Below are 1,153,433 nucleotides of genomic sequence, written 5' to 3'. Positions count from 1 at the left end.
AAAAATCCAACCAAATGGCCTTTTGATTCCTTTTCACTAAATTCTCAACATGTCCTAGACTTTTAGAACTTATCTAAAATAGAGAACAAAATAAAAATAAATATAAAAATAATCTAAAAATGTATCAGCAGATGGAAAAATATTTATTATGAAGCCCTAAAGCACCCGTTTGTAAGTCAACTAGGAAAAACGTAGAAATGAAAAAGCAAATAAAACAAAGGCAAAAAATGAAAGCAGAAAAATCTTCACAATTTTGTTTACCTTCCTAGGAGATTGAAACATTTTAATCAACAAACATAGTCCCAAAGAGAAAGTGAGAACCACAAACACCTTTTTCCTCCTGATAATAACTCCATCCCTGAGTGAAATGCTGCTGCTGCTAAGTCGCTTCAGTCGTGTCCCTCTATGCGACCCCATAGATGGCAGCCCACTAGGCTCCCCCTTGTCCCTGGGATTCTCCAGGCAAGAACACTGGAGTGGGTTGCCATTTCCTTCTCCAGTGCATGAAAGTGAAAAGTGAAAGTGAAGTCGCTCAGTTGTGTCTGACTGTTCGCGACCTAATGAACTACAGCCCATCAGGCTCCTCCGTCCATGGGATTTTCCAGGCAAGAGCACTGGAGTGGGGTGCCATTGCCTTCTTCACTGAGTGAAATAGCATATTCTAATCACATCACAGACCCTGATCATTAATCGTCTTCTGACCAATAAGGCTTTACTGTTTCCTTCAGTTTGACTAAACTGAAGGGAACAGCTTAGACGGCTTTGCTCCTGATTGTAGGCCCCTGACTTCCATTTACTTAGAGGTTTTATTCTGAAAAAAATTTTGAAATTGTAGTTTTTAATGCCTCTGTAAGATGCAAATCTTCCAGTTTCCTGCCAGTTGGGTTGGCCGTACAAACCGGAAATGTCTTTCTCAAGATATTGGCAGCCATATCTCTGAATGTAATGATCAAGAAAATAGGACTCATCTCTCCCTATCTCTGTAGCGGGCTAGAACCCTAACTTTAGTAACTGCCAATTAATTAGCAAACACAAATGGCTAATCACATTGACCAGACTCCCTGCTGATGTCTTTTTGTATTTTTTCACTTCCTCCCTCTGGTGCTTAAAATCTCTCCTCTCTTTGGTTTCAGAAGCACTGAGTTCAGTCTCTCTCCCCTGTTTCAATAGTCTTCAGCAGTCTTCCTTGCCTGTTTAACTCAACAATTTTTCTTTGACACTTTCTCCTTGGGAATTGAGAGGAGTGTGGTGCAATATGACATTTTTCTAATGTCAGGAATCACTAATAAGTATCTGTAAAACCAAACTTTCCTTTGATAATTTAAAAAGAATCAGTAAAAGAAATGCTGTAAAACCAATGAAGCAACCAAAAAGAAAAAAGCACCTGCCTTTGGCGTAGGAGATTTTACAGCCCTTCTCTTCTCTTATTCATCCAGTAGCACTCTCCACACTTACTTAGAATCAAGCCAACGATATAGGTAAAGAGATAGGTTTTACTTTTGATGCTTGCTATCTTAATTAGCTCATAAGAATATTTTAGCAAAAGCAATTTGATGTACATTAATTGAAATGTGTCTTATTGAAAAACAAGGAGGCATTTGCAAATATGTATATTTACCTTTATCCAATGAACAGTGACTTAAACAACTAGACTTTAATTATTTCTTTACCTCTATACCAGCTGCTGTAGTCCATCTGGGCAACTATAAGAAAAATGCCACAGACTGGGTGGCTTATAAAAAATAGAAATTTATTTCTCACACTCTGAAGGCTGGGAAGATCACGATCTTGGCACTGTTCAATTCCTGAATTCTATATCTGGTGATAGCCCTCCTCCTGCCTTACAGATGGCCATATCTTGCTCTGTCTTCACATGATAGAAAGTGCAAGAGAGATTTTGGGGATCTCTTTCATAAGGATTCCACTCTTATGATCTAATAACCTCCCCAAAGTCCTGTCTCCAAATACCATCACACTGGGGATTAGATTTCAACATACAAATTTATGGGTAAGGAAACAAATTTAGGGTTAGGAAACACTAACATTCAAGGCAAAAGCACCAAGTGGTCAAGTTTCATATTTCTTTGACTATATTCATGTACAAAAATGTTAAATATAATCTAAATTATTGAATCAACACTGCTGTATCTGACATAATATCAGTGTTCAGTGTTTTGTATCCTTTGATTCATTGTCACTATGCTACAGAGCTTTTATAGACATGTTTCCCCTTAATCACCTAGCTTCAACTGTGAAATTGTAATACCATGGATCTACATTATATCTGCTTGCAAATTCTGATCCTTCAGAAAACTAAAGTCATTGTGATATCCAAGATAGGCTCACTCGCTCTCTCTCTTTAGTTGCGAAGTCATGTCCTACTCTTGCAACCCCATGGACTAGCCTGCCAGGCTCCTCTTTCCATGAGATTCCCCAGGAAGAATACTGGAGTGGTTTGCCATTTCCTTCTCCAGGGGATCTTCCCAACCCAGGAATTGAATCCAGGTCTCCTGCAATGCAAGCAGATTCTTTACCAACTGAACTATGAGGGAAACCCCCCCAGAAATCCATTTTCATTTCCTTGAAGGTGAAAAGACTCTTTGAGAATGTATGGTCTCAATAATTCTTTTGGATAAGGTGCAAATCACACAGTTCTCCATAACACTGCTAATATGAAAACAAAATCTCTCTCTGTCAATTAATTTATATGTGTACTTATATACCTCATTACTTTCAATAATTAAAAATGCCATCTTAGTGTACTAGGGTTAGGCAAGAGGGCTGGTTGCGGGGGAGATGACTGAGCTTCAGATCACCCTTGAATAGGACATAGCTTTGTATGTTTATGCCTAGAAATTATTCTCAAAAGGAGCATGTGTATAATTGGCAATGGCCATAATAGAGCAGTAAAAGGGCCTCAAGAAATATTATAAGAAATAATGAATGCCCTCATTCACATCTGTTTTATTATATACACCTTTTTATATGACGTTGAAGAAGAACAGATAGATTTCTATTCACCCTGCAAAGTTCCACAGCATGTCAATAATATTCTTCTGAGTTCTTAATGAGAGTCTTTAAATTTCAATAAAGAATGTGCTTTCATTTGGGAACTCATGAAGAGTTTTCACCAATTCATTCCCAGACAATATTTTGTGGGATCATTATGCCCAAAATTTCACTAAGTAATATTACTCAAATAATTCAATAAGAAAATATCTCTGTAAACAGTTTTCTTGATCCTTATAGTGTCAATTTGTTAAGCAGTCTTTTTTTTTAAATCAAGCTACTATAATGTTGTCAAATCCATGATGTTGTTTTTAATAATTTCATTACTTCAATGCTTGTCAGAACAACTTAAACTAATGATAAATTAAATTTATTATTTTAACATATAATTTAACACTATTTTATTTGCAGCACTATGCCAGTAATAAAGTTTGCTCTTCAAGTCAAATGAAATATTTGGAAACTGATTTTAAATAGTTTGGTTTGAAAAAAAATCCATGAACCAGTAAGATAGCAGTCACAGCAAATTTTTTTTTATTATTTGAAATTTTAGATGGTCATCTTGGTTCTGTATTTGTATGTACAAAATATGGTAAGATAATGGAAGAGAGAAAACATGTTTTAGTATTAGTTATGTACTTTTGACTCTGTAGGAGAGGCTGAGGGTGGGATGATTTGGGAGAATGGCATTGAAACATGTAAATTATCACATATGAAATGAATTACCATCCAGGTTCAATGCATGATACAGGGTGCTTGGGGCTGGTGCACTTTGATGACCCAGAGGGATGGGATGGGGAGGGAGATTGGAGGGGGCTTCAGGATGGGGAACACATGTACACCCATGACAGATTCATGTCAATGTATGGCAAAACCAATAAAATATTGTAAAGTAAATAAATAAATAAATAAATATTTTAAAGATATTATTTTAAAAATAATATTTAATAATAAAAACAAATTTAAAAATTCCCCTTAAAGAAATTTACAGCAAAATTCAAATCCTAACCTTCTGCTAGTACATTTAGCCATTAAAAGTAAATACATGGAAATTCAAGCAAGTGATCACTGGCATACTGCTAATGACATGAACTCTGGGATCAAGTTGCTTAGTTTGAACCTGAGCTCTGACATCTACTCTCTGGATGACCATTGGCTTAGTAATTAGTTACTAATTATTTATTTTCTTTATTTCACATTCCTATTTTGTGAGAGATACTAGTGGTGTCTAGAAAGAAACCAGACACCAAAGACTTGAGATTTTATTATTCAAATTATATAAAATTTTAGAGCAGTCAAACTACCCTGTGATAGAATTCAGTGCAAATAACTCTAGTAATTGGGATTGACTAGGAAAGACAGTGTATTTCTGGAGTAAGGGGATGTTCTCTAAGTATCATGATGGGGCCGCTGTTACATGGAAGAATGCATTTGTCAAAAGTCATCAAAGTTTGTCTTATATCTCATAATTTCAATATATGTAAATGACACCTCATTTATGTTTAAAACATAAAATGATAAAAAAAAAAAAAAGTTCAACATAAATCAAGTATAGCATAGAGTGATAGTATCATAATAACCAAACAGTTAGTGACTGTTGTGGAGGTCAGGGCTTGAGGTGGCCCAGCTTTGCTGTTATGATGTTGACAATTACTGGCCTTGAGACCAACCTTCCTTCTTCACTCTACAAGTATTTATGTGTCTTTATGGCAAACGCATTGAAGTTGAACAGTATATAAACTCTGAGGAGGTAAAAATGGGAGCTAATGTTGGCATTTCTTAGCTTGTCTCCTTATCTACAGAAAGGTCTGAACTTCAGTAAGCTAGACCATTCAGGTATGACCTAAATCAAATCCCTTATGATTATACAGTGGAAGTGAGAAATAGATTTAAGGGCCTAGATTTGATAGATAGAGTGCCTGATAAACTATAGACTGAGGTTGATGACATTGTACAGGAGACAGGGATCAAGACCATCCCCATGGAAAAGAAAGGCAAAAAGCAAAATGGCTGTCTGGGGAGGCCTTACAAATAGCTGTGAAAAGAAGAGAGGCAAAAAGCAAAGGAGAAAAGGAAATATATAAGCATCTGAATGCAGAGTTCCAGAGAATAGCAAGAAGAGATAACAAAGCCTTCTTCAGCAATCAATGCAAAGAAATAGAGCAAAAGAACAGAATGGGAAAGACTAGAGATCTCCTCAAGAAAATTAGAGATACCAAGGGAACATTTCATGCAAAGATGGGCTCAATAAAGGACAGAAAATGTATGGACATAACAGAAGCAGAAGATATTAAGAAGAGGTGGCAAGAATACACAGAAAAACTGTAGAAAAAAGATCTTCACAACCCAGATAATCATGATGGTGTGATCACTCATCTAGAGCCAGATATTCTGGAATGTGAAGTCAAATGGGCTTTAGAAAGCATCACTACGAACAAAGCTAGTAGAGGTGATGGAATTCCAGTTGAGCTCTCTCAAATCCTGAAATATGATGCTGTGAAAGTGCTGCACTCAACATGCCAGCAAATTTGGAAAACTCAGCAGTGGCCACAGGACTGGAAAAGGTCAGTTTTCATTCCAATCCCGAAGAAAGGCAATGCCAAAGAATGCTCAAACTACCGCACAATTGCACTCATCTCACATGCTAGTAAAGTAATGTTCAAAATTCTCCAAGCCAGGCTTCAGCAATACGTAAACCATGAACTTCCTGGTGTTCAAGCTGGTTTTAGAAAAGGCAGAGGAACCAGAGATCAAATTGCCAACATCCACTGGATCATGGAAAAAGCAAGAGAGTTCCAGAAAAACATCTATTTCTGCTTTCTTGACTATGCCAAAGCCTTTGACTGTGTGGATCACAATAAACTGTGGAAAATTCTGAAAGAGATGGGAATACCAGACCACCTGACCTGCCTCTTGAGAAATCTGTATGCAGGTCAGGAAGTAACAGTTAGAACTGGACATGGAACAACAGACTGGTTCCAAATAGGAAAAGGAGTACATCAAGGCAGTATATAGTCACCTTGCTTATTCAACTTATATGCAGAGTACATCATGAGAAACACTGGACTGGAAGAAACACAACCTGGAATCAAGATTGCCGGGAGAAATATCAACAACCTCAGATATGCAGATGACACCACCCTTATGGCAGAAAATGAAGAGGAACTAAAAATCCTCTTGATGAAAGTGAAAGAGGAGAGCGAAAAAGTTGGCTTAAAGCTCAACATTCAGAAAACGAAGATCATGGCATCCGGTCCCATCACTTCATGGGAAATAGATGGGGAAACAGTGGAAACAGTGTCAGTTTTTTGTGTTTTTTTTTTTTGACTCCAAAATCACTGCAGATGGTGATTGCAGCCATGAAATTAAAAGACGCTTACTCCTTGGAAGAAAAGTTATGAGCAACCTAGATAGTATATTCAAAAGCAGAGACATTACTGTGCCAACTAAGGTCCGTCTAGTAAAGGCTATGGTTTTTCCTGTGGTCATGTATGGATGTGAGAGTTGGACTGTGAAGAAGGCTGAGCGCCAAAGAATTGATACTTTTGAACTGTGGTGTTGGAGAAGACTCTTGAGAGTCCCTTGGACTGCAAGGAGATCCAACCAGTCTGTTCTGAAAGAGATCAGCCCTGGGATTTCTTTGGAAGTAATGATGTGAAAGCTGGAACTCCAGTACTTTGGCCACCTCATGTGAAGTGTTGACTCATTGGAAAAGACTTTGATGCTGGAGGGACTGGGGTCAGGAGGAGAAGGGGATGACTGAGGATGAGATGGCTGGATGGCATCACGGACTCGATGGACATGAGTCTGATTGAACTCCGGGAGCCGGTGATGGACAGGGAGGCCTGGCATGATGCGATTCATGGGGTCGCAAAGAGTCGGACACGACTGAGTGACTGAACTGAACTGAACTGAACTGAAGCACTGTTTACTTACTTCCCTGGTGGCTCAGGTGGTAAAGCATCTGTCCACAATGCGGGAGACCTGGGTTCAATCCCTGGGTTGGGAAGATTCCCTGGGAAAGAAAATGGCAACCCTCTCCAGTACTCTTGCCTAGAAAATCCCATGGATGGAGGAGCCTGTTGTCCATGGGGTCACAAAGAGTTCGACACCACTGAGCGACTTGACTTTCAAGCACTCTTTAAGCTTAAGTTAAGTGGGAGAATTATTCATTCATTAAATAAGAACATAGAACTATTCTCAATTTAGGTACATCTGTTCCTAGAAACTAAAAATGTGGTATTCTGGCTCATATTTTCTTTCATCCATCTATCAGCTCTGCTTTTCTTTACACATTATTTCCAATTCCTTCATAAGACCAGGGAAATGTGTGACAATCCATTTATACACAAGCATTCATTTTAAGGGAAGAAAGACTATTTCCCACAAGACAGGTGTCAAAACGTGCATCAAAAAATAGACATCCTGGCCCATGGTATGGTTGGTAGCTATGATTATCTTCAATAAATAATGTGGCATAGATTTACAACAACCAGGAAAATAGATGATAGGTCACCAATTATACCAGAACAATGGCTACATACATCATCCTCAGGGAGGCAATGAAGTGGAGAAAACAGATACTGTGCTGCCTGAATGCTGGGTACAACAGTATGTTAGGCAATTTATTTATTTAAAATATCAGTCCTTTTTTTTTGTTTTGAAAATGTGGGTTATAATGCTATTTGTCTTAATAGAGAATAAGATAAAATGAAGGAAAGTTATGACCAACCTAGACAGCATATTCAAAAGCAGAGACATTACTTTGCCAAAAAAGGTCTGTCTAGTCAAGGCTATGGTTTTTCCAGTGGTCATGTATGGATGTGAGTGTTGGACTGTGAAGAAAGCTGAGTGCCAACAAATTGATGCTTTTGAACTGTGGTGTTGGAGAAGACTCTTGAGAGTCCCTTGTACTGCAAGGAGATCCAACCAGTCCATCCTAAAGATCTGTCCTGGGTGTTCATTGGAAGGACTGATGCTGAAGCTTAAACTCCAATGCTTTGGCCACCTCATGTGAAGAGTTGACTCACTGGAAAAGACCCTGATGCTAGGAGAGATTAGGGGCAGGAGGAGAAGGGGACAACAAAGGATGAGATGGCTGAATGGCATCACTAACTCGATGGAGATGAATTTGAGTAAACTCCGGGAGTTGGTGATGGACAGGGTGGCCTGGCATCCTGCGATTCATGGGGTGGCAAAAAGTCAGATACAACTGAGCAACTGAACTGAACTGAAAGAGTATTTTAAATGGTGTCTGTCAATATGATAATGTTTTATTAATGTAAAATTCAGAACTCCAATATTTTATGGTTATTTAGAATTATTATTTTGTTTACTTTATATTGCAGTGTAGTTGATTAACAATGTTGTGATAGTTTCAGGTGTACAGCAAAGTAATTCAGTTATATGTGTGCATTAGTTTTCTTATTCAAATTATTTTCCCATTTAGATTATTACAGAATGCTTAGCAGCATTCTCTGTGTTATGCAGTAGATATCTGCTGCTTATCTGTTTTATATATAGAAATGTGTACATGCCCACCGTGATCCAAGCTATTCCTCTCCCACCCACTTTCTCCCTGGTAACCATAAGCTTGTTTTCTAAGTCTGTGAGTCAGTTTTTGTTTTGCAAATATGTAAATATGTTCATTTGTATCACTTTTTTTTTTAGTTCTGCATACAAATGATATCATATGACATTTATCTTTCCTTGACTGGCTTACTTCATTTAACATGATAGTCTCTGGTTTCATCCATGTTGCTCCACATGACACCATTTCATTCTTTTGGATATCTGAGTAATATATTTCTATATATGTACCACATCTTCTTTATCCATTTACCATTATTTACCACATCCGTTGACAGACATTTAGGTTGCTCTCAGGTCTCGGCTATTGTAAATAGTGCTGGAGTGAACATTGCTGTGCATGTACCAACCATGTTTTTCTCCAGATACATGTCCAGGAGTGGGATTGATGGATCATATGGGAGCTCTATCTCTAGCTTTTTAAGGAACTTTCATACTGTTCGTTTTACTGACTGTACCAATTTACATCCCCAGCAACAGTTTGGGAGCATTCTTTTTTTCTCCGCAACCACTGCAGAATTTATTGTTTGTAGATTTTTGATGATGCTTTCTGACTGGTGTGAGGTAATATCTCATTGTAGTTTTCATTTGATTTTTTTGTAATGTTTAGCTAGGTTGAACATTTTTTTTCTTGTGACTGTTGGCCATCTGCATGTCTTATTTGGAGAAATATCTATTTACATCATCTGCTCATTTTTTTTTTCCTTTTCTCCTTTGCTTTTTGCTTCCCTTCTTTTCACAGCTATTTGTAAGGCTTCCTCAGACAGCCATTTTGCTTTTTGGCATTTCTTTTTCTTGGAGGTGATCTTGATTCCTGTCTCCTGTACAATATCATGAACCTCCACTCATTTTTTGATTGGGCTGTTTTTTATAATATTGAGCCATGTGATCTATTTATAAATTTTGTAGACTAATCCATTGTCAGTTGCATCATTTGAAAATATTTTCTGTCAATCTCAAGATTGTCTTCTTGTTTTGTTTATGGTTTCTTTTGCTATGCAAAAGCTTTTGAGTTTAATTAGGTACCATTTGTTTATTTTTGTTTTTAGTTCCATTACTCTAGGAGACATGTCAAACAAGATATTCCTCCAATTTATGTCAGAGAGTAGCTTGCCTTATTTTCCTCTCTGTTTTATAGTATCCATTTTACATTTACTTCCTTAATCCATTTTGAGTTCATTTTTATGTATGTTGTAGCAGTGTTGCAATTTTATTGTTTTAATACAACTGTCCTATTTCTCTAGCATCATTTATTGAAGAGACTGTCTTTCTTCCACTGGATATTTTGCCTCCTCTGTCAGAGATCAGGTGATGCTGGATCATTGAAAAAGCAAGAGAGTCCCAGAAAAACCTCTACTTCTGCTTTATTGAGTGTGCCAAAGCCTTTGATTGTGTGGATCACAACAAACTGGGAAATTCCTAAAGAGATGGAAATACTAGACCACCTGACCTGCCTCCTGAGAAATCGTATGCAGATCAAGAAGCAGCAGTTAAAACTGGACTTGGAACAGCAGGCTGGTTCCAAATTGGGAAAGGAGTACGTCAAGGCTGTATTTTGTCACTCTGCTTATTTAACTTCTGTGAAGAGTACATTACAAGAAATGCTGGACTGGATGAAGCAAAAGCTGGAATCAAGATTGCTGGGAGAAATATCAGCAATATGCAGATGACACCACCCTTATGGCAGAAAGCAAAGAACTAAAGAGCTTCTTGATGAAAGAGGAGAGTGAAAAACTTGGCATAAAACTCAACATTCAGAAAACTAAGATCACAGCATCTGGTCCCATCACTTCATGGCAAATAGATGGGGAAACAATGGAAATAGTGATAAACTTTATTTTTGTGGGCTCCAAAAACTACAGATGGTGACTGCAGACATGAAATTAAAAGATGCTTACTCCTTGGAAGAAAAGTTGTGACTAACCTAAACAGCGTATTAAAAAGCAGAGACATTACTTTGCAACAAAGGTCCATCTGGTCAAAGCTTTGGTTTTTAGTCAAGTATGGATGTGAGAGCTGGGCTATAAAGAAAGCTGAGCACCAAAGAATTGGTACTTTTGAACTGTGGAGTTGAAGAAGACTCTTGAGTCCCTTGGACCTCAAGGAGATCCAACCAGTCCATCCTAAAGGATATCAGTCCTGAATGTTCATTGGAAGGACTGATGCTGAAACTGAAACTCCAGTACTTTGGCCACCTGATGTGAAAAACTGACTCATTTCAAAACACCCTGATGATGGGAAAGATTGAAGGCAGGAGTAGAAGGGGATGACAGAGGATGAGATGGTTGGATGGCATCACCGACTCAATGGACAGGAGTTTGAGTAAGCTCCAGGAGTTGGTGATGGACAGGTAAGCATGGCATGTTGCAGTCCATGGGGTCACAAAGAGTTGGAAACAACTGAGAGGCTGAACTCAACTGAACTGAGATGACCAGTTATTTCTGGGCTTTCTAGCCAGTTTTGTTGACTTACAGTTCTGTTTTTGTGCCAGTACCATAATGACATTTTGGATAATTTTTGTCATAAATGGATGATTTGTTGTTGTTGTTCAGTTGCTAAATCATGTCCCGCTCTTTGTTACCCCATGGACTGTAACATGCCAGGCTCCTCTGTCCACTATCACATGGAATTTGCTCAAATTCATATATATTGAGTTGGTGAAACTATGTAATCATCTCATCCTCTGCCACTCCCCTTTTCCTTTTGCCTTCAATCTTTCCAAGAATCAGGGTCTTTTTCTTTCTTTTTTTTAATTTTTATTTTTACTTTATTTTACTTTACAATACTGTATTTGTTTTGCCATACATTGACATGAATCCACCACGGGTGTACATGCATTTCCAAACATGAACCCCCCTCCCACCTCCGTCCCCACAACATCCCTCTGGGTCATCCCCATGCACCAGCCCCAAGCATGCTGTATCCTGCATCGGACATAGACTGGCGATTCAATTCTTACATGATAGTATTCATGTTTCAATGCCATTCTTCCAAATTATCCCACCTTCTCAGGGTCTTTTTCAATGTGTCAGCTCTTTACATCAGTGGCCAAAGTATTGAAGCTTCAACAACAGTCCTTCCAGTGAATATTCAGAGTTGATTTCCTTTAGGATTGACTGCTTTGATCTCCTTGCAGTTCAAAGGACTCTCAAGAGTCTTCTCGAGCACCACAATTAGAAAGCATCAAAACTTTGGCATTCAGCCTACTTTGGCAAAAGCCTTTCTTCAGCCTTTCTCATATCCCTACATGACTACTGGAAAAACTAGCTTTGACTATGAAGACCTTTGTTGGCAAAGTGATGTCTCTACTTTTCATAAATTTCTCATAACTTTCATTTCAAGGAGCAAGTATCTTTGAATTTCATTGCTGCAGCCATCCTGCAATGGTTTTCAGTTCAGTAGCTCAGTCGTGTCCGACTCTAAGCTCAGGAAAATAAAATGTGTCACTGCTGCCACTTTTTCACCTTATATTTGCCATGAAGTGCTAGGACAAGATGCCATGATCTTCGTTGTTTTTTTTTTTTTTCTTTTCCCAATATTGAGCTTCAAGCTAGCTTTTTCAGTCTCCTCTTTCACCTTCATCAAGAGGTTTTTAGTTCCTCTTTGCTTTTTGCCATTAGTGTGGTATCACCTGCATAACTGAGGTTGTTATTTCTCCCTGCAAATTTGATTCCAGGTTGTGATTCATCCACCCCAGTATTTCACATGATGTACTCTACAAAGAAATTAAATATGCAGCATGATAATATACAGACATCATAATTCTTTCCCAATTTTGAACTAGTCAGTTTTTACAGTTTTTGTCAAAATTTTTTCTGCATCTATTGGTATGATCATATGATTTTTATTCTTCAATTTGTCAATGTCATGTATCATAGTGATTTATTTTTGGATATTGAAAAATCCTTGCATCCCTGGCAAAAATCCCACTTGATCATTGTGTATGACCTTTTTAATGTATCATTGTATTTTAATTGCTAGTGTATTGTTGAAGGCTTTTGTGTCTATGTTGATCAGTGATATTGGCCAGTAATTTTCATTTTTTGTAGTATCATTGATTTTCTTACCAAACTGATGTAGCCTTAAAGAATGAGTTTTAGAGTATTCTTGTCTCTGAGAACTTTTGAATCATTTCAGAAGAATACAAGTTAACTCTTCTCTAAATATTTGATAGAATTTGCCTTTGAAGCCATTCATAGTATCTTATTGTTCTTTGTATGTCTGCTCGTTTGTTGTAACTTCTTTTTCATTTCTAATTCTACTGATTTGAGTCCTCTGCCTTCTTTTCTTGATGAGTCTGTCTAAAGGGTTATCAATTTCTTTTATCTTCTCAAGGAACCAGCTTTTAGTTTTATTTCTCTTTTCTATATCTTCATTTTTTTTTCATTTATTTCTGCTCTAATCTTTATTTTTTTTCTTCTACTATATTCAAGGTTGTTTTTTTTTTTTTTTTCTTTATCTAGTTGCTTTAAGTGTAAAGTTAGGTTGTTTATTTGATATTTTTCTTGTTTCTTGAGGTAAGATTGTATTGCTATAAATTTCCCTCTTAGAAATGCTTTTGCTGCATCTTATAAGGACTGTGTCTTATTCCTCTGGTTGGTAGGGCTGTCCTCGGGAAGGCTTTAAGCTACTTTTCTGCTGAAGGTTGGGGCTGTATTCCTACCCTGTTGGTTAGCCTGAAACAGCCCAGCATTGGAATGTAGATGCTGTAAGATGGGGCTAATGGTGACTTCCAGAAGGGCTCGTACCAATGAGTACTCCTCCAGATCTGCTGCTACCAATGTTTTTGTTCTCACAGTGAATGACATACAACTCTACCTCCACAGGAGACCATCCAGTACTAGCAGGAGGTATGGCCTAGTCTCTAGTCGGATCACTGCTTTTTTCCCTGGGTCCTGATGAGCACAGGTCCTTGAATGCACCCTCCAAAACTGGACTCTCTGTTTCCCCTAGTCATGTGTAATTTCTGTATTCAAACCTTACTGGCTTTCAAAGCCAGATTGTCTGGGGGTTTCCCCTCCTGTTGCTAGACCCCTAAGCTAGGAATAGGGCTTAGAAATTTCACTTCTCTTTGAAAACTTCTGTGCTATAATAATTTTCCAGTTTGTACATCATCCACATGTTGAATTTTAGATTTTATTTTATTGCAATTGCTCCCCTCCTACTATCTTATTGTCAGCTTTCCAGGTGGCTCAATGGTAAAGAACCTGCCTGCAGTGTAGGAGATACAGGAGATGCTGGTTCAATCCCTGGTCAGGAAGATCCCTTGGAAGAGGAAACGACAACCCAATCCAGTATTCTTTCCTGGAAAATTCCATGGAAAGAGGAGTTTAGCAGGCCATGGGCTTGCAAAGAGTCTGACACAACTGAGTGTGCATGCACAGACATCATCTTATTGTGACTTCTTCTTTGTCTTTGGATGTTTGGATGTAGGCCATATATGTATGTGTGTGTGTGTATATATATATATATATATATATATTTTTTTTTTTTTTTTCTGATTCCAGCTCTTTTTGTTGATGGTTGTTCAGCAGTTAGTTGTTATTTTGGGATTCTTATGAGAAGAGTTGAGCTCAGATATTTCTACTCCCAGAATTATTGTTATTTTCTCCTTCATCTTTGCTCTAGTAGTCAGAAACTAGAAAAATAAAAGCCTCAGAAAGCTATGAAATTGAAATCACACTTCTGAAGAGCAATCATACTGAACAGACCTTTATTCAAACTTGTTATTTCTTTGGAGTTTATTTTTGAATAACATAAAGATTATGATGCAGTATCCCCTAAATTTTCCAGATTTGGAAAAGTTACCCAGCTATACATAGACAAAAGTTCTCTGTGTTGTAAAAGCTATGAGACTACAGATATAAAACATAGTCTTGGTTTGTGACTGGGCACAGTTGATTTCAATAAAAATTACAATGTTCAAAAGTAGAATATCATAAATTTCAAGCTATACTTCAACTAAGATTTGCTAAATATGCATTATTATCAGGGTTTTAAAATACTGAAATATCATAGGAGTTTATATATATGTATATATGTAACACTACATAACATGGTTGTATTTCTAAAGCAATTTGGAAACAGAAAGATCTCAGGAAAGTTCATTCTCTCTGGTCTTTTCTTTAGAGTTGCATAGAAATAGTTGGCACTGTGATATTTTGTTTTATGTTTTAATAGCAATTCTGAAAGCATACATATCCCAGCTGACTTTTTGGATTACATCTTGATAAAAAGCAAGAGTGCTCTACACCCCATTTCCTGCCACAGGTAATTTCCTTTGAATCCTTAGAGAGACCAACAATTTTACACTTTTCACTTGAGGGAGCCACTTCTGGTGTTAAAATAAAACAAAAATAAAGAGCCAAGGAAAAGAGAAAAAGCCCTTGCCTTATTTTTCAAAGTTACATCCATCCAAAGACTTTCTCTGGTCAAACACAGAGCAGCTGTAAAATCTAAATGAAGGACTGGAGTCAAATATTTCCTAATTGCCTGTTTTTCAGTACCGTCTGTTCTTTTGCTGCATTTGGTTATGTGCCACTAAATATATAAAACTAAGTTACACTATATTACCCCCAAAAGATGCCATGTGTTAATAAAGATTGTGGAAACTTGTTTATGTTAACTTCCAGAAATATATTAAAAAAATAGAAACACATTTATCTGTGAATAAATTTTAAGTCCCTCTCATTCATTCATTTTCTGTTTATTTTGTTGTATTATTTGAAAATAAGGAGGTTTAATTGGAAACATTGGGCAATATTTGATGTTATTTATGATAGTAAAATAGTCATTTCTATCACTGTTGCATAATGATGCTTTCGTGACCCTCAGAGGCTTTTGTAGGGTTCTCTCCATGACTACTGCTGGTAGAAGAGTCCTTTCAGTTTAAGTGTGACCATCCTCTGATCAGTTAAAAGTGGAAAATAAGCTTAAACCAAGTGTTTGTCTCCATGCAAAATAAATAGTTGATGCTTGAACCATTCAATTAATTCATACATCTTTGTGTGTGTATACAAAATGAGTAATTAAAAGAATGTTTATTCAGCCACAGAGATAGTCTTTTATGTTGTTCATTTCTCAAAGTAGTGAGAGATCAATTTTGTTGCAACAATCCCAGGAGACTTATTTCCGTTTTCCAGGCCCTGAAGTTATTTAGGGAGAGGGGAAAGCTAATGAAAATAATTGAGTGCTTACCAAATGCCAGCTGCTTACCAAATATCAGGTATAGTGCCAGAAATGTAGTGGAGGGCTTAAATCCACAGGCTTTGGAGTCAGATATAATTTAAATTAGAACTAACTTGTTTAGTGACCTTTGGAAATTTCTTACTTCTCTATCGGCTTTATCCTCTCAAGTGTAAAAAAGAAATAATACTGTCACCTGTTTAAGTGATTTCTGTAAGAATAAACATGCACAAATACCATTCATATCATCTATTTATCGTCTTTAACTCATCTTACAAAACGATTTGAGACAGGTGAAGCTTTATTATATACATTTCTTAACTCCTTCCCCGTGTTTTCTCATCAACATTTACTGAAACCGAGGTGTTTGTCATCTGCTATGCCGTCACATTCATCCATGTCACTATTTAATACTATAGTATTACAACTACAGTTTGTCTAAGACCTTTGCCTTTGAGCATATTATCTAAATGCAATGTTGCCGTAAACATTATATCCGGTCACTAAAGAATTTTGTGGTGTTTTTGTCCCCCCTCCCCCTCTCAAAAAAAAAAAAAAAAGGAAAATTTTAACATTCCAAAATTTTAACAATTTTGAGCAGAAGACTATTAAAGATTATTGGTAAAAAAAATATTCTAAGATTGCAAACAATAGAAAATCTCCTGCATTTATGAAGTGAAGTCAAGAGAGTTTAACATTGACATTCTATGGACCCCAAACTTTTTGGTAAATGTCAGATTTACTTGTAAAAAAATAATAATTTTCTTTTAAAGGAGAGTGCTTTAGCATAGAGGCACAGTGGTGGAATTTCTGAACATGCAATTATAGTTTGTCCTTTGACTAGCTATTTAAGTACAAAAAAAGTTTCTGCTTAAATAAGAAAGACCTAAATGTTATTATTCTTAGAATTCTCATTATTTTAATTACAGAAACCAGGATATAATTTTGCAAAGGTTAATTTGGTTTAGAATTTATAGCTCAATCTTCTGTTATAGATTACTCCAATTTCCCCAGACTAGAAGTAATACTAATAAAAGAAACAATGAAGAAGTTGTGCAATTAAACATTTAAAATTACAATTAATTAAATATGTAAGTTTACATATTGGCGATTATAGAACAATTACAACTTTTAGTTATTCAAACTAGCTTAAATGAAAAACTGATTGAATCTGTATGCATCTATTTTTAATAATAATCTCTCCTGAACTCAAATAGTTATTCAAACCCTTTGCCTATCTTTAATACATTCCTTAGTGTGTGATCCACAGATATCTCATAAAGATTTTTTTAAGTTCCCAATCCTCCCCACACTTAATAATACAACTTGTTTCACACAATAGAAAAGCCTGAGTTTTTTAAAGATATCTTGATCTTCTTAGTATTGCAATAAACATGCATGTACCATTTATAATATTAACTTGAAATCACATCTGGTCTCTGATCTGGAGTTTTGGTTGAATTAGTGTGACCTTTGCTTCTAACAAGTTCAAGCCCTTGTAAAGCATTCTTTATTTTTAATTCAAGTGCAGTTGATTTACCACGCTATATTACTTTCTGATATCTGATATATATATATCAGATATATATATATGCATGCATATATATATATGCATACATATATGTATATGCATGTACCACTATCCCTGGTGTCTCAGAAGGTAAAGAATCTACCTACAATGCAAGAGACCCAGGTTCAATCCCTGGGTTGGGAAGATTTCCTGGAGGGGGAAATGGCAACCTACTCCAGTATTCTTGTCTGGAGAATCCCATGGACAGAGGAACCTGGCAGGCTACAGTCCATGGGGTTGCAAAGAGTCAGACATGATTGAACAACTAACAATTTTAATTTCATATATTTATATGTGTGTGTGTGTGTATGTGTGTATATCTATATTCTTTGCTATATTCTTTTCAATTATGATTTATCATCAGATACTGAATAGATTCCTTATACTATACAGTAGATCCTTATGGTTATCTTTTTTATATATAATTGTGTGTACCTATTAATCCCAAATTCCTAATTTCTCTCTCTCTCTCCCTTTGCTAACCTTAAGCCTGTTTCCTATGTCTCTGAGTCTGTTTCCATTTTCTAAATAAGTTTGCATCATTTTTTTTTAGATTCTACATATAAACAATATCATAAGCTATTTATCTTTCTTTGTCTGACTTACTTTGATATTGCATGCATGCTAAATTGCTTTGGTCATACCTGACTCTATGTGACTCTATGGACTGTAGCCTGCCAAGTTCCTCTGTCCATGGGGAAGACCTAAAATGATAATATCTAGATTCAAAAGTGTTCCTTTTCTATGTCTTTAAATATTCTCAAGCTGCTCTTATTTTTAAGTTGATTAACAAATGCTTTTTATTAAATAGTTGATCTCACATTAAAACTTCTTGGAATGAAATTTGCTCAGAACATTCATGTGCTCTTGTTTTCATAATCTTCCATTTGGCTTCCATCCTTGCACTTCTTTATACACAAGTAGCATGAAGCTTAAAAAATACTCTCCAATTTTTTTATATTATACTTATCCTTGATTCCTCAGAAGCTTTCGTTGCCACAGATAAACCATTACTTATAAATTTCTCTTTCTTCCTATAAGATGCTGTGCACTCTTGCTGTTTTTAATATGAACTTCTTTTGTCTCATTGTCTTTCTTTTCTTTGCTACTCACTAGGTCTTTAGAGTCTCTAAAATTTGAGTTCCTTTGTGTTAAAATTAATCTTCAAAACCCTAATTAATCTTTTACAACTCTTTAATTACAAATTTATGTTGATTAAATCTGTTATGACAAATTTAAGTTGATTTTTCCTTTACCTTCTTGTGCCCAGAACTGAGAAATGTCCAAGTATTCAGATTAAAATTCTTAATCAAGTACTTGTGGATGATTCAAATGGATAAAATTAGATCAGAAAAAAACAGCATGGAAAAGAAATATTCTGGGAAAATGTACAGGCTAGATTGGCAATGGATTTCTTAAACTGTAACATGGAGGCTAGACCTAACAATAGTGCTTTGAACTCGACAGGTAAAACTATTTCCTACTAGGAAAACTCAACCAAACTACCAGTACAAGGAAAACTCAACCAAACTACCAGTTATGTAGGATAAGTTCAAATAAGAATGCCTTCACAGGTGAATTCTACCAAAAATTTAGAGAAGAGCTAACACCTACGCTACTTAAACTCCTCTAGAAAATTGGAGAGGAAGAAAAACTCCCAAACTCGTTCTACAATGAAAAACTCCCAAACTCATTCTACAAGGCCAACCCTGATAACAAAATGATACAAAGATGACACAAAAAAAGAAAACTATGGGCCAATATCATTGATAAACATAGATGCAAAAAACCTCAACAAAACTTTAGCAAACAGAATTCAGCAACATAGTAAAAAAAGATACATCATGATCAAGTGAGCTTTATTCCAAAGATGCAATATTAGCAAATCAATATGATACACTATATTAACAAACTGCAAGATAGAAACCATATAATTATTTAAACAGATTCAGAGAAAGCCTTTGACAAAATTCAATACCCATATGGGATAAAAACTCTCTCCAAAAAGTAGGCTTAGAAGGAACATACCTCACCATAATAAAAGCCACATACTACAAACCCATAGCAAACATTATCCTCAATGGGAAGAAAAACTGAAAGCATTTCCTCTAAAATTAAGAACAAAAAAAGGGTGTCCATTTCTTACTACTACTATTCAAGATAGGTTTGGAAGTCTTAGCCACAGCAATCAGAAAAGAAAAATGAAATAAAAGGAATCCAGATTGGAAAAGAAGTAAAACTCTCACTGTTTGCAGATGGCATGATCCTCTACATAGAAAACCCTAAAGATGTCACCAGAAAATTACTAAAACTAAATCAATGAATACAGCAAAGTTGCAGGATATAAAATTAATATCCATAAATCCCTTACATTCCTATATAATAATAATGAAAATTCAGAAATAGATTAAAGAAACAATCCCATTCACCATTGCAATGAAAAGAATAAAATACTTAGGAATAAATGTACCTAAAGAAACAAAAGACCTTTATACAGAAAAGTATAAAATACTGATGAAATAAATCAAAGATGACACAAATGGATGGAGATATGTATCATGTTTGTGGACCAGAAGAATCAATGCAGTGAAAAAGAATATACTATACAAAGCAATGGCACCCCACTCCAGTACTCTTGTCTGGAAAAATCCCATGGACAGAGGAGCCTGGTAGGCTGAAGTCCATGGGGTCGCGGAGAGTCGGACACGACTGAGCTACTTCACTTTTAATTTTTACTTTCATGCATTGGAGAAGGAAATGGCAACCCACTCCAGTGTTCTTGCCTGGAGAATCCCAGGGACAGGGAGCCTGGTGGGCTGTCATCTCTGGGGTCACACAGACTTGGACATGACTGAAGCAACTTAGCAGCAGTACACAAAGCAATCTATAGATTCAATGCAATCCCTATCAAACTGCCAACAGTAATTTTTCACATAACAAGAACATAAAATTTCACAATTTATATGGAAAGACAAAAGACTCCAAATAGCCAAAGCAATCTTGAGAAAGAAATATGGAACTGAAAGAATCAACCTTCCTGACTTCAGACTATACTACAAAGCTAGTCATCATGACAGAATGATACTGGCACAAAGGCAGAAATATAAATCAATGGAACAAAATAGTAAGTCCAGAGATAAATCCACATGCCTTATGGATATCTTATCTTTGACAAAGGAGGCAAAAATACACAATGGAGAAAAGAGCAGTGCTGGGAAAACTGGCCAACTACATGTAAAAGAATGAAAGTAGAGCACTTTCTAACACCATATGCAAAAATAAAGTCAAAATGGATTAAAGAAAGACCAGAAACTATGAAACTCTTAGAGAAAAACAGAATATTCTCCAACATAAATCAAAGCAAGTTCCTCTATGAGCCACCTCCAAGATTAATGGAAATGAAAACCAAAATAAACAAATGAGAACTAACTAAACTTCAAAGTTTTGCACAATGAAGGAAACTATAAGCAAGGTGAAAATATAACCCCTAGAATGGGAGAAAATAATAGCAAACAAAGCAACTGATGAAGAATTAATCTCCAAAATATACGAATTGCTCATGCAGCTCAATATCAGATAAATGAACAACCCAATCCAAAAATGGGCAAAAGACCTAAATAAATATTTTCCAAAGAAGACATACAGAAGGCTAATAAACACAAGAAAAGATACTCGACATCACTCATTATTAGAGAAATGCAAATCAAAACCACAATGAGGTATCATCTCACACCTGTCAGAATGATTGTCATCAAAATGTCTATAAACAATAAATGCTGGAGAGGGTGTGGAGGAAAGGGAACTCTTTTACACCATTGGTGGGAATGCAAACTGGTACAGCCACTATGGAGAACAGTGTGGAGATTCCATAAAATACTGGAAATAGAACTGCCACATGATGCAGCAATCCCACGGCTGGGCATACACACCGAGGATAGCAGAATTGAAAGAGACACATATGAACTCCAATGTTCATTGCAGCACTATCTGCAGATGGCATGATCTGCAACCTGGGATATGGAAGCAACCTATATGCCCATTGGCAGACAAATGGATAAGGAAGTTGTGGTACATATACACAATGGAATATTACTCAGCTATAAAACAGAACACATTTGAGTCAGTTGTAATGAAGTTGATGAAACTGGAACCTATTACATACACTGAAGTAAGTCAGAAAGAGAAAGACACATACTGTATATTACCATGGTGGTGGTTTAGTCGCTAAGTCATGTCTGACTCTTGTGACCCCATGGACTGTAGCCTGACAGACTACTCTGTCCATAGGTTTCTCCAGGCAAGAATACTGGAGTGGGTTGCCATTTCCTTCTTTGGAGGATCTTCCCAACCCAGAAATTGAACCTGAGTCTCCTGTGTCGTAGGCAGATTTTTTACTGACTGAGCTACCAAGGACACCCCCTATATTACCATATATATATGGAATTTAGAAAGATGGTACCAACAATCCTACATGCAGGGCAGCAAAGGAGATACAGATATAAAGAACAGACTTTTGGACTCAGTGGGAGAAGATGAATGTGGGGTGATTTGAGAAAATAGCACTGAAACATGTACTTTACCATATGTAAAATTGATGCCCAGTGCAAGTTTGATGCATGAAGCAGGGTACCCAGAGCAGGTTCTCTGGGACAACACAAAGGTGTGGGGTGGGGAGAAACATAGGAGGAGGGCTCAGGAGTGGGAGGGACACCTGTATATCCATGTCCAATTCATGTTGATGTGTGGCAAAAACCATCACAGTATTGTAATTATCCTCCAATTAAAATGAGTATATTAATTTTAAAAGACAAAAAAAATGTATAATCATTTAGAAAATTTACCTGCAGCTAGCTGTCTTTGTTAAGAAATTAGTTGACATTGCATTCTGCAACACTGAGACTATAAACAGGAAAGATAAATCTCAGAAACAAGCTAACAGTGGATCTTGCCATAAGTCCCAAGGTGACAGCGTGAGTGCAGGTTAGAGAAAAAATTTTTGTCAAAGAATGGAAATTGAGGAACGAGTGTCTCAGGGGGACAACAAAGAAGCTCAGTAAATGAGAAAAGTTTCACTTAGGGATCGGAACATAAAATGAAGATATGATAAAAATAGTCCCCAAAGAAGATTTTATAAGATTGGCAAAATTCAATAACACTATTACCCCATGACTAATACTATTGTCATCAAGACAATCGATGGACGGACTATGAAACAAATTAAATATGACCATAATAGTATAAATTTCTCTGTTATTTAAAGATGTGTGCTCAATCATTTAGCTGTGTCTGACTCTTTGCGGACCTATGGACTGCAGCTCGTCAGGCTCCTCCGTCCATGGGATTTTCCAGGCAAGAATACTGGAGGGATTTTTCATTTCTTTCTCCATGGGATCTTTCCAATCTCAGAATCAAAGTCATGTCTTCTGCACTGACTGGCAGCTCCTTTACCACTGATCCACCTGGGAAGATCTATTTATTTTAAAATATAGACAATTTACAGAGAAAGAAGAGAGAATTCTAACATGGGGTTGCAAGTAAAAATGCAGGTGAGGAAAGGTGAGATATACAATCAGAGTTCTGGAATATAGGGACTTGTGTATCAATGAAAGACTCGTCTAATCAAGTGGAAAGACACGTGATGCCAGTAAATATTTACCTTAATATAATTGAGACAACATATATTTCAATACAAATGTAATGTAGAAAATCAGAAATGTAAGTAACTAAACAAATAATTGAAATAATATAGCATATATATTAAAGACATGTCAAAATTACAGTAAGAAATACATAATGGAATATTTAAATTTTATGGACTTTGTTATTATGTATTGATTTGTTACATAATGAAAGCTTTTTTTTAAAGGAGAAAAATATAATAAGACTTTTAAAATATATATCATCATGGATGAACCTAGAGAATATTATACTAAATCTGACAGCAAAAGGCAAGTACTGTATGATATCACTTATAGTATATGCAAACTAAAAATAATACAAGTGAATCTGTATATGAAACAGAAAAAAGACTCACAGATACAGGAAACAAACTTATGGTTCCCAAAGGGGAAGACAGGGGAAGAAATAAACTAGGAGTTTGGGATTAAAAGATACAAACCACTATACATACAACAGATAAGCAACACGAATTTACTCTATAACACAGGTGATAATATTCAGTATCTTATAATAGCCTATAATGGAAAATAATATGAATATATGTATATATTAATTTATATATATAAATTAATCTCTTTGCTGTACACCTAAAACTAACATAATATTAACTATACTTCAATACAAAATATTAATGACACATGTATTTGCCCATTATAGAGTAGATTAAGTTCACTCTGTTTCTTCTAATCCTTCTCTGAACTACCTGCTGCCACAAGGAGAACTTAGTTTTGCTTTGTCTGGTTTTGTTTTGCTTTCTTTTTGTTTCATGTTCATAGCACAATGTAAAATCCACCCTTCCTTGGTGTTCTGCTCTTCTCAAGCCGATTTTTCATTGTTTCCTGTTCAGTGTGATGACAATACACTAAATACCCTCTCAACAAAAACATTCACGCATAAGATTATTAGGACTTTAGTTACCAGCAACAATAAGTTTTCAAATTTGTAGAAATTAGATCCCAGCTCTTCAAAAATGTCCACTCATTTCTTTCTTTCTTTTTTTTTTTTTTTTTCTTAAAGCAAAGGAGACTTACCACAGCTTCTGGGTCTTGAGCGAAGAGAGGAAGCACTGTGGTTGATGAGGTTATATTTGACCTCTGGGGCATAATGTTTCCTGCTTTATTTTACCAAAACACATTTTAGCTCAGAGAAACTAATTCCTTTATAATGAAGTACATTTTTGTGATGATCTGAATACTTTGGTGGTGATCAAAATCTCACTAGGTGTCATTCAAGAGAATTTCAAATAGTATCAGTGAGGTACAGTAATGTGCCCAGTTTGATAGCTCTATGACCATGTGTAAGGATTTATATTTTATAATGTGTAGGCCATAGTTATGTCTGGAGGTCTGCATTTTATGAGAAGGATATTATATATGAATATATCGGAGCATTTCAATATTGCATAGTAAATTAGTGATAGCTGAGAATTTGAACTTTAGTCAGCTAAGTGGTCATTGGTCTGTTCATCTAAATGGACCCAGAAAAATGAGGAAATTATAATATTAAATAGATTTTTCAACTTGCTCATATGATGAATTTAGTAGATTCTTTCAACCTTCTTTTATTTTGAACTCCGGTTTCTAAAAATACCAATATAAGTAAATCTGTCCTAACTGCATACCATTTGAGAAAAGTCTTGTTTTTTCTTGTTGTTGTTGTTGTTGTTTCCACTTATTAAAAGAAATAATTTTTATTATTTTTGGCCATAGCATATGGTGTGTGGGATCTTTGTTCACCAGCCGAGGATTGAACCGTGGTCCGCTGCAGTGACTGTGTGGAGTCTTTTTTTTATATATATATAAATTTATTTCCTTTAATTTTAGGCGAATTACTTTACAATATTGTATTGGTTTTGCCATACATCAACATAAATCCGCCACAGGTATACGCGTATTCCCCATTCTGAACCTCCCTCCCACCTCCCTCCCTGTACCATCCCTCTGCGTCGTCCCAGTGCACCGGCCCAAAGCATCCTGTATCATGCATCAAACCTGGACTGGCGATTCGTTTCATATATGATATTATACATGTTTCAATGCCATTCTCCCAAATCATCCCACCCTCACCCTCTCCCACAGAGTCCAAAAGACTGTTCTATACATCTGTGTTTTTTTTGCTGTCTCACATACACGGTCATCATTACCATCTTTCTAAATTCCATATATATGCATTAGTATACTGTATTGGTATTTCTCTTTCTGGCTTACTTCACTCTGTATAATAGGCTCCAGTTTCATCTACCTCATTAGAACTGATTCAAATGTATTCTTTTTAATGGCTGAGAAATACTCCATTGTGTATATGTCCACTCATTTCTAAAGCCAACTATTTGGTTGTTTACCGATGAGGTTCTTCATACCTACAATTGTATTATATAGGCCTCCCATTCCTAAATTCCCATCATTTTCAATCACTCTGAGCTTCAAGGACATCAAGAATAAGACAAATGTCCCATTCTCAGAGAAAATGGTTTTAATGCACAGAGATCATTTGGATTTGGAAACTGAAGTTAAATTTCAAATAGTTAATTTTAGTACATACATGAAAATGTCTTGTTTAACTTAACTACCTTTTCTGATAATTTTTCCCAGTCCTGAAACTGCCTCATATCCAAACACTTAGCTATTTTTTCACCTTGGGAAATTGTGTCACAACCTACATGTAACAGTGAATAAATTCATCTCTTTCATTTTTTTCTAGTCACCTAAAGTCCTCTTCAGAGATCATCAAACCATTTTGGCAAAACTATACACAGATATCTGTTTTATTGTTACATGTTTCAGTTTCCATATTTCCAATCTCAATGCATTTCCAAATTAAAGCAGGACATCCTGTTCCCCACATTTTGAAGATTTGATTTGATGAATGGCCAACATTTTGTAAATCTTCTCTACAACCAGCAAAAATGATAACCATCTTGTAAACACATGTTATTAAACATGTAAAGGTTGTCCTTTTACTTTTATATTAAGGTGAAACTTCATTAAGTGCTTCTACATTGTTTTAAGAAAACTGAAAAGCAAGATAATGAAGAAAATCTTTATTGAGAAACCCTCAATAAACCAAACCTTACTACTTTTGACAGAACTATGTACAAGGTATGCAGAATATTTAACAGATAAGGCTTTTTCAGTTTATTTGGTAAGAAGTTTGTAGACAAAATGACATTTGCATTGTCTGTCTGCCAAACATGCAGATGGACAGGAAAAGCCTAGTTTGTATTTGGATAAGATATGAACAATCTTGTATCTTGTGTTTTCTGCAGTTTTGTTACAATCCTCATAGAAATTAGGAATATTACTTGAAACATATTTCAAATCAAAGAAGCTGAAAGCAAGAGGATATATATATTTAAAATTTCTTCCTATACTGTTTTGGCCATGATTCAGCAAAAAACCTAACAAACAATAGACTAATAGACTCTAGGGGATATAGTTATGGGTAAGATCCTCAAAATTAGCACTAAATGGTAAAGGGCCAAAACATCAGCATTAAAATGTCTCCTGTGTTTTGTTGCAACACAGACCATTTGGTTGCAACTTCTGAATAAGAAAATGGTTCTTTATGAAATTTCTCAGATCAGCCCAGAGAACATTATGATAAATATTGGTTCCTGTGGCACTCCCAAACTAATTCAGCAGCACTATTTTTGACAAGCAATTTGTATCTTTAGGAAAGAAATTATCTCTTGATTGATTTAGAAGTGCTTTTGTGTCTCATCCTGGATTTGTGAGTTTCCACCTCCATATGTGTGCTCATATGCTAAGCTCCACCAGGCATCATGACAAGTTCTGCTCTGCAGATTGTCCAATATTCTCTGCTGTGGTTGCTATCCTCCCTAATTTAGTGGTATATGTCCTTCCATCTGCCATTAGTATCACTCAATTGTTTACTTCTCTTTTTGGTGATGTCTGAATCATTCCACCGTTAACGTTGCAATCATTCATTTTCATCATCTTAATTGTTATAAAAAATAGTCAAAATATGTACATTGTTAACATTTAATCTAACACTGTGTTGTGTTACTCACTAACTCAATAGTGTCTGATTCTTTGTGACCCCATGGACAGTAGCCTTCCAGGCTCCTCCGTCCATGGAATTCTTTAGCATTACCATGATACAAAGCATTACAATTAATCCATGAAAAAAGTAAAAGTGTTAGTTGTTTAGTCCTGTCCAGTTCTTTGCAACTCCATGGACTGTAGCCCTCCAGGCTCCTCTGCCCATGGAATTCTCCAGGCAAGAAAACTAGAGTGGGTAGCATCCCCTTCTTCAAGGGATCTTCCCAACCCAGGGATCAAATCAAAGTCTCCTGCATTCTTTATCATCTGAGGCAGACTCTTTACCATCTGAGGCAGATTCTTTTTCATCTGACCCACCAAGGAAGACCCACAGTTAATTCATAAGCAAAGTCAAAGATGAAATATTAATACTCAAAATTCAACACACTTTAATTATACACATAGTTTTCTATTTTGGAGTGAGCAAAGATTCTCATGATCCATTGTTGGGAAAGCAGATCGTGATTTCCAAGATCAGAGTTGAGGGAAAAAAAAGTAACAGAGACTACAGAAAGCAGATAATCTCTACCATACCCATTTTACACCAAAAGGAGTATTTCTTTTAGCTTCTATTTTGGGGACCATTATAAGTTTTCTATACATTTCCCCCAAACTACCAAGCTCATTATAAAAAGAAAAAAAGAAAAAGAACAGAATTTTTAAAATTCTGGAAGAAATTTGTTCCAAAATGTGACACTTTTAGTGCTAAAACACAGGCAGACAAAGCAGATGGCTTTTCACCCTATGGTACTGCTGCTGCTGCTGCTGCGTCGCTTTAGTCGTGTCCGACTCTGTGCGACCCCATAGACAGCAGCCTACCAGGCTCCCCCGTCCCTGGGATTCTCCAGGCAAGAACGGTGGAGTGGTTGCCATTCCCTTCTCCAATGCATGAAAGTGAAAAGTGAAAGTGAAGTTGCTCAGTCGTGTCTGACTCTTCGCGACCCCATGGACTGCAGCCTACCAGGCTCCTCTGTCCATGGGATTTTCCAGGCAAGAGTACTGGAGTGGGGTGCCATTGCCTTCTCCTATGATACATTGCCTTCTCCTATGATACTAACTTGTAGCAAATCCAAAGACATTGAATAGAAATCTAAGTGAAGTACTAAAAAGGAGAAGACACAGAAGCATTGTGAGGGCTGGGGCATGAGCATCAGACACATTTTGTTGAAAGTGAAAGAGCAGTTTGTTAAAAAGAAAACAGACACATAATAGTAAAAAATGTTAGCCCGTATACAAATGAGGCTCTTGATGAGAAAAGACAAAAGAATGGAGCTTCTGTCTCTCTCTCTCTATATATATATATTTATACATATACACACATACATACGTATGGGCTTCCTAGGTGGTAAAGAAAACACTGTTAGCAAAGTGATGTCTCTACTTTTTAATATGCTGTCTAGATTTGTCCTATCTTTCCTTCCAAAGGGCAAGCATCTTTTAATTTTATATATATTAAATATAATTTTGCTTATATTTAATAAAATATAAGCAGTGGCTTATACTTTTATTAAATATTTATATATAAACATTTATTAAATGTTTATTTAATAAAATATAAGCAGTAGCTTATATTTTTTTTAATGTGACTTCTTTATGGTAGTTCCTTTAGATATTCTTAGGAAAGGCTAATGTTTTACAAATTGAAAAATATTCATACACTTATATTAATTTAAATTCATATACTTTACACATATGTATTAGGTATCAAAATATGTTTCAAAATCTTAGAAGTGTAATTGTTATCACCTTTTCCTTTACTGATAACATTACTTTTATTTAAAGAAATAAAGGCTAACAATTTCTCTATAGTACCTCAGAAGATGTTATTTTTATATTATTTTGTTTTTTTATTTATAGAAATTGCAAATATCATTGACACAAATTTTCAAAAGATGTAATAGTGACCTTTTGAAAATTTCTAGTAGAGTAATAAATACTTTATTGCTTGATCTCCATGAAATCTATTCAAAATGTTACTACAATGAAGTATTCATGAATAAAGATTAGATAATTGCATTGCTTTAAAATAGTTCTATTCTGTACCTAAGTTAGTAGTTAAAAATTAAATGATGTTTATATACTTTTCTAATAAATTGGCTTATATTGCAAGTGCATTAAGTATGTTATGTAAAAGAAAGAAACCGGGTTGAGATTTGTAAACAGTGGTGCTAAATGTATTTTTAACAGAATTTATGGATCATTGTTTAATATAATTTGCAAGTATATCACCTGACATTTTTCATAAGTGCTATCCTTATGGTATGGAGAGCACAAATTTGTGGTATAAGAAGACTATGGTGTGGAGCCCTATACCAAATTCACAGGTGCAAGGCCTTGTACCAAAGCCACAAATGTGGAGCCCAGCATCAAGGTCATCTCCAGAACTGACTGAGCCTCCCAGCAACCATTGTCATAAACTCTCCTGATCTAAACTGGCCAGCTCGCTAACCCCATCTTAGGAAAAGATACCCATGCTAACCAGTCACCAAATACCACCCTGCCAGTAGGAATATTCTTTGTCTTGAGGCTATAAAAATTGACTACTAACCCACAGCAAGGATTGGCTCTCCCTTGAGCCAGCCTGCTGATCTCCACTCTAATAAGCTCCATTCTATCATTCTGCCTCATATCTGGAAATTCTTTCCCAATCTGCACACAGATCACAACATACAAGTGTTGTTTCTATAAATAATACAAACAAAACTCGATATTTTGATAGATTTATAGATAAATATCATTGTTTTGAAAGAGCAAGAGAAATCCATGTGCACTAAACTAAGAGTAAAGTATGAACTGTAAGGGCTTCCTAGGTGGCTCAATGGGTAAAGAGTCCTCCTGCAATGCAGGAGACGCAGGAGACATGGATTCGACACCTAGGTGGGGTAGATACCCCAGAGGAGGGCATGGCAACCACTTCAGTGTTCTTGCCTGGAGAATCCCATGGACAGAGTACACTGGTGGGCTATAGCCTATGGAGTCACAAAGAGTTGGACACAGCTGAATTAACTGAGCATGCACACATGCACTCTCACTGGCATATGAAATACATGATCACAGACAGGAGAGAAGTCTGAATAGATGATGTATTGAATCTTGCATGCTAATTGCACTGATCTGAATATGCAACACACATCCAATGTCATTTACTCTAAATTAATGCCTGAACAATTTCTCCTTAAGTAGATGATAAATATTTTCTGCTGAGAGTTTAAAATAAAGATGAGATCACTTCTTTCTTTCTTTCTGAGCATTCTCCTTTTGTTTCCTTATTTTTTTTTTAATATTTAAGGTTGTCTAATAGAATTATATTCATCGGTGATGCTTGATTCAAAGACGTTATTGCTTTATTTTAAATAACATTTGGATATACTTAAGGTTTATGATGGAGAAGGCAATGGCAACCCACTCCAGTACTTTTGCCTGGAAAATCCCATGGACGGAGGAGCCTGGTAGGCTGCAGTCCATGGGGTTGCGAAGAGTCGGACACAGCTGAGCGACTTCACTTTCACTTTTCACTTTCATGCATTGGAGAAGGAAATGGCAACCCACCCCAGTGTTCTTGCCTGGAGAATCCCAGGGACGGGAGAGCCTGGTGGGCTGCCATCTATGGGGTCACACTGAGTCGGACGTGACTGAAGTGACTTAGCAGCAGCAGCAGCAGCAAAGTGTATGAAAATGTCATACACCATTACCATGAATATAATATATTCAACCATTACCAAACAATAAAATTTGACATAATGCATAACTAATTTACATATATGTAGTCAAACAGTCGCTACACTCAATCCATTAACATATCGTCTCACAGTTAACTTTATTTTTTTCTGGTGAGAGCACCTGAAGCCTATTCACAAATTTCCAGTATTGAACACAGTATTATTTTTTAAATTAATTTATTTTTAATTGAAGGATAATTGCTTTATAGAATGTTGGTGGTTTCCCATATGTGAAATAGATAGCCTATGGGAATTTGCTATATGACTCAGGGAACTCAAACGGATGCCCTGTAACAACCTTGAGAGATGGGATGGGGAGGGAAATTGGAGAGAGGCTCAAGAGGGAGAGGACATATGTTTACCTATGGCTGATTCATGTTGATGTTTGGCAGAAATCAATATAATATTATTAACTGTAAGTGTCATGCTATATATTAAATCTTTAGGCTACTCCATCCTATGCAACAGCAACTTGGACTCTTAGAGCAACATCTCCCCTCCCCTCATAACCTTCATTCCACTCTCTGCTTCTATATAATTTTTAGACTCTGTATATAAGTGAGAACATTCAATATTTTTTTTTCTGTGTCTGGCTTATTAGTTATCCAGATTTATCCATGTTGCTGAAAAATACGTTTCTACTTTGAAACTGAATTAGATAGGTAGATAGATACAGAGAGAGAGAAGGGGATAGGGATTGTTTCCACATCTTGACTATCGTGAATAATGCTGAAATGAACAATGTATCCCCTCAAGGTACTGATCTCATTTCCTTTGGATATATACCCAGAAGGAAAATTTCTGGTCATATGGAGGTTTGTTGTTGTTGTTTTTGTTTTTTCCAAGGAAACTTCATACTGTTTTCCATAGAGGCTATTCCAGCTTACATTCTGGCCAAAAGCGTGCAGGGTTCTCTTTTATCCACATCCTCACCAATGCATGATATTTACTGTCTTTTTGATACTAGCTACTGTAGCAGGTGTGAGGCGATATCTCATTGTGGTTTCGATTTGCATTTCCCCAATTATAAGTGATATTGGGCAACTTTTTTGTATACTAGTTGACCATTTGTATGTCTTTCTTGAAAAATTGCCTCTTCAGGTCTTTCTCTGTTTTTGTTTTTGTTTTTTTAAATTATGTGTGTGTGTGTGTGTGTGTGTGTGTGTGTGTGTTCTTGAGTCATGTTGTGTCGCTTATAGTTTAAAACCTTAAATTTATTCAAATATACTCAGTAAATTTTATATATATTTTCATATTTAATCTGATATCTAAATTATAGGGAAAGCATTCACATGATCATTCATTATAGATAAATCACACAGTAAATGACTTTCTACTGTTTTAAGGGTTTCATCTCACTTGCAGTCATTTCTGTTTTGATAAATTGATGGAACTCACAGGTATGATTCAAAGGATGAGCTTGATAACTTTTCCCAGGGATCATTACCTAATTTCTCTCTTATTACCAATATGTATAATATTTGTGTTTGCTTTATCATAGTTTTATTTATAAGTCTTCAGTGAAGTTAAACTGAAAAATGGGAAAAATAAGCTTTAGTTTGATTCCCTCCAGGCTAGGATGTGAAAAGGCGAGATCCTGATGCCTGGGACACACTGGGGTCTGTACAACAGCTTCAGCTCTGCACTCTCTCACAGAGGGGATGTGGTTCCTTAATTTGTTTATTTTTAATTGGAGGATAATTGCTTTACAATTTGTGTTGGTTTCTGCCATACAGTATGAATCAGCCATAGTTATATACACATCCATATATATATATTCCTTTTCTCTGGAGCCTCTCTCTCTCCTCTCCCATCCCATCCCTATCGGTGGTCACAGAGAGCCAGTGTAGTGTATATATGTCAATGGTGCTTTCTCAATTTGTCCTACCCTCTCCTTCCCATGCTGTTCACAAGTCCATTTTATACATCTGTGTGTCCACATCTTACCTGTAAATAGGTTCATCAGTACTACTTTTCTAGATTACATATATATATATATATACATGTATTGATATATGTTATTTGCTTTCTCTTTCTGATTTACTTCACTCTGTATAACAGACTCTAGGTTCATTTGCTTCAGTTCAACTGACTCAAATTTATTCCTTTTATACCTAAGCTATATTCCATTGTATATATGTATCATTACTTCTATATCTATTTATCTATCAGTGGACATCTGGGTTGCTTCCTTTAGAGTCTCAAAGTTTAGATTTCAAACCTTTGACTTTGCACATTTTTAAAAAGGTCTGTATACAGTTAATGTCACATATATTACCACACCACCAATATTACACACAGAAAACTATACAGACACCCCTGAGATTTTATTACTCAGATCACTCAAAAACCGCAAGAGAAATTTAGTAGTAGCTGACAGAAAAGGAAAAATGGAGGAATCATCCGCAAGATGCTGATCAGTCCTCTTCATATGTCCAAAATCTACAACCTGGAAACTGAAGTCAATTTGAAAGAAACCAGGAAAATACAGATATTAGTATGAACTCTCATTATCTAGTCACCATTTGGGGCAGAAAATTTGTTTCTGTTCTTGTTTTATAAAGTCATATTTGTTTGTTTAGTGTTATTTTCTCTCTGAAATGTAAGCATAAGTGATGAGGACAATGTCTCAGCTTGGCACATGACATTCCCCAAATTCCTCCACACTCTTTCCACCTTTCAGCTTTATGACATGGTTAACCTCAGACTGATCTTGCAGTAATACGTGTTACAGAAGTCAGAGCATATGAGAACCTGAGAGTTCAGACACTCTACCATGCTATCCATGAAGACAAAACATTAATAAGCCCTTATATATTTGGGGACACTTTATGAAATATCTGTACAACTCTTACAACATTATTTTTTATTCCAAATGGAGATTTTAAATAAGCATATTATATTTTTACTCTACCTTGTATATTGGGCAGATATGTTTATATTTTAAAGTTATCATTGAAAATTAGACAAACATGGCCTGATGGTATCTACTTAACATCACAAAGAAATCCTAGAAAGTGAGCTGAGTACAGTGCAGAGGGTATATGAAACAGGTGGTAAAATAGCTCTACTTGTGGGGAAAAAATGGAGTGCATGAATACTGGGCTAATCAAATGACTGAGTTTTACCTATATCATAGTGTCTGAACATATTTCGGTCATTTATTTATCAATTATTTTATTTATGTATAGAACCTCTTTTATTAAATTATAGTCAACTGATAATGTGTTAGTTTCTGGTGTACAGCAAAGTGATTCAGTTATGCTTAATATATATTTTTCATATTCCTTTCCATTATGACTCATTAAATAATATCATATGTAGTTTCCTGTGCTATCCAGTAGGACCTTGTTTTTTATTCATTCCCTATAGAACAGTTTGCATCGGTTAACCCCAAACTCCTAACCAACCCTTTCCCATCACCCTGCTTTGCAAGCACAAGTCAAGAATGTTTTCTATGTCTATGTATCTGTATCTGTTTCATAGATAAGTTTGACTGTGTCATATTTTAGATTTCATGTATAAGTGACATCATATGATATCTGTCTTTCTCTGTCTGACTTACTTTGCTTAGTATGATCATCTCTAGTTCATCCCATGTAACTGGAAATAATTTTGTTTTATTGATTTTACAGCTGAGTAGTATTCCATTATATATATGTATATAATTACATTATATACATATATATAATATATTTATTATTCATCTATCACCTAGTATCTAATCTTATATTTTTAATTCATTTTTCTATTTATAAAGCCCCTGAGTTGTAGTTGGTAATATGAATGCCAAAGCAGAAATTGCAGTTCCTGGCTATAGATGTGGCATTGTGCCCAATGTGAGATCAGGGAAATAAGGGGGATGGATGTGTGCTTACTATGTGCTTCCTCTCCCCACTTCCACAGACTAAGACCCAGAGCAAAAAGCCAAATAATATAATTAAGATGGCAGAACACAAACATACACTTGGGCTTTGAACTAAAACTCAGCTTAGGCATTTCTATCAATATTTGAAATGTATGAGTGAAGGTTTGACCACAAACAAGCTTTCCGTTTATAAGATGAGCAAGTCCTGGTGATTTAATGTACAGCATGGTGACTTCCCTGGTGGCTCAGAGGTTAAAGCATCTGCCCGCAATGTGGGAGACCTGGGTTCGATCCCTGGGTCGGGAAGATCCCCTGGAGAAGGAAATGGCAACCCACTTCAGTATTCTTGCCTGGAGAATCCCATGGACGGAGGAGGCTGGTGGGCTTCAGTCCATGGGGTTGCAAAGAGTCGGACATGACTGAGCGACTTCACTCACTCACTCACTCATGGTGACTATAGCTAACAATATTTCATTGTATATATGAAAGTTGCTAAAAGAGTAAATTTTAAAAGTTCTCACCATACCAACACAAAAAGTAACTATGTGAAGTGATGGATGAGTTAGCATTATTGTGGAGATCATTTTGCAATATATCAGTTCAGTTCAGTCTCTTAGTCATGTCCAATTCTCTGCAACCCCATCGACTGCAGCACAACAGGACTTTCTATCACCAACTCCTACAGCTTGCTCAAATTCATGTCCATTGAGTCGGTGATGCCATCCAACCATCTCATCCTCTGTTGTCCCCTTCTGCTCTTGCCTTCAATCTTTCCCAGCATCAGGGTCTTTTCCAAGGAGTCAGTTCTTTTCATCAGGTGGCCAAAGTATTGGAGTTTCAGCTTCAGCATCAGACCTTCCAGCAAATATTCAGGATTGATTTCCTTTAGGGTTGACTGCTTGGATCTCCTTGCAGCCCAAGGGACTCTCAAGAGGTTTCTCCAACACCACAGTTCAAAGGCATCAATTCTTTGATGCTCAGCTTTCTTTATAGTCCAACTCTCACATCCATACCTGACTACTGGAAAAACCATAGCTTTGACTAGACGTACTTTTGTTGGGAAAGTAATGTCTCTGCTTTTTAATATGCTGTCTAGGTTAGTCATAGCTTTTTTTTTCCAAGGAGCAAGCATCTTTTAATTTCATGGCTGCAGTCACCATCTGCAGTGATTTTGGAGCCCAATAAAATAAAGTCTCTCACTGTTCCCATTGTTTCCCCATCTATTTGCCATGAAGTGATGAGACCAGATGCCATGACATATGTCAAATTGTTATGTGTACATCTTAAACTTACACAGTGTTATATGTCCATTATATCTTAACCAAGCTGGGGAGGAAAAAAGAACTTTGTGATACGTCATCAAGGGGTTCCTGGTTCTTTTTGCATACTTTAGAGGTAGAAAGTGAAGTCGCTCAGTCATGTCCGACTCTTTGCGACCCCATGGACTGAAGCCCACCAGCCTCCTCCGTCCATGGGATTCTCCAGGCAAGAATACTGGAGTGGGTTGCCATTTCCTTCTGCAGGGGTAACCTCTATCCTAAAACTACAAAGCACTCACTCTAAGGTTAAGTTCCCTCTTTTTTTTAACATATTCACTTCCTCTTTCCTCTAATTTCTCTACCAATATTGTTTTGTATTCTCACCATGCATTAAATTTTTAATCAGTCCAAGCTAACAGAACAAAATGCAATCCACATATTTCTTGAATCTGTTTGAGCAGATTTAGACTTAGCTTTGAAGTTGGCATATGAAAATATTTTCTTTGCTGTATTCTTTTAAACAATATTTTTCAGTTACTATGTTATACATAATTAATATTTTTATTTAAAAGTATTTTCTGCTTGTAGATGTAGTCAAATGATAAAAATACACCTATTGTATTCCATAAAATCTTCTAAATTGCCTCAGAAAGTGATTTATCTGGTTTTATAACTGTTAAAGCAATGGTGATGTTGTTTTTTCTTTTTAATTAATGAAATTAGAAAAGTTGTACTCACAAACACATCAGTTCTAAATCTTTACTGAAAGAGAAATGGTAAACAAATGAATATACTTAAGCCAGTAGTATGACAAAATAAATCAGCCAGAGTGTAGATTTAGAACATTTCTAAATAGGTAAAGATAGAACTCTCAAATGCCTAAATAAGGAATAGAAGCAGTGTTTAGAAAATAGCCTATGCAGTCTCAGAAGACTCTAGAAAGAGCTTGTAAAAAGATGGTTTGTAAGGCCAAGTTTTTAGTTTCAGAAAAATTGACCAAGAAGTTTACCTGACAGCAGAATTTGGTGTACACATTTTAATTGCAGAGCTTAATAAATAAAAAAATATTTTTTTCCCTCAAGACACTTTTGTTTAGAGCTGAAATAAACTATTAGAAGAAAGAAATCAATAGTCACTGATACAGTGACTGCAAGAAAGCTTCCCCCTCAGTAATCATAATATTTGGGGAGCTTCCCAGGTGGCTCAGTAGGTTAAAAATCCACCTGCAATGCAGTCACAGGAGCAGCAGGTTTGATCCATGGGTTGGGAAGATCCTATGAAGGAGGGCATAGCAACCCACTCCAATATTCTTGGCTGGACAATCTCATGGACAGTGGAGCCTGGCAGGTTACAATCCACGGGGTTGCAAAGAGTTGGACATGACTGAAGTGACAGCACACACACATGCTAACGTGCACACAATCATAATATTTTACAAAAATAATTTAATTCCCTATAATTATAATTTTATGTAATTAGCACAATAGTTCTAAATAAGTAGCATATGCCTGGAACATCAGTGTCAATTAAATCATTATGTGTCATAATGAACCACACATAAATATTTCTTATTTTGTTTTCAGTATTAAAGATGGTAAGAGAAACAAATAAAAAGCCAAAAGATGGCTTGTATGATATCTGAATGTTGTTGACTTCATATTATGTGAGTTTGGTAATGAAAGAGCCAGCTGGTATGACCCAGGCAACTTTATTAAAGATGAGAGCAAATTCTCTCAATACAAAATCAATACTAGCTAAATAGTATGACGTTTTAAATAGTTACTTTCTAGTAAGTGTAGAAAGAATGTTTGTTATAAGCAAATATATTACTTTAATATTTTGTTTATAACCTTACACAGGTAAGGATTTTGAGTCACAGAGAAAATTAAATTTAAACTAGTCTCTTGGGTTCATTTGCATAACATCAGCCACATTACTAGCTTTTGTGAAACAGTTTTTGTAATTGCTGTTGTTGTTACTGTAAAATGTTGGAAGAACAATCTCCAAACTACAGCATTTATTCTGAAACCCTTTTTCTCTGCTAGATACTATGTTAGATGCTAAAGAGATACAAGATTAAAGACCAAGTCTAACTTAAACGGATATTATATCCAGAAAGAAACAATGACTGAAAGATAGTGTGATGTGTGTTGGTGGATAACAGAACACACCACATAGTATGTTTAGGAAGTGAAGATCTGCCAACAGACGATCAAGGTGAATCATGGTGGAAGGTGCTTTGAAAGACAGACTGAAGCAGTGGGATGAAGGGGAGAAGTGTATTTCAGTTAGGTAATGTCCGGGAGGTATACAATTACATGAGTCTTATTTCTGGAATAAGCAGAGAGAAAAGGAGGAGAGGTAAGGACTGATGGTGGGAAATGAGGTGTGGGTTGAAGGCACCAACCAAATTATAAAAGGCTTTACCTTCTAATTAAACACTTAGCGATTATGACAATACACTGCTGTTAAAACGTGAAAACATGTTTGCATTTTACAGAAATTATTTTAGTCAAGTTGGAGGTTGTTTGAAAGAGTGTGGAAATAAAAGTGGGAAATGCAATTGAGAATCACATCTAGATATTCAGGCTGAAATCATGAGGAGAATAAAGGATGTAGGAACAATGGGAAAGGAGAGCAGATGAGGAAAGCTGAATTGAATAAAGCAGAGAATTCTCAGGCTCTGGTGGATGCTCAGGCTGGTGACAGGAGGAAGGTCGGAGCTTCCCGAATGTTTCGCTTAGCTGACTGTGGAAACAAGGCAACTCACAAACATGGCAAATGCAGGGAGAGTGGACATTTGGGGAGAAAGATTTAAACATACTGTCTTCAGATTTAAACATATTTATTTTAGCTTTTAATGAGACATCTCTGTGAAGTTGCCAGATGGTCTTTGGCGGAAAAGACAGAATCTGACATCAATTTTGAGTTGTTGAGAACTTTGGTTTATATGAATTTATCAAAAAATTGCCCAACAGAGGTCATGCAGGGTGAACATACAGAGAAAGCAGAGCTCTGGGTACCAATGGTGAATGTGAGGCAAGCAGAAAAAATACAAACTTACTTTGTAATGAACAATTTTTAAAAATGGTTTATATCATAGCTAAGCTAAAATATCCATAACTGGGCCTATGTTTAATTGGCATATAAAATATACATAAATCATATTAATATATAATACACTTATTTATAACATATGAATTATGTGATGTGTGAACATATACACATGTATGTGCTTATTACATACATGTTATATTATATATTTATAATCTTTACATTGATACAGGTCTGGAGTATAGCGTAACTCAAAAAAAGTGCCTGTAATGCTCATAAAAAATTTTAAAACAGCATCAATATTTTAAACGCTTAACTTTATAATGAAGCATAGGAAATATTAATTTAACAGCAAATAAAAATTGTATTGAATAAATTATTCAGCCTTATCATTTAATTTATTTAGTTAGTAACAGTTTGTTCTATCATTACAATCCAAGCCTTGACACTTATTTGACATGATGAACAGTATGCAAAGGCAAAATGATAGGATACTGAAAGAGGAACTCCCCAGGTCAGTAGGTGCCCAATATGCTACCGGAGATCAGTGGAGAAATAACTCCAGAAAGAATGAAGGGATGGAGCCAAAGCAAAACCAATACCCAGTTGTGGATGTGACTGGTGATAGAAGCAAGGTCCAATACTGTAAAGAGCAATATTGCATAGGAATCTGGAATGTCAGGTCCATGAATCAAGGCAAATTGGAAGTGGTCAAACAGGAGATGGCAAGAGTGAATATCAACATTGTAGGAATCAGCAAACTAAAATGGACTGGAATGGGTGAATTTAACTCAGATAACCATTATATCTACTACTGCGGGCAGGAATCCCTCAGAAGAAATGGAGTAGCCATCATGGTCAACAAAATAGTCTGAAATGCAGTACTTCAATACAATCTGAAAAATGACAGAATGATCTCTGTTGGTTTCCAAGGCAAATCATTCTATATCACAGTAATCCAGCTCTATACACCAACCAGTAATGCTGAAGAAGCTGAAGTTGAATGGTTCTATGTAGACCTACAAGACCTTTTAGAACTAACACCCCAAAAATATGTCCTTTTCATTATAGGGGACTGGAATGCAAAAGTAGGAAGTCAAGAAACACCTGGAGTAACAGGCAAATTTGGCCTTGGAATACGGAATGAAGCCAGGCAAAGACTAATAGAATTTTGCCAAAAAAACATACTGGTCATAGCAAACACCCTCTTCCAACAACACAAGAGAAGACTCTACACATGGACATCACCAGATGGTCAACACCAAAGTCAGATTGATTATATTCTTTGCAGCCAAAGATGGAGAAGCTCTATACAGTCAGAAAAAGCAAGACCAGGAGCTGACTGTGCCTCAGATCATGAGCTCCTTACTGCCAAACTTAAACTTAATTTGAAGAAAGTAGGGAAAACCACTAGACCATTCAGGTGTGACCTAAATCAAATCCTTTATGATTATACAGTGGATGTGAGAAATAGATTTAAGGGCCTAGATCTGATAGATAGAGTACCTGATGAACAATGGATGGAGGTTCGTGACATTGTACAGGAGACAGGGATCAAGACCATCCTCATGGAAAAGAAATGCAAAAAAGCAAAATGGCTATCTGAGGAGGCCTTACTAATAGCTGAGAGAACAAGAGAAGTGAAAAGCAAAGCAGAAAAGGAAAGATATAAGCATCTGAATGCAGAGTTCCAAAGAATAGCAAGAAGAGATAAGAAAGCCTTCTTCAGCGATCAGTGCAAAGAAATAGAGGAAAGCAACAGAAAGGGAAGGACTAGAGATCACTTCAAGAAAATTAGAGATACCAAGGGAACATTTCATGCAAAGATGGACTTGATAGAGGACAGAAATGGTATGGACCTAACAGAAGCAGAAGATACTAAGAAGAGGTGGCAAGAATACACAGAACTGTACAAAAAAAGATCTTTACGACGAAGATGATCATGATGGTATGATCACTCACCTATAGCCAGACATCCTGGAATGTGAAGTCAAGCAGGCCTTAGAAAGCACCACTACGAACAAAGCTAGTGGAGGTGATGGAATTCCAGGTGAACTATTTCCTGAAAGATGATCCTGAAAGATGGTGCTGTGAAAGTGCTGCACTCAATATGTCAGCAAATTTGGAAAACTCAGCAGTGGCCACAGGACTGGAAAAGGTCAGTTTTCACTCTAATCCCAATGAAAGGCAATGCCAAAAAATGCTTAAACTACTGCACAATTGTACTTATCTCACACACAAGTAAAGTAGTGCTCAAAATTCTCCAAGCCAGGCTTTAGCAATATGTGAACCATGAAATTCCAGATGTTTAAGCTGGTTTTAGGAAAGACAAAGGAACCAGAGATCAAATTGCCAACATCTGCTGGATCATGGAAAAAGTAAGAGAGTTCCAGAAAAACATCTATTTCTGCTTTATTGACTATGCCAAAGCCTTGGACTGTGTGGATCACAATAAATGCGGAAAATTCTGAAAGAGATAGCAATACCAGACCACCTGACCTGCCGCTTGAGAAATCTGTATGCAGGTCAGGAAGCAACAGTTAGAACTGGACATGAAACAACTGACTGGTTCCAAATAGGAAAAGGAGGACGTCAAGGCTGTATATTGTCTCCTTGCTTATATAACTTATATGCAGAGTACAAAATGAGAAACTCTGGACTGGAAGAAACACAAGCTGGAATCAAGATTGCTGGGAGAAATATCAATAACCTCAGATATGCAGATGACATGACCCTTATGGCAGAAAGTGAAGAGGAACTCAAAAGCCTCTTGATAAAAGTGAAAGGGGAAAGTGGAAAAAGTTGGCTTCAAGCTGAACATTCAGAAAATGAAGATCATGGCATCTGGTCCCATCACTTCATAGGAAATAGATGGAGAATGAGTGGAAACAGTGTGAGACTTTATTTTGGGGGGCTCCAAAATCATTGCAGATGGTGATTGCAGCCATGAAATTAAAAGATACCTACTCCTTGGAAGAAAATTTATTACCAACTTAGACAGCATATTGAAAAGCAGAGACATTTTTTGCTGACTAAGGTTCGTCTAGTCAAGGCTATGGTTTTTCCAGTAGTCATGTATGGATGTGAGAGTTGGACTGTGAAGAAGGCTGAGCACCGAAGAATTGATGCTTTTGAACTGTGGTGTTGGAGAAGACTCTTGAGAGTCCCTTGGACTACAAGGAGATCCAACCAGTCCATTCTAAAGGAGATCAACCCTGGGTGTTCTTTGGAAGGAATGATGCTGAAGCTGAAACTCCAGTACTTTGGCCACCTCATACAAAGAGTTGTCTCATTGGAAAAGACTCTGATGCTGGGAGGGATTGGGGGCAGGAGGAGAAGGAGGCGACAGAGGGTGAGATGGTTGGATGGCATCACGGACTCGATGGAGATGAGTTTGAGTGAACTCTGGGAGATTGTGATGGACAGGGTGGCCTAGTGTGCTGAGATTCATGGGGTTGCAAAGAGTCGAACACGACTGAGCAACTGAACTGAACTGAACTGAACCCTTAAATGAAATTCTCCCTTTTTCATTCCATTTCACCTACTTCATATATCTTTACAATACATATAGTTAAAAACATTCAATTGATCATAGCAATCAGAGCAAATATCAGACCAGATCTGATCTTATTTTGCAGATGATAACAGATATGCCATAAATAGATCTTAATAGTCTACGCTTAGTTTCAAGTTGACTTTTCATAAATCAAAATAATAAAAATATTTCCAGATATTGTAACATTCAGTGATGAATTTTCACTCTTTTTGCTAAAAGAAAACATTATTATTCCATAAGTGCCTTTTGTGTGTACTGAATGAAGATTCCTGCAGAATAAACAGCAAATGATTGCTTTATGTGTGTGTGTGTGTGTGTGTGTGTGTGTGTGTGTGTGTGTTATGATTTAATAGCCATAGACATCTGAGTGCACAGCTTCAATAACTGCATGATAAAGGCAGGTTGCCTGAAGTCTTCAATTAAGGGAAAAAGCATCCTTTAGGTCATTTCTGGGAGAACAGAAAACTGCATTGCAATTAGACTTTCCACTGGGACAAATAGCTCAATCTAATTCCATTTATAAATAACAAAAGGAGTGCTGATAACAATTTATCATCTGTCTGTGCCAAGGAAAATACACTGAAGAAGGTGACCAGAAAGATTAAAGATAGCATTGGTGTGTACTATAGGATGCCTAAATCAAAACCAAGTACTGTACGCACACACTGAATACTCTTAAACTTCGTTTCTTTCTCATTAAAAAAAGTAAAACATTTTGAGGATACTTTAATGAGTTAATATGGCTATGGTATATTTATCTTTTCAAAAATATATTCCTTAATCCCTTTGATTTAGCAGAGATTTAAAGAGATATCATTATTCAAATCATGTGACTCACAATTGCTGCCTCATCCTTTTTGGTGTAATTGATATACATTTCACTTTTGTATGTATGCAGTAAACAGGAATATATTACTACTGTTTTGAGTTTAACAGTCAATGAACTTTTAGAAAGATTAAAAATTTTAAAAATAATTTTATTCCTACATTGATTTTGCCATTCCCCACACTTTCCATTGCTTTTGTAGTTACTGTCTATCATATTATATTAATATGAAATAAGCTTATAAAATTCCTTCAGCCTAAGAACTTCATTTAATTTTCTTGTAGTACAGTGCATATCTGCTGGTAATGAATTCTCTCTGTTCTACTTCATCAGAAAAAGGATATTTTTCTCCTTTAATTTTGAAAGGTAGGAAGAATGAGAAAAACAAAAGTTTGAATGAGAAGTATAGGTTGATAGATTTTATTTTTCTTTCAAGGCAAAATGGTTCAGTCCATTCTCTTCTCATATAGTTTTTATCTATAAGACTTTTTCAATTCTTATCCCTGTACTTCCATATATACTGTGTCCTATTTTAAAAAAGATAAAGTTGTTTCTAATATATTTCTCTCTTGTGTAGAATCTGATGTCTCTAGAATATTTTTTTTTTTCCTTTTTTAAAAAATAGTCTGATGTTCTCTGAGCTTCTTGGAAATAGACTTAGCTATTTTTTACCATTTTTGTAAGAATATCAATAATTTTCTTTTAGATATTCTTCTGAAATTTCAGTAGCATGCATATTAGACCATTTGAAAGTGACTGGCAGCAATATGAACTATTATTTTCTTTTCTACTTTATATTATCTTTTGTTTCTTAAATATCACTTATTTTTCAAACTTCATCAAACTTCTTCAAGATCCCTGATTAATGTCATTATAAGTTAAAAGAGTTTCAGGAAAAGTACATCCAAGTATACTCAAACATATTGCAAAATACGTAGAGTTCTAAAAATTAGCAGATCTTAAAAACATCAATATAGAAAAGAGAGATAGCATTTCAATTAAAAAAATAGGAGAAGTACTACAGAAATTATTAACAGAACCATCTCAGCAGCAACAATGAGCATCTTGTCTTTTATCTCACTTCTATTATATAGATTCTAAATCTTGAAAGGGATATTTTGGGGGTGGTACTATTAACAAAAAAGAAAAATACAGAGATGAGAAAGCTAAATATATTCAAAGAAACTTTTCTTTTCCTCTCAAATTAAATTTGCTCTGACAAGCTGTGTGGTATAGTTTTAAAAAATACCATTGTAAATCAGGGTCTGTCGTGATGTGACAAGGCCAGAGAAATTGGATATAAATATACATTGTAAAAAATACTTGTTGCTTCACATAATACATTTAGTTCATACAACTCCTTTTGCAGTTTTTACATTCACTATATGTTTGAAAATTATGTCAAAGTTTTATATTCATATAATCAATGTATTCCCTTCAGTGATATATTAATACATTGCATTACATATTTATATTTTAATACACACAAATACATATGTACACATAAATTTTATTAATATATTATTTATAGCATCAGTTCAGTTCAGTCACTCAGTCGTGGCCGACTCTTTGTGACCCCATGAATAACAGCACGCCAGGCCTCCCTGTCCATCACCAACTCACGGATTTCACTCAAACTCGTGTCCATTGAGTCAGTGATGCTATCCAGCCATCTCATCCTCTGTCTTCCCCTTTTCCTCCTGCCCCCAATCCCTCCCAGCATCAAAATATTTTCCAATGAGTCAACTCTTCGCATGAGGTGGCCAAAGTACTGGACTTTCAGCTTTAGCATCATTCCTTCCAAAGAAATCCCAGGGCTGATCTCCTTCAGAATGGACTGGGTGGATCTCCTTGCAGTCCAAGGGACTCTCAAGAGTCTTCTCCAACACCACAGTTCAAAAGCATCAATTGTTCAGCACTCAGCCTTCTTCACAGTCCAACTCTCACATCCATACATGACTACTGGAAAAACCATAGCCTTGACTAGACGGACCTTAGTCGGCAAAGTAATGTCTCTGCTTTCGAATATACTATCTAGGTTGCTCATAACTTTTCTTCCAAGGAGTAGGTGTCTTTTAATTTTATGGCTGCAATCACCACCTGCAGTGATTTTGGAGCCCCAAAAAATAAAGTCTGACACTGTTTCCATTGTTTCCCCATCTATTTCCCATGAAGTGATGGGACTGGTTGCCATGATCTTCGTTTTCTTAATGTTGAGCTTTAAGCCAACTTTTTAACTCTCCTCTTTCACTTTCATAAAGAGGCTTTTGAGTTCCTCTTCACTTTCTGCCATAACGGGCATGTCATCTGCATATCTGAGGTTATTGATATTTCTCCCAGCAATCTTGATTCCAGCTTGTGTTTCTTCCAGTCCAACGTTTCTCATGATGTACTCTGCATAAAAGGTAGATAAGCAGGGTGACCATATACAGCCTTGACATCCTCTTTTTCCTATGTGGAACCAGTCTGATGTTCCATGTCCAGTTCTAACTATTGCTTCCTGACCTGCATACAGATTTCTCAAGAGGCAGGTCAGGTGGTCTGGTATTCCCATCTCTTTCAGAATTTTCCACAGTTTATTGTGATCCACACAGTCAAAGGCTTTGGCATAGTCAATAAAGCAGAAATAGATGTGTTTCTGGAACTCTCTTGCTTTTTCCATGATCCAGCGGATGTTGGCAATTTGATCTCTGGTTCCTCTGCCTTTTCTAAAACCAGCTTAAACATCAGGAAGTTCACGGTTTACATATTGCTGAAGCCTGGCTTGGAGAATTTTGAGTACTACTTTACTTGTGTGTGAGTTAAGTGCAATTGTGCAGTAGTTTAAGCATTTTTTGGCATTGCCTTTCATTGGGATTGGAATGAAAACTGACCTTTTCCAGTCCTGTGGCCACTGCTGAGTTTTCCAAATTTGCTGGCATATTGAGTGCAGCACTTTCACAGCACCATCTTTCAGGATCATCTTTCAGGAAATAGTTCACCTGGAATTCCATCACCTCCACTAGCTTTGTTCATAGTGATGCTTTCTATGGCCCACTTGTCTTCACATTCCAGGATGTCTGGCTCTAGATTAGTGATCACACCATCGTGATTATCTGGGTCATGAAGATCTTTTTTGTACAGTTCTTCTGTGTATTCCTGCCACCTCTTCTTAGTATCTTCTGCTTCTGTTAGGTCCATACCATTTCTGTCCTCTATCAAGCCCATCTTTGCATGAAATGTTCCCTTGGTATCTCTAATTTTCTTGAAGTGATCTCTAGTCCTTCCCTTTCTGTTGCTTTCCTCTATTTCTTTGCATTGATCGCTGAAGAAGGCTTTCTTAACTCTTCTTGCTATTCTTTGGAACTCTGCATTCAGATGCTTATATCTTTTCTTTTCTCCTTGCTTTTCGTTTCTCTTTTTTTCACAGCTATTTGTAAGGCCTCCCCAGACAGCCATTTTTCTTTTTTGCATTTCTTTTCCATGAGGATGGTCTTGATCCCTGTCTCTTGTACAATGTCACGAACCTCCGTCCATAGTTCATCAGGCACTCTATCTATCAGATCTAGGCCCTTAAATCTATTTCTCACGTCCACTGTATAATCATAAGGGATTTGATTTAGATCATACCTGAATGGTCTAGCAGTTTTCCTTACTTTCTTCAATTTGAGTCTGAATTTGGTAATAAGGAGTTCATGATCTGAGTCACAGTCAGCTCCAGGTCTTGATTTTGTTGACTGTATAGAGCTTCTCCATCTTTGGCTGCAGAGAATATAATCAATCTGACTTTGGTGTTGACCATCTGGTGATGTACATGTGTAGAGTCTTCTCTTGTGTTGTTGGAAGGGGTGTTTACTATGACCAGTGCATTTTCTTGGCAAAACTCTATTAGTCTTTGCCCTGCTTCATTCCGCATTCCAAGGCCAAATTTGCCTGTTATTCTCGATGTTTCTTGACTTCCTACTTTTGCATTCCAGTCCCCTATAATGAAAAGGACATCTTTTTTGGATATTAGTTCTAAAAGGTCTTGTAGGTCTTCATAGAACTGTTCAAGTTCAGCTTCTTCAGCGTTACTGGTTGGGACATAGACTTGGATTACTGTGACATTGAATGGTTTGCCTTGGAAATGAACAGAGATCATTCTGTCGTTTTTGAGATTGCATCCAAGTACTGCATTTCAGACTCTTTTGTTGACCATGATGGCTACTCCATTTCTTCCAAGGGATTCCTGCCTACAGTAGTAGATATGATGGTCATCTGAGTTAAAGTCACCCATTCCAGTCCATTTTAGTTTGCTCATTCCTAGACTGTTGACATTCACTCTTGCCATCTCTTGTTTGACCACTTCCAATTTGCCTAGATTCATGGACCTGACATTCCAGGTTCGTATGCAATATTGCTCTTTACAGTATTGGACCTTGCTTCTATCACCAGTCACATCCACAGCTGGGTATTGTTTTTGCTTTGGCTCCATCCCTTCATTCTTTCTGGAGTTATTTCTCCACTGACCTCCAGTAGCATATTGGGCACCTACTGACCTGGGGAGTTCCTCTTTCAGTATCCTATCATTTTGCCTTTTCCTACTGTTCATGGAGTTCTCAAGGCAAGAATACTGAAGTGGTTTGCCATTCATTTCTCCAGTGGACCACATTCTGTCAGACCTCTCCACCATGACCCGCCTGTCTTGTGTTGCCCTGTGGGCATGGCTTAGTTTCATTGAGTTAGACAGGGCTGTGGTCCTAGTATGATTAGAATGACTAGTTTTCTGTGAGTATGGTTTCAGCGTGTCTGCCCTCTGATGTCCTCTTGCAACACCTACCATCTTACTCGCGTTTCTCTTACCTTGGACGTGGGGTATCTTTTCACGGCTGTTCCAGCAAAGCACAGCCGCTGCTCCTTACCTTGGATGAGGAGTATGTCCTCCCACCGCCCTTCCTGACCTTCAACATGGGGTGGCTCCTCTAGGCCCTCCTACGCCCACACAGCCATGACTCCTTGGGCATGGGGTTGCTCCTCCCGACCGCCACCCCTGGCCTCAGGTGCCGCCCCTGGCCTCGGACGAGGGATAGCTCCTCCTGGCCATTGCCCTTGATCTCGGATGCAGGGTCGCTCCTCCTGGCCACCGTCCCTGCCTCGGACGCAGGGTAGCTCCTCTTAGCTGTCGCCCCTGGCCTCGAACGTGGGGTAGCTCCCAGCCATGCTTAGTGTGCTGGCCCGCCGCTGCCTGCGCTTAGTGCACCAATATAAACACATAAATATTAGGGGTAAAAACCATAGCCTTTATATTCTCTATAACTTCTATGGAGAAATTTGATCTTAAAGACAAACTCTTAGTGTTATTATGTACAGAAATGGAGAATAGTATTAAAACAAATTTAAGGAATTATTTAAAACTAGCTTCCTATGTTTGACTACTGTGTTGCTAGAACATAAGTTGGGTATATCTTGCCCAAACAAACCGTCTGAATCTCTGTCTATTAAAGAAGCAAGTGGAGTGATGTAGACTGTAGGGGGAGGAGATAGAACAGTTCATCTAGGGCAGACAGATAACCCAGGTCAAAACCAAACATGCTTCATTTTCTCTCAAACTTGCTTTTATTTCCATATTTTACAAATCAAGACAGCCATCATTTAGTCAATCAAGATAGAAGTTTACATCATTCACAAACCAGTTCTGACCTTTCACTTACTCTTGGTAAATCTTATCAATTACTGCCCTACTAGTATAATAGGTCTCTAACTGTTTTTCTGTGAGTATGGTTTCAGTGTGTCTGTCCTCTGATACCCTCTTGTAACACCTACCATCTTACTTGGGTTTCTCTTACCTTGGGCGTGGGGTATCTCTTCACGGCTGCTCCAGCAAAGCACAGCTGCTGCTCCTTACCTTGGATGAGGGGAATCTCCTTACCAATGCCCTTCCTGACCTTTCATGTGGGATGGCTCCTCTAGGCCCTCCTGCGCCAGCACAGCCACGCTCCTAGGGTTGCTCCTCCTGGCCGCCACCCCTGGCCTCAGGTTTGGGGTGGCTCCTCCCAGCTGTCTCCCATGGCCTCGGGCACTGAGTGGCTCCTCAAGGTCACTGCCCCTGGCCTCGGGCCTGAGGTGAATTCTCCTGGCCTCCCTGTCCTCAGACGTGGGGTATCTCCTCTCGAATGCTGCCCCTGACCTCAGATGCGGGGTGTCTCCTCCCGGCCACCACTGACCTCGGACACAGAGTAGCTCCTCCTGGCCACCTCCTTTGACTTCGGACTAGGACCACAGCCTTGTCTAACTCAATGAAACCAAGCCATGCCTGCGGGACAACCCAAGACAGGTGGGTCATGGTGGAGAGGTCTGACAGAATGTGGTCCACTGGAGAAATGAATGGCAAACCACTTCAGTATTCTTGCCTTGAGAATCCCATGAACAGTAGGAAAAGGCAAAATGATAGGATACTGAAAGAGGAACTCCCCAGGTCAGTAGGTGCCCAATATGCTACTGGAGGTCAGTGGAGAAATAACTCCAGAAAGAATGAAGGGATGGAGCCAAAGCAAAAACAATACCCAGCTGTGGATGTGACTGGTGATCGAAGCAAGGTCCGCTGCTGTAAACAGCAGTATTGCATAGGAACCTGGAATGTCAGGTCCATGAATCTAGGCAAATTGGAACTGGTCAAACAAGAGATGGCAAGAGTGAATGTCAACATTCTAGGAATCAGCGAACTAAAATGGACTGGAATGGGTGACTTTAACTCAGATGACCATTATATCTACTACTATAGGCAGGAATCCCTCAGAAGAAATGGAGTAGCCATCATGGTCAACAAAAGAGTCCGAAATGCAGTACTTGGATGGAATCTTAAAAACAACAAATGATTTCTGTTCATCTCCAAGGCAACCCATTCAATATCAGTAATCCAAGTCTATGCCCCAACCAGTAAGGCTGAAGAAGCTGAACTTGAACGGTTCTATGAAGACCTACGAGACCTCTTAGAACTAAAACCCAAAAAAAGATGTCCTTTTCATTATAGGGGACTGGAATGCAAAAGTAGGAAGTCAAGAAACGTCGAGAATAACAGGCAAATTTGGCCTTGGAATGCGGAATGAAGCAGGGCAAAGACTAATAGAGTTTTGCCAAGAAAATGCACTGGTCATAGCAAACACCCTCTTCCAACAACACAAGAGAAGACTCTACACATGGACATCACCAGATGGTCAACACCAAAGTCAGATTGATTATATTCTCTGCAGCAAAAGATGGAGAAGCTCTATACAGTCAACAAAAACAAGACCAGGAGCTGACTGTGGCTCAGATCATGAACTCCTTATTACCAAATTCAGACTCAAATTGAAGAAAGTAAGGAAAACTGCTAGACCATTCAGGTATGATCTAAATCAAATCCCTTATGATTATACAGTGGACGTGAGAAATAGATTTAAGGGCCTAGATCTGATAGATAGAGTGCCTGATGAACTGTGGACGGAGGTTCATGACATTGTTCAGGAGACAGGGATCAAGACCATCCCCATTGAAAAGAAAGGCAAAAAAGCAAAATGGCTGTCTGGGGAGGCCTTACAAATAGCTGTGAAAAGAAGAGAGGTGAAAGCAAAGGAGAAAAGAAAAGATATAAGCATCTGAATGCAGAATTCCAAAGAATAGCAAGAAGGGATAAGAAAGCCTTCTTCAGTGATCAATGCAAAGAAATAGAGGAAAAGAACAGAATGGGAAAGACTAGAGATCTCTTCAAGAAAATTAGAGATACCAAGGGAACATATCATGCAAAGATGGACTTGATAGATGACAGAAATGGCATGGACCTAACAGAAGCAGAAGATACTAAGAAGAGGTGGCAGGAATACACAGAAGAACTGCACAAAAAAGATCTTCATGACCCAGATAATCACGATGGTGTGATCACTAATCTAGCACCAGACATCCAGGTAAATGGCTGATAAAATAAATACCATATTGAAGCAGAAAAATGGAGGGTAATGGGTGTGTGGTTTCAACCAATAAAAAAAACTCAGTAGAAGTTCTTTCACTGAAAAATTTGGGAAAATAATTGGCTAATATGTAGATATGTATTTCATGAGAAATGGAATGTAAATTATTAACTTTAAAAAGAATATAGAGAGGACATTTCTCAAATATATTACTTGGACCCATAATGAAAAATTCTTACCTTTACACTAAAAGTGAAGATAATGATATTATTCTGCTGTGTTTAAAGGGCATGCTATAAGTAACCAAATTAGAAAACATGACATTCCCATGTAGATTGCAGATATTAAGAGTTGGGAGCTGCAGAACAAAGCTTAAAAAAGGATTGTGCTCATAGCACCCTCATCTTTCAAAACAGGGAGTCCAATGATAGGTGATCAAAGTTAAATTATAAATGTAACAAATTATTTTAAAAATTGAAGCATCCAATAAGTAAATTAAAATAGAGATATAAATAGGAAGAGATAGGAGACAGTTGACAGGAAGAAAGGTAAAAGAGAAAATACATGAGAAGAGAATTGAACAGGTGAGAACTTACCAGTAAAGTAATAGCTACTATCTCAAAGTGATAAATCAAGCATTTATGACAAAGCATATTACTTTGATATACAGTGGTAACTAACAGAAGGGTGACCTAAAAAAGTCAAAAGAAGTTGAGGGGGGAAATAGATGGAGCTGGAAAGCAATAATAGCAGAACATAGCTGTGTCTCATTAAAGCTGTTCTGCTTACTTCAATGTGACTCTATATATATCAAAGTGTAATAAAACTGACAATATACTAACAATTAAAAGATATATTAATACCACATGAAAATATATGTATCCATACCAGCAATCAAATAATTATTAAATGTTTAAAATTACGCTGGAACTCATTTTCATATATTTTCTAAATTAACAAAAAATATGAATAAGAGGTTGGAAGTGATAAAATGACCATCTTCTCAAAATCTAGTGGAAATATCTCAAATAAGCACTTTCATAAAAAGTTAGTATCAAATATAGAATATTTTAAAGTTATTTCTATTTAAAAATCTATTCAAAATAAATAATTAAAAATTTAAAGCCAAAGTAAATTAAAAAACAAGTATTAATTGAATTTTTATTTTAATACACATTCAATTTTAAACTCTATGCCTTGGTTTCAAAATTTGGAAATATAAATGTCCGCCTTGGAGTCAAGAAATTCAGACTATACACTTGGAGATTGAAATATTATGTTAATTTTAATTGAGAAAATCCAAGTCAATTAATAATTTGTCAAATATCAGTTTTATCAACTCTTCTTTCTTTATATGTATAACAAAATAAGTAAAACCTCATATGATTCTTAATTCACTGTCTTTCTCTTTTTCTTTTTTTTTCCACTATGTTTCTTGATTTCAACAACATTATTTGGGTAGATGGTATGTTTCCAGGATGTACCTAAGCCATAGCAAGTAGTTATTAACCTACTCTTCTTAAGTATGTGGCAGAATATAATCTCATGAGGAAAGATAATTAGTTATTCTGCTCTTTCTGCTGAATTCTCAGGATCCAGTTAAATGTTTTCCTTGGCAAATTTTCATTAAAGACTTGTTAAATCAATGAATTAATTAATTAGTCACTTTAAAATACTTCTTATGTTCTTTTTCATATTGAGGAGAGTGGTTACCCACCAGGGAAACAAGGACATTGTCATTCAACGTACAATTTACCACAGCTGCCAAATCACTATGGATACCCACAGCACCTACAATGTTCTTTGAGTGGCTGGATTTCTTTGGTCATTAATGTGTTAGATGCTAAGGAAGCCATGAAAATGTGAGATTCCAAGAATTTAATGAAATATGAGGTTTTTAGTTGACACGTCCACCATCCATGGACTAGGTGGGATATGAGAAAATTACACTTATGTCTACAAGTTGTGAATAATCGACATGGGTCTTAGGTTGGTTTTGGTTAAAAGGGGACAGAAACTTTCCTAATCTTTAGAATAATGTCTAATAAATTCAGGTATTCATTTTATTTTCTTTGTCATTTAAATTCTAAACGCTCTGGATGCATTTATTGCTTTGTGCACATTCATTTACGGTATTAGCAGCTTTATGAAACTCTGTATTATGCTGAAATCAGAAAATGAAAGTAGACTCAGTGGAAAATGTCATAAAGAAAATATAGAGCCTGTTTAACCTTGGAAGGCTTTGATTGTGAAATGTGATGGAAAGTAAGATATTAAACGTACCTTATGTTAATCAGTTATATTTATCTGTAGTCACATATTGCATTTTTACCAGACATCACCATCTCCATTTCACTGAAAGTAAGTTAGAATATTAAAACAAGTGTGGCTGATGCATTTTAGATACATGGGATACTTTCATTTATCAAAAGACTCTTTTCATATCCTGTGGATTTTTTAAATTCCTTTTCTTTTTTCAAGAGAGTTAATAAAAAGCAAGAGAAAATTCAGAGCCAGGTATATCACAGCAGCTAAGGAAAAGCAAACAGCTGGTACATAAACATGATTGTAGATTCATTAGATCCTGAATATATATTCACACTTACCTGCCATTTCAAGGTGAGAAAATTTTTAGTTATTGTCAATGACTATAGTGTTTCAATAGCTCATTGAACCTGAAACTGCTTGAAATATTATAAACAAGACATTGAAGGCATCTTTAAGTAGAAAAAGGAAACAATTGTAGCTGAAGCCAGGGAAAAAGAAAGCTAACCATATGACTCTATGAAGCCATTGCCAAAAACTAAATTACCAGAAAATTTAATTCTCTTTATTATAGAAGTTGATTTTTATTCTAAGTACTCTGAAAATAATTCTTTATCTGGAAATAGTTTAACAAAATACTTCTCTTAGACTTGCAGGCTTAGAGAGCAAACTTATGACTGCTAGGGTGGAAGGGATAGTTAGGGCATTTGGGAAGGACATGTACATACTGCTATATTTAATATGAATGAGCAACAAGGACCTACTGTATACCACATGGAATTCTGCTCAATAGTATATGACAGTTTAGATGGGAAGGGAGTTTGGGAGAGAATGGATCCATGTGCATGTATGGCTGAGTCCCTTTGCTGTTCACCTGAAAGCATCACAACATTATTAATCAACTATCAGTTCAGTTCAGTTTCTCAGTCATATCTGACTCTTCGTGACCCCATGGACTGCAGCATGCCAGACTTCCCTGTCCATCACCAACTCCCAGAGGTTGCTCAAACTCATGTCCATTGAGTCGGTGATACCATCCAACCATCGCATCCTCTGTTGTCCCTTTCTACTCCTGCTTTCAATCTTTCCCACATCAGAGTATTTTCCAGTGAGTTAGTTCTTCACATCAGGTGGCCAAAGTATTGGACTTTTAGCCTCAGCATCAGTCCTTCCAATGAATATTCAGGGAGGATTTCCTTTAGAATTGACCAGTTGGATCTCCTTGCAGTCCAAGGGACTCTGCAAAGTATATTAATCAATTATACCTCAATACAAAATGTTTAAACATTAAAAATAAAATAAAAGAAAAAGAAAAAAATACTTATTTTTATCTTACTGAATATCAAGCCCATACTCTTAGGCCTTAAATATTACATATGCTAGCATTTGAAGATGAGGAATAAGCATATCAAACTGAACTCAAGACCACAAGAATTAGTAAATACCTATAAGCTCACATATTTTTGAAAAAGTAGAAAAAACATGGTCTTTTAACATATTATGTACACATGTTTTCAAATGTTAAAAATAAAATGTTCTTGTGAAATCCCTAACTAATAGAGGAGGTATGATATGAACAGAAATTAATAAAGTATATAGTTAAATAAAATCATGAGTCAGTGTTATTTGCAAATGATGGCTTGAATATCCCTTAGAAAAATTTATGTTATGGTATAAATTTCTTGGGAAATTACTTTTTCTGTTTAAAAGGAAACAAATCATTAAAATATATGTAAATATTATTTTATTTCTCAACACATACAGGGTTCCATCTTTGTTTCTAAACATCTGTATAGTAAAATATATAATAATATCATGATTTCTAGAAAAAGAATATAAAATGCCATATCATATTGCTGGATGAAGCTAGGCTCTATTTCAAGTTTAACTGATAAAGCTGATTTCAATTCCCAATATCTGAAACCGTTCAATTTTTATGTAAGTATTTGTTTCAATTCCCTCCAGTTTCATTTTATTCCCTAGATCATGCAAAACAGATAAATGCACACTAATCCTCATTTACCTAAATTAAAAAATTGACTCCTAGATTCTTCCTTTAGATTTCTTAAGGGGACTTTAACTTAATTTTCTTTCTACTTTGAAACTTTTATTTTACTTTGGATGCTGATATTCTAGAAACAAAAAGTTCAGATGATCTAAACTCTAGTGGACCTTTTTTTTGTTGACCTATAGGCAACAACCTCTGAATACAGAATGTTTCAAAATGTACTGGTTTTGTGTTTAGTGTTTTGTGTTTACTGCTTCCCCCCAAAATTGTTTAATTGAAACATATGAAACTAATATTTTATCAAAATAATACAAGTGTTTTGAATATTGGAGGAAAATTTATTTTTCACCTAAACCTATTAAATCAAGTATATTTTTCTTAAAATTAAGCATATTCTTCTAAGTTTACTAAAAATTATTTGGGATACCCTATCTGCTATGATAACATTCAAATAAATATTCAACAAACAATTTTGCTTCACACTAATTTTGAATTACAGTGTGGAGAGTGAAAAAGTTGGCCTAAAGCTCAACATTCAGAAAACGAACATCATGGCATCTGGTTCCATCACTTCATGGGAAATAGATGGGGAAACAGTGTCAGACTTTATTTTCTTGGGCTCCAAAATCACTGCAGATGGTGACTGCAGCCATGAAATTAAAAGACGCTTACTCCTTGGAAGAACAGTTATGACCAATCTAGATAGTATATTCAAAAGCAGAGACATTACTTTGCCAACTAAGGTCCGTCTAGTCACGGCTATGGTTTTTCCTGTGGTCATGTATGGATGTGAGAGTTGGATTGTGAAGAAGGCAGAGCGCCGAAGAATTGATGCTTTTGAACTGTGGTGTTGGAGAAGACTCTTGAGAGTCCCTTGGATTGCAAGGAGATCCACCCAGTCCATTCTGAAGGAGATCAGCCCTGGGATTTCTTTGGAAGGAATGATGCTAAAGCTGAAACTCCAGTACTTTGGCCACCTCATGTGAAGAGTTGACTCATTGGAAAAGACTGTGATGCTGGGAGGGACTGGGGGCAGGAGGAGAAGGGGACAACAGAGAATGAGATTGGCTGGATGGCATCACTGACTCGATGAATGCGAGTCTGAGTGAACTCCGGGAGTTGATGATGGACAGGGATGCCTGGCGTGCTGCGATTCGTACACGACTGAGTGACTGAACTGAACTTGTATTATTTCTGTGTCACATTTGGCCGGTATAAATTCATCAAAAGCATTCATTTTTATGCTAAGCTAGTACCATTTTTAAAGTGTGTAATTTTAAACATCTTCAATTTTATTTTCATTTTATTTTTCCTCAAATTTTAGTTTTTAACTTTTTATTAGTCAATTCTTGTGGTTTTCAGATTTAGAAGTCTTTATACACCAGTCATTTTCTCATTTATAACAAATTTAATTGAAAATAGTTGTAAAAAAAAAAAACATCTCATTTCTCTCTAACATTATCTTTCAGAATGGCAAATAACCCTTATGTAGTAAATGATTCAAGAGGTCAGCTAGTACTGGTTTATGTATCATTGATCCTGTTCATGATACCAGTCCTCTTGCTGTTCACACTGTTTGCACCCTTCACTGAACCCAGGGTAGGCAAGGCTTGAGCTAAGAGGCTGGAAGGAAACTTGAGGAGCCATAGGAACTGCAGACACGTTTATTCTCTCCTGGTTGGCACAGCAGTTGTAACAGTAGACATGCTCTATTTTCTCCTCTCACAGCTGACCCAATGGACATAGCTATGCTACAGCAGTAATGCTGTTGCTTTTTAGGTGGAGCTCATAAATCTCAGGGTCAGACATGAGTGAAGTGACTTAGCAGCAGCAGCATAAATCCCTACATACAACACAAAGTAGCTCATGACCAACTGAGTACTTTGTGAAGTGCATGCACAGTGCTGTAAATGAGCTCAGCTCTTATATAGTCATTATTTACCAAATGTAAGGCAAGAGTGAGAGGCCGTGGGGTGAGAGAGCCTGGCCACACCATCTTGGCTAATTTGCTTTCTCCTCACAGTTTACTTCCTAGATAAATGGAAACATAAGCATTCTTGTTTCAAAGCAGATGTGGTAGATAAAAAATCAGCAGTGAAATAACCAGGATTAGGGTATTACGGTAGACTCTTCAAGTTGCATGCATTTATATTAGTAAGGAATCTTGAGACAGAATTATTGGTTAAATGGGTCATCTTAGAGATATCGTATATGCAGAAAACAATTCTCTAATTTGAGGTGAATGTTATTTAATGTCACTGTACTAAGATGTCCCTCAGTCTTTTGCTTCTAGCATAAACCAAAACTAATTATCCAAAAAACTAATGAAATCAAACTACTCCCCAGCTGCCCATTCACTAGACAAAGAATTTCTTTTACAAAGTATGTGTCTACTATCTAATCCATACCTCCTCAGTTTGCTTTATTGTTAAGCTTAAATCTTGGTTCTTCCCTCTATATTACATCATTTTGACAGTAACATGACTCAGCATGTTTTTAATTACTCATATTAAAAAAAAAAATAACTAGAGATAACCTAAAAGTGACATCTAGTAGTAAAAGCATATCTAACAACCCCTAGGTCTTGGTTCATAATATCATTCTCCAATATATGTTACAATAGCTTCTTAGAGAAATGACTGCATCTTGGTTCAGGGATGGAAATATAAAATATGAGTATGGAGTATGTTCTAGTTCCAGAAAAGGAGGAAGTATTGAGAACCAAAAACAAAACATATTCACGAGAGTATGTCAAAGGGGGCAAAAAGCCAAGTGAAAGAGCTCACAGTCATCAAAGTTGTACAAATTTGATCAAAAATTAAATAAAGTATCATTGGATGATAACACAAATTATAAAATAAATATCCATGACTTCAAGCTGATGGAATTAAATGATTAAAAAATAAATGAGTGAGAAAATACAAATCTCTTATGCAGAGAATTAAAAAGAATTCAAGCAAATACTTCAACCTCAAGGAGGTGAAGTATCAGTTCAGTTCAGTTCAGTCGCTCGGTCATGTCCGACTCTTTGCGACCCCATGAACTGCAGGACACTAGGCCTCTCTGTCCATCACCAACTCCCGGAGTTCACTCAGACTCACGTCCATCGGGTCGGTGATGCCATTCAGCCATCTCATCCTCTTTGGTCCCCTTCTCCTCCTGCCCCCAATCCCTCCCAGCATCAGAGTCTTTTCCAATGAGTCAACTCTTCACATGAGGTGGCCAAAGTACTGGAGTTTCAGCTTTAGCATCATTCCTTCCTAAGAACACCCAGAACTATCTCCTTTAGAATGGACTGGTTGGATCTCCTTGCAGTCCAAGGGATTCTCAAGAGTCTTCTCCAACACCACAGTTCGAAAGCATCGATTCTTCAGCACTCAGCTTTCTTCACAATCCAACTCTCACATCCATACATGACCACTGGATAAACCATAGCCTTGACTAAACAGACCTTTGTTGGCAAAGTAATGTCTCTGCTTTTAAATATACTATCTAGGTTGATCATAACTTTCCTTCCAAAAAATAAGTGTCTTTTAATTTCATGGCTGCAATAACCATCTGCAGTGATCTTGGAGCCCCCCAAAATAAAGTCTGACACTGTTTCCACTGTTTCCCCATCTATTTCCCATGAAGTGATGGGACCAGATGCCATGATGTTAGTTAAATCCTACTCTATTGCAGGTTGTGCATAGCCACTTCTTTCCAAAGAGACAGTATGGAAAATATTGGGGGGGGGGGGGCAACTTTACAGTGAAACAACCTAACACACATTATGTCAGGTAGAAGATTGAAGTCAATATCAACATTATAAGGCATGATAATAATGCTTGCTTGATATGGTATGGTGAAAATGGGATTTTTATGTCTGTGATCCAAACTCCATAGTCTCTATATTGTTATGAAACAAAAAAAGATCATACAAACTGGAATAGAGTTGACTCCTAATAAATATCTGATCATCACTTTTCAAAACTGGCAAGGACACCAGAAAAAAGGAAAATATGAGAACACCATCACAAACAAGATGAGCTTGAAAAGACTTGAGAACTAAATAGAAGGAATCCTGGATGATATCCTGGGATGGTAAAAGAAAACTAGGTAAGAACAAAGGATATGTGAATGAACTATGGATTTTAGTTGATGATCATATGTCACTATTGGTTAAAGAATATTAACAAATGTAATATACTATGTAAAATACTAATATCAGTGAAGATTTTGTACAGGATATAAGAGAACTCCACACATTCTTCTCATTTTTTTCTGTAAATATAAAACTGTTGCAAAAACTAACATATATTAAAAATACAAGGCATTACTGTTGCTAAATATGGTCCCTATGCTTCAAATCATAACTTGTGTAACCACAACTTTAGATTCATATGTTCAGGACACAACTCATGGCCCAATGTTCCATTCACAGAGTGGGATTAGCAGAAGTCATTTTATAGATTCTGTTGTGCAGTAAGAATTTTAAGTGACACAAGTTTAATAGACACAAATGTCTATTCTCATTTTCTGAAGAATATTTACACAGTGCTTGTCTACGAGCCATTTAACTTGCAGATAGTAAGTTCTGAAAGCCTCCTTTAGGAGACTTATTGAAGCATTCCTTTTAAATTCCCTTATTTTAGACTTCTATTCGAGAGAATGATGTAGTTGGCTGAGACAAACACTCCTGATGAAACTGGGTTTTGGGGGGGGGGGGGACTTGATAAATTACATACATCCATTTTTTTTTCTTTATTTTATAGATTTTATTTCTAAGAGTAGTTTTAGATTTAGGTTTGCAGAGAAACTGGACAAAAACAGAAAGTCTTATATGCTCTCCAATCTGCCCATAAACTCATTGCTGACCCAAGATTATTTGGATTTTCCCCTCTGTTACCTTCCAGAAGTTTTAAAGTTTGCATTTTAAATTTAGTCTACAACTCATTTTGAATTAATTTCTATAAAAGACAAAAGACCAGTATCTAGAATTTTTCTTTTTCTTTTTTGTCATGAGATCTCCAGATGTTCTAGTACAATTATTGAAAAAAATTATACTTTTTCCATTTGGTTGTATTTGCTCTTTTCTCAAAAATTAGCCAGCTATAATGATGTGGTTCTATTTCTGGACTCTCTTTCCTGTTCCATTGATCTGTCTGTTCTTTGCCTAAGAATAGACAATCTTGATTACTAAGCCTTGAAGTTGGATGGTATCAGTTCTTTGATTTTGTTCTTCTTTTTTAAATATCGTCATGACTATTCTAGGTCTTTGGGTTTCCATATGAACTTTAGAATCTGTCTGTCAATATACATAAATTTGATGGGATGTTGGAATTGTGTTGATTTTATAGATAAATTTGACATCCTAACAACAATATGTATTTCTATTCATGAACATGAAATATATCTACATTTATTTGCATTTTCCTTCATTTCATTAGAGCTTTGTAGTTTTCCTTATATGTATCTTATACATATTCTACTAGAGTTATACACATATTTTTTCAGTTTTATGGTACTAATGTAAATAGATTGCATTTTTAAGTTTTGATTGCTCATATCTATATATAGGAAAGTGACTGAGTTTGTTTAATTTCTTGTGTTTTGCCACCTTGCTATAAGTGATTTTTAATTTCAGGAATTTTTGTTTATTTATTAAGACTTTCTATATTGACCGTCATGCTATCTGTGAACAAGGAGAGTTTTATCTTCCTTTCTCAGATCTATACCCTTATTTGTCTTGTCTTACTGCGTTAGTGAAGGCTTTCAGTATTGTCTTGAATAAGAATAGGAGTTGGGAGCATTCTTACCTTATTTCTAATCTTGGGGACAGAATCTATTTCTCACCTTTAAAAGTCATGTTACTTTTCTTAGCTTTAGGATTTTTTTATAGATGTTGTTTATCAAGTTTATACACTTCCTCTTCATTCTTAGTTTGCTGAGAGTTTTTTCATAAATGAGTGTTGGCAGAATTAATTTTAAAGAACATCAAAAGATTGTGGAATAATGAGTACTAGAATAAATAAAATTAAATTAACTAAAATGTAATTAAAATACCAGAAACAGAGAGGGAGGAAGTCTTCATAACAAACTTAATCATCAGGAGACATTTTCTCCCAAGTGGGGATTTGGTAAATCTATGAGTGGCAGGGAAGCAGATTGGTCTAGGAGAAAACTCTCTATTAAGCCGAAAAAAATCAAAAACTTCAAAGTTATTTGGGACTAGCTTGACAGCTTGGAAATTTGTCAATCCATAAAACAGCCTGAATTTACACTGGCACATTTTATGATTTCCAGGATGGCAGATGGGTTGTTTGAACCAGGAAGAAAGAGTGAAATCACCCATAGTGTCATAATGTTTACCATACACATCTGTGATCCAGGAGGTAGTGGACTCAAGCAGTGCTGGCCACAGAAGCACAGTGGGTCTCTCCTTTAAGACATAAATCAGGTTGTGAAAGTGTGCAGAATGAAGCTAAAGAGTTAAACTCAAAATCTGTAAGGGATGGAGTAGAGTCTTCCATAACCTGTTAGCTCTGAGGAATCAGATACCCACTGTGCAGTTAATCAAAAGACTAAGAGGAACCTACCCTTGAATGTGAGCCCAGTAATCTCTCACAGAAACAACACTTGCAGATAATAAATCCACTTTAGATTAAGTGCTAAAATCAAGAACCAGAAGATCCTATGAGTGAACAAAAACAAGTGGGCTATGGTTGGCATGAATTTCCAATTTTTATGACTTTTAGCCTCAGGCAGGCTGCTGACAGTGCTGTTTAGATGGCTAAATCTTCAAAAGAAAATGTGAAATCTTTCTAGCATGAAGAAGAAAGCACTGTTTGAGACAACTACAGGGCTGAACAATGAGAGATAAATCCCAGAAAGGTTAGCAACAAAGGAAAACCTCCAATCTGTGTCTCAACAGTGTGTAAATATCTGAATCACCCCTGAGCCGCGTAGACATGGGACAAAAATGGAGCAGCTAAGGATTGGAGAACTGGACTTAGATTTGAGCCTCCCTATAAAATGGCTTCTAGTTTGACTTGAATCAAGTAATGGATTGTTAAAATTAAAAAAAAAAAAATCCAACAACAAATGTTTGATATTTTGATGCTACTGACAACCTGTCTTTAATATTTTTGGCTTCAGTTAGGATGCTATCTTTTGGTTATATTTTAAGTTTTGAAGGATAAATTATTGTGAAAAATTACATAACATTATTTTGAAATTAAGATATACACAAGAATATTTAAAGCATTATATAGTTTGCCACCATGTATTAAGCTACAAAAGATGTAAATTCAAATGAATATCACTTACACTGATGGATTTATATGTTTAGAAGTTTTGTCACTATAGTATTAATATTTGTTTCTTTGGGCTATTTTGCTGCACCGGAGGCAATTTTGCCTGCCATTTCTGTAGGGACTGCCAACTTTCATTAGGAAAACACAGGAACCACATTAAAATACAATCTGAGACATTGAGATGCATATAGCATTCAACTTCACATACAAACAAGTTCACTATTTGAAGTATTGTATGCAGTCTGTGAAACAAACCCGTGAATTTTTATGATCTCTGTTTCACACAATTCTTGACCACTCTCAATATTATCTATCTGTCTATCCACCTACCTATACATATTATACCGTTACAAGGAGAGAATACCCACCATGAGGATCAATGAAGTGAATAGCACACTTATAATTTACACAGCTTGTGATTAGAGCAATTTTCTACAAAATCGTTTCTAGATTCATGTATTTAATTTTCTTTCCTCCTACTCTACCTATATAGTTCCAGTTCCTGGTCCTATAGATTGCATTTGCTTATGAAAGGTTGTTGTTGAATCACAACATCTGGATTCTTGGCCCCGGGAGGAGAAGAATTCAATCCATTGCCAGAGATGAGGCTTGATCGCTCAGAGCTTTTGTGTAATAAAGTTTTATTAAAGTATAAAGGAGATAGAGAAAGCTTCTGACATAGGCATCAGAAGGGGGCAGAAAGAGTGTCCCCCTGCTAGTCTTCAGCTGGATGTTATATAGTCACTAACAGTCTGTTAATGAAAGAAAGGAATGTCTTAAAATTCAGAATGGCACCAGGCCCCTCACCCATAAGATGCATTTTGGGATAATCTTGGCACCAAATGGTTCATCTTGAGCCATAAATTGATTAACTTGAATCTTGAAGAAGGGCAGATCACCATACAAATTGTTTTATTTACGTAGATTAGAGGAACAATATCTGAGTATAACATACTGGTTTATCAAGTAGGTTCTGAGCCAAAAGGCTGAACTGACTTGAAGACAGAGTTTGGGGTAAATGCATGGTACGTTAGCATAGCTTAAGATAAACATTTCCATAAGAAAAAGGCATTAGTTATCCCTAGGTTTGAGAATAGTTAACTTCAGGTGAAACCAGGTGTCATGGCAACACAGAATTTTAAGAGAAACCTCCTTTTAAATTTGTATAGAGATGGAAAAAATACCTCTAGTTTGTTTCCTCCTGCTGCTTATGACAGATAAAAATGTCTGACACTTGCAAGCTATTTCCTCCTTTTGGACACCCCTGGCCTTCCTGCCTGTTACCCTCTCACTTAGTTGCTCAGTAGTGTCCAAATCCTTATGACCCTTTGGTCTGTAGCCTACCAGATTACTCTATCCATGAGAATTTTTCAGGCAAGAATACTGGAGTAGGTTGCTATTTCCTCCTCCAGGAGATCTTTCTGAACCAGGTTGGAATTCACATCTCCTGTCTCCTGCATTTCAAGCAGATTCTTTACCAGCTGAGCTATCTAGGAAGTCTCAAAGATTACATTTGCATAATGTAAATTTTGTTTGCGTAATCTGTATTTCTTTGCCCTCTTATCACAATGCTGGGTAAGTCAGCACCTTGGAGGACAGTTCCCAAAATGGAGATGGCTAGCCATATATTGCAAATTCCAGAAAAAGGTCACTTTTCACTTTCATGCATTAGAAAAGGAAATGGCAACCCACTCCAGTACTCTTGCCTGGAGAATCCCAGGGACGGGGTAGCCTGGTGGGCTGCCGTCTATGCGATTGCACAGTAGGACACGACTGAAGAGACTTAGCAACAGCAGCAGCAGAACCAAAAGTGAAGGATTTCCTGCCTCAGTGCTTCCTCAGTGAGACCCAAAAAGTTTCCATACTTAACCCAATATTACATAATATGAGAGAAAAAAAGACAGATGATAAGGTAAAACATTAAAGTGTAGCAGTCTTTAACATCTGCATTTAAAACACTGGTTTGGCAAATTATACAAAAATATAGTTTATTTGCAAATACCCAGTGATCTTTCTGAGGTTTGAAAGAAATCCATGCAAGTGAAAGACCGAAAATTTGAGTCTTATTAGCTTCATTGAAAATTCACTGTTACATATTGTTTATGTAGCATGGTCAGAAATTTGTGAATTACTAGTTGAAATCCCTAATGAAGATATAAGCAGAATAAAGAATCCAGCACTTTTATACATATCTTGAAGCAGAGGCCAGGGACTTAGCAGAGTCAAACATACACTTTTCCTCATTTATCTATGGAAAACAAAAAAATTAGAATTCTTAAAATTGCTCCTGTTTGGAAATTATTAATCTGTGAATAGTAAAACTAAATTTACAGTATTTTCAAGTCTATTTTTATTTCAATCATTTTGAAGAGAAACCAAATGATTACCAAAATTGTTCCCCAAAAAACTCATTAATTAAGACTATCTTTAAATTTTATCCCCCCCCTCCTTTTTTTTTTTTTTTTTTTTTTGGCATTGGCTAAGGAAAAAGAATAAGGTTACTTTGCCTAGTAACCAAGATTTCTCCTAAGCACTCTAACATCTATTCAACTAATGTCTTATATTTTTTTATACGTCAGCCAGATTTATGTGTACCATGTAAACTTATGTATACCAGTAAATATGTGTAGCATGTATTTGCCATCATCCATGTTCTTTTTTCCTTTCTAAAGTATTTTACTCTCCCCTGTGAATAACTCCCACCCTCAAGAACCAATGCTTCAGTAAATCGTTCTATCCATCCTCAAGATTGACGTGATATAATGAATCTTTTTTTTTTTTTTTAATGGCAAGGAGGTTATGCCTTTCACAAGAATTTCATCTTTCCTATTAGTTGCAAACTCATAAAGATAAAAGACTACATATTTTTATTTTTATATCTAGATAATTATTTGTCCCACAACAGACAAAATTATACTATGTGTATTAACAAAAATGACATTATATTAAAAGAAATAACTTGGACCCACAAAAATGACACTGTTATTAAGAAAAAGAACTAACTTTGACCCTCTGTGTATCATCTATGGGCCACCTTTGCTCTAGATCCCACGGAGTCTTCTCACTTTTCTCCTATTTCTCTAATTAGACGTCTTAGTTACATATTTAAAGATTATCTTGTTATGAGAAAAATACACATAATGAACAATATTGTCTGCACTGTGCACATTTATTTCCCTTTATTTTTATGTTTAGCTTCAGTAGAGTGACCTAATTTTTTTTTGAGTCAGTACAAAATAAAAAGATAAAGAACCCTTATTTATAGTAGTTACCTTGCACAGTATAAATGGAATGTTCCCTTATCTCATAAATCATTAAGTACCAAAGGAATGTGAGAGAATGGTATACAAAGTCCATCATTAATAGAATAAGGGGAGTTGCAAGCAGGCTAAAGAGAACTCCTACAGAGTTAGATCTCAAAGATACCTGACAAAAAGTTATCGAAAGAGGCAGTGCAGTTTAGTTCAGTTCAGTCACTCAGTCGTGTCCGACTCTTTGCGACCCCATGAATCGCAGCACACCAGGCCTCCCTGTCCATCATCAACTCCCGGAGTTCACTCAGACTCACGTCCATCGAGTCAATGATACCATCCAGCCATCTCATCCTCTGTCATCCCCTTCTCCTCCTACCCCCTATCCCTCCCAGAATCAAAGTCTTTTCCAATAAGTCAACTTTTCGCATGAGGTGGCCAAAGTACTGGAGTTTCAGCTTTAGCATCATTCCTTCCTAAGAAATCCCAGGGTTGATCTCCTTCAGAATGAACTGGTTGGATCTCCTTACAGTCCAAGGGACTCTCGAGAGTCTTCTCCAACACCACAGTTCAAAAGCATCAATTCTTCAGCGCTCAGCCTTCTTCACAGTCCAACTCTCACATCCATACATGACTACTGGAAAAACCATAGCCTTGACTAGTTGGACCTTAGTCGGCAAAGTAATGTCTCTGCTTTTGAATATGCTATCTAGGTTGGTCATAACTTTTCTTCCAAGGAGTAAGCGTCTTTTAATTTCATGGCTGCAATCACCATCTGCAGAGGCAGCACACTTGGAAAGAAAAATAACCATCTCTTTTGGCGAAATGGGACTATGGTCTGAGAGTTGATGGGGGCTTCCCTGGACAAATTCACCATGACAAAGGAGCTGAAAAAGGTAGGATGAAAGAGAAATCCCTTGGATATGCCATATTTGTAAGAAGCTGTCTGTTGCTGAGTATGATGAAAGAATGAATTGAGTAGTCCTATGTCAGAGGATATCTGAAGGCAGTGAGTGATAAAGCTAACACAAACTCACACATATAGCTTGGATCACAAATAATTTCACTGAGAACTAAAGGAAATTTCTTTTATTCTTAGAAAATCATTTAAAAAACTTTACTAGCATGAAATTATTGAATTAAAAAAATGAATGGCTTGTTACAATTCTGTATCAAGTACTTTCATCTTGTTTGCCTCTGTGTTTGTTTTTCAGCAGTTAGTGGCATGATCACTAGTATTTTGTTTTACCTTTTAAGTGGTCCTTCTGACATTTAAACACCATCACTCCACTACTATTAAATATTTTTGTGAAAATTAAATAATTATTGAAAATGCTTAGTACTCAATCTAAGAAAATTTTTAATATTTCTGTTATCATTATTGCTAGTAGAAATAGTAGTATTATATCAATATAAGTCCACTTAATAATATAAGTACTAAAGAAGTTTAATCAATAAATATATTTACTTAAATTATAAAATCACAAGCATTTAAAGTAAACCTCAGATTTGTATGTGGCAGGAATTAGGAAAACTATCTGTCTTAGCCTATGATTGAGTTATGAGAAAGTAATCATTAGGTAAATTGAAAAATTAAGTAAGCCATTTATTTCATTCAAATGACTCAAACTAAAATATTTAACATTATGCTTGATTTTAAATTGTTTTAGATTGCTAGCTGACTTTTGTTCACCACTTGCCCCATTTTGAAACAAAATGTAACAATTTATAGATTATTCTTTTGTATTTTTGTACTTTCATTAGCAGAGGTGTTAGAACCAACTAGATTTAATTTTTTGTTTTTTTTTTTTTAATTCTCAATAAGGAATTGATATTTTCAGACTGTGGTGCTGGAGAAGACTTTTGACTGGGTTGACTTAAGGAAATCAACCCTGAATAGTCATTGGAAGGACTGATGCTGAAGCTGAAGTTCCAATACTCTGGCCACCTGATGTGAAAAACCAACACATTGTAAAAGATCCTGATATTGGGAAACATCGAGGGCAGGAGGAGAAGGGGGTGACAAAGGATGAGATAGTTGGATAGCATCATCAACTCAATGGGCATGAGTTTGACGAAACTCTGGGAGAGAGTGAAGGACAGAGAAGCCCGGCACACTGCAGTCCATGGGGTTGCAAAGACTGAGTGACTGAACAACAACAAAGAAATATTTAGGTTTTATAGATCAATCACTTGATTCTAACCATGTTCAAACATTTTAGAGATATATCCTCACTTGGAAAAATACAACTGAATAAGAAAGAACATCTGATGTAGGTAATTCCTACTATGTCAATACTGACAGCATTTGCTGAGCTTAGTACGTAACCCTTTCAGGAAACAAGGCACAAGGCAATTCTTTCATATCCTACTAAATGCAAACTTGGTTTTAATCTTTTGAAATAGTGGAAGTGAAAATTGTCTTTACATTCACAACAGGCTCTTGTTTGCTGGAGAAAAAATACTACAGCAGAGCCAATTGCAAATGCACAATGAAAAGCATTTTGAAGATAAGCAAAATTCTACTATGCTTGAAATATTTGAAATGTGGTCAGTATGAGAACATGTGTTAACAAGTGTGCAGATGACTGACATTAAATTAATCGTTCTCACACATAATGGAATGCAAATAAGGTACAGTAAATGAGCTTGTGTCCAGTTAAAATGTTAGGGGAAATGCATGTAGACTCAATAGGTCAGGACAGGGTGTGTATGTGTGTGTATGGGTAGTGATGTTGCCTAACATAAAGCTCTGGAAAATTTAATCAGTACACAGGGGAGGGCATGAAGGAATTCATAATCTAAAATAAAGGTTGCCTTCTAATAATGAAATTTGCACAAATAGGCACTGAATCAATGAGATTAGTAAATCTCTCTAAAATACTAAAACTAAATGATTGTCTATAAATTACTGACTAAAGTGGATTTTGATAGCCTTATTCTAATCAAGGTTCCTAGAGTATAGTTCTTATCATAGGATCATTTTAGTAACTTAGTCAAGTATATTTTCTCTGTATGTGCTATGTATTTGTTGTCTGCTTCATCAAACTCACTCTCCATGCCTCTCTCCCATACTTTGTGCTGAGAGAGACTGATTTTAGGAAGTGCATCAAAAAAATGCAGAACTCTCTGCTCTTGACATCTGATACATCTAACAAGAGGTATAAACAAGAAGTCAGCAAAGAGAGTGGAGTTATTCTTGGGATATTTCCTCTAAATCCATCATCCTTGCAAATTTGCTGCAGAGTGGCTGTTTTGAGTTTTTGTTGTTGTTGTTTTAATGAAAGCTATAACTGATCTTCCCAAATTCTGATAACTTTAGGCATAGGAGTGGATTCCCTTATTGCAAGCTTAGCTCCTTTACTATTCATTATTGGCTTTGTCTTACCCACATCTGTACCATTTAAAAAATTTCCTTTATTAAATTATGCTCAAAGTGCAATGTGTCATTTACTTCTTGATGAATATTACTTCTTGATGAATATACTAAAAAAAAGAAAGAAAAGGAAAAAAAAAAAAACTTTTCCTTGTCAGGGAACTAGAATTTCACATGCCATGAGGCATGGTCAGGAAAAAAAAAAAAAAAATTGTTTGTATGAATGAAATAAGTATTTACAAGATCGAAGCTTAAAATTGCTGAGGAAAAAAATAACTGGGTCAATAGATGTCTCCTCCTCTTTAGGTGATGTAGTTTCTTGTCAATTGCTTAAGACAGTCCAGTCATATTTCCCTGGAGGATAGCTTTATCGAGTGATCACTGTTGGCATTGGTAATGTCACTGAATAGTTTGCTAGTGTTTATTCTTATTGAGTACAACTCATATTAATATAAATGCCAATGTCGGTTTTTAATTACAGAGTATAACACATAAAACAGCATTAAACGTTTTCAGGTTCTGCATGATTATATCCTGTGCATTATTCCCTGAGAGTTAGCTTAGTGTGATTTGATACTCTTGGCTCTAAAGAATTCTTAGTCCACAGTCCAGAGGGGAGTACTGGACTTAAATAGTTAATGATCAAACCTTATTGGTTATGTTTTAACTCAACTTATGTCACCCTACAAAAAACCAACTAGACAGACATGTCCCCTCGGTGTCATGTCTTTGAACTCTAATTGCCTTCTAACTAAAAAAATGTTTAAACATTGATTATTTTCCAAAATTTCTTTTTCTGTAAAGATAGCCACCTAACTTTCCATAGCAAAGGTAACTTATTGGTTTATGCAAGCAAGTCAGCTTCTGCAGTTGTGCTGACTTAAATAAATAGCTAAACTGAAAAACAAGCAACAAAAGCAGAGTTACCATATGATCCTGCAATTCTGCTCCTGTGCATATATCTTGAAAAAGCCACAGTTTAAAAAGACACATGTACCCCAAGTTTCACTGCAGCTCTGTTTACAAAAGCCAAGACATGGAAGCAACCTAAGTGTCCATGAACAGATGAATGGATGAAGAGGATATAATATTACTCAGCCATAAAAAAGGATGAAATAATGCCATTTGCATAAACATGGACAGACCTAGAGATTATACTAATAAATGAAATAAGTTAGAAAGAGAAGATCATTATATGATATCATTTATTAGTAGAATCTAAAATAAGGCACAAATGAACTTAGATGTGGAGAACAGACTGGTGGATACAAAAGAGAAAGGGAAAGAGAAATAAATTAGGAGTTTGGAATTAATATAAAGCTATTTTATATAAAATAAATAAGAAGGTCCTACTGTACACCATAGGTAACTGTATTCAATGTCCTATAATAAACAATATGAAAAAGAATATATTCGTATATATATATATGTGTGTGTGTGTATCTGAATCATTTGTTGTAAACCAAAAACTAAAACAATATTGCAAATTAAATATAGTTCAATAAAAATAGTAAAATAAAAGAATAATACATTTCCAATAAGGAGTATAATTTTTGTTCAGTAACAAATATAAATTTTAAGAAGTATAATTTTTGTTCAGTAACAAATATAAATTTTAAGAAGTACCATTAGCAAGTATTCATTATAATGTTAAAAGAATACCAATGTAAAGAGGGGTCAGGGCTCATTCTATTAGTTTTGTACTTTTTCCTCAAAATCAATACATCGGTATGGTATCTATGAGTAATGTGTGGTTGATCCTGCCCTAAACCGTGGGCATTTCTGTGGACTAGATAAGGAAGATGGCTAAAACAAGTCTCTTTTTTTCACTGATTTTAATAAAATGATTAAGTACTTCCTATGTTACATGCATACATAGGCCAGAAACATGTTGAAAGCACAAAGATAGCCAAGATACTTTAATCCAAGAGGTAAAAATCTAATAATCAACTATTACTGTAAAAGTAGATGGAGTCTTAAGGGTATTATTACTTTCTATCTACTGACTGCTGCTGCGTCTGTTTTATGAGTATAATCCAAGTATGATACAACGAAGTATCCTTGACAAGAGATTTATTGGGAATTCCTTACACAGAAAGAAAGAAAAATGAAGCTGTTTCTTTGAGGAAAGTAGCAGAAAGGTCCATAACATCACAAAACCTGTGTTCCTGAGATACTAACAGATTTTAAGCATATACTCAGACATTAAATAATGATTTAATTTAATGTTAATGTCTTACAAATAAATAAATAAGGGGTGCTTAAAAGTATTGAGAAGAGTTCTCTGTGCTATACAGTAGGTCATATATATGTAATATATATGTTCTATGTAGCATGTATGAGAGAGGGAAATGGCAACCCATTCTGGTGTTCTTGTCTGGAGAATCCCATGAACAGAGGTGCCTGGTGGGATGCTGCCCATGGGGTCGCACAGAATCGGACACGACAGAAGGCAGCAGAAGCAGCATGTAGCGTGTGTGCTCAGTTGTGTCCTACTCTCTGCAATCCCAGACCTCTGTCCAAGGGATTTTCCAGGCAAGAATACTGAAGTTGCTATTTCCTTCTTCAGGGGATATTCCCAAGCCAGTATTTGAACCTATGTCTCCTGCATCGCAGCTGGATTCTTTACCACAGTCCCACCTGGAAAGCCCTATGATCTTTCTCAGTTCAGTTCAGTCACTCAGTCATGTCCGACTCTTTGCAACCCCACGAACTGCAGCACGCCAGGCCTCCCTGTCCATCACCAACTCCAGGAGTTCACCCTAACTCATGTCCATCGAGTCGGTGATGCCATTCAGCCATCTCATTCTCTGTCATCCCCTTCTCCTCCTGCCCCCAATCCCTCCCAGCATCAGAGTCTCTTCCAATGAGTCAACTCTTTGTATGAGGTGGCCAAAGTACTGGAGTTTCAGCTTCAGCATCAGTCCTTCCAAAGAACACCCAGGGCTGATCTTTAGAATGGACTGGTTGGATCTCCATGCAGTCCAAGGGACTCTCAAGAGTCTTCTCCAACACCACCATTCAAACGCATCAATTCTTCAGCACTCAGCTTTCTTCACAGTCCAACTCTCACATCCATACATGGCCACTGAAAAAACCATAGCCTTGACTAGACAGACCTCAGTCAGCAAAGTAATGTCTCTGCTTTTGAATATGCTATCTAGGTTGGTCATAACTTTCCTTCCAAGGAGTAAGCGTCTTTTAATTTCATGGCTGCAGTCACCATCTGCAGTGATTTTGGAGCCCAAAAATTAAAGTCTGACACAGTTTACACTGTTTCCCCATCTATTTCCCATGAAGTGATGGGACCAGATGCCGTAATCTTCATTTTCTGAAAAACGATCTTTATAGTAGTGTGCATTAGGCAATTTCAACCTAATTCATCCCACACCCTCCCTTACCTCCCAGTAACCATAAGTTTGTTTTCTAAATCAGTGAATCTATTTCTATTTTGTAAATAAGTTCATTTGTACCATTTTTAAGATTTCACATATAAAGCAATATCCTGTGATATTTGTCTTTCTCTGTTTGACTTCACTCAGTATGGCAGTCTCTAGGTCCATCCACGTCACTGCAAATGGCATTATTTAATTCTTTTTTGTGGCTGAATAATATCCCACAGTATATATGTACCACATCTTCTTTATCCTTTCTTCTGTTGATGCATATTTAGGTTGCTTCCATATCCTGGCAATTGTAAATAAAGCTGGAATGAACATTGGAGTGCATATATCTTTTCATATTATGATTTTCTCTGGTTATGTGCCTGGGAGTGGAATTTTTGGGTCATATAGTAGCTTTATTTCTAATTTTTTTAAGGAATCTCCATACTGTTCTCCATAGTGGCTGCACCAATTTACATTCCTACCAACAATGATAGAAGGTTCCTAATCTCCACATCCTCTTCAGCATTTGTTGTTTACAGATTTTTTTTTAATGATTATCATTCTGACCCATGTAAGGTGATACCTCATTACAGTAATGATTTGCATTTATCTAAAAATTAGTGATCTTACACATATTTTCATGTGCTTTATAGCCATCTATATATCTTCTTTGGAAAAATGTCAAAATGATCTTCAGCCCATTTTTTGATTGGGTTATTTGTGTGTGTGTGTGTGTGTGTTATTGATCTTCACAAGCTGTTTGTATACTTTGGAGATTAACCTCTTGTCAGTTGCTTCATTTGCAAGTATTTTCTCCCATTCTGATGGTTTTCTTTTCATTTGGTTTGTGGTTTCTTTTGCTGTGCATAATGGCCTATATGAGAAAAGAATCTTAAATAGGTGGATATATGTATATGTATAACAGATTCATTTTGCTGTACACCCAAAACTAACACAACACTTTAAAATCAAATTGAAAAATAATAATAATACCTATCATTCCCCAACTATCATGGGCCAAGTTCTCTAGATATATGATCCCTAAGCCATTCAACAAAAAGTATGCTGTTATTAACTCAGTTTACTCAAGAACCTGAGATTCAGAAGTTTTGAGCAGCTAAATTTCAAGTTACAAAGAAAGTAAAGGCTATGAAACTCAAGTTTTTCCAACATACCACACCCAACTCATGTGACTATTACTCATAAAACTAAGCTACTAAGCATCAAACCATAGCCACTGGTAGACATGGCAGGAAATACTTCAAGAGATCATTCAATTCTTTCTGAAATGACAGCTTGTAATTTCTAAAACATCCTTTCTAGTGAAACTTGGGTGAAGCCAAAAACAGAGCAAGTGATTGAACCCTGCCTAGAATTCAATGAAGTACTTTGCACCTAGTAAAAGGAACTGGAGCTACCTCACTGGGATTCTCACTGGGCTTCCCAGGTGACAATAGTAGTAAAGAACCTGCCTGTCAATGCAGGAGACTTAAGAGATGCCCGTTCAATTCCTAGGTCAGGAAGATCCCCTGGAGAAGGAAATAGCAACCCACTCCAGTGTCCTTGCCTGCAGAAACCCATGGACAGAGGAGGCTGTCAGGCTACAGTCCATAGGGTCGCAAAGAGTCAGACACCACTGAAATGAGTTAGCACACAGCACACTGGAATCCAGCACTAAAAAGAGGGTATGTGGCTCCTGAATCCAGGCATTGCCAATATCATTTTAATCTAGGCTCAAGTCCTCATTAAGACAAGATAAACCCTGTGCTTCCTCCCACGACTTTCAAATTCGTGAGACACTTCTTCTAGTCAGAATGATAGCACGTTAAGAAAAATGGAATTTTTCTACAGTATTATTTCTTTGAAACAATAACATAGAATCTAAAAATGAAACTGGAAAATGGGACAAAAATATGGTAAAACATTTCACAGTTTCTGCTTGATCTTTATAGTATCAAATACTGTAGATGGGTAAAAAGTTAAATAAAAATTTCACTTACCTAAATTTTTAAGAAAATGGGAAAATTAGAGTCAGTATGAGAATTGAAGAAACTAGTCTAGAAAAGAGAGTAAAGGTAAGATTGAAATGATGAAAAAATAACAAACATGAAATGATGAAGGTATTGTTGGAAAGTTCTGAACTCTATTAAAAACTCAAAATAATGACTTCACACCATAAGCTTCTGTCTTGCAAAGGTGCATGTGTGCTAAGTCCCTTCAGTTGTGTCCAGCTCTGTGCAACACTATGGACTGTACACTATGAGGCTCTTCTGTCCATGGGATTCCTCAGGCAAGAATACTGAAGTGAATTGCCATGACCTCCTCCCGGGGGTCTTCCCAACCCAGGGGTTGAACCAAGATCTCTCTTATGTCTCCTGCATTGGCAGGCAGGTTCTTTAACACTAGCGACACCTTGGAAGCCCTAATTCATTTTTTAATCTTCATTTTTAATTGATTCATAGCTTTTTATGAGATACAATTTTTAAAATATGTTGATTATCTCACAGAATTGTGATATCCCAAAGAAATACCTAAAGAAAAAAAAAATTGTTATCACATCTGCTATGGTAATAAAAAAATTCTAATATAAAATAATTTTCCTGTACTTTAAAAGTTCTCTCCAAGGCACTCAAGCTTATTTGCAAATGAATCTTTTATAGTGGTCTCCAAGGACTCTTCCTTTCTGCAGCATTTTGTCTTTCACAGGTGAGAAACTTCAAGTGCCCACAGTAATTTTATTTGATCCTGTACTATCCTTTCAAAGCAGGTGCAAAAACCTAAAGAGGCATGACATTCATCACTCAGCAGGATTTTTATGTCTGTAACACTGAAAGAAAGCTGCAAATTTGATTTGAGATCACTTTACAAAGTCCTAGGAGAATTGAGTTATTAGTCAGCATCATGACTAACATAAGCTCTTTTAATCTCTATTACATTGATTATCTCTCTTCTGACGTCAATGAATTTCATTTAAAGTCATGCACATATTCTCAAACCTTTCCTTCCTCTAGTTGACAAATCAGAAAAATAATGGTTAATGAAAGCAGCATCTGTATATAGGGCAGAAGGGACTATATCTAAAATGTGATATCAGAACTCTACATTACTGTTTGATATTATAGTAAAATTCTGTTTGAATAGAAGTTATAATAACAAACTATAGTAATTTTTCATGAAAGTGATAATGCTCAAACATTACTGTTGTTTATATAATTTTGCATCAGATTTCACTAAAAATATAAGAATCCGAGAATCACTGAGCCCAATTCTTTTATATTTCACCTGCAATACCTAGAAAAGTATTTTCTTTCCCTTTCTGATATTTCAAGGCTGTCAATAGCATTGTCCTTCTAGAAAATGACATTTACTAACGTAAACTCGTGGCTTCATTAATTAAAGAGTAGATAATAGGCCAGTTTCCTGAAAAGATTTGTAGGTATTATTTTAAAAAGAATAGAAAAATGTGGCATTTATTATACCTAATTAATGATATTTCTGACATAATTTAGTTATACATTTCATATATCCAATTAAGTCCTTTTATGAAAGGGATGTATTCTGAATCCTAAGCAAATAATTACATGGTAATTGAAAGTAAAGAAACAAACAAAAAAGATAATTTGGAAAATATTTAAATACCGTTTTTATCATTTTGCCTAGTAGACTACAGTCCATGGGATTGCAAAGAGTCGGACACAACTGAGCGACTTCACTTCACTTTTTATCATTTTGAACTCTTTTGTAAAGTTAATTAATATGTATCATTCTTACATAAATTTTATTAAATATTTTCCTGAAAATTTATTAGCTTATAAACATGAATGATTATTTTAGTTAGATTATTTTATTTAATTCTAAGGGATTTTGGAAATATGCAAATAACTCATCTATTTCTGTTTCTTTCATAATAATACAACAGTGAGCTATAGATAAAAAATATAAATTTTTTATATACACTATTAATAAAAGTTTTACAAGTTATTTAGTCAGTTTGCTGCTGCTGCTGCTAAGTCGCTTCAGTCATGGCCGACTCTGTGCAACCCCATAGACGGCAGCCCACCAGGCTCCCCTGTCCCCAGGATTCTCCAGGCAAGAACACTGGAGTGGTTGCCATTCAGTCTGTTTAGCCATAGGTAATTGAGAGTTCCCTGGACTGCAAGGAGATCAAACCAGCCCATTTTAAAGGAGATCAGTCCTGGGTGTTCTTTGGAAGGGCTGATGCTAAAGCTGAAACTCCAATACTTTGGCCACCTCATGCGAAGAGTTGACTCATTGGAAAAGATTCTGATGCTGGGAGGGATTGGGGGCAGGAGGAGAAGGGGATGACAGAGGATGAGATGGCTGGATGGCATCACCAACTCGATGGATGTGAGCTTGTGTGAACTCCGGGAGTTGGTGATGGACAGGGAGGCCTGGCATCCTGCAATTCATGGCGTCGCAAAGAGTTGGACATGACTGAGCAACTGAACTGAACTGAATTGATTTCTTGTTCTTCCAGTCCTGAATTATGCAGTCTGTTTTCATGAAGCTTGTTTCTGGACTAAAATATTCTGAGAACACTGTCTTTTAATATTGTCTGAAATAAGCCAGTTCATGGTGATACCTTCTTAGACTGGGAAGCTGGTAGAGTCCTGGGGAGGATATATAAGTAATCTTAAAAAGTACAGGTTGAAGAATTGGTGATGAAATATTGTGATGTTTCAACTTACTTTCAAGTGGTGCAGTAACAGCAAAATACCTCTGCTGTATTTATACAATGGAAAGAAAACAATATATCAAAATATGCATTATAATTAAATATAAGTAAACTAGGAAATTAGTATAGTAGTATTTTTGCTATTATTCCTCAATTTTTTTCTATTTAAGAAAATTTTCGTAATAAAACACTGGGTAAATAATTAGAAGATAATATAAAACTAAAGTTGAACATTTCATCTAAATTACCATTGGAGATACTTTAAATCATGTGAATACTTTATTTGTTTGCAATAAGCTTGTACACTATATACTGTGCATAGAGAAGCTGGAGAATGTTGACTTAAACTAAGAGAAGAGAAAAAAAAGTAAATATAAGCTCTGTGTATTCAAATTGTTGCCCTTTTAAAGAACTGGATATAAAAGTTCTGCAGGGACAGAAAATACTTCCAGAGTTATATGTCTTTCTCTTTGATGTTGAGAAATTATACTATTAAAATAATTTAAGATTTTCTTGTGTGGTTAAAGGACTAAAGAAAATAGAGGAGTCTTTTTTAATGGTTATAAATGTGAGGATCAGTTCAGTTCAGTTCAGTCACTCAATCGTGTTCAGCTCTTTACAACCCCCATGGACTTCAGCATGCCAGGCTTCCCTGTCCATTACCTACTCCCAAAGCTTACTCAAACTCATGTCCATCGAGTTAGTGATGCCATCCAACCATCTCATCCTCTGTCATCCCCTTCTCCTCCCATCTTTAATCTTTCCCAGCATCAGGGTCTCTTCCAATGAGTCAGTTCTTCACATCAGGTGGCCAAAGTATTGAAGCTTCAGCTTCAGCATCAGTCCTTCCAATGAATATTCAGGACTGATTTCCTTTAGGATCGACTGGTTGGATCTCTTTGCAGTCGAAAGGACTCTCAAGAGTCTTCTCCAACTCCACAGTTCAAAAGCATTGATTCTTTGATGCTCAGCTGTCTTTATAGTCCAACTCTCACATCCGTACTTGACTACTGGAAAAACCACAACTTTGACCAGACAGACCTTTGTTGGCAAAGTAATGTCTCTGCTTTTTAAAATACTGTCTAGGTTGGTTAAAGTTTTTCTTCCAAGGAGCAAGCATCCTTTAATTTCATGGCTGAAATCACCATCTGAAGTGATTTTGGAGCCCAAGAAAATAAAGTCTCTCACTGTTTCTATTGTTTCCTCATCTACTTGCCATGAAGTGGCATGTGAGGATGAGAAGGTTTAAATATAAACTTTTAGGTGTAAATAGTATATAAGTAATTTAGCTTAGTGTATGCATATATATATAATTAATATTATAAATATTATATTTTTGAGATAAAGACAGAGTAAAGTACAAAGAAAAAACATTCAGGAGTAAATTTTGCTGGAAGAAAATGCTAAGAAGACAGGTATCCATACTTGTACTAAGATATGCTATGCTTGTATGTACGTCATGTAAAAAAGAGTTGTTGAGTTAGCTAATGACTTCTCACTGTGCCAAGAGAATGTGTCTGGTAGCAAAATGAATCAGTAGTTTAAGAAGAAAATACTAGAGAGATGAGTTCACCTGCTAGCTGTAAACCAGTTGGTTCTTTTTATCATCTGAGATATAAAAGATGTATTTTAATGCTAGGAGTTCATAATACATCTATTTGTATGGAATGCTTTTATCTTGCATGAAATTCAATAAATACTTAGATTTCTGAACCACACAAAGTTAGAATTTCTGTAGTACTGGATTCAAGTTCTAAAGTGAATTTCAATTGTTTTTACTTAAAGTTCAATTTTTAACGAATAGAAATTATTGCTTTCCATTATATTAAGATTTAGATATTTGGTACATTTCCTCTTCAGTTTCATTTGACACAAAACTTAATTACTAATATCTCCTTCTTAATCACCCATCTTGGTGTTAATTTTATTTATAAATTTATATTTAGAAAAATTCTATCTAAAAACTGTTCTAAATTTCCAAATACCATGGAACTAAAATATATATATTTTCTTTGTGTCCCACAGATAATTTATTATGTAGAGATAATAACGTTATTATATAAAAGCATATAGCCAAACAAGATAAAGAAATTTTTTGGCTCCTACACTCACACCCATTCACTAACAATAAATTAGTAAAAACAGCTAACATTTGGGTCTTATACTTCCAGGTATTTTATGTGTATGTGGGTATGGATGTATTTATTTATATATAATATGTATATGTAATGTTTACTACAACACACTTTATTATGTTATCTAATATATTAAATAAAGCAATATTATTCGATAAGAATTTTCCTTTTAGTAATATTTCCTGTGTCTCTTTTCATATCCATGGATTAAAATCTATCTTACTCTTTTTAAAAGCTTTATGGATAGGACTTTATTTCCTTTTGAGATTTGCTATAATACTCGGAATCACTGGTTATTCACCTTGTGACTGAGCACCACCACATAAGATTTGAGTCTATGTTTGGTGTGCTGTTAACTGTTTTGGTAGCCTTATTTTACCTAAAACTGTGAATGAAGAATGATCAGTGGAGATGTGCCATAAAAATAATATTTTCATGTCAAGTGAAGCCTCAGTGATGATCATGGTGTACAAATGCTGCTTCCATAAAAATTCAAAAAATAATTTAAAAGGCAGGAAAATTTACACATCTCATGCCACTTGTAAATCCAAATAGGACAAACTTGAAAAAAACACTGGCGCAGTATCAATATCATAGATAAACGTTTATTGGAAATTTGGTTTCAGCACATCATTTACAATATTGAATCGATGAAACAGTAAGTTTAATTGATTAAATTATAGTTATATAGGTAATTAATATAACTTGCCAGATGGCACAGTGGTAAAGAATCTACCAGCCAAGGTAGGAGATGTTGGGAATGTGGGTTCAAATCTTGGGTTGGGAAGATCCCCTGGAGAAGGAAATGTATTTTTGCATGGAAAATTCTATGAGCAGAGGATCCTGGCAGGCTACAGCCCATGGAATCACAAAGAGTAGGACCCAACTGGGCACACATACTATACCACACATACATATAGTAATTAACTTGTAAATATGTTTTGGTTTTATATCTGCATAAATGCTATTACAGCTTATATATAAAATACTATTATATTTAATATTTTAATAAAAATCTTTTAAGATGAGTAGTTCATAATAATTTGACTATTTCTTTAAGAGACCATACCTTATTCAACTTTATTTATTTTTTTAAATTTATTTTTATTTTTTTTTAATTTTAAAATCTTTAATTCTTACATGTGTTCCCAAACATGAACCCCCCTCCCACCTCCCTCCCCATAACATCTCTGTGGGTCATCCCCATGCACCAGCCCCAAGCATGCTGTATCCTGTGTCAGACATAGACTGGCAATTCAATTCTTACATGATAGTATACATGATAGAATGCCATTTTCCCAAATCATCCCACCCTCTCCCTCTCCCTCTGAGTCCAAAAGTCCTTATTCAACTTTAAAAGACACTGACATAGAAAACAGCCTCAACATATATTATGTGATATCTACTTCCTGTTTTCTGAACATTTTATTTTGAAATGCTTGGGGCTGGTGCACGGTGATGACCCAGAGAGATGTTATGGGGAGGGAGGTGGGAGGGGGGTTCATGTTTGGGAACGCATATACACCTGTGGTGGATTCAAGTCAATCTATGGCAAAACCAATACTGTATTGTAAAGTAAAATAAAGTAAAAATAAAAAATAAAAAAAAACTTAAAAAATATAAATAAAAATAAAAAAAAAGAATATGCTATATTTTAAATATATTTAATGTCAAAAGTAAAATTGAAGGCATAATTGGACTTTTCAATGAAGCAAAAAATAAAAGAGTTAAACAGAGGAAGAATTTTCCAATGTCATTGATGATCCACTTGAAAATATAGAATATAAAATTCATTAGGAATTTTATAACTATGACAACATAGTTTATTCATTATGATTATGCCAATCCAGAATATTATGGTTTCTCAATATATATATATGCCTAAAATATAGAGATTAATGCATACATAAGTAACTAATGTATTGTTTTTATTGAATATAAATGGATAGTTTTGCTTGCATAAAATTTACATTTTGATGATGAGCAATTTGAGAAGATATATGAGCAATTTGTCTTAAAATTAAGACATTAATTTCTTGAAAAAAATCTGCCTAAATTTTATAGAGAAAAATCTTTAAAGCATTTAATTACATACTTTTGAACAGATAGAAATTAATCATTTGCATACACATAAAAAATTTAGGAGAAAGACAAGTGTTCCAGAATGCAGAGGACAGCCTTCCAAAAATTTACATCTCTATAAAAGATATGAAAGATTTTGGGTCAGCCAATCAAAAAATGGGCCAAAGAACTAAACAGACATTTCTCCAAAGAAGACATACAGATGGCTAACAAACACATGAAAAGATGCTCATCATCACTCATTATCAGAAAAATGCAAATCAAGACAACAACGAAGTACCATCTCACGCCGGTCAGAATGGCTGCTATCAAAAAGGCTACAAACAATAAATGCTGGAGAGGGTGTGGAGGAAAGGGAACCCTTTTACACCGTTGGTAGGAATGCAAATTAGTACAGCCACTATGGAGAGCAGTGTGGAGATTCCTTAAAAAACTAGAAATAGAACTGCCATACGACCCAGCAATCCCACTGCTGGGCATACACACCTAGGAAACCAGAATGGAAAGAGACACATGTACCTCAATTTTCAGTGCAGCACTGTTTATAATAGCTAGGACATGGAAGCAACCTAGATGTCCATTAGCAGATGAATGGACAAGAAAGCTATGATACATATACAGAATGGAATATTATTCAGCTATTATAAAGAATGCATTTGAATCAGTTCTAGTGAGGTGATGAAATTGTAGCGTATTATACAAAGTGAAGTAAGTCAGAAAGAAAAACACCAATACACTATATTACTGCATATATATGGATTGAAAATGATGGTAAAGATGACCCTATATGTGAGACAACAAAAGAGACACAGATATGAATAACAAACTTTTGGACTCTGTGGGAGAAGGTGAGGGTGGGATGATTTTGAGAGAATAACATTGAAACATGTGTATTACCATACGTGAAATAGATCACCAGTCCAAGTTCGATGCTTGAAACAAGGCACTCAAAGCCAGTGCACTGGGACAACCCTGAGGGGGTTGAACACCTGAACACCCATAGCAGATTCATGTCAGTGTATGGCAAAAACCACTACATATTGTAAAGTAATTAGCCTCCAATTAAAATAAATTAATTAATTAAAAATAAAATAAAACAAAGAAACAAAAGATTTTGCTTCAAAATAAGCTTCTCAGGGTCTGGATTTTACCAAAGTCTTGCAACAGCCTAAGTAGTGGTTATTCAGTAATGACAGCTAAATCTTTATAGGTATAGCTGATTTGGGGATATTTCAACTTGTCATCTTCCCATCTCCTCTCCCCAAATCCATAGTAGTGTTTCTAATGACAGCTTCACAATTATGAAAGCTGTGAAAACTAGCAGTCTAGTAGTCATTGGAAGGGGCAGGCCTTGTGCATAGTTGAACCAGAAGCCCTATCCCTGGAGAATTGCCACTTTTGACATTGATGGAAAGTTCCCATGCAAAAATCCCATTCCCAGGCCTGATTGAATCTGAGGTAGGTCAATGAAAAAAGTTCTCTCCCTCAAGTAGTTGTTGAAAAACTTAGTGATAATTACTTAACATCACAGCAGGCTAAAGCAATGATACTAACTGGGACAAACAAGAGGAAAGTAAAACAGTGTGAGGAAGATATGAGAAATAAGATATCCATAGTAGTTTTAAAAGGCTTCTCATTATCCTAGAGATCTAAAAGGCCATGTGCTTGTGCAGGGCTGTGTGTATATGACAAGAAAATCTCAAAGTAACATTGTTGCTTCAGTTGTGGCTGACTGAAACTCTATGCTAGCAGAAGGTAAAGACAAAGCAGAGTTGCAAATTGCCACCATGATCTCAGATCAGAAATGTTGCATCGTGACCAAATCTGAAAGACATTGATTTCAGTATAAGTGAATCTTTGTCTAATCACTACCTAACCTCTAAGCTAAATGAGCAGAAACTTTAGTAGTCAAACATGTCAGGGAAAAGAGACTTTATGAAATCAGTTCAGGAAAGTTACTAACTAGCAAAAAATCCCCCATAATTAGTACCATCAGCAAAATATAAAGAAGCAGGAAGTCTGATATCCACACTTGCCAATTACTTTATCTAAGACATTCAGTTTTCAAACAAAAAAATTTTTTCAGTAAATTATTAAATCATGGCATTATGCTCTGTATCAAGTAAACAAAACAGTCAATAGAAACTCCCTAAGGAAGAATGGAAATTTCGTGGAGCCATGAAATTAAAAGACACTTACCCCTTGGAAGAAAAGTTATGACCAACCTAGATAGCATATTCAAAAGCAGAGACATTATTTTGCCGACTAAGGTCCGTCTACTCAAGGCTATGGTTTTTCCTGTGGTCATGTATGGATGTGAGAGTTGGACTGTGAAGACAGCTGAGCGCCGAAGAATTGATGCTTTTGAACTGTGGTGTTGGAGAAGACTCTTGAGAGTCCCTTGGACTGCAAGGAGATCCAACGAGTCCATTCTGAAGGAGATCAGCCCTGGGATTTCTTTGGAAGGAAGGATGCTAAAGCTGAAACTCCAGTACTTTGGCCACCTCATGTGAAGAGTTGACTCATTGGAAAAGACTCTGATGCTGGGAGGGATTGGGGGCAGGAGGGGAAGGGGACAACCGAGGATGAGATGGCTGGATGACATCAAGGACTTAATGGACGTGAGTCTGAGTGAACTCCGGGAGATGGTGATGAACAGGGAGGCCTGGCGCGCTGCGATTCATAGGGTCGCAAAGAGTCGGACACGACTGAGCGACTGAACTGAACTGAAGGAAGAATGAACTCCCTGATGTTCAAGCTGGTTTTAGAAAAGGCAGAGGAGCCAGAGATCAAACTGCCAACATCCGCTGGATCATGGAAAAAGCAAGAGAGTTCCAGAAAAACATCTATTTCTGCTTTATTGACTATACCAAAGCCTTTGACTGTGTGGATCACAATAAACTGTGGAAAATTCTGAAAGAGATGGGAATACCAGACCACCTAACCTGCCTCTTGAGAAATCTGTATGCAGATCAGGAAGCAACAGTTAGAACTGGACATGGAACAACAGACTGGTTCCAAATAGGAAAAGGAGTATGTCAAGGCTGTATATTGTCACCCTGCTTATTTAACTTATATGCAGAGTACATCATGAGAAATGCTGGGGTGGAGGAAGCACAAGCTGGAATCAAGATTGCCGGGAGAAGTATCAATAACCTCAGATATGCAGATGACACCACCCTTATGGCAGAGTGAAGAGGAGCTAAAAAGCCTCTTGATGAAAGTGAAAGAGGAGAGTGAAAAAGTTGGCTTAAAGCTCAACATTCAGAAAACAAAGATCATGGCATCCGGTCTCATCACTTCAAGGGAAATAGATGGGGAAACAGTGGAAACAGTGTCAGACTTTATTTTTTTGGGCTCCAAAATCACCTCAGATGGTGACTGCAGCCATGAAATTAAAAGACACTTACTCCTTGGAAGAAAAGTTATGATCAACTTAGATAGCATATTGAAAAGCAGAGACATTACTTTGCCAACTAAGGTCCGTCTAGTCTAGGCTATGGTTTTTCCTGTGGTCATGTATGGATGTGAGAGTTGGATTGTGGAGAAGGCTGAGTGCCGAAGAATGGATGCTTTTGAACTGTGGTGTTGGAGAAGACTCTTGAGAGTCCCTTGGACTGCAAGGAGATCCAACCAGTCCATTCTGAAGGAGATCAACCCTGGGATTTCTTTGGAAGGAGTGATGCTAAAGCTGAAACTCCAGTACTTTGGCCACCTCATGTGAAGAGTTGACTCATTGGAAAAGACTCTGATGCTGGGAGGGATTGAGGGCAGGAGGAGAAGGGGACAACCGTGGATGAGATGGCTCAATGGCATTACAGACTCTATGGACGCGAGTCTGAGTGAACTCCGGGAGATGGTGATGAATAGGGAGGCCTGGTGTGCTGCGATTCGTGGGGTTGCAAAGAGTAGGACACGACTGAGCGACTGAACTGAACTGAAGGAAGAATGGGGATGGGGCGGGGGGGACTTCCCAGGTGATGCTAGTGGTAAAGAACCCACTTGCCAATGCTGGAGATGTCAGAAATGCAGGCTCAATCTTTGGGTCAGGAAGATCCCCTGGAGCAGGTTATGCCAAGCCACTCCAGTATTCCTGCTTGGAGAATTCCAAAGAAAGAGGAGCCTGGGGAGCTATGCTCCATAGGGTTGCAAAGAGTTGGACACAACTGAAGTGACTTGCCATGCATGCAAGGAAGAACAGATGTTGGCCATACTAGATAAATATTTTAAATTAATTTTTAAATTGTATTCAAAGAAAAAAACAGGAATATTGTTTAGAGGATTAAAGAAAAGTATGGATTGATATATCATGAAATGCAGACTATCAAAAAATAGAAAAAAATAACCCAGAAAGGAAACAAAAAGAAATTCTGGGATTGAGAGGTATATTGTTAGAACTCCTTACAAAATTCTTTGAAATTTTTATTCTCACATTGTGAAGGTATCCAGAAGTGGGGCTTTTGAAAAGTGTCTATGGCATGAGAATGGAGCCCTCAAGAACAGGATTGTTCGCATTTTATAAAAGATGCTCCAGAGAACTCTTTTATTCCTTCCACCAGGTGAAAACATGAGATGATGACTTCTGTCTATGAACCAGGTAACATGTCCTCACCAGAAATAAAGTTACCAGCATTTTGATCTTGGACTTCCAAGCCTCTAGAATTGTGAGAAAAGAGTGTTTGTTGGTTATGAGCTATGCAGTTCATGATAAATTTGGCATCGTAGCCCAGACTAAGACATATAGTAACTGATATTTTAAATAAGCACAAGAGGAGTTCAAATCTCTAACACAAGAGAAGATTTGAGTTGACAAGAAAAATAAGCATACTTGAAAATAGGTCAATAGAGATTATCCAGTCTTAGAAGCAAGAGAGAAAAAAATAATGAAGAAAAAGTGGAGATAGTCCCAGATGTCTGGGGGACACCATGTTGTTTACCAATGTGCAGACAATGATAGTGACAGAAGGACAGCAGAGAGGAAAAGGCAGAAAGTATATTTGATGAAACAATACAGTATAATTCCTCTATATACACACCTTCAACCTGTGAGCTTTCAAAGATGTGAATGTGTGTTCTCATGTCCAGTCATGTAGGTTGCTTCATGTGCCTGGCGTACATTGTCACATGTGTGTATCTTCTATAAGTGGTTGTGCTTTTGTGTACTTTATCACAAACAATTCTATACCCAGGAACCAATCCTTCAAAAAATGAAGATAAAATTAACATGAATTTTTAAAAATTATGAAGAACTTATTTCAGCAGACTTGGACTGTAAGAAATTCTTAAAGGAGTCTTTCAGGCTTAAATGAAAGAATACTTAGAAATGAGTTCAGTCAATCCAAGAAAATAAAGATCATTGATAAAATGATAGGCTTATATAGGAGATATTGTGGGTGTACTTAGGAACATGATAATAAAAAACAAGAACATGTCAATAAAGCAAATATTGCAATAAGGTCAGTCAGATAAAATTGATTTCTCAGTGCATATAAAAGTTACTGACGATACTACATGCAGGGAAGCAAAGGAGACACAGATGCAAAGAACAGACTCCTGGACTCAGTGGGAGAAGACGAGGGTGGGATGATTTGAGAGAATAGCATTAATACGTGTACATTACCACATGTAAAATAGTTGACAAGTGCAAGTTTGATGCATGAAGCAAGGCACCCAAAGCCAAAGCTGGTGCTCTGGGACAACCCTGAGGGATAGGACAGAAAGGGAGATAAGAATGGGGTTCAAGATGGAGGGGACATATGTATACCTGTGACTGATTCATGTATGACAAAAACGATCACAATATTGTAAAGTAATTTTTCTCCAATTAAAATTAATTAATTAATTATTTTAAAAATGAAACAAAACAAAGCTATGTTTACACTTTAATATGCTCTATTATTTGTGTAGTACCCTATGTATAAAAAGCAATGTGCATACCTTAGTGACTGAACAACAACGACATACCTTAACTAGAAAACACTTTATTGCTAAAAATTGCCAAACATCATCAGAGCATTCAGTGAGTCATAATCATTTTGCAATAGTAATGTTCAAATGTGATCATAGATCACCATAACATATATAATAATAAAAAATTTGGAAACATTGTGAAAGTTACTAAAGTGTTACACAGCGACATGAAGTGAGCAAAGGGTGTGGAAAACATGCCATAGATAGACTTGCTTAATGCAAAGTTAACACAAATTTTCAATTTGCAAAAAACACAAAATCTGTAAAATTTGGTAAAGTGGAGTGCAATAAAACAATGTCTACTACACATAAATAAGCAGGAGAAACAGTATAATTTTAAAGATTTCGATTTTAAAACTGTCATCATCTAGCTTAAAAGACAACTGATGAAAGAGATAACCATAAAGTTATATAGATGGTTTATAGTGTATAAAGTCATGATTTGTGTGACAAAAGTAACATAAAGAAGGCAGACAGAGAATGAATCTGCTTTGGAGAAAACTTTGTTTATGACTTTGAAATTAAGCTAGCATTACTCTAAACTATAAAAGTTTATGTAAAAAGATGTAATTATAATGCCAAGGCAACCACTAAGAGCACATCTCTAAATATATAGTTTAAAAAAAAGGAATTAAAATGGAGGACAAGAAAATGTTTACTTTGCATGAAAGAAAACTGAAATGTAGGGATAGAGGAGTGTATGAAATTCAAGATATGTGTGAAGCAAATGGCACAATATCAAACACCATTTTTATTTATCAGTATTTTCATTAACTTTAAACATACTAATTATTCCAATGAAAAGTCATATATTGGTAGAGGGAGAAAGGATGCTATTCAACTGTATATTATGTCCAGGTAAATGCTTTAGATTTAAAGTCACAAATCGAAATATAAAGGGAAGGAAAAATTATCCCCTGCAAATAATAAACAAAGGAACAAGGTTGGATTTATTAATACGAGGCAAAATAGAATTGAAGAAAAATAGTTACTAGAATCAAATAAACATTCAAATGGTAAAAGGATGAAATAGGAAGATACAGAAAGTAAAACAGGTATGCAGTCAATAACAATGTTCTAAAATGTATAAAGCAAAAACTGAGAGTATTGAAAGAAAAGATAGAAAATTTAACAGTAGCAGTTGGAGAATATGGAAAAATTATTTTTAAAAACCTAAACAACTAATGGATCTGTGAATAAACCACAAGGAAAATTCAGAAATACTTTTATAAGAAAATAAAGACACGTGAAAATTATGGAATGCAGCCAAAGTGTTCCTTAAAATGAAATTTATGGCATCAAAAAGGAATGAAGATAAAAGAAAATAATTCTACCTTTTTCACTAAAATAAAATATTAATTAGAAAGTTAACTAAACTCAAATCTAGCAGAAGGAAAAAAAAACAGGTTAAAATAGAAATAAATGAAATAGGAGAACAAAAACAACAGGGAACATCAATAAAATCAGAAGTTAGATCCTTGAAAAGATTTTTAAAGTTAATAAAATTTTAGCTCGACTGACCAAGGAAAAAGAAAGATCTAAAAAACAGTGGGAATGAAAGAAGGTACACCTCCAATGACTTTACAAATATATATTATAAATAAAGAAATAACCTTGAACAGCTACTTATCATATATATTAATATATGTATATTATCAAAATGAAAAAGAATTCTAGAAAGACACAACTAAGTCAAGAAGAAATAGAAAATCTGAATAGACCTACCAAAAGTAAAGAGTGTTAATAAATAATTTTGAAAATTTCCATTAAAAAACAGTCCAGGATTAATTGCTTCAGTGGTAATCTCTCCCAAGCATACAAATTATATTCAATACAAATCCTTTACATATTTTTCCAAAAATATAAAATAAATATAACTTTTTTCCACTAATTTCATGAGTTATATGGTAACCCTAATTTTGGTGTTATCCTGATATCAAAATAAGACAATGCATCAAATGAAAAGGAAACTACAGAACAATGTCATTTAAAAACATAGATGGAAATGTTCATCAAAATGCTAGCAACCAAATCCAGCACATATCAGAAGCATCATATAACTTGATCAAATGGGACAAACTATAAAAATAAAAGATCCATTTATCCTAAAGTCAAGAATCATATTATGGAATAAAGGACAAAATTCATGCTTATCCATAGAGATGCAAAAAAAAAAAAAAAAATCCTGATAAAGTGCACATTTTACTGTCAAACATTCAAGAATCTAGGAATAGAAACAGACTTCCTTTACCTAATAAAGATGATCAAGAGAAAAGCTACAGCTACATTGTATTTTATTGTTAAAGACTGAATGTTTTCTTTTAGTTTTTTTTTTTTTGTAGATAGAGAGCAAGATAAATATCTGCACTCTCTATTCTTTCATTTAATATTGTATTGGAAATTCTATGTAGGGAAATGAGGCAGGAAAATATTTGAAAAGACATCCAGATTAGGTAGAAAGAAGAAAAACTTTGTAATGTGATGCATACAATCTTGCATACAGAAAATCCCAAGGAAACCACAAAAACATAATTAAAACTAACATCAGTAAGTTTATGTAAGTTCAGAATAAAAAAAATTACTAGTATAGTAGCAAAGTCCAAAAAAGTCCAATTCACAATAGCACCAAATTAATATAATATTTGGGAATAAGTTCAGCAAAAGAAATAAAAATAATTTTATTGAAAACTACTAAACACACAATTGAAATATTAAAATTTCTGATTAAAATGATTTTTAAAATAAATACATTTTAAAAGTATCAACATAATGGAAAGCTATCACATGTTTATGAATAAGAAGACTAGATATTGTTATTATGGCAAAATTTCCTAAATAGATCTACAAATTCAATGTGATCCGTCTTAAATAATGATGACAATAATTAATGATAATAAAAAAAATTAGGATGAAAGCATCTTCTGGAAGTTTGATGCCTCTTCCTTACACTGTTTGCTAGGTGAATTTTGAGATCTTGTATTTGTCATTACCAAAGTATTACTGTATTTTTACCGATGATCTTGTGACAGCATTCCAGTCCTCAAATATGAACTCTAGGAATAGAAGTTCAGTTTCCTTTATCTTCACACTGATTTTGCTAGTATAGTCTTAAATTTATAATAGATACTCAGGATCATCATAAAGCTATTCATCCACATGCAGCAAATTTAGTTTGCCTCTGTGATGAAAACAATCTAAAATCACTGCTTGAAAAGTCTCTTTATTATCTATTTTAAAGTGTCACTCAAAAAGAAATGATCCATGATAAAAGCAACAAATCCTTTAAAATCAGTTGATGCTAAAGACAGATTTTCATAACTTGTGGAAAATTTATAAGCCACATCTATCATTTTAAAAATCTTAACAAAGAAATAAAGATGATTAGGATGTTTCATTTCTCTTTAACAAAGAGGTTCACATAACATTATTCCAATTGGTAAAATTTAATCTCAAATGTTTCATATATTGAAATCTAGAGATGTTGCTTATAAAACTATTTTTTCTCTTTATTGTTAAATAAGAAGAGATATTCCATATAAGAACACCTGGAGCTTCTACTGATCGAAGGTTGAAAGGAAAACTAGGTATAATTAGCTCTAATGATTCTATTAGAGGTAAATGTGTAAACAGTTGGTAGTAGGGGAGCCTAAAGGGAATTTGCATCAGTGTCAAACACAGACTGTGCCTCAAGTCTTTGCTTTCTAATAATTCAAACTAAGGAAAAGCTAGTAAAATTAAATATATATATAAAATCAGATTCAAAATTTTAAAAAAACAACAACACGTTTTAACATCAAAGAACAGGCAAGTCTTCCACCTGACAATGGTTTATTTCAAAGATGTGTTTAAATAAATTTTATTTTAATAACTCCAATATTAAATACTTTATTTAATTAACACAGAAAACAAAAAGGCACGATAAATGCAGCAGTATATGTACAAGGTTAAAGATGTAAGAACATCCATTCAGCCTGGAGACAACTTGATATACACTTAGTGGTTTGTTCTAGACTCTTTGATGCTTTATTTTTTAAATTTTATTTTTGGCTGTACCAGGTCTGGGCTTCCCAGGTGGTGCTAGTGGTAAAGAACTCCCCTGCTAATGCAGGAGATAAAGGTTCCATCCCTGGGCCAGGAAGATCGTCTGGAGTAGGGAATGGCAACCCACTTGAGAATTCTTGCCTGGGGAATCCTATGGAGAGAGGAGCCTGGCAGGCTATGGCCCACAGGGTCACAAAGAGCCAGATATTAATGAAATGACTTAGCAGGCCTGCACCAAGTCTTAGTTGTGTTATGTGAGATACTTATCTGATATCTTCTTTTAAATGGAATTTATATTTTCTTCTCTTGAAGGTCAAAAGTCACTTCTAAACCAGGACCACATAACCCTCTTAATCGCCCTGGCTTAACCTGAGAGTTTTAGAAGCTGTCCCTGTTTAGCCACTGGATGAATACTCAGTCTCACTATGGAAATACTGATAAAATTGTGTTTTTACAAGGATGTGTTCCTTTGCAGTCCCTGCTTAGCCACTGGATGAATACTCAGACTCACTATGGAAATACTGATAAAATCATGTTATCAACAGGGTATATTCATTTGAAGTTCAAATAACCATTGAGGGCATCTGTTGTAAAACACTATTTTGACACTATTTCTAAGTTTATTACCAGTTCAGTTCAGTGGCTCAGTCGTGTCTGACTCTTTGCAACCCCATGGATTGCTGAAAAACAGGCTTCCCTGTCCTTCACCAACTCCCAGAGCTTGCTCAAACTCAAGCCCACAAGTCGGTGATGCCAGCCAATCATCTCATTCTCTGTTGTCCCCTTCTCCTCCTGCCTTCAATCTTTCCCAGCATTAGGGTCCTTTCCAATGAGTCAGTTATTCGCATCAAGGGGCCAAATTATTTGAGCTTCAAGGTCAGCATCAATCCTGTCAATGAATATTCGGGACTGATTTCCTTTAGAACTGACTGGTTGGCTCTCCTTGCAGTTCAAGGGACCCTCAAGAGTCTTCTTCAACACCATAGTTCAAAATCATCATTACTTCTGTGCTCAGCTTTCTTCATGGCCCAAATCTCACATCCTCATATGACTACTGGAAAAATCATAGCTCTGACTAGATGGAACTTGTTGGCAAAGTAATATCTCTGCTTTTTAATATGCTGTCTAGGTTGGTCATCAGAGAAGGCAATGGCACTCCACTCCAGTACTCTTGCCAGGAAAATCTCATGGGCCGAGGAGCTTGGTAAGCTGCAGTCCATGGGGTCGCGAAGAGTCAGACATGACTGAGCATCTTCACTTTCACTTTTCACTTTCATGCATTGGAAAAAGAAATGGCAACCCACTCCAGTGTTCTTGCCTGGAGAATCCCAGGGACGGGGGAGCCTGGTAGGCTGCTGTCTCTGGGGTCGCACAAAGTCGGACACAACTGATGCGACTTAGCAGCAGCAGGTTGGTCATAGCTTTTCTTCCAAGGAGTAAGCGTCTTTTAATTTCATGGCTGCAGTCACCATCTGTAGTGGTTTTGGAACCCCAAAAAACAAAGTCTGTCACCATTTCCATTACTTCTCCATTTATGTGCCACGAAGTGATAGGACCAGATGCTGCAGAGCTCCCCCCAAATAAAGTCTGTCACCATTTCCATTACTTCCCCATCTACTAGCCATGAAGTGATGGGACCAGATGCTGTGATCTTAGTTTTCTGAATGTTGAGCTTTAAGCCTTCTTCACTCTCTTCTTTCACAGTCATCAAGAGGCTCTTTAGTCCTTCTTTATTTTCTGCCATAATGGTGGTGTCATCTGCATATCTGAAGTTATTGATATTTCTCCCAGCAATCTTGATTCCAGCTTGTACATCATCCAGCCCAGCATTTCTCATGATGTACTCTGTACATAAGTTAAATAAGCAGGGTGACAATATACAGCCTTGATGTATTCCTTTCCCGATTTGGAACCAGTCTTTTGTTCCATGTCCAGTTCTAACTCTTGCTTCAGTATTGGGAGCTATTATTTATCTCTGTTATGATTACTTGTGACATGATGCAAAGATAAGGAATGGAAGATGACAGAGAAAATAGTGGAAAGTAACCAAAATAATCAGAGTAAAAAATGCAATTGTATATTGAATGAGATAAGAAGAGAACAGGAAAATAAAATAGATAAAAAGAACGGTAAAAAGTCATAGAGACTCTTGTAGTAAGATAAAGAAATAATTTTTTAGGTTTAGGTAAATTAGGGAAGATAAAAACAAGAAAAATAGAATTCTGGAGTAACAAACTCAGAGAAAAACAACAAGGCAGTGAGAAAATGTTGATATGGATTTTAATTACATTCATAAAATTTTATATTTAAATTACTGGGCTTTAAAAAATCGAATGCCACTGATTATACAAATTTTCTAGTGCAGATTATTTCCAAATTATTTCCATATATTGTAAATGATATTACAGCTTTCCTACTTTTTCTTTATTTTTTAAAAATAGAAGTAGAGTTCATTTACAATTTTATGATAGTTTCAGTTATAGTCCATAGTGATTTGGCATTTGCATAGATTGTGGAATGATAACAACAATAAGTCTAGTAGTCATCTGTCCCCAGGCAAAGTTTTAAAATATTATTAAACATATTCTGTATGATGTGTTTATTTACTCTATATCTGGAGATTTGTGTTTCTTAATTCCTTTCACATAGTCCATCCTCACCCTAACTCCCTCCTTGCTGAAAACCACCATTTTAGTCACTGTGTGCATAAATCCATTTCATTTTGTTTTGTTTATCTTATTTTTTAGGTTCCACGTATGTGAGATCACACAGAATTTGTCCTTCTCTGACTTATTTCACTTAGCCTAATACAAGCTCAGTCCATCCATGTTGTCACAAATGGCAAGATTTCATTTTTTATGTCTGAGTAAATATTTCTTTATTTACGGTACATATTTATGTATATACAATATATATGTCTTCTTTATCCATTCATCTATCTATTATAGTCCTGGCTACTGTAAAAAATGCTGCAATGATGGTTGGTTAGCATGTAACTTTTTGAATCAATATTTTTATTTTTCTCTGGTAAATACACAAAATTGCTGGTTCATATGGCATTTCTATTTTTAATTTTCTAAGAAATCTCTGTACTCTTTTCCATAGTGGCTGCGCCAGTTAAACACTTCACAAACAAAGGAAGGTCCCTGAATATCTTCTCCCACTCAGCAGCTTGCCTATGTTTTTCATTGATGACTTCCTTCCTGTCCTAAAGCTTTTTAGTCCCATTTGTTTACTTACTGCCTATATTTTTTCTAGAAATTTTATGGTTTCAGATCACACATTTAATTCTTTAATCCATATTTAATTCATTTATGTAAATTGTGTGAAAAAGTCAAGTTTGATTGTTAGGCATGTTGCTATCCAGTTTTCCCAACACCATTTTATTGAAGAGGTTGTTATTTCTGCCTTATAAACTTTTGCCCCCATTGTCATTTTATTTATGGGCACTTTATTAATGTATATATCCATTTTTACATAAGTTAATTATTGTAGCTTTGGAATATACAGTTTGAAATTAGAGTGTGGTACCTCCATCTTCTTAATTCTCAAGATTGTTTTGGATATTCCAGGTCATTTGTAGTTTTATACAAATTTTAGAATGATATATTCTATTTCTGTGAAAAATGCCATGAGTATTTTAATAGGGATTGCATTAAACCTGTAGATTGCCTGGAATAGTATGTTTATTTTAACAGTTTCACCCATGAGCATTCTATATCTTTCTAGATATTTGTGTTATCTTCAATCTTTTTCTCATCAGTGTCTTGTAATTAATGTAGTTTCTCACCTCCTTGGTTAGATTTATTCCTAGGTATGTTTTTCAATATATTTGTAAACTGAATTATTTTCTTAGTTTCTCTTTCTGATAGTTTGTTTTTAGTGTATAGAAGTGTAATAGATTTCTGTGTATTAACTTTGTATCTTGAAAGTACTTATAAGGTCTAACAAGTTTTTTCTCGTGTATGTGTGTGATGTCTTTAGAATTTTCTGTGAATAGTATCATGTTATCTGAAAACAGTGACAGTTTTATTTCTCCCTTTTCAATTTAAACTTCCTTTTTTTCTTTTCTGATTGTTGAGTTTAGGACTTCTAATACTGTACTGAATAAAAGTGAGAATGAGCATCCTTGTATTATTTCTGATCATAGAAGAAATGCTTTCAGCTTTTCACTATTAAGTATGATGTATCTGTTGGCTTGTCTTAAATGGCTTTTATTATTTGGAGGTATGTTTCCTCTATACTCTGTTAATAATTTTTATCATAAATGTATTTTGGATTTTGTCAAAAGGTTTTTCTGTATGTATTGAGATGATCAAATTCTTCATTTAATTACAGTAGTGTACAATGTTGATTGATGTGGATATTGAATCACCCTGGGATTCCTGGGGTAAATCTCATTTGATCGTGGTATCTGATACTTTTGAAGTGCTATTCAATTCAAATTATTAATATTTTGTTGAAGATTTTTGTATCTATGATTTATATCAATATTTTCAGTGATATTGGCCTGTAATTTTCCATTTTTGGAATATCTGTTTGATTTTGATATCAGAATAATGCTGGCCTTATTTAATAAGTTTGGAAGTGTTCTTTCCTCTTCAAAATTTTGGAATAGTTTAAGAAGCATAAATGTTGAATTTTCTCTACATGTTTGGTGGAATTCACCTGTGAAGACTCGTGGTTCTGGACTTCTGTATTGGAAGTTTTCTGATTACTGATTCAATTTCACTACTGGTAATCATTCTTTCCAGAGTTTCTGTTACTTCCTAATAAAATATGGGGACATTGTAAATTTTCAGAAGTTTATGCATTTCCTCTAGGTTGTTCAATTTGTCAGGGTATAGTTTTTGTAGTAATCTCTTATGAATTTATATATCTGTGGTATTTGTTATGTCTTCTTTTTATTTATGACATTATTTATTTGGATCCCCCTTCTATCTTTATGAGACTGCTTCAAGGTTTATCAACTCAGTTTATCTTCCCAAAGAACCATATCTTAGTTTAATTTATCTTTTATATTTTTTAGTTTCCATTAACCCCAAAGAACTGATGCTTTTGAACTGTGGTGTTGGAGAAGACTCTTGAGAGCCCTTTGGACTGAAAGGAGATCTAACCAGTCCATCCTGAAGCAGATCAGTCCTGTATGTTCATTGGAGAGACTGATGTTGAAGCTGAAACTCCAATACTTTTGCCACCTGATACGAAGAGCTGACTCATTTGAAAAGACCCTGATGCTGAGAAAGATTGAGGCCAGGAGGAAAAGGGGACGACAGAGGATGAGATGGTTGGATAGCGTCACTGACTCAATGGACATGGGTTTGGGTAGACTCCAGCAGTTGGTGATGGACAGGGAGACCTGGAGTGCTGTGGTTCATGGGGTCACAAAGAGTCAGACACAACTGAGCAACTGAGCTCCCTTCCTGTTCTTCACTATTTTCCTTTCCTGTATTAACTGGATCTTTTTTGTTCTTCTTTGACATAAATATTTATTTTATTTTATTTTTTTTTACTTTACAATACTGTATTGGTTTTGCCATACATCAACATGAATCCGCCACGGGTGTACATACGTTCCCATTCCTGAAACCCCCTCCCACCTCCCTCCCCATACTATCCCTCTGGGTTATCCCAGTGCACCAGCCCCAAGCATCCTGTATCCTGCATCGAACCTATGCAAACTAGTACAGCCACTATGGAGAACAGTATGGAGATTCCTTAAAAAACTGGAAATAGAACTGCCTTATGACCCAACAATTCCACTGCTGGGCATACACAATGATGACATAAATATTTTTAAGGCAAATTATATGTATGAGTATATTTGAAGATGGCATTTTGTTTTAAAACTTATGCTATTTTATCAAGTTGGTTCAAAGGTAATTTGGGATATTTGAATTAATAACACATATTATAATTTAACTTTTCAGCTTAGCTTTGCAATTAAAAATTAAGCCACTTTGATTTGTAGTATCTAACAGAAATCATAATCACTTTTCAACACATGCTTGTTGTATCATGTGAAAAACAGTAGTTTCCCCAATAACACTGCTTCACTATCATGCATCTATGATAAATCTGTCCTTTTCTTGTTTCAGAAAGAAAGGTATATACTACAGTGACCTCAGAGGGAGATAAGCACTACTGCAGTTCATATACATGACTCCTCTATGTGCCTACAGATAAATCTCTGACAAGGTGAAGTATGAAGGAAATAGAAAAAGAAGAAAACCCAGGAGAGACCCATTTTTCTTATCAATTCCATTAATGAAAAACAAAGATTCAGAATCTGAAGTCTGCAGACAGTGAATCACTTCCTAGCTAACTTCAGGCTCATAGAAGCTCTATGAAAGATTAACATACAAATATATTTCTTACTGCACGTACACAGACTAGAGATAAAGGAAAGATTTCTTTAAACACCTTACTTAAAAATTAGGGGAGCATCCATAAAATAAGAATATTTTTCCAAAAAAAAAATCAGGAAGTTATGTTTACTCACATTAGGAATGTAAGGTCAAAGTGGAACCAAATGTTTATATTGCTACATGATTCCAATTCTATATGTTCCAATATCCTTTTTTTTATGAGTAAATACAAAAAAAAAAATCTCCTTGGATTGTTTCTTTCATCTAATGTGCTGGAAAAAAACTGTTGAATGATTGATTCTAATTCTAACTAAGAATTAATATTTTTGGTCTTTGCATTGAAATATTATAGTTGTTATAGTAAGATCACTAATGCTTTGTAGTTGTTGTTGCTCAGTCATTCAGTCATGGACTCTGAAACCCCATGGACTCCAGCACACCAGGCTTCCCTGTCCTTCATCTCTCCTAGAGTTTCTCAAACTCATGACCATTTAATAAAATGAATATTCAGGGTTGATTTCCTTTAGCATTGACTGATTTGATCTTGCTGTCATAGGGAATTTCAAGAGTCTTCTCTAGTAATATAGTTCGAAAGCATCAATTCTTCGCCACTCAGTCTTCTTTATGATCCAAATCTCACATCCATACATTGCTACTGGAAAAACCATAGCTTTGACTAGATAGATCTTTGTCAGCAAATTATGTCTCTGCTTTTTAATATGCTGTCTAGTTTGGTCATAGCTTTTCTTCCAAGGAGCAAGTGTTTTTTAATTTCATGACTGCAGTCACCATCTACAGTGATTTTGGAGCCCGAGAAAATAAAGTCGGTCACTGTTTCCATTGTTTCCACATCTATTTGCTATGAAATGATGGAACCAAATGCCATGATCTTCAATTTTTTAATGCTGAGTTTTAAGCCAGCTTTTATACTCTCCTCTTTCACCTTCATCAGGAGGCTCTTTAATTCCTCTTCACTTTCTGCCATAAGGATGGTGTCATTTGTGTATCTGAGGTTACTAATATTTCTCCTTGGAAACTTGATTCTTACTTGAGCTTCATCCAGCCTGGCAGTGTTTCACATGATGTACTCTACATATAAGTTAAATAAACAGGGTGGCAATATAAAGCCTTGACATGTTCCTTACCCAATTTGCAACCAGTCTGTTGTTCCATACCCTGTTCTAATTATTGCTTCTTGACCTGCATACAGGAGGCAGGTAAAGTGGGCTGGTATTCCCATCTTCTTAAGAATTTTCCACGTTTCTTTCTTTCCTTTTTTTTTTTAATGATCCACACAATCAAAGCAAAGCATTAAAAGTATACTCAATGAAACAGAGGTAGATGTTTTTTTGGAATTCCCTTGCGCTTTCTGTGATCCAATGAAGGTTGGCAGTTTGATCTCTGTTTCCTCTGCCTTTTCTAAACCGAGCTTATACAACTGGAAGTTCTTGAATCATGTAGTGCTGAATCCTAGCTTGAAGGATTTTGAGCATTACACTGCTAGCATGTGAATTGAGTGTAATTGTACAATAAATTGAACATTATTTGGCATTGCCCTTCTTTGAGATTGGAATGAAAATTTACTGTTTCCAGTCCTGTGGCCATTGCTGAGGTTTCCAAATTTACTGGCATATTGAGTGCAGCACTTTTACAGCATTATCTTTTAGGAATTGAAATAGCTCAGTTGGAATTCCATCACCTTCACTAGCTCTGTTCATAGTGATGCTTCCTAAGGCCCACTTGACTTCAAACTCTGTGATGTCTGGCTCTAGGTGAGTGATCATGCCATCATGGTTATCTGGGTCATTAAGATTTATATATATATATATATATTTTTTTTTTTTTTTCCTTGTATTCATGCCACCTTTTCTTAATGTCATCTGCTTCTGTTAGGTCCATGCCATTTCTGTCCTTTATTGTGCCCATCCTTGTATGAAATATTCCCTTGATATTTCAAATTTTCTTGAAGAGATCTCTAGTCTTTATTTCAGTTCAGTTGCTCAGTCGTATCTGACTCTTTGAGACCCCATGTGTCACAGCACGCCAGCATCCCGGTCCATCACCAACTCCCGGAGTTCACTCAGACTCACGTCCATCTAGTCAGTGATGACATCCAGCCATCTCATCCTCGGTCGTCCCCTTCTCCTCCTGCCTTCAATCCCTCCCATCATCAAAGTCTTTTCCTAAGAGTCAACTCTACTCATGAGGTGGCCTAAGTACTGGAGTTTCAGCTTCAGCATCATTCATTCCAAAGAAATCCCAGGGTTGATCTCCTTCAGAATGAACTGGTTGGATCTCCTTGCAGTCCAAGTGACTCTCAAGAGTCTTCTCCAACACCACAGTTCAAAAGCATCAATTCTTCGGTGCTCAGCCTACTTCACAGTCCAACTCTCACACCCATACATGACTACTGGAAAAACCATAGCCTTGACTAGATGGACCTTAGTCGGCAAAGTAATGTCTCTGCTTTTGAATATGCTATCTAGGTTGGTCATAACTTTCCTTCCAAGGAGTAAGCATCTTTTAATTTCATGGCTCCAGTCACCATTTGCATTGATTTTGGAGCCAAAAGAAATAAAGTTTGACACTGTTTCCACAATTTGCCCATCTATTTCCCATGAAGTGATGAGACCGGATGCCATAATCTTTGTTTTCTAAATGTTGAGCTTGAAGCCAACTTTTTCACTCTCCTTTTTCACTTTTATCAACAGGCTTTTGAATTCCTCTTCACTTTCTGCCATAAGGGTGGTGTCATCTGTATATCAGAGGTTATAGATATTTCTCCCGGCAATCTTGATTCCAGCTTGTGTTTCTTCCATCGCAGCGTTTTTCATGATGTACTCTGCATATGAGTTAAATAAGCAGGGTGACAATATACAGCCTTGATATACTCCTTTTCCTATATGGAACCAGTCTGTTGTTCCATATCCAGTTCTTACTGTTGCTTCCTGACCTGCATACAGATTTCTCAAGAGGCAGGTCAGGTGGTCTGGTATTCCCATCTCTCAGAATTTTCCACAGTTTATTGTGATCCACACAGTCAAAGGCTTTGGCATAGTCAATAAAGCAGAAGTAGATATTTTTCTGGAACTGTCTTGCTTTTTCCATGATCCAGTGGATGTTGGCAATTTGATCTCTGGTTCCTCTGCCTTTTCTAAAACCAGCTTGAACATCAGGAAGTTCATGGTTCGTGTATTGCTGAAGCTTGACTTGGAGAATTTTCGGCATTACTTTACTAGGATGTGAGATGAGTCCAATTGTGCGGTAGTTTGAGCATTCTTTAGCATTGCCTTTCTTTGGAATTGGAATGAAAACTGACCTTTTCCAGTCCTGTGGCTACTGCTACGTTTTTCAAATTTGCTGGCATATTGAGTGCAGCACTTTCACAGCATCATCTTTCAGGATTTGAAATAGCTCAACTGGAATTCCATTACCTCCACTAGCTTTGTTCGTAGTGATGCTTTCTAAGGCCCACTTGACTTCACATTCCAGGATGTCTGGCTCTAGATGAGCGATCGCACCATCGTGATTATCTGGGTCATGAAGATCTTTTTTGTACAGTTCTTCTGTGTATTCTTGCCTCCTCTTCTTAATATCTTCTGCTTCTCTTAGGTCCATACCATTTCTGTCCTTTATCGAGCCCATCTTTGCATGAAATGTTCCCTTGGTATCTCTAATTTTCTTGAAGAGATCTCTAGTCTTTCTCATTCTGTTGTTTTTCTCTATTTCTTTGCATTGATAGCTAAAGAAGGCTTTCTTATCTCTTCTTGCTATTCTTTGGAACTCTGCATTCAGATGCTTATATCTTTCCTTTTCTCCTTTTCTTTCACCTCTCGTCTTTTGATAGCTATTTGTAAGGCCTCTCCAGACAGTCAGTTTGCTTTTTTGCCTTTCTTTTCTATGGGGATGGTCTTGATCCTTGTCTCCTGTTCAATGTCACGAACCTCATTCCATAGTTCATCAGTCACTCTATCTATCAGATCTAGGCCCTTAAATCTATTTCTCACCTCCACTGTATAATCATAAAGGATTTGATTTAGGTCATATGTGCATGGTCTAGCGTTTTTCCCTACTTTCTTCAATTTAAGTCTGAATTTGGTAATAAGGAGTTCATGACCTGAGCCACAGTCAGCTTTTGGTCTTGTTTTTGTTGACTGTATAGAGCTTCTCCATCTTTGGCTGCAAAGAATATAGTCAATCTGATTTCAGTGTTGACCATCCAGGGCGGTGCCCGGGAGGAGCAACTCATGTCTAAGGAGCGGTGACTGTGTGGGTGCAGGAGGCCCTAGAGGAGCCATCCCACATTAAAGGTCAGAAAGGGTGGCAGTGAGGAGATACCCCTCATCCAAGGTAAGGAGCAGCAGCTGCGCTTTGCTGGAGCAGCCGTGAAGAGATACCCCATGCCCAAGGTAAGAGAAACCCAAGTAAGATGGTAGGTGTTGCAAGAGGACATCAGAGGGCAGACACGCTGAAACCATGCTCACAGAAAACTAGTCGATCTAATCACACTGGGACCACAGCCTTGTCTAACTCAATGAAACTAAGCCATGCCTGCGGGGCAACCCAATATGGGCGGGTCATGGTGGAGAGGTCTGACAGAATGTGGTCCACTGGAGAAGAGAATGGCAAACCACTTCAGTATTCTTGCCTTGAGAACCCCATGAACAGTATGCAAAGGCAAAATGATAGGATACTGAAAGAGGAACTCCCCAGGTCAGTAGGTGCCCAATATGCTACTATCAGTGGAGAAATAACTCCAGAAAGAATGAAGGGATGAAGCCAAGGCAAAAACTACCAAGCTGTGGATGTGACTGATGATAGAAGCAAGGTCCGATGCTGTAAACAGCAGTATTGCATAAGAATCTGGAATGTCAGGTCCATGAATCAAGGCAAATTGGAAGTGGTCAAACAGGAGATGGCAAGAGTGAACATCGACATTCTAGGAATCAGCTAACTAAAATGGACTTGAAAGGGTGAATTTAACTCAGATGACCAATATATCTTCTACAGTGGCCAGGAATCCCTTGGAAGAAATGGAGTAGCCATCATGGTCAACAAAAGAGTCCGAAATGCTGTACTTGGATGCAATCTCAAAAACGACAGAATGATCTCTGTTCGTCTCCAAGGCAAACCATTCAATATCACAGTAATCCAAGTCTATTCCCCAACCAGTAATGCTGAAGAAGCTGAAGTTGAACGGTTCTATGAAGACCTACAAGACTTTTTAGAACTAACACCCCCAAAATATGTCCTTTTCATTATAGGGGACTGGAATGCACAAGTAGGAAGTCATGAAACACCTGGAGTAACAGGCAAATTTGGCCTTGGAATGCGGAATGAAGCAGGGTAAAGACTACTAGAGAATGCACTGGTCATAGCAAACACCCTCTTCCAACAACACAAGAGAAGACTCTACACATGGACATCACCAGATGGTCAACACCGAAATCAGATTGATTATATTCTTTGCAGCCAAAGATGGAGAAGCTTTATATTCTTTGCAGTCTTTACTTAGCAGTGGAGAATTAGGACTTCTAGATTTGTTAGGAAATTTTTAAAAATATATAAGTGAGGTCAAGTGACATTTAAATAATTTTGAGGAAATTGAAAATAATGTTGAAAAATTGTCTCCATAGTAATTGCTAAGGAAGTAGAGAAATTAGTTGTTTAGGAAAGATTAAAAGGATAAAAATGTAGTCTTTCAAAATCTAAAACTTTGATCTCTGTATTTCTTGGAAACAATTTAATATCTAATTATACATTAAATTGTTATTATATTATAATCTTTTTACTCTTTTTATAATATATATTTTTAAATTTTTATTTCTTGCTTGACATACTTGTACTTTACATATTTTAACACTGCTTTTCTCATGGTAATAGCAAAATATTTTATAAGAAATTGTGTTCTAATTTGTCCAACAATATAAAGTTTAAGTCTAGACTCTTGATGTTATTTCAGTGACATAATTATTTCCCTTATACCAGATGTAGACACGTGTTCAAAAATATACCCTTGGTTACAGTAGTTTTCCAGGGATTAGAATGAATTGGGTCAGAACCCAAAATACTTATTTGTTCCTTGACTGCTTTTTGGAAGAAATTATCTCTTTTTATTCAAAGATATAAACAAAAAGAGAAATCTAGAACTGATGCCAATATTTTGACTGAAATTCTGCTGTACTTAAAACCAGAAAACTGGATTTTCAGTTTACTTAAGTCACTATATAAAAGAGAAGCTAAGTGTGAAATTCCAAGACCAACAGCTGAGAAGTTGGAAAGGTAACTTTCTTGGTTGGTGTTGATTTTTTAAAAAATGGGTGTGTGTCCATTCTAAACCATCTAAGTGAAGTAATCTCTACGTCAGATAAAAATTTTTGAAACTTGCATTTTTTATTTAAAAAGTTGTTATCAAATTATCACTTCTATTAAGCATTGTCTATATTTTCAAATAAAGAATACCATTGAACCCTGCATATTTTGAATAGAACAACTTCCTTCTTAGAGAGAAAAGCATGAAATTTGGCTCAAAGAAATCATACCTGTCTTTGCACATCTTGCCTTTTGTACAAAAGCAACTTTTTAAGAAATAACACACAAAAGACTATATATATCTGATTCCTCTAATCAAGAATCTTCCAAACCACTCTTCTCAGATGGTGATAAAGGTAGATGGTGAGTACATATCTTCTTTAACCTCCTGTCAGTGACTATGCCAAGGCACAATGAAATATGGCAAATTTACAGTGCATCAATAAATGAGTGTGCATGACCATCAGACATTTCATCTTTATGGGAGTGGAATAGTTTGTTATAAAAACATAGCACAGGCCCCTGATTGATTGTTTAATATTCACTCAGTAACATTATGAGCTTGGCTATATACTTTGCTACTGAACTTAGAAATATTTGTGTTACATTTGAGCAGAGCATATCCTATTCATACTGTTCCTACCCTCCTGCAAGAGTGAATAATATCTGAATCAAATATATTCTTAGTTGTGGATGTGAAGTCACTTCAGATATGTTCAACTGTTTGCAACATAATGGACTGCAGCCCACCAGGCTCCAGAGTCCATGGTTCTCTAGTCAAGAATACTGGAATGGGATGCTATTTCCTTCTCCAGGGAATTCTTAGAATACTTGTTGCTAATTTAAACTGGCAAATGTAAGCCCTTGTATAGTGCTAGAAACAAAGGTAAAATAACCATATGCATAATAATTTATCATTGCACCTGAAGCCTATCTGTGTAGAAAAACTCTAGGCTAAAAAGTTGGCAAGAGTTGGTGTTTTTTTATGCCTAAAACATTCATTTCCATTCAGTTGCTCAGTTGTGTCCAACTCTTTACAACCTCATAGACTGCAGCACTCCATGCTTCCCTGTCCAACATCAACTCCTGTAGCTTGCTTAAACTCATGTCTGTCGAGTCAGTGATGCCATCCAACCATTTCATCCTCTGTCATCCCCTTCTCCTCCTGCCTTCAATCCCTCCCAGCATCAGGGTCTTTTCAAATGAGTCAGTTCTTCACATCAGGTGGCCAAAATATTGGAGCTTCAGCTTCAACATCTGTCCTTCCAATGAATATTCAGGACTGATTTCCTTTAGGATTGACTGGCTGGATCTCCTTGCAATCCAAGGGACTCTCAGAGCCTTTTCCAACGCCATTTTTCAAAAGCATCAATTCTTCGGTGCTCAGCTTTCTTTATGGTCCACATTTTACATCCATGCATGACTACTGGAAAAACCATAGCTTGATTAGACAGGACTGTGTTAACAGGAATGAGAAATCAAGCTATGTATATTTTGGAATTATTAAAAAATAAATGAATATAGTAGGTGCTTTTGTATATAATGATTATTTTTATTACACAATTCTTAGAAAGGAGAATTGATTAAAAAGAGATTTTTTAAAACTTTAAAAAGCAAATAAAGAGAGAAAAAAGAAATCATAGATATTTCTAGAGCAGTCAGTCTTACTCGAAGTTTCCTTACCATGCTTTATTGAGGAATCAAAGTGAAGTGACTTTCTGAAAATGTTGAGAGTAAAAATGAAATCACTGGGACTTAAGCATCTGTGTATATAAGAAACCTTATATCAGTGAAGATGTGAAGTCATTAGAATGAGGCTTATAATATTCATGAATATAAACTGGTAAGGACAGTTCATATATATGGTTTAGAGAGAAAATGAGATCTATTAAGGCATTAATACTGTGTTATCATGGCCCAGTTTTTTCAATCATAATTCAGTCAAGGAAGCAAAATCACTATGAGTGCTATAGGATAAAGGGTTTACTATGCTAATTTGACCTCTTATATTTGTGGATGGAGCTTGGATAGCAAAAACCTAGAGGGGGAGGTAGGGGAACAAAGAAGATTCTAACCAGTCTGTGTGAATAGAGTTCTGCACCCATATGTGGGCCTGAGATGCAGAAATTGTGCTAAGATCTATGGGAAGCTGCTGCCTTTGGGTAGCTTTATCTCTGTGAGTCTGCAGCTAAGCATACGATGGTGGACTAGGGGCATCAGTTTGTCAGCAAATCCAGCAGTCAGAAGGAAGAGCTGATGAGATTATGAAGAGGCTTAAACCCATGGGTATGTGGCAGTCTTCAGGAATGGCTCTTGCTTCACACATGTACTCCAAATATCATGCACATGTCTCCTTTGGCCACCTCTCACTTAGAACCATACAAGGAAGCGGGTCCTGAAAAACATACTTCTATCTTAACCAGATCAACAGATGGCAAAATAAGTTCTGGCTCCTTAGAATATGAAGTTGACTAAAACCCAGCCTTTAGAGGAAATCGAAGAAAGCATACACACTTGAGAAATGTTTACAGAATGACACATATTAAGTAGAAGAATAATACAATATTTTAATGTGATTGAAATCAACAAATTTTTACCAGAAGCTTAGTGTTTACATAAGCACAGCTTTTGATTGTGACTATTAAAAGATGGCTCATAAAAACTGACCCCAATATATTAATACCAGTGTGAAACATGACAAGCAGATTACAAATGATTAAAGAGTAGCAGTTTTCCTAACAAGACAGAGAGACGCTCTTGCACTTAACAATGAAATATAAAGAACGAATGGACAAAAACAAGGAGAAAAAGACAGATGGAAGTTAAGACCAGTAGCAATAGTAGCAGAAACTAAAGAAAATACAGCCATTACAATTTAAGGAAATTAGTGCATAGGGAATCCAAGAGGCCCTGGGATCAATAAACTTTTAAATATCACTATATCATTGCCTCAGGAGAAAATTATTGACTTTAAAGGACAATACAGATCCCAGGTTACAACAACAAAACAGAAACCAGGACAGAGCAAGACATTCCTTTTAGCTACTTTTTGCTAAAATATTTTAACAGTTCTTGATAAAGACAAATGAGCAACTCAGTAAGAAGAAGGTTATTAATAGATCATAAAATAAATATACAGGTTATTATTCATTTATTGCTAAGCATAATTTGAAATAATTCATTTGTTGTTAAAATAGAAATCCTTTCATCCAAGGGGAATCAACTATTTGTAAATAATCTTGGCATACTTATTGGTGATTACTAAACAACTGGCACATCTACAGTTAATTGAACACTTTTTGTTTGTTTGTTTTTGGTCATGTTCCACGGCATGTGGGATCTTGGTTTCTGAACCAGGGATTGAATTCCTGCAGTGGAAGTACAGAGTCTTAAGCACTGGACAGCCAAGAAAGTCTCTTGAGCAGATTCTTAAACATAAATTGGAAGTAACTGGTGTTTCTCCTAGAAAAATCCTATTTGTGGTACTGAATAGCCAGCTGGAAATTTTTATACATTTTCAAATCTTCAACTCCCTTCCCTCTTTTATCATAGTGGTTAGAAAGCTAAAAGCTACATTTTTCAACTTCCCTTAAAGCTAGATTCAAGGTTTATTTACATTTTAGAAATAGCATTCTTGTGGGATGTGAAAGTTTAGCTTAGACCATTTTCTTCTACAATTGATGTGTGGCAAGAAAGCCCTGAGATATATGAATATTTGTAACTTTTTTAATATTTTTGTATTTAGCTGTAAGTTTCATAGATGTGAAACAAACAAAGGATTTATATCTGATAATTCCTTATGTTCTATATATCTGACCTTTTAACCAGTACTATAACCACAAAATTCCTTGTGTTAAATTCTTCCTGGTCAAAATACCTAAAGTGAATTCTTACACTATTTCTTGTATTGTGCTCTGACAGTATACAGGTGCCTCTTTAGAATCATTGATTGATCAGATCTATACTAGAATCTCATAAAACACTGCAGGAGACAATGAATTATAATTTTTTAATATAATCACTTGATTGGGAAAATAAAACATGCCTTGTTGGATTGTGAGATTTTACTATACAGTAATATATCTCCAAAGCCAAAGGAACCTGAGATCATCAACACTGGGGTTTGCTTCAAACCTTTGTGTGATTGTTGCCTTATTTGCTCCCAATAGTATTCACTTAAGAAATAAGATAAAGCATGTGTGAAGATATTGGAACAGTCCTAAACAGTAATTGAGTTATTTGTAATTATGTTTAAAATTATATAAAGGTAATGTTATAGGTACTTCTCACTCCCTAAAATTACAGGAATTTTGACTGATTTTTTTTTATTGTCTAAAATATTTATTGTCATTTTCAATATAAAACAATTAAGCAAAGTTTCATATTAGTTTTGAAGAAATGGTTCAACTTTACTAGATTTATGCTTTATATTGTGCTTAAAGTATTAATGGTAGGGAACTCATTCATTAAAAAACATTGTTTGTCCATACGTGTGTGGATTTATCTCTGGGCTTTCTATTTCGTTCCATTGATCTATATGTCTGTCTTTGTGCCAGTACCATACTGTTTTGATGACTGTGGCTTTGTAGTAGAGCCTGAAGTCAGGCAAGTTGATTCCCCCAGTTCCATCTTATCTTTGACAAAGGAGGCAAGACTATACAATGGAGTAAAGACAATCTCTTTAATAAGTGGTGCTGGGAAAACTGGTCAACCACTTGTAAAAGAATGAAACTAGATCACTTTCTAACACCACACACAAAAATAAACTCAAAATGGATTAAAGATCTAAATGTAAGACCAGAAACTATAAAATTCCTAGAGGAGAACATAGGCAAAACACTCAATGACATAAATCAAAGCAGGATCCTCTATGATCCACCTCCCAGAATTCTGGAAATAAAAGCAAAAATAAGCAAGTGGGATCTAATTAAAATTAAAAGCTTCTGCACAACAAAGGGAAATATAAGCAAGGTGAAAAGACAGCCTTCTGAATGGGAGAAAATAATAGCAAATGAAGCAACTGACAAACAACTAATCTCAAAAATATACAAGCAACTTATGCAGCTCAATTCTAGAAAAATAAATGACCCAATCAAAAAATGGGCCAAAGAACTAAATAGACATTTCTCCAAAGAAGACATATGGATGGCTAACAAACACATGAAAAGATGCTCAACATCACTCATTATTAGAGAAATGCGAATCAAAACCACAATGAGGTACCACTTCACACCAGTTAGAATGGCTGCAATCCAAAAATCTGAAAGCAATAAATTCTGGAGAGGGTGTGGAGAAAAGGGAACCCTCCTACACTGTTGGTGGGAATGCAAACTAGTACAGCCACTTTGGAGAACAGTGTGGAGATTCCTTAAAAAAATGCAAATAGAACTACCTTATGACCCAGCAATCCCACTGCTGGGCATACACACCGAGGAAACCAGAATTGAAAGAGACACATGTACCCCAATGTTCATCGCAGCACTGTTTATAATAGCCAGGACATGGAAACAACCTAGATGTCCATCAGCAGATGAATGGATAAGAAAGCTGTGGTACATATACACAATGGAGTATTACTCAGCCATTAAAAAGAATTCATTTGAATCAGTTCTGATGAGATGGATGAAACTGGAGCCGATTATACAGAGTGAAGTAAGCCAGAAAGAAAAACACCAATACAGTATACTAACACATATATATGGAATTTAGAAAGATGGCAATGACGACCCTGTATGCAAGACAGGAAAAAAGACACAGCTGTGTATAACGGACCTTTGGACTCAGAGGGAGAGGGAGAGGGTGGGATGATTTGGGAGAATGGCATTCTAACATGTATACTATCATGTAAGAATTGAATTGCCAGTCTATGTCTGACGCAGCATGCTTGGGGCTGGTGCATGGGGATGACCCACAGAGATGTTATGGGGAGGGAGGTGGGAGGGGGGTTCATGTTTGGGAACGCATGTAAGAATTAAAGATTTTAAAATTAAAAAAATAAAAAAACTAAAAAAAAAAACAACAACATTGTGTGTACGTGTGTTCTAAGTCGCTTTAGTCATGTCAAACTCTGTGCAACCCTATGGACTGTAGTTCATCAGGCTTCTTTGTCCATGGGGTTCTCCAGACAAGAATACTGAAGTGGGTAGCCATTTCCTCCTCCAGGGGATCTTCCTGACTCAGGAGTCAAATATGTATCACCTGTGTCTCCAGGATTCTTTACCATTGAGCCAACAGGGAAGTATGTCTATCCCAGTCTCCCAGTTTGATCATGAATCTTTTTACAAAAAGAAATGCATAAGGAAAAGTATTTAACATAAATCAGTTATTTGTGGAAAAAAACTGCTCTATTATCTGTGATTTTTTTTCTTATTCTTATAATGTTTTGTTTATATTTAATATTAATGGCTCACTCATTTTATATTGTTATAGGTTTATTTAATGAAGAATATGATATCCAAACTTGCCTTATTCTCTGGCTTTGTTCAGTTTAAATAAATAATATTTATCAGCTAAAGGCTCAGTCTGCCCATATCCTGAGCAGGGTAGTCAATACATTGGCAGTCATGCACAGCAGCTGACAAGCTCTGAAACTCATCTGGTGGGTCATCTGGTTACACATAAGTGCACTGTCTTCTCCTCCCCTTTGTCACTGCCCCTTCTACTACCATGCTGCCATGTTAGTATGACTGGACTTCATTCAGCCTTAATATCCTTGGTCAGCACTTATATGCTTAAATTCTGCCACTGCACCAAGCAAAGGCAAGCTGAGTGGAGTCCTGACACACAGTCTTGTTTTTCCCAGTCTCCCCAAAAATGTTTTTCTTTGGAAGAAACACTGTCCTAAGCAGTCAGATCCATAATCTCCTCTCTGATTCCAATATTTGCTTGCTACCTACATTCTCTCTGTACCATTTCTCACCCATCTTAATGGGTCTCGTTAGGTCTCCAGGACTTCTTGAACCAAGCCAGAGTTAAGCATGATCACTTAGAAATAGCAGAGCTCTGAAATGCCATATTGTTCTGGCAGGAAGGGCCTCGTTAGTCAAGTTACCTTCATCTGTCTTTTTGCTATTAAATCCCATCTGCTTCGATATCTCTTTGTCCCCTTCTGCTAATATTGCAGTCTGAAAGCCAAGCTTTTCTCTGCTGGACATGATGAAAGCATTTTAGTTTTCCCTTTCTGTCACACTCCACAGATCTCATAAAACTTATACACTTTGAGAATAAGATGACTGGCTTTCAAGCATATAAAAATTTATTTAGGCATATTTTTGGATGTATAGCTTTTATTCTAAAGTTTATACAAAGCAAAATAATTATCAGCAGATAGTGTCAAACTATTTCAAATGCTAGAATTAAAGGAAATATTGATTAAAAGGACTTCCAAGCTGTTCTATAACACACAAACTCTTTATAGTTGTAAACTTCTCAACAAATCTTTCTGTACTGCTATTTCAATGAAAACAACCTATCCAGAAGTTTTACATGGATCAAAAACATGAGATAAAAAAGTATTAGGTGTACTTTTACCTGTAACACACACTTGCTTCAAAAATTTTTCTTCTGGAGAGGAAAAATCCCCTTAGGTACATTGAATACTAATTGTGTTTAAGGTATATTTTAAATACTAGGAATTAATATTGCTGACATAATTATGAGTAAAAAATAAATAAATAAAACAAGAAAATATTTATTTAAGAAAAAATTCAAAATGGATGAATGATTTCTAAATTGTATATGAATATCCATTACAACATAAATATTTATGTATTTAAAAAAATCTTGTGTAAATTTTACTTTCTCAGAATCCATTCTGTAATTTTAGAAAAGTCAATAAATTTAGAGAATAATTTATATAGTTGTACATGCTTGTGTACATGCTAAGTTGCATCAGTCATGTCCATCTCACTGAGACCCCATGAACTATAGCCAACCAGGCTCCCATATTCTCAGGATTCTCTAGGCAAGAATACTGGAGTGAGTTGTGATGCCTTCCTCCAGGAGAGTTTCACGACCCAGGGAGAGAACCCTAGTCTCCTATGTCACCTGAATTGCAGGCAGACTCCACCACTGAGCCACCAGGGAAGCCCCATTTTCCTACCCTGAAATTGTGTAATTCAATGAGCCCATGATAGCCTAGATCTCATACACTTAATTCAGCTAAGTATACCTTGAAAGATAATGCTGTATAAAGTAATCATTTGTTCTCATTATTCCATTCAATTGTACTACTGTTTTGTCTTGAAAATAAACATAATATGAAACTCTCATAAAACTAAAAAAAAATCAAAGTCTCTTTAAAGATAATAAGATTAAAAACTAAACAACCTTCCAAAAGTCTGGGAACACTTTGAACGTGTTTTTTAAAAAATGGAAAATTTCCCAAAAAAAAATTGATCTGTAAAATGATGTGTAATGAAAATTAGATACTCTGAAATGGGAATCTTTAAAACTAAATTTTACTACCATTAACCTGAATTCAAAATTCAGAAAGCACATTTATTATTTCTACTATTATGACTAGGCCACCCATATACTTTATTCCTCTTCAATCCATTCCTAAATGTCAAATAAGAAAATGCACAGATAATACAAGTATCTATAACTTGGATTCAGCAGCAATCTGAAAATAAGTTAGTTTTAAGCAACAAAAGCAGGTAAGACAAGATATTTGCAAATCATATACCTGTTAAAGGGCTAATATCCAAAATATGTAAAACATTCATATGACTCAAAAGCAAAAATCCACATTTTGATTTTAAAATGTTCATAGTATCAGAATAGACATTTTTCCAAAGAAAATTTACATACAGATAGCCAAGTACATTAATAGATATTCATTATCAAGAGTCATCAGGGAAAAGCAAACCAAAGCCACAATAAGATATCATTTTATATCTATTAAAAGACTAATATTAATATATAAAACACAATAAATAGCAAGTGTTGGTAAAGAAGCAGAGCAAAGAGTACCCTCATCAACTGCTTTAAATTGGTGCAACCACTAAGAAAACTAGCATGAAGGTTTTCCCCCAAATTAAATATATCTACCATATATGCCAGCAATTCCACTTCTGGTTTTCTATCTGAAGAAAGTGAAATGCTAACTTAAAAAGATAAATGCTCATTTCAGCATTATTTTAAATAGAGAAGATATTGAAACATTTTAATGTCCATCTTCGTCCTTGAATGTATTTAAAAAATATGGGGTTGGGGGACCTGGAGGCATTGTGCTAAGTGAAATGTCAGAAGGAAAGGATAAATATCAAAACACCTCTCTTTACCTGTGGAATCTAAAAACAAACTATGAACAAACAAACAAATAGCAGCAACAACAACAAAAATCTCATTGATATAGAGATTGCAGTGATAGTAGCCTGAAGCAAGGGATGAGTAACATGGGTAAAGAGAGTCAAAAGGTAAAAATTTTCAGTTAAATAATGAATAAGTCAATGTGCAGTATGGTTATTATAATTAATAATATTCAGGACTTCCCTGATGGTCCAGTGACCAGGATTCTTTGTTTCCAATGCAGGGGACTGGAGTTCAATCCCTGGTTGGGGAACTAGATCCCACATGCTGCAACTAAGAGTTTGTCTTCCACAACTAAAGATCCCAGGAGATTGGCTCTACATGGCAGAGTAGAAGAACATGCATTCATCTACTCCTGTGAGAGCACTAAAATTGTAACTAGCTATTGAACAATCAGGCACTCAGTCTATCAGATCTAGTCCCTTAAATCTATTTATCACTTCCACTGTAAAATCATAAGGGATTTGATTTAGGTCATACCTGAATGGTCTAGTGGTTTTCCATACTTTCTTCAATTTAAGTCTGAATTTGGCAATAAGGAGTTCATGATCTGAGCCACAGTCAGCTCCCGGTCTTGTTTTTGCTGACTATATAGAGCTTCTCCATCTTTGGCTGCAAAAAATATAATCAATCTGATTTCAGTGTTGACCATCTGGTGATGTCCATGTGTAGAGTCTTCTCTTGTGTTGTTGGAAGAGAGTGTTATGACCAGTGCATTTTCTTGGCAAAACTGTTTTAGCTTTAGCCCTCCTTCATTCCATATTCCAAGGACAAATTTGCCTGTCATTCCAGGTGTTTCTTGAATTCCTGTTTTTGCATTCCAGTCCCCTATAATGAAAAGGACGTATTTTGGGGGTGTTAGTTCTAAAAGGTCTTGTAGGTCTTCATAGAACCGTTCAACTTCAGCTTCTTCAGTGTTACTGGTTGGGGGATAGACTTGGATTACTGTGATATTGAATGGTTTGCCTTGGAGACGAACAGAGATCATTCTGTCGTTTTTGAGATTGCATGCAAGTACTGCATTTCGGAGTCTTTTGCTGAACATGATGGCTACCCCATTTCTTCTGAGGGATTCCTGCCCACAGTAGTAGATATAATGGTCATCTGAGTTAAAGTCACCCATTCCAGTCCATTTTAGTTCGCTGATTCCTAGAATGTCGAAGTTCACTCTTGCCATCTCCTGTATGACCACTTCCAATTTGCTTTGATTCATGGACCTGACATTCCAGGTTCCTATGCAATATTGCTCTTTATAGCATCAGGCCTTGTTTCTATCACCAGTCACATCCACAGCTGGGTATTGTTTTTCTTTGGCTCCATCCCTTCATTCTTTCTGGAGTTATTTCTCCACTGATTTCCAGTAGCATATTGGGCAACTACAGACCCGAGGAGTTCCCCTTTCAGTAGCCTATCATTTTGTCTTTTCATACAGTTCATGGGATTCTCCAGGTAAGAATACTGAAGTGGTTTGCAATTCCCTCCTCTAGTGGACCACATTCTGTCAGACTTCTCCACCATGATCCTCCCATCAAATAGCTGTGAAAAGAAGAGAAGCAAAAAGCAAAGGAGAAAAGGAAAGATATAAGCATCTGAATGCAGAGCTCCAAAGAAAAGCAAGGAGAGATGAGAAAGCCTTCCTCAGTGGTCAAGGCAAAGAAATAGAGGAAAACAACAGAATGGGAGAGACTAGAGATCTCTTCAAGAAAGTTAGAGATACCAAGGGAACATTTCATACAAAGATAGGCTCAATAAAGGACAGAAATGGTCTGGACCTAACAAAAGCAGAAGATATTAAGAAGAGGTGGCAAGAATACACAGAAGAACTATACAAACACTATCTTCATGACCAAGATAATCACGATGGTATGATCACTCACCTAGAGCCAGACATCCTGGAATGTGAAGTCAAGTGGGCCTCAGAAAGCATCACTACAAACAAAGCTAGTGGCTTGTTGAGCTATTTCAGATCCTGAAAGATGAAGCTGTGAAAGTGCTGCACTCAATATGCCAGCAAATTTGGAAAAATCAGCAGTGGCAACAGGACTGGAAAAGGTCAGTTTTCATTCCAATCCCAAAGAAAGGCAATGCAAAAGAATGCTCAAACTACCGCACAGTTGCACTCATCTCACATGCTAGTAAAGTAATGCTCAAAATTCTTCAAGCCAGGCTTCAGCAATACGTGAACCGTGAACTCCCTGATGTTCAAGCTGGTTTTAGAAAAGGCAGAGGAACCAGAGATCAAATTGCCAACATCCGCTGGATCATGGAAAAAGCAAGAGAGTTCCAGAAAAACATCTCTTTCTGCTTTATTGACTATGCAAAAGCCTTTGACTGTGTGGATCACAAGAAACTGTGGAAAATTCTGAAAGAGATGGGAATACCAGACCACCTGACCTGCCTCTTGAGAAACCTATATGCAGGTCAGGAAGCAGTAGTTAGAACAGGACATGGAATAACAAACAGCTTTCAAATAGGAACAGAACTATGTCAAGGCTGTATATTGTCACCCTGCTTATGTAATTATATGCAGAGTACATCATGAGAAACGCTGGGCTGGAAGAAGCACAAGCTGGAATCAAGATTGCCAGGAGAAATATCAATAACCTCAGATATGCAGATGACACCACATTTATGGCAGAAAGTGAAGAGGAACTAAAAAGCCTCTTGATGAAAGTGAAAGAGAAGAGTGAAAAAGTTGGCTTAAATCCCAATATTCAGAAAACTAAGATCATGGTATCTGGCCCCATCACTTCATGGCAACTAGATGAAGAAACAGTGGAAACAATGTCGCACTTTATTTTTCTGGGCTCCAAAATCACTGCAGATGGTGGTTGCAGCCATGAAAATAAAAGACACTTACTCCTTGGAAGGAAAGTTATGACCAACCTAGATAGCATATTGAAAAGCAGACATTACTTTGCTAACAAAGGTCCGTCTACTCAAGGCTATGGTTTTTCCGGTGGTCATGTATGGATGTGGGAGTTGGACTGTGAAGAAAGCTGAGCACCAAAGAATTGATGCTTTTGGAGTGTGGTGTTGGAGAAGACTCTTGAAAGTCCCTTGGACTGCAAGGAGATCCAACCCATCCATTCTAAAGGATATTAGTCCTGGGTTTTCATTGGAAGGACTGATGCTAAAGATGAAACTCTAATACTTTGGCCACCTCATGTAAAGAGTTGACTCATTGGAAAAGACTCTGATGCTGGGAGGGATTGGGAGCAGGAGGAGAAGGGGACGACCAAGGATGGGATGGCTGGATGACATCACTGACTCAATGGACATCTGTTTCAGTGAACTCCGGGAGTTGATGATGGACAGGGAGGCCTGGCGTGCTGTGATTCATGGGTTTTCAAAGAGTCGGACACAATTAAGTGACTGAACTGAAGTGAACTGATTGAACAATCATCAACATGATGCTACAACCCATCAAAAAAACATACTTCACGTCCAAAGACAAAGAAGAGGCTGCACCAAGTCAGTAAGAAGGGCACAATCACTGTAAAATCAAGTCTCATAGTAACCTGGTTGGCAACTCATGAACTGAAGAACAATAATCCCAAAAATATTATTTTACTGTTGTGATGGTTCTGAGCCCATGTCAGGTTTTCCCAAGAAATCTGGTATTCCCAGGGAATCTTTCCTTGAATACCAGCAGGATTTGATTGTAGGACTTCCTCAGGACTGGGGAAACAGAGATTTCACTCTTGGAGGGCAAAAATAAAATACTGTGTGCTCCAGGACCAAGGGAAAAGGAGCAATGACCTCATAATAAATGAAACCAAGTCTACCTGCTTGTGTTGGAGGGTCTCCTGAGAAGATGTGGGTCTGCAGTGGATTGCCTTGGGGATGGAGACACTGATAGCAGCAGTCCTTTGGTTTCCCCCTGCCCCCATCAGGAGTCCTGCAGAAGCCTCTCAGCCTCATCCTCCAGAGGACAGACAGAGGAATCAAGAGGAACTATAATCCTGTAGCATCCAAAAGGAAAACCATAATCACAGAAAGTTAATCAAAATGAAAGGGCAGAGGATTATCTCCAAAATGAAGGAACAAGACAAAATCCCAGAAAACCAACTAAATGAAATAAAGATAAGCAACTTTCCAGAAAAAGAATGCAGAATAATGACAATGAAGATGATCCAGGATCTCAGAAAAAGAATGAAGAAGATACAAAAAAATGCCTACAAAAACTAGGAAGACCTAGAAAAACTAAAGAACAAACAACAGAGATGAACAATTCACTAGAAAGAATCAATAGCAGTAAAAAAAAAAAAAAAAACTGAAGCAGAAGAACAGATAAATAGCCTGGAAGACAATGGTGGAAATCACTGTCACAAAATAGAATATAGAAAAAAGAATGAAGAAAAAAAAATTAAGACAGCTTTAGAGACCTCAGGGACAAGATTAAACACACCAACAGTCACATTATGGGGGTCCAAGAAGGAGGAGAGAGAAAGGACCGGAGAAAATATCTGAAGAGATAATAGCTGGACAATTCCCTAATATGTTTTGGTTGTTCAGTTGTTAAGTTGTCTCTTACTGTTTGTGACCCCATCGACTGCAACTCATCAGGCTTCCCTGTCCTTAACCATCTCCCACAGCTTGCTCAAACTTATGTCCATTGAGTCAGTGTCGCCAACTAACCATCTCACCCTCTGCTGTCCCCTTCTCCTCCTGACTTCTATATTTCAAAGCATCAGGCTCTTCTCCAATGAGTTGGCTCTTCACCATCAGGTAGCCAAAGCACTGGAGCTTCAGCTTCAGCATCAGTTCTTCCAATAAATATTCAGGGTTGACTTCCTGAATATTTAGGATTGACTAGTTTGAACTCCTTGGGAAAGGAAATAGTCAATCAAGACCAGGAACTACAGAGAGTCCAGTCAGGATAAACCCAAGGAGGAACACACCAAAACAAATAATAACCAAAATGATAAAAATTAAAGACAAAGATAAAATATTAAAAACAAAGAGGGAAAAAAGACAACATACAAGGGGACTCCCATAAGGTTATCAGCTACTTTTACAACTGAAACTCTATAAGCCAGAAAACAAGGGTACAAAATATTTAAAATTATGAAATAAAAAACCTTACAACCAATAATACTCTATGCAGTGAGACTCTCATTCATATTTGATGGAGAAATCAAAAGCTTTATAGATAAGCAAAGGTTAAGAGAATTCAGCAGCACTAAGCCAGCTTTACAAGAATGCTAAAGAAACTTCTCTAGGTAGGAAACACAAGAAAAGGAAAAGACCTACAAAAAATAAACCCACAACTAAGAAAATGTTCATAGTATTACATATATTGGAAATTGGATTAAATGCAACAACCAAAAGACATAGACTGATTGGATCTATATGACTCATATATGCTGTCTACAAGACCCATATTTACTGTCTACAAGAGACCCTGGGACTTCCCCAGTAAGAATCTGCCTGCCATGCAGAAGACCCCAGTTCAATTCCTAGGTCAGGAAGATCTGATGGAGAAGGGATAGGCTATCCATTCTGGTATTCTGGCCTGGAGAATTCCATGCACTGTATAGTCATGGGTTAGGAAAGAGTTGGACATGACTGAGTGACTTTAACTTTGACAAGAGACCTGCCACAGACCGAGGGACACTTACAGACAGAAGGTAAGGAGATGAGAGAAAATATTCCTTACAAATTGAAATCAAAAAAGAAACCTGGAGTAGCAACACTTATATCAGACAAAATAGACTTTAAGACTGTTACAAGAGACAAAGAACAAAGCTACATAATGATCAAAATTCAATCCAGAAAAAAATATGACAATTAAAATATATACACATCCAACATAGCAGCAACACAATATGTAAGACAAATATGAACAATTATAAAAGGAAAAAAATCAATAGTGACACAGTAATAGTGGGGAACCTTAAATCTAATTCTCATCAGTTAACAATCATCAAGGCAGAAAGTTAATATGGAAACACAGGCATTAAATAACACTTTAGAACAATTACATTTAATTGATATTTACAGAACATTCCATCTAAAAATAGCAGATTACATTTTTTTCTCAACTGCACATGGAACATTCTCCAGAATTGATCACATGCTGGGCCACAATGTGAGTCTTAGTGAATTTAAGAAAATTGAAATTCTATCAAGCATCTTCTGTGGTCAAAAAGCTATGAGATTAGAAATAAACTACCTAAAACAGAAACTATAAAGAACAGAAAACTATAGTGGTGAAACAATATGCTACTAAACAACCTATAAATCATTGAAGAAATCAAAGTGAAACTCAAAAAATACATGGAGACAGATGGAAACACAAGCATGACAGTATAAAATCTGTGGGATGCAACAAAAGCAATTCTAAGAGGGAAGTTTTCAGCAACATAATCTTACCTCAAGAAAAGAGAAAAATCTCAAATCAACAACCTAAGCTTACATTTAAACAACTAGAGGAAGAAGAACAAACAAATCACAAATATACTAGAAGGAAAGAAATCACAGACAAGATCAATGAGGCTAAAAGCTGGTTCAATGGAAGATAAACAATATAGGTTAAATGTTAACTAGTCTCATAAAAAAAAAAAAGGTAGGAGAGTAAAATCAATGAATCAGAAATGAAAAAGAAGTTATAATTGACTCTACAGAAATACAAAGGATCATGAGTACTATGAGCAACTGTATACGAATACAATGAAAAACCTGGAAGAAATGGATAAGCTTTTAGAAAGGTACAACCTCCTAAGACTGAATCAGTGAAAAATAGAAAATAAGAGCACAACAATCACAAGTACTGAAATTAAAACTGTGATTTAAAAACTCCAACAAACAAAAGTCCAGGAACTGATGGTTTCACAGAGAATTCTATCAACATTGAGATAGCACTTAACCGGTGGCTCAGAGGGTAAAGAATCTGTCTACAATGAGGGAGACCTGGGTTCAATCCCTGGGTGGGGAAGATCTCCTGGAGAAGGAAATGGCAACCCATTTCTGTATTCTTACCTGGAAAATCCCATGGATGGAGGAGCCCAGTAGGTTACAGTCCATGGGTAGCAAAGAGTCAGACACAACTGAGCTTTCACTTTCACTTTAATACCCATATTCCTGAAACTGTTCCAAAAAATCACAGAAAGGAAGAAAAAAATTTCCAAACTCATTATATGAAGCTACCATTACCCTGACACGAAGACCAGACAAAGATATCACAATAATAATAATAATAATGAATATAGATGCAAAAATTCTCAACAAAATACTAGCAATTCACTATGGCTCAAATCATGAACTCCTTATTGCCAAATTCAGACTTAAATTGAACAAAGCAGGGAAAACCACTATACCATGCAGGTATGACCTAAATCAAATCCTTTACGATTATACAGTGTAAGTGGGAAATAGATTTAAGGGACTAGATATGATGGACCGGGTGCCTGATGAACCATGGACAAAGATTCCTGACGTGTACAGGAGAGAGGGAGCAAGACCATCCCCAAGAAAAAGAAATGAAAAAAGCAAAATAGCTTTCTGAGGATGCCTTACAGATAGCTGTGAAAAGAAGAGAAGTGGAAAAGAGAGGAGAAAAAGAAAGATATACCCATTTGAATGCAGAGTTTCAGCGAATAGCAAGGAGAGATAAGAAAGCTTTCCTCAATGATCAGTGCAAAGAAATAGAGGAAAATAATAGAACAGGAAAGACTGGAGATCTCTTCAAGAAAATTAGAAATACCAAGGGAACATTTCATACAAAGATGGGCTCAATAAAAGACAGAAATAGTATGGACCTAATAGAAGCAGAAGATATTAAGAAGAAGTGGCAAGAATACACAGAACTGTACAAAAAGATCTTCACAATTCAGATGATCACAATGGTGTGATCACTCACCTAGAGCCAGACATCCTGGAATGTGAACTCAAGTGGGCTTTAGGAAGCATCATATGAACAAAGCTAGTGGAGGTGATGGAATTCCAGTTGAGCTGTTTCAAATCCTGAAAGATGATGCTGTGAAAGCACTGCACTCAATATGTCAGCAAATTTGGAAAATTAAGCAATGGCCACAGGACTGGAAAAGGTCAGTTTTCATTCCAATCCCAAAGAAAGGCAATGCCAAAAAATGCTCAAACTACTGCACAATTGCACTCATCTCATATGTTAGTAAAGTAATGCTCAAAATTCTCCAAGTCCGGCTTCAGAAATACATGAACCATGAATTTCCAAATGTTCAAGCTGGATTTAGAAAAGGCAGAGGAACCAGATATCAAATTGCCAACATCCAGTGGATCATGGAAAAAGCAAGAGAATTCCAGAAAAACATCTATTTCTGCTTTATTGAGTATGCCAAAGCCTTTGACTGGGGGGATCACAATAAACTGTGGAAAGTTCTGAAAGAAATGGGAATACCAGACCACCTGACCTCCCTCTTGAGAGACCTATATGTAGGTCAGGAAGAACAGTTAGAACTGGACATGGAACAACAGATTGGTTCCAAATAGGAACAGAAGTATGTCAAGGCTGTATATTGTCCTCCTGTTTATTTAACTTCTATGCAGAGTACATCATGAGAAACGCTGGGCTGGAAGAAGCACAAGCTGAAATCAAGAGTGCCAGGAGAAATATCAATAACCTCAGATATGCAGATGACACCACCCTTATGGAAGAAATTGAAGAAGAACAAAAGAGCCTTTTGATGAAAGTGAAAGTAGAGAGTGAAAAAGTTGGCTTAAATCCCAGCATTCAGAAAACTAAGATCATGGTATCTGGCCCCATCACTTCATGGCAACTAGATGGAGAAACAGTGGAAACACTGTCAGACTTTATTTTTCTGGACTCCAAAATCACTGCAGATGGTGGTTGCAGCCATGAAACTAAAAGACACTTGCTCCTTGGAAAGAAAGTTATGACCAACCTAGATAGCATATTGAAAAGCAGAGACATTACTTTGCCAACAAAGTCCGTCTAGTCAAGGCTATGGTTTTTCTGGTGGTCTTGTATGGATGTGAGAGTTGGACTGTGAAGAAAGCTGAGCACCGAAGAATTGATGCTTTTGAACTGCGGTGTTGGAGAAGACTCTTGAAAGTCCCTTGGACTGCAAGGAGATCCAACCAGTCCATCCTAAAGAAGATCAGTTCTGGGTGTTTACTGGAAGAACTGATGTTGAAGCTGAAACTCCACTACTTTGGCCACCTGATGTGAAGAGTTGACTCATTGGAAAAGACTCTGATGCTGGGAGGGATTGGGAGCAGGAGGACAGAGGATGAGATGGCTGGATGGCATACTGACATGATGGACGTGAGTTTGAGTGAACTCCGGGAGTTGGTGATGGACAGGGAGGCCTGGTGTGCTGTGAATCATGGGGTCGCAAAGAGTCGGACACAACTGAGCGACTGAACTGAACTGAACCCTTTAGAATTTCTTTGCCTACTTGATCCTTTGTATGAACTGAGTTTTCCAGGATCAGTTAAATACATTATTCTGTAAAATTTTATAGATGTGTAAAACACAAATTGTGTATCACTGGACATTAGTAATATTAAAATAATGCATTACAACAGAGATTAAAGTCAAGTCGTATTAATAGAACAAGTATTGATGCTCCAGTTTGAATTGAATTTGACTGAATTGAAGGTTATTATAATATAAATGGAATATTCATTGCAATTTAAATGTAAATGAAGTTAAAAGGGATGAACAGAGAAGAAAATTTGACATGCAAATACCACAGTGAGGTTACATACTACATTTTTGTTGATCATGTACTCTGTAATATTTTAAGTATTCCAGTTTCACAATATCAAGGGATAAAATATTTATATACATATCCACAGAGAGAATATGAAATAATTCCATTCAAACTAAATTCCATGACAACTAAAGCTAGGTTCTAATACTATAAAGAATGCTTGTGATTTGTGTATTTGTGAAAGCTTCCATTCTGAGGATTTTAAGTAGTATCACTTTAACTGACAATTCAAAAGATGTTTAAAACCATTCTTGAACTAAAAATTTAGGGATACCCTCTTCATGTTTGTAAATCATCATTTCTTCCTAAATTCTGTAGAAACCGTTTGTATTTCCTTAAGTTAATTCATATCTCATATCTGCCTATATATATATATCTGTGTTTGCAATAATTTTATTATAATTATATTAATTTATTTAAAGTATGACTGATAGGTCTCTGAATCTATGAAATTTTCTCAGTCAATTCAAGATGAAAAAATCTAAAGAATTAGTAGTGAAGTCAATAAAATATCTACAAGGACACTATCAGAAATTCTATAAATGAGAATCTTAAATTCTGGACTCTTCTTCTAGGAAACAAAGGCTTTTTGACTGTCTCATTTCAAGGACGTCCCTGCAAAGATCTCATTTATTTTTTTTCCCACATTAGATGTCTCAAATTGGGTAAATATTATCTCTATATACAAATGATTGATACCTTTTGTTATCACCTACCAGCTAAGTGCTTATAACTTCCCTAAACTTAAACATTAAGCTTTGGCTTGCCCCCTAGTTTGAGCAAGTACTACAGCACTAGGTGTAGAAAGTATCTTCTTACCAACTCAATGTGAGAATCAGCCAACTACACAGAGAAACATTTCTAGAATGTGGCTTCTGATTCACCACTTGCACATCTGGTCTACTTGCCCTGTTCTCACAAAATCCCTGTATGCCTTAATTATACATACATCAATTCAGTTAAGTTCAGTTGCTCAGTCTTGTCTGAATCTTTGTGACCCCATGGGCTGTAGCACGCCAGGCTTCCCTGTCCATCACCAACTCCTGGAGCTTAGTCAAACTCATGTCCATCAAGTTGGTGGTCCCATCCCAACCATCTCATTCTCTGCCATCCCCTTCTCCTCCTGCCTTCAATCTTTCCCAGCATCAGGGTCTTCTCCAGTGAGTCAGTTCTTCCTATCAGGTGGCCAAAATATTGGAGCTTCAGCATCAGTCCTTCCAATGAATATTCAGGACTGATTTCCTTTAGCGATTGACTGTTTTGATCTCCTTGCAGTCCAAGGGACTCTCGAGAGTCTTCTCCAACAACCACTATTCAAAAGCATCAATTATTCAGTACTCAGCCATCTTTATGGTCCAACTCTTAAACATCCATGCATGACTACTGGAAAAACCATAGTTTTGACTAGACAGACCTTTGTCAGCAAGCTAATGTCTCTGCTTTTTTGATATGCTGTCTGGCTGTTCACAGCTTTTCTTCTAAGGAGCAAGTGTCTTTTAATTTCATGGCTGCAGTCACCGTCTGCAGTGATTTTTGAGCCCAAGAAAATAAATTTTGTCATTGTTTCCATTTTTTCCCCATCTATCTGCCATGAAGTGATGGGACAGGATGCCATGATTTTCATTTTGTGAATGTTGAGTTTTAAGTCAGCTTTTTCACTCTCCTCTTTCACTTTCATCAATAGGTTCTTCAGTTCCAAGTCTCTTTCTGCCATAAGGGTGGTGTCATCTGCATATGTGAGGTTATTGATATTTCCCCCAACAATCTTGATTCCAGCTTGTGCCTCATCTAGGCCATCATTTCACATGATGTATTTTGCATGTAAGTTAATAAACAAGGTGACAATATACAGCCTCAATGTATTCTTTTCCTAATTTTGAACCAGACCATTGTCCATGTCCAGTTCTTACTGTTGCTTCTTGACCTGCATACAGGTTTCTCAGGAGGCAAGTAAGATGGTCTGGTATTCTCATCTCTTGAAGAATTTTCCAAGTTTGTTGTGATCCACAAAGGATATAGCAGTCAATGAAGCAGAAGTAGATGTTTTTCTTAAATTCCATAGCTTTTGATATGATGTAATGAATATTGGCAATTTGATCGCTTATTCCTCTGCCTTTTCTAAATTCATCTTGAACATCTGGAAGTTCTCGATTCAGATACTGTTGAAGTCTAGCTTGAAGGATTTTGACCATTACCTTGCTAGCATAGGAAATTAGTACAATTTTACAGTAATGTGAACATTTTTTGGCTTTGCCTTTTTTGGGGATTGAAATGAAAACTAAAATTTTCTAGTCCTGTGCCATTGCTGAGTTTTCTAAATTTGCTGACATATTGAGTGCCCAATAAAAGTGCATAAAAGTGCATCATCTTTTAGAATTGGAGTAACTCAGCTGGAATTCCATCACTTCCACTAGCTTTGTTCATCATTATGCTTCCTAAGACCCACTTGATTTCACACTCCATAATGTTGGCTCTAGGTGAGTGACCACACCATCATGGTTATCCAGGTAATTAAGATATTTTTTGTATAGATCTTCAGTGTATTCTTGCAACCTCTTCTTGATCTCTTCTGCTTCTGTTAGTTCCTTGTCATTTCTGTCCTTTATTTTGCCCATTTTTGCATGAAATATTCCCTTAGTATTTCCAATTTTCTCAAAGAGATCCCTAATCTTTCCCACGTTATTTTTTCCTCCCCTTCTTTGCATTATTCACTTAAGAAGGCTTTCTTATCTCTCCTTGCTATTCTCTGGAACTCTGCATTCAGTTGAGTTTATCTTTTCCTTTGCCTTTCACTTTTCTTTTTTTCTCAACTATCTGTAAAGCCTCCTCAGGAAACCACTTTGCTTTTTTGCTGCTCTTTTTCTTGTGGATGGTTTTGGTCACCACCTCCTGTACAATGTTACAAACCTCTTTCCATAGCTCTTCTGACACTCTATCAGGTCTAATCTCTTGAATCTATTCTTCACTATATAATCATGAGGGATTTGATTTTGGTCATACCTGAATGGTCTCATGGATTGCCCCTACCTTTTTCAATTTAAGTCTGAATTTTGCAATAAGCATCTAGTGATCTGAGAAACAGCTAGCTCCAGGTCTTGTTTTTGTTGAGTGTATAAAGCTTCTCCATCTTTGACTGCAAGGAACATAATCAACCTGATTTTGGTATTGACCATCTGGTGATGTCCATGTGCAGAGTTGTATCTTGTGTCGTTGGAAGAGGGTATTTGCTATGAGCAGTGTGTTCTCTTGGAAAAACTCTGTTAGCCTTTGCCCTGCTTCATTTTGTACTCTAAGGATGAACTTGCCTGTTATTTCAGGTATCTCTTGACTTCCTACTTTTGCATTCCAGTTTCCTATGATGAGAAGGACATCATTGTGTGTGTGTGTGTGTGTGTGTGTGTGTTAGTCTAGAAAGTCTTGTAGTTCTTCATAGACCCGTTCAATTTCAGCTCCTCAGCATTATTGTTTGGAGCATAGACTTGGATTATTGTGATGTTGAATGGTTTGCTTTGGAATCAAAACATGATCATTCTGTTGTTTTTGAGATTGCAACCAATTACTACATGTAAGACTCTTGTTGACTATGAGGGCTAATCCATTTATTCTAAGTGATTCTTGCCCCCTCTAGTAGTTATAATGATCATCTGAATTAAATTCACCCATTCCCATCTATTTCAGTTCACTTATTTCTAAGATATTGATGTTCACTCTTGCCATTTCTGTTTGATGATATCCAATTAACCTTGATTCATAAACCTAACATTCCAGATTCCTATGCATTATTGTTATTTACAGCATCAGTCTTTACTTTCATCACCAGACACATCCATAGCTGAGGGTAATTTCTGCTTTGTCCCAGCTTCTTCATTCTTTGTGGAGTTACTTCTCTGTTTTTCCTGAGTAGCATATTGGATGCCTAGGGGACTCATATTCTGGTGTTTGTTTGTTTTTTATCTTGTCACACTGTTCATTGGGTTCTTGAGGCAAGAATATGGAGGTAGTTTGCCATTTCTTTCTTGACTGAACCACATTTTGACATAACTCTCCTCCATGACCTGTCCATCTTGAGTGGCCCTGCTAAGGGTATTGCTCAGTGCTTCATTGAATTACTCAGGCTGTGATCCATGTGACCATCTTGGTTAGCTTTCTGAAATTGCGGTTTTTCTTCTGGAGGCTGTGGGATTTATATCTTTCTTCTTTTCTAACATATCCATTCAATTCCATGAATGTATTCATCAGCACAGTTTCACTAAAACCACAAATTTGTAAGCTATGTTTTTATTTTCATTTAGCTAAAAATAGCTCCTAATTGCTCTTGAAATTTATTCTTTGACCTATTTGTTATTTAGAAATGTATTGTTTAATCCGTATATTTAAGATTCTCCAGTTTTGCTTCTGATTTCTGTCTTAAGTTCATTGTGAATCAAGGGCAGACGTATAATTTTTTAATTTAAACTTGTCATGTTTTATTGTCCAGAATGTCACGTATTCTGGTGAGCAGTCCAAGTGAGTTCAAGAAAAAGGTTTATTTTCCTGTGGTTGAATGAAGGAGTCTATAGATGTTGATTGTATCCAGTTGATGGGTGGTATTGAATTCAACTATATCCTTGTAGATTTTCTGCTTCCTGGATTTTTTCATTTCTGATAGTGTATTGATATCTCCAAATATAATAGTGGGTTGATAGAGTGCTGATATCTCCAAATATAATAGTGTTGATAATACAGTGTTGATATCTCCAAACTGTTGATATAATAGTGTTGATAATAGAGTGTTGATATCGCCAAAAAATAGTGAGTTCATCTACTTCTATTTGCAATTTTGCACCACATACTTTGACATTCTTTTGTTAGGAATTGTTATGTTTTCTTGGAGGACTGACTCCTTTGTCATTATATTGTGCCTTCTTTATTCCTCATAACTTTTCTTGCTTTGAAGTCTTCTCAATATGAAATTAACATAGCTACTCCTGATTTATTTTGATTAATGCTAGCATGGTATCTGTTCTGTCTTTCATTTACTTTTAATCTGTATTTGTCTTCAAATTTTTTTAACATTTATTTATTTATTTTTTAATTGAAGGATAATTGCTTTACAGAATTTTGCTGTTTTCTGTCAAACAGCAACATGAATCAGCCATAGGTATACATATGTCCCCTCCCTCCCATCTCCCTCCCCATCCTACCCCTCCAGGTTGATATAGAATTGATATGTATATTTAAGTTCCCTGAAACATAGAGTAAATTCCCGTTGGCTATCTACTTTACAAATGATAATATAAGCTTCTATGTTACTCTCTATATACATCTCACCTCTCCTCCCCTCTCCCTGTGTCCAAAAGTCTGTTCTCTGTCTCTCCATTGCTACCCTGCACATATATTCATCAGTACCATCTTTCTAGATTCTGCATATATACATTAGTAAATGATATTTATCTTTCTCTTTCTCAGTTACTTCACTCTGTATAATAGGCTCTAAGTTCACCCACCTCATTAGAACTGATTCAAATTCATTCGTTTCATGGCTGAGTAATATTCTATTGTGTATATGTACAACAAATTCTTTATCTATTCATCTGTCCATAAACATCTAGGTTGCTTTCATGTTCTAACTATTACAAACAGTGCTCCAGTGAATATTGATGTTCATGTGTATTTTTTAATTTTGGTTTCCTCAGGGTATATGCCTAGGAGTGGGATTGCTGGGTCATATGGTGGTTTTATTCCTAGTTTTTTAAGGCATCTCCATACCATCTTCCATACTGGCTGTATCAATTTACATTCCCATCAACAGTGCAAGAAGGTTCCCTTTCTCCCCACACTCTCCATCATTTACTGTTTGAAGACTTTTCAATGATGGCCATTCTGACTGGTGTAAGTTGATGTCTCATTGTAGTTTTGATTTGTCTTTCTCTAATAATGAGCAATGTCGAGCATCTTCTCATGTGTTTGTTAGCCATTTGTATGTCTTCTTTGAAGAAATGTCTGTTTGGGCCTTTTTCTCACTTTTTGATTGGGTTGTTTGTTTTTCTGGTATTGAGTTGCATGAGCAATCATCAAGATATTATGGTACAATGGAACAAGATAGAAAGCCCAGAAATAAACCCACACACCTATAGGTACCTTATTTTTGACAACCAAGGCAAGAATATACAATGGGACAAAGACAGCATCTTCAAAACTTGGTGCTGGTAAAACTGGACAGCTACATATAAAAGAATGAAAATATGACACTTCCTAACACCATACACAAAGATAAACTCAAAATGGATTAAAGACCTAAATGTAAGATCAGACACCATAAAACTCTTAGAGGAAAACACGGCAGAACATTCAATGACATAAGTCAAAGCAATATCCTCTATGACCTACCTCCTAGAGTAATGGAAATAAAGACAAAAGTAAACAAGTGAGATCTATTTAAACTTAAAAACTTTTGCACAGCAAAGCAAAGCATAAGTAAAGTGAAAAGACAACCCACTGAATGGGAGAAAATGATAGCAAATGAAACAACTGACAGGATTAATTTCCAAACTATATAAGCAGCTCATGCAACTCAATGTCTTCATTTTTAAAGTGTGTGTGTGTTTTTTGTTTTTTGGTTTTTTTTCATAACAATATGTAGCTTGGTCTTTTCTTGTTGTTGTTGTTGTTATTGCTGCTGTTTTTTGTCATTATTATAAACTCTTTCTTTCAATGAGTACATTTAGGCCATTCATATTCAAAGCAGTGATTGATGTAGTTGGATTGCTATCAACCATATTTGTTACTATTTTGTATCTTTGTTCTTTATTCATATTTTTGTCTTTCATTCTCTCTTTTTGTCGCTTTAATTTTAATTAGGCATTTTGTATAATTTCATTTTCTCTTCTTTCTTAGCATATTAGCTATACTTTAAAAACATTTTTGGTTATAGCTCTGGAATTTGTAATATACATTTCCAGCTAATCCAAATTCACTTTTAAATAACACTATTCTACTTTATGGATAATATGAGTACCTTATAATAACAAAATTATTATACTTTCTCCTCCCCATTCCTTGTATCTTTGTTGTTACTTATTTCACTTATGAGTAAACATATATTTCATATATGGATACAGATATGCATATACATAAGTGTATATATATGTGTGTATACATATCTACTTATAAGATATGTACATAAGCAGAAACAAGTAATACATAGTTACTATTATAATTTTGAACAAAGTAATCTCTCAGATCGATTTAGGATAAGAAAAAGTTCATTAGCTTCAGTTATTCCATCTTTGGTTCTCTTCTCCTCTTTATATAGATTCAAGTTTCTGATTTATTTTCCTTCTCTCTAAAGAACATTAAAAAAAAAATCTTGCAAGTAAGATCTACTGGCAACAAATCTCAATTTTGATCATCGGAGAATGTCTATTTCTTCTTTACTTTTGAAGGACAGTTTTTCTGTGTAGAGAATTCTGAGTTGGTGGCACTTTTTTTCTGTAAATATTTGCCACTCTGCAATTCTCTTGCTGCATAGCTCCTGAGGAGAAGTCACATATGTCTTGCCTTTTCTCTTCAATACATAAGTGTCCCCCTCCCAACCCTCAGCTTCTTTCAGGAGTTTTCCCAGGAGTATGTACTGTTTAGTACTTGACGTTAATTTAGGGAAATTCCTGGTCACTATTATTTCAATTTATTTTCCTGTTTTATCCTCTTCCTTTTCCTAGTACTCCCTTTCTATGTATGCTACATGGTTTACAATTGTCCATTGGTTCCTGGGTATTCTGCTCTGCTTTTTCTGTCTTTGTTCTTTTCAGCAGTTTCTACTGATATCTCCCCAAGCTTAGAAATTCCTTTTGCAGCCACTCCTAATCTACTAGCTATTCCATCAAAATCAATCTTCATTTTTGTTACAGTGCTTTGTTTTGTTTTCCCTAGCATTTCTTTTTTGTGCTTTAGTAGGATCTCAATCTTTCTGCTTACATGGTTTATTTTTTCTTGTATGTTTTATACTTTATTAATTAAAATCCTTGCATATTAAGCATAATTATTTAAAATTTTGGTCTAATAATTCCAACATTTCTGCCATATCTGGTTCTTGGGCATGCTCTGCCTCTTCAAATTGTTTTATATTTTACCAGTTATATTCCTTAGACTTTTTTCTTTATAGTTGGTAATTATATACTGAGGAAAACCAGCTACTACAATTAGGCCTTTAATAATGTGATGGTAGGTCATGGAAGGCGGTGAAATGGTTCTATGTCAGGTGTCCCCAACTTCCGAGCCACAGACCAGTAGTTGTCCATGGTTGCACATCAGAAGATGAGTGTCTGGCAATGAAACAAAGCTTCATCTGTACAAACAACCCCTCCCCTTGCTCACATTACCACTTGAATTCCACCTCCTGTTAGATCAGTGGTGCATTAGATTCACATAGGAGCATAAACCCTACTGTGAACTGCATATGTGAGGATCTAGGTTGGGTGCTCCTTATGAGAATTGAATGCCTGATGGTCTGATTCTACATTATGGTGAGTTGTATAAGTTCTCATTATATATCAGAATGTAATAGTGCACAATAAATGTAATGTGCTTGAATCATCCTGAAACCACCCCTCTCTTCCCACCCCAACTCTGAGGAAAATTTGTCTTCCATGGAGCAGGTCTCCGGTGCCAAAATAGTTGGAGACCACTGTTCTATCGTCCTGTAATTATCCTGTAATCTGCCTCTAGACTGAATTTCTTGAGTGCCTCTCAGTCTCCCTGACTCCCACTCTCTTCGATGGAACTGAGTGGGCCAGTGTTGTGTACTGTCCTTCTTCCAGGAAGTTATGCTCTGATAATATTCCCAGTATATTAGACTCTGGTTAATGATTTTGTCCTGAGAGCAGGACTTTTTAAGAAAAACTGAATGCTCTGACATATTTCACACTGTTTCCTTTTCCCTACCCCCTGCGGAAAGTACGTCCAAAATTTACTGTGAGAATTGGTCTGACATTTTGAGGTAAACTCACAAAAATATGGGTCCCTCTATCACTTGGTCTCCCTGGAGGTTTTAACTCTTATTGTCCTCTCTGAATCTCCACCAATTTGTAAATTCCAGTTCAATTTATCCTATCCCAGCAGGGATTTCTCAGAGGTTTTCACTTGTGAGCTCTGCTTTGATGATACAAAATTCCCCATCTGTCCTTCCAATTTTGGGAATAGTAGTTTGCCCTGTTCCTCACCTCCATTACAGCCCCAAGAAGTATTATTGATTTTTCAGTCTATTCAACTTTATACTTCTTGCTAAACTAGAGTGGCAACTTTCAAGCATCTTACATGTGGAACTGAAAGGCAGAAGTTCCTATTTAGTTTTTGAAAATTATTTTTCCTATATATTAATACAATAAAACCATGTTCCCAGAAATTAATATTTATAATTTATTATTAATTGTTCTATAAGTGGTTCACAAAAATTTGAGAAATGATGCATTCTATAACCTTATCTAAGTTGTGTATAAGAGATGTTATCTACAGTAGAAACACCTGCTTGAATTTCACTACCTTAAACACAGAAGGATGTTGACCTTAACTATAATTGCATCTTTTCAACTGTTTTTAAATAGTTGAGAATTTCTGCTTCTGAATTTTTCTAAGAAAATACGCATAATCATCACATGGATATTTGAAAGTTTTGTCAAGACTATGGCTGCTGGGCTCTAGGTGTTATCAACACTTAGGTTATTTATCTCCAGTTAACTCCCTGCCATGCTTTCTCCACTCTCCTTTTCTCTCTTAATATTAGTCACAAACTACTCCAGGAAAATAACCTTGGATTTTACTTTAATTTTACTTTAATTGAGCATCTAATCTCCTATTCACAATGTTAGTATAGCAAGCTTTTTTTTACTTCTTTTTATCACAAGTATAAGTGAAACGGTCATGTCTGTTTCTCCAGACCAGAATACTGGAGTGGGTAGCTGGTCCCTTCTCCAGGGGATATTTCCAACCCAGGGGTTGAACCCAGGTCCTCCACATTGCAGTGAATTATTTACCAGCTTAGCCACAGGGCTCTCTCTGAATCTCTAGCAATTTGTCAATTCCTTTGGATCTAATTCCTTAAAATTAATCTTTTGCTCATTTTTAAGATTCCTCAGGCAAGAATACTAGAGTGGGTTGCCATGCCCTTCTCCCCAGGATCTTTCCAACCCAGGGATAGGATGCAGGTCTCCTACATTGCTGGTGGATCCTTACCAACTGAGCCGCTAGGGAAGCCCTTTCAATTTCACTGCCGATTACTTTTCCTGAATTTTAGAGCAGTCCCTAGAAGCATCTCCAGTGAAATTCACTCAGTCATGTCCAACTCTTTGAGATCCCCATGAACCATATAGTTCATGGAATTCTCCAGGCCAGAATACTGGAGTGGGTAGCTGTTCCTTTCTCCAGGGGATCTTCCCAACCGAGGGATCGAATCCAGGTCTCCTGCATTGCAGATGGATTATTTATCTCTATTTTAATTTAATTTTATTCAAGTTGAAGTACATGATTCAATTATTATTCTTAGAGGGCTATTTTCATTGTAATACAGGATATTCAAATCTTTCAAAACTACCATATTGTTTACTGTAAAATATTATATCTTCTAATTTCATATTAAGCACCAATTTTTTATGTTTGTATTTATCTCACTGGTGCATTTTTTATGTCTCCAGAAAAAAGTAAATAAATAAAATTTTAAAAAAACCAAAACCAACAACAAGAAAAACCCCTTAAATTTGTCCATAAAATCCTTCCGCTGTTTCTGGATATAATTCTTTCTTTTTATATCATTTTATTGTGTTTAAATTATTCTTAATTTACTGTGATTTCACATATGATATTAAATCAATAAATTTCAACTACACCAAGAATTTAAATACAAAATGAAAATTTTAAAATCTCTTCCAAATGAGAATATCTTTAAATGATTTGGAACCTAGGGAAGAATTTCTTAGACTTACTGCACAAATTAGAAAAATAAATACTGATACAACTGACTGCATTGAAGTCAAGCATCTTTTTGTTAATAAAAAATAAGAAAGTAAACACATGCTGAAGAAAATATTTGGCTCACATACAATTAAAAATTTTAATATTCAGATTATATTGTATTCCTATCTATTATTAAAATACATACACATCTGCACACAAGCATCACAAGAAAATATTAAAGTAATACTCCAATATTTCACAGTAGAAAAAATAGCTAGATAATAAAGATGATTTTTTCAACTTAATTTTTAATGTTGGTAATACTAATTAAATACCATTGAATATAATAGAATTTCATTGCTACAAAATTGAAAAACAAAACAATATGCATAAAATAATTGAAAAAAATTGAAAAAGTAAAGTTGTTAATAATGAATAAAGCAATGGATAGTGTAGGAAAAGTATAAATTAATAAAATAATTTTGAAAACAATTGGAATTTCAGGGTAAAGTTTCACATCTGTGCTAGTAGATATGTACAGAAATGTACATTTCAGCATTATTTCCAAGACAAACACTACAAAGAACCAAAAATTCTATTAGCATTGAATGAATAAATGAGATTTTGTAGCTTTGTAAGACAAAATACTTTTAAGAGTGAAAATTAATAAATATCCTTTATATTGGCCAACATATATATGAACCCTAAAAAGATAGTTAATGAAAAAAAATCTAGTCACAGAAGTCACAAAAGCATTATTACATGGAAATAAAGTTCAATGATGAAACATTTCTTAGAAAGTAAAGATACATGCATATGCCATAAGAGTATGAGATGATATAAGACAACTCATAATAAAATTCTGGATAGTGACTTTCTTGGGCAGGAGGAAAATAGAGAATCTTTTAAAAGAGAATCTTTTAAAACAGAATGAATATATGAAATTTGATTTCAATGGTAATATTATATGTATTATATTTGGTGATGAATAAAATTATCATTTCATTATTAAAACTTAAAATATTACAGGAATTGTTTTTTGCTTGCATTTTAACATATATACACAAAAAAGGATGAGGAAGAAAGAGGAGGAAATGAAGCCAGTTGAGTTGGGTTCAAGTTCTGCCTTTGACACATGTGCTGTTAGCTCTGGGCAAGTTATTGAACTCTCCTGTGTATCACTTCTTATGTGTAAAAAGGGTTATAACAACTGCTTTTCTCACAGTTTTCGTAAAGATTAAATAAATTAAAATACATAAATAAAACAATTTGGAATAGAATCTAGCAGGCAGTATATACCAAACAAAAGTCAGTTTTCACATTTAATTCTGGAGGAACAAAACCTCAACTGTAAATTTTTTATCACTTATGTGGAGAAACAGTAACTTGAACATAACAGGAAAATAAAATAAATAGTTACTGATTAAAAAAAAATACTGAAGTATAATTGTTTTATAATGTTTTCTTAGTTTCAGCTGTACAGCAAGGTGAGCTTACTCAAACTCATGTCCATTGAGTCAGTGGTGCCATCCAACCATCTCATCCTCTGTCGTCCCCTTTTCCTACAGCCTCCGATCTTTCCCAGCTTCACGGTCTTTTCAAAACAGTCAGCTCTTTGCATCAGTTGGCCAAAGTATTGGAATGTCAGCTTCAACATCAGTCCTTCCAATGAATATTCAGAACTGATTTCCTTTAGGATGGACTGGTTGGATCTCCTTGCAGTCCAAGGGACTCTCAGGAGTCTTCTCCAACACCACAGTTCAAAAACATCAGTTCTTCAGCGCTCAACTCTCTTTATAGTCCAACTCTCATAGAAATGGAAATAGCAACCCACTCTAGTGTTCTTGCCTGAAGCATCCCAGGAATGGTGGAGTCTGGTGGGCTGCTGTCTATGGGGTCTCACAGAATCAGACATGACTGAAGTGACTTAGCAGCAGCAGCAGCAGCACACCCATATATGACTACTGGAAAAACCATAGCCTTGACTAGACGGACCTTTGTTGGCAAAGTAATGTCTCTGCTTTTGAGAATGCTGTCTAGTTTGCTCATGGCTTTTCCTCCAAGGAGTAAGTGTCTTTTAATTTCATGGCTGCAGTCACCATCTGCAGTGATTTTGGAACCCCTCCCCCCAAAATAAAGTCTGTCACTGTTTCCAGTTTCCTCATCTATTTGCCATGAAATCCTACTCTAGGAGATCTTCCCAACCCAGGAATTGAAGCCCCATCTTTTGTGTCTCCTTGATTGGCAGGTGAACTTTTCACTATGCCACCTGGAGTAGCTCCCCACCAACCCATGGGGTAGCCATAATATCATGCCATGATCTCATTTTTCTGAACGTTGAGCTTTAAGCCAACTTTTTCACTCTCCTCTTTCACTTTCATCAACAGACTCTAGTTTTTCTTCACTTTCTGCCATAAGGGTGGTGTCATCTGCATATCTGAGGTTATTGATATTTCTCCTGGCAATCTTGATTCCAGCTTGTGCTTCATCCAGCCCAGCATTTCTCATGAGGTACTCTGCATATAAGTTAAATAAGCAGAGTGACAATATACAGCCTTGAAATACTCCTTTTCTTATTTGGAACCAGCCTGTTCTTCCATGTCCAGTTCTAACTGCTGCTTCCTCATTAGTTATCTATATTATACATATTATCAATAGTGTATGTGTTAATCGATCAGTCATGTCTGACTCTTTGCAACCCCATGCACTGTAGCCCTCCAGGCTCCTCTGTCTAAGGAATTCTCTAGGCAAGAATACTGGAGTGGGTTACCATTTCCTTTTCCAGGGGATCTTCCTGAGCCAAGGATTGAACCCATGTCTCCTGCATTGTGGGTGGATGCTTTACTATCTGAACTAGTATGGAAGCCCCATCAAAAAAATATATATGTCAATATAGGGCTTCCCAGGTGGCATAGTGAAAAGTTCACCTGCCAATCCGGGAGATACAAAAGATGGGGCTTCAGTTCCTGGGTTGGGAAGATCTAGAGTAGGATTTCATGGAGAGAGGAGCCTGGAGGGGTTGGTGGGGGATGACAGTCCATAGGGTCACAAATACTTGGACATGACTGAGTGACTGAGCACACACAAGTGTCAATGCCAGTCTCCAAATTCTTCTTAACCCCCAGTTATCAATTTTTTTTTCAATTTTTAAAACACTATTTAGTACAAAAAAATAATCTTTACACACACCCACATGCCAGTGCTCTGGCTCCTGTCAAACTCTCCAAACTCTTCAAAATAAGGACATGGCCTCCTGTTAGTTTTTGACACACAGCTCCTCTGCCTTTCCATGTGCTGTTTCATCTGCATAGAATTCTCTTCATTTAGCTGTTTACATCTTTGGTTCACCCTCACAGATTACTTCTAGACAGCGTCCCTTCCTGAGGTAGATGGCACAACATCCCTAACCAAAAGTCAATCTGTGTGACTTTGAGTTATCATAGGATTATTCAGTTATTTGATGATTGACAGAAATTCACAGGATTACTTGCTTGGTGTCTCTTTCCTCCCAACACACAGTTATCTAAGTTTTACAGAGGCAGGAGCTCTTCCAGCTTATTAACTACTATGCCCTCAACACCAAGAAATTCATCTAGTACAGAGTTGTCACTCCATATATATTCATGAAATAAATGGATGAATGTATGACAGAACAAGGTAATAATTTAATATAGCCTGCTCCTGAGTATTGTTAGGTATTTAGCTAATGCTTTATAGTTCAGTTCCATATATTGCTTGATTGTTTTTCTTTGTTACATAACATGCAAGTATGGTATTTTGTTTTCAATTTTCAAAGACTTTTTATTTGACAAAATATGCTGCCAAATACAGCAGTGATCATGTTAGCAGAATGCTTCTGTAGAATAGAAGCCTCATCAGTCTGCTTTCATAAAGCATCAAAGTATTGATTTCAGGTAAAATGTGTGATAATTGTTCTCTATCATTCATGAAGAGTCATTCAGACAGATAAGAATAATTGGCCCAATACAGTTTGAGGAGTGGCACACTACCTCAATTATAATACTGTTTACAGAGGGACATTGCTTAATATAACAATACTAAAACGTTTTGCAAAACCTAGAGAAGCCAGGAGATAGTGAAGAACAAAGGAGCCTGGCATGCTGCAGTCCATGGAGTCACAAAGAGTCAGACACAACTTACAGACTGAACAGCAACAGATATTAAGCCAGGAAAAGGAAATTCATAAAATAAATCTTCTGAGATACAGTTATTAAACACAAAATGTACATTTCTAAAATAATTTTAGTGAAAGTGAAGTCGCTCAGTTGTGTCCGATTCTTTGTGACCCCATGGACTATAACCTACCAGGCTCCTCCATCCATGGAATTTTCCAGGCAAGAGTACTGGAGTGGGTTGCCATTTCCTTCTCCAGGGGATCTACCTGACCCAGGGATCAAACCCGGGTCTCCCACACTGCAGGCAGACCATTTACCATCTGAGCCACCATGGAAGACAAAAATAATTTTATCTGATGATCTATTTTTAACACTGCTAGTGATTTTGAAATAAGGTTCATGTGTTCTTTTATAAAACTGGAAGTTGAAACCTCCTTAAAGTAGTCAGGTCTGGCTTGATGATACAAAATTAGGATGAGAAATGGGAAGTAATTATAAGCTAATGCATTTTACATTATTTACAGTTCCTACTTTGCATATTTTCTCATCTTCCTTCACTTTATTCTCAGGGAAGCTAAAATTGAGTTCCCAAATCAGTGTTGTGCTTATAAAATTTGGATTGCAAGAGTAATGAAGTACCTTCAATTATTGGTAACATCTTGCATCAAAAAGAAACATCATTTAACAAAGTTAAATATAAATAGGTGAGGTATAGAAGTGAAAACTAACTTTAATATATCACACCAAAAAGTAAGCAAATAAAATACATAACCAATTTCAAAGTAAAGAATTCAATAAAAATAAGGGCTTCTCTGATATTGCAATTGGTAAAGAACCCACCTGCAGTGCAGAAGACCTCGGTTGGATTTCTAGGTAAGGAAGATCCGCTGGAGAAGGGAAAGGCTACCCACTCCACTATTCTGACCTAGAGAATTCCATGGACTCTATAGGCCTTGGGGTCACAAAGAGTTGGACACAACTGAGCAACTTTCACTTTCAATAAAAATAAAGCTACTCATCAATCTGTTCAGTCTGTTGCTTGTTTTATTAGCTTTTTTGAGACACACTTCATAGATTCTTAGTAAAACTCTTTTATAGCAAATCAGTGTTTAAAGAACAAAAAAGATGTGATGAATCAAATTTCTCAGAGTTCCAACAATCAATATAAGACATCTTCCACATGCAGTGATTGTCTAATTTAGTTCACAATTTCAAATGGTGTTCTTCAAGAAACTTTGACAGCAGGACACTTAGCGGGGACCCACACCAATCACTGGCAAATCATTCTCACCATCTAGTGATGAGAGCTATAAGATGAATAATGGCATTTGAAATGATTTAAGGACTTCCCTGGATGCTTAAGGGTGAAGGATCCAACCACCTATGCAGGAGATACTGGTGTGACCCCTGTCCTGGAAGACCTCATATAGGCGTAGCAACCAAGCCTGGGCTCTAGAGCCTGGGAGCCACAACGACTGAACCCACTTGCCCCTAAAGCCTGTACACACAAGAAGAGAAGCCACTGCAATAAGACCACTTGCCACAACTAGAGGAAGCCTGCATGCAGCAACAAAGACCCATTACAGCCAAAAACATTAATTTAATTAAATTATAAGGTAAATTATTTAAACTGAATATAGCACATTTTAATAGCTATATAGCAATTACAAGTATCTTGAACTATCTAAAAATAAAATAAAAACGAATGTCACTGGATTTTTCATTTTCACTGATTATATACAAACCATTACTTCTACCATAAAGAGACAGCAATGGAGCATACTTATCTTTTGATCATATCACATTATTTATAAGAAATTGCATATATTTCCACTTTTATGTGTGGGTTAGGTATGTATAGATACATTTAAGGGTTATACTATTATGCTAAATGTTACAAATGCAAAACCAATACAATACTGTAAAGTAATTAACCTCCAATTAAAATAAATACATTTATATTAAAAAAAACTCAGATTAAAAAAGTAAAATTAGGTAGCCTAAAAAACCAATTTTATTATTTATAAAACAATAAAGCTTGTGAAATTAGCCACTGTACAACTATAATACAATCTAATAATAAAATATTTGATGGATTCATCAATCTTACTTATAGAGCCCGCCATACTGGGAATAAAAATAGAAATGTTTCCATTTCTTGCCTTCTAAATAGAGAACTGTTATAAAATCTTTAGTCTGAAAAATTATTAAAACTGCACACATATCTTGGTGTCTGCTTTTCTTTAAAATGGTAGTATTGAAAAATATTGGACATGAATAAATATTATTGACCCTGGAGGAGGGCATGGCAACCCACTCCAGTATTCTCGTTGCAATAATCCCATGGGCAGAAGGGCTTAGCAGTCTTCAGTTCGTGGTTCGCAAAGAGTCGAACACAACTGAAGTGACTGAGCATGCAAAGATTATTGAAATGCTAGTTTGGGGCTCTCTTTTAGTGGGAGGCAACATTCTGTAGCGGATAATGTTTAAATAGCATATATAACCTTAGTTTAAGAGCATATGCAACACTGATAAACTTTTTGACCTTTTGACAGGGTAACCTTTCTTAACCTCTTCTCACCATGCTTCATTTTCCTTGCTTAAAAAAAATTAATAATAAGATCAGCTTCAAAATGTTATTTATGTGATACTATACAATGCTCTTAGTAATGAAACTGGCATCACTATATTCTATAGTAATAGTATATATATAATGTACATGTTTATAAGCATGTATGTCAGTATACATATATTTCCAGATTATGTTGACCTTTTGTACTTTTAATCTTATTTAGGAGAACTTTATTTTATTAATAAACAAAACAATAAATATCATTGATCACATCTGTCAGATTTTCGAAGATAACCTCTCTCTATAATATTATTTTTCACTGTTCCCACACCTGTCACCATTATGTTCACATCTGTGAGATTTGTAAGTTTTGATTATTATAACCACCAGTGCTTTGATGAAATAAACATTAAAATTCAGGTGGAAAGATAATGTGTAGATAAAATTAGTATAACTATAGTCTAACCCTACTTATTTTTTCTATTACAATTTGTAAATGGCAACATTCTGTTTTCACAAAACACTGAATCAGCCAACACAAGTATTTCTAAGAGTCTTCATATGTAACAAAAAGAGCTCTGCCTATCACAGTTCTAGGGTCTAGAAAAGGATTACTGGGATGAAGTAAAGTTAAACAGCTTGCTCCAATGAGTATTTAAGGATGTCTATCACAGCACTGATAAGAGTTAAGTATGACTAGAAAGACAATCTCCCAGGTAGTTTTCAGAATAAACAAGAAGCCAAGCTCTTGAACTATAGTACTTAGTGCTTTCCTAAGGGGCCTTTAGTTTTGCTCAGGGTCTAGCTGTCAGAAAGACTTCATTTCTGCACCTATGGTAAGTCATATTTGATATCACTCTCTGTATAAGAGTGCGAATTAAGTAAAATATAGAGGGTCTTTGTGCTGAATGTGCAGTTTAAGAAAGCACAATGAACATCCACATGCTTTCCTGGGTCTTCTACACCTGCATACTTGGCAGGACATCATATATAAATATAAATGAATATTTAAATCACAGATGTGAACACATTTAATTTAGTTGCTGTCACATCTGCCTCAGAGAAAAATATGTGGGAATGATAGTATTTATTGTCTTATAATTAAATAAAAGTAATTACTATAATATGTTCTCATGGAAACGTTGTTCTATTTATTAGTGACTGCTTTAAAAAATATGTGTTAGAAAACATTTCAGCTTCCAGTTGAATTTTTATTTTTCATCGAGAAGTATAACTTTCTAATTCTGCTTCTCAGTTATCTACCATTAAAACGATGTTTTACTTTTCTAGTTTGGGTCATACTTGGACATGGTATGATGCAATAGATATTCAAACAGAGTTGGAAATATATTTTCTACAGAGGTATATCAACTCAAGAAAAAGGGGCAAATCATAATGAATAAATAAATTGGTATTTTAGAAGCCCAGAAAATTAAATAACAAATTTAAATAGAACTGCTCCCAATCTGAGCTGACTACATTTAAGTTTTTTAAAATGTTTTATAAAAAAATTTATATATGAATTAATGTAAATGTTTCAAATATTGAAATAAAATTAGAAATAAGAAAAAATTAATTTTTGACACAAAACTTAAAAAAATTCTCTAAACATATATATGGACATTCTTTTAATCTTTCACCTTTTACGGTTAGAGATGGCATACAGGGAAAGTATAAGTTTCAAATTGTCCGGTTAAAATTTGTTTTTAGTATCAATAATGCTAGAAACAGTGTCAGACTTTATTTTTGGAGGCTCCAAAGTCACTGCACATGGTGACTGCAGCCATGAAATTAAAAAACGCTTACTCCTTGGAAGGAAAGTTATGACAAACCTAGATAGCATATTCAAAAGCAGAGACATTACTTTGCCAACAAAGGTCTGTTTAGTTAAGGCTATGGTTTTTCCAGTGGTCGTGTGTGGATGTGAGAGTTGGACTGTGAAGAAGGCAGAGCGCCAAAGAATTGATGCTTTTGAACTGTGGTGTTGGAGAAGACTCTTGAGAGTCCCTTGGACTGCAAGGAGATCCGATCAGTCCATTCTAAAGGAGATCAGTCCTGGGTGTTCTTTGGAAGGACTGATGCTGAGGCTGAAACTCCAATACTTTGGCCACCTCATGTGAAGAGTTGACTCATTGGAAAAGACCCTGATGCTGGGTGGGATTGGGGGCAGGAGGAGAAGGGGACGACAGAGGATGAGATGGCTGGATGACATCACCGACCTGATGGACATGAGTCTGAGTGAACTCCGGAAGTTGGTGATGGACAGTGATGCCTCGCGTGCTGCGGTTCATGGGGTCACAAACAGTCGGACTCGACTGAGGGACTGAACAGAACGGAACTGAATGTTACCTTCAAAAATTTTTGCTATGCTGTGTTGTATTCCAAGATAGCACTTATAAATGTAAATTATTTAAAATAACTAATTATAAAATAATAAAATTTATAAATTTCAGTAAATAAAGAAATTCAATGAAAATACACATTTTTACCTCTTCTTAACTTTCATTTAGGAGACTGAAAAGAAACATAAACAAGACGGATGATATTGTTTATATGTGTAATCTAAAAACAAAAAGATGCAAATAAACTTATATGCAAAATAACAGTAGGTCCACAGGCGTAGAAAGCAAAGTTAGGGTTACCAAAGGGAAGAGATAGAAGGGATAAATTATGAGTTTGAAATTAGCTTACACAGTATACTATATATAAAGTAGATAACAAACAAGGGCCTACTGTATAGCACAGGGAACTTTACCCAGTATTTTCTAATAATATATAAGAAAATATATATATATATATAATAATAACAGAATCACTTTGCTATACATCTGAAACTACCACAACATTATAAATGAATTATACTAAAAAACGATACTTCTTCTGGCCCACTGGAACTGTATAATGAAAAAGATTAATTGTCCCTACCTAATTTTTGTGGAGCCTAGCTTGATAAAATACATTTGAGCTTTTATATTCCTTTGAGATTTGACTGAGGATACTCTCAAAATAGGAATTTTCTAGGCTTCAACTCTTTTATGAGTAAAATGAAACATTGTAAAGGATCCTGAACTGTAGAGTAAAACAGCAGGGTGATATGCCGAAAGTGGAAATGGACAGTTGATATGAGAGAGCTATGTAAGATGTCATGATCATCCTGAAAGATTGTGGTTCTGAAGATCTGTGTGCTATGCTGGGATTCATGAACTCAGGAGGAGAGGATTTTGTTCAGGGGCCAGAGACAAGGATGGGCTACCCAGAGTTTTTTGTGTCGCAAAAATTTATTAAAGTATAAGAGAGATAGGGAAAGCTTCTGACACAGACATCAGAAGGTGACAGAAAAAGGGCCTGCTTGCTAATCAGATAAGGGAGACACCTCAAGGCTGAAGCACTTCCACCAAGCCTCTCTCCCACAATATGCATTTTTGAGACAGAATGGCACAAGGTGTGTCATTTCCCCAGTCATAAAACAATTGACATGAATACTGGTTTGTTGAGCCATTATGAGCCTAAGATTTGAGGAAAAAAAGAAAAAGTTGGTCTTAGGTGGAATGTATTTGAAGAAAGGCAGATTCCAAAGCAAATATGTAGTCTTATTAACATAGCTTAAGAAAAATATTTTCATAAGAAATGAATTGGTTAGCTCAATGTTTGAGAAAAGTTAAGTTCAGGTGGAATTAGGTGTCATCACCAGAGAAGGGAAAAAAGTCTGCCACTTGAAGATTATTTCCTCCTACCATTTGGGGACCTCTGGACTCCCTACTGAAGCTGTTAACACTCTGAATCCCATCCTTCACTGAATCTCTGTTATGAGTTACACATTGACCTAGCTTTGCCATCTGCCTTTGTGGTAGCTACCAGTACAGTACCCAGAGTATCTATTACCACCCTCTTGATCATGTGAGTTGCTTGGGCAAGAAAACTTTAACAGTTGTGACATAAACAGAGGTTTTTAATGCACATATGTTGTTTGACTTAGTCATTTAGTCTTCTACTACTTGCCATGAAAAGAACATGCCCTGAGGAACTGCTTGTCCCCAGAATGAAGAAGATAAATCAAAAAGTACATAGAGTCTAGTGTCATCCAGAAAAGACCAAATGAGCCTAATTGAGATCAAACTGCAGCCAACCTAAAGATCTATTAAGCCAGGAGAGTGAATAAATATCATTGCTAGCCACTGGCTTTGGGATTGCTTGTTACACAATACTGCCACAGCAGGAGCTGAGTAATACAGTTTGTAAGGCTTGTCTGTGCTTGAATTTATAACTACACTGATTTTGAATTGAGTGATATTAGTTAAGTTACTGACATTGTACATTAAGGTTCTCTTTTAAAAGAGGAAAGTGTAAAGAAACTTAAGAGGATTGCTTTGAGAATGACATGAGTTGAAGCATATATGTTTCAAATAATACCTGACTATAAATGCTCATTACAGGTAAATAAATTGCAATTCTTAATAAAGTATAAAATTTCATATAATTTCATCTAGAATGGTGACCCTTATGTAAAAGGAACATATACATTAACCTTTAGTGTCTAAAGATGAATACAAATGCTGGGACTTCCCTGGCAGTCCAGTGATTAAGACTTTGCCTTCCATCGTAGGGGATGTGGGTATGATTCCCAGCTGGGGAGCTGAGAGCCCACAAGCCTTATGACCAAAAACAGCAGCAAAACAAAAAAAACAGAAAGACATATTGTAACAAATTCAATAAAGATTTAAAAATCTGTCCACATAAAATAATACCAACATCTTTCAGATTATAAATATGTGTATGTCAGTGTGTGTGTGTCTGTGTGTGTATCTCTAAACCTCAGATGTAACTGCTAAGTAATTGAATTACCTGTAATGGCTCAAGATTTTAATATTTTATGACATGATAATATTACAGACCACATAAAGTTGAATGGCTACAATTATTTGGCTAAATTTCTGAATGGAAAATATACAAATCTATATTATTTTCCTATTACAACTGTAATAAATTACTACAAACTTGGTGTCTTAAATTATACAAATTTATTATTTTTTTTTATTACTATTATTTTGTAGTCAGGAGATCAGAAGTCCAAAATGGGTCTGACTGGACTAAAGTCGAGGTGCCCTCAGGGTTGCATTCCTTCCAGGAGCTCTATACCAGTTTCTTGTTATATCATTGTTTGTGTGTGATATTGGCTTTTTAAATTTTATTTTTAAAAAATATTTATTGCAGTATAGTTCATTTACAGTGCTGTGTTAGTTTCAAGTGTACAGAGAAGTGAATTGGTTACACATACATTTATCAACTCTTTTTAAATTCTTTTTCCATATAGATCGTTCTGTCTTTGAGAGGTGGCCTGTGTGCCCAAGCCACCACACACAACTGCATCTCTGTTGTTCTAATTCCCTCTCCCACTTTAAGGTCTCCTGTGATTACACTGAGCTCACCTCAATAATGCAGAATGCCTTCTATTTTAAGGTCAGTTCATTAGCAAACTTAATTCCATCTGTACCTATTGCCATGTAATCTAATATTCAAAGGTTCTGGAAGTTTTATATAGATATCTTTGAGGTGGGAAGACATTATTCTGCCTAAAAAATATACTAATTTTAACTTCTAAGTATGAATGTTTTCACTTCTACCTATTATAGTGATAAGCAAACTCATGGCCAAAATAAATGTTCATCTTGGAACAAGGTAATATTTCTCTACGCTGCTCTGTATTTAAATCGTCACATATGCTAGTTTCCATTTGGGTGTCTGAGCATATTTGTCTGAAAGAGAATGTTCCAGGATTCAAATCTGCACATTTTACTTCTACTAATAGCATCTTTCAGAAAATAACATTTTATATATTTACATATTCTATATATAAATATTTTTTTTTCCTAATTAGCAAACAAAATCTGTGTTTTTAAATTGGCTGCCTTGGGATTAAAAATCAGTGCACATCTATTCTTTAACATAATTCTGCTATACAAGCTTCTTTGCAATGTATTTTTTTTTTTACCTTCTTATTCTACCATTAGCCATGTTATAGGGCTATAATAATTTTAAAAAACCCTTTTGATAAACTAAGTGAAACTCCATCAGGTAAGTTCTGTTCAATTATGGCATTTAGAATAACCCATATTAGCTTCAGTTGAAATGTGAAATCTATCAGGAACTTATATTTTTATTCTTTTATTTTCTTATTAGATATTTGTGTTTTCGTATTGCTTTTGTTTTTCTCCTTGAACTCTAGGTAAAACATATTTACAGAGCAAGAAGTGAAATACTTTATCATTTGCTTTTAAAACATAGTTAAATATAAAGTAAGATACAATTATTTTTACAAAGTAGCAATTTACAGTTCATCAATATACAAAGAGGGGCTTTCCTGATGACTTAGTGATAAAAAATCTGCCTGCCAATGCAGGAGACACAAATTATATCCCTGGGTCAGGAAGATCCCCTGGAAAAAGAAATAGCAACTCACTCCAATATTCTTGCGTGGGAAATCCCAAGGACAGAGACTGGTGGGCTATAATCCATGGGGTCGAAAAAGAGTCAGATACAACTCAAGAAAAAAGCAACAAGAATATACAAAGAACCAAGGGGAAAAAAATAATCTTATTTTAAGACGTAATTTTCTTTTGATCTTTTACTCTTCTTTTTAGGACTATTTTAAGGAGAAAATGAAGTTGTTGAAACTTGGAGGGATCAATTACTATTACAATCAGTATTAGGCTTTGGAGTGCTGGGCATCACTTAACAGAGAAATTTTGTTGTTCAAAATCTTCCTTTCTTATCCTGATTTAGATATTTTGCAATATGTCACAAAACTATTAGTTTTAATATGACAGTTACAATGTCATTTACTGCTGATATGCTGAGTACATAGTTGACTAAAAATTGTTTATTGGAGTGACCATTCCAAACAACGCTGGGATAAATCTTGCTGACAGACGTTGTTGTTAGAGAGACTTTGCTAAAGAAAATTTACAGTATCAGCCATGTCACCTCTGAGATAAGAGACAAAGATAGGTATCTGTGGACTCTGAAAGCCACAAAACACATTATCCTGAGTTCTAACAGCCTGGACCACTGCAAGCTGCAAAAAAACACATGATATAAAAGAATACTAGAATGACTAAGGGTAGAAAAGAGTACTTTTGAGGTCAACAGGTTTTAGTGCCTAGGCTGGCGAAATTGGGACTATTACTGCAGATTTCTCTTTTTAAGGTCACTCCATTTACTTCTTTTAAAAGGGAAAGAATAAATTTTAAAGAAGATGGCTACCAGACACAATTCAACTATAAAATCATCAGTCTTCAGGTTTCAAAATGACAGACACATTTTTTTTAAATGTGATAGTTCCTCAAATTGTTCTTGAAAATAAAATGCTAGAAGCCTTTAAGCAACTTTGAACTTATCATTATCTTGTGTATGCATTTGTTTCTCTATGATTTTAAGATCCTCTAAGAGAGAGCTTTTTTCCTCTGTTCTCTGCTAGTTCTGATCTAGCCTGCTATTTTCACTGTTCTAAACTCTATAGGGCTTACATTTATGGCTTTAATTTTCAGTGTCATGTTCTTTTCAAATGCCAATAAAAACTAGCTTTAAAAACACAAAAGCAAGAAATGGTTGGCTATGTTACTTTAATTGGTCTATCTGAAATAGAAATTAAGGAGTTAGCAATAATTGCTCATTTTTGGACCATGAAAATAATAAGAAAAGAAATAGTTCTAATGGCAAGTTGTTCATGCTACCTCCTAATAAAATTGAAAAGATATTTTAATTCTAAACGTATCTGAGGGAAATTTAAACTTTGAAAACAATGGCTGCCAACAAATCATATTTAAATGAGAAGAGTTATAAAGAACAGAATGCAAATATAGTATATATGAAAATGAATAGTCCCAACACAAACTATGTTGCTTTTACTTCCTTGGGAAACCTAAAGTTCATTATGGCAAAAATAACTCTCCAAACATATTATTTTGAGAATATTGTGAAATAATTAACCTCCAATTAAAGTAAATAAATTTATATTTTAAAAAATTGCTTGCCATTGAATTTTTTTTTAGTTGAAAATGTTTTGTTAATAGATATCATTTGAAAACAGTAATGATAATAACAGTAAGTGAAAGGCCCCAGAGCACACACATACATATTTCTGAAAACTTTAAATGTGCACATCATGACAGTATCTCATGTACAGTTGGAGGAAGGATGTATTTTAACAAAAGGTAATGAAGTGTCTTGCCAAGAAACTATCCTTCAGATAATACTTTCTATACCTGCCACCTTGTATTTTTTTAAATATGTAAAGGATAAAGTTTAAGGTTTTACATTATTTGCATAATAACATCCACATACTCTTTCCACCATTTACTTATTTCAAGACCAGAACCACTCACTTTATCCTGGGTTCACAATGCATGGGCATGTGTAAAGCAAAGGTAAATCTAAAATCTAAATAGAATTGATTTCACTTGGTTCAAAAATATGCCTCTCATTACTGAGTTAATTCTTTAATACTTTTCTAAAAAAAATAAAAAGAAATAAAGCAAACCAATTGACACATCTTAGATAAAGCCATATCTGAAGGATTTTGCTTATTGTTTCCCTAAATATCCAGTTTCATTAGTGAAATAATTTTGTTGATTCTCCTGACACACTTTCTTGATTAAGGATATAATGTATACATCAAAATTTCCTACTTGCATTGGGAGGCAGATTCTTTACCACAGCACCACCTGGGAGGGGATATATGTATACCTATGGCTCATTCATGTTGATACTTGGCAGGAAAATAACAAAATTCTGTAAAGCAATTATCCTTCAATTAAAAAATAAATTAATTTAAAAATTTCCCACTTGCTAGTTTCCTCAAGATGCAGTTGTTTACAATGACCTCAATTCTTCTATGACCCAAAATACCTTTCCAAAATCACAAAAGCAGAAATCTCTCTCTGCAGGAAATTCGAAACTACATGACCAAATCACATACTGATGTGAAAATGAATTCAAAACTGTTTATTCTTCCTCCTGCACATGAAGCTAGATTACATTGATGCTAGCATTGGTCATGCATTGTGATTGAGCAACAGAATATGAGTGGGAGTATTGTGTACTGTTTCTAAGATTGACCCATGAAACTTCCTGTACACCATCTTCCATTTTCCCGTTTCTTTGGATGTGATCCAATGTGCATGAAAGCCTAAAGGTTGAAAAACACAGAACTTCAAGATAAAAAAAAAAAAAACAAACAAACACCTGATTTGTAAATTATTACCAGGGAGAAAGACACAAGCTAGTCAGGAACACAGTTTTGGAATTTACTTCACTAATAAACCTCACTAGTGTTTTTGAGCCTTTGTACATTTATCAGTGCAGTTAATATTATACAGGGCTTCCCAGGTGGCTCAGTGGTAAAGAATCCACCTACCAATGCAGGAGATGTGAGTTCAATCCCTTGGTTGGGAACATCCCCTAGAGAAAGGAATGGCAACCCACTACAGTATTCTTGCCTGGGAAATCCCATGGACAGAGGATCCTGACAGGGTACAGTCCAAGGGGTCACAAAAGTGTCCGACATGACTTACTGACTAAACGTCAAAACAGTAACATCTCATGAAGTTAAAGCAAAAGCTTATACCAAAATTTAACTGGAAATGGCTTGCTGACTTTACAGGCACCTAAAGTGTGTGTCATTGGCTTCATGCTTGGATGACAGATGGTAAGAAAAGAGATATTGCAAATTGTAAAGCTGAAGATCTTTGTTCTATAATGGCAGAATGTTCAGTAAAAGTATTGCCCATAAAAATGTTGACAGTTCAAAACAGACTATGTGTCTACTGAGCCTGAGTTGAGGGAAATGGAGTTAAAATAAACTGTGCACTGGCTATGATCGAAAGCTTTAGCAAAGTATTGTGTGATGTTAGATAAGCAAGAATTGGCTGGTTTTCAAATATGGATGTGAGTAGAAGAATTAAAGAAAGGTATGAAGTTGGAAAAGCCACCAACCCCTTCTGTATCCAAGTCAAAAATAGGAGATTGGAAAAAGCTTGGAACTAAAAACCCAAAAAGACTTTATTTGAACAAACATATTAGCCCTGAGAAAAAGACTACTCAAGTTAATACTGACTTACCTGAATCTTTTCCTTCAGTTTATCTCAAATTAGGCAAAATTAAGGGGAAGAAGAAAGTAAGATTGACAAATCAAAGAAAGAAAGCAGACCTGAGAATTATGCGCCCAGAGAACTTTGTGTAATTTTACATGCACATTTGAAACATCTGCAAACGAGCAGATCAGAAATCTACATTTTAAAAAAGAATTGTTTTAGCAAAGGAAAAACTAAACCAGCAAATAATGCTTTGAAATTTTTACTTCAAATTAATCTCTGTTGTTAAGAGTTTCACAAGTAGGAAGAAACCTGTAAAAACCATACTCTATCAAATAAGTAATTACTCCAAATTACACCCACTTCATATAGAGCTCTGGAGAGTAACAAAGAAGGAAAAATCTGTCAGAAAGAAGAAAAAAATGGCAAAAATAATGAAGAACAATATATTAGGAGAATTAGTTTCTGTTGTTGTTTAGTTGCTAAGTCGTGTCTGATGCTTTTGCAACCCCATGGCCTGTAGCCCACCAGTCTCCTCTGTCCATGGGATTCTCCAGGCAAGAATACTAGAGTGGGTTGCCATTTCTTCCTCCAGGAGATCTTCCTGACCCAGGGATCAAATCTGCATTTTAGCATCGGCAGGCAGGTTCTTCACCACTGATCCACCTGATTTCATTAAGGCGATTCTCCAACAGTCAAAGCAGAAGTTTCTACAACACTTGCACTGCAGGATTTTACTATTGCTCTAGAAAAGTGATTTCAGTGTGTCTCTCATTCTTCATTGTTCCAGATGAGAATTTTTACTGTGGTCATACGGCTCCCACTTCTCAAGCATGTAAAAACAGACATGCAAAAATCATGTAAGATGTGTTTTGGTTTATAGGTTGTCAGACAATCAAAAATTCATTGAGACCAAGGAGATGGCATAGAGATCTTGAGTTTGGGAATGGGTGCAATAATTAGGTGTCTTTGTTTATCTTCACTGAAAAGGGATTAATTTCTGTCCCATATTTGGAAATAAGAGAACTTGTATTTTGTGACCAGATGGGTTGACTTTCAGAGACAGGCTGTGTATTTATTAGACCCATTTCCTCTTCATTTAGACAGCCACTTACAAAATATATGCTGACCTCCTTTATATTCAGATCTGATTATATTACAATAAATATCATAGAAACAAAATCAATGTGAATTGGCCTTTAAAAATCTCCCATGTGCATTTTCCATAATTGTTATCTTGTTAGTTTTTGCTTTTTTTTTTTTTTTTTTTTCAGAAAATATGGTAACTTTGACTATTGCACATTGAAAATGATGGGCCTAAAGTTTGGAACTGCCTTGTTGCTTAGAATGTCATCTTAAAAAAACACCCATTTTAGATTTTATATGATTAAACTATTGATAAATAATAATATAAATACAACACATAACTAAAATAAAATAACAATAATAAAATATACTTCTCTTTATTTCTTACCTGTTTTGTGTTCTTAGATATGTTTATTTAATTATATTTCAGCTTTACCTTAACTGGTTTACATATGTCACTGCCAGAAACATGAAATTCAAAGTTCTATAATTTTTAGTTATGTCCAAACTACCTCTTATGATATATTTATAGGTTTAATCCAGTTTGTTATTCCACAGATATTTTCACATTAATCCACTCAATTACACAAGTGGTTCTGAGCTGCTCTTTATGTGTGATTCTGTGCTACCATTGGAGAATCAGTAAATAAGGCCAAAATCATGTCTTCAAAAAGCTTAGAGCCTAATGTGAAAGTGAAAGTGAAAAGTGAAAGTGAAGTCGCTCAGTCGTGTCCGACTCTTTGCGCCCCCATGGACTGTAGCCCACCACGCTCCTCCGTCCATGGGATTTTCCAGGCAAAAGTACTGAAGTGGGTTGCCATTTCCTTCTCCAGAGGATCTTCCTGACCCAGGGATTGAACCCAGGTCTCCCGCATTGTAAGCAAGACATTTTACCATCTGAGCCACCAGGGAAGTCCAAGAAACCTTATAGGTATGCCATAATGAGTCACTGAGTTCTTATAATCAGCCCAAAACATTACTTAATGAGGCAATGTGACACCTAAGACACCCAAAGAAAGCTCAGAAACAGGAGCAATGAGAGAGGGAACCCACCGGAAGTCTTTGCTACCACTGACAGCATGTATGCCAGAGCTCAGGACACTGACACAGTATCATCGTCCTCATACTTGCAGAACTTGCTGACAATGAACGTCTCATTCTCATCCAGCTCCCACATGTACTTCAGGTAAATAAAAAAATAGTAATAATGAAAGAATGTGAAAGATGCTACTGAGAAAAAAGTATAGCTGTCCCTCAGTATTCACGAAAGATTTGTTCGAGGAACATTACCTTCCCCCATGGACACCAAGATCTAGGATCCTCAAGTTCCTTATATGAAATGGCATAGTACAGCTGGCCTGCTGAATCGCCATGTTCTGCAACCATGGATTCAACTATGGTGGGTGGACCGAACTCAACTCATATAAACTCTAGAGAGGCACATAAGAAAGACACTTGTACAAATGGTAAATCGTAGGAGGGCTTCAGGTATACATGACTGAATGTAGGCTTTGAGGATGAGTAGGAGCTATCCAGGCAAGGTTAGCTGGGAAGAGGAAGGAGTCAGTGATATAAAAAAGCTGTAGACATAACAGCAAATTATATCACAGCATCATTTTATGCCATATTAAACTTTTGTGATATTTTCTAAGAACAAATAGATACCATTTATAGGTTTAAATCAGAAATTACATTCTTGGAATATGAATAGTACTTTAGAAAGAACAATTTACCATCTTGGATTTAAATATGTTAAATCTAAATTCAGGATATAAGAGAACATTAAAAATTCCATGCAGAAGAATGTACATCTTAACCGGTGTAATAAAAATGGGTAAAAAATGAAGTGGCAATATTCAAGAGTCAGAAGTATTAAGTATTAATAGGACAAGGAAGGTGCATGATTGATGGATAAATATGCTTAATCTGGAAAGTGATTAATCAAGGTCTTCAGGTTTCTGTCATGGTATTATCAGGGAAAACAGAAAGCTGAATTGACTTGAGATACAGACAATAAGATTTGAATGTACTGTGTGGAATTATGTATTAATATTAGAAATTTTAAGTAAAATTATTTTATAGCTGCTCTGGATCTCAGAAATTGATCTTGACTGAAAATAACCAATCACAATAAATGAGTACACCAAGCACATAGAAAACATTGCCTAAAACTTGTATAGGAAGGAGTGACCAATAGGGCAGAGTAGGAAGACCCTGAGCTCACCTCCTCCAATGGACACACAAAATTGCAGCTATTTAGAGAGGAACTGTTATCAAGAAAGACCTGAAGACTAGCATAAAAGACCTTCTATTCTTAAGTATATAAAGAAGGAACCACAACAAGAGAAGCAGGATGGGAAGAGATGTGGTAAAGACCCATACCTGCATGTGGATGATGCACAAACATGAGGATAATCATAAATGCAAAGTTTCTTCCCAAAGAGGAGCAGGAAGGATTCTAGCTCCACACTGAGCTTTGAAACCTAGAATTCCAGAGCCATGAAGACAAGCTCCCAGAATAGTTTATTCTGAAGGCTAGTGAGTCTTACTATCAGGAGAAACTAATGGCTATAGGAGACAGAGATTCCACACATAAAATGAGCTAACAAAGTCTCACATGATCTGGGACACAGGATAGAAGGAGTAATTTAAAGGAGCCAGGGTCAGACATACCTGTTAATCCTGGAGGAATGCCAAAAGAGGCAGGGGGCATATTGAGCTAATCCTGGGGACACAGATGCTGGCCTCTGCACAAAGCAGGGCCTTGAAACTAACTGAAATGGGAACCAGCTGTGCCTACCAGACCACACAGAGTAGTCAGCCCACTACAACAGAAAGGCCCATGAAGCTCACATGGGGACATCTCTAGAACACACAGCTCTGGTCCCAGAGAGGAATGCACTACTGAGTCACACAGGGCACCTCATAAAAAAGGCCACTTCTTCAAGATCAGTAGAGTAACAACTTACCAAATACATAGGGGACGGGGGGAATATAACTGTGAATTAGGCAAATTGAAATGAGAGAGGAAAAGAATTACAAATGAAAGAATAAGAATAAATATCAAAATTCTCACACTGTTCAGGAAGTTTTAGGATACACAACAGATTTCCCAACCTGGGGATCTGGCAAAGGGACTGAGAATCCCCAGAAAATTTGACTTTGGAGGCCAGTGGTACTTGATTACAGAATTTCCACAGAACTGGGAACACAGAATCTTGGAGGGCACAAACAAAAACTTGTGTGCACCAGGACCCAGGAGAAAGAAGCAGTTTCACCACAAGAGACTGAGCCAGACTTGCCTGTGACTGTCCAGGAGTCTCCAACAGAGGCATGGGTCAACAGTGGCCTGCTGCAGGGTGAGGGACACTGAATACAACAGCATGGTATAAGTTCTTTTGAAGGAGGTCGCCATTAACATCATTATGCCTTCCATAGTTTGGCCTCATGCCAACAAAAGGGAGGGAACACAGCTCCATTCATCAAGAGAAAATTGGATTAAAGATTTGCTGAGCATGGCCCTGCTCATCAGAACAAGACACAGATTCCTCCAGGGTCAGTCTCTCTCCTCAGGGAGCTTCCACAAGTCTCTTATATTTATCCATCAGAGGGCAGACAGAATGAAAATCACAATCACAGAAAACTAGCCAAATTGATCACATGGATCACAGCCTTGTCTAACTCAATGAAAATATGAGCTACGCCACAGAGGGCCACTCAAGATGGATGGGTCATGGTAGAGATTTCTGACAACACATGGTCCACTGGTAAAGGGAATTGTACCACTTCACTATTCTTGCCTTGAGAACCCCATGAACAGTTTGAAAAAGCAAAAAGATATAACACTGAAAGATGAACTCCCCAGGTCAGTAGGTGCCCAATATGCTACTCGAAAAGAGTGGAGAAATAACTCCAGAAAGAATGAAGAGACCGAGCCAAAGAAAAAACAACGCTCAGTTGTGGATATGACTGGTGATGGATTTAAAGTTTGAACCTGTAAAGAACAACAAAGCATAGGAACCTGAAATGTTAGGTCTTGAATCAAGGCAAATTGGAAGTGGTCAAATAGGAGATGGCAAGAGTGAACATTGACATTTTAGAAATCAGTGAACTAAAATGGACTGGAATGGGTGAATTTAATTCAGATGACCATTATATCTACTACTCTTGGCAAAAATCTTCCAGAGGAAATGGACTAGCCCTCATAGTCAATAAAACAGTCTGAAATGCAGTGCTTTGGTGAAATCCAAAAATGAGAGAATGATCTCTGTTCATTTCCAAGGCAAACCATTCAATATCACAGTAATCCAAGTCTATGCCCCAACCACTATGGTTGAGGAAGCTGAAATTGAAAGGTTCTATGATGATCTACAAAACCTTCTAAAGCTAACATACAAACAAGATGTCCTTTTCATCATAGGGGAAGTACAATGCAAATGTAGGAAATCAAAATATACCTGCAGTAACAGGCTAATTTGGCCTTTGAGAACAAAATGAAGCAGGGCAAAGCCTAACAGTTTTGCCAAGAGGACACACTGGTCATAGCAAACACCCTCTTCCAACAACCCAACAGCCGACTCTACACATGGACATCAACAAATAGTCAGTACTGAAATCAGATTGATTATATTTTTTGCGAAGCTCTATAGAGTCAGGAAAAAAAAAAAAAAACAAGATTGGGAGCTGACTGTGGCTCAGATCATGAACTTGTTTTGGCAAAATTCAGACTTAATTTGAAGAAAGTAGGAAAAAGCACTAGACTGTTCAGGTATAACTTAAATCACTTATGATTATACAATGGAAGTAACAAATAGATTAAAGGGATTAGATCTGAGTGGCTGAAGAACTATGGATGGAAGTTTGCGACATGGTACAGGAGGCGGTGATCAAGACCATCCCCAAGAAAAGGAAATGTAAAAAAGCAAAATGATTGTCTGAGGAGGCCTTACAGATAGTTGAGAAAAGAAGAGAAGCTAAAGGCAAAGGAGGGAAAGGAAAGATACACCCATCTGAATGCAGAGTTCCAAAGAATAGCAAGGAGAGATAAGAAAGACTTCCTCCATGATCAGAGCAAAAAAATAAAGGAAAACAATATAATGGGAAAGACTAGATTTCTTTTCAAGAAAATTAGGGATATCTAGGGAAAAGTTCATGCAAAAATGGGCACAATAAAGGACAGAAATGGTTTGGTTCTAATAGAAGCAGGAGATACTAAGAAAAGGTGGCAAGAATACACAGACAAACTATACAAAAAAGATCTTCATGACCCAGATAACCATGGTGGTATTATCGCTAACATAGAGCCAGATATCCTGGAATGTGTAGTCAAGTGGGCCTTAGGAAGCATCACTATGAACAAAGCTAGTAGAGGTGATGGAATTACAGTTGAGCTATTTCAAATCCTAAAAGATGATGCAGTGAAAATGCTGCACTCAATATGTCAGAAAATTCAGAAAACTCAGCAGTGGCCACAGGACTGGAAAAGTTCAGTTTTTATCCTAATCTCAAAGAAAGGCAATGCCAAAGAATGTTCAAACTACCACACAACTGCACTAATCTCACACACAAGTAAAATAACACTTGAAATTCTCCAAGTGAGGTTTCAAAAGTATGTGAACCAGGAACTTCCAAATATTCAGGCTGGATCTAGAAAACGCAGAGGAATCCAACATAGTTTTGGAAGTTTAACCACAGCAATCACAGAAGAAAAAGGAATGAAATTCAGATTGGAAAAGAAGAAGTAAAACTCATCTTTGTAGATAACATGATCCTCTACATAGAAAACCCTAAAGACACCACCAGAAAATTACTAGAGCTAATCAATGAATATAAACAATTTTATTCACCATTGCAGCAAAAAGAATAAAACTTAGGAATAAACCTAGCTAAAGAAACAAAAGATCTATATACAGAAAACTATAAAACACTGATAAAAGAAATCAAACATGGCACAAATAGATGGAGAAATATACCATGTTCATGGATCGAAAGGACCAGTACAGTGAAAGTGAATATATTACCCAAAGCAATCTATAGATTCAATGCAACCCCTATCAAGCTATCAAGAGTATTTTTCACAGAACTAGAACAAATAATTTCACAATTTGTACGGAAATACAAAAAATCTCAAATAGCCAAAGCAATCATGAGAAAGAAGAATGGAACTGGAGGAATCAACCTACCTGACTTCAGGCTCTACTATGAAGCTACAGTCATCAAGAGAGTATGGTACTGGCACAAAGACAGAAATAAAGATCAATGGAACAAAATAGAAAGCCCAGAGATAAATTCACACACCTATGGACACCTTATCTTTAACAAAGGAGGCAAGAATATACAATAGAGAAAAGAAAAGTGGTGCTGGGAAAATTTGTCAAGCACTTGTAAAAGAATGAAACTAGAACACTTTCTAACAACATGCACAAAAATAAACTCAAAATGGCGTTAAAGATCTAAATGTAAGACCAGAAATTATAAAAGTCCTAGAGGAAAACATAGGCAAAAAGCTCTCTGACATAAATCACAGAAGGATCCTCTAAGACCCACCTCCCAGAGTAATGGAAATAAAAGCAAAAATAAACGAATGGGACCTAAGTAAACTTAAAAACATTGCACAACGAAGGAAACTATAAGCAAAGTGAAAAGACAGCCTTCAGAATGGGAGAAAATAGCAAACGAAGCAACTGACAAGTAATTAATCTCAAAAATATACAAGGAGCCCATGCAGCTCAATACCAGAAAAATACACGACCCAATCAAAAAATGGGCCACAGAAGTAAACAGACATTTTTGCACAGCAGACATATAGATGGCTAACAAACACATGAAAAGATGCTCAACATCATTCATTATCAGAGAAATGCAAATCAAAACCACAATAAAGTACCATCTCACACTGGTCACAATGGCTGCTATCAAAAAGTCTACAAACAATAAATGCTGGAAAAGGTGTGGAGAAAAGGGAACCCTCTTACACTGTTGGTGGGAATGCAAACTAGTACAGCCACTATGGAGAACAATGTGGAGATTCCTTAAAAAACTGGAAATAGAACTGCCATATGATCCAGCAATCCCACTGCTGGGAATACACACCAAAGAAACCAGAATTGAAAGAGACACGTGTACCCCAATGTTCATTGTAGCACTGTTTTCAATAGCTAGGACATGGAAGCAACCTAGATGTCCATTGGAAGACAAATGGATAAGAAAGTTGTGGTACATATACACAATGGAATATCACTCAGCTATTTAAGAGAAAGCATTTGAATCAGTTCTAATGAGGTGATGAAACTGGAGCCTATTATACAGAGTGAATTAAGTCAGTACACTATATTAACACTTATATATGGGACTTAGAAAGATGGTAACAATTACCTTATATATGAGACAGCAAAAGAGACACAGAGATAAAGAGCAGACTTTTGGATTCTGTGGGAGAAGGTGAGGGTGGGATGATTTGAAACGATAGCATTGAAACATGTTTATTACCATATGTGAAATAGACTGCCAGTCCAGGTTTGATGCATGAGACAAGGCGCTCAGGGCTGATGCACTGGGATGACCCTGAGGGATGGGATGGGGAAGGAGGTGGGAGGGGAGTTCAGGATGTAGGACACGTGTACATCCATGGCTGATTCATGTTGATGTATGGCAAAAACCACTACAATATTATAAAGTAATTAGCCTCCAATTAAAATAAATAAATTAATTTAAAAAAAAGAAAAGGCAGAGGAACCAGAGATCAAATTTTCAACATCTGTTGAATCATAGAAAAAGCAAGAGAGTTCCAGAAAAATATCTACTTCTGTTTTATTTACTATGTCAAAGCCTTTGACTGTGTGGGTCACAACAAACTGGAAAATTCATCAAGAGATGGGAATACCAGACCAACTTACCTGTCTCTGAGAAATCTGTAGGCAGGTTAAGAAGCAACAGTTAGAATCAGACACAGAACAATGGACTGGTTCCAAATTGGGAAAGCAATGCATCAAGGCTGTATATTGTCATCTTGCTTATTTAACTTATATGCAGAAGCTCATCATGTTAAATGCCAGGCTGGGTGAAGCACAAGCTGGAATAAAGATTGCTGGGAGAAATATCAATAACCTCAGATATCCAGATGACACCACCCTTATGGCAGAAAGCAAAGAACTAAAGAGCCTCTTGATGAAAGTGAAAGAGGAGAGTGAAAAAGTTGGCTTAAAATTCAACATTCAAAAAGTTAAGATCATGGCACTGGGTCTCATCACTTCATGGCGAATTGGTGGAGAAACAATGGAAACAGTGAGAGACTTTATTTCTTGGACTTCAAAATCTCTGCAGATTATGACTACAGCTATGAAAATAAAAGACACTTGCTCCTTGGAAGAAAAGCTATGACCAACCTAGACAGCATATTAAAAAGCAGAGACATTACTTTTCCGTCAAAAGTCCATCTAGTCAAAGCTATGGTTTCTCCAGTAGTCAAACATGGATGTAAGAGTTGGACCATAAAGAAAGCTGAGTGCCAAAGAATTTATCCTTTTGAACTGTGGTGTTGAACTTCAAAAAGATCAAATCAGTCAATCGTAAAAGAAATAAGTCCTGAATATTCATTGGAATGACTGATGATGAAGCTGAAACTCCAATAGTTTGGCCATCTTATGCAAAGAACTGACTCATTGGAAAAGACCCTGATGCTGGGAAAGATTGAATGCAGGAGAAGGGGATGACAGAGGATGAGATGGTTGAATGGCATCACCAACTCGATGGACGCAAGTTTGAGCAAGCTCTAGGAATTGGTGATGGACAGGAAAGCCTATAGCAAAGAGTCGGATACCACTGGGTGACTGCATTGAATTGAACTGAAAATACCGAAAGACTAAATAAAATAAGTGGAGACAAGTAATCTACCATATAAAGAGCTTAAGGTAATGATCATAATTATATTCAAACAACTCAGAAGAATGGATGAGCAATGAGCAGTTAGAAGGTTTTGTTTGTTTGTTTGTTTTTGTGAACTTCCAGATGTTCAAGCTGGTTTTATTTTTATTTTTTTAATTTTTTTTTTTTTACTTTATTTTACTTTACAATACTGTGGTTTTTTTTTTTTTTTTTAAGGCTTGTTAGAAAGCCTTATTATTATAGAAAACAGAGTAGTGGAAATCACTGAAACTGAACAGAAAAACAGGAAAATAATTTTTAAGACTGAGAACAGTTTAAGTGGCCTCTGGTACAACATCAAGTGTGCTAACATTCACATTATAGAGGTTCCATAAAGAGAAGAGAAACAGAAAGGGAAAGAGACCATATCTGAAGACATAATAGCTGAATTTTTCTAAAACCTGGGAGTGGAAATAGACTTCCACGCCCAGGAACCACCGGGAGTGCCAAACAGGACAAAACCAAAGAGGGCCACACCAAGATACACTGTATTTAAAATGGAAGAATTAAAGATAGCCATGAAATTAAAAGATACTTGCTTCTTGGAAGAAAAGCCATGACAAACATGGACAACATATTAAAAAGCTGAGACATCACTTTGCCAACACAGGTTCGTATAGTCAGAGCTATGATTGTTCCACTAGTCATGTTCAGATGTGAGTGTTGGACCATAAAGAAGATTGAGACTGAAGAACTGATGCTTGTGAAGACTCTTAAGAGTCCCTTAGACTTCAAGGAGATCAACCCAGTCAATCTTAAAGGAAATCAACTCTGAATATTCATTACAGGAACTGATGCTGAAGCTGAAGCTCCAATAATTTGGCCACCTGATGGAAAGGAGTAACTCTTCGGAAGACTTTGATGCTGAGGGCAGGAGAAGAAGAGGATGACAGAGGATGAGATGGTTGGATGGCATCATCGACTCAATGGACTTGAGCTTGAGCAAACTCCAGAAGATAGTGAAGGACAGGAAAGACTGGTGTGCTGTAGTCCATGGGGTCACAAAGAGTTTGACATGACTGAGCAACTGAACAGCAACAACAAAAGATAAGAGTATTAAAAGCATCAAAAGAAAAGCAACAAATTTCAACTCCCCAATTGCCATGAGCTTACTTTCAGCAGAAACTCTGCAGCCCAGAAGGGAGTGGAATAATATATTTAAAGTAATGAGAGGGGGAGGAAATAAATAAATAAATAAATAAACTACCAGAAAGAATATTCTGCCCAGCAAGGTCTTATTTATATTTGGAAAGATCAAAAAGTCTTAGACAAGTGAAAGTTAAGAGTTCAGCACCATGAATCCAGCTTTATTAGAAACATTACAGAGAACTCTTTAAGCAGAAAAGGCCACAACTATATATATGGAAATTACAAAATAAAAAACATACTAGTAAAAGCAATATACTGTAAAGGTAGTAAATCAACCATGTATAAAGCTACTGGGAAGGTTAAAAATCAAAAATTAATAAAATTAAGTACATCCACAATAGATAGTGAAGAGACATTCATAAATATGTAAAATGTGATGTCAGAACAGTAAATATATGGGAGGGCAAAAATGCAGGGTTGCTAAAATGCATTCAGATGTAAGGGATCAGCAACTTAAAATAATTAGATAGATAGATAGGAGATTGCTATAAATAAATGTCATGTTAATAAAAAGTCAAAATTCTATAACAGATACACACATAGAAAGGAACCAAAATAAAACACTAAAGACAGATAGACATCAATCTCTCTCCTTTATCTTTTATTTTTCTTATTCCCTCTTCTCTCCTTCTCTCCACATATCTAACATTTCCCTGTAATTTAAAACATTTTTGCTTCACAAAATTTAATAATATTCTCATTGAGAAAACAGCAGGCTCTCAAGACAGAAAGTTATTGCACTTATTACTTAAGAACAGCAACCAACACCCTCAAAAGGAAAGCAAATAAACAGCCCAGTGGGAAGAGGAAGTTCCAGGGATGCTACATTTCCTAAATGATACTTATGTTCTTGTTGTTTACTAATTCCTAAATTTGCCTCAGTCCATGGCTGCTGAATCTTCACTTCTAGCAACTTTACCATGAAAAACTTCTGCTCCTGTAAATATTAAAACTAAGGAAACTTCAAAAGTTAGATTTATTTAAAAAACAGAAGAAATGGTCCTGTTTTATTCAGTTGCATTTTTGTGTGTGTGTGTTTTTTTTTTTAAACAAAACTCAATTTATCAATTCGAGAGAGGGTAGAACATAAAAGTAAAGAATGTTGCCATAAAAGTTGGAAATATATCCTCTATAACAGCTTCTGGGGCCGATCTGCATAGCAAGTTCTTGGTTGTTTATTCAGCGTGAAAGCTAATAAATCTATCTGCGAGAACTCCTAAAAGGCAATCATTTTCAGAAAGAGCGAATTCTGGCAAAACCTATTGTTTCAGCAAATCCAAATGACAAGAGCTTTAATATGACAACATTTGCAGTTCCGGGGGCACAGTACGTTTTGGAATCATAAAAGTAGCAACACATTCTGTGTGGCAAAACATACTGTGTTTAAATCTGTCCTATTGAATCGTGCTGCTAATGGTTATACACACTATATTAAGGAAAGGAAGGATGACAAATTACAAACCTACATAGATCTAGGCATTTTGCAAGACTATCTTTATTTTCTTTTCATCCATCTGTTTTGGTTTCACACATTCTCCACATGCAGTTAGAACATCTCTCTCTCAAGAGTTTTCTCACACTGTGTTTTTACTTTTCTTGAGAAAGTGTGTTTTAGATTTTCCAATAAAAAAAATTCTACTTAATTGAAAATGTCAAAAAAATATAATTATTTTTAAATTCATGAATTAAAAAAAAAAACATTTTTTAACTTTGCTACATGTAAAGTTATGATGCCTAGAAAGGTGAAATTCATTTATTATTTCATTTACTTCTCCAATTTCTTCTTTCTTACTGAGGTACAGAGCACAGAACATTGTAGAAAATGAAAAGTGTGGTAGTCTTTACTGTAACTCTTACAATCCGAGAATAGAAACATGACACAGTTCAGTTCAATTCAGTCGCTCCATCGTGTCCGACTCTTTGCGACCCCATGAATCGCAGCACGCCAGGCCTCCCTGTCCATCACCAACTCCCGGAGTTCACTCAGACTCACGTCCATCGAGTCCGTGATGCCATCCAGCCATCTCATCCTCTGTCGTCCCCTTCTCCTCACAGGTAGAGTCAAAATAGGGAGACTGTAGCAAAGTGAAGGTAACCGATGTTAGAAGTAAGGCAGTAAGAGGGAAAACAATACACTGTGAACTTGAAAGTATAGACAAATAACTGTCTTTATTTAAGAACTGCCAATCTCTCAGGCTGCATGGCTGCAAGTTTGCCCCTCTTATAGTCAGTTTAGGTTTTTGTTTTTTAATGGATTTATAAAGATACTTCTTGTTTGGAGTCTGGTTACTGCCTCAATCCATACTTCAGAGAATTGCAGGAAAACACAAAAGTTTCTGAAGGCATCTCTTCACACACATCTGACTTACTTTTCCTTTATTTCTTTCACATGTCACATCTAATCTAAACCTATCAATCAGTCTTTTAAAGTTCTCTATAAGTGAACTCAATATTTCTTTCTTTCTTTTTTTTTTTTTAAGGTCGCACAAAGTGAAGTTTCTATCTGTAGCAAATAAGGAGGCCACCAGGAATCATTTCCCAAAGCCTGGCTCCTCAGCAAGAAAAGATAAGTTCTTCTATTAGGGTAAGGGTTGAATGCTCAAGCAGGAAGATTCTGTCAGTACCTATAAAGACAGACATGATCCTGCACATGGAACTTGAGAACATGCTTCTTCATACAGCTCATGTTATGTGAATGGTGCTTAAGCTTCACCTAGGGAAGAAATTTTAGCATTGAAATGAAGCAAAGGTGACTTTGGAACACTTTGGTCTGTCTGAGCAAACTCCAGTCTTATGGTCCAGCTCAAGGCTCAAACCAGTTGTTAGATAGGAAGTTAAGCATGAGCAGTGAGGAGTGGCCTAGACAAAAAAGATTATAACTGATCTCTAAACCAACTGAAACACAGAACTCTGTTAAATAATCTGCCCAAGGGCACATAGATGACAGAGTTGGGATTTGAAGCGACTTCACTTTCACTTTTCCTTTCATGCATTGGAGAAGGAGATGGCAACCCACTCCAGTGTTCTTGCCTGGAGAATCCCAGGGACGGGGGAGCCTGGTGGGCTGCCGTCTATGGGGTCGCACAGAGTCGGACATGACTGAAGCAACTTAGCAGCAGCAGCAGCAAACCCCACCACAGACATGCCTGAATATGCTACAAAATAACCACAGAGATCTTTCCAGCTCTGGTGCATGGACTCTAAGCACACAGTGGATACAAACTAAACAGATTTATCCAACTCTGGTACATGTGCCCTTGATGCACAGCAGTGTCCTCAAGTTACTTGGGGTAACTGGGAGCCCATTAAGGATTCAGATATATTCTATACCTACATACATTTGATTTTAACAGACTGAATTATTGGAAAGACATGTGCAATCGAGCATGTTGTTATAAAAGTTGCTACTATCAATCAAAACTGTCAGTCCATGCCCACCTAGATGAATATATAAAAGCTCAGTCTTGAAAACTCCATACCTCATCATCCTGGGACCAGTGACTCTCATGGCTCGGCTCACCTTTCCCTTGAGATTTTCTTTCTGTTCTTTCTTCAATAAAGTTGGTTTTGCCATGGGGGACACCTCAGATTCTTCTTTATGTCTTTACCAAGAACTGAGGCCCAGGAGGAAGGGCCCTCTTTGACCCTCCTTCTCTGGTTTCGGGGCTCTTGATGATGCAGTCTCTCGGAGCTGTCCATACCTGCAAAGAAACAACTCAGTAAACAGCACTGGGGATTTTCTGTACCAGAGCCACCTAGGGACACAATGGCCTCCCTGGATCTTATTCTTTGCTTGAGGCTGACTTCTAGAATGTGAATCTGCTTTCACTGAAGCACTTTTTTAGGAGAATTGGGATTTCTCATGACTAACAGATTTTCACTAGGTATCGTCAAGTAAAGGAATCTGTACTCATTTCAAAGAGTGAAAGATAATGTATCCAACTGATGAGAAAATTCAGTGGATCTCTGCAGCTCTCTGAATCCTAACTTCACTTTTCCCAGTTGAAGATATTGCTATTCAGGAGTTGGTCATTATTGAAAGGGTCCACCTGAACCCATTACAAGTCCCCTTGGCCCTGGCCTTTGAAGTAAAAGGCTTTTCCTTTAGGTTACCAGGTCTCCTCTGAAGCTGCTTCAGAGCTAATGACTATGAATGTGAGAATGTATAAGCAAAAATTAGCTGTTGGGCTGGGGAACAGGTAACAATTTAGACTGTAAATCCACCATAAAGCAGAATCTTCTAACTCCCAGTTTCCTGAAGGATATGGATAAAGGTCTGGCACACATTCCTAAATTGTTTTTTTAGTAAAAGGACCCCCACCAGATGAAATTAATGGCCACAAGAATATAGACTCTAGACTGGTCTAAACAAGAAGACTGATGATGCAGGAAGCTTTACCTTGCCGCTAACCAATCTGGAAATTGTGCATGAGCTGATCACATCCCTGCAGCCCCCTCCCTTACACTGTCTTTAAAACCTCTTCTCTGAGAGCCATCAGGGAGTTCAGGTCTTTTGAGCATGATCTATCTCCTTCGCACATTCAATAAATGCTGCACTTTTCTTCACAGGAACTTGGTGTCAGTAGACTGGCTTTACTTTACGCAGGCAGATGTACCAAAGTTTGTTTCAGTAACACACCATTCCCAGCAGATAATCAGGCCAGTTTCCAGTGATCCACTTTCTTGATTTGAGGTGCTCAGCTTTCTCTGCTCCCTCTATTCAAATCCTGTCATCAGGGTCCAGATCAATGTCTTCCACTGTCCTGAGACTGTGCTTTCTTAGAGATCTCAATTACTAAGTTATACAAAGGTTTGCTTCCTAGACTGTCAGCTCCTGTTTCTGTTGCTCCTTCAAATGGAAAATGTGCTGCTTTAGGATATCTATGATATATTACTTGCTCACATGTTTCAAAATGCCCTGAATAGAATATGCCTTTGCTATTCTCAAAGCCAGTTCTGTGTGATTAAATGATAAAAAAGCACACTGTTTCTTAGACAGGTTCTTTCATTAATAAATATGTTAGATAGAAGTGATGGGTTAATAAAAGCAAGCATACTTTAAAACTTCCATTTTTATCCTTAAAAAAGTGTTTGGAATATAGCATCTTACTCTAAGAGATTTCCACTGTAATGTTTTTCCTAATTTTTCTCCGCTCAATTCATTCTAATTAATATGAAGTGTGGCAAGGAGTTCCTTGCTAATAATTTTCAGTTAAAAGAATACAAAAGAGAAAACTATGTTTTCTCTTGAATACAAGCAGATACATATACACACATATGGATTCACTAAATTGTTTTAATGATTAACAAGCTCTTAGTGGGTTATAATTAGAAGAGCATTTCATCAAATTTAGCAATCTTTTTTCTTCATAAATTGCTCATATGCAAACAAATGATAGTATTTATTTTATATAAACATAAAATTTTCAAGATAATATTAATTTAGTTTTGGCTTAAATTCAGTAATATTATTTGGCAAAAACACAATACATATTAATGAAAGATTTCCTGAAGTAATTTTGCTACTGTAGCTAATGTTGTTTCAGAAATTAATACTACTTCACAATATGAAAAGAATAGTCACAATTTTCTTAAGTATGTCTAGAGCAGAAAATGTTGGAAAATGGGGTTAAGTTTCAAACCCTGACCTCTCTGCCTGCTGCTCTTCCATTTTTCCACCCTGCGATTTACCTTTCTGTTTTTATGTGCTCAAAGTGATGCAGTCATAAAACAGAATATCTTATGGATGCTGAGGAAGTTCCTGCATATAATTAAATTAATCGTAAGCATTTGTTAGGTTGCAAAAAAAAATCATAACCATTTTTTTCTTAGTGAATATTTGTTAATTAATGAACAGCATTATATTTCTCTAGCTCATAGGAATTATTTTTATCCCAAATATATTTCCACAGCAATTCTCACATTTGCAGTTCAAACTCATTAGCTGTGTTTTATCCAACTCCTCTGTTGCTATCCTCACAGTACTTTCCAATGGATTCAACTCAAATTTTTTGTGGTTTTAGAAATGTGACCTGATCTATCTCATCAGTTTTGTCACTCTTCTCATTTCACTGTGCCTGGGATTCTTCCCATTTTCCTCCTAATTGCTAATTTCAAAGCTTTGTTCAAGAGTTGCTGTTTTTGAAGATGTCACAATGTACTCCTTTGCTCAGTTCCATCTCTATCTCCTTCTCTTGGTATCCTGAGGTACCTGAGTTCTCTTTGACAGTGTCCCTTGTGGGCTACAATGTGGGTCATCTGAAAAGGATTGTCTTAGTCATCTCTGTGAATTAGAGACCAGAGGCAGTGGTGCAGCAATACGGGGTCTCAGAAAAAACACCTTTGCTGCTATTGCTGAATATGTCATGTTAAATTTTTGAAGAAGGACAAAAAAGTAGCATGAATTTCAACTTTCAGAAATAAGGAGTTTAGAAGCCATCCTTTGAAGTTATTATAATGGAGATGTGTGGACATTTGTACACCGCAGTTTCCCAGAACTGATAGTCTCAAAGAAGGTTCTGTAGGGAATGACAGAGGGGACACCAAGGAGCTCTGTCAGGCACTTAGCAATTATCCTGTACCAGGGCTTTGTTTATAGCTCTAAAAATATATGTAGTTCTGCACGTATATGTAGGTAAATTCAATGCATACATAAAATGTTTAGGATTTTTATGGCTAATTTGATAGCTATAAAATTAATAATTAATAATATAAAAGTAAGTGAAAGTGTTAGTTGCTCAGTCATGTCCAACTCTTTGAGACCCCCATGGACTGTAGCCCCACAGGATCCGCTGTCAGTGGAATTCTCCAGGCAAGACTATTAGAATAGGTAGCCATTCCCTTCTCCAGAGCTTCTTGACCAAAGAATCAAATCCAGGTCTCCTGCATTGCAGGCAGATTCTATTACCACTCAAGTCACCTGGGAATATAAAGTATATGTTAATATTATTATAAAGCTTAAAGGTTGAGAAGTTAGGATGGGGGGAAAAAATTCTCCAATCAAGAATAGAAACTTTATAATAGAAAAGAAAAATTGGTAGCTAGATGAAAATAACTAGAACAAGAATTATCAATATTTTCTGTTTATTAGTTTGCTTCTCCACTCATCCAACAGCTTAAGAACTTTGAAGATGTTTCTATCTATATACCCAGATTCAATGTCATAACTCAACTAAATTATTAAACCAAAGATCCTTTCTATAGCCCGTAGCCAATGACTCTTACTTGGACAGCAGAGACGTCTCAACCCTCCATGTGTTTATTGCAATCAGCCATCATTTTTCAAACATTCTTTCATGTTTTGATGGCCAACTTTACCCTCTAGGTTTTATTTCTTCTTTAAGGAAATTAACATCCTTTATATGGAAAATATTAGAAACATTAACTTTTATTTTACATTTATATGAAATATTATTGAAATCTTATGGCATCTGGATAGTATCATTGACTCAACAGACATGAGCCTGAGCAAGCTTTGGGAGATAGTGAAGGACAGGGAGACCTGGATTGCTATAATCCATGGGGTCACAAACAGTTGGACATGACTTAGCAACTGAATAAAAAATTGAAATCTTGATTAAAATACATTTTCCATGCTTAAGTTATTTTTATGGGTGAAACCACCAGAACCTTCTTTCTGATTCTCATATTCTATTGATGATTTCATTAGCTACTTTACCATGAAAATGGAAGCATTAAGAAGAAGACTTCCAGATTCTCACCTTCCTCTCATATCTAGTTCCTTCCAGTGCGTTCTAAGTTCTATCTCCTATCTTCTCAAGTATATCTCTCAAATAATTTTATTCTGTCTTTTCTAATCACATTTTAAAAATATTAGTATCAGATATTTCTAATCTGCTACCAACTGATCCTTTTGACCTGTGGTGTTGGAGAAGACTCTTGAGAGTCCCTTGGACTATAAAGGACTTCAAACCAGTCAATCCTAAAGGAAATAAATCCTGAATACTCTTTGGAAGAACTGATGCTGAAGCTGAAACTCCAATACTTTGGCCACGTGACATAAAGAACTGACTCATTAGAAAAGACCTTGATGCTGGGAAAGATTCAAGGCAGGAGGAGAAGGGGACGACAGAGGAGGAGATGGTTGGATAGCATCACCAACTCAATAAACAAGAATTTGAGTGAGCTCTGGAAGATGGTGAATGACAGGGAAGCCTGGTGTGCTGCAGTCCACGGGGTCTCAAAGAGTCAGACATGACTGAGTGACTGAACAACAACAAATCAGCTACCATAATGATGCAATTTATCCTTATTTTTAAAAAATAAAAAAAACATTTGCCTATAGTCTTGTCCTAGTCTTTGTGACCCATGGACTCTAGCCCACCAAGCTCCTCCATCTATGGGATTCTCCAGGCAAGAATACTGGAGTGGGTTGCCATTTCCTTCTCCAATACTAGCCACTACGTCCATCTCACTGCATGGATATCTTTGAAAGACTTACAGACTCCAATTTTCCTTGTCTTGTTCTTTATGTTTAATTTTTTTTTTGAGTTGCAAGATAATTGCTTTACAATATTGTCTTGGTTTCTGCCATACAACATTATGAACCAGTCATATATATATATATATATATATATATATATATATATCCACTCCTTCTTGAGCCTCCTCCCTACGCCTTCTGCCATCCTTCCTCTTCAGGTCATTGCAGAGTGCCAGGGTGGGCTCCCTGTGTTATGTGGTAGCTTCCCACCAGTTATCTATTTTACACATTTCCTCGTGGCTCAGAAGTAAAGAATCTGCCTCCCAGTGTAGGAAACATGGATTTGGCCCTGGGTTGGGAAAATCCCCTGGAGAAGGAAATAATAACTTATTCCAGTATTCTTGCCTGGGAAATCCCACAGACAGAGGAGCCTGGCAGGCTACAGACAATGTGCTCACAAACAGATAGACAGGGCTTGGGGACTAAGCAACAACAAACAAGTGTATGCATGTCAATGCTACTATCTCAGTTCATCCCACCCTCTCCTCCCACTGCTGTGTCCACAAGTCCGTTCTCTACATCTGTTTTCATTCTTGATTTGCAAATAAGTTCATCAGCACCTTTTTTCTAGGTTCCATATATATGCTTTAATATGCTATATTTATTTTTCCCTTTATGATTTACTTCACTCTGCATAATAAACTTAAGTTCATTCGCCTCACTACATCAGACTCAAGTATCTTTCTTTTTTATGGCTGGGTAATATCCCATTTTATTATATGTACATACCACATCTTTATTCATTCATCTATAGATGAATATCTAGGTTGCTTCCATGTCGTGGCCATTGTCAATAGTGCGGCAGTGAACACTGGGGTACATATGTCTTTTTGAATTGTGGTTTTGTCAGGATACATGACCAATAGTGGGATTACTGGGTCATATGGTAGTTTTATTCCTATGGTAGCTTTTTGAGAAATCTCCACACTATTCTCCATTGTGGCTGTATCAATTTACATTCCCACCGACACTGCAAGACAGTTCCCTTTTCTCCATATCCTCTCCAACATTTAATGTTTGCAGATTTTTTAAGATGGCCCTTCTGACTGGTATGAGGTGGTACCCAGTTGTAGTTTTGATTCACCTTTCTCTAATAATGAGGGATGTTGAGCATATGTTCATGTATTTATTGGCCATATGTGTATCCCTAACCTCTGGTGAAGGAAACAGCAATCCACTCCAGGGTTCTTGCCTGGGGAACTCCCATGGACACTAGAGCCTGGAAGGCTACAGTCCATAGGGTCAGAAAGAATCAAATACAACTGAACATGCATGCACATGTCTTCATTGGAGAAGTGTCCATTTAGGTCTTCTGCCCATTTTTGATTGAGTTGTTTGCTTTCATAATATTGAGCTCATTCTTTCTTAATTCCAATTTAATCAGGTTTGAAAGTCATCTCTGCACCAAAATTGTTCTCAAGATGAACAATATCATCCACATTGATTAATCCTAGTATAAGTTCTCAGTAAAATATCTTACATACCATCTTGGCCAAGTTAGACATACTTAACACTGTTGATAGCCATTGTTCACATAGTTTACAGAATGTTATATTACATTATTTTTTAAACTAATTCACTTCCCTTTTTTCTGGTTCCCTCTTTTTTTTTTTTTTTTTCAAAATTGCTTGGTGTTAATTCTTGGTCTTTTCTTTCCTTATTTATAACTAATATCTTGATCTTATTGGGTTTCATCATTTCAAATTTTCCAAAAGTTAACAATTTAAAAATATACAACTCTAGCTTGTATGTCAAACATGTCAAATTCAACAAATGTAATGTTTAACTCCCAGTGTTTTTCTTTTAGGCTTGCTCTAGTATAATGTTCCCAATTTCTGTAAATAATAGATTCTCTCAGTTGCTCTTTCATAAAAATTCTATAGTCATCTTTTTTTCACCTACCAATTTCACCAAGAAATTTCATCGTCTATGAAAGGATAAAGTATATATTGAACAATATAGCATAGGACCTGGAATGTTAGGTCCATGAAACAAGGTAAATTAGATATGGCCAAGGAGGGGATGGAAAGAGTGAATACTGACATTTTAGGAATCAGTGCACTAAAAAGACAAGAATGAATGAATTTAATTCAGGTGACCGTTTTATCTACTACTTTGGGCAAGAATCCCTTAGAAGAAACAGAATATCCCTCACAGTCAACAAAACACTATGAAATGCAGTATTTGGGTGCAGTCTCAAAAATGACAGAATGATATTGGTTCATTTCAAAGGTAAACCATTCAATATCAACCCTGAATCAACCCTGAATATTCATTGAAGGGACTATTGCTGAAGCTGGAGTTTAAATACATTGGCAATTTGATGCAAAGAGCTGAATCATTGGAAAAGACCCCAATGCTAAGAAAGATTGAAGGCAAAAGGAGAAGGTGATAGCAGAGGGTGAGGTAGTTAGATATAGCATCACTGACTCAATGGACATGAATTTCAGCAAAATCTGAGTGATAGTGGAGGATAGAAGAACCTGGGATGCTACAGTCTGCAAGCTCACAAAGAGTTGGACACTTCATGACTGACAAACAACATATATACATGTGTGTATGTATATATATGTATATACATATGCCTACACACAATGGGATACTACTCTGCCATAAAATATGAAATAATGCCATTTGCATCAACTTGGATGGACCTAGAGCTTATGATACTAAGTTATGTAAGTCAAACAGAGAAAGTCAAATATCATATGCTATCACTTACATGTGGAGTCTGAAAATAAATACAAATGAACTGATTTACAAAACAGGAATAGACCTACAGACATAGAAGACAATTTTTCAATTAACAAAGGGCAATGGTGAGATAAATTAAAAAGTTGATATAAACATACACATACTACTATATATAAAATAGTAAAGAACAACAAAGATTTATTGTATAGCACAGGGAACTATACTGAATATTTTGTAGTAACTTATAAGGTAAAAGAATTTGAAAAAGAATATATATATGTGTGTGTGTGTATATATATATATATCACTGTACTATATGCCTAAAACTAACATTTCTTAAATCCACTAGACTTCATTTAACAAAAAAAGAAATCTTATCATCTTATCTCTCAGTCTCTTCATATCTTCATGTCTTTTAAACATGGTCTATACTGCTGTCCTCGAGAAGGAAATGGCAGTTCATTCCAGTATTCTTGCCTGGCAAATTCCATGGACAGCAGAGCCTAGTGGGCTACAGCCCCTCAGGTTTCAGAGTCAGACACAATTTAGTGACTAAATAACAACAAATTGCTCTCATTTCACGTTCAGATTGCTACCATAACTACTAGATCTCAATTTCCACCAGAACTCTCTACAGTCTATTCTTAACTGCTGGGATCCTGCAAAATGTGAGGTAGTTCTTTGGCCAAAACCAACCAATGATTCTTCGTTTCGCTCAGAGTAAAAAACAAAGAATTTACCATAATTTAGAAAGCCTGGCAAGATCTTACTCTACTATGAGTTGAGTTAAATTCTCCACCTCCCCACCCCCAATGACAACAACAAAAAATATATATATATGTTTTTAAATGTTGAAATCCTACACAAAGTGATGATGTTTGGAGATGTGGCCTGTAGGAAATATTTGGGTTTAGATGAAGTCATGAAGGTGGGATCCTTATGATGGGATTTGTGTCCTTATAAGAGACATCAGCAAACTTGTGTTTTTGCTCTCTGCCATGGGAAGACACAGGAAGAAAGCAGCCATTTAGAAGCCAGGAAGAAAGCCCTCACCAGAACTCCACAATACTAGCAACTTGATCTCAGACTTTCAGCCTCTAAAACTGTGAGAAAACTAACTTTTGTTGTTTAAGCCACCCAGTCTGTGGTATTTTTTAATTTTTTTTTTTTTTTTCTGGCAGCCCAAACTCACTAATACAGATGTCTGCTAGCTTTCTGAGTCATCTTTCTTTTATCTCTTTTACTCCAGGAAGAGTCTCCTTTTTCTTTCTGAAACTGCCAAGAATGGTTGTGCATTGGAATCTAGTTTTACATGTATCCTATGCCTGAAATGGTCTTTTGGAAGACATACACTTGCCAAAAGATTTCACCTTTCAAGTCACTGCTCAGATCACACTTTTTCATTAATCTGCTCCACCTGTCCTATTTCAAACTACAATTAGCCGCAAGTACACCTGCCCCATGGTTCTACCTCTTTATTCTGTTATACTTTTTAAATTTATTTATTTACTCATTCAATTATTTAAAAAAATATTTAATAGTACAATACCTATGTTATAAAAATGTTAAGTGAAAGGAATATACAAAACTGTATACATCATTTGATCCCAATCAAGCATAAAATACACACTTCTCATTGCCTGGATGAATATAAAACTTTCAAAGAAAAAGACCCCAAAAGACGTAATGGATGGATTTATCTGGTTTATGGTATTTGGGGTGATTTTTGCTATTTATTTGTTATTTTCATGAAGTGTTTAAAAATTTATTTATTTATTACATATTGGAATATAGTTGATTTACAATGCTGTAGTAGTTTCAGGTGTCCAGCAAAGTGATGCAGTTATGCATAATATTTACCTGTTCTTTTCCAGATTGTTTTCCCATATAGGTCATTACAAAATATGGACTATAGTTTCTTTTGCAGTATATCAGTTCCTTGTTGGTTATGTATTTTTTATACAGAAGTGTAATCTATTAATCCCAAATTCCCCACTCTATTTTTTCAATGGAATATATTATCTTCCAGTCATAATGCATCATTTACTGATATAATTTATTATTAAATGTCATTCTCTGCTTATTAAACTGCAAACTTCACAAAGACAGGGATTATTTTCCTTTACTTTTTTTCTCATGAATCCCAAATGTTTATTAAAATAATAAATATTTTCCCTTAATGGCCAAAACCATTGGCCAATGTTCATGTGTGTTATACTATCTAAAGTATTTTTTCCTGAGTGCTCGAACATTCATCCATATGATAATTATGAATTATTATGCAGATTTCATATTCTGTTTTCCTCCTGATATATATTTTAATAAGCGCTTTATTTTATTTTCATTCTCATTCTATTAACATTAAAATTTTATATGAAATTATCTTCTTTTTTCTTAACATTTCTTTTGTTAAGGAATGAAGCGCAATCACATTAGGTTATTTTCATTTGAAACTCTGAATCTGATGATTCCTGATGTGCCTTGCTCACAAAAATGTTAATTTTGTAAAGAATTTGAATCATAAACCTCATTGTAATATAATTGGAGGCACTTGGCATGTATGTGTGATCAAGAAGAAAACACCACTATTTTGAATCTTACATTCCAGTGATCATATTTTGATATGCTATGAATACAAATCCAGCTGTGTGAGTTTTAAACACTACTGTTTTCTTTTGACACTCAATTTAAAAGTCCATTTCATTTCACGAGATTTGTCTACAACCTTTTTTCAAAAATTTTTGCTAAAACCATTCCCATGGTACCCATCATGTCCTTCCAAAATTATGACATTTAATCTTTAATCCTTTAAGTAAAGATGCTTTCAATTTGTGGTGCTTGAGAAGACTTCAAGAGTCCCTTGGACTGCAAAGAGATCAAACCAGTCAATCCTAAAGGAAATTAACCCTGAATGTTCATTGGAAGGACTGATGCTGAAGCTGAAGCTCCAATACTCTGGCCACCTGATGCGAAGAACTGACTCATTGGAAGAGACCCTGATGCTGGGAAAGACTGAGGGCAGGAGAAGAAGGGGGAGACAGAGGATGAGATGGTTAGATGGCATCGCTGACTCAGTGGGCATGAATTTGAGCAAACTCTAAGATAGTGAAGGACAGGGAAGACTTGCATGCTGCAGTTCATGGAGTCACAAAGAACTGAACACGATTTAGTGACTCAACAACAACAAATGCCAAGATGTTTCTCTGAAACTTCCATATGGTTTATTTAAGGCTTTTCCTTATTTTTTTTTTTTCATGAATTATCAGTCCCTCCCTCTCAAATGAGTTGATATCTGTAATATAAGTTTGAAGGTAAATGCAGATTTTTAATATTCATCTCCACTTTTTCACTTCAGACATGATATACTTTTACTCTGTTTCATCAGTGCTTTTAAAAATTCTAGGTAATAAAAAAAGCTTTTTTTGTAAATACAACATACACTTTTCATTTCATTATTATGAACAGATTCCTTTTAGTTTTTAGTGTTCCCACCCCCCCACCCCACATATTGCCACTCCATTAGTGAGAATGAGTGTAAAAGATTTCAGCCACACTGAGTAAGTTTGTTCTTCTGTGGACTCAGTTCTCTGCCTGAGAGTGAATGAGATACTTGGAGAGGAACATTAGCACCTGCTGTGCATGTTTAATGCTCAAAACAGCACCCAAGTGCCTCAAAAATTTATGTTTCTGGCCTCAAAGATATTTACAGAACTTGACCTCAATCCCCAAGAGGAAGGGATGAAAGGATACCGGGAGATTAACTGATGCAGCTTTTGTGTTCAGGCAGGCTTATTTTTGAAACTATTCAGGACAGATCATTTTCTAATTATTGTTCTGAATCATTACACTTCTGTGTAATTTCATTCTCTTTAAAAGGAAACAAAGCAGGTGCTGCAGTGCCATGCAGCTAGTGCTTTCTAACTTCCTGCACTGAATGGTTACCTTGGATCTTTTCTGTTGTTGTTATTTGTAAGTATCCACCTAGCAAAGGTTAATATATTTCATTATCCATGCTTTTAAATTGAAAATAAAATTATTCTACTGGTTTAAATTTATATATCAAAGATAATCTAAGCACAATAAGTTCCCTACTTATGAATGAGCTCTGTTTAGAGAGCATGTTGTTTATAAGTCCAACAAAGTCAGCCTGGGTACACAAATCACACGATTGACTATATAGAGCTGTACTATTAGGTTTATAATATTTTTAACAAAAATGATACATAAAAATAGATACAAAAATAAAGAAAACAGTTTACTCTTACAGTACAGTAGTGCACTAAAACAGCTGGCATACAGTGGCTGGCCTCTAGTGAACAGACAATAAGAGTTACTGACTAGAGGAGGAAGAGGAGGTGGGAGATGGTAGAACTGAAAGATTGTCAACAACAATGCCAACAAAGGGCAAGCTGAAACTTCCTTCACTCACATCCTGGGGTTGAAATGAACATACTGCACTACTGTGTACTTTGCTGTAAAACTGTGTACAGACAGTAAAGTACACAGAAGCACAACCACTTGTAGAGGATACATGCATGACAATGTGCATCAGTCACATGAACTAACTCCCACAATTGGACATGTGAACATACATTCTCATCTTTGAAAGTTCACATGCAAAGGTTCGCATGTAAGGGACTTACTGTAACACAAAAGTAGAAACAGATATTTTTATTAAGAGTTCAGCAGAGATTCAGTGTAGTTCTGCCACTGGAGCCTGACTACCTTGAACACATCTCCCCTTGTTAAGTGTTTAGAATAATATTTACATTAACTACTTTATTGGATTGTTTAAAGGTTAAATAAGCTAATGCATGTCATAGCGCCTAGAAAACTACAAGGTGTTTTTCAATTATTAGGCTTTTAATCTTATCACTTCTATGTCCCTGGCAGAATTTTGTTTATATGGCTATTGTAGCATTCAGGATGTTATTTCTTTGTATTAAATGTCTCTGTTCTGATTCTCAGCCCTAAGGTGGTCAACTACCAGAAAGTAGCTAACTTACTGTCAGGTTCCTTGAATGCAAACAAGTACAGGGCCATAAATCTAATAACCAATAAATACATGTGGAATGAACAAGCAAATGAAATATATAGGTTTCATTACTGATTATTTGCAATACTAATATAAGTTAGTAGACTAAGTTGGAAACTGAAAACCAAGGCATAATGGAAATAGTTAAAGCTATATATTTCCAGATTTTGATGGGGAAAAAAAATCCCATGTGAAGTAAATCTATACTCCAAGTTTTGCCTAAGCAGAATTTGAAGAGAATATTCATGCTTTGAAACTATTGGAAGGGAATAATATATTCCAACAAAGTAGTCTGTGTTACCATTATGTTTATGTCTGATGCTACTGAGGTCCACTGAGCTTTAAAGAGTAGTGGACACCAGAGTCCAGGTACTAGATGAGCCATATTCTATCTCTGTGGTCTTGGGAAGCTGGACTTTAATGGTCTGTAAAAGACAAGGATGTCTACTACTTAAATGTAAAGTATTGTGAAATATCGCTTGCTTTATAAACATCTCAATCTATCTCAATAGATGCAGAGAAAGCTTTTGACAAAATTCAACACCCATCTGTGATTAAAAAAAAAAAAACTCTCTAGAAAATAATCATAGAAGGAACATACATCAACATAATAAAGGCCATATTTGAGAAACCCACAGCAAACATTATTCTCAATGATGCAAAGCTGAAAGCTTTTCCTCTGAGATCACTCACAAGACACAGGTATCCACTTTCACCACTGTTATTCAGTATAGTTTTAGAAATCCTAACTACAGCAATCAGAGAAGAAAAATAAATAAAAAGAATACAGACTGGAAGAGAAGAAGTAAAACACCCACTGTGTGTAAATGACATGATACTATTCACAGAAAACTTTAAATATGCCACCAAAAAATTACTAGAGCTAATTAATGAATATAGTAAAATCACAGAATCTATGAAGATAGTAAATTTGTAGGATATAAAATTAATGTACAGAAAACCTTTGCATTTGTATATCCTTATTTCAAAGCTTTAATTAAGCCTGCTCCACACATTGCTTGAATTGGGCACCTGGACTGTTCAACTGATTTTTGTCAAATGGGGTAAAATTAAAGCTTTGTTCTCACCCTGACACTACAAGGACAAAGTTAGTGGTAGAATATGAGCTCTGCTAGAGTAAAGAGATAAAATGATCACTGCTGAGGTGAAGAAAAACTTCCCTGTCTGCACACATGTAGAAGGCTCTTAGGGCATCTAGAAGGAAAGGCATGATCCCATAATAAGTTTGGACATGCACCCATAGCTTCCCAGGTGGTGCAGAGGTAAAGAATCTTCCTGCTGATGCAGGAGATACAAGAAATGCAAGTTCAATCCCTGGGTCAGGAAGATCCCTTGGAGCAGGAAATGGGAACCCACTCCAGTATTCTGGCCTGGAAATTTCCATGGGCAGAGCAGTCTGGTGGACTATAGCCCATGGGTTTTCAAAGAATTGAAACCACTGAGCATACACACACATGCACCCATAGGCTTCTGCAGTGGGATCCATCTTAGAAAAAGTTTTGCATGCATGTTGGGCAGAGTTCTAGAGCTGGTCAGGTGAGGGAAAATAAATAAAATAATTGGCCAAATGTAAAAGAAGACTCAGAAGGAGTCCTATGTATGAGATTTGAGTCACCTTTTTACTGTGTGCCTCGTCACTGCAAAGAACACTCAGACTCTCTCTGGGTATGCATTTCTCTCTTGCTTCAGTCTTATAAATAGTTTGTCTGTATGAGCTCTCACTTGTTGTGCTGTGTCTCCAATAATACACTTTGTGCCTGTTTGTACTGTTTTTGCCTTCTTGAAAATTCTTGCTTTTAAATGGAGGAAAGAAAGAGCCAGGACCACTTTGTTTCTAGTTTCTAGCTCTTGATGGTCTACTGCCTAGCATTTGTGGTTTTTCACCTTGGCTACCCAGGTTCAATTCCTAGGCAGGGAATTATGATCTCTCTTTAGGACTGCTCATTGCTGTCTCCCAGAGATCAGAATCAATGGTAATTTAAGAAATAAGTAGCAACAAAATCAGCAGAAGGCATATATATTGAGTCTGGTGGAGCTGAAAGGAATATAAAAACACCAAGACTCACTTAAAATATTTGAATAAGCACTAATAATCTCACCATATGTGACAGAAGTATTAATATTTATGTAATATTACTTTAATATTAATAAATTAGAATTTATGATCAAAAGGAATTAATATGAGAATATTTAGATGATTAAAAATCACAGTACATAATAAGGGGAGAAAAATGTGAAGAAGCATAAAGCACAGTCTACTTTTGAAGAAGTAAATTTTTTCATTTGAAATAAAATGCTTAGAATTTTGGTGAGCTTAGAGCATAGGATTTCAAAATATTTAATTGAGAATAATTTGCCTTTCATTTAGTGAATCTACATTAAAATTCTGAAAGAAGATATAGCAATTAATGATATTATTCAGAAAACATAAGAAAAAGACACTAAGGATAGTTTTCTGTTTCTCCCCTTTTTATACTTATATATGCTGTTTTGTTTTTTTTTTTCCTATCCTAGCAAAAAGAAAAAAGAACAAAGCCAATATGCTGAGGAGTTTTCTATTCTGAATTGCACATTTGTCTAATTCTTTTGCAATTTATGGGATGGCTAGAAGAGAGCTAATGCTGAGGAAAAGGAAGCAAACACAAAGGAAAGGATGGTTCATTCATGCAAGGATGACTAGTTCACTATTTGACCATTCACAACATTTTTATTCAACCTGATGTTATATTGATTGTCACAAAGTCAAAACTGTGTACAATTTTCTTGTTTAGATATTTTATTGGGTAACTTTATGGCATTTTATAAATATATTTAAACCTACTTATAAATATTTGCAAAGTTTTACTAATACTGTTTTTTATAAAAATCAAAAGAATTTTGTATGTTTTATAATTTCTGGGCTGCTGAATGCCCCTATTTTATGACAAAGTTTATCAGAGTCACTTGTTAGAATAGTTTCTGTGAGGTATTAAGCACCAGACACAAAAGGAGGAAAAGATCTTGAACCAATAGGGTAGGCTTAGGCAGGAGGGATAGGGGCACCAATTCTTGATGAGAAAGAGCATATTTTACCTTAAACTATAAGAAAAATCTCTGCACTCTACAAACAACAAAACAAAAATACTAAGTAGGTTTATGGAAATCCTGATCCTCTAATCAATTTATCAGTACTTTAAGTCATATAACTAAGTAGTGAAGCACTGTGAGATGAATGATTTATCTTCTTGAAACATATTTGGTAGGGTGAGTAAAAAGCACTTGCTGATAATAAAATCAACTACTAAAAAGCCTCTTATGAAAGTGAAAGGGGAGAGTGGAAAAGTTTGCTTAAAGCTCAACATTCAGAAAACTAAGATCATAGCATCTGGTCCCATCACTTCATGGGAAATAGATGGGGAAACAGTGAAAACAGTGTCAGACTTTATTTTTGGGGGGCTCCAAAATCACTGCAGATGGTGATTGCAGCCATGAAATTAAAAGATGCTTACTCCTTGGGAGGAAAATTATGACCAACCTAGATAGCATATTCAAAAGCAGAGACATTCCTTTTCCAACAAATGTCTGTCTAGTCAAGGCTATGGTTTTTCCTGTGGTCATGTATGGATGTTAGAGTTGGACTGTGAAGAAAGTTGAGTGCTGCAGAATTGATGCTTTTGAACTGTGGTGTTGGAGAAGACTCTTGAGAGTCCCTTGGACTGCAAGGAGATCCAACCTGTCCACTCTAAAAGAGATCAGTCCTGGGTGTTCATTGGAAGGACTGATGCTAAAGCTGAAACTCCAATACTTTGGCCACCTCATGGGAAGAGTTGACTCATTGGAAAAGACCCTGATGCTGAGAGGGATTGGGGGCAGGAGGAGAAGGGGATGACAGAGGATGAGATGGCTGGATGGTATCACCGACTCGATGGACATGAGTTTGAGTGAACTCCGAGAGTTGGTGATGGACAGGGAGGCCTAATGTGCTGCAGTTCATGGGGTCTCAAAGAGTCGGACATGACTGAGTGACTGAACTGAAATGAACTGAACTGAAAGGTTTAAGCAGTTGCCAGTAGTAACCAAGATTCCTCTTAGTCATGTTCTAATGATGAAAGCCAAGCTGGAATCTCATATTGAGTTTCTACTTTCCTAAGGCCCCTTGAAATATTAGTCAAAACCTGATAGGAAGCAGATATTCTTGGTGTAACTGGAGGAAAGCTTGTGCTATTGGAAAAGATTTTTAAATACCAGGAGGGTTTAGAAATAGCAGGAAGGGATAGGGTGGTCCTTCAACCTAGCGAGCCTGTCATGGGGTCTGAGTGTGGATGTGGGTTTTCCTGGATGGAGTGGAGGGAGAGCTGAATGGAGAAGACTCCTGGCTCAAGTTGTGTTCTCTAACAGCGAAATGCAGCTCCCATGGTGATACAGAAAGACTCAGGAAACAAAGGACCCTAACTGCTGATATGGATACCAGAAAAGATACATCATTTTGATTAGAAATATCATTGAGAGGAGGGTTGAGGTGTAGCCTGGAGGTACCACGTTGCATTAGCCCCTGGTCCTGCACAGTTGTCCCCTGAAGTCACTGTCCATGCACTCTAAGAGCTATTTTCCCTTAAATTGTTCCTCTCTAGTTGAATACCACAGGTGGAAGATTGTGCAGGGTCTTCAGAAACCAGTACATTTTTATTGCCTGTGCTCCATTGTTTTCATGGTGAGTCTCTTGTTCAGATGCTACAAAGTTTGTTTTAAATGCCATTTCTCTGTGCATCATGGTTTCACTGAGTGTAAAACAAGGTGTCTTTGCCTTCTGCCCAATGCCTGTGTATGAGGAGGCTGTCCTTGGGCCTGCTTCTGTCATTCTTGCCTCAGTGTTGTCCTCTATATGGTATTCTGGTGCTCGCAGGGGGATGGCAGAGAAGTGGGGAGTGGCTGATGCAGTCCACGTGGGTTATCTGCCCTGGGCGTGGGAGGATAAGGAGTGATGGGGCCTGAGAGAAGTATCCACCCACACTTTCTTAGAAATTTTACATTCCTTATCTGCTTTTCTTTCTTAAATTATATTATAGTGTGTATTCGTTCAGTGTAAACAACCAGTTTTGTTGAGCAGGGTCCTTCCCATTTAAACGTATCTTTGATATCACCTAAAGTAGCATTGGGACCTCTTCATAGAGTTATTTGAGTAGTCCTCAGTAATGGTGTTACCAGATAGGGTTCTTGGTCTCCTTAATTAATAGAAATTGACAAGAGATCACACAAGAAATTCATATACGGCTTTATTAGGGCCCCTGGTGCAGCAAGCAGAAAAGAGAACAAGTAACAGTTTCCCTTGTTAGTTTGATCAATGAGGGTGGAACAAGTTTGTTTTTTTAATGGGATGAGGGTAGTGGTAGGTCCAAGGTTCAGGCCAGAGGAGTGGCTTAGGCGGTTTGTCTACCCCTTAGGAGGTGTTGAGTGCAGGGGGCATGTGTAGTACCCTGCTTTTGTGTCAAGTAGCAGTTGGACTCTTTTGGTGTTTTTGTATCTTGGTGTCCATAATTTGCCCCAACTGTACATGTGTGCAGTTATTTTTAGTCCCACATAGTTTGTATTTTGTTGCTCAAAGAGATATTTGTCCAGGTGCAAGCACTACACCAAAGGGTCCCAGGTCCCAGCCTCTCTTAATGGAACTAGTCTCAATCTGTATCAAACATCAGGCTAGTAACCATCTTTGACAGAGAGTAGAAGATAATATCTGGAAGTAAGAGTCACTGTGTCTACAAACTGTGGGTGCTGCAGTCTCTGTGTAAGTTGCTGTAGCTGACACTAAATATCACAGAGCAATTAGGAAGCTTTATAAACTATTTCAGAAGCACTCTTTTTATAAGTGATTTGACATATGTATTTCCAAATTCCTTCCAGTTTAATAATATAGTTCCACTATAATCCAAATAATTTTATCCTTTGATATGTCACCTTAGGACAGACTTAGAAGCAATCATGATGCTACTTTCTTTCTTCTTTAGCAGCCCATCGTAATATCTCATGTGTCTCTCAAACTGAGAAATCATTTCTCTACTGGTTCGAATGTGATGTCAACACCATTTATCAAAGTACAGGTGGTGAGTGTCATGACCTGCCATGACAGATTACATTCTCTTCTGCAATATTAATATAATTAAAATTGAATCTACCTTTTTCTAAGACAACATGCTAGTGGTGTACTGGACCTTTTTCCCAAGTAAATGCAAACTCTCCCAGCTGTCTTTTGTAGCAGAGTTGGAAAAATTAGCAGGAACAAGGTCAGTACCAGCACATCATTCTCTTCCAGCCAACTGAGCTTCCACTGCTCAGAGATTAAAAGTATACAGACTCTAGAGCCAGACATTCAGGATTCTTATTCTAGCTCTGCTTCTTAGGAGCTGTATGACTTTGGCCAAGTTCCTTAAATTCCTTGTACTTCATTTTCCCTAATCACGAAAGTGAGTTTCAACTGTATCTACTTCATAGTGTTGCCATGAACATTAAAACAGTTATAATACTTCAAGTATGTAAAGGAGTGCCTGTAAATACCAAGCACTATATCAGTGTTTGTTACTACTCATGTATCTAAATCCTTTGTAAATATCATTTTTCTAAAATAGAAAGTATACTTCCTGAGATCTTCCTGAGAGCCATTACTGTTTCAAATTTCCCACTGGTTTTAGCTTTAGTGAGATCGGAGATTTCTACTAAGCATGTCCTCTTAAACCTGAAAGGAGATCAGGCATTCAGGATGTCAGCCAAGTCTTAGCTTTTGTTTATAGTTCCCACATCCCCACATTGTAATCTCAGCATGTCATAGAACAAAGCTAATGTTAAATATTTTTAGCTTCTTTATCTTTGACTGTTCACCACTACCAGCTCACATCCATTCAGCATTAGAGCAAAGCTCTTGTCTATGTTTTTAACTAATATTAATCCATAGAAGCCAGAATCCTCTTCCATAGTGTTCTTGCAACTTCTGTTGTCTCAGTCTTCTCCAGAGCAATCACCAGGGAAATGCAGTATTTTTTTTCTTTAAAAAGTCTAATATAATCTATTGAGCCAGGCCCCCAAGAGGTAAGTTCTTCATACTCTACTGGAAATTCTATTTGTCATTACATAGCTTAATGTCTGAGTCACAGAAGAGGATCAGTTCAACCAAGCATTACAATGTACTCCCCACCTCTACTCTCTTTATCACCCTGGTATCTTTCCACCAATATTTGCCCCAAATGGCCTATGATTTCCATAGAAATGTATTTAAACTGCTCATATATAAGTGTGTGCAGTCAGAATATATGACAGAGAAAAGCTGCTTTCTTCCTAAGAGACAGTGGTATAAAGTTCTTGGACTTAAAAATCCTCATGTGCTCCAGGAAATAATAATATGAGAGAGAAGGTCATATCATATCACTAGTATGTTCAAATAATCATTGAAACTCATCTTAATATCTAAGGCTAGAGTCATTGTATCAGGTTGGCCAAAATGTTTGTTCAGGTTTTTCCATAAGATCTTACGCAAAACATGAACAAACTTTTTACAATAACACCTGGTGAGATCTGAAGCAGGCTGTGCCTCTCTCATTAGTCTCAGCCTCGGGTATTGCTATATACCAAATGCCAACAGAGTGAGGGAATCCACAGAAAAGAGTCAGGAACACGATCGATCTTCAGGTGTTGGCTGAAGCCTCCCAGACTAATAAAGCTGAGCACTATTACTGAGTCCAAGCTCGTACTGCTCGTATGAATACATCAAGAGATGAGTTGTTGGGGCAAGGAATAGTGAGATTATTTGGAAAACCAGCAGGCCAAGAAGATGGTAGACTAGTGTTCCAAAGACCCATCTGACCTGAATTATAATTCAAACTTTTATTATACTAAAGGAGGAGAGAGTAAAATCAAACACTTCCTGGTCCCCATCAGCCTCAGAATGGGATGTGTTAAGTTTTTCTTCCCTGTAGTCATTCACAGGTGGGCTTAGTCAGGATGTTTCCTGTGAGCTAAACAAAGGTATTTTAGCTTAATCCTCCTCCTTAATCCTACGTGGGAAACAGGGTTCTCAGAGATGGGCCATTATGTCTAATCTAAGCTTATAGGCAAAACCTTTTAATGAATAACTTGCAATAAAATATAAATGTTCTTCCCTATTATGGCACAGTGTGTTCTTGAACTCAGAATTGCAGAGTTACAAGAGTCACATACAAGTTTCTGGGCATCTGGATCTCAGCCCCTTAGGTAATCACACAGCCTATGCTTAGTACTCACATTTTTAAAATAAACTTGTTAAAAATAAAATTGCCAAACCTATCATATGTGATCAAATTATTTGTATTGACTCATTTGTGCTATGATTTGTAAAAATTAAGTATAGAGGGAAAAGTTTTATTATTGTCTGATGATTTTACTAAACTAGGAAATAAAATTTCTTCTTAGAAGATGCTCAGTGACTTTGAGTGTTTTGAGGGCAGCATGCCAAGCTTGATAAAAAAGAACATGGCATTGTTACCAAATCAAACTTGGGTCCACTTGCCCACATGCAGTAAAGCCAATCTACTGACACCAGGCTGTGGTAAAGGAATGCACAGTATTTACTGCAGCTGCCAGGTAAAGAGAATTGGAACTCATAATCAAAAAGTCCCCAACTTTCCAATGGTTTTAAAAGCATTGTGAGGGAGGGGGCTGCAGAAGGTATGATCATTTCATACACAGTTCTTGGATTGGTTGGCATCAAGGTAAAGTTCCAAGTAATGTCAGTCTTCTGGTTTCAACTGCTCTCCTGTTTATGTTCTTGCAGTCAGCAGTTTTCACCTGGATGGAGTTTGCTTCTTGTAAAAACCATTTAGGAATGTGTCATGTCTTTATGTATCTTTCAGGGAACTGGGAGTTTGGTGATTCTGCCACATGGTCAGTTTATTCTAAATTGTTACCAGTTCCCCTGTCCAACAGCTATTCTTTTTTTCTATATCTTCACATTCCTAATCTTCAGCTCTAGAGAGGCATTAAGAGATGCAGGAGAGGCCCTAGAGACTAAAAGCAAATCCTTTCTACTTTTTCTTCAAAGGACAGGGACACATCAGCTTGTACATGGTTTCTATCCCCTCTTTTCTTTGATACTCCTCAAGAACATGTTCAGGATAAGAAAGGAAATAAAGTTTTGGATAGAGAGGTTAATCATAAACTCAGGAGAGGAACTCCTTTGGGGTGATTCAGCTTCATCACTGGCAACTCTCTGTAAAAGTCCCTAGGCTAGCTTTGTGAAACTTTGTGTTTTCTCTCTAACTAGTTTTAACTTAACTCAGTATGTTTGTGTACCTGTGACATTTCTTTTCCCCCAGAAAATCCTGTACACTATGATTGAGAACTGCAGAGATTAAAAGGGAGATAGAATCACCTGGAGAGGAATAAATAACAAAGCACAGAAAATAGAAATGGGAATTGGTGAAAACACAGCTTTTGAAATCACTAAGAATAACAGTAGACATCAGACCAAGATTTAAAGATTTAGGAGAGAAGAATTTTGTTCTCCTGGCTCCCTGCCTCCCCCTCACTAGAAAGTAAGCTTCCTTTCAAGAAGAGTCTTTGCTTGCTTGCTTCTTATAAAACCAATACCTAGAGCAGAGGCTAGTAATAGCTGGTCCTTAATAAATATTTCATAAATAAATGAATCAAAGAGTAAAAGTAGCACAGAAAAAGTAGAATTTGAAAATTCGAAGATTAGTTTAGCTATGGACACACAGAAGTCTGCTAAAAATGTCAGGTTGCTCACATATGCAATGCCCATTTATTCCTAAAGTAAATATTTACCAATTTGGAAAAAGCTATGTTGCTATCTAATAGTAACCACACTCATATAACACCTTCTTGACTAGTTCCAAAACTAGCAGTGTGGCAAAACACAGATGCAAACAATCAAATTGACAAAAGGCAAGAAGTTGCCAAACGACAACTTCAAAATATTCATTTTATCTGATGGTTTAGTCCTCACTGGATTGGAAACTTCTTACGGACAACAGTAGTATATCATCTGCCTTTGTTTCCTGGTGGGGCACAGTATCTGATTCAGAGAGCGCACGTTTATTAATGTAATTGAACTAAATCCTGAGAAACTTTCTCAGTAAAGCAGATATCATGCCAGATCAAATATGGCTTGCCCTAATCTCTGCAAATGAACGATGCACTGTTGTTACTTCATTAAATCTCCTGAAAACAGGTAACTCTTGGCAATTCCTCCTCTCATTGGAAAGAACCATTGTACTGAAACTGAATTGATTATTTAATGTCCATATACTTTTTTCCACTTTTTTTTTAACTATAGGATAATTGCTTTGCAATATTGCATTAGTTTCTGCCATAAACCAACATGAATCAGCCATAGGTCATACCTGTGTGCCTTCCCTCTTGAACCTCTGTGAGAAGAGAGTAAATTAGCCAAGATGGCATATTCAGGGTCTCTTGCCCCATGTTTTGTAAATGATGACTATGGAACAACTGAGATCATTTGTAGGACTGCACATGTGCATCACGAGGTCCTCACTTGGTCACAGGCTCCTGTGTGAGGCACACCTAGCTCCACCCATAAAGCGGCAGGAATTAATGCTGCGTCATGGCTGTGATTGATGGGTCAGACAGGAGAGGAGAGAAAATCCATGAATTAGCATGAAAATTCCTGAAGTAGCATGAATACTACTACAGCTGCTGCGTCAGCCAGGAGAGAAAACTGTTATGGCTGCTGCGTCAGCCAGGAGAGAGGTTATGTGTGGTTATGTTGTGTTATGTCTTCTGCTATGGCTGCTGTGCCAGCTAGAAGAGAATAAACGTGTCTGCAGCTACTAGGGCTCTTCATGTCTTCTTCCAGCCTCTTAGCTCGTGCGAACAGTGCGTACAGCGTGAACAGCAAGAGAACTGACCACACGAACAGAATGAAGAGCAATACAACCTCCTTCCCACCTTCCACATCATCCCACCCCTCTGAGTTGTCACAGAGCACTGGGTTTCAGCTCCCTGCATCATATAGCAAATTCCCACTATGTATCTATGTTACATATGGTAATATATGTGTTTCAATGTTACTCTTTCAATTTGTCCCTCATTCTCCTTCCCCCACTGTATCTACAAGTCTATTTTCTATGTCTACATCTCCAGTGCTGCCCTGTAAATATAAATAGATTCTTCCATGCTATTTTTCTAGATTGCACATATATGCATTAACATACAATATATATTTCCCTCTTTCTGGCTTACTTCACTCCATACAGTAGGCTCTAGGTTCATCTACCTCATTAGAACTGACTCAAATGTGTTCCTTTTTATGGCTGAGTAACATTCCATTTAATGTATGTACCATGATTTATTTATCCATTCATCTGTTGATAGACACCTAGGTTGCTTCCATGTCCTAGATATTGTAAATAGTGCTGCAATAAACATTGAGATATTTGTGTCTTTTTCATTTATGGTTTCCTCAGGGTATATGCCCAGTAGTGGGGTTGCTAGGTCATATGGTGGTTTTATTCCTAGTTTTTTAAGGAATGCACTTCCCTGGTGGCTCAGATGGAAAAGCATCTGCCTGTAATGTGGGAGATCTGGGTTCTATCCCTGGGTCAGGAAGATCCTGTGGAGAAGGAAATGGCAACCTACTCCAGTACTCTTACCTGGGAAATCCCATGGATGGAGGAGCCCGGTAGGCTACAGTCCATAGGGTTGCAAAGAGTCAAACACAGCTGAATGACTTCACTTTTTTTCTTTTTTCCTTTCTTTTTTAAGGAATCTCTAAACTGTCTTCCATAGTGGCTACATCAATTTACATTCCCACCTGCAATGCAAGAGTGTTCCCTTTTCTCCACACCCTCTCCAGCATTTATTGTTTATGGACTTTTTGATGATGGCCATTCTGACTAGTGTGAGTTTGTATCTCACTGTAGTTTAGGCTTGCATTTCTCTAATAAGGAGCAATGTTGAGCATCTTTTCATGTATTTGTTAGCGATCTGTATGCCTTCTTTGGAGAAGTGTCTGTTTAGGTCTTCTGCCCACTTTCTGATTGGGTTGTTTGTTTTTTGGTATTGAGCTATATAAGCTGCTTGTATATTTTGGAGGTTAATCTTAGTTGATTAGTTTGCTATTATTTTTTTCTCATTCTGAGAGCTGTCTTTTCACCTTATTATTTTCTTTGCAGTGCAAAAGCTTTTAAATTTATGTCCCACTTGTTTATTTTTGTTTTTATTTTCATTATTCTAGGAGGTGTGTCACAGAGGATTATGCTGAGATTTATTCTTATGTTATCGTCTAGGAGCTTTATAGTTTCTGGCCTTACATTTGGGCTTTTCTGATAGCTTGGTTGGTAAAGAATCTGCCTACTATGGCAGGAAACCATGGTTCAGTTGGGGTCGGGAAGATCCACTGGAGAAGGGATAGACTACCCACTCCAGTATTTTCAGGCTTCCCTTGTGGCTCAGCTGGTAAAGATTCTGCCTGAAATGTGGGAGACCTGGGTTTGATCCCTGGGTTGGGAAGATTTAGTGTCCAAATACTTAAAATAAATAAGTTGTAATAGTCGTCTGAATATGTATCAAATGTAAATACATCCTTTAATTATTACAGATGGTAAATTATCCAATCCTCAATATCTGTAAATTTGTAAAGTGTGCTTTGATATTCATATCCTGTATTTCTCATGATAAATTCTTTATTTGCACACTTTTTTTTTTTTCCTTCAGATCTTGGGCTAAAGGAACTTCAAAACTTAGAATTTAAAAAGTATTAAAAATTATTTGGCCCAGTCCTTTCATTTTACAGATGTGAAGACAGAAATTCAGAGGAACTAATTCCTACAACTGAATGCAATGATTGTCCAAGGCCAGGTAGCTCACTATAATATGGCTTAGACTAGAATTCCAATCTTCTGATTCCCTAGTCCTGAGCTCTAACTGACTCTAGGACTGAATCAGCTCAAAGTCCTGAGCTCTCTTACTAAACTCCTTCAAAATAATATCATATAATTTATTTGATTTTTTTTAATGTTTACCATTCTATAATCCCATCATTTGAGGAATGCACTGCAAACCCATGTTGTTTGACAGCTTTCTGCCACCCACTGTCTGTCAGTCTCTCTCAGAGGATGAGAGTTCCTAGAGAGAAAGTGCATTCACATCTCTGTGATTCCATGAATTTGTTTTGAATAGTGCCACTTCTAACACAGCACAGCTTCTGAACCACGGGGAAACTTCATTCTCTAGTCCCTTGGGCTTCAATCTGATTTGTGTTGAATAGTATTATCTGTATGAATCAACTGAGACAGGAAAAATGGTACACCAGGAGGTACAGGCAGACATAAATATTTTAAGTAAAACAGTAACAGTGGGAACTGAGATAATATATAGAAACATGGGACCTTAAAGTGTTCTAATTCTTTCCTTTTAAAGATAAGCAAACCTTTCTAAAAAGATTATGGGCTAATAAGGATCTCATAGATAAAAAGTGTTAAGAGTAAAATTGCAAATGAGAAACCATACATCCCATGCATTGCATCAAAAGTATTGTTTCCAATACATTTGTTAATGGTTTTCAAACTAGAACTTTGAAGGACTATTTCTGTTGAATGTGTAGACACTAGACACATATATTTGACACTGGGATTTAAATTAACTAAATTAAATTATCAATTCTGGTCCTCAGTCGTAGTAGCCACATTTCAGGTATCCACTAACCACAGGTGGCTCATGGTTCTTTATTGGGCAATGAAGATGTAGAGCTTTCCATCAATGCAGAATGTTCTTTAGGATATTACAGACTGAAGATCCTCTTTGCTGATGGTCGTGTTTTCACATTAAATTAAGTATTTCTGAAAGTTTCTTCAACTTAATGTATTTGACTTTGGTATTTTAAAATATGTTTTAAATCATAATGTAAATACCACACAACTCCTTGCCTTTGTTTCTGCTCCTCTAGCAACATAGTGACTCACCAAGGTGACAAAATATGAATCCCTGGAGCTGGATGAATTATTAACTATATTTTTCATAACTGACAAATATATAGTTCTTATTTACCACATCCATAAAAATGGGCATTAGCAGTACTTTAGAACCTGCCTGGCAATGCAAGAGACATACGAGATGTGGGTTCAATCCCTGGGAAGGTCCCCTGGAGGAGGATATGGCATCCCACTCCAATATTCCTGCCTGGACATGGACACAGAAGCCAGGTGGGCTACTGTCCATAAGATCACAAAGAGATGTGACTTAGCATGCACACATGCAGTACTCAATTTCAATAAAAATTTCAAAATATCCATTTTGAAATAATTATAGGTTCACAAGAAGTCACAAATATATATTCAAGAAGACCCTTCATACTCTTTAGAGAAGGCATACTCTTCATCTAGACTTCACAAGATTTAACATCTACAATGCTACAGTACAATATTGAAACCAGGAAATTACCATAATTCAAAATGTAGAATTTCTTCAGAATTTAGCAGTTAGACATGGATGTGAGTGTGTGTGTGTAGTTCTATATGATTTTATATATGTGTAGCTTAGTATAGCCACCATCACAAGGATGTTTAACTGTACCATAACAAGCCTCCCTTGTGTTATAGGCACATCTATTTCACCCTACCCTCTACCATTATTACCAAGTCCATGTTCATATTGCTTGTTGCAAGATAAACCCATAAATTAAGAGACAAGTTGTTAGGGCAAGGAACAGGGGCTTTATTTAAAAAGCCTTCATACTGAGTAGATGGTAGACCTGTGTCTCAACAAACCATCTTACCTGGGTTAGAATTTAGTCTCCTTTTATCCTAAAAGGAGAGGGAGTGTGGTTGGTTATTGCAAGCTTCCTAGTGTTGGAATCCTTTGTTCTTAAAGCTGTCCACATAGGTGAGGTCACAATGTTCCTGTAAACCTCAAACAAGACAAATTTTACTTTTTATTTTGCACTTTTTATCTCTATATGAATAGAAATGTGTTAAACTTTTAAAGGTCAGAGCCTTGAAAATGGGCTATCAAGTATATTTCAGGTTAAAGCCAACATTCTTGTAGCAAAAGCAAAGGAATACAAATGTTAAAGTAAAATAAATGGATCCAGTATTGAGTGAAATTTGCTCTTCCCTATTATACCGTGGCCATCAAGATCCATCATCATCTATGCAATCAGGTTATTTAACAAATGTTATAATGAAATATAATGTTATATGAATGAATGTTATATAAATGAAATCATGCAACTTTTGTTCATCATAGGCTTTTTACACTGAGCTTAATTTTCTTGAAGCTCATCTAAGTTGTGTATATCAGTAGTTAAATTCTTATTATTGTTGAGAAATATTCCAAGATATGAAGGTTTTACAGTTCACTGAATCATTCATTCACTGGAGAATATTAAAGAAGTTTTCTGTTTTTGCCAATTAAAAATAAAACTTGTATGAAATTTCACGTACAGGTTTCTACATGTTGAAAGCTTTCAGTTCTTTGGAATAACAGGCCAAGAGTACAAATCCTGGGTAATTGGGATCATTTTTAGTTTTATTACTGTTAAATTATTTTCTTAATGTACAACTTCACATTCAAATAAGCAATGTATGAATCATTCAATTTTGATAAATCTTTACCAGCTTTTGGCTTTATCACTATTTTTAGCTATTCTGATGTTTGTATAATGATAACATATTATCATTTTAATTTCTATTATTCTAAAGGCTAATAATAGTGAAGTTTTTTCCATATGTTTATTTGTCATGCACACATTTTCTTCAGTGAAATATCTTTTCATATCTTTTGCTTGCTTTCTAACTGCATTATTTGTTTTATTAATACTGAAATTATGCATTCTTTACACATTATACATATGAATCCTGTGTTAAATGTGGGATTTGTGTTTTCTCCTAATCTAAAACTTTTTTTTCTTTTAATCTTAGGGTTTATTGCAAAGGAAACCTTTTATTTTGATGCTTTCAATTTATCTATTTTTCCTTTTATGGATCATACTTTTGATGTCAAGTGTAAGACATTTTGCCACACATGTTTTCTCTTACACTTTTTCTAAATGCCTTATATTTTTAGCATTATGTTTTATATTTAATCCATTATCCATTATGTATTTTTGTATAAAGTGTCAGATTAATGTGTAGGTTAATTTTTGCCTTGAGTTGTCCAATTGCACCAGAACCATTCCTTGAAATAATTTTAGTTTATCTATTCTGTTGCACTGATCTAAATCTTTCTCTTCAGCAGAACACACTGCCTTGATTCCTCTAGACATAGAATAGGCCTTCATGTTTAGAAGAATGTTTCTTCTCACTTTATTTTCTTTTACTGTCTTCTTTTAAAAAAATCTGTCTTAAGGAATTTCCACAAAATTTAAAAAATAAATTTGTCTACACTTCAATAAAAGCTTGTTGATTTTCTGATTGGAATTTTTGGTGGTGAGCACACTATAGTGCAGGAGAATAGTAAAGCAAGGGGACATAAGAAAGCCTTCTTAAGTGAACAATGCAAAGAAATAGAGAAAAGCAATAGAATGGGAAAGACTAAAAGTCTCTTCAAAAAAATTAAAGAGAAATACCAATGAAATATTTCATGCAAAAATGGTCATAATAAAGGGTGGAAATGATATGGATCTAACAGAAGCATAAGACATTGAGAAGAGGTGGCAAAATACAGAGAAGAACTGTACAAAAAAAGTCTTAATGACATGTATAACCATGATGGTGTAATTATTTATCTAGAGCCAGACATTCTGGAGTGTGAAGTCAAGTGGGCTTTAGGAAGAATTACTATGAACAAAGCTAGTGGAAGTGATGGAATTCCAACTGAACTATTCCAAATCTTAAAAGATGATGCTGTTAAAGTGTTGCTGTCAATATGCCAGCAAATTTGGAAAAGTCAGCAGTGGCCACAGGACTGGAAAGGGTCAGTTTTCGTTCCAGTCCAAAGTAGGACAATACCAAAGAATGTAAAAACCACTGTACAGTTGCTCTTATTTTGTATGCTAGCAAAGTAATGCTTAAAATCCTCCAAACTAGGCTTCAACAGTATGTGTAATGAGAACTTCCAGATGTACAAATTGGATCTAGAAAAGGAAGAGGAACCAGAGATCAAATTGCAAAAATTTGTTGATCATATAAAAAGTGAAAGAATTCCAAAAAAACATCTACTTCTGCTTCATTGACTATGCTAAATCATTTGACTATATACATTACAACAAACTATGAAAAATTTTTGAAGATATGGAAATACCAGACCATCTTACCTGCCTTCTGAGAAACCTGCATGTAGATATAGGAGCAAAAGTTAGAACTGGTCATGAAATAACTGACACAAATTGGGAAAGGAATACGTCAAGGCTGAATACTGTCACCCTGCGTATTTAACTTATATGCAGAGTGCATCATGCAAAATGCCAAGCTGAATGAATCTCAAGTTGGAGTCAAGATGCCAGGAGAAATATGAATAACCTCAGATATGCAGATGACACCACTCTAAGGGCAGAAAGGGAAGAGGAATTAAAGAGCCTCTAGATGAAGGTGGAAAAAGAGACTGAAAAATCTGGCTTAAAACTCAGTATTCAAAAAATGAAGATCATGGCATCTGGTCCTATTGCGTCATGGCAAATAGATGGAGAAAAAATGGAAACAGTGATAGATTTTATTTACTTGGGCTCTAAAATCACAGTGGATAGTGACTGCAGCCATGAAATCAAAAGACGCTTGCTTTTTGGAAGAAAAGCTATGATAAACACAGACAGCATATTAAAAAGCAGAAACATCACTCTGCTGACAAAGATCTGTATATTCAAAGCTATAGTTTTTCCAGTATTCATGTATAGATGTGAGAGCTTGACAATAAAGGAGGCTTAGCGCTCAAGAATATACACTTTCAAACTGTGGTGCAAATAGTTGAGCCAACTGAACAACATCAACACACTATAACATAGAAAGTCAAAATATAATGCTGTACAAATGAAACATACAAAGTTATAAATGAAGATTGCTGTTTGTCAGTCACTAAGTCCTGTTTCACACTTTGTGACCCCATAGATTGCAGCTTGCCAGCCTTCTCTGTCCATTACTATCTACTAGAATTTGCTCAAATTCGTGTCAGTTGAGTCATGATGCTATCTAACCACTTCATCCTCTGCTGCCCCCCGTTCCTTTAATCTTTCCCAGCATCAAGATCATTTCCAATGAGTTGTCTTTTCCCATAGATGGCAAAAGTATTAGAGCTTTGGCGTCAGCATCAGTCCTTTCAATAAATATTCAAGGTTGATTTCCTTTAAGATTGATTGGTTTGATCTGCTTGCTGTCCAAGGGACTCTCAAGAGTCTTCTCCAGCACCACAGTTCGAAAACATCAGTTCTTTGGCGCTCAGCCTTCTTTATGGTCCAACTCTCACACCCATACATGAATACTGGAAAAATTATCGCTTTGACTAAACAGAACTTTGTTGGCAAAAGTGATGTCTCTGCTTTTTAATTTGCTGTCTTGGTTTATTATAGTTTTCCTTCCAAGGAGGTAGCATCTTTTAATTTCATAGCTGCTGTCTCCTTCCTCAGAGATTTTGGAGCCCAAGAAAACAAAATCTGTCACTGTTTCCCCTTCTATTGGCAAATGAAGTGATGCGACTGGATGCCATGATCTTTGTTTTTTGAATGTTGTGTTTTAAGCCAGCTTTTTCACTCTCCGCTTTCATCAAGAGGCTCTTTAGTTCCTCTTCTCTTTCTGCCATTAGAGTGGTATCATCTGCATATTTGAGTCTGTTGATATTTCTCCTAGCAATTTTGATTCCAGCTTGAGCTTCATCAAACCTGGCATTTTGCTTGATGTATTTTGCTTCTGCATATGAGTTAAATAGAGTGAGAATATGCAGCATTGCCATACTCCTTTCCCAATTTTGAACAAGTCTGTTGTTCCATATCCACATCTAATTGTTGTTTCTTGACCTGTATATAGGTTTCTTAGGAGACAGGTAGGTGGTCTGGTACTCACTTTTCTTAATAGTTTTTCATTTTTTTGTGATCCACACAGTCAAAGACTTTCCCATAATAAACGAAGCAGAAGTATAAATTTTTCTGGAATTCCTTTGCTTTGTCCATGATCCAATCTATGTTGGCAATGATCTCTGGTTCCACTACCTTTTCTAAATCCTGCTTTTACCTCTGGAAGTTTCCATTTCATGCACTGTTGAAGCCTACCTTGAAGGATTTTGAGCGTAACCTTTCTAAAATGTGAAATGAGCACAATTGTGCAGTAGTTTGAACATTCTTTGCCATTGCCCTTCTTTGGGACTGGAGAGAAAACTGACCCTTTCCTATCTTGTGGCCATTCCTGAGTTTTCCAAATTTGCTGACATATTGAGTGAAGCACTATCACAGCATTATCTTCTAGTATTTTAAGTAGCTCAGCTCTAATTCTATCACCTCCACTTCCTTTATTTGTAGTAATGCTTTCTAAGGCCCACTTGGCTTTACACACCAGGTTTTCCGGCTCTAGGAGAGTGACTACACCATCGTACTTGAGTCATTAAGAACTTTGTTGTATAGTTCCTCTATGTATGCTTGCCAACATTTCTTAATCTCTTCTGCTTCTATTAGGTCCTTAAAATTTTTATCCTTTATTATTCACAACCTTCCATGAAATGTTGTCTTAATCTCTTCAATCTTCTTGAAGAGATCCCTAGTCTTTCCCATTCTATTTTTTTCCCTCTATTTCTTTGACCTATTCATTTAAATAGAGCTTCTCATTTTCCTTGCTATTCTCTGAAACTCTTCATTGTGTTTCTTTCCATTTTCCTTAATTTCCAGTTCTCTTCTTTCTTCAGCTACTTGAAAGGCTCCTCAGACAACCACTTTGCCTTCTTACATTTATTTTTCTCTAGGATGGTTTTGATCACTGCCTTCTGTACAGTGTTGCTAACTTCTGTCCATAGTTCTTCGAGCACTCTGGCTACCAGATATTGCTCCATGAATCTATTTGTCACCTCCACTGAATAATCATAAGGGATTTGATTTAGATTATATGTGAATGGCCTAGTGGTTTTCCCTGCTTTCTTTCAATTTAAAGCTGAATTTAGCAATAAGGTGCTCATGATATGAGCTATAGTCAGCTCCAGGTCTTATCTGTACTGACTATATAGAGCTTTCCATTATCATCTGCAAAGAATACCATCAATCTGATTTTGGTATTGACCATTTGATGATGTCCATGTGTAGAGTAGTCTTTTGTTTTGCTGTAAGAGGTTGTTTGCTATAACCAGTGTTTTCTCTTGACAAAACTATGTTAGCCTTTACTCTGCGTCATAACCAAACTTACCTGTTACTCCAGGTATCTCTTGTCTTCCTATTTTTGCATTCCAGTCTCCTATAAGGAAAAGGATATCTTGTTTTGATGTTAATTCTAGAAAGCCTTGCAGGTCTTCATAGAACCAGTCAACTTCAACATTTTCAGTGTCAGTTGTTGGGGCTCAGACTTGGATTTCTGTGATGTTGAATGGTTTGCCTTGAATATGAACCAAGCTCATTCTGCTATTTTTGAGCTTGCCCCCAAGTACTGAATTTTAGACTCTTTTGTTGACTACGAGGGCTATTCCATTTCTTCAAAGGGATTCTTGCCCACACTAGTAGACATAATGATCATTTGAATTAAATTTTCCCATTCCCTTTCATTTTAGGTCACCGATTCCTGAGATACTGACTTCACTCTTGCCATCTCCTGCTTCACCACTTCCAATTTACCCTGATTCATGGACCTAACATTCTAGGCTTGCAGTATTGTTCTTATAGCATTGAACTTTACTTTCATCACCAGACACATCCACAACCGAACTTCATTTCCACATTGGCACAGTTGCTTCATTCTTTCTGGAAGTATTAGTAATTGCCCTCGGTTCTTCCCCAGTAGCATACTGGACACCTTCCAATGTGAGGTGCTCACTTTCTAGTGTCATACCTTTTTACCCTTTCATAATTTTCATGGGATTCTCATGGCTAGAATAGACTTATTTGCCATTTGCTCCTCCAGGTAATGAAGGCACTTCAAGTGGGGGGAAAAAAAGAAAACCAACCTCTGCAGCAACAGAGAGAAAAAAATCCCTATAGATCAATTTCAGAACTGATATCTTTACTCAGCTGTGTGTTTAAATCAATGGACATAATATGCTTTTTCTAGTATTTATGATTCCTTTGTTTTTTCTTCTTCAATATCTTATTATTTTCTATATACAAATTATATACAAGTGTTGTTGGATTTATCCCTCATATTTCATCATCTCTGGAACAATGTTAAATGTTTTTGAATCCTTAATTTCAGTCTTCACTGGTTCATTGTAAATATATAGAAATGCAATTGATTTGTGTGTATTGATCTTGTATCTTATGACCATACTGAATTCACTTATCAGTTCTAGAACATTTCTTGCAGATTCCTTGGAATTTTCAACATATAAATTATGTCATCTGAATATTTCTCCTTTCATCTCCATCAGTTTTCACTTTATAACAGTGGTACTGAGATAAAATGCAATGCCACAAAACTCAGCTGCTTAAGTGTATAATTGAATAATTTTAATTTATCTTAGTTGTGCAAATACAATCATAATCAGTCACAGAAGACATTCATCACCCTAAAAGAAAATCAGTGCTTATTAGAGATCATGCCACCCAGTCCTCCCTGAACCTCTAATATACTTTTATGTCTCCCTAGCTTTGTATTTTAGAAATTTTATACGAATGGAATTGTTCAAGATATGGTCTTTTATGACTGGCTTTATTTAATTAGCATAATGTTTCAAAGTTCACCTATTTTAAAGTAGGTAACTATTCATTCTTTTATGATTTATAATTACATGGCTTTCCTGTGTTATAATTATTCCTTCACTAGATGTTAAACATCTGAATATATCCACATTTTTGCTATTATGAATAATGCTTCTATGGACAATTATATACATGGTTTTCTGTATGCCTATATCTTAAGTCTTGTATGTATACCTAGAAATGGGATCCTTGAGTCATTTGATAATTCCATATCAATATTTTATGAAGTTTACAGACCATTTTTACAAAGTGTTGATAATATTTTACATTCTCACCAGAAGTGTAAGAGATTTCTTATTTTTCCACATACACACCAACACTAGTTATTTTTTCATTCTGATTATGTTAGTTGGTGTGAAGTGGAATCACATTATGGATTTTATTAGCATTTCCTTCATAGATAATTATCTTCTGTAGCTTTTCATGGGTAGACTGGCCATTTTTATGTTGCCTTTTTATTGTTTTTACAAGTCAACTGAGAGGTAATTGACATTTTATTGCATACATTTGTTATTTTTTATAAAACTTAATTAAGTATAATTGACATATTATATTTTGTAAGTTTAAAGTATACATTGTAATGATTTAATGCATGTGTATATTGCTTATTATTTACCACAATAAGGTCAGTTAATACATCTTACATCTCACAAATTATCATTTTTTTCTTTATTGGTGTAGTGAGAACCTTTGCAATCTAGTTTCATAAGAATATTCAAGTGTACAATACAGGACTGTGAACTATAGTCACCATTCTATACATTCAATCCCTGAATTTTCTTATCACTAGAAGTTTGTATCTTTTGAGAAATATGTCCTTTTCATTCCCAATTCCCCAGTCACAGTCCCTAGTAAACACTATATAATCTCTGCCTTTATGGATTCTACATATGCATGAAATCATTTATTATTTGTCTTTCTCTGTTTCATTTCACTTAGCATAGTGACCATAGTTTTCTTTTTTCTTTTGAGTTATAACATTCCATTGTGTGTGTGTGTGTACAGCACTTTTTAAACCATTTATTTGTCCATGCATGCCTAAGTGTTTTTTTTTTTTTTTCCCATACCTTGGCTACCATAACTAATAATACTTCAGTGAATATGAGGGTGCACATCTCACTTCAAGATAGTGATTTCATTTCCTTTGTATTTATAAACAGATGTGGAAATACTGCTAATTCAATTTTCACTTTTTTGAGGAAATGGCATGCCATTTTCCATAGAGGCCAGACCAATTTATATTCTCACAAAAAATGCAAAAAGGCTCAGTTTGCTCCACGTCCCTGCTACTACTTATTAGCTCTTGTCTTTTTTATAATAACTGGTCTAACAGGTTTGAGGAGATATTGTGATTTGGAGTCACTTCTCCCTGATGATTGGCAATGTTGAGCACATTTTCATTTACTTCCTGGTCATTTGTAGGTTTTCTTTGGGGGAGTATCATTTTAGGTCCTTTGTTCATTTAAAAAAATCAAATTATTTACTGTTTGTTTTTTGAAATTGAGTTTCATGTGTTCCTCATATACTTTTGATATTAACTCCTTATCAGATATATGATTTGTAAATATTTTCTCTCACTCTTCTGTTGATGGTTTCCTTTGCTGTGCAGATTTTTTTTTTTTTTCAGTTTGATAGAGTTCCACTTATCTATTTTCATTTGTACTGCATTTAGTTTTGGTGTCCATTTGAAACAAAAAATCATCACTAAGACTGATATGAAGGAACTTGCTGCCAACATTTTTCTTTTTCCAGGAGTATTATAGGTTCAGCTCTTACATTCAAGTTTTTCATCTAATTTAGTTAATTCTTTTTTTGGTTATTATTATTAATTAGTTAGTTTTTATGTGTGGTGTTAGATAGTAGTCCAGTTTCTTTTTTTGTTTTTATATGACTTCTCAGTTTTTCCAAGATAACTTATTTAAGAGAGTGTCCGTTCCCCATTGTGTATTCTTGGGTCCTTTGTTACAAGTTAATTGACCATATATGAATGGGTTTATTTCTGGGCTCTCTATTCTGTTCCATTGATCTATGTGTCTGTTTTTATGGCAATACCATACCATTTTTGATTACAGTGTAACTTTGTAACATACCTTGAAATCAGAGAGTATGATGCCTCCAGCTTTATTTTCCTTTTTCAAGACTGAATTGGTTATTTGTTTTGTTGTCTCTCTCTCTTTTTTTTGTTCCATGCAAATTTTAGTACTGTGTTCTATATTTGTGAAAATTGACATTTGAATATTGATATTAACTGCATTGAATCTGCATATTGCTTTGAGTAGTATAGACATTTACCAATATTAATTCTTCCAATCCATGAACACAGAATATATTTGCTTTGTTTGAATATATGCATTTATTTGTTTCTTCTTCAATTTGTTTTGTTAGTATCTTATAGGTTTCAATGTTACAGAACTTTCACTTCCTTGGTTAAATGTATTTACTCTTATGTTTTTTTATGCAATTATAATTTAGTTTCTCTTAATTTCTCTTTCTAATATTTTGTAATTAGTGCATAGGAATGCACCAGACTTTTATATATTGATCTAGTTTCATGCAAATTTTGAATTCTTTTATTAGTTCTAGTAGGGTTTTTTTTTTTTTTTTTTTTGTGAGTCCTTGGGGGTTTCTATATATAATGTTATGTCAACTGTAAATAGCAAAAAATTTACTTCTTCCTTTTTTACATTCTCCATTTCTAATAATTTGTTCCAGTATATTCAAGTTACTGTCTGATTTAATTTCTTTATCCCAATACAGTTTAATACAGCTTCTCTTTCTCGCTATTGCCTAACATAATTCTGTGTTAAGGGACCAGCAATACCACTACAGCATAATGTCTGATAAAATTCATTAACAAATCAATTAAAAGAATAGGGAGTGAGTATGCATTTATACTGTATTTAGCAATTATAGAATAGCCATTATCATGCTTTTAATTTTTTCTTGTAAATTCACATTATTGTCTGGGTTCTTATGCCTTTATTCTGAAAACAATTCCTTTAGAATTTCAAGTTAGTTTTTGAAGCAAAAATTCTCTAAATTTTGTTTATATGAGAATATTTCATTTTATAATTTCTTTATATTATAATCTGAAATAAAATTTTGCTGGATATAAAATTCTTGTTGACAATGTTTCAGCATTTTGAACATGTCATACTGACAGGGTGTCATATGCCATACTGTCATACAATGGCTTCCATTGTTTGTGATAATTATTCATTGTTAATATTACTGGTGTTGCCATATGGGCAATGTCATTTTCCTCTTGCTTTGACTTGTGTCTGTCACTGGCTGTCAAAATCTTTACTATGGCAAGCCTGATGTGGATATTTTTGTATTTGTACTATTTGCATTTTATTGGTAGGTTAATGTTTTCCATTAAATGTTGGAATTTTCATTTCTTATTTCTTCAATATATTTATTTTATTCTGTTAATCCTATTGCATACATTGTGATGTTGTTAGTGATGTAATATTTTTATCTTAGACTCTGTTCTTTTGTCTTTATTTTCTATCGTATCATTCTTATTATATTACAATCATTATGAATCTATTTTCAGTGAATTAGTTTTGGGTACATATTTTCAACTCTAGAAATTCAGCTTTTTCTAAAAAAATTCTGTCTTTATTGCTATTCTTTCTTTGGTAGGACATTGCTATTATCTTTCTTTTGATGTTTTTAAAGCATAGCTTCTCTTAGTTCTTTGAAGATATTTAAAACAGCTGCTTTGAAACTCTGCTTGTTCAGTAAAACAGTTGGAGCCCAAAATATTTTCTGTTTACCCTTCCTCTAGGTCATGGTTTTTTTTTTCTTTGTTTGTATGTATGTATGTTTGTTGTTTTTAAAAGTAAGATAGTTTATAACATAGCAAATCCACATACTGTTTAACAGAGCTTCTTGTAGTTTTTATTCATTTATGACTTTATTGGACTATTAGAGTGAGATATATGCCACCCTGATGCTAGGAAAGACTGAAGGCAAGAGGAGAAGGGGACAGCAGAGGATTAGGTGGTTGGATGGCATCACTGACTCGAAGAACATGAGTTTGAGCAAGCTCTGAGAGTTGGTGATGGACAGGGAAGCCTGGTTTGCTGCAGTCTATGGGGTTACAAAGAGCCAAACATGACTGGGCGACTGAACTGAACTAATAGTCCACTCACACAAGTTGAAGTCTAATGCTATTGCACAGAAGGTATGGCCTTTAACATTTTCACAATCATTCTTGAATGACATTGGTTTTAGCAGGACACTCTCAGACTGTTTCATTGTCTGATCTCTGTATTAATATGTCTTTGTTGTATCATAATAAATTACACTGCTCCAGTAATTGCTGGCTGAATTCATTATTGTTTTAACAAACCCTGGGGACAATTTGCTCAAACGTCTGCTCAAATTACATTCAGAGGGTTTTTTTTGCAGAATTTCTATGATTCATCTCTGTAATTTGCTCCAAACTCTGCATTGGAGTGCGGTGGGGGGGTTGGGGGGGGAGGAGCTTTTCTTAGCTGTGCATTTCTCTGATTCTTTCTAGTAAAATTGTTGGCCTACAATTTGTAAATTGTAAACTTTTTTTATTTTTATTTTTCTGGAAGTGTTTGTTAAAGAGTTGCTTCATTAATATACATGATTAATACAAACTATGAAGTGCTAAGAAATGTTAATACCTAAGTCATAGCAAGCAGGTGGCAATTCAACATCCAGGGTCAATAGAAAACTTGGGGGGGCTACAACAGATTAGACTCCCATGGTGGAGGACACATTTTCAGAGGTGAAGTGGGTGCAGGTGTAACAGCTTTTCAAGTTCCCTCTCATCACAGAGGATCATCAGCACCACTCCATTCAAGGAAAAGTATGCTATCTGGTGCTCTTCAGGCAGGACAAAATTCAAAATCTAGTGGATTGAAGGGGAAGGATTTTTCTATTTCCGGATAAGTGTTGACTGTAGTAGGCACTGAGCTTTTTGCTTTAATGACCTTCCCAGTCATGTTTTTGGTAGAGAAGGTTGTGTTTCTATCTGAGTGGTTCACTAGTCTTTCTTGACTTTTCTGAGGTTGATAGTTTCAAGCACCTTTCTGGCAGCTCTGGGTAAGGTGGGTGGAGCATCAACATTTTACCAACATGTGGTGTTGAAACCTAAGATCTCCCTTCTAAAGTTTTACAGAAGGCTCAGACCCCAGCTTCACTCTGTAAATTGTAAGTAGAGTTACCAATTGCTTACAGTTCACATCTTTAACATTTTTAAGAGTGTTCTTTAACCTTAATTTCCTCACATTCTGTTTCAAATAAAGTCAGGTTTTTTGTGGGTAATTTTGGAGCTATATCTGTTCTTATGGCCTCCTTTTCCTCTTGTGACAAACATCAGGTTACTATCTGGAACTGGGAGTAGGGACAGTAACTCACCTTTCTTGGGGTGACACTAGGCTGATGATACAGTCTCCAGTGCAGAGATCCCAACCTTTTTTGGCACTAGGGATTGATTTAATGGAAGATAATTTTTCTGTATCAGGGGTGGGAGGATAATTTGGGGATGACTAAGTGCATTACATGTAATTTGCACTTTATTTCTAATCTAATATCACTGATGATCTGACAGGGGGTACTGGCCCATGGCCTGGAGGTTGGGGACCCCTGCTCTAGTGTTCTTGATTTTTTTTTTCACCTTGCCTGAAAGTCTAACTTGCAGGTTAATTGGGCCAATGCTGAACAGAACCCCAGTATTTTCAGCTTGTCTAGACTAGATTTGATTCTCTGTTCTCTGAGTGGGTTGCTATGGAATTCAGTGGTTTTATTCAATATATCAGGTAATAAATATTTTATAATGTACAACTTAAGTTATATAGTAATTTAACCCTGTGTTTAGTTTAGTTTGGTCAAGAGTTTAGTCTCTGCCAGTAGTAAACAAACCTACTTTTCATTTAAAGAATGTTTTTCTTGCCAAATATGACATGCATATACTTCTAAGTCCAGTAGGATTTAATGGAGCTTCTTCTAATGGCCGAATACAAATACAGTGGTAGGATAACTTATACTGCAACCCAGGCATTGTATAAGTCAAATTAATATCTATCCCATTATCAATATTATTTATTTAGACACTTTTACAATAATATTAAGCTCTGAACTTTAAATGTGTTTACCATAATGTCTATAGATGACTGTCCCTTGTATGTAGATATATTCTACACACTTTGCATGATATAAATTTTCCCACAGTTCTCTGTGTTATTTGCACTTTTCCTAGACTTCAACTGTTAAACATGTCTTATTTTTTACAGTTAAAAGATTTTGTTGTTGTTTAGCCACTAATTAGTGTCCAACTCTTTGCGAACCCATGGACACAGGCCAGGCTTTCCCGTCCTTCACCATCTCCTGGGGCTTGTTCAAACTCATGTCCATTGAGCCCGTGATGCCATCCCATCATCTCATTCCCTGTCATCCCCTTCTCCTGATTTCTAACTTTCCCAGCATTGGGGTCTTTTCCAGTGAGTCAGCTCTTCACGTCAAGTGGCCAAAGTGTTGGGGCTTCAGCTTCAGAGTCAGTCCTTGCAAAGAATAATCAGGCCTAATTTCCTTTAGGATTAACTGGTTGGATCTCCTTGCAGTCCAAGGGACTCTCAAGAATCTTCTCCAACATCACAGTTCAAAAGCATCAATTCTTCGGTGATCAGCCTTCTTTATGGTGCAATTCACACATCCATGTGTGACTACTGGAAAAACCATAGCGTTGACTATAAGGACCTTTGTAAGCGAAGTAGTGTCTCTGGTTTTTAATTCTCTGTCTAGTTCGGTAAAGCTTTTCTTCCAAGGAGCAAGCATCTTTTAATTTCATGGCTACAGTCATTATCTGCAGCGATTTTGAAGTCCAAGAAAATAAAGATCGTCACTGTGTCCGTTGTTTCCCCATCTATACGTCATGAAGTGATAGAACCAAATGGCATCATTTTCATTTTTTGAAGGTTGACTTTTAAGCCAGCTTTTTCAATCTTCTCTTTCACCTTCATCAAGAGGCTCTTTAGTTCCTCTTTGCTTTCTGCCATGAAGGTAATGTTATCTGCATCAGTTCAGTTCAATTCAGTCGCTCAGTCGTGTCTGACTCTTTGCGACCCCATGAATTGCAGCACACCAGGCCTCCCTGTCCATCACCAACTCTCAGAGTTCCCCAAACTCATGTCCATTGAGTCGGTGATGCCATCCAGCCATCTCATCCTCTGTCATCCCCTTCTCCTCCTGCCCTCAATCCTTCCCAGCATCAGGGGCTTTTCCAATGAGTCAACTCTTCGCATGAGGTGACCAAAGTATAGGAGTTACAGCTTTAGCATCAGTTCTTCCAATGAACACCCAGGACTGATCTCCTTTAGAATGGACTGGTTGGATCTCCTTGCAGTCCAAGTGAATCTCAAGAGTCTTCTCCAACACCATAGTTCAAAAGCACCAATTCTTGGGCGCTCAGCTTTCTTCACAGTCCAACTTTCACATCCATACATGACCCCTGGAAAAACCGTAGTCTTGACTAGATGAAACTTTGTTGGCAAAGTGATGTCTCTACTTTTGAATATGCTATCTAGGTTGGTCATAACTTTCCTTCCAAGGAGTAAGCATCTTTTAATTTCATGGCTGCAATCACCATCAGCAGTGATTTTGGAGCCCCCCAAAATAAAGTCTGACACTGTTTCCACTGTTTCCCCACCTATTTCCCATGAAGTGATAGGACCAGATGCCATAATCTTAGTTATCTTAATGTTGAGCTTGAAGCCAACGTTTTCATTCTCCTCTTCCACTTTCATCAAGAAGCTTTTTAGTTCCTCTTCTCTTTCTGCCATAATGGTGGTGTCATCTGCATATCTGAGGTTATTGGTATTTCTGCTGGCAATCTTAATTCCAGCTTGTGCTTTTTCCAGCCCAGCATTTCTCATGATGCATAGAAGTTAAATAAGCAGGGTGACAATATACAGCCATGACATACTACTCCTTTTCCTATTTGGAACCAGTCTGTTGTTCCATGTCCAGTTCTGTTGCTTCAGACCTGCAGACAGGTTTCTCAAGAGGCAGATGAGGTAGTCGTCTGAATTTTAAGACTTTCAGAATTTTCCACAGTTTATAGTGATCCACACAGTCAAAGGCTTTGGCATAGTCAAGAAAGCAGAAGTAGTTTTTTTTTCTGGAACTCTCTTGCTTTTTCCATGATCCAGCAGATGTTGGCAAATTGATCTTTGGTTCCTCTGCCTTTTCTAAAACCAGCTTGAACATCTGGCAGTTCATGATTCATGTATTGCTAAAGCCTGCCTTGGAGAATTTTGAGCATTACCTTACTAGCATGTGAGATGAGTGCAATTGTGCAGTAGTTTCAGCATTCTTTGGCATTGTCTTTCTTTGGAATTGGAATGAAAACTGACCTTTTCCAGTTCTGTGTCTACTGCTGAGTTTTCCCAATTTGCTGGCATATTGAGTGCAGCACTTTCACAGCATCATCTTTCAGGATTTGAAACAGCTCCACTGGAATTCCATCACCTCCACCATCTTTGTTCGTAGTGATGCTTTCTAAGGCCTATTTGACTTCACATTCCAGGATGTCTGGCTCTAAGTGAGTGATCACACCATCGTTTTCTCTGGGTCATGAATCTCCTTTTTGTACATTTCTTCTGTGTATTTTTGCCACCTCTTCTTAATATCTTCTGCTTCTGTTAGGTCCATACCATTTCTGTCCTTTATTAAGCCCAACTTTGCATGAAATGTTCCCTTGCTATCTCTAATTTTCTTGCAGAGATCTCTAGTCTTTCCCATTCTGTTGTTTTCCTCTATTTCTTTGCATTGATCACTGAGGAAGGCTTTCTTATCTATCCTTGCTATTCTTTGGAACTCTGCATTCAGATGCTTATATCTTTCCTTTTCTCCTTTGTTTTTTGCTTCTCTTCTTTTCACAGCTATTTGTAAGGCCTCCACAAACAGCCATTTTGCTTTTTTGCATTTCTTTTCCATGGGGATGGTCTTGATTCCTGTCTCCTGTATAATGTCACCAAGCTCAGTCCATAGTTCATCAGGCACTCTGTCTATCAGATCTAGTCCCTTAAATCTATTTCTCACTTCCACTGTATAATCATAAAGAATTCGATTTAGGTCATACCTGAATGGTCTAGTGGTTTTCCCCACTTTCTTCAATTTAAGTCTGAATTTGGCAAAAAGGAGTTCATGATCTGAGCCACAGTCAGCTCCCAGTCTTTTTTTTTTTTTTTTTTTTTTTTTTGCTGACTGTATAGAGTTTCTCCATCTTTGGTTGCAAACAATATAATCAATCTGATTTTGGTGTTGAGCATCTGGTGATGTCCATGTATAGTCTTCCCTTGTGTTGTTGGAAGAGGGTATTTGCTATTACCAGTGCGTTCTCTTGGCAAAACTCTATTAGCTTTTGCCCTGCTTCATTCCGTATTCCAAGGCCAAATTTGCCTGTTACCCCAGGTGTTTATTGACCTCCTACTTTGCATTCCAGTCCCCTATAATGAAAAGGACATCTTTTTGGGTGTTAGTTCTAAAAGGTCTTGTAGGTCTTCATAGAACCGTTTAACTTCAGCTTCTTCAGCATTACTGCTTGGGGTATAGAATTGGATTACTGTGATATTGAATGGTTTGTCTTGGAAATGAACAGAGATCATTCTGTCGTTTTTGAGATTGCATCCAAGAACTGCATTTCACACTCTTTTGTTGACCATAATTGCTACTCTGTTTCTTCTAAGGGATTCCTGCCCACAGTAGTAGATATAATGGTCATCTGAGTTAAATTCACCTATTCCAGTACATTTTAGTTCACTGATTCCTAGAATGTCAATGTTCACTCTTGCCATCTCCTGTTTGACCACTTCCAATTTGTCTTAATACATGGACCTAACATTCCAGGTTCCTATGCAATATTGCTCCTTACAGCATTGGACCTTGCTTCTATCACCAGTCACATCCACAGCTGGGTATTGTTTTTGCTTTGGCTCCATCCCTTCATTCTCTCTGGAGTTATTTCTCCACTGATCTCCAGTAGCATATTGGGCACCTACCGACCTGGGGAGTTCCTCTTTCAGTATCCTATTATTTTGCCTTCTCATACTGTTCATGGGGTTCTCAAGGCAAGAATACAGAATTGGTTTGCCATTCCCTTCTCCAGTGGACCACATTCTGTCAGACCTCTCCACCATGACCCGTCCATCTTGGGTGGCCCCATATGGCATGGCTTAGTTTCACTGAGTTAGGCATGGCTGTACTCCTTGTGATTAGACTGACTAGTTTTCCTTGATTATGGTTTGTGTATCTGCCCTCTGATGTCTCTTGCAACACCTACAGTCTTACTTGGATTTCTCTTTCTCGTTTTTTTTTCCCCCCTGTAAGTTTGCATATCTCTAGTTCATTTAGTTATTGTCTGCATATCTGCTGTTATTGATATTTCTCCTGGCATCTTGATTCCAGCTTGTGATTCATCCAACCCAGCATTTTACATGTTGTATTCTGCATGTAAGTTAAGTAAACAAGGTGACAATACACAGCCTTGACACACTCCTTTCCCAATTTTGAAACAGTCTGTTATTCCATGATCGGTTCCAACGTTGCTTTTTGACATAATAATAATAGACCTCATGGGGGAAAAAAATCCCAGGAAAGTCTAAATGGCTAAATATTTTAAAAAACAAAAATTGAACTTAGACATTTTTGAAAGAATTCAAAAATGGAATTTCAAAGTAACATACCTAAGTATTTAAAGTATAACTAGTACATGTATTTATTCTTATAATTTTCTTTGAAGATTACAACTTTTTTGGATGGTGGTATTCAGTCCAAATAATTATAACTGGCATTAGCAAAATTCAAAACTAAGGTAACAATAAAAGAAGCTGAATATAATTGAATTACATAGTGAAAAATTTTATGCACAATACATACAAGTAAGATAAATCAATGGCAAGTTATTTCATGTTGGATGTTGGAGTAAGCATAAATTTACCACACTCTTAAGATAGGAATCGAACCCTGGTCTCCTGCATTCCAGGCAGACACTTTAACCTCTGAGCCACCAGGGAAGCCCCTAAGGTAAATATTAATAAAGTTGTAGATACTCTGAATGATAAATGGTACACTTTTTATTTGATGAGTTAATCTTAAAACTTAAACATAAATATCCCCAAATATACTGATATTTTTCTGGAATACTATATATGCAACATGTTTAATTTATTTCATATAAACATGCTCTTTGTGTCATGGGTAATAAAAAAAGGACCAACCGCCTCTATAACTAAATAAATAAATTCATAATAATTTAGGTTTTAATTATATATGAAAGGGATCATTCTTTAACATAGCAAACATCTTGTTTACATAAGCATTTACATTTAATTTGAGATGGAAAATACTTTAAAAGCATCATCTATCCAAATGTTCATTATGTCTATTAACTCTAATACTTTAGAGAGTTAGAGGATATTAAATAGAAAACACCTCCTGAATAATGCTACTTTCAATTATCACAGTTTAATAACATTCAGGAATACATTTTTGCCATAATGATTTGAGATTATCAGAAAGTTCAACATATGCTCCAAAAACTACTTTGAGTCCAATTAAAATAGTAATCCAATCATCTCCCATATATTTATTTACTGCCTAATATGTGCTTACTGTATACAAATCCTTTTTTGTTTTCAGTATTGATAAAACAGACAAATATTCCTGTTCTTGTTTGATTGCATAGTATGTATGTTTTGGCTAGGGTTAGTTCAGCTGCTCAGTCGTGTCCGACTCTTTGTGACCCCATGAGTTGCAGCGCGCCAGGCCTCCCTGTCCATCACCAACTCCCAGAGTTCACTCAGACTCACGTCCATCGAGTCCGTGATGCCATCCAGCCATCTCATCCTCTGTCGTCCCCTTCTCCTCCTGCCCCCAATCCCTCCCAGCATCAAAGTCTTTCCAATGAGTCAACTCTTCGCATGAGGTGGCCAAAGTATTGGAGTTTCAGCTTTAGCATCATTTCTTCCAAAGAAATCCCAGGGTTGATCTCCTTCAGAATGACCTGGTTGGATCTCCTTGCAGTCCAAGGGAATCTCAAGAGTCTTCTCCAACACCACACTTCAAAAGCATCAATTCTTCAGTGCTCAGCCTTCTTCACAGTCCAACTCTCAGATCCATACATGACCACAGGAAAAACCATAGCCTTCACTAGACGGACCTTAGTCGGCAAGGTAATGTCTCTGCTTTTCAACATGCTGTCTAGGTTGGGCATAACTTTTCTTCCAAGGAGTAAGTGTCTTTTAATTTCATGGCTGCTGTCACCATCTGCAGTGATTTTGGACCCTCCAGAAATAAAGTTTGACACTGTTTCCGCTGTTTCCCCATCTATTTCCCACGAAATGATGGGACCAGATGCCATGATCTTCGTTTTCTGAATGTTGAGCTTTAAGCCACTTTTTTACTCTCCACTTTCACTTTCATGAAGAGGCTTTTGAGTTCCTCTTCACTTTCTGCCATAAGGATAGTGTTATATAGATAATAAACAGAAAATAAATTATGTTGCTTGTTAGATATTGATTCAATTATGGCAATAAATATCAGCAAATATGATAGGCATATTCTGGAAGATTATTTCAAATTTTAAATAGGGTAGTCAGAAAAATCTCACTGGTAAGCAGATATGTGAAGAAAGTAAAGAGACAATTTATAAGAATGAATGGGGAAAAGTGCTCCAGGTAAAAGGGCCAGCAAGTGTAAAGATTCAAGACTAGGGATAATTTTTTAAAGGAAAAGAAAATCTGATATGACTGGAGATGAATGGAATGGAAGTGCTCATGTGATCATCACAGGATCAGAAAGTTAATGGTATGCTACATCCTGCAGTTTAATGTAGACAATTTAAGAAAATTCTAGAATCTAAAAGAACAGAGAACTACCATTTCCTACCCACTGCCCTGCTCACAAAGCCAGAGGGTCACTCTGAGAGTAGGAAAGGACTATTTCCAATACCAGTCTCAGATATATGACTCAGATTATTTTACAAATCACTAGGGTAGGGGAAAGGAAGATCATAAGAACAGAGAGCAACAGACCTGTTCTCTTAAATTCTGACTTTTCTACAGTAGAGTTTAAAGGGACTTAAACTTGAAGGCTCTTTTTAAAACAATAGATTTTAGAGGTAATCAAATAAGAGGAAGTGGGTAGTTCACATGGGTACAGAGCTAAATCACAGGTCAGCTAATTATTCAGAGATAACCAGGGAAACTGACACTAAGGAAAACCAGATCATAAAAGACCCTAAGACAGAACTCAAAAGCAACAAAGGAAAAATATTAAATTAATATTGAATTGTTTAATTAAAAATTATGTTGCCCTAAAGCAACAAATGCAAAAGTATTTTTTCATACAGTGAAAAGATCATGAAAGGAATTTAAATGTAACCTTAGAAAATAGTCACCCAATTCAAAAGTAAGCAGTAAAGTAAAAGAAGGGAATAGAAAAGAAATGGGGAAGCAGTGGAAACAGTGACTGACTTTATTTTCCTGGGCTCCAAAATCACTGCAGATGGTGATTGGAGCCATGAAATTAAAAGACGCTTACTCCTTGGACACAAAGTTATGAACAACCTAGACAGCATATTAAAAAGCAGAGACATTACTTTGCCAAACAAGGTCCAGCTAGTCAAGGCTATAGTTTTCCCAGTGGTCATGTATGGATGTGAGAGTTGGACTATAAAGAAAGTGCCCAAGAATTGATGCTTTTGAACTGTGGTGTTGGAGAAGACTCCTGAGAGTCCTTTGGACTGCAAGGTGATCCAACCAGTCCATCCTAAAGGAGATCAGTCCTGGGTGTTCACTGGAAGGACTGATGTTGAAGCTGAAACTCCAATACTTTTGCCACCTGATGTGAAGAGCTACTCATTGGAAAAGACCCTGATGCTGGGAAAGATTGGGAGCAAGAGGAGAAGGAGACAACAGGGGATGAGACAGCTGGATGGCATCACCGACTCGGTGGACATGAGTTTGGATGAACTCCGGGAGTTGGTGATGGACAGGGAGGCCTGGCGTGCTGTGGTTCATGGGGTCACAGAGAGTCGGACACGACTGAGCGACTGAACTGAACTGAACTGCACTGAGACCTATTTAAAAATAAATAAATAAGATGAAGGTGTAATTCCAAGGATAATAATATTACATTCAGTGTGAATGAATCAAATAATCCAATCATAGTGCAGATGTATTCAGACAGGAAGGAAAAAGATCCAAATACACATTGTTGAAAGGAACATATTTCAAACTGAAAGATACAAATATAAAATAAAAGGGTGGAAAATATATGCAAAAGCATTAAGAAGGTGGCTGGAGACAAATGAGATTTTACTACTATCAAAAAAAAAAAAAATGAGAGGTTAGTTAAAAAAAAAAAAAGAAAGAAAAGATAAAACTTCCTACAATGTCCCTGTAAGTGGAATTCAGTTCTTCTTTACATGGTTTCCCGACCAGGTTTACCAGATTTCTGCCCTCTTCCCCAGCAGCAGAGCATTCTTTCTCTGTCGTTTATCTACCTGTGTCTTGAGACTGAGTGTTTGCTACCCTACATCAGCGTCAGAGGGTCTGCTCTCACGCCTCTTGTGAACAATGAGTTCTTGCCTGTTCCTGGGGGCGAGAAAGATGGCTGCCCTTCCTCTAGGGGCTTAACATTTGGCTTCCTAGGTGAGAAGAGTTTCAGCAAGGGCACAGGGATAGCTCCCCACAGCAGCTGGTCACCTGACTCATAGCACCTCCAGGGAAGCTGCCTCCAGTCTCCTGCCTGCCTCTGATCTTATATGCCATCGGAAAGGGTACTGAGTATATGAACGCCTCCTGTGCTTGTGCTCCTATCCCCAGCCCTTCCAAACTCATAAATTAGCCCCTACAAGCCTTTAAAAAGTTGTTAAACTTTTTGCTGATTTACTAGTGCCTGCTTTTATGTAGACTACCAGGATTAAATAATTCCTTGCTCCTCATTAGAAATGAGTTTACCTGTTGAACTTGCAAACCTAGCTCTACAGTATGCTCAGGCAAAATTATGATTTTGACAATTTTCCAACTTTTTCTCTTTATTAGAGTGGGAGGGGCTTTCTTTGAAAATTTCTTTTTTGTAACAAATGCCAGTAGCCTGCTTATTTTTGAATTAGGTTGCTTTATTTTCATCTTATAGACAGAATCCATAGATTCTGTACCTTTCAATTTGATTCCTTTTTTAAAGTCCTGTTTGTGACTACTTGTATATGTTTACTAATTTTCTTATTTACATATTTATAGCTGATTTATTTGAAAATTTTATTTCCCAATTTATTTCCAATGAATTGAGAATGTTTTCTATATTATTTTTCTTTGTTAAATTTGAGTCTGTAATTGGTTTTAAAAAGTACTACTAATTTTTAAGAAATATCAAAGAAGTGATTTTTGGAGATATATTAAGTGTGAAAGTGAAAAGTAAAAATGTTATTTGCTCAGTCATGTCTGAAGCTTTGCAACCCAAGGACTGTAGCCTGCCAGACTCCTCTGTCCTTGGGACTTCCCAAGCAAGAATACTGGAGTGGGTTGCCATTTCCTTCTCCAGGGGATCTTCCTGACCCAGGAATAGAACCTAGGTCTCCTGCATTGTAGGCAGATTCTTTACCATCTGAGCTACTAGGGAAGCCATTGTATATAGAGAGAAAATAGCTTTTTTGTATGTATGTGAATATATATTTATATGCATGTGTGCATGCATATTTGTTCATTAGATGTTCAGCTCAGTGTCTGATTCTTTGTGACCCCATGGATTGCAGTACGCCAGCCTTTCCTGTCCATCTCCAACTCCCAGAGCTTATTCAAACTCATGTCTATTGAGTTGGTGATGCCATACAACCGTCTCATCCTCTGTCATCCCCTTCTCCTCCTGCCTTCAATCATTCCCAGCATCAGGGGCTTTTCAAATGAGTCAGTTCTTCGCATCAGATGGCCAAAGTATTGGAGTTTCAGCTTCAGCATCAGTCCTTACAATGAATATTCAGGACTGATTTCCTTTAGAATGAACTGTTTGGATCTCCTTGCTGTCCAAGAGACTCTCAAGAGTCTGCTCCAACACCACTATTCAAAAGCATTAATTCTTTGCTGTTCAGCTTTCTTTATAGTCCAACTCTCACATCCACACATGACTACTGGAAAAACCGAAGCTTTGACTAGACAGACCTTTGTTGGCAAAGTAATTTCTCTTTTTTTCAATATGCTATCTAGGTTGGTCATAGCTTTTCTTTCAAAGAGCAAGTGTCTTTTAATTTCATGGCTGCAGTCAACATCTGCAGTGATTTTGGAGCCTCCCAAAATAGATGTTAGCATTATGTTATTAAGCAGCACTTTTTATTCTTTACCATATGAGCCACCAGCCACCATTGGCAAGAATCCACTTGCCAATGCAGAAGACGCTGGAGGCACAGGCTCAATCCCTGGGTCAGGAAGATCCCTTGGAGAAAGAACTAGCAACACACTCTAGTATTCTTGCCTGAAAAGTCCCAAGGGTTGCAAAGAGTCAGATATGACTGAGCTAGTAACAACATGCATTATTGTTATACATACTTGTAAAGCCTTAATTTAGCTGATTTAATAGAGTCTCCAGAGTCAAGACTCACTAGTCTTTTGTTTCTTTTTCTTACTCCTCTGTCGTTTATATTTTACATGTACACGGATGCTATAGTTAGTAGGTATTGCATAGATACTTTGAAGTTATAGCCTCATTTTCAGTTGATTATTTAAAATATATATATATATATATATATATATATAGGTGTGTAGAAGATGAAGATTCAGTGACCTAAAATCATTCCACAAACTTATGTTAGAATCTTATGTATGATAAATTATATTTAAATAAATCTTATCTTAGATTTAAGAGAAACTTAAAAGTACCACCAAGATATGTTTGAATGTTAAAATTTAGTTCTCCAATATTGTCAGATATGCTTTCATTTTTTCATATGTCCAAACTGAGACACATGCACTTACACACGAGTGTGGTTTTTAACTACCACATTGTGTGAACCTGCATGATGTGTGGCATATTTCTACCAGTATACAGAAAACAAAATCATTTCATATTTCTGTCAACAATCAAATTTTTAAACTATATAAAACTAGCATACTATATGTTACTATCCTTAGTCTAATTGATATATTTATTTTTGCTCAACCTATAATAATAATTATTTCTCTAAAAGACAATTAATATATCAAGATGTGTATTGATATAAAGAAAACAATGAATAATGCTTTATTCCTGAATTCAGATGTGCCACGTTTGTTATACTTTCGTAATAATTCTGAACAAAGTATAGAACCTTGAATTAAAAGGAAAACTTGTTTGAAAATAGGTGCGTAGGACTTCCCTGGTGGTCCAGAGGTTGAGATTTTTGCCTTGAAACACTGGAGTGCAAATTTAATCACTGTCGGCTAGCTAAGATCCCATGTGCCTCCCAGTCAAAAAACCAAAATATAAAACTGAAGTAACACTATAATAAATTCAATTAAGACTTTAAAAATGGTCCACACTAATGAAATGTTTAAAAAATTAAAGAAAGTAAAGTAGGTAGATAAGCAGAGGTATCGAAGAGTAATTCAACGACTGTCAATTTGTAATAGCTACATGTCATCATATAAGGAGAGTCCCTTCCATGATTATCATGGGACTTTTCACTTGGACTTTGTAACACTGAAGAATGTAGCTCGAGGTATAAAAGAACAGTGTAGTTTTTCATGGAACTGCAAAAAGAATTTATACACGTGAATAAGAGGAACAGATTTAAAATTGAAGTAGCAGTATATTCTTTCAACTTTGAGACAATTCTGAATCTTCTTTTAAAAGTGGCAAAATGCACATGCAGAGACAGTCTTCAAGACATTCATTTATCAGAACAACATATTTTATGTTTCAGTCTGTTCTTTCTTAGTTTCAGCCAAATTATGCTATGTGCAAAATTTAATTATGTACTTGAACACAAGTCCCAAAGCATTGACAATTTTATCATTACTGAACTCTTGTGTAAAAGAAAAATGGTGAAAACTTTTCTAATTCACCAACAGTTAGCTGCACATTACTGTGAAATAGCTGTGTAGCACTCATTATATTCCACAGAGGCAGGGACATTTTGTTGATGAATATTACTGAGAAACTGTGCTTTTCTGTTTACTAATAGGACAATGTAATTTATTAAATACAAGCTAACAAAAAAAATGATATTCCCATGCTAAGATTTAGCCTTCTAGGAGGATGGGAAAAGGTTACCATGATTCAAGTCTACAATAGTGAGTTTATATAGCATGATTTTCAGAACATATTTCTATGCATGAAGATTCCAAGGAGAGGTAAATGATATTAGAGTGTGATTGGAAGAAAAATGAAAATAGGCTTTTGATAAGATGTTGCTTTTTTTTATCTTACCTCTTCACACAGGAAGAACAGCTAAACAGTAGATGCATGGACAAGTGACATTAGAAGTGACCTCTTAGGAGCTCTTAGGCTTGTGACATTTGGGGTGTACATTTCATGTTATTTTAGAGTCATGTTAATTTTCATGATAGCCATATTGTTCCTGAATTTTTTCTCACTTTTAAAATGTGCATATATGATAAGCTGTCAAATATGATTAAACATATTGTTTCATTCTGTAAAATCTGAAATAATGTAAAATCCAGTCAAGTTCACTTAGTTTTTTAAAAAGAAAACCCTCTGAAGACCTTTTGAGTGGGAGTCTTAAAGGTAATAAGATTCTAAAATTATACTTTTTAAAAAACACTTGTATTTTGCTTTTATATTATTAGACAGACAGTGGAATAATGCCTGAAAATTGCATTAGTTTGCTATAATACATGATGACACTACTCTGGAAATATATTCCATGTCCATCATTCTTATTTGTCTTTTATATAAACCCTCCTTCTCTCTGCCAATCTGCTTTTCTTTCATGGCTCGCATATTTTTACCACTGGTGTCATAATTGAAACCTGCTGATTTGTCTCTTTTCATCACCCATATTTATTCAGTTGCCATCTCAAGTATGTTTCCTTAACACACCCTGTCTTATATGCATGCTTGTGTGCTAAGTAGCTTCGCTTATGTGTGACTCTTTGCGACCTTATGGACGGTAGACTACCAGGCTCTTCTGTCCACAGATTTTTCCCACCAAGAATAATGGAGTGGGTTGCCATGCCCTCCTCCAGGGGATCTTCTAGACCCAAAGATCGAATCTGCAACTTCTGCATTGGCAGGCAAGGTTTTTAGCAATAGCGCCATGTGGGAAAACTGATTTTTCTCTTTTTATCATCCATATTTATTCAGTTGCCATTTCAAGTATGTTTCCTTAACAGGCCTTATCTTCAATTCAGTTCAGTTGCATAGTCATGTTCAGCTCTTTGCAATTGCATGGACTGCAGCATGCCAGGCTTCCCTGTCCATCATCAACTCCCGGAGCTTGGTCAAACTCATGTCCATCAAGTCAGTGATGCAATCCAACCATCACATCCTCTGTTGTCCCCTTCTCCTCCTGCCTTCGATCTTTCCCAGCATCAGGGTCTTTTCCAAAGAGTCAGTTCTTCCCATCAGGTGGCCAAAGTATTGAAGCTTCAGCTTCAGCATCATTCCTTCCAAAGAAATCTCAGGGTTGATCTTCTTCAGAATGGACTGGTTGGATCTCCTTGCAGTCCAAGGGTCTCTAGAGTCTTCTCCAACACCACAGTTCAAAAGAATCAATTCTTCAGCACTCAGCTTTCTTTAGGGCCCAACTCTCACATCAGTACATAACTATTGGAAAAACCATAGCTTTGACTAGATGGACTTTTGTTGGCAAAGTAATGTCTCTGCTTTTTTAATAAGCTGTCTAGGCTTGTCACAGTTTTTCTTCAAAGGAGCAAGTGTCTTTTATTTTCATAGCTGCAGTAACCATCTGCAGTGATTTTGGAGCCCAAGAAAATAAAGTCTCTCCATTATGGAAACATAAACTGTTTCCATTGTTTCCTCATCTATTTGCTGTGACATGATGGGACCAGAAGCGAAGATATTAGTTTTTTGAAGGTTGAGTTTTAATGTTGAGTTTCATCTTGTATATTATAGATCATAAACTTCCATTTTCTGCAGTAGCCTCCCAACTGATACCAGTTTCTCCAATTTCCTGTCAAATCTTCGTTATATTAGAAAATAAAAAATGTTGTGTGTTTTCACTGTTCTTTCTCTTTTTAAAAATTAGTCTTGAGTTCCTACTCTCTGGATTAAGTCCAGACTCTTTCAATTAGTTTCATTCTTCACATCATGCTCAGTTGCTTCAGTCATGTCTGATTCTGCAACCTCTGCCTGTGGTATTCTCCAGGCAAGAATACTGGCATGGGTTGCTATGCCTTTCCCCAGGGGATCTTCCCAGCCCAGAATTTAAAACTGTGGTGTCCTGTGTCTCCTGAACTGCAGGCAGATTCTATACTTACTGAGCCACCTGGAAAACCCTATTCTTTACTTCCCTCCCTCCAAAATCTGATCATAATCCATTTTTCATGAATTACCACCTTCTTTTTCATAAATATTAATTTTTTCTTGTCAATTTTGCCCAAAGACCTCCCCATGTTCTACTTCCATTCTTGGTTTCACACCTTTTCTTATTTCATGCCTGTTATGGTTATCACACAATTATTTACCAGCTAATTTGCAGCAAAATTGTGTCATATTTTTTTGGCTACCTTGTTGCTATTTTATCCTATCTGTTAAAAATCTATTCTTTTTAGAGAGCGGTGATGTCATCATTTTATTCTAGTCTTTCGTCATGTTCAGTTTTCACATATACCCAGTCATTGATGAGATCATTATATTCAATACACGTTTATCAAGATGTGTGTAGAGCAATGCTGATGCCCTGTATGCCAGCTCTTACTTTTTCTCTCTACCACTGAAGAAAGAAATATGTATCTTAGAAAATATAATATTGCATTTCCTTATTTTTTTAGAGTATCACAAATGTCAATATTTTAAACATTACACTGTTAAAATAGGGGGCTCAGTATTTGTGTGGTTAATAGTGTAAGAATGTGGGAAAAAGGGGATTTAAGTCTATGTTTATGTTCCATTCTGATATTCATTCATTCCTTTAATACACAAGAGGGGATTCTAAAGAAATAGACATCTTAAGAGGATAAATATCTTGCTTTACATATGAATATGAAGGGACAGGGCAACTTAGAATTGATATAATGAAGCTAAGCTGTCTTTCCTTGATTGGTCTCACTTTACCTGCCCTCTACGCCATCCCATCACTTTCAAAACAATGGGGATATAAACCAGTCTGTGTCTGAAGCACTGGGAGGAAAAACAAAGCAAACACGGGTATTCACATTAAAACACTGACTGAACTCTCAAGGGTTAAAATGTAAGAGGTTTATTCTCTTTTATCAAGCAGTGTCTACAGACAAAGCAGCCACATGGTGTAAGCTACCAAAGAAGGATGTATGAGACAGACTTAGATTAAATCATTAGGTCACAGCCACTTTATGTGGTTCATGTTCACAAAGAAGAAAACTGCTAAAAAGGAAAGCAGGTAAGTAGAAACATAAGCTAACTTCTGTTGTCTATTAAATCTGCCTCCCATAATGTTTCCTTAAGCTAAGAATAAATCTACTGTTATCACATAGTTCAGGATGCTATATATACATAAGATAGCACACACTATAAAATTTCAGGTTTCTAAGCAGTTTTAGACAATTAAACTTGAGTAAAATTTGCTTTTAAAAAAGACGTTATTGGATTACCTTCAGGAAATGGAGGTCATTTCAACGGTACATTAGCATTTTTAGCAACAATAAAACAAAAATATAGTAAGTAAAAAGATTCTCCAAACAATGTAAGCTTTTACTTTAAGCCTGGATAATAATCTGCTTATTTCAATAAACCAAGGTACTAGTTTTAATGCACTTCTACTGGCTTTTTCTTTGCCCTGAAAAATGAGAGCAATGATTTTTACTTCTATGCAGTGTCTCAAATAAGAGGATTAGTTAGGTTTCGAACTTCAACACACAGTGAGAGAGTTGTTTAAGGATTATATAGGAGTTAAGCAGAATTCATTTGGGAAAGTTATTAAGGAATGAGTACTTAGATGGATTATATTTAAATAGCAAAGGCAATGGAGACGTACATCTTTTCTCACCACTGTGGTGCTACCCCCTAATTCCCAATTTCTGTTACTAATTGTCCTAAACCGCTAATACTCATCAGTTCTCTAGCCAGTTTTTTTTTTCTCTCTGTTGTTAATTTCCCTAAATGTGGTTTACTCTAAGCAGACACAAATAATGCTTCTATTTTGGAAATAAAAGTTCCTGCTAATGCAACACTGGACTACTTCAAAAGAAACAAAAACGTCTATTTCACTAATAAGATATATTTGTAAGCAGTTGACATCCCAGACAAACTTGCATTAAAAATATAATGCACTCTCGTGATTGAAAGCAAAATGAGTCAATAATACACTGCAAACATATTACCATAATTATTTTCCTCCCTTCCTCCTCATTTTCCATAGCATGCTGCAGATTATACAGTGAGTGTCAAACAGAATTTGTCATCTGTGTACAGCCTAAGGACAGTTTATGTCTTCAAATGATATTTCATTGAGGGATAGACAAATGACTGAAGGCTGGGTGTGGTGCAAAAGATGTTCAACTTTTCTCTTTAAATGACAAGAAATTTTTAGTGATGAGGTGGTCACTATGCAGCTTTTAAAGCGTTCCTTTTCCTCTGTGACATTCCTTTCAAGGCACGAAAGATTAGAAACAGTGGATGGGACAAAATATTTTGAATTAAGAATTTTAAGTTTCCACAACATCTTTTATTTCTTGTTTAAGCATACCAAAAGGACCAAAAAAAAAAAAAAGATTGATTACCCTCAAGATGAAATGGTGTTTAGAATCATTGGAAATTCCCTGCAGTTGAGTTATTTTTAATTATTTAAATTCCTATTCCATTGGAAAAAAACATAACAGTAGATTTGGTTCTTATAATTGAAATAGTTTCTCATTAAATGTTGTGTTAACTATTTCTAATCAACCAATATTACTAATTGTGTATGTCTTTGTTTAAAAACAAAACAAAACAAAACTATTTTATTTGGGCCATCCAAGTAACTGATGTTTGGCTAGGATACAAACTTAGAAAGTTAAACTGTAAATTTAAATAATGGATTAGTGCAGTGTATTGGAAAACTCTTGATTCAATAATTATTTAACAGGGCTTCTAGGCTTCTCCAACCCAGATGACTGTGTTTCCCTTCTCAACTTCAGTGATCTCACAGTTTAACTTATTGAGTCGTCCATCGAGTATAAAGAGAGAGTCCTTGGAAGGAGTCATCAGGTATTGACCAAACAAGCCACTGTCCTGGATTTGCCTGTTCTTCAGGTTCCAAGGCCATTCTTCTGCCTTGAGTGGTTCCTTAAGGCTTTTTATCATCTTAACCTTCCCGGAGGCAAGCTCCACAAAGAGCACATCTGTCTGTGTGCTTGAACTACCATAAATGTTGTACTGATGGCCTTCCGTAAAGGATGGCTGAAAGGCCAGGTCAGATATGTGCAGGTTAGTGTGAATATCAAAAGCCTCTTGTATTTCTCCTCTGATGGTGATGTACTGGACCCTCACAAGACCTTTCACATCACTGATGGTGACAAGATAGTGTCCATCTGGAGAGATGTATGGAGTGCCCGTCACGTCACTGTTGAACCCAATGACCGAGTCGGTGACACCGTCCACCAAGAGCTGTGGGGGAGCCGCCCCAGTGCCGTTGGGTTTGCAGCCAATGAAGTAGTATCCTCCCAAGTGTGTGTATGCTAGTGACTGTGGGATGCATTGATAGTCCTTCAAATTAATAGTCTTGATGTATGACATGGTTTCAAGATCAATCTTTTGTAGGGCAGCTTCATCTTTATGAAGAATAAACCCAAACCTGCAAAAATGAAAATCAAAGTTAGACAGGAAACTCCAAAGGGGTGAAGGAAATGCACTATGGGCAGGTGGAAAGGGGACTCAGAGCCTGGGCAGTAGCTGTCAGGCTGTGCAGGAACTGGTGGCTGAATCTTGTTAGAGTCCGCTTTAAATCCCACTGCCCTCCTCCTTCCTTAGGTTGTCCTTTCATTACAGCCAAATAATTATAACTCATGCTATAGAAAGCAAAATAATTAAAAGTGATGTATCTAGTTAACTGTAACAACATTTTACTTTTATCATTGAGGGCCAAAAAGTAAACATATTTTGCATGTCTCAAAACCCACTGAAATTGAATCAACTTAGTTAATGTCTAGGAAAATGAGAAAGAATGAAAACCTTGAGTATACATCTTTTCCACTCACTTCATTGACTTCTTATATTGCTTGTGATCATCAAATAAATTTGATACTCATCACTGTTTAGAAAAGTATTCATATTTTTCTCATTTTAAGCTGTTTCTTCTTAATAGATGCAGATTTAGGGAGTATAGAACTATTAGACTTCTATTTATTGCATTTTAGGATCACCTTAACTACCTTTATGATTTTAACATTTATTTTATTATGTTCTAAATACAAGTTAAAGTTTCATCCTTGACATGCTAATAGTGTTATAATTATTAATGATACACCTGTGTTGTGTTGATCATTTTACACTGAATAATGAAGAACTTTGGATATTTATGGCATTTTTCTATTAAATTTAATTTAAAAATAAATATATTTTAAAATATGTTTTGGTGATCTCTTTGATTACTTCAGTGATTTTTGTCCTGAATGCTAGCTATAGATGATCAGAAGTCCCTGTGAAATGGAGAAGTCAATTTTGTGGAGTTTTGCTTGTTTGGGGTTGAATATATATGGAAACCCTTACCTATAACATGGGTGACTTCCTAGCAAAAATAAGATAAAGTGAGATAGAAACTACTTTACAAAGTTACACCCAAAATGCACAGAGGCCAACAGAATTGGAAGTGACTTTTTTTTTTTATTGATTAAAGCACCGCCTAATATTTCCAAAATAAACACCAATACAGTATACTAACACATATATATGGAATTTAGAAAGATGGTAATGATAACCCTGTATACAAGACGGCAAAAGAGACATAGATGTATAGAACAGTTTTTTGGCCTCTGTGGGAAAGAGAGAGGGTGGGATGATTTGGGAGAATGGCATTGAAAAATGTACAATATCATATATGAAATGAATGATCAGTCCAGGTTCAATGCATGATACTGGATGCTTGGGGCTGGTGCACTGGGACAACCCAGAGGGATGGTACGGGGAGGGAGGAGGGAGGGGGGTTCAGGATGGGGAACACGTGTATACCTGTGGCGGATACATGTTGATGTATGGCAAAACCAATACAATACTGTAATTAACTTCCAATTAAAATAAATAAATTTATATTTTTAAAAAAAGAAAAAAAATAAAGACAAGAGAGGTATTGTTAACTGACTTTCCTTCTAAATGAAAAAATAAGATTAAGATGACTTTACTGTAAGTATTAAAACAAAAGGCTTCTGATGTGGTTCAGCGCTAAAGCAGGAGATACAGGTTCAATCCCTGGATCAGGAAGATCCCTGGAGAAGGGAATGACAACTCCACTCTGGTACTTTTGCCTGAGAAATCCCGTGGACAGAGGAGCCTGGGAGGCTACAGTCCATGGGTTGCAAAAAAAGTTCAGTTCAGTTCAGTTCAGTTCAGTTCAGTTCAGTTGCTCAGTCGTGTCCGACTCTTTGTGACCCCATGATATGCAGCACGCCAGACCTCCCTGTCCATCACCAACTCCTGGAGTTCACTCAAACTCATTCACTCAAACTCATGTCCATCGAGTCAGGGATGCCATCCAGCTATCTCATCCTCTGTCATCCCCTGCCCCTCCTGCCCCCAATCCCTCCTAGCATCAGAGTCTTTTCCAATGAGTCAACTCTTTGCATGAGGTGGCCAAAGTATTGGAGTTTCAGCTTTAGCATCAGTCCTTCCAATGAACACCCAGGACTAATCTCCTTTAGGATGGACTGGTTGGATCTCCTTGCAGTCCAAGGAACTCTCAAGAGTCTTCTCCAACACCACACTTCAAAAGCATCAATTCTTCTGCACTCAGCTTTCTTCACAGTCCAACTCTTACATCCACACATGACCACTGGAAAAACCATAGCCTTGACTAGATAGACCTTTGTTGGCAAAGTAATGTCTCTGCTTTTCAATATGATATCTAGGTTGGTCATAACCTTCCTTCCAAGGAGAAAGCGTCTTTTAATTTCATAGCTGCAATCACCATCTGCAGTGATTTTGGACCCTCCAAAAATAAAGTCTGACACTGTTTCCACTGTTTCCCCATCTATTTCCCATGAAGCAATGGGACCAGATACCATGATCTTAGTTTTCTGAATGTTGAGCTTTAAGGCAACATTTTCACTCTCGTCTTTCACTTTCATCAAGAGGCTTTTTAGTTCCTCTTCACTTTCTGCCATAAGGGTGGTGCCACCCTTATGGCAAAAAGAGTTAGACACTACTTAGAGACAAAACAATAACAACAATTAAAACAAAACAAACTCTAAGAATGGCTCATTTTATTCTTGTCACCTAGAAAATTCATTTTCCATATGCCATTTCTTAAAAAATTAATTTTTGTAAAAAAATTGCCACCTAAACACATAATATAGAAATATGGTACATTCAGGATAATAGCACCTTAAAATTTCAATATAAGCATGTGACAAGCTCTAAATATGAATAAACACAGACTTTTAACATCATAGAATAAAACAAGATGAATATTCTTTAAAAAGTCAATCATAATGATGGAAGCTATGGAGTGCATAAGCACAAATATTTTACTAAAATAGACATAATACTGTAACTGCTAGTATCACTGATCCTGTTCATGAATGAGGCCAGTTGTCTTGCTGTTCACTGCACTTATTGTTCACTGAACCCATGGCAGGCAAGGGGCAAGCTAAGAGGCTAGAAGAAAATGCAAGGAACCATAGGAACTGCAGACTCCTTATTCTTTCCTCGCTGGCGCAGCAGCCATAGCCACAGACACACTGTATTCTCTCCTCTGTTATTGACTCAAGGGATACAGCCATGATGTGGCATTAATGCCACTGCTTTTTAGTTGGAACCCATATTCTTGCCTGGAGAATCCCAGCAATGGGGCAGCCTGGTGGGCTGCCGTCTATGGGGTCGCACAGAGTCGAACACGACTGAAGCGACTTAGCAGCAGGAGCAGTAGCAGCATATCACAAGTAGTCTACATCTGAGTAAGTACCTGGCAATGTGCATGTGCAGAGCTGTAAGTGATCTCAGCTGTTACATAATCATGATTTATAAAACATGGGACAAAAGCAAGATGCCCTAGGGTGAGAGAGCCTGACCATGCCATCTTAGCTAATTTGCTCTTTCCCTACATTGCTTCTATGTTACTACATTTCATAGAGTTAGGAAACTATGCAATAATTTTAGATATATTTGAAAATTTGTGAGAGACTATTTGTTGCCTTTGGAGAGAGCATGACTTTTTCTATACAAAAGAAGAACGACTGTGTATAACTACTCCTTTAAAAAGATTTCTTAAACATTTATTGAATGGTTACTAAATAGTAAGCACTGGAAATATACTGGAGGTGAACATAACTCACCCTGCTTCCAAAGAGTCTAGAAATTTTAACGGATTAAACAACTGAAATTAAGTGATTAATGCTTAATTATAATATTCTGAAGTATTATTACTTAGTAACTATTACTTTTTCTATATATACTTGAAAGGGAATAAAGTAATCATTTTGAAAATAATATTTGTACAATATTTCAGAATGACATGCATAATTTCTTATTAATTTCCTGAATCTTTATCTTGTCTTGTGTCAGTAATAACTGGGTCAGTGTTCTTTCAGTAAACAAAGCTCATACCATACCTAGTCAGGATACAATTTCAGTTTTGATTACAATGGTATGAAGACACCTTTATGATGTTAGCAATCATTTCCAAATGTTCCCATCAAAAAATGAATACGTGGTGTAGGTTTTAAGTACTTTGTTGTTGTTCAGTCCAACTCTTTATAACCCCATGGAGAGGCACACCAGTCTCCTCTGTCCCCCACAATCTCCAAGAGTTTGCTCAGACTCATGTCCTTTGAGCTTGTGATGCTATCTAATCATTTTATTCTCTATCACCCACTTCTCTTGCCTTCAATCTTTCCCAGCATCAGGGTTTTTTTCAATGAGTTAGCTCTTTGCCTCAGGTGGCCTAAGTATTTGAGTTTGAGCTTCAGCATCAGTCCTTCGAATGAATATTCAGGGAATATTTATTTCATTTAGGATTGATTGGTTTGAACTCCTTGTAGTGCAAAGGACTCTCAAGAGTCTTCTCTAGCACCAGTTTGAAAGAAGCAATTCTTCAGTGCTCAGCCTTCTTTATGAACCAACTCTCGGATCTGTACATGACTACTGGAAAAACCATGGCTTTGAATATACAGAATTTGTGGGCAAAGTGGTGTCTCTGCTACATGAATACTACCTTAATGCTAAAGAATTTAAAAGCTCTCAAAATAAAAACCCAGTCCAATTATTTTTGTGTTATCAGCATCAAAAATACCATACAGTTGTAAATATAAATAATTTGGCTGGCTTTTACTTGTCTTAATAAATAATGGACTTGGGCTATTGAAAAGAGGTGTGTTTCTATTCATTAACAGTGATAAAGGATACATAAGTATGAAGATGTATACCTGTGTCTGGTATCATTTATGAATTTGTTAATTATTATGGAAGATATTGTCTCTTTTTTGTTATATATGATGCATGTGCTCAGAGGCAAAAGTAGTAATTTGCACATTTAATAAAAGCCATAAACCAATCAAGACTTGGCATTTCAGTTCTCTTAACCTTGTGTCTTCTGTTCCCTTTGGGCAATGTTATTTGAATGCTAAAGAGGAAGTAAGAGACAAGCTCTAACTAACTTGAACTAGTTTCACTCTGATACTGAAGGGTGCATTCAAGTTTTCTGTTATACAATCCAGCCTCTTTTGGATGTAATTAAAATTTTTAAAAATGTTTCAGTTAAAAATTCAAAAGCCCCTTGTAGGGTGATGAAATTACATTCCTTTTGGCATCCATGTTGTATGCTCCTTCAGGACTATAGATCTAGCTGCATAAGCAGATGCATTGAGAAAGCCTTCAATTTTTCACTGCTGATTTATTGGGTAGGAAGTAGTGTCTCTAATTCAAAATTTCCCCGTAGTACAGATTGATATTCTGAAGTCTTCCACTGTTCATTAGTGTGTGATTATTATTTACAAGGCTCTCAACTGTCACGTCTGCTTAATATTATAAAATTCTGCATAGTACTAGGCCTAAATTTGTCTAGTATTTGTCAGAATGTCTATAGGAAGTTCAAGACTATGACAAATAAGAGAGTTAAAACTTATTCTTGTGATCACTTTGTTTATTAGGGAAATACAGCAACTAGGAAAGTTGGACCTCTCATCACGGTGTTGTGTGGATTTGATGTCAGATTTGTTGAAGAGGGTGACTTTTCTTCTTTCCCAAATTATTTAGTTTTTCTGAGTGTTTAATCAATTTAGTTCGTTATATAGTTTATAAAAAGATTCAACTTTAACTACTGCTTTTATGCTTTAAAGTGAGGTTTTGAAGTGATTCATGTTCAGAGAACTTGTTGTTTTGGATAAAGTAAAGATTTTCAATATGGGCTGATTTAGTTCATGACCCAGTTTTTCAACATAATGCATATATGAACTTACATAAAGTCCTTGACTTCCACAAGTTTCAATTTCCTCATCAGCATGAAGAGAATAAAAGTAACTTGTTTTGAGAATGAGAATAAATGTATGATTATTACCAGGAAAATAGTACATTCTCAAAAAACAGAATTTGTCCATGTTTTATATCTTAAGTAATAACAGAGTTAAGAGTCTCAGTAGGGGTCCCCAAGGGACAGGAGGAAATAAACCTCAAGGGGTAGATTTTTTTCCCTTCTCTGTTGAGGACACCTGGTTCCCCTAAGCTTAACTTTTCTCAAACCTTGAACTAACTGATGCATTTTTCTTATGGAAATGTTTTTCTTAAGCTGTGTTAATGAAACCATGCATTTGCTTTGAAAGTTGCCTTTCTTCAATTTGGTACCATCTAACATATTTTTCTTTTCTCAAACCTTGGGCTGACAATGGCTCAGTTCAGTTCAGTTCAGTTCAATTCAGTCACTCAGTCATGCTGGACTCTTTGCTACCCCATGGACTGCAGCACACCAGGCTTCCCTGTCCATCACCAACTCCCGGAGCTTACTCAAACTCATGTCCCTCAAATCGGTGATGCCATCCAACCGTCTCATCCTCTGTCATCCCCTTCTCCTCCCACTTTCAATCTTTCCCAGAGTCTTTTCAAATGAGTCAGTTCTTCCCATCAGGTGGCCAAAGTACTGTAATTTCAGTTTCACATCAGTTCTTCCAGTGAATATTCAGGACTGATCTCCTTTAGGATGGACTGGTTGGATCTCCTTGCAGTCCAAAGGACTCTCAAGTCTTCTTCAACACCACATTTCAAAAGCATCAATTCTTTGGTGTTCAGTTTTCTTTACAGTCCAACTCTCACATCCATACATGACTACTGGAAAAGCCATAGCTTTGACTAGATGAACTTTTGTTGGCAAAGTAATGTATCTGCTTTTTAATAAGCTGTCTAGATGGGCCATAGCTTTTCTTTCAAGGAGCAAACGTCTTTTAATTTCATGACTGCAGTCACCATCTGCAGTGATTTTGGAGCCCAAGAAAATAAAGTCTCTCACTGTTTCCATTATTTCCCCATCTATTTGCCATGAGGTGATGGGACCAGATGCCATGATTTTAGGTTTCTGAATGTTGAGTTTTAAGCCAACTTTTTCACTCTCCTGTTTCACTTTCATCAATAAACTCTAAAAGATAATGTCTCGGAACAAACCAGTATTCATGTCAATTATTTTATGGCCTGGGATGACACACCTTGTGCCATTTTAATCTCATAAATGCATATTGTGGGAGAAGGGCCTGGTGAAACTCCCTCAGCCTCTCTTATCTGTTTAGCAGCTCTCACTAACAAACAAAATGCCTTGCTAAAAGCTGACAAGCAGGCATTCTTTCTGTCCCCTTTTGATGTCTGTGTCAAAAGCTTTCTGTACCTCTATTATACTTTAATAAATCTTGGCTACACAAAAGTTCTGAGTAGCCAAGACTCATTTCTGTCCCGAGATCGAAATCCTCTCTCCTTGAGCTCACAAATTCTGGTGTAGCACACGGCTTGCAACCGCAACCTTTCAGTCGTATAATTTTCCCTTTGGTATCAAATATAATCCTTCTTATGGCATAATATATTTTTATAATAGATTTTCCATAGATGGAAAAATAAGAACAAATGTCAGTTTTTTTTCTATATAGTCAGTATTCCCACAATGTGAAAAATAAGCATGCACTGTTACCCAACTATGATGAGATTTCTCTATTTGTGAATTTAACAGAGATCACTTTAATAATAGAAATTCACATTTTTCTTCTTGCCCTCACTTGTATCAACAGGATTTATGCCCAGTCCACACCTCACCCAATCACCAAATAGTTCACTTGATCAGGAACAAGGGCAGCCTAGCTCACTCCACCATCTTTTAGGGTTGCTGTTTCAGTTCTTAGGGAGGGGGTGGAGCAGATGGCCATGGGATACTGGTGACTTTCAACTCTGCACAGATGATGGGGTTTGAAATAGATACCTCAAGGACTTTCACTAAAAATACCAGGAAATTTTGTGGCTGACTTTAGGACCTGGATCTTTAAGAAGATGGAGAGTTGCAGTCATAGTTTACGCCATGACAATTCAGGAGCCTTGCAGAGGAAGTGATTTGGCAGAGAGAGGAAAATAATAGATACTTAGAGAGAAACATGATTGAAACATCATGAATCCTAATAAAGAGTAGCTGCACAAAGACCTCCAGATCCCACAAGACCAGGATATAGGCCTTGCATTTGAATAATGAATGGTTTTCCCACATCTTTCATTAGACAGTCCCCAAATGTGTCTGATCACATAGAATCTCACAAAGCTGTTTTAAGTTACTCACTCTACAGCATCTGCAATGTTATTCTGCCCCTGTTCTGCTTTCAAATCCATCACCTCAGATGCTACTGAAGGAATCTCCTAATTGCAGCTAATGATTCGTATTAATTTGCCGTACGGTCAGTCCCAAGAGCAATGATACTCTAAAGTTTAGAGTAAAAGTTACTCCAAAGATTTGCAGAAAAAAAATTATTTTATCTCCTGAGTTTTCATTTAGGGTTGACTCTTACCAGAGTCGATGCAGATTCCCACCTGGACAGTTCTGTTTAAAGCTGACTTCTAATATTAAAGCTGACTTCTGGTCACTAAGGACCAGCTCCCATCTTAGAAGCTGGGAAGTGTTTCTTTAATAAAAAAAAATATTGGAATATAGTTGATTTCCAATGTTGTGCTAGTTTCTACTGTACAGCAAAATGAATCAATTGTACATATAGCCCCTTTTTTTAAGAGTTGTTTTTCCTATATAGGCCATTACAGAGTTTTGAGTAGAACTCTCTGTTTTATACAGCAGGTTCTCATGAGTTATTCACTTTATATATAGTAGTATGTATATGTCAGTCCCAATCTCTAAATTTGTCCCTCCACTTTTCCTCCCTGGTAACCATTAGTTTGCATTTTACATCTGTCTCTGTTTGTTTTGTAAATAATTTCATTTGTACACCTTTATTTATTTATTTTAGATTTCACATATAAACAATGTCATATCATATGTATCTTTATGTGTTCAACTTACTTCATTCAGTAGGGTAATCTTTGGTTCCAAAAGTTTGTTCTTTTATGACTGAGAAATATTCTATTGTATATATTATAGCACATCTTCTTTACCCACTTCTTTGTTCATGGACAGGGAGTCCCTGGTGACTCAGATTGCAAAGAATCTGCCAGCAATGCAGGAGACCCAAGTTCGATCCCTGGGTCAGGAGGACGCCCTGGAGAAGGAAATGGCAACCCACTCTGGTATTCTTGCCTGGAAAATCCCATGGATGGAGGAGACTGGCAATCTAAAGTCCGTGGGGTCACAAAGAGTTGGACATGGCTGAGCGACTTCACTTTCACTTTTGTTGATGGACATTTAGGTTACCTCCATATCATGGCTTTTGTAAATAGTGCTGCAATGGCTTTAGTGTGCATATATTAATATCTTTTTGAACCATGATTGTTTTCTGTTCCCACAGATTTAGCAGTCTTTCTGATTCACCCTCTCTTTTGCTATATGATCTCCTTCCTCAAACCCTGTCATCTGCACCTAAACAATCTTTCTCTGTATATCAATGGATGCAAATGGGGAGCAGTAAGTGGAGACTGAGTATATTTGAGGTTTTATTTAGCCAGATACTACACCCTGCAGTTAAAAAAATGCTGCAATCCACATATAAATGAAAGCATTTTCCAAAACTTTTCTGAGGTCTCAATTTTAGAAACTATATTGTTTGAACTGTATAGAAAACATATGCTAAAGTAAATAATCACTACTTCATAAAATGCAGGATTAGTAATATCTTGTTTTTCTAACTGGATATGTATCTTGCTTTTCCAAATGGAAGTTAAGAAATGTTTAACAGATAAGGAACTAAAAGTTCCTCTGCTTGTAATGGGCTTCCCTGGTGGCTCAGTTGATAAAGAATCTGACTGCAATATTGTTGACCCAGGTTCAATCCCTGGGTCAGGAAGATACCCTGGAGAAGGGAATGGCAATCCACTTCATATTCTTGCCTAGAGAATCCAATGGATAGAGGAGCCTGGAGGGCTAAAATCCACAGGGTCACAAAAAGTCCGACATGCCTAAGTGACTAACATACACACTCCTTGCAGTTAATGTATAGCTCCACATACACAATGTGCTGTTGAAATAGCATCTTCCATTGTGTTACAGTTAGCACAGAGTTTTCATGGACACACACCGTAAATCTGACATGAACCATCATTCACTAGTTTATGAATTCTTTTATATTTACTTGTTTTCTATTATCCTAGACTGACCCTTGTATGAAAAGATTGAATGTTGTTGCTACTCAAGTACCAGAGGATTTAGTTTTTATCTGAACTTCACATAAATAGCTCGATAAACTATACCTGTTCATAAGCAGTGGTCATATTCACACTGGGAAGAGGGAAAGCATAGAGAAATAGAGTTGATACATTTAGTAGAGATTTATAACAAGAGCAAGGTCAGTCTCTGAATTATCCTAAAGCTTAGATGTGTTTGACAAATGATAATACTTTGATGTTTTCTGTTTTCAACACACAGGTTGAAAAGCTGTAAAATGAACACCAGGATGCCCTCCTGCCTGACTTTTATAAGTATATTTTAGAAATTCTGTATTAAAGATTTTAGGTACATCACCTCTCCCTTACTTTCTTTTTTTTTCTTAAAAAGAAGTGAAATGTGTTTATGAATATGAAGTCTACTATTGTCTTCTTTCTCTCATATCTTATTTTTCTGTGATGCCAAGAATTTTATGCTTCTAGAAAAAACTGACATGTAAATATATAACTTAATTTCACTATATTGAGAATGTCTAATTTCTTGACAGCATTAATACAGTATCTGAAGGTCTATAACTTCTAGTGAGTAATCAGGGCATACAGAAAAAATAATCATATTTATTAAGAATTCTGTGCACACCACATGGACTACAGACCATAGTTTTAATATCTAAATTATCCACCATATTTTGAAGAGCTTAAGAGCTTAGGGGAAAATGTGACAACTATGCCTTAATATGGCATTTTTAAAGACTGGTTACTCTCCCCAGTTTGATTTTGGAAAACAACAGGAAAATCTGAAAGAGCAACCTCTCTGACTTTTCCTGTTCTTCTGATTAGAATGTTTTTCATGCAAAAGTTAGTAAATGGATCAGAGGTGATATACCAGAAGTGGAGTTAGTAATTAGAAGAGAGAAATAATTTTTAAGCATAGAGTGGATACTAGAAAAAGTAGATAAAACAAAGGAAAAAAAAACAATTTAAAATCTTTCTAATCAATTAAAAATATTGCCAAAATGTCTACTGTATACCTGTAAGACAGAAAAAGAAGTGGAAAAAAAAGTTCCATGAGGAACCATGTTTGGCATGGTTTGGGATCTGGAGACTATGTGATCATATCCAGTAATTATTCACAACCTACTATATGCAGCACACTTTATAAAACCTTAGGAAGAAAAGGGGGAGGAAATAGATGGTTTCTCTCCTTAAGGAAATTATCCTTAAGGTCAAGCAGTGGGATGCTTTTAACTGTGTGCCTTGACTTGCAAAGTGTGTTTAGGGAAATGCTTCAGAGAAAAGATGGGTGTAGCTACATCCCTGTAACAGTTATTAGCTTGTATTTTTGTTATGCTCACCTTTCACTTGAAGAGAGAGCGTATATCAGTCTGGATCCCAAAAGGGAAAGAACAAACTCTAATTAGAATAAATCAAAGGGGTTTACAAAACAATGGAAATTGACTACACGGGTTAGTGCAGTAGTGTATGGAGAGCAACAGTAAATGTATTGTCACTGCCGTGTTCTGGAAGGAAGGAGCTATGTGGAGAGGTATGTTTTGTGAGAAGGTGGGACTTCATATCTTAAGAAACAGCTGTTCTACAAGAAATCAGCAGACAAGGTGCTAAGGACAGGGTGTATGTGGAGACATATTACGCTCTTGTCCTATCTTCTGCATGCAACCTCCAGCCCGGCTTCTTACTGGTCAGAAAAACCAGCCAGTCACATTACCCAGACCCCTGGGATGGAGAAAGGAGGAGAAAGGTAGAGTTTTTACAAAACAGCAACACCAAAGAGGCTGAAAAAACCCATTGAATGAATGAACAGAACTGCCTGGAGTGAGGATTGTAACATACATAAATCTCTAATTGAGATCACTTGACAATTGATATAAAACAAATATGTACATTTGCAAGTTGCAATAAGGAAAATTCTTGACTTTTTTGCCTGAAATGAATGCTTCTTTGCATAACATTTTCTTCTGATAAAGGTGTGGAAAATGTCTCTAAATTTTAGTTATTATTAAAACATTTTTAATAACTGCCATGTACTGAATGTGTGTGCCCTATACACTCATTCCCTCCAAATTCACATATTGAAGCTCTAATTTTTCATGTGATGGCATTTGGAGAAGGGACTTTTGGAAAAAATTATATCATGAGGGTGGAGCACAGATGAATGAGACAGTGCCTTATGAGAAACATAAGTGAGATGATCTCCCTCTTTCTCTCTGCTGTGTGAGGATGAAGCAAGATGATACTGGTCTGCAAACCAGGAAGAACCCAACTAAGCAGATAGATACATGGCCTCTGACTTTCCAGCCTCAGAATGGTAACAAATAAATTTCTGTTGTTAGAGCTATCCAGGTTCTGGTATTTTCTTAAAGCACTTTAACTGACTAAGACAGACTTTGGTACCAGAAGTGGGGATACTATTATAAAAGTGTGACAGCAACTTTAAAGCTGAGTCATGGCTAGAGGCTGGGGGAGTTATGAGTTCATGTGAGAAAAAGTCAATATTGCTATGAAGCGGTTGTTAAAGGTAACTCTCATGAAAGCCCAGGAATAAAAAAAGGCGAGAAAGCCTCTGTCTTCTTAGAGAATACAACAGAAACCATGAGAGAATGTGGAAATATGGACGGTAGAGGTCATTCTGATGAGGTCTCAGATGGTAGTGAGAAAATATCATTGAAAACTGGGGAGGACCATCCAAAGCCCTAGGGGTACAATCCCTCACTTTGCAGAGCTGCCAAGGCAGAACGGCCATTCCAGCAGGTCTGGAAGGCACAACATCAAGCTAAAGAGTATATCTGGAGACCAAAATTTCATGGAGTTTGCCATGCTGTGTATCAGACTTGCATGGGACTCATCACTATTTTCTTTGCTCTTATTTCTCCCTTTTGGAATGGAGCATGCATTTTGTACCTGCTCCACCACTGTATTTTGTGTTCACCCTCAAAATTCACATGTTGAAGCCCTAATTCCCAATGTGCTTCTATTGGATGTCAAGACTTTAGGAGGAATTTAAGTCATGGGAATAGTGCCATTATAAGAAGAGACATGAAAGTTTATCTCTCTCTCTGCCATGGGAGGACATTGCAAGAAGATGCTGCTCTGCAAACAAGGGAGAAGCCGAGCATGCTGACACCCTGGCCTTTGACTTTCCAGCTTCTTAAGAATGAGGAATAAACTTTTGATTAAGCCACTTGGTCCATAGTATTTTGTTAAACTAATGGAACTAAGATAGACATCATGGAGTAAAAGTTATACACATATGATTAATGTTAGTAGTAGTATAATTATTTTCCCATCACTTTTTACATTTTCTTCAGACAAGACTAAAGCTTCATGAGCAACTACTTTTTAACAGACTAAGGAGTTATAACATAAATTCTGAAATTTATTTGAATTTAGTATTTAAACACTGTATCGTCATGTGTGTGTGTTCTTGGGTATGTAAGGGTAAGGTAAAGGAAAGAGCTTTGTTCTGTTTTCTTTAGTTTGCATGTTTTATTTATATTAACAATCATAGGACAGGTATCTCATATTGTGTCTTAGTTTTTCTCTTTCAACACTATATTTTGCAGATATGTTCCAGTAGCACTGTGTAGTATTTATATTTATTCTATTGCTTTAAAGTTGTTCACAGGCATCTGCCTTATGAGTCACCATATTTCACTTATTCTATTCCATGATGTGTGTACTCATGTGGCTTCATTCAACTGCTGGGTTGGTTGGTGGCTGAGCACAGTAAGGAAGCCTGCGGTGGCTGGGTCTCCCTCTTTCAGTGTGGTTTTCTACCCTCAAGGATGCTACACAAGACTTTCTCCCAAGATGACTGTGGCATTCTAACAGGGGAATCTCTAAATAGTCAAGTCTCTGCTTGCCTCATGTTTGCTCTCATCCCTTGATATTAAGGGTCAAGCCTAGGGTCAATGTGGAAGGGGGCCATCCGAAAGTATTGATGCTATGAGACTATTCACTGAGACCTTTATTATGTTTCAGTGTCCATTATAACTGTCCATTATATGAGGTAATATTTTGAATAGTGTTGTACTGAACACTCCATCATTTCCCACTAATTCAGAATGCTGTTTGTTGGTCACATGCCTTTAGTCTATGTCTGAATGTTCTATTTATTTCATCAGCCTTTCTCCTTAAGCATAAGTTTTGCACTATTTTATTTATAGAGCCTATAAATATGTATAAATATCCAGCAAAATGAATCTTTCACATTTTTTCCTCAGAATTTATTGGCTATTTTGTATGCATAATGTTCTATAAACTTTATAGTTTATCAAGTTATAACATGATTAGTATTTTTATCTTATGCTTGGTAATCAGCTCATCTAATTAAAAAATGTGGATATTTTGAGGGGATTTATCAAATCTATCCATTAAGTAGTGGAATTTTAGCATTTTAAAAAGCAGTATGATATATATTTCTATTTATTTAATTTATTTTTAACTTTAATATCAAGAAACAGTCATCTTTTCTTGGATATATGCATAAGTATTTTATGCTTTTTGTTGCTAATGTTAATAGATTATTTTTTCCATTATTTCTACTGATTGATTTTTGTTGGTGTATATACAAATTTACTGATTTATGATTATTACTCTTAGGACCCTTAATATTCTAAATTATTTTATTTTTTAGTCAGTTTACAGGTGATTTTCTAGTGTTATCTATTTTTAATAATATCATCTGTAAAGATGGATAACTTCTTACTTTCCCTTTGTAATTTTTAATCCATTTAAGTCTTAATGTTTATCATTATAGTAACTAGTACTTTCTTTTTATTTTTCAAATATAACTGTTTTGACCTAATGGTATTTTAGCAATATGGAAAATTATTTGTTGAATGGAATAAAAATTTCAGAAACAGACTCATGTCACATGGTGAATTAAAAGCATAATAAATATGCATAATATATAGTGTTGAGTCAGCTATTTAACAAGAAAATATATATATCTCATGTCTGATACAAAATAATATATAGATAGATGAAAAGAAAATTATAGTAACAATGAAAAATCACTAATTATAATAATATTAAAAAAACAATATTAAAAGATGAGTTGGTAACAGTATTACTGTTAAAAACATCAAATATTTAAACTGGAGAAGATGAGGCCTTTTTAAGCAAGACCCCACATTTGATAAGTCAAAGGTAGGGCTTTATAGAAATGACTGTATTTTGGAAAAAAAATGGCTAATGCAACCTATTAATATCCTGATTATATAATGAATAACTAAAGTTAGAAAAAAGAAAGAAGCAAAAAAAAATTGCCCATAAATACTGCAAGGTAGTCATCTGGAAGGATTTTCACTGGAACACTGGCTGCAGTTATGAAAATTAGAAATAATCTAAACTTCATACAATAGAGGAATAATAGAAGAAAGTAAAAATAAACAATAAACCATCTACCAACTGAAATCTCATTCTGCAGTTATAAGAATGACAGCATATTAGTAATGACAGAGAAGAATCTCTAAAAATGCAAATTTTTAAACAAGTATACACCAGTCTGAATTTCATAGGTGGCAATAGTGGTAAAGAACCTGTCTGCGAACGCAGGAAACATAAGAGACGTGGGTCTGATCCCTGGATCAGAAAGATTCCCTGGAGGAGGGCATGGCAACCCACTCCAGTATCCTTGCCTGGAAAATCCCATGAATAGAGGAGCCTGGCAGGCTACAGTCCATAGTGTCAAACAGAGTTGGACACGACTGAAGCAACTTAGCACAGAAGCATGCAGGCATACATGAGTTTAAAAAGTATATTGTTCTTTTTAAAGTACTTGTATGTAATTGCTTCAATAAATGAACTGAAAGATTATTCACCAGTCTATCTTTTCTTTTAGAGAGAAAGCACTATGAGTCCTTTTCTTGTTATTGTATATATTTTTGTGTGTTTTTTAATTTTTAACTAAGATTAAAGGAGTGAGATGCTAATTCATTTTACAAATTAGGAATATATAATGTTAAAAATGTTCAGTGAAATTGGCACTTTCTTATATTCCTAAAAGCCTTGTAATTGCATGTAGAAAATAATTAGTAATTAGCATTAAAGATCTTTCACACAGTTATGTCCTCTTTAATAGTGATTCATATCCAAGTTGACTAACCTAAGAAAACAATAATAAATATAAATAAAACTTAATTCAGAAATGTATGTATAACATTTTATATACAGTAGTGAAGATTTACAAATAACTTGTATTTGCATAAATGATGATATAGCCACCTAATACAATAGAATACACATGATGAAAATATATTATAAAGCATTGATTTAAGATTAATGTATATGCAATAAAGTTATATAAAAATATAATATTGTATGAATAGTATAATTAAATCATTAACCATAAAATAAGCAAAGCCCCTGCCTGCACTGATAAATATGCACAGAGATAAATATGCCCAAAGGTAACTTTGGTCAAAGATTGGATTAAATTAATTTTTATTTTGTTTTGTTTTAAATTTTGTAATTTTTTTTCCATTCAATGAGTATAATTTATTTTTGTAATAATGTTTAAGAAATATATAGAATTAATTATAAACATATGCATATATACTATATATGTATTGTATGCATTTTATAAAGATGGGCACAATGAAGGACAGAAGCAGTATGGGCCTAATAGAAGCAGAAGATATTAAGAAGAGGGTAAATAAAGGTCTTAATGATCTGGATAATCATGATGGTATGATCACTCACCTAGAGACAGACACCCTGGAGTGTGAACTCAAGTGGGACTTAGGAAACTTTACTATGAACAAAGCCAGTGGAGGTGATGGAATTCAAGCTGAGCTATATCAGATCCTAAAAGATGATGTTGTTAAAGTGCTGCATGCAATATTTCAGCAAATTTGAAAAACTTAGCAGTGGCCACAGGACTGGAAAAGATCAGTTTTCATTCCAATTCCAAAGAAAGGCAATGTCAAAGAATATTCAAGCTACCATCCATCTGTATTCACTTCACATCTCAGCAAGATTATGCTCAAAATCCTTCAAGCAAGACTTCAATAGCATGTGAACTGAGAACTTACAGATGTACAAGCTGGGTTTAAAAAGGCAGAGGAACCAGAGATGAAATTTTCAACATCTGCTGGATCACAGAAAAAGAAAGAGAATTCTCCCTCCCTCTCATCTCCCCTCCCCGACACACACACACTCAAAATCTACTTTGTTGACTGGGTTAAAGACTTTGACTGTGTGGATTACAGCAAACTTGGGAATACCAGATCACCTTGCCTGAGAAACCTGTATGCAGGTTAAGATGTATCAGTTAGAACTGGACATAGAACAGAGTGGTTCAAAATTGGGAAAGGAGTACATCAAGGCTGTATATTGTCACCCTGCTTATTTAACTTATATGTAGAGTACATCATGTGAAATGCCAGTCTGGATGAAGCATAAGCTGGATTCAAGATTGCTCAGAGAAATACCTCAGATATGCAAATGACACCACTTTAATGGCATAAAGTGAAGAGGAACTAAAGAGTCTCTTGATGAAGTTGAAAGAGGAGAGTGAAAAGCTGGCTTAAAACTCAACATTAAAAAAATGAAGATCATGGCATCTGGTCCCACCACATCATGGTAAATAGATGGGGAAACAAAAATTCCAGAAAAATGGAAACAGTGAGAGACTTTATTTTCTTGGGCTCCAAAATCACTGTGGATGGTGATGCAGCTATGAAATTAAAAGATGCTTGCTTCTTGGAAGAAAAACTATGACAAACCTAGACAGTATATTAAAAAGTATTGAATCACTTTGCCAATAAAGGTCTATATGGTCAATGCTATGATTTTTCCAGTACTCATGTATGGATGTGAGAGTTGGATCATAAAGAAAGCTGAGCACCAAAATATTGATGCTTTTGATCTGTGGTGTTGGAGAAGACTCTTGAGAGTCCCTTGGACAGCTAGGAGATCAAACCAGTCAATCCTAAAGGAAATCAAACCTGAATATTCATTGGAAATACTGATGCTGAAGCTAAAGCTCCAATACTTTGGCCTCCTGGTTCGAAAAGTTGACTCATTGGAAAATACCCTCATGCCTGGAAAGACTGAGGATAAGAGGAGAAGGGGGCAACAGAGGATGAGAAAGTTGGATGGGATCACCAACTCAATGGACATGAGTTTGAACAGCTCTGGGAGACAGTAAATACAGGGAAGCCTGGCATGCTGCCATTTTAGGGGTTGCAAAGAGTCAGATATGACTGACTGAACAGAAACAATAAATACATATTTGTTTAATAGTAAACAAAATATAGGGACTCTAGATTGAAAGCTCAGAAAGATCTCATTATAATTACTGACCATCATTTTAGTCTTAAATATGCATTTACTAAGTGAGTAGATAAATGTATGGACTGTGATTAGAGTTTCAATAAAAAGATACATATAAAGAGTCATCTTCTGAAAACTATACTGTAAAAAAAAATTAAGATACCAGAATATGTTTGGATATCAACTTAAAGGAAAAATGTATGTAATACAAAGCATCCTTATATTGAATCAAGAGAGGAGATGATGGAAGATTAAATTCAAGGCGCAAGTAGGAAATATATAGTAACTGAATATTAGAGGACCAACAGAAGATGTTGTGATCTGTAATGTACACAAAGCATTTGACTAGTACTAGATAGTGACTTCTTATTTTGTTCAGTTTTAAGAAAAACACAAGTAAGAACTAGAAGAAACCAGAGAATGACATATGAACAAATATAGAATATCAATATCAATATAGAATATTAATAAATAGATATAAATTGTTAAAAGGAAACAAAAAATTCTAGAGCAAAAATTACAATAATTAGAATGAAATATTTGCTACAGGATTTCAACAGCAGATTTGAGCAAGCCAAATTAAGAATAAGCAAATTTAAAGGAAAGTGAATGAAATGATCTAATCTGAAGAAAGGATAAAGAGAATTAAGTGAACTAATCAGAGCCTAACAGACTTGTGAGATACTACCAAGTATATCAATATACATGCTACAGATGTCACCAACAGAAAGAAAAGAGAGAAATGGGACAGGAAATGTAATTAAAGGAACAATGGAAAAACAAATATTTTCCAAATTTATTGAAACCCATAATTCTATGTATCCAATGACCTCAACAAACTCTAAGGACAAATAAAGAGATCCACATCTAGACATACAATAATCAAACTGTCAGAAGCCAAAATACACACATGTAAGAATTAAAGATTTTAAAATTAAAAAAAAAAAATAATAATAAAAAAAAAAAAAAAGAAGCCAAAATACAGAGAAAATCAGAAGAGCAGCATAAAAGAGCCTCAGTAAGATTAACAACACATTTCTTATCAGAAACCATGAAGCCTAGAAGACAATGGGATGACCTATTCAAAGTGCTGAGAGAAGATACATATCAACCAAGAATTTTTTTATCCCACAAAAAGACCTTTCAAAAATAAAGCAAAATTGAGACATTCTGAGATTTTAAAAGCTTAGGAAGATTGTGCTACTATATCTGCCACATAAGAAATTCTAAAAGGTATACTTCAGCCTGTAATAAAAGGATACTAGCTAGAATTTGGGCAAAATCCTAAAAAAAAAAAAGAAAAGAATGAAAACTCTCAAAACTTACATAATTTGTAGAAGCCATATGAATACATTAAAAAACCCATGTAAAAGAAGCTACTTAGGTAAATATAAAAGCGTGTATTATTGTATTTTGGGTTTCTTTTTAGTTCCTAGACAACTAAATAAGCTATAATTATAAATCTGTGCTTCTGGGAACACATTGTATAAAGACATAACTCTTGAAAACAACAACATAAAGAAGGAGGGGCAGAGTAGTGTAGATTCAGGGTTTTGTATACAAATAAAATTAAAGAAATGTTGAAGGAAACTAACTTGTCTTAAGATGTTAATTATAATCACCAGGACTACCACTAATAAAATGACTAAAGAGAATATGAAAAAGGAAATGTATATAAGATATCCAAAATTTTCACTATAAAAAATCAGCACAAAAGACAATATTAATGGAAGAAATGAAGAACAATAGTCATACAAAATGTACAGAAGACAAATAGAAAATATGGAAGAGTCATAGTAGTAATTTACTTAAATGTAAATGGTTAAACATTCCAATTAAAGTTATATAAGAGCAAAATTTCTTTCTTTAAAAAGAAAACAGACATGATCTACTCTATACTGTCTACAAGAGAGTCATCTTAGATCCACAGACAAAACTATGTTGAAACATGTAGAATGGAAAATGATTTTCCATGAAAAGAGTAACAAAAAGATCTGGGATGGCTATACTACTAACAATAAAAGATTTTAAAAACAAACTTTTAATTAATTACAAGAGACAAGGAAGGACATTATATATTGATGAAAGTGTTCCAAAACATGTGAAGCAAATACTGACAGAACTAGGGAGAAAATTCTACAACAGTTGGAGACAAATATCACATTTTCAATAACAGATTAAGCATACAGATTTTTCAAAAAGAAAATAGAGGACTTGGACAACGCTATAAAACAATCCCACCCACAAAACAGTAGAATTCATATTCTTTTTAAGAATACATGAGACTTTTCTACGATAGTCCATATGTTTCAACCACAAAACAAATCCTATCAATTTTGTAAAAACTGAACTAATACAAAGTATCTTCTCCAACAACAGTGAAGTTAAACTAAATATCAATAACAAGAAACTGGAAGATCACAAATATGTGGAAATTAACTCTAAAGACCTAACAAGTGAAAGAAGAAATTGAAAGGGATATTAAGAAATAGCAGTTTATGTGTCTGGAAATAGCAGTTTATGTGTCTGCCTACATGTGGGAGACCAGGTTCGATCCCTGGGTCAGGAAGATCCTCTGGAGAGGGAAACGGCAACCCACTCCAGTGCTCTTGCCTGGAAAATCCCATGGACAGAAGAGCCTGGTAGGTTACAGTCCATGGGGTCTCAAAGAGTCAGACACGACTGAATGACTAAAATTTCTTAGTTTATATTAATAGAATAAAGGAGTTCATGGTCATCAAAGTTGATGCAGAAAATCATTTCAGAATATCCAAAACCCTTTCATGATAGAAGCTTTCAGTCAACTAGGAAGAAGAAGGAATCTCCTTAAAATGATAAAGGACATTTGTGAAAAACTCATTGCTAACATCATGCTCATTGTCACTGAAATCCCTTCCTTCTAAAATCAGGTACAAGACAAGAACAACTTTTATTCAAGATTGAACTGGAATTTTTAGCCAGAATAATTAGGCATTAAGAAAAAAAATGACCGTTATTCTTAATGAAAAGGAAGAAATAAAAATATTTTAATTCAAAGATGACTTGAGGTTGGTTACACATAAGAAATTCTAAAGCATACAGACACACACATTTTCTATTAGGGCTAATAAACAAATTCAGGGAAACTGCCTATAAAAGAATAATAGTCAAAACTCTGCTGTATTTCTACATCCAGCAATAACCAAGCTGAAAATGAAATTTAAAAAATTTTCCATTTACAGAAGCATAAACATAATAAAGTTCTTAAGAATAAATTAATGAAGGGACTGTAAGACTTAAACACAGAAAACTACAAAGCATCACTGAAAGACATTAAAGAAGGTTTAAAAAATGAAAAGGCATTCCTTGTTTATGAACTGAAATACATCTTATTACTAAAATGGCAACACTCTCAAAGTGATCCATAGATACAGTGCAAACCTTATCAAAATCCCAATTGTCTTTTTTTTTTTAATAGGAATGGAGAAATTGGACCTTATATTCATGTAGAATTGAAGATAACCAAAATGGGCCATACATTTTGTCAGAGAATACAAAACGATGTAGGTCTCTCATTTCCTCATTTTAAAAGTTAATATCAGTCTACTTTATTCACAATTATGTGTTTCTAGCATAGGAATAAAATTACAGGCCAAGAAATAGTATTGAGAGCCAAGAAATAAACCAGTGTATGTATGGCCAGATTATTTTTTTCATGGGTACTAAGAGTATTCAACTGGAAAGGATAGTCTCTTCAGCAATGGTGCTGTGACAAATAGAGACTCACATGCAAAAGAATGAAGTTGTTCCCCTTCCCCTTACTATATATAAAATTTAACTAAAATGGATCAAAGATCTATTACTATAAAACACTTTGAAGCAAACAGGTATAAATCTTCATGATATTAGATTTAGCAATGATTTGTTAGATATGACCCCAGAGGTAAAAGTAGGAAAATAAAAAATAATTTGGATTTTATCAATTTAAAACAATTTGTGAATCAGAGGTCATTAGAGGGAAGTAAAAATACACCCCACCGAATGAGAGAAAACATTTGCTAATCATATATCTGATATTGTCTAGTATCCAGAATAAAGAAAGAACACATACAATGCAAGATCAATAAGATAGTCTAAAGTGAAAAATGAGCAATGGATTTGAATAGAAGTTTCTCCAATGATGATTAACAAATGACCAAAAAACACTAAAAAGACATTTAACATCATTAGTCATTAAGAAATGAAAGTAAAAATCCAATAAACAGCATATAGCATACATCAGGATAGCTATCATCAAAAAGATGACAAATATTGGCAAGGATGTGGAAAAATTAGAACTTGTATACATTCTGGACAGCTTGGTGTTTTCTCAAAAAAAAATCCAAATATGAAATATCATATGATACAAGATATATATATATACATACATACATATATATCTTATATATATACATATATACATATATATATATATATATATATATATATATATAATCTCCAAACTTGTAAACAGGTATTCAAGCAAACAGTTGTACAGAAATATTAGTAGTAGTACTATTCAGAGTATTCAAAGTGGAAATGACCTACTTATTTATGAATAAATAAATGGGTAAAAAAATGTGGTATATCCATATAACAGAGTATTAAACCCAAAATGAAGTACTGACACAAGTTGCATGTAGATGAACTTGCAAAATGTCAAGCTATGTTGAAGAAACCAGATGCAAAATGTTACATATTGTATAATTCAATTTACTTAAAATACCTTAAATTAATATATATACAGATCAAAAACAAATTAGTGGTTTCCCGGGGCTGAGGCAGGGGGAGATGGGAAGCGACTGCTTAGTGTGCACAGGTAGGTTCACTTTAGGAGGTGAAGAAAACATTTTGGAATATTCTGAAACTAGAGTAATGCTTAAATAACATTCTGAATATACTAATATTAGGTACTGTACACTTTGAAATGATTAAGCTTGTGTTACATGGATATTCACCTTAAAATATTTTAAAAAGCAACTTAAATCTGAATGTTATTAAAGACTAAACTAAAACCACTGTTGTTGTTGGTCTTTAAGTCATGTCTGATTCTTTTGTGACTCCATGGCCTGTAGTCTACCAGGGTCCCCTGTCCATGGGATTTCCCAGTCAAGAATACTGGAGTGAGTTGCCATTTCCTTCTCTAATGGATGTTCCCAAACCAGGAATCAAACCTGAGTCTCATGCGTTGACAGGTGGTTTCTTTACAACTGAGCCACCTAGGAAGCCCAAACTAAAACTAATTAACAGCAAAAAAAAGAGTGGCAGTTGCCGACAAATTTAATTCAGTTTAATGTTAATGAATCAAGAACTCTGTCCCTGCTTTGTGGCATATTTGAATATTAGTTTCACCATATCATCAGTCTTTATATAATCTTTAGCTATTGTTAATGGATTAAAAAAGTGTGATAAAAATATATGCACTCCTTTGTTGTTCACTTGCTAGGTTATGTCCAACTCTTTGAGACCCCAAGGACTGTGACACCTCAGGATTCCCTGTCCTTCATAGTCTTGCAGAGTTTGCCCAAATTCACATCCACTGAGTTGATGATGCCTTCCAACCATTTCGTCTTCTGTCACCCCCTTCTCCTTGTGCCCTCAGTCTCTCCCAGCATCAGGGTCTTCTCCAGTGAGTTGGCTCTTCACATCAGGTGGCCAAAGTATTGGAGCTTCAGCTTCAGCATCAGTCCTTCCAATGAATATTCAGGGTTCATTTCCTTTAGGATTGTTGGTTTGATCTCCTTGCTGTCCAAGAGACTCTAAAGAGTCTTTTCCAGCACCAAAGTTCTAAAGCATAAACTCTTCAGTACTCAGCCTTCTTTATGGCTCATTTCTCACATCTGTGCATGATTATCAGAAAAATCATAGCTGTGACTAGATGGACCTTTGTTGGCAAAGTGATGTCTCTGCTTTTTAATATACTGTTTAGGGTTGTCATAGCTATTCTTCCAAGGAGCAAGAATCTTTTAATTTCAGGGCCGCAGTCATTGTCCACAGTGATTTTGGAGCCCAAGAAAATTAAGTCTGTCCCAGTTTCTATTTTTTCTATGAAGTTATGGGAACAGATGCCATGATCTTAGTTTTTTCAATGTTAAGTTTAAGCCAGCTTTTTCACTCTCCTCTTTCATCTTTTTCAAGAGGATCTTTAGTTCCTCCTCCATTTCTACCATTGGGGTGGTATTATCTGTATATCTGAGGTTGTTGATATTTCTCCTGGAAATCTTGATTCCAGCTTGTGATTCCTTCAGCCTGGTGTTTCACATAATGGACTCTGCATATAAATTAAATAAGCAAGGTGACAAAATACAGCTTTAATGTACTCTCCCAATTTTGAACCAGTCCATTCTTTCATGTCTGATACTGTTGCTTCTTGAACTGTATAGTTTTTAAGAGGCAGGTTAGGTGTTCTGGTGTGCCCATCTCTTTAAGAATTTTTCATAGTTTGTTGTTAGCCACACAGTCAAAGGATTTAGTATAGTCATTGGAGAAGGAATAGATGCTTTCCTGGAATTCTCTTGCTTTTTCTATGATTCAAAGGATTTTGGCAATTTCATCTCTGGTTCCTCTGTCTTTTCTAAATCCAGCTTGTACATCTGGAAGTTCTAAGTTCATATACTGTTTAAGCCTAGCTTGAAGGGTTTTGAGCATTACCTTGGTAACATGTGAATCCACTGTGTAACCATAAGGGATTTGATTTAGGTCATACCTGAATGGCTTAGTGGCTTTCCCTGCTTTCTTACAATTACATCTGAATTTTGCAATAAGGAGCTAAGACATAGCCACCTTCAAGTCTTGTTTTTGTTGACATAGAGCTTCTCCATCTTCAGCTGCAAAGAATACAGTCAATCTAATTTCAGTACTGACCATCTGGGGATGTACATGTGTAAAGTCATCTCTTATGTTGTTGGAAGACAGAGTTTGCTATGACCAATGTATTTTCATGGCAGAATTCTGTTATCCTTTGCCCTGCTTCATTTTGTACTCAAAGGCCAAACTTGCCTGTTACTCTAGGCATCTCTTGACTTCCTTCTTTTGCAATCCTATCCTCTCTGATGAAAAGGACATATTTTCTGGTGTTAGTTCTAGAAGGTCTTGTATGTCTTTACAGAACCATTTAAATTCAGCGTACTTGCCCAGCCCTTGGCACCATTGGCAGAAAGCACTTTGCAGTGTGAGAGGTAGCAGTGGGAACTGCTCAGCCCCCTGGACCTCCCAGTTAAGGGACAGAAAGCTCTTCAGAGGTCTTGATTCACCAAGTGACTTGAGTTCCTAGGAGCATGTGGCTTGTGGTCTGGCTGTGCTTGGCTGTCCAGCCACAGCAGCAGTGGCTGCCCAGCACAGGAATGGCCGAGAGGAGATATCCCACGTCCAAGGTCAGGAGTGCCAGCCAAGAGGAGGTACCCCTCATTCAAGGTAAGAGAAACCGAAGTAAGACGGTAGGCACTAAGAGAGGGCATCAGAGGGCAGACAGACTGAAACCACAATCACAGAAAACTAGCCAATCTGATCACATGGACCACAGCCTTGTCTAACTCAATGAAACTAAGCCATGCTGTGTGGGGCCACCCAAAACATACGGGTCGTGGTGGAGAGGTCTCACAGAGTGTGGTCCACTGGAGAAGGGAATGGCAAACCACTTCAGTATTCTTGCCTTGAGAACCCCATGAACAGTACAAAAGGGCAAAAAGATAAGACACTAAAGGATGAACTCCTCAGATGCATAACTGTCCAATATGCTACTGGAGATCAGTGGAGAAATAACTTCAGAAAGAATGAAGGGATGGAGCCAAAGCAAAAACAACACCCAGTTGTGGATGTGACTGGTGATAGAAGCAAGGTCCAATACTATAAAGAGCAATATTGCATGGGAACTTGGAATGTTAGGTCCACAAATCAAGGCAAATTGGAAGTGGTCAAACAAGAGATTGCAAGAGTGAATGTCGACATTCTATGAATCAGCAAACTAAAATAAACTGGAATGAGTGAATTTAACTCATATGATCATTATATCTACTACTGGGGGCAGGAATCCCTTAGAAGAAATGGAGTAGCCATCACGTACAACAAAAAAGTCTGAAATGCAGTTCTTGGATGTAATCTCTGAAACTACAGAATGATCTCTGTTCGTTTCCAAGGCAAACCATTCAATATCACAGTAATCCAAGTCCATGCCCCAACCAGTAATGCTGAAGATGCTGAAGTTGAACAGTTCTATAAAGACCTACAAGACCTTTTAGAACTAACCCAAAAAAGATGTCCTTTTCATTATAGGGGACTGGAATGCAAAAGTAGGAAGTCAAGAAACACTTGGAGTAACAGGCAAATTTGGCCTTGGAATACAGAATGAAGCAGGACAAAGGCTAACAGAGTTTTGCCAAGAGAGTGCACTGGTCATAGCTAACACCCTCTTCCAACAACATAAGAGAAAACTTTGCACATGGACATCACCAGATGGCCAACACCACAATCAGACTGATATTGTTTTCAGCCAAAGATGGAGAAGCTCTATACAGTCAGCAAAAACAAGACCAGGAGCTGACTGTAGCTCACATCATGAACTTATTATTGCCAAATTCGGACTTAAATTGAAGAAAGAGGGGAAAACCACTAGACCATTCAGGTGTGACCTAAATCAAATCCCTTATGATTATACGTGGAAGTGAGAAATCGATTTAAGGGCCTAGATCTGATAGATAGAGTGCCTGATGAACTATGGGTGGAGGTTCATGACAGTGTACAGGAGACAGGGATCAAGACCATCCCCAAGACAAAGAAATGCAAAAAAGCAAAATGACTGTCTGGGGAGGCCTTACAAATAGCTGTGAAAAGAAGAGAAGTGAAAAGCAAAGGAGACAAGGAGAGATATACCAATTTGAATGAAGACTTCCAAAGAATAGCAAGGAGAGATAAGAAAGCCTTCTTCAGTGATCAAGGCAAAGAAATAGAGGAAAACAACAGAATGGGAAAGACTAGAGATCTCTTCAAGAAAATTAGAGATACCAAGGGAACATTTTATGCAAAGACGGGCTCGATAAAGGACAGAAATGGTATGGACCTAACAGAAGCAGAAGATATTAAGAAGAGGTGGCAAGAATATTCAGAAGAACTGTACAAAAAAGATCTTCACGACCGAGATAATCACGATGGTGTGATCACTCACCTAGAGCCAGACATACTGGAATGTGAAGTCAAGTGGGCCTTAGGAAGCATCACTACTAACAAAGCTAGTAGAGGTGATAGAATTCCAGTTGAGCCATTTCAAATCCTAAAAGATGATGCTGTGAAAATGCTGCACTCAATATGGGAAAGGAGCACAGCAAGATTTTGCAGATTTTCACCCTGTTATTTAACTTATACGCAAAACACATCATGTGAAATGCCAGGCTGGATGAAGCACAAGCTGGAATCAAGATTGCCAGGAAAAGGATCAACAACCTCAGAGATGCCGATGATAACCACTCATTGCAGAAAGTGAAGAGGAACAAAAAAGCCTCTTGATGAGGGTGAAAGAGGAGAGTGAAAAAGCTGATTTGAAACTCAACATAAAAAAAAAAAAAAAAAAGATTGGGGCATCTGGTCTCATCACTTTATAGCAAATAGAAGGGGAAAAAGTGGAAACAGTGACATATTTTATTTTCTTGGGCTTCAGAATCACTGTGAATGTTTACTGCAGCCATGAAATCAAAAGACATTTGTGCCTTGTAAAGAAAAGCTATGACTAACCTAGACAGCATATAAAAAAGCAGAGATATCACTTGCTGATAAAGGTCCCTATAATCAAAACTGTGGTTTTTCCAGTAGTTAAGTACAGATATGAGAGTTGAACCATTAAAAAGGCTAAGTACCATAGAATTTATGTTTTTGAATTGTGGTGCTAGAATAAACTCTTGAGAGTCCCTTGGACTGCACAGAGATCAAACAACTCAATTCCAATGGATATCAACCCTGAATATTCATTGGAAGCACTGATTCTGAAGCTGAAGCCCCAGTGCTTTGGCTACCTGATGAAAAGAGCTGACTCACTGGAAATGACTCTGATGCTGGGAAAGATTGAAGGCTAAAGGAGAAGGAGGCAGCAGAAGATAAGATGGTTAGATATCACCACTGACTCAAGGGACATGAATTTGAGAAAACTCTGGTAGATAGAGAAAGACAGAGGAGCCTGGTGTGCTGCAATCCATGGGGTCACAGAGTCAGACATGACTTAGTGACTGCAGAAGAACAACTTCTATATATCAGCTTGTGAGATCTTGAACAAGTTACTTTATCTCAGTTTTGGTTGTTTTCTTTGTTGCATATTCTAATAATGTATAATAAGTGAAGATTAGAGAAATACATGTATAAGTCTGGTATATATTATACTTTTTTTTTTTTTTTTTTTGGCTGTGTGCTCAGTCATGTCCAACTCTTTGTGACCCCCTGGACTATATAGCCCATGGAATTCTCCAAGCCAGAGTACAGGAGTGGGTAGCCATTACATTTTCCAGGGGATCTTCCCATCCCAGGAATCAAACCCAGATCTTCTGTATCACAGGCGGAATCTTTACTAGCTGAGCCACCAGGGAAGCCTAGTATATCCTAGGTGCTAAGTAAATTAGAGCTATTCTCATTAACAGTAACTGCAGATATCAAAAGAATCTATTAAAATTAAAGTAATGCAAATATCAATCAGCAGTTTATTCATTTCAATAATTTAGATAATTTCCCTGAGAAAGGAAGATAAATACTTTTAACAAATATGATATTTTTTCCCTAAGCAGTTTTTTTCTAGTCCATTCATCTTTTCTGAGGTTGACTTCACAATTTTGGCCTTGTATTAAATTCTTTATCTTTTATCTACTCAAAAAGATGCATGTTGCATAAAAAGGGTTAAATATCTAGCATTTTAGAGAACCAGCTGTTAATTCGTTTTGACATTGTTCTTTAATTTAAGGTCTACACGGTTGGCTGAGTGAGGGATGGCCTGCAAGGTCGTTTCTTTATTCAGAAAAATGAGCACTCAGATCTTTAGAAATGCCACATGGAGAATATGTGCGTATAGTACGTTTAAGTAGCTGAGCCTATGTTTACTTTAAGCCTGATTCTACATATTGATTTATTTATGAGATTTTCAGTGCCAATCCTTTAGCATCAAAGTGTTGAATTCTTGAGGCAAGAATAGTCTTCTCCAACACCACAGTTCAAAAACATCAATTCTGCACACAGCTTTATCTATAGTCCAATTCTCACATCCATACATGACTACTGAAAAAAACAGCCTTGACTAGACAGACTTTTGTTGACAAAGCAATGTCTCTGCTTTTTAATATGCTGTCTAGGTTGGTCATAACTTTCCTTCCAAGGAGTAAGCATCTTTTAATTTTATGGCTGCACTCAACATCTGTAGTGATTTTGGAGTCCCAAAAAATAAAGTCTGACACTGTTTCCACTGTTTCCCCATCTATTTTCCATGAAGTGATGGGACCAGATGGCATGATCAGAGTTTTCTGAATGTTGAGATTTAAGCCAACTTTTTCACTCTCTTCTTTCACTTTCATCAAGAGGCTCTTTAGTTCTTCTTCACTTTCTGTCATAAGGGTGGTGTCATCTGCATATCTGAGGTTGTTGATATTTCCCCTGGCAATCTTGATTCCAGCCTGTGCTTCATCCAGCCCAGCGTTTCTCATGATGTACTCTGCATATAAGCTAAATAAGCAGGGTGACAATATACACTCTTTACGTGCTCTTTTCCTATTTGGAACCACTCTTTAGTTCCAAGTCCACTCCTAACTGTTGCTTCCTGACCTGCATATAGGTTTCTCAAGAGGCAGGTCAGGTGGTCTGGTATTCCCATCTCTTTCAGAATTTTCCACAGTTTATTGTTATCCACACAGTCAAAGGCTTTGGCATAGTCAATAAAGCAGAGAGAGATGTTTTTCTGGAACTCTCTTGCTTTTTTGATGATCCAGCGAATGTTGGCAATTTGATCTCTGGTTCCTTCAGCTTTTCTAAAACCAGTTTGAACATCTGGAAGTTCACGGTTCACATATTACTGAAGTCTGGCTTGGAGATTTTGAGCATTACTTTACTAGCGTGTGAGATGAGTGCAATTGTGTGGTAGTTTGAGGATTTTTGGCATTGCCTTTCTTTGAGATTGGAATAAAAACTGACCTTTTCCAGTCCTGTGGCCACTGTTTCATTTTCAAAATTTGCTGAAATATTGAGTGTGGCACTTTCACAGCATCATCTTTTAGGATTTGAAATAGCTCAGCTGGAATTCCATCACCTCCACTAGCTTTGTTAGTAGTGATGCTTCCTAAGGCCCACTTGACTTCACATTCCAGGCTGTCTGGTTCTAGGTGAGTGATCACACCATCGTGATTATCTGGGTCATGAAGATCTTTTTTGTACAGTTCTTCTGAGTATTCTTGCCACCTCTTCTTAATATCTTCTACTTCTGTTAGGTCCATACCATTTCTGTCCTTTATCGAGCCCGTCTTTGCATAAAATGTTCCCTTGGTATCTCTAATTTTCTTGAAGAGATCTCTAGTCTTTCCCATTCTGTTGTTTTCCTCTATTTCTTTGCCTTGATCACTGAAGAAGGCTTTCTTATCTCTCCTTGCTATTCTTTGGAAGTCTTCATTCAAATTGGTATATCTCTCCTTTTCTCCTTTGCTTTTCACTTCTCTTCTTTTCACAGCTATTTGTAAGGCCTCCCCAGACAGTCATTTTGCTTTTTTGCATTTCTTTGTCTTGGGGATGGTCTTGATCCCTGTCTCCTGTACAATGTCATGAACCTCCATCCATGGTTCATCAGGTACTCTGTCTATCAGATCTAGTCCCTTAAATCTATTTCTCTCTTCCACTGTATAATCATAAGGGATTTGATTTAGGTCACACCTGAATGGTCTAGTGGTTTTCCCACACTTTCTTCAATTTAAGTCTGAATTTGGCAAAAATGAGTTCATGATCACAGCCACAGTCAGCTCCAGGTCTTGTTTTTGCTGACTGTATAGAGCTTCTCCATCTTTGGCTGCAAAGAATAAATAATCAATCTGATTTCACTGTTGACCATCTCGTGATGTCCACGTGTAGAGTCTTCTATTGTCTTGTTGGAAGAGGGTGTTTGCTATGACCCGTGCATTGTCTTTGCAAAACTCTATTAGCATTTGTCCTGCTTCATTTTGTACTCCCAGGCCAAATTTTCCTGTATAATCTTGGACTAATAATGCGAGTCTGGATGTCAGGGAAGCTACCATGTACAGATTCTACCATGTACTATTTGTGTGGCCATCAGTGATTTATTTTCTTCATCTGTAAAATGAATATAGTGAGACTTCCCTGGAGGTCCAGTGGTTAAGACTCTGTGTTCCCAATGCAGTCATCACGGTTTCCATCTCTGATCAGGGAACTAAGATCTAGCTTACTGCATTGTGCAGTCAAAATAATTAAGTAAGTAATAAATATGTAAGTAAGTAAATAAAGTCTCCAGTCATTGACATTAAAAAAAAAGAAAAATGAATAAAATGAGAATAGCAATAACGTCTGCTCATAGGACCTTTGCAAAGGCCGGATTAATTCATGTAACACAAATGAAAAGACATCTTGCACATATTCACTGCCATATCTTTGGTATATAAATATTAAATGCTTAGTAATGACTACATGAATTACTTCATGTGCATTAGTCTCTCATCTGTGTCCAACTCTTTGTGACCTCATTGGCTGTTGTCTCCCAGTCTCTTCTGTTCTCTTCCCAGGCAAGAACACTGGGGTGGGTTGCCATTTCCTTCTCCAGGGGATTTTCCTGACCCAGGGATCAAACTTGGGTCTCCTGCATTGCAGGCAGACTCTTTACCATCTGAGCTACCAGGTAAGCTGAATTATTTACTTTAGGGTAATATACTAAGTGCTATAATTAGGCATGGCATTCCACTGGAAAATGGACAGTTCACAGAGACTGACAGAAATTATGAAAGTTTTCCATAAGGAGATAAAGCAAGTGTTGGAAGACAGTGGTCAGATGCAGAACAGGGATAATTCATTTCAAATATGATGGTTTAGTTGCTAAGTCATGCCCGGCTCTTGCAACCCCATGGACTGTAGCCTGTCAGGCTCCTCTGTCCATGGGATTCTCCAGGCAAGAATACAGGAGTGGGTTGCCATTTCCTTCTCCAGGGGATCTCCCTGACCCAAATCTGATCCTTGGGTCTCCTGCATTGCAGGCAGATTCTTTACCAACTGACCTATGAGGGAAGCCCCGTTTCAAACGTAGGGAAAAAAAAAAAAAGCAACATAGTCGGTGACAGTGAATACAAGCTGTCTTGCACTACAAAAGCAACATGCATAAAGTGGAGATATTTATTTCATTCTGCTCTGAGCTCCTTGAGAGGCACACATTGGGCAGCATATCTACAGTCCTTGTATCTATAACCTGAGCTTTACATGTAAGAGTCACTTGTCATCTCATGCATTATTCTTTAGATAGCTTCGTAAACTTCTCTCAAACACTTCTCTCAATCACTTTTCAATCTCCTTCACGCAGAGCTTCCAGGATAACCCACGGCACACACATAATCCCTCAAAAGAAGAGCAGACAAGAAAACTTCAATATCTGCCTGTTACCGATGACCCTGAAGATACATTACTGTTCGAGCACTGGCCCCATTTTTCATATCTTCTCTATTCAGCCCCTCTGTTCTTCCATCTAAATCATATATATTTGCCTATACACATGAAACAATTTTTCTAATTATAACATATATATATATATATTTTGTATTGCAGTCTTTAATTCTAGAGGCTAAAAAATAATGCAGTGGGAAAAGCAGGGAAAGTACCAGAAAACAAAAAGAATATGCTCATAAAGGGAAGAGATTAAGTTTCTGAATATTGACCAGTCCTTAGTACTACATCCTTGAGGACTCTTTGCCCTGAAGGACCTGTCTTTGGATCAAACTCCTATGTTAGTTTCCTAACTGTTCTCCACTCCTGTCCTCCGAGACTATAACCTCTACACCAACTGCAGTGGCATTACCCCAATGAAAATCAGGGTTTCATCTGATCCCTTCTCTTTTTAACGGATTCTGTTGCACTCAGAATACAATGTAACCTGATCTCCTTCTCTAAACCCATCTCCTCCCTCGAGCCACAGTGGCCTGTGGTCTGCATGGCAGACTTGTCAGAAGAATTTCTGTTCAATAAGTTTGAGCGCACAGTTACCTCTTCATAAAATCCTTGGCTTGATTGTTCTCTCATATTTTTTCAATTAGTATCTTTTCACAAACACCTGCTACATTATTGTTGTCAATAACTTCACATTCTATTTTTCTCAAATTTTGATGCCTTTTAGTGCGCCTGAGTACTTCCTGGAATTCCGATCGTCACTGGGTATTTGTAGATATTAGCCTCCAATCCTTGAAATTAGAAACCTGGCCCTGAATTCTGTGATCTCATCCAAGAACTACTTGGGGAAGTTCTGTTCAGTTACAGCAGGCTGTCCTTCAGTCAGCAGTATATAATTCCCATTTTTCATTCTCTATCAATATCTATAAATTCCTTCTTTGAAGGACTATTGAGAGCACTGTAAATATTGTACATAAAGAACCCAGTAGACTGCTTGGCACAAAACATAAAGGGTATTTGCTGATAGAGCCATTGCTGTGTGTTTTTTTTTTTTAATAAGTATGTTTATTTATCTGTATCATGTCTCAGTTTCAGCATGCGGGCTCTTCGTTGCAGCACATGCATTCTCTAGCTGTGGCACATGGGCTTAGGAGCATGCAGGCTCAGTAGTTGCATCATCTGGGCTTAGTTTTCCCTGTGGCATGAGGGATCTTAGTTCCTTAACTGGGGATTGAACACACTCCTCCTGCATTGCATGGTAGATCCTCAACCACTGGACTACCCGGGAAAGGGTCACAAGATTTCTGAACAGGAAAACTAGATTTTCCTCCTATACTAATGAGAATCTTCTTAAGGCTCCAGAACCAATTTTCTTATTTATATTGCCAGATTATTCCAGAAACGAGCTAGGTTTGGAGTTATGCCAGAAAAACTGAAGCTAGGCATCCAAGAGGGCTAGGCAAATAGCCAAATATGCATGTCCCAGCATAGCTCAGGGAATCTGAGCTTCTACATTGGGCCTTAGGGTTGCCTGTGTTGCCTGCTCTCAAGTTAATTTAGCTAACCATGTAACCAAAAAAGCAACACAAAGACAAAGCGGGCAATTTGAAGCAGGCATTCAGCAGGCCAAGAAAAAAGGGGGGGAGGGGAGGCAAAAAAGCGGGCATTTCCTGCAGGAGGCCTAAATGCTATTCTTCAATACATCTTAAGGAGTTTATTTTGTAAAAATACATCACACCATAATGCAACACATTTATTTCTTGGAGAGGAGAGTATAAGCTGTCAAACACATGGCTTCTTAGCCAGGTGCCTCCTTGGAAAGTACCTGTTGACTGAAATGCATTGCAGCATATTACAATCCGACAGCAGCTTCACTTACCTGTTGGAAAGGCATTTATATTACACTTATTACCTAGTACCTGTTAAAGCTGTTTATGGAGACCACAAGGAAGAAATAATTTTTATGTTCCTTTTAGTTTGCTATAAATTCAGAAACAATTTTGCTTGAACAGCTGATCTGTGAATTAATAATAAGGGACTATAACTTTTTTTCACTACAGTATGTCAAGTACTTCCTTTGTGTTAAAAATTGATGAGGCTCAAAACTCCATTTCTTTACAGGAAACAAATTTCAAAGGCCTATGGGGTAATCACCACTTCCTTTATATGGAAATTTCCTTCTAAGATCACACCTTGGCTGGTACAAAATAAATAAAAGTTTAGCTTTGAGTTCAGTATGACATAAAGTATTATATTCTTTTTTTAAGGACTTCCTGAAAAAATTCTGTGAAAAACCATGTGAAGAATAGTTTTTAGTCAAACAGATCATGCTTTATCTCAGAATTGATATCTAAAGAAATAATTAACTGAGACTTTTCATCATGTGTATAGCCCTCTCATTTGCTTTCATTAACTCTGTTTTTGGATTTTCAAAACTACTATTGTTGAAGTCAAATGATTCTCTGTCTCATGTTTTTTCATTCAGTATTATCTTGAATTTTTCAAGACTAAGACACTGGTGAAATGAGCATTCTACCATTCGTATTATTAACCAGATACAGGCCATGATAAAAATATCCTCTTCTTCAGATATGATGTCTTATTCCTGTACATACATGGCAGCTGAACCAAAGTCAACTTGAAGGTACACAAGGCAAGAAGCAAGAGTTCACCTTTTCTAGTATTTAATAGGGTTTATCATCAGATGCAGATGTTGTTCAGGAGAGGGAACAACACTTTCACCAAGATCCAAAGATTGCCCAGATTATTCATGTAGTAAAACTAATTCTTGGGCTTCCCTGGTGGCTCAGAGGTTAAAGCGTCTGCCTGGAATGTGGGATACCTGAGTTCGATCCCTGGATTGGAAAGATTCCCTGGAGAAGGAAATGGCAACCCACTCCAGTACTCTTGCCTGGAGAATCCCATGGGGTTGCAAAGAGTCGGACATGACTGAGTGACTTCACTCTCACTTTTCAAGACTAATTCTTAAACTAGTTTTAGCATAATTATTTTGACATTGGAAATAGATTGTTAATTTATTCAAAACATTTACTTGCTCTTTCTTGGAGTCATATGGCATGAAATGAATAATATAAAGTCATGAAGGGAAATAGTCTACTCTTCTTAAGGTTTTATTTTTGAGAAACAGTGAGAAAAATTCTTGAATAGGGTCTGTAGGAGGCCTGAATTTTCCTTTATCTAAAGACAAGCTTATACCTCTTTTTCTCCATCACTTTTAAATTAAATTTTAAAAACTGCTTTCATTTTCCTCTTTTCTCACTTTTACTCTATTTATATACCTATAGAAAGGGAATCTTGCTTCTTCCCCATTTTTTTTTTCCTTGCGTTCAGTATGCTGACTGAAGTGAAGTCACTCAGTTGTGTCTGAATCTTTGGGACCCCATGGACACCAGGCTCCTTCATCCATGGGATTTTCTAGGCAAGAGTACTGGGGTGGGTTGCCATTTCCTTCTCCAGGGAATCTTCCTGACCCAGGGATCAGACCCAGGTCTCCCACATTGTCAGACAGATGCTTTACCATCTGAGCCACCAGGGAAGATTTTGTAAATATCCTGCCTCTAAAGGTAGAGATTGGAAGTTAAGTCAGAAAGGGGCTAAAACACTACTTTGGATTTTTCCAAATACATACTCTGCAAATGAGCTTCAATATTGAGCAGTTTAAAATTAAAAATATATATATATGATGTCGGTAGAGTTTTAAAAAGCAGACACTGAAGTTATAGACAAAATGTATCTAGGAAAGAAAATATTTTTATACCATAAAATGTTGCTATTTTGAGTAATGTTTAAGTTTTCCATATTTAGATACTATGTTACATTATGAAAAATATCAGATCTAATGATCATGAGGTGTGTCAGCTTCTGGCCTAATGTCACTCAAACAGGATAAGTTTAGGGCTGATTTGTCATTAAACTGTATTTGGTAATGTGGTGAATTGAGGTATGTTACCAGTAACTGGACTGGAAGAGACACAAGCTGGAATCAAGATTGCCAGAAGAAATATCAATAACCTCAGATATGCAGATGACACCACCCTTATGGCAGAAAGTGAAGAGGAACTAAAAAGCCTCTTGATAAAAGTGAAAGAGGAGAGTGAAAAAGTTGGCTTAAAGCTCAACATTCAGAAAATGAAGAACATGGCATCTGGTCCCATTACTTCATGGGAAATAGATGGGGAAACAGTGGAAACAGTGTCAGACTTTATTTTTTGGGCTCCAAAATCATTGCAGATGGTGACTGCAACCATGAAATTAAAAGATGCTTACTCCTTGGAAGAAAAGTTATGATCAACCTAAATAGTATATTCAAAAGCAGAGACATTACTTTGCTGACTAAGGTCTGTCTAGTCAGGCTATGGTTTTCCCAGTAGTCATGTGTGGATGTGAGAGTTGGACTGTGAAGAAGGCTGAGCGCTGAAGAATTGATGCTTTTGAACTGTGGTGTTGGAGAAGACTCTTGATAGTCCCTTGGACTGCAAGGACATCCAACTAGTCCATTCTGAAGGAGATCAGCCCTGGGATTTCTTTGGAAGGAATGATGCTAAAGCTGTAACTCCAGTACTTTGGGCACCTCATGTGAAGAGTTGATTCATTAGAAAAGACTCTGATGCTGGGAAGGATTGGGAGCAGGAGGAGAAGGGGACGACAGAGGATGAGATGGCTGGATGGTATCACTGACTCGATGGATGTGAGTCTGAGTGAACTCCTGGAGTTGGTGATGCCTGGTGTGCTTGCGATTCATGGGGTCGCAAAGAGTCGGACATGACTGAGCGACTGAACTGAACTTACCAGTACCACAGATTTGGATAATTATGTATTACATTTTAACAGCTATTCATTGCTGAGGAAGTCCTTATTTCAAAGAACATTTGTCCCCTTTGAGAGAATGATTAACACTTGATAGTCCTTTTATCTATATAGGACTGCATGGTGATCACAAAGCATTAGAGAGAAGAGCACAGACCATGAGGCTCTGGTTTAAGTCAGTCTTAAGATCTGAGAGTTTGCTTTAAAGCTGGAGGGACTTTGGAGATGATCTGGCTCAATTCCTTCGTTTTACAGATGAAAATCTTGAAACCCAGTGAGATTAAAGGATATACCTGAAGTCACACAGTTCACTTATTGAGGAGCTTGGACTGGAGCCTGTGTTCTTAAATTCTATTCTGCTCCTCTCTCAGGAAAGGGATGTTAACAGGTAAAGCTTAAAACTACTGTGGGAGATATTTTTTAGAAGATTGGCTGCACTTTTTTATTTTTTGAAGTATAGCTGATCTATGATGTTGTATTAGCTATAGGTGTACAGCCAAGTGATCCAGCCACACACGTATATATCTATTCCTCAGACTCTTTTCTTTTACAGGTTATCACTAAGTGTTGAGTATAATTTTTTGTGCTATACAATAAGTCTCTGTTGATTACCTATTTTATATATAGTAGTGAATATCTGTTAATCCACATATTGTAATTTAATCTGTCACTCTCCTTTCCTCTTTTGTATCCAAAAGTTTGTTATCTATGTCTGTGGGTCTATTTCTGTTTTGAAAATATGCTCAATATTAATCTCAATTAATATATTAATATTAATTAATATCACTAATTATTAGAGAAATACAAATCAAAACTACCATGAGCTATCACCCCACACGTCAGAATGGCCATTATTAAAAAGTCTATAAATAACAAATGCTGGAGATGGTGTGGAGAGAAGAGAACCTTCCTATATTGTTTGTGGGAATGTATGTTGGTAAAGCCACCATGGAGAACAGTATGGAGGCTCCTTAAATAAAAAAGAAAAATGAAAAAAAACTAAAAGTACGCCTACCTTAAGATACCATTCCTGAGCCAGTATGTAGAGAAATCATTTAAAAAAAATTTTTTTTAATTGGTTGTTGTTATCTAGTTGCTCAGTCATGTACAACTCTTTGTGACCCCCTGGACTGCAGCACACTAGGCTTCCCTGTCCTTCCCTGTCCTTCCCTGTCCCTGGCATTTTTTACCCTCTATAAGCTGAAACTCCAGTACTTTGGCCACCTCATGCAAAGAGCTGACTCATTGGAAAAGACCCTGATGCTGGGAGGGATTGGGGGCAGGAGGAGAAGGGGACGACAGAGGATGAGATGGCTGGATGGCATCACTGACTCGATGGACATGAATCTGAGTGAGCTCCAGGAGTTTGTGATGGACAGGGAGGCCTGGTGTGCTGCAATTCATGGGGTTGCAAAGAGTCGGACACGACTGAGCGACTGAACTGAACTGAACTGAACTGATGTATTGGCACATAGACGGAAAAAAACTGTTAACTATTTTGGAATGTTTGATTGTAAACCATCAAAAGGTGCCAGAAAAAGTACTTAAAGGAAAAAAAATACCCTATTTTCTAGCTAGTATATCAATCTATATTTGCTTAATATTATTTTTTGTATAACTTATAGACATTTGTATAACTTCATGTTCTTCACTATATGCAGAGATTCAACTTACTAAGATGAGTTAACTATTTATAGTAATTCTGTTCATATAACATTTATTTAATAACCATTATCTGTTAGGTATTGCATAAAGTGAATGGTTTTACAAGTTCTACTAGCTTACTTCAAGAAGCTTAATATCTAGGGAGAGTGTAAGGATAAACAAAATCCTCTGATATAAAAAAAAAGGTAATGTAGCTTTAATGGCTGTAATCATAATCAGTTTTGAGAATTTAGGACATGCACAGAGATACAGTTAGGGGATAGACCAGTAAAAATTTGGGAAAATTCCTTAGAACTAACAGGCACAATTCGATGTGGGTCTTGAAGGAAAGGCAGAACCTTGTAGCCAGTATTAAGGTGGATATTTTTAGCACAGAAATTAGTCCAAGTTCATTTCTATGACATTCACCTTTGCTTTTCAAGTTTGAGGACACATTGGAGTGGGTTGCCATTTCCTTCTCCAATGCTTGAAAGTGAAAAGTGAAAGTGAAGTCACTGAGTTGTGTCCAACTCTCAGCGACCCCATGGACTGCAGCCTACCAGGCTCCTCCATCCATGGGATTTTCCAGGCAAGAGTACTGGAGTGGGGTGCCATTGCCTTCTCCGTTGAATAGAATAGAATTAAGCAATCATACTTTCTTTGATCTCTGGCTATGAGTGACTGGAAAATAAATTTTTATATTATTTAGTCAGTTACCTAATGGTCTCTGGTAGTACTTTAGTTGCTAAGTAGTGTCCAACTCTTGCAACCCCACAGACTGTAGCCTGCGGGCTCCTCTGTCCATCAGATTCTACAGGCAAGAAAACTGGAGTGGATTGCCATTTCCTTCTCCAGGGGATCTTCCCAACCCAGGAATCAAACCCAGGTCTCAGTTAAAATTGTTGCCAACTGTCTCAGAGAATTCGGCAAAATGTGGTTTTTGAAAGGACTTACATTCTTTACCAAAAATCATGTTAAGAAAACCAGGCTTTACTACTAGGTAGACTTTATAAATATACATGTATAGTTTAGCTAGAAATAAGAAAACTCCTAAATTAAATGCTAAATATTTAATAGTAGAAGCTGACTTTAATATTTTGCACAAATTACATCAGACATGAGAATAATCAGTTCTTCTGCTGTGGGGAGTTTAACTGACTGAAGTCTCAGCTGCTGTGCCTTGAACTCCACAGCTGCTTTTGTGAAATGATCGTGTTGTTCACAGGCTTCTCTGAGCCAATCGCTGAGTATAGTCCTTACAGTAGTAAATCAGGCTCATTTCTACTGATATGAGCCATCTCTAAGTGGGGGTTTTGGCTCCAGGACTTCCAGCGTCATTGTTAAATCTTCCTTAGGCTCTAAGGTAGTCTAAGATGCTTCGCCCAAACTAATTTTCTTGCAGACCATTCTTCTTCACTTAGACTCACACATGCACCGTGGGTAGACATGCAGCATAATAAGAAATACACCATGGACAAACAGACACAATGGACAGACATAGACACCATAGACACAAAGGATAGACAGAGATATCACGATCAGATGTATATCATGGACAGATAGCTCTACCAGGCCTGCCTGGCTATCTCCCCATTGTTCTCACAAGTACTTCTCCTAATACAAATTTCTTGCACAATGCTTCATATCTACTTTTCAAAAGACCCAGAATAAGACACATGCATATAAACTGTACATAAAGATAACCTCTGATTAGAATGTCATATCATGACTATGACAAATTTTCAACAAAAGCAATGAATTATTGTTATTTAAGAAGTTCAGTCTTCATAGTAAAGAATTAAAACTAGCCCATTCCCTGGCAACTCTCAGAAATGCTATTCAAATTGGTCAATGAATACAATACTTTATACTTCTACCATACAGAATAAAGGCTTCCCTTGTAGCTCAGTTGGTAAAGAATCTGCCTGCAGTGCAGGAGACTCAGGTTCGATCCCTGGGGTGGAAGATCCCCTGGAGAAGGAAATGGCAACCCAATTGCCTGGATTATCTCATGGACAGAGGAGCCTGGTGGGCTGCAATCCATATGAAGCATTGTGCAAGAAATTTATATTAGGAGAAACACTTGTGAGAACAAATGGGGAGACAGCCAGGCAGGCCTGGGAGAGCTATCTGCCCATGATATACATCTGATCATGATATCTCTGTCTATCCATTGTGTCTGTGGTGTCTATGTCCAACCATTGTGCCTGTGCCTATCCTTTGTGTCTGTCCATGGTGCATATCTGTTCATGGTGTCTGTTTGTCCATGGTGTATTTCCGATCATGGTGCATGTCTACCCATGGTGCATGTGTGAGCCTAATGACTTCCCTGGCAGCTCAGATGATAAAGTGTCTGCCTACAATGTGGGAGACCCAGGTTAAATCCCTGGGTTGGGAAGATTTCCTGGAGAAGGAAATGGCAACCCACTCCAGTATTCTTGCCTGGAAAATCCCATGGATGGAGGAGACTGGTAGGCAACATTCTCCATGGGGTCGCAAAACGTCAGATATGACTGAGCGACTTCACTTTCACTTTTCATACAGAAAAAAACTGGACTTTCTCAAAGGAGTCAGGAAAGCTTTTTAAAGTGTGTTTTTTCTGAATGTAAAATAGGCCTTCCATGTTTTGTCATGTACATGTGCTTCTGCACATGCTCTTTCATCTGTCTATAACAACCTCCCTCATGAATTTCCCCTTGTTTGGCTGAAAATTTATTAAGATTCAACTTTTTGTTATGGTCTCAAGGTAATCATGATTAGGAGAAATTCTACAACAAATGCAAATGAAATGATGTTTACTTGTCAAAAGAAGGCAAAGGCTTAAGAACACATCTGTATGGGGTCAAAACTTGATACAGAGGACACACAGCAGAATGCTCCTAGTTGGAACGGCAGTACTACCAGCCCTCAGGTCCCCATAAGAACATGAAATTGTCCATGATACCCCTTTATATATGATAAAGATCTAGAAAATTCCTTTCTTCTGTTTCTGCTTTTCATTCTCAAGGGATCTGTATTCTTTCCCACATTCTTCCAAGTCTTTAGGTGATTTTGGCTATTGTCTGCTTGTCTGGTGTCAGAAACCAAGCATTTTTTAATGATTCCTAGAGAAGGGGTGAGCTCATGTTCAATTTTATAGGCAAACTATCCACCAGCATTTTCATGTCACAAGCTTTACATTCTGGTATTTCTTCAAAATCCACTGTACACATTACTGCTACTGCTACTTCTTCCCTCCAAAATCGTTGTATCCTATCTTTCTCTTAGAAATGTCTTGATGTTACATCTATTATAGCACTTACCATAATGCATCAGACTATGTTTATATATTAAGCTATTTTACTAGGTTTGGAAGACTTGAGGGTCAGTCCTCATTAAAACCTATGTGTTAAAGTTTTCTCTATCAACTCTCTCCATCTCATCCTATCTTTGCCTACAGATGATCAGATTGAGCCTGTCAAGGAATTGGGACATTTTACTCTTTCTTAAATAATTAGAAGGATTAACTCTTACTTGAGACAGAAATAAAGTAAAAGGTTTTCTTGAGTAATTTCAGTCTTGCAGCAGAAAGTTCCTGAAATAGTTTCAAATAACTTCTATTAATTAAATTCAATCCTTCCGTTAGAGCATTCTGAATTGGCACCATGTGCCAGGCAGTGAGCTCAGTGCTGGAGTAGGAATACAATAAGAGACAATGATTCTGTTACTCAGCACCTGACTCTGATGGTGAAGACAAATATGTGAACAAATAATTTTTGAAAAATCATTCTGCTATCATAAAACTTTCATGGAATTCTATGAAAGTATAATTTTGAGGAGCTGGAATAAATTTAACAGAGGAGATTAGGTATAGAGACAGTGACACATAAGAAAATCTAGCATAGTAGAAGCCTAGTGAGCAGAGTGTCTAAAGCACAAGATGAATATTAGGAAGTAGCAGCTAGCAAGGGTGAAAAGAAAAAAATTGAAAAGAACTAGATCACAAATGGACATAATCCAATGATAATTTCTTTTAAAGTTAATGCGGATTATTACTACCTAGGAAGCATTGACTTGGTTCTAATTGCAATATAGTAATTGAGACAATTTGACAAATAAGAATATATATTTTTGAAACCAAAATTTAGAGCTTGTGTTGATCTTGTGAAACTGGGGAGTGACATGGAGGGTGAGCTGTCCACATGGAAGCAGAAATCACTCTGCAAGATTTGGCCTCCAGAGGAGTTACTGCTCAGGCTGAGCTTAGATGCTGTGAGATAACAACAAATAAGACAAGCTTAAAGGGATGGAATTGAGATGGAGGATTATACCTTGCTAAATGGGGGGCTTTTTTTTTTTTTCTCATGTTGAATTGGGACCAGTGATAGTGAAGGCAAACAGCTTCCTCCACGGCCCTGGCACATCAAGGCTGCTCAGAATGAGAATGCCAGGTACATGTGCAAACGTTGCCTCAATGAGAATGAAGTTTCATTAAAGGCAAGGAAGGTGCAGAAAAATGTTGGTAGAGGTCTGCGGATGTAAGAGAATTTAACTCAAATAGCTGTTTATAAAAATGGGATAATGTCAAGGTATCTGAGGTAATTTCCTGCCTAGAAGTCTCTGAGATTTTTCACATTTGCCTTTAAATGGGCCAAAGTCTCTACTTATTTATTTTTTTAAATCTCTTATGTTCATAACGTACCAGAGAGAAATAAAAACCGCAACTTTGAAATAAGTGAGCAGCTCATTGCACTGATTGCATTGGTGGTGAAAATGAATATACAATTCAACAAAATACTTTATATAAAATCTTTCATATGGATCTTTCTAATTGCCCTTTTATTTCTTGTTGATGATAAACAAAATAGGCTGCCCAGTTAGCATTGTATATAGCTATAGAATGATACTTTTACAAAGTCCTATAAAAAAATTCACAAATGTCTAACACCAGAGGTTACTTTTCAGTTCTGCAATTCATAAATGTAAATGAACAAAAGATAAGTGAATTGAATTAAAATATATCATTACTGGACTAAGTTTCAAAAGTAAAATTAAATTGATAGATCTACATTATGAATTAATTACTATACTCCAGATGCTTGAATTTTTTACAGAATAGTTAATTATCATATAGAAAGCAATGCTTTGAAAGAGATAAGCAGTCTAGTCTGATACAATAGATTAGAAACAAAAATCTGTAAGTAATTCCTTTCTCTCATACTTGAAATGTATCCTTTCTAAGGCTTATCCCAGTAACACTTCATAGTGAGGACAAATATTGATCACAGAGTATTTAACAGACTACCAGCTATGAAGGAATCTCTCAAATGATGATGAAAATAGGGAATGAGCAGGCTTGTTTTCTACTGGAAGTGATTTAAGCATTAAACACACATTATAATCAACATAATTTAGTTGATTAAGCATAATTCAATTAATTGATTCAAAATCCCCTCTTTTTTATTTTGCAGAGAACACAGCGAGTGATTATATATCTGTATATCTTGATAATGTATTTGTTTTCTTTCTCCCTATATTATAATATGCTATTTTTTAATAGATTAACAAAGAACATGTCTACAAAAATGTCCCATAAAACAAGTATCAGAAATGTATTTAAAATACAAACAATAGTTCAGCATCTCTCCACAAAATGGAACAAGAAGAGATTAGGAGTAAGTAAAGGCAAATTGTAAATAGAGGTTAGTGTGTATATATGTGTGTTGGGGGAGTGGGTGGGTAGGGGGCATGGAGTGTCATCAGCCAGCAGAACCAAGTGTTCAAAAACACTCAGACTCAGCATTCAAACAATACTGTGTCCATACGCAACCTAGTTCCAAAATTTAATGGCAGCATAACATCGAGAAAGCATACAAAGCATGAAACATTGCCTCACAAAATTAAATGTTTAATAAAGATCAACTATTTGTAAAGTGATTTAAAAACTATATGACAACTAATAGCAGAGAGGCACCAATCCGTTAGAACATGTGACAGCCTATGTACATCTGCTAACAGATGCCGTGATTATTTAATGCACACACAGCCGAGCTATGTAAAACATATGTACACACAGGGTAATTGAAACCAATTGACACTTTCAAGTTTGTATCAATCAAAAATTAATTTAGACATGCACTGAGTTGTAGAGCTATCCTTTTGTGCATCTAAGAATTGTGTCAGGAAAGTTCTCAAAGAAATGGCCAGAATGAGTTGATTCTGACATACGTTCTACAAGTGATTAAAGATGGATTATTGCCATTTTCAGAAGCTGCAGGTCCTGACAGATACAGATAATGCCAAACAGTACAATATCTGCTCATATTATTTGTCTTGGCAAAGAATAAGGTGACTCAGCATGTCATCTCACAATGACAAGGCTACTTTTTATTTTATGTTTTCCTTTTTAAGTAGCAAAAAGAACAGCTAAATGTTCCAGAGAACACATTGCAAATGAGCATGTCATTACTGACTCTGCAAGGAATTCACCAACATACAGATCTTTGTTCCTTCCATTGTTCTGCAGAGAACACAGCAAGAATGATTGCATATCTGGCTTCTTGATAATGTATTTGTTTTCTTTCTCCTTCCACCCACAGAAAGTCTCTGACAATCTCATTTATAAACAGAATGGGTTCTATCTTGTTTTCCTCAAGCTGTTCTGAGTTTTCTAATGAACGTCCTTCTATGCTGATGATTTGTTCATTCTGTTCAAAATACTGACCTCCTTTAGGACCTGCCAGATGTCACATCTTGATGTCTTCTTATTTGGTAGATTATTGCCTTTACCGCATTTTTCTTTCAGCCTTGAGGAAATGAAGGTCTCTATCATGGCTGTGATTTCAACCACTAGTAGTGTTTTATTTTAAAGGGTCTGAGATGTCTTACACTATAGGATTGACATTTACAGTGGTGCATATTGATCCTAACAGAAATAACTGTGGGAGCTTATTTTTTTTAACTTGTTTGGGGGAACATACTGATATTCCTAGTCAACTGAGGAATACATTTTGAGAATATTCAAGCCTTTGCCTGCTTGGTAGTCATTACATAATAAGCATGCAGATTTATTGACTACTTTGATAGTAACATTTCAAAAATTCCCCAGTAATCCATTTGACAAGTATTTATCTGGAATTCTTGCATGTGATCTTTGTTACAGAACAGTTTTCCTCTAAATTATTTTGGCCAAAGATAAGACTCTCAACAGAGCTCACAGCAGTTGTGTAAAGCATCATTATTGCTCATGACTGACAAGAAAAAAAAGAAACACAAAAACAAAAAACAACAAACTATTCTTGATTTTGAGCCTCTATTTCCTGTTTGCTAAAGAGTATGATTTACTCTCTCTACAGCACCAATATTAAAATAAACAAATAAACAAGTCTTCCTGAGTTTTATAAGTCAATTGCTAAATATACTAAACGTCAACTGCAGATGACTTTGTTCTTCATTGTGTTACAATTTGATAAATTTCATTTAAAAGAAGAATTACTCTTTTTTGAAAAATATTAGTCATGGAGTAGGTAGTGTTCTAATTTACTTATAAATCTTATCAGTTCTTCAACATTGCTGTGCACTACATTGATGCTAAATTAAAACTGATGAATCTAATGAAATATCAATGAAATATTTCTAATTAATGATATTTCTAATGAAATATCAACTACAATATGCACACTTTGAACCAAAAAATGTATTGAGTAAATGTCTCTCGAGGATTTTCAGAATGGCATGAAAGACATAAATCTCAAGTAAACAATCTAGGAGATTTATAATGAAATCTACCTGAGAGAGAAGAAAACAAAAAAAGATTCTTTAGACCTTAGAATAATGACAGTGTGTCCCGCGTTGAAGGTTTCTTCAATCACATGTTTTAGTCAAATCCTAAATGACATAAAGGCTTCCCTTTAAGAAAGGTTCTAGTGAGTTTTCTCTTCATAGCACTTAGAGAAGATGAGGATTTGTGCAAGCTGTAGAGATGGATGCCCAGACTGAATAAGTGAATCGCCCTATTTATAACTGCCATAATCTAAGGAACTCTGAGAAAAATTCTTAGATGGCAATCTTATAGGTTTGGTGTTACCCTTGAGCTGTCTCAAGTAATCAAAAAATCTTCAACTGATCTGTCTCCATACAGTGTTACACAAGTAGCTGATAAGTGTTTACTCTCTTCTTCCACAGCACCTAAAGCCATGGGGAAGTTATCAGCAAGCTACAAACTGGGCACATATTTTCTTTTATGACAAATAACCATGCCAAAGAAACATTACTAAGTGCAGCATTTTTTAACAACAAATATTTACTGAGTGTTCATTAATGTAACTACTTTAGGAGACAATATGACCAAAAAAAAAATCATCATCCCAAGGCAAAAAGAAGCAGCATTTATTTATCACTTACTATGTGCCAGGAACTACATAAAATCCTACAATCAACAAAATAGTGTGAAGCAGGTAATATGTGTATTTTAGACATAAGGAAACCAATATTAGACTTTCATTTTTAAATAATAGGATATCCAGTATAAATATCTTAAATGAAAAAAAAAAAAAAGGAGCGCTCTCATAGAGGAAATTCTGGAATGAGCTCAAATATAGCTGAAATTTGCTCTACAGTAATGTAATCATTCATCTCATGCTAGTAAAATAATGCTCAAAATTCTCCAAGCCAGGCTTCAGCAATACATGAACCGTGAACTTGTAGATGTTCAAGCTGGTTTTAGAAAAGGCAGAGGAACCAGAAATCGAATTGCCAACATCTGCTGGATCATCGAAAAAGCAAGAGAGTTCCCGAAAAACATCTATCCATGCTTTATTGACTATGCCAAAGCCTTTGACTGTGTGGATCACAAGAAACTGGAAAATTCTGAAAGAGATGGGAATACCAGACCAACTGACCTGCCTCTTGAGAAACCTATATCCAGGTCAGGAAGCAGCAGTTAGAACTAGACATGGAACAACAGACTGATTCTAAATAGGAAAAGGAGTACGTCAAGGGTGTATATTGTCACCCTGCTTATTTAACTCATATGCAGAGTACATCATGAGAAACGCTGGGCTGGAAGAAGCATAAGCTGGAATCAAGCTTGTTGGGAGAAATATCAATAACCTCGGATCTGCAGATGACACCACCCTTATGGCAGAAAGTGAAGAGGAACTAAAAAGCCTCTTGATGAAAGTGAAAGGGGAGAGTGAAAAAGTTGGCTTAAAGCTCAACATTCAGAAAATGAAACTCATGGCATCTGGTCCCATCACTTCATGGGAAATAGATGGGGAAACAGTGGAAACAGTGTCAGACTTTTTTTTTCTGGGCTCCAAAATCACTGCAGATGGTGATTGGAGCCATCAAATTAAAAGACGCTTACTCCTTGGAAGAAAAGTTATGACCAACCTAGATAGTATATTGAAAAGCAGAGATATTACTTTGCCAACCAAGGTCTGACTAGTCAAGGCCATGGTTTTTCTAGTGGTCATGTATGGATGTGAGAATTGGACTGTGAACAAAGTTGAGCGCTGAAAAATTGATGCTTTTGAACTGTGGTGTTGGAGAAGACTCTTGAGAGTCCTTTGGACTGCAAGGAGATCCAACCAGTCCATTCTAAAGGAGATCGGCCCTGGGTGTACTTTGGAAGGAATGATGCTAAAGCGGAAACTCCAATACTTCGGCCACCTCATGTGAAGAGTTGACTCATTGGAAAAGACTCTGATGCTGGGAGGGATTGGGGGCAGGAGGAAAAGGGGACGACAGAGGATGAAATGGCTGGATGGCATCACCGACTTGATAGACGTGAATCTGAGTGAACTCCAGGAGCTGGTGATGGACAGGGAGGCTTGGCGTCCTGTGATTCATGGGGTTGCATAGAGTCTGACACAACTGAGCGACTGAACTGAACTGAACTGAACTGAATGTAATCATAACTCATGTTTTTCCTCTTGATCTATTGGTTTTGCATCTTCTCTCTTGGTTTCAGTTCTAAGCTTCGTGTGGTGTAATAATAGCTATTGCAGCTCTAGATCCTCTAGACAAATGTACACAAAAACCAGCAGTCTCTTTCTCAAAAGCCCCAGCACAATGGATGGTTTCTGAGTGGGTTACATGCCCATGTTTGAATTAAATATTGTGGCCAGAGAGAATTTGGGCATCTATTGGTCTTAGCCTCTGTCAGGTGCATCACCTCACCAGTTAGTAAGTGAAAAAAGCTTATGCAAAATTGAGACCTAATACGAGGGCAGGAAGAGCCTCTAGCAAACTAATGTGCTTAGACTCACTCTGCAGTAAGTGTGATTCACTAAATTTGAATCTATGTTCTTACAGTTTCAAAGTATGAGTTCTTTTTAAAAAAATTTTTTAAAAAATAATACATAAACATATTTACAAAACAGAAACAGAATCACAGATTTGGAAAAAAAATATATATATATGGTTACCAAAGGGAAAACATGGGGAAAGGAGGAGCTTGGAATGAACGTACGCACACTACTATATAAAAATAGATAATTAACAAGGATCTACTCTATAGCACAGGGAAACCTACTCAATATTTGGTGATACCTTATATATAGTCTGAAAATGAATTGATATGTGTATATGTATAACTGAATCACTTTCTGTACACCTGATACTAACAAAGCATCATAAATCAACTACATTCCAATAAAATTTTTAAGACAATGTAACTTTTATTAACTCTAGTTCCATACATATGTAGAAATGAAACAAAATCTAGTCTTAGTTTCCTATTGGAACATAGCATAGTGTCCATCATGTGAATAGTTGCAGCTTAATACAATCACATGAAATAAATAAATAAACTTGCTGTGAGGCTGAATGCCTTTAACAAGAAGTACATACTGCTTGTGATTCTGGCAGCTCCCAAAAGTCTTGGGGGATTGGGGATAGAGTGTACATGCTGAGGCTGCTGGAGTTTATGGTGTTCGTTCTATTTTCCATTACACAAGCAGACAAAGTAGCCAGGCTTTGATCACTGTCGAACAGATGTGCTGTGGAAGGGGAGACCTGACCTTTCAGTACAATATCTACAGTGTTGGCTCAAGTGCTACATGAGATGTGGACTTGCCTGATGATTCCTTCCTTCCAGAAGACTTCAGCATTGTCTTGGGAATAATTAATTAATCCAAGCCGCTCAGTCTTGTCCGACTCTTTGCGACCCCATGGACTGTATAGCCCACAAGGCTCCCCAGTCCATGGGATTTTCCAGGCAAGAGTACTAGAGTGGGTTGCCATTTCCTTCTCCAGGGGATCTTCCCAACCCAGGGATCGAACCCAGGTCTCCTGCACTGCAGGCAGACGCTTTACCATCTGAGCCACCAGGGAGTCAATGGGACTGGGTTATTCCTGCTAACAATGTCTCTCACATTGTGGCCCTGCATCCTCTCAAGGCTGGTTATTTCAGCTTCACCTCAGCAACTATTCCTTACCTGGGCCAAGAGAATAGGCCCATAGTGAAGGACTTTACCAGTGCACCTGAACAGGGAGGAATCCTGGCTCAGCATAGTTTAATTGCAGATTTTTCCCCCCATTTCCTGGACTGCGTAGCTTTTTGGGTCAAGACTCTCCCTTCAGTGGGCATCCCCCTGCAGTCATGGTACTCCAGCAAGAGGAAATATGACATCCCCCAAACCAAAAAATAACCGAGTGGGGCTTCCATGGCTCTCCCTTCCCCAGAAATCCAGGTGCTTTCCAGACTCCCAAGGGTATCTCAATGTCATCTCTTCTCCCTTGACCCTTGGCCACCTTCTCCTGGATCCTGCCTGCTCTCAACCAGAGTGAAGGATCATGTGGGAGTCTGTGAGAGCCTTCTTGGTTCCATCATGAAGCCATACAAACAGGAATGCCTTCAAAAACTACCTTGATCCTTAGGCCCTATGGTGTACCACTCATGTGTCCTGGGATATGTTGCTGGCAATGTGAACTCTCTTGGGGGTCCAGAAGCAGGCGCTTTGGAGACTGCCTGACACCACCCCCATCCCCTGCCCTCCAGTCTCAAAAGAGAGTGGAAGATAAGATGAAAGCTGTGGGACCCTAGGAGGCTACCCAGTCTCTGCTGGCTTAGGAAAGCTCTTGCCATATGGGGTATTCTAATAAAAACAAATGCCACCATGGGGGAAAAAACAAAAAAACAAGATGTAAATTTTGAGGAGAATGCCATCATAAATGACAAAGGAATAAAAAAAAATTGCATGAATTAGAGAGTGTTTGAGTTTGTCCAGGAGATTGATATAATTTAAGAGGATCCAAATCAGGATCAGAAAGAGCATTTTAGACAACACTAACAGTTACATGGAAACTACAAATACAGATTCTTTTAACTTACAATGTGTTTATGGAAGTAAGTGAAGTCAAGATGAATTGACTAGCCCTAACCTACCAAAAAGTATAGCTTAATCTGTGAGAAGGAAAGTGTTAGCTGCTTATCATGTCCTACTCTTTATGATCTCATGGGCTGTGGCCCACAAGGCTCCTCTGTTCACGGTCATCCAGGTAAGATTCCCCAGGCAAGAATATTGGAGTGGGTAGCCATTCCCTTCTCCTGGGGATCTTCTTAACCAAGAGATCAAACCCAAGTCTTCTGCATGCAGGCAGATTCTTTACTGTCTGAGCCAGCTGAACTTAGAAGGACTCAGAACACTTAACTTTGACCACAGTTGGGCAAAATCATCTAACACAAAGCCTATTTTATAATAAAGTATTGAATATCTTATGTAACTAATTAAATATTATACTGGATGTGATAGAGAGAATGGTTGCAGAATGGTTATGTGCATGTGAGTTATCTACCCTCAATGATGGTGGGGCTAACTGGGAACTACAGCGTCATGAGAAGAGATTCCACCATGTATCGTGATCCTGGGAAAAGAGAAATACTCGAATTATGTTTTCTACTAAGTTTCTCTCACTTTCACCCCATCTAAAATTGAAAAATTGTTAGTCTGGATAAGGGCTACTCAGGTTCCCTTAACTGGACCATAGTATGTGTACAGATCAGTCTTAGGAGTTAAGCCTACTGAAGGCAATAGATTCAACATTGTGTGTTATTGTTGTTATTATTATCATCGGCTATACCCTGTGGCACGTAGAACTTTCCTGACCAGGGAACAAACCCGAAGTACTATAATGTCTTACATTCTAAGATAGTGCCCTCTGCAGAGGAAACATGAAATCTTAACCAGGGGACCACCAGGGAAGTCTGGCTTCAACATGCTTTGGACTTAAACTATATGCAATAGAGAATATGTTAAGGTTGCATTTTCCTCCCAATGCAGAGTTGTATCACCAAAGCTCTAAAGTTAGGAAAAAGAGTCTAGTGGTTCTCTGATGAATTGAAGTATGGAGAAAATGAATATGGATAAATAGTAAAGGAGTAGTAATTTTGTTAGCAAGGTGAGAAGGATCAACTTAGGGCTGGGTCCAGAGACAGAAGAACATGTTAATAAAAAGATATTACAATGTTAGACAAGAGCAAAAAACAAAAAACAAGTACAGGGTCTGCGCAGCTGAGTTTTGTTGTGGCAGAGGTACACAGAAGTGAGAGACGGGGATGTTTTATAAGTGACATTAGGATAATTTGCAGAGCACGTTAACTAGATTTTACTCAGAAGGTGAATAAAGGACTTGAGTTCTATAATCTATTGAGTGCTAAGGCACTGAATTTAGACAGAACAGAGTTTATAGCTGGTTCCAACACTTATTAGTTAAGTGATTCACCATATGTAGAATAGGGATAAAAGTTTATGGAGCTGCTAGTTTTAAATGAGGGAGTGCATAAAAATTCTTACTTCATTGTCTGGTTTGTATTAAGTGCTCAGTGTTTGTTAGTTACTATTAAGTTATTATGGGGAGGGAGGTGGGAGGGGGGTTCATGTTTGGGAACACATGTAAGAATTAAAGATTTTAAAATTAAAAAAATAAAAAACTTAAAAAAAAAAAGATATTAGACAATAACTACAGAAATAAGAACAAAACTACACCTAAGCCATACAACCTGAGGAGGTGTATGTGATACAGCAACTCAGCCAAATCCAGAAAATTATACTGTAAATTCTATATTAAAATTTAAAAAAATTATAAGGAACCACTTTAAATGATTCTTGTACATAGGACAATAGGAAAGTTAGACATCACTGATGAAACTGTTAAACAACATAAATAAATGGTAGTGGGTTTCCTGCATTTCCAGAAAATTTCTCAAATGTCTGGTCCACTTTTCTTTACCATTGTTGTTCCTTTACTTCTTGCTAAAATTTGAATTCATTTCAGTGCATGCCTTAGGAAATCATCATAATAAAAAGTCTGAACATCTTAAAGGTATTTACCTCAAAGACATATAAAAAAATTACGATATTTTGTATTTCACTTGTATAAATACAGTAACAAAAACTGTTTCTCTGATGAATTTGCAATTTTAATAATGGCTTTATTAATCAGAATAAATATAATTTATCTCTTTCCTATAAATCCAAAGGCTATGGTGGTTCCAAAAGTGTTTTCAAATTTTGAAAGATGGTAAAAATGGATCACTTTGAAATTGGATAAGGGATAGGAGAAGTACCAAAAGCATTATCAGCATATCTTAATTTCATGTTGGGAAGGCAGATTGGAATCAGGAAATAAAAAAATATTAAATAGGTTAATGTAACTACTTTTATGAGGTCACTGATAATGATGATATCCATGCAGCATATTTATTAATTCAAAAAACATAAAATATTAAGTTATGGAAACAATGTATATCTCAAATGACTGTTGTCAAATGGTTTATATTCCACTCTACTTCCGTTTATTAAAAAGTCATTTGTGTCCAAACAAATCTTTTTGAACTAGATCTCTTTACTTCTCATTGTAATGAAATTTGGATGGCAGTAGAGGTTTCTTGCCTGGAGAATCCCAGGGACAGAGGAGTTTAGTGGGCTGCCGTCTGTGGGGTCGCACAGAGTCGGACACGACTGAAGCGACTTAGCAGCAGCAGCAGCAGCAGAGGTTTTTTAATGTTAAAAAATGACAAGCAAATTAAGTTTACACAAAATCAGGAAGGCATATTTAGTCAATATTAAGATACATGTGCTGCAGTCCAAGGGGTCACAGAGTCAGACAAGACAATTAGCAACTGAACAACAACAACAAAGATGCATGTATCTATGATCTATTGAAACATTTTTCAAAATCATTTTTATATTAATTAATCATTTATGTTCAAATTATTTTCAGATATCAATTAAATAAGTCTTGTCCATTTTCTTTAATTAAAAATTATTCAGATTTCAAAAACTTTTTTTATTTTACTTTAATTAACCAAAAGCAATGTTTCCTTTACTCAAATTGATGAATAATTTTGATTTATGTTATTAAGGAAAAAAGTCTAGATTTTTTAGAATTTTCTTGGCTTAGTTACATAAATCAGCAGCTACTTTCATAGCACAGGCAAACTCTGATTCCCTTTTGTTACAAAGATACTAAAGACTATATTTACATTTCAAAAATTACATAAACATAAAATAAGCTGCTACATTATGGCAAAAAATTAAATTATTAAAATTTAATATTGGTTTCCTTGAAAATCAGATGTCTATATAGAATAAAAATCTACATATTTCATTACCTATTCCCCTCTCAAAATAAAAACGGCAAAAAAGATAATGTTTCTATAGCACAGAAAAAGTTCAACTAAATACAGAAGAAATATTAGGCGTACTAAACAGTTTTAAGAGTCACTTAAGGCAACTATTATTTTTATTTCCCTTGAAGCTGTTTTTTTTTTCATCTTGTGAGCCCTGTATACCCTATACCATGCTGGTGTAAACACTGAAGAATAAAACCCTTGCCGTTTGATGTTATCACCTGGTTATGTGAATATGTCTACTTACGGGTGATGACAGATTTGATTTAATAGAAGATCATTCCATCAACTAATTTGGTAGGTTCTTTTGTTATAGTTAAAGTTTAGGGCTTTCTGACATCCTTTTCATGTCCTTCAGTTCTTGCTTGAATCACATCTCAAAAAACTTTAAAAACTGACATCTTGCTGAATGATTTTTTTTTTCAAGAAATAGAACACTATAACATAACATAACACTGTAACATAACAAGATAACAAGTGAGCATCTTTAATTTGAAAGAAAAAAGGAATCTATTTGTCTATATATTCTTTGATTGACTCATTAGTCAATTTCTTCTTCCTACACAGGTAACCAGAGACAGGCTACAGTTACAGATTTAAAACAAAATTAAATGAGTACAAAATGTTAAAGTGAATTCACAGGGGATAGTTTTTACATAGTTAAAAACTCTTGTAAATAGTTTTTACAGCCTCAAATTATTGTAAAGATAATATCAGTGCACCCGGTGTTGTCCTTCTACAGAACACCTACCACTACCACTAATTTTACATTTAAAATAATTTTTCTTACATGGCAAAAAAAGAGAGAAAAATATGAGATATATATATATGAAATAAACATTTTAGCAACATTCCCAGAAATGTTCTAAAATGTTCTACTGACTGCTATCATTAACTTATGCGTGTGCTCTTAAAGATAGAATTATTTATTTAATAGCATTGCTTTTTGAGCCACAGTTGGGGTCTTTCATTCAAAAGGCAGTTTTTTTTTTTTTTAATATGATACTTGTATTTAAAGTTTTAACATTTAAAAAAGATATTTCTTCAAGTAAAAATTCATGAATCATAAAATTAGATGCTATGGTAAAATATATCATTTTGTTTCAACAGGAAAATAACAAATCCCTTTAAAAACAGAATTAAAAACCTCAATATTATTTTCTTTTTTTTTTCCTGTTTTCTATTTATTTTTATTTTTTTTAATTTTTATTTTAACTTTATTTTACTTTACAATACTGTATTGGTTTTGCCATACATTATTTTCTATACACATTTTATAAGAACTAGTTAATGCTTTATTTGCTTCATTCAAAATATTGTTTTCTAATCTATTGCATTTACATATGAAATAAATCCTGGCAATGTGCACATTAGATTTACATAAGAAATTTCTTAAGTTCTCAGGGTGAGTTCTGTCCTCATCTTGTGAAGTATTGCATTATATCATATCTTGTGATGTATTTCTTCACGTATCTTAATTGTTATCTGAGTTTGTTTTAACTGTCAAACAAAAAAACCCAAGAAATCTAGACAGTCTATTATTTACTTGTTTAGGGTAAAATAAGTTTGTTTTACCATTTCCAGCAAAATCTCAAGTCATATGGGGCAGAGGGGAAAAGTATGTGGGATTGTGCTATGTATACACCACAGCTGGACTGCTCTGTGTTTTGCGGATCACTTTGATGAGTTAGCATAAGGACCTCTGAGGGAAGAAGCAAGAGGTATTTTACTTTGCATTATAAAACTTGAGAGGCAGATCTGTGATGTGGAGTGTTTCTAAATTACATGTTATTAGTGCTCCATTGATTTCTTCAGTTAAAAATGCTGTAGAATTAATCTAGTCAGAGGCTTTATTAAAATCTAGAGCTTGGAGTCTGCTAATCATACCTGTACAAAATTTTCCTTTTTAAAAATAATGGAAAACATAGATTTCAAATATACATTGCTTTTAAATCCAACCTGGAGTTCCCTTGTGGCTCAGCTGGTAAAGAATTTGTCTGCAGTATGGGAGACCTGAGTTTGATCCCTGGGTCGGGAAGATCCCCTGGAGAAGGGAAAAGCTACCCACTCTAGTATTCTGGCCTGGAGAATTCCATGGACTGTATAGTCTATGGCGTTGTAAAGAGTTGGACATCACTGAGCAACTTTCACTTTCACTTGTTTCCCATATGACGAAAATATTATAAGGGATAAATATTACATTATATACTAATAAAGAATAGTAACCTAAGTGAATATTCTGTCAAACAGGGGTTGGTCTATTTGGTTCATCTATCTTGGGCTCTTTCCTTTTAAGACTCAGATAGAGCCTGTTAATAAGGGGCACAGACCAAGTAGGGGATCAGACAACATTATCTCACTCAAGAAATAATGCAGATAGCTAACTGAACACACACACACACACACACAAAACACACACAACACTAGGCTGCAAGCACTCAGTAATTTTCTGTCTTCGGCATTTTATTCTCCATGTGTGGGTTTACCAATATGCCAAAGAATGTGGGAAGTACTGTTTAAAATAAAACCAAATGCAGTGAACCAGTAGTGTGTTTACTCCTTTAGAAATAAGGTGAAGAAAGTTATCACATATTTGAATAGAAGAAACTTTGAACCCTAGCAAGAATCCTGGAGCATATGCCAACAATGAATTGCATGTGCGTGCCCTCAGTCATGTCTGACTCGTGATCCCAGGAACTACAACCCATCAGGCTCCTCTGTTCATGGGACTTCCCAAGTGAGAATATGGGAGTGGGCTGCTAGTTCCTCCTCCAGGGGATCTCCCCACCCCAGGGATTGAACCCGCATCTCCTGCATTGGCAGTCGGATTCTTTACCACTGAGTCACCTGGGATATGTAGTATTGAAAGCACAGATTTGCTTAATAAACAATTTATATCTGCCTTTTTTTATTTGGTAAAGATAGCACACTAGGCCCTGAGAGTCTAAGGGTTCAAGAAGTCCTGACGATCTAGAGCTTGTGTTTTCATAGAGCAGACAAGGAAGGAAGAAGTTCAGAGAAGCTGAGAAAGCAAAGGTCATGATTTCAGGATTTCCAAGTGTTTCAAATATTCACTAGAAGCAGAGCTAGATAGAAAAAGTTCCAGCTCCTGAAAATTTATAATACTTTCTGTTAGTTTATTTCTGTCTGTGGAAGAAATTAGCATATAAGAAGGAAGGGAGCAATAGAAAAATTGAACCTCACTGAACAGTGATTTTGCAAGATCATTATCTAGGAATCATTTTTGGAAACAATTTTAACTGCTGCTCTTCATTCTGATGGTATGCTTTTCCTAAAAAGGCATGAAACAACTGATATTTTCAGTTTCTGATGTGTTTGGCTTTTGATGTAATGAGACAATTTTAGTGCTAAAACTGTATCTTCATACACCTGGCCTGTCCATGAATCAAGTCACAAGTATAGAGTTCTCTTGATATATGGCCAGCCAAATATATATATATATACATATATATATATATACAATTTTGCTTTAACAGATTTGGTAAGATATGAGGAGAATGATATACTTTAACTTTCACAGAATGTTTATTGTTCCCTTGGAGAAGCTTTAAGGAAACATATATCGAAACCAATCTGTTCGTAATCATTTTCTTGCTGTAATTTATAAAGAAAAAGAGTGCTGTAGACCTCTCTGCAGACTACCAGAATGGTGCCTGCTCCTTGAGTGGAGACACAGCCATTGGCTGTGCAGAGATTATGTCAGATCTGATTCTGGATAAGCCCTTAGACTGTCACTGCCATATTTTTTGCAAGCACTCATTCAACTTTTCAGTGACCTAAAAGAGTATCTCCAGTTACCACCTTTGTCCTTTTCAGCCCACACAAAGTGGACCTTCCCTGAGGTCCACTTTCATAAGATTCCTGAACTCTCTATCCAAGCTGAGACATTCACTGGAATCTGTTTCACCCCTGGGGTATGTGATAGGGAAGTGAGGAGTATCAACGAAATTTAGGGACTCGCATTGTTTATTTGTCTGCTTTCATTAGAAGGTCAAGTCCAGAGGAAGACAAAACTTTGGAGACTGTCATTTTCAGATTTTTATGTAAGTGCTGGTTGCTTTCAAGGTCTACCTCTCACTGTGATGCACAAATACACTCTGTTCATCTTATTGTTTGCTATGTAATCCTTCATTGAAATACACACACACTCACACACACCTTCCAACTATATCCATTAATTCTAAGACTAACCCTAACCCAATCTCCGCGAAACTGCTTCGTTTTCCTCTCAAGAAATAGAAGTACTTTATAGGTAGATTTCTAGAGAAATGTAATCCAAACAATCAGGGGAAGTAGTTTGAAATTCTAGGCAGTAAGTTCAAATGGTGGTATTGAGGGATGACTTTAAGTGCAGGCAAGATTTTTAAAACATCTTAAATAGCGATAGTGTTGCCTACGTTACTATCTTCCCTTCTGACTTTTACAGAACAAGTTCTGGAGTAGATACATAAATCAGAAATGATTTATTTCTTGTATTACTCGAAGCATCCTCTGTGCCAACTGACATTGCCCTATTTGAACCAGTTGGGATTAAACTCTAGCTGCCCTCCAGTTTGAGAGAGGACAAGAGATGAGAGAGGTATGATTTGCAGAGGTTATGAGGGTCAGACTGTAAATACATCTTTTTTCATCAATTGAAACCTGTTTTCAATTGTATCAAAGGTACTATTTTAGTCAGTGAAAATATTAAGAATTTCTACTTAGAGCTCTAAGTAGCCTAAATGTTAGCTGTGCCCTTTTATCTAAGTAGAAATATGTTGGCAGTAATCTTTATTCTTTTGTTATTCATGACAACTCAATCTTCCAAAAAGAATTCTGCTAATTTCTGTGTTTGTTGTAGTTTTACTTTCTGGCCTTCTCGGTGTCTTGCACTAAGCTTTATCAAAGTCCTCTGCTCTGAACTACACTGGTCCCTTGTAGTAATCACTTTCACCGCCCCCATCTACTACCAAAAAAATCAGTTTTGGAAGAATTATCTAAGATTTTTCATAGGAGATCCGGTGGAAATATTCCTTCACTCTTTGCCTGACTCTCTGCCTCTTCATTAGTTTTGCCTTCTATCATGTCAATTCTCGTTACCCTCAGTTTTCATTCAGAGATTTTTAAAAATGTGGTAAATAATAAGTTACTGTCAAATTTATTGTTTTTATTCTATGTAGACAAATTCTAATAGCATTTGCACAGAAAGTTACAATAATTACATATACTACAACAGGAAACTGACATTTAAACTTTTCTGTCTCCAGAATGGCCCTCCAAATAAAACACAATCAATTATGTAAATATCCATTCTCTCTGAGATTTGATGTGTAACCCAGCCATTGTAACACAACCATTCTTCTGAAAAAAAAAATTATTATTTTTAAATTACTTTTTAATTTTTGGCTAATTAAAAAACTGATAATGAAAGTTATTAAATTCCCATGCATTGGCCATATCATAAGAAATTAAAAGTAGTAAGCTATACAATTCAAACATATATATATATAATGGTATAATAACTTAGTTCTTTAGATACAAATTATGAGTAAAATAATAAACATTTGCTTTACATTTGTAGAGTACTTTTGATTAAAAAGATAATGAATTATAATTTCAATTTTTATGACATTAAATAGACATAATTGAATCTTCTGAGAATTGCACACACATTTTCATATGTAATAGTCTCTTCTAATTTTTTACCTATCTGGAGACTTGTTTTGAGTTCAAATTGAAATTCCTCATGTAAGAAATTTATATTTTTCAGGTCATTACAAAATACACATCTTAGAACTACATAATCTTTCCAACTTTAGAGCTATGATTCATGGTTTGTTAACGACTTGTTGAAATTTAAGGTTTTTAAAGAAAATTTTCTATTAACTGCCAGTCTAAAAAAAAAATGCCTATTTAATATACATTGCCAGTTCACTGAAATGCACAATGAATTATTAATGTGAAAAATATGTCATTTGTTGAATATGCAGTGGACCTATTTTTGAAAAAAGTAACAGAACATGAGACATGAAATGTTTTATTCGTAAGTGAAAATCACTCAGTTGTGTCTGACTCTTTGCAACCCCATGGACTGTACAGTCCATGGGAATTCTCCAGGCCAGATAACTGGAGTGGGTAGTCTTTTCTTTCTCCAGGGGATCTTCCCAACCCGGGGATAGAACCCAGGTCTCCCACATTGCAGGCAGATTTTTTACCAGATGAGCTACAAGGGAAACCCATTTTATTCTTACTTGAAAGCAAAAAGGCTTATAATTGTGGAATAATTGAAATCAACATATTTTAATAAACATCAGAAAATCTTATTTTATTAATTAAATTTCAAGTGATTTATATTTTCTCTAAATATTTGGGAAATGGATTAACCAAATATCTGTTATGGAGTTTTAATAACCTGTAAACTTATAGTCAAAAAGTGTTAATCAGTCCCTTTCAGAAGCTTAGGAATTATTTTTCTGGGTGAGGCAGAAGAGTAACTGCCCTCTCTCATCTTTTAGGAAGTTTAGTTCAACAAAACTATACTCACAACTAGAGCTAATAAATACAAGGCATATAGAATGGCTGCATGCTTCTCGAGAGTATTTTTGAACCATCTCCTGGACAAGCACTCACATTCAAGAAAGAGACAAGAATGCAAGCTTGGTTCATTAGCCAGAACACAACAGTTTAGAGACCATTTTGATTTCAATCAACTGTATGTATTACCAGTATGTCTGGTTTAGTCCAGACACAGGTTAATCTTTTGATTCTTATAGAGAAAGAATGGATAAATGAAACCCAAAGAAGGTATTTTCAATAATAACTTCTTCTAAGCTCTCCTGCTATAGAGTAATATATGAATAGAAGTAATAGTATGAAGCCTGGGCAATGTCACTCAGAATGGGGTGGAATTCAGTTAGGGAATTGGATGACTCAGTGGTACCAGATTCCATTCTCAGGCATTTATAAAAATGGAAATTAATCTCCTGAAATTCAAATTCCTCAGACTACTAGGAAACAGACCTACTTCAGGCTCTGAAGAAATTTTAAAGTGCTGAGAACTTCAAATTGTCTTAAAAGTTGAATGACTTTCCAAATTTTGTGAAGACTTAGTTTTGTTTTGTTTTTTAAACTGCATGATTATAACTATCAATCTTTTAATATAGAATTAGGAAGTTGTTTTCTCTAAAGTTCTTTGATTTTTATTTACTTTACAGATGAAAGAAGCCTGAGAATTATAGATTAAAAAAAAAAAAAAGAAAAGAAAGAAAGAGAGAAAATAAAGAAGAAACAAAGCAGAGAGTAAACAACAACAAAAAATTTTTAGCAAAACTGTAGCTAATCACAGGGCAGCCCTTGCTGCAGTACAGATTATGAGTAGTTCTGACATTTCTATTATGGGTAACTTAATATTAACACATTATGTTGTCCCAGTTCCTGGAAAGAAAGGAATTAAGCTGAATTCACAATAGCCAGTGGGAAATGGTGTTGCTGGGACAATCAGGCTGGGATCTGTCAAGAGACATAAGTTCCTCTTACTGCTACTTACTGCTTCCACACATATAACCATTCCTGTGTGCTTGATGCTGTGCCCACCACCTCTCAGATATTGTGTTAGCTGCTGAGAAATCGGGTGCATAAGAAATACCATCCTCCCTCAATACTATGTAGTCGGATTTAGGAACAAGTGTAACACTTACTTCTTTATTTCTATTCTTATGAGAAACATGAATTAAGTGCCTACCAGGTTTGAAGGGCTAAGGACACAAAACCTTGCACAAGTCCCTGTGTCTCTGTCTTTTAAACACTGACTCAAGAGTTAGTGTTACTTTCTTAGTCACGTCAGACTCTTTGTGACCCTATTGAAGGGCTGTCCAGGCTCCTTTGTCCATGGAATTCTCCAAGCAAAAATACTGGAGAGGGTAACCATTCCCTTCTCCAGGAAATCTTCCCAAACGTGATCTCCTGCATTGCGGGCAGATTGTTTACCATCTGAACCAGCAGAGAAGGGGAAATGTGAAGATGTAGAAACAAAGAATAGTTGTTGGGCCAGGAAACATAACAATTTAGACTATAAATTAGCCACATGGCAGAATAACCAAACTCCTAGTTTCTTGAAAGATACAGATAAAGACCTGACACATATTCCCAAATTGGTTTTATTGGAAGTGGACTCCAGCAGATGAGAACTGCTGATCACAAGAACATAGACCCTAGACTGGTTGAAAACAGAAGGTTGACAATGCTTAAAACTTCACATTGATGCCAACTAATATTGGCATTATTGGCACTAATATTGGAATTATTCATAAGCTGATCACATCCTGGTCCATGAACACACTATAAAACTCCTCACTACCCACTCCAGGGCAGGTCATAGTCTTGAGGACACTAGCCTGCTGTGGCCTCGTTTGCCTGACAAATCAATAAAAACTACCTTTTTTCACTTCACCCAAATCTTTGTTTCCACATTTCTATTTAACACTGGTGAACACAGTTCAGGTTTCAACAACAGATATAAAATCCTGACACTTGGCCAGAAGCTTTTCAGACATGCAGAATATAAATAATTTGAAATGAGAGAGTAGCTATCTGAGAGAAAAGCGAATTAGTGTGAGGATGAAACAGATCAGGACCCTATGGTCCTTGCCCCCATGTCCTCAGCCTGCCTTTTGTCTGTGGAAAAGCTTTAGTCAAAGAAGTTTAATCAGAGAAGTGAGAAAAAAGCAGAAACATAGAAAACCATCAAAGGAGAACAAAAAATAATAGTTTACCCTTTAAACATAGTCAAGGACCTGTAGTGCCTCCTCAAAAGAAAGATAGCGCTAAGTCGTATCCAACCCTCCAACTCTTGCGACACTATGGACTATAGCCTACCAGGCTCCTCTGTCCATGGGATTCTCCAGGTAAGAATGCTGGAGTGGTTTGCCATTTCCTTCTCCATGGGATCTTCCAGACCCAGGAAATGAACTCAGGGCTCCAGCATTGCTGGCAGATTCTTTACCAACTGAGCTATGCAGGAAACCTTCCTCAGAGGCTATAGATAATATTTGGAGCCATATCTGTGAGCTGTCTTAGAGGTGGAAGAAGTTAACAACATAATGACCAGACGTAGTAGCCATGACATGAGCTGCCACGATTCCAAGAACTGACCTCAAAGAAATGGGAACAAACTGACCCTGGAGCTAAAGACTAACTGTTTCCAAAACAATCAAGATGACCCTGGTTAGACCACCAATGACCAATATCAAGATGACTATCAGCGCTGATGGTGCTGTTTCTGCTTGTACTCCCCTTTCTCTGTCTATAAAAGCTCTTGCCCCCAGACAGTCAAGTTTGGGCAAGGGAATTGGTCTTTGGACAAGCATTCACCTTCTCCCCTGGTTGCCTGCCAGCATTCAAAATAAAGCAAACTTTCCTTTCCACCAATCTGGCTTCTTTAATGGATTTTGAGTAGTGAGCAACCAGACCTGGGTCTGGTAATAATTAAGGGTCAGAGGAAGAGAACTAATATTAACTAAATACATATCATGCATCAGACCTTCTATCTGGCCTAGAATTTACACCAAATACAATAGTCAGAAAATAGTCTCAAATTCTGAAAAATGCAGTTCATAAAAAGAGCAGTCTCATAACACAAGCCACATTTGGGTAGGATAAAATGTTTCATGAATTGTTAGGAGAAAAGACTTTATCCCTCAGGTTCTCCTCATATGCAATAAATCCTCATTATGTTAAAAATTCTTTACATATTCAACAGTTTATTTTTGGAAATACATGCTAATTTTTACTCTTTCTCTTCACTTTAGTAATAGTGATAATTACTGTGAAATGTAATAGTAATTATGATGATCACTCATATTCCTTAAACTGGGACTCTATACTGGTGGAGCTTCCTGGTGACTCAGGAGCTGGTGGCTCCTGCAATGCAGGAGACCTAGGTTTGATCCCTGGGTCAGGAACATCCCCTGAAGAAGGGGATGGCTACCCACTCTGATATTCTTGCCTGGAGAATCCCATGGACAGAGGAGCCTGGAAGGCTACCATCCATGAGGTCACAAAGAGTTGGACACAACTGAATGACTAAGTATGCATGCATATGCTGGTAGAATTGCTATGATTTAATTTAGAATTCTTACAAATATTGTCAAAACATCTATGTATTTGTCTATATATGTATAAAAGAAATAAAGGGACTTAGAAATATCCTCAAGCAATACTTTTCAGTGTTTATTATAAAATATAGAAATAACAAAAAAATGTTGCTTTACATGTGTTAACCTTATTTGCATAATCTTCCAATAATTATTAGCTCTGACTTCAGCTATGTAGTCATCATTCTGACCCTAAAAAGATATGTTCTGTCAGCATATCAATTATACATACAAACACAGAACCACACATGGTGTTTACTGCATCCAGACAAAGTTAAACTCTTAACTCTGGTAACTATTTTATAACTTACTTGCTATAGGGAAAAAATACTCCAAATGATATATTATTAACCATAGTAGTGTTACATATAGGAATTTTGACTCAAATAATTGTATAAATAGTGCACTTTAAAAAATAAGCAAAGTTGATAATACGTATATTAACTATACTAAACTATATTAAGTATATTAAACACAATAATAGGGAATAGGATAGCTAGATAAATAAAAGTAAATGCTACATATTAAATGATTTACTAGTAAAAATTTATCAGCAACTTGAAGATAGCAAAAGGATATTTATTAAACATAACACTCAATGTCAATTAAATAAAATTTGTTCTCATCAAATAAGGATGAAAACATTACATATTTTTAGGTATCTCAGCAGGCGGGACCGTTTTGTTTCTATGCTGATTTCTTCAGTCTCTGAGCTCTTCCAGTGTTTGCAGTCAGACCTAAAGATTATTTCTTTATGCAAATGCTTTTCAAATATGCTGAATTTTCATTGAGTTCGACTTATTTTCCATGAAAACAGTTAATAAATGTGAAGCACATTATAATCACTTTATTGCTGAGGGACATAATCAGCATCCTGAAAACAATAAACAATTGCTTGACAAATATATTAAACTCTTTTAAACATATTCATGGATGCCCAAAGAACAGTTTCTACATAAAAACTTGACTGTGAGCCACAACTGTTATTTATGAATTTCCCTTTTTATTTTTGCGAGTTGATTTTGTACTGTTTCAGAATTCTTAAATCCAACTTTTAGACAAGATAATTTTCACTTTAATTCAAGGGGAACAAATATACACAAAGATCAAATAATGGCTCATATAAAATATGTGATGCAGTCTCCCCTCAACCAAATTCCCTTGAAAAAGATAATACAATATTAGCTTTGTTAAGATTCACTAATATTGCTAAGCAATATTTTACATTTTTTCAATAAATCAGTAAAATATTGATTAGTTTTAGAAATTGTAAATATCCAAAGTCTCCCACTTAAAACATTTAAACCACTTCTGTGATACTCTAAAGTGATATCGTTAGAAGTATTTACTTTTTTACTTCTTGTGAATACACTGAGAGACTGAATGAGTAAACATGTTTTCGCAAAGTGCAGACCTTAAATATTTCATTTCAACTTACTATACATCCTGATACAATGTTATATTTGTTTCTCTATGGGTAAAATGATACAAGAATGTTATTATAATAAGTTGAATGGATTTTGCTGAGAGTGGTTCTCTTCTCTGAAATGAACTCAACCAAGTTCAAATTTTAGCATCTTGCAAAAACCTAACCAGAAGAACTTAAAGACAATTTGCAAAAAATATTAAATGTAAAACTGATTTAAAAATGCAACCATACCTTTATAAATTCAATTCTCCACTATATATAAAAGGGACTAGAATACAGAAAATTCATCACTAATGTTGATAAGCAAAAGTTCATTAAGCAGATGAAACAAAGTTAATCAGAGTGCAATTATGTGTGTATTTGTTGTATAACATAATTTTTCTTTTGGTGCTTCCCCATGACTTTCTATCAAAATTAGAGAGAAATCTAAAAGATGATGCTCATCAGATCGCTCACCTTATGTGGTTGATGAGGAGTGTGGTGGTGGGAATGAAGAAATCGTCCACCCTGTCAAACTGCTTCCCCACAGGCTGGGTGTGGATGGTGTGGTGTGGTACATTCCCACTGGCCAGGGTTATCACCTAAACAGAACATTGTGTTTAGATCCTGGCCAAGCATGTCCTTAATAGGATCAGAGATGAAATAAACCTTTGGCATTTGTTTGCATAGACTCTTTATTTTAAACCTTAATATTAGTGTATTATTAAGCAAATTGGAATTCTGTTTGCTTATTTCAATGTAGAAACTTCTGTTTCTAAAAAGGAAAAAATGGAAAACGTTTTTATTGAACAATTTCTGCTTAAAATATAAAATAAATTTGCACATTGATAACGTCTATATTATAAAAATGTTACTGCTTTAATAAGAAATATAAAAACAAGCATACATGTGATGAAAATAATTAAACTTGTTTCTTTTTCTTTGTTCCTCCCTTTTCCTTCCTTCCTTCATAGCTTTATTGGGGAGTAAATGATATATAAAAAACTCCCCTCCTATAGAACATAGTTGGAAACATAGGACAGAAAACTCCAAAATATATCATTTGAAATATTTTTGCTGTTAGAAATCTTAGGTTGCATTATATTTTATTTTTTCCGTTAATAAATTGAAAATAATAGATTTAAGCAACTTTAATCAAAGAGATTTTTTTCAAATATTCACCATTAATTGATTTTAAAACTTTCATATTTCTTTAAAGAAAAGATCACTACATTTAAGCTCTTTTATCCCATTTTGCACCAAATTCTTTGTTTTCCTTCTGATTTCTCATACCTCCACATTTGTCCTATTGTCTCTTCTTCACAGCCATTGTTTTGTATGAGCCTTTTAATGTATGTACTTTCTTGCCTTTATTTTACTTCTTTTAAACCCTTTCTACATGTGGTTACCAAATTAAACATCCTAAACTATTGGCTGCCTAATAGACTTTTCTCCCTCAAAACTGAGTGTCTTCCTTTGGTTTTTAAGACAGAAGTAAATATCATTTTTACTTTTAGTTTTTTCCCCCGAAAGGTTAATTTTTCTTCATTGCAATGATTATACTTTCATTGAGTTCCATTGGAAATTGCCAAGTTCAAGAAAGTAGATTAATTATTATAACAGTCAAGATAGGTTCAGTCATGTTACAATCAAAAACCAAAACAGAACAGAAACAAATCCTTACTTCTTTACTGCTTCTTTATTTTTTAAAAATAAACATTTTGTTTTATACCTGTTACTTTCCCAGAGGTCTTTGGCAGGATATCTATTGCTTTTAGTATTTTTATTCTGTTTTCCATGAAGAAGGAATAGCCAACTACCTTGCATATTTCTATTCATGGCAGACTTATTTTGCGAGAACTAATCATATGGCTCCACCCAACCGAAAGGATACCCTTCTCCCCTGCCATGTGCCCAGGAAGAGAGAACCAATGTACGTGGTTAAACTTTAAAGACATTGTACCTATTTTATTCATGGTTATCTTATTAATGTGTATCAGTGAGAAAATCCTCACTGGACTTCAGCCACTTATAATAATGTGTACAAGACTATAATAAAACTCAACAAGGTTATAACAAAGGAACTCTCCAAATTGTTTTCCATTAGGCTGTACAGAGGTATATATTTCTCATTATGCATGTAGATGCATTTGAAATTAATAATGGTACTGACTGACAACAGCAGTAATAATATGAGAGCTTGCTATGTGTTAATATGTATTTTAAGTAGTTTACAGGCATCACAGAATTTAATACTCAAACAATACTATAATGTGTGTATTGCATCTCACATCATTCACACTCCTGAAGGTCGATTAACTGAACCTCTCTTCTGCACTTGTCATTGTCTTAGACTGTAAAATATGCAAAGCCACACCCCCAGTTCCCTTCAGTCTGGACTATTTCCCCTGATGGGTCTAGGCCCTTCTTGCTCCTGGAATTGAGCTGGAAGTGGTGATTTGCCAGGTTCGGGACTGAGTCTACTGACTGCAAGGACACAGACTGATCTGGGATGCACTTTGATCAATAGGTGCAATCTTGCAAAAATCCTGGCTCATTTCTAAGAATGTGCTGCTGCCTGCCTCTCTGTGTGCGATGCCTGCAGAAAACAGAGATACCACTTCCCACTGTTGCCTCATCTGACTGGGCTTATGTCCAGACCAGTAGAAGAATGCAAGGACTTTATTCCAAGTTGTTCACTGGAGATATTTACTTGTCAAATTGTTGTGTATTTGTAGTATAGACACTGCATTTACGTCGTAAAACGGAAGATGACTGATACATGAATTTTAGAATTTTATGGAATTTAAGTTTTCATAAGATATAAATGCCCATTGAAAAGAAAAAACATCACTATGATAAATCTTTAAGACTTTGTCTTTAGAACAGTAGATGGAAAATCATTGTCTTAAATACTTAAAATTATGACAGTTTATGGGTTTATATTAATCAATTATAAATATCACATAAAATAATAAATATTGCTTTCAGACTGGACAAAGACATACAGATTTAGTTATATTTTCAACATGAAAACACAGAGAAGGGCTTTCAGATCCTTGATAAAATGTTGTGCATGTTCAAGTTTAAGAGGGCAACATTATAAGATACAAATATTAGAACAAAAAAGTACTTCCTAGCCTCATAACCTAGCAGTCTCTAGATGTAAGACTTTCACCATCATGGCACAGGGACACTAGCGAAACTGAGAGCTTGACCATGGTGTTCGGTTTCAATTCATTTTTTCCAAAGGAAAATCAGTTCTCTTTTTCAAATAAATCTTAGATCCCATTATTTTGGAAGACATTTCATGATAATCTTATTGGGAGACAATTATCCATACATATTTTGACATTTCTGCTAAGTCAGGTCTTTCTGAGCAAAAAAGTTTGCTTAAAAGATGATGGCATAGCAAAAATGCGTTTGAAAGTTGGAGATGGAGTATTGCTCCTGAGAGATTTAGGGACTTAATTCCTCTGAACCAATTACTACATCGCCAGGATACTGACATACTCCTCTACTCCAGGAGAAGATTTGAATATATTTCAGAGTAACAATCTCTATTTCTCACATGAGATGGTGGACTGAGGTGCTAGCCACCTAAAATAACCTAGAGGCTCATGATTTGAGTCAGTAGGACTGTGCTAGTTATTCAGGGTGACTCTAAACTCTCACCGCATCACCCCGTGGGGATAGGGGCTGCAGAATAAATGCTAACAGGTTCCAAGGGTAAGAGACAGTCTGTTCTCTGATTCAGAGACCCTGTTATTCCTGCCAATGTATCTATATATCTGTTTATCTATCTATCACCAACTTATCTATCACCTATTTATATATCACCTATCTGTCTTATACATACATAAATGCACAAACACACACATTCTTCATGTAAATAAATTTTATTGTATGTCATATTTTGAGTGATTCTCAAATACTACATTTTATATTATATTTTTAGATGTGAGACTAACCTTTCACTTCTACCCAGCAAATATTTTAAAAATTTACTAAATCTTATTAGCATATTTTTACTAGACATTCAGGGGGAAATAACCCATTTTTAGATGGTTATATAATGTATGGGATGATTCTTAACATTCCTACAAAAGTCATTGTCAAAATGTGTATGTATATGTATATATACATCTGTCAATTTCAAATCATAAGCAAATTCTACAAAAATGACAGTAAGTATTCCCCAGTTAGAGGTGAACCAGCAGTCAGATAGTGAAATCCTGTGTGTTTGGAGAAAACTGAAGACCTGCTTTGAGACTCTGTCTAACTCTCCCGGGCTCTACTTCACAAGCTACACTCCCCACATCCCTTTCTAGAGAGATGAAAACAAGATAATTCGAGGGAAGCTGGAAATTGCCAAACAATCCATGATAATCACCCCACCCTCCATGCAGTGGCTTCAGCTTTGTCATTATATATTTGTATATTCCTTTGGCATATAAATCTAATGTTTGGAATATCTAAATTAAAATATTTCCTAACCAAAAATGTATTTTTGTATAAACATTTTTTTTTCCTTTCTGTGAAGATCTAGATGCAAGAACATCATTGTTAAATGGTTAAATGCCCAATTAGATACTGAAAGTTTTAAAGATCATCATTTTCTCAGACACACCGAAAGGGACTTACCTGTAGTGTTGGAGAAGTCTTTTCCATTGTACCCCAGCTGAGCACCCAGACCTGGTCATGAGATTTGTCATAGTGTAATTTAACTGGGACGGGATCTGTGCTTACTGCCTGTAACAGATAGGGGTTGAAAAAGATTTCAGACCCAAATATTAGTTTAAAACTTGGCCGGAAATTATGTAAAAATTCAAGAGCTTAGATGTATTATAAATTAGCATTTATAATAAATGTATGTTGCCCATAGATGGACCTAGAGATTATCATACTGAGTGAAGTAAGTCAGACAGAGAAGAAGAAATATCACATGACATCCCTTATTTGCAAACTCTAAAAAGAAATGATACAAATGAATTTATTTATAAAACAGAAACAGACCCACAGACTTACAGAATAAATTTATGGTTGTATGGGGGTAGGGATAGTTAGGGAGTTTAGGATCAAATTTACATGCAGCTGTATTTTAAATGGATGAAAAACAAGGTCCTACTATATAGTCCAGGAAACTGCTCAATGTTATGTGGCAGTTTTGATGGGAGGGGAGTTTGGGGGAGAATGGATAGATGCATATGTATGGCTGAGTCCCTTTGCTGTCCATCTGAAGCTATTACAACACTATTAATTGGCTATACTCCAATATAAAATTAAAAGTTTAAAATTGCATGTTGCTAATTAATTTTCTAAATCCTATTTTGATTAATTCAGAAATATGATACCTTACTCTAATATGTTTTTACATGATTTTATATAGTTTTATATTCATTCATTACCTATGTAAATTGTGTTTAACAGAGAAGCTATTTAGGAACTCAAGGTATAAATGATTAATATGTGCATTTTAATCAGCTGTTGAGTACAGGTAAGAACTATATTTATACTATTAGATTTTTCTATCCCGAAGCTAGTTATGGGATTTGACTGTTTATAATGCTAAAACACAAACAATCTAATATATAGTTGCAACTATAATGACAAATTACCTAATTTAGCTTCTTTAATGAGAAATCTAAAATCACAGGAAAAAGAGAAGCAGCTTTTTGTACTATACTTGATATGATAAATGCATTTTTCTGCTAATATTTATACCTAGCATTTACGGAAAATACAACTTCCAAACATAAATTGCTGCCAAGAAGTTATTTCACTCACCTTAATTCCAAGCTATTGATATTATAAGCTAACACTCCATTTCAGTAATTTCCTATAATAGTTACATATTTTCTAACATAATACATAAAACAAATTATATTCAATACAACAACGCTTATCTGATATTAAAAGCATTTTTTCCCCAGAGCTCTATTGAATGACCTTAGAGAATTTCCCAAGTTAATTCATGATGTAATCCTCTTCTCAATGGGCTAAAAGTAAACTATAATCGTTGAGTATATAGAGATTCATATTTTAACTATCACAACAGCAACTTGGTTTTACTGAAGCATTTCTTTTCTAAAATGTTGGCCTGTATTTTAGCTATTTAAAATTCTCAATACATTGCATTTGAAGTAATTATTGGATTGCTGAAAAGACCTGTTTAAACATTTCTGTGTTAGTGTCTTCAACCCTTTTTTTCTAGCTAACAAAGCCATTAAAATACTTTGGTTTCAGGTGGGCAACGATGTTGTCAGGGAAGGTAGTCCACTTGGAGAGCAGCAGAGATTCAAGTCAATGACCAAGCTTATTCCCCTTCGAGAAGTGTGAAATTTCCTAGCCTTCCTAGAGATGAGGGGTGGTCACATGGCATATCTTAGTTAAGATGATGAATGATTTCTGAAAATAAAGCATTTTCATGGAAAGAGACAATAGCAGGAGGAGACTTCCATGCATCACACTTTTTTTTTCTTCCTGCTTTGAATGTTGTCATTTGAGAATATTAATCCTCAACTTCTAAAGACTTCACACTCCATTTTATGCTAGTATAGCTCAGCAGGTAAAGAATCGATCTGCAATGCAGGAGACACAGACAGCACAATTTTGATCCCTGGGTTGGGAAGATCCTTTGGGGAGGAAATGGCAACCCACTCCAGTATTCTTGCCTGGGAAATCACATAGCCAGAGGAGCCTGGTGGGCTACAGTCCACAAAGCCGCAAAGAGTTGGACATGACTGAGCAACTAAGCACACAGGCAAGATTCCTTTGATTTTTCATATTTTCCCTTTATATGTTAAACTTGATCTATGTACAATTAATAGTCAGACTAGTTTACATGTAACTTAAATTGGAATAATATTTAGGCTTTTACCAACTGAGCTGTGAGGGAGGCCTGAAATAGTTCAACGGGCAACAATACCACGATGAGAAAGACGTCACTGTTATTCAATTCTTAAGAGACAGTTATAAAAATAGCAAAGATCATTAGCTAGCTTTTATGTAGTAGGAAACAATCTGAATAAAAATTTTTAGTTTGCCAGCTCTTGTAAGTTTCTTTTCTTCTCACCTGGCCATTCACAAATATTATCTTTAAAGGGTATACTGGGCTTCTCTGGTGGCTCAGTGGTAAAGAATATGCCTGCCAATGCAGGCGATACGGATTCAATCCCTGGTTCAGGAAGATCCCCTGGACAGAGGAGCGTGGCAGGCTACAGTCCATAGGAACTCAAGGAGTCGGACATGACTTAGAGACGAAACAACAACAAAGTGTATAATAGCACAGTCCATAGTTAATATCCATATTGACATACAGTCCATAGTTAACTAGTTTTGTTAATATCCTCATGAAATGCATAAGAAAACTGAGACATTTGTTTCGCCAGTAGTCATCCAGCAAGTGATCAGCAGGCCTGGTATTTGGGTCTGTGTTCTTTCCCTAAGTGGGGACCTCCCTACCTATGAAAGAGCAGCCCCTCTTGCTGAGAAGCTTCATTCCTGACAATGTCTGGATTGCATAGGTTGCCTTCCTATTTATGCTTCATGGACAGGAAATATTCTTTTTTATGTTTTTATTTTTTGGAAGCTGAGGAGAAACCCACGGGGCCCAAGTATATGCAGTAGCATTTGTATAAGCAGTATAATCCCAGGGGAAGAGCATCAAGAAGCAGTGTACACCATGTTTGCCTGCGTGCCAAGTCGCTTCGGTCCTGGACTACTCTCTGAGACCCTAGGGACTCTAGACACCAAGCTCCTGTGTCTGGGATTCTCCAGACAAGAGTACTAGAGGGAGTTGCCATGCCCTGCTCCAGAGGATCTTCCCAACCCAGGGACCGGATCCACGTCTTTTATGTCTCCTGCATTGATAGGCAGATGCTTTACCATTAGTCCCACCTGGGAAGCCCTATACACCATGGTTATGAATGTGTATTCTGAAACTGACTTCAAATTTTAGTGTCTTCATTTAAACTGAAATAACAATAATGAAAATAACACTTTGGGAAGTCACTAAACTTACTGTGGTTCAGTTTCCTCTATAATAAGATGGAGACAATAATAACACCTACTTCAAAGGGTTCCTGTAAATATTACGGAAGGTGGTAAGTACAAAGTGCCCAGGTAAGTCTGGTGAGTGTTAAACATTATAAAGATACCACTGCTACTACTATTAGAAAAAACTAACTGTACTAAAGTACATGGCAGCATCACAGTGTTTTAGAGGTGTAATGCCTTTATTTAGCCAATGAATTTGATAATTCCGTAATAATCTAATAATTAATAATCACAGTCTTAGTCCTGGAAGAGTTTATAGGTGATAGGGTGGAAGGACTTAAAATAACTATACTTGGGCCCCTAGTTAATAAAAATACAGGACAATTGCCATGGAAGGTCACAGGAAGATGTAAGAACAGGATGAGGGAGAAGAGGAGGTGATGCTGTCACTGAGCCTTAAACTGTGAACATTTTCTTTTATAAACGGCAAGCAGAGACTATTTTTAAAAGTTAACTTATGAGAATATGTTCTAGGAGGTGTCAGAAGTTGTTCATGATTAATCTCCTTCATATAAGATCAATGTTTTTGAAGGAAGAAAATATAAATTTTCAAAGCAACTTCAGAATTTGAAAGATGTTTATTCAATGCCCTCCAAAATGTGTAAACAATTTTTGGTTTCAACCAGAACTAAAAAAAAGACATTCAGATAAAAATGAAAAGTAATTCTGACATACTATGTTTGGAAGGTGTTTAACTCCTAGGAAAAATCTATTTACAATTTTCAGGTGTTCAGATATAACCCATTTTACAGAGGAAACATTGACATGGTTTTCAGCAATGAAATCATACAACCATGACAAAAATATTTCCAAACAACTGCATTCAGGATAATCTTATCATAACCCAATTTTCTGTCAAAAAACTGATATTTTCCTATTTATATGACCAACTTTTGAAAGGGTAAATTACCGGTATTGGATTTTACGAATTATTTGCTAGTCCTCTTTGTAAATTACTTAAACCATCTGTCAGTTTAGATCATTAGCTTTTGTAAAAGAATAGCTCTATATTTGACACTTTAAAATTCTTGCCACAATTAAGCCTGTAAGCCTTTGTGTTGTAAAGCAGTTCATTTTTTTCACAGTTTTAAAGAAAATTGTACACATTCTATTATACTTGACTGTCCTCGTTCTCCCCTACTTCCTGTCACCAGGACCTGGCTGGATCTGCCTTCCAAAGACTGAATCTTTGCAGCTCCTGCCCTGCTCTGAGTGCACAGGGAACCTTTACCATCTTCAACCTCACCTCAGGATTTCCACCTTTTAATTTTCTGCTTGTCACAATCTGGATAGGTTTATCGCAGTGACCTGTTTTTTTTGCTGCTGCTTTTTGTTTGTTCATTTTTGGTGAGTATAATTAGATGGATCACGGCACCAGTTTGGCCAAAACACTGCAATGTCATCTCATTTCCCTCAGAGTAAAAGCCAGACATCCTTATAATGACTTGTCACTCCCGGTCTTCTTTCTCAGACCCCTCATTTCCCACACTGCCCCTCATTCCTGCCTATGTCTCTGATCTAGATGTTCCGACCACTTTGCTCTTCATCCAGCATGTCAGTCAGTCATCAGTTCAATTGAGTTCAGTCGCTCAGTCGTGTCTGACTCTGCAACCCCATGAATAGCAGCATGCCAGGCCTCACTGTCCATCACCAACTCCCGTAGTTCACTTGAACTCATTTCCATCGAGTCAATGATGCCATCCAGCCATCTCATCCTCTGTCGTCCCCTTGTCCTGCTGCCCTCAATCCCTCCCAGCATCAAAGTCTTTTCCAATGAGTCAACTCTTCGCATGAGGTGGCCAAAGTACTGGAGTTTCAGCTTTAGCATCATTCCTTCCAAAGAAATCCCAGGGCTGATCTCCTTCAGAATGGACTGGATGAATCTCCTTGCAGTCCAAGGGACTCTCAAGAATCTTCTCCAACACCACAGTTCAAAAGCATCAATTCTTCAGTGCTCAGCCTTCTTCACAGTTGAACACTCACATCCATACATGACCACAGGAAAAACCATAGCCTTGTCTATACTGACCTTAGTCAGTAAAGTAATGTCTCTGCTTTTGAATATGCTGTCTAGGCTGGCCATAACTTTCCTTCCAAGGAGTAAGCGTCTTTTAATTTCATGGCTGCAGTCACCATCTGCAGTGATTTTGGAGCCCAAAAAAATAAAGTCTGACACTGTTTCCATTGTTTCCCCATCTATTTCCCATGAAGTGATGGGACCGGATGCCATGATCTTCGTTTTCTGAATGTTGAGCTTTAAGCCAACTTTTTCACTCTCCTCTTTCACTTTCATCAACAGGCTTTTTAGTTCCTCTTCTCTTTCTGCCATAAGGGTGGTGTCATCTGCATATCTGAGGTTATTGATATTTCTCCCAGCAATCTTGATTCCAGCTTGTGTTTCTTCCAGTCCAGCGTTTCTCATGATGTACTCTGCATATTCCCCCAGAACCAGTCTTTCCCATATAACCAAGTGTCTGCTTCCTGTACACCTTGTTTGAGAACTCACCTTGTAGGTGAGGCCAACCATGGGCACCCTGCCCTCTGTTCTTAACTTTCCCAATCCCATCTACCTTGTTCTGCTGCTTTACCTTTTCCAATAACACTGACCACTTCCCATATTGTAGAATTTACATATAATCTTCTTTTGTCTGTCTCCATTCACTGGAGTCTAGGCTCCAGGAAGGCAGGCCTTTTTGGTTTGTTTAGCTATGTGATATCACCTTTTGCACTTAGAATAATACCTTGTAAATAGTAGTATTCAATATATAATTAATGTACCTCTATATCTACTTTTCAAGAGACAGGTAAGGTGGTCTGGTATTGCCATCTCTTGAAGAATTTTCCACAATCTGTTGTGATCCACACAAAGGCTTTAGCATAGTCAATGAAGCAGATTTTTTCTGGATTTCTTTTGCTTTTTCTATGATCCAATGGGTATTGGCAATTTTATCTCTGATTCCTCTGCTTTTTTTATCCAGCTTGAATACCTGGAATTTCTCAGTTCACATAGTTTTGAGCCTAGCTTGGAGAATTTCGAGCATTACTTTGCTAGCATATGTAACGAGTGCAATTGGGCAGTAGTTGCACATTATTTGGCATTGCCTTTCTCTGCGATTCGGATGAAGGCTGACCCTTACAGGTTCTGTGCCCACTGCTGAGTTTTCCATATTTGCTGGCATATTGAGGGCTGCACTTTCACAGCATTATCTTTTAGGATTTAAAAATAGCTCAGCTGGAATTCTATCACCTCCACTAGCTTTGTTCATAGTGATGCTTCCTAAGCCCCATTGGACTTCATGATCCAGAATGTCTGGCTCTGGCTGATTGATCACACCATCATGGTTATCTGGATCATTAAGATCTGTTTTGTATAGTTCTTCTGTGTATTCTTGCCGCCTCTTCCTAATATCTTCTGCTTCTGTTAGGTCCATACTGTTTCTGTCCTATATTGTCCCCATCTCTTCATGAAATTTTCCCTTGGTGTCTCTAATTTTCTTGAAGAGATCTCTAGCCTTTCCCATTCTATTGTTTTCCTATATTTTTTTGCATTGATCACTTAGGAAGTCTTTCATATCTCTCCTTGCTGTTTTTTTGGAAATCTGCATTCAGATGGGTATATCTCTCCTTTTCTCATTTACCTTTCACATCTCTTCTTTTCACAGCTATTTGTAAGGCCTCCTCAGACATCCATTTTGCCTTTCTTTTTCTTGGAGATAGTTTTAAGCACCTCCTCCCGTATAATGTTAGAAATCTCCCCCCATAGTTTTTCAGGTACTCTATCAGATCTAATCCCTTAAATCTACTTGTCACTTTCACTGTGTAATAGTAAGGGGGTTTGATTTAGGTCATACCTGAATGGCCTAGTGGTTTTCCCTATATTCTTCAATTTAAGTATGAATTTGTCAATAAGGAGTTCATTATCTGAGCCGCAGTCAGCTCCAGGTCTTGTTTTTACTGACTGCATAGAGCGTCTCCATCTTTGGCTGCAAAGAATATAATCAATCTGATTTGGTGTCGACCATCTGGTGATGTCCATATGTAGAGTCAGCTCCTGTATTGTTGCAAGGGGGTGTTTGCTATGACCAGTGCATTCTCTTGGCAAAACTCTTTTACCCTCTGCCCTGTTTCATTGTGTACTCCATGGCAAAACTAGCCTGTTACTCCAGGTATCTCTTGACTTCCTACTTTTGAATTCCAGTCCCTATGATGAAAAGGGCTTTTTATTTCTGTATCAGTTCTAGAAGGTCTTGTGCCTCCTGAGAATCCTGTATGTGGGTCTAGAAGCAGCAGTTAGAAGAGGACACTGGACAATGGACTGGTCCAAAATTGAAAAAGAAGTACATCAAGGCTGCATAGTGTCACCCTGCTTATTTAGGTTATATGCAGAGTATATCATGCAAAATGCCAGCTGATTATAAAATGCATGCAGATTATACCACCTTTATGGCAGAAAGCAAAGAGGAACAAAGAGACTCTTGATGCAAGTTAAAGAGGAGCGTAAAAAGCTTGCTTAAAACTCAACATTCAAAAAATGAAGATCATGGCATCTGGTCCCATCACTTCATGGCAAATAGATGGGGAAACAATGGAAACAATGACAGAATTTATTTTCTTGGGCTCCAGATTCACTGCAGATGGTGACTGCAGCCATGAAAATAAAAGATGCTTGGCCCTTGGAAGAAAAGCTATGACAAACCTAGGCAGCATATTAAAAAGCAGAGACATTAATTTGCCAACCAACGTCCATATAGTGAAAGCTGTTTTTTCCAGTAGTCATGTATGAATGTGAGAGTTGGACCATAAAGTAGGTTGAGCACTGAAGCATTGATTCTTTTGAACTGTGGTGTTGGAGAAGACTCTGGAGAGTCCCTTAGTCTACAAGGAGATCCAAGCAGTCAATCCTAAAGGAAATCAGTCCTGAATATTCATTGGAAGGACTATTGCTGAAGGTGAAGCTCCAATACTTTGGCTACCTAATGCAAAGAGCCAACTCATTAGAAAAGAACCTGATGCTGAGAAAGATGGAAGGCAGGAGCAGAAGCAGACAACAGATAATGGGATGAGAAAATGGAATCATCAGCACAATGGATATGAGTTCGAGCAAGCTCCAGGAGATGGTGAAAGACAGGGAAGCCTGGTGTGCTGCACTCCATAGGTCACAAACAGTTGAACATGACTGAGCAACTGAACAACATCTACTTTACTGGGAAAAGTAATTTGCAAAATTGAACATCATGCCCAATAGCATAATGATTTAATCATTTGTATTGTTTTATAATATATATGCTTAACAAGATTTGTTATGAACAAAGCTTTTCTCTAAATATATTACAAATGCAAAACTTTTTAAACTTCATGACAGTCTGTCTGTTGATGTGTGCACAATTGCTATCTCATTTGTATAGATTAAAAAAAATAAAAATAAATTCATTGTACCAATGTCCATCCCTCCAAACTATAAAACTCTCACTTTACTCTCAAATGCTCTCATGCTCATCATCCAGGTGGCTTGGTGGTAAAGAATTTGCCTGCCAATGCAAGAGACATGAGTTCTATCTGGGTTGGGAAGATCCTCTAGAGAAGAAAATGGCAACCCAGTCCAGTACTCTTACTGGGGAATTCCCATGGACAGAGGAGCCTGGAGGGCTCCAAGGAGCCTTGCAACTCAAGGAGTTGCAAATAGAGTCAGACAGGACCTAATGACTAAAACAATCAATGTCCACTCTTTCCAACTGTAAAACTCCCACTTTCCTGCCAAGTACTCTCATACCCACCATCCAAAATGCAGATGAATTCAGGTATCCAATATTATTCCATTTATTAAATATTTTTTAAAAGTAATATGATTCTTTTTTTAGTTTAAAAAATATTAAAAAAATGTCCTGGGATTCCCTTCTCACATCTGTTCATCTCTCAGTGCTTTTTTGTTGTATACACTCTGCTTGGAGACCATTGATGTATATATATTTGTTTCCACAGCCACCAAGCATATCTCAGAAAAAATAAAATTCAGAATATAATGTTCAGAAATATAAGATTGGGAAAAAGGATTACACATATGCTTATCTTTCACTTCAAGATTAACTTATGCACATAGAATGCTCAAGTATTACTTATAGTTTGCATTTCCTATCAACATTATTTTCCTAGAATAATTGTTTCCAAACTTTGCCTTTAGAAACTTAGAAATTACATTTATTTGCAGCACATGATTCAACCCCCACCACCATTATAGAACAAAGGGGATCAATTTTGATCTATTGAATGGTTCTGTGGGACTTTGTTTAAATAAAATTTTCTAACACTATATGTTGGAAATTTCTCTCTCATCCCATAAACACCATTCTTTTGTGTATACCGCAGCCTTTGCTTGTCTTGGTGACATTCAGATAATTAAGCCATCAAAATCCTTCTTCCAAAGATTTATTGGCTTATTAGACATATTCAGAAACATCTTTCAAATCACTATATTTCATTATTGTAATTAATTAATAGTAGCTATCTACATCCAATCAGTCCATTCTAAAGGAGATAAGTCCTGGATGTTCTTTGGAAGGAATGATACTAAAGCTGAAACTCCAATACTTTAGCCACTTCATGTGAAGGGTTGACTCATTGGAAAAGAGTCTGATGCTGGGAGGGATTGGGGGCAGGAGGAGAAGGGGACGACAGAGGATAAGACGGCTGGATGGCATCACCGACTTGATGGATGTGAGTTTGAGTGAACTCCGGGAATTGGTGTTGGACAGGGAGGCCTGGTGTGCTGCAATTCATGGGGTCACAAAGATTCAGACACGACTGAGTGACTTTACTGAACTGATCTACATATACAGATCCTAAAATCCATATTGCATAATTTCCCATGTAAGCACCTTTTCAGACAGTTATATTATCATGATGAAGTAACTTCTTATCCTGTTCCTTTGTAAAAAAATGTGTAGAATATACTATACAACACAATAACAAACAGCTTTACTTGTAGTTTTATAAACATATTGGTAATATTTTTCTTTAATATTTTAAAACTGTTTCAAACATTGAATAGAATGCAATTTACTTAAAGTATGAAGGTTTTCTCTTTGTATATCTATAAAATTTAACTCCCTCATAATTCCAACATATGAGATACACATTTATCAGTATAAATTCACTTCTTGAAGGGCTGCACCAATTACAGATAATTTAAAATTGATGCTCTATTGATTATGCTCCAGTTGTATCAACTTCTATAAAGATGGCATGTTTAGTCAGAGTGAAGTTCTGAGAATAACAACAAAGATACACAGAACTTGGAGTTTAGCCTTGACATGAAGGAACAGTGAAGCACAGCTTGTTTATCAGTCTGACAAGTAGAGTACCAGCTGGCTAATTAAGTGAACCTAATTTAAACTAATGATGTAGATTCTCAGGATAATGTGCTAACAGCTATAGGAGACTGCTGATGACACTTAAGAATACCCGAGGTGTCACAATAAGCCACTTCTGCATCCAAGCAGAACCTGATTTTGTTCCACAGAACACAAAATGAGGTCAGTTTACTAGTTAATCTTTTATGCAAAAAAACACCTGCATGCCATTCTTACAAAAATTATTAATGAGAGAAGCAATAAACATTTGACATTTAAAGCAGTACCAAGATTATAGATTCCTTTAAGAGTTTGTGAGCTTTCATTTTTAAGCTGCAGGTAGAAATGATATTAATGTAAACACTGAAAATTAATATACCTCTACTGGAAGAATTTATCATGAAGTTTCTAAAAACATATTTTCAAGAAAATATTTATCATTTTAACAATAAAATGTAGCAATGCTGTTCAAGTTTTTTAAACATTGCTTCCTAAGATTACATATTTAATATCAATTTACAAAGTTAAATACATGCAAAAGAAATAAAGAAAAACTCAGAAATTATGATTTCTTAGAGAAAGTCAGTATAAAACACTAGAACTGAAAAACAAAACTTGAAATGTTAAATTTAAATAGGTGTAGTGTTATTTTTCTTACTTTCCTTTTCAAAAGTAAGACAATTTGATTTGGACTTCACTCTCACATCACTCTGTCCATTCTATAAAAAATTCTATAGTAGTTTCTATCATGTTTGGGAGGTGATTAACTAAAATTTGATTATAATTATTATTCTTAGTTGTCACTATAGTATACTCAGGTTATAACAAAAGAAATCAACAGAAATACAGCAAAGAATCAGGAAGGATAACTTCATTAGGAGACAAAGGGGTCAAATTGATAAAGGTGCTTTACTTTTTACAAGATTAACTTCACAAATTGCAGTTGACTTTGAATGCACTCTGCTCTTGGATATAAATAAAGAGTTAAATGACAAATTGTTGGGAGCCACGTTAGGCACTTCTAACAAAATGGAGGCACGGCCCCAGCCCCCTCTCCTCATTATCAGGCACGGACCTGGGATGAAGGAGTTAGGCCTTGTAATCCTGACTTGTTTTTTCCTCTCCTCAGCTGAGTTGACTGAAAATGAATATTAAGGTGCTTATTGTTCTTGAGAGGAGCATGAGAAGGCACAAAGTCTTCTGCAGCTGTGCTCAGAGAATAATTCATAAAGTTAAGCATTGACATTTGTTTAAGGCCTTTACAAAAGCGTGTTCCAGGATGAGCCCATAGGCTGCAGCTTGAGGCCATGGGAGGGATTTATATCTGAAGCCTATTAGTGAGGAAACTGTTTATGGCAAAGGAGTTTACTGAATTTAGGGCTTAGAAATAATTAAAATAGTTAGAAGTTAAAGATTTAAGGAATGTTGGTGAGTTAGCATATTTTACTATAGCTTATAGAGGTTAGGAATTTTTAGACACACTATAGCTAGAAGCCTTTTTAAGAGATAGTGAGCTCAGGATGTTAGGGGCAAACAGGATTTAGGAAGATAAGTAGTAAACTGAGGAATGTGGCATGAGTTACAATGTAATCACAAGTTAACTATAGGACACATTAGAGGAAGTAGATATTAGATGGTAAGGCTGATTCCCAGAGAATCACTGAAGCAGGAACTCTGTTTGAAGAGCAACAATGATTTATAGACATAATAAATCTGGGTGAGGGGGAACTGAAAATGTCAAACCTCTGACTTCATGTTTTCGTAAAAGTATAAAGAGAATCTTAAACTTGAAATAAATAGGCAGTCCAAGAAATCTGAGAGACTGTCTCATCGCCGACACCGTCCATCTCTTCAGGTTGAATCCTTGGCTGCTGGAGCTGGACTCCGGCAACAAATTAAGCTATTCTCTTTCAGTTTTTGAAGTAACTAGAAATACTATTTTTTTTTTTTTACTGGTTTTAAAACTTGAATTACTTGGATTATTAGTTTATAAAACAGACATTTCAATGTCTATGTCTATTAAATCTATTATTTACATGAGAAAAGCCTTGAGAGAGTTCAGAATTCTTAAGAGATGATGTATTTTCCAGTGTAAAAGTAGAGTCATTAAGATATTCATAATTCATCTTTAAACATGTTCTTTTGAGGACTAAAATTCACATACTCTAAGGGCATGTTAAACAAACATAAGGATGTATTATTTCACCAAGCAGTCAGAAGACTTATGGAATTCACCTTCTAAAGAGGTTCGCAGGTTGAAATTATAAATGGTTGAAAACAGGAGAATTTAAACAAACTCAAAGATAGAAAATTTGATTTTATTTAAAAGATAATTTTATGGGATATATATCTAAAATTTTAGGTTGATATTTTAGTCAACAATGTCCCTCAAAAAGTAGTGTCTTATCAGAAATAAGGATAGATTGCACGTACTCAGTATGGAAATCTTCATTCCCTAAATTAAGGTAGCCTCTACCTTTCTATAGTAGAGATCTGTGAAGAATATCCCGAATCATTGTAGCCACTGTTTTACACGTCTTCTTCCCAGGAAGGAATTTTTAATAGTGAGGAAAAAATCAGACTCCATATTACATCTGTTCCTTTCACTGTGGTTAGTCATGCTGGCTCTGCATCTTTTGTAAAAGAATGTGTTGCCTGCTGTTCAGCCACTAAGCCACTAAGTCATGTTCAACTGTTTACAACCACATGGACTGCAGCACGCCAGGGCTTTGAACCAGCTCTGAATCAGGAATAGGGCCCTCACCAGATCGCTATCATGCTTGCACCTTGATCTTAGAATTTCCACATTCAGAAACTTGAGAAATAAATTTCTCTTGTTTATAAACAATGCAGTTTGCTGTATTTTTGTTTCTTTTTTATTTATTTAAATTATAGCAGCCTGAATGGTGATATGAAATGATGGTGAAAATGCATAGAAAGTGAAATATTTAGTAATAAGGCATATGTAATCACTATTATATGCAAAAGTTAATAATATACCTGTTAGTTTAAGAATAGTCGTTATGTTCAATTTGTGTATAATATTACTTTTGTCTGTTGATTTATCAAATATTTCTCACTTTGATCATATGTCAATTTTTTCTAGTAATATGGTAATACAGAGAAGGCAATGGCAACCCACTCCAGTACTCTTGCCTGGAAAATCCCATGGACAGAAGAGCCTGGCAGGCTGCAGTCCATGGGGTCGCTAGGAGTCAGACACGACAGAGCATCTTCTCTTTCACTTTTCACTTTCATGCATTGGAGAAGGAAATGGCACCCCACTCCAGTGTTCTTGCTTGGAGAATCCCAGGGATGGGGGAGCCTGGTGGGCTGCCGTCTATGGGGTCGCACAGAGTCGGACACGACTTAAGTGACTTAGCAATATGGTAATAATCACTTTACAAAATTGTAAGCAATCATATGTTTTCCTATTTTTAATTTTTTAGTCAACTTCTTAACTCATTAAGTAACTTGCTTTAACTAAACACTTTGTGCCTTATAGCCCCTTTTTGAAATCTGATGTTAATATTACATCAGTTTTTATGTTTTGCTGTTAGTTTATGCTAGCATAACCTGGGACTCTTTTTTTCCATTTTGGAAGTATATCTATTATAATATGCATATGATTAGATATTTATTATTCAGTTTATTACTTTTTATTATAAGCTAGTTACTTCATTCCATCCTCTGTTATTGTAATTATATACATATTCGATTTTATTCTATAATTTTTTTGTTTTTGCTTTTAATTATTTTTTGTTGGAGTATAGTTGATTTGCAATGTTGTGTTAGTTTCTGCTATACAGCACAGTAAATCAGTTATATATATATATATATGTCCATTTGTTTTTAGATTCTATTCCCATATAGGTCATTACAGAGTATTAAGCAGACTTCTCTGTGCTATATACCAGGTTCTTGTTAATTACGTATTTTATATACAGTAGTGTCAATATGTCTTTTGTTTGATTTTTTGGAATCGTGCCCCCCCATTTTTTCTATAATTTTGTTTAAAATTTTGGCTTAATTTTCAGTTTTATATTTTCTCTTCCTTATTTCTTCTTTTCCTATTGCATTTATGAATAGGTTGTGCATTTATTTATTTTTATATAAAAATAAATGCACCACCTATTATTTATAAAAATAAATGCACCATCTATTATTTATAAGAATAAATGCACCACCTATTCATAAAAATAAATAAATGCACCTAAAGATAAATAAATGCACCACCTATTCATAAATACAATAAGAAAAGAAGAAATAAGGAAGAGAAAATATAAAACTGAAAAATTAAGCCAAAATTTTAAACAAAATTATAGAAAAAAAACAGATACAATATTTAAGACATACTTTCTTGAAATATGAACAGATATTTAACATATGCATAATTAGTAATTATTTCATCTTACATAATACAAGAAATCTTAATATAAATAATATCAATATCAACCCTTCCCCCACTTACATGTTTTTGTACACTATTTAAACACCTTTTTTTTTTTTTTTTTTTCTATTTTAGTCCTGTGCTTTCACTCTTAAAAATGTTGACCTTAAATTTAGGGAATACCATTATTACTGACAATTAATATTTTAATAAATCTTATGTTTACCAATTTACTTGCTCATTATGTATCCTATTTAATAGCTTAGTTTATTTTCCTTATTCTTACAGTGAGTAGTTTCAACTTTATATAACTTTATTTTGTTGATGAAGTTTTTCTACTGACCATATAATATCAGAGTATATTTTATTTCCACTTAGTTCTTTAATAATATTTTTTCACTTTCTTTTGGTGTTCATTATAGCTATTGAGAAAATTGCTACTATTCTCATGGTAATTCATCTACCATTTTTAGGTCTTCCTTTGATTTTATGTTTAATTGTTTCATGTCACTATATTTAGGTATTGAGTTTTCTCTATTTAAGTTTCATTGCCCTTTCTAAATCTGAGACTTTAGAGTATTTTTAAATAAATTGTACAATAAATAATAACACAAGGTACTTGTATATTATGATATATAATAATATAATAACATATGACATATTATCAACTTTACCCATTTCTTTCTATTTGGTATATTTTCAGATTTTCCCCTTTCTTTCTGTTATCTGCTTCTAGAACTTATCCTTTCTACTGTTAGTGTATAAATAAAGTCTGATATATATATATATACATATACATTTATTTATTTAATTTTTATTAGAGTATAGCTGCTTTACTTTTCCCCTGGAGAAGGGAATATTCCAGTATTCTTGCCTGGAAAATCCCATGGACAGAAGAACCTGGCAGGCTACAATCCAGGGGGTCACAAGGGTAGAACACAACTTAGCGACTAAACCTTTACAATGTTGAGCTAGTTTCTACTATATAACAAAGTGTATCAACTATAAACATACATATATCTCCTCTTTTTCTCAATTCCCCTCCCATTTATGTCACCACAAAGTGCTGAGTAGAGTTTCCTGTACCATACAGTAGGTTCTCATTCGTTACCTATTTTATACATAGTATCAATTGTGTATATATATCAATCCCAATTTCCCAATTCATCTCACCCCTTTTTTCCCCCTTGGTGTCCATATACTTTTTTCTTTATGTGTATGTCTTTATTTCTGATTTGCAAATACAATCATCTGTATGACTTTTCTACTTTCCACATATATGTATTAATATATGACTTTTTTTTCTCTTTCTGACTTACTTCACTCTGTATGACAGTCTCTAAGTCCATTTATATCTACACAAATGACCCAATGTTTTACTTTTTTATGGCTGAGAAATATTCCATTATATATATATGTACCAATTGTCTCCTTGTCTAACCTGAGCCGGAAACATGTATGTCCGTCTGGTCACATATTTCTCACCACTCTGCACAATTCCCTGAATGACTGCAAAATACCATAAGTACTGGTTTTGTGGTTCTAAATAAATTCAAGAGAGTAGGTGAGTTTTAAATACAGAATCAGTAAACAATGAGAATCAACTGCAATTGATTTCTCTGCAGCAAAAATGAAAGAATAACAGTTGCTCCAGGTAAATGAAGTGACCTCACAATTATCTTGTGCAGCCAATGTAGCCAGACACAGACAACGAATATTGTATAAATTTCCATCTCTGTAATAATAAAAATCAGGCAATACTAACTTGTGGTAACAGAAATCTGCATAATAATTACCTTTAGATAGGTAATGACTAGAAAGAGTAATAAAGCATAATTATTAATATTTTAATACCAAAATCACAGGAGAATCCATTTAGACTGTGTCTGTATTTTCTAACTAATAAAAGTGTAAGTTTTAGATTCATGTCTGAAAAATACCCACAATCATAATTATATTATATTTTAATATTTTATCCTTGTATGTCTTTTTCATTCTCCTGGTATTTTATAGTCATTATAGTCACTTTGAAAATGATATCATTTATGTGATTTTTTTAACATTGCCTGAATTTTCATTATTGATATTTTCTATTAATTTTAAAATTTACATCATTGTCTGAAGATAGAAGGTATATGAATAATAAACGATGTTAACTTTTCTCACTTTCAAATATCTGGTAGGTAATACATATTCAGTTGGTGTAGGTTTCTGGTTTGAACACTGAATTTAAAGACCAGCCTGGTTATTCCTGAAAGAACATCTAATTTTAACCTACCAGCTAAAGACTCTTGATAATCCTTGACTAATGCCTGTAATTCACCGGCCTATGTCACCGCTGAAATCAAAGTAAAATAAACCTGGTCAAAAATCAAGCAGTCTCAAAGACAGACACATAGGATGTAAAATATACAGAAAAATATGTTCTCCCAGTAGACACTGACCATTAGATAGACACCCATTAGATAGGGTGCACACAAGAAGTACGTAACCCTGGAGGCCTTAGAATTTTCTAGAAGACAGTTATTATCCTTTCATGACCCTACTGTTCATTCTCTTATTTGAAACTGAACCACAAATTTATAACTCTGTAGACATCAGAGCATTCAAACAGATACTTTTTATCTGTTTATTTGTGATACCAAGCACATCTTACAAAAGACAATTAACAAATACATATAAAAATGGATAGATGATTGCATGAATTCATATGAAGTTGTTAAAAGCTATTATAGTGAGAAGCATGATTTTGAAGTTCTTAGAATATTTTTTGTTATAGTCAGGAATCAATATTAGAGGTACTAACAGCTACTTCAATATTGATGCAAGAAAAAAAAATCTATAAAAGTAAGAAATGGTTAGATTTCAGGGTCTGTCAGAATTTTGATAGTAAACCAGTATACAGTGCATATACCAGGCCCTGTTATAAATGCTTGAATGCTTTTATCCATTAATTGATATAATCCTTAATACAATGTTATGGGCTATGTACGCTTCCAAGGTGCTACAGTGGTAATCCTCCTGCCACTGCAGGAGATGCAAGAGACGTGGGTTCAATTCCTGGGTTGGGAAGATTCTCTGAAGTAGGGAATGGCAGCCTACTTAAATATTCTTTCCTGGGAGATCCCATGGTCAGAGGAGCCCGACTGGCTGCAGTCCATGGGGTCGCAAAGAGTCAAACACAACTGAGCACACACATAACATGTGTACAGTTATTGTTCTGATTTAACAGATTATATTGATACATATCTCAGGATGCTATTTTAAGTTTGTTTCCTCTGAGCTAAGAAGCCATAGATCCTAACAGTCAAAGGCTTGGAGGCTGAAGCCAGGCTGCCAGGAGGCAAATCCTATCCTTACCCTTGCTTGTTGTATGACTGAATTCTAGTAGATGGTCCAAGTTGGATAGTTTTGGAAAGAGCAGGAGATAAAATAGTTGATGACTCAAACCAGAATAGTCTCCATAACCATAATCATGGCAACATGGAAAAATTACATGGCAAGATTGGAAATTTTTTTCTCTGTCATAGACCTATGCACATATTATTTGTTTTACTACTATGGTAAAACCTACTAAATTATTATTATCCATTAAATCTATTATTGTTCAGCCTTTCTTATGAATCAAATGAGAAAGCTATAATACTTTTTCTGTGATGGTAACTGCTGATGCTGCTAAGTCGCTTCAGTCATGTCCGACTCTGTGCAACCCCATGGATGGCAGCCCACCAGGCTCCCCCGTCCCTGGGATTCTCCAGGCAAGAACACTGGAGTGGGTTGCCATTTCCTTCTCCAATACATGAAAGTGAAAAGTGAAAGTGAAATCTGTCAGTCATATCCGACTCTTCACAACCCCCAGGACTACAACCTACCAGGCTCCTCCATCTATGGGATTTTCCAGGCAAGAGTACTGGAGTGGGGTGCCATTGCAACTAGGATACCTTAATTGACCATGGACCAGGAAGGACTCTCTTTGCTCTATACATAAAAAGCAACTCTGAGGATGATTTCTGCGTAAATGGTCATGTTGGGATTATAAAGTATTCTTGGAATCTAACTGTTGAAAACAAAAGCTCTTTCAATTACTTCTTTAATTGCTTAGGCTCAAATAGTAGAGTGAGAGGAGAGTTTGCAGAAAACTTATGTATTTTCTATTTATCCAAGTAATGAAACAAGTTATCAATGACAATCAACTGACAGGTTACCTCATAATGACTATTACATTAAATTAAATTTTCTTTAAAACAACTTTCACTTTCAAGAAGAGGAGTCATTCATACCTGAACAACTTTTTGAGACTGCACATCAACAACAAGGACTCTATCCAAAGTTGGCTGTGCAACATAGATGAACTTGTCCTTGACATTCACAGCTGAGGCCCACACACACCTCTGGATTTCATCACCTTCAGCTTTGGGACAGACTTCATCCTAAAATTTAGAAAATATAAAATTAAATGAATACCTTAAATTATAAATGGACATGGACATATGACAAGTAACATTAATGTTGGACACTTTACTACTTTTGTTGTAAAAGTCATATATATTTGTATACATGTATATATATAAATACATATGGTAATATATATTTATATGCTATATATTTATATTTATATCAAATATATAGAGTTAAAACAGTATACAGTACATAGTTAAGTTCATTAAATGTGTATAGAAACTAGTGTGAATAATCCTTTAGAATATATTTTCTCAAGTTTAATTGCTCATTTATAGTAATAATGAATATTGCTATATTCATATAGTCCTTTCATCCATCCCTACCTATTCATAACTCAGTAACTGCTTAAATACATAATAAGTCCAATGTTTCCTCCCAAATCCCCCAGTCTGAAACTTCTGTACCAGACATCAGAAACCACACTAAATACATCTAGAGCCTCTCCAAACCTAAGGTACATTCATAGTCCTTTCAAAAGTTACCAAACCCACTTGAAAAAGAAGAATTCTAATTTGTGGAGAATCAGGAACTTGGAAAAAATAATAAGGCTTTTTTATTCATAATGTTTTTTTTTGATTTAGTATCAAGGTGAAATTTTACAAAATTCTTTCATCTGTCTGAATTTTTTTTTTTCATTTTGTTCCATTACCCTAGAACTGCCTTCTGGCTGAATATTATATTGTTTGTGCTAGATCTTCTATTTCATCCTTCAAAATTAAATAAATGTTGAAGGTATACGAATGTCCTTCTGATTTGCATCTGCAGATATTGAAAGTAGAATAATGTCATTTAGGTCTTTATTTTTGCTCCTGGTTTTCCTTTTATTCACTGGTATAACGGGTTTGCTTTTCTGATGGCTCAGGTGGTAAAGAATCTTCCTGCAATGTGGCACACCCAGGTTCAATTCCTGGGCCAGAAAGATCCCCTGGAGAAATGAATGGCTATCCACTCTAGTATTCTTGCCTGGAGCTTTCCATGGAGAGAGGAGCCTGGCAGGCAATAGACAATGTGGTCACAAAGAGTCGGACATGACTGAGTGAAACACACACACACTGGGTTTGTAATTCTCTCAATTTATTTATAGTTAGAAAAACCACTAGCAAGAGAGCTCTACACAAAATATATGTATAAGCATATATTTATCTAATGATAATATAATGATAAACACTGATTCTAGTGTGGCACTTTTTTATGATTTAGGCCTGATCTCTGAGTACCACGTCTAACATTGATTTGTATACTCTAGGTAGTAATTCCAAAGCTCAATTAAAATGCTCTCCTTCTTCTCTAATTTGAACAAAAACAATTATTTTTCATCAGAGAGCCCATCCACCATTTGTATTTAATAATCATGAAACAAAATCAATAAAATGTTCATTATCAGCATCACCTAAACAGTTCTTTCAATGAAAAGATAATACTGACAGTAGATAAACCATATCTGGCATTTAGTAACTAAAATGAATACCAAAATAATTCTCAGGCAGCACAACCACAGAAGATGCTTCTCTTTCTTGCATAAAATTTGGAAAGTAATGTAAAAACCAGAGCACTTTGGAATGAGAAGCTCAGTATGTGCTCTGCTGGTTTTGTTCTCCACCCTTAGATCTAATTCCGAAGAACCTGGAGGGCCCACTCATTTTTAAAATCCAGTCCAGAAGTACCAAGTTCACCAAAACACCAGGGACATATAACAGTAGTATTTTCTGAACAGTGTAGTTGTTCCAGGCTTCCAGGACATAAACAAACAAACAAAAGAGAAAACTAAATATCCAATGTATGTTTCTGGTCGTTATGGAGGGTTTGAATGAACACCATGTTACAGAATACACCACAATGATATTAAGATTACCATCAGCAGTGAGTGTCCATGGCACCCATCCGCAGGCAGCACAAGCCAAAAGGCAGAAATCTGTTCTCAGCACATGTCCAGAACACAGTGCAGGATTTTACCTTCATTCATCAATTTTCAATGAAACATTGTTTTCTACACCCAACATTTTTCTTTAGAAGAATCCTGAACATCTTTGACAAAGACCTATTTCATGAGAACCAAACACTATATAAAATACGTACTTGAGAAGCATGACAAGGTGGGGAAGAGTGGGACCTAAGATTGATAAAAGTTTCTGAATATAGGGAAGTTGTTTACAAATTCTTTGCTGTTATGTAAAATCTCACAATGAAACCTGCCAAAATAACAGAAAGCATGAGTGACCTGACGCGGAACTGTCAGCCAAACAACTGCTGAACCAGGAGCAATTTCCACCTCTTCGCTACAAAACTATTCAACAGTAAAATAAACTGCTCTTCTGGGAATCATTTCCTACTTTGTATGCTGTCACTAGAAGACGTCCCTGACCAGACTCACAATCATTTTTACAAAGCCATTAAAACTTTCCTGACAGTCACCCTAAATTTTCTTTGCTGTGCTTTATGCCATTATTTCTGATTATAGTCTGTTAGGTCCCTTTTTATAGTAACAGTCCTCTTTTTCCAGGTTACATAGATGAATACTCATTTCTGAGGATAGGAATAGTAGGGGAATACATTTCACATGCATTAGGCATTCAGTGGGATAAAAGAAAAGCTAAAAAATACCAGAGATGCAAAAGAAGATTAAGATAATATCCCGATGAGGAAAACTGTCAGGAATTAAAGGGTAGCATTCAATCATCTTTATAGAAACGCATACTGCCGTTGAGAGTAAAAGGGTTAATAAGATTTTAGAGCTAATGAGAATGAGTCAATAATAAAAAGACAGTTCTAGCTCATAATTAATACTTATCTATTTCCTTGTGGGTCACTTACATATTTCATTATATATTTCCTGTGTGTGAATTATCTTCTTCCAAAATTTTAAAGGAATATACCATTAGTGATAATGGAAATTTTAACTTAGCAATTAAAGTAGTGTCGAAGCTTCCTGATCTGCTAAACTAAAATTATAGTTTGAATAGTTGAATATATTTTGAATATTCAAAATATAGTCTGAATATATATATATATTCATCTTCTATAGGAATCAGTCATTTTCATTTATTGTATTGGTTTCCTATTAAAAATACTTAGCTCTTAAATCTCCAGTCTTGTATCTTTCCTCCTTTTCTTCACAGTCACTCCTGTGCCATTCATAGCGAGGATGAATGGATCTGTTACAAGCACCTCTGTTTCCCTTTCATCCAGCTCAACAGGAATCTGGCATTATTCTTTCCTCCCATCCTCTCTCTAACCATGGTTTGTCCACTACCCTTTGCCTGCAGAAACAATCTGCCTACATTTAATCAATGTGCTAAGTCATTTTAGTTATGTCCAACTCTTTGTGACCCCATGGACTGTAGGCTGGTAGGCTCCTCTGTCTGTGGGATTTTCTAGGCAAGAACCATGCCCTCCTCCACGGGATCTTCCCAATTCAGGTATCAAACTCATGTCTTTTATGTCTCCTGCATTGGCAGGCGGGTTCGTTACCACTAGCACCACCTGGGAAGTGCACATTTAATCTATAACTTTAGTTATACCTCCAGCTGCAATGGAACATGCACATGCCTTAGTAATTTAAGCAAACATTAATTGAATTCATCTGCTTTCCCTTCCAATAACCAATCTAATTCTCTCTATATTTTGAGCAAGTTTTTGAGAACCTTAATTTCATTTCTGACCTTTCATTCTAAATTGTTCACACTTCAAACTGGCATTTGAGAAACCCTGGCTTTTCCAAAAGAGAAGTCTTGAAAACTTATCAATGGCCTCAGAGTTTACAATCATTGGTCTTCACTTCTTGCTGGGGAGGATTTATTGGACACTTTCTATGTGAAAGATATCATGCAAAGCTATGTTTGGAAAGAAAAACATGAATATGAATGAATGCCTGCTCTCAAGTTGCTTATCATTTCTCTCATATTCAGCTGTTTCAGACATTTAGTTCTTCCTAGAATATGGTTTTTCATTGTTGTAAGACAGAATTAGCAATCAATGGCCCCAGACCAAATTCACTCCACTACTCATTTTGATATGAGGCTTAGGAACTAAGATTTTTTTTGGCATTTTTTTTAATGGTTGAAGAAAAGTCAAAAGAAGAATACTATGTGGTGACAGGTAAACATCAAATGGTATTCAAATTCATATAAATAAATATTTATTGGAACACAGCTACACCCACTCATTTAAATAGTATCTATCATGTGGGGAGAGAGCAAATTAGCCAAGATGGCATGTTCAGGCTCCCTCGCCCCATGTTTTGTAATTAATGACTATGCAACAGCTGAGATCACTTATAGTACTGCACATGCATGTCAGGAGGTTTATGTAACAGCTGAGAGCATTTGTAACACTGTGTGTGTGCATCACGAGGTACTCGCTTGGTCACAGGTACTTGGTCACAGGTACTTTCTTTATACAGTACACCTGTATAAGCTTCACCAGGAAAGCCCTGGCTGCTGCTGCTGCACTGGGGCTACATTGGAGTGACACCATGATTATGTTATATGAGGTTATGATATGGCTCCATTATGGCTATTTTATGGTTCTGTTGTGGCTGCTGCTAAGGCTGCTCTGTCAGCCAGGAGAGAAGCTGTGTTATGGCTGCCTTGCCAGCCAGAAGAGAATAAACATGTCTGCAGATCCTATGGCTCCTCAAATCTTCCAGTCTTCAAGTTTGCACCTCACCTACCCTGGGTAGGAGGGTACCCAGTGAAAAGAGTACCTCACAGTGAACAGTGAGGACAGTGTGAATAGCAAGACAATTGCATCACAGACAGGATAAGCGATACATATCTCAGTATTTAAAAGGCAAACAACTCAATTAAAAAATGGACAGAGGACCTGAATAGGTATTTTTCCCAAAGACATACAGATGGACAACAGGCCTATGAAAACAGACACTAATCATCAGGGAAATGCAAATTGAAACTACAGTGAGACATCGCATGACATCTGCCAGAATGGCTGTCATCAAAATGACAACAAATAAAGAACCTGCCTGCCAATGCTGGAGACACCGGAGACGTGGGTTCAATCCCTTGGTCAGGAAGATTCCATGGAGGAGATGGCAACACACTCCAGTATTCTTGTCTGGACAATCTCATGGACAAAGGAGTCTGCCAGGCTACAGTCCATGGGGTCACAAAGACTCTAACATGACTGAGCACACAGGCAATTTAAACCTAATCTTAGCTAGATTATATAGATAGGTACCATGTATCTATCTACATTATCTGTGTATCTATATCTTAAATAGCTGTCATTCATGTACCTGTTTGTGTGTTCATGTGTGTGTATGTGTTCTCCTTTTAAAATTTATTTTCTATTAAATTTTGAAATCAACTTTAATACTTTCTTTAATACAGTACACTTTCTTCTCTCTATAATGCTTCTATTTCAAATTGCCTATTCAATAGTTTCTTGGGGAAGACAAGGAGGTAGGAAGACCTGATGAATGGCAAGGCCAAATATTAATTCCTGGTTGTCATCCAACCATGATAATAATAAGGCAAAAAGAATGAATAAACTCTTAAAGGAATTGAATGTAAAATAAATAGAACAGAAAAGCAAAGTCTAAGACTTGACTTTCCTGAAGTCACCAGAAGGGAACAGAAGCTAAAGAAACTACTAAAGGTGGAATTTAACTAATAGGATTAAGTGAAAACCAGGGTAAGTTATAGCCTGGAACCCATATCAGCAAACTTGTATTCTGCATGGTCCATATAGTAAATAGCTTAGGCTTTGCCATTCATATTACCTTCATCTGCATGAAAGCGCAGACAACATATATTTTTCTTCCAGATTTATTGAGATATAATTGACATACAGCACTGTGTACATTTAAGGTGTACAACATAATAATTTAACTTCCATCATGGAATGATTATCATACTAAGTTTAGTGAGCATCTATCATCTCACATAAATGCAAAATAATAGACAAAATTGTTTTCCCTTGTGATGAGAACTCTTATTGTTTACTCTCTTAATGATATTCATATATAACATGAGACAGTGTTCATTAAACTCATCATGTCATCCATTACATCCTTAGCATTTGTTTATCTTATAACTAGAAGTTTGTATCACATTCAGGTAATTCTATCTTTCCCCATTCTCTGCCTTGCTGCTGCTAAGTCGCTTCAGTCGTGTCTGACTCTGTGCGACCCCATAGATGGCAGCCCACCAGGCTCCCTCATCCCTGGGATTCTCCAGGCAAGGACGCTGGAGTGGGTTGCCATTTCCTTCTCCAATGTATGAAAGTGAAAAGTGAAAGTGAAGTCGCTCAGTTGTGTCCAACTCTTTGCAGCCTCATGGACTGCAGCCTACCAGGCTCCTCCATTCATTGGATTTTCCAGGCAAGAGTACTGGAGTAGGGTGCCATTGCCTTCTCCATTCTCTGCCTTGAGTGACCTCAAATCTGATCTCTTTTCTATGAGTTTGTTTACTTGTTTATTTTTAAAGTATAATTGATACTATGTTAGGTCACAGGGCACAAATAGTGATGCAATCTTTCTGTATATTGCAAAATGATCACCACAATAAATCTAGTTACTACCTGTCACCATACATAGATGCTATATTATTATTGACTATACTCCCCCACACTATACATTTTGTCCCCATAACTTATGTATTTTGTAACTGGAAGCTTGTACCTCAATCTCCCACATCAATTTCATTCATTTCCCCACCCTTCCCCTCAGATACTCTCACCTTTTTGTTCTCTTTATCTATGACTTCATTTCTGTCTTGCTGTTTGTTCACTTGTGTGTTTTTTTTTTAGATTACATATACAAGTGAAATCATACTGTATTCATCTTCCTCTGATTTATTTTAGTTACCATAATACCCACTAGGTTCATCTACATTGTCAAAAAAGGCAAGGTTTCACTCATCTTTATGGATGAGTAATATTCCATGGTATAAATAAATCAAGTCTTTTTATCCATGTCATCTGTTGTTGGGCACTTAGGTTGCTTCCATATCTTAGCTATTGTAAATAATACTAGAGTGAACTTATTATTTGTTTTCTTCAGAAAAATACTCAGAAATGGAATTCCTTGATTGTATGGTAATTCTATTTTTAATTTTCTTAGGAAGTTTCATATTATTTTCCATAGTGGCTGCATCTATGTACAATTCCACCAGCTTGGGAAGATTCTTTACAACTGAGTCACTTAGGAAGCCCTTGACTTATATTCTGGAAGTTTAAAAAACTAAGCAATTCTACAAAGTAATAAATAAACTATGGGGTAGTAAAATGAGAAAGTAATTGACAATAATAATTATGCATAACCCTACATATAGAACATTAGTATACTCAACATGTAAGATAGCTTGTTTAAACATACTTTATAGGCTAGGTCTCTCTAATATATAAAGAAAGGCAAATACATGAACTTCTGTATAATTTGGATTACAAATGCATTCTGTCATTTGCATAGCTGTGAATGAAAACACACTGCAAAAGTATTATGAAGAAGGCAGAAATAAGTATGCAACAAATCAGGTTACCTAAGCTGAATACACTCAAATTGGGTACCACATTGTGGGTTCACGCAAGAATAGTATATAGATGCATCTAGATACAGAATGAACTACTGGGAATGAATTTTGAGTCAAAGGTAAAGAGAGAGGCTTTGATGTTTGATAAAAATGTAAGCATTAAATTCGAAAACCCCTAGACATATTGTCGACCTGATTCTCTCACTGATCTGATCCTTAACTATGAAAATAAATTGGTTTCATATATAAACTACTGCATAGAAAATAAATTAATGAAAGCCTACTGTGCATCACAGGGAGCCCTACTCAGGGCTCTGTGGTGACCTCAATGGGAAGGGAATCCAAAGCAGAGGGGATATATGTATAGCTGATTCACTTTGGTGTACAGCAAAACTGACACAATATTGTAAAGCAACAATACTCCAATGATTATTTTTTAAGAAAATAAGAGTTCAGCAGTTCTCCTGGCTTAACATTACTGCTTCTTTGCCAGTCAGATTCCTAAGACTGGCAGGAGATTCTGCTCCCTTGAAGGTAGCTGAGAATTGGGAAGAAAAAGATTTTGCAAAAAGAAAAAAAATTAAATCTTACTGAAAATATGTAACGGTAATCTTTATTATTTTCCAACAAATGATCTGTTCTTCAGCAAGATTGTTCTCATCAAAATTTCATAAAAACCAATAATTTCCCACAGTGACTAAAAAGCATATCACACATTTTATTAATCAAATTCCTTTTAATCTACATTTAAAAAGTCACATTTCCAAAACCTATATAATTCACCCCTAATTACTATGGGTCTTTCTCATTTCTTCTTGTCTGAATTTTCATAGCATTTATATTCAGTGTAACATGATTTGGCCTTTAACCATGTATTATCATTCCCACCTAAAATGTTAGCCTTTGCTATTCCTGTATTTCTACATTTTCCAAACATACTGGGGAAAGTACAATAGCACTTCAGCAAACACATGTTTAAATATCACTTATTGTAGCAAAAATAAAGGGAGTGGAACCATAAGGTGTGTATTTCTCAAATATGATGTTAAATCCTATGCCATGTTATCCAGAATCACTGAGAAACCAAATTTTAGAGCATTTTCAAATTATGGTCTCTGGACGGCTGCCAGTGGCATATCATTTGTTACCAAACTGAGAATAGTATAGAAATGGAAAACAATCACTTAGAATCTTTATATATATAAATATTTGTATTTAAATTTGAGCTATTCATGAATATACTAGATATAATATATTCCTTTTAATCTTGCTTTGCTAAATATAACATGTTTATATTTTATATATACATTTATATAACTAAATGTATTAGAAAACCTTGATCTTACAATAACATATTAAACAATTTAATATCAATGATTATCTCCCTTATTGGATTTTTTTAAGGCAATGAAGTTAAAGTACTTTCATAAATTTTTCAAGATCATTGTTTATAACACAAGTTTTACAACTGCTATTTTCTACAGTTAGATATATTCAATTTATCTAATTCTTGTTGCCATTTCATTTATGAAAATGTCATAAACAGTCTAGTTCATATTAATCAAAGTGTAGGTAATCATGGCAGTTGAGGGCTGATTTGCCTTAATTTGGCTTATCAAAGAAAATTGCCAGACAGCATTATTTTGATTCTAGGATATCAAAGTTACTCAGACCACATAGAAATAGAAATAGAAATTTTCATCCTTTCTTTTAATATAAAGTTTATGCATGTATGTCTTTCAGTGATATAATAAAAATGGAGCAGACAACATTACAGTATCATAAACTGAGGACTGGTTTCTTTTTGGAAGCAATGCATTAGAGAGATTAAAACATAGGCTTTGAGGTCAACCAGACATAGACATAATCCAGTTTTATACTCACATAAGCTGTATGAATACTCCGCTAAAGCTTTATATCACTTGTATAATATTACCAATCACATAGGACTAATATGTAGGTTAAATGAGGTTATGTTTGAAAAGGTCATATGAGCAATAAGTGCTACCTGTAATTTTCATATAGAAAATTCACCATGGGCTACGTTTCATGAAAATTATAACAGTCTATGAATTTTTCATCATTTTTTTCAGTTTTCAAAATGCTTTGGAGGGAAGTTGTATATATTTAAGAATTTCAGATAGGTGCTTCAAATATAGAATAAGAGTTGCATAATAATAAGAAAAAATTTCACTTTATCATTTTGCAGTTCAGTGATATTGAGCTAATTATCTTTTCTCAATTTCCTTATCTAGAAATTGAGAGGGTTAATTGGAATTTGTCCATTGTTCTAACAAAAGAAAAAAAAGGTATTTGAATTACTTCTACCCTGCTTAAGCAGAAAATATTTTATTAGTTTTTAGAAGTATTAGTGTTATTGTATTAGGTCCACCCATTTTGTTGCCAATGGCAGAATTTCTTTTTTGTTTTGTTTTGGCCATTCCATGAAGCTTGCAAGATTTTAGTTCCCCAATCAAAGATTGAACCTGGACCCTTGGCAGTGAAAGCTCAGAGTCCTAACCACTGGATTACCAGGGAATTCCCAGAATCTCATTCTTTTTCATGACCAATATTCTACTGTGTGTGTGTTTGTGTGTGTGTGTAAATCACATCTTTAACCATCCATCTGTTGATGGGCAATTGGGTTGCTTCCATATTTTGACTATTGCAAATAATACTACAATGAATATAAAGGTGCATGAATCTTTTCAAATCAGTGTTTTTATGTTCTCTGGATATATATTCAGCAGTGGAATTGCTGGGTCATATGGTAGTTCCCTTTATAGCTTTAGGAGGAGCCTCTGTACTGATTTCCACAGTGACTGTAGCAGTTTACATTCACACCAACAGTGTAGGAAGGTTCCCTTTCCTCCAAATCCTCACTAGTATTTGTTTTTTGTAGAGTTTTTAATGATGGCCATCTTCAGAGGAGTGAGGTAAATAACCAATTTAAAAAGAAACAAATTTGTAGAGTATTAAATTTCAAATGTCCACAGAACATAAAAGAGATGAAAGAACCTTAGACGTTTTGTGAAGGCAAGGCTAAATAATATGTTTGTTGGATCTCCTGGTTTGGGGTTGATACAAGTTTCAGCGAACACTGAGAATCCAGGGGCAGGGACTTAAGGTCTATTTGGAAAGGCATAAATTTGAATAATGGTAAAATCAAACTAAATGTTAAGACCGTGGGTTTCCCTTTAGATACAAGAACCAGTAGAGTTCAACAAAATGTCCTTTGAACTGAAAGCTAATACTAAGTGCTAAAGGAATTAGACAAATATGGGGGATATCAGGACATGTAAATTATATGGAGGCACAAGGTTCATGATGGATCAGTTCAATAAAATGTAGTGTAGTTAGTTGGAATTAAAATATTAGTTGTGTTTCATTCCATTCTCCAAAGTGATGAAGATTTGATTTTTATAAAGGTGATTTGTACAAAGGTTATGAAACAGCAAATGTGCTCTTTCCTAACTTTATTTAACAAAGCACAATTGGTAAGTTGGTTAGACAGAGTGAATATATATCATTTAAAAATTCTTTTTTTCACCTGATAACACGTGAACTTAAGTTCACACAAAAAAATAAAAATAAAAAATATAGAAAGATGAAAGTTACTTCTGTCCTGGATTCTAATTTTTTAAGTAACAAAAGAGAATATTTGTTTAAATGGTCATTCTAACTATGGATTAATAGTAAAGATTAAAAGGACTATAAGAAGACTCTGGATTAATTTACCTTGACATTTCATTTGAAGCATCAAGATAAATTAATTCAAATAGATTCATTTAAAATGTATTTTGTGCATGTTCTTAGTCATGTCTGACTCTTTGGGACCCCATGTACTGTAGCCTGCCAAGCTCTTTGTTAATGGGATTGTCCAGGAAAAAATACTGGAATAGTCTGTCATTTCCTCCTTCAGGGGATCTTCCTGACCCAGGGACCAAACCTACATCTCACGTCTCCTGCATTGGAAGGGGGATTTTTACCACTGAGCTACCTGGGAAGCCCAAAATGTATTATAAACTCAAGCAATTTTATTTTGATAGATTTCATTTCTCTGTGTTCTTATTATATTACTTAAGCAAATGTAGATTTTTAAATAAATAATACCTGTGAAACAGATTATCAGGCAGTTGAAGGAATGACTTCTCCAAAACAGGATTGAGGCAAAAAGCTTGAAGTTTAGTTTGGGAGATCATAAGCTATAACAAACTATCTTTAGCCATTTAAGGGACTTTCATATAGATTCTATTCCTTGATGCTTTCTAGCTCTTTTATTAAATGGAGTAAATTAAATTAGTTATTATTGATATAAATCCATAGGATAAAAATGAAACAAAGTTAAACTTTTAATGAAAAAAGTCAAGCAATTTGAACGAGATCATATACCAGAAAGAAGTTCCCTTTCCTTTCTTTAAATGCATGATTTTTTTTTAATGCTAATTTAAAGATTTTTCTTTTTGGGAACATTTGTTGATGAGCAAAACATGTTTTACTGATTACTTTTCTAAGAATATCTATGTCATCCTCCTCTGAATAGCCTACTTTGTCTAGCAACCATTTAAAATTGTTGATGTAGAAGTGTAAATTGAGGTAATTTTATGATTGATGTGGTCTCTACATTTGTTCAGTACAGTGTATATCATTTAGGAATTTGTTTTTGGAGGAAAGTAATCTCACAATGCAAATGGCACAGGGTCATCTTGATGGAGTTCACTGTCTCCCCATATTAGCTGGCAGAGGGCGCTTTATGTGGAAGACAGGTTTAATCATTTTGTTCAAAATGACATTGACTGAAAAATATTATTCTGAAGTATGGTAGATTTATATTCAAAAATTATAAGGCTGGTTAGAGGATAATTATACACATGTGTACTGAACTGTATTATAATTCACACATTAATTTACGCCACATAGGAACACCTATACTGAGTATCATTGCACCTTACTTTTGTGGTCAACATTCTTTAAAAGTCATTTTAGCAGGATTCATGTTATTAACTAGTTAATGATTATTATTGCAAAAAACTTCTATTTCTCATAGGTATGAAGTGAGTGGATACTGGCCAAATAATTTATACACATATAAAATATTTTTCTATGTTTGTACTAATTAATGTAAAATATAAAATTATACCCATTTTAAAATCAAATGTTGTAAACCTTTAAAAATAAATGTTACATTAAAAAATAAATTACTTCTGCATCTACCTTCTTTATGGGTAAGAGGACAGATCAAAAGAACATTTTTTTGTATTTTCTTTTTAAAACTATATCTTTATTATATAGCCTTCAGAATTGCATTTGGTCTTGTCCCTTTTTACTGACAAATCTGAAAAAGTTCTGCCACACTATCTAGCTCAGGAATATTCTCGAGTAATAAAGTGAAGACAATATGGAATAAGAGTTCACCAAAACTGCCTCTGTAATTTAGTTCAGTGCAAATCCTTGAGGTATGTAGATTATATAACCCCCCTTTTGTTTTGCATCTTTAAGCTTTCCAAATAATTTCAAAAGTAAACTATAGGACATAAGATAATTTTTGCACAATTATATTCACTATATCTATACACTGAAAGTTACATATTTTAAGAAATTTAGAAAACATAAGACCATTATATGATAAATTATATGGATAAATATTTAATTGTCATTGTAAACTTTCAGCAATATTTTAAAAATTTGTGATTTAGTCATTTAATAAAATAAAGATGTTAATTTACTATATTGTTTTCCATCCTTCAAATTATTCAAACTGAGACTAATGACCTATCTAAATATAAAAAGAGATATTAATGAAATGACAAGCTTTCAGTGTTAAATTAATATTTTGACAACTACTGTTGAAATAGAAAATGTTAGCAATGGTAAATCAAGCAAGAGATCAAAGTTAAATATAAAGTTTAAGAAATATCAAGAAAAAATAAGGACTAAAATTAGAATAAATCATGAAGATCATAAATCTAATCCTCAAAACATTACAAAAAATATGTAGTTTTCAACATATTAAGAAAATACAAAAGTTAGGGATTTTTTAAGCAATATTATCCTTCAGAGAGAAACATCACAAGAAAACATCTAATATTAATGATTTAAGAAATATTTCTGAGCACATTAGTTAAAGTGATTAAATGTGATTAATTACATGAAGACAGACCGGGGATGCACAAAGTAAAAAACTACTGCTTTTTAAACTAAATTTTTGTATTTTTTTTTTTTTTTTACCATGCCAATCTGTTACTTTGAATAAGTCAACTGGTACTTTTTTATGTGAATACAGCTAAATCTTAGACCAGAAACAGTAATTTAAGAGCCATAGACTGATTTACATAATTTTGTAATTCTCAAGTAAAAACGTTTCATGTTTAAAGACATTTGTATGAATGATTTCTATATTGAGATCAATTTTAGCCTCAAGAAGTTTCTATTGAAAAATCCAAATTCCTATAAGCACATTTCTTTCTCAAGTACATAAAATGTGCTCTTTCCAAATTCCTGTAAGCACATTTCTTTCTCTAGTACATAAAATGTGCTCTTAGGTGTATACAGTGAATCCTTATACCTCATATAAAAAATGTGATGGCAATACATTGTCTGAGACACATACATAATTCTGATCACATCCAAATAACTTGGCTGGTTCTTATTAATAATCTCTCAAAGACTTAGTATGTTATTTTAGATAAAATTACTTGACCCAATTAATATGCTATAGAACTCCATTGAAAGACTGTTGCACAATTTACATGCTTCCCACGACTGTCCCCTAATGTTAGGCTTGCATACTTCAAGTGCGTTAGAGGCACAATGTGAGAATTTCGTGAGTGTGATTTTTAATGAAAGATTAAAAGGCTTCTTTAAATCCAAGGCTTCAAAAACCAATTTCATACATTTGTTTCTTTTAAAATCTACAGCGTGATCTTCCAATAAACAGTTAGAGGTAGTTTACATTACTCTCTTTAGGTAGCCTTTGCAAGATACTATTGTAATCACAAAGGGATGAAAGCTTAAATTTTTATCATTTTATAACTCTTTGTAAATTAAGCCATGTTTGAATGGAAACCCACTGAGAACAGAATAAGTGGGGAAACATTTCGATTACCTTTCTGAAATATACAAGTGGTATTGAATTCAAAAGTTTGCTCAATGGCTTCATGGGGAAATAAATTGTCTGCATGGTATAACGGGGCTGATGTTTTAACAATTATTTTTGTGGACAGAATTTGAAAAGGCAATAATTGGATTAGAGACAGAAGGAGATGCTGGGAAGGGAATTGAGAAATGCCCTAAAGTCTGAGCTGCTCTTGGAGAGGGGCACACCAGCAGAGAGAAAAATATGGACATAGAAAAGAGAGGTCTGTTTTCCCATTTCTAATCTCAGTTTCAATTTCTTGATTCCTGAGTATTCTGTACACTGTGGACAAACTATCCCTATGTACAAGCTCCATTCTAATAGGGTACTAATCATATTATTTATAAAGACAAGGCCATTTTCTTATGTAGAAATTCTAAGCCTAGATAATAGACATTTTACATCAGACTTTCTGCAGAAAATATGTTCCCCTAGACTTAAAGTTGCATCAAAACCAGGACTGGAATCTTCACATTTCAACATATAAGACCCATGCATGATGAGGGCCTGAGCCATCAAAGGCTTCCTTGGAGGCTCAGATGGTAAAGAATTTGCCTGCAATGCAGAAAACCCAGGTTCCAACCCTGGGTTGGGAAGATTCCCTGGAGAAGGAAATGGCTACCCACTCCAGTCTTCTTGCCTAGGAAATCAGACAAGCCTGGCAGGCTACAGTTCATGGGACCGCAAAAAGTTGAACATGACTAAGCAACTAACATACACACACACACACACACGTATGATAAAATATATGTGATTTTCTTTCAAGCTCTTCTAGTCCCCAGAAAAGAATAAATAATACCATGGTATATATAGAGAACAGTGGCTGAGTGAACTGAAGGAAAAAAAAAGTGTTGAAGATTAAAAGAGTTGTAGACATGTAGATATGTTGACAAAATACTTGAAAACCAGAAGAGTGAAAAAGTTGGTAACCTTGGAAAAGCTTGTCATCCCTGAACCTGTAATCAAAACATTTTTCCAAACCCATTTCAGTTTGAGTTCTGAAGTTACAAGTCTGGGATAGAATTCTATTTGCTTGAAGTTCACACTTATTGCTGGTGACAAGATGAAAGTACATACAACTAGGATAAATATAGCCAGAATCCTATCTAGTTAAGCTACATCACAAAAAAATAAATAAATAAAGGAAAAAAGAGAGATGAAAGTATAAATAAAATAACATTCTAAGAATCTTCAACCAACTCACTATCAAAAGCTCAAATCTGATGCAATCTGACATTGCATCAAAATTGAATTTTTATTTAGAGCAAGCAAAGAGCATCTTCTAAGAGATTTCATCAAAAATTCTATACTCTAAATATTTTGGTTTTCATCTAAATGTTACTGGTCAATGAGTTATATTGGGGATTGCACTGCTCTTCTCTTAATATCAACAGTGACTTTGAAAAATATTATATCTATGTTTAATCTTTTTGTATGTGTGTGGGATAAATGATTCCAAATGCCTCATTTCCTCTACTCACACTCAAGAGATTTATCTCCTAAAATCCAGAAGAGCTAGATTTTTTTTCTATATTAGCACTCTAACCTATCTTGGACTGAGCATCTGCACAGTATATTTTGACTGTGTGATTCTGAATTAAGAGACCCATGAGATTGATTGCATGTGTGTATGCTAAGTCACTTTATTCATGTCCAGACTCTCTGTGAGCCCATGAACCTGCCTGGCTCCTCTGTCCATGGGATTCTCCAGTAAAAAAAAAAAAAAAAAAACAACTGGAGTAAGTTGCATGCTCTCCTCCAGGGAATCTTCCTGATAATAGAGGTCGAACCCACATCTCTTATGTCACCTCCACTGGCAGGTAGATTCTTTTCAGCTAGTGCCACGCGGGAAGCTCAGAGATTATGTTTACCCTAACAATTCAATGATCATTAATTTTATGAAACATTTTTCACAAACACATGAAAAGAGGAATGCTGTTTTGTGGGAATTGTAAAGTAAGGAGAAATAGTAGGTTGAGGAAAGAATTAGATGCATACAACTTTAAACTCAGACAATGCATAAAGATGAAGAGCCTAAGGCTATATGCAATGGAGTTTTCAATACATGCACTTCATAAATGTTATTTGATTACCTGCCATCTGTAAGGCAGGTACTGAAGTACCTGTATTCTCAAGGACTCTGGAAATAACAAATTTAATCTAAGCCTTGACTAATGGAGATAGTAAGATGTGGTGGAGTGTATTCTCTGTCAGCTAGGCTATGGCTAGGCTATGTTGCCCAATTTTTAGGTCAACAACTAATCTGATAGAGAATGGATAAACAACAGAGTCTCACTGTATGACATAGGGAACTATATTCAGTATCCTGTGATAAACCATAATGGAAAAGTATACATATATATATATATATATATATATATATATATGTTTAAGTGAATCACTTTGCTGTACAATAGAAACTGACATAATATTATAGATCAACTATACTTTAATAAAAAGAACTAATCTGGTGTCTCTGTGAAAGTGTTATGGATGTGATTAACATTTAAAATTAGTTGGCTCTAATATAGACCTAAGATAGATCATTACCCCTATGATGTGAGTGGACCTCATCCAATCAGTTGAAGGCCTTCAGATTTAAGATTGAGGTTTCCCACAGAAGAAGAAATCCTGCCTTAGAGCTTCCACATAGAAATATACTTGGGTTTCTACTCTGGCTACAGATGTTAGACTCAAGACTTCAATATTGACTTGTATCAACAGTCTGCTGACTCAGTCTAAGGTTTTTCAATTCCATGATGAATATCAACTCATATTTGAATTTCCTGCTGTGTGGTCAGCCCTACAAATTTGACACACATTCCACTCCACCAAACATTACCAGAGCCAGTACCTTAAAATTAGAATATGGAGCCAAAGTTAGTGATGGAGAGATATAAATCCAGACCTAATATTAATTCTACTGGTTCTGTTTTTTTCCGGAGAAAAATATTATTTTGGCATCAGTTCAGTTCAGTTCAGTCACTCCAACTCTTTGTGACCCCATTAATCACAGCACACCAGGCCTCCCTGTCCATCACCAACACCCAGAGTTCACTTAAACTCATATCCATCAAGTCAGTGATGCCATCCAGCCATCTCATCCTCTGTCATCCCCTTCTCATCCTGCCCCCAATCCCTCCCAGCAGCAGGGTCTTTTCCAATGAGTCAACTCTTTGCATGAGGTGGCCAAAGTATTGGCGTTTCAGCTTCAGCATCAGTCCTTTCAATGAACCCCCAGGACTGATCTCCTTTAGGATGGACTAGTTGGATCTCCTTGCAGTCCAAGGGACTCTCAAGAGTCTTCTCCAACACCACAGTTCAAAAGCATCAATTCTTCAGCGCTCAGCTTTCTTCACAGTCCACCTCTCACACCCATACATGACCACTGGAAAAACCATGGCCTTGACTAGACGGACCTCTGTTGGCAAAGTAATGTCTCTGCTTTGGAATATACTGTCTAGGTTGGTCATAACTTTTCTTCCAAGGAGTAAGCGTCTTTTAATTTCATGGCTGCAATCACCATCTGCAGTGATTTTTTTTTTTAATTTTTATTTTTACTTTATTTTACTTTACAATACTGTATTGGTTTTGCCATACATTGACATGAATCCGCCACGGGTGTACATGCGTTCCCAAACATGAACCCCCCTCCCACCTCCCTCCCCATAACATCTCTTTGGGTCATCACGGTGCACCAGCCCCAAGCATGCTGTATCCTGCGTCGGATTTTGGCGCCCCCAAAAATAAAGTCTGATACTGTTTCCACTGTTTCCCCATCTATTTCCCATGAAGTGATGGGACCAGATGCCATGATCTTTGTTTTCTGAATGTTGAGCTTTAAGCCAACATTTTCACTCTTCTCTTTCACTTTCATCAAGAGGCTTTTTAGTTCCTCTTCACTTTCTGCCATAAGGGTGGTGTCATCTGCCTATCTGAGGTTATTGATATTTCTCTTAGCAATCTTGATTCCAGCTTGTGCTTCTTTCAGTCCAGCGTTTCTCATGATGTATTTTGCGTATAAGTTAAATAAGCAGGGTGACAATATACAGCTTTGACGTATTCCTTTTTCTATTTGGAACCAGTCTGTTGTTACATGTCCAGTTTTAACTGGTGCTTCTTGACCTGCATACAGGTTTCTCAAGAGGCAGGTCAGGTGGTCTGATATTCCCATCTCTTTTGGCATAAAACCTAGAAATTTTCTCATGAAATTTGTTTATAGTTAGACATGTAAATCTAGTAGAAAGTGGCACCAGATAGCTTTCATCCTCTAAAATTAACATCTTCTTGTATTTTAGCAGAAAACAAAATAGATTCACATAAGAAGCAATTATTTACCATTTATTCTCAGAGCATAACACCATCAATTTTTCTTTTTTCTACTTCTGTATGCTTGTGTATCATGAAAATGTCTCTGTATACATATTCTAATTATTTAAACTCTTATCACATTAAGGAATAACAAAATAAAGCAATGTGAAGTAAAAGTTTATCTATTCTAGGCTTTATTTCACATATATTGATTATAATAATTTCATAAGAAATTTCTCTTTTTTTGGTATAAGCAAAAATTCCTATATTCTGTATTTGAAAATTATAAACAGGATGTAATTTTAGCCAATTGTCCATTCTCCATATTATACTTAGTGCTTTACCAAATATATTGGTCAGTTAGAAACGTATTGTATTTTAATTTCAGTATTCAAATTTGAGGAATGTCATCTATTTAAACACACACTATTTGACAGTTTCTCCTGAAAAATACAAATCTAACTTTTCCTACTCATTTTGCTTGTTTTTCCATTAGCATGTAGAAATTTTGTAAATGTTTGTTTTATATAAGATAGTAACACCAACTTTCTGTCCTTATATCTTTTTGTTTCACAATAGGCATTTCTATCATTAATCCCATATGTACAATGACTGTAAGATTTCCAGGAGCTATGATTTGAAAATTCTGAATCATCAATTAGTTCATATAATCAATTATCCCTGATTTGTCATTGTTGGTGTGTACAGTGGATGTGGATTCACAGGCTGAAGGATGTGAGCTAAGGCTATCATCACTGATGTCTGGTTTCCATCATCTCTTCAATTTTTATCTTTCTTATAGAGAAATATACATTGTGTGTGTGTGTGTGTGTGTGTGTGTGTGTGTGTGTGTGTGTGTTATTTGTAGGTGCCTCAGAAGGTAAAGAATCTACCTTCAATGCAGGAGACCCGAGTTCGATCCCTGGAGAGGGAAGATACCCTACAGAAGGAAATGATAACCCACTGTAGTATTTTTGCCTGAAAAATTCTACAGACAGAGGAACCTGGTGGGCTACAGTCCATGGGTTGCAAAGAGTAGGACATGACTGAGCAACTAACATTTCACTTTCACTATTTCATGCATACACTTATATACATATATATAGAGAGAGAGACACAAAATTCCATATGCTTTCTACTTCAGCTGTTTTAGAAGGAAGTATAATTATCCAGAAAGGCTTAAAAAAGAGACATTCAGTTAAATAAACTTTACATCCCTATTGTCCAGATTTGTCACAAAATTATAAAAACAATTTTTCCTTGCTTCTTTCAGCTTTAGATTCCAAATAGCTACAACTGCTAATTCTGTAGGAATCTGAGAGAAACACTCCTTTGTAAAATGATTTTGTTTGGATTTAAATTATCATTTGGATGCCAAGTTTCTGATATCTGTCTGTTAGACCAGACTTATCACTCATACTGTTTTTTTAAATAGTTTTCATTGGAGTATAGTTGATTTATAATGCTATGTTTGCTTTTGCTGTACAGTTGCATATATGCATATATATACATATGTGTATACATGTATATGTATATACAGACACACACATACATACACTCTGTTTTAGATTCTTTTCCCATATAGATCATTACAGAGAATAGAGTTCCCTGTGCTACACAGTATGTTCTTCTTACATAATGTTTTTATAAAATTATAAATGTGCTATAAAATTGAGTGAATTGCTTTCTCAAGAACAAATATTTAGTATTTTTATATGTTATTTACATACACACACAACTTATTCAAAATACATTTAGTCAGTATTGATTTGATGTGATTATAAAACTAAAGTGCATGTACAATTTCAAATGTTTTCATACTTGTTAAACTATTGATTAAGAAACATGGTGATGATTCTATTTATTAATTTAGCCTATAAATGAAATATTTTTAAATCAAAAATAGTTTTATTTGTTTTAAATATCTATACACATACTGAGTTAAATTATTTGCTTTCTTTAAAATAGGACACATTAGGTCATTTTTTCCTGTAGTGTCTAAAGAGGTGCTGGCCCAACTTATCTCACTGTCAAATATTTTTTCCTTTTCATCCTAGGATATGGCTTTAAGGTACAAACCATTGTTTCCATAAATTAACATATGGCAACACTGACTACTAGTAGACTGGAAACAGGAGTTGAAAATAAAGTATCTAAACCAAGGCATTAATATATATTTTGCTTACATCTTGAGATCATGCCAACCTTGAAATAAGTATCAAGAGAGGGTTGCATTCTGAGGTCCACCAATATTTTATTTTTGGATGACTACACTTGTGTGGGAACACATAGGTAATGCAGGTACCTTCAGTGTTACATATTTTGGTGTAGAAACATATATTTATGTGTGTGTGTGTATATATATATATATATATATATATATATATATATATATATATATCTCCATGGGACTTCAGTGGTAAAGAATCTGCCTGCCAAGCTGAGGTTGCAGGTTTGATCCCTAGGTCAGAAAGATCCCCTAGAGAAGGAAATGGCAATCCACTCCAGTATTCTTGCCTGGGAAATTCCATGGACAGAGGAGCCTGTTAGGCTACAGTCCATGGGGTAGCAAAAGAGTTGACTTGACTTAGCAACTAAATAATAACAACAGAATATTTAACCATAGCAGTATAAACATAATTTCTTATTACCTTGCATAAAAGTATACTCCCTAATATGTATAAATAAATAAATACCCATTTATTCAGATATTCTTTTATTTTCTGAATGTTGTATCAAAATTTTACTCAAAACAATTATTTCTGTGAAAGGTAAGGTATAGATAGATATCAATAAACAAAGGAATTGATGTTTTTCCATCTAAATCTAAGTCATTCATTCCATTGTGAGCTCATGAAAAAAATAAGATGAAAAACTAAAGGGAATTCACATTTATAAAGCAGGTAATATCACCCTAATTTCATCAGATTATTTACAGTTTATTTTCTTTTACTGTGTAACCACTGCCCGCCAAAATGAAAGACATTGTAAATTAAAGAGCCAGTATGTTCATTTTTTGTAGTCAACTTTAGTGCTTTTATTTGGATTACAAACAAACAATTAAGAATACTCAATATATTATTTTCCTCTTCAAATATAAAACCTGAATAGAATAACATAATATCATAGCTTTAATATGGTCCTCCCCAAATATCTCATATATGTATAGATTTCATTGTATTTCCAAAATACAATTCTACTTAAAACTGCTGCATAAAACTATAAAGAAATTTTTTATATACTTGCCTGAAATCCAAGGAGCTTTTCACTCGGCTTAATGTGCCTCTGAAATTCACATTCTATGGGTTGTATCACTTTGATTCCATCTTCATAAAAAACATAGAACATGTTCCCAATTCCCAGACCTTAGGAATAAAAACACATTCAAAAGTTCAAAATAAAATTATCAGAAACCTTTATGACCAAAACTCAGTGCCTGTCATATTGCTGGTGGGAGATCAGTTTGTGAAGTCATGTAATGTTTATAAAGCAAACCATGTGAGACCTTTACCAAATGTCCGAGTAAATCTGTGATATTATGCAGAAATTCCATTTCTTCACCCTAATCTGTACATCAGTGCTTTCTTTGTAAGTCAACAAATGTTTCAAATATTTTAAACTAATTATAAATGGAAATTATGAACCATTTGATACACAGATTATGTCTGCTACCTTCACACTTAATTTAGGTGTTGACTAAAATATAAAAGTACTTTCTGAAGAATCATGTTTATCCTATGTCTTATTTGAGTTTCCTAGGGAAAATAAATTGTCATCCTTTGCAGGAATTTAGAAACAAATTCTTTTTGTTCTAGAAACAGAAAGACCAAGTCCTCTAGATTTTGGAGAATATGCATTAAATATTTTCCAAAAATAACATTTGTAAATGTAATCCCACTAGAGGTCTTACATGTCAGTTTTCATAATGATAAATTTGGGGGATAATTTCTCCACTTTAAAGCTTGAATTAATATAAGGTCTTGCAAAAATCTCAGTTAAATCATACTACTAGTTTTTTTCACACTGCAGGTTTGGGTTTGTGACATCTCAGAAATCCATCTCACTTACATTATAAACCCACTCCTCACGGGTGCAGGATGCTACAGATCAGACACCTGAAATGCCCATGGGGATTAACAGAGGCATGCACCTGGGGACTTTTCATGTCTGATTGCATACCTTTTCTCTTGGTTTCCTCTGCTTCTGCCTTATTCCAACATGTCCAGACTAAGAGTATGTAGTACTTCCTTGCCTGATCCTCTTCTGATTATCTCATCCAGGTATACCAGTTTGCAAACCATATTTATTCAGTTTAATTCTACCACACATAATCCAGTGAGGGCATATGCCCTTTAATAGTTAAGCAATTATATTGAAATCTTGGTAGTTGGAAAATCCAAATTGCTTAAAATGTTTAACATCTGAAAACATTTTTAATTTTTATTTCAATTGACAATACTACAAAGTCTATGAAATCAAGACTGAGGATCACAAGTATTTAATTTGCAAAACAATAAAATTATTTAACTTAAGCTGTATTTTCTTTTATTAAATATGTTTCTAGCTAATTTAAAATGTCACCAGTTCTGCCTATTTGATCTGTGTCCATCTATTCCTATGATTAAGAGGAAAATGTATTCAATCAGAATTATAACTTTATTGGTATTTATACATAATGAAATTATTTCTAACTAATAATGCATATCCATTTTAATATTTTGACAAATCTTACTGTTTTATAAATATTTTACCATTCTTATATTTTAATACATATTATCTTGATCAGTTAATTGTGCATTTTAATTCCAGAATGCACAATGTTACAATGAGATGTTCCTGAATAGTAGCAGAAGTGGCAAGGACTAAGTTTAAGTTGTTTTTCATGAAATAAAATTTAAGACTTGTCAGCTGTTATTCATAATTACAGCTCTGCATACAGAAACATCAATTCTATACCTAAAGGTATATAAAATTCAGTTTTTATGCAAAAAAATATTTGTATCAATAAGCTTTTGTATAAACATGGATAGATGGTTGATGTGTGTTACCTATTAGTGACTTGCAAATTAACATGACTGGGAGTTGAAACTTAGGAGCACAAGCAAGATGTGATGTGGTGTCAGATTTTCACTTGTGTCAGTTTCTTTGTTTGATGATGATTACAAATTACATAACATTTTTTAATGAACTTGACGCTACCCTGCTTCAGCTGCTGCACAATTCTGCTCCACAGTCAGCAATTTGAATGTGTTTGAATTTTACAACTACTCCAAGTCCAGACTGTTTGCAAAGTTTCTTGAAGCATCTTCTGTCCTTTCTCCTATGGATGCTTTCAATATTATATATATATATATATATATTTTTTTTTTTTTTCTATATTCTGGGCATAGTGCAGTCAGTGAGATTTCACTGTACTTTTGCACAGATTAAATTTCTGGGGGTTATCTTCCTCTGAAAACCTGCTTAATCCATGCAAATCATTTTCAACACTTAAAGTGTATTTTCTTACTTTTTAAAATATGAGTTACACATCAGCATTTTTACAGAGTATAAACTACTTTTCAAGTTACAAGTTATTGAGAAACACAGATAACTTTAAGCAAGGTGCAATTTACTGTTTTTGGTGGGAATATAACTCCTTAGTGTTTATGAAATAGTAGTGCCAACAAAATATCATGTACAAATATATTAAAATGATAATATAAATGAACTAGGTTTCAGTCACCCTGCTAGGAAAAAAAACTTTATCCTCAGAGCTGTTGATGAATTCCTCTCTTCCCCACCTAAACAAGGTTTATTTTGCCATTTCTTTTCTTGCTAGACATATCTTATTCATCAATTATCCTTTAGATTTTAGCAGAAGAGTTTATAATCTGAGTATACAATGAAGATGTATCATTCTAAATTTGCTACTATAATATTATAATTTATTTTGAATATGCTGCTGCTGCTGCTGCTAAGGCGCTTCAGTCATCTCCAATTCTGTGCGACCCCATAGATGGCAGCCCACGAGGCTCCCCCATCCCAGAGATTCTCCAGGCAAGAACACTGGAGTGGGTTGCCATTTCCTTCTCCAATGCATGAAAGTGGAAAGTGGAAAGTGAAAAGTGAAAGTGAAATTGCTCAGTGGTGTCCAACTCTTAGCGACCCTGTGGACTGCAGCCTACCAGGCTCCTCTGTCCATGGGATTTTCCAGGCAAGGGTACTGGAGTGGGGTGCCATTGCCTGCTCCGAATATGCTACATACAGAATAATACAAATTACCTGATGCTGGGGATCTTGGTAATTGAAGACACATGCTGATTTTTACATTAGGGGTATTCATTAGCTTTGTTTGTATAATAAGCAATAATGTACCTGTTAGGGGAAGTGCACTGAAACCGCCCACCCTGGCCAGGCACCATAGTAACCTTTTGCCTGAGTTGTTTTACAACAGGAGGTCCTGCTAAGGAACACGGAACTAATAAGCCATCACAAATTGGAAGAGTTTGGGAAAGGTCAAAAGGAGACACCACATGTCTGACCACCTCCCAGAATCCTTCTCTCTGGTATCCATCTTGGCTGAACAAGGCGTGCACCACCAGGAAGGACTCAGAGTCAGAATGATTGGCCAAAGACAACCCAGAAACTAATCCCATCACCATAAGACCCGAGACTGCGAGCCACGTGGCAGAGCTGTTCTTCTGGGTTCACTTACCCTACTGCTCTCCACCCACATGCCCTTTCCCAATAAAATCTCTTGCTTTTTCAGCACATATGTCTCCTTGGACAACTCATTTTTGAGCGTTAGACAAAAGCCCAGTTTGGGGCCCTGAAAGGGGTCCCCCTTCCTGCAACATACCTGTGTAAGTTCAGTATAACTATGTCATTATAACATATATCCATGTTCTAACTGTTTAAATTTTTTTTTTTGGTATGAGAGACTGTTGACAGAGATAAATCCCATTCTTGATTCAGATGGCTCAGAGGTAAACCATAGCTATAGAACTTTCTGTTACATCATGGGGAAATTATTTACTATGCAACTTCCCTGTTGTAATTGTAAGAAGTAAATAAGATGGAGAAAGGAAAACATGTAGCCGAGTGACTTGAACTCTTACTATGAGTTCAAGAAATGTTGAATTGTCCCTATTTTTATGATTGACATTATCTCTTTGAAACATCATTGGGGGGAAATGGTGAAATGGCATATAACCAAATGTACTTACTGTCCTCATATTTTCCTCAAATCTACACTGTGAGATATACTACTAGTACATTTTAGTTTTTTATGAGGTTGAATTCTATAAATACATGAGCCTTCTGAAAGAACAACCTGATTTTCTAGTAGAGCAGTTGATCTTTTCAGGGGGGTCTGCAAATTCAAGCTATTTTCATAATAATGCTAAGATGTCATTTGCATTTTTCTCTTTCATTCAAATGTAGAATGTAGCTCTTGACAGTTTACATGACATGTGGTGCTATGATGATATCACAACAGTTCAATGCAGAAGCAGATATAGGAATTCTATTTTATTCAGCCAGATACATTTTAAAATTCAGTGTTCAATAGTGAGCCTTTTCAATTTTTAAATATCAGTTTACAAATAATATGCTATTTATGTCTACATGTAATGGGTTTACTACAATTATTTTTAATAAATTATTAAATACATATTTGAATTTTGTTTTAATTTCTAGTATGGTAATTAAAGTGGATAGAAATAACCTACATAAACAAAAGCTCTTTGGGTTGTCAAAAATTTTTAAAAGTGTAAAAGATTTCTGAGTCCCAAAATGTCTGATCGCTAGTTTCAATTACAATTCTTTCCTCATTGATGTATTGCAGTTTACTACAGAAGTTCTTGATGTAAGTAAAAGCTTTACAACTGTAGTCATTGTAAAGTTTAGGAATATGTGCTGTTTTGTCTTTTCTCATCACTTGGTGAAGACAGACATAAGTACTTTGTCTTTTTCAGGTCGATAGTTAATCTAACAAGGTATAGTAGCTCACAAAAGTGATCTATAATTTGTTTTTTCCTTGTGAGTTTTTTCTCTGCTTTGTTTTTCTTTCTATACAGAACGGACACACACAAGAAGAGAAGTATTCCCCAGAGGATTTTTTTGATCAATACTGTACTTTTAAATATATGAGATGGACTGAGAAAAAAAATGGATGTAATTTACATCCTTCTATCAATCCTTTGAGGACCACTACACAAGAATAATAGTGCATTATGATAATATAGTTACATTATGTGTTACATATAACACTATATTCCATAAATTATATCAAAATAATGGTTATTTGTGATTATTGGATGAATATTTAAGTCAATAATAAAACTATTTTGTGGTGTTTGCCTTCCTCTGGTGTAAGTTGCCATTACTTTAGCATTTAATTTATGGTCAATAGCAAATTATAGTCCTACAATGCAGTGAGTTGGTAACCAATCAAAGGTCATTTAGTAAGTTTTGTGTTAAAGAAGGTCCTTCATTGATTGATATTGTATTATTCTCTTCCCTTTCATATAATTCTAAAGTTATTTTTAATAAAGAAGAAAATAGGCAAAATAGATGGTCTGCATTATATTTCTCACCTTGAATAACCCAACAGGGATGAATTTTCAGTTTATGAATGTTCCCATTTTTGGTACTCAGGCTTTGGAGCTCAAATCCTTTTCACACACATAGTAACACCAAACCATCACATCTCAGTGAGATATTTATATTTTGTTCAATTGAAATAAGAGTGACTTCCTCTTTCAATCTTTTAGATTTTTGGAGAGTGATTGTGTTAAACTTATTAGGCACTATTAATTCAGGAAGTGGACACTATCAGAACATTATATATTATTGATCAGAATGATATTACCCAACGCTAGTCTTAAGTCAGAATTCAATTCCCTGAACTTTCAAAGATATGCTGAAAATTTTGAATCCAAATCTGAATGATTGATTTCACATTCAATCATTAACATAGCAAAGGTTATATATATCATAACAGAGCATTTGTTTGCTATGTAGTTAATATTAGGAGAAGTCATACATATTTATGTATATGTGCATGTGTTTGTGTATATACATGTATTTGTTGTTTTTGTTCAGTCACTAAGTCGTGTCTGACTCTGAGACCCCATGGACTGTAGTATACCAGGTTTTTCTGTCCTCCACTATCTTTATAGCATTGAACTTTATTTTCACTGGGTTTTCCTAATAGTTCAGTTGGTAAAGAATCCACCTGCAATGCAGGAGACCCCAGTTCATTTCCTGGGTTGGGAAGATCCCCTTGAGAAGAGAAAGGCTACTGACTCCAGTATTCTGGTCTGGAGAAGTCCACAGACTATGGTTCATGGAGTCACAAAGAGTCAGACACAACAGAGCGACTTTCACTGACTTTCAACACCAGACATGTCCACAGCTGAGCATCATTGCTGCTTTCGTTCAGCTGCTCATTCTTTCTGGAGCTATTAGTAATTGCCCTCTACTCTTCCCCAGTAGCATGTGGGACACCGTCCAACCTGGAAGCTCATCTTCTGGCATCATATCTTTTTGCCTTTATATGCTGTTCATAGGGTTCTCCAGGCAAGAATCCTGGAGTGGATTGCAATCCCTTCTCCAGTGAATCACATTTTGTCATAAGTTTTCACTATGACCCATCCATCTTGGGTGGCCCTGTATGGCATGGCTCATAGCTTCTTTGAGTTACACAAGCTCCTGCTCCATGACAAGGCTGTGATCTATGAAGGGGGTGTACAAATATGCATACACATATATGTGGATGTGTATATGCAAATATATCTGCAAATGGTTGTCTTGTCAGATTCCTTTTTTGATCTGAAAACAGTTTTATGAGATAAAATGCTAAAACATTGACATTTGTTTTTAACAGAGAAGATACAAAACTTGCAAATGAAAATATTAACAGCTTGATCACTCTGGCATTGGCATCACGAACAAACAGTAGAAGATGTGGTCTCTCCCTCACCCAGTGATATGATACTCTAAATCCCCTGAATTTAAAAGCCTTACCTTCTGAAAGCTCTCCTTTTTCATTTTAAATATTTCACCAATATTGCTGTGAGACAGTAATTTGGTACTGAGAACCTTACCAATATTTTGCTCTAAAAATAATTATACAGTAGCTCATTAAGTTCGTGTGAACTCTTCTGTATTTCCTATGCTCCCCTGCAGCATAGAATAGTCTGGACAATGAAATGTGACAAATCTTAGGTCGAAGGAGTTAAGAGAGGGCCTGACGCCTATTATTCTTTTTTTTCCCACTTTGGTGACATTATAGGTCACAAAGCTAGTCAGATAATAATGTAACACATAAACTTTTTTGCAATATTTCACTGTAATTTTCTATTTGTACCTTGTGCTGGTTGGTGTTAATTGCCCAACTAATATAGTAATTTATTTGAATAATTCCTATTACAGATATATGTATGAACAGATTCATAAATATTTATAAAGATAATTTTAAAATTATATATATACATTTGCTTTCAGATCACTAAATGTCACATCAAGCCAGTATTTTCCAAGGTAATTTCAGTTCCATATTGATCCTGTAGATACTCAGCAAAATGATCTTATTCATAATAAATTTAGAAAATGCTCTATTATATAACAAAACATCTGACATCTCTCCTTAGAGTTTGAAATTAATATATCTAAAAGTTCAACTTAATCCTGCAGTGAATAAAATGGTTTAAATTGCTTTAATTCAGTGCTTATAAAAACCCTTATTATCATTACACCATAAAATATATACCAAACTGTTGTCTACTAAATAAATATTAGGAAATACTTTATTAGATTATAAGACCATAAAAATATTGCAAAAGAGACCTAGTCATGCCTAATCTTTTAATGTATACTTTGAGATCATCTATGTAGTAAAATTAGTTGACAATGAGTTAATCTTCCATTTCACAACATTTAAATTTCATTAGAGCAGATACTAGATCTTATCTTTACAAGTGCTTTCAAAGTGCTCTACATTTGGTTGTCTCTTTAAAATATTTGTAAATAAATGAGTGATATATTTTACTCCCTTCTAAAATGTTTTTCTACACTCCCAAAAAAAAAAGTTTGCCTTTAAGTCATATGACATTATAGAGGAATTATGATTTTGAAATCATGGTAATAGTGAAAATGTGAGCATGCAAACAGAAAGCACTGCTAGAGTGAAAATAAAAATGGGTCTCAGAAATATGGCATTTTTGTTAGTTACTATTCTATCCTTAAAAATACAGGTAGAAATTTACTTTGGATGCTTCTTTTGTTATTTCAATTATTTTTATGAAATAGTTGTACACGTGTTTGTGGTTTAATGATTCCTCAACTTGGTCTATTATGCCTGGCCACCATTATTACTATTGCATGCAATCATTTTCAATTGTAATGCCTCACTGATAACTATGGCATTATAAATATAATTTACAGATTTCTGGAATCTGAGTCAAATATATTGTTTTCTCAAATATATTGTTTTAAATTTTATTTCAGAAAACAGCAAAGTACTCTGATGATAACAGTACATAGAAAAAAAGGATTTTAAAAATTTCCTAAAACATTTCTTGTATATGCTTTAAAATTACCTGCAAAATGTATTAAATGATTTCTCAAGCTATGATTTCTCAAGCACATATTCTGGGCCAAATAACATCATAAAGAGTAAGCACATCACTGACTGATGGAGAGTACTTATTGAAAGCATATAGTTTCAAAGATTAACAGAAGAAAAACTTAAATGGTTTCATATAATGAATCTCAGGATGATTTTAATGAATCTGGAGGTATCTTATATTTTTAAGGGTCACCTGAATAATATTATACTATTACTACATATTAATGATTATTATAAAATACTAATGTTAATGACATCAATTCAAGTTATAAAAAGAGTTGTTTTAGATATTTAGATATTTAGATATTTAGTTGTTTTAGATAGTTGTCACAAATTTACAAGGAGGGTGCCAAACTATATTTCAAGCATTGTTTTAAAAAATTATGGCTCAGAGAGGTAAAATGACTCATTCAAATTTTCCCAGCAACTAGTGATCTCTGAATATTTAGGTTTTATTCCTTCCCTTTATAATGATTAAATAAAATCCATTTTTTAATACCCAGAGAAATACTTGTTTGATCTCAAGAAATAAGAGAGTCTAAAGAAACATCTAACATATATGCTAATCATGTCATAATAATATCTGTTTCAGTAATGAATTCGTAAGTTCAAATGTGAAATATCTAAGTGGAATAAAATGAGAAGATAAAATTACTCCAATAGCTCTTAGTAAACTGGAGTTTAGGGCCTTTACAAAAGATTTGAGGAGAAAGAAATAACAAGGGAGAAAATAAAATGTGTTATGTTCATCTTTGAGAATAAAATTAAGATGGCTAAATTTCAGAATTTATTAACCCTTCTGAGGCATGGTCCTCCAGGTGGCTGTGACTCCAATTCATATAAGAGTTACAACAAGAAACAAAGAAGTTTTTCTACAATGGTTTGTATAGGCAATTACTTTGATAATTGCCTTCCAAGAGTGTAATGATGACTTATCCATACTTTTCTCCTAAGAATTTAAGTAATGCACTTGGGATATTTAAATTCTGGGCAGATACTGCCACTTGGCTTTTGTGGCTAATTAAGAAAGACTAGCACAATTGAGTGCAGACTATAATTTTAAAAGTTGATAAAAAAATCTTGCTGAGAACTAACAACTATCCTTAGTTTTGAGATGACAAATTTGTGAGATAAAGAGGCTCTAGTTTACATACTGGTACAGACTGGATTTGAATCCAGTTACTTCAAGTTTATAAACCATTTTTTACCTTTTTTTTAAAGATTATTTTTGATGTAGATTGTTTCATATCTTTATTGAGGTTTTTTTGTTTTGTTTTGTTTATTTTTTTACAAAATTGCTTCTTTTTGTTTTTTGTCTTGGTTTCTAGCCACAGGGTTTGTGGGATCACATGCCTCTACCCAGAGATTGAACCTGCAACCCCTGCATTGGAAGGTTAATTCTTAACTACTAGACCATCAAGGAAGTTGCAATAACCTGTTTTCTTTATTTATTACATTCCATTCATAAGGTAACAGTTTTCTAATTTTTTCTTTTCTAATCTGAATCACAGTTAATATATAAATTCTGTTTAAGTTTGCTTTCATTTATTTGACTAATTTTAATTCTATACTCTTAAAAAGCATTTTCATATATTTTAATATAACCTCCTGATTATATATCAATAATAAATCAAGCTGATGAGAACCTATAAATATTTTAAATGGTAGCCATTTACAGAATAATACTGGTTTATGCTCAAATAAAATTTTAATGAAAATAGAAATGAATAAGGCAATTATTAGAACTGATAGTCAACAATATATCAAGTAAGCAAAATAATCACAATAATATAAAAAAATGGAATTTAGTACCTTCTTCTCTCCATAATATGTTAGCTACTGCAGCATGTTTGAAAGGAAAAGGAGAAAAAGAAAAATGAGTAAAGTGAGAATCAATTACATAGTAATAAAAATAACTATCAAAGAGGTCACAATCTCTAAGATAGAACATGCATTTAAGAATAATGAAGGTGAATTCAACAATCTACTCTAACAAAAACGTTAAAATGCTGGGACTATGAAAATGTTCTGCTCATGTCTTGATAGCCAATTCTTCTTTACAACAGAGATTATGTTAATAAACAACAAAAAATTATGTATCAATGAAAACACTGGGATATGTAAGCTAATTTGTTAAAATATACCTTTAAAATATGCATAATAGTTAAAACTATTCATTTATTTGAGGTAATACTTAGAAGTTAGTAATTGGAGCAGTTATAATTTTAAAATTCTTAATAATCATAAGTAATACTTCAACATGGTATGCAATGAATGACAAAATGAAAAACACAGTCACAGAAAACTAACCAAACTTATCACATGGACCACAACCTTGTCTAATGCAATGAAACTATGAGCCATGTCATGTAGGGCCACCTAAGATGGACGGGTCATGGTGGAGAGTTCTAACAAAACATAGTCCACTGGAGAAGGGAATAGCAAACCACTTCAGTATTCTTGCCTTGAGAACCCCATGAACAGTATGAAAAGGCAAAAAGATAGGAAACTGAAAGATGAGCTCCCCAGATCTATAGGTGCCCAATATGCTATTGGAGAATAGTGGAGAAATAACTTCAGAAAGAATGAAGAGATGGAACCAAATTAAAAACAACCTAGATGTCCATCAGCAGATGAATGGATAAGAAAGCTGTGGTACACATACACAATGGAGTATTACTCAGCCATTAAAAAGAATACATTTGAATCAATTCTAATGAGATGGATGAAACTGGAGCCAATTATACAGAGTGAAGTAAGCCAGAAAGAAAAACACCAATACAGCATACTAACACATATATATGGAATTTAGAAAGATGGTAATGATAACCCTGTATGTGAGACAGCAAAAGAGACACAGATGTTTAGAACAGACTTTTGGTCTCTGTGGGAGAGGGAGAGGGTGGGATGATTTGGGAGAATGGCACTGAAACATGTATACTATCATGTAAGAAACGAATCACCAGTCTATGTTCAATGCAGGATACAGGATGCTTGGGGCTGGTGCACGGGGATGATCCAGAGAGATGATATGGGGTGGGAGGTTGGAGGAGGGTTCAGGATTGGGAACTCATGTACACCCGTGGCAGATTCATGTTAATGTATGGCAAAACCAGTACAGTATTGTAAAGTAAAATAAAGTAAAAATAAAAATTAAAAAAAAAAATAAAACAGCACCCAGTTGTGGACATGACTGTTGATGGAAGTAGTCTGATGCTCTAAAAAGCAATATTGCCTAGGAACCTGAGATGTTAGGTCCATGAGTCAAGCAAATTAGAAATGGTCAAACAGGAGATGGCCAAGAGTGAACATAAACATTTTAGGAATCAGTGAACTAAAAAGGACTACAATGGGTGAATCTAACGCAGATGACCATTTTATCTACTACTGTAGATAAGAATCCCTTAGAAGAAATGGAGTACCCATCATAGTCAACAAAAGAGTCTGAAATGCAGTACTTGGATACAATCTCAAAAATGATGGAATGATCTCTGCTATTTCCAAGGCAAACCATTCAATATCACAGAAATCCAAGTCTATGTCCTGACCACTAATGCTGAAGAGGTTGAAGTTAAGTGGTTCTCTGAAGACCTACAAACTTCAAGAACTAACACCCCCAAAAGATGTCCTTTTCATTATAGGAGACAGGAATGCAAAAGTAGGATGCCTAGAGATACCTGGAGTAACCGGCAAATTTGGCCTTGGAGTACAAAACAAACCAGGTCAAAGGCTAACAGTTTTGCCAAGAGAATGAACTGGTCATAGCAAACCCCCTCGTCCAACAACACAAGAGACAGCTCTACACATGGACACCACCAGATGGTCAATACTGAAATCAGATTGATTATACTCTTTGTAGCCAAAGATGGAGAAGCTCTATACAGCCAGCAAAAACAAGACCAGGAAATGACTGTGGCTCAGATCATGAACTCCTTATTGCCAAATTCAGAATTATATTGAAAGTAGGGAAAACCACTAGGCTATTCAGGTATGACCTAAATCTAATCCCCTATGATTATACAGTGGAAGTGACAAAAAGATTCAAGGGATTATATCTGATAGAGAGAGTGGCTGAAGAATTATGGAAGGAAGCTCATGACAGTTTACAGGAGGCAGTGATCAAGACCATCTCCAAGAAAAAGAAATGCAAAAAAGGCTAAATGGTTGTCTGAAGAGGCCTTACAAACAGCTGAGGAAAGAGAAGTGAAAGGCAAAGGAGAAAAGGAAAGATATACCCATTTGAATGCAGAGTTCCAAAGAATAGCAAGGAGAGATAAGAAAGCCTTCCTCACTGATTAATGCAAAGAAACAGAGTAAAAAAATAGAATGGGAAAGACTAAAGATCCCTTCAAGAAAATTAGAGATACCAAGGGAAGACTTCATGCAAAGATGGGCACAATAAAGAATATAAAAGTAGCCGGAGACATTAAGAAGAGGTGGTAAGAATACACAGAAGAACTATACAAAAAGAACATCATGACCCAGATAACCACGATGGTGTGATCATTCATGTAGAGCCAGACATCCTGGAATGCGAAGTCAAGTGATTTTAGGAAGCATTACTATGAACAAAGCTAGTGGAGGTGATGGAATTCCAATCGAGCTATTTTGAATCCTAAAAGATGGTACAGTTAAAGTGCTGTACTCAATATTCCAGCATATTTGCAAAATACAGCAGTGACCACAGGACTGGAAAGGGTCAGTTTTCATTCCAATCACAAAGAAAGGCAACACCAAAGAATGTTCAAAATACCACACAATTTCACTCACATGCTAACAAAGTAATGCTCAAAATTCTCCAAGTCAGGACTCAACAGTACGTGAACCATGAACTTCCAGAAGTACAAGTCAGATTTGGGTAGGCAGAGGAACCAGAGATCAAATTGCCAACATCTGTTAGATCATTGAAAAAGCATGAGAGTTGCAGAAAAATATCTATTTCTGCCTTATGGACTATGCCAAAGCCTTTCACTCTGTGGATCACAAAAATTCTTCAAGAGATGGGAATACCAGACCACCTGATCTGCCTCCTGAGAAATGTGTCAGCAGGTCGAGAAGCAATAGTTAGAACTGGACATGGAACAGCAGACTGGTTCCAAATAGGGAAAGGCATACGTCATGGCTGCATATTGTCACCCTGTTAATTTATCTTGTATGCAGAATCCATCATGTGAAATGTCAGGCTGGATGAAGCACAAGCTGGAATCAAGATTTCTGGGAGAAATATCAATAACCTCAGATATGCAGAAGACACCGCCTTTATGGCAGAAAGAGAAGAACTAAAGAGCCTCTTGATGAAAGTGAAAGAAGAGAGTGAAAAAGTTGGCTTAAAGGTCAACATTCAGAAAATTAAATCATGGCATCCAGTCCCATCATGTCATGGCAATTAGATAGTGAAACAATAGATAGAAATTGTGAGAGACTTTATTTTGGGGGGGCACAATAAATGTTCCTTTACTTTGTTTTTCTCCAAAATCACTGCAGAGGGTGACTGCAGCCAGGAAATTAAAAGATGCTTGCTCCTTAGAAGAAAAGCTATGACCAACCTAGATAGCATAGTAAAAAGCAGAGAGACTACTTTGCCAATGAAAGTCTGTCTAGTCAAAGCTATGATTTTTCCAGTAGTCATGTATAGATGTGAGTGTTGGACCTTAAAGAAAGCTGAGCACTGAAGAATCAGTGCTTTTGAATTGTGGTGTTGGAGAAGACTCTTGAGAGTCCCTTGAACAGCAAGAAGATCCAACCAGTCTGTCCTAAAGGAAATCAGTCCTGATTATTCATTGGAAGAACTGATGCTGAAACTCCAATACTTTGACCACCTGATGAGAAGAACTGACTCATTGGAAAAGACCTTGATACTGGGAAAGATTGAAGGCAGGAGGAGAAGGGGATGACAGGGTGACATGGTTGGACGGCATCTCTGAATCTATGGACATGTGTTTGTGCAAGCTCCAAGAGTTAGACATGGACAGGGAAACCTGTCGTTCTTCAGTCTATGGGGTCGCAAAGAGTCAGAAAAGACTGAGTGACGAACTGAACTGAAAATTCAATAAACCTAAATATATCTTGCTAATTTCAATGCATAATAAACAATTCTTATTAAATTATTCCTGTACAATAGGTCTATTAACTATTGTGTAGGAACTAACTAAATAAATGGAAAGTTAAAATATTAAGGCAGATATGAAAGTAAATATCAACTAAATATATTCTCAGCAAAATGCCTGCCTCCCTTACTAATTCAAATTTATCCAATTGTATATAATTTCATTTTTTGAAATACAGTTGGTTTAGAATTATAAAAGTTTTGGGAATATACACACACTTTCAAAGCAAAACAATATTAGTGAAAAGGAAATGAAACTGAAGGCAAAGCTCATACACATCTGATTACTCCCTGCACATTTTAATGATATTAAACATAATCACTTTTGGAAGAACTAAACTCTGACCATCAGTGTCATAGAGCCAAAACTGGGTTCCAGTGCTCCTTGCTGGAGGCTGGAGGACCAAGTCATATATGTTTTACCACTTAGTATATTTTTTAAAATTAATTTTCATAGAATAAGCATTTTTTGAGATTCTCTCTTGTAAACAAAGGTAAGTAGACTTGTTTCCTCATATCTTTATCCAAAGGGTATGAAGTGTGCATATCATATGCCAGGCACTGTATTCAGTACTACATTACACAGGATAGGATTGACCTAGTTTCTGTGCTAATAGTGTTTATATGGTAGTTGTTCAGTCACTAAGATGAGGGTAAAGAAAAAGAAAAAACAAGATTCACATTATATAATTTCACAGTTAAAATTTTAGTGTGTTATGAAAGAAAGGAACATAGTACCCCGAATGCTTTTAATGAGTGGATTATACATGATCAGTGAATCTGGGGGAGATATCTCTTCCTAATGATGATGCTGAAGGGGAAGTTTAAAATATGAAAAAGAGTGCACATGGGGAGGGTTGAAGGAATCTGACTTTCAGACATAGGAAAAGCATGCATAAGCCCCGGTGGTATGGTAAAACACTGCTATGTTAAAGGGCTAAGGGCAGACATTTTTAAGATAGGCAATAACATGTGAGAAAGTACAAAAAATACATGATTTGTAATATTAACACCAGATAAAGTAAAATTCAAAGCACCATGTAGTGAGTTTAAAATTATATAAATTTAGAGCACAGAATTAAAATATGAGACAAACTATTAGGATTAGATACAACATTCATAAAGCTATACTCATATTCTGCTTTGACTCAATCACCTTCAGTATTTGATAAATGAAGAGGAAAAACACAAAGTTACAATGACATGATTATTGTTGCTGAATTAGTGTTTTTATAATGAATGTTCTGTGATAAAAACAGGAAGTGTTTTCTTTTCAAGTTTTCTTGAGAGATATTCAAGACCAGCCCCAAAGTAAGTCAAAAATTAAAAGACTTGCTGTACTCTGGAGGTAGATTCCAATAACCATAAACTGCTTAGACATCTTCAGAAAGCAATAAAGCAAATATAAAACTGTTATAAATATTTAAAATTATTAACAAAAATCATTTAATATTTTTAAATATTAAATATTTTTAAAATCAAATATAATTATAACTCATATTAAGCAACAAAAATGCAAAAATAAATTTAACGTGAACCCAAAGAGTTTTGGCCAAAAGATAATGCATATAATTAATTAATGCATTGCTGAACAAAATAGATGAAAGAGAAAGAGAGAGAAAAAAAAAATCCAAGAAGGAGAAGGAAGGCAGGAGAGAGGGAAGAAAGAAGAAATGATTGTAGTTATGTTAATTTTAAATTAATGTAGACTTTTTTTTTCTGTAGCAAATTTAATAAGCTCTATTGAATTTATTTATAAGTTTTTATACTTTTATATTTTATAAACATATTTTATAAATTCCAAGGAACTATAAATATCCAAACTGAACACAAAAAATAAATCTGAATAAAAATAATCATGGTACTAATTAAACCATTTTCAAAAATAATTTCTTCTCAATATTACTTTAGGGTATGAGGTTTCTATAAAGTGTATTTAAGACTTCCCTGATGGCTCAGAGGGTAAAGCATCTGTGCAATACAGGAGACCTGGGTTCAATCCCTGGGTCAGGAAGATTCCCTGGAGAAGGAAATGGCAACCCACTCCAGTACTATTGCCTGGAAAAGCCCATGGACAGAGGAGCCTGGTAGGCTATAGTCCATGGGGTCACAAAGAGTCAGACATGACTGAGTGACTTCACTTTCACTTTCTTTCACTTTAAGAATTATATAATCCCTGTTATATTCAACATTGTTAAAATGTAGATCAAGATGGAAACATGCCTTTTCATTTTGTAAAGTCAGAAGAAGAGATGCCAATTAATTGATAATAATAGCAAAGTAAAACAAATTACAAGACACTTTAACTAATGACAGAAATTACAAATAAAATGCAAGTGAAATTCACCAGTATATTAAGATTTTAATCATATGTTTGTTAGCCATCTGTATGTCTTCTTTGGAGAAATGTCTATTTAGTTCTTTGGCCAATTTTTTTATTGGGTTGCTCAACATCACTCATTATCAGAGAAATGCAAATCAAAACCACAATGAGGTACCATTTCATGCCAGTCAGAATGGCTGCCATCCAAAAGTCTACAAGCAATAAATTCTGGAGAGGGTGTGGAGAAAAGGGAACCCTCCTACACTGTTGGTGGGAATGCAAACTAGTACAGCCACTATGGAGAACAGTGTGGAGATTCCTTAAAAAACTGGAAATAGAACTCCCTTATGACCCAGCAATCCCACTGCTGGGCATACACACGAAGGAAACCAGAACTGAAAGAGACACATGTACTCCAATGTTCATCGCAACACTGTTTATAATAGCCAGGACATGGAAGCAACCTAGATGTCCATCCGCAGATGAATGGATAAGAAAGCTGTGGTACATATACACAGTGGAGTATTACTCAGCCATTAAAAAGAATACATTTGAATCAGTTCTAATGAGGTGGATGAAACTGGAGCCGATTATACAGAGTGAAGTAAGCCAGAAAGAAAAACACCAATACAGTATACTAACGCATTTATATGGAATTTAGAAAGATGGGAATGATAACCCTGTATGTGAGACAGCCAAAGAGACACAGATGTATAGAACAGTCTTTTGGACTCTGTCGGAGAGGGAGAGGGTGGGATGATTTGGGAAAATGGCATTGAAACATGTATAATATCATATAAGAAATGAATTGCCAGTCTAAGTTCGATGCAGGATACAGCATGCTTGGGGCTGGTGCACTGGGATAACCCAGAGGGATGGTATGGGGAGGGAGTTGGGAGGAGGGTTCAGGATTGGGAACACCTGTGGCTGATTCATGTCAATATATGGCAAAACCAATACAATATTGTAAGGTAATTAGCCTCCAATTAAAATAAATAAATTTAAATTTAAAAATAAATAAAATAAAATTTTGATCATAGACAGGTATCTTCTTGGAATGAAAGAAGGATTTGATAGAAATTTAATTAAGAAATCAATTCACTTGATATATTAGAACATAAAATGAGAATGATAAATACCGCTTAAATCTGAAAACAGAATCTCACAAAATGCATCACATATTATTAGGTGCAATATACTGTTAGTGACCTAGCACCCTATAAGTAGAGGCACATTCTAATGTTAGAATTAACATTAATATTAACATACACATGTTAATATAAATGTGTGTTAAATTTTTAACATTTAACAAAACAAAGATAATAAATTAATAAATGAATAAGGGACTGTGACTGGTACTAGAAATTAATTTTGATGGACTGAACAATTTATTAAATCCAGAAGCAAATATAAATTTATAAGTACTGTAATATTGTAAATAAAATGATCTAAATTTGAAGATAAAAATGTTACAAAGATTTAATTAATATTACACATAAAAATAACAAGAGTTCAGTTAGGTGACAAGACACAAGATAAATACTCCGAATTTCACTTTCTTACATAAGAATTAGAAGACACAATAAAATATTTTATTTATAATAGCCCCAAAGTGTAGTATATGAATAATTTACTGAAATAAAAATGGATAACAAATCAACTATAACATTCATTAAAATTATGCTAGATAGGACCCTATAGGATTCCTAGATCAAGAAGATAAATAATAGAAAAATAAAATTTATTCTTAATTACTTAATTTTAAAAATGTCATTTATTGTTATTGTCTGTTTAGAACATGTTCTATTGATTGTACAAAGTTAGACTGGGAATGTTTAGAGACATTGACATGAGTTACCAAAGTTGACTTCTGAAATGTTGCTGTCATTATTACCAGTTGTCCATGAAAGTTCATCCCACCATACTCAGGGTGAACTGTTTCTGCATACGTGTGTATGTGTATACACATATATACCAGCTTACCAAATGTGAATAAATATTATTCCACAAATATACTAGGTTTGCTTATAAATTATATTGACTATGTTAGCAAATATATAAATAAAACTTTCTTCTATTTATGTCCTTATCCATTATTTATATTGGAATGTCATTTCATAATTTTTGCACTTTTGACAGCTACTTATATGTTGGAATGCCTTTATTTTGTCACATCAATTTATCCTTCATACAATATAAACAGCTATCTGTAATAAACACAGGCTTGACAATGCCACTAATTTGCTTAGAAACATAATGTACTTGTATGTGTGTGTGTGTTTGTGTAAGCTCAAAATCCTTAGCATAACACACATGGGCTTCCACTATGTGCCTATGTCATCCTAAAGTCACATTATAAACATCAAGTCATTTTGAATCTCTTCATTGTTATACATGTTATACCTGCAGGAATACCCTCAGTAAAATTCTTCACCTAATTTACTCTTGGTTGGCCTTTAAGTTCCAGCTTAGCTTTTTATCTATAGGTAGCCTGCCTGGAACCAAAAGTTGAGTTAAATGACACTTTTTCTCTACATTTGGAATCCTGTGAAACATCTGTGGCATTCTGTAATTTATCATACATAATCTCTCTCAAAATCCTTTCTTTATAATTAAATAATGAAAACTTCAAAGCTATAGACCTCCATTATTCAATGCTTATTCATGACAATTGAAATGTAAAATTCTTTTTGAAGATAATGTGTATCTTGTAATGAAAATGTGATTCAATGGAACAGATGCATAAACACAAGGAACTTTTATTAAGGCCCTTTTGATAAATTGCCTTATTATGTAAGTTACGGACTTTCAGTTATGTTCACATGATGGATGTCATGTTGTATGTGCCATTTCTATGAGAAAATGCATGTGGAGGGTGAATATTACATAAACAACTGTAATATTGTCATCAAGTATGGAGCAGCATGCTATAGTACTGAACAACTATTTTCCTTGGCTACTCATGTGCAAATTGCTTGGCCTTTCAACTAAGTAAGTTTTTTATTAGCCTTCTCTTTTGAAAGTGTAAGGTTTGCACTAGTGCAAAACACTTTTTGATAAGCTATATTTATGTGAGGATAACATTTTAGCTAGCTGTATTATTGACTGTTTCTCCATTTGGACTTAAAAAATTGACTTCAGAAGGCAAATGAAAAGGGCAAAGTCAAAAGAAAATATAGATAAAAATTTAATGTATCTGAAAAAATGTGTGGTTAGTCAAAATGTCTTGGAATGTACATATGGTGAAGGAAATGAGACATTTAAAATATACTATTTTAGGGGTGGAAAGCTATATAAGATATGCCAAATACACTGCCTTCCATATGCCAATTTCAAAGCCAATTTTAAGTGAAACTGTCACTCTTTTAGCACTGATTGAAGACAATAATCCAAGGACTACGGATTTCCAATCTAGTGCCTAGCATTAGTTGATTAGGCAATAGCGCCAAGATTACATTAAGGCATACCATCCAGAAACTAGCCACAACTCCGTGGTTTTAATCTCAATGAACTGATGAGGTAGGGTAATAATATTATTTTAACTGTGTTTCTGATTCATGAAACTGCAAACACAAGAAACACTAGAAAATCAAGAGCACAGAGAACTAAAATTGTAAGAATGCATAGCAAAAGTTATCATGCACAGAATTAGGGCTGTGACAATTTGTGATAATGCAGATCAGGATTCGAGAAAATAAGAAAAGGAGGAAGATCTATGCAACTCATGGGAAAGCAAGAGTCAATCATTGTCTGATTACATAAAGTTGGTTTCTGGGTTCTGAAAGGAGATACATCTCTGACTGCTACATGTTGCCAGTTTAATGCAAATATATATTTTTTAAAATCCTTGAACATAAACAGATAGAGAGAGTATACTCTTGACAACCAAGTGAGTTGGATTGAAACCAACACAATGTCAGAATTATTCCCATGTTAAGGAAAAACTGTCATTATATGAAGGTGATGTCACACTATATACAGAAAACCCTAAAGACTCCACACAAAAACCACTAGAATTGATAAATGAATTCAGCAACATAGTAGGATATAAGATTAACAGAAATATGTTGCATTTATTTAAACCAACAATGAAATATCAGAAAGAGAATGCTAACAAACAATCCCTATCAACATTGCATCAAAAATAAAATATTTAGGAATAAATGTTTCCAAGGAGGTAAAAGACTTAAATGATAAAAACTACAAAACATTAATAATGCTAACTGAAAATGACTCAAAGAAATGGAATGATATTCCATGCTCTTGCATCAAAAGACTTAATATTGCTAAAATGGCCAAACTACTCAGAGAAATTTACAGATAATGCAATACCTATCAAAATACCCAGGACATTTTCCACAGTATTAGAAGAAATAATCTTAAAATTTATATAGAACCACTAAAGACTCAGAATTGCCAAAGAAATCTTGAGGAATAAAACAAAGCAGGGGGCACAAGCAACTGAGACTTCAGACAATACTACAGAGCCATAGAAATTAAAACAGCATGGTATTGGCACAAAAACAAACATATGTGTCAACGGAACAGAATAGAGAGACTGGAAACAACCTACATGCCTATGGACAATTAATTTTTGACAAAGTAGGAGGAAAAGCAGTCTCTTCAGCAAGTGGTTTTGGGAAAGTTTGAGAGCTTCATGTAAACCAACGAAGTTAGAACACACCCTTGTACCTACCAAAAAATGAACTCGAAGTGATGTAAAGACTTAAATATAAGACAAGACAGCACAAAACTCCTAGAAGAGAACACAGGCAAAACATTCTCTGACATGAATAGTACCAATGTTTCCTTAAGTCAGCCACCCAAGGCAATAGAAATAAAAGCAAAAATAAACAAATGGGACATAATTAAGCTTAAAACCATTTGCACAGCAGTGGAAAACAAACAAACACAAAAAGACAGCACCCAAGCTGAGAGAAAATATTTGCAAATGATGTGACCAAACAAGGGCTTAATTTTCAAAATATACAAACAACTCCCACAATTGAATAACAGCAACGACAACAACAAAAAAAAACAATCAAAAAATTGGCAGAAGACTTAAATCGACATTTCTCCAGAGAGGAAATACCCATGGCCAATAGGCACATGAAAAGGTGCTCATATAGCTAATTATTAGAGAAATGCAAATCAAAACTACAACAAGGTATCACCTTACATGAGTCAGAATGGTCATCATTACAAAGTCTACAAATAATGAATGCTGCAGAGGTTGTAGAAAATGCCACACTGTTGATGGTTTTGTAAACTGGTGCAATCAGTATGGAAAACATATGAAGGTTCCGCATAAACTAAAAATTAAGTCACCATATGATTCAGCAATCCCACTCCTGGGCATACACCCAGGCAAAAGTATAACGTAAAACATACATGCACCCCTACATTAATAGAAGCAGCCCTATGGTCAATAGCCAGGATGATGGACATGGAAGCAATCTGAATTTCCATCAACAGATGAATGGAGAAAGAAAATATGTTATATATATATATATATATATATATATATACACACTGTAATATTACTCAGCCATTTACAAGAATGAAAAAAAAAAGGCCATGGAAAGAATGAAATAATGCTATTTGTTACAACATGGATGAACCTAAAGATTACCATAATAAGTGAAGTAAGTCAGAAACTCAAAGACAAATATTTTATGACTTATATGTAGAATCTAAAACATGACACAAATGAGCATATCTTTCAAACAAAAAAAGACATACAGATATATAAAGCAGACTTGTGTTTGCCAAGGGGGTGAGGGGATGCAGGAGGAAAGCACCAGGAATTTGTGATTAGCAGGTATAAGAGATTACATAGATGATGGATAAACGAAGGAAAAAACTACAAGAGTAAGTGAAACAGAAGAAGGGGATCAGTAGGGTCATGTTGTACACCACACAGTGTTAGTGTAACAGACTGCTTTCTAAGCAAACTTCAAGAAAATCTTTCTAACCTCCTCTTGTCCAGACTGCCAATACTTAAGCTTCTCTTAATATAGAATATCTAAGCCTACTAATGTTAGGAAGTGACTTGATTTTTGAGAATTCTTCACAGAAATGACTGGTTGTGCTTTTTACATAATAAACAATAACAGTGACATCATTAAAAATAGTGGGTAATTAGCAACAGATAGGAGAAGGCAATGGCACCCCACTCCAGCACTCTTGCCTGGGAAGTCCCATGGACGGAGGAGCCTGATAGGCTACAGTCCATGGGGTTGTGAAGAGTTGGACACGACTGAGCGATTTCACTTTCACTTTTCACTTTCATGCACTGGAGAGGGAAATGGCAACCCACTCCAGGATTTTTGCCTGGAGAATCTCAGGGACGGGAGCCTAGTGGGCTGCCATCTATGGGGTCACACAGAGTCAGACACGACTGACGTGACTTAGCAGCAGCAGCTACAGATATACAAGAGAAAAACGTTGCCTTCTAATTAATTCATTTACACACTCTACCATTTTAATTAGGTAGCAAAGTTACTTTTGCTTTTGCTTTAACTTCATCATCTAGAGCAGAGACAACAGGATGAACTAGATAATTTTAAAAATAAAATGATCATAGCACATTTTAAGTAGTACCTGGCACACGAGGTTATATATGTGTATATCCATCTCCTAAGCAGAACACAAGATCAGCACACTGATAGAAATTAAATTAATGAAGATGTTGCCAAAACAAAACATTGCATAAAAGCATATTCTAATCTATCATTAGGGCTACCAGAGGACTCTCTGTATCATCATAAGTGAGAACAAATTTTTTAGGAAAATAGAAGAGTTGGGTATTAACAGCATATATGCAAAGAAAAAGTTAAAGATGGTAGACTTTAAAGATCTAGCAATGAATATCAGTTTTTATAAAAGAAGTATTTCTAGCAATTTTTATTACTCCTCTCATATTCTGAATTCCCCACTATGGAATATGTCTTCAAATATGCATATTTAATATATTTTATACTATACTTTATAATGTATATTTTTGGAAAAGGAAATGGCAACCCACTCCAGTATTCTTGCCTGGATAATCCCATAGACAAAGGAGCCTGGTGGGTTACAGTCCATGGGTCGCAAAGAGTTGAACACAATTGAAGTGACTGAGCACGCACAATAGATTCTAAATACTAAAATGTAGACTTAATTATATTTAAATATGGTGTAAATAAAAGACATATATTCTTTGAAGGAAACTGACTACTTTAAAAAGTTGCTTATTCAGATAAGTGAAGATTTTTAGATAAATATTTTGTGAGAGAAGTTACACAGTACAACTACATACCACAAATGCATTAAATACCATGATATTTAAAAAGCATTCTGGTTGAATATATAAGTTTATACTTCAATTACATTTGTTTATCTTTAAAGATATTATAAACTATAATAGTGGCAGGGCACTAAGAGGCAGCAGAAACCTAAACAGGATAATCACAGAAGTAGGTCATAAACTTAATATCAAAAATTACTAGCCATCATATTCAGGTCAGGAAGCAACAGTTAGAACTGGACATGGAACAACAGACTAGTTCCAAATAGGAAAAGGAGTACATCAAGGCTGTATATTGTCACCCTGCTTATTTAACTTCTATGCAGAGTACATCATGAGAAACGCTGGGCTGGAAGAAACACAAGCTGGAATCAAGATTGCTGGGAGAAATATCAATAACCTCAGATATGCAGATGACTCCACCCTTATGGCAGAAAGAGAAGAGGAGCTAAAAAGCCTCTTGATGAAAGTGAAACAGGAGAGTGAAAAAGTTGGCTTAAAGCTCAACATTCAGAAAACGAAGATCATGGCATCCGGTCCCATCACTTCATGGGAAACAGATGGGGAAACAGTAGAAACAGTGAAAGACTTTATTTTTGGGGGCTCCAAAATCACTGCAGATGGTGACTGCAGCCATGAAATTAAAAGATGCTTACTCCTTGGAAGAAAAGTTATGAGCAACCTAGATAGCATATTCAAAAGCAGAGACATTACTTTGCCGACTAAGATCTGTCTAGTCAAGGCTATGGTTTTTCCTGTGGTCATGTATGGATATGAGAGTTGAACTGTGAAGAAAGCTGAGAGCCGAAGAATTGATGCTTTTGAACTGTGGTGTTGGAGAAGACTCTTGAGAGTCCCTTGGACTGCAAGGAGATCCAACCAGCCCATTCTGAAGGAGAACAGCCCTGGAATTTCTTTGGAGGGAATGATGCTAAAGCTGAAACTCTAGTACTTTGGGCCCCTCGTGCGAAGATCTGACTCATTGGAAAAGACTCTGATGCTGGGAGGGATTGGGGGCAGGAGGAGAAGGGGACAACAGAGGATGAGATGGCTGGATGGCGTCACTGACTCGATGGATGTGAATCTGAGTGAACTCCGGGAGTTGTTGATGAACAGGGAGGCCTGGCGTGCTACGATTCATGGTGTCACAAAGGGTCAGACACGACTGAGTGACTGAACTGAACTGAACAAGATTAAAAAGATTATGTTGAACTTCACACTGTCTGAGAAAGTGTTCATGTAGAAACTGAATGATGTCTAATAAAATAAGCTGGTTATAAATTAATAGGTGTTAACTTCTTCTAGAAAAGCTTTCTAAAGAAATACGTGAAAGATAACAGAAAATAAGACAGCATGAGGATTTTAAGAGCATGCAATGAGTGAAATAATTTCAATTGCTTAGAATAATGTCTAAGACATGCACACACACAAGTGCATGTATATGGATAACATATATGTTTATATACATATGTACACACATTTTTTGTTAAACATACAGAGAAATATACCTTCAAAGATAAGAACTTCATGTTGTTGTTGTCGGTTGCTAAGTGATATCCAACTCTTTGAGACTTCATGGACTGTAGCACTCCCTGCTTCCCCTGTCCTCCACTGATTCACAGAGTTTGCTTAAATTTACATCCGTTAAGTTGCTGATGCTATCTAGGCATCTCATCCTCTGCACCCCACTCACCTTTTGCCTTCAGTCTTTCCCAGCATCAGGGTCTGCTTTTTACATCTGGTGGCCAAAGTATTGGAACTTCAGCTCCAGAAACAGTCCTTCCAATGAATATTCAGGGTTTATTTCCTTCGGTATTCACTGTTTGATCTCCCTGCATCCATGGGACATTCAAGAATCTTTTCCAGCACCACAATTCAAAAGCATCAATTCTTTGACACTCAGCCTTTTATTATGAACCAGCTCTCATATTTGTACAGAACATCTGGAAAAACCATATATTTAACTATATGGACCTTTGTTGGCAAAGTGATATCTCTGCTTTTTAATATGCTCTCTAGTTTGTCAGACTTCCCTGGTAGCTCAGACGGTAAAAGTGTCTGCCTACAACGAGGGAGACCTGGGTTTGATCCCTAGGTCAGGAAGATCTCCTGGAGAAGGCAAAGGCAACCCACTCCAGTACTCTTGCCTGAAAAAAACAATTCCCATGGACAGAGGAACCTGGTAGGCTACAGTCCATGGGGTCGCAAAGAGTTGGACCTGACTGAATGACTTCACTTCACTTCACTTCACTTCAGGAGCAAGTGTCTTTTGATTTTAAGGCTCAGTCGCAGTCCACACTGATTTCAGAACCCAAGAAAATAAAACCTTTCACCCCTTCCACTTTTTTCCCCTTCTGTTTTCCATGAAGTGATGGGACCAAATGCCACAATCTTAGTTTTATTTTTTGAATGTTGAGTTTCAAGCCAGCTTTTTCATTCTCCTCTTTCACCTTCATCAAAAGCTCTTAAGTTCCTCTTCTGTTTCTGGTGATTATAGTGGTATCATCTGTATATGGTTAAAGCGTCTGCCTGGAATGCAGAAGACCTGGGTTCGATCCCTGGGTCAGGAAGATCCCCTGGAGAAGGAAATGGCAACCCACTCCAGTACTCTTGCCTGGAAAAATCCCATGGAGGGAGGAGCCTGGTACGCTACAGTCCATGGAGTCCATGGGGTCGCAAAGAGTCGGACATGACTGAGTGACTTCACTTTCATTTGTATATCTGAAGTTGTTGACATTTCTCCTGGCAAACTTGAATCCAGCTTATGATTCATCCAACCTGGCATTTTGCTTAATGTACTCTGCATATAAGTTAAATAAGCAAGGCGAAAATATACAGCCTTGTCATACTCCTTTCCCAATTTTGAACTAGTTTGTTGTTCCATGTATGATTCTAGCTCGTTTCTTGACCTGTATACAGGTTTCTCAAGCTACAGATAAGGTAGTCTGATACTTTCATCTCTAAGAATTTTCCACAGTTTCTTGAGATCCACCCAATTAAAGGCTTTAGTGTAGTCAGTGAAGCAGAAATAGATGTTTTACTGAAAACTCTTTGCTTTCTCCGTGACCCAATGAATGCTGGCAGTTTGATCTCTGGTTCCTCTGTTTTGAACCCAACTTATACATCTGGAGAATAACCCAACTTATACATTGGAGAAGAAAATGGCAACCCACTCCAGTACTCTTGCCTGGAAAATTCCATGGACAGAGGAGCCTTGTAGGCCACAGTTTATAGGGTTGCAAAGAGTCGGACACGACTGAGCAACTTCATTTCACTTCATACATCTGGAAGTTCTCAGTTTAGGTACTGCTGAAGTCCAGCTTGAATGATATCTGAGCATAATTTTACTAACATGTGAAGTGAGTGCAAATGTACAGTAGTTTGAACATTCTTTATCATTGCTCTTCTTTCGGATTGGAATAAAAACTGACTTTTTCCAGTCCTGTGGCCACTGACGAGTTTTCCAAATTTACTGCCATATTGAGTGTAGTACTTGAACAGCATCGTCTTTTAGGATTTTAAATAGCTCAACTGGAATTCCATCACCTCCACTAGCTTTGTTCTTGGTAATGATTCCTAAGGCTCACTTGACTTCACACTCCAGGATATCTGACTCTAGGGGAGTTACCATATCATCATGGTTATCAGGTCATTAAGACCTTTCTTGTATAGTTCTTCTGTGTTTTCTTGCCACCACTTCTTAATCTTTGCTGCTTCCATTAGGTCCTTACCGTTTCTGTCCTTTATCATGCCCATGCTTGCATTAAATGTTCCCTTGCTAATCCAATTGTTTTGAAGACATCTCTAGCTTTTCCCATTCAATTGTTTTCCTCTATTTCTTTGCTTTGTTCATTTAATAAAGGCTTTTTATCTCTCCTTGCTATTCTCTGGAACTCTGCATTCAGTTGGGTATGTTTTTTCCCTTTCTCCCTTGCCTTTCACTTCTCTGCTTTCTTCAGCTATTTGTAAAGCCTTCTCAGGCAACCACTTTGCATTCTTGCATTTCTTTTTCTTTGGGATTGTTTTGGCCACTGTCTCCTGTACAATGTTACAAACCTCCACCTATAGTTCTTTAGGCACTCTGCCTACCAGATCTAATCCCTGGAATCTTTTCATCACTTCCATTGTATAATCATAAGGGATTTCATTTAGGTCTAACCTCAATGACCTAGTGGTTTTACCTGCTTTCTTCAATTTAAGCTTACATTTTGCAATAAGGAGCTCATGGTATGAGCCACAGTCATCTCCAGGTCTCATTTTTTTTTTTGACTGACTGTATAGAGCTTCTTCATATTTGGCTGCAAAGAACATAATCAATCTGATTTCTGCTTGACCATTAGGTGATGGCCATGTGCAGAGTTGTCTCTTGGATTGTTGCAAAAGGGTGTTTGCTGTGACCAGTGTCTTCTCTTTACAAAGCACTCTTAGCCTTTGTTTTGGTTCATTTTGTAGTCCAAGGTCAAACTTGCGATTAGTCCAAATATCCCTTGACTCTCTACTTTTGCCTTCTAACCCTCTGATGAAAAGGGCATCTTGTTTGTTGCTAGTTCTAGAAGCTGCTGTAGTTCTTCATAGAACTAATCAACTTCACCTTCTTTGGAATCAGTGGTTGGGGTATGGACTTGAATTACTGTGATGTTGAATTATTTGTCATGGAAACAAATTGAGATCTTTGTGTCTGTCATTTTGAGGTTGTACCCAAGTATTGCATTTCAGACTCTTGTGTTGATAATGAGGGCTACTTTTCTTCTAAGGGATTCTTGCCCACAGTAGTAGATATAGTGATCATCTGAATTAAATTCTTCCATAACTGTCCATTTTTAGTTCATTGATTTCTAAGATGTCCTACGTTCAATCTTGCCATTTCCTGTTTGACCACATCTAATTTGCCTTGATTCATGGACCTAACATTCCAGGTTCTTATACAATATTGTTCTTTATAGCATCAGACTTTACTTTCACCACCAGACACATCCATAGCTGAGCATCTTTCCTGCTTTAAGCCAGCCAATTCATTTTTCTGGAACTAGTAGTAATTGCCCTCTGCTCTTCCTTGGTAGCATATCAGACACCTTCTGACCTGGGGACTCATCTTCTGGTGTCATATTTGTTGTCTTTTCATACTGTCCATGGGGTTCTTGAGGCAAGAATACTGTAGTGAGTTACCATTTTCATTTCCAGTGGACCACATTTTGTCAAAAATCTTCACTATGACCCAACCATTTTATGTGGCCCTGTACAACATGGCTTGTAGCTTCATTGTGTTATGCAAGCCCATGCACTATGAAAGGCTGTGATCCAGAAGGGGAATAACCTTATGTTATGACTCAGAATGAAGCACCTTGCAGCAGTAATATGGTTCATATATATTGCTTTTTTAATGAAGAGAAATAGTTTAATATTTGAGTATATACACTGTGAAGGAAGAGATATTTACATGTCTTTTCAGACAGGCTTTGTCAAATATGAAAAGCCTTATTAGCAACCCAATGGCAAGATTCTTGGTCAATTCAATTTGTCTTTTTAAAAAATTAGTTCAAGTGTTTGCATTGCATTGAATAAAGCAAATTCCATATTGCTTTTTATTTGCTTTTAAACAGTAATGTACAAACAAACATTCTCAATCTGTTAAATCCTCACCCTATAGCACTAAAACCACAAGTACTTGGTTAAAAGGATGACTAATCCTGGACCTGAAATTTTCTTTTGGAAGTACTTTAAATACATCTTAGTTCTCATACAATTTTATGATAGAGAACCAAAATATGTGTTACACAGTAAAAAATTCAATGTAAAAATATTACTAACAATTAATTTTATAAAGAAATTTCAGCTTAATCATGGAAGACTGGTTATCAAATTACAAAATATCCTGATGATCCCAAGATGAGTTAACTGTACATGGCATGTTCAACTTGTTCATTGAGTCATTTGTTAAATAAGATTATTTGCACTGGCCATTTCAATGTTAACCTGACATCTTTCCTAGCATTTTTCTGCGCTAGAATAATTTTTCTTCTTTCTGACGTAATTCTAAAAGTAGTATTTATCAAAAAAAAAAAAAAAAAAAGCACAAGTTTCTTTGTTTTGCTCACATTAGTGGGGAGAGAATGGCAGGTCCTACCTAAGATGACACCACAAGGTGTTTGTTCTCAACCTTTCACAGCATTTTCACTTACTAGTCTATGTTTTCCTAGTTATTAGAATTTATCTACCTGTTTTAAAAATATTATTTAGATGGACAAAGTGAAACTTGGGGTGGTTTAATTTGCAAATGGTATAACTGATAAGGGATTAATATCCAACATACAACCCGATATCAAAAAAACAAATCAGAAAAATCAAACCCAAACAAACAAAAACCATATTAAAATAAATGGGCAGAAAAACTGAATAGATATTTTTCAAAAGAAGAAATGCAAATATGAAAGAATGTTCAATATTGCTAATCATCGGGGAAATGCAAATCAAAACAATGAGATATCACCTCATAGCTCAGAAAGGCTGTCATCAAAAGAACACAAATAACAAATGTTGGGAGGACATAGAGAAAAGAGAACTCTCATTAACTGCTGGTGGGTATGTAATTGATGCAAGTCACTGTAGAAAAGAGTATGATGGTTTCTTGCAAAACTAAAAATGGGAGTACCACATGATTTAGCAATTCCACTCCAGGATACATATCCAAAAACCAAAAGTTCTAATTTGAAAAGATACATGCACCCCACTATTTATAACAGCATTATTTATAATTGTCATGATATGGAAGCTATGTAAATGCCCAGGAAAAGCCAAACAGATAAAGAAGATGTGGTATATATACACATATAATGGAATGTTACTCAGGCATTAAAGAGTGAAATCTTGCCATCTGCAGCAACATGAATGGCCTTAGTGGGCAGTATGCTAAGTGAAATAAGTCAGACAGAAAAAAATAAATACTGTGTGATAACACTTATATGTGGACTCTGAAAAATACTAAATAATAGTGAATATTTCCCAAAAGAAGCAGATTTACATGATACAGAGAACAAACTAGTGGTTATCAGTGTAGGGGAGGGGCAATCTAGGGTTTAGGGAGTGGGAGACACAAAACATTGGATGTAAGATAGGTTCAAGAATATAATTGCATAACATAGGGAATATAACCAATGTTTGTAATATTATATATTGTATGTATTTGCAGTAACTATACATGAAAATAACCTTAAAAATTGTACATGCATATATATATATATATATATATATATATATATATATATTTATTTATTTATTTATTTATTTATTTATTTATATACACATATGGGCTTCCCCAGTGGTATAAAAAATTCTTCATGTCAATGCAGGAGATGCAGGAGACATGAGTTCAATCCCTGAGTCAGGAAGATCCCCTGGAATAGGAAGTGGCAACCCCCTCCAGTATTCTTGCCTAGAGAATTCCATGGTCAGAGAAATCTAGAGGGCCACAGTCTGTGGGGTTGGCAAAACAGTCAGATACAACTTAGCCATTGATCACACACATACATTTAAATTAAAAATTAAAACATTTCAATAGTATATTTAAAGAGAGAGGACAATGTAATGAAATCAGAAAGCTGTCTCAAGTTATCCACAGGTTTGCTTTTCTATTTCCTTTCTTTCTTTTTATTCTATGCTTCTTACAGTTATAGTTCAGTCGCTCGGTTGTGTCTAACTCTTTGCGATCCCATGGACCACAGCACGCCAGGCCTCCCTGTCCATCACCAGCTCCTGGAGTTTACTCAAACTCATGTCCATTGAGTCGGTGGTGTCATCTAAGCATCTCATCCTCTGTCATCCCCTTCTCCTCCTGCCTTAAATCTTTCCCAGCATCAGGGTCTTTTCAAATGAGTCAGTTCTTTGCATCAGGTGGCCAAAGTATTGGAGTTTCAGTCCTTCCAATGAACATTCAGGACTGATTTCCTTGAGGATGGTCTGGTTGGATCTCCTTGCAGTCCAAGGGACTCTCAAGAGTCTTCTCCAACACACAGTTCAAAAGCATCAGTTCTTCAACGGTCAGCTTTCTTTATAGTCCAACTCTCACATCCATACATGACCACTGGAAAAACCATAGCCTTGACTAGACAGACCTTTGTTGGCAAAATAATGTCTCTGCTTTTTAATATGCTGTCTAGGTTGGTCATAACTTATCTTCCAAGAAGTAAGTATCTTTTTATTTCATGGCTGCAGTCACCATCTGAAGTGATTTAGGAGCCCCCAAAAAATAAAGTCTGCCACTGTTTCCACTGTTTCTCCATCTATTTGCCGTGAAGTGATAGAACCTTGTCTCATTAAGACTCCTGGTCATAATGCTACCTGATTTTAAATCTCTACCCTTTCAGGAGCCTAACATTTTGTCCATAGAGTTACTGTCCTCACTAGTTGTAAATGCCTGAAGATGAGATTGAGAAACAAAATTCTTCCTCATCATGTTAGAAGGGAAAATTAAAGTCTGAAGAAGTGATATCAGTTTCTAAAGCCAGGTAAAAAAATCACCACTACACATTAAGATTAGAAATTTGGAGTTACTGCCCTGATTACTTTAAATACACTGTCTTCTTCATTTGAAACATCATTGTTATTTCTGCCAGCTGAATCACTACCTCAAATTGTCACTGGAGAAACAAATGATGGAAAATTATGCAAGAAAGAAACATCTCTGTTCTGCTCTCTTTCCTCTCCTCTCCTTTCCTGTCCCCATCCCAACTAATACAGATTCTGTACTGATGAAAGAAAACAATGCCAGCTGCCTTTCTTCATTCCATTGTCAGCACTGAGAAAAGGGCGGAACAGACAACAGCAACACTCGAGCTGCTACAGTGACTGGCACAGAGAAGAGAACGGGGTCAAAGATGCTGAGAGGGAAGTGACCGGAAGAGAAATAAACTAGGCCAAGTGGTGGAGCCAGCCATGCTATGTGAAGAGTGAACTTGGCACTGAAACGTGAGGCATTTTCAGCCGAAGTCTTCTGCTGTGACAAAGACTCCACTCACGTAACCTCTAATTATCACTCACTCTTGAAAATAAGATGCTGTTAGGCATGACTTTGGGAATGTGATATAAAAATGGTTTCCCTCCCATATATGAGTATGTATTTTTTAACTAACATTCACTATGAAACTTGTCTTTCCCACTCTCTAAAAGATGGAATGGCAAAGGAAAATGATACAATTTGAATACAACCCTGAAATCTTATGTTCCAAGAGCTTTTTTTCAGACATAAGCATAAAATGTTTCTTGTGGCTGTGAGATTCAACAAGGGAATTAAGCTTCACAGAAGCTACAGACTGTATAAGATACAAGAGTAAACAAATTGGCAGTTGTTATACATGCTGATAAAAGTATAAGCAATCCCTAAATAAACCTGAACCTCAAAATAGTTTTCTGTTAAACAGAATATAAAATATTTAATCTGTAACTCTTTCTTGAATAGTCCTATTCCTAGGATTTTTCACTTTTATCCATTATTACCATTACATAATTTTAGCAATTTTTCAATATATTTATGGAAATATTTAATTTAAATATTTAATTTAAAGCTAAAAATTAATGGTCCGGAATAATAACAATATCAGTAACCAGAACACATTTATTGAGTCCTTGTTATGTGCTAAACACTGTGCCAAGTATCTTCGAATATTGGATTCATTAAAATGTCATTTATACCAATATCTCTAATTGAGTTAATTTCCCTAATAATTTTTTAAAAGCAAAATAAAGTAAGCATGTGCTAAAAATATGAGACTAACCAAATAGTCTGGAGTGAAATAATATATTCTAAAAATAAATTGATGAGGAGAGTACCCACTTATTTAAGTATCAAACAAAATAAACTCAGATTAGTCTTTGAGACTAATCTGAGAATTGTGTACTGGCCAACACTGCACCAATTGGTATGAAGTAAAAGTTGCTTAAGGGCCACAAAACATAAAGCTGGCAGTAGATTATCTTTTAACTATTATTATAATTGAGTCTTTTCATTGCCAGTTTTGCTCTTATTTTTTGGTTACAAATTAATAGGCATAAACAGCCTAAGGCATAATTTAGTTCTCGAGTATTTTAATATGATTATTTATTACAAAAATAATATTTTCTGAATGTTTTCTTCTTAGAGGTTCAAATAGACTGATAAATCGAGTAACACTAATCTTTTGAGAAATGCCATTATACCAAATACTTATCAAAATATAAGAAAAGGAAGATGATTCAACCTTATACTGAATGGTCATGTTAGCTATGTTCCAGTAGCACACAGAAACAAATTTTCACAATACGTATTCCATATTGAGATTAAATGATCAGCACAGAAGACTATTGGTCTTATAAACTATGTTGTCAATTTCAATTCAATTAATCCTACCCAGCTGAGAAAAAAATTACTCACACGTTTACTACATATTAACAATGAAATCTAGCCAAAAAAAAAAAAAAAAAAAAAATGGGGGTTATTTCTCCAAGGTAATTGCTAAATAATGGCTGTGCTGTGCTGTGCTAAGTTGCTTCACTTGTGTCTGACTCTTTTCAACCCTTTGGACCATAGCACACAAGCCTCCTCTCTCCATGATCCTGGCAAGAATATTGGAGTGGGTGGCCATGCCCTCTTCCAGGGGATCTTCCTGACCCCAGGATCGAACCTGCGTCTCTAAAGTCCCCTGCATTGGCAAGCAGGCTCTTCACCACTAGAACAACCTGGGAAGCCCAAATAACTTATTTTTCCTTTGCTGAAATATAGCATGTAAATAAACCCTAATTTGACTTTTTCTATTTTTAAATTTCAATGCCTCCCTTAATCTCAGTCAGTTCAGTTCAGTCACTCCCTTAATCTGGTTCTACCTAATAATTCGTTCTCACTATGTACTGCAAATTTTCAACAAATCTTTTTATGATTATATTACACAAAGTTAATAAAACCCACCATGTTCTTCATGACTCTTCCCTGAGTTGACACACTTGCAAGTTTCCAGCTGTACAATTACTACTACACACCAAAGAGTAACTCAAATGTCATCACCTCAATAAAGATTATGCAATGCAACTCAGTTGGAATTTGATATTTCTGGGGCTGCAATCCTATCACATTTGGCTTGTGTGTTTATTACAGCAATTGTTATTCTAGCTGTCCTTTACTTCTAACTCAACCAAACTATAGCCTTTCAGAAAGTTCAGAGCTATCCTATTCAGTGTTAGCTGTATTCTAGCAGCATATTTCTTTGCGTGTGTTCTTTCCACAGTGCATATTTCTTAGGTGAAAACACAAACCAGCAAATCTATTGTTCTCTGTACATTTTTTGTTTGCCTTACAATGAAACATGTTAACTTTATAAACTTTGTAAATATCCCTTTTCGAACAGACATAGACAACAAATAAATTTGGAGTAATGCTGAAATAGTATTCATGTACTGGGGAAAGTAACAGCTTCAAACACATTTAAATTATTTAAATAAAATTGCAGCCATTGTAAAAAGTATTTCAATTAAATTAATTTAGCTACCATAGAAATACGGAAGTAATTAAAAGGCACATAAAATGAAACTATATTATTTTAAAATACTAAGTACATGGCAGGTTCTTCCTAAAAAACTTCTGAATAAATGGCCATTCAATGTTTCTCTAATATGTGTGATTGCTGCTTTCCAAGGCATATGCAAAATCAACTCTAATAGACAATGTCAAAGTCTTTTTAAAAGTACTGCCTAGTTTTATATCAGTTGTTTCCCCTATATTTATCTGCCTATCTCCCTACCTATCTACCATTGCATTAATCAATCAATCTATGATTCTAAGTTCTTATTAGTTTTTTAAGTTGCCAATATCTTAAGGGCAAACTCTTATGATTAGAACTTTTTAAATTTAATCTAATCTTACTGTTTTTATATTTTTTCTGTCTTTGAACCATATCCCTAAAATTATATTATGATATTAATATTAGCATGACCATAATTAGCAGCTTCCTTGGGCCAGCAATGTGGGACACCTGGGTTCAATCCCTGGGTTGGGAAGATCCCCTGGAGAAGGGCACAGCGACCCACTCCAGAATTCTTGCCTGGAGAATCTTCAAGAAAAGAAGAGCCTGGTGGGCAACAGTTCATGGAGTCACAAAGAGTTGGACATGACTGAGCAGCTAAGCACAGCACAACCATAATTAACATAATTGTGGAGCTAATATATACATATATGTATCTATATAGTCTTTTCTTAAGTATCATAATAATTACATTAGAATATAACACACCTTTTTACTTAATGTATGGTATAACCTCATTCTTCTGAATCCAAACATTACCTAGAAATACATTTTTACTTTCTATAAGGATATATTTCAGATAAAAACAGAAATATTTTATTCACTAATAATTATGTTTTATTAAAATATTGCGAAAATTGTTGGAATATTTCTAAAAGTTTTATTAATTATGCAGAGTCTAGAATAAATATATGCATTAGAGAATAGATCAATTTAGGTGAAAGATATTTAAATTGGCACATGATGTTACTGCATGAGTTAGAAAACTGAATTTTAAGAAATTTCATATTTAATAATATTTCATAGTATTTCAACAGAAATACGGAAATATACACAAACTTGGAAAGTAAAGCAACTAAGGAGGATGAACAATAATCAAACTATCTGACTCATTACTCTTTCTGGCATATTCATGTAACAATCAGTTCTTATAAGAATACAGATATTTGGGCAAACAGAGGTTAAAGAGCACACAGATGCACAATCTGGGCTCTTTGTACACAGCTGATAAAAATTTAGATTTCATAAAACATTAAAAAAATATCTTCAGCCCCTCACCTGGGAATCTGGGAATTTGAAGGGCATGTTTTGTTTTGTTTTGTTTTTTATTAACTCTTCAAACATCAATACCATTTTCTGACAGAGTTCTTATATCTGAGAACTCTAAGAGAATCATGGAGTGATAATTCTAACCTTGTTTTGAACCTAACTACAGGTTTCCAAAAACAGATTTCCACTCTATCCAAAAGTGGAGTGTTCCTGAGAAATCTTTCACAAGCCAAAATGTCATAAAGTGAAGAATTACCTTAGAACACACTTTGCTAAGGGACACACTTTCCTAAGACTCTTTAAAGGCTGCAGCATAACAGACTGAACATGATTTTAACTTTTTACCATGTTTCATAAAATGAAAATCCTTTTAGGGTTTCTTTTGGTTAGGGAATGCTGTTACATGTAAGTTTTTCATAAAAGCAAAGTGGCCTAAATTGAATTTATGAAAACTGGAGGCCACCTGTATCAGCTATTCTACAAAAGATTCACCAAGTATAATGCCTCTGGAATTAAAGTGAGTCCTAAAATTTTTTTCCTGAACATCAATAATAAAATATTAGTACACAGATTTTATAAATGTTTCACAGAGATTTTATACTCAGTACTATCACTGTATATAAGCTTATTTAGTGTGCATGCCTGAGGAGATATAAACAAAATGTCGTTATTACTTTCCTAATTTTATCATAAAATAAATTAGGCAAATTGTCATTGTATAATATGAGATGAGATAGGAATATTCCACTGAAGGTATATAAAGCCCTGCAGACAAAATGGAGGCAATAGAAAATTACAAACAAAAGAAAACTTAGTAGTATTTTGTTTTGTAGGCAAGTGATGCCTGATTACTGATGATTGTTGTAAACCTGTCAGTTTGATGACATTCGGATCACATAGCCTCTTGTTAGATGACAAGCCGCTATCATTGTGCGAAAAATGGCAATGAGTTAGAAACAGGGTCTATTTAATGACATTGAAGAGGGTGCTATTTTGAAAAACTAAGATTCAGATATGGAAATCATGAGGCAGATCATTTCAGCATGTTTTGGGTCAACAGATGACACAATCTATGAAACATACTATTTCACAGGATGTGACAATGTCATTGACCAAATTGAGAGCATAAATATTAGAATTTAAGATAAATAATGACAAATAATAAAAATAATAAATGCTTATCATGCATGGTTAGCCTCGACATGAGTCTGATTATCCTTAGTGTGTTATGTTTCATAAAAAGTTTACTCATATGTAAAGGTCTGTGAGAAATATTTAACAGTTTTGTGTTTTTCTAAATAAATGTGAATTGTTCATTCTACTTTAAAATGTTTTGAGTATAGTACTTTTATTGAGTAGTATTCAGTGGATGCTAAATAAAGTTGACAATAATATCATTTATTGATTTATTTAATTTTTCTCAAATATTTGTTTTTATTTGATTCTTTTTGACTCCAGCACCTAGCTCATAACTACCAGGTTTAAAATATCACCCTGGCTATGATGTCTACACCATATCTCTAACTACAGATTTTCCAGATTCCTAATTATTCTACCTAACTCATGTTGGTTGAATATAAAAATGATTATTAATTGATAACTGGTGCATTTGGGTCCATCTATAATGGCAACCCACTCCAGTATGCTTGCCTGGAGAATTCCATGGACAAAGAGGAACCTGGCAGGCTACAGTTCATGAGGTTGCAAAGAGTCAGACACAACTGAATGACAAACACTTTAAGTTTTACTTCATACCAGATAGACTATACTATTCTTCATTTATACTATACTAGCCTCTGTAGACATGGATAAATCCATTCATAAACGATCTCATTAAATCTATACAATTGCTCTTTAGAAGTATTTTCTGTATTCTTTAAAAATAGAAAGTACATGAAGACTAGAAAGGTTAATCAACTTGTTCATGTTACCAGAATATGCTCTGTTTCCAAAGTTTGTGTCACCATACTTAAACTGCCTTTAAATGTAAAAATATCATATTTAACCTATTTTAAGACCCTTTCCTCTACTTCTAAACTAGGTAAGTACTTCTTAAACATTCATATAGCTTTTGGAATATTTAGGTACAAATGGCTATGTTTCACCATATTTTTAAATCTGTGTATTGTGAATAATAGTTATCACATTTTATAATAATTATTAACTTATATGAACATCATATATTTATGTAATTTGTTCATTCACATAACCTTGTTGTAGAGTTTATCTCATTTAAAACATTCATTTAAAGAACAATAATTAATTTTAGTTCATAATAGCCAACAAATATTAATCTATTGAAGTTAATTCTAATGTAAGTAATGTAATAATAAGCCAATATTTCCAATGCAATATTGCTTGTGACAATCAGAAAAGAAAAAACATGTGTGTGTGTATATATGTATATATATATGTATATATGTACATATGTATATATACTAGTGTAACATATTTAGATATTATCTTCCAATATTTGTGAGAAGTTAGATTAATCATATCCTTTACTAAAATCCCAGAAAGATGTAATTTAATCAGCACCTAGTATTTAACACATGCAGAGGCTTGAAAGCTTTCCACAGTAGCCTACATTCGTATTGCTTTTCATTTACCGTAATTCTGAAGATGAATTGTTATGCTCTGAGGATTGCCTTCCAGAGGGAATGTAAGTGCTTTGAGTGCTTGTGCTCTGTGCAAGATGTTTCCAAATAAATAACTTTCTACCTCTACCTAAACCCCCTCACATATTTCAAATCATCTTCTCTTCCCTGTTAAAAGCACTACACAACTATCTAGGGCCCATTTCTACAGTTCTCTGCATTTAAATCCTCCCTGTATACCATTCCATTAAATCTTAGTCATCAAGCCCTAACCCTAACGTAACTGGAGATTATATTATCTTACAGCATATTCTTGTAGTTCAAGTTTTGTCACATGACAAAACTTCCAGTGAGTTTTTTCAGCATGTTGGAACCTATAATTCAAGGTTTTCCAATTCAAAGATCCAGACACAACAAATATCAACCCCATGGACTGTGAAGTTTTGCATGAATCTGTCTCTCAACAGCATCATATTGCTGGGAAATATAAGAAAAAAAATGAGATTGATACTACTATGAGAATTCAGTTATACAGAAAATAACGAAATGATTTTTCCGAACCCATGGTTAAAGTCTGCGTTGTGTCAGTTAGCCCCAAACTTGTAAATCTTTCTCTGCTTTTTATTGCTGTCTACAGCAGATTCAATACCTCTTCTCTGCCTCTTTCAAATTGAAAACAGAAGAAAAGCATTTTACCACATATTGTTTTAGCATAATAGAAATGAAAATTGACCAATGTAAAGGGGAAATAAAGTAAAGCTTTTGCTTTAAATCTAGCAAAACTGGACCCTGGAAAAATATTTATTTTTACTCAAAATATATTAATATCTACATTAAAGGAAAAAATATACTCTTCTCAGCAGGGTCAATTTCCAGTACGATGACAATAATAATATTTTATATTTGGATATGTAATACTATAGGTGTTAATATACACTCATATCTCTATCTACATCTGTCCCTACCTCTATCCCTATCCATAAACCTATGTACATACTTCATTTATTTTGGTAACTCTCTGATTTCTAAACAATTACTAGATTTTCCAGTCTTACTAAAATGATTTTTATCAATGTTTCTAGCAAGAAGTAAGTAATTATTTTCAGAAGGTTGGTAGGAGTTGGCAAAATGTCCAGCATTACAGTGTGTGCTTTTCTATATCCGCACAGAATTCTCTTAGTGAATTAGTATCTATGCCTTATTACAGATAAGAATATTAAAGCTCAGAGAGGCTAAGTCGTAGCTCCAAGTCATAGGATTATTATATGGTAGAAAAATAATTCTAATTGATGTCTTACTGCAAAATCCATGCTCTTCAATTAGAGAAATCTGCTTTTTAGATACACAGTTGCTACATAAATAACATGTGTTTGAATTGTGGGTCTACTTATACAGGTTTTTTGCTTTGGTTTTTTTTTTTTTCCCAATAACTGTCCACTACAATATTACGCATTCTGTGGTTGGTTGAATCCATGGATGTGGAACTGCAGATACCAAAGGCTTACTGCAAGTTTACACTCAGATTTTCACCTGCAAATGCAGTTGGGGCTCCTAAGCCCTGCATTCTTCAAGGGTCAACTGTACTTTGTATCTCATCATTGCTCAAAGGAAAAAAATCTCCAAAATTATTTTTGCTGAAGGTCGATATGTCAATAATTTTTAATATGTGCAAATAAAAAGAGTGAAGTCATCATTGATTGGTCTGTGAATGTTTCCTCTGCGTTTTTGAGAATATTTATCTGTCAACATACAAATGTGACTTGTGTAATTAATATTATTAGCCTTTGTACATGGAACTACTAGAAGAGAACCCAGAGCAATTCTTAAGTTAGAGATTTACAAAGGGGTGTGGTTTTTCCTGATGTGTCCTCCCCCTTATTTTGGTGTTGTTATACAAAATTCGGACAGTTTATTGAGTACTAGGAAACATCCCAAGGAAAACTGCTTTGTACTACACAGTCTCACACTTTGTTTATTCTCTTTTATCATTGATAATATTATACTCAGTAAGCTTACCTATTTAACTCTATCCTGGTTTTAATTATATGCACTACTTTCTAAAAATTGCTACTTTCACATTAACAACTGTATGTATGATAATGGTGCAGAACATTAATGGAAAACAAATGTAACAAAAATTAAAAGTCTCTATTTAAATGAGAGATAAATTTTTTATTACAAAGAAACTGTTTGCATGCTTATAAAATAGTAGAATATAGACATGAATTAGTGATGTTCTAGGTATCTGTGTTACAGCTAAAATCCATTGGTTTTATTAACAAAACCAATGTCAGGAAGCTTCTCCCTTATGTCTTCTTAGAAGAGGTTTACATTTTCAGGTCTTATACCTAAGTCTTTAACTATTTTGAGCTAATTTTTGTATACGGTGTAGATGGGGGTCCAGTTTCATTATTCTACATGTGGATACTGTTTCCCAGCACCAATTTTTTAAAAGACTACCCTTTAGCCAATGAGTATTCTGAAGCCCTTGTCAAAGTCAGTTGACGGCATACATGTGATTTATTTCTAGGCTCTATTTTCTGTTCCATTTGTCTACATGTCTCTGTTTATATCAATAACAAGCTGTTTAAATTACTATAGCTTTGCAATGTATTTTGAATTAACTCTCAAATTTTTCTTCCTTTCAAGTTTGTTTCAGTTATCCTAGATTTTTTGCTGTTCCATATGAATTTTAGGATTTTTAAAATATATTTCTGTAAAATGCTGCTGAGATTTTGATGGAAATAGCATTGGATCAGAGATTCTTTTGGTTAGGACGGATGTTTCAGAAATATTCATTCTTTTAACGATGAGCACAGAGTACTATGATATCTCTCCATTTATTTGAGTTTTTGTCAATTTATTTAATCAGTTTCTTATAGTTTTCAATGTATGGGCTTTCACCTCCTTGGTCGAATTTTTCCTAGGTATTTTATTCTTTTTGATGCATTTGAAAAATGGAATTGTTTTCTTTATTGCCTCACAAATATACCCGGTTAACATATAGAAAGACAACTGATTTTGCATGTTGACTTTGTATTCTGCAATTTAACTGAATATGTTTATTAATTCTAACAGGTTTTTTTTTGTGTGTGTGGATCTGGAGTCTTTGGGGTTCTACCTATTTGAGGTCATATAATCTGCAAACTGAAACAGTTTTTCTCCTTCCTTGGATTTGAATGACATTTATTTATTTACCTTGCCTAATTGCTAAGGCTAGGAATTCTAATATAATGCTGAATAGAAGCATGAAAGTGGGTACTCTTGTTTTGTTCCTGATCTTAGAGGGGAAATTTTTTTTTTTGTTTCGATTTTTAGTTTTTTACCATTGAGTACAGTGTTAGTGGTGAGCTTAAAAATTTATGGGCTTATCTATGTTGAGGTAAATTCTTTCCAATCTAGTTTGCTGAGCATTTTTATTGTAAAAGAGTTTTGTAAAAAGAACTTTTATCATAAAAATATGTTTTAAATGTTGTGTTTGCATCTATTGGATGATCAAATGATTTTTATAGTATAGTCTGTTAATGTGCAAATCACATTAACTAACCTCCTTATGTTAAACCATCCTTGCATCCCAGGGACAAATCCCATTTGACAGTGGTGTATGTTCTTTTTCATACGTCACTGGATTCAGTTCACTGATATCTTATAGAAGAATTTTGTAACTATATTCATTAGGTATATTGGCCTATAACTTTCTTAAAAGCACATGTAACAAAAGCAAAAATAGCCAAGTTAGAGTATGTCAAATTTAAAAGCTTCTGCACAGCAAAATGAAAAATCAACAGAGTCAAAAAACTACCTATGGAATGGGAGAAAATATATTCAAGCTTTATATCTGGTAAGCATTTAATTTTTAAAAAAAGGGACTCCAATAACTCAATAGTAAAAAATAACAGACCATCTTAAAAATAAGCAAAGGACATAAATAGACATTTCTCCAAAGGCATACAAATGCCCAATAGACCATATAAACAAGTGTTCTACACCACTAATCATCAGGGAGGCAAATCAAAACCAAAATGAGATATTATTTTCATACCTGTCTACCAAAATAGCAAAAGATAAAAGTATTGGAAAGGATGTGGAGAAATTCAAAGGTCTAGACTCATTTGTAGGTATGTAAAATGATTTAGCCACTGTGGAAAACATCATGGAGTTTAGATATAAAACTATCACATGATCCAGCAGTCCCACTTGTAGATCTATACTGAAAAAACCTGAAATCAGAATCAAAGACATAGCTGTACACAGCATTATTCACATCATGCAAGATATGGAAATAACCCAAATAGCTACTGACAAATCAATGGATAAAGAAAATATTGTATATACATATAACAATATTATTCACTCTTAAAAAGAAGGAACCATGTGGATGGACCTGGAAGACATTATGTTGATTAAAATAAGCCTGTCACAGAAGGACAGTTACTGTGTAATTGTACTTACATGAGATATCTAAGAAAATTAAAATCATAAAAGCAGAAAATACAAGGTGATTGGCAGAGGAAGAGGAGAAAGGAGAAACCAAGAGCTGTTCAATGGTTTTAAAGTTGTAGTTATGCAACATGAATACATTTTGGAGCTCTGCTGTGCAACTTAGACCCTGTACTTAACAATGTGGTATTGTGCCCTTACAATACATTGAGAAGGTAGACTCTATGTTAAAAATTTTATTAAAATTCACTAATTAATTAAAAATAAAATCTAGTTTTCTGCTTTTTCTTTGAAAATCTCACATAATCTAAGTACATAAGTAATATCTATAAACGTTTTACTTCCAGACTTAGAAAACAAAAATCTCTAAATCTTTCTCTTGTACTGTTTCTTATAAGATGGCTTTGAAAATTCCATAAACAAATGTAATAAGGCTGCACTGTTATATCTTATCAAAATAGCATTTCTGATTTTAACAGCATATCTGCGAACATAATCTCAAAATTATTTAAAAATACTTATTTTAACCGGCAAGAGTTTGAAGGAATAAGTAAAATAAAGTGCAAACATGATTTCATGAACTGTTGATAAATAAATGAACAATATGACTAAATTTTATTAAATCTTCCAGTAAAAATTTTCACAAATTTCCATGATGGTAGATAATATGATTCATTGACTAAAGAAACTATGGCTAGATGTTTCAATTTTGTAACAGAGATATGCAGAAAAATATATGACCAATATTGAAAGAAAATTAAAATACAGAGTTGAAATTAAAGTCTGTGTCATAAAGGACAAGGACAAGTAAAGTTTTCAACTACTTGTCCTAAAATTAATTTCTAACAGGATGTAAATAGAAAATTGGTATTTAGCATAAATATATAAAAGGAGTAAACAAAATTTCATGGATGTTATCTAGGTCATTAAACTGAGTTTCTGCTTTTCATTTTCTACTTTAGAATTTTATTTTAAAATATTTGCTTATAAAAGTATTTGTACTAGCCAGACACAATATAGTACAAAAATACTGGTAGCCATGACCTGGATAAGAGTCTCCTTCCTCATTGGATCCATTCATATCCTCATTTACACACTGATTGAAGAGGAATAAGAACATTACTGGGACAATGTTTTGTTGCTGTTCAGTCCATCAGTCATGTCTGACTCTTTGCGAACCCATGGACTGAAGAACACCAGGCTTCCTTGTCCATCACCATCTCCCAGAGCTTGCTCAAACTCACGTTCATTGAGACAGCAGAGCCATCCAACCATCTCATCCTGTCATCTCCATCTCATCCTGCCTTCAATCTTTCCCAGCATCAGAGTCTTTTCCAATGAGCCAGTTCTTTGAATAAGGTGGCCCAAGGATTGGAGCTTCAGCTTCGGCATCGGTCCTTCCAATGAATATTCAGGGTTGATTTCCTTTAGGATTGACTGGTTTGATGTCCTTGTTGTACAAGGGACTCTAAAGTCTTCATGAACATCACAGTTCAAAAGCACCAGTTGTTTGGTGCTCAGCCTCCTTTATGGTCCAACTATCACATCTATACACGATTACTGGAAAAACCATAGCCTTGACTTGATGGACCTTTGTTGGTAAACTAATGTCTCTGCTTTTTAATATACTATCTAGGTTGGTCATAGCTTTTCTTCCAAGGAGCAAGTGTCTTTTAATTTCATGGTTGCAATCAATATTTGCAGTGATTTTGGAGTCTAAAAAAATAGTCTCTCACTGTTTCCACTGTTTCCCCATCTATTAGCCATGAAGTGATGGGACCAGATGCCATGATCTTCGTTTTACGAATGTTGAGTTTTAAGCCAGCTTTTTCATGCTCCTCTTTCAATTTCATCAAGAGGCACTTTAATTCCTTTCATTTTCTGCCATAAATGGGCTGTCATCTGCATATATGAAGGTATTGATATTACTTCCAGCAAACTTGTTTCCAGCTTGTGCTTCACTCAGCCAGCATTTCACATGATGTACTCTGTATAAAAGAAAAATAAGCGAGGTGACAATGTAGAGCCTTGATGTATTCCTTTCTCAATTTGGAACCAGTCCATTTTTCCATGTTCGGTTCTAACTATTGCCTTTTGACCTGCATACAGATTTTTCAGGAGGCAGATAAGGTGGTCTGGAATTCCCATCTCTTTAGGAATTTTCCACAGTTTGCTTTGATCCACACAGTCAAACACTTTAGCACAGTCAATGAAGCAGAAATAGATGCTTTTCTGGAATTTGCTTGCATTTTCTATGATCCAACAGACGTTGGAAATTTGATCTCTGGTTCCTCTGCCTTTTCTAAATACAACTTGAACATCTGGAAGTTCTCAGTTCATGTACTGTTGCAGCTGAGCTTGGAGAATTTTGAGCATCATTGTGCTAGCATGCAAAATAAGTGCAATTGTGTGGTAGTTTGAACATTCCTTGGCATTGCCTTTCTTTGGGATTGGAATACAAACTGAACTTTTCCAGGTCTGTGGCCACTGTTGAGTTTTCCATGTGTTGCCATATTGAGTGCAGCACTTTAGTGGCCTCATCTTTCAGTATTTGAAATAACTCAGCTGGGATTCCATCACCTCTACTAGCTTTGTTCATAGTGATGCTGCATAAGGCCCACTTGACTTTGCACTCCAGAATGTCTGGCTCTAGGTTAGTGATCACACCATCATGGTTATCTGGGTCATTAAATATTTTCTTGGATAGTTCTTCTGTGTATTCCTGCCATCTCTTCTTAATACCTTCTGCTTCTGTTAGACCCAAACAGTTTCTGACCTTTATTGTGCACATCTTTAAATGAAATGTTGCCTTGGTATCTCTAATTTTCTTGAAGAGATCTCTAGTCTTTCCCATTCTATTGTTTTCCTCTAATTCTTTGCATTGATCCCTGAGGGAGGCTCTGTTATCTCTCCTTGCTCTTCTTTGTAACTCTGCATTCAGATGGATATATCTTTCCTTTTCTCATTTGCTTTTTGCTTCTATTCCTTTCTCAGCTATTCGTAAGGCCTCCTCAGACAATCATTTTGCCAATTGCATTTCTTTTTCTTGGGGATGGTTTTGATAACTGCCTCCTGTACAATGTTATGAACCTCCATCCACAGTTCTTCAGGCACTCTTTCTATTGGATCTAGTCCCTTGAATCTATTTGTCCCTTCCACTGTATAATCGTAAGGGATTTGATTTAGGTCATACCTGAATGGCCTAGTGGTTTTCCCTGCTTTCTTCAATTCAAATCTGAACTTGGCAATAAGGAGTTCATGATCTAAGCCACAGTCAATCTTGGTCTTGTTTTTGCTGATTGAATAGAGTTTCTCCATCTTCAGCTGCAAAGAATATAATCAATCTGGTTTTGGTATTGACCATCTGGTGATGTCCATGTGTAGAGTTGTCTCCTGTGTTGTTGAAAGAGGATGTTTGCTAGAACAAGTGCATTATCTTGGCAAAACTTTTTTAGCCCTGCTTCATTTTGCACCCCAAGGCAAAACTTGCCTGTTTTCCAAGTATCTGTTGACTTCCTACTTTTGCATTCCAGTCCCCTATGATGAAAAGGACATCTTTCTTTTTTGTGTGTGTTAGTTCTAGAAGGTCTTTTATATCTTCATAAAACCATTCAGCTTCAGCTTCTTTGGCATTTTTGGTCAGGGCATAGACTTGGATTACAGTGATGCAGAATGGTTTGCCTTGGAAATGAACAGAGATCATTCTGTCATTTTTGAAACTGCACCCAAGTACTGTATTATTAAGATGGCAGAGTAGAAGGATGTGAGCTCATCTTCTATGGTGAGAACCCCAAAATTTCAACAAGCTGCTGAACAACCATTGACAGGAGAATGTTGGATTCCCCCCAAAATTGTACCCCACATCCAAGGGACAATGCTTGAACCTTGTCTAAAATTGGGGCTCAGAGAAATTAGCATATAAAGGATTCTCAAAATATCAGAGTCCCTGAAAAACTTAGACTAATATGAGTTGTAGATAGACTTTACAGATTGACTTTGGAGCAAGGAGAATGAATAGTCGGTCGAAGCAAATTGAGAAAAGAATCTGAAAATAGCCATGTGTGCCATGTGTACCAGAGGAAGAAAGTGTCTGAGTCTTTCCCTATAGGTAGCTTACTTGATCAATGCTACAAGAGTACTTTGTGTTCTAAATATTATAGTTCAGCTGTAACCAAAAATTCATCTTTAGTATTTCCTTCCCATCATATTCCTTTCACCAGGTAAAAATGGTTAAGTAGGACACTACATTTTTCTTAAAACTTCGTGAGGAAAACAGGAGACATGTACAGTGATGACAAAGGATTTCAAGCAGTAGGTAGAGAATAGCCCATGGTGTGTTGGCGCCAGGGCAGTGGATGTTTCAGGTGGCTTACTTCTCTACCTGCAGCAGAAAAAGGTTGATGGACAGCTATTGGACCACTGACTACAGTGCAGAAGAGAAAAAAAGAATGATATTATGGTATTAAGCTTACAGGATACCCCTTGGCTGTATTGTGGGACCAAGAATCCCAAATCATTGAGGAGAGGGAATTTCCAAAGGATTAAATTTCCTGTATAAGGAAATGGGAAGACAGGACTCAAAATAGCTTATGTACATCTGCCAAAAACACAAAATCACTTTCATGCCATATTGAACATTTCACAATCTTGTACTTAATCTTTCAACCTACTTTTTTCAAGAATTCTATCCTTCCTATATATGAAAACTGCTTTTGCTTATTTTTCTATTAATTGATCATTTCTTAGCATTTTCTGTTGCTGCTGTTTCTGAAAAAAGCTTAGTTTTAAAGTTCAGTATGATGTGTGTGTGTATGTGTTAATCACTCAGTCATGTCTGATTCTTTGCGACTCCATGGATTGTAACTCACCAGGCTCCTCTGCCCATGGGATTCTCCAGGCAGGAATACTGGAATGGCTTGCCATTCCCTTCTCCAGGGAATCTTCCCAGCCCAGGGATTGAACCTGGGTCTCCCACATTGCAAGCAGATTTTTTTACCGTGTATGTGTGTGTGTGTGTGTGTGTGTGTGTGTGTATTTAATACATACGGGTCTTTCTAGCAGAATCTTCCACAAAAAGAGAAGAGATGTCTTCATCCACTCCTGCTTCATTTTTTGCAATACAAGTGTATGCTCCCGTATCTTCATAGCGCACATTGCTAATATGAACCTCACTGCAATTTGCTGAAAACAGAAAGCAAATGCAACTTGTAAGCTACAATTTCAGCTTTGGTATAGTCATATCTGATTACACAGTCAAATAGTTCACTTAGCTTGTCCTAATTAAACTGTTTTCCTTCCCACTTCCATGCTTTGGAGACATGCTAAGTTATTTCTAATGCATTCAAGTGTTTCATAAATTGTGCTGTCATTCTATTACACAGATCCCAATATTACTTATCAAAAGCACACACAGTATATTTTGTATTCATTTCATACTCCCTACCTTGCATAAGAAGTGTTGCATGTTGATAGCTATAATTTCATTTCTGTATTCATTTTTAATATTCAGGATCCACCTTGTCCTCAGCTTTTACAAAAATTTTAATTAATATCAATATGGTTTATTCATAGAGAATACATGTCAAAATACATGTCATAAAGGAATTAAGTGAGCTATATCATATAAGTATAATGCCATTCCATTGAGCAAGCATATGCATTATACATTAGGAATTATTAAGTATAGGGGACAGAAAGAAAATATACATAATTCCTTTGCAAGATTTTCAGTTGTTTTCAAGAAATATACCTAATCTAAGCAATATTATCATATGGAATTGATATCATCATTGTCAACCAAAGGGTTAAGGGATTGATTAACCCAATTTTTAAATCTTGATAAAAGAGTATTTGAAGCTAATCTCTGAATAATGAGTTGCACTCCTCAAAGTGTAAACAAGGGCATAATTACCCATTTACTATACATTGGCAGAACATGAAGTACTTTTACATATGCGTGCATGATCAGTTGCTCAGTCTTGTCCATCTCTTTGCAACCCATGGACTGCAGCCTGCAGACTCGTCTGTCCATGGGATTTTCCAGGCAAGAATACTGGAGTGGGTTGCCATTTCCTCCTCTATGGCATCTACCCAGGGATTGGACCCTCATCTCCTGTGTTGGCAAGTGGATTCTTCACCACTGAGCCATCTGGGAAGCCTTTACATACATTGTCCCTTAATAGTCCTGGATAATAACTAATTATCAGATTAGTTAAACTTAAGCTCCTAGGATGATCTTATGCAATTTATTCCCCTCAAAATAAGTGCTGGATTTCTGTTCTATCATGGCCTAAGTTTCAATGTTTTTAGTCCTCATTTGTTTAGGTTTACATCTTTTCTTTTACTTTCTTTTTTTCTATGTGTGTGTGTGTGTGTGTGTGTGTGTGTGTGTGTGTGCACGCGCGTGGCTTTATGTATATATTCCTTGTTGTCCAATCACTCGGACATCATGTTCTGTCTGCAGTAAAAAGGAGCATGACTCTTCCTGATAGAGATGGGGATCAAATAATCAGAGTGGCTATTTGGGGAAAGAGGTAAAAAACCAATGGGAAAAGAGCTTAAATGTCATCCTTATGGGGATATGGAGAGGCAGTGAATGTTTGGGGAAGGCTAATCACTGAAATCACTCAAACCTCTTTCTCTTACAAATATCACTGCACACTTCCATTCCATCATTTGTTGAGAATCACTTCTCCAAAGCAGTTGGCAGGCTTTTGTGTTTGTTTTTGCTTTTCTCAAAAAGGCCAGATGGTAAATATATTAAACTTTGTGGACTACACAGTCTCTGTGCCAACTACTCACCTCTGCCATAGCAGCCTTACAACAGCCAAAGACAATATTTTTAAAAATGTGTGTGGCTCTGAACTAAAAACAAAAACAGAAAACAAGCAAAAATATTGCTTTATTTACAAGAATAGGCAGCTTTCCAGATTTGGTCTGGGGTCCTTCATTTGTAAACCCATGCTCTAGAAGATGGGGAGGAAACAAAGTATCAATATTTTAGCCCAAATCAGCTTCTTTTTTGTGTGTGAAACATGACCCTCTCCAAAGACCACACATTTAACAATGTGAATTCTCTTGAACTTTTGAAACCCTTAAGTTAATTTATTCTTCAAATTTTCTCTTCCCAAAATTCATATATGTTTTTCTAACTTATGCACTTGTCTTTCACTCTTTTCCTACATTAGCTAGCATTTCTAGATATTTTCTATTCCATAGCCAGAGCTACCAATTTCTTGGTTCATTTATCATCCTGACACATCTGATTTCAGAACTAGAACAAGATGACGTCCCCTGCACCTACTTTTTAAATATATCACTAGACCATTACATAAGGAAATTTACAAAATTCCAAATTCACAATATTCAGTTTACAGAATGTTACTTGACTTTTACGGTTAGATGCATTTCATACCCTACTTCACTTTTATTTCAAATCTTTTTTCTTTGTTTAATGTTTTCCAGCAAATAATAACTTCTTAATTTAAGCAGGTGGTTTTCCTCTTTAAATCATTAAATTACATACACATGATTAGAAAGTTAACTCAAATGATTTTACAGTACATAAGTTTAAAGAGTTCATCACGCTGTACACCTTAAATTTACACAAAATTTAGGTCGACTTTATTTCAATAAAAGCTAAAAAATAAAGAAATTAATCCAAACTTTCTGTTTTCATCAACATCTTCATTTTTATTTACTTCTCAAAGGAAAGTTTCTATGCTTCATTCCAAGATCATCCCCTCCTTCTTTCTTGTTGATTTCCACAAAAATTTGTCCATCTTTCACCTGCTCCATTGTCCACATATCTTTCTCTTCACCTATATCTTTTCAAACCAAAATAAACTGTCCAAGAAGTAAGAAATAACTTCACCTCTCCTAAACCTTTTCACCAGAAACTACTACCTTTTCTTTTTCCACCTTTCAAAATTTTGAAAGATATTTTTATTCCTATCTTTCATTTCTAAGGACACAGCAAACTGATTTTTTAAATGTCACAGGGACAAACTAATCACTAACCAATGAATATATTTTAAAGATCTTCCTTGACTGTGCATATAGCATTTATGAACTCTTTCCCAGTTTTGGCTTTCTTTTCTTTCCTTCTGTAATATCATTTGTTCTCATCTCTTTGCTAATTATTAGTCTCCTTCTGATATTCTCTTGATTTGGCTGCCAATAAAATATTTCTTCTTTTCTAGAATTTTACTTCTCATAATATCCCATCCATTTACATAGTTATTCAGTTAGTGCCTAGACTTAGACTTCACATAGAAGTGACAAATAAGCATCTTATGAATACACAGATAATTAAATAACGATAGAATTTGTTAATGTGTTAACATACACAAAGCCATATGGAAATTCACACTCCTGTGTGCCAGAATCTTCTCTTAGGTTGTGCTCCCAAATCAACTTTTATTACTTGTCCTTGCCTCTTAAAACTTAACCTAATTTCTTTTATTTTTTTTTAAATGATAATAGCTGTTTTACAAATGTCCTCATTCTTTCAAAGTTGAGTGATGATTATAACTAACTTCCCAAATTTCCCTTCTCATATAAAGGGCATCCCAGGTGGTCCTAGTGTTAAAGAACCTGCTTGCCAATGCAGAAGACATTAGAGACACGGGTTGGATCCCTGGGTTGGGAAAATCCCCTGGAGGAGAAAATGGCAACCCACTCCAGTATTCTTGCCTGGAGAATCCCATGGACAGAGGTGCCTTGCAGACTATATTCCAAAGGGTCATAGAGAGTCAGAGACAACTGAAGTGACTCAACACACACAGCACACACACATTTCTAAAACAAGGCTATGTTATGTTTATAGAATATGGTTTGCTGCTATCAAGTGGACAAGAGATTGCAAAATCAGAAGCTAATTAGACTTTTACTCAATTTGATTTCTGTTAATCAGATCAATCTTCTTCTCAGATAATAGACACCAAGACACAATCAGAGAAGTAAACATGTAAATTTATTTTGGTGATTTATATTAACCTTGTTAGGATTCTGCTTTGAAAGATCAAAAATACTCTCATATGTCATTCTTGATTTTCAAAAATAGATAAGTAAATTTTTAAAAAGATTTATTTTTAAATGTATGCTAATAAATTGCATTCACTCTCTAAATTGAATGGTAGTCCCACTCCAGTGTTCTTGCCTGGAGAATCCCAGGGATGGGGGAGCCTGGTGGGCTGCTGTCTATGGGGTCACGTAGAGTTGGATATGACTGAAGCAACTTAGCAGCAGCAGCAACAGCAGTATATTCGTATAGAAATAAGGAAAATATATTCATTTCTAACACTATGAATAGAAGGAATTTAAAGGCATGGAATAAGGAATGTAATGCCACGTAACAGATACTCCAATAAAATGACTGTCCCTGGGCTACTCTTGACAATGGAAATAAGATCTGTAAATTTTATTACTTACTAAGATAATCAAACAATATGCAATTAATTTTGCATTATTTTGATTATTTGATATGATAAAGATTATCTGTTTTTTACATACCACACATGTGATTATTGTAAACTGTATAATGACTAATCACAACTGCATATTAGATTAGTAAAACATGTAGAATATTTTATATATTAGAGTGCAAGAACTTCATCACTTTAAAACAACACAAATGTGAAACATATTTAGCAACATTTTGATTTTTTTCCTTTGTTCATTTGCAAAGTGTGCTATAAAATATTTCTTAAAGAATTTCTATATTATTGACATATTCTGTAATACATATTTTAATGTATGATTTAAACATATAAATTGTCTCTTCAGAAATGTATTTAATGAAGGAATTCAATTATTCTGTTCAGCATATCTGCTATAATTTAGAGGATAAGTTTTAGAAGAAAATATTTTACTTATAAAAATAATGACATAACTAATCATTATGACAAGACTATTATTTAAAACATTAAAAGTATTAAAGTATTGTTTCAAATATAATGTCTTAGGTACTAACATAACTTCTTTTCATATTCATTATATACATTGCCACCAAATATCACTTTCTCTTTTTTTCAAAGAATGTAAAATGTGTTATAAATTTTAGTATGAAATTTCTGCATTGTTATTTAAGAGAAAAAATGCAAGTAAAAAAGCACCTTGAAGTGTGAGTTGCTTGGACAGCTTTGGTGTAATATCGATTCCATTCTTCAGCCAGCTAAGCTGAGGATTTGGTATGCCTTCTGCATGGCACCTAAGACTTGCAGTAACTCCAGGTTCTCGGGCTTGACTCTCTGGATACACCCTGATTACTGGAGGGACTAAAATTAGAAACAGAAGAGAAAATGATTAGTATACATATATGCCACTTGGTTTTCTGAAACAAAGAAAAATAGCAATTATATATGTTAATGATGTTATGCATTTTTACAAGGTCTCAGCTTGCAAATCTCAGTAATTTAGTATCCAGTAACATATGGTTTTTCCAGTGGTCATGTATGGATGTGAGAGTTGGACTACAAAGAAAGCTGAGCACCAAAGAATTGATGCTTCTGAACTGTGGTGTTGGATAAGACTCTTGAGAGTCCCTTGGACTGCAAGGAGATCCCACCAGTCCATTCTGAAGGAGATCAGCCCTGGGATTACTTTGGAAGGAATGATGCTGAAGTTGAAACTCCAGTACTTCAGCCACCTCATGCAAAGTGTTGACTCATTGGGAAAGACTCTGATACTGGGAGGGATTAGGGGCAGGAGGAGAAGGGGACTACAGAGGATGAGATGGCTGGATGGCACCACTGACTCGACGGATGTGAGTCTGAGTGAACTCTGGTAGTTGGTGATGAACAGGGAGGCCTGGCGTGCTGCAATTCATGGGGTTGCAAAGAGTCGGACACGACTGAGTGACTGAACTAAACTGAACTGAACTGAACATGTGCCAGTGGTCCCTGGACAAATGCTATTCTGAGACTGTACCAGGTGAAATACAAGGTAAGCCCAGGATATCTTGTTTCAATAACTAAAGAGGTCCTTAAGGAATGAGAAAAATGTATCAGAAAATACAAAACCAGTTTAAAGGGGCTTTCATTTAACAAATAGAAAATAATTGGAGCATTAAGATAATTACAGGTTATGAAGGAGTATAAAAATAAGACTCTAAATATTCAGTTATATAAATAAGTGAATAAATACTTAAATGGGAGAAAAGGAAAAGCTTTTCCTTGCTATAGTATCTTAAAAAAATTACCATAACAATTCCACTTATGGTACATAAGACTCCAAATGCAAAAAAAATAAAATCTTGAGAAAGAAGAGTGGAGCTGGAGGAGAAAAGCTTCCTGACTTCAGACTATACTACAAAGTTATAGTCATCAAAACAGTATGGTACTGCCACAAAAACTGAAATATAGATCAATGAAACAAGATAGAAAGCCCAGAGATAAACCCAAGCACCTATGAGGACTTTATATTTGACAAAGGAAGCAATATACAATGGAGAAAAGACAGCCTCTTCAGTAAGTGGTACTGGGAAAACTAGACAGTTATTAATACATGCAAAAAATGAAAATAGAATACTTTCTAACACCATACACAAAGATGAACTCAGAATGGACTGAAGACCTAAATGTAAGACCAGAACCTATAAAACTCTTAGAGGAAAACATAGGCTGAACTCTCTTTGACATAAACCACTGAAAAATCCTTTATGATTCACCTCCTAGAATAATGGAAATATAACCAAAAGTAAACAAATGAGACCTAATTAAACTTAAAAGCCTTTGCACAGCAAAGAAAACTATAAATAGGTTGAAAAGACAGCTCTCAGAATGGGAGAAAATAAAAGTGAATGAAACAAATGACAAAGGATTAATCTTCAAAATATACAAGTAGTTCATGCAGCTCAATACCAAAACAAACAAACAAACCAATCAAAAAGTAGGCAGATCTAAATAGGTATTTCTCCAAATAAACACATGAAAGTGAAGTCGCTCAGTCATGTCTGACCCTCAGGGACCCCATGGACTGCAGCTTTCCAGGCTCCTCCATCCATGGGATTTTCCAGGCAAGAGTACTGGAGTGGGGTGCCATTGCCTTCTCCGAAAGAAAACATACAGATGCTTAAATAAATTTATATTAAAAAAATGCTCAATATTGCTCATTATTAGAGAAATGCAAATCATACTACAATAAGGGATCACCTCAACACTAGTCAGAATGGCTATTATCAAAGAATCTACAAACAATAAGTGCTGGAGAGAGTGTGGAGAAAAGGGAACTCTATTGTACTGTTAGTGGGAATGTAAATTGATATAGCCACTATGGACAACAGTATGAGGATTCCTTAAAACACTAGGAATAATACTACCATACGACTCACCAATCTCGTTACTGGGCATATACTCTGAGGAAAACATAACTGGAAAAGACACAGGTACCCCAATGTTGAGAGCAGCACTATTTACAATAGCTAGGACATGGAAGCCACCCAGATATCCATCAGCAGATGAATGGATAAAGAAGTTGTGGCACACATATACAATGGAATATTACTCAGCCATAAAAAGGAAACCATTTGAGTCAGTTCTAATGAAGTGGATAAACCTAGAGCCTGTTATACAGAGTGAAGTAAGTCAGAAAGAGGAAAAACAAGTATCATATATTAATGCATACATATGCGATCTAGAAAGATAATACCGATGGCTCTTTACAGGGCAGCAGTGGAGATAGGGATATAGAGCACTGACTTGGGGACACAATGGAGAAAAGAGTGGTTGGGACAAATTGAGAGAGTAGCACTGAAACACATAAAATACCAGATATAAAACAGAGAGCCAGTGGAAATTATCTCTGTTACACAGTGAACTCAAACCTGGTGCTCTGTGACAGCATAGAAGGGTGGGATGCGGTGGAAGGTTGAAGGAGGGGTCCAGAAGGAGTGGACATATGTATACCTGCTTCCCTAGTGGCTCAGAGGTTAAAGCGTCTGCCTGCAATGCAGGGAGACCTGGGTTCGATCCCTGGGTCGGGAAGATCCCCTGGAGAAGGAAATGGCAACCCACTCCAGTATTCTTGCCTGGAGAATCCCATGGGGGGAGGAGCCTGGTGGGCTACCGTCCATGGAGTCGTAAAGAGTCGGACACGACTGAGAGACTTCACTTTCACTTTCAGTTTTATAGCTGAATCATGTTGCTGTACAGCAGAAACCAACATAATATTGTAAGACAATTATCCTCCAATTAAAAATAAATTAATACAAAAGTTAAAGAAAAGAATTTAGGATAATTCTCCTTATGGCACACACTAAAAATATAGTATTTAGAAACAAATTTCACCAAGAGGGTACAAGACTTTTACACTGAAGACTACAAAACATGTTAAAAGAATTTAAAGCAAACCTAAATAAATGGAAAGACATCATGTGTTCAAGGACTCAATTAATTGGTGAGATAAAAATAACTGGCAAGATGACAATACTCCAAGATTAACCTGTAAATACAATGTAACCACTATCAAAATTCACAATTGATTGTTTTAGTAGATATGGAAGAGCTAATCCTCAGAATAATAGGGAAGTACAAGGCTTCCCAAAGAGACAAAGCAATCCTTAAAAAGAGGAATGAAACTGGAACTCTCATATCTCCCAATTTCCAATCATATTATCGAGGTACAGTAGTCAAAAAATGTGGTACTGGAAATAAGATAAAAATACACATCTATGAAATTAGATAAGAAACACAAGAGATAGTTCATATATATATATATATATATATATATATATATATATATATCAATTTTTACAAGGATGCCAAGAAACAGTCTTTTAAAAATTGAGGCTAGAATAAATGGATATCCACATGCAAGACAATGAATGTGGATCCCTACTTCACACCTGAATAAAAATAAACTCAAAATGAATCAAAGACCTAAATGCAACAACTAAAACAATACAATTGTCATAAGAAAACATAAGAGCAAATCTTTATAACCTTGTATTTGACCATGGTTTCTTAGATATGACCCCAAAACATTAGTGACAACAACAAAAAAATAGGCAAAATAGACTTCATCAAAATTAAAATTTTTGAATCTTCACAGGACACTATCAAGAAAGTATAAGTACAACTGACAAAAGAGGAAAAAATGCAAATGATACCTTTTATGTGACCAGTATCTGGATCATATAATGAACATTTATAATTCAGCAACTAAAAAGCAAAGGACCATTTCTGTACAGAAAAAAACATAAGTCAACATACAGAATGGGAGAAAACATCTGTAAACACTTATCAAATAAGGAGTTAAGCCAAAATATTCAGAAAACTCATACAACTTAATAGAAAAAAAAAAAATGGACGTCATCTATATAAACATTTTTCCAAAGAAGATATACAATGGCAAACATGTTCATAAAAAGGTGCTCAGTGTCACTGATTATCAAGGAAATGCAAATCAAAGCCACAATGAAATAAAATTTTACATTTGGTAGGATGTCTGTTATCTAAAAGATAATTAAGAACCTCCAGATGTTCAAGCTGGATTTATAAAAGGCAGAGGAACCAGAGATAAAATTGCCAACATCCATTGGATCATAGAAAAAGCAAGAGAATTCCAGGAAAAAAAATCTACTTCTGCTTCATTGACTGCACTAAAGCATTTGACTGTGTGGATTACAACAAACTGTGGAAAATTCTTAAAGGGATGGGAATTCCAGACCACCTTACCTGCCTCCTGAGAAATTTGTATGCAGATCATGAAGCAGCAGTGAGAATTGGACATGGAACAATGGACTGGTTCCAAATTGGGAAAGGAGCATGTCGAGACTGTATATTGTCACCCTGCTTATTTATCTTATACATGGAGTGAAAGTGAAGGCGCTCAGTCATGTCCAACTCTTCACAACCCCGTAGACTGTAGCCTACCAGGCTCCTCCATCCATGGGATTCTCCAGGCAAGAATACTGGAGTGGGCTGCCATTTCCTTCTCCAGAGGATCTTCCCGACCCAGTGATCGAACTCAGATCTCCCGCATTGCAGGCAGACACTTTACCTCTGAGCCACAGAGTACATCATGTGAAATGCTGGTTGGGTGAAGCACAAGCTGTAATCAAGATTGCCAGGAGAAATATCAATAACCTCAGATATGTAAATGACACCACCCTTATGGAAGAAAGTGAAGAGGAGCTAAAGAGCCTCTTGATGAAAGTGAAAGAGGAGAGTGAAAAAGCTGTCTTAAAACTCAACATTCAGAAAGCTAAGATCTTGGCATCTAGTCATCACTTCTTGGCAAATAGGTGGGAAAAAGTGCAAACAGTGACAAACTTTATTTTCTTGGGCTCTAAAATCACTGCTATGGTTTTTCCAGCAGTCATGTGTGGATGTGCCAGTTGGACTATAAAGAAAGCTGAGTGCTGAAGAATTGATACTTTTGAACTGTGGTGTTGGAGAAGACTCTTGAGAGTCCCGTGGACAGCAAGGAGATCCAATCAGTCCATCCTGAAGGAAATCGGTCTTGATTACTCTGTGCAAGGACTGATGCTGAAGCTGAAATTCCAATACTTTGGCACCTGATGCGAAGAACTGACTCATTGGAAAAGACCCTGATGCTGGGAAAGATTGAAGGCGGGAGGAGAAGGGGACAAAAGAGTATGAGATGGTTGGATGGCATCACCTGCTCAATGGACATGAGTCTGAGTAAACTCCAGGAGCTGGTGATGGACAGGGAGGCCTGGTGTGCTGCAGTCCATGGGGTCGCAAAAAGTCAGACACGACTGAGCGAGTGAACTGAACTGAACTGAACTGAAAATCACTGCAGATGGTGACTGCAGCCATGAAATTAAAAGACTCTTGCTCCTTGGAAGAAAAGCTATGACCAACCTAGAAAGCACATTAAAAAGCAGAGACATTACTTTGCCAACAAAGGTCCATCTAGTCAAGGTTATGGTTTTTCCAGTAGTCATGTATGGATGTGAGAGTTGGGCTATAAAGAAAGCTAAGTACCTAAGAACTGATTCTTTTGAACTGTGGTGTTGGAGAAGACTCTTGAGAGTCCCTTGGACTGCGAGGAGATCCAACAAGCCCATCTGAAAGGAAATCAGTCCTGAATATTATTTGGAAGGACTGATACTGAAGCTGAAGCTCCAATACTGATGGGAAGTACTGACTCATTGGAAAAGACTCTGATGCTGTGAAAGATGGAAGGCAGGAGGAGAAGGGGATGACAGAGAATGAGATGGCTGGATGGCTTTACCAACTCAATGGACCAGAGTTTGAGCAAGCTCTGGGAGTTGCTGATGAACAGGGAAGCCTGGCATACTGCAGTCCATGGGGTCACAAAGAATCAGACGTGACTGAGCGACTGAACTGAACTGAACAGATAACATGCTGTTGAGGACGTGGAGAAAAGGGATCTCATGTACATTGTTGGTGGGAAAGCAAAGTGGTGATGCCACTGGGAAACTAGTATGAAAATTTCTCAAGATATTATAAATATATCTGTAATTAAGTGAATAGATCCCCCCTTTCTGCCTTAACTGATAAAGATTCCTTCTGAACTTTAACCTTGATATTCTCATCAGGAAAAGTGAGATTTAATAATGTCTCCCCTGTTATATGTATTAATTCCTCTGGTGCAGCATTCACAGCAGTACCTTAAGACTGAAAATTATAACATATTCATCGACTCTATAGATAATGCTGAACACTTCAAAGTCATGTTGCTGGGAAGATGATTCACAGTGAAGTTAATGACATCTCCAGGTCACACAGCTTATTATAGCCCAGAGTTTGAGATAAAAGTCATGGAGCTCTAATTCCTGGACCAACCCTCTCCGCATTTCATGTTGCCCTTAACCAACCTGGCTGAACATGGTCTGTAATAGCCACTGAATTTAGCCAATGAGCTGGAAAGAAAGAAAGACAATCTGATGAGTATTAAAAATAAGTATGTTCCAAATTTTGAGTGGTCAGAATTTCCTATGCCAAAACATTTTAGACATATTTGTATGTATATATATAAATATATACTGTGCCAATTTGCTTCAGTTGTGTTTGACTCTTTGCAGCCCTATGGATTGTAGCCCATCTTCCTCCTCTGTCCATGGGATTTTCCAGGCAAGACTACTGGAGGGGGTTACCATGCCCCCCTCCAGGGGATCTTCCCATTCCCAACCCAGAGACCGAACCCACATCTCTTGAGTCTCCTTCATTGGCCAGTGGGTTCTTTACCACTAGCACTTCCTGAGAGGCATATACCTATATCTATAATGATCTGGCAGTCCCACTTCAGGATATATAATCAAAGGTAAAGGAAAGTTTATTATCTCAAAGAGATAGCTATACGTATGAACATCTTTCCCATGTTCATAGCAACATTATTCACAGTAGCTTAAATATGGAAAGAATCTAAGTGTTCTTCAACAGATAATAGTAAAGAAAAAATATATATATATATACATGCATATATAATATCATAATGTAAATGAAAATCAAAAGGTGGAAATGATACAACAAATATCAACTGATAAATAGAAAATAAAATTTGGTTTATCTATACAATAAAATATTATTTGATGGTAAAAAAAAAGAAGTACTGATATATGCTACTATTTTAACATGCTAAGATATTACACTAAGTGAAAGAAGTGTAACTCATAAGTCCACATATTGTATGAGCCCATTTCTATGAAACATCCAGAATGGGTAAATTCATCAGGATAAAAAGCAGATTAGTGGTTTATAGGAGCTGAAGGGAGGGAGAAATGTAAAGCAACTGCTTGGTGTATATCAGGATTATCTGAGGGATGATGAAAATGTCTGGGGAGTAGACAGTGAGATGGTTGCACAACATTTTAAACGTACTGTAAACCACAGAACTGTTCACTTTAAAATGATTCAATGTTACGTGAAATTTACTTTGATAAGAAAGGAAAGCCTTATAGAAGTGCTTATAGGTCAAGTGACAGAGAAAGTTCCCATGTAAATAGCAGTTAAGAAACAATATTCACGTGAGGGAGCCATCCTGAAAGTAAATTCTCTAGCAAGCTTTTAGATCACTGCTGCTGCTGCTAAGTTGCTTCAGTCGTGTCCGACTCTGTGCGACCCCACAGACAGCAGCCCACCAGGCTCCCCCGTCCCTGGGATTCTCCAGGCAAGAATACTGGAGTGGGTTGCCATTTCCTTCTCCAATGCATGAAAGTGAAAAGTGAAAGTGAAGTCGCTCAGTCGTGTCCGACTAGTAGCGACCCCATGGACTGCAGCCTACCAGGCCCCTCTGTCCATGGGATTTTCCAGGCAAGAGTACTGGAGTGGGGTGCCATTGCCTTCACCACCCTGGCCAAAATGCTGACTGTACCTCAGAAATACTTCATAACAGGGGCAACTGGCTAAGCTTTTCTCAATATTTTTTAACTTCATTTCTCTATTTATTATCTTTTATCTCTTTATTATAGTTTAGAATTCTCATTATGTTGAGAAGATGATACAGCTTTGCTGTTTAAAGCCACTAAGCATTAGGTAATTTAGTATGTGCTCATAGATAAATAGATAAAATCCCCCAAAGTTGAGAGCAATATAAAATTAATACCAAAATTAAGCAAGGACATTACTAAAAAAAGAATAACTACTGGTCAATTTCATTCATGAAAATAGACTTTAAAAGTTTTCAAATATATTAACAAACAAAATCTAACAGAATATAAAATGATAATGAAAGTGTTAGCTGTTCAGTCATGTCCAACTCTTTGTAACCCATGGAAGGTAGCCCACCAGGCTCCTCTGTCCATAGGATTTCCCAAGCAATACTGGAGTGGGTTGCCAAAATGATATTAGACCATAAAATATTTGTTTTCCTATAGATATTAAAAAATCACTCAATATAATTTACAACATATGTAGTTTAAAGGAGAAAAACTATATATCTCAATAGCTACAGAAGAGTCATTTACTTTTAGCACACAGAAATGAGCAAGTATTTTATTTTTTAAAATAAAAGATGTCTTAAAATATACAGCTAACCTTGATAGATGATATGATTAAGTAAAGTAAAATACAAAATAATCCATGGATGAATTGTCAAAATAAGTACACTCTCACTTTCACTTTTCACTTTCATACATTGGAGAAGGAAATGGCAACCCACTCCAGTGTTCTTGCCTGGAGAATCCCAGGATTGAGGGAGCCTGGTGGGTTACCGTCTGTTGGGTCACACAGAGTCAGACACTACTGAAGTGACTTAGCAGCAGCAGCAGCAGCAGTAAGTTTACATGACACAAGTTATTTATATTTGTAAATGTGAGCAACAAACATTCAAAGTACCTTGAATAATGCAGTGTCATAAAGCAACAGGGCTTCCCTTCTTTTATACTACTTGATATTCCCTAGAAGCTCAGCTGGTAAGAATCCGCCTGCAAGGCAGGAGACCCCAGTTTGATTCCTGGGTTGGGAAGATCCACTGGAGAAGGGATAAGCTGCCCACTCCAGTATTCTTTGGCTTCCCTGGTAGCTTAGATGGTAAAGAAACCACCTACAATGTGGAAGACCTGGGTTCGATCCCTGGGTTGGGAATTCTCCTGGAGAAGGAAACAGCTATCCACTCCAGAATTCTGGCCTGGAGAATTCCATGGACAGAGTAACCTGGCAGGCTATAGTCCATGTGGTTGCAAAGAGCTGGACACAACTGAGTGACTTTTACATTCATAAACCAACAAACATGTGTATATATATATAAACATATCTAATGAACGTCCATGCCTCTTGCAAGAAAATTCTAAAATGTTATTTGGAAAAATGTTAAGAAAAATTAGATAAGAACTGATTAATGGAGAAATAAAACCTATTTGCTGTCCTCTAGTTTTCATTATGTCAATTTCAGTCACCAGAAGTTCTTTGCTCCTTTGCCTCCCCATGCCTCAGTAAGGTAAACACATTTGTATAGAAATCTTTAAATATTGTGCCTCTTACCTGAATTCTTTTATTTATTCTATTAACTGGTCATAGATATGTTACCCAATATCTGTGACAAACTGTAAAGTAATATATTGATATGGGAAGACAAGTCTCCTTACTCTCATGTGTACACCATTCAATAATGGAAGCCAAGGAGGAAATAACTTTAACACAATGTTTTGTCCTGCAGCTGAGCCGATGAGGATGTGATGGGTACATAATGAAAGGAGTGATGGACACAGCAAATGTTAAGAGAGTGTTTGAATTGGATTTTGAAGTGTTTTTTAGGAGTACAACAAGAGGACAAGTGAGGGAGGAATTTATAGCAGAAACGTTCTTCAACTTGAGTTATATTATGGGTAGTTAGATGTATGTCATACACATTTGTTCTGAGAGTCAGTTACTAAATTTGCCATCAACGATTCTGTGAGAGAAATTCTGCATTCATTCAATAAACATATGTATATTGATTACACTTTGTGGAAGGGTTCAGGAATTATGCAATGATTAATTATTAATTACACAATTCTCAAATGATCATGTAATATATTTTGAGAGTTGGATGAGAATGTGAGTATATTAGGGCAAGTGATTTAGACACTTTAATTCCAATATCCAAAAGCATTTGTTCTTTTCAAGAAAAACAAATATATTATCTCTAATACAAATATTAAATGTATTAATACTGAAAACAAGCTGTTCTAGATGGGCGGATTTTTTAAGTGTTGGAGGCAAAATCTTTTATAATACTTAATATTTAAGATGAACATTTATTTTTTATGACAGTCTTAAGTGAAATACAGATTTCATATTTAGAAACTTCTATGATAATGAAAGCACTGCTTTATTTGGTCACATTCAGTGACATTTAGACTGTGACAAATGAGTGTGAACCCTTACTCTGTTATTCAATAGTTATGTGATCTTGAGCACGTTTTTAAACCTTTTTAAGCCTTTGTTTTCCTATATTGAAAACAGATATTGTATCATACTATACAGGTTTTGAAAACCAAATGAAATAATAAAAATTAGGTATTATATATTACAAATGATATATATTACATTGTTTATGCTATATATAATATATAATGCTATTTATACTACATATATATGAATATATACATACACTACTGACTCTGAAAGAGATGGGAATACTGGATCACCTGACCTGCCTCTTGAGAAATCTGTAGGCAGGTCAGGAAGCAACAGTTAGAACTGGACATGGAACAACAGACTGGTTCCAAATAGGAAAAGGAATACGTCAAAGCTGTATATTGTCACCCTTCTTATTTAACTTATATGCAGAGTACATCATGAGAAATGCTGGGCTGGAAGCAGCACAAGCTGGAATCAAGATTTCTGGGAGAATTATCAATAACCTCAGATATGCAGATGACACCACCCTTATGGCAGAAAGTGAAGAGGAGCTAAAAAGCCTCTTGATGACAGTGAAAGAGGAGAGTGAAAAAGTTGGCCTAAAGCTCGACATTCAGAAAACAAACATCATGGCATCCAGTCCCATCACTTCATGGGAAATAGATGGGGAAACAGTGGAAACAGTGTCAGACTTTATTTTTATGGGCTCCAAAATCACTGCAGATGGTGACTGAAGCCATGAAATTAAAAGACGCTTACTCCTTGGAAGAAAAGTTATGACCAACCTAGATAGCATATTCAAAAGCAGAGACATTACTTTGCCAACAAAGTCCGTCTAGTTAAGGCTATGGTTTTTCCTGTGGTCATGTATGGATGTGAGAGTTGGACTGTGAAGAAAGCTGAGGGCCGAAGAATTGATGCTTTTGAACTGTGGTGTTGGAGAAGACTCTTGAGAGTCCCTTGGACTGGAAGGAGATCCAACCAGTCCATTCTGTAGGAGATCAGCCTTGGGATTTCTTTGGAAGGAATGATGTTAAAGCCGAAATTCCAGTACTTTGGCCACCTCATTTGAAGAGTTGACTCATTGGAAAAGACTCTGATGCTGGGAGGGATCAGGGGCAGGAGGAAAAGGGGACGACAGAGGATGAGATGGCTGGATGGCATCACTGACTCGATGGACGTGAGTCTCAGTGAACTCTGGGAGTTGGTGATGGACAGGGAGGCCTGACGTGCTGCGATTCATGGGGTCTGAAAGAGTTGGACACGACTGAGTGCCTGAACTGAACTAAACTGAACTGCTACTGCTAAGTCACATCAGTCATGTCCGACTCTGTGCAACCCCATAGACAGCCTCCCACGAGGCTCCCCCATCCCTGGGATTCTGCAGGCAAGAACACTGGAGTGGGTTGCCATTTCCTTCTCCAATGCATGAAAGTGAAAAGTGAAAGTGAAGTCGCTCAGTCGTGTCCGACTAGTAGCAACCCCATGGACTGCAGCCTATCAGGCTCCTCCATCCACGGGATTTTCCAGGCAAGAGTACTGGAGTGAGGTGCCATTGCCTTCTCCGTTATATATATACAGATATACAATTATTTGGCAGAGGGGTTTTTGCCTTATTTAGTTATGGTATCCTCATACATAGCTGAGTGATGAAAGAACCATAGAGTGTGGAAAAGTGGTCCACAGGGTGTGCAGTATAGTTTTATCATACCTGTCCCTTTTTCACTCTCAGACTGGCCTTTTCTGTTTAGAATGACCATCAGAGTACACGTACCCTGCATTTACCTTAGTAAGAACATGGTTTGGCAAAAAAGGAAAGAGTCTAGCTCTCAAAGACTCTTTTGCAGGATCTATCTTAGCAAAGGGACTATGGGCAGAAAATGATTGGAGGAACCATTGTACAATCTGACTGACTAATTGAACAGATCTTTCTGAAAGTAAATCTTTCAGATCTACTGGAATTATAAAAGCACTGCAAATCAGAAGCCTAGTTGAAGTCACCAGATCAGAACTATAGACATGCCTATATCCTTATCATCCCTTAGTTCCCATTCTTGGTTATAGATAATCTAGACATCATAAACCATACTCATGCCAACTGTAATGCAGAGACAAAAAAAAAAGGGGGCTGAAGAATGCTCCTCAGAGACTCAATAATCATCTAGGATTTGACATTGTGTATTGTCTTTCAGAGTCTCAGATGTGGAAAAATAATAATGGAATAATAGTGGAAAAATAACCTCTTGATGAAGGTGAAAGAGGAGCGTCAAAAAGCTGGCTTAAACTCAACATTCAGAAAACTAAGATCATGGCCTCTGGTCCCATCACTTCATGGCAAATAGATGGGGAAAAAGTGGAGAAAGTAACAGATTTCATTTTCCTGGGCTCCAAAATCACTGTGGACAGTGACTGCAGCCATGAAATTAAAAGACACTTGCTCCTTGGAAGAAAAAGCTATGACAAACCTAGGCAATGTATCACAAAGTAGAGACATCACTTTGTGAACAAAGGTCCACCAAGTCAAAGCTATGGTTTTTCCAGTCGTCATGTATGAATGTGATAGTTGGACCATAAAAAAGGCTGAGTGCTGAAAAATGGATGCCTTAGAACTGTGGTGCTGGAGCAGACTCTTGAGAGTCTCTTGGACTGCAAGGAGATCAAACCAGTCAACCTTAAAGGAAATCAATCCTGAATATTCACTAGAAGGACTGATGCTGAAGCTAAAGCTTCAATACTTTTGGCCACCTGATGTGAAGAGCTGACTCACTGGAAAAGACCCTGATGCGGGGAAAGATTGATGGCAGAAGGAGAAGGGGATGACAGAGGATGAGATGGTTGGATGGCATCACTGACTTAATAGACATGAGTTTGAGCAAACTCAGGGAGATAGTGAAAGACAGGGAAACCTGGCATGATGCAATCCATGGGTTCACAAAGAGTCAGACACAACTTAGTGATTGAACAAGAACAAAGCTGTGAGCACCAGAATTCTGCTACACATTTCACAATACACACACAAAAAGGCATGGAAAACAATGATAGGAAGTAAAACAATTCTAGTTTTTTTTTGCTTGATGATTACTTAAATAACTTATTTTAAAATAGCAAATACATTGGTAACCAACAACAGGGAAAGGGAGGAAAGGGATAAATTGTGAATTTGGGATTAGTATATATACATTACTATATATAAAATATATAACAAACAAGGACAGTCTGTATAGCACAGGGATCTATATTCAATACCTTACAATAACCTATAGTGGAAAGGAATCTGAAAAAGAATAGGTATACCCACACACACACCCATATAATATATATATATAAATATGTACATTCATATATGTATTTCTTTTATATGTATATACTTAAATAATTTTACTGTACACCTGAAACACTCTAAATAAACTATACTTTAATAAAATAAAAATAAGTTAAGAATTAAATATCAAATACAATTTCAAAAATAATTCTCATAATACTTCTATACTTGCTTTGCTGGTGATATACAACACATATTTAGGCTCTTGAAATATGTGGCACTGAGTAGTTTTTTCTAGCATTTTATTTTATTGGAGCTTAAAACAAATAATTTTTAATGAGATATTTTAATATGCTGCCAGCAAACCTATATCACCATAAGATGTGGAGTAAAAAGACACTTTCAAAACTCAGACCTAATCTCTAATCACTTAACAACAGGGGAGTTAAGAAATGAACTATTAAAAAAAAAAGAGGTATATAGAAAGTCAAAATGGATAACTACTTTCAATTAATAGTTAATAAGAGAAAGTATATTTGTCACAATATAGTCAAGTCAAGGCTTAATATTTTTTGCAACATTCTTTGGAATAGTATAAACTTGAAACAATCTAAACATATTTGAAAATTAGTTTGAAAGGGAGCAACCAATCAACTCAATGATATCAACAGATACAACATCATTTGTGTTAGAATATATAGATATTATATCTGTCACCTATATGCCTGGTACTTCCCAAAGGAGAATTTTTCAAATAATATGTTTAGGTTTCCCTTGCATTCCTAGCTATTTCTATGTTATTGATACACATATGTGAACTGAAAGAAAGTCAGTCAAAAATAATTATTTGTCATATGATGATTTGCATTCAAACAGATATTTTATTTTGGAAAATAATAATAGTACTCATATAACATGCTTCTCATTTAGTGTTAGTTAGTTAGTTAGTTCAGTTGCTCAGTCATGTCCGACTCTTTGCAACCCCATGAATTGCAGCACGCCAGGCCTCCCTGACCATCACCATCTCCTGGAGTTCACTCAGACTCATGTCCATCGAGTCCATGATGGCATCCAGCCATATCATCCTCTGTTGTCCCCTTCTCCTCCTGCCCCCAATCCCTCCCAGCATCAGAGTCTTTTCCCATGGTATCCAAGTGGTTTTCATTCTGTCTGCCCTCTGATGGATGAGGATAAGAGGCTTATGGAAGCATCCTGATGAGAGAGACTGAGGGGGAAACTGGGTCTTGTTCTGATGGGTGGAGTCATGCTCAATAAATCTTTAATCCAATTTTCTGTTTATGGGGCAGGCTGTGGTTCCTCCCTGTTGTTTGACCTGAAGCCAAACTATGATGGAAGTTATGAACATACCTCCTTCAAAAGGTCCTATGCATTCATTGCCTCATTCAGTGCCCCCAACACTGCAGCAGGCCACCACAGAACCACGCCTCCACTGGAGACTCCTGGACACTCACAGGCAAGTCCGGGTCAGTCTCTTGTGGGGTCACTTCTCCTTTCTCCTGGGTCCTGGTTCACACAAGGCTTTATTTGTGCCCTCCAAGAGTCTGTGTCCCCAGTCCTGTGTAAGTTCTGGAGGTTCACTGGTGGGGTTAATGGCGACCTCCTCCAAGAGGGTTTATGCCATATCCAGATCTGGTGTACCCAGAACCCCTGCCCCTGTGGCAGGCCACTTGTGACCTGTACCTCCATAGGAGACACTCAAACACTCAAAGGCAGTTCTGGATCAGACTCTGTGGGGTCTCCTGGTGTGCAAAAGGTTTGTTTGAGCCCTCCAAGTATCTCTGGAAGATATGGAGTTTGATTCTAAATGTGATTTTGCCCCTCCTATCATCTTGCTTGGGCTTCTCCTTTGCCCTTGGACTTGGGGTATCTTTTTCTGGTGGGATCCAAAATTCTCCTGTCAATGATTGTTCAGCAGTGCATGGTAATTCTGGAGTTTTTACAGGAGAAGATGAGCACACATATTTTCTACTCCACCATCTTGTATTGATCAAAATGGCTCATTCTCCTGTTTACTTAAATAGTAATTGGTGGAATCAGCAAAAGCACTCAGATAGTGTGATTATAGACTTCAGTTTTATCTATTGTGCTATACTGTCAAAATGTAAATACTGATGTTTTCATACTGAGTGAAATAAGTCAGACAGAAAAGGAGATGTATGATATTCCCTATATGCAGAATTAGCACTGTTACTTTGACACAGGTCCTTTACTTCTCTGAATCTTCATTTTTTCACCTCCCTTTCCTCCATTAATCCTTGGAAGCTGTTCCTGCCACCATTACTAATAATGCTCCTCAGGTTAAAGCAGCCACTCCAGTCCTCCTTCTCCTGTGGAAAATTCTTAAAGAGATGAGAATACCAGGCCACCTGACCTGCCTCCTGAGAAATCTGTATGCAGGTCAAGAAGCACAGTTACAACTAGACATGGGAAAACAGACTGGTTCTAAATTGGGAAAGGAGTACATCAAGGTTGTATATTGGCATCCTGATTATTTAACTTATATGCAGTGTACATCATACAAAATGCCAGGTTAGTGAAGCACAAGCTGGAATCAAGATTGCCAGGAAAAATATCAATAACCTCAGATATGCCAATGACATCACCCTTTTGGCAGAAAATGAAGAATTAAAGGGCTTCTTGATGAAAGTTAAAAAGGAGAGTGAAAGAGTTTGCCTAAAACTCAACATTCAGAAAACTAAGATCATGGCATCCAGTCCCATCACTTCATGGCAAATAGATGGGGAAACAATGGAAACAATGAGAGATTTTATTTTGGGGGTCTCCAAAGTCACTGCAAATGGTGACTGCAGCCATGAAATTAAAAGACACTTGTTCCTTGGAAGAAAAGCTATGACCAATCTAGACAGCATGTTAACAAGCAGAGATATTATTTTGCCAACAAAGGTCCATCTAGTCAAAGCTATGATTTTTCCATTAGTCATGTATGGATGTGAGAGTTGGACTATAAAGAAAGCTGAGCACTGAAGAATTGATGCTTTTGAACTGTGATGTTGGGGAAGACTCTTGAGAGTCCCTTTGACAGCAAGGAGATCCAACCAGTCAATCCTAAAGGAGATCAGTCCTGAATACTCACTGGAAGGCCTGATGCTGAAGCTGAAACTCCAATACTGGCCACCTGATGCAAAGAACTGACTCATTGGAAAAGACGCTAATGCTGGAAAAGATTGAAGGTGGGAAGAGAAGGGGGAGACCGAGAATGAGATGATTGGATGGCATCACCAGCCTGATGGACGTGAGTTTGAGCAAGCTCCAGGAGTTGATGATGGACAGGGAGGCCTGGCATGCTGCAGTCCATGGGGTCACAGAGTGGGACACAACGAGCGACTGAAATGAACTGAACTGAACTGATCAAGTGATGGTCTGAAAAATGTCTCACATTAACTTGAAGGATTAGTGATTGGCATAACAGCTATTTAACCTCGAAGACAAGCTACACAGTAATAGTATGTTATTTTTCTCAGGATACATATTATGAAATATAAATGAGGATTGATTTCAGCCTGAATTAAAAAGTCAATAATCCTCCAGAGAACATTTCAAGCCATTTGTTATAGTCATTTTTACATAGGAAGTGTACTCTATGAACTTGTTTTTCCTTTCTCTGGGCAATGCATGTAAAAAGAAACCTAGGGGACCAAGGGGTTCTTACACTGGCCTTAAAGCAACTTCCTCATAATTTAAACAAGGGATAATTTTCAAGTTGTCTATTCACTGAAAATTTCCTAACAATATTGGATGTCTCACAAAAATATCTCAGCATTTTAAATAGTTGACTTTAGTACTATCAAATAATATCAATATTTGTATCATCAAATAATATCAATATATTATTATCAAATAATATTCCTATTAAATATCAATATTTATTAATATATATGTACATAAAACACATTAAATGATTAAGTTTATATATTATTCAGCTTTATTCTATAAATATAGCTAAGTTTCTGTCATTTAAAATGAAAGGTATATATAGAACTGCCTTATGACCCAGTAATCACACTGCTGGGCATACACACTGAGGAAACCAGAATTGAAAGAGACACGTGTACCCCAATGTTCATCACAGCACTGTTTATAACAGCCAGGACATGGAAACAACCTAGATGTCCATCAGCAGATGAATGGATAAGAAAGCTGTGGTACATATACACAATGGAGTATTACTCAGCCATTAAAAAGAATACATTTGAATCAGTTCTAATGAGGTGGATGAAACTGGAGCCTATTATACAGAGTGAAGTAAGCCAGAAAGAAAAACAGCAATACAGTATACTAACTAATATACATGGAATTTAGAAAGATGGTAATGATAACCCTGTATGCGAGACCACAAAAGAGACACAGATGTAAGGAACAGACTTTTGGACTCTGTGGGAGAGGGAGAGGGTGGGATGATTTGGGAGAATGGCATTGAAACATATATACTATCATGTAAGAAATGAATCGCTAGTCTAGGTTCGATGCAGGATACAGGATGCTTGGGGCTGGTGCAATGGGATGACCCAGAGAGATGATATGGGTAGGGTGATGGGAGGGGGGTTCAGGGTTGGGAACTCATGTACATCTGTGGTGGATTCATGTCAATGTATGGCAAAACCAATACAGTATTTAAGTTTTTTTTTAATTAAAAAAATAAATAAAAATAAAATGGAAGGTATATAAGAAGACCTAAATATTTGAATTTTGTTTATGAAAAAAGTTTAAGTATAAAATCTGATTTTATTGTCTTAAGATTATAATTGAGAAATATTTATTAACAACTTCTTAGTGTAGCATGTAGTTGTAGGTGTCATTCTCACTTGTTCAGTTTTTACATATAAACATGTTGAGTGACTACTGAGAACATATTTGGAAATTAGCCTAAGGGACTATGGGAAATAATTGGTCTAAATTGTCTTATCTGGTAGTGATCACAAAATAAGTGGCCCCAGAGAAGTATCTACTGGAATGTGAGTACTGGGAATCTAAATAGAAATTCTGAATTAGACATCATATAGTCATACATAAGGTATATTTGAGATTCCTTAAAAATTGTATTTTTAAATGCCAAAGTCAAATAAATCATCAGTTCATGTATAGTATTTTCAGAGAGGTATTACTAACTCACTTCAAATAGATGTAACCTCTCAAGGAAAGTGAACTATTTCCTTTATCGCCCAGTTAAAATAAGTAGTATCACCTTGCAGATGGTGATTGCAGCCCTGAAATTAAAAGACGCTTACTCCTTGGAAGAAAAGTTATGACCAAACTAGATAGCATATTCAAAAGCAGAGATATTGCTTTGCCAACAGCGATCATGTATGGATGTGAGAGTTGGACTGTGAAGAAAGCTGAGAGCCGCAGAATTGATGCTTTTGAACTGTGGTGTTGGGGAAGACTCTTGAGAGTCCCTTGGACTGCAAGGAGATCCAACCAGTCCATTCTGAAGGAGATCAGCCCTGGGATTTCTTTGGAAGGAGTGATGCTAAAGCTGAAACTCCAATACTTTGGCCACCTCATGCAAAGAGTTGACTCATTGGAAAAGACTTTGATGCTGGGAGGGATTGGGGGCAGGAGGAGAAGGGGATGACAGAGGATGAGATGGCTGGATGGCATCACTGACTCGATGGACGTGAGTCTGAGTGAACTCCGGGAGTTGGTGATGGACAGGGAGGCCTGGCATGCTGCGATTCATGGGGTCGCAGAGAGTCGGGCACAACTGAGCAACTGAACTGAACTGGACTGTGACTAAACTAAACTAAACTAATTTTTATCTAACAATTTTAGGGCATAAATGGTAAAAAAAAAATCGGATGCTTTGTGTATATGGAGGACTAGTAAGTCTAAGAATACATAGATAAGGCTATTTTTAGCTAGTTATAGAAATTAGAAATGTAAATGAGTCTCTGATACTAGAAAGTATTAAATTAAAAGTAAAAAAATGAGTTAAAGATAATAAAGTATGATTAGTATAGTTACATTTCTGGAAACTTCTAGAATCAGTTATAAAAGATATATGCTCAAAACCATGAAATATTTAATGATAATAATAACAGGCTTAAAACTGGGTAATAAAGGTCTATGTATATATTTCTCAAAAACCATAGTAACTTTATTGGATGAGAATAAATCAGTATTTTACTCAATATTTGGAAATATCTAATAGAATCCTTTTAATTTAACAATCTTTCTAACCTAATAGTGAATGTGTGCTCAGTCGCTTAGTTGTGCCAAATTTTTACCAACACCACGGACTTGAGGCCTGCCAAGCTCCTTTGTCCATGGAATTCTCCAGGCAAGAATACCGGGGTAGATTGCCATTTCCTGCTCCAGGGATTCTTCCCCACCCAGGGATCAAACACACATCTTTTGCATTGGCAGATGGATTCTTTACCACTGAGCCACCAAGGAAGCCTTTATCTAATAGTAGAAATGACCTAATGGAAAATTTGTATAACTTGGTAACACTGAGCTCTACCTTTCTGTCATCCTTAACTTTTCATTCTGTGATCTTCCTTTAGCAGCTGCTGCACTATTGCCAAAAATTATGGCACATCCTGGGTATTTTGGAAGTCAGATTTTATAGTTAGGGGATAGCAATCACTGACCCAATACCCTTACTGCATTCTAACTGAAAACAAAAGTGAATTTAAGGTGAATTGTCAGGTCACAGGGATGTAAACAAATAATCGCTGGATATCTTTTTTCCTTTTCTTGATGGCATTATCCTCTATTCTTTGGAAGGATTCTATCACTGCTCTTCCACAAATTATTCATACAGCTGCACTGCTAGAAAGGCTTGTAAGAAAGCTTAAGGGTAAGAATATAAATGTCTCTGAAGTAGTACAGACTCACAGTGGCATCTGGATTGTTCTGTTTGTATTATGAGTTCCTTTGTCATTAAAGCAACTTTCCAATGAAAAATTACAGACCAGGTTTAATAAATATTTTAAATGCTACTGAGCTTGTCCAATGCCTTTTGTCTCTGACATTATTAAAGCCATCAATTTCTTTTTAACTTTGTCCCAAAGCAATCTTTTTATATTCATGACTTTCACACTGCCTCTTGTCAATGTTACAAAACTCTCTGATCACATTACTAAGCCTTCATAAAAGTGTAGAATATGCAACAAATGTTGGAGGCAAAATATAAATTAACAGTAACACACTTGTGGTCATAAGTTTTTCTGATTTTTTTTTAACTTGTTAGATCTTCCCATTTTCCCGTAGTATTGTAATAAATCACAACTATTTAAGCCATTTTGAAAGGGACAGCAGTTTGTCCTACCTTAATTAACTCAGATCTAATCCATCAATCCTTAAAATTACTAGTGGCCTTTTTAATCCCCAATTTCAAAGTCTCAAAGCGACCATTTTCAGAAATGCTCTCTGAAGCGCAAAAGAAAACTAAAGTATTCAATGTAATATGTAAGATGATGTTTTTCTATATCTATGAAAAAATAAAATAGGAATTAATGAAAGAATGAATTTAATGGTGACACATGATAGATGCTGTTTTTTTCTTTCTTAAATGTTATTTACTTTTATATAATACATGTGCAATTTAAAGTTTGTCAAGAGATCTCAAATTCTGGGGAGGGAGGTGGGAGGGAGGTTCATGTTTGGGAACACATGTAAGAATTAAAGATTTTAAAATTAAAAAAATAAAAAACTTAATACTAAAAAAATAAATAAATAAATAAAATACTTTAAATTGTTAAAAAAAAAGACAGATCTCAAATTAAATACTTGACTGTACAGTGAATATATTATTATAACCTATTCAACCTAAAATTTGAATGTGTTTCTACCACTTACTCTGTGTTCTAAGGAGCAATATATTCAATTTCTCTAAGTCTCACCTTCCCCATTTATAAAATTTGAAATCCTTTCTAGGATTAAACGGATTAAAGGGAACAGTATATGGTGAGTTCCCAACCCCTTGCTAAATTCAGGTCAGCAGGAAAATGTTGTGCCTTAAAGCACAACTTTCCTTTCCAGAATTTTTTTTTTTTTAATCTCTTATAAATAGAATCACTGAGGGTTTTTAGGAGAAATAGCAGAGACCTATAATTTCACTGTGGCTCAGATGTTCAGTGGTGTCTGACTCTTTACGACTCCATGGACTGTAGCCCACCGGGCCACTCTCTCCATGGGATTCTAGGTGCCATTTCCTCTTCCTTCCGGAGATCTTCCTGACCCAGAGATCCAGTCCTAGTCTCTTACGTCTCCTGAATTGGCAAGTGGAGTCTTTATCACAAGCACTGCCTGGGAAGACTATAATTTCACTAGTCAATACCAACACAAATTGATTGTACTGCTTGGAGATCTAATTTAAAAGTAGCCTAAATCCATGTATGGGTTCAATAGGAGTGAAAACTATATTTGATCTATATCTGTCAAAACTAGAGAAAGGGAAATGAAAGCAAGACACACATTTTGCCAACTTGCTTAATGTTCAAGATGAAAAACAAACTTCTACATAATACAATGTACTGAAAGATTTTTTTTCAAAGGTGTCTCTAAAAAAATAAAAAATTTTAAGCAGACCAAGTTACATCTAAGCATTTCCCCAATCACATTTATATCCCATTAGTCACAGAACCATTAAGTTCATGCATTCCTGGCAAAAAAGCACTTTGTGTATGTGTGTGTGTATGGCTGAGAAGCAAAAAAGAAAAAAAAATGCATTAGAGCTTAAAAAGATAAGGAAAATGCATGTCATTCAATATAATTAAAATGCATGGAAAATATATATATAAATGACTTTGGAAGATTTTGTTCATAACTTTTCTTACAGCTATTATTCCAGCTAGCCTTATATTCTTCCATCATTTGTGTAAGAAATTTAAAAATTTGAAGAATATGGTAAAACTATAAAAAATAAAACATCTTGCACCAAACAGGATTCCTTAAGAGGCAGATGTTATATCACAAGCTGGAACTAACTAGCTTTGTGATTTTGAGAGGTAGTCCAGCTCTTTTGGTGCCTATTTCTTCATTTCAAGACTGAACATTATAACCAAATAGTGTGTGATGTTACTTTAAAATATAAAATGCCTTTGAAGATGGAGAAATGGATTCATGATAACATTGTTAGTGTAGGAGTTGATGAAAACCTTTTCAATAGAAGTGATAAAATTTGAAAATGTTAAATAACTTTGCTCAGGGATTTTATTATAAATAATAAAGTATATAAATATTTGTATAATATATAAAATGTATTTGTTTTTATGTGAAACTGGAGTTCCCTATATGAACTTATATACCGAGTACATCATGAGAAATGCTGGGCTGGATGAAGCACAAGTTGGAATCAAGATTGCCAGGAGAAATATCAGAAACCTCAGATATGCAGATGACACCACCCTTTCGGCAGAAAGTGAAAAAGAACTAAAGAGCCTCTTGATAAAAATGAAACAGGAGAGTAAAAATGTTGACTTAAAGCTCAACATTCAGCAAACTAAGGTCATGGCACCCAGTGCCATCACTTCATGGCAAATAGATGGGGAAACAATGCAAACACTGAGAGACTTTATTTTTGGGGGCTCCAAAATCACTGCAGATGGCGATTGCACCCTTGAAATTAAAGGACGCTTACTCATTGGAAGAAAAGTTATGGCCAACCTAGACAGTATATTAAAAAGCAGAGACATTACTTTGCCAACAATGGTTTGTCTAGCCAAGGCTATGGTTTTTGTAGTAGTTATGTATGGATATGAGAGTTGGACTATAAAGAAAGCTGAGTGCCGAAGAATTGATGCTTTTGAACTGTGGTGTTGAAGACTTTTGAGAGTTGCTTGGACTGCAAGGAGATCCAACCAGTCCGTCCTAAAGGAAATCAGTCCTGAATAGTCATTGGAAGGACTGATGCTGAAGCTGAAAGTCCAATACTTTGCCACCTGATGTGAAGAGCTGACGCATTTGAAAAGAAACAATTTTCTTTCAGTGGTCTTATTTTTTACACACTACCCAAGAATAAAGCAATATATTCTCCTGAATTTGATATTCTTTCTTCATCATATACTCATATGTGATGATATATATTTTCATTATACATTTAATGTTTCTATTTGATATTTCACATTTATGCATATATGTATATGTTCCTACTTTAAATGATTTTACACATAAACCAATTTTATGTCTGTCTGGTATTTCATCCACCCTTTGAATCTATACCATATTCTTTGGTTAACATAGCTTTAAAAAAACTTTAATATTCCTTATAACAAGTTCATTCAAACTAGTGTTCATTTTAAGTTCTTTTGCAGTAATTTCCTAATATTTATTCTTTTATTGGAAGAAAGGGTGGGGGCAGAAAGGGAAAGAAAGGAGGAGAAGTAAACAGGAAGTGAAGACAGAAAGGAAATAAAGAGGAAAGTTACAAGAGACAAACACTTTGGAATTCTGGCTGAAATGGCCTTAAAGTTATAAACAAAGAAGGCTAATTATTTTAATACATGATCTCCCACTCTAGGACCATGGTATATTATTTCATTTATTTACATTATTTTTAAGACCTTCAATGACATTTTATGATTTTAAGTTAGAATGAATTTTTCCTGGACATTTTTTTTTTTCTCAACATTTTCTTTTTTAGCTTCTAATGGAAATGTGTTTTATATATATTTACAATTAAGTGACTGAGTCCCAATTTTATTTTTGTTGAAATACTTTTAGATTTTGATCTCTGGGTTTTAGAGGGAAACCATCACATCACCTACAAATATATATTAAAAATGTCTATTTTATAATATATATGGTTTTCAACTCTAAAATATTTTAAATAGCAGGGGAGAGCAATGATAAATTATAGCCTTGTCTTGTTTTAATGTTAAAAAAACCACTCAATTGTCAAAAGAATTACTTTTTTATGTTAGCTATCATTTAAAACTAAGCATTATAAAGTATAGCTGGATTCCTATGATAACAAATTCAGAAGTTTTAAGAACGGTATCTTAACACTATCAGGTACTTTCACCATGTACTATTATAAGAGTTTTTAAAAAGCCAATCTTGTCATCAAATAAATGATTTTAAAGAAAGGTAAAAGAACACCACTAATGCTACAGAGCTTACACATCCATATATATATATATATATATATATAATGTACCCCTCAGGTTTGGTGGTTCCTAGATATGTTGTACATTTGATTACATACAATCTCAGGACACTAAAGCCTTTGACTGTGTGGATTATAACAAACTGTGGAAAATTCTTAAAGACATCAGAATAACAGACCACCTTACCTGCCTCCTGAGAAATCTGTATGAAGGTCAAGAAGCACCAGTTATAACTGGACTTGGAACAATGGACTGGTTCCAAATTAGGAGAGGTGTGTGTCAAGACTGTATATTGTCATCCTGCTTATTTCACTTATATGCAGAGTACATCATGTGAAATGTCAGGCTAGATAAAGCACAAGCGAAATCAAGATTTCTCGGAGAAATATCAGTAACCTCAGATATGCAGATGACACCACCCTTATGGCAGAAAGTGAAGAAGAACTAAAGAGCCTCTTGATGAAAGTGAAAGAGGAGAGTGAAAAAGTTGGCTTCAAACTCAACAGAAAACTAAGATTATGGCATCCAGTCCCATCACTTCATGGCAAAGAGATGGAGAAACAATGGAAACAGTGAAAGACTATTTTTCTGGACTTCATAATCACTGCAGATGGTAACTGCAGCCATGGAATTAAAAGACGTTTGCTCCTTGGAAGGAAAGGTATGACAAACCTAGACAGCATATTAAAAAGCAGAGATATTACTTTGCCAACAAAGGTCCATCTAGTCAAAGCTATGATTTTCCAGTAGTCATGTATGGATGTGAGAGTTGGACCATAAAGAAAGCTGAGCACCGAAGAATTGATGCTTTTGAATCGTGGTGTTGGGGACGACTCTTGAGTCTCTTGGACTTCAAGGAGATCAAAACAGTCAATCCTAATGGAAATCAACCCTGAATATTCATTGAAAAGACTGATGCTGAAGCTGAAGCTCCAATACTTTGACCACCTGATGTGAAAAGCTGACTCATTGGAAAAAACTCTGATGCTGGGAAAGATGGAAGGTGGGAGGAGTAGGCGATGAAAGAGGATGAGATGGCTAAATGGCAACATCGACATGATGGACATGAGTTTGAGCACGCTCTGGGAGTTGGTGATGGACAGGGTAGCCTGGCATTCTGCAGTCAATGGGGTCACAAAGAGTTGGACACAACTGAGCAACTGCACTGAAATGAACTGAATCTGGGGACATTCAACTCATTAAGGTTGAAACAGTGAGCATTGATGTTGGTACCAAGTTCCTCTTTGTGTTCACATTTGTGCACTTTCCTTGCTTTTCTACATTTTATATCCATTTGTCTCTTTCCAAATTCTTTCAGTTTCCTTCTATCTTTATATTTATACTATGCCTGTATCACATTATCTTGATTATTGTAGCTTCATACTCAATATATATTTTGCTTTATTTATGACAATATCCAATCAATGGCAGTAACGTGTTTTGAGAGAAGGGCATCTCGTAGTCAACATATGGGAGGTTGGACTAGCCTCAGGAATGGCAGCAAACTCTAGAAACTACTATTTGTTCACTACTGGGTCCTCAGCATCTAGCACAGTATATAATAGATCTCAACCTGCAGATACAATGTAGATAAATTACATGTGTTTGAGTCAATGAATGAATGAGAGCTTGATATCAGCTTTATAAGAGTCCCCATAATAACATGCTGGGAGGCTGCGGAGGCTGATATCATCTCAGCCTCCAGTTGGTTCCTCCCTATTCAGGCTGTGTTCATTTTATTGTTTCTGCTCTTGTTATTCACATTGCTTCCTCTGCTGCAGTGAACATTCTGGTATCTGTAACATGTTATCTGCAGAACTTAGGGTTTAATGGATACCCCCACTGCTTTCTTCTCTTTTGTTCTCTGTAATCCCATCCTTTAGTTAGTATATATACATTTTAACCTAACTGTCCTAAACTATTTGATTTCATCCTGATACTTTAGCCAGAGAGCACATGCATGATCTTAGTCAGATGTACTGTAGTGAGAAGAGCCAAGCTAATTTAAGTTTTCTAAATAATATTCTATTATTGTACATAATAAAATCAAAATCATAAAGAAAAGAAATATTAAAATGGTCACATGCATGCATGCTCAGTTGCTTCAGTCATGTCTGACTTTTTGTGACCCTATGGACTGGAGCCCACCAGGCTCCTCTGTCCATGGAATTCTCCAGGCAAGAATACTGGAGTGGGGTGCCATATCCTTCTCCAGGGGATCTTCCTAACCCAAGAATTGAACCTGGTTCTCCTGTGTCATAGTGGATCCTAATAAGTATGCATGCAAATTTTTACATGTCAAAAATATTTTTGTGTATATTAAGTGAATACATTAAGACCATGATTCCTCTTTCACCATATTTCTTGCTTTAAAATTTTTAGCAGAAAATAGTTAATATTGAATTATTTTTCTTCAGTGATTAGATGGATAAAGTCAACCCAATTACACTAAACCCATAACCAATATTATTATCTGAAGTATCACATTATTAATCTTATATACATGTGTGTATTAGTCACTCAGTCATGTCTGACTCTTTGCCACCCCAGGGACTATACAGTCTATGGAATTCTCTAGGCCAGAATACTGGTGTGGGTAGTCTTTTCCCTCTCCAGGAGATCTTCCCAACCCAGGGACTGAACCCGGGTCTCTTGAATTGCAGGTGCCTTACCTTCTGAGCTACTATACACACACATATACATACATGCACATACACCCACACATACACATATTAATGCATTTCCAGTATTTTGTGTGACACAATAGTAATTTAAAATAATAACATTTATTATTGATAACATAGAATTGGGCTTCCCTGGTGGCTCAGCAGGTAAAGAATCCACCTGGAATGTGGGAGACCTGAGTTCGATTCCTGGGTTGGGAAAATACCCCTGGAGGAGGGTATGGCAACACACTCTAGTATTCTTGCCCGGAGAATCCCCATGGAAAGAGGAGCCTCGCGGGTTACAGTCCATAGGGTCGCAAAGAGTCAGACACTACTGAGCAACTTAGCACAGGCACATATACTTTTTGGAGATATATTCCTATTAATGTAAAAATCTTCATTTTCTTTAAGAAGAAAATGTAGTTTTCAATTTAATCAATAGATGGCACTACTATTTACTGTATTTTGGTGACACATAACATTTGCTAAAATACATTAGTTGAATAAATATTTTCTTTCTTCTGAAATATTTTTAATAAAAAAATATTTCCTTGGCATAACTGTCATTATTTTAAAGTATTCACTTTCAAAAGTGATACTTACAGCTTTATTTTATTTTATTAAGTTATTTTCTTTAGAGTATAATTGATTTACAATGTTGTGTTAATTTCTGCTATATAGCAAAGTAAATAAGTTATACATATACATATATCCACTTTCTAAAATCTTTGATAATACAATTTTAATACATGATAATTACTGTCAAATGTATTGTTATCATACACAAAATATTCCAGATATTTTCTAGAAACTTTTTTTGTTATTAATTTTAAGACATTCTGACTCATAATAGTGTTTATGGAGGAAATGTCTGCTGTAGTTGCGGGGAGTGGGGCTATCGTATGTTTTGCTTACTTGTTATTTGTTTTTATTTCCAAATAATAAAAAATCTTAAGTCAAAATATGAATTGGAGGAAATTCTTAAAATTTAATAGCATTAATTATCTATTAATAGTTATCAAGCATCACTGATAGTCCCAAAATGAATATTTTCTATTGTTAATCTATTATGTAACTATATGACACGCAGAATTATCTCTACTTTATCATGAAGCATACTTCTCTTGAGAGTCTCTTGGACTGCAAGGAGATACAACCAGTCCATCCTAAAGGAAATCAGTTCAAATACTCATTGGAAGGACTGATGCTGAAGCTGAAACTCCAATATTTTGGCCACCTGATGTGAAGAACTGACTCATCGGAAAAGGCCCCGATGCTGGGAAAAATTGAAGGTGGGAGGAGAAGGAGACAACAGAAGATGAGATGGTTGGATGGCATCACCGACTCAATGGACATGAGTTTGAGTAAACTCTAGGAGTTGGTGATGGACAGGGAGGCCTGCTGTACTGCAGTCCACGTGTTTGCAGAGTCAGACATGACTGAATGACTGAACTGAACAGATACTTACAAGTAACTGTTGTGGTTGCCAGTACACGGTAGAGCAAAGTTTCTAATTACCTTCAGGCAAAGCTTATTTAAACTAATTTTTGTTAACTGGAAATGTGGAGATAGAAGCCAGAAGAGCTTCTCAGACTGTCTTATTAACAAAAAAATAATCAGAGCCTCCCAGTCGATATTAATTTCTCATTTTCTTTTGGCATTTCTTGTCTGTCATATAAATTATAATTAACAACATATTTTAGCACTTTATCAATATGGAGTCTTTAGTAGCTTTAAAATTATACATGTATACTTGCCTAGTAATCTCCATCAAATTGAAATTTCCTTATACTTAATATAATGTCAATAAATACATCAAAAAATAGACATGCAGGTTTTTGAGAAAACAAATACTATTTGCAGGGCCACAACTTTCTCCCTCTCATTTATCATTATTCATCTATGTGAGTGGCTGCTGCTGCTAAGTCACTTCAGTAGTGTCCGACTCTGTGCAACCCCATAGATGGCAGCCCACCAGGTTCCCCCGTCCCTGGGATTCCCCAGGCAAGAACACTGGAGTGGGTTGCCATTTCCTTCTCCAATGCATGAAAGTGAAAAGTGAAAATGAAGTCACTCAGTCATGTTTGACTCTTCGCAACCCCATGGACTGCAGCCTACCAGGCTCTGCCATCCATGGGGTTTTCCAGACAAGAGTACTGGAGTGGGGTGCCATTGCCTTCTCCCATGTAAGCGGCATGTAATCCTATTATTAAAAGAAAATTTAAGCAAACCAGATGTCTCCTTGGCCTGCTTTGAAACAGTTCTTGTTTTGCATGCAACCTTTTTTTTTTTTTTTACATACGACTATTTGGATTTGCCTAGCACCTCACATCTGAGAAATTCTGTATGGGTAGGAGCTATGTCCTTGCTTATGCCACTAGAGCTTTTCATTAGTGACCTAATCTGCTGTGAGATTAGTACAGTTGCTGATTTCATCATTGTGAGGGTACCATAAACTGAGGCACAAATCCCATTATTACAATGCAGAGTGACCGGCTCACCAGTCCATGAACCATTTAGTTCATTATTTACTTTAGTATAGCACACACCTTTCCAGTTCAATACACAGAATAGAACAATAAATATGTGTTTACTATTTATTGTTTGCAAAATACAAAATTAAGCTTAAGAAAGCAATGAGGTGCGAAATATGCCCATTTTTCTTTGGCCATCTCATTACAATACCTCATATACATTAAAGATCTAAAGGAAAGGTGTGAAGGTCCAATTAATTATTTCTAATGAAAGCAATATCTAGAACTGCAGGATGCCTGAGGTGGACTTGATTATTGTGCACTTCAGTGTTCACTGATCATTGCTGTTCAGTAGCCTAGTCGTGTGCAATGCTATGACCCCATGAACTGTAGCATGTCAGGTTCCTCTGTCCATGGGATTTTCCAGGCAAGAATACTGGAGTGGGTGGCCATTTTCTTCCTTCATGTAAAACATGGAACATGATCTGAACCTTGAAAAAGATCTGACTTACATCAGCCAGAGAAAACAAGAGACTCACTCACACTGGAACTCCTTGATGGCTTTAAAACTAATAATACACTATAGAGGAAACTGTATTCAAAAAGGAGTGAACAGTAAAAATCCTGAAAATAAATTATAATAATCACTTATAAATACAAACAAAACAGAAAAGTGTATTAATTTGAGAACTCATGAAAGCCTATATATAGAATGTGAATATATGATTCTATAATTTCCAGGGCAGCAGAAAACACAATACTATTGACTGAATTATTGCTACAAATGACTGAATGTTTGAAAAATTATATTCTATATTATTGTTAAATCAATTTCCAAAATATTCTTTCCATTTGAAAGTTAACATTTAAAGTCAAGTTTAAAAATAAATGATATAGTATCAGATGGTGCAATCAAATTAACTGATATATTGGATGATACAATAAAGTATGCTAAGTAAGTTTAGGATTAAATAAGAATCAGGTCATGACTTGTCAAGAATTACACTAATGTGTCATTTTGCAATTTTAAAATGTTGTATTATTTTGCAGTGAGCACAATTTAAGGATAATATGGAAGAAAAAAATTATAAATAATATACATTAAGTGAAAAACTCAAGAAAACACCATCACCAGTGAGAGTAAAACAACACAGAGAAAAAATTAGATACATTCCTTAATTTAAATGAAGTAAATTTTATTTTTAGAACATATGGATTAGCAAGTACACATGCAAATTGCAAAAGGTGCTTAAAACCTAATTAAACTATCTTGAGAGTGCCCTCATACTGAATCTTTAAGATCAAATAAGCCTCATTATCACATTAACCTTCTTTCCACACACTTGTTATACAAGTGTCGTTAATTAATTAGTCATTATGCAGTTCTTTAAGAGCTGGCCACCTCAGGAATGTTTTGTAACATTACCCAGTCCTTGTACACACAAATGTAGTCTATGAAATATCACTTCTATCAACCCCTGAAAACTAGTCTAGTAAACCTTGTCAGACTAATTTAAATATGCATGTAGATATAATCAGGTTGAAGTTTTACAAAGAGAAATAATTTTGCAATATGAAAAATAATACATTCATTTATACCTGAAGATATATAAGCATGCTGACTTATACTATAAAATAATTCTGGTGGAATGAATTTAGATCTGAGTTAATCATAGGTGAGTGCAAAAGAATGGTATCTGAGAATGAGTCATCTACCCAAGAGATTTACTCCGATTAACAGAAGACTGCACACATCTGTGATTCGTGTAGAGATGGCTATATCTGTCCTCTGCCCTTACTAAGCCCTAAGCTGGAAGAGGACAAAGCATCTGCTTGGTGTTTTGAGAATTACTGGACACAGTCAGACCATCCCTTCTCATATCCTGGATTTGTTCTGGTCTTTTGTCTGTAGACCATCAGTGGCCTCAGCCTTGTTTCTCTGCTGAGATCTAGAGTGGTGTTATTTATGGATCTTCTAAATGCCCAAAATCGGATGATCTGGGAAATCTTGAGAAATTCACAGAGTTCCTGTGATTGATAAAATCACATGAGGAAGGATTACAGATTAGAAATGGCTCCAGTGGATAACTTAGCTCTCATGGTATATGCCTTGGAGCTGATTAAAAATATATATGTATATAGGTACAAAAGATGGTTTCTATATGCTGTAGCCTCAGCAGGTAGCCTCAAGTCTTAAGCTTTCAATATATGCACTTGTTGGATTTGATCCCTTTGAATGACTTTTGTCCTTGAGGGATTAACTGTGTTTGTGCAGGAGAGCCCAGTGACATAAACACAGGTCTTAGGAGGCAGGCTGTCCTGCTTAGGGGCTATCATGGTTGAACTTTGAATGACAGAGGGGGCACTTTCTCTGAAATTTCAGTCACAACTGAAGCAAGGATAGGTGCTTTTTAAGGAGCAGCAAGTGACTTTTACTATGTTTCTCAACCAAGTTGGTAGGAAACATTTTAATGGAATTTTCCCCCTAATGATTAGGCAGTTAATTTCCATTAGTGTTACAAAGTACTAAGTGTAAGGTATTGCTTTATGTTATTAGTAGCAGCCCTAGGTTGGCAGTACTAAACTGCCCCAATTCCATTAATAGCCTTTATTCACAAATGAGAGCTCCTGTAAGGAAGGGCTTGTTCAAAACCTAACAAGTACTCTGGTTTCCTTATTTATGTAAATGCTGGTCATGACTTCAGATTGCAGAGGTCTACAGTCTGTCTTCACTCAAAGAAAAATAATATATTAACAAACAAATACAAAGGAAAAAGTCCCCTATTTAAAGGAAATAAGTCTCGAAAGCTGGACAGGAAAAAAAACAAAAACAAAAACCTCAAAACTTTAAAAGCTAAAACACTAAATAGCGGTTAAAGTTCCATATCTCTAATGTCTCTAAGAAGGGAGTTTGCTCAGTTTGTCAAGGAGGACCTGACATGGTTTAAAATACTTACTTTAATGATTCATCTGGACAAAATTAGTAGAAATTGAAAGCAAAATAAAGGGAGAAATTGATTAACCTGGAAAGAGAGATTTACGTAGGAGAACATCTTAGAGGACAGAGAAGCCACCAGATATGAAAAGGAAAATTAGATCTTAAATTCAGTACACACACACACATGCATACAAACACATGCAGGCATGCACACATGAACATGCACATACGTGTACACACACAAATGGAGAGGTGACTCTGAGGACTAAATTCTCTTAAAATAGATATAACTAGAAAATGAGGAAATTTTTTAGTTGTCTGTTTAATAAAATGATTGGTAGTCTCCAGCAATCTGACGCCAGAGGAGACTGGAAAGATCCCAGAGAGCAAGCTAAGCTGACTCTTCAAAGGAATCCACAATCAGGAACTAATCAGAAACATTTAGTCATTTATCAGTGTGCATTTATTCAGGAAATATTTATTGAGTCATAATTATGTTCAAGGCACTGTGCAAGGCATGTGAAAGGAGAAAAAGAGAGAGATAACAAGAGAAAGAGAGTAAATCTCCTCTAGTGAGGGAAAGCCAAAACTGAACTATAAACTTATTAGGTAAAATTGACCTTATTTAATTAAATTTAAGATGCTACTATTTATGTCTCTGTGAAGAAGTTTGAATGCCAAAGAATTGATGCTTTTGAACTGTGGTGTTGGAGAAGACTCTTGAAAGTCCCTTGGACTGCAAGGAGATCCAACCAGTCCATTCTGAAGGAGATCAGCCCTGGGATGTCTTTGGAAGGAATGATGCTAAAGCTGAAACTCCAGTACTTTGGCCACCTCATGCGAAGAGTTGACTATTGGAAAAGACTCTGATGCTGGGAGGGATTGGGGGCAGGAGGAGAAGGGGACGACAGAGTATGAGATGGTTGGATGGCATCACTGACTCGATGGATTTGTGTCTGAGTGAACTCCGGGAGTTGTTGATGGACAGGGAGTCCTGGCATGCTGCGATTCATGGGGTCTCAAAGAGTCGGACACGACTGAGTGACTGAACTGAACTGAACTGAACAAAGAAGGAAACATTGCTAGTTGATAGACACTTTGTTTTTATACCCATTTTTATATATAGAATGTATCACTATTTCAAAGATGTTGACATAATGAGGAAATAAACAATGTTAATACTTTTCTAGGCTATATACATCTTATTAGAAAGTAATAGCACTATCCATAAATAAAATCAAGAGGGACCAAGACTGTGGGAAGATGGGGATTAGTCCTAATCTTAAACTGTATAATTTGGATACATCTTTGTTGAAAAAAGGACATTTAACTAAACAGTTTAAAGTGGTTGAAACTGAGCCTTGTTGGCATTTGGCTAAATATCTTCAGGTTTAAGGAATAGATGCCTGCAAACTGGTTATATTAAAGAAAAGAAAAGCAGTGGACACTAAGAGCAGATAGAGTGGAGTTTGCAAGAGAGAGGCGAACAGGATAGGAAGATACTACAAAATCAGAAAACTCATGGTTTTGATGGGCTTTCAAGACACTGGCTTTTAATCTGAGTGACATTAGGAGTCATTTTAGAATTTTAAGCAGAGGAAGGGTGTGACTTAACTCATAAATGTGAAGTTAGATATACACAAAAATAGGAATAATAATTTTAGTTATGGTTACTCAAGTGTAAGAATAACAGCCCATAAATTTCTATCAAGTGTTTGTACAAACTGTGTAAAATACGTTAGAAAGACAGATGGACAGTAAAACTTTCTCCTGGCATCCAGGGATGTATTCCAAAGCGACAGCTATTGCAGGTGGTCATGAAGTTGTCCTCTGCACCTAAGGACTCATGATCTGGCAGTGTCTGGAATTAGGACTCTGAGGGAAAACACAGCCAAGGTGAAACATACTCAAAGGACTCTAGGCAAGATAATGATGGATCATGTCTGGGCGTAGGTTAGATATCATTTTAATGGAAAAATTGCCCCTGGGTGGGATTACTCAAATCAGTAAGGAAAGTGTGGAAAACTTTTGCGTGAACTATAAATGCTTTTGGCAGATCTAGATGCAATATTTTCAAATCTCTCACTGTGACAAATCCATAAGACTACATATAGAGAAATCCATGGGAACAAATATGTGTCTACCAGAAAGCAGAGAGCAATAAAAGAGAAGGAAGACCCTTGTTTCTGCCACACTGCCTTAGAAAACGTAAAAGGAAAAAGCCAAATGAAGTGGCTTATTCTTTCTGAAAGAAAGAATGGAACAGTTAAGAGCAAGAGAGTATTAGAAACAAGAGGAAATGTGGCAGAAATTAATAGAGCAGAGGATCTAGAAACTTTCAGACTGAGGGTATGAAATATTGTGGAGTTCACGGGAAGTTTAGCTTTGTAGCAGCCCCAAAAGCACAGGCTGTAGAAACGTTAATCTCATTTTCTGTTTCAGAATCAGGGAGAAGATATATGCCAGGTAAAACAGCATGGGGGTTTGGTGTCATCTCTAGGGACCTACTTTCACAAATGCAAGTAATTCCATCTTGGCAGACATATGATTGTCTTAACTGCTTTCTGAGAGAGCTATCAGGCTGCATGGACTGATCTTTCTCCCAGAAAGTTTATGAACACTGGGTTCTTGTGGCAAAACCAGGCTTAATGTACATGAAATATATCCTTTCTTCTTTTTGAGCACAGAGCTCCTTTACTTTTCTCAGATTTCTTTATGTCAAACACACTAATTATGTGTTTTGCTAAGCAGGCAAAACACTATCTGATACCACAAGTCCTACTCTTAAAAAATCTCCTACATAGTCCTTCACATGTGGTCTCTCCAGTGCTTGAGGAAAACGATTCTATTTGCAGTGTGGAGATATTCACCCCCTCCCCTTCAATTTTTACAGCTACTCAGATAAGATCTCTTTTATAGGTCATGGTGCAATATGAACTAACTATACAAATGCTGAAGCTTACTCATACTTGCTGTATTTTATCTCATAACCAGGCCCAGGTAACAAACAGTTCACCGACTGGATCCAGGGCATTCAGTAGCATTGTCTTATATGATATTATGGGCTTCAGAGAGACCAATCCTGGATCACAAGATGATTGCATGAAACAGAGCCCCCTGTTTAGACCCCTAACTGAACTGGCTTGCAGTAGAAATGAGAAATCAGCATGATAAATAAAGTTACATATTGGTTAAACTACTAGAATAACAGAGAAACCACACAGTGGCTTAAGTAAGATATAAATCCTGATATGTGACCATAAAGTGGTATCGTGGCTTCATAGTGTGGCTATGGATTAAGCTATTTTAACACAGAACCAAATACCTTGGCTAAAACAAGATATTAGACTTGTAGGCAGCCAGATAATGATTGAGGAACTTGTTCTCATTGCACACCCAATGCATTTGTTTCGTATTCCTGCTGTAACATATTAAGCAACCTAAATTTATTTTCTTACATTTCTGAAGGCCAGAAATCAGAACTAAGTTTTACTAAGGTGCCAGCAGGGTTGGTTCATTTTGGAGACTCTAGAGGAAACTCCACATCCTTGGAATTTCTATCTTCTTGGGTTACCTACAATCCTTGGTCTATTACTAATTCTTCAAATCACTCCAACTTCTTGTTTTGTCATCACATCTCCCAATTTCTTCTTTGACTTTCTTGCTTCTCCTATTTGGGGACCCGGATAATTACACTTAGAGCCTACCAGAATCATATCCTTATCTTGAGAACCTTAATCATCTATGCAGGTTGCCTTTGCCATATAACGTAGCATTCACATGTTCCAAGGATTAGGATGTGCATAGCTTCTGTGAGGACACTTTCAGCCCTCCATTCTCAGGCACGTTCTATTTTTATTATTCTGCTAACTTCAAAGCATAACTTTCTTTCTCAGAATTAAAAATAGATCCTCCAGCTACCACCATCAGACCCATATTCCAAAAAAAAAAAAAAGAGAGAGAGAGAAAGAAACAGGAAAAAAGGAAGGGAAGGCACATATCTTTTCTCTTATGATCACAGTTCAGGTATTAAACGCATTAGTTACCCTCACACTCTATTGCCCAAAACTTTGTTACAGGGAAACATTTAGCTTCAAAGGAAAGCGGAAAGATACATTTTGGTAGGTTGCCTTAAGCTTGTTAAAAGTGATCTTTTATTATTAAAGAAAACTAAAGAGAGTTATTTGGTAGATAGCAACTCACATATAGTGACAAAATTAATCTGTTTATCTATGGTTTTAAGCAATTAAATATAAGATTTTTGTCCTTGAGTAATTGATATAGAAAGAGAAATATTATACCAAGAAAAACCATTTTGGGGGGTCATTCTCCTTTCTTTACATACTACTGAGTACCTGCCATGGTTTTTAGCAGAATTAAGTACTGAATTCTGAGAATAAAGATGAAATTCCTTGGAATTACTTGTAATTTCTAAATTTATTTGATATTTTCTTGATGATGCCTGCATTAATCATATCCACTAACTTCCAGAATTGTTACAAATGAGGATCATGGGAAACTTGCCTGTAACTAATACAAACTCTCATGCTTTAAAATGATTTTTATAAAATAGAAGATCCTGATGAAACTTAGTAAGAGCTAAGTCCTCTGCCTTAGATAAATAGAATAAATAACACAACAGTTATCAAATACTGAAAATCAGCAGCAGATGACTGTAATCCCTGAAATAAGACAAAAAGGAAAAAAAAAAGGGATGAGCTATATAATGCCTTGGGCTTCCCAGGTGATGCTAGTGGTGAAGAACACACCTGCCAATGCAGGACACGTAAGAGATGTGGGTTCGATCCCTGGGTTGGAAAGTTTCCTGGAGAAGGGCATGGCAACCCACTCCAGTATTCTTGCCTGGAGAATCACATGGGCAGTGGAGCCTGGGAGGCTACAGTCCACAGAGTCACACAGAGTCAGATATGACTGACGTGACTTAGCATACATTTAATGCCTCAGCCATCAAGCATTTGGTTGATATTGATGATGAGGAGAGGAATTGAAAGGTCACAATGAATTAAAGATAAAGCTTGTAAAATTCAGAAAAGCTTGGCAGTTGGAATTTGTAGGAGAGAGTACCAAAAAGTCGAGAAAGATGTTGAGAAAGAGCTATAGTAATCTGAATAGGGGTGGTGGGGGCTTTGGTCCAATGCATAGACTAAAACTACAGAAAGCAGTTTTGTGGACTGGAGAGATCTAACTGAAAAACCAGATTGGAGACCTTAATAGACCCCAGAAACAAGATATCTTAGAAAGATAATGAAATAAATTCTAACCTATAAATACTCAAATAAAGTTAAAAAAACCTCTAAAATGCAAAACTGATTTACAGTAAATTAATGTCAAAACAAAATTCAATACTTCTCAAAAGTATCCAACAAATCTCTCTCAATGGTTTTTATCAATCAATTTAAAAATGTTTCAACAGACATGAGAAGACAGGAAATTTGACTCACTTGCAAGAAAAGTATTAGTCAACAGACACATACAATTTCATAAATGAATTAGCAGAAAAGGTAAAACAATCTGGTATGGAAATACTGAAAGATTTAAAGAAAACGTGAACACAATGGGGATAAACACAGCCAGAGAAATGGAAAAAAATGACTAGAACTAAAAGTTTTATTAGATATTATACAAGTCTGAAAGCAATAGAATAACATGTGAAAAATGTTGAAAGAAAAAAAAAAAAGGAAAACTGCTCCAAATTCAATATCCAGTAGAAATCATTCTTTAATGAAGAAAAAATGAAAATGTCTTTAAACAAAATGGCTGAGAAAAAGTATTAGGAACAGATTTGAATCTCACATTGCTAAATAATGTTTAGTAGGCTAAAGGAAAGTTCAGAAATTTGGATTTAAGTGAAATAATGAGGGGATTAGGAAGGATACATGTAGAAGTCTGTTTTCTTTTTCTTTTAATTTTTGAAAGACATTTGACTATTTAGAGTACAAATAACGCAATGTATTGTGAGGTTTATTACATATGTAGAAGTAAAATGTTTGACAATGTTACCACAACGAATGGAAAGGAGAGAGATCAATGTATACTGTGTTAAAGATCTTATATTTTACGTAAAGCGGTACAGTCTGTGAAGATACATAGTAATACATTAAAGCTGTATGCTGAGAACAGTTTCAGTTACACCTTAAAAATCAAAAGAGTTACAGTTGAGAAGTTTTTGGTGGCTGTTATTTAGTCACTAATCATGTCTGACTCTGCAATCCCATGGACTGTAGCCCGCCAGCCTCCTCTGTCTACAGGGTTTCCCAGGCAAGAATCCTGAACTGGGATGCCATTCCCTTCTCCAGGGGATCTTCCCAACTGAAGGATCAGACCCTCAACTCCTGCAGCTCTTGCGTTACAGGCAGATTCTTTACCACTGGGCCATCAGGGAAATCCAGAACAAGTTAATAAATAATTTTGAGATAAAAAACAAAAATCTAAAAGATATGTACTCCAACAGAAGGCAGAATATAAGAAAATTATGAAAAAAAGAGCTGATGCAACCATTGAAAACAGATATCATGGAGAAGGCGATGGAACCCCACTCCAGAACTCTTGCCTGGAAAATCCCTTGGACAGAGGAGCCTGGTAGGCTGCAGTCCATGGGGTCGCAAAGAGTCAGACACGACTGAATGACTTCACTTTCACTTTTCACTTTCATGTCTTGGAGAAGGAAATGGCAACCCACTCCAGTGTTCTTGCCTGGAGAATCCTAGGGATGGGGGGAACCTGGTGGGCTGCCATCTATGGGGTCACACAGAGTTCAGACACTACTGAGGCAACTTAGCAGCATGACAGAACAGTTAAATTCAGTGAGAATTATCCCAGGATAGAGATGTTGACGTTCTCCCAAAACTATAAACTTCAAAAACTCTTTCACTTAAAGGAAACAAAATGAGAAATTAGGGAGGGACCTGATTCTTCAGATATTACGTGTTCTTAAAGCTTTCAGACTTTCTTTAGACTTTATGTCACAAGGGGATAAGAATTTAATTTTGGATATTAATTACTTTGGACTAATTTCTTTGAAACTTTAATCTTTGAAGTATCATTACTCTCTGGGAATTTAATAATTAGATTATATATTAAAATTTGAACATTATGCTCTCACTATTGCATAATTGGAGTATCTTGATATCATGATTTAATCTAATTGCAGAAGCTCTGAAAAGCCCTTTTGAACAGTATAACTAGACATAATGTATCATGGGAAATAGAAAAAATCTTCAGGCTTTGGAATTAGTGGCTTAATGTACTGTCCTGCCATGATCAGCTACTTCAATTATGTCTGACTCTTTGTGACCACATGGACTGTAGCCCACCAGGCTCCTCTGTCCATGGGTTTTTAGACAAGAATACTGGAGTAGGTTGCCATGCCCTCCTCCAGGGGATCTCCCTGACCCAGAGATCTAACTCAACTCTCCTCTATCTCCCACATGGCAGGCAAATCCTTTACTACTGAGCTACCTGGGGAAGCCCAATGTACAGTCCTACCATATTTCAAAGCCTTTTGGAAGAAAACATATAGTACCCAACAGTAGTTCTCAGGGATGCTACAAAAAGGCAGCAATGGTCATTAGGCTAGTGAGTAAATGATAGTTGCTCAGTTGTCTCTGACTCTTTGCAGTCCCATAGACTGTAGCCTGCCAGGTTCCTCTGTCAATGAAATTCTCCAGGCAAGAATACTGAAGGACATCCTTAGGTATGAGCATCCCCAAGAATCACTCCGCGAATAGAACTTAGTTTGGATAGTTGATCTGGGAAATGATCCCAGAAAGCACAAGTGAAAGATTAGGAAAAATAAGGTAGAGGAAAGAAAAACAGCACCAAAAAAGGCTCAATTCCAGTGCCTTAGGAATTGAGAAATTGGGAACCACTAAGGAGCTGGAAGTTGGGCTTCCTACTCATCAACTCTTGTTCCCCACTGATTAAGGACTGTACCTGGGGGCATTCAATGCCTGGTACACCTGGGATGCACTGAGTGCAGTTGACAAAGCTTCTTGTGTCAAGTAAAGACCTAACTAAAGAGAGTGGAAGAAAGATCCCTACATGACCAGCTGTCAGGGGATGTCCACCACATCTGAGAAGGGAGAGTGAGGTTTGGAGCCAATCATCAAAATTAAGGAGAAGACTGACTTGATGTATGTCTGATCTCAACCCTTGAAGAAACAGGTACTCCCTATATACTTATTTTCAAGTCAAAATTAGGAGAACAAAGCTGGAAACTCTGAAGAAGGATGCACACCCCTGCATCACATGTCTCTGGGGAATCAAATTGTTGTGGCAGTAGTTCTCCAACTGGCATCAGGAGGGTTTGTTTGTCACAGGTCCTCTTACCCCATGACCAGGGCATTCAGGGCATTCAGGGCACCCTGAGAATGTGCATTTTAAAAAATTATATTAATAAATTTATTTACAAAATAAAAATAGACTCACAGACATCAAAAACAAACATATGGGTACCAAAGAGGAAAGGGGGGAGAAAGATAAATTAGTAGTTTAAGATTAACAGATGCACAGTAGTATTAGTGTTAGTTGCTCAGTCATGTCTGACTCGGCAACTCCATGGACTGTAACCCTCCAGGCTCCTCTGTTTTGGAATTCTCCTGGCAAGAATACTGAGTGGCTAGTCATTCCCTTTTTCAGGGGATCTTCCCAACCCAGGGATGGAACCACGGTCTCCTGCATTGCAGGCAGATTCTTTACCATCTGAACCACCAGGAAACCTTAACAGATGCACACTACTCTGTATAAAATAGATAAATATCAATGTCCTATTGTATAGCATGTGGAACTATATTTAATATCTGGAAATAACCTGTAATGGGAAAATTTTTTTAAAAGAATATGTATATTCTTTTAAGAATCTACCTGTAATGCAGGAAGCCTGGGTTTGATCCTTGGGTTGGGAAGATCCGCTAGGGAAAAGCTACCTACTTCAGTATTCTGGCCTAGAGAATTCCATGGACTATATAGTCCATTGGGTCGCAAAGAGTCGGACATGGCTGAGTGACTTTCAGTTTCACTTTCACGTGTATTATGTATAACTAAATCACTTTGCTATACACCTGAAACTAACACAAAAAAGTAAATTAACTACATTTAAGTAAAACAAATTTAATATTAAAAATAAAATAAGTTGTTTGTGCTGCTTGCCCAGGAACCATAGTTAGAGAATGACTGAGCCAGTGTAACTCTCAAAACCTCTCTCTCATCATCCTCTGATTACTCATAGTGGGGAGAAGAGAGAGGAAGAACTTGGCCTTTTTGCTCCCTGCTTTCTGGACCTTACTATTCACAGGAAGTTTTTATTCCCATCTTTACTTTGTCCTTGCTAAAAACTTAGTTGGGAAGCCTCCCTGAGACTGGGTGAGGAAATTCAGTCTCATGATACAAGAAAAAGCAAGCCACTGTTGCTCCAGACTTAAGCTGCTTTATCTACAAAGCTTTACCAGTAATGAAGGTGATGCTTTGATATCTATATAACTAACTCCAAGTGTTGTTTCCAAACTCTGAAGGAGAAAAATAGGGATGTTCTACATAAACATTCTATAAAGCCAGCAGTTTTTTGCAGAAGTTTTTGACATGAGTAGGAAAATATCCACTTGATATTATGTGTGAGGTCTTCAACAATAAACAAGAAAGAAATAACTGTATGCGTATAGGTCTATTTTGAATATGGACGAGCTTTCTGCCCAAAGGGTAATGTAAACACCAAATGACATTTAAAATTTCATAGATTCTGTATCTTAAGCTGAAGATCTAAAGATGATTCGCTTTGTATAAAAAGAAAAAGAAAAGCATGAAATGAATTCCACTGGTAGAGTCAAGCTCCTTTGATTTATACATAATGTTTCCTCTGGCAAGGACACAGAAGCACTCTCATATTTCAATAATCTAATTTTGTATTGTTTGAAAAGAAAAAGGGCTATTGATAGACTTTTATTTAGCCTGCACCCTGGGATATTTAAATAGACTTTGCACTTCAAAAACACTCTTTAACAAATTCCAATGGCTTGTGGTATTTGCAGAAGTTTTTATGGTAATCAATAATATATTTTATTTTTATTACTAATTGACAAACTGTTAAGATATGTTAAATTTCCTATGAAAACCTGATTTTCTAAAGTTCTTTGTAACCTTTTCTAAAAAGTGGATGGAGAATGCAAAATGAGTTAAACTAGTTTCAGAGATTTATTGGGTCCATAAAAGTGCTATTTGTCTAATTTGCATTTCCTTGCATGTTCATTATATTTTTCAGTGTCACAGTTCCTTTTCAACCATTCCTTTGTTATCAGCTTATAACTGTTCTGAGTGATCTCAATTTTAGTATATTTACTTATATACAAATCATACCTTTAAAGTTATTATGCCAAACATAAATATAAAATAAAGAAAAGGGAAACATCAAGAAAAGAGACAAACCACATTTTAGCAAATCACTGGCAGGCTGTTATTTTTAACTAGTCTTATCATTTCTAAATATTTTGTTATAAAGTTATTATTCTACTATTTTTTTTGCATAATATGTTGACATACCAGCATGCTTTGTGATAAACAGGACTAGTTACTTACTCAGTATTTATTCTCACCTTCCTTCCTTCTTTCCTTTTAAATAATTGAACACTTCAATGTTGTGAATGGCAAAACCCCAGTGTCAAAGAAACATCTTTTGCAATCTCTATATTTAGAGAGCCAATGCAGTTATTATTGGCACTCTCTTTAAAGTTTCTTTAAAAATGGGCTCTTGGTGTCAGGCACTGTTTTCCTTCCTCTTGCTTCCTTTTTCCTTCTTGAAATATGAAATTGATGACTAGAATTTTCACCTCCACTTGGAAACATTAAGAAAGGAAACAACATGCTAAGCACAGGTAGGGGAAGCATAACATGGTGATGGCGTTGTGGAATTGCCCTCCTGAACCACCTCATCTGGACTTCTTTTATGCATAAGAAAACCACATTTGTGCCTCCCTCAAGCCCTGTTATTTGGTGTGTTTCTTACAGCTGCTGAAGATAATCTATTACCAATACATGCATAAGACATTTTCTACCCAGCATTTTTACTTATTCAAATAAGCTTAAATATTAAAAAATGATCCTTAAAATGCACTTCTTGGCTTCCCCAGTTGATAAAAATTGCAGTAGAACAAGGGGCTTTTCTTTTTTTAGTCAGTTGTGGTTGAATTTGATGAACACTTTTTCCCCCTCTCAGCTAAGGCCAGAACTGGAAAGTTAGATCTAAACATCTGGGTTTCTAAACATCTATCACATTTTAATGGTCCAGATACTCCTTTATATATGCTTGATCTAAAGAAGTATTTTTAATAGACAGAAATTGCCAGATACCTTAAAAAGACGTTCTGAGTGAAGGTTTTACATTTCTTTCTCTCTCGTACCCTGTACTAGTAGTATTTGACCAAGGTGGATATCCCAGTTAATTTTTCAATTTGTTTCTCCCTGGTGGCTCAGAAGGTAAAGCGTTTGTCTGCAATGCGAGAGACCTGGGTTTGATCCCTGGAGAAGGAAATGGCAACCCACTCCAGTACTCTTGCCTTGAAAATCCCATGGACGGAGGAGCTTGGTGCAGGCTACTGTCCACGGGGTCACAAAGAGTTGGGCAAGACTGAGCAACTTCACTTTCACTTTCTCATGTTCTCACCTACTGCCTTACCTATCACTTCCTTATCGTATCATTTATTCTGTGGTCCATCACTATAATCATTCTTTAACAACTTGCTTAAATTTCTAGTACCTGTCTCTCTCCCACCTACTCATCTGACAAAATAAAATATTGGTTAAATCCAAATCTCTTCTCTCTATGATTGCAAATGCACAACCAACCACAGCAGAAGAAAAACATATCCATATTTATCATCTCAAGGACACCCAAAGGTCAGAACAACATTCCAACTACATACTGCTATTTTCATTGTCCTTCCTACATACCTCTCTTCTCCTCAAAGCACTAAAGCTCTCAACTCTGAGTCCTCAATAGTTCGCATTCCTCATGTCATGAAATAATCCAAGCAATGCAAAGAAGATTTTCTCATGCTCCCTCCCTGAGCATCTTCCCCAGTGTCTTCCTCCTGGTTTAAAGAGATTAACTGCCAATCTTTCAAAGAACAACTTTTCCGTTTGTGTACTAGATTATATCAACTTTTAAAAGATTTGATTACTACAATTTTCCTCTTTTCCTCTGATATGAGCTACTTTTAATTTTTATTGGATTATTCACATCAACATAAAAGATAATCACATCTGCAATTTTTTTTATAAAATTCTTTCTCCTAATCCTACATCACTCTCCAGTCAAGGCACAGTTCTCTCTTTGTTCCCTTTCAATCTATATAATATCATTGCTTCTCTTTGCAAACCCCATCCTTTCACAAAAACATTTATACCAAGAATTTCAAAGCAGATTAAATGTAGTAGGAGAAAATAGGAAAAGACTAGTTTTAATCCCAAATTTAGGAATCTTTCTTCCCAGAAAAAGGAAAACCTTAGTGCTCAATCAAGGTAATCACTGCTAATATTGAATTTGTGATGCTAAGCCTGATAATGGCAGAAAATTCACAGTGTTTTCTGAGACCTCATTATTCCTTTATTCTTGTATTCCATCTTCAGAGAAAAATCTGAGATCAGAGTAAATAGTTCATCCACAGGAGGGATGAAATCAGAACACTTCATTTCCCCAGAACCTCTCAGGGTACATTTTATGACACAAATGCCTACCGTTTGGCTCAAAACCTTCTTCCTGGGCTTCCCAGCTGGAGCATGGCAAATGAGTGAGTTATGTAAGAAACTTACATCAGATGTGAATGGGAAGCAGACACTTGAAAGAGCAACCATTCAGAATAGTTCTCGTGCTTTACATCACAATTACTTGAGAAGCTTGTCAAAATGAAGATTTTAAATCAAACTTCTAGAGGGTGCTGGTAAAACTCCAGTTCTATATTTTTGACACTTTTTCCTGTTATCCTGATCCACTTAGAACATGTACCATGCACTGCTCAACAAACTAGCAAGAGTTCTTACACAGCTGCCACTTAGACTGGATAAACACAGGCTGAAAGTGAGGATGCTCTAAATAAAAGAGATTATTTAGTGTTGTCGTTGTTTAGTTGCTAAGACTTGTCCAACTCTTTGGCAATCCCATGGACTGTATCCTGCCAGGCTCCTTTCTCCATGGGATTTTCCAGGCAAGAATACTGGCCTGGTTTGCCATTTCCTCCTGCAGAGGATCTTCCCAACCCAGGGATGGAACCATGTCTCCTACATTGGCAGGTGTATTCTTTACCACTGAGCCACCAGGAAATGAATGGCTAGCCAAGAACAAAACTGGAGAACGTTTCTCCCTAATATATTTATGTGTATATATATATATATATATATATATGCTCAAAACAAAAAAGCACAATGCATCAGTCTTGATAATTCATCTACTAGCCAGTAAAAATTACAACAAAGAGGGAGGCAATGGCCAAACTTGCTACAACAACCATTTCATCATGGATGCAGCACCCACATAGCAAACATCCCACATACACACTTGTCCTGTCTTCCCAGAACTGTGTGTCCTCCAGGATAGTTGCTATCTCTGAATGTCCTACTTTAAATATCTGAGACCACTGGGAACAAGCATGCTTCACTTCCTTCATATCCTGTCTGCTTTCTTCACTAGTTTCCTTGAAAGTCCATTTCTATGCCTTAACCCATGTCTAGATGACAACTGGGTTTGCATCAGAAATCAAGGTCTAAATCTGCTTCTGTGGAGTGCCAACAGTAGTTAAACTATTGGCAGAGTCATACCAAGTCTTTGATGAAAATCCATCAACCTCCAGCTTTAGAAAGATTTATTTAACATAAATCTTTAAATTAAAGGGTCCAGAGATAAGAAAGGATGTTACAAATAAACAAACAAAAAACAAATGGAAAAAGCTTGGACCAAGATAGCAACAAATGTGACCTCCCACAGACCCTGAGTCTTATTAAACACTGATTTTATTTTATTAGCATATTAAATGACACATCTGTCAGTGGCCATGGGTCAAAAAGTAGAAAAGGGGGTGGCACCCTACTCTGCCTTCCCTGGTAGACTAATGCAAATGTTTTCTCATCATTCACCTCAGCCCTCTTTCCTTTGTCTTTACTCTTTAAAATTAGATTCCTTTCATTAGGCAGGCAGGAAGTTGATCTGTGAACTTAGTTCCCACTTTTCCATTCTTTGGCCACTGAATAAAGCCTGTGTTTTGTCAATCTCAGGTTTGGTTTCATTATTTTCTGCTTTAGCAGACCAGAAAACGAACCCTCCCCAACCCAGGCAGCAGGAGTGAGATCTATAAGAATCTGGTAACAAAACCATAAGCTCCCTAACCTTTTCAAACTTCTTTTTCCAATATTTTCTTGATTTATAGGGTGCTCATTCTAAGTCTTCATTTCTCCAATTGTTAACCTCAGCTTCAAGGCTCAGTTCTCTGATTTCAAATCCAACTATACTTATGCTAAAATGACTTCATCAAGCTCCAATTTAAGACTTTAAATCCAGTCTATGCACACTGATATTATCAAAATATTCAACTTTGCGTTGTCATTCTGATCTTCAGACTTACATTCTAAACTGCATACTTGACTTCCATCTGGATAATTGTATAGAAGTTAACTTGTTGAAACAAATAAACAAACAAACAAACAGACAAAAAAAAACATTAATCTTACTCAGTCTCCAAATATGCTTCTTCCCCATTGCAGTTGACGTTATGACCATAGATCTAAGTGCTGCCTTCAAATTCCTTGGGTTCATTCTTTTCAAAGCTCTCTTCTTCTCATATTCACAAGCCATTCTTCAAATCTACTTTCAAAATATATCCCCAATCTGGCCACTTTTTACCTCTTCATCATTAACACTCAATCTTAAGCCATGTTTATCTCTCCTCTAGACTACTAAAGTTTTTAAAAAACAGATCTGAGTGCTTCCAATCATTTTAAAACAAATTAGAACATGTCATTTCAAATAATAAATGCTTAATATAATAATATATTATAATGTTATAATATAATGATATTCTGGCTATAATAAGAATCAGAATCCAATTTCTTTATTATGTACAGGGATTCATGTGATCTGCCTGGAGGCTGTCTCTCCAATGTCATTCCTGCCAGTCTCCTCTTAATTCATACCAATCACACCAACCACCTTGCTGTTCCTACAGAAAGCCTAGTAAATTTCTGCCTCCTTTTTGTAAACTATAGAGTAAATTAATGTATATATCTGTATGGGAATTAATTAGTGTGTATTAATGAATCATATATGCAATTTTATATCATCAATTCAATTAAGAAAATTTGAATTAAGTCATGAATAACATAAAGCACTGATTATAAAATTGTTATCAGCCTACTTGGCCAATGCTCATAGCAATTAAATTGATTATTGAAATTATAAAACTCAGTTCAATTCAGTTCAGTCCCTCAGTCATGTCTGACTCTTTGTGACGCTATGGACTGCAGGATGCCAGGCCTCCCTATCTATCACCAACTCCTGGAGTTGACTCAAACTCATGTCCATTGAGTCAGTGATGCCATTCAACTGTCTCATCCTCTGTTGTCCCCTTCTCCTCTTGCCTTCAATCTTTCCCAGCATCAGGGTCTTTTCCAATGAGTCAGTTCTTCCCATCAGGTGGCCAAAGTACTAGCCTTTCTTAATCATTTGGGATGGTCTTTGAATATCTACTGAAGAAAAAACCATTAAAACAACCCCACATTTCTTACCATTCACTTGGAAGATGTGAGTCTGATAGATGTTTTCATAGCCCTCTGCATAGCAGGTATAATTCCCCATGTGAGTTGTGGTGACTTTGGTTATATACAAGGACCCATCATCTCCAAAGTCCTATAGAAAAAAGGCAAAATTAAATAGAATTAGCCATTTGTCCTTAAAATATATTTTATCAGTTCACATTTTAAAAATGTGTACTCAAGAAAAAGTAAATTAATATATTTAAATTATGGAAATGACCACTGTTAGTGGTTAGTTAGTTCAATAAACTTGGAAGACTTTATGGGCTAAAATTACTTATTTCAAATTAAGTTTTTTTAAAAAAGCATAACTTCTTAGTATTTATTTGAAATATATGAGCTTATATAAAATAACTGAGTTTTTACATATTTATTCTAATTCAGCTTACATTTTAATTAATAAAGCCTACAATGTTTTTTCTTATTTATAACTAAAACAAACAGCTGTTAACTACATTCTTCACATTTGCAGTTTTAATACCCTTTAGTTATATATTTACCCAGGAAAAAATATTAAAGCAGTGTGGTCTCAGAGATGGAATTTATAGCCATGTGAATAGATCACGATTTTTTCAAGCCTCCTGGGAACAATCAGTACATTAGACAGAAATGACTGTGGCCTTTCAAATTTATGAGGAAACATGCGTAACCATTTAAAAAGAACAAATAATCTTGCATTTCCTGTCAAAATCAAATTCAAGAAACACCTCTGAAACAGTAAAGACAAGAAAGCTTTGCTTTCATAAAGGCAATGAATATATTGGCAAAAATTATCTCAATATAAATTTTCAGAACTTTGGAAATAGACAAAGGCTTGCACCAGCCCACAGAGCGTTTACTGGAAACAGTGGCTGCCTCTCAGAAAGAACAGTGAGGCTGATAGTTTCCCTGTCTTCACAGCTACATAAAAGCCTTGGACTACCAACTTTGTGATTTGACTAGCAGTGAAAATCATCATACCTCAAACCTCAGAGTAGGGAAGAACCTATTTAAAACTCTTCCAAGATCCCATCCTCAGAAAATCATCACAGTCTAACCTATGTAGCAGCTCCCTGAATATTTCCATTTTAATGACCTTTTCTGTGAGCAAGACTTGGAGCTGAGTCTCTGTAAATAGTCCTGGCTCTAAGACTAGTTTTTGAAGAGAAAACATCAGCATTTGTATAACATTGTCTATGGGGTCGCACAAAGTCGGACACGACTGAAGCGACTTAGCAGCAGCAGCAGCACAGCTTCCTATGGCAAAGATATGCAATGGAGATAACAAGAACATCAAAACTCTTAAAAATGAAAACTGGAAGGTATCCAAAAAGGGGTTTGAAAAGATCGCATATTCCAGGAATCTAGAAACCCACAGAAATGTGCAAGACTATGTATATAACTAGAAAATGTAGACTTTCTTTACATTTTAAGAGTAAGACAGAATACATAATTTCTCATCTCTATCTGAGTTTGAGGCCCTACACAAGCAGAACAAAGGCTTAGACAGATTTGTAACACTTGCAGAAGTATTCATTGCATAATGCAAAACAGAAATAGAGCACTGGACACTACATATGATCGAGGGATTAACCCAAGAAGATATAAACATTACAAATATATACACACCCAACATAGGAGCAATGCAATGCATAAGGCAAAAGCTAACAACTATTAAAGGGGGAACTGACAGTAGTACAATAATAGTGGGGACTTTATCACTCTGCTCATACAAATGGGTAGATCATTGAAACAGACAATTAATAAGGAAACACAAGAATTAAATGACATTATATCAGTTGGACATAATTGATATCTATAGGATATTTTATGCAAAAGAGTAGAATCATGCCTTGGTTAGTTTTAAAAAATTGAAATCATTTCAAGTAACTTTTCTGACCACAACACTATAAGATTAAATATCACCTACAGGAAAAAAAAAATGTAGAAAATACAAACACATGGATGTTAAAGAATACATTTCTGAATGACCAACAGGTCACTGAAGAAATCAAAGAAATCCAAAAATATCTAGAAACAAAGGACAATGAAAACACAACTCAAAACCTGTGGGATGCACTAAAAACAGTGTTAAGAGGGAGTTTATAGCAATACAAGCCTATTTCAAGAAACAAGAGAAAACAAATAAACCACCTAATCTTACACATAAACCAACTAGAAAAGGAATAAGAAGAAAAACAACAGCAACAACAACAAAGGAAAAAAAATTAGTAGAAGAAAAGAAAATATAAAGGTCAGAGCAGAAATAAATGGAAATGAAATGAAGGAAAGTAGCAAAGATGAATAAATCTACAAGCTGGTTCTTTAAGAAGATAAACAAATTGACCAACCATTAGCCAGACTCATCAATAACAAAAGGGAGAAGACTCAAATCAGTAAAATTATAAATGAAAAAGAAGTTATAACAGAAAATGCAAAATCAAAGAATCATGAGATTGCTATGAGCAACTATGTGCCAATAAAATGGACAATCTGGAAGAAATGGACAAATTCTTAAAAAGCATAACTTTTCAAAACTAAAATAGAAAGAAATAGAAAATATGAACACACTAATCACAAGAATGGAAACAGAAACTATAATCTAAAAACTTCTGATAAACAAAAACCAAGGGCCAGATGTCTTCACAGATTAATTCTATCAAATATTTAGCAAAGCACTAAAACTTATCTTCAAACTCTTCCAAAAAATTGCAGAAGGAAGAACACTCCCAAGCTCATTCTATAAAACCACTATCACCCTGATAATAAAACCAGTCAAAGATATTACAAAAAAGAATATTACAGGTCAATATCACTGATGAATATAGATGCAAAAATCTTGAAAAAATACCAGCAAATTGAATGCAACAATAGAAGGATTGTACATCATGATCAAGCAGGCTTTAACCCAGGGATGCAAGGATTCGTCAGTATACACAAACCAATCAATGTGAAACACCATATTAACAAATTGAAATATAAAAATGTATGATTATCCCAAAAGATGCAGAGACAGCTTTTTGACAATATTCAACACACAGTTATGATAAACAAACAAACAAAAAAAAAAACACACCAAAACTCCAGAAAGTAGGTGTAGATGTAACATCAGTTCAGTTCAGTCGATCAGTCAAGTCTGATTCTTTGTGACCCCATAGACTGAAGCACACCAATCTTCCCTGTCCATCACCAACTCCCAGAGCCTACTCAAATGCATGCCCATTGAGTTGGTGATGCCATCCATCGTCTCATCCTCTGTTCACTTCTTCTTCTGCATTCAATCTTTCCCAGCATCAGGGTCTTTTCTAATGAGTCACCTCTTTGCATAAGGTGGCCAAAGTACTGGAGTTTCAGCTTCAACATCAGTCCTTCCAATGAATATTCAGGACTGATTTCTTTTAGGATGGACTGGTTGGATCTCCTTGCAGTCCAAGGGACTCTCAAGAGTCTTCAACACCACAGATCAAAAGCATCAATTCTTTGGTGTTCAGCTTTCTTTATACTCCAACTCTCACATCCATACATGACTACTGGAAAAACCACAGCCTTGACTGGATGGACCTTTTTAATATGTTGTCTATGTTAGTCATAACCTTTATTCCAAGGAGTAAGTCTCTTTTAATTTCATGGCTGCAATCACCATCTGCAGTGATTTTGGAGCTCCAAAAAATAAAGTCTCTCACTGTTTCCATTGTTTCCCCATCTATTTGCCATGAAGTGATGGGACCAAATGCCATAATCTTACTTTTCTGAATGAGTTTTAAGCCAACTTTTTCACTCTCCTCTTTCACTTACATCAAGAGGTTCTTTACATATCTGAGGTTATTGATATTTCTCCCAGCAACATACCTTTACATAATAAAGGCTATATACCACAAATCCACAGAAAACATTATCTTCAATGTTGAAAACCTGAAAGCATTTCCTCTAAGAACAGAAACAAGACCAGGGTGCCACTTTTGACACTGTTATTTAACACTGTTCTAGATTTCCTAACCTCAGAAATCAGAGAAGAAAAAGAGATAAAAGGAATCCAGATTGAAAAAGAAGCAAAACTCTCACTGTGCCGATAAGTGAAAGTCATTCAGTCATGCCCAACTCTTTGAGATCCCATGAAATTCTCTAGGCCTGAATACTGGAGTTGGTAGCCCTTCCCTTCTCCCAGGTTTGCAGATGACATGATACTATATATAGAAAACTTTAAAGATGCCACTAGGAAATTATTAAAGCTAATCAATGAATATAGTAAAGTTTCAGGATATAAAATTAATATACAGATATCTCTTTCAGTCCTATACACTACAATGAAAATCAGAAAGAGAAATTAAGGAAACAATCCTATTAACCATTGCAACAAAAAGAATAATATACAGAAATTAACCTCCCTAGAGAGACAAAAGACTTGTTTGTAGAAAACTTTAAGACACTGATGAAACAAATCAAAGTTGACACAAACGTAGGGAGAGATATACCAAGTTTTTTGTATTGGAAGAATCAATATTGTGAAATGACTATATTACACAAAGCAATCTATAGATTCAATGAAATCCCTATCAAACTACCACTGGCATTTTTCACAGAACTAGAACAACCAAGTTCACAATTTGTATGGAAACACAAAAGACCCTGAATAGCCAAAGCAATCTGACAAAGAGAAATGGAGCTGGAGGAATCAGCCTTCTTGACCTCAGACAATACTACAAAACTACAGTCATCAAGACAATATGGTCCTGGCACAAAGACAGAAATAGCGACTAATGGAACAAGATTAAAAAGCTCAGAGATAACCCTGCACACTTATGGACACCTTATCCTTCGAGAAAAGACAGACTCTTCAATAAGTGGTGCTGGGAAAACTAGACAGCTAAATGTAAAAGAATGAAACTAGAACAATTGCCAATTCCATAAACAAAATAAGCTCAAAATGGATATAAAGACTTAAATGTTAAGGCCAGAAACTATAAAACTCTTGGAGGAAAACATAGGCAGTGCACTCTTTGACATAATGACAGCAAGATCCTCTTTGAACCACCTCCTAGAGTAATGGAAAAAAAAAAAAGGACCTAATTAAACTTAAAAGCTTTTGCACAGCAAAGTGAAAGTGGAGTCTCTCAGTCGTGTCCGACTCTTTGCGACCCCATGGACTGTAGCCTATCAGGCTCCTCCATCCATGGCATTTTCCAGGCAAGAGTGCTGGAGTGGGCTGCCATTTCCTTCTCCAGGGGATCTTCCCAAACCAGGAATCAAACCCGGGTCTCCCACGTTGCAGGCAGACGCTTTACCGTCTGAGCCACAGGGCAAAGGAAACAGTAAACAACATGAAAAGACAACCCTCAGAATTCAGGAGAAAATAATTGCGAACCACACAACTGACAAACAATTAATCTCCAGAGTATATATGCAGATCCCATAGCTCAATATCAGAAAAAGAAACAGCCCATTCAATAAGTGGGTAGAAGACCTAAACAGACACTTCTCCAAAGAAGACATTCAGATAGCCAGTAAACACAGGAAATATGTTCAACGTCACTAATTATTAGAGTAATGCAAATCAAAACCCAAAGAGCTATCACCTCACACCAGTGTGAGTGGCCATCATCAAAAAATCTACAGACAATAAACGCTGAAGACAATGAGGAAAAAAGGGAACCCTCTTGCACTGTTGGTAGGAATGTAAATTGATTCAGTCACTATGGAGAACAGTATGGAGACTCCTTAAAAAACTAGGAATACAGCTACATATGAAATACTGTTTCTACTAGTGTGCATATACCCTGAGAAAACCATAATTGAAAGTGATACATGTACTTCAGTGATCATAGCAACAATATTTACAATAGCTAGGACATGAAAACCTAGATGTCCATTGACAGATTAATGGATAAAGAGGATGTGTTACATATATACAATTAAATACTACTCAGCCATAAAAAAGAATGAATTTCAGTCAGTTTTAGTGAGGTGGATGAACCTAGAATTGTTATATGGAATGAAGTAGATAAGAAAGAGAAAAACAAATATCATATATTAATGTATATATATATTAAATCTAAAAAAATGGTATTGATGAACCTATTTGCGAGGAAGGAACGGAGATGTAGATACAGAGAATGGGCCTGTGGACACAGTGGGGAGGGAGAGAGTTGGATGAATGGAGAAAACAGGATTGACATATATTCAGTATAAAATAGATAGCTAATGAGAAATGCTATATAATACAGGGAGCCCAGCCTGATACCCTGTGATGATCCAGAGTGATGGAATGGAGGGAGGAAGGTGACTCAAGAAGGGGCTGATATATGCCTAATTATGGCTTATTTGTGTTGCCGTATGGCAGAAACCAACAGAACATAGTAAAGCAATTTACCTCCAATCAAAAAAAAAAAAAAAAAAAAGAGCATCATGCCAAAGTCTGGAACACATATTGATTCAAAGCTTTTAATTAAGTCTCTATCCAGTAATTAGCTCACCACTAGGTACCTGAGCAAAGACTGCAGTAACCACATAAGCAAAGTAAAGAAATTGGATGCATTAAACTTTAACAAAATTAATTTTTAAAAAAACTTCTGTTCCCCAAAGGACACTATTCAAAAAGTTAAAAAAATACCCTTCAGAGGAGAAAATATTTTTGAATTATTTGTTTCATAAGAATCTTGTATCCAAAATATGTAAAGAACTATATAACTGAACATTAAAAAGACACCTAATCAAATCGAAACAATGGATAAAGGATTTGAATAGTACGTCTCAAGAAAGATTTACAAATGAGGAATAAGCACATGATTAAAAAAATCTAGCATCATTAGTCACTAGGAAAATGAAAATAAAAATCTCGATGAGATACAACTTAAAACTTGTTGGAATGACTAAAATTAAAAAGATGGATAGTAACAATATTGGAAGGGTGTAGAAAAACAGGAAGCTTCAGACTTTGCTGATGAGAATTGTGCATATACTTGGATCCTTTGGCAGTTCCTTAAAAAGTTAAAGAGTAATTATATGTATAAAAAATTCACTTCTAGGCATATATTTAACAGAACAAAAACATAAGACCATACATAAACTGAACATGAATGTTCAAAGTAACCTAAAAGTGAAAATAACTCTAATGCCTATGAACTGTTGAATGGACAAACACAAAATCATACATCTATATACAATAGAACAATTTTCTACTTAAAAGGAAAAGATACAGATATATACTACAACATAAATGAATATCAAAAACACACTAAATGGAAAAAAAAGTCTCAAATTGTATGAGTCTATTTGTATGAAATATTCAGAATAGCCAAATCCATACAGGTAGAGATTAGTGGTTATCAGGAGCTGAGGGGATGGAATGATGGGATACGACTTCTAATATAGATGGAGTCATACTATTCTAAACTGTAATCACAATGATGACTGAAAACTTCTGTGAATATACCAAGAACCACTAATTTGCATATTTTAAAGGGGTTAGTTTTATCATATGAAGATTACATTTCAATAAAACTGCTATTAAAAATAATTTATGCATGGAATACATAAATATGATAAATGTAATATATTAAAATAAAACTGTGTATCACCTTGTCTAATGACATCTTTATGAGTATGGAACAATTTATAAATCTAGAAAGAAGGAATAATCAATATGTTTATATAAAGAAGAAACACTGAACTACAAAATATTGTAAGCATTAAAAGATAATAAACCACAGGATATCTATGCAAAATAAAAATAACAACACATAAATGTATTTTAATCCTTAGTTGCAAAGCAGTTATGTCAGAAATTGCTCTAATTCATAAATATTGACATATTCAACCTGTAAACCAAATCTATGAGAAGAGACTTCTAAAATCCAGCCATTTGATAGCAGAAGATACTGATAAGTCATTCCCTAAATTTCACTTAGCCCTTAATTAGTAAATAGATTCAGGTTTGAAAAACTGGGTAGGCTTATTCCAGAATGTGGGCTTTAAACCCCTATACATGGTACCTACCTTGCCAATCATAGATTGACCTAGTGATTTAAAGAATAAAGAAGAAAGTGAAAACAAAATGTCCAAAACAGAGATCAAATATCCTGGTAGGTTTGAAGAAAAGAAGCTAGAAATACAGTGGAAGTGTATGATGAAAATGGAAGAAGGGAACCTGGACAGATCTCCTGAGGTCACAAAACAGCAGCTTTCAAAGTAAGTCAACAGTCTCCCTGCTTTCTCAACAACAGAAAATAAAGAAATAAGGTGCTGATTCACTCCCTCCTCTTAAAGTGTAATTTGTAATATCTCCTCTTAAGGCAACATTTATTCTCATGTTCTTATTGTTATAACAATTATATCTAAGCATTTATAATTTCCTTTCAATTTTTTTATAATGAAATGACTATTCATTGTTACCTCTTTTTCTCAACTGTAACCATTGGGTTGGCCAAAAAGTTCCTTAGGTCTTGAGTAAAAATAAAAGAGATATTTTCCATTCTCATTAAGAAATTTATTGAACATCTTCACCACTTTGTTCTGCAATCTTCTGCTATTTTTCAGGTGACTTTATAATTCCATCTTCCCCAAACTTTTTATCTTTTTGAGCAAAGAGCTGTTCCAGGTACCTTTTTCAGTCTTCCAGGGAATTGGAATTTTTTTCCATTAAGAGAATTTTGTAAAGACTAAATAAATGGAAATTTGAAGGTCCAATGTCTGGTTAATAAGGCAGATGAATCAGAACTTCCTAGCCAAGCTATAAAAGTTTTTACCTCATCATCAAAGAAACATGTGGTTTTGCATTATCTTAATGGAAGATAATGCATTTTCTGTTGAATAATTTTTGACACTTTTCATTAAGTGCTGTTTTTATTTGGTCTAACTTGGAGCAGTACTTGTTGGGAAATAATTGCTTGGTTTTCCAGAAGGAGTTCATAATAGAGGATTCCCTTCCAATCCTAGAATATACGCATCAATTTTGCATAAAGACTGGCCTTTGGTTTGGTTGGTGATGGTTCAGTTCTATTGCCTTACAATCTCTTTTTTCCCACGGTATGCACTTGTCATTGCCTGTCACAATTTGCTTTAAAAATGGAATATTTTCCTTATGTTTAGAGAATCATGTATGGAAATACAGTCAAGTGGCTTATTTTTTTGGCTTAACTTATGTGCAACCCAAACATCAAAGCAATTAACATAATCAAACAGGTATAAATGATTTCCAATGCTTGATTTGAATATTGATTATCTCTCACATAAAATAATGTTGATTATTTTGATTGTTCTCAATGAATGTCTCAATTTGGTCTCCATGAACTTCAACTGGTCTCCCAAATCATGGAGCATCACGCAGCAAGAAATCCCCAGGGCAAAACTTCACAAACCACTTTTGACAAAGTCAATTCATCATAGTACCTTCTTTATACACTGTACAATTCATTTTGTGTGTGTGTGTATGTGTGTGTGTGCTTCGGTTACACTTTATCTTTCTTGAGATAATAAAGCATAATATGCCAAAAATGTTTTTGCTTCTGTATTCACTATTAAAATTGCTACACAAAAATTCACATATTTTGATTTTTTTAATGCACACTGATACAGCAGCTCATAATACAATCTTACAAAAATGCTTTAAATGAAGTTCAAGAAAACTAAGCCCTACTAGAGCCATTTTGTGGAAAAAATGAGTGAATATTTTGGCCAACCCAGTATAAGAGATTAGGCATATCATGTTTTGGCACCTCCCAGGGGGATCTCACGGACTTGCAGGAAAAGCCTTATGTTTTGCTTGATAGGAGAGGATTTAGAGATTTAACCCTAACAAGAATGTCAGTGTGTGACACCAATGTGTCATAGCATCCCCTACACAACCATGGGTTACCATTTAAAACAGGGATTCTACACCCCCTCCTAGGCTACAGAGCAGAAACGCCAAACAGAAAGGCCAGAATTATTCCTCAGGTTAACACTGAAGCAGGTAGGTGACATGCACTTGGTATAATATGGAGAAAAGCCAAACATCTGTAGAGATCAATTAAGGATGATAGAATTAAAATATCTTGAGAAACATTATAAGCCAAACATAACTCTTGATAACCTGAAATGTAACAGTAAGATTCTCAGTCAGCGTAAGGCAAGCAAGTACATAGAACATGCACGTAGAGGAAGGACTCCTCACAGCAGAATAGATTAAGGGAGACCAAGTCAGAACAAAGGTGAAATCCCTCACTGGACAAGAATAAATGGAAATCAGCATAAAAACCCAAAGTATGTCTAATATGTGTAATTATGTTTATATTTATTTATGCCAAACTGCACACACGTCTTAAAGGCAATTTTCAAATAACACTTTTTAAAAAACTTTTTATTTTGTATTGGAGTATAGCTGATTCCCAGATGGTGTTATTGGTAAAGAACCCACCTGCCAATGCAGGAGATGTAAGAAATGTGGGTTCGATTCCTGGGTTGGGAGGATCTCCTGGAGGTGGGCATGGTAACCCACTCCCGTATTATAGTCTGGAGGATCCTGTGGACAGAAGAGCCTGGCGGACTACAGTCCATGGGGTTGCAAACAGTTGGACACATCTGAAGTGACTTAGCAGGCATGCACATAGTTGATTAACATACAATGTTGTGATAGTTTCAGATGAATAGAGCAAGAATTCAGCCATACACAAACATATCCATTATCTCCAAAACTCCCCTCCCATCCAGGCTGCCATATAATGTTGAGCAGCGTCCCATGTGCCATAGAGTAGGTCCTCATATTTTTAAATATCCACAAAACCTGAAATAAACAACTTTTCCAGATGTTTTCCTATATTACTACCTAGAAAACACTGTCCTCTCCAAATTACTATAATCAAGATTCTTTCACCCAATGATGTGAAAATTTTCCAAGAATATAACCTTTGGAATGTTTATTATTTTATTTTTCTATGTATTATTCTGCAATGTGAAGTCCCTTTAACTTAGATATTTTCTAAATTAGCATACTGTGTGACCCCTTCTAGTTTCTATATTTTTTCATATTTTTTCCTGTTTCTTTCAAGTACAAGCAAAATCTTTCAGACTCAATTTGTTTCAATATATCATTTTATAATCACCTTCTCATATAGCATTTCTGAATAAACAAGAGTGTCCCACCCCTTCAAATGAAACACAGATTGCTTCACTACATTTATAATACAACTCAACAAATATTTATTGAACACTTAACTATGTCACATGCTGTGATAAATAATTTAAATAAATTACCAAATTTTAACCTTAAGTAACTTTTTAAAAATGTTCTACTGTTAGCTTCCTTTTATATAGAAGAAATTGAAATATGCTGTTAATTTGGGGATGATCTGAGATCACCAACTGCTATGGTCTGAATGTTTGTGTGCCTCACCACACACTTCATCTGCTGAAATCCTAAAGCTTAATGTGACAGTGGGCCTTTGGAGGTTTATTAAATTGTGAGGGTGGGGACCTTAAGCATGGTTTTCATGTTCTTGTAAAAGAGACTGCACAGAGATGCCTTAGCCATTCCATGCTTTGAGGACACAGGAGGAGGACTCTGGTGTTGAACTGGGAAAAGTGTATCTTACTCAGAAGACTAATGTGTGGATGCCTTGATCTTGAACTTGGCCTCAGAACTGTGAGAAATACTTTTTTGTTGTTTATACCATCGAGCCTGTAGTCTTTTGTAATAGAAGCCCAACAGAATAAGACATCAACCAAACAAAGGGGTCTAAGATTAACACCCAAATGGTCAGATTACAGAACAGAACTCTTGTTATTATGCGATCGTTCAATGTTTCTTTAATTTGTTACAATATCACTTATGTCTTATGCTTAGTTTTTTGTTTGTTTGTTTGTTTTGGCTACCAGGTATTTTAGCTCCCCAGTTCAGCTCAGTTCAGTCGCTCAGTCGTGTCCAACTCTTTGCGACCCCATGAATCGCAGCACACCAGGCCTCCCTGTCCATCACCAACTCCCGGAGTTCACTCAAACTCACGTCCATCAAGTCAGTGATGCCATCCAGCCATCTCATCCTCTGGCGTCCCCTTTTTCTCCTGCCCCCAATCCCTCCCAGCATCACAGTCTTTTCCAATGAGTCAACTCTTCACATGAGGTGGCCAAAGTACTGGAGTTTCAGCTTTAGCATCATTCCTTCCAAGGAACACCCAGGGCTGATCTCCTTTAAAATGGACTGGTTGGATCTCCTTGCAGTCCAAGGGACTCTTAGAAGTCTTCTGCACAGTTCAGCACCACAGTTCAAAAGCATCGATTCTTCAGCCCTCAGCTTTCTTCACAGTCCAACTCTCACATCCATACATGACCACTGGAAAACCATAGCCTTAACTAGAAGGACTTTTGCTGGCAAAGTAATGTCTCTGCTTTTGAATATGCTATCTAGGTTGGTCATAATTTTTCTTCCAAGGAGTAAGCGTCTTTTAATTTCATGGCTGCAGTTACCATATGGACTTCCCTGGTGGCTCAGACGGTAAAGCGTCTGTCTACAATGCGGGAGACCCGTGTTCGATCCCTGAGTCGGGAAAATCCTCTGGAGAAGGAAATGGCAATCCACTCCAGTACTATAGCCTGGAAAATCCCATGTACAGAGGAGCTTGGTAGGCTACACTCCATGGGGTCGCAAAGAGTCGGACATGACTGAGTGATTTCACTTCACTTCACTTCACTTCACTTCAGTCACCATCTGCAGTGGTTTTGGAGCCCCCCAAAATAGTCCATACTCTTTTCACTGTTTCCCCATCTATTTGCCATGAAGTGATGGGACCAGATGCCATGATCCCCAATCAGGGATCAAACCCACACTTCCTGCTTCAGAAGGCAAAACTTTAACCAGTGAACCTCCAGGGAAGTCCCACACAATTCTTAAACCATATTCCTGTCCCAATTATTCATTATTTTAGGGAAACTTCAAAATTACTTGTGGAGTTTTTTCATACCGTTACATCAACCCTATACTTTACCTCCATCCTGATTCATCATTTCTACTCTTTTCATATTTCATTTTCTCAGCAGTTTTTCCAATCTTAAATAGATTAAAACAACTGTGTGATTTGGATGCTTGGCCACGGTTGAAAGTTATGGCTTTAGAACAGATACTACTTGAATTCAGAGACAAAGTTTGCACTTTTTCTAAATCCCCATCACACCTTTATAATCTTGCTGCAAATAGATTCTCCATAAATATTTCTTCAGTGATTAAATCTTTATGAACCTCTATACCATTAGAAAGTCGCCTCAAGGCACTAATGTCTGGAACGTCAATACAAAATAAAAAAACACCTAAAATCACTTATTTTGTTGAGCTGATTGCTTATATTCTTTAAGGCAGCACAAAAGGGAAATAGAAAAAAGGAAAATCTGCAGCACATTTCTAAAATTTGAATAGTTTATAGCTACTATTCATTGACTATAATCAATGGTTTAAGGGTAATAATGGCAAAGTTTAATCACCTGTAGATGACAGGGAGTGATCATTTAGAATGTACATGGCAATAAACATAAGGTCAGATTATACCAGAATAAAACAGCAGAATTTAAGGCCTGCATTTATCCATACACATTTGTTATGATTAAAAGATAAATCCCATCCATTAGAAAATGGTACATTTTGAACTTAAGTGTACTTTCCTATTTCGTATTATGCTTTTACTGATCATTTCAAATTATATGGTCCCAGTATTACTAGACTTTAAATGAGGTTTTATATGTAATATACACTGTTTCAATATACACAGACATTAATTTCCTTTCTAATTTCAGTTATGCTAGTATGCTGTTACTTTGTAATGTTGTGAAAGTTATTTTACTAGATTTTTATGTGTACAAAATATATTTTTATAAAATAGTAATAAAAGCAATTTAAGATAGGATCTATATATTGAAATTGATGAAAGTTCTATAATCTCATAATTTATATGGTTTTCTAAAAATTATGGAAGTTTCTTACCAGTCTTTTTTCTTAGATGTTTAACCTATCACCAATTAAAAGCACAGTGAATGATAAAATCAAATAATAAAAATTCAATTTGGTCAATACATTTCTTTTAATAACTTTTTATCAATTTAAAGAAATAGAATAGAACAGTAAACTAATATGAGTGAGAAATACTTTGAAAAACAAACAAAAAACAAAATTTTGATTATTGGTAGAAAAATCAAAGTGATAAAAAAACTGTGAATAACAATATTATTTGAGATATATGTAAATAATTATATAAATTATTTTTCATCTCCTTAAGAAAATTGCTCACAAAAAGTTTCCATCAATATAATAGTAAGTAATAAAAATAAGCAAAAATATCAATCACTTTTACAGAACCACTCTTCAAGGTATTTTGCATACATGCAGTCAGATGTGCCTTGAAACTGACAGAGTTTACATTTCAGAGCCCTTTATTTGTACAAGCCCTTCCCAAGGGCCCGACAGTAGCCATGGAATATGTTTATATGGACATATATTTCTGTAAAGTTTAGAAATATATTTATAATTTTCTGTGATTTCTTTTTTTACTGGAATTAATATCCTATGTTATAACTAATTGTCAATTATAATTTTCGTCCTATTTCTTATACAGAGCATCTTCAAAATGTAGGTACTCTAAAACATAAAGATCCATATAACTTTGAACTGTAATATATTAATTAACCATATTAATTACTCGCATTGACAATATGTTTTACACACAAAGAAACAGAGGTCAGGAAGGTTGAGTAACTTCTCTATGAAGGAAAGCTATTAAGCTAATAACACAATAGTCATAACTAGGCCACCTGAATCTGGTTCTAAGGTCACACTTGCTGGCCCAAGTGTCTTCACGGATGCATCCCCAATCTCAGGGTCATATATATTTAGGGTGCAGTACTGCTCAATTTACATAAAGTCCAAAATAGGCAAAAATAAACTGTGCCTTTTAGAGATAAATACCTTTATGGTAAGAATAAAAAGAATAGCAAAGGGCTAGTTAACATATGGCTCATGGTAGGAATCATAACTGAGTAAAAGAAAAATATAATGAGGAGGAATCTACAAAGGCTTCAAGTGTGTTTGTCATACTATATTTTTAAATAAGTATCGAGTCTATAGTTATCCATGTATTATTTCACTTTAAATTGTACACATCTCAGACTTATCCTTATTTGAGTGTAAATAAACTGTTTTTTGAAATATTAAAAAAGTAAAATTCAAAAAAAAATATACTAGGATGTCTCTAGGCAGATGAGTGTCCATCTGCTAATACAGGGGACACATGTTTGATCCTGGTCCAGGAAGATTCCACGGGCCATGGAGCAACTAAGCCCATGGATCACAACTACTGAGCCCACGACCTAGAGCCAGCACTCTGCAACAAGAGCGGCCGATGCAATGAGAAGCCCATGCACCACAAAGAAGAGCAGCGGATGCTCTCTACAACTGAAGAAAACATGCATGCTGCGACAAAGACTCAGCCCAACCAAAAATAAATAAATAAAATTTTAAAAATATCTACTAAATGTTAAATCAACACATTTCAAGTACATAGCTTCCCCTAAGTATATGTAGAAATTCTCAAAATATCTTATTACTTTAAATAGAGAGGAATGGCACTTCTTAATTTAGTGAACTAAAACCATTTAGATTTTAAGCTATATTTTGATGTATTTCAAAGAGAATAAATACTTATTTTGGTTTCCTCAAAAATATTAACAATATAATAACCAAAGGTACCTGGAAGCTGATGACTTTTATGTAATTAATGAATTAATGATATGTATTATGGCTCCATCTTACGACAGATATATGAAAAGTGTACTAATCCAACAAGAAGAATCTGGGCCACCTGCAAAATCACATTCTTCTTAAACCTATCAGAGTGCTGACTTCTTTGAAAAGCAATAACAAGGGAAATATGGGGAGAGGTGAAGTAAACCTCCAGACAGGCAAGACACAGGCAATCACTCACCTTGCCCAGAGCATTGCTATGACACAAGGCAGGCATCTGCACAGGTACTAAAGGTTATCAACTAACTTCTTAAGGAACCGCTGAAAGCGGAGCAGCCACAGCTGTGAGAATAGAGAGTCCTGGGAGAACAGACACTTGCAGCCCCTTCTCCATGGACCAGCAGTTTGCTCCTGGAAAGACTGGGGGCAGGAGAGAGCGGAGGAATCATCCCTCCCATAACAGCACTGCTGAGAGAAAAAACAATTCTTAGCTGGATCCTTCTCCCCGATGGAATAAATTCTTAAGCTGCTGAAAAAGGGCAGCAAATCCTGTCACTTTCAGTGGGTGAAAACTCACGAGCTTGGGTAAAGGAGAGGGGCAAGAAAGCCTCCTAGTTTCAGATACTTAAAGACCCTTTACTACTGGCGCTTCCCTGGTGGCTCAGCTGGTAAAGAATCTGCCTGCAATATGAGAGACCTGGGTTCAGAAGAACCCCTGGAGAAGGGACTGGCTACCCACTCCAGTATTCTGGCCTGGAGGATTCCATGAACTGTATAGACAATGGGGTCACAAACAGTCAGACATGACTGAGCTACTTTCACTACCACTGGAGGAAGACAGCACCACCGAGGAAACTTGGCTCAAATGACTCAAGGACATATGAAATGCCTAAATCTGATGCTGAATGAGGAAACTGTAGAAAACTTTGCTCCTCACCGCCCAGGATAAGGAGCTCTAAGAAACCAGCAGCAGGAGACTAATAGAGGGATAAGAGTGTTGAGAGATGAAGGTGCAGGCTCCCAGGGAGCACCTAAAACTGAACGTGGACCAGACACAACCAGAAAATGCTCAGATATTCCATCCATCTGCTCCCTCCGTAACCACAAGGTAACACTGAAGGAATCTGAGGCTCACAGTGCATTGACAGTAATCGTCACAACCAAAAAAACTGAAACAGCTCCTCAATAAATGCCAAGCAGGAAGAGAGACATGTCTATGCCCAGGCGCAAATAATATTTACCTTTATCTCTGGCACCCTACACAGAGTATGTAGATTTAAACTAAAAGTTATGAGATATGGAAAGGAAAGGAAAAATAATCTGCTGTTGAGAGACAAAACAAACAACAAGAACTAAAAATCAGACAGGGGATTTAAAATGACTGTGATTAATACGTTACAAGCGCCAGTGGAAAAATCTTGAAGACATTCCTGAATAGATGGGTAATTTCAGCAGAGAAACGGCAACAATAAGAAAATGTCAAAGGGCATGCTGGAAATAAATTTACCCCCCATACACAGTAACAGAAATGAAGAATATCTCTGACAGGCTCATCAGTAAAGCTGACACATCCAAGGAAAGCCTTGGTGAACTTGAATATAGGTCAATACACATTACTCAGATGGAAACAAAAGAGGAAATTATTGAAAACATTTTTAAAAGAACAGAGTACCCAAAAGATACTGGCCCATATCAGTGTAAAATATGCTTACTTGAAGCCTCAGAAATAAAAGAGAGCGAGAATGGAGAGGAAAACATTTGAAAAATGAATGGTTAAGAATTTTCCATAGATAATGAACTAAAATGCAACCTATAAATACTGGGTTGGTCGAAAAGTTCATTCAAGTTTTTGTATAAGATATTATAGGTAAACCCAAATGAAGCTTTTGTCCAATCCAATATATTCATACTGCTGAAGGCCAAAGGTAAAGAGAAGTATTAAAATCTGTCAGATAAATGTACACAATCATCTTCAGGAGATGGAGTCTCCTAGGTTTTTGAGATCAGGTGGTAACCACAGTAAAGATATCACATGCCTGAAAAATTTATCTTTCAGTGAGAGAAGTGAGGGATGAAAGAAGGAGATGAAGAAAAATCAGTGAAGAGAGGTAACAAGGTCAGTTTTCCATCACAAAACTTACTTTTCCTGGCTAGGAAAATTTGGATCACCCAGTAGTCCATAGCTTTATTATAAAAATCAGGCAATCATTCAGTTGATCGTATGAGCACATATGTTTGCTTTGCTGTTCAGTCACTCAATCATTCCTGACTCTTTGTGACCCCCAAAGCTGTAGCCTGCCAGGCTCCTCTGTCCATGGGATTTTCCAGGCAAGAATACTGGAGTGGGTTGCCAATTCCTACTCCACGGGATCTTCCTGACCCATAGATTGAACCCACATCTCTTGCATCTCCATATAAATAAAATATAAACACAATTTTTTTTAATGACCAGATTCAGGTGCTAATATATATTCAAGTGATAAAACTATTCATTTATTGGTATTTGTACTCAATATGCATTTCTTATGGTTTTCTTGCAATAACATTTGTTCCTTACTTTCAATGTGGTTTTGATCATTATCTTTCCAGGTTGATTTTAATGTTCCATTAAGTTGAGTTTAATACCCATTGACAGCTATTTTACATATCATGAATTAAATTGGCAAATAATATTGTGCTGAATCTATTCAGAATTACTACCATGAATTATCAGTTTTGAATCAAAAGAAATTTGGAAACTTGAAAAAAGCAAGCACATCATTCAAGAAATAATCATTACTTTGCCGACTAAGGTCTGTCTAGTCAAGGCTATGGTTTTTCCTGTGGTCATGTATGGATGTGAGAGTTGGACTGTGAAGAAGGCTGAGCACCGAAGAATTGATGCTTTTGAACTGTGGTTTTGGAGAAGACTCTTGAGAGTCCCTTGGACTGCAAGGAGATCCAACCAGTCCATTCTGAAGGAGATCAGCCCTGGGATGTCTTTGGAAGGAATGATGCTAAAGCTGAAACTACAGTACTTTGGCCTCTTCATGCGAAGAGTTGACTCATTGGAAAAGACTCTGATGCTGGGAAGGACTGGGGGCAGGAGGAGAAGGAGGCGACAGAGGATGAGATGGTTGGATGGCATCACAGACTCGATGGACATGAGTCTGAGTGAACTCCGGGAGTTGGTGATGGACAGGGAGGCCTGGCGTGCTGCGATTCATGAGGTCGCAAAGAGTTGGACATGACTGAGCAACTGAACTGAACTAAACGGAACAGGAAGCATAGGGTGATTTGAACATGGAAATTTTAATCAAAACAATAAACTATAACAAGTAATTGTCTATAAATAAATAAAGGATATTCCATAACCCCTAGAGATAAGATTGGGAAGCCCAGGAAGAGACTCTTTTTTGTAGAGGGTGCCTCATTAGAGAGTAGAGAAATTCACTGAGACTGCAAAGTCTCCCAGGGTTCCCCTTTTGGGAACACCCCACTGAAAAACCACTATGGCATTGCTAGAGAAATCTGCCCATGGGGGTTACCCTGAGCTGCTACAAATCAGGTAATTTTGGAGCCCAGAGCTGGAGGAGCTGTGTGTTCCTCTGAAGCCTACACACTGAGAAATTTGCACTTAGTGCAGGAGCCTGTCTAGAAAAACACACCAAATTTGGGAAAGAAACCCCTTCCTTACTCTAGTTACCCTCTGCTAACAATGCATGCCATCTGCTGCCAGAGAAAAATTTATGAGGTGTAGATGTATTATTCCAGGGCCATCATTTAAGGGTGATTTGCAGAAAAGAGTCAATGCATCAATAACCAGTACATCAAATTTTAATATCTCTCAAGAAAAATGCCAATTTGGAAAATTAATGGTCAGCTCTATGGCTGACTGAATGTCACACATTTTGCACTACATACACTTTCTATTCTAATCATTCACCAATAATAAGGGAAAAGAAAAAGTTAATGCACAGAGAATAAATTCAAAAGCATCTCGGAGATGGTTACATCAGGATTTTCAATTTGTGAAAACTCACCAAACTGTACACTGAAGGTTTATGTAGCTGTCTTTATCATTTCCATATTTCAGTAAAAACTTTAAAATAAACAATACATGTTGCAAAGTTTAGTTTCTGATTATGTTGCCTGTCAGGGCACTCCATAGAATTCACATACTTAACCCTATTGACACATTTTATTTCTCTATATTTCAATTGGCTATTTAATTGCAATAACTCTTAATTGAAATGAACTTTATTTTCAGATTCTAAATCAAGGTTTGTTCAAAAAATAATAGAACAATTATCTTATTTTGAAAGTAAATACTTGCCAATCATTCAAAATATGTTTCTTTTTAATGAGTTCTTAAATCTTCCTTGTTTATCTCTAAAAGAAGATAATTGCCATTATAAATACTATCAGGAAACTGCTTCCAACAGTATTAATTATCTTATGGTAAAGATCAAATGACTCACATCTCATTCATTAAGTTCTTTTTTTACATAAAATGACATATATTTTACTTACAATATGTTAGTTTCAGGTGTATAGCATAGAAACCCAACATTTTTATAAGTTGCAATTTACACAAAGTAATTATAAAATATTGACTATATCCCTTGTGTAACTTACTTATGTTATGCATAGTAGCTTGTGCCCTTTAATCCTCTTCACCCATTTTGTCCCTTTCCCCAATCTTTCTCTACTCTGGAAACCACCAGTTTGTATCTGCGATTCTGCTTCTGCTTTGTTATAGTTGTTCCTTTATTTTTTCAACTCCACATATACTTGAAATCATGCCCTTCATTGACATCAAGTTGGAGACCCAACTCTTGTCTCCAAAGTGAAAATTGAACTGTCTTCACCTTTCAAGAGAGGATCATTCCCTGTTTCAGAAGACAAGTCTTCTCAACAGCCTTGCTATCAAATGCATAAACCCAGCTGAAACCATCCAAGACAGGTCAGTTCAAAGCTTACCCGTAAGCTTATCACAATTAAATTCAACCTTGATACTTCATATGGTTACTTTGCTGGATGAAATCAGTTCAAGCTGTCAAGAACTGAGAATGATCTGATATTTTTTCATACTTACAAGCAAATAAGTAAGCCTGACACAGTTTTGTGAATGCTGGCAGAAGACAAGAGGTTCCTGGATCAGAGACAAATGGCTTTATTTCTCATGGCACAGCAAGGTGCATGAGTTTCAAACTTGCATCAGCTCCCCCTGACCCCTATTCCCATGGGAGCCCTGTGAATGCTGTAGACGGTAAACAAACCTGTACTCTGCTTTGTGAATAACAATATTTCTATCTTCAAGGACTGTGTATCCTTACACATATAGCTCAGAACACAAACTGGAAATGCCTCTGCTCACAAGCCATGCAAAACTATGACACCTGTGGGCCATTTTGTCTTAATGTATTCTCATACTAATGAGAATCTTGAAGATTACATTTTGAAATAAACATTTTATTTATTTTATCAGAACAGTACATGTATGTGTCAGAAAACTTCAATTTCAATAGGCAAACTTATGCCTGCTAATTATGCCAATTAAAAATATACTGGTTTATTGAAACTCTTCTTGCTAACAACAAAATGGTTAAAAATCTGAGGTTTTAAAAATATTAAAAGTGTGGCTTCCCCTCTTTTGGGCTGCATTTCTAAGTTCAGTCATGTTGGACATTTTGAAAGTGATTCTTTGGATGTGTAGGAGTTACACGTGCTCCAATCAGAAAAATAAAGCTTAATTATAGAACCTTAAGCTAGCCATAGCAATAAAGATGACTAACTCAGAGGTGTGCGTGTGTGCAAGCTCATTTGTCTCTGATTCTTTGCAACCACATGGACTGTAGCCTGCCAGGCTCTTCTGTCCGTGGAATTTTCAGGCAATAATACTGAAGTGGGTAACGATTTCCTCCTCCAGGGGATCTTCCCAGCTCAGGGATTGAACTGATGTCTCCTGAATTGGCAAGTGAATTCTTTACCACTGGCATCACCTAGATGTACATCACACATAACATCCAAAATCAGTTATATCCCTTCACCATTCCCAACATGTGCTGCTGGTTTCAGAAGAAACACGATTCTAGCCATGTTATAACCAACTTTGGTTTAAAATTGAGAAATCTTAGGTGAATGCATGACTGAGATAAATAAGAATTCAGGTTTCTGAAATACAGTGAAGTACTGCTCTAAATATGAGGAAAGGGAGGACCATTTCCTTAGGGACAACCTTGCTCCTCTCATGGAAACCTACTGTAGATGTCACAGAAAGAGCTGGAAAACCAAGATTCTGCACAAATCTCCTTGAAATAATTATATAGTTGCTTACTTATTGATATACAATTAACATTGCATTTATTTCCTCTCTAACATATTTTATTTATATTTTGGTTGTACATTTTGTTTTTGTGTTGAAATTGTTTGTGCCATAATTTTTATCTGCTAATTTTCAGTGCAGATATAATAAGAAATGGATTTGCCTAATTTTGATTTTCTGTAACTTATTTTCTCATTCATAAGACAAAATAGGCAACCTATTTAAATTTAATGTTATAAAAAGAAGATTTAGAGTTACATCTAAGATAATTCAGCATATTTGTTTTGAGAAGCAGTAAGCTGAAACAGTAGACCTGAATAACTTGCACAAGGTTTTAGAACAGATGATATCAATTATATATGTGTGTATATATAATATATATATATATATATATATATATATATATATATATATATAACTTCCTAAACCAGTTGATTATATTTCATTCATCATATCATGGTCTTTGTAATTTAAACATGAATACCAAGAAAATTGAGATATTTGTATTTTCTTCATCTTTTTTTAAGACTCCTGCCTGACAGGGAATAGCCATTCTGATTGATTTTACTGAGGATCATGTTTTTGCACTAGAAGCTATAGATAAACTGTCTGCTCTGCCACATCAGATGAAATGATGGACCCCAAGTGAGGGTCAGGTACTGAGAACAGTGCTTTGGATCAGAAAATCCATGATGCCACGTATGGTGAGTTTTTAACTTAAGGGGAAGCAGCAACAGAAACACCCCTAATCCAAATCTTGAGAGCAGAGTCTACAGAGGGGACAGAAAGAATGGCAGAGGGGTGTTCAGGAGTCTTAGAAGAACAATGCCCAACCCCAAATGTCTGTGACCCTATGGCCAACCCAAGATGTCTGTGACCCTATGGTAAGGAAGATGGTATTTAAATGCCAGGAGGTAAATATCTTCCTAGCTCTCTCTCTTGGGTTCATGAAATGGAATGTCTCATGAAAAGTAGACCCTGCATCTAAACCGAGTGCAGGTGAGGCAGATTTGAGTAGATATGAAAGGCACAGTGTGCCAGGCAATGCTGTGAGTGTGCCAGGCAATGTTAAGTGTGAATCACCTGATTGTATCCTCGCAAGGTCCTGGGTAGTGGGCAGGATGGTCTAATTTTACAGATGAGAAAACTGAAGTTCAGAGTGGGGAGTTCCTGCTGGTAGGAAGTGTTCCCAGAGCTTGAACCAACCTAGCCTGGTTGGCTGAGTGCTTTTTCAGAAAGCACTCAGCTACAGCTGAATACCTGCTCATGGAAGGTCATGGATACAATTTCAAAGGAGGACCTGACAGAAGGGACACTGTGGTGGATTTGAGTGAGGATTTGAAGGTGGTTTTCTGATGCCCCAGAAAAAGTGGGCACAATTGTAGGGTGTGCTGAGGGAGATGCTGATCTCTCAGCTGTCGGGGGACATGGATTGAGAAGAGGGTCACCTGAGGGAATCTTGGTCTGACCTGCCCTATGGGAGCTGGATCTCCTACTTGTTCATGATGCAGGAAGCAAGTGATTTTCCATTTCTTCCCATCACTGGTGAAACACTAGGTGATTAATCAGTAGAATGAAGGGAAAATGGTGAGAGAATTAAAGACATCTTTCCTTTAGTTCTGGAGACAGGTTGCCTCACCTAAGCATCACACTTGAGCTTGCAGTGCTATGACCACCCACCATCCTTATAGCAATGCAAAATGCGGGGTTCTGAGGGTCACAGATTGTGGCTGTAACCAGGTGCAGAATGCTGGAGAGCACACAGTGGGTCCTGCACACAGGTGACAACCCAGCATGGGAATTAGGCGATCATGGTACTATCTTACTTATGTGCACCATGTGTCTTTCCATTATAACATGAACTCTAGGGCACAAGGATGGCATCTTTTTTTTTTTTTTTTTTAAGCTATGGTCTTAGATCATATTTTCCCTGAAATTCCTTGCAATACTGCTGCAGAGCAATTTCTCTGTGAGAAGCAAGACTAGGCAAAAGGAGAGGGTGGTCTGTGATGCTGTCAGAACAGTGTCCTCTGCCCACCCATTCAGAGTTGGAAACATTCTTGTTTGTTACCCACAAAAACAAGTGATATTTGTATTTTGTTTAAATTTCTTCTTTAGTCTCTCATTCATTTATCTAAAAAATTTTTATTTATAACTCAGTACATACATTGGTCTTCCCAGGTGGTACTGGTGGTAAAGAACCCACTTGCCAATGCAGGAGACACAAGAGACTAGAGGTCAATTTCTGAGTTGGGAAGATTCCCTGGAGGAGGACATGGCAGCCCATTCCAGTATTCTTGCTTGGGGAATCCAATGGACAGAGGAGCCTTGTGGGCTACAGTCCATAGGGTTGCAAAGAATCAAACACAACTGAAGTGACTTGGCATCTATGCACACATATGCTCTACTATAGTTACTATAGGTTCTATTCCTCATTAACTAAAAGCTAGCAATGTTATGTATTTTCATTTACTCATGAGTTTTTCTACTTTCATTTTAAATGTTATGGAACACCTGCTATGGAATAAATACCATTCAAGTACAGTGTATAGAACAGAACAGTGAGCCAACTGAATAAATCTTGGCATCAGGAGGCATAATTATAGCGAGGAGAATCAAACAGTAAACACAAGGAAGCTCATCTCCAAGGAAGCTCATCTCCATTGTAAAATTATGTTAGGGAAAAATTAAGGTGGGAAAATGACTTTAGATGGAATGGCCATTGAGAAAATTAATTCTCGAGGTAGGTGGATAGGAAGTCCAGTGCCCTTGAGGAGGAGGAAGAGACAAACATTTTTATTCTACATTCCTTTGCCTTAGTCATGTAATACTTTTTTTCTTAAGTGCTGATTTGCTATGGCAACCATCTATTTCAATTAAGACTAACTTCTCCAAAGAAGACATACGGATGGCTAACAAACACATGAAAAGATGCTCAACATCACTCATTATTAGAGAAATGCAAATCAAAACCACAGTGAGGTACCACTTCACACCAGTCAGAATGTCTACGATCCAAAAATCTGCAAGCAATAAATGCTGGAGAGGGTGTGGAGAAAAGGGAACCCTCCTACACTGTTGGTGGGAATGCAAACTAGTACAACCACTATGGAAAACAGTGTGGAGATTCCTTAAAAAATTGCAAATAGAACTGCCATATGACCCAGCAATCCCACTGCTGGGCATACACACCGAGGAAACCAGAATCGAAAGAGACACATGTACCCCAATGTTCATCGCAGCACTGTTTATAATAGCCAGGACATGGAAGCAACCTAGATGTCCATCAGCAGATGAATGGATAAGAAAGCTGTGGTACACATACACAATGGAGTATTACTCAGCCATTAAAGAGAATACATTTGAATCAGTTCTGATGAGATGGATGAAACTGGAGCCTATTATACAGAGTGAAGTAAGCCAGAAAGAAAAACACTAATACAGTATACTAACACATATATATGGAATTTAGAAAGATGGCAATGACGACCCTGTATGCAAGACAGCAAAAAAGACACAGATGTGTATAGTGGACTTTTGGACTCAGAGGGAGAGGGAGAGGGTGGGATGATTTGGGAGAATGGCATTGAAACATGTATACTATCATGTAAGAATCAAATCACCAGTCTATGTCTGATGCAGGATACAGCATGCTTGGGGCTGGTGCACGGGGATGACCCAGAGGGATGTTGTGGGGAGGGAGGTGGGAGGGGGGTTCATGTTTGGGATCGCATGTACACCCGTGGTGGATTCATGTCAATGTATGGCAAAACCAATACAGTATTGTAAAGTAAAATAAAGTAAAAAAATAAATAAATAAATAAAAAGACTAACTTCCTTTAAGCCCAGAGCTAATGATTACACAACAAAATAATACATCTTGCTCAAAGATATGTTTTTCTTTAAGCTCCATTCTGATGATTATATAACAACAAGGTATCTTGCTTGAGGACATGTTTCTCCTTAAGAGAAACCCATTCTTTCTGGCTAATCTTTTTTTTTTTTTTTTTTAATTTAAATTTATTTGCTTTAATTGGAGGCTAATTACTTTACAATATTGTATTGGTTCTGCCACACATCAACAGGAATACACCACGGGCGTACACGTGTTCCCCATCCTGAACCCCCCTCCCACTTCCCTCCCCATACCATCCCTCCAGGTCATCCCCGTGCACCAGCCCCAAGCATCCTATATTGAACCTGGACTGGCAATTCATTTCTTATATGATATTATACATGTTTCGATGCCATTCCCCCAAATCATCCCACCCTCTCCCTCTCCCACAGAGTCCAAAAGACTGTTCTATACATCTGTGTCTCTTTTGCTGTCTCTCATACAGGGTTATCATTACCATCTTTCTAAATTCCATATATATGCGTTAGTATACGGTATTGGTGTTTTTCTTTCTGGCTTACTTCACTCTGTATAATAGGCTCCAGTTTCATCCACCTCATTAGAACTGATTCAAATGTATTCTTTTTAATGGCTGAGTAATACTCCATTGTGTATATGTACCACAGCTTTCTTATCCATTCATCTGCTGATGGACATCTAGGTTGCTTCCATGTCCTGGAAACAACCAGGACAGGATGAAATTAGAACACTAACACCATACACAAAAATAAACTTAAAATGGATTAAAGATCTAAACATAAGACCAGAAACTATAAAACTCCTAGAGGAGAACATAGGCAAAACACTCTCCGACATAAATCACAGCAGGATCCTCTATGACCCACCTCCAAGAATATTGGAAATAAAAGGAAAAATAAACAAATGGGACCTAATTAAAATTAAAAGCTTCTGCACAACAAAGGAAACTATAAGCAAAGTGAAAAGACAGCCTTCGGAATGGGAGAAAATATTAGCAAATGAAGCAACTGACAAACAACTAATCTCAAAAACACACAAGCAACTCCTGCAGCTCAAGTCCAGAAAAATAAATGACCCAATCAAAAAGTGGGCCAAAGAACTAAACAGACATTTTTCCAAAGAAGACATACAGATGGCTAACAAACACATGAAAAGATGCTCAACATCACTCATTATCAGAGAAATGCAAATCAAAACCACAATGAGGTACCATTTCATGCCAGTCAGAATGGCTGCTATCCAAAAGTCTACAAGCAATAAATGCTGGAGAGGCTGTGGAGGAAAGGGAACCCTCTTACGCTGTTGGTGGGAATGCAAACTAGGACAGCCACTATGGAGAACAGTGTGGAGATTCCTTAAAATCTGGAAATAGAACTGCCTTATGACCCAGCAATCCCACTGCTGGGCATACGCACGGAGGAAACCGGAATTGAAAGAGACGCATGTACCCCAATGTTCATCGCAGCACTGTTTATAATAGCCAGGACATGGAAGCAATCTGGCTAATCTTGTACTGATGTTATCGCAAGATGTATGTTGTGGGAGCTGGTCTGGTAAGTCCTTTATAACCTTGAGACATTCTTTTGATCTATTGTTAGTAACCAGTTCAAAAAGCATATAATGCCTTGCGAAAACCAGCGAGGGGGGTACTCTTTCTGCCCTCTTCTGATGTCTATGTCAGAAGAGTTCCCTATCCCTTTTCACGTTAATAAAACTTTTGCCACACAAAGCTGTAAGTGACTGAAGCTGTGTCTTTGGCCCCAAAGCAACATTTTCTCCCTCAGAGATCACAAATCCAACACCGTTCACCATAAGCAATCAGCCATGAAAATCCTCTCTACCAGGGGATGTCTTTCTAATGGGAAGTTGAGTGTTGGAAAGAAGCTGCCATGAGAGGATCCAGAAAGAGCTACAGATGAAGCTGCAAAGTTCTGAGCTGCTGGAGATGCCCTGGTGGTGTCATCATCACAGGCTCCAGGGCTGGGTGGGGTCACTGAGGGAAAGAAAAGAGGGTAAAATCCAAGATGTTGCCAAAATTTGAGGTAGTGAGTGGGGCGCATATTGGCAAACAAGAAGGCTGAAGGTCAGCCACACATACAAAAATAAAATCAGCAACATGTGGGAAGCCAGGAGAGAAAAAGAGATGCTTCACATTGTACTCCTTCTAATAATTAACAAACTCAAATTCAAAGGACAAAGTTGAACCTTAGCCTTACTTTCAGATGAAGGGAAAGCAATCAAATAATATATATGTGAAAATGCATGCATGCTCACTAGCCAAATCGTGTCTGAATCTTTGAGAGCCCATGGATTGCAGCCTACCAGTCTCCTCTGTCCTTGGGATTTCCCAGGTAAGAATGCTGGAGTGGGTAGCCTTTTCCTCCTCCAGAGGACCTTCCCAACCCAGGGATGGAACGGGTCTTTTGCATCTCCTGCACTGGCAGGCAGATTCTTTACTACTGAGCCACCTGGGACGTCCATAGGTAAAATTATTTTGACTTAAATGGAAATGGTGTATTCATACTAACTTATGAATGAAAATGTTCTATCCCTACTCATTTTTAGGATAACAGTACATAGTCCAGTAACAAAGTGATAAATGAACAAGGGTTATGTCAAAGTTTTCAAAGTGTGTTTTCTCAGTAAAGAAAAATATAATTAGTGACAGTTTAGATGATTATAAAAGTCAGATTTCTCTAGTTTCCCCTTCTCCAGAATTCTATGATTGTGTTGTGTGTGTTAAGTCACTTCAGTTGTGTCCAACTCTTTGCAGCCCTATGGACTGTAGGCTCCTCTGTCCATGGGATTCTCCAGGCAAGAGTACTGGAATGGGTTGCCCTTTCCTCCTCCAGGGGGTCTTCCCCACCCAGGGATTGAATCTACCCCTATTAAATCTCCAGCATTGGCAGATGGGTTCTTTACCACTAGTGCCACCTGGGAAGCCCAAATTAATCTACTAGAATCATAATCATGTTTCTATGATTCTGGTAGATTAACTTGGTGCTGAATCCACACTATGGCACTTAACCTTTGTGATATTCATTAACCCTCATGAGCATATTTTCACAGGCTTGTATAAAATTTTTTAGATTCTTCTAACAAAGATAAAAGGGTGGAGATGAGAAGTATGGGAGACACAGTGCCTTTTTGAGAGAACTACTTTAATTAGGCATAAAGGGTTATGAAGCTTCAGAGGGAATTCTTGCTCATGAATTGATAGGCTAAGATGGAAGTTAGGAATTTGAGGATGTATGAAAAGATGTTGAGATGGAATCTATAACAGAAACAAAATTTAAATGATAAAGGCAAGTCCCATAAACTTTTGTTCTGTAATTATCATCTATAAAATGGTGAAATATGTAATAACTACCATTTACAAGACTCAATAATTTAATTTGTAAAAAATACAAATGTGTTGGCAATGTGACACTCATAATATAAAACCTTAATGTTGTTGTTTTGTTATAATAATTTTATAATAATTTTAAGTATCTTAACCATTATGGTTTAAGATTGAATTCTGAAATTTAAACAAGTTTGGAGTTAAGTAAGGTAGTAAAACTTTTAACCAAGCCTGAGGCTAACAATATCTATTGAACCTAAAATATAATCACAGAATTTCTTGGAAATTAATACCTGATATAATGACCCCAATACTTATCATGCTGGCCTAACCATGTGAGTACTTAGGAGGGGTGATGCTGCTGATGGGAAAATAAAGGGTAGAGAAGGCAGCTTAGGGAATAGAGTGGGAGTGGGGGGGAAGGTCACACGGAAATCAGAAAACGTCTCTGGTCACTTCTTCAAATATTACCCACTTTAAGGAAACATTCAGGCAACTTCGTAGGCAGAAATTCTATTTATATTTCAGAAATATTCACCTGAAACTTCCTTTAAAGAGAACAGTCTCTTATAATCCTTAAAATTACAAATAACAAGTTTTGTTCATCATGTCTCTTTTCTAGAATGTTTCTGGTCTGTGAACTAGCAATGTAAGCATACAGAGTTCAGAAAATATAATTAAGTCTCAAGGTCATGTTTAAAATATTTATGATCTGGGAAGACGTTGATTGAAACAAACATTAAATATGCAAAACATGAATTTCTAATGCAGTTCAATTATATTCCATATGTCATTGACTATTTAATTAAGACCAGTTTGTGTTTTACTTTTTTATACTTATAGCAATATATATAAAATAGTCCCAAATTATTTTCATGTTTAAAGAAACAAAATATCTGAACATTTAAATTTTAAAAACGATATGGGCTTCTAATAGACTATTGCTATTTAAAATACTTGAGCTTCTAATTTACTTGAACTCCTGAAAAGGGAACATCACCAAGTCATTTTAAATACGATATGATCAATATCTTCTGTCATATTTTACACTCCTTTAATAATTAATTTATCTCAGAATTATAAAAAAATATATTCAGTAAAAATGGCATGGCTATAAAGCTGAATTGCTATGTAGGTATTCTGTTAAAGTTCTCACTCGTTTTCTGTATGAACCCAAAGATCTGATATTTAACAATTATGTAATTCTGAGACAGTAAGATGAACTCCTTGAACCTCAGTTTCCTCATCTTTAAAGTAGGTTAATAAAACATTTTATTTGATTAAATTAAATTTGGGTCAGTTAGTTAATATGTATACTACCCATAAAAAATTGACTTTCATTAAATCAGAAATAATTTAGAAGTAATATATCAGAGTAGCAAAAGGAAGTTTTGAAATCAGAACCTTGGAAAGGATTCAGATTCCATTCTCTATTTATTGTATATATTGACAAGTAGTTTGACCTCATAGATTACTAAGAATAAAAATGCTTCTGTTGTATTATACATGTACATGAAGACCTTGGTAAATTCATGTAAGCACTATCATTGTCATTTATGATTATACTACAACCATCTATTCTCATTAATAAATCTTCTACCTAAATTCTGATAGAAAATTATTCCTGTATGCCATCCACTATAGAATTTACTATACTTAAAATGATTTTATTCTCAGGGAGTAAGTAATCACAATCATTAAAAAATTAATTGATCCCTCTTCATCATTAATGGTAGATAATGCTGCACAAAATATGTCAGCAAATTTGGAAAACTCAGCAGTAGCCACAGGACTGGAAAAGGTCAATTCTCATTCCAGTCCTAAAGAAAGGCAATGCCAAAAATTATTCATATTCCTGTACAATTGTACTCATTTCCCATGCTATGAAGGTTATGCTCAAAACCCTTCAAACCAGGCTTCAGAGGTATGTGAATCGAGAACTTACATATGTACAGATTGGGGGTTTTGAAGAGGTAGAGGAACCAGAGATCAATTGCTAACATCACTGGATCATGGAGAAAGCAAGGGAGTTCCAGAAAAGCTTCTGCTTCATTGACTATGCTAAACTCTTTGATTGTGTGGAACACAACAAACTGGAAAATTCTTAAAGAAGTGGGATTACCAAACAACCTTATCTGTTTCCCAAAAAAACCTGTATGCAGGTCAAAAAACAACAGAATCAGATATGTAACAACTGACTGGTTCAAAACTGAGAAAGGAGTAAGACAACACTGTATATTGTCACCATACTTATTTAACTTATACGCAGAGTGCATCAAGTGAAATGCCAGGCTGGATGAATCACAAGCTGGAATCAAGATTGCTGGGACAAATATCAACCACTTCAGATATGCAGATGATACCACTTTAACAACAGAAATTGTAGAGGAACTAAAGATCCTCTTGATGAGGGTGAAAGAGAAGAGTGAAAATGCTGGCTTGAAAATCAACATAAAAAAGTAAAAAAAACTAAGATCATGGCATTCAGTCCAATTTTTTTCATGGCAAATACAAGGGGAAAAAGCAGAAGCTGTGACAGATTTTATTTTCTTAAGCTCCAAAATAAAAGTGGATGGTGACTGAAACCATGAAATTAAAAGACACTCTTTGGAAGCAAAGCTTTGATAAATCTAGACTGTGTATTAAAAAGCAGAGACAGCACTTTGGTTTTTCTAGTAGTTATGTACGGATGTGAGATTTGGATCATAAAGATGGCTGAGAGCTGAAGAACTAATGCATTCAAATTTTGGTGCTGGAGAAGACTCTTGAGAATCTTTCGGACTGCAAGGAGATCAAATGAGTTAATCCTAAAGGAAATCAACCCTGAATATTCATTTGAAGGACTATTGCGGAAACTGAAGCTCCAATACTTTGGCCACCTGATGCAAAGAGTTGAATCATTGGAAAAGACTCTGATACTGGCAATGATTGAAGGCAAAAAGAGAAGATGCTGGCAGAGCATGAGATGGTTAGGTATCATCATTGACTCAACGGACATGAATTTTAGCTAACTCCAGGAGATGGTGGAAGACAGACGAGCCTCGTGTGCTGCAGTCCATGGAGTCACAGAGTCTGACATGTCTTAGCAACTGAACAACTAAATAACAACAATACCAAAATTGGTGAAGTAAATGAGAATCTTAAATATAAAGCTACAGTCACATGTGTACTATCCTTTGTGGAATCTCAATTAGAGAGATTCACTGAGATAACGGAAACTGTAAATAATTGTGGATGAAGAGTGTCACCAGCCATACATTAAGCAAAGGTTGTTGAGGCCATCAAGGCATCAGCCACAGCATCTGTCCCCAGCTGTACACCCTGAAGGAACTCAAGAGTGAAATGGAAAGAATACTGGCCCCAAAGAGTTAAGGTGCATATCAAAGGAATGATTGCAATAAGCTCAAATACTTCTATCTTCCCATCCATAGAAAAATGCTAAACTAATTAACTTGAGATATCTGATTTCTTTAATTAGCAATAATCTTTTGATGTTATGACTATCTGATTTTTTTTAAAATAAACTCCTATGTATCCTGGCACCTTTCTTACCTCTTCAGAACATTCCCTCAGAGCTGAACAGCTGTCTCCTGGGATTAAGTCTTCAGTATGCCCACCAGATACAACATAATCCTCAATTTTTTGTTGTGCAGTTTTTTTTCTGGGCAACAAAGTCAACAAGAATCAGGTAAAATAAATACAAATAAATAATTAATAAAAAATGAAAACTTCCTGAATGACTAGAAATTTATATACTCCCATCCTCCAGGTTTATATTCAAAGGCTACATAACAAAAAGTGGTGAATTTATCAAATGTTACCAATATATCTAGAGCAAAATGATTCTATTTTTTGCCTCTTCAAATAATGAAATTTTTAAACATGAAAATATTTAATGACTTATACAATCCATTTGTTATTGCATAAAATATTATAAATTGTTTCATTGAATGATATTTCCCTCTATCATTCAAAAAATGTTCAATTACCAAACAATTACATTCATTTCATATGCTAGCAAAACAATCCTCAAAATTCTCCAAGCTAGGCTTCAATAGCTCCAGATATTCAAGCTGGATTTAGGAAAAGCAGAGGAACCAGAGATCAAATTGCCAACATCCACTGGATCATATAAAAAGCAAGAGAGTTCCAGAAGAACATCTATTTCTGCTTCATTGACTACACCAAAGGTCTTGACTGTGTGAATCACAACAAACTGTGGCAAATTCCTAGAGATGGGAATACCAGACCACCTTGCTTGCTTCCTGAGAAACCTGTTTGCAGGTCAAGAAGCAATAATTAGAACCAGACATGGAACAACAGACTGGTTCCAAATTGAGAAACGAGTATATCAAGACTATGTATTGTCACCATGCTTATTTAATATATGCAAAGTATATCATGTGAAATGCTGGGCTGGATGAAACACAAGCTGGAATCAAGATAGCTGGAAGAAATATCAATAACCTCAGATATGCAAATGATACCACTCTTATAGTAGAAAGTGAAGATGAACTAAAGAACCTCTTGATGAGGGTAAAAGAGGAGAGTGAAAAAACTGGCTTAAAACTCAACATTCAAAAAATGAAGATCATGGCATCTGGTCCCATCACTTTATGGCATATAGAGATGGTGAAACAAAAGAAACAGTTGACAGACTTTATTTTCTTGTACTACAAAATCACTGCAGATGATAACTGCAGCCCTGGAATTAAAAGATGCTTGCTCCTTGGAAGAAAAGCAATTACAAACCTAGACAGTGTATTAAAAAGCAGAGATGTTACATTGCTGACAAAGATGTGTATAATCAAAGCTATGTTTTTTTCCAGTAGTCATATATGGATGTGAGACTTGTAACATAAAGATGGTTGAGCACTGAAGAATTGATGCTTTTGAACTGTGGTGCTGGAGAGACTCTTGAAAGCCCCTTGAACAGCAAGGAGATCAAACCTGTGAATCCTAAAGGAAATCAATCTTGAATGTTCATTGGAGGGATGGATGCTGTGGCTGAAGTTATAATACTTTGGTGACCTGATGCAAAGAGCTGACTCATTGGAAAAGACCCTGGTGCTGGGAAAGATTGAAGGCAGGAGGTGAAGGGGACGACACAGGACAAGATGGTTAGGTGGCATTATTGACTCAATGGACGTGAGTTTGAGCAAGTTCCAGGTGATGGTGAAGGACAGGGAAGGCTGGTATGCTGCAGTCCATGGGGTTGCAATGAGTCAACTCTCTATGGCACCACAGGGCTTACCAGGTAGCTCAGAGTCTTCAGTGCATCATGTGGCATCTTTTCTTGCACAGCACAGATTCTCTAGTTGTGGTGTGTTGGCTCAGTAGTTGTGACTTGTGGACTTTGTAAAGAATCTGCCTGCAGTGTAGGAGACCCAGGTTCGATCCCTGGGTCAAGAAGATCCCCTGGAGAAGGAAATGGCAACCCACTCCAGTATTCTTGCCTGGAGAATGCCATGGACAGAGGACTGTGTACAGTCCATAGAGTTGCAAACAGTCAGACAGGATTAAAGCAGCTTAGTACACACACGGCACGGTAAGAAATGTTAAAGTGACAAAGGATTTGATTACTCTCATTAGATCAAATAAACATTAAAACAAAATCATACAAGGATTCTCCATTTCTTCTAGGGCTTATGGAATTTATACATTAAAACAAAATCATACAAGGATTCTCCATTTCTTCCAGAGCGTATGGAATTTATACTATCATTATACTTCTGGATCCATCAACATGTTCTATATTTTCATGTACAGAAACTCTTAAGCTATTGTTGTTAAAAACTATATGGGACTTCCCTGGTGGTCCAGTGGTTAAGAATCCATTTTGCAATGCAGGGTACATGGGTTCAATCCCTGGGTGGGGAACTAGGATCTCACATGCCACAGAGCAACAAAGTCCACAAGTCACAACTACTGAGCCAACACACCACAACTAGAGAATCTGTGCTGTGCAAGAAAAGATGCCACATGATGCACTGAAGACCCTGTGTGCTGTAACTAAGACCCTGTGCAGCCAAAGAAACAAATAAATATGTATATTTTTTAAACTGTTTTTCAAACTGTTTTTCTCTGTCAAAGTTATTATTATGCCACAGCTTTTGAAATTGTTTGAATTCTGTCTGCTTCCTGGCAATCACATTCTCTTATTTCTCCCAGTAATCTGAAAGAGCAACATATTGTCTTTTCTTCCTAAAGGGTATCTTCAGACTTTATTACTTCTTTGTTAGAAGGTGTGGAGAGAACTATGCCTGATACTTACACACTTACCTTGTAAAAAAGTTTATCATTCTCATTTTACAATGATGTGGTTCACAATTTCAGTCCAGATTTCCATCTACTTAAAAGTAGAGAAAGGGTTTCTGAAGGTAAAGGTCACGGCCTTCATACAGCATCATTGTTTCCAAACTTCCTGGGCTGTATTGCTTAGCTCAATATGTAAATCAGGATTAACACTACTTTACCAAAACAGGTTTTTTTTTGTGTGTTTTTTTTTTGCCTTTCTCACTTACCATTTTATAAATATTATAAATATGGAATTGTGTTTCCCAATATTTTCTATAATTTACTTTTCAATTTTTTTTTTCTAATCCTGAGGGAATAAACCCCAAGGTTGTATTTGTGAAGTCTTATCAAGATCACTACATATTCAGTACCATTTACAATTTGTATAGTTTTCAGGTCAGTTACTAATTACAATTTGCATGGTTTGCAGGGCAAAGAATACATTGAAAGTTTTTAAGTGAAGGTCGCTCGGTTGTGTCCTATTTGTGACACCATGAACTGTGGTCTGCCAGACTCCTCTGTCCATGGAATTCTCCAGACAAGAATACTGGAGTGGGTTGTCATTTCCTTCAGGGAATCTATCCAACCCAGGGATTAAACCTGGGTCTCCTGTACTGCAGGCAGATTGTTTGCCATCTGAGCCACCAGGGAAGCCCCAGACTGAGAGTACAGCTGTAGCAATGGACGTGGTGTGTCTTGTGCATCATAAATTCAATCAAAGCTTATATTCATTTTGTGATGTTGCTGACACAGTGCTCACAGAACTTTAAAACTGTTTTTCAAGTCTCACTCATTCAACTCTCATGATAGTGACAGAATTTTAAAATATAATTTATAGAGAAAATGTGTGAATATTGTATGTTCTCTTTTATTTAAAATGTATCATTTCAAATATAATCTGCATAAAGCTTGTATCAGAATCCCAATGGACACTTGTTTTAAAATATAGATTACTTCTTCTAGCCAATCTATTTATTAGATAATGAAAGGGAACAAAATGATGCATAATCAAAATAATTCCAAGATGATTTTTGACATATATTAATATTTGAGACCCAATACACATGCACCTGCCATTTTGCCTTTAATAGTGAAAAAATAAAGCTTTCTCTCAATTTCAATAGTTAAATATTTAGTTTTCTTAACCACTTTACCTCACATTATCTCATGTTTTTCTTTTGTCATTCTTGCAAAACATCTTCCTTTATCTCTAGAAATCTTAAAAGCTAGTAACACTATTGTCTAATAACATATTCTGATTTCCACTAATAAAAACTAACTTGATCCAGCTATACTGCTTGTTACATCAACCCCAATTTCAGACTTTAACTGCTGACCTCACTGACAGTAATCTGGGAGTCTAAAACTGGGTAGGGCATATGCACGTGCCTGTGGTAGCTATTACACCACTTATACACAGATCCTTGAGCCATAGGAATACCATGCCTTTAGCTTGGCAACCAGTACATGATGGTAGAAGATAAGACAATGCTGCTGATTGCAGAAAAACAATTTATTGTCTCACGCAATGTTCATGTCACACATATCCTCATGCGACACATTTGCTCTAGAAGAATAAGTTAAAAATTAGCCAGAAAGATTTGAGATGCTTTACTGATGATCTTTAAGATGGAGGAAAGGAACCATGAGCCAAAGAATGCTGACAGCCACCAGCAGCTGGAGATGCTAAAGAAATGCATTTCCCCTTACTTCCCTTTTGCCAATACCTTGATTTTAGCTGATGAGAATAATCTTTCACATCTGATTATACCAAAATGAGTCACTTGGTCCATCCCCTATGCAAGGAGAAGGGATTTTTACCAGGAAGTGGGATCTATGGAACCATCCCTACCACTGCTATAATTTTTTTTTTTTGATTGGAGGGTAACGTCTTTATAATGTTGTGTTGGTTTCTGCTATACATCAACATGAATCAGTCATAAGTATACATATGTACCCTCCTTCTTGAAACTCCCTCTTAATCCCCACCCCATCCCAACCCTCTAGGTTTTTACAGAGCAGAGGGCTGAGCTCCTAATGTTGTACACCAACCTCCCACTGGCTATCTATTTCACACGTGGTAGTGTATAGATTTCAGTGCTATCCCTCAATTTGTTCTACCCTCTCCTTCCTCCTCTGTGTCCACAAATCTGTTCTCCATGCTTGTGTTTCTATTGGTGCCCTACAAATAGGATCATCAGTGCCATTTTTCTAGATTCCATGTATATGCATTAATATATGATACTTGTTTTAATGGGTGACAATACTTCATTAAATTCTGAGTCCTCACAGGCTGCATGGGATGAGAAGATCCTCACCAGTGACGTACTGACTGGATGGATTTTCAGACTAACATGATGCTGACTTCATTAAGCTTTGTACGTCTCTCCTGAGCTCCAGCCTGTGAACATGCCCCACACAGTGGGCAATGGGAAATGTTTTTGGAAAAGCATCTTCCACTGACCCTCTGCCTTTTATGACTGTGTATTATAGAAGCAGCTGTGAGCCAGGGGTTAAGACTCTGGAATTATTTAGATTTCTTGGTTGATGCTCGCTGTCTAGATCAGTTTAGCTCCTGAACCCTTGCTGGCTAAAAGACCTCTCTCCCTCCACTTTGCCAGGATTTGTAAGCATACTTCTAAGACACTCAGGAACCTTGGAGGAATAACTTTTGGTGACAATGGCTCTTTAGATTTCTGTTAGAATAATGGCACCTTAATATAGGATTTCATTAGGAAAAAAGCTCTCAAATCACAATTCTAAAAAAAAAAAAAGAAAAGAAAAGTAGCCCAAAGATTCAATAATGCAAGTGGACTATTAGGAAGTTAGCTGGGCTTGCTTTTACCACTTTCTTTCTCTGCCTAAAATGCTTCCATGATGGCTGAAGTGCAGCAACCATGACAAAGGAAGGCCCAGAATGGGAGAAAAGTAGCCTGGCCCTAGGCTTCTGCTTTTTTTGCTTTGCTTTTGCTTTTCCATTCAACTACTCTATATCTTTAGATTGGAAGATTTAATCCATTTACATTTGAAGTAATTATTGGTAGGCATATGCTTATTTCCATGTTTTAAATTGTTCTCTGGTTGTTATACACTTCTTTTTTCTTTTTTCGCTATTTTCCCTTGTTATTTTATATTTACATTTAGTGTTATGTTTGAGCATCTTTCATTGTTTGTGTGTGTGTATCTGTTACAGGTTCCTGGATTGTGATTACCATGAGGTTTAGATATAGCAATGCATATCAACATTGATATGAATGCATTCCAACAGCCCCGCCTTTTCACAAGCCATGAGCACTTTTAATAGTTTTAACATCATATTTTACATCTTTTATTTTTTTGCATTATTTCACTACTTGCTGTGGATACAAAATATCTTTACTACTTTTGCCTGTTAGCCTTCTCACTTACTTCATAAGTCGTTGGCCTACCACCTTGGCTGCATATTTGTCTTTACCAATGAGATTTTTCCTTTCATAATTTTTGTATTTCGGATTGTGACCTTTCTTTTCCACTTAGAGAAGTCCCTTTAGCATTTCTTATAAAGCCTGCTTAGTGAGGCTGAACTCTTTTAGCTTTGCTTGTCAGTAAAACTCTTTATCTCTCATTCACATCTGATTAATTTGCTGGATATAGTGTTCTTGGTTGTAGGTAATTTCCTTCTAGCTGCAGTTTTGTGGAAAGGTCAACTGACAGTCTTCTGCTATTTCCTTTATACATAAATAATTACCTTTGCCTTGTTGTTTTTAATAATCTCTTTTATCTTTTGCCATTTTAGTTATTATAATATATCTTGGCATAGTCCTCTGGGTTTATCTGTTTGGGACTCTTCTTTGATTCCTGGACCTGGATTTCTATTTCCTTTTCCAAGTTAGAGATATTTTCAGCTGTAATGTTTTCAAATATGTTCTCTGCCCTTTTCTCTCTTTTGAGGTAGCAATATTTATATCAGACCACATAGTTTTCAAAGCAAAGTCTCTAACAAGAGACAAAAGAGGGCATTACATAATGATAAGATGATCACTTTAAGTAATCTTATCTAATAACTACATTATGAAATTATAAATCAACTGCAAGAAAATATTGCCAAAACCACAAACATGTGGAGGCTAAAAATATGTTACTCAATATCCAGTAGGTCAAAGAAATCAAAGAGGAAATTTAAACAAAATGGAGATAAATGAGAATGAAGACACAATGATCCAAAATTTATGGAACAAAGTAAAAACAGTTTTAAGAGGGAGATTTTTAGCAATAGCATCTTAGGAAACAAGAAAAATCTCAAATAAATAAACTAATCTTACACCTAAAGGTACTAAATAAATAAGAACAAACAGAACCCAAAGTTAGTAGAAGAAAAGAAGTCATGAAGATCAGAGAAGAAATAAATGAAGTGGAGATCTAAAATAACTAAACAGATAAAGAAATAAAAAATCAATGAAACTAAGAGCTGGGTTTTCAAAAAGATAAAAAAAATTGAGAAACCTTTAGCCAGACTCATTAAGAAAAAAAAAAAAAAGGAGAAGCCAAAATCAATAAAATTATAAATGAAAACACAGTTACAATTCAAGGCATAGAAATACAAAGGATCATGAACAATTATGCACCAATAAAATGGAAAACCTAGAACAAAGGGACAAATTTTTAGAAAGCCACAGTCTTCCAAAACTGATTCAGGAAGAAATAGAAATTATGAACAGACTAGTTACCAGTAAAGAACTTTAATTTAAAAAACAAGCAGAAATAAAACCAAAAGCCTCCCAATGAATAAAGTTCAGGACCAGACAACTTCACAGGTAAATTCTACCAAACATATGGAGAAGAGTTCATATCTATCTATCCTCCTTAAATTATCAGAAAAGGTTGCAGAGGAAAGAATGCTTCTAAACTCATTCTATAAGCTCAACATCACCTTGAGACTAAAACAAGAGGAAGACAACATGCTAAATAAATTTATAGGTCAGTGTTACTGATGAACATAAATATTAAATTATATTCTACAACTATGTATGAAAATTGTTGAGTGAATCATAAAAGTTGGCATCACAAGGAAAACTATTTTCCTTTATTTTGTATCTATATGAGATGATGAATGTTCACTATACTTGTGATAATCATTTCATCCTGTACGTAAATCAAATCATTATGTTGTACAGTTTAAATTTATACAGTGCTATATGTCAATTATAACTCGATAAGCCTGAAAGAAAAAACATGGAATTAAAGACTTCATTCTCATTAGGAAAAAAAAGGCAAAAAAACAATAGAATGACATTTTTAAATCATGAATTAAAATAAAAATTTGAGTGAGGGAGTGTGTATCTAGTGAAAACAAATTTTACAGATAGAGAAATAGAGAAATGCTCAGATCAACAAAGTAGATAATTTACTTCCAGTTGTATTGCTCTACAAGAAGTGTTAAATGGGGTTCTTTAGGACATAGGTAGTGTATATATATATATATATATATATATATATATATATATATGTATATATAACATGCACAAATATACGTATATATATATATTTAATTTATAAGTCATAGAAGAAATCATAATGTAGTTATCCATCACACTAAATAATGATTAAAATATAACATTTCAAAATGTGTTGGTTGAAGTTAATATGTTGCATATATAGATGACTCAGCAGTAAAGAATCTGCCTGCAATTTAGGAGATTCCTGAGACGCATCTCTGAATTGTGTCTCTGAGTTGGGAAGATTCCCTGGAGGAGGGCTGGACAACCCACTCCAGTATTCTTGCCTGGAGAATCCCATGGACAGAAGAGCCTGACAGGCTACAGTCTATAGGATCACAAGGAGTCAGACACAACTGAAGGGACTGAATACACACGCAGCTTATAGGAAAAGTTTAAGCTCAATTAGCTAAGGATAAATAAGCAAATCTAATCCATATTAAATAGAAGGAAAATAATAAAGAACATAACACAAACCAGTAAAACATAATAAAAACAGAAATAATAGCAAAGCAAAATTTAGTTACTTGAGGACATGAATAAAAGTGATTAACTTCTTACAAGTTTCTTAAAGTAAAGGAAAAAATGACCTGTGTTATATCCAAATTGAAGTATTTGCTATTACTACAGGTCCTAAAGGCATTAAAAGTGGCAATAAAGATGTGCTTTACATAATACTCTTATGACAATACATTTTATGATTGGAATTAAAAACTATGTACTAATGATTGAAAACATACATATTAACCCAACAAACACGAGATGAAATAAAATATCTGACTAGCCCTATATCTCTCAAATAAGTGTATTTATTGCCAAACTCTCCCCGCCAAAAATAATTCAGACTTTCAATGTCTTTATTGGTGAATTCTGTACAAATTCTACCACAAAATAGATAAAAGGACCACAGCTCAATGCACAGCCTGAGTTCAGGAAAATCTATTACCAAAACATGACAGAAATCTGACTAGAATAGAAAATTGTAGCCTTTTATTAATATCAGTAAAAGATTTAACAATATATTGGGAATTAAAAGAAACAATATATGTAAGTGATCATAAATAAGCAATAATATATATTTGAGCAAGTAATATTGTCTCAGGAATGATAAGGTAGTTTAATCCTTGAAAACTAGACACTATAATCTACCAAATTATCAGACTACTTTGATCACCTTAATATATTAAAAACAAAACACTGGATGCTTTTCAACTCTAATTATTGATAAAATTTATGGCACATTAAAGTAGAAGATAACTACCACAATCTAATGAATCTCTTGGCCAAGAGAATACATCATGGCTGATGTATATTATAAAAATAAACTAACTATAGTAAAACACTGAGAGAAAATTCTTAATATCATTCCAAAATCTGAAAAAAACACCACATTTAATAGAAAAGAATCATTGATGGTAATATTCTTTGACACACTCAGAATAAAATGAGCATCCTTTATCTGCCAACACATATTTATAACTTCTAGAATAAGCACCATATTTAAGGGGCAAACCTTGAAAGCTTCAATTTGAGATCTGTAAGAAGAAAAAGTTCCTGTGTTCAATACTTTCATTCAAGATTGTACTGGAGTTTCAAGAAGGTTCACTAAGTCAAGGAAAATAAAAGCATGGTGACAGAACACAAAGAAGCATTTCAGTATTCAACAGCATTAGAACAAAATGCAGAAGTTTCAACAAAGTGTCAAGTAAGAATACATCTATCTTACATGCTTCTCTTCAATATGGGAAATATTTGTGTCAGTACCTAAAGATTTATTTTTCCAACTTAAATAGATTTTTGAAGCAGAAAAATGATTTTTTAACTAATTTATTTTAATTGGAGGCTAATTACTTTACAATATTGTAGTGGTTTCTGCCATACATAGACATGAATCAGCCATGGGTGTATATGTGCCCCCCATTCTGAACCCCCCTCCCACCTCCCTCCCCATCCCATCCCTCGGGGTCATCTCAGTGCACTGGCCCTGAGCACTCTGTCTCATGCATCGAACCTGGACTGGTGATCTATTTCACATATAGTAATATACAGGCTTCAATGCTGTTCTCTCAAATCGTCCCACCCTCGCCTTCCCTACAGAGTCCAAAATTCTGTTCTTTATATATGCATCTCTTTTGCTGTTTCACATATAGGATCATCATTACCATCTTTCTAAATTCCATATATATGCGTTAGTATACTGTATTGGTGTTTTCCTTTCTGACTTACCTCACTCTGTTTTATAGGCCCCAGTTTCATCCACCTCATTAGAACTGATTCAAATGTATTCCTTTTAATGGATGAGTAATATTCCATTGTGTATATGTACCACAGCTTTCTTATCCATTTCTACTGATGGAAATATAGCTTGCTTCCATGTCCTAGCTATTGTAAACAGTGCTGTAATGAACATTGGGCACACATTTCTCTTTCAGTTCTGGTTTCCTTGGTGTGTATGTCCAGCACTGGGATTGCTGGGTCATATGACAGTGCATAAAATGTGTTCCTTATTTTATGTCTAGAGTTATTGGATAATCTCAACAGAAATATAAAGCATCACAAGGATGGTTAAAGTTGTATTTAACTAAACATACATCGTTGTGCTTTGGGTTATATTTGGTACTGATTCTTCACAATAGGATTTTTCTATATTTTTTGGCTCAAATTTTATTGGTCAATATATTGAATGCAATTAGATACTATGATATCAATATAGCACTATCATTTCATTCTCAGGTGCACTAACAAAACTAAGAATTTTGACTATAAATTTTGGTTTAGTATTTTTAATTTTTTAATTATCACTATTTGTAAAAATACATTCATTCTAATCATTTTAATATTTATGTGACATTAGAGTAAATAAATGACTTCCAAATGATATGTATTTAAAAATTATAACTTGAAATACGACGGGATTTTCAAGGCAAAAGTACTGGAGTGGGTTGTCATTTCCTTCTCCAGGGAATCTTCCCAACCCAGCGACTGAACACAGGTCTCTAGCATTGTAGACAGACGCTTTACCTTCTGAGCCACCAGGGAAGTCCAAAATACATGCACATTTATATATTAAATATATAAACATTAAATACACACACACACACACACACACACACACACACATGCATATATATTTTGGCCATTCTGTGAAGCTTGCAGGAGCTTAGTTTCCTAACTAGGGATTAAACCTTGGCCAAGGAAATGGCAACCCACTCCAGTACTCTTGTCTGGAAAATTCCATGGATGGAGGAACCTCATAGGCTACAGTCCATGGGGTCACAAAGAGTCGGACACAACTGAACAACTTCAGTTTTCACTATGGTTAATTATGATTATTGTTGTTTCTAAAGATTATTCCCCTTTTCATGTTTTTGAATAGAGTCCCTGGTTGTCAGAATTTTGAAATGAAATGTTACATTATCAATGAAACCACTCTGTATTTAATTTTTGATAATATTTTACTTTAGTCTTAGGTTCAGCTTTTACAGATACACTCCTTTTTATCCCGTGACACATTGTTTACAAAAGAAAAGAAAAGAAATTATGGTTTTGAATTTTCCACCTAAAATGACTGATTTCTGGCATAATTCAAGTCAATGACAAATATCTGTTCATTTCTATTAAGAAGGCTACCACTTTTCCTCTTTACTTGGAATCTCTAATTAAAAGCAGAATTGTACAGAATAGCTTGCAGTCTCTGCTTGGCAAGCTTTAAATTAACATATTTGATATATTGGAAATAGTAAAATTCCCTAGGTCTTGCTTATATATTTCAAATTTATTATTTCTATTTAATTAAATTCATTTAAGGTCTTAAGCAATTAAGTATTCCAGAGAAATTTTTAAGTGATAAGAAAGATTATACGAATAGATGGACAAAAGTGAAATTTTTCAATACTGGTTTCATCTTATTGTACATAAAACAAAGACAATGAGGGTATATAAATACTTTCTTATAAGACATAAGTTAGCTGTTATCAATTAAATGCATTTGAAATAATTGCTGAAAAATAAAGGCAGTCACTCTATTACATGAGAAATTTTTGAATTTCTCATGCCTGACAAATTGAACTGTGGATCTCTATTGCATAATTAATACACTAAATTTGCTCTATTTTTTCGTTTTTATATTAGTTGGACCACATGCTAATTTTTGAAAGCCTAAATGCCTCCAAATCTGAAGTCCAGAGATAAGCACTTCTTTTTGCTATTTTGATTTTTCTCTGTATGTATGTATCCATAAACATGGCAATGTCATTTATTTTAAAGACTGAAATTTAGAAAATCTTTGGATAAAATAATTTAGAGAATAATTAGAAAACATAAAATTATGAGCCCTTTAAATTTGAAGATTATGTACTTTTTTGATTCTCAAATACATATATTTACTGAAAGTTGTTTTATGTTATAAATAGAGATTCAGTTTAGTCACTCAGTCATGTCCAACTTTTTGTGACCCCATGGACTCCCTGTCCATCACCAACTCCTGGAGTTTACTTAAACTCATGTCCACTGAGTCAGTGATGCCATACAACCATCTCATCCTCTGTCGTTCCCTTCTCCTCCCGCCTTCAATCTTTCCCAGCATCAGGGTATTTTAAAATGAGTTAGCTATTTGCATCAGATGGCCAAAGTATTGGAGTTTCAGTTTCAACACCAGTCCTTCCAATGAATATTCAGGACTGATTTCCTTTGGGATGAACTGGTTGGACCTCCTTGTACTCCAAGAGACTCTCAAGAGTCTTCTCCAACATCATAGTTCAAAAGCATCAATTCTTCAGTGCTCAGCTTTCTTTATAGTCCCACTCTCACTTCTATACATGACTACTGGAAAAACCATAGCTTTGACTAGATGGACTTTGTTGGCAAAATAATGTTTCTGTTTTTTAATATGCTGTCTAGTTTGGTCATAACTTTTCTCCCACGGAGTAAGTGTCTTTTAATTTTATAGCTGCAGTCACCATTTGCAGTGATTTTGGAGTCCAAAACAATAAAGTATGCCACTGTTTCCAGTGTTTCTCTATCTCTTTGCCATGAAGTGAAGGGACTGGATGCCATAATCTTAGTTTTCTGAATGTTGAGCTTTAAGCCAACTTTTTCACTCTCCTCTTTCACTTTCATCAGGAAGCTTTTTAGTTCTTTTCACTTTCTGCCATAAGGGTGGTGTCATCTGCATATCTGAGGTTATTGATATTTCTCCCAGCAATCTTGATTCCAGCTTGTGCTTCATCCAGCCCAGTGTTTCTCATGATGTACTCTGCATGTAAGCCAAATAAGCAGGGTGACAATATACAGCCTTGATGTACTCCTTTTCCTATTTGGAACCAGTCTGTTGTTCCATGTCCAGTTCGAACTGTTGTTTCCTGACCTGCATACAGATTTCTCAAGAGGCAGGTTAGGTGGTCTGGTATTCTCATTTATTGAAGAATTTTCCACAGTTTATTGTGATCCACACAGTCAAAGGCTCTGGCATAGTCAATAAAGTAGAAATATACTTTTTTCTGGAACTCTCTTGCTTCTTCCATGATCCAATGGATGTTGGCAATTTGATCTCTGGTTCCTCTGCCTTTTCTAAAACCAGCTTGAACATCTGGAAGTTCATGGTTCATGTACTGCTGAAGCCTGGCTTGGAGAATTTTGAGCATTACTTTACAAGTGTGTGAGATGACGGCAACTGTGTGTTAGTCTGAGCATTCTTTGGCATTATCTTTCCTAGTGATTGAAATGAAAACTGACCTTTTCCAGTCCTGTGGCCACTGCTGAGTTTTCCAAATTTGCTGTCATATTGACTGCAGCACTTTGACAGCATCATCTTTTAGTAGCAATGACCAGTGGCTGCATGGTGCTGGGAGTGGTTAGCAGCTGGGAGGAGATACCCCACATCCAAGGTCAGGAGCTGCAGCTATGCTTTGCTGGACTGGCCATGTAGAGATACCCCACTCCAAGATCAGAAAACCCCAGTAAGATGGTAGGTGCTGAAGCAACTTTGAGGAAATACCCCATGTATAAGGGCAAAGGAAAGCCCCAGCAAGATGGTAGGAGGGGCAAATTTATGTTTAGAATAAAACCTCATTCCCACCAGGACGCTCAGAGGGCTGAAACAAACCTTTTCGACACCAGGACCCAAGGACCCGACAGAAATTGAGACAGAAATGTGTTTGAGCATCTCCTGTGGAGGTACGTGTTGGCAGTGGACTGCCACAGGGACAGAGGCTCTGGGTGCAACAGACTTGGGTATGGTATAAGCCCTCTTGGAGGAGGTCTCCATAAACCCTACCGTAGAGCTGCCAGAACTTACACAAGACTGGCAAATAGACCTTGGAGGGCACAGCAGAATCTCGTGCACCAGGACCCAAGAGAAAGGAGCAGTGACCACACAGGAGACTGCCACAGGCTTGCCTGTGGGTGTCCGGGAGTCTCCGGCAGAGGCGTGGGTAGGTGGTGGCCTGCTGCAGGGTTGGGGGCACTGAGTGCAGCAGCGTGTGGGAACTTTTGAGGGAGGTCACCAATATCTTCATTACCTCCACCATAGTTTGGCCCCAGGCAAATAGCAGGGAGGGAACACAGCTCCACCCATCAACAGAAAATTGGATTAAAGATTTACTGAGCATGGCCCTGCCCATCAGAACAAGACCCAGTTTCCCCCTCTGTCAGTCTCTCCCATCAGGAAACTTCCATAAGCCTGTTATCCTTCTTCATCAGAAGGCAGACAAATTGAAAACCACAATCACAGAAAACTAACCAATTTGATCACATGGACTACAGCTTTGTCCAACTCAGTGAAACTATGAGGCATGCAGTGCAGGGCTACCCAAAATGGACGGGTCATGATGGAGAGTTCTGATAAAATGTGGTCCACTGGAGTAGGGAATGGCAAACCACTTCAGTATTCTTGTCTTGAGAACTCCATGAACAGTATGAACAGTACAAATAGATGTACAGGTATATGAAAATAGATCTCTAATTTTTTAACCATAACACAGTAAATGTTTTATCCTTCGATGTAAGTTAATTACTTTTTGTGTTCTCTTAAAATGCTTGCAGAGCTCTATTTCAAAATAGGAATTTTGTAGTTCTTGAGAAAATAAAACATCACCTGTTACTCTGAAATATCTTGAGTGTCTAGAACAGAGTGTTGCTCTTTATCATTTAAAAATCCATGTGGAATCTAAAAAAAATGATACAAATGGACTTATTTACAAACAGAAATAGACACACAGACATAGAAAATAACTCATGGTTGCCAAAGAGGCAAGGGAGGACAGAAGATAAATTAGGAATCTGGGATTAATATATACATACTATTATACATAAAGTAAATAAACCACAAGGACCTCCCTACATGGCAGAGTTAACTATTCCATATCTTTCAATAACCTATAAGGGCAAAGAATCTGAAAAAGAGCATATATTATATATTTATTTATATGCAATTATATAAACATATTGTACATTTATATTTAATTGTATAATATATATATTTATGACTATAACTCAATCACTGAACTTTAAACCTAAAAGTAGCATAACTTTATAAATCAACTACACTTCAATAAAAATGAAAATAAGCAAAATAAGTGTTCACTCCTCTAACTTGTTGTCACAACTTAGTGCATATCTTCTAAAATCTGTATCAGAAATTTCCAACCTATTCGCTATAGTGGTTTTATAAATTTACATTGCCACCAACTATGTAAAAGGGCTCCCTTTTCTCCACATACTCTCCAGCATTTATTGTTTGCAGATTTTTGATAATGACCATTCTGACTAGTGTGAGGTGACACCTCATTGTAGCTTCAATTTGCAATTCTCTATTAATAAGTAATACTGAGCACTTTTTCATGTGTTTATTAGCCGTCTGTATGTCTTCTTTGGAGAAATGTCTGCGTAGGTCTTCTGATCATGTTTTTTTGTTTGTTTGTTTGATTGGGTTGTTTGTTTTCCTAATATCAAACTGCATGAGTTGCTTGTATATTTTGGACATTAATCCTTTTTCAGTTGCCTCATTTGTGATTATTTTCTCCCATTCTGAGGGCTATCTTTTTATTTTGTTTATGGTTTTCTTTGCTGTGGAATAGCTTTTAGGTCTGGGCATATGCCCTGAAAAAGACTTCAATTTTAAAAAACACATGTACCACTATGGTCATTGCAGGAATATTTACAATAGCCATGATATAGAAGCAGCCTAAATTTCCATCAAAAGATGAATGGATAAAGAAGTTGTGGTACATACACACAATGGAGCATTACTCAGCCAAAAAGTAACAGATTTGAGTCAGCTCTAGTAACCTGGATGAACCTACAGCCTGTTATACAGAGTGAACTAAGTCAGAAAGAGAAAGAACAAATATCATTTATTAAAGCATATAGACAGAATCTAGAAAAATGGGTGCTGATTTTTAAGTGAACAATGCAAAGAAATAAAGGAAAACAACAGAATGGGAAAGACTTGATATCTCTTCAAGAAAACTGGAGATACCATGGGAATATTTCATGCAAAGATGAGCACAATAAAGAACAGAAGTAGCACATATCTAATAGAAGAGAAGAGATTAAAAAGAGGTGGAAAGAACAAAAGAAGAACGTACAAAAAAGGTCTTAATGAACCCAGTAACCATGATGGTATGGTCAATTATCTAGAGCCAGTCATTCTGGAGTGTGAAGTCAAGTGGGCCTTAGGAAGCATCATTACAAACAAAGCTAGTGGAGGTGACAGAATTCCATCTGAGCTACTTCAAATCCTAAAAGATGATGCTTTTAAACTCTACACTCAAAATGCCAGCAAATTTGGAAAACTCAGCAGTGGCCACAGGACTGGAAAAGTTCAGTTTCATTCCAATTGCAAAGAATTGCAATGCTGAGAATGTTCAAAGTACCATACAATTGCTCTTATTTCACATGCTAGTAAGGTAATGCTCAAAGTCCTTCAAGCTACGCTTCAACAGTACATGAACTAAAAACTTGCAGATGTACAAGCTGGATTTAGAAAAGGTAGAGGAATCAGAGATTAAATTAGATCCAAGATCCGTTGGATCACAGAAAAAGCAAGGGAATTCCAGAAACACATCTATTTCTGCTTTATCAGGTCAGTTCAGTTCAGTTGTTCGATCATGTCCTACTCTTTGCCACCCATGGACTGCAGCATTCAAGGCTTCCTGTCCATCACAACTCCCAAAGTTTGCTCATATTCATGTCCTTTGGGTAGTTGATGCCATCCAACCATCTCATTCTCTCTTGTCCCCTTCTCCTCCCTCCTTCAATCTTTCCCAACATCAGGGTCGTTTCAAGTGAATCAGTTCTTTGCATCAGATGGTCAAAGCATTGGAGTTTCAGCTTCAGCATCAGTCCTTCCAATGAATATTCAAGACTGATTTCCTTTAGGATGGACTGGTTGGATCTCCTTGCAGTCCGAGAGACTCTCAAGAGTCTTCTCCAACACCACAGTTCAAAAGCATCCATTCTTCAGCACTCAGCTTTCTTTATAGTCCAATTCTCACATCTGTACATGACCACTGGAAAAATCATAGCTTTGACTAGACAGATGTTTGTTGGCAAAGTAATGTCTCTGCTTTTTAATATGTAGTTTAGGTTGGTCATAACTTTTCTTCAAAAGAGTAAGCATCTTTTAATTTCATGGCTGCAGTCACCATCTGCGGTGATTTTGAAGCCCAAGAAAACAAAGTCTCTCACTGTTTCCATTGTTTCCCCATCTATTTGCCATGAAGTGATGGGGCCAGATCCCATGATCTTAGTATTTTGAAAGTTGAGTTTTAAGTTAACTTTTTCACTCTCTTGTTTCACTTTCATCAAGAGGTTCTTTAGTTCTTCACTTTCTGCCATAAAGGTGGTGTCATCTGCATATCCGAGGTTATTGATATTTTTCCTGGCAATCTTGATTCTAGCTTATGCTTCATCCAGCCCAGCATTTCACATGATGTACTCTGCATATAAATTAAATAAGCAGGCTGACAATAGACAACTTTGACATACTCCTTTCCCATTTTGGAACCATTCTGTTGTTCCATGCCCAGTTCTAACTACTGCTTCCTGACCTGCATACAGATTTCTCAGATGGCACATCAGGTGGTCTGGTATTTCCACCTCTTGAAGAATTTTCTGCATTTTATTTTGATCCACACAGTCAAAGGTTTTGGTGTAATCAATAAAGCAGAAGTGGATATTTTTCTTGAACTCTCTTGCTTTTTTGATGACCCAGTAAATTGCATGGGGCCTCTGGTCAGCATCATAGCAGCTGCTTTTGGAGATGGGGGAAACCAGCTTGCCCTTCTATGTCTTCTCCAAGTGTCAACAGCATGCAATATTGTTCACCAATGAAGCAGAAGAATAAAATACCCATCGTACAGAAATAGCAGCCTTCTAGAAAGTCATTTTCAGTTCAGTTCAGTTCACTCAGTCGTGTCCGACTCTTTGTGACCCCATGAATCGCAGCATGCCAGGCCTCCCTGTCCATCAGCAACTCCCGGAGTTCACTCAGACTCACGTCCATCGAGTCCGTGATGCCATCCAGCCATCTCATCCTCTGTCGTCCCCTTCTCCTCCTGCCCTCAATCCCTCCCAGCATCAGAGTCTTTTCCAATGAGTCAACTGTTTGCATGAGGTGGCCAAAGTACTGGAGCTTCAGCTTTAGCATCATTCCTTCCAAAGAAATCCCAGGGCTGATCTCCTTCAGAATGGACTGGTTAGATCTCCTTGCAGTCCAAGGGACTCTCAAGAGCATTCTCCAACACCACAATTCAAAAGCATCAACTCTTCAGCACTCAGCCTTCTTCACAGTCCAACTCTCACATCCATACATGACCACAGGAAAAACCATAGCCTTGACTAGACAGGCATTAGTCGGCAAAGTAATGTCTCTGCTTTTGAATATGGTATCTAGGTTGCTCATAACTTTTCTTCCAAGGATCAAACATCTTTTAATTTCATATTTGCAGTCACCATCAGCAGTGATTTTGGAACCCCAAAAAATAAAGTCTGACACTGTTTCCACTGTTTCCCCATCTATTTCTCATGAAGTAATGGGACCAGATGCCATGATCTTCATTTTCTGAATGTTGAGCTTTAGGTCAACTTTTTCACTCTCCTCTTTCACTTTCATCAAGAGGCTCTTTAGTTCTTCTTCACTTTCTGCCGTAAGGGTGGTGTCATCTGCATATCTGAGGTTATTGATATTTCTCCCGGAAGTCTTCATTCCAGCTTGTGTTTCTTCCAGTCCAGCGTTTCTCATGATGTACTCTGCATAGAAGTTAAATAAGCATGGTGACAATATACATCCTTGATGTACTCTTTTTCCTATTTGGAACCAGTCTGTTGTTCCATGTCTAGTTCTAACTGTTGCTTCCTGACCTGCATACAGATTTCTCAAGAGGCAGGTCAGGTGATCTGGTATTCCCATCCCTCTCAGAATTTTCCACAGTTTATCGTGATCCACACAGTCAAAGGCTTTGGCATAGTCAAGAAAGCAGAAATAGATGTTTTTCTGGAACTCTCTTTCTTTTTCCATGATCCAGCAGATGTTGGCAATTTGATCTCTGGTTCCTCTGCCTTTTCTAAAACCAGCTTGAACATCAGGGAGTTCACGGTTCACGTATTGCTGAAGCCTGGCTTGGAAAATTTTGAGCATTACTTTACTAGCATGTGAGATGAGTACAATTGTGAGGTAGTTTGAGCATTCTTTGGCATTGTCTTTCTTTGGGATTGGAATGAAAACTGACCTTTTCCAGTCCTGTGGCCACTGCTGAGTTTTCCAAATTTGCTGGCGTATTGAGTGCAGCACTTTGATAGCATCATCTTTCAGGATTTGAAATAGCTCAACTGGAATTCTATCACCTCTACCAGCTTTGTTCATAGTGATGCTTTCTAAGGCCCACTTGCCTTCACATTCTAGGATGTCTGGCTCTGGATGAGTGATCACACCATCGTGATTATCCCGGTCGTAAATTTAAAGTCTTCATAAACTGACCATTTTCTAAGATAATCAGTTTTTAACACCTGTATTTCACAATAAGTTTACAATATGAATTCCCACAAAGTGTCTTTGTGGAAAATACAAAAGCTTAAAAACCGTAATGATTAATTATATGAAATTCATTTTTTATATTCACCAATTTTTTATTTCTATTACCATAGTGATGAGTAGTGGACAGCCAGATGATTTCCCTTGGATATTATCAGATATTTTCTTGGAATATTAAAGTGAATTTGACTAAAATAACAGCATTTCTACTCTATGCCAAAAAAAGCATATGACTTCACATTTGAAATACAAGTTGTTATTGAGAAAAAATTAAATATATCTTGATCTTATCCTACAGATATGGACTTTGAAATAGTTTTTATGATGTAGACATGACAAAATAAGTCTTTTTAAATTCAAACCAAATACACAAGGAAGATTTAGACATTAATGGAAACATTTTTACACAGAAATAATGGTAAAACTTTAGAACCAATAAATCTGGCTTCATTCTGGTTTTACTTTCAGCCTTCTTTATGTGATTTTGGCTAATCAGTCACATAGCCTCATCTTCTCATACATAAATAGAGAAAAACAGCACCTTTTCTTAGAAGATTTTCATCACAATTGAATAAGTTAGTTTAATATAATGCATTAACACTGTGTTCATTATCTGATTGGCACTCAAAAATGTTAATCTCCCTAATATTTTTTTATTTTATTTAAAATATCTATTTTATTTGAAAAATATATAATTTCTATGTTTGATATGGAAATATTGTAGTTATGGGAAATAGTAACAAAACACTCAAATATTGAACTTAAAATATCAATGAGTCCTGATGAATTTAAAGATTTTCTTATGAACGAAATGTCAGAGTGGAAGCAGAAATATGACCGCAGTGCTAAACTGCTTAAAAGAAACATAAGACCGGAAATTCTATGTTTAACATTATGCTTAAATAAAAGTTAATATATATAACACAGTATCAGAGTATCATTATTTTACTTCCTCAGATTCACCAAAAATGAATGACAGCCATATTAGTTTTAATGTGCACAGTGATGCCAAGAAGGACATTTGAAATCACTTTTTCCATTAATTGTAACATTAAACCCCAATGAAATTTAAGTTTAAATTTTCTAATGCATCTCAATCTGAAACCTCCTTTTCTAATTAGTAATTTATTCCATTTAACTTCCTATCAAATTGGTTTTTCCAGTTTTAAGCCAGAATCGCAATTTGTCATTTCTAATATCAAGATTCAGACAGACATCTGTACTCTCCTGTAGCCTGAATGTACAAGAAAAAGACACTGATCTCCAGGAATAACAAAGCTCGATGCCTTATTAACTGCTTACCATATTCAACTCAATAATATTCACTGGATGCTTCCTATCCAGATATAATTTTGGTATTTGTTACATGGTTGTAAAATAAGAATTAAGAAATACTGGCAGTGAACAAAGCTTGTGTGTACGAAGATATAGTAGAAAAAAAATTGATACTAATGTATTGATGAAATATTAGTTAAACCTGTTTGTTTTATTTCTGAAGATTGGTGAATTGTATGGTACATCCAAGCAAGTAGAACTCCCTAACAGAAATGCCAGCACATAGTTGCTCCCTCTTTCCTCTTTTAAGGGGACTCATGATCTGAACCTCTATCAACTCCTCTGTTCTCTATCCTGCATTACAATAAATATTTCCAAACATATATTTTATTGGTAAGGAATAGACTTCCCTGGTGGCTCAGACGGTAAAGCATCTGTCTACAATGAGGGAGACCTGGGTTCGATCCCTGGGTCAGGAAGATTCCCTGGAGAAGGAAACTGCAACCCACTCCAGTACTCTTGCCTAGAAAATCCCATGGACGGAGGAGCTTGGTACAGGCTCCTTCACTTCAGTCAAATTACAAGAGATTATAGAAATATAAGTAAAGTCATAGATAATTTACTAAAAATGTTTTTAGTGACACCAAAACTTTTGAATCGAAGAAAATATTGATTTTTTTCAAGTCTTTACGTACACATTTTGTTTAAATCAGTTTGTGCCAAAATTGTTGGGTCTGGCCTCCTGGTCAGAAACCTACATGTGATCTTTGAGGCCTGACCACAGGGAGTTACAAAGGCTTTACTGGGCAGGACTCATAGGGAAGGCTGCCTTCCTCACACCAGCCAGGCTGAACAGACAATGCATCCACCACTCTGAAGGGAGTAGCAGTCAAGGCCTCTGGGATGCCCATGCCGGCTGTGCACTGGGGTCATCAGTATTCAGAGCCCAATCATGTCCACTAGGGGGCGTCTTCACCGGACACTATCTACCGCACAGGCTTTCTTGCCTGAGACATTTTTAGGGGGATAGAAGCAGGGGAGGCAACGGCACCCCACTCCAGTACTCTTGCCTGGAAAATCCATGGACAGAGGAGCCTGGTAGGCTGCAGTCCATGGGGTTGATAAGAGTCGGACACGAATGAGCGACTTCTCTTTCACTTTTCACTTTCATGCATTGGAGAAGGAAATGGAAACCCACTCCAGTGTTCTTGCCTGAAGAATCCCAGGGACCGGGGAGCCTGGTGGGCTGCGGTCTATGGAGTCGCACAGAGTCGGACACGACTGAAGCGACGCAGCAGCAGCAGCAGCAGCAGCAGCAGCAGCAGCAGCAGCAGCAGCAGCAGCAGCAGCAGCAGCAGCAGCAGCAGGGGATGGTGAATACACTTTTTTCCACTATTCTCAGTATTTAGTTCTTTGGTCTCCTAGACCTTACCCTTCCTTCCTCTCCTCCTCCAGGTCCATAAAGCTGCAAGATCCTTTTTTTCAACGTCTCTTAGTAGTGAGTGATCACCCAGTCCTTGAGTGATCCCCAGCACTCTCACCGGGGAGAAATGGAGCAATGAGAGAAGGTAGCCTTTTCTCTAATTAAGCTGCTTGCTTACACTTTTGCACTGAGTGACTATAGGCTTATATGTTACTTTCATTTTGGCTTTTTGTGTCAATCAGCTACTCTGACAGTACGGCTCAGCTCACCCCTTGAAATTATTTACCTTCTTTGAGCCTTTCTTGTCTGACAAATGGGAATACCAATACCCCTCCCATCATAAGCAAGAGATGATATAAGTGGATTTCTTAGGATGAACTGATAGAATTTGCAATCTCAAAATCATAATTATAACTGGAAAGTTGAAGGATCTCCCAAACAGTAAATAACAGTAATTTATGAATCATTTTACACTCAGTATAAGTCATTTTACACTTGGAGTAGATAAGTTTTTATAGATGGATAATAAATTTTGTCTTCAAATCACATTTATTTTCTATAGGATGTCATTTGAATGCTTCAAAGTCAACATATTCATGTGCAAGCGACATTCTAATTTGAGCAAGAATCCAATCCACAAGATTCTTTCATTTTTACTAATAGTGCTCTCATTTTTAAGCCACTAAAACTTAAGATTTTGAGTCATATTTCATTCCTGCTTTTTTCCTCATCTGCTTGATAGAGTTGTTCCATATACACTTACAAAAAAGAAACAAAACAGACTCTCACTTGCTATCTACCTGTTCTCTCAAGAGCAATTTGAGGCAAAATGCCATTTGGCTTTATTCCCAACATTTTCATAATACATTTGTTCAATAACAAAGCAACAAACAACACTTAAATACATTGCTTTCAGGACAAATTAATAATCGGTCATATATACACCAACATTTTCAGTATTGCTTTAGCCAGGAAAACCTCATTCTCCATGGGTAGTTTATACTAAGAGGCAGAACCGCAATGGAGTAGTTGATTCTGTGCCTCCTGAGTATTATTTGTCCATTTCTACCTTCATAATAATATCTCTACAATTAAGTTTCCATATATTTCTTTAAAATTATCTTGTTTCTTCTCATGCTTCAAGCCTAAAGCTTCTTCATCAATATTTTTCAGTTCAGTCAATCAGTTGTGTCTGAATCTTGGCAACTCCATGGACTGCAGCACACCAGGATTCCCTGTCCATCACCAACTCCCAGAACTTACTCAAACTTATATCCACTGAGTTGGTGATGCCATCCATCCATCTCATCCTCGGTCATTCCATTCTCCTCCTGCCTTTGATCTTTCCCAGAATTAGGGTCTTTTCAAGCGAGTCATTTCTTTGCATCAGGTGGCCAAAGTACTGGAATTTCAGCTTCAACATCAGTCCTTCCAATGAATGTTTGGGACTGATTTCCTTTAGGATGGACTGGTTGGATCTCCTTGTAGTCTAAGGGACTCTCAAGAGTCTTCTCCAACACCACAGTTCAAAAGCATCAATTGTTGGCGCTCAGTTTTCTTTATACTCCAACTCTCACATGCATACATGACTACTGGAGAAACCATAATTTCGACTAGGCGGACCTTCTGTTCTTCTATTAATAATATAAGTGACCCATAACATGAAAATTTGGTGCTTGATGCTGTTATTATATTTAATAATATGGCTAGTATTTAAAGTGCCATATAGTCTCCTTTTGCATCCACAATTACTACAGCATTTTGACTAGACAATTCTAATAACAAATTAAAACTTTCAAAGCATATCTTATTTATTTAATAAGTATAGTTTCAAATTTGAACTGGTGCCTGAACATTTTTGGTAATTAAATCAAATTGTGTAAGACATTTCAGTGTGTTTTATTCAAGTGGAGATTCAGATAAGGCATTTCCTATGAGTCTTACTTTATTCTATCCTACTGATTCTCAGTTAAGATTACCTCCAATTTAGAAATATATTAAAATTATAGTTGGTTCATATAAGACTTTAGTGTATGGCAAGATCAGCTGTAACTTCAACAAACACAACTCCTCTTTAACTTCTTGATATTATACTGCACAGGGGTATTTTTTTTTAAATGAGAGAAATAAATCCAAGTAAATATGGTGGCAATGGTATAGTTAGACATTTGTATGTACATTTTCAAAGTCTTAAAAATTTGCATCATTTAAAGACTAATATTTTTTTCTAAGTAAACTACATGACCATGTATACCTTTTACGGTAAATATAATTATATTATTTTGACTATTCTCCTGCATATTGCAGGTTGTATATTCTACCTTAAATTTGCATCAGGGAAAATATATTTTATGTGATATTAAGAGTCTTAGATACAAAGAAATATTTTCTTATCAATATTTTTTTGTTTTTAGTTTTAAAGTGAATATCACATGTTCCTGTGACAGAGTCAGTGGAGTTATATATACTTTTTTCAAATTTATTGAAAAGTTACTTTGTTCAGTCAGTTGATTAATAACATATTTAAATATAATAAGATACAATCTTATTAGCAAATGAACAGAGTAATTTGAGAGAGGTCAAAAGGAAGAGAGTACTGTTCACCTGAAATTATGAGACCACTGTTAATCAGCTATAACCCAATACAAAATAAAATTTTATAAATAAATACAGATAAAAAAGAAAGTTCCTGAGAAAGAAGTAACACTAAATCTTATTAACTTGTTACTATCTACCAGATGTTAACCTAAAGATGTATGGCCCTTTTAATAATAGTTTTTCTACAAAGCTGATAGGCAAGTTGCTAAAATGTCTTTTATTTTTCTTATAAAAAAAGAAAGTTAATTTTTTTTAAATTTCACATATTTATTACTCATTTGGCTGCAGGGGTCTTGGTTGTGGCACTCAGGACCTTTGTGCTGCACACTGGCTTCTTTCTAGTTGTAGTACATGGGTGGTGGCATGTACAGGCTCAGTAGTTGTAGCACTTGGGCTTGGTTGCCCAGGTTGCATGTGGGATCTTAATTCCCTGACCAGGGATTGAACTGGTGACACTTACATGTCAAGGAGAATTCTTACCACTGGACCACCAGGGAAGTCTCAAAGAGAATGTTTTTAATTAGCTATCCCTTTGGCTTGCCAACATCCTATTACATGGGAAATAATGAGAGTGATGACTGCAGTGTTTCAGGGGTGTAAATCTATGAGGCCAGGGATTGTGTTAAAGTCTCTACATGCCTAAAAATAGTAAAAAAAAAAAAAAAAAAAGAAAAAGAAAAAAACAAACGTAAGATGCTTCTACCTTTATTCCACAAAAAATCCTATCCCTAATATTTAATTTTATCACTAAATTTTATAAATAATAACTTCCTCTTTTGTTCAATTACAGAAAGTAAAAGGAACATCTTCTCAAATATCAAACTAGTATATTAAAGAAACTTTAAGTGTATGGAGCTAAAAATGTTGCTGAGGCATAATTTTAAAAGTGCTAAAATACAATTCCCAGCTAAATGTAAGGAAAACATGAGGCAAATTTTATTTGTCTCATTAATGAGAGATTCCAAATTGGGAAAGGAGTACATCAAGGCTGTATATTGTGACCCTGTTAATTTAACTTACATGCAGAGTACATCATGTGAAATGCAGGGATGGATAAAGTGAACACTGGAATCAAGATTGCCGAGAGAAATATCAATAACCTCAGATATGCAAATAACACCATCCTAATGTCAGAAAGCAAAGAAGAACTAAAGAGATTGTTGGTGAATTGAAAAAGGAGAGTGAAAAGCTGGCTTAAAACTCAACATTCAAAAAAAAAAAAAAAGATTATCATAGCATCTGATCCCATCACTTCATCGTAAATAGATGGCAAAACAATGGAAACAGTGACAGATATTAATTTCTTAAGGCTCCAAAATCACTGCAATGGAGACTGAAGCCATGAGATTAAAAGACAGTTGCTCCTTAGAAGAAAAGCTAGGGAAAACCTAGACAGCCTATTAAAAAGCAGAGACACCATTTTGCCAACAAATGTCCATGTAGCCAAGCCTATGATTTTTCCAGTAATCATGTATGGATGTGAGAATTGGACTATAAAGTAGGCTGAGCACTGTAGAATTGATGATTTTGAACTGTGATGTTGGAGAATTGAGAGTCCCTTGGAGAGCAAGGAGATCGAATATGTCAATCCTAAAGGAAATCAACCCTGAGTATTCATTGAAAGGACAGGTGCTGAGGCTGAAGGTCCAACACTTTGGCCATGAGATGTAAAGAGCCAACTCCTTGAAAAAGACCTGATGCTAGGAAAGATTGAATGAAGGGGGAGAAGGGCATGACAAAGGAGGAAACGCTTGGATGGCCTCACCAATTCAATGGACATGAATTTGAGCAAACTCTGGGAGATAGTGAAGGACACGAGCCTGGTGAGCTGCAGTCCATGGGGTCACAAAGAATTGGACATGACTGAGCAGTTGAAAAACAATGAAAGAATCAGAAAGTTGGTAAAGCTAGTTCAAAGTCTGAGGAGACATTTGCATAATTTGGTTCAGGCATGTTGACAAAGGTTTGTTAACTTAAACACAAAACTGTTCATTGTCCTTCAGTTCAATTCAGTTCAGTCACTCTGTCATGTCTGATTCTCCAACCCCATGGACTGCAGCACACTAGGCTTCTCCCTGTCCATCACCCACACCCGGAACTTGCTCAAACTCATGTCCATCTGAGTCGGTGATGCCATCCAAACATCTCATCCTCTGTCATCTCCTTCTCCTCCAGCCTTCAATCTTTCCCAGCATCAGAGTCTTTTATAAGGAGTCAGTTCTTTGCATCAGGTGGCCAAATACTTCAGGTTCAGCATCAGTCCTTCCAATGAATATTCAGGACTGATTTCCATTAGGATTGTTTTGTTTGATCTCCTTGCACTCAAAGGTACTCTCAAGAGTCTTCTCCAACACCACAGTTCAAAAGCACAACATTTTTGACATTCAACCTTTTTTATGTTCCAGCTGTCAAATCCATACATGACTACTGGAAAAACCATAGCTTTGACTATATGGACATTTGAGGGCAAAGTAAAGTCTCTGCTTTTTAATATGCTCTCTACGTTTGTCATAGCTTTTCTTCCAAGGAGCAAGAATCTTTTAATTTCCTAGCTGCATTCACCATCTGCAGTGATTTTGGAGCCCAGAAAAATATAGTCAGCCACTGTTTCCACAGTTTCCCCATCTATTTGCCATGAAGTGTTGGGACTGGATGCCATGATCTTTGTTTTTCAAATGTTGAGTTTAAAGCCAGGTTTTTCAGTCCTCTTTCATTTTCATGAAGAGGACCTTTAGTTCCTCATCACTTTTTGCCATAAGGGTGGTGTCATCTTCATATCTGAGATTATTGATATTTCTCCAGTCTTGATTCCAGCTTGTGCTTCATCCACCCCAGTGTTTCTCATGATGTACTCTGCATAAGTTAAATAAGCAGAGTAAAAATATACAGCTGTGTCATAATTCTTTCCTCATTTGAACCAGTCCATTGTTCCATACTCAGTTCTAACTGTTGCTTCTTGACCTGCACACAGATTTCTCAGAAGGCTGGTAAGGTGGTTGATATTCCTATCTCTTGCAGAATTTTCCACAGTTTGTTGTGATCCACCTAGTCAAACTCTTTGGCATAATGAGTGAAGGAAAAGTAGATGTTTCCCTGGAGTTCTCTTGCTTTTTCTATGATCCAACAGATGTTGGCAATTTGACCTCTGGTTCCTTTGCCTTTTAAAGTCCAACTTGAATATATGGAAGTTCATAGTTCACAAACTCTTTAAGCCGAGACTGGAGAATTTTGAGTATTAATTTGCTAGTGTGTGAGATGAGTTTGAACATTCTTTGACATTGCCTTTCTTGGGATTGGAATGAATACTAATCTTTTCCAGTCCTGTGGCCACTGCTGAGTTTCCAAATTTGCTGGCATATTGAGTGCAGCACTAGGATTTGAAGTAGCTCAGCTGGAATTCCATTAACTGAACTAGCTTTATTTGTAGTGATGCTTCCTAAGGCCCACTTAACTTTATTTTCCAAGATGCCTGGCTCTAGGAGAATGATCACACCATTGTGGTTATCTGGATCATTAAGATCATTTTTGTGTAGTTCTTCTGTGTATTCTTGCTGTCTCTACTTAATGTCTTCTGCTTCTGTTGGGTCCATACCATTTCTGTCCTTTATTGTGCCCATCTTTCCATTAAATGCTCCCTGGCATCTCTAATTTTTTTGAAGAGATCTCTAGTCTTTCCCATTCTATTGTTTTCCTCTATTTCTTTGCCCTGATCACTTAGGAAGTCTTTCTTATCTCTCCTTGCTATTCGTTGGAACTCTGCATTCAAATGGTTATATCTTCCCTTTGCTCCTTTACCTTTCACTTCTTTTCTCAGCTATTTGTAAGACCTCCTCTGACAACCATTTGGCCTTTGTGCATTTCTTTTTCTTGATATTTTTGATCACTGCCTCCTGTACAGTGTCACAAACCTTCATTCATAGTTCTTCAGACACTCTCTCTATCAGTTCTAATCCCTTGAATCTATTTGTCACTTCCACCGTATAATCATAAGGGATTTGATTTAAGTCATACCTGATTGGTCTAGTGGTTCTCCCTACTTTCTTCTATTTAAATCTGAATTTGGGGAAAGAGTCATGATCTTAGCCACAGTCAGCTCTTGGTCTTGTTTTTGCTGACTGTATAGAGTTTCTCCATCTTCAGCAGCAAAGAATATAATCAATCTGATTTCAGTATTGACCATCTGGTTATGTCCATGTATACAGACATCTCTTGTGTGTTTGGAAAAAGGTGTTTGCTATCACCAGTGCGTTCTCCTGGCAAAACTGTGTTAGCCTTTGTCCTGCTTCATTTTGTACTCCAAAGCCAAACTTGCTTGTTATTCTAGATGTCTCTTGACATCCTACATTTGCATTCCAGTCCCCTGTGATGAAAATGACGTCTTTTTTTTTTTCTTGGTTTTATTTCTAGAAGGTCTTGTAGGTCTTCAGAGAAGCATTCAACTTCAGCTTCTTCAGCTTTAGTGGTTGAGGCATAGACTTGGAGTTCTTTGATATTGAATGGTTTGCCTTGCAAACGATTAGAGATCATTCTATCATTTTTGAGACTGCATTCAAATACTGCTTTTCAGAGTCTTTTTGGTGACTATGAGGGCTACTTCATTTCCTCTAAGGGATTCTTGCTGACAGTAGTAGATATAATGGTCATCTGAGTTAAATTCACCCATTCCAGTCCATTTTAGTTTGCTGATTCTTACAATGTCGATGTTCACTCTTGCCATCTCCTGTTTGATCACTTTCAATTTACCTGGATTCATGGAAGAGGAATTAATATCTTCCTGCTGAACAATAGTTGATTCATTATTTTTTGACAATAGTTGTAAAATTACAATTCACTTTTCCCGTTGAAAGAAGGGTTTATGAATCATAATAATATAAATATCCTTGAACATCAGTTATATAAATTTAATAATGTTTACTAAGTTATATGTCATAAATAATTTTCAGAAAGACAAGCAGTAATTTATAAGCAGTTGCCAATGTACATGCTCCTCAAACATAACTTGAATTTCCCACATCTCTTCATGAAGTTCCTCCAGTGAGCAAAAAAATAAATGTTTATGTTTTTATTTCCTTGTCTAATATTTAATAGTGTGTACTCTAAGGAAGAAAGTATATGTTTCCAATCTTTGTCAAAACTCTGCTAAATTGAACAGAAATAAAAAACAAATCTTTGAAGGAATAACAAAATAAGATGACTTTTTACAGCTTTTCTCTTTAATCATCTCTAACAGCCTTCTTAAATTTCTCTGTCTAAAACACTGAGTACTCAGAAACATAACTGTGATAGCTTATATGGATACTGTTATATCCATATAACAGGAATATCTATCATACTGCTTATTTTAAATCAAGTTATAAGCTTTGCTTCTTGAAGAAAAGGACAAAAAAAGAAAAATTAGAATCAACAGTTACTGGAAAAGTGATTGGGGGTCAAAAATTCTCCATTTTGCCTTTAACTCTGCAATACAGTTTTGATTTTAAACCCTGTGATTTTTTGGTGCTTGTGAAGCAATTATCCTGCTATAATTTTTCCTTTTTTTTTTTTTTGTTTCTGTTGAACATAAATTTTGTAGCAGTAATATCTCTCACAAACTGGGCATTATTTAAAAGGTCTGGAATAAACTTAGCTGCAATTGAACAGCAATGAAAAGTCTCCTGTAAAATTAATTATATGTATTTTAGATAGTTTGTAAGATCAGCTGGCATCTTTGAATGGGGCTTGCTAGTTTCCTTTGCTAAGGAACTTAAAAATGGCTTAAAATTGTATGGATGTATTATTCATTCAAATTATAGTTCTGTCTACATATATGAACCAAAATGAAAGGACAAAAGTTAACTACAAAGCAATAATTGAAATCACACCATTAAAAATTGACATAACCCTCATCTTGTACGGGCATAGGTATGCTGTTCATTTACATATGTCATGTGTTCAGAAGTAAATGAGGTGATACATTTTTTAAAAATGATAATTTAGAATGGTTGGTAAATATTTAGTTTCCTTGGTTTTTTGCTATAAATGTAAGTATGCTCTAAAATCAAGTGGAACACCCTGATTTTATTTGGTATGTTCAAGTCTTTTATTAATATATTGCCTTCACTTACTCTAAGACATAACAGGGACCATCACGTCTGTTAAGGCACCATACCATTTGAAGCCCATATACCTTTGCAAAGCCCATACACCACTCCTTCATTTAGGTATCCTCTCAACTGCAAAACCAATATAATCTTAAATGTCTTTATGTCTCTAAAAACTTAAAACTAACTACCCTTTTCTATTTATACATTAATATATGAAGTATACAAATGTATATATGTATCAAGCTGTTTTATACTGTATTATTGAATGTAACACAGTCATTTTCTTTCTTGATTCCTTCTACCTGTGAGATGTTGAGGCCTGAAATGATATTTCTTGTAGGTGTATTCTTACCATCTAGCTGAGTGTCTGGAATAGTGTAGCAGTTGAATCAACATTTGGGGATCATAAAGATTAAACAATGATCAAATATGTGTTTCTCCTCATCTTTTTTTTATCCACTTTATTGCATATGGTAGAAGATTAAATTGAAAGTGTAGTAAAAAATCAATATGTTTCATCAGAAATGTTATTAAAGAAATTGAATCCAAAAATTATTGAACTGTGCTTGGCTTAAATGATTGACTGCCATTAAACATCAGTTGATTAATAATCCTTGATGTGGTGAAATAAATAAATAAAATCCCTAGCAAGGTTTTAACTATAAAAAATCCCAGGAACAAACTAAGTAATGTAGATTTGAAAATATAAAACATGTCATTGTGTCATTTGTTCTTTGAGCATTTAAAAATTTTTGACTATTTTCTTTGTCCATATAGTGCTAACATCATAACATGAAATTGAACAGACAAAGGTCCTTGTGTTCAGAGTTTCTAGGTCAGAGAAGAAAGAAGTATATTCATAGCTTTATTGTGATAAGTATGTAATGTAGTTACTAGGCAAAGAATTTAAAAACAAATCAAGTTTAGGCATTGCAAATATTTGTCTATTTTTAAAGGAGAAGTGGATTTAGGTACATGAAAGGGGCAAGGGAAGGTTTTCAAATGAGAGAAGAATGTTTTTGACAAAAGTAATAGTAATAACATACCAGGTGGTGCTAGTGGTAAAGAAACCACCCGCCAATGCAAGAAATGAAAGAGATCCCTGGGTTGGGAAGATTCCCAGGAATACTCTACTAATCTTGCCTGAAGAATCTCATGGACAGAGGAGCCTGGTAGACTACAGTCTATGTGGATGCACAGAATTGAACATGATTGAAGTGACGGAGCATGCACGCAACAGAGAATGGGTGGTGTTTTGGAAAGTTTGTAGTAAAGAATGAACAGGGGTGAAATGTAGGAAGAATTAATAGATAATAAGCTTTTAAGAATACATTAAATAATTTTCAATCTTTCCTTTTTCCTGAAACCGACAAGAAGTCATTAAAGGTTCTTAAAGAGGAAAGTGAAATTTCCAGATGTAAATTTTATGGAGCTATGTCTGACTGTATTATGAATAAAAGGGTAGTCTCAGTAGGCAAGGATGAAGTTTGATTGTAAGAACTGGACTTCCCTGGTGGCTCAGACGGTAAAGTGTCTGACTACAATGTGAAAGACCTAGGTTCGATCCCTGGGTTGGGAAGATTCCCTGGAGAAGGAAATGGCAACCCACTCCTACAGTACTCTTGCCTTGAAAATCCCATGGACAGACGAGCTTGGTGCAGGCTACTATCCATGGGGTCGCAAAGAGTCAGGCATGACTGAGCAACTTCACTTTCCCTAAACTAAGGCACCTGGAGAAGGCAATGGCAACCCACTCCAGTACTCTCACCTGGAAAATCCCACGGATGGAGGAGCCTGGTGGGCTGCAGTTCATGGGGTCACTAAGAGTCGGACATGACTGAGCGACTTCACTTTCACTTTTCCTTTCATGCATTGGAGAAGGAAATGGCAACCCACTCCAGTGTTCTTGCCTTGAGAATCCCAGGGACGCGGGAGCCTGGTGGGCTGCCGTCTATGTGGTCACACAGAGTTGGACACAACTGAAGCGACTTAGCAGCAGCATTAGCAGCATGGCATATTAGATTTGAGGACAAAACTGAGAAATAATTCTAGCCATACTTAGTTTGTGGTTACATTTACATGAACTGGGAAAGACACAAATATTATAGGTTTAAGGGTAAAATTATTGCCTTGAATTTTGCACATTTAAATGGATATATCAGTGCTCAGAAGAAAAATTTCAAGTAGAACTATGATTTGGAATATAACAGCTTAAAAATTAGAGCCTTAGGTTCAGAGCCATGATAATGAAAAAAAAAACAAAGAAGAAAGAAACAAAAGGAGAAAACAAGCCTGATCACCTCAAGAACTTGTATAGATATTTGGCCTTGGTCCTTGCTGAAAGAAAAAAGAAATGTCACAGTGATGTCCTATTTCCCTACTACTATTCCACATAAATGTATTTAAATGACATGATCTTCCATAAGTTTGAAAATGGAACATAAATTTAAAATTTAAAAAAAAAAAATACCAAGTACTCAACAAACTGACATGTGAATATTTATTCCACTCATTCAGACATGGATATTTTATCTTTACCTATGGTTAGATAAACTTTGCAAGAGTATCTTCCCAAAGAATCTAGGCAAAGACATTCAAAAATATTCTTTTTAATGATTGATTTTAAGATTCTTTGAGAACCGAATTATAAAATGCAGTGCTCTACAATATCAGCAGAAGAAAAAGCAATATAGGAATAATATTAATTTTCATGCAAATTAAATATTTTAGGCAATATTTATAATTACACAAAATTTCACCAAGTTATCAAATGTTATGAAACTGCATAACATATTTAGTAGAAAGATGAATGCCTATTTCATGCTGTGTATTTGTGGAGGAAATTCAACTTCTTCAACCCTGCCAAAGCTCCCTGCTTGATTTGTCTTGGAAGATTTTAAATCATAAATATTCTCTAACTTCACTTGGATTTTAAAAGCCACAGTGGCCTCAGTCTTATATTAAAAATGAGTCGGTGATAAAAAATTACATGACGAATGATGTGTATAAACATAAAGTTTCTACATTTTTGTTGAAGGGGAAAAAGAGATGGCTTGTTTATAGTCTAGAGAAGAAAAAAGACAATAGCTTTCTTTTTAAATAACTAGTTTTGATTGTGTGCTCCAATATGTCCCAAATTAAAACATAACACTTCAGGGTTCTGAAAAAGTTAAAAAGAAAACTTAATAATTTTAATTGTTTGTACTAAGTAATTTCAGTCGTGTCTGATTCTTTAAAATCCCATGGACTGTGGCCTGCCAGGCTCCTCTGTCAATGAGGTTCTCCAGGCAAGAACACTGAGTGGTTGCCACAGCCCTCCTCCTCCAGCGGATCTTCCCCACCCAGGGATAGAATCCATGTCTCTCCCACTTCCTGCCTTTGCAGGCAGGTTCTTCACCACTACCACCACTTGGCTTTATGTAATCTGGGCTGTCACCAATGAATGGACTAAAGGTAAAACTATCCCTTTCATATATATATAAAATATATGAATATAAATATGCCCCACAAGGGAAGACCTGTGGCTCAGCTGAAAATAACTTTAAAAATCACACATTTAAAGGAAAAAGTTATATTTCTACCTGTTTTAATGCTAAAATTAAGTAACAGTATATCTTCTGTTTCTAGGAACTAAATATGGCTTAGGGATTTTGCTTCTAAATTCGAAGAGCAATATATACTCTGAAACTTTTTTTTTTTTTTACCAGAATAGAATATAATATTCTATATTAAGCATTTAATGGCTTTAATAATCCAGACATATAAATAATATTCTATTTATTATGCTTTTATATGCTATCATCCAGTGTTAGTTTTTCTAGCTATATACTAGAAAATTTAGCATTAAAAAAAACCTGGTAATATGACAAGTGCCATACCAGCAACTGGATCCTGATTTGAAACAAAATTTTTATTTTAATTGCTTTATTATCTGTGATATTTTTCCAACAGAATGCTTTGTTTTAAGAGAGATCATCTATACATGGTGAGAGTTACATCAAATAAGTTGCAGAGATAGAACAATCTTGAGAATGATCAGAAGAAAAAATCACCAGACTGAATGAAATGCGGTTAGTAAAATATTAAGGAAACTGAAAAGTGAAAGTGAAGTCGCTCAGTCGTGTCTGACTGTTTGCGACCCCATAGAATGTTAACCTCATGCTCCTCTGGCCATGAAATTTTCCAGGAAAGAGTACTGGAGTGGGTTGCAATTTCCTTCTACAGGGGATCTTCCCCACCCAGGGATTGAACCTAGGTCTCCCACATTGTGGGCAGATGCTTTACCACCTGAGCCATCAAAGGACTTCAAAAGAAAACAATGAAAGAAATGTTGAAACAGATAGAACTATGGATGGAACTTAAATGGTATATAGAGCTGTTCAAATTTGAATTCAGAGGGATAATCATATTTAATCAATGCAGAAAGACAAAGCATAATTGAAACATCTTATATTCTCTTAGATGGCCTTGTAAAGAGAGTTTGAGATTGTTCTCCTAGTCCTCCTTTGTAACTGAAAGCTGAGCAGTTATGCCCAGTTAAACAATTGTATTTACAGGTCTTCCTGGTATAGTTATTGCAATAATGGCACATCAGTGATCTATAAATAGTGTGGGACTTCCAGGAACAAGTGCCATTCATCTTTCACCTGCTTTGTACTACTATGAGCCTTGATTATAGCTTGATGGAATATAGATTGGTGACTGGAGGTCCTATAGCCCTCCAGAACCCTGAGATGATCTTGGAGATGAAAGCCATGCTCCTGGAATGCCAATAAAGATGGGAAATTGAGTTCTAGATGCCACATTGTGCAATTATATCAGCTGTAGACAGTATATTCCATGAAACAGTAAACTTCTGTCCATTCAATCCACTATTTTTTTTTTCAGTCATCTACTTGGTGTTGGACACAATTACTAGCACAGGTTTAGTTCAGTTCAGTTCAGTCGCTCAGTTGTGTCTGACTCTTTGCGACCCCATAAATCACAGCACACCAGACCTCCTCCCTGTCCATCAACAACTCCTGGAGTTTACCTAAACTCATGTCCATCAAGTCAGTAATGCCATCCAGCCATCTCATCCTCTGTCGTCCCCTTCTCCTCCTGTTCCCAATCCCTCCCAGCATTAGGGTTTTTTCCAATGAGTCAACTCTTCGCATGAGGTGGCCAAAGTATTGGAGTTTCAGCTTCAGCATCAGTCTTTCCAATGAACATCCAGGACTGATCTCCTTTACAATGGACTGGTTGGATCTCCTTGCAGTCCAAGAGACTCTCAAGAGTCTTCTCCAACACCCCAGTTCAAAAGCATCAATTCTTCAGTGCTCAGCTTTCTTCACAGTCCAACTCTCACATCCATACATGACTTCTGGAAAAACCATAGCTTTGACTAGACGGACCTTTGTTGGCAACATAATGTCTCTGCTTTTTAATATGCTATCTAGGTTGGTCATAACTTTCCTTTCAAGGAGCAAACGTCTTTTAATTTCATGTCTGCAATCACCATCTGCAATGATTTTGGAGACCCCCAAAAATAAAGTCTGCCACTGTTTCCACTGTTTCTCCATCTATTTTCCATGAAGTGATGGGACCAGATGCCATGATCTTAGTTTTCTGAATGTTGAGCTTTAAGCCAACTTTTTCATTCTCCCCTTTCATGGGTTAGATAGATGTAAAAAACAAAAATCACAGAATAAATGTTGAGAATGAGAAAGTGAAAAAAATTTACAAAACCCAGGATTTTTCTTCAGATGAACTTTTAGCATTTCAAACATTTCATATCAGTGATATAAGCCTCAGTGACATTTTTAGAAGAGTAGCATAATGCAGTATTCAAACTAATTTGAGTTTCATGTAAATTGAGTGTCAGACTTAACAAATAATATATGGCATCTATTTAAACTTGAATTTCAGATAGATAAGAAATATTTTATATAAACATATCACATGCAATGTTTGGTAGGTACATATGTATGGTAAAAGTTGATTTATCATATATCTGAAATTGAAATTAACCAAGATGTTCTGCATTTTATCAAACAGATCTACCTATAAAATTGTTGAAAGTCATAGTTATGCTCATTACTTAGGTAATTTTCAAAATAATATTTTCATGGGGTTCTTCTATTCACCATGATCTACAATGCCATATAAAATCAATCTACCAATAGTGATAAAATAACATTTTTTATTGAGCACTTAGGTCATTGAATTTTACAATAATACTTTCTTAGTAGATAAAGATATAGAAGCTTAATCTTCAATCAATTTGTTGTGGTCACACAGCTAAAAAATAGCAAAACTAGGATTGGAATCTAGATTGGTATTATATAATTTCATTTCAATGTTAAGTATATGCCAGATTATAATATATCTTAATGAATGGTGAAAGATACAGATATTAAAAATAAAATGCAGACAGGATGCTTAAACCTATATTTTTCCCACCCAAAATCAAGAAAAAAATTTTTCTTTCCAGAGATGTACTGAAACGTTTCTTGGTAAAATCAAGACACTCAAAAAATGCTATATTTCATCTCCTCTCTTTTCTTCACTTCTGACCGCCAGTCTTGTCAGTGAATTGTGTTTTCTATCCACATTCCTCTCAATTCTATATCTTTGACTATATGCTCACCTTGCCTTCCTTAATCAAACCTCCTTAATAAAGAGAAAGTGAAGTCACTCAGTCATGTCCGAATCTTTGCAACCCCATGGACAGTAGCCTACCAGGCTCCTCTGTCCATGGGATTTTCCAGGCAAGAGTACTGGAGTGGGCTGCCATTTCCTTCTCCAGGGGATCTTCCCAACCCAGGGATTGAACCCAGGTCTTCTGCATTGCAGACAGACACTTTACCATCTGAGCCACCAGGGAAGCCTTCCTTAATAAAAGGAAATTGCAAACCAGAAAGCAGCTGGAGAGAAGTAAGTTATCTTGCCATCCTCATCTTCATCCCCTTATCACCATCAGATCAGAATTAAGACTCATGCTCAGTCACAACAATACCACATTTGAAGCTTGGGTTCCACACTTCATCCAAAACTGGATGATCAAAATAAGCCAGTTATCTCTTTTGGGATCCTGGGCAGAAAGAGGATTGAGGACATGCCAAAAAAGGTAGATGAATACATAATAGCTAACTGAATGTAATGGCATATCTTTAGAGGAAGGATTAATACAAGATTGCTAATAAGGAGATACAGCAGCATGATTTTAAATCTGCATGAATAGAAACAAATCTTCCAATTTCAGTGGCTATGATTGGATACAATTTGGTTCTGGCATTTTCTGCAAGTCTCCAACTCTGTTATTACTATATGTATCCTATGTTCTGAGCACATGTCAGTGCTCCTTGAAACAAATATTAGGAAGAAGAGAAAAAGGAAGAGTGAGTAGGAGGAAGAAATGATAGAGAAGAAAATACAAAGTAGCTAGTTTGACTGAACATTTACAGTATGTCTTACTGAGTGTTACCAGCTAAAAATATCTCACAAGAAATATGAATTCATTCTATTGGTATATCCAGTTGACAGAAAAGGAAGCTGGGGCACAAGGAGGTTGCATCACTTGCTAGAGGACATGTCACTCCCAAGAGACTTTTATTAACTGGATTCTAGATAGTCTGAATCCCCAGCCTATGTTGTAAACCTCTGTATCATCTTTCCTCCAGTAATTCAGCAGTCCCCTTTTTAATCAATAGCCTGCAAAACAGGCAAAGTGAACGTCTTCAAACATCAACTGATCATCAATCAATCCTGCACCCAATAGCAGAATATAACACACCTATTTGTAATTTAAAGGAGCCAGAATTATTTGGGATCCATTTTACAAAGGGCAGCAGAACACTACAGAGCTTCTCACTTCCATGCAATAGTTAAGCTCATGATCTAGAGTAGATTAGACCATGTAAACATCCCAGGTGTACCATTTAAAAGCTCACCAACTTGGGGTGGACAACTCTCTCAGCATAAATCCTCATGTGTGTAAATAAGAACTTATGTCTTGCTTTCATGTAGTTGTTTTTAAGGCTAGTGAGGTAATGAGGTAATGAGATGCAATATAAATATATCATTAAATAAACAAAACTATATCTGCAATTCATGGAAAGGGGATTCAAAGTGTAATCACAGGACTTCAGCACCTGAGAATAGCAGTAAGTAGATATAAAGGTGAAGAGTAAGTATGCTTTAAAAAAAGTTTATATTATTTTAATCTTTTGCAATCAGAGGTATTAATGTATTGAGTAGGTAAATACTAAATATTATATATATTAAGTAATCAGAAAATAGTACAAATTGTTACTGATTCCCTTTGACTTAAAAAGCACTGATAAATTTAACTTTACACAGCTTAATGGGATTTAGACCCACTTTTGAGAAAACAGACAATACACTAACAGAGTATAAAACTGACTCATATCTGAATTTTTGAAAGTCTCCTTTGTTTATAAACAAATTAAAGTGTATTTTACTATAGTAAGATTATCTTGATCTTTCAACACATCAGAAATCCACATAGAACATTGAAAATACATTTAGGAGATACAATTAGCAATATTTCTTAACATATTAAATGAAAAAATAATTAGACAACATTTGTGGTGGTAAACAATAGAATATATTTTTTTAGTTTTAAGCAGGGCAAAGATTTAATAGAGATATTAGGAAGGTCATAGAATAGCCAAGATATCAGCATGTCAGCTTAGGGAATGAGAAGGCAGGAAAGATGCACAAACCACATACTGAAAGTGGCCACCTGGAGACTCCAGTGAAGCTGAATGCTGACCAACGCCTGAGCTTTTGTTACTAATGTCCTTGAAAGTGGGATCCTGCTGCCACAGCGCTCACTAGGAAGGATGGGTGGGGAGGGTAGATTCTGTGAAGCACCTGCATTTGTCTCTTCTTTCTTATAAAAAGAAATCTTGTTCAGCATTCTCTTTATTAGAATCTAATTCACATATCTGCTCCCTCAAGAAAGCAGATTAAGTAAGAATTTTGGTTTCCACTCTGGGGCTGACAAAAATAAAAACATTTCCAAAATATTTAAAGGGGTTCAGTAACCAAAAATCACAGCACATGTCCATCAGAGACAGTACTAAAAATATGTATATTTATATGGTGAAGTCTTTATATTACTGGATTTTAATTAAACAGAAATAAATATAAAGACTATCACAAATGATAGTTTATAACTATTTAATATCATATTTTGGTTTTATTAGTAAATGCATTTAAATGAATTTTGATAATTTGGCAGATGATGTCATAGCACTCTATGAAAATTCCAGGTATCAGGTAGTTGAATAAATATCCCTTTTTTCAAAGGCATTTGGATATTCCTCAGTGCTTTACTTGAAAAGCTGGTAGTTTTGTGTACACTGTAGATTATGAATGTTTGTTCAACTTAATTAAATATGGATTGATATGAAATTGAAACTTTGTAAATACTTGAATTTTTATAAGTTCTCAATATTTTTATACTGTGTTAAATATGTCCAAAATAATTTCATCTAATAAATACAATGTATTGATGCCAGAATCATCTAATATTTACATTATTTGAGAGCTCTAAGTTACCTATAATTATTTTTTTGCTGGAAATTTCTAGATTCTATAATAGTCAAGAATTAGAAAGTAAGCAAAGTAATTTATAAGGTCCATGCACAAGAATGTGTCTACTTTTGCATGTTGTCCACATATTATAACTCAGTATCACTCATAGCATAGTTCCCCTTATTCTTGAAATAATTCAAGTGATCTTATTTTGAGGTATCCAAACTGAGGTACATTGAATATATTTGCTTCTTTAAAATAACTGCAGTAAGCTTGATAGTAAGGATGAAGATAGAAAATAAAACAAAAAATGCAGAGAGTGGCTTAGGATTGTGGCATAGAACTTACCTCATTCCACCTCCAGACCAATTCTACAACTATAGATTGATCAACTCCCTCAGAGAAAGAACTGTGAACTAGCTAACAGCTTCTCTGCAAGAAGGGACCACATTGATATGGTAGAAGAGGCAGAGACACAGACTCTTGATAAACTTTATACCCAGTGCGGCAAGACCCTAGCAGGAGGAAGTCCACAATTATAGACTTCACTTTGAGGAGCTAGGAGTTCCAGCCCCACCTCAGGCAACCCTAACCTGAGAACTTGCACTGGAAATATGAATCTCCAAAAGTCAGGCTTTGAAAGCCAGTGGGTCTTACATTCAGGATACCCAAAATCCTGTGACGAATGGAGAGTCTGCTTTCAAAGGGCTTATGTGCAGACTCAATGACACCAAGACCCACTGCAAAAGCACCAATTTGAAAAATGCCTAGACCCCAGGTGAAGGAGATTTACTAGCTAATCTTAGGAGTCATTTGAGGCTTTCTCTGGGGATGGAGGCACTGATGGGAATCATTTTTGCTCTCACACTCCACCTTGGAAGAGCCAGCACAGGGGAGCACCAGCTTCGGTGACCCCTCTACCTTGCTAGTGCTAGCTGGCTTACCCTATCCACATGCTCTCCCAAAGCCGCACTGAAATCAATGATCTCAGCTCTCCCATGAGCCTCACATGGCCCTGGTGCAGGCAGTAGGCTGGCCCAGCTCTTCTCCTCCCTGATTTCATAGTCCTGTTGAAGTTGATGTCTTTGCTCCATCCACAAGCCCTCTTATGAACCTGCTGAAGCTGGCAGGCTCACCCCATTTCTGTGGCCCCATATAAGTTGGCAAGCATACATGGTCCATACAGGGGACACTCCTTGAGCACTGGGCTCAGGTGGCCAAGGGAGTCTGTATTTCTGGACCCCATAGGTTTGCAATACTTGGAAAGAAAGTTCTTGGTAAGCTACCACTCCCAGGATACAACACAAACACTCTCAAACTTTTTGTGACAAAGGCTTCTTTATTCGTCCTGGATGATCAGCCTGAACATTAGCTTCAGATTTACAACATGTATAGAGGCTGCAAATTTTTCTCAGCAAATGCAGGTTGGAGATGCCATCTTCATGTTCTCCTTTGGCCTTGCTACAGCTCACTGGTACCTCTCAGAAAGGACATTATACACTCATTTGGAACCCTGGTTTTTGCAACTGTATCCAAGGATACATTTTCAAATCACCTGATTGAGGCTAGCAAGGGTAATGAAGGCAGTTCCACAAGAATGTATATATTTGCATTTTTAAAAGCTCCTACTTGCAGATCTGGCTTCCAATTAGCCTAAAGCTTGGTGTTGACAAAAGTCTCTTTATCAGTAACACTGACAAGGTTTGGCATGGTCTCAGCAACTGGAAGCTATAAAGAATAAAGTGGACTGCTTAGGCAATCAGAAAGATTCTAGAATCAAGCAGAACTAAGGCAAGATTGAAAAATAACAATGCCTACACAAGGCTATACCTTTAAGACTATAAGAGATAGATGTTTCACCTAATACATGGAAAGAAACTCAGAGAACATAGAGAATCAAGAAAACCATAAGAGAAACATAGAAACATAGAGAAACAAGAAAATAAGGAAACAAAGGAAAATGTTACAAACAGAAGAATAAGGTAAAACCCTAAGGGGTTGGGGGGGGGGGGGAGCTTTAAAATATAGATTTAATTTACCTGATAAAGAGTTAAAGTAATTGTCTCTGAACATGCATAACAGTGGGTGAACACAGTGAGAAGTTCAACAGAGACATTAAAAAATACAGAGAAGCATAAAAAAGAAGTCACAGAGCTGAAGAATGTAAGAACTGAACTAAAAATACACTACAAAATTCAAAAGCAGTCTTGATGAAGCAAAGAACTAATCAGCAACCTAATGGCAACCCATTCCAGTACTCTTGCCTGGAAAATCCCATGGACAGAGAAGCCTGGTGGGCTACAGTCCATGACTGCAAAGAGTCGGACATGACTGAGCGACTTCACTTTCACTTTCAAAAGCCAGAACAGTGAAACTCACCCAAAGAGAGCAGCTAAAAATAATAATAATAATAGTAATAATAACTAAAAAAATAAAAATAGATTAAGAGATCTATGGATTAGAGGGTATCATTCAGGTTAGATGGGTCCCAGAAGGAGAATATATTTCAAGAAATAGTGGCTAAAATCTTTAACCTGGAGAAGAAAACAGACATTCAGTTCCAGGCAGCACAAAAAAGTTCTAAAAAAGATGAACTCAAAAAGATCCACACCAAGCACATTGTAATTAAAATGTCAAAAGATAAAGAAAAGAGTTTTAAAAGTAGCAAAAAGAACAAAAAGTGCAAAACAAAAAGAAACAAAAAACTACCTTTTACATACAAGTAAATCCCAAAGTAAATCCCCTTAAGCCTATCAGCTGGCTTCTTAACAGAAACATTGAAGGCCAGAAGGAAGTAGAATGATTTATTCAAAGTGCTGAAGGTGCAAAAAACAAACAAAAATATCTAACCAAGAATACTCTATTTAGCAAAGTTAGGTTATGAGATTCATTTCTGATCTAAAGTTACACGTAGACTGAAAGTGAAAGAATAGAAAAAAACATCCTGTGCAAATGAAAACAAAAGGAAAGCTGGTATAGCTATACTCATATCAAACAAAACAGACTTTAAAACAAAAACTATAAAAGACAAAGAAAGAAAATGCATTATGATAAAGGGATCAAGCTGATAGGAATGACATAAATATATAATCCAGCTTGTAAATATACAGTCACGCAACAAATAAGCACCCACATATATAAAGCAAATATTAAAAGACCTAAAGGGAGAAATTGACAACACCTCAAGGAGCTTTAACACCTCATTAACATCAATGGACAAACTATCCAGACAAATCAATTTTAAAAATTGGACTTAAAAATATAGCAGTTGACCTTTATATATATATATGAAATGATCCATTCAAAATCAGCAGAATACATATTTTTAAGTGTACATGGAATTTCCTCTAGGTTAGATCACATATTAAGCCAGAAAAAAGGCCTCAATAAATTGAAATAGATTGAAATCATATTGAGCATTTTTTTTCCTGATCACAATACTATAAAACTAGAAATCAATTACAAGAAGGAAGCTAAAAAAAGTTAGCAATATAACATTAAACAACATAATACTGAGAGAAATCAAAGAGAAATCAAGAATTCCCAGAGACAAATTAAAATAGAAAAACAGTGCTCCAAAATCTATGATATGTAGGAAAATAAGTTCTAAGAGAGAAATTCATAGTAATATTGGCCTACCTCAAGAAATAAGAACAATTGGAAATCAACAATCCATTCTTAAAAGTAAAGGAATTGAGAAAAACATGAAAAACAAATCCAAAGTTATTAGAAGGAAAAATAATAAATAGCAGAGCAGAAATAAATAACATAGACACTACAAATAAAACAATAGAAATTAAACTAAAGAATTTTTTTTTTTTTTTTTTTGTGGGGGGAGGATAAAATCCTCATTTTCACCTAAGGGGAAAAAAAAAGAAAAGAAAAGCATCTCAAATAAATAAAATAAGAAATGGAAAAAAAAATCACAATTCATATAGAAACACAAAAGACCCTGAATAGCCAAAGTAGTCTTGAGAAAGAATAACGGAGCTGGAGGAATCAACTTTCCTTACTCCAGATTATATTACAAAGCTACAGTCATCAAGACTGTCTAATACTGGCACAAAAACAGAGATATTGACTAATGGAACAAGACAGAAAGCTCAGAAATAAACCCATGTACCTGTGGGTACCTGAATTTTGACAAAGGAGGCAAGGATATACAGTGGGGCAAAGACTACCTCTTCAGTAAGCGATGCTGGGAAAACTGGACAGCTACGTATAAAAGGATGAAATTAGAACACTTCCTAACACCATACATAAAGGTACTCTCAAAATGGATTTAAAGACCTAAATGTAAGACCAGAAATTGTAAAACTCTTAGAGGAAAACTTAGGGAGAAAACTTGATGACATGATCAAAGCAAGATCCTCTATGGCCCACCTCCTACAGTAATGGAAATGAAAACAAAAGTAAACAAGTAGGATCTGCTTAAACTTAAAAACTTTTATACAGCAAAGGAAACTATAAGCAAGGTGAAAAGACAACCCTCAGAATGTGAGAAAATCATAGTAAATGAAACAGTTGACAAAGGATTAATTTCCAAGATATACAGTTTAAACAATTCAATACCAGGAAAAAAAAAAAAAAAAACTGATCAAAAAGTGGGAAAAAGACATAAACAGAGATTTCTCCAAAGAAGACATACAGATGACTAACAAACACATGAAAAGATGCTCAATATCACTCATTATTAGAGAAATGCAAATCAAAACTGCAATGAGGCATCATCTCACACCAGTAGGAATGGCCATCATCAAAACATCTGCAAACAATAAATGCAGCAGAGGGTGTGGAGAAAAGGAAACCCGCTTGCACTGTTTGTGGGAATGAAAATTGATACAGTCACTATAGAAGATGGAATGAAGTTACCTTAAAAAACTAGGAATAAAACCACGATGTGAACCAGCAATCCTATTCCTAGGCATATAACCCTGAGGAAGCCGAAACTGAAAAAGACACTTGTACCCCAATATTAATTGCAGCACTATTTATGATAGTTAGAATATGTAAGCACCTAAATGTCCATTGGCAGATGGATGGATAAATAAGTAGTGGTACATATATACAATGGAATATTACTCAGCCATGAAGACGGAACACACTTGAATCAGGTTTAATGAGGTGGAAGAACATAGAGCCTATTATACAGAGTGAAGTAAGTCAGAAAGAGAAAGATAAATACTGTATACTAATGCATATATACAGAATCTAGAAAGATGGTACCAAAGAATTTATTTGAAGGGCAGCAATCGAGAACAGACATAGAGAACAGACTTACAGACAAGGGGAGAGTGGAGGAGAGGGTGAGATGTATGGAGTAACATGGAAACTTACATTCATTTCAGTTCAGTTAGTCATGTCTCACTCTTGGAGATCCAATGAACTGCTGCACCACAGGCTTCCCTGTACATCGCCAACTCCTGGAGCTTGCTCACACTCATGTCCATCGAGTCAGTGATGCCATCCAACCGTCTCATTCTCTGCTGCCCCCTTTTCCTTCTACCTTCAATCTTTCCCAGAATCAGGGTATTTTCCAATGAGTCAGTTTTTCGCATCAGGTGGCCAAAGTATTGGAGTTTCAGCTTCAGCATCAGTCCTTCCAGTGAGTATTCAGGACTGATTTCCTTTAGAATTGACTGGTTTGATCTTCTTGTAGTACAAGGAACTCTCAAATCTTCCCCAACATCACAGTTCAAAAGCATCAATTATTCAACGCTCATTGTTCTTTATAGTCCAACTTTCACATCCATACATGACTACTGGAAAAAACATAGCTTTAGCTAGATGGACCTTTGTTGGCAAAGTTATGTCTCTGCTATTTAATATGTTGTCTAAGTTGGTCACAGCTTTTCTTCCAAAGAGAAAGCATCTTTTAATTTCATGGCTGCAATCACCATCTGCAGTGATTTTGAAGCCCAAGAAAGTGAAGTCTGTCACTGTTTCCACTGTTTCCCCATCTATTTGTCATGAAGTGATGGGACTTGATGCCAAGAAATTAGTTTTTTGAATGTTGAGTTTTAAGCCAGCTTTTTCACTCTCCTCTTTCACTTTCATCAAGAGTCTTTAAGTTCCTCTTAACTTTCTACCATAAGGGTGGTGTCTTCTGGAAATCTGAGGTTATTGATATTTCTCCCAGCAATCTTGATTCCAGCTTGTGCTTCATCCAGCTTGGCATTTCACATGATGTACGCTGTATAAAAGTTAAATAAGCAGGGTGACAGTATACAGCCTTGACATATTCCTTTCCAAATTTGGAACCAGTCTGTTGTTGCATGTCTGTTACTAACTGTTGTTTCTCAACCTGCATATAGATTTCTCAGGAGGCAGTTAAGGTAGTAGCCTGGTATTCACATCTCTTGAAGAATTTTCCACAGTTTGCTGTAACCCACACAGTCAAAGGCTTTGGCATAATGAAGAAAGCAGAAGTAGATGTTATTTTTTGGAACTCTCTTGCTTTTTGTATGATCCAATGGATGTTGGGAATTTGATATCTGGTTCCTCTGCCTTTTCTAAATCCAACCTGAACATCTGGAAGTTCACATTTCACATACTGTTGAAGCCTGGCTTGCAGAATTGTGAGCATTACTTTGCTAGTGTGAGATGAGTGCACTTTTGCAGTAGTTTGAACAATTTTTGGCATTGCCCTCCTTTGAGATTGGAATGAAACCTGACCTTTTCCAGTCCTGTGGCCACTGCTGAGTTTTCCAAATTTGCTGGCATATTGAGTGCAGCACTTTCACAGCATCATCTTTCAGGATTTGAAATAGCTCAACTGGAATTCTGTCACCTCCTCTAGCTCTGTTTGTAGTGAGCTTTGTATGGCCCACTTGACTTCACTTTCCAGGATGTCTGGCTCTAGGTGAATGATCACACCATTGTGGTTATCTGGGTCATTAAGATCTTTTTTTATAGTTCTTTTGTATATTCTTGCCACGTCTTCTTAATGTCTTCTGCTTCTGTTAGGTCCATACAATTTCTGCCCTTTATTGTGCCCATATTTGCATGAAATGTTTCCTTGGTATCACTAATTTTCTTGACGAGATTTCTAGTCTTTCCCATTCTATTGTTTTCCTCTATTTCTTTGCATTGATCGCTAAGGAATGCTTTCTTATCTCTCTCATGCTCTTCTTTGGAACTCTGCATTCAAATGGCTATATCTTCCCTTTTCTCTTTTGCCTTTCACTTGTCTTCTTTTCTCAGCTATTTGTAAGGCCTCCTCAGACAACCATTTTGCCTCCTAGGGATGGTCTTGATCACTGTGTCCTATACAATGTTAGGAACCTCCATCCATAGTTCTTCAGGCACTGTATCAGTTCTAATCCCTTGAATCTATTTGTCACTTCCACTGTATAATCATAAGGTTTTTGATCTAGGTCATACCTGAATTACCATGTGTAAAATAGATTGCCAACTGGAATTTGCTGTATGTTGCAAGAAACTCAAACAGGGGCTCTGTATCAATCTAGCATGGTGAGATGGGGAGTGAGACAGGAGGGAGGTTCAAGAGGGAGGAGATATATGTATACCTATGACTGATTCATGTTGAGGTTTGATAGAAAACAACAAAATTATGTAAAACAATTATCCTTCAATTAAAAATAAATAAAATTTAAAAATGAAAAGGGAGATTGTTACAACTGATACCTGAGAAATGCATAGGATCATAAAATACTACTATATATAATTATACACTAACAAATTGACAAACTAAAAGAAATGGATAAATGCTTTGAAAAAATAGGACAAATTATTATAAAATTTATTTGGAATCATGAAGACCTTGAATAATGTAATCATTCTTAAGATAGAAAAACAAAGCTGGAGGCATCATGCTTCCTGATTACAAACAATACTGCTACTACTGCTAAGTCATTTCAGTCGTGTCTGACTCTGTGCGACCCCATAGACGGCAGCCCACCAGGCTCCCCCATCCCTGGGATTCTCCAAGCAAGAACACTGGAGTGGGCTGCCATTTCCTTCTCCAATGTATGAAAGTGAAAAGTGAAAGTGAAGTTGCTCAGTCATGTCCGACTCTTGGCGACCCCATGGACTGCAGCCCACCAGGCTCCTCCATCCATGGGATTTTCCAGGCAAGAGTACTGGAGTGGGGTGCCATTGCCTTCTCCAACAAACAATACTACAACCTATAGTAATAAAAATAATCTTCCATGGAAACAGATACATGTATCAGTGGAAAAGAATAAAGGGCCCAGAAATAAACTCACAGATAATAACATTAATAATAAAGAAACCAAGAAAATGCAATGGGGAAGAATAGTCCCTTAAATAAATTGTGTTGGGAAGATTAGACAGCCATATGCAAAAGACTGAAATTGGACCACTATCTTACACCCTACATAAAAATAAATACAAAATGGATTAAAGACTTGTATGTGATACCTGAAACCATAAAATCTTCTAGAAGGAAACATAGGTGCTAAGCTCCAAGAGTTTGAGCAAACTATTGGAGATAGTGAATGAAAGGTAAGCCTGGCATGCTGCAGTCCATGGGGTCACAGACACAACTGAGTGACTGACCAACAACAGCAAAGCTCCTTGATATTACACTTCTTGTGGACTTTTGGGCCTTTAGCCAAAAAACAACAGCAACCAAAGCAAAAACAAGCAAGTAGAGTGCATTAAATAAAATGCTTCTAGACAGCAAAGGATACCATCTGAAAAACAACAACAACAGCAACAACAACAACAACAACCTACTGAATGGGAGAAAATATTTGCAAACCACATGCTTGGTAAAGGAGTTAATATCCAAAACATATCAATACCTTAAATACCTCAATAGCAAAGCACCAACAATCCAATCAAAAACATAGGTAAAGAATCCAAATAGATATTTTTCCTAAGAAGAAATTCAAATTGACAACAGCCACATAAACAGATGTTCAACATCACTATCAGAGAAATGCAAATCAAAACCACAGTAAGATGTCACCTCACACCTGTTAGAATGACAGTTACCAAAACTACATGAAATAATAAGTGCTAAAGAGGATGTGGAAAAAAGGAAAACCTTGTACACTCTTAGTAGAAATGTCAATTGGTGCAGCCACTATGGAAAACAGTATGGAGATTACTCATAAAATTAAAAATAAAACTACCATATAATCCAGGTATTCCACATCTGTGTACTTAACCTAAGAAAATGAACACACTAATTCAAAAAGATATATGTGTTTCTATGTTTAATACAGCATTATTTACCAACATTAAGATATAGAAGCAAATTACTGCCTGTTCATGGATGAATGGATAATGAAGTGATGCATATATATTTGTGTGTGTGTGTGCTCAGTTGCTCAGGTATGTTCAACTATTTGTGACTCGATGGACTGTAGCCCTGCAGGCTCCTCTCTCCATGGGACCTTTTAGGCAAGAATACTCGAGTGAGTTGCTGTTTCCTCCACTAGGCAATCTTCCTGACCCAGGGATTGAATGCATATCTCCTGTGTCTCCTGCATTGCAGGCAGATTCTTTACCTGCTGAGTGCTTCCCTCCAATGGCTCAGCAGTTTAAAAATCCACCTGAGAAGCAGGGGACATGAGTTCAATCCCTGAGTCAGTATGATCCACTTGGCAACTGACTCCAATATTCCTGCCAGAAAATCCCATGGTCAGAGGAGCCTGGTGGGCTGTGGTCCATGGAGTCACAAACAGTTGGATGCAACTGAGGAGAGCTCTCTTTCTCTCTATCTCCCTCTCATACACACATACATATATAGGTACACACACGCACACACAAATATACACACAGCGAATACTACTCAGCCAAATAAAAAGAAGGAAATGTCATTTTCTATAGCAGACCAAAGGGTGTTATGCTAAATGAAATAAATCAGACAATTTCACTTATATATGGAGTATAAAAAACAAAGCAAACATACAACACAGAACTTGTATATACAGAGGACAGATGGGCAGTTATCAGATTGGAAAGGGTAAAACAGTTGGGGAAATGAGTGAAGGGGGTCAATTGCATGATGATGGATGGTAACTAGACTTATTATGGTAATTGCTTTGTAATGTGTACAAAGATTGATTGCTTTATGCTTTACATCTGAAACAAGCAAAATATTATATACCATTTTACCTCAATTAAAAAAAAAACAAACACAATAATCCATAACACAAATCTGAGATTATTTTGTTTAAGGCCATGCCTCTTAAACAATTTTGAATGATCCTGAGATTATGGCACAAAGTGTCTTAGCATCTTTGCAAATTAAACATTATTTTCCATATAACCTGAGGAAATTTCCCAGATAAAAGCAAAGTTAGAAAAATTTTATCAAAATAAAAAATTATAAATTTGGAGGCATTTCTCTTTTGAAGCATTCAAAGACATTAAACAAGAATATTAGTAAAATGTAACAAATATGAGTGAATATCTCACACCTGTGATTTAGGGATTCTTTATAAAGTAGCAAAGAATAAGTGCATAGGTGATGGCTCTCTTAAGCAAGAGTAAAAAGATAACTAAAATTTATACACAAATACATCACTAAGGAAAAGAATTGGCTCAACTCTTTTCTGTGGACATCCCATAGCATACAATTTTCACTTCTTTCCATCATCTAAGGTGATGGTCACTTCTTCATGCTCATTTTCAACAGACAACATGGGAAGAAGAAATTAATTTCCTGCAGTTGTTCAGGTTTTGTCTCATGACGGGGGCTGTACCCTATTGAATTTAGATTCTGAATCTCTAGGTATAAACAGTGATGAAATATATTCCTTCATTCCAGGAAATAAACCATTTGTTTATTTTATTAATATGTGTTGTTCTAACACATTATGAAGTATTTGAAGCTAAAACTGCCTTTACCCACTTTAACACTTCATAAGCTACAGGCTGTTGCAATTCTAATAGCTAGTATATAGAGATAGAAAAGCAAAAGTGAAGTCATTCAACCATGTTCCAGTCTTTGCGACCCCATGGACTGTAGCTTGGCAGGCTCCTCCTATGGGATTTTCCAGGCAAGAGTACTGGAGTGGGTTGCCATTTAATTAGTTGTTGGTAATTACAGAAATTCTTAGAGCCAGAACTTCATGATTTAAGTTGAGGCAATTTCACCAACACAGTGGTATATAACGTGCTTACCATGCTTAAACAAGTGATTTGGATAATTTTAAATATTCAATAAATGCCTTCCAGATAGTAGAATGGATATGACAGTGTAATAATTCTCTTGAATTGTAATATCTGATTTCATTAAGCTCCTCAGAATTCACAAGGTCTAGACTATATCACATGAGATACATAAATTATACACAACCTCTGTTGATGTACTCACATTGATGTCTTCCAAATCTAAGTTGTTGAGAATAATATTGTTCCTCTTCCAAATGATGGGGGGTCTCAGTGCTCCCTGAATGGCACAGCTCAGAACGGTACTCTGCCCCACTGTTGCCGCTGTGATGCTTAGTTTCTGATCTTCAGGCAGACTCAACTGGATAACCTCTGAAAAGATAGTGTCAGGAATATTGAGGAGCATGTAGTTTGGTAAAGTTAATTAATACAAAGTTTCTGAATACAACTAATTAAAGCTTTTAAATTGTATAAAATGGAGCAAAGCTTGTGATGAAATGAGAAAAATAGTAAATTGTTTCCAATAAAAGGTCAGAATGACATTTCAGTTTCATTGATTGACAGGCATCCTCATGAGGCACAGAACTATTAAAGATGAAATGAATATCAGGAGTAGAGTTATAATAAGCCTGGCAGATTGCACCCAGAAGAGAGATAAATTATTTAACTGCCAAATCGACATGTAGTGTGTCACTGGCATTGAAATAAAAATGATGTTGTTTATTCACTGATAGATTTATATTGTGGGTGAGGTGAGATCATTGCTGGCTGGCTTCACAGAACACTAGCATAGCTGAATGGGTAAAATGCATCATTATGCTGGGAAACATAAATTGACTCTAAAGGATTAAGATTTATTTGGGAAGTTGAAGGAGGAAAAACTGAAGTTCACCAACTAAACAACAATTTCCTAAAATTCTGTCAGCTGCCTCTATCACACAGTGTGAGTACAGTAAAGCCATTTCCTTATTCATACAATTTACATATATTTAAATAACCATTAACATATTTCTAATTATAATGCTATAGCAGGAAATATAATTTGAATCTGGATCTGCTTTCCTGTCCTGATTCCAGACAATCCTTACCAATGTTGGGAATGAACTGTGTCATTCAGGAGAAATGCCTGGGATAATCCCATCTTCATCCATATGACAATTGCCCTTTAGTTTTCAAATGACATTCACCGGCTCGTTATCATTTCTATGCTATGATGGAGTTGTGCATTTTGATTTTGCTCAGTCTCTTTCAGGAAAGAAAGAGCAAAATCACTATTCTCACTGAAATTTCTGTGGAAGTGAAGAGACTATAATTATCTTTTTTTCCTTTGTTGCTGTTGATGATTTTTTTTTTATGATGGGGGAATTGACTTGTCAAAAGTGGTGGCTTTTAATTTGCAATCAATATTATCAGGTACAATTAGTGCTGTCTGCTCCCTTCCTTTTCACCACTTGAACTTTTTCTCTCCCTCTGAATCCTGTCTACCTCTTAAGGAGGAAGGTAAATGCTAATCAAATGACTTTTATTGGAAGAGCCTGCCTGCCAATACAGGAGGCACAAGAGATGTGGATTTTATCTCTGGGTCAGGAAGATTCCCTGGAGGAGGAAATGGCAACCCATTCCAGTACTCTTGCCTGGAGAATCCCATGGACAGAGAAGCCTTGAGGGCTACAGTCCATAGGGTCACAAAGAGTCAGACAGGACAGAAGCAACTTAGCACACAGAGCGCATTCAACAAACAGTTCTTTGAAGTTTTGGTACTATTAAAAATTATAACATCAAAAATAGCACACATCTTTGTCTCAGAAGGCCAGTATTTAACATATTGTCCCCTACATGCACTTGTTAAGTGCTGTTGTATAAAATCTTGTCTTTAAACCTAAAAGTCATAGTTATTCAAGCCCTCATTATTTTGTGTGGTCAAAGAATGGGGTAGGCAATCTTTTGAAATTGAAAAACCCTATCAGAAGAGACTCAGTCAAATTTATCCTTTTGTTCCTTATATCACTGAATGAAATGAAAGCAATGAGGAACAAGTGTCTTGGCCAGTCATTTGTATTGACAATTTAATGTTCCTTAATGACGTTTATCCATATTCACATTTTATTTCAATGTTCACTGAGTAATAAGACCATAGGGAATATGTTCAATTATCTTTTCTGTAATATTCACTCTTGTACTTCTCTATAGATATATAATTTTATAAAATCTCTAAAAGAAAATATATTTAACTAATTAGACACATGACATTTTTGATATTTGCAGATAGGGTATCTTTATGTCTTTTTATTTATATTACAAACTTAAAGGGAAGACAGAAAACCATAAAAGTAATAACATAATGTAGGGTACCACATAAGAATTATTAATAATTTTCATTAGCATTCCTGAATTTCAGTTTCTGGTTCCTCATAAAATCATGTACAAGATAATGAGACATTTGATTCTGAAAACAGCATGTTAACATTGGCTATTCTGACATTTAATAATAGAGTTGGTACTGAATCACCTTGAAATACCTTCACTAAACTTTTGCATCTGGTATTAGGTCTTAGGCCATTCAAATAGTTGTGCTTTTGGTAGTTATATATTACAATGCTAATTAGATAACATGAATATTTTAAAATAAATGCTGAGATTTGGCATAACATTATGTAGGACATCCTTTTAAAATGTAATTTTTTGAGAGCTTGCCTAATTAGAAATAAGAATTACTATTCACCCAGGGAACATTAACATGCACAGCAAAAACTTTTATGTTAATTTGGAGATTATGGTTTTAAATGATTTTTAAAATTATCTCAGTAATATGTGCTATTAATTAATATGTATTTTTAAAAATCTTTAGACCTTTTTCCTCCAGGTTTCATGCTACACATTTCACCTTTTCCTTAATAATTATATAGAGCTACATGCACAAATATAATTATATTTACAAGTTATTCTTCAAAATCAAGTGATGCTTTCCTTAAGAAAATTTAGCTGCAAGATTTATTTTATTTGCAATCAATCTTTCTCTTAGTTATTACCAGACTAAGATTTAGTCTCAAAAAAATCACAAACGTTAAATATTGTTATTCTTGTATTCTAAGGTCTTTCAACATGCTTTTATGGTAAGTAAAATGTTTATAAAATATGTCACGTTCATATATTTCATAGAGAAATGATGCTTATACCTAGAAATACATTCACAAAAATAGTTATGAAACTATGTGAGTCAGTTTAAAGAGGTGAGATTGATTGTATCTGAGTGTTTGTGTGTATGTTAGTGATCATAGTTGTTAGTCTAGAAATACGATTTTCAAAGAAAAAATGTTGAAAATTTAATTCTATATCAGTTACAATTAATATACAACTTTGTAGATATACATCAATGATAACTTTTTTTTTTGCATTCTGTCCGCAAGTATCTTATGGTAGTTATGTACAGACAAGCAACTGTTATGCACAGTGCAGCGTCTTTCATTTTAGTACTCTATCTCTTTAGCTCCAATGATAATGCTCATTTGAATGTTTTGTTTAAAATCATGCATCACATGATAACAAGTCATTTAATGTCCTGACCAAAGGTAAAAGCACATAGGTTAGATATAACAGATATTACTGAGCTTTTTGCAATATGTCAGTACTCTTTTTTTGACCTATAAGCTTGGCCTCTTATTGGAAGCTGTCTCAAGAATTCAAAGAAGAAACCAGAGTCTAGTTGTGATGTTTCTTTTGATCTCATATTATGAAGACTATTGCTGCCATTTCCAGATCAGCTTCTTTTGTCTTCTTACTTGGAAAGGCTGAGAGGCAATAAAATAGTTTTTCTATGGATCTCTTTTTATACTTTCACAATTTGACTTAGAGGATTATAAAGTGTTTGTTTTCAAAAGCATGAAAAATTGAATTCTCCTCTAGCAGAACCTGAAGTTGGACAGACAAGAGTAGTTGAATACAACTTTAACCGCTTTATTCCAATAGCAACTAGTTGATAAGAATAACAATAAGAACTATAATAAAAATATTATGTAAATTTCAAGTAGTACAGAAAGGAAGAAAGTATTTTGACTATTTGTGAAACACCAGTTTATAAAAGAAGATCATTTTAGTAACTGAAAATCAATTCTGTATATCATAATTTGTCATAAACAGAATTCTGTTCTTAACACCTACATCTTTTCAAGTTCCTAAGTATATACTTATGTTGAATATCTTATTTAATTGATTGAAATATTAGTCTCATAATTTATTGAGCTGATCATGCTTATAATTTCTACTGTAGGAATGATACCTAGAAGATATTTTATCAGTGATATTTTCAAATAACATGTATTTTCCCTTCTCTATTCCACTAACAGAAATTATTAATTAATTAAAAGCAGATAATAATGTAAAAAAATCACAATAAAAGACATTTAGGAAGTATAGAAGGAATGAATTAATCATTTTCATAGTAAGAAAACCATAGTCAATGACAAGCTCTTTAACTGGGAAATTATTGTGGCATTGTCTATTAAGAAATAAGTTATTTCCAAATAAATGTTAAGTCTGATCTAAGTTAGACATGCCAATATATACATTAACTTATTATGAAAAAATGTTGAGTTTTATGCTAATTGATTATCTATAAACTATTATATACTTATATAACAATGTGTATTATAAAAACAAAACAAAACGAATTTAAGATAAGAATTAGAAACTTCTTCAATAGCAATGTATTAGACAATTTGGACAAACTCTTCCACTAAAGAAATAAAATAGCAACAAACAAATAAATAACCCTGAATTAAACACACATAATATATTTTAAAGAATATATGAAAGAGATAATTTTTTTTCTCATTCTTAACTAGGAAAGAAGTAAGACATTGAGAAATTTCCCAGCCTATGTCCTGAATGGTGTCACAGTGCTTTGGGAATTTTTCCACCATAAGAAGATGACAGAGCAGCCTAAATGCCCTATGTGGTTTCTCATAGCTAGAGGCATGGAATAGATGGGATAGGTACCATCTCACTCTGTGACAGGAGTTTAAAGTGTCTCACTCTACTAGTAAACATGTGAATTGCAGGCTACTTTTGCCTAGATGTTTCATAAAACAGTCTTCCTCTCCATATTAAGATAACATCATTCTAATTTATCTAACTATTGTTATAAAAATTTTAAATAAAATATCCAGTAAACAATGAAGGATCACATAGTACACACAAAAAAAGACTATAGCATTATGAGAATAATTATGAAAATGATCAGCAAGATCAAACCAGTCAATCCCAAAGGTTATCAATCCTAAATATTCATTGGAAGGACTGATGCTGAAGCTGAAACTCCAGTACTTTGGCCACCTGAAGTGAAGATCTGACTCACTGGAAAAGACCCTGATGTTGGGAAAGATTGAGGGAAAGAGGAGAAAGGGATGACAGAGGATGAGGTGGTAAGATGGCATCACTGACTCAATGGACATGAGTCAGAGCAAACTCTGGGAGACAGTGAAGAACAGGGAAGCCTGGCATGCTGCAGTTAGTGGGGTCACAAAGAGTCAGACATGACTTAGTTACTGAACAAGGTATGAGAATAAGGATAAATAAAATAACAACAGTAACAAACACATCAAGTTTGTAAAATTTAGGTTTATGAAAGCAAAATCAGCTTAGAAATTCTAAAAAAATAACTTAAATATATAATCTACAAACATTATAAGTTGATTAAAGAGCCAAATATAAATTATATAAGTAGAAAATATTGCATTGGTCACAAAAGAATTGAATTCCAGAGAACTGAATTCCTTTTTTCTGAGAGAATTTTGTAAAGACCAGAATAAATGGAAATCTAAAGGTTCAAAGTCTTGTGAATATGGTGGATGAATCAGAACTTCCAGGGAAGCTGTAACAGTTTCTGCCTGGTCAACAAAGAAATATGTGGACTTGCATTATCCTGATGGAAGATTATGTTTTCTGTTGACTATATTTTTCATCAAATGCTGCTTTTAGTCGGTCTAACTGAGAAAAGTACTTCTGGAACTAATCACTTGGTTTTTCAGAAGGAGATTATAATAGAGGACTCCGTTTCAATCCCACCATATACACAGCATCGGTTTATTTGAGTGAAGCTGGCCTTTGGTGTGGTTGTTGGTGGTTCATTTTGCTTGCCCCATGATCGCTTCCATTCTGCATTATGGTACACATTATATCCACTTTTCATCGCCCATTACAATTTGTTTAAAATACAGGATGTTTTCATTACATTTAAGCAGAGAATCACCTGCAGAAATATGATCAAGAAGGCTGTTTTGCTTAACATATGTGGAACCTAAACATCAAAATGATAAACATAACCAAGCTGTTACATATTATTTTCAGCACTTGATGTGGATATTTTGAGTATGTTGGCTATCTCCCACATGGTGTACTGTTTGTTCTCAATTAATGCCTTTATTTGATCACTATAAACTTCCTCTGACCTACCCAACCTTGGAGCATCCTCCAGCGATGGATAAATCTCCAGCATGAAACTTCTCAAACCACTTTTGACATATCCAATCTGTCACAGCACTTTCTCATACACTGCATAATTTTCCTTTTAGCGTTTCAATTGCATTTTTACCTTTCTTGAAATAATATAATATGCCCACAATGTTGGATTTTTTCTTTCATCTTCAATATTAAAATGGTTACACAAAAAATTACCAGTTTTGATAAACTTTAATGTACAGTTACAGACTTTATTTTATTTTTGGGGGGCTCCAAAATCACTGAAGATGGTGCCTGCAGCCATGAAATTAAAAGACGCTTGCTCCTTGGGAGAAAAATTATGACCAAAGTAGACAGCATATTAAAAAGCAGAGACATTACTTTGCAGCAAATGTCCATCTAGTCAAAGCTATGGTTTTTCTAGTAGTCATGTATGGATGTGAGAGTTGGATTATAAAGAAAGCTGAGCACCAAAGAAATGATGCTTTTAAACTGTGGTGTTAGAGAAGACTCTTAAGAGTCCCTTGGACTGCAAGGAGATCCAACCAGTTGATTCTAAAGGAAATCAGTCCTGAATATTCATTGAAAGGACTGATTCTGAAGCTGAAACTCCAATACTTTGTCCACCTGATGTGAAGAACTGACTCATTAGAAAAGACTCTCATAATGGGAAATATTGAAGGCAGGAGGAGAGAGGATGGCAGAGGATGAGATGTTTGGATGGCATCACTGACTCAATGGATGTGAGTTTGAGTAAATTCCAGGAGCTGGCGATGGAAGGGAGGCCTGGTGTGCTACAGTCCATAGGGTCACAAAGAGTCAGACACAACTGACTGACTGAACTGAACTGAATGTGCATTGATGTGATAATTGTCACAATACAATCAAACAAAATTGCTTTGAATGAAATTAAAAAGACAACAAAGTGCTACTAGAGCCAACTTATGGAAAAACAAAATAAAGTTTTTGGCCAAACTCATAAAAAAACCTGAAATTAAGAATTAAATTGGTGTCATTATGAACAGATTATACCTGTAATAAAAAAAAATATGTCATAAACTGAGAAAGAGCATAAAAGAAACATTACAGAATTAAAAGCAGAAAATTAAAATTTGAGATATACACAAAAAGGTATGTGAAACCTAGAAGAAACAAAGGTAATTGGGCAGAAGTAGTATTTGAAGAAATAGTAGCTAAGAGATTTCTCTAAATATCGAGACTCTAATCAATAGGTTTACAATCATCAAATGTCAAGCAAAGCAAATGTAACACTAGAATAATCCACACATAGACAGTAGTGACATTGAAGAAAATAAAAGACAAATCTAAAAATTATGTAGATGAAAAAATACAGATTGACTTTGCAGTAAGGAGAGTTAGGTAACTGACACCATGAGTGCAAATAGGAACAAGAAGCTACTGGGATTATATAAGTGATGAAACAAAGTAAAATCAATCTTAGAATTTTATACACACACATACAAATTAAAATAAATATGCTTTCAAAAAATAGTAAGAAAATATATGTCTAATAACTTGTCTTAAGTTTAATTCTGAAGGCATTTCTTCAGGCAAAGGAAAATGATTTTAGATGGAAGCTTAAAGATACAAGAGGAAAAGTGAGAAAACAAGGTGCTTAAATATGTATTCAATTTTAAAACTTTGATACTTCAAGAGTGCATGATAATATAATTATACACATTTATAATAACAGTAAATATATTTATAATAATATATTATGTAAATAAAATATCTTCAAAATCTTATGGTAGAGAATTATTCTTAAATAAGGACCAAAAAGTTACCTTTACAAAATGATTTATATGTTTGATACATTATTATTTAGATCATCTTCTCTTCAAAAGATACTATTCAGTTCAGTTCAGTTCAGTCATGTCTGACTCTTTGCGACCCCATGGAGTGCAGCACTCCAGGCCTCCCTGTCTATCACCAACTCCTGGAGTTGACTCAAACTCATGTCCATTGAGTCAGTGATGCCATCTGACAATCTCATCCTCTGTCATCCCCTTCTCCTTCTGCCTTCAATCATTCCCAGCATCAGGATCTTTTCTAATGAGTCAGTTCTTCACATCAGGTGGCCAAAAACTAGTTTCAACTTCAGTCCTTCCAATGAATATTCAGGACTGATTTCCTTTAGGATGGACTGGTTGGATCTCCTTGCTGTCCAAGGGACTCTCAAGAGTATTCTCCAACACCATAGTTCAAAAACAATTCTTTGGCACTCAGCTTTCTTTTTAGTCCAACTCTCACATCCGTACATGATTACTGGAAAAACCATAGCCTTGAGTAGACGGACCTTTGTTTGCAAAGTAATGTCTCTGCTTTTTAATATGCTTTCTAGTTTGGTCATAGATTTTCTTCCATGGAGCTCCTCTGTCCATGGGATTTTCCAGGCAATAGTAGTGGAATGGATTGCTATTTCCTTCTTCCGGGGGATCTTCTCGATGCAGGGATAGAACCCGGGTCTCCAACATTGTAGACAGATGCTTTACCGTCTGAGCCACCAGGGGAGTCCTCCAAGGAGAAAGTGTTTTTTAATTTCCTGACTCCAGTCACCATCTACAGTGAGTTTGGAGCCCAAGAAAATGAAGTCTGTCACTTTTTTCACTATTTCCCCAACTATTTGCCATGCAATGATGAGACCAGATGCCATGATCTTAGTTTTCTGAAAGTTGAGTTTTAACCCAACTTTTTCACTCTCCTCTTTCACTTTCATCAAGAGGCTCTTTAGTTCTTCTTCTCTTTCTGCCATAAGGGTGGTGTCATCTGCATATCTCAGGTTATTGATATTTCTTCTGGAAATCTTGATTCTAGCTTGTGCTTCATCCAGCCCAGCGTTTCTGATGATGTACTCTGCATATAAGTTAAATTAGCAGGGTGACCATATACAGCCTCAACATACTCCTTTCCCTATTTGGAACCAGTCGGTTGTTCCATGTCCAGTTCTAACTGTTGCTTCCTGACCCTCACATAGATTTCTAAAGATACTATTAATGGACCAAAAATGCAAGCCACAAAGCAGGAAAAGATACTTTCCATCTACAAAGCTAGCAAAGTTATTATATATAGAATTAATAGACTCTGAAAATTGATAAGAAAAAGCTCCAAAGAACTACCAACAAGAGACTCAAAGAAATGCTTTACGAATGAATTAACCCATGGCTAAGAAAAATCTGAAAAAGTGTTCAAAATATACAAATAATCAGTGAGATACAAATTTAAGCCAAATCTTCCAGATTGGTATGGATCACTAAATCTAATGTCAAGAAGAACTTGAAGCAACATGAATTGTTACATAACTTGAAAAATAGTTTTCTTTCTGCATTGGTAAATGAAGCTCAGCTAGAGAAACTTTCCCTGCCAGCTCATGTTTCCAAGGACTCAGTTATCTACATGCCTTGTGGAAGCCTATAGTATGACACAGAGATGGCAGAATATTCAAGCGTTATAAAGACGATGCAGAGGAAGCAATAGATATGTACTCAAAATATTTTTAATATACTGGACAGAGGGAAAAAGTAGAGAGGTTTAAATGTGGAAAAATGAATCTGATAAGGAACAGGAAAAAGAAATCCCAAGTTTATCCTCAGGAAAAGAAGCCACTAGTGAAGAACCTTCTGAGAATTTAAGTGAGAATAGAATTATTTCTTTCACAAGTTCTGAAAGAAAGAAGGACTTATAATCACAAACATAAATAAAAGTATTTTGTAGTTAAAACCAAAGGTCATTTTTTTTCTCTGTCATCGGTGGGATTTAAAAGCTATGGGGATATATTTTTAAAAAGACTTTTCCATAAAAGATTTTTCTGTAAAACAATGAAGCAAAAAGGTTCATGTTCAAAAGTAGAATTTTATTCTTATTCACTTTATAACTAGTAATAAGGAAAATATATTATTATAGACAGGACTGTATTTTGACAATACTTCAAGTAGTTTTACATGTTCACAATAGGCAGTCTCATTTTCCTTTTTATTTATTCATGATTTTGATATTCTTTCTGTGGTCTTACAAATATAATACAATTACCATTCAACATTTCTATTCCACTTTATTTAATTTCTTTCTTTCAAATAAATTATATATAGTTGAATTTTAAACTGAAGAATAAGACCATTCATTCAATGATATGTATGACACTAACGGCTTGAAAAATAATTCTTTATGAAAAATAGTTTTGTTTGAAACCTGATCTAACAAAAATTGTATCCAACAGAGAATTTGGTTAGCTACCCAAAGTAGTCAAGTTAATTTCAACTTTATGATTTGGAAAAATTGGAGTGCATACAACTGGACGATTTTATCATGATAAGTATATAGTCAGGGATAATAAGGTACTGATATTTCAATATATATTATACCAAGTTTAGTGTCTCCTAACAAGGGAGTCATTCTTTGTAGGACTAGAATAAATGGAAATAATTGTCAACAAGGCTTCCCTGATAGCTTAGTTGGTAAAGAATCTGCCTGCAATTCAGGAGACCTGGGTTCAATTCCAGGGTCAGGAAGATCTGCTGAAGAAGGGATAGGCTACACACTCCTGTATTCTTGAGCTTCCCTTGTGGCTCAGCTGGAAAGGCTACCCACTTCACTATTCTGGCCTAGAGAATTCCATGGACTGCATAGCCCATGGAGTTGCAAAGAGTTGGACACAACTCAGCGACTTTCACTCACTTGTTACCTGACATTTGCCAAGACATTGTTCTAAGTAGTTGATTTATTTAATCTTCACATCTATGAGTAGAAGTTTAGTGAACCTAACATTTGTTTCTAATTATGGTACCCTCAGGTAAGGAAGAATTAAATAGCTGAAGCTTCACCAGACATCTTGCGATCAGACAGGAGCTTTCCCGAATGCAATAGGACACAAAAAGAGGAGTTTAGGTTCATGAACACGATCGGTGAGAAGAAAGAAAACACCCTATCTTTGGATATTCTGTACAGTAGTTGTCTTAAAAAGATACATGCTGACAAAGGAGCCTTCATAGCATGGGGAATGAAGGCATGACCTATATTACCAGCAACACTCAGATCTGATACATGGCTTGATGGTTTACCAGGTTTGATTTCGAATGCACGCTATTGAGAAGATTCTTCACAGTGATTTAAACTCTGTCTCTCTTTTTTTTTTCTTTTTTATGAAAAGATGGTACCTCTTAGAAATATTGTGAAGATAAGATATGATGTTTTAAAACACTTATAACTACTCCTGGCCTTTAGTAAATTCTCCATAACCTGCAGATGATATTACTAGTGAAGAGCTGTTGAAGTGCTTGTATGTTAAGATAGGCACCATTTCACCCAGTTTATAAATATACATTATGATTTCTTTGAGAAAGGTGAGAAAGGTATTGCTTATATAAAATCACATGGGTTTAATTTTCACAGATATTATTCAAGCATGAGAGAAAAAAAAAGTCTCATGACCCATCAGGCTACTTATGCTCTAGTTTTACATTCACCTACAAACTAAGTGCCCTTGAGGTTGAACTTAAATATATGTATGTTAAAAAATAAAAGGCTATGACTTTGGAAAGCAGTATGAAGATACCTTAAAAAAAACAAAAAATGCAGTTGTCATATGACTGCAAACCCACCCTTGGGCATATATCTGGAGAAAAAAATATGGTTAAAAGGATACATGTATCCCAATGTTTGTTGCAGCATTGTTTATGATATCCAAGACAAGGAAACAAAGTAAACCCCCACTGACATATGAATAGAAAAAGAAGATATTGTACATACAGATAATGGACTACTCAGCCATTAAAAAGAATGAAATGATACCATTTGCAGCACATGGATGACCTAGAGATAGTCATACTGAATGAAATCAGGCAGAGAAAGACAAATATCATATGATATCACTTACATGTGAAATCTAAAATAGTTGATACAAATGAACTTATTTGCAAAACATAGACAGACTCACAGACTTACAGAATGAATTTATTGTTACCAGGAGTTTGAGATTTACATGTTTCACTGATCCAGCTCACAGAGCCAATTGTCTTGCTGTTCACGCTGTCCACACTGTTCACTGAACCCAGGGTAGGCAAGGTGCAAGCTAAGAGACTGGAAGGAGACTTGAGGAGCCATAGTAACTGCGGACATGTTTATTCTCTCCTGGCTGATGCAACAGCTGAAGCAGCAGCCATAGCATGACCTAGCACAACGCAGTCTTCCCCCAGCTGACAGAAGCCTTGACAGTGTTCTCGCTTGGTTGGTGAAGCAGCCGTGGGCAGCAGACATGCTACAGTCTCTCCTCGTGGCTGACCCAGTGGACACAACCATGATGCAGCAGAAATGCTGCCGCTTTTTAGGTGGAGCTTATGCTTCCCTACAGCACTAAGTAGCTTGTGAGCAAGCAAGTACCGCTTGGTGTGCATGCACCGTGCTGTAAGTGATCTCAGCTGTTACGTGATTGTTATTTACAAAAAGTGGGGCAAGAGAGCCTGATAATGCCATCTTGGCTAATTTGCTCTCTCCCCACACATGTACACATTGCTGTGTTTAAAATGGATTGCCAACAAGGACCTACAATATGGCACATGGAACTCTGCTCAAAGTTATATAACAACTTAAATGGGAAGATAATTAAAAAAATAATACACACATGTACACGGCTTCCCAGGTGATAGTGCTGCTGTTGCTGCTAAGTTGCTTCAGTCATGTCCAACTCTGTGCAACCCCATAGATGGCAGCCCACCGGGCTCCCCCATCCCTGGGATTCTCCAGGCAAGAACACTGGAATGGGTTGTCATTTCCTTCTCCAATGCATGAAAGTGAAAAGTGAAAGTGAAGTTTCTCAGTTGTGTCCGACTCTTAGTGACCCCATGGACTGCAGCCCACCAGGCTCCTCTGCCCATGGGATTTTTCCAGGCAAGAGTACTGGAGTGGGTTGCCATTGGTGCTAATGGTAAAGAACTTGCCTACCAATACAGGAGACATAAGAGATTCGGGTTTGATCCCTGAGTTTGGAAGAAATGGCAAACCACTCCAGTATTCTCGCCTGGGACAGAGCAGCCTGGTAGTCTACAGTCCATGTGGTTGTAAAGAGTCAGACAGGAATTAACTGACTTAGCAGGCACACATGTACATGTATAATTGAATCACATTGTTGTACAACTGAAACTACCACAACATTGTTAATCACTCTAAGATAAACAGTTTTAAAAAAAGCTTGGAACATAATGATAATCACTTTTCTATTTCTAAAAAGTTGTGAAAAATATCAATGAAATGTTGAAGTAATCAAGTATCTTTTTCCCTATACACATTATTGATATAAACATCATACATGATTTGAGAAAATGTTATATTATGATCTAAAAATCTAAATGCGTAAAATACTGAATCATCTTGCTAGCTCTAGTAATTTATATAAAGTATATGATAATTTATAGATAGAATTCAGTGTAGTAATTTGGGGTAAGAAATTGCATAGAAGTACTTCTCATACAATCCTACATGAGGAGTTTGCTGTGAACACTCATTCATCAGTCAAGGTAAAGCAATCGTCTAATCAATACCCATTTCCTGTATGTTAACTGTGTGCTCAGTAGCCTGTTAAAAGCTATTCCAGATATAAGGAAAGAAAGTTAACCTGTGTTCATTCCCAGTTTATCTCTGGGAAACCCTAGGATGTTAATGCAAGAGTCAATCAAACAACACATTATTTGCTCTGTCTTTAATAAATTGAAAAAAAATTCACCATTTTTAAAGATACAGTCTGGCAGACAGAGCTAAATGAATGAACTATTCATTCCACACAGTGAAAGAGAATTTGAACATTTCCTACTGAAAAAGACTTAAGCATTGTTTGCCTAATTAAAACAATTCAGGTAAGAGAGATTGCTGTTAGTCATAATGCACTGCTATTATTGATAAAACTGAAACTGGGATCCGGAGCATTTGCCTTCACTATGAAATTTTACTGAGTTAGAGTCTCTAAGATGTTAGAGCAAATGGATGTGAAGAATGGGGAATTGAACACTGGCTGTACATTTTGGCAGCTCTTCAACAGCATCAGAAGACTGGGCTTCAGCTATGCAAATCCAGAAACAAATTTAAACAATTCATCCAGAATTAATTAGGCCATTGGGGATTGACTGAACTAATCAAAACCACAGGATACTTTTGTTTATCCTGAAATACCAATTTATTCATTTACAATTGGGAAAGCATCAGGTTTAGTAAGTAGTGTCAGCTGTGAGCTTGGGAATCTCCCTTGTAATGCACAGGTCAAAAGCGTCTCAAGATTGATGACTAGAAAATTACAAAAAAGGGATCTGGCTATTCTCAACCCAGTCAAGCACTAATCAGCTAATGAATTGCCCTTTTCAACTCCAAAGACATTTATGTCTAGAGAGCCTTGCTTTTTCTTGTCACTTTCAAGTTTATTGGCAAATTCTTAGTTCTTGCCCTTTGTTTTTTTTTTAACACCATGGATATCACCATGTGTTTGCAACTAGAGCATTAACTCAGATAGGCTATGAAAGAATTGAATTATTAGAGCCATCTTCATATCAGCAAACGTTCCCATTATTTGTGCTTAGCAACTACATGCATTCCCATTATTTGTGCTTAGCAACTTAGCAACTACATGCATAGACCAAATCTGACCCACCACCTGCATTTGTAAAGTTGTATTAGATCACAGTCATATCCATTCATACTGCTGTCTGTGCTATTATTGTCTACGGCTGATTTTAGCTATATAGGCGGAGTTGAGCAGTTGCTATAGAAAACTTATGGTATGCAAAGTCTAAAATATGTATACTGCCCCTTCATAGAAAGTTACCTAGTAAACAGAAACACTTCTTTGCTAGTTTACTTTCCTTCAACATGCTTTAGTTATTTAAGTATCATCCCTTGGATTCTGCTCATTCTCTAGGTCAGAACACTAATGAGAACTAAAATATTGCCTGTCATATTAGTAAACAAAGAATGTTGCAGCCATGAAGCCATTCCATCCGGGCTGCCCTGACAGTAAGCCCTGAGAAAGCTCACAATGGAGACAAACAGGCGGCCCACTGCCAAGACCACCTAGCAGTCAGCGGCTGCAGCCATCACCAAGGGTGCACCCTGAGGAAACGCAGGATGAAAACACAGAATACTAGCCCCAGAGAGCTGAGGTGCATATCAAAGGAATGATTTCAATGAGCCCAGACTCTTGTATCTTCCCTTACAGAGAAAAGCACTGTGTTCCTTAGCTTGATACATCTGGTTTTCTTTTATTCAGTTCAGTTCAGTTGAGTTCAATTGCTCAGTCATGTCTGACTCTTTGTGACCCCATGGACTGTATGTAGCATGCCAGGCCTCCCTGTCCATCACCAACTCCCGGAGTTTACTCAGACTCATGTCCATTGAGTCAGTGATGCCATCCACCATCTCATCCTCTGTCATCCCCTTCTCCTGCTTTCAATCTTTCCCATTATCAGGGTCTTTTCTGAGTCACTTCTTCACATTAGGTGGCCAAAGTATTGGAATTTCAGCTTTAGCATCAGTCCTTCCAATGAATATTCAGGACTGATTTCCTTTAGGATGGACTGGTTGAATCTCCTTGCAGTCCAAGGCACCCTACAGTCTTCTCCAACACCACAGTTTAAAAACATCAATTCTTTGGCACTCAGCTTTCTATAGAGTCCAACTCTCACATCCATACATGACTACTGGAAAAACCATAGCTTTGACTAGATGGACCTTTGCTGACAAAGTAATGTCTCTGTTTTTTAATATGCTATCTAGGTTGGTCATAACTTTTCTTCCAAGGAGCAAGCATGTTTTAATTTCATGGCTACAGTCACCATCTGCAGTGATTTTGGAGCCCCAAAAAATAAAGTCTGTCACTGTTTCCATTGTTTCCCCATCTATTTGCCATGAAATGATTGGACCAGATGCCATGATCTTTGTTTTCTGAATGTTGAGTTTTAAGCCAAGTTTTTGACTCTCCTCTTTCATTTTCATCAAGAGGTTCTTTAGTTCTTCTGCACTTTCTGTCCTAAGGGTGGTGTTATCTGCATATTGAGGTTATTGATATTTCTCCCGGCAATCTTGATCCCAGCCTATGCTTCATCCAGCCCAGCATTTTTCATGATGCACTCTGCATATAAGTTAAATAAGCAGAGTGACAATATACAGCCTTGACGTACTCCTTCCCGATTTGGAACCAGTCTGTTGTTCCATGTCCAGTTCTAACTGTTGCTTCCTAACCTACATATGGATTTTTCAAGAGGCAGGCCAGGTTGTCTGGTATTCCCATCTCTTTAAGAATTGTCCAGAGTTTGTTGTGGTCCACACAGTCAAAGACTTTGGCATAGTCAATAAAGCAGAAGTAGATATTTTTCTGGAACTCTCTTGCTTTTTTGACTGTTTTATTTTTATTCTTTATAACTAGTAATCTTTTGTAACCCCTGAGCACTACAAGGAAGACTACCTGTTTTTTATTGCAAATGCTTCTATATATCCTGGCTAATTCCTCTTGCCTTTTTGGAGCAGTCTTTCAGCGTTTTTTGAGATGGTATGTCTCTTGAGCTTAAAGTCTTAAAATGTCCACTGAATAAAGCATAACTCTCAACTTTTAGGTTGTGCATTTTTTTTTTTTTTGTTTAGTCAACACTAAGTATAAAGTAATTACAGAAAGGATATGTGAAAATTCTAGCCATTTATACATGGGTGAGTTTGTAAACCTCCAATCTCTGAGTCCGTTGTAAATAACAAAAGAATAAATTTTTATTAAAACTACAACAGTTGTGACTTTGAGAATTCAGTGCAAAATGTAAATGTGAGTTAAATTTGTCTTATCCAAATGCAATTTCTTAGTCCCTGATGGTGGCATCCTACTGGGTCTATATTCTCCAAGTTTATCATGTAGAACAGTGATCATTTCTCCCCTATTCTTCCCAACAAAATACTTATTCTCTGGGCACAATTCTGAGCCAGAAATGCCATCTGATTTTGGCATGTAAGTCATTCATAGTACTAGTCTGTGAACAAGCTTGATTACCAAGAGAATATTTACATTTTAATAGGAAACATTTTAATTCCTATGTGTCTTTAACCAAAAAGATGCTTAATAGAAATGCTTTGAGAAGAAGTCACCTCTGCTACCACTTTCTTTCTAAGAAATCGGAGGAACCTAGATCTGTCTAGGCCTGCCTTCATGCTTTTTTCAGTTGGACTAAACCATTAAAAAACAACAACCAACAACAACAAAAACTTATCTGGATTACAAGCCTCTGATCTCCCTGTCTTAGAAAAATTGTAATTATAAATGCTTTCTCTGCCCCTCTGAGATGTAAACCTTCTCCAAGCTTGTTCTGGGTTTTATAACCTATGAGTGTCTTTCTCAAGGTCTTAGGAGGTTCCCTTTGATCCTAGGAGGTTCCCTTTGATGATCAAGGAAGATAGTACCCTGATTTCAGTATCTGTGAGAATGTAACAGTTTAAATCCAATATGTGCCAATTAGCAGACACACATGTCCGAATCCAGTTCAGTGGAGTTGAATTCAATCTCTCCTGCTCTTGTCACAGTCTTCATAAAGTCTTCCTTGTCTTTGTAACTTGTCTGGTGTAGTTTTTCATTAAGAATAAAAACTCAGATTCCCTCATCTAAAAAATTGCCAATATTTGCTCACTTTTGTTCTCATTCATGTTTGAGTTTACAAAATATTAATGAAAGGATGGGTAACATTTATTTATGATCTATTGATATAATTCTAGAGAGGACTAGGATTGAAAAAAAAAAAAACAACAGAGATTTTCTCGGTTTATTTGTACCTCTCCCAAAATAAAAATTCATAAATTTAAAAATCTTTATAAACCTATGATTGTTGCCATACCATAATAGTTCCTTATCACTTGCAAAGCTTGGAATGGCTTTTCTCTGTATATGAATGTAGTTTTAATGACTTTAAACATGTATGTCTCAGGATTCTCTAGCCATAATTTAAAATAATATCACTACCTTGAAATTACAAGTCCCATGTAAATGCAATACAAGTGGAAGCTCTTTGGTAAATTAAATACCTAAGAACTCACATCTAGGGTCATTTATCTTCATCATCAAAACAAAGAAGAGATGTAAGCAATTTTACAATGAACTAGATAACTGTGCATGAATGTTCTGTATATTGATTGCTAAAATTAGTGTACTGGATTTAAATTATACAATTTGAAAATGCATTTATACAAATTAGAACTTGTATGACTTTAATTGAAATTCTAAATGTGTAGATCTCAGAACTGCCAAAGCACACTTGATTATTTGAGAAAAGAAGTACTGTGCAATAAACATCAGAATCTATATTTTGAAGCTTTTTTCATGCAAAAATCCCAGTTTTTTGTGTCATTTCAACAATGTTTCTTAATTTTGTGAAGGCTTAACTGGCTACTATATCTTTATCCTGCTCATCTGGAAAAATTTTTTAAATAGTACTGACTAGAAATATTAAATACAATTATTTTTGAAAGAAACTTTGAAGCAAACCTGAAAGAGGTTTTAGTGATCCTTAAATAATAACAATCTAAACTATAGCATTGTATGAAATACAAGTAAAACAGGTATTTCCCGGTTAAGTAAATAAAAAAGGGAATCAAACCCATATACTGATAAATTCCAGCATCTGAAATATATATTTTTGTAATAAAGTGTCAAATATCCTTATTTTTATATTTAGTTTGAACTTTGTATTATTAATTTTATGTTGTTAAGTGTTATTATTCTGCAATAAAATACATACTTTTTATCAGATGACATTTGTTTATATGTCTAAATTATTATTTTGAGAATATATTTTATGCTTGTTTTAAATTCATGAAGAAATGATTTATAACTGGTTTTGCTTAAATATTAACAGGTGGGAAAAAATAGAAATGAAAAAAATAAAAAGAAAAGAGTTGGTATAGCTGATTCAATGGAAGAAATGTACAGAATAAATGACACCAAATAAAAGATACTAACACCAGACAATAACACTATACACACAGACACACACAATTACAGCATGGGCTTCCCTGGTTGCAGAGATGGTAAAGAATTTGCCTGCAATGCAGGAGACCTAGGTTTGATTTCTGGGTTGGGAAGATTCTCTGGAAAAGTGTAAGTTACCCATGCCAATATTCTTGCTTGGAAAATTCCATGGACAGAGGAGCCTGGTGGGCTATAGTCCATGGGTTTGCAAAGAGTTGGACACTACTAAGTGAATAACACTTTCACTTTCAACCCTGCTGAACATAGATGTGAAAGCCCTCAAAAAAATAGAGAGAATCTGATACCAAAATACATTAAAAGGAAGGATCAGACACCATGATCAAGAGAGATTTATCTCAAAGATTCAAGAATGGTTCAACAGTGTTATTAACAAACTATTAAGTAAAGTAACAAAATAAAGAATAAAAATCATATAATCACCTCAATAGAAACAGGAAAAGTGTTTGACAAAAATTCAAACTTAATCTCAACAAAGTTGGTGTAGAGGGCACATACCTCAACGTAATAAAGATCACATATGAAAAGCCTACACCTAATATCATACTCAATGGTAAAAAGCTGAAAGATTTTCCTTAAAGATCAGGAATAAGACAAGGATGTCCACTACTGCCACTTTCATTCAACATAGTTGTGGAAGTCCTAGGCAGAGCAATCAGGAAAGAAAATAAACATAAGTAATACAATTTAGAAATAAGTAAGAAAAACTGTCACTATTTGTATATGACATAATATTATATGTGGCTTCCCTGGTAGTTTAGCTGATAAAGAATCCACCTGCAATATAGGGGACCCTGGTTCAATTCCTGGGTTGGGAAGCTCTGCTGGAGAAAGGATAGACTACACACTTCAGTATTCTTGGGCTTCTCTGCTGGCTCAGTTGGTAAAGAATCCACCTGCAATATGGGAGATCTTGGTTCAATCCCTAGGCTGGGAAGATCCCCTGGAGAAGGGAACCCTCTCCAGTATTCTGGCTTGAAGAATTCTATGGACTATATAGTCCATGGAGTAGCAAAGAGTCAGGCATGACTGAGCTACTTTCACTTTTCACTAATATTATATGGAGAAAATACTGATAACACCACTAAAAAATTGTTAGAACTAATAAACAATTTCAGTAAAGTTGCAGAATATGAAATAGATATGCAAAAATGTGTTGCATTTTTGTGCACTTATAATAAGCTAGCAGAAATTAAGAAAATCTGAATTACAAATGAATCCAAAAGAAAACAAAACAGGACTGTAATTAACTAAAGAAATGAAAGACCTGCACACTGAAAATTATAACATTAACGAAATATATTTCAGTTCAGTTCAGTTCAGTCGCTCAGTCGTGTCAGACTCTGTGCAACCCCATGAATCGCAGCACGCCAGGCCTCCCTGTCCATCATCAACTCCCGGAGTTCCCTCAGACTCACATCCATCGAGTTTGTGATGCCATCCAGCCATCTCATCCTCTGTCATCCCCTTGTCCTCCTGCCCCCAATCCCTCCCAGCATCAGAGTCTTTTCCAATGAGTCAACTATTCGCATGAGGTGGCCAAAGTACTGGAGTTTCAGCATCAGCATCATTCCTTCCAAAGAAATCCCAGGGTTGATCTCCTTCAGAATGGACTGGTTGGATCTCCTTACAGTCCAAAGGACTCTCAAGAGTCTTCTCCAACACCACAGTTCAAAAGCATCAATTCTTTGGTGCTCAGCCTTCTTCACAGTCCAACTCTCACATCCATACATGACCACAGGAAAAACCATAGCCTTGACTAGATGGACCTTAGTTGGCAATGTCTCTGCTTTTGAATATGCTGTCTAGGTTGGTCATAACTTTTCTTCCAAGGAGTAAGCGTCTTTTAATTTCGTGGCTGCAGTCACCATCTGCAGTGAATTTGGAGCCCCCCAAAAATAAAGTCTGTCACTGTTTCCATTGTTTCCCCATCTATTTCCCATGAAGTGATTGGACCGGATGCCATGATCTTCGTTTTCTGAATGTTGAGCTTTAAGCCAACTTTTTCACTCTCCTCTTTCACTTTCATCAAGAGGCTTTTTAGTTCCTCTTCACTTTCTGCCATAAGGGTGGTGTCATCTGCATATATGAAGTTATTGATATTTCTCCTGGCAATCTTGATTCCAGCTTGTGTTTCTTCCAGTCCAGCATTTCTAATGATGTACTCTGCATATAAGTTAAATCAGCAGGGTGACAATATACAGCCTTGACGTCTTTTCCTCTATTTCTTTGCATTGATCACTGAAGAAGGCTTTCTTATCTCTCCTTGCTATTCTTTGGAACTCTGCATTCAGATGCTTATATCTTTCCTTTTCTCCTTTGTTTTTCACTTCTCTTCTTTTCACAGCTATTTGTAAGGCCTCCTCAGACAGCCATTTTGCTTTTTTGCATTTCTTTTCCATGGGGATGGTCTTGATCCCTGTCACCTGTGCAGTGTGACAAACCTCATTCCTTAGTTCATCAGGTACTCTGTCTATCAGATCTAGGCCCTTAAATCTAATATATTTAAGAAGACACAAATAAGTGGGAAGATATCCCATGCTCATGGATTGGAAGAAATAATATTTATAAAACATCCATATTGCCTAAAGAAATCTACAAATTCAATGAGATCACTATTAAGACACCAAAGGAATTTTTCCCAGAAACAGAAAAAGCAATCTTAAAATTTGTATATAACCACAGAGACTCCAAATAGCTAAAGTAATCTTCAGGAAGAAGAACAAATTTAGAGACATCTCGCTCCCTGTTTTGAAGCTATACTACAAAGCTATAGTAACCAAGATAATACAACATTGATATAAAAACAGACATATAACTCAATCACACAGAAGAGAGCTCAGAAATAAACCATTGGCTTTATTGCCAATTATCAACAGAAGAACCAAGAATATGTGATGGATAAAATGTATTCCCTATAATAAATTGTGTCAGAAAATTAGACAGTCACATTCAAAAGAATTAATTTAGATCAGTACCTCCCACCATAAGGAAAAATTAACTCAAAATGGATTAAAGACTGGCAATTCGATGCTTGGGGCTGGTGCGTGGGGATGATCCAGAGAGATGATATGGGGTGGGAGGTGGTAGGGGGCTTCATGATTGGGAACTCATGTACACCTGTGGTGGATTCATGTCAATGTATGGCAAAACCAATACAGCATTGTAAAGTAAAATAAAGTAAAAATAAAAATTTTAAAAAGAATTTTAAAAAATGGATTAAAGACTTGAATGTGAGATTTGAAACCATAAAAATACCTAGAAGAAAACATAGGTAATTACCCCCTCCTTGACATAGGTCTTTGCAATGGTTTTTTTAATCTGACACCAAGAGCAAAAGTAAAAATATGGATCTGTATCAAGCTAAAAAGCCTGGACAACAAAAGAAGTCAGCAACAAAGTGAAAGGTATATACCAAATGGGAAAAATACCCATAAATCATAAATCTGATAAGGGGTTATCAGATATATGAAATCATATATCTGATATCAAAAATATAAAATTACTCATACAACTCAATAGCAAAAGAGATGATTTTTTTAAAATGGTCATAAAATCTAAACAGACATTTTTCTGAAGAATACTTATTGATGGTCAACAGGTATATGGAAAGGTGCTCTTTATCATTAAGCATCAGAGAGATGCAAGCAAAATAACAATGAAATACAAGTGCATACCTGTTAGAATGGTTATTGTAAAAGAAAAAGGCATATATATGTTTATATGTATATTTATATGTGTAAGCAAATGGTATATATACATGTGCTGGGCTGTACTTAGTTGCTCAGCTCACTCATGTCAGACTCTTTGTGTCCCTATGGATTGTAGCCTGCCAGGCTCCTCTCTCTATGGGGATTCTCCAGGCAAGAATCCTGTAATGGGTTATCATGCCCTCCTCCAGGGGATCTTCCCAACCCAGGGATTGAACCTAGGTCTTCTGCATTGTAGGCAGATTCTTTATCATCTAAGCTACCAGTGAAGACCGAGAATACTGGAGTAGGTAGTTAATCTCTTCTCCAGGGGATTTTCCCAATCCAGGAATTGAACTGGGGTCTCCTACATTACAGGTGCATTGTTTTTACCAGCTGAGCTACCAGGGAAGCCCGAATATGTTTAAATATACATGTATGTATAAACATACAATGGAAAAGACGATGGCACCCCACTCCAGTACTCTTGCCTGGAAAATCCCATGGATGGAGGAGCCTGTAGGCTGCAGTCCATGGGCTCGCGAAGAGTCAGACACAACTGAATGACTTCCCTTTCACTTGCATGCATTGGAGAAGGAAATGGCAACCCACTGCAGTGTTCTTGCCTGGAGAATCCCAGGGACGGGGGAGCCTGGTGAGCTGCTGTCCATGGGGTCACACAGAGTTGGACATGACTGAAGCGTTTTAGCAGCAGCAGCAGCATAAACATACAAAGAACAGATTGGTGGTTGCTAGTGGCTGGGGTAATTGTGGGAGAAATGGGTATACTTTCTTTGTGTTTCTTTTTAAATTTAATTTTTTTTAAAAAATCCCCAAAAATGTAATAGTGAAAATATCTTAAGAGGAATCTTACAAATCCATTGGCTTTTTTTTTCTATTGCTACCCTAGCCTTTGATGCAAATAATACTCAAGATAAAAAGTAATTCTTATCCTTTTATATTTGTGTCCTTTCTTTTAAAAATAAAGTTTCAAGACTCAGAAACCAATGTGGCATGGTCCAGCAGCATCTATGGGATTGGTTCAAGGCACAGTGAGGGCATGGCCCTGTGGTCATATGCGTCTGTCATTATTTCCAAAGGCTCTGTGGTAGGCATTTTAGATTGGGGAAACATAAGAAATAGCTAATGACTTAACTTAGAATCTCAGGTCTGAAACTTAGCAGTATATCTGGAAAAAGGTAGTAAGGGAAGTCATTATGTATAAGGCACAAAGAGGGACTATTAACATTGACAAAGAAACATTTCAGCCAAGACACGTCCCATTCTGTTTAACAGGATTGTGTCAAATCTTGTCCCTGGGAGCATCCTCTGGACCCAAGCATCCAGTGTTGTCTTTGTGCTTCTGGATTTTCACATAAGTTAGAGGCCTCTCTCCCATACTTCATCTCATGCCTCAGTATTAGATTTCTGCTTTATAACCTCTGTTTTGACTTAGCTGAGATATCTGTTTCAATTTAGTATGGATAGATTTAAAGGTAACAAAGCAAGTTTATAGATAATGGGGGATACTGCATGAGCATTTCAGTTTACTAGAGAGATATAACTAAATAGACGTGTTTCTATTTAGATGTGGTTGCTAGTGGCTGGGTAAGTATGGGAGAAATAGGTATACTTTCTTTGTGTTTCTTTTTAAATTTAATTTTTTTAAAAATTCCCCCAAAAATGTAATAGTGGAAATATCTTAAGAGGAATCTTACAAATCCATTGGCCTTTTTTTTTCTATTGCTACCCTAGCCTTTGATGCAAATAATACTCAAGATAAAAAGTAATTCTTATTCTTTTATATTTGTGTCCTTTCTTTTAAAAATAAAGTTTCAAGTCAAGTCACTTTGTTAAAAAGTCAAAAATATATCGATATATGCTTATTTAATTGCTTATTATCAATAAAAGAGTAGCAGAAATATTTTTAAATTATGTGACAATATTCTATTAGTAATACTCTCTTCATGAAAATTTAATAAACCCATACAAGTTTCATTTTATTTTTGAATTTAGTCTGTAAAGAATGTCACATCATATTCTCTAAGTGAATATTTGCTAGTATTTTATTTACTTCAGAAAACAGCAATACAAATGAAAACACAGAGCACAATGTTTCCCAAGTAATTCTTAATGATCAATTTAATATTAAACAACTCAGATATTAAGCTAACATTTTATTAATATAATAACCCAGGAACACACTAAGATCCTTAACTAATCTCTCTTATGCTCATAAAAACAAAATTTTATAATTAGCACAGTTAAAAGCAAAGTGCTTTTATATAATCCATATTTTTATTCATCAAAATTCTAGTTTTATAGTTTTAAAAAGCAAGAATTTGCTATATTATATTATCATGAAAGCATAAACTTCCATGTAGTAATTTCCTCAGAAGTACCAATAACAAAATTTGGAGAGAGGAAAAAAAATAACAATAAAGTAATTTTCCACCAAATCATATTGCTTAATCAGATTTTAATGTTGCTAAGAAATACTTATATAAATGTGCTTCTAAGAAAAGCTTTTTTTTTTTTTTTTGAGTCAAAAGAGATGTCTCAAAATGGGCTATGGAGAGATCCTAAACCTACTTCCTCCCAGGAACACAACAAGTCTTCAAGTACAATGGAATACTTAAAAGAGACTTGAAAACTGGATGAACAGAACCTCTACAACAAAGACTGAAAGGAAGGCATTGAAATGTATAATAAAGACAGAGATATGTGCTAGCCAAGGGGAAAAAAAAATCTACACCCAAGGTATAGCAACCCTCAATTGGGAGAGGGTCACAAATATATGGACTTTTTCAATCTGAGGATCAAAGGATTTGAGCTCCACATTAGACACCCCAACTTGTAGGTCCTGCTCAAAAGAGATGAGCCTCCAGACACCTGGATTTTAAAAGTAAAGAAGAATAAAACCTGGAAAAGCACAATATGGTAGAGAATTAAAAACAACAACAAAAAACACTCTTAAAGACTGTGTACAGCTCAAACTAAAAGTCAGCACAAACACACCAGATTAAAAAGATCACAGACCATAGGTGTAGGGAACCCATATATTAATATCAAATTGTCTTACAGAGAGACTGAAAAGAGTCAGAATGTCCCCAGTGGAGTAGTCACTAGCAGGAGCCATTTATTTCAACTTAGGCTACCTTGCTAACATCAGGGTTAGCCAGTGCAATATTGGAATTCTCCATGTATCCTACTAGTACTAGAGGGCATTCCTGGCTTGGGTGAGAGCCTCTGAAACTTGGCCAGGCCTCACAGCCAGCTAATGATACCCATACCCACCATTTCCCCACAGCAGCAGCCACAGTTATGCCTGGCCAGGGTGAACAGGTGGCTTTGCCCTTCCGAGCTACACAAGATACCTCCTGAACAAGGCTACTCCTTCAAGACTGATACTCCTAATACACAGAAACAAATAAAAGGAATTAAGCAAAATGAGGAGTCAGAGGAACAAGTTCCAATTAAAAGAGTTTATTGAGGTGCTACTACTACTAAGTCACTTCAGTCATGTCCGACTCTGTGTGACCCCATAGATGGCAGCCCACCAGGCTCCCCCGTCCCTGGGATTCTCCAGGCAAGAACACTGGAGTGGGTTGCCATTTCCTTCTCCAATGCATGAAAGTGATAAGTGAAAGGGAAGTCATTCAGTAGTGTCCGACTCTTCGCGACCCCATGGACTGCAGCCGACCAGGCTCCTCTGTCCATGGAATTTTCCAGGCAAGAGTACTGGACTGGGTCACCATTTCCTTCTCCAGGGGATCTTCCCAACCCAGGGATGGAACCCGGGTCTCCCTCACTACAGGCAGACGCTTTACTGTCTGAGCCACCAAGGAAGCCCATTATTGAGGTGGGGGAGTGCTAAATGAGTAGGGAAAAGCACTCCATATGATATGGAGTTCAAAGTAATGGTCATCAAGATGCTAATCAAACTTGGAATAAGAATGGATGAAAACAACAAAAACTCTAACAAAGAGGCAGAAAATATAAGAAACTACCAAACAAAAGTTAAAGCAGAATAAAAAATAAGGGGTTCAACATCAGAGTGAATGAGGTAGAAGAATGAATCAGTGATCTGGAAGAAAAAAAAAAAAAAAGAATCTCACCCATATGGAGAAGCAAAATGGAAAATGAATTTAAAGAAGGAAGATAACTAAGTGACCTTTGAGACAACATAAAGTAAAATAGCATTTGTATGATAGAAGTCCCAAAAGGAGAAGAAAGAAATGATCAGAAAGGTTATTTGAAGAAATAGTAGCTTAAAAGTTTTGCAGTCTAGGGAAGGAAACAGATACTCAGATCCAGGAAGCTTGAGAGCTTCTAATGAGATGAATCCCAAGTGACACACATCCAGACACACTGTAATTGAAATGGTAGAAGTTAAGGATGAAGAGAATCCTAAAAGCTGCCAGAGAAAAATAACTAGTTCTGTACAAGGGAAAACCCCATAAACCAATCAGCAGGTTTTTTAGTGCTAACTTTACAGGCCTAAGGGAATGACGTGACAAATTACTGAAAGGAAAAACTTCCAACCAAGGATCCTCTATCTGATAAGGATATCATTCAGAACTGAAGGAGAGATCAGAGTTTTCCAGGTAAGGAAAAGTTAAAGGAGTTCATCACCAGAAAAATACTTTTACAAGAAAAATTAAAGACTTTTTTAATCTGAAAAGGAACTAATTTCATAAAAAAATATGTAAGTAAAAATTTCACTGGAAAAAGGGTAAATATATAATAAAGGTAGTGAATCAATTACTCGTGAAGCAAGAATGACAGTTAAAACACAAAAGGAATAAAAATAACAGAAATCACAATAATTAGTAAAGTGAAAGTGAAGTTGCTCAGTCATGTCCGACTCTTTGGAACTCCATGGACTGTCGCCTACCAGGCTCCTCAGGCGACAGTCCATGGAATTTTTCAGGCAAGAGTGCTGGAGTGGGTTGCCATTTCCTTCTCCAGGGGATCTTCCCAACCCAGTGATTGAACCTGGGTCTCCCTCACTGCAGACAGACGCTTTACCATCTGAGCCACAGGGAAGCCCAGAACAATTAGTAAGGGGATGCATGAAATAAAAAGATGTAAATGTGTCATCAAAGAATAAAACAAGGGAGGAGTGATAAAAAGATTTATCTCTGGAATGTGTATGAATTTCAGTTCAATTTAGTTGCTCAGTCGTGTCCAACTCTTTGCCACCCCTTGGACTGCAGCACCCCAGGTTTCGCTGTGATAGAATTTCAGTTGCTATCACTTAAAGCATGCTGCTTATTACAAACAATGCCATATATTCAGTTCAGCCACTCAGTTGTGTCCCTCTCTTTGCCATCCCATAGATTGCAGCATGCCAGTCGTCCCTGTCCATCACCAACCCCCAGAGCTTGCTCAAACTTATGTCCATCGAGTCAGTGATCCCACCCAACCTTCTCATTCTCTGCAGTCCCCTTCCTCTCCTGAATTCGATCTTTCCCAGCATCAGGGTCTTTTCCAATGAGTCAGTAGTTCTTTGCAACAGGTGACCAAAGTATAGTAGCTTCAGCTTCAACATCAAAACTTTCAATAAATATTCAGGACTGATTTCCTTTAGGATTGACTGGCTTGATCTCCTTGTAATCCAAAAGACTCTCAAGAGTCTTCTCCAACACCACAGTTCAAAAGCATCAATTCTTCAGTGTTCATCTTTTTTAATGGTCCAACTTTCACATCCATACAAGACTGCTGGCAAAATCATCCCTTTGACCAGATGGACGTTTGTTGACAAAGTAATGTCTCTGCTTTTTATATGCTCTCTAGTTTGGTCATAGCTTTTCTTCCAAGGAACTAGAGTCTTTTAATTTCATGGCTGCAGTCACCATCTGCAGTGATTTTGAGTCCCAAGAAAATCAAGTATCTCACTGTTTTCAATGTTTCACCATCAATTTGCCATGAAGTGATGGGACCAGATGCCATGATTTTTGTTTTTTGAATGTTGAGTTTTACCTCAGCTTTTTCACTCTCCTCTTTCGCTTTCATCAAGAGATTCTTTATTCTTCTTCACTTTCTGCCATAAGGGTGGTGTCATGAGATTCGACTTTGGTAATCCTAGTTATAAGAGATTCCTTTTCGGTTACGTTGTGGTATTATATTTTAAGTAGGCTTAGTTCCGTCTTTGTTCAGGAAGTCTAAGACACTGCACGCATTCGTGGAGCACTGTGCGGGTTTTTCAGTAGTTGTCTTATTTCCAAAAACGAACGTTCGTGTTAATTTAAGTTTCTCCGCTGTTTACTTATTGCGCCGCCGTGGACTGAAGCTTTAGCATCTAGTCTTTCCAGTGAATGGTCAGGTCTGATTTCCTTTGCGGATTGAGCAGTTGGATCTCCCTGCAGTATAAGGCAGAGAAGGCAATGGCATCCCACTCCAGTACTCTTGCCTGGAAAATCCCATGGACAGAGGAGCCTGGTGGGCTGCAGTCCATGGGGTCGCTAAGAGTCGGACACAACTGAGCGACTTCACTTTCACTTTTCACTTTCATGCATTGGAGAAGGAAATCACAAGCCACTCCAGTGTTCTTGCCTGGAGAATCCCAGGGACGGTGGAACCTGGTGGGCTGCCGTCTATGGGGTCGCACAGAGTCGGACACGACTGAAGCTACTTAGCAGCAGCAGCAGCAGCAGCATCTTCATACATGAGGTAATTGATATTTCTTCTGGCAATCTTGATTCCCAGCTTGCGCTTCATCCAGCCTGGCATTTAACATGATGTACTCTGCATATAAGTTAAATAAGAAGATGACAAAATATAGCCTTGACATACTCCTTTCCCGATTTGGAACCAGTCTGTTGTTCCATGTCCAGTTCTAACTATTGCTTCTTGACCTGCATACAGATTTCTCAGGAGGCAGGTTAAGTGGTCTGATATTCCTATCTCTTTAAGAATTTTCCAGTTTGCTGTGATCCACACAGTCAAACACTTTGGCATAGTCAATAAAGCAGAAGTAGATGTTTTTCTGAATTCTCTTGCTTTTTCTATGATTCATTAGATGTCAGCAATTTGATCTCTAGTTCCTCTTCCTTTTCTAAATCCAGCCTGAACATCTGGAAGTTCATGGTTCATGTACTGTTGAAGCCTGGCTTGAAGAATTTTGATCATTATTTTGCTAGGGTGTGAGATGAGTGCAATTCTGCCATAGTTTGAACATTCTTTGGCACTGACTTTCTTTGGGATTGGAATGAAAAATTACCTTATCCTGACTGTGTCCACTGCTGAGTTTTCCAAATTTTGCTGGCATATTGACTGCTGCACTTTCACAGCATCATCTTTCAGGATTTGAAATAGCTCAACTGCAATTCCATCACCTCCACTAGCCTTGTTCATAGTGATGCTTCCTAAGGCTCACTTGATTTCACATTCCAGGATGTCTGGCTCTAAGTGAGTGATCACACCATTGTGGTTTTCTGGGTCATTAAGATCATTTTTGTATAATATTTCTGTGTATTCTTGGCACCTCTTCTTAATGTCTTCTGCTTCTGTTAGGCCCACACCTGTTCTGTCCTTTATTGAGCCCATCTTTGCATGCAATCCTCCCTTGGTATCTCTAATTTTCTTGAAGAGATCTCTAGTCTTTCCCATTCTATTGTTTTCCTCTGTTTCTTTGCACTGATCACTGAGAAAGGCTTTCTTCTCTCTCCTTCCTATTCTTTGGAATGCTGCATTCAAATGGGTATATCATTCTCTTTCTCCTTTGCCTTTTGCTTCTCTTCTTTTCACAGCTATTTGTAAGGCCTCCTCAGTCAACCATTTTGCCTTTATGCATTTCTTTTTCTTGGAGATGCTCTTTGTCACCACCTCCTGTACAATGTCACGAACCTCCGTCCATAGTTCTTCAGGTACTTTATCAGATCTAATATCTTGAATCTATTTGTTATTCCCACTGTATAATCATAAGAGATTTGTTTTAGGTCATACCTGACTGGTCTAGTGGTTTTCTCTACTTTCTCTTATTTAAGTCTAAATTTAGCAATAAGGAGTTCATTAGCTCAGCCACAGTCAGCTCCCAGTCTTGTTTTTGCTGACTGTATAGAGCTTCTCCTTCTTCTGCTTCAAAGAATATAATCAATCTGATTTCAGTATTGACCATTTGGTGATATCCATGTGTAGAGTTGTCTCTTGTGTTGTTGGAAAAGCATGTTTGCTATGACCAGTACATTCATATTTAAATATAAATAATAAATATATGAAATCATTCATACAACACACACACACATACACAAACACACACATATAGAAAGCAATGCACAAGGAAAACACTTGCTTTCCCTGGGATGGGTATAAATTTCTAAGTTAATTTTCATATTTTCTGAGAATATCCATTTCCATACATTAATTGCTTATTGTTTATTCACACATTAACTGATTTCAACATTAAGCATTTAAAAATATTTTGTTTTAAAATATGTTGATTGAAATAGCAATTTTTTTTCTTCCTGAATGAATCTCTAATCATAATTCCCATTTATTCATTCCTTTTTATTCTTTTTATAAATATCAATATCATTTTTGAATTAAAATATTCAAGAATCAATCTCCAATTTGGGAATTTGTATATACTTGACAACTAATTTTGATCATAGCCATATAGTAATTAAACTTATTATGATGATCATTTCATAATATATAATATCACTATATTATACATCTTAAACTAACATAATATTGTAAGTCATTTATATTTTGATGAAATGAAATCACAAAAGATTGCAAAATGTTAATTTCAAACTATAGAATATAGTTGTTTGAAAAATATTTAGTCGTGTATGTCAATAATCATCATGTACTGCCAACTGATAAGAAAAGAAAAGAAAGAGACAGACAGACAGTGACAGAGTCAGAGAGAGACAGAGAATTATGGAGAGCCAGACCAAAGGGAGACAATTAGGGAGATGAAGAGAGAGAAAGGGAGTGAAGAGTTAAAGAAAGCAAAAAATATTAACAAAATATTGTATTTTAGGAAAATAAATAATTTAAAATGAGAGTAATAGCTACCACTTTACAATATACTGTTTTACTTTATTTCAAAGTTATTATTCATAAGTTAGTAAGTATGCAATGCATGCCTCTTAACAGCATACATTTGGAAATGCCATCAGTTCCCTTCCTAAAGCTGTTACTATTATTGGGGAGCCTGAAGAGAAAAAGCTGCGAATGTCCATGTGTCGGTTCTCTTTTCTGGACCCTGTAGTTTCCAAGTGAGAACAGATGGGATGTGCACTTTCACTAACAAGCTGGAGTGCTTGCTATGGTTTCTTAAGACTAAGAAGACTGCAATTTAATGTCAGATAAATAATAAAGAAAGCATGGATTTTTATAAACCAGTCACTATCTGTTACAGATGTGAATGTATTATATATGTGTGATGGTTATTATATGTAATATGTATTAGGTATGCATAATAATATTTACAATGTGAAAAAATACATTATTTATATATGCACATATATCTCACAAAATTGGGTATAAATCCTGGTGACCAATCATTACACCAACTACTCTCATGGAAGTTTATTCTTTGTGGAAAGGAATATTGAGGGGGAGTGAAGGGAGTAACTTAAAATGTGTTGTTTCTGTTTTACAGTTACCAAGGAAAATAGAATATTGCCACCAATCTTTGGTTCAATTTGTAGACATTCGGGCTCAGAGAAATGCAACAAAAGAACAATGAACCAACGTTGTAGCTCCTAAGGTCCGAGCTCTTTCAAGTTTTATTTTCATCATTATTACTACTACTACTGATAACATAAATTACAGAAATAAATCATTTTGAAAGTATAGAAAAAGAATGTTAGAATTATATGAGTCAAGTTGAATCCAGAGAGGGGTCTATCATTGCATTTGATCAACAGAGAGAAGAGTATGCATTTATCAGAGCAACAGAGAGATTTTCAAAATAAACTGCAAACCAGCGGAAGGTGGAGAAATGTTTCAAGAGTGATGAAAAGTGAGAAATGGGAAAACAATAGAGGATGAGATTTAATTTAGATAAATATTAGGTAATACACAACAAGACTGCTGAAAGAAAGAAACAAGTTGAAGTGTACTGGTTAGAGAACACTGTTTGTGATTAACTACATACTGCATGGGAGAGAATTTTGCTGCATGACAGTGAATTAAAAGCTAAATAAAAACGAGCCATGGTATATGAAGGGTATTAACTATCTTTTGATCCATACACAAAGTCCTTTTTTTAGAAAACAATAAAACTTTAAAAACAGCAATAATAATTTTCATAACTAAATGTCATTGAACACTATGTGCTAAACTTTGTACTAATTGTACTAAATTCTTTTCTCAGTATTGAACACTCAAATATTGAAGCAAATAATGTTATTATCTGGATTTTACAGATAGTATTAGATCTTAGGTTAAATAATTATTCAAGGCTGAATCATTATAAGCAATGGAGTGAGGGTAATGTAAATATTGAAAACATAGCATAAAACTTGAGACAAAATTAAAGGACACAGAAAAAAATACTAACAATATACAGAAACAAAAGTTTAGCAAAACATGTTTTTCACAGCAATTTCTAAGATACATTATGAACTTACTGTGTGCTGCGTACTGTTTCTCATACTTTGTTAGGTTACATTTAATCCTCCAAAAATATATGAGTTAGGATTATTATTGCATTTTAATGTTAGGAACACTGAAACAGGGAAAAATTGTATAATTTTCTTAAGGACATTTGGCTATGAAATGGCAGATCTAGGTTTGGAATATAGCATTCCCCACTCCCAGCTCCAGGACTATGGGCTAGTTATCAAGCTGCACTAGGGCTAGAGTTGGGGTTGGGGAGCAAATACACAATAGAATATAAGTGTAGAGATATTTAAATGCAAAATATGGGGATTATTGAAAAAATTGTGTCTGGCACATAGTATAATTATTCATAATTATATATTAAATACATAGAATTACCTAAATGAGTTAAGGAAGTTTGGAATAGACAATAGGTCATTAAGAAAATAAAAATAATTAATCATTATGATCTCTTGACTTCTGTATGGAAAATATTTATTGCTCACATATGATATGCTATAAGTTCATTTCTGAAATGAAGAGATACAGTCCTGTCCTCCCCAGAAAGTATGGAATAATATTATATCAAAGCCCCAATATTTATACTTTTATTCCTAATAATATTCTTTCACTTAGTTTTGAATCAAAATATTATTCATGATATAAAATTAAATCCACTATTATATCAAGGACAACTAAAGGTGTGATTTTAACTTAAAACTTTTCTTTACGTAAATATTTGTTTATGTAGGAAGAAATATTGCATTAAAAATTAATATAATCCAAAGTTCAGTTAGGAACCAAGAGCTTTGAGATACAAGTTACATGTGAACATGATGAAGTTAGATGCAATGTTATATATTATTCTTGTCACATCATATTCTGAGCTCTGAATATACTTAATTAGATCAGTTTGAACCACCTATCCATCTTGTATGCATGTCCTAATTCTAAGCTGTTCTTTGTCCCTTCAATTTTCCATTCCTGAACCCTTCCATCTCCTTTTGAGCTTACATATGCCAAAGTTTACATGAAGACTTATTATGTAATCTTCTTGATGAAAAGCTACCTTAAAGCTTTAACTTTTCCATTTTTGTTTGTTTTGTTTTCATCTTTCCCTGTCATCTTGATTTGGGAAAGCAAGGAAGTGGTACAGAAACTCATGTCCCAAGTGGTGTGACATATGCCAGCTTTCTCAGAGATCAGAGTTTGTTTCTGTGTCAAATTTATTGTTTTTTTAATTAAATAGAATATTAGAGAAAGACTATAATGAAATGTATATTTTCAAATATATGTCTACATTTCTCCTTGAAGAAAATGTCTGGAAAAAGCACTATCTTGTCAAACAAAACATTTACAAAAGATTAAGCAAAAATTTGAGGGAACACACTAGCAGTGGTATTAGGAACATTTGAAAAATATGAGGCACTGGAAGATTGAATATAGCAAGATTCAAAGGAATTCCATGTTTTCTAGTATTTACTGTTTGTAAGTCCCTCAGCATTAAAGAAAAACACATTAAATCATTCAGTTCAGTGAAGTGTAGCACTGCAAATGGTATTAATAATAGTATGTAGATGCCATCCAGAAATCAAACTAAATTATAGAGTTAAAGCAAAAGTTTCATTAGATGAGAGAATAACTATGGAAATCAATTAATGAAGCAGCTAAATCCAGCCATTGGTCATGTCAATCAAATAAAAACAGCCTCTGTGTGTGTGCGCGCGTGTGTGTGTGTGCACATGTGATTTGAAAATTCATGTGAATAGAAATGATTCCACTAAAAATGTGTAAATACTGGTATTATAAACAAGCATTTTGATACTATTGTTTGTGTTTTCTCTTTTATAAATGTAAAATATGCAATAATAAAAAAAACTATGTCACAGAAAACCCAAGAAATATAAACCTGAATTAGAAAATAATCTAGCATACATCAGACTTCCCAGGTGACCACTAGTGGTAAAGAACCTGCCTGTCAATACAGGAAGCATTGGATTGGGAAGATCTCCTGGAGGAGAACATAGCAACCCACTCCAGTATTCTTGCCTGGAACATCTACATGGATAAAACGAACCCAGAGGTTCAGTCCATAGGATTACAAAGAGTCAGACACAAATGAAGTAGCTTAGCATGTGTGCATGCTAGCACACATCAGAAACATTTTGATACCTTTTTCAAGGTGTTTTTCAGTTAATGGATGGGTATTTGCAGGTTTCAAGACTTTAATGTTTATTTTCCATTCTTGTACCTGAAATATATTAAACAATTCTCATAAACAGCATCACATTGGTACTGACCAATCAAAAGAGGCTATACAGGAGCTACTACTAGAATTGTCCATGCCAGATGAATATTAGCCCGGGTGATGAGCAGAATTTGCATAAGCATTGAAACCTTATTCGAAATTATCTTTTAAAAAATACCTAGATATAGTCTGGAGTAGGTCTAATTTAATTATTCTTTACTGTAATAAAACAAAACAATGTGCATTTTCATGATTATTGATATTCCTCTTATTTTATATTATCTTGCCCTAATTTCAAAACAGGAATTTAAAAGTCAAAATCAAAAAAAAATTTCTGAAAATTCTTGGTACATAGTGTGAAATTGTCTTACCAAAAAATGAATTATCTAAAGCTTATAAATACATGTATAGTGAAAGTCACTCAGTCATCTCCAACTCTTTGTGACCCCATGGACTGTAGCATGCCAGGCTCCTCTGTCCATGGGATTACCCAGGCAAGAATACTGGGGTAGGTAGCCATTGCCTTCCCCAGGGAATATTTGTTACCAGGGTCTCCTCCGTTGCAGGCAGATTCTTTACCATCTGAGCCACCAGGAAAGTCTCATGTATGTGAAAACATACATATAAATCTGTTACTGCTTCCATGTTTAAATAATGTTATGTATTAAATATATTTAGTATCTAATTTTATAATAGGGAAAAATGAAAAAAAAAACCCTACATATAATAAAGGTCACTTATAATTCTCCTACACTGAATTATTTTTAAATGTGTATACAGTGAGATCTGAATTTTGCTCAATATGTGTGTATGTATAGTATATAACATTATTATATAAACATATGCACATATATGGTAACATAAAACATAGAAGAGTAATGTTGTGTATGTAGATTTATATAATTTTTCTAAATAATATGTGGGCATATTTTTATACCATTACCAATATTTCTTTATTCTTTTTAGTAACTACACTATTTCACATGAAAGTGAAAGTGTTAGTCAGTCATGTCTGACTCTTTGTGACCCCATGGACTGTAGCCCACCTGGACTCTCTGTCCATGGTATTCTCTAGGAAAGAATTTGGAGTGGGTTGCCATTGCCTTCTCCAGGGGATCTTCCCAAACCAGGGATTGAACCCCAGTCTCCTACATTTCAGGCAGATTCTTTACCATTGAGCTACCAGCATTAAGTAGATACAAAATATTTATAATTTATGTAATCAACCTCATGCTTTTAGTATCACAGTCATTTCCATCTCTATTGCAACTTACTCTAAATATCTCATGTACTCTAGATACTCTTTTTAATCAAATTGATTATTTTTAGGGTAAATCCTTAAAAGTAGAATATATGAAACAAATTTTGTGACGAATGTAAAATTTTCATCCCTATTTGAGATGTCAAAGTGAATACTAATTTTCAATCTGATAAATTTGACTAAGAATGTCTATTGCTCTGGCCCCTGCCTACATTATGTACTATCACTAAACAACACACACACATACACACTTGGCAATTTAAAAAATGAAAAATTTTTAACTTAATTAGCATTTTCATAGTTATTTATAACAGAGAACGATTTGAAGCAAACTAAGTGTATAATGACATACTAATGTTAAAATAAATATATATTACATTTATTGTGCTTTAGTACAATGCTTATCACTTATCTGTCATGCATGTCACAATGATGTTTTATGGCAGTTTATGTTAAGGAGTCATATTTAATTATTACCAAATATACTTCAGTGTTTATTCCATTAGTGTTTTTCCTACACGAAGCTTTCTATCCTGTGATTAAATGCCTTTATTATTTTATATTAGTTCAATTATTTCTTTTTATCTTTTGGAATGGTTTTACACTAAATTTTCACAAAGATATGAGTTATGATTAGAATGCAATATATTTTCAAATAGTTAATCACTGACTCTTTGTATCATTTTGAATAGTGTAAACACAAAAGATTTTATTCTCCTTCAGGCACTGGGGAGAAGTCTAGAATTGGTGGCTTGGCATTATCTATAGAAAGCTAGGATTTTCTCTCTCTTTCACTCCTGCTTTTCATTCTCCAAGCTAACTCTTGATCAAAATAACTATTGTACAGTCTTAACATGCCACACAAACTGAAAGGAAGAAATTGGAATGAGAGGAATAAGCCTTTCTGAAAATTCTGACCTCAGTTTTAATCTTATTTTTAAAAAACAATCATATTTAAATAGATTGGAATGCATTAAGTTCATTAATTAAACCCTTCCTTCCTTTTTTTTTTTGCATAACAAACTACTTTAAAATTAAATGACTTGAAAGAGAAAAACCTATTCACTTATGATTCTGGAGGTCAGTATTTCAGCCTCAACTCAATTAGTCATTCTTTTTCATGCCATTTGCTTTGTTGCATTCTGCTGCTCAGTGCACGGGACCTAAAGTTCTAGGAGTCTTTGTTCACATGTCAATAGGGCATATGCATCAGTGCTCTTTCACAAGGCCATTCTCTCTTCACCTTGGTCTTGAGTTTCCTTGAAAGTGAAAGTCGCTCAGTCATATACCACTCTTTGCTATCCCATAGACTGTGTAGCCTGGGTGGCTCCTCCATGCATGGAATTCTCAGGGCAAGAGTACTGGAGTGGGTTGCCATTTCCTTCTCCAGAGGATCTTTCTTATCCAGGGATCAAACCCAGGTCTCCTGCATTGCAGGCAGATTCTTTCCCAACTAAGCCACTACAGCACAGTAATCGCTGAGCATTTGGACTTCTTACATGTCACACAGCTTGCATTTTTATTTTATCACATCTTTCAAAAAATTTTATAACTTCTCATTTACAGATGTGTTCTTATATACAAGCAAGCTAATAAGGATATTTAATTATACTGCTGATACAGTGAATGCAATCTTTTACTGTATTTTCTAAATGTTTGTTGATGGAATCAGAAGTACCCCTGCTTGTGTATTCCCCTTGAATCCGAAATATTTCTCAATTATAGTGCTTTTTAATTGAGATCTTTATATTTTCTAGATATACAATTATATCATTTGCAAATTATAATTGACTTTTTCTATTCTTGTATATTATTGACTTTATTAGCACTATTATGGTTCAGTTCAGTTCAGTTCAGTCACTCAGTCGTGTCCAACTCTTTGCGGTTAGTTAATTTCAAAACAAACAGATTACTTGAAGTCATGAATGATTTAATTTCATGCAGCACTTTTATTGGGAATCATTTATGCCACTATGCAAAGCTATGTATACATATTTATATATATATCTTCTGTATATACTGTATCCTTTTAAGTATTTTATAATTTGAAACTATGAAACTAAGGAGAAACTCTTGAGTAAAATGAAAAGTGTTTGCTTAAGAAAGTCCTCTTTATTTTCTTAGGATAGGACAGACTTTTGTTTTTCCAATCATAGTAAATTCTATACATAAACTATTTTTTATATTGTTATAAACTATTTTGTTCAGATTCATGGAAAGATATTTTAGTTTCTAATGCAGCATACCCCAGGACAAAGTCAGCAGGTACATGGGATCACTAAGAACTTGAAACATGACCAGTCTGAGTTGCAATAAAGTACATCAAATATAAACTCTATTATAGGGCTTCCCTGGTGGCTCAGAGGTTAAAGCTTCTGCCTGCAATGCAGGGAGACCTGGGTTTGATCCCTTGGTCGGGAAGATCCCCTGGAGAAGGAAATGGCAACCCACTCCAGTATTCTTGCCTGGAGAATCCCATGGGTGGAGGAGCCTGGTGGGCTACCGTCCACGGGGTCGCAAAGAGTCGGACACAGCTGAGCGACTTCACTTTCACTTTCACTTTCATAGGCAACACAGAAAAGCAAAAGATCTTAACAACATTTATAGTAATCAACATTAATTTTTGATATATTGATTTAATAAGTATGTTTTAAATTAAGTCTTATAGGTTCCTTTTTATATTTTTAATGTAGCTACTAGTAAATCTAAAATTACACATGTGCATGGAATTAGAATTCAATTCAATAGCATAGTTCTAGAGGGCTTATTTTTTTTAACTAAGATGATATTCATGCAGCATAAAATTAAATATCTTAAAGCGTACAATTCAATGGATTTAGTGCATTCACAGTGCTGTGCAACCAACATGTCTCTGTTCCAAAAATTTTTATTTTCTCAGAATACCCTGTATCTTATACATCTTTCCCTCATCCTCTGGCAACCATTAACCTGCTTTCTGTGTCTATAAATTTAGGTGTTTCATGTAAAAAGAGTCTTTCAATATGTGACCTTTTTGCAAACCTTTTGCAAATATTTTTGACCTTTTGACAATTCCAATTGTCACTGAAATTCAAGATTCATCCAGCTTATAAAATGTATCAGCATGTCATTTATTTTTAAGGTTGAAAAATATTCTAATGTGTGGATCTGCAATTCCTTTATCTATTTGTATGTGTTCTTTGAGGAATTGTGTATTCAAATGCTTAGCCCATTTTAACAGATATTTTTTGTCTTTCTGTTGTTGAGTCATAAGTTATTCATGTATTCTAATGCAAAACTAGTATTCCGATCCATCATTTGAAAATTTTTCTCCCTTCCTATAGGTTTTTTCACTTTGTTAATAATGTTGTTTGCAAAATAACAGTTTTTAAAGATCTATTATCTACTTTTGTTGTTTTGTTTTTCTCATGTTGTATGTGTTTGTGTCAAGTGAATAAATGCACTGTGAAATTCTATTTCTTGAGGATTAACCTCTATGTTTTCTTCTAATTGTTGTATAGTTCTAAGTCTTTGTTTAGACCATTGACCAATTTTGAGTCAATTTTATGTCTGGAATGAGGTTGGGTGTCCAACTTTATCTTTCACATGTAACTATCCTTCTCAGCAACATTTGTTGACATGATTCTTTTCCCGATTGGATGATCTTGGAACACTTGACCAAAATAAATTGGTTAGAGGTCTGGATTTATTTGGGGACTTTTAATTTTACTGCATTGAATCATATGTCTATTCTTATTCCAATAACACACTGTTTTGATTGGTTAAGCTTTGGAAACTGAGAACTGACTTTTTATTTCCTAAAGACTCAACGCTGTTTTCCTTTCTCACCATTGTTTTCACTATGGGGGAACTTTGACGGTTCTATTTCTGAAAAGTACAAAAACGGGCACTGAAATTTTGATAGGAATTGCACTGAATTTTCAGAAGAGTTGGGTATCATTTACATGTTAACAGTATTCAAGTCTTTCAATTCAAATAAGTGATGTCTTTCCATTTACTAACATTTTCTTTAAATTCTTTTGACAGTTTGTTATAGTTTTCAGTACACAAGTCTTTAAGATAGTGGTTAAAATTATTTCTTAGATATTTTACTATTTTAAATGAAATCGTTAAAGAATATTTTCTTAATTTACTGCTGATGTTAGACAGAAACACAGTTTCTGTTTTTAGTTTCTTGGTGTTGAGTTTTTATCATGCAATTTTGCTGAATTTGTTCATTAGGTCTAGTAATTTTTTTATGATTCCTTGAAACTTTTTACAGATAAGATCATAGTATCTGCCAATACTTGTGGTGAAAACGAACATTTGTCTTATTTCTGAACTTGGGAGGAAAGCTTTCAATTTTCACCATTGAATATGATTTTGTCTTTGTGATTTTCGTAAATGCTCTTTATTATGTAAAGGAAATTCCATTAATTCCTAATTTGGTGAGTGCTTTTTAATCATGAAAGAATATTGAGCTTTGTTAAATGTTTTGTCCACATTTGTTGAGATGTGGAGGTTGTTTTTAATTTACTCTCATTCTATTAATGTGGGCTATTACATTGATTGATTTTCTTATGCTGAATCAGCTCTTTGGGACTGAATTATGTCTCCTCTAATTTTATATCTGGGATTGAATTATGTCTCTTCTAAGTTTATATCTAGAAGACTTAACCACCACTATCTCAGAACGGGACTGTATTTGAAGACAGAGCCTTTAAAGAGGTAATTTAATTAAAAACAGACCTTTAGTTCAGTTCAGTTCTATTCAGTCCCTCAGTTGTGTCCGACTTGTTGCAACGTCATGGACTGCCACATGCCAGGCTTCTCTGTCCATCACACACTCCTGGAGCTTGCTCAAACTCATGTTGCTAGAGTTGGTGAAGCCATCCAACCATCTCATACTCTGTCATCCCCTTTTCCCAAGACAAACCATTCAATATCACAGTAATCTAAGTCTATCCCGGGATCAGTAATGCTGAAGAAGCTGAAGTTGAATAGTTCTATTCAGACCTACAAGACCTTCTGGAACTAACACCCAAAAAAGATGTCCTTTTCTTTATAGGGGACTGGAAGGCAAAAGTAGGAAGTCAAGAGATATGTGGAAAGAGGCAAATTTGGCCTTGGAATAGAGAATGAAGCAGGGAAAAGGCTAATAGAGTTTTGCCAAGAGAACACACTGGACATAGCAAAAGCCCTCTTCCAACAACACAAGAGAAGACTCTACACATGGACATCATCATGTGCTGCTACTGCTGCTGCTAAGTCGCTTCAGTCATGTCCGACTCTGTGCGACCCCATAGATGGCAGCCCACTAGGCTCCCCTGTCCCTGGGATTCTCCAGACAAGAACACTGGAGTGGGTTGCCATTTCCTTCTCCAATGCATGAAAGTGAAAAGTGAAGTTGCTCAGTAGTATCCGACTCTTCGCGACCCCATAGACTGCAGCCTACCAGGCTCCTTCACCCATGGGATTTTCCAGGCTAGAGTACTGGAGTGGGGTGCCATTGTCTTCTCCACATCATCATGTGGCCAACACCAAAATCAGACTGATTATATCCTTTGCAGCCAAAGATGGGGAAGCTCTATACAGTCTTCAAAAACAAGACTGGGAGCTGACTGTGACTCCGATCACAAACTCCTTATTGCCAAATTCAGACTTAAACTGAAGAAAGTAGGGAAAACCACTAGACCATTCAAGTATGACCTAAATCAAATCCCTGACAATTATACAGTGAAAGTGACAAATAGATTCAAGGGACTAGATCTGATACAAAGAGTGCCTGAGGAACTATGGATGGAGGTTCATGACATTGTACAGAAGGCAGTGATCAAGACCATCCCCCTAAAAATGAAATGCATAAAGGCAAAATTGTTGTCTGAGGAGGCATTAGAAATAGCTGTGAAAAGAACAGAAGCCAGAAGCAAAGGAGAACAGGTAAGATATACCCATTTGAATGGACAGTTCCAAAGGATAGAAAGGAGAGATAAGAAAAGCTTTCTCAGTGATCAATGCAAAGAAAGAGAAGAAAACAATAGAATGGGAAAAACTAGAGATCTCTTCAAGAAAATTAGAGATACCAAGGGAACATTTCATGCAAAGATGAGCACAATAAAGGGCAGAGATGGTATGGACCTAACAGAAGCAGAAGATATTAAGAAGAGGTGGCAAGAATACACAGAAGAATTATACAAAAAAGATCTTCATGACCCAGATAATGATGATGGTGTAATCATTCATCTAGAATAAGACACTGTGGATTGTGAAGTCAAATGGTCATTAGGAACGATCACTGTGAACAAATCTAGTGGATGTGATGAAATTCCAGCTGAGCTATTTCAATCTTAAAAGATGATGCTATGAAAGTGCCACACTCAATATGCCAGAAAATTTGGAAAATTCAGCAGCGGCTGCAGGACTGGAAAATGTCAAATTTCATTCCAATCTTAAAGAAAGGCAGTGCCAAAGATTGTTCAAAGAACTGCACACATCTCACATGCTAGCAAAATAATGCTTAATATTCTCCAAACCAAGCTTCAACAGACGTGAACCGTGAACTTCCCAATGTTCAAGCTGGATTTAGAAAAGTCAGAGGAACCAGAGATCAAATTGCCAACATCTGTTGGATCATCAAAAAAGCAAGGGACTTCAAGAAAAACATCTACTTCTGCTTTATTGACTATGCCAAAGCCTTTAGTATGTGTATCAAAACAAATGTTGGAAAATTCTTCAAGAGTTGGGAAAACCAGACTACCTGACCTGGCTCCTGAGAAATCTGAATGGAGGTCAAGAAGCAACAATTAGAAGTGGACATGGAAAAGTGGACTGGTGCCAAATCACAAAAAGAGTACGTCAAGGCTGTATATTGTCACTCTGCTTATTTAACTTATATGCAGAGTACATCATGAGAAACGCTGGGCTGGATGATGCACAAGCTGGAATCAAGATTGCTGGGAGAAATATCAATAACCTCAGATATGCAGATGACACCACCCTTATGGCAAAAAGTGAAGAGGAACCAAAATGCCTCTTGGTGAAAGTGAAAGAGGAGAGTGAAAAAGTTGGCTTAAAGCTCAACATTCAGAAGACTAAGATCATGACAACTGGTCCCATCACTTCATGGCAAATAGATGGGGAAACAATGGAATCAGTGACAGACTTTAATTTTTTGGACTTCAAAATCACTACAGATTTTGACCGCACTCATGAAATTAAGAGACGCTTGCTCCTTGGAAGAAAAGTTATGACCAACCTGACAGCATATTAAAAAGCAGAGACATTACTTTGTCAACAAAGATCCATCTAGTCAAGGCTATGGTTTTTCCAGTAGTCATGTTGGAGAATATGAGTTAGATTCTATAGAAAGCTGAGCGCTGAAGAATTGATGCTTTTGAACTGTGGTGATGGAGAAGACTCTTGAGAGTCCCTTGGACAGCAAAGAGATCCAACCAGTCCATTCTAGAGGAAATCAATCCTGAATATTCATTGGAAGGACTGATGCTGAAGCTGAAACTCCAATACTTTGGCCACCTGATGCAAATAACTGACTCATTTGAAAAGACCCTGATGCTGGGAAAGTTTAAGGGTGGGAGGAGAAGGGGGTGACAGAGGATGAGATGGCTGGATGGCATCACTGACTTAATGGACATGAGCTTGAGTAACTCCCAGAGTTGGTGATGGACAAAGAAGTCTGCTGTGCTGCAGTCCATTGGACCACAACGGATCGGATATGACTGAGCAACTGAAGTGAAGTGAACCGAATGAATCTAATATCTGGGCTTCCTCAGAGATGTTTTCTGACATTTTTATTTTTTCCTAGGTGAAATTGATATCTTCTGGTTTGTTTTGATACTTTTTCTTTTTCTTTTTTTTTTTTTAGTATTGAACATCTTTAATATTATAATGAGTTGTCTCTGGAAATCAAATTATCCTCCCTTCCTAGAAATTACTGATGCTACTTATTACTGATGCAAGGTTTTCATTTGCTTAGTGACTTTTGTAGGCTTTTTTACTTTTATGTTTGCAAATACTTCATTCCTTGTCATGCATAATCACTGATATCTTTGTTTTGTTATCTCTACAGTCATCTAGTGACTTTACATTGATTTGCTTAAATTCCTGGGCCTAATATAGAAGTAAGCAAAAACGATGGTTTTTAAATTATTTTTACATACGCTACCAAGGAATCCATTTGAGCCAACCTCTGCACGAGTCACCCAGCAAACCAATAGGCAAATCAACATGAAACTCTGATCTCTATAGGACAAAATCCATACTGTCCAACCAGGCTGCAGCAAGCCACACCTTGAATGTGTGTGCAACTATTCACACAGTTGGCTTCCGTGAAATTGTTGAATAGAAAATCCTCAAAATGTACCAACCCGTTTATTTCTCAATCACTCTCCTGGGTACTACAATTGTTCGACTAGAATCAAGAGTCCTGATAGTTGATTCTGACAATTCTTATTGAGCAATTAGCTGTGATTTCAATGAAGAGACTATTTCTTAGAGCTTCCTACTCTACCATCTTCTATGACGTCCTGAAAGGAGATTGGGAATCAGTACTGAAAAACAGTGGCCTATAAAAAGATCTAAATATTGAAGTTCACAGCTATAATAAGCATTTGGAGGAGAGCAAGGAGTAGGATAAAGTGAACTGAGCAGTAGAAGTAATTTGATGCAACAATCAAAGCTCTAAAGAGCAAGAAAGAAACATAGAAAGTGTGAGGAGCAGCAAAACAAATAGGAATTAATTTTAAGTTATCTGTTTATCTTTAAATAACTGATTCATTTCAACACATCATTTACTATCTGAAACTCTTGCTTTTTAATTTTAAGATAATGGAACTATGATTTCTTTCTATTTTCCTTTCACCCACATAGCTTTGAAAATTAAATGTGTAAATACCAAAAACATTAAATATTTTTATTTAAAATAATGCTTATAATATAAATATAAGAAGATATTCTATGTGATTATAGATTTTTTCACTCAAACAGTATTGAACATATATTGAACATTTAATATGCAATATTTAGTACTAGTTGCAAGAAATGGTAAATCTTCCAGCTCAAGAACTAGACAAAAGCAGTCTGCTTTATTCCTCCCCTAACCTTCACTCCTGTTTTCTAGAAGTACCCTCTTTCCCAAGTAACAGCCAGGTTTACGTTAACTTGAAATCTACTGGGTTAGTTATAGGATATTTTTGAGGCACAGATTTGCATTATGTGATAGATAATCAACAAGAAATATATTAGCAAACTTACATTTAAGATATAGAAAACAAACATAATTTTGGCCATTTATTTTGTGGTGTATAAAATGCTGAATTTCTGTAGAATACAATTATATAAATTTATGTTAATTTGTACATTTATATGCCTGTGTTTTTATAATGTATATAATGTGCTACTAATTATGACATGATAAAGAGAAAGATTTCTTTTCAATATGTATGTTTCAGTTACATATTCAATTACAAATTCTATTAACAATGCTGTAATTTGGAGTATCTCATTTCTTTAAGTTCTGATTCATTGTTTCCTCCCAATAGTGCTAAAATTCTGAACTAATAAACCTTATGGAGGCATATACTTGCTATCTGAAATTGAGACTGAATTAACCTTGTGTTCATTTGGTTTATCTCTTTCTAATGCAATATGAAAGTAATCACATTTTAAAACCACAAAAATATCATTTAGTCTACAGACTGTGCTTCAAGTTTAATGAGTCTCGTCATAGGCATATAAGCACATTTAGATGCAGCAGGGCATCAGCTAAGAAAAAATCAGTTGAGTTCAGTCATTTAGTCAGGCCCTACTCTTTCCAACCCATGGAATGCAAAAACGCCAGGCCTCCCTGTCCATCACTAACTCCTGCAGTTTACTCAAACTCATGTACATTGAGTCAGTGATGCCATCCAACAATCTCATCCTCGGTTGTCGCCTTCTCCTCCCGCCTTCAATCTTTCCCAGCATCAGGGTCATTTCAAATGAGTCAGTTCTTCACATCAGGTGGCCCAAGTATTGAGGTTTGGCTTCAACATCAGTCCTACCAGTGAATATTCAGGATTGCTTTCCTTTAGGATGGACTGGTTGGATCTCCTTGCAGTCCAGGTGACTCCACGAGTGTTCTCCACACCACAGTTCAAAAGCATCAATTCTTCAGCACTCAGCTTTCTTTATAGTCCAACTCTCACATCCATACATGACTACTGGAAAAACCATAGCTTTGACCATACAGACATTTGTTAGCAAAGTAATGTCTCTGCTTTTTAATATGCTGTCTAGGTTGGTCATAACTATTCTTCCAAGGAGCAAGTGTCTTTTAATTTATGGCTGCAGTCACCATCTGCAGTGATTTTGAGCCCCTAAAATAAAGTCTGACACTGTTTCCACTGTTTCTCCATCTATTTGCCATGAAGTGATGGGACTGGATGTCATGAATTTTGTTTTCTGCATGTTGAGCTTTAAGCCAACTTTTTCACTCTCCTCTTTCACTTTCATCAAGAAGCTCTTTAGTTCTTCCTCGCTTTCTGCCATAAGGGTGATGTCCTCTGCATATCTGAGGTTATTGATATTTCTCCCAGCAATCTTGATTCCAGCTGTGCTCTATCCAGCCCAGCGTTTCTCATGATATCCTCTGCATATAAGCTAAATAGGCATGGCAACAATATACAGCCATGATGTACTCCTTTTCCTATTTGGAACCAATCTGTTGTTCCATGTCCAGTTCTAACTGTTGCTTCCTTACCCGCATACAGACTTCTCAAGTGGCAGGTCTCAAGGGGCAGGTATTCCCATCCCTTTAAGAATTTTCCAAGTTTTTTCCTGGAAGAAAGTCTTTGGAGTGTCAATAAATCAGAAGTAGATATTTTTCTGGAGGTCTCTTGCTTTTTCTATGATTCAACAGACATTGGCAATTTTAACTCTGGTTCCTCTACCTTTTCTAAATCCAACTTGAATATCTGGAAGTTCATGGTTCAAATACTTCTGAAGCTGGCTTGGAGAATTTTGAGTATTACTTTGCTAGAGTGTGAGATGAATGCAATTCTGCAGTAGTTTGAATGTTCTTTGCATTGTCTTTCTTTGGGATTAGAGCGAAAACCGACCTTTTCCAGTCCTGGGGTCACTGCTAAGTTTTCCAAATTTGCTAGCATATTGAGTGCAGCACTTTCACAGCATCAGCTTATAATATTTGAAATAGCTCAACTAGAATTCCATCACGTAGCTATCTTTGATTGTAGTGATGCTTCCTAACGCCCACTTGACTTCACATTCCAGGATGTCTGGCTCTAGGTGAGTGATCACACCATTGTGATTATCTGAGATTTGAAGACCTTTTTTGTATAGTTCTTCTGTATATTCTTGCCATCTCTTCTTAATATCTTCCACTTCTGTTAGGTCCATGCCATTTCTGTCCTTTATTGAGCCCAGCTTTGCATGTGATATTCTTTTGTTATCTCTAATTTTCTTGAAGAGATCTCTAGTCTTTCCCTTTCTATTGTTTTCCTCTCTTTCTTTGCATTGATCACTGAGAATGGCTTTCTTATCTCTCCTTGCTATTCTTTGAAAAGCTGCATTCAGATGGGTATATCTTTCCTTTTTTCTTTTGCTTTTGCTTCTCTTCCTTTCACAGTTGTTTGTAAGGCCTCCTCAAACAGCCATTATGCTTTTTTGCATTTCTTTTTTTGGGGATGGCCTTGATTCCTGTCTCCTGTACAATGTCAGGAATCTCGGTTCATAGTTCCTCAGGCACTCTGTCTATCAGATCTAGTCACTTAAATCTATTTATCATTTCCACTATATAATCATAAGAGATTTGATTTAGGTCATACCTGAATGGTCTAGTGGTTTTCCCTACTTTCTTCAAGTCTGAATTTGGCAATAAAGAGTTCATGATCTGAGCCACAGTCAGCTTCCGGTCTTGTTTTTGCTGACTGTATAGAGCTTCTCCATCTTTGGCTGCAAAGGATATAATCCATCTGATTTTGGTGTTGGCCATCTGGTGATGTCCATGTGTAGAGTCTTCTCTTGTGTTGTTGGAGGAGGGTGTTTGCTATTACCAGTACTTTTTCTTGGCAAAACTCTATTAACCTTTTCCCTCTACGTTCTGTACTCCAAGGCCAAATTTGCCTTTTACTCCAGGTGTTTCTTGATTTCCTACCTTTGCATTCCAGTCCCCTATAATGAAAAGGATATGTTGTTTGGGTGTTAGTTCTATAAGATCTTGTAGGTCTGAATAGAACCATTCAACTTCAGCTTCTTCAGCATTAATAGTCAGGGCATAGACTTGGATTACCATGATATTGAAAGGTTTGCCTTGAAAACGAATAGAGATCATTCTGTTGTTTTTGAGATTACATCCAATTACTGCATTTTAGAGTCTTTTTGAGTCTGATGGCTACTCCATTTCTTCTAAGGGATTTTTGCCCACCATAGTAGATATAATGGTCATCTGAGTTAAATTCCCGCATTCCAGTCTACTTTAGTTCGCTGTTCCTTAAAATGTAGACATTCACTCTTGTCATCTCCTGTTTGACCGCTTCCAATTTGTCTTGATTCACGGACCTAACATTCCAGGTTCCTATGCAACATTGCTCTTTACAGCACCAGACCTTGCTTCCATCACCAGTCACATCCACAACTGGGTGTTATTTTTGCTTTGACTCCATCTCTTCATTCTTTCTGCAGTTATTTCTCTACTGTTCTCCAGTAGTATATTGGGCACCTACCGACCTGGGGAGTTCATCTTTCTGTGTCTTATTTTTTTCCTTTTCATACTTTTCATGGGTTTCTCAAGGCAAGAATACTGAAGTGGTTTGCCACTCCTTCTCCAGTGGACCACATTATGTCAAAACTCTTCACAATGACCCATCCATCTTTGGTGGCCCTGCATTGCATGGCTCAAAATTTCATTGCGTTAGACAAGGCTATGGTCCACGTGATTAGACTGGTTAGCTTCCTGTAATTGTGGTTTTCAGTCTGTCTTCCCTCTGTTGGAGAAGGATAAGAGGCTTATGGAAGCTTCCTGGTTGGGAGACACTGAAGGGGAAACTGGGTCTTGTTCTGATGGGTGAGGCCATGCTCAGTAAATTGTTAATCCAATTTTCTGTTGATTGGTGGAGAAAAAATAATAAGTACTTTATTAAAATATTGGTTATCAATGATTTTAATTTCTCTTCATATGGGTGATAAAGTCTCCAAGATACTTAAAGTTCATTGAAATTAATATTTTGCATTTTCTTAAATGTTAAAACTGTCTTTCTCACTTAGAAAAAATATTAGTATGTATTAAAAACTTTTCTCCAAAGTAACTTTCACAAGCAAAACTGAAGCTAATGTTTTTCCTCCAAGAAAACACATAAATATTTTAATATCTGATTGAAAGAATTGAGAAACCAGCAAATTACCATTTTAGTATCTACTATGAAATTGGGAAAAGTTTTAGGCAAAACTTGTTGTGACTTTTACAAACAATATCACTATGTTTTCATAATGATCATTCATACTCACAAATGGTGATATTCTAAGGAATTCTACATATTTTCTTTCTTATTCAATATGTAAGGATTTTATTATAAATGCATGTAGTTTAGGGGCAACTCATTTGACATAAACAATTGTTAAGTGATTCATTCAAGCATATTGCTCAAACTATGTTTGAATATACTGTATATGAAATAACCATCTGTTATGAAACAGTTCCAAACTGGTTTTATTTATGTTTTGATTATGGTATAAGAATAGCTATAATGGAGTGTGATTAGATTGATACTATACACTCATCACTTACATATACATATGTTAATACACTTAATTACAATGGTTTAATATTTAAAAGATGTTATGTTGGTGGGCTTCCCTGGTGATTCAGATGGTAAGGAATCTGCCTGCAATGTGGGAGACACTAGTTTGATCCCTGGGTTGGGAAAATACCCTGGAGAAGGGAATGGTAACCTACTTCAATATTCTTGCCTGGAGAATTCCATGGACAGAGGAGCCTGGCAGGCCAGAGTCCATGTGGTTGCAAAGAGTCGGACAAGACTTAGTGACCAACACACACATACAATAATATATTCTATAATGTGCTTCATTTAAATACCTTTCCAGGTGAATATAAATATATTCTGTCACTGATGGTATTTATGGAGTCATGAACAATGGACTATGGTATTCTCCTACTTAAAGCTATTAATGATTTTCATTGATTTCCAAAGTGAAATATAAGCTACAGTATGGCATTGAAATTAATTCTTTAATGACACTCCAGGTACAAGTGAAACTACATTAAAATTTAAAAATCTTTTTGGATCAAATGAAAGATTAGTGTTCCTGCAGTTGATGGGAAGGGCCAGAGAAACATTACATGTGATGGATCTTCTTCATGGGGACCTGTAACAGGCTTATTAATGTCCATTTGTGTACAAGCAGACATAGTTATCCCCCTAAAAGAAGCGCCAACTCCAGGGCATCACTTCAGAGAGAAATTAGGGTTTTCTACATTTTGCGCTTTATTTCTTGTGGCATTCTACAATAAGAGAATAAAATCAACCGTGCTAATTATCAGACTAGATAACAACCATAGATGTGACAAACTTCAAAGGTAATCAATAGGCACTTTTCCCCAGACAACCCTGTTGAATGCGGACACAGTCATCTTCTGCTGAGTGATTTCTCCTGTCATATCACTGTGGTCTTTAGAGCAACTTTGCTGCTCTGCCTTCTACTAAAATGATTATTGACACAGCTAATTCCTCAGTCTCCCTTTCTTGATGAAAGAAGCCAATACAAAGTTGAACTCTGCTTCCTCTCTTCCTTCCTCAGAAAAAGGGCAACTACACAGTTGTTATGGACTGAATCGCATGCTCACTTCATGTGTCAAAGCCCTAAACCCCAGGACCTCAGAATGTAAGTTTATTTGGAGGTAGGGCTTTTAAAGGTATAATACATTGAATTGGGGCCATTAGGGTGGGCTCCTGATCCAGTATGACTGGTGCCCTTACTCAAAAAGAAGCATCAGCGATGAATGTATACAGACTGACAATTGAGTGAGGACCCAGTGAGAGGGAACCATTTGCAAGAAAACACCCAAGAGAAACCATACTTGCCAGCATATTGGACGGATGAGCTTGGATTTCTAGCCTCTGGAACTGTGAAAAGATACATTTCTATTGTTTGGCCCCTAAAGCTATGATATTTTGTCACAGTATTCTGAGCTTCCCAAGGATTCTGTGTTGCAGCAAGTGAATGGACCAATGACTCCAGGTTTGTTCCTGGTGGTCTTTATCTGATGAGCTTTATCATCCATTTTCTGAGGGTAAAAACCATCTCTAAGCTCAGATAACACTGCTTGAAGTCAAAAGCCATATTCCATGGCACCTGTGTAGACTTAACTGCCAGTATCTATAAAAAACATTTCTTAAATATAGTAGTTTAATAACAGAATATGTATTAGCTTATAGTAAGTATAAAGAACTGACAATAAGCAGTTGTGTGGAAGTAGGTGATAATTATTTAATTTTATACACAGAAAATATGTGATCCTTATTATTTTATCATTTATTATATAATAAGTGAAAGTTGTTCAGTCGTGTTCAACTCTTTTTGACCGCATAGACTGAGGCCTGCCAGGCTCCTCTGTCCATGGAATTCTCCCGGCAAGAATACTGGAGTGGGTTATCATTCCTTTCTCTAATTATATAATAAAGTCATTTAAATTAATTAGAAGAAAAATCTATCATTATTTTAGACTGGTTTTATTGTAACAATATAATGTACTGTGAATAAATATCACTGATTTATCCAAGTTTGCATACATAATGGTCTTAGAAAAAAAATTATCTAAATGTCCAGTTGTCAGTATAATGCTTTATTGACTAAATACCTGTTAGTGCAAAACAGAGAGGAAAATTAGTAGGAGATGTTACAGGATGTTTGCTAATACTGATGTGTCTCTTCTGCTTTTATTCTCCTAAAAGTATTAATCATTTTAAATAACATTTTCATAGGTTAGGCATGATTTGTAAACATTTTTTGACAAAAGTGATTTTTTAGTTTAAAATGAGAAAATGTATACTTAATGAATTTTTGGAACATGGAAATCATCAAAACTACCCAAAACAGATAAATTTGGATGAACTGGTTTATTTAAATTAATAAACTAATTTTATCCGGAGCAGACCAAATCACAGATTCTAAACCAGGTTCTTGAAATTAGCCATTGCAGACTGAAATCATCTCATTGTCAGCATCACCCAGCTATTAGGACAGTGCTTCACTGAAAAGAGACATAAGGTAATAGTAAAAAAATATATGCACAACTACTGACTATCTATTCTTAAATTAACATTACTTTTGCATAGATTCTATTCTGTGCTATAATATAAACTATTTCATTGTATAACAGTTCTAATGCATTTATTTCACCAAAGATTCATCTCAGCCAAAAATTAACTAATGTTTCTTTCTATAAATTAGCTTGTTCAGAGAAATGTCTTTCTAGAAAAAAATAATTATAATTACTAATAATAGTAAATAATAAGGACAGTAAACTGATTAAAATGAACTAATAATAGTTATGGACCTAACAGAAGCAGAAGATATTAAGAAGAGGTGGCAGGAATACACAGAAGAACTATACAAAAAAGAGCTTCATTACCCAGAGAATCATGATGGTGTGATCATTCACCTAGAGCCAGACATCCTGGAATGTGAAGTCAAGTGGGCTTTAGAAAGCATCACTACTAACAAAGCTAGTGGAGGTGATGGAATTCCAGTTGAGCTATTTCAAATCCTGAAAGATGATGCTGTGAAAGTGCTTCACTCAATATGCCAGCAAATTTGGAAAATTCAGCAGTGGCCTCAGGTCTGGAAAAGGTCAGTTTCATTCCAATCCAAAAGAAAGGCAATATCAAAGAATGCTCAAACTACCACACAATTGCACTCATCTCACATGCTAGTAAAGTAATGCTCAAAATTCTCTAAGCCAGGCTTCAGCAATACGTGAAATGTGACCTCCCTGATGTTCAAGCTCATTTTAGAAAAGGCGGAGGAACCAGAGATTAAATTGCCAACATCCTCTGGATCATGGAAAAAGCAAGAGACTTCCAGAAAAAAACATCTATTTCTGCTTTATTGACTATGCTAAAGCCTTTGACTGTGTGTATCACACTAAATTGTGGAAAATTCTGAGAGAGATGGGAATACCAGACCACCTGACCTGCCTCTTGAGAAATCTGTATGCAGGTCAGGAAGCAACAGTTAGAACTGGACATGGAACAACAGACTGGTTCCAAATAGGAAAAGGAGTACATCAAGGCTGTATATTGTCACCCTGCTTATTTAACTTATTGCAGAGTACATCATGAGAAACACTGGGTTGGAGGAAGCACAAGCTGGAATCAAGATTGCTGGGAGAAATATCAATAACCCCAGGGATGCTGATGACACCACCCTTATGGCAGAAAGAGAAGAGGAACTAAAAAGCCTCTTGATGAAATGAAAGAGGAGAGTGAAACAGTTGGCTTAAAGCTCAACATTCAGAAAAGTAAGATCACGGCATCTGGTCCCATCACTTCATGGGAAATAGATGGGGAAACAGTGTCAGACTTCATTTTGGGGGCTCCAAAATCACTGCAGATGGTTACTGCAGGCATGAAATTAAAAGACTTTTACTCCTTGGAAGGAAAGTTATGACCAACCTAGAGAGCACATTTAAAAGCAGAGACATTACTTTGCTAACAAAGGTCCATGTGGCCAAGGCTATGGTTTTTCCAGTGGTCATGTATGGATGTAAGAGTTGGACTGTAAAGAAAGCTGAGCACCAAAGAATTGATGCTTTTGAACTGTGGTGTTGGAGAAGACTCTGGAGAGTCCCTTGGACTGCAAGGAGATCCAACCAGTCCATTCTAAAGGAGATCAGTCCTGGATGTTCATTGGAAAGACTGATGCTGAAGCTGAAACTCCAATACTTTGGCCACCTCATGTGAAGAGTTGACTCATTGGAAAAGACTTTGATGCTGGGAGGGATTGGGGCAGGAGGAGAAGGGGACGACAGAGGATGAGATGGCTGGATGGCATCACTGACTCGATGGACATGAGTTTGAGTGAACTCTGGGAATTAGTGATGAACAGGGAGGCCTGGCATGCTGCGATTCATGACTCATGGGGTTGCAAAGAGTCGGACACGACTGAGCGACTGAACCTAACTGAACTGAACTGTATAACAGTTATCTGCTTTTCCATTTATCAAACAGGATATTTAGTTTCCCAATTCAGAAAAACATTGTGCTGAAATGAATTTTAAATCTCAGTTCAGTTCAGTTCAGTCACTTAGTTGTGTCTGACTCTTTGCGACCCCATGAATTTTAAATCTAGTTTTGGCCAAATTACTATTATGGAAACATGACATGCAGTTTGAAAACATATGCTTCTATGGTTAATGACTAATTTATTTCATTAACAAGCAAAAATCATGTTAATACACCTATTAGAAGGTAGATTTGGAAAGGAGAGAATATAATGAAAATTTAAAATTGCATGTCATTCATTATGCTACCAATGTCTCAGTGGCATAAAAAGGTTTAAAGAATTAAAATTGAAGTGTGTACTTTCTCTAATATATTGACAGCCTATTGATGAAAATGAAACATATGTCTATTCCAAAATTGCTTCAAAGTTTCTTCACAAAATATCATCATTTCAATATTATTCTGCCAAATATAGTGACATATGAAAATATCTTGTTTACTAACATTTTTGTTCTGGGTTTGTAAATTTAATTTTATAGCATAATGGAAAACAACCATTGATTATAATTATTTAATAGTGAAATAAAATAAAAGAATATATGCCACAGCATCATTTGAGTAGATAAAAACATCTCTACAGAATTTGGGCTCTGGACAGTGTCTTTGTATCATTGATACTTGATCTAAACCTGGCTATACTGAAGCAGATAAATATAAAAGAGAAACAAAGTATCAGGAGCAAATAGATACTTATTTCTCCCCAATAATATCTTACAAGTTTTGTAAAGGTGTAGTTTATCAGTTGTAGAACTTTAACACCTCCTCACAAAATTCCAGACGGTGAAAAGTTCAAGCAAATACATCTTAGTGCCATGTGGAAGGTAGGTTAGATGTTTCCTATCTGTACAAACAGGACTGGAAAATGTCCGTTTTCATTCCAATACTAAAGAAAGACAATGCCAAAGAATGTTCAAATTGCACTCAAAATGCACAAATTGCACTTATCTCACACACTAGCAAAGTAATGCTCAAAATTCTCCAAGCCAGGCTTCAACAGTACATGAAATGTGAACTTCCAGATGCTCAAGCTGGATTTACAAAAGGCAGAGGAACCAGAGATCAAATTGCCAACAGCTACTGGATCATCGAAAAAGCAAGAGAGTTACAGAAAACCATCAACTTCTGCTTTACTGACTACACCAAAATCTTTAACTCTGTGGATCACAAGAAACCAGAAAATTCTTAAAGAGATGGGAATGCCAGACCACCTGACCTGCCTCCTGAGAAATCTCTATGCCGGTCAAGAAGCAACAATTAGAACTGGACACAGAAAAACAGACTGGTTTCAAATGATGAAAGGAGTACGTCAAGGCTGTATATTGTAACCATGTTTATTTAACTCATATGCAGAGTACGTCAGGTGAAATGCCAGGCTGGATGAAGCACAAGCTGGCATCAAGATTGCTGGGAGAAATATCAATAACCTCAAATATGCAGATGACACCACCCTTATGGCAGAAAGTGAAGAAGAACTAAAGAGCCTCTTGATGAAAGTGAAAGAGTTGGCTTAAAATGCAACATTCATAAAACTAAGATGATGGCATCTGGTACCAGCACTTCATGGTGAATAGAAGGGGAAACAATGGAAACAGTGACAGACTTTATTTTGTGGGGCTCCAAAATTACTGCAGGTGGTGACTACAGCCATGAAATTAAAAGACGCTTGCTCCTTGGAAGAAAAGCTGTGACCAACCTAGACAGCTTACTAAAAAGCAGAGACATTACTTTGCCAATGAAGGTCATCTAGTCAAAGCTATGGCTTTTCCAGTAGTCATGTATGGATGTGAGAGTTGGACTATAAAGAAAGCTGAGTGCCAAAGAATTGATTCTTTTGAACTATGGCGTTGGAGAAGACTCTTGAGAGTGTCTTGAACTGTAAGGAGATCCAACCAGACCATCCTAAAGGAAATCAATCCTGAATATTCATTGGAAGGACTGGTGCTGAAGCTGAAACTTGAATACTTTGGCAACCTGATATGAAGAACTGACTCTTTTGAATAAACCCTGATGCTGGGAGAGATTGTAGATGGGATGAGAAGGGGATGACAGAGGATGAGTTGGTTGGGTGGCATCACTGACTCAATGGGCATGAGTTTGACTAAGCTCCAGGAGTTGGTGATGGACAGGGAAGCCTGGCATTCTGCAATCCGTGGGGTCGCAAAGAGTGAGACACGACTGAGCAACTGAACTGTTCTCCATGAAAATTCAGCACAAAAATTACCTATGATTGTGTCCCAAATTCAGAGGCAAAGAAAAGACTGTAAATCTTGTTTTCATTGTAACCCATATAGATCCCTTGTCTACCGTGTTTTTTTTTTAACCTTTGTCTACTTCAGAAAACTACAGTTTTCAAAGCTTAAGCTTATGTAAAATGTATTAATCCTCTACACTACATCTCTTCTTTTACTTCAAATTTATCTAAGATAAGAGGTACTTGTTTGATAGTTCACATTTTCACTCAGTATTTTCTAAAATAATACTGCTCCATCCTTAATGCATAGTTGTACTTTAAAAATATTAATCAATAAAACAATAAAAATATGAAACCCATAGACAATTGAAAAAATGCTGAGTTCAGAGTCAGAAGCAAAACTATACTCTTGATGATGTTTTCTTAAAGCTCTCTTATACCATATGAATCATCCAGACACTAAGACTTTCTAGGGTCTACTTATATAAAATAAAGGGTATTATATACATTATTTTAAAATTTTTCCAAATTAGAAAATACTGTCATTGTATCTGTATTTTCTTTTGTGGCTGTGATTTCTTGTCTGAATTTTCCCTCATGTTTAATGATCCTGTATATTTTTAATAGCTACAGAAATGGATATGAATTGTACAACAGAAAAAGTATTTCATCTTATTATTTGCCTACCAAGCCCAAATATGATGCTGATTGTAGATCCATAAAAATATATATCAGGAATATTTCTTCTCAATATTTCTGTCAAATGTTGAATTTCATAAAACTGTTTTACAACATTACACAGAATATTTATGAAATGTCAAATTTAACCTAATGTTAATAATTTGCTAATTTTCTTTTTCTTAGTGCAGTTTATCATAACTATTGTAGTATCATATGTCTAAAAAAATCCACTATGCATTGATTATTTATCATCTAAAGTGACACAAAAATTTCCTACTGTTTTGCCTCTAACTTATCTGCTGCTATGTTTCACAGCATAGCTTGAAAAATTTCAGGGACCTGAAGAAACTTTTATAAATAAAAATGTATAATACTTTCATCATTTTACATATACTCATTTAATTTTAAAAATATTCCAGCAAAACTTAAAAAATGTCTATTTTTGATGTACAATTACAAAAACTTGGGCAAATTAATATAAATTTGAAGACTTCATCCTATTTTTAATATAATCTAATTGTATCATCAAAAGAATTATTTAAAGTCTTCTCAGGAATTCCCTTACAGTCTAGTGGTTATGATTCTGTGCTCTCACTGCTGAAGGCCTGGGTTAAATCCCTGATTGGGGAATTATAATCCCACAAACCAGGTGATGTGGCCAAAATATATTTTAAAAATTGAAAATTAAAAAATTAAAAATAAGAACTCAATAAGAGATACAATAAGTTCTACACTATATATACCATAAATGATAATAATGAATCAGAAAGTAAGAAATTGATTTATTACTTTATTCTTGAGCTTTTATTTTTATTCATTTTTTTCTTGACTTTTAGAGTGGAACAGGAAATTAAAAACCATATTAACTTTTTAACAGGAATAATAGTGATACAGTACAGATCATTTTATTTTTTTTCAAAACCATTTAATATTCTAAGATATATTTTGAGAATATATGAATAAATGATAATTATTTGCTTATTTGAAGAACATCTGCATACCAGATAGTTAAATAAAAAACCTAGCTCAAAATAGCTTGGATGAAATTAGGGAGGCATGCTTTCTACAAGGCAGTTAAGAATTACATCTGGTCTGGCTTTAGGCATTGATTGTTCAAAGGTTCCAAACTATGTTATCAAACTAGATTTGTGACCAAGTGAGATTTATCTTATAGATCTAAGATTGGTTCAACACCTGAAAATCCATTAATGTCATACACCATATCAGTATAATAAAGAAAAAAACATACACAATCATTTGAATAGATATGGGGAAAGTATTTGACATATCCCCCCAATTTTTGTGATAAAAATACTCAATATCTAGAAAGTGAAAGTGAAGTCATTCAGTTGTGCCCTACTCTTTAGGACCCCACGGACAGTAGCCTGCACCAAGCTCCTCCGTCCATGGGATTTTCCAGGCAAGAGTACTGGAGTGGGTTGCCATTTCCTTCTCCAGGGAATCTTCCTGACCCAGGGATCAAACCCAGGTTTCCCGCATTGTAGGCAGATGCTTTACCATCTGAGCCACATTCCTGAGCCTGATTAAGAATATCTGTGGGAATACCACAGCTAGCAACATGCTTAATTTGAAAGACTTGAGCCTTTCCTCCTAAAATCAGGAAAAAGAAACAACCGTTTTCTGTACTATTTGATATTATAGAAAAGGTTGAGGTGAATGTGGAGTATGGGATTTCTTTGGAGGATTTTAGAAATGTTCTAAAATTGATTGTGGTGTAGGTTGCACAGTTCTGTGTATATACTAAGGAGCTACTAAACTGTACACATGAAATATGTGAATAGAATTGTAGGTATATGAATTTATCCTATCGATAAATTCGAAGGATACTTTTTTAAAAGTAATAAGTATAGGGCCGAGATTGGCTGTTGTGTAGGAAAAAAATAAAGTAGTGGTAAGCATTCTTAAATTCTTTTGACCACTAGGTTAAATCATTTGACCTTCAGGTCAACCTTCCTAGTAGTGATTGAAAGACCCATTCAATGCTCACAATGAATACAATGAAGGCCTCACCACAGAATTAGATTGAGACTAAGAGGCTTTGAAAACATTGATTTGCCAAGTGGTAACCTGACAAGAAAAAAAAAAAAAAAAAACACTTGAAAAATACAGTCATTTGCTAATAACACACGGTTGTCAGATTCAAATGAACAAGTGTTCAGTTGTATAATACATAGTTAATGAACCCAGTGAGAAAGTCCTAACTTGCCCCCAACAACTGTTTGACTTAAAGGAGTACTTCTTTCCTGGTCAACTTACTGTAAATAACAAAGAATTGAAGGGCAAATTATGAATAATAATAATAATGTGACAAGAAAAAAAATGCATTAAAATGTATTTTACCCACATGCATGTTATTATTAGTTCTGCCTGGGTATATGCTGTTGTCCTTACACAAGCAATTGAGGTGTGAAAGTTTCTAAGAGAGTTTCTCAGGCCACAAGCAGTATCACCTGTTCTGTCAAATGGGGTTTCCTGGGTGAGTACTTTAAGGACAAGTTGGGTAATACAAGGTCAAGTGTGTTTCCTTGTTTTGTGCATTACTTTGAAAAGCCAATATTCAACATAATTTTCAACATTTTCTTAATATCCTTAAATTATATTAGAAAATATCTGATAAATTCTATCAGTGTGTAAAATAATGCCTTCCTTATAAAAAGAATGAAAAAATGATTAATGCCTGAAATCTCTCTAAACAAGGTGAAGACATTTGATTATCTATTGAAAATCACAACACATACATAAATATATACACTCACACACACACATGCACACACACACACACATACACACACACACTTCTCTACATCTAGCACTAGAGATGTTTAAAGTTTTCCTTAATTGTATTATTCTTTCCATCATGTTTCATAATTTACTTTTTATCCTAACATGACAAAAATAGTCATATTCTTATGCAAATATCTTTTCATTTATATAGCCTTTATTTTTTGTATACTTTAGATTACTCTTATTTAATTATTTATTTTTAATTATAGGATAAATGCTTTACAATATTGTATTGGTTTCTGCCATATATGAACATAAAGCAGCCATAAGTATACGCCTGTTCACTACCTCTTCAAACTCCCCTCCCACCTCCCAGAAGAATTGAGTGAGTGGCACTGAAATGTATGCATTACCATGTGTAAAATTACAGAGTCAGTGGAAATTTGCTGTATGATGCAGGGAGCTCAAATCTGATGCTCTCTGTGTTAACTAGATTACTCTTGATGTGGTCTGGATTGTTTTACATTTTCTCTACTTAGACTTGGAATGTTTATTAATGGATATGTTTTTTGACTTTTAATGCCAGATTGCACCCTTTTTTACTCCTAGGGAATGCCTTATCCATAACCTTGTGGAAATTGCATTGCCACTTTTTTCAACCTATTATATTTGCAAATATTTAAAACAATCCCATTGTGTCAGATTTTCTTTCTCTATTGACTATGGAGCTGAAGGACGTTTCCTATTGGTTGGTCACTTGCATTACTACGTTTTAAAACTGCTTCTTTCCCCAAACCTTTCTTTGGGAAAAACTGTTTCAGGACCTTCTCATCCGAAGGAAAGACTCGGGGCAGGCAGACACTCATTAAAGTATGTCAAATGGTCTAATGTCATCTCATGACACCCTTTCTCACACAAAGAGAATGTAAATCACAACCTGAAATTCTCATTCAGGTTACTCAGAACCAGAATGCGACATAAGAACATTGTATTGTGCATCCTGTGGTTTTTTTTTTTTTTCTTTTGAGTTAAAGTGAACTCCATTTTACTTAATTCTACATTCCTTCTCTACTTAATGTTCAGACATAAAGCATTTCATAAACAATATACACAATGAGGCCTATTGTGGTGAATACAAAAAAAAGAAAAAAAATGGGATTCAAATCTCCTAATCCTTTAACAAATCTCCTAATCCAGTCGCCTGCCTCCTGTAATGAACACTGGCTCTGTGAGCAGGATTTGCTGTGCTGCTGACCAGATTCCAGCTTCCTGCTCTCAGTCTTCCTCTCATCTGCTTAGTTTTGTACTTATTTCAGTGTCACCTTTACATACTAACCAGTCTCTTCTAGAAACAAGGAGACAGAAAAGTATCAGCTCTAATTAAAAATATTTGTTTTAGAGACAGCCACAGTTTCTGTACAAAGAGAAATAAACTTTGATTTGTGCTTTGTTGATTACAGAGCCAAACAGGTGCAGCTTCATTTTAGTAGAAGAGTTGGGATTTTTTTTTTCTTTTGGCAAAAAGTCTTGAGGTTATTTTCTCTGTATAGTGTATGCTTAGTTATTCAGTCATGTCTGACTTTTTGTGACCACATGGACTCCTTTGTCCATGGGATTCTCCAGGAAAGAATACTGAAATGGGTAGTCATTCCCTTCTCCAGGGAATCTTTAAATATGTAGCAAATATAAGACAAGTAGTTACAATGTCAGTTTAAAAATATTGTTTCCATTTTAGGTTTGAAGAAATATAATAAATTTAATGTTTTGACCAGTTTTAAAGCAACAGTATTTCACAGGAAGACTAGATAAAAATCTTTAAACAATGAAGAAATTTGACTATTTAAGATAATGTATGATATAGAATGGAATATTACTCAGTCACTAAAAGAAACAAAATAGGGTCATTTGTAGAGACATAGATAGACCCAAAATCTGTCATATGGAGTGAATGAAGTAAGTCAAAAGAGGAAAATAAAAATGGTGTTATTAATGCATATATGTGGAATCTAGAAAAATGATACTGCTGAACCTATTTCCAAAGAAAAATAGAGACACAGAAGGGAAGGTATGACAAAACGGGAAATTAAGATTGACATATATACACTACCATGGAGAAGGCAATGGCACCCCACTCCAGTACTCTTGCCTGGAAAATCCCATGGACGGAGAAGCCTGGTAGGCTGCAGTCCATGGGGTCCCTGAGAGTTGGATGCGACTCAGTGACTTCACTTTCACTCTCACTTTCATGCATTGGAGAGGGAAATGGCAATCCACTCCAGTGTTCTTGCTTGGAGAATCCCAGGGACGGTGGAGCCTGGTGGGCTGCCGTCTATGGGGTCGCACAGAGTTGGACACAACTGAAGCAACTTAGCTTAGCATGTGTAAAATAGATAGCTAGCAGGAAGCTCCTCTATAGGGAGCCTTGTCCTGTACTCTGCAAAGACATAGAGGGGGTGAAATGGGAGAGGAAGGTAGGAGGGAGACTCAAGAGGGAAGGGACACGTATATTTATAGCTAATTCATTTCACTATAAAGAAGAAAATAACACACGATTCTAAAGCAGTTATATTCCAATACAAATAAAATAATTGATGTAGCTATGTTATGAATAGAGCCAGAATTGCTGCAATGAGAAAGAAATATTTTAAAAGGATGGCAGGAAAAAGAGAAAAATGCACTGTGAATCTACTGCTGTGAGTCATTTAGCATATATATGTAGGTTTCTCCTTCCTTCTGAAAATAGAAACAGAAGTGCAGAAAGGGCATTAGGATGAGCTATGCCAAACTGATGATTTTGTCTGTCAAAATTCTTTTGTCTGATGACCAAGAATTTGATCCCCATTAATGGATCACTGCCTTGTCATGGTAAAGGGGCTTGCATAACTCAATGAAGCTGTGAGCCATGCTGTGCAGGACCACCCAAGAAGGACGGGTCATTGTGGAGAGTTCTGACAAAATGTGATCCACTGTTAAGCCTGGCATGCTGCAGTCCGTGGGGTTGCAAAGTCAGACACGATTTGGCGACTAAACAGCAACAACAAGTAATTGATAATAATTGATCCTTCTCTCCCTATTGGAATAGTCTCTTCATTTGGCTTCTCAAATGACACACTATGCAGCTGTGTTTTTGTTGTTGTTTCCAGTTTTACTGGCTACTTGTTTTCACCTCTTTGCTGGAGGTTTCACCTTCCTGATTGCTAGAGAGGAGGGTGCAGCCTCACTCACAACTCATAATATTCATGGGAGTTCCTCACAATCCATGATTTAAAGTGCTACCTATTTGTACATCCAATGTCAATCTCTCTTCTAAGTGCCAACTCAACATTTCCGCTTGGATGTTCATAATTACCTAAACATAATTGCTCTCATTATCTTCCCCCATCAAGGGAAGCAACAACTCATTTGTTCAAGTATTCTGAGGAAAATTCTGAGTTATCATTGATTTTCCTTTCTCACCCACTCTACACTTGATCAAAATTTATGCTCTATGAAATATAAAATATTTGAATAAATAGATGAAAAATCTCCAGCCTGGAATAGACCAAAACACACCTTCCAATCAATCACTTTCAATCGTGCCCTCTCTTATTCCATAGACTATTCTCTGCAGCCATCAGAAAAATTCCATTAAAAAGGTGATGATTGACCTTCTATCAGATTCAGAATCAAAGTCAAAATTCGTATCAAGTATCTACATAGCCTAGTGATTGCTCATCTCCTAATGACCGTTTTTTACCCCCTTCCAAAATAATGGAAGCTCTTTGAGACCATGTATTTTATTTACCTTTTTATCCTCAGTGGCAAGTGAATGACACACAATTTTTGTTACCTGAAGGAATGAATGAGTTTATTGGTTTAGTTGAGAAAAGAGAATCCTTTTTGAGGGTTCCCTTGGACAGCAAGGAGATCAAGCCAGTCAATCCTAAAAGAAATCAACCATAAATATACATTGGAGGACTGATGCTGAAGCTGAAGCTGAAGCTCCAATATTTTGGCCTCCTGATGTGAAGAGCCAGCTCATTGGAAAAGACGCTGATGTTGGGAAAGATTGAGGGCAGGAGGAGTAGAGGCTGACAGAGGATGAGAGGGTTGGATGGCATCACCGACTCAATGGACATGAGTTTGAGCAAACTCCAGGAAATAATGAAGGACAGGGAAGACTGGAGTGCTGCAGTCCATGGGGTCACAAAGAGTTGGACATGACTGAGTCACTGAACAACAGCAACAGCAACAAAAGAGACTATTCTGATTTTATTCAGGTCATGGCATTGAAGATAGACTGAAAGAGTTAGGGAAAGTAATCTGTGTAGTAGTTTCAATACAGACTTCAAAATGGTTTAAATATTTTTATGGCTAGCATGGAGAAAAACTATTTGGCTAAAACTAAAAATATTATTATTTTTATGTGAGCTTGAAATTCACTTTTTTGGAACAGACTTTCCCTTTCTTTTGGAAAATTGCCTTTAGTAGGCTTTTGATTATTGGTTAAGACATGCATGTAGTTACATTACCTGAATGCCCATTTTTTGCACTGAGAAATTAATGCTCTTTTTATTAATGGAAATTGACAGAAAAAGCAGAGACATTACTTTGCTAACAAAGGTCCATCTAGTCAAGGCTATGGTTTTTCCAGTGGTCATGGATGGATGTGAGAGTTGGACTATAAGAGAGCTGAGCACTGAAGAATTGATGCTTTTGAACTGTGGTGTTGGAGAAGACTCTTGAGAGTCCCTTGGACTGCAAGGAGATCCAACCAGTCCATCCTAAAGATCAGTCCTGGGTGTTCACTGGAAGGACTGATGTTGAAGCTGAAACTCTAATACTTTAGCCACCTAATGGTGAAGAACTGACCCATTGGAAAAGACCCTGATACTGGGAGGGATTGGGGGCAGGAGGAGAAGGGGATGACAGAGGATGAGATGGCTGAATGGCATCACCGACTCAATGGACATGGGTTTGGGTGGATTCCGGGAGTTGGTGATGGACAGGGAGGCCTGGAATGCTGTGGTTCATGGGGACGCAGAGAGTCAGACACGACTGAGTGACTGAACTGAACATTCATGAAGATCATGTGTTCTTTAAAGATTTCATTTTCTAAACAAATATTTAGACTGTGTTGAGTCTTAGAGCTCATACAACTGAGTGTATTAATAAAAAAGACCCTGTCTTCCTCTTCATTATGAGATGTTATTACTGATTTCACAGCAGTCATTGTCCTTGCAGAGTTTAGCATGACAGCAGACCTTACCCACTAGGGCTAATGCCCAAGTGGACGGAGACTCAAAGTACACAGATATAACTTCAAAAGCATACCTCTTGTGTAAATGAATGCATTTGCTATCATATGCACCTTAAAACTCCCATCAGTTCTATTCAATTCAGTTCAGTCGCACAGTCATGTCTGACTCTTTGCGACCCCATGGATTGCAGAACCCCAGGCCTCCCTGTCCATCACAACTCCCGGGGTTTACTCAAACTGATGTCCATTGAGTCTGAAATGCCATCCATCCAACCATCTCATCTTCTGTCGTCCCCCTCTCCTCCCACCTTCAATCTTTCCCAGCATCAGAATCTTTTCAAATGAGTGAGTTCTTCTCATCAGGTGGCCAAAGTATTGGAGTTTCAGCTTCAGCATCAGTCCTTACAGTGAATAATCAGGACCTATCTCCTTTAGGATGGATTGGTTGGATCTCCTTGCAGTCCAAGGGACACTGAAGAGTCTTCTCCAACACCACAGTTCAAAAGCATCAATTTTTTGGCACTCAGCTTTCTTTATAGTCCAACTCTCACATTCATACATGACTACTGGAAAAACCATAGGCAGACCTTTGTTGGCAAAGAGATGTCTCTGCTTTTTAATAAGCTGTCTAGGTTGGTCATAACTTTTCTTCCAAGGAGCAAGTGTCTTTTCATTTCATGGCTGCAATCACCATCTGCAGTGATTTTGGAGCCCCCAAAAATAAAGTCTGTCACTGTTTCCGTATCTATTTGCCATGAAGTAATGGGACAAGATGCCATGATCTTAGTTTTCTAAATGTTGAGTTTTAAGCTAACTTTTCCACTCTTCTCTTTCACTTTTATGAAGAACTCTTTAGTTCTTCTTAGCTTTCTGTCATAAGGGAGGTGTTATCTGCATATCTGAGGTTATTGACCCCATACGGTCAAGTAAAAAAATTGACCTCTTCAGAGAATCATTTTCTCAGATCCTTAGATTTTTGCAAAGGAAGTCTACTTATGGGAAAGAATACATTTCGGGTGTCAGCTGTGTGTTGTTAAACATGATTTGTATAGGTTGTTGTTTGGTCATTAATTTGTGTCTAACTCTTTTGTAACCCCATGTCCTTAGCCCGCCAGGCCGCTCTGTCCATGGAAGGATTTCCCAGGCAAGAATACTGAAGTGATTTGCCATTTCCTTCTCCAGGGCATGTTCTGACCCAATGATCAAACCTGCATCTCCTGCATTAGCAGGCAGATTTGTTACCATTGAGCCACCAGAGATTTCATATAAAATGATGTGATTAATTTTTTGCTTCACTTCACTTTAATTTTTTTAAATTGTAAAACAACATATATTTATTCAGTTTTTTATATTGTTAAATCATTCTATAAGGATGTAATTAAAATAAAAATGTTCATCATATTTCTGTTTAGGTGAAAGTATTTAACGAATTATATATTTACATATGTAAAGACATAAGTATTTTACCATTGAATAGGTTAATACTTATTTAATTATTTTTAAAAACAATTTATTTGACAGATGCAATACATAGTATGTGTTATATCAATTTAGCCTATGAAATATTAATTCCAAATATTATAGAACTTTACTATGTGTTAAGGGCTTCCCTGGTGGCTCAGAGGTTAAAGCGTCTGCCTCCAATGCGGGAGCCCCAGGTCTGATCTCTGGGTCTGGAAGATTCCCTGGAGAAGGAAATGGCAACCCACTCCAGTATTCTTGCCTGGAGAATCCCATGGACTGAGGAGCCTGGTGGGCTGCAGTCCACGGGGTCACAAAGAGTTGGACACGACTGAGTGACTTTACTTACTATGTGCTATGCCATCTAGCAGAAAAAAATCTACATTTATTTCCTGATATTTGAAATCATTGCATATTATGTTTTTAAAAAAAATCAACTGGTGTGCTTTTAAAACAGTTGCTATATCTTACTTATAATCAATGATACAAACTTTGGAAAATTCTGGCTGTTGTTTTAAAATGCTTTTCTTTAAGCATAATGTATTTTACTGACCTATAATTCCATAATTGAAAAGAGAAATTGAACATGATCTTTACTATATTTTCATTTTTTACTATCAATGATATTTGAAGCCAGAGATATCTTTATAATACTAAGTAAGGAATGCATTTAGATTACTGTATTTGACTAATATGTGAGCAGCATCTTGGGGCAATTTGACAGAATTATTGTCATTTTTATGTTCCTCATTAAACTGCTTTATCTCAAAATTAGTATTTCTTATACTCCCCATCTCTAAATTATGGTACTTATGGTATAAATTATGCAATATGCACCAATAAATAAAAATACATTAAAGCAATAACATCACAGTAGCTATATTCTACCAAGTAATATTTTGAAGGAAGATCTGCAGCCCTATATGCTTATTTTATTTCCATTGACACCGATGTTTATTTGTTATTCAAATTAGTTACTAAAATTTTGCTTTAAAAGCAAGGAGTAATAAAATCTAGATCTAGATATTCCTTTGGAAGCCACTAGATATCCACAAGTTGTATCTGAGAAATATTGGTACCAACAATTCATATATAAACCTTCATCTATAATGACATCAAAACAACAACAAGAACAATATCAAATGTGAAGCCTCACTGGTTAAAAACTGAGATGGTTAGGTGAGTCAGAAAGTGGAAATCCAAGTCCCACCCCCAGGTTTTTCCCTCACTTCCTATAAACAACCTCTGAGCTTTTCTTGTAGGCAGACTCCCAGAGTCTTTCACATTTTGGAAACCATAAATACTATCCCATGTAGATGAGTTTATCTTTGAAAAGAAGCTCCTTAATAGAAAATTTCAAGCACTCCCTTTGGTAAAGATTATACAAAAAATACTGAGTGAATTTTAAAACAGTTCACAGAGTTAGTCTCAAAGAGTATAATCAGGTATCATTATACTGGTGAACTAAGGGTCAAAGTAATTGAATTTGTAAAGAGGCACAAAGGATATCTGGTGAATTAAATTATAATTAGAGTGTGATAACATCTGATACACAATGTGAATGCAAATATAAATGAAAAAATACTTTAGTCTTTTTCTTTCATTTCTCTGGAATAACATGCCTAATTTCTACTACCTTGTCTTAAAGATTATGTGGGTGTCTGGGACTAGTTACCAGAAATGTTAATATTACTTTATTTTTATTCTCTCACTGATGTGAAAGCACAGCTGGGAAATTAAGTGCAAATGCAAATATTTCCTTAGCAAAATTCTTTGTACTCTTGTGAAAATCACTGGTATCTATTTGTTTTAATAACAAATCCCATCCACCATTTGTCATTATTAATTAGCAACATGGATTTGATTCAAAAAGAATAATCAGGTCATCTAAATCTTTTTGGAGTATTCCTTTCCAGGCTCTTTCTGGCTATAAAATTATTGAATTTCAAATAATTTTCTCTCCTATTCTACAGATGAAGCTCACTTGATGTTCAGCTCACATTCCATATTTCTCCTTTTAGTTCATTTATTTTAGGTGATTTCCCCTCCTGGTATTTTCAGTTCCTTTAAATATTCTGATATATGTAAATTGCAATAATGTATTTCCCTATAATGGCACTGTTGATCTATCTATATGCCGAACTAACCCTGTGGCACTTAACCAGCTACTTTCTACTTCTAGACAATTTCCATTTGAATCATTCTCACAGCTTTTATTCACCTAAATATATTGAATTATATTCTTAGCCAAACTACTTTTAAAATGGCATATCTCATAAAACATGACTGATTAGCTTTTTAGGCCAAATATACTAAATGTCACTAGAAGGGGATCATGAAGGCATGTTAATCCTTTTGGGGCACTAGAATACCACAGAGGTTTCTGGGCCCTGAATAATTGTTGTTAAAGCATGTCTTTATTAAAAAATACTCAGTAAAAGATATATAAGACTTTTTCTAAGAGTAACCCTCACATTTATAGAAGACCAGCTCCATTACTTTCTGCTCCTGCTTCTGCTAAGTCACTTCAGTCATGTCCGACTCTGTGTGACCCCATAGACGGCAGCCCACCAGCCTCCCCGTCCCTGGTCCCTGGGATTCTCCAAGCAAGAACACTGGAGTGGGTTGCCATTTCCTTCTCCAATGCATGAAAGTGAAAAGTGAAAGTGAAGTCTCTCAGTCGTGTCCGACTCTTCACGACCCCATGAACTGCAGCCTACCAGGCTCCTCTAAGAAATGTCTTATTTTATAAGAATAGACATCTGCAAGTCTAAGTCATCCTAAAAGACACCAGAAAGTGCATTTCTGAAATAAGAATGCATCTTTATAATTAATGTGCACAGTTAAGGCATATTTCTCCTGCAGAAATGCTATTTGTAAAGAAATGAGGAAATATAAAGGTTTATAGCTAGAAACATACTTGATTAGCAGTTTCCTTCATCTACTAAAATATATGAAGATAACAAAATCAAAAACAAAACTTAGACTGATGAGCAATTTATTGGTAGACTAGAGAGATTATCTACTTACTGCAACACTGATTGAGCTTGACAGGGAGAGAAAAATCAGTGGGCAGTTTGTGCTTCTTTATAAATTAAGCAATTGGTTCCCATCCTTCTCTTTGTCCTCTAAATAGAAGATCAAGAATCTGTACCAAACAGAATTTTAGGCAGTGTGCAATATTTTTAGGGCACCCTAAAAGCTGAAACTTTTCTTCCATTTGCTCTCTACTCATCTTTCTATATGCTCAGTTGTTCAGTATGTCAGACTTTTGTGACCCCATAGACTGTAGCCCACTAGGCTCCTCTGTCCATGGAAATATCCCGGCTAGAATACTGGAGTGGGTTGCCATTTCCTCCTCCAGAGGATCTTCCTGACCCAGGGATCGAAACTGGGTCTCTTGTATCTCCTGCATTGGCAGGGGGATTCTTTACCACTAGTGCCACCTGGGACTTTATTATCAATGACATCGTTATCATACGACTGGCAAATTCTTATGGAAATAAATTAACAATGAACAATGTTTTTTTTTTCAACCCATCACCATGTTTCAAGAAGAGCTACATTACACATCACCCTGGATCATCAAGAACTTTGTTTTAAAAGTCTCTGAACTTCTAAAGTTTTAGAGACTTCTAAAAAGGTGGCTCCTAGACTCAGTGGTAAAGAATCTGCCTGCCATACTAGTACAGCCACTATGGAGAATAGTGTGGAGATTCCTTAAAAAACTGGAAATAGAACTGTCATACCACCCAGCAATCCCACTGCTGGGAATACATACCAAGGAAACCAGAATTGAAAGAGACACATGTACCCCAGTGTTCATTGCAGCACTGTTTACAATAGCTAGGATATGGATGAAACCTAGATGTCCATCAGCAGATGAATGGATAAGAAAGCTATGGTACATATACACAATGGAATATTACTCTACTATTAAAAATAATGCATTTGAATCAATTCTAATGAGGTGGATGAAACTGGAGCCTATTATACAGAGTGAAGTAAGTCAGAAAGAAAAACACCAATAGAGTACATTAACACATATATATGGAATTTAGAAAGATGGTAGCAATGACCCTATATGTGAGACAGCAAAAGAGACACAGATATAAAGAACAGACTTTTGGAGTCTGTGGGAGAAGTTGAGGGTGGGAATATTTGAGAGAATAGCATTGAAACAAGTATATTGCCATATGTGAAATAGATCACTAGTCCAAGTTTGATGCATGAAACAGGGCACACAAAGCTTGTGTACTGGGACAACCCAGAGGGATGGGATGGGGAGGAGGGAGGGAGGTGGGAGAGGGGTTCGGGATGGGGGACACATGTACACCAATGACTGAGTTATATCAATGTATGGCAAAAACCACCACAATATTGTAAAGTAATTAGCCTCCAATAAAATAAATAAATAAATTTAAAAAAAGATTCTGCCTGTCAATGCAGGAGACCTGGTTTGATTCCTGGGTTCAGAAGATCCCATGGAGGAGGGCACAGCAATTCACTCCAGTATTCTGGCCTGGGAAATTCTATGAACAGAGAAGCCTGGTGGGCTATAGTACATGTGATTGCAAAAAGCTGGATACAACTGAGCTCCTACATTCAGGGCCCCAGGGAATGGAGCATCACTGAGTTGGCTTTTACAGTGGATTCCAAATAAAAAGTTCTTCCCTCACCGCAGTTCCCAAATGCCTAAAATTTTCCTTAGAGCGGGATGCCTCTCGCCCCAACAGATTATTGCATATTTTACAGAAGTGTCCTCTAGAAAAGAAGCCCTCTGAATGTTATTTATAAAATGTACATTTAAAAGACAACAACTGGTAATAAAGGGAGAGGAATATTAAAGGTACACTGAAAGCTGAAAGTCTCTCAGTCATGTCTGACTCTTTGGTAGCTGTTCTCTTCTCCAGGAGATCTTCCCAACCCAGAGATGGAACCCAGCTCTCCTGCATTGCAGGCGGGTTCTTTTTTTGTTGTTGTTAATTTATTTATTTCAGTTGGAGGCTAATTACTTTACAGTATTGTAGTGGTTTTTGCCATACATTGATATGAATCAGCCATGGGTTTACATGTGTTCCCCATCCTGAACCCCCTCCTACCTCCCCCCCTGCTCTGGGTCATCCCAGTGCACCAGCCCTGAGCACCTTGTCTCATGCATCAAACTTGGACTGGCAATTTGTTTCATATATGATAATATACACGCTTCAGTGCTATTCTCTCAGATCATCCCACCCTCGCCTTTTTCCAGAGTCCAAAAGACTGTTCTATACATCTGTGTCTCTTTTGCTGTCTTGCAGTATAAGGTTATCATTACCATCTTTCTAAATTCCATATATATGTGTTAGTATACTGTATTGGTTTTTCTTTCTGGCTTACTTCACTCTGAATAATGGGCTCCAGTTTCATCCACCTCATTAGAACTGATTCAAATGTATTCTTTTTAATGGCTGAATAATATTCCATCGTGTATATGTACCACAGCTTTCTTATCCATTCATCTGCTGACCAGCTGAGCCACCAGGGAAACCCAAGAATACTGGAGTGGATAACTTATTCCTTCTCCAGGGGATCTTCCTGGCCCAGGAATCAAACCAGGGTCTCCTGCATTGAAGGTGGATTCTTCATCAGCTGAACTACCAAGGAAGGAAAAGTACAGTAGATGCTCTGAAATGGAATGGTTTAAAAAAAGTAGAATGGTGCCTGGCAAACTCAGATGAGCTTAAAAGTGAAAACATATATATATATATATATATATATATATATATACACACTTATATATACTTATTTTCTGAAAGCTGAACTTAAACACTAGCCATTGGCCACTGCACAGAACAATCATCTAGACAGAAGAGTATGTTGAAGAACAAAATAAACTAACACTTGATTTTGAAAATGGTTCTTAATCAGAAGGGAAAAGATATCCAAGGAGAAGAAACATATAATGGAAAATATATCTACAGAAAAAAAAAAAAAAAAAACTTCTTAGATGGTCAGTGAAGTTTGAAATAATACTGTCTATGAAGGAGAACTGAAGAATGTGAGAAGAATAAAATATTTTTGAAATGATATAAAGGTGAAATAAAAGTAAAACTGAAACTCAAAGAAAGAGGCTCTTGAAAGAAAGGTCATAAAGAAAGCAAAATTGCATTAGCAGAGAGAAAACTATAGATGAATCTTGAACAATCCAGGTTTGAGTAGACTAAGTAATGCAAAATCTAATTAGTTATGTTTTAAGCCGGTTTAAAACTCAACATTCAGAAAAATAAGATCATGGCATTAGGTCCCATCACTTCATGGCCAATAGACAGGAAAACAATGGAAATAGTGATAGACTTTATTTTCTTGGGCTCCAAAATAACTGTAGATGGTGACTGCAGCCATAAAATTTAAAGACACTTGTTCCTTGGAAGAAAAGCTATAACAAACATAGAAAGCATATTAAAAAGCAGAGACATTACTTTCCTGACAAAGATCCATCAGGTCAAAGCTATGGTTTTTCCAGGAGTCGTGTGTGGATGTGAAAGTTGGACCATAAAGAAAGCTGAGCACTGAGGAATTGACGGTTTTTAACTGCGGTGTTGGAGAAGACTCTTGAGAGTCTCTTGGACTGCAAGGAGATTAAACCAGTTCCTTTTCCTTAGGAAATCATCCTAAATATTCATTGGAAGGACTGATGCTGAAGCCAAAGTTCCAATACTTTGGCCATCTGATGAGAAGAACTAACTCATTGGAAAGACCCTGATGCTGGGAAAGATTGAAGGCGGGAGAAGAAGGGGAGACAGAGGATGAGACAGTGGGATGGCATCACAAAATTGATGGACATGAGTTTGAGCAAGCCTCGGGAGTTGGTGATGGTTGGGGATTCCTGGCTTGCTGTAGTACATGGGGTCACAAAGAACAGGACACAACTGATTGACTAAATTGAACTGAATGAGTGATGTTGAGAAAAAACATGAGAAAATTTTTGTAGGGATGTAGAAAGGAAATGATAAATAAGGATGGAAGTGGGCCACACAAATATTCATGTTCTTGAGTAGATGCAAGGATGGTCAAATGAGAAGTGTCAATAAATAGTGAGGTATTTTTTTGTGTGTGTAATGAACAATGGCTATGTGTTTTTATGTAATTTTAAAGATCACTTTCCATTTTCAGTTATGACAATACATTAGCTATATTGAACATATTGCACAATACATCTTTGGCTCTCCCTGTCTTATTTCACTTAGCACAACACCCTCTACATTCAACCATGGTGCTTCAAATGGCGTAATTTTAAAGATCACTTTCCATTTTCAGTTATGACAATACATTAGCTATATTGAACATGTTGCACAATACATCTTTGGCTCTCCCTGTCTTATTTCACTTAGCACAACACCCTCTAAGTCCAACCATGGTGCTTCAAACAATGACATTTCCTTCTTGTTATGGCTAAGTAGTACTCCATTGTCATTGCAGAAGGAAATGGCACCCCACTCTTGCATTCTTGCCTGGAGAATCCCATAGACAGAGGAACCTGGTAGGCTACAGTCCATGGGGTCAAAAAGAGTCAGACATGGCTGAGCAACTGAGCATTCCATTGTGATATATATAATTTTCTTAATCCACTCACCTATTGATTTTACACTTAGATTGCTTCCACACCTTTAGTTATCATTGTTGTTCAGTCACTCAGTCATGTCTGACTCTTGGCTACCCCATGAACTGCAGCATGCCAGAATTCCCTGTCTTTTACTATATCACTGAGTTTCTTCAAACTCCTGTCATTAAGCTGATGATGCCATTTAACCATGTCATCTTCTGTCACTCACTTCTCTTCCTGCTCTCAGTCTTTCCCAGGATCATGGACTTTTTCAGTGAGACAGCTGTTTGCATCAGATGGTCAAATTATTGGCGCTTCAGCTTTAGCATCAGTCCTTCCAATGAATATTCAGGATTGATTTCCTTTAGGATGGACTGGTTGGATGTCCTTGCACTCCAAGGGACTCTCAAGAATTTTCTCCAACACCACAGTTCAAAAGCATCAATTCTTCAGCGCTCAGCCTTCTTTATGGGCTAATCTTTATATCCATACATGACTACTGGAAGAATCATAGTTTTGATTATACAGACTTTGTTGGCAAATTAGTGTCTCTGCTTTTTAATACCCTGCCTAGCTTTGTCAAAGATTTTCTTCCAAGGAGCAAGTGTTTTTAAATTTCATGGCTGCAGTCACCATCTGCAGTGATTTTGGAGCCCAAGAATATAAAAGTTTGTCATTGTTCCCTTTTGTTCCCCATCTGTTTGCCATGAAGTGATGGGACCAGATGCCATGATCTTCATTCTTTGAATGTTGAATTATAAGCCAGCTTTTTCACTCTCCTCTTTCACCTTCTTCAAGAGGCTCTTTAGTTCCTCTGCACTTTCTGCCATTAGAAGGGTGTCATCTGAATATCTGAGGTTACTGATATTTCTCCCAGTAATCTTGATTCCAGCTTGTGCTTCATCCATCCCAGCACTTCACATGATATACTCTGCATAGAAGTTAAATAAGTAGGGTGACAATATACAGCCTTGATGTACTCCTTTCCCAATTTGGAACCAGTCCATTGTTCCATGTTCGGTTCTGCACACAGATTTCACAGGAGGCAGGTAAGGTGATCTGGTGTTTCATCTCTTGAAGAATTTTCTGCAGTTTGTTGTGACCCACACAGTCAAAGCTTTAGCATAGTCAATGAAGCAGAAGTAGAGTTTTTCTGGAATTCTCTTGCTTTTTCTATGATCCAGCGGATGATGGCACTTTGATCTCTGGTTTGTCTGCCTTTTCTAAATCCAGCTTGTACATATGGACATTCTCCATTATCATACTGTTGAAACCTAGGTTGAAGGATTTTGAGCATTACATTGCTACCATGTGAAATGAGTGCAACTGTGTGCTAGTTTGAATAATGTTGCTGTTAACATTAGGATGTATGTATCTCCTTGAATAATGGTGTCCAGGTGGTTCAGTGGTAAACAATCTACTTGCCAATGAAGGAGACATAGGGGATGCAACTTCAATCTTTGGGTCAAGAAGATCCCCTGGAGGAGGAAATGGCAATCCACTCCAGCATTCTTGCTTGGAAAATTCCATGGAGATTGGAATCTGGTAGGCTACAGCCCATGTAATCACAAAGAGTCAGACAGGACTGAATGACTGAGCAGACACACACACACATCTCTATGAAATAGTGTTTCTATTCTCTTTTCAGATATATATCCCAGAGTGGACTTGCTGAGTCATATGGTAGTTCTATATTCAGTTTGTTGAGAAACCTCCATACTGATTTTTACAGTGGCTGCAACAGTTTACATTTCCACTAACAGTGTACAAGTACTCCCTTTCCCCACATCCTCGTCGGCATTTATTTGTGTTATTTTTGCTGGTGGCCATTCTGACAAGTGTGAGGTGATATCATATTGTGATTTTGATTTTCACTTCCCTGATGATTATTGATGATGAACATCTTTTCAACTGCTTGTTTGATACTTTCACTTCCTCTTCAGAAACATATGTATCCAGTTCCTCTGGCCAGTTTTTAATTGGGTTGTGCTTTTCTGATGTTGAGTTGTACAAACTGTTCATCTATGATGGATATTAATCTCTTATCAGTCATTTGTTGTTGTTGTTCAGTTGCTAAGTTGTGTCTGATTCTTTGTGACCTCATGAACCTAGCACACTAGGCTTCCCTGTCCTCCACTATCTCCTGGTGTCTCCTCAAATTCATGTCCATTGAGTCTGTGATGCTAACTAACCATCTCATCCTCTGCCACCCCCTTATCCTTTGGCTTTCAATCTTTCCTAGCATCAGGGGTCTTTTCCAATGAGTTGGCTGTTTGCATCAGGTGGCCAAAGTATTGGAACTTTGCTTCAGCATCAGTCCTTCCAATGAATATTCGGGGTTGATTTCCTTTAGGATTGACTGGTTTGATCTTGCAGTCAAAGGGACTCTCAAGCATCTTCACATGCACCTCAATTCAAATCATCAGTTCTTAAGTAGCCAACCTTCTTTATGGTTCAAAATGATTTGAAAATATCTTCTCCTAATCAGTTGTTTGGCTTTGTGCTTTTTGGATGGTTGCCTTTGCTGTGCAAAAGCTTTTAAGCATAATTCTTCTCATTTTTGCTTTTATTCCCTTTACTTTAGGAAACAGATACAAACTATTGCTGTGATGCCCACACAACAAAGTGTGCTCTGTTGATGTTTTCCTCTGGGAGTTTATAATATCTGGTCTTCCATTTAGATCTCTAATCTGAGTTCCTTTTTGTATATGGTATTAGACATTGTTGCAATTTCATTCATTTTCATTTAGCTGTCCAGTTTTCCCACCACTGCTGCTGCTGCTGCTAAGTTGCTTCAGTTGTGTCTGACTCTGTGTGACCCCATAGACGGCACCCCACCAGGCTCCGCCGTCCCTGGGATTCTCCAGGCAAGAATACTGGAGTGGGTTGCCATTTCTTTCTCCAATGCATGAAAGTGAAAAGTGAAAGTGAAGTCACTCAGTCATGTCCTACTCTTAGTGACCCCATGGACTGCAGCCTACCAGGCTCCTCTGTCCGTGGGATTTTCCAGGCAAGAGTTCCCAGCACTACTTAGTGAATAAACTATATTTTCTCTATCGTGTATTCTTGTCTCCTTTGTCATAAATTAATTTACCATAAGTGCACGGTTTTATCTCTGGATTCTACACTGTTTCATGTGCCTTTTTTTGTGCCAGAACCATAACATTTTGATGGCATTACAGCAGTCTGAAGTCAGGGAGCATGATTTGTCCTACTCTGCTCCTCTTTCTCAAGATTGTTTTGGCTATTTGAGATGTTTTTTATTTCAAATAAATTTTAAAATCATTTTTTCTAGTTCTGTGAAAAATGACACTGGTATTTTGATAGGTATACAGCTTCCCAGGTGGCTCAGATGGTAAAGAACTTGCCTGCAGTGCAGGAGATCTGGTTCAATCCCTGGGTTGAGAAGATCACCTGGAGAAGTTAGGTAATGGCTACACACTTCATTATTCTTTCCTGGAAAATTTCATGGACAGAGGAGTCTGGCAGGTTACACACACACACACACACACACACACACACACACATCTACATATTTCATCAAAATAGCTATGGCATTTCCATCAAATATGTAGATGCCTTAGGTAGTATGGTCAATTAACAATATTGATTATTTCAGTCTAAGAACATAGAATAACTTTCCAACTGCGTGTGTCATCAACAACTTCTCTCATTAGTGTCTTATAGTTTTTGGAGCGCTGATGTTCTACCTCCTTAGATAGGTTTATTTTATTATTTTTGATGTGATGGCAAATGATAAATGGGATTGTTTCCTTAATTTCTCTTTCTGAAACTTCATTGTTACTGTATAGAAGTAGAAGAGATTTCTATATATATATATATATATATATATTAATTTTGTATCCAACAACCTTACTGAATTCATTGATGAACTCTGGTCATTTTCTATAGGTGTATCTAAGGTTTTCTATGTATAGTATAATGCAATTTTAATAGAAGTAATACTCCTTTTTTGAACTGAAAAAATGAAGAAAATTCATATTCCAGACAAAATAAATGGAAATGTTAGTGAAAAGGTATCCACGTACACTTTAGACAAAACATGTACATACACATATATGTATGTAGACACACAGCCATATAAGGAATAACGTTATGAATCATTTTATAGATTTCCTGGGTTCAATCCCTGTTATGGAAAGATCCCCTGGAGAAGGAAATTTTGGCAACCCACTCCAGTATTCTTGCCTGGGAAATCGACAGAGGAGCCTAGCAGGCTATAGTCCGTAGAGTCGCAAAAGAGTAGCACATGCCTTAGCAACTGAACACACATACATATAGATTTCCTTTAGAATATAATATATTAAAAGACATTGTACAATGCACAAATGTGGCCTTTAATGAAAATTTTTTTTTGTGTTCAGGGTTTTTGGATTGTTTTAGTTTTAATCTGGAAACAATAAAGAGATAATCACATATACAACTTTATTCAGAAAACTTATTAATTATTTTTAATAATTATCTCTTATCTGTAAAAATTTTTTGAAGGTTATATCCTACGTGAATGACATGAATCCAAATTAAATGCTAAGCATTTGGGAAAAGACATACAAACTTTTTAAAATGAAAATTAGAAACACAAGCTTTAATATGAAATATAATATAGTCAGGGCTTTCCCGGTGACACAGAGGTAAAGAATCCTCCTGCTATGCAGGAGATGGAGGAGACATAGTTTGATCCCTGGGTGGGGAAGAACCCCTGAAGGAGGGGACGGCAACCCACTTCAGTATTCTTGCCTAGAGAATCCCTTGGACAGAGGAGTCTGGCAGGCTACAGTTCATAGGGTCACAAAGAGGTGGACACGACTGAAGCGAATGGACACATAATACAATTAATGGAAACAAACAATATGTAGATGCATGAACATCAAATTCTAACAATTCATAATTGCTTGTGCATATTTAGGATGATTTCGGAAATTCACTTAAGTGATTTGTGAAATGGATCCCTCCAGGAAGGTGAATTATTTGGGAAAAACAGAAAGAGCCTCACAATTATGCACCATTGAGTCTGTAAATCCTTCAATATTATTTATTTCATAGCCTATACATATAATAATAACTTGACAGATAAAGTAGAATATATATAAATACATATATGAAAATATTACATAATGTATAACCAATATTTATACATATTTTTGGAAAAAATTGTTTAAAGGAGTTAGTGATAGCAAGCATTTTTGCTAATGCAATTCAGTGCTTCTGTGAAAAGACAAACTCCATAATATACTTTAATCCTTGGAGTCATCTGCATATTCAAGGAGAAAGATTACCTAAATTATAAGAGCAATGATTAGAGTGAGTGTTCTGGCTGTGTTCTAAAGACTTTAAGAGACAGTATATATATATTTAGTCTTTTAGTTCTCATTACCACCCTATTAGATAGGTTGCATTATAATCCCTATATCATAGCTGAGGAAAGAGTTGATTAAGTAATCTACTTAAGGTAAAAATGAGAGCAGCAGAGTCAGGGTATAAACACAGGCCATCTGGCTCCACAGTACACTGGGCTATTCTGCTTCTACAGTGGATTCAAACTAAAAAGACTATTTGGCAATGTGAACAATTTTGATGTGATGATAATTGAAAAGAATTTGAATGCACTTTAATAAAAAATATGAATATAATTGTAAAAAATTAACTAAATATATACTATACACAGAAAAATACTGGAAGGAAATATTAATAGAGGTTTTAATGTTACTGGCATCACCTATGATTATTATTAAAAGCACCATATTTTATAAGAACTAAAATGTACAATCATCCCTTTCACTATCTTAAATATTAAAAGTATGTTATGTGCACATAAATAGTTAAATAATTAAATAAGTGAGTATATAGATAAAACAGTTCATCTGGGAGCTGATATTCTCAAAATACTAAAGATTAAAGAAGTTATTATCAATCAAAAACCCTAACATTCAAAGAGGCAATCAGTGCTCTGGCAAGAAATCAACAAAGAGAAAAACATTTTCATGTAATTTGTATTGCTTCTGTGTTTGGATGAACAAAACCAATGTACAACAAAAGCATATTTTATCTCGTGTATTATATATATAAATTTTAGTTTAAAACTTTAAGAGAAATGAGCCATTTTACAGAGATATTCTGATTGTCAGAGATATTGCCTGCATAATATGAATCTGAACTCTGAGGCAGATATAAAGCTTCTGTACTGAAAGTTATAGTGCCTGAGGATGTACACAGGTGAGGGGTCCTGGTGTTGCTGATTTTATAAACAGCATTTTGAAAACTGACTTCTTTATTTATCTCATTATACTATATTTTGAGATAATAGTTGCCTTTAATTATTTTTGTTTCAATATATTTTAAAATAACTTGAATTATTCATTCTTTACAAGTATGAAGCCAAAATTAGGTAGAGACACTGAGTGTTATTCCTGATTGAAATTCAACCAGATTGAGATATAGCTCCAGCCCCAGGTAGGCACATATGATTCTGCTTATTTTGTGAAGGAGATAAAAAATTATTGAACAAAGAAAGGCTGGCTGGTGGGCCAAATATCATTTCACTTTTTTTTATTGAATGGCCAAACTGCCAAATTGCTGAATAGTTGTCTGAAAGTTATCATTTGTTCCCTGAAAGCTCTGTCCCCGATCCTAATCCTGTATATTTTTATGTGGAATTGGGTGACATTTTTACCTACCATAGCATTACCTACCTTCCCATTACCTACCATAGCATTAGATAAATAGATAATTGTCAATACAAGACCAGGCTTTCTGAAATAGGTGATGTCTTAGTTTTGCAAAACTTGAGATAGAGAAAAGACAGGAAAATGTGTTCAAGGAAAAGAGACTAGCTTTTTAAAAACCATGGTTTATAACAAAGCAAGACATGTCCTGAATGTGTTGAAACAAAACCTGTGAGGATGAAAAGTTATATGACCCGGAAAAAGAGGGAGATAGCTACAATGATGCCTAAAATGAAAGCAGAGAGCAGAATCCACCAAGTCCAGCTTGATCCTCCAAGACAGAGAAAAACTTTGAGAGACTTACAGGAGAATAGCAACAGTTGTTTTTTTTTTTAATTTAATTTTATTTTACTTTACAATACCATATTGGTTTTGCCATACACCAACATGAATCCGCCACGGGTGTACATGAGTTCCCAATCCTGAACCCCCCTCCCACCTCCCACCCCATATCATCTCTCTGGATCATCCCCATGCACCAGCCCCAAGCATCCTGTATCCTGTATCAAACATAGACTGGCGATTCGTTTCTTACGTGATAGTATACATGTTTCAATGCCATTCTCCCAAATCATCCCACCCTCTCCCTCTCCCCCAGAGTCCAAAAGTCCATTCTATACATCTGTGTCTCTTTTGCTGTCTCGCATACAGGGTTATCCCTACCATCTTTCTAAGTTCCATATATATGTGTTAGTATACTGTATTGGTGTTTTTCTTTCTGGCTTACTTCACTTTGTATAATCGGCTCCAGTTTCATCCATCTCATTAGAACTGATTCAAATATATTCTTTTTAATGGCCGAGTAATACTCCATTGTGTATATGTACCACAGCTTTGTTTTTAAATTTAGAAATATCACCTTGTTGACAACACTCTTGTTGTTTTTCAGTCACTCAGTCGTGTCCAACTCTGTGACCCCAGGGACTGCAGCACACCAGGTTTCCTTGTCCTTCACCAACTCCCAGAGCTTGCTCAAATTCATGTCCATTGAGTCAGTGATGCCATCCAGCTTCTCATCCTGTCATACTCTTCTCCTCCTGCCTTCAATCTTTCCCAGCATCAGGGTCTTTTCCAATAAGTCAGTTCTTCACATCAGATGGCCAAAGTATTGGAGCTTCGGCTTCAGCATCAGTCCTTCCACGGAATATTCAGGATTGATTTCCTTTTTGGATTGACTGGTTTGATCTTGTAGTCCAAGGGACTACCTAGAGTCTTCTCCAACATTCTAGTTCAAAAGCATCAATTCTTTGGCACTCAGCTCTCTCTCCAACTCTCTTATCCATACATGAGTACTGGAAAGATCATAGCTTTGACTTGATGGAACTTTGTCCGTAAAGTAATGTCTCTGCTTTTTAATAAGCTGTCTAGGTTGGCCATAAGTTTTCTTCCAAGGAGCAAGTTTCTTTCCATTGCATAGCTGCAGTCACCACCTGCAGTGATTTTGGAGTCCCCAAAATTAAAGTCTGTCACTGTTTCCATTGTTTCCCCATGTGTTTGCCATGAAGTGATGGGACTGGATGCCATGATCTTAGTTCTTTGGATGCTGAGTTTTCAGCCAACTTTTTTACTCTCCTCTTTCACCTTCATTAAGACGTTCTTTATTTCCTCTTCACTTTTTGCCTTATGGGTGGTGTTATCTGCATATCTGAGGTTATTGATATTTCTCCTGACAATCTTGATCCCAGCTTGTGCTTCATCCAGCCTGGCATTTTTCATGATGTACTCTGCATATAAATTAACTAAGCAGGGTGACAGTATACAGCTTTGATATACTCCTTTCCCAATTTTGAACCAGTCCATTGTTGCATGTCCGGTGCTAGCTGTTCCTACTTGACCAGCATACAGATTTCTCAGGAGGCAGATAAGGTACTCTGGTTTTCCCATCTCTTGAAGAATTTTCTACAATTTGTTGTGATCCACATTCAAAAGCTTTAGTGTAGTCAATGAAATAGAAGTAGATGTTTTTCTGGAGTCTCTTGCTTTTTCTATGATCCAATGGATGTTGGTGATTTGATCGCTGGTTCTCTGCCTTTTCTAAATCCAGCTTGAACATCTAGAACTTTTTGGTTCACATAATGCTGAGGTCTAGCTTGGAGAATTTTGAGCATTACTTTGCTAGCATGTGAGATGAGTGCAATCGTCCAATAGTTTGAGCATTCTTTGGCATTGCCTTTCCTTGGGATTGGAATGAAAACTGAATTTTTCTAGTCTTCTGTGGCCACTGCTGAGTTTTCTAAATTTGCTGGCATACTGAGTGAAGCACTTTCACAGCATCATCTTTTAGGATTTGAAACAGCTCCACTGGAATTCTATCACCTCCACTAGCTTTGTTCACAGTGAGGCTTCCTAAGGCCCACTTGTCTTCACATTCCAGGATGTCTGGCTCTAGGTGAGTAATCACACTATAGTGGTTATCTGGGTCATTAAGATCTTTTTTATATAGTTCTCATGTGTATTCTTGCCTCACCTCTTCTAATAACTTCTGCTTCTATTAGGTCCATACCGTTTCCATCCTTATCATACCCATTTTGCATGAAAAGTTTCCCTGGTTATCTTTAATTTTCTTGAAAATCAGATATTAGGTTGAGAACTTTTGAAACAAATATTAATTAGGAGACTTGCAATAATCTAGCCAATCAATATTGAAAGACTAAACAACTAGTACAGATGTGGATAAAATGGAGACATTTTTGAGAGATAACTAAATAGCATTCTAATCTTGATAACAAATTGTCTGCTTAAGGCATTAGGAAAACAACACTAAGTGAAAACATTTGGGCCTGGAAAATTGGTGCTTACTCACAGAGGAAATCAATGAATAATAAGTTTAGAGGAGATAGTGGTAATTTGGCTTATTTTGAATTTAAGATGGAATCAAGGGATTATGTATGGTAATTTATCAAACTCTGTGTGTGTGTGTGTGTGTGTGTGTGTGTGTGTGTGTGTTTGGGTTTGCACTTAGAGGGGAGAGAGAGATAAGGATTAAGACATACTCAATATAACTGAAAGCATATATCACATAGGAAATGCGTATTGGTAAGAAAAAGTAACAAGCTTTGACAGATAAAGGAAGATACATGATTGAGCTGGGAAGAACTTACATAAGTTTATCTATGTAATTTCTTCTCTTCTGATTCAAAGAATTTATTGGAAATCATAACTATTACTGATGTACATATATATAATATATAATAGCATATATATGATAACTATATATATATATATATATATATAAAATACTCTCTGCCCCTCTGTCCTCCTCTCTTTCTCCACTTTCCAGTTAATAATTATGGGGAGAGAAGAATTGGCCATAAGAGAACTTCAAGATACTGAAAGACTTCCACCACTAGAAAAGAAGATTTTTCACATGCTTTCTAATTGCAAATATCTTACCTGTGCTTCTATGATTTAGCTATGTTAATGCTTAGATTTCCACCATTACATAGACCATATTAATCTATATAATGTGTTACACAGAAATGAGAAGTGTGCCTAGTTGTTCAGGGAGCTATTAAAAAAACAAATAACAATCAAAACACAACAACAAAAAATGAGTTGACTAGCAGTGAAAGTTACTGTTCTTCCAGATACTCTTCTTCCTCAATGGAGATGTAGTGAATCACCAAGAAGACTGGGTAAATAAGCACAGGAAGTAACTGACAAGAAAGCAATGCATACATTAGACACTTCCTATTTGGAAGTCAAGGTTATTACAGCCTCCAAAGGATGTGCCTGCTACTGTGGTATGCTGTCACTAAACAGTCCAAGAAAAGGATGTGTTTTCTGTGCTGATGGTATAAGCTCATAAAATCCTGGGATTTTAGGAAAACTTCTATATCTGCTACCAAGATGTTTAAATTTGAAAGCTCTTCTGGATATAGGCACTCTAGCAACGGGGAGAAATCAGTTGATAAGCTTGTAAGGATTATCAAGCACTCACTTTAGAAAGCTAAGCACAAGCATCAGTGCAGCAGACAGGATATGCAAAGCAAAAATCCATCTGTAGGTATAGTCCAGGCTAGAGGAGTGGGATCTGCTGCTTACACAGGAGATGCAGGAGATACGTGAAAGGACTTGTGTTAGAATTTTCTCTCATATTGTGTGTATTAGGCACAATAGTGGCTTTTCAAATATGCTTGTGCCTAAATCCCCAGAACCTCTGAATATGGTGTGTGACAAAGGAGACTACGGAGATAATTAGCATCCTGTCCTTAAAACAAGCATATAATCTTGGATCCAGGTGGGTCTTATCTTTTCACATAATTCCTTAAAAGCAGTGAACTCTCTTTAGCTGGTGTCAGAGATTTAGCAGAAAGAGAAGTCAGTGGAATTTGAACCATGAGAGGGACTCCACAAGCCATTGCTGAAATTAGAATAATCTGGAAAATAAGAAAATGAATGTAGGCAGCTCTCGGAGAAAAGATAGACACACGCTGAAAGCCAGAAAGGAAATGGAGTTCTCAGTCCTACAACTGAAAGAAAGTGGTCAGCCAGCAACCCGAATAAGCTAGGAAGCAGATTTATCCTTGGAACAGCCAGAAACACCACAACCTCCCTTACCCCTTGATCTTGACTGTATGAGAGTCAGTGTTTTTGTATCATGACTTCTGACCTACACAACTGTGAGACTATATATAAGCTGTTTTGAGCTGTTTAATTTACAGTAATCTGTTGTGGCAGCAACAGAAACCTACATTGCAGGTGTTAACATGTGATATTGCTAAGAACTTAGATTGCATTAATAAAATGATGATATCAAGATAGAACAATAGAAAAATCTCACGTACTCACAAAAGACTCTGATGTATATTTTATTTCATCTGCACATCCTACTCTAAAAAAAGTGAACAAAATGATGAAAAAATTTGACAAAGTCAACAAAATTGAAACTGCTGTACACATGTGATTCAGTGATGTACACCAGGTAATCAATTTACTGTATAAAAATTGTAGAATAAAATTTTTAAAAAGGATTCAGCTCATTTCAGTCGTTCAGTCATGTCCGACTCTTTGCGACCCCATGAATCACAGCACGCCAGGCCTCCCTGTCCATCATCAACTCCTGGAGTTCACTCAGACTCAGGTCCATCGAGTCAGTGATGACATCCAGCCATCTCACCCTCTGTCCTCCCCTTCTCCTCCTGCCCTCAATCTTTCCCAGCATCAGGGTCTTTTCCAATCTGATCCTGGAGGAGGGAATGTCAACCCACTTCAGTATTTTTTCCAGGAGAATCCCATGGACAGAGGAGCCTGGTGGGCTATAGTCCATGGGGTCGCACAGAGTCGGACACAACTGAAGTGACTTAGTGTGTACACACACAAAATCTGAAATATAAATAAGTGGGCAGATATAGTTAATCTGTAATGGTACATGATGTCTTTTCAGATCTCTTAATAACACTTAAAATAAGAGAAATTATTTAAGAAATCTTCCCCAATATTATGAAGTTAAGTGCTACTCCCTTCAGTTGTCATTACTGCTACTCCAGCTCATTCATAATTGCCTTGTGCAGCCTCCTAATTATCCATTTGAGAATAGCCTTGAAAATTCCAGAAATGTCACAGTTCATGGCCCATCTCCCACCAATTTTAGGAAATGGCACATAAGAAGCCAGTGTGTTAGGAGGCCAGCAGAGTTTGCCTCTCCATCTCAGTGTTCAGTTCTGAGAGTGGCGTATATACACCACGTGTGCTTTCCTGCTGTTTAATAACCCCAAGCTTCTGCTGCCTCCTTTTAAGTCAACATACAATTGGAGGAGTGTGTCCTAACACGAAAAAGCATTTATAAAATGTAGGTTTAAGAAAGTTTTAGTGTGCATTCTAGGCCACCCTCTCCATTTTAGAACTCCCCAAGCAACTTTCATAAAATGAATGTTTTATCCTCCTCTACCCATCACTTGCCTCTAAGTGGAAGCTGAAATCTATGGGGCCAAGAGCTAGAGAGTGGAGCATATTTTACGATGCTGAGCATGTCAGATTTTCAGCTTCATGGGTTTTAAAAACACACTTCTGAATAACTCTGCCCTCAGACCTGCTCTTTCTAGCCCTGTAGTCTTAAAAAAGATGGCAATTACCACTTCATCATGTTCAGTGATATGTGATTTGTCTCCTTTTTATTCTTGTCAGTGATTTAAACATTTGAAAAGAGGAGCAAAAATAGATATTTTAAGCAAAGACAATTCTGATTTATAAATGTCTATTTAAAAATATGGAGGAACTATTCCTTTCTGATTTGAAAGAAACACAAACAAAATGTTACTCTTCTGGGTATAACCATTTATTTCCAAGGGTATTTAGTGCTGAAGTTGGGTGATAGTAGTAGGTCAATGATTATATTTTCAGCCTAGAATGTTCTAAATCAGTACTTGTTGGAACTGTATGTATTGATCGGGCGGGGCGGGGCGGAGGGGGCGTGGTTATTCAAGATGAATGCCTTTGTTATTTTATATTAATCTTTTTCATGTTTGTGGATAAGATTCATGCCAGTCTTATTCAGATCCTGTGTTGTGTGGCTTCAATTCTTGTGTATGTGTGTGCTTGCATATGTTGAATTACATGACAGGAGAATTTTGAAAGAAACTAATATTCCTTCAAGAATTATAAAAGTTCCACATTATATTGGAAGCTTTGTTTCAGAATAGAGTGCCAGAGGAATTATAAATGAGTTATTTTGAGATTTTTTTCAGGTATCATATTTTTCTGGATTCATTTACAACAAATAATAAATAGTAACTATAAAGTATCTAAATCTAAAACAATTTCTTATAGAAGAGTTATTTTCCATGTTATGTGTATTTTGTTATTTAATATAAATATTTGAAATTTGAAATTAATTCTTATTTTATTTATTTAAATACATTTAAAATGAAATGTATTTAACTAAATACATTTATCTAATGCCTTAGAAAGCATCACTATGAACAAAGCTAATGGAGGTGATGGAATTCCAGTGGAGCTATTTCAAATCCTGAAAGATGATGCTGTGAAAGTGCTTCACTCAATATGCCAGGAAAAAAGGAAAACTCAGCAGTGGCCACAGGACTGGAAAAGGTCAGTTTTCATTTCAACCCTAAAGAAAGGCAATGCCAAATAATGCTCAAACCACTGCACAATTGCACTCATCTCACAAGCTAGTAAAGTAATGCTCAAAATTCTCCAAGCCAGGCTTCAGCAATACGTGAACCGTGAACTTCCTGATGTTCAAGCTGGTTTTAGAAAAGGCAGAGGAACCAGAGATCAAATTGCCAACATCTGCTAGATCATGGAAAAAGCAAGAGAGTTCCAGAAAAACATCTATTTCTGCTTTCTTGACTATGTGAAAGCCTTTGACTGTGTGGATCACAATAAACTGTAGAAAATTCTGAAGGAGATGGGAATACCAGACCACCTGACCTGCCTCTTGAGAAACCTGTATGCAGGTCAGGAAGCAACAGTTAGAACTGAACATGGCACAGACTGGTTCCAAATAGGAAAAGGAGTACTTGAAGGCTATATATTGTCACCCTGCTTATTTAAATTATACGCAGAGTACATCATGAGAAACGCTGGGCTGGAAGAAACATAAGCTGGAATCAAGATTGCCGGGAGAAATTTCAGTAACATCAGATATGCAGATGACACCACCCTTATGGCAGAAAGTGAAGAGGAACTAAAAAGCCTCTTGATGAAAGTGAAAGAGGAGAGTGAAAAAGTTGGCTTAAAGCTCAACATTCAGAAAACGAAGATCATGGCATCTGTTCCCATCACTTCATGGGAAATAGATGGGGAAACAGTGGAAACAGTGACAGACTTTATTTTGGGGGGCTCCAAAATCACTGTAGATGGTGACTGCAGCCATGAAATTAGAAGACGCTTACTCCTTGGAAGAAAAGTTATGACCAACCTAGATAGTATATTCAAAAGCAGAGACATTACATTGCCAACAAAGGTCCGTCTAGTCGAGGCTATGGTTTTTCCTGTGGTCATGTATGGATGTGAGAGTTGGACTGTGAAGAAAGCTGAGCACCAAAGAATTGATGCTTTTGAACTGTGGTGTTGGAGAAGACTCTTGAGAGTCCCTTGGACTGCAAGGAGATCCAACCTGTCCATTTTGAGGGAGATCAGCCCTGGGATTTCTTTGGAAGGAATGATGCTAAAGCTGAAACTCCAGTACTTTGGCCACCTCATGCAAAGAGTTGACTCATTGGAAAAGACTCTGATGCTAGAAGGGATTGGGAGCAGGAGGAGAAGGGGACGACGGAGGGTGAGATGGCTGGATGGCATCACTGACTCGATGGACGTGAGTCTGAGTGAACTTTAGGAGTTGGTGATGGACAGGGAGGCCTGGTGTGCTGTGATTCATGGGGTTGCAAAGAGTCGAACACGACTGAGCGACTGAACTGATCTGAGCTGAACTGAAAATATTTCATAAAGAATGTAGTGAACAAATAAAGATTTTCTTATATTTATGTCCTTAAACAATGGCCTCAATTGACTCTTCATAAGTAAAGCAAGTACAGAGTGTTTGCTGCTGTTAGAATCTATCTTCAGTTGTTGACCTTTCACTTACCCTTTCAGTGAGATTCTAACAAATCTAACCCTTTCTCTGAAATGAAGCATTGGCTCATTAGTCAGAATTCTGAGCCTACTGTCCATAAATTTTGATTTAACACTGATTTACATTTTCTTAGTTACCTTTGACTGCAGAAGCCATAGAGATTTAGAAATATTTAAGATTTCCATGTGAACATTGAATTAGAATTGTATGTTAGGAAAGTGCAAATTCTACATGAAAACACTATAATTCCATATCAAATTAGAAGAAATGGAATTTGGGGGGACATAATTTCCAGGTAGCACTGCTGCTGCTGCTGCTAAGTTGCTTCAGTCGTGTCCGACTCTGTGCGACCCCCTAGACGGCAGCCCACCAGGCTCCCCCGTCCCTGGGATTCTCCAGGCAAGAACATTGGAGTGGGTTGCCATTTCCTTCTCCAATGCAGGAAAGTGAAAAGTGAAAGTGAAGTCGCTCAATCGTGTCTGACTCTTAGCGACCCATGGACTGCAGCCTACCAGGCTCCTCTGTCCACGGGATTTTCCAGGCCGTGGACAGAGGAGCCTGGTAGGCTGCAGTCCATGGGTTGCTAAGAGTCGTACACGGCTGAGCAAGTGGTAAGTAATTCACCTGCCAATGTAGGAGACATAAAAATGCAGGCTCAATTCTTGTGTCAGGAAGACCCCTTGGAGAAGGAAATGGCAACCCACTCCAGTATCCTGCCTGGAGAATCTCATGGACAGAGCGACCTGGTAAGCTATAGTTTACAGGGTCACAAAGAGTTGGACACAACTAAAGTGACTTAACATGCACACATGAAAATACTTATTGCAAATCAGACAAGCAAGCAAACAAACATCGCTAATGCTCATGTAAAAGGAAAAATATGAAGATATAAATGTATGTATGTTGACTTTTAAGATCATCTATTATTTCTATGAGATTTATTTTTTAGATATGTTTTAGATTCACAGTAAGATTAAGAAGAATATAGAAAGATTTACCATAAATTATGCCTGACCTTCACATGCACAGCCTTCTTCACTACCAACATTCTGCACCAGACGTTACATCTGATACAACTGATGAACCTACATTGACATATCATAATACCTAATGTCCATAGCTGACATTTGGGTTCATAAGGTGTTGAACATGCTATGGGCTTGAGAGAATTTATTTTTTGTATGATTAATTTGTGTCCAACTCTTTGTGATCCCATGGACTGTAGTCTACCAGGCTTCTCTGTCCATGGGATTTTCCAGGCAAGAGTACTGGAGTGGGTTTCCATTTCCTTCTCCAGGGGATCTTCCTGACCCAGGGATCAAACCCAGGTCTCCTGCATTGCAGGCAGACAATCTACCCTCTGAGCCACCAGGGTAGCCCAACATAGTTACCAGTCACTATCAAATGAAGCGGCACTAAGCGCGGACGGCTGCGACCTGGCGCACTAAGCGAGGCCGATAGGAGTTACCCCACGTCCGAGGACAGTGGCAGCGACCGAGAGTGCCAGGCTGCGATGGCGCAGGAACGGCTAAGAGGGGCTACCCAAGTCCAAGGTCACGGGCAGGAGCTGGGAGTCGCTACCTGGTGTTCAAGGTCAGGCCCAGCTGGAAGAAGCCACCTTGCGCCCAAGGCTGGGAGGAGCCACCCCATGCTGGAGGCCAGGGGCAGCGCCTGAGGCCAGGGCAGCGGCCAGGAGGAGCAACCAGAGGAGCGGTGGCTGCGCGGGTGTAGGAGGGCCTAGAGGAGCTATCCTACTTTGAAGGTCAGGAAGGGTGGCAGTAAGGAGGTACCCCTCGTCCAAGGTAAGAGAAACCCAAGTAAGATGGTAGGTGTTGCAAGAGGGCATCAGAGGGCAGACACACTGAAACCATACTCACAGAAAACTAGCCAAAGAAAAAACAATACCCAGTTGTCAATGTGACTGATGATAGAAGCAAGGTCCGATGCTGTAAAGAGCAATATTGCATAGGAACCTGGAATGTCAGGTCCATGAATCAAGGCAAATTGGAAGTGGTCAAACAAGAGATGGCAAGAGTGAACGTCGACATTCTAGGAATCAGCGAACTAAAATGGACTGGAATGGGTGACTTTAACTCAGATGACCGTTATATCTACTACTGCGGGCAGGAATCCCTCAGAAGAAATGGAGTAGCCATCATGGTCAATAAAAGAGTCCGAAATGCAGTACTTGGATGCAATCTCAAAAACGACAGAATGATCTCTGTTCATCTCCAAGGCAAATATCCAATATCAGAGTAATCGAAGTCTATGCCCCAACCAGTAATGCAGGAGAAGCTGAAGTTGAATGGTTCTATGAAGACCTACAAGACCTTTTAAAACTAACACCCAAAAAAGATGTCATTTTCATTATAGGGGACTGGAATGCAAAAGTAGGAAGTCAAGAAACACCTGGAGTAACAGGCAAATTTTACCTTGGAATGCAGAATGAAGTAGGGCAAAGACGAATAGAGTCTTGCCAAGAAAATGCACTGGTCATAGCAAACACCCTCTTCCAACAACACAAGAGAAGACTCTACACATGGACATCACCAGATGGTCAACACCAAAATCAGATTGATTATATTCTTTGCAGCCAAAGATAGAGAAGCTCTATACAGTCAACAAAAACAAGACCAGGAGCTGACTGTGACTCAGATCATGAACTCCTTATTACCAAATTCAGACTCAAAATGAATAAAGTAGGGAAAACCGCTAGACCATTCAGGTATGACCTAAATCAAATCCCTTATGATTATACAGTGGAAGTGAGAAATAGATTTAAGGGTCTATATCTGATAGATAGAGTGCCTGATGAACTATGGATAGAGGTTGGTGACATTGTACAGGAGACAGGGAACAAGACCATCCCCATGGAAAAGAAATGCAAAAAAGCAAAATGGCTGTCTGGGGAGGCCTTACAAATAGCTGTGAAAAGAAGAGAGGCAAAAAGCAAAGGAGAAAAGGAAAGATATAAGCATCTGAATGCAGAGTTCCAAAAAATAGCAAGGCGAGATAAGAAAGCCTTCCTCAGCGATCAATGCAAAGAAATAGAAGAAAAGAACAGAATGGGAAAGACTAGAGATCTCTTCAAGAAAATTAGAGATATCAAGGGAACATTTCATGCAAAGATGGGCTCGATAAAGGACAGAAATGATATGAACCTAATAGAAGCAGAAGATATTAAGAAGAGGTTGCAGGAATACACAGAAGAACTGTACAAAAAAGATCTTCACGACCCAGACAATCATGATGGTGTGATCACTAATGTAGAGCCAGACATTCTGGAATGTGAAGTCAAGTGAGCCTTGGAAAGCATCGCTACGAACAAAGCTAGTGGAGGTGATGGAATTGCAGTGGAGCTGTTTCTTTCTTTTTTTTTTTTTTTAAGTTTTATTTTTATTTTATTTATTTATTTTTTAATTTTAAAATCTTTAATTCTTACATGTGTTCCCAAACATGAACCCCCCTCCCACCTCCCTCCCCATAACATCTCTGTGGGTCATCCCCATGCACCATTCCCAAGCATGCTGTATCCTGCGTCAGACATAGACTAGCAATTCAATTCTTACATGATAGTATACATGATAGAATGCCATTCTCCCATATCATCCCACCCTCTCCCTCTCCCTCTGAGTCCAAAAGTCCGTTATACACAGCTGCGTCTTTTTTCCTGTCTTGCATACAGGGTCGTCATTGCCATCTTTCTAAATTCCATATATATGTGTTAGTATACTGTATTGGTGTTTTTCTTTCTGGCTTACTTCACTCTGTATAATCGGCTCCAGTTTCGTCCATCTCATCAGAACTGATTCAAATGAATTCTTTTTAACGGCTGAATCCTGAAAGATGATGCTGTGAAAGTGCTACACTCAATATGCCAGCAAAATTAGAAAACTCAGCAGTGGCCACAGGACTGGAAAAGGTCAGTTTTCATTTCAATCCTAAAGAAAGGCAATGCCAAAGAATGCTCAAACTACTGCACAATTACACTCATCTCACATGCTAGTAAAGTAATGTTCAAAATTCTCCAAGACAGGCTTCAGCAATATGTGAACTGTGAACTTCCAGATGTTCAAGCTGGTTTTAGAAAAGGCAGAGGACCAGAGATCAAAATGCCAACATCCACTGGATCATCAAAAAAGCAAGAGAGTTCCAGAAAAACATCTATTTCTGCTTTCTTGACTATGCCAAAGCCTTTGACTGTGTGGATCACAATAAACTGGAAAATTCTGAAAGAGATGGGAATACCAGACCACCTGACCTGCCTCTTGAGAAACCTGTATGCAGGTCAGGAAGCAATAGTTAGAACTGGACATGGAACACCAGACTGGTTCCAAATAGGAAAAGGAGCATGTCAAGGCTATATATTGTCACCCTGCTTATTTAACTTCTATGCAGAGTGATCATGAGAAACGCTGGACTGGAAGAAACACAAGCTGGAATCAAGATTGCCAGGAGAAATCTCAATAACCTCAGAACTGCAGATGACACCACCCTTATGGCAGAAAGTAAAGAGGAACTAAAAAGCCTCTTGATGAAAGTGAAAGAGGAGAGTGAAAAAGTTGGCCTAAAGCTCAACATTCAGAAAACAAAGATCATGGCATCCAGTCCCATCACTTCATGTGAAATAGATGGGGAAACAGTGGAAACAGTGTCAGACTTTATTTTTTGGGGCTCCAAAATCACTGCAGATGGTGATTGTAGCCATGAAATTAAAAGATGCTTACTCCTTGGAAGAAAAGTTATGTCCAACCTAGATAGTATATTCAAAAGCAGAGACATTACTTTGCCAACTAAGGTCCGTCTAGTCAAGGCTATGGTTTTTCCTCTAGTCATGTATGGACGTGAGAGTTGGACTGTGAAGAAGGCTGAGTGCTGAAGAATTGATGCTTTTGAACTGTGGTGTTGGAGAAGACTCTTGAGAGTCCCTTGGACTACAAGGAGATCCAACCAGTCCGTTCTGAGGGAGATCAGCCCTGGGATTTCTTTGGAAGGAATGATGCTAAAGCTGAAACCCCTGTACTTTGGCCACCTCATGTGAAGTGTTGACTCATTGGAAAAGAATTTGATGCTGGGAGGGATTGGGGGCAGGAGGAGAAGGGGGAGACAGAGGATGAGATGGCTGGATGGCATCATGGACTCGATGGACGTGAGTCTGAGTGAACTTTAGGAGTTGGTGATGGACAGGGAGGCCTGGCGTGCTGCCATTCATTGGGTCGCAAAGAGTCGGACACGACTGAGTGACTGAACTGAACTGTCTGTTACTAATATTTTAAGTAATATGATAATTTACCCCTTCACTGAGATAAAATTGATGTATAGAAACTGCATATATTTAAACATGTGATTTGATGAGTTTTAATATATAAACCGCCATGAAGTCAATACTACACTCCAGATAAAAACATCCATCACTCCAAAAGTTTTTCTATATCCCTTTGTAATTTTTTTACTTGCACTGCTCCAATTCCAACCCTGCAACATCCCCAGACAAACTATGGAATCTTTTTGCTACTATAGAAAGTTTGCATTTTCTAAAATTTGTATAAGTAAGGTTGGATTTAGCTCCAAGTCCTCTGGGGTTTTCTTTTGAATTTTGTCTCTCCAGAGACTAATTTTGATAGATTAACATGTTATGTTTCCTGCATAAGTACTTTTCTATTTATTTACATCTTCTTCAATTTCTTCATGAATATTGTCATTTTCAGTGTACTAATTTGCACGTTTTTGTCAGATTTATCTTTAATATATTTAATTTTGTTGCTATTGTGTTCAATGATTGATTTCTAAATTTATGAATTTTCCAGTTCATTGTAAGCAGATGAGCTTTATATGTTGGTATGATATCTGTGTCTTTAAAAAAATCATTTATTTTTTCTACAACTAATTTTTGGACAATAATGTTTTCAAATAGACACTTTGACTTCAGTTTTAATCTACATATATTTATTTCAGGTCATTTTATTGCCTTTTAGCACTGAGACAACCTTTAAAACAGTATTAAATACAATGCAGAAGGAGCAGACACACTTTCTTCCCCCCAAATTCAATCTTTCAACTTCATGTATGATTGTTGGAGGGCTTTTGTAAATGCATTTTATCAGTTGATAAAGTCTTCTCCTATTTAAAGTTTGTTAATTTTTTATGAATAATAAAATTGGAATATTTTAATTAGTTTTAGATTTCTTACTTATGAAACTTACTAAAGTTTGTATATATGTCTACTTAATTTGTAATTAAAATTTGTTAAAAAGGAGCTTTCCTGGTGTGTCAGTCAACAAAGAATCCATCTGCAATGCAGGAGATGCAAATTCAATCCCTGGGTTTGGAAGTTCCCCTGGAGAAGGAAATGGAAACCCACTCTAGTATTCTTGTGTGGGAAATTCCATGGACAGAGATGCCTGGCTGGCTACAGACATGGTTTCTCATGAGTTGGACACAACTTGGCTACTAAACCATCACCATAAATTCTTACATATATGGAAAGTTGGTACTTCATTTACAAAGATAGGTAGTTATGGAAGCTATCATCTAAACATTATATTTGAAGATAATGATTATAATTTGCAGTCTGTTTAAATGACCATTTCAGGTTACACAATAGTACAGAGTACATATATAAGATTTTCTTTTTCATTTTCTCTCTTCTAATATGCATTGTGTATCCAGTGGGAAAATAGGAACAGATCTTTGCTGATTTAACAATGCTATTTTAGAATGATTTTAATAAGTGAGAAACATTTTTTTTGAACATTACACAATACATGAGCACTTTCATAAAGGTTTATTTTAGAAGTATTAATAAACTTTTCAGTCAATAAAGGAAGTAAGATGTACGTGCCAATAATATAAATAATATTATTTAAAGTTTCTTTTACAATGACAGTAAAACATTTCTAAGCCGTTTTAATTTTTATTGTTTAGTGTAGCGATAGGTAAAAGACAGGTTATCTAGAAACAACATATTAGTGTCACAGTAAAACTTAACCTTAGCATCCAAAGAGCTATGATGAAGTTTCAGTGAACTAATGACCTTTGAAACCTTGAGCAACTTATTTCTTATCTCCAGACCTTTTTTTTATTTAAGTTTAAATATAAATATTAAAGTAAATGATATTTTGATTCAACTTTTTTGTGACCTCTGATTAGCCTGATAGGTGATGAATATTCATTAATTAACTTTTTGAAATGTGCTTTACTGAAAATAAAATAACCGCAAACTAAAGAGGTTGTTTCAATATTTACTAATGAAATTCCCTTTGATTTTATCAGAAAATAAAATATTTTTGCTACAAATAGTAAATCTTTGAATTCAATCTAGAAGAATTAAGTATCTAAGAATTAGGTGATTTCCCTATCTTTACTTATCATCTGCTTCTTACAAGATCAGTAAAGTGAAGCTTAATTTAATATGTTAATTATATGCAATCTTTCATTAAGAAAACTTTTTATTTGATTCAGAATTTAAAATTTGTATATATAAGCAATAATTTTATTTGTTTTTAATGTATGGATAATTTCATCAATAATGACAAAAAGTTATTTTTAAATTACTGGTTACTGAGAACTTAATAAAAGACTGTCATTTTGTTTGTATTTAATTAAATATACAGAGTTCTCAGTGTAATTTGTAAGAAAGCAAGAATTTCTACTGTATATTCATTCTTATAAAGAGTGTGCATCAAAAAATATAATGTTTGTTTTCCTAAAACTTCAGTTTCTAACAGAATAGTTTAGGCTTAGCTTCAATGCAAAAATGTAAGAAAACAACATAATCTGAGGAAGAGATTATTTATCAGTTTGTCTACTTCCACATTCAGGAAACGGAAAAGCTAGATTTCCACAATTATGGGAGTATTCTCTCAGTATACTTAGTATTTGAGTGTATGTGACTTTTAAAAATCAAATTTAACATATTTGAGCTCTCAAAAAGCAATCATATTAATTTTTTATAGCAGTACATTTGATTACAGCATATTATTTGCCTACAATCACCAAAATAAACATGTTTAATGCTGTAATAATCTTCAGGGACTAGTTTACTTGTGTCATTTAACTCATTGTTTTACTAACATTCTGTTTTAATAAAAACAAACATTATTAAAAATTCTTGCCTAAGAAAAAGCGACATTATGACATAAATTTCTTGTGAAGATAAAATGAAACTACCCAGATAGTTATGTATTTAATGGAGGGAACCTACCACTTAATTAGCAGTTTTGGCTTTATTAAAACTAATCAATATATTTTGTAGTACATAAAATACATCTGTTTCATTTCCATCCTAGACTTTATTGATGATAATGGGATGTAACTAAAATAGTGACCTAATGCACCCCTCCCAGGAAACAAGCAAAGTAAAGAATAATGATCATGCCAAGGAAATTCCCATTTTCCCTTAATATGTAGCCAAAAAACAGTAATTACAAGAGTTCTTATTTTCCCCTATTTCTACACAGTAGAGGGTGTGCATAATCTGAATAAGGTTATGAGAGAATTTGTCTTGCAAATTGGAGCTTGTCAGAATTGTCTGTGTCTGTGGGGTGGTGTGTGTATGTGTGTTTGCATGTGTGTGTGTGTTAGATTAAACTGTGAGTCCTGGAAAATTTAAAGAATAAAGTCGTATCTGCACTTCAAGGAACCAATATTAGCCTGGAAAATCCTTTGAAATTTAGATTGCCAAAAAACTGAGTGAATATCGACAAAATGGACCTTGGAAGAAGAAGCAAATTTCTTGAATAATTACTGGAGAGCAGCAGAGCAAACAACTTTCCTTACCAGGAATATTCACAAAGGGATTAACTTTGTGAGTTAACTATGTAAAAGCTTCGGCTTTGGTTTATGGAGAAAGTTTGGGTCTTTGCTTTTTTTCATCTGTTTATAATCCCCTTTAAGCTTCCCTGATACCTCAGTTGGTAAAGAATCCACCCGTAGTGCAGGAGACCCTGGTTTGATCCTTGGGTTGGGAAGATCCCCTGGAGAAGGGAAAAGATACCCACTCCAGTATTCTGTAATCCCATTTAGTAAATCTAACTCTTCAGTAGACTTCTACACTTCAGTAATCCCCTTTAGTCAACTCTTCTACACTAGTAACACTTTTATTCTTCTACATGTAGTAACTCTTCTTCTACTGTTTTTCTACACTTCAGTAATCCCCTTTAGTAAATCTAACTCTTTATTAATGCCTGGGATGTCCATAAAGCACCGTGTCCTAACTTTATGGAAACTGAGGGAAAGGAAATGAAGTGTGCCCATCAGTGACCCTCTGCTGGCTTACACTGAGGCACATGCTTGCATCCTTGAGGGTGAGCTGAAAGAGAATTTGGTCCTGAAGTGCACCAGGAAAGACAGGAAGGGTCACTGAATGTGGGACAATTCTCAGACTTTATAAATACATTCTGCAACATTAATTTGAGACACTAATGCTTTCACTACCTTTCAGAGTCTTTTTATCACCAGTTGGGCACAAGTATGAAGTAGATCTCAAACATTATTTTTGCCATATTTTTTCATGACAAATTCAAAGGATGGAAGGAAAACTAAGAGTTGAAGACAGCTGAACTTTCACTTACTTGCGTTCTATATATTAATTTCCAACCAAAACAACCATCAGTCCAGTTCAGTTCAGTCACTCATTCGTGTCCTGCTCTTTGTGACCCCATGAATTGCAGAACACCAAGCTTTCCTGTCCATCACCAACTCCTGGAGTTCACTCAGACTCATGTCCATTGAGTCGGTAATGCCATCCAGCCATCTCATCCTCTGTTGTCCCCTTCTCCTCCTGCCCCCAATCCCTCCCAGCATCAGACTCTTTTCCAATGAGTCAACTCTTCCATTAGGTGTCCAAAGTACTGGAGTTTCAGCTTCAGCATAAGTCCTTCCATGGAACACCCAGGGCTGATCTCCTTTAGAATGGACTGGTTGTATCTCCTTGTAGTCCAAGGGACTCTCAAGAGTCTTCTCCAACACCACAGTTCAAAAGCATCAATTCTTCGGCGTTCAGCTTTCTTCACAGTCCAACTCTCACATCCATATATGACCACTGGATAAAACATAGCCTAGACTAGATGGACCTTTGTTGGCAAAGTAATGTCTCTGCTTTTTAATATGCTGTCTAGGTTGGTTATAGCTTTTCTTCCAAGGAGTAAGGGTCTTTTAATTTCATGGCTGCAGTCACCATCTGCAGTGATTTTGGAGCCCCAAAACATAAAGTCAGCCACTGTTTCTGCTGTTTCCCCATCTATTTCCCATGAACTGATGGGACTGGATGCCATGATCTATCTCAGTTTTCTGAATGTTGAGCCTTAAGCCAACGTTTTCACTCTCCACTTTCACTTTCATCAAGAGACTCTTAGTCCCTCTTCCCGTTCTGCCATAAGGGTGATGTCATCTGCATATCTGAGGTTCTTGATATTTCTCCTGGCAATCTTGATTCCAGCTTGTGCTTCCTCCAACCCAGCGTTTCTCATGATGTACTCTGCAATAAGTTAAATAAGCAGGGTGACAATATACAGCCTTGATGTACTCCTTTTCCTGTTTGGAACCAGTCTGTTGTTCCATGTCCAGTTCTAACTGTTGCTTCCTGACCTGCATACAGATTTCTCAAGAGGCAGGTCAGGTGGCCTGGTATTCCCATCTCTTTCAGAATTTTCCACAGTTTATTGTGATCCACACAGTCAAAGGCTTTGGCATAGTCAAGAAAGCAGAAATAGATGTTTTTCTGGAACTCTCTTGCTTTTTTGATGATCCAGTGGATGTTGGCATTTTGATCTCTGGTCCTCTGCCTTTTCTAAAACCAGCTTGAACATCAGGAAGTTCACAGTTCACATATTGCTGAAGCCTGGCTTGGAGAATTTTGAGCATTACTTTACTAGCATATGAGATGAATGCTATTGTGTGGTAGTTTGAGCATTCTTTGGCATTGCCTTTCTTTGGGATTGGAATGAAAACTGACCTTTTCCAGTCCTGTGGCCACTGCTGAGTTTTTCGTATTTCCTGGCATATTGAGTGCAGCACTTTCACAGCATCATCTTTCAGGATTTGAAATAGCTCAACTGGAATTCCATCACCTCCACTAGCTTTGTTCGTAGCGATGCTTTCCAAGGCCCACTTGACTTCACATTCCAGGATGTCTGGCTCTACATTAGTGATCACACCATCATGATTATCTGGGTCATGAAGATCTTTTTTGTACAGTTCTTCTGTGTATCTTGCCGCCTCTTCTTAATATCTTCTGCTTCTGTTAGGTCCAGACCATTTCTGTCCTTTATCGAGCCCATCTTTGCATGAAATGTTCCCTTGATATCTCTAATTTTCTTGAAGAAATCTCCAGTCTTTCCCATTCTGTTGTTTTCCTCTATTTCTTTGCATTGATCGCTGAAGAAGGCTTTCTTATTTCTCTTTGCTATTCTTTAGAACTCTGCATTCAGATGCTTATATCTTTCCTTCTCTCCTTTGCTTTTTGCCTCTCTTCTTTTCACAGCTATTTGTAAGGCCTCCTTAGACAGCCATTTTGCTTTTTTGCAATTCTTTTCCATGGGGATGGTCTTGTTCCCTGTCTCCTGTACAATGTCACCAACCTCTATCCATAGTTTATCAGGCACTCTATCTATCAGATCTAGGCCCTTAAATCTGTTTCTCACTTCCACTGTAGAAATTCACCATCGACTTTTATTTATTGTTTTTACGTTTCATAACATCAACTGCTGACTTCCAGTTACTGAGAAATTTTAAAGGAAAAAGCAGGAAATGGAAGGAGGTTCAGATTTTTCTGAAGCAGGTACTTTATATATGCCTTATAACTTTAAACTTAAAGCATATCTGAGTGGGATACATTTAAATATAACAACTATGACTAATTTTAAAGATCAAATATTTAGAACCAATACTTTATAGAGTATCAGTACTGCTCAGCTTTTGACCATTTGATGAGCAGATGACCATATTGATAAAGAGTATAAAAAATGAGAAAACTAAATTTTTACTTATTTTGTAAATTATCATGTATGTGATATTTTAAAGAGAAAGGCCAGTATTTACCTGATAACAATTATGTTATATATATATATATATCCTCTTATTATACCAAACAAAAATATATACTGTTTTATGACTTAACTATGTTTTAATGACAATACTTAATTTTGAGTGTCGATTTTATTCAAGAAAATGGAGATGATGGTCTATTGAAAAGCATCCTTATGTTCAGAAGTAGCCATTAACCCCTAAATAATGCTGTCAGTGCAGCAATTTATGTTACTGGCTTTTATTTATTTATTTATTTTTGGCTTTTTAAAACAAACAAAAAATACATTATAATACATATGATTGGTTCAATAATTGGCTCAGTAATTGTGAAGAAGTTCACAATATACTTAGGGATGATTTTTCTCAATGACAAAATGAGAAAGGTAAAGAATGAACATGGGGAGATAGCACATTGAAAACAAGTATTATGTGAATAAGAATAAAATAAAACTTAGACAAGTTATCACTGAAGCTGATTCAGAGATAGGGTAACTAACATAATACACTATGATCAAAGTGTAACTTGTGTTATACTAAAGCTTACAAAAATGAACAAAAATATAATGGTAACACCTAGTAGAAAGTTAACCAAATTAATTTGGTGTTGATCAAATTCAAATAATAATGCTTTACCTACTTGAAAACTTATATGCAAAATCAAAACTATTTGCCTTAACAAAATACTAAACTAGAAAATAAGCCTGATGATTTGCATATTTTTGAGAATACTTAAAACACTTGACTTGTTTTTCTGACTATTCTCATTTAGTTGCATATTTTGGTTAAATTACTTGCACAATTTCCTTAATCATACAAGTTTTAATCAAGCTCTCTTATAAATGCGCTTTTATTTTTTTAATTTACCAAGAAAAACATTCTTGTCCAAATTTCATTTAATGCAGTATTTGTAAAGGAAAATGCCAACAACTATGCTTCACATTATTTACATACACATGATTTTTACACTTAAGTTTTTAAAAATGTGTTTGACGTGACTACTTGTATCATGGATTTCTGTCCCCTGGCCAAAATTCATTTGTTGAAACTTTGACCCTCAATACCTAAGAATGTGACCTTGTTTGAAAACAGGGTGATTGCAAATGTAATTACTTGTTAAGAAGAGGTTATTGGAGTAATCCATAATCCAGTATGAGTGATGTTTTTATTTAGATAAAAAGGGAAATTGGGACACAGAGACATGTGTATAGGAAAAATGCCATGTAAACATGAAGATGACCATCTACAATCTGAGGAGAGAGGCCCATCCCAGATCCTTCATTCAGCCCACAGAGGAACCAAACCAAACTTGTATTTGGACTTCTAGCATCCACAGATGTGAGACAATAACTTTCTATTATCTAAGGCACCAGGTTTGTGATATTTTGTTATGGTAACTCTAGCAAGGTAGTATAACTTGTTTAATATCATTTTATCCCTAAATGGTTCATTACTGATTTAACTGCCAAATTTTTTACACAGTGAGTCAAACATTTGTACAAGTTGACTTAACTGTGGAGCGATTATAAATAGAAAAAGGCAAGAACAAGAGTCTCCTCAGGACCCCAAGTGATGAAATGCACAATTTGGAACAAAGCGCAGACTCAGAGACCAACATTCTAAACCTGGGCAGAAATAAGGTGTTTAAATGTAAAATTAGGGGAGGCTGGGGATGGGAGTAGTTTGAGGTGGTGAAAAACACCTCTGTCATTTGATTAAAATTTAAATGTGCATTTAAAAATTAGGATTTACATACACACACTACTATATGTAAAAGAGAAAACTAGTAAGAACCCGCTGTATAGTGCAACAGTTGCTATACTCAGTACTCTGTAATGGCCTACATGGGAAAATAATTTAGAAAAAGAGTGGATATACATATATGTATAACTTTACTGCACACCTGAAACTAATACATTGTAAATCAACTATATTCCAATAATTTCAAATCCTGAAAAAGTAAAATAAAACTTCAGTAGCCTAATACACTTCTATTTTTGAAAGGGTAATTGGGCTCCATAGAAGCAAGGCAAGTGTTGCCTGGTATCTGTTGAAAACTATACTAAAACTTGAATCATCCTTAAATACAGGTTCAATGACAAATCAAGGACAAATGATCCCAGATGTTAATTCAGGTATCTCAAAAAAGATAGACTCCTTTATGCTTTGATTGACAATATTCTAATTTTGTAGAGAGTCTAAGAAGAGGATTGATTTTTTTTAAAAAATTTATAGGATAAAAATGGCAGACCCTATATCAACCTTCATGCTTCAAAGCAAAACAAAACACCAAAAAACCTGATTACTAGAAAGATAGACTAACTTTTTCCAAATCACGAATAGGATAAAGCAGGACTGAACAAAATTCCAGTCTCTAGCTTTTGATTTCCATCTAATTTACACTACACCATATTGTACTGACTCACACAGTAGCGCTATGTCTGTTCAGCGCTTTTCATAGAAATTGCAAAAACATTAACTTTACACCAAAATTATCATATTGAATTTGATATCTCTTAAAATTCATTCATTGACAGTTGTTTCATTCATAAAATAGATATTCATAACACTTGTCTTCTTAGAGAGTGTGATACTTCCCCCCAATGTCCACATATTAATCCTAGGAATTTGTGAATATGTTAGATTGCATATATTCAAAGAAAAATTCATTTACAGTTGAAATTATAATGTCTAATCAATTGACCTTGAAATGGGGAAGATTATTCTATGATATTCTGAGGAGGGCAGTGTAATCACAAGGGTTCTCACAATTGGAAAAGGGACACAGGGGTGAGAGAACCAGAAGATGGCAGCTTGCAGAAGCCTGACCCAATATTTCTGGTTTTGAAGATGGAAGATGGAAGATGGAAGATGGGATCCATGAGTGAAGTACTGTGGTGGCCTCCAGAAGCTGAAAAAGACAAGGAAACAAATTCTTCTCTAGGACCTTCAGAGGAAATGAAACCTTGGAACTAATACCTTGATTTTAGCCAGGGATACTTGTGTCAAATTTCTGAACTACAGGCTCAAACATATTTGTATCATTTAAGGCTACACATTTTTGACAGTTTGTTACAGAAGATGTAGAAAGTGAATACAGATAATACTCCTGATCTAAGGCACCCCACAATTGAACAGAGAATTCCTAAAAAAATAAACAGGGAATTACAGTGTGTGTGGGGTGAGTGTGTGCTAAAGAAATAACAGTTAGTGTAGGAATATTTAGGCAAGCTCACTGAAGCCTTTGAGGAACTGAGAAGAAAGTAGGACACAAAGAAAGAGTGAGTTTTCATTAGGAAAAGTTTGGGTAAGTATTATGACCTAAAGTGAGAGAACAGAAGACCAAGAAGCAAGAAGCAATGTAACATTTTGGGTAGTATTTTAGCATGGCAGGAATATAGCTTATGAGTAAAAAACAAAGCAGAAAACAAAAGCGAAATGAGATAAATAAGCTAACAAAAACTCCAAGTACTGTCAGGTTAAAAAAGGATTATATATTTGAGAGATAAGTATATTAAGGAGAATGCATTTGCTATCTTGAGGGGACTGAATGGTAATTAAAATGATCTCTGGAAGAGTTTTGCATTTGAGGAAGTATATTCTGATAGAAAAAAACAGAGTAAGAGAGGGCTGCAATGGGTGCGGGGAGACAGTGTAGAAAGCTGTTGCTTTATCTACTTAAAAATGGTGATGGGGTCTTCCCAGATGATCCAGTAATTAAGATTTCACCTTCCAATGCAGGGGATGTGGATTTGACCCTTGGTCAAGGAGCTGAGATCCCACATGTCTCATGGCCCAAAAACAAAATATAAAACAGAAACAATAAAGAATTTATAAACGGTCCCCATATTACATATATACAACGGACTACCCAGCCATTGAAAAGAATGAAATAATGTTATTTGCAGCAACATGGATGGACATAGAGGGTGTCATACTGTGTGAAGTAACTCAGACTGAGGAGAAATATCATATGATATTGCTTAATATCTGAAATTTTTAAAAAATGATAAAAATGGACTTCCTTATTAAACATTAAGAGACTCTGAGAACAAATCTGTAGTTGCCAGGAGGAAGAATGAGGGGAAGGAATAGTTAGGGAGTTTCAGATGGACATGTACACATTGCTATATTTAAAATGGATAATCATCAAAGACTTATTCTGTAGCACACAGAACTCCCCTCAATTTCAGTCTGGATAGGACAGGAGTTTGAGGGGAGAATGGATACATGTATATGTATAGCTGAGTCCCTTTGCTGTTCACCTCAAATTATCACAATGTTGTTAATTAGCTATACCCCAATACAAAAATTAAAAGTTTTTTAAAAAAGAAGAAAAATAGTCCACATCAAAAAATATTTTAAAGAACTCCACACACAAAAAACAATGGTGGTTTGAACTAAGAGACTTGTAGGGAGGAAGACAGAATGAACAAGATTTTAGAGTTTTTTAGAAGAAAAGGTTGACATAATTTTCTTTTTTAATTCCTTGAGGAGCAAAAGAAAGATGGAAGAATGTATTTTGATTGCTTTAGTCACTAAGTACACGGTGATGTCATGATCTGAAATCGAAACACAGAAAGAAGAATAGACTAACAGGAGATAAACAGTGAATTTAGATTTGAACAATCGGTTATGAGAATCCAAGAGACAAGTTCCAGTGGGCCAAGTATGTGTTATGGTAAGAAATGGTAAGAAATCTAGTTGGAGGTGTTGATTGGATTACTACAGCGTATAGATTGCAATCACCAGAAGAGAGTGTGTTAGACAAGAAGAAAAAAAAATCAGAGGCAGAATCTTGAAGAATTTCAACCTTCATGTGATGAGTAAAGGAACCCAATAAAAGCAACGGAGGAGTAACCAGCAATAGATAACTTTTTTGAGGAAATGTGTTGAGTGCAAAACCAAGAAAACAAATGTTTAAGTGGAGAGACTAAAAAGCAAATTCACACACTTGAGGACACACTTGATGTGAAAACGTTTCATTGGACCTAGTAACAAGCAAGGTAATGTTGCCACTGGCAACAGCACCTTCTTTGCAGTGGTAGCATGGGGATCAGACTGTGGAATAAGTAGAGGACCACAGTCTGGTGCTCTGAGGTGACCTAGAGGGGTGGGATGGGGGATATGGGAGGGAAACAAGAGACAGGATATATATATACATATGTTTATACTTATGACTGATTCATGTTGTATGCCAGAAACCAACACAACACTGTAAAGCAATTATGCTCCAATTTAAAAATAAAGAAGAAGAAGAAGAATTAAAAAAAAAAAAAGAAACTGTAAGGTTTATATAAGAAAGGAGTGCAAGTAGAATGGCAGTTTGAAGAAAGTCTGCAGTTTCAGGGGAGAAAGACTTGAAGTCCTTAAAATTATTAATGCAAGGTAGCCATCATAATGTGAGCGACAGAAGTTAACCCATAGAAAAGGAATCCCTTTTAGACTCAGATCTTAGAGGATGTAAAACAAATGGATACAGAGAATGAATATAAAACATTACAAGGAATTGATAGTAGAAGTGCTTCCTTTCATTAAAACTAGAAATAATGAAGAAAAGATGAATACGGATGCAGATAAGGGGACAAATTTGTCTGGAATGTATAACCTACTCCTATCCACTGTATGGAGAATTTTAGCGGTACATTAATTGATGTCAATCACCAACAATAAACAAAACTGACTCATAATGAACAGTCAATTATTTTCTGGTCACATATGGCAATAGTAGATATCCATTCTACTCAGTAAATAATATTGGTAATAAAAGTAAATAAACTCTTGGATCATTTGCATATATTTTACAAAGTATTTGCAGATACATCTATTTTTGTTTAAAATTGTAATTAAATGTACATAATGTAAAACTAACCATTTTTAAGTCTACACTTATGTGGCATTAAGGAGAGTACATTATTGTGACACTACCACCATCATCTTTGTCCAGAATCATTTCACTTTTCCCAGACTCTGTATGAATTGAACATAAACTACCTGTCTCCCCTCCTCTAGTCCCTGACAACCATCTACTTTTTGTATCTGAATTTGATGAGCTTCAAATAACTGGAAGCATATAATATAAGCATATAATATTTGTTCTTTGGTGATGGGTTTATTTTACTCAGCACATCTTCAAGATTCATCCATTTTGAAGGATGGATCAGAATTTGCTTTTAAATGTTGAATAATAGCCCATTGAATCCACATACCACATTCTGTTTATCCATTTCATCTGTTTATGAACTCCTGGGTTGCTTCCAGTTTTGATATTGTGAATAATGCTGCTATTAATATGAGTCCATAAATGTCTTTACAGTCCCTGCTTTTGACTCTTTTGAGTACATGCACAGAAGTGGAATAACTGGATCACGGGATAATTTTATATTTAATTTTCTGAAGAATCATTTACCATTTTCCACAGCAGCTGTAATGTTTTACATTCCCACCAGCAAATACATAGGATTTTGATTTTTTTCTTGTACTCATCAGCACTTACAATTCCAGGGGCTTAGTCACTCAGTCATGTCTGACTCTGTGTGACCTCATGGACTGTAACTGGGCAGGTTCCTCTGCCCATGGGATTCTCCAGGCAAGAATACTGGAGTGAGTTGTCATGCCCTCCTCCAGGGGATTTTCCCAACCCAGGGATCAAATCCAGGTCTCCCAAACTGCAGGAGCCACTAGGGAGGCCCTAGTTTGTTGATAATACTCATCCTGATGGGTATGGAGTAGTATTTATTCATGGGTTTTATTTGTATTTCCTTGATGATTAATGATGTTGAACAACTTTTTATGTATCGATTGGACTTATGCATACCTTCTTTGGAGAAATATCTATGTAAAGTCTTTTGCCCATTTTTGCCCATAATTGATTTGTTTTTTATGTTCATGTTGAGTTTATGGGTTCTTTATATGTTTTGGATGCTAATCCCTTATAAGATCTGCAAATACCATTTCCTAGGTTCATTTTCACTATACTGACAGCATATTATGGAGCACAAAAGTTTATTTTTCATTTTAAGTCCAATTTTATATATCTTTTTTTTCTTTCATTGCTCATGTTTTTAGCATCATATCCAAGAAAACATTGCCATATCTAATGTCATAAGCTTTTCTCCTATGTTTTCTTCAAATAGTCTTATATATATAGCTCTTTTTTCTTTTAATTATCAGAGCATAGTTGCTTACAATGTTGTATTCGTTTCTGATGAATCAGCTATATGTTTACATATATCCCCTCCTTTGAGAGTTCTTTCCCATTTAGGTTACCACAGAGCACTGAGTAGAGTTCCCTCTGCTATACAGTAAGGTTCTCATTTGATTAATTGGAAGACTGGGAATGACATATGTGTGTGTGTGTGTGTGTGTGTGTGTGTGTGTGTGTGTGTAACTCTTAAGTCATTGATCCATTTTGAGTTAACTTTGAAAATGATACAAGATATGAATCGAACTTCATTTTTGTTTATGTAGATAGCCAGTTTTCCTAACACCAACTGTTCAAAAAGACTGTCCTTTACCACTTGAATAATTGTGGAATTTTTGCTGAAATCATTTGATTTCTGGATTTTTTCATAATTTTCTATATGTCTATCTTTATACCAGTATCACACTGGTTCAGCTACGACTTTATAGTTTTAAAATCAGGACCAGTGAGACCTTTAATTGTTCTTCTTTATCAAGTTTATTTGGCGATCCAGGGTCCATATGAAGTTTGGAAGGTATTTTCTGTTTCTGCCAAAAATGCCACAGGAATGTTAATAGGGATTGCACAGCATGTGTATGTAGATCACGTTGGTTAGTATCGACATTTTAACTAATCCAGGAACATGGAATGCCTTGCATGTACATTTAAACCTACTACATTTATAACTTCTTTCTCTACAATCTCAGATATGCATACTAATTTAAAAATCAATATAGACATAATTTGGTTTTGAAATTATAGATTCACAGATTGTTTTTTTTTCAAACTGAGAGATGAGTATAAGATTAACAAGTTTTTCAAGATGAATTATGCAGTTGCATCTGAAATAATGTTTTAGCTGGAAGCTATATGTTTTTTACAGAAGGAGACTTTTTAAAGTCACACATACTTCTCTTCTCCCTTCAAATAGAATCTAATATGCAAATTTACTTACAGTGGTGGAAAGTTCAGAACCATTTAATCTGTTATGCTAAACCAGGAGCAATATCCATCGGTACTACAAGACATGACCAATGCAACTATTTTTTTTTAATAATTCTATACTTTCACTAATAAGTGCTTTGCTTAAATGACAAACAGTGTATTAGAAGCATATAATCAGGGTTGCCTAAGGATCAAGTGCATGACTGTGAAGACTTTATTTTTTTACAGTAGTGCTTTTTGAGCAAATTACCAACCTAATTAAGAAATATATTCATATTTACTTTGGCCACTTGAGGCAAAGAACTGACACATTGGAAAAGACCCTGATGATGGGAAAGATTGAAGGCAGGAGAAGCAAGGGAATGATAGGGGATGAGATGGTTGGATGACATCACTGACTTGATGAACATGAGTTTGAGCAAGCTCCAGGAATTGGTGATGGATGGGAAAGCCTGGTGTGCTGCAGTTCATGGGATCACAAAGAGTCAGACACGACTGAGCAACTGAAATGAACTGATTCATACTTCAGTTCAGTTCAGTTCAGTCGCTCAGTCGTGTCCAACTCTTTGCGACCCCATGAATCGCAGCACTCCAGGCCTCCCTGTCCATCACCATCTCCCGGAGTTCACTCAGACTCACGTCATCCTTGGTCATCCCCTTCTCCTCCTGCCCCCAATCCCTTTTCAGCTTTAGCATCATTCCTTCCAAAGAAATCCCAGGGTTGATCTCCTTACACCACATATTTCCGACTATGACTTAATTGTACATCCAAATTTATAGATAGATTTAAGTATCCAATGGTACTTAAGAACTGGTAGAATCAAAGTTGACATGATTATCCAACTATCATGGATAATATTGTCTATAGTTAATTATAAAATGTCCTAGTGAAAATTATGCTATTGTGCTAATCTGAATTATATCTCCATCTATTTATGAAAGTGTGATGAAAGATGAAACCAACTCTCACACCAAATTCTTCCATACATACATACATACATTCTTAAGTACAAAATGACTGCAAATGAAGCCATTTCTGTTACTGCAGAGCCTCTGAATGAAGTATGCATTCATCCATCTGTAACTCTTTGAGGTCTCTGATAGTCATAACAAGCATCCCAGTAGCTTCTAACAATCCAGTACATTGAAATCCTGTCTCAGCTGAACTCACCAGAATAATCTGATAAAGTTATTCATAAAACTTGTTCAGTTTAAAGCCATTAGCTCTTTTAGAACTATAAATCTCCTACGTATAAGGATACTCTCTCAATTGATACTGCTTCTTTGGTAATAGTTTGGCCTTGGAGTATAAAATGAAGCGGGGCAAAAGCAAACAGAGTTTTGCCAAGAGAATGCACTGATCATAGCAAACACCCTCTTCCAACAACACACACATGGACATCACCAGATGGTCAATACTGAAATCAGATTGATATATTCTTTGCAGTTGAAGATGGAGAAACTCTATACAGTCAGCAGAAACTAGACCTGGAGCTGATTGTGGCTCAGATCATGAACTCCTTATTGCTAAATTTAGACTTAAGTTGAAGAAAATAGGGAAAACCACTTGATAGATTCAGGTATGACCTAAATCAAATCCTTTATGGTTAAACAGTGGAAGTAACAAGTAGATTGAAGGGATTAGCTTTGATAGACAGAGGTTCATGACATTGTACAGGAGGCAGTGATCAAGACTGTCTTCAAAAAAAATGAATGCAAAAAGGCAAAATGGTTGTCAGAGGAGACCTTGCAAGTAGCTGAGAAAAGAGAAGCTAAAAGTAAAGGAGAAAAGGAAAGATATACCCTTCTAAATGCAGAGTTCCAAAGAATAGCAAGGAGAGATAAGAAAGCCTTCCTAAGTGATCAATGAAAAGAAGTAGAGGGAAAAAATAGAATGGGACAGACTAGAGATCTCTTCAAAAAAATTAGAAATACCGAGAAAATATTTCATACAAAGATGAGCAAACCCAAGGGCAGAAATGTTATGCACCTAACAGAAACAGAAGATATTAAGAAGAGGTGGCAAGAATACATAGAAAAAGTAACCACAATGGTGTGATGACACACCTAGAGCCAGACATCCTGGAATGTGAAGTCAAGTGGGCCTTAGGAAGCATCACTACCAACAAAGCTAGTGGAGGTGATGAAATTCCAGTTGAGCTATTTCAAATCCTGAAAGATGATGCTGTGAAAGTGCCGCACTCAAATATGCCAGCAAATTTGGAAAACTCAGCAGCGGCCACAGGACTGGAAAAGGTCAGTTTTCATTCCAATCCCAAAGAAAGTCAATGCCAAAGAAATCTCAAACTACTGCACAATTTCATGCATCTCACAAGCTAGCAAAGTAATGCTCAAAATTCTTCAAGCTAGGTTTCAACAGTACATGAACTGAGAACTTTCAGATGTTCAATCTGGATTTAGAAAAGGCAGAGGAACCAGAGATCAAATTGCCAACGTCTGTTGGATCATACAAAAAGCAAGAGGATTACAGAAAAACATCTATTTCTGCCTTATTTACTATGTCAAAGCCTTTGACTTATGTGGATCACAATAAACTGTGGAAAATTCTGAAAGAGAGGAGATTACCATCTGCCTTACCTGCCTCCTGAGAAACCTGTATGTAGGTCAAGAAGAAACACAGTACTGGACAGGGAACAACAGACTGATTCCAAATTGGGAAAGGAGTTTATCAAGGCTGTATATTGTCACCCTGCGTATTTAACTTATATGCAGAATTTGTCATGCAAAATGCCAGGCTGGATGAAGCACAACTGGAATCAAGATTGCTGAGAGAATTATCAATAGCTTCAGATATTCAGATGACATCACACTTATGGCAGAAAGTGAAGAGGAACTAAAGAGCCTCCTGATGAAAGTGAAAAGGAGAGTGAAAAAGGTTGCTTAAAACTCAACATTTAAAGTAAAATTAAAAAAAAAAAACTCAACATTTAAAAAACAAAGATTACTGTATCCAGTCCCATCACTTCATGGCAAATAGATGGGGAAACAATGGAAACTGTGAAAGACTTTATTTTCTGGGGCTCCAAAATCACTGCCGATGGTGACTGCAGCCACAAAATGAAAGGGCGCTTGCTCCTTGGAAGAAAAGCTATGAGAAACATAGACAGCATATTTAAAAGCAGAGATGTTACTTTGCTGACAAAGGTCCACCTAGTCAAAGGTATGGTTTTTCCAGTAGTCATGTATGCATGAGAGAGTTGGACCATAAAGAAAGCTAAGCACTGAAGACGATGCTTTTGAACTGTGGTATTAGAGAAGACTCTTGAGAATCCCTTGGAATGCAAGGAGATCAAACCTGTCTATTGCAAAGGAAATCAGTCCTAAATATTCATTTCAAGGGCTGACGCTGAAACTGAAGCTCCAATACTCTGGCCACCTGATGTGAAGTACTAACTCATTGGAAAAGATCCTTACGCTGGGAAAGATTGAAGGCAGGAGGAGAAGGGGACAACAAAGAATGAGATGGTTGGATGGCCTCATGGACTGGATGGACATGAATTTGAGCGAGCTCCGGGAATCAGTGGTGGACAGGGAAGCCTAGCATGCTGCGGTTATGGGCTCCCAAATAGTCGGACACGACTTCGCAACAGAACTGAACTTCTGAACTGAACTAAGATCAAGTTTTCATGTTTGGGTAATTATCATTTTTTGAATGGCTATCCATGCATCAAAAAATTGCAAAAGGCCAATAACACAAATTATAAAATTAATTTTTGAGCTAGAACATATCAGGTGTAATTTATTCTACCTTATTAGATCAAGTACCAGCAGAGTGAATAGTTTCTAGAGAAAAGAATGCAATTCTTTGCTGAAAAGGCAAAAATAAGTAAATCCATATAGCTTAGACTTTGAAGAATGATCCCAATTAAATTGGTGAGTCCTAATCTCTCCATAAACAGTTATGTCTGGAAATCCTAAAATATTTTTCAGTAGGTGACAACTTGTGGAGCCAAGTATGAAATCAAAATTTAAAGTTAATAAATCCTTAAAGACTAAAAAATGCACGATATTGTGTATATTTATCACTGTACATAAAAATATGCTACTTTTTAAGTTAAAAAGCCTATAAACACCACTTTTCTATTACAAACACTTTTTCAAATAATGTATTAAAATAAAATTGCTTTGTTACATTGTGGGGTGATAATGTGAATATTTTATAAGCAATGGCATATGTGGCACTTTCATCTGTTGTTTAAACATAGTTGCAGGGTGTTAAAATATTTAATTATGCATTGTGAGTAGAGTGTTGAATGTGTATGAAGGGCTGGAAAATAATCTGAACTTTTAATCAAACTTCATAAAAATAATATTCATTACATAAGAATTGTCACTCACTATAGCAGTAACATAAACTCCTGATTTCAAAAGAAAATGTTACCACTTCATATATTCTAGGACAAATGCAATTACTAAAAAAAAATGCTGAGCCATCATTTATGCAGTTTTCAGAATGTTAATATAGACATTTTTTAATAAAAGATTCTACCAAAATTAATTGTGTCAAAGAAATACGACTAGCAACACTGTATATTGTTACTCTGCTTCTTTGATTTATATGCAGAGTACATCATGAGAAATGCTGGGCTGGATGAAGCACAAGCTGAAATCAAGATTGCTGGGAGAAATATCAATAATCTCAGATATGCAAATGACACCATCCTTATGGCAGAAAGTGAAGAACTGAAGAGCCTCTTGATGAAAGTGAAAGAGAAGAGTGAAAAAGTTGGCTTAAAGCTCAACATTCAGAAAACTAATATCATGGCATCTGGTCCCATCACTTCATGAGAAATAGATGGGGAAACAGTGGAGACAGTGACAGCCTTTATTTTGGGGGCTCCAAAATCACTGCAGATGGTGACTGCAGCCATGAAATAAAAAGACACTTACTCCTTGGAAGGAAAGTTATGACCAACCTAGACAGCATATTAAAAAGCAGAGACATTACTTTGCCAACAAAGGTCCATCTAGTCAAGGCCGTGGTTTTTCCAGTAGTCATGTATGGATGTGAGAGCTGGACTATAAAGAAAGCTGAGCACCGAAGATTGATGCTCTTGAACTGGGGTGTTGGAGAAGACTCTTGAGAGTCCCTTGGACTGCAAGGAGATCCAACCAGTCCATCCTAAAGGAAATCAGTCCTGAATGATCATTGGAAGGACTGATGCTGAAGCTGAAACTCCAATACTTTGGCCACCTAAAGTGAATAGCTGACTCACTTGAAAAGACCCTGATGCTGGGAAAGAATGAAGGCAGGAGGAGAAGGGGACAACAGAGGATGAGATGGTTGGTGGCATCACTCACTCTATGGACATGAGTTTGAGTAAACTCTGGCAGTTTGTGATGGACAGGGAGGCCTGGCATGCTGTAGTCCATGGGGTCGCAAAGAGTTGGACAAGACTGAGCAACTGAACTTATACCATTAATCACAATCGCTCATTTATTTTTAGTTTGCTCAACTAATTAGGTTTGGTATCATTTCATTCTTCATTTTATATCAGTAAAAAAAATTTAATTTCTTGTTACTTCAGTAGCTCAAAAATTGTGTAACAAATTTTTCAAAACTTCATTTTTAAAAATCTGCTGTATTCCATATGTAAATTATTTCTACTATAATGAAATGATACATTAAGATCTCTAGGAATAATGTGAATATTTTTGAATTTGAAGTTTGACAAACAAGAAACATAACCAATTAATTTATTTCAATTTTTTTTTGTTAGTCACAGGAAACTGGTTGATATAATTCTTATCAGAACTAATCTTTAATTGAAATGTGTGTATTTTCTTAGAATCTTTTCTAGAAATTGTCAGCTGTGTCCTTCAAAAAATGTTTTGGGTATTTTCTCTTAAATATTCCTCAAGCCCATACTCGGTTACTGACTCTGTTTCCCTTGTTCAGTCCCTCAAAATGTATCACCTAGAAAATTGCAGCTGGTAGTCAGCTATGTTCTGGTGAATTTTTAAAAGCATGCCATGGGCCAATTTCCCGTTTCCAATATGACATCAACTTGATAGTAAATTTCCTGAAAATGTAATCGCTGCCTTCAATACATCATTGAACAGCAGCAATCTGCTGTTCTTTCTGATTCTGATCTTGTTTTTTAACTGCATCTTGCACTCAGCTTAAATGATTCTTCCAAATTTAGATCTGATAATTCCATATCACTGCCAAGTTCCTTGCCTATTATACATGAACTAGCTCTGTTTCTCAGTATCCATCAAATTTCAAGATCTATTCCCTATCTCCTTCCTCAACCTGTTTTCTCACTGATTTCCAGCTTGTATTTCCATCTTCTGTGACTCCCACACTGCTTGCAGTTTCCAACACCTAGATCTTTCCTAATATGATCTCCTTAGTGGAAATCACCTGGTCTCTGGCTGTCTCCTTAAGAACTCATACTTGGAGATATACTTAATTCAGAAGTTATCTCTGCTCAGAATCCATCACTGAGAGTGCACTCTTTTTTGGTGCCTTGTGTATTACACAACACACCTTTTAGTGTTTAATTTCCTCAAGTTGAAAAGACAAAGTCTTATCTATCTTTATATTTGTAGTGATAAGCCTTGATAATGTCACATAAAAATATAACAGATGTTGGCTCTTGTGGATAAAGTTAATAATTGTAACATGAAATAGTAAATATGTAAAAGGATGTAATTGAGTTTGTACAATTGATAAAATGTAAAGTATAGAATACTTAACGTGAAATATACCATACTTCTTCTTTCCCTTTCTTTTTCTTTTTAATCTCCCATCTCTGTTCTCTTTGTTTTTCTGCCTCCATCCCTAACTCTCTCACTCCTTCTGTCTCTTTCCTCCTTCCATCCAACTTATCTTTCTAACTCTTATCTTTAATTGAAAAGGATCATCCTTTTGGTATAGACAAGAACAACATATTGTATACGAAGATGTCTAATTTACTTATGTATTTACTCAAGTGTAATTATGATTACTAATCAATTTATAGCCACACTAAGAAGAAACGAATCATTCACTCTCCCCTAGGCAGTCAAATGTGTATTACCTTTCAAGATGATCAGTAATCTGTAACTTCTTTAATGTTTTAAACATCACAGATGCTTTGCTTTAGTCCCAGCTGATCATCAATAACAAAAATCCATCTAACATTACTTGAATGTCTGGTAACAGATACACTGAAATTTGTTCCCCTTTTATAACAACAATTTCTGTCAGAATGAGCACGATTTACAGTGTATACATTGCATATGATAGACAGTATTCCAAGTCCCATGAAATACTGTCAGGCAGCTAAACAGCACTAGGAGTAGATGTCTCCTTTCCATTTTTGTTAAGAAATTTATTTAGCTTAAATATATTGTAAAGTTGTCACATAAGGATATAACAACCATCCATTAAATTTTAAGATAAATATATTTATGTTATAGATGAATTTTCATTCAAAATGTACTAAGGATGATTGCAATGGTAGAATATGCTAAAAAATGCACTTGCCAATTAACACCGCAGAAATAGAGGTCCATTGTAAATTGAGGGAGAGAAACTGGAATGGAATTTAAATGGAGTAAAAAATAAAATTGAAAATTATTAAATACAAACATACATACCTTAAATAGGTAATCATCAATTATTTGTATACAAGTGTGAAGATAAATGTGTATTAACATTTTATTCTACTAACTCTTAAATGTTTGTTAAAAATATTGTCTTTAATACATTTTATACCTGGTTTTAGAATATCTGAAGGGGAATCTGCCAAGAAATTACTGTGCACTGAATAATGATAAGGCATGGTAATAAGTACTTTGCATATATCTTGTTAAGATGAATATGCATACCAGTCCACTTCAGTTCAGTTGCTCAGTTGTGTCTGACTCTTTGCAACCCCATGGACTGCAGCAAGTCAGGCCTTCCTGTCCAGAGTTTATTCAAACTCAAGTCCATTGAATTGGTGATGCCATCCCACTATCTCATCCACTATCATCCCCTTCTCTTCCCACCTTCATTCTTTCTCAGCATCAGGGTCTTTTCAAGAGGCATCTCTTCGCCTCGGGAAGCCAAAGTATAGGAGTTTCAGCTTCAACATCAGTCCTGCCAATGAACATTCAGGACTGATTTCCTTTAGGGTGGACTGGTTGGATCTCCTTGCAGTCCAAGGGACTCTCAAGAGTCTTCTCCAACACCACACTTCAAAAGCATCAAGTCGTTGGCACTCAGCTTTCTTTATAGTCCAGCTCTCACATCCATACATGACTACTGGAACAACCATAGCCTTGACTAGACGGACCTTTGTTGGCAAAGTCATGTCTCTGCTTTTTAATATGCTGTCTAGGTTGGTCATAACCTTCCTTCCAAGGAGTAAGTGTCTTTTCATTTCATGGCTGCAGTCACCATCTGTAGTGATTTTGGAGCCCCCAAAATAAAGGCTGTCACTGTTTCCACTCTCTCTATCTGCCGTGAAGTGATGGGACCTGATGCCATGATCTTAGTTATCTTAATGTTGAGCTTTAAGCCAACATTTTCACTCTCCTCTTCCACTTTTATTAACAGGCTCTTCAGTTCTTCTTCACTTTCTGCCATAAGGGTGGTGTCATCTGCATATCTGAGGTTATTGATATTTCTCCTGGCAATCTTGATTCCAGCTGGTGCTTCCTCCAGCCCAGCGTTTCTCATGATGTACTCTGCATAGAAGTTAAATAAGCAGGGTGACAATATACAGCCTTGACATGCTCCTTTTCCTATTTGGAACCAGTCTGTTGTTCCATGTCCAGCTCTAACTGTTGCTTCCTGCCCTGTATACAGATTTCTCAGGAGACAGGTCAGGTGGTCTGGTATTCCCATCTCTTTCAGAATTTTCCACAGTTTATTGTGCTCCAAACAGTCTAAGGCTTTGGCATAGTCAATAAAGCAGAAATAGATGTTTTTTCTGGAAGTCTCTTGCTTTTTCGATGATCCAGTGGATGTTGGCAATTTGATCTCTGGTTCCTCTGCCTTTTCTAAACCAGCTTGAACATCTGGAAGTTCATGTTTCATGTATTGTTGAAGCCTGGCTTGCAGAATTTTGAGCATTACTTTGCTAGAGTGTGAGATGACTGCAATTGTGCAATAGTTTGAGCAATCTTTGGCATTGCCTTTCTTGGGATTGGAATTAAAACTGATCTTTTCCATTCCTGTGGCCACTGCTGAGTTTTCCATATTTGCTGCCATATTCACTGCAGCACTTTCACAGCATCATCTTTAGGATTTGAGATAGCTCAACTGGAATTCCATCACCTCTACTAGCTTTGTTCATAATGGTGCTTTCTAAGGCCCACTTGACTTCACATTCCAGGTTATCTGGCTCTCAGTGAGTGATTACACCATTGTGATTATCTGGGTTGTGAAGATCTTTTTTGTACAGTTCTTCTGTGTATTCTTGCCACTTCTTCTTAATATTTTCTGTCTGTTAGGTCCATACCATTTCTGTCCTTTATTGAGCCCATCTTTGCATGAAATGTTCCCTTGGTATCTCTAATTTTCTTGAAGAGATCTCTAGTCTTTCCCATTCTATTGCTTTCTTCTTATTTCTTTGCACTTATCACTGAGGAAGGCTTTCTTATCTCTCCTTGCTATTCTTTGGAACTCTGCATTCAAATGGGTATATCTTTCCTTTTCTCCTTTGTCTTTAGCTTTTCTTCTTTTCACAGCTATTTGTAAGGACTCCTCAGACAGTCATTTTGCTTTTTGCATTTCTTTTCCATGCGGATGGTCTTGATCCCTGTCTCCTGTACAATGTCATGAACCTGCATCTGTAGTTCATCAGGCACTCTATCACCCTTAAATATATTTCTCACTTCCACTGTGTAATCGTTAGGGATTTGATTTATGTTCATGCATTTCTTTTCATTGTGATGACCTCGAGGCATTGCAGAATATTTTGGTAATGTAGGTTATTTTGAGTGTAGTGTATTAATTCTTTGGGATCTCAGAGGTAACAATAGTCTGAAACTATTTTCAATACTCTCCAAAACTGGATATTAAACTTTGTGATATATAAGGATGTACGGGCTCCTTGAAACTGTCTCACTGTTCATTCAGTACAAGGATGGAAGAAACTCAGACTAGTGATTCTTTTATTCTTAGAACAGGTTTTCAATGGAAGGCTTACATAATTGGTCCATTTATTTTAGATCAGAAGGAAAAAAGTCATTAATTTTAAAATAAGATAATTAAAAATCAGATAATATATTTTAGAGGTGTTAACTGTGAATAGAGATAATACAGTTTAAACTTCAATTGATAAGAAACATTAGGGAAGCACTGGTAGAAGGTGACATATAAAATATATGGTAGACTTCAAAACTTGATGAGAAAAATTATACAAATCATTTCCTTGATTTTATGTTGTGACAATAATATTTTGAATATATTGAGGCAAATAAAGTGTCTTTAAAATCAATTTTACTTCTTTCTTTTCTGTTTGTAATGCAACTACTACAAAAATTAAAATTATTAGGACAAAGAAAATCTTTTCCTTCTTTTTAAATGAGTTAGCATTAATCTCTAAGGAGAGGAATAATAGCTTTACAACAGTAATAAAGTATCATGATTTTAATTTTTATAATCATGATATCTTTATACAAATGCAGGTCATTAAAAGCATGACATTAGACTATATTTGTTGATGCTGTGTTTCCAATATGCAATTAATTAAAAGAAGGTAGAATTAAAAGAAATCTTGAATATAAAAGTAATATGGTCATATATATTTCTCAATGTGATTTTAACTGATGGTGGAATTAAAATAGATTCTTATTTTTGTTTTGAATGTCTTTCTCTGGTCTTTAACTTCTACAATAGGAAAAATAAATATTGTTTTTGTATTTTAGTCAATAAGTCATGTCTGACTCTTTGTGATCTCATGGAGTGTAGCCCTCCAGACTCCTCTGCCTGTTGGATTTTCCAGGCAAGAAAGCTGGAGGCAGTTGCCATTTCCTCTCCAGGGGATTTTCCTGACCCAAGGATCGAGGAATGGAAGCCCAAGAAAAATAAATATCCTTTCTTTAAAAAAAAAAACTGTAGAATTATGGAATAAATGCAAGCAAAAAATAAAGACCTTGATAGAACTTTTATTGATACGTGATTTGGGTTAAAATTTATGAAAATCTGAAACACTTTGATTCATTTCTTTTTTTCAACAAGATACAATGGATTCAAATGAATATGACACTGAACATAAATCTTATGATTTCTATATGCATTGATAAGTTCTATGTAAAGCTTCATGTTTTATCTGGTAATATCCATACAACTCCTCTGTGAAAGTGTTAGAACTCACTTAAATGACAGGATAGACCTCTAGTGGGTAAAAAAAAAAAAAAAAAAAGAGAGAGAGAGAGAAAGAAAGAGAGACAGTAATAACTATGAAGTGAAAACAAACATGTTAGTCATTCAGTCATGTCCAACTTTTTGTGACCCCCATGGAGTGTAGCACAGAGACTCCTCTGTCCATGGGATTCTCCAGGCAAGAATAATGGAGTGGGTAGCCATTCCCTTCTCCAGGGTATATTCCCGACCCAGGAATAGAACCTGGGTCTCATGCATCACAGGTAGATTATTTACAGTCTGAGCCACCAGAGAAGCCTAAGTAATAGATATACATTAAAAAGTAAATTTAGTAAAAATGTAATTTTTAAGTATTAGCTTCCAAATAGTATAAATTAAAAAATATCTGATTCATCTGCTATTATGTGTTTATAAGTATCGCTTTTTATAGTTCATAATAACACTCGCTTGGTAAATTAATGCCTCTCTAAAGGATCACTTGACAGAACAGACTTTTATAAGGAAACTTTCAATTGGAAACTTTAGATAAAATGCATCCTTTCAAACCAACCTAGAGAAAGAAATTCAGAAAAGAGCTAATAATTTAAATGTGACATATTTCATTCCAATTGTTTTAAACTGCTGAACAATTTTGGCCAATTAAAAACTTAAATCCCATAAGTAGGAACTCAGTTTGGGAATCTGAGTTACTTTAAAATGAAGCAAAGGCTTTGTTGCCAATCTGCAGCCACTGTTTCATGTCCAAATAGATGGGATCTTTGACAGCAGTGTGGCTGGAATCTTCACAGTAAAGCCGCTATGAGGAGATGCCAACCAGATATGGTTTCATATCACAAAAGGACAATGCAAGCTTCAATTCAAGATTTTTCTGAGAAATTGGTATTAAGAATGCTGCTGCTGCTGCTAAGTCACTTCAGTCGTGTCTGACTCTGTGCAACCCCATAGATGGCAGCCCACCAGGCTCCCCTGTCCCTGGGATTTTCCTGGCAAGAACACTGGAGTGGGTTGCCATTTCCTTCTCCAATGCATAAAAGTGAAAAGTGAAAGTGAAGTCGCTCAGTCGTGTCTGACTCTTAGCGACCCCGTGGACTGAAGCCCACCAGGCTCCTCCGCCCATGGGATTTTCCAGGCAAGAGTACTGGAGTGGGGTGCCATTGTCTTCTCCGGTATTAAGAATAGGGGGTTAACAAAGCTTAAATGTGAAAGCAAAATAGTTAGTCACTCAATAGTATTTGACTCTTTATGAATCCATGGATTGTAGCCTGTCAGGCTCCTCTGTCCATGGAATTCTCCAGGCAAGAGTACTGGAGTGGGTAGTCATGCCCTTCTCCAGGAGATCTTCCCCACCCAGGGATCAAACCCAGGTCTCCCACACTGCAGGCAGATTATTTACCAGTGAATTACAGATATGATTGTGAAAATCTACAAACAGCCTCAGGCAAAGTTCTCCCCAGAATATTATACTGAAATAAGCGGAAAGTAATTTTAAGTCAGATGCACTAAATTGTGATTGACAAGGTATGTCACAGTGTAAAAAATAAGAATAATTGGTCAGTTACCATTTCATTATTTTTTATTTCTATTTCACTTTGTCTCAGACAAGTTCTTATTTTCAATATCTATATGACAGAAAAGTCAAAATGTCAAGAAGTAAATAAAAGTGTTTCACTTGAAATAAAAGAAGTTGAAATATCTAATTCAGTCTGCACTTAAAAGTAACAAACAGGTCAACAAACAAAATTTACCTGTGAGAGATAAGAGCATGTAGAATGCCAGTGGTTATAGGTAAAAAGAGAAATATAAAGGTATATCAGCTACACCAGATTAAGGTAATATAAACAGGATGAGGACAGAGTCATCTTGAAATTGGAAAGATTTAAGATCATAGTTATATAATCTTACAGTTTTGAAGATTTTAAAATCATGGTTCAAATCTGTATTACCTCATCAGTTGTTGTTTTATTAACAGTTAGGGTATAAAAGTTTTTGTTTTTTGTTTTTTTTGTTGTTTTGTTTTTGGTTTAAGACCAAGAAACTGTCCTTTTGGAATATGTGTGTATACATAAAATTTCAACAATCATGTTTTGCAATAGTATTTTTTTTATAGTGGCTGGAACCCAGACACAGCAAAAATAACACACAGTGTAACCATCTGTAAGGCAGTGATTCTGTATTTATCCAACCATCAGGGCATATCTGCACACTCCAACACAGAAGATTATAGCCATACACACATGTGAACTAACTTTGTAATCAAAGCTTGTAGTAGATTGATTTCTCCAGTGAATCAGTCAACTAAAGTTCCTGCAAAGTTTTATACTACGATGATCCAGTATGGATTCTTTTATGAATATAGCAGTTCTATCAATCCAATGCAGCATTTCCCAAATCAGTGTGGAATTTTTAAATCCAGATAAATAGCATAAGCTTGCCAGCACGTTAGAAGTCTTTCTTTTGCCCATGTTCCCAAAGAGGACCATTCACATTAACTACTATAACCACAAATGAGTTTTATATAATTTAGATTTTAACTAAATATATACTTTAATGTACATTTATGTGCTCTGCTTCTTTGCTCAGAATTTTTTTTCACTTTTTTATATCCAACTTTTCAGCCACTAGCACTTAACTGTCTATACTTCCATCTCTGTTGCAAAGTGCCATGACGAAAGTTACCAACAACTTCCTTCTTGCCAATCCAGTGCCTGTTCATCTGTTGTATACTTTCTTGCTTTGAACTTAGCCTTGAAAACAATTCTATATTAAAAGTGCCTGATGGTGTACTCCTTTGGCTTTCCTCCTTTCTCTCCGTGCTAATATTGTTGAGTTTTAGTTTCCTACTGCCGTTTTACTCTTCTCTCCACAAGCAGTAAGTCTCCTACATATGACTCTTCAAGTTGTGAACTTTCAAAGATGCTACCATGTGTTCCCTCAGTGTCAAGCATAAGAGAAATTGCAGCTTGCTCTTCACCTCCTCTTGCTGATGATCTTTCAGCTAGCTCTACCATCTGCCACCTCCTCTGCCTTCTCCAGTCAATAACTCTTCTTGCCTGCTTACTCAGTGCCAGCCCCTGTGTGCCAGCTGTTGTACTTGTACTACTGTTCTTTTCAAGGTACTGTAAGATTAAAAATGTGTTTTTAGGTATTATTTGTGTGAAAAGTATTATAAACTTATTATATAGAACAGTACTATATAGCTGATTGTGTTAGTTGGGTAGCTAGGCTAACTTTGTTGGATTTATGAACAAACCAGACTTATGAATCTGCTCTTGGCATGGAACTTGCTCATATGAAGGGGACTTCCTGTACTTACCTTGGACACCTCCATCCTTGCCACAGAATCAAATTTTAACTGCATGCTCTATGTTTCTCATTGTGACCCAGAGCTCTCACCTGATTCTGGGCCACCTGATTCTGCAGCTAAAAGTTTCTATTTGAATATGCCAATATGTCTAAAATTTAACTAAATGTACTCCCCAAACTTGTTTCTCTTCCTGTGCTTCCTACCTTAATGAGTAGCATCATTGTTTAACTTTGTATGCAAACTAGATAGTTTGACATTATCCTTGACCCTACCCTCTTCGTCCCATGTGTATGTAATCACTCATCTAATCCAGCTAATTCTGCTGCTGCTAAGTCACTTCAGTAGCGTCCGACTCTGTGCAACCCCATAGACGGCAGCCCACCAGGCTCCCCTGTCCCTGGGATTCTCCAGGCAAGAACACTGGAGTGGGTTTCCATTTCCTTCTCCAATGCATGAAAGTGAAAAGTGAAAGTGAAGTCGCTCAGTCGTGTTCAACTCCTAGCGACCCCGTGGACTGCAGCCCACCAGGCTCCTCTGTCCATGGGATTTTCCAGGCAAGAGTCCTGGAGTGGGGTGCCATTGCCTTCTCCACCAGCTAATTCTACTTGTAAGCTATTTTCCAAATATGGACACAGCCTTACATTATTGCTACTGCTCTTCTAGTCCTGTCTCCATCACTTTCACATACTTCAACAGTCTTAATTGGTCACTAAATTCTGGTCACTAAATTCAGCTATTTTTCTCAAATAAAGAACTTTCATATACTAATGATGTAATGTCAATGAATGTTAATATGATACTCATATTTCATTGCTTGAGTTATTAGATGGTTCCGATAATTAACATTTTATTGCAGCAACTGTGATTTCCTAGAAAAATAAATTTTCTTTTCCTTAGAATGTCACTATCAAATCTATACTCCATTAAGAAGGTTTTCACATATAATCATGAAGACTTAGGTGACTTAAAGTAACTTTTGCATTAAAAAAAAATTAGAATCCTAATTATTCTTTTTTAAAAATGAGAGATAGATATTGTACAATTAGTTTCAATATAAATCTCACAATTGATGCATTAGGCTTGCAAAACCTGAATTACTTTATGCATAGTAGAAAAATATCTTCCTGTGGATCCTTCCACATAGAGATTGCTTCTGAATTGAATAAAGATATATTTAAGGGTGACATTAGACCTGTAACCACTAGAACACATACGTGTCTTAAAGCATATATAAATGGCTTAGGGAACTACAACTCATAATTATTTAATAAAATTTCAAGAATGTCAGAATTACACAAACTCCTCACTTCATACAATTTTAAATCAAAGCAACATATAGTTTAACTTAGGAAATTAAGTACTTGATAAGCATTTCCAAAACAAATGTACATTTAGGGGGTAGACAACTGCACTAATTTTGGCAATCTAAATGTCCAAATGAAAACAAATATTTCCTAAAATTAATAGTCATATAATTGTACTTTATTATCCCAACTGAATGTGCAAAACTAAATATATATAAACATTTGAACATCACTTCTGAAATTCTGTGTGTGGTCATATTGTCTGATGGTGAATTACTTGCACTTACCTACAGATTTTAAGCAAAAATATGTATTTCAAGGCAAGTCAAACTTAATCAAACATTGTATTTTGATTTTCAGTTGGAAGAAAATAAAATACTGTTTCTATATGTCAGTACAAGTCCTTACAGTTAGTAAAAATACTATTTGTTTTTAATTCTAAGCACTGTTTACACTGCAAATCTACACATTTTACTATTGAGACAACAAAAATGCATGGGTGCAGGGTGCCCACAATTTGAAAAGAAGGTTTAGTATTTCCTCCAAGTATTCAAAACTATGTCTGACCTCACTTAGTTTTATTGGATCCCATTACACAGATTTCCAAGTTTGTTAAACAAAGAAGGCATGATTTAAGATATTTGATACTTGCAGTGAGAGTGAGGGATTTAGGTATCTTAGAAAACTCAAAGGATTTTTTACTAATGTCAAAAACACTGGAGAGAAATTAAGAATGTCACATAATGCTTATTAGGAAATAATGAAATAATTTATCTTATCCAAAATGAAAAAAAATTATGAAAAACCTTATAAGTGTGAAAACAGCACTATAATATAATGTAATAACACTCAATGGTGAGCTGGCTTTTTTTTTCTTTACCATTAACATTTACCTGTTTGCTTTGCAAACTTTTTCCCATTTTATATGATGGGAGTTTATTAACTGGAATTCAATAATTCATATTCATTTAGGGACTTTTTAGTTTTCCGTGGTTTCCTTTTAGAAACTATCTGGGGGAATGAATTCTATGTGTGAAAAATGATTAGTATTTACCCTTCCTCCACCTGTCATTTTTATCATTGTCTTTCTCAGATGATGTATCCCTCTGGGAAAGGAAACATCTTTTTCAAGTTACTTTAACTAATACACCACTCTATACACATAGGTACTTAGTACATAATTTTAAAATGGATTGCTTTTTCACTATTTTTATACATTTTTATTCATAATACTAATATTTTAAATAGAATGATTTTTAAAAATGATGTCATTACACAAATCCTGTCACAAAACTGAGGTGGGTGTAGTTGTATTATAACAGAAGGAGAGAAAGAAATAGGCATATGTTTCCTACTCACATATAAATACCTTGCTGATACAGATAATCCATACAAGTTAGTTTTGCTCTCTCCAAAAAGTCATTATAGAACTGGTTGCCCTGTTTAATAAGGTTGAAACACTAATAATGTAAAACTGTATGGAAAACTGCTTGGTTAAACCACAAGGAATATTAAAACACTCCAGATAATTCTAGTATTACTTAGAAAAACATTATCTTTTCCAATTGATTGTTAACATAATTTTATCATAGTTAAGAAAAAGTTTTGTGATGATTCAAAGAGAAAAAAGCTCATGATTGCCGATTGCCAAGTGCTTGCATTACCCATTATCCCTTTATGGTTCAAAATATTAAAAATGTAGACCTTTTGTATTAGACACAATTTTCACCTAATAGCAGAACCATTAATGATATTCATTCAATTTCATGGCATTTCCTATAAATAATTTCTGTAAAATTGACACCATATTACCTTCCAGCCATCAACAGAATCATATAGATTTTCTTCTATCCAAATTCAACTGTTCCTAGTGCCCAATAGTTCCTTTATAAACCATGTTTCACTATGGCTCCATTGAATGCTTGTCCTGATGCTACAGATTTCTGAATTGCATAATTTTATTTTTCTTTACAATATACTGAACTACCTTGCCTTCCTTAGCAGCATCAAATCATCTCTCAAACACAGTTTCATATTTTCCCCTTCATCGGGGCCAGATAGCAGTATTCTTGAGAAGATTCTTATGTATTGATATTGCTAGGGATCACTATTCAGTCTTTGCCATGTTATCACAAAAATAATACGTTATTCACACTTTATTTTCATTGTTTTGTTATTTTCTGGCTCCACTTTTCCAGCGTCAACAATAACTACATTTTAAATAAAAATCCTGTAGAAACATATTTAATTCTCTTATTCACCCTTGATAGTTTATATACCATTAAAAATATTTCCTGCTATTGTTACAAATTTCAAGTACTTTTATTTAGCCAAATCCCAGTGTCTTCATATTATGAGAGTGTGGAATAGTAGTTGTTAGATTAGACTGCCTGTTTAATAAAATAAGTTAGTAAAATAGCAATAATAGGTAGTTCATAGACTTTCAGACTTAGAAAAGAGCATGTGGTTGGACTCATTTCTCTAAATACTGTGGTATATCATGCAGCTGAGATTTTATTTATACCACAATAGGAAGCATACTTGACACCCTAAAATGTCTCTTTAGTATACGTACTACTTGTGTACTAAAGAGACAATCAAAGCCCAAAAGACTGAGACAGTAACTTCAATTTTCCCCCTAACTGCCTAAAAGAAAGCAGATAGAAGACCTGTTCCAGGAAAGGAGCTGTCACTGTAGGTTAAGTATAATGTGAACTAGGTGTGGACAGGGAGGAACTTAGCAAATCTCTGTTTGTTAAAATTCCTCTCTATGTTCTATTTTCTCTGCAGGGCCCAGCAAACACTTGTTTACCAACCATCTGCTTTTTCATCTGTCTGAAAATTGCCTTCCTCCCCTCAGAAGTCCTCTTTTGTCTTTAGCTGAGGATGGTACTTTCAGTCATTTAAGGTAAGAGTTTCAGTCATTGAGGACAGTACTTAAGGTAAGGGTTTTATTACTTAAGGTGAGGGTTTTGGTTTTCCTGGATCTCTCCCATTTATATACATTATTAAACTTTGTTTGATTTTCTCCTGCTAATATGCCTCATGACAGCTTGATCCTTGGGCCAGTCAGAGAAGTCTAGAAGGGTAGTGGAACATTGCTTCCTCTTGGACACTATTCTGTTTGTCCATCTTCCGTCTCTCATCCAACAAAGTCCAAATCCACTCATCCTGAAGACTCATTAAATTATTACTGCCTTCACCACCTCTCCTTGACTCCCCAAGGGGGAGATTATATTTTTAATTCACTTAATATTTTGTGTAGGACTTTCTATGACATTTATCTCCTCCTATCTTAAATGATTTGGTATAACATAATATAATATAATGTGATTTTTTATAATATAATATATTATGTTTTCCTGATAAACCGTAGTATTCCTGTTATCCTAAGCACACAAAAAAATGCTTGCTAAAGAGTGAAGTTCAATGACAGACACATAGACTTCATAGTTTGGCATAGATTCAATTATAAATTCAGCCACTTAATTCTTAACTTCTCATGTTTCAGTTTCTTCACATGATCTTCCAGTGATAATGCTGCTTTCTTCTTACATTTGAAAAGTTGTACACACCTTTAAAGGATGAAATGTTTACTGAGATATCCCATCTTGTATTCTGCTTGCAACTTAAAGTGGAAATACAGCTTAATTTAATCTGAAGCGCATACTAACTTCTTGCCTTAAAGCTTTATAACCTGCAACTCTTTCATATTTATTACTTTGCTAGTATCAAATACTGCATAAAATATGATCAATGTTTAATATAAAATGAATTATGTGATAATTACTATCATTATTTATATGAATGTTTAGAGATTTAAGTAATTTTTTCCAATATCAGACAGCTGATGTATGACAGGCATAATTCAAACATGATATTTTTACATGAAACAGTCTATTTCCTGTCATCTTGGAAAAAAATTATATGTGTATACATTTGGAAAGCCCTACATATGTGAATACATATAAAAATATTGAAGACAATCTATTTATCTAAAATGCCCTTTAACTTAGATTACTTTGTGATTTTCAAATACCAACCAGTTTATTTAATGATTTTTTTTTCCTTTATTTTTAACACACAGCTCTGAAAACATTCCTTTCTGTTTTTCTGTCCCAGTTTCCACCCCCACCCCCACCTTTGGAATTATTTTTAAAGAATAACCTGGCATGTAGCTTTTTAAAACAAAAACAATTTTATAATTTCGCATTCAATTTGAAGAAGTCTTCAAACATTTATACATATATCATTCATTCTAAAGTATCTTAACATACATATAAATTTTCATTCTTATGCTAATTTTGTTACCATATATGCAAACTATCTATTAAACAACTTTAGTTTACCTCTAAGGTAAAAGAGTCACTGTGTAAATAATTACATTGTTTTTGATAAGCAGTGACAAACAATGAAGTACTGTTCCTAGTCTAAAATAACCTTGGAAACAGCACTGTGGAATTAATATCTAAACGAGAATCAACAAGAACTGATAGCAAGGGCTACTGAATATTTCTAGCTCTTTATTTTACAATATTAAACCTCTTACCTCTTACATTCTTTTCAATAGAGCCAAACCCTTAAATTTTCTCAGTTGTATCACTTCTCTTAAGTAGCAGCTTGTACTTTGAGATCAAGCAAACACATCATATTGGGTAATGAAGCAGGAAAAAGAACAAAGAGGAATTAGAGAATGGATCTTATACTCACGGAATGTTCTATAAAATTCTTCAAGAGCCAGGTGCTTGTCTGAGTTAAAATCATCATATTTCAGTAGATCATACAAAGTACAATCAGAAAGGTCCTTGCCAAGTTCTTCCTGTTTTATCACCTGAAAAGAAAATTAAAATCATGCAATTATATCAGTGTCTTAACGTTTCTATAGGTATTTAAGTCTACACTTGAGCAAAGAACTGAATTTACAGTAAACCTGGGTTTTCAGTTACTGGACATTCATTTTCAAGGGTCTCAATGACATAAAATTATAAATTTGACTTAGTTTATTGTGACACTCATACAGATACTTAGAATTTAGCCTGAAAGTTCTAATACAAAAATCTCCCAGTAGGACCCAGAAAACTTGAACATTAAAGGGGTATTTTTGTATTTTACTCATTTCCTTTGATCCACTTACATTGACTCAAGGAGATACTTTACTTCTACATGAAAATTGCCTCCTAAGTCTCAGTGACCCAAGTCAAAATGGAACAGCTCTTTCCCAACAAAAATAGTCAGTAGCTTATTCCAACTTTCATCTTCCTATTATTTGTGAAAAATGAAGTTAGATTTTTTTTTCTCTTTTGTCTAGCATCCTCCCCAGCTGGAAGTGAAGCCATTTGGGATTCTGAATTAGCTCCCTGGATCACAAAGGAGCTATTAAGCAAATGACTGTTTCTAGGAGCCTGTTAGAATTAATGCACCAATTGATGATGGGAATCTACCCAAGCATGGGTGAGAAAAATCACCAAATTGCTTTTCTGCTCTGTGCTCTGTTCCATAGACTGTGGCAGTATCCCTTTTAAGACTCTACTGATTTTGACTATAGCTTGTCTGGTGAAAGGGCTCCCCAAGATTTTTCAAACATTCCCTTTCCCTGGGTAGCTTCATGGCTGTGTCCAACAGTCTTTCATATTTGTCCACAGAGGAAGTGGTTCATATTGCTTGGAGCTTTGCTTCACAGTGTACGTTTTGTTAAAGTTGGTGCAATCAAGAAACACAAGCTCTGAAGTCAGCCAGCTTTGGGTTTAGACCATGCCAAGGCTACTTAATAGCTCTATAATTTCTGGCAAGTCACTCAACCTTTTCTCGCTAAGAAATTAATGATAGCAACCTCTCCTTCTCCTGGTTGGTGTGCAATTATAAATACAAATATACATATATATACATAAACAGTTTTAGTCAAGTGCAAAACATATAGTATACACTCAGACATAATCATTTAATGTTAAAAATAATGATTTATATATACAAATATGCTTCTCATTATAAAAATTCACTGGAGTTTTCCACACCAGCTTGTATATGTTATGGTTACATATAGTTTGAAAAATTGAGACTTTGTCATAGCAATGGCAGATTGGTGATAATAATGTCTATTTTAATGAGCTATTTTTATGGAACACCCCAGTGTTAAAAGTTGTCATGCCTGTGTGAGGATGAGCTGCAGAGACAGCTCTGAGGATGGAGCTTAGCCTATGCATCACTAGAAGCTCCTGCCCCTGTCACCTGAGTAGTGACACACAATGACAGTGTTTGTACTAGTAAATATAGTTTTCACAACTTCATGTGCTCTTTATTCTTATTTACTGTATTCAAATTTCATTGGCTAAGCTGGCATTTGCTGCCTTAGAGGAGGAAAATTGTGAGTGGTTTATCTGCTTTCCATATAAATAGATATGGTTGATACTGAGTGGTAAAGCCCTTGGCTTTAGCACAGTCCAGCTGGAGGGATTAACAAAACTACTTAATGGCTAGAGCTATCTCTCCTATAAGCCTAATGGGAAAACAAATACTGCTTTTCTGTTTAGAAAGCAACCAAGCTCTCAGCCACTCTCCATCTGTTGTTTGTTAGATGATGAGAAAAGGGTTTTCCAAGGTGGCAGAGGGGCAATGTTTTTGATCTTACCTCACTATGCTCTTTCTAAAGACCTGTGGGGCCAGCACCACAGTAATTTTTAGGATGCAGTGACAATAGAATCTGGTCAGATGCTTTAATACTATTTTTGCTGGCTTTAATTCACATACTTCTTTGTGAAATGATGGAACAGAAAGTTGGGAGAGAAGCTTTCATCATTGTCTCATATTAATTTCTGTTCTAATATTTTATTCAAGGTAAATTGTGTATAAACCAAGAGAAAAGATGTCTATCTTTTTCCTTAATACTGACTTTGGCATAAGACTAGCTTGCTTTTGATTTGATCTTGATTTGATCATGATAATACAACTCAAGCTGGATATGCTGTTTTAAGGAATTTGCTTTAGAAAAGTGCATGGTCCTGGCTAGTGAGATATATATATATATAAAACTTTGTTCAATGATATTTGGCCATGCTATGATAGAGGGGTTAAGTGATTCATCCCTTCATAAATCCATTGTTTAATATATATTTTCCTCATTCCATTTCTGTTCAATGAAATAGCCTACTTAAGACATGCTTCCTGGTAAGCATGTTTCTCCTTTGTTTCCTGATGGGAGCTTTGGCATGGTCTGAGGTGTTTCAATGTGGGAGTTATTATCTTGTGACCTTTTAACCATCATGGGAAAATTGGTTTAGATATTCTGGGTTCTAATAGCCTTAAAGAGCTGTGTGTTTGACTGTTGAGAAGAAAATAAAAAAGAAGATAGAAGCAGTAATACATTAAGCACTCTGGCACTGGGAATTCAAACTTGTAGGACACTTATTTCATTTATTGTCTGGCTCTGGTTCTAAAACCTTTCCAGTCTAACCTCTTCAAAATGCATGTGTTACATCTGACATAGAGACTACTGGCAAAGCCAGATTCACTGAACATACTGTCATTTAAAAATATATTTTAATTAGGATAAGTACATTATTTATATGTAATGAAGTGAAGTGAAGTGAAAGTCACTCAGTCATGTCCGAATATTTGTGACCCCATCTACTGTAGCCTGCCAGGCTCCTCTGTCCATGGAATTCTCCAGGCAAGAACACTGGAGTGGGTAGCTGTCCCTTCTCCAGGGAATCTTCCCACCCAGGGATTTAAACCCAGGGCTCCTGTATTACAGGTGAATTCTTTACCATCTGAGTCACCAGCGAAGCCCTTATATATAATGTTATTGCACAATTAATAGAATATTGTGTAGTATAAATGTAACTTTTATACTCACTGAAAGTGAAAGTCGCTCAGTCAGGCCTGACTCTTTGTATCCCCATGGACTGTATAGTCCATGGAATTCTCCAGGCCAGAATACTGGAGTGGGTAGCCTATCCCTTCTCCAGGGGATCTTCCTGACCCAGGAATCAAACCAGGGTCTCCTGCATTGCAGGCAGAGTTTTAGCAACTGAGCTATATACTCACTAGGAAATAAAAATTCATGTAACTTGCATTATTACAATATTCACTTGACTGAAGTGGTCTGGAAATGAAAGTCGCTCAGTCGTGTCCCACTGTTTGTGATCCCATGGACTACAGAGTCCATGAAATTCTCAAGGCCAGAATACTGGAGTGGGAAGCCTCTCCCTTCTCTAGGGGATCTTCCCAACCCAGGGATGAAACCCAGGTCTCCCTCATTGCAGGCTGATTCTTTAATAGCTGAGCCACAAGGGAAGCCCACAGTGGTCTGGAAGCAAACCACAATAACTCTGAGAAATGCTTATAAAATACATAGTATCTCAGATGATCAACAAGAACTGGAAAGAGAAATAGAAAATGCCAGAGGCAGATGTAGAGGGTTGTCTCCTGCTGTGAGATATATGGGTATTAGATTTCTGGGGATAAGGTATGATTTGGAAATCCAAAGTTATATTAACTTCCATGCAAGAGATACAGTGCATGTGATTTTGATGGTATCAAGTCATGCTGATGAGACTATTTGTGTAGGAGGTTGGAGACAGAGGAGTGAAATCTTCCAGTTTTGTTTCTTTTCTTTACTCTCCTTAGTGGAATAGGAGAGAAGGAAGAAACAGAACAGGCTCTATCTATTTGAAAGCAGGACTCCATCTTAGGCCGGACTGTGGACTTTGAGCTATATGCCCAGTATTTATGGAAATGACATACCAACTGGGAAACCAGGCCCACGGAAGGAAGAGCCCCAGTGCTTTCCATCACCTATAAAAATACCCTAATTATCTGTGTAACCAAACAGAATCATACATTCTATTACGCTTATTGGAGAATGACCACAAGTCTATTGATAATTGTCCATTGTTAACTACCTAGGTTTAAGGCATATAAATCAAAGGTTAACTTTGATTGCGTCTTTCTTTTTCCTTTGTTCAGACTAGTTTCAGGGAATTTGGGTGTGGGTTTGGGCAAGTATGCTTAGGGTATATAAGGTTTTCACAAAAACTGGTCAGGGTCCTTGGCTAAGAGGAGACTTTGCCTTGGGCCCGCTGGTGTAATGAACTGCACTTCACCATCTGCATTGTCCTTCTGAGTGAGTTTTGCTTCCCAGAATGCATGACTACAACAGAAGAAATGATGGACTTAAGAGAAATATACTATTCACATTGCCAACTACAAACTGGCGCTTGCCATCTGCCTCTACAAGGATTAAAACTTTAGCCTCTGCAGCTGCTGCCTTCCTTTAACACTCCCTTAAATGAGGCACTCTGCTATCTGGGCAAAACTGGCAGAACAGGTCTTCAGTTAGAGATTATTCAGGAGATTTTATTAGCCCAATCCTTGAATCTCCTCCTATCTAGAAAAATGCTAAAATCCTTCACAGTGATATCCCCACTTCATGAATAGCAGTAATCTTCATGAGACTAGTAGAAACCTTCTGAAAAACAACATGTGCTTGATTGCATGTACTCCACCTTCACCAAAATCACATGTACTGTCCCTCCACCTATTTTTTTGGACTAGTTTCTGAGAGCTATCTGAAATGCTGTCTCCCAGTCTATAGTCTTCATTTTGCCCTAAATAAAGCTTAACTAATAACTCTCAGGTTGTGCATTTTTTTTTTCCACTTGATAATACATTCAAGTAACATGAGCTCTCCTTCATCCTTTGCAAACTATTTTTCTCAAACTAATCATGAACGTGTCAGAATCACAAGGTCTTAGTACTGACTTAGAGCTCAGTGATCCTCTATTTTAAAGAAAACCCATCACATTTATGGAGTTAAGGAGAGGCAGATATATTCACTCCTTTACTTGACAAATGTGTAAATTACATCAAAGCCCAAAGCTCAGAAATAAATATACTCCTGTGGTAACAATATGCATCTCCAGGCATTGCCTTTAAGTTTTTCCCACAGTAATATATAGGTTGGATCTTTTATTACTTGGCTCTCCAGTCAGCTTCTTGTACACTTTCTTTCTTTCCTTCTTCCTCTCTCCCTTCCTTCATTTTTATTTCTTTCCTTTCTTTGCAACCAACAAATGTCAAAAATAGAGCTAGGGACTGGAGATTAATCAGTAAGGAAGAAAAATACACTCTGCCCTTATGGAGTTAATATTCTAGAAAGGATGAGTGGGGCAAGTTATTAGAAAACTTGGGGAAAAAGATAATTGTAGATTGTCAATCATGTTAAAAAATAAACAACATAAAAGGACAGAAGATAAATAATTAACATTATAAATAATAGTTGTTTGATCATATATAACTGATGCTACCCTGTGATAAATGTATTTAAAGAAAAGAATCACATGGATATAATCACATCTTCTAAGTTCTCTTTTAGGTTTTATAACATGTCTAGCTAGTTAAAAGACATTTAAAAATCGTTAGGGTCAATATTAATTTTTAAAGGCTAGCTGAAATACAACAATATGAAATCATTGGTGGGATGAAAATTATTTTATTTTCAAGGCATTCTGTATGGCTCACTGGGGTTCTCTGAACACGAGTGCCAACATTTTTAATGTACCTTGACATTCTAAAGGAAATATGCTACAAATAATATGTTTAAAAACTAAATTTTGGTATATACATATGATGGAATATTACTCAGTTGTAAATAAAAGCAAATAATAGCACTTGCGGCAAAATGGATAAATATAGAGATTGCCATACTGAAAGAAGTAAGTCAGACAAAGACAAATGTTATATGATATCACTTATATGAGAAATCTTTAAAAAAAAAAGGTACAAACAAATTTATCTACAAAACAGAAACAGAGTTATCAATGTATAAAACAAACTTATGACTTTACCAGGGCTAAGGGGGTAAAGAAGGACACATTGGAAGATTTAGTTTAACATACACTCATTACTAGAGCTTCCCTGCTAGCTCAGTCAGTAATGAAATTGCCTTCAATGCAAAAGACCTGGATTCAATCCCTGGGTCGGGAAGATCCCTGAAGAAGGAAATCGCAATCCACTCCAGTATTCTTGCCTGGAAAATCCCAAGGACAGAAGAACCTGGTGGGCTATAGTCCATGGGGTCACAAGAGTCAGACATAACTTAGTGCCTAAACCACCACCACCACCATATACATTACTAGGGCATCCTAGTTGGCACTAGTGGCAAAGAACCTGCCTGGCCAATGAGAAAGACATGGGTTCGGTCCCTGGGTTGGGAAGATCCCCTAGAGGAGGGCATGGCAACCCACTCCAATATTCTTGCTCGGAGAACTTCATGGAGAGAGGAGCCTGGCAGGCTGCAGTCCATGGGGTTGCACAGAGTTGGACACGACTGAAGTGACTTAGCACATATGCATACACATTCAGTTCAGTTCAGTTCAGTCGCTCAGTCATGTCCAACTCTTTGCGACCCCATGAATCACAGCACGCCAAGCCCTGTCCATCACCAACTCCCGGAGTTCACTCAGACTCACGTCCATTGAGTCAGTGATACCATCCAGCCATCTCATCCTCTGTCGCCCCCTTCTCCTCCTGCCTCCAATCCCTCCCAGCATCAAAGTCTTTTCCACATTACTATATATAAAATAGATAACTAATAAGGATCTACTGTATAGCACAGGGAACTCTACTCAATGCTCCATAAAAACCTAAATGGGGAAAAATTACATACATATATAGATATATAACTGAATCACTTTGCTTTATGGCAGGAACTAACACAGTGTTATAAATCAACTATACACCAATAAAAATTCAAACAAACAAGCAAAATAACATTTTTTAAATTGCTAATAATTTTCATTGTGGTTGAGGACATACTGCTATGGACATTCATAAAGGTCAAAACATGCTGTGATAAAAATTAAACATGGTGTTAAGTTTTAAAAAAAAGCAGTACATTTTAGCTTTTGAGTTATTTGTAGGAACAGCCTTAAAGAAAAACAAAATAGTATTTGAAACTAGTTACTATGGTTTCCAGATACAGTTGAAAGTATTGCTTTTTTAATTGTAGCAGTGAGCTGCCCCTAAACCAAAAATTATAGGCCTTACTTTTCTCTGTTAAATGCTAACCATTGTCGTTATTATTGTTACAAAACCCTTAGCTCTTGAAAGGTAATTCCCAGTTCTACTAGGATCTACCTACTGGCATTGCCAATGCTGTTCTGATTCCTGGTTTCTGCTGCCTTATTTTGTATACCTGACAGGTTCATGGGATTTTAAAATCTTGAATAGGATTAATTACCATGGCATTCCCAGAGAGTCCCCGCTTATCCCCTTCTCTATCCACAGGAGTGCTTATTTGTTTGCAAATAAAAAGTGCTTATTTGTTTGTTTAGTTTGTTCCCACTAAAATAGTGTTTTATCTATGAGGCAAAACAATTCCTACCAATCTCATTGTAAATAAATATGTTGACTAGCCACCAGAACCTTTCAAAAAAAATTTTAAATTTGTAATAGGCTTAACAACTCTCAAAATAAAGATTAACTCAAAATAAAGATTAACTATGTAACAGTTCTAATAAGTTTTAAAGAAAATGAATATGTACTAAAGTCTGTAAAGACATCAGCATCATGCCCATCCTATTAGCTAAAAATATCTAATGTTATTTATTCCTTTTTTATTTAATTTTGCAAATGTATTCACACATAGTAGTCATTGAATAAATGGCTTTTTAAGCCAAATATATATATATAGCATAATAATCTAAATCCTGAGAACAAGTAGTTCTTCTTATTATTTTAATAAATAGTTAACATGTGTGCACATTAGGGAAATATTTCATTCTAATAGGTATTCCTAATGTGAATCAGCTTATTAAGATGACAGAATCTAAATGAAGGAAAAAGCTAAATCAATATACTCAATACAGCTGCTTATTTAAACTCAGAATCACAAAGGAATAATCTGGTTTACTTAAATTTCATGGGTGGTTATTTTCTGAAATGGGGAGAAGGCTGAGGGATATATTTTCCAAGCTGTTAGCACCGTTTGCCTTTAAGAGCACTATGTTGGCTGTTCTTAAATTAAACCAGGAGAATTTTAGGCTGAGAAGGCTCTAATTCCTTGGTGCAAAGGTAATCCAGCCAACACCTAAGCCTGTAAATGCTTCAGGTTATGAAATCAAAACTTATCACAAACCAATCAACAAACACCTAACTATGCTTTAATCTGTAGCCAATCAGGACACTCCTTACTTTGTTTCCATCTTCTCTTTATAAAAGCTTTCCTAGCTCCCCTCCACAGAGGGCTTCTAACTACTTCTGGTTTGGCACTGCCAGATTTGAGTGGATTTTTGCTCAAACAAGCTCTTAACATTTTAATGTTAAGTATTAACAATTAACCTTCAGTTTCTCTTTTAACACTGCTAACAAATTCAAGGGTGCCATTCTATTGAGTGAAGTCTGCCTATGTATCTTCTCATCTTATCCTGAGGAACAAATAGTTGGGATCATGATGCAAGAAGTTGTTCTTTCTCTAAGGGACACTTTATTCACCCTGGTTTACCTCTGTGACCCTGTGAAATTCATCTTCTCATATTGCTTGTTTTCCAATCTGCAGCAATCTCCTTTCCTTTCCAACTCAAACACATCATAGTACCCTCTGGAAATCCTGATCTGATCAGAAAACTTTCTTTGCCTTATGTTTCTTATGAAAAGATATTCTTCACCACATTGACTTTAAGAAAATCTGACTACTCCTTAATAAAACCATTTGTCCAATAGGTATAGCAATTGAAAGTTAATTTTTCTCTCATATCTATTCTACCTCAATGGATGGAAGATAGTCAATAGCTAAATGGTTCTCTATTGGCACATCTGGATTATTTCTTTTTCCCAAGTGAGTTTTCTTTCATTAAACATAGATAGGTAGGTAGATAGATAGACAGAAGATGAACAGGTGGATGGAGGGATGATAGAAACTATCCCTTTGAATGTCAGGTCATTCAGCTAGGTAATTCTTTCCTACTCTGCCCCCATTTTTCACCAATGTATTTACCTCTTGATTCACAATGTTTCTGTCCACCTAAACTCTTTATCAATGTCCCTAGCAACTTAAAAATGCATATGAATAAGCCACCGGAAAGATTTCTGTGATTCATTTCATAACTACTGATTATTAATCTTCTCTCTTCTGAAGACCTTTTCTTACATGTCAGCCTTCCAAGAGGAATGTGATCATATCTTAGGTTACTTCATCCTGAAATCTTTAATTCACGCATTACAGGTCTCTTTTAGGAGTAACAAATGTCCTTAAACCCATAAATGCATTACTATGTCTCCAAGTACCTGATCACACTTGTCACATGCACAATACCGAGGGAAAAACCCTCTTTGTGTTTCAAATAAAGATACTTTATATTTGTTAAAGCTTTTGCAATGAGTTATTATCCTATGATACATGCAAATTTATATTGCTACAATACGACAATATGATACTGCTACAAAAAGACAACTTTTACTGAAGCAAACATTAATAAACATCAGATTTCAGAGAGCACTGAATTCTTTTTGTTGAAGACAGTTTAAGAGAAGGAACAGAGACAAATGATAGAGATGAACCTGACACTTGTCTAGATTTATACAGTGGAACTGAGAACAACAAACAAGTGAGGTTTCACACCTCATCAGCCTGATCTTTAGAAAGAGCCAAAACATTTGATTTTGCTTTAGTACACAGAACTAAAGTGAAACAGAAGAGTGAAAGTTGACTCAAAACTCAATATTCAGAAAATTAAGATCATGGCATCTGGTTCCATCACTTCATGGCAAATAAATGGGGAAACAATGGAAACAGTGACAGACTATTTTTGAGGCGGGGGGGGGGGGGGGGGGGCTCCAAAATCACTGTAGATGGTGACTGCAGCCATGAAATAAAAAAACGCTTACTCCTTGGAAGAAAAGTTATGACCAACTTAGACAGCTTAATAAAAAGCAGAGCCATTACTTTGCCAATGAAGTCCATCTAGTCAAAGCTATGGTTTTTCCAGTAGTCATGCATAGATGTGAAAGTTGGAATATAAAGAAAGGTGAGCACTGAAAAACTGATGCTTTTGAACTGTGGTGTTGGAGAAGACTCTTGACAGTCCTTTGGACTGCAAGGAGATCCAACCAGTCCATCCTAAAGGAAATCAATCCTGAATATTCATTGGAAGGACTGATGCTGAAGGTGAAATTCCAATACTTTGGCTACCTGATGCAAAGAACTGACTCATTGGAAAAGACCCTGATTCTGGGAATGATTGAAAGTGGGAGGAGAAGGGGACGACAGAGGATGAGATGGTGGGCTGACATCATCGACTGAATGGACATGAGTTTGAGTAAGCTCCAGGAGTTGGTGATGGACAGGGAAGCCTGATATGCTATAGTCCATGGGGTCACAAAGAGTCAGACATGACTGAGCAACAGAACTGGACTGAACATAAAACTGGATACTGGTCAAGACCATTCAGTTCTACAACCTCATTCTGAATAGGATCCAGGCAATCTAGCACAGATTCAAGAAAGATATTAGGGCCGCTCAGAACAAAATAAACTAAAAGTGCCCGTTTGTTTTTAGTCACTAGGTCATGTCCAGCTCTTTTGTGGCTGCAAATATTATAGCCCACCAGATTCCTCTGTCCATGAAATTTCCCAGGCAAGAATACTGGGGTGGGTTGCCATTACATTCTCCAAGGGATCTTCCCAACCCCAGAATCAAACCCATGTCCCCTCCATTGGCCGGCAGATTCTTTACCACTGAGCCACTAGAGAACCCCAAATGCCCATTTACCTGTTGTTAATAAAGGGAGGTGATACATATTAAAGCAAAAGTTCTCAAAAAAACACTTCAAATGTGATTGACATACTACCTTTGTCATACAGTAATTAAGACACATATATGGGAGATAAGACAGTGATACTCTGTTCTATTTCTATAAAAAAGCAAATTTGATCAAAACCCCAATCTCCCCTATCATCTAACCCCACATACTTTGAGGAGACAAAAGTCCTTGTCATGGGGTGTAAATAGATCTGATACCCACTTGAGAAAAGAGAGAGATATGAGATTTCACCTTTCTCTGAGGGGTATAAAAAATCAAGGCAGAAGACTGAGCATAGGAATTTCATGTAGCTAGGCTCAGGGACTGAAATTTATTTCCCCAGAGGAAAGAATGTGCTAGATATTGGTTTTTGATGTTGACATTGTTATATTCTATAACTTGCCATTAGTTAGTTTTTTTTTTTCCCTAAAGAGGCAGATAGATGTTGGCAACTACTGATTGTGATGTCTTTTGGTTATACACATATAGGGGGAGAATCTAAATAAAACAGACCATATTGTTTGACATGATAAGAAATTTGAAGCCCCAGGGAAAGTTAAATAATTGAAACTGAGAAATAGACTTGGGTCCTGCATCTGTGGTGTAGGGAATGCAATGCACACTCTGGACAGAGCACAAGGAAAGGAAAAGTGTACAAAGTGCCTCTTCTAAATTGGATTTCAATATGCAATTTTTGAAATATGTGGTATAATCTTATCTTCTACCACCCTTACACATCTTCAATCATTCAACCAATACACATTGCTTTTTGCAAATGAAGTGTGTGTGTGTGTGTGTGTGTGTGTGTGTGTTTAGCTAAAAGAGAAGTGCAAAGGAGCTGACAGACATCTGGATCATAGTAATGTAATAGTATTAATAGTATTATTACAATCGCTACTACTATTATCATTAGTTACTATACTAACTGAGGATCTACATATTTTAAAAATATTTAAATTGCACAATATAGTCAAGTAAAGCATATTATTTATTTAATAACATATCTAAGGGTGCCTTGCTGAAAATGTTGCTGTCAATTAATTCTTATAACTTGCTATTATGGACAAGAAAAAAATTGCACAAAAATAGATATTTCATAGTTTGACAAGTAGAGATATTTTGCTATAACATGTACCAGCATCTTGAAATATATATTTGATATTTATTTAAAGTTTAGGTCAATTTAACATTATATCTGTAAACATGGGACACTATATACTCTGGGGAAAATGCTCGATATCACAGTGGTTGCAAAATGATGACACGTACTTGTCTCTAGGCTAGCACACAGGATTTAACAACATTCATGCTAGCTACATGAGGCAAGTATGTGAATACCTCAAATGAGATGAACAGAATAAAATATATAAAATAAGATAAAATAAATTATGAGATAAAATAAAATGAAATTTCTTTAAAAAATACTACAATTCATTTTTTCCTAATTTCTTGGAATAACTAAATTATTTTCATTCCCTTTCAAGAAACATTTTTCATTGTAAAAGTTGGCATTAAAATGTTTGTGTACCCTCATGTTCATCACAGCACTGTTTATAATAGCCAGGACATGGAAGCAACCTAGATGTCCATCAGCAGATAAATGGATAAGAAAGCTGTGGTGCATATACACAATGGAGTATTACTCAGCCATTAAAAAGAATACATTTGAATCAGTTCTAATGAGATGGATGAAACTGGAGCCAATTGTACAGAGTGAAGTAAGCCAGAAAGAAAAACACCAATATAGTATACTAACACATATATATGGAATTTAGAAAGATGGTAACGATAGCCCTGTATGTAACACAGCAAAAGACACAGATGTATAGAACAGTTTTATGGACTCTGTGGGAGAGGGAGAGGGTGGGATGATTTGGGAGAATGGAATTGAAACATGTATAATATCATATAAGAAACAAATCACAGTCTAGGTTCAATGCAGGATACAGGATGCTTGGGGCTGGTGCACTGGGATGACCCAGAGGGATGGTGTGGGAAGGGAGGTGGGAGGGGGGTTCAGGATTGGGAACACGTGTACACCAGTGGTGGATTCATGTTGATGTATGGCAAAACCAATACAATATTGTAAAGTAAAAAAAATAATAATAATTAATAAATTTTAAAAATATTTGCATATTTAATAATGTGGATATAGATTTCTGGGTTATGATGGCTGATTTGTTCTCACCTATCAAGCAATTGTAAACATTAAAAATGCACGGGATGACCTGGATGGAAATATTGATCAGTTGTTCATCCACTAACTCAAGCATGTATGCCCTCTTTATTTCCATTGTCATCTACCATATCCACAGGCAAGTTGGATTTGAAATATAATTATAACTAATGATTTCACCATGTTGTTTCTATTGTGTGAGTTATGTTTCTTAGAAGGCTACATTCCCAAAATAATATTAATATCACATACAATTTACATATTGTGTCTTATTATCTTTCACAATATGTAGACAAGGCAGTTGGGACACAGAGAGCTTGAATCACTTGCTAAAAACTGCACGGTGTCAAGTAAAGGAGAGGAAATTTGATCCCAAATTCTATAATTAAAGTTCTTAATCACTACACTATGATCATAAAAATGATAATATTTTAAAGACATCCTAGGACTTCATCAGTACAGGCCATGCACTCCTTTGCTACTTAAAATATCCTCCTAGATCTTTTAAATGTATATCCCATCATAACATTTACTGACTTTTGTTATTACCTGTTTTAACTCTTCCAGACCTTCAATTGTTAAGGGCAAATCTATCCATGTTCTCACATCAATTGTTATCCATTTCATAAAACATGATTCTTTTGAAAGTATAAAGTTTCAATTTTGATAAATTTGAATTTACAGTTGGATATTTTCAAAATACAAAAACCAGACTCAGATCCTAAGCATGTGGTAACAAGTATTCATGTCAAGCTAGAGCGGTGAAGAGTTGGATCGAATGAGATCTAGGTCTATACCTTATCATCTGACACTAGCAAGTACTTTCTTATTATTACGAGTTGCTGTGATTTCATGGGTCTTACCCCCTTCAGCTATTGTTTTTTATTATCTTCTCTCAAATGGAAAGAACTTTAGTTTCTAATTTCCTGCAACAGAAGCTTTGTGGTTGTGGAAGACACTCAGTCATGTCTGACTCTTTGAGACCCCATGGGACAGCAGCCTGCCGGGTGCCTCTGGCCATGGGATTTCCCAGTCAACAATACTGGAGTGGGTTGCCATTTCCTTCTCCAGGGGATCTTCCCAACCCAGGGATTGAAACCGGGCCTCCTGCACTGTAGGCAGATTCTTTACCGTCTGAGCCACCAGGGAAATCCAAGAGAAGCTTTAGAAGATTTTATATATATATATATATATACACATATATAAATACATATATTCATTATTTGGAGTAAGAACAGAACATGTATAGCAAGCATTAATGCTGCATTTATAAAACCTCAAAGTCAAATCATGTTCTTGAATTTTTACTTGCAGTGTCTTAGAGTTTTATATTACATTTCTATTAAACATCGTTTGTAAATTATTAACAGAACCATTAAGATCTTTTCCCTTTTTACTCCTCTAATTTACATCTTTTTGAAACTTGATATTAAATGATGATGTTACGTGTTTCCAAGTTGATTTTTAAAGTCATATATATCATTGACTTTCATATTATAATACTTGAAATACAAGTTTTTCTAAAGCACCTGTAACCTAAAGAGACAAGTCAAAAACAGTATTTGTGCTGTAACTAGCTAGAAATATGTTATATCCTTTCCACAGTGGCTGTTAGTTGATTGCTGATGGATGAGATGATACCATTTCCACTCTATAAAGCTGAAGGAAGGACTGACTTTTGTGGGATGTGTGCAGAGGAGTCAGTAACTATTACCTTCTGAGATCCTTCTTTGTGTGTACCTCATGTTTGACCAATGTATAAGTGGGATTCTAATGATCATTTCTGCATGGTAACTTTCAGATGAATTGGGAGGGCACTTTCAGATGTAAATTAAGTCTGAATCAAAATAATAATAATAATAATAATAATAAAAACTAAACTCTGTACCAGATGACTTTATTATGGATTGATATGTGCCCTCCCCAAAGATATGTTAAAGCCTTAACCTGAGGACATCAGAATGTAAACTTTTTTTGGAAATAGAGTAATTTCCATGTATTTCGATGATGTTAGATGAAGTCCTGCTGGAGCAGGGAGGACCCTTAACCCAATATGACTGGTATCCTTTGAAGAAGAGACAAGATGATGTGAAGACAGTACACAGAGAGTAGCTATGTGACTGTAGAGGCAGAGACTTGAGTGATGGACTACAAGCCAAGGAATACCTGGTGCTACCTGAGGCCGAAGAAGGGAAGAAAAGACTCCTCCAAGAAGCTTCTAAGGGGGGATGGCCTTGCCAACACCGCAATCTCAGATACTGAGCCTCCAGAACTGAGAGAGAGGTTGTCTGAGCCACAAAGTTTGCTGAACTACGTTACTGCTACTGTAGGAAATTAATATTAACTTGGATGTAGTAGAAACTTAAAACAGCTACTAGTGAGTGCTTTCAATACCATTTTCCAGTGATGATCAGTTTTTCCATTTGGGCTCAGATGTGGATCTTATAATAGCTAGATTTGGTCAAATTATGTGTTACATCCAACCAGTGGTTACAGTAGTACATACATGTTAATAGAGAGTGAAAATATTATAAAATAAAAAAGTAAGACTCAAAACCAAAACCACTACATTTGAATATGTCAGGCACACAAAGATCAAGGTGATATGTTTTAGTTATAATTCATTTAATTGAATTGTCTAGTCATCTCTGATTATTATCAGAAGTTTAAATTTCTAAAGAATTTCATTTGTGAAAAATAAATTATGAGTTATATACCAACATAGCTATCTGAATGAAAAGTTTACTATTTTTACCCTAAAATTCAAAGTTTCATTCCTTGAATTCCAGTGCCTAGGACTTATAACTGTTCTATAAGTATAAGCTGGATTAAAGAAGATAATGAAAATGATATATATTTTAATTAACTGAAATTGACAAGTCAATTGGCTCAGAAGGTCACTTTGATAATGACTCCTCTAAGTTACACTATCCCAAAACTTGAATGCTTGCAAAATAAAACTGATATTCCACATTGTTGATTTTTTAAAATAAGCCATTAAATTAACTATGAAATATGAATGGCATGATGTTGTGAAAATACATAATTGAATTTTTTAAAATTATTTTTACTGTTAAGCACAGAAGCAAAATCTACCTAAGATCCAACATAGGAATTATCAGGCAGTCAGCAGCATTCCTCAGAGCTAGTACTAATTTCCTAGTCATTCTGGATTGGCTTCTTTCCCTTTCTCCCTCAAAACCTATATGTATGTTTACAGCAAAATCTTATGTTCCTTATTTTACATTTCCACCACTATCAACCAGTTTAGGTTCTTAAATGTGGGTATTTCACTTTCTTTCAGAGTAGTTTATCAGTCTCAGTAACACACACATAAAAATAAATCCATTTTTTCACAAATATAATTGCTCACATAAAAAAAATTGTGTATTAAAATATTCACTTAACAAATTTTATGTATGTATCATTTTGGTGACAATTTTCAAAGACATGAAGTTTAATAATATAGACATAACATTAAAACTGGATTTAATATAGTTGATTTTTGATTATTGAAAAAGTACTAATAGATCAATAATTTAGCGCTTTCTTAAATCACTTATTTACATTATGTTATAGATGTGTTCAATTGCTTTTCAATAATGTCCTTGAATATTAGCTAAGCAAGCTCCCATAAGAAAATTAAGAAAATTACAAAAGCTCCAGAACATATCTGGTGGTATTTTATAAATTCTATAAATAGAGAACTGGCAATTCCTTTTGGCATTTAAGGTATAGAAATCTGTCAAAAGTAGATGCCTCTTTTAAATTGTGTAACATCATATAAGGATCTTGTATGATGTTACTTGAAATTAACAAATTACATTTGTTACTTGAAATTCATACTGCTGAAAAAGTAGTCAAATATTTCTCTTAAAATATTTTATGCCTACAGTCAAACAATATGAATTCAATATTTTTATTAATATGGTAAAAACTCACACAAATATAAATATATTGAATATACTATACTTAAATAAGCTTGTTAATCATTAATCATACCTGAGTTAGTTCATTAATATCTACAAGTCCATTACTGTCGGCATCAAAATATTTAAACATTTGATCCACCAGCAACTTCTTCCGAAATACGTCATCACCATTAGGGTTTTCATTGTCTTGTGTGATGTATTTTTGATTTTGTAAATCTAAAAGCATACTTTTCATCTTGCTGTATTCAGTGGCCTTGCAGTTATCTCCTGTAATGAAAGAACTAAGTTATTTTCAAAGCAATATTATTAAAAGGGAATCATTTATTTTATTAATGCTCAAAGTTGATACCTAGCAGATAACATATTTTGTACATAATATTTATGCTTCTACTTTGCCTACTACACAAGGAGAAAAGAATGGACCATTAACATGAGTGGATAAAAATTTTAATTGTTATCAAATTTAAAAACACAATATGTACTATGTGTTCCCTCAATGCCAAAGTCATTGGTTCTATAATGGACACAGAAAAAAAGATAACTTCAACTGGCTCCAAGGATTAAATACATCTTAGTTTAACTCCTCATTATACATGATTAGAGTGATGATTTCAGAGATTTTGACCATGAAGTTTAGGGAGAGGAAATGACTTACCCAAGCGTAAGCTTAGATTGTACTGCATTTTAAACTTAAGCTCATGTCTAGTTCCAAACTAGTATAGCAAGTTTCTAATTGGAAGTGCATCTTTTTTATATATTTAGATTTATTTTGAAGAATTTTCTGTGTATGTACTTACAATTTTTTTAAAAATTTTTAATCATGCTAAACTCATATTTGCTTTCTTCTGAAAGTCTATTTTTCTGATATTTATCTATCTCTCCTTTAAGAGCACGTGGTGAATAATATGATCTATGTTTGCATATTGTATCTTGAAGTTTTAACCTTGCAAATATCGTTTTCACAACTAAAATATGAGCTTATTGAAGTAATAATGCATTACAGAATTCAATATCTTCCATAAAATAGCCCAAATACTGGGGACTTCACACTCAATGAAAGTAGTTGTTGGCATATATCTTCAAAAATAACAGCAATTATTCTATCTTGGGCTTGCCAGGTGATGTTAGTGGTAAAGAACCTGCCTACCAATGCTGGAGACATAAGAGACCCAGGTTTGATTCCTTCAGCAGGAAGATCCCATGGCTGGAAGAGCCTGGCAGGCCATGGTCCATAAGGTTGCAAAGAGGTGAACATGACTGAAGTGACAGCACTCACACACACACACTACTCTCTTGACATAATTAGTTTACAAGAATTTTTCTTACAAAAATATGCATGCTGCTGTCTTCATAAATAACACATTGAAATGAATGTATGTTGATAATAAATGTGATATAAAATATTGACATACAGTCTATAAATACAGTCTATAAAATATAGTATATAACATAATTTATAAATGAAAAAGCAGGTATTATTATATTAGCTAAGAACTTTTGCAATATATCTTTAAAGAAAAAAAACTAACTTTATAATTGTGGTTCATTTTGACAATTAGGCTGTAGCAGAATCTACAATTTTAAAGATTTCTAAAGATTTAAAAATATATATCTGAGAAGCAGGGGATTGAAGAACAATATTTGAATTCTCATTCTCTTCCCAGACAAGATGGAAAACAATCTTTCAGAGAGATGAGATCTTATTTTTCAAAGACGTTGAAATGACTTCTGTTGTTCAGCAATTTTAGTGTTTAACAATCCTGTCAATAACTTCTTTTCTACAGCACGATGTAAACTTTGTGCCACGGATTAAGTCAATTTTGCATCATTTTAGTCTCAGTAAGAAATGGTAATTAGAATAGTTCTCATAAAAACACAGAAATCACTGACAAAAGAGAAAAGTAATCAAGTACAGAGGGACAGGTAGCAATTTTGGTGTCTGTGAAAGCTGCCTAAGAGGGACCTTCAAGTATACGTGCCCATGTGTGTGTCAGGAAGAGAGAGAAACTGATCAAAGAAGGGAAAAGGAGAATAAACCATTCCAAAGCCCTCCCTGGATTTCTGTATTTGACCGTGGGCCTTCCTATCATTTCATTGGACTGATGGGAAGAAGGATGGAGTTTCGGGAGCTCCCCTGGGTCCATTGTTATAAGCAGATAAGAACATGGGAAATAGAATTTAAATGCAGAACACTTTTCAGTTAATATTTGAAATTTGGGGTTTTGTTGTTGTTGTTTAGTTGCTATTGAGGAGATATAATTTGGGGTTGTTACATTCTAATTTTGACCAAATCAAGGAATACAATCATCATGTTCTTCATGAATGCTTCCATTTCCCAAATTGTAAATACCCTAGTAAAACCAGGGATTAAGTTGTTTGCTGACAATCCAAAGCTAACAAAAATTAAAAGATTACAATTAAGGCATTGATATTCCACTGAAATGTACGATGGAAAATGAAAGTGTTAGTCACTCAGTCATGTCTGAGTCTTTGTGACCCATGGACTGTAGCCCACTGGGTTCCTCTCTCCAGGTGAAAATACCGGAGTGGGTTGACATTCCCTTCTCTAGGGGATCTTCCCAAACCAGGGATGGAACCCGAGTCTCCTGTATGTACAATAAACAACCATATAATTATGGAAAATTTTATAGAATTTAGATATTTTAGGTAACCTCTGTCACAGGTCTTTGTTAGTAATAGAAACATCTATTATGAATAATAGATTACATGTAATGCAGACCTTCTATGTGCCAAGAACTTTATATATATGTAATCAGTTAACTCTCATAACAATCCAACATGAAGGACCTTATAATTACCACAACTTTACAGATGAAGAAGAATTAAAGCACAGAAAGATTAAGTAACTTGTTCAAAGTTACAAAGCCAGAGAGGAGCTCAGTGACTTTTACACCCAGGCAATATCTTATCATTTCTAGCCTTTATTCTCTACTTTTTTCATCTTCAGAACTGAATTTTAAAATGAACTCACACATGGTTTCAACAAATTTGTCAAAGGATTATTTGAAAAATGAAAGGCAAATATAACAATAAACCAGGCAAAATTACTGCTTAAATTACAGGTAGAGAAAAAAAGAATTTTCAAAGGGAGAGAGAGAGAGGGAAAAAAAAAAAAAGGAGTACCTGAAAAATAGCAGGGAAACTATAAGAAAGTACCAAAGAAGAAGAAAAAGAGAAAAGAACTTTTCAAGAAAGAGGATGTGATGACATGATAAACATTTCAGAGTTTTGTTTTTTTTTTAAAGGAATAAAACATGCCCATTAGATTACTTAACTTGGAGATAGCTTGTAACTTTAAAGGAACATTTTAATGAATAAGTGAAAAATTCCTATTATAATGGGCTAAAAGGAGTAAAGGCAAAATAATGATTTGAAAATATTAAATGTTTGTTTTCAGTCACCCAGTCATGTCTAACTCTTTATGATCCCATGGACTGCAACAAGCCAGACCTCCCTGTCCCTCAGCATCCCCCGAAGTTTGCCAAGTTCATGTCCATTGCATCAGCGATGCTATCCAGCCATGTCATCCTCTAAGGCCCTCTTCTCCTGCCCTCAATCTTTCCCAGCATCAGGGACTTTTGGTATTAAATCTTTACCACTTTTTTAATGAGTATCAATGTGAAAAAAAAAGAAGTAGCATTACTAATGAAACAGAAGCTATTTAGAAACAAACATCAATGTATATTAATATATCATGGCCTCATTCAAGAATAACTTCAGGAAGGAAGCTAACTCGTTGATTTGTTTGTTTTGGTGAGTCCTTTCTCAATACTTAATCCTCAGTGGTGTTAGGTTGGTATAATGAAGGAAAAGAAATGCTCTTCTGAAGTTACTTTCTGCTGCCAGAGACCAGTAAGAGATCTCCTCTGCTGTCCCTGTTCTAGACACTAAGGACAAGATGAATGAGGTCCCCAACTGGTGGTGCCTATACCCCATCTTCCTTCCTGTGAATGCAGTGATGCCAGGGCTGTGCTGACTCTGGACTGAGTCATTCTAGGGCAGTTAAAATCCATCTGGCCTTGTGGGGCAAAGAAAGAGGTGGAATCTCTGACTTTCCCCCCCTTTTGTTTTCTCATTTAAACACTAGATTCATAATTTTACTCCAACTAAATTATTTTGTGAGCAAAAACATGATTGATAACACCACATGCCCCAAACATGCATATTAATCCTATATTATCATTATGCGCACAAGTTCTCATATGCTTTGATTTTTTTGTAAGTTAATTTTTACTGGAGTGTAGTTGATTTACAATGCTATTAATAGCATCTGCTGTAAAGCAAAGCAAATCAATTTTATGTATACATATATACCCTCTTTTTTTAGATTATTTTCCCATGTTTCAAATTGTTTCCCATGTAAGTTATACTGAGTATTGAGTAGTTTCCTGTGCTATACAATAGTTCCTAACTGGTTATCTATTATATAAATAGTAGTGTGTATATGTCAATCCCAATCTCACAATTTATCCTTCCCCCCACTTTCCCCTTGGTAGCCAAAAGGTGTTTGCTTGTTTGTTTTTTTTTTTCCTACATCTGTGACTTTATGCTTTATAAATAGGTTCAGTTATACCATTTATTTTAGATTCCACATATAAGCTATATTACATGATATTTGTCTTTCACTTCTCCATGTCCCTATGGAACCAAGGATAGTTGTATATTATATATCTGATAGTACAGCCATAGTTTTGAGTACATAATAAGTGCTCAAAATTACAGATTCTACCAATTATGCTTAATGCTAGTGTTTCAAAAGTTGTAATTTGTTATTAACTCTTTGAAGTTACCCTTTTATCCTTACTCCCCATCTATCAGAAAAACATACTAATTACTTTCAACATAAAAATATTGAAATCTAAGTATATAATAATATTGCTTGCCTCTTTTTAGCATTTCTAGTTTGAAATTGATTAATTTAATTCTAATAAAAGCTGAAATCTTAGAAATTAAATAAGAAGATATTAAATATTTTATTATAGTATCAATTCTACTCATGTATTAGATTGCATACTGGAATTGTATTTTTATCAATCTATTAAATAATTGCTAATAAAAACTTTTAAAGCTTTTTAATATGTAAACATATTTAAATTTATATAAAATATTTCTCAGAAAAGTACTTTGCATTTATGACATAAGGAAAGTATCAAAACTTTAATATGGTGATTTAATATGCATCCGTGAATCAAATTCAACATGGAAAACTATTATACTTAAATGAATTGTAAATTGTTAAACTGTGTGTTTGATGGAATTAAACTTATCTTGGTTAAAAGTAGTCTGAACAAAATAAAAACAAAACAAAACAAAAAACACAATCTTTAACCTAAATTGAGCTTCTATAAAATGTGGAAAAATAAAGGTGTAAATTGTTTTGTATCACATAAACTTTACTGAAATGTTCTTATCTAAAATGTTTACAGGTAAACATAAGATTAATATAAAGCTACTATGCTTCAAATGCTAATCTAATTCTGGAAATTTACTAATGCAAATATACTTATATATACCACTTCACAACTTTGTACCTTTAAAGGGCCATGATTTTCTCACAGAGAAGGAATTTTTGGAAACAATCTACTTTCTTTTTCAGAGCAGTTTTATATTCAAGGAGAAACTGAGCAGAGAGCGCAGATTTTCTCGTACACCCTCTGGTTCTCTACATGTGCAGACTCCGGCGCTATCAACATTCCCACGGGAGGAGAAAAATGATCACAATACACTGAGGTATCTTTAACCCAAAAAAGCCCGTAGTTTATATTAGGGTTCATTAAGTACATAGGGTACTTGGTGTTGTATATTCCATGGGTTTTGACAAATGTATAATGACATGCGTGCATATCTATCATGCAGAATAGTTTCACTGCCTTAAAGAGCCTCTGTGCTCTGCCTGTCCATCTCTCCATCCTCCTTAACCTCTGACAAACACTGACGTTTTTAATTGTTTCAAGAGTTCTGCCTTTTTCAGACTGTCATTTAGTTGGACTCACACATAACCCTAACCCTGGCCCAATTCAATATGCAGCCTTCTCACACTGGCTTCTGAGAAGCAAATACATTCAAGGTTCCTCTGTCATGGCTTGTTAGCTCTTTTTTTTTTTTTTTTCCTAAATCGCTGAATACACTGGATGTACCACAGTATATTTATTCATTTACCTACGGAAGGACATCTTGTTACTTTCAATTTTTGGTAATTTTGAATGAAACTGCTGTAAACATCCCTGTCTAGAGTAAGTTAACTCTACTCTCCCTGGGTAGAGTTAAGTTTTCATATCCTTAGGTTAGACCCTAGGGGCATGATTTGTTTTGAAAAAAAGAAAGAAAGAAAAGAAAATTGCCACATTTTTTTTTTCCAAAGTAGCTTATACCATTTTGCATTCTCATCAGTAACACATGAGAGCTCCTTTTGCTCCACACCTTCACCAGCAGTTGGTGCTGTCGGTGTTTTGGACTTCATCATTCTGATAGGAGTGTAGTGGCATCTCATTGTTTCACAGGGAATCTCAAGTGAGTGAGAGACTATATTTTACAGGAGACATTAGTCCCATTGCCCTTCCCCTGCTCTTTACACAGACACAATGTGATCTGACTTAATTTTATATCTCCTTAAATACCATTGATTTGTTAAATAAAAATGATTAGAAACATAATTAATTGATTGATATTCTTACTGATTAATTTGGGAATTAATATTATTAGAAATAAAAAGAAAGCATTGTGAGTTAAATATTCATTCTCCAATCACATTTTGTAACTTTTGTCAATTATATGCCACGTTGTCATTGTCTGGCGCACTAAGCGTGGGTGGCTGTGACCTGGCCCACTAAGCGCGGCCGAGAGGAGTTACCCCACATCAGAGGTCAGGGGCAGCAGCCGAGACTGCCAGGCTCCACCAGCGCAGGAACGGCCGAGAGGAGCTACCCTGGGTCTGAGGTCAGGGGTGGTGGCCCTGAGGAGCCACACCGCACTGGAGGCCAGGGAAGGCAGCTGGGATGAGCCACCTGGCACCTAAGGCCAGGGGCAGCAGCCAGGAGGAGCAACCTGAGGAGCAGTGGCTGTGCGGGCACAGGAGGGCCTAGAGGAGCCATCCCACGTTGAAGGTCAGGAAGGGCAGCGGTAAGGAGATATCCCTCGTCCAAGGTAAGGAGCAGTGGCTGTGCTTTGGTGGAGCAGCCGTGAAGAGATACCCCATGCCCAAGGTAAGAGAAACCCAAGTAAGATGGTAGGTGTTGCAAGAGGGCATGAGAGGGCAGACACACTGAAACCATACTCACAGAAAACTAATCAATCTAATCACACTAGGATCATAGCCTTGACTAACTCAATGAAATGAAGCCATACCCACCGGGAAAACCAAGATGGGTGGGTCATGGTGAAGAGGTCTGACAGAATGTGGTCCACTGGAGAAGGGAATGGCAAACCACTTCAGTATTCTTGCCTTGAGAACCCCATGAACAGTATGAAATGGCAAAATGATAGGATACTGAAAGAGGAACTCCCCAGGTCATTAGGTGCCCAATATGCTACTGGAGATCAGTGGAGAAATAACTCCAGAAAGAATGAAGGAATGGAGCCAAAGCAAAAACAATACCCAGCTGTGGAGGTGACTGGTGATAGAAGCAAGGTTCGATGCTGTAAGAGCAATATTGCATAGGAACCTGGAATGTTAGGTCCATGAATCAAGGCAAATTGGAAGTGGTCAAACAAGAGATGGTAAGAGTGAACATCGATATTCTAGGAATCAGAGAACTAAAATGGACTGGAATGGGTGAATTTAACTCAGAAGACCATTATATCTACTACTGAGCGCAGGAATCCCTCAGAAGAAATGGAGTAGCCATCATGGTCAAAAAAAGAGTCCAAAATGCAGTACTTGGATGAAATCTCAAAACAACAGAATGATCTCTGTCCATCTCCAAGGCAAACCATTCAATATCACAGTAATCCAAGTCTATGCCCCAACCAGTAGCTCTGAAGAAGCCGAAGTTGAACAGTTCTATGGAGACCTACAAGACCTTTTAGAACTAACACCCAAAAAAGATGTCCTTTTCAGTATAGGGGAGTGGAATGCAAAAGTAGGAAATCAAGAAACACCTGGAGTAACAGGCAAATTTGGCCTTGGAATGCAGAATGAAGTAGGGCAAAGACTAATAGAGTTTTGCCAAGAAAATGCACTGGTCATAGCAAACACCCTCTTCCAACAACACAAGAGAAGACTCTACACATGGACATCACCAGATGGTCAACACCGAAATCAGATTGATTATATTCTTTGCAGCCAAAGATGGAGAAGCTCTATACAGTCAACAAAAACAAGACCAGGAGCTGACTGTGGCTCAGATCATGAACTCCTTATTGCTAAATTCAGACTTAAATTGAAGAAAGTAGGGAAAACCGCTAGACCATTCAGGTATGACCTAAATCAAATCCCTTATGATTATACAGTGGAAGTGATAAATAGATTTAAGGGCCTAGATCTGATAGGTAGAGTGCCTGATGAACTATGGAATGAGGTTGGTGACATTGTACAGGAGACAGGGATCAAGACCATCCCCATGGAAAAGAAATGCAAGAAAGCAAAATGGCTGTCTGGGGAGGCCTTACAAATAGCTGTGAAAAGAAGAGAGGCAAAAAGCAAAGGAGAAAAGGAAAGATATAAGCATCTGAATGCAGAGTTCCAGAGAATAGCAAGAAGAGATAAGAAAGCCTTCTCCAGCGATCAATGCAAAGAAATAGAGGAAAAGAACAGAATGGGAAAGACTAGAGATCTTTTCAAGAAAATTAGAGATACCAAGGGAACATTTCATGCAACTATCGGCTCGATAAAGGACAGAAATGGTCTGGACCTAACAGAAGCAGAAAATATTAAGAAGAGGTTGCAGGAATACACAGAAAAACTGTACAAAAAAAATCTTCACGACCCAGATAATCATGATGGTGTGATCACTAATCTAGAGCCAGACATCCTGGAATGTGAAGTCAAGTGGGCCTTAGAAAGCATCACTATGAACAAAGCTAGTGGAGGTCATGGAGCTGTTTCAAATCCTGAAAGATGATGCTGTGAAAGTTCTGCACTCAATATGCCAGAAAATATGGAAAACTCTGCTGTGGCCACAGGACTGGAAAAGGTCAGTTTCATTCCATCCCAAAGAAAGGCAATGCCAAAGAACGCTCAAACTACCGCACTATTGCACTCATCTCACACGCTAGTAAAGTAATGCTCAAAATTCTGCAAGCCAGGCTTCAGCAATACGTGAACCGTGAGCTTCCTGATGTTCAAGCTGGTTTTAGAAAAGGCAGAGGAACCAGAGATCAAATTGCCAACGTCTGCTGGATCATGAAAAAAAGCAAGAGAGTTCCAGAAAAACATCTATTTCTGCTTTATTGACTATGCCAAAGCCTTTGACTGTGTGGATCACAATAAACTGGAAAATTCTGAAAGAGATGGGAATACCAGACCACCTGACCTGCCTCTTGAGAAATCTGTATGCAGGTCAGGAAGCAATAGTTAGAACTGGGCGTGGAACAACAGACTGGTTCCAAATAGGAAAAGGAGTACATCAAGGCTGTATATTATCACCCTGCTTATTTAACTTTTGTGCAGAATACATCATGAGAAACGCTAGACTGGAAGAAGCACAAGCTGGAATCAAGATTGCCAGGAGAAATATCAATAACCTCAGATATGCAGATGACACCACCCTTATGGCAGAAAGTGAAGAGGAGCTAAAAAGCCTCTTGATGAAAGTGAAAGAGGAGAGTGAAAAAGTTGGCTTAAAGCTCAAAACGAAGATCATGGTATCCAGTCCCATCACTTCATGGGAAATAGATGGGAAACAGTGGAAACAGTGACAGACTTTATTTTTGGAGGCTCCAAAATCACTGCAGATGGTGATTGCAGCCATGAAATTAAAAGACGCTTGCTCCTTGGAAGAAACGTTATGACCAACCTAGATCGCGTATTCAAAAGCAGAGACATTACTTTGCCAACTAAGGTCCGTCTAGTCAAGGCTATGGTTTTTCCTGTGGTCATGTATGGATGTGAGAGTTGGACTGCGAAGAAGGCTGAGCACCGAAGAATTGATGCTTTTGAAGTGTGGTGTTGGAGAAGACTCTTGAGAGTCCCTTGGACTGCCAGGAGATCCATCCAGTCCATTCCGAAGGAGATCAGTCCTGAGATTTCTTTGGAAGGAATGATGATGCTAAAGCTGAACTCCAATACTTTGGCCACCTCATGTGAAGAGTTGACTCATTGGAAAATTCTTTAATGCTGGGAGGGATTGGGGGCAGGAGGAGAAGGGGACGACAGAGGGTGAGATGGCTTGATGGCATCACTTACTCGATGGACGTGAGTCTGAGTGAACTCCGGGAGTTGGTGATGGACAGGGAGGCCTGGCGTGCTGCAATTCATGGGGTCGCAAAGAGTCAGACATGAGTGAGCAACTGAACTGAACTGAACTACATCTAATACATTTAATACCACAGTATTAAATTGGGGTTTGAGTTTCTAGCTTGCCAAAAGTTAACATATATTAAAATTTCAGTGACAGTGCTCTAGTAACCAAGTCACTTTGCTCTCTTTACCCTGAAAGAACATTAGTTAAAATGACTTTGAGGGATGAGATTAGGTATCCTAGACTCTGTTTTCAATTATATTCATTAAATGTGACACACTTTGGAGCAAGTAGGCAATTTAGCTGTTACTATTCCCACTTTCTCACATCATCTTCACAAACACAATCACATAAAGTAAAAATGCAGAGAATGCTGATAGAAAATAAAACAAAATAATACAGAGTATAACAATGGTGATGATTATCTAGGATGTTTGGGAACTTAAGTGAAAAAGGTAAATTTATCTTACCTGAAGTAAATACAATTTATTATATTAATTATAATTGTTCAAATATATGATTTTAGTGTTTAGTGAAAAGTCTTTTTAAGCCATTAACTGTATAGTCAAAACCAAGAAAATATAATTTGCTTCATATGAAAAGGCATATTTCCTATAGAATGTATGATAGGTAATGCTGTCAAATAGTTTGTGAAATTATTTCCCAACTAACTATGTTTTCTGGAAACCTCTGGAAAAATATTTTGTACACACTATGTAATAAGACCTTTCATTTTTTTTTTAACATTTTACTAATGTCTGTTGAGACTTAGTGCATATTGCCTTAAATATTACACCACATTTTCCTACAGTTCTTGTATGCTCTATTTTTCTAGAGGTTTTTAATTTTGATTAATATAACCACAGATTTATACTACTTCTAGGAGTAAATATATATAAAACATATTGTTTAACTTTTAAAGAATTTGATTAAAATTTTGAAAAAATTTAACTGTTACAAAAAAGTGAATCTATCACTGGGTCAGAGTCAAAACTAAAACTCATATAACTCCACTAAGAGTAGGACTGCTAGTACTTCTGAACACTAAATAATCATAGCACTCAAATACATGGTTTTCAATGGAAAATTTTGTTGTTCATATTGATCTTACAGAAGATAAACTATTCATATCTGTGAAGCCACAAGGATATAATGATTTTAATCCAGTATTTACACAGGAATTATGATGTGCTGGCACTGTATAAGTACTTTACAGATAATTCATTTAATCTTTAAAATGATCATGTGAAGTAAGTACAAAGACTATGCCATCTCCTTGAAACATATTAATAATAAGCCCAATGACAGGCTCCACATTTGACTTTACATGAAAGATGTAGAAACTTCTGACCCTAGAATTGTAAGGCCATCATTTAGAAATTAACTCAGACATATCTCATGAGATATAGAGGATGCACGAGATACATCTATTTGTGTCTTAAGAAGATAGTGGTTTTAATTATTATTATGTTTCTGTTATTCTACAAATTCATTGAAATTCTGCCAAGAATTTACAATCTTCTGATGACTGCCTGCATACGTATAATCTGTTATGCATTTCAATAATAAATAATGTGTTTTCTCTCTTCTATATTGAGACAGAGAGGTCTTGGTAAGATTTTTACTTTCTCCAAAAATCTTTAGGGGTGTTATGTAACAATGACTTAAATGACTCCCCAAGCCTGTCTAAACATTATGATTTTGATAAGCACCTAATAAAATAACTTCAAAAATGTAAATAAATGGGGATATAATTACCAAGCAAATCACAATGATAGAGAAACACTGTAATATTTCTAGATAGAAAAATGCACATCAAGAAGTCATTAAGCATAGTACCTTCATTTGGAGCAAATCCAGAAATGTACTCCTATAGGGAAATAATATTCTTCTTTAAGAATCAAGTTTAATGCTAAGTTTATATACATTAAAGTTTGAAGTTTAGTTCATTTCATGAAGTTCATAGTTTGGTGTTAAAAGTTCCAAGATACTAGCATAGTTACATGTCTTTTTGTGGTCACTGAATATCTTATTTAGTCAAGAGTTCATATGTCTTGTCTCTTAAAATATGTTGGTCTTTGTCTCATTTATCACAGAAAAATTCAAAAGTGATAAAAATAGAATTTCTTCTGTGTTTCTAGTTTATATATTTTCTATGTAGCCTGTTCATTCTTTTCTATCATAAGAAAGAAAAGATAATAGTCATGACCGGGCATCAATCCCTAACTGTCTTTATCCTATTAAATTTAACATAAATAATATTTCCAAAATACATCTAATACTAATGAATGGTAAATATTCAAATGCCACTATATACTAAACATTACAACGGTAACATTTATAGTATTAGTGTTTCTATTTGGTGTTATGATAGATATTTTCATGCAGGCTTAATATTGAAGTGAGTTACTGTATGTAACACTTTATGCCCAAGATTAGTTTAAGATGACAGAGTAGAAGGACATGTGCTCACCCCTTCTTGTGAGAGCATAAGAATTAAAACTAACTGTTGAACAACCATTGATGGATAAATGCTGGAACCTACCAGAAAAGATACCCTACACTTCTCAGAAAGTAGAAGTCATAAGATGGTAGTTCAGTTCAGTTCAGTTCAGTTCAGTCGCTCAGTCATGTCCGACTCTTTGCGACCCATGAATCGCAGCACGCCAGGCCTCCCTGTCCATCACCAACTCCCAGAGTTCACCCAGACTCGCGTCCATCGAGTCAGTGGTGCCATCCAGCCATCTCACCCTCTGTCATCCCCTTCTTCTCCTGCCCCCAATCCCTCCCAGCATCAGAGTCTTTTCCAATGAGTCAACTCTTCGCATGAGGTGGCCAAAGTACTGGAGTTTCAGCTTTAGCATCATTCCTTCCTAAGAAATCCCAGGGTTGATCTCCTTCAGAATGGACTGGATGGATCTCCTTGCAGTCCAAGGGACTCTCAAGAGTCTTCTCCAACACCACAGTTCAAAAGCATCAATTCTTCGGCACTCAGCTTTCTTCACAGTCCAACACTCACATCCATACATGACTACTGAGAAAACCATAGCCTTGACTAGGCGGACCTTAGTCGGCAAAGTAATGTCTCTGCTTTTGAATATGCTATCTAGGTTGCTCATAACTCTTCTTCCAAGGAGTAAGCAGTAGGAAGGGCACAAATATGATAGTATCAAATTCCATACCTGCTGGATGGGCAACCCATAACGTGGAAAGCAATCATACCACAGAAGTTGTCCCACTGCAGTGAAGGTTGAGATCTCCAAGTCTTGTGTACACCAAGACCCAGGGGAAAAGAGCAGTGACCCCATAAGTAACTGGGTCAGCCCTACCTGCAGGTGCATGAGGGTATCCTGCAGAGGAGAGGGTATGCCTGGGGCTCACTGTGGAGCAAAGACTCTGGCAGCAGCAGTTCTGGGAAGTACTCATTGGTGTGATGCCTTCCAAAGGCTGCCATTAGCTGCATCATACAACTTATACCCTCCAGGACTGGGTTGCCTCAGTCCAAAAAACCAACAGGGAGGGGACACAGTTCTAATCATCAGCAGGCAAGTGGATTAAAGTTTTCCCGAGTATGGCATTCCTAACAGGGAGATAAGACCCAAATCTACTCTGCACCCCCCTCCCCCCACTCCGCCCCACCACCAATTGCTTCCATCAGGAATCTTGCCCAAGTCACTTAGATAGCCTCACCAACCAGGGAGCAGATAGCAGAAGCAAGAAGAGCTACAATCCTGAAGCTTGTGGAAAGAAAACCACAATCACAGAAAGTTAAACAAAATTAAATGGCAAAGGGTTATGTCTTAGATGAGGGAACAAGATGAAAACCCAGGAAAACAACTAAGGGAGGTAGATATAGGCAACCCTGTAGAATAAGAAAACAGAATAATGACAATGAAGAAGATCCAGGATTTCAGAAAAAGAATGGAGGCAAGTATCAGGAAGATGCAAAAAATGTTCAACAAAGACCTAGAAGAACTAAAGAACAAGCAGAGATGAGCAATATAATAACTGAAAAGAAAAAATACATTAGAAGTAATCAATAAGGGAATAACTGAGGTACCATGGATAAGTGACCTGGTAGACAGACTGGTGGAAATCACTGTCTTAGATCCAAAAAAGAAAAATAAATAAATAAAAAGAAATGAAGACAACCTTAGAGACTTCTTGGAAAATATTAATTGCACCAGCTTTCACATTATAGGGGTGCCAAAAGGATAAAAGAGAGAAAAAGGACCTGAGAAAATATTTGAAGACATAATAGCTAAAAACTCCCCTAACCTGCGAAAGGAAAAAGTCAACCAAGTTCAGGAAGTGCAGAGAGCTCCTGGCAGGATAAACCCAAGAAGGAACACACCACAACTCACAGTAATCAAATTGACAAAAATTAAAGAGAAAGAACAAATGTTAAAGTAACAGAGCAGAAGTAACAAACAGCATACAAGTGAACTCTTATAAGGTTATTAGCTGATTACTCAACAGAAACTCTGCAGGCCAGAAGGCAGTGTCACTATAACACACACCACACACACACAAAGCAACCCAAACACAACACTACAGATGGTTATCAAGCCATAAGAGAAGAGAACAAAAAAGGAAGAGAAGAAAAATACCCTCAAGAATAAACCCAAAACAATTAAGAAAGTGTCAATATAAATGTATATATTAATAGTTACCTTAAATGTAAATGAATTAAACCCTCCAATCAAAAGACATAGACTGGCTGAATAGATACAAAAATAAGACCCAAATATATGCTGTCTATAAGAGACTCACTTCAGACCTAGGAACACATAGAGACTGAAAGTGAGGAGGTGGAATTAGAAGACAGATAGAGTAACAATACTAACATCAGACAAAATAGACTTTAACATAAAGACTGTCATAAGAGAAAAGAAGGACATTCACAAAGTGAGCCTTGGTAAATTTATGAAAATCAAAATCATAGCACAAGATCAACCCAAGAGAAAGATATAACAGTTGTAAATATATATGCATCTGACATCAAAGCACTTCAGTATATAAGGCAAATACTAATAGCCATAATGGGAGAAATTGACAATAACATAATATTAGTGGGAGACTTTAACATTCCACTTGCATCAATGGACAGATCATCCAGACAGAAAATCAATAAGGAAACACAGGTCTTAAATGATACATCAAAAGAGATGGACTTAATTGATATTTAAAAAAACATTGCATCCAAAATCATCAGAATACATATTCATCTCAAGTACACATGATACATTAAGATTCTCTAGGATTGACTCATGCTGGGCCACAAAGTGAGCCTTGGTAAATTTAAGGGAATCAAAATCATGTAAAACCTCTTTTTCTGACCACAACACTATGAGATTAGAAATCAACTATAAGAAAAAATAACTGCAAAAAACACATGAAGGCTAAACAATACTCTACTAATCAACCAACAGATCACCGAAAAAATCAAAGAGGAAATGAAACAATGCCTAGAGACAAAATGAAAATGAAAGCACAATCATCAAAAAGCTATGGGGTGCAGCAAAATCAGTTCTAAGAGGGAAGTTTATAGAGATACATCTTACTTCAGGAAACCAGAAGAAATCTCAAATAAACAACCCAACCTTACAATTTAAGAAACTAGAGAAAGAGGAAAAACAAAAGCAAAAGTTAGTAAAAGGATATCAATCAAAAGATCAGGGCAGAAATAAATGAAATAGAGACAAAGAAAATAATAGCAAAGGTTAATGAAACCAAAAGCTTTTTCTTTGAAATGATGAACAAAATTGATAAATCTTTAGACAGACTTATTAAGAAAATAAAGGCAATGACTCACATCAATAAAATTAGAACTGAAAAATAAGTTACAACTGACGTTACAGAAATACAAAGAATCATAAGGGACTAGTACAAGCAACTGTATGCTAATAAAATGGACAACCTGGAAGAAATAGAAAATGTGAACAAACTAATCACAAGTTCACACAAATTGAATCACAAATCACTAATCACAAATTGAAACTGTGATTTAAAAATCTCAACAAACGAAAGTCCAAGAACTGATGGTTTCACAGGCAAATTCTATTATATATTTAGCGAAGAGCTAACATCTATCCTTCTGAAACAAGTTCATTCTGTGAGACCACCATCACCCTCATACCAAAACTCAACAAAGATATCACCAAAAAGAAAACTACAGACCAACATCACTGATGAACATAAACATAAAAATCATGGTCCAAAAGGATACATGCACCCCGATGTTCATTGCAGTACTGTTTACAATAGCCAAGACATGGAAACTACTTAAGTGTCCACTCACAGAGGAATAGATTTTAAAAAATGTAATACATGTATACAATGGAATATCACTTAGTCATTGAAAAGAAAGAAATGGTGCCATTTGTAGCAGCATGGACAGTATAGAAATCATCATACTTGGGTGATGTAAATCAGACAGAGAAAAACAAATATTGTATGATATTGTTTACAAGCAGGACCTAAACAGAAATGATACAAATGAACTTATGAAACAGAAAGAGATCCACAGACTTAGGGGGAACTTACAGCTACCAGTGGGGAAGGGATAGTTAGGGGGTTTGGGATGGACATGTACACACTACTATATTGAAAATGGATAACCATCAAGGACATACTATATAGCACTGGGAACTCTACTCAATATTTTGTAACAATATAAGTGGGAAAAGAATTTGAAAAATAGATAGATATATAACTGAATCATTTTGCTGAACACCTGAAACTATTATAACACTGTTAATCAACCAACTATCCACTGATATAAAATTAAAAAGTTTAAATATATATATATAGAGAGGGAGAGAGCTTGGATTTGGGAGATCTTTTGTCTGTACTTTATGTAGGTAGAGCAATGTCACTTTATTGGATTTTTCTATCTCAGTGCAATAATTTATTTGACTAAATGTAACATTTAAAAAGGGCTTCCCTGGTGGCTCAGAGGGTAAAGTGCCTGCCTGCAATGCAGGAGACCTGGATTTGATCCTGGGGTTAGGAAGATCTGCTGGAGAAGGCAATGGCAACCCACTCCAGTACTCTTGCCTGGAAAATCCCATGGATGGAGGAGCCTGATAGGCTACAGTCCATGGTGTCGCAAAGAGCCGAACATGATTGAGCAATTTCACTTTCATATAAAAAACCATGTCCCTGGGGTAGTCACTATGTGTTGTAATGACTTTTTCTAAGGACTGGTGAGCTTCAGGAGACATTGTCCATTGAGAATCCTTTGCTATTACACATTTTGATTGTTCATGTCATGGATGCCAGCATTAATTGCCTTCTCACTCACTGACCCCCAAGCCATCATATAAACACAAATTATTCTACCAATTTGTGTCTCTCTAGAAAAGGATAACTCAGTGCTTAAATAGTTCAATCATCAACATAAGACTTCCTTAACTAGACATGTATCTGCCATTTTTACTCTATAAGTATTCTTCAGAATATTTCCAAAATGGACTCCTATTTTTATCTGTAATTTCATCAACTTAAAAATACTGTATGTTGAGAACATTTGATCATATATTGCCTGCATGCAATGCTCATTGTTTTGTTCTCTGGAAGATTATAAATGTTAACTGTTCAATTCCTCAATATTATATATATCATAAAAATATGATGTGATTTGACATTTTATTTTCATTTACACATATTTAGTCACACACAATAAGTCAGTCATTCTCTTTCTTGTGGGTATTCATCATGCTTTAGTGATAGCTAATCATTATCTTGATCAAAGATTTATAAGAAATAGAAAAGGCAGAGGACAAATGATATAAAGGATGTGAATAGGAGGACATGGAATAATTAATACTGGAAGATTTCTACTTGAAGTATAGACTGCACGTGTCATCAGTAGAAATTGGGCTTATGAAATCATAGGCAAATAAATTGGATGAAATAATAAATTAATCATTTTTAAAAATAGAAAAATATTTCTTCATTATAGTTCCTTGGAGACTTTTAACAAGCCATTGTAAATATTAGAAAAAACAAGAATTTCCTGATGTTATTATTATTATAAAAATTTAGAAGCAAGTTTTTCATCAACAAAAATGAAAAATATTCATGTGTTTGACACAAAAATAGATCAGATTTGATTCACAAACAACATGATGACTTCCTAATTAGGCTAATGGCAAACATTTTCCATAAATTCATCATCTAATTTTGTTCATGGGCTTCCCTGGTAGTTTGGATGGTAAAGCGTCTGCCTACAATGTGGGAGACCTGGGTTCAATCCCTGGGTCGGGAAGATCCCCCGGAGAAGGAAATGGCAACCCACTCCAGTATTCATGCCTGGAAAATCCCATGGACCAAGGAGCCTGGTGGGTTACAGTCCATGGGATCTCAAAGAGTCGGACTCGACTGAGTGACTTCTGTTTACTTCTTTACAAGGTAAAATTTATATTTATATTATGTTATAGCTATAATTAATAGCCATTTAACAGTCTTCATGAAGTATATTTTGAAAACCTCCCAGAAATTGAGGAAATGAATAGTCCTAGTGAATGAACAAAAATACTTTTGTAAGCTGAGTTTTTCCCCATCACTCCATAAATAATTGCCTTTTAAAAAGAAAAGAAGAAAAAAAAAAAAAAGACCTGAGGCAGAATCTAATGAAATTGTCAGTAAATCACCAATTTAAAAATAATTCCCAGAAGTGGATCACTGTATGATTTTTAGCACATAACCTAAAAGGAGTTCAAAGAATTGACTGACCTATTTGGTAAGAGTCCAGTCAAAAAAAAAAAAAATCAAACGATATTTGAAACAGAAAATTTAATATAGGCAATTAGTTTCACTGTTGTTAAAACTGGTAAGGCAAAAGAAAAGAACTTGTAACTCAGAAGAATTGGAGGAAGCAGCTATGACTTCAAGGGTTGGGGGATTAACTTTTAAATGAGATGAGTTTGAGAAAATTGTGGAATATCCTGGTAGAAGCTGCAATGAGATTAAAAGAAACATAGTTATAGTTCAAAAGCTCTATAGTTTATAAGAAAGGAACAATCTGATGAATTGGATTTGTGTCATTGACAAATGCATGGAAGCTAAAGTCTGAATGATAAAGGAGAGCATTTGTAAAGGGTAAAGTAAAGATGATTGTGGTCAAAACATAAATGTGGGCATTTTTTTTAGGAATAGTAAGACACAGACAAGTTAAAAAGAGACTGAAAGCATTGACTAGTTTGGTGGAAGAAGAGATGATATTTTCATCATACATCTTTATGTGCTAAATCAATTTCTTAAAAAGGGAAAAATATTGACTAACTGTAACTGAAGGTAGGGGCCCAGCTGCTTACTGCTCAGAAGCAATAAAGAGGCAAAGTTGATGGAAAGGAAAATTTGCTTTGAGGCCATCAACTGGGGCAGGGTGGGGTGTTTCTGGTCTCTTGTCCAAAGGCTGACTCTCCAAACACTGGCAATCAGTGGGCAAGCACTTTTGTAGATGGAGAGAGGGAGCTACATGCAGAAATAGTGGTCAGTTCTGATAGTCATCTTGAAATTGGTCATATGGTAATCTGATCAGAATCATATTGTTATCTTGATTGTTTTCAGTACAGTAAGTCTTTAGTTCCACGGTTGATTTGTTTCCATTTCTTCAAGTCCCAATTTCAGAATTGTGGCTTATGTGATGGCTATAGTCTGATAAACATGCATTTAAATTCTTCCATCTGATAGAAGTTTTAGTATCTACAAAACATCTCAAAAGCTATGGCTCAGAATATTATTTGTAGCCCCCAAAGGGGAACTAAAGGTTTTTGACTTAATTTAATGGCTCAGCTATTATTATTTGTCCTGTTTGCCTGTTTTTTCTTTTGCTCTATATTTTCTCACTTTTCTGATTAAACTTATTCTTTGGCTAAAGTTTTACTACAGGCAAAAGGCAGGCTGAAGACAGGAGGTGCAAGGACCATAGGGTCCTGCTACATTTGATAAGTGCTGCAAATTAATTGAAAGAATATGAAGATGAGGATGTTGCCTTTCTCTGAAATGCAAAATTTTCTATGAAATCCAGCTGACATATTGATTTTTACCATGTACATGAAGTAAAGTGCTAGCCGCACAGTAGTGGCTGACTTTTGCAACCCCATGGACTGTAGCATGCCACACTCCTCTGTCCATGGAATTTCCCAGGTAAGAATACTGGAATGGGTAGTCATTCCCTTCTCCAGAGGATCTGCCCAACCCAGGGATCAAATCTGGCAATATGCATGGTTGTGTATGTAAATGTGTATAAAGAAAAGTTTGTGATTATATTAATATGAATAAGAACAGTGTATGAAGAGATATATTTCTTTCATTTGGCTTTAGCTCAGCTGATAAAGAATCTGCCTGCAATTCAGGAGATCCCAGTTTGACTCCTGGGTTGGGAGGATCCTCTGGAGGAGGGATAAGCTACCCACTCCAGTATTTCTGGGCTTCCCGATTGACTGAGATGGTATTCTTGTCTGGAGAATCCCAGGGACAGAAGGCTACAGTCCATGGGGTTTCAAAGAGTTGGACACGATTGAGCAAGCACAGCACAGCACATAGAAGTTCAAGATAATGTTACAGAAGGAAAAGTTCTTTCTTCATCAAACTGACTTTTATTAGGCTGATTTTGCTACAGTCTAAAAGCATGAACTTTTAATATGTTTACCTAAAAATCATTAATCAAAATGTATGAGATTTTTAAAATCAATAGAAAGACATAAAGCTCCAAATTTTCACCTCATGAATAAATAGCCGAAGAGAATGACTTATGTATTTTCATTCCCATGCATTCTTTCAGTTGAAAATGAATTACAATTCCTCTCATTTTAAAGTCATTCATTTTTACCAGTGAGTTGTTAAATTACTTAATAGACATTTTCAGATAATGTCCAGTTTTCTAGTTTCTGGAGAAAGAAAAAAAATCAAGATTTTGCCTTTATATACACTCTAAAATTCATGCTAATATAATTTCTTGGTTAAACTACTTGATATGAGCAGTGGACATAAAAACATCCTCTCTTTGAAGATAAGACATTAATATTTATATATTTATATATGTTCTTGTGTATACTAAGGCAAAATATAAAATGGTTTTAATGAGATAGTATTTTCTTCAATTAAATTTATTTCTTCTTGCCTCTATAATTAAAAAATTAAAGTAGCTTATATAATTTTTTAAAGATGAATATTTATTCAAGCTTATATAATTTGTGTCTAAAGGTTTTCACTTTCTGCTATTTGAATGTCATTTAGGCCACATAGTGAATTCTACTATAGTTTGGTAAATAGGTTTGGAATAAACAAAGGTGTTATTAGGTGTTTCCAATGGAAAGATACTCATAATTTATAAATGACTTTCTGGATTATTTTACTTGAGCCTTTCATTGCCTTAGAAGTATTTTAGTACTTTATAGATTGCAGACAAACCAACGGAAAATAATTCTTCTCTATGAACTTGCAAATGAATTCTGACTGGAAGAGATTCCACTGATTTCTATCCCCCCTAAAAGGGACTTCCCTGGTGGCTCAGATGGTAAAGAATCTGCCTGCAGTGGAAGAGACTGAGGTTCAATCCCTGGGTCTGGAAGATCCCCTGGAGAAGGGAATGGTTACCCACTCCAGTATTCTTACCTGGAGAACTCCATGGACAGAGGAGCCTCGCAGACGAGCCTGGCATGGGCTCACAGAGTCAGACATGACTTAGTGACTAACTTGATGTGGACAAGGCCAGGTTAATGTCTATTTGTAAGTTCATTTACACACTTGTTTAGCCCATATAAATATATGGCTCTTTAACTTTGAGCCAATTATAAATCTGCCTAGTCCCCAAGTAAACAATGAACTAATTAAATATTTAACACCTATTAAATTTATATTTTCAAGAAAGTCATCATTTTGCTCTGAAAATTCTCTGGTGGTCCAGTGGCTATGAGTCTGCATTTCCAATGCAGAGGGCACATGTTCAATCCCTGGTGAGGGAACTAGATCCCACATGCTGCAACAAAAAGATCTTAAACGTCAAAGTGAAGATCAAAGATCCTGCATGCCACAACTAAAACCCAGAAAAGTCAAATCATAAATATAAATAAATGATTTAACAAGAAAAAACATCCTTTAACAGTCTAGATAGCCGATTCTTTTATCTTAGAAGACAAGATGGCCTAATACAAACGCAAGTCTCTTTTGATTGTTTCAGATATACGTGATGAAATATCACTTAAGATAGATGAATGAGTACATATAAACAGATTTAAACATACTTCCTGCATTTTAAACAAAGAATATAACAAGAAAGTATTATAAATAACAAACTTACAAAACACAATTTTAATTTTTCCATTCTGTTACTACACAAAGTAAGCTTTAAAATAATCGACCTCATTAACTGAATTAACTCTTGACCTTTCTAAAGCAAATCTCCTAAATTTCTTATATTTCTTTTTAAAGTTTACTTTAAAAAGATAGTCCTTTTATTGTTTTTATTCATTGCAACATCCTTTCAAGGAGAAAATTGTTTTAGTCACTGAGTCATGTCTGACTCTTTTGTGACCCTTTGTTCATGGGATTTCCCAGGCGATAATATTGGAGTGGGTTGTCATTTTATTCTCCAGAGGATTTTCATAAGCCAGGGATGGAACCTGCTTCTCTTGCTTTGGCAGGCAGATTCTTTACCACTGGGCCATCGGGGAAGCCCAAGGAGAAAAAAACACTTTTTTATTGTGGTATAATGAAATAATACAAAAAAAAAAGAAGCTCTATTATTTTCTGAAGACACACAACTTAGATTTTTTGTATTCAAAAGAATTTTCAAATTGTTGTGCATTTCTAACAGGGTCCTATAGACTTTACTTCTCCTTCTAGTGAATTAAGAAGGCAGTCACCTAAGTGGACATGACTCTGGAAACAAAACTTAGCAAGCAACTATTGCCCTTGTGGAAAGAGGAGAACACTGGTGAATACAACCTATCATGGAAAGAAGAAAGGTCTTACTGGTGAAGATACCCCACCAAGGGTGTCTGGCTTAAAAAGTGAGGCGGAAGATTGATTTCAGCCCCACTCATTGCCTTGATCCACTGTTTTTGTGCCATGAACAACTGATGGCAACGTTGCCTGTATACTTTTGTGCTGGGCATCATTTTTTTATTTTACTTTGAATAAGCTAACCATTCCACTATAAGTTTTAAAACGGACCTTTTATATGAAAAAAACCTCTATTTTTACACCATTAGTTGTATCAACTTATCATAGTGTTTCATATCTTATGTAAAGATGCCAGCCAGTAATATTTAAAATAATAATAAAAGTACTATGAAAAAATTACCATTAATAGCTATCTGATTGTAGGAAAACCAAAAATATAGTTCAAACAAAAAGGTATCACTATTTAGTCAATAGCAACTCTACTAAAGGATGGATTCTTTTCATATTTTGCATGTTCCTTCATAGCATACACTTTATACCAACTTTCTGATGCCACTGTCTGATGCCTGCTCTTCTCTAGCCTTGGCACCCTAAGGAACAGACAGGACTTGGGCTGGTACCCAATACTTGAGTCAGGACCAAGTCTCTAGTACAGTTCCATCTTGGAATTCTGCCAGGTTGAGAGAAACTAGATGGAAAGTTATGTAAGGCATGATCTGAATTTCTATTGTATGCTAATTACCCTTCAAATCATCCTTAAATGATCTTTCCCAGACTTGGTCTTGGGAAAGCAAAGAAAAATTGGACAGTTGATTGTGGAAAGATGACAATCAATTTAAAATTTCCAGGAAGTATGGCTTTTTAACTAGACCAAGGAAGATTGGAAAACATGGAAGACTGGAAAACATAGAAGTAAAAAACATACAAACAGAAAATATGTGAAGAGGGAAAAGAGAGAGATTATATCACACTGAAAAATGGATTTACTTCACAAATAATTTCTTCTTCCTCTGTTTATTGCAAGGAATTGTCAAAGATCAATTGGAGAGAATTAGTAATCACATGTTATTTTAACAACAGATTATTAAAAGCCAATTTTTAGCAGGTTTGGATGAACCTTTTCTGTAAACGGCCACAGAGTAATTATGTTACTCTTTCTGACTATCCCATCTCTGTTACCATGTTTACAGCCACTTGTATACCAAAAGCAGACACAAGCACTTGTGAATGAACAGCTGCGGTTTTGTGCCAATAAAAATTTATTTATAAAAGTAGTCTGTGGGCCATATTTTGTGAGCCACTGACCTATACAATAATGGTATAGTATAGATAGATACCAGTATAAAACTCATTAACATTATTCCTGTGTTTTCTTTTAAGGATTTTGTGATTTAAATATATGTATGATATCACTTATATGTAGAATAAAAAATATGACAGAAGCGAAATTATTTACAAAACAGAAATAGACAAACAGACATAGAGAAGACACTTTTGGTTACCAAAGGGGAAATTGGATTGGAAAGGGATAAATTAGGATTTGGGGATTGGCAGATATGAGCTAATACACATAAAATAGATAAGCAACCAAGTCCTACTATACTGTACAGGGAGCTATATTCAATATCTTGTAACAAACCATACTGGGGAAGAACATAAAAATAATATATATATATAGTAAATATATTAAAAAATAAATATACTTATATGTGTGTATGTGTGTGTGTGTAGGCTTCCCAGGTAGCACTAGTGGTAAAGAACTCACCTTCCAAAGCTGGAGACATAAGAGATGCGAGTTCGATCCCTGGGTTGGGAACATCCCCTGGAGGAAGGCATGATAACCTACTCCAATTTCTTGCCTGGAGAACTCCATGGACAGAGGAACTTATAGGGCTATAGTCCATAGGGTCGCACAGAATCAAACATAACTGAAGAAAATTAGCATATAGGGGCTTCCTTTGTGGCTCAGCTGATAAAGAATTTGCCTCCAATGTCAGAGACCTGAGTTCGATCCCTGGCTTGGGAAGATCCCCCGGAGAAAGGAAAGGCTACCCACTCCAGTATTCTGGCCTGGAGAATTCCAAGGACTCTATAGTCCATGGCGTCGCAAAGAGTTGGACACAACTGAGCAACTTCTACTGTCACTATCATATGTATATATATATATATATATATATATATATATGAATCACTTTTCTGTTAATCAGAAATTAACACAAGATTTTAAGTCAATTACAGTTTAATTTTAAAAAAAAGAGAAAGATTTAAGTGTAGAGCTTTTGTAATCAGAGTAAAACCTGTGGATATAGCTATATTCTTTGATGTATTTAAAAGTAACAATTTTTGTTGTGTGAATTTTAGACATCTTCTAACATTTCAAATGCTGAATGAGTAAAGTTGCTCAGTCATGTCCGACTCTTTGCGACTCCATGGACAGTAGCCTACCAGGCTTCTCTGTCCATGGGATTCTCCAAGCAAGAGTACTGGAGTGGGTTGCCATTTCCTTCTCCAGGGGATCTTCCCGACCCAGGGATCAAACCCATGTCTCCTGCATTCCAGGCAGAAACTTTAACCTCTGAGCCACCAGGGAAGTTTCAATTAAGAAATAACATTTAAAGTAAGATGTGATAAATTAACATTTTATGTGAATTCAGGGGATAGTGTCAGAAGAAAGGAAGGCTTCTCTATCATATACATCATAGGAAAGTCACTGATTTTTCTCTCTTGCCATAAGAGTGGACTAGACCTTATACTTCTATTGGAGTAACCTCTTAGTTGTTTCAGGTGAAGTCATTTTGTTAAGTATAATCAAGGTGAATTTAGTCATGTATTGAATGGTAAACATAAGATAGAGCTATGATTTATCTAGTGAGGATGGTCAGGAAAGCTAGACACACAGGTAATTAGACCACAAAGAGTATTGTTGGCACAGCTTAAACTTGCTTTTCAGTTATTTTGAATGAGGAAATAGGATCTTAGAAGCAGTAGTTGTTCACCTTTTTTTCACTTTACAGTAATCAGGAGTATTAAAATAAGTGCTGTCTGAGCCTCATTTACAGAGGTTCTGATTTAATTCTTCAGTCATGGGACCTGAGCTTCAGTGTTTTTTTTAAAATATATCAGGTAATCTATGTGTGCAACCAAGGTGGTGAGAGTTTAAATAAAATAAATTAAAATCACGTCCCTCCAAGGGGAAAAACTGAACTTTGACATTAGTTCAGGTGCTCAGTCTAGATCATAATCCCTCAGTTGCTTCATAATGCACAGGGGCCTACTAGATTATGCAACAGAAAAATTCCTTGAGCATTTAGAAGGCTCAGTGTGACTGTGTATTGCAGTACTTGTAAATCTGAGTTAAATTAGTGGAGCTGAAGGAAAATACGCTTTTATCAATAAATTGAGTTCTAAGTCTCATCCATTTCTAATGCTCAATTTAGGGGCAATCTAGCCAGTGTTCTCAGTTTTTCCAAGCTAAGAATTATAGAAGCCCTAGCTGGGGCCTATTTTTGTTTCTCCCTTGAAACTTTTATAGTGTTTTACCTGAACCACGTTAGTTTTCTCTCTCTTTCTCTCATTTTACCTTTTATTCTTTAAACATGTCTCTTCCCCCTACTTTTGGACTATGATGTGCTAATGTAAGGATCACTTATGATTCATTTCTCTATCGTCTGTGGGTTCTTGAACTGAGTTTTCTAAATTTTATTTATTTTTTTGGCTGTAGTGGGTCTCCACTGCTGTATGGGCTTTTCTCTCTGCCGTGCTGTGCTTAGTCATTCAGTTGTTTCCAGCTCTTTGTGGCCCCATGGACTGTAGCCTGCCAGGCTCCTCTGTCCATGGAATTCTCCAGGCAAGAATACTGGAGTGGGTTGCCATGCCCTTCTCCAGGGAATCTTCCAAATGCAGGGAAAAAACCCAGGTCTCCTGCACTGCAGGCAGATTCTTTACCATCTGAGCCACCAGGGAAGCCTGGGCTTTTCTCTAGTTGTCGCTAGCAGGAGGAGCTACTCTAGCTGTGGTGCTCAGGGTTCTCATTTTGGTGGCTTCTCTTGCTGAGCACAGGCGCTAGGGTGCATGAGCTTCAATAGTTGTGGTACGAGGGCTCAGTAGTTGCAGTTTCTGAGCTCTAGAGCACAAGCTCAGTAGTTGTGGTGCATGGGCTTAGTTGCTCTATGGCATGTGGGATCTTCCCACATCAGGGATCGAAACTGTGTCTCCTGCATTGGTAGATGGATTCTTTACCACTGAGCTACCAGGGGAGGCCTGAACTGACTTTTACACATAGTAAAATTTCAATAAGTTGTCATAAAGTAAATCAAATGTCAATATAAGAATGTTGTAGCTTTTCCTATTGTCCCACTGTGTATATATATATCATTTATAAGATGTAAATGTATATAATTTGGGGGGTGTGGTATGGGGGTAAAAAAACATGATAAAGGTATTGCTATCATGAAAATAGTTATCTTAATCTTATATAAATGGATGTAAAAAATCTGATTTTCACTTTAACTGGTTGGATTAATCCATTTATATTTTCAGTTGCTATGATCTGAATGTGACACTTCAAAATTCATGTTGAAATTCTAATACTCAATGTCATTGTATTAGGAGGTGGAGCCTTTGGGAGGTAATTAGGTCATAAGAGTGGAACCCACATAAATGATATTAGTTCTCTTATAAAAGAGAACCTACAGAAACCTCTAACCTTTTCTACCATGTGAGGACTTAGCGAAAACACAGCCATTTATGACCAGGAAGACTTCACCAAAATGTGAATTTGCTGATGCCATGATATTGAACTTCCTAGCTTCTAAAACTATAGGAAATAAAGAATTGTTATTTATAAGTCACTCAGTCTGTGATATTTTATAAGAGCTAATGGACTAAGACAATTAGCATGATTTATATATCTGGGCCTACTTCTACAACTTTTCCTTGTGCTTACTATGTCTTTGTATGTTTTCTTTTCGGTCACATTGCATTTGTTTTGTTTTCATTTCATCCTTTTCCTATTACAGATTCGGAATTTGCATGATTTTCCCCCCTTATTTCAGAGCTTGCTCTGAGTATTTTATCATGCATCTTTAAAACTGTAGAAATATTTTTTATCCTATTGTGTGTCTTTGAGAAATTTATTTAAAGTTATTTTCATTAATTACCCAACTCTTTTACGGCATTATTATTTTACTCCCATTCTATCAAAGTCTTTAAAAGGTAATGAGATGAATGCTTAATCTCAGCTGCCTTTCATCCATCCTGCCTTAACGTCTGTTGTATTTCTCTAACCATCACATAGCAGGTAAATTAATTCAGGGCTCCTTTATCATTCCTCTCCTTCTTGCATAGTTTCCCAACTCTGCCTAACTTTTAATTCTCTTTGCGTTCAACCCTGCCAACTTCAATCTAATTACTGTTAAAGTCACTTGAATTAATATTTTTAGATGTCTTTCTGCCGTAAAGCTTTAAATGACTCACCATTTCTTTCTATATGAAGTCCAAGCAGAGACATGTGGTGTACTTCCTGTAGTAAAGCTACCAACTCTTCATTTCTAGTGTAGTTAACTTTGGAAACTTTGAAGTTTCTGAGAGCTGAATGATCATTGGCTATTCTCTTTCTTTTAGTATTCCATACTGTCTATTCAGCAGGGTCATGGTACAAAAAGCATATTGAAGATGTGCAGTAAGCATTATGCTTCACTCAAATTGTTTAAATGTCCATACACATATTAAATTACTACAAATTGAACACTATAACATTCTGGGAATTGCCTAATGATATTCAGTATAGCACTTAATTTTCCTATAACAGTTTGCTTATATTAATTTTGTTTTAATCAAGTAAAATTCTACTTTTTTACCACTGGCACTATTAGGCATTCTAGTAGAAAAATGACAAGTCTTCTCCAAAATTAGGAATTGAAGTAAATATTCAGCTAAACAACTGGTCCAGATGATTATATTTCAATTATAAAGTACATGTTACATTATTAGAAAAATTGGACTTTAAAACAAAAGGTGGATTCTGCATGTTGTTTCATAAGTACTATGTTTATTAAAGAATTTAAAATATATTTACTTAATGAACACAGTAGTATCAAAAATAAGAAACTGCTTTTCTCATAAGTAGCAAAGCCTATTTGTTGCTCTACTAATATGGTATTTTTGAAGGTTTTTATATTGGAAATATTTCAATTATAAGCTTTCAGAAATAATATAGTTGAATTGAAAACAAAAATCCATGCAAACATGTTAAGCTGAGATTTTAATTTCATTTTGACCCTTAATGGTTGTGCACCCTATGTATTTTCATCTAATAAATCCTCTAAGCAAAATATTTTACATTATGCAAAGCATAATGTCATCATCAAAGTAAAAGCTAAAACTCATATATCCCTCATTGTGTATATTTCTAAATGATATGATAATAAAACTACATAATGGGTTGCATGTGTGCTAAGTCACTTCAGCTGTGTCCGACTCTGTGCAACCCCATGGACTATAGCCTGCCACTCTCCTCTGTCCATGGGATTCTCTAAGCAAGAATACTGCAGTGGGTTGCCATGCCCTCCTATAGAGAACATAATGGGATGGATGACATTATCATTTTCCCCTTTTAGGTCAGGAAACTGTGGCACATGGGAGTTAAATAATTTAATCAGAATAACATTTAAGAAATGGTAAAGCTGGAATTTGAATTTCAGGTAGTTTGGCTAAGAGTCTAAGATACTTTACAGTTTGTCCAGTGATAGTGATCAAACTTGGGAATTATAACTAATAAACTTGATTATAGTCTCCTTTTTCACAAATATTTTTGTTTAGTCTGTGAAATATGGAAACATATCTAAAAATGGAAAACAAACAAATAGTCTTAAAAACTTTATCAACCTCAATCTAATGGGGATATTTTGCTGGTTAGAATTTTGTCAAGGGTTAAAAATGCAATTTAAAAAAATGATCATGCTAATTTAAAAAGTACCTTAGCATTCATGGGAATGTAGCAATTGAAAGGATTTATAAATATACTATGTTATTCTGCACCAGTGGTCTCACATTGCAGCCTAACTGCAAATTCTCAACCTCAATCAGTACTTAATGAATCAGAAACTTTAGGTGTGTGACCCAATCATTTGTATTTTAACAAGATCTTCAGGTCATTCAGATGAACACTCAACTTTGACAAACATTGGATTTTATTCACAGCAATATGATCCAGTGGTGGGGCCCATTGGAAACAGAAAAAACACAACATTTAAGAAGTTTAGAGATGTGCCAAGTCTAATTTTTGGCATGACCTGGCATACCAAATGAAAAGGTGTTTGTTTTAATAATCTGAGCTAACAAAGAAAAAAAAAGTTGAAAGTATTTGAACTTCTAAGGATTTAAGGAATGGTACCAAAGCTGAAACTCCAGTACTTTGGCCACCTCATGTGAAGAGTTGACTCATTGGAAAAGACTCTGATGCTGGGAGGGATTGGGGGCAGGAGAAGGGGAAGACAGAGGATGAGATGGGTGGATGGCAACACTGACTCGATGGACGTGAGTCTGAGTGAACTCCGGGAGTTGGTGATGGACAAGGAGGCCTGGCATGCTCTGATTCATGGGGGTCGCAGAGTTGGACACGACTGAGCGACTGAACTGAACTGAAACTGTATAATGGAAAGAAAAGTGGAAATTGTGGAGTTGGAGAGTGGGATGGGATTTTGACAGGCCAGAGATATAAGAGAAATGATGATTGGCTGTGAAGGCATTATGAAAGTGAAAGTGAAATCACTTAGTCATATTCGACTCTTTGTTGAATAGGACTTATGGATTGTAGCCCACCAGGCACTTCCCTCCATGGAATTCTCCAGGCAAAAATACTGAAGTGGGTTGCTATTCCTTTCTCCAGGGGATCTTCCCGACCCAGGGATAGAACCCAGGTCTCCTACATTGCAGGCTGATTCTTCACCATCTGAGCCTTAGTGGTCTTATTTAATATAGTGATATCAAAACCTAACCTGTGCGTTTTTATAAAGATTAAGTTATATGCGAAGAGCTCACCATAGTTTATGTCACATAAGTAAACTTACCCTCCACTGGATTCTCCTATAATGTAAACAGGATTCATCAGCATAGTGATGAGTGAGGCATGAGAAACCAAATATATTGATATTCTACTTACAAATGTTTGGGGTTAGATATTAGTGATATTAACTCAGTTTGAAGTTATTATTTTCTAATGTTCTGATGTTTTCATAGGTAAAATACATGAAAAAAAATAGTTTTTTCCCAAACTATTTTGATAGTAAAAGCGAAGAGATATTTGACTCAAATTACGTTACTGCATATCCCTGTTCTTCACTTGACATCTGTTTCACATGGTCTATATTCATATGGCTTGTTTGATTCCAAAATGGAAATATAGAAGCAAGACCTAATGTATACATAAATAACATCTAATTATATTTTAATATTCACCATGTTAAAAGGTCCAAAGCTTAGGATTAGCACATTTAACCCCTTTAGCTTTATTATAGGGGCCTCCCAGATGGTGCTGACGGTAAAGAATTGGCCTGCCAATGCTGAAGATGCAATGTAGGTTCAATCCCTGAATCAAGAAGATCCCTTGGAAGAGGAAATGACAACTCACTCCAGTATTCTTGCCTGGAAAATCCTGTGAACAGAAGACTCTGGTGGGCTAGAGTCCAGGGAGTCTCAGAGTCAGACAAGACTGAGCGCGCACACACACACATACATACACACAAAATATATTATGAGATAACTATTGTCTCTTTTTCACGAATGAGTAAACTATGGCAATAGGGCATTGAATAAATTCCCAAAAAAGATAGTTTGTGAATAGTGGAGCTGGGTTATAAAATCAACCAGTTAAACCTCAGAGTCTGTGTATTTAACCACTGTGCCATGATTCAAGACACTTGAAATAAGGATGTTTACAAAGTAGTATTGATTCATAGCCATAATAGCAATTCAAATATTGACATAACATTCAGGACATCTGTTCAAATTTAGATTTCCATATTATACAGATGTAATACAGAATGCTGGAGACAGGCTAAGATTAGATTTGGCTAACTGATTATTGAAATAGTGATGTCTCATCTCAAAAAGCTAATTACACATTTTGTTTTTATCACTGAAATAAAAATCTTTTTTCCATTTTTAGTCTGTTTGTTTTAAGCTTTAATTTTTAGATATAATCTCTGAAGAGCTGAAAATTGTTGACCTATTATTTTAAAGTAAATGTTGCACAAGAAAAAGCCTATATTATAAATCTTATCTCTCTCTATTGGTTACTTTGATTGAATGAGGAACACATAGTAAATAATCCACAAAACCAGTCCAACTAGAGAGAAGCACTTCTTAAAAGAAGGGGCTAGAAGACCATTTCCATATGATTTTATCTCCTCTTTTATAATGTAGGCACCAGACCTACAATCAGCGGCTTTCCTGCATGGTCTGGCCAATTTTTTCCTGTCAATGTTTACGTCAAAGGACATTTCAGAGCCTTCATGTAGACTACTAAATTTAAATTGTAAAAGAATCATATAAAAGAAAACCTTTCTCAAGCTGGCAGATGGAAATGAATATACAAAAGCTATCTTTTTCTTTTTCTCCCCTCAGCTGGGACAGAATTGACCTGCATTTTTTTTATCACTCATGTAATGCTAACTTTTAATGTACATTTTATAGGCCAAAAACTTTGATAAACTAGCATTTTTAAGTAACTGAAATAGTAACTGGAAATTTAAAGAAGCTCATTTATATTACATTTCAGTCATATTTTAAATAAGAAAGTGCCATGAAAAATAATAGTTTTTTAAAAAATTGTAGGCAATAAACTGTTTAAGGTTGACGGCAAAAGATTTTCTTCAAGTAGAATGGATATCTTGAATATAAACAAATATATTTGATTTAATTCCCATATGATCAATCTTTGAAACAATCTTTGAAAAAAATAACAAAATCAATGACTATTTTGAAATATATTATGGTCATACGTTTAAGTAGTTGATAAGCTTATCGTGGTTTATATGAACACATTGTTTAGTTTCTTTTGATAGGAGTTTGGAAATACTGAAAAACTATTAGAAAATAATGATAAATGACAGTGGATATGTTTCATTAAGCAGCTGCAGGGATTGGTATTAGGTGATGAAAAGTGCTATACTTGTCACATTATGGAGATGAAAATGAATAAAGCAGCATTTTTGCAGTCACAGTTTAAAAAAAAAAACAACCTTTTCTTAAATGTCTTAGTTTTTATATTTATGTGATTCATGTACTTTTTTATAGGAGGGGATGTGTTTCTGGGAGGACCAAAATGATGCATATATTATATGATCCTTATATGAACTGTTATTCCTTCTTAACCTTTCCCATGCTATTTTGCACCATCATTGGCAAATAGTAGGGGTGCCATTTGAGTTTATGTAGGAATGTATATCCACATGGTTACAGTGGCACTGATGGCAAAGAATCTGCCTGCAAAGGGAGACCTTTGTTCAATTCCTGGGATGGGAAGATCCCCTGGAGGAAGAAATGGCAACCCACTGCAATATTCTTGCCTGGGAAATCCCAGGGACAGAAGAGTCTGGCAGGCTACAGTCCATGGGGTCGCAAAGTGACTGAGCGACTAACCATAGCAGAGCACATTTACTCAATGCACATTTATTTTGTGGAGGAATGAATGAGACTTGAGTGTCTTTCTTAGCTCTATGTCTTCCAGGGTTTAAAAGATTTTCTTTAGAGGAAATCTCCTCAGAGAAATATGAGAAATAAATCATTTCTGCAATATCAAGAGATCCTTCTGTTTTATCCCTCTGTGTCCCTGATGAGAAAGCAAACTCCTCCCCTCTTTCCAGATTTTCTAGGGCTCAGATTTCAAATCTCTCATCCAGCACAGCTTTCGGTTTCAAACATACTGTAATCAGAATTTTCAATATGACTGATACATTCTTGTGAAACTGTGGTGAATATATCACTTTATGGCTGTGTTATATAAATATTTATAAGCATCTTACCTAGCTGATACAGTATGTACAACAATAATAAAAAAGCCTTTTGAGAAAAATGTCTCTACATAGCAGGCATTTTATCAAGTTTCTTGAACACTTGATGAGCTTTGATTGAAAATCTGAAGGACAGATTAAAAAGAGGTTCCTGTTTTGCCTCTTGTCCTTCTCCCTAGCAAATACAACCACAGGATATGGCATTTTTGAAGATCTTTCTCCTTGTTTGCACAATATCCAAAGATAGAATTTTATTTTATGGTGATACTCCACCTACAATAGGAATAAAATCATTCCGTCATCCAAAGGCCTCACTATGTACACTTTGAAAAATATTTGGAGAGTATGCTATTCTTTACATTTAACGACTCATTGGTCAAATTTCAGTATTTTCTTCATTAGGAAAATGACGGATTCTTTGAATTCTCCATGCCCATATGCTTAAAATGCAATCTCATGTTGTTTCTGTCATGTGGCTAAAATAAGTCAGTTTTAGTCATAAAGTGGAGAAGGTTAACTGGGCCCCTAAGAGTTAGTCATGGGATATTAACTGTAGTCATCTTAGTCTAAGTATTGCTAAAACCAGGTAGGACTTTGTATGTGCATATGTGCATGTTTTTAATATTTTCTGAATCCGACACAGTGAACCCATTTATAATTTTGCAAATCAGAGGACTCTGGCCAATGGTAAGTGAAGCAGCGATGAGTGAGGGGAAATGATGTGGAGCTCTCACTTTTCTCTACTCTGCTATCCATTCATCCAGCTAGGTAAAAAGAGGTAGTAAACTTTACCATATGAGAAGTTTTCCTAAAGCCTGCATGCCCCAACCTTCCAAACTCCATGACATTAATTATTATTAGATCAACATGTAAGGTGCTCTGCTGTATATTAAATAAAATTTAAGGTCTAGCAGGTGCTATGTCTCAAAGAGTGTCTTGCTGCTGGTAAAGCAAAAAAATAAAAAATAAAATAAAAATAATACACGTGTTTTTATTGAAAAGAGGAACTCCATTCATATGTGGATGGGAAGATGAAAAAAAAAATCTTTCTGTATCATTGCTAATGATTTTCATAGCATTATTGAGCAGAAGGATGCCTTCTGAGGAGGCAGACTCCATTCTTGAAGACAGCTGAATTGAATATATTTTGTGGCCATAGTTTGAAAATAATTTTGAAACAATAATTCACTTTCTGTGAAAAGTTATTTCTCCTATTATTTACACTAACAATCTGCAGAGACATTAAAGGTATAAGACATATATTGAGCTTTGATATCCTAGTATCTAGTATATTTTATATTTGTTGGTTTACAAAATCCAAAGTGTGTTATTTGGCTACTGTGCTGAAAAGAATGCTGCATGAGTTCTGCATAAAGCATTACAAAAGTCATTTACACCTTTATTTTATTTCTGTGCATGGCAGTGTTCAGTGTTTATCAGTTACTTTTTGATCGATTAACTGGGTAAAATTAATCATTTAGCATAATAAAGTCATGCTAAATCTTCAGAGTCATGCTTAAAATCCATATAAAAGGGAATCATAGAAATAAAACATTGGAATTTAATAAATTGTAACTTCTTGAAGAGAGATAATATACAATCTGTATAGTCTTTTAATATCTATGATCCTATAAAGTATTGATAATCAAATATTCTTTAACTGACTCTTCCTAATGGTCAAATTTGAAAGTTTCATGTTTCAAAATATTAAAAAATAACCCCATGGTGGTGAATATCAGTTTTATTTTATCAAGTGTATCTGCATGTGCAAATGCGTTTCCCTATGCAAAGCTAGTAATTAATATTTTAAATGAAAACTGTATAATAATGTGTTTGCTAATTTCCACTTGTTGCCCTAACAAATTACTACTAACTTAGCTGAATTAATCCAACTCAATTTCATCATTCCATAGTTCCTCCAGGCTAGATATCCAGATCTAGTGTAGTTCAGATGGGTCCTTGCTTTGAATTTCTCAAGGCTTAAGTCAAGGTGTCAACCAGATTGCAGTCCTTTCTAAATTCACGAGGGATAATAGACTTCCAAGCTCATCAGGTGGTCAGTCAAATTTAGTCCTTGAAATTGTAGGGCTGAAGTTTTCTTGTTGTTATTCTTAGGCCTCTTTGTTCTTATTACCAGCAATGGCACTTGAAATTCTTTCGATCCTTCAAATCTCTCTGCTGTTTCTCTCTGATTTCTGCTTTAAGGGCCCTCATGACTAGTTAAGCTCATTCAGATAATTCAAGGTATTCTCACTACTTTTAGGACCCTAATTATAACTATAGCTGCAGTATTAATTTTGCTATTTAATATAATTTGTTCACAGATTCCATTGGTTGGATGTAGATATCTTTGGGGGTAAGGGGTGGTTTCTGCCTACCACAGAGTTTGGGGATTATTTTACATATCTTATTTTTTAAAACTGAATTAATTCAATTATATTTCATTTTCAAATTCCAATTACTCATTGAAGTTTATTAATAAATTATGTGCCAAAATATATATTGAACGGTCTCTCTTATGAACAAATATTTTTACACAGTTATTATTTTTCTTCAAAGTGAAAAACAGCTCTCATACTTGCTATATTTAAGAGATAATTCTTTAAAACATGGGGGGATTTTTATTATCTTTTAAATTAAAAAAAAAGTGTAGAAAAAGGAATTTTTGACTAGCACAGATGGCTGGAGGTTTTTATAAAAGTGTGCTTAATGTAAATTTCAGAACTTGTATCAGTTTCTTGATAGACATGAAGTTTTATCGTTTACTCAGTTAAATATCAAAAGAGACTGTAACATAAAAGTCAATTTTGAAGAGACTCTTAAGACATTTAAAAATTGTTGACATTATGTAAAATATGGAAATCTTAAGATCCATTGACACTGAAGTGGTCAAAGGAAGTTTTCAGAGGTCATACCTAACCTTCAGTGTTTATAGATATTACTAAGTGCACAACATTATTTTAGCATTCAATTCTAAAATCTAATCCTATGAGGTAGGGGTAATTATTAAACTACATTTTACAGATGAAAACCCAAGCCAAGGGGAAGTTAGTTTTACACACATTATACAATCATAATGGTGGCACTGGGATAAACACTCAACATTAAGTCATGTACAATGTTTCTGTGTATATGTTTGTATCAGGGTCCATCTCTCCCACCACCATACCACTGTTGGCCATCACCACTTTAGTCCATCAAGGACTCAAAGAAAGGTTAGGACTCAAGAGAGATTGGAGGAGAAAATGGAATATATCAGTTTAAGTAAAGAAGGCTTAAAGAGGAAAAACGTCCAACAGTAAAAGACAAATATTATGATCTAAGTAAGAAAAAGCCTGAGAATGGCTGTCAGACATAGCAAAAAGTAAAACCATTGGTCACATTATAAATGCCAGAATAGTGAGAATAAGGCCAAACTGAAGCTGGTTAGTACCTGAGTTGATTAGAGTCAGTGAAAACAGTTGAGAATGACTATGAAAGGAAAAAAATTAAATGATTAGTGGTCAAGAGGTAAGTGTTCAAGGATGGCTTCATATGTATTTTGTATTCCACAGACTAAACAGTTAAACACAGGATAGATACATTGATAGGTCTGATTTTTTAATGTGAAGAAAAGTAAAATAAATTAAAGTTAAGAAGGGATATTAGAAAGGAATGTGAGTTGGCTCATAGGTAGACAGATGGATACTTGGGTTAGAGGACTATTCTTTATTATAATAGGACATAATCAGAAGCAATGAGTTTCAATATAGGTTAATCAGTTGGTTTATAGGCATATAATTGATGATAATAATGTTCACACTGAGTGATAAATCAAGGTCATTTATGACGAGTGTCTGAAGAAAAAGGAGACAATTTGAAATAGCTCTTGTGAAATATGAAGACAGGGATGACTTGAAAATGTAGAACATTGCCACTGGGCAAAATTAATATTCAAATTGTGGCTGAATTTGTGATGCTGATATTCAGTGAGATTTGTGATACTGTAAAGGCATGGGTCAGCAGACATTTTCTATCAAGGTCAGGTAGTAAGTATTTTAGTAATTGGGAGTCGTATCTCTCTAGTAGCTACTCAATTATTGTTTAAATGTGGAAGCAACCAGAGAAAATACAGGAATCAATGTGCATGACTCTGTTCTCATAAAACTTTGCAAAAATAAGTGGTTGGCTTGATTTAGCCCATAAACCGTAGTTTACAGACCTTTTCTATGTAGGAATGTATATCCACATGGTTGTAGACTAGGAAGCAGACACTTATATTACACCTGGGGAGAGGGTGCCAATCAGTGGACAGGATGGACAGACAATAAGATGTGCAGGGTCAGAATATAGGCAAAATCATGCCAAAAGTTCTGACGATATCAAATGTTGCTGACAATGAGAGTAAATAAACCAGGGACCTTATATACAGGGAGAAAATAAAGGAATCCAAAGTCAAAAGGGACAAATAACATGAATGCTGTACATTATTGGGTAGAAGAAAGGGAAATAAAATAGCTAGATGAAATAGAATACAGCAAAATCAGGCTACTGCAATTTTCTCTCTAGGTAAATGATGAAATAATTATTTTTGGCAGCATAGAGAAGAAAATAAGTATTATACCTTCCAGAGAAAGGGTTGTTGGGAAATTAAAACCATGTAGACAGAAAATAAAAATAGTGACAAGTAGATGAAAGAGAGATATGGATATAGATAGAGAGAGAGAAGTGTATGATAACAGTGTAAAATAATTACATAAAGGTTCTCCAAAAGTTAAGTATCACATTTCCATATGATATATAAATTCCATTTTTAGGCATGTACTCAAAAGAAATAAAAGCAGGAACTTGAACAAATATCTGTACTCCCATGTTCATAGCAGTATTATTCACAATAGTCAAAAGATGGAAACAACTGAAATATCCACCAACAGATAAATAGATAAACAACAAAAGAAACTATTACACTATATACAAAAAGTTGACTCCAAATTGATGAAACACCTAACTATAAGACCTAAAACTATAAATTTCACATGAAAACATTAAGAAAATGCTTCACAACTTTGGATTTGGCAACAATTTCTTGCATATGACACCAAAAGCACAGGCAAAAAATAGAGATGAATTGGACTATATCAAAATGATGTCTGTGCATCAAAAAACACAATCAACAGAGCAGAAAGGAAACCTACAGAATGAGATAAAATATATCTTATAGGTATTAACATCCAGAATTTATAAAGAATTACTGCAACTCAATAACAACAATGAAAATAACCCAATTAAAAATGGGGAAAGGACTTGAATAGCTATTTTCCCAAAGATGATAAATAGGTGCCTAGAAGCATATGAAAAAATGGTCAACAAGTTATTTAGTAGGGAAATGCAAATCAAAATAAAATATGTCATCTCACTCCTATGGGAATGATTATTATATATGCACACATACACATACAACAACTGAAGTTAAGGCCAGGATTTGGAGAAATTAGGTACTATTAGTGGGAATGATTACTGGTGTAGTCACTATGAAAAACAGTATGGAGGTTCCTCCAAAAATTTAAAAAAATAGAAGTGCCGTGTGCTTGGTGTCTCAATCATGTCTGAGTCTTTGCAACCCCATGGACTTTAGCCCACCAGGCTCCTCTGTCCATGGGGACTCTCCAGTCAAGAATACTGGAGTGGGTTGCCATGCCCTCATATGATCCAGGAATTTCACTTCTGGGTATATATTCAAGAAAATTGAAATCAGCATTCCAAAGAGATAATTGTAGCATCACTTATATTCCAGAGGTGGAAGTAGCTCAAGTGTGCATAGACAATTCAATAAGTTAAAAAAATGTGATCAGGACTTCCCTGGTGGTCCAGTAGTTAAGACTCTCTGCTCCCAATGCAGGGGCCCTGGTTTCAATCCTGGGTCAGGGAACTAGATCCTGCATACTTCAACTAAAGATCCCATATGCCACAACCAAGACCCAGTGCAGGTAAATAAACAAAATGAATACATATATTTTTAACATGGTCTATACTCCCTGGTGGCTCAGAGGTGTTATTTGCATTCATGTTATTTGTCCCTTTTGACTTTGGATTCCTTTATTTTCTCCCTGTATATAAGGTCCCTGGTTTATTTACCTCTCATTGCCAGCAACGTTTGATATCGTCAGAACTTTTGGCATGATTTTGCCTATATTCTGACCCTGCACATCTTATTGTCTGTCCATCCTGTCCACTGGTTGGCACCCTCTACCCAGGTGTAATAAAAGTGTCTGCCTGCAATGTGGGAGACCCCGGTTCAATCCCTGGGTTGGGAAGATCCCCCGGAGAAGGAAATGGCAACTCACTCCAGTATCCTTGCCTGGAGAATCCCATGGAGGAAGGAGCCTGGTAAGCTACAGTCCATGAGGTCGCAAAGAGTTGGACACGACTGAGCTACTTTACTCACTCACTCATACATATTAGAATATAAAAGAAAAATTCTGACAGATACTACAAGATGCATGAACTATGAAGACACATAAAGTGAAATAAGCCAGAATAAAAAATAAATATTACATGATTTCACTTAAGTGCAGTACCTAGAAAGGTCATATTCATAGGAAAAGAAAGTAAAATGGTGGTTGTCAGGGTCTGAGGAAAGAGAGAAATAGGGAACTGATACTTAATTGGCACCTACTGGGGAAGGTGAAAAATTCTGGACATGGAGGTAAAGATAGTTACACAACAATGTGAGTGTACTTATGCCCCAGAACTATACATTAAAAGATTGCCAAAATATTAAATTGTATCTTATCTACATTTTACCTCAATAGTAAGAGGAATTGTATGGAAATTAAGTATTCTAATCACTGACTAACAGATTCTGTATATATGAATATTATGTTCTAAATGTTAGGCTATGTATGTTTTAATCAAAATATCAGTGCTTGAAGACTGGTGAACCTGGACAAATCAATTAACCTCTCTAAGACCCAGTTATTACATTTATAAATGAGAATAATACTAAAATGTGAACCATGATAGTGTTCTGAGATAGGATGAAATAATACATTTGAAGTAATTAGCACAACATGTGGCACATGGAAAGAAATCCAGACTAATTATACTTGGTGATTATTATTATTTCATATAGTCAAAGCTATGATTTTTCCAATAGTCATATACAGATGTTACAGTTGGACCATAAAGAAGGCTTAGCACTGAAGAATTGGAGAAGACTCCTGAGAGTCTCTTGGACAGCAAGGAGATCAAACCAGTCAATCCTAATGGAAATCACCCCTGAATATTTGTTGGAATGACTAATGCTGAAGCTGAAGCTCCAATACTTTGATCACCTGATGTGAAGAGACGACTCATGGGAAAAGATTCTGATGCAGGGAAAAACTGAGGGCAGGAAGAGAAAGGAATAACAGAGGATGAGAAGGTTATATGGTATCACCAACTCAACAGACATGAATTTGAGCAAACTCTCAGAGATAGTGAAGGACAAGGAAGCCGGGCGCACTGCAGTCCATGGGGTGGCAAAAAGTGCAAATGACTGAACGACTGAACAACACAATGCCCAAAGATTGGTGCATTCTTTTTTGTTTTCGAGTAGCCAAAAAAGAAAGCTATAGAGATGTTTAATAGGAAATGGGGAACTCAGAAGGAAATGTGAGATAAAATTTCTGACCAAGAACGTTAATTTGGCAACTGTTATGGTAAATTGCTACCATTTCCTACAAAGTTATATTTTATAAATATTAATAGAAAAGAAATACATTGTGATGTCTAACCCTATCACCATTGTGACTTTGAGTATTTACTTTAAATTTTAGTGAGAGAGGCAATATTTATTTAATAGCTTTGTTATTAAATTATTTTATACTTATTTATTAAAATAGTAATCAAAATAATATTTATATATAGTAATAAAAAAAGTAATTTATCTAAGCTCCTTAACATGTAGAAGGTACTTAGCTACAACAAAAATAACTATTGACATGCACTTAATAAGCACCCAATAATAATAATAATAATGAAAACAAAAAAAAGGCAACAAAATAAAAGCATCACCACCATCTGAAGGTGTGAAACACTCACTATGTAACTGTGTTGCTGCTGCTGCTGCTGCTGCTAAGTCGCTTCACTTCAGTTCAGTCGCTCACTTGTGTCCGACTCCTTGCGACCCCATGAATTGCAGTGCGACCCCATGAATTGCAGTGCGACCCCATAGACGGCAGCCCACCAGGCTCCTCCGTCCCTGGGATTCTCCAGGCTAGCACACTGGAGTGGGTTGCCATTGCCGTCTCCGATGTAACTGTGTTAGCCCTGTCCTAAAGATTTATCATGAAATTTCTCCTCTAATCTTCAATAATCTATAGGATCTGTTTTTACTCTCCACCATCATTTTTTATGAACAGGTAATACAAAGTGACTCAGTAGAAAGGGGATGAGAAATGCGGAGGGTATTTTGAGAACACCTTTTTTGTTGCTAGAAAGAAACAATCAGAGAAGCAAGTGGGCTTGAAGAAACAGCTTCAGTGCCCAAAGAAAAACTGAACAAGAGCAATCTCACTGAATCGAAGCAGAAAAGAGTTAAAAATATATAATCCATACAATTTTTTTGCCAAGTAATCAAATTATAGCATTATTTTATAATGAGATGCTTAAAATGTTTTCCTTTCATGTCGATGCCAAGTATTTGAATTACTGAATGACTTACATTGTGACAACATTTTAATGGACTTTCTCTATACACAATTGAATCTAAATTTCCCTCACTCAGCTTTCACTGCAAAAAGCAACAGCATTAATCTTAAAATGACTCTACTAAGAGGAAAGTAAATTTTGCATAGTGTACAACATGTCTGAAAGCATAGAGATGGAATTACAAATGAAACATTGACCTCAAATTTTACTTTATGTTCAAATTAAGGCAAGGCTTGAAAAAATAAAAATATGTTGTTATTCATGTCTAATCTATGAAACCACTGAAAGCACAATACTATATATACTAAGATGCCATTATTCTACTGTAAATCAGCAGATTTCCTGCACAACAGTTCATTTAAATACTTAATGTTACACACAATGTGCCATAGCATCAAATATTTAGCTTAAAAATTAAACATAAACACCAAATTTCTCTAAAATAAATAATTATTTGCAATTGGCTCTCAGATCTGCCTCACTGAATACAAATTAAAGGCTCTGAATATTACTATTTATAAAGCTAAATTTACCCTATGAGTATTTCTTTCTGTTTTAAAATTTTACTTTACTCAAGTATAGTTGATTTACAATGTTGTGTTAATTTCTCCTTTACAGCCGAATGATTCAGTTATACACCCACATGCACACATATGTATATACATTTTTTCATTTTCTTTTCCATGTTGGGTTATCACAGGATACTGAATATAGGTGACTATACTATAGAGTAGGACCTCCATCTATAGAATGGACCTGTTTATCCATTCTACATGTAATAGTTTGAATCTGCTAATCCCAAATTCCCAGTCCATCCCTCCCCCTGAGTTATTTCTAACTAATGGATTGCATGTTGAAGTAATACTTGACAACAGTCCTAGGAAATATTTGAATATAACCTAAATATTAATAAGAAATACTTCCCTCCGAATCCTAGAACCTCTGTTTTGATATTATGTTACATATTACAGTGATGTAGCTGAAAACTCAATAGATATTACAGAGAAATCTGCTCCTAAACTGTGTTTTAGGTAACACTCATTCTATAAAATATTAATAGCTGTTTCATTAAAAAAAAAAATTGTAAAGCAGAATATTTGGAAAATATTGAAGCAACCAGCCTCAAAAAGATCTCTTTAGACCTTTCAAAAAAGCACCCTGAGTTTTCAAGAGAGGATCACATAGATGCGGTTTCCAGCACTTTTCTTGGTCTCTGGGCTGGTGCACAGATGCTACAGCAGTGCTGTGATGCTTGACTAGGAGCTGAACTCTGGGATCACACTGACTTGACACAAAACACAGCTCTGCCATTTTGAAGGGGTAAGACTGTGCAGATTTCTTAACCTCTCTGTCTTTATATTTCCCCATCTAATGTTAAGAAAAAAATACACAGAAATCAAACAAACAGGAGCATTTCATGAGTTTCTAATGAAGAGTGAAAGTTGTTTTGAGGATTTTTATTACCTGACACATAAGACACCCCCATTAACATTTGTCTGTTGTTACTATGAGCTAGCGAGTGAATGCTTATATCCTTCTTCACCTACATTCATATGTTAACACTCTAATTCCCCATGTGATGGTATTTGGAAGTGGGACCTTGGAAGTGTAATTTGGTCATAAGGGTGGGGCCTTTATTAATAAGACTAGCACTCAAGTTTAGAACAAGTGCGATTATGTTGATAAGAGAAAACAGACATGAGATCTCTCTCTCCCCCTACCATGTGAAGCTATAGTAAGAGATTGCTGCTAAGTCACTTCAGTCGTGTCTGACTCTGTGTGACCCCATAGACGGCAGCCCACCAGGCTCCCCTGTCCCTGGGATTCTCCAGGTAAGAACAATGGAGTGGGTTGCCATTTCCTTCTCCAATGCATGAAAGTGAAAAGTGAAAGTGAAGTCGTTCAGTCGTGCCTGACTCTTAGCGACCCCATGGACTGCAGCCTACCAGGCTCCTCTGTCCATGGATTTTCCAGGCAAGAGTACTGGAGTGGGGTGCCATTGTCTTCTCCATAGTAAGAAGTTAGGTTTCTGCAAAACAGGAAGAGGACCCTCACCAGATACCAAATCTACTAGCATTTTGAACTTAGACTTCCATCCTTAAAACTGAGAAATAAGTATATTTTGTTTAAACCATTCAGTCTTGGTATTTTTGTCACAGTAGCCCAAACTAAGACACTGATTTCTGGGAGCATCTCTGAAGAGCAGTGTGCAAAAGTACACAATCTATTTGGGCATGTTTCATCAGTATTAGTTCCCTGGTGGCTCAGATGGTAAAGCATCTGCCTACAATGCGGGAGACCCGGGTTCAATCCCTGGGTCCGGAAGATCTCCTGAAGAAGGAAATGACAACCCACTCCAGTACTCTTGTCTGGAAAATCTCATGGACAGAGGAGCCTGTAGGCTACAGTCCATGGAGTCACAAGGAGTTGGACACAACTGAGCGACTTCACTTCACTCCATCAGTATAAAAACTGAAACTGAAGTCATTCAGTCGTGTCTGACTCTTTGTGACCCCATGGACACGAGGCTCCTCCATCAGTGGAATTTTCCCGGCAAGAGTACCAGAGTGGGTTGCCATTTCCTTCTCTAGGAGATCTTCCAGACCAAGGGATTGAACCCAGGTCTCCCGCATTGTAGGCAGATGCTCGTCTGAGCCACCAGGGAAACTGAAGATGATACCATCCTTATCACATGGCTCCAGATGAAGCATAGAACAAAATTCAAAGGGCAATGAGTAGGCTTCACACATTGAGGGAGGCCAAATTATTCTTTGAAATATTGTTAATTAGAGGCTAATAAGAAGAGAAGATTGTTAGGAACAGCTATGTGGTCTAACCTGGGACTTTCATAATTCATGCAATTAAGTTACATCTGTCCACTTGCTTCCCTCCATCTTCAAAGTCACAGTACCTTTACAGTGCTAAGTGTTGTTTTGACTGATTGGTTCTTCATGTTAAAATAACTAATTTTACTTTGCAAGTATATTTAAATATAAAAATACAGTAAGTCTCTACTTACGAACCTTCAAGTTGCAGACTTTGTAAAACACAAAACTGTTCCATCAATGTCATTGCAGCTTCTCTCCATCTCTTATCACTGATGATCCTTCAGCTCTACTATCTCCCACCTCCTCTCCCTCCTCCAGTCAGTAACTCTTCTTCCTGTTCACTTGATGCCAACCCCTGGATACCAGCTGTTGTATTACACGACTGTAATTTCCAAGGTACTGTTTTGTAAGGGTTAAATATTTTCTTCATTTTTGTGTCAGTTTATTGTATTTTTTGTGTGAAAAGTATTACAAACCTATTATAGTACAGTACTATAAAGCTGATAGGGTTAGTTGAGTACTTAGGCTAATTTTGTTGGGCTTATGAGCAAATGTCTAAGTTCTCGGAACAGAATTCATTCATATGTAGGAGACTTGTAAGTCACTTGCCATATCACCTATATTAGCAATATTAGAAATGCTTAATTTTAAAGGTTCTAAATCATCCAGAATTAGGTTCTAACTTTGTTGATGTCCTACACTGTGTAACTATGTAAGAAGATAAGCCAAAATTATAATATTTTGTCATTGGAGTAATTAGAGCAAAATTGCATGTGTCACTGTAATAACCAAGAGATCAAAAGTCAAACTTATGGAACACATGAAAGTGTTCAATCAAAGGTCTACATTGTCACAAAGAAGACACAGTATATTAAGGGCCAAAGTTGAAGTTGGAAAAATCGGACAATTAGGTTGAAAGCCAGGAACCAATTTAGAGTCCATAATCTAATATGAGAAGGTATTTCTTGAGCTGTTCTTTCAAAGGTTCTCAATATAATACCAGTGGAGAGGACACAGAAATGTTATGATGCATTGTAAAACACAGGGAAAGAAGTTTAATAGCTTGTCAGAATCAATGAAAAGGCCTACTTAAAGATTAAGCTTGAGATAAAAAAATAAGTATGTAGAGATATTGCTAATGCTAAAAAAAAAAAAGTGAAAAGTGCTTTTAAGAAAGGAAGTTTTAGGGGAGAAAATAAAGTACAATATACAACTTGGCAGCTAGGTGAAGCCAGCCCGGAATAATGGAGATGGAGCAGGAGTTACTTCATAATTGCCTGGTATTGAGCTTCAACTAGATTTTCCAGTGTTGAAGACAATTGACTGAGATTTCTAAACAGGAAAATTATTTGTATTCTCATTTTTCAAAATATTTTCAACATTTCTTAGTAGTTTTAGTTTTTCTTAAATGTTCAGTAGTACTTTTAAAACAATTTTCAAATTTTATAGACATTTAAATGGCAATGATCACATAATACACCTGGAAATTGAATGTGAAACACTGTGTGTGTGTGTGTGTGTGTGTGTGTGTGCTTTCAACTAAAAGGGTCTGGGATCATAGGAACTTCTAAATTATTTCAATTCTCTTAAATAATTGGATATTAAGCTTGCAAAGAAAATCCAAGAATAGCACATGACTTTTCTAATGGAGGAAAAAACCCTTTATCTTTCAGAGCTTTCTAAAACTTCAGCATATTTTGAGCTAAATGGCGTTTATTCCAAAATTAAATAACATCAACTTAGTAATCACAACAGTCTTCGCTACATAATTTTTGTGTCTATTGATGGGAACCTTTTTTACTGTTGTATCTATTGATGGAAACCTTTTACCTATTAACTTTCCTGAATATATTTAATTTTCAATAAACTTGTTGCTTCATTAAATGCTTGGATTTTGACTTTTGAAAGGAAATTCCTCAAATAATTACTTTGCTCCTCATATTCTTAAAGCTTAATAAAAACTTTATTTAGTGATGAAAAAAATGAGATGCATAAGCTGAAATAAAAACAATTTATAGTCAATTTATAATTTATTAATTTATAATAAATTAATATGCATCTAAATAGTAATACTATGATATATATGCATTCATTTGTCTATTACAATGAAATATACTATTAACCTTACTATTTTATAGCTTAATATGTGAAGTAATGTATTTCTGTAATAAGAATTACCAAATTAATGATGTTCTTGATGAAATGCATGTCACTGTGTTTTTTTTTTTTTTTTTCATATTATTTTATTTTTTTTTTATTATTTTTTTTAATTTTAAAATCTTTAATTCTTACATGTGTTCCCAAACATGAACCCCCCTCCCACCTCCCTCCCCACAACATCTCTGTGGGTCATCCCCATGCACCAGCCCCAGGCATGCTGTATCCTGCGTCAGACATAGACTACCGATTCAATTCTTACATGATAGTATACATGATAGAATGCCATTCTCCCATATCATCCCACCCTCTCCCTCTCCCTCTGAGTCCAAAAGTCCGTTATAGACAGCTGCGTCTTTTTCCTGTCTTGCATACAGGGTCGTCATTGCCATCTTTCTAAATTCCGTATATATGTGTTAGTATACTGTATTGGTGTTTTTCTTTCTGGCTTACTTCACTCTGTATAATCGGCTCCAGTTTCGTCCATCTCATCAGAACTGATTCAAATGAATTCTTTTATAAGTACTGAAAGCCTAAAATTTCTCAATATTCAAGAGAGCTAAGAAATATCTATTAGAATTAAGCACTAGCTTTCTCTATTGAATAACTTAGCAAAAGCAGGAATTTGAGTTGGCCCTTTTTATTTTATGCAATAATAATCAAACTACTTCCCTGAGATTTTGTTTTGTATAGCTAGCATAAAGAGGGCTTACAGTTTCTCAAACTTAATCTTTTGGCTTCCAGTTTACCTTTCCAGTTTTACGTTTCTCTGTGGATTTTCACCATTTTAAAATGCAGTTTTGCATTTTGATATCTACACAGAACCTGATCTTTATAGCAAAACTACATCAATCAGATATACTACAATTTATTTTCAAGCCATTGCATCAAACAGGAAGAAATATTGGACTAGAAAAAATCTAAACTTAGTTTTGATCATTTAAGAATACATTTTAATTGTGGCAAAGTCCTTTGAAATTCATATAAAATTAGCATATTCTAATAAAGTTGGCAAGAAAGATATGTAAATAAATCACAGTCCTCAGTAGTTTTAATTCAGGGCAAAATTTAGTTCACATCTTTTAAAAAATATTTTATTTGAGTATAGTTGATTGCAGTGTTGTGTGAGTTCACATCTTCTGAGTCAATTATTTCTTTAAAAATAATTTGAGTATATCAAAACGATTACATTTTGGAATTTTTTGTTCATGAGATAATGGAAAATTTATTTATTTATTTTGTATAGCACCCTTTGAATTCTAATATTTAAGAGTTTGAAATATCATTGTATTAATTAAATTATGTTAGGGTATTGTAACAAAAATGTGATGGCAAATAATTTTTAAAATGTAAATAGCAATTTTCTTTAAAGGACATCGAAAACTCCTTAATTCCATTAAAATGCTGGATAGTTAATCTTTTACTCTATTAGGGTATATTTTTAAAGCAGGGAGAAATGTCTCCTGATGCTTTTCAAAACCTCTCAGTAACACAAAGGAGCAAACCATTTACAAAAGTTTACCAGAATTTCCTCTGCATTGTCTACTATTTCAAGTAATAATAATTGACAGAAATGATTTCTAACTTAAAAAAGTAGTAGTAGAAAGCATTTTGGAAGATAAAGATTACAGGAAGTCATATATTGCATAATCTCCCATTGTATTCCAGGCAGAACACTAATGGAAACAGTGAGAGAAGAAAAACAAAATCTAAATTACCTTTAAGAACTTTTTGGGATTCTTGGGATTCAAATAGACATATTTTAAGGATTATATCCAACATACAACAATCTAATACTATGCATATACATACATACACACATACATACTAATTTTAATTTTAAAAATAAGCAATAGCTCTTCATCAAACCCCTTAACCAATTTTCCTTCTTTTTTTATTCTGAAATCGCAAACGTGTGAAGTTTTCAAATTTCCTGTAGTGGTTGTGGCTGTGTAACAGCTGATGGGAAATGAACACGTGTTTATGGTGATTTTAGTCAGTCAGTCAGTTCAGTCGCTCAGTTGTGTCCAACTCGTGTCCACCCCCATGGATTTCAGCAAGTCAGGCCTCCCTGTCCATCGCCAACTCCCAGAGTTTACTTAAATTCATGTCCATTGAGTCGGTGATGCTATGCAACCATCTCATCCTCTGTCGTCCCCTTCTCCTCCCACGTTCAATCTTTCCCAGCATAAGGGTCTTTTCTAATGAGTCAGTTCTTCACATCAGGTGACCAAAGTATTGCAATTTCAGCTTCATCATGAGTCCTTCCAATGAACACTCAGGACTGATCTCCTTTAGGATGGACTGGTTGGTTCTTGCAGTCCAAGGGACTCTCAAGAGTCTTCTCCAACACCACAGTTCAAAGGCATCAATTCTTTGGCACTCAGGTTTCTTTATAGTTCAACTTTCACATCCATACATGACTACTGGAATAACCATAGCCTTGACTAGAAGGACCTTTGTTGCAAAGTAATGTCTCCACTTTTTAATATGCTGTCTAAGTTGGTCATAACTTAAAGTTGCCCCTGGGTGGTCCCCATTGTGTGTTATTTTCATGGACTGAATGCACGTGAAAAGGGTGCAATTTGAAGTCCTGTTGAAGATAATGAAGCATTAAGATGGAAGAAATTCCAGTCCTTGAATTGCCACTGGGAGGAAAATGAGTGAGTAGTCCTTCAAAACATGTTTTTGCTTTAATATAAGCATGAAAATTATATCTATCATATTTAAAACATCATGTTTTTTGTTATAATACCTTAGCATCACTTAATTAATACAGTGGTATTCTGAAGGCTCTTAATTGTTAGAATTCAAAGAGTGGTATACAAAAAAAGCAATAGCTTTGCAAGTGAAAAATACATATATTTGTAAACTCAATATTCTATTAAATACAGGTTTAATTAGAGTACAATGAATAATTACATGATGAATATTTCCTAGATTCTATTGGTATGTTAAGATTCATGTTTCTTTTAAAAAGAGATATTTATTTGGAAGGAAAGCATTTTTTTAACTATAAAAATGGACATTGATTTTTTAGAAGTTATCTGACAATTTTAGAATCTGTAATTTCTTCTGTTAGATTGTGTTTTCTTTGAGGGTAATATCATATATCCTTATCTTTCTGCTGTTGCTCCTGCTAAGTCACGTCAGTTGTGTCCGACTCTGTGTGACCCCATAGACAGCAGCCCACCAGGCTCCCGTCCCTGGGATTCTCCAGGCAAGAATACTGGAATGGGTTGCCATTTCATTCTCCAGGGGATCTTCCTGAACCAGGGATCATCCTGCTTCACAATCAGTTGCTAAATATACTTAACTCTGATCTAGAAAGATTAATGGCAACCCACTCCAGTACTCTTACCTGGGAAATCCCATGGATGGAGGAGCCTGGCAGGCTGTAGTCCATGGGGTTGCAAAGGGTCAGACATGACTGAGTGACTATTTAGTGGCAGCCACAGAACATCTGCAAATTTTTTTTTGAATAATTGAAAAATTTTATACCTAATTCTACTTTAGCAGTTATGATATTTATTGTGAATCATCAGTAGATGCTTACTAGATTGTACAGTGTCTTATACACGTGATGTGCATTCAAACAGAAAGGAAGGTCAATAGAGAGATAGAGATTTCGATCTGGTCTAGCTATGGACAGGAGCCTGTTTCAATAAACTAAAGATTATGTTAGAAGCTGGAGCTCTGTCCTCTACCAGGTCTCAGGTGAAGAACGAAGTGATGAGGGGAATGGACTTTTGAAACTCTGTACATTGTACATGTCACTGGTAGAAAGTTTAGGATGCTTGAAAAATATCAATAGATTAACTCCAAAGAGGAAAAATTGGTAAATTTAAAGGTTTCAATCACCTTAGGCATTATGAAAAGAAGACAAGTGGATTGCACCTCCAGGAAGACAGTCTGTAAATTTTAGATTATCTCTTTGCCGATAAAACTTCTGACTAATGCATTAATGAAAAAAATATTTATAATATAGATATGCATTATGTATATCATACCTATAATATTATACATTATATATGTAAAACTTGCATATAAGTGTGTATTCAATGTGAATTCTGATATTTAAAAGCAAAATCTCTAAAAAATGTTAATTCTAACTCAACGACAATCAGGAAAATATTACAACTTTCCATATTGTGATTGAGAGCTAAAGGAAAAAAAGAATTATATAATCATTTTGAAGACTGTCAGTATATAGAAAGCACTCAGCTTAAACAATAGCAAATCAAAAGATAAACCCAGAGAGAACTAGATTTTATGCTGAAAATCAACACAAATCACATTATGATGAATGTCTACAATTATGACAGTATGTAATCCAAATTGATACAGATTTTTCTTCAAAATTAGCTCACTTTAAGCATTTCTTATGAATGGAAAATAACTTCCAGTTTTGTTTTGAGCCATCAAATAACAAACACCTTGTAAATGAGACGGAAACAAGAATCCATTTGGCTACTGTGCCAGGAGGGACCCTAACGGCAGGTGATTACAATAAAAAAACACCTTATTGTTACATAGTTAACATCTGTGCTTTCTAAATGATAAAGCAAATGAACATAATGGATATAGTTTGGGTTTCACGCTTTGCCACCTGCCTTTACACAAGCGTATGTAGTGTCTTCAAATCACACATCCAAAATCTCAGATGCGTGCTGCCAATTTTCCCTTAAATGATTTTATGTATCAATGGCAAGGAATAAACATGTTTTGCAATTTTGCTCACAAGGAGAAAGCAATAATTAAGTTTATAACAGTGAGAGACTAGAATCTAAAGTGGTTTTTGAGATGAATAAAGACTAGGAGGCAAAGATACAGTAGAATTCTAGAGTCAGCTTGTTGTGTTAAATGTTTTTAAAATATATATGATATAAAGATAACAAGTTTGAATGGCAACAAATATCTGTGGACCTTTTGGCTGTTACAACAACATTCATAAGGATTTAACTTAAAGATAAATATTTACTATTGGGCTATTTACTATTTACTACTATTTACTATTGCACTCTTCTGCAAGCAGAATTCTCTTTGTGGTTGCAGCTATAGGATAGAGAAAAATTGGTCACTCATTATCAGACATATTTTTTCTTTTTTAAAAAAATAATTTACTTATTTTAATTGGGGGATAAGTACTTTAAAGCATTGTGATGGATTTTGCCATATATCAAAATGAATCAGTCACAGGTATACATGTGTACCCCCACCCTGAACTCCCCTCGCATCACCCTCTTCACTCTATCCCTCTGGGATGTTAGAAAGCATTTGCTTTGGGTGCCTTTTTTGGCACTTTTGGAGCATACCTAAGATACTCCAAGCTGTCTTCCTTGAAAGTAAGTAAACGTGCTGCCAACTATTTCCACAGACTTTGTTACCTGCTAGGATATATCTTACTAGTTCTTAATGAACAGTAAGACTTAATAAAAATACCCATTAGATATTTTAAATTTGAGTGTTTACTGATTTTATCTCAGATATGCAGATGACACCACCCTTATGGCAGAAAGTGAAGAGGAACTAAAAAGCCTCTTGATGAAAGTGAAAGTGGAGAGTGAAAAAGTTGACTTAAAACTCAACATTCAGAAAACGAAGATCATGGCATCCGGTCCCATCACTTCATGGGAAATAGATGGGGAAACAGTGGAAACAGTGTCACACTTTATTTTTTTGGGCTCCAAAATCACTGCAGATGGTAATTGCAGCCATGAAATTAAAAGACTCTTGCTCCTTGGAAGAAACGTTATGACCAACCTAGACAGCATATTCAAAAGCAGAGACATTACTTTGCCGACTTAGGTCCGTCTAGTCAAGGCTATGGTTTTTCCAGTGGTCATGTATGGATGTGAGAGCTGGACTGTGAAGAAGGCTGAGCACCGAAGAATTGATGCTTTTGAACTATGGTGTTGGAGAAGACTCTTGAGAGTCCCTTGGACTGCCAGGAGACCCAACCAGTCCATTCTGAAGGAGATCAGCCCTGGGATTTCTTTGGAAGGAATGATGCTGAAGCTGAAACTCCAGTACTTTGGCCACCTCATGGGAAGAGTTGACTCACTGGAAAAGACTCTGATGCTGGGAGGGATTGGGGGCAGGAGGAGAAGGGGACGACCAAGGATGAGATGGCTGGATGGCATCACAGACTCGATGGACGTGAGTCTGAGTGAACTCCGGGAGTTGGTGATGGACAGGGAGGCCTGGAGTGCTGCGATTCTCGGGGTCGCAAAGAGTCGGACACGACTGAGCGACTGAACTGAACTAATCAAAATTACTTTGCCTTTCTAAAATTAAAGGTTTTGATATAACTGAAATTGTGTTTACAGTCATACTTTTGTACAGGCAGAACATTTGATTATAAGGGAATAATACTCTATCTTCTCTGTTCACTTGTTTTGTGACCTAGATATGGTCTTAAAAGTCTCTGGTCTAGAGATTCTCTGTCTACAAAATGAAGGTATTAGTCACACTCAAACTCAAGATGATCCTGTGTACTTCAAACACAAAAATAAATGAAAAGAAATCCTTGATAAAATGTTTGGGAAATAGTCATTCTCTAGCCTCTCAAAACAGAGATCTTACAAACCTCAGAATATTAAGGACTTCAAGCAACCTTGAAAAAAATCCTAAATAAATAAATAAATAAACAATAAGTCTGCATTTTCTCAAAATGACAAGAGTACTTCCATAAATTGAGATCGGGTAGTAGAATTTGAACACATATTAACATCTCTCTGCCCCTAGGGATAATTCGCTGTTATTTGAGGAGAAAAGTGGTACAGGATGACATATGGGTTCCCATCAACAATAAATTGCAAGATGCTTAACTTGTTCGAAAAATCACAGTGCATATACATACGTGTTCTCCAGAAGTCAAATAGAGATTTTCATGACTTAGCATAATGGAACATTTTCTTTCTTTGTGTCATTCCCAAAGATCTAATCAATACTTATTATTTTATAGCTTATTTGTAAATTCTTATTTGGACATTTAAATTTAATTTTTCCTTTTTGAAATATACCTCACATCATACATCTGATAAAAAAGCACATAGCATATACATAGTTTTAAAACTGACATATTCATCACCTGAATGCCTTCTTTCGTATACTTTTGTGAAAGAAATAATACAGACTTTAGAAATAGAATGGAAAGGTTTAAATTTCCAACATTACTCTTTGTTCCATCAGGAAGTACACATGAATCACATAAAAACATTAAGAATAGAATATTTTAAATGCCTAAGTCCAAAAATTTGCATTATAGTATACATGAGATTAAACAATGATCAAATATAATTAAATATCTTTCTTACATGTTCTAATTCAATATACTATTTTATTCTAAATGCATATTTCCACAAGATTTTCATTTGAAAAGTAAAAGTTGTTTAGAAATCTCTTAAAGCATTGAAATTCACAGAGTAACTTCTATTTTATTTTTAATATGTATACTTATGAATAGATACCAGTGTATTATATATACTAACATATAATGTAAACGTATATACATTATACACAAATACTGCAATTCTGAAAAAACATTTAAAAATATTTCTGGAGTTTTAGAGACAATTTGCAGAAAAACATATTATAAAAGACTGATAAAATTAATGACTTGTGACTTTATTAACCTATTATGTGATTTGAATAATAGCAAGGGACATCGCCCAATTAAGACCAAATGATCTTCAATCAACAGATTCTTACTGTGTCCAGCTTGGTATGTGCACAGAAAGTTAATAGAGAATTGAAAGATGCTTGATAGTAAATCTAGTACAGAATTCCCTCACATCAACAAACCACTATAATACAACCTGGGGAGTGTTTGACAGTTTTATGCATGGTATCTGCAAGCCTTGAGGAGACTTCATGTGAGGGATGACTAACCAATCATTGCCTCAGTACAAGGACAAATGAAGAATTCATAGATGGTATGAAAATTCAGCTTAAAAATGAGCTATACAATAGGACAAGGTGATGGTGAATTTTGTGATGAGAGCTGATTATTCCAGAGAGTCAGAACACAAGTAGAGATGCACAGAGTTGGTAATGAGTATGAACTATTTCTACACTTGCATTTAGTGCAATATCCCTGAGGATGTCTAGTAGGAAATGAGCTGTTCATGAAGACGTTTTTATGTTCCTCTGAGGAGTTTGGACTATATCAGGGAGTCTACTTTAAGCAAAGCTACTGTATAATCAAACTTGTATATTAGAAAGAGCACCCGAAAGCATCTTTTGGAATAGACTATTGAGAAATAATTTGGGATATTGTGAAATTTGGGATTTTTCAAAACTTATTTTTCAAATATTAAAATAAAGAATGAGTATGAACATATAGTGGAGAAGGGCATAGCAACCCTCTCCAGTATTCTTGTCTGGAGAATCCCCATGCCCAGAGAAGCCTGACGGGCTACAGGCCATGGGGTTGTAAAGAATCAGACATGACTGAGCGACTAAGCATATGCACATATAAGAAAAGGAGATATAGTGGAGATATATTGGAAAGACCATGTTTTTAAAAAATAAAGTTCAAATATCTTTCTATTTCTTGATATGAATAATAGAGTAGTTGTTGATTCCATTTTTTGAGATAGAAAAAAATGAGGGGCAGTTTTTTTTGTGGAACAGTGATAAGTAAGTCTGGATCCTTTGATTTGAAGACACATCTGTGTAACCACCAACAGCAGGTGCTACATGTGTAGTTAAACCTGTGGATTTGGAAGCTCAGGAAACATTTTCAACTTAAGAATTCATTCAAATGTATGTGATACTTGAAGCCATGGAGAATACTATTTATTTGATAATAGGGTGCAAAACAGGTTAAAAAATTTTCTTTGGAATTCAACAGAGATGATGAGATCATCCTAAGAAAGCATATTGTGAAAAGAAAGAGCAATAAATAACAGATTCGAGAAAGACCCTTACTTTGTACCAAAAGAGGACAAAGGGGGGCTCCTTAAAGAGACTAAGAAGTGCTGAGGAAAATTTAGAAAATAATGCTAGTGAGAATTTCTAGCTATATGATATGCTCAGAAATCTCAAATAGCATGAAAAAACACGTCCAACAAATCCTGGAAAATGCCTATTTCATATGGTAACTAAGTAGGATGACTTTGAAGTTAAGCAAATAAGTCAGTGGGTTTGGGTGAGCAGAAGTCATTGTATTCGTTTGAGGTGAAGAGACAGAAGGATTTGAAATAATGAAATTGGACAAGATATTTTAAACTAAATGAAGCACTTGAATATCACTAGTCAAATAAAAAGATTGCACTATTGTACCTGTGAGATCTCATTTATGATTCATGAAGAAAAAAAATCCCATCACAAAACAAATTCTAATATTTAAAATACCATAAAGAAAAACAAAAGCACTTTGTAAGAGTTAACTTTTAATACAGACTTGAGTAAGGTTAAATATATTCTATGGCTTATGAAGTGAATGCATTTTCTTTATTATGCATTTAATATCCTTTTATCTACCCATATAAGCAATGCTGACTCACTTTAAATTATGGACATCACTTCATCTATAAAATACATTTACTTTTGACTTTGGGGGTCAATAAAATAAATACTAATATATCATTATGGAAGCCACAGATAACCATTTGGTATGATCATTTTATATGCTTAAAAGATTGGTCTTTTTTAACATGATTTTAATGTTATATGTACAATTTCTTATTTTGGCAAGTAGGAGTAAGTTCAATAAAGTCTATATAAGATTTACACACAGACAGACAGACAGACACACACACACACATAATAGTAAATAATCTTGTGTAGGTTTTGGATCCACTATCACAGTCAAGATAAGGAACAGATCCAGTCCTACAAGAAATTTTATATTCACTTTTGAATATACGTTGCACTTTTGTATTCACATCCCACTCCCTCCAGCTTCCCCTGGCACCCACCTAATCTCTGGAAACCGAACACTAAACTTTCTTCCATTTCTAAAATATCATACTTTTAAGCATGTTGTATAAACAGAATCATGCAGTATGTAACATTTAGATTTTTTAAACTTGGAGATTAAATGTAAACTTGTTTATTTATTGCTGAATCATGGTCCAGAGTATGTATAGACCACACTTGGTTTCCCCATTCACCTGTTGAAGGACAAATGATTCCAGTTGTGAATTACTATAAATAAAGCTGCAACAAATATTTGTGCATAGCTTTTTGTGTAGGCATAAGTTTTCATTTCTCTGTAATAAATGACAAACAATACAGTTATTGGATTATATGGTATGTTTGTTGGCAAGGGTTGTCATAAGAAAAAGCCATAAATTCTGTGGCTAAAATACAAAAATATAACTACTCACATGCCTGGAGTCTGAAAGTCCAAAGTCAAAGTAAAGAAGGTTTGGTGTCTGTTGAGAGCTCACACTGTGTTGCAAACGGTCATCTTCTCACCATGTGCTCACAACTTGTGTGTGTAGAAATAGTAAGCTGTCTCACGTCTCTTCTTATACAGACAGTGAGTCTACTGGGTCAGGGCCCCATTCTTGTGACTTAATTGAACATTATTGGTTTCTTTAGGGACATCGTCTCCAAAGACAGCCAACCTAGGGATTAGGCCTAACAAAGGACTTTGGGAAGTACAGAATTTTTCAGTCCATAACATACAGTAACTGGATATTTTATTTCACAAGAAACTGACAAGCCACTTTCTGGAAAGGCTGTACTGTACCATTTTACATTGCAACCAGTGATGCATAAGTGATCCAGTTTTCCTGCTTTCTCACTAGAATTTGATGTTGTCATTATTTTTAATTTTAGTTATTCTGATATATGTGGAGTGACATCTCCTTGCTTTAGTTTACATTCTCCTGATGATTAATGATGTTGAAAATTTTTTCATGCATTTGACAGTTGTATATCCTCTTTTGTGAAAGTGCTCATGTCTTTGCCCAATTTAAGATTTGATTTGATTATTTACTTTACTGTTAAGTTTTGAACTTTTTTATATTTCTAAATGCAAATCCTTCCTTGGATATGTAATTTGCAAACATATTCTTCTACTCCATATTTTGTCTTTTCATTCTAATCCAGTAAGATTTTCTAGAACAAGAAATTTTGATGATACTCAGATTATCATTTTTTTCCTTTATGAATCATGATTTTGTTCAGATTCTAAGAAATCTTTATCAAGTCCAAAATCCTAAAGATTTTAGTTTAAAGGTTTGAAGTTTGTCATCTTACATTTAGCGGTAAGGTTTAGATTGAAGTTCTATTTTTCACTTTTTTTTCCCTTGCCTATGGCTGTCCAATTGCTCCAGCACCATTTGTTAAAGAGGTTGTCTTTCCTGTATTGCCTTTGCCTTTTTCTGGCTCTATTTATGGATTCCCTTTTCTGTTCCATTGGTCTATGTGTCTATCCCCCTACCAATATCACACTGTCTTAATTTCAAGTAAAATACTCTTCCCAATTTATTCATTTTATAAACATTGTTTTAGCTATTATAAGATCAGTTACCCAGGAGGATCATGCACTCCTAGTTATTGAGAAAGTGGATATTTGAATGTTTACATGAGGAAGAACAGGTTTAAATTCAGTGATATAACTTCATATTAAGAAATTAGAAATAAAGGAAAAATACCAAAGTACATGAATAAATTAAATAATAAAGATAAAAGTAAATATCAACAAAATATAATGCAATTTAAAAGCCAATAAAAAAATAAATAAAATTTCACAGAAACAGAAAGCAGATTGGTGTTTGCCAGAGGCAGGGGGTGGTAGATGGGCAAAGTGGGTGAAGGAATGAAAAGTACAAACTTCCAGTTATAAAATAAACCATCCATGGGATATAATGTACAACATGGTGACTGTAGTTATAATTAATCATTATATATGTGAAAGTTGCTAATGATGTGGATCTCATTAGTCCTCAGAATAAGGAAAATTGTTGTCCCTGTATGGTGATAGATGGTAACTAGACGTATTGTGATCATTTCACAATATACAAATATTGATGTACCCTTGAAACTAATTTAATGTTATTAGCCAATTGTACTTCAATTTAAAAGCCAGAAGTTGTTTCTTTTGAAACATAAACAAAATAATTAAACCCCTAACACAATTCATCAGTGGGAGAGACTAATATTTAGGAATTCAAGATAACATTGTCTCAGAAAGGAGGCTTAACTAGAAAAGGGTGTAGTGGGCATATACTATGTTTTCATTGGAATGGTGATTACACAGTATATGTATTTGTCAAAGAGGTAACCACTTAAGTTAGTGTATATTACTGTATGTAAATTTTACATCAATAACAAACATTTTAAAAGAAAACATAAGGTTGAATGAGCTTGCCTCAGGGGAACATTTAGAGAGAAAAGCAATGGACAAAGCCTGTAATTTTGAAAAGCAAGTAGACTAGTTGGAAATTTTTAAAGTTTAGATTGTAGATATATGAAAAATGCAGTATTATGATACATAAGCTAAGGGGTAGCATAATTTTTAATATTATTGATAATATTTATTTATCTATTTATTTTTTATTGTTCAGGAGTATTATTTATAGAAGTATCTTTAGGTAATGACTGAAAAGTACCCACTGTATCAGCAGGTACTGTCTGAACTAAGGGACAGTGGTTCCATGTATTCTTGGGTGCCCAAGCCAGATAACAAAGGACTGAGGCTGAGTAAGGATAATAAAGGGATGTTTTTATTTTCAAGATGCTTGAATGACACGGATAGGAAGCAGAAATTTAAAATCAACAATAATACTTGGGCTTTTAAAACATTCAGAAAATATTGTGTTGGATCCTTTATCGACATATCCAAGATAACTTATATTCTGTTCAGAATGTATGTGATAATGTTACTTTCTTCAATGTGTAATAAAGATTTTTTTATTTATGAATAGAAAATGGAGCAGCATAAATATCACTGGTAACTCAAATGGTAAAGAATCTGCCTGCAAGGTAGGAAATCTGGGTTCCATCCCTGGGTCAGGAAGATCCCCTGGAGAAGGGAATGATCACCCACTCCAGTATTCTTGCCTGGAGAATTCCATGGACACAGAAGCCAGAGTCAGACATGACTGAAAGACTAACACACACACACACACACACACACACACACACACACACACACACACACACTCATTCTGGTCAGTATTCTCAAGCCTGGTTGAAATCAGCAGAAAAAAAACAATAGTAAATAGAACTATCTGGTTAATCCTTAAATTCAATTTTAGCTACTCTATTTCCTCCGGGGTATTTCCCTTACAGGAATCTCACTACTACCTAATCCGTTTTATCAATTACTCCACAAACATTGCTAAAGTTATTGTGCAAGACAAAGTGGGCAACTGATTTCTTAGTGCCCCATTCGGATTATCCCATGCTCATTCTCTATTTTCCTGTCCAAATTTTTTCTATTACTTGTATGTGTGACTTAAAGAAGCTGCTTTGACTTTTGGTTTCTGAGGGGGTTCCAAAAATGAGGAACACAGGCCAGAAATGAAAGAAGGAGGGACATTGAGGTTTAGAATAGATAAATAACTATCCAGCCAGAAAATAGATTTAGACACAGATATAGAAGTAGATGTGGGTGCAGACATAGATGTGGACATAGCTGTAGATACAGGTGTAGATACGGATGGAGATGTGGATGTAGGTTTAAATGGAGGTGTAGATATGGATACAGCTACCAATACAGGTGTAGATGTCGATGTTCAGTTCAGTTCAGTTCAGTCACTCAGTCATGCCCAACTCTGCGACCTCATGGACTGCAGCACACCAGCCTCCCTGTCCATCACCAAGTCCCGGAGTTTACTCAAACTCATGTCCATTGAGTCGGTGATGCCATCCAACCATCTCATCCTCTGTCATCCCCTTCTCCTCCCACCTTCAATCTTTCCCAGCATCAGGGTCTTTCCTAATGAGTCAGTTCTTCTCATCAGGTGGCCAAAGTATTGGAGTTTGAGCTTCAGCATTAGTCCTTCCAAAGAATATTCAAGATTGATTTCCTTTAGGAGGGACTGGTTGGATCTCCTTACACTCCAAGGGACTCTCAAGAATCTTCTCCAACACCACAGTTCAAAGGCATCAATTTTTTGGCGCTCAGCTTTCTTCATAGTCCAACTCTCACATTCATACATGACCACTGGAAAAACCATAGCTTTGACTAGATGGGCCTTTGTTGGCAAAGAAATGTCTCTGCTTTTTAATATGCTGTCTAGGTTGGTCATAACTTTTCTTCCAAGGAGTAAGTGTCTTAATTTCATGGCTTCAGTCACCATCTGCAGTGATTTTGGAGCCCCGCAAAATAAAGTCTTTCACTGTTTCCACTGTTTCCGCATCTATTTGCCATGAAGTGAAGGGACCAGATGCCATAGTCTTAATTTTCTAAATACTGAGTTTTAAGTCAACTTTTTCACTCTCCCCTTTCACTTTCATCAAGAGGCTCTTTAGTTCTTCTTCACCTTTGCCATAAGGGTGGTGTCATCAGCATATCTGAGATTATTGATATTTCTCCCTGCAGTCTTGATTCCAGCTTGTGCTTCATCCAGCCCAGCATTTCACCTGATGTACTCTGCATATAAGTTAAATAAGCAGGGTGAAGATATACAGCCTTGATGTACTCCTTTCTCGATTTGGAACCAGTCTGTTTTTCCATGTACACCTCTATCTGTTGCTTCCTGACCTGCATACAGATTTCTCAGGAGGGAGGTCAGGTGGTCTGGTATTCCCATAAGATGTGAGGTAGATGTAGATATGATATAGGTTCAGATGTAGATAGAATTTCCTTCTCCTCCCCACCACTTGTAAAATCACTGAAATTCATTTACATCCTAACAGTATAGCTCTTGTCAGAGGCATTTTACAAGTGGCTCTTTTTTCTGGTAACAGCCATTTTTTCTTTACATTTTCAGTCCTAAAATTGGGAATGAGACCTTGTTCTAACTAGGTCCTTCTAAACTTCTAAAATCCCAAATTCATGCATTATTTATTTCCTGCCAGGATTCTGATTGCTTTGTCTCTTTTATTCATAAATAATAAATAAAAAGAAAGGAAATTGATAGCACCATGGTTAGGTTTTCACTAGTGTCTTCTATAAAATTCTGTATAAAATATATTGATACCATATATTTGTAGGGCCCAAGTGGCTCAGGAATTTGAAGTGGGCATTAACAGATTCCAGTTTCTTCCATAAACAAATTGTGAAGACTGGACATGTTATCTGAACATATATTCAAGTCTTCTAAGAATAAAAAGTTTCAATGTTTTAGTTAGCAGAAAATCACCCAATTATTCTAAAAAAATACAGGAAATACAATAGAATGTATACATTTTCATCTGGTGATATTAATTTTTTTTCTTTAAAATCAGTTTTATCTTAATATACAAAATATGTCCTAAAGCATTCTTATATAATATCTGGGGTCAAAATTCCATAGATAAACATGTGAGATGTTTTTTATTGACTCAATAGATACTTATCAGTCAGCTTTCTGGTAGATGGAGATACATTGTTAAACAGCAGAAATAAGATTGTTGCAATCATAGGGTTTTTATTTAGGTGAGAGTATATATACAATAAGTAAATAAAGAGATACGTAGTGTTAACTGCTGTTTCTAGTTCTTTAAGGTTATTCTTTGTGAATAAGAAAGTGACCAGTGTAGTAGAAGCATAGTAAGAAAATGTTTAATATTTTAAAATTTATTCCTCTATTTGTCTCTTCAATAACTGTTTTGATGGCAACAACACTTTTGGCATCCCCTCTATGGGCCAAAAGATCCTTTCCCAGCTGGATGGCAGGTTGGTTCAGATTCTAGTCTATATTGGTTCAGATTTCAAGTTTTATTTACACTGAACTTCAGGAAAATACTAAGGGACTTTTGCATGGGTCCTGACTGAAGGACTCCAGCAGAGCTAGAACACTTTGTGACATAAATGTGGATAGCGGCAAATAGGCATCTGGTACCAAGTAACAAAAGCAAATGGCTAAATATGAACTGAAACATGATGGTGATTATTGTATTCTGAAGATACAGTCTGTAACTTTTCCTGTGCATAAGCAGGATGGCTACTTGCATTATAAATGCTATTGGCTTATTCCGACACCTATCTATGATTTCAACACATCAGATTTCATATTTGCTTATATAGTGTCAAACACTTGATCTTTTATAAATTTCATTTTTATCAATATAGAAAACCAACTCTAAGCCTGAAAGTGGTCATTTTAAGTGGAACATCACTATAATTGTTCTTTCAGGTTATTTCTGGAATTACAAATGAACCAAAATAAAACAGAAATATCCTGATCTAAAATCAAATTGATAAATGGGCCATATAGGTATATTCCACTTAATAATTATCATGTTTATCTCAAATTTATCACCTATTTTACGTCTAATTTCAAACTTAATCCTAGTTAGCATTACTAAGATAAACAATATTTCTTTATCGATATTAAAAAAAAAAAAACTCTTTGACATTTTCCCTGTTATCCTATCAAAGAGAAACAACAATCAGCTTTTATTGATTTTTGACAAACCCAAGTGGTTTCTTTATATCATTTGTTTTTCCACTAAGCAATTACAACTAGTCATTCTGTTTCTTCTAACTTGTCCTGCTTTACAGATCAAATATTGTTATCAGGAAACATAGCTACATGTCATAAAACATGATGATCTTTTGGGAACTTAGTCACTTTGATCTATCATGAGTTCTTCATCAGAATCAAAAGTGTTCTTAGCTATTCTTTATCTACTACCCTATGGTGAGCAGAAAGATTCGAATACATGTCTGTTACCTTGATTGTGTTCTACTGTATATTTTAACAGTTTTTATTATTTCATGTGATTGAATATTTCTTTCTTACATTATTAAAATATTGCAATATAAACACAACTCTTTTTTCCAGATTTATTGAGATATTCCGTGTTAAGGTGTACAGTGCAATAATTTGATACATGTGTATACTGAGAAATGGTCATCACAATAGTTAACACCTTCACCCCCTCACTTAATTACCATGTGTGTGCATGTGTGTCTGTCTGTCTGTATGTGGTGATATGATTTAATATTCATCATCTTAGTAATTTTAAAGTATCTAATAGACAACTGTTAACTATAGTCACCATGATATACATAGTTCTCCAGAACTTATTTATGGTACAACTGGAAATTTGTACCTTTTGAACACCATCCCTCTCTTTCCTCCATCTCCCTTCTCCTAGGAACCATGATTCTATTCTCCATTTCTATGATTTTTGGATGTTTTTAGATTACACAAACAAGTGAGGACATAAAGCATTTGTTGTTGTATGACTTCTTTTACTTAGTATAATGTCCTCAAGATCCATTCATGTTGTTGTAAAATACATGCTTTTCTGCTTTATTTATGGCCAAATAATATTTGTTATATATTTATATCAATAGATGATAGGCATAGGTATAGATATATAGTTATAGATATAGGTCTCAAATTTTTTCATCGATTTATCCATGGATGGGCACTTAGGTTGTTCCCATGTCTTGCCTATTGTGGATAATGCTGCAATGAACATGAACGTGCAGATCTCTCTTCAGATGGTGATTTCATTTTCTTCACATGAATGACAAGGAGTAAGATAGCTGAATCATATGGCAGTTCTATTTTCATTTTTTTTAGTAATCTCCAAACTGTTTTCCATTGTGACTCTACCAATTTACATTTCCACTAATAGTATCCAAGGTTTCTTTTTTTCTACATTCTCACCAACTCTGGTTAACTCTTGTTTCTTAGTAATAGCTGTTCTAACAAATATGAAGTTATATCTCATTGCTGTTTTGGTTTGGATTTCCATAGTTATTAGTGATATTGAAATATTTTCAGGTATTTGTTGGGCATTTATATGTCTTCTTTAGAAAAATGTCTATTGAAATCCTTTGCCCATTTTTTAATCAGATTTTTAAAAAATTGCTGCTGAGTTGTTTGAGTTCTTATATATTTTGGATATTAATCCCTTATTAAGTAGATAGTTTACAAATATTTTCTCTCATTCTATAGATTGACTTCATTTTGCTGATCATTATGTCGATTGTTTCCCTTAGTTTTACAGGTTTTGTTTTGTTTTTTTTTTGGATGCAATCCCTGTTTATTTTCCTTTTTTTGCTTGTGCTTTTGGTGTCATATACAAAAAAATGTTCAAAGATCAATGGTAAAGAAATTTCTATATTTTCTTTTACCAATTTTATGTCTTATATATAAGTGTTTAGTCTATGCTGAGTTTATCTTGTGAGTGGTTTAAGATGGAGTTCTGATTTCACTGGATGCAAATAGCCAGCTTTCTCATTACCATTTATTTCTCTATTGAGTATTCATGGCTCCCTCATCACATATTAGTTGATCATACATAGGTTGGTTTATTTCTGGGTTCTCAATTCTGTTCCATTGGTCTATTTGTGTATTTTTGTTATAATACATACTATTTTGATTAATATAGCTTTGTAATAAAGTTTTAAATTAGGAAGTATGATTGATGCTTCCAGCTTTGTTTTTTTTTTTCTTAGGCTTGATGAGCCCAATTCTTTATTTGCTGAGCAATACCATTTTCCCAGAAATCTCCTTTATTAATTTTGTGGATACTCACTTAAATGGTTGAATAACTGTCTTGTTATTTATATATACACAATTCTGCTGTTTATTCTCTTTGCCTTGGGTTATTAAGTTTTAGATAATAATAATTAACCTGGAAGGTTGTTTCTTGGTTTGTATTACAGAATATAATTAAAAAGAAAAAATAAAACACAACAGAAAACAACTGCAAACACTGTGCTTAGGAGTTCAATCATGCTACATACATTATTTATTTCCTGAATTTAATGTGCAGATTTTCAAATTGCACATCTGAGAAACTAATGTATTTTAGTAGTATAAGCTCTGAGATTAATATGCTTTTCAAATTATAATAATTGATTCTTAAATATCTTTAAGGCCCTTTTTTTTTTAATTTTGAGTTTTGTTTTAACTAAGGCTGTTGATTTTCTTCATACATGCTTTTTCCTGATGCAAGAAGGTAATTGCCCTTAAAACAAATGAGACTATTGTGTGTGTTTTTGAAGTTTCAGAGTATTCAGGAGCTGCCTCACACATTAGTTTACAAGTCAGACTGGAAAATCAATCTCAGTGTTTAATAGACAAATTGCTTTTGTGACTGTAGATCATATTATCAAGCTTGATTACTCTTCTTATTCACCAGGCATGAAAGGGTTCTACTTTAAAAAAAAACATATTTACCACCACTGAATATATTGGAAGCTTTTGTTTTAGAATACAAATGCAACTGCAAAAGAGAAACTCAAGACATGTCTTCAGAAATGTCATTATCTTTAGATTTTTATTTGATAATTAAAATATATTATTCTATAATATGGCCCCTTATTTCATTCTTTCAAAAATTTGCAGTCTTATTCTTTGCAGATATCTTTAAGTATTTTATCTGATAAGATGTACTGTGTGCGTGTGTGTGTGTGTGTGTGTGTGTGTGTGTGTGTGCTGAGAGAAAGAACAAGGGTAGCCCAGTTGGTAAAGAATCTGCCTGCAATTCAGGAGACCCTGGTTAGATTCCTGGGTGGGGAAGATCCCCTGGAGAAGGGATAGGCTACCCACTCCAGTATTCTTGGGCTTCCCTTGTGACTTAGTTGGTAAAGAATCATCCTGCAATACAGGAGACCTGGGTTAGATTTCTAGGTTAGGAAGAACCCCTGGAGAAGAGAAAGGCTACTCATTCCAGTATCCTGGCCTGGAGAATTCTATGGACTGTATGGGTTGCAAACAGTCAGACTAGACATGCCTCTTTCAAACTTTAGTCCACTGTGTTATTTTGGGAATAACCTTTATTTCCTACAATCAAGCAATAATTGCAAACATATAAGTATTTGTATTTATAGTCATATATCTGTATTTTCAAAGTGCCTACTTTGTTCAAATTTTTTTGAGATTTTAGCATATATTAGAATGCTATAAATCTTATAAGTAAGGGTTTAGTGTTTAAGTTTGTGGTACATATTTTTTGTCATTGATCATATCATAAGCCATATATCCTAAATTCATATTATTGAACTTTATTTTAATTGACTAGTTCAGATGCAATGCATTTGTAAGTTTTCATTCAGTTCAGTTCAGTTCAGTCGCTCAGTCGTGTCCGACTCTTTGTGACCCCATGAATTGCAGCATGCCACCACAGTTCAAAAGCACCAATCCTTCAGTGCTCAGCTTTCTTCACGGTCCAACTCTCATATCCATACATGACCACAGGAAAAACCATAGCCTTAGCTAGACGGACTTGTGTTGGCAAAGTAATGTCTCTGCTTTTTAATATGCTATCTAGATGGTCATAACTTTCCTTCCAAGGAGTGGGTGTCTTTTAATTTCATGGCTGCAATAACCATCTGCAGTGATTTTTGAGCCAAAAAAAAAATAAAGTCTGACAGTGTTTCCCCATCTATTTCCCATGAAGTGATGGAACCAGATGCTGTGATCTTCATTTTCTGAATGTGGAGCTTTAAGCCAACTTTATCATTCTCCTCTTTCACTTTCATCAAGAGGCTTTTTAGTTCCTCTTCACTTTTTGCCATAAGGGTGGTGTCATCTGCATATCTGAGGTTATTGATATTTCTCCTGGCAATCTTGATTCCAGCTTGTGCTTTTCCCAGCCCAGCGTTTCTCATGATGTACTCTGCATATAAGTTAAATAAGCAGGGTGACAATATACAGCCCTAATGTACTCCTTTTCCTATTTGGAACCAGTCTGTTGTTCCATGTCCAGTTCTAACTGTTGCATCCTGATCTGCATATAGGTTTCTCAAGAGACAGGTCAGGTGGTCTGGTATTCCCATCTCTTTCAGAATTTTCCACAGCTTATTGTGATCCACACAGTCAAAGGCTTTGGCATAGTCAATAAAGCAGAAATAGATGTTTTTCTGGGACTCTCTTGCTTTTTCCATGATCCAGCGGATGTTGGCAATTTGTCTCTGGTTCCTCTGCCTTTTCTAAAACCAGCTTGTAGTGGTTAATCACCCACAATCCTTTCTGTTCAGCCTTTATTTTCACTATTTCATATTCTTCTTAAAACCATGACACCAGTTAGTTTTGTTGTTGTTATCGTTGGAATATAGTTGATTTACAATATTGTGTCACTCTGCTGTATGTAATGATAGTGGACAGACAAAGAAAATGAGGTGTTGGAAATTTGACTATTCACCTAGGACAACCTTGTCAAAGTTGAATGGTGAGTTAGAACCTAAGCATTCTTTTATCCAAAACCACTAACCAAACTGCTTCAGCGTATACCATAGAGTCACGTATTATTGATTTCACTGTTTAATGTGATTATATTTTAGGGTAACCAATTAAGAAAAAAATTAACTTTTTTTTAATAAAAATAAGTTAAGGTGTGCTTTTGACTATCACTTGGAACATATGTTTAACCTTTAAACCTAGTTCTCCCATGATATTTGGGTGTTCTAATGACCTGCATTAGACTTTGCCATTATTTTAAGTAAATGACAGAAGGCATTTGTCAGCATCATAGAATTATCCATTTAAGATCATATAATCTTTAAAACTGAGTAAAATAAATATATATATGAAATCAGGAAAGTTATATTACTTTTACTGGTGTTCACTTCAGATAATATATATAAGGTAGAATATTTAGAAAACATCAATATCAGGGTTTAAAGAAAGTCAAAAAAATTTTTTTTTTTTGGTTAGAGGATGATTACAAAGGAAAGATGGATTGATGATCTTTTATATGGTTGCAATAAATAACTTTTGTTGAGTGATTCCAATGTGTACATAATTCTAATGTTCTGAGCATTTTCCATGGGTTAACTCAATACAACTCTTTTACGAGGGAGCTACTTTTAATATCCTCATTTCACAAACAAAGAAGCACACCCAGCATGGTTAAGTACCCTGCTCAAGGTCACATAGACATTAACGTGGGAGCTGAGATTGAATGCTAGTCAAAGGGCTCCAAGGTTGGCCTTATCAAGCACCATAGTTTACTGACTTTTTAGAGCCAACACACCACTAGCATCACTGCTGGTTGCTTTTCCAGAATGCAGATTTTTGTTTTTTTAATTTTTGTTTTGTTTTCTTTAAATTTTTTCTCTTTTTTTCTAAGTGAAATTAAAGAACAGAATAACTCCTAGATTTACTTTAGTATATGTAGCTATCACCTTAACATTTTAATTTGAGCATAATATTAAAATTGTAAGTTTAAAAAGTCCAAGAAATATTAGACAACACTTGCAATTTTATTTTTTCTTAATATTTTGTTTTAAGAAAAGATGACTATAGTATTTCAAAAGTACAGAAATGTTGTTACTAAAATGACTGCCATTTATCAGAAATGTACCATCTTCTAAGAATCACCCATGAAAATGATCTCAGGTATGATTAGGTTTTTTGTAAATATAATAAGTACAATAAAAGGATCATCAGCCTTATAATTTTCAGAAATATGAATCTTAAATACTTTAGCTTTGATTTAGGAGATGGAAGATTACTATTATTTTAAAAACAATATAAATTTTTTCATAATTATTCTAAATTTATATTATGCAAAATTCATTTTCTATAATGGGGACTATAAAAAAAAAGGAGTCCTAGTGTAAATTTTAAACGGGCTGGATAAAAAATGCTTAATGAAGTCTTCATATTTAATAGGCTAGCAAGTATTATAAACTTGCAAGAAATTAATATGCCACATATATGCACACTATATACATTATTTAACCATGATGTAGTGAGAAATGGATAGAGTTTTCTTCAGGGCATGATCATAAGAAAAGCCTTTGTTGCATGTTCACAGTGTGTTTGCTGAAGCTCTGCTCCTCATCATCACTATCTTAGGGCCCAATTTTTTGGTGCTGCCTCTTCTTGGAAATTTTCTAGCTCTTAAGACAGAGGGAAAGGGGAGTCTTGACAACACAAATCAGTTCTTAATCTCTGAAAAGTGACACATATACCACTTTTGCTGTCATATAATTTACATAGACTAAGAGTTACATAGCATTCTGAGTTACATAGTAAGAGTAAATTACATAGCATTCTGAGTTCACTAAGGGTGGGATGTACAACTGTTTACCCTAAGAAGGCTTTCCAAGTTGTGTGGTGAAGGGAAATGGAGAATGAATGTGATCTCTGGAGAAGGGTTAGTGACAAGCCTGGACTTAACTGAACATCAGTTCAGTTCAGTTCAGTCACTCAGTCGTGTCCGACTCTTTGCAACCCCATGAAACACAGCACGCCAGGCCTCTCTGTCCATCACCAACTCCCGGAGTTTACTCAAACTCATGTCCATAGAGTCGGTGATGCCATCCAGCCATCTTATCCTCTGTCGTCTCCTTCTCCTCCTGCCCCCAATCCCTCCCAGCATCAGAGTCTTTTCCAATGAGTCAGCTCTTTGCATGAGGTGGCCAAAGTACTGGAGTTTTAGCTTTAGCATCAGTCCTTCCAATAAACACCCAGGGCTGATCTCCTTTAGAATGGACTGGTTGGATCTCCTTGCAGTCCAAGGGACTCTCAAGAGTCTTCTCCAACACCACAGTTCAAAAGCGTCAATTCTTCAGTGCTCAGCTTTCTTCACAGTCCAACTCTCACATAGGAGTTGCTAAATAAATGCTTTTGAATAATGCCAAAGTAAATTTGTTTGTATATTAGAGGCATTTCTTGGGAAGATCTTTAGAAAGTCTAAGGACACTCAAGATAAAGCCAACTATTTCCTCAGGAGGAAGCCCTGATGACCACCAGCAGCAGAACTGCATTGCTTAGATCTGTCTCCTGGATTATCCAACAATGATGGACTATCAGCTTGCATGTTCTCTGATCTCCTTGACTCCTTAGCTACACACTAGATAGTATTTCTTGGTTACCCACAGAATAGTATTGAAATTATCCTACTGGTTAAAGTCATAGGGGAAAAAAATGTTACTTTGGAGGCTTGCGTACATTTTCTAGGTTGAGTGTCTGTGTTTGATGGACACAAAAGTACTTCCAAGTTTCATCACTGCCTTCGAAGCTGTACCATGAACACACACACACATGATTCTCAAATTATACTGGATATTTTCTTTCTGTCTCTTCTCTTTATTTCCTTCTTTGCTAAGCAAGAATAACCTCTATTACATAATGCAAAATACTAATAAAATTGGGTAAGCATTTTTCTATACATTACAGGAATAGAATGCATGGTCTAGAATAAGTGAGAGAAAAGCAAAGATCAACTTTTAATGGTATAAAATAGTAATGGTCAATGTCTTTAATGACACTGTCAACCTACTTATATTTACCTTATATTGCCTGAAAGTTTTTAGGACTTTTTTTCTTTCATAGTCATAAAAACTGTTATTTATATTTTCTTTGCTATAACCCCTGCTATCATAGATCATCCCTAGTCAAAGGCAGCTCTTCTAGATCTTAAATGACAAAAATCAATTTCTGTGTCAAAAATATGTACTAGTTTTATTTCATTAAAGTTTAATTATTTGATATGACAAAGACCACAAAGGAAAGGTTAATCTTACATAAAAGCTTCAATAGCATTTATACCTTATAATAACTGTTGAAAACATATATTCTAGAAAATGAGACTGTGATTATAAGTATATTTCAGCATGTAAACTCTTTGACAGTCCAACAATGCCACAGGCATTTTGTCAAGGTACTTTATAACTGAGAAAATGATAATATGGTTTCAGGAGATTTTAGCCAGAAAATGTTAGAAGTTGCTACTTCTACAGATTAATAGTAATGTGTTTCAGAATCAGCACCATGGGATAAAGATTGCAGTTTCTGAAGAGAAGAAATCTGAAGTGCATTTATTGTACTACTGTGCAATGTCACGGATTTTTAAAACATTAGCCCATTCACCTACCAGGAGGAACACTCAGTGTGATAAAGCAAGATAGAATTGCTTTTGCTCAGAATTGAATTGTCTCATGATAATGAAGTGAGCATGTGTACTGTGGGGAGAGCAGTGCTGGTCAGCCTATGATATGCCTCTCAGTGAAGGAGAATCCTGGGTCTGGCTTGAAGTCATGTGGAAGGCTGTGAAGCAGGAGACAATCGTCACCCAGATGACAAAAAGTGTGTTTGTATCTAGATCTGAGGAAGGAGGTGATTATGCACCAAATAAAGTGACTACTCTCTCCATGAACCCACAAATCCTCAAGGGTTCACCAGAAAAAGAAAAGTTCAACGTCTGTGTAAATATGAAAGGAGACAAATACGATTGTAAGCAAACAAAATTCTAGAAATTTGTATAAATTTGGAGAAGAGTAAGGATATGGTTTCAGTGGGGTGAGTTAAATGATTTCAGTGGGAAGAGTAAAATTCATCCATATCTCCAAGGGCAAAGAAAGACTCAAGCAAAAATCTGGTCTACTGTAGGAACGCTTATTCCCTCAATACATATGACAAAGTTGAAACTTAGAAAAATTAAATTTCTTGCTTACAGTAACTTAGCTAGTAACTGAGAGAACTCGAATTTGGGAGTTGATCATTATGATCCATAGGTCTTCTTTATGTTGAATATATGAAAATATAGGAGCTATATAAAATGTTTATGACATAAATATATGTGAATTTCTAATATAATCTACATTGGTATTATAGTGACACCATTAAATTTATCTGTTTGGAGTAGAGAAACTTCAGTTTTCATTGGTTAATTACCTATCCACACAAACACAGGTGCACACAATCGTAAGCAGTTTGAGAAGCAGTATTTCAGTATGTCTTTCTTAATGACAAATTGCCAAAACAAAGCTAACGATATATGTCTATACACATGTGTGTCCTCAGTCACCTCAGTTGTGTCCCACTCTTTGCGACTGTAGGGACTGTAGCCCGCCAGGGTCCTTTGTCCATGGGATTCTCCAGGCAAGAATACTAGAGTGGATTGCATGCTCACCTCCAGGGGATCTTCCCCACCCAGGAAAAGAACCAGGCTCTCCTGTGGCTCCTGCTTTGCATGCAGATTCTTTAGTGCTGAGCCACTGGTGAAGCCCCTATATACACATACATATACACAAATATATGCATATGATATGTGTATATATATTTCATATTTCTATATATTTTCTAGGACTTTTCCTCATACCTGAAATGCTTTCATTCCAGATGGTAGTATAAACACTATTACATTGTATTAATACTACTGAAATATTTTATAGTAATTCACAAAACAAATATACCAGTCATATATATTTCATGTATTGAGTATATTTTGTTTGGCATGTTATATCATTTATAACTTTGGCTTCTCTCAAAGTTATGTAGGCTTGGACTACTTTCACTTTTATTACAAACATCTTAAAAGATTAGAAATATAGTACAAAGGAAAATCCATTTTATCACACACAACATATAAATTCACACCAGAACACATGATTTTTCAAAGCATTTAGTTTCTTTAACTGTACCTTAGTTTTATTAGTATTTCTTTTTAAGAAAATTTGGTTACTTTGTTAAGCTATGACTTATAAGAAAATGCATTGTAGAAACAGTGTCAGACTTTATTTTTTGGGGCTCCAAAATCACTGCAGATGGTGACTGTAGCCATGAAATTAAAAGACGCTTACTCCTTGGAAGAAAAGTTATGACCAACCTAGATAGTATATTCAAAAGCAGAGACATTACTTTGCTGACTAAGGTCCGTCTAGTCAAGGCTATGGTTTTTCCTGTGGTCACATATGGTTGTGAGAGTTGGACTGTGAAGAAAGCTGAGCACTGAAGAATTGATGCCTTTGAACTGTGGTGTTGGAGAAGACTCTTGAGAGTCCCTTGGACTGCAAGGTGATCCTACCAGTCCATTCTGAAGGAGATCAGCCCTGGGATTTCCTTGGAAGGAATGATGCTAAAGCTGAAGCTCCAGTACTTTGACCACCTCATGTGAAGAGTTGACTCATTGGAAAAGACTCTGATGCTGGGAGGGATTGGGGGCAGGAGGAGAAGGGGACGACAGAGGATGAGATCGCTGGATGGCATCACTGACTTGATGGACATGAGTCTGAGTGAACTCCGAGAGACGGTGATGGACAGGGAGGCCTGGTGTGCTGCGATTCATGGGGTCGCAAAGAGTCGGAAACGACTGAGCAACTGAACTGAACTGAACTGAAGTTGGTTAATATATACAACCTTTCAGACTTATTTAAGAAATATATTTTAAGAATCAGCATAGTTTCTCATTGTGTTAAGTGAGGTTATTTAGTTGATGCTCACTGAATACGCTTTTCAAACAAAGGCAGTTGTAAAATACACACATGTATTAGAAATTATATGTATAAATCCTAAAGAAAATGACTGACAAATATTAAAATACTTAAATAACTCATTTGAAGATAATGGAGTTCAAAACCAAAATAAATAAATAAAATAAAAAACTTCACCATGCATCCAATTCTTTAAAATAAAGGTAAAATAATTTCTTGTTCTTTTCACATATGTTACATAATTTATATATTATTTCTATCATTGAAATGAGAGGAGAAAAAATTTTTTTCTAATAACTTCCCTGATGAGTTCTATCAAACTATGCCTCCTTTTTCTAGCCCATCCATTTCCTAACTATAATATCAATAAAATACAATTCATCTTTAAGGAAATTGTAATGAAAACCAAAGTGCATTCACTCACTTAATCACAGAGATGCATAAAGGTTAAGTGACTATTTTTTTAAATGTATATTTCACTTCTAAAAAAAGAAAGTATCTAACTATCCTAAAAGTTAATCACTTTTTTGTTCCTTTTTGAGTATATACAAATATTTGCTAGCATTTTTACACTTTAAATAATTTATATTATTGACATGCTCAAGGGGGCAACAATCTTGGGTAGTTGTTTAGTTCTCTAGCCATCATTTTGGTCAGAAATACAGCAGAACTGATTTCAAGTGTTCATACACATTTCAAGGCAGTTTATCCAGAATTTGCTAGAGAACAGCCAGAGGACATTAGGATTCTGGAATAGATAAGACTATCCATTCACTTGCAATGTGTCCTTAGATAAGTTGCAGTTAAGACTCACTTTCCTCATCAACACAATGAGGTAGTAATCTATGCTTTCCAGACTCAAGATGAGAGTTTAATAAAACTGTCCACTTAACAAAAGAATAAATAAAAAACTAAATACTGTAAAATGCCATATTTATAAATACAGATCATAACTATATACAGTTCTTTTTAGCACTAACTTTAAAGTTAAGCACAAACCTATGCTAGAATTCATTTAGTTAGGGTGAGGCTCGTTAGCAGGAGAGAAGAAAGCCTTTTACTGGAATTCTAGGAAGAAAGGGTGTGTGATGGAAGAAATTTAGGATTTGTTAGGCAGTTTTACTTTGAATTACAAAGAAAAAATGGCTAATATTCACTTCTCAATTGAGAAGAACCATTGCTCAAAAGAGTGCATTCACTCTTTGGAAGGAGCTTCTGGTCTGGAATAAATCCTTCAATGGTCAATCTCAGAACTCAACACAGAGCCTGGTGACAGAGTTCTTTGGATGAGTGGGATGAGTGCCATGAACAACTGGGGAATTCCCATCCTACATGATCATTCTTCTAAACAAGGGTTTTGATTATAATCATTTGTGTCCATTGAGCGTGAATACAATAAGTCCCCTACATATGAAGCTTCAAGTGTGAACTTTCAAAAGAGGCAGATGTGCGTTCCCATGTCTCATTATGGTGTATGCTTTCTAATAGGCTTTGCCATCCACTACAAACATCTTCCTAGTATATATTTTTACTTTCTACATATATATATATATATAAGATAGATAGATAGATAGATAGATAGATAGATAGATAGATAGATATAGATATATATAGGTATATATCATGGACTGCAGAGCCTGGCAGTCTACAGTTTATGTGGTTGCAAAGAGGTGGGCATGACTTAGAGACTGAGCACATGCTTGTAGATGTGCATCTTTTCTCTAGTTGTATTAATTCTCTATTGCTAGTATAACAAATTACTATAAATCCAATGGTATAAAACAATGCAAGTTTATTTTCCTATAGTTGTGTAGTTTAGAAGCCCAACACTAGTCTCACTGGGCTATCAGCAAGGTCTTGGCAAGGTTGCATTACTCTCTGGAAGTCTGTTTCCTTGCCTTTTCCATTTTCTAGAGGTTTCCACATTCTTTGACCAGTAACCTCCTCTTCCTTCTTCAAATCCAGCAAGGTTTCATCCCTCTTACAGTCTTCCCACAGTTACAACTCCCTCTCAACACAGCCAGAAAAGGTTCTTTCCATTAAGAATTTATGTGCTTAGATAGGGCCTACCCAAATGCTACAGGGATAATCTTCCCATCTCAAGGTCCTTAATCACATTTGCAGTGTCCTTCTTGACATGTATGGTAACATAATTTTAGGTTCCAGGAATTAGGACTTGGACATCTTTGGGGATAAAAGGAGGTTTTAGTCTTCCTATCACAATCAGGAAGGAATAGATAACAGAATTCAGGAAAAAGGACAAAGTATCACTTACTTAATTACATAAGCTGGTTCACATGCATGGTGTACATTATTATGTGCATGCATCCTCTACAAGTGTTTGTGCTTTTGTGTACTTTACTTACACAATACTGTATTGAATACAGTGGTTGAGTACCTTTATTTCAAGCCCAGATGTCCAAAAGCAAAGGGTATATAACTGATTGTGTTATTTAGGTACCTAGGCTAACTTTGTTAGACTTATGAGCAAATTGGACTTAAAAACACTCTTTCAGAATAGAACTAGTTCATCTGTAGGGACTTACTGTACATGTCTGTTTGATGGCTTAAGATAATGAAAGATATTTAATTTCATAGTGTGTGATGGCAATTTTATTTCTTCATGGGAATTATTAACATTATGTCAACAAAAACACCAAATTTATAGACAAGCATGTACTTCTTGAGTCAGAGAATGTGACTCAAATGAGAAATGCTAGGAATAAATGAGTTAGGTTAAGCTATTGTGTAAATTAGTCTGGCTTTGGTGAGAATAGGAGTTGTGATAAATATTTTATAAAACATGTAACAATTAACTATATTAACTATAATAAACAAAATCAATATTAACTAAGTAGCATAAATGTTTATATTAAATGTAATTTTAAAATAGACCCATATTTATCATACAGTACATATTTAAAGAAACAGCAGTTAGAACCAGACATGGAACAATGAACTGGTTCAAAATTGGGAAAGAGTACATCAAGGTTGTATAAGTTCGCCCTACTTATTTAACTTATATGCAGACTACATAATGTTAAATGCTGGGATGGATGAAGCTCAAAATGGAATCAAGATTGCCAGGAGAAATATTAATAACCTCACACACCACCTTAATAGCAGAAAGCAGAGAGCAACTAAAAAAACCTCTTGATGAGGTGAAAGAGGGAAGTGAAAAGGCTGGTTTAAAACTCAACATTCAAAACACTGAGATCATGGCATCTGGTCCCATCACTTCATGGCAAATAGATGAGAAAAATGGAAACAGTGACAGATTTTATTTTCTTGGGCTTCAAAATCACTGTGGACAGTGACTGCAGCCATGAAATTAAAAGATGATTGCTCCTTGGAAGAAAAGCTATGACAAATTTAGACAGTGTATTAAAAAGCACAGACATCACTTTGTTGAGAAAGGTCTGTATAATCAAAGCTTTGGTTTTTCCAGTAGTTATATATGGGTGTGAGAGTTGGACCATAAAGAAGGCTGAATGCCAAAGAATTGATGCTTTCAAACTGCGGTGCTGGAAAAGGCTCCTAAGAGTCACTTTGATAGCAAGAAAATCAAACCAGTTAATCCCAAAGAAAATAAACCCTGAATATTCACTGGAAGAACAGATGCTGAAACTGAAGCTCCGATACTTTGGCCACCTGCTGTGAAATGCTGACTCATCGGAAAGACCTTGATGTTGGGAAAGATTGAGGGCAGGAGGAGAAGTGGGCCACAGAGGATGAGATGGTTGGATGGAATTACCGACTCAACGGACATGAGTTTGAGTAAGCTCCAGGAGATGGTGATGGACAGGGAATCCTGGTGTACTTCAGTGCATGGTGTGGCAAATAGTCAGACATGCCTGAGAGACTGGACAGCAACAACAGTACATTAAAACGTAATATTGAAACCCAGAGGCCATTTTTTTTTAATTCCAAACAAAAACATGCCAAAGCATTTTCTGAAATCTAAGCCTGGTAACAATTAGCGTGTAAATAGCAATGTAACTGTACCTGTCTTCTAAGGAATACAGTTACGAGTTCTCTTTTGTTATTGTTTCCCTTCTAGTTGTGTTACTGCTAAGTTCTTACGGCTTGGGAGGAAAGATTGAGAATGTTCTCAGGAATCTGACTCAAGGTGATAATATTAAAGAGAAGAGAGTCTTATTAAGCCCTAATTGTGCTATTTAGAGTTAATTAATTATATTGCAATAAATATAAAGCTTAAGATTAGTAAAGTTTTATGCTGTGAGCTATGTAAACATAGGGCAACATTGCCATAAGGTGTCTTTGGAGAGCTTCCTAACTGGTATATTCAGAGCTATTCTATATTCCCCTGAAATTTCTCAATTGAAGAGAATTATATATAAGGAGTGCATGGAAAAGAAACAAACCTTTCCTTTGAGCATAAGCAGACTCATTTTTTTCAATGTAATGTCAGTGTGCAGTTTTGCAGAATACTGACTCACATTTGTTTCAGGAGATATATTGGAAATTCACAGAAACTCAGAGAAAATTGCTCCTAGTTATTCATTACATCAACACCAAAAGACATAGGAAGTACAGGAAGAATATAGAAAGGTATGATATTTGGTCCTAGGGCTATATATTTGAAATTTATGAAAAAGGATAATATATCTCCTCTGAATATTGTCTACTAGTTTACTTGTTTACTGGTCACATAGCAACTTATCATTTCACTAATAGAGACACCAGTCATATTACATTGCAGTTAATTTAATAACGTTTAGTTTTCTCACTTAGACTACTAAGATAAACACCTCAAAATTAAATGTAATCTCAGTTCAATAGGTATTTTTTTTCAACCTGTGCATACTAAAGAATGCATAATTTCAGCTGGATTGGGAAGAATAATTCAACACAAGGGAGGAGAAGACACTAAGGAAACAGAATCTGGGTCTGAACAATAATGCTCAACAAGAAGAATGAAAGCAAGATATTTCAAACTTGCTTCCTGTTTTTTTGGTTTCCTTATTTTGTTTTTAAGTGCTTATATATATATCATGCCATTAAATAGTTTGTTGTCTTATAGAAATACAATATAAACCACAAATCTATAATATATGGTCTTACAGGGATACAGTGCAAACCACATATATGTAATACAGAATACTAAGTAGTGAAAGCAGGCTAAAATGTTTTGATGCTGAGGAAACAGTGAACTACTTCACTTGGAAGATGAAAAAATTCTCATATATCGCAAATAATATAAATGTTCCTTAAAAGATAATTCAGACTTAATTTCTTGATCTGAAAATGAGCAGAAACAGAATGAAGAAAGGCTTGGAGGAAGGTAAATGTGTATACAAAGGGATGGAGAAAATTGCCAAATATTCAGCCAAACAGCTTGCTGTTTTCAAAGGGAAATATTTAATTTTATATTTAACTATACAGGTCTACATAGGATCAAAGTGTGGTCATTGAAAAATAAGTCATTTTGAATATGTGCATGTGTATAACTAAATCTCTTGGCTGTGCACCTTAAACTAACACTGCATTGTAAATCAACTACACACCAAAAAAAATTAAAAGCCATTTTTAAACACTCTGTGGTTTACTTATATACAATCAGCAAACAGATATACAGGATATCCAGATTAGGTATTTCTCTTGATCTAGAGAAAGAAGGGGCTTTCCCGCTGGCTCAAAGGTAAAGAATCTGCTTGTAGTGCAGGAGCAGGAGAAGTTCCCCGGGTCAGGAAGATCCCCTGGAGGAGGGCGTGTCAACCCACTCCAGTATTCTTGCCTGGAGAATCCCAAGGACAGAGGGGCCTGGCAGGCTATATACAGCCCATAGGGTCACAAAGAGACAGACACAACTGAAGTGCCTTAGCACACATGCATGCAGAGAAACAACAGTGAACAAGACAACAAGATTTTTGTTTCTCTTTGTGTAATTTATATTCTAACAGGAAAGAAAGAGAATTCCCATTTATACCAGTCCCTCCATTATTTATTTGCCTGCTGATTTATGCATGCATGTGCATGTGTCTATACCTACTCAGAAAAGAAAATAAGTAGGCAATGTGAATTCAAATATTAATAAAATATCCTTAAAAATAAAACTATTTACAATAGCCAAGACATGGAAGCAACCTGTATATCCATTGACAGAGAATGGATAAGGAAGATGTTGCACACATATACAATGATGTGAAAAGCTGACTCATTGGACAACACACTGATGCTGGGAAAGATTGAAGGCAAAAGGAAAAGAAAACGGCAGAGGCTGAGATGGTTAGATAGCATCACCAACTCAATGGGCATGAATTTTAGCAAACTCCAGGAGACAGTGGAGGACAGGGAAGCCTGGCATGCTGTAGTCCATGAAGTCACAGTCAGATATGATTTAGTGACTTAAGAACAACAAAATAATCAAATAATTCCATTTGCAGTAACATGGGTGGACCTAGAGATTGTCATGTTAAGAAAAGTAGGTCAGACAAAGAGAAACATTGCATGTTATCTCTTATATCAGAATCTGAAAAGAAATTTTACAAGTGAACTTACCTACAAAACAGAAACAGACCCACAAACATAGACAACAAGGGATAGAGAGTTTGGGGTGGACATGTACACACTGCTATATTTAAAATGGATAACCAACAAGGACCTATTATATAGCACAGGGAAGTCTGCTCAATGTTATGTGGCAGCCTAGAGGGGAGGGGAGTTGGGAGAGAATGGGTAGATGTATAAGTATGGCTGAGTTCCTTTGCTGTCCATCTGAATCTATGGCAACACTGTTTATCAGCTATATTCCATGTATAAAACAAAAATAATTGAAATAATAAAATAGAATAAAATCCAGGAGGATGCATAGAAAGTTTGGATAAGAGTTAATGACTGAAGACATGAATGCATCTCGAGACATGAATTATGAACAGAAATGAGGCTTTGGAAGACCTGAGGGGAGAGGACTTAGGCAGGGTAATCAAGAAACCTAGGCCCTGGGGCCAGGAGGAGCTTTGTGTCCTGATAGAAGGGAAAAACAGGCCACGTGGACTCAAGCAGAGTAGACTTGAGTACAGATGAGATGAGGGCCGAGATGGGTGGAGAAGCCTGATGTACCATCCTGGTAGATTGTTTAGTGAAGTTTGGAATGCACCCTAAACACTATTGAGAATTCATTGACTGGCCTGTGGAATAAACACTATTTTCTCATTAAATATATTTTGATCCATTTAGAATTATTTTTCTAACAAATCCTACAAACAATGATTGGGGAGCAATTACTTATAATGTTACATCTTTCAAGTGAAGTTAACCTTAACTGCTGCATTGTACTCATCTGCCTGGAATGCTGCCCTCCCAGCCCATCATCAATCTAACTGCTATTCTGCTACCTGTTATTTATTACTCAATATCCTCTTAGAGACTGTGTCTCTGCAAGACTACATATCTTTTAACATATTTATCTCAATTTTAATTACTCAATTTTTAGCTTAATAATTGAAGGTTTCCACTCCCAATATCAAAGCTCCAGAAAAGCAGAAACTGTGTCAGTTACATTCACAGACTCTTCTCTGTCCTAGGACCTTGAAGACAGTCCAATGTCAATAAATATTTATTGAGTGAAAAGCAATTCTCTTTCCTGTCTCTCCTAATTTTTTCCAGTCCTCTGTATGGGAGCTCCTGCTGTGTTTTTCTATCACCTTTACCTTTTCTTTTTTCTGTCAACCACCAGTCAAGTGTTAGGGAGCAGGGGGCTTTTAGCCTACTTTTAGTCAACTATTAAATTCAAAATCCTGGGCAATCATTCATACCCTTAACTTACTTGCATAAATCATTTTCATAAAAGGTATGTTTAGAGTGTTTGTATGTGCTCGGTTGCTCATGTATAGGCTCATGTCTGACTCTTGGCGACCCCATGGACTATAGCGCACCAGGCTCCACTGTCCATAGGATTTTTCAGTCCAGAATACTGAAGAGGGTTGTCATTTCACCCTCCAGGGGATTTTCCTGACCCAGGGATCAAACCTGTGTCTGTATTTAGAGAACGCGTCAGACAAATTAAGATCTGAAGGAGGAGACAGATACTAATGAATCCCACAAAATCCACAATCCCATAAAAATTTACATAAATAAATCCCATAAAAATTTACAATCCCATAAAATTCCCTGACCTCCAGTCCATGTTAGCTACTCTACCACAGACACTGCCCTGAGCTGCTCCACTTCTGAAATTGTACTTCCAATCCCAATTCCCAGACCGTAAACCTGAGCCCTGCACTATTTTTATTCTTCTGGTCCTGCTCAGCCAATACATTGAGACATCTAGCTCTCAGCTTTGGCTTTTACTCTAAAAGACAACTTTGCTCCTGGGTTTATTCCCTAGTTTTCCACTTGATAACCCCTGGAACTTCTCTGTTTCCTTAAGTTTTATCTCCTTCAACTCTGCTTTAGCCACACATGCTTGGTAAATCTTAATCTGGGATATATTTATGTATATTCTTTTCTAATTCTATGAGAGCAGTTGAACTTTGCTAGAGACAATCCTATAAAGGCTTTAATTAGTGGCTTTGCAAACTTGTGGTTTCCTATCTCCATTGGGAAGAATGTTCAATGGACATGCTATGTGCCCCTTGTCAGGTCTCTCTCATTTCCACTCTCTCCAGGAATCTTTCTTAACATTGTTTCTTTGTCTCTTAGCAGATGATATTGCTTTGCCTTTTTGGAACACTTGGTTTGTCAAAAGTAAAAGCCTTAATTTATTGCTCAGGTGCCAGCACATTCACTCAGAACCACGAACTGTCACTTCCCCTACATTTCGACTGTAGAGGAATGAGTGGGAACCTCTCACTTCCTATTACCATTCTTATGATTTACACAAATGCTAATTTACAAACCTCGGGAATGTTTTTTTCTGCTCTTGAACATTTCTCCTTGATTCATCGCACTTTGTATCATGAGATTAATCTCAGGAAAATATATGTCATTGGATGCCTTCCATGTAGAAAATCTTTCAGATATTTCTTCAAGACTTTAGTAACTTTCTCAATCCTCTCATCTGTTTACTTAAAACTCTGTAACCTAAATTCCTGGTACTTCAGCTGGTAAAGAATCTGCCTGCAATGCAGGAGACTGGAGTTCAATCCCTGGGTTGGGAAGATCCCCTGGAGAAGGAAATGGCTACCCACTCCAGTATTCTGGCTTGGAAAATTCCGTGGACTGTATAGTCCATGGGGTTGCAAAGAGTCAAATACAACTGAGCGACTTTCACTTCACTTCAACCTAACTTTATGTTAACTATCTAATGTTGTTTTCTACATCTTTAACCTCAGTTCTGTTCAGTTCAGTCACTCAGTCTTGTCTGACTCTTTGTGAACCCATGGACTGCAGCACACCAGACCTCCTTGTCCATCACCAACTCGGAATTTACTCAAACTCAGGTCCCTTGGATTGGTGATGCCATCCAACGATCTCATCCTCTCTCATCCCCTTCTCCTCCCACCTTCAATCTTTCCCAGCATCAGGGTTTTTCCAACAAGTCAGTTCTTCACATCAGATGGCCAGACTTCCAATTCATAGGGTCTTTGTTTTTTCCCAAATACTTTGCATTTTTTAATGCAAAATTATACTTCTTCAATTTTCAAAATTTGGGAAATGAATTTCAATCAAGAAGTCAGCTATGTTAAGTGAAGTGAAAGTGTTAGTTGCTCAGTTGTGTCTGACTCTTTGCTAGCTCATAGGCTGGAACCCATCAGATTCCTCTGTCCATGGGATTTCCCAGGCAAGAATATTGGAGTGGGTTGCCATTTCCTTCTCCAGAGGATCTTCCAAACTCAAGGATGGAAACTGGGTCTCCCACATTGCAAGCAGATTCTTTATGGTCTAAGCAACCAAGGAAGATAGCCACTAGCTATTTTAAAGGCATAGAACTGTCTGGAATAAAACAATAAAAGAGGTGGCGTGTTCCTTACCATTACTAGACTCAGAGCCCATTTGAAGGAGCAGATACTTATATACCATCAATTAAATGTTATTATATACAATTTTGAGGGCCATGGACCATGTAGAAGGAAATGGTACCCAGACTGAGGAGTTAAATGGGATGCTAAAGAAGGTTTTGTAGATGAAATACCAATTTCATTAAGAGCTATAGGATGAGAAAGATATCTTAAACAAAAGAGAGATAGCAGTGAGGAAGCAACAATGTAGGTAATGCTATTTTGAGATGTTAGTGAGTATGTATAGAATATAAAATCTGGTTTGGTGAAGTGCAGATCAAGAGGTGGAGTTGCAGTGACAGATGAGGTTGAACAAGTAATTTGCTTATTGTCACAATATTAAGAAGCCTATAAATTATAAGAGATTTGAAGAATTAAGAAATAATAGGGTTAGATTTGACTTTTTATATCAGTCTATACACTGGCTTCAGGGAAGAGAGAAAGTCCAGGGGTGTAAAATGCAGGCAGAGAACTGAATTAAGAGGAATTCATGTAAAAAGTAATAGCAGCATAAATCAGAGTAGAGGCAATGGGTCTCTAAAATACTCTACCCTGTGGATATATAAAAATTATCCATTCCCCTAGTTTTGTGCATTTATATTCTGCCTGGTGAATCTCTAAGAAGTGAATAAAGTGTAAAACATGTCTTACATGTATTTGCCTTCATTTTTTTTTCCCCAAAGAACATCTCATAACACTATATTTATGTGGTTCACACTACAAGAAATGCTGACAGAGTATTGTTTAGCAATGAATAAATGCTCAGCCACACACCCAGAATACAAGTTCTTACTTCAAGCCCAAGAGACCTTGATGGATATTATACATATTACTACCAAAAATCACAGTATATTTCTGAAAAATACATCTAAGTCAGTATCACAATCAAATATGCTTAAGGATTATTTCTTCATTCAGTGTATCATGTGTTATATTTACAAATATTTGTGTTGCTAAGAAATCTTCCATTTTACTGGTTCTGCTAGAGTATATTCTCTTTTCTTGTAAGAAATGCTAAATGATAGTTGGATGGCATTGCTCAAATTAGAATTATTATCATTGATTCTCATTCAAGTATGGTACCAAAAATTCAGCACAACCAATTTTAGAAAAAAAAAATTCAGTTAGTGTTATATTTTTCATGGGTAGAGGTTGACTCTTCCTTCTGGACTCTTATTAGAGAAGCAGGTGAAGGATTTAGTGGGTAAACTTCAATTCATCTCAAGCAGTCTCTAAAAGTTGCTTTCTCACTTTAATTCTCTGATGATAAATGTGGTATAATAATAGTTGACAGCAAGATGGAAAGAAAATATATAAATACATAGAATAAACTACTCACAGACAATCTGATCAATGCATGTGTCTGTGGCTAAGAAATCATTTCTCTCTTGATGCAAATTTAGTTCATTCTATTCCACTGAAAAGTAATCTAACATCATTAGTCTTTCCTCACCTGGTAAAACTGACAGCATATGCAACAGAATTGAATTTTCTTCTTTAGGAGGAACTGTAATACAGAAACCATATTACCTCTCAAAGGGAATGAATTCTTTATGCAAATACTTCCCATTTGATAAATACTGTAGAAAACATTTTGAATAATTCAGTTGATTATGTATAGAAATGTGTCTTTGATAAATTATAAAATATATTATTTTTTTTTTACATAGTGGCATTTCACCTTTGCTTTCAACTGGTTCTCAAATGTCATAATCCCTAAATGCACATAAAGCTTATTTTCTGAAAATCCCTACTCCTCATCTGTAACAAAGCAGTCTCTTGCTTTTCTGTCAATTATCACTTCAACATTCCTATCTTAATGAAAATATAATCCCATATATTGTTATAGGTACATAAGAGAACAATAAAAAGACAGCTGGGAAATGGATGGTTGTTTAGGGATAAATAAATGATCTTGTTAGATGTAAACAGTGAATAATGATTTATTCAACTTTATGACACAGTTTATGTCAGAAGATAGAAGACCTTGGATTGTAGACTGATTTTTACTCCATGTGATACCAGATCAGGTTTGTTTTATCAAGAAGTTGCACCATCAAACCTGTACAGGAGGATGAACATTTGTATTCAGGTGATGGAGGGAGTCAACACAGATAAACTGAAGATGCAGGAGAACAAGTTAGAGGATGTTACAATACTTACAAACAGAAATAAGAATTGTTGAGAGACTGAATGGATGTGAGAGGCAGGTAGCGGCAGCTGAGTGGGCAGACTGGATGTGATACAAGCAAAACAAAGAGGATGTGGAAAAATGCAGCCCAGATACATGGGACGAGAGAACATTTTCTGGTCCTTGATTTTAATGAGAAGTCATTTTCTTCATTCTCTCTCACTTTTCCCTCTCTGGTCTTGAGGTGTGAGTTCTTTACCTTGTTTGTGAATTTATCAAGTGTAACTCAACAACCTCCTCACAGCACCATTCACATTACAGAGAAAGCCTGCCCTCTCACTCCTGCAGGAGCGTGGATTCTGCCAGTATGGGGCTGGCTCATTCTGTGGTGAGGATTTTTAAGTTCTTGGGCTCACAAACATACAGCCAAGTCTTTCACCCTTGATTTTATCAGTGGTGGGAAAAAACACACTCTTGTTTTTTTTAATTGTTGAAATTTTTTATGACCCAAGTCAGGAAAGGAAGTCCTATCTGGGTGGACCCACTGAAGACCCCAAGAGCATTATCAACTTTAACATTTCTGTAGGTCATCTTGATAGTGAACAAAGTACTTCATACTGTCTTTCAGAAATAGACCACTTCACTCTAAATCCTGAAATACCTTTAAAGTTATGTGGAATCCTGGGGGCACTCAATGAGTCACTGACCCATGTTATGAAGAGAAGCAACATGCATTTCGGGTTCATTCTGACAGCAATATGTGGTGGCAACCAAGATTCAGAGTTATTCACCAGCTTTGGAGTCATGTGAACCAGACCAAATCCCATACCTGACTCTTACTAAGAGTGTGGCTACAGATAAGTCATTAAGGCAGCCATTAGATCCCCAACCTCTGGTATCTAATGACTGATGATCTGAAGTGGAACTGATGTAATAATAATAGAAAGAAAGTGCACAATAAATGTAATGCATTTGAATCACTCCAAAATAATGCCCCCGCTGGTCTGTGGAAAAATGGTCTTCTATGAAATTTGCCCCCAGCACCACAAAGTTGGGAACCAATAATCTAAGACACGTGAAGCTCAGTTTATCCATCTATATAATGGGGATCTTTTGGCTTACAGGTTGCTGTGAGGGTTAAATGGCATAAGTGCAGCAGTCCAGGCATATAAATTAAATTAAAGAGAATGATTAATAATGAGTAGAAGGTGTCACGCTTAATGTTGGAGCAAATTTAGGAAGCTTTTGCAATAAATAAGAGTGAAAATATTTTAAAAGTTTTAGTAAGCGTAAATAGCAAGTCCAGTTTCAGTGGAACTATGTTTGTAATATTGGTGAAATTGCTCAGAAAAGATTTCCAGCAATGAGACAAAGGGTAAATGATGTAATTTCACAGGAACCACAGATATCCAGAGATGATGGGAATAAAATCTATTAATTTACATAAGTGAACCAAGGAAAAGAGCATAAAATAAGAATTAACATTGTTCCCTGGAGAAGACATGTTCCCTGAAGAAGAAATATTTAGCATGTGAGAAGCAAGAAAGAGAAGTCAGAAACAATAGCAACAAACAGCTCAGAAGAAACCACAGAACAACATATTCAAGCAAAACAAGATGAGCAAGTGTTGATATAATAAGGTGATCAGTGATATAAATGAACTTATATACAAAACAGAAACAGATTCATAGACATAGAAAGCAAATTTATGGTTACCAAAGGGGAAAGCTAGGGAAGAGGAATAAATTAAGACTTTGGAATTAGTATATATACACTATTCACACTACTATATATAAAATAGATAATCTATGGTGACCAACTGTATAGTACATGGAACTACATTTAAATTTTGTAATAACTTATAAAGGAAAACAGTCTAAATATACATATATAATATAAATAACTGAATAATGTTGGTGTACACCTGACACTAACACATTTATAAATCAACTATACTTCAATTAGTTAAAAAAAAGGTGGTCAATAGCTTTTAAATATCTTAGCAAGAGCTATAATGGTAAGCACTGTGAGGGTTTAGTATCCTTCATAGAATTTACAGTTAATTGTTGTTCTAAAGATTATCAGACAATTTGTAAGACACCTACAAAATTATTTGGTGAAAACATAGGTTAAAGAATAACAACATTGTAAATTATGTATGAAAGTAAATAAAAGCATGCATTCAATGATATGTACAAAAGCACATTTTTTCTTCATTCACTAATCTAATGATAACCTCAATAAATCATTTTAAAGCATATTTTATGATAATATATAAGGTTGTCAAGAGCCCTGATAAGACACAGAATTAATGAAAGATTGCCTAATTATTGCAATGTTGCAATACCATAATTCGTTTTCTTGAGAAGCTATTTCCATTGTCTTTCAAGCATTATGAATCCATTTTGTTCTAATTTAAATCACAAGTGGAAAAAAGTGTCTTTTGACTTATAAGAATGCACTTTCTCTCTAGTTGCTATACTAAATTGAAACTTAACATCTCCAAACAGTAGTTTTTAAACTCAAGTTCTTTTGCTGCTATTGACTGAAACACATTGAACATGAATAGAAAAATTTTCCCAAGAACAATTGATGGACCCTTACTTTTAACTATAGCATGTCTCTCTCTTCTAGCCCACCATGTGAAAGAGACTTTCTCCCACAATATATAATTCAGAGAAAATAATTTAGTTTAAAAAAAGAGCATGAGCTGCTCACTAGGGCAAATTATTTGGGGTATTCCAAATACTTTCAGAAATGCTGGCTATTGGAATAAAGGTGTCCTTCTAATTCATATAGAACCTAAAGGAGATTATGGAGTTAAGATTAGTTTACCCCCAGAATGATGGTTCCTTTTGAAAAATTACATCCTGGACCTTTTCAAGTTCCAAATCTAATATGACTCCAATATTCCCATCACTATTTTCTCCAGGATGTCAGGTAATTTTTGTGGATTTTCTTTTTGAAAATTTACCAGAACAGTTCATTAAAAAAAAAAAAAAACACACACACACACACACAAAACATCCTGGCTTCTTCTTAAAACTCATTCTTCTCTGGCATCTGTGACATATGCCTTTTCTGATTTTTCCCTTCTCTCTCCAGACCTAGATGTTATAGCTGCTATTCCATTTGGATGTTACACAGTGTTCAAAACTGAACACTTGATATATTTCAATTTCAGTAAAAGATATCACATTCTTATTCACACATAAGAGACCTTATGGAGTTTTACTTATTTTCTCCCCTTCTCATTTTTACCTAGAATCAGATTTGTGTCATCTCTGATCTCTATATGCAGTGTCAATATCTACTTCAAATCTCCATAATCTCTTGCTTTGTCTTCAACAGACTTTAACTAACCTCTTCTGCAACCTAATATTAGAGTGATCTTTCTTTAAAAAAAAAATTCAATTTTCTCATTGAAAATATTTTAGTCTTTGCTGATTGTACTTAGGATAATATTTTAAATTATTCCCTGATCTATCAGGCTCTTTATGACTATGTTCTTGCTCGTTTCTACAACTTTAATGCAAACTTCTTAGCCCATTTCACTTACATTGTTTTGAATGTGTTTTATTTCCATTTGTAAATCTGTTGCCTCATATCCTTTCTGTAGAATCAGCTTCTTAAGACAGAGCCTGGGACTGATCAAAATTTTGACACTCAGCACATTTTATCTAAAAAATGAGTACATTATTCAGAATAGCCTTAATACCAGTTATGATTTAATGAAATAATATTTTGGATACTAAAATGTAGTGAACAAATTAATATCTAAAATGTCTTTACTTACGTATACATTTTTTCCTATATATGCAAATGTTTTCTCTGACTTTCTAAGATCAAGTTGTTATTTTCTGCCATTTGGACTAATACAGTATCAAGTCATTTTGCAAAGCAGTGCAGATGAGGAAGTAAAGGAACAAAAAGAAGTCCAAGGAAATAAGGAATTTTACATTTAGCACTTCATCTTTAAGGTCTTTCTGGAAGAGAAGATCATGAGAGCAGGTGTCAAATGTGATTTATAGGAGGCTAATAAAATGACTTCTTTCTCTTGCTTGCCTCTGGAAATATTTAAGTTTATATTTAATTCAGAAGAAGAGAGACAGAAATAGAACGTTGTACTCTGGGCTACAGTTTCAAACCTGACCCCTTGCTTTATCATTTGAGGGCATTTATCGAAGCTCCTCAGTTCCATACATGAACATTTGATATTTGTGCACATATGCATTGCGTATTCTATACAATATCATTTATTTGCATGCTACTTGGTATCTTGAAATTGTCTTTAAATTATAATAAATTCCCTATGTAGATCATATACTTAAAATTAACACCCTTAGTAATATAAAGTATTAATATATTTAATTTGCCAAAATCTCAAATCATTAATTAATTTAATGAGCACTTTCTATGTGACAGACTCACATACTTGAGCAAATTATGCAGGCTCAAAAAGTGAAGGTTTGCAAATATTTTAAATATGTTTAGAAATTATGTTCAACTTTCAAATATCAAATACATTCAAAATTATATATATGTGTGTGTGTGTCTGTGTGTGTTTTAAGTATAAGCATTTGGATATTTTATAAAAAATGAAACTAATACAGTTAATATTTAACAATGTGAAAGGTAAATGGCATACTCAAATATTACTGTTTGAAAATAATTTAGCAAAATTGCTTATGAAAGAAAACAAGCAATATGAAATAGGAGCATCGGATCTCCACAAACTCTTGTTTAAAGCAAGTAATGAAACTATAACCTTAGGAATTAATTCAAAATAGAGGAAAAAATAAATAGTCACACTATAAGATGTTTACTCCATGAATTTTTAACTGCAAAACTTAGAGAAAATTAAATGTTGAACAACAGGTATTTTCATATAATATAATATAAAGTGAAAGAAACAGTACAAATTTCTGTTTATAGTGTGCTCACATTTGCATTATATAAATAAAAACTGCATGAAAAGAAGTTGAAGCTAACCAATCCAAAACTAAATCAAGTATGTGTATTTTTAGAATAACAATTTTAATGAAAATAGGCTTTTTTCTTCAAGTTAGAGATACTTATATAAAGCTAGTGTTTGAAATGAAACAAGGAAAACATGAAGCTAGTCTTCCATTTTTCTTATTCTATTCATCAAGGACCTCCACCTTTGACCGCCACCTTCAATCATCTTGTTCTCTTTCTCTCTTTCTCTCTCTTTTTTTCTTTTTTTGGTATTCATTTATCAATATCAATGAGGTGGTCAAGCCAAAAACATAAGCTCCACCTTTTCCTTCTTTTAATATTTCAAATCAGTTTATATCTCTTGTAGATTTAATTTGTAAATCTCTCTAGAACTTGACCTTTTCTTCAAAATCATGGGTATTATTTTAGTTTAGCTTCTTACCAGCTTTCACCCAGTTGTGTCTGAACCTGCTTATCATTCTTATATAAGTTCCACCTTCTTCAAAAATTTAATTTCCATGATATTGTCAAAGTGATTTTCTAATAACTTGGTGTGATTATCAGTTTTTTGGTCATATTCTTTCAATGACCCTGTAACATTAACTGGGCAACTATATAAACCCATTAGCATGATGTAAGTGGTTTATATTCTGCCTCTTCAAATACCTTACCTAAAATAAAACAAATTGCTATGATTTCTCAATGCAACACTCTCTACGAGTGTGTTCATTTGTAAACACTAGACTCCCTTCTTGGTGTGCCCTCTATGGACAAGCCTTTGTTTCCATCCCAGGCATACTTATTCATCTGCTCTCAGAAACTGTCACCTCCTTTAGCAATCTTCTGTGAGTCTCCTGGACAGATATTGACAGTGCTACCCTTGTATTATGAGTCATCTCATGCAGAAACTATTTCACTGTGAAAAGACAATAAATGATGTTGATTTCACTGAGCAGCTCTGAGGGAGATTGTAGTAATGTGTGCAAATATTTTAAAACTTAAAACAGGTATTCAGTGAGTTAATTAACTATTACAGAAGAGAAGAATTAGTATATAGAAGTTATTTAAATATTGGCTTGATATTCAGGCAGATCACAGATTACTTGCTGTATGATAACCACACATTTCTTAATCTATGAGTCTCAGTTTTCATTAAACTTTTTTATCAGAAAAATAGGAAAAATACCCCTGTTGTAACTATGGTTGACTCCCATCCCACCTAACTTCCCAACTGTCAGTCCTGAATATTCTAACAGCACAGGTTCTCAACCAAGGGTGATTTTACCTTCTGGGAAATCATCAGCAATGTCTGAAGACCTTTGGTCTTCACAGCTTGAGAGTGTTACTGGTGTTTAATATGTAGAAATCAAGAATGTGGATAAACATCCTACAGTGCACAGGAAAGCCCTCCAGAACAAAGAATGATCTGACTCAAAGAATCAGTAGAGTCAAGTTGAGAAACGTTAGTCTAATAACCAGTCATGTATATCCCAGACACTGAGCCAATTTTAAGACATCAGCCTGTGTCATTCTCCCACAGGTAAGTATCAGTCTAGCATGTGCGTCCCAAAAGACTCAATGGTAAAGAATCTGCCTTCCAAAGCAGGAGATGCAAGTTTGATCCCTGGGTCTGGAAGATCCTCTGGAGAAGGAAATGGCAACCCAAACCAGTATTCTCACCTGAAAAATCTCATGGACAGAGGAGTCTGTCAGGCTATAGTCCATGGAGTCACAAAGAGTTGGACACAACTGAGCGCATGTGTACAGTGTATGGCTTAAGTTGATATAATTGTTCTTAAATGTAGAAAGTTATGTTTAAATGTGGAGTCTCCATCTCACCCTCTCCAACCCTCTCCACTCATCACTAGTCTCTTTCTTCCCCTTCTACTTATTTCTTTTCCTCCAGTTTCTACCCTGTCTCTAGAAGAGGCCATACAATGTGCTCACCATCCACTGCATAGTGAGTATCCGGCTCATGCTAATTGACATATGAATGGTAATTAACTGTTTAGTTGCCTTGGTTTTATGCTTGTCTTTTCACAAAACAATAAAGAATACTTTTCCATTATAAATATAAAATATTATTTGCTCAATCATACATATAATCTGATTAGAAGATATACACACACACACACACACACACACACACAAGAATATCTGGCTTCCAATGTTTTCTCTGTCTGTTTAATATTACATCACGGTGTTCAAGCATCATGGTTTTGTTTTGTTGTTTTTTTTTTTTTTTTTCTGTTAAGCCGTATAGCAGTATATTCCAAGTGCCTGGAAGGAAAAAATATTTGGCATATACTTGACTCTCAATAAATTCTCAATGACTGAATAACTATCTGTAATCTTTCTGAGCCACAATGATTTCTATAAAATAGGGCTAATAATGCTTACCTATAGGTTTTATTAGGATGCAATCAAAATAAGTTAAATGTTGGCCACAGGTGTTCAATATATATTAATTCCTTTATGTCTCTATTTTTTCAAACAATTATCTGGTAGAGAAACATCTCAGACAGCTGGATGGTAATCAACGGTCACATAATGTAAACAAGCCTCAAAAGAATGACAGACACAGAAGGAAGTAAACTTAGATCTGTTAAGATGCCTTAATAATGTGGAGATTTGTTTTAAATCAGAAATTTCACTTAAAAATAAATTATAATTTAATATATATTTTTAAAAATATAGCCAAAAATATGGTTTTCTTTGAAAACCATAGTCTTAGTAAAGAAATATTGTCTTCACATTACTTTTCCAAGTCAAGAATTGGCTATTATGTAAATATCTGATTACTCTTTTAAACAAGTTATGCACAACTATCTGATCCATAAAAGCAAATACTTTTGAATGAATTAAATTGTTTGGTCTTATAAAATTTTATAATGACATTAATTCACGTATACTACAGGTATTAATACAGATTTACCTTACATAGTGAATATAAAACATAACATAGTTGCTAACCAACTAGTCTATCTTTGCATCGTTATTAATTTTCCATAGACTTGGTTAATTACCTTCAATTTTCAAAACAAAAGAAAATGTTTTGTTTTGTTTTACAGACTAGGAAATTCTTAATTTGTGGAAATTTTGGTATTTAAAATTTTTATTTGCAAATTATAAAATCTATTAGAAGAATAACTGAAATCAAGATTGTAAATTTGCCACAATTTTTAAAACGTAGCACAGTAAAAGCAACAGACAGTTACCTAATATGTTGTGTAAAACAGTCATGCATATATTTCCAAATGTAATTGTCATGATATTTCACAGTGCAAGGTACACAAGAATTAATATTCTACAATTGAAATAAAGAGACAGATATCAAATGTTTGTTTAACAAATGCTGGTTTAAGTCTTATTTGACCCTATGCAAGAAGTTCATGGGCTTCCCAGGTAGCTCAGCTGGTAAAGAATCTGCCTGTAATGCAGGAGAACCTGGTTCGATTCCTGGGTCAGGAAGTTCCCCTGGAGAAAGGATAGGTTACCCACTCCAATATTCTTGGGCTTCCCTGGTGACTCAGATGGTGAAGAATCTGCCTTCAATGCAGGAGACCTGGGTTCAATCCCTGGTTGGGAGGAGGGCATGGCAACCCACGCCACTATTCTTGCCTGGAGAATCCCCATGGACATAGGAGCCTGGTGGGTTACAGTCCATTGGGTCTCAACGAGTTGGACACGACTGAGTGACTAAGCACAAGAGCTCATTTTCCAAACTAATTTATTGTTAATATAATGAATATGTAATTTGAAATTATGACCAAGCAACAGGTTTGAATCATGGCTTTTGCTTCTAATAACAGTGCAAGTTTGGACAGGTTACTAACATCACTGACATCAATTCTCAGGTGGTAGAATGGGGATAATCATACTGTCACCCAAAGTGTCTGCATGAAACTAGTCCTTTGATCCAATGAAAACACACAGAGAAGCATCTGGCATGTCATAAATATGCAGTCATGAAAACTACTAGTATTCCAATGATAATCATCTCAGTAATGATCACTTAATTAATGATCGTATAAAAAATTAATTTTAACCACTAACCTGGTATGGTTTATATATTTTACAACTACATTATTTAATTCACACCTAACTATATTGCTTAGTAGAAAAACAAAGTTCATTGATTTCCAGAAAAGTCTTTCATAACCTAATGTGATGTCTTTAAGAATGTTTCCATTCAAGATCTTTATAAAATTCTACATACCTGATCTCCTTTTTCAAAAAAAAAAAAAAAAAGATTCAGAAAGTCTAAGCAAGTCTATATACTACTCAATATATGTATATATGCATACCATTCAACCAGGCATACCTTGGAGATACTGTGGGTTTGATTCCAGATAACCACTTGCAGTAAACTGAATACTGCAAATAAAGTAAGTCACACCAATTTTGGGGTTTCGCAGTGCGTATGAAAGTTATATATACACTGCATTCTAGTACATTGTCTGTAATAGCAGCCAATTACAGGAGATAGTGAAGGACAGGAAAACCTGGTGTGCTACAGTCCATGGGGTCGCAAAGAGTCAGACATGATTTAGTGACTGAATGATGAACAAGGAAGAAAAGGCTAGCTGTTCTTTGAGCCTTCGGCAAGTTGTAATCTCTTCACTAGTGGAAACTATTGCCTTGATGATGATGCCTGCTGGCTGATCTGGTTAGTGGTTGCTGAAGGTTGAGATGTCTGTGGCAAATTTCTAAAATAAAAAAACAAGTTTGCTACATGGACTGATCTTTCTTTCAGAGGCTCGTTCTCTGTAGCATGCAATGCTGTTTGATAGCATTTTACCCACAGTAGCATGTCTTTCAAAATGGGAGTCAGTTCCAAAGTTTTGCCATAGCTTTATTACTTTGAAAGTTTATATAATATTATAAATTCTTTGTTGTCATTTCAATAAACTTCACAGCTTCTTTACCAGGAGTAGATTCTATCTCATGAAATCTACTTTCTTTGCTCATCCATAAAAAAAAACAAACCCTCATCCATTAAATTTTTATCAGTCACATCTTTAGTCTTCTCTTCTAATTCTAGTTCTCTTGCTATTTCACTGCATCTGCAGTTATTTCCTCCATTGATGTCTTAAACCTATCAAGTCATTCACAAGGGATGGAGTCAAATTCCAACTAGTAAAGGTTGATATTTTTATCTTTTCCTATGAATCAGAAATGTTATTAATGGCAGCTAAAATGGTTAATATCTTGCAGAAGGCTTTCAATTTTTTTTGGTCAGATCAACCTAAAGAATTACTATATGGCAGCTATTCAGTTCAGTTCAGTTCAGTCGCTTAGTCATATCCGACTCTTTGCAACCCCATGGACTGCAGCATGCCAGGCTTCTCTGTCCATCACCAACCCCTGGATCTTACTCAAACTCATGTCCATTGAGTCAGTGATGCCATCCAACCATCTCATCTTCTGTCGTCCCCTTCTCCTCCTGCTTACAATCATTCCAGCATCAGGGTCTTTTCCAATGAGTCAGTTCTTCGCATCAGGTGGCCAAAGTATTGGAGTTTCATCTTCAGCATCAATCCTTCCAAAGAATATTCAGGACTGATGGCCTTTAGGATTGACTAGTTGGATCTCCTTGCAGTCTGAGGGACTCTCAAGAGTCTTCTCTAACAACACAGTTCAAAAGCATCAATTATTCCGTGCTCAGCTTTCTTTATAATCCAACTCTCACATCCATACATGACTACTGGAAAAATCATAGCTTTGACTAGATGGACATTTGTTGGCAAAGTAATGTCTTTGTTTTTTAATATGCTGTCTAGGTTGGTCATAGCTTTTCTCCCAGGAGCAAGCATCTTTTAATTTCATGGCTGTAATCACCATCTGCAGTGATTTTGGAGCCCAACAAAATAAAGTCTGTCACTGTTTCCATTGTTTCCCCATCTATTTGCCATGACGTGACAGGACCAGATGCCATGATCTTAGTTTTCTGAATGTTGACTTTTAAGTCATCTTTTTCACTCTCCTCTTTCACTTTCATCAAGAGGCTCTTTAGTTCTTCTTCACTTTCTGCCATAAGGGTGGTGTCATCTGCATATCTGAGGTTATTGATATTTTTCCCAGCAATTTTGATTCCAGCTTGTGCTTCATCCAACCTGGAGTGTCTCATGATGTACTCTGCATATAAGTTAAATAAGCATGGTGACAGTATATAACTTTGATGTACTCCTCTCCTGAATTGGAACCAGTCTGTTCCACGTCCAGCTCTGTTTCTCCTTCACCTGCATACAGATTTCTCAGGTGGCAGGTCAAGTGGTCTAATATTCCCATCTCTTTCAGAATTTTCCACATTTTGTTGTGATCCGCACAGTCAAAGGCTTTGGCACAGTCAATAAAGCAGAAATAGATGTTTTTCTGGAACTCTCATGCTTTTTCAATGATTCACTGGATGTTGGCAATTTGATCTCTGGTTCTTTTGCCTTTTCTAAATTCAGCTTGAACATCTGGAATTTCACAGTTCATGTACTGTTGAAGCCTGGCTTAGAGAATTTTGAGCATTCCTTTGCTAGCATGTGAGATGAGTGCAATTGTCCAGTAGTTTGAGCATTCTTTGTCGTTGTTTTTCTTTGAATTGGAATGAAAACTGACCTTTTCCAGTCCTGTGGCCACTGTTGTTTTCCCAATTTGCTGGCATATTGAGAGAAGCACTTTCACAGCATCATCGTTTAGGATTTGAAATAGCTCAACTGAAATTCCATCACCTCCACCATCTTGGTTCGTCATGATGATTCCTAAGGCCACTTGACTTCGCATTCCAGGATGTCTGGCTCTAGGTGAGTGATCACACCATCATGGTTATCTGGGTCATGAAGATCTTTTTTGTATAGTTCTGTGTTCTCGCCACCTCTTTTTAATATCTTCTACTTCTGTTAGATCCATTTTATTTCTGTCCTTTATTGTGCCCACCTTTGCATGAAATGTTCCCTTGGTATTTCTAATTTTCTTGAAGAGGTATCTAGTCTTTCCCATTCTATCGTTTTTCTCTATTTTTTTTGCATTGATCACTGAGGAAGGCTTTATCTCACCTTGCTATACTTTGGAACACTGCATTCAAATGGGTATATCTTTCCTTTCCTCCTTTGCTTTTTGCTTCTCTTCTTTTCTCAACTATTTGTAATGCCTCTGCAGACAACCATTTTGCCTGTTTGCATTTCTTTTTCTTGGGCATGGTCTTGATCACTGCCTCCTGTACAATGTCCCAAACCTTCATCCATAGTTCTTTAGGCATTCTGTCTATCAGATCTTATCCTTTGAATCTAGTTGTCACTTCCACTGTATAATCATAAGGGATTTGATTTAGGTCATACCTGAATGGTCTAGTGGTTTTCCCCACTTTCTTCAATTTAAGTATGAATTTGGCAAAAAGGAGTTCATGATCTGAGCCAAAATCAGCTCCCAGTCTTGTTTTTGCTGACTATATACAGCCTCTCCATCTTTGGATGCAAAGACTATAATCAATATGATTTCAGGACATCTGGTGATGTCCATGTGTAGTCTTCTCTTGTCTTCTTGGAAGAGGGAGTTTGCTATGTCCAGTACATTCTCTTAGCAAATCCCTGTTAGCTTTTGACCTGCTATATTTTGTACTCGAAGGCCAAATTTTCGTGTTACTCCAGGTATCTATTGACTTCTTACTTTTGCATTCCAATCCTCTATAATGAAAACGACATCTTTTTTGGGAGTTAGTTTTAGGTCTTCATAGAACCATTCAATTTCGGCTTCTTCAGCATTACTAGTCAGAGCCTATACTTGGATACTGTGATATTGAATGATTTGCTTTGGAAACAAACAGAGAATCATTTTGTTGTTTTTGAGATTGCATCCAAGTACTGCATTTTGGACTTTTTGTTGACTATGATGGCCACTCCATTTCTTCTAAGGGATTCTTGCCCATAGTCATAGATATAATGGTCATCTGAGTTAAATTCACCCATTCCAGTCCGTTTTAGTTCGCTGATTCCTAAAATGTCGATGTTCACTCTTGCCATCTCCTGTTTGACCACTTCCAATTTGCCTTGATTCATGGACCTAACATTCCAGGTTCCTATGCAATATTACTCTTTATAGCATCAGACGTTACTTGCATCACCAGTCACATCCACAACTGCATGTTGTTTTTGCTTTGGCTCCATCTCTTCATTCTTTCTGGAGTTATTTCTCTACTGATCTCCAGTAGCCTTTTGGGCACCTACTGACCTGGGGAATTCATCTTTCAGTGTCCTATCTTTCTACCTTTTCATACTGTTCATGGGGTTTCATGGCAAGAGTACTGAAGTGGTTTGCCGTCTTCAGCATACCACGTTTTATCAGAACTCTCCACCATGAACTGTCCATCTTGGGTAGCCCTACATACCATGAGTTTTATGAAATATATTTCTTAAATAATAAAACCTGACTTTTGAAGTTATTCATTTAGTCATAGACTGCAGAATGGGTGTTTTAGTAACAGGCATGAAAACAATGCTAATCTTATCATACATTTTCATAAGAGCTCTTGGGTGACTAAGTGCATTCTCAAGGAGCACTAATATTTTGAAGTCTTTTTTGCTGAGCAGTAAGTCTCAGTAGTGGGCTTTAAATCTTTAGTAAACCTTGTTGTAAACAGATGGGCTGGTTTTGTTGCTAAAATATTGAGCACAGGCAGAGTAGAGTTAGCATGAATCTTAAGATCCCTAGGATTTTCAGAATGGAAAAAGTATTGACTTCAAATTAAAGTCACCAGCTGCATTCGCTCTTAACAATAGCCAGCCCACCCTTTGAAGTTTTGAAGCCAGGAATTGACTCTTCTTCTCTTGCTATGAAAGTCCTGTCTTATTCCAATAGAAGGCTATTTTGTCTGCAATAAAAATTTGTTGCTTAATGTAGCCACCATCATCAGTTATCACAGATAGATACTCTGGATAACTTGCTGCAGCATTTATATCAGCACTTGCTGCTTCACCTTGCTCTTTTTGGTTATCGAGATGACTCCTTTGCTTAAACCTCATGGGCCCACTTCTGGTACCTTCAAAAGTTTCTTCAGCACAACTTCCTCACCACTCTCAGCTGTCGTAGAATTGATGAATTTTGCTCTGGATGAAGCTTTGGCTTCAGGGAATGTTAATGAGAACTGGCTTAAGTTAATGAGAACTGACTCATTGGTAAAGACCCTGATGCTGGTAAACACTGAAGGCAGGAGGAGAATGGAATGACAGAGGATGACATGGTTGGATGGCATCACAGACTCAATGGACATGAGCTTGAGCAAGCTCTGGGAGTTGGTGATGGACAGAGAATCCTGGAGGGCTGCAGTCCATGGGGTCGCAAAGAGTTGGACATGACTGAGTGACTGAACGAAGGGAATGTTGCTAGTGGTGTGAATTTCTATTCAGACCACTAAAACTTCTCCTTATCTGCAATAACAATATTTTCCTTTGTTACCATTTGTATGTTCACTGGAAGAATAATTTTAATTTCCTTATTGTTTGGCACAAGAGGCTTAACTTTTTGCCTATCTTGGATTTTGATATGCCTCTTTCACTAATCTTAATTGTTCCTGTCTTTTGATGTAAAGTGAGAGACATGCAATTTTTTCACTTGACCACTTAGGGGCAAGGTTAGAGTTACTAACTGGGTTAATTTCAATATTGCTTTATCTTAGGAAATAGGGAGGCCTGAGGTGAAGGGGAGGGATGGAGTAAGAGCTGGTTGGTGGAGAATTCGGAATACACCAAACATTTATTGGTTGCATTTTCCAACTTATATAGGTGTAGTCGTTGGTGCCTCTAAAACAAACACAATAGTAACATAAGAAATCACTGATATCAGGATCACCATAACAAATATAATAATCATGAAATAGCTGTAAATATGGGAAGAATTACCAAAAAGTGACACAGAGACTTAAAGTGAGTAAATGCTGCTAGTAAAATGGTGTTAATAGATTTTCTTGATGCAGGGTTACCATAAACCTTCAGTTTATACAAAATGCAGTATCTATGAAGCACAATAAAGTGAAGTGCAATGACATAAGCAATGAATGTATATAAATGCTGTATCAGTTCTATAATTTCTATTTAATTTTAAGGACTGCATATTTAGTGTATAGGTTTCTTGCTTTATCACATGTTTAATAACACATTTCTTCAATATAATGATTAATAAATGTCATACATTATAAACATGTATATATGCGAGAAACACTCATTTAATATATCTATTATTGTGATTACTCTCTCTTATTTTCTTGGTTCTCACTTATTTCTCTTGTCATTATGTAAATATATATATACTTTTATTTGGAGCTATATTTGATGAAAAAATTTTTCTTCTTTCCAGTGGGACTACATAAAGACTTACGATTAACCTTTATGCTGCTTGCCTTTTCCTGGTGCCTCGTGGCATGCTATCACACAAATACCATTTTAAATAAAATCACTGTGTGAGGTTTCACATATTGTGTGTATCATGTGAACTAAAGCCACTATCTCAGGAGAGATATTTGCAATTATTATTTTTAAGAGTATTTTCTTCTTACCCTCCTACTGCCAAGATTAAGATGGATAGTTATGGTTTCCTCTAGCAGTGGGCTTTCCTGGTGGCTCAGATAGTAAGGAATCTGCCAGCAATGCAAGAGACCTGGGTTTGACCCCTGAGTCAGGAAGATCCCTTGGAAAAGGGCACAGCAACCCACCCTAGTATTCTCTCCTGGAGAATTCCATGAACAGAGGAGCTTAGCAGGCTACAGTCCATGGGGTTGCAAAGAGTTGGACATGACCAAGTGACTAACACTTTCACTTTCCTCTAGAAGTAGACTTATTTCTATTTCATGGAGGTTATGCATTTGAAAGTCTCAATGTTAGGTAAGGCTGTTCTATCAGGCTCTCCTTTTATATAAAATTTTTGCTGAAAATATTCAAGCTCAATTACTTTTGTCCAGTTCTTGCTGATCAGTTGTTAGTTTCAAGGTGTTTTTTGTGTTGTTGTTATATAATTTTGGATTCCCATTATTAATTTGCTTTTGACTTATGAAGATTTTTTTCCCCATTTAACTGACTGGTTTACTAAAGTGTTTCAAGCTTTATGTGACATTTCATGACATTATGTTTCCATCTGGATAATGGTTTATGGTTTATGTTATTATTTGCATCATACAATTACAACTGGAAGTCATTCTTTTTCTATTTTAGAACATGTTCAGTTTATGCACATCTTCTTATCTCTAGTATAGCACTACTCATAAAACTGTGAAGATAACAAATTTATGATAAATTTGTTGCAAATTAAATGTTTTAATAAAAAAGACAAAATTGTATACATAAATTCAAGCAAAAATGTGTTAATCCTTGAGTGACATACAAAATGTAAAAATTGGGCCTTGTATTATTAAGGAAGATGTCAAAAACATTCTTAATGACATTAACCTAGGCAAATTTTATGGCTCTGTTTTTAATATTTCATAGAATACATACACATCATTTAAACATTTTTTGCACACATTTTCTAGGTTATCATCAGGAGGACATCTTACAGTATGCTTGATCAGTGAAGAAAATTTAAAAAGAGAAGATTTCAAGCGATGATTAGGATAGTACTGTATGCCTTTCCATCACCTTTTTATTTTTTGGTGAATAATTATCTCTCTTTGAATAGCACTCTAGGGTAACTATAGTTCATATCTTAAGATAAATCCTAATTAAAACCAAAAAATATATTATCCTACAATACAGAGTTAAAATTTATTGTTTTGTTTAAATGGCTAGTAATCAAATATTCATTTCTGGTAATTTAAATATTTTCAAAACCAGAGTTATTTATTGTATTAATTTTTTACAATAAAACCATCACCTCTCCTTCTGTATGCTACTGCAAAAGCAGTAATATGGAAAAAAAAAAAAGCAGTAATATGTATTATAAATAGAGATGTGATGCTTTTTTTTTTCTTGGCTTAAACAACATAGGTTTATTTTCTCATGGTTCTGGAGACTGGAAGTGCAATACCAAGGAACAGGCAGACTAGGGCCTCTCTCCTTGTATGCACATAGCCACCTTCTTACCTTTTCTTCACATGGCCATCACGCAGTATATCCCTGGTGTCTCCTTTTGTGTTCTAATTTTATAAGGACACCAGTAATAATTGGATTCAGTTCAGTTCAGTGGCTCAGTCGCATATAATTATACTTTTAAAATATTAGATAAATATATATTGACTCAATTAGTGAAAGAATATTTCTAACTTCTTTAATGTAAACATTTAAATGTTGTATACCCCACTACTTTTTTTAAAAATGTATTAATAGCATTTTTGTGCAACTTATTAAAAATTTAATCTGAAGGTCATTTTTAAGTGCACATATATTTTTATTTAAACATTGTTATACATATTTATACTGACTTATCAATCTATTTATAATTCTATAATCAACAGTAACATGAGTTATTTTTTTCCCCTTCCCTTTCCAGCTTGGTTGACATTACGATGAATACTATCATAGTAGTTTAAGACAGCAAAATCTGTCACTTTGTTTCTAACCATTTATATCCTCCTACCTGGACCCCTCTCCTATACAGGAGCTAGAGTGATTATTTTAAAATATAAGTCTGATATTATACATGTTTCAATGCCAGGATGGAGGGGGTTTCAGGATGGGGAACACGTGTATACCTGTGGCGGATTCATGTTGATGTATGGTAAAACCAATACAGTATTGTAAAGCAATTAACCTCCAATTAAAATAAATAAATTTATTTTAAAAATAAAAAAATAAAAGTTAAAAAAATAAATTAAAATATAAGTCTGTTCATAATAGTACCCTGGGCAGTGCTGCAGTGCCTCCCATTATGGATAATGCCAGACTTCTTAACAAAGTGTATAAGTCTCTGCAAAAACTCATCTCAGGCTGCCTCCATCACCATCTCAGTAATAGAGTGAATAACCTCCTAAAGACATGCAATCTGCTTCTGTCTGAGTACCTTTCCAATCCCTTTACATCTGTACTGTCTCATGGCTAGCACACCTCACTCCATTCAGTTCTCTGCTCAAATATCATCCTATGAGAGGAAACACCCAAAAAACTTCTAAAAGTTACACTCTTCCTCCAATCTTGAGATACTCACTTATCTGTCATTCTTGCTTACACTTATCACTATTATATTTTAAATTTATTTATTCCCTTATACTCTGCTCTCTCCAACTAGAATGTTAATCTCATGGAAGCAATAGAACTGTTTCTCCTGCCTGGTTCTCTAATTATGAATACAGCAATTTCTTAAGTGTTAATTTCCATTAGCCTTAAAGATTATTAACCCATGCCACCAGACTTCGTTCTCAAGATCATTAATCACATCAGCAAAGACTATGTTTCTGCCTACAGTAAAGTCACACTTTTCATAGATTAGGTTCTGAATATCTTTTGGAGGGCCATTATTCTTTCTACTACATTAATTAAATGCAAAAATATAAATATTAAATATAGTGAAAGTGAAAGCTGCTCAGTTGTGTCTGACTCCAGGCCAGAATACTGGAGTGGGTAGCTTTTCTCTTCTCCAGGGGATCTTCCCAACCCAGGGATCAAACCCAGGTCTCCCACATTGTAGGTGGATTCTTTACCAGTTGAGACACAAGGGAAGCCCAAGAGTATTGGAGTGGGTAATATTTCCCTCCTCCAGTGGGTCTTTCAACCCAGGAATTGAACTGGGATCTCCTGCATTGCAGGCAGATTCTTTACCAACTGAGCTATCAGGGAAGCCCAGAACTGTCTTAAAAAAAATTTTTTTAATGCATATTAAGCTAACACCTATGCATTGTTAAATTGCAAAATGGCACAATCACTCTGGGAAACAACTTGGCTTTTTTCTTAATGATTTAAACACATACTTATAATATGACCTAACAAATACATTCCTAGGTATTTATCTTGGAGACATAAAAAGTCATGTATTCACTCAATCTGAGCAGAGATGTTTCAGTTCAGCTTAGTCAATCAGTTGTGTCCGACTCTTTGTGACCCCATGAATTGCAGCACGCCAGGCTTCCCTGTCCATCACCAACTCCCGGAGTTTACTCAAACTCACATCCATCAAGTTGGTGATGCCATCCAGCCATCTCATCCTCTGTTGTCCCCTTCTCCTCTTGCCCCCAATCCCTCCCAGCATCAGAGTCTTTTCCAATGAGTCAACTCTTCACATGAGATGGCCAAAGTACTGGAGTTTCAGCTTTAGCATCATTCCTTCCAAAGAAATCCCAGGGTTGATCTCCTTCAGAAGGGACTAGTTGGATCTCCTTGCAGTCCAAGGGACTCTCAAGAGTCTTCTCCAACACCACAGTTCAAAAGCATCAATTCTTCGGCACTCAGCCTTCTTCACAGTCCAACTCTCACATCCATACATGACCACTGGAAAAACCATAGCCTTGACTAGGTGGACCTTTGTTGGCAAAGTAATGTCTCTGCTTTTGAATATACTATCTAGGTTGGTCATAACTTTTCTTCCAAGAAGTAAGCGTCTTTTAATTTCATGGGTGCAGTCATCATCTGCAGTGATTTTGGAGCCCCCAAAAATAAAGTCTGACACTGTTTCCACTGTTTCCCCATTTATTTCCTATGAAGCAATGGGACTGGATCCCATGATTTTTGTTTTCTGAATGTTCAGCTTTAAGCCAACTTTTTCACTCTCCTCTCTCACTTTTATCAAGAGGCTTTTTAGTTCCTCTTCACTTTCTGCCATAAGAGTGGTGTCATCGGCATATCTGAGATTATTGATATTTCTCCTGGCAATCTTGATTCCAGCTTGTGTTTCTTCCAGTCCAGCATTACTGTTGTATCTATTGGTGGAAAACTTTTACATATTAACTTTCCTGAATATATTTAATTTTCAGTAAAATTATTGCTTCATTAAATGCTTGGATTTTGACTTTTGAAAGGAATTTCCTTGAATAATTACTTTGCTTTTCACATTCTACAGTTCAGTTCAGTTAAGTTGATCAGTCGTGTCCGACTCTTTGTGACCCCATGAAGCACAGCACGCCAGGCCTCCCTGTCCATCACCAACTCCTGGAGTTCATTCAGATTCACGTCCATCAAGTCAGTGATGCCATCCAGCCATCTCATCCTCTGCGTCCCCTTCTCCTCCTGCCCCCAACACCTCCCAGCATCAGAGTCTTTTCCAATGAGTCAACTCTTCTCATGAGGTGGCCAAAGTACTGGAGTTTCAGCTTCAGCATCACTCCCTCCAAAGAAATTCCAGGGCTGATCTTCAGAATGGACTGGTTGGATCTCCTTGCAGTCCAAGGGACTCTCAAGAGTCTTCTCCAACACCACAGTTCAAAAGCAGCAATTCTTCAGTGCTCAGCTTTCTTCACAGTCCAAATCTCACATCCGTACATGACCACTGGAAAAAACATAGTCTTGACTAAATGGACCTTTGTTGGCAAAGTAATGTCTCTGCTTTTCAATATGCTGTCTAGGTTGATCATAACTTTTCTTCCAAGGAGTAAGCGTCTTTTAATTTCATGGCTGCAATCACCATCTGCAGTGATTTTGGAGCCCATAAAAATAAAGTCTGACACTGTTTCCACTGTTTCCCCATCTATTTCCCATGAAGTGATGGGACCGGATGCCATGATGTTTGTTTTCTGAATGTTGAGCTTTAAGCCAACTTTTTCACTCTCCTCTTTCACTTTCATCAAGAGGCTTTTCAGTTCCTCTTCACTTTCTGCCATAAGAGTGGTGTCATCTGCATGTTTGAGATTATTGATATTTCCCCCAGCAATCTTGATTCCAGCTTGTGCTTCTTCTAGCTAAGCATTTTTCATGATGTACTCTGCATATAAGTTAAATAAGCAGGGTGACAATATACAGTCTTAACGTACCCCTTTTCCTATTTGGAACCAGTGTGTTGTTTCATGTCCAGTTCTAACTGTTGCTTCCTGACCTGCATATAGGTTTCTCACTTGGATGCAATCTCAAAAACGACAGAATGATCTCTGTTCATTTCCAAGGCAAAGCATTCAATATCACAGTTATCCAAGTCTATGCCCCAACCAGTAACTCTGAAGAAGCTGAAGTTGAACAGTTCTATGGAGACCTACAAGACCTTTTAGAACTAACACCCAAAAAGTTGTCCTTTTCATTATGGGGGACTGGAATGCAAAAGTAGGAAGTTAAGAAACACCTGGAGTAAAAGGCAAATTTGGCCTTAGAATATGGAATGAAGCAGGGCAAGGCTAATAGAGTTTTGCCAAGAGAACGCACTGGTCATAGCAAACACCCTCTTCCAACAACACAAGAGAAGACTCTACACATGGACATCACCAGATGGTCAACACCGAAATCAGATTGATTATATTCTTTGCAGCCAAAGATGGAGAAGCTCTATACAGTCAATAAAAACAAGACCAGGAGCTGACTGTGGCTCAGATCATGAACACCTTATCGCCAAATTCAGACTTAAATTGAAGAAAGTAGGGAAAACCACTAGAACTTTCAGGTATGACCTAAATCAAATCCTTTATTATTATACAGTGAAACTGAGAAATAGATTTAAGGGCCTAGATCTGATAGATAGAGTGCCTGATGAACTATGGCCGGAGGTTTGTGACATTGTACAGGAGACAGGGATCAAGACCATCCCCATGGAAAAGATATGCTAAAAAGCAAAATGGCTCTCTGGGGAGGCCTTACAAATAGCTGTGAAAAAGAAGAGAAGCAAAATGCCAAGGAGAAAAGGAAAGATATAAGCAATGAATGCAGAGTTCCAAAGAATAGCAAGAAGAGATAAGAAAGCCTTCTTCAGCGATCAATGCAAAGAAATAGAGGATAACAACAGAATGGGAAAGACTAGAGATCTCTGCAAGAAAATTAGAGATACTAAGGGAATATTTCATGCAAAGATGGGCTCGATAAAGCACAGAAATGGTATGGACCTAACAGAAGCAGAAGATATTAAGAAGAGGTGGCAAGAATACACAGAAGAACTGCACAAAAGAGATCTTCATGACCAAGAGAATCACAATGGTATGATCACTCACCTTGAGTCAGACATCCTACAATGTGAAGTCAAGGGGGCCTTAGAGAGCATCACTACGAACAAAGCTAGTGGAGGTGATGGAATTCCAGTTAGGCTCTTTCAAATCCTGAAAGATGATGCTGTGAAAGTGCTGCACTCAATATGCCAGCAAATTTGGAAAACTCAGCAGTGGCCACAGGATTGGAAAAGGTCAGTTTTCATTCCAATCCCAAAGAAAGGCAATGCCAAAGAATGCTCAAACTACTGCACAATTGCACTCATCTCACATGCTAGTCAAGTAATGCTCAAAATCTCCAAGCCAGGCTTCAGCACAGATGTTTATAGCTGCATAATTATTATTTGCCCCATACTAGAAACAATCTCTCTTTTAACAGGTGAGTGGATAAATAAACTGAAATAATCATGTGACATAATACTACTCAGCAATAAAAGGAAATAAACAATCCATTGCCTAATGTAAATGAACCACAAAAGTATTATGCTGAGAGAAATAAGCCAGTTTCAAATGGTCTCATACAGTATGATTCCATGAATATGACATTCTGGAAAAGGCAAAACTACAGAGAAAAATATGAATTAAGTGACTCTTTTCTGGTAGAAATAGGGAGAGTATATTACTGCAAATATTCAACAGAGGGAATTTTGAGGGAGGTAAGATAGCTTCTCTTTACCTTGACTGTGAAGGTGTTACACAGTATGCCCATGTGTTAAAACTCATGGCACTGTGCACCAAAGAGATGATAAAGGTAACTAAAACTCTGCAAATTTTTAGATTATCACCTTACAGTGTTCCATAATATAGTAATTGGTGATATTGCTAAGGGACTAAACTTAATGTTAACAACTGATTGATTACAAGCAAATGATTTAACAATTTAACTTATTCAGTCCACAGTGTAATAACTATATTTCAAATCAACATTTTGTCATCTATTCACTACATACACATAATGTTTTCATATTTTTTCATAGTAGGGTAATATGCATACTAAAGTCTTATCATTAAACATTAATACTTAGGGATTCAAGATACAGGTATACAAACAACTATACTACTCAATCACATTTACATTTTAAAAATCACTCTTTGAACTAACGATAAAATTTTCTGCTCCTGACATTTGAACTCTGGCATGTTTCTTGCTGATTATCAATCGCTTTTTGGGACAGCCTGTCCCATTGCTCTAAATACACTAGTGGGGAAAAGCATGCCCAAGTCCTGTCATTCTAGTAGAAGCAGGAATGAGCTTAGATTACTACCTTTGGGGAAGGGGTTGCTTTCATTTTATTAAAAAAAAAAAAACAAGAAGAAGAAACAAAGAAGCATATCCTCTTACACAGGCTTATCTCTGGCCATCTGGCTTCATTACAGTAATGATGTACATGATTCCTCCATTCTGAATACAGGAATTCCTTAAATGCTAACTTTAATTAACCCTCAAAGATTATTTATTATACATTTGATCAGGCACCTAGGGAATTTTATAAAATGGCCTCAAGCTAATAGTTGATGCTAGTTCTTATACAGGTCAGACATTTTCCTTTCTGATCATTTAAAATTCCTATTTGATCAGGAAATTTTAAGACAGAAATATATTGATAAAATGGCCTTACAAATGATCAAAATAGTACCTGAATATTTTTTATATTTGATTAAATGTATTAAGTTAGATAAAAGTCCTTCTTTTACAGCTTTCCTTTACCCTCATCCTCTGTCCAACCTTTTCCAGATTCTGTGAGCACCAGTAATACCTTTTTCCTCTTAAAAGACCTAAGCCAACAGTAAAGGACTTTAAGCTGATCACCTGTCTTATCTTAAATTGCTTCTTTCTAATTCAGAATTTCTCAAATCACCAGTGACTTACTACTTGAAAACCATAAATCCTCAACTAATTCTTGACATCGGGTTATCCGGAAACTTCATCTGTTGTACCAAGGCAAAATTGTATTACTTGGAAAATGGAAAACATTCATACAGCTTTTGGCATCTCTTTTAACTAAGGAATTTCTTTTCTTATCCATTTGCTTTTTATACTTGTTCATACTAACAGTATTATTAAAAAATAAGAATAAACATTTGAACCCAATGATATTATATATAAATCCAAAGTGATCATGACAGTTCTCTGTTAAAGAAATATAAAAATTTTAAATAATGGTGAAAAAGAATACTATTTCCTATTTAGATAGATTAAAAAATGCTAATTGAAAATAAAAATGATTTTAAAATATGTTTTATCTTTATTTAATTCCTCTACACACTTCCATTTCCATTTAGAGTGGGATAATCATTTTACAAAACCCAAATTATCTTTCCAGTTGAAGAAAGAGTCATAGCGACTTTACATGTTAGAATAGGCAGCAGTATCAGTAGAATTCTCTGATCGTCCAAGTCTAAGGCTTATTGCTAAGTGGTTTGTTGAAATGTATAAATGGCTTGGTTTCTTTTTAACCTCCAAAAGACATTCCACTAAAATACCCATTTGGATCAATAGTGAATTATCGATTTTCAATGAGATCATTGCTGAGGGATATATCTCCTCTATTTAAGAGTAAAGTTCATTAAAGTTATACTTTAGATGTTTAAAAAAGTATCTAATATTTAGAGGAGGTTGATTTCTTTCCTGTCTAAAACACAGTATTGCAGTTTGAAAACAAGAATTAAAAAATAAATTTTAAACCACTGTATATGGACTTCTGGCTTCTAGTTCCTCATGTAAAAGTTACCACTCTGTTTAAATGACAAGTAAAAAGCTGAATAGATTAAAAAAAAACAAAAAAAAACTCTTCCTCAGTCCATCAGAGATACAGAGCAAACTGCTGCACTGCTGCCTCCAGGTGGGAGAGACAGGTAAAGACTAGGAGATAGGGTTTACCAAAGCAGAGACTGACCGCCACTGAGAACTACCTTGGGGACGAGTGCTGGAAAGAAAAACCTGAACTCTAACTATGAATTATCAAGGCTCAGTGTGGACAAGTCTGAGAGATGAAAACTTCAGAGATACCTACTTACAGGGGGACCCCCCACACTTTTGTGATTTTACTTCCAGGAGTTTTACCAGATTCTTGCAGTAAATATCAGAAAAAATTCCCTTCATGCTTCCAGCTGGGGGAAGGGAAAATAAATGGCAACCCACTCCAGTATTCTTGCCTGGAAAATCCCAGGTACAGAGGAACTTGATGGGCTGCCATCTATGAGGTCACACAGAGTCAGACACGACTGAAGCGACTTAGCAGTAGCAGCAGCAGCAGCAGCACTTTTTCTTAAGGAGACCTGCCACAGGGGCAATTTTTAAGAAGAACCTAACCTGCTGGTGCTTTATCAGAGCTTAACTGACCTGGAGGAAAGGAAATGCCCGGAAATGGCAACCCACTCCAGTGTTCTTGCCTGGAGAATCCCAGGGACGAGGGAGCCTGGTGGGCTGCCGTGTATGGAGTCGCAGAGAGTCAGACACGACTGAAGCGACTTAGTAGTAGTAGTAGTCAGCTATAGTCATCCTGTTCCAAATAAGGAAGAGGAAAGGATACAGAAACACACGTGAAGTTTACCGTTGAGATGCAGGTGCATTAGAAAACCAAGACTCAATCAGAGGACAATATAATATTTTCTTCCCTCCAGACCTCACTACTGTATTACTTAAAACCTAACTGCAGCAGTTCCTTTCACCTGGTATATCATGTCTGGCGATCAAGAAAAAATTTACATGATTCTAAAATACAAAATACACCCACTATTTTATGAAATAGAGCAAGTATTATAATCACACATGGCAGGAATGTTGGAATTATCAGAGCAGGAATTTCAAATGTGTATGGTGGATATGCTAAAGATACTAATGGATAAAGTAGATGGCATGCGAGAAGAGATAGGTAATGTAAACAGAGAGATGAAAATTATAAGAAACTAAATTCTGAAGATGAAAAACACTAACAAAAATAAAGACTGGCTTCTTTGTGTTTATTATTATATTGGTCAAGCCCGGGAAAAGAATCTCTAAGTTAGAGAGTTTGTCCAAGACCGTGGGACAACTGCAAAACATGCAATGTCCATGCAATGGGAATACCAGATATAGAAGAAAGAGAAAGGAATAGAATATTTGAAATAATAAATGACTGAAATCTCACCAAATCAATGACAGATACAAAGTTACAGAAACTCAGAGAACACCAAGGAAGATAACTCATAAACAAAAGCTAAAACAAAACAAACAAGCAAAACACACACACATCTAGACATCATTTTCAAACTACAGGAAATCAAAGATAAAGGGAAAATCCTGAGAGAAGCCAGAGGGAGAATAAACAACTTACCAACAGAGAGACAAAGGTAAGAATTACACGTGACAGTGCCTTAGAAACCATGCAAGCAAGAAGAGATCAGAATGAGACATTTAAAGAAGTGAGAAGAAATGTAAACCAACCTAGATTTATGTACCTTGCAAAATTATCCTTCAAAAGTGAAGGAGAAATAAAGACTTTCTGACACAAACACAATTTAAAGAAATTTGTTACCATTAGACCTGTTTTGCAAGAAATGTTACAATAAGTTATTTAGAGACAAGGAACTTAATATAGGTCTAACTTGAATCCACAAAGAGAAAGAAAAGTTTCAAAGAAAGAACAAAAACACAAAATTTGAAAATGTGTTTTTATTATTATTTTATGTAACAGATAACAGTTTGTTCAAAATAATAATAGCAATAGGCATTTGATTGGGTATGTTTAGATACATATATGCATATGGATATAAATGTATGTATGCTTATATATAAGGAAATACATGGCAGCAATAATGCAAAGTATGAGAGTGAGGAATTAGGATGATTTTATTACTATAACTTAAACCACATGAAGTGACATACATTATTTGAATGAGCACTTAGATTGTATATTACTAACTCTAGTGTAACCACTACAAAAAGTAAACAAAAAATGGATAATATAACTTAAATATTAAAAATGAGAATGAATGAAATTATGTACAATGCTTAATTAAAATCACAAAAAAGTGAAAAACAAAAGAACAAAGAACAAGAGTAACAAATGATAACAATATCAAATATGGTGAAATCCAAATATATCAAAATCAGCTTGAATATCAAGGGATTAAATGCACCAATTAAAAGATAGTAATTATTAGACAGGATCATAAAACATTGCCTGACTATATATTTCCTACAAGAAAATCATTTTAAATATAAAGATTCATAGATTAAACATAGATGGGTGGAGAAAAATATACCATGCTAACATTAATTAAAGCAAACATAGGAAGAATTCTTTTATTTTTAAATAGTCAGTTCAGTCACTCAGTCGTGCCTGATTTTTTGTGACCCCATGGACTGACACACCAGGCTTCCCTGTCCATCACCAACTTCTGGACCTTACTCAACGTCATGTCTGTTGCATCGATGATGCCATCCAACCATCTCATCCTCTGTTGTCCCCTTCTTCTCCCACCTTCACTCTTTCCCAGAATCAGGGTCTTTTCCAATGAGTCCGTTCTTTGCATCAGGTGACCAAAGTATTGGAGTTTCAGCTTCAGCATCAGTCCTTCCAACGAATATTCAGGACTGATTTCCTTTAGGATTGACAGGTAGGATCTCCTTGCAGTCCAAGAGATTCCCAAGAGTCTTCTCCAACACCATAGTTCAAAAGTATCAATTCTTCACTGCTCAGCTTTCTTTTTAGTCCAACTCTCACATCCATACATGACCACTGGAAAAAACCATAGCTTTGACTAGATGGACCTTTTTAGGCAAAATAATGCCCATGCTTTTTAATATGCTGTCTAGTTTGGTCATAGCTTTTCTTCCAGGGAGCAAGTGTCTTTTAATTTCATGGCTACAGTCACCATCTGCAGTGATTTTTGAGCCTCAGAAAATAAAGTTTGTCACTGTTAGCATTGTTTCCCCATCTAGTTGCCATGAAGTGGAGGGACCAGATGCCATGATAGTTTTCTGAATGTTGAGTTTTAAGCCAACTTTTTCACTCTCCTCTTTCACTTTCATCAAGAAGCTCTTTAGTTCTTCACTTTCTGCCACAAATTCAAATAGAGCTGACTTCAAATCAAGGAAAGTTGTCAAGGATAAAAAAGGTATTACATAATAGGTGGGTAAATTCCCTAAGAAAACATAGCAATCCTTAACATGTATGCGTCTAACAGCAGAGTATCAAAATATTTGAGGCAACCTAATAGAACTGCAAGGAGAAACAGATAAACACCCTATTATAGTTGGAGACTGCAGTACCCTACTGTCAGAAATGAACAGATCCAATGGGCAGACAAACAATAAGAACATAGCTGAACTCAGCAACACCATCACCTGGATACAAATTATATCTATAAACTATTATAACCCCAAACAACAGACTGTGCATTCATCTTAAGCCCATATGGCATGTTCATCAAGATAGATTACATTTAGATCCATAAAACACACAGACTGAACTGAACTGAAATGAACAAATTTCATAGCACAGAAGTCATACCTTGTCAGCTCTCGGACCACGATGGAAGTAAACTGCTGCTGCTGCTGCTGCTAGTCGCTTCAGTCGTGTCTAACTCTGTGCGACCCCATAGACGGCAGCCCACCAGGCTCCCCCGTCCCTGGGATTCTCCAGGCAAGAACACTGGAGTGGGTTGCCATTTCCTTCTCCAGTGCAGGAAAGTGAAAAGTGAAAGTGAAGTCACTCAGTCATGTCCGATCCTCAGCAACCCCATGGACTGCAGCCTACCAGGCTCCTCCCTCCATGGGATTTTCCAGGCAAGAGTACTGGAGTGGAGTGCCATTGTCTTCTCCAGGAAGTAAACTAGAAATCCATAATAGAAAAACAATTGGAAAAAGCCTATATGTGTGTATATATATATATATATAGAGAGAGAGAGATTAACAATGTAATGAACATATGAGTAAAAGTGGAAATCTCAAAACAAAGTGACAAATATTTTGCACTAAACAAAAATGAAAGCACAACTTGTCAAAACGTTTGGGATGCAATTAAAGAAGTGCTTTGAAGGAGCCTCTCCCAGCTTTATGGAGATATATTAGACATATAACATTGTATATATGTATATAAAATATATATGTATATATTAGACATATAATATTGTACACTGCTTATGGGCAGTGTACAATGATGTTAGCTACAGTCACCATATTATAAATTAGATCCACAGAACTAATCCATCTTATAGCTGGAAGTATGTAACACTTGACTATTATCTTCCAATTTACACTTCCCTGTTCCCAGCCCCTGGCAACCATCAATCTGCTCTGTTTTCTAAGACTTTTATTTTACATAGGTTCCACATGTAAGTGATGTCACACAGTGTTTTTTTTTCTCTAACATTTCACTAAGAATAGTGTCATCAAGGCCCTTCCAGGTTGTCATAAATGGCAGGGTTTCTTTCTTTCTCATAGTTTAATACAGAAAAAAAAAATATATATATATATACATATATGTATATATATATAATTAATTCATCTATTATTGCACAATGAGTTTGTTTCCATATTTTGATTATTTTAAACAGCTCTGCAATTAGCTTTGGGATGGAGATATCTCTTAAAGACAGTGATTGTATTTCCTTTGGATTTATACCCAGGAATAGGATTGCTGGATCATACAGTAGTTCCACTTGATTTTAACTATTTTTGAGGAACCTCCATATACTTCACAGTGGCTGTAACAATTTACATTCCTACTAACAACTCAAGGTTTCTTTTCTCCATATCCTTGCAAACACTTGTTATCGCTTATCTTTTTGATGATATACATTCTAACAGATGTGAGGTGAGATCATGTGGTTTTGATTTTCATTTCCCTGATGACTAATGATGTTGAGAATGTTTTCATGTTGGCCTTCTGTATGTCTTCTTTGGAATAAAGTCTATTTAAATGTCTTGCCCATCTAAAGTTTCGATTACTAATTTTTCACTTGTAAGTTGTTTAATTTTCTTTTGTATTTTGGATATTAATCAATTATCTGATAATTGACTTTCAAATATTTTCCCCATTCCTTAAGGTTCCTCTTCATCTTGTTGATTGTTTCATTTGCTGTGTAGAAGCTTTTTGATTTGATGTACTTCCACTTGCTTATTTATTTATTTTCTTTTGTTTCTGCTTTTGTTGTCCTGTTCAAAATCTGTTGCCACGATGATGTCAAGGGGCTTCTTCCCTATGTTTTAACAGGTTTATGGTTTCATGTCTTCTATTTAAATCTTTATTCCAATTTGAGTTTATTTTTGTGAGTGGTGTAAGATAAGGGTCCAATTTCATTCTTCCGTATGTGGATACTAGTTTTCCCAACACCATTTATTAAAGAAACTATCCTTCCCCCATTGAATATCCTTGCACATCATAGCAAATATTACTTGACTTTTGTACATGGGTTTATTTCTGGGCTCTCAAATCTTTTCCAATAGCCAAAGTTTCTGTTTTCATGGAAATACTAACTTCTTTTGACTCTTACAGCTTTACAAAATAGTTTAATATCAGGAAGTGTGATACCTCTAGCTATATCCCTCAGTTTTAAAGTTGCTTCTGGCTATTTGACATCTTTTCTAGTTCCATACAAATTTTAGATTTTTTTTTCCCATTCCTGTGGGAAATATACTGGAAATTTGATGTGGATTGCACTGAATCTAGAAATGCCATTGGGTACTATGGATATGTTAACAACTTTATTTCTTTCGGTACGTGAACATGGGGAAATTTTAACACTTATTTGTATCCTCTTCCGTATTTTTTCATCCATGCTTTACATTTTTCAGCATACAGCTCTTCCACCACCTTGGCTAAATTTAGTCTTAATTATTTTATTGTTTCCAATGCTATTACAAATTAGATTATTTTTCTTTCTAATAGTTCACTGTTTGTATATAGAAGTACAGCTTTTATTATATCCTGACATTTTACTATATTCATATATTACTTCTAACACCAGAAAACCTAGATGACCTTGGGTATGGCAATAACTATTAGTTATAACACAAAGGGCTTGACCCATGAAATAAATAATTGAGAAGCAGCTTCATTAAAATTATAGACTTTTGCTCTGAAAATGCAATGTCAAAATAATAAGAGGTACAAACTAGAAGAAAATATTTAGAAAAAATATTTCTGATAGACAACTGTTATCCAAAATATACAAAGAATTTGTAAAACCTAACAATAAGAACACAAGAAATCTAGTTTTAAAAACTGGGCCAAATACCTTAACAACCATCTCACCAAAGAAGATATACAGATGGCAAATAATTATATGAAAAGATACTCAATATCAGATGTCATCAAGGAGATGCAAAATAAAAAACAGGATATTTCAACCCTCTCTTTGAAAACACTGACACCAACTCTGGCGAGGATGTGGAGCAACAGGAACTGTCATTCACTGCTGGAAGGAATGCTAAATGGTGCAAGCACTTTGAAAGACAGTTTAATATTTCTCTTACAAATTTCAATATGTTCCTATCATACAATCCAGCCATTTCACTTGTTGTTATCCACCCAAAGGAGCTCAAAATTTAGGTCCACAAAAACCTTGCACATAGATATTTATACAACTTGATTTACAATTGTCAAAGCTTGTAAGCAACAAAGATATTATTCAGTAGGTGAATGGATCAATATGTTGTGATAGATAAAGACAATGAAATATTATTTGGTGCTAAAAAGAGATACCTGATGCATTCCTGTCACAGTATAGAATAGGAAAAAATTTTGGTAATAAAAATAAGAGTGAAGTGCAAAAATAATTGTGTTACCATCAAGCCATGAAAAAGGAGAAATATTAAAGGTATATTACCAACTAAAAGAAGCAAATCTGAAAAGGCTACTATACAGCATCCTGAAAAAGTCAAAACTATGGAGACAGAAAAAAGACCAGTGGCTGCCAAGGCTTGGGAGAGAGAAAAATAATCCGGCAGAGCAGAGGATTTTTAGGACAATGAAACTATTCTATATGATACTACAATGATGGATACAAGTTATTATGCATGTGTCAAAATCCATAAACTATAGAACACAGAGAGTACACCCTAAGGTGAACAATGGACTTTGGGTGATAAAGATGCTTCAATGTAGGTTCATGGATTGTAAAAAATATACTATCAGATGAAATATATTGATAGTGAGGGAGGCCATGCATGTGTAGTGCTAAGAGGTACACTGACATTCTCTGTACTCGACTCAATTTTGCTGTGAAACTAAAAATGTTCTGAAAAATACTGTCAAGAAAATACCAGCATTAAATGTAGTTACCAGCAGTATTTTAATCTCTAGTCCATAAATTCTTCAGCTTCCTAAGGAAACTGTCATTGATTTGAATACAATTAAGGACTATCAGTTGAATGAGCCCCTATCACTTAACAGTCAGTAACAAAATATTCCTTAACTACCTAATTTAAATTATCCATCTAATTTCTCAATGTCACATTAATTGCCATTGCTATCGGTTTTATATGTCTTGGGCAGCTGTTTGTTTGATAAATAATTTAAAATTTGAATTAAAAACTACCCTGATTTCTACTGTGATGAGTAGAGGAAGCAAAGGTAGCCCTCTGGGAAATTAAAAATGTTTCAGTATGAGTGATCTCAGATTTAAAATCATGTTTTGTTGAAGTCAAACTTTATCAGGAACCAATTACTAATGACTGGAGTAAAGTGATATATAATTAATTGACAGATCAAAAGCAGTTGCTGGGAGCACAGGGCATTATCAAGCTCATGAAGTCAGAGACAGAGTTTCATGTCCCTAAGATTCTCCCAGAAGTTAACTAATGCTGTTGCCAGTAAAGCAGGAGACTCCTAGATGACTTATTTTTGTTCTTAATCATAAAATTCATCCTCACCTTTATGAATGTTTTTCTGAGAGATTTGCTCAATATTTATAGAAGAAAATTTTACATATTTCTAGAATGCACTTAATTTTTCTGTAAAAATATGTGTAGAATATTATAAATTCATTTAAACTTCTGATTGTTTATCTCTATTTAAGCAACTCCAGTCAAGAGTAATTCTTTCTCCACTGAAAACAGTATGGTGTCAACTACAATGGAAAAATGGGGAAAAAATGCTGATTAAGTGGCTGTGGGCAAGGATATTAGTTTAAACTTGATATTTATTAGTTTAGGAACTTAGTGCAAGGATTGACCTCCAGAATTCAAACCATCCCACACACACTGATAGGAATATTTTGACAATGAGATAAGACAGTGAATGTGAAATATTCAAGTTAGAAAGCCGCATTATATGACCGCTATGAGTTTCAAAGCTGTCTTCCTTCTTTCTTCCTCTACTCCATGTTTCCTGAGAAATTTGGATGTAGAGTGGAGTGAAATGCAATATAAAGTTGAGCTTGCCTTCTATTCAGAATCAAAAGAGGAGAGACATATAATTTATATGCTTGCTTTGCTTAAATTTGTAAAATGCCACCTAATTAAATTGGTATTTTATTTCTGTGATTCATCTAAATAAAGTTTAATATTTCAGAAATCAGATTTTTATTCATACATAAAATACATTTTAAATAAAAGTATCATTTTGGTATTCAGATAATGCTACATTTTTCCAAAGCTATTCTTTTCCATTTCAGTTAAAGATCTCTAGACTGTTCATTATGTCACAATTACCTTAAGTCAACTCCATATCCTGTACTGTACAAATGTAGGGAATTATGATATCTATGACAAGAGCATCTGAAAATATTAAAATGTTAACAAAAGTCTTCCTCCTGTCTCTCTTCAGGTTATTAACAACTTTTTTTACTGAGAGAGAAATAGTACAATGTGAAAACTACACAGTAAGTAACCATTCTACAAAACAAAAGTATAAAGACACGTGCTTTGCCTTTTAAAGTATCAGGTAGAAATTGAAAGTAAAATTTGTGTTATGTTCCCTTTTGATTTTAAATTACTTTTATACTTGAGAGATGCAAAGATGAATGAAAACTGGAATTAAATTTTACCAGGTGAAGTTAAGGTTAAGCTAGTCATAGTCATCTGTTTAGCTGTCATCTATCTATTTGTCTACCCTATACTATTGAGTCTGTTTGTTTTCCCATTTAAATGTTGTTTCAGATTTTTCATCTTGTAATATGATATTCCTGGTATACCTATAACATCTTTTATAAAATTTTTAGATTCTTTTAATGTTTTCTAAGATTACTCCAGTATTTTTTTCAGTTTCAATACACACATGAGCAAAATTGATGAGATCTCTTATTTTTGATCAAATATTCACCCATATTCAAATGTAAATCTAGTCCATTTCTCCTAAGACTAGACTCATAAGACAGATTGTATACAGTTGATCTTACACAGGTAAATGTTTAGTGGGAACCATACAGAGGAAGACACCTAAGTCTAGAAAGAATACTATCTTGTCAAGCTATTAAAACTCATGTAGTTCCTATGCACCAATGTCCACTCAAGTTTATTCTTTCTTTATCTCTATTTTGCCCCCACAGGCCCACTGACTTTACCAAAATCCAGATGGAAATTTTCCCACTACTACTCCAGTAAAATATTCAGTAGATGATGCTATATAGCTGTGACAGTGGAGATTAACCAGCATTCATCAAACCTGCTTCTTTTTCCTCCTATACATACAACCATGCTGCTTTCCCACTCTCCCATGAAGCGAGGTACAGCCAAGTGACAGTTCTGGTCCATGCAAGGAGTGTGTTTCTGTCTCATCATGGCGCTTTAAAATCTTGCAGGAGTGGTTCTCATGTTTTTTTCACTGCCTGGCTGAGTGGAGAGAACCTAGAGACCTAGCTATAGAGCAAACCCTATGATTGAAGAAGCTAGTGTCTGATGACAGCATAGAGCAGACCTAGCCAAACCTGAAAACAGACATTCAACTATAGCTGGTGGAAGAAACCACATTTCACCATGTTACATCACAACTGCTTTAGGAAGTGTTTCTTACAGGAAGTAGCATATCTGACTAATAAACATGTATTGATATTTCATGTGGGTAACTTTTCAGTTTTGCCCTTGATTTTTAGAAGAGGATTTTGTCAGATATTTTACCAAAGTCTGCATTAAAGCAAATGCTCTCTTTATTCAAAAATAATAAATATTCTAATGGATGATGGGTGCCAGAAATGCGAAATTGTATTTAATGTATATTTGGATTTTGGTAATCAATTTTTATGCTTTAAGTATGTCAATTAAGAAATAGTAGTGCTTTGATTCACTCTTTGACTCATTTTATGACTGTGGATAAACAACAATACACAAAATATCTAGACAGTCCTAGTAAATGCTTTTGACTTGACATGTTATGTCACTTTGATCTTCTATCTTGTTTATTCTGACAAAAGTAGTCCTAAATATACATGAATAATATACATGCATTTTTCTGTAGATCTCACCTTTATATATTTCAAACATTGTATCCTTTATTGATGGAACACAGTAAGATAAAAGGTTAGCAAGCCATAAATACTGGGAAATAATTACTAATTTTATAACATTAGACCATTGATGGTTCATATTTTCTTTAAACATAAGTTAAGATTAGTTTAGGATTCTTCTATGTATACAGCATATTATCTCATTTTTAAATCTTTTAACAAACACTTCACGAAGAGAATTGTGCTTGTTATAACTGATAGGGTTATTTGGATTTCTGAGATTAGTTGCACTAGTAATTAAAAATGTATTTATGGATGTGCATACAAAATGTCTGAGGATATTATAACTGAAAAGAATACAACTATATTTTTTAATGCTTTTATCTACATTTAGCAAAACTTTATTTTTAAAAAATTTTTAATGAAATACAGTTGGTTTTCAAAGTTGTATTAATTCCTGCTGTACAGCAAACTGATTCAATTATACATGCATATATATTTATTTTTCATATTATTTTCCATGATAGTTTATCACAGAATATTTAATACAGTTCCCTGGGGCCATACAGTAAGACCTTGTTGTTTATCCATTCTATACATAATAGCTTACATCTGCTAATTCCAAACTCCCATTCTATCCCTCCTCCACCCTATACCCCTTGCCAACCACAAGTCTGATATTGTATTTTTGAGTCTGTTTTCTGTTATGTAGATAGGTTCATTTGTGACATATCTTAGAGTTAACAAATAAGTGATATCAGATGGTCCTTGTCTTTCCATTTCCAACCTACTTTGCTTGGCATGATAATATCTGGATCCATCTACTGTGCTGAAAATTAGCAAGATTTCAAATAGCAATTTATGATTATGCATCATAATTAATGAACTATGTTCTTCTGAGTGTTCTTCTCAAAGCAATATTTGGTTTCATTGAAAGAAGATTCTACCTTATTATCGTACAACAGATTCATTTAGATAATATTTGGTTGGAGAAATCCAGGATGATTATATGCTATTTCACACACTTATCATGTAACGTCCTGGGGAAGCATGAAATAAACATGTATTTAAGAGGATAATAATAACCTTATTGAAGATGTAAATACAATTTTCCTGGTCCTGTTTGTGATGTAAATAGTGGTAGTCCAGCCAGTAAAAAATATAATTTTCCATGCTTAATACTGCTTTCTCTAATAGACTTTCCATGCTGCTACTCCAAATAATCATAAGATTTTTTTCAACAAAAGGAAATTAAAAACTTAATTGGTTGTTTTCATTATAAAGAAGATTCCTATTTTATAATCTGATATCATAATTTTGAAAAAAAAATAAAAACATTAGCACATCAAAAAATCAGTGCCAAAAACACAGATCAGTAAGTTCAGTTCAGTCTCTCAGTTGTGTCTGACTCTTTGCAACCCCACAGACTGCAGAAAGCCAGGCCTCCCTGTCCGTCACCAACTCTTGGAGTTTACTCAAATTCATGTCTATTGAATCAGTGATGCCATACAACCATTTCATCCTGTGTCATCCCCTTCTCTTCCTGCCTTCAATTTTTCCCAGCATCAGGGTCTTTTCAAATGAGTCAGTTCTTCGCATCAGGTGGCAAAAATATTGGAGTTTCAGCTTCAGTATCAGTCCTTCCAGTGAGTATTCAGGACTGATTTCCTTCAGAATGGACTGATTGGATCTCTTTGCAGTCCAAGAGACACAGATATGGAAGGGGAAATTTCCATTTGTCTGATACTGTTCTGAATCATGTAAGATTTACCAAATTAATATTTCTCCATTTCCATTGTTCTTTGCTTTTTGTGTTAGTAAATGGAAATAAATTGATTTATATAATATATTTAAAATAAGTTCTGATGAATTTCATTAAGATATAAAACTAAGGAAGTTCATATGTCACAGTTTGCTTGATCAGCCTGATGGATGCCCCTTTTTAAGTCATAGATGTAAGATAATATTGAACATCACAGATTCATGTTTGAATGGATCCTGGTATAAGTCCTATTTCTCTATTGATTATTAATGTGAGATAAACTATCTTTTAAGAATAATGTATCTGTTCTTTTACATCATGTTATTTTGAGTGAAATGAGAAAAATTTAGAAATATTTGGAAACAGTAAAATTATTTATATAATTTAGTTATGAAAATTAAAGACTCGTGTTAGAAGAAACATTAATATGCACTCTCTGTGTCCCTCTGTCTTTTTCTCCTGTCTCTTCCCTTTGGTTAAATAATGAAATTATATGTTGTGTTTATGACTGCAAATCCATTGGTGTCAACTAGGGACTGTAACAATGTTGAGTTTATGGATAAAACAGCTGATGCTTCCTCTCTTAGAACCTAATATTTGTATCAATCTAGAATACTATTGGAGAAGGCAATGGCACCCCACTCCAGTACTCTTGCCTGGAAAATCCCATGGATGGAGGATCCTGGTAGGCTGCAGTCCGTGGGGTCTCGAAGAGTCAGACACGACTGAGCGACTTCACTTTCACTTTTCACTTTCATGCGTTGGAGAAGGAAATGGCAACCCACTCCAGTGTTCTTGCCTGGAGAATCCCAGGGACAGGCGAGCCTGGTGGGCTGCCATCTCTGGGGTTGCATAGAGTCAGACACGACTGAAGTGACTTAGCAGCAGCAGCAGAATACTATAGCTTCCAAACCACCCTAATCAATTTATTTATTATCTTCCTAACTATGAATCTATCAGTTTTTGCATTTCCTGATGGTCAACTCTGTTCCTTGCTGCTTCTGAAATACTTAGTATTCACTTTTTATTTGTACTCTTTTGATCCTCATTTGTTTAATTTAGCCAATAATCTTTCTTTTCAACCCATTTATTGTTTCTTTGCATAATTGCTGAACATTTCATTCCTTACTTAAGAATTTTATTTCCTTAGTTTTGCTATTGTTTCTTTTACACACCCAGAATAGAATTAAGCATATTCATAAAGTTCTGTTCTTTTCTTTAAAGATAAAATGTTATTCTATTTGCAGGAATATCAGGGCAAGATCAGAAGAGAAAATTTAGTTGCAAAGATAAAAGATCTGCTACAGCAATAATAATAATTATAAAAGATGACTTACAAATTTGGCATCAAATGTCCATTTCTATATTTAGTTACTATCTTGTGACTTTTTCTAAGTAATTGATCTTTTACAAATGGAATATAGCTTTTCATAAGTAAAAATATCCCTATCTTATGATGATATTTTGACTTTTAGACAAAGTCACATTTGATAGCATATAGCTAAAAAATCAACAAATTATAGATGTGTTTTGAAGTTTGGGGGGTAAAAGTTTGAAAAAAAAAAAAAAGGCCTTACTGATTGAAATAGCAGGATAGAGGCTTCCTAGGTGACTCAGCAGTAAAGAATCCACCTGCAATTCAAGAGATGCAGGTTTGATCCATGGGTCGGGAAGATACCGTGCAGAAAGAAATGGCAACCCACTCCAGCATGTTTGTCCAGGAAATCCCAGAGACAGAGGAGTCTGGCGAGCTACAATCCACACGGTCACACATGATTTATGGACTAAACAACAACAAATATTGCACAGCTTATCCAGTCTGTGATTTAATTATGTCCAACTTTTAAAACAATACTTTTGGGGCTTCCCTGGTGGCTCAGAGGTTAAAGTGTCTGCCTGCAATGCGAGAGACCTGGGTTCAATCCCTGGGTCAGGAAGGTCCCCTGGAGAAGGAAATGGCAACCCACTCCAGTATTCTTGCCTGGAGAATCCCGTGGACAGAGGAGCCTGGTGGGCTATAGACCATGGGGTCACAAAGAGTTGGACACGACTGAGGGACTTAACTTTAACTTTGGTAATGTTACAGATGTGTATTAATGAGAATGGACCTTTTTATGTCCAGCAAGAAGGAAACAGGGATTAGACCTTCCCCTGTTTACCTACAAGGAGAAGGATTATGTTATCAGTCTTAGCCTTCCTCACAAGTTTCTGCCATTAGAGAAGGTTATGTGAAGAACCAGCTATAAATGACAGTGTAGCTTCAATTTTCTTTGACCTTCACATATCTGCAAAGTTTTACTTTCGGGTCAAACCAACTGTCCATATTCATGGGTACATCTGGAAATTTGTTGTCCTTGTGTAGGCTTGTTCTCAAATATCTTGCACTCCAGTAGCATGTGCGTATAATCCCTGTATTTTCATTTCAATTATGTCATTGAACAACTACCAGCTTAGACCATTATATGACCAGTAACTTTCTCATTTTCTAGTAACTCTTCAACTTAAATCTGCTTTCATTTGCTTCCCTTTCTAGTGATAGTCCTGTACAAGCTGAATATTCATTTTGGTGTACAAAAATAAAAATCACTAGTCACATTATTTCAGTCTCTAAAATAATTCAAAATACATTGATTTTTTTTTCCAGTATTCTATACTTTTATTTGTCCTGGCTTCAAAAAAGTGGAACAAAATTTTGCACGTTTGTTGAATATTTTATAATCCTCAGTTTATACTCATTACCCTAGGGACACTACCAAAGTGTGTTTTTCTTTGCCACAGAAATTTTAGGTCTGTCTTTGAATATATAAATCTTATATAAATCTATAGGTTCAAATTTATTGAATATATGTAAATATTCTCCACAGCTTTTAAAATGTGAAAAATTCACCTAAAATTAACTCAAAATATTGCAGGCAACTTCTAAAAAATATATCCCATTATAAACTTATTTACTAAATTTTTACATGTGAGATATTGTTAATCATGTACAGTAAATTAAAATACTTCTGAATATCATGATTTTCTGAAGCTATATTTCTAACACTTAAATAATAGTTATAGGAGAATATAGCAAATAGAAATTCTTCAAGTTTTCTTTTGAAAAATATATCAGGAATTGCAAAATATTTTGTCAATATTTTATGCTTTGCTTAACTTTTAATTATCAGTATTAATCATGTATTTAAGTTCAGTTCAGTTGAATCACTCAGTCGTGTCCGACTCTTTGCGACCCCATGAACTGCAGCACGCCAGGCTTCCCTGTCCATCACCAGTTCTTGGAGTTTACCCAAACCCATGTCCATCCAGTCGGTGATGCCATCCAACCATCTCATCCTCTGTCATCCCCTTCTCCTCCTGCCCTCAATCTTTCCCAGCATCAGGGTCTTTTCCAATGAGTAAGCTCTTCGAATGAGGTGACCAAAGTATTGGAATTTCAACTTCAACATCAGTCCTTCCAATGAACATCCAGGACTAATCTCCTTTAGGATGGACTGGTTGGATCTCCTTGCAGTCCAAGGGACCCTCAAGAGTCTAATCCAACACCACAGTTCAAAAGCATTTTCGTATTAAAGTACATATTATAAAAATGTTTGCCATAATGTTGTAATCTCATGCTGCACATATTTTATCTGTCTCTTGTGATAAACAAAGACAAACTATTTTTAATCTTATGCAAGTCTATGTTTTCTCACCCTAGCTAACGTTTCTGTTTTAACACTTAGTCACACAGTAACAAAGATGGATGTAATCCCTGTACAGCCATTTGCCATCTGGTTAAGCAAATATACTTAAAGATATTCCTGCAATTGTGATGAAGCGACAGCAGATCTAAGAGCAGGCAGTGCTTGAACTCTAAAATGATGATTGTACAGCTGTAGTTGGCATCATTAGAGACTAATAAAATCTTTATATTCTGTTTGGATGGCACAGACCTTTATCAAAGAGGAGCTCAAATAGCTAAATAACAAAGAAATGATCCATTTAGCAGTTGTTTTAAATTTAAGACAGATAATAGAACTCCTAAGTCATAATTGGTTTTTAACATTGGAAAGATTGTTTTCAAGTTCTGTCTCCCATTCTAACAGTTTTAACTTCTCATCTTACTATAATTCTTTGATTATGATTTTGCTTCTTCTAATGTTGCTATCAATATAAGTTAAAGACATCACATAATCCTCAACAGTTAATGATTATCAGAATGCTTTCATACTATTTCCAGTTAAATACACAATTAAAAAATCACTAAATATATTTGGCTTAGCAAAAAGGATGAGCAGACATATGCTTTTGTTTTCTTACATAATTTGAAATTATTTCTAACATTGGATATTGATTATGTATTCTGTTGACAGGGTAATTCCTAAGTAGCTCTATAAGGTCTATTAAAGTAGAACACATGAGCATAATATACTTTTCACTGATTTGTAGTATCAGCAGTAATTCCTTAGATATCATTGCAAAGAATTTTCATAGCTCATATTGAAATCAGCAATTTTTATTAATTGGTATTTTTTCTTATCTCTACAGATTCAATAATCTTGATGCCAAAATATTTTAATCATGTTCCAGATTGGAGGGGAAAATTAGCTTTTTATTTCTACAAACTTAAACATTAGCCAGACTTTGCAAGGGAATGCCTGCAGAGAGTCAAGTCTATCTGTTGTGGAAAAATAGAGATGTGTTTTACTCCTATATCTCAAGGCTATATTATAAAATCATCCATGCTAGGGGCTAATATACAGTTTTTAGCTTCAGAATTTTACATGAAGAGGATATAACTATTCCTTTAACTCAACCTTGTGTTCACGCATGAAGAAATGTAAGTCTGAGATGAGTGTTTGGATAAAGTTGCACAGTAAGAGTTGAAACATAGGTTACTGTCAAGCCTCCTTAACTCCAGAGTCCCACTTCCTTTCCATTACACTATGAACCTATTAGTCTTAGCTTTAGAAAAAAATCAGGTCTCTTTGACACATTCCTGTAACTACCAGACCACACCTATACCCATTTAATGTATTATTTGATCGATTCATACAAATAACTGTTTTGTTGATTTTAATGTATCTGCCTGTGAACAAAGAAATATGTGATATTTCCAAATGGAATTGTGTGTGGATCATAATAAACTGTAGAAAATTCTTCAAGAGATGGGAATACCAGACCACCTGACCTGCCTCTTGAGAAACCTGTATGCAGGTCAGGAAGCAACAGTTAGAACTGCACATGGAACAACCGACTGGTTCCAAATAGGAAAAGGAGTACATCAAGGCTGTATATTGTCACCCTGCTTATTTAACTTGTATGCAGAGTACATCATGAGAAATGCTGGGCTGGATGAAGCACAAGCTGGAATCAAGATTGCTGGGAGAAATATCAATAACCTCAATATGCAGATAACACCACCTTTATGGCAGAAAGTGAAGAAGAACTAAAGAGCCTCTTGATGAAAGTGAAACAGCAGTGAAAAAGCTGGCTTAAAGCTCAACATTCAGAAAACGAAGATCCATGGCATCTGGTCCCATCACTTCATGGCAAATAGATGGGGAAACAGTGGAAACAATGGCTGACTTTATTTTTGGGGGGGCTCCAAAATCACTGCAGATGATGACTGCAGCCATGAAATTAAAAGACACTTACTCCTTAGAAGGAAACTTATGACCAAGCTAGACAGCATATTAAAAAGGAGAGACATTACTTTGCCAACAAAAGTCCGTCTAGTCAAGGCTATGGTTTTTCCAGTGGTCATGTATGGATGTGAGAATTGGACTACAAAGAAAACTGAGCACCGAAGCATTGATGCTTTTGAACTGTGGTGTTGGAGAAGACTCTTGAGAGTCCCCTGGACTGCAAGGAGATCCAACCAGTCCATCCTAAAGGAGATCAGTCCCGGATGTTAATTGGAAGGACTGATGTTGAAGCTGAAACTCCAGTACTTTGGCCACCTCATGCGAAGAGCTGACTCATTTGAAAAGACCCTGATGCTGGGAAAGATTGAGGGCAGGAGGAGAAGGGGACGACAGAGGATGAGATGGTTTGATGACATCACCAACTAGATGGACATGTGTTTGGGTAGACTCCGGCAGTTAGTGATGGACAGGGAGACCTGGCACGCTGTGATTCATGGGGTCGCAAAGAGTCGGACATGACTGAGTGACTGAACTGAACTGAACTGATGCTGGGAAAGATTGAAGGTGGGAGGAGAAGGGGATGACAGAGGATGAGATGGTTGAATGGTATCATCGACTCAATTGAGCTGAGTTTGAGTATACTCCGGGAGTTGGTGATGGACAGGTAGGCCTGGCGTGCTGTGATCCATAGGGTTGTGAAGAGTTGGACATGACTGAGCAACTGAACTGAGACACACATGTATGTATGGTGTATATTTATACTATATCTCATATTGAATGTGAAGTTTCTATAAGGCAGAAATTCATTTTCAAGAGTGTGCTCATTATTTAGGAAAGCTCTTTTGGCTCTATCAATGCCTGTTAAAACTAAATCTAAGCTTAGAGGACTCAATCATAATACTAGCTCAAATGCACAGGGCATTACAGGGAAGAACCTTTCTATATAATTAAAAGTTATTCTATGACCATATCAGCCTGAATGCACCCAATCTCATTTGATCTATTACAAGTTATTCACTAAGGGAAGTTGTCTGTAAGCCTCTGTAATGACCCACCTTTGGGAACCCTTACTTCTAGGTAGTGAGCATTAAGCTAAATAAATGTTATTTAATTCATAGGAAACATCCTGACCAGACCTACTTGTAAATAGCTGCAGGAAGGAAGAAATTAACACCTCCTTTCCAGAGTCTGGCTGGAACCAGGACTCTCCTCTTAACATAAAAGAAGCCTGAATTCTAACCAGGGGATGATGTTTCTTTGGAATACTAACCCACCGTCTTCATGGTCCACTGGCTTTCCAAATAAAATTGCTATTCCTTGTGCCTGCATCTTGTCTCTTGACATATTGGCCTGTAGTGCAGGGAGCAGTAGAAGCTTGGATTCCATAAGAAAGGCATCATGGTTTGAGCGTTACAGTTATGCTCTTCATAGTGTTCAATCTGCACAATAACCCTCCTGGGTAGGCATTGTTTTTATGTCCTTTTTGCAGATAAGAAAATTCAGACTTGAATGTTTGACTAACATTTCCAAGGTCTCATAGATAATAAGTTGCAGAAGCAAATACGCAGATATAATCTGATTTCAATGACTGTTCTTTAAACCACTTGGCCACACTGCATTATTACATTAGAAATGCCATTTCTTCTGCATGAATAAGAAAAAATCTATTGTTATAGCTCTTTCTACCTTTCAAAGAAGTATTAATTTAAAGAAAAAGGCTATTATACCTCATGTCCTTTTATTTGGAAATAGCTTTAAATGAGACATGATTCACAGTTAACTGAGGAGCTCAATTAAACAGGAAGATTTTCCACACATTAGTGAGTAGCAAAGACAGAAATTAAGCCAAGCTTCTGATTTTAAGTCCAGAGCTATTTCAACTAGAGATATATGAAGCTGTACTTATACAGATTTTTTTGATTTGCCTAAGCATCTATCCATAGCTGTTGTAAATGTGATATTATATACAATAGTTTAGAGCAGCAAGAAGCAGCAAATAACATAATAAAGTTAATTATTTTAATTTACTTTGGAGTACACTTACATTTGTGCAAGTCACTATGATAAAGAAAAAGGTTTTTACAAATTATGTTGTTTAATTCTCACTTAAGGCTGTAAGGATTACTTTCACATGTAACAGTATTTTTTGTACATCCTATTCATTGACCAGAGAACCATTGGCTTTTAGGTGGCAGTGGTGGGATTTATAGCAACTATTCTGGACTTCAGAGGTTGTACTTTATAGTAACTGCAAACATGAATACAGAGGAGAATTTCTACTGCTTTCCTTTCTATGCTATTTTCCCTCAGATATGACACTAGTGGGTTTTACCAATGCCACCTAGACCACAGAGAGTAATAGCTTCTTCTTCCACCTATATGATTATGGAAATATACAGTTGAAATATAGTTGTCTAGGTAATTAATTCATCAAGCATTAGTTTAGCCTTAATCTTTCTGATTAAGGCTTCCCTGGTGGCTCAGACGGTAAAGCGTCTACCTATAATGCGGGAGACTCAGGTTCAATTCTCTGGGCTGGGAAGATCCTCTGGAGAAGGAAATGGCAACCCTCTCCAGTACTGTTGCCTGGAAAATCCTGTGGAAGCAGGAACGTGGTAGGTAGGCTACAGTCCATGGGGTCACAAAGAGACGGACATGACTAATTAACTTAAGGACATAAGGAATCTTTTTGATATGTTTTCATGACTTCTGAATTTCATAATGATGTTAAATTCTTAAAAATACTGCCAATAAAAATATAAGCATTTTTTGATATCTTCATTGTTTTGCTACCTGAATTGTTTCTTTCCTTGATTAATGGTAAAATTTATAGATAACATGTTTTATAATTATTGAATTACATGCAAATTTATTTTGATTTTCAATGATTGAAATAAATGAAACTATTTTGTAGGTAAAATGATGAAATATTAGAAATTTCTAATGCTTCAAACTGATAATATTTTATTTTCCAAAATATTTATGCTAAACTTTGCTATCAGGTAATACTTTCTCTAAATTTCCTCCACCAATGGACTAATCCTTCATGAAATTTTTAATATAACTGCTGGAGAGATGTTTACTTCTCCACCACACAAACACACACACACACACACACACAAATTAGACAATATACAACTGGGAAAAATTCATGTCTTCCATGTTGTTTTATAAAATATTAGTAATTAGTTCTTATTCATTAATAAATATTAATGGTTATAATATATATAATGAAGTTTATATCTAATAATGCCTAATCTGAGAAAGCTGATAAAACATGAAAATTTTAATACCTTAAATCCAAAATCTATTATATTTTTTCAAATTAGATAATTAGATGTTTACATAATTTCATGAAGAGAATTTTATGAAAATTAAAAATTTTATTTTTATTTCACTAGACGTATTGGACTATAGAGAATTTTATTTTGTATACTTACATTCTACATTTTTATTTTCAGTGTGAAAGCATAAATCAGTCAGTCATACACTCTGTGAAATGTATTTTAAAAGAGTATATACACATTATGTATATATACATTAAAATAGTTTATGTATACTTTAAAAAATAGCAAAAGCATATGCATAATTTTAAAATAGCAAATATATATTAATATTTTATATTTTAAAAATAAAACCCAAATATTTGAATTCAACTGCATTATACTGTTTATGAAACAAAAATATTACTTAAAGAATAAATTACACTTTTCATTCTATATTTGCAAGGAATTCATTTATATTTTATAGCTATCCTGCAGATAGTTAAGCTTTCTAACTGGCAAGACTACCATACTTGTTTTAGGGAAAAACCTTTTCTTTTTCTTTACCAAGCTAATATTTAGAAACTGTATATTCACAGAAAAAGCGAGCACATAGTGCAGAGAAGTTCATCTACCCACCATTTCCCACATTCCCTGTAATTAATAACACCTTGCCTTAGCATGGTGCACTATTATATACTAAAGTTTAAACTTACATTAAGGTTTACTCTTTGTGTCGAACAGTTTTATGGGTAAATGACAATATCACACAGAATGAATAGCTTTAGAGCATTAAAAGTCCCTTACAGTTCACTCATTCATCTCTAAAACCTTGACAAACCGAATCCTATATTGTCTCAACAGTTTCTATCCTTCTAGAATATCATATAGTTGGAATCATAAGAGCGTTTTCAGACTGCCTTTCTTGTTTAACATGCATTTAAGCATTCTTTGTCTTTTTAGAGCTTAGAATGTGGTCCACTGGAGAAGGGAATGGCAAACCACTTCTGTATTCTTGCCTTGAGAACCCCATGAACAGTAGGAAAAGGCAAAACGATAGGATACTGAAAGAGGAACTCCCCAGGTCAGTAGGTGCTCAATATGCTACTGGAGATCAGTGGAGAAATAACTCTAGAAAGAATGAAGGGATGGAGCCAAAGCAAAAACAATACCCAGCTGTGGATGTGACTGGTGATAGAAGCAGGTCCAATGCTGTGAAGAGCAATATTGCATAGGAACCTGGAATGTAAGGTCCATTAATCAAGGCAAATTGGAAGTAGTGAAACAAGAGATGGCAAGAGTGAACGTCGACATTCTAGGAATCAGTGAACTAAAATGTACTGGAATGGGTGAATTTAACACAGATGACCATTATATCTACTACTGCAGGCAGGAATCCCTCAGAAGAAATGGAGTAGCCACCATGGTCAACAAAAGAATCTGAAATGCAGTAATTGGATGCAATCTCAAAAATGACAGAATGATATCTGTTCGTTTCCAAGGCAAACCATTCAATATCACGGTAATCCAAGTCTATGCCCCAACCAGTAATGCTGAAGAAGCTGAAGTTGAACTGTTTTATGAAGACCTACAAGACCTTTTAGAACTAACACCCAAAAAAAGATGTCCTTTTCATTATAGGGGACTGGAATGCAAAAGTAGGAAGTCAAGAAACACCTGGAGTAACAGGCAAATTTGGCCTAGGAATGCAGAATGAAGCAGGGCAAAGACTAATAGAGTTTTGCCAAGAGAACGCACTGGTCATAGCAAACACCCTCTTCCAACAACACAAGAGAGGACTCTACACATGGACATCACCAGATGGTCAACACCAAAATCAGATTGATTATATTCTTTGCAGCCAAAGATGGAGAAGCTCTATACAGTCAACAAATACAAGACCAGGAGCTGACTGTGGCTCAGATCATGAACTCCTTATTACCAAATTCAGACTCAAATTGAAGAAAGTAGGGAAAACCGCTAGACCATTCAGGTATGACCTAAATCGAATCCCTTATGATTATGCAGTAGAAGTGAGAAATAGATTTAAGGGCCTAGATCTGATAGACAGAGTACCTGATGAACTATGGAATAAGGTTCATGACATTGTACAGGAGACAGGGATCAAGACCATCCCCATGGAAAAGGAATGCAAAAAAGCAAAATAGCTGTCTGAGGAGGCCTTACAAATAGCTATGAAAAGAAGAGAAGCAAAAAGCCAAGGAGAAAAGGAAAGATATAAGCATCTGAATGCAGAGTTCCAAAGAATAGCAAGGAGAGATAAGAAAGCCTTCTTCAGTGATCAATGCAAAGAAATAGAGGAAAACAACAGAATGGGAAAGACTAGAGATCTCTTCAAGAAAATTAGAGATATCAAGGGAACATTTCATGTAAAGATGGGCTTGATAAAGGACAGAAATGATATGGACCTAACAGAAGCAGAAGATATTAAGAAGAGGTGGCAAGAATACACAGAAGAACTGTACAAAAAAGATCTTCACGACCCGGATAATCATGATGATGTGATCACTTATCTAGAGCCAGACATCCTGGAATGTGAAGTCAAGTGGGCCTTAGAAAGCATCGCTATGAACAAAGCTAGTGGAGGCGATGGAATTCCAGTTGAGCTGTTTCAAATCCGGAAAGATGATGCTGTCAAGGTGCTGCACTCAATATGCCAGCAAATTTGGAAAAGTTAGCTTGGCCACAGGACTGGAAAAGGTCAGTTTTCATTCCAATCCCAAAGAAAGGCAATGTCAAAGAATTCTCAAACTACTGAACAACTGCACTCATCTCACATGCTAGTAAAGTAATGCTCAAAATTCTCCAAGCCAGGCTTCAGCAATACGTGAACTGTGAACTTCCTGATGTTCAAGCTGGTTTTAGAAAAGGCAGAGGAACCAGAGATCATATTGCCAACATCCACTGGATCATGGAAAATGCAAGAGAATTCCAGAAAATCATCTATTTCTGCTTTATTGACTATGCTAAAGCCTTTGACTGTGTAGATCACAATAAACTGTGGAAAATTCTGAAAGAGTTGGGAATATCAGACCACCTGACCTGCCTCTTGAGAAATCTGTATGCAGGTCAGGAAGCAACAGTTAGAACTGGACATGGAGCAGCAGACTGGTTCCAAATAGGAAAAGGAGTACATCAAGGCTGTATATTGTCACCTTGCTTACTTAACCTCTGTGCAGAGTATATCATGAGAAATGCTAGACTGGAAGAAGCACAAGCTGGAATCAAGATTGCCGGGAGAAATATCAATAACCTCAGATGTGCAGATGGTGCCACCCTTATGGCAGAAATAAAGAGGAACTAAAAAGCCTCTTGATGAAAGTGAAAGAGGAGAGCGAAAAAGCTGACTTAAAGCTCAACATTTAGAAAATGAAGACCATGGCATCCTGTCCCATCACTTTATGGCAAATAGATGGGGAAACAGTGGAAACAATGGCTGACTTTATTTTTCTGGGCTCCAAAATCAGTGCAGATGGTGATTGCAGCCATGAAATTAAAAGATGCTTACTCCTTGGAAGGAAGCTTATGACTAACCTAGACAGCATATTGAAAAGCAGAGACATTACTTTGCCAACAAACGTCCATCTAGACAAGGCTATGGTTTTTCCAGTGGTCATGTATGGACATGAGAGTTGGACTATAAAGAAAGCTGAGCGCCGAAGCATTGATGCTTTTGAACTGTGGTGTTGGAGAAGACTCTTGAGAGTCTCTTGGACTACAAGGAGATCCAACCAGTCCAACCTAAAGGAGATCAGTCCTGGGTGTTCATTGGAAGGACTGATGTTGAAGCTGAAACTCCAATACTTTGGCCAGCTGATGTGAAGAGCTGACTCATTTGATAAAAACCTGATGCTGGGAAAGATTGAGGGCAGGAGGAGAAGGGAACGACAGAAGATAAGATTGTTGAATGGCATCACAAACTTGATGGACATTGGTTTGGGTATACTCCAAGAGTTAGTGATGGACAGAGAGGCCTGGCATGCTGCGGTTCATGGGGTCACAAAGAGTTGGAGTAACTGAGCGAGTCAACTGAACTGAACTGATTATGTATGTTATGGACTTCCCCAGTGGTGTTAGTGGTAAAGAACCTGCCTGTCAATGGGGGAGCCATAAGAGACCCAGATTCAATTGCTGGGCCAGGAAGCTCCCCTGAAGGAGATGACTGTCCACTCCAGTATTCTTGCCTGGAGAATCCCGTGGAAATCGGAGCCTGGCAGTTTACAGTCCATGTGTTCACAAACAGCCGGACATGACTGAGCAACTAACATACACACACACACACACACACACACGTATACAAAATGGTGACCTCTTGAGGGCTTACACCAAGGGACACCTCCCAGGACTGCTGTTGCCAGTGCACCAGTCCCTGTGGTGAGCCACTGCTGACCCACACCTCTGCAAGAGACCCTCCAACCCTAACAGGAAGATCTGGTTCAGTCTCCTGTGTGGCCACTGGTTCTTTCCCCTGGGTCCTGGTGCACACAAGATTTTGTATGTGCTCCCCAATAGTGGAGTTTCTATTTTCCCCAGTCCTATGGAAATCTTATCAAAATAAGACTGGGCTTAAATCAAATCAAATCCTGCTGGGCTTAAAAGTTAGATTCCCAGTGGGTTCCTAGTCCCTTTGCTAGATCCCCTAGGCTGGGAAGCCTGATGTGGGGTTTAGAACCTTTACAACAGTGAGAGAACGTCTTTGGCATTTTTCTTCTCCAGTTTGTAGGTAGCCCATCCGGCAGTACAGGATTAGATTTTATTGTGATTGTGCCCTTTCTACTGTTTCATGGCGCTACTTCTTGGTCTTTTGAAGGGGGCATTTTTTTTTTTTTTTTTTTTTTTTTTTTTTTTGTAAATCTCAGTATCCTCCTGTCAATGGTTGTTCAGCAGATAGTTGTGATTTCGGTGTACTAGCAGGATAAGATAAGCGCACATCCTTCTACTCTGCATCTTTTTCTTTTTTTTAATTGGAGGATAATTGCTTTACAATATTATGTCAGTTTCTGCCATACATCAACATGAATAATCCATAAGCATACACATATCCCCTTCTTCCTGTATCTCTCTCCCATCTCCCTCACCAACCCATCCTCTAGGTTTCCAAAGAGCACCAAATTTGAGCTCCCTGCATCATACAGCAAATACCCACTAGCTATCTCTTTTACGTATGTTAATGTATGTTTTCAATGCTACTCTCTCTCTTCCCCCACTGTGTCCACAAGTCTGTTCTCTCTATCTGTGTCTCTATTGCTGGCTTCCAAATAAGTTCAGCAGTTATCACTTTTCTAGATTCCATATATATGCATTAATATATGGTATTTGTTTTTTCTCTGTCTGACTTACTTCCCTCTGAATAATAGGCTCTAGGTTCATCCACCTCATGAAAACTGACTCAAAGGCCTTCCTTTTTATGGCTGCTACTCCACCATCTTGAACCAATCACCCATGGACCTGTTTAATATACTAACAATCTGTAGCCAGAGCATTTTTTTTTCTCTTTATAGTTATAAAGAAAGTGTTTTGCATTTTTAATACATAATATTGTAAATAATCAGGCAAGGGAAACTACACATATTTAAATAATAGACAAAAGGCAATAGGGCTAAGTTTGAATAGAGCCATGTTTTTTTCTTTATTTTTCATCTTCAGTGAGTTTATGTCATTAGTTAAATTGAGGATGAAAGGATTAAGATATGAAGCTTTTTTTAATTTCCAAAAGAATATTTTTGTGGATATACTTAATCCTTGCTATTCTCATATCTATCTTATCTTCTGCTAGCTTGCCCACTAATATTGGTTTTGATAGCTGCTTTTAGATGTTTGAAGGGTGAAGTCTAATTAATCATCAAAGTCAGGCCCCTCACCCTTGCAAGAGTTGACAGTAAACTATATTAAACACCTCTGGGAATTTTATTGTTGGATTTTTTAATAGGTGTTATTCCTATAAGACATCATATCCCAAGATGAAATACTTTCTTTTTCATAAATGTCATTTTTTTAAATCAGGTTATTGTTATCTATAGTTTTCTCTCAATCTATGTGCCATCACTTGTAATGAAGTTTAAAAAATGCTATTGATGTGACTAGCCCCAAGTGTTCTATTCAGATATAATTTTCATTTCCTTTAGCATAAAGAGACAATTAAACAAAAAAAAAAACTTCTTTTCTAGACCCTTCAAAAGCATTACACCTTTGTCTCATAAAAAATATGAAAAATGACAAACACTTTTTTCATTTATTTCCTCATTTTTAATTACATGAAAAGTCATTTCATTCTTTTCTCCACCACTACTCTTTTGAAAGTATAAATTATTAAAGCATCCTTGTTATAACTGTATTAGAATTTTAGTGAAATGTATGTTTTCACAGTTGCCCTCCTACAACATAAACCTTAGATATCTCAAGACTTATTTTAAAAAATAATTCTTATCAAAAGCCAAATAGTTCAATTATTGAAGTCACATAGGATTTTCCTAGAAATTAGAATCAACATTTACTGAGGCTCCCTGGAGTATTTTTAGTGCTTAGTTATAAACAATAATTAGTTATAAACAATAATTCCCTTTTGGGGATATAGTATGTGGATTTTCCAAAGTGTATTTAGTCTTTTTTTTTCCTCCAGATGTATATAATGTATAGATCAATCACTAATTAACAGAAATTCAAATACTGCATGTCCTTAGCCACCAAAACATTTCTGTGTTACTCTGAGACCCTCATACATGTTCCAAGTCTCCAGTCCTTCCCTCAACCATGTGAAATTAGCATAAGGTTAAAGGTAACATTATAACAATAAATTACTAGAAAAAAATCAAGAAGCAAGTTTGTGGGGGAAAAAATCAGGAAAAAGAAACATTTCCTTGTATATTCTAAAACACATTCTAATAGTCCCATGATGAAAAAAATTCCACTCCTTTTTCTTTAATCTCAAATTCTAAAACTTGAAGATATATATTTTTCCCAACTGGCACTAGAACTTCCAGACTGTTTCCTTAGGTACTCACAAGCAAACACAATTCCCATGAATTCTGTCACTTCCAAACTCACAAACCTTGGCATGCGGACGCCGACCCTAGGGTGGATTTACAGGCGCGCGATGCCGTGGCTTCAGACAGTTAAGGAATCAAGAGCAATAACAAGTTTATTCAAATGCTTCAAGACTGGATAATTAGAAATAGGGACCTGTTTCCTCAAAATCCAATCCATCCTTGATTAGTAACGAGAGCCACTCATTTTAAATATCCCATTCAATTTTTTTGCAGGAAACAAAATTTTTTGTTGAAGCTTTTGTTTTAGTTGAATTATTTATGCAAAAATACTGATAGTGTTCAATTTATATATGTTTTTCTTTTTAAAGAGTAAGGATATATTAGGTATTCACCAGAAACTAAGACATAAAAGATGGCCTTCATAGTATCCTAAGAAAAACCAAAACAAACAAACAAAAACCCACAAAACACACACATTTTCACTTAATACAAAAAATGTTAAAGTTATAATGATTTTATACCAATATTAATATATCTATATATTTTATTATTTTATATTAGAAATCGATGGATTCTCAGCTAGTTAAGTGTTGAGGCATATCTATACATACTAATGCCAATCTTTTTTTTAAAAAAATTATTGTTTTATTATTAAAATATGTGGGAAAATATAGATTAGTTAATAACTATAAATGTTATGTATATTAACATGTGTATGTATTATTCTTTAGTTGCTCATTCAAGTCCAACTCTTTGCAAAACCTTGAACTACAGCATGCCAAGCTTCCCTGTCCTTCACCCTCTCCTGGAGCTTGCTCAAACCCATGTCCATTGAGTTGGTGATGCCATCCAACCATCTCATCCTCTGTCATCCCTTCTCCTCCTGACTTCAATCCTTCCCAGCATCAGGGTATTTTCTAATGAGTTGGCTCTTCACATCAGGTGACAAAAGAATTGGAGTTTCAGCTTCAGCCTCAGTCCTTCATATGAGGTTGATTTCTCTAGGACTGACTGGTTTGATATCCTTGCAGTCCAAAGGACTCTCAAGAGTCTTCTCCAACACCACAGTTCAAAAGCATCAGTGCTTCAGTGTTCAGCCTTCTTTTATAGTTCAACTCTCACATCCATACATGACAACTGGAAGAACCATAGTTTTGACTAGATGGAGGTGTGTCACCAAAGTAATGTCTCTGCTTTTTAATATGCTGTCTAGGTTTGTCATAGCTTTTCTTCCAAGGAGTGTCTTTTAATTTCATGGCTGCAGCTACCATCTGCAGTCATTTTTGGAGCACCCCCCCCCCCCACCAAAATAAAGTCTGTCACTGTTTCCATTGTTTGCCAGTCTATTTCCGATTAAGTGATGGTGATGGGACCGGATGCCATGATCTCAGTTTTTTGAGTGTTGGGTTTTAACCCAGCTTATTCACTCCCTTCTTTCACCTTCATCAAGAGGCTCTTTTGTTCCTCTTTGCTTTCTGCCATAAGGGTGGTATCATCTGCATATCTGAGGCGATTGATATTTGTCCCAGCAATCTTGATTCCAGCTTTTTCTTCATTCAGCCTGGCATTTTGCATGATGTACTCCGCATACAAATTAAATAAGCAGGGTGACAATATACAGCCTTGACATACTCCTTTCCCACTTCTGAACCAGTCCATTTTCCATGTCTTGTTCTAACTGTTGCTTCTTGACCTACATACAGGTTTCTCAGAAGGCAGGTAGGATGGTCTGGTATTCCAAACTCTTGAAGAATTTCCCCCAGTTTGTTGTGATCCACATAATCAAAGGCTTTGGCATAGCAGAAGTAGATATTTTTCTGGAATTCTCTTGCTTTTTCTATGATCCAGCGGATGCTGGCAATTTGATCTCTGGTTCCTCTGCCTTTTCTAAATTCAGCTTGAACAACTGGATGTTCTTGGTTCATATTCTATTGAAGCCTAGCTTGGAAAATTTTGTGCATTAATTTGCAAGCATGTGCAATGAATGCTTGTGCAGTAGTTTGAACATTCTTTGTCATTGCCCTTCTTTGGGACTGGAATGAAAGCTGACCTTTTCCAGTCTTGTGGCTACTGTTGAGTTTTTCAAATTTGCTGGTATATTGAGTGCAGCACTTTCACAGCATCATCTTTTAGGATTTGAAATAGCTCAGCTGGAATTCCATCACCTCTTCTAGCTTTGTTCATAGTGATGCTTCCATGTGTATGTATATATACATATATATTAATATCTCAAATGTGCAGCTTAATTACTTAGTTCTTACCTACTATCATGAAATTATCATAGGCCTATGACAGGAATGGACTTCCCTGATAGCTCAGTTGGTAAAGAATCCACCTGCAATGCAGGAGACCCTGGTTCAACTCCTGGGTTAGGAAGATCCCCTGGGAAAGGGAAATGCTACCCACTCCAGTATTCTGGCCTGGAGAATTCCATGGACTGTATAGTCCAGGGGGTCACAAAGAGTCGGACATGACTGAGTGGCTTTCACTCACGCTTATGACAGGAACAGACAGCAAAGTGGTATTGTGATTTAACAAACCCAATATATAAAAATTCACTTTTTTAACTGTGAAAAACATTACCCTTTTCTTAAGAGATTTTCATTTACAGGATATATTCCTTCACATTGTAGTTCCTTATAAAGTTGTTTAATAATTTATATTAGACATAAATATGGAAATATTGATGGACAATAAAATATACCTACAATGAATCTATTTTTGTTCATGAGGTGCTTAGTCAGGAATAACTGAAGTCTGCATGTTTTCCTGGAGATATTATTCCACATCCCAGATGTTCCATGCCCTGGAAAGAGTCCCTTGAATGACCTCTTTGTAGAATATGAGTATAAAGCAAATAAGACACATTTACTTTGAGAGAAGATTATGATGAAAATTCATGAATATGTATGACTTATACAAGCAGAAAAGCCAACAAGATGCTATTTTTTGTATTGATGTGAAGGCTCTGGGGATGCATTGGTAGGTAGAAATGAAGCCTTTAATTTTTGTCCCAATGCTCAAAATGAAGAAAACATGGTGAAGTGGGCTGGCAGAGTCCTGGCTAAGATTCACTAACCAGAGGAACCACTGAGTCATCAAAGTGCAACCAAACAGAAAAGAAAAGAAGGAGAATGGGCAAGTTTCTTCAGACACAGAATGTAGCTCAGCCTGGAGCATTCTGGGAGACCCACTTTTGGACAACGTTTTAACCTATGATTTTGGCACATGAACTCTGAAATCAGAGCCCAACCTGTGTAGCCTGTGGTAAGATCAAAGAGTCAAAACTTCTAGACTTCTAGGTTCATATAAAAGATTTTATTATAGGAGAATGGAAAAGGGATCTGAGTGTTCTGATTATAAGACATATCTAAGTATCCAAAGAAATGGCAAGAAACCAACCAGAGCAAAATCTTGTGAATGTTCACTGATATCATTAATTGTTAGGGACCAAACGACGGTCTCTAGGACCTGAGTCATGTTTACCAGAAAGAGACAGGATATGCGCTCATCCTGCCTGGCCAATCATGTAACGCCAGCTACTCCTGTAACTGAGACAAAGAACTGCCTGTATATAAGCCACCGTACTTCTTTGTTCACGGCTCTTGTCGGATTCCCTTGTGTGGGATGAGACTTGAGCCCTAGCGCGCTAGAGATAAACTCCCTTCTTGTTTTTGCATTACTGTGGTGGACTTGCTCTCTCGGTCAGTTCGGAGATACGGGCTCGGAGCATAACATTTGGGGGCTCGTCCGGGATCTCCATCCAGCCGGGGAGGACAACTCTCCTGGTAGAAGGGAGTAACCTCGTTAGGAGATAAGAGCTCTGAGCACTGGTGCTAATGTTGCAGAAGCCCAGATTAAGTCCGAGGCCCGGTATCGTACTGGGGAGGCATCTGGCTGTAAAGTGCAGAGGCAAGTCAGCGTAAGGCCGGGGCCTAGCTTCGTGCTGGGGAGGCAGCTGGCTCTGATACTGGATTAAGTCAGCATAAGGCCGGGGCCTAGCTTCATGCTGGGGAGGCAGCTGGCTCTGATACTGGATTAAGTCAGCGTAAGGCCGGGGCCTAGCTTCGTGCTGGGGAGGCAGCTGGCTCTGTGAACATCCTGCAGGTAAGATTGAGTGCATTGTCGGTGGCCACCTTGCGTTTGTTATCTGTATGTCTATTTGTGGTGTCTGCATCGCTCTTTGTGTGCTCTGTTGGCTCCCAGTGTACTTTTCTGTGATCATGGGACAAACAACTTCTACTCCTTTATCTCTTATGATTAACCCCTTCTCTGATTTCAAATCTAGAGCTCAGCATCTATCATTGCTGGTAAAAAAAAAGCAAGTTAGTAACTTTTTGTTCTGCCCAGTGGCCTGCTTTTGATGTCAGCTGGCCACAAGAAGGCACCTTCAGCCTGCCTACTATTCGAGCGGTCAGAGAGAAGGTGCTCGCCCCCTACACTTCGGGACACCCAGCCAGACCAAACTCCATGCATTTTGGTCTGACAGGACCTGGTGGAAAATCCCCTGGTCTGGCTAAAACCTTTTGTTTTTCAGCCCCTCACTTCCCTTCCCTCTTCCCTGCCCTTGCTTCCACAGGTTCCACAGGTTTCATCGGGAAAAGCCAAAAAGAAAACCAAGCCTTCACCTCCTCCCAGAAAAAGGGGCCCAGCCTAGGGAACTCAAAAAAAGGCAAAAAAAAAAAAAAATGGCCAGCATAGCGGAAGAAGATCCGGAGGTTCCCTCCTCCACCGTTCATGCGTTTCCGGTCTGGGCGGGGCCAGCCAGAGAGGGTAGAAAACGGACATATCAGTATTGGCCCTTCTCCACTAGTGATTTGTACAATTGGAAAACCCAGACTCCCTCCTTCTCTGAAAAACCGCAGGGTCTTATTGATCTTTTAGAGTCTATCCTGTTTACTCACAATCCCACTTGAGATGATTGTCAGCAACTGTTAACAGGTACTTTTTACTACAGAGGAGTGCAAATGGATCCTGTCAGAAGCCCAGAAAAATGTGCCAGGGGTGGATGGGAGGCCCACAATACAGCCTAACCTCATTGAGGAGGGGTTCCCCTTGGTGCGACCCAACTGGGACTTCGAACGCGCTGAAGGTAGGGAGCGTCTCCGAGTGTACCGTCAGACTCTCATGGCTGGCCTTAGAGCGGCCGCCAGAAAGCCAACTAAATTGGCCAAAATAAATTCAGTGAGACAAGAGCCAAATGAGAGCCCAGCAGCCTTCCTTAAAAGGATAATGAAAGCTTTTAGACAGTGTACCCCTATGGACCCACAGGCAGATGAGTCACGAGCGGCAGTTATGTTAGCATTTGTAAATCAAGCAGCCCCCGATATTAGAAATATTTATAAAAGATAAAGAGGTTAAATGAACAATCCTTGCAAGATCTAGTGAGGGCAGCCGAGAGAGTTTTTAATCATAGAGAGACCCCAGAAGAGAGAGAGGACCGCATTAGAAGAAAAGAAAGAAAATTTAGAGCTGAAAAAAACCGTAAAAATCGAAAAGAGCTGGCCCAGATATTTTTTTGCTGGGGTTGAAAACAAAAACAGGTTCCAGAAAGAGAAAAAATTGGACTCAAAAACTGAAAAAAAAAAAAAAAAGACAAGGCGTAAGCTTGAAAAAAAACCGATGTGCGTTTTGTGAAGAGTTTGGACATTGGAAAGATAAATGCCCCAAGAAAAATCTAAAAAAGGGGCCCAAGAACCACAAGAACGAGACTCCCTCTCCAGTCATATCCTCTACGCAGGTGAGGATAGCGACTAGGGGGGTCAGGGCTCGAAGCCCCTCCCCAAGTCCTGGGTAACTATAAATGTGGAGGGGAAACCGGTTGGCTTCATGGTGGACACGGGAGCCCAATACTCAGTCTTAAACCAAAAAGATGGACCCATGTCTAAGAAAAGTAGCTGGGTGCAGGGAGCAACCGGGACTAAATGATATGGATGGACTACAAAACAGCATGTGAACTTGGGGGCCCACCAGGTGACCCATTCTTTTCTGGTGATACCTGAGTGTCCAGCGCCCTTGTTGGGAAGGGATTTACTGTCTAAAGTAAATGCCCAAATTCATTTCGACCACGGACAAGTGTCGATTTTAGATGGGACCAGGCGTCCTCTTCAGGTCCTGTGTCTGGCATTAAAAGATGAATACAGACTCTACTTGCCAGAGGCCCCAGAGACAATAAGCCCCAAAGTACAACCATGGGTTCAAAGATACCCTCAGGCCTGGGCTGAAACAGCAAAAATGGGACTGGCCAAACAGAGGCGCCCTATCATTGTGGAACTGAAAGCCAGTGCTTCCCCGGTGAGGGTACGACAGTATCCCATGAGTCAAGAGGCTCAACAAAAAATTACTCCTCATATACAATGCCTCATAGATGCTGGGGTCCTAAAAAGGTGCCGGTCCCCATTGAACACTCTTCTGTTGCCTGTGAAAAAGCCTCCGGGAACTGATTTTAGACCGGTTCAAGATTTACAACAAGTCAACAAACAGGTAAATGATATTCATCCTATGGTTCCTAACCCTTATACATTGCTAAGCAACTTGCCTCCAAACTACATTTGGTACACTGTTGTAGATTTAAAAGATGCCTTTTTTAATTTGCCTCTTGCCCCCGCAAGCCAAGAGATCTTTGCCTTAGAATGGCAGGAAGACGGTGGTCAGACCCCTGTGCAGCTGACATGGACTCGCTTACCACAGGGTTTCAAAAACTCGCCCACATTATTTAATGAGGCCCTGGACGAAGACCTCCGTGAGTATCAGGCTGAACACCCTACCATTGTTTTATTACAATATGTTGATGACCTTATGCTGGCGGCGGCTACAGAGAAAGAGTGCCAAGAGGCAACAGGTGACCTTCTCCAAACCTTGGGGACTTTAGGTTACCGAGCTCGTGCCAAAAAGGCCCAGATTGCCAAGCAAGAGGTTACATACCTCGGTTATAAGATAAAACAGGGCCAGAGGTGGCTAACACAGGCCATGAAAAAAACCATCCTCCAGATCCCTGAGCCGGCTAACCCTAGACAAGTGAAAAAATTTCTGGGAACAGTGGGATATTGCCGGTTATGGATCTTGGGGTTTGCAGAAAAGGCCAGGCCCCTATATAAAGGGACCAAAGAAAACAAGGACTGGAAGTGGACTGAGCCAATGAAAGAGGCCTTCCAAGAGCTCAGGCGAGCCTTGCTAGAGGCTCCTGCCCTTGCCCTCCCTGATCCATCTAAGCCTTTCCAATTATTTGTAGATGAAACGCGGGGGATAGGAGAAGGGGTACTAACACAGAGATGGGGACCATGGAAGCGACCTGTAGCTTACCTTTCCAAGAGACTGGACCCAGTGGCAGCCGGATGGCCACCTTGCCTCCGTATCATCGTGGCCACCGCGCTCTTAGTCCACGATGCTGATAAACTGACTTATGGACAGAGACTCTTGGTCTACACTCCTCATGCTATAGAGAGAGTTTTAAAGCAACCCCCAGGTAAATGGATTTCTAATGCCTGCTTGACGCACTACCAGGCCTTGCTACTTGACACCCCACGGATTCATTTCCAAACGCCCTGCACTCTAAATCCGGCCACTCTTTTGCCCAATCCAGAGGAAAATAGCCCCCTCCATGATTGTGATGAGATACTGGCCGGGGTAACAGCAATGCGAAAAGACTTAACCGATACTCCACTGGATAACAGTGAGCTAAAATGGTTCACAGATGGCAGCAGTTATGTAAAAGATGGACAGAGACGGGCGGGAGCCACAGTAGTAGATGACTCTGGACGGACGATATAGGCAGAGGCCCTTCCCCTGGATACCTCAGCACAAAAGGCAGAGTTAATTGCCCTGATTCAAGCATTAGAGAGAGCCAAAAATAAAAAAAAGAATAACTATTTTCACTGACAGTCGCTATGCTTTTGGCACGGTACACATCCAGGGCCCGATATATCGGGAACGGGGGTTTTTGACAGCTGAAGGAAAAGAAATTAAAAACTTGCCTGAAACCCGTAGACTTTTAGAGGCTGTACAGATGCCTCGGGCTGTGTCAATAGTACACGTACCTGGACATCAGAAGGGTGACAGCCCCACGGCACGAGGGAATCGTGCGGCAGACCTGGCAGCTCGAAAAGTAGCTGATAAAGATTTCATCACCCCTGTGCTGGCGATCGGACTTCCACCTCCAGGTATGGGAACTCTGCCCCCAGCCCCTGAGTATTCATCCACAGACCTTGCTTGGATCCAAAAACACACCAACCTTCAAAAAGATAAAGATAGATGGTACCGAGACTCAGACGGCTACTGATACTCCCTGCTCAGTTGGGACGGCAACTATGTGAGCATTTGCACTTGTCTACTCATCTGGAAAAAAAAAAGACTCTGATGCTCTTTCAAACTGTGCGCCTGCGATTTCCCCAGCACCAGACAACTGTAAAGAACATAGTGCATGCTTGTAAGGCATGTCAACAGATGAGGCCAGGAAAAGGACAACATGCAGGACTGAGGTATCGGGGAAAAGGACCAGGGCAACACTGGGAAATAGGTTTCACCGAGGTAAGGCCAGGCAAGTATGGTTACCGGTACTTGTTAGTGTTGGTGGATACCTTCTCAGGGTGGGTGGAGGCTTTTCCTACAAAGGGAGAAACCGCGATGATAGTGGCGAAAAAGATTTTAGAAGAAATAGTTCCCAGGTTTGGCCTGCCAGTGACCATTGGCTCTGATAATGGACCTGCCTTTGTGAGTCAAATAGTTCAGAGCCTTGCCCTAGCCCTGGAGACTAAATAAAAGTTACATTGTAAATACAGTCCACAGAGCTCAGGGCAAGTAAAAAAAAAAAAAAAAAATCAGACTCTAAAAAAACTTTAACTAAATTGGCTATAGAGACTGGCAGGGACTGGGTGACCCTCCTTCCCTTCGCCCTCTTCCATGCGCGTAATACTCCTTATCAACTTAATCTGACCCCATTTGAGATTCTGTATGGAAGACCTCCCCCTATATGTCCAATATTTAAAAGAAAAAAACTACTGCCTCCCACGTTGGGGCAACTCCAAGAGGCCTTGATGGCCTTAAGCAAGGTGCACTCTTGTGTCTAAAAACTGCTCCGGGAAATACATGTGGGTCAAAATAAAGGAACTATTCCCTCACATGACATTGACCCCGGAGACTGGGTATGGGTCAAAAGGCACCAAACCAAGGCACTAAAACCCAAATGGAAGGGTCCTTATGTTGTTCTTCTTACCACCCCAACTGCCCTAAAGGTTGACGGTATCGGGCCTTGGGTACATTGCAACCACGTACGCCCAGCTGCTTCAGCAGAGCAAGAAGACACTAAAAAAAAAAATGGAAAGCATCTCTGCACCCGTCCAACTCCTTGAGGCTAAAGCTTCGAAGGCGCCAACAAGACCAGGACAGCTCGGCTGGGCCGCCTTGTGGATGACCCAGTTACTCTGCTCCGGAGCTGCCAGCGTGAACCTGCATCAACCCGTCAAAATCACCTGGAAGCTGCAAAATAGACTAACAAGTGAGATGCTTAACTCCACCACCGCAATACATCCACCAAATACTTGGTGGCCAGACTTGTACTTTGACCTTAAGCCGATGGTAAATGTGCCTTGGGCTAGGGGTTATCTCCGAGAACAAGGCTTCTGGGCATGCCCAGGCGCACCCAGACATGACTAAAAGACCTGTTGGGGAGCACAAGACTCATTGTAAAACTTGAGATTGTGTTACTTCTAATGATAGACCTCGGTGCTGGAAAGTAGAAAATCGAGATTTACTTAATTTTTCATTCGCCAAGCCCCTCCCTAGGGTCCTCGGAGATCCAACTTTTAGCTGTAAAAGTTGCAATTATGCACAAGTCAAAATAAGGTTCAATCCAGAAAAAAAAGCAAACAGGAGGGGATTAGATCTGCTCTTTCTGCAACAAGGGGGACTCTGTGCTGCCCTAGGAGAAGAGTGCTATTTCTATGCGGATCATACAGAAATAGTTAAAAATCTATGGCCAAAGTGAGAAAAGGACTAGCCCAACGTAATCAGAAATGTGAGGCTCAACAGGGATGGTTTAAATCTTGGTTTCAACAATCCCCTTGGCTGACTACCTTAATCTCCACCTTGCTGGGACCCCTGCTAATACTTCTGATGCTTACCTTTGGCCCATGTATTATCAATAGACTTATAGCCTTTGTAAAAAAATGCATAAATACAGTACAGCTGTTTGTGCTTCGACAACAACATCAAACTGTGTCTCAGGACCCAGAGGAAGATTCCTCTATATGATCTAAGGACAGGGGGGAATGTTAGGGACCAAACGACGGTCTCTAGGACCTGAGTCATGTTTACCAGAAAGAGACAGGATATGCGCTCATCCTGCCTGGCCAATCATGTAACGCCAGCTACTCCTGTAACTGAGACAAAGAACTGCCTGTATATAAGCCGCCATACTTCTTTGTTCGCGGCTCTTGTCGGATTCCCTTGTGTGGGATGAGACTTGAGCCCTAGCGCGCTAGAGATAAACTCCCTTCTTGTTTTTGCATTACTGTGGTGGACTTGCTCTCTCGGTCAGTTCGGAGATACGGGCTCGGAGCATAACATTAATAACAATCAGGGTTCCTTCTTTATTACTAGTTGCTGATGTTTCCATGAGAGGACTGCACAGCTTTCAAAAGTGGGAAAAGGATAGCAAGAGAAGAAAAGACAAAGCCATTTGGGTCAAGTGCTTTAGTGAAAAGAGGATGAGTTTATGATGAAGTAAAAAGCTCTAGCTCAGGTTGATTTATTCACCTAGTTTGATTGGAAATAGGTTGAAACAGAGCCTGCTTCATATGCACTTGACAGTTTGGTCCTCTTTGGCTTAAGAATCAGACAAAGAGAATGAACTTGTCAACACAGCAGGGGAAGAAGAGGATGGGATGAATTGAGACAGTAGCATTGAAACATATATATTGTCATATGTAAAATAGATAGCTAGTGGGAAGTTGCTGTATGATTCAGGGAGCTCAACCTGAAACTTTGTGACAACCTAGAGAGGTGGGGGGGCAGGGAGGGGAGGGGGGCTAAAGCAGGAAGGGACATATATATATATAATTACGACTGAATGACTGATTCCCGTTGTTGTATGGCAGAAACCAGCACAACATTGTAAAGCAATTTTCCTACAATTAAAAAAATAAAATTAATTTTTAAAAAAGAAAGAAAGAAACAGGATCAAGAGGTTCTGGGGTTGTAAATGGGGGCAATGCCTTGGCCTCTTCTGAAAGCCACAAGGTAACAACTTACTTCTATTAAGTCCATTGCTATCAGATCTCAGAACAAAATGGGCTGGTCTGTGCTGGGGCAAGGGACAGAGGAGGACTAGAAGAGGGGTGAGGTGAAAAGAGACTTTGCCTCTAAGTAGCAAACCATTTTCTATATCTGCAAGTAAAATGCCTAAAAGTGTAGAATGGCCTGGAGTCAAATACACCAACATTCTGCTCTCTACTGCTTGTGAGATAATGTCTGGATGTCCAGATAAGATTTTCGATTAGTTATTAATTTATTTTGCATAGTATTCTGTTGATGAGATAATTGGAATGCCATAGAAGGGCATGGCATCATCCTGTTCTCATATATTTAAAAATATGCTTAAATGAAACGCCACACCTGCGGCTTCCTGTAGATGTAGACGCAACAGTGACATATTTACACGGGAGTCGGTGTGCAGGTTTACTGCGGAATTAATGAACAGAGCTGTTGCTGTGTTGTGTACGGGCTGTTTCTGAGCTCTTGGAGATTGTGCCAATGTGTCATGTAAATGTTTTTACTTGCTAAGATTTTTAAAGGCCAAAATATGTGCTATATTATTCAAGCATATTTTTCTCTGGGATTTGAAACTAATTTTGACATAAATTTAATTAAATCCTACACCCCACTCATAAGCTTTGTATAGTGTCATCATAGTTAAATGCCATAGTTATTATTCTGAGTATTGGAAAACACACCCCACACCAACTTACATGTTTGTTTTTATATCACCAAAAGTGCAGTCAGTCCATGTGGATCTGTTGGTTAGTATCTCTCAAGTGAAAATTAGGCAATGGTAAGTTTTATTGTCTATATATTAACTTACACCTATATATTTGTTTTGAAAATAAGTAAATCTGGGGATCCAAAAATGAATTATGGATTTTGATAAGGCATAAAAACTCCACTCAAAGATAGAGCTCTAAGGCAAATGTTCTGTGCTTGTTGCGGGGTAGATAGATGTCCAATGACCAGATAGATACAATGCATATGAGTAGATCCAAATATCATTCTCCTCCTTGTAATATTCCTTTAGTCAAAACAGGTCATGCAATACCCCGAGGACATTAGATTGTCTGGGTTTGTGCATGCATGAATGAGCTTCAGCACATGCTACATCACTATACTGGTACTGGTACTCATCTGAAAGTGAAGTGAAGGACCAGTGTTTCCAAGGACGAAGAAGGGGACAGAATAAGGCTGAAGATGGTGAATTCTTACAAAGGACTACTCCATCTTAATTAAAACCATAGGCAATAACTTTCAAAGCTGAATGAATTAACATGCTGGATGAGAAGGTGGAATTAGTTCTTAAAACATGTCTTCTGAGGTATAACCTCCCTGTTATTGTTTTCTAAATGTGATTGTCATTTCTTTTTGAACATTGTACTAAGCATCCTCCCTGTCCTCTTAATTTGGACCCCATACCCAGGAACAATAAACTACCGACAGAAAATAATATATATGTCCATAAACAATGTTTGGATGTAAGGTAACACATATATAAAAACTGAATCATTTAAAAGTTAGATAGGTTTATTTTGACACAGAATGATTTCAATGTATCTGACTATCAAGTACAGATGCTAATCTAATATAATATGGTGAGATTTTTTTTGCCAATGGGGAAAAATATTGCTAGGCATTTAATGAACAACCTAGCCACTCATCTCAGCTCAGTTGGCAAAAGTAAGAACTGTGTCATCTTCATCTTTGCATAGTGCCTTTAAAATGGGTCAGCCACAGGATTAGGTGATAATAAATGGTCATCAGCAAATGGTCCAAAAATGGTATTTGCTCATGCAAACCTATCCATATATAGGCATGGATCTTATTTCTATAGATATTTTCATTAATTATTATCTGAAGCCTTTTGACAAACATTTGACACTGTGAACGTTTATAAATTTAACCAAGCATATGTAATATTGTTCCATCAATTAATTACACTAATGTTTAATTAGATTAATCAAATGCTTGTGCATCTTTCTCTATTTTTATTAGTCCTTTCTTCAGGAGAAAAATTGGTTCAAAAAGTGAGTTAAATGCCACAAATCCTAGAAACATCCACATTGAGTCAAGCTACATTCCAACATGATTGGGAGCCAGATTGATTAAAAGATATAGAATAAAGAAAATGTTTAAATAAAGGCATACTATATAGAAAATGTTTACACTGTCTAAAACTTTCAAGTAATTTGCTTAACCAAATAAAGCAATTTCATTTGTCAAAGTGCATCCTCGACACAATGTACCATTCTCAATAACATTCACTCACAGCTTGCCTATGGAATTAATAATAAAATACTATTATCTTAAATGTATGTCAAGATGATTACCCACTATTATCTATTTTTAAGAGTTATCTGTTTATTCACAACTTTTTTTCTTTGTTCTGAAACCTCTAAAACTTTCTTCCTTTTCAATTTTAATTGATGCTTCACTTCTTATCTCATTAAGAAATTATAAGCAACCAGATGAGACCCGCACACTTCCGTAGTATAAAATAAGTCCAGCTACCTGCCCCAGAAAGGGTCTGTTCTTCCGTTCATTTTGGTTAATGGATAAAGAACCCACGTTTTCCTGTGTCCCTGTTGCACTGGGTCCTATTCTCTCTAACTGATCCAAGGGCTCTGGCAATCACCCCTCTTCCTCTGGCCCGATAAATTTCCCTCTCCATTTCGCTACCCCACTGACATGTCTCCTCAGTCATCATCTGTAGATGGCAGAGACAGAGAAATAAGAGACAGAGAATTTCTACATGGATTTCTGATATCTCTGCTCCTCTGTAGAGAAACACTTTTGCAGTGAGCTTCTGTATTTGCATTATCACTTGTGCAGCTCCAATTTCTCTCTTATCAATTCTTAACCAGAGTCAACCATGGCTTTATTCTTTCCAAATCTGTGGTCATTTACCAATTCTCATTAGCCTTGATCTCAGCCACATGTAATTCAGCTCACCATTCTGGCCTCCACAAAAATCGTTCTTACTTAGCTTCTGTGTATCTGCACCCTTTAGGTTTTCCTCCTGCATTGCCACTGGCTGTGTATTTGTCTTCTCTGTTTTTCTTCACTTTCTGACTGGTTTGAAGGTTGAAGTACAACTAGGTTCTGTCCTTAGTTCTCTTGCTCCCCAGTGTGTGCTCACCCATTGTCTATTTTATCCCTACTATAGAGTTGTTCGGTCTTGTCGCTTATGATTCTTAAATGTATGGCTAGTGATCTAAAATCTTCCTTGATTTGCAAATTAATAACCTATTGCATAAATGGCATTTTCCCTTGCTGTCTAAAAGGAATTCGAATGTAATTGTCTTTAAATGTGTGTTTGTGTGCACGTGTGTGTGTTTGTACTGCTCACATATGTTTCCAAATTTGAGTCCCCAGTGTTTTATATTTCAGCAAATGACTTTTCACATTGTTTGTTTGCTTAGCTTATTTCTTTAATTTCCATAAATCCTATGTCCAATCCACTACAAATTATTAAAGACAGTCTGATACCTTTAACCACTGGCACTTCTCTCATCCTGATTCAAACCACTATCACCTCTCTCTTGGACCTGTGTGGTAAGGTCTAACTGACCTCCTAACTTCCACCTTGCTTCTCCATAATAATGAATCCTAGGTGTATGCTGAGTTGTATCCAACTCTGTGAGACCCTATGGACTGTAGCCTGCTGGGCTCCTCTGTCGCTGGGATTCTCAAGACAAGAATATGAAGTGGGTTGCCAATTCCTCATCCTCATAGGTATCTTCCCAACCCAAAGATAGAACCCACATCTCTAACAGCTCCTACATTGGCAGATGGGTTCTTTCTAATCTAATCTAAAACACTGGACCATTTTAAGTCCAATCTTGAAAAATAGTTTCTACTTAACTGTAGTACAAATTAAACTATTTTACTTATTTTTATATGAATCTACCAATAGTCTTAATTCATTATTCTGTCCTCAATCATAAATTTTGATTTCACTCCCTGCCAAATTTTTATCTTCCTCCTGGTTCTATCACCTAACAGTAACCAAGGTGTTACCTTCATCCTTAAGTGTTACTCAAATATATTTCCACACATCCACCTGTGTACATTTGAGTCAAGGGAAAACTATTAAAATAAATGATGCTCATCAAAGGAAGAACTATTTAGTATCTAACATCCTGAATCATTGGAAATAAACTGTCAAAACAGCAACAGATATTTGAATTTATATATTACCACTTTTTATGTTATATGATTGTGTTCAGTTCAGTTCAGATCAGTCGCTGAGTCATGTCCAACTCTTTGCAACCCCATGAATTGCAGCACACCAGGCCCCCCTGTCCATCTCCAGCTCCTGGAGTTCACTCAGACTCACGTCCATTGAGTCAGTGATGCCATCCAGCCATCTCATCCTCTGTCGTCCCCTTCTCCTCCTGCCCCCAATCCCTCCCAGAGTCTTTTCCAATGAGTCAACTCTTCACATGAGGTAGACAAAGTACTGGAGCTTCAGCTTTAGCATCATTCTTCCAAAGAACACCCAGGACTGATCTCCTTTAGAATGGATTGGTTGGATCTCCTTGCAGTCTAAGGGTCTTCTCCAACACCACAGTTCAAAAGCATCAATTCTTCGACGCTCAGCTTCCTTCACAGTCCAACTCTCACATCCATACATGACCACTAGAGAAACCATAGTCATGACTAGACGGACCTTTGTTGGCAAAGTAATGTCTCTGCTTTTCAATATGCTATCTAGGTTGGTCATAACTTTCCTTCCAAGGAGTAAGCATCTTATAATTTCATGGCTGCAATCACCATCTGCAGTGATTTTGGAGCCCCCTAAAATATTTTTGAAAATAACTACTGATTTATGGTAGAAATATGCCAAGTGAAAATTTCCATTTAGAAATCTAGTATTACCATAATGTTGTATGTTTAGACCAATCTGTGGCTGCCTTTTATTTATGTTTTTTATTTATTTTTTGTAATTCTAAAAAAGTCTGGAGATGAATACCTTATCTAAGAAACATACAAAATTTATTTATTTATTGTAAAGTTTATTTTGTTGATGTATAGTTGATTTGCATAGTTATGTTAATTTACTTTTTTTTCACCAAAGTAATTCAATTATACATATACATTCTTTTTCATATTTTCTCCATTATGGTTTACCATAGGATATTGAATGACTTTGTTATTTATCCATGATTTATTTATTATCTTATTATTATCTATAATAATAAATTTTAGTTCAATAGTCTTTCTACACATTGTGGACTTCAGCCTGGTCTGCTGGTTAAACCCATTCAAAAACTTAGGAATCCATTTGTGAATTCTTTAGCTATGTCAAGAATACAAAGTACTGCAAAATGTAATCACAACTAATGTCTTGATTTTAAGATGTGCCTGTAGAAAAACATGATACACCTGTGGTGGATTCATGTTGATGTATGGCAAAACCAATACAATAATGTAAAGTAATTAGCCTCCAATTAAAATAAATAAATTTAAATTTAAAAAAAAAGAAAAACATGATACAAACAAAAAGAAATGTATACATTGATGAGAAAAACATAAGGGGACACATGAAATGTGTCACAGCTGCCTGAACACACAACACTCAGTAAACTAAGTTCTATGACAAACAAGAAGTTGATACAAAATTTAGAGCTGGATAATGTGATAGCTTAAGTAAAAATCAAAATGATTAGATTTGCTTATTATTGCATCAAATTAAGTGTTTAATATTCGAGTTGAAGAATTTCTTTACAGTTTGTTTAATCAGTATCAAAATAACAATATGGCTAATTTCTATGCCATTTTCATTGTTCTGGAAAAAGCTAAGTCTTTTTTATTCAATGTGATTTTCTGCAAATTTGTTTTTACATAATTATCTGTATGCTAATCACATTCAAACTTCTCACTTTTCCCATTTGGCTTTAAATTTTTATTATTAATAAGCTTTCAAATCTTCTCTGAAATATCTATAGGCACTCTTTCAGAGAGGTTTTTTAAAAGTGAAACATAGATCAGACTAATGGAGAAAAAATTTCAATTGCATTTTATAGAACATTTTATCCCCAATTACATATGCTGAATGTAATCAATGGAAAGTTTTTCACCATCTGGTTTTTGTAAAGAAATACCAAGAATAAGAAATAATTCACATTGAACCATAAAAGCTGCAAAAATGTTCTTCACTTTGTAACTTGCAAGAACAGCACATTTAACATTTGAGAATTGTATATTAAGAAATAAACACCATAAGTAAAGGTGTCAATGATAGGTAATAACCAATATATTTAAACAGCTACAAGATGGAAGCAAAATTATTTGAACTAATAATATGTTCTCATGGAGAGTAAAAGAGCAAAATCACATTTTATTTATCATGTACTTTAAGCAAAATAAACCTATAGTAAATCAGTGAGAAAGATGACTGGATCTATTTTCAATTATAATTAAGAAACTGATAATAAATATGTTTCTAAACTTGAGATAGTTATTTTTTTTTCTTTAAGTAGTCTTATCTACAATTGGGAAACATTACTATCAATTTGTCTATCACATAATGATCTGGCAAATTTGGATCTGTAATAACTTGACCAGGGGCTTTTTAAACAACACTATAACCCAAGATAAACCTAAAAGAAAATATATGTGGCTTTCTAGATTCCAGTGTGAAAATGTATTGCAATCAAATGTTAACAGTTGTTGAAGTTTCAGTCTTAAACATAGCAATTATCTCTTATTGAGTTCTTCTATTGCCCAAGAACTGTGTTAAATGCATTATTTAATCCTTACAAATACCACAGTGAGAAATATTGATCCTCAATAATGTAAAATATTCAAATACAAATTACTATAGAAAGTAAATTTTTAAAAAGCAAAGAGAAGTAAGCTATTATTGTATTATAGACTCAAATAGAAATGTTTGAAGTATATGTGTACTAAAAGAGAGCCCAGAGTCCTTGATCGCTGCCTTAACTTACTGTGTGAATGTTGGCAGCCATTTTTAAAGTCTTAAGTTTTGTGCCTTCTGGTTTGTTATTAAAATGAATTAATAATCTAATAGTTGTGAAAGTGTTTTGACACAATACCTGATATATCTCATTTCTCACTGATAATGTTTTAATACATTTGTTGGGTGGTCCTAATATTTAAATCCCACTCTTTTGGAGCAGTTTTCATGTTTATATAAAATCTATCACATATCTATTATCAATAAGTGGAAGATAAACACATACAATGTTTAATGTTTACAAAATCCTTTACAGAGCTTTCAAAAATGAGAGGAGAAAAAGTTAGTATAATTTTATTAACAAATAGTAAATTTATGAGTATACACCTTATGATTCCTAATATATGTTATATATTGGCTTACACATAGGATTCTGCAGTTCACAGTTTAATTAGGGAGGAGAGTGACACAAAATTATGTTCTTAACATTGATTAAATTCAATGCAAAATAGAAAGCTCAATTGATTCTGTAATCAAATCAGAAAATTTTAATATACACCACCTGACATTCTGGGGATTAATAAAATTAGTTTTGAGGTTGTGGGTACAGGATGCATTCAGAGGAATTGAAACTTCTGAGTGTCAGTATTTTGTCCAAGTTATTAATTTCACTACCAATCTGTAATTTCATTTAGCTAATACTGACTAAAAGCAAAGCAGAACAGAACAGAGTAAACAAATAAACATCTGGGTACTCTTTTCCAAAAGTTGATATATTCATCAACATAATTATTTTTCAAGAAATGGCATACATGCCTATTTCAATTTAAAACAAAACCTTTACACAGATGCCCTATCCCTCCCTCCAAAAAAAGGAAATCTAAAAGCCCATGTATATTAGCAGAGGACATTTACTTATATATTTAAAAACATCGTGGGCAGCCTAGTTTTCTAGCCTCAGTTTTCTAAGTTCTGCCTTAAAAAATAATAATAATCAGGTAAGAGAATCGACCGATTAATCAGTTAGCAAAATGAAATGTGAATGTCTCTCTAGATTATACCAAAGAAAAAGACACCATGTCAGATTTCATTCAAATCACGCACACAGAGGTATAAAAAAGCATATTTCCCAAGTTGTTATTGTTATGATGCACATTTAAGTGCACAGAACATTTGCCTTTATGGCAGTTTTATTCTCAGAGATTAAATGGCAAAAGAGTTTCTGTTCAATTGATTTTCTCATAAAAGGTTAATTCCATACTCTTCTTAGCATAGGTTTATATCTTGAGTTTCTTACTCCAGCTTACTACTATATTCTGAGTGTGTAAATTCTGCTTAGTAGGCCAGACTGATCTGGTATTGAAGTGAGAGGAGTTTTTGTTATGTGTAGACATGTGTATTGTAGCAGTTAGAAAGCCATTTGGGCGTGAGGGATGGGAAATTAAGGCAAAACTCTCATGACAGTTATTAGTGGGCATTATGTAAAATGGAATGTTCAAATCTATAGTTAGCATCATCATAAAAAAATTTGATGCCAATATTCCCTGGTAGCTCAGATGGTAAAGAAACTGCCTGCAATGTGGGAGACCTTGGTTGGGATCCTCTGGAGAAGGGAATGGCTACTCACTCCAGTATTCTGGCTTGGAGAATTCCATGGACTGTGCAGTGCATGGGGTTGCAAAGAGTCAGACATGATTGAGAGAATTTCACTATCACTATAATGTTCTATATCCTATTATAGACAGTTTCTTCATAATCAAATAAATGTGAGTAGAAATAAATTCTCTGAGCCAAGAATACTGGAGTGGGCTCTCATTCCGTTCTCTAGGAGATCTTCCCGACCCAGGGATTGAACCCGGGTCTCCTGCACTGTAGACAGATGCTTTACCGGCTGAGCCACCAGAGAAGTCATGTTCACAAATGTCTGTTTTATCTAGTTTCAAGGATCATAAATCACTAAAGAAAATTCTCTGTGAGTTCATGTCTATATTCACCAGTCAGTAGTACTCTTGCCTGGAAAATACCATGGGCGGAGGAGCCTGGTAGGCTACAGTCCATGGGGTCGCAAAGAGTCGGACACAACTGAGCGACTTCACTTTCACTTTTCACTTTCATGCATTGGAGAAGGAAATGGCAACCCACTCCAGTGTTCTTGCCTGGAGAATCCCAGGGACGGGGGAGCCTGGTGGGCTGCCGTCTGTGGGGTCGCACAGAGTCGGACACGACTGAAGCGACTTAGCAGCAGCAGCAGCAGTAATGCTGAGTATACCAAGGAGGCATTTAAACATTTAAAACAAACAATGGGAATTTTATACATATATATATTATATATATATAATTAATTAAAAATATATAATATATATGTGTATATATATCGGAGCCTGGTGGGCTGCCGTCTATGGAGTCCCACAGAGTCGGACACGACTGAAGCGATTTAGCAGCAGCAGCAGCAGCAGCAGCAGCAGCAGGTAGATACAGTTTAGATGGGGCTTCTCTGGTAGCTCAGAAGGTAAAGAATCTGCCTGCAATGCTGGAGACTGGATTCAATCCCTGGGTGGGGAAGATCCCCTGGAGGAGGGAATGGGCTGCCCACTCCAGTATTCTTACATGGAAAATCCCATGAACAGAGGAGCCTGGCAGACTAGAGTCTGTGTGGCAGCAAAATGTTAGACATGACTGAGCGGCTAACACTTTCACTTTTATATGTATTGACATAGAGATATAAATATAGACAGAAATTTTCTTAATCTGGACTTGAACCTTAGTTTTAAAATAATGAATAAATATACAGGCTTAAATGCAAATGCCAAACATGAATTTGATAAATTCAATACATGAAATAAGACTGCTTAAAGTTCAAATAATTAATTAATAATGCAAACCCTCCTTTATTTAACTTTTTACAAAGTTTTTGCTATTACTTTTCAGTACTTTTAAAATTAAACTCTTTTATTTTGAGATAATTATAGAGTTGTCTGCAGTTGTCAAAAATTGCATTTCATGCATCCTTTGCTCATTTTTACCGATGGGTAATGTTTTATAGAACTATAGTATAATATCATAACCAGAATTCCAACTTTGACACCATCCACTGATCTTACTCAGATTTTCTGATTCATTTCTATGCATTTATCTGTGGGTATATGTGTTTTGTTCTATTCAATTTTAGAACACATGTAGGTCCCACTATTCACCACCATAGCCAAGAAGACAGACTAGTAAAAATCTGAAAATATGTTTAAAATTAATTTTAAGACACTAGTATATTTTTTAAATCAGAAGTTAAAAACTATTACTGAAAAGATCCAGATAATGCATTTTTTAGTCATTTCAGGCCATGGTATCCCTGTTATAAAGACTCAATTCTCCTTTTGTATCTTAAAGCAAACAAAAATCCATAAACTGATAGTGTGGCAGTGTTCCAATAAAACTTTGCTTAAAAAATAAACAGTATCCTGGATTTGGCCTATAGGTTTTTGTTTGTTGATCCCTATAAGGTGTTCATAATCACTTTTTATGAAACCTAAAAGTAATAAAATTTTTTAGAGACACATGTATCCCATTGTTCATTGCAGCATGATTTACAATAGCTAGAACATGGAATCAACCTAGATGTCCATCAACAGATGAATGGATAAAGAAGTTATGGTACATATACACAATGGAATATTACTCAGCCATAAAAAGAAATGCATTTGAATCAATTCTAATGAATCTAGAGCCTATTATACAGATTGAAGTCAGTCAGAAAATGAAAGATAAATATCATATTCTAATGCATATATATGCAATCTAGAAAAATGGTACTGAGGAATTTATTTACAGGTCAGCAATAAAGAAACAAACATAGAGAATAGACTTATGGACATGGGGAGAGGGGAGAAGAGAGTGAGATGTATGGAAAGAGTAACGTGGAAACTTACATTACCGTATGTAAAATATATAGCCAATGGGAATTTGCTGTATGGCTCAGTAAACTCAAACGGGGACTCAGTATCCTCAAACAGGGGCTCAGTATCAATTTATAGGGGTGCGATGGGGCAGAAGATGGGAGGAAGGCTCAAAAGGGAGGGGATATATGTACACCTATGGCTGATTCATGTTGAGGTTTGCCAGAAAACAACAAAATTCTGTAAAGCAAGTATCCATCAATTTAAAAAAAAAATAAATAAGTAAAAGTAATAAATAATTTAATGAGGAATTATGTTTTGATATTTTTCTATTTGAAAATAATTAAATATGAATTGTTAGCAGCCATTGAACATAATATTTTGACTTGCTCCTTCCTTTAGGTCATTATTTGAAACAATATAAATTGCTGAAATTGCACAGAAAATATAATCCACAATTACAAGAATTAATTTTAGTCATCATGATATTAGGCCTCCAGCTCCATGGAATCTTTCTTATGTCCAAAGTTTGGTCAATTGTGCACTAATAGCACAAGCAATTTATTGTTTTATTATAGATTATTTACTTCCTTTCTGTTAAGTTATGCTACTGCTAAGTCACTTCAGTCATGTCCGACTCTGCGTGACCCCGTGAGCTATTATTATGAGTTATTAAGAGTTATATATATATATATATATGTATATATAGGGCAAAACACCAAAACAAATCAACAAACAGAAGACTGACAAATTCTGAGACCTAGGTAATGTATTAACCCCTGGTAACTCACCCAGTTAATATAAATTAAATTGTAATACTAAATATGATGACAATAAATTTTGACGCAATCATAGATTGAATAAATGTGCTTAGTATAAGTCTGAAGAACAAAAGCTTTTCAAACCATTGTTTAACATTCCAGGTTATATCCAGTTCATTTATTTCCATGTTGATTTACATATTGAGTAGTATTATGCCTAAGCTTCCAGTAATAAAGCAGAATATTAAATATAGCAAATTTTTTTCTCACTTCATGATATTTAATTTCATTTGATTCCATATTATCAATTGCTGGTTGTCAATTAGACAAAACTTCAGTGTTAGAATGATTCTAAGTTAACTTAATTGCATATTATTTACACAGCTCTGTATCATGTGTCTGTGGAATACTAAAATTTTCACTTTCAATTCAAGCTGACAGAAAAAAACTCTTTTATGAAGATTAAAGCAAAATATTAATACAATTCATTTTAACTTTCTATAAAATAGATTAGATATTCTTTCTGTAAAAGAAGATAATCTATCATCAATTGTGTAGTCAAAACACAAAGAGTTCACTTTGCTAAATAAACTATTCTTACAATTTATCTCATTTATATGAAAAGACTTCTAGTAGAAAAATGGCTACAGACCCTTCCATCTTAATGCATTTGAATACTTATTCAATGAAGTTTGTAAAGAAAAAAACTTATCCATGGGTACACGAGCAACATTGTGTGATACTATAAATTTAAGCTAATAATTAAAATATCACACAAGCTTTTAAGTATAAAATTACTTTGGCAGCACTCTGAGAGTTTGGGAGTGGAACCCATTTAAGATTAGAAATCAAATTGATCACTGACCTTTTTGAATGATGGCAGTTCTATATGCTTAACATTTCAAAATTTCAGTCTGGGTTATGACTATTAATAAATAAATATTCTTTCTAGTATAAATAAATAAGAAATATATTTATAAATAAATGAAAGATATTAAAGATATTTATATATTTATTTATCTAGCATGTTAAAATAATTTGTCAAATTACTAATTCAGCAGTACTTTTCCATAAATAGTTCCCAATGATTTTTAGTACCATGGAAGTAAATACTGCTAACTTTTAATTTTAAATTATTGTCATCTCATATTTACTAATTGGGTTTAGTATGAGTTCTTCATAGCTATTTCAGTGGGCATTTACCAGTTCTCTGTAATTTGAAATAGGTGGTGTATACTGTAGGCATCGTTTTTAATCAGGAAGGAATGAGATGTTACCACAGGATGGCTTGGCATTCACTCTTCTCTCAGTTTCACTCCAGGTGCATTTCACTGGGTGGAATTGGCTTGTTGACTGAATTGGCCACTCTGTGTCCCTAAGAAAACTGCCATGATTGGGAAGCCATATGGTGCAATGCTGTAAGCTATATTAAATTTTGAGTCATATTTTGGCCAGCGTTGTTCTCATAATGGATTCAGAATTGTATTCAGACAAATTTCTATTCATTTACTAATCACAAGTGTCTTTAGCCTATATTTCTCTCTTTTTTAAAAGACTTTCAGTTAGTGATGCTAGAGTTTAAATTTAAGGGCACTAGGTAAGAAGAAGGAAGAAATAGAGAAAGGTGGCACTTTAGGCCCACACTGCATTTACCTTTGAAGAAGCAGTCTTCATTGTGGACAATGGTAATCTTGTGTTTCTTCAGGCAAGCAGCTCTGTGGACCTCACAGTGGTTTTCATAGAATTCCCCATCAGATCCACACACAGGTTTGTAGTGCCGACTGCAAAGTTCCATACAGGCACATTCTGCCTGCCCTGTCTCTCTGCTGAGAACACAGTGCCTTCCCAAACCACAGTATTTGTTTTCACAAGATCCCAAAGAGCCATCCTGAATCAGAATTCCTGTAGACAAAAAAAAAGAAAGAAAATCACTTGGATTTATAGATTTATGTATCCAAATAATATGCTGATATCAAAGTTTCAAAGGATTCGGATAAAATAAGTCTAAGGGAAATATAATATAATCAGGGTTCAGTTGTTCTTAAGAGGAGGGATTTTTATCAGAACCAGACACACAAAAAAAATACCCTTGATATTGTCCCCTTCTTCCACTTTTCTCCTTGAGCTCTCACCTCCCTACTCAATGAGTATTACAGTCCTTAAAGACAAGGGCTCTGAATTTAAACTGCTGAACTCAAATTTTCTAGCTTTACGCCCTTGGAAAATTTACTTCCTTGTGCTAAATTATCCCATCCATAATACGAGGTTGATAGTATAGACCATCTCCTAGAGTTGTACTAAGTAAAACATGTACTGATCCACAGGACACACAGTCCTGGCATATGGGAAATATTTAACAAATGCCAGCGTTTATATTAGCAGAATTCTGCTGGGAGAAAGGAAACGTATGTATGTAAAGTGGGAAATAGGAGAGAATAGGAATGAGAAAAAGTGTCTTGAAAACTTTCGGGTTCTAACATCTGATCCTTTCTTGTTTCGACCTTTGCCGCTTGGTGATCACTGATCCATTTCATGACTAAATGAACAAATCATGAAGAATTTTATTATGTTGTTACTTGTTTAATCTAACAATCTACATCTACCTCAAAAACAGGAGAATCTAGCAGTCTTGCAGTGAAACCAAACTAAGCAATTTCATTCTTAGACTTTTATTAGGTAAATCTGAGAACATTATGTGACTGAAAAAAAGTGAAGTGTACATACATGTCTATGTGTCTATCTATATAAATATGTATATATAGAAAAAATATATATCAAGGAATAATATATATTCACATATATACATATGTGTAAATATGTGTAGATATATTTACCACTGCTGACACATACATGGAAAACAATAAAAGTTTTGAGAGGTTGTAAACCCTGTGACTCAATGGAAAGGTATCTGCCTGCAATTAAGGAGATGTGGTTTCAATCCTTGGATCAGGAACATCCCTTCGAGGAGGAAATGGCAAACCACTCCAGAATTCTTGCCTGGAAAAATCCAATGAAAAGAGGAGTCTGGGAGTCTACACTCCATGAAACCATACCTTGGTTGGGTACCTAATACATCTATAACTTGGTTTCCTCATCTGAAAAATGGGGATTATAGTATATCCTCAAAGGGTTATCAAGATTAAAGGGCTTGTGAGGGAGAGATCAAGATAGCAGATTAGGAGGCACCTGGGCTCACCATCCAACACAAACACATCAAACTAAGTATACATTGAAAAGACTCTTGCTGAAATCTACCTGGAACTACCAGAAGAACTCTTCTACAGCAAGGCTATAAACAAAGATGCAAAAAGCATCTGATAGGAAAGAAGGAGCAGGGATCAGTCACGAATCCACATCCCTATCTGAGAATACAGAAGAATGAATATCACAAGTTTGGGGAATTCTCCCTGGGGAGCAAGGGAATCAAGCTACATATTAGGTACCCCAGCCCAGGGTCCAATAGGAGGTTAGCTCTCTTAGCTTGTTTGAAAACCAGTGGGGCTTACCAGAGGGCTGTCAGAAACCAAGACTCCCTACTTAAGGAATATACACACAGACTTACTCCTGGTTACATGGAGGCAGCAGATTGAAACTCCCTGAGGTTCTGGTGAGTCTGCCAAGACTTCTGCCCATTCCCAGCCTGCATGGCCTCCTGCTCTAGCCCATCTTGTTCCTATTCCCCACTAAGCAATGAAAGTGCAAACATTTGGAAGGAAATGATCCAGTGCAGACTCCAGCCCTGCCTCTGACCAGTGTGAAAGCAGTCATTGCCAGCTCATGAGTCTCATGCCAGCCTATGCTACTGGAGAGGGACAGGGGCAGTCCCTTTATCATAAATGGCAAAGAGAAAAGCAAAGAGTCACAGAAAAGGGGAGTCTCATAAGGTTATCAGCTCATATCTCTGCAGAAACTTTTCAGGCAAGAATGGAATGGCAAATATTCAAAGTGGTGAAAGGAAAAACCCAAGACGCTCTACCCAGAAAGGTTATCATTCAGAATTGAAGGAGAGGTAAAGAATTTCTTAGACACAAAAATGTTAAAAGAATTGATCAATATTAAACTGATCTTACAAGAAGTATTGAAGTCTCCTTTAAGTGAAAAAGAAAAGGCAATAAGAAATTATAAGGTGGTTAAAATCCCCAGTAGAAAAGTCAAGTACATAGTAAAGGCTGTGGATCTAGCACTTAAATAATGTAGTATAAAAGTTAAAAGACCAAAGTTATACAATCAACTATAGCTACAATAAACAGTTAGGGATAGACATTAAGAAGTAAAATATGAACTCAAAAAGTATACTATGTATGTAGGGAATAAAAAATATAGAAGTTTAAGAACATATTTGTATTTAAATGACTATCATGGTAAATCAAGTAGATATAGTTATCAGTTCAGTTCAGTTCAATCGCTCAGTCATGTCCGACTCTTTGTGACCCCATGAACTGCAGCACGCCAGGCCTCCCTGTCCATCACCATCTCCCGGAGTTCACTCAGACTCACATCCATCGAGCCCATGATGCCATCCAGCCATCTCATCCTCGGTCGTCCCCCTCTCCTCCTGCCCCAATCCCTCCCAGCATCAGAGTCTTTTCCAATGAGTCAACAGTTTGCATGAGGTGGCCAAAGTACTGGAGCTTCAGCTTTAGCATCATTCCTTCCAAAGAAATCCCAGGGCTGATCTCCTTCAGAACGAACTGGTTGGATCTCCGTGCAGTCCAAGGGACTCTCAAGAGTCTTCTCCAACACCACAATTCAAACGCATCAATTCTTCGGCACTCAGTCTTCTTTATAGTCCAACTCTCACATCCATACATGACCACAGGAAAAACCATAGCCTTGACTAGATGCACCTTAGTCGGCAAAGTAATGTCTCTGCTTTTGAATATACTATCTAGGTTGGTTATAACTTTTCTTCCAAGGAGTAAGTGTCTTTTAATTTCATGGCTACAGTCACCATCTGCAGTGATTTTGGAGCCCCAAAAAATAAAGTCTGACACTGTTTCTACTGTTTCCCCATCTATTTCCCATGAAGTGATGGGACCGGATATAGTTATAGGTTAACATATATGACCTTTATGGTAATCACAAAACAAAAACCTACAATAAATTACACACACACAAAATAAATATACAAAAACTCCAAACAGAACAGAACACAAATATAACACTGAGGAAAAACATCAAACAACAGAGAAGAGACAAAGGAAAAAAAGGAACTAAAGCAAAAGCAAAATTCAGAAAATAAATAACAAAGTGACAGTAATTACATGCATATCAATAATCACTTTAAATGTCAATAGAATAAATGATCCAATCAAAATATAAAGGAGAGCAGATTGAGTTAAAAAAAGGACAACAGCAGCAAAAATAAGACCCATCTATGCTGCTTACAAGATAATCAGTTTAGAGCTAAAGACACAAAAAAACTGAAAGTGAGGTATGGAAAAATATATCCCATGGAAATGGAAACAAAAATATTCTAGATAGGCTTTCTATTTTAAAGTGGACTTTTAAACAAAGTTTATAATAAAAGACAAAGAAAGACATATAAGGATAAAGGAATCAATACAATAAAAAGGTATAGCATTTTAAAATATAAATTCAACTAAATATGAGTGCTTAAATATATAAAGCAGCAATAAACAAGAATAAAGCAAGAAATTGACAACAATAAAATAATTATAGGGGACTTTATATTTTATCAGTCTTTTATCAATAGACAGATCATCCAGACAGAAAATTAATAAGAAAACAATGACATTCAGTTCAGTCACTCAGCCCTGTCTGACTCTTTGTGACCCCATGAACGGCAGCACGCCAGACCTCTCTGTCCATCACCAACTCCTGAATTTCACCCAAACTTGTGTTCAATGAGTCCGTGATGCCATCCAACCATCTCATCCTTTGTCATCCCCTTCTCCTCCTGCCCTAAATCTTTCCTAGCATCAGGGTCTTTTCAAATGAGTAAGGTCTTCGCATCAGGTGGCCAAAGTATTGGAGTTTCAGCCTCAACATCAGTCCTTCCAGTGAACACCTAGGACTGATCTCCTTTAGGATGGACTGGTTGGATCTCCTTGCAGCCCAAGGTACTCTCAAGAGTCTTCTCCAACATCACAGTTCAAAAGCATCAGTTCTTCGGCACTCAGCTTTCTTTATAGTTCAACTCCACATCCATACATGACTACTGGAGAAACCATAGCCTTGACTAGATGGACCTTTGTTGACAAAGTAATGTCTCTGCTTTTTAATATGCTGTGGGTTGGTCATAACTTTCCTTAAGGATAAGACACATTATAAGAGTTGGAATACATATAATAGGACATTATATTTAAAAACAGCATCATCAGTGAGTAAATTAGATAATACTTGATATAAATAAATATGAAAATATAAATTTCACAATGCTGTTCACCTGAAACTAATATAACATTATAAATCAAGTACATTTCATTTGAAAAAGGTCTGACATGTAAAACTCCCTTTAAAAGTTAATTTACTAGTTTTAAAAAACTAATATTCACAAGAAGAGATACATAAATAAGCATTTAAATAATTGATTTATTAGTTTTTATAAATAAAAGCTTGAAGTATTTTTTATTTTCATAATATAAGTAATTGCAAATGGAATTTAAAAAAATTGAAATTAAAAAAGGACCAATACTATCAGAAGTATAATTAAAGGAATAATTTATATTTTTGATACCAGTGTAAATTGGAACAAATCTTCTTGAAAGAAACTTTATATTAATTATACTATAATACCATACTAAAACTTTTTGATAAAATATTCAAAGACATTTATAACAAAAGATAAGAAAAAAGGATTGATTGAATCAAGCTTTCCAATATAATATTATTTTGACTAACTGATGGCTCTGAAATATTTAGTATATTTTGGAAAATAAATTTAAATCATACTTCTTGAAGTTTGGCATCTTGTAACGGCCTAGAGAAGTTTCATGGAATAGATTGAACCTTGAGTTTAGAGTTTCTGACTAAATATATATGAAATTGAACCCCAAATTTATATTTCTAATTTTCCAGGTGATGATAATTTTGTTTCTGTGATCAAATTTTTGGGTCTTTGACTTAATGAAATCCTACTTGCTAGATAAAATAAATAAAAACCTAAAGACTAAAAAAACACTTATGAAATGTTCTCAAGTTTAAAAATGGTAAGTTTATGTCATTATTGTTGTTGATATTCAGTCTCTAAGTTGTGTCTCACTTTTTGCAACAGCATGGACTGTAGCATGCCAAGCTCCTCTCTCCTCCTCTATCTCCTGGAGTTTGCTCAAATTCATGTTCATTGAGTCAGTGATGCTATCTAATCATCTCATCCTCTGCCACCCCTTTCCACTTTTGCCTTCAATCTTTTCCAGTATCAGGGTCTTTTCCAATGAGTTGGCTGTTTTCACCAGGTGGCCAAATTACTGAAGCTCTGGCTTCAGCATCAGTCCTTCTAAAGAATACTGAGGGCAGATTTCCTTTAGGATTGACTTGTTTGATCTCCTTGCTGTCCAAGAGACTCTCAAGAATCTTCTCCAACACCACAATTTGGCATCATTAATTCTTCAGAACTCAGCTTTCTTTATGGTCCAACTCTCACATCTGTACATGACTCCTAGAAAAGCTATAGCTTTGACTATATGGGACTTTGCTGGCAACGTGATGTCTCTGTTTTTTAGTACCGTCTCTAGGTTTGTCATAGCTTTTCTTCCAAGGAGTAAATATCCTTTTAATTTCGTAGATGCAGTCACTGTCCACAATGATTTTGGAGCCAAAGAAAATAAAATCTGTCACTGCATCCACATTTTCCAGTTCTATTTGTCAAGAAGTGATGGGACCAGATTTCATGATCTTAGTTTTTTGAATGTTGAGTTTCAAACCAGAATTTTCACTCATCTCTTTGACCCTCATCAAGAGACTCGTTAGTTCCTCTTTCCTTTCTGCCATTAGAGTGGTATCATCTGCATATCTGAGGTAGCTGATATTTTTCCCAGCAATCTTGATAACAGCTCATGATTCATCCAGCCCAGCATTTTGCATGATGTATTTTGGATATAAATTAAATAAACTGCGTGACAATATACAGCCTTGTCTTACTCCTTTCCCAGTTTTTAGGCATTTAGTTTTTTGTTTTTTTTTTCTATTCTGTTACTTCTTGGCCCACATACAGGTTTGTCAGGACACAGTAGGCTGGTACTCTCATCACTAAGAATTTTCCACAGTTTATTGTGATCCACACAGTTAAGGAGTTTAACATAATAAAAACAAATAGAAGTAGATGTTTTTCTGGAATTACCTTGATTTCTCCAAGATCAAGTGAATATTGACAATCTGATCTCTGGTTCCTCTAACTCTTTGAAATCCAGCTTGTGCATTGGGAATTTCTTACTTCATGACTGCTGAAGCCTAGCTTGAAGAATTTTAATCATAATGTTGCTAATATGAGAAATTAGCACAATTGCAGAGTAGTTTGAACATTCTTTGACATTGCTCTTCTTTGGGATTGGAATGAAAACTGCCCTTTTTTAGTCCTGAGGTCACTGCTGAGTTTTCTAAAATTGCTGGCATATTGAGTGCAACACTTTAACAGCATCAGCTTTTAAAATTTTAAATAGCTCAACTGAAATTCTATCAATTTCACTAGCTTTGTTCATAGTAATGCTTCCTAAGACCCACTTGACTTCACACTTCACGATGTCCAGCTTAGGTGTCTGACCAAACCATCATGGTTATCCTGGTCATTAAAATTTTCTTGTATAGATCTTCTATGTATTCTTGCCACCTCTTCTTAATCTCTTCTGCTTCTGTTAAGTCCTTACAATTTCTGTGTTTTATTGCATGAAATGTTCCCTTGATATCTCCAATTTTCTTGAAGATACCTCTAGTGTTTTCCATTCTATTTTTCTCTATTTCTTTGTACTGTTCATTTAAGAACATCGTATCTCTCCTTGCTATTCTCTGGAACTCTGTATTCACTTGGCTATATCTTTCCCTTTCACTCGGCTATATCTTTCCCTTTCACTCTTGCCTTTTGCGTCTCTTCTTTCTTCAGCTATTTGTAAAGCCTCCTCAGACAAACACTTTGCCTTCCTTTATTTCTTTTTCTTTGGTATGACTTTAGTCATGATTAAAACCAGATAAAATCAGATGATAAAATGAACACAATTGATTAGGTAATTGGATATAATATTGGCCAAATTTTTCTAATTTTACATAATTGCTTTTTTATTGTTCAATGTAACACATTAAGAAAAGAAAACTTATAGTTGTGTCAAACAACTGTAAAATAATGAACAATTTCATTTTCAAAACTTTTACCTTATATTTCTACCAGTACTTAGGCCTATTGTCAAGCTTTTAGAGTCCAAATGGGGTTGTCATTATAACACAGGTATTTGACTCATGTAGTTGTATTTGTATAGTTTTACAACTTATATTTTCTTTATTTATTTACCATCTTACTAACAATTTGTTGTGTTTTTTTTTTTTTTGCTATGAAATAGTTTATAATTTACCAATAAATTGTTTTATTTCCTTTTAAAAAAATCCAAAAATAAGTTTAAGGTCAACAGGGTCAAGATATTATTTTGCATTTTGGTCACAAACTGAGGTGACTATCCTACCAGTACAGTTTCTGAAGAAGAAGGAATGCTCTGCTATAAATGAGGTCATTTATGATATATTTAGGTCAATGAGTCTCTTTCCCTGATGCTCCCTCTTCAATTTTTCCTTTTTGCCTATACTCCAGTTCAGAGATTTGTGTTAGAATGGCCAATAGGCCATTTTCTAGAAGTTAATGAACTGTCTTACACTAGCTAGAAGCTGTGTGTTGCATATAGCTGCTACAATTAAAGGAAATTTAATTAATTCATATGCAATTCAAAAGAAAGCTCACATTATGTAAATGAATAGCTAGAACATATTCTTTCTGACAGTAATTATCCATGACTAATGCTGAACTTAAGTATCAGCTGAGATTAAATCAATTTAATCTGATCAACATGTCAAAGATTTCTTTTAAATATACTCTGTCAGATAGCACACTAAATGAATTTTACTCAAGTACTTACATCCTGCTATCTCACAACTTAATAGAATAACATTTTTTCCCCAAAAAATGTTGTATATTTAGCAAGCACATTATTTTATAGCTTCTATATCTTCAGGGCATTATAATGATTTCTCAGTTTTAAAATAAACAGAACTGAAACAAAACACAAAAGATACCATATGTAAAGCAAAATCATTCAACATAATTCTAAACATGATCTTCTCAATTATGGTGCAATTCTCAATTGTTTTACATAATATACATTTCATCAAATAGGTACTTAAATAGAGCAGGTCTAGGTTGAAATAAACTTTAGTAAAATATGTTATTTTCATGTGCAAGGTACTGTATTAGATGCTACAGAATAGACAAAAAAAAGCAGACATAGATATTTTTACTAGTTGCTGACAAAGGACATAAAGCAGAATTTGGGCCCCAGGAAAGAGGCAACAATTTTGGGGCATGTTTAGAGACACAAAAGTGTGTGAGATGGATAATATCAGGTAAGAGCTCATATATTTTATGTCATGGCATAGTTGAGGTTATATCTGAGAAATGGCTTAGGAGCTTCAAAGAAATGTAAGGGATACACAGAGTATGAATAATGTTTGATGCTGGATTTAAATCAGTAACAACAGGAGGAAAAAAGAAACAAATTTTGATGAGCTAACTAACCCATAAGCAAAACTGTTTTAGAGCACCAAGTTATTTGAGGTGTCAATTGTCTCATCAAAGTGCATAATGTTACAGTAAAAATTCAAGTATTATGCTAACTTTGATTTGTTAAAAAAGAACAACAGATTTGGGGACAGAGAATAGGATTATAGTCTTTGCTTTTCTTTGCTATTAGTCTGACCTCAGCCAGGCTGCAATCTTCTTGAGCTAGATGTTCAAATGGTAAGATAAGAGGAAAAAAACATCTTTAGATTTACTCTCATCAAACAAATTACGTCATTTAACAATCCTTGGCAAAGCAGTTTCTAATAAAAGGCAATTTGAGAAATATATTTAGTAATCTTTCTCTAAATATATTTAGAAATATCAGTAATCTCAGATATGAAGCTAATACCACCCTTATGGCAGAAAGCATAGAGGAACTGAAGAGCCTCTTGATGAAAGTGAAAGAGAAAGTGAAAGGTTGACTTAAAACTCAACATTCATAAAACAAAGATCATGGCATCCAGTCCCATGACTTCATGGCAAATATATGGGGAGACAATGGAAACAGTGACAGACTATTTTCTTGGGCTTCAAAATCACTGCAGATGGTGACTGCAGCCATGAAATTAAAAGATACTTGCTCCTTGGAAGAAAAGCTATGACCAATCTAGATAGCATATTAAAAAGCAGAGACATTACTTTCCCAACAAATATCCATCTAGTTAAAGCTATGGTTTTTCCAATAGTCACGTACGGATGTGCAAGTTGAACCTTGAAGAAAGTTGAGTGCCGAAGAACAGATGCTTTTAAACTGGGTTGTTGGAGAAGACTCTCAAGAGTCCCTTGGGCAGCAAGGGGATGAAGCCAGTCAATCCTAGAAGAAATCAGTCCTGAATATTCACTGGAAAGACTGATGCTGAAACCCCAATACTTTGGCCACTTGATGTGAAGAACTGACTCACTGGAAAAGACCCTGATACTGGGAAAGATTGAAGGTAGGAGAAGAAGGGGAAGACAGAAGATGAGACGATTGGATGGCAACACTGACTCCATGGACATGAGTTTGAAAAATCTCCAGGATGGACAGGGAAGCCTCGCGTGCTGAAGTCTGCTGCTGCTGCTGCTGCTGCTAAGTCGCTTCAGTTATGTCCGACTCTGTGCGACCCCATAGACAGCAGCCCACCAGGCTCCTCCATCCCTGGGATTCTCCAGGCAAGAACACTGGAGTGGGTTGCCATTTCCTCCTCCAGTGTTGCAGTCTGAGGGGTCCCAAAGAATTGGACATGACTGAGCAACTGAACTGAACTGATAGCATCAACTGTACAAGATGAAACATTATTTTTAGCTTCAGTTCAGTTCAGTTCAGTCACAGTCGTGTCCGACTCTTTGCAACCCCATGAATCGCAGCACGCCAGGCCTCCCTGTCCATCACCAACAACTCCCAGAGTTCACCCAAACTCATGTCCATTGAGTCGGTGATGCCATCCAGCCATCTCATCCTCGGTCGTCCCCTTCTTCTCCTGCCCCCAATCCCTCCCAGCGTCAAGGTCTTTTTCAATGAGTCAACTCTTCACATAAGGTGGCCAAAGTATTGGAGTTTCAGCATCAGTCCTTCCAATGAACACCCAGGACTGATCTCCTTAGATTTGCTAACCTGTCCTTTTCCTAAAATTTTATCTCTTTTTTTTTCTTTGCACTGTTAGTACTTATAAAAATGGACTCTAAGATCAAAGTCCTTTATGGATTCGAACTGTCACTACAAGTGTGATTGTGGGCAAGTTAAAGTCACTGCACCTCAGTTTCCCCATATAACTAGAAGATAAGAGAAATTGTGCATTATTTAAATCAATATATAAAGTGGAGGTAATAATAGAAATCATAGCAGCATATGGTTGTTGAGAGGATTAAGTAAAATGAGGTACAGAAAGTTCCTGGCATAGTGTATATTTTAATAAATACAGTTTTAAAGAATTATCATTAACTATGGATTTGGCATGCAAAATATATTGGCTTAGAATCATTGGAGCAGATAAAGAACAGACTTTCACAACATTAGTTATTATTATAGCTCTTGGAAATGTGTTTATTGGAGTGTTTAAAAGTGTTTTCAAATAATGCACCTAAAATTTTCAACAGTATCCAATAGATAATAATTTCCTCATATGGAAAAAAAAGAGTAAACTCACATTTGTTCATTAGATAGTTTGATTTAAATATTTAAAAAAATTGGTAACATTTAATTTCCATGTATGGAAAAATTGTAAATCTCTTCAATAAATCCAAAATAAAATTTTTGTTACACACTGTAAACTCTAACAAACACATGTGACCCTCACAAACTTCAAACAAGTGATAATTCAAGTGAATATTCCAAACTTATAGAAGATTGAGCATAGTGAGATCTTTTCATGAACTTTAATAACTGGAATATTTATTTCCTGGTACTATTTTGTAAAGTTGGTTGAAACAAGGCTGCTTGACTGTAAGTTTGCCTGGGGCACCGCTACTGAGAAACAGTTTGAATGGTCACATCTCTACAGTTCAACAAATTTGGAACTTTCAATACCATCTTATTTCAGACAATCCATTGGACTTCTACAAGCACCTTCATGTAATTCTGCATTCAAATTTATCTTAAAAGAAATAAATTTGAAGAAAAGAAGGTAAGTACAGAAAATGCTGGGGATTCAGTTTTATTGCATCCATCCAAATTATAGTTTCTGTTTAATACAAATTAGTTTTTGCCAGGGCAAATGAGTTTTGATGTATCACTTCAAGAAGTTAGAAGATTTGAGCTAACTAAATAAAATGACAAGAGTTATTCTTATTTCACATCTGAACTGTGATTATAGCAGTAGAACACTGAAAGAGTTTAAGCAACACTCTCAAACCTCTGACTTCAACTTATGATCTTGATAACAAAGTACAAACTAGCTTTTATTGTTAATTTTATCTTTCAAAATTCCATCTAAGACTGTATTTTTCTTTTAATATCTTCTCTAGTCAATTGAGAACTTAGAGTAATATTTTTGATAAACACTTGGCCAGATAAAAATATTTTTTCATCATTATGTTATTTAAAAGCAAATGTTATTAAAGATTTTGAGTGACAAACCTATGATAAACCTAGATAGCATATTGAAAAGCAGACATATCTCTTTGCTGACAAATGTCTGTATGGTCAAAGCTATGATTTTTCCAGTAGTCATGTACAGATGTGAGAGTTGGACCATAAATAAGGAGCTGGAGAAGATTTTCGAGAGTCCCTTGGACAGCAAGGAGATCAAACCAATCAATCCTAAAGGAAATCAACCCTGAATATTCATTTGAAGCACTGTTGCTGAAGCTCCAATACTTTGGCCACCTGGTACAAAGAGCTGACTCATTGGAAAAGAGCTTGATGCTGGGAAAGATCAAAGGCAAGAGGAAAAGGGGTGGCAAAGGATGACAGGATGAGATAGCATCACCAACTCAATAGATATGAATCTGAGCAATCTCTGGGACATAGTGCAGGACAGAGGAGCCTGGCATGCTGCAGTCCATGGAGCTGCAAAGAGTTTGGTATGACTTAGTGACTGAACAACAACAATGGAAATGTATTTATTTTGCTAAGTAGTTAGGTGCCATTCTTCTTTATGATGCTGCCTAAGCACAATTCCAGAAAAATAAAAGACCCAATCAAAAAGTGGGCCAAAAAACTAAACAGACATTTTTCCAACGAAGACATACAGATGGCTAACAAACACATGAAAAGATGTTCAGCATCACTCATTATCAGAGAAATGCAAATCAAAGCCACGATGAGGTACCATTTCACACCAGTCAGAATGACTGTTATGCAAAAGTCTACAACCAATAAATGGTGGAGAGGGTGTGGAGAAAAGGGAACCTTCTTACGCAGTTGGTGGGAATGCAAACTAGTACGGCCACTATGGAGAACAGTGTGGAGATTCCTTAAAAAACTGGAAATAGAACTGCCATATGACCCAGCAATCCCACTGCTGGTCATACACACTGAGGAAACCAGAATTGAAAGAGACACGTGTACCCCAGTGTTCATTGCAGCACTGTTTATAATAGCCAGGACATGGAAGCAACCTAGATGTCCATCAGCAGATGAATGGATAAGAAAGCTGTGGTACATATACACAATGGAATATTACTCAGCCATTAAAAAGAATACATTTGAATCAGTTCTAATGAAGTGGGTGAAACTGGAGCCTATTATACAGAGTGAAGTAAGCCAGAAAGAAAAACATCAATATAGTATACTAACGCCTATATATGGAATTTAGAAAAATGGTAACAATAACCCTGTTTGTGAGACAGCAAAAGAGACACAGATGTATTGAACAGTCTTTTGGACTCTGTGGGAGAGAGTGAGGGTGGGATGATATGGGAGAATGGCATTGAAACATGTAAAATATCATATGTGAAATGAATGGCCAGTCCAGGTTTGATGCATGATACAGGGTGCTTGGGGCTGGTGCACTGGGATGACCCAGAGGGATGGGATGGGGAAGAAGGTGGGAGGAGGGTTTTGATGAGGAACACATGTACACTCCTGGAGGATTCAAGTCAATGTATGGCAAAACCAATACAATATTGTAAAGTAAAATAAATTTATTAATTAAAAAATGATGCTGCCTAATATAATAAACAAGGAAATAAATTTATTTATGAACATAAGAGACAAGTATTTATATGACTATGCAATGAAAATAAAGATATATGCTAAATTATGTGTGAAACTAAAAATACTTCAGGCTCTGGAAGAAACCCCAAACTTTAAAACATCATTATTTCTTATGAAAATTTAAAGCATTAGATAGATGATTCTCAAATAATGTACATGTTTTCACACAATGGTGAAAAATATTAAATTGTAAAATCAAAAATTCTAAGTGAAGATCAAATTTTATAATAAACGGGTATATTTGAGTAGATAATCTTTAGATTCATTATAATGCTAATTTTTAGAGTATGATCAGCTGTATGGCTAATAGAGAATTGAGGGAGAAATAAAGACAGCAATTTCTATTATAGCTATAGGAATTAATGCCTGCTAAAAGAACTTTGCATTTGAATTTAAATGGTTTCATTTCAAAATTCACATCAAAAAGTTATTTTGAAATATCATTATTTATAAAGAAAGATGATTTATTATTTGATTTTATGCTTTTAATCAAGGAATTTAATTTTTAGAGTGTTTTTAGCTTTACAGCAAAATTGAGTGGAAAATACAAAAGTTTCTTAAATCAGTTCCAGAAAAGACAAGTAGTATATGATCTCACTTATATGAGCTTCTCAGTTCAATTCAGTTCAGTTGCTCAGTCTTGTCTGACTCTTTGCGACCCCATGAATCGCAGCACGCCAGGCCTCCCTGTCCATCACCAACTCCCGGAGTTCACTCAGACTCACGTCCATCGAGTCCGTGATGCCATCCAGCCATCTCATCCTCTGTCGTTCCCTTCTCCTCCTGCCCCCAATCTCTCCCAGCATCAGAGTCTTTTCCATTGAGTCAACTCCGCATGAGCTTCTTAGAGTAATCAAAATCATAGAGTAAAATGGTAACTTGACAGGGATCAGAGAAGAGGGAATGAGGAATTACTGTCTAATAGGTATGGAATTTCAGTTTTGCAAGATAAAAAGAGTTCTGGAGATGACTGTTGGTGATGGTAGCTCAACAGTATGAATGTGCTTAAAACCACTGAACTGGACACCACTGAGCAACTAAGCAGCAGCAGTACACATAAAACAGTTAAGACGGCGGATTTTCTGTTGTATATTTTTAACCATGAAAGAATTAGAAAAAAAATTCAATGTGCAGAGTTCCTATGTATCTCCTCCTTCTAAAAACACACATCTTTCACCACCATCAACCAACTTGAACATCTACTATTTGTAAAAAAGTGAGCATCATGTATTTTCTAAGAACGAAATTTTGTCTGTATCTGAAACAATATAATATAGTTCTGCAAATGAGGTATAAATCTTTAATCTCATTTTTAAGTCTTTTTTTTTTCTCTTTGAGGGTTTGGGCCAGTGTTAGAGAGGGTTTACTGAAATAGCAAGGCATGGGAGAAACATTGATCTGAGGTTCAGAATACACAGTTCATTATTGATACAATTCTAATTTTATCCTCATGGTCAATCAAGTTCTTTGAACATTAAAGAAAATTAGTACATTAGTACATATCCCTACATTCATCAACACATTTATTTCAGCCTCCCTTTTCTCTCCTCCATCATCTGTGGTTTAAATCTATTTCATATCTAATTTGTCCAAAAACTTTAACTTTACTCATCCTCTGAATTCTGTCAATTCCCCCCAGCTTAGCTTTCTGGAATAAAAGCAGTTTTTTGTTTGTTTGTTTGTTTTCATTTTTTCTGGATTTTTAGGTGTTTACCTTCCTTGAGGTAACAGACACAGATTCAATCTACTGATTGAACTGGATAAAGGTTAAGTTCTATTCATGCTCATGTCTTCAAATGAATGAATCATATTAGATTCCTCACTGATGTACTCTCAGTCAAATATTATTTTTCAGAAATAAAATGATTATAGCTATAGAATATGTATGCATGTATGTATGTGCTTAGAGACATCTAATAATAGACTACTATTAATACTTTTTTTTTTTCCCCAGGTGATGCTAGTGGTAAAGAACCTGCTGACAATACAGGAGACTTAAGAGATGTAGGTTTGATCCCTGGGTTAGGAAGATCTGGAGGAGAACATGGCAACCAACTCCAGTATTCTTGCCTGAAGAATCCTATAGACAGAGAAGCCTGGGGACTACAGTCCATAGGATCACAGAGTCAGATTGACTGAAGTGACTTAGCACCCAAGCATAGAAGATAGAATGCTATTTGAAACATAACAAGTACCCACCATAGTGAAAAAACACATAATACAGTCTAGTAAGGTTCTGAAAGGAGAAAAGATTCCAGAGGGAAAAAAAGTTGGCACTGTATGAGAATTAGTCATGGAGAGAAGAGAATCATGAAAGGAGATCTGGAGCAAAGGCGAGAATTTATGAACAAAATGATTACATGTTGCCAAAGAATAGAGATTATGGCTGGGATTCTTAGAAGATGTGGTTAATGAATTAGGGAAATGATAATAGTAACTTTGATGGCTATGTTATTGAGGTTGTGGAAGTTAGCACCTAATAGATTTAAGAAGGAGCATACTGGGATGACCCAGAGAGATGATATGGGGAGAGGTGGGAGGGGGGGTTCAGGGTTGGGAACTCATGTACACCTGTGGTGGATTCATGTCAATGTATGGCAAAACCAATACAGTGCTGTAAAGTAAAAAAATAAAAATATAAAAAAATAAATAAGATAAAAATGATAATCTGATTAAAAAAAGAAGAAGGAGCATACATAGAGGATAGAAGAGAAAGAGTATGAGTTACGAAGCTACCACTTTACTTTGTTTGAAAATAACGTGCCAAAAAAAGGAGAGAACTATAAGAAAATCAATTTTTAGAGCAACATGGAATTAGTTAGAGAGAGGAAGCAAAAAGTGTAGCTTTGAACATAAAGGAAGGAATCAAGGGTGGTTATAAATAATGATAATTGTTTAAACAACATTGCCAGCAGTCAAAGTAAATATTAAGTAATATTTTTAATATCCCCAAATAATAATAAAAACAGTAAGCACAAGAACAGCAATTGACTGTGGATTAAAATGACACAACTGAAGGTGGAGTCCAAATATGTTTAATTGCACTAATCTGCAAAAGTCATGTTATTTTTCATCCATCTTCAGTCATGTCACATGGAAGAGTGGAAAGGTTAGATTATGGCATTATTGAGAGTCAGGGTCCTACATGTTCCATGTTGTGGAAGGATTTGATGGATGAGATGGAACCCAAAATACTGCATATAGGTTACAAAGAAAAGGATAAAATAGGGGAAACAAGGCAGTTTCCTAAATTCTTGCCTGGTAAGTTGTTTTATACTTTAATACCATTTATAGTCAAGGAATTGGATTCAACATGATCTTTTCAGCTGAAATGGCAATATCTTGAAGTTTCTCTAATACATATAAAAGCAAGAAATTCTTCTTTAACCCACCCTAGTAACAGGAGACTTTTTACATGTAAAATTGGCACGATCTTAAATCTTTTTTTTCCAAGATACTGTTTATTACCACCTTTGTGTTCCTAAGCTCTGATACTTACCTGCTGTTCTCATGTGTCCAAAATTAAGCTCTACATAGTAAAAACTAAATTTATTCATAAGTACCTTAAGACTAACTACTCTAACAATCAAAATAATTTTACATAAAATGGTTAATATATTAGTATTTAACATCCCATTTAGTGTTAGTGCCACTGTGATATCTAGGTCTTTAAGTCTTACTGATTTATCTTTATTCTGTAACACTGTAAATATTTTTATTTTGCCCCATATTGCTCTTTACTATTTTTCACTTTCTGAAAAAATAAGTTTGTTTTTAAAACTTATTCCATATTTTTGATATGGAATAAGTTTCAAATGTTTATGCATTCTACATATTTGTAATCTTCACCTTTCCACAAAACAAAGACAATATTTTTAAAATTCATCATTTAACCAAAAATTTTTCAGTTGCTTTAAAAGATTATTTTTTAAAATTTTGTTAATTAATTGGATTGTTTTCTTAGCTTCCATTGATAAACTCTCTACAAGTTATACAGCAAAACAAAACATTATACTAAATACCTAGAGAAACATGTTTTCTTCTTATAAATGTTTTAATTTTAAAATCTGCATGTGTTCCCAAACATGACATGTAAAAATTAAAGATTTTAAAATTAAAAAAATTAAAAACTATTAAAAAAATAAATAAATAAAATCTGCACACACACATCTTCATATCATGTATAATTTGTTTAGATAGTAGTATTGTTTTTCTGTTTCACATTATTGGCAGACAGATATGACAGGTTTAGTGTAAACTTAGAAGTTATTTTATGACCTGGCTTGTCTTTCTCCCTACTCTGCCAACATATCTGGCGCTTATGCTCTTTTCCCGGGGTTTGTCTCATCTTTCACAGGGTCCCACTGAACTGATATTGCATGGTGTTTATAACTTGGTGACTATCCCTGTTTCTTTCCACTGCCCATCCTATCCTTCCTGGGTATCAGTTCAGTTCAGTTCAGTTGCTCAGTCGTGTTCGACTCTTTGCGACCCCATGAATTGCAGCACGCCAGGCCTCCCTGTCCATCACCGACTCCCGGAGTTCACTCAGACTCACGTCCATCGAGTCAGTGATGCCATCCAGCCATCTCATTCTCTGTTGTCCCCTTCTCCTGCCTGCCCCCAATCCCTCCCAGCATCAGAGTCCTTTCCAATGAGTCAACTTTTCACATGAGGTGGCCAAAGTACTGGAGTTTCAGCTTTAGCATCATTCCTTCCAAAGAAATCCCAAGGCTGATCTCCTTCAGAATGGACTGGTTGGATCTCCTTGCAGTCCAAGGGACTAGAGGCTCTATTATAGAACTCTCTACATAAAGGTAATGCCCTAATACTGAGAAGTATACTAAGATCTCTACTGTGTGCTTAGGCTTACATGTATCATATTTTCTTAGGGATACACTATAACTAACACATAAATATTTTATTAGGTAAAAAAAAAATATTACATGGGAGATACAAACTGATATAAAATTTTAGAAGAGGAAGACAGTTCTTTTGAGGGAAAGTAATAATAGCTTACTCATAAAAATCAGATTTGACAGGGGTTAAAAAAATGGCTAGGCTTTTGACAGATGGAAATGGGTAGGAAAAGGAAGAGCAGAGGAAGACAAAAAAGCAATATCCTATATCAATAAAACTTGATCCTACTATCATTTTCATATTACCCTTACCTGTTACTTCAGAGTGATAGTTTCCTAAACTGACAAGCCTATCATTTATTATTGACCCAACAAAACACAACTAACAAAATCTACTATATCTCTTCTTAGTTTATTTTTAAATAATTAATTTTCATGTGTTTTTAGAAATTATATAAAAATAAGCAACAATGTAGCTTTTCCTATATTTTTAATTCTTTGAATGGTAGCTCTGAAGTAACGAAGACGAAAAAAAACTTCTTAAACCAAATTACCCTTCCAATAACTACCATTTTGTATTCGAACTAAAACGCTTTTGTAAGCCTTTTTCTTCCTTTGTAACAATCCTAGGAAATGTGTTTTTTTTTTTTTTTCCTGTCTTAAAAATAGAGAAGAAACTAATTCAAAGTGATTACTCTTAGGCCACACAATTGTGAGAAAAGGCACCAAGCTTCAAACTAGTGCCTACTGGAAATAGTAAAAGTGATGTGATTCTTCCTGGATGTTGTTCCTATTGATTTATATGATTCTGGTAGAATATATAGGAGATAAGTTAGGCCACTGGAAATGAAACCTTGTTCTTAGCACAAAGCCTAGGAATCTGAATTGACAACCGTCTAAATCAGGGGTACCGATTCGTGGCTGGTTAGGAACTGGTCTGTACAACAGGAGGTGAGTGGCAAGAAAGCCAGTGAAGCTTCATCTGCCTCTCTCTCCATCTCTCACATGACTGCCTGAAATGCCCACTCCCCACCAACCAAATCTGTGGAAAAATTGTCTTCCATGAAGCTAGTCCCTCATGCCAAAAAGGAGACCAATTGTCTATAAAAAATGATAGGTGAAGCTATGAATGAGCATATTGTAAAAAAATAAATAAAAGTTTATGGAGAAGGGATTGGAGAAGGAAATGGCAATCCACTCCAGTATTCTTGACTGGAAAATTCTATGGACAGAGGAACCTGGCGGGTAACAGTCCATGGGGTCCGATACATATATGGAGAAGGGACAGTTGGAAATATCTGAACTTCAGAACTGGACTTCAGAACAGAACTTCAACCTGGACTTCAGAACTTTTTCAAAAAGACTGGGAATACCTTCACCCTCCATCATGAAAGAACTGGTTACTTTAAAAAGGCTCACTTTCTCAGTAGTGGTTGGAAGCCTTGGGCCATAATCCTAGGCCTGGGTTTGAAACCTGGCTCCATCAGTTCTTAAAATCTTAGAAATTTTTTAGTTTCTTTTTGCTTTGTTTTATCATCAGTAATGGAACTGATCTTATTGAATTACTGTAAATTTGTGAATATAAAGCCCATTAAATAGTACCTGTCAGATAATAAATGCATTGATATCTGTTATTAACATTCATATTATCACTGCCATTATTATGCCCTTCTGTTCTTGGTCAGTCACTAAGTCGTGTCTTGAGTCTTTGCGACCCCATGGACTGCCTTTCCTTCTCTTTCACCATTTCCTAGAGTTTGCTAAAAATTCATGTTCATTGAATCAGTGACACTATCTGACCATACTAATCATCTTGCTGTGTTATTTCATTCTAAAATAACCAAATTACTAGGCAATTTTCAAATAAGTTACAAGCCAGTGTTTATGTGGTTTTTAATACTCATTGAAAAAATACTTAACATAATAAGATGCTAGGTTAGTCCATGAACTTAACTATCAAGGATTCAATAGTATAGGCCATCTTGATAATATTATAGAAAATATTAAGTTTAACATGTTCTTAAACCAAAGTGGCAAGCAATTTGACTTTGGATCCCATAATACTTCTCTTGTAGGAAATTTCCTGTCCACATTGTCAACATTACCAAGTAACGGAAGTAAGAACTCCAGTTCCTACTTAGTGATTCTGGCCCAGGAGTTTGGGTTTGGTTGGTATTTGTAAGGTATCATAAAGAGAAGGACAAGAACATTAAGGCAGTAGGGAAAGAAAACTGTGGAGACCAGCTATTTCTCTCAAGTTTGATTCCCAGAGAATCTTTATTTCCAGTTCACTCTGTGGTCTTGTGTCCACAGCATCAGCAGTACAGAACTCCCTGCCTTTCCTCAGCGAGATCAACTGTCCCACAATGCCTTCCTGCAAAGGCCACTCTCTTCTGCTTCATATTCATCTGCTTATCAGTGACTGTCCTAATAGACCTATGGCAGTTGGTGTTACCGAATGCATCTTTCTTATGAAAATTCTGGTTGACATCTAGGGCTACATACAGCCATTTCATTAACACCAGGAAGAGGAAACCAGAAGTTGGATATTTGGCAAGATTCATGAACTCTTCTGGAGAAGATGGCTTTTTTCCAAACTTCAGAGTATCACATTCTACTTCTTCCTTTTTGTGTATCTCTGTTTTCTCTGATTCTCGTTCTTTTTTGCCTTATGTCAGATCCTTATATTCAGCTTTTATCCAATCAGGCCCAAGTAATGGATTTTCTTCCTAGGTTTCTTTGTGGTCCTCATGGCAGCCAATGGGATAAATCTGAACATCCTTCACAAATAGTCTTATGAGAAAGGCATGGACTTAAAGATGCTCTTCTGAACCTTTTATTGAACAGTCAAGCAAGCAAACAGGCAAGCAAGCAAACAAACAAACAAAAAATTGCATCTATTCTTACCCAACATAGAACTTTCTTTAATGAAATACAGATTAAAGTTTCTTGATTATTACTTTAGGGAGTTGTAGAAATTAAGAAAGCAATAACATTTATTTTGCATTTTATATACATACATACAATATATACAATCTGAGTATGTATATGTATACATAGATACATAGTATCATATATATTTTTTCTTCTTAAGTGCATTTCTGATTTACTACGGCATATTGCATGCAAAAATAAAAATATCATTTTACTTCCTCTTTAAAGCCTTCAAAATCACTTAAAATAAATTGTTTTAAAAGATGAAGATAAGGGGAACTGGAGAAAAAACACAGGCAAATACTGTAAGTTTGAAAACATGTAGTGAGCAGTACTCAGTTGTTCTAAGGAAGTTGAATCCCAATCTTGTAGAGGGTAAAACCTTATTTATTTCACAGATCCCTGAAAAAAGTATACAAACTTAGTAATATCAAGTACCTCTGGAAATGAAAGTGTCAGTTATTTTAAAATATGATGACCTACTGAAAATTGCTTGAGAAGTTTTTAAATTACAGTGCCCTCCACTTCACATCCTTGGTAGAAAATTGGAGGATCAGTCACTCGGGACACAATTCAAGAAACAGTCTAAAAATTAAAATTAAGAAAATATTACAGAAAATAAACAGAAAAAAATGATAACACATAGGAAGAAAAATACATAACAACATAGATATTACTTCCAGAATTCCAAAGTACAAGTAATAGAATGTCCAGATGGAGAGGGAAGAAAAACAGATGGTAGGAAATAATTAATAAATTATTAAACTATTTCCCAGAACTGAAGGACATGAATTGCCAAATTGAGAGAGCTCATCCCAGTGCCCACTAAAATAAATTACAATAGGTTCATGCCATGGCACATCATGAAATTTTAAAATACTGAAAAAAGGAATTTTCTACAGGCTTTTGAACAAAAAAAAAAGAAATAAAATGTTCAAGCACACAAAATGAATTAAGACTCAGAATTGCTTCTGACCTCTCAATAGCAACAGGAAAAACACCAAGGTCACAGAGCAGAGCAGAATTCTGAAAGGAAAGGACCTTGTGCCTATATGTTTGTGTTGTTTGCTCTCTCCTTCACATCCTGCTCCTGAGCACAGTTCCTCTCCAGAGAGGTATTTCTTCTGCTTTGGCAGACTCCTGAGAGTTGGAGGTAGAGAATGTGAAACTTAGCCCCAAAATATTCAGATCCATCTCTCTGCCCATGGGTCTTCTGTACTTTAGTATCTGGTTCACTCTTAAGCTCCGCCAGTGCCCTACCTATGACAAGCTCCCAAGTCTTAAAAGCATCCCAGTGTAATGACTGCTCTGATCTCACCTTCTCACCTCCACTCCTGTCCTCTAACTCCCACTCATTGTAGGTCTCCTATGACATGTCTTCCCATCTAAGAGGCTTTACTCACCCTCTTCTTTCATCCTTCCTTACACCATTTTACTACTGAAGTGTCCATGCACTTTTGGAGAACTGTGTTTTTTCTCTATAACTCTTAGAGAAAAGATGTTATAGAGAAAACAATATTTGAATATATTACTTGAATATTATAATAACTATTTGAACATTTGTTTACTATTCAAATAAATCTATTTGAATATTTGTTTAATGTCTTTGTCTCAATAAACCTGGGTTCCAAGAGAGAACAGATGTGGGTTAGTTCAACAGCTTCTCCTCGGGGACTGGCAGATTCTCTGATAAATCTTGATTAAGTAAATGTGAATGTTTAATGCACTACTGATACTGTGTCATATGTAGAATGGTCAAAATGCATCATCAAATGGTACTACATCATGAAATGATTTTAAAAATACACACAAGAATCCATACACATATATGTATATATATGGAGGAGCCTGGTAGGCTATAGTCCATGGGATTTCAAAGAGTTGGACACAACTGAGCAACTTCACTCACTCACTCGTATATACCATTGCCATTTAAAAAATGGTATTTCTTTTGAATATCACTTTAAAAAGCGATATTCAGCAAAACTGATTCTTTTAAAATTCCATACATTGGGCACAGATTTTATCTATGAGAATGGTATGTATGTTAGACACCCCAGGTGTGTCTGATTCTTTGCGACCCCATGGACTGTACCTTGCCAGGCTCCTCTGTCCATGGGATTTTTCAGGCAAGAATACTGGAGTGGGTTGCCATTTCCTTCTTCAAGTGATTTTCCTGACCCAAGGATAGAGCCCAGGAATTATTATATGAGAAAATATGGCATATGAAATACTAGTACACATGAGTGTACTATGTATTTGTGTACCATGAGTGATTAAAATGTACCACTGGTAGTTTAGAATAGTATAATATCTAATGATGAAAGATAATAAATTGATTAAATAGGGGTGACAGGAATTTGACATAACTAGCAAAATATCACAATATCAAAATGTACATATCAAATGTTTGTTCTTGATCTCCATTTTGCCTAACTTTAGATGTAAGATCCTTTAATAATTTAACAGTCCTTAGTGTTATCTTTGGACTTCTCTGGTGACTCAGACGGTAAAGCATCTGTCTACAATGCAGAAGACCTGGGTTCGATCCCTGGGTCGGGAAGATCCCCTGGAGAAGGAAATGGCAATCCACTCCAGTACTATTGCCTGGAAAATCCCATGAACAGAAGAGCCTGGTAGGCTACAGTCCAAGGGGTCGCAAAGAGTTGGACACGATTGAGCAACTTCACTTCACTAGTGTTATCTTTAAATCTTTCATCTATAATGTACACATTATTCTTTTTCCATATTTATCTTTATTTATTTGGCAATGCTGGTCTCATTGGCAGCGTGGGAACTCTTAGTTGCAGCCTATGAGGTCTAGTTCCCTGACCAGGGATCACACTCAAGCCCCATGCATTGGGATTGTGAAGTCTTAGCCACAAGAATAGGTTATTCTTACACTTGTTTCTTTAATTGGTGATGTAAGCTATAGAAAAAGTTTTCCAGTAGTTAATTTTAACCTGAATCAATAATTTATGAATTTATATTTGCTATTCCAGTTCTCAACAAACACAACAGTTCACAGCATAGGAATATATTAAGAAATTGTATGCACAGGAAAAAGGAATAACAGTGAGCGTAATATTACACTTTCCTAGTGTTAACTGAGACCCTTACTCATGTCATCTAAGAGCTGCAAAAGATGTTGGTGAAATAATTTAATTATTATATTGTACAAAGTGCTGCCATTTTTATATTAGGGCAGAAAGTTGTTGAAATATTTAATAATAAGAAGGATGCATCTGAAAATAAATTTATTTGCTCATAATAAATATAAGAAAACTGTTGCTGTGTATTAAATTGAAATAGTGTTCAGGAATCATAATGAATTTCTAAAGTATATATTCTTATTAATATTAGTGAACTTAAAACTTGAAGTTAAATGAGAAACATTGTAATGAGAGGAGCAATTTTTACTGTAGATATATTATTATTTATGATATTTTTAAATTCCAAATGATCAAGATAAGATTCAATTCTATTTTAGGGCTGTTCAGTTAATGGTTTCAGTAACTTATCTTCTTTATGACCAATAGCTGATTCTCATCTAGTTTGCATGCAAGATCATTAAGCTGGTTGACACACTTCATAACTCAGGCATGAAAATGACCATGTAATGAGAATAACTGTAAGAGGAGTTGGTTTTTGCTACTTATAAAAGGGAAATGTAAAATTGTTCTTATTGCTGGTTTGGAGAGTTTAGCTCCATTTGACAAGAAATAAGGTGGTACAGTTGTGAAATAAGCTGTAACATGAGGAAAATAGTGAATCAGAAAGGTTAATTTTAGAGTTTTGTGCTAGGTAATATCAGCAATAGCAGTGGAACAGGAAACATGAAGGGCCCATCCTTCCACAGAAACAGCAAAAAAAAAAAGAAAAAGCAATGAACATTCTCCTCCTTTCCATCAAGTCTTCAGACAGATGGTTGACTTTCTTTTTTCACCTTCCAAGAATTGATGAGTGGAATTTTGGAGATTTCTGATTCTCTTTTAAGAGGAAGAAGAGCAACTTAAACCTCTGGTCTGCAATATTATGTTTTCCAGTTTCCAACATTCTAAAGTGTATATTAATTGCTTATTTCTTTGCGATACTGATGCTCAACCTCTAACTTCTATCTGGTTATGAAATACTGTTGGGTTGATCACCATCAACTCGTATTTAATCTGAAATTCCTATATTCATAGCTAGAGGTTCCTTTTGATAATAATATAATCTTACTATTTTGTAAGATTCTAGCATTTAATGATGCTTATCATTATACCAATACATCCTAATGTCAACTGCCAGTGATCTTATGTGTTTTGGCCCCAGGACTCAAGTCAAAATATTTTTTGCCAGTATAAAAGACAAGTGCCTTTTTTATGCTTAAAATTAAATAGTGGAAGGCAGTTTACAAAACTAACACTTTATTATGTTATTTCAAAAAATGAAACATCATTAAAATAATATAATGATTAAGTTAATTAACTAATTGATGCTGGCTAATTAGGCCAGGAAAAGAACAGATACAAAGAATATATGTATTTTAATGAAGCAAGTCCAAATGATGTCACTTCATGGTATAATAGTAAGCATTACACCATCATACAGATAAAGAAACAGTGAAAAAATTGCCATAACAAAGTACATCTATATATTTTAAACTTGTAATCATCATGGTGGTATGTATCATATATACACTGAACACTATTATTTAGTTTTAGAAATATATCTGTTAAGTTAAATTAAAATTTATACCAACTTTATATACCAAAACTATACCAACTTTATAGTTTGGTAGTATTTAGTTTATAATAGTGTCTAGGTTTTATATTAACAAATATAAAATAATTATCAATATGTAAAGCTTATAACTAATCATAGATGTATATTAAGACAAAATATTTAAATGGCTATTTATAATTGGGAAGATCCATCTTTAATTATATTAAATATAAAGCAATAGTCATACATTATTTTCAGTTCTAGAAAACCCACCTAGAGAAATTTTAGAGTTGGGTAATCTCAGGTATAATGTGCTAATTGAAGGATTTATGTACTACATATATTATCTCAAATTGCAGTTAATACATTAAAGGTAAAAAGTAAGTAAAAAGTAATATTGCACCTACAATATTACCTATTTTAGCTTTCTTTGCTCTGGTCATCAGTCAAATAAGGGGAAAACATTCTTTATATACTGCTATGCCCTTTTCCCAGGGTTTAGACTACATATTTTCCTAAATTTATGATGGGTGTTACATCCCAATAAACCCATTGTAAATTCAAAACATCGTTAAGTCAAAAATGCATTTAACACACCTAACCTACTGAACATCACAACTTAGCCCAGCTGACCTTAAAAGTTCTCAGGACATTTTCATCAGCCTACAGTTGGGTAAATTCATCTAACACAAAGCCTATTTTGTAATAAAGTGTAGAACAGCTCATACAATTTATTGAATATGGTACTGAAAGTATAAAACAGAATTCCTCTCTGGAGCCAGAGAGTTTGTGTGTGTGAGAATTCTTTACACTTGCAATCACAGGGCTGGAGTTGTGGCTGTTGCCACAAGGGACAATTAAGCTGCAGGTCAGTAATCCAGTAAAAGATCAAAATCCAAAATGTGATTTCTATTCAATGATTATTGTTTTCACACCATTATAAATTAAAAAACTTAAACATCAGATCATTGCAAGTTGAGACCATCTCTAATTTTACTATTTGTACTTCATATCAGGTTAATCATTTGTGAATTAATCTCCACGTGCATCTAGCGATAGCTAAAGTTTCTTTGTGAAAACACGTTATTTGTTTTGTATTAAATTTTAGAACATTTAAAAGTTCTATCAAAATGTATTTAATGTAAGGATTGACTGCATGTAACGATTCTTGTAGATTCTCTCTAGAGCATTCTATCAGGGTGGCATGTATGTTTACACTAAATGTGTCCACATAAATATTGTTACCATAAAGCCTCTAAATTGGCACAATTGACAATCATTTGAAGCAAAGGTTGAAGGAGTTTGGGACATGCCGCCCCAAAATATGCCACTTTGGTATATTGATTATTTTGAGCCAAAGGCACTTGAGAAACAGATGATGCAGAAGAGTTCTCTGCTTACCATTTTCTACCTAAAACAGGCCATAAAATTTCTCATGAGGAAGTCACTTTCTGTAGCAGAAAGAGAATATCTTCTTGAACAGAGATTCAAAGTCAATGCTGAAATGAGTCTGCAGAAACAAACTAAAATAGCCCTTATTTGCCACTACCCTTCCACTTATAGTTCCTGATCACATCTCCATTATTTATTGCTCTTAACCCAAAACCTTCTTCAAAAATCTATTGTTCCTTTGTCTAAAATATGCAAAAATTTTCTGCTCTGGTCACTTGTTCAAATCTCCATTTTTTATGAAAGGACCTTATATACATGTAAAAATTTAAGGAAGGTTGTATGATTTTTATTCTGCCAATCTATTTATAAAAATTTAATTTTTGGCCTTAGCCAGAGAACCTAAAAGGGTAAAGGGGAGTTCCCTTCCCTCATAAGGTGTTCATCTCCATGATACATAATGATGCCTTTCTATACAGCTATTTTCCAGATCAGAACACAAAATTCAGTAAAGGAGAATTAGAATAGAGAAAAATTACCTAATTTGAAGTGAAAAAAAAATTAATTTTGAAGTTTATTTTTCTGACAAAGAATAAACAAAGGCAAAAGGGATCTTAGTGTGAAGAGCATAATCCAATGAGACAACAGCATGAAAAAACAGACAGGTAATACATTTCTAAATGCCAACTTCTACATCTAGATTGTATCAGCCAAATTAAAAAAAGAGTTTGATATTTTATACTTAATGTATGTTATATAGATACATCTATGAATTTTGCTTTATATACTATTTAGCATTCCCTGAGATGTTTGGATGGCATCACTGACTTGATGGACATGAGTTTGAGCAAGCTCTGGGAGTTGGTGATGGACAAGGAAGCCTGGCATGCTGCAGTCCATTGGGTCGCAAAGAGACAACTGAACTGAACTGAACTGAGGTCTTTTCTCAGACCCTCTTCCTAAATTATTTTAATTTAAATTACCTATGTTTATTATCTATGCTGTAGGATAGGTAAAAGATAAACATTTATATTCTACAAAAGAAAGTGTTTATCTTTGCTTCTGAAGGTCGAAATATACCACCTCAAAATATGCCTCTTGGGTATTTTGGTAATTTTGAGATAGTTATTTTTAATAAACAACAGCAGACAGGAACTCTGGAAACTGAGTAGAATTTATCCTTTGTAAAAGACATTTGCATTTTTAAGGTAAATCTCTATTTGTAGGATGCGTCCCTCTCTGTATAAAGAAGAGGAGTTTGACTAAATCTCTAGAAGCTCTTATCAGTGAAGACAACGACTTAAATCTGGAAAATAATTTTGTCCTTTTCTGAGTTTTCCTGGTCACATCCCAGAACTGACCCAACATCTTTTTCTCTCTTTAGCTGGATATGGTATTTAAGGTAGTGACTTAGGTCATTTTAGGAAGCTATTCAATTTTCTATGGTCTCCTCCATGTATACAGGAGATATATGTTATATAATGTACCTGTTTTGGTTTTCTCCTATTAGTCTTTTATTATAAGGAGTCTCAGAACCAAGAAGTTTAGATGGAGATTTATTTTTCCTCCTCTTCACTTGCTTATTCACTTATTTGTTTCTTAGTTTTACCACTTGGGGATCAAAGTAGATAAGGAAACAAGAATGTCTGTGTATCCTAGGTACCAGCAGTAAGTTCCTGCACACTCAGGAGTATAATTGTGGAATCAAGAGCAGGTCTGTCTTTTCATGTTGTTTCTCTCAGGTGATGCTTTCATTTGTTCATTAGGAAAAATTTCGTTTCTTTTTTCATGTAAATATTTATTGTTGCTGTAAAAATAATCTAGCAAACACTGAAGGCTTCTGACTAATCAAAGGATGTAACAGTTACATACTGCTCCAAAGTCAAATATTGTATGTAGATCTGGAATATTTTCCTCCTAGAATCTACCATGGTCAAACACCAAACTTGCTGGTTTATAGAGTTCATTTTCATGGGGAAGAATTCTATCCACATTTCTTTCCCATTTCCTAATTCCATGGATTTCCCTGGTGGTTAAGATGATAAGGAGTCTGCCTGCAGTGCGGGAGACAAGGGTTTAATCCCTGGATTGGGAAGATCTCCTGAAGAAGGAAATGACAACCCACTCCAGTATTCTTGCCTGGAGAATCCCATGGACAGAGGAGCCTGGTAGGTTACAGTCCGTGGGGTTTCAAAGAGTCAGACATGATTGAGCGACCTCACTTTCCTAATTCCATAAACTACAAATGAGGAATGCAGAAATCCTGGAACAGGATGGGGCAACAGTATTAGAGTTTGGAGGCAGAGAAAAGTAAGAAAACAAAAATAGAATTCTGAGAGGAGGCCTCAAGAAAAAGCATGAGAGAGAAAGAGAGAGATGGACAGAGAGCACTAAAAGTATTTTAAAAAATCATAAACCCTCCATATTACAATTCTAATTTAACATTTTGCTAAAGGTCTTTTCCTATTCTGATCAATCCTGCCAATATCACATATTTATATAATCAATTTTAGTACTTATTTTCACATAAAGGGCATTACTGAGGCTTATCAACCATTTTCTTTCTGTACACTATAAGCCATATTTCAAATGCCACTGTGAGAATTAGTTAAAAGCCAGTCTAATTTGTTCTGTGATTTAACTTATTTTTTTTCAAAAAACATTTCTAATTTTATGGTATCCATGTTTGTATAGTCTGTCTGAACTTTGAGGCAAAAGTCATTAGTTTTATATCCATTAATCATTTACTTTCTCCTACCTCCTTCTATTAAATAGCTTCAGAAGATATAGAAGTTTAATAAAATGGTTATATAACATAGAATGTTGGTGAGAATATTTGCATAATGTATGTTGTTAATTAAGCAGAGAGACGTTTAGACTGAGGTGGTATTAATACTCTGGTGGCTTAGATAAGAAAAGAAACATGTGAGCTTGAAAATTCCTCAAAGTTACAAAATCAGAGCACTCAGGATAACCAATCACAAACAGCCAACCAGGCTTTAATCTAGAGCCAATCAATAATTTCCTTTTTTTTTCTTTTTTGCTTTCACAGTTTATCTATATAATTCTTTCCCCTGGCTCCCTGTGGCTGAGCATTCTTAACCACTTTTATTTTGTTGCTACTCAACCTGAATCAATTTTTACTTAAGTAACCTCTTACAATTTGTAATATGCACCTGTTTATCTTTAAAAGAATATGTCCCACTTGTTTCTGTGGGGACCTAGCTGGAAAACCCAGAGTTGGTGTAAAGATTATTTTAAGCTGAAGACATGTGAAATTCAACAGATACAGGGACAAGCCATCGTTGAGCTTTCCTTAAACGACTAAAATCCGCAACTTCTGGGAAATGAGGCTGCCATAAAAATCTCTCTTCAAGTCAAGACAAGTCTACTCCCCTGAAGAGGCATAAGAATAAACCTACCATTAACCTCTTAAGAAAATGGGAAGCTCACTCACACCTGTGACAAGCAGTATGCAAACTTTATCTCCCCTGTGTTCTAAAAACCCATGTGTCTTTCTTACAGAACTTTTCTGTCCTTCCTGTTAGAGCCTTTTTTCTCCCTTCCCTTTTCACTACTATACTAGATTTTTAGATGTCTAACTTTGATTATTTAACCAGCCAGCTACTTCTTTCATTGACTCCACAGTGTATTCATGCATACATATAAACCTTTTCCTACTGTTAATCTTGCTTTTGTCAGTTTAATTTGTAGGGCCCAGGTATTAAAATTAAGAGGGTAGAGGAAATGTTGTTTTCTTTTCTCCACCTCAAAGCACTACTACTGTGATTTTATGCCACTCTCTTAAATGACACTGTGCTTTTTTAAAAGTGAATTATGTTACAGGATATTTATTGGATTCAAATATTATGACAAAATCAGACTGTGAGTTCAAATTAGTTGTGCCTTTTGGAAATATTGTAATTATGACTGAATAATGTCTTGTTATAATTTGATAATTTTGAAGGGAATATGATAGATCAAGTAATTCAAATGACTAGGATCCATCCTCTGATCTTTGATTCCGTTTTGACTCTAAACTACTGAGTGACTCTGAGTACTACTGATTGAAAATTTTCAACAACAATGATTTAAAAAATATCATAGCTGACCAGGAATCATGTTCTGTGAAATCCTCATCAAAGTAGAAATCCATGAGTCACTGCATCAGCTAGCCTGCTAGTGTTTACTTTGCAAACAAGAACAAGTGTTTGGATGATGCTGTTTACATACAGTTGTAAACAATCTGTGAATCTACATTTGATGGAACTCTTAGAGTTGAACTAAAATTCAGAACCCTGCTGAAACAGAAAATAGGATTATTTTTCTGTTGTTGATTTTTTGTTTTGTTTTGTTTTCATACATATGATCTAGTCAGTAGAATGTCCTTTAAGAACAGTGGGTGCTTAAAGTTTTAGGAAGTCTTTCAAATAAGAATGGTCACACCTTAACTATAGCTAATTTAATGGATTAGGAGAAGAGCCTAACCCAAACTCAGTTATTTATATTTTTCTCTGCTTCTAATTTGGAATTGGAAGCAAGAGACTATCAGATGGTTTTGGTGGGCGGTTGGAGAACTCTAACATGGAGAATTAGACGATGTGGGGTCATTAGTGCTTCTGTACAGAGTGTGGTCAGCTTCCTTCTGAGGGAATAGACAATAGGGAAGAAAATGCTACCTGTTTATACAATGACTATGGATCCTGGTGCCTGCCCCTACCTGAACATTAGGCATAGTTCTAAACCATGCCTTTGCAGACTTTATGAGACAAACTCAATTCTAAGTCCTCTTGTCCTTATTATTATTCAGGGCTTCCCTGGTGGCTCAGATGGTAAATGAGCCATGCAGTGCAGGAGACCCAGGTTTGACCCCTGGGTCGGGAAGATCCCCTGGAGAAGGAAATGGCAACCCACTCCAGTACTCTTGCCTGGAAAATTCCATGGACAGAGAAGCGTAGTAGGCTACAGTCCTTGGGTCCACAAAGAGTTGGACTGGGCATGAATAAGCAACTTAACTTTCACTTTATTATTATTTAAGACAATTTGAGAACAACTCTGTTCTTACAAATACAATGATAAACAAACAAAAGTTATATCATTGCAACTCTGGAGGGTACAATTCTTGATGATACACTTTATTTTTTAAAGGATTTTGTTTTACATCTAACTTTTGTTGGAGTATATTTGCTTTACAATGTTGGGTTAGTTTCTACTATACAGCAAAATGAACCAGCTATTCATATACATACATCCACATTTTTTTAGATTTCTTTCCCATTTAGTTCACCACAGAGCACTGAGTAGAGTATCTTGAGCTGCACAGTAGGTTCTCATTAGTTATCTATTTTAAACATAGTATCAATCATGTATATACAGTTAAGATATTTGAAACATTTCTTGAGTTCAATGTACCAACAGGGATATGCAATATAAGTGAAGGGAAAAGGTTCATGTCCTACTCCTTCACAGATATAATGGATTTTGAATTGCAGTACAATCACAGGGATGCTCAGGATTCATGCATTACCTTTTAGCCTTTCTGTCTAAGCTGTTGTGATTTGGTTGTATAATGTACAGTCACACATGTTAACTTCTGCCAATATTCCTATGTGATTGTTTAGCTTTGCCTTATGTTGGTTAAAAAAAAAAACAATTACCTGCAGAGTTCATAAAAGACATTGCAGTAATTTAGGATATACTGAAACATTAAAATGCACTTTTTTTTATTCAGAGAAAAGTTCACATTAATTTTTAAGCAATACATAGATGACAACTGTGTTAATGCATCTTAGCTTTAGATGTAATATATTCATACTGACATAAATGTGCATAAATATACAGAAAATATGTAAACACCAGTATTCCTACATTTATTTTTCTCAAAATTAAATTTTAATACATATTGTGTGCTCTTCTTATTTCAACACTGAATTTATTATAAATAGCTACTGATAATTATAAAAAAAGATTATTGTGGAAAGGTTCATGACTTTTTTGCTTTCCCCTTTCTATTTCTCACCTTTCTCTCTTCCTTTAGAACAGAGCTTGTGCTTATTGGCATGCATGTATGGGGAGGGATGTTCAAGTTACCAATGACAAAAACAAAAGCATGGGGAAAAGAAGGATGGCCAAGACATGTGTGAAACAGTGGCATAAAAAGGACCCAACAGATGCAGGGAGTTTCCAGGACATTCAAGAATACATAGAATGGCTTTTGGGAGGTGTCCTTGTGGGTTACAAATATAGCTAGTATTAGTCAGACTGCTTTTACTTGGTACTGACAGAAACCACACTCACCTCTAGTTACACACTAAAGAAAGGATATGGCCCTTGGGACTCAAAGCCCAGGTTTGATTTTTATTTTAGAAGTAGCCCTTTCCAGGTACTCATCAATGTCATCATAAATTACCTTTACTCTCAAACTGCTTATTGTTGGCTTCAACTTCTGCAATATCCTCCCACTCAGGAGCAGTGATTTTCCCAGGGTGCTCTGAATTTACATGGAGCTCAGAGAGTAAAGAATCTGATTGCAATGTGGGAGACCCAGGTTCAATCCCTGGATTGGAAAGATCCCCCTGGAGAAGGGAATAGCTGCCCACTCCAGTATTCTTGCCTGAAGAATTCCATGGAAAGAGGAATCTGGCAGGCTACAGTAAATGGGGTTGCAAAGAGTCAGACACTACTGAGCAACTAACACTTCATTCAATTAGCATTTATCTCAGTAGAAGATAGATGACACCCTCTGGGCTATCAGAGCCTTCAAAAATTTTCTAACTGGCCTTAACTGGATTGCAAGCCCATTCCTGGGTTAATCTATGTCTCACAAAGAGAGGTAATCTCACAGATCAGGAAAGGTGAATTCATTCTTTACAGTAAAGCATGCACAGGTTGCTAAAGTAGCTTTACCAGACTAACAAAGGGAACTTCCATAAACACATATTACAGGGCAGAAAAAAAAAAAAAAGGTATCACATTTTTCTTTTAATGGTCTTGAATAATTAGAATGAGGAATAAAATCGTCTTCTAGGAAGGCAAGGATTAATTCCTAATCTCACGCAGTATTTTATTGCTCTTTAAGAATGTGATACATTTGCATATATATTTAGTTTATTTTGAGACAGACTCTATATATTAGTAAATGTACACATATCAAGCATTCAATTTTGACAATCTTATACCCTCAATATGAACATTACTCATATCAGAATGTATAGTATCCCATCACCACATCAAGTTCACTTCTGGTTTTCCTGTCAATTTCAAAGCTCAACTCTCAACTCTAGAGAGAAGCCTCCTTCTGATTTCTGTCTGAACAAGCTACCTAGGACTTATAACTCTTAAAGGCTCCTAGAAATGTTTTAACTTATTTAAAAGAGAAAGGCAAAGTAAATTCCAAGTAGAAGTGAATGTTCTATATTATTTTTTAATATACCAGGAGATTCATAAAGCATTATATATATATTTTTTGTTGGTGGTGGTGGTGGTTTGTTTGTTTGCATAAGAGCAGGCCACCTCATGAGAAGAGTTGACTCCTTGGAAAAAACTCTGATGCTGAGAGGGATTGGGGGCAGGAGGAGAAGGGGACGACCGAGGATGAGATGGCTGAATGGCATCACGAACTCGATGGACGTGAGTCTGAGTGAACTCCGGGAGATGGTGATGAGCAACAGGGAGGCCTGGTGTGCTGTGATTCATGGGGTCACAAAGAGTCGGACACGACTGAGCGACTGAACTGAACTGAACTGAACTGAGGAGCCCATCAAAGAATACATGCTCAGTGCCCACAGTGTCATAACATAACCCTGATTTCTAGCACCACAGAAAAGTTTTGCCCGTTTTGGACCTCATGTAAATGGAATGAATCATATAGACTGTACCCTTTTGTGCCTATCACATTTCATTTTAAATAATTTTTCTGAGAATTACCCCTCTTACTGTGAATAAGATCTTTTTTTCATTTTTAATGCCAATTAGTATTTCATTATATGACTATATGGATATTTGCTACCCTGTTCACCAGCAGATGACTCTCTTTGAGACCATTATGATAAAAGGTGCAATGCACATTTGCAGACAAATACTTCTGTGAAATATGTTTTCATTTCTGAGGTAGTTATTTAGTGATGGAATTTCTTAATCATAGTATGTTTAATTTTATAAAATACTGTCAAATTATTATTGGAAGTAACATTTTTTTACACTCTCACATGCAACTTCCATGTGCTACCTCTTTGTTAGATCACTTTCTTGTAACTGTTCCTAATTTTACCCATTCTAGGGTCTGTAGGATGGTATTTCATTTTTTGTTTTTTCAATTTTAATTTTCCTGATGAATAATGATGTTGACCATATTTAAACACACTTAAGACATTTACAGCTTCCAAGGTGGCTGAATGGGTAAAGAACTTGCTGCAATGCAGGAGATGCAGATTTCATCCTTGGATCAGGAAGACTCCCTGGAGGAGGGCATGGCAAACCACTCCAATATTCCTGCCTGAAGAATCCCATGGACAGAGAAGCCTGGCAGGCTACAAAGAGCTCAGTTCAGTTCAGTTCAGTAGCTCAGTCATGTCCGACTCTTTGCAACCCCATAAACTGCAGCACGCCAAGCCTCCCTGTCCATCACCAACTCCCGGAGTTCACTCAGACTCACGACCCTCGAGTCAGTGATGCCATCCAGCCATCTCATCCTCTGTCGTCCCCTTCTCCTCCTGCCCCCAATCCCTCCCAGCATCAGAGACTTTTCCAATGAGTCAACTCTTTGCATGAGGTGGCCAAAGTACTGGAATTTCAGCTTTAGCATCATTCCTTCCAAAGAAATCCCAGGGCTGATCTCCTTCAGAATGGACTGGTTGGATCTCCTTGCAGTCCAAGCGACTCTCAAGAGTCTTCTCCAACACCACAGTTCAAACCATCAATTCTTCGGCGCTCAGCCTTCTTCACAGTCCAACTCTCACATCCATACATGACCACTGGAAAAATCATAGCCTTTACTAGACGGACCTTAGTCGGCAAGGTAATGTCTTTGCTTTTCAATATACTGTCTAGGTTGGTCATAACTTTTCTTCCAAGGAGTAAGCGTCTTTTAATTTCATGGCTGCAGTCACTATCTGCAGTGATTTTGGAGCCCCCCCAAAATAAATTCTGACACTGTTTCCACTGTTTCCCCATCTATTTCCCATGAAGTGATGGGACCAGATGCCATGATCTTCGTTTTCTGAATGTTGAGCTTTAAGCCAACTTTCTCACTCTCCTCTTTCACTTTCATCAAAAGGCTTTTTAGTTCCTCTTCACTTTCTGCCATAACGGTGGTGTCATCTGAATATCTGAGGTTATTGGTATTTCTCCTGGCAATCTTGATTCCAGCTTGTGTTTCTTCCAGTCCAGCGTTTCTCATGATGTACTCTGCATAGAAGTTAAATAAGCAGGGTGACAATATACAGCCTTAATGTACTCCTTTTCCTATTTGGAACCAATCTGTTGTTCCATGTCCAATTCTAACTGTTGCTTCCTGACCTGCATACAGATTTCTCAAGAGGCAGGTCAGGTGGTCTGGTATTCCCATCTTTTGAAGAATTTTCCACAGTTTATAGTGATCCACACAGTCAAAAGCTTTGGCATAGTCAATAAAGCAGAAATAGATGTTTTTCTGGAACTCTCTTGCCTTTTCAATGATCCAGCAAATGTTGGCAATTGATCTCTGGTTTCTCTGCCTTTTCTAAAACCAGCTTGAACATCTGGAAGTTCACGGTTCACGTATTGCTGAAGCCTAGCTTGGAGAATTTTGAGCATTACTTTACTAGCGTGTGAGGTGAGTGCAATTGTGAGGTAGTTTGAGCATTCTTTGGCATTGCCTTTCTTTGGGATTGGAATGAAAACTGACCTTTTCCAGTTCTGTGGCCACTGCTGAGTTTTCCAAATTTGCTGGCATATTGAGTGCAGCACTTTCACAGCATCATCTTTCAGGATTTGAAACAGCTCCACTGGAATTCCATCACCTCCACTAGCTTTGTTCATAGCGATGCTTTCTAAGGCCTACTTGACTTCACATTCCAGGATTTCAGGCTCTAGATGAGTGATCACACCATCGTGATTATCTGGGTCATGAAGGTCTTTTTTCTACAGTTCTTCTGTGTATTCTTGCCACCTCTTCTTAATATCTTCTGCTTCTGTTAGCTCCATACCATTTCTGTCCTTTATTGAGCCCATCTTTGCATGAAATGTTTCCTTGGTGTCTCTAATTTTCTTGCAGAGATCTCTAGTCTTTCCCATTCTGTTGTTTTCCTCTTTGGCAATAAGGAGTTCATGGTCTGAGCCACAGTCAGCTCCCAGTCTTGTTTTTGCTGACTGTATAGAGCTTCTCCATCTTTGGCTGCAAACAATATAATCCATCTGATTTCGGTGTTGACCATCTGGTGATGTCCATGTGTAGAGTCTTCTCTTGTGTTGTTGGAAGAGGGTGTTTGCTATGACCAGTGCATTTTCTTGGCAAAACTCTATTAGTTTTTGCCCTGCTTCATTCCCCATTCCAAGGCCAAATTTGCCTGTTACTCCAGGTGTTTCTTGACTTCCTACTTTTGCATTCCAGTCCCCTATAATGAAAAGGACATCTTTTTTGTGCGGGCTACAAAGAGCTGGCAGGCTACAAACCTAGGGAAGAGCTGGACATGATTGAAGTGACCTAGCACACATGCATGTATATCATTACATACTGATTTTTAGAAGTTCAATATATACACCTTTGGCAATTATGTATTTTTTGTGTGTGTATTATATGACTTAGAAGGAAAGTTATGACCAACCTAGACAGCATATTGAGAAGCAGAGACATTACTTTATCAACAAAGGTCCATCTAGTCAAGGCTATTTTTTTCCAGTGGTCATGTATGGATGTGAGTTGGACTATGAAGAAAGCTGAGCATCGAGAATTGATGCTTTTGAGCTGTGGTGTTGGAGAAGACTCTTGAGAGTCCCTTGGACTGCAAGAAGATCCAACCAGTCCATCCTAAAGGAGATCAGTCCTGGGTGTTCATTGGAAGGACTGATGTTGAAGCTGAAACTCCAATACTTTGGCCATCTGATGCGAAGAACTGACTCATTGGAAAAGACCCTGATGCTGGGAAAGATTGATGGCAGGAAGAGAAGGGGATGACAGAGGATGAAACGGTTGGATGGCATCACCGACTCAATGGACATGGGTTTGGATGGACTCTGGCAGTTGGTGATGGACATGGAGGCCTGGCATGCTGCAGTTCATGGGGTCGCAAGAGTCGAACATGACTGAGCGACTGAACTGATTATATGACTTACTGATGTCTATTGATTTCTTTAATGGAAACTTTTGATGAACAGACATTTTATTTTTTATAAAGTCCTACTTATTTTTCTTATTTTATTTTTGGGTTTACTTTTCGTGTGCCTATGCCAATATTGTGGGGTGATGTCAAGGCTACATCATTTCCTTTATTTCTTTTCTTCGTCTATCTTCCTTCCTTCCTTTCTTTCTGTCCATTTTTTTTTCCTCTCAAATAACTGCTCAGCCTAAGTGTGATGAGTTTCCTTATATGATTCAGATTCATATAGAAATTTCTACAGAAGCATGTGTTCTGAGGTTTTGGTTGAGTTTTATTTAACTCTGTAGATCAATTTGGGAAGGAGAATACCATAATAATATTGTGTTTTCTAATCCATCAGTTTGGTATGTCTCTTTTTTATTCAGGCTTTCCATAAAGAGGATTTTGTTAGATTGGTTAGACTTGTGTTTAGTTATTTGATGTGAAAACTATATTTAATGCTATTTTTTGTTGTTGTTGTTCAGTCTCTGAGTTTGTGCCCAACTCTTTACGACTCCATTGATTGCAGCACACCAGGCCTCCCTGACCCCCACTATCTTCCAGAGTTTACCCAAGTTCATGTCCATTGAGTCAGTGATACTATTTTACTTTATTTCTAATACAGAAAGAAATAGAAGGATATTGATAAATCTTCTTTGATATTTTGTTTCTGAAAAATCTAGGTTTTGATCTAATAGAATTACCCTTCAGCCTGTATAACTTTGTTGTTGTTGCTGTTTTAATAATTCCTAAAGTGCCCTTCTGCAGGGGAAGAATGTTTTTGATTGTTGTCCTTTTCAAAGTGCTTTTTATCACCTTCAGGCTTCCCCGAGAGCTCAGTTGGTAAAGAATCTGCCTGCAGTGCAGGAGATCCCAGTTCAATTTCTGGGTCTGGAAGATCCACTGGAGAAGGGATAGGCTACCCACTTCATCGTTTTTGGGTTCCCCTTGTGACTCAGCTGGTAAAGAATCTGCCTGCAATGCAGGAGAGCTGGGTCTGTTCCCTGGGTTGGGAAGATCCCCTAGAGAAGGAAATGCTACCCACTCCAGTATTCTGACCTGGAGAATTCCATAGACTGTATAGTCCCTGGGGTCACAAAAGGTTGGACATGACTGAGCAACACTTTATCACCTTCAAGTTTTTTAAGGCACATTTTTTTTCTAGAAATTTAATTCTAAGTGACATTTTAATTATTAAATTTTGCACATTTATTTTTAATTTAGCCTTTAAAGATGCATATTCTGACCTGCATTCTTTCTAATCAGAACCAAGCCACATTTCTTGCTGTTTTTCAGTGTGTCCCATGACATTTTCCTCTTGCAGCTTATATTGCTATGCCAAATCACTATAAATTGGGTGTTTTAAGCAAACATAAGCTAATTGTCCTAAAATTATGGCTATTAGATGACCAAAATGGTCTTGTTAGGCTAAAATTAAGCCATTGGCAGTGCTGTGTCCCTTCTAGAGGTTCTAGAGGAGAATCTGTCCCTCGTAGCCTCTGGAGGCATCTGCATTCCTTGCCTTGTGGCTCTTTTCTCCACCTTCATTCCAGTAACACAGCATCTTCAAATGTTACTCCTCTCTGTTCCCAAATTCCTTTTTGCTCTCTGCTGTCTTTCTCTGGCTTTTACCAGTTTGTCTCCTTTTTTCCCTCATGAGGGTCTTCGTGATGATATTGAGGTCACCTGCAGCATCTAGACTAGTCTTCCATAAGCACATACATCTCAGGATTAATCACATCAACAAAGTTTATTTTGCCACGTAAGGCACCATACCGACAGGTCCTGGAGAGGAGGATGTGGACAGTTTTGTGGGGCTACTATCCAGTCTACACAGTTACTTTTCCTTTCTCTTTTTCTATATTTTATTTGCTTTAGTTTGACTTTGATATACCTGGGTATGACTTTATTTTTTTCTCCTGTATAGTGTTTGCTAAGACTCTTGAGTCTATGGACTAATGTATTTTTACTACATTTGGAAAACCTCAGCTATTATGTCTTCCATTTTTTTCCCCCTGTTCCAGTTGTCTTTTTCCTTCTTGGACTTGGTTTTCTGTTTGTCTTGGTTTGCTTTTTGCCATACCACACAGCATGGGTGATACTAGTTCCCTGATCATTGATCCAGCAATCCAGATCCCCTGCTTTAGAACTGGGGATTCTGCACCAGACTGCAGTTTATATGTGCTTAGAACACTTCTATTTTCGCATGGATTGCAAATGGTCTGTCTGTATTATTACTCTGTATTTTTTTTACATATGTTTTAGTTTAGATAATTTTAAAAATCAGTATTCAAGTTCACTGATCCTTTCCTCTCTGATGTCCATTTTTCTGGCTTCCATGGTGAATTTTTTCTAAACATTTCAACTTAAATTTTAGTACTTGATGTTATCTGCTTCAATTCATCTGCTCACTCAAGTTATTTACTTTTCTGCTGTATCTTTTAACATATTTATCACATTTTTTAAAATTCTCTGATAATTCTAATATCTAGTCCATCTCAACATTAACCTCTACTAATAGTTTCATCTCATAGGTTGTTACATTTACGACTCCTCATATTTCATAATTTTAAGCAATTAAGGCAAACATGAGATAATATTACCTTCATTAAATGATACACCTTTTCTCTCTTAGAATGGTAATATATGCCTCTGAACCAATAAATCTGTTGTTGAGAAGTTCTAGGTGAGCCTGGTGCTTTGGTTAGATTGAATTCAGTACAGATGAGCACATTCTCCTTAACTAGGCTTGGGCTCTTAGCACCGAGGACCGTGTAAAGATCACTTTCTGATTTTTAGCACAGTCCCAACCCATTAAACCATGGGATGTTTGGCCTTCTGCTATTTGGGATGCTAAGGAAATTATTTGCTTTCTATTCCTATTTCTGGCTTTATGAATTCACCCTCCGTCTCTCTTGGTCCAACAATCAGTGAAAGCCTGAGAAGTCTTGGGAACATTTCTCTCCGCTTTCCTATCCTGAGCTGCAGTGCTTCAGACTCAGAAGACACAGTGGATTTCAGTAGCATCATCTTCAGCTCATCTGCCACACAGCAGGCAGCAGCCATGCCCAGTGTTACCCAGGGACTGGATTGCTTTCCTAAAAGGAGTTTGTCCGAACAGTTCTGTCCCCACTTCACAGTTCAGCATCTGTAGCCTCCTAGTTACTGGAGGGACAGAATGCCTCAGTTAGGTTTCTCTCAATTATCCTGCCCTCAAACTTCAGTGGGACCCCAGGGGCCTCAGAAAACTCTCTAGCTACACTTCTGCTCTGTCTTTTGCCTTTTGTCTACAACTCCTGTTCTCAGTGAAGGCTTTGGGAAGAGCTAGCAGGTAGTGGAGACTGCGTTGGAGGTTGGATCCCCTCAGGATTCAAACCATCATGGTAGACAGCACTTGGCCATATTTTTATTATATCACATAATATATTTTCATCTTGACTTTGTTTTCCTTAAGGTGAATTTCTCCATCCACCCCACCAAGAATACAAGCAGACTTAGTTAGCTCTCTTCTATTCTAGGAGAAACTTCTCACTTCATGGGTTTTAGTTTACTAAGATTTCTGAATACATCCTCATATCTCTGACAGATTTTTAAAATTATAAGTTTTGTCAGATATCTGGCTTTTTCTCATTATTACAGTGAAAACATTATTTTTAATCTTATTTCAAAGTAGAAGTCTGCAATATTTGACATTAAATGTTTACTAACTAATCCTGAGCTGAAGGTATATAATCAAAATTAACTTAGCTATTAATATTTAAATAATTTTATCTATAAGATACATTAGAAAATATAATAAAAATAAATTTTAAAAGTCAAATACCACAATGCATTAAAATCCAGAACTTTTTACTAAAGTATCTAAGAGTACTTTTCTCTACATATTATTGAAAGATATTACAAACATTTTAATATTTAAATTTATCTGTTTTGTGTCTATAAATGTTCATATACTGTTGTATCCTTACAGGGGAATGTAGTTTTATTTTTAACAGAGAACTATGTGAGTTTTATAATAATAGCAGTGGGAAATAAAGACATTTTCATAGATATGTCTTAATTACCATAATTCTAAACTTAATTATGTGAGTAGAAAATGATTTACATGTAGCTATAATTAAATTTACTTATTTCTTATTTAGTTTAAATATATAGCCTTCAAGGTATTATATATTTACTCTTTGATTTAATGAAAACATAAGCCCCTTGACAAAGCTTTAAATTAAAAATAATCTGTAGAAAAAAAAAGATTTAAAGAAATATAACTTGACAAATAACTAAAGGTGTTTAAGGGTTGAAATTGGCTAAATAATGGATTTTCTTTTTTAATGTGACACTGTTCATCTCACTTGCTTTAATCAGACACTCAGGTACATTTCTCATCTCTTTCTTTTGGGTAGAAAAGAATTTTGATATATGTCAGACTCAATCAATAGTTTTACTTTTGACCTTATTGAAAAATATGCCTCAGGGGACCTAGAGATGGAAAGTGAGAGAGAAGATAAAAATCCAGACAAAGGAGGCAAGGTAAGAGATAATGCAGTGGTTTTCAAGGGATTATTACAGAGAGATTTGAGGTCATTGGAAAATCGTTTAACCCATCATGTAATAAGAAGGAAAAAGAGACTGCATATAGCTTTTAGCCAAAGCCTTGAAAAAATATCTGAAATGTCTAGCTAAGCTTTGTTTTAGATTTCAGATAGCTACTTAGCATAAGGAATCATCTTATCTTTGGATTTAGATATTCTTATGCAATAAAGGGAGCCCATCTGGCTTTGAAGATAACATTATCAAGGTCTTATGTTCAATTTAAAATTTAATAAAATAAATCCATTCATTTATTTAGTAAATATATAAGAAACCTAGACACAATACTAGGCTAGGAAAAAAATGATTAGGGTGTAAATAGTTATGTTTTGTTCCTATCAAATGCTAACTGCTTCTGAAAATATTGTTATATAACTCAAATTCCCATTATGGTAATAACTTTAAGAATTATAATTTTATTAAAAACATAACTATGTACAAAAAGGTGATGGGTTTTTTAGAGAACTAAGCCTATATTAAATTAAATGACCATTTAATATTGGCTCAGGGAAAAGTTTTTTTATCTTTATGAATACAAGACACAACTCTGAGAAATGAGTTAGACGTTTAACTGCCTGAAGGTCCTGAAGACAGATGGCTGATCAAAGGATTACTTTAGTTCTCTTTCTCTCCTTAAGAATGCATTATCAAAAAAAAAACAAAAAAAAAGAATGTATTATCAGAACTGCCTTATGACCCAGCAATCCCACTGCTGGGCATACACACCGAGGAAACCAGAAGAGACACATGTACCTCAATGTTCATCGCAGCACTGTTTCTAATAGCCAGGACATGGAAGCAACCTAGATGTCCATCAGCAGATGAATGGATAAGAAAGCTGTGGTACATATACACAATGGAATATTACTCAGCCATTAAAAAGAATACATTTGAATCAGTTCTAATGAGGTGGATGAAACTGGAGCCGATTATACAGAGTGAAGTAAGCCAGAAAGAAAAACACCAATACAGTATACTAACGTGTATATATGGAATTTAGAAAGATGGTAAGGATAACCCTGTATGCGAGACAGCAAAAGAGACACAGATGTATAGAACAGTCTTTTGGACTCTGTGGGAGAGGGAGAGGATGGGATGATTTGGGAGAATGGCATTGAAACATGTATAATATCATATAAGAAACGAATCGCCAGTCTAGGTTTGATGCAGGATACAGGATGCTTGGGGCTGGTGCACTGGGATGACCCAGAGGGAGGGTACGGAGAGGGAGGTGGGAGGGCGTTTCAGGATGGGGAACACGTGTACACCCATGGCAGATTCACGTTGATGTATGGCAAAACCAATACAATATTGTAAAGTAAAAGAAAATTTAAAAATTAAAAAAAAAGAATGTATTATCACAAGCAACCTGAATAGGTCCTCCAGAGCATACTTTAAAAATATGGCTGTTTGTTCTCTAAATTCAGAAGCGTTGTACTCTAAATTACAGTATAATGTGTCAGCCTGTGGATTCAAGTACACAACTTCAAGAATAGTAGCCTAAATCTTTCTGTTAGGTTTACAATTAACTCATTTAAATCTTAGTACTTTCTGAAGGGAGTGAGATGATACCTCATTGTGGTTTTGCTTTGAATTTCTGTAATAATGAGTGATGTTGAGCATCTTTTCATGAGTTTATTAGCCATCTGTATGTCTTTTTAGACAGGAGAAATGTCTGTTTAGGTCTTCTGCCCACTTTTTGATAGGGTTGCTTGTTTTTCTGGTATTGAGCTGCACGTGTTAGTTGCTCAGTCATGTCCAGGCAAGAATACTGGTGTGGGTTGCCATTCCCTTCTCTAGTGAGCTGCGTGAGCTGCTTACATACTTCAGAGATTAATTCTTTGTCAGTTGTTTTTCCAGTTGTTGCCCTTATTTTTTCCATTTCTAAGGGCTGTCTTTTCACCTTGCTTATAGTTCCCTTCTTTGTGCAGAAACTTTTAAGTTTAATTAGGTCCCATTTGTTTATTTTTATTTCCATTACTCTGGGAGGTGGGTCATAGAGAATCTTGCAGTGATTTATATCGCAAAGTGTTCTGCCTATGTTTTCTACTAAGAGTTTTGTAGTTTCTAGTCTTACATTTAGGTCTTTAATCCATTTTGAGTTTGTTTTCTGTGTATAGTGTTTAAAAATGTTCTGGTTTCATTATTTCACATGTAGTTGACTATTTTTCCCAGCAGCACTTGTTGAAGAGACTGTCTCTTCTCCATTGCATATTTTTGCCTCGTTTGTCAAGAATAAGGTGTCTCTAGGTGTGTGGATTTATCTTTGGGCTTTCTATTTTGTTCCATTGATCTATATTTTTGTATTTGTGCCAATATGATACTGTCTTGATGACTGTGGCTTATACTATAGCCTGAAGTCAGGAAGATTGATTCCTCCAGTTCCATTCCTCTTTCTCAAGATTTCTTTGGCTATTTGGGGTCTTTTCTCCCCCCCCCCCCATGCAAATTGTGAAAAATACCTAGTTCTGTGAAAAATACCATTGGTAGTTTGATAAGCATTGCATTGAATCTATGCTAGAAAGGGTGTGGAGAAAAAGGGACCCTCTTACACTGTTGGTAGGAATGCAAGCTGATAAAACCACTATGGAAAACAGCATAGAGATTTCTTTAAAAACTAGGAATAAAATTATTATACAACCTAGCAATCCCATATTGTGCATATACTCTGAGGAAACCAGAACTGAAAAAAGACACATGTACCAAAATGATCATTGAAGCACTGTTTACAACAGCAAGGACATGGAAGCAATTTAGAGGTTCATCAGCAGATGAATGGATAAAGAACTTGTGGTACATATACACTATGGAATATTACTCAGTTGTAAAAGGAACACATTTGAGTCAGTTCTAATGAGGTGGATGAACCTAGATCCTGTTATATAGAGTGAAATAAGTCATAATGAGAAAGACAAATACCATATATTAATGCATATATACGGAATATGGTTCAAAGCAAAAATAATTTTAGAAGATTCATATTTGAATTGAAAAATTAAGTTAAAATTTAATATAGGAGAGAGTCAGGAGCCCCAGTAAAAATAAATCAGGAGATGCAGTAAGTTCACTTCTAAGTGAATATTTAAAATTTTAATTTGAAATTATTGTTCTACATTTATATCTCACTATATATAATCATTTGTAAAGTTACCTGATGTATACCTTTTTTGATTACACAATCTTTTGATTTGTTCTATTGTGCTTTTTATTTTCAAATGAGAAGCGGAGAGTTACTTTTGGCTATAATAGATGTTTAAATTTTAAATTCAAAGAAAAATTAAAATTAAGTTGCATAGTTACTAGCACAGAAATGTTGTTTCTGTTGTTTAGTTGCTAAGCCCTGTCTGACTGTTTTGTGACACCATGGACTCTACCTCTTCCTATGGGATTTCCCAGGCAGGAATGTGTTGTCATTTCCTTTCCCAGGGGATCTTCCAGACCTAGGGATCAATCCTGCATCTCTTGCATTGCATCTGGGTTTTTGTTTTCTTTTTTCTGGGTTCCCTAAGTGACCAGGGAAGCCCCAGAACAGGAATACTTGTACCCAAAAAAGATAATAAGCAAATATATAATATAATATACTTCAATTTACTTTGAGAGAAAAAATATATATAATTAGCATTATTTCATATTAAATTAAAATTTTCTTAATCTTGGGAACTCTGTTTTCATCTCCCAGAATAATTGTTAGCAATACATTTCTCCATTACATAGCAATGGTTATATATCTAAAGTTCAAAACTGTTACATAGTTTTTTACGTTGTAAAATACAGTTAGTACCTGAATATTAGAGTAAAATTGAATAAACTGTGTACTTAGGTATTTGTGTACCCAACTCTCAAATGTAAAACCTTTTTATAATATTATTGAAAATATTAAGAACCTTAAGGAAAAAAATTGATAATTTCTAGGAACTCCTCAGATTGTGAGCTCCAAGAGAATAGACTTACATGAGTTCCACTTACTCTTTAAAATACTTTACCTCAGAACCTAGCATTGTTCTCAATATGTAATTATTCTTATATAAATTAGAAAGTGTTTTCTGCTTGCTATTCTTGCCAAGACTGCTCCTTTTTGGGGATCTAATAAATCTCTTTTCCTCTATTGCAACACTCCAGAACACTAATTTGTACCTTCCTATGAACTCAGAGGAATAATTGTGCATACTGCTCTTTGAAAATGAAATTACGAGCATTGTATAATAGCATCTTCTATTATCACCTTTACTGTGGATTATCTGTCATTTAGCTTTCATAAGTTGATGCCCTGTCCTTTAAGTTCCTCTAGGGCATGCACCATAAATTAAATTTAATTTTGTCACTGAGACAGCTTATTAACTGAGCCCTTATTACTCTTGAAACCACAATTTAGATAATCACTAACAGTTTCAGACATGTTCATAGAAATAAAGAACTTTTATTTCTCAAGGCACTTGACAGACTATCATTGAAACATATTTGTTTCTCAGTTAAGGAAAATTGATATAAAAATTTATGTGCTAGACTTGTGATTTTCAGATCAGAATCCATTCTCCTGTCTCCCAAGTAGTTGGGATAAGTGGCTAGTCCTCTGACAACTGAGTCTTACCAATAACAGTAATACGTATTTTCATGAGTGTATATATATATAGTAATTAATAAGCATTGATTGATTAATATCTACAAATAATTATTTGCAATAGTTTGCATATAATTAGTTTTGCTATCAAAATATTTAGAACATGGTAAAAGGGTATTTCAATTTGCAAGGATATTTTAAGGGAGGAAATTAGTGTGTACGTATGTGCATGTGTTGGTGTATGTGTGAGTGCATGTTAAGTTACTTCAGTCACGTCTGACTCTTTGTGACATTATGGACTGTAGCCCACCAGGCACCTCTGTCCATGGGATTCTCCAGGCAAAAATACTGGAGTGAGTGGCCAAGTCCTCTTCAGGGAAGCTGCCTGACCCAGGTATCGAACCTGCTTTCTTATGTCTCCTATCCCGTCAGGCAGGTTCTTTTCCACTAGTGCCACCTGGAAAGCTTGTGTTGGTGTATACTGTATTTTCAAAAGGTGGGTCTTTTATGAAAGGGTAGCAAAGGCTTTGGGGTTAAAAGTAAGTTTGAATTCCAGCCATGCCACTTGCTAGCTGTGTTTTCTTTAGCGACAACTTACTTCTATTAGAGAGGGAATACAATACTTTCACAGATCTGCTGTAAATCTGAATGAAATTATTTAAGCAAAATGTTATGCAGAACACCTGAATAGAATATGTGACAGCTTTCATTATTTCTTCCTTGAACTTCCTTGAAATGCATTTTAAATAATTATAAAATGGAAAGTAGCCTTTCATTCTAGCAAACTCATAGAATCACTGTAAATACATAAAAATGTTCTTTATTAAAATTATACATTATTAATCCCCCATATATTGTATATACTTGCCAGAAGAGTATTTTTTAAAAGATGGTTCTGAAATTTTAAGAAATAAATCAAAACAATTAGGGCATTCACAGCTAGTTTCCTCATTTGCAGGGCTATTTATTGTGCATAATGCTTATAAAACTGATATACTACAATAGCCAGGTTCCTCCTTAGATAATTTAATTCCCTTCTAATATATTTAATTCCCCTCTAATATATTTCTAACTTAAAAAGACTCAAGTATATGAAAGTAACAATGAGGTTAAATACTTAAACACACACATAAAAGAAATCATAGCAAAATATGGGATTTATTTAAACCATATTCTTCTATGAATTGTCCATTTCTAACATCTGATTTTTTGTGACAGATTAATGTCACTCGATAGAAAGAGTTCCTTAGGTTTACTGTTTTGCAATAGTTTGCCCAACTACTCTTGTTTTCAACATAATATGCATAGTTGTCATTAGCAATGAATGGCCTTGTCTAAGTATTAACATGGTACTATGCTATGTTGAACAAATTCCAAAGGTCTTTTTCCTGCTCACACCTGACATGTCTCCAGTTTTAAAATATACTAAGCAGTGATAAAAATAATTTCTAAAACTACTGAAACAGTTTGGTAACTGGTCATCTTGTGAAAATGAAAGTGTTACTAAAAGTGAAGGTCTCTCAGTCATGTCTGAGTCTTTGGGATCCCATGGCGTATACAGTCCATGGAATTCTCCAGGCCAGAATACTGGAGTGGGTAGCCTTTCCCTTCTCCAGGGGATCTTCCCAACCCAGGGATCAAACCCATGTCTCCCGCACTGCGGGTGGATTCTTTTTTTTTTCTTTTTTTCTTTTTTTTCGGGTGGATTCTTTACCAGCTGAGTCACAAGGGAAGCCCAAGAATACTGGAGTGGGTAGCCTATCCCTTCTCTGGCAGATCTTCCCAACCCAAGAATCAAACCAGTGTCTTCTGCATTGCAGGTGGATTCTTTACCAACTGAGCTATGAGGGAAATCGAAAACTACCAAAACAGTTTGGTAATTGGTCATCATAGTGATCTTATATTTGTATTCATATTTAGCAATATATCTCCATGAATTCTGAATTTTATACAGGTTTGTATTACTGGGACAAAGGATTTCAAAAACATAATAAAGAATAATTTAAGTAATATCCTTTTCTCTATTTTTTCACCTAAACTTGATGAATAATAAATACTAACTCCACATTTCCAGTGATGTGGGCCCCTATTGAGTTGTAATGTGACCCTGGAATATGATAGTTGTGAATAAAGATACTGCATGGAAGGTGGTCTTTCTTGTCATTGGAAGACTATCTCTGAGCATGTGTTCTGGATCAGCAGTCATCTGACTGAGGTGGAAAATCCTAGTCAGATTTCCCCTCTAGCAGAAAATGATATCTTTACACTTCAGCTCATTGATATTGGTTTCTGATTATTGAATTAACAACCAATTTATCAAATTCTCTTAATAGATTCTACAGAGCTTTGCAGCAGCTCCTAAAACATGATTTGCAATTTATATTTAGATTATTATGGTTTTCCTCTCAAAATCACATAAGACAATCAACCTATATTTTGATGAGTTAAAGAATACAAAGTCTCAGCAAAAATTCTAAGGAGTGGCTGTTTATTATTTACCTCAAGAAATCTCAGGCTCCTGCATATAGTAAAGTGGGAGATTTAATAACATCAAAGGTTAACTATTTTAAAGACCCCCTATTGGTTTTTCTTCTTCTGTTACCACAGGAAATCATCTGCTGGATTTTTGGTCCATTTACTGTGCTCTTCTATGAAAACAGGTAATATTTAATTTATAAGGTTTGCTTCATTTTTAGTCTATAAATTTTAATAGCGTTCTGTGTTTGCTTTCTAGGACGCAGCATGAGAATATTCGAAATTTGTGAAACATAATTTTTTACTTCCAGTTACAACCACTACATTTTGGAATAAAACACTTCATAAACACATATGGTCACAATTTTTTAGAATCATTTTTTCCTGAGCTCCAATAAAAGCATAATAATTTCTTTGTAACAAATAAGATCCTCTTTAATTGTTGGTTTATCATTATTTTGCTTCATTTAATTTTAGAGCAGGATAATACTTATCTAATTAATAAGAAAAAATATTGAATTGATCTTTATAAAACTGTTAAGATATCTTCTAAAACATTAATAGCTAACTGAGAACTGATTGAGTTAACATCCATTAATTTTTAGAATTTTTTTTCTAAAAGACATGTTATTCATGTGAATGTTGAATTTTGTATTATATGTTAATATTTCATATATCTAATCACCCACTCTCCTTCTTGCTGCTGCTGCTGTTAAGTCACTTCAGTCATGTCCGACTCTGTGCGACCCCATAGACGGCAGCCCACCAGACTCCCCCGTCCCTGGGATTCTCCAGGCAAGAACACTGGAGTGGGTTGCCATTTCCTTCTCCAATGCATGAAAGTGCTTGACCATAACTTTCATGAAACATGCATGTCCCTTTTAAAAGTATATTCTGAATCTCAGGCCCATCATCAGCCTCTAGACACTTTTTTTAAGTGCCATAAATTTGTTGAACTAGAGAATGGGTCTACCCTTATATACTTTAGGAAGTTAGAACTTCTAGAAATTTCATTTTGAGACCAAGAAGACTCAAAGACTTTAGGTAATTTCACTTTGGAATAGTAAATGGAATTTTTATCTGGACTAGAGAGGGAGTGAATATTGATTTATATTTCTTATAGTTTACATTTAATATACTTAATAATTCATTTAATTAAAATTTTGTGAGCAAATCTCTAGGAAGACCAGTTCAGATTTGTCTTAAGACCGGAATTTCTTATGCCCAGTAGAAATAAATCTGGAAGGGATGCAAACTACATTTCTATTTTAGAGGCCATGATTTTTTCTTTTTACTTCCACTTTCCTTAGAAGGATTATTTAAATATATCACAGCTTGCTTAACATGGAACAAAGCATTTCTCAGCGCCTTGTTCAAGAACACAGCGTTGAGCTGGGTCATTTAAGAGGGGTTGGGGGATCATGGGGATCATCATTTTCTATTGGTAAGAATATTAAGAAGTTCAACTTGGATGCCTTAAAATAATGCTTCTTTTTCCATTATTATCAGTAATCTATGGATAATATGTTACAGTTTAAAAAATCCCCACCCATTTAAGGACTACTGAATAACCAGATTAGGTAGCTGATATACAAAACAGCCAGAACATAATAAATTTGGTATAAAAAATTATACATCTTGTTTATGTACAAATTTCTTATTTTGTATGTGAGCTTGTATGTGTGTACTATATTTTTATTGCCACAGAGATAAGTGAGCTGCCATAAAATCTTGTGGTTGGAAATGTGAAACTATAAAAGGAAAACACATATATTTTCTTTGATTCAAACTAAGCAGATGAATGAGTTTGTGAAAACCTAAATTTCAGTTTATATAGCTTTTTGGTTTATAATGCTACAGTTTGAAAACATCTATCTTGATTTTGTTGATTTCAAGTTGTCCATTCTAGGTTTCATTAAATTCCTCCCTTTGTGTAGCTAGATATATATATATTAAAAAAAAATTAAATAAACATTCAGGTAATTTTCTTTAAAGACAAGTTTATAAGCATTTAAGGAAATATCTAAAAGAGGTGGTTATTAGCTAAATTGTGTCTCTCTCCAAAATTAATATGCTGAAGTCTTGACCCTTAATATCCAGAATGTGATCTTATTTATAAATAGAATCTTTCCAAAGGTGATTAATTCAAAATGAGGTCATCAGGTACATCCCTATCCAACATGACTGGTGTCCTTTTAATAACGGAAATTTGGACACAATGATGAACAAAGGGAAGCCTATGTGAAAACATAAGGAAGTGGCCATCTGTAAGTCAAGAAAAGATCCCCAGAACAGATCTTTCCAACATGGGTTTCAGAAGGAAGTCTCTAGAACTACAAAAACATAAATTTTTTGATGTTCAATTCACCTAGTCTGTGGTATTTTGCAATGGGACCCCCAGCAAATTAATGTAGAACTCTTTTATTTTGCCATCATCACCCCACTTGGGTATATCTATTCAATTTTCATAAAATAATGCTTTAGTTAATTCAAATGAATGATAAACTGCTTCCTTGGCATGCCAAAAATCTAGATCTTATAGTGGAAATTTGTTTTTCTTTTTCTTTATTTTAATTGAAGGATAATTACAATTTGTGATGGTTTCTGCCATACATCAACATGAAATGGACATAGGTACATATGTGCCCCCCCCCCCCATCCTGAACCCTCTTACCACCGTCTTCCTAACCCATCCTTTCAGGCTTTCCCAAGCACTGACTTTGGGTGCCCTGCTTGATGCACTGAACTCACACTGGTAATCTGTATTACATACGGTAATGTATATGTTTTAATGCTATTCTCAAATCATCCCACACTCTCCTCCCACTGAGTCCAAAAGTCTGTTTTTAACATCTGTGTCTCTTTGCTGCCCTGCATGTAGGATCATCGGTACTATCTTTCTAAATTCCATATATGTGAGTTAATACACTGTATTTGTCTTTCTCTTTCTGACTTACTTCACTCTGTAAAATAGGCTCTAAGTTCATCTGCCTTATTAGAACTGGCTCAAATGCATTCCTTTTTATAGCTGAATAATATTCCATGGTGCATATGTACCACAATTTCTTTATCCATTCATCTGCCAATGGACATCTAGGTTGCTTCCATGTCCTAGCTATTGTAAATAGTGCTACAATGAATAATGAGGGTACATGTGTCTCTTTCAATTCTGATTTCCTTAAGATATATGCCCAGCAGTGGGATTTCTGGGTTGTATGGCAATTCTACTCCCAGCTTTTTTTAAGGAATCTCCACACTGTTCTCCATATTCACTGTACTAGTTTGCATTCCCACCAACAGTATAAAAAGGTTCACTTTTCTCCATACCCCTCTAGCATTTATTGTTTGTAGGCTTTTTGATGATGGCCATTCTGCCTGGTATGAGAAGATACCCCATTGTGGTTTGGATTTGTATTTCTTTAATAATGACAGATGTTGAGCATCTTTCCATGTGTTTATTAGCCATCTGTATGTCTTCTTTTGGAGAAGTATCTGTTTAGGTCTTCTGCCCACTTTTCAATTGAGTTATTAGTTTTTCTGGTATTGAGCTGCATGGGGTGCTTGTATATTTTGGAGACTAAATCTCTGTCAATTGCTTCATTTGCTATTATTTTGTCCCTTTCTAAAAGCTGTATGTTCATCTTGCTTATAGCTCCCTTCCTTATGCAAAAGATTTTAAGTTTAATTAGGTCCCACTTGTTTAATTTTGTTTTATTTCCATTATTCTAAGAAGTGGTCATAGAGGAACTTGTGATTTATGTCGGAGAGTGTTCTGCCTATGTTTTTCTCTAAGAGTTTTATAGTTTCTGGTCTTAGATTTAGGTCTTTAACCCATTTTGAGTTTATTTTTGTTTATGGTGTTAGAAAGTGTTTTAGTTTCATTCTTTTACACATAGTTGACAAGTCTTCCCAGCAGCACTTGTTGAAGACTCTGTCTTTTCCCCATTGTATACTTTTGCCTACATAGAAAATCCTAAAGATGACATGAGAAAATTATTACAGCTAATCAAAGAATATGGTAAAGTTGTAGGATATAAAATTAATGCACAGAAATCCTTTGCATTCCTATATGCTAACAATGAAAAATCAGAGCTAGAACAATATATTCACAATTTTTATGGAAACACAAAAGACCCTGTTAGCCAAAGCAATCTTGAGAAAGAATGCAACTGGAAGAATCAGTCTTCCTGACTTTAGGCTATACTACAAAGCTACAGTCATGAATTTTGAGCAACTTCTAGGAGCTGGTGATGGACAGAGAAGTCTGGCATGCTGCAGTCCATGGCATCACAAAGAGTCAGACATGACTGAGTGATTGAACTGAACCGAACAGTCATCAAACCATTATGGTACCAGCACAAAGACAATCAATGGAACAAACTAGAAGTCTGGAGATAAATCCACGTACCTATGGAAACCTTAACTTTGAGAGTGGAAACATATACCAGATGGACTTAGTCAGAAGCTACCTTGACCATAATAAACTAGCTAAACCTGCTAAACCTTTTTTCATATATAAAAATAAAGATATAGAAATGGACTCATTTCCTATTTCTTCTATAGGTTTTTGCTATGTAACAGAATCAGTGAACAGTTAAGGCTTACCAGTTCGAAATACTTCTGGTAAAAAACTTGAAACTGCTCTCTAAAGATCAAGAATTATCTCATTAAAACAAAATAAAATAGTATGCTCTGGTAAACCATTTTTGACTTCCATTTAAGTGTACGATAACAACTCAAATCAAATAATTTAATGAATAAGAAAAACATTTTATATACAAACATTCTTATCTTATTTCAAGTTTCAAAACAGACTATTGGCTCCTCTGCAAGTGACACAGATAAGTTATATTTAAACTAAAGTCAGTGCTTAATCATTCCACAATTTTTAATTATTATAAAGATTATTTTCATACAAAGTTAACTATTTAGTGACTGGGGATTTACATTTCAAAAAAAACATGCATTATAGTATACAGTGTTACAGTATAAGATTTAAAGTAAATATGTTAGTTTTGTTTAGATTAGCTAAGATAGTCAGTTACATTCATCTTGAAATTTTCTAGGCGACGGTCATAGCAGTAAAATAATTTTGTCACATGGTTGTCATGTGCTGTTGGAAGGTCCACTTTATGAAATTTCCTTTTGAATAATTGGAGATTATGGAGCTAAACCTTTATGGCAGAAAGTGAAGAGGAACTAAAAAGCCTCTTGATGACAGTGAAAGAGGAGAGTGAAAAAGTTGGCTTAAAGCTCAACATTTAGAAGATGAAGATCATGGCATCTGGTCCCATCATTTCATGGCAAATAGATGGGGAAACAGTGGAAACAGTTTCAGACTTTATTTTTTGGGGCTCCAAAATCACTGCAGATAGTGACTGCAGCCATGAAATTAAAAGACGCTTACTCCTTGGAAGAAAAGTTATGACCAACCTAGATAGCATATTCAAAAGCAGAGACATTACTTTGCCGACTAAGGTCCGTCTAGTCAAGGCTATGGTTTTTCCTGTGGTCATGTATGGATGTGAGTGTTGGACTGTGAAGAAGGCTGAGTGCCGAAGAATTAATGCTTTTGAACTGTGGTGTTGGAGAAGACTCTTGAGAGTCCCTTGGACTGCAAGGAGATCCAACCAGTCCATTCTGAAGGAGATCAGCCCTGGGATTTCTTTGGAAGGAATAATGCTAAAGCTGAAGCTCCAGTACTTTGGCCACCTCATGCGAAGTGTTGACTCATTGGAAAAGACTGTGATGCTGGGAGGGATTGGGGGCAGGAGGAGAAGGGGATGACAGAGGATGAGATGGCTGGGTGGCATCACTGACTCGATGGACGTGAGTCTGAGTGAACCCTGGGTGCTGGTGATGAACAGGGAGGCCTGGCGTGCTGTGATTCATGGGGTCACAGAGTCGGACACGACTGAGCGACTGAACTGAACTGAACTGATGGAGCTATAAATAATGCAAATAGCCTGCTTCCAAATCCCCTCAATTAAGTCAGGACTTTCCTCAAAAAAAAAAAAAAAGAACAGACAAGAAAGAAAGAAACAGGAAAGAAGAGTAAAAGGAAAAGAAAGAAATTGAAAGAAGGACTGAAAAAAGAGAAACCTTAAGAGGAGAAAGTTAAAAAGCAGGATGGTCCTAGATCTAAGGAAAAGGGGAAAATGGTTAATTATAGAAAGTAAGTGCATTTGTTAATTTGTTCAATGATGTGTAGATATGAGACAACAACAACTTGCAGATAGACACAACATGAGACACAACAAACAAAAAACATGCTCACACTAATATTTTTGAGCATATCTTCTTGTGATATCAACTTTTTAAAAAAATCATTGATCAATGTAAGTAGTTGTTTCAAAAAGCCTCTTGATTTAACTGCCCATTTGGAAAAAAAATATTAAATTTAAAGAAAAGCCTTCTTCTAGACACTGTTAATAAGGATATTAGTTTAGGCTCAAAATAAGGAAATTTTCCAAAAAGAGTTTACCTTTAAAACTGTCTATGTTTAGGGATGCTTCCCACTCCAGTACTTTTGCCTGGAAAATCCCATGGATGGAGGAGCCTGGTAGGCTGCACTCCATGGGGTCACTAGGAGTCGGAGAGAACCAAGTGACTTCTCTTTCACTTTTCACTTTCAAGCATTGGAGAAGGAAATGGCAACCCACTCCAGTTTTCTAGCCTGGACAGTCCCAGGGACGGGAGTGCCTGGTGGGCTGCCGTCTCTGGGGCCGCACAGAGTCAGACACGACTGAAGCGACTTAGCAGCAGCAGCAGCAGCAGGGATGCTTCAGGAGGAAAAAAAAAGAAAGTCCAATTCTTTGTTGTTGTCTGTTTATTTTGAATATATTGTAGTTGATGCAAAAAAATAGAGAAAAACAATAAAATGGGAAGGACTAGAGATCTCTTCAAGAAAATTAAAGATACCAAGGGAACATTTTATGCAAAGATTGGCTCAATAAGGACAGAAATGGTATGGGCTTAACAGAAGCAGAAGATATTAAGAAGAGGTGGCAAAAACACACAGAAGAACTGTACAAAAAAGATCTTCATGACCAAGATAATCATGAAGGTGTGATCACTCACACTCAACTAAGCCAGACATCCTGGAATGTGACGTCAGGTGGGCTTTAGGAAGCATCACAACAAACAAAGCTAGTGGAGGTGATGGAATTCCAGTGGAGCTATTTCAAATCCTAAAAGATGATGCTGTGAAAGTACTGCACTCAATATGCCAGCAAATTTGGAAAACTCAGCAGTGGCCACAGGACTGGAAAAGGTCAGTTTTCATTCCAATCCCAAAGAAAGGCAATGCTAAAGAATGCTCAAACTACTGCACAATTGCACTCATCTCACATGCTAGTCAAGTAATGCTCAAAATTCTCCAAGCCAGGCTTCAGCAATACTTGAACTGTGAACTTCCCGATGTTCAAGCTGGTTTTAGAAAAGGCAGAGGAACCAGAGATCAAATTGCCAACATCCGCTGGATCATGGAAAAAACAAGAGTTCCAGAAAAACATCTATTTCTGCTTTATTGACTATGCCAAAGCTTTTAACTGTGTGGATCACAATAAACTGGAAAATTCTGAAAGAGATGGGAATACCAGACCACCTGACCTGCCTCTTGAGAAACCTATATGCAGGTCAGGATGCAACAGTTAGAACTGGATATGGAACAACAGACTGGTTCCAAATAGGAAAAGGAGTATGTCAAGGCTGTATATTGTCACCCTGCTTATTTAACTTCTAAGCATAATACATCATGAGAAACGCTGGTCTGGAAGAACCACAAGCTGGAATCAAGATGGCTGGGATAAATATCAACAACCTCAGATATGTAGATGACACCACCCTTATGGCATAAAGTGAAGAAGAGCTAAAGAGCCTCTTGATGAAAGTGAAATAGGAGAGTAAAAAGTTGGCTGAAAACTCAACATTCAGAAAACTATGACCATGGCATCTGGTCCTATCACTTCATGGCAAATAGATGGAGTAAAAATAGAAACAGTGACAGACCATATTTTGGGCTCCAAAATCACTGCAGATGGCCACTGCAGCTATGAAACTAAAAGACGCTTGCTCCTTGGAAGAAAAGTTATGTCGAACCTAAACAGCATATTAAAAAGCAGAGACATTACTTTGCCAACAAAGGTCTGTCTAGTCAAAGTTATAGTTTTTCCAGCAGTCATGTATGGATGTGAGAGTTTGGCTATAAAGAAAGCTGAGCACTGGAGAATTGATCCTTTTGAACTGTTGTGTTGGAGAAGACTCTTGAGAGTCCCTTGGACTGCAAGGAGATCCAACCAGTCCACCCTAAAGGAAATCAGTCCTTAATATTAATTGGAAGGACTGATGCTGAAGTTAAAACTCCAATACTTTGGGCACCTGATGTGAAGAACTGACTCATCTGAATAGACCCTAATCCTGGGAAAGTTTGAAGGCAGGAGGAAAAGGCAATGACAGAGGATGAGATGGTTGGATGGCATCACCGACTGTAGTTTTAGTAAACCCATTGGAGAAGGAAATGGCAACCCACTCCAGTGTTCTTGTCTGGAGAATCCCAGGGATGGGGAAGCCTGGTGGGCTGCCGTCTATGGGGTCGCACAGATTCGGACACGACTGAAGCGACTTAGCAGCAGTAGCAGCAGGAGTTGATGATGGACAGGGAGGCCTGGCATCCTTCAGTCCATGGGGTGGCAAAGAGTCAGACAGGACTGAGCGACTGAACTGAACAGAATAGTTAGTTTATTACCCTGAACATCAATTTTTTTTATATGTAAAACATACTGTTTTTAAAGTTAAATATATGACACAAATAAAAATTAGTGTCTTAGGCAAGTGTTACACAAAGGAAGTTGAGAGAAAATATACTCTTATTATTAGTTAACTAAGTGGAGAAATTGAAATCTAAGTGTAAAATATAAATGCTATCTTTTTGAAAATGTATAATGCTTCCCCTTGAAACATGTTAGATAGCCTTTAAAAGAGATATAAACACACATAGTTGAAAAGCAGGATATTTATAAATCAAATAGTTACATTATTGCATACATGCAGCACCACATATTTCTTATATGGAAAAATATTTAAAAAAAAATGTGACTCTTCTCTTACCAGAAATTTAGAACAGAAATTTCCCACTGAATATTTGCACTAGCCATTTGAGAAAAACAAACAAACAAACAAACTAACTAAAAAAAATAGGTAATCTGGGGTTTAGAAGGGCTCTCTGAGACATTCTAAGGCAACCATTCTTCATTTGATATTTTAATCTCGTCAAAAGCATTTCAGCTGAGGAGCCATTCCATCTATGTTTGAACACCTGTTGTGACAAGATCACCATGTACTGCCTGCCAAGACTTAGGTAGTATCTCCATTATTCAAAGCTAATATTTGGCTTATATAGAGCCAAACACAAATTCACTTTAGCCTCTACTTATTAATCCTAGTAGACATTAAAAGAGGAAAAATCCCTCCTGTCATAACAGACTTTAAGTAAGCAAAGACAATTATTATGCTTCCGACTAACACCCATAATACATAAGGCACAAACACACAGAGACTGTCTCTTCTTCCAGAGAAATATTAAAGGGCCAGAAACTTACTAGTTGTCTGAGAAAATTTTTATACATTCTCTGCATAAATTTCAAAGTGGGGGCAGTGATGAGGGGCTTTATTGTTTGGAAGTATAGACCCTCTTATATGTGAAAAAACATATTCCATGTTGAGTTCTGGTAGCATGCAGTTATCAGTTCATTTATTCTGCCATATGACCTATTGATACAAACAAGTTTAATCCATATTTTTTTCTGATATTTCAGTGTTATATTTCCCTCTCCTATTTTTCTCAATCTCTTTTTTTTTTCTATCCTAATATTGGAACTAATATACTTTAGCTCATTTCACTAAACTCTTTGCCAAGATTGGAGAAGCTTGAGATTATCAACTATTCACCTAGGTTTTTATCAGAATTTTATAATATACACAAACTGACAAGCACTTCTTCTGTAATCTAAAAGAGAAAATAAGAGTCACAAACCCCTAAATACCCTTCATTTTGTCTTTATTTGCAAGAGATGCATTAATAAGATATTATTTTAGTATATTTGAGGCATATTCATCATTGGGAGAGGTGGACTAAAGCCATAAATGTAGAAGTCATATAATTTAATATCAAATAAAGAGAACTCAAAAACAAATAAACAAATATCTATTTCTGCTTCATTGACTATACTAAAGCCTTTGGTTGTGTGGATCACAACAAACTGGAAAATTCTGAAAGAAATGGGAGTATCAGACCACCTCACCTGCTTCCTGAGAAAGCTTTATACAGCACAAGAAGCAACAATTAGAACCAGACATGGAACAACAGATTGGTTCAAAATTGGGAAATAATTATGTCAAGGTTTATACTGCACCCTGTTAATGCAATTTTTATGCAGAGTGCATATCATGTGAAAATCCAGGCTGGATGACTCACAAGTTGGAATCAAGATTGCCTGGAGAAATGTCCACAACCTCAGATATGCATATGATACCACTTTAATGACAGAAAGTGAAGAGGAACTAAAAAACTTGCTGATGAATGTGAAAGAAGAGAGTGATAAAGCTGGCTTAAAACTCAGCATTTAAAAAACTAAGATCACGGAATCTGGTCCCATCACTTCATGGTAAATAGATGGAGAAACAGTGGAAATAGTGACAGATTTCATTTTCTTTGCTCAAAATCACTGTGGACGGTGACTGCAGCCACAAAATTAAAAGATGCCTGCTCCTTGGAAGAAGCTATGACAAACCTAGACAGCATATGCTTTCAAACCGCAGTGCTGGAGAAGACTCTTGAGGCCCTTGGACAGCAAAGAGATCAAACCAGTCAATTCTAAAGGAAATCAACCTGAATATTCACTGGAAAGACTGATGATGAACTGATGTTCCAATATTTTGCCCACCTGATGTTCAAGAGCTGACTCTTTGGAGAAAACCCTGATGCTGGGAAAGATGGGGGCAAGAAGAAAAGAGGGCTACAGAGGATGAGATGGTGGGATAACATCACTGTACTCAATGGATTTGAATTTGAACAAATTCCAGGAGATACAGAAGGACACAAAAGTCGGACACAGCTTAGCATCATGAATAACAACAACAATAACTGAATATCACAGTTAGTTCTTTCACGATACTCAGGTGACTTCCCTGGTGGCTCAGTCGGTAAGGACTCTGCCCGTAATGTGGGAGACCCCAGTTCAATTCCTGGGTTGGGAAGATCCCCTAGTGAAGGAAATGGCAACTCACTCCAGTATTTTTGACTGGAGAATTTCACAAACAGAGGAGCCTGGTGGGCTACAGTGCATGGGGTCACAAAGTGTTGGACACAACTGAATGACTAACACTTTCACTTTCACACTCAACCCCTCAGAAACAAAAGAATAACATTGACACAGAGGATATGTTTCATAACCATGGTAAATGGTTAAGGAAATAAAGAGGAACATCTAGGATGGGGCACTGCTGATAGAGACACTGGTGACCTGGGATAAGCAAAGTTTGAGAAAATGATCACATGACCTTATGAATCAGTTCAGTTCAGTTGCTCAGTCACGTCTGACTCTTTGCAACCCCATGGACTTCAGCACACTAGGCTTCCCAGTGCATCACTGACTCCTGGATCTTACTCAAACTCCTGTCTACAGAGTCAGTGATACCATCCAACCATCTCGTTCTCTATCATCCCCTTCTCCTCCTGCCTTCAGTCTTTCCCAGCATCAGGGTCTTTTCTAATGAGTTAGTTCTTTGCATCAGGTGGCCAAAGTATTAGAGTTTCAGCTTCAGCATCAGTCCTTCCAATGAATATTCAGGACTAATTTCCTTTAGGATGGACTGGTGGGATCTCCTTAAAGTCCAAGGGACTCTCAAGAGTCTCCTATACCACCACAGTTCAAAAACATCAATTCTTAAATGCTCAGCTTTGTTTATAGTTCAACTCTAGCATCCATACATGACTACTGGAAAAAACATAGCTTTGGCTAGATGGACCTTTTTCGGCAAAGTAATATCTCTGCTTTTTAATATGCTGTCTAGGCTTGTCATAGCTTTTCTACCAAGGAGCAAGTGTCTTTTAATTTCATGGCTGCAGTCACCATCTGCAATGAATTATGAATATCTTCTATCCAATAACAAAGCTTACCTTAGAGCAGTGGTGAATCAATGATAGAGTAAAACGATAATAAGTAAGATTATGTTAACTATCTATACAGAAATGTGTTCAAAAGGCAGAGAATAAGATGAAAACAATAGGTCCCATCCCAAAAGAAATGAACAATCAATAAAAGACTTTGAGTCAGTTGTAAGTGAGGCAGATGAACCTCAAGCCTGTTTCACAGAGTTAAGTCAGAAAGAGAAAAATATTGTGTATTTTTCACAAATATATATGTGGAATCTAAAAAAAAAAAACAAAAGTACTGATGAACTTATTTACAGAGAAGAAATGGAGATCCAGATGGAGAGAATGGGTTTGTGGATACAGGCGGGGGAGGGGAGGATAGGACAAATTGAAAAAGTAGCATTGCATATATGAGCTCTCATGTGTAAAACAGATAGCTAACAGGAGCTGTTATATAGCACAGGGAGCCCAATCTGGCAGTCTGTGTCATCATAGAGGGATGGGATCATCAGGAAGGGAGGCTAAGAAGGAGGGGGGGTGTGTGTGTGTGTGTATATATATATAATTATATATATATAATTATGATTGATTTCTTTTGTAACACAGAGACCAACACAACATTGTAAAGCAATTTTCCTCTCATAAAAATATAATAATTAAAAAAATCAAAAGAAAAGACCAACCAACCATACTTGTTTGTTATTTTCAGTTTTTAGGTATAGGTCAAAATGAAGGTGAAGACTCTATAAGTGAGAGCAGAAATCTACCTATAGAATCACATAAAAGAATTAAGTTTGTAGAATTGTTAAACCACAGAATTTGTTAGGGAGCACATAGCCATCAAAATGTCAATGTGAGTATTTCTTTTCAGGAGAAATCAAGTTTCCCACGGGATGGGAAATTAGGCCTGAGGGGAGGAAAATACAGAGATACAGAGTGAAAAGTAAAAGTGTGAGTTGCTCAGTTGTATCCAACTCTTTGTGACCCCATGGACTGTAGTCTGCCAGGCTCCTTTGTCCGTGGAATTCTCCAGGCAAGAATACTGGAGTGGGTAGCTTGCCCCTTCTTCAGGGGTCTTTCCAAGCTAGGTATCAAATCCAGGTCTCCTGCACTGCAAGCAGATTCTTAACTGTCTGAGCCACTAGGGAACCCAAAAGTATTCTCAAACTCTAAGACAACTTATTTCTCTATTTCCCTGAATCTAAATGCAACCAGGTATATGACAATGAAAGACATTTATTCCCAGGGCAATGAAGATAGATAACACCTGCTATTATAGATGTAATGTAGGCTGTCATACTATGGGGACATAGAAGTCTCAGGATGAGTAAGGACTTTTTGTTGTGGGACTGGTTCATAAGTTCAGGCTCTACAGAGGAAATGATGGAGGATTAGAGGAGGTGAAGAAGATGGTCAGGTCAGTTCAGTTCAGTTGCTCAGTCGTGTCTCTTTGCGACCCCATGAATTACAGCACACCAGGCCTCCCTGTCCATCATCACCTCCCAGAGTTCACTCTAACTCCTGTCCATCGAATCGGTGATGCCATCCAGCCATCTCATCCTCTGTCGTCCCCTTCTCCTCCTGCCCCGAATCCCTCCCAGTATCAGGGTCTTTTCCAATGAGTCAACTCTTCGCATGAGGTGGCCAAAGTACTGGAGTTTCAGCATCAGTGCTTCCAATGAACACCCAGGACTGATCTCCTTTAGGATGGACTGGTTGGATCTCCTTGCAGTCCAAGGGACTCTCAAGAGTCTTCTCCAACACCACAGTTCAAAAGCATCAATTCTTCAGTGTTCAGCTTTCTTCACAGTCCAACTCTCACATCCATACATGACCACTGGAAAAACCACAGCCTTGACTAGACGGACCTTTGTTGGCAAAGTAATATCTCTGCTTTTCAATATACTATCTAGGTTGGTCATAACTTTCCTTCCAAGAAGTAAGCGTCTTTTAATTTCATGGCTGCAATCACCATCTGCAGTGATTTTGGAACCCCCAAAATAGATGGTATATGCCTGAAAAACTGCAATTAGTTTATTATTCATTCAGCTTCAATGAAGAGTGAGAGGATATAAGCTGAAAAGGTTGGTGGGAGCCAGACTCCTGTTTTCTAGGCTAAAAAATCTGAGCTGGATTTGATGGTAATCAGGGAAAGTTATGTGATCAAAATAATAGGAAGAGTTGCATTAATGTGGCAGATATTTTTGAGTAAGAAATAGTGAAATAAAAGACTGTTTTCCACTATGAAAACAGTCCAGATGAATATAACAAGGACCCAAGGCAAGATCTTGGTAATAGGAATAAAAAGGTTAAGAAAAGATTTTCATAAAACTGAGAATTTACACTCACAGAGTCTATTCTGTATTTAGCAATTTGTTCTTGGCTATATCAATAGTGTTTTCCAGGACTATAAGAAACCCTTTGCAGTATGGAAATACCTTAATTGATTCAGAATACCTATGAGTTTGGATTTAGGAAGAAAGAGCAATGAGAATAATACTAATTTTATGAGCTATCGTATTTTGAAATATAACACTGCCGTGACAACTGAAGTTTCACTAGGGTACATTACATTTATGTCAAGACAAACATTTTTAAGAATACTTAATTCATATAAAATTACATTATTTACCTTTTCAGAAATCTGGTGCCCAGATTGAACTAAGAGGAAAAAGCAAAATACTGCCTTATGGGGAAGGCATCTGTGCAGCAAAAAACAGATTTTTCCATCCTGCACAAATAATCTTTCAGGCTGGAATACTGAACAGAAAGTTTTCTAAAAGGCACAATATTTTAATCCTGGTTTACGAAAGAGGCCATTAAAACAGAATATTAGAAATAAAACCCCAATGTTAAAGCATGAAAGTATTCAAAAATAACCTCTAAAATGCAAATAGAATAATATGACTGCAATAGATGATTGGAAATTAATTTATATTCTAAGCAACTCTGATGGTATCAGTTATATTTGTACAATGAAATTCAAGTGAATCATACAGAAATTCAAGTTAATACCTGTTATAGATTCTATTTCATTGTGTACTCTCTGTAAGCAGTGAAATCACATAAAAAGGGAGCTGGTTCATCATTAAGAAATTACTTTTCCATCTGGGTCTGGGAATTATTTTACTGGGAAACAATAATAATTTCCTACTAATGCATGTGTCAATTGCTGCCATAATATTGTATTAGCAATAGCAAATATTTAAATGCTTATTTACTTTTATCTTCATTTATATAAAATAACTCAGACTCGAGATTTCACAAGATAAATAGAGTGGTGTTCTCAGATCGGATAACAGATTTGATAACAGATTGTCAGTCACTTCTGATAATGCAGTGTCACATTGACCCATGTAAACTGCTCTTTTTAATAGGTCCAAAATTATGAAATACCAGAAAGCTCATATAGTTCTATTTTACGATATGATAAGTTAATTTTTTAAAGTTCATAAAAATATTCTTAAACTACTTTTTAAGAGTTCTAACATATTTCATGTAATTCTGGATGATTTAAGATGTATCTATTAATTACATTCACAACTCCTCTCTCTAAGAAGCCCAGAGAACTATCCTCATACTTCTAGTAGAATATTAGAATAGAATAGAATACCTATTAGAAGGTGGTCAGAAACATGGAATGAGAATTGTGAGTGCCTCAACATTCTTGGGGAAAATATTTATATTAATAATATATACTTCCTCTTTGAAAACTATAAATTTCCTGAGGCTTTTAAAAAATCTTTCTTTTAATTTTTTTCCCACACTGAGTGGCATGCAGGATCTTAGTTCTCTGACCAGGGATCCAACCTGCACTCTCTGCAGTAGAAGAATGGAGTCTTAACCACTGGACCGCAAGGGAAGACCCACTGAGATTAAATATGAGAAGAAAAAAGGCATCAGTCATAGTCTATTGTTTGACATAAATGATGAAAAAAAATCCTATTATAAGCTGTGCATGTCTCAGACAAAAAGCCTAAGCAATAATATAAATAAACATTTATTTATATCTCAGAAATATGAACATCTTTCCTTCAACTGATTGTTAAGTGTTCTTGAAATCATTCTTTTACCCCTTACTGTATCCAATCTGTTATCAAGTTGATTATATTTTCTAATTATCTCAATCATCTTTCTGTATTATGTTGGTGTACAGACTCTAAGGTGGTCCACAGTGATCGCTACCTGCTGATGTTCACTCACTTATATAATTCGTCCTGTCTGTCCCCCACCCCACAATCTGCCTGTTTGGGAAGAAGCTATGACTTGATTCTTAAGAATAGAAATGTTGGAAAGCAACCTAAATGCCCACTGATAAGTGAATGGATAAAGAAGATATGGTGTATGTAATATATACATGTATAAATGCATTATATGTTATACATTGTATATATATATACATATATATGCAAAGGAATATTGCTCAGCCATAAAAATAAGTAATGCCATTTGCAGCAACATGGATGGATCTAGAGATTATCATCCTAAATAAAGTCAGATAGAGAAAGATAAATGTCATGTGATATCACATACCTGGAACCTAAAAGAAATGATACAATTTATTTACAAAAGAGAAACAGATTCAGACATAGAAAACAAATAATTACTAAAGGGTAGTAAGTGGCAAGAACCCAAGGCAAGATCTTGGTAATAGGAATAAAAAGGTTTCCTATTTTTCCAAAAAAAAATGGAAATGACAATACGAATAAAAAAAATAGGAGTAAAAGGGAGGGGTAAATAAGGATAAGAAAATTGAGGTTAACATACACAAACTTACAATATATAAAATATTAATAGATAAACAAGAGCCTGCTGTACATCAAAGGGAATTCTACTAAATATCTTGTGCTTCAGTTTCTTCACTAGCAAAGAGGAATTATCCATTAACAATGTAAACAATATTTTATGTTATATTTACCTATAACCCAAAAGGTTATGCAGCTTTCCAAGCAGCTCAGTGGTGAAGAACCTGCCTGCCAATGCAGGGGATACAAGTTTGATCCCTGGGTTGGGAAAAACCCCTGAAGAAAAAAATGCCAACCTACTCCAGTATTCTTGCCTAAGATATCCCATAGACAGAGTTGCCTGGCAGGCTACAGCCTATGGGGTTACAAAAGAGTCAGACATGGCTTAGTGACTAAAACGACAATGAAAACATATTCAAGATTAAGTGAGTTTATGTATGGAAGTCACTTAGTTTTATGCTCACTACAGAGTAAATATTCAAAGATGCTTTTAAAGTGTTCAAAAATATATAATGTACAATCCAAAGCATTCCTAGGGCTTCTCAGTGGTGCTAGTGGTAAAGAACCCACCTACCAGTGCAGAAGACATAAAACATGCAGTTTGATCACTGGGTCGGGAAGATCCCTTGGAGGTAAGTGCGGAAACCCAATCCAGTTTTCTTTCCTGGAGAGTCCCATAGACAGAGAAGCCTGGCAGTCTGTGGTCCACTGGGTTGCAAAGAGTCAGACACAACTGAAGCAACTTAGCACGCACACACATACACACACATGTACACACAGTACTCCCACTTAGTCCCATAGGCTTAAGGGACTTAGAACACTGAGGAAGGACCTTCCCTCCAATTCTGATAACAAGAGTGGGGAAAAATTGTAACTGTGTGTGTTGTATTTCCTGGTGGCTCAGAAGGTAAAGTATCTGTCGGCAATGCGGGAGACCTGGGTTCGATCCCTGTATTGAGACGATCCCCTGGAGAAGGAAATGGCAAGCCAGTCCAGTACTCTTGCCTGGAAAATCCCATGGATGGAGGAGCCTGGTAGGCTACAGTCCATGGGGTGCCAAAGAGTCAGACACGACTAAGCAACTTCACTTTCACTTTCTTTCTACCACTGAACAGTCAGAGAAAGCCAGGGGCCAAACTGAAATGACTTAATGATTACATCTGAGCATTTCTTCTTCATGAACATTCACTTCAAGTGGAAAACCTCAGCCCATGAAAAGATTATCTTTGGAACAAACATGAGAAAATACATCCAGTCATGAAGGACTCTCTTTGATGCCCTTTGTCTAGAGTGATTAATTCAAATTAGATATAGGTGCTGGGACAGGAAAAAAGGGATAAACTGTTTCTCCTAACACTAACAAATAAATCTGTTGGTACTGTATGCAGGTCAGGAAGCAACAGTTAAAACTGGACATGGAACAACAGACTGTTTCCAAATAGGAAAAGGAGTATGTCAAGGCTGTATATTGTCACCCTGCTTATTTAACTTCTATGCAGAGTACATCATGAGAAACGCTGGGCTGGAAGAAACAAGCTGGAATCAAGATTGCCGGGAGAAATATCAATAACCTCAGATATGCAGATGACACCACCCTTATGGCAGAAAGTGAAGAGGAACTAAAAAGCCTCTTGATGAAAGTGAAACAGGAGAGTGAAAAAGTTGGCTTAAAGCTCAACACTCAGAAAACGAAGATCATGGCATCTGGTCCCATCACTTCATGGGAAATAGATGGGGAAACAGTGGAAACAGTGTCAGACTTTATTTTTGGGGGCTCCATAATCACTGCAGATGGTGACTGTAGCCATGAAATTAAAAGACGCTTACTCCTTGGAAGAAAAGTTATGACCAACCTAGATAGCATATTCAAAAGCAGAGACATTACTTTGCCGACTAAGGTCCATCTAGTCAAGGCTATGGTTTTTCCTGTGGTCATGTATGGATGTGAGAGTTGGACTGTGAAGAAGTCTGAGAGCCAAAGAATTGATGCTTTCAAACTGTGGTGTTGGAGAAGACTCTTGAGAGTCCCTTGGACTGCAAGGAGATCCAACCAGTCCATTCTGAAGGAGGTCAGCCCTGGGATTTCTTTGGAAGGAATGATGCTAAAGCTGAAATTCCAGTACTTTGGCCACCTCATGCGAAGAATTGACTCATTGGAAAAGACTCTGATGCTGGGAAGGATTGGGGACAGGAGGAGAAGGGGACGACAGAGGATGAGATGGCTGGATGGCATCACTGACTCGATGGACATGAGTCTGAGTGAACTCCGGGAGTTGGTGATGGACAGGGAGACCTGGCGTGCTGCGACTCATGGGGTCGCAAAGAGTCGGACATGACTGAGTGACTGAACTGAACTGAACTGATAGGACCAAGGCATGAGTAGATTTTTTCATGATTACCAGGTAATTTTAAGATGTAGTTAGGTTTAAGAAATTTTCATGAGCTTAGTTAACCTTAAGGGACCATAGAACAGAATAAAAAGGTCTGTGAGATGTATGAAAATTACAGATTAACCCAACACTAAATTTCCATGATTCACCCTTTACTAAAATGAAGATAATGAATTTTGAGTGGAAAAAAAAAACTACCATCTTTTTCGTTTTCATTGGTGACTATTATGGCTATCTTTATTCTATTCATTCCAAGAGGGTCAATTGTAAAGTTCTAAAGTTATACTATCTCAATTATAAGTGAACCCATCATTCCTTTGTGATGAATCATGATTCACCAAAGAAGATCTAGGCAGACCAGAAGTTTGCATTGATATAATATTCTTTATTAATCCATATATTAATCATGGATTGAGAATCCATAGTGCTTATATATCTGTTTATTACCACAAAGAACTACCATAAAATTCTATAAGTTATCTTGATGCTTTCATAAAAATGCAGAATCCATTAATTACTGATGTTATTGTGCTGACAGTATCAAAATGAAACTAATAGTGTTGGCCTTTCCAATTTTACTTAAATTGTAAACATCCAAAGGCAACCTGCTGTGCCTGTTTAATGTAGTTTGTGCATAACAGCCATTGAAAATAATGGTTAATGAGTTCTTATTAACAATACACAAATCTTGATAATTTGCTAGACATAAATTATATTATTCATGCCTCATTAAAATACATTAGAATACCAAATATTTACATGCATTAATCTATCTTGTGAAGCTATTGATTATAAAATGTTAATATTTTCTAAAGTGTTAAAATAATCCTCAGTAAAAAAAAAAATTTTGAACACTTACAGCTACTCAGAAATACTTATTCTTTTTTTGTCTCAATCACATTAAGCTGATTGTTGTTCTTTATTTTCATGCAAAATGCAACATATTTATTATTCTCAATCTCAGAACAATTTAAACTTCAACAATTCTCTGTTCTGTCTATGTATCTATCTACCATAGATCCATCCATCTATTCTACCTATCTATGCATTTGAAGGTAAGCCAAAGATGTTATGAGCTTTACCTCTAAATATTTTAGCACTTCTATATAAAATGGCACTCCTAGGAATGGCAGACTCCTATATAATATTACACTATTATAACACTATGTAATTGATATTAGGAGATCCAACCAGTCCATTCTAAAGGAGATCAGTCCTGGGTGTTCATTGGAAGGAATGATGCTAAAGCTGAAACACCAATACTTTGGCCACCTCATGCAAAGAGTTGACTCATTGGAAGACTCTGATGCTGGGAGGGATTGGGGGCAGGAGTAGAAGGGGATGACAGAGGATGAGATGGCTGGATGGCATCACGGACTCGATACACATCAGTTTGGGTGAACTCCGGGAGTTGGTGATAGACAGGGAGGCCTGGCGTGCTGTGATTCATGGGGTTGCAAAGAGTCGGACACAACTGAGGGACTGAACTGAACTGAACTGAACTGAATTTAATATTACTATGTAATATATAGTATCTACTTGTTTCTAATTTATCCATTCTTTAGCTAGAATCTTTTTTTTAAGAACAGATTATATTTGCCAACATATTAATATCCAAGACATATAAATAGTAGATTTTAAAATTATCTGCAATAGATTTTTTAAAATATAAATTTATTTATTTTAATTGGAGGCTAATTACTTTACAATATTGTATTGGTTTTGCCATACATTGACATGAACCCGCCATGGGTGTACATGTGTTCCCCATCCTGAATCCCCCTCCCACCCCCTCCTCATACCATCCCTCTGGGTCCTCCCAGTGCACCAGCCCCGAGCATCCTGTATCCTGCATCGAACCTGTACTGGCGATTCATTTCACATATGATAATGTACACGTTTCAATGCCATTCTCCAAAATCATCCCTCCCTCACCCTCTCCCACAGAGTCCAAAAGACTGTTCTATATATCTGTGTCTCTTTTGCTGTCTCGCATACAGGGTTATCATTACCATCTTTCTAAATTCCATATATATGTGTTAGTATACTGTATTGGTGTTTTCCTTTCTGGCTTACCTCGCTGAGGTGAATGAAACTGGAGCCTATTATACAGAGTGAAACTAAAATCTAATAAATCTTTATACCTTGCATGTGTTCATATAACTTCATTTCTTTATCTTTTCTGTAGAAGAGGACAACTGACTCAGTATTTGTTTTGAAGGGTAGAGTATATGCCACTTGTCTTCTGCAATATTTTATATCCATATTTGCCTATTTTCTCATAGGTAAATTTAAATTATTTATTTTGGGGGTAATAGTCCTATGCAGGTGATATTGTGCACATACTGCATCACTTTAGGAGATACATGGCATCATACTGTTTGTAATGACTGATCATTTGTTTAATCTCTCTTTTTAGCTACATTATTTTATGTTGAAGTATATTTAACTAAAAATGTTATGATAGTTTCAGGTGTACAGCAAAGTGATTCAGGTATGCATATACATATATCTATTATGTTTCAAATTATCTTCCCATTTAGGTTAACATAATATTGAGCAGAATTCCATATGCTATACAGTAGGTCCTTGTTAAGTATCCATTTTAAATATAGCAGTGTGTACATGACAGTCCCAAACTCTCCTAAATATTCCTTCCTCCTGGTAACTGTAAGTTTGTTCTCTGGGTCTGTGAAAGTGTTTGTTTCGTAAGTTCATTGTTATCATTTCTTTTTAGATTCCACTTGTAAGCAGTATCATACAGTATTTGTCTTTTTCTGTCTGACTTCACTAAACATGGCATTCTCTAGGTTTGTTCATGTTGTTGCAAATGGCAGTATTTCATTCTTTTTAGTGGTTGAGTAATGCTTCATTGTATATATTGCCACATCTTCAGCCATTCATCTATTGATGGGCATTTATGTTGTTTCCATGCCCCGACTATTGTAAACAGCACCACAGTGAACACTGGCAAGCATGTATGCTTTTGAATCCTGGTTTTCTTAAGATATATGCCCAAAAGTGGGCTTCCCTGGTAGCTCAGCTAACATGCTCCAGTCCATGGGGCCGCAAAGAGTTGGACACGACTGTTCGACTGAACAACATGCCCAAAACTAAAATTGCAAGATCATATAGAAGCTCTATTTTTAGTTTTTTTTTTAAGGAGCATCCATAATGTTTTCCACAGTGGCTGCACCAAATTGCATTTCCACCAATGGTGTAGAGGCTTCCCTTCTCTCCACATGCTCTCTAGCATTTATTGTTTGTGGATTTTTTGATGATAGCCATTTTGATTGATGTGAGTTGATATCTCATTGGAGTTTTGATTTGCAGTTCTGTAATAATTAGTGATGTTTAACATCTTTTCAAGTGTTTTTTTGATCTTCTGTATGCTTTCTTTGGATAAATTCTATTTAGGTCTACTACCCATTTTTTGACTTGGTTGTTTTGATGATATTGCATCATGAGTTGCTGCATGAGTTGTTTGTGAATTTCAGTTGTCTTATTTCAGTTTAAAAGGTGACTGCAGAATCTCATCATTCAATAGGCTTATTATTTTATCTCTGAACCAAAAAATAATCTGTAGTTAATATTTGGGTATGAGTACCCTGATGATCAAAAAACTTTAAGACCATTAATTAGTTGCAGCCACCTAATCTGCAATAAATTAAATCATGGGAGAGTTATTCATTGCTTCTTTATGGATCCATATTGGGCCATACTTTGGCCACAGAGGTGTCAATAGAAGTGATGAAATCATGCCCACTGTTCTTGCTCAGTGAACTTATTCTTTGGTACCCCTGTCTTTGTACACCAGGAGAATGTGACTTGAGCAACCACTGGTCCAGGAGAAAGAAAAATCACATGGGATTTATCTGAACCCAATATGCAGCCTGGAGTAACTACACAGGAAGGTTAAATAAATGTTTTTTGTACATGCTGCAACATAAGACTTTGTATGAATGAAATATAGCATGCACTGATGATCTTTACTTGATTTAGCAATGTTGAGTCTTGAAAAATAATATTTCTCTTTTTTTCTTTCCCTCCATATTTATTAGCTTGTCTTAAATAAATCTCTCTCTCCCTTTCTCTGTTTTCCTAAAAGTCTTTATGGATTCCATTTATTTATTCAATTTGCTGTAATTTATTTAAGCATTACTTTTAGATTATATGAAACTTTACAAGGGAACATTCTTAAAACTGTTATGTTCTTTGGATATGGCCCTGTTGTCTCTGAGCACTTTTTTGCTTTCTGCAATAAGAACATATTCACTGCTGCCCAGACACGGGATCACCTATTTCTCAAGGATCTCTGATCCAAATTAGTGGGGAATAGTACTTAAAAATCAACATATGGGCTCCATGCATTTTCATCTTACTCTTCATGATTGCTTCTAGTCCTGTAGGAGGACAAAGCTAAGATATATATGTATACACACACACACACACACACACACACATATACATAAGAGAGTGAGCGAAAGTTGCTCAGTCATGTCCGACTCTTTGAGACCCCATGGACTATACAGTCCATAGAATTCTCCAGGCCAGAATACTGAAGTGGGTAGCATTTCCCTTCTTCAGGGGATCTTCCCAACCCAGGGATTGAATCCAGGTCTCCTGCATTGCAGGCAGATTCTTTACCAGCTGAGCCACAAGGGAAGCCCCAAGAATACTGGAGTGGGTAGCTTATCTCTTCTCCAGTGAATCTTCCCAACCCAGGAATTGATCTGGGGTCTCCTGAATTACAGTTAGTTTCTTTACCAACTGAGCTATCAGGGAAGCCATATATATGTATGGCTTCAATTCATAATTTCATATAGATGCCTCAAAAGCAAATCCAAAATTACACATTAAGTAAGGCCAAACTTTTACTGGAGATATATACTTCAATCATTTCCCACCAAAAAAAGGAAAAGAAAGAAGAAAGTGTAAGGAGCTGAATAAATTATCATGAGGCAGATGGATTTGACAACAAACATTGGAAAAGAAGCAGCAGCTGCTTAAGATCAAAAAAACAAATGACAAGTGATATCCACAAGCACCTGTTCCTTTGTTTTCTTTATTCCTAAGCATGGCAGTTTTTCCTCTTCCATTTGTTTCTTTCTTTGCTCATTATAACTCTCTTTCTACATTTTCATCTTCTCTATCTTCTCTTTTTTTCCTTATAGTCTTCCATTTAATCTTTTGTATCTCATTTGTCATCTGTATCATATGGAAATCATAGAAATGTGAGCAGTATTTTTATACTTTAACTTGTTCTCTAAATTTATCTATTCAACACAGCAATACCTTCTCTTAAAAAAGAAGCATAAAAGGAATTTAATAATAAGCACAACATAGTTCTACTCTCTTCAAGTAATTTTTGAAAAACTGACTGTGTACAAAAACTTTGCTCTTTTTTCTGCCAAAAGAGAAATAATACACTTATAGCTTTAAGATACATATTTTCTGAGGAGTCAGTGTAGAAAACAAATTGATGAGAGAACCAAGTAAATCACGTGTGTTGCTTCTTTACTAAAATACAGATATAAAAGCCCAGCTTCCTTGATTGAAATTCACTATCATGAACAGCACACACTCTAAGCCAGAAGTTAGATCCATTAAAAGATAATGAAAATGCTTTACTGTTATAATGATGATCTTGCCTTTTATAGTAACTTTCCAATAAGAAATCAGAGTAGTGAAAAAAAAAATACCCAGATTACTTAGCAAAGTTCTTTCTAAAACAAAATAATGTAAAGCTTTCACATCTTCAGGACACTGTTTAATTCAGAATTATTTATTTAATTCAGGAGGTGTAGGTTGCTGTTGGAAAATGTCACATCATATATACCCATCATATTTTCTGCATATTTTCCTCTTTACCCTCATCATATGCCATTATACTTCTTGTTATTTCCATAATGATTTGTAATTACAGTCTCACCTCAGAGCACATATCTAGTTCATCCTGATAATGCTTAGTAGCAAATACAGATTTGGACTTTCCTTCTCAGTTATTTGGAATTGATCTTCAACTTGATATTTTAGTGTTTAGATATGTTCTTTACCTTGAAAAGTTATGACATATTTAAATTCTTAATTTTTTACATATATTGTAATTATTGGCATTAAAATTATCACTTAATATGCTTTTTTAATTTAAATTGAATATTTATAAAATAACTGTGAATACAATTGATTTATATAAATTCTGCTCATTTCATATGCTAGCTAGTTAATGCACAAAATTCTTCAAGCTAGGCTTCAATATTACATGAGTCAAGAACTTCCAGATGTACAAGCTGGATTTAGAAAATGCAGAGAAACCAGAGGTCAAACTACCAACATCCACTAGATCATAGAAAATGCAAGGAAATTCCAGAAAAACATCTACTTCTGCTTCTTTGGCTACACTAAAGCCCTTTCCTGTGTGGATCACAAATTGTGGGGATTTCTTAAGGAGATGGGAATATCAGATGACCTTACTTACCTCCTGAGAAACCTGTATGCAGGTCAGAAAGCGACAGAACCAAACATGGAAACATAGTCTAGTTCAAAATTGGAAAAGAATATGTCAAGGCTGTACATTTTCACCCTGCTTATTTAACCTATATGCAGAGTACATCATGAAAAATGCTAGGTTGGATGACTCACAAGCTGGAATCAAGATTGATGGGTGAAATATCAACAACCTCAGATATGCAGATGACATCACACTAATGGCAAAAAGCTAACAAGCACCAAAAAGCCTTTTGATGAAGGTGAATGAGGAGAGTGAAAAAGTTGGCTTAAAATTCAACATTCAAAAAACTAGGATCATGGCATCCAGTCCCATCACTTCATGGCAAATAGATGAGAAAAACTGGAAATAGTGACAGCTTTTATTAACTTGGTCTTCAAAATCACTGGGGATGGTGACTGCAGAGTCACTCAATCATGTTCGACTCTTTGCAGCCCTGTGGACTGTAGCTTGTCAGCCTCCTCTGCCCATAAAAATCTCCAGGTAAGAATACTGGTGGGTTGTCATTTTCTACTCCAGAGCATCTTCCACCAGGGATTGAACCTGAGTCTTCTGAATTGCAGGCAGATATTTTACCATCTGAGACACTAGAGAAGCCCATGATAAACCTAGACAGCATATTAAAAAGCTGAGACATCACTTTGCTGACAAAGTTCCATTTAGTCAAAGCTATGGTTTTTCCAATAGTCATGTACTGATGTGAGAGTTGGACCATAAAGAAGGCTGAGGCCAAAGAATTGATGCCTTTGAACTGTAGTGCTGTAGAAGAGTCTTGAGAGTTCCTTGGACTGCAAGATCAAACCAGTCAATCCTAAAGGAAATAAACCCTGAATATTCATTGGAAGGACTACTGCTGAAGCTGAAATGCTAATACTTTGACCTCCTGATGCAAAGAGCTGACTCAATGGTAAAGGCCTTGATGATAGGAAAGATTGAGGTCAGGAGGAAAGGGGGTGACAGAGGATGAGATGGTTGGATGGCATCACCAACTCAACGGATATGAGTTTGGGCAAACTCCAGGAGATGGTGAAGGACAGCCTAGTATGCTGCAGTCCATGCGATTGCAGAGTTAGACATGACAGTGAATGAACAACAGCAACATAGATACCTCAAAGTTGTTATGATTTTTGCACATCTCTTTCTCCGAGAGTATGAGGTATCTACAAGTAGGGATTAGAACCCTCGTCAGTTGTAATCTTTGTATTTAAAGAAGATCATGCTATTATAAACACTAAACAAACATTTGTTTAAAGAATGAATGGTAAATGAATTTAGTGTACCGATTAAATGAATTTTAAAAATCAATAACTGGGGGATTTCAGAATTGTTTCCAATGTGGAACCATCTTTGTTTAGACCTTGGTTCTAGAATGAGAAGACTGAATAGAGAGTGGAAGCCAGATTTTTCCCCTCAAAAGCTTTCTGAAAAGTTGGCATGAGATAATGGAAATGTATAACCCAGGAAGTAAGGTGTTTGCAGGTACCATGTGTGACATGGGTGGCTTCCATCTGTCTTTAGCTGTTCCTGCTTAGATAACTTCTAAGAGTCAGGTTTAGTTAGCACTAGGAATTTGAGGAATGTAACCACAAATCAATCATAAGCTTTAACAGAGAACTACAAATATACTTGAAAACTAAGTTGTGAAATTGGCTTTAATGACCAAAGGAAGGAGGACCTGAGATCTGCAGTGATTCTAGGGGAGACACAAGTCCCTCCAGACCCAGCCTCTCCCTTCCCACACACTTAGATTTTTCCCTATTAAACTTAACCCATTAACTATCATGTAAAGGAAATCTGGCTTAAAACAATCCCAGTTCCTTTTGTAAATTATTTCTATTATTCTGTTTTTGTACATGAAGGTTTTGTGTGGTAATGATTGATTTTATTTGTCTTCACAAAATCATTTCTATAACCCAAATGGATGCATCTCTTCTAGTGGGTTTTGTAAACCAGCAAAAAGTAGTGAGAAAGACACTTTGAAATGGTAGGGAAATGAGAAAGTTTTTTTATCAGGGAAGCCCCTAAACACAAGGGTAAGCTTATACTTCTTAAGTAGCAGATTAAATAATATGTGAATGCAGTGAGTTTACCAAGCCTAATAGAAGAAGTCAGAGTCATAAGGAATATTCCTGTGCAATGGCACCAACAGATTATAACTTGCAGGCTAAAAGTTCTCAGTGAAGGACTCCATACCTGAGCACACCTTCAATTAAAACGATCCCTGTGAAAGAGATTTGTCACCTTTAGCAGAGCTTTGAGAGATCAACAAGGCTCAGACTACTAGTCATAATACAATCTAAGGTTTTCTAGTTCAACTTCATCACTTTACAGACCTAAAAAGTGATTTTCAGAGATATAAAGAAAGTTACTCTAAGTTATTTCAGTATGAAATTTTAAACTAAAGGTACAAAGAAGTTACTATAAATTTTGTTGAGACTACTTGATTGAATTAAAACCCACTAAAAGAGCAACTGAGAAAACTCATGAGAGTTGAAAGTTGCTTCCAGTATCAGATAAACTGTAGCATTTCTTTGATTTCACAGAATTGGAAAGGTAAATAGAATTTAGAGAAGGTAGAGTGGTTTGGTCTCATGAGGTAATGAACAAGATTTCTCTGTTTCTATAGCCTACAGACCACAAAATGGTGTGTTTAAAATAGGGAAATCACTGATAGCCAAGCAGACAAAGGTGCCCTCAATGTATTTAAGGCAGTGAAATCACTGAAAATAGAAGATGGATCATTAAAAAAGGTAAATCTGAGAAAAACAACAGAAAGTCCAGAAAATGTAAATAAATTATTGTGATGGCCAATCCTTTTCAAAGAGATGCTAAATCTCAAAAAGAAGAAAATTCTATAGAATATAAAGCTTGAAAATAATCAATCAAAACCTACCATATTATAATTTTCAGTGAAAGATAGTTGGCTTTATTAAAATAAGAGAAACACCCAGGAAGACAAACTCCTTTCAAAGCATATACTTTTGAGATTAACAAAATCAGGACTATGATGAAAAATATTGAAAAATAGTTCCCACATATACATTTAACATTTTATGAACAAAGAAGCTATTTCTTAGATATTTTATTTTTTTCCCTTTTCTGGTGATTTATTTTAAATTAAATGATGTAAAATGCTAAGTCAGTTTAATTTAAAGTTGCAGCAGAACTAATTCTAATAATGAAATAACCCCTTACAGCAAGTCTTTGAATCATTAGAGGATTTTCAGATAATTTCTTGTGAATGCAAACAAGATAATCATAGAAGTGCACATATCAAGTAGCCCTTTCTTCAAACACTAGTGGTCATGCATATTCAATAGAATGCAAATATTGACTTTTCTGATAGCAAGTGGATCAGATTGAAAACTGTCTGATGGGGAAATATAATCATTTTGTGGAATGTGGCAATGACCTTCACACTCCCTATGCCAAGGATGTATTCCATTTGAATCTCTGATTCTGCTAACCTTTAAACAGTTTTCACAACTTGAGAAACAAAATAGACATCTGGGAAAAGGCAATCTCTGCCAGTACAATAAGAGCTTGGAAGAAATAAACAGGCCTCGAGTCTCATAATGTTTCTCAGGAGATTCAAGCCAAGAAAGCCTAAGATTGCAACTGACTTCTCAAAAAGACAGGCCAGCACATGAAAAACTTTCTCATTCTGAATCAACTGGGGAGAGAAGAGAAGAGGTCAGTCAATTGTATACTAAATAATCAATATATTCTGGAACTATAATATTTAAATTAGCTTGAAGTATTTATTGTTTCATGGAGGAAAATATTCTAGCACCTTTCAATCAAAATATTGTTAAGCATGTTACATGTTTTACGTTACCTAAACATAGACTTAACATGCTCCAAATACCAGTAATAGCATAGCCATAGAAACAAAGTTTAAAAAATATGGCTAACTATACACTGGCTTTTATCGGAGAAGGCAATGGCACCCCACTCCGGTACTCTTGCCTGGAAAATCCCATGGACGGAGGAGCCTGGTAGGGTCCATGGGGTTGTGAAGAGTCGGACGACTGAGTGACTTCCATTTCACTTTTCACTTTCATGCATTGGAGAAGGAAATGGCAATCCACTCCAGTATTCTTGCCTGGAGAATCCCAGGGACAGAGGAGCCTGGCAGACTGCCATCTATGGGGTTGCACAGAGTCGGACACGACTGAAGCGACTTAGCAGCATACACTGGCTTTTATACATGCACTTTAACAAGTTAAAGCCAAATACTACATTATACTACCTTATTAAATACATTGGATACAGGTGCCAATACATTGTCAAAAGTTACAAATTGTGTGATTTCATTCATATGTTACTCTGGGAAAAGTGAAATGTAGGGACAGAAATCAAACCATAGGGGAAGTTTGACTGTGGAGGAGAAGCACTACAGAGTACTATTGGTTGATGGATCTGCCCAGTATCTTGATTTTGGCAATAATTACAAGATGCTTCCCAGGTGGCACTAGTGCTAAAGAATCTGCTTGCCAATGCAGGAGACATAAGAGACATGGGTTCAATACCTGGGTTGCGGAGATCCCCTGGGGGAGGAAATGGCAACACACTCCACTAGTCTTGCCTGGGAAATCCCATGGACAGAGGAGCCTAACAAGCTACAGTTCATGGGGTCACAAAAAGTTGGACATGACTGAAGTGACTGAGTGAGAACAAAAAGGTCTTAAACCTGGAGTTGGAAATGGCAATTCGCATAGAGAAGCCTGATGGGCTACAGTCCACTGGGCCACAAAGAATCAGACATGAGTGACTGAGCACAAAAAGTCTTAAAACTCATAAATCCAGGCATGAAAATAGGAGATAATAAATTTCATATATGTGTGTTGATAAAGTGATAGGTAGGAATATATATATATATATATATATATATATAAATAAATATATACACATAGATATCTATACCTACATCTCTTGATTACATTCATAATGGTTGAATATGTGACTATGTTGTCAAAGTCACAGAATAAAACCTGCAAGAAGATATTTACAGCCTCTTTATTCATAATTACCATGACTTGGAAGCAATCTATATGTCCTTTAATAAGTTCATGGAAGAATAAAATGTGGTACCTGTAGACAATGGAATATTATTCAGCACTAGAAAGAACTGTCAAGCCATGAAAAAATATGGAGGAAATTTAAATACATATTACTAAATAGAGGAAATCAATCTTAAAATGCTACATACTGTAGGAGTCTGACTATATAAATCTGAAAATATCAAAACTGTGTATACACTAAAAAAATCAGTGTTGTCAAGGATTAGAAGGTAATGAGGAATGAAGAGGTAGAGTGTAAAGGGATTTTAGGGTAGTGAAAATACTCTGTATGTACTTTAATGCTGGATTGGATATATATCATTAAAAAACCTTACACAACACCTATAATTGAGTTATACTTCAATACATTTTAAAAATTATATTAAATAAATTTAGATGTACAGGCAATAACTTTGAAGAAGCTATTTCCAGAATTTTAAATTAAACTCAAATTTAAATATTTAAAATAAAATAAGATGAAATTCAGATATCACAGTCTAGTGAATTCTATTCAAACTGTGACACTGGATCTTTATTATTCAACTATGCTTTAAGAACTTAGACTATATAAGCAACCTTAAAGCAGCTTCTATTTGACCCTCATACCATAATAGGAATATAACATGCTGAATTTTTGGTTAGAAAGATATATTGGACTATATACAAAATGGCTTCTTTAACAAAACTTGTGAAACAAAATTACTGATACTTAATTTTGTCTATTTGTAGGGCCTTTCAAGTCACTTTAAAAAAAATTGGTGCTATAAAACATGATCAATAAAGTTGCTTAAATTTTAAACACTTTTAAATATGAATGTTATTAAGTAACACAATAAACTATTAAGAACATATGCATAATAAAATTTTATTAAAATATATCAATTCATCTTTCATAAATCTAACATTAGTTTATATACATATAATTTATATTACTATTGTGTAAATTTCTTTTTTTCCAACTTATTAATTAAAACAGATATGAAAGTTCATAGAATAATAAGATAAGTACCTCACTAAAATACTATTTAGCTTTTAGCTTTAAGTATAATCTTATTGTTTTCCTGAGTACACATTTTAGCTTAATTCCCTATGAATCATCATAACCTTAGTTAAAAATGAATTGAATCAACATTCACACCTGAATCCTTTCTAGTGAATGAAATATATGAGACACAACACATAAAGTTTTGAATGGAATCATGGCTACCAAATAATTATTCTATCTAGGTGTTAGATGTGCATGCTCAAACTTGCTGTATCCACTCACCTGGATATCAGAAAATAGAAGCTACTAGCAGAATTTTAGCAATAGAGTCCCAAAGTGAATAAATAGAAATAGATGGTAATAAAAAAAAAAAATTCCCTGGATGTGGATCCAGTTGCCAAAACTAATTTCCCAACAAAAATTTTACACTGTTATTAATTTGGAAATACCCTCAAGGCACAAAAAGAGAGCTATTAATATATTCAAATTGGAAATATCATATTCTAATTTCATATTGTGTTTTATTTTAATGTAATTTGATTCACATAATGCTTTGGTTTCTCTAATACCTACTGAATAACCAATGCCATTCCATAATCTGCATCTAACCTTACAATTAAGATAATTGATCTTTGAAAAAGCAGAAAAAACTGAGCTCCTGAAAGTTAGAGTATCTAAGTTGTCCACCTATTTTGGTGGCTCCTCTCACAAACTACCCTAAACTCTGTGTGTCCTATCTCTCACTCAGTTCAGTATGTGTACTGGAAGATAATTATTTGGGAAAAAATTTCATGTATTCTATCAAATATTTTAAGATAGAAGTATAAGTCAAATCCCCACATTATGAACTCTTTAAAAATATTTATAAAATATCTATTGATACTAATATTCTATAGTTAGGGTAGAGAGCAGTTACCAAAGGAATCCTTGTCCTCAGGTAACTCACATTTTAGTGAAGGAGGCAGACATTAACAGGATAAACAAATAAAAGATACAATCTGTTGAATGGTGGTAAGGCCACAGCCAAGGACAGAGCAGAGTTGAAGAGAAAGAGGATGCAAAGCTTCATTTTTAAAAGAGTCAGAGTATAACTCATGGAGAAGGTGGTTTTTAAGCACAGAGAGACATCAGTGATAGAAAAGAATAAACCACAGGGACAACTAAGGAAAGAGGATTTCAGAAAGAGGGAGGAGGAAGTATGACGACCACAGGAAGAGACTGCCTGATATGTTCTTGTCAAGAAGCAGCAAGTGAGCCGTGAGATGGGAAAAAAATAAATGAAAGGAAAGTGACTGAGCTCAGAGATAAGGACCATAGCTCTCAGGATTTTGTGAGATTAGGTCCCTGGCCTCATGCAGTTAGAAAGCCGAAAGGGTGGCTTAACCAGAGTGACTCTAATTGAATCCTCCTTGGTGTTGGACTGAGAAGAGTTTGAAGGGAAGAAAGTGCAGGCAGAAAGTGAGTAATTGGGATAAACTTCTAAGCAGAGAAAATAGTGGCTTGGATAAAAGCAGTAGAGTCAGAACTGTGGGGCATCTTAGAGCTTTGAATTCTGGATATAGTCTTATCTTGCCTGAGAGTGCAACCTAGTGAAAGAGAGGAGGCCAGGTTGATGCAAGATTTGACTGATCACGTAGAAGGAAGGAGTAGCTTATTGAGAGGGGAAATACCAGGAGGAGAAAGAAGTATTCTGGGTTGGATTAATTTTAGATGCTTTCAGATATTCATGTAGAGATTTGTTTCAATGTGTCTCCTAAGAGGCATGTGTGTGTGTTTACTTTTGTTTTATAGAAATAAACTGCTTTATTTGATACTAAGTGGTAACACCATGGGTTGACTATCAAATGTCAACCAAGATTTCAAAAATTTGTCATTAATTATTTTTTCAATAATATGTGATATAGTTGGTATAAAACTTGAAAAAGTCATAACACTCATAAATGAATTCATTTCCAAATGCCTTTAGTAGATTGTGTTTCAAAACTAAATGATTTACAACTTAATTTTATTATTGAATAAAACAAGATCAACCAAGAATTAGAAAACAATTTAGGTTGCATATAAGACATAAGATACATATTATGATTTCCTTGAAATATAATTTACAACTGGGATATGGTGTCTTTTTCAAAAGTATAAAATGAATTTACCTTTGTATAAATTTTAAGCATAATGAAAATTACTAAAAGTAAATGGAAAAAACAGCATGTTTGTTTGTTTGTTTTGCTCTTGGTGCATATTGAAATCAAGACTTTAAAGCTGTGTGATTATAAGACTTTCTCACACCTTATTATAAGCTTACCAAAGAACAACTCTTTTCAAGGAATCTGGCTTTTGAATTAAGACTAACTTAAGGGAGACTTCCCTGGTGGTCTATGTGTCCACTGCAGGAGGCACGGGTTCAATTCCTGGTCAGAGAACTAAGATAATGCATGCTGCACAGTGTGGCAAAAATAAAATAAAATAAAAAATAAAACAATACCTTGGTAGAATGCCTTTTTGTGACAAGGGGTGAATGGTGGTAAATAAAACTACATAGCACTAAAATTACTTTCACCTGATGTTCAGTTTCTGTGAGCGTGTGTGTGCGCGCATGGTATGCACATGCTTGTATGTAAGAAAGTTGTTTTATTTGGAATATACAATTGATTCAAATATTAATAACTTGCTAAGCAGGTGATACCACCATCATTGCAGAAAGTGAAGAGGACCTAAAGAGCCTCCTGATGAGAGTGAAAGAAGTGAGTGAAACAGCTGGCTTGAAACTCAACATTATAAAACCAAAGATCATGGAGGACAGAGTAGCCTGGCATAATATAGTCCATGGGGTTGCAAAGAGTCAGACATGACTTAGCAACTGAACAACAACAACAAATTAACAACTTGTATAGTAAGATTACAGGTTATTATATGTGACCTAGGTGGTGGAATAGAAAGACGGAGCTCCTTCCCCACATAGGCACAGCAAAATAACAATTATTACAGAGCAAGTGTCTATGAAAGTGACATAAAGTCTATCAGAAAACACTTTCCACAACTGAAAACATAAGGAAGAAATGATAATGACATGGGTGGGACTGAAAGAGACCACATATGGCTAAGAATCACACCGTCAAGTAGGCAATGCACACCAGGAGGATAATCATAATTACATAGGTTCTGGGTCCAAGTGCCATATCAGGCTCCACAGCTTAGAGGACTGTACCAGGAAAATGAATTCCTAAATGTCTGGTTTTGGAGACCAGTGTAGCTGGTGCTTGGGAGCTGGAGTGAGGGGGAGGGGAGCCTGTAGGAAACAGAGACCTTGCTGTTAAATGGAGCATGAAAAATTTCATATGCTCCAAGTCAGAGTGCAGAGGCTATAATGTGAGAGGAAATTATATCAAACATACTGACTTATCTTGGAGAGCCTACCAGAGATGCAGGAGACAACTGGGACTCTTTCTGTGGACACAGACTCTGCAGCAACTATTTTTGGAGCTCCTTCTACCACTTGGATATTGGTGCTGGAAAATGCCATTTTAGAGTCCTTCCTCTAGCCTGTAAGTGCTGGGGCTCATCTGCCCAACAGAGAGCTGTATCAACCTAAGGACCCAAGGGCCCTGTAGCTACCATTTGGCCAGCACCAGCTCTGAGACTCCCTAGGTTGTGTTGCCAGCCATGCTAGACAGGGCCCCATTCACCAATGGGCTGGAAGCCAGCCAAGATGGCAGGGCCTGACTGTCACCCAGGCCAGTGTCCCCATGGTAGTTAGCCCCACCACAATGGAATGGCCCACAGAGTCAGTGTAAAAGGCACCTCTGGAGCATACAGCTCTCAGGATCAGAGGGGAGTGTGCTACTTGGCCCCATAGGACACATCTTAAACAAGGTTACTTCACCAAGATTGGGAAATATAACTAATGTACTCTACACATAGAAACAAACACTAAGAATTAGGCAAAATGAGGAGATAGAGGAATATGCTCCAAATGAAGGAATCAAGCAAAGCTTCAGAAAAAATAAGCAAAACAGAGATAAGAGCCCAACCAGATAAAGAGTTCAAGGAGTTGGCCATAAAGATGCTCAAACTTGGAAGAATAATGAATACATTGAACATTTTAATAAAAATTTAAGAAATATAAAGAAGAACCAGGTGGATGTGATGAATTGGGAGACTGAGATTGACATATGTACACTTACTATCTTACAAAATAGACAACTATGGAGAACCCACTCTATAGCACATGGAACTCTAGTCTATCTAAATGGCAAGGAAATATAATAAAGAGTGGATATCTGTATACATATAACTGATTTGTTTTCCTGTACAGCAGAAACCAGCATAGCACTGTAAAGCAGCTATAGTTCAATAAAAATTTAAAAAAGAAAACCACACAGCTGAAATACCTAAATAAAAAATACAGGAGAAGGAATCAATAATAGACTGTATGTTGCATAAGAATGGATCAGTATGAAAGACAGTAGTGGATATCATCCAAACTGAACAGAATGAGAAGAAAATAACCTTAAAAAATGTGGATAACTTAAGAGACCATTGGGACAACACTAAACATATAACTATGAAAATGCTATTAGAACTAATAATTGAATTCAATAAACTTTCAGGATATAAAATTAATATACAGAAATCTGTTCCTTTCTATACACCAACATGAACTACCAGAAAGAAAAATTATGAAAATAATTCCACTTACAATCAATTCAAAAAAGAATAAAATACATGTGAATAAATATAACCAAGGAGTTATAGACTTGAATTCAGAAAATTATCACCATATTGGTGAAGTAAACTGAAGATGACATAAATGGAAAGATATACTGAACTCACGGATTGGAAGAATTAATATTGTTCAAATGATCTTAATCCCTAAAGCAGTCTACACATTTAAAGCATGCCCTATCAAAATATCAGTAGTAATTTTAGCAAAATTAAAGCAAAGAATTCTAAAACACTTGTGGGGACAAAAAGAGTCTGAGTAATGAAAATAATATTGAGAAAGAACAAAAACTTCAGTATCACATTTCTTTAACTTCAGGCTAAACTTCATGGTTACAATAATCAAAAGAAGGTGGTACTAGCTCCAAAATAGACACATATCAATGGAACAGAATTGTAAGACTAGAAATGAAGTGGGCTTCCCAGTAAAATAATAAAATCATCAGTAAAATAATCAGCAGTAAAATAATCAAAAATTAGCAGTAAAATAATCTTCCCATGATGCAGAAGATACAGGGGACCAGGGTTTGATCCCTGGGTGGAGAAGACCCCCTGGAGAAGGGCATGGCAACCCACACCACTATTCTTGCTTGGAGAAGCCCATGGACATAGGAGCTTGGAGGGCTACAGTCCATACAGTTGCAAAGAGCCAGACATGACTGAAGTGACGGAGCATGGACGGAGAAATGAACTAGTTAGACTCTAAGTAAATTTAAGATAAAGGATGCAAGAAGACACAATGCAGGGGGGAAAAAAAAAAAAACCTGCCTCTTCAGTAAATTGTTTTGGAACACCAGAGCAGCTATGCTTAAAAGAATAAAATTAGACTATTTTCTCATACCATATACAAAAGTAAACTCTAAAAGGCTTAAAGGCGTAAATATAAGACCTGACCTGAAACCATAAAACACCAAGAAGAAAACATAGGCAGTACACTTTTTTACAGTGGCATTATTTGGATATGTCACCTCAGAAAAGGAAAATGAAAGCAAAATTAAACAGATGGGACCTAATTAAACTTAAAAGATTTTATACAATGAAGGAAACTATCAACAAAAAGAAAAAAAGAGCCCTGAGATTGGGAGAATATATTTTCATATGATATATCTAATATAGCATTAATATCTAAAATATACGAGGAACTCAAGTAACTCAACATCAAAAATAAATAAATAAACAAATAACCCACTTAAAAATGAGCAAAATGCCTGAATGGACATTTTTGAAAAAAAAAAATATACAGATTGTCAACAGATAGATGCTCAATGTCACTAATCGTTAGGAAAATGCAAATCAAAATCTCACAGCTGTCAGAATGGTTATCATCAAAAAGATAACAAATAGCAAGGGTAGATGATGATGTGAAGAAGAAGGAACAGTTGGACACTGTTGGTGGGAATGTAAATTTGTGCAGCCACTATGAAAAATAGTATGAAGAATCAAAAAGTGTTGCACACTACTGAGCAACTAACACTGTTAGAATTTCCATATTATACAGCAATTCCACTTCTGGGTATTTCCACAAGGGGAAAAAAATAACACAAATGATACGTGAACTCCTATGTTCATTGCAGCCTTATTGACAATAACCATAGCTAAGTAGATATGGAATTTAGTACACTTTGCTTATAAACACTGCACCAGATAAGTTTGAAATTAATTCCTTTTGTAAAGAAAAAAATAAGTGACTTGCCCAGATGCATTGTAAGGAAGCAATGAAATCAGTGTTCCAAATCAGACAGTCTATCACTAGAGCCTGTACTTGGCTTGCTATTAATTTAGCAAATCTTTATGTATCACCTACATTTTTTTTGTATTGAACTTCCCTTAACAAATGCTCTCTTAGTACCAAAAGGGAAGATTGTTCTTATCAGTCTTAAGGAGATAGACCAGGGTTACTCTCTCGTCAGCACCTAGAATGTAATAATTAGAACTCTGATCAGTACTTTTGTGGAAAAGATAGTGGAGCACATCAAAAATATATGTTAGGATATAGACCATTATGCTGTTAATGAATTATTAATTAACATTCTCTTAATAGTTCTCTAATGTATTGGATTTTCCCAAAATGTATATAAACATGTAATATGCTTTCTTTCTGTGGTTGAAACTGCACTGTTTCTCAGAGCTAACAAGAACTCTCTGGAGACCCATACCATTCTTCAGATCATCTCAGATTCTAAGCCCTGTTGCTCTCCCCAGATGACTGTCTGCTACACAGTCACCTCACAAGATATAAAACTACTTTATTAGCAAGATATAAGTACATGAGGCTGAATGCAGTAACAATATTTGCTAATCAAAGCCCCACAACACCAGAGAGGTAAAGGCTGGTGCCAGGGAAAAGGTATCTTTTGCTACTGAATTTAGTCCTAAGGACAACTGTATGAATTAGTGATTACAATCTCCTTTATATGTCAAGGAAAACAAGACTCAAAGATACTAAATATGTTGTCCTAGGTAATATATCCTGCATAGGACCAAGCCTCATTTTTACCATGAAATATCTGACTTCAGTGACTGGCCTACAGGAGCCTTCCACTAAGGTTACTCACCAGTGAAACCTCAGTGACATTAGTCTCCAGAACTTGCTTTCCTTTTTGGATCCATCATCACAAAGCATGGCAAATACCCGGGCACCTATAAGTCATCTACAGCATCTCTCTCTGTCCTCTCAAATCCAATTATTTGCTTTTGACTCTAACTCCTTCATCAATCTTCAACTCTCTCCCTCTGCTCAAACTTCATTCAGTTCAGTTCAGTTCAGTTGCTCAGTTGTGTCCGACTCTTTGCGACCCCATGAATTGTAGCACACCAGGCCTCCCATCACCATCTCCTAGAGTTCACTCAAATTCACGTTTATCGAAGTCGGTGATACCATCCAGCCATCTCATCCTCTGTCGTCCTCTTTTCCTTGTGCCCCCAATACCTCCCAACATCAGAGTCTTTTCCAATGAGTCAACTCTTCGCATGAGGTGGATAAAGTACTGGAGTTTCGGCTTTAGCATCATTCCTTCCAAAGAACACCCAGGGCTGATCTCCTTAAGAAGGGACTGGTTGGATCTCCTTGCAGTCCAAGGCACTCTCAAGAGTCTTCTCCAACACCACAGTTCAAAAGCATCAATTCTTCAGTGCTTAGCCTTCTTCACAGTCCAACTCTCACATCCCTACATGACCACTGGAAAAACCATAGCCTTGACTAGATGGACCTTTGTTGGCAAAGTAATGTTTCTGCTTTTCAATATGCTATTACTATTGCCATAATTTAGGCATTCATATTTCACACAACTTCCTCTTCACCTGCCTTCCTTGTCTCATTTGTGTAACCTATGCTCTACACAGCTACTGATGTATTCTAACATAAAAATAATCATATTAAAATAATTTAATAGCCTTTGTCTTCAGCATTGTGCTTTTCTCTTGCATCCAAATGCATCCTATTTGTACCACCTGGTGTGTGCTTTCTCCCCTTAGGAACTATTGGCCCAGATTATAGTTTGATAAATATGCCAACTTTATTTGCTTCCTACAGTTATTGCCCTCTATCACTAAATTTTGAAGGTTTGATTATAAAACAGGAATACATCTTTACTTTAAGAAGCATATCTATTGCTAATTAGAAAATATATTTAACATTGCAAAAATCACTCTCTTGGGATAGATGTTATGACAGGGGACTCTTATTTTTATAGTTAAAAATATGTACCACATTTTAGTAAGCAATTATTTTTAAAGTGTGAAATCACCACTCCAATAAAATTTATGCAAGTACAGTCAAAACACATGGTAATTAGATCCTTCATGAGATGAGTCATATAGATGTATATTGTGTTTTTATTTTACAGTTTTACAGTGTTCCAACTTTTTATTATTACCTCAGTGAGGAGCAAATGAAGTAGCTATATTAATTTTTAGGATTATTTTGAACTATTAAGGTCCTCAGATTTAAAAATAAATATATTTAGAAATATGATAGTCATCATATAATTTCTTTGTTGAGTTAAATACAATTTAAATTTTCATAAAAGAGTTTTGTGTTTTAATAGATTTTTTTCCTTAATTTTAGGATATATCTTAAGATGTGCTGTACAGTTGAAAAAGAATAGCTTATAGGAATCATTGAGGAGGGAATGGTTGATGAACACATATCCCTGAAGATTTAGGCAGCCTTTCTAAAATTATTAAATGTCTTTTGCATATGTATTAATGCATCTGTATATGCGCATGTTCAGCTGCCTGATCGTGTCCAACTCTTTGTGACCCTATGGATTGCAGCCTGTCAGTCTTCTTTATCCTTAGATTTCCCAGGCAGGAATACAGGGTATCCATTTCCTTCTCCTGGGGATCTTCCTGACCCAAGAATCAAACCTGTGTCTCTTGCTTGGCAGGTAGATTCTTTTATCACTGAACCAACAGTTCTGTAGATAAAGATAACAGAGTAACTATATATCTGCTCCTTAAAATAGAAATATCCTTTAATTGAAGGCAAGTCAAATATACCTTAGTACAAATGACAATTTCTTTAAGCCTCTTTATTTAACATGCATGTGTATGCATGTGTGGGAACTCGTGTGTGCATACACATGTAAGGGGTCTGCATCACCCCGAAAGAATTAAAACTGAACACAAAGACCTCCAACTAGAACCATATAAGAAACAGAGCTGGATAAGTGTAACAGTTCTTCATCTAAAGCTACTCAAAGGAAGAGATTCTGTCTAACTTTTAACTAACAATTTCCACAATGTTTTATGTACCTTTGTGAACAAGACGCATTCCTGACAACATGAAAAAAATTTAGACAGTTCTTTTTCTGCATATAGGTCTCCAAATTCTTAAAAGATTATAGTTTATAATTATAATTATAATACACATGCCTACACACATGCATACACATGCATGTTAAATAAAGAGGCTTAAAAATTGTCATTTGTGCTAAGGTATATTTGACTTGCCTTCAATTAAAGGATATTTCTATTTTAAGATTATAATTATAAATTCTTTCTCTTCCATTTTGAGATATATACCTACAACCCATTTATGTCTTTCCTGAGGACCAAGGAATCATCTCCTCAAAATGGAATCATCAAGAGTGTTTCTTCATCTCCCAGCCTCATGTACTTTTCCATTATCTCACACCATCATTTGAAATCCTTTTGCTTATGGTGGAATTTTAAATCTCTCTCACTTATTGCAATAGTCTTGGCCACTATTGAAATAATCTAGAATAGAGGCTTGGCACTTTTTAACAAGTATCCATTGCAATTTTTCTTTACTGTAAATATGTAAGCTATACAGATGAAGGACTTTGATTGAATCACTTTTGGCTAAAGTAAGCAGCCAATTCAATCAATAGATTCATTTATACAAAGGAGACTTTAAATAGTAAGGTCACTGGCTTTTTGTTCTATACAAAAGGAATTGCATTGAAAGATTTAATAATAAATTTGTTTTGGGAGGATAAACTAGTTAAGTCATGTGTAGATATGCATTTCTTATCCTGGAAAAATAAATATGTTTACTATTGTGTTTATGGGCTTCCCAGGTGGCTCTAGTGGTAAATATCCGGCTGCCAGTGCAGGAGCAATAGAGATGCGGATTTGATCCCTGGCTATTAATATATAAAAAGTTTTCTTACAAAGGAATATGAAAATTTAAAAATAATTTATCATAGCTTCCCTAGCGAAGAATCTGCCTGTCAAAACAGAAGACAGGAGACACAGGTTCAATGCCTGATCGAGGAAGATACCACATGCTGCAGAGCAACTAAACCCAGGCACCACGACTACTGAGCCAGCGCTCTACAGCCCCAGGAGCTGCAACTGCTGAGCCCATGTGCCACAGCTACTGAAGCCTGCATGTCTATAACCCATGATCTGCAACAACAGGAGCCATAGCAATGAGAAGAACATGCACCACAACTAAAGAGCAGCCACTGCTTGCAACTAAAAGGCCCACTTAGCAACAAATACCTAGCTAAGGTCTGTGGAGTTGCAAAGAGTCGAACACGACTAAGCAACTAGCACACACACACAAGCCATAAATAAATAAATTAAATTATTTTAAAATTATTTATCAACTGTTCCAGTTACTAAACCTAAGCAAAGTACTCTAGAACAATATTATTTCATTTCTTTCAAAGCTCAAGAGATATTTTCAAATATTATGCAACTAGTCTTCAGCTTAGAAGGTAAATGCTGAAGGAGTGATATACTGGAATCAATTTTATGATTGAAATTTTGCCAACATGAGTGAAATAAGTACTTTTTAGTATATTAGTAAAGGAAAGAATTCATAATGATGTAACTGGGAAAATGGGAAATGTTTATAATGACATCAAATTCTAAATTTATATTTATATTTATCCTATTTTACAGATAAATTTTGAAATAAATGTTGTTTTATTTTATAGTGAATTTTAAAGTATAAATCCCTAAAAATATTTCTTACTCCAAGTGTCAAGTGTATGATTTAAAACAACACATTAATAAACTAAAGAATAAAATTCATGTGATTGTCTCAATAGATGCATTAAAAGCATTTGATAAGTTTCAGCATCAATTCATGATAAACATTTATTATACACATAATAAAGGCCATATATGACAAAGCCACAGATAACCTCATACTCAATGGTGGAAAGTTGAAAGCATTTCCTTGAAGATCAAGAGCAAGACTAGGACACCCACTTGTTCCATTTTATTCAATATAGTTATGAAAGTTCTAGCCACAGGAGTCAGGAAAAAAAAAGAAATAATGGGAACCCAATTGAACAAGGAAGAAGTAAAATTGTCACTGTTTGTAGATAACATGAAACTGTATATAGAAAATCCTAAGAACACCATCAGAAAACTACTAGAGCTCAGCAATGAATTTGGTAATGTTGGAGTATTAAAAAATTAATATACAGAAATCTGTTGTATTTCTGTACACTAATAAATGAAGCATCAGAAAGAGAAATCAAGGAAACTATCAGACGCTTACTCCTTGAAAGAAAAGTTATGACCAACCTAGATTGCATATTCAAAAGCAGAGGCATTACTTTGCTGACTAAGGTCCGTCTAGTCAAGGCTATGGTTTTTCCTGTGGTCATGTATGGATGTGAGAGTTGGACTGTGAAGAAGGCTGAGAGCCAAAGAATTGATGCTTTTGAACTGTGGTGTTGGAGAAGACTCTTGAGAGTGCCTTGAACTGCAAGGGGATCCAACCAGTCCATTCTGAGAGAGATCAACCCTGGAATTTTTTTGGAGGGAATGATGCTGAAGCTGAAACTCCAGTACTTTGGCCACCTCATGCGAAGAGTTGACTCATTGGAAAAGACTCTGATGCTGGGAGGGGTTGAGGGCAGGAGGAGAAGGGGACGACAGAGGATGAGATGGCTGGATGGCATCACTGACTCGATGGACATGAGTCTGAGTGAACTCCAGGAGTTGGTGATGGACAGGGAGGCCTGGCGTGCTATGATTCATGGGGTCGCAAAGAGTCGGACTCGACTGAGGGACTGAACTGAACTGAACCATTTACCATCATAGCAAACAGAATAAAATACCCATGAATAAGCCTACATGAGGGAACAAAAGACCTAAAAACTATAAGATGGTGTAAATTGATAAGCCACTGTGGAAAAAGGTATAGAAGTTTCTCAAAAAACTAAAAACAGAACTATATTATGACCTACCAACTGTATTATAACCTACCATAATAGAACTATATTATGACCTATATCTAGTCCTGGGTATACATTCAAAAAACCCTACTAATTCAACAAGACACATATACCCCAATGTTCATAATGGCATTATTTACAATTGTCAAGATATACAAGGAACCTAAGTGTCCATCATCAGATGAACTGATAAAGAATATGTGAAACACACACAAAAAAAATGGAATACTACTCGGCCAAAAAAGGAATGAAATTTTGCTATTTCAACAACATGCATGGACTTGGAGAGTATTATGTTAAGTGAAATACATCAAAGAGAAAATACTGTGTGATACCACTTACATATGATATCTGAAAAATACAATAGACTCATGAATATAACAAAAAGAGGCCAACTCACAGATAGAGAGAACAAGCTAGTGGTTACAACTGGGCAGAGCGGCAAAATAGGGGTGGGGAAATGGGAAGGATGAATTTCTGGGTGTAAAATAGACTCTAGAATGCACAACATGGAGAGCACAGTAACTATTTTTTGTAATAACTAAATAAAAAGTAACTTTTAAAATGGTTAAAAATAAAATATTTATTGAAAATAAGTTAAACAAATAAAATTATTTAGCTAATTTAGTGAATGATCCATCTATGGCATTTTGAACCTTGATTCTGGCTTTACTCATGTTGTTGTTCAGTCACTGTATCCAGGCTTCCCTGTCCTTCACCATCTCCCTCAATTTGCTCAACTCATGTCCGTTGAGTCAGTGATGGCAGCCAACCACCTCATCCTGTGTTACTCCTTTCTCCCGCCCTCAATGATTCCCAGTATCAGGGTCTTTTCTGATGACTCAGCTCTTCACTCAGGTGCCCAAAGTATTAGAGGTTCAGCTTCAGCATCAGTCCTTCCAAGGAATATTCAGAGTCGATTTCCTTTAGGATTGATTGGTTTAATCTCCTTGAAGTTCATGGGACTCTCAAGAGTCTTTTTCAGCACCACAATTCGAAAGCATCAATTTTTCAGTGGTCAACCTTCTTTATGGTTCAACACTCACATCCATGCATGACTGTAGGAAAAAATCATAGCTTTGACTATATGGACATTTGTTGGCAAAGTGATGTTTCTGCTTTTTAAAAAGCTGTCTAGGTTTGTCATAGCTTTTCTTCCAAGGAGCAAGCATCTTTCAATTTTTAGCTGCAGTCACCATCCACAGTGATTTGGAGCCCAAGAAAATAAAATCTGTCACTGTTTCCATTTTTTCCCCGTCTGTTTGCCATGAAGTGATGAGGCCAGATGACATGATCTTCATTGTTGAATGTTGACCTTTTTTTTCCCCTTTGGTCTGTTAAACATCTTCAACTTTTTTCTGTGAATTACTCTATTTTTAAATATAGTGTCCCATAAGCGATAGGATTTTGTGACTTCTAGTCTGGTGTACAAGTGTATTACCACAACATTATATAATTAGATGGAACTTCCAATAGGCCATATAATCTCTCCAAGACAGGCATTTAAAAAATTACTTACATGCAAAAAGTTCAAATATGCTGTTTCTTCTGGCCACCTTAATTTTGGGGAAAAAAAATTAAAAAGTCTTCAAAAGCATGGAAATGAGAATAAAATATAACCTGATATATCTGATGGATGCAAAGCAGATGCGAATTGTTTGAGGAAAATCTTTAGAATCTGAAATAACCCAAGTTACATGTGGTATAGACCAGCATGTTGCTGGTAACCATATGCTATGACACAGACTGTGATGACTTTGTAACCATATACTACCTTCATTAAAGGAATTAGTCCTCCTAGCTGAGCAAGTTATTCCAGATCTTGGAGGAAGAAATTAACATGGGCTAAAAATACTGTTCAAATGAAAAATGATGTTTTCAGAAATGACTGGCATAATGTGAAAGATGGAAAAGAGGCAAGATCATTGAATTCATTAAGAAGCTAAAAAAAAGAGTGCATATAAAATGTACTAAAAGAGAATTTCAAAGAGCATATGTGATTAAATAACAGGTGATATATATTGATCAAAATGAACTATGAGAATTCTAAGCTATCAGTAACAAATTTTATTATATTTCAAGTTTAGATCTGTTCAAGATTTCACAAAGATTGTTTACAAAGACATTATTTTATTTCCACATTCAAAGAAATGTGAAACTAGCTATTTAAGATAAAGATTACATACCTTAATAAAAGCTATTATATCTATATGGACACATGTTATGCCACAAAAGTCATGTGTGTTCATTGTTCAGTTGTGTCCATCTCTTTGCGACCCTATGGACTGTAGCCCACCAGATTTCTACATCCATGGATTCTCCAGGCAAGAATACTGGAGTGGATTGCCATTCCCTTCTCCAACATAGGTCATAAGTTATAAAATATTTATTTCATTTAAAATACTGACAAAAAAATAAATAACCAACAGTCCCCTGAAAGTAAAGCTAAACATTGAAATATTAACTTCAATTTGGTAACATAAGTTAATATTTATGAGAAAACAAAGTCCCTCTGAAACCATCTCCTCTTTCTAATTAACTAAGTACAGTAAATACTTTATGGTGTCACTAAGATCTGTGTGCTCATCAGCAAGTAGATTGCCTAAAAATATCTAATAAGAAAAGAATCACCCCCTTCTGGGAAAATGACAGTGTGTTATGCATGCACAAATGATCGTTTGGATAAAACACTTTAATGTGGTAGAATTACCATCATGATAGCCAACAAATCTCATTTATGCCTCAATTATATCTTAATTTGAGAAATGAAAAATTGAAGTATAATCCATAAGTATTACAAATTTAAAAACCTACATAAAATAAGGATATAAAAAGCACATTCTTTGTCATTCTTCCTGAGACAACTCACATGAAAACCATCAAAGTCATCTCTAAGTCTAGTCAAAAGTGAGAAAAGTTTTTTGAGGTCAAAGTCAGCTCTGATTTCACAGGTAAAACATAAGTACATATTTAAACACAAGTAACCATTTTCTCTGGATTCTTCAGGCATCTTAAGGTCAGCCTGTACTAAACGACTGAAGATTGAAAATGGTTCTGATGAGTTGATCTGAGATATTGAATTTGAAGTTCTTTTGCTTTGGAGCTATCAGGAGAACAGATGTCAAGAGGTTTGACTTCTGGCAGCATCAGCCTAAATCTCTGCTCACACTCATGCCTGCCAGGCAAAAGTCTCAAGTATCCATAAGGTTGAATTGTTCATGCTTCAAAATTGAAAAACGAATATCTTCCTCTTTTATTGTACCACTTACAGACTTAAAAGAACTAAAAATGCTATTCTTCTTACACTTTTTCTTAAAAAAAATTACACTTCTGTGTAATAAAACAGCAAAGCTAAGGTAGCATTCTTGGATGACTGAGCAAAATTACCTCTGTTCAATGACTTTTCTAATCTAAACTTTTCACAATCTAACTTGTGTTACTAAAATAAATGCTATTATTATCAAAAGAGGTCATAATTATAAACTCTCTTACAGGGACTGTGAAAGTAGATGTGAAATAGGAATCCCAGGAATATCAGTTCTTGATACAAAATAAGGAAGCAGCAAAATAAACAGAAAGAGAGGAAGAGTATGCCTAGGAATGTTTGGCAAGGTATTAGAACTGTAAGTGTTGGAAATAAATTAATACCAAACAATTATGTATGAACAAGGAAACTACATAACTTGTGAATTCAGACCTGTTAGAAATTATAAGTGGATCAACAAACACAATTTTAAATTTTATTTCCAAAAATATCCAGAGAATAACAAGAGAAAAGAAGTCCTGATATTTTGTGATTTTGATTTAGTTTCATAATAACATATAATAATTATAAGATATTAATTATTTTCTACATGCCTTGGGCCAGGAACTGAATAAAGTAGCTCCTCCCCCCATCCATGGGGAATTTGTTCCAAGACCCCCAGTGATGCCTGAAACCGCACATAGTACTGAACCTTTCATTTACTGCACTTTTCCCCATAATCACTGGTGTAGAAATTGTACAGGGTGAATGCATTGTTCAGTAAAAGGGATGATTCATGATCTCAGAGGGATAGAGCAAGTGGGTGTGAGATTTCATCACACTTCTGAGAATGGCGTGGAATTGAAAACTTATGAATTTTGTATTCTGGATGTTTCCTTTTAATATTTTTGGACCACTGTTGACCCTGAGTAACTGAAACCATGAAAAGCAAAGCCTCAGATAAAGGGCGACTGCTATACTATATTTTTAATATCTATTTATTCATTTGTGTATTCTTAGCTGCATTGGGTCTTAGTTTGCAGCACTCAGGATCTTTCATTGTGGTGTGCAGGCTCTTCATTTTGTTAAACAGGCTACTCCCTTGTTGTGGTGCTGGCTCTTTTGCTTCAGGGAACGTGGGATCTTAGTTCCCCAGGTAAGGACTGAACCCAAATTCCCTGCATTGGAAGGCATATCTTTAACCACTGGACCACCAAAGGAGTCCCCTACTGTACTATATTTATATCTTTATCACATTCAGATGTTTAAGAGGGAAACTCCTCAGCAAATCCTTAAGCATATTGTATACAATGCACGATGGAAAACCAGGTAAGATATTGAAAATGTTGCAGACACTTTAGGGAGAAAAAGTCAGTATCTTATAAATGTATTTGTCTGCTTATCACATTAGTTTTGATGGCATGCTTATAAGGGCAGGCAGTTGGTATCACTCTCTCATATAGATGAACAGCAATGGGTTAGAACCGAGGAGATATTTAGCAACTAGTAAGGACTGTGAACTTCTTCCCTTGTGGCTCAGTAGTAAAGAATCTGCCTGTCAATGAAGGAGATGCCACTTCAGTCCTTGGTTCTGGAAGATCCCCTGGAGAAGGAAATGGCCAATCACTTCAGTAACCTTTCCTGGGAAATCCAGTGGACAGATGAGCCTGATGGGCTGCAGTCCAGTTCATGGGGGTCACAAAAGAGTCATATACAACTTAGCGACTAAGAAAGAACAAAGAACTGTAAAAAGAAGGCACCACTGAAGAGAAGTTGAGTCATATGGCCAGAAGTCTGAACCACAGCTGAGCCACTTGCTGGCCACTAGACAACAGGCACGTTGTATTGTCTCTCTGCGTTTTAGTCCCCACTGTACATGAAGAGTCTGGTGCATGCCTGACTGCAAAGTTGCTTCAGTTGCGTCAACTCTGTGACCCCATAGACTGTAGCCCGCCAGGCTCCTCTGTCCATGGGATCCTCCAGGCAGAATACTGCAGTGGGTTGCCATGCCCTCCTCCAGGGGATCGTCCTTACCCAGGGATCGAACTTGCATCTCAGGTCTCCTGCATTGGCAGGCAGGTTCTATACCACTAGCACCACTCGGGAAACCTGAAGGGTCTGGAAGTAAACATATTTACATGCTGTGAGCTGTCTATTGGATAACACACACCAGGCTTCTTCTGATAAGTGTACATGCTTGTATGTATGCCTGTGTACAGCTCATACATATGCATGGGTATATGTACCATGTATATATTATGGGTACATGTGTTTATGACTTCAAGAAATGATAATGTTCTTACTGTCACCAGGATTCAAACTCAGAGTTATTTTTAACACCAAAACTCCTGTTTTCCCTGCATTAATGCCAAAACCACAAGCTTCGTTGGTTGCTGCCTTGACACAGATTACGAAAAATGATTTATTCTCTTTTACTGTTATTTTTATTTAAAACTCCAAACCTAATTAAAGGTTTTTTTCAGACATTGTGGCAGTTCCAACAAGTATAAAAAGAAACTACTTATCCATAGGCAATGTTTTCAGATTATAAAGGTAATCATAATAATATAAGGTTGCAAGATAAAGTTGAAATTAACTACTGTTTTCTTTAAAATTTTATTATTTGATCAATTTAATTAGACATTTAGCATTTCACATAGAAATATTGTACCTAAACTGATGTACAAAAATTCACATTTGAACCAACTCCAGTAGAAACCCGAAGAGTGTGATATTTTGTGATTTTATGTGCAACTTTTATAACTTAAATATCTGCTTCATTGCACAGATTTAATTAGCACACTAACACAAAAACACTGTGTCAAAATAATTTCAGATGAAAAGATCGATCAAATTTAAAAATCAACAAAATTATTTCCCCCAATCCAGCCTGCCATCCTGTAGTTAATTTGTGCTCGTATATCAGGTTTCAGTTTAGGGACTGTTTTTACTAGTAAACCCTCCCTGAATCCAATCACAGCACAGGGCTTCATAGGGTAGAGACTCTTGCTTGGTGTGTCCATTCCATGTTGTCTTGTCCTATTGGTTATTCAGTTGCAGTTGTTATTTTCAGCTTGTCAATTGTGAAGTGATATGTACTTTGTTGAAGATCCTATTGACTAAACAAATGGCTACAAATGCAAAAATCCAATGTATTGTGTTTTACTGCAGGCTATGGTCATCACCTAGGAGAAGATCAAATTCTAGTTGTATACACAAAAAGACTAAATAGAATCATATAAAATACTATCAGTCTACCACAAAGACTTAAATATATCTACTTTAGGTGAAGCCTTCAGAATTTTCTTCTATCTTATTGCAGTATTTTACTACATTGGTAATCAGATATAACATTAGTATTAGAGTTATATGCTTTCATATCTAACTCTGCTTTTGCTTCCATAGTCCTTGGTTTATTAAGGGTTATTAGCAGGGTTCATCAATCATCTTATCTATCTCAATATCTGGCAAAGAATAACAGAATGTTACATTTACATTTACTGAGGGCCAAATGTGGTCAGTTTATGTACTTTACTGATTCTATTTGCCGACAACACTTAAAGTAGGAATTGCCATTTCCACTTCAGAGTTTGGAAACTAATATGATGACCAAAGTCATTCAGAAATTATGTTCAGATGATTGGCTTTGAAATTTGAACTCTTTATCATTGTAGTATATTTTCCTAGCAGATTTGGTACTGAATAAACGATGTTTAGAGAAGACAGGAAGGAAAACAAAGGGAAAAGAATATAGTAAGAAAAGAAGAAAGGAAAGAAATTAATGAGTCAGAAAGGAAGGAAGGTAGGGAAGAAAGAATAATATTTAATGTACAATAAATTAAATGATAAAAAGAATAAATGGCATGTTACAATCCATAGATATGACCTATTTAATATATACATGCAAATATATACTAATATACAGAAGTTAATATAATATTTTATTAAATGATATGTATTCAAATTATTTGTAATAGTTTAGTCATTTAAAACTTTATATGAATAAAGTGTCATTTCACATATCGCTTCATTTTTTTACTGTACTCATAAATCCTATGAATGTAAGTAGTTCATGTATTATTATGATTATTTTTTAGATGAGAATACTCTTGAATAGATGAAGTAAATCTTCTGGAAATAGCTTGGAAGCAAAATCAAGAGCAGCAGTAGATCTAATTGAAAAGTCAGGTAAATACTGTTTTTTCCTTTCTATATAACTTAAGAGGCATTATTCAGCAAAGTAAGTAACTTCTCAATATTTTGTGTTCTTCCACTTACAGGATGAACCTTATTATTTTTTCTAAACTTGAGACCGATGGATCAAGCTTGCTTGCTTGGCAAGTTTATTCACCTGGATACATACAGCATAACTTTAAACATCCCAAAGAAAACTTGTATTCTTCCTTCTGAATCTGATTCTCTTTCCCTGTTGCCCACCATAGAAACTGGCATTTGTTTCTCTAGTCAGAAATCTAAAAATTATTCATAACTTATTTTCTGTCATTATTTACAATAGTCCGTCAGTAAATCCAAATGATTCCTCTTCCACAGTTCTCTCAAATCAGCCCACTGAAAACTACTTTAGAGACCACTATCACAACTCAAGTGTAATCATCTCTGCTTGTTCCCTGGACCTCATACGTACCTCCATTCACTCACAATGACCCAATCGCGTGTGTCTCCCTCATTTTTTTAACATGTTAAGTTTATTCCTATCTAAGGCTTTGAGTATTTTGCCAATCCATATGGCATGGCCTTTTCCTACCTATTTGTCAATTGTTGTTTCTTGTTGTTATTTAATCACTAAGTTGTGTCTGACTCCTTGTGACCCTGTGGATTGGACTGTAGTCCATCAGACCCCTCTGTCCATGGGATTTCTCAGGCAAAAATACTGGAGTGGGTTGTCATTTTCTTCTCCAGGGCCTCTTCCTGAACCAGAGAGCAAATGGGGGTCTCCTGAACTGCAAGTGGATTCTTTGCTGCTGAACCACCAGAGAATATTGTCAGGTCCATTACATATTATCAGAACACATTACTTAAATCATCACACATCTTCCTTTTCTTTACAAATTTTTTATTAAATGACATAGCTTATGTTGTTTTTTATGGGATATATCACTATTTGAAGTGAATTTGTTGTGATGGCTCATTTTATGTGTCAGCATGACTAATCATGAGGCAGCAAATTAAACATTATTTTGAGGTGTGCCCCTGAGATGTTTCTGGGTGAGATTAGAATTTGCATCTGTTGGACTCAATAAAGTAGACCGCCTTCCCCAAGGTGAGTGGGCATTATCCAATCTGTTGAAGACCTAAATAGAAAAAAGGGGAAAAGAGAGAGAAGCAAAGGAAGGAGGAATTCACCTCTTTTTACTACCTTACTGTTTAGGCTTTCCCAGGTGATGCTAGTGGTAAAGAAGCCACCTGCTAATACAGAGGACTCATTCCTGGGTCAGGAAGATCCCTGGAGAAGGAAAGGGCAACCCACTTCAGCATTCTTGCCTGGAGAATACCATGGACAGTGGAGGCTGGCAGGCTACAGTCCATGTGGTAGCAAAGAGTCAGACATGACTGAAGAGAAATAGAATGCAATGTTTAGGCTGGTCATTTCATTTCATCTTCTCTTGCCCTTGGGCTGGGATTTACACCTCATCGTCTCTGACTCTCAAGTCTTTGGACACACAGTGAATTCAGTTCAGTTCAGTCACTCACTCATGTCCGACTCTTTGCGAACCCATGGACTGAAGCACACCTGGCTTCCCTGTCCATCACCAACTCCCAGATCTTACTCAAGCTCATGTCCATGGAGTAGGTGATACCATCCAACCATCTCATCCTCTGTCATTCACCTTTCCTCCTGCCTTCAATCTTTCCCAGCATCAGGGTCTTTTCAAATGAGTCAGTTCTTCTCATCAGGGGGCTAAAGTATTGGAGTTTAGCTTCATCATCAGTCTTTCCAATGATTATTCAGGACTGATTTCCTTTAGGATGAACTGGTTGGATATCCTTGCCATCCAAGGGACTCTCAAGAGTCTTCTCTAACAGCACAGTTCAAAAGCATCAATTCTTCAGCACTCAGCTTTCTTTATAGTCCAGCTCTCACATCCATACACGACTACTGGAAAACCAAAGCTTTGACTAGATGGACCTTTGTTGGCAAAGTAATGTCTGTGCTTTTTAATATGCTGCCTAGGTTGGCAATAACTTTTATTCCAAGAAGCAAGTGTCTTTAATTTCATTGCTGCAGTCACCATCTTCAGTGATTTTTGAGGCCCCCAAAATAAAATCTCTCACTGTTTCCGTTGTTTTCCCATCTATTTACCATGAAGTGATGGGACCAGATGCCATGATCTTAGTTTTCTGAATGTTGAGTTTTAAATCAACATTTTCACTCTCCTCTTTCACTTTCATCAAGAGGCTCTTTAGTTCTTCTCTGCTTTCTACCATAAGGGTGGTGTCATATGCATATCTGAGGTTATTAATATTTCTCCCAGCAATCTTGATTTCCGCTTGTGCTTCATCTAGCCCAGTGTTTCTTATGATGCACTACTCTGCATATGAGTTAAATAAGCAGGGTAACAATATACAGCCTTGACGTACCCCTTTCCCAGTGTGGAACCAGTCTATTGTTCCATATCCAGTTCCAATTGTTGCTTCCTGACCTACATAGAGATTTCTCAAGAGGCAGGTCAGGTAGTCTGGTATTTCTATCTCTTTCAGGATTTTTCACAGTTTGTTGTGATCTACACAGTCAAAGACTTTGGCATATTCAATAAAGCAGAAATAGATGTTTTTCTGGAACTCTCTTGCTTTTTTGTTGATCCAGCAGATGTTGGCAATTTGATCTCTGGTTCATCTGCCTTTTCTAAAACCAGCTTGAACATCTGGAAGTTCACAGTTCACGTATTGCTGAAGCCTGGCTTGGAGAATTTTGGGCATTACTTTACTAGAGTGTGAGTTGAGTGCAACTGTGCAGTAGTTTGAATATTCTTTGGCATTGCCTTTCTTTGGGATTGGAATGAAAACTGACCTTTAGGCCATTTTAGTCCTGTGGCCACTTTAGTCCTGTGGCCACTGCTGAGTTTTCCAAATTTGCTGGCATATTGAGTGCAGCACTTTCACAGCATCATCTGTCAGGATTTGAAATAACTCAACTGGAATTCCATCACTTCCACTAGCTTTGTTGGTAGTGATGCTTTCCAAGGCCCACTTGACTTCACATTCCAGGATGTCTGGCTCTAAGTGTGTGATCACACCATTGTGATTATCTGAGTCATGAAGATCTTTTTCATATAGTTCTTCTGTGTATTCTTGCCACCTTTTCTTAATATCTTCTGCTTCTGTTAGGTCCATACCATTTCTGTCCTTTACTGACCCCCTCCAGGGTATCTTCCCAACCCAGGGACTGAACCCGGGTCTCCTGCACTGCAGGCAGACACTTTAACATCTGAGCCAATACAGGAAACAAGGAGCTAAATTGACTATGATAGTTTTGAACACTTTTTGAAAACTGATGAATATAATGATATATATTGCTTGCTCTTAATGTTACTGAGTAAAGTGGAGAAAGAAAAAGATGACTTTAGGGTTTAGAATTCTGAGATCAAGCACCATATGAATAACCTAAGGGCTCTCATAAGGGCACCACTGAAGGAAACCCTTGTGTCCTGTACCTTCAGAGCTAAAATTGTTAAAAATCAATGGCAGAATCCTATCCTATGAATGGCTGGATTAAAGTGCATGTGGAACTCTCAGCCTTGGTATCTAGTGCTAAAGTGAGGACATTGATTGAGAAAGAATAGGATCCCATAAGTTGATATGGGGACATATGGGAAGACTTTCATGAAGGTGGAAAAATTAAGTCCCTAAATTTTTGACTAGTGGAAGAGGTTTCTCCACCCACAGAAGCAGTGGCATCCCTACCCCTGGTAACATTGTGTTCTCCACTTCCTTCTGTGGAGATTAACCCTGTATTGCCTTAGAAAACTCTGATATTTTCCCCTGAGGACATTGCATACAAGACAATGCTAATTCTCCTTAATACCGACTCCAACACCCTCTTTGCTTCTAGACCTATAAATAGACTCGTATCCCAGCAGGTACTTCAAGGTGAGGCACGAAGTGTAACCCACCAGGGAAGGTGCTACAGTTCAAAATGACAACTTCAGTCTTCTAATTTACACAGAAAAATATCTGGGAAATGCATGTGAGAATGAATATTAAGGGTGTGGGATAGTGGTGGAATGCACAAACATTTGGATCAGGCTAAATTTACTGCTACGGACTCACCAAGAAGAGACTGGGCATTTAATGCTGCAACTGTAACAGAACTGGAAAGGGTTTTAAATCTAAGTTTGGTTGGTTGGCTGAAACCTGAACGAAAATGTGGCCCACAGTGAGTGAACTGGAAATGCTGACTTGCTTTAGTTTAATTTAGATGAAGGGATTCAGGCTTAGAGAGAATGAAATGCTACAATGGAGTGGGTCCAAAAGGCAGAGCTCTCACAGATACTGGGAGTAATCCATTTGTGCGGGGAATCTCCTTGAGGAGGTCTGTGATTAGTCTTCTGTGTAGAACAGACCTCACAGCAGGAACTGCAGTCATTGAGGTGAGAAACCAAATATAAGGAGTAATTGATCACTGGGATGACATGGGCCAAGTGGCAGCACTCAGATGCCAAAGGCAAGGTGTCCATAATTATATGGCAGCTGATCATATAGCAGCTCCATGGACTGTGGCCAACTGTTTGGTTGAATAGTTAGAGACTTGGAAGTATTATGATTAAATAACTGGTGACCAAAAAATGGAGAGAATAATATGTGGATGGACTTCTCTGAATGGGCAGAAAAATGAAGATATGTATTTATGTCCCATGTAAATGCTGACTAAAAGTGAAAGTGAAGTCACTCAGTTGTGTTCAACTCTGCGACCCCATGAACTGTAGCCTACCAGGCTCCTCTTTCCATGAGATTCTCCAAGAGAGAATACTGGAGTGTGTTGCCATTTCCTTCTCCAGCGGATCTTCCTGACCCAGGGATCGAACATGGGTCTCCCACATTGCAGGCAGATGCTTTAACCTCTGAGACACCAGGGAATCCCTACTGACTAAAGGGATCCCTACTGACTAAAGTGGATTCTGTAGATACTACTTTCCTCAGTCATCTCTGTCATTGTCCAGAGGGTTCTGAACAAAGTCTAAGGTGGTCATGGTGGTAGGGTTGGAGGTGATGCATGAACTCAACCATGTGGACTTCCGATCATCAAGGCTAATTTGTCTATAACCACAGCTGAGAGAGTACCCAACCTTCAGCAAAAAGACCAACACTGAGCCCCTGTATGGTAACATTCCCTGTGGTGATCAGTCACCTATCTGGTGGCAGGTTGGTTACATTGTACCACTTCCATCATAGTAGGGACAGCATTATGTTCTTAGTAGAATAGCCACTTTGGATAAGAATTTGCATTTTCTCCAGGCAATGCATCGACCCAGTGACCATCTATGGACTTATGGAATGCCTTATCCACCATCATCGTTTTCAACAAATTGTTGTTTCTGATCAGGAAACCCATTCCACAGCAAAGGATATTGGCAATGGGCTCATACTAATGGAGTTCACTAATATTACTATGTTTCCTTCCAACAAAGGAAATAAGTTTAACACTCAACACTCTGAAGTTATTAATATGAGGAACTATAAACACCCATGGTATATAGAGGCAATATTGTTGCTGTTTACTCACTCAGTCCTGTCTGAATCTTTTGCAACCCTATAGACTACAGTCCACCAGACTTCTCTGTCTGCGGAATATCCCAGATAAAAATACTGGAGTGAATTGCCTTTTCCTTCTCCAGGGGGTCTTCTTGAACCAGGGATTGATCCCATATCTCCTGCATTGGCAAGTGGATTCTTTACCACTGAGCCACCAGGGAAGCCCAGAAACAGTATACATACTGAAATATTTTAAAATAAAGAAAGTGCATTTTTCAAATATAAACTGCAATATTAGTTGCATATCTTATATGTAATAGTATGACATATACATATAATACTATGCATAAAAAAGATAACTAACAAGAACCTACTCGCTTACTCCTTAGAAGGAAAGTTATGACCAACCTAGATAGATAGCATATTAAAAAGCAGAGACATTACTTTGCCAACAAAGGTCCATCTAGTCAAGGTTATGGTTTTTCCAGTGGTCATGTATGGATGTGAGAGTTGGACTGTGAAGAAAGCTGAGCACCAAAGAATTGATGCTTTTAAACTGTGATGTTGGAGCAGACTCTTGAGAGTCTCTTGAACTACAAGGAGATCCAACCAGTCCATTCTAAAGGAGATCTGTCCTGGGTGTTCATTGGAGAGACTGATGCTAAAGCTGAAACTCCAATACTTTGGCCACCTCATGCGAAGAGCTGACTCATTGGAAAAGACTCTGATGCTGGGAGGGATTGGGGGCAGGAGGAGAAGGGGACGACAGAGGATGAGATGGCTGGATGGCATCACTGACTCAATGGACATGGGTTTGGGTGAACTCCGGGATTTGGTGATGGACAAGGAGGCCTGGCCTGCTGCGATTCATGGGGTCGCAAAGAGTCAGACATGACTGAGTGACTGAACTGAACTGAACTGAAGTGAAGAACCTACTCCATATTACAGGAAACTCTACTCAATTTTCTGTAATGACCTATATGGGAGAAGGATCATAAAAGAGTGGATATATGTGTATGTATATTTGATTCACTTTGTTGTACAGCAGAAACCAATACACTTGTAAATTATCTATACTCCAATGAAAATTAACTTTAAAATTGTGATATAGGGACGTATATGATAAAAATTTGAAGAAAACACTTGCTTTTGGAATAGATTTTTATTATAAATATAAGGACTAAAATATTTTATATGGTTAAGTTTTGTATTGATGTTATATATCTCCATAAGTTAACTTTGCAATGCCAGGAACACTAGTTCGCCATATTCTAGTTATTTTGAAAAATAAATGAAGTGTAGTAGAACTAGTACAGGCTCAGAAGACTGGCAAAATCGAGACTGACTTCATGCCCTGTATTAGCCACTGATTTACAGCACAGGGGTAAGTGAATTGGAGTATATTCATACAATGAGATAGTATGTAATTATAAAAATGAACAAACCACAGCTTCAAGAACCTATTATAAGTGTCTTAAACACTGAAAACAAAAGATTTAAATTATTTCATTTATATATCATTAAATCAGGTAAATTAAACTAATTTTCAGAAATCATCATCATGGAGAAATTTTGAAGTTGCTGGTGACTGGGCAATGATGGACATGAGAGGAAGACACTTTGGAGGGTTTGGTATCATTCAGTTTAGTGATATGGTATATGCCAAATATATCATATGCTTGTAATTTATTTACTTATGTGAATTATAGTGTCATAAAGCGTTATTTTAAAGATGTATTATAGAAATAGTATTAGTGTATTGTTAAGCATTCTGAAATTTATACTCTGATCACCTGTGTTTATATAATGACCATGAATGAGACAACAGTCCTGCCTACTGATCCGCACTATGACTTTTACAAAACTACACATTTTACAAAGCTCAAATATTTAGTAACTGTGCTAAGTCATTTCAGGCATGTCCAACTATTTGCAACCCTATGGACTGCAGCCTACCTGGCTCCTCTGTTCATGGGATTCTCCAGGCAAGAATACTGGAGTGAGTTGCATGCCCTTCTCTAGGGCTTCTTCCCAACCCAGGGATTCAACCCATGTCTGTCTCCTGCACTGACAGAAAAGTTTACCAGTAATGTCATCTTGGAAGCCCAAAACATTTAGCAAATACAGGTGTTCTACGTGGTGATAACGATCAAACGTTCAAAGAACAGTAGTGCCAGGACTGGGCTGAATAACAGTGGAATGAGTTAGTTCCATGGCTTATTTTCCATTAGCATCCTTTAATACTTTAGAATATTCAGGTTCACCTAATTTTGGTAAAAAGAGTGTTCTTTGATAAAGGATGGCTGTTTGATTAAGGATGGTTCAGTAAGAAAGTCATCTTTTACATTTTTAATAATTCTAGAGATGGTTTATAACTCATGAACTATTCTCCTGACAGGGGCAAAAATGTCTTATTTGATGTTCCAGTCCTGTAGAAACAACGGCATAATAACTGTGATGTTTGCTCACATTACACAGGTATGAACAATGGGTTATTAAATACAATTTTCATTTGTGTTCCAGGAGATAGCCACCATTACCTTAAAGACAATGAAATAGGTAGAAAAAAATATGCTAGGCTCTGCTCTTTTTTAGCATGACTTTAAGCTATTCCTTTTTTCAACATTTAATATGGAAGATAAATTGCCTCAACTTAGATTTGACTTACATATTCCTCTAGGACAGTGGTTTGCACTGTAGTATTTAAAACTAAACAAGCTTACTTATTCAGGAAATTATTAAATGCAAGAATTTTTTCTCCTTTATTTAGCTTACATAAAGCAATTTGATTTTGTAGAGAAATTAATTGAAAAAAAGGGGGGAATAAAAAAAATTGACCTTTGATTGACAGAAGCTTCTAATATCCTACAAAAAGTGGGCAATAATTACATACAGTTAAACTGCTAGTTAGCAATAGATGTGTCTCCTTTGGCAAAGCCTTCTTTGAAATGCCATTGCTTTAACAGTAATCAGAACTGACAGCCTGATCCACCTTTTATGATAATGTGGCTTGCAGCCTTGTTAATCTGACCCACTGAAATAAATGAAAAATGCACTTGTGCCCCAGTGTAATTGTCAGCAGCAGCATTTTAGGCAGGCTTTAATTTGCACTTCCCTGTAATATCTCCTCTCAAGTTTGATGGAAACATTAACCAGAGCTGGCACTACTCATAGCAAGCTAGGATCTAGGGTAGCAGCAAAGGAGAGGACTTGGAGTGAACCGGAACATGACCTTAATTGTCAACGAAATGCAGCAGTTCCTTGAAAAGGGAAAAGCACAAAGTGATATAATAATCATTTCAATAAGAACCTGCATAATGCAAAAGGCTACAATTATAAAATATGCCACATGAAAAAGTACTCTTTGGATTCATATTTCAAGGTTATATGAGCTCTGATTGCCCTTTAAATTACCAGTAGACAATAAAAGAGAAAATAATATATCTTAATATATAATTAATAATACTTAAAAGCATTAACTCACAGACTTGAAGGTAATAGGTGGTATAAAAATAAAAATCATAAAACTGCTATACACAGAAAATAAGGATTATTACTTTATTCTTCCATTATTCTGTGTGTGCACAAAAATTTCAATATCATTTAGTATTTTGTGTTTCTTCCTATGTATATTACATAAATAATCCTTCAACTCAACATATTTCTGACCAGTTTTCTATAAATTAGGTATAGTAGTAGCAGCCCATAAAGATGAAAAGTAGCATTCTATTTTTGATGTTTTGTTTTTGATGTGAAACTTTGAACAGTTTTTCTGGTGTTTTTTGTTTATTTTGCTTTGTTTTAAGATATTGAACCCGTTGCATCTTTTGATGATTTTCATATCATTTTTACTGGTACAGAATATAAGCATAAGTAGTGAGATTCTGAATCATTTCTTGATGCTTTGTTCCTACTCGTAGGTTAATTTGCTTTTTATAGAGTTCAACACACTAAACTTAGCAGTTAGCAGACAACACAATTTCAAGATAACAAGGTTGAATCATGCAATATATTTCAAATATTTTTCTTTCATTTTCTAATGCACTTGTAAACCTATAAAATTCTAAATTTGTCAAAACACCCTGGTGTTGCATTATTTCTAAAGGTCGTAGGCAAATTAAATAGGATATATAGGCCTGAATAACAATATGAATAACATATTACATCACATATGCTTGTCATTGTCAGGAAGAAAAATGAAAGAGGAACATGTGAGTAACAATTCATATACCATACAGCCCGCCACTTAAATTGCACAATTTATTGTAGTCACAAGGTTGTACAAAAATCACTATAATCTAACTTTAGAATATTTTCCTCACTCCAAAAAGAAGTCACACATTCATTGGCAGTCATTCTTCATCTTTCTCCTTACCCTTCCTGTCTTGCCAACCACTAGTATTCTTTCTATATTTAGAATTTGCCAATCTGGCCATCTCATATAAATGCAACCATATAAACTTTTTGCGTATAGCTTCTTTTATTAGTATAATATTGTTAGGATTCATCCATCCATATTATAGTATGTACTGGTAATCCATTCCTTTTTTATTACAGAATACTATTCTAGAGACTTATACCAAATCTGTTCAGCTGTGCCTCAGTTGATGGGCATTTGGTGTACATTTTTATTTCTCTTGGATATATACCCAAGAATTGCTTTGTTAGACCATATGGTAACTCCCTGTTTAGGCTAATTACATTTTAAGCAATTCTATATAGTACAATAAAAGTCAGAAACACCAGAACAGTTTATATATCCCCCCAGGAAGAAAGAACACATCTGTTTCACTGACTTCTTTCGTGGTTTTCATGTTATGAAGTATTCATGACAGTGAGAAGTAGGGGCCAATGATGCCTAGAACTCTCAAGCCAGATAGATATTCAATGCCACTCTTCTGCTGATGATTTCTTTTTAATCATTGAACATTTCAGATTTCCATCCTCAGGCTGACATACCTGAGTTACATGCCAAAGATCTGACTTGACTTTTTCTGGAGTAGTCTCCCCCAAACTGGCTCCTAGTCCAGAGACCAGATTTCCAAAGTAAAATCAGAACATGTGGTTGACATATGGGCTAACAGCAGGACAGAATATTTTTAAAAAATCATAGTTCCCTGAAAATCTGGAGATATAATTCCTTCGTTGTTGCCATCCTTCTCTCCCTATAGCTCTCTCGGTGAACCCGTGCTTGTCTTTCTACTTTCTTAACTTATATTTACTGTAAGTTGTGCTGTTTGCTTGAAAAGTGGGTCCCTTTTTTGAATGCTTCTCAAGCCTTCAGCGTTTTTCAAGCACTGCATCAAATTTTACTCTTCCAAAAGCCTTCTTAAAATCTGCTATTTGTTATTTCTCTCTACAGTCCTGTTTATTCTATTATGATATTTCTTCCCCCTGTGTATGTGTATTTTTGACTTATCTGGTAGATGACAAGCTTCTAGAAGACAGGTAAAATAGTTCATGAGTTTGCATCTTTGATGTATCTAGGGTAATATTTTCATATACTCTGATGTTTAATACACATATAGATTCTAAATCCATGTGTGATGCCAGGATTGTATTGCCTAGGGCCTTCCATATGTTGATATACAACTTGCAGGTTGGCTATCAGAAAGTCAAAATACCCTAAGGACTGACTTTTGATCTTAGCAGATGACATATGTATCTATTTCTTTTCTTTTCTTTTTTTTTTAGTTTTAAAATAATATTTACTGATGTAATAGTTTTAAGTCTTGGGCAATCCCTTCTCAGAGCCATGAGACTATTTCATTGTTTTTGCCACTGTGTTATTTGAAAAATTCTCTCACAAAAATGGGCTTTCCTGGTAGCTCAGAGAGGAAAGAATCTGCCTGCAATGCAGGAGACCCGTGTTCGACCCCTGGGTCAGGAAGATCCCCTGGAGAAGGGAATGACTACCCATTCCAGTATTCTTGCCTGGAGAATTCCATGGACAAAGGAACGTGGTGGGTTACAATTCATGGTGTTAAGCAAAGAGTCAGAAATGACTGAGCAATTAACACTTTTACCACAAAAATAGAAAACCATGATACTGAATAGAGTCCATAGGAATTGAATAATTTTCAAAGCAGAAAATATATTTGGAAAATAGTATATGGTAAAACAACAACAAAAAGTTGTTAGTGTTAGTTTATGATTGAGCCACTTAAATAAAACTCAGACTTTAGATATATGATTTCTTTCTTGTTAGTAAAAGAATATATATTTTCCTTATCCTAACCAAAAAGGTGATATTGGAATTTATGTTTCACTTCAATCTATTACCTTCCAATACCATCTTTTCAGTTAGGATAAGGAAAACATATATTATCCTGAAGAACATGCACAGAAAACTTAATGATTTGCCAGGGGTAAAAGTACTGAATTTTAATAAGCTTTAGGCCAACAGTTTAGAATATCAGCACATGATTCTCTCACCAGCAGATTGAAATGAAACATAAACTCTAATACTACTTTTCAGGTTAGGATAAAGTAAAAATATGATTTACTCAGAGATACGGGCTACCCACAGAAATCTTGATGATTTTGCAGAAGTGAAAATATAGAATTTTAATAAGTATTATCTGAACACTTTCAATTATCAGAACAAAATTCTCCTGCCTTGATTCAATCTGAGATATCGGAACAGAATTACAAATTCTTCAAATGAACATGGATTATTAGTAAAAGAGAAAATCACAGTTAAAAATTTAAATAATCCAAATTTAATTTCAATCAAACTTAAAAAATTCAAATTATGTCTTCAATCAACAAAAACTAGCAAAATATCAATTAAAAGGAAGCAGTCCCAAGCATATAAAATTTAATCTCTACCCTGCTAATAGATCTTGGTAGAAAAATCCCCTTTTGACAAAACTTAAAAATTTCATTGAAAAGTTTAACTCTTAGTTAAAGTATATAGGGAAATTTTAAATATATCAAACATATTTCAGTTCATTCAGTTCATTTCAGTTCAGTCACTCAGTCGTGTCCAACTCTGCAAACCCATGAGTCGCAGCATGCCAAGCCTCTCTGTCCATCACCATCTCCCGGAGTTCACTCAAACTCCTGTCCATCGAGTCAGTGATGCCATCCAACCATCTCATCCTCTGTTGTCCCCTTCTCCTCCTGCCCCCAATCCCTCTAAGCATCAGAGTCTTTTCCAATGAGTCAACTCTTCACATGAGGTGGCCAAAGTATTGGAGTTTCAGCTTTAGCATCTTTCCTTCCAAAGAACACCCAGGGCTGATTTCCTTCAGAATGGACTGGTTGGATCTCCTTGTAGTTCAAGAGACTCTCAAGAGTCTTCTCCAACACCATAGTTCAAAAGCATCAATTCTTTGCTGCTCAGCTTTCTTCACAGTCCAACTCTTACATCCATACATGACCAATGGAAAAACCATAGCCTTGACTAGACAGACCTTTGTTGGCAAAGTAATGTCTCTGCTTTTTAATATGCTATCTAGGTTGGTCAAAACTTCTCTTCCAAGGAGTAAGCGTCTTTTAATTTGATGGCTGCAACCACCATCTGCAGTGATTTTGGAGCCCAAAAAGATAAAGTCTGACACTGTTTCCACTGTTTCCCCATCTATTTCCCATGAAGTGATGGGACCAGATGCCATAATCTTCATTTTCTGAATGTTGAGCTTTAAGCCAACTTTTTCACTCTCCTCTTTCACTTTCATTAAGAGGCTTTTTAGCTCCTCTTCACTTTCTGCCATAAGGGTGGTGTCATCTGCATATCTGAGGTTATTGATATTTCTCCCAGCAATCTTGATTCCAGCTAGTGCTTCATCCAGCCCAGCGTTTCTCATGATGTACTCTGCATAGAAGTTAAATAAGCAGGGTGACAATATACAGCCTTGACCTACTCCTTTTCCTATTTGGAACCACTCAGTTGTTCCATGTCCAGTTCTAACTGTTGCTTCCTGACCTGCATATAGGTTTCTCAAGAGGCAGGTCAGGCAGTCTGGTATTTCCATCTTTTTCAGAATTTTCCACAGTTTATTGTGATCCACACAGTCAAAGGCTTTGGCATAGTCAATAAAGCAGAAATAGATGTTTTTCTGGAACTCTCTTGCTTTTTCCATGATTCAGCGGATGTTGGCAATTTGATCTCTGGTTCCTCTGACTTTCCTAAAACCAGCTTGAACATCAGGAAGTTCACAGTTCATGTATTGCTGAAGCCTGGTTTGGAGAATTTTGAGCATTACTTTACTGACGTGTGAGATGAGTGCAATTGTGTGGTAGTTTGAGCATTCTTTGGCATTGCCTTTGGGATTGGAATGAAAACCGACCTTGTCCAGTCCTGTATTTCAAATGAATATGAAATATCTTACCTATTATTAATATTAAATTGATGACTTAGAATGGATGGGGAATCATGTTTTCATCCCAGTCTTCTGTGTGATATTATATTTTACTAGAATATTTAATTACCTATTATTATGAAATGCTTTTCCTAAAATTGTAATCTCTCAGAACAGTTTCACAAAAGTCAATTATAGTTCAAACATTCCCTGGGACCACTTCATTATTCAGTCTGTTCCTCTGAGATTTGGAGGAAGAAAGTGCTGAGGACCAGAGGATGGAGATGAGGAGGTGAAAGGTTATTCCTCCCCTGAGGTCCCTTTCTCAGGGAGTAATTTTATTAACATAACACATACTAATCCTGGTTTGTTTCTGTTTTCTTGCCTCTGTCCCTTAAGAGAAAGCAGGACTCGTGGGACAGTTGAATTTGAGAAAAAGCTGAACTCGTTCTGCTTAGATCTTCTTTTGGGGGGCAAGATTATTTACTATCTGTGATTTAGGCTTTGCAAGTCGGGCTGATTGTGCAACCTGCAAATTGAGCACTAATGCTCTATTTCAAGCACTAGTCAACATGAGTTTTGTGTTTCTTACGTTCATTTTTGTAGAGGCTTAGATTAGATTAGATAAATGAATTTTAAGTTGTCAACAGCCTTAAATAAGACATTTGTGATTTATATTTCTGCTGGGGCTGGTCATTGTAGATTATGAAGGATGTCCATGGGAAACTTTTAAAAGAAATATAAAGACTTACCCACAGGGTCTGGGAGAGACAAATTAGGGGTTTGGGATTGACATATATACTACTATATGTAGAATAGATAATCAACAAGATCTACTGTGTAGCACGGTTAACTATATTCAATATCTTGCAATAGCCTATAATGGAAGATAATCTGAAAAAGAATACACACACACACATATACATGTATATGTATAGGGCTTCCCTGGTGACTCAGACAGTAAAGAATCTGCCTGCAATGCAGAAGACCTGGGTTAGATCCCTGTGATGGGAAGACCCCCTAAAAAAGGAGTGGTGACCCACTCTAGTATCCTTCCCTGGAGAATTCCGCAGACAGAAGAGCCTGGTGGGCTACAGTCCATGGATTGCAAAGAGTAACTGAATCACTTTGCTGTACACTTGAAACTAATACACCTTTGTAAATCAACTATACTTCAATAAAAAATAACAAAAACAACATACGTGCAAATAGCATGTCTTAAGTAAAGAAGCATGGACCTTGATAAAGACACTGGGCATCTTGGAATGCCCCACAGATTTCACCAACCAAAGGATACTGCATGTGGGGGATAAAAGTGCATCCTGGCTCTAAGTGTCCATGGCAGCTTGATCGCAATGCCCTTTGTGCCTGTATGAAGATAGCAGTGCCTTGGTAGATGCTGTCATAGGCTAAAGAGGTGCAAATAATCATATGCAACTGAGGCAAGGGCTCAATTGCCCAGAAAAGGGAATCTTTCTATACACCTGCCATTTAACCTTTACAGAGCAGAGCAGTCATTCCCATTTGTACAATGATTTCTAGCTTGTCTACAGGGAATGACTTTTTGCAATGCAAGACAGCTGGATTCCAAGTATACTGCATAACACTAAAGAAGTTCAGTTTTAAAATTATTATTTTCAGGTTGAGGTGTGATGCTTCAAATGTCATCTTACATTCAAGGCTAAAGAGGAAACTGTGGGAGAAATAAGCATGAAGTCATGGAGTTAGTCCGAGATTTGAAAAGTAATAAACAATGTTAGGTAATGATGTGACATTTAGCCAGCTACCCAGGAATTTGCTGTGCTTTGAGAGAACATTTTTGATAAATGTGTGGAACTGAGACAATAAAAGAAGGCATAGCAAAAAAGAGGCACAAACAGGAAGGCAGATGGGATGAAGATAAATACAGACCATGCTGTGGTTGGATAGCCGTATCTCCTGGAGGGGGGGATGGTCCAAGCCAAGAATATGAAGGTGTACAAGGTTTGTTTGAACAGTGAATGCATTTGGTAGGTTTAGAACAAACAAGCTAAGATCTTAAGAAAAATTCTCTGGGTAGAAAAACAAGGATGGTAAAAGGACCAAGGCATTTGGATCCAGGAAACTACTATCTCTTTACACAGTGGAGAAGGGAAGAGACCAACCTTAAAAATAGGTCACAATGGCTTTTCTAAAAAGAGTAGAAAAATAAAACAGCAGAAGGTGTCTTTCACTATTGCATGAAAAATGTCTGCTAGAAAGACCACTCAAGATCCATAAAGAAGATGTGGTCTATTACTACTCAATCATAGAAAAGAATGGAATTTTGCCATTTGCAGCAGCATGGATGGACCTGGAGAGTATCATGCTGAATGAAATAAGTTAAGTCAGAGAAAGACAAATATGGTATGTTTTCACTTATAAGTGGAATCTAAAAAATAAAACAAGTAAATTAATTTAATGAAAGAAAAACAGGCTAATACAGAAACACAGAATAAACTAGAGGTTATTTGCAGATAGAAGGAATGGGGAGGGGCAAAGTAGAAGTAGACGATTAAGAGGTACAAACTACTATGCATACAACAAATAAGTTACAAGGATATAATGTACACCACAAAGAATACCATATTATCTACAAAAAATATTTAATGACTAGGGTGTACACCCAAAACTAAATATAATATTGTCAATCAACTATAATAATAAAGATGTCTAAAACTTTCAAAAATGAGGAGTATAGCGATTTGAAAATTTCTTGGCTTGCACTGTGTCCTTAGTACAAACTGTCTGAAGCATTCATGTCAGGTGAAATTCAGAAATCTCAGAAGGATGTTAGAACCACAAGAAGAGTAACACCTTCTCCAAGAGGCAGTAACAGGCACTGCAATGAGCCTTTCATATGGCCGGACGCTGTAAATGTTAGTGCCCAAGAAAGGATGGAGGCTTGTCCAGTGAAAAGAATCACCTTCATAGGGTCATTGGTCACCCACAAACACCAGGCTCAAGGTAAAAGGCAGAGTCCTGGATTCAATTTTACTCATTACTTCCAATTTGTCTACTTGATTTGTTTCTTGAATAAATGATTCAAACCGCTTAGCTATTTCCTGAGTCATGGAGCCAGTTGCCATGCCTTCAGTTAGACTCAGTGACTCTCACCTCCTACATTCATTTCATATTTCACACACTGCAAAGGAAGGCCTCAGATGCAGCTCAGCATGTGTGCCTGCATGACCCTAGTGGTTTTCTGCCAAGTTCAATATACAGATATGGAGATTATCAGGGAATTCAGATAAATTATTCTCCCTTCTTTCTTACAGATGGACCATTCTTAGGTGGAGAAGCTTCATACTGTTTCTCTAGAAACATTCTGTGAGACCAACTAACCTGCTTGTCACAAAGGGCAGCTTTTAAGAGCACTGCATCCATGATTCTCCAATACTCTCTTTCTTTTTATATTACTCTTTTCCTCAGGATATGTTCACCATAAAACATCAACACACAAGTCTTTCCAAAGGATTTGCTTTTAGGGGAAATTCAGTTAAGAGAGGAAATGAAAAGATTTTTTAATATGCTGGATGAGAAAAAAAAAAAAACTGCACAAATTAACAGTTGCCAAAACCGTTTTATTATACATTTCCAGACTCTAAAAGAAGTTGGTCATGTCACAACAGTCATTATGTAAGAAAGCAGAATGTTCATAAGAGATTCAGGTCAGTTCAGTTCAGTTCAGTCGCTCAGTCGCGTCGACTCTTTGGGACCCCATGAATCACAGCACGCCAGGCCTCCCTGTTCATCACCAACTCCCGGAGTTCACTCAAACTCATGTCCATTGAGTCGGTGATGCCATCCAGCCATCTCGTCCTCGGTCGTCCCCTTCTCCTCCTGCCCCCAATCCCTCCCAGCATCAGGGTCTTTTCCAATGAGTCAATTCTTCACATGAGGTGGCCAAAATATTGGAGTTTCAGCTTCAGCATCAGTCCTTCCAATGTACACCCAGGACTGATCTCCTTTAGGATGGACTGGTTGGATCTCCTTGCAGTCCAAAGGACTCTCAAGAGTCCTCCAATACCACTACTTTTCTCCAGATATGGTAAATGCTGCACCATAATTAACTTCTTGATAAAAGTCTTCTGGTTGAAATTACCTTCAAAGTTTATGGACTAACAGATGTCTTGGAGTGGCTGAAAAAAGCCCATTTTCACTCCGTTTCTTCCTTTCCTCAGATAACACTGAGGTTCTATTTTGGTCTTTGCCAAAACCTGAATCCTAGGTTCTGAAAACATCATTATGAATGGAATAACTTTGGGTTCCAGACATGAGCTTCTTTATGAAATCTCTTGGATGAGAATCCAGTTGTTGATAATCTTAGGACTCTCTAAAAGAGCAGCACATGAGACTTGATACAGATCTAATGAATATTCTGATTTTGGGGAGAACCACCCCAATCCCATGGTTATGGATACCCAGGCTGCTGCTGCAAAGAAAGGCTGTGTTCAAGCCAGACTCAAATTGATCAGGAAAATAAATGGGGGAAATTCTATTTTCTTTAGATTTAAAGGAGCTGCATATTTGATTTTGAGTTTTAATCCCTTTGGCCTCCAGTGTCTTTGGAGTTTTAACAGACATGGGGATTTATTCTTCTGATTAAATTTCTTTAATGACTTCCTCAAGCTTCAAATAAGAATCTATAACTGTATTTGAGGTCCATAATTGTATTTGAGTTATTTCTATCTTCTCGGCATTTTTAGAGTGTGTCTCAAAAGTTGTATAATCTCAATATGGAACTTTGGATGAAATATAGTTCATAACATGGCTCTGCTTAAGTTGAGAAGTGAAAAAGAATTGGGATGGATTTTCAGATTTGGAGGGAGTAGTCTTAGAGGTGAAACTGTTCTTTCTGATCCATTTCAGCATCTTCTGGGGCAACGTCTACATTAGCCATCCAAACATTAATAGGTCTGATAGATGCTGAGTTTGCAACTTCATTAAGTCTTTTAACTGTGCTAATAAATTCCAAGGATGATACTCATATTACTGATTGAACATAGACTTAGTAATTTACCTAAATGGTTTAAAAGTCAGTTTTAAAAAACCTAGATGGAGAGGGTGGACCTTCTCTCCATTCTTATGCTCTAGTAAATCTCACTTCAAATCAGTTTATGCAGGTGCCTGTGTAGTTACCCCATATGAGTTCCTCCCACTGTGATTTTGATCATAGGACCTGTGGTGCACAGATCACACACCAGATGGGTTGGATGCTATCATCTTGTAGATTATCTGCCAGCTTTTTTTTTTCCAGAATGACCAGACAATAGCATAACTCTCTACAACATCTTTCAATCTCTATTTGACCTTGTTCTTGTTTTTTTTTTCCCCCCCAGATCAGTTCACTGAAGGTTCAGAGCCATAAAATGAAAGTGAAACTTTTTCTGTAACAAACAGTCTCCTGATATTTTCAAAATCTGTTACATCATACTAAAATCATTATAAAAAATATCAATTACCGAAGACACAACCATGTCTGTGTTGAACATGCAGGGGAGGCACTGAGATGCAGTATATAATTTCCATGGTCATTTTGAAGAGCAATTTGAAACAGGCAAATCTTAGAATATCTGTACCAGAAATCTGCTGTAAGGCACCTGGTTTTCTGAAGTTTTTAAGTGTTTGTTTATTTCCAGACTTCAAACAGGACACTTACTAAGTCAGCATCACTGGCTCAACAGAGGGTGGGGTCAGCAATAACTGCAGAATATTTTAGAGAAGAGACACTGGTGGATGACACTTTAATATATAAAGATTTGAAAAGTTCATGAAATTCAAGTTTTTCAAAACATGGTTGTATCTCATGTAAAACCATTGTTTTTCTAAATATAATCCCCTTTTCTTAGCTTCTCTTAATGCAAATCTGCCTACTCATTGTAGCTTCCTTAAGTGGTATTTTCCAGCTCATCACACTCACTCAAGCAATATTGACTGAGGCTAGGCATCTGGGTTCCTCTCTTGAGCCCCTGGCTTTGGAGAATGCTCTGGAGCACTCTTGGCTAAAGTTCAAACAAAGGTCCCTTGCTACACTTTGGGCCTTTTACAGGGTGATTGGTCTCTAAGATTCCTTAACCATGACCTTGATCTTGCATCCTGGACCTGCCCAGGGCAGACTGTTTGTCTTGTTTTTCTTAATTTTCCAAAGAGGTAAACAAGTGGAAGGGTCTTGCAGGTAGGTGTAAGAGAAGAGAAGTGTATGGGTACTGGGTGAAGTGTTCTATTTGCACTGTTGGTCCAGGACCCAAAAATGTTACAATTGGGCTTGCTTAAAATGTGTTTAAATCTTGGAAATACCAAAACTCTAATTCAGAAAGATACATCCACTGCTATGTTCATAACAGCACTGTTTACCATAGCCAAGACATGAAAACGACCTAAGTGTCCATCAACAGATGAATGAATAAAGATGTGGTACATACATACAGTGGAGTGTTAGCCCCAAAAAGAATGAAATATCGTTATCTGCAGAAACATGAATGGCCCTAGAGATCATCATACTAAGTGAAGTAAGTCAGACAGAGAAAGACAAATATCATAAAATCATTTATCCAAACACCTAAAAATATGAAATTATTTACAAAAGAAATAAAGGTTCACAAACATAGAAACAAATACAGATTCACAGGCACAGAAAATAAATTTATGGTTACCAAAGGACAGAGAGTGAGAGAAGGGATAAATTAGAATTTTGGGATTAACAAATGTACACTATTAAACATAAAATAGATAAACAGCAAGACCTACTCTATATCACAGAGAACTATACAATAACCTATAATGGAAAAGAATCTGAAAAAGGATGTATAGAAATAGACTAAACAGTTCATCATAGATTGCATTAAATGCTCTTATGTGAAAGTATACTGACATTTGTAACTGAATGTATCTTCTAGTGCATTCATCACTTATTCACAGATATTTTCTGAATTAATTTTATGAAGAACACACTGTCAGGGTTTTAAGAGAAATATAAATCTGGGTAAGTCCTGAATTTAACCGTAAAGAAACTAGTACTCTGTGTGTGTATGTGTATGTGTGTGTGTGTGTGCGTGTGCGTGTGATAATACATAATAGCTTCTCTAAAAGTGAGAAGAACCTTGGAAGAAAGGTTATGACCAACCTAGATAGTATATTCAAAAGCAGAGACATTACTTTGCCGACTAAGGTCCGTCTAGTCAAGGCTATGGTTTTTCCTGTAGTCATGTATGGATGTGAGAGTTGGACTGTGAAGAAGGCTGAGCACCGAAGAATTGATGCTTTTGAACTGTGATGTTGGAGAAGACTCTTGAGAGTCCCTTGGACTGCAAGGAGATCCAACCAGTCCATTCTGAAGGAGATCAACCCTGGGATTTCTTTGGAAGGAATGATGCTAAAGCTGAAGCTCCAGTACTTTGGTCGCCTCATGTGAAGGGTTGACTCATTGAAAAAGACTCTGATGCTGGGAGGGATTGGGGGCAGGAGGAGAAGGGGACGACAGAGGATGAGATGGCTGGATGCCATCACGGACTCGATGGACGTGAGTCTGAGTGAACTCCGGGAGATGGTGATGGACAGGGAGGCCTGGCATGCTGTGATTCACGGGGTTGCAAAGAGTCAGACATGACTGAGAGACTGAACTGAAAAGTGAGAAGTGATTTTATTTTATATTTTTATTTATCTATGTAGGTATAAAGATATATGGATTTATTTTTAATATATTTTATTTATAAATAAGCTTAGAGAAATTACTGTGAATTGCATATGATATTTAATACTATATATAATATGAACATATGTACATGCACATATCTACCTGTACTTATAAACTGTAATTTGATTTATATTTAATAACTGTTAATTCAGTGCCTATAAGATCCCAGGTAATATGCTAAGTACTTTTCACATATATTATTAGATTCATTATCTTATTCAGTCCTACCAGTAAAAACCTTTTAAAAATTGCCAAATTATAAGTGAGAAAATATAAAGAAAAATTTTAAAATATGGAATTTAAGCAGATTTATTTTGCTTGAATAAATAACACTGTATATTAATCTCTTATGTAACCAGGGTCATGGGAAACAAGTTTTATGGATAAACTCAAACTGCAAGTAAAACTAATTACTTAAGTTATTGAAAGTACAGATTGAAAGCACATCTTTTTAGTCAAAATTAATCCAGTGTCTAGAAAAATAAATGATTAAGTTCAGGTTTGTGAACAATACTGATGCTCCTTACAACAGATATTTTCTGCTCCCACTCAAGGTAACTCATGATATATAGCTCTTAAACAATTCTCTAAAACTTAGTTCATATGGTGAATCACTCAATAAATTATAATAATAGTATTTCAGCCAACAGTTATTGAGTATTAACTGTGTACTGAAACAGTTCCAAAAACTTCTATAAGCAATCATAGCTAATGCTCACGGCAAAACAAGTGTGTGCTATTGGTTGTCTGTCATTTAGGGCCAAGAAGGTTGAGGCTTAGGATAATGAGGTGGCTTGTCTGCAGTCTCATGACAAATGAATGCCTAAGCCAGGATCCAACCCATGCATCTGACTCTTGATCACACAGCAAAATGATCTGATTCTGCTTAACCATGCAGAAGAGGATTAAGTCACTTCACACTCAATTTAAACAACAACAACTCAAAGAACAAACAAAAAAGCATTTCAAATAAAAACTGTTTTTTCAACACATGTATATCATGTGCTTTTTGCTGATTGACCCAATGACTATTGCTTAATTAGACTTCTTATAAGAGATAATTTAATATTTTATTTAATATTTTAATCTTATTTATTTTAATTGAATTTTAAGTAAATAAAATTAATTTTTCACTTGTTTAAATCACAGAACAATTTTTTTTAGTGTGTGGTAAAATTTAAACTTCTCCTATCTAACTAGTTCAATCTGCTTACATTTATTATTGGCTATAAAGCACCTGAATTTTGACATCTAAATAACCTATGTATTCAATTTTTGAGGGGATAGGGCTTTTCCATCTAACAGTGGCATAATGTAGTTTATATTGATTACTCTGCAGTTTCAGACGATGAACACATTCTCAGATTTCGACTTATTACACATTTAGAAGGATGCTTAAGGATAATTGTAAGAATGACAATCTTAAGTAAAAGCAATGAAATTATTAAGGGTTTCCCTGGTGGCTCAGATGATAAAGAATCTGCCTGCAATGCATGAGACTCAGGTTCTATCCCTGGGTCGGGAAGATCCCCTGGAGAAGGAATGGCCATCCACTATACTATTCTTGCCTGAAGAATTCCGTGGACAAAGGAGCCTGCCAGGCTCTAGTCTGTGGGTTAGCAAATAGAGGGATGTTTAAGGATAACTGTAAGAAAAATTTAAGTAGAAGCAGTAGGCTTACTTTAAATGAATCTTTAAGTATTAATTAGCTGTATAATCTTTCAACAGTTATTTAATTTTCAAGATTCATTTTTCTTACATGTATACTTGTGTCTACTTCTCAGGGCCTTTTGATAGATATAACAAGCTAAAGAAATCAATATATGAATAGATAAGTGGTACATGGTAAGAGATTGATATGTATTAGCTCTCCTTCTAAAGTTTTACAACAAATGAAACAAAACAAATACACAAACAAAATAAATGACATCTATGATAATATATTATTGATATTAATATTATTTACATAAATCGTATATATCAATGTGATTGTATTAATGATATTATTTACATAATATTTATGATATATCATCTATCACATAAATCAGCTAATTTATAATGTATAATATTTATATGTGTGCAAATTAACATTTCATATTGGGTGTATGTATTAGTGGGTCCTTTAGGACCCCATGGACTGTAGGCCACCAGGCTCCTCTATACATGGAATTCTTCAGGCAAGATTAATGGAGTGAGTTGCCATTTCCTATCCAGGGGATCTTCCTAACCCAGGATCTAATTTGCATCTCCTGCATTGGTAGAAAGAAAAGAAAGTGAAGTTGCTCAGTCATGTCCAACTCTTTGTAACCCCATGGACTGTAACCTACCAGGCTTCTCCGTCCATGGGATTTTCTAGGCAAGAGTACTGGAGTGGGTTGCTATTTCCTTCCCCAGGGGATCTTTCTGACCCAGGAATTGAACCCAAGTTTCCTTCACTGTAGGCAGATGCTTTACCTTCTGAGTCACCAGGGATTCTTTGCCACTGCACCACCTGGGAAGCCCTTAGCAAAGCGAAACATGATCTAAAAATACCTGAGCCTATAATAAATTTTAACAGATATTCTAAATGTCTGTAAAGTTTCAAAGTGGGCAAGAGTCAAGTTCTGATCAAGGAGTTAAAACTTGACAAACGGCTGAAATGGTGCTATGTTCTGAATTTTTGTGACCCCTTCCAAATTCATATGCTGAAATCCTAGCCCCTAGTGCAATGAAATAGCATTAGGAGGTGGGGAGTTAGTTGCACTGTCGTGTCTGACTCGTTGCAACCCCATGGACTTATAGACCACAAGGCTGCTCCACCCATGGAATTCTCCAGGCAAGAATACTGGAATGAGTAGCCATTCCCTTCTCTAGGAGATCTTCCTGACTGAGGATAAAACCTGTGTCTCTTGCATTGCAGGCAGGTTCTTTACCATCTGAGCCAGCAGGGAAGCCCAAAGTGAAAGGGTTAGTCACAGTCATGTCTGACTCTTTATGAGCCCTCAATGACTGTAGCCTGCAAGGTTCCTCTGTCTGTGGAATTATCCAGGCAAGAATACTGGAGTGGGTAGCTGTTCATTAATATTATATTAATTAATTAATATAATATATAAAATTATATATAATATCCTCCATACTAACACTTTTAAGGAGAAACTTAAAACACTTTTATTAAAAATTAATGGGATATTAGTGTTTGATCAGTGATCTTTTGATATTCCAACCACATTGTCTTTGTTGCAAAAACTTCTATATACCTCAACTCCTCCTTTACTTCTTTCAAGCAGTCTCACAGAGCTATCTGAGAGGCTGTGTCCCAGGCTTTAGTCTTCAGAGTGCCCGCCCAAAAATCCTAACTCTAAGCTATTAGATGGTGCTTCTTTTTTTTAAGTCAATAGACTTTCACATTGATCAAGACACTTTGTTACAGGCAATAGAATATACACTAATTTAAGTTAAATATATTTAAGAAAGAGTATAGAAAATTGTTCACAGATTTAAAGATAAAGGTTATATAATAAACTGTTAAAAATAACTTTTTAGAATCCACATAGAACTGAAATATCAAAAGGTTATTTCCTTTACCATAATCAAGACTAACCAATAGGGAAGATATTACTCTAGCTTGTTGTTGCTGTTCAGTTGCTAAATCATGTCTGACTGTTTGCAATCACATGGACTGCAGAATCCCAGGCTTTCCTATCCTTCACTATCTCCCAGAGTTTGCTCAAACTCATGTTCATTGAGTTGGTGATGCTATCCAACCATCTCATCCTCTGTTGTCCCCTTCTCCTCATGCCCTCAATCTTTCCCAGCAACAGGGTCTTTTCCAAAGAGTCAGTTCTTTGCATCAAGTGGCCAAAGTATTAAAGTTAAGCCTCAGCCATCAGTCAGTCCTTCCAATGAATGTTCAGGATTGGTTTCAAATAAAATTGACTGGTTTGATCTCTTTGTTGTCCAAGGGATTCTCATGAGTCTTCTCCAATACCCTAGCTGCTGGGCTAAGAACTACACTGCCTTTGCCATTACCTGCGAAAGGAAAATTTATTTTCCCCCAAATGTGTTTACTTTCCAACAAGAATCTCATAAAATGTCATACTGCCTGAATCTGATCATAGAAACCTCAAACATATCCAGAAGGCTAACTGTAAGGCAATCTGGGAAATGTAGCTTTTCATTTACTACTGCTGCTGCTGCTAAGTCGCTTCAGTCGTGTCCGACTCTGTGCGACCCTATAGACGGCAGCCCACCAGGCTCCCCCATCCCTGGGATTCTCCAGGCAAGAACATTGGAGTGGGTTGCCATTTCCTTCTTCAATGCTTGAAAGTGAAAAGTGAAAGGGAAGTCGCTCAGTCATGTCTGACTCTTCGCGACCCCATGGACTGCAGCCTACGAGGCTCCTCCGTCATGGGATTTTCCAGGCAAGAGTACTGGAGTGGGGGGCCATTGCCTTCTCCTTTCATTTACTAGACTCTGTAAAAAAAGAAAAAACCTATAGAAAGAAAGCATGCTATTGGGTGCTGAGTGAGCCAATTTATAGTATTCTGCACTAAGTGGTTGCAAACATTTGAACAATAACTCTTCCAAAAGAAGAGTACTGAAAGTTTTTGCAGAAATATGTACATATATTAAAAAATTCTGAATTCACATATACCAAAATGTTAGATTGATGGTCATTTTTATATAAATAGATTGCAATAAAATTTACCCTCTTTTTAGTATATAATATTCTTCTGAGGATTATATAAGATAATATATGAAAAGTACTTAGTAGAAAACTTGGCAATAAAGTACTCATAAATGTTAGCTAGTCATATATGCATATGTATGTGTAACATATATACATATAAACATGCATCAAGATAAAGCAACTGAAGTACATTCCATAAGAACATAGGGCCTGAAACTATTAATAATTACACAGAAATTGTGAATTACTATAATCATTATTTTTAACATTCTGTTAGGGAAATTAAGTCTTGTGTAGGCTTCAGAGACACAGCAGAGCAGGCCTCTGACCTTGCTTCTTACCTGCCTGGACGCTTCCCTGACTGTGAGTGACCTCTTGTTGTGAGTACAAGCCTTGCTGCACCATGACAGAGGAGGAATCTTGAAATGGTTGAGTTCCTGGAGGGCCTCTGGTCAACCAAGCCCCAGGTTTAGCAACATTCCAAGTTTTACTCAACAAAACAAACAGCATTAACGTGAAACCAGAGTTTCAATTTGCTCACAGATAGATGGCTATATCAATTTGTGTCCTGGAATTATAAGCAGGAAACTAGACTGAAATTTTTGAAGTCTCACCAATGGAGAAGATGCTCTGCCTGGGACCTTTTCCCAACTGGAACTCCAGAGCACTGTTTGAGTCTGGTACTTAGTCAAAACCCAATTTGGTGATGTATTCTCTGCTGTTTCAATTTTTCTTTTCTTTTGCTGTTAGTATATGAAAACTAAGCTAGATAAATCTCTAATAAATACTGGTATTATTTATTTGCATATAATAAGTGGCTTATTTTGTTATCAAATCCTTTGAATCTGAGACAAAAGTGAAAACTTTCTGCAAAACACATTCTGAATTTGTTTGACTTTTAAAATAACCACACATTAATATTGTGGAGAGAAAAATACTATTTGCGTTTCTCTATGTATGTATTTCAGAGAAGGCAATGGCACCCTACTCTAGCACTCTTGCCTGGAAAATCCCATGGATGGAGGAGCCTGGTGGGCCACAGTCCATGGGGTCGCTAAGAGTTGTACACGACTGAGCGACTTCACTTTCCCTTTTCACTTTCATGCACTGGAGAAGGAAATGGCAACCCACTCCAGTGTTCTTGCCTGGAGAATCCCAGGGATGGGGGAGCCTGGTGGGCTGCCGTCTATGGGGTCGCAGAGTCAGACACGACTGAAACGACTTAGCAAATAGCAAATGCATCTGTTTGGGCTTCCCAGTTGGCTCAATGGGTAAAGAATCAGCATGTAATGCAGGAGACACAGGTTGGGAAGATCCTCTGGAGGAGGGTATGACAACTCACTCTAGTATTCTTGCCTGGAGAATCCCAAGGACAGATTAGCCTGGCAGGCTACAGTCCATGGGGTCTCAAAGAGTCAGACATGGCTGAAGCGACTTAGCATGTACAGACATGCATGCATCTATCTACATTCACTTGCACCCCAGAGGGTAACCAAAAAAGAAAAGAAAAGAAAAGAAAATGGTAACAAAAGAACTACTCCCTGAATGATGTTGGTGGTGTCGGTGGTGGCATTTATAAAGAAAGTTGAGTGTTGAAGAATTGATGCTTTTGAACTGTGGTGTTAAAGACTCCTGAGAGTCCCTCAGACAGTAAGGAGATCCAACCAGTCCATCCTAAAGGAAATCATACTGAATATTCATTGGAAGCACTGATGCTGAAGCTGAAACTCCAATACTTTGGCTACTTGATGGGAAGAATTGACTCATTTGAAAAGACCCTGATGCTGGGAAAGATTGAAGGCAGGGGGAGAAGGGGACAACAGAGGATGAGGTGGTTGGATGGCATCACCTACTCAATGGACATGAGTTTGAGTAATCTCCGGAAGTTGGTGACGGACAGGGAAGCCTGGCGTGCTGTAGTCCATGGAGTCGCAAAGAGTCAGACACAGCTGAGCAACTGAACTGACTGACTGACTGATGGAGTAGGTTTCCTGTGACCCTACTGCTCTAAGTGCTCTTAAAGACAATTCACTACTGGTCTTGCATTTCTGCATGTCTTGAAAGAAGAAATACTGACTATATTCTACTCCAAACTTTTCAGGGATTTTGTATAGCAGGTATCTTTAGAAAATAGAAAGAGCAACTCCCTTTGGAAATAGGAGAAGGATACTTAACTTGTCAAGTGTAATAAAAGGTCTCTCTGCAGCCCGATGTCAAGTGTGCTTCCTATCCATTATAAAATATTTGAGTTTCCTGAGCTGGGAAAGCAGAGGGAGTGGTCTGCTTCTATAACACAAACCATTGTGTGTATAGGCATCATGCCTCCTTCTTGCCCTGGGGACCAGCACAAGTGTTGGTGCTCTGACTACTGCTGTGGCTGTGAGAAACAGCCTCTGACAAGGGAGCCTCCTGTCTTTTGCCAGAGTCCAGAAAACCTTGAGGCTCACTTGTAGGTTTTGAAGAGGGTAGAATCTCATGCTTATTTTGATAAGTGCTCTATACATAATAACTTGTTTAACCACTAAAACAAACCTATCAAAAAGGCAACATCATTACCCACATTTACAGGTGGGGACGTTAGTCCACCAAGGTCAGGTCATTTTTCATAGTGGTAGACTTGGGATTGAAACTTCTGGTTCTAGGGTCAGAATGTTAAACCACCAAGCAAAACTGATTTTGCAATCAACATGCTGTTGGTTCTCAGGTTTTTGTTCTGTTTGTTGAAAGGGAAAACATGGAATGATAATTTCATAAAATGGAAGAAAAACTTGCCACTTGTCAAATTAGAAAACTGCTTAGCTCGTATCCAATATTTCTCAATGCTGTACTTTTTAATCAACATCAGCCTTCTGTCTATCCTGGCAATCTCATCACACAAGTATTATTCCTGCCATCCAGTTTGCTACTGATGTTTTCCTAGTTTGAGATTACTCTATGAATCCACTCCTCTCTATACTGATTTCTTGTTTGCTTCTCATCAGCCTCGATTGATATGTAAACGTGCGTAATTCACTAAGACCTGGAGTACTGGTGCCTCATTCTTCACCTCTCTTCTCCTCAGCTGTTCTTCTAAGACAAGATCTTCTCTCCCTATGAAAAGATGGGTCTCCATTCCTAGACTGCCCCTCAATACACTGCACCTTACACCCATGCTTGTAAGCAATCTGGCCTTTTCTTACAAAGAATCCATCACCTTTTTTATGGTGACTGTATTTATCTGTCCTAGGTTGTATCGCTCAAACTCAGGCCAGCATCACTTGCTTCAAAATTTTATCCTTAATTTCCCTTGCACCTGACTGTGTTTCATAAATGTTTAAATTCATAAATATTTCTTGAAATAATATTCATTGTCAAATGCAGCTGAACTTATGTCTTCTTTTCTAAATTCTTTAAGCAGGTTAACATTACCATAAACTTTGTGACCTAAAGCAACACGTTCTAAATGAAGCAATAGTTAACTTATAGATCAGCGGGTTAAAAATCAGTGGGTTTTTGAAAATTTCTAATAGATTTCTTCACACTTAGTATAACCTATTAAGATATTAAATTAATACTTTTAGAGAATAATACTTTACTTTCTAAAGAATAATCTTCTATATAAGTTATATTGTATACATGTTTATGTTCAAAGCTCCAGTCCATGGAGCTGAATATTTCATGGTAGGAACCTGATAAATATTACATGACACTAGAGATTATTTTATAGCAGTAGGTCAGATGTCTCAAATATGAGGAATCTATGGATTATAATTTAGAATTGTGTAAAAAAATGAAGCAAAGTAAATTTAATGTGTCTTGACCTCTAATCTTAGCATCTCATGCAATTGAATTGAAGCTTATTTTTTTCATATATGTATCTACCATTATTGGATTAAAAAATGATTATAGACATTTCAAAACATTGAAGTAAAAACTCACATAAATCAAGAGCTTTTCATTCCATTCAGAAGGTTCTATACTTTATCCTATTTAATGCTTAAAACAGCACTATGTGGTATATTATACATACATTACAGGTAAGAAAAGGAGATTAAGAGTCCTTAAGTAGGGGCTAAATAATTGAGCTGAAGTATGCTGAGCTTAAACTCCATGATATGTCCTGAAATGTGCTATATAAATCAATGCTTCTTAGAATGTGTTCTCTTAACTCTAGTCTTCAAATGATAACAGCCATTACTGACTGACAGTTGGCTGATGGGGGAAAATAGACCTTTGGTCTAATACAATGAAAATCCTTAATAAAACAAAGTAAGCATCACTAAATGATTATGTGAAAATTTCACAATATAGCATTGCATATGTGAAAAGAGTTTCTTCCTGTTTTCCAATGTTCAGTGGATGAGGAATTCATTTACCAGTTTAAGAAACAATAATAGTAATTATAGCAGAATGATATGCATTATTTTACAGACAAAACATTTACATCTTTTATCTAAGTAATTATTATTAAATATATAATGAGTTAAAAGGGGCTTCCTTGGTGGCTCAGTGGTAAAGACTCTGCCTGCCAATACAGAAGCAGAAGGGCAACCCGAGTCAGGAAGATCCTCTGGAGAAGGAAATGGCAACCCACCCCAATATTCTTACCTCAGAAATTCCATGGATAGAAGAGTCTGGTGGGCTACAATCCCAAAAAGGTCAGACAGAACTAATCGAATAAGCAACAGCAAGTGAATTAAAACTATGAAATACAGCTTTGCAATATTTAGAAGGGATATTATTTGATGCTTGACATAATATGTATAACTCCAAATTAACTAATCCATCGCAGTTAGGAAAAAAAAAAATATGTGTAATTTGTCTCATAGAAGTCACTGAGTATAATATCATAGAGTTATAAATTATTTTTATATAACACATATATCCTTCATAATTCAAAAATTCAAGTAACTTTTTGTTGTTTGGTCTCTAAGTCATGTGTGACTCTGCTACCCCATTAACTGCAGTACCTCAGGCTCCTCTGTCATCCACAATCTCCCAGAGTTCACCTAAATTAATTTCCTTTGATTCCATGATGCTATCTATCCCATCCTCTGCTGCCCATTTCTCCTTTTGTTTTCATCTTCCCCAGAATCAGGGTCATTTCCAATGAGTCTACTCTGGCATTAGATGGCCGAAGTATTGGAGTGTCAGCTTCAGCATCAGTCCTTCCAAAGAATACTCAGGGTTGATTTCCTTTAAGATTGACTGGTTTGACATGAATCTGCTACAGGTGTGCATATGTTCCCCATCCTGAAACCCCCACCCCCAATGTATGGCAAAACCAATACAATATTATAAAGTAATTAGCCTCTAAAAAAAATTAATTCATTCATTGTTAAGAAAAGATTGACTGGTTTGATCTCCTTGGTGTCCAAGGAACTCTCAATAGTCTTCTTCAGAACCACAATTCAAATATATCTATTCTTTAGGGTTCAGCCTTTGTTATGGTCCAACACTCACATCCATACATAGCTACTGAAGAAAACTAGCTTTGACTATAGTGGCCTTTGTCAGCAAAGTGATGTCTCTTCTTTTTAATACACTGTCAAGGTTTGTCATAGTTTTTATTCCAAGGAGGAAGCATCTTTTAATTGCATGACTACAGTCAACATCTGCAGTGATTTAGGAGCCCAAGAAAACTAAATCTGTCTTTCCTTCCCCTTTCCCCCCTTCCACCTGACCTGCCTCTTGAGAAACCTATATGCAGGTCAGGAAGAAACAGTTAGAACTGGACATGAACAACAGACTGGTTCCAAATAGGAAAAGGAGTACGTCAAGGCTGTATGTTGTCCCCTGCTTATTTCAATTCTATGCAGAATACATCATGAGAAACGCTGGGCTGGAAGAAACACAAGCTGGAATCAAGATTGCCAGGAGAAATATCAATAACCTCAGATGTGCAGATGACACCACCCTTATGGCAGAAAGTGAAGAGAAACTAAAAAGCCTCTTGATGAAAGTGAGAGAGGAGAGTGAAAAAGTTGGCTTAAAGCTCAACATTCAGAAAACGAAGATTATGGAATCTGGTCCTATCACTTCATGGGAAATAGATGGGGAAACAGTGGAAACCGTGTCAGACTTTATTTTTGGGGGCTCCAAAATCACTGCAGATGGTGACTGCAGCCATGAAATTAAAAGACACTTACTCCTTGAAAGGAAAGTTATGAGCAACCTAGATAGCATATTCAAAAGCAGAGACGTTACTTTGCCAACAAAGGTCCATCTAGTCAAGGTTATGGTTTTTCCAGTGGTCGTGTATGGATGTGAGAGTTGGACTGTGAAGAAAGCTGAGCGCCGAAGAATTGATGCTTTTGAACCGTGGTATTGGAGAAGACTCTTGAGAGTCCCTTGGACTGCAAAGAGATCCAACAAACACATTCTAAAGGAGATCAGTCCTGGGTGTTCATTGGAAGGACTGATGCTAAAGCTGAAACTCCAGTACTTTGGCCACCTCATGTGAAGTGTTGACTCATTAGAAAAGATTCTGATGCTGGGAGGTATTGGGGGCAGGAGGAGAAGGGGATGACAGAGGATGAGATGGCTGGATGGCATCACCGACTCGATGGACATGGGTTTGGGTGAACTCTGGGAGTTGGTGATGGACAGGGAGGCCTGGCGTGCTGCAATTCATGGGATCACAAAGAGCTGGACATGACTGAGCGACTGAACTGAACTGAACTGATCAGACCAGATGCCATGATCTTAGTTTTCTGGATGTTGAATTTGAAGCCACTCTCCTCTTTCACCCTCCTCTCCTCTTTCACCCTCATCAAAAGGCTCTTTAGTTCTTCATTTTTTGCCCTTAGAATGCTATCATTTGCATATCTGAGGATTTTGATACTCTTCTGGCAATCTTGATATCAGCTTGTGATGCATCCAGCTTGACATTTCATATGCTATGCTCTTCACATAAGTTAAATAAACAGGGTGACTATATAAATCCTTGTCATACTCCTTTCTCAGTTTGAAACCAGTCAGTTGTTTCGTGACTGATTCTAACGGTTGTTTCTTTACATACATACATGTTTCCCGTGAGACAGGTTAGGTGGTCTGGTATTCCCATCTTTTCAAGAATTTTCCACAGTTTGTTGTGATCCATACAGTCAAACACTGTAGTGTAGTCAATGAAACAGATGATTTTCTGGAATTCCCTTCCTTTCTTTATGATCCAATCAATGTTGTCAATTCAATATCTTATTCGTTTGTCTTTTCAAAAACCAGCTTGTACATTTGGAAGTTCTCTGTTCATGTCCTGCTGAAGCCTAGCTTGAAGAATTTTGAGTATAACCTTACCAGCTTGTGAAATGAGTGCAATTGTACAGTGGTGTGAACATTCTTTGGCATTCTCCTTCTCTGCGATTGTAACGAAAGTGATCTTTTCCAGTCCTCTGGCCACTGATGAGTTTTCCAAATTTACTGACATGTTGACCGAAGTACTTAAACATCATTTTTTAGGATTTTCAATATCTCAGCTAGAATTCTATCACTTTCACCAGCTTTATTGATAGCAATGCTTCCTAAGGCCCACTTGATTTCACATTCCAGGGTGTCTGGCTCTAGGTGAGTGACCACACCATTTTGGTTATCTGGGTCATTGAGACCTTTTTGTACAATTCTTCTATGTATTTTGGCCAGCTCTTCTTAATCTCTTCTGCTTCTGTTAGGTCCTAAATATTTCTATCCTTTTTCATGTCCATCCTTGCATGAAATATTCCCTTTATATCTTCATTTTTCTTGAAGAAATTTCCAGTCTTTCCCATTCTGTTGTTTTCATCTATTTCTTTGCATTGCTCCTTTGAGGTCTTATTTCTCCTTGCTATTCTCTGGAACTCTTCATTCAGTCACTCAACTGAATGGATATCTTTCCCTTTCTCCCTTGCCTTTCACTTCCCTTGTTTTCTCAGCTATTTGTAAAGCCTCCTCAGACAACCACTTTGCTTTCTTTTAATTCTTTTTCTTTGGGATGGTTCTGGTCACTACCTCTTCTCTGATGTTATGAACTTCCATCCATAGTTCTTTATGCATTCTGTCTACCAGATTTAACTCCTTGAATCTACTTATCACCTCCATTGTATCATCATACGGGATCTCATTTAAGTCATACATGAATGGCTTAATGGTTTTCCCTACTTTCTTCAGTTTAAGCCTGAATTTTGCTTCCCTAGTAGCTCAGAGGGTAAAGCATCTGCTTGCAATGCAGGAGACCCAGGTTCAATCCCTGGGTCGGGAAGATCCCCTGGAGAAGGAAATGGCAACCCACTCCAATATTCCTGTCTGGAGAATCCCATGGATGGAGGAGCCTGGTAGGCTACAGTCCATGGGGTTGCAAAGAGTCAGACATGACTGAATGACTTCATTTTCTTTCTTTCTTTCTTTTCAATAAAAATCTCATGTTATGAGCCACAGTCAGCTCCAGGTCTTGTTTTCACTAAATGTATAGCGCCTCTCCATCTTCCGCTGCAAAGGATATAATCAACCTGATTTCAGTATTGACCATCTGGTGACGTACATGTGTAGAGACATTTTTTGTGTTGTGGAAAATGGTGCTTGCTATGACCAATGAGTTCTCTTGATAAAAATCTGCTTTGACCTGCTTCATTTTGTACTCCAAGGCCAAACTTGACTAATACTCTGGGTATCTCTTGACTTCTTACTTTTGCATCATATCAATCTCCTTTATGAAAAGGACATTTTTTGGGGGGCGGGGTAGGGTTAGGTCTAGAAGATCATGTAGGTCTTCATAGAGCCATTCAACTTCAGCTTCCTCAGCATTGGTTGTTCAGCTTAGATTTGGATTGTTGTGATGTTAAATGGTTTGCCTTGGAAACAAACAGATCATTCTGTTGTTTTTGAGACTGCACTGAATTACTGCACTTCAGATGCTTTAGTTGACTGTGAGTATATTTCTGATAAAGGATTCTTGCCCACAGTGGCCGATTTATTGTTCACATGATTCAAATTTGCTGTCTCCATCCATTTTAGTTCACTGATTCCTAAGATTCTGATGTTCACTCTTGCCTTGACCATGTCCAGTTTACCTTGATACATGGACCTAACATTCTAGATTCCTACACAACATTGTTATTTACAACGTTGGACTTTATTTTCTCCACCAGACATATCCACAACTGAGCATTTTTTCTGCTTTGGACCATCTACTTAATTTTTCTGGCACTATTAGTAATTGGCCTCCACTCATCCTAATAGCATATTGGACACTTTCCAACCTGGGAGGGCTCATCTTCTGATGTCATATCTTTTTCCTTTTCATACTATTTATGGGGTTCTCACAGCAAGAATCGGAGAAAGCAATGGCAACACACTCCAGTACTGTTGCTTGGAAAATCCCATGGGCAGACGAGCCTGGTAGGCTGCCGTCTATGGGGTCGCTAAGAGTTGGGCACGACCGAGTGACTTCACTTTCACTTTTCACTTTCATGCATCAGAGAAGGAAATGGCAACCCACTCCAATGTTTTTGCCTGGAGAATCCCAGGGATGGAGGAGCCTGGTGGGCTGCCGTCTATGCAGTCGCACAGAATCGGACATGACTGAAGCGACTTAGCAGCAGCAGCAATAGTGCAGTGAGAATTGGAGAAGGAAATGACAACCCACTCCAGTACTCTCGCCTGGAAAATTCCATGGACGGAGGAGCCTGGTAGGCTACAGTCCATGGAATTGCAAAGAGTCGGACACGATTGAAGGACTTCACTTTCTTTCTTTCTTTCACAGCAAGAATATTGGAGTGGTCTGCTATTCCCTTCTCCAGCGGACCATGTCTTATAAGAACTCTTCACTATGACCCATCCATCTTGGATGGCCCTGCAAGGTTTGTCTCACAGCTCATTGAGTTACACAAGCCCCTTTGCCATGATAAGGCTGGGATCCATGCAGGGAATCAAGTAGCTTACCAATACTTAATATTAATACATTAAATGTTAGGTTAAGACCCTGGGTTATAAAGAAGAAATATATATATTTTAAAACCAAAGTATAATAAATACACTTTATTAAATAAAAGAAAATTTCATGTTTCTCCCCTAGCAGGGGAGACAAAAGGAAAAACTGATAGAGCATATAGTTTTTCATTAGAAGGTAAGATATATTTTCAGAAAAAAAAGTGATGTTCATATGACTGTTTTTGAACAGTTCTTTCACAAAGACTAACCGTTGCAAGTAAGCAAAGTTACTGTTTCAAGTTAAATAAATTAAGCCTTCAAGCACAGTTTGGTTAATATTAATTGTCATTTCTCAGAAAATGACTTTCAACTCTTTCAAGAAACACTATGTGGCATTTCTGTTTTGTTAAAAGTATAAAGTAAGGATATTTTGTATTGATGATTGAAGGGAAGATCAGTGTTGGGATGTTACTTTGCAGGGAAAAGTAATAATTTAAAAACTATGCAAAGAAAGGCCTAAACAATGTTCATTTGATATCCTATGAAGCATTAAATCATTATTTATAGTAAATAAATCTAGTTATCGTGGGATGTTTTCCCATCATCAGACCTATTACACCTTGATTTCTTTTAGATAGCATTGCTCCCTGGTGGACAAAATACCCTCAAAATTAATCATCCTGAAACCAAAATAAATGACCCATTGAATGAGATGATTTATGAATATCCTTCAGAAAAACAGAGAATATATGCAAAATGGAAGGGGAAAGATAATGTGTTTGGCATAATATAAATTGAGTGATTCTTGGCATAAATGAGAAACACAATCAGATACATTTTGAAGTTTCTCTTGGTTGATGAGAATGGCATCAATAGGTAAAGAAGGATGTTGGTCTTCCTGCTGCTGTGACAGGAGAACATGCATCAAGATCATCTAAAATTGGTTGAAGAACAGAGAACACTTGTGCACTATGGCTGGGAGTGCAAATTGGTTAGGCCATTATGGAAAAGGTACCTCAAAAAATTAAAAATGGAATTACAATATGATCCAGCAATTCTACTTCTGGGTATTACCCAAAAGAAATGACAATAAGATGTTAAAAACATATGTACCCTCATATTTATTGCAGCATATTCATAATAGCCAAGATATGGAAGTAATCTAAATCTAAACTTCCAGCTATATGATGAATAAATCCTTGGAATCTAATGTGTAGCATACTGACTATAGTTAATAACACTATCATATATTAAAAGTTGCAAAGAGGATAAGTCTTTATTCTCACCATAAGACTACAAAAAATTGTAATTATGAGAAGTGAAAGATGTGCCAACAATTAAAAAATAAATTACACCTTTGAGTTTAAAAAGAGATCATCTAAAATTGGATCAAGTTGTTTAATGAATTTTTTTTAAGAATGGAGGATGAATATTCATTCTGAGGGAAAAGTTACTACTTACATTGAAATCTTTACCACTAAAAAGTTACGTAAGAGGACAGTTTGAGGCATCATTTATATTACTTGTAGGGAGTATATTTCCAGTAATTTATTTTTCTTCTATAGAGTTACACATTAGAACTTAAATTGTTATATGTTTGAAAGTTTGTCGAAGTATCAGTTACTATTTTATGTTTATAGTAACCTCCAGAATTTGCATCTATGTATTATCATTTTTGTTTCCAAACGCACTCAGTTGAACATGAAAAATCACAAAATATCACCCACATAAAGAGATGTGATCACTGTTTTTAATAGTGAAAGATCTATTTCTATAGAGCAAATTTCAGCTAATGAAATCAGAAATGTTTCCAATGTGTTCACTATAATTAGAAATTACATTTTATTGATTCATTATTCAGCAATCAATTTGTGTTTTTACTGTTAAGTTATATGTAAAATGACTTGAATTAAAATATTTGAAGTGCTTATATTATTAAAGAGTTGCTAGTCAATCATACATTATTAAGTTCTGCATATATGACATTGATATATTGCTGCAAGGTAATCAATAATTATTCATGAGAATACACATTGCCTCCATTTAATTTCAAAAGTGCGTTTAAGAAAACAAATAGAGTGCAAGTAGAATTGATCTGGTATAATGCAATAGCTATAGCATAGTAAGTGTGATAGTCACTCAGTTGCATCTGACTCTTTGCAACCCTATGGACTGTAGCTTGCCAGGCTCTTCTGTCCATGGAATTCTCCAGGTAAGAATTCTGGAGTGGGTTATGTAAAATAACAATTTATCTTCACATTCTTTTACAACATTTACTTTTTTTAAGAATTATTGTCAGAAGAACACCTGTCTGGCATTTTTACAGCATTGTCATTTGCCAAAAACAAATAAATAAATAAATCTATCCATCTTTCAGTTGACAGTTTTAGAGGTGAGTTTTCCTGTCTTTTGGTACTTGGACTTCCTAAGGATTCTAACTATTGATTATGATTGACAAAACCCACAGTTTCATAAATAGCTTACAAATCATTATTTCCTTCAGCAATAGGTTTCTAAATTGAATATCAAAGAGCCTAGGGTTCAATATGTATGAAATTGTAATCCATTAGAAATACAGTGACTCCGAACTTCAGGTAATGGTAAGAATCTCCATATCAGGTATTACTAATTGTGCTGGCTACATTTTGTTTCCTGAATATAAAGAAATACAACAATTAGACAAAAGAGTCTCATTAAGGGCCCATGTATATGAATTATCACCTTACAATTTTACATGATATTTTCATTTGTTAATGTAATATATCCAATGGCCTTTATGAATAAGGATTTGAAGATCAATCTCTCCGTACTAACTGTTCCTGACTAGCTACCTGAACTTGAAGAAGTTAGCTGACCTCAGGAACGCTGTGAGATTATTCTAATGAAGGATATTTGGATATTTAGGAAATGTAAATTAAGAGTTAGAATTTCAAACTCATAGCAACACCCCTTAGGCTCATTGAGAAATATATCCCTGTCTATTTCAGATTATATATGAGATAATTTTTAGTGTTTTCAGTTGCTAATTTTGCAATATGGGAAATAAAGGAGAATCTGAACTCTTGAGTGTTTAAAAATGAATAGAAAATAGTTTGTATGTGAATTTAATGTGCATAAAGACTGCAGGCATCATTCTTTAATGGCATTTATTGTCCCAAATACACTCTTTTAATCAAATCACGTATGGTCTTGACATAATGATTTCTGTTATTGCTCAATAGTGAAGAATGTATGTACCATAGGAAAAGCAATTATGCAGCTTACATTTTTCATATACACAAATGTATATAACATAATATTTGCCATACAGGACCTATTTAGAATCACATACTTCTGCAGGATATGTTTTTTAATAGTATAATAACATTGTTCAATGTCCTTATAGAAGTATAAGCCTTAGCATTTGAGACATGTAAAGGATTTTTTATGTCACATGTTATGTTATGGTAATATTTACCATAGAAGAGGAATTACCTCTGGAGGGTTTAAGTCATTTGTATTTAGTGAACAAGTTGGCATAATTCTTAGATATGTCCCTTAAAATAACACTGTTACATTTGCCATTTTCTATTTTTTTTATTGAAGTTACAAAGTAGTGAGCAGTTTGTACATAAATTGGCAGTAGGAAAAATATATGCACTGTGACATTAAAGAAAATAATATGTGAATAGAAAAATCCATAAATATCAAGTTTTTGAACATGGAAAAAATACTGAGAATAACTGCATGCTAAATTTACCTACTGTACAACTGGGGATTGGTTAAACAAGCAATGGTCCCTTTTAAAAGAATAAGAATGATATTGATCTGAATTACTTTGAATGTGATTTCTCAAAATGCAGACATATTTGGAAGATAATTCTTACAAAGAATGTGTATTTGAAGATTAAAATAAGATAATATATGTAAAAAGCTCAGCACAGTGTCTGACATCTGTTGGATACTTAACAAAAGAGAGATATTAATAATATAGCCTATACATGATTATTAGGTAATTGACTTTAGTCCTTATTGCCCCCAAATGTTCAGTCTTAACAAAATATAAATAGCCATAAAAGGAGAACATTCTTTATTTTTAACACTTCTGAATGGGAAGAGCCAAGAATCTCCACATGAGAAGAGAGGAGGGAATATCTATGATAAAGACAATTGGATTACTTTTGTGAATGGACAAACGTTCTTTTATCGACAGAAGAGAGTGAAGCCAATGCTGAGGGGCATGCCACAGCATAACCACACAAAACTGTCCACAGTGATTACATCCTTCTGACTGTAGTAAAACTTCACAACATTTTGGAAAAGTAAAACCTCAAGGAAGTTGACAGAGTTTCTAAGCTATTTGTAAGGCATAGTTGATTTAAATTTTCCTCAAAAACTATTAAAATACTCTCCTGAGAAATCCTGGCAGATGATTATTGATTTGTTGTGATATTTATAGAAGACATTACTTCTGGATCATATTTACAAAATTCTCATTGGGTTTTAATGCATAATGTGCTCTATTTTAACTCAGCTTTTAAGTCACTGAAGACAGCGTGAAAAACTGTTTCCTGAAAAGTTTGATCATTCTTTCAGACTCGTGGGACTCTTTATTTCTCTGCTATATTCTTTAATGTAGCTGTAAGGAAGGACCTCTTAAACAACTGGAAACCTCAAAATTGTGTGCTGAATAGATTAGTCTTTGTCTCATTTAACAACAGGCCATATACAGATGAAAATCAGTTGAGAATCCATACTAACTATTGAACCAAGACCCATCTTGTCAGTTGAATTTCACTGAAAAGTAATTCTAAAGTTTGAAAATATGGATTAATATGACTTTCCAAAATAATACTAGAATAAAAGCATGTGAATATCAAATAATCAATTAAAGATAGAATTGCAAGTTTCCAAGCATTTCAGTATATGTATACACGGAAGAAATAAGAATTGTTTTTCATTGGATTTTCATTGCTATGTGAATTAATGTAATTTCAGGTCACTGATATCATGAGGTTGGGATTGGTGTTTCAAGCATAAACAGGCACCAAATGCAAGAAATTAAAAGATTAAAGACTGCATAATTCTTGGCAATGCAATAAACATGTTCCAGCAAATAAGATTAGCAATTAGTCAGGAAATCCAGAGAATTACTAGTTGAGAAATGTTTACCTAGATCAAATGAGGCCATAGTCTACATTTCAAGTCTAGTGACCAAGAAAAGTACAATATTTGATTTTCAGAATTTTGTTATCTAATAATGGGTAAGACATTGCTTTTTGACTCAATATTTTTCTTCTTAATATTGATTTTAAAATATTTGAAATGGCCATTCATAAGTTCCAGTAATATAATATTGTAAGGTGATTCCTATAACTGTTCAAGAAAAAATGTAGAGTTCTTCTAAGTAGAGCTAGACAGCAAGTCTTGATGTAACTATACATCTCTGATTTATTTTACTTACAATTCAATAGTCTAGCAGACATTATGTGAAGATTCTGAACCATGTGTCAGCCAATAACAATGACAGAAGTGACAAGCATCATCTTGAAAATTTTATTACATTATGAAAGAAAACATGTTCCCAGAAAATAGTTGAAAAAGCATAATTTTTACTACTTCAGATGATTTGATTTATGTACTCCAAGGCAATAAAGCATTGAAAGGAAAATATACTGAATTTATTTCAACTGTAATGGAATTATAAATATGATTTAAGGTTAATCTGAAATACTAGGCCTCTTTATAAGAAGGAATATGTGCCGTCAATATGCTTAAAATGCATGTATCACTTAACATCACATAGCTCCTCTTGGGATAGAAATTTTCTTTTGCAACACAAAGTACAAAACTTTGAGCTAATATGAGTGTTTTGAGGATAAATAAGTGTAATGAATTCATATATAAAATAACAAGATATACATAAGTTTGCTGAAAAAGAACACAGTTTGGGAATCCCTGGAAAGGTAGTCTTACCTAATTCATTTGAACAAAATAAACATAGTAAAAATTTTGTAAGTATGTCTTTTCATATTTTTCTGTAATATAAACTCACAGATGATCAAATAAGAAAAAATTGTGCAAATCAGTCAGTTGTGAGAAAATGCACAGAGGAGATTATATTTGCACTTAAGTAAGCAAAATTGGTAACATCAATCTAGCCACCCTCTAAAATGTAACTATCCTTTTATCTTTTCAGGAATACATGTAATCTTTGTAACTTTTCCACAGTTATATATTTTTTATTTATTAGTGTAAAATTCCAAAAAGCTTTAAAAAATATTTTCCTATGCAAACAGAATGGAATAAAACATGACAGTTGTCAAGAGGCACATGAAGAGTTGCACAGAATTGCTAATAATTAAAGAAACACAAATCAAAGCTACAACGACCTTACACTAATCAGAACAGCAAACATTAAAAAGTCTACAAATAACAAATATTTCGAGGGTGTGGAGAAAAAGGAAACTTCCTATATGGTTGGTGGGAACGTAAGCTGGTGCAGCCACTATGGAAAACAGTATGGAGGTCAAAACAATAAAAATAAAGTTGCCCTATGATCCAGCAATCCTACTGCTGAGCATATGGAGCATCATAATTCAAAGTGATACATGCACCCCTATGTTAATAGCACTATTTGCAATTGCCAAGATATGGAAACAACCTAAATGTTCATAGACAGATGAGTGGATAAAGGATATATAAAACAAATATATATACTCAGCCATAAAATGAATGAAATAAAGCTATTTCATTATTTGCCACAACATGGATGGACCTAGAGATTATCATGCTAGGTGAAGTAAGATAGAGAAAGACAAATGTCATATGATATCACTTATATGTGGAATCTAAAATATGACATAAATGAACTTATCTATAAAACCAAAACAGACTTGTGGTTACCAAGGCAAAGACGGGTGGGTGGAGGGATAAATTAGGAGTTTGGGATTAGTGGACTATCCTGAACTATAAACAAAATAGATAAACAACAAGCTCCTACAGTGTGGCTCAGGGAAACATATTCAATATCCTGTGATAAACTATATGGAAAAAATGAAAAACAATGTACACACACACACACACACACACACACAGAGGTATATGAAATCACTGTGCTATACAGCAGAAATTAGCACAATATTGTAAATCAACTATACTTCAATAAAATAAATAAATAAACACAGCGCAATTGTGTTTTGCTCCATTGTCGGATTTGGGACTACTACACTTTGGGGAAGGAATAAGTGGGCAAGGATGCCCACAACATAAAATAAGAATGGACAGACCAGAAGGATTAAACCTGGAAAAATTTGTGAAATTTCTATCATTACAATCAGTAGAAGCACACACTAATGGGAACTTTTTGTTGACGTATTACAACCTACTTAGAATAATATTATCTCAATTAATGCATTTCAAATAAGAGTCTCTTTGTGGGGTAAAGAAACTTCCTATGTCAGACTAAGATTGACTATGCCATAGAAAAAGTTATCACCAACTTCTAGTATATAAATATATATTTTCTTGCTCTTTCAGAGAAAATATAGTGAGATGGCAGTGACTAAATAGTTGGTTGTCCATAAAGCATAGTTTTAAAAGGATCATCTCCTAAATTATAGATGTGACAGAACACCTACTCTTATAGGCAATGGTTGGTGGAGGAATTAAACAAAAACATCTCAGGGAATGAACAGAAAGTTATGTTGAATTTTCCAAAAACACTGTATAAAGAAAGGAAACCTTGACAAACTTCAGTTGCCTTGGAGAGTTCCCAAAGCATTCACAATGACTTTAAAATCATGTTGAAAACTGTGAAGTTTTATTGTTTTTCTCATTTCAATTATACTTTCAAGGTAGCGTCAATTTATTTTTCTTATATACTTACTCAATTGTATAAAACTATGATCTTAAAATTGTCACTCCTTACCTTTGATTCTTGAACGTTCTTGACTTTTTTCCTGCTGGAAATAAAACAAAAATAGTTCAAAGTTTGTAAGCATTTTATCAACAGTGTGATATAAAGTAACACTTTAACTAAAGTCTTGTCAAAATATTTCACTGTACATATACCCGAGTCACTGTAACATAATTCTCACTTTAAAGACACATGTCAAATCTTTTATCAGAGCAGTAATCATTGTTAATGTACATAAATGTTTCTAAGAAACCGATACATTGCACAAATGATTTGATAAACACTTCATGAGTAATAAATACATTATTGTGTCTCCAAAATGTCTTGGTCCATTTTATTTAATCCCAACAGATATTAAATCACACCTTCAGAATTTGCTATTAGTGTCTTTATGTTAATTTTATGCTTTTGGTGAGGAAAAATGTTTAATGACAAGCAACGGAGAATTCACTAAAACACACACACACACACACACACAGATATTTCAAATGTCTTTCCTTCAGTTTAGCTTAAAACTGTTCCCTGTCTTGCTTCTCTGAGGCTAAAGTTGACAATAATTCTATTATTTATTCGAAGCTGCTTCAGGCAGACTGGTCTTTCAATTTGACATACTTCTTATTAGTTACCAGGCAACCCCAGAAGAATTTATTTGCTTTCGAGTTTTTAAGTAGAAATTGTGAACTCTACAACTTCTCGATTAATACTCAGGCAGTTTACTCTGAGTAAAGTTTTCAGGTTCTCAAACAAAAAATAATTTTGAAATATGTTTCTAACTAAAAGTCACACAAAGATATGCAGAATTATATGAATGTCAATAAATTTTGATAGCATTTATGAACATAGTAAAACTATGAAAAGTTATTTTGCTGCAAGTATTCATCCCAGAGTCAGATTGAGAATAAAAATGCATATTGACAGGCTAAACATTCCCTATATTAAGCCCATGCTTGTGTGCCCAGACCTAGTTCTTTACCTAGGTCTGGTTTTATAAATGCTGGTGATAAACCAGGTCTGATTCATATGATGCATCGTGTGTGGGAAGTGTCTGTGACTCTAGGTATCTGATCAACCTTGAGAAATGGTAGCGCAGCAAGTGTGATAACATTTGAAGATAACCATTGCTAGTTTGATGATTACCAGTCGCCATTAAATGAATTGTAAAATTTTTAAAAATGCATCTTGATAGATGTATATTCATTGAAACATGCTAACCAAATGTATAATTCTATTAAGCTAATATTTTATATTCTAAATCTCTTAGCCCATCAAGACTTCGTGTTTAAATTCTGGACTGTATTCTGTGAATTAATCATTTTTTAATTATGATGTACTTTTAATTTAGAGTATATGTTGCTCATTTAAACTAAAATTCTAATAAAAATTATATATATTTATAAATAATAATTACATGCTTTAAAAGTACATTATTGTTTCATAATTATAGGACAAGTTGATTTAAATTTTCCAAATGGTTACTAATGAAAAAATTATCTCTATTTCTCTCCTTCTATTTTGATACTTTTTCATTCATTTAGTCATTCATTCTTTCAGCAAATGTGTATTGATCCTTCTATGTGCCAGACACTGCTCTAAGTGATAAATGATGAACAAAAGAAACAAAAATATGTCCTCATGAACCATGATTATTGCATAAATGGCAGTAACTTTTATTTAGCAAAAGATATACCATACAAGGTGTAGTTTGGAGTGACTACAATTTTATACAATGATAAATAATTTTGAATAAATTTTTGAGGGAAATGAGAGGAAGATCCAAGCATATATCTGGGGAAAACATGTTTTAAGGGAGAAAAACAGTTACAAACTCCCTGTGATACAGCAGGTCTTGACACTGTCAAAAATACCAAGGAAACATGTGTAACTGGGCAGGCTGAGTAAGAGGAATTTAATACAAAGTTTCAGTCAAGAAAATAAGAGTTGTAGACAGACGAGCACTGAGGGCATTGGTTAGTGCTTTTGTTTTTGCACTGAGAGAGTTCAAAAACACATTGAGGGTTTCTTCTCAGAAGAGCAACACCATGTGAATTACATTTACACAGACTCATTTTGCCTATAGAGAATAGTTTGAACAAGGAAGGGACAAAATTAGAGGGACCAATAGAGAAGGTATTGCAGGAATCCTGATGGCAGATGATGGCTCAGAGTGGTGTGGTACCAGTGGAGTGGCAAAACTAGTTATAACTAAAAAGGCTTCTGGATAGAATAAGTGTTGATGTGAGACACAGAACTGATGAGGATGATCTCAAGGGTCTGAGCCCCTAGAAGAATGGCGTTATCTCTGTCATAAGGAAGATGGCCAAGTCAGAAGCACTTTTATCCTCTTCTGGCTTGCCTTCTGGTGCTGTCCTGCTTTGCGTTTTTCTCTTGTCTGGCTGCTCCTTTCTGTCTCCTTTACTGATTCTTTCATGTGTCCTCAGTTTCTAACTACTAGTTTCCTAGCTATTGAATCCTTATCCTTCTTCTGTATACCTTATTCCTTTGCTCACCTTACCTACTCTTCTGGTCTTAGGTGCCATATTTTTCCTGAAGATTCTCAAACTTGTATCTCTAGCTAATCCTCAGCATTGAACTTCAGATTCAAATATTCAGCTTTATTTTTGACATCTCTACATGAATAGCTAATAATAGCCCACTTATCGTGTCTAAAATTAAACTTTTGATCTTCCCTTATGTCTTTGATCATCTTTCTCATCTCTTCATCCTTCTAGTTGTTTAGACACTTAAAATAATGCTGTTTCTTAAGAGCAAAACCCTGAAATTTTATGGTTTTGATATTCAACTCTGATTTTACTTTGAATATCACTCTGATGATGCAAAGTAGGATGATGGTCAAAGTGCCTGGAATTCATGGGAGATAGTTCATAAATTTATAAATCATCAACCTATATATAAGTCATCATTCAGAGATTATATAAGCATTGAATATATAGAGATGAATATTGTAAACAATTCAAGAAATAAATAAGGTCAAATCAGGCCGCTTTTTTGACAATATCCACCAGATGAACTGACATAGGTGAAAACATTTACTTCAAAAGAAACACATTCTTGGCTTGGAAGTTCATTTTAAGTTATTTAAGGAAGGAGATGATGATTGACATGTATATGAAGGGGTAAAAGTGAAATGGGAGAAATGTAATTGGGAAAGAAAAGTCCAGGATGGTCTGTAGCTGAAGAATGAAGGGAAGTCCATAGAGGCATTGTGTTTGTTTTTGCTGTTTTGTCTTTTGTTTTATTTTTGTGCATTTATAATATAGTATTTATATCAGTGAGAACTGAGAATGTCTAAATGATGAGAGATACAGAGTAGAAACAGAGAGGATTAAGACAAAAGGGAGAGATGATTAGACTAACTTTGCAAGGCTACTAAAAAGGTAGATGTGATAGAAAACATGAGTGGGGGGGAATTTTAGTTAGAAAGACAACCAGTTCCTCTAACATAACCAGTGGGCACAGGAAGACATGGTTATAGGTGCAAGAAGTTTGTAGGTTTGATATGATAAATCAGACATGCTTCATTTATGATGATTTATTTTTTTTATGTAGCTGAGGGAAAATCCATTGAATGGTGAAGGAGGATGGTTTATTAGAAATTTGAGGAGTGGCTAGATTTTAAATGCACTATTGAGTAAAACAGCTTTGGTTTCTGAAGTCCTAGTTGATTTTTGGCATCATAAATATACAGTGATACTGATTTAAGGCATTTTAACTCCAACCAAATAAGCTTAATACTCACTGACATTGCATTTTTTATTATTTTTATGAATACCAATTCTCTATTTTGTACAATTTTATATAATTATACTGATAAATTACCAGTGAAATATTCTTAAATAGTCTACAAATGAGAAATTTGTAAGAAGCCTAAATTTATAGAAAATAAATTACTAATTAATTTTATGAACTAGGAATAATAGGAACAGACTTGTAATGTAGAAAGATTAAAAGGATAATATATCTTATTTATTCTTAAACTTGTATTAGACTCTGTCAGTGTAAATATATATAGATATGTGTGTGTGTGCATATATATATACTTCAGTATTTTCAAGGTAATAACTGTTCCAATTTATTTTTATGATGAAAATATTGCATTGGTCACTTGGCAATATATATTTTTCACAACTTTATTGCACAAACTATTACTTCAGATTTTAAATGTTAGTTTTTAAATGTGGAAATGTTAAGAAGGAAACTGAAATTGTTTAATTATGCAATGAGAGGTCAGAAAGATTTGCTATTCTTTCTTCATGATACATTTGAGAAACGTTCTTACATTATGAAAATTTAGGTCTCATACATAATAGCAGAAATGCCATTCTCTTGGTATAACTGAATTGTAATATTCTTCCAAAAGATTTTCTGCCAATGTGATCTTATCTTAAAATAAGAAATATATATTTGGCCACGTATCAAAGCTAAATAATAGCAAATGATTCGTGTATTACTTTGTTCCACATCATTTCTTGGAAGAATCCCAAAGTGCTATCTTTCATTTATAAATAGACTCCATGAAATTCTGCTCAGTGGTAGAAATGGGCAAATAGATCCTTTCAGACAGTGTGCTAAAGATTAGAAAAGACAATCTGGGTGAAAGTATGGATTCAGAAATAATACATGATTGAAAGATACAATTTCTTCAATATTAAACAAAATACAACATAATGAGTAGAACATATCTAAGCCAGGGTAAAATTTTCAAGCTGGAAACAAATTTTCAAGCTGTAATTTTTCAAATGAGATATGGTGGTCCTAAAATATCTAGTCAAACTGAAATACAGCCAAATAACATCAACACACAATAATAAGGAGAATGTTATAACTCCAGAAGATATAATTATGAATGTTTCCTTTCTAGTATTTGAATTTAGGTATGACATTTACTAACATCTGATGATGCTTATACCCTAAATAATGTCTTATGATCAAACACTAAAACTGTATATCTGGCCACAACAGCTTCAAACACAATTTATCCAATTTCTCCCTTTTTGTCGTGAAACATATGCTCTCTGGGAAGAGAAGAAACCATTTAAATGGTGAATGCATCAAGTTCATCACAAAGCACTGAGTTATAATCGTTTGAGTATCAATAAATGGTCTTCCTCTTCCATATTATAAAGCTTAAAACACTAAGGAAAAGTCATGAACACTGTACAGGTTATACCCATGGATAATCTTTTTTAAAATTTGTATATGTATGATACTAGTTTAATGACATTACTTATGCACCTTTTGATTAGTATCAGGACTCCCACAGGCTTCTCTCCACATAAAGGGATGTAAGAATGAAATGAGTGCAGGTAGAATTGAATTGGTTCCTTAGGAAAGTATACCAATTATCTCTCTGAGTTTGAGATCCTGTACTAAATCTCTCATTGGATATACATGATGATAACCAGTGTATAACTACGTGATAGAAGTAGGGCTCAGGAAGAGTGTAAAAGGCAAGCATCTCCTCTTTTCATCATTTCAAGAATGATAAAGAAAAGTTTTCTAATTTGCTTTTGTTTTTCCTCAGCCCCACGTGACTCAGTTTGCATTTCACTGTTAAATGAAAGTCTATGGTGGGATTTCCCTGGTGGTCCAGTGTCTACAATTCTGATCTCCTAATGCAAGGGTTCAATCCCTTGTCAGGGAACTAGAGCCCGCATGCCACAATTAAGAACTGGTGCAATCTAATTAAATAAATATTTTTTAAAAAGAAAGCCATGATAAGTCCATGCTGCTGCTACTGCTGCTAAGTTGCTTCAATCATGTCCGACTCTGTGCGACCCCATGGACTGCAGCTTTCCAGGCTCCTCCATCCATGGGATTCTCCAGGCAAGAGTATTGGAGTGGGATGCCATTGCCTTCTCCCATGCTACCTAGATCATTAACATGATAATATTAGAAAATTGTTTTCTTCGTAAGTCCCCTTTAATTGAATGGATGGTATAGGTTGAGAGGCGATAAACTTCACCTCTTTAAGTTGAGAAGGACTTGCCTAGTGGTCCAGTGTTTAAGACTCCATGCTTCCACGGAAGAGGTTGCAGCTTCCATCCTTGGTTAGAGAACTAAGATCTCACTTGCAGGGGGCACACCCCACCCCCCAACAGTAATAAAATAAAGTTAGGAGGAAGCAAATGCATTTTTATTTATTTATTTTTCTTTGCCTATAGCTTGTAGTGAAAGGCACACTCAAATTGTGTTTAGGTTCATCATGTACTGAGAAAAAAAAATTCTAACATGAACTTTAAGAAAATTCAAATGTATAGAAGTGTTTTACTGGTATATTGAATAAAGTCCATAATGAATTAACTAAACTCAAAATTAAAAAGTAACAAAAGATAAAACAAACAATATCTGGTGGAGTAATTTAGCTCCAGTTCCTATGATCCACACTTATTCTTGAAGTAATTAACGTCATCATTCACAAAAGGGGGCTTTATGTGTATATACAGTAGTGCCATAGAAGCTCAGATAAATGTATGCAAATTTAAAATTATGACCAAATACCAATAGATCCTACTTGTGATAATAGTCAAGGGATGTCCATATAAATGTTTATGGCAAACATATACAAAGATTTATTAACTGTTGAAGCCTGGCTAATTTAAAATCTTTCTCAGAACTCTCGCCTTCTCTTTGCCTCCCAAATACCAACAAACAAAATTTGTGAGTTGATAATTTGCAGTAGACTACTGCTGTTCAATACAAATTTATTTAACATTTCCATGTGCTAAGTGGTAAAAAAAATAAAAAATTAAATGTTCTCAAAAACATTCATTAGAGCTATTCAATTATATAGATTGTAAATTCAAGGAGATTGGGAATAGGAGACCATTTCAGTGGAGTAATGCAATCCACTGCAATTTTATAACAAATCTATGCTATGCTCTTCTGATGCATGCATACCCATGAACACACAAGCTGCCTCTCCAAGGTCTTCAATACACACATATGCACAACACATACACATGCACAAACATATGTACATACTTTTCCTCAAACATATTTTCTTGGTGGCAATTTAATTTTAAAATGTCTGGAAAATAAAAGATACCACCAATCATAAAGCAGTATATCTGGCCTCCTAAATCTTAAGTTTATCAGTGAAATTTTAATAAATTGTAATGGTGAATTTTCAGTCTTACTAAGTTTAATCACAATCTTCTTATCTTTGATTTGAGATCACTCCTCTTGGAATTTGCATCGTGTTTCTATTTAATACTGCCTTTCAACAAGCTTCAGTTCCTGAGCATTCCATCTAAAACTGTACCTCCATTACTAAATATCTGATTTTTTTAACTGTTTGTTCATTACTCACAGAAGTTATCGCTTTCTATGATAATAAAAGGATTTATATGCACATGATGTGTTCCATTTACTAGAATCTATGTTACTCATGACTTAACTGGCATATACACAGTGTCTAGAATGGTATCTGCAAATGGCACCATTTCTAATACAATGTCTGAATTCTAGATTTTAACATCCCAATGGAGTGATAGGCAAAATCCAATTTTTATATATATATATATATATATATATATATATATATATATATGGAATTATATATAAAATCTAGAGAGCATGGTTAAGGGAGTAATGTGTTGTCTCTTAGTCAGGTGAATGGAAGCTTTGTGAATGTGGCGAACTGAGGAATATACAGAGAAGATGTTTTAGTAAAAAGTAGCTGAGCTCTACAGTGAAGTGAAGGGAAGGATTCTCTGCAGTAGACACAGCACGAATAAAGTTAAGAAACTATGAGATTGCATGGTAGCACTGTAAAACTACAGACTGTGGTAGTGTAGAGTTGGGATGGTAAACATTAAATAGAGTTGGGCAACTAATAAGTTTCAGCTCTTTATCAAGTGAAAGTAATTTTATTAATTTTTAAAGAAATATCAGATATATTAATAGTCTAGCATTTATTAACGTACATAAAATTTGATTAAAATATTTGCTATTATATATATATATTTATATTTATCTCTTGTAGAAAGAGAGAGGGATCTAGCTCTATTTAGACATTCGAAAAACACCAACACAGTATACTAGCAAATATATATGGAATTGAGAAAGATAGTAATGATAACCTTGCATGTGCGACAGCAAAAGAGACACAGATGTATAAAACAGACTTTTGGACTCTGTGGGAGAGGGAGAAGAAGAGGATGGGATGATTTGGGAGAATGGCATTGAATCATGTATACTATCATGTATGAAACAAATCGCCAATCTAGGTTCGATACAGGATACAGGATGCTTGGGGCTGGTGCACTGAGATGATCCAGAGAGATGATATGGGGAGAGAGGTGGGAGGAGTGTTCAGGATTGGGAACTCATGGGCACCCATGGCAGATTCATGTCAATATATGGCAAAACCAGTATTGCTAAGTAAAATTAAAATAAAATAAAATAAATACAATCTATAAAAGCTATAGAATGTCAGTCTACAGGTGCTTCTCTTTTGGCTTAATATGTTGGTGTGACATTAATTCCAAAGTAAAAATTGTCATTGCTTCTTATTATTGATTCATACTATATTCAATATTTTATAGGACTTTAATGAAGAAAAGATAAAGAGAGGTTAATGAATAATGGATTAATGGATAGTTTCACTGTTACTTTGTATTCTGAAGTCCATAAGTTTAGAAATTTTATTAAAATGATGGAAATTTATTTGTATTTAAAATGAAATCAACTACTATTGTGATAAATATATAATGAACTACATTCTTGCATTGTCTAATTATAAACATCAGAAAAACTTTTATTTGATTATTTGTATATGTTCAAATTAAGTATATAAGATATGAATAAACAATCACTACATATAGATGTCAAATATAATCCATAAGAATTTGCACAAAGTGTCACAAAAGACATTGTTGGTTGATTGACTTATAAAAGATATAAGCAAACTAGATCTTCAAAGATAAGCATTTAACTAGGTGAATTACAAGTATCCAGGGCAGGAAAAGTAGCATGTGGAAATTAGGAATTAGGTAATGAGATGTTTTAGATAGGAAATATCACAAAGACTCATAAGCACAGCAGTAAGTTAAAATAATCAAAAGGGAAATTATGCACTAAAAAGCCTATATATGCTACAAACATATATGGACTTTCCTTTCTATATTAATGTACAAGATTATTCATTAAATTTACAATGGATAAAGATCTGAGGATATTAAGAAAATTCTAGAGGAAAGAAAATATTATATTACCTAACCTATAATTTTAAGATAAAATGACAAGTCTATAGACCATTATTAGAGCATCATTGTTTTATACCATTAGACTTGAATAAGATATGAAGGAAATCTAAAATTAATACATGTTCTTAGGTCACTTTTTTGAGATATACATTTGAAATAGAAAGAAAATAAAACAAAATTAATTTTGATAACATTAATTATATTTATTAGAGCATCATTATTTTATACCATTAGACCTGAGTTAAGATATGGAGGAAATCTAAAATTAATATATGTTCATAGGTCACTTTTTTGAGGATATACATTTGAAATAGAAAACAAAACAAAATTAATTTTGATAACATTAATTATATACAGTAGACAACAGCCCATTTTGAATCATATCTACAGAAAATTTGGAAACATTTAAAAGTACATCTATTTAATTTTTTGAATATTATTTATTAAAGAGTCAGACATGACTGAGAGACTGAACTGAACTGAACTGAAAAAGAAAATAGTGGAAATTGAATGTTTAATTGATAAAACATATTCAAATGGTTTTGGGGTTCATTATTTATCTTATTTTGTGTAAATAAATTTGAGAAGTGATTGAAAAATATTCATCTCCTTATATTCCATTTTAATAAGGTGTTCACATTCCAAACTACTCATTCTTTAAATATAGACTTATTTTGAATCTGTATTACCAGCCTCATGCTTTCTGGATTAATTACAGATAACAATCAAATTCTGATCTCAAAAGTTAACATTCTATTTGGAGAGCATGGCAACTCTTATTACAAAACAATCATAACATTTACAAGATGATGTGCTAAAAAGAAAGGGAGGGTCAATTGCCTATGCAAAGAGAGAATTCTTTGTGAAAGTGCTGCTTGAGCTGAGCCTTAAAGGATGGAAAAATAATTTGCCAGGAAAAAAAAAATTAATCTGTATAAAGACAGAACTGAAAACTATTTAATCCTTTTGGAAGAACTGTGAATAATTAATCATAACTTAACTCTATATTTCTTTAAACATGAGGAAAGTATAAACTATATTCAAAGGAGTTCTTCTATGTTAAGAGGAAAATTTATGCCCTCTTAATATAGCTGAATTTTTAAAGAGTCATATGAATTACATTAAATAAACACATCAATTATTACAACACTACAACAGTTTTTACAGTGTGTTTTTGGAGTGTGAGGAATAATGATGATTTTCCTAACATAAATCACTAATTAAATGATTTGGAATAAGTAGAAATATAAATCACTAATTAAGTAATGATTTTGACTTAGAAATTAGTGAAGTGGATTTAAATTGAAGACATTTACAATATATTTTTTTCCCTTTTATGTTTATCCTTCAATTTATTTGGATTAGTAGTTTATTGTCTGTAAAAGGCCCTGTTATAGGAATCTAATGATTTGATTTTTAAATTTCCAGTGATCTGGAATATAATAAAATTTACAGAGGCTGTCAATAAATAACATTTATTATTGAGAACATAATTGTCAATAAATTGTATTCTGCAATGAAGAAACTGCAAACACTTATAGTCACGATGCAGATCAATCAAAACTAAGATAAAATACTCTGGGTGCAGGCATCCAAGAAACTTGATGGGGAAGATAAGCACAAGGGAATCAGAAGTTTGGAGATTAAATATCAACACATTCATTGCCCTCTCATTAGGCAGAGATTGGTTCTAAGTGTCAATGGAAAGAAGATTGAGGTTTGAGGAGTACAAACAGAAGAGGAAGAGAAAGAATACCGAGAGGAGGAGAAAGGAGAGGAGGAAGAGAAGGAGGAGAGATTAAAGCACTCACATCAGTGTAGGTGGCAAGCAATTTTTAAGTTCTTTACATATTTCATCTCATTTGAGGTGAGCAAAACTCATCTCTAGCTTCTCCTACTTGCATTCTCAACTGATAGATTCATGAAGTTCTCTAGGGGTGAAGACCATGAAAGTACAAAAGTATTTTCCAGCAAATGTGATTACATGAGACTGGAGCCCATATCAAGAGTTAAACTCCCATTATAAAAAGACCAGAATTGAAAGAGACACGTGAACCCCAATGTTCACGGCAGCACTGTTTATAATAGCCAGGACATGAAAGCAACCTAGATGTCCATCAGCAGATGAATGGATAAGAAATATGTGGTACATAAACACAATGGAGTATTACCCAGCCATTAAAAAGAAAACATTTGAATCAGTTCTAATGAGGTGGATGAAACTGGAGCCTATCATACAGAGTGAAATAAGCCAGAAGGAAAAATACCAATACAGTATACTAACACATATATGGAATTTAGAAAGATGGTAATGATAACCCTGTATGCGAGACAGCAAGAGACACAGATGTATAGAACGGACTTTTGGACTCTGTGGGAGAGGGAGAGGGTGGGATGATTCGGGAGAATGGCATTGAAACATGTATAATATCATGTAAGAAATGAATCGCCAGTCTAGGTTTGATGCAGGATACAGGATGCTTGGGGCTGGTGCACTGGGATGACCCAGAGAGATGGTATGGGGAGGGAGGTGGGAGGACTGGGAACACGTGTACACCCATGGTGGATTCATGTTGATGTATGGCAAAACCAATACAGTATTGGAAAGTAAAATAAAGTGAAAAAAAAAAAAAAAGACAAGCTGCCCAGTTGGGATCTCCCTAGAATAGGTTAAATAATATTTCATAGGATTTTCATTAATGCTTAGACAGGTAGGTGGTAACAGGTATTACAATATGAACCTAATTTTCAGCAAAAAGTGACACCTGTGGTATTATTTTTACAATTGTTTTTTTTTCAACTTTATTGAGGAATAACTGATGAATATAATTGTACATATTTAAGTTAAACTAAGGTCTATCTGGTCAGTTCAGTTCAGTTCTGTCGCTCAGTCGTGTCTGACTCTTTGCGACCCCATGAATCGCAGCACGCCAGGCCTCCCTGTCCATCACCATCTCCTGGAGTTCATTCAGATTCACGTCCATCGAGTCAGTGATGCCATCCAGCCATCTCATCCTCTGTCGTCCCCTTCTCCTCCTGCCCCCAATCCCTCCCAGCATCAGGGTCTTTTCCAATGGGTCAGTTCTTCACCATTAGGTGGCTAAAGTATTGGAGTTTCAGCTTCAACATCAGTCCTTCCAATGAACACCCAGGACTGATCTCCTTTAGGATGGACTGGTTGGATCTCCGTGCAGTCCAAGGGACTCTCAAGAGTCTTCTCCAACACCACAGTTCAAAAGCATCAATTCTTCGGTGCTCAGCCTTCTTCACTCCAACTCTCACATCCATACGTGACCACAGGAAGAATTGATGCTTTTGAACTGTGGTGTTGGAGAAGACTCTTGAGAGTCCCTTGGACTGCAAGGAGATCCAACCAGTCCATTCTGAAGGAGATCAGCCCTGGGATTTCTTTGGAAGGAATGATGCTAAGCTGAAGCTCCAGTACTTTGGCCACCTCGTGCGAAGAGTTGGCTCATTGGAAAAGACTCTGATGCTGGGAAGGATTGGGGGCAGGAGGAGAACGGAACAACAGAGGATGAGATGGCTGGATGGCATCACTGACTCGATGGACGTGAATCTGAATGAACTCTGGGAGTTGGTGATGGACAGGGAGGCCTGGCGTGCTGCTATTCATGGGGTCGCAAAGAGTCGGACACGACTGAGCGACTGAACTGAACTGAAGTTATACATTATTCCCCAGGTGGTGTTTGTGGTAAACGAACCCACCTGCCAATGCAGGAGATGGAAGAGACACAAGTTTGATCCTTAGGTCAGGAAGATCCCCAGAAAAAGGTCATGGTAACCCTCTCCAGTATTCTTACCTGGAGAATCCCCATGGACAGAGGAACCTGGCGGGCTATAGTCCTTGGGGTTGCAAAGAGCTGGACATGACGGAAGGGACTTAGTACATACACATGCAAAGTATACATCCTTATGATGTTATAAATGTTCTCAAAAGAATACACAGTATGAAATGATTACCAAAAACAAGATAATTAATACATCTATAACATTGCATGGTCAATTATTTTTGGATGTGGTAAAAATGTTTAAAATCTCTAAGCAAATTTCAAGTCATCTACTGGTATCTGCAGGGAATTAAGTCCAGGACCCCAAGTATGCCAGAAGAATTTGACAAAAAAATAAATTCATGACAAATATATTGTCACAAGTATATGGCCTAAATAACAAGGACAAAAAAAATTTAAAGCTAGTTTCCTGTTAGCATAAATGGAGAGATGTAGTCTATTAACTTGTGCTTTGGGAGGAGAGACATTAGAAACAAAAGGGAACTGAGCTTAATCTACATGTTGTCCGTTGAGAAGATAAAAATGTTAATGAAATTAATAAATCAATAAATAGAATGTAAACCTGGGTTTTAGTTTTAAATATATATTTTCCATGATCATGATAAAACCAAACCATAACATTTAAGCCAATCAAAGGAAAATATACAATGAAAGGAAGAAACAAGAAAAAGTAGAACATAAAATTGCAGTAAAACTCATATGAAATATAAATGGGAGATGGTGAAAACAAAACCAATGCAAGAATAGTAATAATAGTTATAAACTGTTTAAACTCACCATTTAAACTCTGATGGGTCAAAAGATAAGATTTAGCAGCATGCAATTTTCAAGAAGCATTCTTGTCCTTTAAAAGGACAAGATTGTATACTTATATCTATCTTTCTGTACATCTTACTATCTATTTATTTATCTATTCCAAATAAGAACAAAGATATTTTGCATAGCATTACTAGACTCTGAAATAAAATGCATGTAAAACTATACAAACATGATTAAGGAATTAGAAGAAACATATAGTCTTAAGATAAAGTATGGAACAAGAAGATATATCTATCATCAGCATTTATTCATCTAAATGACTGAACACTAAATTAATATATAAATTAATTATATAACATAATGATTTAATAGAGATATAAGCATATATATCTACAAATAGATCGATGAGTGGTGTTGCTTTTAACAACCTCTCAGGAACTGAAAATTCAAGCAAAGAATAATCTGAGCTATGAGTTCTAAAAAGAATCAGCTCAAGCTATTTGATAGGTAAAGAATCCTAATTCAATGAAGAAAAATGCTCTGTTTCATAGCACATACGTAACATTTATAACAATTGATATATACTAGGCCATAAAGGGAACTTCATTTAAAAATAGGAAAATTACACATATAACTTTATGAGATAATATTCAGTGATGTTAGAGTAATAAAATGATGATGAAATTAACACCCTATATAGAAAATAAATAATGAATTACTAAATAATCCTTTGATTATAGAAAAAAACATAAATAAATTCTGAAATATTTAGCTTGAAGCAAATGGAAACACTGAATGATAAAATTCATGGAGCTCTAGAAAAAAAACTTTTGTGGGAAATTCATAGATTTAATTATCAGGAAAAAAGAAAAGTTATAAAATACAAACTATGCATTCATCTTAAGAGGTTAAAAGATAGTAGCAGCATAAATAAAAAGAACAAAGGGATAAGTATCAAGGAAATAAGAGAACAAAAAGAAATGAAGAATAAAATGTTTAAATTGAGAATTTCCTTTTGTTAAGATGAATAAGAAAAATATCTTTGCAATTTTGAACTAAAAATACAAGATAAGATGTAAGGAAAATGTAGTATGAGAAAAGTTGGACATACAGGCATTTAATTTAAAGGGCATTTAAACACTATATTCTTACAAGTCTCATCTAATAATCTTAGATGTAAATGACATATTTCTGAAAAGCTGAAAAATATCAAAATTGAAAAAGATGAAAAAAGTAAAGCTTGCATAGTTAAGCAAAAATTTTAAAAACATCAACAACAAAAAAACCCAAATCAATAGAAATGCCTGAAATTTTCCTGAAAAAAGTGTCTTTCCAAATACCAAGACCCCAATACTTTAGCAGATAAATTCTACTATATATTTAGGAAATAAATGCATAATTTTAAAAATAAAAAAAATAAAATTACAAAAAACACACTACTTTTTGTGTGAGACCACAGCAATAAAGTGGGACCAATACCCTGCAAACAACATATTATTAAAGTTTAGAAATTCTTATAAATTCCATATAGAATAAGGTGGAGGATGACCATCACAATATTGTGGTAAATGGTATTGGTAGCAATTCATCTGGTCATTTCTCTGAGAAGTGAATTGCAAAGGTTGGGAATTCAGCAAACAAAAACAATAATAAAATGGCATAAAAAGATCTTAAAAACAGAATACTTAATGAAAAATTAATCAATGGCATGAGAAGAAAGAAATGCTATTTATGTGATATAAAAACAAACAAAAAGAAGATATAGCTTTATAAGTATATATACACATAAAACCTGGTCATCAAATTAAAATGGTTGAAATAACAGAAAGAGTATGAGGATAAAAATATAGAGAGATTGATGGAATGGATAAGTGGATAAATGATGGGTAGATGCATAGATGATAGATAGGTGTGTGTGTGTGTGTGTATATATATATATATATATCTCATAAAGACACATACACATTGATAAAGAGAGAATAGACAACTAATTTCACCAGATGATGATAACAGGCACTTCAGTTCAGTTCAGTTCAGTAGCTCAGTCATGTCTGACTTTTTGTGACCCCATGAAATGGAGCATGTCAGGCTTCCCTGTCCATCACCATCTCCTGGAGTTCACTCAGACTCACATCCATCGAGTCTGTGATGCCATCCAGCCATCTCATCCTCGGTCGTCCCCTTCTCCTCCTGGCCCCAATCCTTCCCAGCATCAGAGTCTTTTCCAATGAGTCAACTCTTCGCATGAGGTGGCCAAAGTACTGGAGTTTCAGCTTTAGCATCATTCCTTCCAAAGAAATCCCATGGCTGACCTCCTTCAGAATGGACTGGTTGGATCTCCTTGCAGTCCAAGGGACTCTCGAGAGTCTTCTCCAACACCACAGTGAAAAAGCATCAATTCTTCGGCGCTCAGATTTCTTCACAGTCCAACTCTCACATCCATATATGACCACAGGAAAAACCATAGCCTTGACTAAATGGACCTTAGTGGGCAAAGTAATGTCTCTGCTTTTGAATGTGCTATCTAGGCTGGTCATAACTTTTCTTCCAAGGAGTAAGCGTCTTTTAATTTCATGGCTGCAGTCACCATCTGCAGTGATTTTGGAGCCAAAAAAGATGAAGTCTGACACTGTTTCCACTGTTTCCCCATCTATTTCCCATGAAGTGATGGGACCAGATGCCATGATCTTCGTGTTCTGAATGTTGAGCTTTAAGCCAACTTTTTCACTCTCCTCTTTCACTTTCGTCAAGAGGCTTTTTAGTTCCTCTTCACTTTCTGCCATAAGGGTGGTGTCATCTGCATATCTGAGGTTATTGATATTTCTCCCGGCAATCTTGATTCCAGCTAGTGCTTCTTCCAGCCCAGCGTTTCTCATGATGTACTCTGCGTATAAGTCAAATAAGCAGGGTGACAATATATAGCCTTAATGTACTCCTTTTCCCCTTTGGAACAAGTCTGTTGTTCCATGTCCAGTTCTAACTGTTGTTTCCTGACCTGCTTTCAGTTTTCTCAAGAAGCAGGTCTGGTGGTCTTGTATTCCCATCTCTCTCAGAATTTTCCAGTTTATTGTGATCCACAGTCAAAGGCTTTGGCATAGTCAATAAAGCAGAAATAGATGTTTTTCTGGAACTCTCTTGCTTTTTCCATGATCCAGAGGATGTTGGCAATTTGATCTCTGGTTCCTCTGCCTTTTCTAAGACCAGATTGAACATCTGGAAGTTCATGGTTCACGTATTGCTGAAGCCTAGCTTGGAGAGTTTTGAGCTTTACTTTACTAGCGTGTGAGATGAGTGCAATTGTGCAGTAGTTTGAGCATTCTTTGGCATTGCCTTTCTTTGGGATTGGAATGAAAACGGACCTTTTCCAGTCCTGTGGCCACTTCTGAGTTTTCCAAATTGGCTGGCATATTGAGTGCAGCATTTTCACAGCATCATCTTTCAGGATTTGAAATAGCTCAACGGGAATTCCATAACCTCCACTTGCTTTGTTTGCAGTGATGCTTTCTAAGGCCCACTTCACTTCACATTCCAGGATGTCTGGCTCTAGGTGAGTGATCATACCATCATAATTATCTTGATTGTGAAGATCTTTTTTTGTACAGCCACCTCTTCTTACTATCTTCTGCTTCTGTTAGGTCCATACCATTTCTGTCTTTTATCAAGCCCATCTTTCCATGAAATGATCCCTTGGTATCTCTAATTTTCTTGAAGAGATTTCTAGCCTTTCCCATTCTGTTGTTTTCCTCTAGTTCTTTGCATTGATTGCTGAAGAAGGCTTTCTTATCTCTTCTTGCTATTCTTTGGAACTCTGCATTCAGATGCTTATATCTTTCCTTTTCTCCTTGGCTTTTCACTTCTCTTCTTTTCACAGCTATTTGTAAGGCCTCCCCAGACAGCCATTTTGCTTTTTTGCATCTCTTTTCCATGGGGGTGGTCTTGATCCCTGTCTTCTGTACAATGTCACGAACCTCATTCCATAGTTCTTCAGGCACTCTATCTATCAGATCTAGTCCCTTAAATCTACTTCTCACTTCCACTGTATAATCATGAGCGATTTGATTTAGGTCATACCTGAATGGTCTAGTGGTGTTTCTTGCTTTCTTCAATTTAAGTCTGATTTTGGCAATAAAGAGCTCATGATCTGAGCCACAGTCAGCTCCCGGTCTTATTTTTGCTGACTGTATAGAGCTTCTCCATCTTTGGCTGCAAAGAATATAATCAATCTGATTTTGGTGTTGACCATTTGGTGATGTTCATGTGTAGAGTCTTCTCTTGTGTTTATCGAAGAGGTGTCTGCTATGACCAGTGTGTTCTCTTGGCAAAATTATGTTATCCTTTGTCCTGCTTCATTCCATATTCCAAGGCCAAATGTGCCTGTTACTCCAGGTGTTTCTTGACTTCCTGCTTTTGCAGTCCAGTCCCCTATAATGACAAGGACATCTTTTTGGGTGTTAGTTCTACAAGGTCTTGTAGGTCTTCATAAAACCAATCAACTTCAGCTTCTTCACCATTACTGGTTGGGGCATAGACTTGGATTACTGTGATACTGAATGGTTTCCCTTGGAAACGAACAGAGATCATTCTGTCACTTTTGAGATTGCATCCGAGTACAGCATTTTGGACTCTTTTGTTGACCATGATGGCTACTCCATTTCTTCTAAGGGATTCCTGCCCGCAGTAGTAGATATAATGGTCATCTGAGTTAAATTCACCCACTCCAGTCCATTTTAGTTCACTGATTCCTAGAATGTCGACATGAATCTTGCCATCTCTTGTTTGACTACTTCCAATTTGCCTTCATTCATGGACCTGACATTCCAGGTTCCTATGCAATATTGCTCTTTACAGCATCGGACCTTGCTTCTATCACCAGTCACATCCGCAGCTGGGTATTGTTTTTGCTTTGGCTCCATCCCTTCGTTCTTTCTGGAGTTATTTCTCCACTGATCTCCAGTAGCGTATTGGGCACCTACTGACCTGGGGAGTTCCTCTTTCAGTATCCTATCATTTTGCCTTTTCATACTGTCATGGGATTCTCAAGGCAAGAATACAGAAGTGGTTTGCCATTCCCTTCTCCAGTGGACCACATTCTGTCAGATCTCTCCACCATGACCCACCCATCTTGGGTGGCCCCACAGGCATGGCTTAGTTTCATTGAGTTAGACAAGGCTGTGGTCCTAGTGTGATTAGATTGACTAGTTACCCTCATCCAAGGTAAGGAGCAGCAGCTGTGCTTTGCTGGGGCAGCTGTGAAGAGATACCGCACATCCAAGGTAAGAGAAACCCAAGGAAGACAGTAGGTGTTGCAAGAGGGTATCAGAGGGCAGACACACTGAAACCATACTCACAGAAATCTAGTTAATCTAATCACACTAGGACCACAGCCTTGTCTAACTCAATAGGCACTTAACATGCCTTAATTAATTTTCTTATATGGAATTCAAATTATATATATATATATATATATATACCCACATAATTTTTCAAAAATAATAGCATTTTTTGGCAAATAGAAACAAGAGAATGTACCATTTCTGAGATCTAGTTACAGAGAAGGTAATTTCTTTCGTGTCTGTAACCAAAAGCATATTCCCATAAGGATTTAGAATGCAGATTTATATCTCAGAGAAGACCATAAAAACTCAAGAAGTACTTAAATGTTTGTACTTTGTTAGTGCTTTAAGGTCATTTAAAGCAGGGAGATTTTTGTATCTGGAGATTTGTGTTCTCAACTCATGATTTAAAAGGTTCTCAAAGGCAGAAATTTTTAAAAATAGAATCATCTCAAAGCCAAAATATCAGTTATAACACACATGAACATCAGTGGAATCAGTAATAGACCACATATGCTGCCCCACATTTCTGAACTGAACTGATACTACCCCACATTGCAAACACTGAAATGTATATATATTGAGATTACCGTCTATAGAATGAGGAAGCACATGGCTCACCTCAGACTGTGGTGACCCCCTGTGTGTCCCAGTCAAGACGAGCACTGCCCATATGTCCCAGTGCCATCTGCTGAAGCCCTCCCTCTCCCCAGCACAACTGAGCAAGTGAACCAAAAGAAGTGGCTAATTTCACTACTTTCTGTCTGGGTGGTGAACAGAGGTGGCAGAGAGACTTAAAAGCAAAGGCAGGCCCTAAAATAGTGGAATTCCAGCGGCTGCGTGAACAAAGGAAAGAAGACATTTTCCCGGAAGTTATAGCTGTAGTGGTTTAAATTCCAGCATTTAGCCTGAAATTATGCTTTAGGGGGCAACTATAGACTGTGAGAGCAAGTACGAGCTGGAACATGACAATACCAGAGTCTGTTCAGACCCCACATTGCCCACAACAGATGCAGAGACCTTCCTAGATGTATACGGGGGATTTCTGAGTAGGCAAATCAACTTGAGCTGGAAAATGGAGACATTACTTAGACATTCCTCTCACCCTTACTCTACATATATCCCCTCTCTTTCTCTCTCCCTTTTATTTATTTATTTTTTTCTCATATGATCCTAATGAGGTTTTCTTTTGTTTTGTATTTTTGACAGTCTATTAATAATTTTTAGTATCCATTTTCATTTAGGGGCTTGATTATTGGTATAATTACTCTCTTCTCTTTTTACTCTCTTTTAATCATTTTCCTCTTTTCCCCTCTTTTCTTCTCTGCATAAGTATGTGAATCTCTTTGGGTGATCTTGGTTGTTGACAGTTATTTCACCATTAGTCCAGGGGGTTTGTCTTCTATGCTGTGTGGACTGTGAAATCTTGATGCAGCATAAAGTGGTCAGGCCTGAACCCAGAGGCAAGAGACACAATGCCAGAACTTTGAAGCACTAGAGAACTCCCCTAAAGTGAGAGCCCCCCTTAAAGGTCTCTATCTCAATACTAAAACCAAGCCCCACCAAAAAACCAGAAAGCTCCAGTGCAAAATGCCCTATGCCAATCCTTCAGCAAAACAGGGCCACACCATGCACCTTAGCACACTAGATGTCCAGAGCCATACCAAACCCATATGCACTCCAAAACACACTACTGAACATGGCACTGCCCTTCAGAGAGACAAGGTCTACATCCATCCACCAGAACACTGGCACAAATGCCCCCCAAGCAGGAAACTTCACAAGGAATTGGTCCAACCTCACCCATGGAAGGCAGACTGTACAGTTAAGGGGAACTACAACCTTCCAGACTGTAGAAAGGAAACCCAAACACAGTAAATTAAATACAATGAAAAGACAAAGACATATCCAGCAGATGAAGGAATGTGGTAAAATCCCACAATGAAGGAATTAAAAGGAAATAGGCAATCTACCCAAAAAAGAATTTACAGTAATGATGGTAAAGATGATCCAAAGTCTTGAAAATAAAATTGAGGCATGGATAAATAGACTAGAAGTGCTATCCACATGGCACAGTGGTAAAGAATCGGCCTGCCAATGAAGGAGATGCACAATATGTAGGTTCAATTCCTGAGTCAGGAAGATCCCCTGGAGTAGGAAATAGAAACTCACACCAGTATTATTGTCTGGAAAATTCCATGAAAGAGGAGCCTGGTGGGCTACAGTCCATGGGGTTTCAAAGAGTCAGATGCAACTGGGCCTGCACACATGTCACGTTAGACAGACTGAGAAGATGCAAAAAATGTTTAACAGGGACCTTGAAGAATTAAAGAATAAACACTCAAACAAAATAACTGAGATTAAAAATACACTGGAGAAAACCAGGGCTTCCCTTGTAGCTCAGCTGGTAAAGAACCAACAGCAGAGTAACAGGCAAAAGAATAGATATGTGAGATATAAGATAGAACAATGGAAATAACTGAAGCAGAACATAATAAAGAAAAAAAAAAAAGTAACGAAGACAGTCTCAGAGACCTCTAGGACAGCATTAAAATTACAACGTTCTAATCATAGGGGTCCCAGAAAAAGAAGACAAAAGGAAAGGCCATGAGTAAATATTTGAGGGAGTTACAGTTGAAAAATTTCCTGAAATGGGAAAGGAAAAATCTACCCAATTCTAGGAAACCCAGAGAGTCCCATGCAGGATAAACTCAAGGAGAAACATTCTAAGATACGTATTAAACAAATTAACAAATATTAAATGCAAAAAACAAATATCAAAAGCAGCAAAGTTAAAGCAACAAATAATGTACAAGAGAATCCCCATAAGGCTTACACCTACAATCCAGAAGGGAATGACAGGACATACTTAAAGTGATGAAAGAGAAAAATCTTACAACAAAGATGACTCTATCCAGCAAGAATCTCATTCAGATTTGAAGGAGAACTTTACAGACAAGCAAAAATTAAGAAAGTTCAACACCACTGAATCAGCTCTTCAACAAATGCAAAAGGAAATTTTCTAGGCTGGAAACACAAAAAAACTGGCCAATAGAAACAAACCTAAAACAATAAATTAAATGATAATAGGATCATACATAAGTTAATAGGATCAATTACCCATATGCGCCAACCAAAAATCACAGATTGGCTAAATGGATACAAAAGCAAGACCCCTAGGTATGCTGTCTAGTAGAAAGCCACCTCAGACATAGGGATGCATACAGGATGAAAATGAGGGGCTAGTAAAAGACATTCTATACAAATGGAAGTCAAAAGAAAGCAGGAGTAGCAATACTGATATCAGATAAAATAGACTTTAAAATGAAGACTGGTACAAGAGACAAAGAAGGACACTACATATTGATCAAGGGGTCAATTCAAGAAGATATAACAATTATATATGCATCCAACAAAAGAGTACCTCTATACATAAGGCAAATGCTAGCATCTTTTAAAAGGCAACTTGACAGAAATACAATAGTAGTGAAGGTTCTTCATACCTCACTCACAGCAATGGACAGATCATCCAGACAGAAAATTAATAAGGAAAAACAAGCTTTAAATGATACATTTGACCAGATGGACCTAATTGATATTTACAGGGCATTTCATCCAAAAACAATAACTTTCACTTTTTTCTCAAGTTCACATAAAACATTCCCCAAGATAGATGACATTTTGGGCCACAATCAAGCTTTTGTCAGTTTTTAAAAATTGAAATCTTTCAAGCATCTTCTCTGACCACAATGCTGTAAGATTAGAAAATAAAGAAAAAATACAGAAAAAAACTAAAAAAAACCTCAAACACAAGGAGGATAAGCAGCACACTTCTGAATAATCAACTAATCACTGAATAAATCAAAAAAGAAATCAAAATATGCCTAGAAACAAATGACAATGAAATACAACAACTCAAGACCTATGAGATGCAGTAAAACAATACTAAGAGGGAAGTTAACAGCAACATGAACCTACTTCAAGTAACAAGAGAGACATCAAATAAGCAATCTAATCTTATACCTAAAGCGACTACAAAAATAAACACACAAAAAAATCCCAAAGTTAGTAGAAGGAAAGAAATCATAAAGACCAGAACAGAAATAAATGAAAAAGAATTGAAGGAGACAATGCAAAGATTAATAAAACTAAAAACTGGTTCTTTAAGAAGATAAACAAAATTGACAATCTGTTAACTAGCCTTATCAATAAAAAAGAGATAAGACTCAAATCAATAAAATTAGAAATGAAAAAGAAGTTACAGCAGACAACAAATAAATACAAAGGATCATAAGAGACTACTATGAGCAATTTTATGCCAAAAAATGGACCACCTAGAAAAAATGGACAAATTCTTAGAAAAGTATAACCTTCCAAAGCTGAACCAGGAATAAATAGAAAATATGAACAGAACAATCACAAATATGGAAATTGAAACTGTAAACAAAAATCTTCCAAAAATAAAAGCCCAGGACCAGATGGCTTCACTGGAAAATCCTACCAAAAGTTAAAAGAAGAGCTAACACCTATCCTGCTCAATTGCTTCCAAAACTGCAGAAGCAGGAAAACTCCCAAGCTCATTCTACAAGGCCACCATCACCCTGATACTAAAACTAGACAAAGATAACACACACAAAAAAAGAAAATCATAGGCCAATATCTGTAATGATGAACATATGCAAAAATTCTCAACAAAATTCTAGCAAACAAAATCTAAATAGCACATTAAAATGATTATACATCATGATCAAGTGGGCTTTATTCCCAGGGATGCAAAGAATCTTCATATACACAAATCAATCGGTGTGATACACCATATTAACAAATTGAAAGATGAAAACCATATGATTATCTCAAAAGATGCAGAGAAAGCTTTTGACAAATTTCAATACCTGTTTATGATAAAAAAAAAAAACTATCCAGAAAGTAGGTATAGAAGAAACATACCTAAACATAATAAAGGCCATATATGACAAACATATAGAAAATATTATTCTCAATGGTGAAAAATTGAAAGCATTTTTCTAAAATAAGTAACAAGATGATTGCCCACTCTCATCACTATCTTTCAAAATAGTTTTGGAACTCTTACCCACATCAGTCAGAGAAGAAAAAGAAATTAAAAGATTCCAGATTGGGAAAGAAGAAAAACTCTCACTGTTTATAGATGACATGATTCTCTACATAGAAAACCATAAAGATTCCACCAGAAAATTACTAGATCTAATCAATGAATATAGTAAAGTTGCAGGATATAAAATTACTACACAGAAATCCCTTGTATTTTTAATACACAAACAATGAAAAATCAAAGAGAAATTAAGGAAACAATCCCATTAACATTGCAACAAAATGAATAAATTTAGGAATAAAGTTACCTAAGGAGACAAAAAAACTGTATGCAGAAAATGGTAGGACATTAATGAAAGAAATCAAAGGCAACACAAACAGATAGAGAGATATACCATGTTCTTGGGGGACTTCCCTGGTGGCTCAGATGGTTAAGCGTCTGTCTACAATGTGGGAGACCTGGGTTCAATCCCTGAGTCGGGAAGATCCCCTGGAGAAGGAAATGGCAATCCACTCCAGTACTATTGCCTGGAAAATCCCGTGGACAGAGGAGCCTGGTAGGCTGCAGTCCATGGAGTCACAAAGAGTCAGACACGACTGAGGAACTTCACTTCACCATGCTCTTGGATTGGATGAATCAATATTGTGAAAATGACTATACCACCCAAAGCAATCTATAGATTTAATGCAATCTCTATCAAACACCAGTAGGTATTTGTCCACAGAACTAGAACAAATAATATCACAATTTGTATGGAAACACAAAAAGCTCTGAATAGCCAAAGAAATCTTGAGAAAGAAAAGTGGATCTGAAGGAATCAACCTTTCTGACTTCAGAATTTACTATAAAGTACAGTCATCAAGACAGCATGGTAGTAGCACCAAAATAGAATATAGACCAATGGAACAACAACAACAACAAAAAAAAAAAACCTGGAGATAAGCTCACACGTTAATGGGCACCTTATCTTTGACTAAGGAGACAAAAATATATAATGGAGAAAAGGCAGTCTCTTCAATAACAATACTGGGAAAATTGGGCAAATACATATAAAAGAATGATATTAGAACACTTCCTAACACTATACACAAAAATAAAATCAAAATGGATTAAAGATCTAAATGTAAGACCGGAAAGTATAAAACTCTTAGAGGAAACCATAGGCAGAACACTCTTTGACATAAATCACAGCAAGATCCTCTATGACCCACCTCATAGAATAATATAAATAAAAACAAAAACAAACAAATGGGACCTAATTAAACTAAAAAGCTTTTGTACATCAAAGGAAACTATAAGCAAGGTGAATAGACAACCTCTAGAATGGGAGAAAATAACAGCAAATGAAATAACTGACAAAGAACTAATATCCAAAATATTCAAGCAGCTTGTGAAGCTCAATACCAGAAAAACAAACAACCAAATCAAAACGTGAACAGAAAACTTAAACAGACATTTCTCCAAAGACATAAAGATGGCTAATAAATACATGAAAAGATGCTCAACATCACTCATAATTAGAGAAATGAGAATCAAAACCACAGTGAAGTATCATCTCCCACCAATTGGAATGACCATCATTATAAAGTCTACAAACAATAAGTGCTGGAGATGGTGTGGGAAAAAGGAAACACTCTGGTACTATTGATGAAAATGGAAACTGATATAGCCATTATGGAGAACAGTATGAAGATTCCTTTAAAAAAACTAGGAATAAAGCTACCATATGCCCCAACAATCTCACTACTGGGCATACTCTCTGAGGAAACCATAATTGAAAAAGACATGTGTACCCCAAAGTTCATTGAAAAGATATTTAAAATAGCTAGGACATGGAAGCAATCTAGTTATCCATAGACAGATGAATGGATAAAGAAGGTGTGGTACATATACCCAATGGAATATTATTCAGCTACATAAAGGAAAGCATTTGAGCTAGTTCTAATGAGATAGACAAAACTAGAGCCTTTTATAAAAAGTGAAGTAAGTCAGAGAAAGACAAATAATCACTCCTGGGATCTAAAAAGATGGTAGTGATGAAACTATGTACAGGGTAACAATGGAGATGCAGACATAGAGAACAGACTTTCAGACACAGTGGAGGAGAGAATGTGGAATGATTCAAGAGAGTAGCATTGTAACAGTACGTAAAGTAGATAGTCAGTGAGAATTGGCTGTCTGACACAGGGAACCCAAAGCTGATGCTCTGTGACAACCTAAAGGGGTGAGATGGGGAGGCAAGTGAAGGGAGATTAAAGAGAGAGGGGAGATATATATATATATATATATATATATATATATATATATATATATATATACACACATAGCTGATTCATGTTGATGTATAGCAGAAACCACAATATTGTAAAGTAATTCTCCTTCCATTGAAAATAAAAATAAAAATATGAATTGGAGAGATGAAAACACTTACGGAGGTACAGAGAACTATGATATAAGTAAGGTATGGGACCCTTTTAAATGCACAACTAAGTTAGTTCAAATTAACCAAGTAGTTAACAAGTTGAAGAGCACCAAGCTGAAAAACTGAACTGGAAGACAAATCTCATTATGTCAGCCAAAGAACCTGGAATCAATGCAGGTAATTATCACTAGAAGGCCAGAAATACTTTTGAGGAAATTTCTAGAGTTATTTGTGAATATCAATCACATTTGACATTTGGATATGCAGATACACTATGAGGTGGTAAACCCACTTTTGATAATGTATCCTAGAGTAATTTCTGCATTTGTGCATTTGGAAAATGTATAAGAATGATACTGAGCAGCACTATTTGTAATAAGAAAAATTGGAAACACTATCCTTCACATAGCAGGGGAAACATATTTACAAGCGAAGTATTAATTATAGAGGAAATAAGTAAATTTAAGCTATTGAAATCATTATGAATAAACAAAATGGCATAATATTTATAATTTTTATATAACATTTTATAATATTTATAATTTATAAATAAATTTTTTAACATTTTACAATATGTAGCATTACTATTTTACTAATGTACCTACAAATACTAAAAGAGTATATACTAACAATATATATTTGTATATTTTAAAAGAATATAATGAGAGTGTTTAACAGAAAATTTGAGAAGGATATTTTCTCTAAAAGAAGTGTTCAAGTAAAGAATATGGTTCAAAAGAGATACAGAGGGATTTAAACAATGTTTTCAATATTTTATCCCTTACTTTGGTGTCAGATTCATAAAGGTTTATTAAATTATTTATCAGAAATGTTTTCTAATAAGTTATAGGAAAATAAAATATCTAAATGTCAAGTGTCAAAAAGCTAAAATAAAATAGACAAAACAACTGCTGTTAATTTCATTATCATAGAGAAAAATATGTTGATACAAGGATCCATTTGATATCATGTGCCTGCACAAGCATATGATTTAAACTGCTGCTTAATATAAAAAGACATGTGCAGCAGGTTGCAAATAGGTCCTGAGGGGCTGGAGCAACCCAGCTGGAACATGGGGCCCACCTGCCCAATTAGCATGGGGGCTGAAAGGAGCTGACAAGCAGTTTCTATTTTTATCTAATCTTTAAATTCCAGGAACCTCATTTCACTAAATCATAGCTTTCTAGTAGGACTGAAAAAGCTTTCCCTCTGCTTATTCCTTTTTAATCTGGATTTCCCTCAAGACCTCTGCTCATAGATGGTTATTAACTGCCTCTGCAACTGCGTTAATGGGGTTGGGGCCAGTGGAGTGGGGGTGCGGTCGGGGGAAGAAAACTCCCTAGAGCTAAGATTAAAGGAAAAAAAAGTGTTTAGGGAGTAATTTATAAATTATTTGTGCTATTAAAAACTAAAATTTAAAAGAATTAAAAATGTTCTATTATTTTTAATGTTTGTGCCTTGTGTGTAACATAAACCAGTGTGCAAAGTTAAATATATTTACATCTACTCATTCAATTTTGTTAAAGAAATAATAATAAATATTCACCCATGAGTTTATGAAACATTGTTAAAATTGCTTTTTAAATGTCAGTTTTAATTTCATTTTATGTTCAATATGTTTTTACATCTAGAAGATATAATGAAAAGGTATGGCCAATGATAGGATAGTATGCCACAAATATATTCTGAAATTGTGTAATATGAGGAGTGTTAGCATTTACCCTATTACACATGTGCAAGCATTCTTAATTGAGTACATTCAAAATCATGAAGTTGTTGTTTTTCAGTTGCTCAGTCATGTCCAATTCTTTGCAACCACATGGACTGCAGCACTCCAGGCTTCCCTATCCTTACTGTCTCCTGGAGTTTGCTCAAACCCATATCCATTGAGTCAGTGATGCATTCCAACTATCTCATCCTCTGTTGTCCCCTTCTCCTCCTGCCTTCAACCTTTCCCAGCATCAGGGTCTTTTACAATGAGTTGGCTCTTCCCATCAGGTGGCCAAACTACTGGAGCTTTAGCTTCAGCATCAGTACTTCAAATGACTATTCAGGGTTGATTTCCTTTAGGACTGACGTTTGATCTCTTTGCAGTACAAGGGAATCTCAAGAGTCTTCTCCAACACCACAGTTCAAAAGCATCAGTTCTTTGGTGCTCAGCTTTCTTTATGGGCCAACTCTCACATCCATACATCACTACAGAAAAGCTATAGCTTTGACTAGATGAACCTTTGTTGGCAAAGTAATATCTCTGCTTTTTAATACACTGTCTAGGTTTATTATATCTTTTCTTCCAAAGAGCAAGCATCTTTTAATTCCTTGGCTGCAAGTCACCATCCACAGTGATCTGGGAGCCCAAGAAAATAAAATCTGTCACTGTTTCCATTTTTTTCCCATCTATTTGTCATGAAATGATGGGACCAGTTGTCATGATCTTTTGTGAATGTTGAGTTTTAAGCCAGTTTTTCACTCTCCTCTTTCACCTTCATCAACAGGTTCTTTAGTTTCTCTTTGCTTTGTGCCAGAAGATTGGTGTCATCTGCATATCTGAGGTTATTGATATTTCTCCCAACAATTTTGATTCCAGCTTGTACTTCATCCAACCTTATCTGTACTCAGCATATAAGTTAAATAAGCAGGGTTACAATATACAGCCTTGACATATTCCTTTCCCAATTTTGAACGAGTCTGTTTTTCGATGTCCAGTTCTAGCTATTGCTTCTTTATCTGAATACAGGTTTTGCAGGAGATAGGTAAGGTAGTCTGATATTTCCATCTCTTGAAGAATCTTCCACATTTTGTTGTGATCCACACAAAGGCTTTAGCATAGTCAAAGACGCAAAAGTAGATGTTTTTCTGGAATTCTCTTGTTTTGTCTATGATCCAACAGATGTTGCCAAGTTGATCTTTGGTTCCTCTGCCTTTTGTAGATCCAGCTTGAATATCTGGGATTTCTCGGTTCATGTACTGTTGAAGCCTAGCTTTGAGAATTTTGAGCATTACTTTGCTTGCATGTGAAGTGAATGTAATTGTGCAGTAGCTTGAACATTCTTTGGCACTGCCTTCTTTGGGGTTGGAATGAAAATTGACTTTTTCCAGTCCTGTGGAAGAGGTCTATACAGGTCTACAGACAGAGAAGCTCCATACAGTAAGCTAAAACAAGACCAGGAGCTGACTTTGCCTCAAATCATGAACTTCTTAGTGAAAAATTCAGACTTAAGTTGAAGAAAGTAGGGAAAACCACTAGGCCATTCAGGTGTGACCAAGATCAAATTTCTTATGATTATACAGTAGAAGTGACAAATAGATTCAAAAGATTAAATCTGATAGACAGAGTGCCTGAAGAACTATGGATGGAGGTTCATAGCATTGCACAGGAAGTGGTGATCGAAATTATCCCCAAGAAAAAGAAATGCAAAAAGACCAAATGGTTGTCTGAGGAGGCCTTAAAAATAACAGAAAAGAATAGAAGTGAAAGGCAAATTAGAAAAGGAAAGATATGAAACTCTCTTTAAAATAGAGTTCTTAAAACATCTAAATTCATTAGATCATTGTATAACTATATGCATAAGTTTTAATTAATAGTAAAAACTTCAAAAAGTCTGAGAAGGTATTAGAAGTCTGAGAAAATCTAAAATTATTTAATATTTAATCCCCAACAGGTGCTGAGTAGCTAATACTTCAGATACAACAAAAGGGAGAAAGAGAAAACCTAAGAATTATGTGTTACTTTCTCATACTTCTTGATAGTTAAAAAGTTTCAGTTTTTCAGAGCTGAAATAGCCAAAGAACATCACTCATAGAAGAAATCATCCATTCTCAAGTATTAGTGTTATGGTTAGGGCAAAACATTCAAATTTCAAATTAAAAAAAAAGCTATAATAGAATAATCTCTTTAGATTCAACACTTCAAATTTTAGCCTCAATTGGAACTTGAAGATAAGATTAAAATAAACAAAATACCAGTTATTGTTTCTTTATTAGGTCTGTATACCATCATCAGTATTCTCAGTACAATGTGAAAACCATATTCTGTCTCAGATGTCCGTTAATACCATATTTGTCTGCCAAGTCAGTGCACAATCACAAAGGTCAGGAAAAGTCAAGAGTCACAGAGGAATGGGTAAGTTAATAATAGTCTGTAAATAGCATAATCTATAACTCAGACAAATGATAAATGGTTATGTCTATAAACGTGAGGAAAACAGGGCAAGATCATGCTCAAAATTTAAGTGTACTGTAGAGAAAGGTGGGCTGCAAAAAAGATCAAGGTTAAGAGATCAGAAACATACACAGATGTATGAATTCTTGATAAAGGTCACAGGTCTGGAAAAAGTTTCACATTTCTCAAATCATGGTGTGCATCAGAATCACTGGGGAACTTTTTAAACTGAAGACTTCCTTGGATTCCATGTTAAGAGAGGTGAATTGATTCAATAAGCTTTGTCTAAAATATCTTTAAAATAAATTCCTCATAGGAGCCTTTTTCGTATAATTTCTCTCAAAATTATATTGGAAACGAAGGGAAAAAAGTACATCAGAATTGAAGAGTACATTCAGTTTGTGTTTCTTGAGGGATTCAATTAATTCCCTATATTCAGTTCTATTATTTATTACTAGTCCCTACATACTTTTCATTCCATAGCTTTGTTAAAAACTGTAGTTGAAAAATTTGTTGTAAAACTTTAGAACGGTGATCTCATACTGGTGTTGTATGCGCTCAATCACTCAGTTGTATCTGACTCTTTGCAGCTCCATGTACTATAACCCACCAGGCTCCTCTGTCCATGGGATTCTTCAGGAAGAATACTTGAATGGATTGCCATGCCCTTCTCCAGGGGATCTTCCCAACTCAAAGACTGAAACTGCAACTCCTACGTCTCATCTCCTGCATTGCAGGTGTATTCTTTACTGCTGAGCCACCAGGGAAGACCTTCATCTCATACTAGATTGATACTCAAATCAGTTGGTCAATGGCTGAAACCAAACATCATACTACAGAAGACCTCTATGCTTGAAATCCTCGAGTTTTGCAATGGTGATTGGATTTCTCTAATACAATTTCAGAGCACTTTGCTTAGTCTCTGATAAAATAAAGTTAGCTTTATTATGTACAAATCTTCCAAATTCATTATTAAATTGTTTTGCTAACCCTATAGCCCCCTTCAGTTCTTCTACTGTGATATTTTTCCCTTTCAGATCTGAATTATACCTGACATCTTGTCAGGTTTCAACATACATTATCGCTCAGAGCTGTCCTCTCTGCATAAAGATGAGATGGTACAGACTATTAGCAGAGATATGTAGCACTGTGACATGCTAAGTCAGAAAATTACTGTTAGAGATTCTATGAATGCCCATGAGGAATATTCAATATTTAAAACACATAAAATGTGTTTTATGAAACACATTTCCAACTTGCTAGTATCCCATGTTCAGCCACATTGAGATACAGAACTCTAACAATTCCTACAATGCAGGGGAAATACCCTTTCTGGCCACTTTTTCTAAAGCTTACAGGACTGAAATCCTCCTTTTACAGTAACAATATCAGAAATGTGATCATTAGTTATGATGTTTCTTCCTGTTGGGTATGAAGTGACTTTATTTTTAACTGATGCTATAAAATAATTGTTTTGAGCCACTGGTTTTCAACGTCCCCAGCAAAACAAAAATAAAACCTGTCGCCATGCACTACAGAAGTTTTCCACTCTATTCAATCTTGGCTAATTTCACTTCTGATTAGAAATTCTTCCTGATCTTGGAGTTTCTCAGTTGGCACTTAAAGCTTTTATCTTATCCCTTAAACCAGTTTCTGTCCTAGCTTTTCTTCTCAGACTATGTGAGCTCTGAATGCTACTATTGTTCTTGTTTTATCTACAGGCTTTCTTCCTATTTTATTATTGAAATTCTCTGGGTTGACATTTGATTTTTTTATTAGTTTTGCTTTTTAATAATGTATTATTGCCCATTTTTCCCACTTATAAAATGCTTCATCATGAAATATATAATGCTTCTTGTCTAAAATCTTTGACATAACTTTGAAAAGATTTATTGATTTATTTAACAACATTTTCAACATATCTAATCATACTTTAGCATTATGAGAGATAAGTGCTTTTATTGATAAAATTAGAATACATGTAATTAAATATCTGAGAGATAGTTTCACCTCAAGAAAGTCATAACCAATTTCTCAGAATCAAAATTATGCATCAGATGCTAGAAAGAATAAAATATTTCACTTTATATTTGTAAACATGATTTTTCTATTAACAGTTTATTTTAAAATGAGGGCCAGGTCACATCACAATAAAGTCTGTTCCCCTATTTCATTCCTATTTTCCTTTTACTCTTTTCCCTTTATGTGGGCATATGTAATAGACTAAACTAGATCCCCCCAAGTGATACGTGTCAAAGGCCTAACCCCCAGTACCTCAAGATGTTACATTTGGAAATAGTGTCTTGACATAGTTAAAGTAAAAATGGAATCATTTTAACTTAATCCATAATTAATTTAAAATGGGATCATTTGGGGCCCTAATGCAATATGACTGGTGTCCTTATAAAAAGGGGAAATTTGGATACAGACAGACATATACAGAGGAAATATGAAGCTACAGAGAAAACGCTATCTATAAGAAATGCAAAAGATTGCCAGAAATAACCCAGAGAAGGAAGAAAGGCTTGGAGCAGATCTTGTTTCATGGCTCTCAGGAGAAAAAACCCTGTGGATCTTAGACATCCAGCCTCCAAAACTGTTAGACAATACATTTCTGTTGTTTTAAGCCACTATATTTGTGGTATTTTGTTATGGTGGTCTTAGTATACTGATATAACATATGATCTTTTTTTTATCAAGAGCAATATGTGTTTACTTGAGTGAAATCTATTGTGTGGTACCAATATAATACACAGGAAAAAAGCAAAAACCTTTCTGGCCTATTATTGAGAGTTGACACATTCCTCTTTCAAGCACTCGTAAACTAACTATAGTTTTATGTTTACCTAGGGAAACACTTAAAAGTTCCACTTATGACTCTGTAGCAAAGTAACTTTTCAGTGATTGAATTTGGTCTTGAGAATTTTTGAAGACTGGAGAAATGTGCCTCCACTTCTAAATATCTATTATACATGAGTTTATATATTTTGGTCATTTTGAATTATTCAGTTCAGTTCAGTTCAGTTGCTCAGTTGTGTCCAACTCTTTGTGACCCCATGAATCACAGCCTGCCAGGCCTCCCTGTCGATCATCAACTCCCAAAGTTCACCCAAACCCACATCCATTGAGTCGGTGATGTCATCTGACCATTTCATCCTCAGTCATCCCCTTCTCCAGCCCTCAATCTTTCCTAGCATCAGGGTCTTTTCCAATGAGTCAGCTGTTCACATCAAGTGGCCAAAGTATTGGAGTTTCAGCTTCAACATCAGTCCTACCAATGAACACCCAGGACTGATCTCCTTTAGAATGGACTGGTTGGATCTCCTTGCAGTCCAAGGGACTCTCAGAAGTCTTCTCCAACACCACAGTTCAAAAGCATCAAGTTTTCGGTGCTCAGCTTTCTTTATAGTCCAACTCACATCCATACATGACCACTGGAAAAACCATAGCCTTGACTAGACAGACCTTTGTTGACAAAGTAATGTCTATGCTTTTCAATATGCTGTCTAGGTTGGTCATAACTTTCCTTCCAAGAAGTAAGCGTCTTTTAATTTCATGGCTGCCATCACCTTCTGCAGTGATTTTGGAGCCCTGAAAAATAAAGTCAGCCACTGTTTCCACTGTTTCTCCATCTATTTGCCGTGAAGTGATGGGACCAGATTCCATGATCTTCGTTTTCTGAATGTTGAGCTTTAAGTCAACTTTTGCACTCTCCTCTTTCACTTTCATCAAGAGGCTCTTTATTTATTCTTCACTTTGAATTATTATTTTGCTTGAATTTTTTTTCTTTTTTTTGCTTGACTTTTTTTTTAATTTGCTGGAAGTAAAATGATGGGTTCTTGTACAAGTTAAAAAGTAAATTTAAATTGTAATTTTTTGAGAAACCCCCATACTGTTTTCCAGAGTGGCTGCAGCAATTTACATTCCCACTGACAGTGTACAAAGGCTCCCTTTTCTCCACATTCCTATCAACATTGTTATGTGTATACTCTTTGATGATAGCCATTCTGACAGATGTGAGGTGGTATTTCATTGTGGTTTTTATTTGCATTTACCTGATTTCAAATTCCCATCCTGGGTATATATATTTAAAAAATCCAAAAATTTGAAAAGATATATGAAACACAGTGTTCTTAAGAGTGTTATTTATAGCAGACAATACATGGAAGCAAATAAAGTGTCCATCAACAATAGAATATTAATCAGCCACTAAAAAGAATAGAATTTTGCCATTGTAGCATCATGGATGGACTTGGAGGATATTATGATAAGTGAAGTAAGTCAGACAGAGAAAGATAAATACTGTATGTATCACTTCATTTATATGTAGAATCTAAAAAAACACAACAAATTAACAAATATAACAACAAAAAAAGAAGTAGTCTCACAGATATAGCGAACAAATTAGTGGTTATGGGGGTGTGATAAGGTGTGTAAGATAGTGGTGATGGAGTGGAAAATACGGAGTACTGGATGTAAAATAGGCTCAGTGATATATTGTACAACACAGGGGATATAGTTAACATTTTGTAACAGCTATAAATACAATGTTACAATGTACACTACCATCCTAATGGCAGAAAGTGAAGAGGAACTAAAAAGTCTGTTGATGAAGTTAAAAGAGCAGAGTGAAAAAGCTGGCTTAAAGCTCAACATTAAGAAAATGAATATCATGGCATCTGGTACCCTCATCACTTCATGGCAAATAGACAGAAAAAATGGAAACAGTAGCAGATTTCTTTTCTGGGGCTCCAAAATCACTGTGGATGGTGACGTCAGCCATGAAATTAAAAGACACATGGTCCTTGGAAGAAAAGCTATGACAAACCTAGACAGTATATTAAAAACAGAGACATCACCTTGTCAACAAAGGTCCATATAGTCGAAGCTATAGTTTTTCCAGAAGACACATATAGATGAGAGAGTTGGACCATAAAGAAGGTTGCGTGCTGAAGAATTAATGCTTTTAAACTGGCATTGGAAAAGACTCCTGAGAGTCCCTTGGACTGGATGGAGATCAATCCAGTCAATCCTAAAAGAAAATCAATATTGAATATTCATTTGAAGGACTGATGCTGAAGCTGAAGCACCAATACTTTGGCTACCTGATGCGTAGAGCTGCCTCATTGGAAAAGACTCTGATGCTGTGGAAGATTGAAGGCAGGAGGAGAAGGGAGTGACAGAGGATGAGATGGTTGGATGCCATCATCAACTCAAGGCACATGAATATGAGCAAACTCTGGGGAACAGTGAAGAACTGGGAAGTCTGGCATGCTGCTGTCCAGGGACTCACAAACAGACACAACCTAGTGATTGAATGACAACAACTATAAATGGAAAGTAACTTTCTATAAAAATATTAAAAAATAGTTTTTATATCAGTGCTTGTAATTGGGTTGTTCATAATTTCTATTTCTTTCTGGTTCGGTCTTGAAAGATTGAACTTTTCTAAGAATCTGCCCATTTCTCCCAGGTTATCCATTTTATTGCCATATAGTTGTCCATAATAGTCTCTGATAAACCTTTGTATTTTTGCATTGTCTGTTGTAACTTATCCTTTTTTCATTTCTAATTTTATTGATTTGATTTTTCTCTCTTTCTTGGCTAAAGGTTTGTCAATTTTGTTTAACTTTTCAAAGAACCAGCTTTTAGTTTTATTAATCTTTGCTATTGTTTTTTTCATTTCCTTTTCAGTTATTTCTGCACTGATGTTTATGACTTCTTTCCTTCTGCTAATTTTGGACCTTTTTTGTTCTTCTTTATCCAGTTGTTTTAGGTGTAAAGTTAGGTTGTCTATTTAATGTTTTTCTTGTTTTTTGAGGTAGGACCACATTGCTATAAACTTCCCTCTAAGAATTGCTTTTGGTGCATCCCATAGGTTTTGAGTTGTCATGTTTTCATTGTCATTTGTTTCTAGGAATTTTTATATTTCCCTATGGCTTCACAGGTGAATTCTGTAAACCATTTAGAGAAGAGCTAATGCCCATCCTTCTAAAACTCTTTCAAAAAAAGAGGAAGGAACACTTCAGAACTCATTCTATGAGGCTGCCATCACCCTGATACCAAAACCAGACAAAGACAACACAAAAAAAGAAAACTACAGGCCAATATCACTGATGAACATAGATGCAAAAATCTTCAACAAAATTCTAGCAAACAGAATTCAGCAACACTTTAAAATACTCATACACCATGATCAAGTTGGGTTTATTCTAAAGTTGCTAGGATTCTTCAGTATATGCAAATCAATGTGATACATCACATTAACAAATTGAAAGATAAAAACCATATAATAATCTCAATAGATGCAGAAAAATCCTTTGACAAAATTCAGCACCCATTTATGATTAAAACTCTTCAAAAAATGGGCATAAGAGGAACCTACCTCAACATAGTAAAGGCTATATGTTATAAGCCCACAGCAAACATTATTCTCAATGATGAAAAACTGAAAGCATTCCCCCTAAGATCAGGAACAAGACAACGATGTCCACTCTTGTTCAACCACTACTATTCAACATAGTTTTGGAAATCATAGCTACAGCAGAGAAGAAAAATAAATTTAAAAAACCCAGGTCAGAAAAGAAGAAGTAAAGCTCTCACTGCTTGCAGATGACATGATACTATACATAAAAAAAAAAAACCCTAAAGATACTATCAGAAAATTACCAGAGCTAATGAGTGAATTTAGCAAATTCACAGGATGCAAAATTAATACAGAGAAATCACTTGCATTTCTATATACTAACAAAGAAAAATCAGAAAGAAAAATTAAGGAATCAATTCCATTCACCATTGCAAAAACATTTTTTAAAAAAAATTAAACATCTAGGAATAAACCTATGTAAGGAGATAAAAGAACTGTATACAGAAAATTATAAGACACTGATGAAAGAAATCAAAGATGACATAAACAGATGGAGAGATATTCCATGTTCTTGGGTAGAAAGAATCAATATTGTGAAAATAACTATACTACCAACTGTAATATACAGATTCAATGCAATTCCTATCAAATTATCAATGGCATTTTCCACAGAACTAGAATTAAAAATTTCACAATTCATATGGAAATACATAAGACCCTGAATAGCCAAAGCAGTCTTGAGAAAGAAGAATGGAGCTGGAGGAATCAACCTTCCTGACTTCAGATTATACTACAAAACTACAGTCATCAAGACAGTATGGTACTGGCACAAAAACAGAAATATAGACCAAAGGAACAAGACAGAAAACCCAGAAATAAACCCATGCACCTATGGGTAACTTATTTTTGACAAAGGAGGTAAGAATATACTTCTTATCAATTGGGCAAAGACAGCCTCTTCAATAAGCAGTGCTGGGAAAACTGGACAGCTACATGTAGAAGAATGAAATTAGAACACTTCATAAGACCATACACAAAGATAAACTCAAAATGGATTAAAGACCTAAATGTAAGATGAGAACTATAAAACTCTTAGAGGAAAACATAGGCAGAACACTTGAAGACAGAAATCAAATCAAGACCCTCTATGACCTACCTCCTAGAGTAATTGAAATAAAAATGAAAGTAAACAAGTGGGACCTGATTAAACTTAAAAGCTTTTGCACAACAAAGGAAACTATAAGCAAGGTGAAAAGGCAGCCCTCAGAATGGGAGAAAATCATAGCAAATGAAACAACTGACAAAGGATTAATTACCAAAATATATAAGCAGCTCATACAACCCAATACCAGAAAAACAAACAACCCAATCAAAAAGTGGGGAAAAGACCTAAACAAACATTTCTCCAAAGAAGACATACAGATGCTAACAAACACATGAACAGATGCTCAATATTGCTCATTATTTGAGAAATGCAAATCAAAACTAAAAATGAGATATCACCTCACACTGGTCAGAATGGCCATGATCAAAAAAATCTACAAACAATAAATGCTGGAGAGGGTGTGGAGAAAATGGAATGCTCTTGCACTGTTGGTGGGAATGTAAACTGATACAGCCACTATGGAAGACAGTATGGAGATTCCTTTAAAAACTAGCAATAAAACTGCCATATGACCCAGCGATCCAACTCCTAGGCATATACCCTGAGGAAACCAAAATTGAAAAAGGCACATGTACCCCAATGTTCATTGCAGCACTATTTAAAATAGCTAGAACATGGAAGCAACCTATATATCCAATGACAGATGAATGGATAAAGAAGCTGTGCTACATATACCCAATAGCATATTGCTGCTGCTGCTGCTGCTGCTGCTGCTGCTGCTAAGTCGCTTCAGTCGTGTCCGACTCTGTGCGACCCCACAGACTCAGCCGTCCCTGGGATTCTCCAGGCAAGAACACTGGAGTGGGTTGCCATTTCCTTCTCCAATGCATGAAAGTGAAAAGTGAAAGTGAAGTCGCTCAGTCATGTCTGACTCTTCACGACCCCATGGACTGCAGCCCACCAGGCTCTTCCGTCCATGGGATTTTCCAGGCAAGAGTACTGGAGTGGGGGGTGCCATTGCCTTCTCTGCAATAGCATATTACTCAGCCATAAAAAGGAACACATTTGAGTCAGTTATAATTAGTTGGATGAACCAAGAATCTATTATACAGAGCGAAGTAAGTCAGAAAGAGAAAGATAAATATCATATACTAATGCATATATATGGAATCTAGAAAGATGGCACTGAAGAATTTATATGCAGGGTGGCAATGGAGAACAGACATAGAGAACAGAATTATGGACACAGGGAGAGGGAAGGAGAGGGTGAGATGTATGGAGAGAGTAACATGGAAACTTACATTACCATATGTAAAATAGAAAGCCAACCAGAATTTGCTGCATGTTTCAGGAAACTCAAACAAGGGCTCTGTATCAACCTAGAGAGGTGGGACGGGGAGGGAGAGGGGAGGGAGGTTCAAGAGGAAGGGGATAAAAGTATATCTATGGCTGATTCATTGAGGTTGGACAGAAAACAACAAAATTTTGTAAACCAATTATCCTTCAAATAAAAATAAATCAATTTTTAAAAACATGAAAAAATAAAAGACGATGTTACGACAAAAGAGGAGAAAGGAAAACATTAAAAAAAATAATAAATACACACAATGAAGACAATAAAATGAGAAAGAAGTGGCTGAGATGTTGGAGGAAATGTGAGTGAAGCCATATAGCCCCCAGAGAAAAACAAAGGGGATGATGAAGCCAAAGATGTAGCTTTGAGGAGTGATTTTCTGAGGCTCTGCTTCAGAGCATACGTGACCATTACAAGAAGTCATTCTCTTTGTTTCAGGTTTCAACCAACAGACAAGAAGTCTCAGGCATTCAAGAGTGTTGGAAGCTGATGTGGGCTGCTGCTGCTGCTAAGTCGCCTCAGTCGTGTCCGATGCTGTGCGACCCCATAGGCTGCAGCCCACTAGGCTCCGCCATCCCTGGGATTTTCCAGGCAAGAATACTGGAATGGGTTGCCATTGCCTTCTCCGGCTGATGTGGGAAGCAGCTTCAATCATAGCCTTCCTTCTGACATTTGTACCTTCCTGGAAAGGCAGAAGCAGCAGAGACCATACACACGAGGCACTACCATCCTATGACTCCCTGAAAAAAAAATGAAGGAAGCAACTTTGGCTCTGAGAAACGATCAGCCATGTAATTTGCAGGGTTCCAAAAAACAGGAAAACACACGGTCCTTTGTTCAAAAATTACGAAGGGTTTCAACATAATGACAACATAAACATGCATCCTACTAAGCATGGGGCCTCACTCAACAGCATATGTCACATGTCAATAAAACCTTCCCTACCTGGATACAATTCATGCAGAAGCAGATAGGGTAGCAACTGACATGAGATAGTATTATTAAACTAATGAGATTATGATTAAACAGTAACTGGTTTCCTGTCATTCCTCAATTTACTAAATAGCTATACAAAATTTTAGTTTTCTGACTTTAACTGCCTTAAAAATTAAAATGGTGACTATGCTAACAGTATCCAACTCAATGGACTTCCCTAGTGGTGCAGATGGTAAAGAATCTGCCTGCAATGCAAGAGACCCAGGTTCGATCCCTGGGTTGGGAAGATCCCCTGGAGAAGGGCATGGCAACACACTCCAGTATGCTTGCCATGGGCTACAGTCCATGGGGTCACGAAGAGTCGGACACAACTGAGCTACTAACACATGCACACATCCAACTCAACAATATATTTCAAACTATTAAACAAATAGATGAGTCACTAGTTTGAGAACTTATTTTTCAGATATTTTTTATTAAAATGATCAAGAAGTGGTTTCTAAATTCTATTAGAACTCAGTGCATGAAGTCAAAACATCTTCCTCATTTATACATGGTATATACAATTTTGATTAGCACCATTAATAAAAAGTTGGTAATATTTTCATTATAAATTACTCACATAAAGTCTAAATTTTCTCATATCATGAATTTACTGTTCTCCTTGACATGGATTTCTAAATAGAAGCTGAGTAGTCTAATTTCAAGTGTGAATTTATAAATACTAGTGAGGTAGCTGTATAAACAAAATGAGGAATTCTTAACACTCCTGCCTGTTCAGAGAGTCAGAATACTTATATTGCTTTTTGAGTTCAATTCCTGCTACAGTTTCCTAAGATAGATAGAAATTTTCTCAGCACCTGCTTTACCTGCCTCAGTGCAGATAATACATGTATGTATTATTTTGTTTTCTCTTTTACATTGTTTTCTCTTGTATGCTTCTTCTTGGAATAATTTACATTCTCAAATTTGACATTCCCTATCGCCATTTCAGTCTTCCCTAGTGGCTCAGCTATATAGAATCTGCCTACCTGGAAAAATCCTATAGACAGAGGAGCCTGGTGGGCTACAGTCAATGGAGTCCAGAGATGGGCATGACTAACCAGCTAAGCACGAGCCTGACCCTCATTTCATATGGATTGACATACAACTGCTAAGCAAGAAATCAGGTTGGCATTGATTATTGTTACAATTAAATATTAAATAATATGTTTGTCATCCTCATGTTCTCCTTTGCAATTTAAAGGTAGGTTACAATAAAGTTTACTTAAAAGCACTGTTTATAATAGCCAGGATATGGAAGCAACCTAGCTGTCCATCAGCAGATGAATGGATAAGAAAGCTGTACATATACACAATGGAGTATTACTCAGCCGTTAAAAAGAATACATTGAATTAGTTCTAAAGAGGTGGATGAAACTGGAGCTGATTATACAGAGTGAAGTAAGCCAGAAAGAAAAACACCAATACAGTATACTAACACACATATAAGGAATTTAGGAAGATGGTAATGATAACCCTGTATGTGAGGCAGCAAAAGAGACACAGATGTATAGAACAGACTTTTGGACTCTGTGGGAGAAAGAGAGGGTGGGATGATTTGAGAAAAGGCATTGAAACATGTATACTATCATGTAAGAAACGAATTGCTGTCTAGGTTCGATGCAGGATACAGGATGCTTGGGGCTGGTGCACTGGGATGACCCAGAGAGATGATATGGGGAGGGTGATGGGAGGGCGGTTCAGGGTTAGGAACTCATGTACACCTGTGGTGGATTCATGTCAATGTATGGCAAAACCAATACAGTACTGTAAAGTAAAAAAATAAAAAATAATAACAATAAAAAAATAAAAATAAAATGGTATAAGTTACATTAATAAATATTTTAACTTACACAGCTTAGTTGAATAATGAAGCTTTTTTGCTTACATTGAACAACATTTTCATGTTTTCTAAAATAGAACAATAGCAATAATAGTCATGTGATTCTCATAAATTTGCAAATGGTTCTCAAACCAAGTTCCTCCATAAACAAGTTTGCCCTGTTCAATTCTCTCCAGTTTCTTATAATGATAATAGCTTGTTTTAAATTTGTATATATCAATAATTTGTATTATATGCTACTATTTTAAATTTTTTTTTGTTTTCTTTTTAAATATTTCCTGAGCACCCTCTCTTGTGGTCCTATTGACACCTCCAATTTCTTTGTTACATCTCAACTTTATTTAATCACTTCTGTGTCCTTAACTCTTCTGAAGTTATTTTTTTAACTTCTCTGTGATTATTATTTGCTTTTGCTGTCTTGTTCTCTTATTTTCTCCCATTCTTCTCCTTTTTCTCATCCATAAATTATAAACCATTTTTTAAAATCTTGTTTTCTGTTTTTATCCTTAAAATACTTATTCTTAAATAGAAAATCCTCTTCCTAATGCAGTTGTTATAAACTTATTTTATATAAGACAACGTTCATATTCATGTTTCTCACATATAAAACAATGATTGCATTTAAAATTTAAAAATCCTGTTTTAATGGCTTCCTGAGTTTCATTGATAGCCTGTATGGATCAATGTACCATGTCAAGTAAAACCCTGTATTGAAATGAAAGAACACAGTAAAACCATCCTTCCAAATCTTATACTACACAGTAAAAATGCTGAAATCAGATGCTAATTCCTAAAATAAAAGTGATATGTATTATTATATATGAAAATTAGCTATCTTAAATCTGGTCCGAACAGTTAAGTCACTGAATTTCTTTATGCTTCTAAACTCAGTGTTGTGCTATTTATTACAACTATCTGCTATCACTTTTAAAACATCAGTTTCTGTGCTCTTTTAAAATGATACATGCCTTACTCTGAAACATTTAAATTTGAACAATTATGCTTCTTTAAAATTCATTCAATGGAATTAACCAAGTTTCCCATTTCAAGAGACTTTTCCTCAAAGTTGTTCCACTTACAAAGTGAATTTTTAAAAATTAAGCTCTCTTTGAAAGTATTTTTTCTGCCATGTACTCTTCTTCCCAGAGACTTGTATAAACCTTTTAAAACCACCTTTCATTTTGTATTTTCAATGAAAAATAGACTGAGAAATGAAGAAATCCATTTTCTTCCATTTCTCTTGCTCAGTCTTTGCCATAATTACATTTTCTATATTTTCTTTCTGTTAAATATTCAGCTGTTTTCTCCATTGGTATAGTCATCCACCTAAACCAAGTGAGGAACGGCCTCAGTTATGATGAACTGGCATAGATGCTTAGATATTATACTTGCTCTTGGTATTGCATAACATCAATATCAACAAGTGATCAAGGATACATTGATGCAAAGGAATCTTAATAGATGGAATATGCAGGAGTCTTAAATAGCCTATATTTGTAACTATTTTTTGAATAATGTCAGTTTAATTGATATTAGGTCAACAGATTAAACAGTGCATAGTTAAAAAGGGATATCTAACCAGAGTTCATCATATTGCATCACATTTAAAAAGTCAAAGTGTCAGTGCTTATTTATTAAAGTATATCCTTTTTTTCTACTACCAATATACAGAGAATAAGGATAAAGTCTTACCAAAATAATTCCAATTATTGTTAATCTTCCAAAATGTATAGATAAAATATGTTTTAAATGTTGAAATGAAATATATAATTAATTATAAAAGAGAATAACTTTGTTCTGAAATCTGTAAGAAATCAAAAAAGGATAGCACTTCTATCTAACAAATGAATTCAAAGTTATTTTTTCACTTATTTACTATTAACTTAATGAATAAATATACTACATGATTTTGCTTCTAAGTATGAAATTAGTTTTTTAAACAAAATCAAGTTTTAGAGTTATATAGAAAATACAGTGAAATAATTTTAACAGTATTATTGCATTCTAATACAACAGCAAACACTTGCTGTGTATAATGGAATATAATTGGAAACTAAGATATATTCAATTACAACATAGCTGACAAGCCAACTAGACTATGTTGGGAGAGTCCAGATATTTAGTCCAACACTATTCTGTGTGTTTCTGTGAAGATGGTTTTTGGGGAAAACAAGTTTTTAAATAAGTAGAGCCAGTAACCCTGATTGCCTTCTCTATTGTGGGTGGTCCTCATCCAAGCAGTTAAAGGACTAAATAGAACAAAATGCTGACTCTCTTCAAGAAACAGAATTCTTCCTGCTTGAGTCCCTTAAATCTAAGACATTGTTTTATTTTGTTTTATTTTTTTCCTGCCTCTGGACTTGTACTAAAACTTTGGCTCATCCTGGTTCCCAAGACTGCCAGCCTCCAGGCTGGAACTACACCATCAGTATCCCAAGTCTCCAGTTTGCTGACTCATCCTTCAGAGCTTGATTCTTAGCCTCCTCCATAAGCATGTAAGTTAATTTCTAGTAAGAAATCTCTTTCAAAATATATGTATATAGATGGAGAGTTTGGGATTGACAAATACACACTGCTGTATATAAAATAGATAACCAATAAGGTCCTATTATAAAGCATAGGGAACTTTGCTCAATATTCTATAATAACCTAAGTGGGAAAAGAATTCAAAAAAGAATAGATACATACATCATATTAGATCATATCAGTCTATCAGTCATGTCCAACTCTTTGTGACCCAATGAATCACAGCACGCAAGGCCTCCCTGTCCATCACCATCTCTGGGTGTTCACTCAAACTCACGTCCATCAAGTCGGTGATGCCATCCAGCCATCTCATCCTCTGTCATCCCCTTCTCCTCCTGCCCCCAATCCCTCCCAGCATCAGGGTCTTTTCCAATGAGTCAACTCTTCACATTAGGTGGCCAAAGTACTGGAGTTTCAGCTTCAGCATCATTCCTTCCAAAGAAATCCCAGGGCTGATCACCTTTAGAATGGACTGGTTGGATCTCCTTGCAGTCCAAGGGACTCTCAAGAGTCTTCTCCAACACCACAGTTCAAAAGCATCAATTCTTTGGCACTCAGCCTTCTTCATAGTCCAACTCTCACATCCATACATGACCACAGGAAAAACCATAGCCTTGACTAGACGGACCTTAGTCGGCAAAGTAATGTCTCTGCTTTTGAATATACTATCTAGGTTGGTCATAACTTTTCTTCCAAGGAGTAAGCGTCTTTTAATTTCATGGCTGCAGTCTCCATCTGCAGTGATTTGGGAGCCCCCCAAAATAAAGTCTGATACTGTTTCCACTGTTTCCCCATCTATTTCCCATGAAGTGACGGGACCAGATGCCATGATCTTCGTTTTCTGAATGTTGAGCTTTAAGCCAACTTTTTCACTCTCCTCTTTCACTTTCATCAAGAGGCTTTTAGTTCCTCTTCACTTTCTGCCATAAGGGTGGTGTCATCTGCACATCTGAGGTTATTGAGATATTTCCCGGCAATCTTGATTCCAGCTTGTGCTTCTTCCAGTCCAGCGTGTCTCATGATGTATGCTGCGTATAAGTTAAATAAGCAGGGAGACAATATACAGCCTTGACGTACTCCTTTTCCTATTTGGAACAAGTCTGTTGTTCCATGTCCAGTTCTAACTGTTGCTTCCTGACCTGCATATAGGTTTCTCAAGTGGCAGGTCAGGTGGTCTGGTATTCTCATCTCTTTCAGAAATTTCCACAGTTTATTGTGATCCACACAGTCAAAGGCATAAACAAAGCTAGTGGAAGTGATGGAATTCCAGTTGGGCTATTTCAAATCCTGAAAGATGATGCTGTGAAAGTGCTGCACTCAATATGCCAGCCAATTTGGAAAACTCAGCCACAGGACTGGAAAAGGTCAGTTTTCATTCCAATCCCAAAGAAAGGCAATGGCAAAGAATGCTCAAACTACCACACAATTGCACTCATCTCACATGCTAGTAAAGTAATGCTCAAAATTCTCCAAGCCAGGCTTCAGCAATACGTGAACCATGAACTTCCAGATGTTCAAGCTGGTTTTAGAAAAGGCAGAGGAACCAGAGATACATATATATGCACAGCTGAATCACTCTTTTGTATGCCTGAAACTGTCACAACTTTGGTAATCAACTATGCTCTATTGTAAAATAAAACTTAACAACAAATACAATAAATATGTTCAATGTAAACAAAATGAAATGAAACAATATATGTATATCCTATTGTTTCAGTTTCTTTGGAGAAGCTTGACTAATGCAGAATGTAAAAATATTTGTTTTTAATAAACTGCTGTTAATCTCCATACTACTCTGTGTGTCTGTATGTACTTTTTGATGTAAATTCAATAGAAGGATAATTTTTATTAAAAAAGAATAACTTCTTTTACATTGACAACTTTAAGAAGCTTATGTTTCAATCCTTTTGTTTGTTTGTTTGTTTCCTTTAAAAAGGTTTCTGATTAATTAAATTATATATATCACAGTAAAACTTTTTATATTAAGGGAAATTGTGGCATATTTATTTGTGTTATACCTTTAATTTTTGAAAAAATAGAAATATTCTACATCAGGAAATATCTCAAGAAGCAGGAAAGCATAAGACCTAAACAGCTGTACTTTGAAAATATGCTTCTGATTAAGAAGTATATAGATGATACTTGACTAAAATAGCAAGTGTAAAACATGAATATTTGTGTTACTGTTTCCTTTGGTGAATTAATATTTGTTGAGATATTAAACATAGGGTAAAATTACAGGGGATTAATGGTTATAAACAAAAACTACTTAGTCTAATACCCTTGTGTGTAAAATTGAATATTCCTGCTGTAGTCCTCTTCTACAGAAATAAGGTAAGATAGATCAGGCAATGTTTTTAGTGTCTGCAACTTTTGCCAAAGCAATACAGGCACTCTGTTTAGAGAATTTTGATATTCTCAAGCCAATGAATTTTAAAAATATATTGAACAATGCCTGTTATATTTGTTAGCTTGTCAGTGATGAGTCTTATACACTAAAATCTACCTTTTTAACTTGCATTTCTACATCTCTCAGGTAGTTTCATGCCTTTGAAAACTCTTATTTTACCAAAAAAGGAAATAAGATTAGTTCAGCACCATTAGCCTTTCACAAAATCAGATGGATTGTGCACAGCTAATTTCCAATTTTATGGGATTCTAAATTATTGCCTTCAGTGACTTTAAGTGATTCTCCAGACACAAGTATTTGCTCACCACTTAGTAATTTACAGACTTATTATTTCCCTTTTCCTAAGAAGATTTACAAACTTTTTTTCTGCAAACTACATTTATTATCTTTATAATTATGAGTTGTACAATTTCTTTTGAATATTTAGTAACTGATAGTATTCTTAATGCTTGCTAAGTTTTCTTTATCTTTAATTTGAGTCTTTGGTTCCTTCCTAAATGTATCCATACGGATATTACAACTGTGAGCAAAGAACATTTTTTCCATAAGACTACAAACATCAATATGGAATACCAAGGCCACTACATATTGTAGGCTTAATGAACATCTGCTGAATTGGCATTTAATGCATATATGTTACCTTAATTATTAATACACTAAAAACAAAATATAGCAGACTGAATTGGCCCTCCTCCTATGCACTTCTGTTTATAATCTTTGGAATTAGTGTGTATATTACCACTGTATGAACTTCTTATAAACAAATTCCATATATTTTTTCTTTTATCCTTTTACTCATGGAAAAATGACTAGCATCAAAGATGTATTGGTAAAAATACATCAGAGATGTATTTGGGTTGACCAAAAAGTTTGGTTTCTTTGTTACGGAAAAATCCAAGTGGGCTTTTTGGACAATCTAATACTTTCATATTGATTTAATCAAAAAAGCAATTATTTTCATCTTTAGGTATATGGAAAATTATCTCAACACAACATTTCCAAGGATTCATGTTCCCAGTAAGATTTTTCAGAGCTTGATCACTGCCTTCCCTTGATTTGGCCCATATCTCTATGAAAATCGTCCAAAACTGATTAAGAAAATTTTTTCTGGATGTTAATATCAAATGATCTAGTAATAAAATAAGAAAACTATTTAAAGGAGAGAGCTAAGAAGAGAATTACCAATTTCTCATTAGATTGAAAAAAGGTGTCTATAAATAGTAAGAAGAAAGAAATAGGCCAGGCAACCTTTAGTGGTATGAAATGATTATAATAAGGATCATTTGGCTACTAGCTTCAGAAATCTGTTAGAAGCATACACACACACAGGCTCCAAGAACATCTAGAAATTCTGGAAAAAGTATAACAAATTTTCTTTTAAATGTGCCCAGGAGTTTTTGAGAAAGAAAGAAAGAAAGGTACTAGAAATAGATAGGAAAATGAAAAATCAAGCTTCAAGAGTCAAAAGGAAACTGCACATTTTATAAACTGCTGATATAGTAATTCTGAGGCTTGAAATATATTATGCACATTAAACAGGGGATGAAGACATGGGCTTCCCAAAACTGGCTTATATCTGTGATGACTGAAAAAAAATCTACACCTTCCGTGATCTGTTCCCTTAATGAAATGCTGAACTATGTAAAAGATAAAAAAATATATATATCCATCAGAGAGCAAGAAAAAAACAAAGGAACTAGCTTTATTTCTGGGGAATCGGAGAAATCTCTGAAAACATAATAATAATTACAATCCCACCAGGGTAGGTTTTACATATGCAGTGTCTGTGCTATAGGAAAATACTGGAAGTTATTAACATAATATTTGGTCCTGGCTGGATATATTGCTAAGTCGAATGAAAAGCAAAAGCTTTCCAGAGAGACACAAACTACAATATACACCATAGGTTACATCTGTTAGTCTCCTCATCTTCCAGTCTTGTATCCATATTGTTGGTTGGATAGAGAGAAAATATGAAATTTGTATTTCCTAAACATCCTTTTCCATGAGCATTTGGATGTAAATTGGGTGTTCCCAGTTAGATGCACCAGCATGAGATTGGAATACAGTCGCTGAAGCAGAGGCCATCTTCCTGATATTGCCTCCAGGAAGCAATGTGGTTATACTAAGTGTTAGACACAGTTGAGGTGGCCAATTATCCAGTTATCATCTCCATGAGGATTTGAGGCAGGGAAGAAAAAAGAGATGCCACCTTCTAGTATCTGGTTGTCAGGTTTATGAGCATTAGAGTCAGCTGTAGCAGCAGCACCAATGGCTTATTGATGTGAAGAACTGTGAAGGATCTGAGAATTTATATGACTTGCAGTAACCAGTTAATATGCCCCAGTTTTGTTAATGCACTCAGAAGATATGAGGGCATCATAGGCAAACTACTTCATTGTTAATGGCACAGCAGAAAGCATGAGCCAGTTCACGCTGAGTCCTCTTCCTGCTTATATCCCACTAGGAGAACAGATAGGGGCTTCATAGATGGCGCTAGTGGTAAAGAACCTGCCTGCCAATGCAGGAGACTTAAGAGACGGGTTCAATCTCTGGCCCTGGAAGATCCCCTGGAAGCAGGCATAGCAATCACCCCAGTATCTTTAACTACCCATGGACAGAGGAGCCTTGTGGGCTACAGTTCATGGGATCACAAAGAGTGGGGCATGATTGAAGCAACTTAGCATAGTAGCATGAACGCACAGGGGAATGGATAGATATCCGTGTATGTCCTTCACACCCTCCTTAGGTGCAATCACATGTGGAGACTGGTTAATAACAGGATTACAAAGATGGTCACCCTTGTCTCAAATTGGGCCATGCCTGAAAGACCATCTTAGCTCCTAAGCTCCCTGTGGGACTGGCTGGGGTCTCTGCTGCAACACCATAGTAGTTTAATTTATTCCTCCGTCCAAGCCTTCATTATTTAAAAGTGGTTTTCTTCAAAGTAGTCCACAGTAGAACATCTGCACACAAATCTCTATCTCAGATTCTGTTTCTAAGAAAAGGACTCAAGACATATACTGTAGCAGACAGGAAGCAGAAACCATCCTTCGTTATTCTAGGGCAAATATTGTATATATGACAGGTATTAGATGATTATACAGTAATTGGGAGGTCTGAAAAAGGAAGAGTCTGAAGCCAGAGTTGGATAATTAAGTTCAGGAACATGTTGCTGTAGCTAAAATTTCAGTGTCATGAGAGAGTGTTCTTCTTCGGTCACTGGTGTTTCCACATGTCTTGAGAGTAAAGCAGCATCTCTCTTCTTCAGAACTATATTGTCAAGAATGTTTGTATATTCATAGGTTTGGGATTTAAGGATACTATTTCCATCCAGAGTAGATGACAGAAAGGGGAAAGGGAAATACAAAGGTGGAGTTGGAGCACTGGCTGCTTCTGCTCTGGAATAAATGGTAAAAATTATAAGCTAAGGGCTTTCTACTCTCAAATGAGAGGACCAACAAAATTTTGTAACTGCCCTAAAATTGTATTTTATATCTCTTTAGACCTAACAGGGCTGATGCTTACAGAATCTAATCTTATAGATTGTTGAATTACAACATAAATTGCCTTTTTAATTCCTCTATGTCTCTTAAATAAGCATTAACGTGCCAACTTGTAGGAGGTAGGACTTTGAAAATTAGAATGGACTTGTTCTGATATAACCCTACAAAAACTCCACTGTTTGCACAGTCAACTCTATGTCTAATCAAACTGCTTCTCTGTCATTTTAATATATATAAATACATTAATAGCAACTTCACTTGAAATAGTTACCTTATAACGGCATGCCAATATTTTCCTGACCCTTTCGATCCCTAAGGTTCAGAACCAGGTGTCCCAGAGGGAACAAAATAAAACTTTCCTGAGGAGGAATTAATTAATGCAAATACTTGTAAGATGTAGATATAAGCAAAAATCTGGATAACATGTGGTGATAAATTATAAGAACAATGAGCTATATAGGAAATAAATAAATTTTAGTCATATTTATCAATATGAATGTAATTATGAGTATTCTGGACTTACTAGGCTGGAATCAGAATATGATATTTGATTCTTTGCTTGATTTATTGACCAAAACTACAATACTAATCAGTGCCTTATATTAAACAAGTTGAGAGTCCTAAACTCCTTTGATACAGTTCAAAGGATTAAATAAATAAAACACTGAAGATGACCATAAAGTTAAAATAGGCTTATCTTAAACTACATATTCAGGATCTTTAGTGTCTCCTAAGACAGGGTGAAATCTTTATATAGGCACAGGTGAATTGATCACCAGCACCCGTGAAAAGTACTGTTTATGACAACAGCAGAAGTCATCGCTAAATATTTGATGTGGCACCTGTACAATGTTCCGTATCACACTGAGGTGCCAGCAAATTACCTGAGCAGGTTGTTTACATTGGTCATATTGCATCATGGAATTGGTAGATATTTTCCTCACTGGAATAGACAGTTTTGCATATGGATTTACCTTTTCTACCAGCAATATTTCTGAGGTCATCACCTTCTGTAGACTCAACAAATCCCTTATTTACCCCACACAATATTGCTTCTAGACCAAACAGGTATTTTCAAGTAAGAGAAGTGATCAACATGATTATGAAATTCACTGAGCTTACCGTGAATCCCAATACCCAGAAGCAGCTGGCTTTACAGATAATTGTGATGGTTTATTTTATTGAGGACTCAGCTATGATCTCAGCTAGGAGGATACAAATGCTTGTAAATTAGTAGCACAAGATGAGACAGATAATATAAATGGGTAATCAACATGTGATGTGGTTCTTCCATATCCTAGAAGACCAAGGAACACAAGGATACAAGTAGGAGAAGTATTTCTTATTATTAAACTTACTAGTTTATTCTCAAAGTTTTGTTCACTCTTTCTCCATCTTTGAGGTGTGTTACTTTAGTAATCCAGAAAGGAATTTTCCCACTAAGGCACAAAAAGTTCTTCCACTTAATTGTATGTCTAAATTTACATGATGAATGTATAACCTCATGCAGTTGACATAAGAAGAAAATAGGGAAGCTGATTGTGATTACCAAGGGAACAGAGTTTCAGGCACAAGGCAGCTGTCTGGAAATCAGAAAATACTTTGGACTAATTCATAATATTTTCACATACATTGGTAAATATGATAGAAGGATAGGAGGTTTTAACAACCTAACACTGAAACCTTTAGGAGAAAAATTTGAGCCCAACCTACTAGGGAAAGAACTCTAATAATTGAGAAATTGTCTATGGATCCAGAAAACATGAAACTGATGGTAAAGCTGTTATAAACACCAACTATAATTTTTGGACTGGTTAATCACAGAATATAGAAAGCACCTGTGTTTTCTTCCTTTATCTATTCTCTATTTTTTTTTTCATTAAGAATAGTTTTATTGCCTTTCTCTTGTGGTTTTACATGTGGCATGTAGGTGGTGGTTGACTTGCTAATTTAGTTTCCAGTTTAATGCATATCAAGTTGAGATCATGACTGAATTAATGCAATGAACATCATTCCAATTTGTATTCCACGACAAATAGAACCCAGTGTGTCTTCTTCTGGGTATGTAGTCTAGTGTTTGAGATAGGTGATTGCATTACTCTGTAGGGAAAATGACTTCTGAAGATGGAGACGAGAAGTAGAAAGGAATGAAGAGAAGGTCATAAGGTGTGTCTTTCTCATATATTTTATTTTTACAAAAAGAAATAGGAAAACAACTTGGAAGAATGTTAATATCTCTTTATATGGCTGTGAGACATGAGTTATTGTGCTATTTTTCTGAACTATGTTATGTGTTTAAAAGCTCTGAGAGTTAAAGAAAATAAAAAATATGATACTATTGTAGTCATGCTTATTTTTCCCTAAACTTGCATGTGCAAATATGGTAACATTTACCCTTTAATTAGCTTTTTTTTTTTTTTTAAGGATAGGCTCAGGGCAACCTTAAAACATTCTATTGTTCAAAGGGACAGTGAAATAAATGAGAATTAGATCAGGAATTATAAAGGTTTGCTTCATTTAAGGAAAATAATAAAAGAAAAAATTACCTAAGAAGAACATGCAATATAATCAAATTGAGAATAAATTTTAAGATAATAAAATGTACTTTGGATTTTTTGTAATGTTAGTGTACAGTATAAAGATCAAAACTTTACTGTCAGTTTTAGGAGCACATTAGATTTGTTGAAGAGATAAAGAAGGAATACAGTATACACCTCAGGAAGATAATACTTAAAGGACTGTAGCAGCCCAAAAGTGACATTAGTTGATAGAAAAGACAATGCGTACATTCCAGAAGGTACCACAACTTTTCCCCAAAGTAAAATGATAGAAATTGCAGTCAGGAAAACTATATTCCCCTCCCTAGAACAATGCATTTTGTGCTGCTTCACATGAACCTTTAAATATTCTGTCTTGTTTATCATTTGCCAAGAAACATCTCTTGAAACTAAATAGCAATGGGATTATTTATGTGTGTTGAGTTCCCCATGCCATATAGATAGAATTTATTTCAATCACCTTTAAGGGTAATTTTACTCAAATTTTTATTATATTTACTTTTTTATGACAAATTTTGTGAGGACTTTTTTCCAAGTTAATATATTGAATGTATGTCCAGAAACTGACATGAATTATTAAATCTCATGCTGCAGGGCATAAGCAAATTGCTAGAGGGTTTAAAGGAAGAATTTTCCCTCTGTGCACAGTACTGTGATGACAAATTAAAAGGCAGAGGGTGTGGGGGAGAATCTATTGTTCATTACTGCATCACTGGTACTGAAGTAAGGCACCAATCTGGAAAATTCTAGAGAAGGAGACCTTCATTCTTGACATTTTTGTAAAGTGTTACAAAGTATACTCTCTACACATGTAACACATGTTAGCATTTTCCATTAAATTATTCATAAAACAATCCATTTTTCAGTTTTACTAATTTTCTTTGTATGGTATGATTCATTTCATTATCTTGTCTCCTAATCACTGCTTTTTAATTTGAGTATCAATAATTTGAAATCGAAGCCAAACAAAATTCCCTATGATTCCAAATTTGCTAATTTTTTTAATTAAACTTCATAATGTAAATTTGACAAACTTTGTGCAATAGATTACATATAGGGACTTCTAAATATAATTTAACTCTCTAGTCCTAAATAAATTGACTAAAAGCACCATAGGGGATTTAAATTGCCTAAATTTAACAGCATTGATGTAAACTAAGCATAAATAAGCCTTGTTGTTTTAGACAACACTGCTCTGTACAAATTATGTATATGGGATTTATTTTTTCCAATATAACAATTGAAATTCCAAGATTGAAATATATTATTAAATTCATTAAGCTGAAAAAAGTAATCTTAGCAAATTTTGTATGTTTGCCCTCTAAATAATCTTCACTGTGGGAAGCATTCTAATTTTTTACAAAGAATTGTTTAATCGCTCTTCTCGAGATCTAGCAGTGCTGGAGTTTAAACAAAATGAGAGTTTTCCTGGGTCACTGGCACCAAAATACACTTAACGGGCAAGTCTCTATCAGCATAGGTCACAAGGGACAGGATATATGTAATGAATCAATGAAGTCGAGGTTCACAGGGCCCCTCAGGGAGGGCCCTCCGTAATGAAGCAGCTCAGAGGCAGATGTCCAGTCAGAATGATTTAACTCATTTATTGCTGGCCTGCCATTTGTTTAGCCAAAGGCCAATTTGTAAACTAATTCTTTTTATCAGTGAACAGAACCCAGATAAATCAAACAAGATACAGAAAATGAAACCCAATTTTTTCTCTTTTCCCTCCTGAAGGTTTTAAAACAGGTACAGGTGGGAAAGCAAAACTGAGGTTTGTCTTAGGGAAGTCAGATTACTCTTTTATTTCTCAGGAGGCCACTGAAAACATAGCCCATTTACTGCTTGACAACACCAGGGAATCAATAGAACAATTTGGTAACCAAGGGCTCACTTTTAATATAGCATCTTGTCCATAGATAACAACTAGAAAAAAAGGTAAATAATATGCAAACAGAACCAGGAACAAAATCCCTGAAGTCTCTCTCCTCTTCCTCTATTACTTCTCTCTCTCCACAAACAGACACAGACACACACAGACACATACACACACACAGAGTTTCTCAGGGAGACAAACTGACAAGAAAATACACTTCATAGATTTCTAAACTTAGTTGAGTGACCAATATGCAGCCCTCAGTCCTAGTGTCAGGACATTTCGAACAATATGCCAGTATATTCTGGAAAGTTATATTGATCTCAGAGTATTTTATAAAATTTGAATTATTTCCAACATTTAAAATTTGCTGGAGTTAAGTACTTCAAGAATAATGAGGTGTAGAAGGATAACTTGGGATGTTAGGACTGATATAACATACACATTACTATATATAAAATATGTAACTATTAAGGACCTAGTGTATAGCACAGGGAACTTTACTCAATACTCTATATGGATAAAGAATCTAAAAAAGAGGGGATATATGTATAAGCATAACTGATCCACTTTGCTGCACAGCAAAAACTAACAAATTGTAAATCAACTATACTTTAATAAAAAAGATAAAATGAGGTATTTCTCAAGAAAGAAAAGTGGAATTATATCAGAGCCTTGGCATTATTTGCTTTTTCAAGTGAGATAGTTTAGAAGTTGAACAGTTACTTGGACAGAAGTCTTAGCTGTGGAGCATCCGGTTTAAGTGCTTTATCAATGTTAATATCAAATTTACTTTAAACTTCTTTTAAAGCAATTGGAGAATAACTTTTCATCTTTCATGCGAGTTGATTTTGAAAATTTCCATTTCCTACAAAATCATCAATTTTGTCTAAATTTCAAACTTCTGCAATTGAATTGGTATAAGAATTGCTTATATTTTTTCATCTTTCCTGTTATTTTCTATCATGCACATATTTAATTAGACAGATTTAAGAGAGGATTATATATTTTGTTAGTAAATTAAAGAAAGTTTTTGGATATAATTATTCCACTAATTTTATTTAGTGTATTAATTTCTGTGTTTAATTCATAAATTCCTTATTCCTGATTTTATTTGATTTAATATTTGTCCAATTTTAGGATGGAAAATCTAGTTCTTTATTTTTTCTAAATCTGTATTAAAGAAGGTATTTAAGGCTGTATCTTCCCTCTGCTGCTGCTTAGTTGCTTTATTCTTATTGAACTCTGTGTGACTCTATGGACTGCAGCCTGCCAGGCTCCTCTGTCCATGGGATTCTCGAGGCACGAGTACTGGAGTAGGTTTCCATACCCTCCTCTAGCGGCAGATTCTTTACCATCTGAGCCACCAGGGAAGCCCATATCTTCCCTCTAGGTAAGGTATTCTAGTTTCTTCCAGTTTCTACCAAGTCCAATCTCTTCAATTGTGTCACTTATTTAGTTCCCAGAATCATTTGAATTTGCAACCCTTGAACATTAGCATGCCAATTTATGGCATCTCAGCATAATAAATACATAAATTTACTTATTTTGATGTCATAATCACATTAAATTGAATCGCTAGTCTGTCTGATGCAGGATACAGCATGCTTGGGGCTAGTGCATGGGGATGACCCACAGAGATGTTATGGGGAGGGAGGTGGGAGGGGGGCTCATGTTTGGGAACACATGTAAGAATTAAAGATTTTAAAATTAAAAAAATAAAAAACTTAAAAAAAAAAGTAAATAAAAATAAATAAATAAATAAATAAATTTAATCTATACCAACTCACGCCCAGGGCACAACTTTTTTTCTTTTCTCTTCTTTTTTTATGAGACAAGACAAAATACACTCTGATTTGTTTAACTTCATATGGTTTCCAAATACATTCAGAAATTAACCACTGCAGAAATACTTCAGTACATACTAACAATACAAAGTAAAACAGCATCAAATACAAAGATAATGGTAATCTTGAAGGTACCTCATAGTGATAGTTTTATAAGTTTGGTAAATAAGTGATAACAGTAAAAGTATAGCCAGTATTTAGTGCTTACTCAATAGAAAGCATTTTGTGAGTTGCCTGTTTGGAAAAGAATGCATAATAAAAATATGCATGTTAAAAATAATATACTACTTTTATCACTTTTACACTTTGGACAAAATAGATGGACCGGGTCTTTTACAATAGTTATTTCATAAAGTTCTATAGGAAACATGTAAGGAACACATGCTATTAACATTTACTTGATAATTGTTTTAGATGTAATGGCTAAGCAAGTGTATGAAAGCCTTTATAATGTTGAACTCATGACAAGCAGTGAGCAGTCGGACACGACTGAGCGACTGAGCGACTTCACTTTCATACAGTTGCAAGGAATAAAGTTATAGCACTTTCAACACTTAAAATAGTATCAAAACAGATCTGTTTACAATAGCAGGACATATGAAACTCTTAGAAATAAATGTAAAACATGCAACACTAATATCAGGAAAACTAAGAAACATTAGTAAGAGATGTCAAGGGAAAGTTAATTGATACATTTTGCTCCTCTATGGAAAAAATTAAACTCATTATTATAAGATGCTGGTTCTTCTCAAGGTAAAATTAACTCACAAGACAGTCACAAATTTTTGATGTAGGAACAAATTAATTAATATGTTCAGTGCAATGCATTAATAAATAATCCTATAATTTAACTAAATTATTCCATAGTGTTCATGGAAGAAAGTGTCATAAGTAGAAAGAATTCTGAAAAATGAATATTAACAAGGGTCATGTATGCCCACTCAGGATTAAAGAATATCATAAACCTACAGTAAATAAAACTGTTGAACTTATGCCAGAGTGAACAGATATATTGATAGTATAAATTATAAATTATAGACACAGAATTTTACAGGACAGATTGCAATACAATAGTCCTTCTGACAGATCAATGTCCATAACCATGCTTATTGTTATATATTTGAATATCATCTTCTAGATTCATGTTAATTTTGCAATTTAGCTTATGACTAAATAGCATTTAAAGAGGCTAGAAAATATTAATCACAGCAGGGTAACAATCTGAAGAAAAGAAATAAATATTTCTGACCTCAAATTCAAGATAAGAACAATAACAGAATGTATTTTAATCTTTTTGGAATGTATATATACATATATATACTTTAAAAGAGAAATTTAAACCATGTAATCATATTAATTCTAGGATAAGTATTTTAGATTAATGATTCACATATAGTACAATGCTAGCATAGGAATAAAAAATAACAAATAATAGTTGTCATGATGACTACAATATTGAAAGTTGTTGTTCAGTCACTTAGTCATGTCCTGCTCTTTGCAAACCTACAGACTATAGCCTGACAGATTTTCTGTCCATGGGATTCTCCAGGCAAGAATACTAGAGTGGGTTGTCCTGTTCTCCTCCAGGAGATCTTCCTGACTCAGAGATAAAACATGTGCCCCTGTCAAGTCACCTGCCCTGGCAGGCAAGTTCTTCACCATTAGCACCACCTGGGAGGGCCATCAAGTAATCCTATACTAATAAAATTTAAAATACCTACAGTGAGAAAGAACAAAGAAAATTCAAGTACCCAATAAGTATATAAAAAAATTTAACATTACTTTAAATAATGATAATAGCACAAATAACAATGAGATTTTCAGCTTCAGTATAAAGGAATTTGCAAAATATATTGATTTTAATGATTTTGGAGAAAAAGTCAAATATATCATATTTCTTAGTTTTTTACAAGTATAGTAAACAGTATACATATGCTCTATATATCTGACATACAGTATATATCCAATATATCATATATAATCACCAGTCAGGCACTGAAACATCAGGCTCATGAACAAGAAATATGATCAGAGATTGGTGTAGAAAAGACAGATAAAGTGCTCGTGTGGTATACAGGGAGGTTCCCAGAATTCTGGTCTGATCAAGGTGGCCTGTCATTGAATAGTTTTATCATTGGATAATGGTTCACTCTAGCTGGATACTAAAACGCAAGGCTTTGGATTTGATACCAATGAGATACTCAACTCATGTGCTATGGGATTTTGTTTCACATTTCACAATTTAATTTATATCACAAACTGTCATAGTTACATTAAGCAGGGCTCTTGAAGCAAGGTAAAAAAAAAAGTCAACATAATCAGCATTTAAACAAAAATACACCATGTTAGAAGGTGGTCTCTGAGATTTAATCTTTTATTAGACTCAGGAAGTTGTCAATATAGGCATCAAATGCAATATTTAATATTTGTTTTTGCTCTCTCCCTTAACATTTGATGGATTTAATGTATTCTTAACTCAATCTTCTTCAAAATATATGCTTTAAATACCTAATTTCATAATGCACTAGGCAGAATCCAAAACTTCTGTAACACAGATCAGGGGAAATATATTCACATTTTTTTCTTTCCTTTACATCATTTCCACAGCATGTACTATTGTCTTTGCTTTTATATCATCTTTCTCTTACCTCCACTTCTTGACCTCTCCCCATCTATTTTGCTATTCTTTCCCAAACTTCAATCTTGATAATTAATGTTGTTTACTCAGTTATGTCCTAAATTGGTACTCTACTGCAAACATGAACAATATTTGGGTGCTTATAAAACTTTCAGTTCTGGCATAATGGATATGTGGCAGACTAATTATTATTATTACCATTATTATTCCTATGGCATTACAGCTTATATCACTGTAGGATACTTTTGAAAATTGACACCATCTAAAATGTATTTCCCTTTTTGTTAATTTAATGGTGAATTTATGGCAATGTTTGTGGTTTATTCCAAATGTATTTTTCCTATAGGGAGTGTTATTTTTCCCACTTTTGGTTTCCCTGTGTTTTTCAAAATGGTTATTGATCTGAGAACTATAGATTTTAACATTTTTTTTTCAAAGAGTTCATCACAACTAAATGACTAGACAGCAACAATAGCAGAGTCCAAAGTTTAATTACTATATACTCAGTGGACACTTTCATTTAGAAAAATAATATAATTTTAGAGTTTGAAAGAGGAAGTTAATATTTTAGCATGTTCTATAATTTTTAAAAATGAAATAAAATGTATCTCAATATTTGGTTAAACCCAAGTGTAAATAATGCATTCACATTACAAATTATCCTTTGTCTCAAGATAACTATTATTTGTATATATTATAGTGATAACTTGTTTCTGATGGAAAATCATTTTATTTATATCTATAAAGACAATTTACTGATGCACCATATCTGAGGAAATCTATGAGGATATGAAGTAGTGTGAGTGCATAAAACACAGCAATTTGGAAGTTTTAGAACTCTCTTGAGATTTCCTGTGTTCTTCATCATCATAACTACTCTATTTCTGCTCAGAGGAAATAAATCAAACTTTTATTTTCTTTGAATAAGAAAAGGAGAAAAAGTAATTCAAATTCTGCCCAAATGAAACATGGCAATAATAATTTCCTACATAGTAGCTTATAAAAGACTATTCCAATTAATGAAAGTTAAGTTGAACAAAAATCTGTGTGACTGTTTATTGGTTTATAATTTTACTTGTATTGAGGGAAAATCAAGCAAATAGCAGGTTTGTTGTTTTGTCATGATTGCCATGCAAGAAAAAAAAAAAAACCTTCAGTTTGTTTTTGCTTCATTTTAAATACAATCAAGAGAATGAAACCTTAGAAAAACATTGGTAAAAGATAAAAGCCCAGGAACATTAAAGGGATTATAAATATTAAATATTCCTGCTTCAAAAAGATTCAAATTTCAAGGTCTAAATGAATTTCTTCCTTCTTATTCCCCGAAACTTACAAAAACAAAACAAAAAGAACAAAAACAGATTTACAAATCATAGACAGAAGAATTTTAATTTTAAAACAATTTTCCATAAGCAATTACTGAACAACATCACACTTTGTACACCTAAAAGTTGAGAGTCTTATGATTAAGTAAAGGTCATTATACACTAAATTTTTAATATTCCCTTTTGAAAATTATCACAAAGAGAGACAGAATATATCTTCACTTCAGCCAAGTACTGAATACATTATGGGATACTTAGCTACATAGGTTGATTCTGGATCAAGTGCCCTGAATCTGAATAATTGTTCACATTTTTCTATACCAACAGCTATATCAACATTTTCTAAGTTGCAGGTATTGTCTTAGATAGGCATATACAAAATAATATATTGATCTGAGGACAACAGGAATCTAAGTGGAAAAATAAATGAAACAGAGATTCTTGATTTTAACAAAAATAAAACTAAGATACTAGTTTAACTCTCATTACAGAGTCTTCCAAATTCACAGTAAAACAGCCTGATATAACAATGATAGGAAGAAAAAATCTCTCCCACACACATACAAAAAAAGCATAAAATTAGATTCTATATAGTAGATTTTAAAATAATTAATGTGTATCATCATTAATGCATGCAAGCTAAGTCCCTTCAGTCATGTCCAACTCTTTGCAACCCTAGGGACCATAGCTCATCAGACTCTTCTGTTCATGGGATTCTCCCAGCAAGAATACTGGAGTGGGTTGCCCTCCTCCAGGGATCTTCCGGACCCAGGGATAGAACCCAGGTCTCTTTGGTCTTCTGCAATGGCAGGTGGGTTCTTTACCACTAGTGCCGCCTGGGAAGGGTCTTTAATTAGATGCAGTAAAAGAAAAGAAACAACTAATTCTCTATTAATTATTTAATTCTTTTGATGGGCTTCCCGGGTGGTGCAGAGGTAAAGAATCTGCCTGTCAATGCAGAAGAGGCCAGAAATGCAAGTTCAATCCCTAGGATAAGAAGATCTCCTGGAGTAGGAAATGGCAACCCACTCCAATTGTTGCCTAGAAAATTCATGAACAGAGGAGTCTGGTGAGCATTACTGAACACATACATACACCCACCATTATTTTGATACAAGTTTCCCTTCCAGAAGGAAGCTTGAGTTTAGTTGGGGGAATATCATACCTGGAGAATTGGGTTGTATTCTAAGCACCTCACTTAACAGGAAAGGGATAGAATTGAGTGTATTCAGCAAAGTTAAATGACAAGTCATATGAATAATAATGAATAGAACTAAAAAATTTTGCTTTAGGAATAGAGCATAACAGAGAATACAACAGTCATGCTCAAATATTTCCAGGGCTTCTCTGTGGAAAGAATATTAGATATTTTCTTAAAAAAAACATAGTGCTGAATTAGCACCAGTAATCAAAAGCTACAAGGAGATAAATTTTACTTTAAAAGAGTAAAAAGATTTACTAAAAAGATTACTTAAAACTTTTACTAAAAAATGTTTTTATTTTACTTAAAAATATTTTCAAGTCACAATGAGAAGTTTCATCCACTTATAAAGCGTTGTATGTTATTCAGAGTAACTTACTATAAGCTGAATGAATATTTTACATGCATTTTTGAGATTATATGATCAAAAAAAGAATAATCATCTGATAAATGATGATTTTTAAACCTCCAAAATATGTAACAAACTGTAAGTGAACTATCTCATGTTAGAGAAGGAATAATTATGATTTAAATTCTCACATATTCAGAAATTTTAATTTTATTTGGGAGAAAAGGGGAGATATTTTCTCGTGTTAAGAAAACTGGAATATTTTGACTTAGGTTTTTCATGGTCGTTCTCACATTTTAACCTGAGTCAGAATTACCAGATAATCTGATGTCGAAATCTGGGTGGTACCTGAGAATTAGCATTTCTAACAATTTCCCAAGGGATACTGGTGGGATTGATTCTGGGACCACACTTTTCCGAACCTCTGCCTTGAGGAAGTGGGTGTCTAGTATTATCACTAAATTTCTATCAAGTTAAGGAACCTAGACAACAGTGCAATCTGAACTCCAGGTTATTATGCAGAATGGCTAGCCTTTCCAAATTACGTTTATCATGTTGAAGCATAATAATGGTTAGCTTCTACACAAAATTATGCATCATTAAAAATTATCAAACTATTTTTAACTTTTAAGCTATGTAAGATCACTAACTTTGTATTATCCCTTTATGCTAAACTCTCTCATTCCCAGACTAAGATTCAAACACTTTATTATTGTTTGTGATATTCTCTATTAGCTCTCTGCTCCTTAACTCTCTCAACTTTTTCACTGACTCTATTTCCCTACAAGCTGGATACTTTTAATCCTTGAAAATAAAGAAATAATTATCAGAGTTTGAATAGATACAGCTTTCCTGCTGCTTAGAACAATTTTATCCCTTCTTTTTGCTATGTAACACTAACATTCTGTTTCAGATATCAGTTATGTTGTTTCTTCACTTACCCAAACCCCTCAAAACCAGTTTCAATGCCTACCTAATGCATATCAATAGCTCCCCACAGTTAAATCAAGCTTCTGCTTGATATATTACCTCTCTGAATGTATAAGTACTATATATTGCTGAAATTTCTGCACAGTATATCATTAAAGTATGTTAATATTGGAAGATTTTAAATATCTAAGCCTTATAGGCATCTTGCTTCATAATTTACAGTGGCTGTCAGTTGTGGCTTAAACCACATATATTTTCTTAATTATGAACAGTCACCCTTGCCTGAACAAAGATGTTGTCTCTTTTGGGGATTTCTTTCACCACAAATTGTCATTAAAAGTTTCCAAGCATCTTTCCCCAGCCAACTCGGCAATTAAAAGATGCTAATTAAGGAGATGATCCAAACATTCCCTCTGGAAGTTCTGTCCTTATTATTTGCTTAGAGTTCACTCTCCCAGGCCTTGATTATGGCTTGAAAGATTATAGGTTTGATTTTCCTCTGCTAATATCATGTCAAGCACCCACCCAAAGGCAACACACATTCTCATCCTCTCTGCTTAATATAATTGTATTATTATATTCTTTGTTCTTATAAAAACTGCAGCAGTAAATACAATTTCTGCCACCTGCACAGTTTTCACCAAAGTGGGTTTCTTTCTTTATGAAATCATTTGTCTTTGTTACTTATATTCAAGTTATATATAGTATATATAAACATATATATTATTATACATATTCATGTATTTTAATTTATAAATATAAAAATTTTATACATAATCTTTCTAGAATATATATTCTTTCTAGAATGCATTTTTCTAGAATATATATACTCTAATAATAAATATTATAGACTGTATATGGAAAAGGAAAAGGCAACCAGCTCCAGTATTCTTGCCTGGAGAATCCCATGGACAGAGGAGCCCAGTGTGCTATATAGTCCATAGTGTAGTAAAGAGTCAGACAGGACTGAAGTGACAGCAAGCATGCAGGCTGTTAGGGAAATTAAATAGTCTTGTTTAGGCTTCAGAGGCAAAGCAGAACAGGACTCTGTGCTTCTAAACTCCCTGGACTCTGCCCTGACTGTGGGTGACTGTGAGTAACTGCTTGGTGCACCACAGATGAGATAGTCTTGAGATTGTTGAACCCCGGAAGGGGCTCTAGCCAACCAAGCCCCAGGCCTAACAACATTCCAAGTTTTAAAAGACAAAACAAACAACATCAACATGAAACCAGTGCTGCTATTTGCTCAAAGATTGCTGATGATATCAGTTTGCCTCCTGGGATTATAAATGGGGGGGGAGCGGACCCCCAAACTACAATCATTGAAGTTTCAACCACAGAGGAGACCTGCTTCCTGAGACTGAACCTTTTCCCAACTGGGACTTCAGTTGTACTGTGGCATGAGACTTCCCAGTGCTGTTTGAGTCTGGATATTGGTCAAAACCCAATTTGGTGATGAATCCTCTACTGTTTCTATTTCTCTTTTCTTTTAATGTTAGTATATTGAAAGTAAGCTAGATAGTTCTCTAATAAAGATTGCTATAATTTATTCATATATAAGGAGTGGCTTATTTTGTTAAAAAATCCTTGGAACCTGAGAAGAAAGTGGAAACTTTTGGCAAAACACACACATGATGGTATTATATACCCAATTTGAATTTATTCTGTGTATTCTCCAAATGTTTTATTAAATGAACTATTATGTGTAATTCATAAATTTAAAAAAGCTTAATATTGTTTTTTAAACAAAAATGTTCTCATTGCTTTTTATATTCAACTATGTGATACAGAATTCAAGCAATTGCTGTAATGATTATCTACCCTGGTGGCTCAGAGGTTAAAGCATCTGCCTGGAATGCAGGAGACCTGGGTTGGATCCCTGGGTCGGGAAGATCCCCTGGAGAAGGAAATGGCACCCACTCCAGTACTCTTGCCTGGAGAATCTCAGGGAGGGAGGAGCCTGGTAGGCTACAGTCCATGGGGTTGCAAAGAGTCGGACACAGCTGAACGACTTCACTTTCACTTTCACCCTGAGTGTACTTCAGAATTATCTAGGATCATTTATAAATATCCACGTCTAGCACCCAACCTCAGAAGCTCTGATTCAAAGGAATGGACCAGATATCTGTATTTCTATATGCTCCTAGATGATCCTAATATGCAATCAAGATTAATAGTTTCTGCTTTAGAGGCCCTAAGAGTCAGTCTACACCTGTAATTCTCAAAATATGCTTAAACCATTAAAAAGGAAATAACTTTGACAAATATAAAATCTTTTCTTACAGGTTTGTGTAATGTTTCATCATGATGATACTAATATAAAGTTTCTATTGAGAGTCAGTAGTATTTGTTATTATTTATAATTGGCAACAGGTTAAAATCCCCAACAAATTATCATTTTCCTGCCAGAAATAAATTCTCCTGTCCTACACTCCTGATAACAGCACTAACACAACAATAAAACTAATTTTGAGATCATTGCCATGGGTTAAATGTTTATATTTTTCCCAAATTAATATCTTGATACCTAACATCCCATCACTTCATGGGAAATAGATGGGGAAACAGTGGAAACAGTGTCAGACTTTATTTTGGGGGGCTCCAAAATCACTGCAGATGGTGATTGCAGCCATGAAATTAAAAGACGCTTACTCCTTGGAAGAAAAATTATGATCAACCTAGATAGTATATTCAAAAGCAGAGACATTACTTTGACGACTAAGGTCCATCTAGTCAAGGCTATGGTTTTTCCTGTGGTCATGTATGGATGTGAGAGTTGGACTGTGAAGAAGGCTGAGCGCCAAAGAATTGATGCCTTTGAACTGTGGTGTTGGAGAAGACTCTTGAGAGTCCCTTGGACTGCAAGGAGATCCAACCAGTCCATTCTGAAGGAGATCAGCCCTGGGATTTCTTTGGAAGGAATGATGCTAAAGCTGAAACTCCAATACTTTGGCCACCTCATGCGAAGAGTTGACTCATTGGAAAAGACTGTGATGCTGGGAGGGATTGAGGGCAGGAGGAGAAGGGGACGACAGAGGATGAGATGGCTGGATGGCATCACTGACTCGATGGACGTGAGTTTGAGTGAACTCCGGGAGATGGTGATGGACAGGGAGGCCTGGTGTGCTACAATTCATGGGGTCGCAAAGAGTCGGACATGACTGAGCGACTGAACTGAACTGAACTGAACCTAACATCCAGCATGGTGATAGTTGAAGATATAGATTGAGGGAAGCAATTAAGTCACGATGATGGAGACCTCATAATTGGGCTTAGTGACTTTACATGAATAAATTTAAGAGAGTTTGCTTCCTCTCTTTCTTTCTCAACTTCTCTCTCTGTCTTTGCCATGAGATTATATAATGAGAAAACTGTTGTCACTGAATCATTAGGAGACCTCTCAGCAAACAATAGACCTGCTGTCACCTTGATGTTAAACTTCCAAGTCTTCAGAATTGTGATAAATTAACGTCTTTTAAGCCACCCAGTCTATGGTCTTTTTATTATAGCAGCCTGAGCCAATTAAGAAAATTATTTTTCAACAATTTCATAAGTAAAAGAGAAATAAACTATAGTAGCTTCATTTAGAAGCTTAGTAATTTTACCAGTTGACACATAATTCAAAACAAATGGCTGAGTTTATGCCTTCTGGTGATGTAGAATTTTACGTATTATAATCTTAGGCAATTTCAATAAGATTCTACATTCAGCAAGTGTCTACAATTAATAGTAATAATATTATGAAAAAAGATATTCACAAAAAGAATATAAAAATTAAATACGCTTTTCAGTGGCAAGCACTCTTTCAGGGGAAAGAGTAGTTCCCTTCTTTATAGTTTTCTACAGTAAAACCTGATTTTACTGGTTATTAGAAAACACTGAAATAATAAAATGTTGAAGTCAGTCCTACTAAGGTTTGAGAAGAGATGGAAGCTTCTTCAAATCCCTTCTTTAATGTGTGTAATATGAAATACCATACCTGGAGAGTATTTTAGATGAAATAATTAAATAATAATGTTAAACACTTTGATGTTTATACTATATAAAAAAGCTCTAAGAAGTTTAAATTCATAATCACCAAGTTTTCTAACATGTCAAAAGAGATAAATACCCTTAAGAAGATTTTTAACTATAAAGTTCTGTGATTTATCATTAAGTTAAATTCATAGTTGAAGTATGACTTTTCCTGAGTCAGATATTGCATACTAATTCACATTGTACTAAACTTTCAAAAAGAGACTTAACAAAAAATTTGGAACTTCAGTTTTAGTACTTTATTTTTCTTGAAGGATGAATATTCAGTCTCTTAATCATTCTATAATTGTTTTGTTCAACATTCGTCAGCAGCAGCAGTAATATAGCATCTGTTCACATCTCATTTTTTTCCAACTAGGTAGACAATTAAAAGATCTAGTTCTAAAATAATTCCTAAGAGTCATTCTGAAATATTTTACAAAAATAAATATGCTGGTACAATCACTTTGAAAACTCTTCAGAATTATCTATTAAAACTAAATATATGCTGACCCTGTCACCTTACAATTACACTCCAAGAGAAATGAGTACAGATGTCCAGAAAAAGGCATATGTGAGAATGCCTTAAGAGCCCCAAACTGGAAACAATTCAGATACCCATCATTAGCAGAATGCATAAAAAATGTGAATTTCATGTGACAGGGCACTTTAGATTAATATGAACAATGAAATTCTTATATACTCAACAGTGTGGATAAATATTACAGATACAGTGTTTAGCAAGAAAAAAAAATGCATATGTAAAAGTTCCTATAGTAGGATTCTATTAACATAAAGTTCAAAAGCAAAACAAATTACAGAAATGGTGAAAAATATGGAATAGTTATTACCTTCAGAAGACAGTATGGATTAGAAGTGGCAAGAGGAAGCTTCTGGACTGCAGGAAATATTTGCATTATAATCTGAGTGATAGCTCTGTGGGTGGATACATATATTAACGTGTATTTAAATGTGCAGTGATGACCTATGTACATTGCTGTATCTGACCACCTCAAATTAAAAGTTGATGTATTTCAATACTTTTTCAACAACAGTCTAATCACTGATAGCAATATTTTGAGAAATAGTGCTTCATACATGAGCAGTTTGTAATTTAAATTCTGTCTGATAATTCTTAGCACAACATCAGCATTCTCTTTCTAGGACAAAATATCCTAAAATAGACACTGTATAAATATTACTTTGTTCCTGTAAAAAATATTAAGCCAAAGCTTGAACATTGTTAGTTTCAAGAGATGGCAAAGTCAGTTGATATGTATAGCAGTAATTAGCTCTAAAAGTCACTAGAGCGGAGTTACCTAAATTGTGTTTCCCAGAATATCAGAAGGTATTCAAATCTTTCTATAGTTCATTTAGTTGGGAAATTCTAGGTTAAGCAAAGTTTAGAATATTTCTCAAGCTTTAATATGCTCTTGTGCATTGTGGATTTTCACAGAAGCATAATATGCAGTTTTCTCCAAATGACTTGGTCATTAGAATCCATTTTCAGCAGAACATTTCACAGAAATAATGTTCTCAGGGGCAATGAATGCAGACTTCTGGGAGGTGAATAAGGAATTTTATTATATCAATCAAAAGGAAAAGTCCTAAGATCTTCAGGAACAATTTTCCAGAGAGAGGGACAATGAACACAGCAAGAGGTTTTACAGTAAGAAGTTTTAATCTATAATGCATAACTCAATTATATTTACCTTCTAAAGGGGATTAAAATAATGATGGACTTAAACTGATTTTCACAAGGAAAATTAAATGTACACCCGTGGTGGATTCATGTCAATGTATGGCAAAACCAATACAGTATTGTAAAGTAAAATAAAGTAAAAATAAAAATTAAAAAAAAGAAATTAGATTTCAGAATTGTTCTATATATATTCATTCACATATATATCAAATTTGTATAAATCTAAAACTTATAGGATAAATACAAAAAGTGAAAGTCAACAGCATTCGATAGATGGCCTAAAATTGATACAGTGAATGACATAATGTTGAGCTTTATTAACACTTGCCACATGCCTATCACACTCAAAGGTTAAATGTAGACCTCAGTAGGGCTAAATATCTTTGACTTACATATCCCTTAATTATTAAATAATAATTCATTTATAAAATGTGTCAAAAATGTAGTATAATGTGATAAAAGAAGAGACATTTTCTCATTACAATAGTTACATGCTCTGTTATGCTTTCTTTCCTTAACTGGAGATTTAATTTCTTCTTTTCAATGATATATCTGCTATTTCTTGTTTGCCTATCATTAATCTTCACAGAGAAGAGACTTATAGAGATAAAATACTAGGAAAATACTATTTTAGACTTTAAATTGGGTGTGACTGATTAAGTGACTCATAAACTAACTGCAATAGATGAATTCCTAAATTTTTTAAACAATGAATGATAGCTCAGTTCAATATATTTCAGTTGCTCAGTCATGTCTGACTCTGCAATCCCATTGACTGCAGCACGCCAGGCCTCGCTGTCCATCACCAACTCCCGGAGTTTACTCAAACCCATGTCCATTGACCCCAACTGTCTCATTCTCTGTCATCCACTATCCTCCAGCCTTCAGTCTTTCACAGCAACAGGGTCTCTTCAAATGAGTCAGTTCATCTCACCAGGTGGCCAAAGTATTGAAGTTTCAGCTTCAGCATCAGTCCTTCCAATGAATATCCAGGACTGGTTTCCTTTAGGATGGACAGGTTGGATCTTCTTGCTGTCCAAGGGACTCTCAAGACTCTTCAACACCACAGTTCAAAAGCATCAATTTTTCAGCATTCAGCTTTCTTTATAGTCCAACTCTCACATCCATACATGACTACTGGAAAAAACAGAGCTTTGACTAGATGGACCTTTGTTGGGAAAATAATATCTCTGCTTTTTAATATGCTGTCTTGGTCGGTCATAACTTTTCTTCCAAGGAGCAAGCATCTTTTAATTTCCTGGCTGTAGTGACCATCTGCAGTGATTTTAGAGCTCAAAAAAATAAAGTCTGACACTGTTTCCCCTGTTTCCTCATTTATTTGCCATGAAGTGATAGGACCAGATGCCATGATCTAAGTTTTCTGAATGTTGAGCTTTAAGCCAACTTATTCACTTTCCTCTTTCATGTTCATCAAAAGGCTTTCTAGTTCTTCTCTTTCTGCCATAAGGGTGGTGTCATCTGCATATCTGAGGTTATTGATATTTCTCACAGCAATCTTGACTCCAGCTTGTGCTTCTTCCAGCCCAGCGTTTCTCATGATGTACTCTGCATAGAAGTTAAATAAGCAGAGTGACAATATACAGCCTTGACATACTCCTTTCCTGATTTGGAACTAGTCCATTGTTCCATGTCCAGTTCTAACTGCTGCTTCCTGACCTGCATGCAGATTTCCCAGGAGACAGGAAAGGTGGTCTGGTATTCCCATCGCTTTAAGAATTTTCCAGTTTGTTGTGATCCATACAATCAAAGGCTTTGGCATAGTCAATAAAGCAGAAATATATGTTTTTTCTGGAACTCTCTTGCTTTTTCAATGATCCAGCAGATGTTGGCAATTTGATCTCTGGTTCCTCTGCCTTTTCTGAATCTAGCTTGAACATCTGAGAGTGCACAGTTCATGTACTGTTGAAGCCTGGTTTAGAAAATTTTGAGCATTACTTTACTAGCATGTGAGATGAGTGCAAGTGTGTGTTAGTTTGAGCATTCTTTGGCATTGCCTTTCTTTGGGATTGGAATGAAAACTGACCTTTTACAGTCCTGTGGCCACTGCTGGGTTTTCCAAATTTGCTGACATATTGAGTGCCTCACACTTTCACAGCATCATCTTTTAGAATTTGAAACAGCTCAACTGGAATTCCATCACCTCCACTAGCTTTGTTGGTAGTGATGCTTTTTAAGGCCCACTTGACTTCGCACTCCAGGATGCCTGGCTCTAGGTGAGTGATCATACCATTGTGATTATCTGGGTCATGAAGATTTTTTTTGCATAGTTCTTCTGTGTATTCTTGCCACCTCTTCTTAATATTTCCTGCTTCTGTTAGGTCCATACCATTTTTGTCCTTTATTGTGCCCATCTTTGCATGAAATGTTCCCTTGGTATCTCTAATTTTCTTGAAGAGATTGCTAGTTTTTCCAATTCTGTTGTTTTCCTCTATTTCTTTGCATTGCTCACTGAGGAAGGCTTTCTTATCTCTCCTTGCTTCTCTTTGTAACTCTGCATTAAAATGGGTATATCTTTCCTTTTCTCTTTGCCTTTTGCTTCTCTTCTATTCACAGCTATTTGTAAGGCCTCCTCAGACAAAAATTTTGCCTTTTTGAATTTCTTTTTCTTGGGTAAGGTCTTGATCCCTGTCTCCTGTACAGCATCCCAAACCTCCGTCCATAGTTCCTCCTGGCACACTGTCTATCAGATAATCCCTTGAATCTATTTCTCACTTCCATTGTTTAATTGTAAGGGATTTGATTTAGGTCATACCTGAATGGTCTAGTGGGTTTCCTTACTTTCTTCAATTTAAGTCTGAATTTGGCAATAATGAGTTCATGATCTGAGCTGCAGTCAGCTCCCAGTCTTGTTTTGCTGACTGTATAGAGCTTCTCCATCTTTGGCTTCAAAGAATATAACCAATCTGATTTTGATATTGACCATCTGGTGATGTCCATGTGTAGAGTCTTCTCTTGTGTTGTTGGAAGAGGGTGTTTGTTTATGACCAGTGGATTCTCTTGGCAAAACTCTATTAGCCCTTGCCCTGCTTCATTCTGTACTCCAAGGCCAAATTTGCCTATTACTCCAGGTATTTCTTGACTTTCTACTTTTGCATTATAGTCCCCAATGATAAAAAGGACATCTTTTTTTGGTGTTAGTTCCAGAAGGCTTTGTAGGCCTTCACAGAAGCACTCAAATTCAGCCTCTTCAGCATTACTGGTCAGGGCACAGACTTGGATTACTCTGATTTTGAATGATTTGCCTTGGAAACGAACAGAGATCATTCTGCCGTTTTTGAGATTGGATCCAAGTATTGCATTTTGGACTCTTTTGTTGACTATGATGGCTACTCCATTTCTTCTAATGGATTCTTGCCCACAGTAGTAGATATAATAGTTATCTGAGTTAAATTTACCCATTCCAGTCCATTTTAGTTTGCTGATTCCTAAAATGTTGATTCACTCTTGCCATCTCCTGTTTGACTACTTCCAATTTCCCTTGATTCATGGACCTAACATTCCAGGTTCCTATGTAATATTGCTCTTTACAGCATTGGACTTTATTTCCATCACCAGTCACATCCACAACTGGGTGTTGTTCTACTTTTGCTCTATCCCTTCATTCTTTCTGGAGTTAGTTCTCCACTGATCTCCAGTAGCATATTTGGCACCACTGACCTGGGGAGTTCATCTTTCAGTGTCCTATCATTTTGCCTTTTCATATTGTCCATGGTGTTCTCTAGGCAAGAATACTGAAGTGGTTTGCCATTCCTTTCTCCAGTGGACCACGTTTTGTCAGAACTCCCCATCCATTTTGGGTGTCCCTACATGGAACGGCTCATAGTTTCATTGAGTTAGACAAGGCTGTGGTCCATGTGATTAGATTGATTTAGTTTTCTGTGATTGTGGTTTTCAGTCTGTCTGCCTCTGATGGAGAAGGATAAGAGGCTTGTGAAAGCTTCCTGATGGAAGAGACTGACTGAGGGAGATAGCTCAGTTGGTAAAAAATCCACTTTCAATGCAGGGGACTCTTGCTCAATTCCTGGGTTGGGAAGATCTGCTGGAGAAGGGATAGGCTACCCTCTCCAGTATTCTTGGACTTCTCTGGTAGCTCAGCTGGTAAAGAATCTGCTTGCATGTGGGAGACATGGGTTTGATCGCTGGGTTGGGGAGATACCTTGGAGAAGGGAACAGCTACCCACTCCAGTATTCTGGCCTAGATAATTCCATGGACTGTATAGTACATGGGTTGCAAAGAGTCAGATACAACTGAGCAAATTTCATCTATGCTTTAGAATTTTACATATACTGACATAGTACAGTAAATATGCAATCATCTTATTATTGTTGTTCTTCAGTTGCAGAAAAAAGTTGTCCTACTCTTTGTGACCCCATGGACTACAGCATGCAACACTTCTCTCCACTCCACTGTCTCCCTGAGTTTGCTCAAATTCATGTCCATTGAGCTTGTGATGCTATCTATCTCAACCTCTGTGCCCCCTTCACTTTTTGCCTTCAATCTTTCCCAGCATCAGGGTCTTTTCAATGAGTTGGCTCTTCGCAACAGGTGGCCAAATTATTGGAGCTTCAGCTTCAGCATCACTCTTTCCATTGAATATTCAGGGGTGATTTATTTTAGAATTAACTGGTTTAATTTCCTTTCTGTCCAAGGAACTCTCAGGAGTTTTCTTCAGCACCACAATTCAAACATCGATTCTTCTGCTCTCAGCCTTCTTTATGGTCCAGTTCTTACAGTCATACATGGCTACAGGAAAAACCATAGCTTTGATTATACAGACTTTATTCAGCAATGTGATGTCTCTGCTTTCTAATACGCTGTCTAGGTTTGTTATAGCTTTCCTTTAGAGGAACTTTCATCTTTTAATTTCATGGCCACAGTCACCATCTCCTGTGATTTTGAAACTCAAGAAAATAAAACTTGTCACTGCTTCCACTTTTTCCCCTTCTGTGTCCCATGAAGTGATGGGATAGAACACCATGATCTTAGTTTTTTGAATGATGGGTTTCAAGTCAGCTTTTTCATTCTCCTCTTCACCCTCATCAAGAGGCTCTGTAGTTCCTTTTCACTTTCTGCAATTAGAGTGGTATTATCTACATATTTGAAGTTGTTATTTCTCCTGACAATCTAGATTCCAGATTGTGATTCATCCAGCCAGGCATTTCTCATGATATACTCTGCATAGAAGTTAAATAAGCAGGGTGGTAACACACTGCCTTTTTGTATTTCTTTCCCAATTTTGAACCAGTCCATTTTTCCATGTCCAGTTCTAACGATTGCTTCTTGACCCACATACAGATTTTTCAGGATATGGGTAAGATTGTCTGTACTCCCATTTCTTTAAAAATTTTCAACTGTTTGCTGTGACCTACATAGTCAAGGGATTTGGTGTTATCAATGAAGCAAGGATAGATGTTTTGCAGAAAGCCCTTAAGCAAAACTCCATGATCCAAATAATTTTGGTAATTAATCTTTGATTCATCTGTCTTTTTTAATTCCAGCTTGTGCATCTGAAAATTCTCAGTTAACATACTGCAGAAGTCTTGTTTCCTTGGGCTCCAAAATACTGCAGATGGTGACTTCAGCCGTGAAATTAAAAGATGCTTGCTCCTTGGAAGAAAAGCTTATACAAAAGGTCTGTATATGACCAACCTACACACAATATTAAAGAAGAGAAATTTCTTTGCAGACAAAGGTGCATCTAGTCAAAGCTATGGTTTTTCCAATAGTCATGTATGGATGTGAGAGTTGGACCTTAAAGAAAGCTGAGCACCAAAGAATTGGTGCTTTTGAACTGTGGGGTTGGAAAAAACTCTTGAGAGTCCCTTGGACAGCAAGGAGATCAAACCAGTCAATCCTAAAGGAAATAAACCCTGAACAATCTTACTGATGTGAAGAGCTGACTCATTGAAAAAGACCCTGATGCTGGGAAAGATTGAAGGCAGGAGGAGAAGGAGATGACAGAGGATGAGATGGTTGGATGGCATCACCGACTTGGTGGACATGAGTTTGAGCAAACTCCAGGAGTTGTTGTTGGACAGGGAAGACTGACAAGCTGCAGTCCATGGGGTCACAAAGAGTCAGACATGAATGAGTGACTGAACTGAACTGAACTGAAGCCTTGTTGCTGTTCAGTTGTCCAGTAATGTCTGACTCTTTGTGACCACATGGACTGCAGCACACCAGGCATCCCTGTCCTTCACTATCTCTCAGAGATTGCTGGAGATGCCATCCAAATGTTCGATCCTCTGTCACCTCCTTCTCCTCCTGCCCTCAAATCATCCCCAGGATCAAGATCTTTTCCAATGAGTCAGTTCTTTGTATCAGGAAGTCAAAGTATGAGACCTTAATCTTTAGCATTAGTCTTTTCAATGAATATTCAGGGTGTTTGATCTCCTTGCTGCCCAAGGGACACTCACGTAGCTTTGTCCATATGGACCTTTGTCAACAAAGTGATGTCTCTGTTTTTGCATATGTTTTCTAGGTTTGTCATAGCTTTTCCCAAGGAGCAACTGTCTTTTAATTTCATGTCTCTCATCACCATACACAGTGATTTTGGAGCCCAAGAAAATAAAAGCTGTCACTGTTCCCCTTTTTTATCCCCATACATCTGCCATGAAGTTATGGGACTGGGTGCTGTGATCTCCATTTTTTTTGCAGGTTGAGTTTTAAGCCAACTTTTTCACTCTTCTTTTTCCTTCACCAAGAGACCCTTTAGTTCTTCTTTGCTCTCTGTAATTAGAGTGGTGTCATCTCTGGATATCTGAGGTTGTTTATATTTATCCTGGTAATCTTGATTTCAGCTTGTGCTTCATCTAGTCCAGCATTTCACATGATGTACTCTGCATAGAAGTTACATAAGCAGGGTAATAATATACAGCCTTGATGTACTCCTTTCCCAATTTTGAACGCATCCATTGTTGGGTATCTGATTTTAACTGTTGTTTTTTGATCAGCATACAGGTCTATCAAGGGGCAAGTAAGGTGCTCTGGTATTCTTATCTCTTTAAGAATTTCCCATAGTTTGTTGTGATTCCAACAGTTAAAGCCTTCAGTGTAGTCAGCGAAGCAGAAGTAGATGTTTATTCTTGTGGAATTCCATTGCTTTTTCTATGTTGCATTGGATGTTGGCAATTTGGTCTCTGGTTCCTATGCTTTTTCTGAACCCAGCTTGTGCATCTGGAAGTTTTTGATTCACATATTTTTGAAGCCTCACTTGTAGGATTTTGAGCATAACCTTGCTGGCATGTGAAATCTGTGCATCAGTTTGAGCATTCTTTAGCATTGTCTTTTCTTTAGGATTGGAATGAAAATGGATTTTTCCAGTCCTGCAGCCGCTGTTGAGTTTTCCTAGGTTGCTGACATATTGAGTATAGCACTTTAGCAGTAACATCTTTTCAGATTTGAAAGAGCTCAAGTGGAATTCCATCACTGCCACTAGAATGCTCCCTAAGGCCCATGTGACTTCACCCTCCAGTATATCCAGCTCTAGGTGAGTGACCACACCATTGTGGTTATTTGGCTCATTAAGACCTTTCTTGTATAATTGTTCTGTGTATTCTCCCTACTTCCTAGTCCCTACTGCATCTGTTAGGTCCACACCATTTCTGAATTGTGCCCAACCTTGCATGAAATGTTCCCTTGATAGGTCCAATTTTCTTCATAGTCTTTCCAGTTCTATTGTTTACCTGTATTTATTTGCATTGTTCATCTAAGAAGACATTCTTATCTATCCTTGCTATTCTCTGGAACTCTTTATTCAGTTGAGTATCCCTTTCCCTGTTTCCCTTGCCTTTAACTTGTCTTCTTTCCTCAGCTATTTGTTGCTATTTTGTAAAGTTTCCTCAGACCCCTCTTTACCTTCTTGCTTTACTTTTTCTTTGGAATTATTTTGGTCATTGCCTCCTGTACAGTGTTATGGATTTCAATTCATACTTCTTCAGGCACTCTATCTACCAGATCTTATCCCTTGAATCTATTAATCACTTCCACTCTATAATCAAGTTATTTGATTTAGGTCATACCTGAATGGCCTAGGGTTTTCCCTACTTTCTTCAATTTAAGGCTAAATTTTGTAACAAGGAGCTCATGATCTGAGCCACAGTCAGCTACAGGTCTTGTTTTTTCTGTCTGTATAGAGCTTCTTCATCTTTGGATGCAAAGAACATAATCAGTCTTATTATGATGAGAATCTGGGGATGCCCATGTCTAAATCCATCTCTTGAGCTGTTGGAAGAGGGTGTTTGCTATGACCAGAGTGTTTGAATGACAAAACTCTGTTAGCTTTTGCTTGCTTTCATTTTGCACCCCAAAACTAAACTTGCCTGTTATTCTGGGTATTTTTTGACTTCCTACTTTTGCATTCCAATCCACTATGATGAAAGGATATATTTTTTGGTGTTAGTTCTTGAAGGTCTTGTAGGTCTGCATAGAACCTCTCAACTTCAGCTTCTTTAGCATCAGTGATTATGGCATAGACTTGGATTCCTGTGATGTTGAACGGTTTTCCTTGGAAGGGAATCAGTATCATTCTCTCATTTATGAGATTAAATCCTATTGCCCCATTTCATATCCTTTTGTTGACTATGATGGCTACTCCATTTTTCCTAAGGGATTCTTGCCCACAGTAGTAGATATAACAGTCAACCGAATTGAATTTGCCCATTCCCATCCATTTTAGTCTACTGATTCCCAAGATGTTGATGTTTACTCTTGCCATCTCCTGCTTGACCGCCTCCAGTTTACCTTGATTCATCAACCTAACAATCCAGGTTCCTATGAAATATTGTTTTTACAGCATTAAACTTTTCTTTTACCACCAGAGACATCCACAACTGAGCATTATTTCCATTTTTGACTAGCCTCTTCATTCTTTCTGGATCTATTAGTCATTGCCCTCTGCTCTTTCTCAGTATGTTAGACAGCCTCCGAGCTGGGAGGCTTATCTTTTGGTGTCATATCTTTTTCCCTTTTCATATGGTACAGGGTTCTCTTCTCAAGAATACTGGAGTAGGTTGCCATTTCCTTCTCCAGTGGACCATATTTTGTCAGAACCTTCACTATGACCTGTTGGTCTTGGGTGGCCCTGCACGGCATGGCTTATAGTTTCGTTTAGTTACTCAAGCCCCTTCACCACAACAAGGATGTGACCCATGAAAGGGTATTATTATATACAATTCTAAATATAGATTCATAATATTTATGTACTTTGTATTATTATATAATTATAAATTATAGATATATATTAATATACATATATAAATATGTACATACATTTCACATGCACTTTAATAAAATATAGCATTATTTTCATTATACCTAATTTGTATTAACAGTTCAGTTCAGGTCAGTCGTTCAGTTGTGTCCAACTCTTTGTGACCCTATGAACCGCTGCACACCAGGCCTCCCTGTCCATCACCAACTCCCAGAGTCCACTCAAACCCATGTCCATCAAGTCAGTGATGCCATCCAACCATCTCATCCTCTGTTGTCCCCTTTTCCTCCTGCCCTCAATCTTTCCCAGCATCAGGGTCTTTTCAAATGAGTCAGCTCTTCTCATCAGGTGGTCAAAGTATTGGAGTTTCAGCTTCAATATCAGTCCCTCCAATGAACACCGAGGACTGATCTCCTTTAGGATGGACTGGTTGGATCTCCTTGCAGTCCAAGGGACTCTCAAAAGTCTTCTCCAACACCACAGTTCAAAAGTATCAATTCTTCAGTGCTCCGCCTTCTTTATCGTCCAACTCTCACATCCATATATGACCACTGGAAAAACCATAGCCTTGACTAGACAGACCTTTGTTGACAAAGAAATGTCTCTGCTTTTTCATATGCTACCTAGGTTGGTCATAACTTTCCTTCCAATGAGTAAGCATCTTTTAATTTCCTGGCTGCAATCACCATCTGCAGTGATTTTGGAGCCCAGAAAATTGAAGTCAGCCACTGTTTCCACTGTTTTCCCATCTATTTGCCATGAAGTGATGGGACCGGATGCCATGATCTTCGTTTTCTGAATGTTGAGCTTTAAGCCAACTTTTTCACTCTCCTCTTTCACTTTCATCAGGAGGCTCTTTAGTTCTTCCTCACTTTCTACCATAAGGGTGGTGTCATCTGCATATCTGAGGTTATTGAGATTTCTCCCGGCAATTTTGATTCCAGCTTGTGCTTCTTCCAGCCCAGCGTTTCTCATGATGTACTCTGCATAGAAGTTAAATAAGCAGGGTGACAATACACAGCCTTGACGTACTCCTTTTCTTATTTGGAACCAGTCTGTTCTTCCATGACAGTTATAACTGTTGCTTCCTGACTTGCATATAGGTTTCTCAAGAGGCAGGTCAGGCGATCTGGTATTCCCCTCTTTCTGAATTTTCCACATTTTATTGTGATCCACACAGTCAAAGGCTTTGGCATAGTCAATAAAGCAGAATAGATGTTTTTCTGAAACTCTCTTGCTTTTTCAATGATCCAGTGGATGTTGGCAATTTGATCTCTTGTTCTTCCTTTTCCAAAACCAGGTTGAACATCTGGAAGTTCACAGTTCACGTATTGCTGAAGCCTGGCTTGGAGAATTTTGAGCATTACTTTACTAATGTGTGAGATGAGTGCAATTGTGTGGTAGTTTGAGCATTCTTTGGCATTGCCTTTGTTTGGGATTGGAATGAAAACTGACCTTTTCCAGTCCTGTGGCCACTGCTGAGTTTTCCAAATTTGCTGGCATATTGAGTGCAGCACTCTCACAGCATCATCTTTCAGGATTTGAAATAGCTCAACTGGAATTCCATTACTTCCACTAACTTTGTTCATAGTGATGCTTCCTTTCTAAGGCCCACTTGATTTCACATTCCAGGTGAGTGATCACACCATAGTGATTATCTGGGTCATGAAGATCTTTTTTGTACAGTTCTTCTGTGTATTCTTGCCACCTCTTCTTAATATCTTCTGCTCTGTTAATAGTTACAGCTTTTAATTCTTGTTTAGCTAAATATTTAAAACTTCTCCCCAAATGTAGTCCCTTTTTAATGTTCCCATTTTTTTCAATAAAATCACACTGAAGAGGGGCTAACAGTAGCTTTACTGAGCTTGAAATTTTAAGATAATATAAATACTTCCATAATTTATAGACTTTTAAATATTCATGAATGATATAACCAAATATTAAAAATATATATCACAAACAATAGGCAAAACGATTTGAACAAAATTTACAAAATAAAATTCTTGAATGACCCATACATAAAATGAAAAGATGCTCAATGTCATCAAGAAAACTCAAATTATATATTATATATTAAGTTTTATAATGAATAAGACTCCTCAGAATGGATTAAATTTAAGATATGAAAAACAGCAAATGTTGCCAAAATGTGAAGTAACTGAAAATTTTATGCATTAATTTTGAGTATGTAAAATTGCACATCTACTTTGGAAAAAGTTTTAGTAATTTCTTATTCAAAGAAATGCACCTACCTTACAAAATAGGAATTCATGGCTGGCTACTGATCAAAGGGAAATGAAAATATACAGCCAAAAAGGATTTGTATAGGGATGTCCTAGGAAGCTTTATTTTTAAGAATTCCTTCCAGGTTTTCATCAATAGAAATGTATTTAAAACAAAACAGTGTAGTATATTCATATTCTGGAAAATTATTCAACAATAAAATTAAATATCTTGTTGAGAGACACAATAACAGAGATATGTCTCAATAACACTAAAATCATAAAAGAATTATATACATTCACAGATTTAGAAGATCTCTTTAACATGAAACTTCAGAGCAAGTAAAATTATATTATTGTGAAAAATATCAGAACATTGGTTGCATCAGAAGGAATGAGGGCAGAGACTGCCTAGGTAGAGGTATGAAAAAATTTTCTTGAGAAATGATGACATTTCAGTCTTGCGCCACATAGATATTGATGCTTGTTTCACAAATGCACACATTGTCCAAACTCAGAAAATAAAGACGTAAGATCTGGGTTTTCCATAGTATGGAAAATGTATTTCAATTTAAAAAAAATTCTAAATAAATATTTAACTAATGATATATAGACTTCCCAGGTGGCCCAGTGGTAAATTTGCCCAGAAATATTAAATACTTGATATAAACCTCACACAATAATTATAAGATCTATATGAAGACAACTATAAGACTTGGATGAACAAAATGAAAGAACTAAATAAATGGAGAGATAGTCCATGTCAATGGATATAAAGGTTCAATATTGTCACAATGCCAACTGTTCCCAATTTGATCCATAGATCCAATGCAATCCCAGTTAAAATCTCAGAGTCAAAATCTCTTATTTGTGTAGATATTGATAACTGATTTTAAAGCTTATTTTCAGAGGCAAAACACATATAAAATTCATACAATATTGAAAAAAAATAATAATATGGGAGGACTGACACTAATGGACTTGCTGCTGCTAAGTCGCTTCAGTCGTGCCCGACTCTTAGTGACCCCACGGACTGCAGCCTACCAGCCTCCTCTGTCCACGGGATTTTCCAGGCAAGAGTACTGGAGTGGGTTGCCATTACCTTCTCTGCTAATGGACTTAGGACTTACTATAAGTCTATAGTAATCAATAATGTATTGGTGGAACAACACAAAAAGCTCAATGTGGAACAGAGTAGAGTCCAGAGGAGACCCAGGATAATTTAATCAACTGATCTTTGATGAAAGAGTAATAACAACACAATGAAACAAAGGTATCCTTTTCAACAGATAGTGCTGGAACAACTGGACATCCCACAAATCTAAAGAAAGAAAAAAAGAAGATGGATCTAGACACAAACTTTAAGCCCTTGGCAAAATTAACCCAAAATGAATCACAGGCTTAAATGTTAAAAGAACTATACATCTCCTGAAAGACAACAAAGGAGAAAATATAAATGACCTTGAGTATGGAAATGAGTTTTAAAATAAAGATACGATGCATGAAAAAATAATTGGTAGGCTGAACTTCATTAAAATTAAAAATGTCTTCTCTGTGAAAGACAATGTCAAGAGTATGAGAAACCAAGCTACAGTCAGGAAGAAAATATTTTCAAATAGCACAACTGACTCTTATTCAAAACATACAATGAACCAGCAAAATTCAATGATAAGAAAACTAATAACCCAATTTAATAAATGGATAAAAAATCCTGAGTAGACACCTACACCAGAGAAAATATACAGATGGCAAATAAATATAAAAGTATGTTAAAAGTCATAAATGTCTTTAGTGAATGACAACTTACAACCTCATTGAGATACAACTATATGTATATCAGAATGGTTAAAATAAAAAAAAAAAAATGACCACACCAAACAGTAATAAGAATATGGAACAGCTATCATTGCTGATGAGATTGTAAAATGGTGCAGCTATTTTGGGAGACAGTATAACACTTTCTTATAAAACTGATCATGCTCTTCCACATAATTGAGTAATCAAACTCCTTGGAATTTCCCCAAATGTGTTGAAAACTTATTTTCACACAAAAGCCATACATAGATGTTTAGAGCAATTTTATTTTTAATTATCAAGTCAAATAACCAATATGTCCTTCAGTAAGTTAAGTTGTGGCACATCCAGTTAATGGAATACTATTCAGCACTAAAAAGAAACAAGCTATTAAGATATGAAAAGATATAGAGGAATCTTAAGTACATAATACTAAGAGAAAGAAGTCAATCTATATGGGGTATATTGTATATAATCCCAACATTATGACATTTTGGAAGAGGTGAAGCTGTGGAGACAATAAATGATCAATGATTATCAGAGATTATAGAAGGAGAGATAAATAAGCAGAATACAGAGTATTTTTATGATGATAAAATTATTCTGTATGATAGATACTACAATGGTGGTCACAGGTTATTGCACATGTTTAAATAAAGTGTAGAACATTGAGAATGGAACCTAAGATAAACCATGGCCCTTGAATAGTAATGATTTATCAATGTAGATTTATAAATTGTAACAAATGCACCATCTGGTGCAGGATATTGATGTGGGAGAGGCTTAAAGTGGGGTTCCAGGCAGTATATGGATACTCTTTACATTCTGTACTCAATTTTGCTGTGAACCTAAAACTGCAAGAAAAAATAAATTCTATTAAATATTGAGAAAGCAAAAAGAAGCACCTTTCTTAGGAGAAAGCAGAACCATATTCCAGCATTGCTGACCACATACGTAAGCAACCTTTTGACAAAGATGTTTAGAAAAGATTTTTTTTTTTTTTTGCTGGATGGGTCTACCGATTGGGCTTCTCAGATGGCATTAGTGGTAAAGAACCCACCTTCCATTCAGGAGATGTAAGAGACACAGGTTCCACCCCTGGGTCAGGAAGATCCCCCGGAAGAGGGCACAGCAACCCACTCCAGTATTCTTGCCTGGAGAATCCCATGGACAAAAAGCCTGGTGGGCTATAGTCCACAGAGTCACAAAGAGTCAGAAACAACTGAAATAACATAGCATGCACACAAGGGTTAAAGGAAAATGGAATTGTTACAGAAGACAGGAAATACGGATTCTCAACTGAGTAGCACCTAGCTATGTGATCTTCAGCAAAGACCATTGCCTCTCAGGCACTCGCTTTCCCCATCAGTATTTTATGTATCCAAAGATGGATTGAATACTTTTTACTGTCTTATAGATCTAAAACCACTTCATATACTAGGGATCTGATGCCAGAAACAAGCAGTGAGTAATATTAGTTTAAAATAATCCTATTCGTTTCAATAGTGATCTATATACTATAAGATTTTTATCTCTTAAACATGTTGAATGTCAAGCTCATAAATAAGAATATTTCTTTTCATTTATAATACAGAACTTTTCTAATTGAATTCTCAATAGAATTTTAATAATGAAAGATGTACAAATCAATTTATGATTAATTTTCACATTGAAGAAGTGAATATAAATGCTAGCTTGTGGTTTATTAATATTAATTTATCTCATTTGCCTGTTCTTTACTCATAACCCTTTTTCCTACATGTACAAATTTAAAGTAACCACAATGAACCCTGTTATAAACATTGATATCTGTATTCTTTTGGGGGTAGTATAGGTAGTATAATGTACTTTATTAGTGGTAGATCTGGGTATATGAATAGTTTGCTTTTCTTTAGTAAACTGATATGAACTAGCGTTATTCTCTCCACAGAAATGAGGGGAAAATATAACTAGATCTAAAGGTAAGAAAGAAGTCAATCAAAAGGAAATGAACAGTAATGAAAAAACCTGTTTAACTACACCTAGGTCCTAATATGCTGGTGCTCCTTGATCAGTAAAAGGATCAATTACTGTTCAGGGAAACAAGGATAAGTCAAGTTTTTCAATTATCTATCTATCTATATGCGTGTGTGTATGTATATATGTTCAGTTGTGTCTGACTCTTTGTGATCTCGTGGACTACAGCCTTGCTAGGCTGTGGGTTGCCATCTTCTACTCCAGGGGATCTTCCCAGTCCAGGGATCGAACCCATGTGTCTTTCATCTCCTGTATTGGAGGCAGAGTCTTTACAACTGTAAAGAATGGCAAATAGATGGAGATGGGGAAACAATGGAAACAGTGAGAGACTATTTTCTTGGGCTCCAAAATCACTACAGATGGTGACTGCAGCCATGAAATTAAAAGATGCTTGCACCTTGGAAGAAAAGATATGAACAACCTAGACAGCATATTGAAAAGCAGAGACATCACTTTGCCAACAAATGTCTGTCTAGTCAAAGTTATGGTTTTTCCAGTGGTCATGTATGGATGTGAGAGTTGGACCATAAAGAAAGCTGAGTGCCAAAGAATTGATGCTTTTGAGCTGTGGTGTTGGAGAAGACTCTTGAAAGTTCCTTGGACTGCAAGGTGATCAAACTAGTCCTTCCTAAAGGAAATCAGTCCTTAATATTCATTGGAAGGGCTGATGCTGAAACTGAAACTCCAGTACTTTGGCCACCTGATGTGAAGAACTGACTCATTGGAAAATACCCTGATGCTGGAAAAGATTGAAGGCAGGAAAACAAGGGGACAACAGAGGATGAGATGGTTGGATGGAATCACTGGCTCGATGGACATGAGTTTGAGCAAGCTTGGGGAGTTGGTGATGGACAGGGAAGCCTGGCGTGCTTCAGTCCATTGGATGGCAAAGAGTCTGACATGACTGAGCGACTGAACTGAACTGAACTGAACTGTTTACATCTGTGCCACCTGAGAAGCCTATATATCTATATCTATCATCTATATCTAAATCTATATATATATGTGTGTGTTGGGTAAGAGGAAGTACTGTAGCTCAGGTGACTTGAAAATTCATTCTAGGGTGGTAAAACAAAAAATCTTAAGTGCTCAAGACTGGTGCATAAATGGAGTTTTCTGGAATATGGACAAGCTTGGTTTTATATACTATATGAATTTGACTTTGACTAGTTTGTTACATCGGAGAAGGCAATGGCACCCCACTCCAGTACTCTTGCCTGGGAAATCCCATGCGTGGAGGAGCCTGGTAGGCTACAGTCCATGGGGTCGCTAAGAGTTGGACACGACTGAACGACTTCACTTTCACATTTCACTTTCATGCATTGGAGAAGGAAATGGCAACCCACTCCAGTGTTCTTGCCTGGAGAATCCCAGGGACAGAGGAGCCTGGTGGGCTTCCATCTATGGGGTCGCAGAGTCGGACACAACTGACACGACTTAGCAGCAGCAGCAGCAGTTTGTTACATATTGTTGAATATACATAAGTAGAAGACTAATGTTTCCCATTTTTAACATTTCACAACTTAAAATCTTAAAATGAAAACAGCTCTTTCTTCAAGTTTATAACAACTACTTTTAAAGCTTTACAAAAAGTATCTTAAGGTAGCCTCATTGAAGTGTTAAGGAACAGACTTTATGCATCCTACACATCTGTAATGATAGTACTGCTTTGATAATTCATTCTCAAAAAGATCAAATGACTAGTAGGTTTTTATCTTGAGAATCTTAGAGACCAGATATATTTCTTTATTGACTTAATTTTGCCTAGCAAAATGATTCAGTCTACCACATGCTGAATTTTCCCCAGATTAGCAAATATATTCCAGTTTAAATGAATAAACTTGCAAGCAACACATCCAAAGGTCAACAAAACTTTTTTTTTTTTTCTTAAAGTTCTAGAAAGGACAAAATGAACCAGCAAAAAGTACAATGAAGTTGTAACTATGTACTTGATTTGCAAATCAGTTTTAAAACACACACAGCATCAGTTTAGGCCTTAGATATACTTGATGGTGACTCTGATTTCCTGACACCGGTAGTACTACCAATGTATTTTGGGAGACAATCCTCCATGAACCCATAATGTTTTTGCAAATCTTATGGATAGAGACACTGACTGTCATTTGCCTTGTGATCTATTCAAAGATGTTTGAACAGCAAGAAGCTCTGTAACACAAAGATAATGTTCCCATCCAGAGCAAGCGGCAAGTGTATGGAAAGCCTTAGAAGACAGAGTCTGTATCTCCAATTTGAGCAAAGGAAAGGACTACGGACTGCTCAGTATCCTAAAGATAACTTCTTCCTTTGGTGCAATGAATAAGAATTATGGTCCATATGGTGTCCTTAACTCACAGATCTTCTACATCTTATGGTGTATGCTGGTATAAACTGGAAACTGAACTCCAGGCACTAGGTCAATTAAGGGTAGAATTTCATTTCTCAGGAAAAAAAAAATTAATGTTCTTCTTTTTCAAACATTTTTTTATGAAAAAAATCAGATTTGCATTTATCTAATAATTAGGAATATTGAGCATTTTTCATGAGCTTTTGGCCATCTGTATATCTTCTTTGGAGAAATGTCTATTTAGATCTTCTGCCCATTTTTTATTTCATTTTTTATATTGATCTGTTAGAGCTATTTCTATACTGTGGAGATTAATTACTTGTCAGCCACATTATTTGCAAATATTTTCTCACATTCTGTAGGCTTTTTGTTTTATTTGTTTATTTTGCTATGCAAAATCTTTTGAGTTTAATTAGGTCCAATTTGTTTACTTTTGTTTTTATTGCCATTACTCTCTGAGACAAATTCTTAAAAATATTGCTGTGATTAATGTCAAAGAGCATCCTATCTATGTTTCCTTGAGTTTTATAGTATCTGGTCTTACATTTAGGTCTTTAATACATTTTGATTAAATGTATTATTAATTTTTTGTGTATGGTATTAGAGATGTTCTAACTACATCCTTTAACATAGAGCTGCCAAGTTTTCTCAGCACCACTTGTTGCAGGGAATGTCTTTTCTCTATTGTATATTCTTGCCTCCTTTGTGTAAATTAATTGACCATAGGTGTGTGGGGTTTTCTCTCAGCATTATGTCCTATTACACTGATCTATATTTCTGTTTTTGTGCCAGTGCCATACTTTTATGTTTACTATGGCTTTGCTGTATAGTTTAAAGTCAGGGAGCATGACAACTCCAACTCTGCTCTCTTTTTCCCAAGATTAGTTTAGCTATTCCAGGTCTTTGTGTTTCTATACAAATTTTAAAAATTTTTATTCAAACTCTGAGAAAAGACAAGAAATGCAGATCAAAACTATAATCAGGTATCACTTCACATTGGTCAAAATGGCCATCATCAAAATTCTACAAATAAAAAGCAATAGAGAGGTTGCAGAGAAAATAAGAACACTCCTACACTGTTGGTGGGAATGTAAATTAGTACAGCCACTAGGGAGAACTGCATGGAAGTTCCTTAATAAAACTAATAAAATCATATGATGTTGCAATCCCACTCCTGGGCATGTATCTAGACAGAATCATAATTTGAAAAGATGCATACACCCCAATGTTCCAGTAGCACTATTTACATAACCAAGACATGGAAGTAACAAATGTATAATGACAGATGAATGGATAAATAAGATGTGGTACATATACACAATGGAACATTACTCAGCCATAAAAAAGAATGAAATAATGTCATTTGCAGCAACATGGATGAACCTAGAGATTATCATAATAAATGAAGTAAGCCAGACAGAGAGGAATAAATATCATATGATATTGCTTATATATGGAGTATAGAAAACAAATGATACAAATAAGCTTATATGCAAAAATGAAATAGACACACATACACAGAAAACAAACTTATGGTTACCAATGGGGAAAGGAAAGGACAGATAAATGAGGAGTTTGAAATTAACATGGATACACTAATATATATATATATATATATATATATAATATATAAACAAGGGCCTACTATATAGCACAGGGAGCTATACTCAATATTTCACAATAACTTGTAAGAGAAAATAATATTTAAAAATGTATCTATATGTGTGAATAACAATCATTTTGCTGTGCACCTGAAACTAACACAAATTTTTAAATCAATTATACTTCAATGAAAACATTAAAAATTTATTACTAATACATTTTAATACATTTGAAATGCATTAACATTATTCAATCATTAAGATATACATGTAATAAATATATTGATATATTAATTAATATATTCCTTAACATTTACTTAATTAATGACAATAATGTCTTCATTTCCTTCTTCATGACTATTTTTCCTATTAGATAATGGTCCAGATTACTTCTTGACCTCTGAAAAATACATTAACATTTTAAAGGGTCTTCCCTCAAACATGCTGGAAGCAGTCAGATATTTCAGATGGAATGGCACAATTTTTCATCAGCCAGGAAATAATGCTCCTGGGTTTGCCTGAAGGTTTCTATCCTCTCAGCAGTCGTGGTTTTGATGTGCTATTTAATTTTTCTCTCCTTCCCTACAGTTCTCCTTTGCCACTCTTCACGAATCCACATCTATCACTCTTTTAATACTAAAAGTAAAGCATAACCTCCTGTAAATGACTTCTTTGAATTATATTGTACTGCTATGCATAGCAACACTCTCTGGACTTATTAAATTACACAAACACTTTGCCCCATTTGCACCAGTAACTTGTTTCATAGACAAACATTTTGATTTTGTAAGTAAAGGAATCATGATGCAATTTTGATTTGCTCTGTACTATAAATCTGGAGATTGCATTCTCTGGCCACAAAAAGTTATACCCATTTTAAGACTTTTCAGTGGTCCCACTAGGTATACTCAAAGGGCACTCCTTACGGTCCTCATAATCTTCCCTCAAGCCTGGCTTTGATCATCAGTATCAGCAAACAGTGTAGCAGTGTGATCAGTGCTGTAAGTAAGAAAAGGGAAGGAAGATAACACACTGAATCTAAAGAATTTTACAGTGAACTGATAGGGTATATGACGATATGCTGAAATAATAGTCCATGCATATTATAGGACCGTGACTACAACAGGGCAGGCCTCCTAGGTGGTACAGTGGTAAAGAATCCACCCGCCACTGCAGGAGATGCAAGAGTCATGGGTTCAATCCCTGGGTCAGAAAGACCCATCGGAGTTGGAACTGGCAACCCATTCCAGTATTCTTGCCTGGAAAATTAGATGGACAGAGCAGCCAGACAGGCTAAAGTCCATGAGGTCAAAAGGAGTCAACACAGCTGAGTGATTGAGCATGCACGCACAACTACAATATTCATTGTGATAGGAAATGATCAGTTCAGTTCAGTTCAGTTGCTCAGTCATGTCCAACTTTGCGAACCCATAGATTGAAGCACATCAGGCCTCCCTCTCCATCACTAACTCCTGGCGTTTACTCAAATTCACGTCCATTGAGTCAGTGATGCCATCCAAGGACATCATCCTCTGTCATCCCCTTCTCCTCTCCTCCTCAATATCTTTCCCAACCTTGAGGTCTTTTCAAATGAGTCAGTTCTTCACATCAGGTATCCAAAGTATTGCAGTTTCAGCTTCAGCATCAGTCCTTCCAATGAATATTCAGGATGATCTCCTTTAGGATGGACTGGTTGGATCTCCTTGCAGTCCAAGGGACTCCCAAGAGTCTTCTCCAACACCACAGCTCAAAAGCCTCAATTCTTTGGTGCTCAGTTCTCTGTATAGTCCAACTCTCACATCCATGCATGACTGCTGGAAATTATGTCTCTGCTTTTTAATATGCTGTCTAGGTTGGTCATAGCTTTTCTTCCAAGGAGCAAGCATCTTTTAGTAGGAAATTATGAGCCAGAAGAATACAGAAAGAAGAAAGAAATATTGGATGAAAGAGAAGACAAAAAGCCTTGGAATAGAAATGAAAAAAGAAACCAAGGTAGTAGAGGAAAAAGTGTACAGAATTTTTTGTTAGATGATAAGAGTTTACGTTCTAGTTCTCTAGGACAGAAAATGATAATTCCAAAATAGCAGACATCTCCCAAATCTCAGTGGTTTAAAACAGAAGACCTTCCCCTCATTTCTTATTCCAAGATAATCACTAATTGCCAGGGAGTTTTAGTCATCCTAGTTGATTTAGACACTTGGCATGATTAAGCAGGCACTCCCTTGAACAGATGCTGTTTGACATGCTAGAAGAAAAAAGACAATTCAGGACGGTTTTACAATTGGGATCAAATGTTCAGCCCAGAGGCATTCCATGGTACTGTTTAACAACTTGCTAGCCAGAACTAGACACATAGTCACTTTAAGCACAAAGGGACTAATGTGATCAGAATGCAGGGAGAATAGGGAATACATGGCACACAGGATAAATTAACACAAAAGTACTCACTGTAGAGTGGTTATTAAAATATACAGGCTTTATATTAAATCCTAATCCTGCTTCCCAACATTTAAGTGTGTTGTATTAAACAACTACTAAACATTCGTGAAGCCTAGTTTTCTCTTCTATCAAACAGTAATAAAAGCACTTACAACATACGAACCTTCATATAATTAAACCAATGTACAGAATAAAGCTAACAGAGTACCTAGTATACAGTAAATGCCCTGTGATACTAAGTTCTGTGTGACCTGCTCTGAGTATATCAATTCTGAAGATGGTTCAAAGTATAGAAAACTTCAGGGAATTTTCTCACAAATGCTCATAGTAACCAATAGGTACTGTGTGTGAACTGTGTGAGTATATGCTCAATCATGTCTGATTCTGTGACCCCCATGGACTGTATAGCCCACCAGGCTCCTATGTCCATGTGATTTTTCTAGGCAAGATAAATGGAGTGGGTTACCATTTCCTGGAGGAAGCACAAACTGGAATCAGGATTGCTGGAAGAAATATCAATGACCTCAGATATGTAGATGACACCACACTTATGGCAGAATACCAAGAAGAACTAAAGAGATTCTTGATGAAAGTGAAGGAGGAGAGTGAAAAACATTCAGAAAACTAAGATCTTGGCATCCGGTCCCATCACTTCATGGCAAATAGATGGGAAAATAATGGAAACAGTGACAGACTTTATTTTATTGAACTCCAAAATCACTGCAGATGGTGACTGCAGCCATGAAATTAAAAACCACTTGCTCCTTGGAAGAAAAGTTATGACCAACCTAGACAGCATATTAAAAAGTAGAGACATTACTTTGCCAACAAAACTCCATCTAGTCAAAGTTATGATTTTTCCAGTAGTCATGCATGGATGTGAGAGTTTTACTATAAAGAAAACTGAACACTGGAGAATGGATGCTTTTGAACTGTGGAGTTGGAGAAGATTCTTGAGAGTCCCTTGGACTGCAAAGAGATCCATCAGTCCATCATAAAAGAAATTAGTCCTGAATATTCATTGGAAGGAATGATGCTGAAGCTGAAACTCCAATACTTTGGTCACCTGATGTGAAGAACTGACTCATTTGAAAAGATCCTGTTGCTGGGAAAGATATTGAGGGCGAGAGGAGAGGGGGACAATGGAGGATAAGATGGTTAGATGGCATCACCAATTGAATGGACATGAGTTTGAGTAAGCTCCAGGAGTTGGTAATGGGCAGGGAAGAATGGGTTTGTAAAGAGTCGGACACAACTGAGTGACTGAACTGAACCATTTCTGCTTCAGAGATCTTTCCAACCCTGCGCATTGGCATGTGAATTCTTTATTGCTGAGCCACCTAGGAGCCCCCTATAGTAACTACTATGCTCAAAACCAGTGACAGACCAGCAGTTAGGGTGGTGACTATAGCTTCCGAGTGAGTCTTCATTGGGAGATTGACCTAAACTATAGCTACAGTAATATTTGTATTGCTAAGTCACTTTGGTCTTATCCAACTTTATGCTGCCCTATTAGGAGAAGACATTCATTTCAGTCTAGCCAAGAAAACATACATGGAAACACTGTGATTGTGCTTATGGAAGGGGAGAAGGAACAATTTGAAAGGACATTAGATGTTTCTCCTTGAAGCCAGTGTCACTTTGCTTTACTAACATTATCTTTATCCTTTCTGATCCTTCTTCCCCATCTGTGTTCTACCTATGCTTTCATGGGCTTCTTACTAATCTCATTTTTCTGTCTGATCCTCTCTCTTTCCATTAAGAAAGTTACTTTTCCTCTCAGGTTTTAATACTGTCATTTGGATAAGCAGGAAAAATATTCCCTGTATCCAAGGATTACTGTGAATTAAATCACAACAGTTAATGTATATGAAAGTTTGTAGCACAATATAGTGGAGAAGGCAATGGCACCCCACTCCAGTACTCTTGCCTGGAAAATCCCACAGGAGGAGGAGCCTGGTAGGCTGCAGTCCATGGGGTCACAAAGAGTCGGACACGACTGAGGACTTCACTTTCACTTTTCACTTTCATGCATTAGAGAAGGAAATGGCAACCCACTCCAGTGTTCTTACCTGGAGAATCCCAGGGACAGGGGAGCTTGGTAGTCTGCCGTCTCAGCCCCCTTAGATACATATTATGGACTATAATTAAGATTTCTATAATTAGCATGATGGATTTATGTTACTCATTTTTATCTTGAGACACAATATATATTTGCAATCACACATGTGTATACAAAGTTATAAATGATACAATTATGTACACATATGTTTATACCTATACTACACTACGCTATGTATGGTCTTCCCTAGTGGCTCAGATAGTTAAGAATCTGCCTGCAATGCAGGAGACATGGATTGATCCATTGGTTGGGAAGATCCCCTGGAGAAGGCAATGGCAATCCTCTCGAATTTTCTTGCCTGGAGAATTCCTTGGACAGAGGAACCTGGCAGGCTACAGTCCGAGGGGTCACAAAGAGTCAGTCAGGACTCAGTGACTAACATTTTCACTTTCACTTTCACTGTGTAATCTGACAAGTAAATCGCACATTTCCGTTTTTGCTCCCAAAAGGGGATTCATTATACAACTGACACACAAATATTTGAGAAATTTCCGTTCTGTACATACATTTGTTCAGACTCAAAGAACTGACACCTCTCTGGGGACAATGCGATCAAAACTCAAAATCTAGTGTATTTATTATATATTTTAGTGTTTTGTAGTTAGCAACTAATATTTATGCTAGTGAGACCTATCCAAATAGAAAATCTCCTTATGCATTCCCTAAGTCTTACAGATTTATAGATGTTTCTAATCTTTTTTATTTAAATAAAACTATGCAAGTTAAAAATAACAAATGCAAGGAAATAAATTTATACAATGCTATTAAATAATGTATTTAAAAATTTTTTATTAAGTATAGCCCAGTTGATTTTTCTCTGGAAAAATGATAGAAAAGGAAATTATTTTAATGTATTATTAATTATAATATGATATAATTATACACACATATATCATCTTGATTTAAGCCTTATTCTAGTCAGTGATGGAATCGTTCACTATAAATACGTTTGTTTCTTTTTACTGTCCTAGGTGCTGTGCTATAGCAAGATGAATAGTGTGAGTGTTTAGTCACTATGTTGTGTCCAACTCTTTTGGGACCCCGTGGACTGTAGCCCGCCAGGCTCCTCTGTCCATGAGATACTGAAGTGGGTTGCCATTTCCTTCTCTAGGGGGTATACCAGACCCAGGGATCAAACTCCCATCTACAATGCAGGCAGATGCTTTACCTCTGAGTCACCAGGGAAGCCAAAGATGAATAGTAGCTTACATCATAATGGAAAGAAACATCCAGCAAACTAATAAGTAAATGAAATACATATTTTGACAAATAATGGTATTCTAGAGTGAACCTTTACAGGGGGTCAAGGGAATGTCTATGTTTGTTCCATTTTCAGTTATGGTTTGGGAAAACCTCTCCTATAAAGCAGACTGTGAGCCTAATTGGAGTGGAAAGAAGTGAGAGAAAGACAATCAGAAGCTTTTAATTTTAATTAGATCCCATTTGTTTATTTTTGCTTTTATTTCCAGTATTCTGGGAGGTAAAAAAGACACAGATGTGTATAACGGACTTTTGGACTCAGAGGGAGAGGGAGAGGGTGGGATGATTTGGGAGAATGGCATTGTAACATGTATACTATCATGTAAGAATTGAATCGCCAGTCTATGTCCGACGCAGGATACAGCATGCTTGGGGCTGGTGCACGGTGATGACCCAGAGAGACGTTATGGGGAGGGAGGTGGGTGGGGGGTTCATGTTTGGGAACGCATGTACACCCGTGGTGGATTCATGTCAATGTATGGCAAAACCAATACAGTATTGTAAATTAAAATAAAGGAAAAAAATAAAATTGGATTAATAAAAAAAATAATAATAATTAAAAAAAAGAAAGACAATCAGGTATTCTTCGGATTCAAATAGTGACTAATTCAAAAATAAATAAATGCTATAATGAGATTAGTCTTCAAGGTCTTGGAGAAGGAAAAGTACATCCCAGTGGTTGGATTGAGGTTGATAATGAGGGGAAAGTATCTGCTGGGGTTTTGCAGGAACTTAACAGAACTCAGGGAGCTTCTTAATTCCTACCAGATACACACTTTCACACACACACACAGAGTCACAGAATTATTTTTATAGCTTAATGTCACCTCTGTCTCAAGTCATTTGAAAGTTAGGTATTGTCATAACATTCTCTGCCTCTCTGCTCCTAAATACCAGCAGTCATGTTCCTTTTCTAACTATGTAGAGGTAAGGATTCACAGAGAAGGAAAAGATTGGGAGGTGACTTGGACCATTTTGGGTGAGTATTAGTGTTTCTAAAACTGGTTTAACTCATTGTGTTGTTTCATTTCTTTAAAGGTTTCTTAAATTACACAGCAATGCATGGTAAGTGATTTATCTGCAATGTCCAAATTTAATTCAAAATTATTTATAAATAATACACAACAATCTGTGATGTTACATTTAACAAAGGAACAATCAAAACGTTTAGTCAGGCATTCTACCTGCTATTTTTCTGCCATTGATTCAATCACATAGTATCTACTAGGCACCAGGAATAAAAAGATTAGAAAGGCACAGTTCTAGACCTCAAGACATATAACATAGGGCAGTTCACAGTATGGAATAAATATTCACTGGGTCTGTAATAGTATGAGTCAGTATGTTGAATTGATAATGTGTTTTCAGAGCATTCATAAAGTTATGGAGTTATTATATCTAAGTTTGGAGCTGGAACAAAACTTATTGTTAGTCCATGAAGTAGGGGAAATGAATGATAATAGAAAAATAGTGGGATAAGGCCAATTCTCCAATTGTATTTATCTAGAATGAACATTTTAATAGCTTATTTACTTTTACATGCAACTAAACTTCTATAATAATTTTTTACTTTAAAGTATAGTTTATTTTCTACTTATTTTCTCTTTGATATCCTGTCATATCTATTCTGCATGCTATACCTTAGCTTGTTGAAATATTTAATAAATGTATGTGTTCCAAAAATTCCTTAATGTTCTAAGAATTTTTTAATTTCTTATCTATAGAATGAAAATAGATACACTTTCATAAGTTTGGTTTGAAGATTAAATAAAACAATAAATTTAACAGCTTAGCCTAATGTCTGGCAGATAAAAATCCCAGAAAAGGTTAGTGACTTTGTCAAAATACTACGCTGTTATGAAAGAATTTCAGCAAAAATATATGCAATGTAAGTGCTACTATCATGTAGTGACTATAAAGGACAAAGTCAATATAGTTATGTTTGTTTATTTCAAGTGATTTTTAAAAGATAAGTAGCATAAGAAATCCTAAAATGTATATGTTCTTTTCAATTTCAGCATTTTTTTGTCTTTTTTCCACTCTCTAGGAAAACCAAAATGTATTATAAACTTTTATTTGATTGAATAAAATGTTGTTTAAGTACTTTACTTGCAGTATCATGATGTGTTATTAAAAGCACTAGCTCAATTTATTGTAAGTATACAATCTATGGAATTTATAAAAATCCTAATGTCAACTTATTTATTTCTTGAAAATATTTAACATCAATAAATGAAGTATTTCCTATTAGACAACCTGAAATTATTATGATTTTTGTGAAATTAAAATGTCTAATGATTTTTAAAAGAACAAAAACTTTGCCAAACTATATGTCTCTAGATGGTATAGGCATCCTTTTTTGTTTATCTTAATGGCAAATTCAAGAACATAACACTTTTGGTTTAGTTTGAAGTTATAAACTTAAAATTAATATGGAAATAATAGAAATTATCTGGGTGATTCGGTCTTGACATACTTATTTTTATAAGTCCTATCCTATTTCTTCATGTGAAATTTTAATGACACGTTTTTTTAAATAGTCCATCTCTATACTTTGTCAAAAGTAATCCCCCAAATTGTATTTCTAAAAGCTTTTTTATATAAATATAAATTATACTCTGAACGTATATTCTTCAATAAGCACTCCTAGGTGAGTGGTAAACCAGAGAACCAACAGTTTAGTTCATTATGAGCAAGTCCAGAATGGTAAGGTACCTTGTGTCGCAATCTTATTAGAGGTTGGTAGGATTTAAGGCCATATCCTGCTTCTTTGGTTGGCCTTCCTTCAGACTCCAGAAAAATGAATCCAAGAATCAAAACAGCTGACCAGCACTTAAACATCCTTATTGCTTTCACCTGTGAAAATTAACATTGCAAATAATCAGAAAACACATTCTAAATTGAAGAAATATATCAAAAATATTCAATAACAAATAGAATTCTCCATAGAATTAATCAAAACTCAGCAGCAGTTGCCAACTGAATCCATAATAGGTAAGCATCTTCGAATAAAGATTATAATTCTTCTTGACATAAGAAATATTGTGTTTTTTTCACACATACAGCTTTATATAACATTGAATTAGTAGACATTTAGGGGCCAATAAAAATATTGAGGTAAAATAAACACAAGCTGAAAGAAATTTTTTTCAAAAGAGAGAAAACATTAAACCATGATTAATTTTCTAATCATCTATACAGGATACATTTATCAACATGTATAAATCTCAAAGTTCTCTTTGAGTATATCCAATGAAAAGTGCTTAATAAAACTGTAGCTATTATAATTTACTGGTAAATATCAGTGAAATGTTAATGAGATAGTCTTCTATAGCAGCAATCCCCAATCTTTATGACACCAGGGACCAGTTTCCTGGAATAGAATTTCCATGGGGGTGGGGTGGGGTGGTTCAGGCAATAATGCAAGCAATGGGGAGTGATGGAGAGCAGCAGATGAAGCTTTGCTTGCTCACTGACTGCTTAGCTCCTGCCACGTGGCCCAGTTCTTAAGAAGCTGTGCACTGGTGCCAGTCTACGGCCTAGGGATTGGGGATCCCTGTACTATGATAAATTCTTAATAAACTGAGCTACAACAGAAATTATGCCATTGGATTATACTGATTTATGAGTATATTTTTTCAGTAGCACCCAAAAGGACATTTCCTAGAAAGCTGTTCTTTTTTTAAGTGCTTTAAACTAAAAGTCATATGATTCTTTCCACAACTCTGTGTTTTTGAATATACCAGAGAAATTGTAAAAATGCATAAATTTATAACCATATAAATTCCCTAAAACCTCTTCCAAACAAACAAATCTATATGTTGAACTCAACTATATTCCTCTTTACCACTTTGAGAACACTTCCTAACCCTTATTGTGACCGTAGTGAAGTGAAGTTGCTCAGTCGTGTCCGACTCTTGTGACCCCATGGATTATAGCCTCTCGGGCTCCTCTGTCCATGGAATTCTCCAGGCAAGAATACTGGAGTGTATTGCCAGTTCCTTTTCCAGGAGATCTTCCTGTCCCAGGAATCGAACTTGGGTCTCCTGTGTTGCAGGCAGATTCTTTACCAACTGAGCTATACCCTCAAATCATTGTGACCTAAAGAGGAGATTTTTCTCCTCCTGTCTAATCCAATCTGGCCATCTGAGTTCTTGAGAAACTTAGTCAATTTATTAACTCTGTTATTAAGTGTATTTAAACTCTGTCTCTCAATGATTTTCTTCCATCTTTCAACATGCTCAAATCATGAATTTTTAGATAATTCCTCTCATCTACTTTCTGAGTTTTTAGAAAGAACTATGTATCTCAATCTATCCATGTTCTGACCAATCATGATTCTGTTTTCATCACTCTATCAAAGTACCATTTCTTTCTTTCTTTCTTTTTTTTCTTTTTTTTTTGCAAGAAATGGTCACTTTGATGTCTACAATATCTGTCTCTTCTATTTCTGTAGAATTTGTAAAAACACCTTCTCAATCCTTTCACAAGTTCATCCTACACCTTTATCTTGCCATTAAACATTATTTAATCCCATTAGCCATGTATCCTACTCCATTCACTCAGCCAAACATTCAAGTAGTCTATGGTTGTATTAATATGCAATGCTTTTCAGTCAATCTTCAGGTTTTTATGATTAACCTCCTTAACAGCTTCTGCTAACAAGTTTCAAAAGTAACTCCTCATAGTATACATATGCTAACATAAAGTCATGCTTTTAGAGACTCTTTCATTCATCCTTTTACTCAAGTCAGAAACAAAAGAGACATTTTTGATATCTTTGTCTCCCTTATTCTTCATATTAAACTCATCCCTAAGTTCCATTAATTCTAGCTTCATGTATACCTCTCAAACATCCGTTTCTTTCCAAATCTATTATAAGAACCCTGACACAACCACTTTCCCCTTCAAATGCCCCAACCCTGTCCTTCCTTACCTTTTACGCTAATGCACTTTCAATCTCTTCTCCACACAACAACCTGAGCAATCATGGTCAATCCAAACATCATGATGTTAGTGCATTTGCTAGTAACTTTCGGATATACACTATTGATTTATTCTTAAGATAAAAACTAAATCACTGGTTCTTACAAGTTTCCACAGCATCTTGGTTCTGCATGTCTTCCTCTTCTCCAAATAATTTTCCTCCAACCAGACTAATTTTGTGCAGTTGTTCAAATTTTGAACATACCTACTATAAGGATTTTCTAAACTATTTCCTCCAAATGAAATGCATTTTTTCAAAAATATCCCTTGTACTCCTTCCCCATAATGCCAAGACTGGGTTACATTTCTCATTTACTCTATTTATAGATCAGTTTTTCTTTGTTTCAGAGCTTCTCTTTGTAATTATACATAATTAATTTGATTACTTCAAAAAGTTGGTTTTCCTCACTAGAATATGTATCTCCTTTAAACATCATGACTGCTGGAATTTGTTGTGTTTTGCTTTTTCTCCAGCATTACATCGTCTGGGCCTTCCAAGTTATTTGGTACCTGCTGGACATGCAATGAATGAATGCATAAATGAATGTCATCTTGCATGTGAGGGAAACAAGAAAGAGCATGTTTTCCTGCATTCTGACAATTCTGAATGCAATTCCTATTTTCACTACTTCTGTGAAACATCTGAAAGCTAACCTGGGAAACTAAATATTTTCATGTGCAATCCATCGTTTTGCTGTCATTTTGATGTATAGTCTAATCCTTCTCCCAGAGGTAAATATTTGCTTATAAGACAACTGGACAGAATATTTTAAATTTAAGAAGAGATTGAGAATAAAGCAAACAGTTTGGGAAAGGGTGAAGGAGTATTTTTCCCGAGCTCTGAATACTACGTTTCTTCTGTTGTGAAGCAGGAGAGGGAGGGAAGGGGCGTGGCAACAATCCTGTACCAGTATGATGCTGTGTGAAGGCGAGGTCATACATTTCCTAAAAGGGCTCACACTTCTGCCCTTTTTCTTCTAACCCTAACCTTCCTCTCTTTCCGTACTTTTTGTGCACACAAACACACACACACACACACGCACACAAGTGTTCATCTACTCTAAAATATAAAACAAATGAACAATTAATTCATTTCAATGAGTGAATAAAAATCTCATCAATCTTGGGTGGGTAAACTTATACACATTGGTAATTAGATCAACAAGCTGCTAAGTATATTTTCAGCCAAAAGGCAACAGGATAGAAATATCTATTTTAAGAAACTTCACTAAAACTTGAGAAAAATGCCAGCATGTAAAGCTTCAGTATAGTATATACAACCTATTTGTACTATTTAAATCTACGTCCTTGATACCCTTAACCATGATTATTTTTTCCATTGCAAGTCATGATTTTCAAGTCTAAAATTTCTTAAAAATAATGTTATACAAAAATAAAAATGCTTTATCTCAGCAAAAGCTATCATATAACTGCAGCAATTTACTTGGTATTACAGATAGAATAGGTTTCCCAGGTGGTTCAGTGGTAAAGAATCCTCCTGTCAATGGAGGAGATACAGGAGATGTGGGTTCGATCTCCAGGTCAGGAAGGTCCCCTGGAAGATGAAATGGAAACCCACTCCAATATTCTTGCCATGTGGTTGCAAAGAGTCAGACATGACTGAGCAACTGAGCACTCATACACAGATAGAGTAAAACAGAACTGATATTAAAATTCAGATAACTTTTGGGGGGAATAACTCTGATTTCTATTCCAGATAGGTATTTGAGCTCAGCAGCTAAACGTTAGACAAAGGACAAAAGCTAGTTTCTGTGCTTCTCTTCTGTGAATGACACCACATGATATTCTCCTCCACTGAAATATCACTAAAAAAAATACTTGAATTCAATTTTATAGTTATCAAATGGAAACCTAAACATAAAGATGGCTCTTCTCATTGGATGCTCATAAAATAATTATCAGTTTCTTACCTCTCTTTGCCTACAGGATCCAAAGATGTCATTATTATATTTTTAAAAGTTCACTTGTCTACAGAAGGTGTTCTTGAAATCGTAAATCAGGAATAATTGATTCCATGATATACTGACTCATGATCTCACTTTCTCAGTATCCTAACCTCTGACAATCTGTTAGGTTTTCATAATTAATTGGCAGTTTGTTGACAGCTCAGTAAGAGCATTGAAAAGCATGTGTTGAAAACAAACCAGCTGGAGCAGATGGTGTGATAATGATCTTATGACTTTTCCTTGTAACCTCAACATTTAAATGGAAGCATCAGAAAACAATCTCACTATTAAGTTAGAGAATATGCATGGGTACCTAAAAGGTATCTGCATAATATCATGGTTAACAAAGTTGTACTTGAAAAAGACAAGGAGGATGGACAGAGATTTCTTTCTCTTCTACAAAAAATAATATTTTTCTCTGAATAAAACTATTTTTTTTCACCACATGGCACAACAGGCCATGCTGGTTATGGCAGTAGGATTTAGAGAGTAGGATTTACATTATTCAGTAGATTTAAAATGAGGGATTCTGATTTGTTCCCACATTATAATCTAATGTGGATTAATCTAAAATGTTTAGACATTATAATCTCATGTGGAAGACAAAATAAAAGTGATAAAGTATTGCCTTAGGAACAAAATGTAGCATTTGCGATAGAGAAGACAACTTTGCTAGCAAGCCTATGAATGAAAAGAATGTCAGGGTGAAGCAAATCAGCACCATTAGCAAATATTTTAGAGCAGTCAAGTATCCTAAGAGTTTTACCTAGAGTACCCTCACTGCATCTCATTCCATCTTAGAAAGCTGCAATCGGTTTTTCAAGAGATAGCTCCAGTTACCTCTTTTATGAAAATATCCCTGCCAGTCACACATAAATTTGACTGCTCTCTGCTGCAATCTTTAAGTGTATGCCTTACATGACTTCTTACTGTAGTTATTGATTTAAGAAAGGCAATCATCCTTGTTATTTACAGCATCAGACTTTACTTTCACCACCAGTCACATCCACAACTGAGCATTATTTATGCTTTGGTCCAGCCTCTTCATTTGGAGAAGGCAACGGCACCCCACTCCAATACTCTTGCCTGGAAAATCCCATGGACGGAGTGTGGCAGGCTACAGTCCATGGGGTCACTAAGAGTCAGACACGACTGAGTGACTTCACTTTCACTTTCTGCTCTCATGCATTAGAGAAGGAAATGGCAAACCACTCCAGTATTCTTGCCTGGAGAATCCCAGGGACTGGGGAGCCTCGTGGGCTGCAGTCCTTGGGGTCACAAAGGGTTGGGCTCAACTGAGCGACTGTACAACAACGATAAACATCCTTGCACAGATATAGAAGGAAGTACATTGAACTGATTGTGTCACAATTTAACATGTGTCTTAATTTCCCCAGACCTGTCTTTATTCAGTGTCAGGGAGGTGAACACTACCTGGACACTAGTGTCTGTACATTTTGACATTTTATAATTCAATGAGATGGAGAAAACAGCTTCTAGACTACCTTTTGGTTCTGGAAAACCTGAGCAAACCCAGTTGTCACACTTGTATCCCATATGTAAGAAGAAATTTATGAGCATATAAAATCTAGCACCTGTACCAAATTATTGCTACTGGGTTGATTTATTAATCAGGAGAAGATACAGGGAAGAATAGGTTTAAGAGAGAAAAAAATTATGATTTCCTTTCTTGAGTTGCCTTTTGCAGTCTTATTAGATATATTAAACAGATATTGGGATATTGAATCTGGAGCTCAGCAAAGAGGTAGAGGCTAGAGATACTTATTTGGGATTGTGAACATTTGTACGTCTTCTTCCTTAGGTATGAGATGAGAAGAAGTTAGAGAGGACAAAAAATTCAAAGACTGAGACTTCACGAAGATTTAGTTGAAATAGAGGGTTAAATGCTGTGATGAGTTGTAAAAATTGAAAAGAGTGAAATGGCAATTTTAGAAAAATGATAGATAGCAATTTCCATTGGAATGGAATAACTAGAATGCACAGCCCTTATTATTTGACAGCCTGTAGTTTCACTGGTTTGCTTGTGTGTTCTCTGTATACAACCAGATTGCCAGCTACATAAGTACAGGGTTTCAATAATCATTTACATGAATCAGAGCAGTACACAGCACACATCACAAATTAAACAAATTATTTTGATTAATTAATCAATTAAATAATATACTAACAATTAATTTGAATAGTAGATATACATAAATGAGTCTTAATATTCTTCATGTGGTCAACAATAGTTACTAAAATAAATTATGAAATAAATCTAGATTGAGTTGCATTTAGCATAAAAAACTTTTCTCTTTCCCCTATAATAAAACCTTTGAATTTAGCTTTCAATGGGAAGTTCCTCTGAAAAAGCCTCACTTCTCAATAACAAACAATCTTTTCATTTTGTGGCTCAACTGGAATTGGAAACATCAGCCAGATTCTCTTACATCTCATGTATACAGCCTCTCAACAGGCTTTTCTGTTGCAGCAACTGTTTTCATTTCTTGATCCACTTTACCATGATATCCGCAACTGTGAACTCTGAGATTGAGTTTCAATTGGATATTTCTCTTAGGAGGAAACATTATCCAAAGAATTCATTTTTATATGTACAGTGGACTCTCGCCATCCAGCCATGAATTCTTCTATCAGAGCAAAGATCCCAACTGATGTACAGTGTTCAAATACTCATTCTAATAAGCTTCACTTGAACACAAACCAAAACCAACTAGAAAATAGATAAGAATTGAATAAACACAGAGGAGAGCAGCAAAGGAAAATCAGATCATGTATATCCAGCTAGACACACTGGGATGATACCTATTATATATTTGCAACTATCCAAAAATATATTCTGACAGTTATCATTGCTTATAGTGAATGAATACATAAATAAAAAGAAATTTCTCAAGATAGTGTTTAAGAACGACTCACCAAATTTGACCAGCAGTTCTACTGTATAAATCATTAATGTATATATGTGGAATCTAGAAAAATGGTATAGATGAACCTAACTGCAAAGATGAAACAGAGACATAGAAGTAGAGAGCAAAAGTATGGATACCAAGGGGGAAGGGGAGTGGGATGAATTGGGAGATTAGGATTGACATATACACACCACTATGTATAAAACAGGTAACCAATGAGAACCTACTGCAGATTATAAGGAACTCTACTCAGTGCTCTGTGGTGACAAACAGGAGGGATATACATACATGTGGCTGATTCATTTTGTTGTACAACAGAAAATAGCACAACACTATAATGCAACTGAACTCCAATTAAACAAAGACAGACATTATATTGCAGATATAACAAGATAACCTCTACAAGAAGCAACCACAGAGGAAAAAAATGACGATTTATACTGTATATGAATAATTGTGGAGAGAGACTGTGTAAGAGCGATCTTCCACTTCCATTTGCTTTGGATCAACATATATGAAGACTTAAGCAAATGCAGCTACATTTTGAGAGTAGTAGATATGTGACTTCTGTGTCCAGACTGCATGGGTAAGTGTGGTTCAAACCTATATGGAAATACTAGCAAACATGGAACTTTCTGCATTCTTAATCCTTAATCATATTGTGAAAGTGTCTAAAACTTTTAAATGCAATGCTTTATGCTGAAAGATTATAACAAGTGCAATATGTTTTTCTAAACATCTGGGATAAGAATAGAATTACATGTTAAATAATGAGAATTATGATCATTAAATTAATTTTACTCTTTCAAAGAAGGTAGAATTCATATTGTAATGACATCTGAGTCATTAATTCAGATGAAGAAAATTGTCCAGATTCTAATCAATTATACTTTTCAAAAGCTTCTTAGTTTGTGGCTGAAAGAAGCTAAATATAGATAAAATATATTCTTTGCCATTTTAAAACTGCAGTGTAAAATGTATAATAATTTAGGCTCACACTAGGAGAAAATATCCACACTAAATTCTATTGAATTAAAAATTGTCTATTACTCAACTTTCAGCAAATTAAATTCGTACATTATGAAAAGAATGCCAGGTCATAAATATTGTTTTTCAAAACCATCTTTGCTTTACACAACTATTTATACTGCAGCTATATTAACTATCCTGGTGCACTAAAGAATGTTTTCAATAAAATATTCAAGTACAACATATAACAGATAACAGAACTGAAAAGCATATTAGAAACCTACTGTAAACTCTTTATTTGTGAGGAACAGAGACCCAGTAAGAATAAGGTTTGCCTATGAGGAAAGTAGTGGAGAAGGCAATGGCACCCCACTCCAGTACTCTTGCCTGAAAAATCCTATAGATGGAGGAGGCTGGTAGGCTGCAGTCCATGGGGTCGCGAACAGTTGGACATGACTGAGCGACTTCACTTTCACTTTTCACTTTCATGCATTGGAGAAGGAAATGGCAACCCACTCCAGTGTTCTTGCCTGGAGAATCCCAGGGACAGGGGAGCCTGGTGGGCTGCCGTCTATGGGGTCGCACAGAGTCGGACACGACTGAAGCGACTTAGCAGCAGCAGCAGACCTTCTAAAAGTCAACTTACAGGACACGAGTCGCTGGTCCTACAGAATCCTGTTGCTTAAGCAGAATTTTAGGAAAACTTTTTGGTTGTACCTTTGTTTTATACAATGATCTTCATTGGGAATATAGTTATATGTAGTTACAGTTAAAGTATATATAGAGATGTTTACAATTGTCCTCATATAAACTGAAATTACACACCAGATTTATATATATTTAGGCTTATATATATTTGCTAATAAGGAACCTCTTCCCAAAAGGCAGAACTTATTGCACTAACTAGAGCCCTTACCCTCGCAGCTAATGAGAGCAAATATATACACTGACTAAATATGCTTTCCACATCATACACTCACATGTTGCCATTTGGAGGGAATGAGGGCTCCTATTTATTAAAGGCTCTCCCATGACTAACGTCCGGCTTATACTCAAACTTTTAAAAGCAGCTAACATGCCAACTGAAGTAGGCATCAAACATTGCTGAGGTCACCAGGTGGCCTCAGATATAGGCTTCCCATGTGGTGCTAATAGTAAAGAACCTGCTTGCCAATGCAGGTTAGATGTAAGAGACACAGCTTCAATCTCCAGGTCGGGAAGATCCCCTGGAGATCCCCTGAAAGAGGGCACAGCAACCCACTCCAGTATTTTTGCCTGGAGAATCTCATGGACAGAGGAGCCTAGTGTGCTGCAGTCCATGGGGCCGCACAGAGTCAGACACAAGTGATTTAGCACATACGCACACATATACACTCACACATATGTATGTGCATATGTGTGTGTGTGTAAACTATAAATATATCTAACATATATATATATAGTTCTATAACCATTTAGATGTTTGCATTATACTTAGATGGTATGTATAGTACAAGATACATATATTTTTATTATTTTTTTAATTTATTTTAAGTGGATGAACTTTGAGTCTAGCTGACTTAACGCAGGAAATGTTTCAAATTGTATAAACTTACAATAGACTGGACTTTCAATTGTCTGCACCAGCACCTCAAATTTAGGCTGAAATAAACAATACAACCTTCAGTGACACATTTTCAATCTCCCAAAAGAAGTCCTCAGACTTTATAATACATTTATGATTCAATAGTCAAAAGGAGTATCACGTGTAGCCTGAAGCAAAATGTACTCACTATGTCTATCCTTATAATGACTTCAGTAGATAATACTTTAAAAAATCTTTAGTCACTAATCATGTGGTGTCAGATTATTCTTCACAATGCTCATAATATTCTGGATTATATATGTTGGTATGTGCAAATTATAGACCATTAGTTCAACTTGCTGAGAGCTATGGTCCATTATGTGGCAAAACATGACAGGTCACAGTCCTGTCCTAACACAGCCAAAGAAATGTGACCCAACTCATCTGTTGCTCTTAGCTTTTCTCTACTCTATCCCACCTGCCTTTAGTGTGACTAGTTCAAAATAAGAAGCCAATGCAATATCATTGCAAATGATATTGTATGTATGCAAAAAATTAACTGCATACAAAATACCTCTATTTTGTATGAAACTTATTACACATGTTAAATTTCTAAGATTTAGTATTTTCCCAGAAGTCTGACATCAAACAGGCATTTTTTTCTTCTCATGTGTAATAAACTGAAGATGTTTATTTCTACAAACCTTATAAATGTCTTTTCAATGCTGAGCAGTAGCATGCTATGTAGTGGAAATAACAGGAGGCTGAAAGTCAAGAAGTTGAGCCCCGAAAAATTGATGCTTTTGAACTGTGGTGTTGGAGAAGACTCTTGAGAGTCCTTTGGATTGCAAGGAGATCCAACCAGTCCATCCTAAAGGAAATCAGTCCTGAATATTCATTGGAAGGACTGATGCTGAAGCTGAAACTCCAATACTTTGGCCACCTGATGTGAAGAGCTGACTCATTGGAAAAGACCCCGATGCTGGGAAAGATTGAAGGTGATAAGAGAAGGGGATGACAGAGGATGAGATGGTTGGATGGCATCACTGACTCAATGGATAAGAGTTTGAGTAAGCTCTGGGAGTTGGTGATGGACAGAGAAGCCTGGTGTGCTGTAGCACACGAGGTTGCAAAGAGTCAGACATGACTGAGCAACTGAACTGAACTGAAAAGTCAAAAGAGCTGGATTCTACTTTTGGCTGTGTTTATAAACTATTTTCTTAACGTTTCTTTACAGTTCTCAACCAAAGGTGTTTCCCCACTAGTCCACTGAAACTGCCTCCAAAAATGAGCTCTTTATTGACCTTTCCACTTTCATCACACAATATTCACATGATTTCATTTCACCTTTCTAACCTTGATTTTATAGCCTCTTTTCCCATCTCTTTCATCATTCACCTGATCTCTTTATCTGACGTTCCAAAATGAAAAAAATTATCGGAATAATAAAGTTCATTGTTCCTTTGACTTTTTATTTTATATAAAACTTTTTATTTTATATTGGAGTATAGCTGATTACAAATGCTGTGATAATTTCAGGTGGATAGCAAAGGAATTCAGCCATACATACACATGTATCCATCCTCCTGCTCCCCTCCCATCCAAACTGCCACATAACATTTAGCAGATTTCCCTGTGCTATACAACATGTCCATGTTGGTAATCTGTTTTAAATATAGCAATGTGAACCTGTCCATTATTTTAAATAATATATTTAGAATATTAAGGAATAGAATCTGTATATCATGGACACATATACTGAAAGTTATCAAAAAATATACTTTCATTCTTTTCAAACTAAGTACCAACTGGATGGGATCAAGCAAATTAAAACAAATCAAACACAATGGTCTTGGTTTTTCTCTCTTTTTCTCCTAAACACAATGGATCTAACCTTGAACTTTGCAAAATGTTACCTAAAGATTAACAATTGCATACATGTTTGGTGTGAAAGACCTATTCTCTTTATTTGTATCTCAGCTGAAAGAAGTTTGACTAATATAATATGAAAAAATGTTTTTAATTTTTAAAAATAATAATATATTATATGACCTTGAAAATATATCCTGGTTCAAGAGAAGAGAACATCATTATAGGTTCTGTCTTTTGAATTCATTGCCTTCTACTTTGATGAGCACTTAAAATGTAAATTAAGGAAGAATACAGCTCTTAGGATTGACTGTGCTTAAAATCCCAAAGGTACTATGTTACAGATTTTATTTGCTATTAAAAAAAAATCATTGCAATTTTGTCAATGTCAGACATTTTAAATTCAAACTATTTCATACTAAGCTTTCTAGAAGCCTATGTTCTTTAAATCTGGGACTACACTTAGTGTATAAGAAAAAAAAAAAACACGTCACAGTTTAGCAATGAAGTGCTGCATAGGGAGCAACTTAATTTCCTCTGTATTTAAAGCTGAAATGCTATGGGGAAAACTCATTCATTCAGGTCAGCTGAATCTCAGAGGTATGCTAGTTCGTATTCAGGCAACTGTGGGGAGGGTCCAAGGATGGAGCCCAAAGTGAAAGTGTAAGTGAAGTCACTCAGTCATGTCAGATTCTTTGTGACCCCATGGACTGTAGCACACAAGGCTCCTCTGTCCATGGGATTCTTCAGGCAAGAGTACTGGAGTGGGTTGCCATTTCCTTCTCCAATTCAGTAGTAAAAGTCATTGGGACCTGAGATATTTACCAGAATGACCTCATACCTCCGCAAAAGGAAAGACTTGAATTACTTCTAGATCCAGCAAGAGGATTTTTTACAATTACTCAAGTCAAAACATCTATGTTTTCACAGGAGATATGAAAAACAGAGTAAACCTGACATATTAGATCAACTTCAATTTAGTCAGTTGAGGATGAGCACATTCCTAGTGATCTGAATCAAGGTAGACAAGGGGAGTGGAAACTTTCCAAGAAACTCCTAATAGGAGGTGACCAGCTATCAAAACAAATGTTATTAGCAAAATTGCAGCAAAAAAAGTCAAGCTGGTAAGCTGGTTTTCAGCAAGTTACACAAGAGAGTTTGAATTTTATTTTAAATCAGTATTTTTCAAAATTCAAAAATAAGCTATCCATAAAAGCTTGGATGTTTTACATATGTATGCATTAATTTTTAATATTCTTTTCATTATGGTTAATCACAGAACACTGAAAAATGATTCCCTATGCCATACAGTAGGATCTTGCTGCTTATTCATCCTATGCTTAATAGTTGGCAACTGCTAATCTCAAAGTTCCAATCCATCCTTTCACTAACCCCTGCCCCTTGGCAACCACAAATCTGTTCTCTACGTCTTCAAGTAGTTTGCATTTTTTAAAAACATGTTTTATCAGAGTGGGAAAGAAAGAAAACTGAAAAATGATGAAAAAGAAAGCCAGTTATAATTTTAAAATAAAAAGTACTCTTTGGATATTTAGTCCAGGCACAAGTACACTATGTGCTTTTACATTTTTTATAATGATCAACACGAAATATGCTAATATCAGTAGAACAGATATGTGAGTCCAGTCAACATATTCATAGTGATTTACTAGCATATACAATCAAAAAGCAAATGCTCTCTCCTAGAGGAAAATAAAGGCAAGACACAGGTACCAGTATGTTTTCTGAGACTCTCACATCTGTGGTCTTTGGGAATGAGTCATTCTAATTAGATTTAGAAGCAAATACTATATCTATGAAATTGAACTACACGGAATCGGAGCTACTTGCAACTCCATCAAGATACTGCCTTAGTCGGAAGTCAGCTAACAAAAATTTAGTATCATCATCCAACCCACAGATGGCCTGCTTCAGGACCCTTGTAATTCTGCAAAATCTGCAGTTACCCTGACAACCAATCACTCTTTTATTTTTTTAAGGGATTTCGGTTCTACAATTTCTCTTCTTCTTTGACTAACAGATATAAAACTTGCAACAAAACTGGTTGGACTCAAGATCTGGTAAAATGTATCTCCCTTCCTCTATTCTCATGGAGTTAGAACCAAAAATGACCATAATGATTCCTCGCAGCTGGCAGCTGAGAGGAAGGCCTCTCAAGTGTTTAAGTAAGGGAATCTATTGCAAAATGGACCCTTGAACAGTGACTTAGCAGCAGCAGCAACCTTAGAGGGCAGTGCGCACATGCTTAGTTGGTTCCGACTCTTTGTGATCATATGGGCTATAGCCCACCAGGCTCCTCTGCCCATGGGATTTTCCTGGAAAGAATACTGGAGTGGGTTGCCATTTCCTTCTCCAAGGAATATTTCTGACCCAAGGATTGAACTCATGTCTTGCATTTCCTGCATTGCAGATGGATTCTTTGTTGCTGAGCCACCAGAAAAGCCTTTAGAGGGCAGAGCTGCCTATAAAGCATGGAAGGATGCTAACACAGGGGACCCAGTCTGCCCTCAAATTTTGCTTCTGAACTTCTTTTTTGAAAATACATTTTTAATTATATTCCATTTTCACTTTTTAAATTATAATGTATATAACTTTACTTGATTCATTGAACTGTTTAAAAGGTTGTGATAAAGCTGTAAGGTTTGAAAAAACACCTCCCCTTCACAAAAATATTTTCATTTTAGTTTTTTCATGTTAATTTTTTATTTGATCTGTTCTTAATTTGGGCTATAGAATGCTTAAAAGACTGTATTATAATTTACAATTTTTAGTCTACTTTTATTTAACTACAGTTTTAAGAGAATGTATTGGGTTTTCTTTTCTTTTCTTTTTTTTTCTTTTGATTGCACCATTGACATGCAGGATCTTAGTTGCCTGACCTGGGACCAGACTCCTCAGCCCCCTACTGCCAAAGGGCTGAGTCCTAACCACTGGTCAACCTGGAAAGTACCTACTGGATTTCTAATTCTATCTTGGTTAAACGTTGGGATTCTCTGTATCTGTGGTTATGTTTTTAAATTCTCTATTTTATTTCATTAACTTATCTCTACCTAGACAGACATCACAGAGTGCAGTTATTAGAACCTGATAATAATTCTTGACATTCTGTAAGGAAAAGCTTTGGTCTTTTCCTTTTGCATATCTATGTTAGATTGAGCACATAAATTTCTTTATTGGAGTTTGCTGCGGTTCATGCATAATTTTGCATTCACTTTTAATCCTTCCATGCAATTTAGTTTAGGTGTTTACTATATAAGTAGCTTATGAAAATTTTAAACCGTTATGAAAATCTGTCTTTTATAGATGAATATAACCTTTTTTTTACATTTATTAAGACCGTTTATTAAGACTGAAGATATATTTCAACATACTTCTACAATAAGTTTGGTCACGTGTGTATTGTTGATCTTTGGCCATTGTGTACTTTTGATTGTTTTCTTTTCTTTCACACATACTGTTGGACAGATGCATTTTCCATACATTTTCTTTATTTTCTCAATGAGAAACTGAAGATGTGTCTTACTGTCTAAAATATCGAATAGATGATCTTTTTTTCTGAGCCAGAAAAAAAGTTTGAGCTTTAAACGTTTTGAAAACATAAGATCTTACATGAAATTAATGAGAATATTAGTTCTGCCTTTGGAAGACAATTATTATATTTAAAATAAAAATTATATTTAATTTTTGTTTTCTTATTTTTTCCTGCGCACCATACATTTTTAATGGTTTACTTTTATGTTGAAGTAAACCTTTCTATAGTTTTTCAATATGAGTCAATAAGAAGCAAATCCTCTTCATTTTGTGTCTTAAAATGTCTTCGCCTTGTTTTTCCTCTTAAATAACATTTTTAAAAAGCTATTAATTCTAGATGATAGTTTCCTCTACAACATTTTCAAATGTCTATGTCATGCGGTACATTGATGAGCAGTTATCTGTTAATCTATTTGTCATGCCTAGGTAGGCAATGTGTTCTTCCTTGATAGTTTTAATACTCTCCTTGTTAATTTCTCTTTTGTCTTCTAGAACTTTCTTTCTCTGTCATTTTTTTTGTTGTTGCTCATTTTTATTTATTTTTTTTAATTTTTATTTTTACTTTATTTTACTTTACAATACTGTATTGGTTTTGCCATACATTGACATGAATCCACCACGGATGTACATGAGTTCCCAAACATGAACCCCCCTCCCACCTCCCACCCCAGATCATCTCTCTGGATCATCCCATTGCACCAGCCCCAAGCATCCTGTATCCTGCATCAAACATAGACTGGCGATTCATTTCTTACATGATAGTATACATGATTCAATGCCATTCTCCCAAATCATCCCACTCTCTCCCTCTCCCTCTGAGTGCAAAAGTCCGCTCTACACATCTGTGTCTCTTTTGCTGTCTTGCATACAGGGTCATCATTGCCATCTTTCTAAATTCCATATATATGTGTTAGTATACTGTAATGGTGTTTTTCTTTCTGGCTTTTTCACTCTGTATAATCGGCTCCAGTTTCACCCATCTCATTAGAACTCACTCAAATATATTATTTTTAATGGCTGAGTAATACTCTGTTGTTTGTATATGTACCACAGCTTTCTTATCCATTCATCTGCTGATGGACATCTAGGTTGTTTCCATGTCCTGGCTATTATAAACAGTGCTGCGATGAACATTGGGGTACATGTGTCTCTTTCTATTCTGGTTTCCTCAGTGTGTATGCCCAGCAGTGGGATTGCTGGGTCATAAGGCAGTTTTATTTGCAATTTTTTAAGGAATCTCCGCACTGTTCTCCATAGTGGCTGTACTAGTTTGCATTCCCACCAACAGTGCAAGAGGATTCCCTCTTCTCCACACCCTCTCCAGCATTTATTGCTTGCAGATTTTTGGATCACAGCCATTCTGACTGGTGTGAAGTAGTACCTCATTGTGGTCTTGATTTGCATTTCTCTAATAATGAGTGATGTTGAGCATCTTTTCATGTGTTTGTTAGCCATCCGTATGTCTTCTTTGGAAAACTGTCTATTTAGTTCTTTGGCCCATTTTTTCATTGGGTCGTTTATTTTTCTGGAATTGAGCTGCATAAGTTGCTTGTATATTTTTGAGATTAGTTGTTTGTCAGTTGCTTCATTTGCTATTATTTTCTTCCATTCAGAAGGCTGTCTTTTCACTTTGCTTATATTTTCCTTTGTTGTGCAGAAGTTTTTAATTTTTATTAGATCCCATTTGTTTATTTTTGCTTTTATTTCCAGAATTCTGGGAGGTGGATCATAGAGGATCCTGCTGTGATTTATGTCGGAGAATGTTTTGCCTATGTTCTCCTCTAGGAGTTTTATGGTTTCTGGTCTTACGTTTAGATCTTTAATCCATTTTGAGTTTATTTTTGTGTGTGGTGTTAGAAAGTGATCTAGTTTCATTCTTTTACAAGTGGTTGACCAGTTTTCCCAGCACCACTTGTTAAAGAGATTGTCTTTACTCCATTGTATATTCTTGCCTCCTTTGTCGAAGATAAGGTGTCCATAGGTGAGTGGATTTATCTCTGGGGTTTCTATTTTGTTCCATTGATCTATATTTCTGTCTTTGTGCCAGTACCATACTGTCTTGATGGCTGTGGCTTTGTAGTAGAGCCTGAAGTCAGGACTAGCTTGATAGGGATTGCACTGAATCTGTAGTTTTGGACTTCTACCATGTTACTCTGCTGAAAATATTGCAGACTCACTCATGAAGCTTGTAGTTAACTTTACCTGATCACAGTAATTTTTTTTTTTTTAATTTTAAGTAATCATCACTATCTACACAATATTTTAAATAGCAGCAATGACCAGCCTTTTATCTCCATCTCAAATCAATACTCTTTCAGTCGCTGGATTCAGTTTGATTCTGGCAACTCTCATGAATTCGTATGGAAGTTCTCTATCTCATTAACCTCAAATAACTAATTTTCCAGGCAGCCTTACCTGCTTCTCTGTACGTCTTTTCTCTATACCACCAACTCTTCCTGCCTCCCTACAAAGTCATGCCTGTTTGATTTTCCCTATTATGTTTTATCTATTATTATTGTTGCTATTGTTTTATGCTTAGGAATAGCCTCAAAGAATAAGCAAGGAAACAAATTTTGCTTTTGTTTAGGGAGTAAATCAGCAGAGGTGTGCTCACACATCAGTCGGACTTGCAAAGATGAACCAAATAGTAGCTATTTATTGAGTAGACCAAAAAATAAGCAAATTTGTGTTGCTAGGAGTTCAAAAAATAGTGGACCTCAAGGAAATACCGTTTGCTAGTCTTTTAATGAGCATACAATTGTTTTCTGAATTTACTTAGATAAATTAATAGCATTTTCATTAACTTTTTCATGATAAAAGTGGATAATGTTGTTTTCATTTATAAGCTCTTTAAAAGACAAATGTAGATACAAATGCTAAAATATATACTGTCAGGATATATCTGGACCTTCACTGTAAAAATCTGGAGAAAAGTACAAAATGTCAACCTGAACATGGGGTCTTTTATTAATAATAGTCAAAAACTGACATATTAATATTTAACTCATAAACAGCAATATTTGGGTGGAGTAAATAGTAACATTTGGAAGTCATTAATTTATTAAATCTATAACCCAGGAAATAATTCAAAGGATGATCTAAGGAGATTTTTACACATTTTAAAAAATATATCCATCTATTTTTAGTAATTTTCCAAAACCACAAGAACAAGTATTTAATATACTAAATTTAACTTAATGCCAAGATGAATGAAGCATAAATTTTATAAAATTTTATGAAAATTAGAATTCTACACTTAAAAGACATCTTAAAATTCATGTAGTCCAAAGTCATCCCTCACATATGAGGAATAAGAATCAGTATAATGAGCTGGAGTCTGCTGATACTTAGCTAATTATCTCAAGTAATATGTCTGGAATATTTCTAGACACATGTATAAGAATATGTCTAGACATAAAACTTCCTAATACACAAATTCTTTTCAAGTTTTATGAAAGATTCTAATTGAATTCCTTCATATGATTATCCTAATATTATGAAATATGTCAAAGAAAGATATCCAGAGTAAGATAACAAAATTACTCATATTTTCTTTGTCCTAATGTAATGATGTGTTTGGTTATTTAATATGCATACTTCTGTAACAGTGTATAAATAGCATCTTTTTCTCCTTGCAAAAAATGACTTGATATCCAAAAAACTGGTCATGCCATGGCAGTGTGTTACCTCCAGGTTAAATTTAACTTGGGTACCTCACTGCTTGACACTTTATTTTTATATTTAATTAATTCATTTGCTTGGTGAAAATCCACATCTTACATGAAGTAGAATGCTTTGAATATTGTAGTGTATTGTATCTTAAGTTTTAAAATTTCTTCCAGGGAATATAGTTGGAATTTAATTCATTTAATTTTTTTTTCCAAATTAACTCTGCAAGTTTCAATATTCTTTACAAAAATAATATGTGAAAAAAATTTGATCGTACAGTTGCTGTTATAAATTCTTAAAGCATAATAATAAAAAGTCACATAATAATTGAAAATATCATGAAGTCATTATTTACATTCTTCCCATGAGAAGAGTGTTAACACAATGCTGTAAAATTGTGAGAACTTTCAAAATTGGCATTGACCTGTATCATGGAATTATTAATAAGAGCAGGCATATCTCAACCCCATGTGGAGAACAAAATAAAATGACAAATCAAAACAACAAAATCCCTATTACATTGACTTAAATATTAATTTAATGCAAGCTAAAAATCTATTTTAGGTGAATATTTTAGGCAATTATTTAAATAAATAATAAAGCACATTATCCCAAATTTTATAGCCTTAGAGATAATACTCAGAAATATATCTGCTATGCATTGAAAAGAGGAAGAGCTTAGTCAAACAAAACCATAAATTCTTTCAGATTTGTTCATCACAAGATTTAAAATGTGCCATTCCTTAAGAGGCAACATGCTAGCACTATAAATATATTTTACGAAGATAATACAGTGAGATTACCAATATGAAGCAGTAGAATTCTAGAGAACCTAGAGGCATAAAATCCACACAGGTACTGAACATTTTTCATTTTCTGAAATTACCCTGCCATTTTAAGCAAAAAACTGAAGGTCTTGTAAAATGTCTTTATTCTGCTGTCCCTGAAGAGTTGACAAAGAGTTTAGGAAAAAAGTCATCTGTGTCTGGTCTTTGAAAAAGCCAAAATTTGTTTTCTGTTTTCACTGTCTATGTGCATCCACTCTTAGGAAGGAGGAGTATTCCAAGATCCATGAGTTCAGTATTACCTGTATAAAATGTTCATTCTTAACTATAAATTCACCCCTCATCAAGTGTGCAATAAATAGGTGCATGGGTTTGAAAATTATAGCCTTTTAAAATAAGCTCAATCAAGCCTGAACATTGTAAGTACTTTCTATGCAACTGATTAGGAAAGGGTATGAGCAAAATATCTCAGACTATGTAAACAAGAGCTTATCATCCTACAATCACACTTTTTCAAATGCCTGATAGCTATGCTATATAAGAAAAGCTCCAAGTGAATGTGTTTCTTTTTCTTTTCTAGTTTTCTATACTTATATAAGCTGCATTAACTAAAAAAGAATTATAGAAACAGGTCTTCTAGATGTGTCAAGGCCTACAGAATTAAAACAATATAATACAAACAGCAAGTGATAGAAAAATATTAACTCACCTTATCAATATTTCCATAATATAGGTGTGACATGAAGTATTAAATATGGTCAGTGATTTGAACATACTTGTTCAGTTTCTATGCTTATTCAGTTTCTCTACCAGAGATCTAACTGGCACTCCCTGCAGTGGAAGTACAGAGTCAACCACTGGACAACCAGGGAAGTCCCCACAGTCACCTCTTAAATTAAAGAGTTAGATATTATTTGGGTGATCATGGGCTATGATTTCTAATTGGAAATATTTTATAATATTCATTATTTGTGGGCTAATAAAGCTTTATTAATACTTTATGCTAAACAAATGAATCCACTACAATATTTGTTAGCATTCACACAGTAAAAAAAAAAAAAAAGGATTGTGGTTATAACAAGGTCACAATGGTTGATATCAAAAATCAAATTCTAAATTTTAGAATGTGAGGATTCTTTGGTGACTTAGGAACAAGTTCATTGATCTTCTCTCAAACTGGCCATGTGCTGGCCTCATTTCTAATGAAAGTCACATTTCAGAAGATTCACTCTGTTCTCTGGAGGATGTGGCTAAGCCATTCAACTCTCTTTACAGAGATGATAGTAATCAAATGTCACAATGATATAAAATTATTCCATGGAATTGGACATTTCCTGCTAAGGCAGTGGCTTCTCACTGAGAAGATTCCCTGGGCTAGATGGACACAAACTGAATCGGAATGAAAGTCAAAAGCTTCAGCACAGGAGAGGGCCCAGGGGTGACACTGCTTTGTGCCTTTTTCACCGCCTTGACTTTCCCTTCTTTCCTGCCTTTGCTTTCTCTGCACTGAGACCAGCAGACTTGACACTGCACCCAAGGCAAAAGAGAGCCTCTGTTAAAACTCCCTAGGTTCAACCAAAGACATTCTGATTTCAGGGCTTTCAGATGAAATCCAAGGATCTGCATTTTAAGCAGGCATCACAGACAACTCTGAAGCCCCAGGCTGAGCAGCTGGAGTTTGTCCCCTGTGAATGGCTACTCCAAGATGAATATCATAGCAGGAATTTAATAAGAGGAGCTGAGGACTGCCCCGATAAAAGACAGAGACCACATATTTCTCGTTCTCCAGGGCAAGGAGACCTTCCCATCGACACATGTGCAGAAAGGCTCCTTGTGGAGCCTATTATACAGAGTGAAATAAATCAGAAAGAAAAACACCAATACAGTATATTAACACATATATATGGAATTTAGAAAGATGATAATGATGACCCTATATGCAAGACAGCAAAAGAGACACAGATATAAAGAACAGACTTTTGCACCCTGTGGGAGAAGGCAAGGGTGGGAAGATTTGAGAGAATAGCATTGAAACAGGTGTATTACCATATGTGAAATAGATCACCAGTCCAAGTTCGATGCATGAAACAGGGCACTCAAAGCCGGTGTACTGGGACAACCCTGAGGGATGGGATGGGGAAGGAGGTGAGAGAGGGGTTCAGGATGGGGGACACATGTACTCCCATGGCTGATTCATGTCAATGTATGGCAAAAACACTACAATATTGTAATTAGCCTCCAATTAAAATAATTTTTTTAAGGAGGGGGGCACCACCCCATTGTAAATGATGTCAACCTAACCATAGGCCTCTTAGCTAGAATCCACCTACCTGGGCCCACAGGAAAGGATCCTGAGTTAAACAAAACAGGGACTCCGAGCCAGGCAAAGCAAGGTGATTGGCCGAAAGGAAACCCAAAAGAAATTCCCTATGTAAGTGATTCATTACCACAAGGACGTGACTTTCACTCTGAGCCTGCCTGTGTGAAATCTATGATCATGTATTATTTTTCCTCCTAATAAACACCTTACTTTTTTGGCTACATTCTATCTCTTGGTAGAAATTTATTTCTATGAGCTGACAGGCCAGGGCCTTGTCACTGGCCACTGTCCCTAGTAATACAGTAACTGGCACTTGGCACTCTTACTGAGGCAGCGTGACTTTGATTGCTGGCTGGGAACTGAAATCCTGCTTCTCACCATGGTGCGGCTGAGGCCACCCGATATCAGCTCCAGGACTGAGGCAGCAAGCCCCAGACTCAGGAAGTCCTGCACTATCTGCTATACTCACATAAGAAACAGATTAACCTCAAAGCATGCCAACTCAACTTTTATACCAAGGTCTAGCAAAATATTTGTGGGGAATTATTTGCTTCTTTGATTAAAATGAGCATGGGATTTCAGCGCCTGAACACTGGTTTTGTTCTTTTCTAATAGCTGCAGAATTGCATCTATGTGTTATAAGTACACTCATTTATAAGTTTAGGGCCAGAAAATATATGGTGCACCATCAGAAGCAATAGATTGCACATTTTATAATATAAAAAAATTGAATCCTTCCACCCTGAAATGAACATGTTAGTGGCATTAAAAACACCTACCTTACAAGTTGCTCCTCACAGTCTGATAATAAGGCATCTTTATTATTGATGAGATATGTAATCATCTTCAGAAGCATGAAAAACTGTAATCCAGAAAATTGCAGGCATTTATATTCTCTTGGGGATTTTGCTATCTGCTCTCTAGGAGGAACTAATTCCATCTCATCTTCTAGGGGAGGAAGTTGTTTGGTCCCTAAAGATTGTCAGCCTATGAACTCTTGGATGCTATTAAGTTATTCTAATTATTTTAAAATTTGACTCTTGCTTAAATACTAGAAATAGATCAAAACCTCTTCTATATGCAGCAAAGAAGAGGTAGTAATATAATTCTAATTGCCACCCAGAAGCATAGAGTGTTGAGGTTAATCTAAGTATTTTCATATTCATTTGAGATTTTAACAGTATTTGTGGTTCTCAGAAACCTTGCAAGTAAGGGAGGAATGAAAGACTGGTCTGCAGTACACAATTAAGCAACTGTGGCAGAGCAGGTGAGCATCCTTTCCAAGGTCACATGGAGAGAAAGTTGAAAGGTCATCTCATATTTTATGCACCATACAAATATACTGCTGTTCACTGATGGTTTTGTCTTTAAGTCCCTGTGCTTTTTTCTCCCCTCATATTTTTCCATCTTCTTACCATAATCTTTTCCTTTTTATAGGCCATCCCTGCAACATCTTATTTTAATATAAGTACTAGCTACACTTGGATACTTTAAAACGAAGCCTTCATCTCAGGTTAGGTCAGTACTTCAGATGGTGCAAGGCATATGGTAGATTTGATTAAGGTTTGAAAAATGAGGACATAAAGCTCTATCAGAAGAGTTGCCTTGAAATTATGAATCTTCCTAAATATGTGACAATTGGTGCCATAAAAAGAGATGCTTCCTTTATTCTTTTTCTACCTTTAAGGAACATTAAGTAAGCAAGTCTAAAATACAAAGGACAGATGTCACAACACATATGTACCCACCTCTTGTCAGTTGGGGCTCATTTTTACCAAGTTTCACCACTGCCACCCTGGGTTCTACAAGACTCTCTGACTTTTTGTCTCTCTCTAAAGGAAATGTATTCATTGTGTTTGCATCGGAAGTGCACCTAATCTTGAGATCTGGGGAACTTGTGGTCTGGCCCCAATTTTGTGTAATGTTGGTTAAGAAGTACGGTTTGTCTTTTTTGGTTTGTTTTTTTTTTTGCACTCAGGGGAAGAATGAAAGAATGACTGATCTTCATGGTTCTTTAAAGCTCAAAACTCTGAATTTTAATCCATAATTTACATTATTCTTCTCTTTCCTGCATGCAGTTCATTTCCTTTCACATCTGCCTCTAGGTCATTGCATTGTAAAATGTTGATGAATAAGAATAATCTTGGAAATTTTAGGCACAGTGGCATCACAGGCCACGGAGGCTTCATGAAAGTGTGCTGGGGAGAATAATTTTCATCAGGTGACCTAGAAGTGTAATGCAAAATAATCAATTTTAAAATACGTGATTACACTGTCCCTGAAGTTTCCCATTTTACAAGGTGTATTTCAATCTGTAATTGCTTGATGGGCTTCAGGGTAGCAATTACACACTATTTTCTGTTAAATGGCATGGGAGACCACCTGAGAATATTTTGGAAATGTTTTCATTTGTTTGGAAAGGTATCTGAAAGGATTGAAAAAAAAAAAAACAACAACGAACTTTGTAGTTCATTGGTTTCCAAGGTGTATTATTTAAGAATGCAGTAACATTGGAAGAAATTAAGAATTTAACCCCTTCTGATTTTGCCCCTGGAGATTGTGATTCCATAGTCCCTGTGTACATGCTATAGGCTAGGCAGAACAACAAATGTATTATCCTACAAAGGTCTCAGAGGAATTGTTTTAATAGAACAGAATCATGGCTGCTGATCTCATTTTCCCATAAATGCTCACAGCTCAATCTCGTGGAATGGCTGTGTTTACCGCCACTGATGTTTATAATCACTGTTAACATAGGGAACTTAGCCAGCCAGCTAGGCTGTCCTTTTCTTCTCTTGCTAACTGGGCTTGTTATTACTGTTTACTTAATTTCCTAGAGGATTCATGTGCATAATCATGTCGGCTGCTAAACTGGTGGGAACTGAAGTCATTCTACATTTTGGAAGTATTACCATGTGCCGACTTTGTAGCTGCACAAATTAATGCTCTGCTTTCTACTTTTTAAAAACTTTTCTAGCACCTCAAGCAGCTCTAGTTTTTTGGTGGATGTGTGTTATCAGCATAGAAAAAGTTGAGTTTTGGCAATCATCTACATAATCAGATCATCTGGAAGCCAATCAAAATAATGAAGTATTCAAAATATATATACTCAGGTTTTGCTACCATTAATATTTGTTTGAATCATTTTATTAAGCTCTTTGTGTCTATTACATTATTATTCAGATAAATGTTATATTTCCATTTCATTTGTATTTAAAATGAAATTCATAATAATTCATTAGAATAAAGTAATTAATTTTCCCTTTTAATAATATATTTTAATCATAAAAAGGATATATCTTCATTTGTATGCATTTATAAAATACAAATGAGAAAAATACAATAAAAATTACTTGTAACTCCACAGTCCAGAGTCCATGATGCTTAATATTTTGGTGCATTTAAGTGTTTTTCTTATGCATACAATCTAAAATAAATGTATCACAGTATAGTTCAACCCATTTCGATGTGGTTTCTTCTCCCACTACTCCACAAAAGGTTATCTCACCAAGTCTTTTGTATCTTCATTGCTTTTAAATTTAATAAAATTTCTCTAAATACCTTATCTGCCTTGGATTTTCATCAGTAATTGAGTATTATATATTTAAAGCTCTCTGAGATCAGGGATGGTACCTGTCTTATTTATCTTTGCAGTACTAGCTCACTGCCTGGCACACGGTACGGCTCCTTAGATATTTTGTTGAATAAATCATCATGTCCTTTATATTTAAGCAATATCTCATTTTAATTAATGGCAATAAACTTTGTCAATTCTCCATTATTGTGTAAAGTGAAAGTGAAAGTGAAGTCGCTCAGTCATGTCCGACTCTTAGCGACCCCATGGACTGCAGCCTACCAGGCTCCTCCGTCCATGGGATTTTCCAGACAAGAGTAAAATGTGTAAAAGTGGTGTTCAAAATCCCTTTTCTTTATCTCTTGTCCCTTGCTACATTTAATGCTAGTGACTTTTTGTTCTATATCTTCATTTTTCTTGATCTATCTGACTCTCCAGACACTTGTTTTTCCAGTTGCCATCTGAGTGGTTATCTTTCCTAAATCATAATCCATTTTAGATTTTTTCTTCCCAGATTCTATATGTGACTGTATACTGTTGTTTTCTATTTTGACACATACATATCTCAGAAGCAACATGTCTTGAGCCAAAACAATTACCCTTTCACTTCTTCCAACATAGATTGATTTATTTGTGAGGTCTTCAGAAATAATCCTACTAAAATGGGCTTTACTGTGGGGAATGATGAGACCCCAGGTGTAGGTGACAAAATAGAGGAATGAGGATAATCTGGAGGAATAACATGACCATGATTACTTTTGAGGTAAATGTAACAGCAAACTAAACCATTTACTAGCATGGGTCAATTTAGGTTTTAGATCACATTGTTGGGGAAGTGTTAACATAAAAGCTCCTGGGAAATGGATTGGAATTCAGAGAGACTTGGTAAGGTATTAACTGTGAAACCTAGACAGACTTCCATAGAAGTAGACTAGATTAAGAAGCCAAACTAGTTAGAAAAAGACTTTCTCTGTAACAAAAAGTCCAGTCCGTGACTATGGCTACTTCTACACCAAAAGAAAGTCTTTCATTTAAAATATTATTGCAAGCTTATATATTTCTTACCTAAAACTATATTCCTCAAAATGTATCCTTCAGAATGCTAGTGATATACTAGCTGGGTTTACATAGAAAGAATGGTCAAATATAATTAGGAAAGCTGGGATAAAAATAATTTTATGAAAAAATTTTCAGACACTCCAGTATGATAATGTGTATTAGAAACTCCACGAGGAAGCTTGAGTATGCAGGGTTTCTTAAATATGCATAACAGCCATACATAGTTCATTCTCTAAGTCTGTGAGTCTGTTTCTGCATTGTAAATTGATTCATTTCTATCACAGTTTTAGATTCTACATATAAGTAATATCATATGATATTTGTCTTTCTCTTTCAGACTTATTTCAGTTAGTATGATAATCTCCAAGTCATCTATATTGCTGCAAATGGCATAATATCAATCTTTTTAAAAGCTAAGTAATATTTCATTGTATATGTATATTGCATCTTCTTTTTCCATTTTCCTGTCAGTGGACATTTAGGTTGCTTCCACATCTTGGCTATTGTAAACAACGCTAGACAGACTCACAGACTTAGATAATGAACTTACGGTTACCAAGGGGAAGAGTTGGGGGATGTATAGATTGGGGTTTGGAAATAACATGGACACACGGCTATATTTAAAATAGACAAACAACAGGGACCTACCATATAGAGCAAGGAATTCTGGCCTATACTCTGTAATAACCTAAATGGGAAAAGAATTTTAAAAAGATAGATAGACACGTGTATACGTACAACTAAGTCACTTTGCTGTACACCTGAAACTATCACAACACTGTTAATCAACTATACTCCATTTTAAAATAAAAATTGATAATAAATACAATAAACATCTATGAAAACAAGCTAAAATAAACAAAAAATGTCTCTGTGACAACCTAGAGAGGTGGGATAAGGTGTGAGATGGGAGGGAGGTTCAGGAGGGAGGAGACATGTGTATATCTATGGTTGATTCATATTGCTGTATGGCAGAAACCAACACAACATTGCAAAGCAAATATCTTCCAATTAAAAATAAAAATTAATATATAGACAAAGATATTTGTACATGTATAGTTAAATAACTCTGCTATACATCTGAAACTAATACCACATTATTAATCAACTATACTCCAATAAAAATAAAAATTAAAGTATATATCTATATATATTAACAGCAATTTTTGTTTTTTTAAATAGGAACATATTAAGGAATAAATAGATTTATGAAGAAACTTTGATACAGACCAACAAAAATAGCTGCAGGCAACTCAGTTGCATATACTGAGTACTAAGTAAAGCAGGATTTTAAAAATTGCAGTATAATAAACAATGAATAAATGTGTAAAGTATATTCTTTTTCTACGTTGGTAAAAAATCAATAGTTGTCATCATAGTTCTCCCCAGCAAAAATAAAGAAAAGTTAATGGATATTTTCTACTATTTTCTACATAATGAATAATTACAGTATGTGCCCCCCAATTTCAACATGTATATTTAATTGTTTAGGAATACTGAATCTCTATCAGGAATCCTGAATCTCTATCAGGCATAGTCTGTTTCACAGTCTACCAAAGTTCATTATGTAAAGAGTGAAGAGTACATATACATATAAATGCACAATGGAGTTGATATATATATAAATAAATAAAAAAAATATAAACCTCTCTTTTTAAAATGTACTAATATATGTAGTTTGACAATTCAATTCTAATCCAAATATGAAACAGTTTTTGAAAAAGCACAGTGATATGGAAGAACAACACTTCAGGTTTAGAGAAACTTCAATTAAGTAATTAGCTCATTTGATTAGTATTTATTGTAACTTACTCCATTTTCAGATTAAAGGATAGGAATACTAATACAAGAACTCATCTAACTACATGCAGATATAATTCCCTTAATTGCATTTAAGATAATGCATGATTAATAACTCTTAGCAAAGATAAAATAGACAGGAACCACTTAACCTTAAGAAAGGACACCTAATTTTAAAAATTTAAAAGAAAAAAAATTAAGACCAGCACACTTATAATCCTTAATAAGATCAGCAATAAAAAAGTTTGATATTATCAATTTTATTTAGGATTGCACTAAACTCTTAATCAGTGTAAAAAATAAAATAAAATTAAAAATATAATAAAAATAAAATTAATAAAATAAAATCTATTATTTGAAAGTTAAGCAAAATTATTTTTTTATTACATGATTGTCTATATAGAAAGTTCCAAATGCAGTCTTGTTATTAGAATAAATACGGATGACTTAAATCACCCTTATCAAAATCAAATCAAAACAAGAAGTTTTGTGACACACAACTGTAATTCTTTAGGACAAAATATTCAGTTAGAAACTGTATTTTTTACATAAATATAAGTAACAAGAAATACATTAAAATAAATTAAAAATACATAAAATATGTATTTCAAATACATATTTCAATAAAAATACATAAAAACCCTTCATAGAATAAACTATTTTAATGAAAACATTACATAGTTTTAAATATATGGTGACACTGACTGTGTTTTGAAAAGAATTCCTATCAATATATTCCCCCAAATGAGCAATCTAATCAGTGCAATTCCAATCTGAATCCTAAATGGGTTCTTTACAGAACCTGGTAAGTTGATTTTAAATGCATATGGAAGAGAAAGGAGCTAAGATGTACGATAGATTTCCCCAGGTGGGGAAATTGGGGACTAAAGAAAATGTTTGCAGTGACAGAATATAGCAAATTATCTAACAGTTCAAACAAACAGAGAACTATTTATAAAAGCTGAATAATGTATGCATTGCTGCTGATCTCAGCATAGACATTCCTTAGGGACTGCTGAGGCCAGTGCAGATGAGGATATATTTGAAGAAAGAAATTTGGAAGAGTGCATAGAGATTGCTTTTTGAAGAATTTCAAACAAAATAAAGGAGAGAAATAGAGTGACAGATAAAGAATAATTATGGTCAAACGGTCTGTGCTTGTTTGTTGAGTTTAAAGATGGGAAACGGACAGCCTTTCTGGTGATGGAAATAATCCAGCAGAGCAGAACCAATCAATGGAGTAGAAAAGGGAGAAAACACTTGGGGCAGTGCCCTTAAGTAGCTAAGAGAAGATAAGACAGTTGATATAGTGTACAAGGGTTTGTGTTTTTTTTTTTTTTTTTTTTTTGCTATTGTTGTTTTTTCATTTTAAATTTTCTTTTTTTTTTAGAGTATAGCTGCTTTACAATGGTGTGCTAGTTTCTGCTTTACAGCAAAGTGAATATATTTATCCACTCTTTATTGGATTCCCTTCCCATTTAGGTCACCACAATGTATAGAGTCAGATTCCCCGTGCTATACAGTATGTTCTCACTGGTTGTATATTTTATACATAGCACCAATAGTGAATATATGTCAGTCCCAACCTCCTAGTTTGTCTCACCCCACTATTTCCACATGGTATCTATATACTTGTTCTCTACATTAGTGTTTCTATTTCTGCTTTGCAAACAAGATCTTTGACAACACTTTTCTAGATTCCACATATATGTGTTGATACATGAGGATGGACCTAGAGAGTATCATACAGAGTAAAGTAAGTCAGAGAACATCCAGTCTTTTTCTTTTTTTTTTTCTTTAAGTAGATGACAGAACTACATGGTCCGTCATCTGGATGTACACTTGCAGGAATTTTATTGTTATTTCTGTCAATTATTAGCAAAGGGATTTTAGTTAATTCATTTGAGCTTGAATTCAGCTTTCTCCTGTGCAATCATTCCTTCTTGTGAGACTGTTTTATGAATTAAGATAATGTATGTAAAACACCTAATAATTTGCTTTCAAATAGAACAATTAGGCTCTCAAATAATGACAGCAATTAGTAATCTTATTTTTAAATGAGAAAATCAACTCCTTAATCCTTGAAATAGTTCTATTTGTTATCATCATATAAAGTATCAAATATAATGTCTATAGTTGTTTAGCAATCTCTTAAAATAGAACAGATTCTGTTAAGAAAAAACCCCATTCATATCCACTGGTCGATAACATTAGAAATATTATCTCAAACAATACTTATACTTCTTTTCATTAGTAACAACTACAATTTATACTTAATAGGGTCATTCTGTTTCTCATATAGATACTGAACTATAATGCCCAAAATAATTAATTTCAAAACTTATTAATGGTAGCTTGATCTGTATTAAGGCATCTGTATATGCTTGCTAAATTTAAATTAAATTAAATTAAATTAATTTTATTTTACTTTAAAATTTTAATTATGAATTCACATTATCATTTATGTATATGCTTATAGAATTTAAATCTGAGCACAGACATTCTTGCCTATCTTTAGTGGTCAGTATAATAGTTAATGCTCCTTACTAATTGGATATATAATTGAGATCATTACTAATTTAAATGCCCCAAACACATTATTTTCTTCCCATTTTTCTCTTTACTGAAAATATTTCTTGGCTCTCACAATTGCAATGTTGCACATTTTTTCAGTACCGACATCATCTCACACACTTGAAAATTCCAACAGCTATAGCGACATTATATGCGACTTTTAACACACACACACAAAAGGAGATGCATGCTTTTACAGTTTCTAAGCAGAATTTTCTCAAAAGCTTTTTGTTTTCTTTCAAGACTGCACAATTGGAGTGTGAACATTACTGTTCTCAAGATATTGCATGTTTCAGAGTCAAAATGATTTAATGAGAAATTCAAGACATTGACATTCCCAGGGTGACACCCCAGTAACAGAGTTTTCATAATTATATTGGAAACAAAACCTGCCAGAATAGTTGAAAGCTTTATTTACAATATTTGAATGCAATGAAGAGTAGTGAAGGGCCTTCATTGGCTTCAGAAGAGAAAAAAAAAAAAAAAAAACCTTGTCTAGTGACTGGTCTGCAGGAGATAAACAAAACGTTTTCTAATGTGATCCAAAGTTAATGAACTTTCAAGCATGCATGGAAAAAACAAAATTCAAATGCACACATCAGTGATTTATATAGCTATAACTTAATTATTTGGGAGGAATTTCCATTTGTGTTATATGTGCTATTATCGATGTAACTCAATTGGATTGCCTTCTTATATTTGCATTTTAATACACTAAGAGGATTTAATTTGAACTTTTTTTCCCACAAGGCTATTCCAAATGGAAATTTCTTTCTAGGTTACTATTTGGGCTGTATTCCATTCATTATAATCAAACATGTCAGAGTATGCTATGTTGCATACGATCACTCAGAGTGTGTGATTAGTTTGGAATCAAACTCAAATTTTTAAGTAATTTTGTCAGCTCTGAAGGATAACAACATATCTAAAGTTGTATTCCAGAACATTGAGATTTTTTTGAAATTTTGATTATACAGACACAATGATCATTAAGGGAAAAAAAAAGTAAATTTATATTATATTAAGGAGCCAGTAACAGAAAAGCAAAAATAATTAAGTAAAACCTGATATACACACAGATTTCCCTGGTGGTCCAGTGGTTAAGACTTGCCTTCGAGTGCAAGGGGTGCAGACTGGATCCCTGGTCAAGGAGCTAAGATCCAACATGAAAGGGAAAGTGAAAGTCACTCAGTCTGCCCAATTCTTTGTGATCCCATGGAATTCTGCAGGCCAGAATACTGGAGTGGGTAGCCTTTCCTTTCTCCAGGGGATCTTCCCAACCCAGAGATTGAACCCAGGTCTCCTGCATTGCATGTGGATTCTTTACCAGCTGAGCCACCAGGGAAGATCCAACATGTCTTGGGGCCAAAATAACAAAACATAAAACAAAAGCAATATTGTAACACATTCAATAAAGACTTTAAAAATGGTTCATATAAAAATATTTATTTAAAAATTCCAATATAGATATTATTTTGATCTGATATATAATGGATATTCTTTAAAAATTTATTTTTGTTTTGGAATTTCCTTATAAAATGCTCATTGAGGTGTGTATTTTAGTATGTGATGCTTGTTCTAAACAATAGATATTCACACAAAATGATTGTCACACAAAATCATTAACAGTAATAATTTTGCCATAAAGGGGAAAGAAACAGAGAGAATGAGGCACCAGCTCTTCATTGATTCTGGAGAGTGGTGACCTGGGTATACCTACTCTCAAGCCACAAGAACACATCTCAGTTTAAGGGGATAAGATCATGTAGTTTGTGTTCAGATGGGGAAGAGACTAAAGAATTGGTGAGAAGTAATCATTTCTACCACAGCCTTCCCAGGTGGCACAGTAGTAAAGAATCTGCCTACCAAAGCAGGAGACACAAGAGATGCAGTTTCTATCCCTGGGTCAGGAAGATCTCCTGGAGTAGGAAATGGCAGCCCATTCCAGTATTCCTGCCTCGAAAATTCCATGAACAGAGGAGCTTGGTAGTCTACAGTCCATGGGGTCACAGAGGTGGACATGACTCAGCAACTGAGCACAAGCACAGTCATTGCTACCACACACTAGGACCTGTCACACCATAATGCTTATAATATTTAAATGTGTATTATGATTCTTTAAGATTGCATTGAATTTCTCAAACTTTTTGAAGAGTTTTATTTTTAATCAGGACATTTTTGCACTAAATGTATATGAATAGAGCTTTAAGAATAGTTTATGCTATATTTTAATTTTAGGACAATTAATTAGACTAAAAGTATTCCACAACTGAACTTTGGAAATTAAAATTTTGATGTTTTATTATTATTAAAATGTATCTAATTATAATAGTTTCTTATTCGTATAGCTTGATAGGGAAGGAAATGATAATGAATTTTTGGAACCCAGAACTTAACCCATAACCATCCAGTATTATTTTCTTCTAAACCTTTGGGCAAGAATGTCTACATACCTAATAACATCTATGTATCTTTATCTCTATGGATCTACCTATTTATGTATTCATCTATCATCTATCTCTCTAGAAAAAGAACATTTCTTTAACTGAAATACCAGTGAAACTTTGGGGTGAATCAATTATAATAGATCAAATATAGAATTTCCACTCTAGGATAAATTCCTTAATAATGACTTTCTGTCGTAATTTTTACACTCCCAGAGGAGTAATTAAATGCATTCAAATCTATGGTTTTCTATATAGTACAAAATTACTAATTACTCAAAAATAAATCACCGCATCTATAGATTTACTAGGCTTCCTATCACATTTTCTTTCTTTCCAGCTCATTTAAAAGATTTTTATAGTTTTTATGGTCTAGATTCACAAAGTTGCAAAAATAGTGCATATAGTGCACTAAGTGATAATCATGTAACTAACATCTACTATCCCCACTGTTAACCTCTGATTTGTATGATATATTTGTCATAATTATTGAATCAATACCAAAGTGTTATTAATAATTAAAGTCTGTACTTTATTCTGAGTTCTTTAGTTTTACCTAATGTCCTTTTTCTTTCCCAATTATTTCATGAAGGATATCCCATTAATTTGGTTGTCACATTCTGCAGAACCTACAGTGACAGTGAAAGTCGCTCAGTCGTGTCCAACTCTTTGAGACCCCATGGACTGTAGCCTGTCGGGCTCCTCTGTCCATGGAATTCTGCAGGCCAGAATACTGGAGTAGGTAGCCGTTCCCTTCTCCAGGGTATTTTCCCAATACAGGGATCAAACCCAGGTTTCCTGCATTGCAGGTGGATTCTTCACTGTCTGAGCCACCAGGGGAGCTACAGGTTCCTCTTAAATGTGATCTTGCTTTGCTTCCTAATTTTTTTAGAATCTTGTAAATATTCTTATCTGGGACTTAGTTTCTAAACGTATCTATTTCTTTTTAGATCACTCGCCCTAGCTTAACACAGAACTGTTGCTTTTTAAACAAGGCCAATCAAGTCCAACTTCAGGAAGCATTTCACAAGAAGCTGTTTTCACAACAGGTGAAAATGTAATTTTAAATCTACAGCACTTCTTTGATGCTTGTTATTTCCAAGTGTATCTTATAAGAAAAGCTGTAAGTCTTCTTTGTCATACAGAATTATACATTCTATTATTGTGAGAAAATAAAAAATAGAGTGATGAATCCAAATTGAATTCCCATTTTTGTACACTATGTTAGTTAAAATTCTACTTGAGGTCAATTCACCAATTTTTCTCTGAAGAAGGTTTCTAGAAGCATTTTTTGTTTGTTTGTGTCATTTTCTGTTTGTCTATTTGCTTAGGTATATGAAGGCATAAATGACTGATCCATTTTCATTATCTGAATCACAATCTGAGTTACCTAAGAACTTCGCATTCTATTTGTAAGTATGTACTGACATTTAATATATAAAGCCACTAAATAGACCTTATCATAGTCCTTCCATATTAAATGAGTTTGCGAACAAATTATGCTATTCCCTACTGAGTGATCAATTCTTCCCTCTAATACCCACAACTAGTCTATCATTACAATTTTCCCCCAGCAAAATTTAAATTAATGTGAGATCAAGGCACTATTGATATTTTTTAAAGTGTGTTAATTATTGTTCTGTGTAAATTCTGTTCTGTCTTGAACTTGGCATTTAACTGCAACTTCAACCATTCTGTCTAGTATATGAATGATTCTAACTGATCTTCAACTTTTAACATGTCAACATAATAGTCTAATTGAAAATGTGGTTTTCTACATTTTGATAAGCTAGAAAATTCCAACTGATATGAGAGTTTTAGATGATAATATATATAATATTTTATAAAAATAGAATATTACTTATTTCAAATTAAACATGATGGCAGTATTCACTGTCAGTAATAAACTATCATACATGCAGTTCACTCCCAAAAAAGACAATCATATTTATCATAAACATGTACGAAGTATTAAACAATGTAACTTAAAATGATGATTACAAACTTCTTGAAGTACATGTGATTTATTACCATAAACTTTGGTTTTCTGAGTCAGACATTATTAACTTGCATTTCAAAAAGAATGATCCACCAAACTATTGCATAAATGAATGCAGTTTATGTAATTTGAAATGAATTTAAATGCTATAATGGTTACAAAGGTGTAAATGAAAAGTGACACATTTAGCGTTCAGTGTGAAAAGAATCTACCTAAAAAGAGGAAAGCAGTCAAACAAAGCAATGTTTGATACTACTCTATCAAAGCTTTGTGTAAGGAAAAATATTGCAAATTCAGAATCAAATCCTTTTGCTTATATCCTTCACCATATGATCATAGCTATGAAGCTTGTAAACAGAGTTGTAGCATTCAAAAGACATTACAATAACTGCTGCTACTGCTAAGTCACTTCAGTCGTGTCCGACTCTGTGCGACCCCATAGACGGCAGCCCATCAGGCTCCGCTGTCCCTGGGATTCTCCAGGCAAGAACACTGGAGTAGGTTGCTATTTTCTTCTCTAAGGCAGGAAAGTGAAAAGTGAAAGTGAAGTCGCTCAGTTGTGTCCAACTCTTAGCGACCCCATGGATTGCAGCCTACCAGGCTCCTCCGTCCATGGGATTTTCCAGGCAAGAGTACTGGAGTGGATTGCCATTGCCTTCTCCCATTACAATAACAATCCCCCCTAAATTAGGTGGCTAAATGTATCTGAATGTATACCAGTATTATACACAAGAATCTGGATGTATGGAGTGACGGAATGAGACCTATACATGAGTCCAATTCCAATTAAAATAAAATGGCTTAATCTTATTTTTTTCATTATTGAATCTGATGAAAATAAAGATTCTGTCACTGAAAACTCAATGTATACTCAGTGCAAAAGTCTATATATTTATACTTACATTAATATGTAAATATATTTAATTTTATTAGAAAATAGAACTAATTTTTAAATATTTTTTGGTCCCTGATGAAAATGCTGCCCTGTGATTTTACTTAATTTGTAAATCAGTTTCAATACTATGTTCAGTTTGTCATCTGTTTTTCAGATACACTAATTGGAGTGTACAAGAAATAGAAATTGGATATTCCCCCATTTACTGATAAGACTTGAATGAAAAACAGAGATAAAATTGTATTCATAAAATTATTTTTGTTTTCCCTGAAAATTAGGGAAAGTTTTAATTCATGGTGCTTTTGCTTTTTGCTAACAATTTAGAATTTCTCAATGAAAAATAATGGATAATCAGGATTGCCTTGGAATAAAATATCTTTATTAAGAATTTTAGACATGTAAGAGACTATTTGTTCCAAAGAAATATTTATGTATTGTTAGTCCCGTGCATATCAATCTTCAAGTTGTGAACTTTCAAAGATGAGAATGTGGAATCACACGTCCAATCAGGTAAGTTAGTTCCCATGTCTGGTGTACATTGTCATGTGCATGCATCCTCTACAAGTTGTTGTGCTTTTGTGTACCTTACTGTACACACTGTATACAGTACAGTAGTACAGTGCCTTTATTTCAAGATACCCCTGCAAGAGGATGACTTCATTGAAATCCTTGCTGTGCAACACAAGGAGCTCACTACTAAAGACCTGATGGAGCTGGAGGCCCAGAGACAGGATGAACAGAGACAAGAGGAAGAAGTGGTAACTGAACAACTGAAGAGATTCATGATGCAGGAAGTGGCAAGGGGATTTTATTTACTTGAGGAGACACTATTAGTTTGTGAGGCATAGGACCTAAATATAGAATGGTAAACAGAAGTGGCAACGGCTGTTCAGAATTTTATTGGTGCTTCCGTGTCATCTATGATAAGAAAAAAAGAGCTACTACCCAGACATCACTGAACTGTTTTTTTCCCAAGAGGATAGATAGAACTGAATCTAACAAGGAACCCGAACATGTGCCATCATTGTCAGGAATGAATAAGATTGCAGCTTGCCCTCCATCTCCTATTGCTGAGGATCCTTCTGTTCTATGCCTTCCTCTTGCTCTCTTCCCTACTCCTCTGCATGTTCATTTGATGCCAGCCCCAGTATGCCAGCTGTTATACTGTACTACAGTACTTTTCAAGATACTGTACTATAAGATTAGAAACATTTTATTTTCTGTGTTTCTTATGTATTGTTTGTGTGAAAAGTAGTATAAACCTACTACAGTACAGTACTATATAGCCAACTGTGTTAGTGTAGTACCTAGGCTAATTTTGTTGGATTTAAGAAAAAATTGGACGTACAGACACATTCTTGGAATGGAAATAATTCTATACTTGAGAAATTCAAGTGCTTCCTAGAAAAGCATGCTGAACCTGGTGCATTTATTTATTTATTTTTTAATGGAGGATAATTGCTTTACAATGTTGTGTTGGTTTCTGCCATACATTAGCATGAATCAGCCATAGGTGTACCCATGTCCCCTCCCTCTTGAATCTTCATCCCACCCTGCACCCCATCCCACCCATTAGGCTGTCACAGAGCACTGGGTTGAGTTCCCTGTGTCATACAGCAAATCCCCAGAATATCTATTTTTACATGTGGTAGTGTATATCTCTCAATGGGACTCTCTCAACCCAACCAGCTCTCTCCTTCTCCCACTGTGTCCACAAGTCTATTATCTATGTCCGTGTCTCTATTGCTGCCCTGAATATAGGTTCACCAGTGTTACCTTTTCTAAATTCCATATATATATGATGACATATAATATATGTTTTACTCCTTTTGACATACTTCAGTCTATGTAACAGGCTCTAGGTTCACTCACCTCACTAGAACTGATTTGAATCTTTCTTTTAATGGTCAATTAATATTCAACTGTATATATGTACCACAACTCTTCATCCATTCATGTGTTGATGGACATCTATGAACCTGGTGCATTTTTAAGGAAGACAGTAACACTGAATAAACTCAGCTGAAGAACTGTTGACAGAGATTCGTAATATTGCATAGGAGATGGTGATCAAAATCTTGCCCAAAAAAAAAGAAATGCAAAAAGGCAAAATGGTTATCTGAGGATGTTTTACAAATACTCGATAAAAGAAGAGAAGCAAAGGCAAAGGAGAAAAGGAAAGCTATCAAGGAAACATTTCATGCATGATGGACACAATAAAGGACAGATACGTTATGGAGCTAACAAAAGTGGAAGATATTAAGAGGTGGCAAGAATACAAAGAAGAACTAAACAAAAAGACCTTACTGACCCAGATAACCACAATGGTATGATCACTCACCTAGAGCCAAATATCCTAGAGTGTGAAGTCAAGTGGGCCTTAGAAAATATCAGCATGAACAAAGCTAGAGGAGTTGATGGAATTCGAGCTGAGCTATTTCAAATCCTAAAAGATGATGCTGTGAAAGTGCTGCACTTAGTATGCCAGCAAATATGGACTACTCAGCAGTGGCCACAGAACTTGAAAAGGTCAGTTTTCATTTCAATCCCAAAGAAGGGCAATGCCAAAGAATGTTTAAGCTACCACATAATTGTAGTCATGTCACACATTGGCAAAGTAATGGTCAAAATCCTTCAAGCTAACCTTCAGCAATATGTGAACTGAAAACTTCCATATGTATAAGCTGGATTCTGAAAAAGCAGAAGAACCAGATATCTAATTGCCAACACCCATTGGATCACAGAGAAAGCAAGAGAATTCCAGAAAATCATCTACTTCTGCTTCAGTGACTACGCTAAAGTCTTTGACTGTGTAGATCACAATACACTGGGGAAAATTCTTAAAGAGATGGGAATATCAGACCACCTGACCTGCCTCTTGTGAAACCTATATGCAGGTCAAAAAGCAACAGTGAGAACCAGACATGGAACAGACTGGTTCCAAATTGCAAAAGGAGTATGACAAAGCTATATATTGTTACTCTGCTTATTTATCTTATATGCAGATTACATCATGTGAAATATTGGACTGGATGAAGCACAAGCTGGAATCAAGATTGCTGTGAGAAATATCAATAACCTCAGATATGCAAATGACACCACCCTCACGGCAGAAAGTGAAGAGGAATTAAAGAGCTTCTCAATGAAAGTGAAAGAGGAGAGTGAAAAAAGCTGGTTTAAAGCTCAACATTCAAAATATGAAGATCATGGCATTGGGTCCCATCAACAAAACTCAGTTTGCATAGAAAATATGACAATAAAACTGCAGTGTTCTTCATATGCAGACATTGGTTTTAACCTACCCAGGATGCTTGGGCTCAGCTTCAATTTTACCTTACAAATTTTTTCTACAGCTTTAGTAAAATAAATTATATGGTATTTAAAATTGTGCCTGAAACCCACCAATAATTCCTCAATAAATTATTAGTAGTATTCTTTCATAGAATCTAATTTTCACAGATTCTACAAAATCAAGTTTATCTTAGATTAATGGTCATTTACCATAAAGGACTTCCCTTGTGGCTCAGCTGGTAAAGAATCCGCCTGCAATGTGGGAGACCTGGGTTCAATCCCTGGGTTGGAAAGATCCCCTGGAGAAGGGAAAGGCTACCCATTCCAGTGTTCTGGCCTAGAGAATTCCGTGGACTGCATAGTCCATGGTGTCGCAAAGAGTCGGACACAACAGAGTGACTTTCACTTCACTTTCACCATACAGGAAGATTTACAATAGAAGAATTATTTCTAAGAAACATATTAAATCACATGAATTATTAAGCAAATGTAAGTAAAAATCTGGAAAGCTCAATTTTCACTATTAATTTAAGAAAATCATAACACACAACACTATGGTTAAATATCCCAACATTACTAGCTTAAATGTATTGACGTAATTATTTTAGAAAATAAAATGGCATAGATATCTCTAATCTCAAGAATGATCAAGTAATTTAAACTCGGGGGAAATTTTATAACAATAAAATATTTTGATGGGTTTCAAATATACATATCAAGAGCTTATAGATTTTTTAATGTTCATATAAAAATTGTGTGACAAAAAAAGAAAATTCCTAATTTATAAGTAGTAAATAGCAAATTTAATAATTTTATATAGGCTACTAGTAAATTTAAATATCTTATAGAATAAGGCAATTAGCTATTAAAATGTCATCAGACAATGAAAGAATCTATTAATTTAGTATTAAATCAGGAATTTTATTTCAGTTCAGTTCAGTTCAGTCCCTCAGTCATGTCTGACTCTTTGCGACCCCAAGGACTACAGCACATCAGGCCAACAGAGTGCTGCTTTAATAGAGTAGAATTTTAATAGAGTGCTGCTATTTTTTTTAAGAATGCTTCTGTGTAATAGCTCATTCTTACAACATGGTAGGTTTTCAACTGAAGCCTTGGGGTATATTTAATACTCTTTGATCCACAGAAAAAATTGGATTCTGATCCAAAAAAAACTTAAATTAGAAAATTTTATATTTCAGCATAACTTTGAAAAATCATCTAAAGTAGTCCCACTCAAAAGTAGTCTGAAATACTTTCTACTATCAAATTTATAAAATACATAAATATGGGGCACATCTCTTGGTATGAAGTTGCTAACTGAAAACATCAGATCTGTTTTAAGGTTTTCTGGATACCCATGTCCTTTAACTTCGTGCCAGTTTTTACATGTTTGGGAGGATGCTGTTACAAGTGCTGGGTTGGAACAAAGTCCAGTATATTTAAACAAACCAGTAAAATCGTAGGATATGGCCTGCCATATTCAGAGGACTATTACAGATTTAATTTAAGACTATTTATGTTTTATAAAAGTCCCTTGAAAACTAGGCCTCTAGTGTCCGTATTGTTGTTCCTGGATCAAGTCTCTGAACTAAGATCTAAAACCTGATGCAGTAAAAGCCTGGAGATGAGATCAGGGTTCTCACTATGTTCCAGTATTTTATAAATCATACGATTAACCTTCTGTAATAAACAAAACAAAGAAATTTGAAGATAAATTTTTAATTATTTAAATAACTATAAATTTCCCAATTTCAAAAAGATTACTCTGCACTTAAAACTGTCTTTATTTCCGAAATTGAAGAAGAATGTTTTGAAGAAAACCATAGCTTCCCAGGTGGCACAGTAGTAAAGAATCCACCTGCCAGTGCAGAAGACTCCAGAGACATGATTTCAATCCAGGATCCAGAAGAATCCCTGGAGTAGGAAATGGAAACCCACTCCAGTACTTTTGCCTGGAAAATTCCATGGACAGTAGAGCCAGTGGGCTACAGTCCATGGGGTTGCAAAGAGTCGGACACAACTGAGTGACTAAGCACACACAGTGACATTAGAAAATTAATATCAAAATCTCCTTAATGCCTTCTTGAGCTCCCTCTGCTGATTTTCAGACAGTTGTTAACCTAACTAAAATGTCCAACAAAACATATATAATTAACGAGATGTCCAGTTGAGTGCTAGCATCCGGAGCCATTTTCACAGCTGGGTACACACTTCTACTCCAGACATTACCAATTAAGCTGTACTATTTGTGTACAGACAGGGAAACAAGCTCTGAAAGACTTTTCCCTTACTCAGGCTTCAGGAAACCTGGAAAAGGGGACATTCGCCGAAAGAAAATAAACCTAAGTGGAGGATAATTATTTGAAATTGCAGTTTCCATGAATTGTAAATATGTAAAATTAAAATGCAAAGCATTTTCTAGAAACTTTCTTCTTCACTTTGTTTAGCTCAATTAATTACAGCTTCATGAGAAATCTCACCAAAGAAAATAAGTCAAGCAAAGCATTGGCACAGTTTGTTCAAGTTCTTTTAAGCCTTACTTCTTTGTCAATGTACTATTTTTTGAGACTCTGCTATAGAATTGAGATATTGTGCATCTAATTGTTGCATTTATTTTGTTAAGTTATATGTGTGTTTTTATTGCATTTATTTTCTTTTGCTTTTTCCTTACATGGTTCCATGATGTCACATTTTTTGGTAAAAAGAACGCAATTACATAATAACTAATAAACACTGCGATTTCTCAAGCATGTGCACAAACCCAAAAGGCATTTTAAGCATGTCTCTTTCCTTAATAATGCCATAGTGTCCGAGTAAAGGATCATTTGATAGAAATACCAGCCCACTGGATCACTGCTTCAAAGGAACACAGATTTCACAACACTTAAGTTTTCTATCAAAGAATGAGAAATTCTGAACAAATAAACTGCACAATGCACAAAGAATACAAACTAATCTTAGGATTAACTTAAAGTCTAGAATTTAGATGCAACACATTCTGCATAACATGTTTAAAAGTGGAAAGAAAAATTAATCTAAGTAACAGTTTAAATATATTGTAGTAACAAATAGGGGGAGGCTAATTTTCATTAATGAGAAAATCACAAATAAAAAGAATACAATTATTTTCATGATGTCAGTCTTTGAGCTTTTGCCTATCATTTGACATTAAGAATGAGAAAGGAACCCTTGTAAGTTGTTGGTGGGAATGTAAATTGATGCAGCCTCTATACAGAACTGTATGGCAGCTTCTTAAAAACTAAAAGGAGAGTTACCATATGGTCCTGAAATCTCATTCTTCAGCACATATCCAGAAACAAAAAATTTATAATTTGAAAGGATACATGCACCCCATTGTACATGGCAGCACTATCTACAAATAGCCAAGGCATGGTAGCAACCTAAATATCCATTGACGGGATAGAGAAGATATGACGCAGGTATAAAATGGCATATTAGTCCGCCATAAAAACTCAGGGAATCATGCCACTGGTAACAACGTGGATAAACCTAGAGACTGTCATACTAAGTGAAGTAAGTCAAACAAAGATAAATACCATATGATATCATTTATGCGTAATCTAAGAAAAAAGATACAAAGGAATTCATTTACAAAACATTGACACACAGACATAGAAAATAGAAAGGGAAAAGGAGGGGAGAGATAAATTAGAATTACCATATTCACACTAACATATGTAAAATAGATAAACAGAAAGTTCCTACTATATAGCACAGGAAACTATGCTCGACATTTTGTATTAAACCTGTAAGGGAAAAGTATCTGAGAAAGAATATATATACATATATATGTGTGTGTATATATATATGCTGCTGCTGCTAAGTCGCTTCAGTCGTGTCCGACTCTGTGCGACCCCATAGACAACAGCCCACCAGGCTCCGCTGTCCCTGGGATTCTCCAGGCAAGGACACTGGAGTGGGTTGCCATTTCCTTCTCCAATGCATGAAAGTGAAAAGTGAAAGTGAAGTCGCTCAGTCGTGTCCGACTCTTAGCAACCCCATGGACTGCAGCCTACCAGGCTCCTCCATCCATGGGATTTTCCAGGCAAGAGTACTGGAGTAGGGTGCCATTGCCTTACATATATATGAATCATTGTATACCTGAAACTAATACATCATTGTAAATTAACTATATTTCAATTTTAAAAAATGAAAGATAGTCCAAAGAAGATACTTAAATGACCAAAAGGTACATAAATAGATGAGATGCTCAACATCACTAATCAACAGGGAAATGCAAATCAAAACCACAAGGAAATCACCTCACACGTTCTATCATAGCTACTATCAAAAAGAGTACAAATGAGTTCTAAGGAGGATGTGGAGAAATGGTTAACCCTTGTGCACTGTTGGGAGAAATTGAAATTGGTGCAATCACTTTGAAAAACAATCTGGAGGCTTCTTAAATACTTTTAAACAAAACCCCACATGGTACAACAATCCTATTTCTGGGCATTTATTTAAAATAACTGAAAAATATATGTATACACTCATGTTCATTGCAGTATTACTTACAATAGCCTTGAGCAATGTCAGCTTATAAGAAACTACTTAATGAATACCTTAGAACAGCAAAGTTGGCTCCTATGATGACTTCTGTTTTAGGCAGCACTCTCACCCCTTAGCAATCCCTTCCTTATTCTCCTTTTTTACCATAACACTGATCAATACCAGACATTATCCTTTGTCTTTATTGGTTTGCCTATCATCTATCTTCCCACAGAAAGAAAAGAGTTGGGAACTTTTTCTCTCTCATTTTTGCTCAACCTCCAGCAGCCGAAAGGGAATCCAAAACACAGTAGGCACTTTGTCCATACTGAATTAATAGTTCATTTTATAATAAAAAAATGATTATTATATTAAAATTAAAAGCTGAATTTATACACAAGGTTTTTTCAGCTTTTGTCAAAATAAAATTACCTTAATTGAATATAAACTATAAAAGGTATAAATTCAATGAAATGTTTCTGTATAATTAATGATAGCAAAAGTAACTGTGCAATTATTTACCTATATTTAGACCAAATAAGCAAGAACAAAATTAATGATAACATATGTGTGACATTCTTTTGATAATTACATTCTCTTAAATTGTGAAATTTCTCTCTCAAACTGAAGATAAATTATATTTCTTGTATTTTTTTCTAAATAGAAAGCTTACATATTTTCACCTTTTGTATAAGGTCATTATCATCCATAAAGCATAATATTAAACTCCTTATTTTCATGGGAATGTCTATGTTTCATGTTGCATGAAAAAGGACAATAATAAAAAATCCTTTGTGTGGTTTCCAAGTAGTCAAGGATCAAATACAAAAACATTAAAACAAAGCAGATTACCAAAATCTAAAATCTCAAAACATTAACTAATCCATGAGCATAATTCCTTAACAGTTTTACACATACAAATTATTCTACAAATTTATTATATCCGTACATGTATGAAAGCACTACCTAATTGAAGCAAATATAAAAATGTATTAACTTCAATGAACATTAAATAATAATATGTATATGAAATAATTGTAAACCACAAAGCTTTATAGGCATGGAAGGAACTACTAAGCTACTTCCTTTAAAAATAGATTAAAGTTAATTGGATAGAATGCCAAACTGTACACTGCATAAAATCCAGGTCATAAATGCTGGGGAGGAGAAAGAAGGACTCAGAAGCACTATAGTAATGAAAAGATTCTAAACTTCAATTCAAACTTTAACCCAATAAAGTAGACAGAAATCTAACATGAATCCCAATGACCCACATTTGTGTATAAGCACCTCAACTTATGTGTAAGCACAACCTTTATTGTGATTTTGACCAACAGAATATGACAAAGGTGATGTGATAGTGCTCTTTTGGTTGTTACAGTCTATGGTAAAGTGAATAGATCTTAAGAAGCAAGTAAGGTTTTAAATCAGTTCACTTTATGTATGTCAAAAAGGAGATTATTCTTTTAAAAAAAAATACACATTATTCTCTCTGAACCTGAACTATTGAGGTTTATTTTAAAGAAAAGCAATTCTGGAGGTCAGAGCAAAAAGTCAGTGAGTTCTTTTCTGGCTTTGAAGAAACCATCTTCCATGAGTTCTGAGGTGCAAAGAAATAAATCCAACCTACAGCCTGGAGGAGGAAGCTGAGCCTCAAATAAGAGTCTAGCCCTGGATGAAAACTTGATGTGAGATCCTAAACAAAGGACCCAGCTAGCCTGTATCCAGACTTGTGACTCATGGAAGCTTTGAGAGAATCTTAGTGATATCCAAGGTGACAGTGACAAGCCATTTGTTGCAACAAAAACCCCACAGAGACTGAAAAGTACACATGAGCATAATACGCTCTTAGATTGTGAGAAAACTTGGCTGGAGACAGGGGTGGGAATTCTGAAAGCTTGAATTCTGAAAACACAATAGTCCAGGTAAAGCCCATGCTTTATATGTTGACCTATCTCTGTTTTGCAAATATGCAATGCACATATGAGAAAAATGAAAATCAGAGTTTTGCTTGCAGAGTGTAGAGTCAATTAGAAGAATCTTAAAAACAAGCAGAGAATTTCAACTTAATACAGTAAAAATCAGAGATCCACTGATGATTTCAAAATGCAGTGACATTTGAAAGCTTACTTTAATCAAGAGGAATCTCAAAGAGGTAAGAAGTCTGTATCTGCAGAGGATAATGATTATGATCATGCAGCTGCTTCAGACAGAACTTGGTCTGAGTCCCAGCTCTGTGGACTACATAGCTCTTAAAGCTTTGGTCTCTCAATATCTACCTGATAAGCTGTTGTGAATATAAAATATGATGTTTATAAATACTTTTAACAAATGCATGGTATGCTATGAGTCATCAAAAATACTACTTTGCCATTATAATCATGAACTGTTATCTCTACAGGAAGAACCAGGAATTAGTAAGATCAATCTAGAAAATGTAAAAATAAAATCCTGGTTGACATGGGACAGTCTGGGTCAAGGTAAAAGTGAAAAGAGAACAGAAAATTGAGAACTAGATAAAGTTACATTACGAAGGGAAAAAAAAAATGTCAAAACATGGAGACCCATAATATAACAATAATGATGTAAGTTTAAAGGGTGTATGAAATCCCAGGCTTCAATGAATGGAAAAAGTGTGTCACTGACAGGCAGAAAAATGAGGCTCACAGACCATGGTAGGGATGAGATGATGAGTTTGAGGAGTTTGTCTTATCACCATAAAATCAGAGTTAAAATGTCTAGCAGACTTTTTGTAAATACATTTGTGGAGTTCAAATGTGGGCCAGAGTTACGGATTTGGAAGTTATCTATGACGGGAGAATAACTGTAGCTATTATAATGAATGAGCTTCCTGCAGGGCTCTAGTAAGAATGAGGAACAGTGAATAGTACACAAAATGGTGCAGAAATTTCAAGATTAAAAACTTTTACACCAGGCTTCATTTCAAAAGTAAAATTCTGAGTATTGCTAATCAACATGTAAAACATTGAATAAAAGCCCTATAAATTTTTCCACTTTCAAGTTAAAATTTTCCACAAATCAAACTTTTCTATCTCCTTCGAGATCCACTTAATAAGGACAAACCAAAACTCAGATAATGAGGATTCACTAGGGGATCTGATGCAACTTTATGGCTCTCCTGGGAGCTGTGTTATTATTACTGCCATCAGCCCTCACCTCTTCTACTCAGTCAACCTAAATGCCATGTGAAAGCGAAGAACATCAATTACCAGCCAACACTTCCCTTTGTATTAATACCTCAAATAGAAGAAATAATAAAGTACTGAATGTTTCCTAAGTTTTCAATAGCCCACTTAAACTACCTCTCTTTGTATTGTGCTTTGAAACTACAAATAATATTTTGATTATTTTATTTCATCTCATAGACTGAAATATTAGCAGCTAACTAGTCTGAAGGTTTAAATGTGAGCAGTGTTTTATAACACAAGTTACATTGCTTGAAGTTTAGTTCAAGATGTATTTGGAATTGAATTTGATATCTAGAAGGACTTTTTAGAGAATGAAACAAATAAACCAAAAAACATGAATTCTTTGGAAATTACTTTGTCATACTGTTTCTTATTCTATTTGAGATATAAAGGGAAATATTGTTTCCTAATATTATGGTCTATGAGATTGAATAATAGAACCTCAACATTAAATACAAAGGAAAAGCTCCTTAAGACTTTTGATATTATAAATTCTAAAGTTTGTATACTAAAGAATATATGTGCTATGCTATGCTAAGTAGCTTCAGTCGTGTGCAACTCTTTGTGACCCTATGAACTGTATCCCACTGGGCTCCTCTGTCCATGGGATTTTTCCAAGTAAGAATACTGGAGTGGGTCGCCATGCCCTCCTCCAGGGGATCTTTTGAACCCACGCATCAAATTCATGTCTTTATATCTCCTGCACTGGCAAACAAGTTCTTTACTGCTAGTGCCACCTGGGAAGCCCAAATATGTGACATAAAATTATTTCAACAAAACTTAATAATTGAGGGAAAGATGGGGCAAGAGGGAAAACTAGCATTCACATTTAGCAAAGAAAGTAACAGGAAAAAAAGTCTAGGTTTAAGTGATTCACCCATTTGAATACCTGACTTAAACATTGGTGCTAAAAGTGCACAGTAGATGCAAAATGGGTGAGCTAAGCCCAGTGCCTAATCCATCTGTTCTTCATTGTGTGACTATGGGCTGGGGGAGTAGAAAGCTTTGACCTGAGTGTCTGCTTTCTCTTATCTAAAATGAAGATAATAGAAAATCTACATAGTCATGTAAATGGAAAATGCCTTAATATAGATAAATTAACCTAATATGAATAAAATGTGTATCTATAGATATTAATACCTTAAATAGCATCTTTTTTCTACACTATTCCTCTTCTTGTACAGGCAAATCAAGGTTCACAGACCATATGCTCAGGTAACAGTAAGTTGTTTATCAGCAGCAGCAAAAAAGTGCTTACTAGTAGTAGCTCACTGGCCCTCTTTCTTTAGAAAGATTAATGGGACCACTTCCTTACTCCTAAATGAGGTAGTCCAGAGTTCAGTTGCCTCCAAGACCACCACAAAACCTGTGGCTTTGAGAAAAAGGGGCACATAACTCCAAAGGGCAGGGGGCATATGTCACTTTACATGTGTAAGGATTTTACTGTGAAGACTTTAGAAACTAGAAACAATAAGACCTTGGTGGTCATTAAAACACTATCTAATGTTTTTGGTGAAAGTAGAAAGAAAAATTATTTTCATTTCATCATCATCTTTGGGGAACACAGTTCAGATTTATGTTTTAATTGCTACTCTATGTGTTTTAATTGGTACCTTGGTGTTACTTGAACAGAAAAAACACATTACTGAAGTAAGTTTCTCTTAACTGTCAATTATGATGAATATATTTAAATAAAACTCAGTGAACAAAGAGGGTTTTCACCTCTTCTGCATTGTGTTTTAGAATTGTTAAAAGTGCTATGAACCAGTTTCAGTTGGAATAATATTCCTCTGTATTGACATGCAAATGAACACACTAAGCAAATACTTTGCTTTAGAGATTTACATAATTTGATACCAAAGTCACTTTAAATTAATATTAATTATTTGGTTTTAAAGCAAGAGAGTTCAGAGTTAAGGTGCTCTTCTTCCCACATTTTACCACATCTGCGTATGAAAACATTGATATATAAACAACAAAAATATTTCAGGTGTAAGGCTACCCAGACTCTGTTCCTTAGAAGTGCAAGGCTTATTACCTACAGATGTATACAAAGTGAACCTCATGTGTCTCTTCTAGAGATTATAGTTTGCAAATCATTTATCATTAACCATATTTTGTGCAGAACAGTGCAGTACAATAATCTCTCCATTATGTACACATTCATTCTGCTACTTATCCTTGACAAATTTTTGTTTCCAATTGCCCTTTCCCTTGCCAATCAGCATGAGAGTTTCCGAATGACATGTTCATGGCAAAAACAAAGCAAAATGAAACTTGTGTGTGCTCAAGCTTACTAGCCTAAATAAATTTTTTAAATAACAATAATTAGAAAATAGTTTTGTCACCAAAAAGTATATGTTGCATTGTAGCTTAGTATGTAAATTATTTTTATATTAAGTAGCATTTCTTGAGCTTGCAAGTTCCAGATCAGTCCCATTGGTTTATGGTACAGTAGACTTTACCTAGACAGATAGATCAATAACATACACACACACACACACACGCACATATAGCACATGTATATAACATGCATATGCTCATTTAGAGTGTTATATGATTGCTTCATTCTTCTTTCAGAAAATCCATATTAAAACTCATTAGAATTCTGAATGTATCAAAAACACTATCTCATCTCATAGTTTATCTCATAATATAAAATACCAACTTCCTCAATACCAAGGTGATTAAGGAAGAAAGGGACCACTTGTTTTGTTGTGTGGTGACCCATTTAATGAGCAAACTGGGATTTTCCACAAGGGGCCCTATAGCTCACCTTAAGTAGACTAAGCCCAAAGGATTTTGGAGGTGCTGGAGAAGGTGATTAAGTTCATTTCATACAAAATAATTGGTCACGTGACTGTTAGAATGATGTTAACAACAGGAAGTACATTAGTAGCTTATTAGTTCTTAAGAGTCTTTTGGACTTATTACAGAGTATATTATATGTATGTTATCAAGTATACTATATTACATATATGAAGTCTATTACATAGTAAGTTAAAATATGCTAGAGATAGTATGTTAATTTGGGGCAAATATGAAGGATTAAAAGGAACGTATTACTTAAAGTATTTGGTTTCATGGATAAAAGAGTATTTAACATAAAATCTGGCCATAAGAGAAAGAAAATTTTCACTAAACTACCAATTAATAATTATAATTCATAAGTTACTTAATAGCTTATGTTACTTTTAAGAAGTCAATTATCTAAAACTTTATATCGTACTTCAGATTTACTACTTTTTGATTTCTCTATTGTACGTGTCAATAACTCTTTAAGAAAAATAATATGTAGCCTTGATAAAATAAAATCCAAGTTGTTTCACCATTGTCTTGAATCCCTCCAAACACACATAGTTATTTATCATATTTGCAAGGAAAAAAAGACATTGATCAGCAATATTATTTTTTTACTATTTATCTAGATCAATTTGCTTTAAGAAATTGAAAAACAAGAAAGGCAACTATTTGAACATAGCACGTGACATTAAATTATTTCAATAATTTGTATAATTTCAATAGTTTGTAAAGGTTCATTATCTTGAAGTAGAAAGTTCTTTATACATTTGCAATATCTATGAAATGAAATGAATTAATGACTAGCAGAATATCTGTTTTTATGGTATTGACTAGCCCCTTGAATTTCATATGGACAAGTTTTAATTTCAAAATACGGTCATTTCTTTATGGAGCAAATATTTATTGACGGACCACAACATGTGAGTGTCTTTAATAGAAGTCCTCAAAGTTGACAATTTTACTTGTTTACAGTTAGAACTGCATTCTGTATCCAAATGGTATCTCTTTTGTGCTAATTTGGGGCTTCTTATGGTCACATAATTTTACCTCACTTCAGAATATATAAAAGTTAAATGTAAGAAAATCGGTACAAAATGTTTTTCATATTTTAAATTTGCAGTCTCATTGAACCTACCCCAGTGGTCTCATTATTGCCAATAACATATTTTGATTTTAGTGTTTCACCATCTCATTGTGACAACTCTAAACTTCATCTAAAAGAATTTTAGACACTGATAGTTCAAGCTTTACTATTTCTACCCAAACAAAGATATACATCTTAGAAAACTTTATGGAAAAATAACTCAATGAGATTCTTATTTGGGTGAATATGGTGTTTGTATATGTTGCTACTTTTAAACTGTTATAAAATTAGAAAATATGTTTATGCTTCAGTGCAATAAATAAAACTAAAAAAATTAAAGCCTTTATTCTGTTTAAAATTACACAGTCTGAATATTTATACCAAGCTTTAAAAAGAAAATTTCAGAATGTACAAAAGAGAAGAATGATTCTGTATGTAATTAAAAGAAACTGTTTGGTATAAGCTTCATGGCCCAATGTTCCAGAGATCATAGTTTGATTTTCTAGCTGCTTAGTTCTTAAAATTTTGTACCACTTTAATGTGAGATAGCATGACAGATAAAAATCTTACAAAAAACATCTGCTTAGGTAAAACCTGAGAACAACTAAAGGATTTACATTTGACCTCTAGTGCTTGAAATAATATCCTTTCTTATAACAATCACTCTCATGTAGGTCTATGCTGTTAATAAAATGAAAAATCTACCCAAAGGAATTATTTTAAATAATGCTCTAAACCTAAAGTTTATCTTTGGACACATAATGCAACTAGAGTAGAAATTTTTATGATAATTAAGACATACAAATTTTTAAACTTAGTGTACTTTTTAGTTGCTGAAAAACATAGCCTTAGTGAGTTGAACAATACTTATAATCTGAAACAACTCATAATTATTTACCCATTCCTATTAATAAAGGACATCTAGTTGCCACCTGAACTCTCTTCCTGGAATGTAAAGAACCTTCTTCCCATGTTTTGCCAGTCATCATTTATAGTTAATATGATGTCATTAATGACATAAATGAAAGGACATAATATTACTTATCAGACAAATCATCATGCCTAGAAAAAGGTCATGAATAGTAATAGAAACACACAGAACACCAGCTAACTTCTATCATTTAAAAATTCTTCACTATGAGAAGTACTGTTGAGTGGTTTTCTGCACTAAATTCTTCCTGCATTAACACACAAAACACACTGCCAATTCACAAAAGGAATGTAGCTTCAAAAGAAAATCTCCTAAGTAAAGAAAAGCTCTCTGTTAAGCATGCAAGAGGTTAAACATTGCTGAAATAGTGAGATATTTTCCCAGCCCACGCTTCCCAGTTCCATTCAAATTACCAACAGCAGTAGCGACTATAATACAAGCTAATACTGTATTATTAAATCAGAGCTTCCCATTTACATCCACCTCTAACCTGAGAGGGCGGAGGGGATGACATTCACTAGTCAATAGCAGAGCAAACAGCCCCCAAATTGGGAATACACATGACCTTGGGGTGCAGAAATCTGAGACCAAGTTTCACAAGTTTTATATGGATCGACTGCATAGCAACACATCTAAATGAACCCAGCATGGTATAAATGCTCCTCTTCTAGCCACCTCCTCTACAAAATAATGTGAAGAAAGCTCTGCACTTTGCAGTCTATGATTTAGATACCATAGGCAATATTGTTTAATCAGAGATTAGTCCACTCACATATTTTTAAGGTTGTATTTGTTTTAAACAACTTGTTGGATGGTTTATTTAACATAATTTACTAACATATTTGAGGACTTGCATCGAATGTTTCCTGTCCTTTGAGCTATGCTAGAAATGTTTCTCTACAAAATTCATATTTATAAAGCAAGATGTAACACAATGACATTAAGTTCACACAAATAAAACACAAAGCTTTCAACTTCCTCTCTTGAATTCAGTGCCTAATCACCAACAGACATTCTTGTAATAGTAATTGTTAAAATAGCTGTTTCAATTAATATCAACTATCCCATTTCAAATTATAAAAATAATCATAACTTGCTCTTAAATATTTGTATGGCATTGCTCCCTCATTTGTAAAAATATATAATAATATTCTTTTTCTTACCTTATTTCCAGAGTCAAAAAGTCTCCCAGAAAGGTTCCTAAACAGTGTGGATATGTAAATCACAATAATAAAAATAATTTTAAAAAAAAAAACTAAAAAATTATCTTAGGAAAAGAGGGAAATAGTTTGGTCTAAAACTATAGAAATCCCCGAAGTCACGCCTGAATGGGCGCCCAGGTGGCAAACGGAGGACTCTCTCCCACGTCCGATACCACACTCCTTTATCAAGTTAATAGGGTCCAGCTAGTGAGGAGGGTCCTGCTGGGCACAGAGGGTGGGAGAGGGCGTTGCCTGGAGCAGAGGGAGCAGCTGGTCCGCTCGCGTCCCAGGTTCAGCACCGACAGCGCAGTGGACAGCACTCGCTCTTCTTCCCACCAGTTTGTCTCAGTCACTGAACCAGGCTGATTCTCGCGCCTCCTCCCGGAGCAAGAGCTGCTGCCACTCAACCCGGGCGCGCCCCGCCCCTATCATCTGACGTAACGATTTTGCATTTCAGTTCTGAGGGAGGTGCAGGGCCGCCCCCTGGACTGGGCTTCTGCTGGGGTCAGCTGAGGCAGTGGAGGCGACGGGATCCAGCCTGAGTATCAGCGTGGGCATCATTGAACTTCAGGCTCCAGCAAAACCAGCCCTGAAGAAACCGAATGCTCTCGGAGCAGCTGGAGCTTTGCCTTCGCCGGGACCCCCGCTCCTGTGCGCTCCGGAAACCTCAGCTGACAGCTTAGACAGGAGACGGGGCAGAGGGGGCAGTGGAGCAGAGGGCATGCTCGGGGAGGGGAGGGGGTTGGCTGGGTGGGTGAAGGACCGCGGATCGGGGGACAGAAGGAATTCATGCGGTCGCTCAGAATTTTAAAAATCCTTTTGATCTTTCCGTTCAAACTTCCCTGCTTCTCGCTGCCATTTGTTTACTGGAAAGAATGTGTTTGGTCTTCGTTCCTGTTCCTAGATTCACGAAACTGCTAGAGGGACTCACTGCCGCAGAAACTTGTTTTGGAGAGGCAAAAACGCTTTGAGTACTGGGAGAAAATGTGAAAGCTTGCAATACTTGTCATTTGTAAACAATATTGTCTTAATTTTGTTTATATGAGTACTGCGTAGCATATCTCTGACTCCTCGTGTTCCTATGAAATCCTTATTTTAGAATAAGAATAAGGTGGAACCTTATTCTTGTGATTTAAATACATCGTCAAGTTAAATGGATTTGGCCATTTCAGGGTTAAAAAACATCATTTAATAATGAAAAAAATGAGAGTTCCCAAATTCAGCTTCCACTGCCAAAATCCTGAAGGTTATGCAATATTTATTATGTCTAATATATCAGTTGTTCTGTGAAAGATGGGGTAGACTGGAAGCATTTCATAGCCTTTAGCAATTCTCTCAGTATATGTGATGTTTCTTGTCCCAGTGAGGCTCTAAGTCCCTTGACAGCAAGAGAAGGGGGGCTGCCCTGTCAGATTCCTGAGTGCTTAACCTTGTAGACAAACATTTTTAGTGAACAGAAATGATCAGTCATCCCAAAGGGTCAGTATTCACATACTAACCTCTACTGCTGCCTACAGTCATCAGGACTTAACTTGTACAAAGAAATGGGCAAGTAAAATTAAACTTAAATTTTCTTAGTTGGATAAAACATTTTTCATAGAAAATTGTTTATTCAAGAAATTTCATAGCATTCAACACATCACATTTTCATCAAAAATGCATACATACTGATATGTGTCATCATATTCCTGAAGTCTAAAATGATTTTGCACTGGATTCATTCATGAGTACTTTCAGGAGCTCTGATGGAATGAATTCACTTGTTTATTTTCCTATCATGAAAAATGAATAATAATTTTTATTTTTGCAATTTTTAAGAAATTATTTCAAGGAGCATATTTACTTTGTGCGCATATATACACAAATACGGAGAAGGCAATGGCAACCCACTCCAGTACTCTTCCCTGGCAAATCCCATGGACAAGAGGAGCCTCACGGGATGCAGTCCATGAGGTTGCTAAGAGTCAGACACGACAGAGCGTCTTCACTTTCACTTTTCACTTACATGCATTGGAGAAGGAAATGGCAACCCACTACAGTATTCTTGCCTGGAGAATCCCAGGCCCGGGGGAGCCTGGTGGGCTGCCGTCTCTGGGGTCGCACAGAGTCGGACACGACTGAAGCGGCTTAGCAGCAGCAGCAGCAGCACACACAAATACCTTCTCAGTTGTTACTTAAACAGGAGTAACACTGAGGGGAAAAAAGCATATTATTTTTGTTTCTGAGAAACTTTTCTTTTTTCTGTTTTGTAAAAAACCTTGTTTTTTCAACGTTATTCCCACTTTTGTTAGTTTCTTTCCCAAATATTGAAGTTCTTGGGATTATCCCTCCAACACATCTAGACCATGTTTGCATTACAGGTAATCTGCAACATTTTATTTTTTTTATAACCACTATAGATTTTATGTGAATATATAAATAACCAGTACTGTGTCTTTTTGCACTGCTCCCTACACACACTCACATATTCACACACATTCACATAAGCACACATATTCTGAAAGCCCCTCAATTCACAAAGTGATTTTAATAATGGCTTCTAACACCACAGTAGAGCATGAAAGATGACATTTGGAGGCAGATGGTCACTCTACAATTGTGATTACAATCGAATAACCTCTTTTTAGGCTGATCAAAGCACATGTGTTTTTCTTCTTTGGAAATGTCATATGATATATTTTGGTCTGCTTCCTGCCAACCTGCCAAAATGTAAGAGAAGACTTAAAAGTTCACTATGGAAATATATAGAGAACATTATAAAAATCCCGACACAATTACACAAAAGTCTGTGTCATATATTGTTTAAGACACTATTTTTCAGATCATTTCAGTAATCATATTGTTTGGGGCTATGGATTCAATTAAGGCAAGCATAATATTATGCAAAAATCTAAATGGATAAAACTGGAAAACAAACCTATGTTTTAAATGTGGAAAGAAAAAAAAGACCAGTTTTTTCACTATCTCCAAAAGAGAGAGAAAGAAAGAAACAGCAACAGAAAAGCAAAATAAATAACTGTTTTTGCATGCTTGCACAGCAATGCATCATACAGAAAATGAATGGGAGGACTGTACCCTTCCAGAGGATTTTAGCTTGTCTTCTGTTTTAATTGGCTGTGTGATCAAGAGCAAGTTATCCTTATGACTTGTAAAATTTGAGGATTGTACTAAGTTACGGTTAAAGTCCTTTACATATCTGCATTAATGGGATTCTACATTGGTTCAAAAACTTCAGAAGTTTTCATACTGGAATTCAATATCTAAACAGCTTTACCCTTAGGTGGGAAAAATTTACATCTTTTATTGAAACTATGAAAATAGTACCTTAGGGTGGTCGTTTGGGAAGTGTGGAAAGAGGACCAACGATGAGACTAAGAGGTCAGAAAATGAATTTTACCTATCCAAGATGAAACTAAAAGAGGACTGAATGAGTCTGTTAAAGTAGTCATTTTTATATAAGCGATATTACACTGTGAAAGTCATTAGATGAATTGTTAGTTGTAATCATCACTGGAAAGATGACTAAAATATTAAGTAAATATGCTCAAGGAAAATGTCTTTACGGCTGAATGACCAACATTTACGTGAACATATTAAAATGGAGGAGGAAATGGCCATTCACCTGGAAATCCCTTGGACAGAAGAGTCTGGTAGGCTACAGTCCATGGGGTTGCAAAGAGTCAGATATGAGACTCAGCCACTGAATACTCATGCTTTTAAATGTAGTAAACAGACATCATGAAGTTCATTGTGTTGCCATCTTGTGTGTATTTATGTGTTGTCTTGTGTGTCATCTTTGTATTTAAGACAGATCTACCTTTTAATCATATTGCTTCTCAGCTCTTTATTTTTGGACTCCTGTAGTGTCATCAAATTTTACAGGCTCCTATTCAAATTATAATTATTTTAATGTATTTATAGTACATTAGAATTATAAATACTCTAAAGATAATAGCAGTGTAGGTATTGTTAATTTTTCTTTTGAATCAATTATGAGGTCAGCTGAGAATTAAGAACATGCATATTTTGAAAAGCAAAGATTCCCTACTTTGTGATAGGTCATTTTCTCTCTTAATTTTGGGATATTAAAAAAAAAAAGGACAGGAAAATAATCATAGTCATAATGACCAAGCGTTCCTTAATTAAAGAGAGCAATGAGCTTATAACATAAGCACAAAATGTGTCTATGTATGTTAGAGACCTCAAATCTCATACAATATGGACTTGGGTATGACTGTGCTTTCTCCTGATATATATTGTAAGTAGTGTTGTTGTTCAGTTGCTAAATCACGTCTGACTCTATGAGACCCCATGGATGATAGCACACCCAGTTCCTCTGTCTTTCACTGTCTCACAGAGTTTGCTCAAATTCGTGTGCATTCAGTCAGTGATGTCACCTAACCATCTCATCTTCTGTTGCCCTCACCTCCTTTTGCCTTCAATCTTTCTCAGCATCAGAATCTTTTCCAGAGAGTTGGCTCTTCATATCAGATGGCTAAGGTTTTGAAATTTCAGCTTCAGCAACAGTCATTCCAATGAATATTCAGGGTTAATTTCCTTTAGTATTTACTGATTTGATCTCATTACAGTCCAAGAGACTCACAAGAGTCTTCTCCAGCACCACAAGTAGAGAGCATCGGTTCTTCAGTGCTCAGCCTTCTTTATAGTTCAACTCTCATATCCATACATGACTACAAAAAACTCATAGACTTTGTCAGCAAAATGATGTCTCTGCTTTTTAATATGCTGCCTAGGTTTAACGAGTGGATGCTGCAATTAATACTTAGTTTTCAGGAAAAAATAATTTCTGAAATTTACGCTTATATGTCTGTCTTTTAATGTAGCTCCAAATGCTAAATACCGTGTCTTACAATATTATTTGAAGATTTTACACCTGAAAATATTACTTCCTCTTTTGTTTTTCTTCTGTATTTCTGCGATTTCCTTCCCTCCTCTTTCCTAACTCTTGCTCCCTTAGATCCTTTCTCTATATATGCTTATCTATTATTTCATTAATAAGACATTTAATACTGATATGTCTGTTGTGTTATATTTAAATATAATATATATTAAAAATTGAGATTGTATTTAATTTTTTATTTTCATTCTCTACCATAGTGAAAGCATTGTGTTGATTTTGAATACGGATTTTTACTTTTATCATGAGTAATATGAAAATTAGTTTTTTTTCTTACTAGTATTAATTTTAACCCGCAGGAAGATACACTAAGAAAGACTATTTTTATAATTTTTATTCATGAACTTACCACCAAAATGATGTATTTCATAAATGAGAATGATTAGGGATCTCTTTTTCAGAAATATTATACTAAAACTTGTATATGACATGTTATCCCTTAAACTCTCAGAACAATGCACTTATGAGTCCTTTAATTCCCTGTATAAATGGGCCTTTCAGATTCCACATGAACTTGTGCAAGTGTATAGCATGAATTAAAAGTTATAAATTAAAGAAATCGGTTGACATCAATCCATATTGAGGTAATATTAAATAGAAAAAGGATAGAACATGTTTCAAGAAATGCTTCTAATCTAAAAAACTAAAATCTAGAGCATTTAACAGAACAATCTATGTTGAGTTTAAAGAAATAGATTTGCTCATCATCAGTAATAATCTAAGGTTCTTATTAGCAATAATTATCATCAATAATTTGGGATCAAATTCAAGTTCTGAATACTGATGGATGTTGAAAATATCATTGTAGCCTAACAGGAAAGGCATGTGCTAGAGATGCTGAGTGCAGAAAAACCTGTAAACCTAATATTTCTCTTACTATAAACATGGATCCTTGACTTTTAAAGTTTTATCTTTTAAACTGAAGGGAAAATAAAACTGGTTTTTCACATGGGCATATGAAAGGAAATGAACATTGACAGATATGCCAAACTCACGTTTGTGTTATCTACTCTAGTTTTCAAGCTTTCATGCATTTTTATCTTCCTCATTTAATAATTCCTTTATAGACACACTCCCTCTGACCCCCAAGGGATATTACTATGAGTTCCTCCCAGATCTATATTTTTCTTTATGATTTTTGGCATGATCAAACTGTCCTTTTTGTGACTTAGTCCTAAAACAGTGAGAATAAGATCTTAATAAGAATTGTCATCGACCATTATGTCCATGGGCTTTTCCGGTAGCTCAGCTGATAAAGAATCCACTTATAATGCAGGATACCACAGTTTGATTCCTGGGGTGGGAAGATTCCCTGGAGAAGGGATATGCTACCCACTCCAGTATTCTTGGGCTTCTCCGGTGGCTCAGTCAGTAAAGAAACCACCTGCAATGTAGGAAACCTGGGTTTGATCCCTGGGTTGGGAAGATCCCCTGGAAGAGGGTATGGCAACCCACTCCAGGATTCTTGCCTGGAGATTCCCCATGGACCGAGGAGCCTGGTGGGCTACAGTCCATGGGATCGCAGAGTTGGACACGACTGAGCGACTAAGCACAGTACAATATGTCCATGAACAGAATTCTCAGGCATACAGGGATAGTGTCAAAATGCATTGCTCTCTAAAGGAGAGAATCAAATGAAATAATGGATTGAGAAAACAGTTTTATAGTAAGTTGAAAATTGTTTTTATGTAGCCACATGTCTATGCTTTTCAGGTAACTTCCTTAGGAGTATGACACATAAGAATATAAGCTTAGAATAAAATCATTTAGTCCTTGACCCCACTAAAATTGAATGTAGGAGTAACTGAGTAATTTTTATAAACTGGAGACAAAACAACATAGTACTATTTTCCCAGTTTTATATAACAAATGTGTCTGAATGATATTTTTCCTACAAAGAAACTTTAATGCGAGAAATTTAAAAGAGAACTATAATTAAAATAACTTCCATTAGCAGATCTTGATGAACACTGTGCTAATAACTTTTATAAAAATGATAGAAATTTTAGTAATATCAGAAACATCCAAACATGTGAGGTAATACAAACAAACGCTTTAGAATCCAACCTGATTTTTCTTCTGTGATTACATTGACCTTTGAGTTATGTTTGCTCATTAGAGTATTGGCCATATTTATTGAAATTAGAAACAATCAACTAAGTGGAACAGATTATCACTGATGTCACTGTAGTATTTAAAGTCAGTTTTGGAAAAGTTTCTCTTTGTTCTGTTATTTTAATAATCAGTGTTTGGGGAGGTAATTTGAAATGTGGTAATCTTAAGAGTCTTTGGAATCTAAAAATATTATGCCACTTCAAGAGTGCAATTGAACTATGAAAATAAAGTATAAGAACTTACCAATACTCAAATAGCTGATTTTAATTTTCAGAGCTCTTGTGTTTAGGAGATCTCTTAGGGCATCTATTGGCCAATGTTAGTATTGCATATGAGAATTTGAGTACAGCTGTCTGAACCTTAGAGTGCTGTGTATGAAAACAATTCTTGACATATCTGTTGAGGAAGGGACTTATGACATAAATATTTCATGATTATTGCTAGATTTAAAGTATTAAGCAAATAAAACATATTATGGGAGTCAATCTTATAAAACTTTTGTAATGCTATATTCACATTTCAATATTTTCAAACTTTGTTTCTTAGAACCTATATGTCATTATTCAGTATACCTGCCATCAGTGATTTCTTCAGTTCAGTTCAGTCGCTCAGTCGTGTCCAACTCTTCGCGACCCCATGAACTGCAGCACGCCAGGCCTCCCTGTCCATCACCAATACCCAGAGTTCACTCAGACTCATGTCCATCGAGTCAGTGATGACATCCAGCCATCTCATCCTCTTTCATCCCCTTCTCCTTCTGCCCCCAATCCCTCCCAACATCAGAGACTTTTCCAATGAGTCAGTTCTTCACATGAGGTGGCCAAAGTACTGGAGTTTCAGCTTCAACACCATTCCCTCCAAAGAAATCCCAGGGCTGATCTCATTCAGAATGGACTGGTTGGCTCTCCTTGCAGTCCAAGGGACTCTCAAGAGTCTTCTCCAACACCACAGTTCAAAAGCATCAACTCTTCGGTGCTCAGCCTTCTTCACAGTCCAACTCTCACATCCATACATGACCACAGGAAAAACCATAGCCTTGACTAGACGGACCTTAGTCGGCAAGGTAATGTCTTTGCTTTTCAATACGCTGTCTAGGTTGGTCATAACTTTTCTTCCAAGGGGTAAGCGTCTTTTAATTTCATGGCTGCAGTCACCATCGGCAGAGATTTTGGAGCCCCCAAAAATAAAGTCTGACACTGTTTCCACTGTTTCCCCATCTATTTCCCATGAAGTTATGGGACCGGATACCATGATCTTCGTGTTCTGAATGTTGAGCTTTAAGCCAACTTTTTCACTCTCCTCTTTCATTCCCATCAAGAGGCTTTTTAGTTCCTCTTCACTTTCTGCCATAAAGGTGGTGTCATCTGCATATATGAGGTTATTGATATTTCTCCCTGCAATCTTGATTCCAGCTTGTGCTTCTTCCAGCCTGTGCTTCTTCCAGCCCAGCGTTTCTCATAATGTACTCTGCATAGAAGTTAAATAAGCAGGGTGACAATATACAGCCTTGACATACTCCTTTTCCTACTTGGAACAGTCTGTTGTTCACGTCCAGTTCTAACTGTTTCTTCCTGACCTGCATATAGGTTTCTCAAGAGGCGGGTCAGGTGGTCTGGTATTCCCATCTCTCTCAGAATTTTCCACAGTTTAATGTGATCCACACAGTCAAAGGCTTTGGCATAGTAAAGAAAGCAGAAATAGATGTTTTTCTTGAACTCTCTCGCTTTTTCAATGATTCAGCGGATGTTGGCAATTTGATCTCTGGTTCCTCTGCCTTTTCTAAAACCCGCTTGAACATCGGGAAGTTCACGGTTCACATATTGCTGAAGCCTGGCTTGGAGAATTTTGAGCACTACTTTACTAGCATGTGAGATGAGTGCAATTGTGTGGTACTTTGAGCATTCTTTGGTATTGCCTTTCTTTGGGATTGGAATGAAAACTGACCTTTTCCAGTCCTTTGGCCACTGCTGAGTTCTCCAAATTTGCTGGCATATTGAGTGCAGCACTTTCACAGCATCATCTTTCAGGATTTGAAATAGCTACACTCGAATTCCGTCCACCTCCACTAGCTTTGTTCATAGTGATGCTTCCTAAGGCCCACTTGACTTCACATTCCAGGATGTCTGGCTCTAGATGAGTGATCACACCATCGTGATTATCTTGGTCTTGAAGATCTTTTTTGTACAGTTCTTCTGTGTATTCTTGCCACCTCTTCCTAATATCTTCTGCTTCTGTTAAGTCCATACCATTTCTGTCCTTTATCGAGCCCGTCTTTGCATGAAATCTTCCCTTGGTATCTCTAATTTTCTTGCAGAGATCTCTAGTCTTTCCCATACTGTTGTTTTCCTCTATTTCTTTGCACTGATCGCTGAAGAAGGCTTTCTTATCTCTTCTTGCTATTCTTTGGAACTCTGCATTCAGATGCTTATATCTTTCCTTTTCTCCTTGGCTTTTTGCTTCTCTTCTTTTCACAGCTATTTGTAAGGCCTCCCCAGACAGCCATTTTGCTTTTTTGCATTTCTTTTCCATGGGGATGGTCTTGATCCCTATCTTCTGTACAGTGTCACGAACTTCATTCCATAGTTCTTCAGGCACTCTATCATCTATCAGATCTAGGCCCTTAAAACTATTTCTCACTTCCACTGTATAATCATAAGGGATTTGATTTAGGTCCTACCTGAATGGGCTAGTGGTTTCCCTACTTTCTTCAATTGAAGTCTGAATTTTGCAATAAGAACTCACAATCTGAGCCACAGTCAGCTCCTGGTCTTGTTTTTGTTGACTGTATAGAGCTTCTCTATCTTTGGCTGCAAAGAATATAATCAATCTGATTTTGGTGTTGACCATCTGGTGATGTCCATGTGTAGAGTTTTCTCTTGTGTTGTTGGAAGAGGGTGTTTGCTATGACCAGTGCATTCTCTTGGCAAAATTCTATTAGGCTTTGCCCTGCTTCATTCCACATTCCAAGGCCAAATTTGCCTGTTACTCCAGATATTTCTTGACTTCCTACTTTTGCATTCCAGTCCTCTATAATGAAAAGGATATCTCTTTGGGTGTTAGTTCTAAAAGGTCTTGTAGGTCTTCATAGAACCGTTCAACTTCAGCTTCTTCCGCATTACTGGTTGGGGCATAGACTTGGATTACTATGATATTGAATGGTTTGCCTTGGAATTGAACAGAGATCATTCTGTTGTTTTTAAGATTGCATCCAATTACTGCATTTCAGACTCTTTTGTTGACCATGATGGCTATAATCATGAAACCATAATCACAGAAAACTAGTCAATCTAATCACACTAGGACCACAGTGATTTCTTTTTTTTTTTTTTTCCACAGTGATTTCTTAGTAGCATCAAAATAACTGTATTTTCTAATTTCAAGAGGGGCACAAACAGCAATATGTTTTACATTATAATCTTGAAAAGCAGGCTGTAAAAGGATGTTGAAAATATGACTGCAAGTCTTGAGTTCAGGAATATTGCAATGTGTAAGGAAATACATTGCCTGAAGTGCACATAATCTGTGTATTTGTAGTTTTTCTTGGAGAGATCTTTTTCTTCAAACAGCAAGCTACTTGCTAGATGTTCGGTCCAGCAATTAGAACATATGGGAAAAGCCTTGAGCTGTATGTATATAATATATAATATAAATATATTATGTAGTAAATAGTATGAAAGATAGAAATAATTAATACAAGTACACCTAAAACTTCACAAGTAAAAATTAATAAAATGGAGCAGATACAAAGCTGATACATTGAAAAAGACGTGTTTGGTGAAGTGAGCAACTACTACTAATTTTTCTTGCTCTTTTTAGCCTTCTCTGTGCATAAGAGCCATCCTGAGCATATGGACCAAAGCATCTGTCCCCGTCTGTTCCCAAGAACAGTGCTAGCACTTGTGCTGTCTTGGAGGAATTATAGGGGCCAAAAGAGACATATATATTACTTTTCCTGCAGACTCACTCCATTGATGTGTATTTCTGTTACTTACTAACATTATTAAGATATTATTTGAACTTCAAATAGCTCACACTGCCAATAAAAAAGCTTGAAGGCAATTCTGTGTTATAGTTTTATATTTGTTTCATATTTTCTATTGTTTTATATTTACTATTCTTGCTTACCACATAACTCACCCTTCCTCCTGTTCTATGTTTGAAGCTCACCTCATGGCCTCTGATGATTGAGTACAGAAGCCCACTTCTGTACGAAGAACTATGAGTAGAAATGACATGTCACTTCTGCACTGAGAATTTAGCAATATCCTGCAACATTCTAGCCTCTCTATTAAAGAAAAGGGTAACATTTGAGATAGTGGCTGATCAGTTACCCTGGACTCCTGATGGATGTTCACCAGCTGGGTGGTCTCTGCTGACTGTAATGTTTAATTTTGCATGTCAACGTGACTGGGCTAGGTGACACCCAGATATTTGGTCAAACATGGTGTCTGGCTGTGTCTGTGAGGATGTTTCCAAGAAGAGATTAACACTTAATCCTTAGACTGAGAAAAGAAGATGGCCCTCACCAGTATGAATGGTCATCATCTGATCCACTTAGGACAGGCAAATTCAACTCTGTTTGAGCGGGCTCATCTATCTTCTCTTGACCTCAGACATCAGCACTCCAGGTTCTTGGGCCTTTGAGCACAAAACAGAACTTAACGCCACTGCCTCTCCCACACCCAACCCCTCATTTCTCAGGTCTCTGGACTGAATTATACCAGCAGATTTCTTCCCTATCCAGCTGGCAGACGGAGAGAAATTTTTTGGTTTCAATCATTCTGTAAGCCAATTCCCATAACAATTATCTACCTGTCTATCTCTCTCTCTCTCTATTATCTATGTACTTAAGTCCTATTGGTGCTGTTTCTTGGGAAAATCCACTACCCCATGGTGATATGGAACATGAGTAAGAAATAAACCTTGATTTTTTAGGCCACCAATATTTTAAATTTATTAATTACCACAGCATAAATAACTTAACCAAATTGATAAGTGTCAGCAGCTAATTCTGAAATAGTTACACCTGCATCAAATTCTCACAACACCTGTTATACACAGCTTCCTATATGAATGATGTCACTTATCTCAGATATAGGCTTATTTATTCCCTAGGTTTCACATTTATCTAGAATTAAACAAAAAAAATCTTATCCTCTTAATATCCATCCTAAAATGAGTTTTGGTTAGACTTGCAAAATAAGGTCTCCGTGTACTGACCCAGGATGAGTTAACTTTTCCATCATTCCAACCAGCATGCGTTACTGTAGAGTAATTTGTTTAGCTTTTATTCTAGACTTAATAGGAATAGACTTTAGTAAGGATAGTGATATCTCACTGTCTTTCTGTTAAGGATTTCATGTCCTCCTACCCACTGTACCCAGGGTTAGAACTAAGCCAGTTCGTTGGTGGTTCTTTCCAAGGGTTCCTTCAATTATCCATTCAACACATAAAAATCAGTTTCCTACTCTGAAATAGATATGCTGGGGGTTAGAGATACACAGGTAAATGACATGTAATACTATAAATAAAGTCCAAGATGGTGCTAGTGGTAAAGAACCCACCTGCCAATGCAAGAGACGTAAGAGACAAGGATTCAATCCCTGGGTTGGGAAGATCCAATATGGAAACCCACTTCAGGATTTTTGCCTGGAGAATTCCACAGGCAGAGGAGTCTGGCAGGCTGTAGTCCATACATAGAGTCACAAAGAGTCAGATACAACTGAAGCAACTTACCATGCACACACTGTAAATAAAAACTCAATTAAGCCATTACAATATGGCCTAGTGGACACTAAAGTAGGGTAGTGTACTGCTGCTGCTGCTGCTAAGTCACTTCAGTCGTGTCCGACTCTGTGTGACCCCATAGACGGCAGCCCACCAGGCTCCCCCGTCCCGGGGATTCTCCAGGCAAGAACACTGGAGTGGGTTGCCATTTCCTTCTCCAATGCATGAAAGTGAAAAGTGAAAGTGAAGCTCAGTTGTGTCCGACTGTTTGCGACCCCATGGACTGCAGCCTACCAGGCTCCTCCATCCATGGGATTTTCCAGGCAAGAGGACTGGAGTGGGGTGCCAGGAGGGTAGTGTAGGAAAAGAATAAATTAGCCTAGAAGGTGTGGTCAGGCTCTCTCACCCCAGGGACTTCTCTCTCTCACCCCACATTTTGTAAATAATAATTATGTGACATCTGAGATTACTTATAGCACTGTGCATGCACATCACGAGATACTTGCTTCATCACAGGTCATTTAGTGCTGTACCCACACATGCGCTCCATCTGAAAAGCTATTGAATTCCTGCTGCATCACGGCTGTGTCAACCATGAGAGGAGAGAATATAGGATGTCTGCTGCTAAGGCTGCTGCACTAGCCAGGAGAGAATAAATGCACCTGCAGTTCCTATGGCTCTTTGAGTTTTCTTCCAGTCTCTTAGCTTGTGCCTTGCCTACCATGGGTTCAGCAAACATTGCGCACAGTTTGAACAGCAAGACAATTGATGTCACGAACAGGAAGAGTGGTACAGGGAGTATGCCTAGACACCTCAGGCCAGTATAAGCCTTGTTGTTATCTCTACTAAAAACTAAATTTCTGCCTTTAAGACATTCAGGAGAATTGGCTGGTACTTTTCATGGACATTGCTCCCAGATCTATAATATCCAGCTCCAAATTTCCAAGTATTGTCAGCCTGCATTCTCTGTTTGTATACTCCACCCACATAGGTGAGCATCAGCTAGTTAAAATGCATATTATCCTATAATATCTACCTAAAATTGATGATGAAATACTTGCTTCTTTGAATATTGTTGATTTGCTCAAATCTCTGAATTTCATCTATTAGACTTCTTGCTTTTTTTAAACTAATAACCCAGTCTGGTGGTGTCAATCCCTTTGCTGCCTTGCCCAACTCATACTAGTGTTAAGCTGTTATGATGAAACTACTTAAAAACTACTTTTAAAAAATTCCAAGAAATTTCATCTAGAGTGCTAAGAAAACTATATTGGAGGGAATTGGCATTAAGTGAGAAAATATATTGTATTAAACACTGCTAGTATCTTAAAATTTATTTCTTTTATGAAACTTGAAATTTATTAGTGATGAACAGTTGAGAGGCTACAGACAAATAAATTAATTTGTCCATTGTTAATGATCAAGTAAATTAAACACAGCAAATTTAATTCAAGTTAACTCAGAAAATCTCCCCATTTTACCACTATAGTATGTCTTCATAGCCCTTAGTATTTCAAACTTGTTTTGTTGAGGCATGACAAAAAGAATTCAGTTCAGTTCAGTCACTCGGTCATGTCCGACTCTTTGTGACCCCATGAATCGCAGCATGCCAGGCCTCCCTGTCCATCACCAACTCCCAGAGTTCACTCAGACTCACGTCCATCGAGTCAGTGATGCCATCCAGCCATCTCATCCTCTGTTGTCCCCTCTTTTCATGCTCCCAATTCCTCCCAGCATCAGAGTTTTTTCCAATGAGTCAACTCTTCGCATGAGGTGGCCTAAATACTGGAGTTTCAGCTTTAGCATCATTCCTTCCAAAGAAATCCCAGGGCTGATCTCCTTCAAAATGGACTGGTTGGATCTCCTTGCAGTCAAAGGGACTCTCAAGAGTCTTCTCCAACACCACAGTTCAAAAGCATCAATTCTTCAGCGCTCAGCCTTCTTCACAGTCCAACTCTCACATCCATCCAATTCTATTTGGGAAACTAGAGATGGTTTCACTGGAGAGAAAATGATACTACTCCAGGCATAGAAAAAGTGATAAATTGGGAAGATGGGGACAGACATTAAAGAGCTGCTTGCTTTATGGTTTAATGAAGTAATCTAGCCCAGAAAAAAACATAAGGTGTATAAGGTTCTTGGAAGGGAGTCTAGTGAAACAAGAAGAATTTCCTTTTAAAAACTGTATCCAATTGTTACTGCCTCCTCCTTCTCCTCATCCTTTTCATCCTCCAAATGCTACAGTCTTTAAATTCTGCTCCAAATATTCTTTGGAAACTTCTCTGGTACGGGTTCAAATGATCCCCTTTTCAGTAAATCTTAAGGATACTTTTCCTGGTCCTGAGCTCACAGATAGCTGTTGGCCACTCCTATGTTGAAACACAATTTTTGCTTGGCTTCTGTGAGTCTATACCCTCTTATTTAAACAAATTTCTTGGTCATTTTCAGTTTTTTTTCTTTGCTTTGCTTTCCTTCTTTTGTCCTTCTCTCTCCTCTTTTCCCTCTTCCTCCTGCTTTCTTTTCTTTCTTCATTCCTTGATCCTTCTGACTCCACCTCCTCTGCCATTCTGAGGTGTTTCTCAGGAACCAAATCTCCACCCTTCTCTCTCTTTATTCTAAATATTGTCCGAGATTCTCCTCCATCCTTTCCATAACCCTCTATATTGTGTTGACCCTATTCAAGGCTCACAGTAATATGACTCATTGAACATCTGCAATTAAGAAATACATACGAATCTAAAACATAACATGTCCCAAATTGAATGCAACTATCACACAGAAAAATTAGTCTTTTCTATTCTTTTTCTTATTGAATGATACCACCTTCCATCAGATTAAACCTCAAAATCTTATTGTAACTTTTATATTATTATACCCTAACTTAAATGTCACATTTTTCAGGAAGGATTTCTGATTCCACTTTTTTCAAACTTATTAGGCATAGGCATCCCCAAATTATGCTTACTTGCAACTTTAGTTTCCTCAAAATTATTTCTTTTATTACATTATATGTAATTACATATGTAAGCATATATTCTGTTTCATACCTTATAAGCTTCATGAGAAGTTCCACTGTAGGACCTTTAATCTAATCCCATATCTGACTCATTATATGCAGTCAACATTTAATAAAAGTTGTACTAAATTTTGTAAGTTCAGGAATCTTAGAATTTCCTACATCCTAAATGGTGAACTTTAAGGGAAGGAAAATATGCATGTTGAGGATGGATTAAAGGGGTCACAGAGCTCAAGCAAAAGGATAATAATTATCAGAAAGATAAGAAATACAACAAAAAGTGGTCAGTCAGTTCAGTTCAGTTCAGTCACTCAGTCATGTCCGCCTCTTTGCGACCACATGAATTGCAGCATGCCAGGCCTCCTTGTCCATCACCAACTCCTGGACTTCACTCAGATTCAGGTCCATCGAGTCAGTGATGCCATCCAGCCATCTCATCCTCTGTCATCCCCTCTCTTCATGCCCCCAATTCCTCCCAGCATCAGAGTCTTTTCCAATGAGTCAACTCTTCGCATGGGGTGGCCTAAATACTGGAGTTTCAGCTTTAGCATCATTCCTTCCAAAGAAATCCCAGGGCTGATCTCCTTCAGAATGGACTGGTTGGATCTCCTTGCAGTACAAGGGATTCTCAAGAGTCTTCTCCAACACCACAGTTCAAAAGCACCAATTCTTCGGTGCTCAGCCTTCTTCACAGTCCAACTCTCAAATACGTACATGACCTCTGGAAAAACCATAGCCTTCACTAGATAGACCTTTGTTGACAAAGTAATGTCTCTGCATGCTGTCTAGATTGGTCATAACTTTTCTTCCAAGGAGTTAGCATCTTTTAATTTCATGGCTGCAGTCACCATCTGCAGTGATTTTGGAGCCCCAAAAAATAAGGTCTGTTTCCACTGTTTCCTCATCTATTTCCCATGAAGTGATGGGACCAGATGCCATGATCTTCGTTTTCTGAATGTTGAGCTTTAGGCCAACTTTTTCACTCTCCTCTTTTCATTTCATCAAGAGGATTTTAAGTTCCTCTTCACTTTCTGCCTTAGGGGTGGTGTCATCTGCATATCTGACATTGATATTTCTCCCAGCAATCTTGATTCCAGTTTATGCTTCTTCCAGCCCAGCGTTTCTCATGATGTACTCTGCATATAAGTTATAAGCAGGGTGACAATATACAGCCTTCATGTGCTCCTTTTCCTATTTGGAACGAGTCTGTTTTCCATGTCCAGTTCTAACTGTTGCTTCCTGACCTGCGTACAAATTTCTCAAGACACAGGTCAGGTGGTGTGGTATTCCCATCTTTTTCAGAATTTTCCACAGTTTATTGTGATCCATACAGTCAAAGGCTTTGGCATAGGCAATAAAGCAGAAATAGATGTTTTTCTAGAACTCTATTGCTTTTTCGATGATTTTTTGATGAAAGATCTGTCGATCTTTCAGATTATGACAATTTTGTCTCTGGTTCCTCTGCCTTTTCTAAAACCAGCTTGAACATCTGGAAGTTCAGGGTTCATGTATTGCTGAAGCCTGGCTTGCAGAATTTTGAGCATTACTTTACTAGATCTGATAGACAGAAGGCCTGATGAACTATGGACTGAGGTTCATGACATTGTGCAGGACACAGGGATCAAGACCAAACCCATGGAAAAGAAATGCAAAAAACAAAATGGGTGTCTGGGGAGGCCTTACAAATAGCTGTGAAAAGGAGAGAGGCAAAAAGCAAAGGAGAAAAGGAAAGATATAAGCATCTGAATGCAGAGTTCCAAAGAATAGCAAGAAGAGATAAGAAAGCCTTCCTCAGTGATCAATGCAAAGAAATAGAGCAAAACAACAGTATGGGAAAGACTAGAGATCTCTTCAAGAAAATTAGAGATACCAAGGGAACATTTCATGCAAAGATGGGCTCAATAAAGGACAGAAATGGTCTGGACCTAACAGAAGCAGAAGATATTAAGAAGAAGTGGCAAGAATACACAGACCTGTACAAAAAATATCTTCATGGCCCAGATAATCACAATGGTGTGATCACTCACCTAGAGCCAAACATCCTGGAATGTGAAGTCAAGTGGGCCTTAGAAAGCATCACTATGAA

General features: G+C 35.9%; 1 protein-coding gene, 1 non-coding gene and 1 pseudogene across 2 annotated transcripts; 1 reads left to right on the top strand and 2 right to left on the bottom strand.

Annotated features, from left to right (window-relative positions):
- Window positions 1–205,061: 205,061 nt before the first annotated feature.
- On the bottom strand, window positions 205,062–221,023 carry LOC128062084 (securin-like; annotated as a pseudogene).
- A 2,653-nt stretch (window positions 221,024–223,676) lies between these two features.
- Window positions 223,677–1,082,431, bottom strand: FSTL5 (follistatin like 5). The gene is made up of 15 exons (XM_052654835.1): window positions 1,082,306–1,082,431; window positions 985,260–985,293; window positions 838,998–839,246; window positions 674,240–674,436; window positions 656,978–657,098; window positions 525,690–525,856; window positions 440,431–440,551; window positions 391,562–391,723; window positions 386,493–386,627; window positions 347,693–347,719; window positions 337,513–337,631; window positions 315,153–315,302; window positions 295,723–295,830; window positions 291,556–291,680; window positions 223,677–224,379 (listed from the first exon to the last, which is right to left on the bottom strand). Exons 1-15 carry the CDS (start codon window positions 1,082,429–1,082,431, stop codon window positions 223,677–223,679), a joined length of 2,544 nt encoding a protein of 847 aa, XP_052510795.1.
- Window positions 986,140–986,253, top strand: LOC128062698 (small nucleolar RNA SNORA72). Its single transcript, XR_008200848.1, has one exon. It is a non-coding gene; the product is annotated as a small nucleolar RNA SNORA72 (small nucleolar RNA).
- Window positions 1,082,432–1,153,433: the final 71,002 nt, after the last annotated feature.

The sequence above is a fragment of the Budorcas taxicolor genome, chromosome 17, assembly GCF_023091745.1.
Source record: "Budorcas taxicolor isolate Tak-1 chromosome 17, Takin1.1, whole genome shotgun sequence".
NCBI lineage: Eukaryota > Metazoa > Chordata > Mammalia > Artiodactyla > Bovidae > Budorcas > Budorcas taxicolor.
This window is presented reverse-complemented; position numbering and strand designations above follow the sequence as displayed.

Coding starts and splice junctions, on each gene's coding strand:
- FSTL5 (XM_052654835.1), bottom strand. CDS start 1,082,431: ATGTTTAAGTGCTGGTCAGCTGTTTTGATTCTTGGATTCATTTTTCTG. Junction 839,247..985,259: donor AGAACGTTCAAGAATCAAAG/GTAAGGAGTGAC, acceptor TTTTGTCTACAG/GAATTCTGATTCAGGATGGC. Junction 295,831..315,152: donor AGTCTCAAAAAGTTGTTCAG/GTATGAATGACT, acceptor TATCTGTTACAG/GCAGTAAGCACAGATCCCGT.